General features: G+C 37.4%; 4 protein-coding genes across 9 annotated transcripts; 2 read left to right on the top strand and 2 right to left on the bottom strand.

Moving 5' to 3' along the window:
• Positions 1–270,650: 270,650 nt before the first annotated feature.
• On the bottom strand, positions 270,651–801,294 carry NALF1 (NALCN channel auxiliary factor 1). 3 transcript variants are annotated; one of them, XM_081130078.1, is made up of 4 exons: positions 799,821–801,294; positions 305,129–305,300; positions 274,794–274,839; positions 272,686–272,756 (listed from the first exon to the last, which is right to left on the bottom strand). In XM_081130078.1, the coding sequence occupies exons 1-3, from the start codon at positions 800,682–800,684 to the stop codon at positions 274,817–274,819; spliced, it is 1,059 nt and encodes a 352-aa protein (XP_080986204.1). In that variant the 5' UTR covers positions 800,685–801,294; the 3' UTR covers positions 272,686–272,756; positions 274,794–274,816. The 3 variants fall into 3 exon arrangements, with proteins under 3 accessions (XP_080986202.1, XP_080986204.1, XP_080986203.1); XM_081130076.1 differs by lacking the exon at positions 274,794–274,839 and having other exon boundaries at positions 270,651–272,756; XM_081130077.1 differs by lacking the exons at positions 272,686–272,756; positions 274,794–274,839 and adding an exon at positions 300,418–303,137.
• Positions 801,295–963,889: 162,595 nt separating this feature from the next.
• Positions 963,890–974,477, bottom strand: LIG4 (DNA ligase 4). Of its 4 annotated transcripts, XM_081127998.1 has the most exons (4): positions 974,378–974,477; positions 972,228–972,464; positions 971,321–971,422; positions 963,890–968,386 (listed from the first exon to the last, which is right to left on the bottom strand). In XM_081127998.1, exons 3-4 carry the CDS (start codon positions 971,343–971,345, stop codon positions 965,625–965,627), a joined length of 2,787 nt encoding a protein of 928 aa, XP_080984124.1. In that variant the 5' UTR covers positions 971,346–971,422; positions 972,228–972,464; positions 974,378–974,477; the 3' UTR covers positions 963,890–965,624. The 4 variants fall into 4 exon arrangements, with proteins under 4 accessions (XP_080984124.1, XP_080984123.1, XP_080984126.1 ...); XM_081127997.1 differs by lacking the exons at positions 972,228–972,464; positions 974,378–974,477 and adding an exon at positions 971,998–972,195; XM_081128000.1 differs by lacking the exons at positions 971,321–971,422; positions 972,228–972,464 and having other exon boundaries at positions 974,378–974,473.
• Positions 974,478–974,673: 196 nt separating this feature from the next.
• ABHD13 (abhydrolase domain containing 13) lies at positions 974,674–992,150 on the top strand. Its single transcript, XM_081128001.1, has 2 exons — positions 974,674–974,921; positions 987,074–992,150. The coding sequence occupies exons 1-2, from the start codon at positions 974,906–974,908 to the stop codon at positions 988,105–988,107; spliced, it is 1,050 nt and encodes a 349-aa protein (XP_080984127.1). The 5' UTR covers positions 974,674–974,905; the 3' UTR covers positions 988,108–992,150.
• Positions 974,837–1,042,842, top strand: TNFSF13B (TNF superfamily member 13b). The gene is made up of 8 exons (XM_081128002.1): positions 974,837–974,921; positions 1,009,846–1,009,999; positions 1,011,579–1,012,367; positions 1,012,470–1,012,557; positions 1,025,912–1,025,968; positions 1,037,520–1,037,632; positions 1,037,720–1,037,870; positions 1,041,008–1,042,842. Exons 3-8 carry the CDS (start codon positions 1,012,017–1,012,019, stop codon positions 1,041,118–1,041,120), a joined length of 873 nt encoding a protein of 290 aa, XP_080984128.1. The 5' UTR covers positions 974,837–974,921; positions 1,009,846–1,009,999; positions 1,011,579–1,012,016; the 3' UTR covers positions 1,041,121–1,042,842.
• Positions 1,042,843–1,143,321: the final 100,479 nt, after the last annotated feature.

The raw sequence follows: 1,143,321 nt of genomic DNA, 5'->3' as shown, positions 1-1,143,321 counted from the left end.
TACAGGACACCTACTACACAAAGCCACTCTACAAATTCCAGGAGACACAGCAGCTCTACCTAATACATAGAAACAAACACCAGGAAGCAGCCAAAATGCAGAGGCAAAGAAACATGTCATAAAGAAAAGAACAGAAGAAATCTCTAGAAAAAGAACTAAATGAAATAGATCCAAGCAAGCTAACAGATACAGAGCTCAGAATAATGGTTATAAGGATATTAGTAAGAGTATGATGAAAATAATTGAGAGAATCAGTGACATAATAAAGGAGCAATTTGAAATGAAGGCTACAGGAACTGAAATGAAGAGTAATTTACATGGAATCAACAGTAAAGTAGAGGATGCTGAGAATCAAATCAGCAATTTGGAACATGAAGAAACAAAAAACACCCAACCAAAAGAGCAAAAAGAAAAAAGAATCCAGAAATATGAAGATAACATAAGGAGCCTTTGGGACAACTTCAAGAGGCCCGACATTTGTACTATTGGGGTTCCAGAAAGAGAGGAAAGAGAGCAACAAATTGAAAACCTATTTGAAAAAATAATGACAGAAAACTTCCCCTACCTGGGGGAAAAAATAGACTTACAAATCCAGGAAGCACAGAGGGTCCCAAACAAGAGGAACCCAAAGAGGCCCACAGCAAGACACGTCATAATTAAAATGCCAAAGGTTAAAGACAAAGAGAGAACCTTAAAAGCAGCAAGAGAAAAGCAGTTAGTTACCTACAAGGGAGCACCCATACTACTGTCAGCTGATTTCTGAACAGAAACTTTGCAGGCCAGAAGGGAGTGGCAAGAAATATTCAAAGTGATGAAAAACATGGAACTACAACCAAGATTGCTCTACCCAGCAAAGCTATCATTTAGAATTGAAAGTCAGATAAAGAGCTTCTCAGACAAGGAAAAGCTAAAGGAGTTCATCACCACTAAACCAGCACTACAGGAAATGTTGAAGGGTCTTTTTTAAGAAGAAGCTAATGAACAAAAGAATCTGATGAACTAAATAGATCCAGAGACATTGACACGTGTAACAGATGATCATATTTCAGAAGGAAGAGGGAAGAGGGGTGGAGGGTGGGAAGAGATTAACCAAAGAAGTTATATGCATATATGCATAACCCATGAACACAGACAATGATGGGGTGAAGGCCTGGAGAGGGAGTGGGAGTGAGGTGGAGGGGGTCAATCAGGGGGGCAAAATGGGACACCTGTAATACTTTCAACAATAAAGATAAATTTAAAAAGGAAAAAAAAGAAAATCTCAGTTAATTTAATTCCCCTCCTTAAAAAATATCTCTGAAGTTAACCTGTTTTTATCCCTTCGTTGCAGACATGGACAGTCTTTAAGTAGAATAAATAACTCATCCAAAATTACACAACCAAGTTGCCCATGTTATAGTTATTAGCTTAAAATGAGGATATATTTGGGGAAAAACATCAAAACTTCAAGGGATCTTAAATGAGTTAAGGCTTAGACAAAATGGTTGGGAGAATGGTCAAGATAAAGAAGAAGGTAGCGCTCCCGTCTCTCCCTGTCCCCCTGAGCTGTGTAGAATGGCTGAGGAGAAGGGGATGAGGTGAGAGCCAGATGCTCTATAAGCTCCTTGCCCTGGAGCTCTAGGAGGTGGCAGAGCCCAAGACAGATGAGAACAAAGGAAAGGTCTCAGAGAGTCCAGTGTTCTCACATGAGCTGGAAGTTGCAGAAAGATTCCCAGGAACCCAAAGTACAGGAGTCAACTGCAAGAGCTGAGCTGTACCATAGCCAGAGGTGGATTAATAACCCACAATCAGACAGGCCCATGCACGTTTCAGCAGATACCTGTAGAGACAGATGACCTGAGAGATCCACTAACCCTTCCCTTGGTTTCCCACCACATAGCTCCCTAGAACTTAGACCCGACCCCTAAGAAACATAGATCTACTAAAGTTAAGATTTTATTGCCCTGATAGAGTACTGGCTCAAAATTAAAAATTAGGTGAGATGTTAAAACATAGAAACAGGTGTATTTCTTGCACACCTGATACTACAAATGTTGGGTTGCTCACCTGAATGTATCTGATGCATTCTTTTAAAACATTCCCACTGCTGTAGAATCATTGTTTATAATCAAACTTGCTTTACTTTCTTCTGAAGGGGAGAAAAAGAATATTCTAGGTCTCCTTAAGGTCCCTGGCTGGATCTAAAATTAGACTGACAAAGACAGATTAATAGGAGAAAAACACACAAGTTTATTTAATACACATTTTATGTGTCACAGGAGACTTCATAAGGAAATAAAAACCCAAAGAAATGGTCAAACAGGAGTGCTTTTATGCTAGGTTTTAGGAAAGTGGACAGCTGTGGAAAGTATAATAGGTTGAGGAGTATTAGGGAAGTGTGGTAGACTAGGGGAACCTTAACAAGTCCTGCTTGTTCAGATTCTTCTCAGCATCTCTACATCATGGAGAAAGGGTAACCCTTTTCTCCAGGTACCAGGAGGGCACCTCTCACCTGGGGGTCTTATGACCTGTTTCAGAGAAGGGTGGGGTAAAATTCAGTTTCTCAAAAGCCTTCAGCTTAAAATATTCGGTATGCCAAGGGGCTATATTTAGGGAGTAGCGTGTTCTGAACCCCCTCACTTCTCTTCCATATTAATTGCATAATAATTTTATGATCGGTTAACTGATTTCTAAAACTATATGCTGATTATGTAACTGATTGCTGGTCAGTAATGTTAATACTGGGACCAGTTCAGACAATCTGAGTGACTATTAACATTTGGAAGCCACTTTGAAAAATCATATCATAGCCCAAAGAGTTGATATGTATATTTTAAATAAAGCTCAAGAGACAAGTGTATGTTGTCAGAAGTTGGGATAGCAGTTGTCCTTGGGATGGGGGCATGTGACTGGAAGGGAAAACGAGAGGGTACTTGGAACACTGATTGTTATAGGTTGAACTGTGAACCCCCCAGGGATATGTTGAAATGCTAATTCCCAGTACTTGTGAATGTGACCTGTTTAAAAATAGGGTCTTAGGAGATGTCATCAGGTTAAGGTCTAACATTAGAATGGAGCCTTAATCCCACATAACTGGTATTTTTATAAGAATTAGGGAGAACACACAGGGGAGAAGGCCATGAGAAGGTGGAGGCAGAAACTGGAATGATACGTCTTCAAGCCAAGCAACACCAAGGATTGCTGGCTGTCACCAGAGTCTAGGAGAGAAGCATGGAAAAGGTTCTCCCTCAGAGTCTCTAGAAAGAGCCAGCCCACTGACACCTTGACTTCAGACTCCTGGCTTCCAGAATAAATTCCTGTTGTTTTGAGCCGCCCAGTCTGTGAGACTTTGTTTTGGCAGCCCTAGGAACTGATATGCTGGCCAAGTCCTGTTCTTAGACTGCGTGCTGGTTACATGGGAGGTTTCGGTCTGTGAACATTCTGAGAGCTGTGCATTTATGAGTTCGGCACTTTTCTCTTGTATACAATACTCCAACTGAAAGGTAAAAATCAATATCACAAAGCATATGCTTGGACAAAGTCAAGGAAAAGGCCTTTTTTTGTCCTCAGTTGACAGAAAGAATTTCATTTCTCTGTGACCACTTCCTTTATATGTTTTGGAGGAAAACATAAGGGAAAATTATATAAGAAAATGGTCAAAATACAAACGTGCAGAGAAAGTGAGTGTAACGGAGAAGGCTCACATTGCCACGGAGAAAACCCTCTTTTTAGAAGATAAATAAAACAATAGTTTGCAAATTTAAAGGAAATTTGATTTCTCTCTTCAAGAGCTTATCTGTTCACGTGACCATCACTTTAAAGTCTGTTGTAATTAGAGCTAGTTCTTTGTCGCATCCTTGGTTAATGAGGCTCTGGTTCTTCTATTAGCTGCTCGTTTTGTTTCCTAATAGATGTCCCTTGTTTGTCATGGAAGCTTCCACAGATAAGAGAAGAAGAGAGTGGAAGGAAAGCCGAAGTCAGAGCCACAGGGAGCCTCTCCAGGCACTGGAAACACTTGGTAACTTTTCTTAGAACTGTCACTGGTATTAACTTCTAACCCATTAAACTCCCTTACAGGATAGCTTTAGTCAATGAAGCAGGATATGGCCTTTTCTTGGCCTCTCCATTTCCAATTCCAGCAAAATGAATGAAACACAAAAAGTTCACAGGGGAAAGGGCTGGGGAGGCCCTGTTGGGAACTGGTGTTGGAAAGAGCTTTTAACTTGTCTTAACATTGCTGTCCTTTCCCATTTCAACTTTTATCTGCCCATTAACTCCCTAAAGTTTGTTCATCCACCCATCAAAAGGAAAAAACCAAATGATGTGTGAAAAGACCTTCTAGGTGTTGCTAGGTCTAGAATGTCATCTTCTAAATTTGTCTAAACATGATTGGCTTCTCATCAGGACATAGAGGCTCCTTTTTATGAACAGTTAATAGTCATTTGCAATTTTTCAAAGCACTTATCTTTGAAATTCCTTTAGAAGTGTTTCAAATAATTTCTGTTTCTGACCAAAGGAAGGGGTCACTATCCCAAAATGTTGCAGGATTAGGGTTTTACAAATGATGAAGCCTGTTTCAGATGAGTTTTCAGTGATTATACAGAATAAAGATGTTACAAATCATGAAATAATGCTCATCCAACCTCACATACCTTTTCTTTGGAATAAGTCATGTTAATTGTTCTGTTTATGACCTCAGAACAAAATATTTAATAAAGGATCTGGATCTTTGATTATAAAATGATACAAACCTATTGGTAATAGGAATATGTATCTGTTTCCTAAATTTATATGTTAGGCCCTTTCTCAGATCTTTGTGAACTCGATTCTGTTAATTTCTAAAATGAAACCTCATTCTTTAGAGGGAAATGGTTCATACTAATAAGGCAGATTTTCTTCAGTTTGACTAATGGGATCAAAGTTTAAAAAAAAAGTTAGTACTAAGGGATTCAAATAGAACTAGCACTCAGTCCAGATCAAAGATATTATTTATTCCACCATTCAGATAACAGTCAATGAGGATATTAACATGAGATGTAAAAGATTAAGTTCCCCCACCAAAATCTTCACAGTCTTAGAAGAGAGATGAACATAAGATTAAGGTGACTTAAATACACTTCAAGACAGAACAGAACTGTTGTAATCTGTAAATACTAATTGCTCAGATGGTGGGGATGCAAATAAAATCTCCAAAAAACAGAGACACATTAATTTATTTGCTCATTACACAGAGACTGTGACATCCTCCCTGTGACCATCATTAGCCCTTCTCATCACCTTTTTGAGCTCAGTGCTACCAGCCATAATCTAATAAAATAACTAATCTTTTTACATCTTTCACCTACTTTAATGACTACTATCGTGAGTATTTTTGGTTATTGAGAATGTATTCTGGTATTAAAATTGAAGAAGCACTGCTTGCTCACATATCTTTAGGGCAGCACTGTTTTTAGAACAATGCTCATATTTTTATATAGATCATTTATTTTCAATATTGGTTAACTGACAAGGCAGGGCAAGGCCACATATTATGTGATTAGCAGGAAGTGAACAAGAGTCCAAATCTAAATTCAACTTTAGACACAACCACTCTGTTTATTTAATTCTGCTCAGCAACCATAGTTCTTAATATGTGTCAAGTGCTGTGCTAAGTGTTGGGATTATAAGAACAAAGATCCCAGTTGCTTGACTTATTCATTAAATCTAGTATCTTCTACATGTGTTTCCACATCCCCATGTTGGCTTATAATGGCCACATATATCTGGCTAAGCTACTTAACTGTGTTCTCCCTTAAAGCAGAGAAAATGGCATTGCTTGAATGAACGAGTGAATGTAGGAATGAGGCCTGGCCCCTGCTTTGGGGCAGTTCATAGTCTAACAGAGGAGACAAGCATGTACACAACTATAAAAGAGCCAAACTAAGGTACAGTAATGAACATATAAATGTGTCACTTGGGTCCAGAAATGGATTAATTAATTCTGACTCCAGCAGCAGGAAGGAGGGGAAGGGAATTCAGTTTAAGTGGAAAAAAACAACCTTTTATGTAGAAAATTATGGTAAACAGATGCCCCCCTACCTAAATAATGACTTCAGAAATTCTTGAAAGTGTGTAGTACCCCCTCCTCCCCACTCTCCACACTTTCACAGCTGCCCTTTTAAGTAAACAAGGTCGCTTTTCGATCACCGTGAGGCAAAGGCCTTTTGAGCACTGTGTTCCTGAGTGTACAGCCACACAATTTGTTGGTTTGCTGTAACAGCATCCGTTCCTGGGAACAGGTGTCACATTCCCTCTATGAAAGTTACATCTCTGGTTGTGCACTTAGAGCTTGGAGTCCAAGGAGCTCCAGAAGGACTTTTCTTTCACTGCAAACCTGCACATGCTTGCCTGTTAAGCTCACTTTGAGCACCCAGAGAGCCTGGGATTGAGAGGAACAGTGGAGGCAGGTGTCAAGTAGAGGAATCTGAGGATGCTAAGACAGGAAGGTGGTCCACGTGGATAAGGACATTCCTGGAAGGTGCAAACACAGCAAACCTCCCATTTTAGAATGTTGTCTGCAGCAATCCTGAGCGCCTGAGCAATCCATATTGAAATTTGAAGATCCTGATCTAAAATCTTGTGAATTCTTTTTGATTCTGAGTACAGTATGTGGTGGGGTTTTTGGTGTGTTGTTTTTTTTTTTTTGTATTTAAAATGTTCTTAGACCCCCTTACCCCTAACCTGCTAATTCCTTGGAAATTGAGATTATTAGAGAAATCACCTCAGGAGAGCTGATAACACTGTCTACACTAGGCAAGAGTCCTTTTCTGGGGGGGAAAAAAAAGTAAAAGAAGAAGTGGTTGAAATATTATTTTGTGTCTTCTCTTTTGTCTGCATTTTTATTTATTTTTTATTTATTTTATTTATTTTATTTTTTTTCCTGCAGGATTCCAGCAGGTAGCTGTCACTTTGGAGATTTTTGCCTGAGAAATTTCTGCAGGAATGACTCCAAAGTAGAGGCTGCTGCCCTTTGAAGCTGGGTCTTTCTTTTGCAGTAGAGAAACTGCATGCAGGGATTGTATCTGATGGGCTCCCTGAGCCCAGTGCCCAGGTAGAAAAGAGTGGATTTCAGATTTGGAAGGAGAAAAAGGTCTTGGGTCCCTCCCACAAAAGGAACCTGAACCCTGAAGGAGGGTGGCTGTGACAAAGCAGAAGAACCTCTGAACCTGCAAGGACCATGTGGGAACCGGAATGGGTGCTTCTGGAAGGATCTCCACAGGCCCTGGGGACAAGGATGACACAATACTAGGTGAGATTGCATTTCCTGTAATGCTGGAACTATGGTGGTGGGGAAAGTCAGAGCAGTCAATTTACAGAAAACCAAGTAACACAGCCCAAATACTTTATTGTGTTGGCTAAAAGACATTTCTTCTACAATAATTATATTGTAATTACTATTTTATATAAAATACACAAAATTCAATGGGTCAATTTCAAATTTACCAGTTTAACAAAATAAACAGGCGTCCAAACTGATCTCACTTGAAGCCTTGTTATTATGGGAAGTGGAAAAAATATATAGGCACCAATAAATGTCTATTTCTCTCTTCATTATTTAATATATTTAACAATGTTAATTTATATTTCATAATAGAACAAGGGGAAAAAACAAAACAATTTTAGTGCAGAATGTTATAGTTTTAAAAATGCATGAATTTCATTCAAGAAAAATTTTAAAAAACGAAAAATGTAAGAATTTCTTTTTAAAATTCTCTTGCAATCTCTCTGTATTTCGATAATAGAAACTTTTATGGCAAGAACTGGGACATAGAAGGTTTTCTTTAAATATTTTTGTTGAATGTCTGATCTAATTAATGAAGGGAACTTCCATACACACTCACAGTTAGTTTATTGGAGTGTACAAACTTCAGAGGGTGATCTGGCAAAATTTATAAGCATCTTAAAATTATTCATAGCTTTTGACTCAGAAATCTGTTTCTAGATATTTCTGCTAAGGAAATAATTCCAGATCTATGAAACAATTAATAGAAAGAATGCCTGGCTAGTGGCATTGTGAAAAGCAACATTAAAAGATTGTAAAGAATGTGTCCCCAAATAACGCACTGGCCAAATGAAAATGGTCCATCATATAATGAAATGCTATGCAGCTGCTATGAGTTATGTGTGTATGAATTGTGTAATCTTTGTATATTTTCAAGATAAATTCAGGTGTTCAAACTTGTGAAATATCCTTTCGCTATTCGATCTATCTCACTTGCATGTGTTTATGTGATTTTAATGTTCTTTTTACCTGTATCTTCTTCATTCTTTACAATGAACAATCATTACTCTTTGATTAAGAAAAAACTCCATGAATTATTTAAGACCATTAATTTAAAAAGAAAAAGAATGTGAACATAGGTTGTTGCATGTTGAATAATGATTATCATGTATCAACCAAAGTTGTTTATCTTGCTTAAGATGTAGTAACAGACTTTAGTCTCAATTATATATGTATATGTATATCTATATGCATATATACATTTTTAAATAGCCTTTAGTTTTTAGAACTAAAACTTTAGTTTGCATGTACAGAGAAATTAAGAAGATAGTACAGAGAGTTCCCATACATCCTTTATCATTTCTCCTGTTACTAACATCTTGCACAGTGTGGTACCTTTTTTGCAGTTAATGAACCAATATCCTTAAGTCATTTTCATTGAAAGCCCATAGTGTATTTAGAGTTTCTTAGTTTTCACACAATGTCCCTTTTCTGTTCAAGCATCCCATACAGACACCTCATGACATCTCCCTAGACCCCTCCTGGCTGTGACAGTTTCTCTGACTCTCCTTGTTTTTATGTCCTCGGCAGTTTCGGGGAGGACTGGTCAGGCGTTTTGCAGGCTGCCCCTCTATTAAAATTTGTCTTATGCTTTTCTCATGATTAGACTGGGGTTTGAATAACACATTTTTTAAAGAGCTTTCCTCCAGCTTCCCCTTCAAACACAGAACTTACACCCTCAAAGAGCACAAAATTCCCAAGTCTGAACCTTCAATAATGTTTTGTTTCTTCTAATTCATTGACAAATATGCAAAATGACACTAAATACCAAGCTACAGGCCTCCCCATTAGTAACCTGACCCCTAGGCGCAAATAAACATCATTTAATGGAAATCACATCAAGGGAAGAGCCCAATCTCCAGCCATCTGGGTTGCAGGACACTTGTTAGCTCCCTTCACAGCTGCCCCCTTGTAAGTTTTAATGAGGCTGTGAAACTTGTGGGTTAGAAGTGTATTGTTGTTTCCTGTTTCCGTTTCAATTAGCCTCCAGCTCTCTGATTTGACAGGATTTTTGAGCCTGAATGTAATGTAAACAACTGGAGATAAACACCCAATTATTGTCTCCCTTAACATTGTAACTTGTAAAAGAAGGTACAGCTTTTAAAGTAGAAAAGATTATCACATTATGAGGAAGAAAACTTTTTATAAAACTTGTTAAAATGTGCTAAGAGGCTAAACACGTGATCTTGGTTTTTCCGTAAGCACGCGGTAGGCTCAGTTCAGGGATCTCTATGCTTACCCTTTATCAGATGAGAGCAAACTTCTTTTTCTGCTCCAACAGTTGTCTTATGTCCCTCGGAAAACTCCAGATCTCTTAATGGAGATCCAGGACAACAATTTGGGTTAGGAGAGAAAAAGTAATTAATGTGTGCCATTTAAAATAAACATGAATGTTTTCTCTCTAGCATCTTTGTCACTGTCCAGATAGACTAAGCAATGAGGCATGCTTGGATCTTAGCAGCAGACCAGTGGGGAGGAATCCTGCAAAGGGTAAAAACTTAACAGCGCTGACTCCTAAAGGGGTGTCAGTGATAGAATTTGTATTGTCAGAAGGGAAATGGGATGAGGCCAGCCCTAATTAAAAAGATGGTTTGTGCTGGACCTGCGCTGAGCCTGCTTTCTAGGGTATCTGAGAGGGTCGGGGCTGGAGAAAGGGAGTGGTAAGAATTCCACTGGGAATTAGGACCAAGGCAGGCAGTCACGTGTTTGGGGGAAAATTCTAAAATCAGTATAAGAACTGGGGAGCCCTTGAGAATACTGAAGCAATAATTCAGGCACTGTTATAAAGCAACCAGTGCAGGATTAGTTATAAATTGACAGAGTGGTAGGCTCAAAGGAGGGCTCAGGGCTCAGGGTCCTACAGAGCAGCAAGGTGAACTCCAGGTTGCTGACTTTGTGCATTTATTTCAAATATTTTTCCTGGTTTGTTAATTTCATATTTTGACTCACAGACACATTAATACTGAATTACTAGCTTACAATTTTCAAGTTTTTTCCTGATATTATGCATTTGGAAAGTTCTCTACCAATAAATCAGATAATTATTCACTTATAATTTATATAGCTTTTTACATTTAATTATTTAAGACATTAAGATTCAATTTTAATGTGTGGTACAAGGTAAGAATCTATATATATTTCCCATCTTTAAGTAGTTAACTAATTTCCCCAGCATCAACCACTGAAGAAAATCTTTAATTCTAGGAGGGAAAGTACCTGGCTTTACCTAATTTTGTATTGCAAATACCTACAGTTTGTGTAGTGTCTGGTCCATAGAAGTTGTTCAATTAAACATTTGTTGAGTAAACAAATGCTTCTTGAATCTGTCCCTTTCCCTGGCACCCAAAAATCCCCTTCCCAAGCTGCTTGGTCACATCTTACAGATAAACATGCTTGCTTTAATGAGGATTTCTTTTGGAGATGAACCTATAGGTCAACGGTATGTAATGATTTTAGTTAATTAAGAAAGAAAAGCTGATATTCTGAATAGCAGTCAGATGCTAGAAATGAATACCTCCCATCAAGGTCTCATCCAGAATGTCTCAGTGGGAACAGCTTCTCAGAGAGGTCTGAGTGCCAGTGGATCCTGTGTGTCTGCCCTCCCAAGATGCTCCGGCTTGTTCCAGCTTGCCTTGTGTGGCTGTGCTGAGGGTTGTGATATTTTTACCATTTATTCCCTCTAACAACACTTGTCTATCATCTATGGTTGTTTTCTATTCTGCAAATAAGTGCTTTTATATTTCAGATTTTAGGGCAGGTTTTCATAGTGCTTCAGAGTAAGATAACTTCCCTACTTACCACCTGTGGCATGGATCCTACAGCCTCAGTTTTGTCATCTTCAAAATGAGGGTAACACTAGATAACATTTGCTTACCATCTACCGTGTGCCTGCCACCACTCCAAGTGGCCCGCATAGTAAATTACTGAGTACTCACGACAGCTCTCGGAGGTGCGCACTATTTTTATCCCCACTCTGCAAGGAGGAAATGGAGACTCACAGGGGTCACTGAGTTGCCTGAGTCTAAACAGCTAATGTAATGGCAGAGTCAGGATTAAAAGCCTGGGTCCTCATGGCTTCAAAGTCCAAAATCTTAACCACAGTGCCGCTCTGTCTCTTAGGCATGACAAACAGTAGGCACCTTAGAGAACTGATGTGAAGATCAGGTGGGATACCACTTGCAAAATACACAGTGAGCAGCCACTGAGTGTTGGCTTTGTAACAGGAAAGCGCAGTCTCCTTGCTCATTGATCTTCCCCCACGGAGTTCAGATGCTCAAGGCGCTTCCTCCAGGGGGCCACCAGCCATGCAGGGGAGGGACAGGAGGCTGGGCCCATGTCACGGGCTCCCCAGTAGCATTCGGAGGGTTAGGAAAGACTTCCGGAGGCACAGGGGGGTCTTGATTTGTATCTGCTATTACTTGAGGAAAATAGAGCCAAAATTAAAATGCCAGCTGTTGAAGGGCTTATTTACATTCCAGTGAGCAAGCTATGCTAAGTATGATAACTAAGGATTCATTTTTATATTTTAATCTATTTTGTTTACTTTAACATTGCTGTTACCTAGAAACTTTTGAGTAATCTTGAGAAACTTGAGCATGTGACAGTACAAATTATTTTTTAGAAGGAGAGTTAAACAATAACAGCTCAGAATTAAACAAAATGTACACATAAGAAATGCATTTCTTTACTGTCACTTTATAAATTATGTTCATTTCAACATAATTAATGTAAAGATGATACCCTAGACAATGAAAATAGTTTAAATAAAATCAAATATGACCTCACTAATGGAATTTAAAGAAATCTCTTATACACATATTTACTTTTCTAATGCACTCATAAATATGTAAAAAATGATGCTCCTTTGAAGATAAAGATGTCTTATTTGCTTTCAAACTCATTTTATTAAGCAATAGAAATATCAATGGAAATACATTTTCAAATGGCATTTACACTTTATCATAATTTTTATATTACTTCTTTGGGTTAAGATATAATTTTTAAAATTGCATGTAAATTTAATACTGTTTTATAAGAAGATAGTTTTCATATTCCATAACATGTTTCCATATTAACATTTCAAATTTGGAAAAGGAAATGGAAATTGCCATGAAGATAAATCTTTCTCTTAGGAATAGGAGAGATAACATGAAAATACTTTGTTGGATTTAGGACAAGCCTGAGTGAACATTCTGGCAATAACATTCTCTTTCCCCACCTGCCCATTTTCTAAAAGGCTGTGATGTTACTTTTCTTGGGTCTTCCTTACTTTGTTTTCAAATTTTTCCATTCATTCAAATGTGAAGCATAGTATAATTGCTGACAATTTATGTAATGTAGTCTCAGATCTAATCTGTGGGGATTTACATATAAAGTTAATGATACATTTAAAAATATGCTATTGAATTCAAAGAATATGATTAGTCCTCAAAAATATTAATATGATTTTAATAATCCCCACCCGGGTTATGGTTGTTTTCTCACCTTGGGAACATCTTAACTAAATTGAATTCACTCACATTTTGAAAAGTTTTCACATTCAGCTTTGTGAGGCAAAATTTTTGCAAATATATGCAAAGCAAAACCATACTCTTAAATTTAATCCTTTTGGACACAACCTCATTTATCTGACTCTATATGTCAGATAAAATAATGCAGATTATGCAATTTTTAAATAAATGATTGTTTAAAAGCATTTTATTTAAGCAGTCATTAATCATATGTGTAAGTTTTATCTTTTATCCTTTGGAACATTAAAATAAAATGGCATTTCTTCTCTATTCTACAAAATAACATTGTAGCATCTGTTGAATATATGCTTTGGTTCTCAGAGACTTTTTGGTCTTGGGTCAAAATCTGTGTCTTCTTTAATAGGTGTATTGTTATACTTCTTTTGTTTTGTTGTTTGAGAAGAAAATGAAGATCTTGACATAATTTATTCTGGAAGCAAGTACCCAAGTGTGTTTAATAAGAAAAATCAGGGATGTAACTTCTGCCCCACTGGTTTGAAAAATCCAATAGCTTCTTTGCAAATAGAGTCATTCATTGGGTACAACTGGATAAAAAAGTAACAAGTTTTGTCTCAGTCTTTAGCCTAAAACCTCTCCTGAGCTCTTCCAGATTAACTCTGTTGTGCCTGGATTAACCTCTCAGAACCCTAGTATTGTTTCTCTTCATTACATTTATCCCCATGTCTCCAATTGTCTCTGCTTTACTTTAGGGGGAATAAATAGTACAGGGTTTAAACCATGACAAGCTTCTCCAGCTTGGAGTCTCTATTTGAGCTTCATATTTGACACTTGTTTCCCCTTTCAATGTAAACATTCATTTTGAATCCAATAACCTTGCAATAGAAATCGTTAACGTGAAGTGCTGAGCAGACTGTGTGAGCAAATACCAGTGAAGTCTCATTAGTTTTACAAAACCTGAAGCCAGAGATGACAGTTTTGCAACTGAATTAATGGTCCGTTGACCCATTTTGTTGTAAACAAATTGAAACGAGTATTAGCATATGAGAACCATATCCGTTTTAATATGATGAATTTAAAAGAAGTACAGTATGTCCCTGGAGCCTGTCAACAGACAGTTATTCATAATACACTCTATTCCTTTATTTTATACCAAATCTTTTAAACAGATTGGAATATTACATGCATTTAACATAAATTTGTTGGCAGGGCACTGGATTGAAAGAAACAAAGTAAGCATAACTCTTTGCTGGCTGTCGGTAGGAATAATTTTATTCTGATCTCCAGCTATTGTTTCAGTTAAGGCAGCTATTCCTGACCTTGCCCCAGAGGAAATTTGACATTGATTAGCAAGGCCATGAGTGTAAGCTTCTGAACTAAATCCCAGGGAAGGACGAGAGTGATGTTATTTTTCTTAGAAATGGCATTACAGAGAATTAATACTGGGACCATTCTATGATGTCATAATTTGATTTACTAGCTGATCTGCCCACCAATCAATGACTGGTTAAGATCCAAGAGAGCCTCACTGGGCTCATCATGTAAGCCTTGCTCTTACATAAGTTTAGAATCTCCTCCCCAAGATTAGTCACCCTGTCATGATTAAGTAAAAATATTTACAAAACTAGAATCTTGAGATCATGGATTATCTCTGGTTTGCCATTATTTAGTAAGTTTTCTGTTCCATTCTTCTGATAACAGTGCAGAGAACCCAGGGCTCTTACCTCATCTCTGAAAACGATTCACAAAGGCAAATCTGTAGTTCCATGCCAAGGCTAAGAACTCAGGCTTTCTGTGAAAGGAACGCTGTCCTTACTATTATTCACATGAACAGACAATCCAAAAGGAAAGAGGTATTCCTATGTTCTTTTCCCCAGTGTGCAAAATAAATTTATACGTATGTGAATTTTGACTTTGCCACTTTTTTTCCAGAAAGGACATTCAGTGTTTGGGGCTAGGGCTAGAACCAGCTACATAATTTGGGGGGGCACCGTGCCTTTGGTTCAAAAATTATTAAAGATTTCAGGATGACAACAGCAGAGCAGTAACTGAGCTCAGGGCCGTTCTAGGTGTGGGGCCTATGGCGCAACCCACATCAAGGGCTCGTGACGCCAGTCTGAGTTGGGGCAAAATCTTAAAGTTTTTCAATGGCATTTGCATTAGGGACTGAGGAATGCCTGATTCCTACCTCAAATCCCAGAGACCCCTACTTAGGAGGCTCCCGAGAGAGTTACAAGCAGAAGTGGCTATGAGAGAAAAGTAAAACCTGATATACCATCCGATTATTGGTTAGGCTTGTGCACAAAATCTGCAAAGCACTTTGGTAAACAGGACTAGAGAATGTTGCCTAATTCAAAGTCATAATCTCCTTTTGACTGCACTAAATAAATCCAAACCCGGTTTTGGAATCTCACCATTCTCCCCCCAGGCTAATTTATTCAGAGAGCAGAGGAGATGAAAGAATTCAATCACAAGCAACAGAACAGGAGGACAGACAAAGCAAGCTGGCTGTCAGCATGGGAAGGGGCCTTAGTTCAGTGAACCATTTTGGCCAAAAAAAAGTAGGAAAATTTTTTAAAAAGGCATCATATTTATAAGCACAATGTTTGGATGTATTGCAACCTCATGATGCAATTGGTGATGGAACATGGGCAAGTGGATTTGCTAATCTTTCTGTACAGGGCTGGGAGGGGGCAGATGGGGAAGGGAATAGAAAGGTACACCCCCCCCCCTTCAGTGTTGAATGCAGTAAGGAAAAAATGGAGAAAAAAATAATAATTTCTATTAAGTGTTTTTCCAATTAAAGGCTACTAACCTCAACTCTATGAAAAAGAGCAGATGTTCTCTGAAGAAAACATAAAAAATAAATAATTAAAAGCAAAAGACACTGATAATAAAAAAGAAAAACCAAATGAAATCTCCTGTTTCCTCATAAGTCAAATAAAAGTGGTGCTAACGTTTTGAGGTGTAACTATTCTTACCTTCCCATGCATTTCTGATAATACATGTAAGCTAATAAAAATTGGCATTATGGTATATGTAGCCTGCTCCTTTGCTTGGCAATTTATTGTGAACATCTTTCTATGCCAATAAGTGTTTCTCTACATTTGTGTTTAAAATGACTACCTACCTTTCTTTCATAGGTATTTCCTTATATTATTCCTTTCTTGAATATTTATGCTGTTTATCAATTTTAGCTGTTATAAAAGACTTGATATGAATATCTTTGTACAACTTTCTAACATATCTGGTTATTGGCATAGATTAGATTTCTAAAACTAAAATTACTGCATCAGAGAGTATGCATATTTTAAGGACTTTTCCTACATAGTGAATGGTGTGGTAATTTGTAGTTCTACCAGCAGGGTTAGCAAACTCAGCTCTGCCAAGTGCTGGATATGGTCACTTTTTCAATTTTTGCCAGTCTGTTTGTTGACAATGTTATCTTTTCATTGTAATTGTATTTTTAAAAAATTTTAGCATGATTGTTCCCCGTCCCAATCCTTAATTAGACAGTATGCACAAAATATAAATTACTTTTTCATTTTAAAAATTAACTTATCATGATGCCTACATTTCAAAGAAAAATTTAATTCACTGAGTTTCTGAAACAACTTAAAAATGTTTTTATTTCAAGAAGGTCAGTTTTGCATGTCAACATAATTTTTTAAAGACTACATTAGATCTTTGATTATAAAAACATATTTTTAAAACTATAAAAGATAAATAAAGGTATGGTAGTAGACTGAAATGAAATTGGTAGTTTACTTTGCATGAAAGTGTAGCATGAAAATCTGGAAATTAAACAAAGCTAGTCAATGTAAAAAATACACAGGGTGTCCCCCAAATATCTGTACACACTTTAACAGCTGATAGCTCAGTTTCAAAAATGAAATGCATTTTAATAAACACTGCCTTTGTAACTATTTGAAGTGTGTGCATACATTTTCTGTGGGACCCCCTATATATTGAGTACATATGCAAGTAAATAGGTTAGGCAATACACAAAAAGATAATCCAATTAGGAGCCCCTGAGTATCTACAAACATTCAATTAAATCAAAATTAAAGATAATAAATTAAAGTGAATCAATAGTCTACAAATAAATATACTTAGTAAGAATTTACCTATCACATTATTAAAGTTCAAGGAAAGAGAGATTCAATAGCCACGCAGCAAGAACTACCCCGTGGCTCATCTCATTGGTCTTATTCTATCATGACCTTGAAGAGGAATTCTTTCTTTCCTCTTGAAATAGTACTGCATGGCTCAGTATCATTTTTTTCAATTAGTCACTTAATTTTTAGAACTGGAGATTTATGCATGGAAAATATTGATGCATATTCAAATTAAGAACCTTCCTTTTTATTAAGTTAAATGCTGTGAGGAGGTGAAAGCAGATGGCAGAGGTGTTGATGGTTGTGTGTTTGCATCTCATGGAGCTTTGCTGAGATACCGCTTTCAGCACGCACAGCCTTTTAAACAAAATCTATTAATACTTTTTTTCCCCTCTGAGAATGAGCTTTTACAGTCTGGGAGATGTGAAGGGCTCATGATTTCCTGCTCTTATTGTTATGATCTGATGTTTACAAAGAACCTGACTAGTGAACCCAGAATCCAAAACAGAAGAAACAGAGTAAGGGAGGATGTCCTAGGTAAGGCATGCAGACAAATATTCCTGGAACATCAGGGTCCATCTCTGAAACAAAGTCGGTTGCCATCATTATTTATATTTACCACTGAACCTGGGCGCTTTTCAACGAATAGGTCTATGAAGGGAATTGGCTAACTAGGATCCAAACGGGAGGGGAATTATTTTTTGGTACTAAAATAGGATAAAAATATTTTAAACTGTGTGGACTAGAAATGCACTTTTTAACGGGCTCCTGTGTGTGTGTGTGTGTGTGTGTGTGTGTGTGTGCATGTGGCAGTAGGACTATTGTGTCTGTTGCACTGCACTGGTAGACATAGAATATGTCGAATGACTGGAATTAGGGGTGCCTGCTTTTCTCAGCGGGCACTTGGAGAAGCAGAAAGGATGCAGGCCCGAAGAGAAGAGTCTGAACAGTTTTGGTTTCCTTGCGATCCACAGAAAGATCTAAACTAAAACTGGATGGTTTGTGCATAGAACAAAAACTGAAGTCAAGTTGCGGAGAGTTTGGGATATGAAGAGAAAACACATTGAAACAGCATTCCTGAGAACTCATTGGCCATTGGTTAACCTGTCATTTCTCTCTTCAACATGACATTCAGACTAAATTTTTAAAAAATGTTTGTGATTATATATTGCTTTCCTTTTCTTCAGCTCACCATTGCTTCATAGAAAAAAACCTTAAAGGAATCAAGGGAAAAGAGACAACATAATCTATGTCTAATTTTAGGTTGATTACTCCTAGGCCTTCTGCAAACCCTGGAACGTTTTCCATTTCTCTTTGGAAATGTTAATATCTCTGCCTGGCCTGTCAAAAAGTGGCAGCAAGAACAGTTTGACCTAATCAGTCTCATTTTGCACAATAAAGAAATTTCAAAGGGGAATGTTTAATTTATTACCTTTGTGAAAAACAAAGTTCTGAATTATATATTTTTATGTGATTTCTTCCTGAAGGTTTTAAAGGTCAATTTGCTTTGTGCCCCTTTATCCAGAAAAAAATGTAAAGATGTAGAACTTTATAGCTTAGACAGTTATACAGAGAATGTTACAGTATAGAGTTACTCTATCTATAGAGTTTAATATATATATAATATTATTTTTGTATATAGATACATGCACATATGCTTCTGAGTTGGAATTATGAGGAACTTACAGCCCAGTTTTCATAATGCAAGGATGCTGCTCAGAAGGAGCCTTGAATGGTGGGTCTAAAGGTCATCAGGGGATGAAATTGGGCTTATGTCATTCAGGATGTGAGAAGTAGATCACACAGCTTGTGACCATCAAAGCTATATATCCAAGTTTGAAACTACCTAAGCTAAACAAGTAATAAACACATGTCTGCACTACCAATGACTAAGATAAACATCACTTAATCTGGAAGGAAAAATGGTTCATTATAGGAAGTGAGCATTAACTTTCCTTATCTGCCCTTAAAAATATACATACCTCTGTCATCGTATCATCTATCTATATCAATAATCTGTCACCTATGTATCTAACACATATATGTGTAGAGATAACATACATCTCTATCTATCATTTCTATATATGTGTACGTAATATGTCTACGTGCATAGGCATATATTTATATATTTTTGTATATCACTGTATAGAAAGAGATATTTAGGAGACAATGTTGTCCAGGATGACATGACCATTGTATATACTGTTCCAGCTCAAAAATCTGTTGCTTTTGAATATCTACAACTAAAGACAACCTCTCTACAACAACCCTCCATATAGAAAGAGAAAAACTGTGAATGTGAATATATAGATACAGATACTTCTTTCTCCCATTTCATCCTGAAACCTGAAGAAGGGAGGCAAAAAATTACATCAGAAACATAGATCTGGGAGTGGAACAGTCCCTCCTAAGAGATTTAAGAATAAAAAATGAAGTCAAGGCTGGTTAGTGAGTGTATCATGTACCATTTTTTAAAAAATTCTGTCCACACACAGAGGAATTGAAAAGGCCAGAAAGTACACACTGGGCATTTGGGGGATGAGGCAGTACATTTGAGTTGACGTAAGTGTAACCTCAGAAATAGATTATATCTGAATGTGAACCCAGCTCTACCAATTTACTGACCTTTGGCAATTCCCCTAATCTGTCTATGCCTCATCTATAAAATGTGGAGTATTAAGTGGTACATAGAATCAGCTAAAACAGTGTCTGGTACACACTAAACACTCAGTAAAAGTTAGCTGCTGTTTATGTGGAGAGGAGAGAACTGGGTGATGTTTGGTAATAACGTTGCTCCTTTCCTGAGTACTGTCTTGAATGGGGGAAAGTTTGCCTGAGAAAGTGTAGTTCATATTTTTAGGAATTCTCCAAATTACTTTTCTCCCAGTTTTTCTCATGACATCATGAGATCTAAAAATTCCCTGATTCCAGTCCAGATCACTTATTTTAGAAGGCATAAAAATACCTGGAAAAATATTACATAAATTCTTTATTTAACTCAATCCTGACCTTCAGTCTTGTTTCTGCGGCCAGTGCTCTATCTGCATAGTAAAAAGGCTGGCGATAGGAAGGGCTCACCTATGGACCACAACATCATCCAGTCACCAGTGCCAGTCTCTCTCTCTTACTAGTCATATAGATTCGGGCAAATAATCCCTACACCTCAATTTTATCAGTACAATAGGGGAAAATACTATCTACCTCATAAAGTTATTAGGAGAATTCTCCTATTAGTTGTAGGAAACTATTAACACATGCCTAAAAAAGTGTTCAATAAATGTTAATCATTATTGAGTATAAGATTAGAAAATATTTATTTTTATTTCTCTAAATTCAATATTAAACTATGACAGTGATATTATTGACCTATGGAGTATTCATTCACAGCCTGAAATTATATTTGTAACTTACACTTGGCATCCTAAAGCAGAGGAACTTTAGAATTCTTATCTTTAAATGTGTTGTATTTTCTTGTGACACCATGTTCGGCTTATTTTTTCATCATACCTTTGCACTGTCCTTCAGCAAGGCAGACCCCCCCCTATAGAGTGGGGCTTTCCTGTTAGTGTCACACTGTGGTGTTAACTGTCTTTATAGAAACACCCTCCAAGGTTAAGGGCTATGTCTGTATCTTCTGTAACTTCCCAGAGAGTCTATCTGTTGCCTTAGACTGCAGATGATCGCTTTATTTTATTTACTAAATGAATTAGATAATTAGGTTGTATATTTGAATGTACCACATCAAATGGTTTACTATCCCAGCTGTGAAGAGGTAATGTTAAATTCAAAAGAAACATATATTTTTAGTGTTTAGTTAACTGGAGTCACAACGAAGTATAATGACCTTCACCAGGAAGACTTTGATTACCTAGAGAACTCTTAGGAGATCTATAACATTTTATAGGTTGATTATTCCTTTCTTCTGTATTTCTGTTGCTTTTACATGCAGATCATTAAGCAGAAATAGCTCTTGTTTCGGACCTATGTAAATCTTTCAGTGGGAAGCTAAGGCAGCCTGGTATAAAATGTTATACTACTATATTTAATGCTATTACCTTCTAGGGTGTAAGTGAGAAATAAATTATTTGGGGAAATCTAATCAATGATTCCATAAAAATTAATTGCAAAAGACTGGGCTCATTTAACTTTTGTTCTATAAAAATGGTCAATGAAGAAAAATATAGTTAGTGCTAGTGCAGGATAAATCTGTCCGTAATTGCTAAGCAATATATAATACTGTTTCAAAGAACGAAAATAAACTTGTTTCAGTTTCCTGTTATGAAAAACATGCAAGTGTGAAATCATTTGGCATAATGATAACCTGAATTAATATTTTTGCTAGACATCTTTTGTATATTTCCCCCCAACACTTTATGATGAAAAGGTTCAGAGATACAGCAAAGTTGAAGGCATCTTTAGGTGAACATCCATATACTCACCACCTGGGTTCTAGCATTAACATGTAACTAAATTTTCTGTAGCACATGAAACTTTTTGCCATTGTCTATTCACCAATTAATCATCCCAGGTTTTTGATACATTTCAAGCAAATTGCAGATAGTAATTTATAATTCCTTTTAAACATTTAAGATGCATGTCATGAATTAACATTTAATATTTATTTATATTCTTTTGATGTGAAATTCACATAAAATGAAATGCACAAATTATGTACATTCTCTGAATCTTGGCAAATACATTACCTGTGTCACCCAAGGCCCTATCAAGGTACCGAACATCACCATCACCCCAAAACTTCCCTCATGCCTCTTCCTGGTCAGTCCCTACCCTACTTTCCCTGAGGCAAGCACTCTTCTTCTTGTCTTCCACCATTAGTTATATTTTCCCTCTTCTCGAATTTCATAGCAGTACAGTATGTTCTCTTTTGTAAGGTGCATAATGCCTTTGGAATCATGCAGGTTGTTGCTTATATCAGTAGTTCATTCCTTCTTATTGCTCAGTGGTGCTCCATTGTGTGGATACACCACAGGTGTTCATCTGCTCTCCTGCCCGTGGCTATCCGGGCTCTTTCCAGTTTGGGGTTATCATGAATAAAGCTGTTATAAGCGTTTGGTACCAGTCTTTTTGTGAACATATATTTTCATTTCTCTTTGATAGATCCCTAGGAATGAGCTTGCTGGATCACACTGTAGGTGAATATCTAGTTTTTTGGAGTTTTTTTTCCTTAAGCACTTTACACACTTATTTCTCAAAACACAATGTACAAGGTGGGTACTATTATCACCATTCTACATATTAGGAAACAATCACACTTATGTTATGGACACCCAGGTCATATTTGATAAAACCAAAGTTTGAACTCAGTAATTTAGTTCCAGAAATCATGCTTCCAGCGCATGACAGGTAAAGTAATGAGATATAAATCTAGAGGTACGTCTGGGGGGGCAGATCATTAAAAACCTCTTAGAAGAGGGGTTAGGGGGAAGGGTAAAAATGGGGAAGGGATTAAGGTGTGCAAATTACCACTTATAAAAACAGTCATGGGGATGTAAAGTACAGCATAAGCAGCATAGTCAATAATACTGTAATAACTATGTGTGGTATTAGGTGAGTATTAGACTTATTGGGATGGTAACTTCATAAGATATATAAATATCTAACCACTATGCTGTACACCTGAAACTAAAATAATATTCTATGTCAACTGTGATTGAAAAATAAAAAAATTATTTAATAAATAAATAAAAATAAATAAAAGCCTTGTAAACTGGTTCAAGGGATTTAGGTTTTATCTTATGTGGGAAACCTCCTAAGTTATTCATTTCTCTATTTGCAACAGAGTGATAGACTCATGTCTGTGCTCTAGAAAGATGACCATATTCCCAGCTGTGCAGGGAGGAGCAGAAAACAGGAAGCTTAGTAAAGCTTCAATTATCATATCTTCATTCAACTGTTCAGCAAATATCTATTGAGTTCCTACTATGTGCAAAAATGTACTTCAACAATTGGGAATCCAGCACTGAACAACAACAAAAACCCCTCATAGAGCTCACAATTCAGTGGGTAGAGAAAAACTGATAAACAAAAATACATTGTCTGCCGGGTGGTAACAAATACTTGAGGAAGTAAAGCAGGCTAAGAGAGAAAGGGGGCTTGCAAGGAGCAGGAGCAGTTATGATTTATTGAGTGACGCAGGAAAGCCTCTAAGCAGACAGGTGCTTGCGAGATCTAAGGTGTGTGGGAGTCATTTATGCAGGTGTCTGGAGAGAGCGTTTTACTCACAGGAAAGAGTCTGTGCAAAGGCCCTGAGCAGGAGACTGTGCTTGGGATGTTGAAGAAACAGACTGAGGAAGAGAGGGCCGGAGATGATGACCCTCTCAAGTGTGACCATCAAAACACAAATATATTCAGTCTAGAATAGTTGCTCCTCACATCAGTTTTGGTCTATCTTAGGCCTACAGTTTTAGTCTATCTTAGGCCTACTGAGGGGGAGATTAAGAAACGATACCTGGATATTCATATTTGCATGAACTTTTTTTCTCTCTCTCGGTGTTAAGATAAAATGATGAGTGGTAGGAGTGAGAGAGGGTTTATCATTCTTGTAAAATATTTATGTATTTATGACTTTCCTATCATTTAACATGTGTTATGTTCCAAATATATCCTCAGTTCTTTGCTCTTTTTGAGACCATCTCGCACGTCTAGAATGAATCTGCGGAAGTCAAGCCTCCTTATGTTCCCGCTCTGGTATTTTTCGGTGTTGAACTTGTCCTGGCAAACATGCATCTGTTGGCTCGTGGTTGCCTGAGTGCTCCACTGTCTTCAGTTCTGGTTAAGACAGAAGGAACTATAGGTGCTTCTCAAATACACAGAGAGATGATTCTCACCGGGAACCGGTCTTTTCAGGCACTCCGCTGCTATCTTTAGCAAGTAGCTCTTCAGGATTTGCACGGACTTTGCCTTGTGCAGATAACACTAGAAAGAACTTTCTGGGAGAAATCATTTGGATGGCATTTATGAAATTTGAATTTCTACAATTAACAACATAATTTACTTTAGGACCTTGCAGCTCATCCTGTAATCTACCTTCAGGAACACTTCTGAGGGGTGATATGGTACCGAATAGGACTGTCATGTCCAGTGAAGCACACCTGTGATGGTTCTGGAATGCACGGAGAGGAGTTTTTAGTCTTCCTTAGATATTCCCAAGCACCCAAATAGCATTAATCATGTTCTTATCTATTCCAAAGCTAATATTTGGTTATATCATGTGACATTGCCATTTTTGCAATGATATATTCAGTTTTGCAGTAATATGTTCAAATCACTTCATTCTCTCCCCCCCTTCTCTACAGACATTCTGCCTTTTCTATTGAAATAAACGAATATTAGGCACTATTTCTCTTTTCTAAGCTGCTTTTACAATCGAGTGAAAGGTAAAATGACTCTCTAGCCGGTCTCCATAGCACAGGAATGGAGGACACCTCCTAAGATTTGGTTTGCCAATGTAATTATCAAATATATTTGTAATAAGTCATGTATCTTGTACTGTTCTCCCTGGGAAGTAGAAAGAACTTTCTAGGACAAATTAAATAGTCCAGATTTGATAGGAGAATACCGCTTGTCTCTGGTTTGATGAAGATGACCCTGATATCTAGTGGCTTTAAAAGGGGACACACTTCAGAGAGCACATGGTGCTATTGTTCTCATTTTGGACTGAAAATATTTGTAACACATCTTCTATAATAACTGTTCTCTCCTATTAGCTGATCTACAGAACATTTCCAGCGTCAGCCTGTTTTCAGTCCTATTTTATTCTGGGCTCGAATGGCTCCTCTGCACCCTGCCGTTTTCCCCGGGCCTCTTCCTCACTTCTTTCACATCTACCCTCCCCTGGGAGCGATCGTCCGAAACACCGCCGTCTGATTTTGTCGGGGGGCAGCTCACAGGTTAGGTGGCCCAGAGGCAGACGCCCCAGGAGCTCAGGTGCTCGCCGGCTCCCGTGGCCCCGGAGCCTGAACCCCGTCCAGAAGGGACACTGGAGTGTGGGAGACTGAAGTGCCCCTCCAGTGACAGTTTACAGGTGAGGCCGAGACAGAGCCCAGTGGCTGTTAGATGTTTTCCTTCCACTCTCTTCTGGAAAGCTGTGGATTACCCCCAAAGAAATTAGCTGACTGCCTTGCAGAGGACTGTCTAAAGAGGTTGACATAATCCCCAGAGAGACGGCTCTGTCGAAGGTAAGGAGAGGCCCCAGGAGGTTGCGAGGGAGCAGCCACAGGCCCTGCAGCACGGGGGTGCCTCCCTGCTCTTGCATGAAATCCTCTGTAGGAGGAAAAAATATCCTATATTTTTAAAGGCCCCTTTTGTTCCTGTAATCTACACAGAGCAGAGACCAGAAACAAAGTGTGTGCGCAACAGTCCTTCATTCTCGTGGCCTGTTTTCTCCGTGTTTGTAGGCTCATTCTTCAGCAGACACCTCCCACCCAGCTCCCGGAGAAGCAAGGACTCTATCTGGTCTCCCAAACACTATTTTCCTTCTGCAGAACTCCTAACTCACATTTATGTGTCAGAGCACAAAAATGCAGTTTTATGAACTGGCAAAGGGGTTGATTAAAAATCTAAATTTTTCTCTTTCTAGAGATGCAATAGTTTAAATTTAACCCCCAGTAATATTTATTCTAAAAAAATATTACTTTTGATACCAACATAGTTGACTAGAACTTGATGAAGTGAATGCGGAGGATATTCTTTCCTTACATTTTAAATACTACATAAACAATCTGTATGTAAGTTCAATTAAAAAAAAAAAATGGTGATGTTTAAAAATAAGGATGATTTATTATTATGCTTTCCCTGTTTTATTTCTAGATTTTACATTTTATTTCCCAATCCACATTTTGACCCGAGCATATTAAAACAGGAATTAAAAAATAAAGGAGCAATGTTCCCATTTCACATCTTTTTAGTGATCAGCAGAGGCTACATGTCATATCCTGTGTTTGACTAGATAATTTAAACTGACATATTTTTTCCTGTATTTTTAATTTTTTTCTTTTTCTAAGGTGGTAGCCTGCTTGCCAGACTGATCTGCTTCTGTCCCCTTCATTCATCTGCTCATTTTAGCTGCATTGCCTGTCACCTCAGAGCCCTTCCGTATCTCCTCCCACATCCCAGCCATTAATCATCCAGCAACAAATACCTTGGGAGCACTGGTTGAAAAATGAGTTAGATTCTGGAGTTTCCTGCTGCATGTTTTAATTGAACTTCAGTTAAACTGCCTACAGATCCCTTTCTGATAATTTTGATTTGGGGGGGAAAAAATTAAAGTGTAAGTCCTATCATAAAAACAAATAAAAAAGTCAGCATTCAAATGAGGAGGTTATTTGCCTACGTTTTCTGAGCTCCTGAAGGTCAGAATCTGAGAAAGTGCTGCTGCAGTTAGGATGGTCCAAGTCTTCACTCCATCCACGTTGCTTGTGAGAGGGCTGGCCCTTTTGGAAAACTTGAAGAACCTTCTCTAGTGAGTCTTGATCCTGGAGAAAAGTGAAGATCAACGGAGAGAGTGAGGGACACTCTTTTTGGTTTTTCTGACATATTTTTGTTTAATAGGTGTATTAACACTTCTGTCGATCTCTAGGAAGGGCAATGACTCGAAAGAGAGAATTATCCTTCAAAAAATTCCACTCGGCTATTGTTTTGGAGCGTGAAGCCATGATTGCTTCCTTTTAGACTTTGTATGTGTGGATTTAAAGAATGAGCTTCAATTCTTTGGTGTTGTTGCTATCACTTAATGGGAGGATTTAAAGAGTTCTCATACTTGTAAGCATTTCCAAATACTTTTCTTCATTTTGTTTTAACCAGGTCTATTCTAGCACTCTGCTTAGATTTTATTCTCAGATATTAATATACCAGGTTCTCACAGCAAGTCTGGGAGATGTTAATTTGCTTCTAAGATCAATAAAGGTTCACATATAATATTTAAATGGAGGAGAAAAAACAATCAATAATGGTTCATGAAACATACACTTGATTGTGTTATTTCTACCCTCAAAAGTCTGCCACTGTTCCCCTTTGCCTTCAACAGAGCCTGGGTTGGTTAATCAAGGTTCAGAACTCCCCCTAAGACCCCTGCCCAAATCTAGTCTCAACCTAAGCCGGACCTCATCCCTCACCACTCTCTCTACCTGCTCACAGCCACGTCCAATCTTCTGCTCAGTCTGTTTCCTTCACTGAGACTGTCTTTCTTCTTTTGAAGGAAAGTTTTATTTATCATCCAAGATTGAGGTTTCTGAGAAGGATTCCAATCCTATTGGTCAAAATAAATATTTCTCTACTTTAGGCTTTTTCATAACACTTTATGAGTTTCTCCGTTTGGAATTTGATGATAATTAGCTTTGTATTACAGACAGCTGCACGTATTGCTGCTTTCTCTGTGGATTTTAAATTCCTTGAAGACCACACTCAATGTTTACAGAATTAAAATAGCTATTTATCAAATGTGTGTGCATATTGCCTTATTAGTAGATGTTTTCCAATATTCATATTTATTGTGAATATTATATAAAATATTTATTAGCTCCAAATTCTTTCTTTCTGATCCATACAAACCAGAACCTACCCAAATATCAAATTACCCAATAATCCACTGTATCAAAAAGAAATACTACACATTAACATAAGAATATGTATGAAAGCGCATTGGAAATTGTGAAGCACAATACCTAAATGAATTGGTATTACATAGAGAACTTAAGTATCAGTCTCAAAAAACCATATCTACATCTCCCCTCCCCCCTTCTCCAGCCACATTTTATGAGCTTTCACAAACCATTTACTTTCCTTTAGGGGTCAGAATCCTTTCTTTGTGTCTGTGAGGTCAGGTCACCCGACAGGTAAACAAGCACTCTTGACTCTTTCTGAACAAGACACCTGCTTCGATCAATCTGCTGCGAAGCTGAGGGGTAAAACCAGTTCCCATGTCCAAATTCGCAGGCTGATTTTATAAGCCCTGACTCTACTGACTTGTCCTTTAGATTAACTTGAACTGGAATATGTCTAATGCTTTTACCTAAGGATACTGGTCTTGTAGTGATTTGATTCTAACAAATGCAATGTATCCAGCAATAGATAACTAGTATACAAACAGCCCAAAGTGGAATATTTCAGTTATTTCTCATGATTAATGAAGGGTGTTAGTCCTGCCTGCCTCCCCAGTCCATGAAGCACCAGGAGCTGCCATGGCCCAGAAGGGCACACACTTGCTCCTGTTTAATAAAACTCTCTGGTTGGAGTTGTGTCCTAGCACCCCGAAATCTCTGGAATCAGCCTGACATCCTCACAGCTGGTGCCAGAGCATAAATCTTGGCAATTTATTAGCCAGTTTTATTTATCCATTTTCTAATTATTCAAGTCAGATTTTACAGTTTTACTTAAATTTCCATCTTGAGTTCTAAAACCTTTGCATTTCTTCTACATGTGCCTTTAGAACAAGCTTTTTACAGTATGCCTTTTCAAATATAGAGGATACTGAACTTGTTTCTCATCCAGGCTTTTTTTCAGAACAAAATAATGTAAATCAGTCTACCCAGACAGAAGCACAGAAATAGAGAAGATCAGGGAAGTGCAGCGTGCTGTTTCCAACAAGGTGGGAAATTCATCTCAAATGACAGGAATCCCAGGTAATGATGAATCTCTGAGGATCTGTGTGTCACTGCAAACTAGCTGATTGGTGTGTGCAATTGAGCTATAGCTTAATATCAATACTTACACTCCCCTTTGAATTGAAAATGAGGCAATTAAAAGTTACGAAATCCTTGTTTTGAATTGCTTCTTGTTCCTCTGGGTTTGCCGTAGCCCAGTTTTGTGGCTCTTATTTTGAGAAGCCCTGTCTTGCAAATTCGAAAGTTCATAAACTCTATTTTGAAATGGGCTTCATTCCACAAATAGGTTTTACTTTATTATTTTCCACTCCCCCTGGGGATGCCTTGACAAAAATAGCAAGACCCAAAGACTTCCTGAAGGCTAATCTTTTTTCTGGGTCATATGATTTTCAATTTTCATCTGGAGAGGGTTTTCTGATAACAACAGGTTTGGCTGGCAGTGAACTGGAGAAAATCCTGTTGCCTTAGCATTAACAATGAGTGGAATTTCAGTGCAGCATGGCTGTTTGCTTAACACAATAGAAGTTGGTACAGACTGGACTTGCAAGTGTCAAATAGACTGTGTGGGAAAATCTATATTGGTGCGACTGAATCAACAAACACTTCTGAATGCAGAAATGCTGACAAGACTGTTGCAAACAATTTGCCAACATCAATTCATATCCAAAGATTAAACTGGATTAAAAAGATACCTATGAAGAAATGGTTAAATATTGAAAACAGCAGGAATCTGCAAACTTGGGGGCGGGGGGTGGAGAAGAATCAGTGAAATGAAACATCAGAAACACAAAATACTATGCAAATAATACCTGTCTCAGAGGCAGGTTTGGTGTAGGTTGGAACCACAAAAGAACAAGTGATCAGAGAAGATGCTGAAGTCCTCAAGCTCATTACTCACCCGCATCATGAAGTGTAAAACAAACAGTGATTATATTACAGTGAGATGCTCTCGCTTCTGATATATTTTGGCTCTGTTCGGTAAACAGTTTCCAAGTGGATATGAATTCACTTGAACTTGGTGTGTCTGAGTTTATGGGCCAGACACAGCTTTTTAGATATGACTTCAATAAATCACTGCCTTTCATTATGCAGGTTTCCGGTCCAGGAAGGCTTACGAGGTTACCGGGTCAAGAGCAAGACCCGGACTAGGAGTCAGGAAGCAGAGGTTCTGGGCTGTCTGAACAATTTGAAAGAGGTCAACTTAATACTACAAGTCCCGATTTCCTTATTGATTAAACTCAAGTCTCAGTTCTTTACTTGACTGCTTCACAGCATTGTTGAGAAGGTATTGAATGTTAATATGAACACACACACACACACACACACACGTGCACACTCCCACTCCCACATACACTCACATGTGCACGTGCACACACTAAAGGACTTTGAAATCATTTTCTTTTTACTACTCCAATCAACAAAGGGAAACTTTACGGGGGCCCCAGGGCCATGGGGTTTGGGCAGGTGGCCACCCTGCAGAGGAAGGAGTTGGTGAGGTGACAGCGTACTGTAGTTGATCAAAATGAAAACAAACCTAATAAATTCTAATAACTAAATTTAATAGGTTAAGTACTATTATTGTCCTCATTATTCAAATGACCTCACTGATGCCATTGTGTTCAATGATGTAACTTGCCCTCAGGCAAGCAGAAAGAAAGGAGTAGATCCTAGGTTTTGGGGATTCCAGATCACAAGCTAAATTCTAAAACATGGGGAAAGGAGGAAGAGAGTGGAGGTGGACTCCCTGATGTGAGGGGTGATGATCTCTTTAGCTCCTGAGCATGTATGTAATATAATTTTTCTTAGGCTATGATTCCTGGGAGACACTTGGTAATGAGCAATGCAAAGACTGGTCTACTGCGCACACTAAATATTCTCATTATTTAAAATCATAATTCATATGCATTCTGTGTACTTGAGTTGTTGTCTTGAATAAAAACCAGTCATAGTGAAAATGAAGCTCAAGTTTTAGGTGCAGTAATTTGGGGGCAATCTATATTTTGTTTCATAGCCAGAGCTCTTAAAACCAGATATCACTGCTCATAAAAGGAATAAAAAGAAAGTTGGAACAGCACGAATTCTTTAGTACAGCTCTAAAAAAGGATTTCTTAAACTTGGAACTGTTGACATTTTGGGCAGGATGGTTCTTTGTAGTGGGCTATCCAGGCCATTGTAGGATGTTTAGAGCATCCCTGATCTCTACTCACTAGATGCCAGTAACAAACAGCTTTCTCCCAAGCTGTGACAGCCAAGAAATGTCTGCAGACATTGCTGCATGTCCCCTTGGGTACAAAATTGCTCCCATTTGAAAATCATTGTTCTAGAAGCTTCTCATAAAATTAACCATGGATTTCTAGTAACCTGTGATATATTTTGGCAAAGGCCATATTTTGTGTGCAGATTCTATATTAGTAGAAGGTCAATAGCGTATTAAACTATTTTTAAAGCAATTTTCAGATTTGTATATGCTTCAAATAGCAATGTGGTTTTGAAATTGATAAGAATATTGCTTTCTTATTAATATGAACTAAGCAGGGCCATTTACTGATTCTGTTACTCTTTTTAATTCTACCTGCTTTATTCCAAATAAGCTTCTGAAAATGGTATAATCAAGAAATAAAGGAATTCTATATAAAATCAAACACATTAAAATGTAATAGGTGAAGTTTCTTCTTCAAACTTCATGTATTTAAGATTGTTTTAATCACTGTGCTAGCAAGATATATATTAAAAAAAAGATTTGGAGTCTCCCCACACCTTCAACAACAAAAATATATCTAATACATGTATGTATGTGTAATGGTTATTTTACATGTCAACTTGACTAAGCCAAGAGAGGTCCAGAGAGCTGGTTAAACATTATTTCTGGATGCATCTGTGAGGGTGCTTCTAGAAAAAATTAGCATTTGGATAGGTGGACTGAGTCAAGCAGAATGCCCTCTCCAATGTGGGTGGGCACCATCCAATCCCCTGAAGGGCAGACTAGAACAAAAAGGTGGGGGAAGATTGGATTCAGTCTCTGCCTTACTGCTTAGCCTGGCAGCAATCTTCTACTCTCAGCATTCCTGGCTCTCAGACCTTCAGACCCAGACTGGAATCATATCATCTCAAGGCTCTCAGGTTGCAGATGTGGTAGGATTTCTCAGCATCCACAAATGCACAAGTCAATGCCATAAACAAAATTTCTTCATATATAAATTTTATGAGTACATATATATTTATGTAAAGGTCTATATGATATATCTGAATATATGTAATCTTTCTCTTTTTCTGTATCTATCTATATCTGTCTAGCTTATCAGTTCTGTTTCTGAGAGAATACAGTATGACTAATACAGTTGAATATTATCCCCTAAAAATATATGTCCACTTTGAACTTCAGAATGTGACCTTATTTGAAAAAAGGGTTTTGCAGATATACTTAAATTAAGAATCTGAAGATGAGATCATCCTGGATTAAGGCCGGATCCACTAACTGGTGTCCTTATAAGAAGAAGAGAAGACACAGACTTGGGGAGACAAAGATTGGAGTGATATATCTATGAGCAAGGATTGCCAGGAATTGCCAGCAACCACTAGAAGCTGAAGAGAGACAGGGGCTAAATTCTTATCAGAGCCTCCAGAAGGATCCATCCCTGTGGACACCCTGATTTTGGACTTCTGGCTTCCTGAACTGTGAAGGAATACATTTCTGTTCTTGTAAGTCACCTACTTTGTGGTAATTTGTTATAGCAGCTCTAGGAAACTAATACAGTATGTACATGTTTGTATGGGTCATTGTCTTAGGGCTGCTATGACAGAATACTATAGACCTGGTGGCTTATAAATGACACACATTTAATTCCCACAGTTCCAGAGGCTTGTGTACTTGAAGACATGCATTTGAAGCCCTATAATTGTGGGATAGATGGAAGCCCTGCCAAACAAAAGTAGCCAGTGTCTAATAAAGAAGACCTGAAGCCCTAGCCAGTTTTGTGCAATGGTTAGAGCTCCAGTTCACAGACTGAAGGGTCCTCAGTTGCAGGCTCTATCCCCGGCCCTGGTTGGGGTGTGTGAGGGAGGCAACCAATAGTCTAGCACAGAACTCAGAATCTTTGGGGTTCAGTAGAGCTGCATTCGGATCCTCTTTCTGCATCTTCTTTGCTCTGGGTAATGTGAAATCATTAAGCCTCGGGTTTTACATCTATTGATAAGCATACCCTATGGGTTTCTTGTTGGATGTGCAATATAATGGGCACTCACACTGGAAGGAGCAAGGATGTTTGGGATAGCTCCTGCTGGATTATTCCTCTATTTTTTAAGTGAGGAAAATAAATCAGGAAAAACAATTGTCATGAAATTTGGTGGCGATCTATTAAACCACCACCTTTAAATTGATTGTTTCAAAGGCCCAGATGTGCAAGGTGTGATAAGCTTATCTCTGATGCAAGCTGACTTTGCATCAGAAAGAACGTTCCTGAAAACCCCAGCTAGCTGCCTCACTTAAAAGGGAATCAATTTTGGTTAAGAAAACTGAGGGGAAAACATCACACAGTTTTAATTTATAAAGTATAGTTTCCCTTTTAAAGTATTTGTGATCTTTAGAAAACTTAATGTTTATGTCTTTGTTCTTTTGACAACTGGCAGTAAACACCAGTTAAAATAGTAAAATTTGAAATTATAATGTATGGCTGTATTCTGATGTCCAGAAATCAGAAGAAAATTCCCAAAGAATAACTAAAAAGTAAAAATAAAATTAAAAAATGGAAAAGTAAAATAAATAAAAGGTCTTTTATTGCCCTGTTCCCCATTGATATTGAAGAGAGCTCAGGCGCAAAGCAGAATCAACTGAGCTTTTAGGGGTATGCATGTATTTACTGTTAAAGCTCAGACTTCAATGGATCTACAGAAAGCCCAGCAACGTTTTAGAACATGACAACTATAGTGCAAGCATCAAAATAGTTTGGGTCAAATTAGATTAAATGGTATTGCCCAACTCCTTTGTCAATAAAAAATACATCCCAAAATTTGTGTTATCTAGTAAAAAATACGATCAAGCAATTTTAATGTTGTAGAGATGAAAATGTTTTCAAATAAGAGGCTCTGTGTATCCTTGAAAAGAAATTTTCAAAAACCCAAATTGCTTTTTTTCAGTACAAAGTTTATTTTTGATGCGCAGACTGGTCTTGAATACCGAAGGTAGGTCTGTCAGGGAAGCAGAAATGCTGCTGAACTTCACAAGGGGAAAATCTAAGCTCAGTCCTTCCTCTTTCTCCCTGTTGAAAAAAATAACATGCTCTTAATTAGCTTATTTTTGGCACACAAAGAACACTCTCAGTTTCTTTTCTTCTCATTCGGTTAGTTAGTTGACAGGACCTCCAGGTAAAAGAAATGATTTTAATAAAATATATTCCCTCACACGGTGTGGAGTGGAAGGTAGCTGAGCAGGAATAAAGATGTTAGTGCTGGCTCCTTGGAGACATATAAGATGTTCACGTTAATCTATTTGATCGTCCCTGAATTGCTGAATGCGGCTCTTTTCTCTCCAGGGCACAAAAGGGAAGTTTAATATATTTATATATCTACATACGCAGAATGTACGGCCTATATTTGCTTTCTTTTTTACCACTCTCTGTTTCTGCCTTCCTTCTCACTGTGAGCTGAAAAATGGAAACAATTTGCTGGAGCCATTCCAAAAGTTCTCCTAGCCGGCATCCCGAGTTTTATAATTGCTGTGATATTTCACCCGTGCCAGCTGAGATGACTGAAAACTGTTAGTGGGCTACAGTGGGGGTGCCGATATGCTGATATGTCATGGGCAGCAACCTATAAATCTCTGTGCCTCATTTCTCCTCTCACACAAAGGAGCTATTCCTGTGACCTGCAGGGGTTTGGTTCCATGATTCCCTGTTTCCTCTGAGACGTGAGACGTTTGTGGTCATTGTTGAAATGGCTCTTGAGACAAAGCGAACATCTTGGGTAATAACACTTTATCCCCTCTACTGCTCTGCACAGAAATCCACACTGTACCTAAAGATAACTGGCCCTTGTTATAGAAATTAAGTGTCCAAATAAGCCATCATTTTTAGGACAACAGGTTGATCTGTGGTTTTACAAAATGTTGTAGTTAAAGCCCCACCTTTGAGTCATATCTGAATTGGTGGTTAGATCTGAGTTTCTTAATCTTTCTCATGCATGCCTAGACCCATGGTCATTCAACAGACTCCCCCACATGCCTTTGCCCAAGATGGATTTATCTTCTAACTTTCAGATACATGATTCTCCTCACTGTTTAGTTAATACACTGACAACTTTCCCCAATCCCATTTTACTTTATAGATCATTCATTGTCTCATTGTTACACTTTTATATGTAAATATATTTAAGCAAAAAAGATTGAATTACCTCTCCATTATTTATAGTGTTGATCACATAAATGCTGGAGTCAAAGGCAACAGAGCAAGGTGATGTGCGTTTACCAGCCCCTCAACCTCAATATTCCTCAAAGCTCCTGACATTTTGTTATACCTTGTGTCTCTAGGACTCAAGAAAGTTCTGGATGTGTTCATCCACAATTGTGTGTTGCGTAGTCTTTGTTCAGATGAACTGACAGTAACTATAAAAACATGAAGCCCCAGCTTCACCTGTACCTTCAAGCCATTTGCACTAGTTCAATGTCAGGTAGTTTCATTCAGTCATCCTGTCCATGACAGGTGCCTTATTGGCACAAAAAAAGGTGAGACAGAGATAAATAAGATATGGCTCCTGCTTCGAGGAGTTCAGAATCTGTGCTGCGAGCTTGTTGGGTAGCAACTTCCTCCGTTCTGCTAGGAGCTCCTCAGGTGCCACTGGCTTAGGGGCGCACAGTGCTCCCGTCCTGCCTGTGTTCTCCCAGGATAGTCCCTTCCCGGTCTCTGATCTGCGGGCTGCATGCTCAGGGCTCAGGTGTTAGTGGAAGCCCTGACGGAACAGGCCTTAATGAAATGAGGACATTTCTTTCTGCTTCTAAAAGTGGTGGCCTCCATCTGGGGGAATGAGGTGTGGTCACCCATACAACCCAAAAAGCCAAGAGGACAGTTTACGCAGGTAAGTGTCCTGCAGGAAAAACCTGTGCTGTACTGCACTGTAAACTACGCTCAGAGGTGTAATAAATTTATAATAATACTAATAAGAGATTTAACAGACAAACCATTTATATATATATATATATATATATATATATATATATATATATATATATATATATATTTGATCTTTTTGACATTAAAATGTTAGTTCTTCGATATTTTGAAAATCTGATTAGGATTAAAAACATTATTTTTAAAGAACGTTTATGGCCTAGCCGGGCGTGGCTCAGCAGTCGAGCATTGACCTTGGATTCCAAGTCAGCCTACACGCCCGGGCATGCAGGAGGCAGCTGATCAATGATGACTCTCTCATCATTTATGTTTCTATCTCTCTCTCCCTCTCCCTTCCTCTCTCTGAAATTAATAAAAAGATATATATATGTATTTTTTTAAAGAATGTTTATGTTCTTTTATAATTTATGTAATATTATAGACAGTGTAAGCTTCATATGTAAATAAAGATATATAATGTATATCATATCATTTACTAATGTTTTCTCTTTAAATTGATTTAAACTAGGTTTTATTCACATTGGATTTTTATAATAATATTTTCTATGTATTTGTTTTAAATTTGATTTTACAGGTAAAGTTTAGTTTTAGGATGAACTTTCATGCCTACCCTTTTATTTCTGTTTCCACTTAATAAAGCAGAGAGTATTTCCAAAATGAAGCTCAATGACTCCATGACTTATGTAATAAAGTGAGACACATTTATGAATGTAGATCATATTGATAGATTTCAGTATATAATCAAGTGTGCCTGGGCCTTAAAGTAAAACAAACCTAATTCCAAGCTTGCTTTGTATATTTTCTGGCTGTGTGGCCTGAGGTTCTTCACCCACCCTCTGATTTTCAGGTTTGTTACTCCTACGGAAGTATGGCTACTTCATAGATTTATTGGGGGATTAAATTAGATACACACAAAACACATGCAGAAGGAACATAGTAAATGGCATATGTTCTTTGGAGACAGAAGACTCAAACAGCATATTAAAATCAGTAGAGAGACAGGGCAAACACCATTTTTAAAGCTCTTGTCAAGAACTGTCTGAGACATTAGGTCTTTCTAGGACTGCCTCCTGTCAGAGTAGTGAGAACACATTGACAGACAGCAGAATTTCTTCCAATCCAGCAATTTCCCAACTTGATTATTACAAATTTCTGTAATATTCCTTTACTTAGAAAAAAGGGCCTACTTAGGAAAGAAGGGAGAAGAAGAAAGAAACAAAGAAGGAACATGGGAAGATAAAGACAACGAATGATATCATAAATAACATAAAAATATGAAGGTAAAAATCAGAAGTTTAAAGAAGAGAAAGAAAATATGTTACTTCTGTGAATTGTCTGGGTGCAACTTTTGACCTGAGGCCTCCTATAGCCACAGGAACAAGAAAAACTGAATGTGTCACAACTTGCCATATCAGAAGAAAAGACCCATTATAGGATGAATTCCTATAAAACCAGGACTATCTACACACCACCCCAGGGATATCAGCCTCTGTGCTGGCTCACGCTGTCCTCCAGCGGGTATAAGCACTGGTCATTCTCAAGGCTCAGCTGAAACCCATATGAGGTCAGGTCTTGTGCTCACTAAATTTCTCCTCCCCGATGTCCTATAGTGTTCTTATAAACCATGTTTGCTTGCACTTAAATATATCCCGGCCTGGCTGCTATCACTTTATTTGTGGTAAGCTCTCTTTTCCTCACCTGCTTTCAACGAGGGGCTTCATGAGACTTTGATCATTCCAGATCATGAGTCTTTGAAACTAATAGATTTTTTATTGAATATTGGCTCTGCCAAAAAACTATCAGTGAGATTTGGGGACCTTTAATTAAGCTCTGGGAATTTTTATTTACTCATTTGTAAATTGGTACTTCGGATGCCTACACAGTAGGGCTACAGTGAGGTGTAGAGATGATACAGGTGGAGACTAATCCATCTGCCACATAGTAGGCAAAGTTACTTATGGAAAGATGGAATAAAGAAATGAATGCATGAATTAAGAAAAACACAGCAGCACATAAAAAGGACTTAATAAATGGTAGCTATTATTGTTGGTTGCCTTAGACTTTCTACTCTTTGGCCCAGGATGAAGAGCAGATGATATGGGAAGGAGCATCACTTCCAGAAAGTGGACCACACTTCTGGACTTTTCTTAGATCTAACTATCAAAAATGTTTGACCTGAACACACACACTTCTCTGATGAGTAATGTGTTCATTCATCGTAGGGCATTCTTTGCAAATCTACAACTAATTCTATACCACAACACATAGAATGAAATCGCTATGATAGCTAAACAGGATCAGGGGCAGCACAGAGGAGTGCTTTGAAAATAAGGAAGACAATGAAGAAGAGATTAATTTCATGCAAAATGGAATCTGTACTGGACGATGAACTAAAAGAGCCAGAAATTAGAAATGAGCAGCATTGTAATGGGGAGGTTCTTTGGCAAATACCACTCTATTGTAGTTTTAATTTTTATCTCAATGTTTTTCTTCTAGCAACATCTATATTAAGAGGAAATTACAACTGATTTCTTTGCTTTGACTGAAAGTTAGGATAAAAAACTCTATAAATAGAATATTCTGAGAGAGAATGGTGATTCATTCAGAGGAGAAACATATTCAATGGCACCACTTTGATATTGAACTACTACTGACTAATATTTCTTTAGATGGTGCTTTATTTTTCTTTAAAAAGATATATATTTTTTTCAAAATTGAAATACCTTAATTGTTCTTGTTGAATTTGTAAGTGATATATTCTCATAAAAAGCTATAGACAATGCAGAAGCCTATGTAATAGTAAGTGAAAGTATGATCTCCTAGTAATATACATTGCTAAAAATTTGAGTTATATATTTTTTCATACACATATTTATTCTTGGAATAAAATTTTATCCTGTATATTGCTACAGGTATGAACAGATAGTTCCACTTACTGTATTGCAGGCATCTTTCCATTTCCATTCACATAGGTATGCTTTATTCTTTCTACTGATTTTATAGTGTTTATAGACTTCTTTAATTATTTAACCAATGCTCATTGGTGGACATTTAGGTAGTTTCTTCATTTTAGTATTGTGATAGTTTCCTAGGGCTGCCATAACAAGGTACCCACACTGGAAGACTTAAAACAACAACAATTAATTTTATTAGGGTTCTGGAAGTCAGAAGTCCAAAATCAAGGTGTTGACAGGGTTTTGCTCTCCCTGAAGGCTCTAAAAGGATCTTTCCTTACCTTCTCCTGCCTTCTGCTGGTTGTTGCAATTCTTGGCGTTCCTTGGCTTATAGACATAAGCCTCCAATCTCTGCCTCCATCTTCCATGGCCTTCTCCTTGTGTGTCTTCTCTGTAAATCTTCTTTTCTTAGAAAGATCCCAATCTTACTGTATTAAGGCCCATTCTACTGTAGTATGACTTTATCTTAACTAAGTACAGTTTCAATCACCCTATTTCCAAGATCACATTCTGAGATTCTGGGAATGATATGAATTTTTTATGGGGGAGGGGCACTATTCAACTCAGTATAAATATTATAAATAAAGTTCCAAAAACTAGATAGTATACAAACTTACTTGATTTAATTAAAAAAATGGAATTGAAAACGTCAAGTTATAACATTTTCCAGGCTATAATGCTTATTTCCAGGTTTTTCTTCTGAAAGATTACATATCCACAGAGTAGTGTGCCTGTTTTTTTCATATGCCTGTCAGGACTGGATACTGTTATGTTTACTAAGCTCTTAGGTTAAAAACACACACCAAACTTTATTGTTTTATTTTGAATTCTCTTTATTATTAGTAGGTTGAGCATTAAAACAGAACAGATTTATGATCATTTGAATTTTTTTAATAATTTACCATTTTGGTTCTTCAACATTATTCAATTGTGGTAATTATTTGTTTCTTAATATTTTAAAAAACATCACTTTTTATATATTAAAAATATTAAGCCTTTATCTGTTTTCTATGTTGCAAAAACTTCCTGTTTGTTGTTATTTTTGTTGTTTGTATTGAAAGTTTTTAACAACTTTATTTTTGCCTCACCGAAGTTTTTTATTTTTATTTTTAAACCAAGCATGTTGGTCTTTTCTTCATGGTTCCCCTTCTTCAAAATTATAAAACCTCCCTCACCAAAATATTTTATAGGAGATTTTCTGGGCTTTGTTGGCAAAAACATCCAGCCTTTTGGGCCCTGCTTCCCCTGCCTTGTTTTAACTCCTGGGAAGTTCTATACTGATTCAGCCTCTTTCTTTCTAATCACAGATGCCCTACATCTCTCAGAAATTCTTCAAACTCTCTGGCCTGTTGATGGACCTATACTCTGCTTTCAGAGTGTTCCAGATTTTTCTTTCTTATTTTTCTGTGTCTTTGGTCATTGTCATGGGATATGGGGAAAGATTTGAACCTTACCATAGGCTCAATTTGCCATTTGTTAAACAAAGGCCAGTCCTCTTTAAATAATACATGTTAATATAATACTTGTTGACTAGAAAAATAGATACGTATAGGAGTAGTGAATTTTATGTGCTCCAAAAGAATTAAATAAATTCATTTCTTTCCATTTGTAGTTTCAGAATGGCTTAACGAGGTCTTACAAATCTGGACTCTTCCTTAAAAATAAAACTCAAACTTAATCAACAAACACTGAGAAGATGAGGGCAATATTACACATTTTCAGTTAGAAAACATCAGCTCTCATTTCGTACTTAAAATAATAGTTAGTTCCCTGTCCTATTCTAGCCCCTAATAAAAGCAGTTAACTGCCTACCAAAACGCTACTATCATGTGCTTTCAATATTAACAGGCTCAACCGCTCTGCAGCTCAGTCAGAGGGTTTATAGGCTAAGCTAAGCAATTTCTACTTTTACTTTCATTGCAAATATGATTATACCATAGCCTGCTTCACCCTTCAGTGGCCTCCTATGGCTCTCACACTGAAGTACAAATACTCAGACTTGGCCCCCGAGAGAGCCCTTATGAGGTGGTTCCAACCTACTTCTTCCAGGTTTCAAAGCTCCCAGCCCACTGTCCTTCTCTCAGTTCTCCTGACTGCTTCTGCCTCAGGATCTTTAAGCCTGCGGTTCCCTACTCTTGGGATGTTTTTCTCCTCAGTGCTGGACTTCGTCTAGACAACTCCTATGCATCCTTTACTTCTTAAGGATTTTTCTCTGGGAGCTCCCTTAGGGAAACCTTGCCCAGGGCTCCCAGGCTGTGTTAGGTAGTTCATTCCTCACCATCATTCACTTTCCTCTTTTCCTCCATAGCATTTGTGAAAGATATGAAGAAAGAATACCAGCATACGAGCTCCATGACAGCAGAGAACATTTCATACAGCAGTACCCCCCTTACCCGCAGTTTCACCTTCTGTGGCTTCAATGACCCAAATTAACCACAATCCAAAAATATTAAATGAAAAATTACAGAAAAAAATCACAATTCATAAGTTTTAAATCACATGCTCTTCTGAGTAACATGATAAAATCTAGCTCAGTCCTGCCCCATCCCGTCCAGGTCATGAATCATCTCTTTGTTCAGAGTATCTACCCCCATTAGCCACTTAGTAGCGATCTAGGTTATCAGATCTACTGTTGTTTTCAAATAGCCCTTATTTTACTTAGCAATGACCTCAAAGCTGGCAATTTAGATATGTCAAAGAGAGCCATGAAGTGTTTCCTCAAAATGAAAAGGGATGTATATATAGGAAAAACATCGCATGTATAGGTTTAGATACCATCCACAGTTTCAGACACTCACTAGGGGTCTTAGAATGTGTTTCCTACGAATAAGGAACTACTGCTGTACTGCACTTTCAGTCTCTTGATAAAATGCTTAGCAGCTCTTGGAAATTTATTAAATATTTTTGAATGAATGAGAGTAATCCGAGAGGGTATCTGTAAGTCCCTTGTGTGTGTATTGCATCTGAGAGTGAAGGAGGCGAGTATGGTGATAGTCAAATGTGTCTTTTGCTAACCAGGCCTCTGTCTGGTTCGGCAGTCACAGGAAGTCCTCTTTCCCCATACTCAAAGCCCTCTCTTTCTCCTGCAGGAAGACTTGCACTGGGATAGTCCATGTGTCTCAACACGGAATAACAAAAGTGAACAATGTGAAATTGGTATTTCCCCCCAACATCTATGCTGTTGTTTTCTCCATAGAGACACCTTTACTTCAATGTGATTGTCATATTTAAACATTTTTTTAAATTAAAAAAATTTTTTTAATATGTTTTTATTGGTTTCAGAGAGAGGAAGGGAGAGGAAGAGAGAGGTACTAACATCAATGATGAGAATCAATGATCAGTTGCCTCCTGCACGCCCCCTACTGGGAATCCAGCCCTCAACCCAGGCATGTGCCCTGACCGGGAATCAAACTGTGACCTCTTAGATCCCAGGTTGACGCTCAACCACTGAGCCACACTGGCTGGGTTTAATTTTTTTTTTTTTAAATTTATAACTTCTTTAGAAAACTTTCAAACCTGTAGATAACATGTCTGGGTCCTCCTGCTGGGATTCCTCCTATCTGAGTTCAATGATATTTCTTTCTGTGTAAATATGAACAGTTCATGAAGTCAGCAAGAAAAAAAAATCAAAATCATTATGAGTGACTTAGTCCTCTATTGAGACGCGAATGGTAATGTGGATCAACCCCACAAAAGTGAGCTCTCTTTATTCCTTGTCTTCTTTATGTTTACAAAAGTATTAAATGCATCAGTGTAAGGCATGTTAGGAACATTGCCCACCTAGCTTTCATTCTCTCCTTTTTTATTTTATATAGGATGCCATGGCTATTGTAATGATAATTCAGTGGTGTGCTAGAGTCTGCTCAGACCTGCTCAAGAGTTAATCATTAACTTTTTAGGAACTTTGAGAGCCTGCTGAAGTGATGTTGGTAACTCAACATCCACCATGGTGGGAACAGCTCACCATGACACTAAGCAAATGCTACAACTGAAGGCTCTGCTGAACTCCCTCTGGAGAGCCAGATATTAAGTTTTGCCAGACACCATTGAATGGCATACAAAAAATCTCCCCTCTTCAGAGGTTTATATGCTCTTCCATGCTATATTCCCAAAAAGCCACATCAGTACAGGCATAGTTTCTTTGCCCCAAATTATGCTATTCTAGGTAAGTTTGCATCTCAATTGTGTCTTTCAATTTCTGGTAACCTGGGAACCTAAATTATGTCTTGAATACCCCAAAGGATCATAATTAACCTGATTCTTATTAAAAGTGAGTAAAGAAATCTGGGGGAAGCTTCAGAAGATCCTTGGAGCTACAGGACCAGGGGTCTAATCCCGGTTCTGACATTTACCAAGTGTGTGGAGCAAGTTACCTAACCACTTTGTACCTCAGTTTCCCTTTCAGTAAAATGAAGATGACATTCTGTATCTTCTGAGACTTTGCAAGAATGAAATGCAATTAGAGGAGTCGACTAACTCATCAAGAGGGAACATAAGGTTAAATGCAAAGTGGAGGAGGGCAGAGGGCCTCTCCTGTGTGTGGAAAAGTGGCTTTTCTTTGGCTTGAGCACATACATTCATAAAGGTCTAGATATTAGTGTGTCAAGTGCTTGATCAGAGATGGGGTCAGAGGACGTCAGTGCCTGGAAGTCCTAGTTGAGATGCACTATACTTCAGAAATAGCCAAGGGAAGAGTGCTTTGCTGGTCACAATTGTCAGCAAGAGATGCTCCAGTTTAATCAGGTGTCAGCATCTAGGTTGGAAGGAGAGTGTGTATACGGTTTTTCCTTGGGGGGGGGGGGGGTTGGTATATTGCCTTCACATGAGTTGATGAGTTGTCTTTCCTTGGCTGTGCAAACCTGCTTGTTAAGTAAACCCTTTGATTCCTTGGCCACAAATAACAGAAATAAAATCACCATAAAATCTTTGGTGAACATTTCATAAAATCTATGTGTAATTATCTACTTAGGACATTGATGTAAGCATTTGAGGCAATTGAGTCTGTAACATTTTTGAGGAGAAAAAATATTATCTATGTATCTATTTTTGTTTATAATTTCTTTTCAACATAATCTAAATCCATCAGGCTCTACTTCAACTTTCTAGTTCACTTGAAAATAAACCAAGATGTCATCAACTCAGTTGGTGGCCCCAAAATTCCCTATTCCAATGGTTCAATGATTTCCATTCCCCTCCCCTTGCAATTAGATAAGTAAAATCCACTCTTATTTAAATGCTGGTGGGCAGGTTTATACATATTAGCTTCTGGACACCAGTTGTGTAGAGCATCATCCTCATGCTCCAACTTTCAGTCTGGTCACTTACAAGAATCAACCACTGAGTGCATGGCTAAGAGGAACAACAAATTGGATCTCTCCCTGTCTCTCCCTGGCTGGTGTGGCTCAGTGGTTAGACAGTCATCCCTGCACTGAAAGGTCATGGGTTCGATTCCCAGTCAGAGCACATATCCAGGTTGCAGGTTTGATTGGGGCGCATGCATGAGGCAACCAATCGATCTTTTCTCTCCCAAGGATGTTTCTGTCTCTCGCCCTCTCCCTTCCTCTTCTCTAGAATCAATGAAAAAACATATCTTGGGGTGAGGATTGAAAAACAAACACATCAATGGACAAAGCAAAATGTTTTGGTAAAGTATGAACCATCTTAGCTTCAGCTAAATTTGAGCTCATTACACTGTTTCAAGTGAGAGAAAAGGGTCTATTTAATGTAGGGATACTTTTAACTTCAAGGTTTGGAAGCAGTGTTTAGCAGAAACATAGAAATACCAGGAGAAAACCTTCCACATCTCATCAATCTTCTAGCCCCGGTTCTCAAGCCAGTATTGAAATGGAACGTTTGCTATATTTCACAGCAGCAAAGCTTTCAGTGCAGAAGGAACTTAAGAAATAATCTCCATTTTCTTTATTACAGATACACACAGACACTCATGCACACACATATATACATTACACATGAATTTTGGCACAGAGAACACCAGAGCAGGACTTGAACAGGTAAAACAAGAATTCCCTAGCTTCAGTACATTCTTATGTATGAGATTTCCTGCCAAATTCTGTAGCTCCGGAAGGGTTAGAATGTCTGGAGAAGATTCCAAGAAATGTGTAAACTTGACATCTTTTATTTGTTCCCTGCCTCCAAACTTCCCATCCCTTACGGGTCCCTTTCCATCACTAATCAGAACGAGGATTTCTTTTGGTCCTGCAGTCTTCCTATTACGAGCTCACCAATTAAAAGTGAAAAACTGTGCTTCAGCTGTGAAAAGGTTCCAGCTTCTAAAGAAGATAAACCGGAACGAAAGGCCTTCTTTGTTCATTTTTCTTTTTTTTCTGGAAAAGCTACCTTTAAGGGTCATAAGAATATAGCATGCAATTATTCTAAAAGAACATGCTTTCATATTTTTAATTCATTTTAATCTTACTTGTATTCTGAAAGCTATACTTCTTTTTAAGGCTTTCAGGCAACCAGCTTAATTTTTATATTGATTCATTCTGGGACAAAACAAAACTTTGTATAAACAGAATGGAAAATGACTCTTTTGTGATGAAGAATCTGTGCTTGCATTTAATTATAATGCATGGAAATGTTCCTTCCTAATTAAACATTTAAATGAGGAGGGAGTATAAATAGAAAATTTAAAAAGCAATTGAGCACGACATAGTTCATCCATCCCAAGATGAAGGTCCTCATCAGTTCTTATTTGTCACCATACCCAAAGTTGATGTGATTGTCCATGGTTTCCAAAATATGTGTGAACAGTTTATGGGAAAATTTTTCAGTGCACGTGATGATTACTAAATTAGTAATATTCTTCACTTACACAGACTTATCAAGAAGGCGCCTCAAAGTGCTTTATTATCTAATTAAACCTCACAACATGCTTCAGTTTTATTAATACATAAAGTGAGATACAGTACGGTTGAGTGCCTGATTTTATTGTATAAGGCAGAAAAAGCGATGAGGGTAGAAATCTGAGTTTGGAAACAGAACACACTTCAGCCCCTGGACCATCCAAACTGCCAAACCTCAGGGAGCACATATTTCTGTTTATCAGAAAATGTGGGCAAAACGTAGATGTCCATTTACATAGAGATGCTCAGTTGCCACATTTATAAAATAAAAAATCACTGCCTTAGCTAACAGAGTCAGTTTGTAGGTTATGTACTGTGAGACCTTACTTTTTCCTGTCTTTTTCTTTTCCCTTCACTTTGATTCCCAACCACACCTTTAGGAGCCAGAGAGAGTGCTGCTCTGCCTCTGGCTATCAGAGTGACTTTTGCTTTGCTCGAGGACAGGATGTAAAAGGCTAAAAACATTTTTTTGGACAAAGTTATTCAGCATGTGCAGCACTGTGAGAAGTTATGTGACGCCAGTATGCAATGTCATGCTCATCCTTTGATCTGCTATAGGACTTAATACGGAGCCATGCATGTAGTAAGTGCTGAATAGATATTTATGGAAAGAAACAGAAAACCTTCCCCCAAAGTACCTAGAGGATGTAGAAGAATAAGGGACCTACGAACAGGACTATTATCCACTACACCTCACACCGGACATGGCTAAGAATTTGGCAGAAAACCCCCAGTCAAATGGAAATACACGCCAAGAACCTATAGGACACAGAAAAGTCCAGAAAAACTGTATGTGTGTATGTATGTGAATTGAGCATATGTATCAGTTATCCACTGTTGTTTAATAAAATCTCAGTGGTTGAAAATAATAATCATTTGTAATTTTTCATGAATCTACAAGCCAGCTAAGCAGTTCCTTTAGGCTGATCTGGGCTCTCCTGCATTTCTGAGGGTGGCTGGCTGTAGACTGGTTCACAATGACCTAGGCTGGGGACTGTGGGCGCTTCTGTGCCTGGTCTCTCAGCCTCCAACAGGTCATCCAGGAGTGTGGAGAGAGCGAGGGCAGAGGCATGTGTGGCCTCTTGAAACTGGCACATCATTTTGCCAAAGCAACAAGGTGGACCCAGATCAGAGATGGAGAAGGAGTTCAGCTCTTGATGGGAGGTAAAGGACCTGGATGCAGAGGGACCATTAATTAATCAACGCAATCACTCTGCCACAGCAAATGACTGTCCAATTGGCATTCAACTTAGTGCAGCGAGGACTGTGTATCCAATGGGGAAAATGACTAAACATCTAGACCTAAATAAATAAAACCACAAGGCTAACAGAAAAAAGAGAATATTATCTTTATAAATTTGAGATGAAGAAGGCCTTAAGAAAGATACAAATCTTAGAATTTATACTGGAAGATAAATAGAGTTTATTTATATGGAAAGTTAGAGCTTCTATAAAAAATGTATGACCGCATAAAAAACGTTATATGATAAATTTCAAAAATGGTAAAAAATATGCAGATTTTATCCACAAATTAATGTCTTTTATATTTAAAGTATTCTTACAAATCAATTTCTTTGAAAGGCTACCAACACTATAGAAAAAATTTTAAGGGATATGCAGAAGCCAATATGTTGAAGAAGAAACAAGTTACCAATTAACACATGAAAGAGAAATGATAATTAAAACAATGAGATTCAAAATTGGTAACCATTACATTCTTAATATTTCAGTATTGCCAAAGGTTGCAGGATAAGGTGGTCACTCACGCACTATTGGTAGAGGTGTAAACTGAAACAGATTTTTCACCCATAAATTATATAGGCGTTGCAGAGAAATCAGTGGGCCCAATTTCCCCCACACTAGTGGGAATGGGGTAGCTCTTGCAGTATCTTTAGAAAATGAATTTTCTAAGACTTGCACAGAAGAGTGAATGGTTTTTATTGAATTGGAATTATATTTCTCAGGTTCCAAAGTCCCTTTATCTTTAAACCAGTCCTGGAAAAGATATAACTGGGGTTCCAGCAGAACCAAAAGTAGGGCCAGTGTCCAGAGCTTCCATTCCATGGTGGAATTGGGTCCAGAACAGCTAATTATAGTCCATCAGCCCATTGTGTGGGTCCCACAGAGCCATGTGGGTGCAGGAGAGTGTGCTCCCCTGCAACCGGAGTCCCAGGAACACAGGCAGGTAGGAGAAGCAAAAGAGAGAGCTGGGCCCCTTTGTTCAGGAGCTTAAACATCAAATCTTCCTGCGCTTACAGTGGCCACGCCTGTTCTGGCCTTTGACTTGTTCCCAGGTGTGACTGACCTTCCCAAGTCAGCCGGACCTTAGTGGGCATGCATCTATTGTCCAGACCCTTCCCTCAGCAATTTGCAGGGAACAGGTATAACAGGTACAAGGATATTACTTTATTAATAACTGAAATATTATAATTTATTAAATCTTATTCTTGCATTAGCCTTTTCTTTCTTTGCTTAACCATTGCATTATTTTTAAATGCTACTTTGCAGATAGTAAAGTAAAAGATTAAGCTTTTTCTAAAATGGTGATTGTAAGTTGGCCAATAAGTTATGTGCCTGCTCTTAGAGACTCTTACTGACTTGTAAAAGGGATTTAAACTTTTTAGCCTCACTATTTTCATCTGTAAAATTAAAAATCTTACCATCTTTCCCTTTTAAAAGCTGAAAGTGAGTTAATTTGCACAAATTAGTGAATTCTGATTATCTTCTGGGCCAGGTTGTTGTTTAATTGTGGATGGCCATGTAGTGATCCAAAAGTCGATGGAAAATAATTAATACATCCTTCTAATAATGGATGTTTTTTAGAAATATGTTTCAGACACAATATCTCATAATTAGCAAATACTCAATAACTTTTGATTGACTGATTGCTTTATTGATTGATTACCTCATTTAATTCTTACTAGGTTAGGTTTCATAAACCTAGCATTTTATAGGAGAGAACTGAAACTCAGAAGCTAAACACCTTGCCTGCAGTTACATACTTAGAAAATGGCAGGATTTGCACCAGGTTCCTCCTTCTCCATGGTTGGTGTTCGTAGCCGTGTTCAAACTGAATTCAAACACTGAGTTCTTGTCTTGCTTTTACCTGCACCTGGTGATATACACAAGAATGCAGAGCTATCTTTTCAAACAAAAACCAAATTTTTAATGAAATTAAGTGTCTATATTGGATGGTTCCATCATGGTCCCCACCAAACTGAGGTCAGACACCTTTAACAATAAGAGGAGCCTGGCCGGGAGTTGCTCAGTGGCTGAGCGTCGACCTGGGATCTACGTGATTGGGGTTCGATTCCCGGTCGGGGCGCATGCCCGGGCTGCGGGCTGCAGCCAATCAATGACTCTCTCATCATTGATGTTTCTATCTCTCTCTCTCCCTCTCCTTTCCTCTCTCTGAAATCAATAAAGATATATATATATATATATATAAAATTAACAATAAGAGGGCTCTCAAGTTGCTACAACCCTTTCTCTAGGCAGAAATTATTATAGGACTTTCTTCTGTTAATATTTCAAACAAATGAATGACAGAGAGAGTCAATGAATGAAACAGAGGACAGAAAGTTGCATGAACTTTTTTTTCTCCTTTGCTTTTGGGCTGTTCTTGCTTCCTTTACTTTGGAGCTACATTTGGAAGAAACACTGGGGACTTCTAAGTTTTAAATCCACTGAGTAGTATTAGGTTCACTTAATGATTTTTAAAATACCGGATTACACTTTGCTTCTTTGTTTAAGTGGAAATGTGATTACTCTGAAGGCTCAGTTCTGCTACAGTCACAAATAAGATATTTATTTATTTTCCAAAGCTCAGTGTAGTAGGATATCAAAGTCGTTTTATAATTATCCAAACAAATATCCTTGTGGAGACTTCCAGGCTAGGAGGACTGAAATGTTTTCATTAGGAGGAAGGGATTCATTCATCCCTAAATCTGTTCCTAGGTAGTAAAAAAAATCTGATCATTTGCATAAATAACTGCTAAAGAAATGTAAATGACAAAGGAGGATTTCATTATCATAAACCTCTCCAACTACCTGAAGGGGCTTGGCAAGCAGGCAGATCTGGTTTCAAGTATCTTCTTACCTCTACAAGACAATTATCTTAGGCATTTCTGGAGAGAGAAAGAATCCTACCTTGTTTCTTGGCAACAGTCCTCACATATTAACTACCTGGATCCTCAAAATAAAATGCAGTTGAAAGGCTCCTCTTGACTGTTTGTGTATTAAATCTCTATCTGCAAAATCCTCCTGTGTTTCATCGTGCGTGTGGGAATTAGGTTGCGCTGAGAACATTTCCTGAATTATTCCTGCACAACCGATGATTACAACAGGACCAGACTCATCAGAAAGCTCTCTCTGTAGCATAGTACATTCTGCAAATCACAAGCACACAGATTTTAATTTGCTCACATCATGAAAAAGAAAACTCGCATGTATTTAAAAGGGAGAATGTCGGATCCATGATGGCAGCACTGACTGACGCAGAACATCAGCCCCAGAAGATTGAAAACGAGAAGCCCTTCCCTTTCAGCCCCGTGTATACAGGCTCAAGGTGTTTAGCAAACACAGAATTTGCAAAGGGTAAGATTGTGCAGCTGATTAGCTTGCTAGGATTTCACCCTTGGGCTCTTCCAGAAGGCCTGCTCCGGTTTCAAGGGTTGGGGGCCTGGGCTTCAGCAGACCTGCTTCAGGAGATTAGTTCTTGTTAGTTCATTTTAGAAAGGACCCTGGAAATTCTCAACCCAATAGCATGTGTGGGTGTGACTGGGTGTGTGTGGGGGTGTGTGTACACGGGAGGATTTGAGGACTGTACATATGTTATTGTATTTACCTCCAGAATCAAGCTTCTCTCCCCTATAAATTTCCAAGAATCCCCCTTCCCCCATCACCAGGATCCTTCTCTCTCTTCATTGGTTTGCTCTCTTCCTACAATAGTTCCCCTAAAGCCAGGTGGCTGATTGGATTGCCTTCTCATTCCATCTACTTCCCTCTCTCTTCCTTTCACGTCAGTCTAAAAGACAGCACCCATAACATCTAGGAGAAAATAAAGAAATAAGGCATGTCCATTCTGGCAACAGCAGAGAGACTATATTGTCCTCCATGAGAAAAGAAGTTAAAAAATAAATCGAAGTGCTCCAAAGGCCAGGTGCTTTTAAACCAGTGTGGGAGAGGAAGAAACTTTCCTCTACCTTCTTCGGTTCTTTTGGCTGGTCTAATAATTAAATCAACATGAGGAAGATTGACAAGAGCAAATAAACAAATCTAACACCTACATATGCATGGAAATCCCATATACATGAGAGAGTGAGAGATCTCACACACATGAGAGGTTCAAAGACAGAAGGGGAAATGAAGTGTATGTGACATTCTTAACTAAGGAGGAGGTAAGGTGCCTTGGGGCTTCAGAGGGAACCAAGGTCATTGCAGGACTTTAAGAAGAGCAGATGTTCAGTAATTAGTAGTTTGCCCTGCTATATAGATAGGTTAAAAAGTTATATCTGGTGATAACTCTTATTACAGGCAAGACCCTTAATTTAAATTCTTTAAGGGAGAGGTAAAAATTTCTCCTGAGCTTGCAGGATCTTGATTGCCTTTAGCTCAAAATAATTCACATGCTAAAGTGGCACTTTGGGGGGGGGGGGGGAGAGGTGGTTTCTAAACTCCTCCACCAGAAAACGACTCAACTCTGTTTTTTGGCAAATTTCTCATTTAATCACATTGCTTCTGGTATTTCATAAGTGTTGGTCTTGTTTTTTCACTGTGTGAGGTGACTAATGTGGGACAGTTTTATAGTTTTAAATGGAACATTTGGTACATTTATATGAGAAAATATGTTAAGGTAGATGTTATTTAATTTTTTATTCCCTAAATCTCTCAAAAATAAGTTGTAATATTTAATACAATTATTGAGAATTATAAAATTCTAACAACATTTATTATCTATTTGACTCAGAATAATAACAAAATAATAGATCACACTTCTTGGGTCTAAACACATGACATTGTGCTAAGTTTTTAACATATATTATCTCATTAAGTTCTTCAATCAACTCTATGATGTAGATTTGGTTATTGTCCAAAATATTTTACCAACAAAAAAGGCCTAAAGAGTTTTAACAATTTTCTGCAAAGTCTCATAGCTAGTAAGTGGTGGAGCTGGTCTGGTCTACTTGAAGCTTATCCATCATTTGATGGTAACATGTTGCCTAATAGTTGTGTTACCAGGAAGACGGAGACAACGAGAACTCAGTTCTTGTCTTCTTGAGGGAAAGATTTTAATCAAGAGACAAAGAAGAATTTATTGGCCACAGCACAAATATACTTAGGACAGTGAAACAAAGAAGGTGCATGGAAAAAGTGACAGGAGAGCCTAAGGCTGGGCTGCGTTGGCTCACTGAGAAGTCGGAGAAAAGGGGGCCTTGGAGACAGGTTCAGGAGGTAAGCCTAGGACGAGCTGCTGCTGCCCATTGCTCCCCTGGTTGCAAGACCCATGGGGTCCTTTAGATGGAAGAAAGGGGAAGGAGATTGTGCTGGCAGCTCCCCTGGTGGGGAGCAGAGGCTGGGTCCTTTGTCCTGAGCCTATTTATCTCTTCCTTGCAGATGGAAATCTTAGGGGAGGTCTCAGGGGAATGTCTCAATAGAATAGTCATCAGCCTTCCAGCTGTGCTCTTTCAGGGTCGTGGTCTCCACTGATTGGTCAGTGCCAGGGCAGGGGGTCATTGGTCAATGTAGCTGGTCCTGAGACAGCAACTGTGTCACTTGTCTGGTTTTGCTGCTTTTTCTGGGCCTGGAGCTGAAATACAACCTAGGCCTAGATGTTATCTTTAGGGAGGAAAAGGTTGGGGAGAGGGGCTTCTAAACCACATGACTAATGACATGCTAGGGAAGAATAGGTTACCTAGGGGGTGAGGTTCTTGTTTTCCCAGTTTTGCCCCTTGTTAGGCATCCAGGGCTTTTTGCCCTGGTGAGTTTCTGTACCTGGCCCATTGTCCTTGCTCTCTCATGTCTGCCCTATGTAACAGTTGCAAAAGTAAAATAATAGTAAAAGCAAGGACTATGTACCTAGCAAGTTGTTCAGGTATCTGTAACTCTTTAAAATTGGTGTGGGGTAACTTGGGAGGAGGTGGTTTGATATTAAGCAGAGGTATAGAAATCATTAGAGGAGATTACATTATTAGCAAACATTCCTTAAAAGCTATGCACCAGGCAGAATGACGTAAGTCAGTGTGTTTCCTCTCTGATTCTCCCCTGTAGTAATCTAAGGTCTAATTGGGGAGAGAAACACTTAATGATGAACATACTGCTCTTGTTAGTGCTTTCACACAGTTGAAGATAATGTGCCTTGGCAGTGACTCAGCAACATCCTTGGACACAAAGAAGGCTGGAACAAGCACTTCTAATTTCTTCCTTTAGCAGCTGGACCACCATCTTTTACTCTATTGAGACAAAGTAGCCTAAGTCAAATTGGGCAGGGCAGGTTTCTTGGGTGTCTCTTTAATTAGTTATACTATTTATCTGCACCTTATGTTTACCTGCATCTACTGCCCTTACTTTTCTTTCAAGACACATGGACTGAGCAATTCAGTCTATTAAAACCAGCAAGACTAAGAGTTATACATATGTGAGATTGAACCCTAATTCAACCTCTTAATAGTTGTATGGTTGTGAACAAATTATTCTAATCTCTTTGAGGTATCGACTAGTAAGTGTGGCTAAATTATTAAGAGATCACATTAGATAATGTATGCAAATTATGAGAATTCAAATTATTTCATCCCTTTGAGCCTCAATTTCCTCAACTAATATGTGAGGTGAAGCTACTGTAGAGAAAACTCAATTAGATATGTAAATGGCCTTATTCATGCCAGGCATATAGCTGGTACTCAATAAATACTATCCATTACCCACCTCACATATCTGGCTCCGTATCATTATCGCTGTAGCTTATTTTGTTTTGTCGGGAAAAATTGTCAAAGACCTGGAAATGGGCAAAAGTGATGATTACTGGGTACCCTTTTTGTTGAGTGCTGGTCATTGTGCAGTGCATCTGAACTGTTCAGTAGAACTTTCTATGATCGTGGAAATATTTTGCGTCTTCCCTGTCCCATATGGTAGCCACATGTGGCTAGTGGCTATAGTATTGAACAGTGGAAGTTTAGCCAACTCTCTGAGAACAGATTTTATAAGAGTTTAAAACTTTTGTATAATTATTTAGGGGAGAGAGTTAAGTCGTAGAAAACTAATATTAAGCCAAATGATTCTTGTCTATAGCAAAGCAAATAAATTTTGTCCAGCACATATAATTGATTTCTACCTTACATTAAAGATAACCAGAAACACTGCATTTTATTTCCTTATTGAATATTAATCACTTTGGCATCAATTTGTAAATTTCCTTTAGAATTGCCTATATCTATGTCTAATCTTTAAATACTTTTTTGAACTGATATTAACAACTTACTGGTTCCCACTTTTATTATGAGTTAAATAAAATCTTTATATAAGTTCATTTTATTTTTACATGAAAGAGACCACTTTACCTTGAAAAATCAAGTATCCTCATTCATTTACTTCCTAATAATGTTTATACTTCAGAGCAGTTAAATGCAAAAATGGAAATTTTTTTCTAAGTAAGCTTGTGGTTGCTTATATTACTGTATTTTTTGATTTGGAGGTAGGAGTTGTAGGAAATTACTTAATGTGAATATGGGGTTGATGGATAGTATTGGGGGGGGAAACAAAAAAAAATAATAAATTCTGAGCTTGGTGTATGATTTAGCCATTTCTTCCCCCTTCTAGAAACCTGCCTTCATGGATTAGAGATTATAGGTCTTTAACTACAATGTCACTGCTCATTTTGTTGGTTTATATTTCATTGTCGTAAGAATGGAACAACTTGTGTCTTGAGTTTGCTCATGGTATCAGCAGAAACTTGAGAGCATTATTAGATAGCAAGGCATGGCACCTGGAAGCACAGGAAATATCGGTTCATGATGAGAGGAGGAGATAACATGCTTATCACAAGGCTCAGTTTATTCTTCTTTGGCCTTCTGTTTCTAGGCAAGTTGTACAAATAAATGTAAGTACAGTTGCACTTAACTAAAGGAAAAAATTCTTGAGAATTAGAAACAGAAACATTTCTGTAGATCAAGAGAAAACAAGAGTTGAATTATGCCAGGAGAGTTCTGAAAGCAAAGAGAAAGTTTGAGGAATGGTTAGGACTTTTAAAATAACTGACATAACACATACACTACCCGAGTTTCATATATCAGACAAGGTATAAGGAACTATAACCCTTATCAGCCTCTGCCTGAAATAGTTTTGTGGATGAAAAATAGTAACCCCTGGGCTCTCAAATAGTGATTAAGGTGGAGAAAGTACTGGCTTTATGTTTACCACATACCACTGATACTCCTTAAAATGTTACAAAAAGCTTGTGAAGAGAAATGGGTGAATTTCATTCAAAGTTAGTTAAAATCAGCTCTAACACACAGCTGCATGAAAGTTACTCTAGAATTTTCTACCACCTGTTATGATGACAAATGTAATGCTGGGCTGTAGCAGAGCTAATTAAAACAGAGATTCTTGAGTATGCAAAAAACAAAAGAGGTAAGAAAAAATAAGAGGCATACTAACCTAACAGAATGTCACCTAATTATTAAAACAATCGCTATAATAAAATGATGGGAAAGAGGAAAGTTTTCACAAAAGAATGAAGAGAAAAAGTGGAACACAGCTTTACTGATATTTTACAGATACTGGGTCCACTAAAGATGTAAAACTGATATATTTCTATGGGTTAAAAATCAGAAGGAAACATAAAAGGGCTATTTCTTTCAACTGACTTTTTTTTTTCTTTGATTACCCTTTAAACTTGATTGAACGATGCATTATTTATGTTCGAAAACAAAGTGAAAAATGTGAAAAAGGGAGGGGGGGAAAGATGAAAAGAAGATACTAAAAGAATAAGGGAGACAAAGTGAAAAGATGAAAGCTTAAATTAGAAACAAAAGTCAGAGAGTCAAGCAGAAAGGAGGCGCGGGCCAGAGGAGCTGCCGCTCCTTTGAAGGCTGAAGCACTAAGGCGCGCTGTGTGTGACCAGGGCGTGTCCCCTCCTATTTCCCTTCACCGCTTACTTAAAACGTGGGCTCGCCTGACCCGGATGAGACGCCTGTCCCTTAGACTTTCTGGGTTTTTTTTCGTTTATTTGTTTTCCTCCTCCCAGCAGCAGCAGCGACACAAAATGCTTTTGCTTCTTGCAGGGAAAGGGAGCTAGCGTTCCTTAGGTAACCTTTGTCTTAGTAAATTAAATTGTCCAAGTAGACACATGAAGCAGTGTTCCCTGCAGGCCTAGTCATCAAAGGCGCTGGAGAAAGGGGGAAGAGCTGCAAAGGCCAGGGCTTACATTCTTTTATAGTAAAAAGTTTCGGGAAAACTGTCACACACTCTGTCTGCAGTTGGATAGCAAAGATCTTCCTTATGAAATTCTCAAACACAATCAGAAAAAAAAAATGTGTTAGGCAAATTTAAGTCAAAAGGGGGATGTGTATTGCATTTTTACTTTAGGAGGCAGCAGCCAGAGATAAACACAGCCTGAAGATTATAGCTGACAGTAGAATGCTGGGGATCTACTCCAAGAGGACAGATTGATATATGTGGAGGCAAGAGTGTTTTAGCTCCTCCCAGAACACTTGGAAGGAGTGACAAATTACTTATACGACAGTTGATAATGTAGTATTTACAGTTCTTAAATACAACTCTTGTATTACCCATTCAGGATCATCTTGGCAGAGCTAATTCTTAATGTTTTTATGCTTCTTTAGGGCAGTAGTTAAAATTCTAAACTCCCTAACCTTTGCAGTTTGCACGAAAGTGTTTTGCAAGTTGTAGGTGCTCCACTGGGAAGCCATGTAATGGAAAGATGTCTTTGACGTCAGAAAAATTTTAGCTCCACGCTCAGCCTTGCACCAGCTCATGACCTGGAGTGATTTACCCTCTAACCCTCACTTTCTTCACCTGTAAACAGGACATTTAGTGAGGGTTCAATGAGACTAAGCACCAAGTGGGATGTCCAACCCATAGCAGATGTGTAATAGTTGGGAGTTATCTTGTGAGGGCATTTTAACAGTGGTGCATTCAAGTGAGATGCTTCCATAACATTTTTTAGACCAGATTTTAATTGTCATGTATCAGATACATGTATCTATACTCTGGTATCAATGAGTAAAAGAATGAAATAGAATAAGATTAAACTCTATTAGAAGAGATATATAATCTTCTTGAACCTATATAGAAAAAGGAAAATAATCTTTGACAAGGATATTGAGATCCCAAACTTAAAGAAGCTGGGGCTGAGAAATTCACATGAGTTATCTCATTTAATCCTCATATCAACTTTAGGAGGAAAAGTGCTACTATTTTCTCAGTTGGCCAACAAGGAAACTGAGTTAATGAGATAAATTTCCCAAAGTGACACACCACTGAGAAAGTGGAGAGATTCTGGAATTAAGACTTCAACTGAGTATAGATTCCAAGATTTCACAAATAACAGACTTTCTGGAATTGTGCAGGGAAGAGAGACCACATGTGTACATTAATCATGCACAGCTCAAAGCTCAGAAATGGAGAAGTAATGTTCTATGAGTATTCATTCATGCAGTATGCTGAGAGTGGATTAGAGCATGTAAAGATAGCACTCTTCAATGTGAAGAAAAGGGGTTGGCAAGGAGTGGGAAAGAGGATTAGTCAATCTTTGAAGTAGAAAGGGGAGTGACTAGGAGGCCAACTTTAGCAGTGAGTCTAGCAATGCACCAGGATGACAGGTTGGGCAGTTTAATGAAGGGGCTATGCGCAAAGTTGTGGGAAGAGTCCAGGAAAACCACGGAGGTAATACAGACCCCCAAGAAGGAGAGAAGTGCTACTTCCCCTAGGCTTGAAGGGCCACCAAATTGTGGAGACAGTGCTCTGTGGAGAGGGCACACTGACAAGAGCAGTGATCATCACTGAAGAAAGTGAGGTGAGAATGCAGGGAGGGAGCCAGGGCAGGAGGTGCTCTGACATCACTCTCTTCCCTTCCTTTAATCTGCCTCTATTCCATGTAGGCAGAACCCAACTAGAAACAAGGAGTCCGCTGAAATAATGCACACAGATCAGCCTCCAGATGGGACAAAGGGAAGATACCCAGGGACAGGTCATGGACGGTTCCATAAAGGACGTCAAGCAGTTGGGCTCCTATTCTATAAGTGATGGGATCATTCATCACCACTGTATCCCTACAGGCAAATCCAGCCAATATCCTCTGTGATCATCCAACTTGCTTCTCTTGCTCTGAATCAATAGACTATGATTTTCAAGAAGATGACATTAAGGAGGGCAAAGCTGGAGGTGGAGGGGCAGTGAGGATGCTTATGCAGCGTTTAGCAGGCCGAGAGCCTGACCTAGAGTAATGTTGATGGGGATATAGAGGAGACTCTGACAAATATTTTGGAGGTGAGATATGGAGATTGAAAGAGAGACGTCAAGGATGAATCTACATTTATTGCTTCAGATTGGGAGTGGTTGTACCACAGAATGAGAGAGAGATTACAGGCTTGCAAGGAAACTCAGTGATAAACATAATTAATATAATAAATTTAAATTTGTTAAATATGATTATGAGACTTATACAAATTTAAAGTCATCGTGATTTTAATGAACATCAAGACTCATACTTGCTAGTTTCCACTTCAAGATTATTCATGATCTGGTTTTCATTTTTCTCACTAGTACGGCATCTAAAAATACCGACTTTGAAGCATATTGAAAGTTTCAGAAGTATTTTTGGTCTCATGTTTTGTTTTGTTTTTTCTCTAATCAACCCACATTCCTTTTTTTTTTAATGATTGGAGAATAGCTAAAATTTAATTACAAAGGTTTAGCTACAGGTAATCTTAATTAAATCACAAAATAATACATATCTGAATCGATTATAAGTATTAGCCAAATAAATTTAAAAAATTAATAGTCTAGTACTCCTGGATTTTTCTTCTTTCTAGAACTGTTATTATGAGTGGCCTTAGGCAAGCTACTCCTTACTCAGTTTCAATAATACACAACCCCTTGCAGTGTTAGAAATGAGTTTTCACAAAACACTCCCTTCCTATAGGCAAAATAGAAATAATAATACTTTGCAAAATTGAGGTCATAGGTATTAATTATTTTATGCTCTAAGCAGGGATGCAGCAGACATTTTGTTTCTGGACAGGATGTTAGTTCGTTGTGAGGCTTTGTTCTCCTGTGTAATTATAGATCACTTAAAAAGTATATTTAAAATATGACTTTATGTTTAAATCTTCCAAATAACATGTTCAAAGGATAACAATTTAATTATGGAAGCATGATTTCCTTTATTATATTCTCTCGTATAAATCCTGATTGTAGGTGCCTTAAATTCGTGCATGAATGCAACTATTCACATTTATTTCTGCTTTGCTCTACTTGTTAGTTGTGACTTTGTCAGTTAATATAATAAGATTTTATTTGCAACGCATACCCTCTAGAAGGTGTTTGTTTCTTTTTTGGCACTACGTTGATAGTTGATAATTTCAGTAGCTGCCACATTAGTTGTATCTATTAAAATAACCCAGTGCTTTCATTTAACTTAACTTGCCAGTCATAAATAGTTTAAAACATTTATTAGTTGATTTATCTAATGTTATTTTAAAAAAATAATTAAAATCTTTACTAATTAATGACATTTGTGCACAATCAGTTTCTTAACACAGTAATGCTTTACTATGTAATGGTAAATGCTTAAAATAAAAAAATGCCTTGATAGATGTCAGGAGGAGCTTGCTCTAAACTCAGCCACTATTGTTCAGACTATTGTTGGGACCTGGTCTTTGTTTAGCCTTCGTAGGGGCACAGGCCACCTTCTCCTGGGATTGCCTTCTTGATACAGGTACTGCTTTGGGAGTGAGAAAAATGTTCTGAAATGTGTTGACTCCCTCATTTCTGGCAAGAAATCCTTTAATTGGACGTTTACCTCAATTACCCCACGTAGAACTTAACGTATTCTTGCTAGTTTTAGGGGCCTTAAGCCCTTCTTAGGGCCTGGCAAAATCCTTCTAAAAGCTCCTACTTCCTGTCCAGCCTTATCTTGTCAGTAACACAGCTGGGGGAGACAACATGGAATCCCAGCATACAGTGAACTTGCAAAACAGAATTTTCCCCTAATCGGCAGGATTTTACATAGTTACTCTGCTAATATTCCATCCTGTAATTTTTCTGCAGGTAATAGAAGAGTAAGACTTTTACCAACTTGTTTTTTAGTATGGCCAGCAGGAAGGGAAAGGCTATAACATCTTGAATAGTTCACATACTATCCAGATATTTTCTGGCAACCAGAGTTGTACATGAGAAAGTAAAGAAGATAATAATTTCCTTATCACCATGATTCAGAGGGTGCTGCCTAGTCATTGGAGGCATATTCCTGGCCAGTTTATTTGCCTGACAGTTTATAGCTATTTCCTCTGGCGAGGCTACAGTGTGTGATTACAAATGAGGTGGAACATAAGGAGTTCTAACTTCTAGACAATTCTATCTCTTGTGTGGGAGCATGATCTACAAAGATATAATTAAAACTACTTTTAAAGAACTATATTAAGGAAAGAAAAAAAAAAACCAAAACCCAAAAAACGATCGAAAGAGCCACAAGCTTTAAACACATTGTCTGCAGGGTTTAGCAGGAAACAGAGTGGGGAAGCTCATTTACTAAAATAGCCCTCACGCGTTCTTGCCTTCATGGAAATGAATTAGCTTTACCATGTTTTTTACTAATAGCTCATTTAAAAGGGATTTTGGCAAACTGACCATGATTTCAGTTATGAACTGAATGTTTGTGTCCCCCTTAAATTTATATGCTGAAGCCCTAACCCCAAATGGGATGGTATTTGTAGGTAAGAGCTTTGGGAAGTAATAAGGTTTAGATGAGGTCATGAGGGTGGAGCTTCCATAATGGGATTACTGCTCTTATAAAGTGGGGGAGACAGCTGAGCAAGCTCTCCCCCCCACCCCCAGGAGTGAGGGAATGCTCTCTCTACCATGTGAGCACACTGCATTTGCAATCCAAGAGGAGCATCCTCACCAAGAACCAAATTTGCCGGCACCTTCATCTTGGACTTCCCAGCCTCCGGAACTGTGAGAAATAATTGTCTGTTGTTTATGTCACCAGCCTATCATTTGTTACAGGAGCCTGAGCTGACAAAAACAAGTTCTTCTGTTTATTTACTTGAAAAGAGACTTAAGAATCCCAAATTCCCTGGTTATTAAGGTAGACCTGATGAATGAAGTTGTCCTCCATTTCCTTCTATTGTGATATAGTTCATTTCTATCCTGGATAAGCAGCAGGCGGCTACAATAACTGAAAATCAAGCATCCATCCTTTTATGAGAAATTCAGACAGTTTGAGCGGCAATGGGAAAATATTACTATGGGAGGTCAACTGATAGCCGTGACTTCACGGTCATTTTGGTTCAAAGGAAGTGAAAAAGTAGAGAAAAGGTGACGTTTGATATGTACAGCTTCCTAATTACTCAGGTCAATTGAGTCTCACAGAAATACTCTGTATTTCCTTGCATTTTGATTCTATTGTCAAATAATTAATCTAAGAAGAAAATGAAAGATCTAAAGCAGCAAAGACAAGAGGTTTTGAATTAAGGGAGCCATGATGAGCCATCCAGGCACTCCAGTAGCTCTCCTTGCCCAAAGGCCAGAAACCTTGAACTGCTCCTCTGGAATCCTTTCCTCCCAAGCCCAGAGAGACAGAGCTAATTGGCTGAACTTTCCACATCTGCTCCGGGGCTCGCCGCCTCCCTCTGGGCTCCCTCTCCTCACGCCACCAGCTCCAAATAAGAACAGGCCAGTCTGAAGTTCTTCCATTCAAGAGGTGCCAAAATTCCTTATCAAAGCTTAGTCTGCATTTTTTTTTGTCTTTAAAGTACTGAAATGTTAAGCCTGATTTTGTTGGTGACGCCCTTGAAAGGACCAGAGAACTGTGGAAGAACAGTCTGGACTTGGAAAAACAGCTCTTGAGCCTGCTGGCTTATGGCATTCTTGGGACAAAGAAGCTCCTCTTGGTGGAGAAATGGGGTGAGGAAGGATGTGCTTGGGTCTATTTACAGGATCATCTCTTTACTGTCTTTAAAAGTCAATTGAAAACATCCAGAGGAGGCTTCCAATCATGTTGCTTTAATTTCAGTCTGTTTTTAATTTTAGAAGAATAAAAATTCTTTATTTGGTAATTTCCTTTCTTGTTCAAGGTTTGTACTTTTACAAGGTTTTTCCCTCTTATCAGCTTGGCCACTGCTGCAGCTATTGTAGCTCAAATGTTGACAAAGGGTAAAAAAAAATAAAAAATCCCCAAACCCCTCCAAAACAAAACCACAAAAACAAATATAAAAAGATTTTTTTTGGCATGGTGCCTTCAAAGGGTGCAGTTCTGGTAACAAAGAGTGCAAGAAGTCTCAGGAGTATATATGGAGACCGAAATGGAAGGAGCCTACTTTAATCTTTTTGGAAAATAAATAATTTGAAGATAACCCAACATGTTTTCAAAGGAAGTACTATACCTTAAGGTCCTTATATCCTGAAGACTGAGTTATTTCCTCACAACTCTTTAAACCTTTCGCTTCAAATATTTTAATATGTATTTTTTAGCCATCTACCAAAATGTCACAAGGTGACATTAGCAAGTGTGGATGTGGACCTACATTACAGCTTATATCCAATATCTATGACTGTATCTTATCGTCTCTGTTACAGGTCAGGGTATATCATACAGAATCTGAAATAAGTCCAAGAAAAAGCTTAGTTGATATTCAGATTGCTTTTTCTATGAGACTCGTTACCTTTGCCTAAAGTTAATCTAGTATTTTACCATGGGTCAGAAACTACTCTGGGCTCTGACAACATAAAAACAAATAAGACAAAGCCTCTGCCTTTAGAACCTATAGAGGAAAGACAGGTCAACAGGATGTCTGGGTGCACCTAAGCTGAAAGATAGGGACCACAGCGTGATGGCTGTATCTGAACATGGAGGAACCACTCACTCGTCTGACACGTGGAGTAGCAGGCTTGGTCTTGTCTGTCAAGTTGATCAGATATAAAGCATGTGGAGGGAAAGGAGCAAATGAAAAATCCCACGGCTTTCCAATCTCTGCCCACAGCAACCCTTTGTAAGCTTTAAATAATATGTGAGTTCTGATACCTCAGCTTGCTAAATTAATGGGAGTTTAAGGAGGAGGGATATGTTAATAGTCATTGCTTACCTTTACTTAGTGCTTGCTGTATGCCAGGCCTTAACCTACACATTCTACTCGGGTTGTTTCACTAAATGCATATTAGAAACCTCTGTAATTTGGTTTGTAGTTTCTTTCACAATATTAGATTTGAACCTACAAATTGCTAGTTTTGTAGGTCAAACACATTTAAATAATGACAACTGTATGGAGTACAGACATCTGAAAAGAATGCTCTGTATGACTTGCCCCTCGGGCCTTGTCCTGCTGTTTCACACACTGTGGCCCTGCTGTCCTGAGGTTAGGGTGTGTGACAGCATGGAAGGGTCCACCAGGTAGTCGGAGCTGGAATTGTTTGGAATGGGTGAAGTGAGTTTCCAGGCTGGGGAACTGGGCCATCAGGGGGACAGTAAGCATAGGGTAGAACGCCAGGTGTGGCTCTCTCCTGAGTTGTTCTAACAGTGAGTGAGAGGAAACACCGGAGGACTGGGAGCAGCGAGAGGACCTAATTATGCCCCGTAAGCTCATTCTAGTGGACAGCTGAGGAGCAGTTGGGAAATGGAAGGTGATAAACGGTAAGAGACAGTGTAAAGAGGAGGGGAGACTTTTTGAGAGTTCTTTTAAGGGTTAAGAGAAACAAAACTTGGTAAATAATTAGTAATGGGAGTCAAAGGAGGAGGGATATGTTAATAGTCATTGCTTACCTTTACTTAGTGCTTGCTGTATGCCAGGCCCTAACCTACACATTCTACTCGGGTTGTTTCACTAAATGCATATTAGAAACCTCTGTAATGCTCATTTTCCAAATGAGGAAATTGAGGGTCTCAAAGAGATAATGTGACTTGTCCAAGGTCACTGAACTTGTAAGTGGTTGGTCCAAGAGTTAGATCCAGGTTTATGCTTAAATCATTGGGCAAATCCTGGTACCTTGGATTGAAACAGAGGACAGTAATAATCACAAGAGAATATGACATTTATTGACAGTTTGTTATGTGTCAGGGAGGATTCTAGGCAGGCCCTTTTCAGAAATTAACTGGCTTAATCCACAAATAACTCTCTGACAATGTGCTATTATTTCTCCCATTTTACACATGAAAAAACTAAGGCACAGAGGGACTAGGTAATTTGACCAAGGTCACACAGCTTGCAAAGTAGAAGAGTCAGAATTTGAACCAGGCAATCTGGCTCTAGAGCCCATGCTTTTAAACTTTTCATTAAGCTAGAATTTTGCAAATGTGGTCAAAGCAACTGCACATATCCAAAGGAAAATGTCCTCAAGAGACTTAGATTTATTGGTTGGAACTCAAAATAGTGATCTAGTCTAGTGATCTAGTCTAGGGATGTAGATACGGGAGTCACTGCCTTAGAGCTGAAATTTGAAATCTTGGAAGAATATGAGATCGCTTACAGACCACCATAAGCTGCACATATTATAGTGATGGAATGATCATAACCATGATTACAGGGCTCCTTAATCTCCTCCAGCTGGCAGAGCATTGTTTAAATACTTGTTCCACAGCATGAAGCCTGGCCAACCACTCCTTTCTCTCAGAGTTGTCACTGTCACTACTGAAAAATTAATCTTATACACATGAATATTTGTTTACATGTAAAGATGTATTACAATTGAGGACCTTGTCAGTGTTGGTTTTATTTATTTTTATTTTTTATTTTATTTTATTTTTTAGAGTGAGAGGAAGGGCGAGAGGGAGAGAGAGGAATATCAATGTGAGAGCGAACATCAATCGCCTGCCTCCTGCACACCCCATGGGGGATTGGTCCGGCAATCCCGGGCATGTGCCCTGATCTGGAATCAAACCAGCAACCTTTTGGTGCATGGGATTATGTCCAACCAACTGAGCCACACCAGCCGGGGCTCAGTGCATTTATTTTGTCACAGGTTTTCTGTTTTCTCTACCTCCCAGTTTTTTGGTGGATGGAAAAATAATATTTAGCACTCTGAATCTGTGATGTTTCTGTGTTTCAGTCAGAGTGCAATGAAAAACTGAGGCAATTACTTACATAATTAAGAAAAAAATATCATTTGTGATAGAGCAATAGTGGAGAAAAGAGTAATTATTTTTAATATTGAATTATCTCCCAGGTTGTCTCAATTCTCCAGGCTGTGTGACTATGTCTGTAGAAGCAATATAATTATCATGTACAAAATTTAACCACTTGCTGACATGGGCATGCTACAGTGGAAATGGAATCCATGTAAATTCTTTCCAAAAGTCAGGTTTATTTTCTCAGAAGGGGGAAATTCAAGAATATGTTGAAAATAACAAAAATTTTGTCAGGATGTTTCTGAAATTTAAAGGTAAACATTTGTTAGTCTTTGGATCCTCCAAGAGTGTGACTAAACAATGTCAAAATAATTAGTTAGGAAGTTATGCGCCCAGTGAAAAAGCTATGTAGTTTGTGGGAAATTGCATCTGGTAAATCAACTGAATCCCATTCTGTTTTCTTTCTTTTGAGGAATCATTTAAATTGTTTGTAGTGTGTAGAAACATGCTAAATAGAAGTGAGAATCTCAAAATGTGATGTAGGTTCCCATGATATACTAAAGTGGCCCCCATGGGCCTTTATTTTATTTGTTTTAGCTCATGTAATGTTTATAGCCACTGGTCGGGGTAGATTTCTTCTCATTATGAAGAAGATACACCAGGTTTCTGAATGGTGAGATGATTTTAAGGTCATGCCGCCCTCAGGAACTCAGACAAGTTTTTAAGCAGTCTCCCATGAGAAATTCAACTTTCTTTACTGTATTAGATACTTCTTGGTTTTGGGTCTTTGTTTACAAGTTTGATGATATTTCTGTGACCAGAAATACACCAAACTTAACTCTTGCTTGTATCAATTATCCTATGATAAAACTGGTTTCCATATGCATTGTTTTGCTTAAAATTGCAGTTTTCAAGAACCTATTGACAATGTTAAGTGAGGACTTACTATACTCAGGTCATGGTGGGAAATCTGTAATAGAAAAGGAAAGATCATTTCATTTTTTTGGTCTGTCATTTAGTCAGAAAAGTCAGCAACCCCCTTCTGAAGCAGGCTACTGATACTCAAAGAGAAAATGCAGATTCCTAGGATAGTAACACACCTCAAGAGACACACCACACCTGTGACCATGTAAGAACCAGTCTTCAGGATTTCTGAGGTCGTTGGTACCCTTGCATTCAGAGGACAGAGGACCTAGGGTTTTTTTGGTTACTGATTTTTAGAGAGAACAAGGGAAAGGGAGAGACATCAATCGGCTGCATCCTGCACCCTCCACCACACCTGGATCGATCCCGCAACAGGGACATTTGTTCCAACAGGGAATTGACACGGCCGCCTTTCTGTGCATGGGATGACACCCAACCAACTGAGCTACAGCAGCCAGAGCGAGGACCTAGTTCTTTTAAGTCTGTTTAACTATAGTCAGCAACAGGTGATACTTCCTCTTGAGTTTTTTCCTTCCATGCCCTGAAAGAGTATTAAAGACATCGAAGTTGTATCAAATTCAGCTGCTTTGGTTCCGCAGGCCACACAGTTAAAGACAAAGATATCAGAAAGCTGTTGGGTGGTATCTACGTTTCTGAAAAACGAACAGTCAGCAGGCTGATGAATAAGTTCTAAATTGTCCAGCTACAGAAACAGCAAGATGCCGGATGATTCCTCAGGCTTATTTGTGATGTTTTAAAAATGCAATAAAAACTGTGTATTGGAAAATGAAAAGAAGGACTATTAAAGAAACAAAAAAAGATGTGTCTCAACTGAGCAAACAGCCTTAAACCAAGCTCAGTTTAGGTCTAGGACTGGTATCATGAAATGGCACCACCGTGAGTAGCACAATGGGTAATGTACACAGAAGGCTTTCTATCAAAGAATTCATGCTGAAGTATGTAGAAGTCAACTTATGGCGTGCTCTCATGGTTACTGTTTACCGTTCTTCCGCACTCTGCCATGGGTTGAAAAATCATGGAAAGGAAACTGTAAACATCTCTGGCACTAACATCCATGTTATTATTGAAGACTTTGCTCCGATTGAAAGAAAAAGATTGTCTTCCAAGTTCAGTCACCTATGAACATTGTTATGTTTTCTGCTCGGTGCCCGAATTGTGGTCCCTTTTCATCCTGATTTTGGAGCCCTTTTCATCATGAGTTCTTGCCTCTGGGACAGTGTAGTTGGCTGTTCTCTCCCACACTTGTGCACATACAGTCACAGTTGTTCAGGGATAGACATTTGTTCATGTCTATCCTTTTGTGGGAAAATGTATAATAAATCAGCATTCAGGAAAAATTGTTTTAAAGCCTGATTTTCCTGATCTTGTGATAATGACTCTTAGACATAGCACATTTGGAACAGACAATGCAGACTTCACTGCAAACTGGGTCAGGGAACAACGAAGGCTAACAGAAGCCAAGTCTCCTCTAAGACTCTGTAGACCAAAATTAATTTAGACTGTAATAAAGAATGAAAAACATTTGAGCAAATGCAGTTGCAGCCGGGAGACAGAGATTTGGGTAGAACCTAAGCTGCGTTCCACTGAGACCAAGGGGAGGAGCCTTTATAGCGAAAGTTCGCAATTTTATGCAAATGAGGTTTCCAAATTGTGCAGTCTGATTGGTTGGTATAGATGTATGGGAGAGTACAATTTGTGCAGCTCTGATTGAATGGGGCAGGTCTCAGTCCTTGGTAGAAAAATGAAAGAGGTTTTTCCTGCAGTGGTTGATTCAGACAATGTGGGGCAAACAAGTACGTCAGTGAGAGAGGCCTAGAGCTCAGGCTGAGGTCCTTCTCGGCATACAGAATGCATGAGGAGCCCCTGTCAGCAAATGGCCACTGGACTCTTATTATTTGTAAAATTCAGGCCCTTGGCTAATCATGGGGAGTCCATCTCAGCAGATAAAGTCCTTCTCAGGTTCACATCAAGCAAATCTTCCTTCTTGGGATCCACAGCTCTCATACCCTAACTTATCTGAAGTGCCAGGAGCTCTAGGTTTTCATGCTATGAATAGAAATTTCATGCTATGAAATAAAACCAGAGTTTCACTAAACCTGGGCCGTGGCATCCGCATTGGATTGAATGTGTGCAGACAGATCATTTCACACATTCACTGTTGTTTTTCCTGCTTAAACTGTATTATAAGATATGCCATAAAAAAACCTCATTGTTATGTTGGTACTCAAATCAAAACTATTTAGACTTTCCCGTGTCTCAGGTCTGTTGAGAGTATTTTAAGATCATATAAATAATCCCAAGGTTTCCCGGAATAAATACTGGAAACTACTCAGCAACCCAGCTACTTTAGTTTTTGTCCATCTATACTTTTTCTATTTTTATTTCCAAAACCATTCTCTTCTTCCCCCTTTCTTATTAAAGATGGCTAGCACTACTCTTTAGTGGGTTCATGCGGATAAAACGCTATGCCTTTCATTTTAAAATGTTTATCACTTCGTAAATGAAGAAGTGTGATTGCTGCTAGCACATGCTGATTTCGGCTGTATTGAAGTTTAAGCTAAAACCTTGGCCCAGATTCTAAAGACCATTAACAAACACAAACAAGCGGTGGCTTATGTGTGTTTGTATTCAGTCCACTGCTAGTTGTCTGTTTACAAAATATACTTGGTTCCTTAAGACACTTCCTGGAGCCTTTGGTGTTGGGTTTCTTAGCCAGCACATTCAATGCCCTGGAATTTAAAAAGTCCTGGATAATCCAGTCAGCCGAGCAAAAGGGTAAAAGTTAAAACAAAGTAGAAAAAAAACGGTCCTTTTCAACAAGGGTCCATTGGTTGTCTGTGCCTAGAGCTGCCCTGAATGACTGTTAGATGCACCTCATTATTTGGAAAGGCCAAAGGTCACATTCTTAGTTTTTAAGGCAATACAAATAACAGTTGGTTATTGAAGACATATCCTTCCCTCTGGTTTCAAAACTAACTCTTTTTTTTTCTTTTTTCTGTCTGATGTGCAGTAAACTCTGGGACAGGGCTGAGCTAAGGTCTTACCTGAGGTCTTCAATGGCTTCTCTCAGACTTTCTTCACCAGCTGAAAATCAACTGATAAAGCCGAAATCTGATCATTCAAGGCAGCAGTAGTGTCATATTATTATTTAGTGATAGGAAGAGAACCACCAGAAAAATTAAGGACACAAAATGTGAAACAGTGATCGTCTCTGGGAAGCAGAACTGCTGGGGGGAGGGTAGATCAAAGAAATATATATATATATCTTTTAATAAGCCTTTAAGTACCTGCTTTTTGTTTGTTTTTATTATTAAAGACATTATATATGTTGTTTTAATTTAAAAATCATTTTAAGCTAAACAATTTGGTTTGGTTTCTAAAAATTTTTCCATATGACTCATTCCATTTTTAAATGTAATATAATTTTTAACCATAATTTAAATGTCCAGATCAAAGTATTTTCCCCATTAATAAACGTTTACTATCTGGGCCCCAGAGGGGGGAAGAAAAGGTCAAAAGTACATTGTTATAATAGCAAAACAATAGTTGAATGAAGGAGAAAAGGGAGTCTGTGATAAGAAACAAAGAAAATCGCTGAGATTTGCAAGTTTGATTTTTAAAAAATTTACTACTATAGAAAGAATTCAGTACACAGCTTAATAGAGTTATCAGAATATGTTTTTCCCCCCTGCTTTTATTGTCTTTTTTGAGCACTGCAGCATTCTTTGGCTGCATCTATGTTCTATCATAAACTTGATTAAGAGTATGCACTTGGGAAACAACAAATTTGGGTTTACACACTGACTCTTCCCACTTGACTATAAGCTCACTCCCCTGTTGCATACAGTGCCTCACACAACAGCACCTACCTTGCCGTGTTGTCCTAAGAATTAAATCGATGACCTATTTTAAGGGCTTAACACATAATCAGATGCAATGCATATTTTCTTATTGATAAAAAAGCAAATAATTCAATAATGATGTTGCACAGACATAGAACAAGTATAGAAAGTACACATGGCATTATTATCACGTGAGTCAGGTCCATTTTTATATATTGCTAGTGTCAAAAAGGATAGCATTTTATAACTGCTGAATGGACACAGTACTCACAAATTCCATGCCCATGTCAATAGTTGAAACCTTCTAAAGCCAAATGGCTTAGTGATGGATGCTAGTTTCTATCCAAGTAACATCATCAAAGAGTTTTCTCCTGCTTTCTAGTTTTACAGGGATGATTTTATTTTCTCACAAAATTGGGCATTCTTGGTCTCTGTCCAAATAAGTGCCTAGTAAATCATCTAGAAATTATGTCCCTAAGGACGAGAAATTCCAAAAATTAAGACTCAAGGGTAGATCATTTTCTCTCTGATATACTTTTTTTATTCCAGTTTCATAGGAAATAGCCCCATGTTCCCTGTGGCCAGAGAGAAAGCAGGGGAAGGAAAACCATTTCTCTTGGATCCTCTATTTGAACTGGTTCAAGACTAGGCTGTCTGTCGTCTTTTCCACCTCAGGCGAAGCCACATGCAATTTTAAATGTGTTCTCTAACAGGCTGCAGAGAACAAGGCTCAGGATTAGATAGGTTTGCAACTGCAGTGACTATCTCTATGTCATGGGCATTAGCACACACACACACACACACACACACACACACACAAGTACACATGCTTATAACAATAAAGTATACGCACATTGGTAGTGAGCATTGAAATGAAAAGTCTAATTCTGGTATTTTCTGACTTTGCCTTTAGGCTTTTACTTAATAGAAGTTTTATATATTTATTAGAAGAAAACAAAAGCAAATAGAAAAATCAGAGGAAAGAACAGTGGGTTATCGTTTGAGGAAATATAGATCATTCACACATTTCTTATGTCTTCTTTAACAATAATTGGGAAACATTTGTTCCCAATAAGCCTATGGTGAAAACTTGGTTGCATCTTTACCTGTTTACTTACTTATGGTGCTTTGAGAATCTGAGTACCAATAATATGGAAAATAACTCTCACATCTGCAAACAGAAAATATTACTATTATTTCCCCAAACTTGATTTTCTACCAGGATGCTTTCAAGTGCCTGCAGCACTTGTTTCTTAGGCCCTCTTTTTTCTGCATCTCCTGTCATCCCTCTTTGCATGGTTCCCACTCCCCCAGACTGTCAGGCTCTCTAGCTCCACCACACCAGTCTCATGCCTGGATCACCGTCACTATTCACACCCCATTTTGGGGGAGGGAAATGAACAGTAAATACAATAAGCTTCAATTTCAATCTTAACAGGCCAGCTACATCATTTGTGGGGGCCCAATGCATAATGAAAATTTAGGGTCCCAATGGGAGTGCAGAAGTCATCTCCTGACCCTCAGGACTTCTGAGGGTCCCAGAGAATGATTTAGTACTCCTCAGTTGTCTTTCCCCCAACTACTCTTCTAGGAGTCTCTGCAGTTTCCCTCTGCCATCCACAACTGCTTCTCCACATTTTTGTAAACCTCTCAAGACAGTTTGTCCCACTTAAGTGTGCAAAGAGTACAGACCCTGTTCTTTCCTCCAAGGCTAACGTAGGCAATCCTGTGTAACAGACTTAATTGAAAGTCTTGGGATAATAGCAAAGAATTAAAACATAAAACAGCTAACTTCTCCTTAGTCCAGTATCACTGTCCCTGACACATGTGTAGGTCATATACATGTGCAGGGACTCTCATATATTCCAACTGTTTTCCTGGTCATAGATTATTAATCTATTTCTGAGGATACATTTTATTCTGAGGGTAGTTTTTTTTATTTCTAAATCCCTTAAGATCCCATTTAACTTATCAAGTGTTAGACGTGAAAACTTGAATCACATGGTGCCCTGTTGAGTAACGAAGATTCCTCTCCAATCCAGGACAGATAAGCTTTGATGACATTAAGCTTTGCTGTAGGAGGGAAGTCACAGACAGAGGAAGGCAGGATGCCTGCCCCTTCTGGGACCAGGGATTTTTGGGGAAAAGAAGAATCAGAAAGGAGAGTGAAGCAATCACAATGGCCTGAAAGCTTTCCTCTTTCAAAATGTCAGCTCAGAGAGAGGGACATGGGTTAGCTGGGTAAGAAAGAGCTTTAAAAAAAGGGTGTTCTGCTCCTTCACTGTTTGGGACTCAGAAATCGCTTGTACATTTGTCTTCTTGGCACAAACTTGGAGGGCATCTACATCAACGTAAACTAACATTGCAGAAGGAAATTGCATTATATTCCTAGGGCTACGGTAACAAAGTACCACAAACTGGGTGGCTTTAAACAGTAGAAATTTATTGTCTCACAGTTCTGGAGTCTAGAAGTCTGAAATTAAGGTATTTGCGTGGCCATGTACTGTCTGAAATCTGTAACAATTCATCTTTTTGAGGGGGCGATACAGTTCAACTCATGGCAGAGGTCTTGAAGTTAAGGTTTGCTGTGTGGAGTAAAAGAAGTCCCAAATTCCCTCATGGGGGTCTTAGAAGATAGCTGAACTCTGCCAAGGGCCATCTATGTTAAACGACAAGGTCACCCTCCAGCAAAGACTGAATGAGGACTTCTTGACAAGACATGGTTGAGAAAAAGGCATCAGCGACACCAGTGCGAACCATGGTAAGATTCTGTGACTCAGGAAAGACATAGACTCTGGGGGTGAGAGAGACCAGGTCTCATGCTAAAGGCTAAAGGCAGCCTTTAATTCATGGACACCACTCTGGAGACCAGAGGAGGCCAATCCCAAGACCCTGACTCTCAATCCCTTGCCAAAAAGCCATAAATGCTCTAGCCTTCAATTTTCTATTTATCCAAATGCTACTAAGAAAATAAGAGGCTTTGAAGTTTGGAAGGGACTGTTTTATCATTGCTTGGCATTGAACTCAAGATCACCTCATATAGATGTTCAAGTTTTCCACTGCACAATGACACCACGTCAGCATAGGTACCAGTCACATGGTCACTTTTACTAACCTACGTGACAGTGTGCAGGACACTTGCAGTCTGGTTGGGGCATATTCCACCTCTCCTGAAAGTGTGTTCATGCTTCTTTTTCTTTACAAGTGCTTGAGTTGAAAGGCTGGGAGCAGTTATAGTCTCCTCAGTATCCTTACCTTAAAACCAAGACTGGGGAGAAAGGCATCTAGAGCCTTGGCACAATCAAGATTTACGTTATCACAAAAATTTCTTCTGAATATTCAGACTTAAGCGGGCAGAAGTAGAATTGAACCAAGAGGCAAAGAAAAGAATGAGGCCAGAGAAGACTGGTGTGTATGGAGCTAAGGGCAAGAGACTGGTGAAATGTTAACCAGGCAGCAGGCATGGTGCTCAGTGATGTTGAGAAAGGGGCCAGCAAACTTAGCCTTCGTGTATATTTATATGTGGTTAGACGCTCCTATTACATAGACCCTCTGCTTGGGGAGGGTTGATTCCTTACAGGAACTGGACTAGAGTACACTTCATAATAATATGAAGTGCACTGAGAACCAAGAAATTAAAGTGTCTTAAGGAAGTTACGATTTCAGAAGAGCTAATAACTGCTGTTCACTATCAATGGGAAAATTGAACCCAATTGTTTGAATCACAATTCATTATTGTTCTTTAAATTTCTTATGTTCATTTCATTAGAATTATTTTCAAATGTATCATAAATGTACTGAGATTTACTTACAGGCTGAATTTAAAAGTTTTAAATCTGACAGTTCAACTCCTTTTTCCTTTTAGTTTGTGAATACAAACGCTATACACATGACCTATTATCTGCTAAGAAATAGATAAGGAACCATTTCCTGGTGACATATCACTCCAGCATTCTTAGGCATAATCTCAGAAATTTTATCCTGGAAAAAAATTGTGAAAACCTACAAGAGTCTTTAAATTGGAAATTGAAACAGAAAGCATTTTGTATCTTTAAATAGAGCATTTTCTGCCTCCTGGGTAGGGTTAGTCTCTACACATATTGTTATGAAAATATTTCTCTTCTCTCACATCTTATTCTTCGTTATGTTCTTTTTGTTCAAACATTTAAATTTGAGCTAGATTGGGGAAGAAGAGAATTATTATTTCTGACAAACGTTATCTGGAAAGAATAATTTCTTTTCTCCCCAAGTGTATGTAGGAAGTAAATTTAATTTGTAAAAAGGGACAGAGGTACACCTAGGCTTAGTGATGAGAATATTTAAATATTTTTAACATCAATTTATAGTTTATTATTTAAATTTATTTATTCTTATTATTATCCTAGAGAGATTAGGAATATTTCTTTGCACAGGAGGAAATATCCACAGGATATATATATATTCATATCTGGATTTTAAAATGTTTCTCACAGTAATCCTTGGTCCTTTTTGTTACAGTATCACCCAGGATGCTTATTAAAAATTCAGATTCCTGGTCTTCTATGCAGATCTACACAACCAGAAACTCTGGAATAGAACCAGAGAACATGCATAAAAAGGGAAAAAAAAAAGAGAGAAAAAAACCTCCCCTTTCCCTGCTCCCATGCACAAACACATTCTAATGCTGTGGTTGGCAATTATTTTCTGAACAAGACTAAATAGTAATTATTTTAGGCTATGTGGACCACACTTTCTCTGTTGCAGCTACTCAGTCCTATCACCGTAGATCAAAAACAGTTTATAGACACCACATAAATCATTGTGCATGGCTGCAGTCCTATAAAACTTTATTCATATACATTGAAATTTGAATTCCATAAATACATCACATCACAAATTACTATTCCTTTTTTGCCTTTAAAAAACAGCTTTAAAATGTAAAACCATTCTTAACTCTGGTAGTGGTCCAGGTTTCTTGCCTATACTGCAATTTGCTGACCCTCAAAGTTTGAAGATGTAATAATGGAAAATGATATTATAATGATAGGCATTTATAAATATTTGTCCAGAGCACAAGATAGTGATGGTTTTTATTACTTCAAAGAGAAAAGTACACTGATTCTTTCTATTTAGTCATGCTACATTTTTACAAAAAGGCTAATAATTTCTACTAATAATCTTTACATGTTCAATTCTTGCAGCTATTATGAATGAATACCAATATTTCCTCAACCTCTTCATCAAGCAGATTAAAATAAGTGACTACATCTCACATCTTAAACCTTTTTAAAGCTAAGAATTTATAGAAAATGATGCACCATGTGATGATAAAATGATTTCTGGATTGATGATCTGGACCAATCCAGCCTTTCTGCTACTTCAACTTCAAAAGGCTACAGTAAACCATCCTTTTCTTATAGATTCATGTTTAACAGGATGACAATGAAATGTTAATTTGTACTGTTTCCCTGTGTTTTTCCCACCTCCAATGGAGAAATCTTCTTGTTTCTATTACAGAGACTTAAGTAGAAGTCATCTGTGTGCACCCCAATCCTGGTCTAATGTTCTAAAACCTCTGTGTTCTGAGAGGATGATGTTGGTCTGTTCCAGAATGGAGAGGAAAGGAAATCCTGCCATTGCACAGAGAAGAAACTAAAGCAAAGGAAGATGAAAGATTTACAGGACTGGAAGGGTGAGTTCACCTGGACCGTCATCTCTTCTCCCTTGTAGGATGCAGGGAAAGGGGAAGATCTGGAAGAGGACAGATATAGAGGGCATATGAAATGGATGAGTCTACCACCAAGCCTTGACCAAAATCCCAGAACCCAAGCTTGACTCCAAAACAACAGCCCAGGAATTCTGTTGCATTGGGCAATGCGCCCACCCATAGTGACCAGGTTGGACAGATGACCATAGGGCCCTCTTAGAATGTTTGAAGTCTACAAGGCCTTGTATCTTCACATGAATCTGGGAGCAGAGGAGTAATGATAGAGTACCACCACATTGGTGAATGGAATTAGGATTAGACTTAATAAGATTGAAATAAAATTGGTTTTTACTCAACAAGTATTTGTTTACCAGTTGAGTATAATTTAGATTTTGTTTACCTACTTTCTTGTAACAATCATTTTGACATAAGTTACATTGATATCATTAATTTCACATCAGCAATCACCAAAATTTAGCAATTAATACTCAATTGCAGTTAGGGTGAGCTACTTTAGTAATTGAAGAAAAATAGCATTTAGGCAACAAGGCTTAGTAATATGAAAGACTTAGAATAAGAAACAGATTCTTATCAGATTCTTATATTTCAGTGGCTCTGCATACTACTATGAGGCACAACTGATAAAAGAAGAAATAAGTAGTTGACAGTTTAGTAGGGATGACCATCTCTCTGCAATGAAGCTAATATATAAGATTTCTGTACAATTTAAGTACCAGTAAAGTTGAATGCATGGTAAATTATTTAAAAAGTAATTAGACCACAGGAATTTTCTTCCATTTTGTTTCATTAAATTGGCAATTGCCCTACCACATTGCTAATGTTTGACTTTGGGGAAATTAAACGTGACTCCTAAGGGTTGGTAAGGGCAGGGCTGAGTTTGTCGGTATAATAGATAATGGTGTAATTGTATTACTCCTGAGTCTTCTCTATAGTGCATACCTTGGAAATCATTACAACTTCTGAATTATAAGGCCATAAAGAATTCAGCAATGTTTTCACATGAATTTATATTTTCTTAGTTGTAACAACATGTGAATAGGTTTATGGATATATGGGCAAGACAGGCGATTGTTCAGTAAGTAAACAATGAATGAGAGATGTGGATGCAAGAGTTCCTTCAGTAATCCAGGCAAGCCCCCAAAATTCCAGACGTGGCTCCCCTCTTACTATCCATGTGATCATTACCACATAAACAAGTCCTTAAATTTCCTGTTTTTTCAAAATTTTCATCTGTAAATAAAGGCTAAAGGGTTTTTTGTGTGTGTGTTTTTTTTAATATATCTTTATTGATTTCAGAGAGAGGAAAGGAGAGGGAGAGAGAGAGATAGAAACATCAATGATGACAGAGTCATTGATCGAGCCCGCAACCTGGGCATGCGCCCTGACCAGGAATCGAACCCCGATCGCCTGGATTCCAGGTCGACGCTCAACCGCTGAGCCACTCCCGGCCCGGCAAGGCTAAAGGTTTTAACTGCATCAGTGGTTTCTTAACCTTGCTTATTAATGTCTTGCCTGATTGGAGCGTCTTATTTTCCTGGGACTTTGGCCACTGGACAGTCACACACTGTGACGTATGATGGGGGCTATGGTGGGTACACAGTATTAATTTCAACCTTTGTAGTAGCTGGAGACAAAACGTATTGACCCAAACCTCTAAGAGAGGCTGGAGAATAAAGGCCAGCCATGCAGGCAATATGCGACAGAGCCCTTGCAAAAACCTTGGACACCAAAGATCTGGGTGAGCTTCCCCGGTGGGCAATAATATTCTGTAGATCATCACCCATAGGTGCCAGCCAGTAAAGCACCCTGACTCCACCTTACCTGTCTCTTCCTCTGGCTGGTTCTAATATGTATCCTTTACCTGTAATAAAGGTGACCATGAGCATAAGACCCTTCTGTGAGTTCTGTGAGTCTCTCTAGTGAATTATTGAACCTGAGAGTGTATATGGACAATCTCAAATTTGTAGTCCCCTGGTCTGAAGTGAAGGTGGTCCCTGAACTTGTGACTGATGTCTGATATGAGGGCCATCTTGTGGGGACTGTTTTCTTCGGTTTTCTAGGTAGCCTGATTGATTGCATTCAGTATATTTGAAAGGAGCTAGGAACTGTTAAAAACAAAAATTTGATGGGTACTGCTGGGCTATATTATATTTAAGAGTCCTTTCCAGATCTAAACTTTATTGCTTTGTATATTTTGTGTATTTGGCTTATGCTTTTGTTTTTTATTTGGACCTCAAATGCAGACAGTTGCATGATTCATGTTCCTTAATTCATGGAACATTATCATTTTTGGTTTTGGTGAAATTCTCTATTTCATTGATTTATTCTATGTCTGTATTATTTCTTTCCTTCTTGCCCCTTTGAGTTTATTCTTTTGCTCTTTTTTTCAACGGCTTAAATGGAATGCTTAGCTCATTTATTTTCCAACTTTCTTGTTCACCAAATAATTCATCTTAAGCTACATGCTGTTTTAGCTGCACTGCACAGGTTTTGACATGTAGTATTTTATTGTTCAGTTTAAGTATTCCGTATTTTGCCATGTAATTTACTCTTTAACCCAAAAGTCATTTAGTATAATTTATTTAGTTTCCAGATATATAGAATTTTTTGTTCTTCTTTTATTATTAATTTCAAGTTTTACTAAACTTAAAGTTAGCGACCTTGGGTCATTGTTGCCTAAATTTATTATTTCATTAGAAATGGCAAAATGGTGATTTTATAATTTGGTCATTCCCTCTGCATTTAATAGCTGAAATTCTTCCATAAAGAAGAACTATCCCTCAGCAACCATTTTCTTACCCTGAAATAGAGTTGGTAAAAGAAATTCAGAGTGAATGTTTGATTTACTTGCTTTTATCAATTTTGAGACTCATGGGCCGGTGTCTTAGCAACCTCCAATAGTGACCAATGTGTGTATTTTAGTAACAACGACCAGTGAGCTCTTATATGCTTAAAGTGTTCCCATTTATTGTCATCATTTTTTTTTTTCATGCTTAAACTTCCCCTGCTAAAGCCAACAGAAGTACCTTTAGGTGATTTCCTGTGTCTTTTTAATAGGATTGTGTTAATCTTTGATAGCTTCCTTACTTTCTGGCATAACAGGAAGTTTATGCCAGAAAGATTTCATTTATAAACTTTCTACCCCAGACCTGGTATCAACTTTATTGCCATGTGTCCAGGTTCCTTTTTTCTCAGTATGTTTTTACTGATTTCAGAGAGAGGAACGGAGAAAGAGACAGAAACATCAATGATGAGAGAGAGTCATTGATCAGCTGCTTCCTGCACCTCTCCAACCCGGGCATATGCCCTGACCAGGAATCTAACCATGACCTTCTGGTTCATAGGTCGATGCACAACCACTGAGCCAAGCCGGCTGGGCAAGTTTCCTTTAATGGGAACTGTTTCAGAAGACCACAGGTTGGGTGCTAGCAGTGCTAATAAGTTCATTGATTCTAGTCTGCAAAATGTGTATAGCTTTTAAAGCAAAACACATCATTAAACTGTCCTGGTATTTCCAATTCAAATTTAATACTATAAAATTTTAACATCAATTTTATTTGCTCAAAAAATTTACTTCTCTCCTTCTCCCATAGGCAACTTTATTATTTATCCTTATAGTGTTTCTTTAAAAAAAATTATATTGCCCTCCCCTGTACTTACTCAAGAGTTTGAGTAAATAACCACTGTCTCCAGCTTGTGTCTTTCAGCAACGTAACCCAGAGATCCATATCATTATACAGAGTTTCTCTCTAGTGCTTTTTAATAGCTAACTGTATGTATTCCATCTTGTGTATGTATCAGAGTTTTTCAGCCAGTCTCTTGTTGATGGTCATTTGGTGTTTTGTTTTGTTTTGTTTTGTTTTTAAATGTATCTTTATTGATTTCAGACAGAGAAAGGGAGAGGGAGAGAGAGAGAAACATCAATGATGAGAGAGTCATGGATCGGCTGCCTCCTGCACGCCCCCGACTGGGGATCGAGTTGCAACCCGGGCATGTGCCCTGACGGGGAATCGAACCCCTGTTGCCTGGATCCTAGGTTGACGCTCAACTGCTGAGCCACGTCCGGCCTGGCTGGGTTGTTTCTAATCTTTTGTTATTAGATCAGTTGTTGTTTGTTTGTTTTTTAATAGAACGATATTTTCTTCTTTTGTTTTAAAAAGTACCCATTTTATTTGTATGCTTATGGTGAGTACCCTTAATTTTTAAAAGACCCATAATCATTTACATTTTCTTCATTGATTTTTAAGCTTATCAATATCTATATCTTCATCCTTAAATAAAACAAACCAGAATTAAACTCAACTAAAAAACAAACAAAAACCAAACCTTAACTTGTCTTTTCCTTCAACTTTATCCCCAAACTTTTGTTATTATAAATAAATGCTGAAAGAGTACCCTTTGCAAATTTCATTTTGTATTTTTGTCGGTGTATCTTTTGAGATAGATTTTAAGAAGTAAGACTGCTGGGTCAAAGAATTAATTCATGGGGAACTTTTCTCTATATAGCCGAATTCCTCTCCACAAGTGTTGAATGATTTTGTATTCCCACCAGCAATCTGTGAGCATACATATTTCCCCATGGTCTCACCAATAGAATATCTTGTCAAATAGTTGGATTTTTTACTGGGCTTATAAATGATGAACAGTATATCTGGGAAGTTTAATATACTTTCATTTCCCTATGAGCAAGACTAACTTTTTTGAATTATCTCTTTCTTTTTGTAATTTTGTTAGTTGTTTCCTTATGTATTGTGAGGCAATATTGTTGTCAATAAATGCTTATAATAATAACATCCTAAGATCTATTGTTATTTTATTATATAATGTTAGCTATGACATTTTTACCTTGCATTTTTAATTTGTGTGATCATAAAACCGCTATCTTGGCTTTCTTTTGGTTTTACATTTGTCTAGTATATCTTTCAATCCCTTGATTTACAAACTTCCTGGATCCCTTGGTTTTAACTGTCTCCTGTAGACAACATATTGCTCAGTCTGTTTCATTTGAAGATACAAGTCTGAGAATGTCGCCATCACTGAGTGTAAACCATTTACACATTTCCATGAGTCTTAGAGTTAGTTCTATTATGCCATTATTTTATGTGTTTTTAAACCACATTTTTAAATGTTTCCCTTTTTCTATTTCAAAAACAATAAATTAATATTTTCTTTTTGGTTTAAAAATTATGTTTTATTTTTATGCATGTGGTAAATACCCCTAATTTTTAAATTATTATTTACATTTTCTTCATTAATTTTTAAACATCAATATCTATGTTTCTTTTAAGAGAGTTTACCTAGTAAAACTTCTATGGATGTATATGAATGAGAATATAATTAAGTGAAAAAATTTTGGTGTCAATGTTATTATCAACACTGAAAATACTGACTCCACTGTCTTGTAGTGTCTTGCATTCCTGATGAGAAATCTGATGTCTACCAGATTCTTATTCCATGGGACATGATCTGTTTTTGTGTTTGTTTTCCTTCTGGAAGCTTTTAACTTGATGGGCAGCAATAATCTGCCCTGGGTTATGACTGAGAAAGAAAATAGCCCAAAGAAAATGTTCTCCCTCAACTTATCCCCATTCATACTCCTGGGCTCACTTTAGTCTTGCGCCACCAATTCTCCCACGTTCCTAAAGAAATAATCACCTTCTCTCCCAGGGCTGTCAAGTGGCTCTAATGTCAGTTTCTCATATCCATCAACTTATTCTCGCTTCTGTGGATCTCCAGAGTTGGGTACTGGGGAGAGAGCAGGCAGTCCGTTAGTCTGTCATTTTGACAGGAACTGGAACAGCTCCAATTTCATTCAGACCTGAAGCTAATAGTCCATTTTGTGTACATGGCTTTATATCACTTCCAAGTTATGTTTTGTTGTTTTTAATACTATTACTTGAATCTTTCAATAATCCAAAACCCTATATCTATTTCCTGGATACAGGATAATTATGAATTTATAACATAGATGATCAGCTCTTTGTTATTAATAAAAATATTTTTTATCAATTTGGCTGTTTTCTTCATCATTATGCTAGATACTGAGCTACATTCAGTATATTAAATCTGATTTTGAAAAAAATATACCTTTGGTCATTTGATCTAGATATGTATTTTTGATGTGTCATCAATAAGCAAGGGAAAACCTTTTAGTGGCTTTGGTGAAAGAAGAATTTATTTCCTCTTCATCCAGATCAGAATGATTCTCCATGGAGCTATGCATGTACTCCCAAATATTTCCTCCAGGCAAGCCGATGGCTGGAACATTATGCACCATAATTTTTTTAAGTGATGACAGAGCTCAATGTTTCATAAACTAAAGGCCTAAAGAGAGAATCTTCTCTGAAATCCAGCATGGAGTGGAAACTGTTTGAAGCCACTGACCTTCTACCCTCTCCTCCATATGTAGGGGCCATAGATGTGAGAGAAAAGCAGCAAGCCTATTCTTATACATAAATTATTGAGGGTAATTGCTAGTTTTTGAAATTTTGATTTAGATACTCCTTATTTTGAGCTCTCTTATACTTCCTATCCATCTGGTCAGCTCTAATTGGAAAGATAATTTTGACTAAAGAACCTCAGATGAGAGAGAGAAGGACTGTGACAGATGGAACCATGGTACCTGAGGGAGAAAAGTGGTAAATATCATGAGAATACTGAAATCAGAACATCAGTTTGAGAACATATGGATAATTCAATCATAAGAACAAAGGTGTATGTGAAGTGACCAGGCTGAAATGGTGAATTTAAACTTGGCTTCTACAAAAATAAGGCAAAAAATTTTGATCTATTAAATCTTCATACCTTTGTATTTATTTGTGTGTGTGTGTCTGTGTGTGTGCATGCGTTACCAAGACTAATATAATCTTGACTTTTCTTAATCAGGCTGAGCTGATAAACCTCATCATAGGAAGACCGAGGACCTAAGAAATCAATCCAGAAGCATCCTGCATGGTCAGCACACACAGTCTGGAATTAAACACCCGCCAGAACTAACCCATAACAGGAACAATTTGCATGTGGAACATAAGCGCTCATTACAGAATGTATGCAGTTCCCATCCTAAGTGTATGTCCCTAGAAGGAGTGTTTTACTACTTTAATATCAAAATATTACCAGTATTTAACAGACAATAGGTAATCAAAACAATTGATTTCATTTTTTTGTAAATAATTTTTTTAAATTTATCTTTAAGTAAATAATTTTAAGTGTACAAAACTTCAACAGCTGTAGAAATTTAGAAAAATAATTCCCTTCTACCCAGAGATAAATAATTTAGTATTTGTGGACATTTTCCCAATATTTTTTTCTCTATATTTTATAAATCAGATTATATATACATGGAATTCTGTACCCTGCTTTTATTGATTATATATAATTTTCCCCATTGCACTAATTGCTTTATAACATAATTTTCAAAGCTGTATAATATTTCATTTTAAGAATGTATTCTAATTTACTTTTCCTGATGCTTTTTAATTTTGAGACATTATTATTTGGGGGAGTTTCAGCTAGAAATGTAATTAGAAGGCATGGTTTATTTAACTGGTTTTTGATATATCATTTAAAATATTTTGTTTTTTCACTTTTTAAAGGGTGGTTAACGTATACATCTACCAAGATATCCAAAGCTGCTCAGAAGAAATGGGGAAGATAATTACTATAACCAGGTGAAATTACTTTAATTATTCTATTCAACTTTAAACTAAAGTATAGTTTCATTTATTTAAAAAATTTTCCATATTCTTAAGGTTTGTCAGGAGATAGTTCCAATCTTACATTTTGCTTTGCTCTGCTAGGGTGTGTGTTTATGTGTATGTATGTGTGTTAATGAGGGATTTTTATGCAATGGATGGAGGAAATAAGACCTTAAGAACAGAAAGTATTGGGAGCCCTCTTTTTATATACACCAATGCCCTAGGCTGTTTCCAAAACTTTGCTTTAAGCCAATATATTGAAGCCTTTATTTTTAGGATCCAATGATTTATTGTGTTTAGAATTTTATTTGAAATCCAATTAAAAAGCATTTGAAAACTCATCTGTCTTGAGTAGTGATATCTTTCAAAATCAATGACAGATTATGTTACTTACAATGGTAGCAAAATTAAACAATTGTTTTCCTTAATGTGTTATGGGTACAAAATAAATCTATATATTTTGGAATACCTTCTTCTACCCATGAAAGTCCAACAACCCACATATCTGTTTCCTGAAAAATACAACTTATCAGTCAAAGTACAACCAGAGAAGCAGAACCAATAGGAGGGAAAGAGGGAGACAGAGAGAGGGAGGGAAAGAGGAGAGGCAGGGAGAAATAGAGATAGAGAATAGATAGATATTTCCTTTTATTGCAAGAATTGGCTTACACCACTGTGGGAGCTAAGCAAGCCTGAATCCATAGGGTAGTCGTTAGGAGGGGAAGACGGTGAGCAGACTGTTACCACACAAGTCTAAACTAAATCATGGAGCGCTCAGGCTCAGTGAGGCCGTAAACCCTATTTACAGGGCTCACCTGGTAACGTGGGGCCCATCCAGGATAATCCCCCTTTTGATTAACTTAAAGCCAACTGATTAGGGATTCTAATCACATCCACAAAATCCCTAGATTTGTGTTTGATTGAATGACTGAGGACTATATTTTAGCTTAGCTAAGTAGCCACATCAAAAAGCCATCACATATGGAAATGAAGTAAATTGAGTTTAAAGTCCAATTTTCAATACTGATTGAAAAAAAGTTTAATAACTTCAGTTTAAAATTTTTGTAATATTACTTCTGCTGAAGGAGTTAATAAAGACGGGCAACATGACTACTATCAATTCATCATTAGTACAACATTTGTTTGTTTTTTGTGGTATGTATAGTTAGAAAACACTTATTTTGTATACTTTTGCTCTATTTGTTATTGACTTCTACAGTTCTTCTTTAAGCTCTTAGCCACCATTTGCATTAATATTAATATTTAATACAATTATGTCTAACATTATCCTCTGAATGCTTTTATGTAATAATAGCTTTGCATTTACACAATACCACTCTTCCAAAGAGCTGTGAGTGCTTTGTCGACAGTGAGCCAGATTCCTTCCCCTGCATAAGCTGTTCTCCACCTACCCCTAGAGAAATATTAACACTTTAGAACAGGACCTCGATTTGTGCTTGTAGAAGAAATAGAGTAATCGGTGTTCTTATAGCATAATATACTTCTCCAATAGGTCTTAGGAGGATTATTGTGTTCTAAGTACTTCACAAAAATCTCATATGGAATAAGTTATTTGTTACAGTTATGAAATTGAACATAGAACATTGGACATTGAGAAAGTATGAATGATGCATAAACTGTAGCTAGAACAATACACTTTCCAGCCAATGGGGTTTTCTGATGCTTTTAGGAAAGAATAGGTGGGGTTTGATTAGGGTAACAGTCTTATTATGTACACAGGAGAGAGCTTTCATAACCAGGAAGAGGAATATTCTCAGCTGTAAAGATTGGAATAACCTCAATGCTTTCTTTTTGGCTAGAAAAGTAAGAACTATCCATTGTGTTCATACTAAGACACTATCAGTGATACGTCCCAAAGAACAATATCTGATTAAGCAATAAGACAAGCTGGTGATACTGGAGACAAAACACTCAGCTGGGGGGTCATGAAATCTCTTGTTGATTTTGTTCCCAAATAGCTATGTAGTTTGAACAAATCCCTTAACTTCTCTGTTTGTTTCTTCATTTATATAGTTAGAGAATTGGTCTAATGAAATTTCTCAATTGTTTTGTGTCTAAAACTCTAGAAAAGAGCAAACCTGTTGACTCTAGCACAAATTACCTAGAGAAAGGGTATGAATATTCCCATTTGATACTAGAAATCCTCCCATTTTTTTAACCTTAATTGCCAAATATTTTCTATGCCTTATGGGGGCAAAGACATAGAGCATAAAACAATTCAAATGGACAAATTTATATTTATTCTAGAAACATGGTGACTTTAGCAAGCCTTACATATTTTAACATTGTTTTAAGACTTGGTAAAATTATTTTTTAATTTTCATCTTAAAATTCCAAGTCTAAATCAGTTACTCAATTACATTTTAAAAATTATAATATCAAGGTAATCTTTTGTATTCTCTAGGATGTTAAATTTTCTTAAACATCATCATAAGTACTTTAAAAATTGAATATACTGATTGTTATTCCCAAACTTAACACAAAAGTCTTCATACTATAAATCTGATTTATGTCATCAATAAACTTAATTCTAAACCTTTCTGGGTTATTTATAGCAGCCTATTCATTCTTTATGGAAACAATTTTCTATTCCAAGTAAGTTGGGTTACATCATTAAAAGGCTGAGTGTGTGTATCCAGAAATTTTGGCTGGAGTATGAGATCTGGAGTGGTAGGTATCCAGGCAATTTTTTTCTCAGAATTATGAGAGGCAGATTGAGCTTTCTTTTATAGCCTCTTGGTCAAACCGGGCTCCAAGTCCAAAGCCTACAAATGGGACAGATGTCACTTTGATTTGAATTTGCATCTTCCCTGGCTCCCAGCTCTGATTGAAGCCTGAAACCCCAGCCCATGGTATTTCACCCACAGTTTGGAATCTAGTAATGATTAATACTGAACAGCATTTACTATTTGATATTCTGAATTTTCCTCCAATTAATTTTACAGCTACTTAAAAGTTATTGAATTTGATTCTGCCCAACTCATGTGTATCTAGCCATGGCACAGCCACAGCCTCCTATTTCATTCTGATAACAGTAGATACTTTGACTTTCGAATATGTTATCTCATTTGAGCCTTACCCCTCCAGCTGGCGAGGACAAATGTTTTACTGTTATTACCAGTTTTATTATTATTATCTCTACCTATTTTGTTGAGTTTAAAGGCTATCCCTAGAAACTATGTACCTCATAGCGGGTCTTGTTAAACTTTCGTTAAATGGATAACTATTAGCTCTGAATTTTAATAAAATATCAGAGTTGCATGATAAATAAATTTCTTTGTTTCTATAACTCAAAAATGTCTGCTGCAGGATCCCTCCAAGCTGATAGAAATGTGAATTCTAATCATAGTGGAGTGAACGTGGACTTTGAAGTGGAGGGTTCTGTGGCTCCAGTGACCAGCTGGGAAAGCACTCAAGGCTATAACTGTCCAGGGACACATTTCTTGGCTTCTCTCTTACAGGTTGGGCCTCTACTTGGCAGTGCTAAGGTGTGGGGCTATGAACACTGCTCCAAGACAATCTTAGACAGGTTTGGGAGGTATTGCTTCACTATCTGGCCCTCACTCCAAACCTAAACCCATTCTTCTACATTCTGGGCTCATGGCTCCACAGCCTCCCTCCTCCCTCATTTGAGGAAGCTATATTTGAACATCCTAGCTCCCTGACCTCTAGCTTTCCCAGGAATCTAGGATCTTCCAAATAGTCTGAGTTGGAGAGGCATCTGAATTCCTTGAAATTCCTGTTTTGTCCCTAAAAAAAAAAAATTCACACACATGCACACGTACACATATACATAAAAGGCAGAGAGAGCCAAATTCCTTGCTAACTTGTTGGGATGGGAAGAAAAATAGCAATAAAATAAAGAATGAACAGGAGTTAATAAGTCAGCAAATTACTTGGAATTATTATTATAAAAATATTTTAAATTTAGTGATGTATATTTTACAAAATGCTTCCAAATAGTATATATCGTGTTTAATTTTCCCAATACTTTGCAAAGTTAAATAATAAGTTACAACCCCTATTTTGCAAATGAAAAACGTGAGACTCAAAGAGGTGCTTGTCTTCAAGTCTCACAGATACGTGTGCGTGTGTGTGTTCTCAATGGCGATACACATTAGAATAATAAGGGAAGCCATTCAATAACGCCCATGTTCAGGACTCTCCGTAGACCAATTAAATAAAAGTGTCTGGAGGTGGCCTACCATTGTTATTTCTTTTTAGAGTGCCCTAGATGATTCTAAAATGCAAACAGGGAAGAGCACCAGAACAGAACTTAAAATCTAGGTTTTCTGTTTCAAATGCCGTATTTTTAATGTTACATCACAGTAATCATTTGAATATGGCTATTGAGGATATTAATCCTTGCTTTCTCTGTAAGATGGAGAGGACATGGTTTCATCAGGCATTTCTCAGAACACCCAGCCATCATCTAAGGAGAGAAACTGTAAGAAATAGCTTGGAAGCTGAGGAGTAGACAGGGGACAGGGCAGAACTCCTGGTGGTCCTGGAAGTCCTGCAGATCTGTTTTCTATAGATTGGTTGCATAAAGTAAGTGTTCCTATAGTGAGATGTCATTAAATCTAGGGAATTTAGAGTTTCTAGGGCATAAACATTGCTCACTAAATTCCAGTGTTTGAATGGGTGTAGGGTGAGGGAGAGAAAATCTAAGAAGATGGCAATTAGAAGCAGTGGCGCTTTTGTGGACGGAATTGGTAAGAATGCCCTACAAGGGTGATGAATAATGTTCTGATGACAGTAGGATTTTGGGTCTCTCTCTGCTATGAGGCTTCTTTGTCATTATCAGATATTATTCCCATCCCTTTGTTCCATTACTAGCTATTTTGTGTACGGAGGTGGACAGGAAGAAAAAAAAGAAAAGCTATGATTTCCTCCTATGCTCTTGCTGCATTATTTATGATGCAAATTCTTAGGGAAGACTGAGGTCCATTTTCACATGATGAGCAAGCAGCATTAGTAAGGACAGCCTCCTATTTTAGGGCTCTCAGCTTTTCATTAGGGCAATACTGACTGCCCTCTATCAGTCAGTAGGGAGGATATATTTAGAAATGTAGTTGATGGGTGAACTGGGGTTTTTTTTATTGTTATTTTAGTTTAAATAAATTGAATTAAAAAATAAAAATGCAGTTGAATTCATTTGAAATGTATCTGCTTTATTGAGTGAAAGATGGGAATCTTATTTTATCCACGAGATAGGTCAGATGATTAGGGGGAAAATTCATGTAAAATATATGCTTTGAATTCTGTTTAGGTCTGGCTTTAAACACTTCTGTGTAATATGATATTCCTTTTCACCGAGTAGGTAAAAACTTACAGGTTATAAGGGAGTTAATAAGAAATGGCATTGATTGTAAAATAAAGATTTGATCAGGAAAAAGAGAAAAACATGGAGCGAGGTGTCCTAAAAAGAAAAACCAACAAGCAAAAAAGAGGCAGCAAGTACAGAAAATCCTCGAGGCAGTCAGGTGTGGAGGGGCTTCTAGACTGGAGATAAAAAACAGTGGTTTCTTGTTACCCTAATTGCTTCCTGCCTACTTGGGTCTCCAGTAGAGAGTGGAGCCAAGAGATCAGAGGAAAGAGAAAACACATTCTAGAAAGATAAGGACAAGTCCACTGAGAGACCTACCATTTAATTAGCACAGGTGGCCTCAATTGCTGAATGGATCTGGGGTGGGTGATGTGGAAACCTTGACAGATGTAAGGAGCTGCAGTGGCCTGAGATAACAAGTTTGTTTAATGTCCCATGGCTCTGGTTCCTAAAATGCATGTGAGTACTGGCAGGGATCTGACCCTAGAAACCAACCTCACACCTGGTTAGGAAAGATGCTTTCTAAGGAGGGATAGGAAAAATCACAATGATTACCTGAAGCTGTATGTTAGAACAAGCAAAGGATGAAAAAATCAAGTTTTACTTAAGCATTTAAAAACATCCTGGTCTTTAAATGCATTTTATGTACTGTTCTTTGATTTTGAGCCTATTTAATGATTATACTGGGTATAAAAGATTAATGAATAAAGATTTGTACTAGTTCATTTCTTTATCACTCACTAGTTAAAAGCTTGGTTGAAGGCAGCATCTACTATTATTCTCTAGAGAAAGCTTGTCCTTTGATGAGGGCACATTAAGTCTTGAGAGCTAAAACCACTACCTTAGCTATGAATGTGGCCATTACAAATGTCCTTTTACAGGGCTCAACAGTCATTTAGAGAAGATTCCTTTATTCATTCAACCAACAATTGAGTCTGCTGTGTGCCAGGCACTTGCTGAGAACTGATGATCATGAGATACAGGGCACTCTGCACTTTGGAACCCCAGTCTAGAGGCTCAGTAAGCTGTGACCATGTGCTGTGGAAACGGTCAAAAACTCAAGACACTATTTCAGGAAGAAATGATCTGTGGTCCAGCCTGAGACACACGATGGAAGTTATGGGAAGAGGCATGGGCTGCTTTCCTCACCAAAGTGAATTTATTTACAGACTTTTCAATTAATTTACAGTTTTACAGATTTTCAGGAAAAGCATTCTCTCAAGTTTTAAAAGAGGGTGGGTTTTGGAGCCACTCTGGGGCTGAGATTGACAGGGGTTTGGCAAGTTTAATTCCTCTGAACGTCAAGGAGAGTTCCAGGTCTGTAACACAGCGGCAGCTGAGTGTTATGAAGAGTGAATGAGACAGTGCAAGTAGAGCAGTCAGCGCACAGGAAGCAATTAATAGTTCGGAGCCCTTCTCATCAGAATGTCAGGATGTCAGAAGAGAAACGCAGAAGCACTCTTACTTCCAGCCTTTCCCATCCCCAGCTGGTGAGGTAGCTCGCTTTAGTCTTGCTTCTGTTTGGTCTGCCAGCTACACTGCCACCAGAATGATCCTTCAACACACAGAGCTCCCCATGGTGTGTCCCTTCACTGACTCCACCGCCTGAAGACAGAGCCCCTCTTCCCTGCCTGGCACACAAGGTTGCCCATGACGGCTGGAACCTGCTTTTCGAATCTTATCCCCTCCTTCACCCCTGCCTCTTTGGACTTTCTCCACCGAGACGCCAAGACAGGGCCCTGATCACAGTATGTCTGCCATTCCATGACCCTCTTCCTTGGCACTTGCCTTTTCTTCTGTTAAAATGCCTCATCTTTCTGTAAACTTTTCTAAAAATACCAAGCATTCATGGAAAAACTCCTTGGCCATAACCCTTACATCATGACGTGAATACTCTGCATGTAACACACACAATGCTTGTATATTATAAAATAACTAGAGGTTTTCATGGTCCCTCTCCCTGTCTACACTGCAGATGCTGTGTCTCATATCTGCCTTTGTATCCCCAATTCCCAGCCCAGTGCCTGGCAGGCAGTTGGCCTTCAGTAATGTCTACTGAAGGGAACTTAATGGTAGGCTAGTTCTCTCTCTCTCTCTCTCCCTGCCCCATATGTGCGTGTGTGTGTGTATATATATATATATATATATATAAATTTTTTTGATGATTTGGTTTAATGTATATTTACAAGTTCTCATTTCCCTCAAGATAAAAAGATAAAGTCCTAACAATGCTACAATCTGTTGTCAGCGTTGCTGATATTTATAGATCTTGTTTCAGGCAGTTCATCTCCATTATCGCCTAACTCAGAATTGACTTGCTGTGCATCATAATCTGAGTCTCGCTTTTCTCCGTGTCCTTGCATTGTCTGCAGTGACCTACGTGCATCTTGAAAGCGGAGTTGTCATCATTCTATTTCCCTCATCCTGTTGACCCCCTCTGTGCCCTTTGACACCTTTGACCATTAGTTTTAATTGCACTCCATCTTTCTTATGATTTGCTCTATATTGCTTTGAGTTCCCCTGTCCCCAGTGTCATCTGGTGTCCCTTGATGATATATTCTGGAACCAATTCAGCGTGTCTGGAATATGCATCTATTCGTCAGAATAACCTGCGCTCATCCTCTACACTGTCACACTAATGGCACTTGGGGATATTTATGGGTCTTTGCAAATACCACAATGGCTCCTGCTGCATCTTATGATTGTTTTTCTGGTACTAATGTTTGGATGTTTGCTAATTTTCTTAAGCATAATGCTGGTAAAATAGAGCTATTATAGAAAAGTCCTCTCCACATAAATACCTTTTAGCTCCTTCATCCTGCATGGTTTCTTGAGTCTTATTTTTTTCAGACTTTCTAATCTTTGCATCACCTTTGACTTTGAGTTTCCTTGTAAGATGTATTTGCAACAAATCATCATTTCTCTGATTATCTTTCCATTACTGTCTTAAATTTAAATCACTGCTATTATTTGATGAGATTTAAAATAAAACAAAACACCATGGGTATATGTTATTACCTCTCATATGCACAATAAAAGGCAGATTAATATACTAATCATTACCTTTGACTTTCCTATTAGTTTTTTGTTGTCATTAAAGTAATAATATACTTTTTGCTCTCAGTTTAATAGAAGGTTCCATATTTCTTTTAAATACTTGTATTTTGATGTCATCCCTTTCATTTTACTTGGATAATTTGAATCACTGATTTCTTCAATTGACTTTCTATTTTTCTAGCTGAGCCTTTTCTTATGTCCCTTTTCTCCATGATTATTGTACTTTATCTTGCATTATTACAAAATCTCATAAATTAACACTTCACAAATTTGGAAGTTGTGCCAATTCAGAGCACTGTAGGTGAAAGGATGTATTTTTTTTTTTTTCCTTTGACTTGACATACCAAGCCCAGAATCCACCCAAATCAGTCTGCTGCGACCAAAACCCACTGCACTTCTTTCCCTTGTCTTCCTTGGTCAGTGCCTTAGGTGAAGCCCTGGGCATCTTCTTCCCTTGGTCTCCACTTCCTTTGTGCCCAGCTTTCCAACTTCTGTCCACCTCCCAAAGTCTTCTTTAATGCAAATGCCTTGTGTCCTCTAAGTTCTTCTGTTCTCTCCAGCTTTTTGCAGTATTACCTGCTTCTCGCCTGGAACCATAATCTCCCCTGCAGTCCACAAATAGTCGCTGTGTATTTTCTCACGCTTCATGTACTTCAGATACAGAGCAAGGCACTGGCTTTCTCTTGGCTCCCCACTGCTGCCTTCGTATCACAAGTTCTTTACTTCTCCAACTGTAAAAACAAAGCAAGCCATGACAAAACTGTGCTTTTTTTAAAGCACAAAACCTTTCACCAAAATCACTCTCTCTTTCTCCCTATTGCTTTTATCTGTTTTCTAACCTTAAAAATATAGATTTTGCACATGACCTAGAGTCTTTTCTTTCCCCCAGGGCCTAATCAGTGTGGGTAACTTGTGTACCTGCGGGCACTTATCCATCTTTGACTTTCTCACCTCTGTCAACCTTCGCCCTGCTTGTCACTCCCAAGTCAGGCTGACAAGCTTGCTACGAAACATAACTGAAAACACCTCCAAAAATCTTCTTCTAACTTGTTAAACAGGTTCCACCACCATGTTTCTCGTATCTTGCTGAGACTTCTACCCACTGACCTATTTTTTTCTCCATCAGCCTTCTCTTTCCACTTCTCTGATCATTCAACTTACATTGAATGATACATCTTTTGAACAATCCTTGTCAACACCCAAAACCCTCTTGCCTTTTTCCCACCAACTGCTCTGACAAAAACCCCAGCTTAGAAAGACCCAAGTATCTCTTTCTTCTCCATTTGCACGTATGCTATTGAGTGCTTCTGGAGAAAGCCACATATTGGGGGAGAGCGGATCTACTTTAAATTCATAGCGGTAACCTGCAATGCTGCTTGGCAATCCTACCAGATTCCTTTAGTCAACCATTACTCTGCTCTGCACAAGAGAATGCTTTCAACGTCTTTCCAGTTTCCATAAATCTCTGAGCACATTTGGTCCTACACTCCTGGCCAATGACCTCATTTACTACTCACAAAGGAAAAACTAGCAATCAGATGGAGATGCTATCATCTTCTGGAAAACATGCAAACAAACCTACCTTCAATTCTGTTCCCTCCATCTTCCCTTCTTCCTGACACAGTAAGGCAACCTGCCCATTTATCCTCTGAACTCTACCCTCTGACATCTTACTCTTTTTCTCTAGGATCATTTTCACTGACTTTTAAATATATTCCCATTGTAGAGAAATGATCACTTAGTTAAAAATCAATATAGACATCATCCGCTTTAGATAGTCAATAGAACACAGGGGTGAAGGGCATATAATTTGGAGTTCCTATTGCCAGGGCTGGGGCCCAGCCTTGCCACACATTAGCTTTGGGACTTTGTCAAGTTACTTAAAGTGTTTATGCTTTAGTTCATCTCTAAAATATGGATGATGCTCATTTATTTGTACGGGATGATTAATTAATGTACACAAAATGATTTAAAAGTGTTTGGTACATAGTAAGCTTTATACACATATTTGCTGTTGTTGTAACTTTGTTTTCTAATTGGACCATTGTTCACTTACAGGGTTTTTTCCTTGCCCTGAAGTCTATAATTCACAGTCTTTCTCTTAATAGTTCAGTCTGGACCATTTGCTTTCTAGATCTGCTCCACACTTCCCTACTCTCATCCTAAGACTTCTTTACCTTCTCTTGGTTTGGATCCATTGTTTCCTGAATTGCACAATTTATCCTTTGGTGTTTCTTTTCCACATCGGCTTTTGCTGGTTTATATTTGCAAGAATTTTCAGAGAAGGGCCTAAGAGAGGTAAAATTTATGGGTCTCTGCCCTGCTGGCGTGGCTCAGCAGTTGAGCATCAAGCTATGATCCAGGAGATCACAGTTCGATTCCCAGTCAGGGCACATGCCCAGGTCGCGGGCTTGATCCCCAGTTGGGGGCAGCCCATCAATGCCTCTCTCATCACTGATATTTCTACCTCTCTCTCCCTCTCCCTTCCTCTCTTTGAAATCAATAAAGATATATTTGAAAAAAAAATTATGGGTCTCTGAACATTTGAAAAGGTATTTTCACATTTGGTTTGTAATTTGAGGCCCACATAATTTCCCATTAGGTTTTAAGAGCATTTCTCCACTGTCTCCTGTTTCACCAGTGTTGCTGATAAGGTATCTGACAGCAGTTTCATGCTTGATCTTGTGCTCCTTACAGACGCATTTAAGACTTTTAACTTTGTGGTTGTGAAAATGTATGAGACTATATACCTCAGTATACTTTTTTTTGCATCTATAGGGTGTCCCCAAAAAATGTATACATACTTTAACTGCTGATAACTCACTTAATTTTGAAAATGAATTGTATGTTAATAAACACTGACTTTGTAATCATTCAAAGTGTGTATACATTTTTTGGGACATCCTGTATTTTGTTTTATACTCATTGGATCCTTCTGATCTGAAGATGGGTGACTTTTTGAGAACTGGAGAATTCTTTTGCTATTATATCTTTATAATCCCATCTCCATTATTTTCTTTTCTCAGTTCATGAGATGAATTATTTTAACATTATAACACCTGAATTTGTCCTCTACGCTGCATAGGTTCTTTTATATTTTATATTCCTGTTATGTTGTCCCACATTCTGGAAGATTTCCTAGATTTTATTTTCTGTCTCTTTTATTGGTGTATTTTTATTTTTTTTCAGTTTCATCAATGATATAAAATTCCTCTCCTGTTCTCACTGTAATTTATTTCATAGAATTCTGTTTCTAGTTAAGAAACAGAATGCTTTCTCAGATCTCTCTGATTTTATCAATGGGAAGTTTTTTCTTTTTAAGGTGTCTTTATTCTCTGAATTGCGTCTTTCTTTCTGGGTTCAGTTTTTCTGTTTGTTTTTTCTCTGTCTTGTTTTGATGAGGCTCCTCCTTGGCAGTTGGCTCCTTGTTAAGGCTGAAAGGCTGGGGAGCAGGGTGGGATTTTCTCTGCTGCAGTACAAGAAAGCCCACCTCCACATACACACTCTCAGCCTTCTCCTTTTGCGAGGTGGCCTCACGGGGAACCCCTTAAACCTGCGAGCAGCCTGTTTCCTCTTTAGCCTAGGTGGGCAGAGAGCCTGCTGAAAGCTGCGAGTTTCTCCTGCCACCCCGAAGAAAACGTCAGCACCAGTCGAGCTTTGCTTTGCACAGCCAGTGCCCGCATTGTTTCTCCTCTTGCTTTACTGATAATAATTCCCTGGTGACCTAAGCATGGAAGAGCTTCAGTGAAAGAAGATGCCCACATGTTCCCCTGTTGTGAGCCATGCCGTTTTTGCTCATTCCTTTCTGTTCCTGCCAATTTTCTATTTTTTCACAGCCTCTGGGTGCAGATGCACAGAACTGCTCCCCCCTCCCCGGGGCCCCTTCACAGGGGAGTGTATTCTGGGCTGTGTTCCCTTATTTCTGTTTCATAGGCCCAGAGGCTTGGCTTTCTGTTTTCTAGTAACTCATCTCACGATGACTTCCTCTCTTTTTTTCTCTTCATTTCCCTAGTTTTTTTAAAGTGATAATTATATCTAATTTTTTTAAAATTTATTTTTCAATTACAGTTGACATACAATATTACATTAGTTTCAGGGCTACAACACAGTGATTAGGCATGTAAATACCTTATTAAGTGATCATCCTGGTAGGTCTAGTACCCATCTGATATGATATGTCTCTTTTTTTCTTCATAGTTATGGGTTTATTTCTGTTTATACTTCTGATGACTTCATGAGATATGGGAAGTGATTGATGAGCTTATTTCTGCCCATTTGAACTCGAAGCTCTCAAACTAGTTAAAAACTGATGAGTGAAAAGATTGATGAATGAAGAATTAATTTTTTGAGGAATTATTAAGTATATACCTGGAGACTTTTTCTGCATCATCTTATTAACTTATCATAAAGATACTAAGAATCTCCATTTTACAAATGAAGAAATTGAGATTCAGAGAAGTCTATTAATTGCCGGAGTTTACACAGCTCATAAAAGGAAGAGCCAGAATTTGAACTCAAGCCTTCTGATTTTAAACTCTGTGTGCTTTTATTTATGCTCTAGCTGAAAACAAACTAGCCATCACGGACTTTGGGGAAGGTTGGAGATAGTGAAGAAAGATGGAAACTTTGTACATAATCATTTGTGTGAGATACAGTGCCCAGATCTTTTTTTTTTTAATTGTTGACAGTATTACAAATGTCTCCCATTTTCTCCCTTTTTGCCCCCCTCTACGCAATCCCTCCCCACCCCAAGCCTTCCCCACACTATTGCCTGTGTTCTGGGTTATGCATATATGCATATATGTTCTTTGGTTAATCTCTTCCTCACCCCCACTCCTCGACACACACAGACTGAGATCTGTTATTCTGTTCCATGCATCCATATCTCTGGACCTATTTTATTTGTCAGTTTATTTAGATTCCACATGTATGTGAGATCATGTGATATCTTTCTCTCTCTAACTGGCTTATTTCGCTTAGCATAATAGTCTCCAGGCTCATCCATGCTGTCTCAGAGGGTAGAAGCTCCTTTTTTACAGCCTGGATCTTTGTTTTTTTTACAATGGGTGACCAAACATCAACTCTGAGCCTGTCCCTGGGAATCTACATAAACAGGGAGTATAACTTGACAGTCAGAAACAGGAACAGTATTTGTGAGGACCAAAAATATTTGAAGACAATTAGGATCCAAAATGGTTACAGCAGGCAAAACCAGAAAAATCAAATTTAACCACAGTAAAGTCTGATAAGATTAGGATTATCAGATTTAGTAAATAATAGTACAGGACACCAAGTTAAATCTGAATTTCAGATAGAAAATAATTATTAAGTATAAGAATATCCCTAAGAAATTATTTGTTGTTTATCTGAAATTAAAATTTAACTGGGCTTCCTGTGTTTCATTTGGCAACGCTACATAGGGATAAATGCATTTTCATGAATGTGGGCCTTAAAACTTAGTTATACAATAGCAGGATGGAGAACTCTGATAGGGGTTTGTGTGAGAAAACTTATTGTTTAGGCTCATTGTAATATTAATATGAGTCTATAGTGTAGTTAAAAAAAATAAGATCCGAGGCCAGATTAAAAAAGAAAATTGATCCCCTAAGGCAATGTTTCTCAATATATATAGGCTGAGAAATATCTCTTCATAAAACCTGGGCTGCTTTTTTTTTTTTTTTTTTAATGCAGCTTTCTGGGCCCCCAGAAACTTGAATGTCTCAGACGGGTTTAGAGGGTTTAGAGTGCCCATTTCCAATAAGTTCTCTAGATAATTCTTGTACACACAAAAGTTAAAGAATTGCTGATAAAGAAAAACAAGACATCCACCAAGTGCTGGTCAGGCCATCCAACAGACAGTGTTCATTTTCTAGTGCTACATTTTATGAACATACATCCTGAGAAATGAGACTGGGATGCTCATGAGGTATGCTGTGATGCTCTATGCATAATGGTAGAGGAGACAGCATTGTTTGGCCTAGAGAATTTTCAAGAAGACAAGAGAATTATATTCAAGTGCAATGCAGAGCAATGTTTCGATTTTTTCCACTGTGTGTGCTCAGAAGTTAGAATTAGGGTCAATGAATAGAAATTATGAGCAGAGAAAGTTGGATTTAATATAAGGATGAATTGTCTTACCATTCGACTCTCTAAAAATGGAATGAACCTCCCTCCCAGGTAGTGAGGTCTTCATCACTGGGGTGTTTTGAAATGAAGAATGAAGGCTTGCCAGGGATCCTGTTGATGGGATTTCTTTAGAGGCTGGCCTTAAGGTCAGTTCCCTGAGCTAGGGCCAGACACTTCCTAAGGTCTCCACCCATAAATCCCAGACTCAACATTGAGAAGCAGCATGTTTTCACTGAGATGGATGAAAATAAAGCAATAAAAATTTTAAAAATTAAAATAACCAGCCTCTGAACATTGATCAGAGTAGAAAATGTTGGTAGTGATATAATGATTTGCAATATCACATTGGATACGATTGAATGTAAATTTAAGCTCTTTGTTTTGGAGATAAACAGGGGAAATGCTATTCTCAACAGAGAATTCTTTTCCACCCTAAGGTAGCATCTGTTTATGGACTGTAGAATCTCCTTTTCCAAAGTCAAATGTTTCTGCTAAGACTGAGTCAAGTTCAACTGAGGTGTGACAGGGACAGTGGGATGCAGGAACAGTTAAGATTCTGTATTACCCTTGGAAATCATATGATCCTTAATTAGCTTTTTAAAATATTCTTTCCTTTATAATTCAACATGAATGACCCAGATGGCAACATGTATTTCTTTGAAAATATAAATTCTTACTTTTTTTAAAATAATTTGAAATATTTGAAAGTGCTGGGCATATTTCATCTCTTAGTACAAACCAATGTGCTATCTAGCAAATTCATGTTCTGTATGTAACGAGAAAAGTTCTAAAATCTCTTGAGAGAGGAAGGAAACACCTTTGAGTTAAGCACTAACAGTTCATGTTGAATTCAGTGGGAGATGCAGCTGCTTAGGAATTCAATTTTTTCTTTCTTTTCATAATACAATGAATTTTAAAAAGTGAGCCCACTCATTCCTCAAGTTACTGAGGTCTTACTCACCCAAGTGAGATTGATTGACTGGAGTTCTGGGAGTTACGTAAGGGCCGGGCCAACTTTTAGTTCAGACGCTGGTAGTGTATGCAGATTATTTTTAATAGTCTGCCTTTGCCTTTGTTCTTTGCTTTCCTAAGGAAAAAAACAAAAAATAAAAAAAAAAGTGAGCAATAAGAAATATGATATATGAATAGGAGAGTAAGCAGCTAGGCGAGTGCTGGGGATAGGTCACAGAGGAACCTATGAAAAGTCAGTGCCCAGTAGGCCACTATGATTATTACAGGGTCTAAGGATATGAAGGGGAAAAGGGAGTGGTGTTGGTGGTGGTGATTGTGTTGGGGGTGGAGAGAGGTTGAAGGAAGGGTGAGGCTGGTGTGGGAGGGGAACCCAGGAAAATGCAGCCTTGGACACATTGAAGGAGGAGAGACAGGAGGGCCAACGCCTGAGTTCCAAATGAAAGCATTCTATTTTTAATTTCAATGACTCTATTAAAAGATGCACGGGACCCAGAGGACCAACCTGGAGATACCCCTTGAGGATTGGGGTTTTCCTGTTAATCTTTTCCTACCACTCAGCAAATTCTAGTGATTTTGGATAGGCGAATGGAGATGTGAAACCCAAAGCATGGGGAAGGAAGAAAGGCGAAGAGAGATAAGAGGAAGAATGCACCCGGGGGTGGGGGGACAGACCAGGTTACAGGCTCCTGCAGGGACAAAGATGGAAAGTCAGGCCAGGAGCCTCTGTGGGGAGCAGAGCCGGCCCCTCTCCCTGGCCAGCGGGGCTCTGGCAGCAGGCCCCCCGCCAATGCTTGTGAACATTAATTGAACGCACTCTGGGTTCTCTGAAGAACATAATCGTGGACATTCTTGCTTCTCAGTGGGATCGAATCTAAATTAAACAAAAAGCTGAGATGAAGCAGTCAATGGCTATTTTTGGCCCGCTTAGAGGCAAAATGGAGTCAGGAGTGTGAGGTGGGGGCTTCTTGAGCAATCTCACCAACACCCAGCGGATTTTCCAGAAGGCCCTGAAGTCTTCCTACTGCATTTTAACAGATACTTCTATGCCAGAATTTTTTGGGTTGTTTTTTTTTTTTGGGGTTAGAAATTGCTTTATGTAAAACTATAATTTTTCTTCTTTCCTTTTGGTCTGGTAGAACTAATAGGATGTATCTTTCAAATAAACAGGCTATTTCTACTGTTATATACTGCCCTCTACTGGCCACTTCCATCGTGTTTTACCAGCCACTGAGCTGAATGTTTAAGAATGAGTTCAGATTAGTTTAAACAAATAAATAAATTTGACTTTATTTTTCCTCCTTCCGGGAAAAATTAAAACAAAACAAAAAAAACTAGGTTCTTACTACGTTTAAAAATAATAGACCAAAGAATGTTATTTCTTAACCTTCGCAGAGCATACTAAAAATACAGTGGACATTTTATCTTAAAGTAAAAACAGTTTGACTCTCAATATTATCTTTCTGCTGGAGTGTGCTTAAGACTGTTCTTAAGAGACTAGAAATTCTTTATTAATTTTGCTTATCAGAGACCAAATCATATAACTTTCCAAAAATATTAGACCCTCTCAGCAACCCTTGATGTTAAGAAAGCATCTAAGTCCAAAATCAAAGAGACGTATCTTTGAAGCCCAAACAAGATTTGCAAGGCACACGAGATATAGCTTCTAAATATTGGCTTCTGTGGAATTGCTAACTAACAACCTCACCAGAGCATTTCACGCTTTGTAACAACTTAAAACAAATGTTCATCAGCTGTGGAGTGGATTCACGCTTAATTGTCAAAGGAGCTCTGATGGAGTGAAAGTTAGCTGCAAAGCCTGGGTAAGAATTAATTATCTCAAAATCCTCAGCTATTGCTTTGTCTACTGAACAACACTCCAACTTTAATAATAATTAGGAGAAGGAATTTGGTGTGTCAGACACGTTATTGCAAAACCAAGTTTCAGTGGTGAATTCTAATTAAAGTCATTTTCTTATTTTAAAAAAACAAACTTCAAATTTTAAAACTTTAAAAAGGGAAGCTACTACGGCACAGAAATGGATGGATCATTGTTTATTTAACCGAAGTCTGTTTTAGAGTTAGTAATGTTCTGTTGTTTGTAATTATTTGGGGGTTTGGAGGAGTCTCACTTTTCCTCGAGTTCTTGAAATTAAATAGCTGAGCTGCACACATCCCCATTCGGTTCTGGTTGAGTAAACTTCTTCAGTGTATTGGGGTGTCACATCACTTCCTGGATGAACAGTTGGTTGCTGAGAGCAGGTTTATTTAAAGCAAGAAACTCGTTTAAATGAGTCTTTGGTCACGCTGTCGAGGAGGTTATTAATGCACCATGAGCAACGACTATACATGCATGGGGACCTTTATAAAAGAATCTCTGGTTTTCTGGCGATGTAGGTCTTAACGAAGCCCTTTTTGTACATCTAAGACTTTATGTTCATTTTATTATACACAGTCTTAATTTGAGTCTGAAAAAAGGAGCTCCGGGGCAGACATAAAATTAACTTCTCTTTCAGTGTCCTAACCTTTTGGTTTTAATTTATTCACTTGTCAATCTTATGAATGCCTCATGAACTCCAGCCATTGATTTCCGTGGCCAATGCTATTTTTCCTGTTTATTATAATATATTGTCCCATTGTTGCCTGCCGTTTGCACTCAGTTAAATTTCCCACACAGTGGACAGGAAACTGCTCCATGGCATCAGACTTCCTTGGATTGATTTTCACAGAGGCAGGGAGGGACCAACCTACTTCTGGGCTCTTTGTGCGGAGCCTGCCCCAGGCCCCAGTAAACCTCCCTTGTGGACACTTCCTTCCAGGCACCCAACTCAGACAGCAGCCAGGAGACCCTCCCACCACAGTCCCACGCAGCCCCTGGGAAAAGTTCCCCTTATCAGTGCTGAATCTGAATATTATGTCATTTCTTTTTACTTACCATGTTTATTGTCTTTCCAGCCAGCTCGGTGGGAATATTCTTTTCAAGGGCAACAATGGGGAACCACAGAACAAACCTGGTGAAATCACTCAGCCCTGGAGCAGCAGGCCTTCCAGTGGCTTCGTAATTAGAAAACAAAACACTCAGCTCCAATACAAATGATGTTTTTACACTCTCTGGCTACTGAATTATTTATTAATAAAAAGCTTTATCGCCAGTGCATCATCCACCACCCTAAATGTAGGTTATAAAAAATACCGAAAACTCATTTGGGATGAGTCACGAGACCTAAAAGTCTCTTAAAAAAAAAAAAAAGAGTCAACCTTTATGTTACTATTTTGAGTTTCACTAAACACCCTCTTAAGCTCTTCAGTGCAAACTTCAGCATATATCCCAGTGAGTTTAGGGTTTAAGAGACACCTGCCCTACATAAACTCAGTTCTCAGTTTGAAATACTTTAAACTCAACAAGTTGTCTTAGAAAACACAGATGCATGCTTGGTATTTTAGAAAAGCGGGGCACCAGAATTGTTGATTTGCTTTTTCCACGTGTACCATCAAACTCAAAGTTATTTTCTTTTTGTAAATTTGCCTTTTAAGGATTACCTTACTGCGAGATGTAACACGCAATGTAGTGGATACCTTATTAAAAATCAGGTGCTGTCTTCGGAAAATGATTATTAATTTATACTCTGAAATCATGTTCCCCCAAGGAGCTCATTATCAATTAGAAAACCTCCTGCAGTAAGTAGTTGACAGATGAAGCCAGTCCCACAACCACAGCTACAAGCCCACAGAGGCATTTATGTGTAAAAGACACTTTGGGTCCTTTGGTTCTTTTCTTTTTTCTTCGGCTTAGAAGATTTCAGAGGCCATAGAGAGAAAGATGTAAATTTATGGAGACTTTACCAAGGGAACTCAGTCAGAGTTGTCAAAAGAGATGAATCTATGGGGATGAAATTCAATTTCTGTTTCAGAATTATAACTGTACAGTGTGAGTCATTTCTCCCTGGGAAAATTGATGGCTGATTTATAGAACTAATGAGTGAATTAATGATTTTGGTCAGTCGAAAACTAAATTCTGTTCATTTGCATCAACAATGGGCAGTACGCGCAGTGTTTGGGTTTCATTAAATCATTTCAAATATTTACACTTCGTGGAATTAGCCAAATCGAAAATAGGTGCTCAGATCAGATAAGTTACAGACATACACATATCTATTTTACTGATTTGGAAACTGAAACTTGCAGATATCATGTATGCAATTAAACCCTATTTCTATCTCTGAAACAAGTCATCTGGATGTGAGGCAAACGCTTTTTCCTACTTTCCTAAATGTTTGTTCAATGATACTGTTCTCTTTTTTTCTGGCGGGGGTGGAGTGGGGGGAATTCTTTTATAGTGAATTTTAGGAATCAAAGACAAGATACCCTCAGGGAGGTGAGAGAAAGGAGACCATTGGGCCAAGGAAAATACCACAAGGAACACCAACTTTAAGGGTGTGGAGTGGAGCGATGGGGAAAACCGATGTAGAATCATAAGAGAATAGTGTAGTAGAAATTACTTCGGTGAATCCTTGTATAATCTTGACTCAGGAAGACACTTTTTATGGAACAGTGTGTCTTTAACCAGGAACTTCATTAGGAATTGATAAACTGGCTAGAAGAATATAGGGTCTGAGGCTTAATCCATTATCTTTTGCATAAACAATTCATATCAATTGTACATTAGGAAGGAGCTACACACTTAGGGATGTTCTTGCATCTATTGGTCTAGCCTTGAGAATTTTTTGCATGCTGTTTCTTTATACTATTTTGTTAAATTATACAGGAAACTCCCCTCTCAGGGCTCCAGAAAACACACAAAAGTGGTTGCAACACCATCACATCATTGTGAATAATCTAAAAAATGAAAGAGGGAGGCTGGTGGCCTCATGAGGAGAGATCATTTATTAGGCTGTGTTGTGGAGGCTGACTCAGGATGAATTTCTTTTCTCAGGTAGCTTTTTTTCCACCTAAATTATAAATTAGTTCAAGGACAGCTCCATCATCAGCAAAGGACAGAAAAAACTGTAAGCATGTAAGTATTTCCATGAAATATATGGAACTGGCTAAAAAACAAATGAACAAAACTTTTCTGTTTGAGATCTCTCTTTGCAGCTTTAGAATCCATCCATCACTGCCTTAATTAAAAATAAACAAACTAATACATGTGTACTTTGGAAGGAGAAGGGGCTCCCCCTTGATATTTGGCCAAGGAAACTTCTAAAATATTGAGTGATCAGAGAGATCCAGGAAGATAAAGATTGGAAAGTGTTTAGGAGCTCTGGCAATAAAGACATCTCTGCTACCCTTTGCCAGAGTCATTTCTGTGGAGTCCTGGAGGCAGAGAGCAGATGGTAGTTGGTAGAAAAATGCATGGGAGGTGAGGATGGGAAGGAAGGGAATGAATATGTCACTTTTATCATTTTCAAGCAACTTGGCTGAGAAGAGAAAGAAAGCTAAAAGGGTGGGAGCTAGAAAACGATATGGAGTCAAAGAGATTTTTGCTTTTTTATTTTGGGAAATAAATGGGGATGCATAGACATTGAGGGGGGAGAGAGAGAGGGAGGGAGAGAGAGAGGATATTTTTCTCTTCTCACTTCTTGGTTTTTAATCAACACAATCACCAACCCTCTGTGACAGTCTTATTTCCAGCCCAGATATCTCATCCGAGTTCTCAATGGCACAACCACAGGATATGCCCTCCTGAAGCTCTGGCTCCTTGGTCCCACTCACTGTACAAAGGAGATAATTGGGCTTGATGAATTTTAGGGGATTATTTTTAACACATGTCCTCTTGACTTCTCCATTGCAATTGCTCTCTAATTTCTCGCCCTCCTTTGATCCAATCTACATATGTCACCAGCACAATTTAAAAAAAACAAACAAACCACATTTAATTCTCTTGATTTAAAATTCTTTAATGGCTCTTCATCAACTACATTTGGATCAGCTCCAAAATCCTTAACTTGGAAGATGAGACAAGGCATATCATACAAGTCTCTTTATGAATCTGGTCATACCCTTTCTTTATATATATATCTAATTTCTGATCATGCCAACTTGTAGCTCATTAAACACATTGTATGGGCCCTGTAGAGTGTCAACATAGGTCAAATTTCCCATTCACTACTTAAAAGTTTTGTAAATTAGGACAAGTTACTTTACATTTCTCTAAGTTTTCTTGTCTTTAAAGTGGAGTAAATAGTACTTGCCTTGCTGTGTTGTTGGGAGTATTAAATAAGGAAATATTTAAAGTCCTTAGAAGAGGGTCTAGTTCAGAATAATTATAATTATATAAGGCTATAATTATTATTACTTATCTTCATTCCTGTGGGGGGGGGGGCTGTTTTCTCTTTTCCCACATTTCTTCCAGGGTAACATTCCTGTCTTTTCAAGATTCAGTATAAATGCTCACTCTTTTATCAAACTTTCCCAAATGTCCTCAAGCAGTCAGCATGGCCCACATTTGTTTTCTATGTTCTGCTTTTCTACCTTACTTTCTACTTGTTTCTCTATGAACATATACAGAACTCCACGACAGTCTTTTGCATCAAAAGAATTACCCATTTTCATGTGTCTTCTCCAGCATATTATAAAACCTTCACAGGAGCAAAGGTCAGGTCACACTCACCACCGTATTCTGTAAAAATGTTATCTCTTCATTAAACTTTAATGTAATACAAATAATCTCCTTCCACAGTGAATGTATCCTTGTTCTTGATGGTATTATATAGACAAATCAGATGTCAGACCAAACTGGGGAACCTTAATTTGGAGTGCCTAAAAATGCTGATAGCAGAATTTTTAGACCATTTGATGGAACCCAAGCAAAACTAAAAACATGGTGAATCCTAAAGAGCAATAGCTTAGCTGTGAAGAGAAAAATTAATTTGGAATCAGTGAGGTCCAAGTTTGAATCTTTATTTAACTTCTACAAAGCCAAAATTTCTCATCTGGAAAATGGCACTGTGTCTGGTATGTATCAAAAATTTTATAATTAAAGTTATAATAAGGAGTTTCTAACCCTAAATGTCTAACATAGAGAAGTTGAGGTAGTCAGCCCCTCAGACTAACTTACAATAACTTATACGACAGTGATTTTATATTTATCTTTATTGTTGAAAGTATTACAGATGTCCCTCTTTTCCCCCCATTGATCCTCTCCACTTCACATCTTTTTTTTAGAGAGAAAGGGAGAGACAGAGAGAAAGAAACATCTAGTGGTTGCCTCCCGTATGCACCCCTACCAGGGATTGAACCTGCAACCTAGGTATGTGCCTTGACCAGGAATTGAACCCATGGCCTTTTGGTGCATGGGATGACCCCCTAACCAAATGTGCCACCCAGCCAGGGCCTGTCACCTTTCTAATAAGCTGATCTGACTTTGTCATTTCTATCCAGATATTCAGATATTGCCACCCCATATCCTTCACCCAAAATATTAAGATCTCACAGTCACTATTTGGTGTTTAAGAGAGATATTTTTAAAATGGTTAATAATGCAAAGCCAGCAAAGTGAACCCCTGGGGGAGTGTGTTAGACATAATCAGGCTATTTGCACCTTAAGGGTGTTTTTCATACTAGCTGGACTTTGTGAGGTGACAAGTAATTAGCATTGTGCTTTAAACTAATAAATAGAAATCTGATTGCTCTTATTTAAGAATAATAAGATGCTAACAGTAGGCCAAATAAAAAATTCAAATAAATTAAAACTTTAAATAAATTTAACTAAAACTTTCAATATTTATAATTTTTTTGCTGTTGGGGGATGATGCCAAGGAGTTATTTTAGGCTGTGATAAGATCCCCTTGCAGGAGCAACGTGGACTTCTCCCATTCCTTGCTCAGTTTCCTTTAGTTTTATCAGGACCTGGAGCCTTTCTGTCTTTTTTTCCACCAGGAGACATGGCTAACCTCTTCTGTCGTCACCAGGGCACTACCATCATCCCTTGGCTAGACAGCTCACTGGGATTGCCCAAGTGGATTTGGAGACATCTTTCTTTCTGTGTCCAACTCTGGTCCCATGAAAATTATGCAACATCTTAAATCAATGGGTCCTGGTGGGTTTCCTTTGGTTCTTATCACTAGTGATGCTGTTAGTAATCAATCATCATCATTATTATTACTATTATTATTATTTTACCCAAGGAATGTGTTTTGAAAAAAGACAGATAGTCTTAATGGGAAACCTAAACCTTGAGCTTGCTAACCTAATTGTTTTTGTGGTTAACTAGTTTATTTGTCACAGTTATCAGCAATGTATTAATAATATTTTCTCTCTTAACTACAATATATTCTTTCTTAAATATAATCCTTTCAAGTATAAGTAGTAAGTAAAAACTTGGATTTTGTCACGAACAATACACTAACTTTAAAAATGTGTTGATAGTACATGAGGCTGGGACCCGGTTCTACCTTAGGGCCCAGGAGAATAGTCACAGTATCACAGAGAACTTACAGCATAAAAATGACAAAGAAAGCTGTCATTAGCAGTGAATTCCTCAGGTCACGGCTGCTCCACACTGGCTTTCACCTGACCTAAGAGATACATGTGGAAACCTCCACTCAGGAATGTTCTATGAGTGGGCAAATCTGGGGAGAAAAAACAAGCTTTATTTGCTTTCTCCCTTTCTCTTCCTTTTACCTTAGCTAAATCCAGTTTATCTCTGTTCAAATCCCTTCCTCTGAGGTGTATTCTGTTTGTTGTACATAAAGGCTGGACAAATTTCTTTTTTGAGAAACTATGAATATATATTTTTAGCTTCCAGTTACCATCAACTGGTTAATTCATTCACAGCATATGTTCTATAGATTTGAATTAGAAATTGGACTAGTCATAAATGTAATTGCTTATTCATTAGTGTTTATGTACATGTAAATATCTTAAAATATATGGGTTTCTATCAGTGCATATTTTGCCTAGTGAGATCATATATCCATCCATATTTCCCTCCCTCTCTTTGTAATCCTTGTCTGCCCACGCCATGGTCAGAGTAATAAGAAAGAATGTGAGGTTTACAGTGTCAGGCTCTGAAATCCCACCCAGAGAATATTTTGGCCCTTTTCCTTACTTAGGATTTTACTTTCTTATTTTTCTTACAAGCAATTTTACCGCAGAGATCATACTTTATTCTGCCACCTGGGGTCTCGATGTAACTCACACTGCTTTCGGATTTTTCAGACTCAGAAAGGAGTCTTGCCAATGCATTTTCCCCTTATAGTTTCTTCTCTTTCGCCTTCCTCCCCCTGTATCATTGACAAGAGGGGAAAGCTTTTCTCCAAACAATTTTTACATTAAAGTGTAGATTATCAAATCACTACATGGTTCACCTGGTCCTCCCCCTGTTTGTCGCAATCCCTTTTCTTGCAACCCACAAATTTCCTAAAGAATTTAGGAAAAGTTCTCATGGGATTGAATAGAAAGATTTAGAGCACAACCAACATGCGTTTTTAGAACACACAGAATCATATCCAAGGAGAAGGTCTAGCCATCCCAAATATCTTCTGGTTCATCGTCCATGTGGGGGCAGCCTGTATGTCCACGTGTCCGGCCTTCTCTTGCCTCCTGTAGAGTTTTATGACAGTGCTGTCCTACTCTTAGTTTATTAGAGTAGAGTTTTAAACTTCCATAGTTGTGGGATAGGTCACCCTCAAAGTGTCTTCTCTACTTCTCTCAGGAAGCCACACAAATAGGACTCTGGCAACTTTTTCATGGGTAATTCATACCAGGAGCCTTTGCCATCCCAACCCTTTTGCATGTAACTGACTGTATGTGTGTGTCATGGAGGGATGTAGGATATACTGGTATAATTATGTATTCCCAGATTCTCTTCAGGGTTAAATTGTAGTTCTTTAAAATAATAGATTGAATCAGTTTCCCCCTACAGTTACTTTTAATTTTTTCACATTATTTTAGAATCTGATGAAAGATTTTTGTAGCAAATGTATGTGAATAGTGGATTTTACCTTTCAATTTAGGGGCTTTAGAAATCCTAAAGTCATCCCTGGGTCCAAGTACCGTCTGCTTTAGAGATGCTATTTATGTAACTACTTTATCTCCTATTAATGGAAAATTGAAATTTTTTTCTTTTTTCTCTCTTCTGGATTTATTCAGAATCCTTCACAGTAAACTTTACCTTTGTGTCCAAGAAAATTAGTTACATCCTTATGCTCCATTCCATCTGTGATAAAGAGAGGAGTATTTATCTGAAATGAACAAATAATAAATAGTTTTTTTCTTTTTCTTTTATGGGAATATTGGTAGGGTGAAATAATTGAAATAAATCATTGTAATCAGAAAAAAGAACAAGAAAAATAGCGTTAGTATGACATAATCATACTGAGGCAGGTAGAAAATTCAAATCACCTTCAGTAAATACAATGCTGCATCTTATAAGGAAATAATTTAATAACATTATAAAAGAGTGAACAAATACCCTGGGAGGGGGTTAACAGGTTTGAGGAAATGAATGGTGTGAGGTAAAGTGTTTTTTCTTTAATGATCGTGGCTGTTCCAAATTCTTGACATAGAGTCATATAGGTGCCTCTTCAAAATGGGCCACTGTACTAGGAAAGGAATCACAGAGGGGCATCATGTGAGGAAACCGAAAGGAATAAAGTGTAAGATAGCATGCACTGCATGGCTACCACTATAATTACAACTGTGAAAACCTCGAGGAAGAAAAAGCGGAATAGAAAAGGTCAATGAGGTAGTAGGGACTCATTTCTAGCAAAATAAGGAAGATCAGTCAATTTTACATTTATGATGGAGCTAATTTGTCTCATGAGATGGTACTCTGTTCAGTTCTAATTCAAAAAATTGCTACCCAGCTTCAGTCTAGAAGCTTCATTTCCCCCCAGAAGGGTTAGTCTTCTCATTTAGAAAAATAAGTTTCTTCTTCACAGTTCATAAAAGCCTCTCCTGCTTGCTGTGAGGCAGAAGAGAGAAAAGGGGAATATCTTGTTGACCCTCTTTCAAGCTGCACAGCCAGGAAGGGCTGGAAAGGGAAGTCCTATGAAGATGCTATTCTTCAGTCTCATCACAAGATCGTTTATTTTCCATCACACACAGTAAGACACACAGCCCTGCACTTAACTATTTAACCAGCCAAGGCTAAAGCGATTAGGCTCATCTTTTTTTGATGTCCTAGAAGAGATGGTTGGATGAATGTCAGCTGCCCTGTGGTGATGGAAATGTAGTTCCAGCTGACTGCAGATGTTTTTACAGTTGTCCCTCCTTAGTTTGAAACTCTCCAAACAAATAAAGATTGGCCTTGCAGCTTTTATTTTTAATTTATCCTTAGACAAGAAAACATGTTAGTTGGTTCTGTTTAATGCACTCTACTGCTTAATCCACTTCTTTAATTCGATTTAGCACTTTAAAACATTACACTGCAATTATCTCTTTGTAAAGATTTCTTCTTTTCCCTTACTTTCTATGTCCTTAAGTTTGCTTTTAAATTTCTTCACTGTCTAACTGATTAGTTTCCTTAAAGAATACTCTCCTTTTTGCCATAATCTCCCCCACCGGAAATGACTGAGAGAGTGAAGAGTACTTGAGATAATGTGAAGATATTAGTTATATAAAATGAGAAAATGGGAGCTGAGCTATGAATTTAGAAAAGAATCTGTGATACGTGGATATATGCCAAAAAGAGAGCATCAGAGGAAGTCAGGTAATTAAAATGCTAAGTTATATTTTCCCCTTTGCTATTGGTTTAAGAGAACTTTCCCTCTCCTGAAGGGAAATTGCTGCCAATAGCTATTTATTAGCTGAGAAGTGATTTCTTTCCTGTGTAAGGCCAAAGACTGAGCCAACTATTTACTAAAAAACATGAGTAAGTGGTGGGGCAGGAAAAGGGACAGAGAAAGAGAGAGAGACAGAGGAAGAGAGAGAGAGGGAGGGAGAGACTATTGCATTGATAGTTTGCTTATTAGCAACAAAGATCTAGTGAAGTTTGCAAAAATTATTTCTACATCATTTTTATGTCACTTTTTACCAGTAGGACTGGGGGCTACTTTTGATGCAATGAAAAGAACTTCTTTTTTCTCCAGTTGAACAATTCGAAGATAAATGAAAATGCAGTTATTAATCCCAGTCCATCCATGAAAGAAGCCAGAGAATAAATGCAAAGGAAACTATGACTAACCTTGACTAGACAAATCAAACAAGAGGCAAAAACTCTGGGGTTCCTGCAAACATGGCTCTGGTACCTATATGCTGAGCTCCTTAGCAGTACTGGAGGCAAATCTATGAGAAGGTAAATTATCATTCATGATCATGCTTTCCTTTAATTTCTGTACCTGAGAATCATTTGATATTGTTTCCACAATTATCATGGGGCCAGATGTCATGAGTTTTGATGATTTATTAGATTTTTGTGAATTTAGAAAAAATATTCTGAATCTCAATAATGTACATATAATTCCACTTAAAGGAGGCACGTTGAAATAAAATACTTCAAGACAGTTAATTCTTTTTTTAATTAAAATTTTGGGATTTTGATAGCAATTTCTTGGCATTTCCCCCCCCCAATAGATAGATAGATTCATTCACATTCACATTTTTAGCACTGCTTTCCGGAACAATGAAGGTGGAAAGACTAAGAACAATTCAGCTATCAACTCATGTATTTTATATCTTTAAAAGGTCTCTATTTTTATTTTAATCTTTCAGAAACTTTTCTGCATCATCAAGAAATCTTGAAAATGATTACATTGAATAAGAAAGATCATTTCCCCCTAAAGTCTCAAGTAGAAATTGGCAGAATGCCCTTTCTCATCAGTTAGAAAAGATGTTATTTAAGTAATTGAGTCCGTCTCCTCCATCGGTCTAAGAGTTATCTATACTCACACAGGCTCTTTTTTCTTAGGCCTCTGTGAAAACCTCTTTATACAGTTTTAATTTCATTTTCATCTTTCCTTCTCATTGGCTATCCCAGAGTCTTGAATCAAAGAAAAGTGAAATATTCTCCTGAGTTTGAAAAAATAAAGCAAATTAAGAACACTGGACTGTTGATCTTTTCGGAGGTCATATATTGTCCTGATCACTTTGATAAGCACCTTATGACTGGGGCTACAGGAAGTGTGCTCATTTAACTTATCTTAAATAACTTCCTGTTTCCAAAACTATTTTACCTCCCACATATGCTACTTTAAGACATCCTTTCCTAAAAAAGTCTCAATCTGGGTATAGGAAACTTGCCCACATAAACGATTACTTTCCCAATTTTCTTTTGAAAAAATTCCAAGTGGTTCCCTTGGCTCTGTGGAAATGTAGACATTTAGTTCACCTTTCAATCATCTCCTCGATTCCAGGAAGTCCCTAGGGTGTAGAGATTACAAAACTAAGGCATTTTCCTCCTCTTTGTAACAACTTGAGTTCTTATGGATCAGTCAACGTGACGTGAAGAAAGGAGAATGGTTTAAGGTGAATTTTAATGGGGGATCCCTCACCACCTCCAAAGGAAAGGGAGGAAAGCTTTAGATACACAGACATCTGACAGGAGGTATTAGTTGAAGTGGGAAGTGAGAGGGGATTTAGTGGGAAATTAAGTGTAAAAATAAAGGAATGTATGATCAATTTTTTATATTCTGAGAAGCTCTAAATACAGCTTAAAGAGTATTTTAAAGCCACATGAGCCATGCCAGTATATGACCGGGTACTGGAGCAAGGCCTGGATGGTTATCATAGCTGAACCCTTCCCACAGAAATTTTCATGACCTGTTAAGATAACAAAAATATTTTTATTTTGCATAGACATAAGATAGAAAGTATGTGTGTTCTAAAAAACCTCAACAAAAGTATTTCTCTACATGCTGTGGAAAGTTAATCTAGCAATCGTACATTTCTATAGCATCTACAGAGATTCAGGTAGGGAGAAATTCTACTTTTATCTCAGTCTTCAAGCTAATTTAACACCTAAAATAATATTACGCTTTATTGATTTATTTTAGCATATTGATCATGCTTCATGTGTGTCCTTAGGACTCCCAGGCCTTGCCCACACTCCGCAACAGGACGCAACTTCTGCATACAGACATATTCCACCCTCTTCCATATCTCTCATTTTCATTTTTCTTTTTTATGATGGGTAATTTTATGTGTCAGCTTGGCTGGCCACTATGCCAGCTATATGGTCGAACATCATTCTGAATGTTTCTGTGAGGGTATTTTTGAATGAGATTAGCATTTAAACCCGTGGGGGTTACTTTCCATAATGTGGGAGGACCACATCTAATCAGTTGAAAGACTGAAAAGATTGACCACCCTCAAGCCAGAGGCAAATTATTCAGCCTGGTGGCCTTTGGACTTGGACTGTAACATAAGGTCTTCCTTAGGTCTCCAGCCTAGTAGCCCATTTTGCAGATTTTGAACATGCTAGCTTCCATAATCACATGAGCTAGTTCCTTAAAATAAGTCACTTTCTATGCTTTATACATAGCCTATTCTGTCTTTTTTTCTGGAGAAAGCTGACTAACACTCTCCTCTTTCTCCTTCCCTCTTTCTCCCAATTCATATGGCACCCATAAAATGCTTTAAGCTGACCACAAGTTATGATGAAATGAGAATCTGTCAGGTCAAACATCACCTAGCCCTACAAGGAAGAATGAAAACCTAGAACCAAACACAAAAATGAGAGATGTCCCTGCTTGACACTAAAATCAATTAAATCTTGTTGAGATAGTTATAGGACACTTATATGCCAATTGTTAACAATTAATTTCCAAAATATATTTAAATAGAATAGACTGTGTGCTCCATTTTGTTTTACCTTGTTTTAATAAAAGGTCATTCTCTGAAAAGTATGTCACCAAGGAGATAATAGAATATAAAAAAATCAAGGTCAACTTTCAGAGCTATATGACCTTGGGAAAGTATAGCAAAGCCTTATTGTGTAGAAAATGTAAAAGCCTTTATACTCATTACCTTTTTAGAAGAAATTAAAAGTAGCATTTGAAAAAAGATTAAGACATTAGAAGTATCACTAGGAATGGAGAGGCATGGAGCTCTGCTCTTATATTTTATCTCAAAAACAAGGAAAGCAGGAAGGAACCAGGGGCTGGGAGGCCCCAGAAGGTACCACTCCATCCCGACCAACAGCAAGAAGGTGAAGAGCATCTCAAGGAGGCAGAAAATCTTCAGTGAAACTCTTTTCAAATCCCTGTTACAGACAAGGTTTGAAATAATAAACTTCAAATTCACTTCAGTGTTTGAATTGCGGTTAGCTCTCTTTCAGTATCTAAATGCATCCTCAGCTTCCACCTATGTTGAGTCCCAACTAGTATTAGCGTTAAGTTATTATATTGAATAAAGTAATTTGGTTGTGCTTTGAAAAATATTTTTAGTCCGGTTGTTCACATAAAGAGTACTTGATGTAGAATAAAACTTAAAGTTGGTTAAGGTGGAAAACTGCCTTTTAAATTAGTATAACAGTAAACACTTCCTGCATTCAGAGGCCCGAGCAGGAACTTGTTTGGGGTGCTCACCCTTTATTCTGTGAGGAGGCTGTTAGTGAGCTTTGGAATCTAGCAGGAATGAAACATGGACCTACTGAGGAGTTCTGGGGGTAACTTGCTTTAGACCAATACTCTAAGTGTTATCTTTTTAAAAACATAAATTGTCTGCCCCAGCCAGGCATGGCTCAGCAGTTGAGCGTCAACCTAGGATCCAGGCGATCGGGGTTCGATTCCCGGTCAGGGCACATGCCCGGGCTGCGGGCTGCAGCCGATCAATGACTCTCATCATTGATGTTTCTGTCTCTCTCTCTCCCTCCCCTTTCCTCTCTCTGAAATCAATAAAGATATATTTAAAAATATATATATGCATATATATATATAAATTTTCATGCAGTTCTTACCTCCTGTATTTAGAGGAATGTTATTTTTCTTACAAATGGAGATGGAACTGTGTTTGAAAAATTGTTGTTTGTCCCAGGGATGTGTGTGTGTGTGTGTGTGTGTGTGTGTGTGTGTGTGTGTGTGTACTCACGCAGGTGTACATGTACTTCTGTCTAGGAGATAATTACAAGAGATGAGGAGAGTCACTGAACAACAGCAGGAAAGATTGCGGAGGCCAGTCTTTACCTCTGGTCACAAAGGAGACAAAATACTAAAGGATCTCTTGCCACCCTGCTGAAGACCTATATGGCCTCTCTGCTGTTCACCAACCCTCCAGGAATCCTTACCTCAGGGCCTTTGCATGTGCTGCACTTTCTTCATGAAACACTTATCTCCGAATTAGCTTTATGTAAACTTCCTTACATCCCAGAGGTCTTTGCCCGGTTATATGTTCTTATGTTCTAAGTGAGTCCTTCCCTGAAGAACTCCATTTAAAACTGTAAGTACTGCTGAATACCTACTATCTTTTCTTGCTTTATTTTAGTTATCTGCTCAACATTTTACTTATATATTGTTAATACTCTATGCTCCAAAAAAGTATAAATCCTATAAGGACACAAATTCTTAATCATTTAAAATTTATTACTATGTTTTAACATCTAGTTCTTGTAACATTACTACTTATTGTGTAAATAATTCTGGGCCAAAATAATGTTTCCACATTCCTGTTGTTAAGAGTTGAACATAGGTAGGAAAAACTTCAAGCTAGAATGCTAGGAGAAATAAAATTCCTCTCCATTACAGTGTGTGTGTTATAAAAGAGATTTATAGGGATGTTCTGTACATCCTTGACAAAGAACAGAATATCGTAAGGCAATTGAAATTCTGTAGATTGGAATGTTCTCTCCTAGATCGGGTCAGGAGAAATTCTCCTGGGGAATATGGATGTCTGGGGAGGCTAAAGCTGGCAGGTTAGATTCCCTGCATCCTGAGACTCAGGGGTGGGTGTACCTTGTTTTGGTGATGGTATAGAAACACTTAGGGAAGTGTGGGTTCATTCTTAAATGGCAATAAACCCCCAAAAAGCGATCAGCCAAGACTCCCAAGCCAACAAAACAAGCCACAGAAATGTCATTTCATACTGTGCATAGTGTATTTCAAAGTAAAAAATATAGTTTGCTTCACTTTTTATAAAAACATGAAAAGGACCCTTGTACTCTTATGCAATAGGCACTATTAGAAATATATTACATATTCAGTAATGTAGGGGAGGAAGGGACATGGGCAAAGAAGAAAATAAGTGGGGAGAAGGGATCATATCAAGCAGCAAAGCTTCTAGGGGAGCCCATCCCCCCCTTACTGCTGCTGGCCTCAGTGTCTCCTAACTGCCACCCCCATCTTCCTGTGGGAGATAGCGTATTTCTGACCCACTAGCAACCTAAATCCTAGGTGCTTATGGTGACATTTAATCACATTAGAAGACCATTTTGTGCTTTTAAATAAGTCACAAGAAATCCAGCAGGTCCAAAGCAGGACTCACCATCTTCTCCATTTAAAAGAGCTATGTTTCTCGTTTCTTAATGTCACTTCCACTGAGATATAAAATATCAGGGTGATGTTTTATACTTTCCTTTACATTAATTTAATTGTCAGATCATGTTGAATTTGTTATTAAGCTGTATTTTTTTAACCTTCAATTTTATACTCTCTCTGCTACTAGGACTTGATAATTTCATTAGGTCTGCTGCAACTAATCTCTTTGCTTCCAGTCTCTATTTCTTTCCATCCTGGGTTCTGCTCTGTTATTTTTTTCTGCCCAAGGTTCTCAATCTTTCACGTGCTGTGACTTTCACATACACAACACGCCCACATGGACATAGCCAGATATTCACCCTCTCTCCCCACGACTGTATGCAGAAACAAAGCAAATACATTACCGCTGCTTTTTGGGGTGTGATAGTCATTAAAATATTTTAAAACCATGAAAGTAATGAAACCAGCCATTTGAAGATTTAAAAAATATCATTTAACTGGAAAAATAAATAAATTAGCAATTTTGATTTTAAACACTTTTTATTTTTATATGAAATAATTCAAACATACCAAAAATCAATGAAAATAACATAACAGAAATCCATGTATGGACCACCCAGATTTAACAGCTGTTAACATTTTGCTACTCTGGCTTCAGAGTTCCCTTCTTTGTTTTTAAGGAGAAAAAGATACAACTAAAACTGGGCGTCCATCCATATCCCTTCTCTGCCTTTCTAGAGGCTGAAGCTTTGTGTATCATTGTGCATATGTTTGCATCCTATGTATGTTTATACTGATAAGCAATTTATTTCACTGTTGTTTAAATTGTTATTTAAATTGTATCACACAATATTTACCCATTTGCACCTGACTTTTTATTGTCAACATATGCGCTGATACATGTTGATATAGTTCATTTAATCAATCTTCTTATGGGATTCCAGTATCTGAATAAACTCATTTAGTTATATATTCCCCTATAGAAGGACAGTGATTTTGTCCTAGTTTGATCATTATTTCACTGTTATAAGGACTACTGTAATAAAAATCCTTGTGAATATCCTTATGCACACGTGGCAGACCTCATGGTCTCGAGCACAGAGACACTGCTACGTAGAACTGGAACCCCTACATTTTAGTAATTCACATCTTTAGCTTTACTAGGAACTAATAAGTTGCTCACCCAGAAGCATCTTATGCCAGTTCTCTCCCTCCTCATTGTCACTCACAGACCAAGTTTTTCCAATCTTTAAGTTGAAATGGAATTTCACCATTGGTTGAATTTGCAATTCCCTGATTCTTTTTTTTGGTTAATTCTCACTGGAGGATATTTTTTCATTGATTTTAGATAGAGGGGAAGGAGGGAGGGAGGGAGGGAGGGAGGGAGGGAGGGAGGGAGGGAGGGAGGGAGGGAGGGAGGGAAAGAAAGACATGGATATGAGAGAGGCACACGAATTGGTTGCCTCCAGCAAGAGCTCCACTGGGCATGGGTCAGACTGCAATGCAAGTACATGCCCTTGACTGGAAACCAAACCTTCGACCCTTCGGCGCTTGGACCGACACTCTAACCACTGGACCACACTGGCCAGGGCAGTTCCCTGATTCTTAATGATGTTCCAGGAATATATTTATGTTTATTGGCTATTCTTATTTTTTTTTCTATAAATAACAGAATATTCACAACTTTTCTTACTCTTTTATTGAATTGTTTGTGATTTTTTTTTTCATTAGCTCATAACACATTCTATATTCCAGTCTCTTATAGGTATATGGAATATATAGATTACAAATATTTTATTTCAGTTTATAGTTGTTTTCACTTTATGTTGTTTGTTGACAGTCATTTGTTTGAATTTTTAATTTTAATTATGCCAAATTTATCAGTCTTTAGTATTTCATTTTTTGTGTGTATAAGCTTTACTTAAGAAAAGCTGCTCAACAACAACATATAGTTTATATTTTCTTCTAAATTTTAAAGTTTATTTTGTATTAATAATCTTAATCCAAATGAGAGTGTGTGTGCATGTGTGGGTGCACATGTGGTTGAGATAGGATTTAATTTTGCCAATTAATGATTTATGATCTTCGTATATATTTTGAGTAGCCCATCATATTTCTACTGATTTGTCATGCCATAGCTGTCGTATATCACTCTTCCTTATATGTGTGGATCTGTCTGGTCAAATATATATTTTAACAAAATAATTTTATGTAAAAAGTAATTCTCAAATATGCAATTAAGTTTTATGTGCTTTTTTGTGTTTATATTTATATTTTATAATAAAAATATTTAAAACATAATCTTGAGCTTTTTTCAAATCTTATTAACATGTATTTATAAATTTTTTAAATGCAAGTATATACTGTTAAACAATGATAACACAAATCTTTATTTTAAAAAGATATATACTTGAATTTACATAAGTTTAGCATATTATTTGTAATATAGATACAATATTGCCGATTTCACATAAATGACTTTACCTTTGATTTTGTTAGCATGATAGATATAGTTATAGAATTAATCTAACCAGGTACAATGCAGAAGCAAATGCCCTTTAATGGACATTTTAAACCCCTATTTGTTCTCCGAAATTATCTATAGTTTAAAATTGGAAGATAATATTATACAAGGTAATAGTAACAGGTTCTGAAAAATAGGACATGGATATCCCTGAGGGAATGAAGTTTCTTTCCTTTTTTTTTTGGACTTCATATAAAGTTTGAGAAACTCTATTATTGTGGGAATAATATTGATTGCACTTTAATTTATATGGCAACTAAATCATTTACAAAATTTGGTACTGTGACATTCTGCCATAAAAATGGTGGCACACATCAGAGTGTTAGCAGTATCTTGGACATGAGCAATTGTTTTAAAAGAAAGAACTAATTACATCATTCTGCCTCAGTTGTCCCTTAATGCCTTTTACAACTTATCTCTTATCTACCTTTCTAGTTTCAATTTTTTACTGCACTTCTGTATTTTCTTTTCCTTCCTCTTTACCTCCCCACCCATACTGACTCTAGGGAGCAACATGCAGGTAAAAAGAGCAGGGAATAATTGTCTGAAATCTAGCTCACCAAAGCTCACAGAACCCATTCAGTCACCAGGGGAGGGGTGGGGAAGAGGTGACCAAAATAAGTGAAGGTTTTAAATGTGGGGATGGGGAGGTGGGTGATGCAGTTCATCTACATGGTGTGATTGGCATCTTTATTCATGTCAGGCAAGGTTGAAGCACACCATTTATTAAGTGTGAATGATGCACAACTGATAACTAACCAGTTAATGGTTTCAGAGTAAGAGTTGAATCCATGAATGAACAGATCATTGTAATCTCAAGGATGGGTCTATGGCTAGGACAGGAGCTGACATTTTTATTTTGGATTTATCTGTACAATTGGTAAACTTTGATAAAATAAAGGATTGTATTTATTTTTCTTTTGCATTTTAAATCATGAAGATAAAAATGTTTTGTATACAGTAGGAGCTCATTAAATGCATTAATTGTGAATACCTTTGTTTGGGTCAGAGGTCATTTCACACTTCACATGCTTTACACCAGAAGTTTAAAATATTTCTAGAGAGAGGAATTTCTAACACAAAGATTAAATCTATCTGAAAACTGACTAATTCTAGGATCCAGAGACCAAGCTGAGATTTTTTTTTTTTTTTTTGGAGAGGAAATTATGAGGGTTTTTTTGGCTAAGTTCAAAGACAGCTATTGTTAACAACATTAGAGATATTTCTAGGTCAGTTTTGTGGGTGTCTAACTGCACATGAAGCTATCCTTAAAATTCTCTCATTTGTAGTGTTATTTTTATTCCCAGTGATGAATTGGAATAGAATATAGTCTAATACTAGAAATATATTTTAGTGGGAAAATAATGTTGCCCAAGAATTATATGGACAAAAGTTTAAAATTAAAGTAAATCTTATGCACTTGTCTTAGAGGAATGACTCCAGAGTTTCGTTACATGTTTGGTTTTGGAAGCTCTTTCTGAAATGATGGTTTCTTGATGTAAAATATTCATGGTTTATTTCCATTCTTTACTGAGAGTTAAGGGGAAATCTAATCAATAACGCACTATGGATTCAGTTTGATCTTTAATAAAGCAATGTGATCAATATAATTCCATTTGTAATTGCTATATTATCATACATCACATGGCTCAATACCAGACTTAAAATTATTTGATTCTCTCCCTGGCCGATTTTGCTCAGTGGTCAAGTGCACCTGTCTCAGTTGCAGGCTTGATCCCTGGACAAGTGTGGAAGGCAACCAACGGATGTGTCTCTCTCACATAGATGTTTCCTCTCTCTCCCTTCCAATCTCTCTGAAAAGCAATGAAAAATAATCCTGGGGTGAGGATTTAAAAAATATATTATTTGATTCTTAAATTTAATTCTTCCTCTTGAATTTGAATCTAAGGGTCACTGAAAACAAAAGACCACTTACTATGTCTTCATTATAGGATTTATTATAACTGTTCAGCATGTGATTAGAGTAGTCAGCCAAGTGGGAAATAGTAAATATATGGAGCTATGCCATTAATTGAGTGGGCTTGTGTATTGGCTTCCTAGAGTTGCGGTAACAAAGTACCACACACTGGGTGAGTTAAAACAACAGAATTTCATTTTCTTAGTGTTCTGGACACTTTCTTAGTGTTCTTTCAAATCAAGATCTTGGCAGGGTTGGTTCCTTCTAAGGGTTCTGAATAGGATCCTTATTTGCCTCTTCTCAGCTTCTGTTGATGGCCATCAATCTTAGACATTCCTTGGCTGGTAACTGGGTCATCTGATCTCTGCTTCTGTACTCGCATGGTGTTCTCCCTGGATCTCTGTGTCCTGACATGGCCAGTTTTTCTGTGTGCCCCTCTCTTCTTCTTATAAGAACTCCAGTTATATTGGATTAGAGACCTACCCTACTGCAGTAGGACCTCATCTTAAGCTAACTATAACTGCAATGACATTAACTACAAATCAGGTCACTTTCTGAGGCACTGGGACATAAGACTTCCACACATCTTTTCAGGGGGACACAGTTCAATCCTAATAGGTTCTAATGGAGAATACCTTTCTAGAAACAACTCTGTTGATTTTTAGAGCAGCCCTTTTCACATGTAATTTTTGATGTGTGCAACTACTGGAAAAGAAGGGAGATTGATTCATGGGTTATAGGAAACAAAATCACAGAACCTTAGAGCTAAAAGGTACTTTAGAATACTTTAAGTCTCATAATTTCCTTTTCTTTTATTTAGAATGATGAAAATAACACATGTTTATGGTAAAAAGATAAATTTAATTGTATTGAAGAATAAAATTTCTTTCTCATACACTATTCTTGGTCTTTGGAGGAAATCACTGTTAAATTTTATATTTGTTCCTCCTGAAATATTCTATATATTTATCCAAGAATATATATGTGTATATATACATATATATGCATGCATACATATGTGTTCATATATACATATTTATATACATATATATGTATAAATGGAGCTATACTAAATATACTCCTATAAAATTTGCCTTTTTATTTTATAATAAAGCTGTAGCCCAAAGGTGTGGAGCACACCAGTTTTCAAAATGAGCTCTGTACAACACTGGGCTACACACAAGTGTTTCTGGGGCAATAAAAATTAAATAGTTATTTTTGCTAAACTATAAAATGTATACTACCTAAAGGTTCCATTTTATCACTTTCATCTATTTTTTTATATTTGAGGGTTACTTAATAAGATTTCATTTAAAAAAAGAGATTTTTTGGAAAAAGGGAATGTACAGAAAGATAGAAAGAATATGTTTAAAATACTCATGTATTTTAGTACCCATATAATCTTTCTGAAGAAATAAAGGCCCAAAAAAGAACATGACAGGGTTAATGAGATGCAGTGAGTGTGGCCTGCTTTCTACACACAGTAAATGGTTAGCACATCTTTGTTGGACATCTGATGCCATATTGATGGAACCTTCTTAAAATTCTTACTTTTGTTTCTCAACGCATGGGTCACTTGGCTCTAGGTGCTTTGCTTTAAGATCCTCTGTGAACTAGAATTGGGATTTTGTTAGAGGGGTGTGTGGATAGAAGAGGAGGTTCAAGAAAACTAAGGCTTCTGGTGAGAAGGTAGCTCAGGTGATCATGCAGAGACTAAACCAGGTGGAGGAGTAGGTGAAGGTGAGAGGATCCAATAAATGACCAAAAAAATGATGACTGCAGAGCGTGGAGGCTCAGGAGAAGGTAGAATAGGTACAAGGGAGTGAAAACTGATAGACCAGGAGACTGTTGGTCAGAGACTGAAACACCAGAGTTGATAATATGATGGGAAGGAGTTCTGGGTGATAAGATGCTGCAGACTCCAGTTGTCAGTGATGATAAATGAATCTGAAAGGAAGTGAAGGTGGTTGTAAGTGACCATGAACATGGAAACTCCATGTGGATATCAAAGAACTTCATGATGCTGGTGGAAGTTGGCATATAGAGTCCCCCTTATGACAAAACCTTCAATAACTGGATAGACAACCAAGAGCATTGGAGATGGCTCTAACACTCAGGACATTTGAGTGAACAGAAATTACATGAGAAGTGAAGGAACAAGATATGGAGGCAATATTAGGAAAAAATGTTTACCTCATTGCTTGATCCCTCGATGGGCTGTGAGGGATGTTGTTTCTGGATATGGCCAGGAAGAAGACAATGCAAGGAAATAAGCCTCCCAAAGGAGGCAACAAAAACTCTAGGAAGGGAGGACATCTTTGAGAGGACAGCAGCAAAGAGAAAGCACTAAAGCAAAGAGGAGTAGGTGAAGCAAAGAGAACTAAAGAGTGATAGTTTAAATGACTGTCCTCAGGAGAGAACTAATGAACAATGACAGTTACATTTTGGTAAGTAGGTAAGGATGATAAGCTCATGGGGCATGGGACAGTTAGTTGTCCCCCTGGTTCTGATGGAATTTCTTTATAGAAGTTGACCACTCACAGGCATCTTCATTTGATGTGTCCAGGCCAGAAACTAAGGAGGCTGTGCTCAACATCTGTGAGTGCCAGTCCCTGTGACGATGAAGACAAAGGACATTGCTCTAGCCCAGTGATTTTCAACCTTTTTAATGTCATGGCACACATAAACTAATTACTAAAATTCTGTGGCACAATAAAAAATATGCCTTATTTTTTGCTGACCTGACAAAAAAAGGTATAATTTTGACTTATTTACAAAAAAAATAATGATAATAATATTAATTACCTACACTTTTTGCTCCAAAGTGACTTTTAAAAAATTCAGGTGCCTATACTTGCATATAAGGATTTCTGTCTGGTACCAAGAATTAGCCAATCAGATGCAACCTTGGGACCAATAAGGCAACTCTACTATATGGCCTATATTTATGGTTCAAGACAGGGAATTCACACCAGACCATTATCATTGTGTTGGCTGTTGTCATTTTTCTATTTGATAATCTAAGGGAAAAGATGTTAGTGCCCCTGACTAAATAATCAGGTATTGCATGTTTTAAAATTTCTTCAGGCACATGGGTTGAAAATCACTGCTCTAGCCTGTGAAAGAGCTAAGTTTGTTGTGGGGTCATGGAGGTAAACAACACCACAGAGATACGTAAGTACAATATGATAGGAGTGTGTAGAAAGGACTTTGACTTGGCCTGGCCCTCACCAGGAACGTTTCATAGAAGACATGAAGCTGGTGGGCCTTGATGGATGGGTAGGATACTGTTAGTGAAGGCTGATACTGGTGTTAGAGCCAAAGGCATTCAATAAGATTGGACACAGCAGTTTTTAAGTATCTGGGTGGGCTGGATGCTATAGTTATACAATGGCAAGGTCCTTGAATACTGGGCTGCAGGTTTTGAGTAAGTCTTCTGGTCTGGAGCCTTTGAGAGGGAACCAAATGGTTTCCTCTGAAGTAGTCAGACAGGAGTCAGATATGAATGAGGTCTTGGCTCCTTGATTAAGAGAGTGTTCTGTTCTTCAGATAGTCAGACCTACATGATTGTTCTGTGGGCGGTCACTGAAAAACTCATCAAGCCTGTCCTAACAGAGGAGAAGAGACCCATCTCAACAGAGTCTATACAACAGTGTTATAAACGGGGTCTTACTGACAAATGCCTGGCCATCCACATGGCTCATTTAGGTTTGTGTGTACATTTCAATTAGCAACACCAGTGTAATTTTCATGTTAACTCACTATTGTTAATGCGTCCCCTTGTCATCCTCTGAGAAAGTCAAAGGACAGAGTGTTATGAAAATGGTAGAAGAAAAAGATGAGATGAACTTTTGTCCATCAGGCTATTAACCTTTTGGGTGTTTTTAAAATAGAGTTTTCATTATCTCTAGCATGTGGAAAACCTTTCATTATGTATTATTGTGAAGTGACATGTGGGAGATGTGGGTTTTGATGAAACGTGCCCCCTTGATAGATAAAAGAGGGTGTCAATCAGGCCTAAACCTAGAGAAATAAGGTGTGAGGGATCACTCCAGTTCCTCTGTCAGACCGTTTTAACTGTGTTCTGTGATGGAGTGATAGGGGTATAGATAAGGGGAAACAAATAGGCAATCTGTGTGGATTTAAGGCTTTTGATCACAGATAGCACCTAGCAACTGATTCCGCACTGACCTCAGAAGTAAACAATGCCAGCACCAAAATCGCCCAATAGTTTAATAAATAATCTATTAAAATGAGGACTTTGAAAAGCATTATTAGCATGACTATTAACACTAAAATAAACATGCTTGCTTTAAGTATTCTGGAAGAGAAGAGGGCATTTTAAAAAGGATCCTCAAGAATTAGAAAGGTTGTATCACAAAACAAAGATATTTATAGAGATTATTTTATGACCATAGATTTATTGGTCTTATATTTCTTACATTTAAATCATATTCACAACTTTGAATCTTCCTATGTGTCCTAGATCAAATTTTCTCAAACTATTTGTGGTGAGAAGCCAGGTACTTAAATTTCCAACTCGTGGCAAAACCATGTTTTTCACGAAAAATACAAAAGAAGTAAAGTAATAGAAACATAGCAAGAAAGAAAAAGGTATATAAAATACAAGCCTCGCTTTTTTATTGCTGATTCAAGGGCACAAAATCAGCCTGTCGAAGTGTTCTAAACATTTCTAAATGGTTACTCTCAATTTCAGCACCTGCCTAGTCAAAGACAGGTAGCAGTTTTGGACCTGCATCTTAGCACTGAAAAGCTGGCATATGTATAAACTCTCTGAGTGGGGAGGCCTTCGGTCCAACCCTGTCATGTTCAGTGAGAGTCTGCCAGGGAAAAGCAACACACTGTCCCTGGCGAGGCCATCACAATGAGGAAGACCCACTTCCCACCCATAGGGACTCACAGTCTATGCTGAAGATCTGCTGAATCAGGTGCTAGCTAATTTCAACCCTCTGTAATTTTGTTGGAAGCCTTTTTTGTTAAATAATTGTTTTTAAAGGTAAGTAACAAATCTAATCACTTAAAAATGCTTTTACACACCCCCCCAGTCTGTTTCTATGATTATTCTGTTAAATAATTATCCACATGTATTCCAGTTCAAATGTTAGATCTTTTAAAAATTTTTTTACTTATACTTGGAAATTCCACCATAGTCCTTTCTTTGTAAATTTCTCTTCTTGATATTCAACAATCAAAAAGTATTATTCTATCTTTTCCTCTGCTGCTATACTTTACTGTGTTTATTATTTCAGTGTTATTTTGAATTCTAATACTATTGCTAAGGGTGATAATTACATCTTAAATTATTGTTGGTTTATTTAATAGGTGTAGAGCCTATTATCTATGTGGTAAAGTTGAAAATATTCAGTCATACCAGATCCCAAGTGGACTGCTTACAAAATAACACTTTATTAAGTTATAAAATTGAAATGTAATTGTTCATTGATTAATACTTCATTGAAACACCACAATTATGTCTGTACCCATGTTCCTTTATTATGACCTCCAGTCCTAGTTCATATTAACTCAGATTATAGGGAAATGTTATAGCAAACAATAAACTTTATTAGTGAAGAAATATGATGCCATTTCTGCCCTCTAATTTACCAGGCCATCATCATAGGAAGAAATTATAAAACTTTGACAACATTTTGCTTCACGATGGTCTGTGAATTATTATCTAGCACTATGTGCTCTCCTCGGTGCTTGCAAATTGATTTTTGGATGATTTGTTCTGGTTTTTCCAGGTAAGAAAAATAAGCTGACGCCTGTAGTTCCAGGATCATTGTTCATCCCATTTTTAAATATAGACACTACGTTTGTCCTTTTTAAGTCCTCTAGCGCTTCACCAGTGTCCTCTATGAATTCTTAAAATAATAGCCGGTCATCTGATGAATATTTCAGTCTAGTTCCCTGACATACTAATCTACTAGTTTCATGCATTTCAACAAATCAATTCTTTTAAAATATTTTTAAGTGGAAGAAAGCAAGAAGGGAACATAACTAACAGGTAAAGGTAGAAAACCATTTCCTTACAGGGACCTATTTGGTTCTGATAAGAGAACACGAACCAAGTTTTGACAGGAAAGTTCCACTAAATGCAATTTCTATTTTTTTCTTATATAAACAGTACATTATATTAAAATAGTGGCATTCCAATTTTGTGCTCATTCCCACAATGAATGCAAAAAATGAACAGCACTTGTCACTTCTACCAAAATTTCAACCAGAATTGCGAATACATGGGACCCATAGGGAAGACCAGGCGCTTGGCAAGAATTGGCTCAGCACATCAGAACTAGAACTGACATCTAGGTGTTAGCAAAAGGGACTGTGAGCTCTCTGAGAGCAGAGACAATGTTTCTGCAAGAGCCCCGGGACATTTAATCAGTGCTGAATGAGCAACTGCACAGTGTTGGAGGACAGATCTGCTTGGGGTTGGCCCAGGTGACCCTGTGGCCTTATCGTGCCCTCTGGGAGATGTAGGTTCTTTCCAACTTTTATTAAGAGGCTCTCAGATGTTCCGCCTTGAAATCAACACTGTGTTCATACTCACAGTGGGGATGGAATTTAGTACAGAACTCTTTTTACATTTTCATGAACCTCTCTGGTTCAGCCTAATGAAGGGCTTGGACCTGCAGTGAGGTGTGTGTATTTCCGTGTAATTTCAAGGTGGTTTGCAACCACTGCATGGATAAAAATCAGAAGTACAGGGCCTTCAGATTCAGATTTATATATCTGTGTCTTCTGGCACTATTCCTGAAAAATAGATGCTGAACTAGTCATCTGGCAAGCTCAGTTTATAGGTTAATTTGCTTATAAAATATTTAAGAAAAGAATATCTGTTTCCTGAAGCATATAGACATTTACATACATAAATCTGGCTACTTGGAGCAGATTATGTTGCAAGATTCCTCCTAACTCTATATTTCTGGGAGAAATAGAATGCATGTTTTCTAGGCTTTCCAAACCATCTGGAGTTGAAGGGGTGAGAGACAACATACTGAATAAAGCTCCAAATCTTTCTGCTGAAGCCAAACTACCCCCTCTCCATTTTCATAGCAAAGGTGATAGGTAGAGGAGAGGTGTAATATATGTCTTAAAGTTTAAACACCAAATACCACTTCTATAATGCTTCTGCTGCCCAAGTGAGCACATTATTGATAATCTATTTATATTAAAATATCAGAGGGGGCATTTATCACATGGGGATGCATCAATTATACCCAAGTTCCTAATGATCAATGTTGAGACAGTCACTGTATATGTTTAGCATACTTAGAAAACAGTCCTGTATGTCTTAGTAGTTTGAGAGAGTTAAGGTAACTATGGTTAATATGCTTTTTTAAAAAATATGTTTTTGTTGATTTCAGAGAGAGGGAAGGAGAGGGAGAGAGAGATAGAACCATCAATGATGAATCATTGATCAGCTGCCTCCTGCCCACCCCCTGCTGGGGATCAAGCCCGAAACCCAGGGAATGTACCCTGACCAGGAATCAAACCTCGATCTCCTGGTGCCATGCGGGCCAGGCACAGTTAATATGCTTTTGTCTTCATGTGTTCACAGGCATAAAACTCCTATCAAAGGAAATGAGAAAGTACACTTGGTGACACCAAGTATTTTAAATTTCACTTGGCCCTACATGAAAAACAAATGTCTCTGTTTTGTCAGTATTAATGGCCATTCTGGGGTTTAATCTGGGGCAATACTGATTAAAATATTATATGTTCATTTTTGTTTAAAACAGTTATGTATGGAAAGCCTGCAATTACAACTCTGTAGCATTTTTATTAAGAGTTTAGTTGTAGGTTCTGGGGAATCTACAGACACTAGTTTTATGTCATCAAGGAAATTTAAATCTTCAACTAAAGAAAAAAGAAATGCAAGGGTAGAGATAAAAGTAGAAGCAGGGAGAAAGAGAAAGAGAGAGAGAGGGAGGCGGGAGAGACACACTTGTTTCATCTTTTACCTAATTGCATTGAAAAGAAATGGGCACTCGGCACCCCTTGAACTGAAGGTGACCTGGCAGAGCCAGTGGTAAGCAGCATTCTGTTACATAATTGAATGACCCTCACATACTTCTATCAAGGTGTCTGAGGCAGTTTTCCTCTTTCATACAAATTGCATGGTGACCTTTGCTCCCCGGTGGTTTAAATCACATTCTTAAGGGATTAAACTGTTATGACAAAAAAGGAATGTTTAGATACTATGCTTTGCTGCTCAAAATTTGTCAGATTAGAAACTGTGTATTTTATAATCTTCAGATCAAAGCAGTTCTCCATCAAAGCTTTATGTCTACTACAATATTTTCCCAACCTTTGTTGAACCTGAATTGTTTTGGATTATCTCACATCAGGTTCACTGAGTATGCCTAGACTAATGTGGAGGGAAAAGCTTTCTTCCAAATATTTTAAACATTTCACGTGTGCAGGGCTTGGGCACTAAGCACCAGGTTTTCGTTTACAGAGTGGTGCAGCCCGCCTTGACAGTCTTTTTAACTCCAGTTTTATATGAGATGCTTTTTGAGATTAGTGTGACAGATAAAACCCTATAGGGCAACCATTTATCTTCCATTAAGAACCCTGCTCACTTTCTTTAACCGGCTGACCAGAGTGCTCTGTAAAGAGGCCTTTTTATAGAGTTTTTACATCTCGATGGATTAGGTATCTTTACCCCGTTGGAAAAAGAGCAGTTCAATTTTCTCAGAAGAATGGTTTGTCAGAGCAAAGCAGTTTGTCTTTATCCATCTCTAAGCCCAGCAATCATGTTTCCCAAGCAGGCACAAAGCAATCAGCATTCAAAGTTCAAATTGCCAATTAATTTAGAATCTGTTCCCTGAATTCCTTTATTATTGTATTACCATGAATCCAGTATGACAAGCATTTGGTCAACATGATGGTATCTATTATAAATATTTTTGTATGTTAAAGGAGAAAAAACAATGCAATCTTTTCTTAATGGAAAGCATTTTTAAATTCATATCTATTGATGGATAAAATGTTTTTCAAAGAAAACCAAAATTAAGATTAAGTGCTTTAAAAATCACTTTTTTGATATAATGAGAAAGAGAATGCAAGGATGTAGCATGTGACAATATAATTCAATTGCATTTATTTCTGCACATAAAATGTCTCTCATTCATATACCATAAGTTGTCACGGACGCTGTCAAAGAGGTGAGTGACATATCATCATATACCAGAGAAGCAGAAAACTATATGGATACGTGAATGCTGTTGTTCCTTAGACTATCACCTTTATTGTAACATGCTGGTATATTTCTCAAATGAGTTAATGAGGAGCAGCTTTGAAATAATGTCATTCTTTAATTCATTTTGTTACTTAGAGAATTACCTTCATCACATGAAACCCACAGGAGAAATTTCTTTCTGTTTTTAGTCTTAGGAAGATACCTACTTGCTTTGCTTATAACTGAAGAACACTGTAGCTCCTACATCTGATCATTTCTTCCTATCTTTCTGACACTAAAACACTTTAATCTAGATTTGTGATCTAGCTCCAGAAAGGCGCAGAGGAACTTATGGCCTCATTTTGAAATCTAACTTCACTCCAGATTCTATTTTACTTTTCAACTTCTTATGTTACCTTTAGATTATTTTTATTACCTATCTTAACTTTATTTTGTCATATTGTGCGCATTAACCTGTTCTTGGGAACAAGAAAAGGGTAAGTAAAAAATAGGGCTTATTATTTGTGTGCGTGTGGATAATCATGTGAACAAAAAGGCAAATATTGAAATTGTCTAGACACATTGACATGAGTTGAGTGTGCAGTTGTATTGGTCTAGAGTGGAGTCCAAGAGTCTCTTATTTTAGTGGGAGCTTTACGGCAACGTTTGTCTGGTCAGACCCCTCCAACAGGTTTGGGGGCTTTGCCTTCGCTCCAAACCAGTCATTTGGGCCACAATAAATCTTCTCATACAAAAGTCTGTACTATGACTATAAGAAGTTTCATGGTGTTAGAAAATACACTCCCCGTCTTTGAGGATTCAGTGCTGTGGTGAGAGAGAGAGAGATTAAAATATACAAGAAAAAATTTCTATTGATAAAACTACCATTTATGTCAATATATACATAACTATTTGTAGTTTTACAAAGGTATCTTTATATCTACATTAAAATGAGCTACTGGGGAGGTGTGGGGAAAAGGAACTGGGGAATTCTAGATGAAATTCTTGGAATCTTAACTTAAGGGTCAAGGAGAACATGATACTAAATAGGAAACTTGTCGTGCTCGGATGACATAGCTAGATTTAGTACACATGGCTTTTCTCCAAGTTAGAATCATTACAAGGTTAAGCTGATTCAGTTTGGGAAATGCTTTTTTAAAATAAAAAATGAGAGAGATGTTTAAAATTATAGAAAGCAGGAAATAACCACTTGATAATTTGAAACTTAATGTCTATAATAACTACTATTTATTGAGTAGTATTTTGTCCTTGCTTTCCATTTTATAGTTGCTATTACATATAATCCTATGACTATCCCAAGATGTAGCCATCCATATTCCTAATGTACAGATGAAACATACACCCAGACACACTTATTTATGGTCACTTGGCAAATAATGACAAAACAAGACTTGAACCCAAGTCTACCTGATTACTAAGACTGTCTTCTTAACCACTCAGTGGTATATTCAAGGGCTGTTTTATGTTGACTCTTATAAGTAAACACCACTTTCATGCTTTTTTAAAGCTTCATTGAAATTTGCCTATGCCGGATATTTCACATAAATTAATCATGTAATATGTGGTCTTCTGTTACTGGCTTCTTTCATTTAGCATAAGGGTTATACTGTAACACAGGAAATAAATGTAAGACATTATTATTATCATTACTATTTTAATGCTACTTTCATGCATATTGCATTTATTTCCACCCCATTTCCAACCACTTCCCCTGTGATGCATAATGCAAAACGAAAGTATTTTAACATTTCAGTGCTCAAGGTGTGTTCTGTGAACCATCAGCATTGTCAGTATCTGCTGGGAACTTTAAAAATGCAGACTCTCAGTCCAGGCCCCAGGTTGAACACATTGTGACAGGATCTCCAGGGAATTCTTATACTTGAGAAGCAAGGGTTTGTCAGTACGGCTACTAATAATACCTAACATTCCTCTGAATGGCTTTTGTCATCATCCGCACTGAAACCCAAATGACTTCCTCTGGTTTATTTCTCCCCCTTTTCTACAGACATCCTATGAGAAAGGTCATTGCTTGAATTCTTCCTATCTTTGCTTTAATCTAAATTTTCATTCCCAAATTCTTACTGTAGGGCTCATCTTTCTTGCTACCTTTTATTCCACTGGACACTGTGTCCTTTCACTTGAATATCTTGGGCACCTGTGGCCTATATTCTAGGCATATGTTTATGATCCTTAGTAGGCTGCAAGATCTAAGAGCATTTTTGCTCTTCTTTGCAATTCTTGCCATACCTGGGACATTTGCTTGCCCAGAGTGGCAGCTTGAAAGCAGGTTTAGTGAACTGAAAGGAACCAGAGTTTTCAGGAATGTAAATTTGGTTCTAGGAAGGCTCAGGCCCACTGTCTTCTGGGCTCAGGTTTCCTCCTCATCTAAACATGGCTCTTCCTCTTGTACATACATCTCCTCCTTGATACACCAGCATATAAACTTTAAGAAAAAAGGAGCTCAGTCCAATTGAACATTTTTCCTTCCAATTTCTTAGAAAAGCTGTGATGAGTTGATTTTACATCTTAATTTCATAGCATTTCATGCTACATTTTACAACTTGAGATTCAATTTTCTGCTCAGTCTTCATATTCAAACTATTTTCTCTTGAACAAAAATGAAATGACACACCATCCAAAATGTACTTAGCCATGTAAAATAGACTTGAGTCATGTGAGCATTTTTAGTCAAACTATCACAGTATCACAGTAGCTGTGAACACTGGTTACGAAAACAGGGCTACAAGAAATTGTATAGAAACCCTATATCATCAAAGAAATGCATTGTGTGCTTTTCAATTCAATTTGGCAAGAAATAGCAATTTACACTATCTGAACATTTTCACTGAAGAACTTTTTAAACATGAATCAAACAGAATTAATATGGAATGATTTCATTTTTTATGATTCTCAGTTTTATTTGTTCAGGAGAAGCATTTTTAGGTCTAGCAACAATTGTTTTTGCAAATATGAAGCACATATTTAATAAAATAAATCAAGTTCTTTTGCTTTAATGTTATCTACAAAAGTGTGTCTTGACTTGTTGGGTCATAAAAAACACTAATGAATTGATTTGTCATATAGATGAAATCCTTTGGATACAAAGAAACTAGTTGTAAGAAGCAAATAGGACTTGAATCTTCTAGAATACTTTCTCTTCCTCTGCCTTAGAATAGAAGAGTAATGTATTCAGAATCAAGGGAATTTAGGGAACTCTCCTTGAGGTTAGCTGGAATAAGTTTTCAAAACAATGTCGGGCTCTTCATGCTTGACTAGCACAAAGATAATTATTTGTCACAGCTGTTTCTGCCTGGGGGGATGATAGAATTAGGAAATTGTATTTTTAAACAGATATAGTTTATTACTTTCCATGTTATTTTAAGCTAAAGTCAGTGTATAACTGAAGGGAAATATTTTCTTTTTTTCCTTCTGAGTGAAATTAACAGCTTTATGCATATTAGCCACCATTCTATGTTTTAAACTTTTCAAATTTTACAATAAGATTAACCCAAACTCCTCTTAATGCAAATGCCATCAGCACCTGATTAGCTTATTTGAGGCCTTGATTATTGACTGTCATCTTCTTAGTCAGTTGTCCTACCAACCAAGTTTCACTGTATATTCACATTCTTAAAGGCCAGATAAGATTTGCAAAGTTTTTATTAGAACTGGAGTTTTCCTGGAAGAATTGACAAATCTTGGGAGAACTGATCATCTTCTAATTCATGCACATACCCACTTGTCAAGGTTAGATACCATATTTGGTATTTCAGGTTTCAGTCCAAGAGTTTCTATTAGTTATTGAACCAAATTGTGATTGATAATGTTTGTCATATTATGTTTTAGGGAAATTTTTCATCATTTGTGAATTCGTCAGTGTATTTGTCATCAGGATCCCATGAGTAAGCTCCTCTGACATCATAGTACACATCAGCTTCCTTAAGGCTTCCTGTGGTAGCAACCAAAGTGTTTACTGAATAGTTCCAGGGTCACTGTGCATACTTGGGGTAGGGAACTACAACATCATCTAGATCATTACCATTATATTTAAATGTTGACAGATGTGGTATTTATGTAATGTATATGTTCATACATACATATTGTAAATATAGTTATACACATCTGTATTTGTATTTATATGTATTATGCCTCTTTAAAATAAAAAATATTTAATTAAGCATTTAATTAAATCTCTTTAAATAAGGATATGTTATATTGGAAAGGGTGACAATTACATCCTATCAACTCCTTAGTCATCCATTTAGAATCTAAGAGAAAAAACTCAAAAAGGAATAAATGACCAAGATTAATAGCATCAAAGCTAATTTATATTCATTGGTTTATTTATAAAAACAAACAAAACATGTGCTTATTTGACCAAAAGCCTTAGACCAAGACAAAAAAGGTATTTCAAAAAATCATTGATTTCAGTTAGATATCTTTTTGTAATCAGGTAATATAATTTTAATTTAATTTCATTAGAACACATGAAATATATATGTCAAGCCCGTGGATATTGATTCCCTGTTAATGTAATTGAAATGATATGGTATCCCACTAAACTCTCCCAAAGCATAAGACTGTAGTTTATAGATCATTAGACACTTAAGAAATACTTTGTTACAACATCTCTTGGTTTACATCTTAGATGCAGACTTTTTTGTGAAAAGCAAAAGGATTATATCCAGCATTTCAACAGCAGCTTCCAAATGTTCATTACCTGATATTACTTAGGAACCATTATCATGCATTGTTTAGATAAAGTAGCAGGCTCTGCTATCTGCAAAAGTGACCTTACAGTGGAACTGCTTTGATTAAATGGCTTTCGGTTGTAGTCAATAAATATCTTGGTGCTAAGGAAACTATCTTAGGCCAGCCCTTCAATGAAGGGCTATACAAAATAAGAGGAGAAATCCTTACTTTCTTTTTGCACCGCCTCCTTCCCCATATCCACATCCTCATTATTTAATTGAGGACTCAAGTTCTCTAAATCTATAATAAAAAACAAACAAACAAAACCCAAACCAACAGCAATCAAAACCCAGGTTCTTGAGTTTACAACTGTCCTCTGGTTGATTTTATTTATTTTATTCATTTATTTTTTAAAATTTATCTTTATTGTTGAAAGCATTACAGATGTCCCCTTTCTTTCCCCATGGACCCCTTCTACCCTGCACCCTCCCCCGACCCCAGGCCTCCACCACACTGTTGTCTGGTGGCTTATGCATATATGCATGTAAATTCTTTGGTTAATCTCTTCCCACCCACCAACCCACCCCCACCTTCCTTCTGAGATTCATCAGTCTGTTCCATGCTTCTATGTCTCTGGATCTATTTTGTTCATCAGTTTTTATGTTCTTTAGATTCCACATATGCATGAGATCATGTGATACTTGTATTTCTCTGCCTGGATTATTTTGCTTAGCATAATACTCTCTAGGTCCCTCCATGCTGTCTCAAAAGGTAAGAGATCCTTCTTTTTTACAGCTGCATAGTACTCCACGGTATGAATGTGCCACTATGGAAAACAGTGTGGAGTTTCCTAAAAAAATTAAATATGGAACTGCCATTTGACCCAGTGACCCCACTTCTAGTAATATATCCTAAGAAACCCAAAACACCAATCAGAAAGAATCTATGCACCCCTATGTTCAGGGCAGTGCAGTTTACAATAGCTAAGACCTGGAAACAGCCCAAGTGCCCATCAGTAGATGAGTGGATAGAAAAGCTGTGGTACATTTACACCATGGAATACTGTACAGCTCTCTGGTTAACTTTAGATGTTAATGCAAGCAAAAACAGCTCCCTGCACAGTGGATCTCAAACCTGCATCAGAGCTGGAGGGTGGGGTGAGCATTGCTGAAACACAGATTGCTGGCCCCACCACCAGGATTTTTGATTCTGTATCTGGAGGGACCTGAGAGCAGCATTTCTAACAATATGCCAGTAACACTAATGCTGCGGGTCCCAGACTCAGCTGAGAACCACTGCTCTACGTAACTGCTGCTTCTAAGTGCAGCTTGGAAACAGTTTTGTATCATGTTTTAAAACAGTAGTGCTGTCTAAAATAAAGACTTTTCCTTCTGCTATTCCAGAAACAAATCACATAAATGCTGTTCATGTATTTTGTTTGTTTTTGTGATGCTTCTTTGGGTTGCCAGATAAGTTACAGAACACCCAGTTAAATTTGACTTTAAGATAAACAGCAAAGAGCTTTTCAGTATAAGTATATCACATGAATAAGTTTGCTAACTTTGGAAACCCTACACTGAGTCATAAAAAGTTAGTTCATAAATTATTTGTTCTTCCCCAAAGTGTAATCTTTTCCATTAAGCAAATTACCCTTTTAATGGAAAAATATGTAGTGTCTATGACTATATTAAAGTTTCTAAGATTTCTGAAAATGTAAATAAAATTTGAGGTGATTTTGAATTTTAAATAATAATGCTGCAAATTTGGGATGATCACTTTTAGTTTATTATGAAGTCAATTGTTTTCATAAAACTCCTTTCAAAAATAGTTCCCCCCAAATTAAGGCCAGCGCTACAGTGTTAAACGAAGAAACTGATTTAGCTTTGCTTAAAGAGGGTTAGAACATGATGCAGTTTTGTAGAACAAGAAAAACAGTGGCAGCTGGGGGGACTCGGAGGTGTGTTCGGTTGTAATCTCTAGTCACTGCAAGACTTTGAGGAAGCCAATGGTCTCCATTTTCTAACTTGTAAAGAGGATTGCAAGGGATCAAGGCTGCACATTTGGTAAATATTAGACTTCAGAAACTCAACGTTGAATTGGGGCTCCTTGATCACAGTCGGGCTGATGGATGACAATCCAAGTTACAAAGGTGTTGCCCATGTGGATTTCAAATGATGATTGAATAGAGGACCCTGTTTCTTATATTGATGCCTAACTTCTAATAACATTGGTTGGCGTTTCAGGAGTTAACCAGTATCAGATCTATGCTTTCTTAAATGTATCAGAATTCTACTGCAAAGCTCATGTTTTCATCTTCCCTCCCACGCAAAAGAACCTTCCTAGCAGTCAGAAATTGATTGCAGTGCACTGTGGCATGCTCCCATGTGCTTCATATTCATTGAAAAGGGAACGAGTTATTATCAGAAACCCAGTCGTGGCAGTCACTAGTGAGATTTTATTAATATATTTAATGCAATATGATTCCTTTAATTGTATAACAGGGCAAAGATGAGAGTCCCCTGATATTTCTACCTTTCCAGGTATAGAGCCCAGAGTATGTTATGTTCCTTTTGGCCCAATGCTAATCATTGAGCCTAATATCTACTACTTTAAAAATATGTTTTCTAACTTTTCCCTCTATCGTGCTTAAGGATTAAGTAGCCTTTATTTTTCCAGAGTGCAAATCTGAGTTGCTCTTAGGTAAAGAAATATTTTCCATGAAAGGCTATGGCAACTAAAAAAAATAATAATTATAATGTCGACTTTGGTATTTGGTACTTATACACAAGAAAAAGCTTTTAGGAGATTATTCCTTTAAAAAAAAAAAAAGTAAAGAAAAAAAAAAATGCAGGCTTTCCAGTATTTCTTAGTAATCGTACTCTGACTACAGTTTTCAAGACAAAAAAACGTCTCAAGCTTTTTGGATTGAAAGCTAATGTGAGTGTTGTTTTGGAACATCCTGACTGAAGGAACTTTGCCACTAGTTTTGCTGTAAATGAGACAGCGTCTGCCAAGCTGCTCAAGTAACACCTCAGCTAAACAAGTGTCCCTGTGTCTTTCAAAAATTTTTGCAAGAAAACAACCCATTTTTTCCCTCTGGTAAAAATAAAGTTCTTATTGCCAACCCACTCAATAAAAAATGGTTTGGGGGAAAAAGCCTGGTACTTAAGAAGCCAATGTATTTCTTCCCTTTTACCCTGAGTTCACTGCAGTTTGGTTTCCTACCACCAACATCCACCTCAGAGGCAAATCCAGTGACCATTTCTGACTCCGTGTGTTATTTTCACATCAGTGGCTATTGATAGAGATGATACCCTGCCTCAAGACATTTTCTTTTCTTGATTTTCAGGGTGCCATATTGTCTGGGTTTCCTCCCAACTTCCCAGCTGTTCCTCCCTGGGCTCCTCTGCAGACTTCTCCATCTCTCTGACCACTGCAAGGCTCAGCCTCATACAGTTCTTCCTGTTCATGCCCCGGGTGACCTTATCCAGACTCAATACTTTAACTCTCACACAGAGGTTGCTTCCCAGACTTACATCTCTACTACAGGCTTCTCCCTCCAGACTCAAGTGTTCAACTAGCTTCTTGACATTCCTACTTGACTTTCATACTGAAAATCGGTAATAAGTCCAAAACCTCCTGATATATTTTGATAGTTGATTCTACTTCTTTTAGGCACTAAACTCTATTCATTCTGCTGCTCAGGCCAAATACCACAGTGTCATCCTTGACTACCCATGTTCCCTGTTCTTATTCCTCAGGCCATCTTATCTAAAATGTCACCTCAGTCCCCAGCGGGGTATTCCATATTCATTTTTACTCCTTAGCATTTAGGAATGTCTGAATAGCATTCAATTACTTTTCATCTTATTGCCTGTCTCTCTCCAGTCAAATAAAGTTCTATTGGAGCAGAGATTTTTGTCCGTTTTGTTCGCCGCTATCTTCCTAGACCAGGGACAGTGCCTGATACAGAGCGGTTGCCAAATAAATGTTTGTTGGGAGAAAAATGAATGAATGAACATAAATTATATTTAAGATAGACTTTACTAAATTTCGGTGAAATTCACATACTTAAATACACAGACAAATTCCAGTGAAGTCGCAAAATTCCCTCTTTTAACCGCAGATACTGCAGTGGGAGAAAGGAATTCTTAAAACTGGAAGGGGTACAGAAAACAATCATAGATGAAAGTCTTCAATTAGGGAACCTTTCCATTTAAGACTCTACCGAGGGATTATTCTGTCTTTACCCAAGCCAGATAATTCTATAAAATTTTCCATATATATATATGTGTGTGTGTGTGTGTGTTTGTGTATATATATATATATACACACATACATATATATATATATATATGCGTGTGTGTGTATATATATATATATATATAGTTTTTTTAACATATATCACCCAAGGATATACGTTCTATTGATTTTAGAGAGAGATGAATGGAGAGGGAGGGAGAGAGAGAAACATTGATGTGACAGAGAAATTTACACAGGCCGCCTCCTGTACGTGCCCCGACCGGGGATTGGACCCACAATCTGGATACGTGCCCCGATGGGGAATCATACTCAAGACACTTCAACCAGCTGAGCCACACTAGCCAGGACTCTCTCACACATTTTCACCATCTTTTTACAACAAATATTTTTTCAGAGGGCATTAATATTAGAGAAGACTTTTTTTTTTTTTTTTCTGGCATATAAAGAATAATGTGAAAAAGCAATTAGGAGGAGAAAGTGCTGAAATGACTAAAAATCAGTAGATGAAACCAATAATTTGAAGACAACTTTGAGATGGAAAACAGACTGAGTGCCATCTGCAATGAATACATCCACCCTTGCTAAAGAATCTGGCCAAGTCACAGGCTACTGAGAACTAATAGTGGAACCAAAACAATAGGAAAGATATTCTTAAAATTGAGGATTTCATTAGTGGCTGCTCATTTCTTATCGCTTGTTTCACATATATTTATTCTTTAGTAATACTGCTTGATATGCTTCATTATAGTGTTCCAGTAATCTCAACTTTCTTGTCATACATGATACTCAATTCAAAGAGCACTTAAGGTATTATTAAAGAGAGGCTCTTGGATTGAGAGATGTTTGCAATGATTTTGGTAAGTAGTGATTAATTTTAGTAAGCACTAAGAATTTGTTTTTCAAAGTAAGTAAAATTAAGTTAGAAAGAAGGCACATGTACCATGATAAAAGGCAAGGTTGGCAACTCCTATTTCCCTTCTGCCCTGGAGATTATTTGGGTGTGTCTTCTAATTATATTCCTAAGGTCTCCTACATTATAAAGTTTATTTCCATGACCACTATTCTCGAGTAAGAGCACAGCAAGTTGTTCCTGGGTTTGGGCAGATGAGAAAGAGAAGTTACCAAAACACATCTTAAGGGAAGGAGCATTGTGCCTGGAAGGCAGGAGATTAAATGATCATCTATGATAATCCCAAATCCTTCAACCTTACCAAAATAATACAGTCTGTCCAATGACCAGTATACATTTGACCACTGAATGAGAAATGATATCTTAAACCAAATAACTCAAATTTTGAAAATTTTCTTTTGGAATATCCATGACTTCTTATCATTAAAATAATAAGACGGGGCCTATTTCTTCCAATGTTTTCATAAATTTACTAGCCATGAGGCATAAAAACATAACTTACTTCTACCCATCTTTCTATCTTTATTCCTCTTCATCTAAGCCTGTCTAGTCTGAAAGACTTAGTGGAAGTTCCTCTCCTCTCCTCCCCACCCCCCAAAGCTTTACTTATATCAACAGGTTCTTTGAGCAATGAAAGCATTTTGCTCTCTGAAATGATCAGTAGTAGACTCTGCTCCTTAAAATAGATTTTCCTGTTCCTTCTCTGTCTTCTGCCTCCCACCACCATCCCTGCCCTGCCATATTGCCTTCTACAGTACTCTGAACACATATGTAGTTAACATATGTGCCTTGTTGAGTATTTGTGTGGTATGTTGTTGCTATTATTGCTGCCAATAGAGGGGAAAAAATGAAAGAGTGTTTTACAGCAATGTGGTGGCTTCACAAAGTTCATAGATAAATTTTCCTGTTGAAATAGTTTTAAATTAATGTGTGACACTTCACTGGGTATCATTCTGAACACAGCTATAACTTCTGAAGAAAATAAATCACTGAATCAGACAGTGTTTATTAGCCAATGTGCTGTTATTTCCTAAAGCACTGCTTTCACTTGTGATAAAGTTGGCAGCCAGGGGAGATAAAGAGAGTGTTTGAACATGTTTTATCCATGGGTCCTAGATGAATTGCAGAAATACAGTGTGTATTACATGAGAAATTCTGTTCCTTAATTTCAACTTGATGCCTTAGAAAAATACTCTTTAAAAATATTAATTACCTTTCCTCCAATTCTGTTTAATGAAAACATTTCTCAGTTATGATATTAAGAGGGAAATCAACATTCATTCATTTACTCTCCTCTTTCCTTTTAACAACTAGCTCCTGATGTTTACAAATTACCTATTTGTTTCTTACCTGTTTTTCAATTCAGGTTCTATAATGTAACACTGCATTCTCCCCCGTCATGGGCAGCATATCTAAGTTTTCTGATAGCTTCTTGTTGCACTTGGGGAAAGATAAAAGGGCCTGTCAAATCTCAAGAAATTAAGGGCTAACGAATCACAATATATTATTGGAATCCCATAGAGTTCTCTAGTAGTGCCTTCCGTTTTCTCAGGTGAACTTGCTCAAGACTTAATGATTCTTGGTTTTTGCCATGCATGCTGAATTTGGGAGCTTAAGTGGTGTATATCTCAGAAAGCAATTATAGGGAGCAAAAGAGAGGTTTTCTTGGTGGCCTGTGCCTTTCTGGCAAAGGCACTACATCCATATATGCCCTGTGTTTACTCCTTTACTGTTGCTCAGAAGCCAAGGAGTCAGTTCATCTACCAGCTTTGGCAGCACCTCAGACCTGTCCTTGAGAATCTTGCAAACATCTCATTTTCCAGTCAATGATTTTCCTCCCCACTTCACAGAACTGCCAGGATTGGCAAGGCAGAAGGACAAATGCCCCATGATGAATGATTTGGAACTGGAGTGGGCAAGGGTATCTGGTAAGTTTCTGGGTAGAGCAGGAGGGGTCCTACAGCAAACCATTCTCTTTTCTGGTGTACATTCAACAGTAGGTAACAAATCACCCTTAAAAAGAAAAACGTGAATTCAAAACATAAAAAAAATGAACAGACAAAATGCATTCATCTTCATTGAGAACATTTAAAACGTTATCTCACATTTCTACAAGGCTGTGTGACCTTTGCACTTGGTAAGAGGATGAGCTGAGGACTGCCCTGGAAGCCTTTGTCACATCACCTTTTCCCTGCATCACCAGCCTTCCAGATAGCCTTGCTCTCCTAACACCTTCAGTCTTTCCAAATGGGCAGATTATTTTCCGGATTTTTCTTTTTCTTTTAACTATTACTGTAAATATTATTTGGTGCCTTTTTTCCTGCCAGAAACAAGCTACTGAATAAAGTGACCTCCTCTGTTGGGTCTTCCGTGTGTCTCCAAATGAGATGAAGTTCCTGGCCGCCTCTCTAGGTGGGCTGAGTCGGGTGTTGGTGGTGCTCGGGCAGCCCTGCAAACGCCTCCCCCCCCCCCCCCCCCCACACACCCCTGCACCGGACTCGGATTTCTCCTTTCATGCACCATGCACGGTTGCTGTCACGAGTGCTTCTGCCATCTCTAACCTTAATGGAACCTCACGGTCACAATCACTTACGCGTAACCTGGATGAGGCCTGCTCCTTGTTGTTGTTTAGCTTAATCTAAACGGCTTAGAAAGGAAACTGGTGAGCAACAGCATTTCTCTACTTTCCCTTGCCTAACAGCTGGGAGGAATCAGCTCATTCCGCAAGCCCGGGCTGCTGCGGGCCAGCTGGCAGGGAGCGCAGCCGAGCTCCAGTGCCAGATACTTAGCAGCTGTATTGCTGCGCATCCATCTGTACCACACACCATATGCCAAACCCCGGCGTAGGTGGGGAGGGGATCCCTTTAAACAGAGACTTTCAAAGCCACGGAGAAAAAGCCGTTTCTCCTCTAGGGTACCTGCTTTGATCTCACACTCTCTGCTGCTTTTTCCCCTCCTCGCCCAATCTGGATGCCCCGCTTCCTTTAGAGTTGACACAAAATAGTAACGAGCCTCAGGAAGTCATTTTTCAGGTAACTTGTAAAGAAACCTAATACCTGGGTGCCTTTTTAAAAAAGAGTCTCGTAATCATGTAATTTGGAGAAATCTCTCATAGATGTTTAAAAATCATCACTTACGTCTTAACGTTTCATCGTAATGCCACATATTGAACTTACAAAAGGACTGAGTGGGGACCTTTAGAAAAGATGCTGATATTTTCTTTACCTTAGTAATTGTGGCAGTTCGTAATCGACAGTTAAGGAACACCATACCCCAGCAAGGCACTCTAATCCCGGGCTTTCCTTTCCAAGGTCATGGAAGATCATGAGAGCTGAACTCGTGGGACAGTCTAACCAGAGATTCCATGTTATTAGAGGAGATGCCCGTTTAAGTAAATGTGAATTCTAGAATGAGGACTGTTTAGAGTAGTCAGTCACTTGCAGGAATGATTTCCTGCTGTAGATGAGAAGAAAATATTTTCCCAGTCCTCTGTGAACATCTCCAAATGCAGATGGCAAGTGGCCAGTGGACACGAGATTGCGAAAGGACTCCCAGTGGTCACTCAGGGATGGCAGAGCCACCCTCTGTCTCATAACTCAGCTGCCTTTGGAGCTGCTGGTGAGTCTTTTATGAACACATTGGCCATCCTGTTCACTTTTTTTTAGTGCAGTTCTCATTGCAGCCTTGGTGGAGGCAATAGGAGGAGGGAAATCATAATTTTATTTCCCCTTTCATCCACTTTTGCCTTTGATTTCTGAGTTTTCCCCCATTACTTTTAAGAGCAACATTTCATATTTATGTACTGCTTTACTTTAAAATGGGCCTATTCATAAAATATTTTCTTTAAAGAGAAGCTCACTGAGGAAACTGTGACATCCTTTGGAAAATGACACAGGCTGGATGGAACTGACGAACCCAATTTGCTGACATTTTTATATTATCCTAAATAAAAGGCAGGAAGCCACAGGGCATAGTCTTTGCATGGAGTGGCATTCAAAAGAGGAGTTCAGCTGCCAAGCAGCAAATAAGAAGTTACTCTAATTTTTACCTTCATTTTTCAAATAACACTGAAGGAAATCCATTTTCTAATTTTCAGAAACACTTCTGAAGAACTCCCTTTCTCCACTTAACAATTGTTTACCCATTCTCCAGATTCTGAATCATATATATATATATGTATACATATATATATACACACACACACACATGCAGATATAAGATCACTCAGAGAGTACACATACATATACATACACATTCACTAAATATACTCATATAATACACATGAGTATAATGATGATACATGCATATACACACGCAAACAGAATATATGTACTTCAGTTTAAGCATAGATATGGATATAAAAAAGACTGGAAGTAATCTTAGCAACACATATTTGTTATTTATCACAGGGTGGTGGGCTTAAAGGTAATTTAGTTTCTATTTCCATTTATTCTCCCAAAAGTCTACAATGAAGATGCTAAAAACAAGCCCCAAATAACATTATTGCATATGAGAGTGACAGAGTTTTTGCCCTAATCATGAGTTGCCAGAGTTTAGGGAATTCATAGGATTCTATCAATATGGTCTCAGATGCAGGAGATATCCACAACTGCATCTCTACAAGAGGTTTATGGCACGTACACCGTGTGGCTTAAACAACCCAAACTGACTTTTTTCCTCACATTCCTGGAGACTGGAAGTAGGAAATCTGAGGTGCCAGCATAGTCACGTTCTGAAGTGAGCTCTCCTCCTGACTGACAGACAGCTGCCTTATTGCCGTGTCCTCACAATGGGGGAGACACAGAGAGAGCGAGAGGGGGAGAACGCTGGATCTGGTGTCTCTTCTTACAAAGTCACTAATCCCATCATGAGAACTCCACCCTTCGACCTTACCAAACCTTAATTGCCCCCCTAAGATCCCACCTCCAAATACTTTGGGGTTAGGGCTTCATTTTATGAATTTAGGGGGGGGACACAAAGGTTCAGTCCATAACAGAGGCTATCTATAGTTCAAGTTCTGTAAGTATTCCAGGTTTACAGAACAGCTTGGTGGGAGATTTTTAGAGACACGCATCTTTGTATCCGTCTGTCCTCTACACAGAAGTGGCTGCATTGAAAGGCTACATGACCCATGTGCAGGTAGCACAAATGCCCTTTAGGAGTTTCCTGAAGTGAAAGATAATATTATTCTAAAATGGCCAACTCCCCTTCAGCCCAACATGCTATTTTCAATTCAGTGCAGATGATAGGAAAAAGAGGCATACACAGAAATTAAAAGAAAAACAAATTCAAAACAGATGTCAGGAAATACTTTGCTCCCCAGAGGAGGAAAAAAATAGATGAGAGGAATATTTAAACAAGGCAGTTTACTGAGCTAAGAAACCGGGATCATCATTTAAAAATAGAGACTGGGTGCTGGGCTGGGAGTGAGGTAGGTAGATGCTAAATTTAGAGTGAGAAACGTGACCTTCCAGGGCTGAAAATGAGCTCAGTGTGAGTTAGTCCTGCCGGTTGCCACCCCGCCCGCCCTATGCCTTTGTCTCTCCTTGGGTGTTGGAAAAGGTGTACTCAAGTTGTGTTTATGAGACAGGAAATACATGTTTTAGCAGGAAATAAATCTGTCCCTACAGACATAGATGGCTGTGTATTTCATTAAGTTGGGAGCCAGTTGTGCCCCTTTGCACCTTTGTTCCCACTTTTGATTCCATCACAGTGACAGAGTTTTCCAGACGAAGGTCTCGTAGCTGGTTTTCTAAATGACTCCAAGTCAGGTTTACAGACCAAAATTTCCTGAGTGATTATCGGTGGGTAAAGTCGTCATTCAGCCTAGTGTTTAGCACACTCTCTCGTTTCAAGGCTGAGAGCAGTATGGGTTGAGAAACTGAGGGGAAGTTTTGGACCCCAACATTTTCAGTTTATTTTAGAAATGTGAGCCCAAGACGACCAAAGAATGGTAAGTTCCTCAGACACATCTTTGTGAATGCCTTCATCTTTGCATCAAGTCACTCCTCAAAATGGCTCAAGAAATTTGGCTGCTTAAAAATGATGTATAAATAGAGTGAAACTTTAGAAATGGAAGGTTTTCATAAATTCTGGGTGAAATTTTAAAAAGCAACATGTGCTGGCTGGCATGGCTCAGTGGTTAGAGGGTTGGCCCACTCGAGGGCCGTGCCTGGGTTCCAGATCCGATCCACACCCTTGGTTAGGGCCAGCGGGGGAGGCAACCAATCAATGTCTCTGTTACATCCATGTTTCTCTCTCTCTCTCTCTCTCTCCTCCTTCCCCCTCCCTTCCACTCTCTCTAAACGTCAATGGAAAACAATATCTTCACCCCTTCAGTGAGGATTAAAGGAAAGAAGAAGAAAAAACACAACCAAATGTAGTCCCTGTTGCCAGAATGTTCACACTATAGCGGAAAGTCAATGAAGTATTTGTCCTCCTGTGCAATGGTAAGTCCTGACAAAACTTCCTACAAAACGCTGCTGCCTTCAGTGACATGTTCCACTGCCCAGCAGGAGACATGGCATGTAGTGAGCACCCTGTGCCTCAGGCTGAAGGAATAAACATTTCACACTTTCATTTTATTTATTTGTTTGTTTGTTTGTTTATCTATTTTAATCCTTACCTGAGGATGTGTTGAGTTTAGAGAGAGGGGAAGGGTGAGAGAGAAACATCGATGTGAGAGAGAAACATTGATTGGCTGCCTACAGTAAGCTCCCTGACAAGGAATCGATCCTGCAAACTTTGGGTGTACTGGAAGATGCTCCAACCCACTGAGCCATACCGTCCCGGGTTATTTCATGCTTTTTGTCTTTGTTCAGATTCCTTCTGCTTTTCCTTTGGTTATCATGTAGCACACTATTGTTTGATGCATCTAACATTCAGTTTAAACACCTCTTCTGGAAGCTTTTCAGGACAGGCTCCCTTTCTACTTCTCCCACCCCACAAAGAATTTGTTGTTCCCTCCTCCGAGCTCCCATAAACCTTTGGGCGTGCTATTATTAAAGTAACTATAATATTCTATTGTGATGATGTGTCAAACATTTTTTTAAAAGGCTATAATTGAGAGCAGGATAATGTGTAGTTGCATTGCTTCTTTAAACCCTAGAGCATTTCTTATAAAAGAATTATTAGCCAATAAAAGTTTATTGAACTGAAGTGATCTACCCATCTCTCTACTGCCTGGTGATGGTTATCCTGGTAATGAGTACTCCACCACTTCTTGAATGCCCAGGCTGAGTGAGCTTCCAGGCTTTGGAGAAAGCCCAGAGACAAAAAAGCTGAGTTACATAGGGCTGGTTCAGGTGGGAAGCTGTCAGCAAGCAGTGATCTGTCCATCTAAATGCAGTTGAAGCCAGAGTTGAGCAGAGGTGGTGTGGTGTGGGGTAGGATGGTGTCTGATTAATCTTCAGTAAGTACTTGTTGAATGGATTGAAGACTGACTGAGGAATGAATGACAGCCTGGGAGAATGTCTTGAATGGATGGATGAATCAGGTTTAACTAACATCTTGTGATGAACCAAGAGGGATACATTTCCTGAATCTCTTCCTCCCACCCAGGCTGATAGTGACCTCTTCAGAGGGTCATAGCTTAAAGAAATGCAGATCTATAAGCAGATTTACAACTGCATATGTATGCATTCTAGAGAGAGGAGAAAACAATAAGACATCTTTCCCACTGCCTCAGAGAATTAAAAAGATCATGCTTACGTGTTTTTTACATTTTCACAGGCTTTTATTAGCTCCTGAATTCATAACCTTCAGATTTCTAGGGCTTTATGTTAAGTTATGAAAGCAAATATAATTGTGTCACTATTTGTCTAGTATCTTTGAAAACTCATAGATATGTACTTACTGATCCTAACCATGTCCTCTCTTGGACCAGAGAGTTCACTTTACAGGTAGGAAACATCTGAGACAGAAATAGAAGGATTCACAGTTTGTGATGATGACGAAAATAAATATCCTGATTTACAACTTCAACACTACTTAAAAAATTCAACAAAAGTACTGACTCAAACAAGGAAATCCTTTCATATAAGACAAAGTGAAGGAATTTCCTGAGAAGGATCAATGAAAATGATCACAATAATGGGTCCATCTAAAAAACTAATGGGACCCATTTGTAGCAGACTAATCTCAGATAATTTTATTTGAAGTATATTTTTGCCCTCAAATTGTGTTTGGCTTTGGAGTGAGAGGAAACTTGATATTTTATGTGGTAGAGAAATAACCTGTTTAAGAATGTAAAAGTTGGGCTTATGCAAAAGAACATGGGTGATATTTAAACAGAATGGAATTTCGAAGATTTAGAAAGTATTGTTTTCTGAGAGAAATATTGACCTGTGCATGTTAGCACAAACAAATAAAAAGTTATCAAAAACAAATAAAAGTTTACATTTTTAACATCATTTCCTGAAATTTTTTTCAGATTGAATCAGAAACAAATAAAAGGTTACATTTTTAAGATCATATCCTGAAATTATATCCTACAACAGGGACCCACTAACTCTACAGCATTGAGCCACTTGGAGATCACAAGTGAATTAAGCTTAATGCTTAAGATATAAATGAGTAAGAAGACTCTGTTTGTGCCTAAGTTGACTCTAAAAAAAGGGAATGCAAGTTAGGAGATAATTGTGAAATTACTCATTGAGAGTGTCTTCACAAGTCACCTGAATTAGAACAGCTTTATTGATAGAAACTTCAATTCTGTGCAATCACACACTCAGCGGTGACCTTCTCGTGGATAAACCCAAGCTATACAAATAATGATGTGCTAGTAACAAAGATTAAAGCTGTTTAGAAAGGATAAATTCTGTGGTATTAGAGCAGAATAGTTAATAATTTATTTGGTTAGGAAAACATTCTTCATATCTGCAGAAGCCAACTTTTATAAACCAAAGGGCTTGATATTCATCCTGTTTTTAGGAGTATAAACCATGACTAGAAGTTTGTAAAGGAATAGTGAGTTATTCATATGCATAAGAAACCTAAATACAAAGTGCAATTATGGTCCATTCTCCACTGGAGGCTAAGAAGGCCCATCTCCCTTACCTTTTATGTCCTGGTCTTAAATAGGTAAGAGAGAGAGAGAGAAAAGGAATTATTAGTTTAAGGAATCACAGGCCTCAGGATTAGAAGGAGAGTCAATATTCAAGTTTAATTGTTCATATGAAACTTAAGGTTTTCTATAATATCCTTATCAGTGGTTTTTAGGTATATGCTTGAGTTCCAGTATTATTGAGGCATCTCAAACCTCTATATTGAGATAACTAATTTCTCTGATAGTTTATAAGTCCTTGAGCATTCCCAGTACATACCTAGATATTCTTAAAATATATTCTCAAGATATTCCAAAAATCATCTTAAAGTACAGACAATTAAATCCATCATTTAATACATTACGCAACTCTTAGTGCAGATGAAGATCAATTGGCTTTGGTTTGGCCGTCAGTCCCATAACACTGTTGATTTATAAAAAGCTTAATATACCTATGACCTCACAAGGCTCTTTTATATCTAGTACCACTGGGACATGAATTCTCAATTGCCCTCTTGTAGAAGTTTTGAAAATAGAAGGCTGCTTAATAATTTTGAATCCGGTGAGTAATTTTTCAGATTCTAGGTAGAATCTATGGCTTGCGTATACCTCTTCCTGACCTCACAGTCCAGGCACACCAAGATTATATAAAATGTGATATGGGCCTGCATCCTTTCCTTGCTATGGTTTCCTTTATGTCAAGCTACTGTGCCTGTATTTATTTAAAGCAGTTGTTCTCAACTGGGGGTGATTTTGCCTCCCAGGAGACATTTGGCAATGTCAGAAGATATTTTTGGTTGCCAAAACTGGGAGACTTGTAACTGGCATACAGAGGATAGAGGTCAGGGATGCTATCAACATTCTACAATGCACAGGACAGCCCCCCACATCAAAGAATTATCCGGCCCAAAATGTCAATAGTGGGGAGTTGAAAACCCCTGATGTTAACCATTATTATCATCAATGATGGCAATTAAGTGCTCTCCTGTGTGCATTGCTGTACGTAACTGTTGGATTTAGTACCTGTCCTCAGGCATTTATGGTCTGAAACAACCTGTCCTAATCAGTGGAGTGTAGAATGTATTAAGAAAAAAACACAATGGTACGTACTAATATATTTATCTCTGTATTTCTCACTGACACACTTAAAAAGAAGAGCTGAGAAACTGTCAGAAGTTCTTTAAGTTAGGTTCTCAGTTAAACCCACACAAGTAAAACATATTAACCCAGATATGAATCTCGAGTGCTGGTTTCTACGATGCGGACTATAGGTATTACAACTGATATCATTCAAGGTTGATACAAACTGTAATCCTTTTAAGCAGCATTAATTGCAATTTCAGAGAGAGAAAGCTTTGTGTAAAGCTCTACTGCATCTTATTTTTTTAAATATAAATTTACCAACGCATTCTCAAATTTCAGACTGTATGGTTTTTCTATTGGTCTCAATGTGATTTACACCTTAGGTAGCCCCTACGGTAATGTATGCTTTCTATGGAAATGTTAATTTTTCAATACAGTAATCAATTATCCTGATGGATTTGTAAAGTAACTTGATGTGCTTTATCTTTTCTGGGTGAAGCCCATTTTGATTACAATGGTTTTCTCTTAAATTTAAACTTTTGATACATTCACCAATATCTGACCTGACCTTTGCTAAAAGCCTTTCTTCCCGAGGATTTCCATAGCAATCCATACAACTATTTTTATGCTTAGTGTTCCCTACATTATATTAGACTGAATGTGTGAAATGTGCTGAGGTCTTGGATATTGTGCTGTTCATCTTCCACCTCCAATTTGTCTAGTTTCCCACCTCTCATAGAACAGTCTATGCGACTCAATATTAGTTCAGTTAAAAACACTAATACTCGCCCGGCCAGGCATGGCTCAGTGGTTGAACCTCGACCTAGGATCCAGGAGATCGAGGTTGGATTCCCAGTCAGGGCACATGCCTGGGCTACGGGCTTGATCCCCAGTAGGCGGCCTGCAGGAGGCAGCAGATCAATGACTCTCCCTCATCATTGATGTTTCTATCCCTCTCTCTCCCTCTCCCTTCCTCTTTCTGAAATCAATAAAGAAATATTTTAAAAAACTCCACTAATACTCAATATTTATAGTTTTTGTCCATATGGGGAATATTGAGCAAAACTGAGTCCCAGAGCAAGAAGTTCCTTTAATCAGAGCAATTACTTGCTCATTCATTGAATCACAATCACTAACATTTATTGAGCATGTACTATGTGCTAGGTGTTATTCCAAGTGCTTTATAGGTAAGAGTTTACTCAATCCTCAAGGAGGTAGGTATCATCATTATCTCAATTTTAGAATTCAGGGGCATAACAAATAACTTGCCCATCTAATAGAGGATAGACACTGAACTCGGCACTAAGAATGCAAATTAAATAGTGAAATCTTTGGCCCTGTCCTTAAGGCATTTATAGCCTACAAATAAACAAATAGGGAATATAGCACACTATAGTAATAAGCATTGATAGAGGTTGTGAAAGATGCTATAAAGAGGCATAACTAACTTAGACTTCAGAGTTCATCACAATTTACTGCTAACCTGAGCCCTGAGGGTAAGGAAGAGCTTTTGAGGAGGGCTGTGCATGGGAGGGAGTGACCTGGAGTGTCTCAGGTGTGTAAAGGGGTCGGGGTGGCTGTAGCATTCAGTGTGAGGGGGAAATGATGCAGAATGAGGCTGGAGAGGTGGCAGGAGCCAGGCTTGACTGGCCTCACTAGATGCTTTAAGTAGTTTGCATTTTACTCTAAGAGCCACGGGGAGCCATTGTAAGGGTTTTGTTTGTTTATTTGTTTTTCCCATTGTAAGGTTTTAAGCAGAAGACTGGCAGGGTCAGATTTGCATTGAAAGGGGATCCCACTGCAATGTGGAGAATGCATGAGACAGAAGAAATGCTGGAGAGAGCAACTTGGAACACTTGCAGGAATACTGGTGGGAGGTAACAGTGAACAGTAGGGCTGTCGTGATGGACATGGTAAGAAAAGACAAGCTCAGAAAACATTTAGGTGGTATAATTGATAGGAATTTGATTAGAAAGGAATCTTGCTTGAGCATCTTGGTAGATGGTGGTGCCTGTCACCAAAATTTGGGATCAAGGGAAAGGAAAGGGGATGAGCTTATTTAGGAATATTGGAGTTAGACCTGGCAGATATTCAAGTGACAGGCTCTGCTAGTTAGAGGAAATTTAAAACTGAAGTCATAAGGAGATTCAGTGAGGGGGGAATGATTTTAATGGTGGAAAAGATAATTATGGTGAACCGTTATTGGATTGGTAGAGTTGGAGATGCTGACCAATCAGTAAAGGTGCCAGAAAAGGAAGGAAGGAAGGGATGGGATCCAGACCACTGGAGGAGTCCTGCTTCAGAGTGGGGCTTAACTGCTGATGCAACAAAGTGAAAAACTAAAAATGGGTTCAGAGGCGAGCAAGTTTACGGCTTTGTCCTTGGATGTCGAAAGTGTTCATCTCTTCCTTAATGGCATCATTTTCTGTCTGAAAGATTATAAAGTTATCTGTTGAGAACCCAAAACTAATTATAGTTGAATGCAAGAGACAGCATTCGGCCTTGAAAAGCCTTCCATTCCTGTTCAAATCTAAGAAAAAGCCAAAGGAGCACTGGGTAAAGCACAAAAAGACAGTGTTTTAAAGAATCAGTCAACATGAGAATCAAAACCTAGACTAGTGTGAGATCAGGAGGGTGCAGAGACATGAACAAATTCAGGAGAAGCCTCAGTATGCACTTGGTGACTGGAAAAGGGGGCAGTGGAGGCAGCGTTGCTGAATTGATTCCCCTGGGTCTGAGTTGAGCAAACGCATCAATGGAAGTGTCCTTCACTAGGTTTTGAGGAGGGGATTAGGAGTTCAGATTTGGGCACATCAAGCTTGAGGAACCTGTGTGACATGAGCAAAATGTTCCAATTATATAGCTGGGTCTAGAACTCAGGAGAGACGTCTGGGTGGAAAGTAGGTCAGGGAGTTTGTGTAAGTCATGGGATTAAACCAGAACATGCCTTTAAAATGCACAAATTAAGGAAATTACACTAGCAAAGGAGAAAGACAGTAACAGGTGGAAATCCAAGAGGGTAGGGAAACACAGAAATCAAGAGAACAGCCTGCCTCCAGGGCAAGTCATCGATCACGTTATATGTGATGGAGTGTTCAACAAGACTGTAACTGCCACTTGTCCATGGGACAGGCTTGCGTGGATATATGAAATCACAGTTAGGAACAGAAAAACAAATTCAACAGCAGTGACTGTGCTTGGAGCACTGCAAAGAGAGACTGAGGTATGTGCAGTGAGGATATAGCATCGGAGCCAGCAGTTAACCAGTCTCTCCACTGTTGCTGTGAGATGTGTGTGAACAATGGGATCAGGATGCTGACACTGAAGAAAAATAGATCCCAACCATGCCAGCTACATTTTCTTGACTATGACCTCTTTCAGGGGTGTGCAAATCACTGTGTAGCTAATGATCATGCCTCAGGTTGTATATCTTGCATGAGACCCCATTCAAGGCCCTGCAAGGGCCCTAGCAATGTGATATTTATCATTTTGTATTTTTTTCATTAAAGAAGGTATAAAAAATTGTTAAGCTTCAGGCTATACAAAACCTGATTCAGCCCCTGATTTTTACCATAACTTGTGTGAAAAGAAATTGACGGATATATTCGTTTACATTTATAGAAACTCTTAAGCATACCTTTTTATATATAATACAGTATAAGCTTAGTTCTATTCAACAGATTATTTTTAAGTATTTTTAAAATATCAAATTACAAAAGCAACATGTGTTTTCGATATCAAAAAACTACCAGATAAATACAACTGTCTTATAATGTCACTCTCATGGGATCAAGATTGTGTAAGTAAGGTCATAACAGCCATTCAATTTTTCATAAGAGGAATATGCCTATTTTCTGCAATTACTCTTATTTAGCCTAACACAAGCGATATGTCTGGATTGTGACTACTGTAGTTTAAAACACAGATATCCAAAACTAAAGCTGCCCAGGTTGACAGCAAAGCTTTGGAGGGTGAAATGCTTTATTTAAGAACATACTTGGGAATTAATGCTTGGAGTTACAAGCACAGAGCTTAGGATTCATGATGAAAATAAATACTTAATGTCAAGTTTTGTTTGGTAGAAACAATTAATACACAGTCCAAGCAGCAATGCAGAATGTGAAGAATGTTCATTTAATGGTTTATTTCAGGAGACCACTCTAAAGATTGGTAAACTAACCACCTACTGTTTGACCTTTGCAGGAAGGATGTTGGATAAAATAGCTTTCTTTGGCCTTCTTGTTTTCCTTATGAGGCTTTATTTTGGCATACTTTTCTGTGCTATATGAGCAGATACAATAAATAAAACAGCAAGAGTAAATAAAACACACTCCTCCCAGTGCCTGATCTGGATACTCTGATGTCAGAATGCAGCCCTTTTAAATTCCACACACAGCACAGCAACCGCTGGGCACAGTGGAGTAGGCCTTCAGATACGGTAATGTGTAGGTGTGGTCAAGGAAAATATCTTAGTTATTCAGGCTGTTATAACAAAATATCATAGACTGGGAGGGACATAAACAGCAAACAATTACTTCCCCTAGTCTGGAAGGCGGAAGTCTGAGATCATGGCACCAGCGTGGTTGGGTTCTGGTTAGTGTCCTCTCCCTAGCTTGTCGATAGCTACCTCCTCACTGTGTATTCACATGGTAAAGAGAAAGATCTGTGATCTCTCTTCCTCTTCTTATAAGGGCACTACCTCTATCACGGAGGCCCCATCCTCATGACCTTACCTAACCCTACCTGCCTCCTGATACCATCAGGAGGTTAGGGGGTTAGGTTGGGGGTTAGGTCTTCAGCATATGGATTGGGGTGGGGGAAACCAAAAGCAAAACCAAAAGCAAGAAAGAAAGTACTCCTGGACTTGGGACTCCGTTCACCCATGGCATCGCTCCATTTTGATTTAAAAACAATTATCTTGGTTTGATTTCCATTTTTTTCTTTGTAATTTTCTTTTTTCATTTTCTCCCCTTTCCTTCCCTCCCTACTTCCTTCCTTCTTCTTTTTTCCCCTCCCCTTTTCCCCTTTTCCCTTTCTTTCTTTCTTTCTTTCTTTCTTTCTTTCTTTCTTTCTTTCTTTCTTTCTTTCTTTCTTTCTTTCTTTCTTTCTTTCTTCCTTTCTCTTTCCTTCTTTCTCTTTCTGAAACCACTTTGTAACTTTAAGCTACTACTGGCATCAACAATTTGCAATGAATGGACTAAAATCTATTTTGTTTTCATTTTTCCTGATGGCAAACCCATTTAATGACAAATGGGCTTTAGACAGACCTTCGTCCAACTTTACCTGAATTTGTAATTTTCTATTTTTAATTTAGAAAAGCCCTATATGTAAGATGTTGAATATGAATTAAATAATTATTTCCTAATAAAAGATGGAAGTTTAAGGAATAAAAGAATTAAGCATGTTAAATTTAAAAAGAGGGCATATGATGTTTTAAATAAGCATTGTTTCAGATGTTTCATAGAACCAACCTGAGGGTACATGAGACATAGGTGATAATAGTTACTGTAACACTAGTAAATTCAACTCTCCAAAGTGAAGGTTTTAGTTGCATTCTTTAAAAAATTGACCATCAAATATTGTAAAGTTTTATTCTAGAAGCACACATGCACATTTGTTTATGTAAGTTCAACACTGGCTAAAAAGTAAGCCATTAATTAAACACTTGACCACTTATAAAACTGAAAACATAGGCATTTAAAACCATTTAGTGTAGATTAGCACAGAAAGTATGGTATGATGTCTCACCCTTTAGATTTCTGTGCTTGGCAGGTTTCTTCACTTATTCTCAGTTGTTGATATTAATGGGAGAGCTCTTTATTGTAATATGTAATGTTATGAAATTTCAGGGCCGTCCATCCTAACTTATGTTGCCATAGTTTGAAATATTGGAATCAGAATTGATACTTAAGGTACTCTTGGGTGTGGATGGAGAGGGGTGGATAGTTTCTTTTTCTCACTTGAAGGCCCTCTTTCTCCTCCAGGTTAGGGTAGCTTTGGACATGCAGGAGTTTGAAGGGGCATTTTGTCTATTCCGACATCTGACTACATCCTTTGGGAACTCCTCTTATTGAATTGGCATCATGGAGTTCCCTTAGACGGCTTTGCCCGAATAGCTTATCTTTATGTATATACCCATCTCTGTTGCCCAACTCTTTTAATCACTTCTATGCCATGCTAAAAAGAAAACAACCGGCGTGAAATACAGTCGTTAACACTGACAACATTGGGTTCTTTAAAGAAGTAAAGCTCCTAACTATCAGTTTATGGGGCAGTCTTATTTTGTAGGTGTGACTTTATCCCAGTATAAAAGCATAATTATTAAGCAGATTAATAAATAATTCTGAAATAATGAATGACTAAATCGAATCAACTAAGCAATAAAAACAGCTATATCTCTGACCACTCACCCACCCCTCTTAAGAACTGCTCCTTCCACAGTCCTCCCATTCCAATTAACGACAACTTCTTTTCAGGTACTTCAGTTGAACACCATGGAGTCATCTTTATGTCTCTGTTTGCCTCACACCTCATCAGCAGATCCTGTCAACTTGACCTTCACCATATCCAGGACCTGATCACTCATCACCTCATTCATACTACTGCGGTCCCAGCCACCATGATCACTAGCTAGACATTCTGATAGTCTCCTGGCTCTAGAATGCACACTCGATAGATGAGCCAGATGATGGTTATTACCTCCGTTACCCAGACAAAGTCGCCTCTGCTCAATCCTCGGGGACTTCCTGTACCAATTCAAGTTAAAGCCAGAGCCTCCAACGGTCGGCCTCTGCAGTCCTGCTTCCAGTGCCTCCACATTTCTGACCACATCCCCTTCTCCTCTGGCTCTTGCTCTCTTGTCTCCAGCTCTACAGGCCCCCTTGCTGTTCTTCCAACACTCCAGGCATGCTCCCAGCTCAAGGCCTTTGTACTTGTCACCTTTTCACCTAGAATGTTCTTTTCTCATCTGTCATTAGGGCTTGCTACCTCACTTCTTGCTGGTTGACTGTTATACAAATATCACTTTAGTGAGCCCATCCCTGACACCCTATTTAAAATATTCAACCCCCATATAGCATACTACATACATATAGAACAAATATTATGTATTTACTTTGTTGCCTCTCCTTCCACCACCACTGTAGCATGTAAATCCTATGAAGGCAAGGATTTTATGTAGGGTTGTACTGTCAGTGCAGAGAGCAATGCCTGGCACCCTCAAATATTGGCAGAATGAATGATTTATAGCAAATATATCTAAATTCTGTTCTCAAAAACCTTTGTAATCTTATTTTCTATTCCCCACAGTATGGCTCCCTTTAAAGGACTTCATCTCTCCTGCACCTGGAATGCTCTGCCACCCATCTTTGCCTGTCCCACTCAGTCCAGCTGCTCCTTCTCCATCAAGCTTCCTAGATGACACCTGCTGGAAGTTCTTTCCCTCTTCCCAAGACTTATTGATACCATGTTGTACCTTGTTTCTGGCTTATTTACGTGTCTTAACTTACACATATATTAAAATCCTCCAAAGCAAGGACATATCTTTCCCAGGCCCTGGTGCATATTGTTATTACTATTTGCTCAATAAATATTTTTTGACTGACTAAACAAATACATAAATAAAGGAAAAATAAAAGAATGAAAAAATGCTGTGCTCTTTAGCAAATAGGAAGAACGTAGAAAATCTGGAAAGGATTTACATATGGGTGTATTAGAAATATCCCGAATACACATTGATGGATTAGGCTGCTGATACTTTTTAATCATACACATCTTGGGTTCTTTTTCATCTGATTGAACTTCTTTTGGAAAAGATTATTTATTGAAAACTTATAATATCAAAGCTAAGAGTCACATCTTAAAGATGAAACTTCCTCTTTTCCCCCAGCCCTGACAATGATTATTTTTGCCTATTGGAAGTTAACATTTTTATTACTTTTTATTATCTTATTTAAGTAGATTAAACTTGAAGGAATTTTCTAAACAAAGCTAAAACCATTGTCACGTAGTTCTGGAAGAAAATACGTTTTTACATACTAATTCAGATGCTTGTTACACATTTTAGCTCTGACATACTTTGATAAAAGAAACTTAACTAACCCATAACCAGACTATTTCAAAAAATGGAATAATATCGAAGCTATTAGAACAGCAAAGTTTTTGTTATTAAGTAAATATTTCCATGCAAATTCCATCTGGGCAAACTCTCATATATTTTTTTTAAAGTTATGTATATTTGAGTTTGTGTAAATTTATTATGTGTTTATTATGTGTGTGTGCATCTGGGTGTGTTTACACATAAAATATTTGTTTAAATGATAGAGCAATATAGAATCAGTCCATGTCAGAAAAAAAGCAGCTTGATGTATTAGAATGAGTTCTCATCTAGAAATCAAGACATTAGTTCTTATATAATAACATTTATGTAACTGGAACTATTTATAGAATGTCTGTTTTGTACTAAGTGCTTTGTATATATACCTCATTAATCCTCCCAACACAGGTGTAAAACAAATACTACTATCCCATTTTTTGTTTGTTTGTTAATCTTCACCTGAGGATATTTTTTCCATTGATTTTTTTTTTTTTTTTAGAGAGTGAAAGGGAGGGAAGGAGGAGAGAGAGAGAGAGACAGAGACAGAGACAGAGAGACAGAGACAGAGAGAAACATAGATGTGAGAGAAACAACATCATTTGGTTACCTCTGCAAGAGCCCCCACCTGGGCCCAGGGATCGAACCTGCAACCCAGGTACAGGCCCTTGACCAGAAAAGGAATTCACCACCCTTTGGCGCATAGGCTGACACTTGAACCATTAAGCCACACCAGCCAGGCACTACTACCCCATTTCAAAGATTAGGAAACCGAAGCACGAAGAAAATAAATGTTGATAATAATAATAAACATCAACACCAAGGCCACTCAGCTGGGTAAAAATGCCCATGCTCTGAAACTTGACCAAAAAGACCTCGCTGTCATTCGCCATCTCTGGTGTCTGAAGAAAGCCTTGTGACAACTACACTAGGAACGGTGCCCTCTGGGGTTATGTAACACAGCTGCCGGGCTTCTGTGGTTCCTCAGCACCTTCACCTGAAAACTGGGGACGGCAATAATCATTCCGTTATCTCACAGTTGGTTTGTGGTAAAATTTTCACACAATTCAATAAATGAAACCAGTGCAAAAGGCAGCAATATGGTTCTATTTTAAAGGCATAAGTAGAGTATTAAAGACATATGCCAGTATTTCAATTTGAATTATTAACTGTTATTTAACATAATTATTCATTAGTGACACAGATACTATTATCCTCAGCTCAGACAACACTTTGATGAATACTAGTTCCTCTCTATTTGTTATATTACTTATGTACACTATTTTTTTTTTCCATCTTAGATTGTTTGCTTATTTGAGGGAAGGAACTGCCTATTTTTTGCCATTCCAAGTCTTCCTGGGATTCTCAGTTCTAACGTGCGTCTATGCCATTTATTTCCAGGCCTGGTATAGATTGATCTCAGACTTCTCCGTGATTTATCTTTTCAGAATTTACTTAATTCCTTTAATTTTCATGTTGACCAACAGTAAAGAAATGTCATCAGAAGGCCCAATTTCTGATCCATACTGTAGCCTTGGTACTTCAGATTCTTTCAAGTTTCTTGGCTAAGTGCATACAGGGTAATAAATAAATATTTAAGTCATATACTGTTACTGTTCCTGCTTTTACAAAACATTATTAAAAATTGTTATTTAAAATACAGGATTTAATCCTGCATTTCAACCGACAAAGGCAATGAGTAAGATTTCACTTTCATAAATCAGTAATTTTTAACTATTTTGAATGCATTCACAATATATGGAATTTTTTTTAACTTTTGGAAGCAGCATTACATACCACTGCTTTGAAGAATTCCTGTTGAAAAATGAATACTTTAGATCTACGTAGGATGGTATCTGTTATGTAGCCACCTGGTGTGGAGGGAAGGGTTCAACTTCTGAAATTTGTTTCCAGCTTTCCTCTCCGTCTCACCCGCCAGGAAGGGTAGGAGGCTCCGGAGTGCTGTGCGGGCTCAGCTCTCGATGGTGGGAAGCCAGGTGCTGTCCCAGCTGTGACACAGCTGCATGTGCTCTCAGCCTCCGCTAATGAAGGAGCTTAAGCCATCTTGAAGTAATCATAATTTTACCTTCTTGGAAGAACTTCTGCAGCTGAATTTACACTTGACCTTGGACCAAGTCCTTCTTAGAGGCTCTCATGCATGGACAGAGATGGGGTATGCAAAACACAATCGTGGTGGTGATGCTAATCCTCCTCTGATACACGCGATGTGAAAGGATGTGCCTTGTCAAGGTCTATAGAGAACCAAGACTGGAAAGCAGGAACCGGCCTGACATTTTATTCTCTATTTCTTCATAGTTAGTTTTGAATTGCCTATTGACCCTTAGATATTTCAATTCATGAATTGTATAGCCATTTACTGTTTTTTAAATTTTATTTGGAGAAACCATGACATCTTTGTTTTGGGTAGCATCCGCCCCAGAGTACCACTCAGCACCTTCCCATAGTGCATCTGACACTAGAGTGACAATTCTGGGTCTTGTGCAGGATAAAAGTGATCTGAGACCTGTTTCCTACTTCCCAGCCTCTTAGGTCTATGTTAGCTTAATTGGAGAGTAGTTAATAAGTTATGAGAAGGAATTTACCCATGTATAGTTTTAATGGCCTTTTTATCATATCCCCACAAACTATAAAGCAATAAAACATAATAATGTCATTCTACTCTTTAAAAATAATTTTAGAAATGATAGAATTCACTGGCCAACTATGTCTGAGAACTTTTGGTAAAGAACAAAATGTAATATCCTTATCTTGACTTTTCAACTCATTTTTTCAAAGCTTACCTCTTTCATGAAAGTATATTGAAATGTAACTTGCCTAAGGAATTCCATTGTCGTTAGAACACTGACTGCAGGGGATGTCCCTATAAATCACCTGCAGTGAAGATGGATTTTGCATTCTGAATCAAGGAATGCTATGTACAGAAGTAACTCTATTGGAACACTAATTCCTGTGGCCAATATAAATTTATGTCCTTTCTGGAAAGGACCAAAAAGTAGATATTAACAAGGCCAAACAAATATAGTCAACCTAGTTAGTTAGTTAAGGCCAGAATTTAAAATCTGTTTTATGTGCTTGATGCATGAACATTGGCAAAAATATGTACTGCATCATATAAAAAATCCAGGAAAATAGATTTCTCAATTCAGATGACAGTACCAAGTAGAATTCTATAATTAACAACACATGAAGTCAGATATAGAAAGGATCAAACCAGGCATAAGAATTCTAAAGAAGTATTTTAGCTTTAGTTTTGAAAAAAGACACCAAACTGAATTGTACGTATTTTAAAAAGTATATGCTTTCAGCAAACAAGGACACATATACATGTATATACATGTGCACATACACACAAATGTACACCCAACTGCACACATACACAAGTACACACACATAAACACACATATACACAAGGCATAGCTTTACATACCAACATAGGTTAGTCTTAAGTTAACTTTTGGTAAATAATAAATTGCAAATTATATTTTTTTCTCCTGAATTGCTGGTATTTTTTGTCTTGTAGGACCAAGCATATGCTCAACACATATTAAGGACTTTCAATCAATGTTTGTTAACTTGGATGATTTCAGGGCTAAGTACAAACTCCTTGATTTATGGAAAGCCATATAAACTGGCAGTAGTGGACTGGACTCAGTCAAAAATTTTCAGTGTCAAACATTTTTCCCTGTCTCCCATAGTATGTTTAACACTTACACAAGACACAGGTACAGTGCACAGAACGTCCTAAAGTTGTAAAAGTATGCCAACTGGTGGCTCCTAAAGTTACATCTTTAAAAAACAAAAGCAAATGACTATTTTTTAATTCCTTTGTATGTTCATATTTTCAGCTTTTCTGACACAGTATCAGCTTTTCTAATATGTTTCCAATTCACAAAACAAACAACGCTGAGCCTTCTGGAAGTGGGTAGAATTGTTAAGGTTCCTAACAACTAAAGGAGAGTGCATCGTTTTGCTGAACCTGGGGAAAAGTTGGGAAAAAAGGGCAAGCTAAAACAATTATTAGGGTTTTGTTGTGTGAATTTCCAAATTTGGTCTACATTTTCACATAAAGAGCTTTGTAGACCCTATATTTCCCTTTCCAAGCTTTCTTTTTATTTTTTCACATTGAGGAATAAACCAACCTTCAATAAGGCTTCTATTTTCGCTCTCTGGGTTAAAGTGGCAGAAACAAAGAGTCTCTATTTTCCTGAAGTGTAACAACATCCTCCTGGAAACAAGTGCTGTGCAACCTATGGCATCCAAAGTGATCTTTTCCAGTCAGGATGTGGAAGCATGATGTCCTCTTAAGCAAGGCCTTCCAAAAGTGCCTAATCTAAGGTAAATAATGTTTCAATATCTTCAGGTAGAAAACCCACATTCCTGAAAGCTTTCTTGGGCAAGGTAAAGGTCAGCAAAAATCACCAAAATAAAACAGCAAACCAGATAAGATTATCACATAACAGATATAAGAACTACTCGGTGGTGACAATCAATCTCTGTGAGAATGTTCGGTCAACAGTGAGCCATAAAAGGAATCAGGGGAGCACATAGTTTACTGGTATCATGGAAACAAAATATTGATCAGACAGGTAATTCCACTTGATAATCTTCAAACACTGGCCAAATAACTGCTGACTGATTTAAAGAATACAACAGGTAATTTTTTAATAATTGCTGTGGTGTGGGGGGGACTAAAGTCACAATTTAAGTACATAGTACCCTGAAGTATATGAAGAATGATGAATTGGTAACTCAAAATGATTTTATGGTAGATGGATAATTCTCTTTTAAGATAGAAATCTTTATCAAGGATATATTTAATGGTAGGTCTTTCTTTGCCTTATGAAACTAAAAAAACAGATGCATAAGAAGAGGAAAGTACAGCTAGTTACACACATACAAGTGCCCATATACAGATAGATTAAAGCAGATTCATAGGCTGTTTCCTCAATTTTGTATTTACCATAAAAGGGTAAGGAATCTTAAATTTTAACCAAAGAGTCAACTTGACTCTATATAGGTATTATGCTTTTTCTTGTAGATGGGACACTTTCTGAAAAGGGAGACTTTTGAAGTCTAGGGAAAAAGAAGAGACTAGGGTTAATGTTTTTTCTCTGGGGACTGACCTTAAAGTCTGGCTCACTGGATAATATGGACAAGGAAAAGCATTTTCATAAAACTAAAAGCATTATGATTTTCAGTTTGCTCTTTAGAATAAAGAAAATCAACAATGTTATTTTCTGTCAAAGGCTGTCACTTTTCCCACCATTATATGATTTGTCTGATTTTAGAACTGCTTCGGTATGTACCAGACACCAAAATACCTAAAGTCCCCTCTACTCTGTGCGTCTCTAACCCACTCGCAGTTTGTTTTACGTTCACAATTTCTGCAGAGCTGCCAATTCGATGATAAAAAAAGAAAAAGTGAAAAGAGTTTGTTTTGCTCCTTTGGTTTAAATTAACATCTGCCATCTTCCTGACCTGAATTCTGACAACACAATTGCTATGAAATATTGGTTTAAACTTAAAACCAGAAATCCTGAGTGTAGCTTTCTGCCAAATAGGTGCTAGTTAGAACCAGCTGCCCGAAGCGGAACTGCTGAATGCTTCAAGGTTGCCTATGATCTGAGCTGGTCTCAGGCAGAGCCTTTTCAAAGGGGAAACTGCCAGTTCAGATATTTCTCCAGGATGGATTAAGATTTATCTATAGTCCAATCAATGTGTTATTTCTCTTTTTGTTTAATTCATCACTGTGCAAATCCCCAACTTAAGCAGAAATAATAAATTATAACTATATTTAGTAACTTCAAGCAATTATCTTAGGATTTAGGTGGTGGTGGGAAGGTGTGTGTGTGTGAAGGGTGGGAAGGAGATGGAATATCAATAAATCTGCAAAGTATAGTCGTGGAACACATGTTTTGAAAAGAGGCCTTAATTGTGGGTGTATAATGGAAATTACAAGTAAAAACAGGCTCAGATCACACCTCTACAAATCTTTGTTTTGTGCAACAGGTGACCCTGGATTATCAAAAGCAATCAAAAGTTTAACTAATAGAAAAAATTTTCTGTGGGTAGTATTGGCCATGGTCATCTCATTAAGCACACAGTTCTGTTTTCAACATAATTAGTCATCTAATTACTCATCCAAAATTAGTTAGTGCATTCATATGCTTAGTTAATTATAATTTCATTCAAAGTACCCTGTCGGTAATGCTTTTGTTCTCTGTTCTGACAAATCAAATTACTGAGGGACAGATTTGATTTGGAAATTGGCTTAGGTTGAGTCTCATCATAAACATATTAAAATATTAATGAATAAAACAGTGAGAGTATTAATTTCCATAATAAAGGTAACCCCTGAAATGTTAAGTATTTCCAAGGAGCATTGGTTTTAAACATTAAAGCCACAAACCCCCTGGAGTTTCAGATTGAGTGCTGAGATTAAAAGGGAAAGATCTGAGTTCAAATACCTCCATTATTGGTGATGAAGTCCTGTGCACACAAGACTGAAAATTAGCATGTAACACACTGGGGGTGTGGAAGGCTGCCTGGTTTCTTATGATCAATTGTTTGCCCATTGTCCATGGCTAACCAAGAAAAATTATTCTAAAGACTATACTAAAGACTATTCTAAAGATGGTTAATATACAACTTTAATATTATTCCAGGAAAAAATAGCTAACAGCTGTTTTGGGGGGCTGATTGTGCACTAGTTACTACTCTAAGGGTTTTGGATTTTGACTCATTTAATCCTCACAACCAGCCTTTGGAGTAAGCACTATTGATAACCTCATTTAACAGAAGAAGAAACTGAGGCACAGAGAGGTAGATTCCTTGCCTGAAGCCACCAGAAGGAAGCAATAACACTTTTCTTAGAAAATCAACCTTAATGCAATGTATCATGAGTTTTGTCTTGGAAGCATCAGATAAATAAAAAACCTCTGAATATGAAGATTTATTATAATAAATATTAATAAAAACTTGCTCTTTTTTATTTTGGGGACCATATTTGTGACTTTCACTCACATTCAGGCATAAGCAATGAAAACAAGTTAGACGAATGTCCACTGCCTGCCTCACAGTCTAAATGGACTACTTGGACAAGATATGAGAATGTAATCTTATCTTTTTAAAAAATATAAAGGGTAATTCTTGAGGCCCCTTGCTTTGAAATAAATCTGATTCTAAAAGGGAATGAGAAGATTAAATGAAGAGTTCAGCAATTGCTCTAAGACAGGAGTGATGGAACCTACTTTGAGATTTCTTACCTAGTATCTGTTACTAATTGCTGTCCTGACAAATTTTCACAATTACTGAAATATTGGGAGTGTTTTGGTATGGCCTAAGGTTGGCCTTGAATTACCACCTCTACCTTACCTTTATAATCTTATGATGTCTCTGGTATTAGCCAAGGCCATCCAAGAGTTCTCTGCTTCCTAACCTAGTTGAAAAGAAGGCAAACATATAAAATAGTCCTATTTCCATGCTGATGGATCATTATGAGGTTAAAAAACGGTAGCCTGATCTAGCAGCCAGAGAACTCTAGCAGCCTGAGTTCTACTTTCAAGTTCACTCCTAATTAGTAATATAACTTAAGCGGGGTGCTTAATTTCTCTGCACCTCCACTTCTCTTTGGCAAGATGAAATAATTGATCTTTTCAGGTATAAATATAACATGAATGACCCAGCAAAAATGATTTAACTTGAATTGCTTTATACACTTAATAAAATAATAATAAATGCCATAACACTAATAACAAATAATAATAGCGAGTAACAGGAATTGCTGTAGGACAATAAGTGAAATGACTGCTCTGATGATATAAAACGACTTGATGAGTGCTGCTTTGATGTGTAATGTACTATTAGAGCATTACACGTAATGTAACATTAGTTAGCTTTTTCTCCCCTGTTAGTCAAAAGCAGCAGTTAAATGCATTCCCTGGATGCTTCATGCGCAAGAGAAGACCCTGGCACCAACGGGAGCCATTTCATTTCTAACTATACTGTAAACTGTGCTTTAAAAAAACCGACTTTTTCAAAAACTGGGCCACTGACTCATCTTTGCATTATAGTTATAAAAGGAAAAATTTAAACTCCTCAAGGGAGAGAGACAAAGCAAGGGAACCCAATTACCCAGCTGCGACTGTACAAATATCAGTTCGCACAGCCAGCCTCAGAACAATAGGTATTGTAATGAATTACCTCTTTTTCACGAAAGCCCTCTCTCTCTATCCCCCGGTTTGCTATTTTCTCCTAAGGTTGCCATCCCGTCTGAGCTATAAAGAAATGACGCATGGTTTCCTTTCCTCACTTCCACCTCTTGAATTCGGTACAAAAATTAAACCATTCATTTTCATTTTTCTCAAGAGTTTTCTTGCCTTAATGAATGTTTTTATGAGGAGAGAGGAAAGAAAAAGATGAAGATGAAATATACAGAGAGACTGGAGAAAACCTTATAAGGGGATGAAAAACCTGAAAGAATAAAGGTGAGGGGAGAGAGTCACAGCAAAGAGAGGGAGAAAATTCTAAGCGAGAGCGGCCAAGCCGGGCGCAGGACTGTGCCCAGCCTCCTTCGCTGGTCAGCTTCCATGTCCCTCCTTCCTGCCCCTCATCTTCGTTCCTCTGTTTCTGATTGTGCCCTTCAGAGCTCAACGGTACGAGAAAGGCTTGTCTTTCTTCCCAGACCCTCTCTGAATGGTGAACTAATACAAGGCTGATGCACAGTTTCTCTGTGCTGTTCAAAAAGCGTTCCCCTGAAGGGAGCTTTACGCTTCATTCGTTTGGCCTGTGAATGTGCGTATTAAATGCTCTCACTCCTAACTATTTTGTCACCATTTCGTTAGGTGTCCAGGATCTACATTTGAACTAAGACACTTTAATTATCAAATTAACACAGTTTCATGGTTGATATGTTCAATTTCTCACCACTGGACTTCTGATTTTTTTTCTTAACTGTCTCATTTCTGTTCCTTTTCCCTAATCATTCAAAGACGCGAGTGACGTCCCCGCTTCACACCCATGAATGCTTTCCGTAAACATCCAGAAATGAAGGGTCGCTGAAGAGCTCCTGTTCTCGCAACACAGCCTTTCCTTGTGGCTTTTCTTTATTGATTTCTGACCTATCCGTGGCATGTCTTTATTCACAGGTTAAGAGCTTCGGTTCAGTTGGAAATATAAAAATTTTCATAGCTTTTCCCACAACTAATTGCTTGAACTTGGTAGTTTCGTGTAGAAAAAGAAAGGAAGTCTGCGTTAATGAAAAGGGGCATCTACAATTCCAGCTGACACGAGACTATAAAAAGAAGAAAGATAAGGGGTTATTTTTTCAAAGTTGTCAAACAGGAATGATAGATGTGAAGGGGTAATGGCAGGAATAAAAGAAAGTAATTATAAGATCCAGAATAATCGACTTCTTCAATTCTCGGCTGAGCTTATTCATTGTAAAGCACTTTGCACAGTTTCCACCGGGTCTTAGGGGCCCGCACCCGTTTGTTCCTAGGCTGGGACTGCAGCTTGCCTCCTGCGAAATCCCGCACTGCCTCTGAGCAGATTCAGAAGCAAAGTGACTGTAATAAGCCCCAAGCTCAGAAACTCACCTCCGTCAGCCCCACTGGCTGAGCTGAGCTCCCTGCACAGCCTGCTGACAAGCATCATTTAGAAAACAGCTTTATTGAGGTACAGTTCACATACCATAAAATTCACCGTTTTAATTGTAGAACTCAATGAATTTCAGTAAATTTACAGAGTTAAGCAAACATTACCATAACCCAGGTTTAGAATATTTTTGTCATTCAAAAAGATTCTCTGCACTTATATACAGTCAAGCTCCCTTTTTACCCCCCTTTTTGAGAGGAGGGGTTCTTTTCTTTTCTTTTTTTACAACACCATTTATCCCCTCTATGCCCTCTTTCTTTGTACATATATCTGTACTTAGGGACATTCTATGTCAGTGGAATTATACAATATATGGTCTTTTGCATCTGACTTCCCTCAGTGAGCATAGTGTTTTTGAGGTTCCTCCACATTGTAGCAAGCCTCATTTTATTAACCCCAGTTTTATTATTGTAACTGTTCTTCTAACAGATTTTGGTCAAAATTTTGGTTCCTCCTATAATTACTTTTGCTGAAGTCTGTTATATTGTGAGGTACATTTCACTGGTTAGAAAGATGAACAAATTCCAAATTATGTTAAGGCAGGAAGACTATTTTCTAAATGATCAAAAGAATATTACCAAGAATGAGATGTGAGAACAAGTACAAGATCGGGTTGTATGTACATATAAAATATTTAGAAAGAAGGAACAACAAACAGCATTTAGTGACAAAATACTGGCTGAATAAAGCTAATCTGAATAGAGGCATAAAGGCAATGCCTGTGAAAAACACTGAGGCTGAAGTGCTTGTGTATTTCTACGTGAAAAAAATTAGAAATTGGAATATAGACTTTGGAGAGTGAAGAGGTAAGAGCCAGACAATATTAATTAATAGGCAACAAAGTGAATGCAAAGTATTTATTGAGCATCCATCCTATTAGATATTAGGAAAATGTACAAAGCTGTTTTTTTCCAGAAGTATTCACAAAATATACAAATTTCTATGTGAAGAAAATGTGGAAAGTAAGTGCCCTCTCAGTCAATATGGTTCTTTGGAATCATACTTGGAGTAAATTCTGTAGAAGTGATTTGCAGGAGAGATTTAAAAACCTACTAAGTTGTGTAACACTGTGTCATTGATATTTTTCTTATGGCATTTTTTCATTAGAGTATAATTATTTTTAATTTTTAAAATAAAATTCCCAACACTGTTTTTTTAAAGTATCATTTTATGGCTACTAAATTTGAAATTGTTTCTTCCTTGTAGATGACGATGACTGCTTTTTAAAATAAAATACCAATTTATTGAGAGATTTGGCCATTCAAAATCATAGAATGCTGTCATATTTTTACAGATTTAGGACTGTTTCTGGGGAGAAATCCTAACACAAATTTAGTGGGAAGACATCTACCGTCATGAAATGAGTATACAGAACATTCGGACCTTCCAGTTGAGTGAGCTGGGGATTAAGCCAATGACAGGGAAAATATGTGCTCTTGTATACAAGCTCTTACTTTTTAAAATCAACTTTACTTTTTAAAACAGTTTTAGGATAGCAGAAAAATGTAAAAGAAAGTTCCCATGTACCTCTCACCCAGTTTCCCCTGTTATAACTATATTCGTTAGTATGGTGTATTTGTTCCAATTAATGAACCAACATTCATATATTATTATTGACTGAAGCCCACAGCCTATTTAGAGTGCCTTAGTTTTGGCCTGATGTTCTTCTGTTCCAGGTTCCTTTCCAGGTGGCCACCTTGCACTAAACTGTCATGTGTCTTTAGGCTCCTCGTGGCTAGTTTCTTAGACACATTTTTGATGCCCTTGACAGTTTTGAGAAAGAAATATCAGCTATTTTGTAGGATGTCCTATAGGACATAAATCAGCTTTGTATTTAACTGACCCACATCTCATTCTAATATTCTGGTTTTTAAAATGAATTTCCTAAGGATATATCCAAACTTCTCTTCCTTCACTACTCTTGGATCCAGTTTTACCATCTTCCTGGCTTCCTCACTGATTAAAGAGTTCAATGAAATCCTTGAGCACGTTCCTTCTATCTAAGGACACAGATAGTATTCTTAACTTCTCGAAAGTGAGGCACTGACGCTCTGAAATATTAAGAGCCTCTGGCGCAGAGGGCCGTGTGGCAGCCATGGGACAGTTTTCCCCCCGCTCCTCGCTCTCACCCTGGAGACAAGCCAGCAAGGGCCAGGATGCACCCAAAGCTCGCTGCTGTTTAGGAAGGAAGCCGAGGAAACGGGCTTCTCAGAAACCAGGCGAGGACAAGGGCCGGCTCTGCAGAACCTGACTCCTGGCGTCGCCTGACATCTTAGTCTATGTGTCCCTCTGTGGTACCACGCTTACAGCTGCAAGACACACAAGAGGGACGTTCTTAAGAATGGAACTCAATATATAACCCTTCTTTCCATAGCCAAAGTACATGTAGTCAGAGGCTATGTGCTCCTGCGTGAAGAGGGAAGTGCAGTATAATCCACGTGGGCCCAGAGGGGCCTTCCTTTATAGCTCTAACCACTTACACATGCGATTAATTTATTATTTCATTCAAAAAGTGCTTGTGAGTACTTTTTCAATGTCAGGTGCCAGTCTAGGTTCTGGGGTTTCAAGGCAGATGTGGACAAAGGATTAAGCAATTAAATAGACAATTAAAATTCGTTAAAGCCCTGGCTGGATGGCTCAGTTGGTTAGAGCATCATCCTGTACACCAAAGTTTGCGGGTCAATTCCAGGTCAAGGAGCATGTTGGAGGCAACCCATAGGTGTTGCTCACATCAGTGTTTCTCTCTCTCCCTTCCTCTCTCCCTTTCTCTCCCTTCCTCTCTCTCTCAAGTCAATAAAAACATATCCTCAGGTGAAGATTAAAAAACATCTGTAGAGTCTCGAGGATATGGAGGGAGCTAGGGTGGGAGGGTCTTTACCCACATTCTGCAGGAGATGACAAACATGATGACCCCTCGGTATGAATAAAAAAGATGAAAAAATACTGAAGACAGCTTGAGACAGAATGAAAAGCAACTGCAAAGAGCACAAATGGAGAGAGGACATGACACCTTTACGGTGCTGGGGAAAGTCAGGTGTGCAAGACGCACATTTCAGAGAGATGCTGGTGAGAAAGGAACAGAGGCCAGGTCGTGAAGGGCCTTGCAAAACATATTTAAAAGCTTTGTTTTGATATTTTCAAAATACTACTTTTAACTAGACTTAGGCTAATGTATCAAGGCCAGGCAGCACTGTAAGGTAGTACTTCAGGGTGTTTGAATCTGAAAGAAAGAGAAACCTTCCTTCACCTTTCCCTTTCCCCGTTTTTCATGAGCTTCATTCAAACTTCAGTTGGAAACATAGACATGAACTTGACTATCAAGGTTGGGCAACATGATCCGCACACCAAAAACAAACTATGTGATGATAGAAACAGATATTAATCAAGTCATAAATTATTTTGCATGGGAAGTAAGCCAGCAATTGAGATCAAAACGCATTGAGTTCGGGAGAGAGACTTGAGATGGGCAGAAATGATGGTCAGCATATTTAATGGCTGAAAAGGAGAAGGTGCAATCCAGGAAGGAGTTTTAGAACTTGCATTTTAATGACCTTGAAAAAGCAATTTTAAACATTTTAATATTTTAAAAAGCAAACATTTTTTGTTTCAAAGAACAGTAACAAGTGACTATAAACTTATACACCACATACATTAAGGTGCACTATATGAATGTTTGAAAAAAAAGCTTTACTTAAAGATATGTCTACCCACCAAAACAGCCTTCTAGCAGTGCCTTAGGGCATTTAAAAACATATCTAAATTTACAAATATTTGCAATGCAGACTTTTTCAGAAACAGATCTACTTCAAAGAAATGCATGAAAGTATCAGAGGGTAACTTATCTCATGTAAAATTATAAATTTGTATCTCTAAATGTGTTAGTTTTATGACATCATTTTTTCAGACTACATTTGGTGTAGTTCTCTATTTTTTTTAATTTTAGGTTTTTAAAAAAAATTGAGGTATTTATTTTACCAGTTAGAAGGATTAACTGCTATTGATTTCTTCAAATACTCTTTAGTGGTTAGGTCATAATTGAGCCTTTTCTCAATATAAATCCCCTAGGCCTGTTAATTACAACATTTGTTCTATTCTACACACACTAAGAAGAAATAACCTCCTTACCAGTGCTGCCTCCACCTGCCCAACAGGCACTGTAAGTGAAGTGAAGTGAAGAAGACGTTTTAGGTTTCCCTTAATTAATTCCCTAATCTACTGCTGTTTGTGTTGAGAAAAATCACTCACAAAGTAGCTACAGAAAAGAAAAATCATTCAGTGTGAAATTTCAGTGAATTTAAGAACTGAGCTAACTACTGCAAGGACCAAAGACCATCTTCACTCAAGGATTATAGATTTCTTTGGAGTCCTATCTGTTATCTGCATATCTCAGCTGTCTTGGTGTATTGTTGAAGGTTATGGAGGCAAATCATTTTTACTTAGATTTTACAAGTCATTATTTACATGCAAACATAGTGCATGATATAAAACTTCTGAATTATATTGTGTTTTTTATATAAGCAGGATAATGCTCTGAATTCTATCTATTGATCAGTCGATACATATATAAAATATAGATATATATTTATATATAAATATATGTAAAATATACAAATATATATATATATATGGAGAGAGAGATGAACAGTAAGGAGCACTGTACAGTTTATTCAAAATTTTGCACTAAAGCTAAGAAAAAAAAGGAATGGACTTTGAACTTTGAAAAGTGCTAATTGATAAGGAAGAAAATCCCAAGGTGTTTTTTTTCTCATAAAATAAAGCATAGGTCAGAATGAGAGAACTAGGGGCCATGTTCTCCTTGGCTTTAGGGAAGAAACCATAACAGAGCTTGTCTTAAAGATGGGCTAAGTTTTCAAGAGTGGTGAAAAGAAAGTTCCTTTCTGTTTAGGGGTTGAGGGAAGAGATTTGAGTCAAAACAAATGAATAAAAAGCCCAGTAGAGAGGGTGAAGGAGTTCATGCTCACTGCTAGAGGCGAGAGGAAGCATTCAAAATTCCTGCATGAGGATGTGGCTTCAATGAAGCTGTCTGGCAGGACTGTGCAGATGCACTGAGGTAGGGAGTCTTACTTTAGCTCCTACTCCTCTTGAGGCTTGAACTATGTGATGGCCGTGGACGGTAAGGAGAAAGTTGAGTGATAGAAGCACAGTGGAGGGAAACAATCGGGAAGGTGTGGTTTTAATACCTTTGTAATTAACTGGTTATTAATAACAGCAAAGGAGCAAAGAGAACACCACATACTATAGACCTGTCATTTGGGCAGCTCCACCAGGAAGCTAAAGCTTTACCCTCCCCAGGGAACCACCCGTCTATTCCCTGCAGGTCACTGGAGGGAGGGACTGGCCAGGGAGGAGAATAGGCCTATGCCCAGCAAAGGTGGGGTGACATTGGGAAGGCACTTGCTTGTCAGTCACACCTGGGAACAAGCCATTGGCAACTGTATGAAATTTGGGATATTTAATACCCTAAACAAAGGAGTTACCTCTCGTGCGCTCTTGGCACGTTGCACTTGACTCCTGGCTTGTGGGGCTCTTCTCGCCCCTGCTTTCTGGCATTTGCCCACATGGCCCATGGCCTTGTGGACCCCCCCACATAATGAACTAATGGTCTGTAACTAGACTGATGCTGAACTGGACCCAGCTGCAACGTGGAATGGAAACTCTGGACACTGGCTTGCTTCCGGTTCTACTGAAACCCAGCTACACTTCTACGACTGGAATGGGGCTTTGGAAACCCAGGAATATAATTTCACACAAATAAAATTCACTCTTCCTCCTGTGCAAGTCTCAGAAAATTCTTTTTCTCGAGATATCCTAAGGACTCTGCCCTCGGCACCCAGTGGGGAAGAGGACACCCCAATTTCACCGATAGCAGTTTGAGGAGTCGAAAAGCCTGGATTATTGACCACCGTGTGTCTCAGCGCTAACACAGGGCCTGACATGGTGTAGAAAGTGAGGAGGTGTGGGATGAATGAATGAAAGGATGAAACTGAAGGTAACACCAGTGTTTTGACCTTAGGCAACTTAAGAGGATAATTCTATCATTTAGAGAAAAGAGACAATGGGACATAAAGCTGGTTTGGGGGCAATATAACAATTTAAACATGCTGAGTTAGAAGTGAGGGCATTCTATCCAAGAGAAAATACTCAGCAAACAATGCAAGTGAGAAGAGAATTTAGGGCTGTAGAGAAAGGGTTTGATAATATTTTGTATAAAGACAATAGGTAAAGTCTTGGGACTGGATAATATAGTCAATGAAGAGAGAATAGAAAGAACAGATTCAGATTTAAATTTAATGCAAATGCCATTTCAGTTCATACTGTACACCAGGATTTGTGTGATCTCCTGTAATCATTCGGATAATCTTGTAAGATAGGCTTTAAAACCTCACACCCAGTGCAGGAAGAACCTGAGGATGAGAAAGGTAGAGTGCCCTGTTGAGGATCACAGGGTTTAAAAACAATACAACCAAGTACAGCTTTCTGTCCCTCTGGGCACAGCAGTCTCAGAGCGGAGTCCCTAGGAGTAGATATCAGAAACTGAACACAAAGTGGACAATGGTCATTGAGAATCTCGATGCAGTTGGTTTGGCCAGTTTTAACTTGAAAAGCAAGTAAAAATCAAACCATGCTTTATATCTGTTCTTACTGCCTGTTATTTTCCCTGATAAATTTTCCTGTTCTGGTAGGAACTTCCTATGTATTTTTAGTCACTAGTTTAGATATCTCATATTTCAGTTCAAACATGAGTCATTAAAATGACTTATAAAGTAAAATGTAAATCTTTCCCCAGCAAGAGTTCTAGTTATATATTTTTGTGTGTGAAAATAATTAAGGGCTATTCATGCTTCTGGATTTCTCTCTACCAATGTGCATTTTTATATCACTATTAGCTATCCACAGGAGGGAAAAAAACATATATGCACTAAATTATACTTTAAGTTATCTACACATTGGCTTTCTTTCTTTCTTTCTTTCTTTCTTTCTTTCTTTCTTTCTTTCTTTCTTTCTTTCTTTCTTTCTTCCTTTCTTCCTTTCTTCCTTTCTTCCTTTCTTCCTTTCTTCCTTTCTTCCTTTCTTCCTTTCTTCCTTTCTCCCTTCCTTCCTTATCTACACATTGGCTTTCTTTCTTTCTTTCTTTCTTTCTTTCTTTCTTTCTTTCTTTCTTTCTTTCTTTCTTTCTTTCTTTCTTCCTTTCTTCCTTTCTTCCTTTCTTCCTTTCTTCCTTTCTTCCTTTCTTCCTTTCTTCCTTTCTTCCTTTCTCCCTTCCTTCCTTATCTACACATTGGCTTTCTTTCTTTCTTTCTTTCTTTCTTTCTTTCTTTCTTTCTTTCTTTCTTTCTTTCTTTCTTTCTTCCTTTCTTCCTTTCTTCCTTTCTTCCTTTCTTCCTTTCTTCCTTTCTTCCTTTCTTCCTTTCTTCCTTTCTTCCTTTCTCCCTTCCTTCCTTATCTACACATTGGCTTTCTTTCTTTCTTTCTTTCTTTCTTTCTTTCTTTCTTTCTTTCTTTCTTTCTTTCTTTCTTTCTTTCTTTCTTCCTTTCTTCCTTTCTTCCTTTCTTCCTTTCTTCCTTTCTTCCTTTCTTCCTTTCTTCCTTTCTTCCTTTCTTCCTTTCTCCCTTCCTTCCTTCCTTCCTTCCTTCCTTCCTTCCTTCCTTCCTTCCTTCCTTCCTTCCTTCCTTCCTTCCTTTCTTTCTCTCTCTCTCTCTCCCTCCCTCCCTCCCTCCCTCCCTCCCTCCCTCCCTTCCTTTTTTCTTTCCTTCCTTCCTTTATTTTTGAAACTGATCTTAGAGAGAAGAAGAGAGAGAGAGAGAGAAAGAAACATGGATCTGCTGCCTCCCTCATGCGCCCCAACTGGGGATTGAACCCACAACCTGTGTATGTGCCCTGATCAGTAATCGACCCCTCCACCTTTTAGTGTATGGGATGATGCTCCAACCAACTGAGCCACACCAACCTGGGCTACATATTTAACTTTCTTCAGTATTTTACTCATTATTATTATTTAACAATGTAGAAGTAAGTCCAAGACCAAGTATATAGCAGTATATGCACTAAGATTAGCAGAATGGATTTAATAAGGGATCACATTCTCACAGGCACAGAGCAAGAAGAATCTTTAATTGTTCTTCTAAAGAGGTGAGGGCTTAAAATTAAGATGGAGGGAATGGTTTGAAGGAAGCCTTGACTAGTTCAGGAAAGGGAATAATTTAAGTTCAAATCAACTTTATGCCCAAATAGTGCAACTACTTGGCCTAAAGATTTATTTTTCTATCAAAGAGAATTTAATTATCACTACAATATTTTTTATAATAGTTTATTGAACTGAGATGAGATATCAGTGTAACTCAGGGGAAACTGAGACCTAGAGAATAGATTGATTTTTCAAAATAATTACTTCATAATTTTCCCCACATCTCTCTCCTTCCTTGAGTATAAACATATTTTTGGCAGAAACCTGTATTTCATCTTTGAATCTCAGTTGCCTAGCATAGAACCTGACAGTGCTACAAAATATTTGTTGAATGGATGCATGAGTGAGTCAAAAATCATGGCAAAGTTTGAAGAATGTTAGGCTAGTTGACATTAAAGACTCATTTACCTTTTATACTTCCCCAAATTTACTTTTTATCCCAAGACAAAGCTCACAATGGTCTGGGCTCTTCCATTCTCTCCATCATCCTTCCCAACACACATACAAAGCAAACAAAGACCAAAAAAAGAAGTTGACAGATAAAACTTACTCCCAGATAAAACAGGTCTGAAATTTGACTGAATTGGGCAGCTAGGTTAAATAAATTAGGAAAAATAGTAAAAATGTATAATGCTGAAACAATCAAGTTTACTCTGCAGGCTCTAATTTTATGCCTTCTACCATGTTATAGCCATGGGTGATTATCAAAACAGTGTTTCTCAAACTCTGACTGAGGCGCATTAATATTTTTAAAAAATTTTATGAATTGGAGTGGGCTTTTAAAAAATTAATAGACTAGAAAGACACTTAAGTGACGAAGTGAGAGAGAAAATTCATAAAACTTTGGCTACACATATGTGTACAGTGACTGTCATCATCACATGGGTACTTGTTAAAAAGGTTTGAAAAACACTGATGTAGAAGAATAGTAAAATAAATTACGCTTTTAGAGTTAGGATATTTCATTTTTTTCCTAGGCTTAAAGAAAAGGCACAAGAGTTTCCTGCCTAATCATCTTTGGCAGACCGTATCTAAGCTCTGACAAGTTATTAGCAGACCAATTTCGTCAAACCATTGATGTGGTGTGACTACAGGCATAGCCCCACTATAGAAAAAGCACTGCTTTTTGTGTGGTGGTTATTTTTTTTAAATACTGTAAAACATCACTAGTTGCAGGGAAGGTCAGACTAATTCAGTTCTGTAACAGAAAAGCCTGTTCAAGAACACATTAAAAGCAAAGCGCTTTCATTACTTCCTCACCCCTTGGCTCTCAGCTGACAAGGAAAGGCTTAACGCATCTGTTAAGTGCTTCACAGAACAACTTGGAAGCAAGTGTGAGGAGCACACTTATTGTTTGAATGCAAATCATGGCTACAACGGCTTAACAAGAATTTATTGACCTTCACTGCAAAAAAATTACCCTTCATTTTCTTAGAAGGCCCATTTTCACATAGTTCGCTATTACATATACGATGTCCATGTTTCACTTATGATTTTGCTATTTATATTAATAATAGTTAGCTCCTGTATACATGTAAGCATTCTTTCATTCATTCACTCACTGTCATTGAATTTTGACAGTGTTTTCGGTTATGCCCTAAATGCCAGGGAATAAGAAGACATGGTTTCCATCTTTAGGGAGATTGCAGTTTGGGGATGAAAGGCAAGTAGATGAACCTGTGTGATAAGTTTCTTGACAGAATGCTCTGGAAATATTGAGGGGGAACATTAAGATCAGACCAGGTGTAAGGTGAGCATCCCTGAAAAGGTGAGCTTTCCTTGAAAATGGAAGGATAATGAGTCTCTAACCATGTGTGGAAGTGGATAACTGTTGGGGTCCAAGGCGGTGGAGTGGCTGAGGGATGACCAGAAGGGTCAGACCATTTAGAATATTCCACCCCCAGCAAGTAGCCCCATACCACACTATCGCGACAGCCTGCCAGCTGGTTTCCATGACTCTGGTTCTTCCCCTATGGTTGATCCTGCACTCTACAGTCAATTTAAGTTTCTGAAGCTTTTGTCCTAATCTTGTCATTTCCCTCAGTGAGGAAAGATGAATGTTCTTCTAACAGCTAAGATCCTTTCTGATTGGCCCCATGTCTAACCTTGTCTTCTATTTTCTTATGAATTATATTCAATTATAGTTATCACTGAAACTGGTTCATTGACTGCCCCTACTTCTATTCTTTCCTTATTTACAATTATTTACCTCAAAACCTGCCTCAGAGAAAGTAGAGATTATTAAACATGTATCTATACCCAGCGTTTCAGGGGAAAATATATTTTCTTTGTCTTCTTCCTGACCTTTACGTGTTCCCTGTGAATTTTTCCTCTTTTCTCTCTCTCCATCTCTCTCTGTATTCTACTAGGTGATTTCATCCATATGTGTAGCTTCAATTACTACACAATGACTGATGACTTTAAATGCAATGTCTAGCTAAGAATCATCACCAAAGATCCCAGGCTGTATTTCCAGCTGCCCACCAGATAAACCACCTAATTCTAAGAAACGTGAGTGAGACGAGAATCAGTCCCTCTTTTCAACTTAAAGAAAATAGATTTTAATTAATGAAAATAGACTCATCAACTTTGTTATTCATGCACTAATAAATGGCCGTCAATGTCAGTTGAGTCCTGAGATCCAGAATGTGTGTTGAGGACCCGTTCCTATTCATATTTCATATACTTCTTGTGACAACTCTATGTGGAGGTACGGTTGTTACCCTAATTTTATAGATAGGTAGTTAGTTTTGGAGAGGCTAAGTTACAATTTCCTCAAGGCCACAGTCTTTGCATTTAGCAGAATCCAGGCACAAACACAGTTCTATTTATCTTCCAAAATCCTTCCAAACACCTCACTATACTGTTCCCACATAGAAATAGCCTTTAAAAGCATTCTTGCAATGATCTGTGTTCATCTCATTAAAACTCCTACTGGTAAATATGTTGTCCATCTTCCTGCTTCACCAACTAGAACCTAGAACACAAGGAACATGAGGAGGAGCTTTCAAACCAAGTGTGTTCACAGAGGGAACAGCAGAGCTGGGAAGTAAATGTAGATTTAGAAATTCACCTTATAGAGCATAATGAAACAGAGAGCACAGGCTGCAAAAGTGAAAGTTTAAAAATTTGAATCTAACTTCTTATCTATTTTGAATTTTAATAAAATTGAAGACTGTCTAGAATATTGATAGAAAATATTTACTTGACAATATAATTTTTCTAAACTCATATAGAAGCAAGAGCTAGTCATTCTCAAAATCACTAATTAAGAGAGCTTGCTTTTCTCTTTTTAGCATTATTTTTAAATGAGCGTCTTTAAGAACTAGTCTCTTTTAGTACATTATGAAGCTATAATTGTTTCATTATCTATTATCTGTGATGACAAAATGAAATATTACTTCACAATTTCTTTCTTTTTCCCTAAAATGAGAGCTAACTGCTAAGACAGCTCCCACGAATAGGCAGATAACATGGGCTTCAAAGGACAGAGAGAGCAAAGTCAACACGTCAAATGCCTTACACATCTAAGCAATGAGAGATAATTTTGTTCCTGAATAATCAGAGGTCATAGAAAGAAATCATATTAAATTGGTTGCTTACGGTCAATCTAAAGAACAAGGTTTTTATTCTTGTGGCTACATATCTATATCCTGATCCTATGAACTTTCTCACAGGGTCACAGAGAAACAAAGAGTCTTATCCCATGTTGTTGACAAATCAAAAAGAAAAAAAGAAAGTCCCTAAATAAGTAATGCTAAATGACAAAATAAACAGGAAGGAGATAAAATGATAAATGCTAATGTTGAATAAACTCTTCCAGTGATGGATGTGAAAGTCATTTATGGAAAAGTTTCTAGTTATTTTTGAAGACCAAAGGAAAATGATGTAATTTCTCACAATTTCCCCCCAGAAGTGACAGACTTAAGAAATATATGTAGCCCGGCCGGGCGTGGCTCAGCGGTTGAGCCTCGACCTGGGATCCAGGGGATCCGGGTTCGATTCCCTGTCAGGGCACATGCGGGGATTGTGGGCTTGATCAATGACTCTCTCATCATTGATGTTTCTATCTCTCTCTCTCCCTCTCCTTTCCTCTCTCTGAAAGCAATAAAGATATATTTTTAAAAAAAGAAAAAGAAAAGAAATATATGTAGTAGCTAAATATAAGCTTTTATCATTATTTTATATTTGTTCCCCCCAAAAAATACTATTAAAATTCCCTAAATGATACCCTCATTCATGCATTGTTTCCAGAGCACTTCAGACAAGTTCTGGCTGATCCTCCTATGTTTGTTTTGGGGGTTTTCTTTTCTTAAGTCCTTACCTGAGCATACGTGTCTTTTTAAATTGATTTTAGAGAGAAAAGAAGGGGGAGGGGGGAGAAACATTGATTGGTTTTCTCCCATACACACCCTGATTTGGGAACTGAACCTGAAACTTTTTTGGTGCAGGGGACTGTACTTCAGCCAACTGGGCCATTCATCTGGGGCTCCCATGCTTGTTTCTTGATTTCAGCAAACATCTTGTCACTGGAGCTGCAGTCAACATTCTAGGTTTGGACTGAGAGTCTCTGGTGATTTCTGCTCTTGTTTGATTTAGACTGCCACAGGCTGTGGGCCAAGAGCTCCTGACAACCAGCTTCTGTTGCTTGAGGAATGACACCTGGCACAGAGCTGGACATCTACTAGGTTCTCACTAATAATTTCAATACTGCTTAGGAGGTAACTCTCTGGCTATGTCTACATTGTGTAACCAAATTATCCTTAGATAGGAGGTTTTGTGCTTTCCGACTCTCATTTTAAAGTCATGCCTGCTTATCTTGATTCTTTTTTATTTTTTGAACATTTTTAAAAAGTTTGCAATTACAGTTTACATTCAGTACTACTTTGTTCTACTTTCAGGTATGCAGCATAGTGGTTAGATGATCTAAAACACATTTCAAATTGATAACATGGTATTGCAAATAGCACAAATTGAAATGTGTTTTAAGAGGAGACAAATATTCCTTGAAAGCTGTTCTTGAGTCTATTCTTGAAAATAATGAATTTAGATACTGATTAATAAATGAAAAAGTCCAATTGTCCTGTTTGACACAGTTTGGGACCTAGAACTGAAAAACAGTTGTACAAGTTGTTACAGCATAAACTTAGTGAGGTTACACTGGATTTCTAAAACCATCAGAACATCAAATTAAATATAAAATGTAAGCATTCAAAGTCTTAACAAAAGTTTCTTTTTTTTTTTTTTTTTTAAATATCTTCAGCCCTGGCTGGGTGACTAGTTGGTTGAACCTTCGTCCTGTGCACTGTACACCAAAAGGGGGCAGGTTCAATTCCTGATCAGGGTACATCTCTAAGTTGTGGATTCGAGCCCCAGTCAAGGCAGCTGGTCAATGTTTCTCCCCTGCATTGATGTTTCTCTCTCTTTCTCCTCCCCTTCCTCTCCCTCTCTCACTAAAATCAATGGGAATGTCCTCAGGTGAGGATTTAAATAAATAAATAAATAAATAAATAAATAAATAAATAAATAAATAAAAATAAATACAAATATCTTCGATAATTTTGACTTCATATCCCAAATATCAGTTCTAATGCTAATATGCTTTTGAAACCCCTAATGTTTACACTTAGAAAACAATTACCTACTCAATAGTTATGATTGTTAGAAAAAAATATGAATCCTCACATATAAAAAATATTTTATACTATCAATACACATTAAAATTAGTGATTATTACTTTTAAAAAATCTGATTCATTTGGGAATCTAATTAATGGTCAGGAACTTATCCTTAGAAAGATTCTCTTTTGAATTCTTACACTGTTAGTTTTTAAGTCAAGTTCCATAGGCTCAAACCATTCTCTCTCAATTTCTTGGTCAAGCAGTTGTGGTTCTGCTAAGCAGCCATTGCTCTTACTAGCCATGGAGAGCTGTCCACTGAGCAGTCTTCCTTTACTGCCTCAGAGAAAACAAAACTCAATTCTAGAGGTATAGCTTTGAAACCTGCATGACAACATTGCAACAAAAGATAATCGTAAAATATGAAGTACATAGACAATTTCTAACCAAGAAAGATGAATTCATTTGAGATGTCCAAACTAGCTATGCCATTAGGTACCAGTATATGGATAGGTGGACTTACTCATATTTAGTTCATTTAAGAAAACTGGTGACTACCACTTACCAAGAACTAGCTATACTATATAGGTGCTTTATACATATCATCTAGAATTTCCAATATATTCTATATAAGTAGTTGTTACTATACCTATTTCACAGGTGAGGAGGTAGGCTCAGAAAGGTCTAGTAATTTGCTCAAAATGACAGTAACTTCTTGAGGTAGGACTCAATCCCAAAATTGTATTGTTATAGGGGCCAGTCTCAAAAACACTCCTGATCACTTGAAAATACTTGAGAAATGTCTAGATAGTTATATTAGGCAGAGTTTTCCAGAGAAACAGAGCCAATAGATAGATAGTACATACATACATGATAGATAGATACATGGGGAAGAGAGAGAGAGAAATTTTTTAGAATTGACTTATACGATTTTAAGGCATTGACTTATGCAATTATGGGGCCTGGCAAAACCAAAATCTATGGAGTAGGCAGGTAGGCTGGAGACCCAGAAAGAGTTGATGTTGCAGTTAGAGTCTGAAGACAATCTAGAGGTAAAATTTCCTCTTCCTCAGGGGATCTCAGTCTTTTCTCTTAAGATTTTCAACTGATTATATTATAGAGAGTAATCTGCCTTACTCAAAGCCCACTGATTTAAATGTTAATCTTATCTAAAAATACCTTCACAGCAGCACCCTCACTGTAACAGTAACACACTAGCGTTTGACTAAAAACTTGGTACCATAGCCTAGCCAAATTGACAGGTAAAATGAACCAGCACAATGATCATTAGACAAGAATGTAGTAAAATTTCAAGAATCTGATGGGTGATTGACAGTGTTGGGGTCTTCGTAAGGTTCTATGATTTTACTATTCTACACGTGAGGCAAAAACGACAGTTTTATGGATGATCACAACAGAGCCAGGTGATAACGTCCTCAAGGAGTTCACCATCAAATAAGAGAATCACCAAGAATACAAAGAAGTCTCATTACAGATGAAGCTCATGAAGTGGCTTTTTAAATTGCTTATAGATTATGAATACTTGCCAGTGATTTTTGGTCTTGACCTCTTCCCTGAACCACAGTGGCTGGCTGGTTTTCAGGGTAAGGAAGCAGAGATCAGAAAGGTCAACACTATAAGTCAACATGACTGAAGCTAAACTGAGATGTATTGTCTGACTCCCAGTTTCTTTCCTGCTGTCTTGGTTTCTGCCTCTGCTTTATCAGTCCAATGCAGTTGGGTTAACTGAGTGATTCTGGGCATGAAATCAAAATTTGTGCATAGCTCTGCCTTGGACTTAGTCTAGTGGAGTTGCAGAGCTATTTAAATATTCTTGACCAAATTGTTTTGGTTTGTGTGTGTTTATTGCATGTGTATTTTCAGGAGAGCACACGCAGTGGGTAGTGAGGAAGGAAGACCTTGCTTAACAGGAAGTTAAGTGCACTGCTTCTGGTGGGACGGATATTGCAGTCAGATAATCTCTATAAGTTCATGATCTAAACTTAACCTTTTTTGCTTGTTGTCTGGGACTCGTTGATGAAACCTAAATCTAAAGTTATACTGCACAGAGTTCAAGTGTAGAGTCAGTTTACAGCAAACTGTATCCCTGCCTGCTCCAAAATTGTCTTTCCCCAAACTCTCAGTAATGGCTAGAAAATAAATAATCTTCTTTTATTTCTAACCAAATTTATTGTGCCACCTGGTTTATAGTCTCTTCATCTTGCTAAAGGTCCCAAATTATGACCCGAAGAACAGCAACAAATTTTTATTAGCCCGGCTTTTTATAAACAATTTTAATTTACTTTTAAAATAAAAGACACATTAATAATTAAGCCTGTCTTCTGAATAATAAATCAGATCCCAGAACATGAGAGTTTCTAATGTAAAGACAAGATTTTAAAAACCAAGTTACTTAAAAATCTGAACAGAAACTTCACACCTGAAGATCATCTTAGAAATGTGCAAAATGCAGACACATTTTTAACAAATATAGAAATAACATCCACACGTTGGAAATAGAAACTGAGAAACATGAAATCCTACAAACTTGCAATAAACTTTTGAAATGAAAAAATTAAATGGCCCCCCAGAAAAACAGAACGGTGACTTTTAATCATTCTAATGCTAAGATGCCAAGACATTTACTATCTCTTCTAACACATTAATTTTTATATGAAGACATTTCAAAAATCACTTGACTGAAAATATTAAATTTAAAACATTAAACATTTTTCTTAGGAGGGAGGCTTTGCTTTGGCAAAACTTGAATGATGAGATTTAATTACATTAAATTCATTCCATTACTCTATCTTACATTTACCCACCTCCAACTATTGAATAGGAGTTTCCCCTCATGGCAATTGTAAGTATCAGATACTTTACAGTATCAAGAAAGAAATAATTAGAAAGCAATATATGGTCAAGTATTAAGTCTGTCAACATGTTAGTATGTTGAAGTGTTTGATAGGGCACGTGTCTAGGTGAAGAAAGGACAGTGCGAACTGCTGGGGGGATATCATGGTAGACTGAAAATTTTCCTGAAGGAAATGAAGTGTGCAATGGATTCAGCTGGTATATGGAGATAGAGCAATAAACTTCATGTTTATTAGACTTTTAGTAAATAACAAGTGAAAAAAATGTTGTTTCAATTTTTCAAAATAGTTATCTATATTCTACGTTTGTTAATGTTACCCTAAGAATGGATACTATAGTCACTCAAATAAAAGTTAAGAAAAAACTACAAGTTTCAGGACTTCTGTCATTTGCCATAAACTTAAAAAATCCAAGCAGTCAGCAAATCCAATTCTCTTTTATTACCTAAATATATTTTATCATGCTCCCACTTTTCATTCCCATTGTTTCTGCCATAGTTCATGCAAAGGCTGATTCACTGCACAACTCCAGGGGGCAGTGTTCGTATGTGCCCCAGTGAATGGTTGGTTCCCTTGGATTCGCTTGAGGGGAGCCCCAGGGGCAGCGTTGGAGCACAGATTCTCATCCTCATGATTCCTTCCTGGGGTTCTTGCTACTCTTTCATCTGGTCGCCTCCTTTCTGGCTTTTCCCATCTAAATCTACTTTCTAAACTGATACAGTAATTATCTTTCCAAAATGCAATTCTGACTCTGTTCTAAGTCCTTATGTTACTCATTCCTTCCTTCATTTATTTACTTATCAAAAATATACCAAATTCCTATATACTCACCATTTTAATAAAACAATCGTATTGCTCAAAATAAAACTGAAACTGCATGTCATAGCTTTTTTACTTCATTTCAACAATACTCGACCATTCTATGTAGGAACTTTGGCAGACTCAGGAATACCCTGAGCCTTCTTGGCAGGACCCGTCTCCATCTCTGCGGATCCCCAGCTGCTCTCCACTGTGCACATTACGTCCCAGCATTTTTGAAGAATGTGCAGTTATTTCCTGTAACCTTCGAGGCTATTCTCTGACTCAGCTTTAGCATGTACTATTGCTTCTGCCCGAGCTTTCTCTTCTCTGTCTGTTCATCCTTCAAGACTGAAGAGAATGTCTACAATGTCAAGCTGCAGGAGAGCAGGGTTATTGTTGTCTTTTCCCTGAGGTGGTTCAAGCACCTAGAACGATGCCCTGCCCATAGTAGGCACTCAATAAATATTTGTTGAATAAATGAATGAACAAATGAATGAAGGCCCAGTTCGTATCGCTTCCTCTGTGAAACACTGGACGTTTCTTAAACATTCCACCAGCTAAAAGGGGTGATGTTGGGAGGTGTTTCAGGGGACTCTAGGGCCTTCCCACACTGGAGTGAGCAGAGCCACTGCCGGGAACTTTCCCAGGAAGGCTTTCCTGAGGCCTGAATCCTGCAAGAAGAAAGAAGTGAAAAACATTAGGAAATGGGATGCTGGAAAATTGTGTGTGTTGGTCTTCAGACATGCCAGTCATGTAACAATTTCACTTCTGTTGTGCTCGCTTGATTTTACTCAACTATGACTAAACTCCTGATGAGTCACCCGAAACGCTTATCCTCTGCAAGTGGGGTGTATGCACGCACAATGAAATGGAAACAGGAGGAAGGCATGAAACAAGTCTGCAAGAACAATGTCAGGAAAGGTTTAAACCGATGACAAATGAAGTTCATGAAAAAAGCTAGACAAAAAATAGAGCTTTATTTGTTTGAAGCTACAAGAACAAAAAAGGCATAGGCCTTGGGAAATATGATGTAATGTTGGCCAAAGGCAAAACTGTGCAAATTTCATTTGACTTTAGTGCCTTCAACTGAGAACGGTCCTAAACTGTAAAGGGTAGGACTATTTAAAACAAAACCTACTGGTTTAAATAAATTTAGAGCTCTATATGTGTGAAAATTATGCCCAAATATGTTATATAAATTGTGTAATTTCAGAAAAACATTAAGGGATTTTTTGATTTGTTTGTTTGTTTGTTTGTTTTGACTGAAGACTGGCATACACTGCAAATCTTCAGAAACTATAGACTATTGGCCAAAATACGCAATTAACTTTTTTCAGTGGATTTAGAGTATTTAGAGTATTTCTATGAGTATTTATAAAAGACTCTGGTAATTCTTGGTTTGCAAAGAGCATGCCATCCCAGACCCGAGAAATTTAAAATTTTTCATTAGGATTACTAAGCACATGTTTCATACATGCCTGATGCCCTTGATGGTTACTCTTGCATCCGACGGGCTGTGATATTGAAATGTTGAAGGAACAGGAGATATAGGAACTATCAGAGTCAGTGTCAGGATTCCATCTGCTGATTAAATATCTGAGGCCACTACAGAGTTCCAGCGTTAACATTCTCCTGTCCTTAGATCTGTCTTTCTCACAATACTTATTAATAACTAAAATGAAGGCATAAAAGACAGGCAAATCTATTTTATGTTGACAAATATATTTGAGGAATATTTAATATACTGTATTGTACATACTGTGATGCTTATAACTTACTTATATTATCTGGGACACTGAATAAAGGCGAGTTTAGATTATATCCAATTAACCATGCTAGGTGACATGTAATATTTAAGATTGCTGAACATTTGAAGTTCTTCCATTATTATATAGTTGCTAGGTATTTATAATATTTTTTAATATATTATGACACTTCATGAACTACATTAATATCTGCAAAAGAGAGACAATCTTTATAGCCATTATAACCACAAATAGCATCACTAAACCTTTGAACACCCTTCTCTGTGGGTGAAGCTCTTCTAGATGCTGTGTAAATTAGTTTGCCTACTTCTGTTGTCTAAGTTTGTATCGGGAATATCATGGAGAAGAAGCTGACAACTACAGAAAAAATATTCAAATATAGGAATTAGCCATATATATATATATATATATATATATATATATATATATATATATATATATATAGTGTGTTTAGGGTTACTGTCTATTAGTGGAAGACATGCTGCAGGACTCAGAAAGGAGGCATGATAGGGGTTGTAGGCTTAGGAGAGATGAGCCTAGTAATAGTCATCAAAAATAACAAGAAAAATAATTGACTCTACTTCTCAGAAAGACAAAAATGTGATTTTGAAGTAAACCATCAGCAGAATGGAAAGCACATATCCTGGAATGAAGGCCCAATTCTTTAATCACCTCCCAAGTGATCGTTAATGGACAGCATTATGCAATATCATAATAAAAATAGTAACATAATTGGTAACGCATTTAGTGGTTTAGAAAGTGCCTCCACATACACTACTGATTTAATACAGAAACCATATGAGGGATTATTATAAATCCTTGTTTTACAGAAGAGGAAATGAATGCATGGGAGTTTGAAGGCTTGCGTGAACTATGACCCACGCCACTCCCATGTGGCGACATCAGGACCGAGGCCTACGAATTACAGGCAGATCCGCCCACACTTTCCAATCCCTGCTTGACCACCGGCACCCTGGGTTCTTGGCAAAGCACCTGACCTCTAAAAGCACCAAACTCCTTCTTTCTGAAAAGATGGGGTGGAGGAGTCAAACATCCCTACTGCCAAGTCATCTAATAATTTTGTATAAAAAATTATGTTTATTTATCAAATTAATCCTGTTTATTTCTTTATTCTTGTAAGTATTGAATCCAGACAAATAACGTACAGGCTAAAGCTGTTTCAAAAAATTATGTTTATTTAAAAGATTTAGTTTATACATCTAAACTAAATTGTTAGTAATTCTGAAATATCATAGTATCATAGAAGATATAAAATATCAGTATTGACTCACGTGTCTTCATTTTTCCTACCTGAACCCAATTTAAGGGCTATTTTCTGAGAAGGTTTTAAGAAGAATCTCTGGTAGCTGGTTGGCTTTCCTGCTCATTTCTACATGACCTTCCTTTATGAAGTTCTGACCCACATCTTAATTTCCAGCTCAGAACGATGGTTGCTTCAAAAGACTACGTTTCCCTCACATTTTTTTTTTCTCTTTAAAAATCGTCTAGTACAGTTCTGGAATAAAACAGTGCACTATTATTGACAGCGGCAAATCCATCCTTAGGAAGTTCAGATAGAGGCTAGCATCTCCAGATACAACTTTAAAATAAACTTAGAAACAAAATATATAATACTTTTATTTTAGCAAAGAGAAGGGCTATGAAAATTTTTGAAGGAGGTCAGAAGTTATGTTCTGTACTCTAGCTTGATTTGCGCCAACTGGAGGGCATTTTCAACACAATGCAAACAGTTTTCAGCAAACACATTCTTAAAATAGTAACTCTCTGGTTTCAATGTATGGTGAGTGGACACATATGTTAATGAAATATGTTTACTACCCAAGCTGATGCTGAAATGAAACTACTGGCTACCCTCCCATGTTCATTTTTACCTGTGCTGTTGGTATAGTCAAATTGATTTTCCTTTTTAGCTTTCATATATCTATTCTTTTTCTCTCACCCTCTCTTCTATGCTAAGGACACAATTCACCCTGACGTTGTAATCCAAGCTCAGCCCTACTCTACCATCTGGAACGCACCCCCACTTTCCCAATCGTGCCTAATGCCGTAGAAAATTTTCCTTCTTATGACCCTTCCCTCAGTTTCTAATTTCCAAATTTCACATTTTGTTAACTGATACTCTAAGAAAAAGTAATTTAAAATATGATTTTGCATATAATGGTTTAGCCAGGGCTCTGAAAGAGACAGTTGGTACACTCAAAGGGTTTCATTGAGGTGAGTTTTATAAAGGAACTCCGCAGAGGGAGAGGCAGGGTTAGGGGAACCAGTGAAGGGTGAAGGGACGAGGAGCTGACTCTCAGGGGAAGGTGTTGCCACTCTGGTAAAGGTATGGACCATATTTCTGGAGCCTCAATAGTAACGGGAACAAATAATTCAGCCACCATGAGAACTAAAACCATGGAGGAGGCTCCAATAGATCCAACCCACAAGAAGTCAGAGGACCGGTGAGCCCAGGGGGTTTAGAGGCCACTCTCCTGAGACACAGAGTAGGGCAAGAGGGAGCAAGGAATGATCTCGGGATAGTGGGACAATGCAGAACAGACAGCACCTACCCAAAAGAAGGAATACTGGAGACTGAATGCTCTGATCCAAAGAATTTTTTTCCCTCTGAAACTGGAGTTTCAGGCATGAAAAGAGCTCCTCGCTTTATGACAACACTCTTAGGAACAGGCTGAACTGATCCCAAAGTTTGCATAATGCCCTGTGGACATGCAGAAATGTAAATGTAGTAGCTTGTCTCTTAAATTGTTCAATTCATATAGTAACCTTAATTCCCACTGGGAATCCTAAAAGATAAAGTGATTCGAGCTAATACTGAGATGTGACCACCACGAATTTTAGGAAGCACCAACTTGTTCCTGACAATAGGTAAAGGAGATTACAAAACATACATTGTAAGAGCAATACAATCTTACTTTAAAAACCATGAAATTAGAAGCTGTGAAGTGTCTGGGTTTCCCCTCCCCTTCCCCAAATCAAATTCTCTGGATTGTCAGATTTTTGAGCTGAGCTGAAAGAGAAAACACCATACAATTGAGTTTCTCTTCTATGATTTTTCTTTAATTTTAATTTTTAAATTTTGAAACAATCTTTTCAAATACAGTGCATAGAAACATTTTCTCCCCTGAGCTGTTTGAGACTACGCTGCCAATAAGATGCCCCATTGCTCCCTAACACTGTAGCATGTATTTCCTATAAACAAAGACATCCCTATATAATCACAATGCAGGCATCAAAAAGGGGAAAGTACTGTTCATGCTGCACAACCATCCAGTCCTCAGACCCCGTTCAAGTTCTTTCCAGTTGTTCCAAAAATGTCCTAGTGGAGCAAAATATTTCATTTCAGAATCATCCACTCATTTCATTGTTATTGTCCTTCAGTTTATTGACTCTGGAAGGGTTCCCCAGTCCTTCTTTGACTTTCAAGATCGTGAAAGTTTTGAAGATTACAGATCATTGGTTTTGAAGAACATTCCTCAGTTTGGGTTTGTTGAGGTTTCCTCATGATTGAATTCAAGTTATATGAATTTGGCAAGAATAGGTCAGAGCATATTGTGTTCTATGAAACTTCTCTACTCTAAAAAGTCATTTCCCCTTGGTAATTGATAGTTATTGTGTGTGGGGGAGGGGCAAGATTATATGAAAATCTTATTTCTCATCAAACTGTCAATGTATTCATATATACATAATACAGTGTGAACACATAGATTCCTTTTACTCAATGGGCAAAAATGTTATTATCATTATTATTTTAATGCCCAATTTGTCCCAGATATGGCCAGTGGGAGCCTTGTTAAATGACTTCTGTGTCATTCTGACATGTTCCCACAATTTTTAAGGGCATTTCTTCACTTTCCAGCATAAGATGTCCGAGGCTCTCATTGTGTACTCTCCTTGCCCTGGTTTTGGAATCAACCATTTCTTCCAGAAACCTTGGCTCCTTGCACAGAAGAAAGAATAGATTTAGAAGCCAAGACCTGGGTACAAATTGTGCTGGTTGTTTCTGTGGCGTCACTAATCTTAGGCCTCTCTTGGTGGACAGAAGTAAGTAAATAAATTAAGGAAGATATGAGATAACATTCTCACTACTGGGAGAAGAGAAATATAAATGTATATGTACCTTTGCATCTGAATTATTTTATATTGTTTTCTTTATTTGAAAATGATGTTTTCACTCTGATATTCGTTCCTAATGCAACTGCACAGGATTCTTTCCAATTTTCCTTTTATTCATATTTTTAATCGTTTTCTTCCAACAGTGAGGAAACTACCTTAGGAAATCTTTACTTATTTACTTATATTATCAATTCCCTTTTTGTAGCCAATCTTTTATTGCAGTCACTGTCTCTTCCCCACATAGGCTGTGACACCCCCTGCTGGGCCAACAAACACAAGGAAGCCCTCTTCACCTTGCCCAACCTTCCACCCTCTCCCTGGACCTCATCGTTTCCTCAGGTGAATGCTGTCCTGCCTCCACATGGTCTCGGGCTCCCTGCCCTGGGCTGCTCTCCTACAAGGTCCCCTCCTTGCCTTGGTTCACTTCCAGCTTCCCGTGTGCGGCTGGCGTCTCCACCTTGTTATGCGGGTTCTCCTCACAATCAAACATCAGAGCAGGAAAGGGTTGATACTTTGGACCATTGCACGCAACTGTTCTAGAGTTTTGCTTTATCCCAGATGATAAGCATATTAAAAATAATTGCATATTACTTTGAACCCAAAAGATCCATCACAAAAATCTCCAGCTTAGTAATGGTGCTAGAAGCTGTTTTTTATATCTTGAAGAATTTCAGTGAAAAGTGAATTTTTATCTTTCAGTTTCTACATTTGCATGATAGGAACATTGTTGCTATATAGCAATGGTGCTATCACACAGTCCCAGGGCTATTCCTACCATCTTACACAATAAATGAGCCTTTGCAAAATGTAAATATTTTAAAGGCACCTTTACATTCAAAGAAGATCTTTAAGGTACAATTTTAATTTCAAATTGTTTTTCTCTTTTTAAATAATTTCCATCCAGAATCAAATTGCATGCATTTGCTTTCCATCCACTTTTGTAGCTTTGTGTTGAATGCTGCATCTAATAATTCATCCTCAAATCTCTGGATTTTGGAAATGCTTTCACCCAAAATTTCCACTTGCTGCCACAGTCTTCTTTGCCTCTGGTCTCAGTCAGATGCCACTTAAATAATAATGTCAGGAATTTTTAAAAGTAGTATTTTATTTTGCTTCTCTACTCATTATTCTAAAATTTCCTGTTTTTAAGAATAAAATTATAGGGAAAAATCCTTCAGTCTCAATCAGAGGACACATTTTTCAGTGTTACGTAGTTTGGAGGAAGAAGAGAACCTCCACCCCACCCAGCATTTTGATCTCCACCTGTACCCTTAAGGTCAGGTCAGTAGGAGAACTGAGTAGATCACATTCAGCAATGTTCCCATTGTGATCGTACCCTTTTGGGGATAATGGTCTTTTTTTTTAAAACAGAAAATTAAACTAGATTGGTGACAAGTATGGTTATTGTGTTCTTGAAATATGGAACAGATTTTATTGTCTTTTCTTATATTTTGTGGCCAATGTGTCTGTCTAAAACTCCATCTCCAGCTAGTATTTTCCATCAAATAAAATGGAGAAGAACCCATACCAGGCAGCTGGTGAGAGAACATTCTTCAGTATATTAGAATACACCTGAACTCTCAGCTTCATTGTTCAGGCAGGAAACCACCCAATTTCCCTGCATTTTATATTTTCTTTCCTTTAAACTGTATATTTTAAGTGCACTTTTATAAATGGGTATCACACAAACTGACAAAGGCCCTGGGGAAGTTAATGTTTTGCTGTTATTAACTTATCAAGCAACCACAATCCCAAGGCATTCTTGAGGCAATAAACCACATTCCTTTTGTTGTTGGCTCACCTTTATTTTTATGGCCCATTAACCAGTGCTGAATTAAAATCAAATTTGTATAAATGATATAACGCTCATATAAATAGTCTTGCAATCTAGCTAGTCATCTGAATATTCAGTACATTGCAATACTAAGATAGGTTTATGAATCAAACACAAGCATAGATTTTAAATAATTGATGGTAAAAAACATTCTTATTTTAAAACCGATAGACAAAAATGTTAGTAAAAAGATGTTAAGAAGTGCCAAAGAAGATAAATTTGGCACAAACTGTAAATAACATTTCATTAACACAGCAGAGCAAGAATTTGTGGCTGAATGAAACCCATGCTCTGTATTGGCAAAGGGACAGATGACAACCTTGTGCTTTGCTTATATAATCGTGTCACTTCACACTGACATTTGGAGGATTGAAGGTTTCTGGACTAATTTTTCTCAACACTAATACCATCAAAATATACTAAAGCTTTTCTGTGTGAATCTACTCACTATCCTCAAATTTTTTAAAAAAATGAACAAACAGAATTTTTAAATGGAAAAATGTCTGTGATTCTAATGAGATGTTTGGAGTTCTCTGAAGCACTAATTATAATAATCTGATTCTTTTCCTTAAATAATAAGCAGTTCTTATTTTTGAGAGAAGAATTTAACTCCTTTATTTCCTTCTTAGGCTCTTATGGGACTTTCCACAGAGATCCCCTTTAGCCTGGCCTAACTTCGGCCATGTGACTGAAGGGAGAGGGGGGAAAATGTCACTTGAGGTTCATGTAATCAGCAAAGTCATCACTAAGAGGAAGGTTTTGTGAGTTGATCGCTGCAGTGCTGTGAGGCAGTCTGCTCCCAAATATTTCTCTCACAGTGCAAAAAGAATGTCCTTTCACTGTGTGCTGCTGCAAGAAATTCTGCCAAGCAGACGTCTGTGTCTATTTGGATTGAGATACTTTGTCTTGAAAAGAGAGGAGGGAGGTTGTGTGATAGCAAGACAGGCGCTTTGAGTCAGATGAACTTGGCCCCAGTCCTGACTCCACCATATAATATACAGGCTCGCTGAACTCATCTGTAAAAGGGAGGTGGTGTTACCTACCATTGCGTTTATGGTAGGGATTATATGAGATGATACATGAAATGCAGTTTGATGCCTGGACAACACAAAAACTGAAGACTGAGATTACTATTAATAAAATAAAAACAAATATGAACAGCCTGAGGTGTTTGAATCTTCAGTTGGATTAATATAATTGTTTGCTCTTCTCTGGGCTTCTAGTGTAATTAATCCAGCTAGGGATATAGAAATGTGAGGAGCAGTGGCTCTCAGTGCTCTCAGATCCAATCGCCCCCCTTTTAAAACCATAAATAGTTTTGCAATGCTCCATTTGTTACCTTGAAATGAAATCATAGATCATGTAACCTAAAATATGATACTTAATTTTTAAATGTCCTTATTATAATATAAACAGAAACAAAAGCAAAGTGATTTAAAATAAAGTAATACACATTTCAGAGAGTAAAAGCTTTACTCTCTGAAGTAAAGGCTACTTTAAAAAATAAAATAGACCCTCCCCGTTTGTGTAGACTCTTCCTGAAAACAGTGGATACAAATGCAGACTGCCTGAGATGTTTCATGATGGTGATGTCAATACCATGGACAACATCAAGGGATTTTCTAAAATTGTGACTAATTTTTGGAAACTACAGGAAGAAAGTTAAGATCTTTCCTCAATTTATATGCAGTTGTACTGTTGGGAAATATTATTTATATTAAAATTGTACAAAAAAGTAATCTTCATTCACAATTAAACAAATTGTTTTTAGGAACAAATAATTATCAACAAGGTTTTCTTCTCCACATGAATGTCCTGTGGGACCTGGGAAGATGTGAGGGAGTTGGGACTATTCTTCATCATGCAGGGCCATCAGTGCTTTGCAAGAGGTAGCCTTCCAGGTTCCTATTTGCTAAATTCTAGCAGAGAAGTTAATCACTTGAGACCAAAATGTCAGGTACACTGATTTTGAAATCTCCCTGTAGGTTAGTTCTTAGAGGAAGACATTACTTTAGAACAGTGGGCGCTGTTGACAAGAGCAGGCTGGGTGAAACTATCAAGGAGAGGCCAGTAGGTAGTCCCCAGACACCTGTAGACAGGGAAAGGCACTGAGGAAATATTCTAAGAAGAAAGGCATTATAAAAGGAAGCTATCTGAGCTTGAAGAACTGGCCCAGGAGCAGAGGCTGTTCCAGAAGGAGGAGCTATAACTAAGAATAGATGACTAAACATGCATGGGCTGAAGAACACAGAGTTGCCTTAAATACTTAAGAGACTATTATTTTGTGGTGAAGTTATTGTTTCCATCTTGAGTAAAATTAGGACTAAGAGTAAACTTAATATAACTGAGAAGGAAATTATTTTATGGTTAAATATTGACAAAGATGGAAGAGATGTTGAGTTCCTTGTTCCTTACATGGTCAAAGGTGGCCTTGGTTTATATTTGGTGGAGATTTGTGGAGGGAGCTCATACATCATGGCAGGTTGTTATTTTAAATACTTGGTCTTCAGTATCCTTCCAAAACCTGGAAACTTCTGATTTTGTACGACAAAGTACCAAGAATTATTAAGCTATAAAAATAATTGTGGTACTGACTCTAAAAAGTAAATTTCAATAAAGGTGAGAGGGCTTAAGGTAGCTGGGCTGAATAAGGGAGGGAAATATTTGTGGAGGACTTGGGAAGATATTCAGGATTGGGAGAATGACCTGAGGAAATCTGCAGAAGAGGGGGAAAAATCATCAAACACTCAGAGATAAATTTGACTAAAGCTAAGCTTCATGTAGAATTGTAATAAAACTGGGCTCAGTGAGTTACAGTGTGATATAGCTGATGGGAAAAGAGATTTGGGGTCAACTAGGAAATACTCTACTAGTACCAAGTATTAATTTTATTTTCACCAGGAGACTTAAATCAGCAAGTGAAATGTCAGGAAGTCTTGCAGGAGATAATGCTCGAGTCCAAGGTCATCCAAGGGTGTCCCAGTAACAGCAGAGAGCTAGGAAAGCTATTTAAATTCCTGGTAAATAGGCAGTTATGCAAGTAGTTGGCATCCAGGGAAAGGAGTCTGGCCACACAGAGAGACTACTAAGAGCAAAGGAACACCTAAATCCCAAAGAAATGATATATCTTCAGCAGGTAACCGAGATATAAACTTAGCTGACACCACATACAAAGGATCCCAAGAAACAAGTCAAAAGCCCAGTGAACTGAACTAAAATATAAGGTCAGAGTGAAATCAGTAAAGAGGCACTCTTGTTTTTGAACCTCTAAAGTACTACCTGAGGTTTCTTAAACTTTGATCTTTCCTGGAAAGGGTTGCCTCAGCAGTAGGATTAGAGCTGAACTAGAGGTAGAAGTTAAGTAGTTCTAGCCACAAGGATTGGAAAATAAGGGGAAGACACCCAGAACAGCAGATACATTTAAACTTGTATGTCCACTCTGATCAATTGCTGGCTGCTGCCTGGAGCACGATACTAAGAAGATGTGTTACTACTCAGTGTGGGGAAAACGCCACAGTCAAGTGATGGTACCTTCCATGGTCATGGGACAGAGGTCAACACATGCATCACATGTTCACCATTCCTGCACAAGAACATTCCAAATTAGGGATAAGGTTATGGAATGAATCAGAGTCAGAGTGTGGCAGATCTTAATTATGGGATTGAAAGCTCACGATATTATGTGAGAGCTAAGGGATGTCACTGAAGGTCATGGCCAAGAGCGATGTGCACTCCTGGTGTTGATTTAGGTTAACTGATCAGGTTTGCAGAAAAGATAGGTTCATCAGGATAGCTACTATTGTTCAACATCTGTGTTTGTGGTTCTCAGTTTTCTCTCTAGTGTGAGAAATGGGATTCTGTGCCCTCGTGTTAAATTTTCTGTGCAGTGAATTGTAAAAGCAATTGCCAATAAGAATTATTTCATGTACACATAATCCCCTGTGCAGCATGCTGCAAATTTATTCATGATCTTCTCCAACTAATATGAGGAAACTCAGCTGCAGTGCTAAAAATGACAGGATGATTTATATATAAAACTGAAATCCACATTAAAATTCTTCTACTTGATCTCCTGCTCTGGCATTTGAAGGGATGTTTAAAAAATAACCCTTCCAAAGGTAAGATGTGCAGGTAGGAGATTAGCATCATTGCTCATATACAGTAGAGTTTGTGTGTTGCTTTATGAATATATGGGACAAAAATACTGAAGAAATGACACAAAAACTAATGTATAAACCAAAATTATATAGGTTTAATCTGAAATTTAAAAAATATATATCCTACCATAAACCCATTTTATAGATGAAGAAAATGAGACCTAGAGAACTGTAGGGACTCACCAAAGTTTCCATAAAAGTTAGAGGCAGGTCTGGCCAGTGTGGCTCAGCAGTTGAGCATTGACCTAGGATCCAGGAGATCAGGGTTCGATTCCCGGTCAGGGCACATGCCCTGGTTGTGGGCTCGATCCCCAGCAGGAGCTGTGCAGGAGGCAGCTGATCAATGACTCTCTCATCGTTGATGTTTCTCTCTCTCTCCCTCTCCCTTCCTCTCTCTGAAATCAATAAAGATATATTTTAAAAAAAACAAACAGTTAGAGACAGAAACATGTCTTAATTTAGACCAGTCATGTGCAAAGCCTTTGTGCTTCTCTCCCTATCATGATGTATTTTGAGTTTCTTTTTAAAGTGTCATCATTATCTCCCAGTTCCTAAGGTTAAAAGTCTGTATTTTTTTCAAACCATACTCACTCCCTGTGTTCTCCTCCCCGACTCCTTGGCAGCTTACCCTCAGGTGCCAATGTCTACCTGTCCTGCTAACCCAACTTTTGCATTTGCCCCTTCCTTTCTTTTTTATTTACTCTTGGATTTCTCAAATAGACCTCTGCAAGAGCATCTTCATTAGCTCACTGGTTTTTGTGTTTTTTCTTCTTTGTCACATCCCGTAAACTAGCATACGCTTTAGGTTTATACAAGGTGTTTTATATCACCTTTGCCAGGATCAAAGGCTTCAATGACATCCATTTCCTACCGAGTTAGGTCCAGCATCTTTATAGCTTTGCAGCGAAGGGTGAGATTCTACAACTTAGCCCCAACTCCTGACCCACTTCCAGAGAAAATAAACCCTTTTATGACCCATATCATATTCCATGTATAGATAGATATAAATAGATATATGCTTACCATGATATATTATATAAAGTTAATACATTTTGCATATGTTTACATACAAATGTGTGTCACCTTGTAAGCGTGTACATATATATTAAATTTCACTTCACTGAACTCCCCAGAGGCTTGGCTCTCAGAGGGCGCTTCTAACCCGCTTCCTCTGTGCTTGTTTGTTGACTGCCTTGTCATAGGGACTCAGGCTTTCAGTGAGTAACTGAAACTCCCCTCCCAATTTATATGTCCCACCGATTCCTCACACAAGCATTTCAATTCCACTGAATCAGTCTAGTCTCTGCCCCAAGAATATGTACTGTGGTGGCCCCATCTAGTCACTTCTCCCCACCAATCTCTCTTCCTTCCCTCACAGCCATCTAGGCTGGACCCTTTTCTACCACTTCAGTCCCTATGTGTTCTACTCAAACGCTATTTTTTCTTTACACAGCCTTTCTTCATTATGCAAGTGGAAGGGTTTATTTTCTCTTCAGACGTCCTATCACTTAAGAATTGAAATACAAGGCACTTAACAATAAGTGCCATGAATGCCTTGTATTGCATTTATTTGTTTGCATGTTTTATATCCTTGTGGATAACAAGGGTTGTCCTACCAATGAATGTTTGTGTTTCCTAGAATATTTAGTGCCAAAAGAGAGAGCAAGTATGAAATGCTAGTTCAAGATGGAGCGTGGACATATTCCTTAACATTAATAATTACAAAAATGGAACTGACTAGAAAAAAGGAAAGGGGTTGTTAGCAAAATGAAACCTTGAGGAATTTCTGAAAAGCGGAAGAACATCTCACATGTAGATATAGGCTGGTGCGCATTGCAGAACTCCTTAGAGAGAGAAAGAGTCTAAACTGTCTTTTTTTCAAAAGCAACGCATGTTAAACAAACACTAGACTTTGCATTAGCAAAATCTAATGTTTAACATCACTGGAGCAATAATGATATGAGAGAAATCATGTTAGCAGTAAAAAAAAAAAAAAATCCAATAAAAAAATTCAAAAGGAAACCTGAGGAGGAAGAGGAGATGAGTTTCAAGAAAGGCGAAACTAATGAATGACTGGGGAAAAAGATGAATCTCAGACAGACTCCTTTACTGCTGGCAAAGAAATAATCCTTCCAAATTAGAACATGAAGTCTGAGGGCTCCACAAAATGGGCTTCATGAGGAAAATAGACAGTGTCATGCAAAATGAGTGATCACCTTTTCTATCAAGAAACAAAAAGCAATTACAAAGCGAGGTTAAAAAAACAAGATGAAAATAAGCCATGATCCCTAAATGAAATACTGACATAGTTTTTTAGCAATTGATGAAGTTTAAAGAGCAGTGTCTTTTCAAATAACAAAGTCAAACAAACATCATTAAGGTAATTCATAGGAAAAGGGAGGGCTGACTGATATTCTCAATTCAGGTATAATCACCGTGGATTTATGATAGCCACAAGCTATAATTACTTTACCATGATTTTCTTTTCTACAGAGTGATTTATCACTTTTTATATAAAGACCAACTTTCTAAAGTTTTTGGAAAAATTTAAATTTAATAGCAATCTAAGAATTTGTACACCTCATTGTGAGAAAATTTTTAAGTTCAGCAAGTTCTACAGGTTTTTTTTCCCCCCAGTAAATTGAGTAAAACCAAATATAATACTTTTTAATGGATTATTTAAGTCCCTTTTTTATTATTTTATTATTTTTATTTTTATTTTTTTTTAAATTTTCAATTACAGTTGACATTCAATATTATTTTATATTAGTTTCAGGTGTACAGCATAGTAGTTAAATCTTTATATAATTTACGAAGTGATCCCCCTGATACATCTAGTACCCACCTGGCACCATATGTAGTTATTGCAATATTATTGATTATATTCCCTATGCTGTACTTCACATGCCCTTGATTATTTTGTGACTGCCAATTTGTACTGCTTAATTCTTTCACCTTTTTCACCTAGTTCCCCCAACTCCCTCCCATCTGGCAACCATCAGTTTGTTCTCTGCATCTATGAATCTGTTTCTGTTTTGTTTGTTCATTTATTTTGTCTTTTAGATTCCACATGTAAGTGAAGTCATATGGAATTTGCCTTTCTCTGTCTGACTTATTTCACTTAACATAATACTCTTTAGGTCTGTCCATGTTGTCACAAATGGTAAGACTTTGTTTTTTTTATGGCCAAGTAATATTCCATTGTATATATGTACCACATCTTCTTTACCCAATTGTCTGTGGATGGGCATTTAGTTTATTTCAATATCTTGGCTATTCTACTTAATGCTGCAATGAACATAGGGTGCATGTATCTTTTTGAATTAGTGTTTTGGATTTCTTCAGATAAATACCCAAAAATGGAATTGCTGAGTCATAAAGTACCAAATATAATACTTTAATTAAAATAGCAACAGTTTTTTCCTCATGATTATTCTCTTCTTTACTTTTCAAAATTTTATAGTATGAGCATCTACTATTTTTAAAACAAAAGTATAATGCATCACTTAAAGCAAATAAATTATTAAAATTACCAAATAAATATCTAGAATGCCTTCATTTAGAGTATTGTAACCCAACTCCAGAAAGTGCTCAAACTTAAAAAGAAATGAAGTGGTTTTTCAGTCTATTGTGTTTTCTATTCTTTTGCTTTTTAAATAAAAAATTCAAATACCCTATTTACTTTGAATTTAGAGTTTCATTACTTTTGAGTAAATTTAATTAATATTAATGTTTAATCCAAAATTATTTTTTTATTTGAAGAAAAATAAACATTTTTAATAAAATTTATCAAGATTCAATAAGAAAAAAATATCACACCAGGTAAGAGAGCAGGCAATGCATTTATTAGGCTATTTTATTGATCAAACATGAAGCACTTAACATAGTATCTACAGGGAGATATTCTGACAGTCATGAAAAGGAAAATCCAAAGTGTAGACAGGGCAAAGGAGCCTCGACTGGTCAGTGGTAAATGAGAAGATAAGATAGTGTGTGGATTTCAACCTTTTATAGCTCAGCTAGTGATTGGCTAGGATCCATAAATGTTGTTTAATGGGAAAGAGGGGGCCAATGAAACTGACTGGAGGTGGGTGGGGAGAGGGCTGCAGAACTGACCTCACGTTAGCAAAGATAGATCCAAATTTGAGGGAAGGGAGCTGTAGGTCTATGTTAGTGGTTAAACTGAACAGATGTAGGCTTTGGAGTCAAAGAGTCCTGGAATAAAATCTAGCACTGCAATTGCACAACCAAATTATTTGACCTCTTCAAGCTTTATTTGTCTTTTATCTTCAAACTGGTGATAATAATTCTTACCTTAATTCTTACCTCATATTTCCTATGAAGCTGGTCAGATCTGAACAGGTGACATTATTGTGATCCCAGAGCATTCATTTTGTACAGCAAAGGAATGTGAAGATAGGTGGGGAAGCAGAAAGGAGCTTTGGTCTTGGATAGAACTAGAGTGCTGACGGAATATTCATGTAGAAAACAATCTGTATTAAATGAGTGTGCACAGGAAGTGCTGGGAAAAGGCTGAACCTCACTGTGCACCAGGGTTCCTGGCTCACTCCAGGCACTCTGGCTACTAAACGCAAGGCAAAGCCAATTTGTTTCAACCTTCAGTTGGTTTGAGGTGGGTCTGGATCTCATAGTGTCCTCCAGGCTTCATTAGGTTACGCTCAAAATTCAGTTGAACTGAATTTATAAATAACTGCCCCTTCAACTTTACATTTAAATGATAGATAACATTTAAAATATATTTTTATATCAGAGTGCTACTCTCTATACTATTTGTTTAATTGGTCTAATGTGTAGCGAAGATTAAGAACCACTAATTGAAATTCACTATGTCCACAAATAAACGGGACTGAAAAATTGGGGATTGCAAGTTGACTCCTCAGATATAAAAAGGTGCTACCATCTATTTGCTCTGAATTCTGGTTCTAGAAACGATTACTGTCTTGGGTTCCATATCAACTTCTAATTTAATTTAGGTACTATGAATGCATTCCATAGTTTAAAGGCTATGAGATAGCTCTTTAGCTTAGGTAACTCACTGTGATAAGTCCTCTTGAATAAATCTTGAAGTAATACAGAACACCTTGTACAAGGCTGCTGGGAAAGTCTAATGGGTTATGATGATAAGATCACAGTCTTACCAAGTTTGAGTGTTCTATTATATAAGTATATATAATAAACCAAAATGTTCTCCCTCAATGATTGCTTGTCTACATGGGGCTCCACAAAACAGAGACAGTATTGAAGCCTCACGTACATAACTTTTTGCCTTAGTTTTCAAACTTACCAACAAAGACAGACTTTTCCTTACTGATGGTACTCCTGGGGCTAATATCTGTGATATTAGCAGATCTCTGTGTGTAGATTTACTATTGTTCTGCCTTCAAAAATACACATTGAATAATTATTGATTGACTTATTTATGAACTTATTTACTTATTTATTCCATTCAAGTTTTCAGTAAAGATTTAAGACAAAATGACTTCTAATGCATGCCTTCACCCCACTTCCCTCACCTTCCTTTGCAGAATGGAATCCAGGGCTGCAATCCAGGCTGAAGTGGCTAGTGAGTTGCATGCTGGGTTGTCTGTTTAAACACCCTGAATCTGTGATGTGGTTGCAGTCTGTTTGTTTACTCACCAGTCCATATGGCCCATTGACAGCAGATAGCAACTTCGCTCATCATTACAGTTGGGGGGATGACAGATGACAGATGTCAGTAAGAGATGGCTCTCTCACACATGGCCAACCAATCACCAGGCACTCCCCAAAGGTGGGGACAAGATTCCAGCCAACAGATGGCTTGGTCTGTCTTGATTAAGTGGTAATTAAGCATTTTGGCTAGAAACCTCCTTTTTTAGGTTTCCCTTAAGAGGCTGTCACTCAACTCCCATATGCCCTGATTTTCTCCATCTCCAAACATTCTTTCACACTGTCATTCAGGCACTTGACAGTTCCCACAAGTACATTTCTAGAGATTCTGGTCAAACAAAGTCCAGGAAAGTGAAAGATGAAACCAGAAATGCTTAATGCATCACAAAGAAACAAACTATGGGTAACTACTCTATGAATGTTTTAGTAAAAGGCTCATCGCTTCCTTTAAAATGAGAAATGTTCTGAAAAGCACATATGCTTTCTTACAACTTCTCCCTCTTCTTGCTACTGTGTATGTTTCAAGAAGATTTTTCCTTTCTCCACTGGGATTCTCCATCTGATTATTTGTGTAAAAAAGCACCACATACTTTGGCTACAGTCATGCTATTTCAGAGTGGGTTCTCCTCTCACTGCAGAAGGGTCCGTGATTGGCAAGAGCAACTCCATTCAATTGGAAAGGAAGCAGCTTTATCCAGAGAGGCGCTACTCACTGGATCGCTGCATCCACACTCTGGGTTCTCTGCTTTGTGGGGGTTTTATTCTGTTACACTGAATTCTTATTCTGAGAGATTCCTTTGTTTCACAAATATAAAAAGTATTTTAAAATCCAATATATGTACCTAAGGGAGAAATACAGTACATAATTTAAAAGACTATAAAATATTGTGACATAAAAATGTGAAAAGTACTACCAAAGGGTAGAGTCCTATTTATTTTGTTCTTGTCTACTACTAAGAAAATAACTTTCCCCAAGGTAAATGGTATTTTTTTAAAAATCATGTTGAACAGAGGTTTTCTGAAGGGAAAGGAAAATATCTCTTCAAAAATAGGAATATCTTTGTCTCAGTGAGTGATCTAGAGAAAAAATATTTAAAATAAACTCATATCCATGATTTATTGAAGGAAAAAACTGCCACATATTAAATTATGATGATCAACCTTGCTGCTTTCTTCAAACCCAGTGTTTTACAGGACTTTAATTCAATATAATTTAAGTACTTTTTTCTTTAAAAAAATTAAATGCACAAGACCATGGGTCATGAGAATACACCTCTGGACCTGTCCCATATACCTGCTGCCTCTTCACATTATATTATTACCACCAGTTGGCTACGCTCCTCACATCGGCAGTGACCCACAGTCCATTGATCACTGCCACCTTGCCACATCACAGCTTCCACAAGCCATTACCATAGGTGGCAAAGTTGGGGTGTATGGAGGTCTCCGTCCATGGATCAGGGACAGGATGAGGAGACATACACCTTCCAAAATCTACATCATATGAAACCAGCTAACAGGACCTGCTAATTGTGCATCATTGGTACAGTTGCCTATCACATTTGCTTCAGAGTTGCCCTCATTCATAATATTGAGGTTCACTCAAGAGTTCTCACCTTTAGGCTGGTGTTAAAAGCCTGTGGGAGCATATGCACCTTGCTTTAGTAATGATCTATGTAATCCACATATTTGTAATCCACACACATAAAAATCAAGTCATTAGGAATTATATTGAAAATAATGTGTAATAATTTGTGCTCTTAATTTTACCTTCACATGTTTTTAACAAAATTGCTGCTTATAACAGGCCATAGAATTAGTTTGTCAAAATAAAGCTACACATAAATAATTAGTTTCTAGAAGCTGGTTTTTTGTGAAAGCTATTATAACTCCAATCTGTATCGTGAAGTAATGAAGCCAGAAAAAGCAGATCCAGTCTAGGCTTGGTAATCTTTTAGTTTTGAAGTTTACTGAGGATATGACCTTCTAAGTTTGGGTTCTCTCAGGAGCAGTACCTGAGACAAGCATCTGAGTATAAGCAACTTATTAGAACATTCTCCAAGGAGCAGGTAAAACAGTGCAGAGATGGGGGTGAAGCCAGGCTAAGTCAAGACTTCAGGTGAAGACCCAGACTCCACAGGATTCTGCAGGGGCTCTGGAGAGCATGTCCATACTTGAGCCAAGTCCTGGGTGTTTCTATTTCCACTCTAGCCATTTGCCCTGAGCTGCTGCTGGTGGTGATTGAAGGGACTTCTGGCTCTCCTCACCCCCATCTCTGCACTGTTTTACCTGCTCCTTGGAGAATGTTCTAATAAGTTGCTTATACTCAGATGCTTGTCTCAGGTACTGCTCCTGAGAGAACCCAAACTTAGAAGGTCATATCCTCAGTAAACTTCAAAACTAAAAGATTACCAAGCCTAGACTGGATCTGCTTTTTCTGGCTTCATTACTTCACGATACAGATTGGAGTTATAATAGCTTTCACAAAAAACCAGCTTCTAGAAACTATTTATGTGTAGCTTTATTTTGACAAACTAATTCTATGGCCTGTTATAAGCAGCAATTTTGTTAAAAACATGTGAAGGGCAGTGAACCAGGTGCCAAACCAGTCTCTGAAGGGGGCTGATGTGAGCCATTAGTGGGCAGTTCACAGAAGCTGGGAGAATGATGCACGGAACTGGTGAAGGACAGACGCTATGTTACCTGCAGAGGGGTGGGGTGGGCACAAACTCTGCCTGCGGGGCTGATCTTGGCAAAATTACACTCTCAGAAGACTATACTCCCTACCTGTAAGGAAAAAAATGTGTATGTGTAGGTGGGTTACATAAAAATACAATGCTCTTGGGAGAATTACATGACATAATACTATGTGAAAGTGCCTGCCACAGTATCTCAAATACACTAACCAATGAAAAATCCTTACTTTCTCTTCATGCTTTTTAAACTGCTTTTCTATCTCATTCTCTCCTTAGAAATATTCAGGTTAATTGTTTCCCACAGAAAGCACCTTATTTTGGCACTTGAGGTTATATACCACAGTGAATCCAACACTTTTAGCAGCTACTCCATAGATAAAAACTGTTTAACCTAAAGTTGTGAGAACCCACAAAGTTCACAAACCTTCTTGGAATTGTATGGGAAATATAAAGTGCATCTTTTTCTAGAAAAAGGGGAGTGTCAGTTGGAGAGAGAGCGTGATGTTGAGCCCAAGTTCCAGCTCACCCATCTTACCTAGTGACCTTTAAATCATTTGCATATCAGTTTTGTCATCAGTAAAGGGAGAATTTGACCATGAAACCTCATGGGGTTGTGAGGATTAAACTAGTTAGTAAAAAGCACTTAAATGAAAAACAATGCAAGGCACATTGAAATTATATGTGATACTGTTTATATTACTACTGATATTGTTGTTAGGGTTATGATTGTCACCATCATATCATTATAGGCTTAAAGGCATCTGTGGTCAAAAAATGTTTGAGAACCATTGCTGCTGAGTAGCTGCAATGTTGGTTTTTTGTGCTGTTCTCTGAAAGTCCCTGTACAGATTCCTGCATCTGTGCCTTTGCTCCTGCGCTAACTTCCTCTGAAGTTTCCTCTCTTTCCTAACATACTTGCACTCATTCAAGAGCCAACTCCTCCACCAACCCACTCTGTCTTTGATCCCAGCAGTCTGGCTCTCCCTCCTCTGAATTCCCACCTCACTGACAGTTTACTTGGTCAACTGTAATCCAACACTTCTGAGGCTATCACCAGAGTTCCCAGTGGTATGTCTTGTCCCTTATAAATAATTTAAGCACCGTTGAAGGCCAGTCCTTGCTTATATGACCCGATGTTCTACTCATCAGCAGTTTCATAGAACCAGTAAATCCTAAGCATACAGAGAAGACATTCAAATAGTATGTGTTCAATGCATCATTTAAAAAAATAATTATCTTTATTGTTGAAAGTATTATAGATGTCCCTTTTTCTCCCCATTGACCCCCTCCTCCCACGTCCTACCCCACTAGGCCTTCATCGCACTGTGCCCATGGGTTATGCATATGTGCATATAAGTTCTTTGGTTAATCTTTTCCTACCTTCCCTCCCCCTTTCCCTCTGAAATTCATCAGTCTGTTCCATGCTGCTCTGTCTCTGGATCTATTTTGTTTATCAGTTTATTTTGTTCTTTAGATTCCACATATGAGATCATGTGATACTTGTCTTTCTCTGCCTGGCTTATTTTGCTTAGCATAATACTCTCCAGGTCCTTCCATGATGTCTCAAAGGGTAAGAAATCCTTCTTTTTTATAGCTTCATAGTACTCCATGGTGTAAATGTACCAGAGCTTTTTTATCCACTCATCTCCTTGATGGGCACTTTGCAAGGCATCATTTTAATGTAGCTCATTCCTGTAGCCAAAATAAATAATAATAATAATAATAATAATAATAATAATAATAATAAAAAGAGTGAATTAGTCCCTTAAGAAGGGACATGGATATTATGGGTGTCTCACAGAATGCTTGCCACATAGTAGGTGCTCAGTAATTACCGAGTAAATAAAATAACCAGTAGTAAGGTTTTACTTAAGTTACTGTGTTTGGAGTATCAACATTGATGAATTTTATGCATCTTTACTATTTAAAATTTATTATGTAAGGGAGGAAAAATACTATTTCCATCACAATCATAGAGAAGTTGAAGTGTTAAAACAGAACTGGAAGTAAGAGAGACTTTTCCACACACTGCTATTTTTGAAGTAGCAATGTGTCACTAACCATAGCAAGCTATTGTATGACAGACACTAAAATAACTGTTGCTGTGGGGCTGCTTAATGATACCTCGTTAGTGATAGAAGATAATGAGATGATAAGGGCAAGATTCATTGACCTTTCAAAGGCTTTTGATTTACTAAATGACACTGTTGGATAAGCTAATTAAATTTGGCTTTTCTCCTGCAGTGATAGCTAGGTTCTGATCTCATTTGATTAGTAAGAAAAATCAGGCACTGTTTTAAGGCTATCAGCCTGATTTATTACTATTCCTATCTGATGGTGCCTTAGGGCTCAATAACTAATTGACTTTATTTATTTTAAAATTATCTTTCTGATGCTAAAGATAAGCCAAGAATTCACTTATAGAGCAATGATAATACCACTTCAAATAATGTTTCCCTTAGTGTCCAAGAGCTTAATATGTTTTTTCCATCTGAGTCACTACATTTACCAAGAAGGAAGATTCTGAACAATAAACTTACTGATGGTGAAAACATCGCTTGGTGACAAAGTCCCCTGATATAGATCATAGCAAACAAATCTGAATCTAAGAAAAGCAGAAAGGCAAGTACTTTGGTATAATTAGTCAGTCAGCAAGTCTACCTAATTGTCAGTTTCCAGGTAATTTGGTACATGTCCATGCAACTCTTTTTCAATGATAAGAGCTTGGCATTTTTCTAAATAAATGCTGGTTTGGTCTGCTAAACCCAGTCCTACATTGAACTGCAAACTACTCTATAATGGGGAGAAAAAACTGCATTTATTTTTTAGACTGAGGCATAAAAAATTTAAGCTTTTTTAAAAAATATCTTCATTGATTTCAGAGAGACGAAGGGAGAGGGAGAGAGAGAGATAGAAATGTCAATGATGAGAAAGTCGTCATTGATCGGCTGCCTCCTGCACGCCCCTGACTGGGGATCGAGCCCGCAACCCGGGCATGTGCCCTGACCAGCTATCGAACAAGGTTCTATCTCCTGGATCCTAGGTCGATGCTCAACTGCTGAGCCACGCCCGGCTGGGCTAAACTTTTGGACACCTACAAAAAGCTTAGAACTCTCTTCTTCATTGATTATAGTTAAATGTAAAAAATGTAAAGCAATCCTGTTTTTAACTAAAATGAGTTTATTTTTTAGAACTTGAAAGGTCAGATTTATTTCCCTTGGACTTTCAAAGGCACACCTGTAAACAGTCATTCAAAAAGTTGAGCTGAACTCTAAGGATGAAATAAATCACATTTCATAGCTAGGATTTATAGGAGAATGATAAATTGGGCTTCTGACCTCTCTATTGTATAATAGAGAACAGCACAGAGTTACAAGCTTATTAACAACATATGACCCTACAGCCATTCTACTCTTAGGCATTTACCCAAGAGAAATGAAAACATATTTCCATATGTAAATATTGTTAGGATATTTATTTGGAATAGCCAAAAATTGGAAGCCACTCCAATGTCCATGAATGGATAAAAAAATTGTGACATATATACACACACACACACACACACACACACACACACACTATGCTACATGACTCAGCAATAAAAAGACCAATTATGGATACATATAATGATATTGATAAATCTCAAATGAATTACAATGAATGAAAGAAGTCAGACAATAAAAGAGCACATACAGTATTATATCATTTGCATGAAGTTCCAAAAAATCTGAACAATATATAGTTACAAAAAGCCAATTAGTGTTTACCTGGGGTGTGGGGTGGGACAGTGGGGATCGGGATGTATACTAGTCATGGTTCTCTAGAACAGTGATTTTCAACTGGTGTGTAAAAAATTTTAAAACATGCAATACCTTACCATTTAGTCAGGGGCAATGATCTCTTTTCTCATTTAATTTTAATATTGTCAAATTTAAAGAATGACAACAGCCAACACAATAGCTACCCAATGTGAATGAATCAAATTGTATCTATTTTTTTGCCAGATCAACAAAAAATTAATATATTTTTTGGTGTGCCGCAGAATTTTAGTAATTTGTTTATGAGATGAAAAAGGTTGAAAATCACTGCTTTAGAGAAATAGAACCAACATGGTGTGTCAATCTATTTTAAGGATTTATCTCACATGATTGTGGAGTATGAGTCTAAAATCTGGAGGGAAGAGCCATCTGCTGGCAGAATTCTTTCTCCCTTGGAGGGTCTTAGATTTTTCTCTTAAGGTCTTCAACTGACTAGATGAGGCCCACCCACATTATACTGGGCAATCTGCTTTACTCAATGTCTGCTGATTTAAATATTGCTCATCTGAAAAAAACGCCATCACAGAAATACCCAGAATAATGTTTGACCAAATATCTGGGCACCAGGGCCCAGACAAGTTGACACAATTAACCATCACAAGAAGTGACAGAAATGAGGGTTGCAAAAGGGCAAGAGAAAATTTGGAAGTTATGAATATGCTGGTTATCTTTCTTTTTATTTTTATTTTATCTTTATTGTTGAGAATATTACAGATGTCCCCCTTTTACCCCCTTGACCCCTTCCACTCGGCACCCACTCCTCATCCCAGGCCTTCACCACACTATTGTTTGTGTCCTTGGGTTATGTACATATGCATGTAAATTCTTTGGTTAATCTCTCCCCTCGCACCCACCCCTACCTTCCCTCTGAGATTTGTCAGCCTGTTCCATGCTTCTATGTCACTGAATTAGCCCGATTGTAGTGACAGTTTTATGACTATATACATAAGCTAAAGTTATCAGTATTTACACTTCACATATGCACAGTTGATAGTGTGTCAGTTATATATCAATAATTAAAAAAATAATAAAATAAAACAGACTCAATTTTAAAAGATAGCAGCTGAGGTGGCTGGTCAGAGCTGGGGAGGGAGAGACCTCCAAGGCCTCACCCATATGCCTTAAATTACTTCTTAAAAATGCCCATCAGTGGAGAAATAAAATTTTCCATATGAAAATAATCTATGCACAATAATAATTGTCTATAGGTTCTACTTTTAAAAATATTAGATACTGAGAAAAATGGGTATGAGATAAACAGTATTTTCGACACTCATTTGGGAAAACTGAAGACTTCAGATTCTAGTATAACTATTTTCTTTAGATAAAGTAGTTTTGAAAAAAAGCCCATTCTTTGGTATGTGGTTCTCTGGTGCTGTGAAATGGATGAGGGCATGTCATACTCTGGTATACAAATTCATGTTGACAGGGGCATTGCATGGCAACTTCTGGCAAGATAATTAACTCCTAAATGGAATGCATCATTTGTCTTTTCCTTTCTCCCCCAACCCGTTCCCACTCCCCACTGGTAATTGGTAGATAATTATTTTAGTAGCAAAACAAACCTTTAAATTATACACTCTTTCTTGTGGAACAAAATGAATTAAATGTATTTCATGGTTGTAAATGCTAATGAGAATCTGAGAGATGTGTTAAATGAAAGTCCAAATGGTCAGCTAATATTATTTAGGCCCAGTAGGCTCAAGGCCTTCAAAAGTAATGATGAGTCATTCTTGATAGTAAAGGGAAGCTTTAAAATAATAAGTGAGTTGAACTTTTAAAAAAACATTGTTTGTAAGAGTTTCCTAGTCTTATACTTCACATTTATTGATATGGCTCCCTATCGGTAGGGTTGGTGAAATGCTCTTCTTATGGTTGCTGCCTTCATTGATCTTCGCCTTTTCTAACTGATTCACTGAGTTTACTCAGGCGAAAGTGTCTCTCAGAATTTGCCTGGCTCAGCAGAATAAAATGGGGAGCCTTTGCAAAGTCGCACAGACTCAGAATTCTCCTCAACAGTGTCCCAGGAAGCACTGACAATTAATTGTATGGTTATAAGGGAATTGACACAAACTTACTATCATCAGTGCAAATGGCCACTACAAATGTAGAAAGGTCAACTCTGAAGGCATATACTATAATCTTAGGAATAAAATATAATCATACCCAAATGCTTCTTTATTATACATGTTCCAATCACACTGCTTTCTTAGCCTACATGTGTAGAAAGAATCTTCCCATATCTAGAAAGCTGACGTTGGAGGCGAGAAGACAGGTTATGGGAGAATATTCTCCTTTTCCTGAGTGGGAAACAAGTTTAATTAGCCTAAGCTTCCATTCAAGGTGTCCAGTTCCAGGAGGCACTGCACCAGGCTGTGATTCCTCATTAGTATTCACCCTGGGATGGAAGAGCCACTTTCATTAATAACCCAAAGGGGATAGTCACTTGTGAATCTTAAATACCTTTGTAGTTGTTGAATAATTTATATTTTTCATAACACTCCTGTAAAAGATTAAGGAGTGGTCAACATTATTACTCCCATTTTATGTGCAAGGGAGCAGAGCCAGAAGGAAGTTAAACGACTTGGTGAGGTTCAAACTAGTTTAGGCAGGAGAGCAATGCATTGCCTTTTATTGTTGCAAATTAGTTTCTTTCTCCTGGGAAGTCTAATTCCCTTATATTCTGCCATCCACCACTTTCTAGTTTCTTATTACATAAGAAAACCAGTGCTTTTCCTATAAATATTTGTCTTCCCTCCTATAACATTGTAACTAGGACTGAGAGAAATGGAATCCAGGCACTTTTTTTCTGGATGCAAACCATTTATCAACCACTATTTCCCCAGCAACACTAATAACCCCGGTAGGACTTGGACTATCTTTTAAAGGCAGGCATAAGTATTCTGTGAATTCCTAGGGAAGCTACAATAATTGGGGTGGGGGAGCATTTCCTTTATGTTCATTTATTTTTGCATCACTATAGGGCAAAGGGATACTTTCTAAATTGCTTGTCTGATTTCCCCAAATTAAAACCTATGTTTTTGAACAAGCTTTTCCACTTTCACCCTGTATGTGTCTCTTGTGATCACTTCATATCCAGACAGGAGAAAACAACTTCAGTAATTGCCGACTTAATTGGCAAGCATGGATCTCCAGGCTGCACTTACGTGTCTTGTCATGTCAGGTTGCTAGACAATTCTCGGCTGCTCCAGAATCACGTTATTCCCAAGACGGGCACTTGTGCATGCCTTTCATTTTCCAATCACTGTGCTAAACCCTGTACTCTACTCCTGCTGGTTTTAACCACCTAGATGGGAGGTGGGGGAGACACACACCTGCAGCCACTTAGCCATAGCACAGGGAGGCTTCTTCGGTGTGTGTGTGTTTGTTTGCAAACCCTACTCATGAAATGTATCCATTGGTGGGTCTGAGCTAGCAAAGGGGGAGGTGTCCCTCAGGGGTCTGTCTTCATAGTACACAGGCCCCATGGTGATATGGCAGGGGAATGCAGGCTTAGAATTTTTCAGCAGGCTGAGGGTGAAATTGCTTATTGAAACTGGAAATAAAAATAATGAAACCACAAGATCACAGAAATCCAAGGATTTTAGAGTTGAAAGGGACCGTAGAGAACATTTAACTTAATCCCCTCTTCTGGGATAAAATGTGGGTCTGAGTCCCAATGAGGTTAAAAGATTTTAAGGAGGATAATTTTGTGTTTCTCTTTGCTTTCTCCTCAAGGGCTTTCAATATTTTTTGTTTGTTTTTGTCTGTATGATGTCTTCTTTGAGAGTCAACTTTTAATTACACTTGATATTGGGGTGGGAAAGGCAGATAAAAGGAAGACTACATATTTTAAAAATTTTTTCATTTTACATGTGAATGCATGATGTCTGAGAAATTCACAGTGTTAAAGAATGAAGCTACAGCCCTAGGACCATCCTAATGTTAGAATGTAAACTTAATGGAAGTGGTTCAGATTTCTTATTTTGATCACTGTCTATACTTAACTCCAACCTTCTTTCTTTCTATTCCTCTGTTCCCCAATGTAACATGCACCATGAGGGATCAAAGTTGTCTCCCTAAACCCTCTGAAATAACCATATATGTTCTTACTTAAAAATTAGATAATTATATAGTATCACCTAATGCAGGCCCGATCTATCAACACACAAGGTGAAAATATCAATATAAATTTCAAAACTCTTGGAGCTTTCCCTGCTTCTGTTCTTGGTTCAGCATCTGTTTCTATAATACTCATCATACTTTGGAGTCATAAACCTTTCTGGGAATCTGATAAAACTATGATCCCTCAACCAGAAAAATAACATATCCACTTGTACAGAATTCTGTTTACAATTTCTAAGGAATATAAAGATCTTGGGTCAAGAACCACTATTAGAAATCTAGCCCATTGTTTAGAGTGAGTTAGTAGCTGAACTTGTGTTTAGAGTCAAACTGAACCAATGGTCAAGTCAACTGATGTTAAGAAGAAGCATAGCAGGATTTTTAGCTAGGACAGAGAACCGAACCCAGTGAAAAAATCATTAGCCAGACCACAGATATTTATAATAAACTGAGACTTCTTGCAAATGGGCATAGTGGAGACTCACCAATGAAGAATTCTGAGAAATTTAAGGATAATTACCTTAATGGTAAATACACATAAAAATACAAATAAGATGAAAATTTAATGAAAAGTTTAATAAATGTTATCATTTCCATAGAACCAAAAGTATGGGGTGCAGATGTGGTTAACATAAAAAGAGTTTTCTAAAACAACTTTTCATCAAAGGTGAGCCAAAGGTCAAAAGAATGTAATTCATGTAGAATGTATATATTTCAAGAAGATCAGAATTATGTGATGAAGTCGCAATGCACACAGAGTTAAGGAAAATAAACGTAGTGTGCTGGAGCTTGAAGATTCTTAAGTTTACTCTTTGTTGAAATTCCAGTAACAGTTTGGAAATAGGATCTTGAAGAGGAGAATCTATCAGGTGAATTTTAGGAATTGGAAAAATTCCATTTAGAAATTGTAGAAAGTGGAGAGAAATCACATTTTATTGAAAGACATACATCTTTTGGTAATTATACAACACAAGGACTAAGTGCAAACTATCAATATAAAGAGCCATAATTTAATCAATTATTTATTGAATATTTACTATTTTGTGGGGGTTGCATGGCATAAGACAAGACAGGCAGAGAGGATAGTAACCCCAGCTAAATCTAAATCATGATTTCTACAATCAAGATTACTGAGAAAAATAATATACATAAAACTGTTAACACAAGGCAGCATTTGAGTATTGGCACAAGAAGCGATTTTGAAAATAGAGCAAGAAATATGAAGGAAAAAAGAGATCAATGAAGACATATTTGGGGGGTTTGTTCTAGGAGGAGCTGGGAATTAAGTGGATATGGGGTTTGGCGAGAATTTGGAAAAGGTGGGAGAGTCGGGAAGAAGGGGCTGTTGTCTTTAGTTTTACCTCATGCTGCATGAAAATAATTTCCTGCACTTTAACTTGAAGGTGGAATAAAGTATTCTAATCAGCTATCAGTCATTGAGCAGCAACACTAAGGAACTTAGGGACATCACAGCCCTTCTGGGGTGATAACTTTAAACGGAGACCAGCCTGCCACCCCTGAGACCCTCTTCAAGGCTGCCTGGGATGGAGCATTGCAAAGCCAGGGCACGCCTGACATTTTGTAACAGGTGTGATCAATTAAGTCAGCGAAAATATTAGCCAACAGGGCTGTTGGGTGTCATGTAGACAAAACAACAGAATGAAGTGGCCAAATCTGTCATTTTTATCAAGCTATTATTTTGAAGACATGTAATTACAGATCTCACTTCTTATTGCAGGCTTTGAGGATATCTGTTTTAATGAGGGTAGGGAGTGAGGTGTTCTGGAGGCGGGAGGCAAAGATAATGTTTTCCTCAAGGGGAAAGGATTGCTTTTTCCAGTGGAAATTCTTACATGGTAATTTCCAAGGAAGGGGACTTGAAGGAAGGAAAGGTTTATTATTTATTTCTGGAAGGGGAGATTTATAAAGTGAGTGGTTTATAAGATGTATCCTAGAGTACACTCTGGATTTACCCAAGCAATGTCTAACAGATAAATGCCCTTGGTTAGTGAGATGCTTTGTCTCAATTCTTTCTTTCTTTTTTCTCTTTCTCTCTTTTTAAGTTTCTTTGATCTCTTCCACCCTGCATCTATCCCACCCCCAGGCCTTCCCCAGACCAGTGTCTGTTTCCATGAGTTATGCTTATAAACAAGTAAGTTCTTTGATTAATCTCTCCCCACCCACCTTACCCCCATCATCCCTCTGAGATCCCTCAGTCTGTTCCATGCTTCTGTGTCTCTGGATCCATTTTGTTCATCAGTTTATTTTGTTTATTATATTCCAGATATAAGTGCAATCATGTGGTACTTGTCTTTTTCTGACTGGCTTATTTCACTTAGCATAATACTTTCTAGTTCCCTCCATGCTGTCCCAGAGGATAAGAGATCCTTCCTCTTTACAGCTGCACAGTACTCCATGGTGTAAATGTGCCACAGATTTTTTATCCACTCACCTGATGGGCACTGGGCCGTTTCCAGATCTTAACTATTGTGAATTGTGCTGCTATGAACATAGGGGTGCATAAGTTCTTTGTGATCAGTGTTTCAGGTTCCTTAGGATATATTCTTAGAAGTGGGATCACTGGGCCAAATGGCAGGTGAATTTTTAATCTTTTAAGGAACCTCCATACTGCTTTCCATAGTGGCTGCCCCAGTCTGCATTCCCACGAGCAATGCACTAGGGTCCCCTTTTCTCCACACCCTCCCCAGCACTTTGAAATGACCCTCCATACCCCAATTCACCAGCCTCTGAAAAGCTGGAGAGATTTTAATGGCCCCAGCCTTGTGAATATATTTTATCCCTTATTTTTTGTACCCTTTCTTTTAGCAGCACACTTTCAGATATATCTTCTTAAGTTACCAATACTGCTTAGATATGGAGGAAGCAAATAAAAAGGAAGTAACATAAATAGGCACTTATATACTCAAAAAATAAATAGCTGACTGAAACCATATCTACCTTTGCTTTTTTATTCCCTCAAGAATTGGTTATAGTCCAGCCGGGCTTGGCTCAGCAGTTGAGCATCTACCTAGGACCCAGGCGATCGGGGTTCGATTCCCGGTCAGGGCACATGCCCGGGTTGCAGGCTCCATCCCCAGTCGGGGGCGTGCAGGAGGAAGCAGATCAATGACTCTCTCATCATTGATGTTTCTATCTCTCTCTTTCCCTTTCCTTTCCTCTCTCTGAAATCAACAAAGATATATTAAAGAAAAAAAGAATTGGTTATAGAGGTCTTTGCATGGGAGCCTAAACTCTGTTGATAATATGAACTCAGGCACATCCATGTAAGTATGAAGGGCCAGAATGCTTGGTCCAGAGTAAGTTAAGTAACCCTTCACTTAATGTCATTGATAGATATTGTGACTTTAAGTGAGAAGAGATGTAACGAGTCCAGTGTTACTTTAGGCTCATTGATATAAACAAGAGTTAAGTTCCTAAGGCATCTCATCTACGTTATAATGAAATGGCACTGAACAGAAAGATGTCATTCAAGGACCTGTTGTACTCGGTACCCTTCGGATTTTATTATCTCCATTGAGTTTCTAACAAGCATCTCATCTTTAAACATTGAAACAGAGCTCTGGAAATCCTGCCAGGTCCAACATCATCCATTAGGTCAGCCATTCAACGAATATGTAGAGAGCACTGCCCGATGCCAGACTGGGAGTATGGTTTTCTGTCCTCACAGGGCTGACATTCTAGAGCAGAGGCACACAGCAAACAAGTGACAGGTAATGAAGCCTCGGCCTCCTGTTTTCCTGCGTGGCCCTGGCAGCTAGGATCCGCCACGTGGCCGACCCTCCTTCCTCATCTCACAGCAGCCGCCTCCCCTCGGCCACAGCCACACTGTTCTCCCAAGAGCATGCAGAGAGGTGCAAAGTCATAGCCGTGGTGGAGACCTTGAATGAAAATCCAGGAACACGTACACACTTCCGATTCTAATTTTTAGGATCATTGAGAATGGTCTCTTTATGGCCCTCACCCTTTCTGTTATCTAATGATTGTGTTTTTTCTACGCTTCCTTTCCTGGGTATCTTTATAACACTCCCACCCCCTCCCTAGTACTTAATAAATTGAATATTTCCTTTCAACTAAACGAGAATAGTCTTTAAACTGCTTTTGAGAGAATAAATTGCTAAAAATTGTTTTGCATGAATATTTAGCCATATGAGTTATGATCATTAAAACTGCTTGTACATGTGAATCCAGAAATCCCCAAGGAAACAGTCAGAGATGTGAAGATTTGCAGACAGGGATAGGCTTTCATCAGTGTCGTTTTCATTAGCAAAAACCTGAAAAGCAACTAACTATATAACAATAAGATTAAATAATTTAGCACGCACGTACAATGTGTGAAGGAAGTTTATATAATGACATAAAAGATATGGTATTAGGCAAAAGAAAAAGGTTTTAAGACTGAGTGCTTTGTGTGATTCCATTAAAAATATTTATCTACCCCTAGAGGCAGGCTGGCAGGATACACACCAAATGTAAAACACATGGGTTAACCTCTGAAGTTGGGATATTTTTCTGATTTATATATTCTAAGATACTAAGTATGCATCAAGTTTTTAATGAGAGAATAATGAAATAAAATAAAATGAAATGAATAAAGGACAAAAAGGAGCTAATTGGTGGAGCAGCTTAGAGAAGAGGCTCTAGGTCACTTGATTAAAAATTATATTTTAGGTGTAGAGAAGAAATGCTTCCATTGTATTCTGCACTTACACCCATCACAGGACTTATGTCTCTGCATTGTATCTTTTTTTGCAGCTTCTCTTTTCCAAAGTTCTTGAAGTTCCCTCGGTGTAGAGGTATTTTGTATTTAAAGCACCTGGGACAGTGGAGGAAAATCAACAGATATTCGATGGAAAAAATGAAAAAAGGGCGTTACTCTAGGAGAAGACAAGTGGTGCTTTGTTTCCTGACCAGAGGGAAAGACATAAGGTTTCATTCTGAACAATGTTTTATTCTAGTAGAAGGAATGGAAACTGAGGACAGATTCCAGGTGGGGCTCTACACTCCTGTGAGTAGGAGGAAAAGTCACCAGCTGAGAATGAGGGGACTCTGTGGGTGGGAGAGGACACTGATGGTGATATACATGTAGGACAATCACTGTGGGCTGGGGTCTAGGATGCCAGTGATGAACATGTAGTAGACATCAAATATTTGCCGATTGGATTTAAGCCTGAGCTTCTGCTGATTAGCATTTAGGTTAAATGCTGGTATCCATTAGCCTATTAATTAACCAACACCTAGTATGTATTGAACATTGAGCTAATACAGGTTTTCTACCATTAGGCAGGTTCATGTATTTCCTATGAACTGCCTTTTAGTATTTATATATAATCTTCATATGGACAACTTTTGAGATGCCCAGAGGCCTAATTATCTACCTATTGCCACATAACAAATGACCACAAATTTAGCATTTAAAACAACACATTTATTTTCTCTGTAGTATGGAGAAGGTTACTTGGGTCCCCATCTCCAGTTCTCATCAGGGTGAGAATCATGAGACTGTGATCTCATCCAAGGTTCCAGGTCCTTGTCCAGGTTCACCAGTTGGCAAAATTTGGTTCTCAGCAGTTATAAGACTGTGTCCTCAGTTCCTAGAGGCCGTATATCATTCTCTACCACATGGCCCTCACCTCACTATGGCAGTTTCCTTCTTCAAGGCCAGTAGGAGACTGTTGGCTGCTGCTTTGAGTCTGACTCCTTCAGACTCTCACCTCTAGATTCTCTTTTGAAGTGTTTACCTGATTAGGTCAGACACATTCACAATAATCTCTCTTTTGATTAAAGTCAACACATTAGAGACCTTAATGACATCTGCAAATCTTTTTTATAATAAAATGTAATCTAATGACATTAGAGTGCTGTTTCAGTATATTCACATGTCTAGCCTATGCTCAAAGGAATCAGAATACATATGGTGTGTACATGACGTGGCAGCAATCTTGGAACCATCTTAGAAGAGAGATGACATCCTATGTTCCATTTAAGTGATAAAACTATTATATTCATCTGTGAAATGGATGTCATGATACCTTAACTCATGTGAGTATTTTTAGGATTAGGTGACATAAAGCAAACACTTATCCAAGCACTTAGAGACATGGTCACGCTCAGTGTAACCTATCAAAAAAACCAACACAATAAAAAACTGAACCTACTGAGGGACTTAGTATTGCTTCATATCCCTGCTGCACCCAAACTTAATATAGTTCAAGGCCACAGTGGTACCCTGCCTTCAGCTCTCCCTCTCAGGACTGCCCAGGTAGATGGATGCCTCTATGGGGATGAGAGGATATCACGGCATTTCTGCAGCCCACAAATAGCATTCTAGTCTGTATCATTGTGGGTAAAATTTAAGCATTTAAGTTCTGGGGTGGGAGTGGGGTACCCAGAAGTCACACATCAAATATTTAACAACCAGTAAGGCACAAGAAATTTCCAATAAAACACGGGCCAGTCTGATATCTGGAGCTGGACCTGAAAACTCTCTGTGGGGTCAGACATTAAGTCTTCAGTTACTGGATAGTGATGAGGTTCCATGACCTTTGGGTAAAGTGGAGGGCTTATGAGCAGTTGCTATTTACAAACAAGCATGGAGATGTTTGGGTATTTTTATCAATTGGTAATGCAACAATCGCATACTAGCTGTAGACTGATCCTGTTTGTAGTATAAGAATTTGTACCTCCCAAGAGAATTCCCAGGAGAGGTAATCTGTTAGGCCATTATCAGTGAATGCTAGAGATTAAACTATCAGACCTTGAGGGAAAGGAAAGGCTTTTTTGTACAAATAAATCGATACGGTCCAGGTCTTTATGGTGGGGAAGGGAGAAGGGACTTACAGAAAATAAAAGGGCTGTTCCGGAGTCCAGCCAGCTCTCCTCCCACGCCTTGTTCTTTTTCTAGGAATACCTCTAACATCTGTTCCGGGCCTCAGTTACATTGCTGCAGAGCACTGGCACTGCTCTTGCACACAAGAAACCATGGGAACCTAGCTTTATTAATTAGAGTGCTTGCCCAATGGAACTATTTGCTTCTATTCATAATTCATCGACACCCTTGCTAAATAAATATTGGGGTATTCACTCATTCCAAGCAATTATCTGAAAGAAGTTACATCCATCACAAGACTTCATAAACTGGGAGACTCGAGTATAAAAATTTCTAATTAAAGGAAGCCTACTTTTAATAGCATGTGCCCCCCATTCTCATTCGTACGCAATAAATACTTACCAGTCCTGGAAATGAGATGCCAGCTGAGATGATACATTAGAACACAGCCACGGGCCCCCACTCTTGGAGCGCGGATATTACAGTGGAACATTCACAAAGCTTTCTTCGCCCATTTGACAGCGAACAGTAGAAGTTCTGAGTGTCCACAATGAGGCGTCTGGATCCTCCCGTTTGCACCAGGATTCGGGTAGAACAAGCCGGGGGCCCTGGCAGAAGTCCCTGTGGGACTCAGCCTGTGGGACTCAGCCCTCATATATTACAAATGAATTCAAGGAGGCTGTGACCTGCTCACGCCACTTGGACACAACAGCAGCCACACTGGCCTGTGTTCAACATTTAGTGAAAGCCAGGCAAGGTTGAAAATCAGGACCCACACATGTTCCAGGATATCAGAGATCAGAGGGTCTCCACAGGAGATTGCCTCATTCCAGCTTTCAAAGCCTCGAAGGAAACCTTAGCACCAGCACGTCCCTCCTCCATCCCTCTGTTTTGAATGGCAAATCATTAGGGCTTCCTCAGGCCTGTGTCAGCCCAAGAGTTAAATACATTATGCATGGAAACAAGCAGTTCCTTGCTGCCCTTCCCCTCTCCGTGGTTCCAGCAGCCGGCTCATGCGAAGCTGGTGCCTCTTCCGGTGTTGTAACAAAATCCTCCTGTTGACTTTGATGTAGAGACTTGGGCAACTATTCAGATGAGTTCTTTCTTTGGCCCTATCTCTTTCCCAGCTTTTACCCCCATAAGAAATGGCCTTCTTATCCTCAAAATTAGTATTGATACTGGTCCTGAGTTATATATACATATTTATGCCAGTCGGTCCTGGAAACTATTTTAAAAAACTGAGCTTCTCACATAAATGGTGTCACCTGGCTCCACCATTAGTTTGTTGATTGATACAACACACGTAATTAAGCCCCAATATCCTAAAGGGCCCATGGTGACTAGCTGTTGCCTCACATTTTACCAAACATGAATAGAAATGGGGAAAATCATAAATTAAACATTCCATTTTCTTAAAAGTAGATTAAAAAATCAGTGTGGAATTTTATTTTTAAGATTTCACAGAATCATAAAACTAAAAGCAAGTTAGCTTCTGTTTCCTAGTCTGAGTTCAAAGTCTTTTGAGCATTTTGGGGCCAGATCTTTGAGGGGCATGGGATGATGACTCCTTTGGAAGTTTGTAAAAATAATTATCGGTTATAATGATTTGAAAAGTCAGAACCATTCCAACTAAATTGTGTAAAGGATTTTCAAAATAGAACTTTACATGTAAGCATCAGGTGACATCATTGCTGATCTATTATTGGCTCCATATTTGAACGTCTTTGGCTTTTTGTTTTCCCATCTTGAACAGTGAAATGAGATTATCTGCCTGCCACCTGGTTATAACGATTAATGAAAGAACATTTGCTTGGCATTTGGAATTTTTTTGCATAAGGTTCATTCTAACTATTGAGCAGTCTTATGTATTTTATTTATTTAAAAGAATGTAGAATTGAAACTATCACTTCCTGGAATTTTTTCAATAATCACACCCTACAGTCTATTGTCAGTCACAATGAATATTAAGAAATGATTAGTACATCTTTTCTGATGCATTGCACTGTGTAGAACAGTAGTGTTGCATGTCTAAATGACAAAACAGCAATTCTGTATTATAAACATGAAGTATTATATAATTACTCTTCATTCCGAAAGTAGCTATCATATCCTCAGAAGGTTTTTTTCTATAAAAAATAGCAAATTGAGCCTGTGTGAGGTCTCTGTCAGTTACCAAAATTTCAAAGGGCAAAATTCTTATGAAGTTTTTTTCCAGAAATGTATATTTTTGAGAAAACACATTGTTTAGATTTCAAAAAATGGCTTATTGCTTTGTGATGAGCCATTACAAAGTGTCAATTGCTTGCATAGCATGATTCAAAGTAATGTAAGCAAAATAAAATAATTATAATAACATCTTGAACTTATGTAATATTTATTCTAAAGAATACATATTGAGTCATATAACCTCATTTAGTTGTAAGCCTCTGAAAGTTAGTGGGATATTGTATTCAAAAGGCAGCAATACAAAGAAACACTATGTAATTCATTCACAAGTTGACAATAAGTTGAAGGCAGATTCACACTTCTGATCCTCTATACAATTATTTTCTGTCAATAATTGTTTAAAAAATATTGGGTTGGAGAAAAGTGATAGGTTTCTATGAAACTGCCTTCGTTCTCCTCTGTCTTCCCTTCATTTGCTTCTTGCCTTCCACAAACATTAAGAGCAGCCATTTATTCATTTATTTATGGAGCTCCTACTGCATGTTGTACGTTGTGCTAGATACTGAGGATACAGCAGTAAATCAAGGAGAAAAGATTTCTGCATTGAGCTGGTATTACAGTGGGTGTGGATAGGGAATGAACTCTCTCCTCTGTTTGTATTTGTATATGTATATTTAAAGTATGTTAGATGTTAACTATTGGAAAAATATTAAGGAAGGAAAAAGGTAGAGAGGGCCAAAGGTGGTAATAATAATGTTCTACTTTTTAAATAGAGAATGGACAGTAATACGAGTGGCCACTACTGGGCCATACAATATCCTGGCCAGGTTATATAGCAACAGGCAGATACTATCCTGAGAGGCAGCTTCCCAGCTGGGGACCATCCCAAGAGGCGGCCTGCAGGGCCTGACTATGTCGAGAGAGCAATCTACACGGCCATTTCCATGATAGGTAATAAGGGGAAAATACAATATGGTCTCAAATGGAAAGATAAAATAAAATAGGGTATTTGTGGAGAGACTCCCTAAGACAATGTAGCCAGGCACTGAACTAGGCTCAAGGATAAAGATGGGAAGTTACCCAGCTCTTTATTGCCGAGGGGGACATGGGGCAATGTGAAAGAAGTAGAAGAGGGAATGATAGGTGTGCTAAAAGATGCGTGTGTCAGACTATGAATTTGCTTTCTGAAAATGATTTAAAATCTTTCCCTTGTACTCTCCTCTCCTGAAATGCCTGGGAAGGTAACATCCTTAATAGTTGAGACTTCTTTGCAGCCTGGGATAGTCACATGGCCCAGTTCTGGCCAGCAAGGGACAAATAGAAGTCCATGGAGAAGGCATCCTGTTTCAAAGAAGAGGGAAAATCTTGCAGAACAAGGTCCATTACCATCTCCTTACTGCTTCCTGGGATATTTACGTGCTGCCTGAAAGTTCCAGAGGCCTCCTTGTGATCCTAAATATGAAAACTAAGGCTCTGGAAGAAGGAAGAGGAAAGATGCTGTGTCCCGATGACGCTGTGTGCACCTGCCCACTCTGGTCCACAGATTCTGTACCCCTTTTATGGAAGAAAAACAAATGCTTTGTTAATAAAGAAGGATTTTAATTTCAAGGCCAGCAAGTTTTACTAAGAATGGTCTAAAAAAAATAAGGGTTTGTTCTGTTGTAGCAGAAGCCTTAAGAAGAATCTGAACAGTTTTGGTAGGAGACAGGAGAAGGCAGTCTTTCCAAAGAGGATGACCTGGTGGCTGGGCCTTGAAAATTGAGAGAGGCTTTTCTACGTTGCAAACTAAGGAGTGTGATGTCAGCAATGGTATCGCCAGACAGGGGAGCACTTTTTGGAAGAAGGTGAAATTTACCGGGGTGCCCAAAGAACTTTTGTTTATGTGGGTTACAACTATGGATATTTATAAGGTTGGGCTTTAAAAGCTAAAAATTATTAATATATTCACTTATTAATTCTTTAAAGAGTAACAATAATGAAATCATTATATGTTAAGATAAACAAAGTATATGGATGAAAACAACCATATTTTCCAACACATAAAAATGTGAGAATCGTGACATTAAAGAGGTTTTGCAAATCTCTTTAATGTCTGGCTTAATGAAAGACAGCTGAGCTCTCATATCTGCTTTTGTATTCACGCTATTGTGATCTATTGTTTTGGCTTAAGTATGAGGGAAAATGTCTGGCCTCACACAGATATGAGTTTTAAGAAGAGAAGAGTACTATAACAGCCTTTTCAGATAATTCTCCACGTTCTTCTTCAGCTCTTCAGCAGGATTCAACAAAGCTTGTTTTGGAAAGGTCGGGTGAAACATGGAACCTGAAATCACCTCATTGCACTTTCCATGTGTTATTACTTTAAAAATCGTTGGTCTAGTTTGCACTTTGGTTGGATATTTTACTGGAGCATAATTTGAAAAATAATGTAGTTAACACATATTCATAGGTGATATTTTAAAAATTACATTTGTTGTTATCCACACTGATCTAATCAGAAAACTCTTTAATTATTGGAAAACTGTTAAGCTCATAATGGTAAATACCGATTGTCTAAAGTTTTAATTTTTGCTCTAAACTCAACATTTGGCAACAAATACTGTCAATTGTGTGTGCGTGCACATGTGTGTGTGTGTGTGTGTGTGTGTGTGTGTGTGTGTGTGTGTGAGATGATGATGAATTCACTTTATTCATTTTGGAGAAAATATCTGCCAGATACCCACACTAAATAGCCATAGATTGCCTGTCAGCTGCTCTTTCAAGTAAAAATACTGTTTCATGAAAAAAAAAAGCTATTAGTTCAGCTTGCAACTCAGTATCATTACTACTTTTCCTTCAGACAATCATCTTATTTTGATTTGCAACAGAAGTACTTCATGCATACTTCTCATTTCATCACCCAGAATAATAAGAAGTACCTACTTAAGGGTCAAGTCTTAATAAAAAGTTTTTAATGTGTAATCAAGAACATATTTAAGTAAAATTAGCATTTCAAAAAAACATTGCATGCCTGCTCTGGTAAAAAATGTATTTGTGGTAGGCAGTTAGACAGACATGAGCAGAGCAAGGACTATGGGCCAGGTATAGAAAGTCATCCGGGCAGAAAGCCCTGGGTGCCTAGCAAAGGACAATTATAGGGTGACCTTTCCTCCTCTAGTATGTTGCTGGTCATGTGGTTTGGACCCCCTGACTTTTCCTCCCTAGAGATACTATCTAGGCCCCAGTTGTATTTCAGTCCCAGGCTCAGAAAAGCAGCAAAACCAGATGAGCAACGCCATGGCTGACCTCAGGACCAGCTGCATTACATATGACCCCCTGCCCTGGTGCTGGCCAATCAATCAGTGGAGACCTAGATCCTGAAAGAACACACCTGGAAAGCTGCTGAATATTCTACTGAGATCTTCCCCAGGGACCTCCCCTAAAATCTCTACCTTTAAAATCCTTAGGATGTCACTGGATCTATTTTGTCCATCAGTTTATTTTGTTCTTTAGATTCCACATATAAGTGAGATCATGTGATGTTTGTCTTTCCCTGCCTGGCTTATTTCACTTAGCATAATATTCTCCAGGTCCATCCGTACTGTCCCAAAGGGTAAGAGAGCCTTCTTCTTTACAGCTGCATTGCATAATCTCAGGGAGAAGGTGAATGGGGTGGGGGGAGACTAACCAAAGAATTTATATACATAAATGCATAACCCATGGACACAGAAAATAGTGTGGTGAAGGCCTTGGGGTGGGGGTGGGTGCAGGGTAGAAGGGGTCAATGGGGGGGAAAAGGGGACATCTGTAATTCTTTCAACAATAAAGATAAATTAAAAACAAACCAGCCCGGCAGGGCGTGGCTCAGCGGTTGAGCGTCGACCTAGGATCCAGGCAATTGGGGTTCGATTCCCGGTCAGGGCACATGCCCGGGTGGCGGGCTAGCCGATCAATGACTCTCTCATCATTATCCTGATATTTCTCTCTCTCTCTCATTTCCTCTCTCTGAGGTCAATAAAGATATGTTTAAAAAAAACAACAACAAAAAACAAAAAAAAAAACAAAACAAACAAAAAACCCCTTAGGATCGAGGACCCAGCGAGGTTGTCTGTGAGTTTGCCTTTTCCCTCCTTCTTCCCCTCTCCCTCTCACAAGGCACTTCACCTTTATCTTCCTCACTTCTAAGCTCCAAGGGCCCTTCCTTTGATTCCATAACTTGTTTCCTAAGCCCATTTCTTCTATGAATTACTTCTTCCACATCTGTGATTTTATAAATAAATGTTCTCTTATAGTTTGAGTCTTGACTCTGAATTCTTTCCTAACCAGAACTCAAATACCGAGATTGCTGAGCCCAGGTCTGGCTTGACCCCACTGGTTTAGCTCTGGTGCTGTTCAGGGGGGCTGACTAATTGATCGGCCCCGTCATTCATCCTTGCTTTTCTATCAAGAGGGCAAAAGTTAATACAGCATAAAAGGCAAGTAGCACCTTGGTATTATTTTAAGATTAGTTGACCTTACAGCCTGAAAAAGTCTCAAGGATACCCAGGGCCCTGGAGCCATATTTTGAAAAAGGCTGTGGTAGAACTGTGGTTTTCAAACCTTAGTTTGCATCAAAATCACTGGCAGGGCTTATTAAAATGCAGATTGTTGGGCCCCACCAAAAGAGCTTCTAATAAGTTTCCAGGTGCTGCTGCTGCTGGTCTGGAGACCACAATTTGAGAACCACTGCTGTAGAAGAAAGTAAATTCAGTTCTTTAATATAGAAGCTATCTTTTATTTTTGAACTAAAGATTCATATATATGCAATTATAAGTATGTTTTACATACTTGTATGATCGATCCAGCATTGCATTTTGCTTAAAATTGATATGTCAATACTTTGGCAATCAAAATAATTTGAGTAGTGTTATTGTTATTGGAATAGCTTCAGACTAGCAACTTGGAAGAAGATAGGATATTATAAATATGCCATGGACATGTCACAAGAGTTCCTAGTGCACCACTTCTAAAGAAGGTTCTCATGAGGTAAGATCACATATATTATTTCAAGAACAATGTAGCTTTTGCAGCCTGTTTCTGGAACCAGCAGTTAGGCAACCACTTGGTTATATCTATATGACCCATGAAAGAACTGCCTTTGAGGACAAGCGGCTTTTGTGCAAAGCCCAGATCTCTCTCAATGTCCTTAGTTTCCAGTGAAAATGAATGAGCCTGAGATCTTATTTTACCTGTCAAGGAAATCTCACTGAAATAAAGAAGGGATGCTTATCAGAGTTTCAGAACTGGCCTTCAAGGTTACTATGTCTAAGTAACTTTAAGGTCACTTCAAGTTAAAAAAATAAGTTTGATCGATGAGGAATGGTACAGTAGACAAGCTCTCATTTCAAATATCAAAATAACTCAAAATGTCCACACTATAATTACTTTTGTCAAACTATATATTTTAGATTCATTGAGTTCAGGAAAGGATGGTTAAACGACATGAAAAATTGAACACGTATTTTTCTTTCTGCAATGATGAAGTAACATTGCATTTTTCAGTACTCTGCTGTTAGCTGGTTTTTAAAAATTTAATGGCATGATATTCCAGTCAGCCCCAACATTACTCAGATTTCTTAAATATTTATTTTCTGCTAAGGAAAAACAACAAGAATGTGAGATATAATAATAGTCAAGTTCATGAGTGAATATCAAAAGAAGCAATTTTTAAGTGTCTAGTATCAAATGTGTCACTTTTATTTCACTTATAAACAATATTTCTAGATATTTAACATATTTTCTTTCTCATAGATATAATTTATATAAGAATAGTACAAATGCATTTTTTACCCATTTTAGTTAGGTTTTAAGCCATTCATTACACACTTTAGAATTACAGAAAGATTTAAGTATAAAACTTCGTATGCCGTCAAGGAAGATGAAGTCCTGGTAACAGAAGATGCTAAATCACACACTTTGCTATAGTGGGTGAATAATTCTTAGGAAAGACTAATGTCCAAGTGCTTAGAATCAATGAAGGTTTTACTTATCTAAAATTATCACCACTAGCATTGACTTTCAGAAAGTCACAGAACTGGAATAGGTCATTGTAGCTATTCTTACCTATTTTCAAACCAAAGGACTATGACACTTTATTTATTTATCTATTTTTTAAATATATCTTTATTGATCTGAGAGAGAGGAAGGGAGAGGGAGAGAGAGAGAGAGAGAGAGGGAGAGAAACATCAATGATGAGAGAGTCATTGATCGGCTGCCTCCTGCACACCCCTCACTCGGGTCGAGCCCCTTAACCCGGGCATGTGCCCTGACCGGGAAGTGAACTGGGATCTCCTGGATCCTAGGTTGATGCTCAACCGCTGAGCCACACGGGCTGGGCTAAGACACTTTAAATATGTGTATTATTTATTCCACTGCCACATCCTGTGCAACACTCACTAGCTGATGATATTGATACAATTCATTCACCTTCAACAGATTTATGGTTGGTGTGTCTTTCAAATAAAGGTTTGTACTAAACCGTCAGCACTCCCTCAGATTTCCTCAACAGCATAACTGAGGTTTTGCAAGCAGGTAAAATTCTGGCCTTCCCCAGAATGGACCATTTATATGAAGAGAGGGTAATCAGAGTGTGTTGGACCTCTCAGCAGCACTGGGCTGTAGCTTCAACTTGCAGACCTGGCCTTCTGCATTTAGGATGCCTCCACGGTATTTGTTCACCTGAAAGGCAGCTCATTTAGGGACGCGTGGGAGATTTCTTATAAGGTTGAAAAAACATCGAAATAGCCTCAAATGCCTGCTTAATGACAGCAGATGTGAACCAGAAAGAATGGAACTAGGTGCACCTCGTTACCAATCCCCAAGCCTTTTTAAAGTGCTGTTTTCCTTTCTGAGACTTGACTTCTGGCAGGATGCTGAACACTGAAGGCACAGAATAATTGGTGGCGGTGATTCCTCTGGATAAGTCTTGTACTTTTCTACCTTTTAGAGCAATGATTTTTCAACCGGTGTGCTGTGGCAGGCACACTGGTGTGCTGCAAGATTGTTTAAAACATGTGGTACCTGACTACTTAGTCAGGGGCACTGACCTCTTTACCTGAGATTGTCAAATTACAAAATGACAACAGCTAACACTACAATAGCCATCTGGTGTGAATGAGTCGAAATTACACCTATTGTTTTGTCAGATTGGCAAAAAATATATTTTTTGGTGTGCCACAGATTTTAGTAATTACTTTATGTGTGTCGTAAGATGAAAAGGTTGAAAATCGCTGTTCTAGGGGATTGCTTTTAAAGCATGTGGTTGTGGGGAAGAAGGGAAAAGAATGTTTTCAAGGGGAATATGAGAACTCTTGGGCTCAGAGAGTGGTGAGGTGTGAAAGGAGGCTCTGCGACTGCCAATGGTTGATCCCGAACTTCTCAGAAAGGTACACTCCATGCCTATCGCTAAGTGTAAGGGGGGCAATGCTCAATAATTCAAATAGTCAATTTCATAAAGAAAATGTTAAAATAGTTATTTAACGTGTAAGCAACAGAAATTAATTTTTGAGTAATACTGTATGTCTTTTGGTTAGAAAGTTCAGTCAAGCTAGTTAATTCTATGAGAAAAATTTAGTATGACTTGACATTTAGCATTGGGTACACCAAAAATAGGTTATTGTCTTCAGTAGTCACTTCTTATTTGAATGTTGTCTATTAAGTTGTCTAAGGGTTAGTACTGAGCTAGATGTTATACAGAGCACAAATCAGCAGAAATAATGGTCTTATCCGATTTGAGTTCAGTGAACGTTGATTTATAGCAAAATGACCCTAGAAATTACAGATAAATTAAATCCTTATTAAATAATCTAGTGAAAGCTCACTTACATTGAGCGATAGCAGACGTCATGTTTCAGTGAAAATCAGAAAAGCAGATGAAAATTTAATGCTATAATGATTAACTGTAGGTTTTCTGTGATATAATTAGAGTATCGATCACATGAAAAAGGGTCAGTATCAACCAAAGAGGGTACATTTGCAGAGTTCAGAAAGAGCAGAAGTCAGAAAATACAAAATTATAGTATACATTAAAAGAGAGAAATCTTATCACCAGGGCAGTGTGCTCAATTTCAAAACCTAGAGAACTCACTGGGTTTTTATATTATCTGGGGAAATTATTTATTAACATTATTGAACTCTCACTCTGATTCCTACCTATCCTTGTGTTCCCTGAAAACTGCACAGTAAAACTGTAAATTCTGCATAGTACATTCAAGTGTTTTGATCTCTCTAAAACATGCTTCTCCCCTTTAATATTGTAACTGGAAATGCTGGCTTATACATTAATCTATTGTAAGTTGTCAGTGTAAGTTAATCCTCCAAACCTCTACACTTCTAAGTATATGACAAAAATCAACCTTCTGGACATGTAATCTTGAGAACCCAACCCTTTCACATGGCGATCCCACTAAATCCTTTACACCCTGTGAAGTTTTAACTTAATAGACAGCCAATAACTGTCCTCTTTGTCCTAACTACGTCAGCACTTACGTTTTTGCTCTGAAGCCATTATTACCAGCACCTAATTACATATTTGCACCATATAATTTCTAGAACCCAGGATTAACAATCAAGTTGAATGTGCATACCTACCTAGGATTTGAATGTCGTGTGTGCACCCATGCTTCTTGGAGTAGGACTTGTGGGTTTGCCACATTCTCCTGAAACGTACCTATGTCACTGCAAAGATAGGTAAGTTTTTTCTGTAGCCCCATTCCATGGAGAGCTAAGGAAATCGTGCACCTGGGAAGGTAATCCTAGAAAGTGTGAGACATGGCTGGGTCTCTAGTCATGCAGCCTTTAGACAAGTCTCCTGAAGTTGTCTTTGGTATCACAGTCACCATAAGGAACTCTGCTGTTACCTGTCTTGTGTAGGTCATGGTGAGAGGCAACCCTGAGTGGTTTGACCCCTACAGATCTACAGAATTAATGGCGGAATAGATTGCTGCCACTATAGTGGCAGGAATAGCTGGTTTGTTCCATTCAGGGAAGCCACTGCTTATAACCTACCAACTGGGTGCTCCTGATGCTTCTTTTGGAGTTAACACTCTGTGAGTTAGGTAGTTGGTCAGATTAATGTAAACACATTGCTCAGAGATCATTTAAGGACCCAGAGGCATTGAAGGACTAGTATGGATAGACCTTTGAGATTTTCTCAGGGAAGGAGAAACAAGCTTCAACTCCCAGGTCATCTTTAAATGTTTGATAGTAGCCACCCAATCGCTGACACTCTGTGTTGGGTTAAGGAAAGTCTGAAATTCTGTCTAGACTCAGTGGAAGAACGTGCCCTGTTAATTCATCATGTCAGCCATGTGTGTAAAAGGTACTTCTTGAAATATCTTCCAAATGTAAGCCGCTGCTAATCTTGTCCAAGCCTCTCACTTCACAGTTGGAGAAATTGAGATTTAAAGGGGAGAATTGCCTGTGTTCTCATTTACCTCTCCACAATGAATCATCCTAGGAAAGAAAAAGAATCATTGATGTCCTAACCTTGGGGACAGCTGAGCTAGCATTGTCCTCTTCACTATAAAGAATAAAAGCATCACTCCTTACAGGGAATTCTGCTGGATCTGGAAGTTCATCCTCTCTGTTTTAGACATTCTGTCATTATAAAGACCTTGAGCTATAGCCTGGACCTCAGTCTTAGGGAATATTTAGGAGAAGAAAGATTTTATGTCTAATAAATTGTTATAATGTTTGATTCAGGTCCTACAAACTGTTAAAATTACATTGGCAAGAGATAATGTATGATGAGGAAATTAGGGACAATTTTTGAAAGACTTTGGTGGTGTGTGGAAGTTAAGTACTTGATGAAGGGCTTTAAATATCAGAGGATTTCAGAATCACTTATATAGACCAGGATTTCTCGTCCTTGGCAATATTGACATTTTGGGCCAGATAATTCTTTATAGCAGGAAGCCACCCTGAAGGATGTGTAAGGTTAAGTTAGACAAATGGAGGTAGGAGGACCTTGAGGCCAAGGGAGGATTGTTCCAGACACAGGTCTAAAAGTGAGAGCCAATGAGGCACATAAAAAGTTAAGTTTTTGAACAGAAAGCTATTAAAGCTTGTGACATTGTGTCAGTGTTAGTCATAGTATGGACTATCAGCTCAGCAAATGTAGAACTGTGTTTTATGGCTATGAAAACAAATACAGAAATATTAAGAGGAAACCTTTGTCATAATATTGATCACACTGAATTTATTTGCACACCTTTCCAACTAGACTGAGCATGGAGGTTAAGTCAGGCTTCTTATTTTATGTCAGTCCCCAGGCCAATGCCTGGCACAATGTATCTATCCTCTTGCCTGGACATCACTAGAGACATATTGATCACATTTTTTTTTTAATTAAAATTTTTGTTTTCTTGTCTTTATAGCCAATGATTTTATTTTCATGTTGCAACTTTGAAAATGCTAACGAAGTTGTGATTTCCCCAGCATCTATTAATATCTATTTCCATTATTTCCACTTTTCCACTGTTGTGGGAATCTTGTCCACAGGGTTTTATAAACTGAAAAGGTTGTGAAAAGACAATAGATATATTGAGCTAAATCTTAGGTATATTTACTTTTAAACATGGAGTCTTCAGAATTTATTTCAATTGTCACCTTGTCCAATATTTTCCATATGACAGCTGACAAACACCCTAATAATGTTCAATAACTTAACTCAGAGCACACAACTAGATATGGGAAGACTTGGGATATGAATCCAGGTCCTTTTAACCCCAATAAAGTGTTATTATCTCTCTTTGTCAATTAGGTCATATTAAGCAATAAAATTGTGTGCTATTTGATAAGGTATATTAATTGCTACTGGCAACTAATTCTTAAAAAAAAGTCTGCAATTTCTAACAGGGTTGGATCTGTTCTAGAAGGAGTTATCCTCTCCCCACCTCTTTTAAGGCCCCTGGCATGTGCACTAAGACATGTACATATAGGTAAGAAAAGAAGTCCCATTGCCCCTGGAGAAGACAAATCACAGACTCTATTCTCTGAAATGCCTGCTTCTTGGGAAACAGAACGGATGCACTAAGGATGGTGGAATTTAGTATTCTGTTTCCACCTTAGACACACAATCTTCATCAACCTCATTCTGGTGAGAATGTAGAGCTTCTGAAAGCTCCCTTAAATTGTTCTTCTTTCCCAATAATGTATAACTGCCTTGCAACTCTCCAAAAGGTTAATTGTGTAATATTTTGGTTGTGAAAGTGTTTTTTTTTAATGATTGCTGTTAAGAGTATTTCATACTGTCAAGATGATAATAGCACTTTGTACTTATCAAGAGTCCTTCACTGGGGATCGTGGTGTTTTCCAATGCACCCTTCAGGACCCTCAGGACCACATAGCATAGCTAACCGAGAATTTCAGCTTATGTGCCTGGAAGGGGATCCTTTACCCATAATCGGACTACATTTTGCTTCTTTACCTTCTTAGTTTGCAAGTGAAGCACTTTTGTTAAATCAATCATGGCTTTATTCTTCACGTGAATATTGAAATCTGGTATTTTGGAAATTGGGCAGGTTGCTTTGTAACATCCAATCATATGATCTGCTTTTGAAATTCAATCATTGAAACGTTTCTCCTTGTATTTCTGACTCTCTTGTTCTCCCAAGCATTATGTGAATTTCTTAAAATGCACTTACTGTAGATGAATCTTACAAAAAATGTTCTATCAATGTGTTATAAAACAATGTGGTTTCAAACAGTGGAAAAGGCACTGAGAAAACAAAGTCCTTTTCCAGCTCTTCGCTTCATTACACAGTCTGAAGGGGCTACCTAAAGGGCAAAGCCTTGAATGGCTAGGTTATCACAACGAAAACCTCAGCCCGGAGGAACCTATTTCAGCAAAGAGACCCCTTGGTGCCTGTGTGTAGATGATAATTAAGAACAAAAGCTCCAGCCCATTAGTGAAAGCAGAATTCAGAATGTGCTTAAAGCACAATAGAATTGAGGATAAAGTTTACTCCAGTGTTATTGCAGACTTAGGGGAAAATATCACTTCCAATTGGGGGACACTGATTTTGAGAGTAGAGGCACCAAGGTAACTGATTAGTCAGTGCATATATATCACAATCATGAAGGAGGCCTTGATGATAGGTACAAATGCAGATATGATAAGGAATAATGGTGGGGTCTGTGGATAAGCAGCAAGGGCTTTATTCTTTATGTCTTTGTTATCAACAAAGTAAATTGTAAGGTGACCAAAGACAAAATAATATTCACTAATAATAAATCCTGCTCAGAAAATACATTGTGATTAGTGTTCCGAGCCTTTAGAATTCTACTGTTCCAAGCATGCAGTAAACAAGATAAGAAGAAATCTTTATTGCTCACCTTTGCAGGTAGACATTTGACTAGTTCTTTGCCAAGTTAACATAAATCATAAAACCTTTTGATCTTCTCTCAGTGAGATAGAAAGAAAATGAATTACAAATATTTATGTAGAGTCTAATGTCCCAGGCAGAATGGTTGTAAAATATGGAGACCCACATAATAAATAGCAAACTGCTGGGAATGTTTTGAATACAAAGGCTAGATACTCATCTCAGCATTGTCCAGTTTCTATAGCAAACAGAATTCATGCTGGAAAAGCGGTTTAAATTATATAAATAATGCTTTTGTTTTTTACTTGTGGGGAAGTTACCCTGTCCTTCCTATTTATTATCAATTTAATTAATAATTAAAAGTTTTCAAGAATTCTTTAGAACTTTTCTTTTTGTTTCTACAATGATCTGAGTTCCATTATTAACAGACCCTTCTAATTAATGTGTATTATGGGAGGGTGGGCAGGAGCCAGCCCACTGCTAGGCTCTAAGTCTTTTCTCAATAATGCTTGTTGTCTGGATACAGAATACTGCATTGGAGGAAAATTAAAGTTGTTTCAGAGTCTTGTTCCCACATATAAATAAATCTTAAAAGAAAAAAACTTATTTTACTTTTGTGGTGGGGAAAAATGTTGAGAAAACAGATGATACACAGATCAAAATGGAAGAAAATAAACAAGTGCTATTGGTTTGTTTGCTATTAAAAAACACACATTTACACAGCAAAAGCATTTTACTTAGTGCTAAACACTTCAGTGCACCCACCTGAGCACACCCAATTCTCCTCTTTCATTCTTGAAGTTCTCCTGATGCCTTTATATTGTTCCCACTTCTGATTCTCTATATAGCTGAGAGTAAATTGAACTGAAATGGAATTCTTAGTAGGCATAATTTTCTAAGCCAGAATCTGATGAACGGGTCTCATTGCTTCTGCTACAGTTAGATAAGCTGAGAACTGATTCACTCAATACTAGAATAAACTCAGGGCTAGAGAAAATCAAGCCTTAGCCTCTATCAAATGCATTTACCCTGTTTACATATATTTCTGTTTTCTTTAAGTCGAAATACAATTTATATTAACATTATTTTCAATCTCATATTGTACCAATCATTAGGAAGTTCTGGCTGGAATACTGGTTTAAAGTCCTATTATTGATCCAAATGTCTGTCATGGGGTTTTTTTCCTCACATCCCTGAAACTTTATCTGATCTTTATTGATAAGTTTAAAATACTTATTAGATAAAATACTTATCTAATCCCCTGTAAACTCAGAAATCTGGTTGGGTTGGGGCTTTTCCAGGTCATTTCTGTTCCTCCTAAGATCTACCATATTGGTCACCTTCCTAATATCAGTTATTCTGTAGAGAAGGGGTTGGGAATAAAGGTAGAAATTAATTTGAAAGCCTGAGAAAAAGTATAATGAGGCAATTTGTGATGAGGCAGTTTACCAGCACAATGCCTGGAACAGAGTTGGAGATAAATAAATGCTTGTGATTGAAACTGGCTGGGGGTGTTGCCATTCCTGAACATCACATAGCTTGCAGCGTCATCATCTCACAGGGCAGGGCTCTATTATTTGACTCTTTTACTTCTGTGTGTTGTCATGAAACCAATCAAAGTACTTGCTTTGGTTTGCCATATTCAATAACATTTTTAAAAAATCAAACAATCATTCTTGTCTCTAAGAAGTTCCCATAGACTTATCTCAATATAGATTCCCAGTAAATCTAAATTTGGACTGAAAAAAGGTAGAAAACATACAGTAGATTACTTTTATAGGCTTTTGCTCTTTTTTTTTTTTTTCTAATTGGGCTCAGCATCTGATTATTATTAATTCCACCCTGTTTTCTTTAAGGCCAGAGACGTGGAATACTATTTATTTCACAGCTTCATTGCAATACATTTAATTCATTAACAAAATGGCAGTAAAATTGACACCAGATTTATGTAGCCAGGCTGAGACTGTGAGATGTTTATAGTTTTGTGTCAGCCAAACGAAATATAATGTTTGACAAAATCCTCTTTGTGATGTATGACACTTAGATTTGCTACCGCACAGTTTGTCCTCACCAAAATAAGATTTATATTGTATTCTTCATCATTGAGATAAAACCCTGAAACAAATCCCTCACACTATAGATCTAGATCCTTCACCTTATTAATGATCTTTTATGGCTTAGAAGAGTGACTGCTAATAACCACTCGATGCAGATTATAATATAGTAATAAATAATTATCTCCTAAGGTTATGTACATGGTTATTTTCTGCACACTTGAAATTCTATGAGGATAAATATAGGAAAACACATAGGCAGGATTTCTAGTACTTGCATGTAGATAAATGGATGAGGATCCTATCAAATGAAATATGCTATTTAAATAACAAAATTTGCAGAGCCTTTCACTACCTACTTGACTATCTTGGAGTGTCATACAACCCATCTTTCTTCCCACCGCCATGAGGCCACATTCAGGCTGTGGCCAAAATTTCTTGGCTCAGCCACATTACTTGCGATTTCCAAAATATTTCTGCCTTCATCCTAGCTGTCCCTGTAACTGCGAGAGCTTCCTTAAGTTCTTCATTGCTGATGGAACTTCTGGTCAACTCCAATGAAACAGTTCTTCTTAGCAGCCTTTCTTACATCCTGCAAACAAAATTGAGCACTCTTTCTTGTGAACCCCTGTAGTGATATATGTATCTTAACACAGTCAGTAATGTTTGTTTACATGCTTCATTCCTCAAAGGCAGACATTTCTCAAGTTAATCTTTGTGATCATAGAACCTAGGAGAATGTATCACACTAGGCACTCAACAGGCAGTTTGATGAATGAATGAATGAATGAATGAATGAATGAATGAATGAATGAATGAATGAATGAATGAAGTGGGATGTAATGATTGCAAAAATATTTTAAAGGAAGGAGCTAATAATATTTGCATTAATTTCAAAGATTGTTGCTGGGTTTTAATTCCTTTAAATGTGCTAGCTATTTGATTGCTGCTCTCAATCAGGGAAAGTGCTCATTTATATTCCTTATTCATTTTCTCTCTTCCCCATTAAAGGGAGCTTAGAGCCTTTAGTTGGGCTTCTCTGTATTTCCAGCCTACACTGTACAGGGCAAGGAACAGGTGCTCAATAAATATTTGTTGAATGAACACTCAGTCCTGACTCACTGCTGATCAATGTGTACTTCAAAAACATGCTTTACCTATCTAAGTATTCCAAACATTTCAGTAATGATGCCAGAATAGATATTTTCATGACCATGGAGACCTTTCAGCTCAGTCTTTCAGGGTAGCCTATGGCCATCTTGGTGGTGTTTTTCTGGCAGGGCACTACACAAGGCACACTATATCCAATAGATAAAAATATCAGGTTAGCTCCTAGTTACATAAAATACAAATCAAATAATTTTTTGTTAGCAACTGCTAACATTTCCAGCAGAGTTTCAGGTACTTAGGGTACAAGAGAACTAAAACCATAATCTTCACCAGCAGTACCTGCAGGTAATGACCTTTATATAGTGTCTTTAAAATATGTATTGCTTTAGTAATTTATACTATAAAAATCATGAAAATTAGAAAAAACTTGGAATACTCAGAAAATGGTATTATTCTGATGCTCAATCTAAAAATTTCAATTTGTGAACTATTTTGCCACAAATCAACAAATAGTTTGAAAGATTTCACATTAAATCCAGGATATTTGATAGACTTGATTACATATTTGAGTATTATCTAGACATGGTCAAATTCTAACTTTAAGTTTACAAACTTCAGATAAAGTTTAATCCTTCTTTTACATCCAAGAGGATGATACTGAGGACGTTTATTCAGTGAAGTGAATATACTAAAAACAAAATCATTATTTTTATTTTGTTGGAAGACACAACCAACTTGGACTTCTTTTCTACCATTCATGGTAATTTAATTTTTGGACAGAGGAAATGTGAAAGTTTCAGAAATAAAGCTAATTTTCGAAAATACACACTAACATTTTGTCTGTTTCCGAGACACCATATGACGTTTGTCCTTTAAAAGGCTATTTGTCAGTTCATCTCCGCTAAGTCCCACCCTGCTACAGAGGCTCATCAGTCTGCAGGTCCATTTCCCAGTGGGTGGGGTCTAAAGCGAGTCTCTGCTCACGACTGCCCTCCCTGGAGCCTGTGTGGAGCCCCCGTGCAGAGTCCCCGCACACTCTCTGTTCATCAGGTTATAATCTCGCCCCTCTACTCCACTGTGTTTGTTTAGTCTGGGGCTGAATGTTTGTCTTGGTTTCCTGTCTTGTACCATTACTCCCTTCTGAGAATGAAATTCTGCCCTGGATTCCAGCTGGCTTAGGTTGAGCTGGCCAAGTCCTTCTCTTCAGCAACTGGATTGTTGCCCATCTCCCCAGCCACTCACTGCTTCAAACCACAACACTGTGTCTGGAGAAATGATCTTGGAGAAGGGTGATTGTGCCTTGTTCATTCTCTGCCCCATGCCTAGCATTTCATCTACTACAGAGCGTATGACAATTATCAGGTCAATGAGTGAGAGAATGCATTAAGTCTCTCCATCCCCCCAAACAAGGACCCTACTTCCAGTGTATGCTTCTCTTTACAGTCAACTTTCTCAGAGGAATCTTCCTCGCAAACTCTCTCTATTTCCCGTTGCAAAGGTACTAAGTCTCCTAGAAGCCTGATGGATAAGATTCCTCCTATCGTGCCCATCTGCCAGATCAGTCTTCTCATGTGTCGGAGGAAACACAGACTAAAATTTATTTTGTGCTATAACTTGGGAAATTGTAATTTGGACTGCTGGTCACCCACCTTGGGCCTCAGTTCTGTAGTTATTAACCCCTAACCCTGCCTGATTTATTCATATTTTCTAACCATCACAGCCTTTCACTCTAGAGAACATGGAGAATTATTCTTGGATCTGAATCTGCCTCCAGTGAGGCTGGGGATGTAAATCCAAGTTTCCACAGTAGTTTGCAAACTTTATAGGGCTTTCTGAAGAAGTGGATACTTCTCCGACACAAAGAGAAGCAGAGACGAGAGTGGGTAGAAAAAAGCTGAAAACTTTGTGTTAAACAATTAACCATTGTGAAATCAACCTCCTTATCTGAAATATAGATTTATAAAGTTTATCTTAAAAGTTGGGGGGGGTGATACTTAATAAAGTATGAATCAAAACTGCTGTGACATGTTATTCAGATTAGGCTAAGATATCAAAACTCTACCAAGGAGTCTAAAACATGCATTAATTTCATTACAAATTACATTAAATATGGGATCAAAAATATTTTTATAAAAAAGTCTTTAAAATTTTGTGTGTAGGGTGAAATGATGCTAGAGCAACTGGAATAATTTTTACCATTATTTTTTTAAAACTGAAGTTTTAATTTAAGTGCTACACAGTTAGGACAAAAAGTTCACGATTGCCTTTTATTCCTATTGATTTAATCATAGGGTAGAATTCTTTTTCTTTCCCTATTATTAATTTTGAAATAAAAGTACTTTGTCTTTATACAATAGTAATATAATTATTTAACATCAAAAAATTTTTCTGCTTTCTTCCTTTTTAGCATAAAAATACCTAGAGTGGGGAAAAAAAACCCCAAAAAACCAACATTGCATTGAGTCACAACTGGCCAAGCAGGCATATAAGTAAGCTTCTGTTCTTGCTGGTACAGTTCCTCCCACAAGGAAATGGACCATTTCATGCCTTCAACTTGACCCTTTAATTTGTCACGTGGACAAGAACTTGTGGTTGATTTAGACCAGGATATAACAAAGTGTTTACCACCGTACTTCATAAAACTGAAATCTGCATCCCGAGAGGTTTGGGAGGTGTGGGGAGAGGAAGACGAATGTTTGAGAGGCTAATACTTGCCAGGTACTGCACCACCATGTACATAAATCAGTCTCATTTCCATTTCTATCCCAATATTGAAGATGGATATTAATTTCCTCGTGTTACAAATGACAAAATTGAATCTCAAAGAGATTAAATAACTATAACAAGATTACCCAAGTAGCCAGAAAGTATCAGAGCAGAGAGTTGAACCCAGGCTTGTCCGTTGCTACATCCAACCTTCAGTCTACAGTATTGTGCTGTCCCGTTTCTTCCCCACCTACTCGCTTCTCAATCCCACAATATAATCCTAACATTTCTGCTCACATTTCTTCACTGAAACAGCCTCTCCAAGGATACCAATGCCCCTCAAATTCCAAACCAATTGGCCTCCTATCAGTTGTTGTTTCTGTGATGGCTGCGCAGCATGGCATCCTTAGACCTGGCTGTTCCTTCTCCCAACCCCTCTGTCTTTAGCAACTAAGAAAACATTTTTCTTCTTTATTATCTTCTTGTTTCTTGGTCACCCCTATTGTGACTTCCACATTCTTCTGTTTCTTAAAGTGGGCATGTTCCGGGACTTAACCCTGAAATTTGTTCTTCTTCCTTTGAGTTTCTCCCTTGACAACTCTGCCTCATAGAATGAGTCATCACGTTTGTATAGATAACTCTGTATCATTCGCTTGTAATATGTTCACTTCAGAATATCACCACCTGGATACACTCTTCTCATGCCTGCTGTTTCTTTTCATTAGCTGATTCAACTTTTTTTAATGTTTTGAATTTATCTCGTTGTGTATAATGTACACTCTTCATTTTGCTGCAGACTCTACCTCTCTATTGTTTATATTAAAATGTTCCACACACTTGTGTTAACTGGCAGACACTGCAGGCAGTTAAGCCTGTGATCTCTCAAAAATCAACTTTGCAAATATCAACTCATTTAGCTTAGGGGTCAGCATACTCCTGTTAAAAGGGGCTAAATCTGGCATGCTGCCTGCTTTTATAAATAAAGTTTTAATGAAACTCAGCCATGACTATTTGTTTCCATATTGTTTACGGCTACTTTTGTGCTATAACAGCAGAATTAAGAAGTCCCAACAGAGACAACATGGCCGTAAAAAATATTTATTATCTGGCCTTTTACAGAAAAAGTTTGCAAACCCAGATTTTACCCCTATTCCAGATTTCTTTATTTTGAGTGATGGCACTAATGTTCTTGCTGTAACTCAATTAAAAACTATTTGTCATCATGACTCTTTTTTTTAATTATATCTTTATTGATTTCAGAGAGAGGAAGGGAGAGGGAGAGAGAGAGAGAGAAACATCAATGATGAGAGAGTCATTGATCGGCTGCCTCCTGCACGCCCCAGACTGGGGATGGAGCCCGCAACCCGGGCATGTGCCCTGACCCAGAATCGAACCCCGATCGCCTGGGTCCTAGGTCGATGCTCAACCTCTAAGCCATGCCCGGGGGGCCGTCATCATGATTCTTTCACCTCTGCTATTTCTAATCACAAGAACATTCAGTAAATTCATTTCTTTTTAAAGTCTCTCATTTTCTGTTCTTTCTCATACCCCTTTCACTAGTCTGCATTGTAATTATAAACATCCTTCAATTAATTTTCCCATTTTTGCCCTCTTGCTCATGATATGGTGCACTTCTTAATCATTTTCCTAACTCCACAGTTCCTTCAGAACTTTTAAGGAGTCACTCATTAGAGTATGTCATCGATTCACCTTATTACATAATGTTTCATCACAAAAATCTTCACTGATCACCCGTCCACACATGGCTTAACAACTAACACATGGATTAAATAAGGTCATTAAAGGATAAATAACATGCCTAAAATTATATACCCTCCCCACAGCAGAGTTGGAATTATAATTATAATTGAAGTCTCTTGGCTGTTAATACAAACCTTTTTGGGTTTTTTTTTTTACTTTTTCGCCTCTCATACACAGCTGTCTGACCTCAGTGAAGTCTCTAAAGATCTCCTATTACCATCTTAAATGAACCTATAGTTCTGGAAAATGTTCTATTTCCCATCTTTGCATTTTAATTTTAGTCTGAGTTCCTGAATACTATCTCCTCTCCCTACTTTGTATTCTTTAATAGGCCACCTCAAAACCTTTTCCTCTATGAATCTTTTATGAGTTTTTGTACTTTCTCATGTTCTCTACTCCCTTCTTATGAGATTTATTGTTTGTAGCAATATTATAAACATAACCGACTCTTATTGTTATTTATATTTTGCCAAATATATGTCTTTATAACCGCATTATAGCCCCAACTTCTCTGGGTAAGAGCTCCATTGTTAGGATTGAGGTGGAAGGAGTTAAGGGACATCCAAATTTAGGAATACAAAGCACTAATGGGATAGGGAGAGAGCGGTCAGGCCTAAAGGGACAGAGGGTAGGGAAGAGCAAAGCTAGAGCATGCCCTTGGGGAGGGTGACCAGAAGTTCACTCCAGTTTCCTTCTGGCAAGTGCTTGTAAACACACACAGTTTCCATTTTGGTTGAGAGCACACCCACAGACAGTGCATGTGCAGAATATCCAGGGTCAGGTGGGACACGGGAGGGTGCTCAGCACCTTGCTTCAGGAGGCAGTTGAAGTTCAAGCATAGAAAGTGGAGCTGATGAGATGTAGGTGTGACGGCAGGTGTGATGGCTTGGGGTCATATAATACCTTAATCCCAGGAAGGAAAAAGAATATCAGACTGAAAACAGCCAGAAATCTATTTACATAGACTAGTCCAGTGCAGCAGGGCTGTGGGGAGTCCTGTGATTTTGTGAGCACATGGGTTTCTAATCCTCCTGGAACTGCAAGACCCATGGGTTAGTGTGTCTGCGAAGACTGACACACAAGCTGCCTTGGTCAATTTTGCCTGTGAATCAGTGGGGCTAAACCTATTTGTTGGAGCTGAAAATGCTCACTGATAAGAGGATCTGGGGAAGACAGGGACCAATGTCCTTCTATGATGCCTCTTTTGATCCCGAGCACTTATCACTGTTTTTTGACTTATATCAGCCTCTCAACACATTTGTTGCTGCTACTGAAGAGGATCACAAGTCATCTTGTGTTTACTTAACGCACTTAGAGAAGAGCAATGGCCTGGAGGGCAGGGAGGCAGAGGGGCAGGGGAGACGAAGCGACAGAAAAAGATGGACGTGAAATGTCAGTGCCTTAAAACTGCTTCCATTAGAGTGAGATGTGTATGGCAGAGACGTAGCTCTTCATTATTCTGGATTAAAAGGCAGATGATATTAACAGTGAAAATGAAAGAAAGAAAGAGAATATAGAGCATGGGAAGAAGACAGTAAAAGACCACCCAAGGTCGGGAACTATCTCCAGAACAGGCCAGGCCCATCGATGACGGATCCTGGGAATATGGTAATTGATTGATGGAAAGGGAAAACAGTTTGTTGTGGGTTTTCTTCCCTAAGGGGGAGAAGGTATATTCAGAAGGAAGTGGTGGGATGAAGGTTGATCACCATTTTAGGGAATATGCTGAAGAAATGTTTGCTCATTGTGAAGGAAAAGGCGCCCACATCCTCCAGCCGATGACATCTATTTGGATAGGCCAGTGGCATCCCTGGAAAAGGCTAGAAGCCCTGATTACGGCCACCCACCAAGTCTTAGGTGGGCCCAGGAACACGTTTCATCTTCCTTTGACTCCTGGTCGCCTGTTACTTCACAATCTTTCTTACGAGAGACGCAAACGAAACAAAGGATCAGACAAAAATGTAGTCTCTTTCAGTTAAAGAAATAGGCAGCTTTCATGGTGGCTTCTGCTTATCTAAGTAATAAATTAACATTTAAGGTGAGAAAGAAAAAGTCCTGCTTGGCTTAGCATCCTACTTTAAGGTAAGTTTAAGGCCTGTGAACATTGAAATTCCACCGGCAGGTTCTAGACAAAATGGAGCCTTTCTTCAGCCCCGTGGAATCTCCCGCTCGCCCGCTCACTCTGAAAGCCTGTACCAAATAAAACTCGCAAACAGTGTTTATTTAAACGATATTCTTTTATAACAAACTGGGATTTATTCTTAGAGCTGCTGATTGAACGCTTTAATTTACAAACGGGTTTCCCAAAGCTTCATAAAGCCACCAGATGCAAAGAAGAGTGGCCGCCTCCCCGCGCTCGGCCTGTTTAATGCCGGCAATATTGTAAACAGCACTCTGGGGGAAGGTTTCAGAAGGGCATTTAATTGCATTTTCCACTTCTGGTAACAGCAAGGGATTAAGTCGAGATGGAATGTAATGGAACCTGCTCCATCCTGTCACCTTAAAGGGGAGAGAGCAGAGGCAGGCGCAATGGTGAGCTTGCCAGGGAGAAAGGCCGTCATCTTTATTTAAATAAGTTCATCAAGGAGCAAGAACAGGGATGTAGATTTATATTTTAAGTTTTCTGGTGGTCAGTTTGCAGTGACAAACACCCAGAGGTAACTCACATTTATTAAAAATGGCTTTTGCCTCTCATAATGGAATCTTGATTTCAGAAATAAATTCTAGTACGTATTTCACATGCAGCACCATTTAAATGATTTATATCCTATTGGTCCATACAAGAGGTAATAAGAGCTGTATGGACTGGAGAAGCAGCTGAGGCCTATGCTCAACTTTCTGTTTATTTGGCAGCTGTAATGAAATGTCAGGAGGCATACGAAGGAATCTCTGCTGGGTAAACAAAGGTGAGTTAAGCATCAGTTTACAGCATTCCACTGAGGTCGAATCCTTAGCACTGTACTTATGTCATTTCCACAGGTCCTGCGTAGTCCTTTGAAGGGCAGGTTGAATGGAGTTACTTCATATTCTCATATTTAGTCTCATGAAGTCTGGGCTTCCTCAATAGTTTAGAGCTTAGGTAGCTTTTCTTAAAATAGGGTTTGCCCTCCACCATCTGTATCACAATCAATTGGATGATTGTTAGAAGGGGAAAATATTAATCTTCAAACCTTGTGAATTAAAATCTGAATTTTCCCCCAGGCGATTACTCTACAAGCTAAATTTGAGAGCTGGTGTTCTACAAGAATACTCAAGGTCCTTTCTGGTCTATTCATAGGGGTTTTTTTGAGCCAGTTAGAAATTGTTTCAACAAGAATTGGCAAGTAGTCCCAAAATGGCATAAACTAATATTTGCTACTTAAATTGGAAGAACCTCAGAACTTTCATGATTTCACCCCGTGATTTGTCACAAGTGTCAGTTCATGCCAAGCAGTGAACACCTCAGTCATGTTTGAAACACGTACTGCTTCCCTAACTAAAATTAAACCCACATTGTATGTACTTAGGATAAGTGGCAACAGTCTCCGCCCCTCAGTGGTTTAGCGCCATGCAGGATTATTTGTTCCTCCTGCCATTGATCAGAGACCAGGGGCTTCTTCCATGTGGTGGCTCCACTGGGCCCTGTGACTTAGAGTTCACCCTGAAGACGCTCTGCTTCCAACTGGCAGAGGAGGGAGGGGAGAAAGAGCAGACACAAGCTTGTAAGGGCCAGGCTCTGACGAGCTCAGTATCAGTTAAACTCGTATCTCACCAACCAGAAACCTGTTCTCTGGCCATCTACCCCCTGCCACTGCTCCTGAGGCTGATTATTTCCCTGTATTTCTAGATGGGATGATAATTGCTGCCTGAAAATTTTCATTTAATCACTAAATGAGATAATATATGCAAAGTGTCCAGAATGGTGGATGACATATAATAGGTACTTAATGTAAGTGACATCTTCCCTCCCTGCCTTAGTAAATACCAGTATTTTGAAACTAATTATATTATATATATGTTTTGGTTTATATGTAATCTTCTAACTTTTTCTATATAGCAGGAAATTAATTTTCACATAACTAGTATGCAAGCAAAACACTTAGTGAAACTTCAGAGGTGAAGGCTCTGGGCTGAAAATCTCACATCTGCCATTTACCAGCTGTTTCATATCTCTTTGTCTCAATCTTCAAATCTCTATACTGGAGATAATAGTAATCCTTACTTCACAGGGCTCTATGCGAATTAGCAAACACAAACGCTTAACAGAGTGTCTGCAAATAATAGACAATAAATGTTGGTTACCATAAATCTTAACTCTACTACACGGTGGGTGAAAGTTTGACAAAGAAATGTGTGAGACAGAAAAGGCTGGTAAAACCAAGCACAATTCAATGCAGCCATTCCGTTCAGAGCAAGCTTTTGTAAAGTAACTTTGTAGATTTTACTAGTGCATCAAACAATTAACTAGGAAATTTAGAAGTGTTCAGGGGATAAACAAAACGACATTCTAAATTTTATTGACAAGAATGTAAGTTCTTGTTCCCAGTAAGACCATATACACTCCAATTTAATTTTTTAAATGAAAAGATTTTACATTCATTTTTTTATATTGCAAAATTTAATTCTCATTTAGGAATTAACAAATCTGGAATTCTTATATGTTGAGGTGGAGATGGGAATGGTGGGGAAGTTTCCAAAATGTACATAATGAGTCAGTGGTAGACAAAAAACATCCAATATGCTTCCTCAGAAACTGTAGTTTTGATTCCTCAGCTGGAGCTAAAGTACAGATGCTGGTTAATATTGCATTTAAAAGATCAGAAAAGAATATATAGCATAGCTGTCAAAAATTAATACACTTTAATATCAGTAATTATTAATACTTCAAAGTACATATGAATTTGCTTAAGCCTAGTTAATAAGAAAACCTTCTTTCTTTTTGCTCTTTACAAAATTAAGCATTAACCAGGCAATTCTAGTGACAATATGTTGTTGTGACCACACTATGCACTTTCATTCCAACACAGACCACTCTTTTTTTTTTTTTAATATATCTTTATTGATTTCAGAGAGAGGAAAGGAGAAGGAGAGAGAGAGATAGAAACATCAATGATGAGAGAGTCATTGATCGAGCCCACAACCCGGGCATGTGCCCTGACCAGGAATCGAACCCCAATCACCTGGATCCTAGGTCAACGCTCAACCGCTGAGCCACGCCCGGCCGGGCCAGACCACTCTTTTATAGCTATACATGCGCAACCCCAGATACAAGAAAAATCAATTCACTATACGATATGGTGAAACAGTTTGGAGGTTGGGCTTAGGGAACAATTAGCTGCTTCCTTCGCCACAGTCAACGCTAACCTCTAATTTTCAAGGAGAAAAAAACCTCATGTTAATGGTTAAACAATTATTTTATTAATTGTAGATTTTAAAAAGATCTTAGATAGACAGTCTTTTAAAATGTCAGGTTGACCACCCTTCCCCTAAGAGAATCAACGTGCTTCTACGTCCTTGCCGTGAAAGAGACAGAGTCCCCAAAGATGCACAGTACAATGAAACGAAAAAAGGCATGCCAAGGACCTCTTTGTTATACCTCTTAAGAATATGAAAATTGCCCCGTGTGGATGGCTCAGTTGGTTGGAGTGTTGTCCCTTTCACCGAAATGTTGTGGGTTCAGTTTCCTGTCAGGGTACTTACCTAGGTTGCAGGTTTGATCCCCCAGGGGCATACGTAGGGAGGCAACAACCAATCAATGATTCTCCTTCTCTCTCTCCTCTCTCTCTCTTCTTTCCTTTCTAAAATCGGTAAGCATATCCCCAGTAACAGAAAAACATGTCTGCATTTTTAAACTAAATTGGGGGACTAGAATTGATTGCAATATTGGTTTGGATCAAGTCCAAACTAAAAGTTTGGACTTTTTCATTTTCCTTCACCAATTTTAGTAAATTAAGCAAATTGAGTCTAGGCTAATTTACCAGCTACTAAACATTTTGGCTGCTAAATACAATATTTGCTTTCCATTTGTAGTTGTCCAACCAAATTGGTGTGGGATGTGGCAGGCTTTGTTCCCAGGTCAGATTTGGTGGTTAGGCTTCCTCATATTTATCACTAATTAATTCTCATACTTAACTTCAGAGGGTTGTTGTGACTATTAAATGAAATAACTTATTTAAAGCTTTGTTTACCTGGAGACCAGGTACATATCAAGTGCTTAATGTAGTAGCTGCCAAATATCTACCAGGAGGATGTCTAAAAGGCCATTTGGCAAGCTCTTTAGGGGGTCTGGCCTGTACCCCAAAGTGATGGACATGGGGACTAAAATAAAACTGCTGAAGACCCTCAAAGACAGTGGGATCTCGAGATAGGAAACCCAATAGACACTGACAAACAATGAGAAGCAACTTTAGTAAAAAACCCCTGAATCGGGGAGCAGGTTGGGCAGAGAGGTGAGATGAAGTGAGGCTCCACTCCTGAGCCCCAAACAAGAGACAGTTGCAATAGTCACAGCCTGGCATTTCTTGCTCACAATGAGGAGCTTGTACATCATGAGAAAATAGATGTTTGCATTTTGGAGGAAAGAAAACTATACAGGAGAACTCCAGGATATTTGAAAATGGGTTGGGCATATAGCTGGGGTGCAATACGGGGAGACTGTTTAGCATCTTTAGTCAACTTCTGATGACACTGACTCACCTGAAGTCACCTGAGAAAATGAAACAAAGAGCAACTAGTCTACACTTTCCTTTTTTATAGCTTATACTTATTTATGAAATTCAGAAACCAGCAGTGTTCAGAACTACGGGCCAGTTAAAGTTTGAAAGGATAGGGGAAAGCCCTTTGATTATCTCTTCAAACATTGACTCTTGAATGGCACCAAAGTAGAATCTAGGACATGATGAAGGCACTAGGGGTCCACAGAGGCAGCAATGTGTACATAGTTTTGCTCGAAAGTGTCGACTTTATATCAGTCTGGATTTGCAAACTCATTTTGAAGACCACTTGATCAAACTTCATTACTACTTCAGCCTTTAATCACTAATTGTCTATGTTTGAAGTTCACTGGAATTTCATTTCTCATGTAAATTGTTATTCCATCCAGTGGTTCCAACCTATATCTGAGGTGACTTGAAATCTACTTGAATTTGACTTGAATTAAGGGGTGTTGGTGACCAAATGGATCAGAGTGCCCCAAGCTTACTGTCCACTTGAGAATTTTGCCCTGGGCTCTACTGCTGTCAGAGGTCAGTAAGAATGTTGTTCCTTCTACCTCGTGCATCTACATCTGATGTTGAAATCAACTGCACTCCATTTCCAACACTGAGAGGCATGTTTCAAATGCACATGTGATCACCTTCACCCACTCAGCTGGTAAAGACCTACACCAAATCCACTATTTTTGGTTTTCTTAGATACATAAAACAGTAAGAAAAATGTCTAGTTTACAAAAAATCCCCTAAATTTGTTCGTTTTGTTGATTTTTATTTCATTTAAGTCAATGTAAGTGTCTTTGGTGAGAGATTCAGAGGTACAAAAACACAGGAATTTAGATTGAAGTGATTTAAATTATGGGGATAATAAATCAGATATTTGAGTTAAACTACAATGCATAGAATTTAATCCATGAAGGATATCCGTAGCTACTCTTCGTCTCCCCTGTGGTATCTCATTAATTTAAAGATGAAGAATAAAACTAAGAAGAAACAAGCACTTTCAGAGCATACAATACTAATTTTACATGTAATTAGAACTAACAATTTCTTTTCATTTATAGAACATATTCCAATGACCTTTGAGGCTGGTGGCACGATAGGACATTAGCTTATAATTACGCTTTGATTTGCAGTGAAAAATTGAAATGACTATTTCTGTCAAATCTAACAGTAGAATGTTAAAATATGAAGCATTACTGCCCTCCTCTGGTCCATTTTGATATAACGTTTCTAGAAAGGATTTTAACAGGATACCAATTTAAAAAATAATTTTACGCAATGGAAATGAGCATTTGTCTTTGTGAATTTATACCTAATCTATTTTAAAATAATTATTTCATGTGATTTTTTAAAATTAAAAGTGGTGTAAAAATCTTTTGAAATCCAGATATAAATTAATGAGCCAGAAAATGTAGGAAAAATAACGATCGCTGTTAGTGTCATGCATTCACAAGACATTTTCAAAGAGCATTTAATATGTGTTTTCTCATTTAGTCTCACATTATCCCCAGGAGGAAGTAAATCATTATATTTTATTTGTTCAACTTCTTAGGTCTGTTGTTTCAGTTTATAATTGATTTTTCAAATGCAAGTGTAGACATCTAATTTGCATGCTTTTGTGATTCAGCTATGGGTTTTTTTTCACCATTTAGTACCAGCAAAAGACAGTGCCTAAGTATGTGTAAATAAATGATAAAGTCTCTAGGAATGATACTGATCCCCATCCACAATCAAAGGGTCAACTACGCCTTTTCCAATGAAACCTAATCTGGTGAGGGATTTCCACCATTTCATCTTATCTTTAAAATGAAAAACTTAGATCCAAAGGTGAGATAAGGCATCATTTATATTTAATTATAATTTATGATACACTTAAGCATTGACCCACTCCTGTTCAAAATCAGAGTTTACTTCTTATTTTTGTATCCAGATGAGAAAAATTCATTTCTCCTTTGCTTTAGGACTCCAGGCATTTCAGAATGATGGCTATACTCTGATTTCTCTCTGTGGCTTTATCAAAGAAAATACAGACCAGAACTATTTGCTTTGTATTTGTGCAAGAAATTTTCAGGTCTTGTTTATGTTTTTTATTTTTTGTCTTATGGAAACCTCACAACTTTAGGGTCTGCAACTAAACTTGCAGAAGGATATTCCTGCCTGTACCTTTGGGCCATTTCATTAATAGGATTCAGCTGGGTAGTGCAATGACCGAATCTTAAAGCCTTACCCTAATTGTACCGTTAAATAAAAACCTATTGCTTTTTATGTGTCTTAGTTTATAAAGCCCTAGAGTGTTCTCCTGTTAAAGTGTTTCATAGTAAGTTTGTTTTAGTACTTAATAACCAAAGTCTAGGGTGAAAATCAAAGAGGACTGTCTTTTACCTCATTGTAGCCCATAGCAACTAACATTCTGTTACTCACACACAGGGACTCCCAAGGGAAGTCTTCATCCACTGGTTCAGTAAACCCAGAAATATGTCCTGAAGTCCTATCGAGAACCCGTCTCTCTGTTGGCAGAGTATATACTGGAGTGAGCCCAATAGATGTGGCTTTACCTTCAAAGACCCCAGTCGTGGAAATAGTTATACATCAGATCAAGAGACAAATTTACAACTGGAGTAAGCACTGGAGGAAGAAAGAAGAGGGTTCCTGTTGAGAGAGAATAACAGGGAATTATGGAGAGATCAGTGGAGGCCGCTGTGAGTCGGTGGTGCCGGGTTTTATCTCATCTCAGATGTGCTGATTATAAGACACATTGATATTATATGTTCCACTAAAAAAAATGTGGTTAATTAAACTATAAACCAAAGCTCTCCTTTAATTAGAATCTCTGTTTATACTTATCAAAAGATGTTATTCTGGATACATTTAGACACAGGTTTTTAAAATCACATGTCACCTTTGGGTGAACATAAAAAAGGAAATATGAGCAAGATAAGTTGGTTAAGGCAGATCTAAAACTTTCACGTGCGCAGAGTTCAGTTGGGAGTGAGGAAAACAAGCAGCAGCAGAAAGACCTGGTATAGAAAATGGTGAGAGGCCTGGCTGTTAGGAGAGCAGAGAAATAGGGCCATAGTTGCAGAGATGTAGATAAGAGATGTGCTGGGAGGAATCTCAGGGATGTTGATGAGAATAATCCACGGGGTGCAAAGTAGAAAGAGGCAGGAGGGGCAGATCCCTAAGCAGGTACAAGGGGGTGTGACCCTGGACTGTTTGGTTCTCTGATAAGAGACGGGACGCTCCTTTCTTTGACAGGGCAGGAGGAAGAGGGAGCTGACTCAGGTAGGCTTTAGACTTGAGGTGAGAAGATCACAAGGTTTCAGGCTGAAGTTTCCTAGTCTCTCAATTGAACACGAGACAGAGGATTTGTGGGAAGGAGGTTACTAGAGATTTGAAAATTGAAAAGAGTTATCAAATAATTTTTGAAAAAGGGCAAAAATGTATCTGACTAGAAAACCTGTCATTTTGTTAGATAGCATCACAGGACCATTGGAAACTATTTGTGGGCTAAGGGATCAGCAACTATTTTTTAGATGCGACAGGCCAGAGATGTATATGCTTGAATTTTTTCCTGTGTTAGGGTTTGACCAGCAAAGGTCTTAGGAGAAATATTAAGGAAGTCAGATTAATTGCAAGGAAATAAAAGTATTGAGCACTTACTATGTGCTAAGCTTTGTTTTAAACACTTTGCATGCATTACCCATTCAGCACTTACAATGATACTGTGAGGTAGGAATTATTACTACTAGCATCCCCATTTTATAGGTGAGGAAACTAAGACACAAGGAGGTTAAATAACATGTCTAAGCCAGTAAGTGAGAGAGCCTGGGATCAAAACGTAGCAGTCAGAATCCAGAGGCTGTGTTAGAAACCCCTGTGTGACAGTTCTTCTAGATGCAATGCTTAATCCTGTGATTTCAATGAAACACAGTCATAAATAGAAAAAAGAGGAAACTGATGAATGGGGAAAAATTGTCTGGTCAGTGAATTAGAGGATTTGATAAGGCCCTTGGCAGGCATGTTGGGCTTAGATTTTCACCTATGTATGACCAAGAAATATAAAAATAACATTATACAAGGAGAAAAGATAATCGGATTTGTGTCTTTTCGAAAAGTCATGATGCCAGTGTGCGTAAGGGATTAAGGACAAACAAGACTGGAGCACAGAGATCCTTTAGAAAGCTCTTGTAACAATTTACTAGAAAAGTTAGTATCATACTAGGAAACTGTGGGAAGGAAAAACATTCAACACACAAGGCGACACCCAAGAGGTAGAATCAACAGGACTCTAGGTTTGATTGGAGAGAAGAAGGGGTTAGTGAAGAGTCTCATCTTTTGGAATAATTCAGCTGGAGGTTAGGACCATCTTGTAGGATAGAAACAGAAGTCTGAGGCCTATAAGTGAGACGATGTTTTCAATTTTGGACATTTTGAGTTCTAGAGGCCAAAAGCATATCTCAATGAAGAGCTTCAGTCGGGATGTTTGTTACAAGAATATGAAGCACAATGGGGACATTCAGGTTGGATTTAAATAAGACTAAAAGTTACCAGCTTGTTGCATGTCACTGAAGTCACCAGAGGATGTGCTCACCAAGGGGCACAGCGAACGAGGGGAGGAGTTAGTACAGGAATCTGAGATGGGCTGAGGAGATGGAGGGAGCAGGAAAGGAGGAGGGCTGGTTAAGGAAGGCAGGAGGGCAATCAGAAGGGTTCGAAGTCCTGGAAGCAGTGAGAGGAAACAGCTAGAGAAGCAGGGAGTGACCACAAGCTGCAGAAGGTCAGAAAAGATAAAGCTAAGTGTGTCCACTGGGTTTATTGACAAGGAAACCATTGGTGACCTCAGTGAGAGGCCTTACATTGAGGCAGAAGGGCAGGTGGTAGGTTTTAGAGGCTGAAAAAGGGCAGGAAGGTGAAGAGGCGGAGATAGCAAATATAAACAAGTCTTTGGCAAAGTTAGTTAAAGTGGAGGAAAGAGAGCTATAGCTAGTGGGGTCAAGTGTTTATTTTAAGATGAGGGATAGAGAACGTTTAAGCAGTGCTTAAAAGAAGCCAATAGAGAGAGAAAGGCTAAAGACACAAGGGAAAAATTATTAGGAGAGAAAAGGCCCTGAAGAAGTCAGCAGGAGGCAGTGGCCTGAGTGCTGGTAGAGGGATCGCTCTTGGCAGGGACAGATACAGCTTCCATGGCAAGCAGGGGAGGAGTCAGCGTGTATGGCATATGTGTTTGGGTACAAGTGGCCAAAACTGTGTTTAGAATATGAAATGGCTATAGAATTCTCTATTACCTACAAGTGAGCAAAAAACGCAGGGGGCATGCAAGAGTTTTCACTCAGGGGCAGGAAAATATTTACACCCTACTTTATAAAATTTACAGAGATGGGAAGCAGGAGTGAGGGAAAGTGAAATGGTCTTCTGTGACAGCTTGTCTTTTGTCTGAGAAGTGGAAGGTGAGGTCAGTGTGGGAATTCAGTGGGTAATAGGAAAGTCAGTGGTCTGAGAAGGGAAAAGACTATCTGAAATAATGACGGCAGAGAACAGGAGAGAGAAAGCATAGCTGGCACAGTAGTAGCGTTGTCGTCATGGTCAGTCATTCTGTATTTGTAATGGCATCGAACAGCTTTGCTGTATATTTTTTCTTCTGGCACTCTCAGTGTCCTGGGTAAAAATGTGGGGAAACATTCATCAAGAATGGGGTTTTCACTGGGAAGTGTAATGGAGAGAATCTGAGTTAACGGTGTAGACAACACATAGTCATAGAATTTAAACTGGGTGAGCAAAGAAATATGTTCAAGGTGGGCCTCACAGGGATGTGCCTGGAGTGGAAGCCCCTCCCTGATGGCAGGTCCCACTGAAGTAAAATAATATGTATGTAACTGGTATGTTAAAAAAAAAAAAAAAGTGCTTAACTTGAAAGTTTTGGTCACAAATTTAACTTTCTTTCTGCTTCTCATCTCTGTAAATTTTATAAAGTAGGGTGTAAATATTTTCCTGCCCCTGAGTGAAAACTCTTGCATGCCCCCTGCCTTTTTTGCTCACTTGTAGGTAATAGAGAATCCTAGAGCCATTTCATATTCTAAACACAGTTTTGAAGTGTTTAAAACACTCATTCTCAGTTGATAATCACAATTTTAAATTCAAAGGGTATTCTATATTTTTCCCTTCCCCGGCTCCAGCCTGCTTCAGGATGCAGTACTCCAGAGGACTGAAGGGTCTTCTCTCCTCTCTCCTCTCCTCCAGGTTATCTCCCCCCCACACCACAGAACTTCTCTTCATCACTCCATGAGTACCCATCGCTGGTACTTAATCCATTTATTTTATCTACTGAACTCAAATGTACACTATTTTGATATTTGTATACTTGCCCAAGTGTCTGCATTTTTTCTCTATTAATGTCTATGTAGATTTAGAATGTGTGGCAGGATGATTTATTTAAAAGTTAATTTCTTATACTCTCTCTATTTCTTTCATTTTAGGCTGATGGCCCAAGCTTTGCAATATACTTCCTAGAGAAAAACAAAAGTAACTTGAATTCAACACATTTTCTGTCTTCTGTAGGAAACCTTAGCCTTTGTAGGGATTAACTTAGTGTATCTGGAGGGGAAGGGCAGTGGAAGAAAGATTTTGAACATGAAGACAGAGTGAAGGAAGAAGCTAGGAGACTCGGCCTAGGCTCCCTGCCAGAGGCTCACAAGGCAATGGGGGATCCAGAATCCAGACTCTTGTGTTCCCAACCTGTATTAGTTTCCTGTGGCTGCTGTAAGAAAGAACTACAAATTGGGTGACTCAGAACCAGTGTCAAATATTATCCTTAAGTCTGCATATTTCCCCTTCTCCAGTGTACAGCCATTCTAACAACCACAAAAAGACCAAGGAGGAAGACTTATAACATATATTTATCATGTCTATGTTAAAGGAAACTTCCTCAAGGACATCTTACATTCATCCAAGAAGATCCGGGCCTGTGAGCAGAGTTAATTCTGTCAAGTCAGAGTGATGACATAAGTTCCCATTGCAGGGATTCATATCAGGTTTGAGAGATTTGGGAGTTAAAGAAATCAATTAATACTTTAGTACACTACCCATCAATTTAATTCCTAGGCCCAATATGACCCATTAACCACCTCCACCTATGGCTTTGGAGCAAAACACAGTGATCTACACTGTGCCTGCTTCCCATCTCCATAATTTACACCTTGTCTCTAGCATTTAAGCACTTCCATATGGCCTCTGTCTCTCAGAGCTCATTACTTCTACTGAAATTAAGATGCCCATTTCAAAGGATGCACCTCCTACTCTTCACCCAGCTATGAAACAGTGCACAATAGCTACCCAAGAGCTTTCCAAGGGTGCTAATATTTCTCTCACCTATGCAATTTCTAACAACTTAGCAAATGAGTGTTTTCTGACATAGTGAAGAAGTAGGTAAACTATTTGCATATAATAATCTATTCCAACATTGCCATTTCCCCAAGACTTTTGATTCCTTTCTTTATATTATGTCAGTTCTGGAAATTCAACCATAATAAATTAGTCCGTGGTTCAGTCACACCAGCAAACTGTTTCATCCACTTTCAGCTGCTTGAACTAACACATTAAATTTAGATTCTCAGGAAAGTGTACCCCAAACAATAAATTTGATCTGGTCCAACATTATATTGGTCTTGTTGGGCTAAAAATCTTAAATTTCATTCCCACACATATATGCTACTTTTCTGCCAATATAAATTGGCACGATCTAGCAATGATTTGTGTGTACAAGTTGTGCCTTCCAAAATAAAATTTTATAATACTCCCATTCAAAATCTGCTGGAAGATGATTGTATTTGAGTCTAGAGGAAGACGTATTGGTGGTCACCTCATGTAACAGAACTGTCTCAGGTGAAATTTCACATGGGCTTTACGAAAGGTGAGACTTCTCTCAGACAGGGAAGAGGGACGCATCTGCTGGCAAGAGGTGGCTCAACAGGATTTGGCATACAACATTTTCATTTTCATCTTAGTCCAAAATCCCTGGGTCCTATTCATTTCTAATCCTTTCCTTACCTCACTTAAGAAATTTGGCAATGGTGTGAATTCAACTTGCTTCATAAATATACAACCCGAATAATTTCATATTTGGTTGGAGTGTTTTGCTAAACTACATTGTGGCTACCAGAAATAAAACATTAAAAAATTTTTTAAAAAATTGATTTCAGAGAGGAATGGAGAAGGAGAGAGAGAGAAACATCAAGGATGAGAGTCTTTGATTGGCTGCCTCCTGCACGCCCCCTACTGGAGACTGAACCCCTAAACAGGACATGTGCCCAGACCACTGAGAATGGAACTGTGACCTCCTTGTTCATAGGTCAGTGCTCAACCACTGAGCCATGCTAGCTGGGCAGAAATAAGACATTTTTAAAGCCACTAGTTCTTTGACTATAAATTGAGGTGGGAGTTTAAAGCCCTGTCCTCTCCTTTTCTTTAACATTCTCTCCTAATTAGGAACAACAAGATGGCGGCGTAGGTCACAGCTGCACCCGCCTCCTCCCGCAACCACATCAAAATTACAACTAAATACAGAACCACCGTCACTCAGAGCCTCCTGAAATCTGGCTGCACAGAAGCCCGACAACCAGGGAACTGAAGGAGCATCGAGACCGGGAGGAGGGGCAGAGACGCGGGCGGATCGGGGCTGAATCACAAAGATGTGCCGCGGGCCCACACCCGGTGCCGCAGTTGAAACCCGGGAGGGAATCTCGGGGGTGTGGGTTTCCCAGAGGAGGGAGGGGTCCCAGCCCCACAGCAGGCCCCCAGCCCAGGGCTCCAGGGCCAGAAAGAGACGTCCCCACAACTCCAGGCTGTGAAACCAGCGGGGACTGTCCCTGAGGGTCGCGGAGGCTGCGGGAGCCCCAGCAGCTCCTCCTAAAGGGCCCGGCACGGACTCACTCGGACGCTCCCTCTGAGCCCAGCGCCGGGCAGCAGCCTGACAGGACCTGGGACACTCGGGGAGGAACTAACCTGGCTGAAGTCGGGGCGAGAGCTGGAGGGCGGCTTCCTCCCAGGCAGAAGAGCCAGCAGAGGCCATGGCTCCTTTGGCGAGTCCTCCCCACACACAGCCGGCAGGCAGGCGCCATGTTTGAATTGCCAGCACCTGACTCACCTTTGGCCCCGCCCCGTGATTCCCGGAGGCCCCGCCCCTCCCCACCTGCAGGCTCATCCAGGCCATTTCCAGGGGCTTTTCTATGCAAGTGGCCTCTCAAGCCTCATGCTTAGGACTTTCCTAACATCTCTCAAACAAGCAGCAGCGGCCCCATACGGCTTCATAAGTGGCCCCAGGCCTGGCACTAGCGGCAGCTGCATTGGCTCATAGCTTGGCCTCTTCTGGACACCTCCAAGCCCAGCACAAGTAGCAGCCAACTACGGTTTGCTGTGTAGCTCATGCTGGGTGGCCCTGGGCAAGACACTGGCAGAGGCTGACTTTGCACCTCCCAGGAGGCCCCAGAGACAGTGCACCTGGTAGTCTGACTCTACCACACTGGATTACAGCCCTACCACATCCACAAGTGACACTCAAGGGGCGCACTTGGTGAACACCAAAGCCCCACTGAAGTAAATCCTGCTCTATAGGGGTGTCTCCAGCACAGCAGCTCTTTGGCTATAGTTGCAGCTGGTCCTCACAGCTGATTGGCCTGGGGGTCAGTTCCTCCCAGTGATGCCAACAGCACCCAAGGCTCAATTACAACAGGACAGTGCACACAGCCCACACAGGGGAGCACCTAGAAGGCCCAGCTCAGGTGACTGGGGAGGCTGAGCCACTGGGCCCTACAGGACACCTGCTACACAAAGCCACTCTACAAATTCCAGGAGACATAGCAGCTCTACCTAATACATAGAAACAAACACCTGAAAGCAGCCAAAATGCGGAGGCAAAGAAAGATGTCACAAAGGAAAAAACAGAAGAAATCTCTAGAAGAGGAACTAAATGAAATAGATCCAAGCAAGCTAACAGATAGAGAGTTCAGAATTTTGGTTATAAGGATGTTTAAGCAGACTATTAGGGAAATAACTGAGAAAATTGATAATAAAGTACCAATTTGAAATGAAGGCTACAGGAACTGAAATGAAGAATAATTTACAGGGAATCAACAGCAGAGTAGAGGACGTTGAGAATCAAATCAGCAATTTGGAACATGAGGAAACAAAAAACACCCAACCAGAAGAGCAAAAAGAAAAAAGAATCCAGAAATATGAAAATAGTATGAGGAGCTTCTGGGACAACTTCAAGAGGCCCAACATTTGTATTATTGGGGTGCCAGAAGGGGAAGAAAGAGACCAAGAAATTGAAAACCTATTTGAAAAAATAATGACAGAAAACTTCCCCTACCTGGGGAAAAAAAATCAATTTACAAGTCCAGGAAGCACAGAGGGTCCCAAACAAGAGGAACCCAAAGAGGCCCACAGCAAGACACATCATAATTAAAATCCCAAAGGTTAAAGACAAAGAGAGAATCTTAAAAGCAGCAAGAGAAAAGCAGTTAGTTACCTACAAGGGAGCACCCATACAACTGTCAGCTGATTTCTCAAAAGAAACTTTGCAGAACAGAAGGGAGTGGCAAGAAATATTCAAAGTGATGAAAAACATGGAACTACAACCAAGATTGCTCTACCCAGCAAAGCTATCATTTAGAATTGAAGGTCAAATAAAGAGCTTCTCAGACAAGGAAAAGCTAAAGGAGTTCATCACCACCAGACCAGCACTACAGGAAATGTTGAAGGGTCTTCTTTAACAAGAAGCTAATGAACAAAAGAATCTGATGAACTAAATAGATCCAGAGACATTGACGCATGTAACAGACGATCATATTTCAGAGGAAAGAGGGAAGGGGGGTGGAGGGTGGGACGGGATTAACCAAAGAAGTTATATGTATAACCCATGGACACAGTTAATAATGGGGTGAAGGTCTGGGAAGGGGGTGAGAGGGAAGTGGAGGGGATCAATTGGGGGGGGGGGAATGGTATACCTGTAATACTCTCAACAATAAAGATAAATTTAAAAAGTAAAAAAAAAAAAAGATTCCCTCGTACTCAGAAATAGAAATTCCAGCCCACACTAGTTGTGCTCATCATAAATGCACACATACTGTGATATTCAGATGCAACACACACTTTATATACTAGTATCTCACCAATACGTCAACCATAGGTAAAAATCTCTCTTGGTATATTAATACATACAAAGCTACTTTTAATAAATACATTTGGGACCTTCTAACTTTAAATATTAAGCAGATTTCTCTACTGCAAATGTTCTCAAAACTTTTGTATATTAAATGTAATGTATATAAAGAATCTTTTCCCCCAGACAATCTCATTGAAGTAGTGTTCCTCAGGACATACTTTGAAAATGCTACTCTAAGTCCTAGTGTCTTGTCTAGCCCCCTTCAATGTACCTGGATTACCTGGATTAAATTCTTATGATTTCTTCCTGTATTATTTTTCTATTCTGTGTAACAACTTATCATAAACTTAGCTTCTTTAAAAAATCCACATAGATTTTTTTTACAGTTTCTGTGGGTCAGGAGTCCAGAAATGTCTTAGCTGGGTCTACTCTTAGGTTCTCACATGACCTCAGTTGGGTGTTTCTCAGGGCCACAGCACCATCTGTGGCTCAACTGGAGAAAGATGCAGAACTCAGGTCCTTGAGATTGTAAGACTAAGGGCTTTTTTTTTTTTTTTGCTTAACTGCTAGTCAAAAGCTACCCTCAGCTCCTAGAGACTGCCTTCAGTTCCTCACCATGTGGGCCCCCCAACATAAGGCAACCTCAACATGAAGCTTCTTCAAAGCCAGCATGGGAGGAACTCACAGGGTCACTGCCATCTAACATAACACAATTATGTAACTGCTTATGCATAAACACGCTTATCCATCACCTTTCCCTTTTCTATACTTAGGAGTCAGTTACAGAACCCCTCCCTGCCTCCACATACACTCAAGGGAGAAGATAACCCAGACAGTGAAACAAGGGACAGGGATCAGATGTGGCTACCTTAAGAGTATTTCCACTACACTTTCCCTTTTTGAACGGTCTTTTGTTTTCCACTTAGGGGGAAATGGTTAGGTTATACACACACACACACACACACACACACACACATTCCATAAGCCAGACTATCAAGGTTCCATTTTTTGTTACTTGGTCCCTTTAAAGAAAAATACAACTAAATGTTACCCCGTCATAGCTAATTGAACAGATTAGGTTTTTTTAGCTTTCTTTTTCCTACGCCCCATTATATACTTTCTACTGTCAAGAAAGTTCCTGCTTCAGCTTTAGATGCATGAAGACCCTAGGAAGGCAAGAAAATCAGGACATGAGTTCAGAATTGGCACATGGAGATGCCATGGGGAAATTTAGGACACATGAAATTTTGTAGTACTCAGCAAGAAAAACTCTCCGATGGAATTCAGAAGATTTTCCTTTGTGGCCAAGCTGGTGCCCTTTTCATGTGATAAATATTGGCGGCTATCAATATTTTACTTTTAAAAATTTTCCTGAGATTATCTGCTCTGATATAATATTACAGAACATTTTAAAAATTCAGGAACAACTTCTTTCAAGATATTTCTATGTGACTTCTCCCTGCCATCATTTATTAGTGCCCAGGAAATACAATTTTTAATATTAAACAGATGAAATTGTTAAGATGAATCAGATGCCAAAACCCCATGGAGTGCATATCAAAGCCAACCAAAACCACTTGGGGTTTTCCATGCTTTTGCAACATCTTTACTTCTTTTTTTCTCATTAGCATGGAAAATTAACTGTTGATTGTAATTTCAAAGCAGTATTGGTATAAAAAACATAATTGACCGACTCATCAGTGATTAAGGTGTTCCCTATTTTGAAAATATCCTCTTAACTAATTTGCTTTATTGTGTTTCCAAGATGTGTCCCTTCCAATTTGAGAAACCTGGAACAAAATGATCCATTTGGCTTAGTCTAGTATTTCTTTTGGCTCATAATCTCACAACATAGCAGTGCAATTGACTTTACATTTAGAGTAGGAAAATAACTGTTCCAACCTTTGCTAATAACATTATCTCTCTTCACCACTGGGCAGCTAATTATTCTCTAGGTAGAACAAGAAACATGAAGAGATGCTCATTATTTTTTGTAAATTTGTTTTTTAACTAGAATTATTTTTTAAATAAAGAAATTCTTAAATTTTTGGAAAGAGAATTGGTTATGACCCAAAAGTTGATATTAAAGTTGTTTAATATTTAATACATTTCCCCATAGATGAAATGATACAAGTTGTGGTTAAATTTCTAACATAATTATAATGAGCATTTATTGACAACCTACTGTTTGTTAACTACCTCCTGTAACTTATGTCCTGCCTACCTCATCCGTTTTTCCACTTTCCTCCTAAACTTCTGTGCTTTATCTGTTCTAGAGGTTCACAAACTTTATCCATAAAGGTGTAAATAGTACATACTTTAGGCTTTGCAGACCATCAATCTCTGTTGCAAACACTCAAAGATGCCATTATAATGTGGAAGCAGTCACAGAAATACATGAGTGTGGCTATGTTCAAAAAAACTTTATTTATGGAAACCAAAATTTGAATTTCACATAGAAAAATGTTAGTTTTTAAGAAGAACCAAAAATTTAGTTTGTAGCTATTGTCATCTTTTAGGTTAGGTGAAATTTTTTTCATATCACGGAAATAATTCACTTAATAGCTTGAATGGGTTGTTCACTTTTCAGCTCATAATTTGCTGATGTTTTGTCCTGGATTCAGACTCACAAATAAGTCTTTATGCTTTCATAATGTCCTTACAATTTTTAATATTTATTATATTTCCTGAAATTCATTAAGTTGTAAATTGCTCTGGTAATGCTTTGATTTCGGTATCACTTCCTGTTTGTTATTTGAGGCTACTAGTAGCAATGCCAAATTGTATTTACTAGAACTACAGCTTCATTTAAAAAAACGTAATGCTTCATTACCTAACTTAACTAGGTGTGTAACTCAGAAGACAGGAGCTTCAACTGTAGCCAATTATTTATGATACCAAATATTGATGGACGTAAGTATGAATTTCAGGATATAGTCTTTAAAAACGGACCATAATATTAGGTTAGCTTCTCTTAAGTTTTGGCTGATAAGATAATCATATTTATATATGAAGCAGTCACCTCATGACTCAAATGGTATTGACATTTTTTTAAAATAAAGATGGACACCCTTTCTATTACATGGCCTACGTATACTAAGTATTTGATAGTGAGCATTTGAATAAATAACTGATTGAGTCAGTACTAAATTACATTGCTAATGAGAGCTAGTGTGTAGATCTTGTTCCTATATATGAAAAAGTGCTCTTTAGATTAAGTCTCAGAGACCAATCAGACAATGCACAAATTTGCACAGGACAATGAGAGAGGAAATAGTACAAATCCAAATTCTTTTACTAGAAAATTGCACAAAGTGCTTGATCCACTTATTACTAGTAAACAGTATTGATCCTGCAGGCAATACTATCATTTGCTATGGGTTGAAACTGAGTCTTCCAAAAAGATATGTTGAAATTCTACCCCCAGAACCTACGAATATGACCTATTTGGCAATCGGTCTTTGCAGATATACTCAAGTTCAAAAGAGGTCATTAGGATAGTCCCTAATCCAAAATGACTGGTGCCCTTATAAGTAGAGGAGAGACACAGGGACAAGAGCACCATGTGCAGACACAAAGACACAAGGGAGGAAGATGACCATGTGACGACAGAGGCAGAGATTGGAGTTATGCTTCCACAGGCCAGGAACTCCTGGGGCTCCCAGAAGCTGGGAGAGGCGAGGAAGGATCCCCCCTTAGCAGTTTCAGAGGGAGCACGGCCCTGTCCACACCTTGATTTTGGACTTACAGCCTGAACAGTGAAAGAATGAATTTCAGTTCTTTTAAACCGTTTAGTTTGCTATACTTTGTTTCGGCAGCCCTAGGAAATTAATATAGATTTATTCGTGGGAGAAATTCTTTGTGTGAGGGTGGGAGTGTAGGGGATTTGCCCTCTTAAAAACCAATAATCAAAATTGTGGAATTAAATAGCTCAGTTATTTTCTCCTGTTTGAAGTTTGAGCTAAGCTCACTATTTGAGGCTCATACAGCACCATCTTCTGGGCGTCTGTCTTAATAGCTCAATTTACTAAAAAGATACTTTCTTTGCTTGTAAAAATAAAAATTAGGAAAAAAAAATCCCCACTTATTGAGCACTTATTATTATTGAAGTATTGTGTTAGCTTTCCTGAGAAGATGTCTATATTTCCAAATAACTACAATACAAAACAAAAAACTTACAAGCACCACTATCTAGGGTGAAAATGGGAGGAGCAATTAGAACTCTTATAAAAAAACAAATAATTAATTAAATGCATATTATTTCACTCTGAAAAGTGTTGAAATAAATTAAAATGTCAAGCTCCTTGTTCAAGTCAATAAGGTATTTAATTCAAGTAATTTCAGATTAATTTGCATTTCTAGGAAATTATGCTTTAGAAATTTATAAATAAATACATTTCTATATACATGTTCATGATATATATTACATATAATTATACTATATAGTGTCCATAATTAGTACCACTATTTGCCAAAGAAACAACATAAATCAGTGTTTATAGTTAGAAAGTCTATCTTGTGCCTTATGAAATTGTACAGGAAATAAAAGAGCGGTATACATACATATTTAAATGCTCTTTATACAGATTTAACTTAATCAGGCTACTTTAGTCATTCAACATAAATTATACAGGTATATCCACATTTGTATACACATAAGTTAATGATTATTCTTTTTGGTTTGTTTGGTCTTTTATTGAGAGGCTCATATACAGAAATATTAATCAATATTGACCTATCCAGCCATTATTTATTAGGTTGAAAAAAAGGAATTTTGGTATAATTGCCCTTTTATTTTTGATGTCTTTGGAGCTTTCTATTTGTTTGTTTTGTTTTAATTGTTGACTGTATTACAGATGTCCTCTAATCCCCCCCTCCTAAGCACTATGGTGGTGTATTTCTTTCTTTTTCAAAAATATATGTTTTTATTGATTTGAGAGAGAGAGAAAGGGAGAGGGAGACAGGGAAGCATTGATGAGAGAGTGAAACATTAATTGATTGCCTCCTGCAAGCCCCCTACCGGGGATGTAGTGGGCAACCTGGGCATGTGCCCTGATATGAATGGAGCCGGTGAAGGCTCGGTGCACGGGACGATGCTAAACCAACTGAGCCACACTGGCCGGGGCCATGGTGGTGTATTTCAATTCATGTCACCTGATTTTCTTAGGAATTCCACAGCCATGTGATATGATCATACTTACTCAGTATTGAACCCAAACTTTTATTCTAAGAGTTTGGTAACTATCAATCTGTGGATAGAACACTTTTTAAAACCACTAACTTTGAGGACCAAAAAACCAAGAATGGAAAAATGGAAACCCCAGGCAATTTTACTGCATTTCTCTTATATTTTCAACAAGTCACAATGCAATTTCTTTCTGTTATGTAAGGCTAACATTGAATTTTAAGAAATTGTATTTATTCTGGTCTCTACCCAGATTCAGGCAAGCAGGATTGTATTAAATTTCCTGTAAGGGGAATAAGAACAGTCCTGGCATTAGAAAAATCTCACTTGCATCCGAGCAAAGGTGTTTCCTGCTTGTGTGAAGTTGCCTCTCTCCAGCCACGAGGCTCTCTGCAGTTCTCCACGCACTGCAAGAAGATCCCTTTGGCTTCTGCGTCTTGGCACATGACGGCAATTTCTGTCTGTCCTTTGTTTGCTGAACTCTTATTTGATTATTAAGATGTCACTTTATCTGTAAAACTTGAACACCTGCCAATCAGAGTTGGTCACACTCTCTCTGAGACTTGCACTTCCTCCAAAAATTGAGGTTAAAAACGACTTTTAGGTTGCAGGCTCAATCCCTGGCCCATGGTCAGGTTGAGTGCGGGAGGCAACCAATCGATGTGTCTCTCTCTCATCGATCTCTCTCTCTCTCTCTCTCTCTCTCTCTCTCTCTCCCTTCCAATCTCTCTGAAAAAGCAATAGAAAAAATATCCTCCGGTGAGAATAAAAATACAAACAAACAAACAAAAAACACAGCTTTTATCCAGGTTTGTTGTAAGAACCAGAAATTAATTGTGAAAGCGTCTGACCCTGACAGATGCTTATAGAAAAGTGATGTCTCCCTTTAGCCTTCTTTGTTCTTCTAAGCAATACGGATCCCACATTACTCATCTTCCACCAGACAGCTTATTTTCCAAAGCTTTATTCATTGTCATATTTAGAAAGCTGATGTACCTTTCCCACACTCTCCCTTCATCTGCACTGATACAGACACAGACACGGCCCAGGGTGTTTGAATTAACTGCAGGAGAGGCACCCACAGGATGTTAGAGAGAGAAAAGTAAACATCCGTTGTGCTAAGCTGTTGACACTTTGTTGTCTATTTTTTAGAACAGCTAGTGTGATCCAAACTGAAAGAATATATCACACTGTCTTGAGGTAGTTCCCCAGGATGCCTGCTCGTATTTCTAAATGGCACAGGTTGTCCACGGTCCCAGCTCTGTTCTTCCTGGGTTCTTGGTTTGATGAATGGCCACGCTGGAAGACTGAAATTCCCTTTTATGTATCTTTGTTCTTTCCTTGTCTTTATCACTCATGTTCAGAAAAATTTCAAGCCCCATTAATTTTACATCATAACATTGCTCAAATTCACCCTTTTTCTCTGTGTCATTTGCTGCTGCATTTGTTCAGATTCTCATTATTTCTCACCAGTATTACAATCCTTTCGTGCCTTACTTCCTTCACCTGTGCTCTGTACTGCGGCCACGGGAAAAATTTTAAATGCATAAAATCCGTTATGCAGTATTATTTTTAAAAAAATTCCTCTAATGGCTTTCTCTTACTTTGAGGGTCAAATCCAAATTTCTAGCAGGGTTAGGGGACCAGCCTCTTCCCTCTCCAGCCATGAGGCTCTCTGCAATTCTCTGTGAACTGCACGAGGGTCCCTTTGACTTCTGTGTCTTTGCACATGGCCACGATTTCTGTCTGTCTTTTGCTTGCTGAACTCCTATGTGATTATTAAGATGTCACTTTATCTGTGAAACTTTAACTTCTGCCAATTAGAGTTAAATGCTTCAAGAGTACTCTAAATGTGCCATGCTCTTGACTTATCTCTCTGCATTATAATAGTATATCCCATAATGGTCTAAGGAACTCCTGAAAGACCAAAAACACTTCTTTTGTATGTTTCTCCAAAGCCTAGCTTAGTTCCAGTGACATGGAGGTTTCTCAGTAAATTTTTTTCCAATAAATGAAAGAAACTCACAAATGTAGGCAGTTTATATATCCGTTTTATATAAACTAATAATGGAATGTGAGATATACATAATCTCAAACGAAAAGCATTAGGTGTTGATTTTATTTATTTATTTACTTAAAAATATGTCTTTATTGATTTCAGAGAGAGGAAAAGAGAGGGAGAAAGAAAGAGAAACATCAATGGTGAAAGAGAAATATCGATCGGCTGCCTCCTGCAAGCTCCCCCTACTGGGGATCAAACCCATAACCCGGGCATGTGCCCTGAGCAGGAATCAAACCAAGACCTTCTGGTTCATAGGTCAACACTCAACCACTGAGCCACACCGGCCGGGCAGGTGTTGATTTTAATCTTCAGCTTTTCCCCCCCACTTTCTGAAAATGACAATAAATAAAAAAGAAATGTATATAATGATACCTTTGAATACCATAAAACACATTTTTATTACCCAGACATTTTATTGGTGTTCATCATGTGATTTAAAAGAGAAACGTCGTCCCGCTCCGCCACCTCTTGTGCTGAGTTGAGCTTGATTGCAGCTTCAGGATGATGCTGAACCCTCTCCAGGAGAAGAGCTTCAGTAATCAGGGTAAAGCCATCGAAGGGATGGAGTGTTGCAGATGGAGTGTTGCCTTCTCACATGACGCGCACTGAGAGTACCCGGGATGTTGTGACAGGGATACAAATAATATTGTACCCAAGCTTCATTATTTTTCCTCTAATGTCGCAGAAAAATAAATTTCACTTTATACTCACCTTTCAGAAAAGCCTAGGGATAAATAGAAGATAAATTGTTTGGCTATCTTCACAAGGAAAAGAAGGAAAAAAAAACTGATGTTTATCTGTTTCTATGAATGAAATCCCATGCTGATTTGACATGGTAAATATTTTGCTGGGTTTAGCTATTTGTAATTGCACTGGTATATAAAATTCAAGAAAAGGATGTATTTTCTTTAGCCTTAGATCTTTTAAGATATACCTGCCCATTTAAAGCAGTAGTGCTGCAATTGTATAGTTTTCAAAGTATTCAGATAAACACAAAATCAGTGGTGTTGTAGGGTGTTGTGAGTATTGATGAGGACAGCTAGAGCCTTAGTAAGATGGTATTTCTCCATAAAAATATAAAAATAAAAATGTCCCAAGAATTCTTTAAAGACACATGTGCAATAAAATTGGATTTCTGTGGTGGTTAAATTTTTATTTCAGTGGAAATGTATGACTTTTTAAAAAATAAAAATTTGAAAGTCAATTTTCTATATTTTATTACAATATGTGTAAATCCAAACTTCTAGTTCTAAAAAAAGCCGTCATAATTTGCATCTTTTTAAAAAAAGATGTTTTATTGATTTTTAGAGAGAGAAGAAGGGAGAGAGAGAGAGAAACATCAATGTGAGAAGGAAACATCAATCTGCGGCCTCCTGCACACACCTACCTGCGGCCGAGCCCAAGCCCCGGGCACGTGCCCTGGCCAGGCATTGAACTCACCACCTCCCAGTGCACAGGACAAAGTCCAACCAAGTGGTCACACCTGCCAGGGCTGCATCTTTAAATTTACTCTTATAAGAGTATTTATCCTAGTACTTATCTCCATTGGACAGTTTTCCTGTCATTTAGAAAAGAATATTTCTTTGTGAGTCACTGTAATAAATTAGTGGAACCAAGCAGCAGTGATCTGATTCCTGGTCAGGGCACATGCCTGGGTTTCCGGCTCGACCCCCAGTGGGGCGTGCAGGAGGCAGCCATTCAATGATGTTCGTCTCTCATCGATGTTTCTGTCTTTCTATCCCTCTCCCTTCCTCTATCTCTAAAAATATATTTAAAAAAATAATTGTTTTAATATCATAATTCATTATCCAGGATGCAATGACTATCCATCATGAGAAAAATGGAACAGGATGGTGTTTACAAAGATGCAGGGCCTAATTTTTTTTCGTGAGGATTAATATATGTACATCAAGCGTGTTATCAAGTAGGAAAACGGCTATAAAGATCAATGAGGGTGGTGAGATTTACATCTTCAGTGGCTGTTCCTTGACTTTGTAAAGGAGTCATTGCCTATTTGGATCCTTTAGCTGACCCCAGGAAAAGCTGCTTTAGCTCAGTGTGCCGGGGAAATACAGAGGCGTGCTTCCACACTTTTGACAATAAGTACTAGGCAGTGAGACCATCCTCACATTAGAAGAATACATGTGTATGATAGGAAAAAAATCCTGCCGGAGTTACAGACTGTTCCAACGCTGGCTGACTTGTTGGAGAGAAAGAACTCATTTCCCTTCTCTCTCGACGTCGGTTCCTCACTTATATTATAGTTTATTTATAATGAACACTATTTTTTCTCCCAGGTCTTGAAATGGTCTTTTGGAGAGCTTACTTCTCATGTAAAGCAGTGGTGGTTTTTGTTTTCCCTCTTTTGGTGGCCATCCTTCCCAAATTAAAGCTAAAACGTGCTAAGTGGAACCTCCCAGTCCTCTTATATTGGAAAAGAGCTTTAACCAGTTGTAAAAGATATTAAGAGAAAACGAAACCTTGTTTGTTAAGGAATGCGGGTTTTCATTGTTTTGCCCAATGTCTTATCATGAGTAGGTGGGACTTGTACACGTGTTGATGTGTCAGTTTTCTGAAAGAATGGAAATGCCTCGGCACAACAGAAGCATAAGGGACATTGAAAAATACACTTCAAAGTGGCGTTTGCACAGCAGAGGCAGATAAAGGTCATAACAAACTTTTTCTTGGCCATATGACTTAAAGTCCTTAAGAGGTCAGTTGAACAAGAGCTCACCTACTAAGATCTTCCTCATGAGTCACCTTGATACCATTGTAATAACCTGGTTATTAATTAACTTGAAAGGAGTAGAGGAAAGGCTGGACATCAGATGCTTACCTGTCCGTCATACCTGGGAACAAGTCATTGGCCAGAGTAGGTGTGGCCACTGCAAGCCTGGAAAGATCTGATACTGAAACTTCCAAACAAAAGAATTCCTCTCTCTTGCTCTCTTGGGACTCTCGTTTCTGGGGGGGTGCTCTCACGCTGTCCTCGCCACATGGCCCACATCCACGGGGACCCCACACGATGGACTAGTGGGCTACAACCAGCCTGATGCTCGGCTGGACTTAATTCCACCACGGAACGGGAACTCTGGGCACTAGCTTTGCTTCTAGCTCTGCTGAATCCACAGCTGCACATTTGTCAGGAACGGTCTGAGGGAAATGGGACTTTTCAAACCCAGGAATATAACTCTACACAAATAAATATCACTCATTCTCTCTTGTGAGTCTTAGAAAATTCTTTTTCTCAAGATATCGTAAGAACCCCACTCCCACTAGCAATGGAGAAATTCCACCATGCAATTCTCCAGTAACAATCACTCACGCCTTCGCCCTTCATTCCATTGCCCCCCTCACTTTCCTCCTCCCCGGACTCCACTGAAACCTATATTCCACCTCTAGTTAGGCTTTTAAAAATGCTCATTTCTACAAGTGTTTAAAATTTGCGAGAATTTAAAGCCCACTCCCAGCCACTTCCCACCCACTTGTGTCCCTAGAAATAACACCATATTTCTTAAATCAAAACTATCATGTTTTTGTATGTGTGTGCGCATCTGTGATGTGTGTGCACACGTGAATGTGTTTGCATTTGTATAAAAATAATTTTTAAAAAGGAACAAAAACTAGAAAATTTTGCATTTTTGGTGGTTTCTTTTTGTATTTGCGCAGACCATTTTAGGATTTTCAGTCTCAACAAAACACTATTAAAACAAAGATGCTAGTAAAATATTTGTGCATGTACTGCTAAACAATTCTAGCAATTTTATTAAGCAATACCTTTATTATTTTTGAATACTCTTAACAGACTGGAACAAAACATTTTTTTATTCAAAACAAAATATGCATACTGTACGCATGTCGCAGGGTTAAGTATGATGCAGAGATTAAAGTTTGTTTGAACGAAAACAAATGCCTGGGGGAATTTCATAGCTATAAAGTTAATAACTAAATTTTGTTCGCTAAGGGGACCTCTTCTATGGTTTTCCTTCATCTCCCAGCTACACAGCAAACATATCTGAAGTGCACTTCCCGAGTGTAGTTAGAGAACAGGAAGGAATGTAAAGTGTTTTTTTTTTAATTATTTGTTTTGTTTGTTTGTTTTTTTAAAAACAGCCCTTATTAACTCTTCCTTCCACTGATTCTACTGTAAACTCATAAAAGCCTTTTTTTTTTTTTTATAAAGCAAATTCATAGACACTCAGCGGGTGAAATGTTCCCACAAAAAAGAAAAAATACAAACAGAGCAATCAGATTTCCCCTCTTTCCGTCAACTACCTAGAGCATGTGAGAGTGACACAGTTTTTGCACTGGAATGGAAATGGCTAACCTATTTTCTCTTTAAAGGTTCCTTTTTTGGGTGAGAATGCAGAATTGCATATAGTTTATACCTGGGATAATTTAAAACCGCATGTTGGGGAGATACTGGAGTAAAACTGTGGCTGTTCGCCTGCTGCGGGAGCTGCAGCATCTCTGCTGTCCCCCCACAATGAAGGGGGCTTCCCCGGGAGCCCGGATCCCTGCTCTCCACCTGCCTGCTCCCGCTGCAAAGGCCAGGACGGAGGCGGGGGGAGGCCCGCCCTGCAGGGGGGCTCTCTGCCCCTTCTCTTTCTGGGTCCAGGCGGCCGCGGGAGCCCCCAGACCAGGGAGGGAGGGCTGGGGGGCCCTGGGGGATGGGAGCTGGAGCAACATAGTGCGTGGTGGTTTGCTTTGCTTTTATTTTGTTTTCAACATAAAAATGTGTTAAACGGTCTGATTCCGCCTGGCGTGGGGAGCCCGGTTTGTCCGCGGGGAAGGACCCCGGTCCGCTCCCCTGCGGGTCGGCGGCGGCTCCGGTGGCTGCGGGACAGAAGCGGGGACGCGGTGGGGTCGGGCGGGCGGGCGGGAGGGGCCGGAGGGCGCCGCTGCCCGAGGCTGCGAGGAAAGTCAGGGGATTTTTTTTTGGTAAATTTTTTGTTTCCTTTTTTTTCTTTTTTTTGTCTTTTTTATGTTTTTTTTGTTTGTTTTTTGCTACACCATGAGGTCATAGCAATCATTCCTCTAATAGAAACTGACAGGACATAGAGACAGAGCTATCTGATGAACACACACGATGACTAGAAATAGAGAGAGACAGGGAAAGACTCAGTTTACCTCTGAGAAAGCATCCCCCCAAACAAATCCTGTATTAACAAGTGCAAAAAAATAAAATAAAATAAAATAAACGAACATATCAACCCAAACCCAAACCAAAGCAAATGAAACCTCCAAACAGTAAAACACAGTGTATAAAATGGTGTGAGAAACCGATGTCCCTGGGCAGCCTTTCGGTCGGTAAAAAGCCGTGTGGGGGTCCTGGTGGGGGCTCGGGCCCGTCGTTTCCAGCGCCGCCCTGCAGGCCTTGCGAGGAGCGGTCCGAGGGTCAAGCACCCGGCCTGCGGCGCGGGGGCGCCCGGGGCGCGGGGGGCGCGCGGCCCGCGCCTCACTCCTCGCGGGGCGAGCCGTCCTCCAGCGCGCGCAGGCCGCCCAGGCCCAGCGCCGAGCTGTTCTGCGCCGCCGAGGCCGTGAGGACCGTGTGCAAGAGCATGAGAACCAGCACGCACAGCCTGAGTCTGCCGTGGCACAGTCTTGGGGCCGAGGAGACCGCGAGCGACGTCCTGTGGCAGGAGCCCCCGCCCCCCACCGTGCCTGGGGGTGGGCGGCGAGCCTGCGGTCCCCTCCTGACGTCACAGCATTCTGGCTCGTCTCTGTCACTGCGGAGGAAGGTCTCGTAGAGCCCTGCGGGACCAAGAGAGCGCAGGGTTAGCGGGGAAGGCGGCGCGGGACGGGCGCGTGGCAGAGGCTGTGTGTGCTCTAGCTGCTCTGATCCCCGCTGTGACCGAGCGAGCGGTTCCACAGTGGTAAAGGGAAGGAAAGTGCAGGCCGTCTGGGTAAGCAGCCAGCCATTCTCTCAAGCCGGGCCTTTAAAGCCCCCCTGCGTTCTTTTTATATCCCTGGGGGTCACACCACGAAAGCTCTGGGTGGTGAGCAATATAGAATAAAAGAGGTCATTTAGGTGAGAATCAGAACCGGAGGCTCTGCATCAACGTGGTGACCGGGGACATGCAACCAGCCTTTTTCTTTAACAGGAACATGATTACTTAATATAATTCATAAAGTAACATCAACTAGTTACGCTAAAGGAAATAACCAACCGCTCAAAATATCACAGCTCTAGGAACCATGTTTCCAAATCACTTCCTCTCCTGAGCCTCGCCATGCCTTCTGTCCCCCTGTTGGGGGGAGGGGGGGGGACGGACACGGGCATAACCATCTATACATCCAACGGGTGACCATTTCCTTTTATTTTCTAAATATTTCTTTTATTCTTCCACCTGCTATTCTGTGGATGGCTGCCTAATGGGACCATCTGAGGCTTAAATGAGATGAGTAATATAAATGCACTTAGTGTCTTTTGCCTGGACCACTACATGGGGAAGTCTCTCTGTTTCTGGTGGTGTCCCCTTCCAGCCTCTTCTCCCTCTGGCATCTCCTTTCAGCGAATACCTACCTCACACCCTCGCTCTGGCACAATCTCTCTTTTTTAGTCCCTCCAGGAGAGCATCTCTCTTTCTCCCTTCTCCTTCTCCTTCTTCCTCTAAAAGGACACACTGTTCTTATTTTAAAATTGATAGATGAATAGCTCTAAAACTTTCAAAGTGGTGAAAAGAATAGAACAGCTGGTGCGCTGCCAGGCGGCTCAGCCGGTTGGAGCGTTGTCTGGTGCACAGGAGAGGGTGAGGGCCCGGGTCCCAGCCAGGGCACACCTAGGGGCCTGGTTCCATCCCCAGACGGGGCACCTAAGGGAGGCAACCAACTGATGTTTCAGTCACATGAGTGTTTCTCTCTCTCCTTCTCTCTCTCAAATCAACAGAAACATATCCTTGGGTTAGGATTTAAAAAAAAGAATAAAACAACTGGTTACTGTCTTTCAACCCTGCTATGCTATACATATATACAATGTTTTTATGTTGTTGCATAAGCCATTTTGTATCTCATTTTTTTCCACTTGACAAACATTTTTTCAAAGTGTAAGAATGAAATTTCTACACAAATTTTATTATATTACACTCAAGCTTGAAAAAACTGAAAACAGGATGGAGTAATTAGAAGGGTTAAATAATATTTTTTATGTAAAGTGCTTGGCTCAGTGCCCTGCACAGAAATAGAACTTAAAAATTTGGCTACTGTTAATAATAATAGTTATTAATAGCGGCTCATGACTCCACATAAATAATAAAATCTAAAACATTCTTTCCTCTGTCTCTAGGCTCATTGCTCACCCATCCAGCTATCCTGAACTCCTGCCTCTTCTAGAACACGCGGTAGGTTCACCCACGTCTGTATCACCGTCCAAGCTGCTTTTCCTTCCTGGGACATTCTCCATCAACTCATACACCTACTCTCATTTATCCTTCAAGTTAAGCTCACAGGAAATTCCCAGTGTGGAGCCTGCCTGGGCTTCGAATGCATTTTCTGAGACTTCAATAGAGCAACTATTATTATTTCTTTTACTCGCAATTGCTCATTTTCATGTCAATTTCCTTACTCGTCTGTCAACCTAAAAGCAAGAACTATGTATTTTCAGCTTTGTGTTCTTTTCCCATGTGTTGCAGAATACCTGAACAAAACAGATACTTAACAAGCATTTATTACATGAATAAACTCAATATATATTTATTTGATAAAAAAGAATCTATTAAATGATATATTATACACTGCAATATTCAGTTTCTTTGAAAAAAATGACCAAGATATCCTTGTAATGATGCTTACAATATTCATTTCTTCTTAGGCATTCAAAGGTAAACTTCACCTTCGCCTAGATAGAATATGGAAAAAAAACTGAATTAATGAGGTCTGCAGCTGTGACATTTTTATTGTATGATATTTTCTTATATAAGATAATTCCCTGGTAGATTAATCATTTATTGAAGCATAAGCTTTCCAAAATTATATTCTATGAAAAAGAGAGTTTATAGTTAAGATTATAAGAATATAAATCTAAAGGTCAGTTAGATCAACATTTTAGAATGTCAACAGTCAGGAAATGTTTAACAATGTCACCCAAATAAGACCCTCTTCCAGGTTTGCTCAACAGCTACATTGCTGATTTATAACTAAAGTCATTTCAGAAAGGATAAGGCTGTTCCTTCAGGCCAATATATGTAGTCTTCTATTTGACTGACAGAATGAATAATCTATTTCTGCTGTACATCTTTTTAATAAGAGTTTTTATTCAGACTTACACATGCATGTATCTTCATAAGCAAATAATTCCACAAGACATTATACAAAAGAATAAAAATAAAATTCCTCCACCTCCCCCATCCTAAATTCCTTCTTCTCAGAGGCAATTATTTGCGACTCTTTTAGCTGTTTCTGTATTTAGCTCCACTTTTGTAACTAACCTGCTTTTTGCTTTTCTTTAGTTTTCATTTCGCAGGCGGGGATAAAACATTCATTCTCTCACCTCCTCCGGGCCCTACGATCCCCTTCATACCATCCTGCCCCCATTCCGTGCTGGTAGTGAGCTCCACAGTCATTGTTTGTTTTATTACGATGTTGTAAACACAATTCTTAACTCAGCCAAGTAGTAAACTTTAGTTTTCCATTCCTAAACTACTTTGTTTTTCCTAGAGCTAGTATCTTACAGTTTCCTATGTACTTACTAATTCAATCCCAAATACTTTACCATTGTTTCAGTGGAGTCAGGTGTTCTATCAGTTTTCTCTCCCTGAAGGAATATCTCCTGGAGCCTTTTACCATCCAGACCGGCTGATTTTATGCCCAGTGCATAGCTCCCGGCCTGAAAACCCTAAGCAGCCACCCTCTTGGGGGTGTCGCTGGCTCTCTCCTATGGCCTTCCCGTTTCCTGTATCCTATACAGGCCTCCTTTCTCGTTTTGGAGGACCACGGCATCTAGTGTCTTCATAAGGAAAAGCTCGTGGGAGTAAATTTCCAAGATGCTGGATGCCTAAACATGTGTTTAGTTTGCCTCATATTTAATTGATGGTTTGGCTGAGTATGGAATTCTGGTTTAGGAAATTGTATCCTTCAATGCATTCGAGCATCACTTCCATATTTAGTTTCTGGGTCCCTGGAATCTAATTTTCTTACCTCTCCTATTTTATATCACTTCATCCCTTGCTTTCCTTTCTAGAGGATTTGGTGAGCTTTATCGTGTAATAACTTTATGAGTTTTTCTCTTTTTACCCCTTACCACATTTTAATTTCCAAGAGCACTTTTACGTGCTCTCAATGTTAGGTTTTGAAGGTGTTTTTTTAAGTGTTCTCATTTCATAGTTGCAATATATTCTTTTATTGCTCTCAGATATTTGCAGCTCTTTTATTTGTCTGTGTTTTATTTCCTCTCTGCATGGGCTCTGTTTTTTCCAAATCACCTTTTTCTTCGCGTGTCTCTTATTTTTTTACGTGGGAAGTCTTCACATTCTCGAGTCTGCCTACATTAAAAAGTATTGAAATCTGGGCAGCTAAGGGGGATGGTGAGCTGTGAGCTACCCTGTAGGATGACCTGACTCAACTGTTTCGATGGAGAAATTTTTTAAATCCTTTCCTTAGGTTGTTTGGATTATAAATATCCAATATCTCTTTAGGAGTGCGAAAGCCAGGCAGCCAGTTTCCCGAGAGCTAGATGGGAGAAGCCCTGGGATGGGGGTGTATGCGGCATTCACTCAACCCCCACGTTGCTTCCCCTACCTTAGCTCCTTCCAGTGTCACCCAGCACAACCACCTTCTGCACGTGTCTCTAAAGTATAGCTCCCACGCCACAAACAAACAGTCCAAGTCTTTTCTCTAAGGTGAGGACAGGGAAATTGCTAGGTTGGGGAGGGGGGCACGGGCTGTGGAGATCTGACAGCTTCTTAAACAGATTCCCACCAAGGCTTTCTTACTCTGCGGCCGCCTCCAAACAGCTTATGCTTTCAGTTCCTGTGCCCGGAGAGTCTTGGAATTCGCGGATCTGCAGTTTGCAGGCCCGGCTGACTCCTGGCCTCCTCTCTGCTGCGTCTAGCCTTCCGCAAATCCTTGAGCACGCACCAACGTTTTTAAGAGGTGTTTGGTTACTCTCTCCTTCTCCCTCCTTTTATTTCTTTGGGTTTATGCCTCAAAACGCTTTCTTTTCTGTTGGGTCTGCCTAGAAAATGCTCCTGCTCTTTTCTCGACATCCTTCTGCTCCGCCTTGAACTCTGGCAGATGTCTGTTTCTCTGTTAGATTCGTTTCTGAATCAACAGGGACCTACAGCTTGCTAAGTGCAGTGTTGCTTTCTTTATGCGACAGAGGGTGGGGTGCATCACCCAGAGGTCCCCCTGGACACGGACGCTTGCCCTTCCCTTTGGGAATGCTGCCTCAGTGTCTCCGCAGGAGCCACTCTTGCAGGAGGAGAGCAGCCTTTCCTAAGTTTCTCGGCCCTGGGTTGCTGCCTCCGGGAATCAGGGCGCCTGGGAATGGCCATGCCGGCCTCAGGCCTCTGCCCTGTCCCGAAGGCACCCTCCCCGACGGCCCCCCAAGTAGAGTTCCCAGTGGCCTCCCCAGTAAGCCACCGGCACACAGACGTGCTGCCTGGGAAGCCTGCCGCTAGGGGCCAACTCTTCCTCATCGAACAAAAGAACTATAAGAGCATTTTTCCAAACGAAAAGAAATAATTTCTTAAACAATAATCTCATTGCACAAATATAGACGTGATTCAGGATTTTAAAAAAAGCACATTTTCAGTTAATGGAATGTTGTTCTGATGTATTTTGCTTACAAAATGTTCTGTTTGCAATATATAATGAATCATTACCTGCTATTTGACATTGAATAATAATAATTAGAGCAATTATGGCTCAATCTTATAATACCAACCTCATGGAGGTTTTTTTTTTGAGGATTAAATAATACACATAAACTATTTAGAACAGTGGCTGGCAGATAGTAAAATCTCGCATAATATTAGTTATTCCTATTATAAATTAGGAAGGGATTTGAAAAACATCTGATTAAAATTCTTTTACTGTTTTCAATTAGTCTAACTCACTCACAGAAACACCTTATTTTTCACTACTCCACACAATTATTCTATTCTAGTATGGTCATTGTAAATATTAGTTAAGTATAGGAAAGTCAAATAGTCTCAGGAAATCCTTAGAATAAACACATTATATTATTTAAATATAATCCTTCATTATCTCAGCAATTTACCTTTTACCATCTTTAAGTCCAAGGATATTTGAGACTAATTTTTCAAATATTTGAACTAATAATATAATGTAATATATTTTTTGGATGCAAAAGTTTAGAAAACCGTGAAGTGAAAAGGAGAAAAATCAGCCTAAATCTGAATTTGTTAGGATGAAAAAAAAAAGAATGGTTGGAATTTGTTTTTACCATTTGAGACTATACTTTACACTGTTCTTCTTTGTTTACACTTATTTTGTATTTTGCATGTATATCAAAGTTTTTTACATATATAAAGTGTATGTATGTGTATACATGCATATAGGATGTCCCCCAAAATATATGCACACTTTGAATGATTATAAAGTCAGTGTTTAAAAACATAGTTTATTTTCAAAATTTAAAAGAATCTACAGAAATGAATTTTTTTTTTTTTTGGCAATGCCTATTTTCAAATTGGTGACCATTCTGGCCCAGGCACTGCTGATAATGTGAAGCAGAGGAATCGCAAACACCAAGAATCATTTTATTTGGTATTTGTGTGCCCTCAATTCATTGTTGGCTTTTTACCATAAACTTTATCTTTTATGTATCCCCATAAAAGTCTAGTGGATAAATTTTCTTTGTTCAAAGCTTAGTCTGGCTTCACCCATTATTTCAAATCAGTTAAACCTGAAAAGGTGTGAATATTAAGTGAGTTATCAGCTGTTAAAGCGTGTATGCATTTTTGGGGGACACCCTATATATATAGTTACAGAAATTTGGAAATGCCAGAACAGTTCATATGGCTTGGAATTTATGAAACTTCCTAGACATAATTTCTTTAAAGTAATTTTTATAATTTTACAGTTTCTCTCAGGGCTATTACTCTGTCAAGGCTGTTTTGTGTCAACGTCAAGCATTCATATTTCTCTAAAAATAAATGGTTTTATTGAGAGTTTTACATTTATTAATGTAGAGTTATACATAATATTGTCTCATTTTACAACTTAAATTTTTTCTATTATCTTCCTCTTTGTTATTTTATTTTTTATTAATTTCATTGGGGTGACATTGGTTAATAGGATCATATAGGTTTCAAGTGCACATGTCTGACACATGATCTGTATACTGCACTGTGTGCCCATCTCCCAAAGACACATCATCTTCCATCACCATATATTTGGCCCCCTTTATCTCCCACCCCCTACCCCCGTGTCCCCCTGGTAACCACCCTACTGTTGTTTGTGTCTATGAGTTTCAGTTTTATATTCCACATATGAATGAAATCATATGGTTCTTAGCTTTTTCTGACTGACTTATTTGCTTAGCATAATATACTCAAGGTCCGTCCACGTCGCTGCAACGGCTGAGTCTCATCTTTTCTTGTGGCTGAGCAGTAAGTGTCCCACTGTATGTATGGGCTGCCCCTTCACCCAGTCATCTAGCAAAAGATGCTTCGGTTGTGTCCATGTCTTGGCCACTGTGAATAATGCTGCAATGAACACAGGGGTGCATATATCTTAGCGAATAAATGCTTTTGAGTTTTTCGGGTAGATACTTAGATGAGGGGTTGCTAGGTCATGTGGTAACTCGATTCTTAATTTTCGGAGGAACTGCCATGCTGTTTTCCGTGACGACCGTACGTACCAGTTTCCTACCAGCAGCGAGGGAGGGTTCTGTTTTCCCTGCAACCTCTCCTACACCTGTTATTACCTGTCTTATTGATCATGGCCATTCTAACAGGTGTGAGGTGGTATCAACTGGAGTTTTGATTTGCATTTCCCTGATAGCTACTGAAGTCGAGCATCTTTTCATCTATCTGTTGGTGGTTTGTATGTCTTCTTGGGAGAGGTGTCTGTTCAGGTCCTCTGCCCATTTTTTAATTGGGTTGTGTGTGTGTTTGGTGTTGAGTCGTTTGAGTTGTTTAAATAATTTGGATATTAACCCTTCGTTGGAGCTGTTGTTAGCAAATATCATCTCCCATTCAGTTGGTTGCCTTTTTGTTTTGTGCTGGTTTCCTCTGCTGTGCAGAAACATTTTGATATATTTCCATTTAATTTAGCCTTTATTTCTCTTGTTTTTGGGGTCAAATTCATAAAATCTTCTCCAAGATCAGGTCCATAAGTTTGGTACCTATGTTTTCTTTTATGTACTTTATTGTTTCAGATCTTATATGTAGGTCTTTGATCCATTTTGAATATTTTTTGTATTTGGGGACAAACTGCAATCCAGTTTCATTATTTTGCATGTGGCCTTCCAACTTTCCCAGTACCATTTATTGAAGAGGCTTTCTTTTTCCCCATTGTATGTTTTTGGGTCCTTTGTCAAAAATTATTTCTGCATATGCATTTGGTTTTATTACGGGGTTTTCAGTTCTGCTCCATTAATTTGTGTGTCTGTTTTATTGCCAATACCATGCTGTTTTGATTACCAGAGCTCTGTAATATGATTTGAAGTCAGGGAGTGACTTCAGATACCTTTGTCTTCTTTCTATTTCCTCAGGATTGCTTTCACTACTAGGGGTCTTTTGTGGTTCCACAAAAATCTGATGATTTTTTTTTGTTCTAGTTCTTTAAAAAATGACATTGGGGTTTTGATGGAGAGTGCATTAAATCTGTATATTACTTCAGATAATATGATAATTTTAACTATGTTGAATCTTCCAATCCATGAACATACGATGTCTTTCCATTTCATTGTGTCTTTTTCAATCTTTTAAAATAATGTTTTGTAGTTTCCAGTATATAGGTCCTTCTCCTCCTTCAAGTTTATTCCTAGGCATTTTATTATTTTGGTTACTATTGCAAAAGTAATTATTTTCATTTCTTTTTCTGAAGTTTCATTGTTAGCATACAGGAAAGCAGTGGATTTTTGTACATTGATTTTATATCCTGCAACTTTAAGGTATTTGTTTAGTGTTTCTGAGAGTTTTTTGGTGGAGTCTTTAGGATTTCCTATATACAGAATCATGCCATCTGCAAAGAGAGACACTTTTTCTTCTTCATTCCTAATTTGGATGCCTTTTATTTCTTTCATTTGCCTTATTACTCTGCCTAGGACTCGCAGAACTATGTTGAATTAGAGTGGTGAGAGTGGGCATCCTTGTCTTGTTCCTGATTTTAGAGGAAGAGCTTTCAGTTTTTCACCATTGAGTATGATACTGGCTGAGGACTTGTCATATATGGACTTTATCATGTTGGGATACTTTCCTCCTATACTCATTTTAATTAAGTGTTTTAATCATAAATGGATGTTGTATCTTATCAAATGCTTTTTCTGCATCTATTGATAAGATAATATGATTTTTATCCCTTGTTTTGTTAATGTGGTGTATTACATTGATTGATCTTCATATGTTGAACCATCCTTGTATCCCTGGAATAAACCCCAGTTGGTCATGATGTATTATTGACCTCTAATTTTATATTGTTTTACCAGCTCAGTTATAAAATAACCCTAGAAAATTAGCAGATTCTCTAGAGGTCACTCATTTTGTTTCTTTTACCTTTAAGGAAAAGTGGACACAATTTAGATAACAGTGCTAATTGTGTCCCTATAATTCACCCTTACCCTATAATTCACTCTTAATCCCTAAATTTGGCTAGTCATTGATTTTGTTCTAAAGCTACAGTTACATTTTCCTGTTTTTTGTTCTATATGTTAATTTTAAAAATTTAAAGTAAAAAAAAATTCCTTAGAGTTAATTTAATCCCATTTAATTACAATAATAATATTCAAGGTTTTAAAATATGTATTAAGCAAAGTAGATAATCACTTTTATATTTTATTAATTCATAAAATTTATGAAAATTTTAGATTTACATTTGAATCATGATTCTTTTGCACATTTTTTGGAGGTTCTAGTTGTCTTTTATTTTTCATGTAACCAGAAAAAATATAATCTTCATCCTTATATCACTAACTAATCCAGTTCCATAACTATACCAATTTCAATGTTGTAATATGAGCAGGTTACGTTTGTTGCACCGATATTATCTTATGTCTTATTATTACTGTATCGTCAACTTGAGATTCTATACTATCCTCTTTCTTTTATTACTTTTTTGTTCTACTACAGTAAAACTTTAATTTTTCAGGTGGGATATATAGAAGTAAACCTTCAAGAGTATATATATTTAATTTTAATAAACTTTATTCTGTTTCAAAGATATTTTGTCAGGGTATAGTATCCTACATTCGTAATCTTTTTCTTCTAATAACTTTGGCAACATTACTTCATTGTTACTTAGTGTCCAGTGTTGTGTGTGAAATTCTGACTGTATTTGTTTCCTATTGATGTTGTAACAAATTACCACAAATTAAGTAGCTTAAAAGAGCACTCAATTATTTACTCACAGTTCTGTAGGTCAGAAGTTAGATGGGTTGACTGGTTTCTCTACTCTGTATTCACAAATCCAAAATCAAGATGTTGGTAGGACTGAGTTCCTTTCTAGAACCTATAAGGAATGGTTCACTTCAAGGCTCATCCGGTTTGTTAGAATTCGGTTCCCTGTACATGCAGGACTCAGGTTCCAATTTCCTTGCATGATCTTGGCCGGGGTTGTTCTCAGCTTCTAGAGCTCCTGTGTCCCCACTCCTTGGATCATGGCCCCTTTCTCTATCTTCGAAGCCAGCAATGGCACGTGGGGTCTTTCTCATGCTTCCAGTCTCTCTGATCTCTCCTTATGCCATATCTTTCCCCTTATATGGTGTCTCTCTGGCTAACTTTTCTGTGTTCTGTGTTTTTCAGGGCCTGTGCATTTAGATTGGGCCAATCAGACAATCCAGGATGATCTCCCCATCTCAAGCTCTATAATCTTAATCATATCTACAAAGTCCTTTTTGCTATGTAATGCATTCACTGGTTCTGGGGATTAGCTCATGGCCATCTTTTGAAGGTGGCATTATTCAGCCTACCATGCTCCACCCTCTGGCCCTCAAAGATTCACATCCACGCTACATGCAAAACACATTCACCCAATCCAAGGTCCCCCAAGTCTCCGCCCAATACAGCATCAACTCAAAGTGTAGAAATCTCCTCTAAATCTCATCAATTTTAAATCCCCAAATCTCATTATCTAAATCATCTAAATTAGGCATGAATGTGACTCGGCATAATCCATCCAGGGATAAAATTTCTTTCCATCTGTGAAACCAGAAAGCAAGTTATCTGCTCCCAACATACAAATGGTGAGACAGGTGTAGGCTAATTGTTGCAGACATTCTGCTTCAAAACAGGAGAAAATGGAAGAAAAAAGGAGTCCAAATCAATTTTGAAATCCAGCTGCACAAACTCCATTAAGTTTCCAGGCCTGGGAAAGATCCTCTGTGGTTCTCAGCTCCACCCTCTGGCCTCCGAGCTTTCCTCCCCGATTCAGCCTTCCTTTTTTATGAAGGGTAGTATATACGTGCAGCTGAGTAGTTTCATTAGCATGTTTCTTGAGAACTTGAGACGTCCAACAGCCTTTCTTCATTTCATCCTGTCTCTGTTTCTTTTAGTCCAAGCTGGCAGTATTTTTGCTGGTATAAAATTCTCAATAACTTTGTGAGAATCTTGTCTATGTCACAGGGATTCACTCCATTAGATAAGAAGCTCCTCTAAAGATCTTTCCTAGATAATCATTTCTCTATTTTTGGCTACTGCTCAGATGGCTGAGGGGATCTTTAATCTCCTCAGAAGCTCTTTGTCTAAGTGAACACTCTGCCCTTTCAAACTTTCTGAGGTATCAGAATGGTTGTACAACCACACCCCCAGGTGTTTTGTTTTCTCTAGAACATGCTTTCCTGACAGCAATTTTTAAAATCTCTCACCATCTTGGTAGACTGTAATTTTCCCAAATCATCAAGTCATGAATTCTTATTGTTTCACAGTTCTCTCCATTTATCTTTCTCCTTCTGCGTTGTGCTATAAGGAGCAAGGTCACACTTTAAACACTGTGCTGGGAAATCTCAGTTTATAGAGCCAAATTCATCACTTACCAGCTCTGCTTTCCATATAACTGCAGGACACAATTCTACTAAGCTTTCTTACGCTATATATCATGTTTCCAATTTCCACGAACACATTTCTCATTTCTTCTTGAGCCTTCACCAGCAGCCTTTACTGTCCCTATTTCGACAAGCATCCTGTTCAAGGAAATCTGGGTTTTTTCTATCACACTTATCAAAATTCTTCCATCTTCCCCCACTGCCTAGTTCCACGGCACTTCCACATTTCTAGGCATTTGTTACAGCAGCACTCAACTTCTAGTACCAAAATCCGTATTCATTTTCCATAGCTGCTATAAAAAATGGTCACAGACACAGTGGCTTAAATTGGCATCCATTTATTATTTCATAGTTCTGTAGGTCAGAAGCCTGGGTTGGTTTGACTGGTTTCTCTACTCAGGGCTTCCTGAAGCTGAAATGAAGGTGTTGACCTTGATTATCAAGGCTGGTAATGAATAACAGAATTCAGTTTCATGTGGTGGTGGAAATGAGGTGCCTGTTTTCATGCTGGCTGTTGACTGGAGGTTCTCGGCTTCTGGAGGCTACCTGCATTCCCTGGCTCGTGGCCTTTTCTCCGCCTGAAAATCTAGCAACAGTGGGTTGAGTTCCTCCCATGCCTTCAATTCTCCGATCTCCTTTCTGCTTCATCTTTCTGGCCAACCCTTCTGTGTTCTCTGATTACATTGGGTTCACTTGGATAATCCAGGATCATCTCCCTACTTTAAGGCCAGCTGATTAGCAACCTTAATCCCATGTGCAAAGTCCCTTTTGCCATGTGATTAGCATGTTCGTAGGCATAATATCAAGGGAGAGCATGGGAGCCAAAATCCTGCCTACCACGCTGGTGTTCATGTGCGCATTTCATCAAGGGCTTATGTTTGTTATCCTCTGTGAAACCTCTTTGAATACTCTCTGTATACCTGTTGTACTCTAAAATTTCAAAAAGGCATGTCTACATATGGTTTCTTTATAGCTTCTTTTGCTGGACGCTTTTGATCTGAAACCATGGTTTCCTTCCTCACTGGAGAGATTCCTTCAAGCACTGCTTTCATAATTAACCATTTCCTCCACTTCCGCCTTGGTTTCTTTTTTTTGTCTTGTTTGTGTGTTTGTGTGTGTGTGTGTGTGTGTGTGTGTGTGTGTTTGTTTGTTTCCATAAGGTCTATATTCGGTAGATACCGGTCCTTCCACATAACATTTTAATCTCTCGTCACCTTCAATTTAAAGTTTTGTCCAAGAGGCAGAGTTCTCCTGAGGGCGAGTGAATGGAGATAAAGCAGACAGACTGCAGCTCCTTTCCTATGGCTTCCAAAAGTCATCCGTAAGAAGGCTTCCTGACACCCATCTCAGTAGCTCATTCCATGTCTTTAGAAAGCAGATTGTGGTATTTGTAGGAATGGGGATGACCAGTGGGCTCAGGTGTCTGCCAACAGCCTTTCATCCGTCAGGGAGTTGCTGGTGACTTTGTACTCCTGTCCACTGAACTTCCCCGTAAACAAATCGAGGCCATGAAAGGGTCCTGCTGGAAGAGCAGGTCCCGCCTCTGCTGTGGTCTTTCTTTAGAGCCTGCTCAGAAGGCTCTCCCAGTGCTGGCAGTGTTCTAAAGTGCTGCATCGGCCTTTTCTCGTCTACATATTTTTTTAACTCTCTGTTTTAAAAATGTCCTATTTTCTAGGATTTATCACTTCTATGAATGTATCTTATTTTGTAGCTTTTACTTCAATTTCAATAGGTTTAGAGACAGACAGGAAGTAAAAGTTTGGCTTCAGCTGGACAGTTTGAACCAGAAGCCCACTCACACTCACATGCAATGGTGCACTCATTACCAAGACAATATTTTTGCATCATGTAAATTATTAGTGTTGCAGAAAAGTTTTTAAATTAGTGTTCCAACTTTAATATCGCTTCATTTTATATTTGCTACAATAGTGATTTCACATACCTGTTACCTAGGATTTATTTAAAAATAACTTACAGAAATACAAAGTCAGCACTGGTATCAAAATTGTGTTCACTTTTTTTTAAAGGTAAAGATAACAAAATGAGTGATGTCTAGAGATTTGCTAATTTTCTAGGGTTATTTTATAATTGGGCCGGTAAAACAATACAGAGTTCAAGTAAAAAAAAATAGAAAAAAATTTCTAAATCATAGTGACCATCTGCAAAAAGAATTAGACTTATGAATGTCTACATATTTATAGAATATTATTTTTAAGCAAGGGCAGGTTTTAAGTAATTAAGGAATAGATTTTAAAAGGATTAGTTTTTAGGGGTTTAGGGGCAGGTATATCAGATATGTGTGATGAATAAAGTCTACCATCACCTTTATATCTAATATTAATAGCATTATGTTACCTTTCTTCTAGTTGACATTGTTGAGAGTGAGGATCACTCATTCACTCCACCCTGAAACTCTCAGCACCTAGCAGGCTGCTCATCTCCAAAAGAACATTAAATATTTGTATAATGAGGAGAGGAACCAAGGAATAATGCAGTCACTAATACCTCGAGTTATAAGAGAATGTTTCAACTGAATATATTAGATTACAAAGCAAACCAATGTAACCTACTAGTAAAATATAACTACACGTATCACAAAGAAAAGTGGCACCGACTCTCAATAACAGGCCATACAAATACCTGGCTGCATAATGGCCAATCAGAGCTGAAAGTTAACTAAAACTGAAAATTATACTAATTGGAATTAAAATCAAAGGTCCACATGAAAATGGCAGAGACATTCTATAGAGAATTCACTCATTCTTTAAAACCATAAGCTAAGTTGATTAACACATTAGACATTAGAAATACCCTAAAGCTAAGCAAAGAATTTCCTCAACAACACGTCTAAAATTTTTCCAGGATTTTACTAGAACAAAGACTGTTTGCAGCCAGAGAAAATACAGTTTAAACAAAAACCTAACAAATGCTGTTAAATATCATATTTCACGTTGTTATTCCCCAAAATGCTTACGGTGATTTTTTTTTTAATTATGAAAAATTTATTGTAAGAAACTAGAAAAGAAAAACAGTTAATGAACAAAGACAATACACATTGGCCAAACATATCATTTAATTTTCCACGCCATCCCTAATGAGTCCTGGGGGGCTGTCTTCATGAAGACCTTATAGGGTGGCGTGGAGGAAAGCCACAGGGATTGCTGGAGGAAGGGTTGGCCCGCTCGAGGGCCCCTGCCCGCATCTGCACCAGCATCAAAACGATGCACGGCTCAAGGCACTGGGGCCTGGTGGACAGAAAGACTCACCCTTCTTCTGTTCTGATCGGCTCCCAAGTACCGGGGACTCCAGGCGGGTCTGGTAAGGGACACGTGGGAAAGGAATACAAAATCTCAACTCCTCCTCTGTCACTGGGAACAAAGCACTGTTGCGAGATGCTTTCACTTTTCTGCTTGGGTTGCTCTCACAAAGAGAAAGCGTGTTTAAGTGAATTTCACAAAGTACGTTCAAGGGTTCACAGAAATTTGTTGAAGTGTGTCATATGAATCTACATGACAGGAGGAAGTGAAAAAATTGGATCTCTCTCCTGGGATGTTTCTGTGACTTCCTGTTGAGCCATGGCTAGTTCAGCATCGTTGCTCAAGAAGCCACATGAAGAAAACTGCATGTTCCTTGTTAAGAACAGTACCTATTACGTCCTATTTCTCTTTATTTTTGTTATTTTTTTTTTCTGGAAATGGCTCAGTGGGGCTCACATATTGTAAATCAGTGTCATTGCTTAGTATATCCCAGTTTTTTAAAAAATTTGGAAATCCTTGGTAACTGTGAGTCTGTAAAGGAAATATCCTTGAAAACAGGAAACTATGTAAATAATTCTGTGGCTGCAGTATCTCAAACCATGAGCTGTGATTGAAGAGACAGTTTTGCTAATGCTTTGATCCATCAATGTATTTAGGGTACGAACAACATTTCCTGCTTTTCTTTCTAAAGAGAAAACCAGACTTTCATTGTAATCACAGAATACATACAAAATTATCCCAACGTCTGTGTATACTCATGCATATGTAGACACAGGCTAATGGCTTCAAGGCATGTAAACACCTCATAAATAGGCCCTGACTTCAGAAATATGCTTTCTTTTCAATGAGTTAAGGGAAAATCATTTTCCTAATTTGATGCACCAGTTTTTGAAACATTAAATGGGAACAAAAACAGTTGTGATTTGAATCAAAATGTTTTTACTCAAAACAAATGCCAAAACTTAAGTTGGCAATACACTGACTCTAATGAAAAGCAAATATTCTAGAACATTTTGTGGAACAGATAAGAAAACCAGTCATAATATTTTAAAGTAGTATTAAATCTAACAAAGAGAATGCTAACTAGAATGACTAGCCACCTTTATTAGTTAGATTTGAATTGAATTGACTTCCAGTAGTTTCAACATTTGAAGTAGGACATTCAAATGAAAATAAAGTAATATAACAAAAAGAAATTAAATCATTGGAAGCAGTGACGTTAATGGCAAGTAGGTAGGGGTTTGTGGGGTAGAATGTAGGACCATTTGAAGAATATATCACTCATTAGAATGCATACTTCCATTAAAAATAAAGTTGTATCTTATAGTCACATAAATTTTCCACTGATTGAGAATCTGGCACCTCGGTTATCAAAGAATGTCTCAGGCAGCAACATATTAATTGTTTATTTCCCTAGTTACAAGGCCAGGTAGAGTGGCATAAAGATTATTCATTATATCTGGTGGAACCTTGAGCTATCTTTATGTTTTTCTTCCTGACTGTTGATCTCTGGTGTCATTGGTTTACATGTGCCATTGAACACATGACACTCAAGTTTTAACACAATGCAAAGGAATCTGACGATGGTCGCTAATTTGTCAAAGAATGAGTTTAAAGTGATAGAGATACAATACAAGGAAATTATTCTCTCTCTTTTTTGGGACAAATAACATAATTTAACACTCAGTTACAATTCTTATTTGAGATATCTAGAATATCTGTTCTTTATAATGACAAAAAGTCATTCCTTCAATTGTTTAGATATCTACCGTCTTCCCCTGATTACATTTGTGTGTGCGTGTGTGCTTGTGTGTGTGCAGGTGTGTGTTTAGCAAGACCTATTAAACTGAGAAAATATGTATGAAGAATAATTGATTCAAAACATGATTTTTGAAGTTTATGTCTCCCAGAGGCAATACAATTAATATAAAGCAATGTGTAGAGTGAACAGTTGGGCTCCTTGGGTCCCCTCCACTGGACATTGACAGTGTTTGATACGTGAACCATGGACTCCACGTGAATAAAACAGCCTTCTTTAAAATTCTATTTCCTACAGTAAACAAAGATGTTGGCAAAGGTAAACGTGCATGGGTGAACGTGAAGGAAGCAAAGATCATGTATTAAATTAAGAATTACACAATATGGGCCAGTATAAAGGAGAAATGAAAAGGACAGATGTACAAATGTTCTAATGCTAGTATTTAAAGGATTGAAAAAGTAATGATGTGTAATATTTTACTTATAACAGAGAAATACTCATTGGAGCTCTGACCGGGTGGCTCAGTTGGTTGGAGTGTTGTCCTGTACACGAAAAATCTGTGGATTCGATTCCTGGTCAGGGCACGTACCTGGCTTGCAGGTTCGAACCCTGGTCAGGGCGTGTACGGAAGGCAACCGATCCATGTTTCTCCCTCACATCGATGTTTCCCTCTCTCTCTTTCTCCTCCTTCCTCTCTCTAAAAATCAATAAACATATCCTCGAGTGAGGATTAAAAAAAGAGAAATACTCCTTATAATACCATGTCCACAAAGGAAAGGGGAATGAGTGGTGGGATACGCAGCTGGGGAGAAGCTACGTTGCTTTAAACGTTCTGAGTTGTGGGCAATAAATATCAAAAGCCTAAATGTTCTTTGTGCGCTTTTACCTTCCAAGTCCAATTCGACGAGTTTAAGGAAATAAATCAGAAGCAAATGGAAATAAGTATGCATGTATGATCATAGCAGCATTTTTATAGAGCAAAAATGTATAAATGAAAAAAATGTTCTACAGTTAGTAAGACAAGTAATTTACATTATACTCTTACACTATACTATTATAAAAATATCACATTGTGCTGTTTGAGTATATTTAATAATTTGAAACACTACTCATGGTATAAAATGATTTCCCCTTGGTAGTAGATTATGGTTTTTCTAATTATTTTCTTTTTGCTTATGTGCACATACAAAATGTTTAAAAATTATTAAGCATACATTTACTAATATAAATATAACAATAAATATTACTTTGCAGAAAGTATCTTATAGGTTTTTATTATATTTGACCAAAATGGTTAGGCCGTCAAGGAGGTCCACCTTTTCCTTAATATACTTGGTGGCCCAGGAACAGTAAGCCGTGTTTAAGATGAGGCTGCTTTGGGCTCTCATTGGGAAGTTACCACCAGAGCCCTGCCTGGAAATTCACTTGGGCTTCCTTGGTCTCTTTGGTGACATAGGCATGTAGTACAGTGGGCAACTGTTGTTTAGTTTAGGGAATATCTACTGTTTCTTCTGGGAGTAGCACCCAGATTTTATTTGGGGGAACAGTCCTCCCCCACTTGCTAGATGCAGTGCAGGTGGGCCTGCTCTAGCCCCTCCACATGCAGAAGGGCCCGTGACTAACCTGTCTGACCAGGGCATCCCATCCCCCTACTACAGGGATTGCTCTAGTGTGGGCATACCACTTAAGTCAAGACTGCACGGCTCCAAGGCAGGGCTTTCTCTAAAATTATTGGGAATGAGGTGGTCTCTTCTTGCTCCAATTTCTAAACTGAGAGGTTATAAATCATTAGCTGCTGGTGAAATCAACTAACAAAGAGAAAAGCAGAGCTTAGAAATGGGAGAAAAAGAGCTAAAGCCAGAGTTGGGGATAGAACTAGAGATATATTTTCATATCTATAGCTAATATCCCCGTGTATTTCTGTATAACTACATGTGTCAACACATTATCTATCTATTATCTGTCTATCATCTATCTATCTATCATCTATCTATCATCTATCTATCTATCATCTATCTATCTATCTATCTATCTATCTATCTATCTATCTATCTATCTATCTATCTATCTATCATCTATCTATCTATCATCTATCTATCTATCATCTATCTATCTATCTATCATCTATCTATCTATCATCTATCATCTATCTATCTATCATCTATCTATCTATCATCTATCTATCTATCTATCTATCTATCTATCTATCTATCTATCTATCTATCTATCTATCTATCTATCATCTATCATCTATCATCTATCATCTATCTATCTATATCTGAATAATATACCTTGAAAATTATCTCTGGACATTTCAATGATATGAATCAATGAATTCTCTTTTTGCTTAAGTAGGTTTTAGTTAGGTTTCTACCACTTGCAAGAGTCATCACCAGCACATATGCTCTCCTCACAGAGACATTGTGAAGATTTAATGAGACAGTATATCTTAAGTGCTTGGCTGAATGTCTTGTGCAAACTAAGCCCTCACAATTAGTAGCCAGTAATAACGCTGGAGTAGTTATAATAATAGTGGTCATGGTACATATACATAGTAAGGTAGTCTAGAGGCTATGAATTAAATCTTCATCATGGATTTTATCTTAGTTTGGGAATTAATCTGTTTAAACCTGGGAAAACATAGTTTCTCTATATTTCATTTTCACCTGTAGATTTGTGATAATAACACCACTCTCCATACTTACATCCCAGAAAAGTTATGAAGATATAGTGATGTGTTCCCCTCCTCCTCTATACTTGTTAACACTTGACATGTAATGCCTCCAGTCCAGCATTTATTTAGTTTGTTTATTTCTGCAGATGAACACATGTTTCTTAGGCTATGAACTATGTCTATTAATCCTGTGTCTACCACCATCATCTAGCACAGTGGTACATAATAGCTGTGGTAGGCAAAATGATAGCTCCCAAGATATCCCCAGCCTCATCCCCAGAAACTGTGAGTATCTTGTAACATGACAAGCAAGAATTAAGGATGCAGATGGATCCAAGATTTTGGAAATGAGACTAATCTAATCACATGAGTTCTTAAAAAGGGAAGAGGGAGGCCAAATCCTGGGTAAGAGCGATGTGATATGTGAGCATCTAGTTCCTCCGTTGCTGACTTTGAACGCGGGGAAAGAGAACCGCAAGCCAAGGAATGTGGGGACTTCCAGAAGCTGGGGATATCCTTGGTGGACAGCCAGCAAGGAAACATGGTCCTACAGAAAGGAACAACAGAAAGGAACTGAATTCTGCGGACAATCTGGATGATCAGGAACCAGATCTTCTCCTGGAGCCTCCAGAAGAAACACAGTCTGTGGGCGCCTTGATTTCAGCCTGGTGAGATCCATGCCCGACCTATGGCCTACCGAATTCGGAGATAATGCATTTGTGTTGTTTTAAGCCGCTAAGTGTGTGGCAGTTTATTCAGGCAGTGATAGAAAACAAATGCAGGGGGCCTTCAGCAAATTTTTGTTGAATGAATGAAAATGCAAGAGAAAATACTTAGGGGAAAGAACATAGAACACACAATTTTATATACATCCACCATCCTTATTCTTAGACATTTCTCCCTAGTATAGCAAACATTTTATAATAAGAGCAGGAGGAATTTATGACGCTCTGGATTCAAGCTTGAGAAATGAGAAAGTCACCATTAAGAGAAGGTAGGCTACTCCAGTTACATCAGGTTCTGGTGTAGAGTACAGAAGACCAATGACCCATGTTAGACAGGAAGTCAGATGTGTTGGCTTCTACTGCTGGCCTTCATGTGAACTTGGAGAAGCTACTTAACTTACCTATCTTTAGTTTTCTTATCTACTAAATGTATTATTGAGCAATCATGTTGGGCAGATATGAGTCAAGAAAGCCCTGCTTGCTTCTTTATTCCTGCAGACATTTTTAGGTGGCCACCATATCCATTCTCAAGGAACCGGTCCAAGACATCTCAATTCTTCATAGCGGTCCAGGCCCAGTAGTCCATGGAGCCAATGGGAAGCCCACCCAAGAGAGCTGGATAACAACTTGGGTCCTTTCCGATCTAAAGCTCCATGGCTTTACATATGGAATTTCCCCTCATTATATGTTCCCATTTGCTTCTTTCTGTGCTAATTGATGGAGATCATGACATTTAATAAATTTGATGTTTTTATCGATAAAAGTTTCTCCATGCTTTTAAAAGTTATCGCTTTGTGGAAAAAATAACAGAAACGAACAGAGAAACAAATCATTCTTTTTATAAGGATCAAAATTTGGAATTTGAAAGCTCTGCACAAATTTCATAAAACAGTTATACAAAACTATTAGGCTATATTTCCTTCTAATACTATAAGAGTAGGCTAGAAATGATTAGAAGAAAAACATTCTCAAATAAAACACAATTTATCTAGAGATAGACAGTTTATTTGGCTTGCTTTTTTGAAAACCTCCCCTCCACCCTCAATAGAATTGATTTCTTTAGAGAAGTTTTAAGTTCACAGCAATATTGAACAGAAAGTACAAAGAGTTGCTAGATTTTCCCAAATTAAAATTCAGTAACTGCAGTTTCTTGAGATGAAGGGTTTTCTGACTCAGGTTTAAAATCTTCTAATTACTGAAGCATGAAAACTTGGGCACAGCACACATGATAGCATTACAAATTGACTGTGGTTCTAAATGCCTTCAAAAGGAGAGTCATGAAATATACAAAAATAATTTTATTTTACAATTAAAAATGATCTGTATGGGTTAATACTCTTTCCTCCTCCTTATTACTCTCTCTACATAATTATTATCCTCTAAATCCTCTTGGCTGAGCTCTCTTGTTGCCCTTATAATTCCCTTTTATTGCTTCCTCTCCTCTAATCCTTTAAAACTTTTGAAGTATGGAAAACTTGTCTTCATATAAGAGCTGGACATTATTCTATTCTTAAACAAACAAATTGAATATATCTGTTTTATTCCAAATTAGCTAGGCGTTGCTCAGAGCTGCTGCAATAAAGCACAACAGACTGAGTGGCTTAAACAACAGGAATGTATGATCTCATGGCTCTGGAGCTGGAAGTCCAAGATCAGGATGTTGGTAAGGGTGGCTGATGGACAGGCATTTCCCCCCCAGTGTCTCTTCACGTTGTCTTCCCTCTGTGTGTCTGTGTGCCCAAATTTCTCCTTTTTATAGGTACACTGTTGTGGGATGAATTGTGTTCCCTAAAATAGATCTCTTGAAGCCCCAACTTCTTCAAAGTACCTCAAAATGTGACCATATTTGGAGATAAGGTCATTAAAGAAGTGACTGAGTTAAAATGAGGCCTTTGGGCGGACCCTACTCCAATCTGATTGGTGTCCTTATAGAAAGAGGAAATTTGAACAGACCTGTAGATACCAGTGGCACACACACAAAGGGGAGACCATGTGAGACACAGCAAGAAGGAGGCACAGGAGAGAAGCCTCCAGAGAAACAAACTGCCAACACTTCGATCTTGGCCTTCTGACCTCCAGAGCTGTAAAGCAATAATTTCTGTTGTTGAAACCACCCAACCTGGGGTGTTTTATTATGGCAGCCTTATACATTGATACACACATTAATTGGTACTAGATTAGAGTCCACCCTAATGACCTCCTTTTAACTTCATTGTCTCCATACAATCCCAATTTTCAGATAAGAACACAATCTGAGGCACTGGGGGGTTTGGACTTCAACATATGAACTGGGGGGGCAGGGGCCACAATTCTACCCATACCACTCAATTTGGGATGCCCATTTAAAATGGAAACTCCATAAGGTGAGATGCCACATTGTTTCTTAGTTTTTTTCGTAAGTCCCTATATTCCAGGTGAGTAAGCAAAGTGCAGAAGGATGGTCTGAACTCGATTTAACACAAGTAAGTATAATTCATGTGACAAGAGAATGGAATGTGAGGGACAAGACGGCTTTAAAATGAAATACTGATATTCTTGCCCACTCCAAAGGGGGAAAGCTTGTTACAGTGAGTCTAACCAACAGCCTCTTTTTGTGTGAATCTTTATAATATCTCTGGAAAATCGATATAGGCAGACAGCACCTGGAGGCCCTGCAGGGCATCACCGACACCCCCGGCCTTCCTGAGGCCTCTCCCCGGCCTTGGGGGGCCTCTTCTCACTTAAAACAAGGACCTCTGCGGATTCCTTCAGGTTGTCACCCACGAATCAATTCATTCCATACTTGTTTATTGAGCCCTAACTTTGTGTCAGACACTCTTGTGGGCGCTGGGGATACAGCCATAAGCAACCTGGGATCTCACCCTAACCCAGTTCACTGTAAAGAGGAGATGGGCCGGCTGCATTGGAAGCAAGTGCTGTGCAGCACAGTAAGTGCCGTGGGGCTGGAAGCACTGGATGTTGTGGGCACGTGCGCTCCCAACCCAGACCTGGGGTGTCCAGGAAGGCCTCCTAATGGGATGCCAGTTGCTGAAGGATTAGCCAGGTGAAGGCTTGAAGGAAGAGCATGCCAGGCAGAGGGAACTAACATATTGGGGGGCAACTGAAGTGCTGGGTTTCAAAAGGGAAATGGTGATGGCTGGCAGGGGATGGAGAAAATGGGGTCAGATCTAGCCCCATGAAGGAGCTTAGGGACCCTCCTAAGGACATTAGGACTCTGAGAAAGGGTCGTGATCCATGCCCAGAATGGGCTGCGTGGCAAATACCTCCCAAACCCTAAATGCACCAACTCTTTGATTCAGCTAGTCCGCTTCCACTTCTTGGTACCACATTTATCTTCCAGATGACATCATAAGTGTAGGAAATGATCCCTACTGAACTGGACTGAATACCTGAAGATTGGAAATCACTGAAATACTTACAGTTAGTAACTGATTAAACTGCCATAAATCTCCAACCAATAACTGCTCGATGGAGAGGGGAAAGAGCTGGCTTAACTTTCACGCTTTACTATCTTTCAAATTTTGTGCCATGTGTATGTATCACTAATTCAAAAATAAGTAAATCCAACTTATATATTTTTTATTTTTTAAATATATCTTTATTGATTTCAGAGAGAGGAAGGGAAAAAGAGAGAGAGAGAGATGGAAACATCAATGATGAGAGAGTCATTGATCGAGCCCACAACCCAGGCATGTGCCCTGACCGGGAATCGAACTTCAATCTCCTGGATCCGAGCTCAGTTGTCAACAGCTGAGCCAAGCCTGGCCGGGCAGTAAATCCAATTTATTTATTTCAAGTGTTTATACAGGGCAGGGCAAAAGTAGGTTTACAGTTGTTTGTATGGGAACTAATACAATAATTAATAAATGATAATACAAGAATAAACTATGTTTTGAGTACTCACAACTGTAAGCCTGTTTTTGCATCACCATGTAATATCAGTTGCTTTCGTCCCAGTGACATTAGTGTGTCATGTGATTTAGCTCTCTTCGTGTATGCTGATGATGAAAACTCTATTTTCAAACTAAGATAGAAAAGCAGTGAAGTTGGAAGGGAGTTTGGGGCACAGTTAAAACAAATGCTCAAGCAGTGACAAAAACCTATCAAACATATTGGAGACGTTACATTCAAGAGAAAAGATGGTTGTTGAGAACTATCTTGGCTTTGTACCCAGTTCCTAAAAACCGGCCTTTAAATGTGTTATTGTTGGTAGAAATGTTGATTTATTGACTTACATGCACGTATAACAGACTTTAGAAGAGATCAGAGATAACTGTCTTTGGCTCTTCACAGTTTACAAAGGGACTCTACATTTTTACTGGATCTCTGCAAGAAGAATTCATTGCGCAATAAGAAACAGATCCTACCTAGGAACAATTATGTCCCTTGGGGTTGGAGCTACTCTAATTTCCTTTGCAATGTTTGTTCCCAACGTTGGAAGGAAGAAGTTGGACATCCCGGGGCTTTCCAAGCCCACATACACATAGAAAGACTGACTCACGGCACATGCTCCAGTCATGCCCAGCAAAGCTTTCTTGGCCCTCTGATGGTGAAGCGCTTGGTAAAGGAGGGGATAGCCGTGAAGGCTACCGGGAACCTACACTGACTAGGAGAAGTCGGTGCCTGTGGTAAGGTCTGTTCTCAGGCTCTCTGGGCCTGCTTTGGTCATCCTGTGACAGACAAATGGTCACTAAAGGGATAATGTATCACACTGGAAAGGTGACACAGCCCATAAGGTAAAAAAGGCAATAAAACGGTTGTCTTAAAAATAGCATTCTAGAAATTTCATCTTCAGCAGGGCTTTGTGTTTTCAGGCTTTTATTGGGGGAGGTTACTAATTAATTTCCATCTATGCTGCTTTTCCTAAATTGGGTTTACTCCTTTTGTTGTTGCTCTTTTGAAACTGTCTTTAAAGTTAATTTTAAAGCCACACTTGAAAACTGATTTAAATTTTTTAACCTAAACTATTTCCTCTTAGAATTACCTACATTATTTGTGAAATTTAACTATATTAATTATATATAAGTAAACTATTATATGTGAGCTTATCTATAAGTTAACTCTATATAATAATATAATATAATATAATATAATACAATATAATATAATAATATAATATAAATGGCTGTATGTCTCTGTGTGTGTACACACACACACACACACACACTCACTCACTCAGATAAATCTCCCAAAGCACAAAGAAAACGCTGAAGAATAGAAAATGATTCCCAAAGAAACTTTCAAAACTTATTTTGAACAATGAGTGCATCATGGGTACAAAAACCGAGTTTCTAAATTTTACTGATTTGGAGAAAACTTCACACTAAAGAACATGTGCTCATATCCTTCTTGTAAAAAGTGGACATTATGATTATCTGATAAATTAGAAATAATGACGAACGATAACTATCTCATTGGGTAATTTCAAGCCAAACCATCAAAAAGACAAGATTTCAAAATTGAGAATAATTGGTTAATTTTCTATTTTAAAATTTATCAAATGTACTGTTTCCCCACAGGACACAAACATACATCTATGGCTGAACACAAATCAGAAGGTCATTAAAATTCACAATATTATTCACACAAACAGTTAAACACTGTGGTTCTTTGTCTTTACCCTTCACACTAGTATGTTTGTAAGGAATCTAAATGACTTCCTCACTAACTGATCTGAAAAAGTTACCCATCTAAGCACGTTTTCCAGACAATAACGAGCCAGACAGCTCTCCTTTCTTTAACCAGAAAAAGTGGTCTAGGTAGGAAACGCTTGTCACTTTCCTTTTTAATGTGACATCCTGACCCCAGGACACGGTGCTGAGCTGTCCAAGACAGCACCGCGCAGGCTGCAGGCTGTGGGTCACCTTCTCTCACCAACGGACGGCCTTGCTCCAGCTGTTCTGCAGCCTGGAAACATTTGCTTACTGGCTAATTTCAGGATGGACTGACTGGTCATTTCCTGTTCCACTGGTGATTCAAACGCTGGACTAATAGCCAGGAAATGGGAATCTATTCTTGTTTCTGCAATAACAGGTTGGGGGTGGGGAGGAGGCGCTGTTTAACCCTGTGATAAAGCAACATCACACTAGATGACTTGTGTACTTCTGAACCTATAACCATGCGAGGGATTCGCCGTGTCCAAAGCATTTCCAAACAGCTACAAGGTGGGAATAAAGGCTTCACTGAGGTGTGTAACTGTAGCAAAAGTAGGTAAATACTTTTATTGCGTAATATTTCACCTGTTCCGGGAAGTCCCTCTTTGCCTAGATTGTTCTCCTTAAATTGAAATTCCACAGTGAGAATTCTTCCTTTGGCTTATTATTTCACCTGCTGCCTTGTCACCTGTAAACACTTGAGTCTTATCAGTCAGACTGCGGGCTGGGGGACTTACGTGATGACATATGATGTGATGACACAAGGATGCGAATCTCATCCATTCCTCTGCTCAGAGGAGATCCCTAAATGTTTTGGTTCAATTTTCACCTGAGCATAGACTGACTAACTCGAGGCCCAGGGGGCCCTGCACCGCTCCTCTGCCAGGGTGGCGTCCGGTGGTTCTGGCTTGAGCAAAGGCTGGCTGTCCATCCTAGATAGTTCACTGGACGTGCGTCGCACAAAGTAAGTGTCGCTTCTGCTGCAGGTTAACAGGCAACTGTGAGCCCATGTTACTAGGATCCTTCCTCTGCAGTGCTCACTTACCTGGTGACAAGCCAGGAAATGGCCCCGGGCTCGGCCCATCACAGTCCCAAGGGAACAGCAAGCTCAGGGCTCTCTGTGATCAACACTGGACATTTTTTTGGAGCTGATTCCACTCTAGGCCATACAAGTGCCCCAGGCAGATTTTCTCAACTCTCTCTGTTCTAATCCCTTTCATGTCTCCTCTAGATTGAGTATAGAGAGGAAAGGAAGAAAGGCACCCTGGACTGTGTTAGGATTTCCCCAGTGTTTGTCTAGGGGTACAGGCCTGGAAGGGTATGGCCCACATTACCAAGCAGCCCTGGAGGCAGGTAAGTTTATACACAAACTCTTCTTGGCTCTGCAGCAAAGATCACTCAGGATGACTTAAAGCCAGACGGCTGCCACCAGAACCCAGGCAAGTTCGGCACCTGCATGCATCTGGAGCCCCCGCACTCTGTCCCTCCACAGGTACGGCATGCTGGGCCGAGAAGGTCCCGTTTCACCGAGGATTCTGCTCTCAACGACCTAGCGGACTGAGTATTCCAGAGGCTCAGTTAGCCACTTGTCGAGACAAGAGAATGAAAAGCTGCTACTTTTCATTTGGGTGTGACTTTTCCAAAAGTCATAGCTACTGGCAGAATCCAGACTATCTAATTTTTACCCCAGAGCTCTTTCCCTACATTATGGCCCCTTGCCCATGGCAGACTCGAGCTGTTATGAGTGCCTCTGGAGATGGAATCAGGGGAGACCATCCTGAGTATGAATGGGCTGAACTCAGGTCTAAATATGTGAACTTGAAAAAACCCCCAAAAGGGACGGTGTTTTCGTGGGTCAAAATGTCCCAAGCCCTTGAAGTTACTACATTCTACTTGTTTTTCCCCCCAATAACCTATTTTCATATTTCTTCATTTTATTCTTATCCTACCATCTCCCTTCGCAGTTGTCTTTTTGCCTAAAATTTTAATTTATTTATGAAAAGATTTTGTATGACACCCAATTGTGCTATAACGGCAGTATCATCTCATCTTTCCTTCAGAACCACCCTCATTTTAGAAAATAATAAGCATATTCACACACTGGGAAAAATACCTAAATTAAAAATAGCCTAGATGTACAAATTTAAATCTATGGGTAGTATTTTTTTTTCTCTTTCTACTAAAATACTCCTTTAATGAGAAAATCTTTTATGTTATCTTTTACAATTCTTGATCAACTGCGTAGTCATGTCAAAAGTGGATTCTGGAAATGACCTTTCATGGTTGCAAACTCTCTCATGTGAATTATGAGACAGCAAACATTAAACAAAAATTCCTTTCTAATTTGATCAACATGCATGTTAAAGTATTTTCTCCTTTCTTTTTCTCTCCGAGGATGCTTTCCCTTGCCTGTGGGCAATATCCCCTTAGGATCCTGTGCACGGCGCGCGCGGTGCCACGAGGGGGCGCGCGTCCTCCGTCGCAGCGGCAGGAGCTCCGCGGGGTACCCAGCCGCGGCCCCCGGTATTTTCCCAAGAGGCAGACGCTAACCTTCTTCTTGTCACAGCTTAAAAATGAAATGCAGAATTCACCTAGAATTATCAAAATATGTTTCATTGCCGTTGTCAGTAACCCCCCGCAGATCAGCTCTTACTCTCTTCCTCTCGATAATTTTCCTGTGAAAAATAAAGGGTGATTTTCATCACGTTTGCGGCCACAGCACCCGCAGCCGGCGACACTCCGCCGCTTCTGTCTTCCCAACGCTGCCGGCCTGCCGCAGGGAGCGGTGCGGGGCTTCTCCGGGGCCCCGGACGAGGGGAGGGGCCTGCAGGAGGGAGCCCCGCGTCAGCAGGGGGCGGGTGACGCCGGGTCCCCCGCCGCTCCGCCCCCGTCAGCCGCGGAAGCCAAGTCTCCGAGCCCGCGGCGCATTTCGAGCGCGGAGTTTGAGAGCACAGCCCGCCCTGAAAAGCTTCAGCTCAGTGACGGCTGACGCCGAGCGACCGGTTCCCCCGACGGGGCCTCAGGACTCCTCCCTGATGGATTCTTAAGACGCTCCTTCAGCAATGCGTCGGTTTTATTCTTTCACAGAAGAACTAAGAGATCTCGGGCAAAGTGTCTTTCGTTTTCTCCTCGAATGAGAGCAGAATGACACACACAGGGGCTCTTCCTGCCATCTAGGTTTGTGGTCAGGGCGGTCGGCCCTGACCCGCCGTCGCACCCTCAAAGCTACTGTAGAGCCAGGGGCGGGGGTCCCAGGTGCCTCAGGCTCCCCATTAGGAGGCGCTCACTGCAGACCGCGGGCAGCGAACCAGCAGACACCAAAACAGAAACATTCAGAACATTCAAATTGAGGGCGCGGGTGAGTAGTGTAAGCCTTATGAAGAAATGATTGACTAAATGCTGAATCCGATAACTGTTACCAAAATCATAAACAACTCTGGATTATTTAAAGAAGTTTTGTGTGTTCTGAATCTTCTAACGGGTTCGCTGATTCCAAGGGCAGAGATGCCCTTTCTTTTGTGGATGGTAAGATTCCTGAACATCAGTATGTATCTCGTAAAAGCCTCTAGGGGAGGAAGAACTGAATTCCACATCCCTAAAGGGCTCGAGGCTGAGCCTCTGAGGAAAAGGCATCACCAAGGCATCACCACGCCACTGGCTTGTTACCTTGGAGGAGCACCTTGAAGAAAACTGGCCTTCACTTGGACAACGTCTGGCAACCAGGCAGATGCAGTTATGTGCCTGCTGAAACAGCCTGTTGAGGCTGTTTCTTAGCGGGAATCTCCATCCTTCTGAAAGCTGTAAATTGGATGTATTTCCAAGTATTAAGGAAATCACTGTAATTAAATATATTGAATTTGAAGGAAACTCCATCTATTCTTTCAACTCTTGATGATCAATGATCATGTTTTTCAGCATATAGAATGGAAATAAATACATTTATTAATTTTTTACTGAGAGGAATTACTGGAGGCAAGATTAAGACCAGCGTACTTGGTGAATTCCTTTTAACAGGACTGTGGTTAGTGAGTGTCATTATACCTTTTTGCGATGAGAAAGAAGTCCGGCAGGTCTGCTATTGTACGTGAACATGACAAGTTGCCCTGAGTCTGCCATCCCAGGTGGTTTTAGGTTGTCTGGAACCAACTGGGACACTAGGAAAAATACTCCTATTTCTCTACTTTACTTATCTTATTGTTCCTGAGTACAGAAGATATTTCATTCAAAATGCATAAAGTCATCTGAAACGACTCACATTCACTCTAAACTTATCTAAAAGGCAAGTTATTTGGATATTCATGTCTATCTGTAAGGGATGAACCTCAAAAATTGTGGGATAATGTTTGGAAACAAACATAAAAGTCCTACTAGTTTCCCTAGAAACGTGACCAGTCACTTGGCTCCATAGATCTAACCAGTGGGCCCTGGGAACTGTTCTCCAGCAAACTTCTTCCCAGACGGAGACTATTCGGGGCCTCTTTGGGGGACCCTCATCAGTAGCAATAAGGCAGAAAATAATTAGCATCGGTAAAAATCTCTTCCTTGTTCAGGCACAGCAGCAACACTCAAGAGACATCTGAGACCTGAGTGCATAGTGCTGGCTGCTAGTTATCGAGCTAAATAACAATTCTTCAAGGAGGTCTCGGTCACACCTCAGAAAAGGGGATCAATCTGAAAATTTGTCCTTTTATTGCTGAAAAGTTTCTCAGAATGTCAGGAGGAAAATACCTTCAGAATTTTTTCTATACATTTTTGAGAAGTTTAGTTAAAGGCACATGAGTCCAACAGACTGTAGTGAAAGAAGACTGAGGTTCCCAAGAATTCAGCGACGAGATTCTTCCCCACAGCTTCTAATGGCAACAGCATTTTCCTCTGGACCCAGTGACAAATCTCTTCTCCTGTCTTTGAAAAAAGATGGGCTATAGCTATGGCTGGGAAAGCTGATTTTAACAAAATTCAAAGACAGTTGAAAATATACTGGGGCTTTCTGTTCCTGCTGTGCAGAAAGAGATTAAGCCTCGTCTTTAGCTTTCTGATGGCCTTGACAGCGTACAAGGAGAGGTGATGAACATTCAAACCTATATTCCAAATTCACACAGACAGACACAAGGTCGGGAAACAGGAGAAGATGGAGAAAGACAGCTACCTCAGCCTTCATTGGAGGCCATAGTCTCCTTGGAGAAGCTGGGAAAGCTGCTGACCTTCTCCGGGAAAACATCTATTTGCATGTGAACAAGCAAACATACAACCTTTACATAACATCCCATGAGTTTCCCCAACATCCTAAAATTATCATTGAGTTGAAGGCCTTAACTAGATGACCCTTTATTGAAAATTTCATGCGAACGTCAAATGAATTAATAGCCTGTGTCTGGTGAATCTTGGCTGAGATTCAAAGAAAGAAGATATTAATACCCTTCCTTCCTTCCTCCCTCCCTCCCTCCCTCCCTCCCTCCCTCCCTCCCTCCCTCCCTCCCTTCCTTCCTTCCTTCCTTCCTTCCTTCCCCCCTCCCTCCCCCTTTATTTCATTCTCTCTCCCCCCTTCTCTCCCTCTCCCTCTCTTGCTTTCCCTCTGTGCCCCAGCAGAGAGGAACTACATGAAGAATGATCTCAGCATCAAATCTATGGAACAACAAAAATTACTGGTAAATCATTTTACATTTCACAAATCACTTTCTCATGTACAATAGCTATGGCTATTGACGACATTCCTTGTGTTCCTCCCTTATCTGTAACCTTCATAGCAAACATGTATCAAGGGTGACTCAGAGAGTGCGTAGTAGAAACAGGACAAAAGTGCATGCTCCTAACCTCCAGCCACACGCTCTTCCCCCAACATTGGGCGGCGTAAGAAATATTCATCCAGCTTTTAGGCAGGTCCTTGCTGGAGAACTTTGGTGGACTATTTCTTGATAGCTCATCACTTAGAACTGTACGGTTAGTAGGCATGTAAATAGTGATCTAGAAATAATTTGTTAAGTTCTCATGTGGAGCATATCAATTTGTCACCCTGTCTTAGAGGGGTTATAGAAAGTCTGATGTAAGAAGAGGGGTTTCATGTTTTGTGATACTTTTAATGGAATGTTTTATTCCTGAAACTTGAAAACTAAACGAGGTCCGATGGAACCATCTAGCTACAAGGATATGCACAGCACTTTCTTACCAAGAGGACGCAGGGCAGCCGCTCTGCAGATCACACACCAGGCAGAGTGTCTTGTCCGCTCTTGTCCACTCACCACCGATCCCAAAAAGCAGCTACTACTCGTATCCCTGACATCTGATCCTGTGTCTAAGTCACGCAATGCTTATAAGGTATGCGGACACCGAATGCTGATATTTGCCCAGTCTGAATCACTTGCTGCAAGAAGTAAACACTGTTCATGGGGAATATAAGATAAAATTCAATCTGGCCTTTATTGTCTGGCTCTAATACACATGCACACACGCAGGGATAACAGGTGGACACGTGTTTATGCTCTTGATACTTATTTAAGGTAACACGTCTCAGAAAATAGCTGTGGCACATAAACTTGTTAGCAATTTGCAGGAACATGATTTGACTGACTGGCCCTATCACAACCTCTGTTCTTAGGTGACATAAAAGCAATGTAGGCAGAACCCAACCCATCCCAAGTCAAACGGGAGCGTATCTAATGACTGCTGACATTTTGCCCTCAGAATTGTCCTTTTACGAGATTAATGATTGTGGTCACAGGTAGACGGTAGACAGGGCAGCATCTCCAAATCGAGTCCCCTCAGGGCTTCTGTGAAGGAAAGCATGGAAAACTACCAGCCGCCTCTTCAAGGTTACACCAGTGGCGAGCAGACAAACATCCCCTAAGTAAGCAGAGCCACCCGAGAGGCTGGGTGACAGGACCAGCCGGGCACTGTACCTGTACAGATGAAACTGGAGAGTCCCCCGTAGATGACTTCATCGTTGTCGGGCAATATAAACGGACACCTCGTCTGAACCTCCAAACAGTATTGCTTGCAAGGAATTGTCTTTCTGCAGTTGAACTGTGCGACTTCAAAGTACTGGGAACACAGCCAGGCTTTGTAGACAATCTGGGAAAAAGAAAAAAAAAAGCAGAATCAAATATAGGGAGGGCTGAGCACAGTTCTGACTCCAATGAAGAACACGCTGTACTGGGAGACGCATCCTGTGGCTTCAAGTGGATCATAAGAAAACTCATCTCCAGCAAACCTATTTGCACAGTGTCAGCTGCGGGCGATAAAAACATAGCAACGCGTCCGCAGCGGAGCAAAACGTTGTTTACTTAACCCCCGAAGAGAACACAAAAGGTAATACGGCGTTTGATCTGAGGGAGCCCGTTTGAAAAACAGTGGACTTCAGCAGGACCTGGAGTTTTCGAAACCCAGTGATCCCGAAGGGAAAGGAGAACCCGGGCCGTGCGACACGTGGGTCTTGCCTGCAGCCTGGCGTCCAGGGGGCTCCGAGCGCGCGCTCCCTCCCGCTGTGCTCCCGGCCGCCGCTAGATGGCGCTGGGCCCCCGACAGCGCCGGCCGGCGGGTCCCGGGCGCAGGGCCGGCAGCTGGGTATTGACATTCAGGACGCGCAGCAAGTGCATTGAACAGCGGGCCCCCCGAGAGCCCGCGGGCACCCCCAGCTCAGCCACAGCGCCCGGGGCGTGGTGGGCGCTACGGGAAGGAAACCTCACCAGAACCCGAAGTCGGACTTCTGAGAGCCTGTGTGATCCACATGAATGTTTGTTACTTACTGAATTTAATAAAACGTGCAATTAGGACTTCACTTATCTCATAGGTAGTCAGGAAAAAATAGTGACAAAAATGCTTTTTTTTCTAATAGAAGAAATTAAGCGGAACGTAAACTCGAATAAAAAAAATGACAAAGTAACCCATCTACAGTGTAGATCACTGTGATTCAGGGATTTCCAGGATCCTTGGCACCGGTGGCTTCTGTTTAACTGTTCCTAGGGTTAATAGTATTCAGGTAAGATTTCTGTCAGTTATGTCCTACCAGCCAAGTGAATGGTTTACAGTTAAATGTACACTAAGAGATCATAGAGACTTGACAATAATAGCAAGAATAATAGCTAGCATTTATCAAGTTCATATTCTGCTCTAAGCAACTCAGAGACTTTTTCCCCCACATGTAATTCTCAGTGCACACACAGACGATAGCTATTAGTCACATTTTGCATACGAATGATAATTAGTCCTGGAAGTAAGTGGAAGATTCAGAATCCAAACCCACATTCTGTAGGATTCCAAATCCTGCACTCTTCATAATCATGTTATATTCAATTAGAAACAGGTTTTTTTTAGAAGAAATTAAGAAATTGCTAGGGAATTTTCAGTTTCCCTAGCAGCACCGAAAGCAGCACTGAATTGCATGTGCCCCGTCAATGTCCATTTGGCATACAAAAGATTGTACTGAATTTTTATTTATAAGTTTTTATTGATTTGATAAAAATGAAGCTTTCTTATTTTATCAAAGGAGCCTCAGTGGGGATAAAATGGGATGCATGTGAAATTCAGATATGATTTTAGATAACTAAATAATTTTATTTGCTGTCAGCAATGGTTCATAATCATCATATAACCTGATAGAAAAACATACGGATAGTTAGTATTCTTAGAGGTCTTTTGAACAGATCATAACATAAAAGTATGCATTGGAAACTGCACTAGAAATAATACTACAGTAGCTGAGGAAACCCCTCAGATTTCTTAAATTTCAGCCGGGAAGTGGCATGGAGTGTGGGTGAGGGACATGGAAAGGTGGCTATGCTGTCTCGCCATGCCCTCAGCAAGGGGCTAAAAGCACCAGTCTCAGAACAGAAGGAAAGAGAGATGCCATGGTTTCCTAACTGCACTCTGGGGAAGTTGAAGATACTTTTCAAAATACCATTGGTATTTGTGCAATGTGACATAATATGCAATATGATATACGACACCTATGGTACAAACTAAGCTATAATCTAAGAATGGTCAGTGTCTACTTTGTGATTCCTGGTTTAGGTTTTCTTTCTTAGGTACGAGAGGAAGTTGAGTATGTTTATGTATACAGTTCTAACAACAATATAACTCCATTACAAAGAAAGCTTACATTCTGTGCATTTATGGGATTCTAAAGATTACAGTCATCTCTTTTCTCTTGGAGAATAGCCCTGTGTAATTCCAGAAAATTGCGTGTATGTATTTTTTATGGGCCAGACTTCTCTCCTTTTCTCCTCCCAGTTCGATTTTGCACAATTGTTCTGATTAAAATGGTTTCTGGCTATGAAGTCACCCGTAAACTCTATCTTAAGAAACAATCTCTCCTCTCTCGCAGATGATGGGGGATCACATATTGAAGTCCCTTGGGATGTATAAGCATCTTCTTTTCAGTCAGTCTCCTTAGCATTGTCCAGTTGCAACAGATCCATTTTTATTCTGGGTCCTTAAATGCTATGTCAGCTCTATTTCCTTTGCAGATTTTTGACTTAAAGAAGCAAGTCAGCAAGGCAGTCTTTATAAACATCAGGTAGTAGTCATGAAGAAAGTGATTGTGATTTGCAGAGCCACCAGCAGAATTCTGGACCTTCCACGGGGCCGTAACAACCTCTCCGGCCAGGTTTCACTGCATCATCAGTTCTTTTCACCCAAGTCCTAGACTCCTGAAATGCAATAGAATGTTCCTCATTTGAGTCTGGAATATTTTCTAAAATTTTAATTCAAGGGATGCACTATATCTGAGAGCAATCAGGGGAAACTTCGTGGGCAGAAAAAGAAAAGCGGGCTGCTTATTGTTGCCTTTGGTATCTGAGGGACTTGTTGCTATGTGCACATGTTGAGAGCTTTTCAAATGTGAAATTAGAAGACAAAGACAAGAGACAAAATAGGTAAATATTGGTATGAAGAAGAGCTTTCTTGCCACAAGAGATGTACAGAAATGAAATGGGCTGCCTCGTGAGGTCCTGAGTTCTCTGTAACTGGAAAAATTCAAATAGAGTTTAGATAACTCTTGCCAATGTGCCGTGAGGAAGACTGTGAGGAGCGTGAGAGAACAAATGGTTCTGATATAATTTCCAGTGTCCTTTTGGAAGTTTTTGAGGGAGGGAGGTTGAGAAAGGTAGTTGTTTTGCATTGGCACAACACTAAAGAAACAAGATAATTAGTTTTTAAAAGTACTAAAGGATTTTCAAATTAAAAAAACACATGATGAGAAATGAATATACTAGTTTTCTTCTATAAGAACTTGGTAATAATAAAGAAGTGCAGAAATCTACTTTATAATGGCTTAGCCTTAACCTATAGAGAGAAATAGTAGGCACTTGCTTTTCTAGGTGTCACTGAATAGTGTAAATGATTATAAGACGTTAAACAATTATTTTGGGAAGGATCAAAAATGTGTGTAAGGAAATGGCTAACCTACATCTACTCACACTCTTCATTAAGGGCTTGTACCATTCTCTACCTGTAGAAGAGGTTGTGTTTGCCGGGTAATGATGCTCATGAAGGACACTTCAAATGTACCATCAACCCCCCACCTCTCGCCTCTGCACGGCGCCCCTTGGAAACGGCTACTGGCCACACGAAAACTTTGCTCGGGCAGCTGTTCATCTTACAGTATCAGAGGATATCCTCGCGTTACAGTCCAGGAAAGGAACAGACTAAATTACTAAGGTGGCCTAAATGAGAACATTATTTTTACGTAAGACTTGGGTAACATTTTCCCTTTTCTCTCAAAGCATTTTCTCATTGGTTATTCTTCCTCATGAAATCCTTGAGGCGGGCTTGGGAAATATTTTAGAAGTGAAAAATCAGTTGCAGAGAGATTACAGTAGCAAACAAGTGAAGTCTGACAGCTGATGAACGCCGTGCGTTGGGAACTCTGGTAGCTGACCCCGGAGCAGGGTGTAGAAAGGGATGACTGCACGGCCCTGGCCTGCATGCCTCAGGCGGCTGCGGTGTTGCTTATACACCAGAAGGTGGTGGGTTCGATTCCCGGTCAGGGCATATGCCAAGGTTGCATTTTGATGCCCAGTCTGGGTGCCTGAGGCAGGCAACCAACATATATTTCTCTCTCCATATACCCCTTCCCCTCTCTAAAATCAATTGTAAAAAATAGTTTAGAAAGAAAGAGAGAAAGTGAGGACTGTACAAAAGAGTCTGGATCTCTGGAGTCTCCGAGGCGTGATGCTCGGAGTGGGAAGATCCTAGAGGCTGTCAAGCCGAGCCTCTCATGTTCAGTGGGAACTGGGAGCTTGGAAGACTACACTTGATGGCAATCCCAAACCTGGTGCCCAGGCCATTGTTTTAATAGTGCACCCCATTATTTGGAAGGCATCATCTGAGTATCAGGCTTCCTAACCTATACTTTTGTTGTCATTGAAAGTCACTTCGTTTCAGGGTGCCCTTTATAACCCCCCCCCCCCCCCGTGATCCTGCGCCGTGGGCTGTAAGGCGCCACCACCCCCGCTCGGCCCTCGGGCTGACCTCTGGGTCCTCTCTGCGCGCACATTCCCTTGGTGACAGCGACACAGGCTTACAGGAAAATGTGGGCGAGGACAGCAGAGGGCGAGGGGAGGAGGGGTAATCCCAGGGACCTGTGGTCTACTGACCTCCTTTCCAGACTCTCGATGAAGACTGTGTTTTGTTTTGTTTTTATTATGACTTTCAGTGTTCAGCAAAGCTTTGGTTGTAATGGCACAAGCATGGCTTCATATGGCTGTAGGACCAACCTGAAATACCATTTTGTTCATTAGAAGTTACCCCGGTGCCCTGAATAATCATGGTTATCAGAATTACCATTATAAGTGACCTTCTGTATGTCCTGTGTCAGGCTCTCGTTACCTCTCTTGGTTCTGGACATTCCACATGACTGCGGTTAATCTTGTGGATGGCCTTTCAAAAAAACGCCTAAGGTTGACATTTTTCCAATAGAGGCTTAGATTCTCATTTATTTTAGATATATTTGCCTCCCTCCTCAGAATCTATATCTATGTTTTAGAGCTAGGAAGCAGATTTATGTTACAAATGGACATTAGCCTGCTGAAAAAGATCATGTCGGTTACAATTTTTTATTATTAAGAGAAATGTCAGTTATGGAAAATGGCTGTCATTGCCATTGTTGACTTCCCTTCCCTCCCCGCCCAAGTACTGGCAAAGGCTGACTCTTTTTACATTTATAGTGTGTGTTGATACAATTCATGAGAGCCTTTTCTGTCAGCTTTCATGTGTTAGTGGCCTGAGTTTTGAGTGCGTGGGGTGAAATAATTGGTTATGTAGGCAATAGTCTGCTAGAGCAACTGCCTCAGGCTAAGGCTTTTTGATGCATAACACATGTTACAATTATAAGTGGAGGTGAAAGTCAAAATAAATTTTCACATTCAATTTCTGAATGTCTTCTTTCTTCTATATGTGCCAGTGTCTGGTTAAGGCACACTGCACCCAGAAATTGAAAATACTGATGCATTATAAGACAAAAACAAGAAAATAAAATCCCTGCCTCAGGAAGGGCCAAGTCATCTGTGGAAGGATATTAAGAGATGAACAGTATACTGAGAACCAGGCTCCTCGATCCATCAAAGACTTACAAAGCCAGCAGACCATGTCCTCCAGGGCTGTGTCTTGGCTCCATTTCTTAAATAAAATGCCAATGTCTTTTCTGTTGATGACCCACTTCTGGGGTCCTGTTATAACACTTGGTCCCCTGAACTTCAGAACTCCCCTGGCTTCTTGGAACTGCCCTATATTTTCAAGTCCACCCAAACCATTCTCAATATCATGGTATAACCCCAGGCTCAATCCATATAGGAGAGGGGATTCGTCTGTAAATAGTCAAGGCCAGTCCGGGTCCACCTGCTAGTCAGATGTGGTATCTTGGCGGTCCACAGATCAATGATAGCAAATAGGACAAAAATAAATCAACTCTCCTGAGCGCTCTTGAATAGAGAATGTTCCCATTCACAGATGATCTGAGTAAGGCTTAGTAAAAAGGGAAACTAGAGAAATTTTTCAGTGTGTCTCTATCCAAGTAATACAAAGCCAGATTAGTTTCTTCTTTTCCTCTTTTCATGATTAATGTATATCTTGTACTGTATATGCTCAATGCCTTCCTTCTTTCATCTCCCTGTCCAACCCCATCTCACTCTGAATTGGAGTCAGCCTGAACTGAACTGTTTGTTCCACAGAAACTGTTCTTTCTAAGCCACTTGGCCTCTCTAATGATAAATCCAGCTGCTACAATTAGTTATTTTCCCATTTGACCTCTTGGGAGCATTGAACACTGTTGATGAAACTCCTTCTTGAAATGCCAGCCCCTCTGATTACGGGATGCCATTTATCCTGGTTTTCCTCTTACTTTTCGGCCACTCATCTCTGTCTTCATGTGTTGTTATTGTCGTTTGTTTGTTTCCTCTGCTATTATCCAACATGTTGATACTCCTTAGGCTTCTGTTTTAAACTTCTTCTGCACATTCTTTCAGGGCAATGTCTACTCTCATGATTCAATTGTCACCTTTGATAGTGTGAAGCCTAAACCTCTATTTCAATGCATATCTCCTCTCTCTCTTTCTCTTTCACACACACATCTGACCCACCTGTAAACTATCTCCCATATGTCTCTCTTTAACATCTCAATCTGTACACGTCCAGAGTGGAATTCAGCATCTTCTCTTCAGAAAGAAGCAAGATGTGAGAAAGCTGGCAGCCATCCTTGACACCTCCTTGTGGTCCCTCCCACAACTGTTTAATCACCAAGTCTTATGAGCCTACCTCCGCAGTGTCTCTAATACCTGTTCAAATCTCTTGATTTCTATTGACACTATCATCATTCCAGCCATTACTGTCACTCATCTGGATAACTGCACTTGTTCATGACTGAAGGCACTTGTTATTTAAAATGGGCAAACTTCTTGGGCCGAGATTATGGCAAAAGGTGTCGGGCAGACAGATTATGCTAACTCATACCTTTCCAGAAGAGTTCTATAGTACGTCCAGAAATGAATATTAAAAATAATAGTAACAGGTGAACTAAGCTCACAGTTAGTAAATAACCATTTCTTTTGATGTCAAGAAAGATGTCTTTGAATGAGCTACCTTCGCTGGGTTATCATTTTAAGGACAAAGATGGCCGGGACTCTGCTAGTAAGCACAGGAAGGGAGGGGAGATCTTCCATGGAGGCCGCTTCTGAGTATTGGCCATGGATGGACATAACTGCTGTCCTCAATAGCTTTTTCCAAAGTAGGGAAAGAACAAGAATAAATGAAAGTTTCTTTTGTGGACTATCAGTCAATCAATACTTTTAAGTGCAGAAATATTACATGTCACATGGTCCTCTAAACATACTAGGTATTTACCTGGTCTGTGCCAATAATCATAAAAGTGCCAGTGGTCCTATTAGAATTTATATCTTTTAAAAAGGCAGCATGTGAACAGTTCAATATAAATTTAGTTTTGAGCTCCATGTCTTAAGCAAGTTGAGAATGCTGAAAAGGACTTAAGAAGAGGAAAATTAGTAAAGAAAGAGAAGTGAGAGTCTGTAGATAAGAAATCTGAAATTAGTATTAAGCATATAAAGGGATAGTATATTCACCAAGGAAAGGAGAAGTGTAACCATGAGAGACTGCCCCTATTTTGTAGCACTCACGCAGGAATCCAAGGAGCACTTGATAATTAACAAATGAATGAGTGTTATAATCCAGATTCTAGAATATATTTAGAAAATGCCAATGCAGAACTATAATAAGTAATAAGTAAATTCACTAAAAACTGGAGGTGTATTCATTTTTATCATAAAACTAAATAGAATGGGACTTACTATAACTGCCTCACTTCATAAACACACAAAAAAGGTCTAAAGAAAGTTCATTCATAGCTTTGTCATAGAATCCAATGTAAAATATGGAAAATTTGAAATAATAAAGTAAAATTAGTCACCTAACACTATGATACTTTTACATAGCAGCAGACCTTATAGAACTAGAATATAAAATGCTTTGGGTATATATCTAAATTTTCTACTTCTTTACAATATTGTCAGGACATTTTTATACTAATAATGCATGACCGCAATCCTCCTTTACCAATATCAGATTCATGAGGGTTTCCAATTAAAGCAATAATCTATCTTCGTTCAAGGAAGGAGCTGCTGCCCCTTGGTTGAGTAGGCTCTGCGTTCTTCGTTTTCCCCATGGAGGTGAGCGTTTCTGGTTTTATCATCACAGAATCACTGCTCAACAACTAGTGGCTGACCCCATGCGATCGCTACAGTTTTCTACTTTATCCTCGTGTGTCCTGCTTGCAAGGAGCAGGGACAGGATGAGGTGATGGTTCCTTTTGTAGGCGATGAGCAGACCAGCGCCCGGGGAAGGCAGCAAGCAGTGTTACATGCCACACGGCTCCAGAAACATGCTCTTTATTTAAAAGTGGTCTGTGTGGACTCTCAGGAAAGTGCCACTGGTCCTATTAGAATTTATAGCTTTAAAAAAATCACAGAGTGAACATGCCAAAGTTCTAATTAGAATATAGAGCTGTAGCCTGCTATCATTAAACAGAAGAAACGAATTGATTTCTGTGAACATTGGCTTCATAGGTATCATTCAATCTATCTGTTAATCCAAAATGATTTATTAAGAGCCAGCTCTGGGCCTGACAGCAGATATGTATTCTTGGGAGCAGGAATGGAGGGCAGGTTAAAAATGTCATTATAAGGTATTTTCCCTGGCATCAGAAATCATATCTTCAAATTAAAGGAGGCAAGGCGAGATGTGCTTGGAGGTGTGTTACTATCAGGGCGCTATAGTTTGGAGAAAGCAGAAATCAGTGATGACTGAGGGTGGAGGGGGTTTCTGGAGAAGAGAAGGGGATAGGCCATGAAAAAGAGTGACATGGCGGGTCAAAGAGAGGAAAGAGTGGAGGTTAACGCACCTGTGATACAGGAAAGAAAAGAGGGAGGGGCGAAGGGTGGGAGAAAGATAGGAAAGAAGGAAGCCGATAATTCGATATCTAGGATACTTAGTAATTCCGTTAGGTATTTTCAATGCATTACCTATGTGAGGCAACTGCAGTTATTCCAGTTTCACAAAGGTGAAAGCTAAGAGAATTTCAGCAGAACACAGCAGAGCCGGGCTAATTCAGGTCATTTTACCCTGCAACTGCACCCCACATCAAAACGTGTTTCACTGTACACCAGAGACAGTCTAGTGTAAAGAAATACTAAGTTCTGGTATTTTACATAAAGTTGCTCCTGGGTATGAGAAACATTTCTTTTAGGGGTAAGCTTCAGAGAGTCAAACATTTTCAACACTTCATAGTTTGTTTCATATCTCAGTAAGATATTTAAGCAACTGCTATGCATTTTACTCTACAGTGAAAGATTTTAAATTCAGCAAAGGATCACAGTGTTTGTATCCTATTAACACATACTTGAAACTCCACGCATTGGTGACACAAGTAATACTATTGTTAATGAGGAAAGAGCCAGAATAATGTCTGAAAATAATTGCCTAATACTAGAACTAATAGCCACCACCAATAAGAAAGCTCTGCTCTAGTCTGGGTCTTAAACTCTCTCTCTCTCTCTCTCTGTCTCCCCTTCCCTCCCCTCCTTTCCCCCTCTCATGCTCTCTTCTCCACTCCTCGTCTCTTTCTTTCTCCCTCAGTCTGCCTGGTTATTTCTCACATAAACACTTATTCAACTATTAAATTATACAGAACTAATACTCAATTGTATATCTTGTAAGCAATACTTCTAAATAATTTTTACTCCATCCATTTAAAATTTTAGCATATTTCCCTTACAGAAATACTTATTTTTAAAGCATGCACATGAATTATTATATCACGTGCACATATAAAACATACACAAAACATAAGTAACTGCAAAGTATAGAATAAATTATAACTATAGAGAGAATTTAAATATTTTCTTTTCACACTGCAATGGATCATCTTGCATATGCCCTGGGTGTGCAAACCCCACTTATGAGAAGCCTGGAAAGTTAAAAAGAAATTGTAAACTTTTTAACTACTGAAAAAAAATCAGGTAAGTTGTGAATTTGTGTTGCAGACATTGAAAATTGAGCACTTGCTTGAATTATGCAAGCGAGTTAAATAACTATTATCGAACCAACCAGACAAAAAACAAAAATCATGAAGACAAAAACCTGGTATGTCTTTACTCATCAGCCAATACTTCACCAGTGGGAGGACCTGACCTCTGAAGGACTGTTATTATTTCTTGCATAGAATGAGTGGGTGTAACACAAGCTGAAGGTGAATCTAAATGGCCAGGGCCAGTGAAGCAGATCGATGCAGATCTCTCCTGTTCTACTTAGTTGGATTAATTTCTTGACCAACTTATTATTATTATTTTATTTTTTAAAAACTAGAAATGAAGGGCATCCATATCTTCTGAGGAACCTTTTTTAAAAGGCAAGCAATAGAAGTTGGGCTAATAAGTACAATTTGGATAAGCAATAATGGTGCTGACTTTTACTAGCAATGTCAGTATTAAAGCTACTATTCCTTTATTCTGGGTGGTGTGGCTTTAGCAGACTTAGCTTAAATATGTAACTACTAATACTAAATTTATTGGCATCTTGTGAAACTAAAGAAAATGAAATCATTTGTTGAATTCAGTCAAGATACTTAGTTGAACTTTCGGGTCAAGATGGTGGCATAGATAAACACGCTACTCGACTCCTGCCACAGCCACATCGAAAATACAACCAAACTACAGAACCACCGTCATTCACAACCACCTGAAATCTAGCTGCATGAAATGAAATGAGACCGGCAGGAAGGGCAGGGACGGGGGACGGGCTGGTCCCACACCCACGCGTGGCAGATAAAAATTGGGAGGGATATGTTGGCTGCAGAGGTTCGCCCTGAGAAGTGAGGGGTCTCAGCCCCATACCAGACACCCCCCAGCCCAGGGTTCCTGTGCTAGGAAGACAAGTCCCCACAACTTCTGGTTGTAAAAACCAGCAGGGAAAAACCTACAGGGACTGTGGCTGAGTGAGGCCGAGGCTGCTGGAGTCTCGGGCAGCTCCTGTTAAAGGGCCTGTGCACAGACTTACTCAGATGGATCCCCTCGGAGCTCCAGCGCTGGGCCAGCAGGGCGAAAGGCACCAGGGACATAGGAAGAGGAACCGAAGCGCCTGGCATCAGGGTGAGAGCCGGCGGGGCAGCTTTCTACCAGACAAAAGTGCTGGCAGAGGCCATTGTTCCTTTTCTGAGACCTCCCCGCACTGAGCCGACAGACAGGCACCACGTCTGAGTCTCTATCAGCCTGGCTCCCCCTGTCCGCCTAGCATGCCGACTCCCTGAGACCCTGCCTCACCCAACTTTCGGGCCCATCCAGGCCATTTCCAGTGACTTGTCCATAGAACCGGCCTCTCTTGCCTCATGCTTTGGACTTTCCTAAAATCTCTCAAACAAGCAGCATCTGGCCTCTGCATACCCCCTACCTCTTGTTAAGTGGCTCCAGGCAGTTTAAATGTTACTTAAATCTTCCCACTTTGATATAAAATTGCTGTTTGTTTTGTTTTATTTCCATTTATTCTTTACGTTGTTGCAGTTTTCCACTGAGAAATCATATAGAATAACAATTATTAGTTATGAATTCTCTCCTATTGACATAGTGATAAACTTGCAATAACTCATGTCTTGTTTGGTTTTTTTAACCAAAACTTAATTTGGAGTTTGTGTATTAAAAAAACCATTTCTTTTTTCACTGCCAGCACTAAGCCATGGAACTTTCTCATTTCTGTTGATTAAAAGAATCTTTAAACCATATTATTTGAAATTGAGTAAAAATAATTTATTAAGGTGCTTAGAAGTACCTATTCTGAAACCCAAATAACAAAGTGAAGTTATCATAGAGAGACTGCAGACACAAATCGAGTAACAATCATTTTCTCCATACTCTCACTACACACACACACACACACACACACACACACACACACACACGCTTTTCTTTATTGTTGGTCAGATTCCATTATCACGTCAAGGAAAAAATACCTTCTGCCTGTTCGGCTTACTCTGGAACTGGAACTGAGCTATGCCAAACGAGTTAAAAATAAAAACACCATACTACTTTCCACATTTATGAACGTTCTTACAGCTTTTTTTTTTTTTATGGGTAGAACTGTGCTTCCAATAGTCTTTACAGAATGTAGTCCATCTCACAAAGGTGGTTTCCTTGAAGGTCAGCGAGCTGAAAGGAGAAAGACTGGCCATAGCGAGTGCTTGAGTTTAAACACACACCACTGCAGGAGTAACAGAGCATCCAGACTGGAGAAATCAGAAACTCTGGGAATTCAAAAGTACAGTTTGAATTTATTCCTTAGAATTTAAGATGCTCTCTATTATTTAAAATCAGTTCAGTCACAAAATGTCTTTTACATTTCTGTTACAAGGGTAAAATAATTTTAGTTGCATGTCATTGGAATGTGTAATCATTTACATGGAAATTGTTCCTTTTACAATGAAAAAATTACTCAATAACCTATTTTTTGTACGTAGTACACATGTAAGTGGTTATTCAAAATGGTAAATAGCAAAAGATACTGGGGCTTAAATTTCATAAACCTACAGTCTAAGAGATTTTAACATCACTTTCCTGACTGTTCTTAATCACTATCAGTCTGGAGCAATATAATGATGATTACAGCAAATGGGTGATGTTGAGTGAAAGCAAGGATGGTAACCGCTAAGACTTACCTAGCACTTGCTATGTGCCAGATAGTGTGGACAAAAGCATTACATGTAGTAGCTCATTTGGTTCTCACAGCAAACCTCTAAAGTAGAGAGTAGCATTGCTTCTTTTTTGTGCATGTGAAAAATGAGGTCCAGAAAGTTTAAATCCCTAACTGAGGTGACCGAGCTAAGCTGAGGAGCCAGAATTTAGAACCCAGGCTGTCTGTTCCCAGATCCCATGCACTCAGCCACGGCTTACATGGCACCCATGATGACTGCTAGATATTTTACATTCACGAAAGTATGTGGTCCATTTTTCACTATATATGTTGTATGTAGACATTCTTGAGTTACATCATTTCAGATTTCATTTTGGCCAAGTCGATTAAAAGTGTTGCCTGGCTGGATGTGACCCAATGGTTGAGCATTGATCTAGGATCCAGGAGATCATGGTTCAGTTCCCAGTCAGGGCACATGCCTGGGTTGTGGGCTTGATCCCCAGTGGGGGGCGTGCAGGAGGCAGCCAATCAATGACTCTCTCATCATTGATGTTTCTATCTCTCCCTCCCTCTCCCTTCCTCTCTCTGAAATCAATAAAGACATATTTTTTAAAAAAGTGTTGGGCAACTCAACACACCATCAGAGCAGCATAGAATATTCTTTGAGGCCGTGCACAACTCATCTCCTACAGCTCTCTTCTTATTTAACTCCAAGCTCCAATCCCTCTCTACACACCTTCCATTTTATAAAACATAGGTACTGTGTATAAAATGTTTCCCAATATTTTTTGTAGAAAAAGAGTATGACCATCTTCAGTTATTCTCAGGCAAGCAATTTACATGCCTCTAAATCCTGCAGTTCAGAGTGTGTGTGAATTATGTGATATCTGCTTTTCGGTTGCCTTAATTTCTCCTTTGAAAATGGGAGTGTTAAGGCAGATCATCACCCACTCTTCCCGTCATTAAGACAACACTTTGATAATTCTAGAGAACCTCCATGTCTAGCACTGTGCCTTGATCTACGAAGAGCTATTGAATGGGTTTGATTTTTGCAAGCTACTAAGGATGTTCAAAACACAAAGTGTGTAAAACTCCTTCTAAGGGAAATGTTGGATAAACACCATGTGTGTAGAGGGCTTTTAAACATCAAAACGATGAATTCAAACCTTCTGATAAAATATTCTTGGTAATTACTTTAAGTTTAAATTCTAGCAAACTGATTTTCTGAAACATCTTCTCCATTAAGTAATTCAAGATTTCATCATACTGGTGATTTTCATGCCTTGATAGACAAGAAAGCAAGCAGGGCTAAACCAATTAAACCCCCCTGATATATGCCAGTTTTACAGGAAGAAACTGACAATAAATGGAAAAGAGTACGTAATGGTGAGATAAGAGGCCTTCAAGTGAGAAAGATCCCTAGGAAGCCATTTATTACTGGTAATGTGTTAAAGAAGTGCATTTATTTGCACTTAGCTTATTTATTTGCCTTTTAGTTCAAAAAACTGGAAGATAAAATGACCATATATATGTGAGGAAAAATAAAATATAATTAAGTCTAATAAGTCTATGCTAATGATTTGTGTTGGCAAAGACCCATATTTCAAAATGTGAGCTCCTTATGTACAACACATATGGGTAGAAATAATAAATTGCCTTTTATTAACTTACTCATTCCACCAACATTTACTAAGTATCTGAAGAGAACCTGACAGATACATAGGCAAAAGAAGTGGTACCGTTGTGGATCTACATGTATTTTTTTATTAATTTACATAAACAGTGATATCAATGAAGGTTAATCTATCTCAAAGAAGATTAATAGCATCTACAATCCATGGTAGTAGTCACCCTTATCTGGAGTTCTACTTCCCACCGTTTCAGTTACCCATCATCAACCAAGGCCCAAAAATATTAAATGGGAAATTTAAGAAATAAACAATTCATAAGTTTTATATCTCATGCCTTCCTGCTCCATCCTGCCCCAGATGTGAATTGTTCCTTTGTCCCTTCATCCACGCTGTATACACCCCCCGTCCGTTAGTCACTCAGTGGCCGTCTCAGTTATCGGACAGACTGTCAGGGCATTGTAGTGCTTGCGTTCAAGTAACCCTTATTTTATTTACTTAATGATGCCACATCCACACAACTTTTATTACAATATATTGTTATAATTGTTCTATTTTATTATTAGTTGTTGTTGATCTCTTACTGTGCCTAGTTTATAGATTAAACTTTCTCATACATATAAATGTATCAAAAAAATCATAATATATGTAGGGTTTGTTATTATCTGTGGTTTCAGGCATTCACTGGGCATCTTGGAACATATCCCTCACAGATAAGGGGGGACTACTACCTCGTCTGTTTGAGAAATATATAATCAAAGGTAATGTGGTAGTATGGAATTATAGACATGCCTCCTATCATTTTACTGAAAAGGTCTCCTTATTACCAAGATGACAATTTAATTCAGTGAAATCACACCATCAAACACGTCTTTTATGATAGGAGTTCCTACAGCTCAAAGAGATGGATGGGTGAAAATAATTCAGTGTTAGGAAAGAAGGGAAATAAGAGAAAGCAGGAAAGAAAATGCAATCCCATCATCACAGGGAAAAGAGGCCCAGAAGTTAAATGGATACCTCTTTTGGGGGAGTCAGAGGATGGGGGAGAGGGCAAAGCTATGACATAAATCATATGCTATGTTGTCACATTTATATATGCCAAAAAGAGTTCAGTCCTTTTGAGATGTTTATATTGTTCTTTGGCACAACGTCAAACACAGATGTTAATATACAGTTTGAAGGGTTTTAGAGATTCTTGGTTGATGATGCTTCTACTTGCCTGCATGAAAAACCCTCCATTTCAGTTATTAAGGTTCTCTTCAGAAAATTATCTCCCAGCTTCGTAGACGCTATGTAATGTGAATGTTTTATGGTATTTTCTAATATTGTTTTGACTTTAGCTCCCAGCATAATACTATTTGGACAAGAGATCGCTCAGATAAAATATGAACCGTATTTTAGACACAACTACTCAGCTATTTTGAAGTAGTCGTAAACTTAGGTGAGCATATTCATTTTGGATTTCATTTAAAATTTTTAATAAGAAAATATATCATGGGAAATACATGCTAATCTAAAATCAATAGCAATCATGATGCTGGGGACCGAGGGCTGCAGGAGACGGGCATTCTCTCCGAGGACAGGGTATTCTCAATATGTCAGCCCTGTGATAATAAAGAGAGTGTCAGGATCATTTCTCATGCAGGGGACTCTCAACACCTGCAGCATAATTAGGCACTCAGAGTCTGTTTGTATTTCAAAAGTGCTTTATATAACTGTTATTATGCATCAAGGGATGCCTCTGGCTCAGCCACTAACCTTTTCCACAGCATAGTTCAAGAGAGCAGGGCAAGGAGTCCACGGGAGATTCAGAGCACGTGAGGAATCTGGAGGAAAGCTTGTTTACCGAGAAAGCAAAGCTTCCCCCAAAAAAGCATCGGGCCCAGGAACATTTATAGTTTCATTCTTGGTGTTAAATCAATTCCCCTCTCTCCACCCTGACTCTGGGAGCAGAGATCATTAAGAACACATTTAAGTGCTTAATTGGGTTTTGAAGGAGGTTTCTCCATTAACATTAATTAAAGTCTCCCTGGGCTCAGGAAAGCTCATTTGCCAGGTAGGGGTTTTCCAGGTTCTCTTATCTTCCCATTGCTGCCTCAGCAAAACTATTTTTCTTTTCTTGCCTCGGATTTCAGTCTAGGCATCAAGTGTAGGCAAGCAAAAGAGAAAAAGGAAAAACAAAACAAAACTGTTTCATTCTGTGACGGAAGATTTGCACATTGTAGAGAAGTCCTTCCTCACAGAATTTTGCCCTTGAGAAGGAAGATAATTAGAATTATGGTGAAATAATGTGTTAGTCGCTTCTAACTGCCTGCAGTTAACTTGTCGCGGAGACACAGACTTTATGGATAGAAGCATTTCTGAACTAAAATGGTTATTTCATGAGTACATTAATTTTATTAAGTTGAGCCATAAGAAATTCCTGATTGTCCACCATTTTGATCTAAAAAAAATTGCAGCCTCTTATGGTCCAATCTAATAAACCAGAAACTCTAGATTTTACACAAGAAGAAAAAATATACTCACAAAATTTAGGGAGACTTTATTTTTTCCTCCAACTCTACATGCCCTTGAATTTCCAAAGCATGCCTATATCTACGTGTCGGGATTAGAGGCCCAGAATGTCAGCTGCTTTATCTTTGGTTGCCTTTGGGGTGAAAATGCCTTTGTGTGAATGCCTTTCATTGTGTGAATATACTGTCATTATTGCATTTACTTCCATATGCTCCTGCATCCAGTCTTTGGTATTTTTTTCCTTTGCCCTTCCATCTGTAAGGAACAGTGGCATCAAGTAGGAAAATTACAAACTTCAAGATAATACATATTTCTTGCTTGCCTAACAGGTATTGTGAGAAGCACAAAGATGACATGATGGGGAAAAATGGAAGGGAGCTGCAGGAAGAGCTGGATGAGAGGAAATAAGAGAGAAAAGCAGTCAGAGGGGCTGTGCAGTAGAGAGAACGAACCACTGTGGGTACGTCAGATATTGAAAACCCAGCGACAGCAGTGGGTTGTTCTAGATTCAAGGGCTTGCAATTTATCAAAGGAAAGCTAAGTAGCATTCCATAATGAAATGGAAAATTAGCCAATATAGGTTTTATAAAAATATTTGTCTAGGGCAAGGTAAAGAAGAATGAATGAGATCTAAGACTGTCCACACGACACAAAAATCTTTATGTAAAAACCTTCACAGTTCCTCAGTTCTGGGCATATTGTTGTGTCAAATGTCTTCTATAATATTAATGATTTCAAACATTACAAACATATAATTTATTGGAGAGTAAAGTCTCCCAGATTGTGACTCTCCTCGTGGTTCGCACGATCAGTGTTTTCTTTCTTTTTCCCTGTGCTCTGAATAACTGTGCATATTTGAAGTTACATTAATTTTAGACTAGAAAAACGGCCTTTACATGGAGAGGTTCCACATAAGAAATCAGTGCCCCGTATTTTTTACCTCTTTGCATCTCAGCATTGCTACCAAACAGCTCCATTTTGGTCTTACAGGGAGCTCTTTTTTATGGTCTTCTGGCTATAAAATACAAAAAACCAGTCTTTGAGCTGTGCAGAAAGTTATTTTCCCTTAAGAAAGAGCTGTTAATTTTTTTGTGATTTTGAGAACCAATCCTGACTTGTGCATTTAAAAGCATAACCCAGAGACATATGAGATGGCATCAAGGTTAAGGGGAGAGAGGTCTAAAAATATTAGATGCCTTTCAAAAGTCTTCTCAGTTGTCTTCTTAACTGATGACTGCCGACAGGATCCCTGGCAGCAGAAAAGTTTTGATGTCTCATCTTATGGGAAAGTAGTCTAACAGTTTAAAGCAATTTTAATCTATCTCTTTTTATTTCCTAATAACAGAGTTCAAAACGGGTGGGTGTCGAGAAGCGTGTCGAGACAGTGACGGCAGTTAAGGAACTTATATTAAGCAAGCTCCATGGAGCACTCCGATCTAAATTTAAGCATTTGCAAATTACGTCTGGGAAGGGTGGAGAGATAAGTAAGTCAATCTTACAAATCATGGCCATTTCCTCCTTTGCAGTCACCATTTACGTAAGCGCTGGGAAATAAAGCCAAGGTCATTAGGTGGGTAAGGGCATGCCCTGTTACTCCTGCTGTGGTGCCTGTCACTGAGTTCAGAGAATGAACAAATGGAGAGTTCACAATAAGGGAAACAATGGAGCTAATCAGTCAGGCTATCCGGTAATGGAAAGACTGTCTCCGATCGTAATCATCTTGGTAGCGAGATATCATCTTCAATGTTTCAGAGTACTAGAGATCTCAAATAGGGGAGAACAGGGAAATGACGATGGAATCTTACAAACTCCTTTTATTTCTCAGATTCTACGCTGTTTCACCGAACACAAGCGACAGACCTAGAAATCAACGGGGTGCATCATTCCATTCACAGAGGGCCTTACCCAGTGCTTGGAAGAGCCACAAAGGGACTCTCCTTCACGGCACCGACCGATCTGATAGGCTCATGATGCTTAGATGTGTACTTAAAATTTAGGAAATTGCATTATTTTAATAATGTTTCTCACTTCATCAGAGATCTAGGCTGAGATGATAAAGGCACTGGCTTGGGCTGGATGTGGAGTACTTAGAGACAGAGAGCTAAAGCCCCAAGAAGAAGATTGTGTGCATAGCTCCTGGAAAACTAGTAATACGGGCAATAAAAAGAGCCTACATTTTTTGAGCACTTACTTTTTTCTAGTTATTGTTCTACATTATATGCTGTGGCTCATGTGATCCTCCAAATAATTCCATGTAGTAGGGTGCTGTTGCATCGCCATCTTTGCAGAGAAAAGAACTGAGGCTCAGAGAAGTTCAGTAACTTGCCGAAGATCACACAGGAATCTGGCGGCGGAGCAAGACTTTGAACGGAAACAGGCTGGCTTCAGAACCCATGTTCTTCTCTGCTCTGATCTACTGCTTCTATTTTAGAGAGCGTTTTAAGTTAAAAGGGAAGCTTTTTGGTTCTGTGCCATTAAGAATTGACAGTAAATAACTAAAATAGTTAAGTGGAAAAGCGATCTGCTTTAATTCTGAATTTTAAACATGAATAAATGTAAAGACAGATTCTTCTCCTCGTTCTATTTGTAACCTCACATCAGGAAGATGAGCACAGACCAGGACGAAACCTGGAAACCCAGGGGGAGGTGAGAAACAATGACAAAGGTGGGACACAGCTAGAAGACCACACAAGAGGGTTTCATAGTCACCTGCAGGTATGGTAACATCTTTTTCTAGTGAGAAAAATGACAAATTAAAAGAGAAGCGTTTGTAGTTTCTATATCTAAAAACAATTAACCATCTTTTTTTTTTTTTAAATCCTCACCAGAGGATATTTTTTCCATTGCTTGTCAGAGAGAGTGGAAGGAAGAGAGAGAGGGAGATAGAAACACCGAAAGAGAAACATCCATTGGCTGTCTCCCCGCTCGAGCCCCAGCCAGGGCTGGGACAGAGACTGCAACCGAGGTCCCTGCAAGCCCTTGACTGGAATCAAACCCGAGACCCTCCAGTCCAAGGGCCGGCACTCTAACCACTGGGCCACACCGGCCAGGGAAACAACTAACCATCTAGAAGAAGGTATAAAGGCACAGCAGTCACACTCCACAGGGTGAGTCCACTAATCCTCAACCCATTTAGCCCTCATAAAATCTTGAATTAAAGGACCTTTGTGGGCATCGAAATAGATATCTGAGTGGAAAACATCCCCAACAGACAACTGCAGCCAAAATTTGGGGGCATAAAAAAGGACAACAATGGCCGTGAGCGGTTTGCTTCCAGAGTTACAAAGGCATGTTTCTGTCTGGCTCTGCTGAGTGTTACATAAGCAGATCTTAGGCAGGAAGAGCTGAGCAACAATCAATACCAGCTAAATTGAATTTAGTGCCTGAACAACTACATTTACCACACAAGGCCACATGAAAAGAAAGAGAGAAGGGGGGAGGGGGGCTGGGAGCAACAGCTTAAAATAACACACAGACAAAGTGCTGTTTTATTCCTGATATAAATTGTCAAATAATGAAGAGAACCATAATTTTACCCCCTTACATTTAAAAATTATTTTATTATTCAAATGCAATTATAGAATCATAGTTTTCATTTGAGAATCTACTTTGCATCCAACCATCGGCCAGATGAAAAAATAACTTCTCCTGCATCTTTTTTCTTGAAAGTCTTCATCTAAAAATTATTTGTCATTTAAAAATGCATACTTTTCCGATGCCAAGGGAAAAATGACTGCATAGGTATTTCAAAATGCAACAATGAGTAAAATAATCATAATTAGGAAGAGTATAACTCATAAAATATGCATAAGGCAACTAACAAATTACTCTGAAAAGTTCTTGTTCATTCTCAAATTAAGTGAAAAAAGATACCGTGATTAAGAATCTACAGTCTATTTGTAAAATGACAAAGAATGCAAGTTCTAGATGACGTGATACTATTATCTTGTACCACATGAGCTTATTCTATTACTGCATTCCTTTTATTACATTATTTGAATTATTACATTACTATACAAATTACATGACAAATAGAACAGCAATAGAAATAAATAAGTACATTGCTGGAAAAATTAATTTTCCAGTGGTATGGACAGAGCATGAATTCCAGTAGTCAGAGACGCCAATGAAAAATTAGACACTAGGGCCAATGTTATATTTTAAATAGATCCAGCACAATTAAGTGGGGATTTTTGTATGCTCCATTTTTTACAGGCAGATAAATTGACATGCTCTTCCAAATGCTCTGTATCTTTCCTCTTCGTATTTTTAAATTAAGCAGATTTGCATCTGGTTGAAATCAAAGGAAAAAGGAAACTTTCCCTGGAGCCCCCCTCACTAAGGAAACCTGGAGACTTTGCCTTATCTTCAGGTACAAGTCAGCACCACCTGTCAAGTCTGTGCCAAGGGTGACCTGATTACCCTTTCACACGGGGTGACATCCTCGAGGCGGGAGTCTTTTGTGTTCTCTGCTTTAATGAGGATGCCAGTTTTATCAACATCAAAGACAGGTTGGACAGCCAGCCTGGCAAGGCAGAGAGTTTCCGCCAGCCGGCCAGCCAGCCCTGTGCCGGGCAGGGTATTGGGTCATGTGGAAAAGCAGCAGAGCAGACTCCTCCAACATCATCTGTTCTCCTTCATCGAGGGCTATTTGGCCTTGCTAAGAGCCACTGCCAGTGACTTCCCCCGAGTCCTTACTACTGTATCTAGGCAGAAACTCAGCAAAAAAATCAGACGACATTAAGTTTTACTCCTTTGCTTTAAAATTTAAAATGCCTTCCAGCATGGTTATTCCTAAGAAATGGTCTATGACATCTCTATTTTGGGTAATTACAGTTTGACTGATTGACACCCAGAATCCCTTCCTCAGACTTCAGACAGACTTGACATGATAATCCTAATGCTCTGCTTTCTTGAATGCTAATGAGCCGCAGTGCAGCTCCCAGGCCCCCCTTCCTCTACACTTCCTTCATCCTAATGATTTTCATATCAGATGAATCCCCACTTATCCTTCCTCTGAATGTGGAAACCTAGAAATCTCCCCCTAACATCTGTGTTTTATTTTCTACATTCTTTGTATCCTTCGTCTTCAATAACTTTGACTAATACACCGTGATATCATTAATCATTTTACAATCTACTATGTATCTTATTAGAAATCAATAAAACAAGTGATATTATCAAACTGCAATGTCTTCCTATTTTTCAAATAATTCCTGAAAGTAGTTAATTATTATATATTTATGACTAATCCCACCCTATGAACATTTTCTACTACCTAAACAGTAACATAAAAATAACTCGGTTTGTGAACACAGATTTTGAAAAAAGGCATTGCATCCAATGCAGAGTAATTTGTTTTTATGATTGAAAGAAATACCATTTTTAAGAACATGTGAAATCAAATGTTTTTCAACGAATTGTGACAGAATTATACAAAGTGAATGGTAGAGATTAATATTATTCTATTCAGTTCACTTAATACTTAGTGTGGGTTTACTACATGAAAGGCTTCTGTTAATATTATCTTCCAAATTTTCTTCCCTTGTAAATAATATCATGACTACTGATGCCATTTGACGGAGAAAACGCTCCAAAAGAAAAGAACATGTCTCACAAATAAATTCAACTGCTTGCTGCCTCCTAATAGTGCCTGAGAGCGGTTTGCAGCAGGTGCCCAGGCCTGCTGCCTCTTTCTGCCCCTCTGCCCTCTGCCCAGTGCCATCTGCTCAAGGGGGCGGGAAAGGTGGCAAAGGCTGACATCTCCACGGCCTGCTGCTGGTGGGTGCTCTCTGCTTTGCGCTGGAGTTTGTGCCAGGTCACAGCATTCTGGCCGGTCTCGGACATGCTGTCTGCAAACAGACACAGAGAAAGGGCATGGCATGGAAATAAAGGTCCAGAGAACTATCAGAATGTCTCAGGCTTATAAAGCAGGCGGCCTCCATAGAACTATGATGTTCTAGGGTAGATGTATTTAGCCAGAGGTCAATCTCTTCTGGTAATGTGCAAGGCTCTTGTCAAGATAAAGGAGAAGAAAAGCATGGCTGTTTTCCCTGGGACAGAGAGGGGATAGCAGAGCTGTGAATTCCCGGGTGAGGAGAGCTCCCAGAACTCATCTCTTCATTTTAAAAAATGGGACACAGATATCAAGTGGTGTGTTCTCAATGCCACACATCAAATTAGTGCAACATCAACTGTAAGTCTTATCTCTCCATTTAGTAGTTAAATTATATTTGACCAATATAAGTATATTCCCGGCACATAGTATACATTACACATAAAAATTTAGTTCCCCCTCTTTCATTTTTCTGTCCTCGATTATTTTATGAGATATTATGATAAACACGCACATTTATCCATTACCAATAATTTAGATTACCTACTTAATTAATTTAAAATTACAAAAATCAGAATATTTATTTAATAAGAAAGGTTGAAGATAGGTATGAAGAAAGTTAAACTCTGTGAATAGTGAGTTCTAAAGCACACATTTAGAATATAAGTATGTAGGACATTAAGGCTTAATGTGAAGAAAAATATAAAAATATTTATAAATACTATATCTTAACTTTGTTGTAATAATCTCAATTATATCCTTTAAATCACACACACACACACACACACACACACACACATATGCATATATATACATATATATATATATGAATGATTCTAGCGTCCTTGGCAGCACATCACTCTTGGCCTTCCTGTGTCTCTCAGTCCTTCTCATGTGGTACTTGCTTGTTTCTGTAAGGATTCTGGTCATACTGGATTAGGGCCCACCCTAATGATTTCATCTTAACTTGATTTTATCTATAAAGACCCTATTTCCAAATAAAATCACATTCACAAGTACTTAGGACATATACAGGGTGGGGCAAAAATAGGTTTATGGTTGTGAGTTTGCTGAACACAGAATTTATTCTTGTATTTATCAATTATTAAATTATTTTCCATATGAACAACTGTAAACCTACTTTTTCTCACCCCTGTACATCCTAATTTTCAAGAAAGGAAATGCCAGGGAGTACAGTAACTATAAGAACATTGCTTCAGTTTCCCACTCGAGTAAAGTGATGCTCAAGGTGATACAACAAAGGCTTTGACCTTATATGGAGCAAGAAATGCCAGATGTTCAAGCTGGATTCAGAGAAGGAAGAGGCACTGTGAAGTCTGAATGAAGTGCCCAGATATTTCTATACCTCCTTCCTCCTTTGTAATCCAGAAGACAATAGATAGGCATTTAATAAATACATCCTCTGAAGGTATGAACTCCTATAAATATAACCATCCCACAATTATTATTATCTCTATTTTATAGTTTAGGAAACTGAGATTGAGATAAAGAAAGTAACCTGTCCGAGGTCATATACACAGTGAGTGGCACAGCTGGCCTAAAACTCAGGGGGCCAGGCCCTCTTCAGCATGATAGACCGCACAGCCTCTTTGTATGGGGAGAATGAAATAAAACAATGCATGAAAAACACCCAGAATTGTGCCTGGACACATTAGCAGGGTTCTGTAATCGTTTATCCCAGTATTTCAAACAATTATGACACTTGTTTAATGGCTATTTTTCTATTATCCTATTAACTTTATGAAGTTATATCCCCCTTCTATGTAGCACATAGTAGGAATTCAAAAAGTAATTATTCCATGAATGAATGAAAGTTTCATTATCTTGAAATTGTTCTTTTAATTTATCGTTTAATTTCCATCAACCATGGGCATTGTTTTTATTTTTATTTTTTGTAGAAACCATATTTATTGGTTCAATAAGGCTGCTATAACAAAGGACCACAGGCTGGCTAGTTTATACAGCAGAAACTTATTTTCTCACAATTCTAGAGACTAGAAGTCCAAAGTTAAGGTGTCAGGAGGCTTAGTTTCTTTTTGGTTTACAGTTGGCCATCTTTAGCTTGTGTCCTTACATGGTCTTCCCTCTGTCCCTATCTGTGCTCTAATTTTCTAGTCTTATAAGGACACAAGTCATAATGGATTAGACCCTACCCTATTGACCTCCTTTTAACTGAATCACATTAAAGGCCCTATTTCCAAATACAGTCACATTTGGAAGTACTAAGTGTTAGGGTTTTAACCCAAATATAAATTTGGGGGAGATACAATTCAACCCCTTACTTCATTGTTACATTAACCCTTCATTCTGACCTGGAGCAACTTCTAAGTTATATTTTCTAGAAACAAATTAACTTTCTTACCGGATTTGCCTTAACAGAGCTCTCAAGTTCAGAAACTTAGAAATCAACCGCAGTGCCTTCCTATGGCTGTCATCTCATGACCACTCTCCATCAGCTCTTTTTCTTTCTGCTTCATACGCACTTGTTTCCCAAAGGCCTATGCTACTGTTCTCTCCCTTCCTGGCTACTGGGGAAATGCACATATTTGTGTGTGTTAATGGCCCTGGGATTTATATTTTAAACCCTAGTCTCTCTCCTGAGCTCTAAACCAGTGTGTCCAACTACCTATTAACTTTTTTCACCCAATATGACCTAATAAACTCATTTGCTTCCTTCCAAAACTATGCTTTAATACTGTTTTAGAATAAATGGCACTAACTTATCTAAGCTAGAAGGCTGATACTTGCTATGGGTTGACTTGCGTTTCCTAAAAACCTAGGTTGAAGTTCTAAGTACTTGCGAATGTGACCTTATTTGGAAACAAGGTCTTTGAGATAAAATCAGGTTAAGGTGAAGTCATTAGAGTGTACCCTAATTTAATACGACTGGTTTTTATGAAAACAGCAAGTGTCACTTAAGGACACAGAGATACAGGGAGAAGGCCATGAGTGATGTGCTGCCAGCGACACTAGGAGCCAAGAGAAAAGCCTGGGACAGTTTCCCCTAGAGCCTTGAAGACTGCATGACTCTGCCAGTACCTTGATTCTGGACTTCAGTCTCCAGAGGTGTGAAAGAATAAATTCCTGTTGTTTTTAAGCCGCCCAGTTGTGGACCTTTGTTACAACAGGCCTAGGAAACTGATACAAAACTCAATCTAAAAATCCTTTTCTTTTTCTTTTCTTTTTCACGTTCAATCAATCACTTTTGTCCCATGCTTGTCCTATGTTTTGTTCTGCAAATTCCCCAAACCATCTCCTTCTTTCCATTCTTATGCCATTCCCCTGGTTCAGGCCTTCATTATTTCTCTTTCTGAATATTACAGGTTATATTCTCTTTCTATGCTCTTGCTCCATTCTGATCCATCCTTCACACAACTGTTAAAACTAACTAAAACAATTCTGCCTAAGGCTCCACCTTTCTTACAATCCCGTGTTATTCTGTAGGTTATCTTCAAATACAGGATGAAGTCTAAGTTTTTTGGAATGACTTATAAGGCCTGTTTCCATGACTGCTGGTTTTCATGGCACCCGCTGCCTGCCCTGCAATTTACAAGAACAGCAAATTGCTTGATGTTCTGCCTACACAAAAACACATTGTTCCATGGCTCTTAGTGTTGCTGTTGTGCCATCTGTCTGGAAGTCCCTTTTCTTCTTGATTCCCTGGACTAATACATACTCATCACCCCAGATTTAGCTCAGAAGCCGTCATCTCCACAGAGAGACCTTGAATTTGCACACACCTAGACACATGTGCTCCCACAGCTCCTTATATCGAAATCGCTGTTGTTCCGGTTGTACGCCCGGTGGCCTGGGCACGCTTTCTTGGCAGGAGCCATCGCCGAGCAGCACAGTGCCTTCCGAGCTGGCGGTGCCCAATGAAACTGTGCTTACCTGAATGGCTGCCATACTTGCAAACATGCCAGCCATCCATCTGAGGAAAAAGCCACCACACCCATGTCCTTCTCATCTTTCAAACAGAATTTACTGAGTGGATAGTATTCGGAGGGCTCCTCATCTAATTCTGAAAGGAAGATGTGGTTTTAAGACTTAAACGACTTTTTTAAGGCCATATGGTTGATGAGCCGTGATTTCAGATTCTAGATGTGTTACACTGCACCTACGTGATAGGCCTTGAAAGACTGCGTTCAGGATTCTAAACCTACTTTTGTCACCTTTCACTTTTGCCTCTCACCTGTCTTTAACAATTTTTAATGTTTCTTCTGTCATTCATCTGATTTTTCTTTCCTTTTTTACTTCTGGCATTGTCTTTTCCCTTTCTTCCCTAATAATATTGCTGGTTTTAACCCACAGTTCTTTTGGTTCCTGGTAATTAAGTTTAAGGATGCAAATCTGTTTCTTATGTGGACCTTACATTCATCAGGAATGTTATTTACGTTATATATTTGGCTCTTTCGGCGGTGTTCTTCTTCAGCTTTACTCTCATGTTTGATGTTAACAGTTCACAGTCAGTACCACAGTCTGCTCCTGGTCTGGTTTTGCAGAGAGAATACAACTTCTCTACGTCCTGTTTCCAATTACATAGTCTATTTGATTTCTGTATTGGCTATCTGGTGATGCCCATGTATACAGTCATCTGGTTGTTTGAAGCATGTGTTTATGATGGACAAGTTGTTGGCTTCATAGAAATGCATGAGCCAATCTCCCGCTTCATTCCTGATCCTTAGTCCAAATTTTCCAAGGACATTTGACTCTGCTTTATTTCCTTCTTTTGCATTCCGATCACCTGTAATTATCAGCATGTCTTGTTTTGGTGTATGACCAACTTCTTCTTGGATGCTTATGTAAAAGCTTTCAGCTTCATCTTTTTCAGCCTCTGTAGCCTAGACTTGAATGATGGTTATGTTAATAGGGTTTCCTAGAAGTCAGACCTAGCATGATACCACCTAACTGCCTGTGCTACATCTTGCCTCAGTATTAAAGCCATTCTGTTTCTTCTGTGTTTGTCATTTCCAGAGTAGAGCACCCTGTAGTTGCCTGACTGGAAATGTCCCGCTTCAATCCATCTTAGTTCACTAACAGCAGGCACTGCAACTGTTAGATGTTCCATTTCTTGCTTTACAGTTTCCAGTTTACCTTGGTTCATGCCTCATGCAATTGTCCGTGTGGTGGAGCATCGTCCTTTCCTTTCACCTGTGTGCACATCCAGCACTAAGCGTCTTTCCAGTTTGGGTCTAGTTGTGTCATTAACAACCATGCTCTTCATACTTGTTCTCTGTTCTTCCCCAGTAACAGTTTGAATGTTGTCTGACCTGGGAGTCTCATCTTTCAGCACAATTTCATATTTCATTTTGGACTATTTCATCATAGGGTTTTCAAGGTAAAATGAAAAGAAAAAAAAGACTAAGAGAAGAAAATGCAGCAGTGGCCACAATTGCTTTTTGCTGCAGTGTGTGGATCCAAACCACATGTTCTTGAGTCTGTGGTATCAAAAACACCAAAAGCTTACAAAATGGAGGAGTCCCTGTGGGAGATATTCTCCAGTTGATCGAAATGTGCCATCAGTAGAGCTAAAAGCATCGTTGTCATAAACCATGCTAATTCCCAATGTTTTTGATATCAATGTTTTTAAGACCAGCGGAACTGAAAAGTGCCATTGATGTCCTGGCTGATCTCTATCCAGTTATAGCATCTCCAACATCTTGAGATAAAATAATAAAGGGAGCTAAAATACTTGATATTGGTTCAAAATTATTGCCTGAAGTTTTAATAAATGTAGTGAAGCCTACTTGATAAGCACATGAATTCTTTTGAGCCACTCATTAACTTTGTAATCATGAGCATATAACTAAGACCCTCTGCACCTCAGTTTCTTCCTATGTGTAAAAATTGGATATTAATAATATTCGGCTCATTGATTGTTGTGAGGATTTAATGATTAATAGAAGAAAAGTCCTTAAAAGTGTCTGGCATACAATAGGCATGTATTTTGATGTTGTTTGCAAAGCTTTCACAAATCCATGGTCTGTTACTGTGTGTATAATCCTATAAGTCATTTAATTATTCTAACACTCAGTTTGTCTGCAGAATGGGAATATATTTCACAGGTTTTACTGAAATTGGTAATATGAAAATCATAAATGTGAAGTGTAATCAAGCAGTGATTAGGAGAGTTGGCAAAAAGCAGTTCCCTTCTTTTTCTCAGAAGACTCATCACATATAACTTTTCCCAAGGAAGCAGTAAAGCATATCAAGAAAGTACCTTGGCTAGTACATGTGGAAGGGCCTGCTGACTCTGCAAGATCTTGGAAAATCTTATTTTCCAATTAGCACTGCTCTAGCTGTTGAAAAACCTCCAACTTCTTAAACCCTTGGATGAACAGACACTTAGTCACTCACCCCTACTTTTTAAGTTGGCTTAAAAAAAATATCACATGATCTCGCTTATACGTGGAATCTAAAGAACTTAATAAACTGATGAGCAGAATAGATTCAATGACATGGAAGCATAGATGAGACTGACGAAATGTCAGAGGGATGGAGGGGGGCAGGGGGGTGGAGGGGGAGAGAGTAACCAAAGAATTTATATGCATATATGCACAACCCAAGGACATGGACAATGGTGGGGAGAGTGACTGGGGAGGGGGAAGGAACGGGGGGGAACGGGTCATTGGGGAGAAAAAGGGACATCTGTAATACTTTAAAAACTAAAATTTTTTAAAAATATTGTCATTTAGAGGCCACTTCTTAACTTATAGTCTCAGCTCAGAAAAGTATGTAAACACATCTTCAAAGAGGGTCTTATATGACTAGGAAATGATCCTTGATCAAAGACTTTCTGGCTCTAAGCATGGAATTGGCCTTTCTGCCTCTCCCTTCTCCACACATTCTTGCAAGCAGCCTGGTGTCCTCACTGCCTTGGTGATGGAAACTGTATAGGGCAAGGAGGACTCCTGCTGGGAAGGTCCTTCAGTCTTTCTCTTCCATGCCCTGCTCCAGGTGAGCACCCAGCAGGAGCTGTCAGGCTCAGACAGCAAGAAGGAATGAAAGAGAAATATGGAAGAACAGCTAGACACATTTGGTACAAAGAGTTATCTTTTAGTTATTTTACAGAATAAAGTAACATGTTGTTTTTTGCCAATGGTAAATTATATTTCTTTCATAATATTTGACCAAGTTGTGGATAATGTGCTTGGAATTAATTAACATTTATTTTAATTAATTGATCAACATTAATTAACACAGAATTCATAAATAATTTAAAGTTATAGCCATGTACACATTATTTACATTTCTGTTTATGTAAAGATTTCTTTTGCAGTGTGGCATTATGGAAACAGTACTGCAGTAAGAAGACACGGCTTATAAAAATCTGTGAAATTTAAGTAGGTTATATAAACTCCCTGGATCTTCTTCTAAATAAGTTGAATTTGGCCTTGGCCCGTGTGGCTCAGTTGATTGTCATCCTGTGCACCAAAATGTCGCCGGTTTGATTCCCAGTTAGGGCACATACCCAGGTTGCAGGTTCAATCCCTAGTTGGGATGTATACAAGAGGCAACCAATTGATATTTCTCTCTCACATCGATGTTTCTCTCTTTCCCTCTCCCTTCTTCTCTCTCTAAAATCAATAAAAAAATATTAAAAAATAAAATAAATTGCATTTTTTGGGCAGATGATCTCTCAACTGTCTTTCATTTTCTGCTCTATTAGCAAAAAGACTAATATTCTTACCTGTCATCATTCATAACTCCAAAGAATCTCTAGAATACCTCTAAGTTGTCCCTTTCCTCCCTAGGCCAAGCCACCCTCCATTTTAGCCACCCAATTACATTCTGGCTCCAACACAACGCATCTTCACACAGTGGGCAGGGAGTATGACCCAAATTTCATCACTCCCTGATTCCGATCCTTTGCTGCCCTCTCACTGCACTGGGAATTAAGTACACCCTATGTCTCATGTCTAAGACCTTGCATGATCTGACCACTGCCTAGCTCTCTGCCATTTTCTTGGGTCTCTCTCCCTTAAGTCCACCACTTTGTGGTTATTTGATATCTTTAAACAGATTAAGCTCTTTCTGTACCTTTCTGCTGGAACGCCACCTGCCCTGTCCCCCACCTATTCCTTCTTTTCCTTTTTTTTTCTGATTTCAGTAAATGACATCTCCTTAGAGAGAACTCCCACTCAAATGATTTCAACTTGGCCCCAATTCTCACTCCCATTGTTTCCTGTCCCTGTGGTTTCCTCTATGGGACTTATCACAATGTGTGCAGGTTATGTCTTCATATACTTGATTACCACGTGTCCCCATCAAAATCCTGAGCCTTCTAGGGCCATATCAGTCTTCATTTGTTGCCCAGCATTGAACAGAATGCTTGGAATGTGGTAGAAACTCACTAAGTATTTTTAAAGTAATGAACAGACAAATAAATGAGCTGTGCATCTATGCGTAGGAAGATCTAGAGAAGGGCCTTCAGGTATTTAATGCTACCTCCCCTTCCACTCTACTTATTTGTTTTAAAGCTTTATTTTTATTGCTTTCACCTATAGGATTGGATGAACAGTGCTGTACATGTAAGCAGGGCTGACAGTCAAGCATCAGTAAACTGAAAGATACTCTGTTGTGGCTCCGGGAGGCAGCTGGAAATGAGAGAAAGACGTGATATCCCCATTTGGCTCCCATGCTTTGAGTTCTGTGAGGCATTCAGCTTAGCCCAAGAAATGCTGTGCGGTTGAAGGGTATTTCCCATTTGCCTCCTTTCCTCCCTCCCTAATCCAATCACTGAGGAAAAATACAGGATAAAGCGGTGCCAAAGCCTCTGAAGTCACAAATATCAGGTTAGCCTTGTGGACTATAAGAAAGTTGACTTTTGTATTGAACCTATCAATTAAAAGGCATAGCAAGGACTTTGAAGCAATCTGTGCCATCATTTTGTGTCAAAATTTGCTATAATTTTTCCTTAACAGGAGTCATTTCAAATCCTGCAATAAATTATTCCACTGTTCATATTGACTCTGTGCAATGACACTGCAAAAAACCTGAGCCAGAATAATGTTAGGATGTGAGTAAAATAAATATTAACTGCTATGGTGATTTTGCTTGGGAAAAGATGTTTCTTGTAATTTCTGATCATCAAATGAGTACACAATCAATTTAGTATGTACTGTCACTATAGATGTGTATTCATGCCACTATTTATTATTTAAATACTATCTGAGCTTTAGCGTCGTGACCCAGCATCTTTCAAGATTAGATTTCTTGTCTCCCTGAAAGAAAAGGAAAGCAAATATGAATTTTAGTCCTAAGAAGACTGATTTGTTTTCCTTTATTGGTAGGTGTGTTTATCCCTCTGATACGCATTCTTCAGATCAATGGTCAAATTATTCCAGTGTTTGGGGAACTTCCATGATCTGGTACTTACACATTTTTTTTTTAGCCTAATCTCTCATTTATCCCTTCCTTTAGTCCGAGCAGTCCTTTTTCCATAGTTGACCCAAACAAAGTCCTCATGGAGTAAAATAATATCTCTCTTCCTACCTCATAGTGCTATGATTGAAAATACTGAACATGTGTGGGTAATGTATGAGAAACCAATTAATAAAATATAAAACTATTTCCAAATATAAGCTGTTGTTAAAAAGTCAGAGGAAAAGACATGGTCAATCTTTGCTTACCTATTGTGTTTAGTTTCAGTAGTGGCTTAGCGTTATCATCTGATCTAACTGATAATCAGCAGGTGGCAAATAGATAAGTATTCCTTTCCTATTATTTATTTAACTAAGAGCCAATGGCATCACCAAGGGCAATTTATAGTGTGTTAGCTGAACAAAAATATGATTATTTCACAACCTAACACTAATTTATAAAGCAGGTAGTATAATAGCTATAGTTAGCTCTTTAATTTTGAGATACAATACTAAAATCAAAGAGATACATTGAAGTTGACAGCATGGGATAATACTGCTGTTCACTGTGGCTTTGTGACATTAAAAGTCTGTTTCTAAAATTATAAAGGTATTCCATTTAAGCATCTGTTAAAGGAAAAATAGCTGTTTTTTTCCACCCGAGTTTCTTATATAAATAAAACCATTCATCATCATGAATTTGTTGAAATTTTAAAATTTTCTCTTCATTATATTTGTAGTACATAGTGAAATGAGACTACAGTTTTATTTCATTAAGTTTTTTAAAAGTTAAACACAAGAGATTCTTGTGCACTGGATCATAACTGTCATCTGCATTTACACCTTCTGTAACTAATATAACTTGTTCAGAGCCACATCTCACCGAGAAATAGCTCTGATTTCTAAGTCAATACATTTAATAATAGTTTGCCTTATCTTTCCTGTGAAATAAATCCTAAGAAAATCATTTTAACCATTTTATGTATTGATTACTTGTATATTCTTTGTCCTGATTTTCTCCTCTGTATTTTTTTACCTAGAAATGTTTGCCACAAGAAAGAGGCTGAAATCACATCAACTGAAAAAAATAATGTTTTCAATACTCTTTCCAAAAGAATTTTCTCTCAAATCATTTAAAATAAGGGAATTCTTTCTGGGACATTCAGCCCAAAGTAAGTTTTAGAGATGTGTTGTCACTTCAATGAGGATGATTCCCAAATCCATACCTCTATGCCTAACACTACCTTTCTTGTGAGATCTGGCCCACATGTGAATGGAGCATAGGCATTTCGTCTGGGAGGAGCAAGTGTCACCCCAAACTTGAACTCAGCACAGAGAAAACAGAATTCACCCCCTTCCTCCTCAAACCAGCATTTCCTTCCCTCTGCCTCTGCTAATTTTGCGGGTACCTGGCCTGTCTCCTCACTCCAGCCACGTGCCTTTGTCTCATTCTGCACAAACAGCAATATTTCTACTTCTCTGTAAATAGAGCTTATGTACACTCTTCATCGGTGCATTTTAAAAAATTCATTTGAATACATGTTTCAAGCAGTCTGAAATATTTTACTTGCAGGTCTGAGAATTCCTTACAACAAACACAAAAATCATTTTCTTTACCTTCCAAGGCCAGCTCTCTCCCAGATTACCTCCAGTCCATAGCTTAGAACTATTTGTTTTACATTCTACATTAAGTTGGGATTTTGTTATATTTAACAATCTTTTTTTTTTTTTTAAGTGAACAAAGCAGGCAGTTAGAATCCTACTGGTATAACAAATACTAAAAGCTTGCAATCTGGTTAGAGAATGTAGGATATTTTTTATCTTTTCATCTCCTTTGCTTTCTCTTTCAAAGATCAAATTGTTATTGTTGTTGTTTACAAATACTTGTTTGTTTTTCAGAGCATGGTGAGAAGTTACATAGAATTCTCATGGGGTAAAATGTATGACTTTCACAAAGACTTTTCAACTGTATTTACATATTTTGATCCCTCGTGAATATCTGCTGAAGATGATAATTTCTGACCAAAAACTATTTTTCCATTCAGGATTATTTTGCCAGAGTCTTTTGCCTCAGAAAATCTGAAGACCAAACAAGACTATATTTAAAAAATAAGAAAACGATGGTTTATGTTTGCTCTGGAAGAAAATGCTACCTTGGAGATTAGTCTTAATGATAAGTTACCAAACATCCAAACATCATGCTTATGCTTGGATGTAGGTAAGAAGAAGGGAGAGTTTCACCTTCCAGTGGTAGTTCCCAAAATTATAAACAATGAATTACATGATAACTTTCTGGATTAAAAGAACATTTCTATGTCAGTTCTTGTACACATTTATGAGAGTTTCTACTGGCCTACTTTCATTTAAGAATTTTAGTGTTTCCATCACAAAACTTATTTGCAAGGATTTATTTTTCATCTGTAAAAATTTACTCAGAGCTGCAAATGAACATTTCGTAGACAGGGAATAAGTTCTTCTTACCCAATTTAATTTTTAATTAGTTTGGCCTTTTTATCTCCTTGAATTAACATGAAGGAGGAAAAGGAAACAGTCGGAAATGTTACAGGGGATCTAGATTAATGCTACCAATAATCTACTGGTTAAAACAAATAATAACAAAATGTTATATGGCACTGCTGAACATGTGATTTTTTCTTCTTTGATATTGACAGGAGTAAATTTTAAGTATCCAGAATGATTATTTTATGTATTTTCAAGTTTTATCTAGTGTCATCCATTGAAATAAAATTCCTGGCAAGATAGTGATAAACAAAAATCTGTTTACTTGCATTATCTTGACAGACAAGGATAATCAATAATCTCCATGATAGACCCCAAAATTAATTTGATTTACATAAACAATCAAAGCAAATGAGAAACAGAGAATATGATTTGCTTATTTTTAAATAAAATTCTGATATAAAAGCAACTTTTAAGAGTCTTTTGTGTAAAGAAGTCTAATGGGAAATAAATGAAAGAAATGCCTCAGATTTTAGGAACAAAAATAATATTATACACTAAGATTGCAAGTTAAATGTATGGTAGAATCCCATATACTTATAAGAGCTGTGTACTGCCCAAGGGAGACCTGGGAATATATGTTATTTTGATTGAAATGGAATTTAATAAATTTGATGTAGAAAACAAAAAGTAACAGTGGTGGAATCAGATTAGAATCGAAGATGGGAAGGCATGAATCTTAAGAAATGACTGTGGGATTTTTGAATTCATAGAGGCAGAAACAAATAACAGCAACAAAATCCCTCCAGTGGCTGAATCTGCCTGACTTCTGTAATAGAAATGTGTCGAATATGAATCTGTGTGCCCTTATACAAAGGCTGAACAGGTCACACCTGGGCATTTTGTTTCTGTCTAGCCCATCACAATAGCCTAGTGATGAGATTTAAAGGCATAGAAAAGATCACTGACAATTATCAAGCCTCTTGGGGATAATTCACATTGACAGGAGAGCTTTAATCGCCTCAGATGAAAAGGTACCCTACCAAGTATATTAACATTATTAACATTACCACCACTTTGCTGTAGCAACAATGAATGGGTGAGGAAAATTATTTAGAGAGGGAAAGATAAAAGGAGGGCATGAAGACAGAAAAATATAGGCTCTTCACTAGGGCATGGGATAGGGGACTGTCACAAAACAAAAGAACATGGAGTGAAGGGAAAAAAGACTCAAGTATCCAGTGAAACCTGGAGTGAAATTTTATGCAGAAGTTTCTACGGTACAATAAATACCCAGGTGCTTTCTGTAGCAAGAATACCACACTTAGCATTCAGGCTACAACCTATCATTTCCTGCTGAGGTCTTGCTAGTTTAGTTATCTGACTGATTATGGCTTACTCTTAGGTACTGTAGACAACCATTGAAAGTAATCTATTCACGAACCTAAATTCTTGCAAAATGTGGCAAGTCAAGACTTTCAAAATTCCCTGTAGCCAAAGGAAAATCTAACAGTAAAGCTAAAGTTAAATAAAATCTGTCTAACTTTTCTAATTTTTTTTCTGGAGCACTTTCCAATATGGCAGCCAGTGGCGATGTGTGGCTTTTTAAATTTAAATTAATTAAAATTAAATCAAATGTAAAATGTAGTTTTCCAGTGGCGCTAGCCACATTTCAAGTTCTTTATAGCCACATGTGTACATATGGGACAGCACAGATACAGAACATTTCCATCCTTGAAAGAAGTTTTAATGGACAAGTATTGTTGTAGAGCTCACTATAACACTTTTATAATATGGGTACTTGGAATGTACAGAGCAATGTACAGTCTTTTATCCTCACAATGTGGAGTGCAGAAATAGGCAATTTCTAAGTGAATAATGTTTACATTGATGCATATGGATAAAGACATCCTAATAAACACAAAAACTTTTAAAACTCTTTCTGGAAGGTTGATTTAAGAAGACAAATATATAACACAGAAATGTGATTTGCTTACATGAACATATAAGCATATATTTTCAAAGCAAAATATGTATTTTTAAAACAACAATGACAGGTTTCAAGTTGATTGAAACATGTTAAAAAAAAAAATCTCAGAAAATTTCCTGATTCCAGAATTTGCATCCTTCCACTTAGTCTTCAATCTATTCAGAGTATGATTCCTACTATATTTAATACAAAAATACTTAATATTTGTACAAAATGCCAGAAAACTACTCAGATACTACCAAAACAAATTTATCTTTTGAGATTTTAATGACAAAGATATGATAGGAAGATAATTATATATTCAGTCACAGATTTACAGCAAGATTTTGTAATGATTTAGGGCAAGGAAACCTAGATTAAATGGAGATAATTGAGAATTTTGTTTCCTTGTTGAGGAATGGATCTAGAGGAACGCACACACATAAAGATTACTTTTAAAAACATCACATCCCAATTGGATTGTAAAATTCAGACAAATGAAACTGCACAAGAAGAATGCTAGGGAACTGAACCAATTCCAATTAAAGCTCTTATTCTAATGAAAATACCAACTTTGGGGAGCCGAAATATATTTAGCAAGTAACTGTAGGTTGGGTAGTTTTTGTATAAAATGTGGTCAGATACTTAAGACACAACCTGAAGGGTAGTCAAACTCCTTCTTAAATGGTTATTCATGTATAAATGCTTTGTTTTTACTTTTAGAGTCAAAAGAGGCAAACTATATCAATTTTGAATATAGATGTAGGGACATGGTCAAAATTATAATTTTAATATGCCACAGCTAAGTGAGATTTTTATTTTGTGTTGTAATCATTTCCTTCTCTCTCTTTCTTTTCTTATTTTCCGCTTTCTCTCCCTCCCTCCCTCCCTCCCTCCCTCCCTCCCTCCCTCCCTTCCTCCCTCCCTCCCTCCCTCCCTCCCTCCCTCCCTCCCTCCTTCACCCTCCCTCCTTCCTCCTCCCTCCCTCCCTTTTTAGCAAACACCTCTTAAAAGATATATGAACAAATCACGTTATCCTTTAGTTTTTGTCTAAAAGTTTTGTTTTATAGAAGTTTTGCTTTTGGAATTACATTTGTTCACTTAATCATAATGTTGGATTTTCATATGGATGAAGTAAATGCAAACCAATTACTCACTTTATAAACACACACCTGCTTTTCAGGGACATTCTTTCTGTTATAAATCACTGCTTCTCAACCCTGGATGCTCATTAGCATCCTTTGGGGGAGTCTGAATGTAGAATATGCTTTGCCTCCTAATCAGAACAATTATAACAGATTCTATAGGGATTATCTAGGGCACTTTTCTTTTTTTTTGGTTTCCCCCCGCCCAAGCTCCCTAGTTAACATTACTGTACAGCCAGGGTTGAGGAGTATGGATGAGATAAATTCTTCACTAATGCTGGTTACCCTAAATTAGAATTAGATGTAATTCTGGTTATACATCAGAAAATATAACCAATGTATTTAAGAGATATAACATAGAGAAGTATACTGACATAATTGAAATTAGCTAAATTCTATTATCTAATAGAAAGGTATTCAGCATATTCATATGAGAAGAAAAGAATTTAAAATATGAGCCTCAAAAATAGTAACAAGAATTTTAATATACTTTTTAAAAAACACACAAAAAACTATGAAGTTAAACAAGAGAATGACAAAAGAACAAGGATGACTGTATCTTATCTCACATGTTATTTTAGCAGCATTTTGGACAGTAGTAATATTAGACTTGGTTGGCATGATAGAAATATCACCCATTTTTCTTTTCACTAACATCTTGTGCTATAACTTTCAGAGAGGATAGGAAAATGTAAAATATCATTTTTCATTAGTTGGGGTCCATTGTGCAGCTGAATTTGTTCTCCAACGAAAGCCTGTATTTCAACCTTGTAATGTTACCATCATAACTAGCTAGTTAATATTAATAATAAGAAGAGAGCCAAGGGGATGCCAGACATTATAAGCATGGTCAATCTGGGTAGCTTCACCAGGAAGCTGCAACTTTACACTCCCCAGGGAATCACCAGTCCATTCTCTGCAAATCACTGGGGGAAGGGATCCAACAAAGGGGGAAATGGGCACATGCGCAGTGAAGTGGGGATAATGTAGGGAAGGTGCTTTCCTGTCAGTCTAGCCTAGGAAACAAAGATAATTGGCTAGGGGAGTGGAACCACTGCAAGCACGTGAAATCCTGAAGGATTAATTAATTAAGCTTCTAGTTATAACCCCAAGACAAAGGAGTTCTTGCTCTTTCATTCCCCTTGCATGCTTGCTCTTGCACTCCGGTTTCTCACTTGCCTCATGACCTGCACTCACCCATCCTCCCTCCATAGCCATGTGGCCTTAAGCAGCCACATGGCCCAGAGCCATGTGGACCCCACATGCAATGGACTGCAGCTCAGAACACAAGCTAAGCCAGCCTGATGCTGGACTGGACTGTGCTTTAATATGAAGCGGAAACTCTGGGCAGTGGCTTTAATCCTACACCTACTGAAGACACAACTGGACTTTTTTCAAGGTGAAACAAAGGAAAATGGGACGTTGGAGGGGAACTCCCTTAATGTTACATTATCAATAAGCTTTCCACATTACTGCACCCTCCCGTGGGAGCCTCAGGAAATTCTTGTTCCCTGACACCCCAAGAGCTCCACTTCCACAAGTAACAAGTGGGGATGCAGAGGACACCCCATTGATAACAATTAGAGTAAATTCAGAAAGCAGCAAATCCAGAAAGTCCAAGAAAGTTATATCTCTGGGCAATCAGAAGAAAGTCATAGAATTAGAAGAATAAAACAAGACATTGTTCTCCATGTTGTCTCAGTTTAAAAAGACACAAATTTTGTAAAAGGGAAACAGCAAATTTGCTTATGCAGACTTGCAGCCTTCCCCAAATATGCTAAATGCTCTAAGCACTCTCCTTAGAGATAAGCACAGCCAATGGGCAGTGGCCTCAGGACCCACTCTGGAATAAGAGATTACAGACTTTGATGTGGCTTAAAAAAAACACGGGGAAAAAAAAAACTGGATGCAATGTAAGATAAAGTGTGTTGGAAGGATATATCGCTTTATTTGTATCCTGCTACTAAGAGGGACTTTTTCTACTCACATATGTTTGGGAGTTACATAGTCGGATTTTGAGAGAACAAAGATTGTGTATTCTATTAAACAATGATGTTTAGAATGGTTTCCTCTAAATATCTTAACTGTATTATTGTATGATTTTTCAACCCAGTACATGTAATTTTTAAAGGCAGGTTTGAACTAATTCATATTTGCTAAGACCTTTGAAATAATGAGTCTTTCATTCTCTTTTTTGTATCGATCCCTTTTCCCCTTGTTTGATATTTTTCTTATCTCCTTTCAGAATTCTTTATTTCCATTTATCAAGTGATAACTTTGTTTTGGGAACAGACCCTGGAGCATGTCTTGTTAGCAACAAGTTAGACGCTCAGCAGGCTGTTTCTAGATCCATTCGCTTATAAATCAAAATAGACACTAAGTGACTGATGGCTGGTGCTCCTTAGACGGCAGGCAAAATTGGGACTGTTTTCAGATGCTCACATCTCCTCAAGATACCATGACACCAGCAGAGAGCCACCTTCCTCCCTTCAGTAAGTCCTGAGTCGCACACTAAACTGGCAGGAAGCAGCTTCTCCTCCCCCTTTTCAACCAAGTTTGTGTTCTCGGCAACTCTAATGCTTGTTTACATGATGTAATCAGATCATATTCTAAAATACTAATTCTATAGCGTGGCGTATAAACTGACTTATGAAACACTAATTCCTCAGCACTCCCATCTATTCCTATAACCTAATCTCCTGTCACTGTCTTGGTTATTTCTCTCCAGTCACACAGGACCTTCAGCATCTCTCTGAACACAGCAAGCGCATTCCTGACTCAACACCTTTGCGCGTCAGCTCCCTTCCCCTCATCATTCCCTCTCCAAGATCTTCATATGTCATTTAATTTTCTGCTTCAGTGATACGTCCTCAGAGCAGCTTCCCCTCTAAATTGCCCACGCTGTCTCTAGATCCTTCAGAGCCTGTACACCTGCCATCGTATAATATAATCTTGCGTTTACTTGTTTATTGTGTGTCTCTTCCACTATAACATAGACCTTGTGATGGCAAGGATTTTGTTCTGTTCATCACCACCGTATCCCCAGTGCCCCAAATAGTATTCGCAAATCACAGATGCTTAATCGGTAAGTATTAAATGTGTTGACTGAAACCGTAAGCGCAAAAGAACTTGGTAAGAATAAGATAACAGTCGCTGAATGCCAAGTGTACGCAGGCAAAGTTTGGGACACTATCTGTGCCAGCTATTTAACCCCCACGGTAGGTTTGTGAGGGAGAGGTGGCTCTTCTCCTCATTTTACAGAACAGAGATGGGACGCGTGAGCCTGTCAAGGGAACACAGCTAGAGATGAACAGAGCCAGGATTTGAACTCAGGGGGTTCCACTGACAGCTCACACTATTAGCCTTACACTAGACTGAAAAGCAGCACATGGGAAATAAGACCTAGGCTGAGTGTTGAGTATTAAGTAGAAATTAGACAGATCAGGGAGCTGGAGGAGAGTGTGCATATTGCAAGACAGAGCTGGGGATAAATGTAGGACAGAAAAGTAGTGGAAAAAGCTGAGCAAAAGTTTCTAACAGCATAGTCTAAAAATTATGATCAGAGTGGGGAACCGTTTTATCTGTAGGCCCGACTACCACCCCTGCCAGACTAGTCCGAAAGTAAATACGTCGCCTAAGGGGCTATGATGTAACCTGCGCAATGAGGCTTTTTTTTTAGATTATAATCATCACTAGAACTTTTTTATCACTATTGATTTCAACCTCCCCAATGTATCCAGAATTTTGAGAAAAGTATATTTGTCTTGTATAATTTAATCAAGCAAATACCATAATTCTAGTTACTGTTTTTAGCATATTGGCTTATAACCTTCAAATATCTGGTTTAATTATATTAACTCAAGGAAAACACACACAGTAGTAGTAAATAGATGTAATTGGACCTATGGAAGCCATGTATGCTTAATCGTTTCCTTTTAAAATTAGTTTGTTTCTTAAAAAAGATAAGATTGCTAAACCGAGGACAGAGTCAGTTTACTTCAATTTCCTCCTCACAGATGTTTCCCAAACACCCTTCACCGGCTCTGCTCCGCAGGGAAGAGAAGTAGCTCTTTGGAAATATCTATTTCATTCAGGGACCTGCAATTCCCTTTTCAAGGCAGGAAAAACAGACAAATCTTTCCAAGGCTGCATATTCCCTCTGACTGATGGAGTGCTGGCAAGACAGTGAACTTCACCGTAGTTTTCTACGTCTCTGCTGTTTTATCGATAAAATGTTTATGTTGTTCTTCATTCTCACCCCCAAAACCTTTCTTTTCTGTTCATCCCTCGATGTTTTTCTATTTCTAACTTTTTGGGTAGAGTGTGGGTTAATATTCAACTTCTCCGCAGCCTCAATATGTGCTACACAAAGTAAGAGGCAAACCCATGATGGGCTCCTGGCTCTCTGAGTAACAGTGACAGTCACAGCCTTACTGAGTCATTGGCTGACAGCCTGGGGAAGGCGGGAGTAATTAGCTCTGTTTTATAGATGCACAAATTCAACTGGTACTTAAAGATACTGGGAGGACTAATCTGAGACTGACAATAAGCAACATTTTTCAACTTCTTAATATATGCAAAGCACCTATGTTATATGCAGTGTCTAATGCTCATTACAACATCCTGTGATATTGTTATTGCTGTCATCACCATTTTATAACCTGAAGCAGCATGGAGCCTTCCTTTCTTTCTGCACTCCTAGTGAGCGACAGACCCAAGGGTTAAACATAGTTTGTCTAAAGCCATCTCTTTAATCACTTTACTTTACTGTTCAAATAAAGAAGCAGGATCTTATCAATTGATCAATACATTTACTGGCCACCTAATAGAGGGAGGTATTATCAATATCTTCAGGAATTTGAGAAATCAGATATTGGCACAGGCAGTAATGACCAACATTATTTGACAGTGCATGCTTAGTGCCAAAACATGCTCATTGGACAATAGGTATAGTCAGTGGTCCGTGGAACCAGTTTGTGCCCAATGTTAAATTTTTAGGAATTTTTCAAACTAGTTGTCAAAACAGATATTATTAAAAGTTAAATTATGTAAATTTACAATTAAATAAGCTTTATTTATAACAGAGGGAATAAATACTCAAAATGCATCACTTCTTAAGTATTTTACTATTATCTGTGTTCTTGACATTATTTACATTGGATGGTGAAAATGCTAATGGGGTGCTACTGTGTATCTCTTCTCAACTCCATGTTCAGTGATGTCATATTGGCATCTTAAGATAGGCCATGATATGAGTGTTTACACCACAGAAATAGGTAAACAATATAAATTACAGCTAGCTTGATTTATTGTTTTGTTGATTGCCTAGTCTTAAGAAAGTGATGGAGAAAATTAATAAATCAAATAGAACTTAAAAGTGCTTCATGCATAATTGTCACGTTGTGAACAGCACAAAATTAAGAAATATTCTTCCAGGGTTCAAAAGCTACCATCCAATCCAGAAAAGAAGTTGCTCTCATATCACTGCATTGACAAAATGACTGAAGGTTTAATTTATGTCATCACTGTATCACTGTCTTCTTACTAGTTAATGTAACTGAAAATATCAACCAACATTCATGTTGGGATTATAATCGTTTGTCAGTTGCAACCATAGTTTGTCTGCATACACAAGAGTGCAAAAATCAGCAAAAGTATTCTGTAAGCAGCAATTGGCTAAAAAGAATTGATAACAAAGAGTAGTATATATTTTTATTTTTGTAAATTATGTGCTACACATCCACTATATCAGTAAAATGTATTATAAACCTAGGTACATATACCTGTCATGCGCCTCTGAATCTGCTGTTGACCATTTACCAGTATGGCAGTAAATAAAACACTTGTGATCTCCTTTCCCATGGAGCATAGAACTGTTCAACTTATGATAGGAAATTTAAAATACTTGATCTACCAGACATATACTTATAATACCAGTGTGTAAAAGAGCTCTCATGAGTACTCATGAGACTTGAAAATCATTCTTTCCACATTTTTTTCTTGATTTAGATTTAATCTCATACAGGCTCTAGCAGAAATCACTGGGATAGTTATAAAAAGCCCAGAGCGTCACTGAAATGCGTTTTTCTCTTTGATCTTGAGAAGCTGCAGCAGGGAGCTCTCCATCTGTGAAGAGGCCTGTGACCTATTTCCCAGCACTTAATGCCCTGAGGTGGCCAGAAGTTTGGGCAGCCAGCTCTACAGAGGCAACCTTTGCAGCTGAGTCACGTGACTTGCAGAAAGCCTGGCTCTGGGAGGCTGCAGGGCTGCTGAGGGTTGGTGAGGGGTAATGCAACGTTGTGAAGAGCCGCTGAGCCCTCCCTGGGGCCTCTGCAAGCCTGTCTCCTACCAGGACTGAAACAGAAGGGAGAGCTCGGCTTTAAATAACCCACACTTTGCAGGAAGCATTTAGCAAGTTACAGAGCTCCTTTTCAAAAGGAAATATACTTCTGTAGCAATCAATAAATAGTGAATATATATTAAATATGTAAATGAGTCTGGTGTAGTTCAAACTGAGCTGGAGTCGTTTTTTGAGTAAGATGATCTGTTTCCCATGAGAATATACTTTTGGGAAACAACCTGGCATATCATTTAGTGATAGCACAAGAATGCTAAGAAAGTTTGGTTCTTATCTTAGGTAAAATTTATAGGAATTAAATGATAACTTAATAACTTCTGATAAATTATATGTCAGCATTATTTTTCATTTTAGGCTTTTATTTTTTAATTTTTTTAATTTTAGGTTGCTTAATCAGTACTAGGCATGATGAACATTGCTCCTGTTTGTTTGCTTCAGTTTGAATAGTACAGACCTCCCACTCCCATTGCCTCCCCAAACATTTAAAATCCAAGTAAATCAAAATGTTTTATGTTGCTATGTTTCATTCCTCTAGCAACAGAGAGAGCCAATATATAGCCTAGAGTCAAAATATCATAATTAGCTTGATAGATTGGTCAAACCTACGATGGTGAAATTTAATTAGGATAAATACAAAGTCCTTACCAGTCTGAAACCTAACTGTATAAGTACGGAGGTGTGATTTATCCACAGCTAATTGCATCAGCTTGATATGATCCATCAAGATGACATGGACAACAATATGCCAGTTTGATCTTGCAGTTCTTGGGAAGGGCACATTACCAGGGTAAGATAACAGCATAGATTTATTTTGCACTAGTGATACCACACAAAGAATGTTATGTTCAGTTTTCATCCTATATTGACCAAGTGAAAAGCTTCCAAAAACAAGAGGACTAGAATGAAAAATGGTCTATAAAAAGAAATGCATATGTTTCTGAATAGGTTAGAGAATGAAGAATGTTTGGATGGCACAGACACAGAAAGAAGTCTAAGCTGCTTTTCAATATTTGAAGGATATCAATGGTGAATCAGGATGTGTGGCTCCATAATACAAAATTAAAATACCAGATGCTACTTTCATGGAGTTAACTTTTAGCTTAAAGGTGAAAAGAGAACTCACGGGAAAGCTCTCTGAAGTAGAAAGTGTTGCTACACTTGGCTCTGAGCTCTCCACCTCTAAAAGGATTTAGGCAGAAACTAGATGATCATTTTGCTGAGGAATTTAGAGCCTCAAGACGTGGAATAGAAAGGATTCTGTCCCTTTCCAATTATCAAGTCTGGAATTTTATAAAATCCTACTCACATGTCAAGATCCAGAGATCATCATAGCAAGGAAATTGGATTCTATCCCAGGTTGTGCAAAAGTTGAGGTCAGGAAGCCACACAAAGAAATTTGCAAAACAAACAACAACAAAAACAAAAAGTGGGAGAACAGGGCAAAAGCAATGAAACATACGTGGTCATATACTGTAAGCCACTGTTGGGAACCAGAGCTAGAAGGTCCAAGGGAATACAAAGAGGAAATCTAGAATTAAGGGAAAGGAACAAGATGCCCCTGAGCCAACACATAGGGAGGTAACACCCGAGGAAATGATGGGGAATCCAGAGAATACGGCATGAGCCACTGGATTAAGTTGACCTCAGAGACTGAACAGCCTCCAGAATTCCAGTCCCTTGACCAACTAAAACCCTTCTTATTTAACAAAAAGGTAGTAAATACATCGGAGGAAAAATATCTTAACCATTGCAATTTTAAATTGGAACTTTTAAGGCACAGTTTTATAGGCATAAGGGCTTTCCTTTTTAAAAAATGTCTTCATTTCAACAAAATATCATGGCATAGAAATCTGTCTAGCCACGTGTATCTTTCCAAAGCAGTTCTGGGATCATTTGTCTACAGCTAGATCATTAACCTCTGAAACCTGGATTAATGCTCCCGAGAGTTCAACTATATCTTAATTCATTTTATATTCACTGTGTCAGATCTGACTTTGCATTTTATAAATGAATTTTCAAGTAAAACAAAAAGCAATATTTGTTTATTTCAATGCACTAACAATGCGACTTAACAAATCACACTTATGAATTTATTCGTTATTTCCTTATGTGCCCACACATTAGGACTCACATTAAGGAATAAATAAATAAAAGTGAGTAAGCTTTGCCCTAGCCGGTTTGCTCAATGGTTAGAGCGTAAGCCTGTGGACTGAAGGGTCCCAGATTCAGTTCCGGCCAAGAGCACGTACCTTGGTTGCAGGCTTGATCCCCTGGCCCAGGTCAGGGAGGGTGCGGCAGGCTACCAATTGGTGTGTCTCTCTCACATCGATGTTTCTCCCTCCCTCCCTCCCTCCTTCCCTCTCTCTCTCCCTTCCACTCCCTCTGAAAAGAAATGGAAAAATATCCTTGGGTGAAGATTAAAAAAAAAAAAAAGTAAGCAACCTTCTACCTATTATTATAACAAATAAAGCTACTATGAGGAGCATATGAAAGATAAAGTATTTCCTTTAGATAACACTTATACTGTACATAAAACCAAAACAGCAGTCCCTTCCATACGATCTTTCCCCCCTAAAGAATGCAAACCAGATTTTTTCACATGGTGAAATTCTACATTATGATACGAATAACTATTGTTTATAAAACTACATCACTTAGGCAATCTGACTGGGTGGATGCCCCTGACTCTTAAATATTTCCAATATTATCAGGGGAAAAACATACCAAAAGACTCTACTAATTTGCATAGCCTTGGAGACTCTCACTCTTGGGCAAGATAATTTCATTATACATGGATGGCCTCAATACATCATGAAAATGAAAATGGCAAGCTGCGGGACAATAGCAGCCATAATCGTGCTGTCTGCATGTGGTGCCCAACGTGTGAGTATTTGGACAAAATAAACAGAATTACAGATTTGATGCTCATATGGGGGAGATGCAGACTCTTCCATCAAATGTTTTGTTTAATAGCAGGAGCAATGACCCTACACAACGACAATAACACCATATACACACATATACATATATGTCCATAAGCACAAGTATGTGTGTATGTGTGTGTGTGTGTGTGTGGTGGGTGTGTGTATACATATACAGTTGACACTTGAACAATGGAAGATTTAGGGGCACTAACCTCTGTGTGGTCAAAAATCCATGTATAATTTTTGACTCCCCCAAAACTTAACTTCTCATGGGAGATTGGTTCCAGAACCCCTCACAGAAACCAAAGTCCATGGTTACTCAAGCCCCTTATATAAAATGGCACAGAACAATGCAAAAGGTCAGCCCTCGGATTCCCATCACATATCAAAACTACAGTTTTTTGATCTGTGGTCTGTTGAATCTGCAAGACTGGAAACACTTGGATATAGAGGGTCCACTGTATTTATTGAACAAAATCTTGGAACAAGTGAACCTGAGCAGTTCAAACCTGTGTTATCCAAGGATTGACCGTATACTTGTATATACATACACATGCATCTGTATCAATGGGCTCACAGCAAATGCGTCTGTGGCTCTGTGCTTTATTATTATAGATCCATCTTGATTTCATTATAGTCCCTGAGCATGCAGACTACCAAACCTTTTTATGGCTACTATACTCCATTTATTTGTTAATGGTCCATAGAATCCACCTTATTATATCTCGCTATTGTAAAAATTATTCTAGGCCTTTCTTTCGATGGGAACAAGTGATCAGGGCTTAGAACTTCATTTTATACTTAACTGGTACTCCCGGCCACCTCATGGCAATAGCTGATGCAAATCCTTTGGTTGAGTTAGCGATGTGGTTGACCATTCCTTAGACAGTGATGTCCAGATTTTAATTTGATGAAAGTAGAGAGTACTTTTGGCAGATTCAGATACAAAATCAATTTAAGGGAAAATGTGCATTTATTTTTTTCTCCACTCATGATACTCAAATCCCAAAATGTGAGAACATGCTGTTGTTTTTATAATTATTTTCTCTAATGCCTAATAAACATTTTTTCAGTTGTGGTAAATTAATATACATTTTTTCATCAACTGCTGCCAAAAATTGGTTTATAATCATTAGTTTATATACACAAATGATTTGTTTCTCATCTCATTTTAAAGATTGAATTCATTTAACAGGTTTCTATTAGAAACCCATTGGGAAAAGCATATGGTTCTTTGACTAAATTGAAATAATTATCAAATTTTGTTTATAAATGAGTTAGCCAATTGAGATAAACCTAAGGGCCTATCTTGCACAAGGGATGTACTTTATTAGGGAGAGATGGGGAAATACTTGGATGTTTTGCTCCTGATCATCACTACTATTGGAAACTTTATCCACTCCATCACCCAATGGGCCAATGTAGCTTTATTTGTTAATTATAAAAAATAGCACATGATGTCACCTTCCTTTTAAAATATTTTTATAAATATGGAAGTATATATGATTTTTTAAAAAGAACGAAAGTGTCCTTTGCAGCAACCTCTACCCCAACCCAGCATCAATCCCCATAACCCTACTGCAAAAGAAACAACTGTGACTAATTTGATGCGTATTTTTCCCATTGTTTTTCTATGCACTTATATTTGTATGCATCTGTGTGGCTACTGAAATATTTTGCAATTATCATTTTAAATATATAAATAGAATAACATTGTATGTTACTATTCTATTGTTCAATTTGATTTTTTGATTAATGCTGTCTTAGATGTTAAGTCATTTTAATGGCTGTATGTATGCTTTGTAATTTAATTAACCACATCCGGGCATTTGGGTACTTTCTAATCTTACACCCTTTCAAACACCATTGCACTAAATAAACTTGCACATAAATTTTTATGCAATTCAAGAAGTATTTCTATAGGAATGATTTCTTAAAGATTACATAGCAGGTGAGAAGGCATTTTACCTTTTGAGAAATGCTGTCCAACACACCTTGTAGGAAGAGGTAGATACCATCCACTTTTTTATTTTACCAGTTGCTTGATTTTAAGAAGTATTCAATCCTGGCCATAATATATTTTTCTGATTATAATAAGATTAAATTTTAAAAACTATATCTTTATTGATTTCAGAGAGAGGAAGGGAGATGGAGAGAGAGACAGAAACATCAATGATGAGAGAGTCATCACTGATCGACTGCCTCTTGCTCCCCTCAATGGGGGATCGAGCCCACAACCCTGGCATGTGCTCTGCCCAGGAATCGAACCACGATCTCCTGGATTCTAGGTTGATGCTCAACTGCTGAGCCATGCCCAGCCGGGCATAAATATTTTATATTTTTGACCAATTATTTTTTTTCCATGAACGGCCTATACCTTTCCCAACTTTCTACTGAGTTGCTGGTTTTTTCCTCATTGATTTATTGAACTTTTTTCTGTATTGTTCTCCATCTAGCCACAATACTAAATTTGGTTATTATTAATATTAACATATGACTTTAGTTCATTGTGTTTTTTAGAACATTAATTCAACTGCTAAATGTCAAAACTTTTTTAAACATTAATTTTAAGGAATGCCGTAGAAGTTACATTTTTTTAAAATGAAACTTTCATTGAAATTATCACAATGACTCTGGTTTATGAATATGTGATTATTTTTTCCATGCGATTAATATCTTGGAAATCTGGTCATTTTTTCACAAGGAAGTAATATCAGTGTAGACTAAATACGCAACTATTTCTGAAGTATATCTTAATAAAGAAATCAGCAGTGTAGTTTCAGTGTCGGAATTATAAAAATATAGAATGAATAATATTTGGGTTTTCTCTAAGGTGCTGAGAGATCATTATTTCAGGTTCTCTCTCATTTATCTTCTTCCTGGAAGTGGTGTCAAGAGTTATGATCTATTTCTTAAAACTAGCAAGTGAGACAAAGAAAGGTTAAATGGTGCTGCAAAACAATCCAGCAAAAATAAAGTTCCAGTGACCTATACAAGGTAACCTACAAATTCTATTAGCAAGTTGAATTGCTGTATGAATTTTCCTTTTTCCATTCAAAGTACCCTTTCCTATCACACTGACAGGTTTTTAGCCACCTGGTTAGTCCCAGGGTGACTTTCGCATGGGTAATAAATACTCAGACATGTTTTGTGGTTTTTTAAATTTAAGTGAAAAACTGCCCTTATTATTTTCTTCTCCTAAAATTAAATAAATTACCCTTTTTATTGCACAAAAGGACACAAGGTTGTTCATTGCAAGATTGCAAGTTAACATAGTGCTTTGCGTACACGATTCTGGCAAATAGATGGCTACCTCTATTGCTGATTAGCAAGATTTCACACTGTGACACAAACATCTGTTTTCTTTGTTGGCATTGATTTCTTCTTACTCAGCTTATTACTCCCATTGCTCTAAGTTTCCCACCCTCTTATGTTTGGCCTTCATCTGTAGGAATATCCAATACCTGTGACTTTATATATCTATTTTTAAACTATGAACACAGAAGTACAGTGTCATGGGAAAAACACATCACAGAAGTTGGCCAAAGTCACAGCACATCAGGATGCAATTTCTAACTGTTCTTTAAAAAAACACACAAAAAACACCATGAAACATGATTATGCTCCAAATCAGCTATGTGAGTTATTAACAAAATTCCCTTCTATTGCTCAATGATAGCATTTTGTTTTTCTCCATCGGGTTAGATTCTAGCACCACAGGTAAACTGAACATCATTGACCTGAGAGATGCATGACTGAAGCATTGGCTCCTTCGTTTCTGACATGGTGTGTGCAGCACAACCCAGCAGGTAGTGACCCAGAGCCCAGCCAATTCAACTTCCTGCACCACAGTGGTTACAGAACAAGTGCTCTTCAAGCCCTCTCCTGCCTCATTTTACACAAGGCTTAACTGAGGTCCCTGAGTCAAGTGTTTCACTGTGGGGCCCGTCCTAGAATCAAGTTTTCCCCCAAATCACTTGTTTCCTAGCCAGCCTCCCTCCACCATGTTTTATATTGTTTTCCCTTAGAATACATCAGTCAGTCAACAAATACTTGTTGGTTACTCATTTTGTGCCAAGCAACATGATAGAAGCTGAAAATAAAAAGGTTACAGTCTAGCTGGGGATGTAGATTTGATACCAAATAAAAATTAACAGTTAAGATACAACCATGCAAAGTGATGCCAGAAGCACAACTTGATAAGGGAGGGAAGAAAAAGGAAAACTGCAGAACAGAAAGGTGGTTGCCAGGATTAAAGAGGGAATAGAGGGAGGTGGGAATGGCTATAAAAAGGTCCTATGAAGGATTCTTGTAGTGATCAAATTGTATTTTGTCTGTGGTTGTGTATACACAAACTCACAAATAATCAAATTATATACAAATAAAAACACACATGCTCACACAAATAAGCACAAGTAAACATGGAGAAACATGACTAGGATTGATGGATTGATTGTGTCATCATTAGTATCCTGGTTGTGATACTGGACTAGTGTTGCAAGATAATACCATTATGGGAAACTGGGTAAAAGGTACATGGGATCTCTCTGCATTACTTTTACAACTGCATGTGAATCTCAATAAAAAGTTCGATAAAAATGGGAGGGAGGGGTTTACTAATATAGACTGGTGAATCAGGCAACCTTCTTAAAGAAATCATTTTAAACTAAGACCCAGAAGACGAGTTAGGTGAATGAGAAGTGTGGGTCAAAGGGACGGTATTTCAGAAAAAAGTACAGTGGTCCCTCGGTTTTCGAACATCTCCATTGACGAACATTACTATTTACAAACACCGTAAATGCTTTGGTTTTTGATCATGCCTTGGAAGTTGAACATGCCACATGGCTTCCACTGAGGGCAAGGTCCTGAGGCCTAGCTGTCAGCTGTTGATCCCTCGGTTTTCCAAGGTTTCGGAACTTGAAAGGTCTTCTGGAACCAATTACATTCGAAAACCGAGGTACCACTGTAGTATATTCAAAGGCCCTGAGGCAGGAAAGCTTAACTGGCTGAAGACACTAAGAAAAGGCCAGTCTGGCTAAAGCAGAGAGCAAGAAGGGGTGACTCAATGTGAGTCTCAAGAGCAAGCAAGAAGCCAGATTTTTGGCGACACTGAAGTCATAATAAGTATTCTTTTTGCTTTGTTTTTTACTTTTTACCAAGGGTAATCTGTTTTAAGGAGAAGAGTGATAGGATTAGATGAGTGTTTTTCCATTATCACTCTGGTTGTAAGTGTAGATTGGATTAGAAATTGGGGAAATGGTGAGTGGGAAGAGAGTACTTGAAAAGCTATAGCAATAATGAAAGGCTACAAGTACCCAACAAATTGATGGCAATATGGATGGAGAAAATAGATGGACTCAGGATATATTTAGGCAGTAAAGAAATGGACTTGGTAATTGACTGGATAAATTTATGTCTTGCTGAGTTGATAGTAATGTTATTTACTAAAGCCAGAAACACCTCACAAAAGGCCTGGGTCAAAGGGTTAGATAGTAAGATCAATTTTTGGAAAGGCTTTGGAGGTGAGCATTCCTATAGTATTTTTAATAGGTCTGTGTGTAAAAGTTTGAATTTAGTTTTATTTCTGTAAGTTGATTGCTGTGTAGCAAATCATTCCATAGTTCTCAGAGTCATGTTCTGAAACATAATAATTGAGTGTCCTTTTTCCTTTTTTATATGTAGTGCCCTAAGGAGGTAATAGCACATTACTCAAAGATGCAACGCAACTATGCCAACATAATATAATATTTATACACACACGTATATATAACAGATATGTACCCAAATGAACACACATAAAATTAACATGTTTGCTGACCAATAAGCAGACCCCAGAAATTCCCAAGAAAATGAAATTCATTGCCAGTATTTTGGGGGGATATCTGTTCAGTCACATTTGAAGATTCCCTACACAATTTTGTACACATTTTTACAACTGTAAGTAAGTTAGTCTATTTAATAATTCTTGTCTTGTATAACTTAGCTCATGCAATGATGTTGAAGGTTCATCAGGAAGCTATAAATCAGTATAAAAGTAAATTTTTAGTCCTTCAAGCGTTTTATCCATTTAATAGACTATCAAAACCATTAAAAGCCTTTGAGAAAACTTTCAAGCAAGGGAAAAAATGCTATAAATCACAGGTTGCTTTGAAATCTCAACATATTTGTAGTACTGTTAAAATTAAGAGAAGCTAAAGTTGTGGCTTCCTAAACTAAGCAAATCCTGATAGAGACAATAAAGAAAGATGACTATCATTTCAGAGGTGAAAATTAACACTGACATAAAATAGCTAAGTAATACACACTGACCATATATTAGCTACCATATAGAAGTAAGAACAAGGGGGCATATATATGTATGCGTATGTATACGTGTACTTTTATCAGTGAGAAAGTATATGGCATGAGCACGTTTTCACACTGCATGCGAAGTTCATGACATCATTTAATGTTTTCTCAAAAAGCTTTGGATTGTTTTTATGTACCACTGTCTATGTTAAAGTCATTTTATTAACATTATTCTCAAAATTAGCTTCCTTTAAATGATGGCCAAAGATGATCAGAAACCATGCCAAGAATCCGACCATCACCAGAGCCTACCCCAGAAGAGGTTCTTAGGAGGCGTTTTTCTTATTGTTGTTCTTGATGATTGAATGGCCATTTTAAATAAAATCACCTATAATATATATAACATACATAAGAGAGGTAGATGGATGAGAGAAACAGTATGTATTTAGACACTAAACAGAACATAGAAGGAGCTGACTTTACATTGTGAGAAGAAATATTGTTTCTTCAGAAAAAGTGTTGAAAACATATAAGTACAATGAGAGACAGAGAAATACTGCATTTTAAAGAACAAATTGGCATGCAGTCATCAGAAATGGAATACTGTATTGAGAAGGACATGCAGTATCCCATGAGACAAATGTGGCAAAATGCAAGCAGCAAACATCTCTGCCAACAGCACTTATATCTATAGCCAGAAAATAGTAATAAGCTTTTACGACACAACATAGAACAGAGTTATTCCAAGCTATTACAGTTCCTTCAGATAGATGGCAGTGTCTTCAGAGAGCTAACTTTGCAAACACACAACAGTGACACTAAAAACAACTACTCATATATTCTGAACTATCTAAAAATAATTGAGCCACAAAGACAGTCTGGATTTAGTAAAGTTATGACTTTTTAGAGGCTTTTTATTCATTTCTTCTTTTCAGTAATTGATTTGGTAAATAACAAAATGGAAATTTTAAAATTATAGTCATCTCTTAATTCTTCTAAACAAATTATATCCAAAGTTTTGACCAATTTTCAACATATTGTATACCATGGAACAGAAGGTGCTTACTTATTTGGCTGGTGTTAACTTTGTGATATATTAGGCACCAGGATGTTTTCTTAGCTGAGTGAAGTGTCCATAAACTGTACTTCAGTATTATGAACAAAAGCTTCACTTTAGGATTTTGTAGTATCAGTATATAAAACAGGTGCCTTTTCTAAAAGCTTGTTTTTCTTTTAAATGAAAAATATACTTATTTTACATTAATTTACAATTAAAGTTAATTATGATGAAGTCAGTATTGAGTTCAAATATTGTTTGCTTGGTCACTTGCAGGCAGAGCTATTTTATTCTTTGGTAAGCTTCTGGCTGTATTGCATCCCTTTGATTTCAAGAAACCATTTATTGCCCAAGTTGTGCTTCTCTCTTTTTTCTTTTGAAAAGTATTTATGAATTTGTCAAATGCACACACATACAGACACACACACATATCAGGAATATCTCAGTACTGCATGGCTTCAGCTGCATTTCTTTTCCTCAGTCATAAAATATTTTTAAAATATCTATAATGAGATTGACCTTGAGATAGACATTAAGTAAATAATCACTACAGTCATATACATAAGGTGTATATGATATAATCAGTTTTAACTGGGTACATTTCTTGCAGCTCACAGATCACATTCTCTGTCATTTCTTGCAGCTTGATATACAATGGTTTTAAGGTATTCCCAATGAGAGACAGGCAAGAAAACTGAAATGTCCCCATAGGAATAGGGTGTGCCTTCTTTGCCTTTACTTTCTTTTAGCTGCTTTGCAAGTGGATATAACAGCTGGACATACTAGAGCCATCTTGGAACATGCACGTGGTGGAAAGTACACGAGGGGCCCCCGTTCTGTAGGGGGAGCTGCAGTCTCTGATACCATAAAGTCCCAATTGCTATGCCCACTATATTTAACTGAGAGAGTAATAAATTCCTGTTTTGATCAATGCACTATGGTATAGGTCTTTGTAACTTGCAGCCAAACAAAATTCTCATTAGTAGAACATCAGGACCTGCTAACACTGATGTGCTGAAAACATTAATTGAGTGGAAATAGCTTTGTAAATAAATGTCATATTCTTATTTTCAATAGATTTAAAATGTCCTTTTATTTATGCAGCTCCAGTTATTAGATTTACTGTGAAATTTCCACCATTGGATCAATAAATCATTCTTACAGCACCACACAAAGTCAAAATTACATTGAACACTGTTCTTTGTCTCCATATTTTTACTCACTAGACAGGACAAAAGAAACCACTGACACATTTATCTGCCCATCTAGAGCAGATAAATCTAGGCAAATAAATCTAGGAAAGATTTATTTCCACATTATACAAAGATGAAGTTTTGAAAACTTAGCATATAATGAAAAAGTATATAAAAATTTAACTGAGAATTAGCATGTGATATCATTAGGATAGACATTTAATTTCATTACATCTGCAAATATTGAGTTGGGACACCATATTTTCTGTCTTTTGGGGTGCAGATTGACAGAAGAAAATTTTTATGAAGAACCAAGAATTATGAAAAAGAATGGCAAACAGATTTCCTGGGGAAATAACCTCGTTTTAGCTGGGATACATCGTATAGTACAGGGTTAGTTTCTCTGGGAGAAAACAGGGCATTTCTCAAAGCGGAGATGCTGAGGTATCTTGAAACCTCCCAGGGTCAGAGAGGTGGAGTGGAGTTTTAAGAATACCCTCAACTGCAAATTTGCATGGGTGTGGACCCCTGTATTTTGCTGGGGGGAGGAATTATCATGCTAATAGTTTCTCAAGAAGTCAATGATATAAAAAAATTTCAAAAGGACCTGATTCTTCAGAGATCCAGTGACCTGTTTTAATTTTTTTCTACTTTCATACAAAATTTTGTACTGGTGATTTTGATTTTCAAATAGATGCCCACAAAACCTGTGTCTGCCCTTGTTTCTGCACATGGTGATTATCCAAATTAGTGAAGATATGTTACATTTCACACACTTTGGTAACAACAGAGCCATTTTCTTCTGTGAAACACCTAGCAACCAGTATATTGCAAATAATTTGGTAATATCCATACAATGGAAGAATACAGTGTGGTAAAACAGCACAAACAAACAAGAGACTTAGAGTGACACTTTCAGAAGGCATTACTTCTAGTTCAACATGTGTTCTACCCATTCTCTTGGTATGGGAAGCAAGCAAAACTTTGAGACTATGGAAGTAGCATGATGATTGTAATATTTGAGAAGGATGGATGGGTACTGGCATATGGAGTTGTCTGAGTATGTAAGAGAACATTGGCAGAGAGGACAGTCAGAAGTTTATGGTAGTGGAACAGATAGAACTGATAAAGGCTTTATCTGGTGGGCAGAAAAAATGAGAAGAGCAAAGGGAAGGATTATGCCACAAAGAATGGCATAATAGCACCTAGTGATAGATAGAAAGGGAGGGAAGGGAGACAACTCAAAAATGTCGCTTTCCTGATGAAGTTGTGTTTTTGATGGATCGGTGTGAAGTGTCTCACTTACAGTATGAAATCTTTGACTTCAGCAAGGGGACCATAGGTATAAACTATGCACAGTTTCAAAAGTTGTATAAAACCTTTTATTTGCTTTGAAATGGCGAGTGCCAGAAAACACTCTTTAGGCATCATTCTACTAATGTCTGACTGTCACAGTTTTTTAAAGAGGTGTATTATTTTAAAAACTCATATTTCAAAAGTATTTATATATTTTTTCCAAACATTTCTCTAATGGGTTTATGAAAGTTGTATCTCAGACGTTGTGTTTCGGTCAAATGTTTAAGTGTAAATTATATATCTCTCCCATCTCCAAAGTAATAGGCCATGTTCTACCCTAAAGAGACAGGCACATAAAAAGCTAGATGCTGTCTTGCTGCACAACAAATTACCCTGTTGGGGGTCCAGTTAGCAAACACCATACAACTTTCAGAGATAGATAATATGTATTATTCTTAACTTTGCCTCATTTTTTTTCCCTCTCAGGAAAGGAATAATGACATATTCATTTCTACTTTAGGCAATTTCCTCTAAAAACTCACCTACCCAGAAAGAAAGCTGTCTATTCCTCCTCTAGGCCAAAATTTAGCTGTTTTATCTACAGGCCAAGAAGAGCCATTATCAGTATCTAAATTTGGGTTGTGGCTGTCAGGTTCTCATTAGCATTGCACTGGGAAAAAAGGCTACTTGAAGTCACTCACCCTGCTAATAAAATTGGCTTTTCAAGCCAGTCACTAAAAGATGTAATTGTTTCCTATGTCCCCAGCTCCTACTCCCCACCCCCTCGCCCCCCATTAACCAATTCCTAGCATTCCTTCCACTCACCTGTTATTTCACAAAGTGTCAGTGAGAAAGCTTATGGAATTGATTCTTAACTGTAACATCAATCCAAAATGAGTTTAAAACAGGATAGTGAGAGTTTAACAAATGAAACTGATGTGATGGGCACTGTAAGTGTTTTACATATTCTGCCCCACACCATTGTCAGGGAACATTCCCATGAATCCTTTTTATTAGATGTTGTTTGTTCCACTTAGAGTGTGTAAAACTTTTACTATATATTATTATTCTCTCTATGCCTTTGACATTGCTGATTTAATAACTGAGGGGGAAAAGTGGCCCCAAACAGCTGATGTGTTTCTATTTTACACCATCACTTACGGCTAAGAACATAGTTTTTGCAAGATGTTTAAAAATGTGTCATGAAATATGGGTTACTGAGTTAATCATAGGTCACGTTAGTGATCAACTCACTATTTGGGCATATGTGTTGTTCTGAGGGTATTTAGTAGAGGGAAGAGTTGGTTACTAGCTAGATTGTTTCATGTATTTTGATACCAATCATTCTCAAAATGACTATGGACTCATTTTTTACCTTTGTCTGCCAAAGCAGATTTTTCAAACATTTAAGAATCACTGCTGAGAAGTCCATGTTATTTGATACTTGTTCATGCAGAATGAATGGATGGATAGATTGATAGACTGATCGATAGAATAAGACATTAGACGATAAACTTCCTGGAATTAGGAATTGTGAGTCTTTTCCTCCTCTTTCTTTCCCATACTTCTACAATATTTAACATTCAGTAGTACCAGAAATGTGAATAAGTGAATGAATGAAAAGTGAGTGAGTGGATGAGCCTACAATGTTTCTCATAATCTAGATCATAGAGTAAAAAAAGAATGCCATAAATTCTGAACACATTAGCTAAATTTGTATGCTGATCCTTGTTTATGTAAAACGAAACCACTTACCAACTAATTACAAGACTTGAGTTGCTGGGTGGTTGTTTTTTTGAATCTTGGTAATAACAGTATTTTTACCTAATCCTATTTAGCTACAAATGACTGGCTATGAAGCAGAATTACTAAAAAAAGACCATTAGTCTTCGAACATTTTGAATAATGTTTTATAGAGTACATTGAAATGTGCCATATGCTTTAAATATTCTGCTAAACTTTCCATGTTACACAAAGTTTCCCTTTCCACACTGCAGCAAGGTTACTAGAGAAAGGCAGGTAATAACACTGATCAAATCCAAGGTAAATGAATGCCATTTGTTTTTAACTGTCCATCTGCCTATTGTGTGTTTTTTTCAGGACTTTTTTTTTTTTTTTTACAAATCATTTGTCCTCTCTCAACCCCCACAATTTCTACATTGGCGCTAACTGGACTGAGATAAAGGTCGTCATAAATTGAACTCTCTCAATTTTCCTTCTCTTTTTCCTCAAAACACTCACCTACTCTTTATTGCACCCAGACACAGAGGAAGAAATAGCTGCCCCATTCTTTAATCTTTTCTAATGTAAAATCACCCAGAGAGGCTCTTGAAATCTCCTCTTCCCAGACCTTGCACCATCAATTATCTCATCAGCTTTGTCTTTAATCTCTCCATCTCTACCCACTCAACTCTGCTTACAAAATGCTTCCTTGTTCTAAAAATTCTACCTTCAATCTTGCATCTTCGAAACATGCAGTCTTATCTCTTCCCCCTTTTATATCATCACTCCCCACAGTCTCCACTTGCTACCTTAATTTCCTCTCCACTTGCTCAGTAATGACTTGCAATATACTCCCATAATTTAACAGAAATTGCTGCTTCCCAAGGCCAGCAGTTACTTTCCAAATGCCCATTAAGATGGCCTTTTCTCAATTCTTACTCTTCTGTCTTCTACAGTAACTAAACTAGTGTATCCACCTATAAACTTTGCATTCTCCAGACAGACTGCACTGTTACATGACCAATACTGTACTTTGTGCCTCTGAATCTTGGGATTCTCCCACTGACAATCTTCAACTGTTCAATTTCCCTCTTTACCATGTAAAACTCAAATGCTTTTATTGGATGAAAATGATCCTTCACTACTCTGAAATTTCAAGTCTCTCAGTTATACTCTCTTAAAAAACTTCAATTATGTTATTAGTTACTGGTATAGATGCTACATCTCACTTGCTGACATAGTGAACTGCAGGAGGGATAGCAAGCTTTATATATCTTTTTTATCAATGCACCAACAATGTATAATTAAGGTCCCATTAAGCACCCAGGAGTGTCCCATGTTTAACCACAAAGAAGGTGCCGACTGACTGAATAATAAATGTGAACATTTGTTAATTGATTAACTTCCAAAATATAATCACAGGATGTACAACCAGAAGGTAACTTATAGTGTAAATGCCTTTATCGCTTGATAGCAAATTATTCTTAAGATAAAATTTGTTCAAACAAATTTGTATGTCTTTATTTTGATGCAAACTGAAGAATCGTAAGAAACTTTATTCCCTAAATTGTCAAGGACAAAAAAAAAAAAAAAAAAGAATAGTTTGTAGTCTGTCTTTTGTACTACTTGTCTATGGAAATTGTGAGAATATGAATTTGTATGCCAGACTGGAATGTCTCACAATGGGAAACTATGTCTCTAGTTTCTCTAAACAGCTAAGAGAAAGCATATGATCAAAATGGATCATTATAGCCCTTTGCATTAATAGTTGGCTAGAAGAGAGCTTTATATTTGCTTAGTTAATTTAATATTTTCTATGAAATATTCTATGATGCATGTCCATCTTTTTATAATCCTATACAATGTAAATATAAAGATCTATGTTAGGGGCTGTACCCTTACAAATATTCATTGGTTAATATTTTAATTCATTCCAAAAATATCTATTGAGTAATTGCTGCATGCAAAATACTGCAGGTGCTTTGAAAATATAAAGATAAATTAGACTAAAATTCTGCTCTTAAGGGACTCCTAATATAACAGAGAACATAGGAAATATACACAAATAGCTGCGATAAAAGGTTGAGCGTGATATGTCCCGTAAGAACATTACAGATGAAATGCCATGGGAGTTCTTGAAATAATGAGGGTCTTTTCACAGCAGGAAGGAACAAGAAAGGCATCACAGAAATGTGGAACTTGAGCCAATCAATTGGTATAATGTGGTATAACAATTGGTATAATGTGGACATGAGGGGAAATATTTCAATTAAAGGAAACAAAATGAGAAGAGGCAAAGAGGACATTTCAGAGTGTCTGTTACTGCTTATGATAGAAAGAAAGAACATAGAGACAGAGAAACGGCTGCTAAAAGTGACAGCAATTAAACACTTGAGTGGTGATGAGGAATCTCTCCTTGCCTATGAAGGCAGTGGGTCCACAGTCTTGACTTCCTTTCACCTGACTGACCCAGGAGCCTCTCACTCTGCACTGACTGAGGTCCACTGAGCTGGTGCATCTCAGTGAAAGAAGAGGGAAGAATCGGGAAGTGCAGGCTCTCTCTCGGCTGTAACTTTACCTGGTGTAACATAAACCTGACACTGCTGATTTGAGCAAACTCTCTCAACTCCAATTTGTCATCATTAACACCAATATTCCATTCCAGACAAGCCTTTTGAGGTCAGACTTAAGTCATATGGCAAACAATGGAGTGAGTAATCACCAGTGCCACCAGCTTCTGTGCTAGGTGCTTTAAGTAAAATCTATAATGCTTTCACTGTAGTAAGGCCTGGATTAGGGTTATAATAGAGAGAATGGACAGAAAGGATAAGTAAAATACATAATGCTTTCACTAAAGTAAAGCCTGGGAGTCTCAGGAGAGAAGAGAGGGGGGAAAAAAACCAGAAGAAAAAATAAAAACTTCTTAAATTTGTTGACATTAATCAATATATGCATCCCAGAAGCTCTAAGAATTCCAAGTAGGATAAATGCAAAGAGACCCACATTGAGACCCTTCATAATCAAAGTGCTGAAAGCGAAAGAAAAATAGAGAATCTTATATGTTACTGACAGGAATATAAAGTGGTTCAGTTGCTATGAAAAACAGTTTGGCCATTCCTCTAAAAATTAAACATAGAATTACCATGTGACCACACAATAAAAGAATGGAAAACAGGTACTCAAACACATGCATGTACTCATACATTCATAGCAGTACTATTGACAATAGCCAAAAGGTGAAAGAGCCCAAATGCCCATGAATTGATGAATGCATAAATGAATTGTGAGAATATATATATATATATATATATACACACACATATATATCACAACTTATTTATTTAAATATGTATATAATGGAATGTTACTCAGTCAGAAAAAGAATGAAGTACTATTACATGTTATAACACGAATGAACTTTGAAAACGTTATGCTAAGGGAAAGAAATCAGACACAGAAGATCGCATATTGTATGATTCCATTTATACAAAATATCCACAATAGATAAATCCAGAGACAGAACTTAGATTGGTGGTTGCCAGGGGCTAGGGGGAGAGGGAATAGCGAAAGTTTGATTAATGTGAGGGGTGTTACTTCGGAGTGATGAAAATATTTTAGAACTACATCGAGGTGGTGGTTGTGCAACATTGTGAATATACTAAATGCCAATGAAGGAATTGTTCGCTTTAAATTGGTTAATTTTATGTTATGTAAATTTCACTTCAATGAATTAATTTAAAAATAGACTCATGATCCATATTCCTAGAAGGAGTGCAAAGATGACCTTGCTGCAGAACTGATAAGAGCTTCTAGTGACTGAAAATACATGATAACTATAGTCTTCACTCCATCTCTACTGTCGTCCTTCAACATACACTGTTTGGAAAACTGTTCTGGTACAAATAGATTCAGTCTTTGTCACTGACACATTACAGCAAACACAACACCATGGCCCCCTCTGTTTATGAGTGTGTTATAGAAAGTTCAGATTTTTCCCATTCTGCAGTAATGTACACAAATCATACATAATATAAGCTAGTGTGTTGCTACATACACCTCTTGAGTGCTGTCTTAGAAGTTTGGGTTGTTTTTATTATTTTGTTTGATACTCTTATACTCTAAACAGGTCAAACAGTAAGCAATTCAGATTTCTTCCAGAACTCACAGAGCTTTTTCTGAAGATAGGTTTATTACATTATATGGAATCCTGATAATCAAATATGAGATTTGTATCCTAGCCTAAATGATCTGAAATTTGCTCAAATTGTACAAGGCCATTATTTATAAATTTAAGATCTTGTGTGTTTCTGGTTTTGTATTTTCACTGTGATATATAGATACTTTAGAAGACTTGATCCTTGCCTTCTAAGTCTTTCTCTATCAATAAAGGATAACAAAATACCAACTATAAAATTTTAATAACTGACTCTATGTTTTTATCATAAAACCCTGTCTTATCAAAATTCACAGCTGTTATTTAAAAGATTTGAAACCATATTTAATAGCAGACCAGTCTTATGTCTTAGTAGAAAATACAGAAAGTATTTTTTATGTGTAGATTAAAAAAAAGAAGAAGAACAGTTGCATAGCTTATACTTTCTTATTCCTGGTACAAGTTCTCTGTTAGCTGCATTTTAGAATTAAAATAACAACAAACCCATCAGATAAGACAAACAGCTCAAAAAAATCAAAAATATTAAAAAGACCATGTGAAAGGAAGCAATGTCCTCATTCTCTATAGCAGTGTCTCATTAACTGCTAATAAAAAAGTTCTGTTTCTCTTTATCCAACTGCCATGGTCTCCAGGCACTTTGCACGTTTTATTCCCTCTACTTTAAATATTTTCTTCATTCTCTCTCTTTATTGAGGTTTTTGAGCAAGTGTTGCTGACAGCCCTAGATAAAATAATACCCCCTTGCCCTGGCCGGTTTGGCTCAGTGGTTAGAGTGTCAGCCCGAGGACTAAAGGGTCCCAGGTTCCATTTTGGCCAAGGGCACGTACCTCGGTCGTAGGCTCAGCCCTGGTTGGGGTGAGTGTGGGAGGCAACCAACCGATGTGTCTCTCTCACATCAATGTCTCTCTCTCTCTCTGCCTTTCGCTCTTTCTGAAAAGCAATGGAAAAAATATCCCCAGGTGAGGATTACAAATAAATAAATAAATAAATAAAATAATACCCCCTCAGTTCCCATCACTTTCTGAACAACAAGCCATGCCTTTTCCTCAAAATACTTACCACCAACACTGAATTATATATTAAGTTTTTATTATTTATCTACCCACTAAAATACATGCTCCATGCCACATCAAAGTTCATCCTGTTCACTGGTGAATCCTCATCACTTAGAATAGTGCCTGGCACAAAATAAATGCTCAATAAATGCTCACGGAAAGAACTGATAAATGACATCTTTTAAATATTCTATTTTTTGTTTTATAATGTAAATAATACATTATAGAGGTATACCATGGTCTGCTTTTATAATATACATATATATATGTTATGATATGACATACTACATATTTGTAGGCACACACAAACACACAGACACATACACACCTATTGGAGAGACGTCTTCAACCTGTTTACTGATGGTTTAGACACCAATGAACTAGAAGATAATCAGATTCAAATTTGCTGACCCTTTCAGGGAGTGTAAACATCTGAGTGTACACATGCAAATCCATCAGTCTCCATCTGCAGTCATCCAACTGAGAGCCATTTGTGGCTAAAACAAGCTATTTCCTGGATGAATTCATCACCAGCACTCTACCAGAATAGCTTGGAATATAGATGCTTCAATGACTAAAAGAACATTAAAAAGTATGGTCATTCCTATGAGTCAAAAAGTGCAAATGAATAGGTATTGAAGAATAAGTGAATTGAAAAGACAAGTCATTTCTTAGGGCCAGCAGCCACAGTAATGAGCTTGTTCAAATGTGGCCAAGTGTTGGCTATGAGCTTGGCCGGAGACGTTCAGGAGAATGAGGGTGGCAGGTAACAGGATGTTGACATTTCCATCTTCTAATAGGATAAGGGCACAATTCAGAGGACACTTGGACTTCAGTAGTCTTCATTGGTAGAATTCCTTTGTCAAGCTTTGGAAATTCTAAGTATCCCCTATCTCAGAAACCCCTGCACCACCCCTAGCAAGAGAAAGCTAAAATACTTTTTGCTACAAATTATGGTGGATGAGTTTATACCAGGAAACTTTTTTTAGTGATGTAAGTAACCAGTGTAATTCCCTCTTCCCTTAAAAAATAGGAATAAGAGAAAAAATGTATTTCTTGTATCAGTATTTTATAGTAAAATAAAATTAATTTAAGTGAATTAATTGATATTGAGAAATGCCTTTATGTCCCACATATATGCATGTATACATATATATCTTTATGTACATATCATTTATAGTTTTTTATAGGCTGACATAAATTTTTGAGTTTATCTTCAAAGTTGGAACTTATTGAATAAAAGGAAATATAGTGGAAAGAAGGTGTAGCAAGTTCTATAGTACTCACTTGAAATTGTGAGGAAAATTCCAGGAAAACAAAGGCTTTTGCTTGCCTCTGGTTGGCTAAAGCTTACCCTTCATTAACCACACTGTACTTTTATCATTGTCTTTCCTTAGGCACTCTATCTAATGTGACATGTTTTGTATTTTGATTATCCTTAATAACTAGTTCAAATATACAATCAAGCCCAGCCGGTGTGGCTCAGAAGTTGAGCATCGACCTATGATCCAGATCCCAGTTGGATTCCCGGCCGGGGCACATGCCTGGGTTGCGGGCTCAATCCCCAGTAGGGAGCGTGCAGGAGGCAGCCGATCAATGACTCTCTGATCACTGATGTTTCTATCTCTCCTTCCCTCTCCCTTCCTTTCTCTGAAATCAATAAAGATATATTAAAAATATAAATATATACTATATATATATACTATATATATATGTATAATAAAATATATATATATATATATATATATATATATATATATATATATATATATACACAATCGAATGTGTAAAACCTCTTCTCTAATGTCCATCTTTATTCTGGAAGCCATTTCACTACCATTAACTATGTTGATGTGAACAACAATGATTTAGTGTGTTCTAGTTCATGATCTTAATCACTAAGTGATAATAAGAAATAAAACTTCTCCCTTATTTGGTTTATATTAATAAAGGATAACCTGAAATTATCTCCAAAACCAAAGATTTAAAATTACTCATTTCTGGATGAGTACCCAGAAATTATTTTAAAGAAAAGTAATGAAAACATTTTTCAAATAAATGTTTTACCTGAAGATATTTTATATATTTTATGTGAATAATTAGTACATATTCTAAACTGATTTAATTTCCAAATAGAACACAGTCATGGAACATTTTAACTTCTTACATAATTCAACAAGTAAGAACACAGAAATATATAAATGAAACCTAACATCTCACCATAGCTATTCTGTACCTATTAGAGTATGATTCTTTGAAAAGTATGCATTGGTTTTATTATTTTCTTAGAATTTGCCCTGAAAATAGAAAATGCTATATATAGTTTATTTCACCATAAAGCAAAGGCCATGGGAAACTTTCCTGGGTATTACAGCTCTCATTTCCCTGCTTCTCCTTCAATGAAATTTGATCTCCCTCCTAGCAGCCAGCAAAAGGCCTCTGGGAGAGAAAGAATTCAACTTTATGCATAGAGTGGTAATTAATACGGAGGTATTCTCATATAGGGCCCACTTGGTCAAATTCCTCGGCGTGGCCCTCAGAGTTGCTGGAGGGGAACCCAAGGTTATTTAGAAAAACAGAATTCAGGGGAAACAAACCCAAACAAACCCAGAGAACAGAAAGCATCTGGTTGGAAAGGCAATTTTATTTAAAGACTTGGACGATGAAGCTTAATTATTTTTTATTAAAATAAACACAGATATTTTATGCATAGGAAGCACGTTTAGCATACATTTAAAACAGAAAATAAGAGGGTTTAAGCTCCTCTGCTATCACTATGGTTACATCCCTAGATGCTGCAAAGACTTGCTTAACTTTCTTTCACTCTGAGATGAACTTTGCAGGTATGTTTGAAAAGCACTCTAGCAGTGTCTGCGGATGGTTGCTCAGCTGTGTGGCTGTCTAGCTGACCCGAGAAATTGCCACTGCCAGTTTCACCCTGTTTGCGACCGTCCAGTCACAGAACATAGGGAAGAAATCGGCAAAGGAGAAAAGTCATTCAACTAGGAAAAGTATTTCAATCTCAGACAGTTTCTTCCTGTTGACATTCATTATTTTATTTAATTCTTATAACCTTTGAGGGGTAGTGTTGTTTTTCCATTCAGTATAGTGAAACTGAACCTTACTCTACATAACTTGTTCATGGTCAGATAATTATAAAATATCAAGTCCCACATTCAAACTCAGATCTCTACCACATGCTAGCTATGGAACTTTGGAGAACTACTTAATAATAGCAGTAACAACAAGAAAAATAATAGCTAGCATTTATTGAAAAATGCATTCATTTCACAAATATTTATTTAGTGCCTAACAGGTGCTGAGTACTCTTCTGAGAACTTCCCACGTCCTGACTCCTATAATCCACAACAAAGCCATCAAGGTTGTACTACTATTCATGCCCATCTTAAAGATGTGGAAACTGAGGCAACAAGAGTTCAAGAAGTCTGGCTAAGGTCAGAAAGCTGAGAAGTGACAGAGCTGAGAATTCCATCGGCCATGCCCACGCTCCTAAGTGCTTCTTTATTCTGCTTCTCAGTGTCCCTAACTTCTTTTAAGTTAAGGGTGTGAGAATGACACCTAACTCACACTAACCGTAAGGATTAAAATGAGACAATGTACCATTTCCTAAGAGTACTCAGAGCAGGCCTTGCCCTTAGCTTCTGGTGTGTGAGAACCTTGGTTGCCGCCATCCCCTGCACTGCGCTTCCTCAGCGACATCTCTTCAGGCCCCCTCCCCGCCCTTGGAGGTCAGTGGCTCAGGTACCATCCTGCTCAGTGTCCTTCCTCAAAACACAACCCACCGCCTTTTTCACCCTTAGAAAGAGACAGCTGGAGTTCCTTCTCAATGCTTCCGAGGCTCTCGGGCTCTCTATTCTTTAAAGCCTCTCCCAAATTATGAAAACAGGAGGGAGAGTGGGGAGGGGGAGAGGGGAGGGGAGAGGGAGGGGGGAAGAGAAGACAACAGGGCAGAAGGAGGCTCTTGCTTGGTTTCAAAATAGAAGTACTGAATTACTGTGATTTTAAACTAAACTATTAATTTTTTAAAATCAAATTTTATTATTTTATTTTAGAACTAAACTCTATGGGCACGAAATTCACCCTCATCTGTCAAAATCTAATTAAGAAACACTGTTTTAAAAGTTTCTCAGAAGTACTCACAGAAACTACTTGTTATCTCAGGGTTGGCATTTTGAACTGTCCATGTAAATTCTGAAACAAATTCTGACTGAATTCCTTTGACATCTAAGAGTTTAAAGAACTAAAAAAAAAAAAAAAAAAAAAAGGCTTTGCAAAATATATTCTGGAAATTGTTACATGGAACATTCAAAACGTTTAAAAAAAAACCATTGCCAATTTGGCTCTATTTCAATTTTATGTACATTTCCTTATCTAATTTAATAAGACAAATTAATGAAAAACGAGAATTTGCACAGTATCGTCAAATTAATAGCACTGCCCCAAACTGTATTTCCTCTGCCAAAAATAAACACTGCCAAGCGAGCAGTTGTATTGCATCCAAATGCATAGTCAGTTGTAATCCATTATAGGGTCTATTTTTTAATTTACTTTAAATGTATCAGAAGAATAACTAGAAGACACACTAAGCTAGCACTAGTAAACACCAGTTAAATTTGTTCGTAGCTTATTTTTGTGAGACTGGCTACCTTTTAAAAGAAGACCTAGTGAATTTTCATCAGCGAAACCCAGAAGCTATGCAAGTATACACTGCCTGCAGGGTGACTCGGAGGGAGCCAGAGCAAAGGCGGGCAGGCTTTAGTTGCTAACTTGGGAGCCAGCATTGCCTTAGGAAAAAACAATTGCATTGAAGGACTTCACATTGTTAGTTTCAGCGACGCTGAGGAACTTTTTAAATTTCAGTTAATTATTATTATTATTTTTATTGAATTTATTAGGTTGACATTGGTTAATAGAATTATACAGGTTCAGTGTACAATTCTATAATACGTCATCTCTATATTGTGTTGTGTGTTCCCCATCCCAAGTCAAGTCATCTTCCATCACCATTTATCTCCCTGTACCCCCTTCTGCCACCCCGCAGCCCCCCTTCCCTCTAGCAATCACCAGACTGTTGTCTGTGTCTATAAATTTGTGGGGTTTTTTTTTGCTTAATCCCTTCACCTTTTTCACCCAGCCCCCCAACCCCCCTCCCCTCTAACAGCTGTCAGTCTGTTCTACACTGAGGAACTCTTTAAGAGAAAGCATTTCACTTTAAACTGACAAGTAATGGTATCAGCTGATCCCTAGATTTCATTCTTTTAACAAATCTTTTTTAAGGAGTGACTCATCAGGAAGTCTTCTAGGTTACAGCAGGGTACCAATGTCAAAATCCTTATGGGGGAGATAGAAAACTACCAGGTAACAAGTGAAAAAAAATATACTCTGGGAGAGTGGAAAGAGGTGATCAAAACAAAGTCATGTGACTGAAAGTGTTTGCAGATTAGGTTCCAAGGGAGAATGAAGCCCTGAGGGTCACAGCTCTGCCCCATCCAGTGTCAAGGTGGACGCACCCACACCAGTGACTGGGGATTAAGTTAACCCTCAGGCAAAGATGCATGGAAAAGTTGGAAAATTTATGCCACATTATTAGTCACCACTCAGACCCACATAGACCACAGTTTTGTTTTGTTTTTTCATTGATTAATAGCGCTATAATAGAAAATACAAATGAAATTCCTGTTGAGTATCTCTAACCCTCTCTGTCTGCACGCTGGGCCTCTCCCCCGGGATTTTATTGTGAATCTCTTTTTGGGTTCTTTTTTAGCTGTTGACTTTCCTCCCTTTCTCACTAAATGGAAAGCTCGTGTCTTTTCACTGTTTTTACCTGCAGAAGACGTAGTAACACAAAATGAATGTTTGCCGAATGTTTTAATGACTGCTTTGATAATGAAAAAATAATTTTTTTCCAAATTACCAGTAAAATCATTGAGATCTTGTGCAGTTCATTCTGAGTCTCACTGAGTCATCTACTGTCTCTAAAATCAGGTATCCATGAAATAACTTCTATGTCTGAAACTTATAGAGCAGGGTAGGATATCTGACCTCCATATATTAAAGTGAAGGGGCAACTTTACCTTTGCATTTTACTCTAGAGGGCAGTCAGTTATTTCCAAAAGGCTAGCTTTCAGAAAATGTAACTCACAACGAGAAAGGAAGAAAAGTCAAAGGATCTCAGAACTTCTGGAGAAAGGTAAGGACTATCAGAGTAACTGATGAAAAACTTGAGAGCAGGTCTAACCTGGCAGATAGAATTCACACTTGGGTTAAACCCATTTACTGCATAATTGCATACTTTAATAACCCGGCTTATTTTTATATTTTAACTACTTTGGAAGTTATTTAACAGATGGCAACATGGAGCAAACTTAATGAATTACTGCTGAATGGATTACAGCCACATGGATGTGAACTGTGCATACATTAGGAGCAAAATAAGAAACAGGCACATTTCTAAATATCCCCATGAATTAACACAGGTCAAATAACGTTACCCAGTTCTCTGAGGAACTCTTGAACAATTAAAGGAAGCACTTATTACTGTAAAAACCTCTAGTCATCCATTCAAAATACGTCTCAAACTGTAGCCATAATCTTTTCTATGTTATGCACTGAACACTGGGCAAATTTAATAGATTAGGTTTGGGTTATAATGAGTTAATGAACACACACACACACACACACACACACACACACACACGTAGACATTTATTTATTTTCCTTTCAACAAACTTTAGGCTTGTAGAAAAGTTACAAAAATAGTACAGAGATTTCCCATATACTGTCCATTCAGCTTTTCCTAATGATGACAACTAACACAACTATAGTACAATTCTCAAAACCAGGAAATTAATTAACTTTGATATAGTACACTTAAATAAATATTAGAGTTTATTAAAATTTTGCCAGGTTTTTTTCCCCATTGCCCTTTTTCTCTGCTCTAGTATCCAACCCAGGATCCAACAATGCATTTAATTATTGTCTCTTCTTATTGTCCTTTAATCTGTGGAAGTTCTCACTCTTTCCTATCTTCCACGATCTTTACACTGTTTAGGAGTATTGGTCAATTATTTTGTAGAATGGGTTTGGGTTTGCCTGATATTTTCTTGTACTTAGATTCAGGTTTGGAATACTACCACAGAAGAGAGAATATGCCCAAAGTTTCAGGCTTGCCTGATAGTTTGCCTGTTCTAACCTTAAAATCAACCATTTTGCTGATAAAAAAAAATTTGAAAAATATTATATCTTCATCTTAAATTTCAACTATGAGCAAAAATTTCATGCTATGTATTTTAACAGTTGCCATGGCCTTTACTGATGGATCCTGTAATAAAATTTGAAAGTATTATTTCTAAATCACAAGGAAAAACAATTCAGTTGACTTAATAGCTTGTTAAAATGCCTAATATTCAGAGTGGTTTACCTCCCACTGACAGTTTCAAAAGTTTTAGCTAAAATATGGTCTTACCAAGAGGAGCAGATGAACTGTTTGGGTCTTCATTTATTTCAATAAATCCCCAAAAGCTAGAAGAAGGCGTATCTAGAGCAGTCAAAATTCCGATGCATGTTAAATATCTTAAGTTCATATTATGTAACAAATCTTTCTTACATATTCTTAAATCTATCAGGTAAACTATTATAAAATGGGATGCCAGCATTCAGTTTGGGACTTCCCTGTGTTATTCTACTTTTCCATACATGTTGTTGCATGTTATTTTTATGCATGTGTTGTAAATTATTTTTTCCTTATATAATACAGACTATCTATAAAATTTAACCAAGGCTGCTAGGTTTAGTTCCCCATCTTCATAATGAAACTGAATTTGTGGAGACTTTGCTGCTCCATTGCAGTTCTAGCCTGTTCAACATCCATCCATGCATTTGGTCATCTGTTCACTAATTCCTTGAGAAGACCACTGTGATGTGAAGAATTAAAAAGTGAAAAATTAAAACACACATAAAGCAATGCTTCCAATCCACTAGGATATATAAAACAAATGTAAAAATTACTGAAATATGACATAATCGGTAGCATCAATAGCATCCTCCAAACACAGACCCAAATAAGCACTGTAAAACATTCTGCCGTGGATTTACCTTTGATATTACTTATTATGTGAATTTGAAAGGGTCACTTATTTTCTCATCTGAAAATGAGAATACTATTAGACTCTATGAAATTATCACTTAAGTTATATTAAGTTATATACTTATCTTATATAACTACTTCTTAGAATGAAGTTATTTCCTACAAGTTATTTTATAGCACTTTTGTTCTCTAGCTCATTCTTTTTTTTTTTTAAATATATCTTTATTGATTTCAGAGAGAGGAAAGGAGAGGGAGAGAGAGGGATAGAAACATCAATGATGAGAGAGTCATTGATCGGCTGCAGCCCACAACCTGGGCATGTGCCCTGACCGGGAATCGAACCCTGATCACCTGGATCCTAGGTTGACGCTCAACTGCTGAGCCACGCCTGGCCCGGCTCTAGCTCATTCTTACAGTACATTTTTGGTGACTATTATTATAGTCTCTATTTAACATTAGTTATTCTAACATATTTTGCATGGTAAAAAACACACACAAATATAACAACAAAAGGGAAACAAAGGATTTCACATCCTACCAGCCATGGACTAGCTTGTAAGAGATCAACCCTATAAGCAAGAACAACTGAAAAGGCTAAGAGGAAAGTCTGTTTGCATTTTTAGGGAGTTACCATGGATGTGAGAAGTTGAGAGCCCACCATCTTAGAAAGATGGTTGACACAGAAGCGGACCCTTTATTTAAAAGTTTCTTTCTTGTCCATTTTCGCTTTGAAGCATTTGATGACTTACAAACTGTGGTGTATTATGGGTAAATAATGGACAAAAGTGTGCTTTGGACAGATTTGGGCCACAGGCTCTTCTGATCTAGAGCCTCAAATCATCTTCTTTTTCTTTCTTCATGAATTAAACATACATAACATTCCCCACATCCTTGACAAACATTTTTTGGTAGCTGCTATTCATTTTAGTATAGCCATCAAGTGGGTATGAAGTGAGACTTCATTGTGGTTTTGATGCTCGCATTTCCCTAATGACTGATGATGCTGAGTGTTGTTTCATTGGCCACTATTTTCTTTAGGGAAATGTCTAATAAAGTCCTTCACCCATTTTTGTTTGTCTTTTTGTTGTTGCATTGTGGAAATTCCTAATATAGTGTGGATATTAAATTCTTATAATAAAATTCAGACATAAATAGTGTGACAAGGTCAAAAACCAAAAATCAAGAGAGAAAACTCATGAAACTACACAACAAGGTTTTATGCCTTTTTCTGCAGGTATATTATAATTGAACTAAAAATAAATAGGTTAATAAATAAAAACATTCACATATCTGTGCCATAGTGTGGAATTATCTTCATTTTCCACTTTCTTTATATTTGAGACACTTGTTATTATAGATATAGAATCAAAAATGTCTGAATTGTTTAACTCAAATTTCTCAAGATCCTAAAAGCCACAATTCTCCTGGACTCAGAAGCATTCTTTCTCTTAGCTGTTACAAACCTGAATTAATGTAGTTTCTTTTTCCAAAATTTCCATTTCTGCTACACAATTACATAACCCATTACTACACTAAGCATTTCTTAATGTTCCAAATTCATGAAAGATTAGCTGTTCTCTTCAATAATTATTTTTCATCCCAAACAAAAGAACTTGGAAAAAGGCAACTCAAAAACAGAGCAGATACCATCATTTAGCAGACTGAGATTTTTTTCCAGGAGATATTTGGATAGTTAGTCTAAATATTATTATATTTTAAGTAATTACATGTTAACGTATTTCTTTATTTTACTTTCATTGTCAGAATCCTTTTGAAAATAAATCTAAACACAACCTCTTCCTCTGGGTTTAGTTTCATTCAAGATTACCAATAATTAGAGCTATATTCATAGCTTCTTATGATGACATCATTTTTTGACCATATAATTTTATTCCACATGATTCAGGAGAGATAGAAATGAGTAATTATAAATTTAAAAATCATGTTTAACATTGCATATACGCATCCTTCTAAAGTTAGACATGTTATGTTCATATTTGACCACATTCATTCTTACTAGTACAACTGATGCCTCAACACTGAATTTGAGGTACTAATGAACATTAAAATATGAGTTTTAGACATAAAGAATTAAAATTTAGGCCCAAAATAGAAAATACAGTTTTGAATTTGGGAATCATCAATAAATAGATGAGAAATGGAATTGTGGAAAGAGATGAATTTACTGAGACTATACAGAGAGCAGAGTAATGTCAGTGCCTTAAACTTGCAAGGTACTTGAAAGAACTTTAAGTATTCAGAGGGTTGAACCCATTACCTCTATTGATGGTGACAACAGTCCTCAGAATTAACAAAGAAAATATAAAAATGCCCATTGTACAGCTGAAGGAAATGCATCTTTAGAGATTTAATGACATCCACTGTAAATGTTTAAAATGTGGGTTCAAGGTTAGAATTCTTAATTTCTCATTCTTAGTCTATTGCTCCTTAAGAACCTTGAATAATTACACTTCAGAAAATCCAATTAAAGAAGACAGAGTAGAGTGAGGCAGGAGATCCACACCATGCTGGTGAGCCAAGGGAACCCAGTGCCAACGAGATGGTGGTGATAAGAATATCAATTGCTGTAGAGAGGTCGAGTCTTGGTCAACTTGTAACCCTATGCAAATGTTTTCTCATATTTATCACTGTTGTTATGATTCCATGAGTGTACTAAAGACCATTAGGTAATTATGAGCACAGGCTAGCTCCTGGAAAATAAATGCAGGAGTCTTCCAAGGTCTTACTGGAGCCCTTTTCTGAATACAAAATAATAAGAACTCAGATGTGGTCCTTCATGCACAGTGATGATAGGCTATTTAAAGATATGCAGCCAGTAGTTTTCAAACTAACAGTGTACTGAACAAAAGTAACACTCCCATTCAACTCTATGACCACTATTCCAAGTCACAGCCCTGTGCTCATCAATTAGTTGGTCATAAGTCAGCAAATCATATTATCTCTCATTGCCAAGTTAAAAACACTTAAGTGTCTCTACAGTGTGTCCAGAACTTTGCTTTAGAGGCCAAAAAGAAGCATAAGAATTCTTTTTCTTTACTGTCTTTAGGTTATTTGTATTAAAAACAACAGCATAATCATAAAATCTCATATTTATCTAGAAAGTACTTCAGAGTATCAATTGTTTTGGTGTAAAAATAAAATTTAATAGCTAGTTGCTTACAGGTAAATGGGGTTTCTAAAGCAAATGACATACTTATACCCACATCCTTCATTTATTTTCCAGGTGCTAACTTTATTTATTTGGGTTAAGTTTAAAAACTTCAGCCTTTTAAACTTATTCCCTTCACATGCTTTAGATGTTGTCATGAGAGGACAAGTTTGTGTCCATGAAAAATTACAACTCTGATATAGTGAGGTTGGCGGAAAGGAGGCTAGATCCATAATGATATCACTGAGTTGCCAAATCAACCATATGCCCCATTGAATAGCACACAGCCATGAAAAAAAATAGAAAGCTGATACTTGGAGAAACACTGAAGAATCTTACAGATTTTACGTTGAGCAAAAGAAGCCAGACACATATTTTTTATAACTGAAATTCTAGTAAAAGGCAATATAATCAAATAAACAGAGCAGTGGTTGCCTCTGGAGGTTGGGGACTGACTGGGAAGTAAGAAGGGGAAAATATTTTGGAAGATAAAATGGTCTGTGCTGTGAAAAGGTATAGATTACACAGGTATATCCATTTGTCAAAACTGTACTGCTAAGATGTATGCATTTTGGTGTCTGTAATTTTTACCTTAAAAACTGTAAAAACAGTACCAAATCAAGTTTGGGGGTTAGAGAGTGGGTGGAGGTATTGATGAAATTAGAATGGCAGAACTGTTGAAGTTGGATGACATGTGTGTGGGGATTCATTACTGCCTTTTCTTTGACCACTTGAATTATGCCCAGAAATATTCCTGCTTCTAAATGCCAAAGAGCGTGATAGCTACCATTTTATGTTTCTTAAAATTCTAAGAGAAATCTCAAGTCAAATAAGACTCAGACATTGACAAGAGAAGGCAGAGTTTATCTGAGTCAGGAAAGCATGAGCTGACATTTAATAAACTGGCATAGCCCTGATAAGAGGTCAACACACAAGTCCCCAGTAAGGTGCAGAAAAGGGAAATCATATTTAATTATGAGCCAATGTCACTTAAACATAATGTGGAGGTTGGTCCTTGTAGAAAGAATCAGCCCATTTTTGTGTGATCATTCCCAATTCTGTGATTTCTACTAAAATATTGGAAAAGGAAATACATTTTCTTTGCTTCTCACCAGTGATGTGTCTTTATATGAAAATATCACCATAAATTTCATTTCATCAAATATAAAGGAGAAAGGTAGCTCTCCTGACATGAAAAGAAAGCTGAAATAAGGACAAAACAAACCCTGATTTTCTTTTTATACTGGTTTGTAAACCACCTTATCATAAAACACAATAAAATTATCTGTGATTATTAAAGACCATATATGAGTGAAAAGACTAGTGTGAAATTAGAAAATGTGGCCCAAGAAAATAAAAAAATAAGGTATGAATCAGATAAGAAAACCATTCAGAACCAGCTAAATATCCTGAATGACGTTATAACACATTTTTTTCTCCCTAAGAAATAAGATAGTGCTCTAATCGCCACTATCAGTACTGTATATATAATTTTTGCTTGAAGGTACTTCATCTACAGTCTCAGTGAAAAAGGAGCGGGAGAAGAGGTCTAGTTCAGAAAGATAGCTCCTGTTACCTCCCAGCATGCTTCTTTTAAAGATAAGCATGTTTATCATCCAACTTTAAACTATAATAGAAAGTATGCCAATTTCAAAAGAATCATCAGAAGAGTAAAACGGTTGATGTTACTGCTTTAATCTGAAAATCATCAGATCTTAAAACATATATCTTATAATCTACAAACTTTCTAATTAATAAAACATCTACTTATTTGGTATTCATTAGTTTTACTGGCTTAAAAGTGAACATTGTAGCACATTAGTCAAAAAAGAGTTTTCTTAAGAATGCACTACATTTAATTGTTCATTAAATTATAATAATCTCAAAGTAAATTCACCCTGATTCAGTTTCCCAATAAGAGCTCAATAAAAACTGAAACAATTAAATGGCAGACTTCTGGTTTTAAGACGACAAAATTCAGATATTTCTAAACCTGCTTTCTGCACTTAGAAGTCATAAAAATAAAATTAAGGAGAGTCAGAGCAGAAATAATCTTTTACAAAACTCAGGAACATCTAAAACCCAGAATTGCAATCTATTCAATAAAAAATGAAAGCAAACAGAGAAGTGGTTAGCACAGAGAACTCTGCAATAATTCCAAAATTCTTAGCACCAAGAAGAGGTTATCCACTCAGCCTTTTAAGTGTCTCGCTTCTAATCTACACACACACACCAAAATTAAATTTCACAAAATATTTGAGAAAGTTCCTTACTTAAGAAAATTAAAACCAAAACAAGCCAAAAGGGAAAACTTGGAAAAACTGTCATAATACACAGAGCAGAAGAAAATGCTAGTATTATAAGAATTGTTATTTTCACAGAAACAAAAGAAGAAAGGCTGCATTCATGACATACGAACTAAGTATGAAGAAAAAAGACGTCTTGGAAAATTAAAATATTATAGCTGGAATTAAATTAATATGAAGTTTGAAAGATAAAATGAGGAAATCTCTAGGAAGTAACAAAGAAACCACAAAAGAAGGGAGCAGAAATATGGCCAAGTGTAGGATCGAGAACAGGCATAAGTAAGTAACTAATGAAAGTTCCCTGAAATATAGAACATAGATAATAAAAGACAGGAATGTTTTTAAAACAATATAAATGTATTTTCCAGGACTTAAGACATGTGTTTCCAGGTTGAAAAAGCTAATCATGCCCGGCTGGGCATGGCTCAGCGGTTGAGCATCCACCTAGGATCCAGGCGATCAGGGTTCGATTCCCGGTCAGGGCACATGCCCGGGTTGTAGGCTGTAGCCGATCAATGACTCTCTCATCATTGATGTTTCTATCTCCCTCTCTCCCTCTCCTTTCCTCTCTCTGAAATCAATAAAGATATATATATTTTTTAAAAATTTAAAAAAAGAAGAAAAAAAAAAAGAAAAAGCTAATCATGCCCTGGCTGGTAGCTCTGTTGGATAGAGCATTGTTCCAATGCACCAAGGTTTCGGGTTTGATTCCCAGTCTGGTACATAGAAGAATCAACCAATGAATGCTTAAGTAAGTGAACAACAAATTGATATCTCTCTCTCTCCCTCTGTCTCTCTAAAGTCAATAAAATAAAATTAAAATTAAAATAGTTTAAAAATAAAGAAAGACTAATCATAACCACAACCTCAATAAGCTTAAATAAAACTTAGACTATGAAAAAAAAGTACAACTGGAAATCACTGTTTCATAATTTTCTAAGTTTGACCATCTTCTAAATAACTCATAAGTCTATTCACTTTCTCTTGAGCCCCACTTCCATAACCCAATAAGGGCGATCATCCTTCCTGTTCTAGAATACTTTGTCTTCTAATTAGGCCTTTGTCCTCCAGCTGGCCTCCTAGAATCCACTTTCCACCAGATAGTCTGAATAATCCTCTACAAATGCAAAACGTTTCATCTACTCATTGCCTCAGGATAGTGTACTAATTTCTTTAATGAGACTCGGCATGATGTGTCCCGATTTAGGCCTTTTTTGCTTTATTTTGCACCACTCTCTAAACTCCATTTCTCTCCTCCTAGTTGCAGTAGCCAGTTAGACAGGCATGAGCAGAGTAGGGACACTAGGCCAGATATGGAATGTCACCAGAACAGAAAGCCCAAGGTGCCTAGCAAAAGATAGTTGTAAGATGGGATGTCATCCCCAGGGTGACCTTTCCTCCCTTAGCAAGTGCTGGTCATGTGGTTCAGACCCTTCCCTGATATTTCCTTCCCTGGCATGTCTCTAGTCATGTGGTAGGCCCCCTTAGAGGAGGAACAAGGTGGCCAGAGAATAGCCTCATCTGACTCCCATACAAGCCCTTGCACTACCACTCTCTTAAGCATTAAGCCCTCAAGAGAATGAGGTTCTGACCCACATCAAATAATCTTAGGAACAAAGCCTTGGGTCTGTTGACCACAGAGACAGAGTTTTGGTCAAACTAGAAATAACATCTAGACCTCAGTTGTGTTTCAGCTCCAGGCCCAGAAAAGCTTCTGGCCCAGCAAGGCTGGGGGAGAGGGGGTGACACCACCGTTGACATCAGGACCAGCTTTAATGACTAATAACCCCCTGTCCAGGCGCCAATCAATCAGTGGAGACCAGGACCGTGAAAGGACACACCTAGAAAGCTGATGAATACTCTATTGAGATCCTTGCCTGGGACCTTCCCTAAAATTCCCACTCTTAAAAGCCCTTAGGATAGAGGACTCAGGGAACTCTTTCTCTGAGCACACCCATTCCTTTTCTCCTCTCATTCTCCCAGGAACATTTTCGTTGCATTTCTTTCTCCTAAGCTCCAAAGGCTATGCTTTTGCCTCGGTAATTTGTTTCCTGAGCCTATGCAGCCCAGCTGTCTCACTTCTTCCTCTGCTCACTTCTATCTATGTGACTTTCTAAATAAACCTTTGCTTGTATTTGAGTCTTGAATCTGAATTCTTTCTTAGCCAGAACTCAAGTACTGAGGTTGTTGAACTGAGTCCAATCACTGCTAACATTCTGGTGCCATTTCACCGCCAACACTAATTACATCTTCATTTTAATTCTCCAGAAAGACTGAATTTTCATTAGGTCTTACATTGAGTAAATTTCTAGTTTTCCATTCCCATCCTTTCACACATGATCTTCCCTTGACTAGAAAATACTTTCATTCTTCCTCTGTACCTGGTCTTGTCCCAAATATCTCAGCTTTAATACCACTGTCTCTCGAAAACCTCCTATCTGCCTAGTCTTGGTTAGGGAAACACTGTGTTTGACATTGAACTTATCCCTTGGGTTTTTATTGTCTTTTACTTGTTTATAATTCCCAATAGACTATCCACCCAGAAGGAACCTTGTTTATATTTCTGTTAACATCTCCAGTGCATAGAACAATGCAAAACACTTAGTAAACACTTAAAAATATTAGCTAAATTAAGAAACAAAAGTGAAAAACACTGATGAAATTCAAATAACGGAATCAAAGCAAAATAATTGCCAAATGGTAGAGAAAGATAACTAGTCTGAAAATACTTTCACTGTGCTCCTTCATTTTTCCATAATAATGTCAATTCAGATGCTCTTGATGTGGTTATCCTGTGAATTGCCACACATTCTTCAAGTAATTGGACTCTTCCATAAGAATTCCTTGCCCTCATCTTACTGCCAACTTGAATAAAGCTAAAAATGTCATCTTTTCTTTCAAGTTGGCTCTTTTCTCAATACCCTTTCTGTGTATCAAAATAGAAAATGTGAAAGAGTTCAATAATTCTTTTTTGTTTGTTTGTACAGACACTCAGTAATAAGTTCTTCATGTTTTCTTAAAAATATCTCAGATTCTCCCAACTTCATGAACATCCCTCCAAGCCAGACCCTGCAGTGTTCGTTAGCTTCGTGACTCCTTCACGTACCCATAGTGAATGATGTTGACAAATTCACACTGCTTCTCACTGAGAATTTTTTGTACTTATGAATTAATGTATTCCTGTTGCATGGAAGTTTCCTGTCTGACTTGAAAAGCCTTCCATAATCTTACCCTGACTGCCGTCTCTTGGTTACTTACTTTGTCACATAATATAAAATAAAACATTACAGGCAATTTCCTACTGGCACTGAGCAAATGCAATTTTCAGTGTACTTTGTTACTTTTTTTTTCTTTTCAGATTTACTTTTGAATAAGTGTTTTCTATCTTTGAAATTCAAGTTTAGCAGGTCTTCCAAACTTATCAAAAGTTAACTATGAAAACTTTGGAGATCTTTTCCATATATATACAACTTGAGCCTCTATTTTTGTTTAGTGGTGTTTAAAAAAGTCTACAGCATATTTATTTGCTTGAAATTTTTGCTTTTGGCTTATTCTTCCTAAAGTAGTAAAAATGAGCATCTTCTTTTCCCAATAAAAATGACAAATCAAATTGAAGTTTAAAAAGTTTTAAAGTAACACTTAAATCTTTCATTAAGTCATCGCTGTAACTATCACAATACAGGATAAGTGGAAAGTACCGAAACAATTATAAAAATAAACATCTTAGTTTTTATTTTATCTTTTGTAATGTAATAGAGAGATATTTTCTAGAAAGAGAAAAGCAGGTTGCTCCTTTATAGATATGAAACTTCTCTAACATTATAATAGAAAAATTATCAATGAAGATTGTAACTGATTTTACAATTAAAATAATACATGGTTTTATATTCAATTTTTTAAATCAACTTTGACAACTTATTTAGCAAAATAAAAGATTATTTGGAAGTACAGTGTGATTATTTGCAGATAAGCTAATAGGATAATGACCATTTTCTTGATTTTGTCAGCCCATGCATAATATCCTTCATCGAGACAGGAACACTTGCCTATTTAAACATTGCAAGTCCTCAAATAGCAGCATTGCATTCACCATCATTTGTTATCAGGGGGCCACTGCTTGTGTGGAGTTCGCACATTCTCTCCAGTCTGCATGGCTATCCTCTACATGCTCCAGTTTCCTCCCACATCCCAAAGATGTGCATATTAGGTGAATCGATGCGTCTAAATTGTCCCAGTGTCTGGATCAGTGTGGGGATGGGTGTGAGGGTGCCTGGAATGGAAGGGAGTCCTGCCAGGGATGGGTTCCTGCCTTACGTCCTAAGCTGCCTGGCTAGGCTCTGGCCACCCTCCACCCTGAACTGGGATAAGCAGTTGGGAAAATAGTCCTCTCACTCATTTTTATTAATCTTTCTAAATTTATTTCAATGTTTGCCATTCTAAATGCTTTAGGTCTTTATTTATAAGTTTGGTGATGTTTTGTCACCAGAAATATGTTGTAGTAATGTAATTCTTGTTTATATCAATTAGCCTATGGTAAGATGTGTGTGTGTGTGTGTGTGTGTGTGTGTGTGTATCTTTCTACATAGGCTTATATATATTACTACATAGATTTATATATATTTCCACATAGATTTACATTTGTCTAGAAGACAGAGGTTAAGCAGCGCAGTAAAGGAAACTCAGCTTGCTAAACCATCCCAGTCCTAAGAGCTTAACAAGATGCCAGAGGACAGAGGCAAGGCATTGATCAGTATTGACAGAAAGATGTGAGGAAGAAAGTGCCACAAGATAAGGCCGGACAAACTGGCAGATGGGCTATTCATGAATGGACTCATAAAAAAGTGGGGTTTAGGTGTTAAAACGATGAGTAACAGAAGAATAGCGAAGTGACAGATATTGAACAGAATGCTCTGACGATTAGATTCCCATATTGGACACTCACGGCCAGAAACATAAAGAATGGTTTCAAGTTAGGAACAAAGGTGGGAAGATTAATATAATGACAATTGCAGTATTTTAGGGAGAGATGCCGAGGGCCCAGCTGTAAGCATTGGCAGCCAGATAGACAAGATGGAATGGGCGAAGAGGAATTTTCAGGAGCATACTTGCTAACAGTTGGTGATTAGGTAGATGTGAAAAAAAAAAAAGTGCTTATGATATGTCATGCATTGTTCTTAGAGATGTATAATATAAAATACAAATATAAAATAATAAATATTAACTCATTAAACACTCATAACAGCTATATAAGGTAGCTTCTAACAATACTCTTTATTATATAGATGATAAACGGCGGCAGTGTTAGACTTAAGTAACTATTCCAATGTCATGTTATGCAGTCAGTAAATGACGGGCCCAGAATTACTAACCAAAGCAGTTGAACACCACTGTGTATAAATTTTTACGACCACCCTCTTCCCCTCATGCTACTCGGATGACTCTGAACTGCTAAGATGATGCCAAGAGTACAACATGGGTAAATGCGTGAAAAGAGCCACCACTAATCTGACATTGGGAGTGTAGGAGAAGCCGGATTGAAAGGTGAGATCCGGGCACCAACTTAGAGTTTAAATTTGAAATGTATGTGATACATCCAAGTTGAGACCTTTAGCAGGAGCTTAGAGAAGAGAAAAGGACTCTGGATACAAATCTCAAGCCTTGTTGGCAAGTCTACAGTCCATGAGCATACAGGCACTGAAGTGTTTCCTAAAAGAGGAAAGCAGTGAGTTTGGGTCTGTCTTGTGTAACGTTATGCATAGATTTCTCCAGGATGAGTCTTTCAAATATGTGTATTTAAAACAAACAGATGTTGACTGGCAGTAGGAAAACATGGCCATTTTAGTCCTTTAAGATGAACCTGAAAACTGTATGATGGGGAAGAAAAACATCTTTCTGTAGCATTTCCTTTGGTATTTTTTTCCTCAGGTCTCCTCACCGCACAGAGACAAAACCGCAAAGAAAACCAACCAACCAAAGAAAATCACCTTCTCCTGACCCACCCTGATGCTACTTAGTAAAACCCATCTTCCAGACCTTTACAGCACTTCCCTACTTCCCCAAATCGACTCCTTAGTTGCACAGAATGAAGTCAAGGGACTGAAAAGCAGGTAAATTGAGAGCCATTCAGGGTCTGGGAAGGATACTAAAATATCAGTACTGGGGAACAAATCTTGAGACAATCAGGAATTATTTCTACAAGCCTTCCATTATTAATAAATAATTGTTTAATATTGCAAGAATTAAAGTTTCTTTGAGTAAGGAGCTGAGGCTTAATGAACATTTACTGCGCTATTTATCCTGGGCAAATGATCAGTGACAGGACAAGCCTATTCATGTCTCCTCTGTTGATTGCAAGTCTTCATCTTATACTGAAAGGATAGTTGTAAGATCTTTGATGTTCTTCCTGGCTGTGAATCTCTATGAATAATTAATGATGACATTGTCTCAACAGGAGCTATTGTACTTTTAAGAATCTTATATCCTATCAATATTCATAAAAATATTTTATGTGACTTTGTAGGTCAAGGGTGTTCAAAACTTGGAGACATTTACAATATTATTGCACACTGTACTTTAAGATAAATAGCAATATTACAATGGATGAAGCAAATCTAGAAGACATTTAAATGGATGACAAGCATTTTTTTTGTTGTTGGTAATATATTCATTTTACTTTTTCCATCAATATTAAACATTCTAATTATGGGCCTTTAAATTTGAAAAGTGCAGTTTCCGAGATAAATTAATGAGTGGAAGGGAACAGGCTGGCTAAAAGAACAGAACACGCAATTTTATTTTTTTGAATATTGAGACTAAAATATGAGAACACTGCCAGTGATTGATAATGAGTATTAATCATTTTCCCTGCAGTTTGTGCAATTTTCACTTGTACAAGAACATCTCGAACTCCACTGGAAATATTAAATTTGTTTTGTGAACTGAAGAAAAAGCTACACTTAGCAAGTTTGTTCCAAGCGTTTAAATCCTGACTTCCAGAATAATTAGTGAGATGACTTTCTGAGGATCAGGACCTTCACCAACTTTTTCTCTCTGGAAAAACAGCCAATTTCATTTTTAGGCAACTCCAAGGGCTAAACAGGTTGTGCTCATCTGGAACTGAACTCGGGTTTTCATTAATTTTTGTGGGTTGTTCCCAGAGCTGCATCTAGAAGTACATGGACTTTGCCTGTGATTTTTTAAAAACACACCCTTTCAGGTGCTTCTACAGACTTTCTACCTGTTAACACTTTTCTAATTATACTTTTGTCAATATCCCTGTTTGAAATATGACTTCTAAAGTCATATATTTCTGACATAGTCAATTCTGGTGAAGTGAGATTTTTTTTTTCTCCTTTTCTGTATTAATGGAGCTTGATGCCTTATTATTATTATTTTTTAGGAGCCACACCACCCACCCTATTGGCTTATACTGAATACAGACTTTTTGTTAAACCGCGCATCCTCGTATTGCATTGGTGAAGATTTTATTTGAACCCAATCATAAGCTCCATATTTACCCTTAAGATGATCATTATTTTCAATCAGTTGGTCATGCCAATCCAACCTTCCTTTATTTAAGCCACATAGTACCTTGCTCCTTTCAGATTGGCCTTTTACTCCTAACAGTCTCCAGAAGCAATTTCAAATAGTTATCATCTCACCTACCCACACAATAGGTAAACCTATTTATCTATATCTTATCTAAAAGGCTGTCATAAAACATTTAGTTAAATCCCTCCTTGAAAACAATAAAGAATCCCTAAAAAATAATCACTGGCATCAGATTAGCTTTAACTGATTTTGCATTCTTATAATGACTTCTTGTTTTTCAAGCAAACGCAAACCAATCACTGAATCTGAGGAAGCAACTATGGATCTGTTATGCTATCTGTTACCTAATTCCTTTGAAGTTTAGAAATAATATTCTATCTGTAATTTTCTGGTGCCTCCAGTCTAGTCCCTGGTTTCTGCATGAATGCTAAGATTTATTTTACCACCACTGATTTCACTTGCTTTTTCCACATAAAATTAAAAAGAGCTGTTTCTCCGCTTTTCAGGGTGCTCATATTTTCATGAAGAAAATTCTGTCAATGCCCCAAACAAGCAAAGACAGGATGTTGCTGTCCTGTGATCCCTCCCCTTTCCAAACTTCCAGCCACAGGATTCAGACCTATCTCCCAACAAAATCGCAAATGTCTTCATGCTACACAATTGCGATTAGCTTTAAAATAGTTCAATTAAAGAATATTATACCTGTAAATTCCCTGGATCTATTGAGCAGCTTTAAAAGTTCCACTCTGATTTTGGGACACGTAACAATCTTGCTTCACTTGAGGTTTTAATCTTCAGATCACCACTTTCAAATTTTCAGAAAAATCCATCCTCATTGTTCCAAATTTCCGGCATTATACCCTATTGCTCTTTTGGGTTGGGGAAGAGCAGGGAAGGGTTGTCTTATTAACCTCTGCATTAGCTCCCGAGTTTGCCCAGCCAGGGCCTTAGAGAGGAGCTGTTTGTAATTCCGTCACAAGGGCACCTTATGGGGTCCGAGCAAGAAAAGGACCAGTCACAACTGGGGATACACCGCAGTGGTTTTCTCACATTTTGGTCTCAAGACCAAAGAAAAAAATAAGGCCCCGAAGAGTTTTTTGTTTATGTGGGTTACAACAGATTGATATTGACTTTATTAGCAATAAAAATCTGTACAATGCCAACAATAACAACAACAATAATGATTATAAAAGAAAAGGCAGGAAGAAAAAGTCTGACTTGTCCTCATGCTTCAGGTCTCAGCTGAAACGCCGTCTGCTTAGAGGGGCCTCCCCGGCCCAGCCATTGCCTTTGTCACCGTCACAGTGCTCACCGCGTGTCTGGTTCTTGTTTACTGTCTGTCTTTCCCATCAAGGAAGGAGCACGTGACTGCAGCCTTCCCCACGTCTAACAAAATAAGCATTTAGGAAATATTTGTTGACCAAATGAAAAAAAGAGTTTTGAGCCCTGGCTGGTGTTGCCTGTTGGTTAGAGCACCGGCCTGCACCCCGAAGGGTCTCTCCACATTGATGTTTCTCCTCTCTCTCCCCCCTCTCTTTCTCACACTCGCTCTAAAAGTCAATGGAAAAATATCTTCGAGGGAGTATATACCATAAAAAAAAAAGGAGTTTTGAGAACAAAAAAAGATATGGCCAACTACTTATTTAATCAAAATGATTCATAAAAACATCTTAAAAAAAGGTCATCTTCTTACAGGGATAGACCTTGAGAATATCATGCTCAGAAAAAGCTAAGAACCATATGATTTCACTCACATGTGGAAGGTAAAACTGAAACTCATAGACACAGACAGCAAGCACTATGGTGATTACCAGAGGGAAGGGGTGGGGGTAGTCAAGGGTAAAGGGGGCGAATATATGGTGATGAAAGATGATTTGACTTTGGGTGGTGGGCACACAATGCACTATACAGATCATGTATCATAGAAATGCGCACTTGAAACCTATATGATCCTATTAACCAATGTCACCCCAATAAATTTAATTTTAAAAAAATTTTAAAAAACCAACACAGCCATGTTCTGTCCTCAGTCAGCTTTTGGACAGATAAGATAGGAAAGAGGAGGGCTGATGTCTGGGTTTCCAGGTATGCGGGTGTTTGATGAAGCTGATGAAAGGCCAACTGGTAGGAGCCTTGCTTTAAAGATTAAAGATTATAGCCCGGCCGGGCGTGGCTCAGTGGTTGAGCGTCGACCTGGGATCCAGGAGATCGGGGTTCGATTCCCGGTCAGGGCACATGCCCTGGTTGCGGGCTCGATCAGTGACTCTCTCATCATTGATGTTTCTCTCTCTCCCTCTCCTTTCCTCTCTCTGAAATCAATAAAGATATATTAAAAAAAAAAAAAAAGATTAAAGATTAAAGATTCATTCCTCCAGTGGTATTTGCCAAAGGATGCAATGAATTGGGACTTGCAATGAGGCTGCAAGGTATTTGTACACTTTAAGTATCCATTCCCAGATTTTCTCTCTCTCTCTCTCCTTTCCTCTCTCTGAAATCAATAAAGATATATTAAAAAAAAAAAAAGATTAAAGATTAAAGATTAAAGATTCATTCCTCCAGTCGTATTTGCTAAAGGATGCAATGAATTTGGACTTGCAATGAGGCTGCAAGGTATTTGTACACTTTAAGTATCCATTTCCAGATTATAAAAAGGACTTCTCAGGTGAGCGTGAATAGGCCATTTAAGTAGATTTCTGTGTTACTTAGATGGACCATCTCTATGGTGAGAAGTAATGATGAGGGTTGTTAATTTACATTTGTAAAAACATTTTGAAATCTCTGGATGAAAGGATTTCTGCAGAGGTACAAAGGGTGAGGTAATATGTTGGGTCAAATTCTACTCTTTTATGGAGGCAGAGAGGGAGTAGGCTGACTGAGGACACTTACTGGGAGCCTCTGGCACATTATATCTAATTTTTTGTTTTAAATGTGAACTTACACAGAAAGATGATTAGGATGTGTATGTCCTTCCTAGGCAATCTAGATGTTTTCATCCCCAGGAGAGACAAAACTGGCTTTAAAGAAGGTTCATTTTTATTATTGTCCCAACATTTTGACAAATATTTTCCAGGACTGCCTATTATTTTTCTAATTCATAGTATCTTATATTTTAAATAAAAGGTTTATCTCAAAATGACTACATTTTAAAACATTTTGCTTTTTATCTATGAAAAGCCTTTTAAAACTCATTTTAACCTTTTTTCCCCTTAGACTTAATATATTTACTTAAACCCACTGGAGACAGTTTCAAATTTGCATTTCTGGGTCAATTTCAAAGTGACTGACCTTGTAGTGAACTTGCTGGTAACAAATTAAAGTATAACATTTTTAAAATACAAAGAAGCCAACAAAAAAAAGTTTTAAACAGTATTCAGGACATCTGTGCATATTTTGAGGCAAATTTCTATAAGAAGATTCCTAAATTCCAAGAAAGTACCTTATGCTAGATGATAGCATTGCATAAAGGTGTTTCAGTTAATCAAAGCATCCCACTTCTTCACCCACTTATACATTAACTCATGGTACATTGCAGATGAGTTTGGGGTACACTGTATATCTGTGTGTGTGTGTGTGTGTGTGTGTGTGTGTGTGTGTGTGTGAAAGAGAGAGAGAGAGAAAGAGCAATAGATGTATGTGTAACCTCATGAAACAGGGCCAAATTTTCCTGAAATATTTTCCATTTTTCAATAGTTCACATTATTTCTAAAGAAATTGTTATTCACTGGAGAAGAGGTAATGCTAAATGCATTGATATTGGACAGCTATGCAAAAATATCTACTGTCAAAGAACTCAACATATATTATTAAATGCCATCTAGGCCGTTCTTGAACTACGATACTAACAAAACCTGGAAGAGCCAATCTGCCCACTCTAACGATTTTAAATGATTTATGTTTATTGCCACAAAATGGATTTGCTAAAGCAACTGAATTAGTTCTAAAGATGACTACTGCAATCATTCCATCCTGCCAAAGTTAGTCCCTTTAATCAAAGACTATCTTGAACTCATCAGTGGCTTCTTTACAGATATAGAAATACTCTGTTGACAATATGATTTATTTTCCATGTCCTAACAGTTTTCATGGTACTTAATGAGCACTATATAATTTGAAAAGCCCATGTGCATATTATTATTCAAAGCGGCATAATGTAGTACAGTAGAAATAAAAATAAAATAAGTCAAATGACGTAATATTATGGCCTGAAAGTAGAATGCATAGTAATGAGATGCCTTTTCACGTGTTTATGTTTTTAATAAGTACCTTCACTATTATTTCTTAATTAATCTTCTGGACAATCCTGTGAGACATATTTTATAGTCTTGATTTGACCAATGAAAAGAAATTCATGGAAAAGAATAACTTGTTTAAAATCCGTCGGTTTCAGAGCGAAGAGCAGAAGGCACTTTTGAAGTAAATTTTTCCCCTTTGACTTCTAACATTTTATCCTATAGTAACTGCTAGTTTTTAAGAAAATAATCCTATTTGTCATCAAATCATTTCCTTTAGCATAAAGTCATCAGAAAAAAATATGCACATTTCAAACAATATTTTTAAATTTGTGGCAGTAGAAATGATTTTGACGGCTGAAAGGCCGTGTCTGCTGATCTGTAAGAGGGAAGGTGTTGGATCCTGCCTTCTGTCCAACTCAAAGCTCTGTTGAACTGTACTCATTTCAAGAGAACTCATTTTATGAAACAAATGCAATATGAATGAAGTCGCCATGTCCGAACTATTCTATAACGGGTAATAGTCTAATAGGTTGTCATTCATATACTTTAATACATTCTTTCCTATTATCAGGCTTTGGTATAATTACCACTTAATCAAATGTCCCTGAGTGTCCTAGATATGGTAATATATCAAACTTGAGAATAATTTCAGGTTGATGAAACATGATGATAGCAGTACTTTTCAGAAGTTTCACATCTCACTGAGGATGACCATTTCTCTTTCTCTAATCTGATAGTTCCTTCTTGGTAATTAGCTTCAACCACCATCAGATATTAAGGGTGTGATGGTTACTTTTATGTGACTGGTGATGGTACAGGTTACTAGGTACATGCCTCTGCCCCTGTCATTCTGTCTTGACAGTGTGGCATCCCTCCACCCAGTTCCAGGCTATCTTTCTGTAACTTTCTCTTTCCTAATAACCCTTCTCCTTCTTTCAACTCCCCATCCCCCTACTCCAGCCCCTGCTCCCCAACACACTCTCTGGTTCAGCTCAAACAGTTACAGTCTCTCACAGCAACTTGTAATTTCCTCCCTAGACTTGTACTCCCAGTGCCTGGCATGCTTTAAGAGTTTAAAACAAACTTTTCTTAAAGTTTGTACAAACTTTTTTATAATTATCTAATTTATCTCATCTTAAACTCAAGAATCCAACCTGATATCAGAAGCCATCACATAGAGCATTTTCCTTCTGTCAATCAGTTATACAGGGCACTTGAAAGGAATGGCTTTTACATAACCTTTAGTTTCTCTGCTCTCCTCTTTTACTTCCAAGAATACACAAGTGTTTGGAGGAATAAAATGTCTTTCTAAATGAACAGCATAATGCCTCCTAAATAATTTTATACACATTCTGGGAAAACAATTTTCTCATTTCATTGTTTTAAAGGAAGAAATAGAGGGATAAGCTTGCAACCCACAGCCTAAGCCTCTAATTCACAGTAAGAAATAAATGAGAAACCCTCATGCTCACTGGACTCATCCACACTGTGCTTGTCTTAACCAGAAATTTACCTCTTTTGCAGAATCTCAAGCAAGTGCAATTCCAGTGCAAGTCAAAAGGAGTTTCAGGGGCAAGCAGATTAAGCCAATTTATCTACAAAAAAATATTAACTCGGTTTTAAATCAGAGATGCAAAATTAGAGATTTTTCACTAGTATGACATTTAAAATATTCATATTTTTAAATGAGGTACAGTTTCTCGATAAGGTTAGATTATCAAGATCATGAGATATGTAATATTCAAGACCAAAAGTGTACCATAAATGCTAAGTATCCTTAAAATACTGTTTTAAACAGCAAGTGTTCTTAGGAACTGAAAATGTGCCTTGTGGAATTTAGAAAAGCACAATCTAAGAATAAAATCTTAGTAGACATTAAATTTGGGTTTGATAAAAGAGAGAGAATTTTCAATGCAAGGAAGTATGGAACATTTTTCTGGAAATCCATTTAGCAATTTAATAACCAAATGATGTGGAAAAGGGCATTTCACCTTAGTAAATGCAATCTGTTGTCAAGAATCCAGGAAACATCATGTCCTGACCTAGGTAAGTGTTTTCCAACAAATATAATTTTCAAGTATCTAATAACTACTTTCCTGAGAAATTTTAGCTTGACTCTTTACTTTTTGAGAAAAAGAAATGGTCCCCAGAGGCCTTATTGCCTAACTTCACCTTTTAAAATTTTAGATGATTTCTTTCCTCCCGACTTTTACTTAGGGTGTATTATAGACTAAATGTTTGCTTCCCTCCTTCCCCGTTCATATGTTGAAGCCCTAATCTCCAAAGTGATAGTATTAGGAGGTGGGGCCCTTGGGAAGTCACTAGATGAGGTCATGAGGAGTGGGGTCCTCATGGTAGGATCAGTGCCCTTAGAACAAGAGACATCAGAGAGCTTGCGCACCCCCTCCCCCTGCCATGTGAGAATAAAGCAAGAAGGCAGTTGTCTGCAACCTGGAAGAGAGCCCTCACCAGAAATTACCCACATAGGCACCCTGATCTCAGACTTCCAGCCTTCGGAACGGTAAGAAATAAATGCCTGTTGTGTAAGCTCCCCAGTCTGTGGCATTTTGTTACAGCAGCCTGAACTGATTAAGACAAGGCCCTATGACTTGGAGAAGTGAAGTCTGAAAATAAGACATTTGCTTTTTGCTTGAGAGGTGCCTTTGGTTCTGAGGAACTCAAGGACAGGAAGCTCAGAGGGAAGCGTCCAGGTACTTTTGACCAGCGTGGGCTGTAGCCTCAGGCTTCCTGAGGGAGGGTGAGGGGAGCTGGAGGTCGGCTGCATTGATTAGCTACATTGACCAAAATCCTAGGCACGCATTTCAAGACAGTAGCCCTTGTCAAAACTACAGTATATGTGACTGAAATATGCATCACGGTACAAACGCAGGAGACTTTAGGCCTCAGAAGTAAGAGGAGGTGATCTAGTTATACTGACTCTGAAGATGAAGGATGTGAAGCTTGGTCTACTTGGTCACAGAAGGAAAAAAATGTTGACAAATACATAAGACACAATTTCTCCATGATGCCTGATATTCAGTATCTATTAACACTGACAGCGTATTTCATTTTTTATCTATATCTTTGTTATTATGATGAAATTTAAGGGAATAACACCCTGAATCAAACTAATTCTCCTTTGATTTACATTGGGGTTAAAAATACATGAAAGTTACTATAATAAGAGTAGTTTATATTTATAACCCTAAATGAGAAAGCATTAAAAAAAAAGTGCTATATATTCTGGGGTTTAAGGATATCCTGCCTTCACCCTCTTCTCTCAACTGATCTCTCAAATCCAGAATTACAGCATGAAGCTTTTTCATAAATGCAGGTTCTGTGCAATTTTTCAAGCCATGGGGCTGTGTCACCATGGTTACCCAGGGATACTGGATAAATGTGCTTCCAGCAATAATTGTTTCATATTTGTGTACAAACAGCTGAACTGCATCTTTCAATTTCGAATGCGATCAGTCTAAATTCAAATCTGTCATGAAGAACACCATAGGATGCTTCAAAGAAGGGTAAAAATGAAGACTCATGCTAACAAAATTCTTTCAAATACAGGAAAATGATTCTATCAACTTATTCCTTGAGCTATAGCCTTTTCTACATCTACATCTGTCCATTCTCTACTTATATAATGAATCACTTTAATGCCTGACTGTCAACTGTATCATGAAATAGAAAAATGTAAGATAGCCCAGAACTCACATAAAACATGTAATAATTACGATGATATAGAACAGGGTGGAAAGAGAGCTATAGAAGAAAAGAAGGCACTATTGGTTTTAAATGTTCACTTTTTCTAAAGTGTTTCAAGTCAACTTTAGTTTTATACTATTGAACAAAAATGTCTGTATATTATTTTTATTTTTCTTAACATTTAAAGGAATTTCAAGCCTAACTTCTTTCCTGATACCTTTCTCAGTAAAGTAATATTTTGAAGATATAGGACAGTTGTTCAATCTTTTGTGAAGATTGAAAAACAATTGGTTCATAACTAATAAAAGTGGCCTAAGATATCAAGACAAAGTTCTGTGGCATTATGAATGTTTACCGTGTGCATATGCTCACATTTTCCCCCAGATGACATGAACCAGAGAGGAAGCCCAGTCTCAATACCTCATTTCACAACTGGGAAAACTGAGGCCCAGAAAAGTCAAGTAACTTAAAGAAGTTTGAATAGTGAATTATTAACAGGGTTAGTACTAAAACCTTGTTCTCCTGATGGATATTCTAGGCTTTTCCTCTACTTTATCATAATATTACAATAACTTTTTGATAACTGTTCATTAGAACATGATGCAATTTTTACATAATAGACACAATTTTTCTTTCAACTAGTAGAGAAAATTATTGTGACTATTTTAAATACTCAGAAAGGGTCAGGCACTTAGAAAAGAAAATCAAAATGTGTATAAATTTTTTCATAAGACATTCAATTTCATATATCCTTGAATGCTGACTCTCAGGGTTAAAGAACAGAATGTTTCAAAGGATATCAACATAGCCAGTGAGAAAACAAGGGCAAACTCATTAAGCATTCTATTTCTATTCTTTATTTTAAAAAATTATTTGTAAAATATTTCCTTTCCAAAGAAAATTGCCAGTATTTAAATTAAATTGCAATGAAAGAGTAATTCCTTGATAAGGATATTAATCCTTACTTCCTGGAATTGGCCCTGTGCAAATAACCACGTTCTGTATATAAAACAATCTGCCTTTGAATACACAGATTTTGTTAAAGTAACAATAAACAGCCTAGTTTGAAAAAATATTCATTTATTAGTTCCATAACAACTGTGGAATGACCCTTCCTGCCCTGTACAAATTACGCACTTTGCAGAAGGAACAAAACCACATTTAGCCATAGTGCCACCTGGCATACAGATAGAGAATTTAAACATGGGAGGGAATTAAATCAAAACTGTTTAAACAGTGGGGAAAAAAATTTGCAGAGGAGCAGCAGGAGTAGAAAAACACAACCAGAGGGCATCCTTTCCACCTACCATGACAGATGGCCTTTCTCAGAGCTACACAGAGAAGCAAAGCAAGCCCCTTTCATCACCAAAGGTGTGGGGCCAGATGACCAGAATACAAATACTGGTTTTTCCACTCATGGTCAAACTGAAGAACCACTAAGTTAGTCTATTTCTATGAGAACCCATGGCTGAAACTGAATTCCTATCGGTATTAAAAAATGATTTAAAAACAATAAAAGATTAATGCAATTCTATACCTGATGAAATTTTAAAATAAACTGTAAAGTAATTTACAGTAGATTTGTCCTATTAAGATGCGACAAACTGAATTAGAGAAGACTGAACCATTGCTCCTAGGGGGAACACAGAGTTGGGTTCCTGCAAGCTTCTGGGCAGAACATTTTCATCAACCAATCAATACATCAATTTGTTTTATGTATGTTTCTGTTTAAAGACAGTTTATTTAATGTATATTGTTGATTCAATAACATTGACCTCAGGGCCAACAACACTATAACTTGTGGCTGAATGGAAGCTTCTCTAACAGGTGTATTTTTCCTGTAAGGCACGTCACAGCCTTCTAATGCACTGAGCAACACTAGCAGCATCTTAGCACTATGCTCTCAAGCCACTGTAGATAGCAAAATCACCACCAAAAAGCATTAGAAATGTAAAAAACATAGTACTAAATACACCACAAAAAGAGATGAAACAAGAAGGTGGAGCATTGTCTGTGTGACCTCTGCTGGGAATGAGCTCCTTGGGCAACTCAAATGTTTCACTGCTTTGAGCATGTCCCTGAATGACCATGAAAGTACCCCAAATATCGAGGAGGGGGGTTACAAATAAATGTTAAAAAATAGGTTAGTTTGCAAATAGGGTACCAATGAAGAATTAAAATTGGCAGAACTAAAAGAGGGACACCAAATACTCAAATACTTGAGATCTTCTAAATGGGTTGCTTCATAAAATGCTTACTAATACACAGTGTGATAAAAGGCAGAGCAAGTGAACATCAACACGGGAGCAATTAGCTGCCCCTCCCTTCTTTTCCTACCAGGACAATGGATGCTTCCAATCTATAGAAGGGATTGCTTTTGCTTCTGTTGGTTGATTTGGGTTGTATTTTCCTTGCTATTCAAAAACTTCTTGTGATTTGCAAGTTTCGGAATTCCTCACTGATGAATAATTGAGAAAAAAGGGTGTATTTTTATTTTTGTATATTTCTTTTCTTCTGAGTTTTCCTTAAACAAAAGGAATGGATTCTGTTCACTCACGTCAGTGTTTCATTCATGAAGTTATGTTTAGAAGTTAAGAAGCCTCAGCAAATTTAAAAACCCACATTGTAAAGGAAACTGAGCATTTGTTCAATATTCTTGGTATGTTTTAATTCATGTGATGGCAGATCAAATTCAAGGAAATCAATATCCAACAAATTTTAATTTAATATAGTGCTGATGTTTTAAGATTGGCATAGAGTGCTATCATTATTACGTGGGGAGATTTTCCCCAAATAGAAACCCCAGACTATGTGTATTTTGAAAAATGCTTCATTGATTAATCTGGTCATGTGACTTGATCTTTCAGTTGAGAACATGTGGTCTATTGGACCCACAACCAAGCTTCAACTCCCCAGCTCGACCCTCACTTTTGTATTTGGAGACTTTTCCAATGTCTCCCTCATAGGCACCCTGTCAGATGAGCTCTGGTTCTGTAGAAAGTTTCTTTACATCGCCCTTGGTTTACACACTCTTCCAGAAGGCTCTGTCACCTCCTTAGAAAAAGACTTCAGGATGTTTTTTAACCATGAACAATGAAAGCTGGGGGAAAATTGTATTTAAATTTTGCAATTCATACAAGAAATGGAGCTTTTCTTTACATTTAGGGCTCTGAGTGTTGCTGAACTTCTTAAATGGTTCTTTACACATATGGAAAGCAATTACCTTCCTACTGGAGAAAATAATGAAGTATCTAAATACAGGAATGGGGAACAAAATGCTGGGTTTGTTTATTAAGCTGTTGAGCCTATCAGCTTTGCGATGTTTTGTTTTGCTGGGTGAAACAAAAGCAACATTTCTAGGCTTGGGCAGTATTTGGGATGGAGACATATTGCTGCTTATTATTGGTGGTGGTGTTTTTGTTGTTTTGGTTTCAAGATTTTGAGAGTTGCAGTCAAGGAAACGGAAAAAATGAGGAAATCTCCAGGGCTCACTTCCCGGAGCCTCTGCAAATCTCAGTGGCAGTCAGGCTGAGGCTTAGAGGCAGGGATCTGGAGAGGACACTGTGCCCACCTGGCTGCCTCAAAGCCAGCATGAATGTGATAAAAAAAAAAAAAAAAAAAAAGCAGACCAACAACCACAAAAATGCTAGAAAGACTATCTTCGGCTAAAGAGAGAAAAAGAGAAAAACAGATGGAACTGAGTAATTTCCATCTTAAATCTCCTGGAAATTAAAATTAGTGGCTGTGGCTATAAGAGAACATTAAATACCTGAGGACTTTGTATTAAATGATAGCTGACAAGTTTTGTTGGGCACTGTTACTATAACAACAGCTCCTGAATGTCCCGTATTACATGTACTACAAATAAAACAGATCGAGTGTTTGAAGCTATAAGCAGTCTCCACCAGTCTTCAGAAAGTGCCAGAGGAAGCACATTTAAAGCCTCCTATTAAATCTCACAGAGCAATGACCTTTTTCCTTCTTTCATCTGCAAGTAAACATTTCCTTTTAATTTTCTTCCACTTTAAAAGTAATTTTAAAATCCCAACCATGAGGCATGTTTATGACTTCTTTGTGGCTATCTCAAAATCTTAGCTATTGAGAAATAGAATTGATTGTTTCTTTAAACCTCAAGCAAGTCACACTTATTTTTTATCTCTCCAACCATCACACAATCGTCTTTTCTTAATGAATAAAGATATAAATTCCAAATTTTAACTAGCTCTTGTTTTCGTTTTATTAATTGCATCTTTCAGTTTTAAGAAATGCACTTTTAATTAAACCAGTAAGTTAGTGTGGCAGAGAACTGCAGAATAGATGGAAGTTTGGGGAGTGGTGATGGATTTTTTTTTTATAGTCTTCCTCTTTCTTGGAAAATTAGTATCTTATTAGCATTTAAAATCTACTCATAAGCTAATGAGTGGGAAAGTGATATTCTAGAATCTCCACAGTACAAATATTAAAATAATTGAATTATTATATATTTAATTTGTGGGTTGCTGCCAATGCAACAGGCACTGAGGTTGTAAAGTCATTTGCTGGCATTGTATAGAGGACGCAACCTCTGTTTTCTAACTTATTGTCAGGACGACAAGTTGCAACAATTCATCACACACTATCCACCTACAAGGCCACATTTTTTCTTCTGCATTAATGTACATGAACAGTAATTCCATGGAGCCTGAAACTGTGAGTGAAGCCCATTATCTGTAACAGTAGTAGTTTTTTCTTTTCCTATTATGAAACAACCCTGAAAATAATTTATTGCTGAACAGGTTTATGTTTTTCCCCCAGCAGCCTAATTCAAGCAAGACTCTTCTGAATGGAAAACAATAAATTTAGGTTTATAGTTGAGCTTGATTTGAAGTGTCTGCGAGTCCTTTTGTTTGCACTTACTCTATTTTTCGAGACAACAGGACCCAGACAGAAAATTAAGAACACCTTTGGAGCGGCTGTTTCTCATCAATATTAATGAATTCATGCATAATGACCAATTAAAGGAAAAGAGACCAGTGTTATTCCTCTTTTATCCTAGACCGAAGGTTGTCCTAAGAAGAAAATATTTCCTTTTGTTAGCTACAAAAACTATGTTGAAAGAAAAGGGCCTATTCTGGGCATGACACCTATCATGGTGTGGGCGATAACTTGGAAAATGCAAGTGTCTGGGTGGTCAGACAGAAGGCCTGATCCGTTAAAATGCCAGGTTTTGATGCACCTATCTTGAACACTAGTGAAATACAGAAATCATAATTCTACTATTTCTTTAAATTTAATGATAGAGTGATTACTTTGCAGCAGAGCAAAACTTACTGGGTAAATATTTACGGACTAAAACCTAGGGTTATATCTGTATGACTTTCAAATGTACCCTCATTTATTTTAATTTATTGTGTATCCTTGAATTCTCAAGAGTTGAGATGTATATTGAGACACCTCACTTAAATGCTAAAGTTTGTTGATGTGTAATGTATTTCCTGAGTGAAATTAATACTGAGAAAGAAGAGGCGAGAAAAGCTTTGTCTTTGTATCATGCCTGTCATGATGTCCTTTCTCTCCTTCGGTCCTGGGAAAGCTCTTTGAGGCCTTTGCTACTGCAATTTCCTCTGGGAAAAAGTCACAATCTAAGAGCAGAAATACTTGCACAGAGCAAAAAGTTAAAGAAAGTATCCAGGGATTTGGGATTGTGGATGCACCATATTGTGGTAGAGTTAACAACTAGAGTCAGAGGAACTGAATAGCCCTCTGGACTCTCCCACTTAATGGTCTGATTTTGAATGAGTTGTTTAATATCTCTAAGGCTCAACTGTCTTATGTGCACAATGAAATAATAGTGCTATAGCAGATTGTTGAGAAAATTAAAATAAATATACATACCAACCACCCCATCACACACATAATAACAATGTAAAATTTTGTAGCAGCTATATTATTCTGGAAGAATCCGACTTTCAGCACTGATAGATAACCTAATATGTATAGAGTGTCATATTTTCTCCATTAAGAGATGCATGTTTTTTCACATCTCTGATACGAGGATGTTTCTTAGCTATAAAAACTTCTTAAATTCTATGAAATACAGTATTTTATCTGCTTAATATAATAATGAAAAATCTTTGCTAAATTTGAGCTCTTACTATGTGTTGAATACTAAGCTCTTTGCATTGATTATTTGGCCTACTTCTTCTAACAACCCCGTGGGGTAGAGTCCCTTTCTATAAGAGGTTAAGTCCATTTAAAAAAATTGATTTGTGTGTGTTTGTGTGTGTGTGTGTGAGAGAGATCTATGTGAGAGGGAAACATCCATAGGTTGTCTGCCTCCCGCCCACACCCCGACCAAGGATCAAACCAGCAACCTGGGTATGTGCCCTGGCTAGGAATCAAACCTGCCATCTCTTGGTGCAAATATATATATGGCACAGAAACAAAAACACAGAAGGAAGACACCCATATGACAATGGAAGAAGAGACTGGAGTGATGCAACTAACTGCAAACCAGTAAGTGGCAATGGTTACAAGCAACCACCACAATCTAGGGCAGATTCTTCCTCTGAAACCCCAAGAAGGGACCAACCCTTATTTCAGACTTTTGGCTCTTGCACTGTTGAAAAGATACATTTCTGTTGTTTTTAGCCCCCCGTTGGGATATATTGTTGTGGCAGCCCAAGGAAACTAATATACCACTTGGGAGGCAGATATTGTTATTATCTCCCTTCTGCAGAGGAAATTGAGGCACTGAGAGTAGATGACCTTCCCAAGGTCCCACAAGTGAGAGGAGCAGAGCTGGAATTCAAATGCTTCTGAGTCTATACTTTTCACAACTTAAGACTGGGAATTTAGTCATTTATCCAGTAAGGTTTTGTTCTCTTGGTAAGATCTGGCTGAAGGCCATCTTCCAACATCGCTACAGAAAAATACTTGTAAGTCCCTATCTTCACAGTTCAAAATTTTTGCTGAGAATGCACCATCCAGAAAAATAGTCCCCCTTGGAGAAGGCTGGGTTGACAAGACATGATTTTACACAAGAAGAGTATGTTCACAGCAGCTAATTGCTCACTTTGAAAGATGGCCTTCCCCCAGCCACTACCCTTGATGTCTCAATTTTATGGAAGATATTATAGCCCAATTTCTATGAAGCCTTTCCGTGGGATGTGCCATTCTATACTTTTAAAATTCTTGTTTGTCGTTAACTATAAAGTATTAACTTCGATTTTTCTCATGTACTGTAGGTAGTAGATCTATCCCTTTAACTGTTAGTTACCACATATTTGAGGCTGGTATTTTATTGTGGTTAAAAAACACATAATGTGACTTCTTTTTATAAGAACACCAGCCATATTGAACTTAGGACCCACACTCCTCCTGTATGAGTTCATTTTAACTTGATTAAATCTGCAAAGACCTTATTTCCAAATAAGGTCACATTCACAGGCTCTGGGGCTTAGGACTTCAAAATATCTTTTTGGGGGGATATGCAATTCAACCCACAATGAATGGTTGTAAAGATTAAATGGGTATTGACATTTGTAAAAAGTTTAGGCAAAGATGTTACCATATAAGCATACTATGTGTTTGCTAAATAAAATAAAGTATAAATGGTATGCAGTAAAATTACTTAGGCTTTACAACTGAAATGGAAAGTGCTATTTTTATTTTTGCAATAATTTTTAAATGCTTGTGAATAAACAAACCATACTGAAAGGCAGTTGTAAAAAATTTGGTAGATTAGGGCATAAGTTACATGTCTAATGTTGATGGTTTTCCTCTGAAATTGTTAATTTTGAGAAACATTTTCTGAGATTTTAATGGTCACAGATTTAAGACTGTGATAAAATTTGAGATACATCCAACTCCATTTCCAGGATTATGTACTTTGGGAGAACTGCTTATTTTTCTTCCTTCTAAGAATTTAGGGAGGGAAAAATCACAATTTTACCAGTGGGGTCTTCCAAACTGTCCTTATGTTCAGGAGTTCAGGATTAGGTTAATTGTGTTAAATCTGTTTCCATTAGGGGCACAAGTTTAAAAAACACATACAAAAAAAAAAGCCAATGGGAAAAAAGGTGAATTTAATCCAGCCTGGATTGCATTCATCTTTCTACTGATGCAGTAATAACATATAATTTTTCATATTTGTTTATGAGGGGAGGAGCCCACAAAGGCCATAGTGTGGACCTGGGAGTGAACACCTCTCTTTAGTGTTACCAGACTTGTCTCCAGGGAGCCTCTACTGACGGCTGGGCTGTGGCCCTGCTCTCAGATTTCAGGGCTGCTAACTGCCTTGACCTCCGGGGACAGCCTGCTCTACCTGCCTGTGGAGTCACCCTCATCACTTTAACCTGGACATCTGGGGCTTCCTGCTTGTCTAGGGGACCGCCAACCATCTGATGCCCTTTCGTTTCTATACCTCATACCACCTGATAAATCAAGCATCCTTTGGCACCTGAAATTTCAAGTGTATACAAAATTTAAACTCTGGCTCCCAGAAGAACAAACACAGGTTTTGAGTTATGGAATAGGGCACACAAAACAGTCTATGTAATTACCAGCCCATGACAAGCTCTACTTACGCAGAACAACTTAATCTACTTTAAAATTCCATCATCTCTTTCGCGGGCAGACTATCGAGCCAGGTCAAATGATGAGCATAGAATGTCTGACCCTGAATCGAGGGGTCTGTCCTTACTTCTGGGCTGTTGGTTAATAATAGAGTGCAGATAGAAAAGTCTGCGTTTGAGTCAAATGAAAAGAAAATGACTTTGTAATTATCAACCATATCTCAGTAAGTGGCTGCTAATAACAATGTATAAAACTTAAACTTCGATGTCTGCTTAAACATCATATGTTACAATGATGGGAGTGAATTGTTGGTTGTCCATGAAGTGTTCCACGCTTTTAAGATGCATGGTTGTTATGACGCAAATGCAGCAGAGAGTGCACTCCCCAAACCAGCAGTTACTCTACATGGGGCCCGAACTGGCCTTGCTGGTTTATACCTCACAGCTTAAGGAGGAGGTACAGCACCCCCCTTCTGATTCTAAAAGGTGTCGGCACCACTGACCTTCTTCCTGAGACACCCATTTCAGAATATTACAGTTATTCTATCGGTTAACCCTAATTATCTAGAAATATTTCTCAACTGTTTTTACATGGCCTGGAACTAGTTTTGAAGGTTGCTTATTTTGTTTCACTTCTGTAGAAAACATAAAAGAGCTTCTCGATATTTGATTGGATGATTGATTTGTCAGGGGCATTTTCAGAAGAAAATTATACTTGTGCAGTTTATGGATCAAATAAGTTCATTTAATGCATATCAATTATGAATTATCAGACTTTTTAAAGAAGCATTTCATTGACATTGAAAGGGTAAGTCTAATCAGGAGCAATTTTAACCCTTCAACAGATAAGAAATGTGTCAAGTCTACTGGGGAAATTTTAAATGCATATAATAAACATCCCTTTCTTAGTCATTAATGGGGAGTGTTCACTTATTTCATATGGTGACTAGTCATATATAATTTAAAGGGAGCAGACATTTATTATTTTAATGGTGGCTTTTTAAGAAATACACGTGGAATGCTGTTTTTAGATCACTGGACTGTCCCTGGGTGAAAGCCGACGGAGTCTGCTGCGCACCCTTCGTGTCCTGCTCGTTCCCATTTGCTCTCGCGAATTCAGGCGGCGGCTCTCCCTTCGCGAGCGGTCAAGGGCAAAGGCGCCGGCCCTGCTTCCAGAGTGCTTTGGCGGCTCCTTGTTAAATGAGGTAACAAAACACTAGACCCCGCGTAACTAGATTTGTCACCTCGAGCTTATCAGTACGTCATCTTAAGGGAAGGAGTAGTTGAGCACAAGGAGTTTCTGAGGCAGAGAAAAGCAGAACAGGAAAGGGGGGTCAATCAGGTTACGAGGTGCTCCAGGCGGGGCCATGGATGGCAATCGGTGTCTAACTTCAGGGTGAGAAACATTGGTCTTGGCGATCATTAATTTTGGCAAGATGATGAAAGGTTCTAGAATATATTGATTCCAGATTTTTCTGAAGAAGATGTACAAAAAAAAAAAACGCTCATTAGAAATGGAAAAAAATTAAAAATGAAAGATTTTAATATTGTAGGACATCTGTTTCTTGAGCAAGGTATGTGAGTGCATTTAATCATTCAGATTTCTGGCACCTAAAAAAATCCAATGAAAATCTAGGATTGGTGGCTAAACACCCTCTATCTAACAAAAGGCCCTTTTACTGTGACAAATTATTGTCTTTCTGAAAACCTGTAATATGGGGCCCTGGGTACCCACTCCTTTAACAAACACACAAGCAGATGCAGTGCTCCTAACACAGGTGGAGTTAGCACCGTTTAAAGCCTCAGTAACTTCACAAATTTTCTGTGAAGCTCTATATATGTACCTATATTTTAGTACTGGCTCATGTTTGCAATTTAATAAAGATAATCTACATTAGATATTTTAGGCAGGGGGATATTTAATGAAAATGCAGTCCACTACAGCACGGGGATGCTCAGTTAATTAAGTTTCAAAATGTCAAGGGTCCACAACAGAACAGGAGTTGAGGTCTCCAGTGAGCTCAGTGCTGCAGTGGTTTCCTAACTTAGGTTCTCGTAAATTATTATTTATCTACCAAGGAACCTTAATTTGCTTGGAAAGCAAAATTACAATTTGGGTTGTCTTTACTGTTTCCAAGTTAACACCATTTATCCTATTTTTCTAGCGTGCATTTGCTCTGTAGCCTGCTGACACCTCTACTCATTCCCTGTCCTCCTAAGTGCTTAGAGCTCAGGATCAGGAAGGATGACATAAATAATGAGATTGTGCAATTCATTCTGTGGGGCAAAGCTTTAGAAATGAAATGACTTCCAATAATAACTGGCAGCTGTGTGGGTTTTGTTTTTTTTTTTAAAGTTCATGATCAAACAAACAAAGGTAAATAAAAAACTCTGGTTAAAATAAAATTCTCTTGTTAGCAATGCTGGATAGGGACATATTCTGTGGTCAGATCAATAAAGGCCAACAAATTTCACTGTCAAGCTCACCGCAAGAAATTTCAGTTTACCTTTAAACAACAGTTTGAAAAACAAACGCCAGCCTTAGCTGGGTAGCTCAGTTGGTTAGAGCATCGACCTGATACGCCAAGGTTGTGGGTTCCATCTCTGGTCAGGGCACATACAAGAAGCAACGAATGAATGAATAAATGAGTGGAACAACAAATCGATGTCCCTCTCTCTCTCCTTTCCTCTCTCTCTCAAATCAATATATAAAAACATTTAAAAAAAAGAAAAAAATGCTAACCAAGCAAAATTCACTGATTCTGCTTTACTTGAGGCTTTTCTATGTTACAATCGCACTGTCTAAACAAATATTTGGTGAATCATAGTGCCCTACTCATAAATGCACAGCGAGAGACAGGAAGCTGAATCTAACATAAAGTGGCATGAAATCTAATAGGGAAAATAAGAGATGTACAAGAATAACTATAATACAATGTAGAAAGTAGAGAGAGATTATTTTTTTAAATGTTGTGGCATGCCTTTGGAGAGGGAGAGACGATTTCTGGTTGAAAGACCAAGGAAAACGTCACAAAAGAAGTAGCTGTAAAGAATATGCACAGATGAATGAAGAAGCATTTCAAGGGGCGGATCCATATTCGTTTCCCTAGAGTACTTCATTCACTCTGACAAAAAAATAAATGTTACCACCAGAGTCCTGAGACATAATCTGAAAATAATAATGACAAATAATTCCACATTTCTCTTGCAGAGCAATTCAGTAACATATGGGCATAAATTAGAGAACTTAGTTTAATGGATTATTTCTTAAGGAGATTTCAAATAAACAACACAGCACAGATCACTGATATATTAGGGGTCACTGTGAGGATCTCCATTGGCTCTTATTTGCATGGACAATATAATTTAGTTTAATTATAGTTTTCAGCAGGTCATTTGGGCTGTACACAAAAACATGCATTTGTAATAAGAAAGAAAAATGAATTTAACTTTAAATAAAATAAAACCCACAGTGAACAAAAACAGATAGATGAATTATATGTAATGTATGCGTATACATATGTATATATAAATATGTTTCTGTATATCTATACATATACACATGTGTGTTTATCTACTTACCTATTTTATATACTATTATCAAATTTATTAAGAATTCAATAGAATGATTACTTATATATACATACATATATGCTATAGTTATATTATTATGATTATAGATTATATATAAAATAGAATGTTGTAGTTATATAATATATATAAAAGAAAATACTATATTATATGATAATATATGCATATATTACATACACACACACATATATATATATATATACACGAACACACAATAGTTGTCATGAATGCAGGCTCTGGAGTATAGACAACGAGAATTTGATTCCTGGCTTCATCGTTTGCTTGCTTTGTTACCTTTAGAAAATTACCTAACTTTTGTGAGTTTTAGTGTCTCCAACTGCCAAAAGAAGAGAACAATGATAACTGTCACACAAATTATTTGAGCTTCAGTGAGATAAAGATGAGAAGCACACTGCAGTGCATGGCATTTAGTAAATGCTAGAAAACAGGATCCCCCCAAAATATTAACTCCAGTGACTGCGTATGTAGTCAACTCAACCACACTCTAAGAGATATAGAAAGCTAATTAAACTTGAACACTAGGCCTCCTTGATTAAGGAGTCCTGAAGAAGAAACTCCCAGAGTATGTCTTTTTAAAATATCCAAAGAAACACCTAGTCAGAAATTAAGAATACAATGTCTTCTGCCATCACCAGGAGATTAAACCATATGTGTGGCCCCTGCATCACTGAACACAATATATTATGCAAGGGAATTAAGTCAACATCCCCAAAGTGGGATTTATGCTCCTGTACAAGCTTGAAAACCACGACAACATGCATAATTGAAATGTTGATTTTGGGGAGTAACATGTAGTTTTTTCTATTTACACACAGGGTTTTTTTGGAACCAGGTGCAACGACAGAGTAGCAGGGAAAGAATATTCACATTGCAGCTACTTTTTATCAGCATTTCAACCACAAGAACACACAGTTTGAAAAGTTCTTAAAATTAACTTTGTGTTAATTACTGGTTTTAAAAGCTGCTTAAAGTCCTGTTGGAGATCCTGAACAATTTTGCCAAATCTCACTTTAATTTTACGCTCTCTGTTCTAGCCAGGCTAATAATCCCTCAAAATGTGCTCTGAACATTCCCTTCCCTGAAATTGTGCTCACTGTTCTCTCATTGTTAAAATTCATTCTCTCTTCTCACAGATCAGATGATTCCCCTTTTTCTTTCTCAGCCGCCTCTCATTTGCAGAGATTTCACCCACGATTCTCTAACCCACAGTGAACATCCTCATCTTAACATAATTAAACTATCTCATTGATTTGCAACATAATTATAGTGTTCCATTGATTTGCTGTGTGTTGCTAATTGATGTATTTTGTGATTGTCCTGTCTCTTTTACTTAATTCCAAAGATCTGAATTAGTGTAGACTCTGCCTTCCTATACTTCAGTGTTTCAAATGGAAGCATGTGTGATATCGTTAGATCTATAACTAACTAGGCTTGTTATAACAACAACAACAAAAGAGTTGTTGAATAACTTGTGCTGTCGCTTTATAAAACCCACAAACAGAATATCCCTTTACAAGTGGCCAATTTAATTAATATTAAAGAAGTATTGAATGCCATTTTGATAAAAATTATGAAGTTCTACTTCCTAAAATGCCCTTCCTTCCTTCCTTCCTTCCTTCCTTCCTTCCTTCCTTCCTTCCTTCCTTCCTTCCTCCCTCCCTCCCTCCCTCCCTCCCTCCCTCCCTCCCTCCCTTCCTTCCGTCCTTTATGACAATATCCCTCCACTTTAGGAACCAAATAAAAAATCTTGCTGCCTCTACAATGTGGCACTTTAAACACTTTTTAGTGGGGTCGAAATCAAAGTGCTCTTAAGGGCTCCAATTGTTAGTCTACCATCTGAATGGAGCATGTGTTCGCAGACAACAGTGGCAGAAGGAAACTATGCAACCACCTTTGATTATAATTTGTTTATTTGCACTTTAATGAATAAATTAGTATGCCACATCAGTTCTGCTCCACTGTCATGATAAAACTTGCATTTGTATAACCTGTAATCATTTTCACTATGGGCACAAGGGAGAAATTGATTTTTAAAGTTGACAGTCACACATGTGGTTATGCTATTGCATAGATGTGAGATTTTGCAAATGACTTGTAGCAACATGCAAGAGACAAGTTAAAATTAAATGCATGGCAATGAAAATAATTACTCTGATGATGGCTGGCTGCTATGCCACTAATAGACAATAAAAGTAGGCACTTGTATGCATTCACAAGTCAACAAATTGCATTGGAAGTAAAATTAATCAGAGCCAAAAAAGTTATGTAAAATTGCTAGTTATTTTTTTACTCTATAGTGTATTAGAACCCAAAGTTGATTTGAATTGCAACACAATTTCCACTAAACTATGGGTCTCAGATTCCAAAAGATTTAGGGCCCAAAAGAATTCAGGCCCCAAACTGGCTTTCCTCTTCACTTCCACATCAAAACCCCATTGGAATCATCAAATCCATTTGGAGCTAAACTGCTAATGAGATATCTCACCCTTTTTACAACATGAAAATTGTTGGAGGCTTAATTATTTTTTCCCAGCTTCAGCCAATCTTTTTTATTATGAAATTTTTAAACATATAGAAAAATAATAATAAATGAATTCCCATATACCGTCACTCAGCTTCAACTCATGCCAAACTATAATCGATCTATATCCCCATCATTTGAATACCAATATTATAGTAATATATTTTATTTTTTAAAATGTATTTAAAACATGCTTTTAAAACTTAACTTCAGCACCATTATCACACCAAAAATTAACCTTAATGTAATTAAAATGTTCTTATTATTCCCTAATTTGTAATAGTGTGTTCAAATCAGAATGCAACTATTCTAACAGGTTGATTTTTGAAAGTTGTTCTAATCTATAGTTATCTTTCACTGTCTTTCTTCATCTCTCCCTCTTTGTCTCTTTTCTTACAATATTTTTGGTTAATAAGCTCTCATTTTTTTCCTGTAGCATTTCCTATAGTCTCAATTCACTGATTGTATACCAGTGGGATTATTTAATATGTTCTTTCTTCCACACTTTCTGTAAGTTGGTAGTTAAAACTACAGGCTTGATCAGTTTCTGTTTTCATTTTTGGGCCAAGTATTACGTATTTACATGTTAACAATTTTATTTTGTCAACCAAAAACTTGCTTTCCTTACTTTCCAATTTAACCCTAGCCTTCCATTATCATGAGTATCTGCTAAGATAAGTAAACAAAAAGTACTTATTACTTAACTATCGTATATGCATAGGCTGGAGAAATTAAGGCAATGCCTATGGAAGGAAGTGACTTTTGATGTGAGTTTTGAAGCCTTCTAGTGGCGGCTGCTGCAAAAAGCCCAATGGAAGAACCAAGTAATGTGGCTGGCTCAGGGAACTGTAAAGAGTAGGCGGTAGGAAATCTGGTTCTGCTGTTCAGGGAGAGTTAAAGACCAGAGATATCCGCATGAAGACAATAGATACAGTAGCCCATGTGGAGATCAGTCAAGGAGAAAGTACACTGGAAAAAAGAAGGCATTGGAAAGAGCCTGGGTTTGAGAGTTTGGAAGGGGACCATGAGTCAAGAGAAAAGGTAAGAGCTTGAGGATGGAGCCGAGGGAGCCGAAGAGCTAGGGAAGGAAAAGAACAGGAGAAAAGTGCTCAGGTTAGGGGACGAGACAGCAGAGGGCGAGGCTGATAAAGAGGTAGGCGTAGGGGGAACCAGGAAGGAATTAATATTTACTGTGAGTCTACAAGCTTTCATTTAAACCTCACAACAACAAAATAAGGTATTAAGCCCCCCATCTGTAAGTAAGAAAATGAGGCTAAGCAATTAGCAAGTGTGGGAGACGCGGCCGGTGGCCACCACTGGGCTCTGCTGCCTCCGCTTCTGGGCCGCGTCCTCGTTGCCTGGGGATTAGACGGGCCAAATGACTTGCTTTGGGGCAATAGGATGTGAGTGAATTCTGATGTCACTCTGGCTTGAAGCATTTAAAAACCGGTGAATGATTTTTTCAGGCCCTCTTCTATTATCTAAAATCCTAAATCCTTGTTTTGAGATGGCACAGTCGTAAACTGGGTTCCTGAGAAACAGTGACACACAGGAGTCCCACTGCTGACTTGCATTCCACATGCAGGCAAGAGAGAATTAAACCTGTATTTTCTTAAGGCACGGAAAATTGGAAGTCGCTTGTTACTAGTGATAAAACCAATGACGAGGCTGCCTGATGGCGGGGGAAAACCCGGTCAGGTGATGACTTTGATTATGACATTCAGTTGCATGACGTTTCTAACCTTGTCTTAAGAAAGTACCACCAACTGGGTGGCTTTAAACAACAGAAATGTATTGTCTTACAGTTCTGGAGACTAAAAGTCTGAAATCAGATGTTGTCAGGGCTGTGCTCCCTCTGAAACCTGCAGGGGAGAATCCGTCCTAGCTTATGGTCTTGGCCAGCAATCCTTCATGTCCTCTGGTTTGCAGCTGTATCAGTGCAATCCCTCTCTCTGCCATCACATAGTGTTATCCCGGTGTGTGCCTGACTTCACATGGTGTTTTCTTCTTCTAAGGACATTAGCTACATTGGATTAGGATCCATTCTAATGACTTCATCTTAATTTGATTACACATGCAAAGACCTTATTTCCAAAGAAGGTCATTTTCACACATTCTGGGGATCAGGACTTCAAAATACCTTGTTTGGGGGATGTAGTCAACCCAAAACAACAGTTTTTGGAGAATGTGGAGCTCCTATGCCCCTGCAAAGCACCAAGTGATCTGGTAGGAATTCCCCATGAGTGTCCAAATGTGTGTCCACATGGACATATACACAGACTAGCCACGCTGAATGTGAGTCTTTGGCATATCCGCAGTAGGTGAAATGTTTTTGTTATCTATACATATTCTTATGTTCATGATACAGGTAGAAACTTTACCTTACACTGTCTTTCATATAATCATGATATTCCAAAACTTCAGAGGCTTATTGTATATCAATTGATATCATAAAGTGATAATATAAATCTTATCCAGAAAACAATAAAACACATGTACAACACCTGAACTTCTACTAGAACAGTCAAATCTTTTAATACTGTGTATGTTCCAAAATCCGTAAGTCAAGCATTTGTATTTAGTTTGTCCATTCCTATGGAAACCAGCAGATAGTCAGCTAGTCCTCTAAAAATCTTAGTATTCCCACCAAGTGCTAATCTCAGCAATTTACGAATCATGAAAAAGGATTGCCTACAGTCTTATTCAGTACAGTGTTTATCCTGGATGAAGTTGATAAGTATGGTTTATAAAATTTGTTCACAATAATGTATAATTTTATATTTGGCTTGCTTGTGTTTAAGATCCATAATAAATGAGGGAAGTTTTGGTTTGTTCTAAAATGGCTTCTGTTGCAGGCTCTGGCCCCCAGGTTGAGTGCAGGAGGCAACCAATCCATGGGTCTCTCCCATCGATGTTTCTCTCTTTTTTTTTCTCTCTCTCTCTCCCCCTTCCACTCTCTCTCTGAAAATCAGTGGAAAAAATATCCTCAGATAAAGATTTAAAAAAAATTATAAAATTGGCTTCAGCATTATAAATAAATTGGGACTAAATATTTCTTGGATTATAAATTTCTCAATGGTGTTATAAATAAAGTTGTAAAAAAAAATTATTTTATTTCAAAGAGAGGATTCAGTGACACCTAATTCAGGTTGTTTCTTAGCCTCCTTGAGGCATGACAGTAGGTAACCTGGGAATCCCACTGACAGGAGGCTTTTCTCTGACAATATATACTTGAGTAAGAGTAGAAACAGGCACAAGTGAAAACTAGATAGGCCAGTTTTCATAATTGTACTCTCTGAACAATCTAATGAGTCTCTAAATAATAACAGTTTTTTGAGTATCACTTGTAACATCATAGTTGAAATATTTCTCTTTTCACTGAGAAACAAGAGCTACGTGGTACTATTTTAACGTATCTTGGTTTATTAAACAATTTAAATAGCTTACAGTGCTTAAAAATTGTATGATGTGTTTCTTTGGGCATTCAAATTAATTTTGACATAGAGAGGTCAAGAGCTTCCATACAAGCTTTTGTTACGAATCTGGGTGGGAAATGCCAACCGCTTTACCTTTCAGAATCTTCAAAAAGCACAGGAGATGGAGAGCCATCATTTTGTGGATGTGAAATGTAAGTTGCGGTGTCATACATCGAATATAAACGTCTCTACGTGCTTAACGTGCTCACGTAAAAAACTGTGAGAACAGTAATGATGTAACTAACATTTGCTAAAACACCCAGTGGCAAACACGTGGGTTGGCATCTGCCCATCCTCACACTGGAGCCCACACCGTCCAGACCAGAGGATCAGGTCCTGCTCTCACTTTCCTTGAGGAGGGAAAGGCCAGGCTGCTCTGCTCTCGGTACCCAGGACCAGCTCTGTTATGCCACATATTGTTGAACAGAAGAACAAGTGATCAGACAGTAAAATGAGGTTTACCAAAAAAAGTCAACAGTTTCTTTCTATTTCATCTTAAAGGCAGTCAGGATCTTAACGCAAATGTGGAAACATGGCAGGACACACGCGGCGGTCACAAGTCCATCGACCCTTGTCCCCGACAGCCTGGCAGCCAGGTCCAGGGCGAAGTGGTGTTGACCCTGAGACAGACCGATGCTCCTTTTCATCATTCAAGTTTTTTTCTTTTCTCCCTAACTTTGCCTCAAAAAGAGACTAGTAGCATGTTTATTTGAAAACACCATGTGCTATCATGGACATGCTTTTATCGTGAAAGTAGACAGACCAAATTTGAAGAGGCACAGAAAAATCGTAGCTGCAAAAAATACTTCTCTGCCAGCGATGAGTGCTTTACCAGGTGTCGGGGTGAATGTGAGCTGACCTTTTGCTACTCTCCTCTTACCAAAGGACCTTTATTATTTTCCACGGTTCAAAATTATTCTCTCAAAGTTCTCGTTGCTCTAACGTTTTCCTCTGGCACATGTACAAAGGAACTTCAGACCGCAGATATACAGCTCTCACTTCAATCTTCTTCCTCTACTTCACAGCTTTCTCTCTAGACGTTTTGACCTGGGGAAATGTGGCAAAAAGTAGAGAAGCAGAAAAGAGCAATAGATGCGTGGATGCCATACTTATGGTCCTTTCTCGTTCTGACGGTGCTTATTGACGCCCAGGCTGCAGTCCAGTTGCTGGAAAGGTTGCCTTCCCCTTGCAGAGGCATTCTGGTGAACAAAGAGAAGGAAATCTCCGAGCCTCATTTGTGGCCTGAGTCAGACAGTAAACAGGCTGTTTAAATCCAACCAGCAGGATCCTCCTCTGCAAACATCACTAATTTAATAGCTCCCCTGAGCTACAGCCTCTTTGGAGCACCAAATTACCCCTCAAACTATGCACTTATATATTTTTCTCTACTTTTGTTCATTATTCAGCATGACCAGTCCCCGCTAGACTATGTCCGAGCTCCCTACATATCAAGCACCTTGCTATTTGGCTACAATATGATAAAATTGGACATTCAATTAGCAAGCAACAATGGGATTATAAAGCTACTGTGGTTCTGCTCTACATTTCTCTGTGAGCTGAATGCAATAAAATATTACACAACAAATATAGATAGCATCCAAATGCACACAGATACACGTAGAGTGATAATCTTTCACAATTTATTTTGATGGAATCAACAAGGTGATTCTTAGCATGTTCAGAGGCTCAATCCAGAAAGAGCTGGTGTGACAGCTTCATTCAGGAAGGACTTCTCTAAGTCTAATGGTTTCTATAAAATCTAGACTCACATATACAGAAGTGTGAAGCAGAAAGTGTGCTATGATCTTAATACACACAAAAAAGCTAGTTACACACAGAGACTGATCTCTCCTTAAGTTGAAAAATGACTTCAAATATATGAATTTGAAGGGGAAATTATAATTATTGGACTTTCTGTCCTATTTCCCTTGTTTTCACTTTTGGTCTCTGCCCCCTACTAGGTTTCCTAATGCAAAGCCTGCTCTGAACCTGCAATCCAAATGAGGTCTGCACGTGTGGAATGAGTAAGTTCCTATGAATATACAAAGGTCCTGGGCCAACTTATTCTTCATGCAACAGATCCTTAGGGTAGCCATTATTTCCTCTTTATTTCTCCAGTGACACACTGTCAGTACAGATCACGTGGACCACACCTTTAACTCTGTCAAATGAATTCTGCTTTGGAAGAGAGATTAAGCTGTGGTATAAAAAGTCAAAAGTAACAGTGGCTTAAGCAATGCAGAAGCTTCTCTCTCTGTCAATGAATCACAGCTCTCTCTCTCTCTCCTGTTGCTCTGTTGTCCTCAATATACAGTTTCCACATCAAGGCATCACATCCATATTGGAGCTTCCAAAAAGGAAGAAATGGCAGAAACGTGAACCTCCCTTTAAGATACTTCTTGGATATTCTATAAATCTCTTATATTTATAACTCACTATCCAGAACTTTGTTACATGGGAAATGAGGCCTTTATTCTGAGTGTCTCAGGGGCATGGCAAACCTCTGGGGGAAAAGAGGAATGAATGTTGGAGACAACTAGTCTCATATTCAGGAAAAAAAGTGAGCCCTAGCCTGTGTGGCTCAGTTGGTTGAGTGTAGTCCCATGCCCTAACAGGTCACCATTTCCATTTTGATTCCCGGTCAGGGCATATACCCAGGTTGTGGGTTCAATCCCCGGTTGGGATGTGTACAAGAGGCAACCAGTTGATGTCCCCCTCTCTCTCTCTCTCCCTCTTTCTCTCTCTCTCTTTCTCCTCCCTTCTCCCTTCCTCTCTCTCTAAAAACAATCAATAAAAACATATTTAACTAAAGGATTAAAAGTGAAAAGGCAAGAGAGAGAAACTGAATGTTAAGAGGAGCAAGGTAAAGGGGACCAAATATATGGTGATGAAAGGAGATTAGACTTTGGGTGGTGAGCACACCATGCACTATAGAATTTTGAAATTTATTGAAATTTATATAATGTATTAACCAATGTCATCCCAATAACTTTAATTTAATAAAAAAAAGAAAGTTTAGGCAAGAAACGAAACACTACAACTAAGGTGTATATTTTTAAATTTAGAAATTAATTAGAAAACACTGTAAGGATAATCCTTCTTACCACACACGCCATCTTCATCATAAATATGCAATTCAGGAGTGAATATGATAATAAAAGACTGAGCTGTAAAGCCAGTATTTTAGAGAGAGCCATAGATCACTCTCTGCCTTATCCTAGGCCTGCGCCCCATCCGTTGATGCTTATTAAGGGTACACAGGTTGCTCAGTCCTGAATTAGGCTGACCTGGGTGTTGTTCCAGAATTCGCACCGTCCTGCAGTCTTACTGCAGATAGGGAAGCTGAAGGACAGAGTCTTGTCCGCATTTCCTGTTTGTATGTATTGATCGTGAGTTTCCTACTCGATTGGCATCTCTCCTGGCTGGCAGAAGAAAACCAAACTTGGAGAGGAATTAACTACAATGGTGGTCTGAATTTTGCTCCACCTGGAGGGGGGACACACATGAAGTCTGTGGCTTCATTAGGAGCTTCATCCGCCCGTGGGACAAGCCATCTAGCACATTTCCCTAGCACCACATCATTATTATGGTTAGGAGTGTACCCTCAGGGGCACACGTTCTCACATCCAGATTCACATCTCCTTGTGCAAAACAGTGAAATACTCTAGTATTTCATTTTCATATTCAATACTACCATGAAAGGCAACGAGGGAAAACATCATTATCCACTGATAAACTACTAGGCAAACATTAGTAGGCTCAGAAAATTACTCAAATCTGCATGGGGCTTAAGGAACTCAAGTAGACTACTTCACTGTTCAAAACGTATGCATTTATATACATAATCTTTGTTTTAAAAGGGATATCTTTCTAAAGGTGCTATATTTGGTTTCAGTGCAACCATTATACTGAGGACTGTGGTCCCTATGAAAAGTGCTAAATTATTGAGCATTTAATCCTATGTATATAAAATATGTGGTTCTGTGTACTTGAGGTACGTTCAGAAACAAACAAATTGGCTTTTTATGCTTAATTGTAATGCTTAGAAAAACTCATGAGTCCTTGGGTGTAGGTCACTAAGGAGCATTTTCCTATACTCAGAGTTATGACACAAATATAGTGGCTTCCCTCCCAAAGTCCATATAAAGCTCTTCATTATATGACAACATAATGACCTTTATTAGTCTCCTGTGGCTGCTGGAACAAATGACCACAAACTTGGTGGCTTAAAAACAACAGAATTGTATACTCTCACAGTTCTGGAGGTAAGAAGTCTAAAACTGAGGTACTGGTAGAGCCATCCTCCCTCCAGACGTTCTAGGAGAGATTATTTGTCTCTTCTAATTTTTAGCCGTTGAAGGCAATCCTTGGAGTTCTTTGCTTGTACCCACTTTACCCTGTTTTCACATGGCCTTCTACTGTGTCTTCTCTTCTGTTTACGTCTCCTATAAAGACACTTGAGGTTGGCATATAGGGCTCATCTAGAATGATTTCTTTATTTCAAATTCCTTGGTTATATTTACAAAGTTCCTTTTAACAAATAAGGCAACATTAACGGGTTCCGGGGACTAGGGCGTGGATATACATTTGAGAGGGGGCACTGTTCATCCCACTACACTCTATGGCGTTTCTCCCTGGGTACAATTTAACTTCATTTCCTGCAATGTCCCCCTATCGGCTCACCCTTATCCAATAGTGTCAGTTATTCCCACAGCTTGGTGCATTTGCGCATTCTGTTCCCTCTGCATGAAATGCAGTTCTCTTTCTTGTCCAGCTTGTGACCTCCGACGCATTATCTGCCCCACATTCCCAATCACTGCCTCCATGTGCTCTTCCTCTGAACTTCTCTAGCACCTAAGGCACAACTATATTAGACTGATTATCATGATGCATTTTAATATTTATTAACAAATTCCCTCATCTGATTGGTTCCTCCACCACAGAATGACAAGATTCATCTTTGTATTTATGTTTCAATATCTGGAATATGATAGTTTTTCTTAGGTGCTCCATCAAATTTTTCAATAACTTTTTCTTATTTTATAAGGGCATTTAGATTATCTAAATAAACAAGAAATAGAAAAATTAGAATTGTGTGTAACTCTACCATTTTAGATAAAACTAAGAAACATTTAATTGATGTATATCTTTCTAATATACATTTTTCAGTGTGTGAAGCCATTAAAATCAAATCATTCTGTACAAGTTTCATCTTGCTAAAACATAGTATATACTTGATAAGTATCTGTTGAATGAATTAATGAACTGATGAATTAAAAAATTAAAAACTACCACCTAAAGAGAGCTGAAACAGTCACAGAATAAAAGGTTTGGAGAAGTCATTAATATGGCCTAAACATGGGCCTCCGCTTGGGTTCCTCAAGAGTTATTTAAAAAACTTTATTAAAAGGAGTTTAATTACTATCCAAGTTGTATACAATTTTTAAGAATAGAAGTAGAAGAAATTCTTCTGGATAGTGGATTATGAAACTAGTTTATTCTTGAATGTATCTCTTCTTTATGATGCTCTAAAATATAGTAAGAGACAGTATGTTTTCTCCACACTCTTAAGTGTGGTGCCTTTCTAAAGATGGTCTTGGGATAAATGTGAGAAGACAATTCAGGTCTCACTAAAAACGTCTCTTTCATTCATATACTAAACCAAAGGAAGAGAGAAAACAAACAAGCTATCATGAATTTTTATTTTTTAAGGGAATTCAAATTAACATGAATAGTCCTGCAGGAGAAAGAGCGATCATGGAAAGCCTGTAGATAGAATGCCATTCTTCTGAAACATACACATTTTATTTTCGAAAGTGAAATGTCTATTAACTGGAGGCACAGAATGTGCAAGTCTGTGAACGTGCAAGTCAAAGAATAAAAATGAAATCCAGTTTCATGTTCCGCCTTGCAAATGTTAGTTTGGGGGAAGGTTATGTTTGCTGCAAATACCTGTCTGGAAGGGATCACTGGGGAACCCCACCCGGGTTTACCGCACCCTGGGAGATGTCAGCCCTGGCGGAGGCAAGCACCCTCTTTCCACCACCACCCGCTTCTCGCCTCACTCTGGGAGAAACTCAGGTTCCTGAGTTCCTAAGGAGAATCCTAACACAATCTTGCAAAGGCCTGTCTATCACCTTGGGGTCTCAAAATGAGCAATCTCAAAACACTCACAATGGCCAAATCAGCAGCTGGTGGCAACATTGGCGAGCCAAAGTCTATCCTTGGTGGCCATAATGCACTCAGATCAACACAGATTTCAATCAATCAGACTGAAGTAGATCTAAAAGGGATTTCATGTAAAGAAAAAAAAATGAAAGCTTCACAATTTTTAATTTTTCGGCTATTAAACAACTTCCTCCTCAGCCACCACGACATGCAGAGTTTATTATTAGAAAACAAAGCAACAAACTCGGAGTTGAGAGATCCTGATTTTAGTTAATTCCTATTATCTGGACATGAGTTTCCTCCAGGCAAACCTAGGGGAAAGTTCTGAAACAAGAGCTTTGAGACACCACCACAGGAAAAACTCAACATGTAAACCAGCAAAGGCGATTCCTTATTAGAACAAACAGGTGTCATGAGATTGATTGTCCCTAAACCTTTAATCATGAGAAAGTCAATTCAGCCAGAGCAAAGATGTCTTTTTGAAATTAGTAGTTATGGTTGAGGGTTGCGGTTTTACGTGGGTCTTACTATCCAACTTATGTTCTTGTGATTGTATTGAACCTGTGAAATCGTGATTAAAAAAATTAGTAATTAACCTCCCAATCCAGGATATTTTTAATCAGGTAGAAAGAGCAGAAGTTAAAAACTTGCAGCACTTGTCAAAGGATAAGAGGCATTTGGTATGTTAAAATATTTAAACATACCTTGTGCGATAGAAACATAATCAAACTTTCCCTGACTCCCTGTCAGGTAACTCTGTTTCCTACAGAGTTGGAAAATAACCTGTCAAGATGACCTCTAAAAGCTCTTCCAGCCCCAAAATTCTGTGACTGTGTATGTGTTCTCTGAGCTCCAAAGGGGACGGCTGAGTGAACTGCTTCGATTCCCCAAAGCTCAGGGAAGTCTCAGCAGCAAATGCACCCAGAGTAGGAGAGATGTTGGAAAAATAAATTATTACAGATGAACTCAAGTCTCTCTTTCTTTCATCTTTCAGACTCATATAACCCCTTCTAATGCTAAGGTTTTAACAATGTGCATGTGATTTAAAGAACTGGAAATCTCCTTTTGCTCAAATCCTTCCCTGACAGTGCCACGATGCCTGAGATTTCTATTTTTGACACCTTCTGGGTGGCGCCTCTGTTGAAACAATAATAACTTGACAGGGACACATGACATGCCAGCCATGAACACCTCAGGCAAACTTAAACATACCTTGTAATTTGCATAACCAGGGCACTTTATTCTCCTGTGCCACAACTATTTACTGAGCGCCTATTCATTAAAAGGCATATTCCTTATCTCCAAGCTAATTTCTGCCATCTAGGAATTTGAAATTTAGCAGAGAAGAAATATTTAATGAAATTACAACACTCAAATAAGTCATACGATATGTATCATGAAAGGAAACCATAGAAAGAAACATGAATTAAAACGTAAGTTCTGACAGATGTAGTAATTAATCAGGGAAGATGTCTGATAAGACAAGATGCTGGAAAACAACCTGTGGGCGTCCATCAGGGCTTCAGTGTGCCCTTCAGAGCACTAAGCTGCGACCAAGTATGTTTGGGAAGGTTGGACAGCGCGTCACTGTGGGCATTTAGATATCCAAGGCCAGAAGGAACTCTGAAGAAAATCTGCTTAACTTTGTTCCCCTCAGCATTTGCCGAACAGAAACAACCGCTAATATAACTTGTTTACGCTCTATAATAACTACTACCTAAGGATCAGATACATTGGGATTGGATCCCAATTCCTCCACTGCTAGCCTCTCCTAACTCAATGAGGTCATGTCATTTCTCTGAGCCTCAATTTCTTCATCTGTAGCCTGGGGATACTAATGGATACTTTGGTTTCTTAGGGATTAGCTCCTATAATTTCTGAGTTACACAATCATCACATGAGTAATAATGATGCATCCACATCAGGCACACGGGGCACCTAGTGGAGGGCACGGTTCTTGCTAGGGGCTCAACACGCTGGTTCCCCTTTTATTCTTTAGTGAAGAGGAATAAGACCCACCAGGAAAGTAACTTTTTAAGGATCGCACGTGAAAAGCAGGCCTGAGACTAGCACCTGGCATTCTCGCCAGCTGGCTCGGGGTTCACAGTCGACTTCACTTTGAGTAACAGATGATGGGGACGTTGGGGCGGGAAGCAGACCGCAGGACAGGCTGAAGTCCCAAAATGGAATAGAGCTCTACGTCAATGAGTTGAAATCCCAGTTTTTAAGGGACTAGACAGTTGACTCAATCAAGATGCCTGTGGGAGCTGGGATCCTAATCCCAACCCCCCTGCTCACTTTGGGTTACCCTGCAGCCCCTACAGCTACGGGAACAGGGGTCCGCAACCGGGTCATGCTCCAGTCATTTTCCTAAGCCAGACCAAAGGAAAAAGGCTGTCCAAATTCCCAGAGATAACTCTTCTGACTGTAAAAGATACTCCTCATATCGGGCCTTTTAAAGCATCAGGCCTTTTAAACCTGGTCTTTGAAGCAGCCACCAGAGGGCAACACTACCACCTTCTTAAAATTTTTATAAACACGAGATTTAGTCTGATTCCCCATACGAAACTCATACATTCAACTTGTTATCTATCAGTCAAAACAACTTATTTTATATATATGTTTTCATTCATTTAAAAATATTTATGAAAATAGATTGTAGATGCTGATCAATAGTTTTAACAACATACTTACTTAATATTCCTTAAAATGAAACATGGTTCTTCCTCTCAGCACTTAAAAAATGACATTTAGGATGTTTCCTTCTCAGTGAAAATTATCAAGTAATATTAGTAATATGAAAATATTGACCTTTCCTATGTTTCTTTGATTAGCATGTTTTCCATGTTAGTTTATAATAATAAAGAATGCATATTACAAAATCCATCAGGGTCCCCTTATCTCCCGCTTTCCTATGCAGATCCTTCTGCTTCAGTCAAACTGAAACTTATCTTCCCATGATCGCATCATGCTTTCCCAACATACCTCTGCTCGGATTGTCCTCCCCGTGGCAATACGCACTCTGTGCGGAACAATTCTCTGTCAAGAACATGGGGCTATCTCAGAGAAGAATTCGTCTACTCTGATTCAGCCCATGACGACACTGACCATCTTCATTGGGCTAGTTTTCAATACAACAGGTCAAAAGTAGATTGCCTATCAAATTTTGGAATATAATTTATTTCTTAATGTTTCAGGTTTTATATTACAGGCTAAGCAGTATTTAAAAATGACAACTTAAATATCATTAAGCAGCTTTCACTTGAGAAAAGCATTTTCTAATCATCACAGAACTGCCTGAGGAAATCCTGTGTGAGACACTAACACTTACCCGATCGTTTGGACAGAGAAGCTGGGGCTCTGACCTAATCTCAGAAGGTCAACAGCAAACAGAGAAAGAGAATTCATTGTCTCAAGTTTTTGGTCATTTTTTCTCTGTGGTCATTTGACTGACAACTCATGTTGATGAGACGAGAAATGTCATCTGATTGTTTTTAGGTAGGCTTGGCAAAGACGTACACTTTTGTGAGATAAAATGATATGCTCCACCGAAAGCTGGAATTTAAAAAATTCTCCTTGTATAGCTTCTAATTACATAAATGACTTAGTTATGTTTTCTTTGGCTCTACAGGGGGGAAAAAAAGTACATGTATAAATCCAATTGCATGATTTTTGATAGAATAAATGTAGCACATTTTGAATTTTAGCAATTACGATTCAAGGAATAAAAATGAGTAAACTATACAAATGGGGTGAGTTGTGATATCACGTGTGTATGTGCTTGTATGTGTGTTAAGCTTTCAAATATGTGGTTTCGAAAATACATTCTTCTTATCTAATCATATCGATGAAACATGTGGAAGTGACACCATTTTCTGTTTGATCCAGCCAATGAAGACAAATTGGAAATTCTTTTAGTATTTCCTATGTTCTCATAGACTAACTCTAGGAAATGCTTGGTCACATTCCACAAAAATATCATTACTTACGAAAATGTATATCAAAGAAGAAAACTCATTCCAGAAAATGTCTATCATGTAGATAATTAGAAAATAACTCATCTTTGCATTTTGTCCAACTACAGTGATTAACAGCTTCATGCTGCAAATTTTCTATCATCAATTAAGAAAAAATTACAGAATCCTAATGTGCAAATTAATTTAAGCTTCAATTTAGAATTTTTAATGGTTTAATATCTTCTATAAAGAAAAGAAGGACTAGAACAAAGAAGTAGCTCCGAGATTTAGAAAAAGGTCCACACAAATCATTACTCTCTTCTCCTGATGGACATTTGCAATGAAAAAGAATATTCTAGAGAACATTTAGAAACATTATACCAACCACACCAGGTGCGGGAGTGGAATTGGGAAACTGGGAAACGGGTGTGATAGCTGCGCTCCAACATGACCCAGTGATATTCACCCCCTCATGGGCATGCCCCTCCCCAAATAAACCAAACACAGAGAGTAACTTTTATTTTATTTTCTGTATATTTTCTTTCCTGACTTTAGACAATTAGCATGTATTCACGTAAGCATCACAAAAGCAGCTACTTTGCCTATCTTGTCTAACTCCGCACCCCCATGCCTGGAAAAGTACCTGGCACATAATAGGCTTTTAATAAATGTCTGTTAAATAAACTCGGGGAGTAATCGTTTTCAATTAAAAGTATGCAGCCGGTCCTACATGGAAATGACTGGAAGGCCCTGCAAATGAAATCGACTATGCTTGCTCTTCATGGAGCTCCTGGACACTGTGATGGAACAGTCTGCAAATTATATCCACTATTTCAAAAATACCTTGGCTCTGATCTGTATAACAAGGCGCGCTACATAAATACATCAAATGTTTCAAAATCCTGAAAAAGGCAGTTCACTGATCAGTGATAAAGCTGTAAAGCACACCTGCCTCAAAGAAAGCAGGGTGCAAATTTACCCACTTTATCCCATATGGTCTAGGCGACAGTGAAGAGAAGTGCAGAACCAGGAGTATTGATTGCGCTGTGCACTCAGGCTCACTGAGCTCAGCCAGGCCCTCCAAACGCCCAGCGATTGTTGTGTCCCTCTTGTCAGCTCCCTCCTGTCCAGCTCGGCGAGGGCCCGAAAGCCTCCTTTACTCTCCCAGCTGACCTCTCTGTCGTCCCTCCCAGTCTATTAGGTCACTTTACCTCCTGTCCAGCAAAGAAGACAAAAACCATGGAAGGCAACTCACTCGCCCTGTAGCAAGCCCACTTGTCCTGTCCTGTTCTGATCAGAAAGCAGCCCCGCCTGGCACCGTTACCCACCCTCTTCCCACCTCCTCAGGGCCTGGGCTGGACCTGTCACCTGTCCTCAGGGCTGTCCTTCCTCCTAACGGAGGGCTTGGATGAGCCCTGGAGCCAGGGCTGGGTGGCGACTTCATGGATTCTAGCATGACAAGGAACCAGCTCTGTGCCTGGCACTTGGGAGAGGCTCAGTCACCAACTTTTTTCCTGAGTCACAAGGTCACTCAGCCCTGTGCCTGCACCTCCCGAAGTGGTGGAGAAACTGGAGGATCGCATTTCACTTCTTTCACTTTACAGGGGCGTCATCAGTGGGTCACAGAAAGGAAAGGACTTTCAGAGGTTCACAAAGAAGAGAAAGGAGGCAGAAAGCGACCGGGAGAAAGCCAAGGTCCTTTCCCCGGCTCAAGGCCCTGGGTCCCTGCCCATATTCTGTTGTTTGTCGAATTTGCATGACAAAGCATAAGATGACCTGAGAGATAGGCATCGATTTGTTTTGAAAATAATCTAATAATAAATCACTTCTGACTCTAAATTTAAGTGAGAACTGAATGTAACTGCTGGACACACTTTATTTGTGTCAATAACTCTTTCCCAAAACAGCCTTTTCTTCTTTCTCGTCTCTGGTTGCATTTCTTATGTAGCTTTAATCAGACACCGATTTCCCTGCACAATAGCCATCTCCTCCCTCTTCCTGCTTCTGTTTTGTGGCCACCTCAGAGTTGAAAGAGTAGCAATTTAAAATGTAAGACGATAAACTCTGGGTGCCCCGGAGTTGTCTGAAAGTTCTATTTCGCATTCTCTACAATGCTAGAAAAAGTCTGTTACAAAGGCATTTCTCCCAAGAGTAGACAAGAGGTGCTTACGAATTTGAATACTGTGAAGAAATACTGGATTTGTATGCCTGAGATATATGTGAGCACTGAATGGTACCTGCAACACCTCCTTCCCAGGTTAATAATTTGGAAATCTATAAATATATGTGGATATATTTTTAATATGGCCAATTCTGATTGGTAACTACATGGTCAGATTAAACACACAAAGACATACCTCACCAAGTACTTTTGAACATTGTGAAATAAAAATCCATTTCTAAACTTATTCTGAGAATAAACTTTCTCTGAAGAGTGTTCACTTTTTTTTTTTTTCTAGGCATAAACACTGAGAAATTAGCACAAATTCTGGTTCCATGTGATAAAAATATTTAGCTGAGTATTTAAAAACCTGGCATTTCATTTGACTTATTGACAGTGCTCACATTGAAAAATATAGGTAAGAAAATAAACAATTAACCCTGCAAGAAACCTTAGGTAATACAACAGGGTTTTTGTTGTTGTTGTTTGTTTGTTTTCAAAATTTTTAATATTATTGTTGTAAAATAAGCTATACATGCATTTACTCTTTTTTTTTTTTTAAATGCAGGTTGTTTGACAGAAAAACAGATGGTATATTGATTACCTTAAAACACAGGAAAATCAGGGCTTGATATTGTAAATGCAAAATAAATTTAAGATCACATCAATTTAGGATGCTTTTATCCTTTGTAGCATTTTGACCAGAGTAATGATCGCCATGTGGGTTGATAAGTCACTGCTAACACAACTCCTCATTGTATCATGAAAGAATAATTATTGTGCAAGGTAATTTATAGGGCCTCTTCCAGAAAATGTTTTATCTTTATAGACCACCTTGCATGTTACTAATTCTTTTAAATAGGGTTGGAAGGTTGCATTTCTTATGTAGCTCAAAAAATCACTTTATGTTCTGTTTAGTGATAACCCAGAAATAACCATAGTAGTAGGCTGTTAATTAATTATAGCTTCTCTTATTACAAGGAACAGGGCCAAAAACAAATCACCACGGGGACTCTAAATGTGCCAGTCCCAACCCGGGCCCGATTTGGTTATTGCTATAGTAACTCTGTTAGTTTCTCAAAACGGTCTAAAATTTCTGTGTTCCCATAAAGCCCAAATGATAATTTACAAATATGATGTTGCCCACTCTGAACGTCTTTCAGAGTCCATGGGAGAAGCTCAAGTCTGAGAAGCACTTTGGGGAAAAGCAACGGGATATGCAACAGAGGGAGTGGAGCTTCAGACCCACACTGGGATCTTCAGGAACTTCTGCCCCTTTTAGGGAGCGTTCCTGCCACCAGCGCAGCCTTGCCATCTGTTCGTCATTTTCACTCCGACCCCCTGTAACCTCACCTAAGAATTCTCTCTTTCCTCTCCACCGCCCCTCATCCGGGAAACCTTGTCTGATTAACTGCACCTCGGCCCCAGTCCTTTATTCAACTAATTAAGCTCCGACAAATGACACGCCTTCAGACAACCTGTCAGAGAATACACTTCTATTTAGAGAGAAATGATCAACTGAAAAGATCATATGAGGCTGATACTCAAGGCTGAGACGAAACGTCTCTAAGCTCAAAAGATCGTGGAGATGCCCAAATTCCAAGGCAGAGGTGAATAAATGCTCTCTTCTAAAGACTCACACTCACCTGTAAATTCATTATGAACTCATTTTAAGTTTCAAGAAAACAAAGTGATACATGTACCAAGATTTTTTTAAGTGGCAGATAGGCCTTTTTTTTTTTCCTCTATGACACTGAAAAAGTAATAGAATCCTTTATAGTTATAATATTGGTACATTCAGTACTCATTTGTCATCATTTGCAGTATTTATGAGTCATTAATTGAATAGACCTACTAAAATAAGAATTTTTAAAAGCATTAGTATTTTTAATGTTTCCAGTTTTGCAATTTAAATCATCATAGCCTAGAAAATTCCAAATTTCCCAGCCTTTGCCAGATTGTTGCATGCTCGAAAACTATGTCTTATTTAGGGTTGTATTTTTCTTTAAAACAAACAAAGAACAACCCTCTGGTTATTTATTTCTGTGACAATGATTACAAAATAAAATATAAAGCTAAATAAACAAGGAAAAAAATCTTATATGAGGATGGAGTACTTTATGGCCTTAACCAAAGAAATGCAAAACTTGGGTGCATATTTGTGGGGCAAGGAGACACACAAGTATTAATTTAAGGCCGTTCTGAGACTTTAAATAGGATGTGCCATTCTGAGCTCTTCCCCTGAGATTTTCCACATGCCTCTTTCAGTACAATAGACATAGGTTGTAATTTTTTTGAGGGAATATTTACCAAACACACACACACACACACACACACACACACACTATTCCATTTCTGCGTAAAAAAGATTTTGTCAAAAGACAGAGACTAAAAAGTGGACATGTTTTATTAGTACTGATTTGCCTTCATTTCCTATATATTATTTTTTTAAAACAGGTTTTATTATAGAGAAGAATGAAACCTGAAAAAGAAAAAAAGATGAAGAAAGAAAAAAGGGAATTTTAGCTCTTTCTACCTCTCCAAGAGTAAGTTCTAAATGGAAGGGCTGGTGTGACGGACAGCGGGACCCCTGACTAGCTTGTGGGGTATCTAAAAGCAAGGGGCCTTCGCAGGCTGTTTCCCAGGCAGGTTCCGGCCGCCGAAACCTGATGGAGCAGGCACAGGGGAAAGGCCACTATCCCGGCCCTAAGTCTTCGCCCTTTCTGGTGTGTATACTCCGCACTGCGTCAAGGCCCGTTAGCCAGCCCTGGTGCACGAGTGCCCCTGAGGTCCCCACCCTCGAACCCTTCCCCAACCTCCGTGGCTCCTTACCGTTGGAATTGCACTCCCCACCGCTGGCTGTTGTTTCTCCCCTAATATTTTTCCTCTCAGAAGATAGCAACCACCATTCACCCTGCTGCACAGGGTGCCTGTGCCGGAGTCACCTGTGCCTTCTCTCTTTTCTCCTCCCTCTCACCCAACCTGGTAGATTATTTTGGTGTCTCACGATGGCCCTCCTACCGACCTAGCTCTAGCCATTACAATCTCTCACTGAGCTTCTGTGACAGTCTCCTCACCAAATTCCCTGTGTCCGCTCTATCCTATCAAGAGTATTTTCTTCTCAAAGCAGCTTAAGGTACCTACCCCAAACCTACACTAATCAGATCAATACCCTCCAGTGGCTTCCGCTGCATTCACAATTCAATGCAACCTTTTCACAGTGGTTACGAGACCCTAATACTCTAGACCCTTCCTGATTCTTCAAGGTCATCTCCAATTTATCTCAGCCATGTTCAATCCCCTGTAGCCACACTGGTCTTCCTGCTGATTCTCAAATACATCAACTCATTTCTTCCTTCCTCAAGACCATTGCACTTGCCATTCTCACCACCTAAAATTATTTTTACATTTTGATTTCTTAGGCAAAGGTCATTTCTTTAAACTGGCCTTCTTGGACCACTGTACTTAAAATGGCCTGCCCCTATTTACAATTAACTTCTCGCCCTACTTTATTTATTTCATAGTTCTTAGTGCTTCTTGAAATTACATTGGATATTTATTTACTTATTAATTTCTAGCTCTCCTATTGGAATATGACATCTATAAGGGCAGGAACCTCATCTGTTTGCCAAGGGTATTCTCAGAGTCTAGAACAGTGCCTGGGACAAAGTAGGAGTGCCACAAATAGTTGTTGGGAAAGTGAATAAAAATAAAGTAATGGTACGGTGCCTAGATGCACGTGTGGGAGCCTCTGATTCTCCTCCCTCCAACCCCATGAGAAATATTTTCTATTTGGCCAATTTGAAAAATAAATTGAATGACCACACAAATAGCTAATCTTAAATCAGAGTCCTTCCGAATCATGAGAGGTTAAAAAAAAATGGAGTTCTGTCAAATGAATTATGCAACTGGAATTTTCCAATAATTTGAAAAAAATAATTTAATGAATAAAACTGTAACTTAACAACTATATTCATGATAGTATTTTCTTGGCTAAAAGAGGAGTGAATTCATGAAAGTTACAAAATAATAATACCCGATACTACTTTATGCTACTAAAAAATTTACTTAACAATATTAATATCCTCACTCCCTATGATTTGTAATTAATGACTTATAATCTTGGGTTCTTAAAATCATCAGCTAGTGATGTAAATATGAGGCATTCATTAGGTACGCTAGGTAAACTCAGAATTATTTTTTTACTTGGTTGGCTTCATAAATTCTGTAGGCTACATGTTCCCAGGCAAAGGAAGTGGGTTAGGACTTGAAACGTGATATTTACTGAACATGATTTTCAAATTTATAACATTTAATGTGCACAAGTGTGAAGCCATCTGTGAAACGATGACCTTGCTGGTGTATACAGGGTGGCATATATGTAATATGTACATAGTACATGCATGATATTTATACAGGGTCATAATGTATGGTGGCATATAAATGATGGCTTCAAGGTAAACATTGTGTTTGAATAGTTGTATTAACAACCCAGTACTAAAAGGGATTTGGCCAAATATTTGTTTTGTCCCTGCCTGTTTGGGTTGCTTTAACGGAATACCATAGACCAGGTGACTTATAAACAGAAATTTATTTCTCAAAGTTCTGGAGGCTGGGAAGCCCAAGATCAAGACATAGGCAGAGTAGATGTCCACCCCCCTTTCTGGTTGATGGTCTTTCCTTGTGTCCTCATAGGGCAGAAGGGATGAAAAAGCCTGCTGGGGTCTCTTTTATATAAGTATGAATCCCATTCATGAGGGCTCCACCCTCATAGCCTACGCACCTCCCAAAGGGTTCACTTCCTAAAACCATCACCTTCGGGGTTAATTTCAACTTATGAATTTCCAGGAGACGCACTAAATCTACAGCACTTATTAATATTCTGGAGTCATACAAGCCTTATCCTTTTTAATGTGTTTTACTTCTTAATTTTTATACTTGTTATTTTGAAATAATTTTAGACTTGTGGAAGCGTTGCAAATAAATAGTACAAAGAATTCCTGTATTTCCTTCACCTCGCCTCTCTTAATGTTAAAGTCTTATGTAATCATGGTATAATTATCAGAACTAAGAAATTAACATCAATACAATGCTATTAACTAAACAACCACCCTCAGTTTTCCCTCAAATGTCTCTGTTATGTCAGGAATGCATTCAAGATTCCACATTGCTCTAGCTGTCCTGACTCTTAAGAGTTCTCCAAACGGTGACTATTCCACTGTCTTCCTTTGTCTTCATGACATTGATGCTTTTGGAGAGTAATGGCCAGTTGTTTTGCAGAATGTCCCTGTTTGACAGTGGGCACTAAGAAGAGTGTCATCTGATGTTGAGTTCAACTTTTTCCCCCGTCTGAACTCTTTTGCTCTAACATGATTCATCATCTTTTGGCTAAGTGGCTACTGTTGGCTCTGCTTTAGAGAACAAACACGAGTGTGAAACAGACAGCTGAGAGCTGGGACAGTGTGAAGTGATTACAAGATACCCAGAGATCACGGCCCCAAAGCTCAGAGCTGCAGCCACCAGGGAGAGGCGAAGTGCAACACTAGGATTGATAGATAGAAATCTAAGTTCTTCACAGGTTTCCTAAACGTTTAAATACTACAGCTTATTATTGGGGTATATTTTGAAAATTTCATGAACTCATTACACTGTAAGAGGTTGTTGTTTTTTTTAGCACATGTCTGTAAGATGTCTGCAGTTTTAAAAATCAATCTACCTCAGAAATAAGCAACTCTTGCTGGGGATATTATATGATTCCTGCTATTTAACACATGACTTCAGTATTAAAATAGCAAAACAATTTTGTGACCCCTTTCTTCTAAAAATAGTTGTTGCTTATATTAACCTGCAATTGAGCTAGTCAAATTTAACCTATTAATAGTAACTGTTATATGATTTCACCTCATTTGCAAACAAAAACTCCATGTGGTGGTGTTCTGCTAACCTGGTTAGAATTTGACATGCTAATTTGGTTTACATAAACCAGTCTCTGTGTACATATTCACTCTGTGTATTTAACACGTAAAAGTAGTTGACTTTTGACCTTTAAAAAAAAATTCTCCTAAAACAATCAAACTTTGAAGATCAACACTCCAAAGTTCTACATGTTAAAAAAAAATTCTCTTTGTAGGTAATAGTCTATGTTTATCCCCTTGTTGTGCTTAAAAACATTCGAGGGGGATAACAATCAGAATGTGGGATAAAATTTCCATTCTCTTGCACTAAAGGAACAATTCACCTAACAAAATTTGTTGTTTTTTTCCTGAGACAGCAAGTCCATGGTATTTAAATGGAGTCAAGTTTAAGAAATGGGGGAAAAAGGCCTTTGAAAAATGAGTAACTTGGAAAATTAAAAACCAATTTAAAAAACTGCAAATAGATTATTTAATTATCTGAAAAATAAATTGCTGGTTCATTTTGAATACACTCTCTTACTATAATTAGGTATTATTTGCCTTAGAAATTCAAGTTAAATGAAACTTAAAAATTAAAAACACTTTATTAAACCAGCACATTTACACCTCAAATGTCCATGTGCCTCTGCAGAAGACAAGATCTGGCTTCTCACTCTACTTTTTAGAAAGCCTGGGAATTTAGTACCAGAGCTATTAATAATTATTACATTTTTGAGAAAGCAAGTTATTCTCGTGGATTTTTATTTGAAGTGGGAGCAATTTGTTATTTATTTTTCCTATAACTTATATATTTATAGTGACTAAAATGAAATAATATTTTGCTCAAATTTTAAGTGAATCAATTATAATTTAAATAAGTGAAACTAAGCAAGGCATATATTAGTGAAACTAATCAGGCACAGGTAAAATATGAATCTTTGTCAGTATCCTATATTGATTTTTTTCAATTAACTTCCCTCTCTCTGAAGGTAATTATATTAAAAACAAAACAAGCTGAATCACGGTGGTGAAAGAAAAGTTATGTAAGACCTGACTTCATTTATATGATTAAAAAATAAGAATAAACAAAATAAATGGATAAAAATTCCATATGGAAAATATGTTGATTTTGATTACTAAGGCCTCATGTAACAAGTAGTTTACTCCCCCAGTGATTATGCCTTTCGAATCGGAGTCAGACTGCCTGGGTTTGAATCTCAGCTCTACATTCTGCGGTGGGACTTTAAGCAAGCAAATTACTCCCTGTAAATCTGTTTCTCCATCTGTAGAAAGCAGATGATAATATCTGTACCTACTTTATATAGTTATAAATATTAATTTACCTAATTGAAGCAAAGTGGTTTGCATAGTTCTAGCATATATTAGAAATTAATTAAATGTTACCAATTATTCTCATTTTTATTATTTCAAAAATCTCCAAAGTTAAAAAAAGTCTCATCTTTTCAAGTTCAGTTGAAATACTCTCCCCCTTCTTTGTTTTATTTTTCTTTGCTAAATAAGAAATTCCTTTATTTAGCTCAAAAGCATGTCTATGAGGAGGAGAGGTAAAGCCAATGTTCTCAAGCTCTTGGAAATGAACTGCACTGACAGGATCTTAAAATAACTGGTTTACATGCTACTTGGAGGACAAGCTTTTGGTTTTTAATAGTTTGCAATCCGTATATGCCAATTCTTAGAAAATAGTGTTAAATGAGAAAATTCCTTATTTCCACATTCTAGCTCCATTTATAGAAAGTGCTATTTCATAGTGTATTTTAAAATTCTGTTCTCACTAATTAATGATACTTAAGATGAACAGAAAGGACCTTTTTTAGTTCAATCCAGATAGAGAATTAGAAAGAAATAATAACTTTTAGAATACAAACAGTACATTAGCTCACAATTGCAAAATTAAAACAGTATGTTCCAACATGGAGCCCTGAGATGGGTAAGGATGCCTTAAATTCTAAAACCAGACACTTATCAATTTTTAGGATTGAAATAGAGAACAACTTTCACCTTTAAATGACAGAAAAATAACACTTTTTATAGATGCTAATGAACAGAAGGTTATTATTTCTTTATATGTTCAGTCTTCTCCGTGAGAACAGATTATTAAGCTTGGCATTGAGGCCAGTGGATACATTATAATTCAAAGATAGATATCTTCATTCAAAATACCTTTCCAAAATTATGTTGAAGTAATTTCTAGATTACTTACAAAGTAAAGTGTCAAAAGGCAACGCTTATAGACAAAAACCTCTTGGGTTGGTGCTCTCTAAATCAAACTGATATATCTTGATTAATGTTCAGCCACTTCTGTTGTAAGAGTGAAAAAATTGTGTGGATATTTCTTCTGAAATTTGTGAGCAATCTGCTCTTTCTCTCCTAACTAGGCTTTTATACAACCATGTCTACTACTTGGAAAACCTCTCCATATTTCCTCTTTGCCATAGTCCACTTGGGTCTCTATAACAATGTGCCACAGACTGGGTGGCTCACAGACAACAGGACTGACTTCTCACAGTTCTGGAGAATGCCAGTTCAAGATCAGGGTGCCAGCATCGTCTGACTCTGGTGAGGGCAGTGTCCTCTACCTGTCTGCGGGCTGCTGACTTCTCAGTGTAACCTCACAAGGCAGAAGGGGACCAGAGAGCTCTCTGAGGTCCCTGATCCCATTATGAGGGCTCCACTCTCCTAATACCCTCATATGAGCAGTTAGGATTTCAACATACAAATTTCGAGGGAGACACACACTTTTAATTCCTAACACTCTTCTAACTATTCATTCTCTATAATGCCACTGAACTGTCACCTTGCTTCAGAAGATTTTCCTGCATCCCTAAGTCTAAATAGCTCTTGATTTTGGGATAAGAGCTCCGGCCCTTATTTCATAGAATTTAACTATGTGATCCTTTACAATCACCTGAATTCTGTGAAATGAGAAAAATGGCTTGATGGCCTCAACATTTTAATATTCTAATGAAGTTCTGATGACTCTATTGTAAATATGACCACACATTTTTCATTGGCCACTCCCTAAAGTTATCCGAGAAGTTGAAGTTATCTCTTCAGCTGTTCTCACCTGTATCTCAGAAATCACTTAGGTTTTAATGCAGGGAACTTAGAGGTCAAAAGGAAATAATATAAGATGATGGGTATTCCAGGGAAGGGATAAAGACAAAGTTATCCTTTAAGTGAAAGTGGCATGTTAAAAAGAGAGCTGCAGACAGGTTTCTCGAGTGGTAGCTGGCATCACAGATTAAAGACTGGCTCCTTTCCTCAGTCTAAAAAGACTTCACTTTATGTATTAGATTCTATCCCACCCAAAAAAACACCTTTAGACAGTGTCGGTAGCTGCTTCGAATAAGTAAGACAATGATAGATGGATACATCCCTGGGAGAGAGGAGAAAAACAGTTGATAAAGGGCATTTCAGGCATTTAAAATGTCTTAGAGATTTGGACAAATCTGACAGAAATTAAGTTATTCTCTGGAAGTGATCCAAATGTGAACTTTGGAAACTCAGAGGCATTTTGGAAATGTGTATTACTCCTTGTCTGAATGGATTTGTCTAGTTTTGTGACCACAGGTGGGGGGATGTTTGACAGAGAGTTTCTGTCCCAGGTTCCACCCACATAGGGCAGCAGGTCCCTTCATTACCTCACAAAGCTGAAGTCTCCAGAACAAGATGTGACTTATCTTCACACCTTTAATGGGTTGGTGTCAGCTGACTGATTGGGACTCGCTGCTTGCCTGTCTACTGCTGTCTTGTTCAATTGAAAGCACACTGCTAGATTAAAAGGAAGATTTCTGGGATCGAGCACAGGAACTGCTCAACGTCAGGAAAACTGAACCTCCTGAATGTGATATGATTTCAGAGATAAGTTTTGATTTGAGATGAGATTTATATAACTCCTGTCATGAGAGGTTAAGCTTTCCCCCAAACAGTCAGCTGAAGTGTGGACTGAGAATGTGTACAGGGCAAAAGGTGCCAAATTCACAAGTCTGGGAAGTTGACAATCGGTAGAGCAGCAGCCCATATTTTGCATAAAATTGGCTGAAGTTCATAGGTACTTGCACTTTTTGAAAAAGCTAAGTCATCCTTCAGCATGATTAAAACAGAAGTCTTGGTGCCCTTACCTCATCGTAGAGGTGTTGTCATGGATCTTCTCAACAATGTTTGTCTCTCTTTTGTCTTTTTCTCTTGCTCTTTGCATTGGCGCTCATTTGGAAAGCATGTGTTACACCTCTACTGTGCGCCTCTCACTGTGGACTTTCTCTCACTGTCTCCTCCCTTCTGCTAATGCCTACAGCATGTCAGCAACACCAGCCTCTGTCTTCACTCCCCCATCCCCTCTACCCACTGACTCTTAGAAATAAACAGGTGCTGATCTTTGGTCTAGTAAAGAATCAGAGGTATAATATAATGCTCTCAAATTTCTCTTATAGTGCTTAATCATTCGTAATATTCATCATTTTAAATCTACAGAAATCGGTTTTTTTTCAACTCTGATCTCATGCAACAGAAAATAAAGTCACATGTATTTTATTACCCAGAATACTTAATGTCTATTGACCAGGCTATTGTATCAAGATACAAAAGCCTATAAGATCTCCATTTTTCAAAATTTCCTGTGCTAACGTCTCTATTCTCAAATATTTGGAAATCCGTAAAACTACAGGGGGCTAAGCTGCTATGCTCACGCTTAAATCTGTGTGATATTCTTATACAGATGTTTGTCCTAACACTACCTTTGTTGAAATAATTCAGAAATTGGAAAGAATAAGAAAGATACCCTGGTGCCATGCGAACAAATCAGATGCAGTTTGCAACCTTAGGGAGAAACTCTTGCCCTGGGTAGAGAAAGTGCAGGTTCTACAATGAAGTCCTTTTAAATACAGTGCTCTTCATCAAGTGAAACAGATGAAAGGGAATGGGCCTGCTTCTCTATACCTTCATCATAGTGCACATAGCATGTTGTGGAGGAAAGAAAGAGGCCGAACATCAGAGCCTATAAATGGCTAGACTCAGGGAAACCATGGTGTAAGGGTAGCAAGATCATTCCAATCTACAAGAGAAAACATTTTGAGAACTGAACAGCAAGAAATGCAGGTTCCCCTCATCCACCCACCCTGGCTGGGCTTCTGACAGCACCTCCAGCTTCTTTTCATTACACATTTGATAGGATTGAAAGCAATTCTTTGCTTGCTGTCTCCGGCACAAGCCATGCTAAACATTCATGCACCCTTTTTCCTGTCCAATTCTGATAGTTGACAGGATGGATGTCAGATAGAGACAGTCCCACCATGCAGCAATTTTTCTTCACCGTTTCCAGAAGAGGCTGGACAGGCTCTCGCTGGTCAGATTTTCCAGGGGTAAAGGGGACATGCGTTTCTGTCTGTCTGTGTGCATGGCCTACAGTCTCAATTTAGAAGATGGCATCTACCATCTTGGGCCTTGGAAGAATCCAGAGTGAAACAGTTCCATTTTAACATCCTGTTATACCAAGATTGCAAGAAGGATCTAGCCAGAGAGGACAAACAATCCATGGAGGAGTCATGGTCATGGCAGGGTGGTGGCGTGGAGGGCAATCCTGAGGGGACAAATAATGGCTCATTTTAGGAACAGAAAGAATATCAGTGTGTGGCTGAGTATAGCAAAGTCCAGAGGAAGAAATAAAGGAAGAAATGACCAGAGGGAGGGAAGGAAAGCACATTGTAAAATTATGTTATTCATGTTAACTTAATAATTCATTGAAGAGATTTAAAGTTACTCTGATATTTTATTACCATAATGAGTTACATGGGGATGAAGAAGACCCATTAACTTTGACTTATATCGTAGCCAGCTTTCAAAAGTTCTAGAATGATTTTTCAATGTGAGTCATTTTGTTAAGAAGAGGAGGGAGGAGGCGGAAGAGGAGATGAAGGAGGTTACCTTCCCACTATCTTAAGTCACTGATTTAGCCATTTGGCTTCATGGCAATTTGCCCAGGTGTTATAAACTTTTTCAAACTTATCAATACTTGATGGAAGCAGTGGGACTGTAAAGGTCTTTGTCATGAGGTGGGAACAGTTAATTGCTAGGTGACCTGAAGCAAATGTCTACCTTCTATAGGAGACCCTTTCATTCCGGGGAAGGAGATGCTATTTAATTTTCAATAACTTTCCAGCTTAATGGGCCCATGGCTTCCTCTGCCAATGGGAGAGAAAGAACAGAGACAATTAAATAAAATAGCTAAAAAATGGGGATTATGTTTATATCAGCCGGCAAATGTAAGTGATGATTAAATTAAAGAATATAATCCTTTGACAGGGCATTTCAAAAAATTCAACAATGGAATTCAGTCCAAATGACTTGGGGTTTTTTTTCCCTGTGTTTTTTTCCCCTAGTATAAAACCATATCTGTACATAAGTATGTGAATTTTAAATCAAAATTGATAGAAATGGAAAAAAACTTACAAAATATAACTCCATTAGAATTTTGCATATCACAGATGACAAAGCAATTAAGAAGAGGCACTTTCCAAGATATTGAACTAAAATAAAAAGTAAAATGTTACATAATAAATGTAGAGGTTGATAGGTGAGAAATAGCATTAAAATGTCTAGGAAGTGAGTAATTGTAGCCAGGACTAGAGAAAACCTGGTAAGAATATAACATACAAATAACTTCACGCGTTTTGGAATTGTACTAAGGCCTTTAGTAAATTGTATCACCCTGTTCCTTATTAGCAGTCAATTTAATAAGTTACTATTTTAGTGAATGCTCACATGAGGCTATTAATTAAAACTAGTAAATTCCATTTTACTAGAAGTCACTTGTTCAATAACTTATTAAGATTATATTGGGAAATATTTCCACAGCTTTCAGACCAACTCTGTCAATGAGCAACTAATGTACTTGAGAAAACCTCAACAACTTAAAATAAACAAGAACTTAAAATAATGTGTTTTTTTTGTGTGTCAAAACTGCCCTTATAAATGTATAAACTCCATGTGAAGAGACCACATGCTACACCATTCAAAATGAGACACTTTTGAGAATGAAAGAGAAGATATTAACAGTTCAGCTGAGACAAAGGTGTAAACTGGGTCCATCAAAGATCAATGTATACACAACCTATCTGATTACCAGGGAGTACGGTTGGTAATAGGGCAGAGACTAACTTCAGTATGGAAGTGTTTTTTTAAGCATCTGTTTTTGAACTAAAAATGTACCTGAAGAGAGAGATAATAAATTGTTAAAATCACTGAAACTTCAGGGCAAGTGCCATTATTAGAGACTTTTTGCTATGAAAAAACCTAAGTTAACCTGAGATTTTCATAATGGAGTAAAACACTGCATTAATTGTGGACCAGAAGACATCACCCAGAAATGTATGGGCCATGCTGAATGGACATCAGCCACCAAACACAGGCCTGAAAGGGAATATGGGAGCAAGCAGCAGAAAGAAAAGCAAGAAAAAGGGAAAGAGGGAGGAAAGCAAAGCGAACTAGCAATATTTCCAACATTTTACTGGGACTGGCAAAGTGGCAGGGATGGGATAAATGGGGCATTCCAATGGGGACATCCAGGTATGTTCTGCTTCATTAAATTAACATATTTTTGAGTTTATGTGCTAGTTGCTAGAAGTGATACAAAAATATAAGGCATAGATCCCTCCCCCCACTAAAGAAATTAATAGTCTGTTGAGGAGCTACATGAGAAATGAGAATGTTAATGTTTTCCAAGAAGACCAGCTTTTACGTGACAAGAAAAACTAATCTAATTAGTCAAGTTGATTGCCTTTGTGTTCATGGCAGCAGTCAGTTGAAAAGACATTTTTAAAAATTGAGATAATCTTATCGAGCACACTAAAGGAGTTGATTCCACTGCTCTTTTACCTTCTGTAGTGGCTGTTGAGCTGACTGATGGCCATGCTCACTTGGTCAGCCCTGGGGTGACACTAAGAAGTCAACGCCTGTGCAACACCAAAGTCAATAATAGCCTCACTGAAGGTCATAGACTGAAGGCCACAGGAAACCTCCCAGTAACTACTTAGTTTTCTAGGGAGGTGCAAGCAAATCAGCACCTCCCCCTACTTCCTTTTGAGGTCCAAGGACTATAGGTCTCTGAGATTAGTCACCATGAACTCACAGACATGTCTTTCTGAGGTTTACCTCTTTATGTTATGATTCTTCCGTTGGTCAGCAAGTTTGTAATTTTCTCTGAAACATTAGTTTGCTAGGGCTGTCATAAGAAAGTACTATCGTGGGTGGCTTAAATTACAGACATTCAGTGTCTCACAGTTCTGGAGCCTAGAAATCAGAAATCAAAGTGTTGGCAAGGTTGGTTTCTTCTGTAGCCTCTCTCCAAAGCTTGTGAATGGTCACCCTCTCCTTGTGTCTTCACATGGTTTTTCCTCTGTGACTGTTCCCAGATTTCCTCTTATGAGAACAGGAAGGACATTGGAATAAGGCCCCCTCTAACGACCTCATTTTAACTTAATTAGCTCTTTAAAGATCCTATTTCCAAAACCAGTCATATTCTGAGGTATGGCGGGAGGTGGGGGTGGGGTTAAGACTGTCTTAATGAGCTCAGATGCCATAAAAATACTTTAGACTGGGTGGCTTAAACAACTGAAATTTATTTTTTCATAGTACTGGAGTCTAGAAGTCCAAGATCAAGGTGCCAGCCTGTTTGGTGTCTGGTAAGAACTCTCTCAGGTTGTAAACACTGTCTCCCTGTGTCCTCACATGGCATATATAAAGAGTATCTCTTCCTTTTCTTATAAGTTCACCAGACCCATCAGATTAGGGCTCCATTCTTCTGACCTTGCATAGCCTTTGTCACCTCCTCAGAGGTGGTATCTCCAAATATAGTCATATTGGGAGCGTTAGGGCTTCAATACATGAACTTTGGGGTACAAAATTCAGTCCACAGCAGACTTCAACATACAAATTTTGGGGGCACAGGTCAACCCATAATGGCAATATTCTGTTATCAAAAGAACTCTCCTATGGCCACTTCCACCTTCAGTTTTGGAGGAGTGCAAAAGGAAACACTCAGGGAAGCTCCCCAATATTGGTGCTCCAGCTGTGCTACCAAGAAGAACATGTACAGGCTTTATTTATTTATTTTTTTCAATCAGGAGACATCTCAATATCCCATTCCAGTGCTTAAAGCATTTAAGGACACCAAGCTGCTATGGCTGACTATTAGAAAAAAATGACAGAAAATGACTATTATGGCAATAAATAGACTGCAAGATGTCATGGAGACAAGCATCACAGGTAAGGCTAGATAAAACAACATAGTGCAAAATAAAACACTCAGGGAAGCTCCCCAATATTGGTGCTCCAGCTGTGCTACCAAGAAGAACATGTACAGGCTTTATTTATTTATTTCTAAAATATTCTAAAAAATCCCATCATTGGCACTTAATGAGAGAATTGGAATAACATGCTCTAGTACCATCCTTGTTTTAAGTTACATAATAACAGAAGACTTAGTACAGGTCGCTTATACTGTAGTGGAGTTGGGTTTCTCAGCAGAGTGTATCCTGCTCACACCCTCACTTCTAAAGTTCTGTGAAATGTGTATGTGTATGTATGTGTGTGTATGTGAAAAATGACTTTTGGGTGAAGGTTATAAAGTAGGAAATTATAAATACTAGTTTATTGATATTAAGCAGACTGTGTGTGAGTTTGAGTGTGTTCACATAAACATATATAAAATCACTGAAGGTAATGGCAAAGACTAAAGGAAGCAAGGTGACCCCAGGGACATATTTGAAGGATAGACCACTACCCTTTATGGAAGTTCTGACACCTGGGACTGCAGGTCAAGGTTCTGGTTTGCATTCCCCCTATACCACACACATCTGTTGGCTGGCTCTAAACACTGGGCCAGCCACCCGAGTAGAAAACCTACTTTAGGACTGCATGAGGGCCATTCCTGAAGTCCACTGTTTGAATCTGTCCACAGTTGTCTACTTGTACTGCTAACTCCATGCCGTGCCCATAGCTGATTGCCTTCTCCCTGACCCTTATTTTTGCTTCTCTATTCTGAGAGATGGCGAGAGGAGGAAAAATGAATGAGAGATAATCCAAGACTTTTCCTTTGTTCTGTGTGTTCCTGATATTAAGGTATGAGGAATGACAAGAAACCCTGATGAGGATTTTGAAATGCTTTGCAAACTCATTGTACCGAACCTGAATGTCTAACTTGGACTGGTATACCCGTTAGTTGCATGCACATATCAATGAACAAAAATAATTCCCAGGCGCTCCTATGTCACTGGAGTCGGTCACCCAGGATTCTACTCTCATTGTGCATAAGCTATCCCCCAGTCTGCCAGAGTTTCAGTCTGTATTTAAACAATACTTGGTATTAACAATTGGCTTCCTACACTTTGATTTTTAGCGCTCCCCAGAAATATAGCCTTAGATTCATCACTTTGCTCCATATTTGTCAAGTAGAATAACCTATTACAGTCTCCAACTTTAAGCCCTTGGAACCTAATCCCTGGCTGGAGTACATTTAATTGGTGGTCATGGAAAGGAGGGGAATCAAAAAGTTACTTTGGTGTTTAATATTAATATATCTTCCTATATATAGAAAATTCCAACATCCTAAAAGTAACCCAGGGATTGGCACACATGGCTTATGATATAAATGATGGCCATCATGAAAAGTGGTTAAAATTGGAGTGGCTAATATACTGCTACATAATTGATGCTGTTATAGATGAATTTGCCTGATAGTTATTCATTCCCCTCCACCAGCCTGACAAGGTTCTGGAAGTAGAGAAATAATGGGCAATTCATATTTCACCTTGCTTGTCCTCCTCACAATAAGAATTTGGTATTTTTTCTCTAAACTCCATGATAACGGTTACAAGTCCCACCGTTAAAATCCATTTTGAAGGAACAAGTATGGAGTGCATCTCTTTGCAAAATGATTCTTTTTACATATTTTCTTATTATTTCAGCTCTCCAAAACAATGACCACAAAAGGTTAAAATTGGCAAGATTCACATTTCTTCTGGTTATCCAATGGATTCAGAGAGGGGAGATTTCATCCTCAACTCAGAATAAAAACCATGGAATTTTAAATGTTGGCAGTTGTGACCAATTCATTCATTAAAAAAAATGCCCCCAAAATCCCAAATAATACAGAATAAATGAACTTTGTGGACAGTAATGTTTAAGAACATGCATGTCATCTCACGGATACTTCTTGAAACTAAGTGGAAGCATTTAAAAATGGTGGTTCTTACCGTACTGTTCTTGTGTGCAATAAATACAGATTATTGCTGGTTTTGCTTCATTGGACATTTATTTACTTTTCTCTATTTATTACTTTCTATGGTACAAATTATGTCCATATGTTATTGATGACATGCAAATTTGACATGTTAATACAGATTAAATTATTTGATACCTACAAGTGTCTCGATCACTAATACATTCCTCAGCATATAGTTGAGAACTTATAACTGTGTGTGTGCATGCATGGGTGTGTGTTTGCTCACATCTGTGTGTGTGCATGGGTATGTGTATTCAAATAAATGAACACTTACTTTGGCTTACACAACAGAACACCCACGATATAGTGAAATGTTCAACATTCATAATTATCTAACCTGCACTGTACTTCCCTAAAATAAATAACTGAAAATCAAAGCAAAACAAAACACGCATACACATACAAAACACTTAAGAGAAAAGAAATTCATCCAGCTGGTGAAAGAGAAAGGTTCCCCTCACCTGTCTGCTCAGCCTCAGTGCTCCTCTAAATTCCATGGCTCTGGCCATGTCACCATCATAACATATCCTCACTGCATATTTTACCTGCAGAACCCTGGTTAATTCAAAGTCCCTGGCTTCTCACTTCATGGAAGAACTCAGATCTTCACACCCCACCAATACCCTCAGAGTTTCAAGTAATGGGGAAATCTTGGGATGTATTACCAAGAGAAAAAAAACAGGACAATGCCCTAAATCCCAGCTTGAGTTTTTATTAGACTGTTTATATAACTGATTCTTTCTTCATGAACATACAAAAATGGCCAAACAAAAACAAAATTGAAAGCAGAAAAGAACAATAAGTTATGCAATAATTATATCATTTTGTGTAACTATTGCTGCAGAGGTGAATTATTTATATAAAATGATGTCAACTAAAGTCATTGCATAATGATTCTTTTTTCAATTATAATAATTCATTTTAAACAATTTTACAAGACCATAATGTATAATAAAAATGACAGAATTAAAATTTTGCTAATTGTGTATGGTGACATTCACTTAATACTACATTTATTTTATATCTCTACCTCAGGATTGCATACTGTGTCTCATGCATGTTAATCATTTAATAACTGATTCACAAATCAACTAATTTTCTAGCTTTTCAAACATAATTAGGCATATTAACATATATGAGTTTAGCCTATTATCAATTAGTTATGCAAATTGAGGTATAGATTATTCAACAGAGTAACTAAGTTTTTTTAATAGTAAACAATTTACTCAGAGGCTATTTTTTCTGTATAATTATGTAAACTTTAAGAAAAATTTGCATCCACAGCATAAATATCAACAGGAAGAAGATGACCTTCAACTATGCTTTTTGGCAGAGGTTTTCAAAATTCATCACGCATCGAAAACATCTGGAAGACTTGTAATAACACTGATTGGTAGACTCCTGACTTAGGAGGTATGGGTTGGGGCCTGAGAAACTGTTTTTCTAAGTTTCTGGTTGGTACTAATGTTGCTGGTCTGAGTTCCTCACTCTGAGTACTTCCTTAGGACAAGGTTAGGCTCAGGGTAATTGATAATGCTGAAGTTCCAAAGTATAGATCACTAGCAGTTACAGACAACTCCAGTATCATCAGATATCTCAAATTAAAAATCAGCAGTTAGTGGTTAGAGCGTCGGCCTCAGACTGAAGGGTCCAGGCTTTGGTTCCGGCCAAGGGCAAGGACCTCGGTTGCAGGCTCTGCCAGTCCAGGCGTGAGCAGAAGGCAACCAATTGATGTGTCTCTCTCATGTCAATGTTTCTCTCTCTCTCTCTCTCCCCCCTTCTACTCTCTCTGAAAAAGCAATGGAAAAAGTATCCTTCGGTGAGGGTTAAAAAAATAATAATAAAATAAAAATCAGTTAAATTCCAATAATATGTTAATTTTTTTTCAACAAATTCATGAAATCAAAGTAAGTCTTTGGAAATTAATTCTGTAAATAGTGAAATGTCTCTTATTCTTATTCTTTTAAATGAAGTTCATCTGTTTTCAATTCTAATATTAAGGTACCTTTTGGGAAGTTACCTATAGATCAAATTTTCAACTTTTGAAGAACTACTTTATAAATTATTCCAAGTATAGTAATGCTATTGAACTGTTTTAAAAATAAAGCCTATACGCTGTATTTGTTTAAAATAAAATGGGAAATTTAAAGCAACATAGTCAATAAATAAAGTACTGAAAATACTTCAGCTTTTCATTTTTGGGGGTAATTTTTAGTATTTTTAGCATTTGAAAGCACAGTGTGTAAAAAAAAAAAAAAAAAAAAAAAAGAACTACATCTTTATAAAAGCAAGGGAGGTACCGAACAAATTAAGCCTGAACAAAATAATGTGATAAGAGTTCAGTGTTCAAGAGTTAATTTTGATATTCTAGTATAGAGCCTTGGGATATCCCTACTCATTGGATTACAGTTCTGAGGAACTCCTATTTTTAACTGGATGAATTTACACTTTATATCAGAATTGCATGGAATTTGGAAAGCTTACAGTTTTGAAGCAACTAAAATTGTGAAAATATATAAAATAATAATAATAAATAGCAACAAATTGTTAGGTTCTGTCACACACAAAAAAAATTTTTCAAAGATAGTATGGCTTAAACCTAAAAAAGAGATAGTGTTTACACTCAAATATTTATTCATTTACAAAGTTATATTGAGCATAAACTTCAATGAACCAAATTTGCTTTGAATTTTCCAGAGAACTCAGCACCTGTAAGCAATTTTTCCCTCAATTAAAAATAGTATAGCATGGTCAGAGTTCATTTAAAATGTTGATATTTTCAAATTTTGTGAACATAAAGCAAGAAAAATATAAAATGCATCTCTGATGAAGATCACAGCCAATTATATATATTTTTTAAATTAAGACTATATTTTAAAAAGCAGTCTTCTGGAAAATACCAGGGGCATAGTATTTGGGAGAAATGTTCTCAATATGGTAATTTAAAATATATGCAAATGTATCACTAATTATAATTTTTTGTTTGTGTTACTGCTTAATATTCATATAATTAACGTAAGTTTTTTTTGAGGAGTTGTTTTGTTTTAATACGTGTGGATTTTGTTATATTTATTTTTTGAAAGAAATTTCATTAAGAATGCTTTTTGTATCTAACTCTTTTACAAGCCACCAAAATAAAAAAACAATATGCATACATATTGGTCTGTGCATACATTTTTTAAATTACAAGTATCTAACATCCTCTTTTTAAAAATATGTTCGTATTGATTTTTAGAGAGAGAAAGGGAGAGGGATAGAGAGAGAGCAGCACTGAAGACAGAGAAACATCATTGAGTGGCTGCCTCCTACATGCCACCTACTGACTACTGAGCCTGTAACCCGGGCATGTGCCCTGACTGGGAATCGAACCCTGACCTCTTGGTTCCTGGGTTGATGCTTAACCACTGAGCCACACTGGCCGGACCAACATCCTCTTTTATGTTCAAAATTATTGCAGTTGGGCAACAAATTATATGGGTGATCAAATTTCACTATATCTCTCTATAATTTTTCTAAAATGTGTTTTATCTTTTTTCTGAATTGTCCTTAGCACTCTAGTAAAAAAAATAATATAAATTTAAACTTGCTTTCATTAACTGATGTTAATAATCAATTTTACTTTTAATCCTTAGAAATCTCTTAGTCTTTTGTAGTGGCATAGTTTATAAAATAAACCTTGATATGTCACTGGGCTCAAAAGTAAATGACTGGGCCAATTTAGATAAGAGCCCACATAGCCACTCCTTCCCAATAAAATTATTTAGATATCTGATTAACTCAATCCCATTGAGATGGGCTACAAGAACTCTGCAGAGTAAATAAAGTTTTAATTATATGTATATTCTGATTTGGCCAACATGTAAATCCTGGTTGAACACAGATCACCTAAGGTCAAACCTGGGATGATAAAAGAATTTCATTTTCTTGTCTACTAGCTCTCTAATAACTATGCAGTCTCTTTTAAAATAATATCTGAAACATCTCTATCACAACAAATACTGCAGATAAATTAAACCAAATTATTATTTTGTCAACTGCTTTTTGTATGACAAGCTTTTCTCTAGAGTTGCTCATTTCCATGTCAAAGGGAAAAAATATTTGTGCCTCACTAAAATAAACAGAGTATTTTTAAATTATCATCACCCAACTGAAAGAAATGTCACTTTGAAAAACAATGTGGAGCTTCTTTTCCTGTTATAATAATTGCCAAACAGTTCTACTGGTATTTGACTGGAGTTAAATGATTGCACAATACATTTAAAGTAGGGTAAAGTCATAATCAAACCCACATTGAACAGCTTGGAGTGAACAGGGACTTTTTACAAACAATTTGACTTTTTAATTATTTTTGAATTAATTTAATTTTTTGTTTATTTATTTTAGCATTTCTTATAAAAAGGCATTTTAATCTCTGTACCTGTTGAAGGCAGACTCTCAGATGGCCCACAGTGACCCCCACTGTCCTGGTATTCATGTCCATGTGTAATCCTCTCCCTCTGAATGTGGGCTGGCCTACCAAAGCTGATGCGATGTCCCTTCCATGCCAAAGTTTCATCAGGCAGTGATTTCACCCTTATTAACGCACTCTTCTCCTTTGCTGGCTCTACTGAAGCAAGCAGCCCAGCTGGAGAGGTCCCTGCAGTCAGGAACTGAGCAGGGCCTGCAGCCAGTAAGGAACTAAAGTGCTTAGTTCAACAATGCTTAGAACTTGAATGGAGCCAACAACCACATGAGCGTGGAAACAGATCATTCTACAGTCAAGCTTCAGATGAGGCCTCAGCCCTGTCCATGACTTTGAATGCAGTCCTGGAGGTACCCAGAACACAGAAGCCAGCTAAGCTGCTCCTGGGCATCTGATCATTAATAACGTGAGAAAATAGATGAGTGTTGTTTTAAGGCGCTTAATTATCGTAATTTGTTGTACAGCAACAGATAACTAATACAATACTTGACAATATACCCTGGTTGTATATGGGTTTTATAAGTCATTAATGGCTTGCTCATAAATATTTCAAATAGATGTATGTTTCAACCACATTTTCCTTGAGAGACACAGAAGAGTACAGACTTTGAAGTCAAACAGAGCTGAATGTGAAATCTGAGTGTTTATGCAAAGAATTTAAATTCCTGTGGCCTCAGTTTTCTCACCTCTAAAAGAGATATTATTTTTACTTCAGAGGGTTATAGGAAGTATATGAAGTGATTGTGTATTCACTTAACAGGTTATCTGAAATCATCACTATTAAAATTCTAAAAAAATATAATCCATAAATTTAAGATATTTTCCTTATTTCTGGCCACTCTGCCATCCTGCCATACTACTGATTCATCATTTTCAGCACAATTTATTGCCCCAAGTGTTAAGCCTTAGCAGCTTCTGTTTATTTGGTCTTTGAAATGCATAATGCAACATTTTAAGCATGCTCTGAAGATGAGAAAGAATGCCTTTTTCATAATGTATATGGAACACCCAGTGCAATACTTAAGCAAGTCACTAAATCAATCCTGCAAAACAGTAAAAAGAGTGCTCCATAGTTTTAATAAATGCTAAGCACTGAAGGTGAATTCTTCCATAAGGAAATCCAATATCTTTTCCCCACCAAAGATCAAAGAAAAGTAATGACTTGGCTCATTGAGAATATTATACAGAGTAGGGTAAAAGTAGGTTTACAATTGTGAGTATGCAGAGCACAGAGTTTATTCTTGTATTATTATTTATTAATTATTCTATTATTTTCCATAATAACAATTGTAAACCTACTTTTGCCACACCCTGTATTTACGATTGAAATTATACGACTTTTAAGTTACTTTTTACTTTTTTTTGGAACTAACAGAATCTTATATTTACTTTATGTTACATAAAGCACATAATATAACCACATGTTATTTTATTATAAAATGGTCATAAGATGTTTTTGGTCTGTAAAAAAGGAATAAAAGGGAAGAATTACTAGTACACCCTAATCTCTTGAATTGGATAACATAAAAGGCTACAGATTCGTCAGTATGAACAGTTGTTTTTATTTGGGTTTTATCAGGGTGTAGTAAATAAAAATTTAAAACTATAAAAGTTTATTTACAGATATTTCTACAAGACACAGACATGAAAATATATCATTGTCATAATAAAAGTAACCTTAAATCCCACCCAACAGAAATGCTTGGAACTGAGCATCCAATTAGTTTTGGCTGCGTTTTTAGAATGTGCAAGAAATACATTTCCTTTAATAACGAAGTTACATTTAAACTATTACAATCCTAGGGATGATTTGAGCTAAGTCTCATGCACAAGGAACTGTTGAAAGGGATGCGAAACTCAGAGAAATGTAAAGGCACTTAAAGAAGGTTGTGGATTTTCCTTTGGTGCAGGGTCATGACACATTTCTTCTGGGAATGCTTTGTTGCAAACCTCCCCACAGGCTGAAGGTAAAATATAAAATCTGAAGTTGACTTGAAATCACAAATTTATTCCCCATTTAGACACTCAGGTGTTCAGCTCTTACTGCAGGCCAAGCGCTGTGCCTGCAGATGGAGCAATGGAAAGCAGCACTCGCCCACCCTTCATGGTGCTTCTCTGTGGCAAGGAAGCCACATGACAACAAGGATGAGGCGCATCACCGAGAAGAGCAGGAAATATTAGGGAATCAAGAGAAAGAAAGAACAGTGACAAATTTGTAGACTTACTGCATTTCCTGAGCACTTACAATAAGCTACGAGGACACACCCTCACTTGCCCCCACACATGAGACTGCCTTAAACGCCACACTGCTGCACTGACATAGGAAGGCATCAGGGGGACTTCCCAGAAGAAGTCACTTTTAAAGGATGGGGACAGCTAGGCAGTTAACAGGATGGGAATAGAGGGGCCATTCTAGGAAGAGAAGACAGCCTGAGAGAAGGTCCAGGCAAAATACAACAGAGTGCCAGCAAGAAGATCATCTGGAACACCTCTGCAGGTTCAGAGAAAGAAGGGTGTGGGGAGGGAGGTGTGGGGATGGGGGGAGGGGAGTGGGGGGAGGGGAGTGGTGTGGAAAAGGGAGTAGCTGGAGTTGAGGCCAGGGAGGTCGCCAAAGGTCTACGTCTCTTTTCTGTTTTGTCCTAAGAACAATGAGAAGCCACTGACATGATCTGATGTGCACTTTTAAAAACCCGACAAGCCACAGATTATTAGGATCTGTTCAACCCACAATTTCCCAGCTAAATGAGCTGTGACTCCAAGTGACAGGGACAGAAACACCATAAGGTCCAGATTTCCACACAATTAAATGACATTTGCCCAGGTGAAACTCAGTTTTCTCTGAAATAACAGCAACAGTGGCCAACACTTATTAAATATTTGTTTATATCAAGCACCTTGCTAAACATAGCTCAGAAATCATCCATTTAATCTTCAGCATAATGCTATGGAACAGGGACGATTACTATTTTCAGTTAATCGATAAAAACTTGAATATTTCTGGGCAAGAAAAAAGTTTGCCCAGATTGCAAAAAATTAGTAAATGATCATCCTGTTTTGGTATGCATTGCATCTGCTGCCTCCAGGACAGCCATTACTTTGATCATTCCATATTATAATGTTGACTTGTTGCTGCCATTGCAGTATTATCATTAAACTCATAGACTGGCAGATATACTATCTTCACCAGCGCCATGTATTTTCATAAAGGAGACTAGCAGCATATTGCTTGCTGTGTCTGTGTCCCCTGCAGCAAGTTACAATTTCACAATTGCTGAATTCATATTGCATTTAATGTGTTTTGCATATCACTGTCACATAATGTTATGCCTGCATCATAGCATAAGACAATTATTCAGTCAGATGATGTTCTGAGAATATTTGCAAAACTATACTATCAAGAGAATGCATTCACCCATTAACACATTAACCAATGCAGCACAATGTTATGACTCTAGTTATAGCTTTACCACAAGAGAGCATCTGGCATAATGAAGTCATCTTAAAAATGAAAAAATGGATTTTATACTATATGAACTAGCAGACTCTTCATTTTTAACAGTAAAAGAAATATGTTTGTATAAAGGTATTTTCTAGCAAAAACATCCATTTTTACTCTGGCCGGGTGGTGCAGTTGGTTGGAGTATAGTGCCATACACCAAAAACGGTGCAGGCTCGATTCCTGGTGGGGCACCTGCCTAGGTTGCAGGTTCCATCCCTGTTGGGGCGAGTAAGGGAGGGAACCGATGGGTAGTTTTCTCACATCCAACTCTCTCTCCCTTCCCCTCTCTCTCTCATAATCAATAAACACTATCCTCAAAGTGAACTGATTTTACTACATATTTGGATATAGGAAGTGTAGTTATGAAATTCTCTCTGCTTAGTACATATCCTTTCTTCATAAACAAGTGTCTTAATTTTTTAATTATGAGGATGAAGGACCATTGAATTAAAAGAGTAAAAAGATTAATCAAAGGACATATTGACTCTGAGGGAGTAAAACTTTATTGGATTTTACGTCCACTTTCAAATGCCCAACATCCTAAGGAAAGAAACAAGGACCAAAATGATTTTTTTTCTGTGCAAAACAAAGTGCCCTCTGCTTGGATACAGCAGTACATGCTGTACTACCTAGATTGAAACAGATTTAGGATGAGTGGTGGGCGAAAACTGGCAAGTTTTCCTTCATATGAATCTTGCTGACAACATAGCAGATTTCATTATCCTGAAGGAAAAAAAAAAAGCCTTGAAACTTTCTAAAGCAGTAGAAAAATATTTATGACATTTCACCCAAATTAATTATTGTTGCTGTAACAGGCAGTTTACTCTGAATATGTGGAAAATTAAATTGCATGATCACATCATGTGGTATCTGTTAATGTAGAATGGCATCCAATTTTGCATTTTACTTTTCATTTAAAATCATTTGTAAGATTTTTTTTGATAGACATATCCAAGTTGTGTATTCCAATGTGAACTGGCACCTTAGTGGTTTTCCAGGTCCTAACTACAACATCAAGAAATTCTACTTGGGAACATAAACTTTAGATTGTAGATGAGATTTATTATCTGACATCTAAGACCTACTTGGAATGAAAGCTGGACCCCCCCAGTGTTTTCTGCAGCTACTTTGTACTTGGTCTCCTATTTACCTTCCCAAATATATGTTCCTTGCACCAGTATTTGCATATTTATTTATACTATTTCTATGCTTGCATTGTCTTTTCTCAACTTGACTTTATTCAAAACATGCTTCAAGGAAGAAATCATTCCTTTCTGCCTCTGAGGACCTGCTGTTGAACTGACTCCACCTCTCCAGGACTCTTGGGTTCCGGTCACACTGGTGCTCATGGACACAGCTTGCTATGGAGTGTTGGAATAGCACTTTATTTATGTGTTGCATGTCTGGTACTGATAGAATCAGTCTCAATATATTTGCAAAACCGCAAAACTGAAAAAGAGTTAAAAAAAATGGAAGTGAGTTTGAGTTTGCACTCTAGAAAGGCACAAGGCCTCTTACTAATGATAGGACGCTATAGGTATAGATTTCGACTTCTTTGTTAACCAAAGAAAATTAAAAGGCAAACACTGCTTCAAATTGATAGTTTTGAGCTGCGATTTAGAAAAAACAAACAAACAAAAATACCCTAGAAAAACAAGTGAATGCAATCATTCAACTGTTTTTAAGCCATACTTATTTTATTTAAATGGTTTCTCTAAGATAAATTTTTCATACATTGATAACTTGACATCATAAAAATGTATTCCTTCTTTTCTTGAAGGGAATTAATAAAATAATTATATATAAGGGGAAACAAGAAATTACGTTTTATTTTTTTATTAAGTCAGGTATCTATTTCTAGCTGAGAATAATTTTTGTTGGCGCTCATGTGTCTTTGATGAGATTCTTAGAGAAGTTACAGCTGACAAATGAGAACATAGTGGCAATCGTTTAAAAGTGATGATAGCTACATATATGGCTTTCATTTCAGAAATGATATTGTCTCCTTAGGGTTTCTAATGGAATCCATTCAATAGATTAATCTAGGAAAAGTCAGCCACACATACAGGTGTACATGGACGTATTTGCATTTTTTATGTGCCTTATTTTCATTAGCTAGGAAACATTTTATAACTTCCTACCTTGTGTTTGTGTGTGTGTGCGTGTGCATTTCTGCATTTCTCTAGGCATTTTATCCAGTAGTCCCCTGTTGTTGTTTCCTTACTATTTTTATTTTAGGGGTTTCCTTAACTATTTTCTAAACACCACAAATAAAAGGTCATAAAGAGAAGTTGTAATTGGTTTCTATTCCATCAGCATACAAAACTAAAGAGGCTTTAAACATGGAAGGAGCCCTGGCTGGGTAGCTCAGTTGGTTGGAACATTGTCCTGATACACCAAAGTTGTGCGTTTGATCCTGGGTCAAGGCACATACAAGAGGCAACCAATGAGTGCATGGATTAGTGGAATAACAAATAGATGTTTCTCTCTCCCTCCCTTCCTCTCTCTCTTTCTCTAAAGTCAATGAATAAAAATTAAAATTAAAAAAATGGAAGGAAATATCACTCTTATCTTGAAATACCCACTTTTCAGCAATGCATACTTAATTCAAACAGAGAAAATGGAAGTTTAACAATTTCACCAAACCCCACGACTGGTGTAATCTTACACAGTCCTCTTGGATCTCCGATGATCTTTAATCTTCTTAATTACAGATTTGTACTGCATTTTCTCTGATGCTTCCTTTACATTTACATCCCAAAAATAATTGAAAAGGAGAATTTTAACTGCCAGTATGTGTTACTTTCCAGACAGTCATAGTATTATATTTGTTTACTGGGAATATGCTGTGCTATTTAGGGATATAAAATAGCTACTTAGTAAAGGAGGGCATTGTAATTGTGATTCAGAAAACAGTAAATTATAAATGAGAGAGAAAACAAAGTATGCCAAGTACATCTTCTTTCTATAAAGAGCCAGAAATATGGACATGAAGATAGTTATACCCGTGTTTATATCTATGTTCCTTTGAGCCCTTTTACCCTGAGAGACGTCACAAGTGCAGCAGGGTGGGCTCCATGATGCCACCTCAGCAGTCGTGGAGGGAGAGCTGAGGAGCCACTTCAGTGAGCATCACCACCAGCTTGCCCTGTTCATTCAGTGGCCCTCTCCCTTTTCTGTAAACATTGAAAGAACGGTGCTGGGTGGTATAAAAGGTCACTGTGTTGCTGGTTTTCAGCCCCATCTTCACCAAAGCCCTGACTAAGGCACAACTTTGGAAAAGGCAAGCTGACAACATTGAGGATTTAGAAGCAGAACAACATGAATTGTGTTTTCTGAAGGCAATAGTCAATAAGGCATGAGATTCTCCTTAGGCATTCTGTTCCTTGGGAGGTAACGGTTCCTTCCATGTCACTTTTAGAATTTTGTCCCTGTAATGTATTCCATGTCATTTATAGGTCACTTCTTAGAGGAAGTACTACTGTTCCCATTGGTCATCAAGGTTACAGTCAGTCTTATGAAAACATCAATTCCTCTCTATACATGACTATGCTAGGCATCATACTAAAATATTAAACTGATTCTCCTCCCCAATAGGAGTTTAGCATTCAATACTGATAAGGTTGATGTTAAAATATATTCTGTATTGTTTCTAAGCCTTAGGACCTCAACTGTGGTCATGCATTTTACCTTAGTGCATGAATATGATGAAGAAGGGTTTAAATGAGCAAACCATCCACTGACCATGAGCATTCTTTATTTTAAACTAGCTGGAGAGCTATTTCATGACACCTTAGTGTCCCATGGAACAAAGCTTAAAAATTACCGCATAAATAGTAATAATCGCATTCAGCACATCAATGGGCCTTATTAGGGTAAATTGTTCCCATCTTCAAATTCCTGCTTTATATTGTCCTTCCTGCATAATGGTGGCAAGTTGAGTATAATAGACAGAGAAGCCTTCTTTCTCAAATGCCTTTTTCCTAATCTCTAGAACATGGGGATGGATATACGCAGATAATAATAAGTTAGGGATCTTGAGGTGGAGAAGTTATTATGGACTATTTGGTGGACCCAATGTAATCACAAGAGTCCTTATAAGGCAAAGAGAGAGGCAGGGGTGTTAGAGGAAGGTGTGGCAGTAGAAGCTGAGGTCGGAGTGATGTGATTTCTGCCTGGGGACCAGGAGCCAAGGAATGTGGGCAGCCTGTAGAAGCTGGAGAGGGAAGGAAATGAATACTTCCCCCGAAGAAATGCAATCCTGTGGACATCTTGACGTTAGCCTAGTGGAGGCAATTTTGGTCTTTTGACCTCCAGAACTGTAAGATGATTGAGTTGTGTTGTTTTAAGTCACTAAATTAGTGACGATTTGTTACGGCAGTGATAGGAAACTAATACAGTGATAATGTACTGACTCTGAAATACATCAGTTGTGTTCATACCTGGATATGAATATGTCCACTCCTACCTTAGGAGACAGCAACATACTGATGCATTTCTTTTCACTACTGACTTGAAATGGAAACCCAATTTGGAAACAGTAATGTAGTTATTTGAGAGTAGATTCAGAATAGCAGGGTTTAGGTAAATTAGGACAGATAAAAAGGGACAGATAATTTGGAGCAAAAGTTCCTAGGTCTAGGAAGTCTGAGATGTAGTTAGTGGAACAAGGAGCCAGAAGCAGGAAAGGGAGCTCTGTATAGAGGTGCTTGTCGGCTCATGTTCTGTAATCTGGGTTATTGCACTGGTCATTCTTTCTAGAATGTTCCATGGTTACTAGTGGGAAAACCAGTGCTCTGAAAGAGAAGCTCTTTTCACAAACAGCAAATATCTCAAAAAGAGGAACAACTTGAAGAAAATACATTTTTCCTTATTTCCTTCTGAAATGACAGAAAGAAAAAACACACAAGAGAGAGAAAATATGCAAATAAACCCTGCATTAAGCTTCCCTAGTATATCTCACTACTGTTTCTTTTGACTAAAAATTTCTGTAATATTCTCATGTTGAATATTTTCAGCTCACGTGAAAAACAAAATAAATCTTGGAGACCTAATAACATATCTAGGTTTGAAATTGCTCTGGGAAGGCAAGAAGTTATTATTATGAATTTAGTTAAGACATATGAACAATCCTGTATATCTGCCAAAAGCTTTAGAAAAATTTCATATGCTGAACATAAATCTTCAAATTAAGATGTTTTTACCACAGAGCAAGATTGTATTATATGCTTTGGACAAAATGTTTAAGTAGTCCCCAGAACAATTATTTTTACTTTTCGAATGAGTCCCAATTGCATTTGTCTAATGTTTCATCGTGATTAAATTCAGAGTATGCCTTATTTGGGCAACAATATCACAGAAATGGTGCTGTGCCCTGCTCTTCGCATCATACCAGGAGACACAGGATGTTGACATGTCTCATTACTGGTGATATTCACTTTGATTACTTGGTTAATGTGATGTCTGTCAGATTTCTCCACTGTACAGTTATGATTTTCTCTTTTGCAATTAATAAATATCTTATGAAACTATGCAAAAATCTGTTTTCTCATTATACTGAAAGCTATTTAATTTAGTATCCATTGATGCTAATTGTCTGAAATAATTATTACTGAGAATTTTGTGAAATGGTGATTTTTCTATTTCAATCATCCCTTCTGTATATATTAACAGTAATTTTACTGAAATGAAGAAGACACAGCTATTAATCCCCCTTAAAATCCCTGTACTATGTCATGGGGGAGGGCTAAGATACCGGCATTTCTACTTCCAAACATAGTAGCTGGATATATACCTCCTTCTGCTGTTACGAATCATGATAACAGTGCACATAAGAACAGATGATAGAAGATGATACAGGTGGAGGACAAGAAAGGGAAAGAGAAGGGGAAGCGGGGTAAGAAGGAGAGCAGTAGCAATGCTTAGAAAATGAACACATTCCAACTTTCTAGTTGAAAATCCTGGCTAACTTCTAACAAGCACTGGAGAGATATTTGGGATTTACCTTCTGGTACGCAGATACACGCAACATCATTGGTCCTATTTATCTGCCTTCTCCCAATCTATCCATTTCCTTTCTTTCAACCACCTATGAACCTTTCCTAATACTTCAGAGACAAAAATATTAGCAGAGATTAAATTCTTTGTCTTTCACTACAGATAATCAAAAGAAAACTTCTCCCTTAAAAGGAAAAACAAATTTGAAATCACTGGATTGAGACCCCTCCCCCCAGCTTATATTGTGGGGTTAATAGTATTTACCCATCTCCACCAACACTCAATAAGCAGTAGGCTGGTGGCCTTTTCTCGTTTGTCTAACAGGTGCTTTTCTTTGTAGATAATCACAGCTAACATGTACCTGGTGCTCACTGTATACCATGGATACTCTCATGGCTATATGCACAGTACTTCATTTAAATCTCCCAACCACAGTATGAGATATGCACTTATCGTTCCTACTACAAAGACAAGATGGCAAGGCAAAAATGGTTTCAGAAACCCATGTAAATGTCTCACTAGTCATGAGAGTCAAAGCAACCTGACTCCATAAAACTCACCTCCATACACTGTCCAAACCACATCCCTGAAGAGAATGCCAACTGGGCAGAGAGAATGCCATCCCTGTAGGTTTCAAGTATTGTCATCCATTATTTAAGAATTGTTTTTTCAACTTATACAGAATGTTAAAAATATCATAAAAGGGCTAAAAAGAGCTGTCTCATATCTTTTTTTTCTGCTGATTAAAACGGTGCCTGTTTATTGAGCAGTATTCAATAACAGACTCTGCGAGCATTGAATACTCACATCCAGCCATTGAAGAGTTACTAAGACTATCTCCACTTTGCAGATAGGCTGTGGCGTAAAGCTCTAAGATAGGTTTCCCTAAGTCACAGATATATTTAAGTCGTCAAGCCAGGACTTGATCCCAGACTTACTTATTTTAAAATCTGTTTATAATCATTTTGCTATACTGAGTAACAAGCATTTTCTTTAAAGGTTTGTCAGGATTAATAAAAATGAAGGATTAATAAGTTAGAGAGAGAAACACTTGACCTTCACTGATTTCAGAACCAGAACTGGACTACCTCAGTAACCACAAAGCAAGCACGAATACACCAATGCCTCCAGAAGCTCAGGGCCAATATCTTTTGTTTGAAAATTTCCTGAGACTACCAATCTTAGATGAATGAATAGGTCATGTAATTTAGCAAGTTACTTTTAAAGAATATCAAATTATTAACCAAACAGTCATTTATATCTGTCAGCATTCATCTAGATCTTGAGAAATAGTCTTTCTAATTCTAATAGAATTCTTTAACTGTTTCACATTTCAATTTTTTTGAATGCATGCTTTTATTGTCAGACCTTATCCAGTACTAGCTACACATCACGTGAACTGGTATAGCTGACTCTTGGAGAGCTCTCCAAAGTGATCTGAGATTCTTTCCTCCATCTGGAAATAAGCTGTCTTCTCACGTGCATATAGGCAGTTCTGACATACCATGTGTTAGCAGGCTGCTTTTGCATATTGTTAACAGAATAATAGTTTAATTTAAATGATTGTTGATGACCCTATAAAAGCCAATTTATGTACCTCATCCCTCTTGAACAAAATAATTCGTTTTGGTAAAGTCATTAATGTCATTGTTGGGGAGAAACTAAAACATTTCAAATTTTACTTAGAAGTGTACCACTGATAATATAAAATCTTTCTGTTCAGTTTCCTATTGATTTCAACTTTAGTGACTTTTGTTAAAGGTCACTTGATTTGCAGAGCTTCTCCAAGGAATTTTAAGATTTCCCAAGCAATGAGTTATTAACAGGTCACTAAAATGTTCATTTACAAGTGCTTTGGTATTTTACATGACAAAATAAGACTGCTAGGCATACACCTCTCTAGTCTTAGTATTCCCTATAAATGGGAAGCAAAATACACATCTTTTCACTTGTTGGTTACAAAGGTCCTCATTCTTCCTGTTCAATGAGAAAGGAGTGCCTGCTCTCAGAAGCTTGCCCTGTTAGACAAACCAACTCTTCTCTAGAAAATCAAAGTTGCATTTTGCTCCTAATTCCCCCTACTGGCAACAGTAAGAAAGTGGATTGGAACAAGCTCCAAATTGCCAGCCAAGAGTAAATTTAGAGACAAGAATGCTTTTTACCAAAGACAGAGAAATTTGAAGCATTACTGGTTGAAGCAGTGTGCCTAACTGCAAATAAAATGTGGGTGACAATTTAGATATATTCTTCCTATTGGTCAGTAATTTGCCACACACAACATGCATTTCAAAAGAGAAAAACCTCATCAGTGAATCAAGCTCACATTGTAAAAGCATTTGCAAAATATCATAGAGAGTACATATAGTATTTTATACTACTTATACTTAATATAAGTAGTATAAAATGAGAAGAAAAGGGGATGGCCAAATTAAGAATACTTTATCAGAAAAAGTTTGACTTCCTTCTAACACAGATTTTTATTTATTTATTATTTGTGGAAAGAACATATTGAATAGTTCTGTACCAGAAAATGTTAGGCACTTTCCCACTCAATCACTTACTCAATCCTGTCAACCACTCAGCCTACTCTTCTCCTTGGAAGAGGAATGCTCTAGGTTAAGCTCCAAGAGAACAGGAATTGTTGAATAAATGAGTAAATGTGGTGCAATGTTTTAGAAACCTACAGACAGAACAGATGCCTCAACCTTTTCCTGACCACCATTAGGGTCTATGGGATTTTCAGCATTTAGGAATGCTCAAGTTCCCCCACCATCTTGGAAATGCCTAAGTGTATTTGGGATGATTTTTTTTCTCATATTTTCACAATGAATCATTGAATATACAGAAATTTGAAAAACACATGAGCAACTTGTAAAAGGTCTAATCACGTGGTCTTGAGAGAAATTAGAGTTTGTCCATCATAGCTGCCTTTGTATAACCCAGTTCTGTCCTTGAAGTGGTAACACAGCTTCAGAATTTCCAGATTTTTCCAACCAACTAAGCACTATCTTCAAACACACAGATCAATGGTTTTCATCAGACTGCTTCTGGAGACATAGTTTCTCTTTCTTTACCCCACAGCAGCTTACTTCTTGGAAAAGCTTGCACAATATTAAGCTACTTTGACTCATAAAATAATTCAGATTTTAGACTCTTGATATAATGGAATGAAATAAAATACAGTTATTAAAACTAATTATAAGGATTATAAAATTAAGATATCTCTCATGTTATGTGAAATAATCACCTAGCATATTATATGACCTAAATAATGTTAGCCAATATCTTTAATTATTATTATAAATTCTAAATTTACATGTAGAGGAAATTAGTAAGCAAAACTAAAATTTTTCAGTGATATCAGGATGGTGTGTTAATAGGTAATTTTTTATAATGTAAAAAATAAAGATGTTGACATTTAAAATAGAAACATACTCACAAATGATAGTTGAAATTTTTCATTAATTATTTTATTCCATTTCATATACATAATTACACTATATTCCATTGTTTTTTAGAATAACCTGATATCTTAAAATACTTGTGGTTTTTGTTCACTTTTTTTATACTCAGTGCATTTCTTCCAAAATATTTTTAGCTTCAGAATATAACAAGGAGAACATTTTATCTTAAATTTTAAAAAGCAGTCTAATATAATTTTTTAAGGGATTATCATAGTTCTTTTTGACCGTTTGGGGAATTTGATTTAGCCAAGAGACATACTACCTGAAGTATAAAAACACATATTTCTTTGAATTTCACTTATTAAAAGATAAACTTCTTAAAGAACAGGATGAATATTCAGGGAACTAGATCTGAGCTGTCTAGTGATTGCTTTAGATTTTAAGTTCTTAAATAATATTTCAAATGAGTCAACTTTGGACAGAAGGAAAGAAAAAAGATGACAGTGGCAAAAAAGAGAGAGAAAAAAGGAGATTTGAAGGAAGTTTTGTGACATCCTTCCTCTCTTAAGTAAAAATAAATAATAAATAAATAAATAATAAAGCAAGCAAAATGCCTGCCTTGCGCTTTCTCTTGGGTATGCTCAGAGCTGGAGCAATTAGACAGGGAACAGAGTTTCTTTCTCAGATCCAATTATGAGCTTCCTCTTTGGAGTGGCCTCAAAAGAGTTGCTCATAACCTGACTGAGAGCTCTGTTCCAGGAATACCAATTCTCCATCTAAATACTATTAAAGATGGGAAAGAAGATAAAGCTATCTCTAAAATTCAGTATCTGGAAGGAAAATGTACTTTAAGTCAACAAGCATGTGGTTAATTGGAAATATTTGAAGCATTCTATTAGTCTTATAGGTCAAAGAACCTTGCCTAGGGAGAAAGACACCCAGAATAAAATAATTGACAAACAGAATTACTGGAGAAGAAACAGGTGAAATTGGTTAGAAATGTTTCTTAGAAGAGGGGTGCATGAGCTGACCTCTGGAGTATGGTAGAGTGATATTAATCAGCAAAGCTGACTAGATCTAGCTAATATATAGCACTCCCCATGAGCTGGGCCCTCTACTAGCCTTTCATATCTATTAGCTCAGACTAATCCTTGTAACAGCCCAATGAGGTCAGTAATAGTATTATCTCGTTTTAGAGATGAGGAAACTGAGGTTAAGAAGTTACAAGTAATTTGGCAGAGATCACACACCTTCTATAAACGACCTAACCATAATCAGGACTCTGGCAATATGGACCCAGAATCTGGGATCTTTACCACTATCTAGACTGCCCACTGTCGTGGAAATTGGGAAATGTGGGTTACTGACAGCTTGGTGTCCAAAGTCATTTTCAAGATCTCATTTTTATCACCTAAAACTTGAGAGGTATTTGAGACTGGATTATTTTTATGCTCTTTTCAGCTCTAAAAATCTGAGAACAGAGAATACCAGAATCAGCAAACAGCCCAAGAAAAGGTGCTGAGCAGCAAAATAATGGGAAATGTGAGAACAGAGTGACATAGTGGTATGTTGTAAAATTCTGGATTCTCAAAGTTCTAAGCAAATATATTTTAAAAACATCTTTACTTTTATCTGTTCAAACTTTAATGCCTTTGAGGGAGTTTTAAGCTATATATTTTATTAATTAATTTTTCATGGTGTTTGCTTGGTCTCTTACTTTAACAAACTATGTACATTTTGTAGCAACTTAACATCAATTCTGCTAATAAAAATCCTAGTGTTTTCACTATTTAAAGAATCCTCTTTACAAGGGTGTAAGGAAATCATTACACATTTAAAGATAAATTCTTCAGCATGGTTATTGAGTGCTTAATATGGACCAGGTGTTATATAGGGTTTTAATTGTATAATTGTGTCTCTGAAATGCTTGCAGTCGGGACCGTTCAGATCTTTAAAACAAAAGGATTATAAAGTAGTTAACATGTTTTCCATGTGTGTATTATGCTTACCTGCTAAATATAAATTAATATCATTTCTAGGTAGAACACCAATTGCTAAAATAATTGAAGGAGAATGTAGAAGCCATCTAATGCTACCCTACCATTCTGTTTAGATAATGTGGTGAAATCAGTGTGGGGTGATGGCACTGTTGGGTTGTTGACAACTGGAGAACCACACTCATTAGTGTTCCTAAATGAACTAATGTCAAAAAAAAAAAAAAAAAAAAGAGTCCACAGTGAAGGGCATTATGTTCTTCCCTTCTCTTCTTCTTATGCAATATTGTTATCAATGACTTAAGACTCCTTACTAATTTGCAGTGCTTCCAAGCTGATGGGAACAATAGATAATAAAAATGGAATAACATTTTAAAGCAATCAAATGTTGGGGAAACATAGAACTAAAATACCTGAGTTAAATTTAACAGGGATAAATGTAAAAATCCTAAATTCAATCTAACAAATACACATGGACAGTTTTAAAGGCATTATTAAAGCAACTTCATGTACAAAAGACCTGGGGGGATTTTATACATCTCAGCTTAATAAGAACAACACTTGATAAAATTGTTAAACACATAAAGTATTAGACTGCTTAACTTTCCTATATGAGAGCTGAGTGATCACATTTGGACTTAGGTGTTCAGTTCTGAGCCCTAATATTGAGACATCAGTTTCTACAGAATACATTCATAGCAGGGCAAATCAAATGAAGAGAGATTTTGAAATATATTTATTCATTCAATTGTTCACACATTCAAATATACTTATTGAAAAGCTATAATCATATGACCCAGCAACCCTTCTTTGGGTATCTACCACCCAAAATTGAAAATACTTATTCATAAAGATATATGCACCCCCTTATGTTTATTATAGCATTATTCACAATGGCCAGGACATGGAGACAACTGAAGTGTCATCCATAGGTGATTGGATAAATATATACAATGGAATACTGCTCAACCATAAGAAAAGTTGAAATACTGCCTTTTGTGACAACATGGATAGATCTTCAGAATACCATGCTAAGTGAAATCAGTCAGACAGAAAAAGTCAAGAACCATATGATTTCACTCATATTGTAAGAGATAAAACTAAAAGCAACAAATGACAAAACAAGGAAAACACACAAAAACACACAAAAACTCACAGACAACAGTATGGTGCTTACCAGAGGGAAGGGGCTGGCGGGTACTAAAGGGGGTCAAATGTATGGTGATGGAAGATTTGACTGTGGATAGCAGGCACACGATGCATATACAGATGATGCATCATAGAATCAGATACTGGAAACATATAATTTTATTAGCCAATGTCTCCTCAATAAATTTAATTTTAAAAAGTTGATTATGTAACAACAACAAAAAAGGAAAAAATAAAAAGTTATTAAATAATGTGATAATGGAATATGATATTGATCAAGACAGATTATTCAAATAACCAGAATTGGACATAAAAAAGCCAAGGAGCTAATAGATGCTGAAGTTCCTAATCAAACACAGTTCTGTCTGACTCCAAAGCACATCCTTTAGTCACTCTGCTACTCTCCTCCTCATAATGTGATCCTCTTCTTGTTGGCCAAGTGAATCTCCCTCCCAATAACACTCCTTATTGTCCAACACTAGGATCAGTTGGCCTCCTGGTGTGCTGGAGGAGGTCCCAGTTGATGCCTAATGGGTCAGTTTAACCATTAATGGTGTCTCCCAAAACACATACATGCCCACACTGTCCCAGGTTGGAAAATAAGAAATTTGGTCACTTTGACTAGCACCATGATGCCATTAGGTTTATATGCATAACATAACTTAAATTGACAGGATATTCGCTGCTAATAGGAGAAAATGTTAAGTAGGCTTGTGTGGTAGAGCCTTGGCTCAACTTGTAAGAGTGCCACAAATACATAGCCATGTCCTTAATGGGCACAGGAGTGTCCATCTCAAAACCATGCAATATATTCCCAAATATTTACACCTCTGTACATGCAGTTTTCACTCCCCGTAATGTCCCCACTGCCTATTCTCTCTACCAGATTTCCTTAGCTGAGGTTCAGTGAGAGAACTGAGCCCTAAGGCCCTAAGGCAGCCATATGCATTGAGGATAGCAAGAGTTAAATGAATCCTGAAGGAAATAAAAAAAAGCAGTTACTAAAAGAATTTTGGATGTTCTATAGTTCAAATGAGGAACCTCATTCCGAATTCCTTGGTTGCATGACATTTTCAGCATTGTATTCTCAGTTTTCACAAAATTCAGTGCTTTTCCATCTTGGCTGTATGCTAGAAGTATCTGGAGGAGCTTGAAAATAATAGTGATTTTCAAGTTACACACTAAAAATCAGGCTTTCTGGAGTGGGGGCTGACATTAGCAGGTGTTAAAAGTTGTCCAAGGATATTTCAATATGCAATCAAGGTTGAGAACTACTTCTGTGAATAAAAAAATGTGTGAGAAAGGCAGTTGTCAAAGGCACTCCAACCTTATACCACTAGATAGATGGGCAGGAATCCAAAATTCCTTGCCTATGCATATTGAAACCCTCAAAATTCTTCAACTCCCTTTGGGTCTTATGGTCACCTCTGCATTCAAGTTCTGCCAACTACATGTTCTGTTTTCAGTTTTTCTTTGATATTTCAATAATTTGCCCATTCAAATGAGTTCAGATTATGAATGATTTAATTATTGTTTTGGACAATGGGGGAGAAATTTATATTTATGGAAGCAAATACCAAATAATCACAAATTAGACATTCATCTCCTAAAATTTTCTTAAGTCACCTCATCACAAAGATGCTGCACCTCGTCCCATGGAGTCCTCAAGTTTAAACCTTCTTACACTCCTCCCACCCCCTCACTCACCTCTTGATCTTTTCTTTCATTTCTATGTCAAGATAAATTCATGTCTGATCTTACAGAGAAATCTCTTATCTTACTGTTTTGTCACAAGTAGACAACTACTTCCTAATGCTTACCTTCACTTTTAAGCAAATCAGGGAGGTATTTTCTCAAAAACAGCCTGACCCTATGAAGAATTCTGGTATTGCACAGCTGACATGGCTCAGTGGTTGAGCATTGACCTATGATCCAGGAGATTGCAGTTCGATTCCCCATCAGGGCACATGCCTGGGTTGCAGGCTCAATCCCCAGTTGGGGAGATGCAGGAGGCAGCTGGTCAATGACTTAATGTTTATAACTCTCCTTTCCTCTCTCTGAACTCACTAAAGACATGCTTTAAAAAAAAAAAAAAGAATTCTGGTACCAGTTGCTAATATGATAAAATGCTCACTTTATACTTAATAAATAAATTAAAAATAAATAAATTTATTTTATCATACAACATAACAAATTGATGCTGAAAAAAACACCCCAGTTGCTACATAATACAGGGTGTCCCAAAAATGCATACACATTTTGAACAATTATTAATTCCAATGTGAATTGGGTTAAATGTGAAAAGAAAGATCAACTGAGCTATCAAAACTATAATAAAAAATATTATATTAAAAAAATGGTTGCTAATAGTATTCTAAGGTTAGATTAACTATTTCTTCTAGAATACAATTATCTTAAATTGTCTGATCCACATCTTCTTAACTGGTCACAGACTTGGTTTCAAGGGTAATTTGCCCATTCTATCCTAAATTAGTCTGCTGCTTGTGTTACAGATTATGGAAAGGAGATTTAAAGAGATAATTAGTTCTTTTTCCTGGAAGAACACTTCCCATTTCTTCAGTTAAAAATGGTTCATTTTGTGTCACGATGGAAACACTATGATCACTGATTATATACTATCAAAAATTCTCAGAGAAGGGAAAGGAAAAGATTTCCCTAGAGATCATATTCCATTTACTGTATAAGGTTAAATAGAGTCCCAGATGCTCTGCTGAAATAGAGAGACACATCTCAAGAAACACACAAGAAGCCTATTTGCCAGCTGATGTGAGATAAACACTTGGGAGCTGGCAGATCTCTATGCGTGGGAGGAGGGCATGTGATCACATGGCCAACAAGCCTTGTCCACTTAAGACTAGAAAATGGGAGCCAATTACTCGTCCATTGAATGAGGAGGGTGTGCTGGAGCATCAAGAAAATGTCGTGAGAGCCAGGAGCCTGATATCCCTGCCTTACTAAAATACTGAAAACAAAGGAAACTGACCAACTGCATATCCAATTTTAGAATTCCAGAACTATGTATGTCATTTTCTGAATAAGATGTATGGTTTTAATGTCAGATTATCCCATTCTATATTGAATTTGAAGATTACTTTGTTAACATGCAAAGATATCTTAGAGTAGTCAATGAATGCCATGGTTTCGATTTGTATATGAAATTAGGAGCTTTATACCAATTTACTATTGGCCAATTTTCATTACCTTCCTTGTTTCCTATGCAAATTGCTTAACACAAACAATGTCATACAAGAATGAGAAAAGCACATCTTGCTTGACTCAGCAAATAGGGGAACCAGTGTAGGGTTGGGGCTCAATCCTTAGGAAAGATACAAACATCCCTCTGAGTCAGTTTCTGCCACTCTAAGAGCCCCAGTTGCAGCCTTGTACAAGAGCCACAAGTCAGCTACTATAGCGCATGGTTCATTTAACATGAAGCGCAGGATGCAGCCTGGCCGGTGTGGCTCAGTGGTTGAGCATCAAACCAGGAACCAGGAGGTCATGGTTTGATTCCTGGTCAGGTTTTGGGCTCCATCCCCAGTAGGGGGTGTCCCATCGATGATTCTCTCTCATCATTGATGTTTCCATCTTTCTCTCCCCCTCTCCCTTCCTCTCTCTGAAATCAATAAAAAGAAAAGCAGGAAACAGAGATGAAGAGAGCAGAAACATAGATATTAAGTAATTTTTCCATTTCTCTCAGCAGTAAAGAGTCCTCATCCATGATATCCATTCTATCTCCTATTTTTTTGGAGAACTTAAAGAAATCAATTGTCAAATTCTGTCGATATTGCCACCATAGAAATCTTCGCATCCACCCCTCATCTCCTTTCCTCCTCCTACTGCCCCAACCATTTCTTAACTGAGCCTTAACATCTCTTAAGCAAAAGATCCCTGAGGACACCTAATAAGTTTCACTCCAATTATTTATTTTGAAATTAAGGCATCAAGACTTGCTCACCTAGGCAGTAATCTTTTCCAAATCTACCTTAGTTCATGATACTGAACTGTGGATCAATGTGGAGTAATGTTAAACCCACTCGGGCATTGGTTCTTATCAATGCAGCTTACTAGTGTGTGGCAACTCTAAAACTCAGTTTTCTCATCTGTAAAGGAGGGATCATACCCAATTCTCAGTTGGCTATGAGGACTAGATAATATAATAAATACGTTTACCATGCAGATATTTTACTAAATACCCAATAAACTCCATTTATTATTGTTATCTACATTCTAGGAAAATAGCAAGCAAAAACAAACCATTTGGGAAATAGGATGCTAAACAACATATTTTATTTCACATTGTATGAAATGTTTTAATGGCTGTCAATTGAGAGGTTATATTATAAAAAAGGCAATTTCATATCCTGTCATTCTTCTGACTAGAGAATAAATGGAGTCTAAAGAACATCATCCATCCAGTGTCAGAGCCCACAGCTACTAAGTTCTTCTAGCCACAGAGCCTGCAGCATCAGGACCTAGCAAGTGCAGCCATTGTTAAAGTGCAGTGGGCTCCCTGCACTTGACCTTGCCTGGGCTGCACTTAGGAGACCTTTCTATGCTCCTGTTGCAGCCAGGAGCATTTAAAAGACTTCTTATCTATCTTTTGGTTCTGGGGACCTGCTCTCTTTCAAGCACAGGGAGATTTTCACCCTCTACCTTCTGCTTACCTCCTGCCACTTCTCCTGGGCTTGAATCTGCTCCCTTCCTTTCTCAAACAGTTTTCATTAGCCCAGCTCCTGACCCCCAGTCAGCCTTCCTGCTCTTCCCTGAGTCACTATATGTCTTGGCCCCACCTTATACATAGCCAGCTCCACCTTGTCACAGGGCCAAGTCTCTGTCAACTAATGTCCATTCACTGTGTGACAATGATTGGAACTAAGGTGATTTTAAAAAGCAAAAAATCATGCAGATATGTTAAAGGGGAAATGTGAATTTTTAACAGTGTTCTTCTCTTTCCTGTACTTTAGCCCAAGGAGAAATCCCAGTATCAGGAATTTTAGTCACATGATATAGAAGTAGAGGAGATAATTTCTGACAGTTAGCACCATGGATCAATTTACTCTACCTCAGCGTAGATTTGGTATTGCCCATGGAAGTGAGAAATAGAATATCAATATTTACATGGAAGAATGGGAGGGGTAGTGTCCAAGATGGGTCATGTAGACTGGTGGTCACATGCATGTGTACATATTTGCATTTTCTTTATGTACTTTTGTATGCATTGCAGATTCATTCAATCATTGGAGAAACATACAATGAGCTGTTTTAGGTGACAAGGCATTTAAGACTCTATAATGGGCCCATACTTGTGTATATAAGCAGCCCTGGGATTATTTTTGAAAATTAAATGTCTGAAAGTGACACAGCAGACTTCCATGTTAGAGTCCCAAGGAAATGGTACAATCATGTCCTACTTGGGGTTCACATAGGCATTGTGATAGGAGCTGCAGGGCTCTTCCTGGCTGTCCTCTGAATTTCGCCTGAACATCCGCAGAGCAGAACTGCCCTGTTAGAACATCACAGGGACAGTGGGCAGGACCGGAGGTTGGGTTGGGCAGCAAGGGAAAGTGGAACAAGAACTGGTTGGGAGATTTCCTTATTGTCCAAATTAAGGACGAAAGCCTGGCCTAGATTATTGACAATGAAGTATAAAGAATAAAATGGATAAGAAAGGAAGAGGTAGCATTGCCAAGGGTGTATTAGAGGGCGAAAGAGATAAAGGAATTAAAGGTGGCCGAGGAGTTTCAAGCAAGAAGGCTGGTAACATGGAACAATGATTTTTTTTAAAAAAGTCTAGGCAGGTAATGCTCAAGCAGGTTTGCAGAAGTAGAAAAAGAGAAAATTGATTTTCAACCTGTGGTCAAGTGCTTGGGGAACATGAGGTCATGACATCAATCTGGTCCTGCAGCTTAGAAGAGAGATGAGTGCTAGAAATGTAAGTTAACTAGCAAAGCTGTGTTTAATACTAATAGCCAAAATCCACACAGTTCTTACTATGTGTCAGACGCTATTCTTAGTCCTTTAAATATCGTAACTAATTTTATCATCACAACAACCTATACGGCAGATCTCATTATATTTCAAATTTTGCACGCACATAAACAGAGGCACATGGAGGTGCCTTGCCTAGAATTCCACAACCAGTAAGTAGGCAGAGCACACGCTGCCTCCCCTGGCCACTCTCTCTATTCACTGTGGTATCTTGGCCACTTGGCACCAACAGTTTCCTTTAAAGTGTTCGTCCAGGAGGAGGTAGGGGCTGAGAGAGACTGATGGCTGGTGGGGTGACATAAATAAGGTAAAAGAGCTTAAAAGATGACATAAAAATGACATGCTTTCTCCCATTTGTCCCCCTGGATTCCAAGCCCAGTTACTATATTCTAGTTAGCAACATTCTAACAGGACCTACCCCTAAGAGTTCATTCTCAGATGTAGGGTGAGAGGTGGCATCATGAAGAAGGTGTAGCCAGAAGATAAATCTTAAAGAGCACCTACATTTGAAGGACTGCTGAGAGCAAAACGATGGAGGACAGGGGAGGACTAATCAGAAAGGATGTGGAGAAGTAAGACAGGCCACTCACAGCACCCAGGGACCGAGAGTGCCCAGGGGGAAGAGGTGACTATGGCCAATGTCTGAGAGGGAAGAAAGGGGGTGAGGGTTGGGGGTGATGGGGAACATGAGGTCATGACATCAATCTGGTCCTGCAGCTTAGAAGAGAGATAAGTGCTAGAAATGTAAGTTAACTAGCAAAGCTGTGTTTAATACTAATAGCCTCCTGCACTCCCCCTACTGGGGATCAAGCCCGCAACCCCGGCATGTGCTCTGACAGGGTATCGAACCAAGATTTCTTGGTTCCTGAGCTGACTCTCAACCTCTGAGCCACAAGGGCCGGGTGACACAGTATTTTTAATGCAGAGAGAGGGTTATAGAAGTCAAAATACAGGCATTTGAAATAGGCATTTGAAAGATTTGATTTGTAGACAGATTTTAATAAAGCCCTTTCTGCAGTGTGACTCAGGAAACCCAACTGCAAGGGGATGAAGAACAGGAGTAAGATTAGATGAAGGAAGCATTAAGTTTAGACTGCTTCCCAAGGTAATCTGGGTGCGGGAATGATCAGTATTATTTTTACATATTTTTAAAATATGTATTTATTGATTTTTAGAGAGAGAGGAAGGGAGAGCGATAAAGAGATAGAAACATCGATGAGAGAAAAACATCATCGATCGGCTGCCTCCTGCACACCCCCTACTGGGGATCAAGCCCGCAACCCAGGCATGTGCCCTGACTGGGAATTGAACCAAAATTTCTTGGTTCCTGAGTTGACTCTCAACCTCTGAGCCACAAGGGCCGGGTGACACGGTATTTTTAATGCAAAGAGAGGGCTATAGAAGTCAAAAAGGCCACCACGTGTAAGGCATCTTCGAGATGCCACTGGTAAATTCCTCAGGCTCTGTGGCCTGAACTGGTTTGAAATTGAGAAATGAAGTGGGGCCAGGCACTGCAGAGGAACCCCATTTGTTGCCAATCTCATTAGGCAGCACTAATAGTTATAAACAGATAATTTGCAAGAAGATGAAAGAATCCAAATTCATGTTGCCAATACTAAATATTTAACTAACGAAAAATATAGGCTTTGAATTGGCTGTAAAAATCTCAAGCGACGAGCTAAATTTTAAGTACTTTGTGCCCTAGAGACGATGTTTCAGTTCCTGGCCGTACCAGATGGGGTGTGAGTCACAGCACAGGAAATAACACTGGATTTCACATTATTTTGCTTACACAAAGGATGTGAACCTTCTGAAACCAGTTGCCCTGTAGATGAAATGAAAACCCAAAGGGAGGCAATTAGGACAACTGCTCCACTGAGCAGGCTGTGAGCAAGGGACACAGGCTGGGTCAGAGCTCTGTGGCAGGACACCAGGGATGACAGCATCCTGCCAGCGCCGACAGGTGGAAATGCCTGTCTTCTCCTTATGCCAGAATGCAGAAGCCAGTTATAAAGACCCCTGCATGAGATTTATATAACCCTGCAGACTCATCAGTCTCGGGAGCAGGTCTGGTATGGCTGTGAGTTAATTAGGCTCTCCTGATCTCCCCTCCTATTGATTATATTGTGGTGTCTAAAGATATCTTCTTTTGAAGCACATATACTAGATTAGATGAATTGAAAGGTTTATAATAATATATTGTGTCCTGATCGCTTAGGGGTTATAATCCTCAGAACTGACAGCACTTATTAAGCCCTGAGTGTGTGAAATAGAGAGCGAGCTATGTGGGCTTTACAGGATGACAGGGCATGGTGTCATTTTAAAAATAGGTATAACGGAGCATATGTGAATAAATACTCAAGGTATTTTAGCCCATTTTCTCTTTTCCTCCAGCATTTTTATTCACTGTCCTCCTCGCTGGTTTTCTCACTTCTGCTTTACACTTGAACAGATCTTCCTTACCCAGAAAAATTATTTCTCTATATTGACTTGACTTTATCTCCCTGGTTTCTGATCAATTTCTTTCTTGAATAAGTTGTGCGCTCCTGCCAGTTTCCCTCCATCTTTATATTCCCCCTCCTTAAGTGATATTCTAATGCTCAACTAATATCAAAGTGTCAAAAGTCAAAAAAGTAAACTTACTGGTCCAACAAAGTAGATTGTTTTCAGCTTTCCTTTGGTGAGCTAACTGCAGAAGCAGGATATGAATTTCACTCTCCTGCTTGCTTGCTTGTTTCCACTTTATTGGTTTCCCTGATCTCTCTCTGTCTCTGTCTGTCTTCCTGTCTCTCTCTCTCTCTCTTTCTCTCCCCCCACCCCCCCTTTCTCCTACCTGCTTAATATAGGAGAGGGGCATGAAAACTATGCAAATCAACTCAAGTCAAACAAAGTTAAGTCCAGCCGCTACCTGCTGCCTGACATGCAACTCAGCTGACCTGTGGAAATGCAGCAGACCACAAGGAGCCTCTGGACCAAGAAAATTCCTGCCAAGATCAATTAATGGCTACTCAACCCTGCCTTACTGTTTACCCTTGCCATAAAGGAAACCACAAGGCCACAAAATATACCTTGTAAAGGTCAAAGTTAAACATTTTTCTGCTCTCTATTTCCCAATACCAACAATTTTCCACAGAAACTACAAACAGATATTAGCTCAACCTCTAGAGATGGAGTCTCCCTTCCTTCTTTCATGAGGAGAGTCCACCACTGTCTATGGAGTGGCTTTTCCTGCTTGTCCTCTCAGTTTAGTAAAATCTGTCTCTCCACTTTAGCCTCTTGTCTGGCTCCAGTCTTGAATTCTTTCCTGAGTGAAGCCAAGAACCCTCTTGGCTCAGGGCTGGAGTCTCCAGTAAGGGCTCGCCCCTCCTGCATCATGCCCATACCTTTCTGTCTATCATGCATAAATGTATTTCATTTTGTTGACTTCCTTGCTGCCTTTCTTCTACTATCTCCTCCTATGTTTCCTCACTCAGCTATTTGCTCCTAGCCCAGGACTCCTCCATAGCCTCTTTTTTACACCCATTTCTCTTGCTCTAGAAGGTAACACTAGTGACCCACAGGCCACATTGGTCTTGCAGATGTGCTTGTTTGGGCCTGACAAGTTGCTCTTCACACTGGGGCACGATTTTTGAATTGGGAGGTTTTCCATTGAAAATGTGGAAAGTCCAGACTACCAGCTGCACAGCATCCTTCTGGATGGGACCTGATCTCTACAGCTCACCCTTGAGCTCCCTCCTGGAGGCAGTCTACCATCAGACCATTCCCTGGGCCCCACAGGCCCTTTCTCTTCGTGACCACTATTGTTTTTGTTATTGTTGTTTTCCAGGAGTTAAATCTTTTTGTCAGTATACAAATGAAAAATACTTATGTATTATTAGTAATATATTGGGTCTGGATAGTGAAAAATTTTATTAAATCAAATTAAAGTGAAATGGGAGTGTTTTTAATAATCCATTTTTTGTTTACTCAGCAATATAACATATTGTCTCCTAGTTATATTAAGTATTTAAATGTTAGTGTTTATTAAGAATCATAAATGAGACACCTCAAGAAATCTATAATTGAACGTAACTATTGCTTTATTTTCAAAAAAGACTTATTTTTATAAGAGTTTTAGGTTCACAACAATATCAAGTGGGAAGTACAGACATTTCCCATATACCATGTGCACCCACATATGCATAGCCTCCACCATTCTCAATATTCCCCCCAGAGTGATACATTTGCCACAACTGATGAGCCTCCACTGATACATCATCATCATCCAAAACCCAGACTTTACATGAGGGTTCACTCTTGGTGTTTATTTTCTTTGGGTTTCTATAGATGTATAACGGCATCTATCCACCATTATAGTATCACACAGCATAGTTTAAGTACCCTAAAAGCCTCTGCACTCCACCTATTCATATCTCCTTCTTAACCCCTGGCAACCACTGATCCTTTTACTGTCACCATAGTTTTGCCTTTTTCAAATGTTACAAAGTTGGAATCACACAGTCTTTTCAGACTGACTTCTTTCATCTATGTATTTTAGATTTTTCCATATCTTTTCATAGTTTCATAACTAATTTCTTTTTAGCTCTGAATAATATTCAGATATCTGGATGTTTATTTACCCATTCACCTACTAAAGGGCATCTTGGTTGCTATCTACTTAAATAAAAGCAGTAAGAAAATTGAGACAACAGAAGGAGATCAAATCTCACAAGACATTATATATAATCATTGAAAAAAGGACAACTCCTACTGTGAAATCACAAATGGTAGAAAGAATTTCCCTATTTGTACACTAAGGAAAGCCTGATGGAGAGCTAGGAAATATGGTTTAAAAGCCCTAAACATTTTATTAAATTGACCGGGCCAGGGAGAGTTTCATGTAGATGTGGTATGATTTATTTAGGTGATTCCCACTGATCCCAAGCAATGACTTCTTAAGTTGTTAGACAGAAGACTATTCAAATAAGAAATAAATTCTGAAAAAGTAATGATAAGTGTCATAGTGACATAAATCTGGGTAACTATGTGTTCTAACTGTTCACCCTTGCTTTCCCTTTTATGTGTTGCACTTTAGAGGGAAAATAACGTTTTTGTTTTTACAATAAACAGGGACTGTGTGTTAGGTGAGAGAAACTCCTACCCCTGTACAAATTCCAACTCTAGGCTGCCCTTCCACCCTGGAATGGATTTTTTTACTGTCTGTGGCAATGAAGAAGGTCCCCACAGGTTCCCTAAACCATTATCTTGCCTTTTGACAATGCTTCAGTCCAAAAGAGAGTATTAAAGAAACAAGGTGAGCCAATCCAGCATGCATGCTTTTAGGTATTTACCCAAATGAGTTGAAAACGTATGTCTACTCAAAAAGCTACCCAAGAAAGGTTTATAGAAACTTTATTCATTATTGCCAAAACTTGGAAGCAAAACTTCTCCGTGCTCAGGAGTTGTTATCTCTAGGCAACTCTACATGGATAGCATGTGAGAAGTCTCCTCTCGTGTGGGGTTTTTTTTTTAAAATGATATTTAAAATCATGATAAGTTCTAGGAAAGAGTATCATTGCATTTAAAAGATGAGATGTGATAGATGTGAATCTTCTTCCAAAAATGTCATAAAAATGAGATTAGATATATCCCCTGCCCCACTAAGAAGCTGTAAGAATTACTGTCTTTATTTGGTCTAGGAGCCTTGTTGTTTTTTTTAAAGCTTTCTGTTCTTTTTGTTCTTTTTTTTTTTTAATATGTGTTTATTGATTTCAAAGAGCTGAAGGGAGAAGGAGAGTGAGAGATTGAAACATCAATGATGAGAGAGTCATTGATCGGCCGCCTCCTGCATGCCCCCTACTGGGGATCAACCCCACAACCCGGGCATGTGCCCTGACCGGGAATCGAACCTCAGTCTCAGAGATCATGCTCAACGGCTGAGCCATGCCGGCTGGGCGGTCCAAGAGTTTAAATTAGCATTTACATGGCATCATGTGAGAACATAAGACCACCATAAAAAGGAAGGAGATTTGTAGAAAAATCAATGATCATATCACTAGAATGAATGTTTTCATACTTAATTTTCCCATTAAAGTTGAATAAATCCTGCTTTAATGCTAAAGAAGTTTACATTCCAACAGTCTGATGTTATGATTTAAAGTAAACACCCCCCCATGAGGCAATGACACATTTAAGATATCCAAAGAGTAGTATTGGGAGGGACATTCAATACATTTGATCTAAATGCTTCATTTTACTGGTAAAAAGCTAAAACTTACAATGGTTTAGCCATGATCACCCCATTAACCAGTGATGGCCCCCACCAAAACTAGTATCCTTACTGGACCTTTGAGAAACACCACATGCAAAATCAGGAAACCGTGGAAGAACATGGAGACTTTCAGACGTTTGGAACTAATATGTCATTGATCTAAGTCATGAGATAATGTGTTGTTCATTTGCAAACACTGCGCTGAGGCCCAGCAATGTGAGGCAGGCAGGAGAGAAGCAGGAATGGATCCTGTTCTTTAACTTGAACAATTACTAAAATAAAATTTTATGGTTTAGACTTAGAGAATGCTTAATATTTCACTTGCTATCCTGGTAACTACATCTTTATAGGCTAAGATAACATAAAAGCATATAGGTGGTTTTGAACATTCTGCAATTTATTTATTGTTCAAAGCTAAATGGCCAATTGAAGACAGTAAGAGAGGCAAACAGAAATCTAAGATAATCTTTTAAAACAAATACTCTAGCATTTGCTTGGATTAAGAAAGTCCAACAAATAAACACTTTCAAAGCATGTTTCTATGGCTTTATTTTTTAATTTATCTTTAGCAACTTTGTTCACATTTATTTTTCCACTCATGCAACTGCAAACTGTGGTACTCTTAAGAGACATTCCCAAATGCAAACACAGAAAGGTTGGCACCTTTTCTATTTTTGTTGTTGTTGTTGTTGTTAATTCTTTTTTATTATTTTTAATTTTTAAAATTTTTTTTAATCCCCACAGGAGGATATTTTTTCCCACTGCTTTTCGGGGGGGTGGGGGGAGTGCCCTTCGGTACACAGGCCAGCGCTCTAAACACAGTGTCACACCAGACAGGGCTTGTTAATTCTTTTCTATGTTGTTCAGGCCACACTGTTTAACTGAAAAATACTCTGAAGCACTACTCTAATCTCCCATGCCCTATACCCTTATCTTTTTACAGCTCTCAAAAACCAAAGTAGCAGGAAGAAAATAATACAGGGGAAAACCTTCTTCATTTATGCATTTGTTCATTTGTTTTTTTGTTCAAAACACATCTAGTTAATTCTTATTTCATGCTAGACATATTATCAGGAAAACAAAAAGAAAGCATATCCATGTCAGAGGATAAATAAATGACTAGTCCTCACACGTGGCATAATGAACATTATAGAGTCACCATAGCAGGAGAGATAAAGAACACTATTGGGTAAAGAGGAACAGAGAAAACTTCTGGCAGAAATAATACTTGACCTGGGCAAGAGTGAACAGAAAGAAGCAATATCTTGTGGTTTTGATTTGCATTTTCCTCATGATTAGTGATGTTGAGCACATTTTCACATATTTGTTACCATTTGCATCTGTTAAGATGGCTTTTATTATAAAAATTAAAAAAAAGATAACAAACGTTGGTGTGGATGTAAAGGGAACCCTTGTGCATTGTTGCTGGGAATATAAAATGGAGCAACCTTTATGGAAAATGGTATCGTGGCTCCTAAAAAAACAAAAACAAAACACACACACACACACATGCAAAAACAAACCCCAAAATAGAACTATCATATGACCCAGCAATCCCACTTCTGGGTATTTATCCAAAGGGATTGATATCAGGAACTCAAAGAGATATCTGCACTCCCATGTTCACTGTAGCTTTATTCACAGTATCCAAGACATAAAAGTCACCTAAATGTCCACTGACACCAGTACATATATACAATGGAATACTATTCAGATTTGAAAAAGAAATAATTTTTGTATTGTTGACAGTATTACAGATGTCCCCTATCCCCTCCCTTGCCCACTTCCACTCAGCGCCCCCCCTCCCCCGGCCTTCACTACACTATTGTCTGTGTTGTCAATTATACCTCAATAAAGCTGAAAAAACTTCCAAAAGAAAAAGAAAAAAAGAGGGAGGGAGGGAGGGAGGGAGGGAGGGAGGGAGGGAGGGAGGGAGGGAGGGAGGGAGGGAGGGAGGGAGGGAGGGAGGGAGGGAAGGGATCTCCACTTGTGACAACATGGATGAATCTTCAGGTCATTTATGCTAAGTAAAATAAGCCACTCATAGAAGGATAATACTTTAAGATTCCACTTACATGATGAATCTAAAGCAGCCAAACTCATAGAGTAACTAGTGGAATGGTGGCTGCCAGGGGTGGAGAGAAAAGGAAAATGGGGCAGTATTAGTCAAAGGGTCCAGAGGGTCAGTTCTATAAGATGAGTAAGTCCGAGAGAGCTACTATACAGCGTAATGCCTATAATGAAGAAAACCGTATTGTAATCTTAAAATTTGCTAAGAGGGTAGGTGTATGTTAAGTGTTCTTATCCAAAGCATAATAAGTAAATGAGAGTAGGAGAAAACTTTTGGAGGTGGTGGATAAGCTTGTGATAGATTATGGTAATGGTTTCACAGGTGTACCAATGGGGCAAAACAATCATATGGAGATAAATAATAGAAAGCCCTGGGCTAAGTTTTCGTTCTGGTCTATGACAAAATGTAAAGAGAGGGATTGTTTAATATGTGTTGCTAGCCCATTTTTTAAAAATTAATAAACCATTTTAAAAAACAATTTAGATAAAACAACAGAGGCATGGGCCAGGAAGGGAAAAATTGATAAGTTGGATTTTATTAACATTAAAAACTTCTGTGCAGAAACTATTACGAGAATGAACAGACAAGCCACAGACTAGGAGGAAATGTTTCCAAAACACGTATCAGAAAAAGGTATCCAAGATATACAAAGAACTTATAAAACTCAACAAAGGAAACAAGGAACCCAATTAAAAAATGGGCAAAGTTCTGAACAGACATTTCACCAAAGATATGCAGATGAAAAATAAGTGTAAATTATTTTTAAAAGAAATATTTTCACGTCACACCACAGAGCTAATAACTGTAAATTGATAAAAAGCTTTTAAAGTAAAACATTGAAGTAAATATATAGAGATTATTTTGTTAACACACAATGAGAAAAGGTGTCCTCAACCTAAAGAAGACACAGTAAAGCAACAGATTGATAAATTGTGCTGCACACATGTAAAAACAAGAACCATTTTTCATCAGAGACCATATGATGTACATTTTTATGGTACATTGCACTTATTTTCACTTACAGAGTTCAAGGAATAGGCTCACTCCAAGACTGCGTATATGGAAGCCTTCCTAGCCCTGCAAGCAGAGTTTTGCTGCTGAAGCGAAAGCAAAAGTCCCCTGTGTGTAAGAATATCCTTTCAAGGCTTCATTTTTTTTACCATTTTTTTTATGACATCTTTTCTGTGCCTGTGAGCTGAAGTCTTGTATTTTGGAACCAAACCAAATGTTTAATTAAAAAGTGAAATGAATATTCCTTTATATCTCACTTCTTTCATCTCAACCCCAAAGAGGCAAGAGTAGGAGGTGACAAGATGATAAATTAAAAAGCCCGGACATCTCCAGGGATTCACAACCTCCACATTTATCCCCAAGAAGCACAGCTATGCGTCCCCCCAGCCAGACTCTGCACCCAGAGGGACCATAGATGGGAGTGCAGCAACCAGGGTTATTGACGCTTTACATACATCCAATTATTTTTCTAATTTAAACACATCTCAAAATTCAGAGACTTGGCACCTACCTCTAATATTAGGAACTAACAACTGACATTCAGAGTATTATTCTGTGTGAGGAGTAGGTGGGCTCTGTTCCAATATGCTTACTTTTTTCTAGGCTGGGCGTCAAATTCAATTTCTGCAAAAGGTACACAGAATTCTGTGATGAAGCAAAGCATTGATCTGTTTTGTACCTGGCCAATCTCACAATAGATTTTTATACGATGCTATGTTTTGCAAGGTGGCACATTTACAGGTCTGAAACTTTACAGATATTACAGTTGTATTTGGTATTCTATATAGCAGACTGTATAAAATGATAATAAAAAATTACCATAGGCCTTCTGAATGTGATTTGCTTTTGTCCAAACTCATATTTCTCTAGGCAAAATTATTTTACAAATTATTTTTCTTTCTTCCTAAAATTCTTTACAGACTATATATCAAATTTAGCCCTTAAATGCAAGAACAACTTTGACCAATGGCAGTAAAATCTAATCATGGGTTTTAGAAGGTTGTCTTCAACATAATCCTATTTTTTCAAAAGGAATCAGTTGGTACATGAGGACACATCTTTTAATATTTAATGTGAGACTTAAAGCCACCTAATAAAATATAGAGTATAAAATCAGAGCATACGGCCTTGATTTTAACTGACCACTTAAAATACCAAAATTTAGAGGATCGTTTTGTTAAACAGGCCCATGCTGCAAAAACTTGAAGGTTATATAAAGACCAAAGCTATGGATTAGGCCCCAAAGTCTAAGATTTATCAACTTTTTAAAAAGTAGCAATAATTTATATTGTGTGTTTTTGTTAAAAAATAGATCTAATAAAACTTGGGTTTTTTTGAGAAATTTATAGTCTTATTGAATAGAAAAAATAAACATTAATTGTAAATACCCTTGTATTAATGAAAATTATTAATAGGAAGTAATTAAAATTGGGTGAAATCATGCTGTGATTTGTTTAAAGATTCGCATTGTAATGTCATTTATGAACTAGTAGGTGTAAGGAATATTGGATTCATTGTCCAGTTGAAGAAAATAAGATCTACAAAAATGTTTTTAGAAACATTTCTTTATCTTTGTATTGAATTTCCAAAACCCTGTGTTCTATATAAAAACTCTAGACATTCCCATCCTACCATGAAGGAGAAAGAATAAAAAATGTATCATTTTCTTGCATGCATATTTTGTCTGTAGCTAAGTCAGAAACATTTTTTAAAAAATTAATACCTGCTTTTTTTTCTTTTTCTTTACCCATTTCAGCATTCACTAAGTATACCCTAGATGTTTTTAAAACATGGTTTTTGAATGATGCTCTTAAGATCCAATGAAATACTAAATTGAACTGAGTGAAGTAGCCTGGACTTTTCCTCTCCCTCCTTTAGCCTTGGTCTCAGATGCCAGTCCTTTCCAATCATCTCAAAGACTGAGTTAAAAATGCAAAAGGTTAGCCCTGGCCAGTGTGGCTAAATTGGTTGTGGCATCAACCTGTACAATGAAAGGTGGCAGGTTCAATCCCCAGACTGGCCGTTGACTGGCTCCTGGGGAATAACTTCTCAGCCCTTAGAAGATCCTGCCTGATAACAGTGTTTGGGCATCTCTGAGGCTCTGTCTCACGAATAGCAGTGATGTGACCAGATAGTTCATGTTTACAATGTAACTTAGAGTAAGTGCCCTTTTTTTGTATGCGTGAGGTCCTGGGCCACTAAGTGGTTTGACCTCTCGAGGGCTGGGGATTGAGTAGCTAAGGTCAGTTACTTCAGCGCTACATGCCTTTAACTAGGCCCCAATAAAACTCTGAATCCCAAGCCTGGGTGAGTTTCCGGGACTTCACAGGTGCTGGTCCATCCTTGCTGTGAGAAGGAAAGTTTCTGTAGGACTTCACTGGCTGAGGACACCTAGAAGCTGGAACCTGGTTTCTTCAGGACCGCACCCAATGTACCTTGTCTGTTCGTTCATTTTAATCTTAGCCTTTCACTGTAAGAAACCATGACTATGAGCATAATAGCTTTTCTGAGTCCTGTGAGTCCTGCTAGTGAATCATCAAACAGGGTAGTCTGGGGACCCCTGGTCAGGATATGCATACGGGTGGATGGAAGCACAAAAGGAGACACAGTTCTCCATAGAGACTCAGGGATGACTTCAAACAGAAAGAGATGCATGATTAGAATCTTGAAAAAGAATGGAAGGGGACTCATTTCTGACTATCTACTCATACCAGAAAAGATGCTTCATGATTTTACATCAATAATTTCATTCAATCTTCACAGTGTCCTGGTATGTAGGAATTGTCATCTTCATTTCACTAATGAGGAAAACATAGAGAGAGGAAATGGGTGTGAGATTTCAAGATAGGTCTGCTAGACTACAAAGTCCATGTGTTTTTACTATCCTTGGGGCATGGAGGCTTCATCCCACACGATCTGCTGAGGGAACTGTAACTACTGGGAAAGGGTATGGAAGAGAGTGAGAGGACAGGGTGATGCTGGACAAAAAAGCATGTATGTCAAATTTTGAACTTTACTCTGTAGATGATATGGAGATATTAAATAATGTGAAAGAATGATTTTTTTGGTTTACCTTCAAAAATTTATAAACTGAGAAGCAGAAATTACAAGTGTAAGATAAAACAGATGTACAGTATCCTAAGATCATGTGATTAAAAATAAGGTACTTATCTCACATGACAAAACAGTGTTCCAGAGGCTCCAAAAGGAGGCAGGGTGGTAGAGAGCAGAAAACCATCATGGGTTAAACAACATTCAGTAGAGAAGGAAAGAGTCAAAGAATTGTATTGTCACAGGCAAGGGGAGAGGGGAAGAAATGGAAAAGGAATTTAAAAAAAATCAAAACAGGAAAAATAGTTAATGAGTTCTTCCCTCAAACCAGAAACTGTGCTTGCTGCTGGCGTAATAATAAGTGAGGCTCAGTTTCTTGCCTTTGGGGAGCTCATAATCTAGTTGTAGAAAATGACTCTGTAAACAAATCATTTCAATCATTGGTCATTATAAGAAAAGAGCTATGAACAATGTGCTATCAACTTTGGGAAAAGGATCTACTAATTAAGCTCAGAATAGTAAGGCAGACTTTCTATGTTTCAACCCACCTGTCTGACCTCAAAACCCAGGTTCACACTCAGAAGGGTGTGGCTTAGATTCCAACTCTGCAATTCACTGAGCTATGTTATCTCAGACATGTTACTAAAGTCCTTCCTATAAGTATCTATTACCAATAAAATATAGATACCTTTATTTACCAATTTACATAAAAACTGAGATATTAAAGTAACTGAGACACAACCATAAGTAAGTGACATTTGGCTATTACTAATATTCCAGGAGAACAAGTAAAATTTAAATGAAAATTTTGACAATGGCATGCATTGTTAGACAAAAGAAGAGTCAAAGTGACCTTGAAGTGACAAAACTAAGTCACTAAAAGAATGTAACATGCTGTGAGTTCTGAATTCTTATGAGACTTACTTTGAATTTTTATGTTTTGAGAAATCAGGACATGGTTTATTTAAATAAATGCAATGTGAAATTTTGAATGAGTAAAATAATCCAAGAATTATCTGATCTTCTCTCTTATGCAGTCATTATAAGGTGGTTTTTAATTTTGTTTTTCACAAAAGTATTACCCTATAGGTCTCACTTTGACTTTTTAAAATTAAATTTACATATTAGTATACTAACTTTACTTTGAACTTTTACATTTTTATTTATAGCAAAAAGTCACAAGTCAGATTTATGATTTTTAAAAAAATGTATAGCTTCTATCATTAAAAGCATTTGGAACTTTGGGTAAGATCACAGAAGTCTTCAATTTAGATATTTTTTTAAAATAAAAAATAAAATGACATGTGGCATCTTGGTTTCCTTGCTTTATTAAATATTTCCATGTTAATATATATCATTAATCAAGTGGTATAGTTATTTAAATGTCTTTCCATTTACTATTTTTTAGCATGCTTTTTAAACTTTAAGGTTTTCCAAATTTTCCTTTATTTTTATTTTTATTATTATTTCTTAATTCTCACCCAAGGATATTTTTTTCATTGCTTTTCATGGGGGGAGGAGGAGGATGGAGAGAGAGAGAGAGAGAGAGAGAGAGAGAGAGAGACACAAACGTGAAAGAGACACATCATCGACTGTTTGCCTCTCGGCCGTGCCCAGACTGGGGCTGGGGACAAGCCTTCAACCGAGGTACCTGCCCTTGGCCAGAATTGAGCCCAAACCCTTCAGTCCATAGGACAATGCTCTAAACACTGAGTCCGACAGGCCAGGGCTCCAATTTTTCCTTTGAATCTTCCTGTACACCTCCAGTTCAAGTCCTTGTCACACATATCTGCCGCATGCCTGGTGCTCTGTGGCCTGTGGGGAGCTTTCTCGCAGAAGATTGTGATGAAGGAAGTGATGCGGGAAGAGCTGTCAGTCCATTGCCTGCCCTGCTTGTCTGCCCTGTTGATGCCTTCCCCATGCCACCAGCTTCAGCTAACGAGCCTCTGGCTTCACCAACCAAAATGGGAAGCGGGATCTTATCCCTCCCCTCGAGCAGTGCCCAGGCTGGTGATCAGATGGAGCACTGGGAGTGAGGTCAGGAGTGTAATGGGCAGGAAAACAAGGACAGGAGTGGCCGGGGAGGAGAGCAGGGCAGGAGATGGAGGGCTCTGGGGGGATGGTCGCCAAGCATCTCAGAATCGGGGTCTAGAGTGAATGGGGCAGAAACTTCTTGCTAACAGGTAGCCCGATGACTGCCTCTGCCTCGGGGGCTAGAGCACTTGAATAGCTTTTAAAGTTTTCAGATTTTGAGTTGTCTAGTCCTTTAAACTTCAGGTTATTTAATGGTTCAAAAGCACATTCTTTGAGATGCGATAGTAAACACCATTGGGTTAAGCTAGAAAGGCTTAGAATTGGGGAAAATCTCTTTATATCTTCAGGTTTTAGGGAACTTCTTGTAAAGCATTTTTTTTCCTTTTCAGGGTGTTTTCTCACTTTCCCCTCTGTTTGGGGGCTATTGGGGCAATGTGCAGATGGGGGAGGATACAGAAATATGCTTGTTGTTTCTTTCAAATGACTATCGACTTTATGCTGAGTTTCATCTTGTATTGCATTTAACTGATGATCCTGCATAGTAATTACTTACATATATGACTCCCTCTCTTACTTCACATAAAATTTTTGACCACTTTGTCTTTCTCAGGAATATTTTTTAGGTATTATTTTACCATGTTCTTCAAACACGTGTGCAACTCTTTTATATACAGTATATGTTCTTGGCTAATTGAATTTACAGAGCAGGCCACATCTTTCCATACTGATATAGAAGTAAGTGAATCCTGGTGACATTTTTATTACAAATGAAAATAGTAAGTATTGCTAAAATCTATAATTTTAGTACCTGCCATAGATATATAGTTTCATTACTGAAAAACTAAGGTAAAACTGTCCTCAGTGCTCTAAACAAACTATTACTACTCCATGTCCTCCCATTTCTATATAAGACACATTACATTTTCACTAACTACAAAAGGATAGCAGCACATTCAATCCTATTTGCTGTTCTTGAGTGTTGCTGTGAGATCAAGATACTGAAATCCACAATAAAAATCCCATTACCTTCTCTAATTCTTATGGCATATTTTTTATGATTGATGTACATAAAGTACTAATTAAGATTTTTATGTTATCAATATTGCATACAGCAGGGGAAATAGCTATAGGAGGAGAAATAAGATCATTGAAATACTTTAAACCATTAGTAAAATCTTCATGTGATTTAGAAATCAATATTCAGGAACTGTTGAAGTCAATAACTGTCAGGTAAGAAAAGTCATAGGACTATTTTTCACCTCTGTCTTGTAGAATGGAAATGCACCTGATTAATGCAAACAAGAAACAAATTGTTGATGTGTTTTACAATTCAAAGAAAAAATGTGCTCAACACTCTGGTGAGCTGCAGAAATTTTTGTTTCAATTTAATCCGACCCTAACTTATTAAAATTTACTTGCAATTACCTGAGGGAAATAGAGGCCACTATGCCAAAAAGTTTGATTCCATTCAACAAATATTTACAGGTACCAAAAAAAGAAAGAGTCAGTAACACAGCCCTAGTATATGGCAGAATGAAATAAATGCTGAGACTGTTCTCCTATAAATATTTACAGCCTCAACTCACTATCTGTGAAACTGGTTAAGTGTGGTGAAGCCACTTAAAAGTTTGTGCCTAAGTTTCCTCATATTAGCACTAGTCATTATCAGAAAAATATAAGAAAAAATGAAAATAGATGTCTATTTTTAGCAACAGGTTTGAATAGGTATGGTTCTATAACGTCAAATACAGAACACCTAGAACTGAACAAAATAAACATATAACAGACACATTTTATTAAATAACTTATGAAATAGTAGGGGAGGAATCAAATGTGTAAACACAATTATAATAATGGATAAGTTGGAGAATGGGAACATGAGCAAAGCAGTTTAGAAACAAAGAAGGGAGGAAATACTAATAGTGAAAGCAAATAATTACTTTCTAATTATATTTGTATAATGTTGAATTAAAATACACATACTAACATGCACAATTAGCTATTGAAAATGAATCCATTTGATGAGTCTTCAATAAATACACAAAAGTGTGATTATAGTTAAAAGTATATAAAAGATGACATCTTTTGTTGAATTTTGAGCTCAGTTCCTCAATAAAATTTTTACCAGAAGATATGTATTTTGATTTCTCCCAAACTCACTGAGGTCTTACTTTCAAAGATATACCCAATTTGTTTTTTTAATGTGATTTAAAATAATCTATCCTACTTTTAAAAATCACAGTGATGAAAAATGTATTCTAAGTTCTTCCTCTTCCATGAGATATTCTACTTTATAGTCCATTTATTATTTTCCAATGTGAGCTAAACATAAAGTCTTTGAATATATCATTCAAGTTAAGCAGTTTTATCTAAACCTTGCTGATAAAACTAGCCATCCTACTTGGAGATGTTGAAAGACAAACCCATGGGTCTCAGCACAAATTTGAAATTGGGACCATCCAGAAAAATGGAACAAAAGATTCTCATTAGAGAACTAGGTAGGGTACTAGATTTTGAGAGACTAGAAGAGCTGAAACTGAGAGGCAAACAAGGTCTAATAGGCCACAACTCGTTGAAATTTACATGCAAATTCAGCTATCACTCATTGAATACATGGGGAAGCTACTCCTCTGTAGGGTTCCTCATATAGCATTTTGTTTTCACACAGGTCTTAATTACCATAAAATGATCAAATGCCTAATGCTCTTGACAATGGGTTTATTGGAGATTCTGAGGATAATAAGAATTTACTCTTCAATATTTTAAAGATGCCCTGAAGAGACAAGTAATAGACTAATGAAAATAAGTATAATTATAACCTAATTTTATTTTAGAAACTGCTAAAGAAATTCTCAGAGAAATTACTGTCTCAGCTCAATGAAATGGACACAATTAAATCAGAAAGTAATGGAACTTGAGGGGAAAATTATTTCCTCACAGAGCTCTTTATTGAGAGTTGTTCAATCAATACTGTGTAGGAACTCACATACAGACAGACACATACCCACGGTCTTCACCCAGAACAAAAATACAGTATTTCCTATAAATCCCTGGCCCAGGATGCCTCTGGAGACACACTTATTGATAAGAGAAGCTTCTAGGTCTGCAGACAACCACATTCTTTTCGTAAATGATTCAGTACTCAGACTACATATTAAGTTTGTACAAGAAATAGATATTTCAAAAGGAAATTATAGGATTAATATAATTTCTTTTGGGAGTGACATTGAGTTATAAAGAAAGTTTTGTCCTTACAGGCCACTTTATGTCTGATTTGACATTTTATGGACACAAATTACCTGTCCTGAGCTCTGAACTTTGAAATATAAACCACTTATCAAAAAGAGTGACTATAAAATGAGATATTCTGAGTTTGCAAGCTATATGGTATAAAGAGCTATGATACACAGGTTCAGAATTTCTTATTTCTCATCAACTATCTGACCATTTCAGCATTTTTTTTTCTCATGCATAACATACAGGAGGAAATTAAGTTCAATTAAATTTTGGTTGCAAAAGTATATAATCCTGCCTTTGAAATACAGTGATAATATTAAATTAATCTAATTTTAATATATTAGATTAATATATTAAGCAAAGTGATGATCATTCTCAGAGTTAGAACTCTAAAGTATTCCTTTGATATTTAGAGAGTATCACGCCATCCAAAACATTTAATCTTTCATATAGCAATGAATAAAGTATGGCTAACTTTTGGTCATTTTATTAATCCTGTTTATAAGAACACCTCTATTTAGGCATCTGGAGTTGGGAGTTTTGCATTTAATCTCATCAGGCTATGATAGATTTATGTTGGGATCCCTAAATGAATTCACCTGGTAGAAATTCTCTGGCAGCAGAAACAACCACAGAGACCCTCTGCTGGGTCAATTAATACAAGTGTTCCTATAATGAGCCAAGAGGTATTTAGAAACTCAGGTATAAATTAATTTGTAAGTCAACAAACAATTTAGGAGAGTAACTAGACCTTTTAAATGGACAGTAATTTTTTAAAAAATACAATCATGTTAATAGGACTTTAAATAGTATTTTCATGTGGAGCTTAAAGATTCACTCATGACATGTAGAGTCAAGGAAACTGAGTCAAGAAACAAATCCAAGTGGCATGAAAGTCGTCTTTGTCTTCTACTTCAATTTCTAAAAAATATGTATATACACTTGTACAGTTGAATGTTCAGTTAACTGCTGAGAACTGACCTCAAGGCATCCAATAATTTAATTACCAGGACTAAGATTAAGGGCTTCTATATCAACATGACTTTATTATTTGCTCCAGGAAATTCTTGTTCAAGAAAGGCCAAAAACCAGTAAATGACTTAATTGTTTGTTTCAGGAACTTTTCCCCAACCAATAGACTGATGAAACACAGTCTAATCAAACAACTGTTCTGGGTCCCCCAATCCTAACCACAGTATCATGAATTTGGCCCAGTTCCAATCAGATCCCAGCAACTCACTTAAGACCTCAAAAGTCCATAAACATAATTCATGTGTCCCCCTTTTGAAAGACTTTGTCAAGTGCTCTTCTTTAGTGGAGGTTATGAGCTGAACTTTGGTCGGCCGGGAGTTTCTTGGGTGCTGGGCCAAGACAGCTTTAATGTTTCCTCGTTGGGACAAAACTTCAGATAGGCTTCTTCCTGATTCTAGACCCCTAGAGCCTTCCTTGCCTTATGTCATTCACTTTATTTATTTTTTAAAAATATGTTTTTATTGACTTCAGAGAGAGAAAGGGAGAGGGAGAGAGAGAGAGAAACATCAATGATGAGAGAGAATTATTGATCAGCTGCCTCCTGTACAGCCCCTACTGGGGATCGAGCCCACAACCCCACGCATGGGCCTTGACCTGGAATCGAACCCTGACCTCCTGATTCACAGGTCAAAATTCAACTGCTGAGCTATGCCCACCACCTGCCAGGCGTCATTCACTTTAGAAAACTTACAATTTTAAGTACTTTCTCTGCCCCTTTGAAATGTAATCTTTGTAAATGTCTCTTGCCACTTTTAAATCCAGGAATATCTTCCTCAAGGATCTGGGACCTGTCCCTTTGAAATTAATAAGCAAAGGGGATAGCATCATCTCCCTGTCTCTGTGGGAGGGGAGGGGCCTAACTGTGGCACGAGTAGCTACAGGTTTTAACAGTATCTCCTCTTATGGAAAGTTTACTTTTCCTCTGAGCAAGGACAGTCAGCAAACCCAGATAGCGTATGATCCCAGCGCTCTAGCTCATAAAACATTTCAGTCCTTTATTTCAGCAGAGTTGAGTTCAGATTGGGGCCCAGCCTCTCTCCCCTATTCAGTAGCCTAGAAATAAGTCATACTGGCCTGTTTAATTTTGACAGGCTCAGGGTTTGTTTTGCATGGTCTTTTATTCATTTTCTCACTCCCAAAATACACATTTTTCAAAACGCACAATTCAAACATTCTTGAGTTTAATGCAAAACTCAAACATGCTTGCTGAAAGGAAGGTTAAGATTCCTAAATATAATTTTTATTTTTAGTTGGACATTATTCTTTTCCTCAGGGAACTCATCAAAATCTAATTCATTATCAACTCAATAAATAAATATTTGGAAATGATTCACAACTTATACTTCAAATTAAATTATTTAAAAATATAATGTATCAAGCAAAGTAAAGCAGAACTGTCTGAGTTTATAAGTAACAGTATTTGCCATTATTTATTAAATAAGTGACAGGCATCACAAAAAAAACTCAGTTATATAAGTATCTTATGCAGTTATATTAAGTATTAAAAATATGTATTTGATTAATATACAGGATCTTTAGAAACAAATTTCGTGTTCCAGATCCTAAAATGAAATAATTTATGACTTTTCATTAAAGTTACAGTTCAAAGGTTTTTCTAGAGTTTCATCATGTAGAGCATCTGGCAAAACAAGTGAATTAAAAATTCTTCATATCAAAGCCACTTTTTTATTCAAAAGAGTTCTGAGTGCCAAAAAAGTCACTTACACCGTCAGTTCTAGGGTTCTGTAAAAGATGCCATTCAAGTCAGTATTCAGATGAGGACCAGCCACCCCACTTCCTGGTCTGTTTCCTCCCTCCCTGCCCTGGCCCTCTAGTGTTTCAAAGTATCCTAGATATTTGGCTACCTAAACTGGCAATGCAAAATCCTCAAGATGCCTGTTATATAATCAATATCTGCTTTCGGGGAATTTCAGAATTCCTGATACCATAAATATTAGTATGTTAGGAAAATATTAGCTTCATAATATCTCTGTCTTCTTTTAGTTTTATAGTCATATTAAAGTAATATCAATTTTATATCAATTTCTTATACTTCGAAATATTTTTATTACTTTTACCTATGTGTCAAAGGAGACGCATTCTAATTCTGCTCTCCTCCATACTAGCTATTTTTATAGATACATTTGTCACTGGCATATATTCTATATGTATCCACTTTCATAATTGTGACTTTGGTGATTAAAATTGCTAAATAGTTAATTTCTAAACTGAATTAAAGTGTTAAGTGAGGTTTTAAGTGAGATATGCTCCAAAAAATGGAAATGAAGTAACTAATGCTTCCTTTCTAATTATACTCATCTTTCATTAATATCCTGGCTCTCAAGGAGAATCTTATGCTGCTACAGTTTTAGCCTATTGAAAAATATTTAGACACATGAAATGTGGCAGTCATGTATTTGAAACCTGCTGGCAACTTTTTAAAAGTCAAAGTGGATTATTTTTCAAGAGCTCTAGGGGTGATTAACATTGTGGAAAGAATAAATCATTTCTTTATAGTCATACACAATTATTTCCATTCAACTTCTTTCTCTCTTCCCCTTTCTCCCCCCCCCCCCCTTCTCTCTCTCTAAATTTCACCTTCATGAAAAGTGTTGCAACACTAAGTATGAGATTGAACCTCAGGAACATGAGCAATTTAAATAATTTCTGGCTTAATGTAGGGCAGGGGAAAAACTGTTTCAAAGGGTTTGGTTTTCATAAAGAACCCAATATACTAATTAGTGGAGGGGAATTATTTTACTCATAACATGGAGACAGAACTTCAAAACTGAATGAATTACTGAAAGCTAACTTCTTTTAGGAGTACTTCTGCTGGCATTTTCCCACTTTACTGTGGAGGCCAGCGAGGCTCAGTGAGGTTAAACAGATGGGCCAAGAACATATCACTGGTGAGTGGAGGAACTGAACTTGAAACCAGGCATGCTGACTTCACAGACTCTCTTTTAATAACACTAATTTTGCCTCTGTGGAGTTTAAGCTTACTCATTAGCTAAATCATTCATTGGCTAGGTCGTTCATTTGATAAGCCATCTATTAGCTAAATCATTCTAGCATATCTGCCTTGCAGTATTTTGACTCAAATTTATTCTTCAGTAAAATTCCAAATTGCTATATCATGTATCTTTGGGGTCTTTATAGAATAGTTAAGTCTCTTTATACTAAAAGTCTACTGTGCTTCTTACTCTGATCCAAAGTGAAGTATTTTAGAACTTGAAGGGAGATTATATGAGATAAGCTAAACTTTTTGGCTCTAAGTATTCATAAAAATGAGATTGCTATTAAATCTCTAATTTTAAACATAATATACTGATGAAGGCATTCTCATGGCCTTTGATTAATATCTATTAATTCTAGTACATTCTTTAAAAGCATTCCAAAGTGAAACAAACAAGGGGGAAAATGTTTTGATCATTTGCTACTGAAGAACCCCTTGATATTACTGAAGATCACTATCTGAATATGTAAGTTCTTTTAACCAGAGGAAGAAATTCTGAGGCAGCATCTGGTTCTTTGAGGCTGAAGATTTTCTCTTTTACTAATTACATTTAAACTGATGTGACAAACATACAACCACTGGATTGATTGCTAAGAGTTTGATTAATGTATTAGAGAGTAATTGCATTATTATGTCATTGAGACCAAGAGAAAGCTACTGAATGAAAGTGTTCATTCCACACAGAGCTGAATGGGCTTCATATCATGAAACTTCTCAAGAGTGGAAATTGGCCATATATAAAATTTCTAGTAAATGAAAGGCTATCTTGAAATGGATTGCTGCAAGTAAATCTTTGTCACAGTGGTATGTGACAATCTCCAAAATGATTTAATACTCTAAGAGCTTTTCCTATTGTCCTTCCAAACTCTAACAGAATAATAAAAAATAAAGCCTAGTGATATTTTCTTTTCTGTTAAAAACAGGGTATTGTCATGCAAAAGCAATCATACTGAACTAACCATTGTTTGTTATTTCTCTCTAAAGCATGTAAATCTATATTTTAAAGTTGACCTTTTAGCTGATCTTGTAATTTAATTAAGATTATCTATTAAGCATCTACTAGGTGGGAGGCAGAGGATCAGAAGACAGCCTGCCTTCAGCTTAGGAGTTTCAGGTGAAGCAGCAGAGTGAAAATCCAAGGGCGAGAATGTGTGAAGTGCTGTGGGGGTTAAAGAAAGGACTGGATGGGCCTAATTAACAGCATAAGCAACACTTCTTGGAAAAGGTGATATCTGAGAGGGGCCTTGGAGGACCAAGGGATTGAAAGGAGCCCCGGGCTCCATGGCATTGTGATTTTAAGTGGTCCTGCGTGGCCAAGTCATTGAAGTACCTTGAGCTTTAGTGGAAGTAGAGGATGTTGACTTAGGCCACACAGAAAGTGTTTAATTGTCTTTATTTCTGCCATCTGCATAAAATTGATGGTCTTAGTGTGGTGAATTTTATGTGTCAGCTTGGGCAAGCTATGGTACCCAGATATTTGGTCAAACACCATTCTAGATATTGCTATGAAGGCATTTGATACATGACATTAATCTTCGAATCAGTAGTCTTTGGGCAAAGGAGATGATGCTGGCTCCATAATGTGGACGGGCTTTATCACATCAGTTGACTGTCTTAAGACAAAAAGGCTGAGGTACCCCAAGGAAGAGGGAATTCTGCTGGCAGACTATCTTTGGACTCAAGGTTGCAATATCAACATTTCCATGGTCTCCAGCCTACCAGGACGTACAGCAGATTTTGGACTTGCCAATCCCTACAATTGCATGAGCCAATTTCTTAAAATAAATCTCTTCCCCTCTGTCCATTTGTCTGTCTATCTATCTATCATCTATCTATCTATCTATCTATCTATCTATCTATCTATCTATCTATCTATCTATCTATCATCTATCTATCATCATCATCTATCTATCTATCTATACACACACACACACCATATTAACTGTCTCTTTCTCTAGAGAACCATGACTACTACATTCAAGGACCCTAATAAAGAAGTGATTTTTCAACAAAAGAAGTTTTATGATATCCTCTATCATTGTAGCAGAACACTTAAATATAGGACAGAGAGCAATGGAACAAGAAAAAGGGAATGGGTAAAGAATGAAAAACTGCATCGAGTTTTTTAAGTAAAGTGGGCACCCACATTTTGCAGAACGTATGAGAAATAAACAAGTCTTTTAAGCAGAATAGTTAATAAAAATATTTGTTATGTGAAGATTCAGCAAGAGCTTAGAAAGTGATCTAGAATAATTATCCTGGGAAAACAGAGATGTATTTTGGGCAAGATCAACATGGGGAATGGACAGTGGTCCTACGTGGACGATAAGCTCTGGGACTTCCACAAACAAGAAGCAGAATATGAGCAAAACCAGTCCCAAAGCACTTCCCTAGCCACAGTGTCAAAGTTCATTATAAATAGTAATTTGAAAACATAAATCATGATCTCCTTCTTCCCGTTCCCAATTAATATTTTGTCAACCTCCTGGCCTCAGCACCACACAAGTCTCCCAGAGAGGCCTTCCCCAATTCATGCAGGGTATAATCCCTATTCAACACCCTCCCCTTCTAAATAGGTCTGGAGTATCAGGGATTCACATTTATTGGTGAAATTATTGAGTAGTGTCTATCTCCCAAGGAGCTCATGGGCTCCCCTGTACAACACAGCACACTCACTGTGTCTATTTTTATTCACTGACCCTCATGACTGTGCATAGCATGCATGGCCAATATCCATCAAATAATGAATAAATGGTGAATATCCTATAACAGACATAATGAATGCTTTAGCTAACTTAGGTAAAATGCATATAAATCCCACTCCATGTCCCACATTTCTTTGATTCTACGACAACTTTACCCATTGTGTCATAACATTTCTGAAATCTAGTCATGTAGTAAAATTTGTGACTTATTGTATTTTAATTATCTTGGTTTCTTTTCTTACTCTTATAATTAATGATATATTGGATTTGAAGAAATGCAAAGTATGTTTGGTCTTTATTTAATCAGATTTTCACTTGTAACATAGACATCTGATTCATTAAAGCAACTAAAGCAGAAATTGTTCAAAGTATTTCTTACCTTTTTTATCTACAGACACAAATATAGGACTTCAAAGGAACCACTAGACAAAATAGATCAGATTATTTGAGAACTGTGACAATTTTTTAAACCATGCCATTTTGGTTGAAAGAACTTGGAACAGATTATTATATTAGATCAGGATGAGATTATACAGAGAATTGAAGCTTCAACATGGAACCTAATTTTTAAACTCACACTTGTTACATTACAACACTATAAGCATTTATTAAAAAACAGCAATTTTATAAATATTTTACATAAATATTATATATATACATATATATATATATATATATACATTTATAATCCTCACCTGAGGATATTTTATCCATTGCTCTTCAGAGAGAGTGGGGGGGGGGGAGAGAGAGAGAAAGAGAGAGGGGGGAAGAGAGAGAGAAACATCGATGTGAGAGAAACACATCAACTGGCTGCCTCCTGCACATGCCCAACAGGATTGAGCCTGCAATGGAAGTATGTGCCCCTGGCAGGAATTGAACCTGAGACCCTTCAGTCCATGGGCCGATGGTCTAACCACTGAGCAATACCAGCTAGGGCTACATAAATATAATAGATAACCTTTAGAGTTAAAGAAGGTTTTTTAAAAGAACACATATATATACATATTCACACACATGTATATATAAACATTCTAACAAACATTCTAAGGAATAGGTACTACTGCTATCATCATTATTATTATTAATAGTCCATCTTTTCTCAAATTTGGAGGTTAAATGTTTTATCCAGTCTCACAGCAAATAAATGGAAAAGTCAACATTAAATGCAAATTTCCAAACTCTAAAATCTCACTCCTCTCCCCAAAACCACTACAGCATAGTCTAGAAGGCCAGAAACAAAATGAGAAATCCATCATTCATTATAGCTCACAGACAGTAGACAAATAATTGAAACAAATATGTGTACGATATGCCTATATATTACAGCACTTCTAGAAAAAATGAATTATCTACTTTTTCCTATGTATTCTATATTCGGTGTCGACTTGAACTCATTTTGTGTCCATTTGTGACTCTCTTGCTTTATAAACACTTTCTGGAAAATTACTTTAGGGAATGGTCATATTTTCAATCACAGGAACACATTAGATGTCTGAAACTTAAATTACTCTTTGGTATTTTGAAATCCCCCTAAGACCTTGGCAAGGAGAACCGGGGTTTTGGCAGGAGGGGGTGTGCACGATGGACTGAGAAGGACTTTCTTCTTTCTCTGTTTTTCTTTTCCCTCATCAAGGTTAAATGGAGAACAAGGAGAGCTCTGAGGGCTCCTTACTACCACTTAAAAACTTCCCATGCCAGGTAATAAATATTTGTTGAACGAACGCCCCTTCGAGTAGACGTTTCTAACCCACTCGCAGCTCTCATTACCGTCCTGCATGCCATGCAGCGCGCTTTGGTAGCTGGCAGGAAAAGATGCGGAGAGCAATAAACAAGACTGTCTGCTGACATTCACCAGGAGGTGTTTGGACAGAGTCCTCAACGGTAGAAGAAGGGTGCAATGAAGTCCTAAGACCAGCTTTCTTAAGAGCAGCAGAAGGCAATCATTATACTTTGAATCAGAACTCCATGGACATTTAAGCAGAGAAAGTCTTTAGAGAAACTAGAGTTCACAACCATAATAATTCATCTTTAGTTTGAAAGCATCTCAGAGGGATAGCCTTGTAGAGTATTTGTCTTTAGGGTGTTTCCAAAGATCAAAGCACTTGACTAGTGGGACATGATGGAATCTAAAATTCTGTTTCTGTTTATACCTCACAGGACTTGCTAGCTTCATAAACACTCCTGCAGGCCTTAAAAATATCTTTATTTTTCAGCAAATCTCCTAAATGTGCAGCTCTGGTATAAGTGTTATCAAGTAGGGTTTCATGGGTAATTGCCACCCTCCCAGTAATGAAAGCTTTGACAGTTGTACTGTGTCTGTGTTCCTTTTGGAGATGAAGGCAGTGCATTTCACTGCTGCCTCTCTCAGTGATTGCCAATTAGTAACAATTAATTAGACACTTTACTGGCCCTTCTGCTGGAGCTTCAGCAAGCTCAGTACTTGGATCCCAATAGTTCTTTTTGCATTTCCCAGCGTTCTAAAGCTTCAGACATCTGCAATAACATCAGTCCTCTTGTTTTGTAAAGGCTGACCCACAAGTACAAAGCAGTTTATTGCGAGGCAAACATCTAAATAGATATTATGGCCTTTTAAACAAGGAGTCCACTTTCCTTCATCTTACCTGCATATATTTCCCGTATTTATAGTCAGATATTCAAAGACAAAATTGGTGAAAAAGGTGACAGAATTGAGAAGTACAGATTGGTAGTTACAAAATAGTCATGGGAATGTAAAGTACAGCAAAGGAAATATAGTCAATAATATTGTATGGTACTAGGTGGGTACTGGAAACATCAGGGAGAACACTTGGTAAAGTATATGATTGCTTAATCACTATGCTGTACACCTGAAACTAATTCAAAATACTATTAAATGTAAACTATAACTTTAAAAATTTGAAAAATTTTTAAAAAGACAAAAATCATAAATACTTTAGAGACTGAACTGCCTGAGATCAACAAGAGGTTCAGTCTCAGACACATCTGTATTCCTAGCATCCAGTAGACAAACAAGTTTGCAGAGGACTTTCAATAACTATTCACTGAATGCACAAATGAACGATTGCTCTAATAGAAATATGGATGCATCTGTACATGGCTGCTGTAAACCACTTTCTATGATGTTCACCTAAAATTTAACTGAAGTCCAAAACCCTTAACATACATTCAGGGTTTTGGGATATGGGGCCTTTTCTCGGTTCGTAGAACACTATGCTGTTTTGCAAAGTATGGAGGAAGCTCTGCAATAGCAAACGATCTCATCCTGCCTCCCCATCACCTCTTATAGTTAACTGCCAAGATAAATTACAGCCTTAAAGGAACATTACCAAATCCCTAGATTATAAAAGGATTTCCTGTTATATGCTCTCAGAGCACTTAAATCAGTTATAATGTCCCATAAATTTGTGAAATCATTGCCTGTTCTGTGTATATCTCTTCCTCTACACCCACCCAGCCAAATCATGCAGCTCCCATGTTTTTAATCCTAGTTTATCTCAGAATCTAGGTCCATGTCAAGCATAAAGTTGAATGCACAATATATCATTGTGAGAAGGCTCAGTTCCCTCTTCTCCAAAACACATATGCAAGATGACCCTCTGCCCCCATGGATTGGAAAGGAGCTAAACTCACTGGACAAATAAGCCTTTTCTTTAGGCTTTGATCTGATGTATTAGTTAGCTAGACTTATCTAATAATTAGAAACTGATATGAGGAAAGAATGTTTAGTTTTCAGTTGTTAAAACACAGACTAAAGGTAATAGGAGAAGAGAGTAATTACTGGGGGAAAGATTACAGGAAGAGCCCTCCGTAAGAGAATGGGGACACAGCAATCTAGATGGAAGCTGCATGTTTATTAAGCAATGATCAAAATTTACCCATTCTGTCGATCCCCATATCTCTAGACTAGAGAGCAGGCTGGACTCGTGGGAGAGTGGGAAAGAGAAGTCAGCTCCTTTCTGTGTTTTGAGATGTTTCCTGGCCTGGTGTTAGTAAATCTAGCTGCTTGCAATTGACCGGGGAAGAGCTACCCGAGGTCCATAGGGGAAGCCCAGGCACAGAAGGTAAACCCAAGAGTTTATTTTTGACTATTTCATGTCCTCTGTCCAATCTGAATTTTCTTAAAGGGGGAAAAAAGTGGATGAATGCAGCATTTTCTCTACCTCTCCCATTCCTTCCTTATCATATTATATTATAACTCAGTGTCTTTGGATACCTAAGGGGGGGGCTGAAACTTTTTTTATTATGTTTTCCTAGTAGTTAAACTTTTTGAGAAATATTATAACTATTTTAATATGTCCCATGTGAAGAGTAAACTTGCCATAAGGACCTAAAATACATCTATGCATAAACATTCTAAATCCTAATTTTAGCAAGACCTGTACCAACTTATAAGGAGAACTTATCATATATAAAGTAGAAAATAATGTAAAGACAGAAGATAAATTCCTCAAGTGCAATAACCCTGTCTATGTGCTTCCTGCTGTGCTCCCAAGGCCAACCATGAAGACTATTCTCATCAGCATTTGATTAGCCTGAAATCACCTGTGGATGAAGAAGTATCATCTGCTACCTACCCTTACACCCCCCCAACATGTTGTGGCAGCTCAAAAAAAGGGCTTAGCCCGGCCAGGCGTGGCTCAGCGGTTGAGCATCAACCTAGGATCCAGGAGATCGAGGTTTGATTCCTGGTCAGGGCACATGCCAGGGTTGCAAGCTCGATCCCCAGTTGGGGGTGTGCAGGAGGCAGCTGATCAATGACTCTCTCTCATCATTGATGTTTCCCTCTCCCTCTCCCTTCCTCTTTCTGAAATCAATTAAGGTACATTTTTTTAAAAAAAGCTTAATTTTAAATGCATAGACTTTCAATTCTGAACAAAAAATATTGATAATGGAAAATTATCTAGGGATAACCAAGACAACAAATCACTGGTAATTTTCACAGGCAATTTTCCATAGACTTGGGAAGTAAGTTTCCAGGTATCTGGCTATGTCTGGACAGTTTATATATTGTGGATAAGGTACTTACAAATAAATAGTCGCCTCTGTGAAAAAATAGGGGATTTATGACCAATGGTATGAAAACTTTGCATACTTAAAGAACAATTTTATTTGTTCAGCACGCAGTTATGTCATGTGGAGAAACTTTGGTGTTAAAAATCTATATCTACTTGGTGATAAATCTGCATAACATTTTATTATTGCCCCACAAGATGTTTCATTTAAAAAAAGGGTACTATTATCTATATAAGCCTCACCCACATGGGGTTTTCTCTTCAAATTTATTACGTAGAAACACATTGTAGCATAACAAAATGATAAATGATAATATAACGTACTTGAGAGACTAATAAAATGTTCAATCAATTCAACTAAACTCTTAGTTATTCTGCAAAGAAACCCTGAAGTGTTGAGAAGACACTGATGTTTCCAGAAACAAGGACACCCACATCCCTTCCCCAACTTAATGTTTTATCTCAGCAAAATTAAGCCAAGTGTCTTACATACTCAACTTAAAGAGGCAACACAACTCTCTACCTTAAAGTCATATATAACAAATGCCTAATATCTAAAAAGTCAGTGGGTTACAGCTGATGATATTTGTTTTAAGAAGAAAGAAAAAACAAATCTGAGGCAGAGAAAATGTCCTGAGTCAATTCATAGCACAGTGGAGCACCCATCTGAGAGGGAACTAACCCTCTCAAGGACGTTGTGTAGAGTGGAGGTGGCAAATGGGGAATAACGATTCAGAACATTTATACAGGCTTGAAGGATTGCTGTCTCCCCCTGGAGGGTCACATACAAATGACTTTGTCAGTTGTAAGTGACAGACATTGCAAGAAACCCCTCTAGGTGATTGACTTGAGATCTGAGAAAGAAAAGGGAAAAAGTGAATGATATCTGCAGAGAAGGCACAGATTCCAGAGGAGTATAGAGTGCTGCATTTATAGTTAATTTTACAGTTTTAGAGGGTCCAGGTTGCCCTGCCAAGCCAGCAGGAGGGAGATGAGGGCCAGCCACCTGGGGCTCAGTCCAGTAAAAGGGGGTCCTTGATCCAGGTACCAAAAGGTTCCACGTGAGTTAAGTTGGCCCTATCCTCTACTCCTGCAAAGATTAAGGATGCAACTGTAGAAGACAGAAATAATAACTGTAATTTAAAAATCATCAAAATAACCCCATAAAAAACCATTGCTAATACCTCTCATTTATTTCTAGTTTACCCCACATTTAACATTCTCACTTACTCCCATCCCCTAGACACACAATACTCTCTTTTAGAATACTCAATAAATTTTTAGTAAACATGAAACAGACATAGTGCACATTTAATTCATTCTTATAAAAATTATTGTAGAAAGGATAAAAGAGGAAAACACTGAAGACAAAGATAATGGGCTAAACAAATGATAGAATCAATTATTTTAAATGATAATAATTATTATTATTGCTGTTATTTTTATACTGATAAGTGATGTCTGAGAACATACATCCTCTGAGGCAGTCTGCTAGGCTGCAAATATGTTTTGGCCTTATTTTCACAGGCCTGTCTTAAACTTACGCTGTCTCGGAGGACTGATGGCACCAGAAACAGTACCAGATTGATGGTTTAAAAAGTCAATGACATGGAAGCATAGATGAGACTGACGAATGTTAGAGGGATGGAGGAGGGTGGGTGGGTGGAGGGGGAGAGAGTAACCAAAGAATTTATATGCATATATGCACAACCCAAGGACATGGACAATGGTGGGGGGAGGGCCTGGGGAGAGGGATAGGACAGGGTGGGAAGGGTCACTGGGGAGAAAAAGGGACATCTGTAATATTTTAAACAAAAATAAAATTTAAAAAACAAAAAACACAATTACAGGTTTTCTTGTGCCTTCTCTCTCACTACTGCCTCCTTAAATTTCTCCTTCTATAAAACCTCACTTCATGGGTCACCTTCTCAAAGATGCCTTCACTAGCTTCCCCAATGCCTTGTTATATCTTACCTATAGCTCTAGAACAGCAATTCCACAGTATTTTTATAATTGGCTATTTATTTGTCTCTCTCCTACTTGTCTATCAGTTCCTGGCTATCTACAAATAGGGCGTTTTCTTAGATAACAAAGGACGAAAGTATGTTGAAAAATATTTTGTAAGATTTGGCTAATGGGTGTACTTCACAAATAAGCAACAATAGCTATTTCTGCAGTTATTTAGATTCAAAACTGGCTCAATCAAAATTACGGGGGGGAAAGTACACAATATTATTTTCTTTGAGGGTAACACATCTATAACCAAAAAGATACAGCTATTGAAATGACTTCACAATGATATTAATATGTGGAATAACTATGAAAAAAAATGGGGCAATCTGTTATTAAAAACAAATGAATTAGAATTTATCACTGAAAATTTATGTACTAGAGGATCATCCACCATTTTATAATCTTTAAAATTGTTTGACATGTTTTCATAACCAGCATTCTACCTTCATGGTTTATCTTCTCATGATATGCAGGAAAAATACTATCATTTCTATTTTCTATATGAGGAAAATTAAAATATTGATAAAGAAGTATTCCTGCGCTGAGGCTCAGTGCTGTAGAACAAACAAAAATGGCAATGAATGGCCAGAAAAGGCATTCCTGGAAAGAAATGATGAAAAGTAAAATTTATTTGGAGTCTTTTACTCTCATCGTTTAGATTCTTAGACATCGGTAAGTCAGGCTCTCTTTCGTTTGCTGCTGTGTTAGAGTAATTGGTTTGGATGGAGTCCGAATGGGTGAAAGCGCATCACCTTGTTTTTACAGAAGGAACTGGTACTTTTATTCCACCTGCACCAATATTGACTGCAGCAAAATGCACAGGAAGGAACATTTGGAAATATAAGTGTTTTGGGGGTTGGGGGAAAAGAACACATAAGAATAAAACAAAAATATTAGCGGACACTATGGACTAGGCCGCAGACTAATTGCTCGGTTCCATTGGTATTTAACTATTTTGCTTGTCTACAAATAGGTCTAATGACTACAGTTATGAAAATTGATATGATTCTAGATTTACTTTTTAAAAGAGGTGAATAGGATGCACAGAACCAGCATTTACCCCTTGCCATGGTGAAGCCAATGGGAGAAAGTGACCCCAAGAATCTGGATAGACAAAATAATCTGTTTTTGACAGTAGATTCCATGACTAGGGTAGCTAGCAGCAACAGTAGGTAGATAGCAGGTCAGTGGTGTTATGACTCTCTCCATGTAAAGAGAAACCTGTTGACTTTCTTTACAAAGGGGGAAAAACAGAATAAAAGAACACACCCCAAGTTTCAACTAAGCACAGAGACCTAACCTCCGTGTAGCCACCAGCCTCTTTTTGCACCATGCCCACTTTTTCTCTATTACAACACTAGTCTTTTTTCAATTCCTCTAAAACAGTATACTGCTTCTCACCTCAGAGCCTTTGCACATGTGGTTCCTGTTGCCTAAATAGCATTCTCTAGTCTAAATAGCTCCTTTCTTCATGTATAAGCTCAGTGGTCTTCTACCCAGATAAGCCTCCCTTGATCTCTCTGACCAGATCAATTGCCTTTTACTCACAAAACTATGCACTTCTCCCCTGCAACAGTTATTTCATCTGGAATGTCCAATGCTCTGGGTGTTGTTCTTTGAATAATAGTTGCCTCCCTGTAATGGACTATAAGCTTCATGAGGAGAAGAACCAAATCTTAACTGTGGACTTTATCTTCACTAGTCATTCCTGACTAGGACAGAAGCTGAAATTTGTTCTAACCTCCTAGTTAACACTTGACTTTAAAAAACAGCATCCCTATTCCTAAAGCCAGCTTCTCTTTGCTAGAGAGTCAGCCTTCCTTTCTTTATGCTAACATTTCCTTCTAAAGAAAAATAAACAAAGCCAGAAAACATTAAGGGCCCTTAGAAGGAAAAGAACCATGGGCAACAGTTTGAGGTTGGGATATTTGTCTGTCATACTCCCAGATCCCCTTTCTAGAGGTACGGCTGATGTGCTCAATCCATCCCATAAACCAGGCCATCAAAGAGCTCCTGCAATCTCATGCTTTATTCTCTGGCCAACTCATTCATAATGAGGGTGAACATCCAGTAGTCCTCATATTTTTATCTTTTTGTAACATTTGCACTTTAGCAGAGACTTAAGCTAAAAGGACAAATATTTATTTGTGGGACTTCAAACTGTTGGTGTACTTTTCCACTCGCAAATAATCAAAATGTACAAATTGTTAGGTTGACCAAGCCAAGCATCCTGTTCTACCTGGGGAGTCCTATATCCCAGTCAATACCTCCAGTATGCAAAGCTCAAAAAGCTAATCTTTGGCAATGAGTACTGATGGCTGAGGGAAAGTACAGAACCCCAATGTCCGTCCAAAAAATTGAGGTTGAAAGCAACACTGATTTTAGTTTCAAATGGGTATGATGTCGATGATTCACCTTCCATGGTGTCTGTTGCTCCCCCCACCCCTAACAGCTGATGTTGGCAACCATAATTGTGGTTCACAGTGTTGGATCACCCCTAGCTGCACTCTCAGTGATACAGCTTAAGTGTATGGTAATCATCAGTCTTAACAGTTTGTCTGCTTTGCCGATGGCTTAGAGTGCTAGTTTACCTATAACATGATTAATATTGTGACCATATTTCCTAACAGTTCACATGGTGAAAGTAAAAATGATTACTCCCAAAGCAACATGAGCCAGACATTACTGAAAAGAAAACTAAATGACAGTGTTATTTTAATGACAGATGGAAGAACACATAAAACTGGATTATGGAGGTAAATAACCCAAAGAGAGCATATTTCACAATAGAATTTGCTTTGGGCATGAGGAGAAGGGGATGTACAAGCACATAGGAAGACTGCATCTCCCAAGTCAGAGTAAGACAGACATGTTTTTTTAAGTCAATCAAATGATTTTGTCTCCTCAAAAGACACAACTGCTCAGTGAAACATAGCAGCTACTGAATTGGTTTGTGTGTACTGCACAAATGAAAATACATTATCACAGAGCAAAAACAAACATTATCCCATCATTCAAATGCATGCTATCATACCATTCATTCTCTTGATGGCTCAGTGAAACCAAGTAGACAAGTAACATTTCCTGAATCAGAGGTTGCAACTGAAATGTTCCATTAGTGAGCAAAGCGAGAATTTTAACAACAGACGTGTTGACCCTTACAGCATAAAACTGATTTTGTCAGATGTTACTAACAATCATGCTTTCTGGAATATATCAGATGATGTGTCCAATCACAGCAACAATAAAGTCAAAAATGGTCTTCATGGCTCTTAAATATTTTGCTCTATAAAACTGAGTTTTGAATTGTCATCTTGATTTCTATAAAAATTTTAATGAAAGCACAGAAAACACAAACAAAAATTGTTGGTTGTTGATACCTTGTCTAAAGGCAAACTAGACTTTGTTCATCTATCTGCATATGTGGCAGAAAGCACAAATACAAATTTTTGGAAATTCCATTCAGACTATAAACTCAAAACTCTTACCCCTCTTCTACCCCAAAAAATTACCTTCCAAATGAATGCCCTGTATGGCTTGTATACAACACTGCTAAATGGGGTGTGATTTGCATCCCTGTGACACTAAGGCTTTCATCATAAAAGTTTTGGTTAGTCTTCAGTTGCCTCAAAAAATACAAAAGCACTTAAGATTTTTTAACATTCAGAGCTACGGAAGGAGATAGAGCTCACAGACAAGGTGGTGTATTGTTGCGAGCCATAGAAAAGGTGTTGAAATGCTCACCTGCTGTAAGATTATACTTTCAAAGTGTGGGGGAAAAAGAATGTCCTTTACTAATTTGGAAGTTCACTGAGAATGAGAATGGAGAGATTACAATAAAACAGAAATATATATTCTGCTTCTCCAAAACTAATGACTTTGAAGAGGCCAGAAGGCACCTAGAAAGGGGTGAACTGACTATGCCCGGGTTGTTCAACACTATGAGTAAGCTACGACAAAACCTCAAAAGCAAATAACAAACAACAGCAAAAATCAAACAAACTAAAAAACACCTTATGTTTTTGAAACAGGACTGCTTAAAAATTAAAAATATATATGTTACCAGAAAAGGGCTAAAAAATTTAACAGTTATTTCTCAATTTATTTACTAAAATTGTAACTTATTTGGAAACCAACTTTGATTTCACAAATTTAAAATATCTTCTGCTTTTGCAGGGGGGAGTAGTGGGGGGAGGGGAGTGGGAGAGGGCAGAGAGGTGATAAATGGTGATGGAAAAAAATAAGTTAAAAAATAAAAAATAAAAACACATTACGAGAAAGAGTTGTTTTACTTATGATAACATCCAATGTGCTTTAGAGTATTTTTAAGTGTCTAATATTTTAGGTTCAGATAGCTGGTATGATGAACTTATAGACACAAAGGACCTAATAAAAAAATAGCTGGACCACCAACACAAGCCTGTGGGTCCAAATTGGATGTGCATTTTTAGAAAGCTGGAAATTGATCCTACAAGTCTAAAACCTGCTGTTACTCTAAGTAAAATGCTAAGTATCCCTTGCTCCAATGCCTTTGTAGAGGGGATATTTAGCTTGATGTCATCACATAAGACTGACATGAGGAATCAGTGTCATACAAGTCTGATAAGAGCAGAATTGCAAGTCCAAACAAAATTTATGTTTGACTGTATTCAATTTTACCATCACACAAAAGAAAAGAAAGGCGTCCTTAAGGCTGCAGGAAGTCCAGAAAAGTATTGGAGAAGAAAACAAAGAATAAAAATACCCTACTGTACTATGGAACAGAAAGCAACAAGTTAGTATTATTTTGATTAAATATAAACAACATCTAATTAATTAGTCTTATTTTTACATATTTTCCTTTCTAGAATTCTCACACTTATGAATGTTAAGAATGCATAATAATATAACCTACAAATTTTAAACATCTACTAGTTTAACAAAAAGTTAAAATAAATTACTGTATGTGTAAGAACAGAAAGAAATGTCACACAAATATTGTTATATTTTTATCATATATATTTGATTGATTAGCCCTACCATTTAAATACTATTAATTGACACTGTTAAGTACTCCTATTGTTTTATTTAAATAACAGCATTTATATAACAGAAAAATAAATACAAAATAATATATCACTTCAATGTTTTGTAATTCTGTTAAAGCAACAATATCTGTGTAGAATCCCTGATGATACAGAATGCTGTCTTGTTTCTGTCTTAGTGGTATAGCTGCATCCTAGGTGGTCTCCCTACACAAGTGGTCACTCTGATCACCAAGGTCGTCTGTGGGTCTTAAAACAGGTCACTCCCTCAACATGATGTATACCTTATTTCTAGATGATGTAAGATCCATATTCAATAGTAGTCTATCAATAAAGACTTTTGGAATCAGAGCAATGAAAATGAATAACTGTTTCCCCACAGCACTTTGCATATAGCTTACTATGATGGACTGGTATTATAGACATTTGTGTGCATGCAAATCTTCCCCATCAAGTATAGATAGTCCAGGGTCAGATGCTTGGCCTAAGGTATCTTCACATTCTTACAGCATTTCTCCTAGGTCTAGTCCTTTAATTAATGACGATTAAATGTGTCTTTGTTGCATCTGATAATTAATGGGAAGAAACAACTAAATCACAAAACAACAGATCAAGGACATGCATACAGATACATTCAATAATTGTAAACTTTGTTTCCTGATCACCAGCGCCTTGCCTTTATAAGACTAGCATACTGTTTTATTCTACTGTTTTATTTATAACCATCTTGCTTGATTGCCTCCCAAGGTCTGACTGTTGTCCCCCAAAATTAAGATAAAGCCAATTAGATTTGATATTTTATTTATTAGTTTGATGTTAGATAGATGGGATATTGATTCCCTAATTAAAGAGATATCACATAAAATAATCCTGGACACAGAATCTATGTTTAAAAAACAAAAAAGAATTAAGAAAGCTATCTCTGATTATGGATTTATTCCTACATCAAAAGAGAGGCTGAGAAAGTATTAATGACATGGCAAAGGAGTCAAGAGGATAAATGTGTCAGACTGTCGAAAGCTCAAAGGAAAATCCCTATTGTTGGGTGCACAGCAGGATGCTACAGAAGAATTTGATGGTCTTGGGAGAGAACCGTGGGACAATAGAAACAATTTATGTCGGAGAAAACAAGAAAGCCCTAGAGATGTCTGCTTCCTGATCATTGTTAAAAATGGCTTCGGGTTTCTAAAAGTCAATTGAATTTGGGCAGTGATTTCAGAGAGTAAGCAAGTTTTGTGCAGAAAGAGATAAGGGAAGATGATGACTAATGATCAAAGGGTAAGATTTACTGCTGCAATTTTAAAAGAAAATGGTGGGAAGAAGACATTAGGAGAACAAAGTGGAATTAAGAAATGATTTCAAACCTGGGAGATGCCTTGAGAATGAGACTATCTCAATTATAAAGGGAAAGAAAATGAACGGGTACACACAGATCATGAAAAAATTAAACATTAGTTTGTTACTTGTTCTTGTTACTTTTGTCATTTTAACAATGAGTTCAAGTTTCTTCAACCAGAGAAATAAAAAGAGCAGACCTGACAATTGTCACACAGTAAGGGACTAGAAGAGATGCTTTCAGGTTAATCGCCCCCAAAAAATCTTTGGGAGGGCAGTTAGAAGCAGTTTTCATTCAGAAAGTGGAAGGAGAATAAATAAATGTAGGAAGAATAATGGTAATGAATTTTAAAAGTGTTATTAGGGGTTCATCATACAAGTGTATATATGTGTATATATCTATCATATGTGAATATACACCCGCTTACCCACATACACCTGTGATGCAGCCCTAATGACTACTATACTTCAGCAAGCAAAAAGAAACACACTCGAACATAAAACTGAGATTATGCCTGATTTTTAATTATCTTAATTATTTTAGCCAGTAAATTAATGCCGGAAGGAAAAAAAACCACCTCATATATGGTCACTTAATAAAACTTATTAATAGACCACTTGAAGGGCAATTCTTCAAACACTGAAAGTATTTTTCCAAACATTTTGAGAATTACAGATCTGCAGAGTTCACAAACTATTACAATTTAATCACTGTTTCTTAAATCCAAAGGTTATACACAGTAGTGTTTTTGAGTCATTTTGTCTCAGAAGCAATGAAAATTCTACTTTTCAGTTGGAAATTCTAGGTTTCCTACCACGTGCGTGATCTTGATTCAGTCACTATTTCACACTATTTTAATAATGTGTGTTTCTTATAGTACAGTTCTGAAAACTGAGGACACTGCATAGAAGACTGAGATTTAGAGGACAAAAAAAATTGATCAAACAATGATTTCCTTATGCCCTTGGCTTGTCTTTCCTGCTATTCTTAGTTTGTCATATAATTCTCTAATTATTCTACATTTCTTTTATATGGGATATTTTCTCTTTTCCTTGAGCTATAAACCACTGAGACTTTTATTTACTTTTTTTCTACATTATCTAGTGTAATTTTTATTTGTGATTTAAATAATATGATGATAGACAACTCTTTTGTTTCTGAGACAACTCATTATCTTTAAAATTCATCCTAAGATTCCATTTTAAAGGTCAGATATAAAATTAGAATCAAAATTATGTATACCATCAAAACAGATCACACACAGTTTATAGGTCACCTCACCTGTATCAATTATTATGTACGAAATTAGAAGTTTCAATTGAGCTTGTCAGCAAGAGTATGGGAAGGCTTGACAGTCTAACATATATTAATTAGGGATACAAAAAATGCCCCACCATTTTGTTTTTGTGGTTGTAAAAATTATGTCTTAAAATGTCATTTTATGCTTAACATCATTTTGCTGAAACTCTTATATCTTCCATTGTATTAAACATTTTTTGTCATTTCCATCATGTCATCTCCTATCTCAGTATGCTAAGAACAAGCTGGTGAAACAGCACATATTTTCTATAGTGACTCAATAAATCTAAGTATTTAAAGAGAAACTCCATTTTCAGAGTGTCCAACATATCAGGTAGATGTGACTTCATGCATTTACCAAGTTGATTTCCTCACGCAATTTTTTTTTAATTCTCACCTGAGGATACGTTTATTGATTTGAGAGAGAGAGGGAGAAACATCTATGTGAGAGAGAAACAGCTCAGTTGCTTCCCAGGAATTGAACATACAACCTAGGTATGTGCCCTGACTGGGAATTGAACCCAAAACTTTTTGGTGTACGGGATGACACTCCAACTAACTGAACCACCCAGCTAGAGCAGATTTTCTCATACAAATTTAAGCATAGTTGTGCAAATTGCTTAAGCTGGCCACTGACGGGAACAGAATTCTACTTTCTGTTCAATGTGGTAGTTTAAAGAAAATAAATGAAATAGTGATTTACTAAAAAATAAAAGAGAAGCACATTATTTTTGCATCCTTTCATCTTATGAAATATATGACTTCATGCATTCCTTTTAATGTGAATAAGAGTTTTTGATGTACAATAGGAACTAACCATTTATCCAACTGAAAAGATGGAACTTCAGAAGGCCATTTCATTGCTTTTCATATGAACAAATGCAAAAAAAGTTATAGTTCAGAGCTTTCTTTTGGAGGAGGCAGTAAGAATCCCCTCAAATTAAAAATGACTGAATAAATATCTCCTCATTTGCAGACTATATTTGACCTAGAGCAAGACAGATTATTTCTGTTAGCAGAGCAATCTGTTTCTACTACTGAGTACCTACTTCATAAGGTCAAGTATGCAAAGAATGCATAATCTTGAATAATAAATAAGGCTTCCCTCATTTTTAATATTTTGGCGATTCTTGTGAAAATATAAATATGAGAAAAACCTTTTGAGAATGCTTCATACAGTGTGAAAATTAGAAAAATATAGTTAATATCAATTTTTGTTTTTCAGAAAAGACCTTTAAGAGATGTTTGAGCTTTCCAGCCTCCATTCATCCCTCTAGCACTCTATTCTTCAGTAAACAGCCTAAATCCCCCGTATATTTTTCTGAGTTAAATCCCTTGGAAGATTTTTATTTAAAGACATACATATTGTACAGCTCAGTTGTTATTTAGAACAGCAAGCTGCATAAAAGGTATTCATCTAAGATCATAAAACAAATGAGAAATTCAATGACCTTGATGAGAAGCCATCTTAATGGGAACCCACCTGATTCCATCACTGCCTGTCACTTCCCATGGGCCCAGAGCTTGTTATCCCATGGCACCTTGGGACTCTGGATGTGCCCCTCTTTTTTAAAATCTATCTGTTGGGTATTATGCTTCTTATGACCATTTAAACAATACATTCTAGAATGTCAGAAATATTTTCTCACAATGAGATAAAAGTGAAAGCAGACACTTGGTTAAGTGTAGCCCTCCTCCTTTATATTTGTGCTTTATGATATTTGACTTCCTAAAAGCTTTCAGAAAATGTAGCTAAAAATTAATATTGGTATTGTTATTTAATGAGTATTTTTTATTTAAAAAAAAAGATTCATAAAAATGAAGATACAGCTTGCTCATTTCTTATTTGTGAAAATAAGCATTTAAGGGTCGACTGAACACAGTCTCATGCTCTGAAGGTGCATCCAGCCCCAGGGGTGGCCCAGGGGTTAGTTGATTTCAGTGTGGAGAATATGTTGCAGGCTCAGAGCCCTCAGGCTGAATCCTACCAGCACACTGGTACAGTTTGACTTCAAGTTCAACAATATAAAACTGAATATGTCTTTAGCTGAGGCAAAGCCTCTCTCAGCCTCTTCCACAGGGAGCCCTCCAGCCAGGCCAGCTCATTCATTTAGCTTTCCTGAATAGTCCATTCTTACAGGTATTAAATTGTGGACTTCAACAGAAGGCAGATGTGATAAGAAAGAATAGACCAACTTTTTAATAGACCCTCCAGTGGCTATTATTGCTTATTGTAATTGTTTAAAAATATATCTTTATTGATTTCAGAGAGAGAGAGAGAGAGAAACATCAATGATGAGAGAGTCATTGGCCAGGTGCCTCCTGCACACCCCTGACTAGAGATCTAGCCCTCAGCCTGGGCATGTGCCCTGACTGGGACTTGAACCGGGATCTCCTGGATCATAGGTGGATGCTCAACTGTTCAGCCACGCCCAGCTGGGCTCATAAATTTTTAAAAAGGTAACATTTTATTATCAAAATATGCCCCAATTATATCACTAATTGAGTTGCACATGGCTTAATGGGTTTACATTATTTATAACCTAAAGTCCAAAGCTCTTGATACTGATATTGACCACCTCTCCAAAATATGACCTTAGCAGAGTTGTTTTTTATTTTATACTATGCACTAACCTTATCCCAAATCTCGTATTTTTCTTAAGTAGTACATATCTTTTCACTCTGGGCTTTCTATTTTGCCTTCAGTTACTATCACTACATCTAACCCATTCTAACTGTCCCTCTACTGCCATCCTTCATGTCTAGGAAAATAAGTGATCCTGGGTAAAGTTACTTTGAGCCCCCAGGTCTAGTTACTCCCTCCCTATACATGTGTTTATTCAACAAATACTTAGTGGATGATACATAGGCCAGGACCCTGCTTTTGGATCCGGAAACACTGTGTTCAACAAAGCAAAGGTCTCTGCTGCAGAGTTTATGCTTTAGGCAGGGGAAACAGATAATACATAGATAAATCTACATAGTCCTGCAGGAAGCTCTGAGGACTATGGAGAATTATATGGGCAAAGGCATGGAGAGTGTAAGAACTCAGAAAGAGTTCTGCACAAGTGACAGTGGGGAGCAGAGGAAAGCCTGGGGTGAGGGCAGTGCCCCTTGACTATGTAGAAGAATGTCCCAAGCAGACAGTACAGCAAAATCAAAAGTAGGGCAGAGAAAATAAAGCATTTGTGAGAAATGATGAGGGCCTTGGGGAGGCACAAGTGCAATGAGTGAGGGGAGGCAGTCTTCAGGGCCCACGGTAAAGAGTGGACTTTATTCCAAGTGTAGAGGAAAGCTGAGGAGGGCTGAACAAGGAATGGCATGATAGGATCCATTGTTAAAAAAGATGCCTCCAGGTGCTGGGCAGGAGGCTCTCAAAAGGATCAGGGTGCTCCATGATGACTTCTGGCCGCGGTCCAGGTAAGAGATGAGGGCAGCTGGGAGGAGCTGGTCAGAATCTGGTCTATGTGGAAGACAGGATGCCAGATTGGCTAACGGACTGGACTGGATGTGAGGAGAAAGAAAGACTAAGTCACACATGACTTTCATGTGTGAGACATGACAGCTAGGAATGGAGAAGAGCTGGAGAACACTGAGGGAGAGTGAGTTTGGTGGGGAGCAGAGAGTTAGACTACCTTTGGGTTCGTATGATGCATCCAAATGGCGAATGCCAGTGGAAATTTTTAGTACATCATTAAATGTGTAAATCTTGAATTCCCAGAGCTGGATATATAAATTTGGGACTAATTAGCTTTGATACATCCGTACTATTGTGAGAATTTTTTAGTCTTAGTATCTTGATTACATATAAAAGTTTGTTTTCTCACCATAACAAAAACTCATTGGAGAGAGGGCATTATCTTCTGAGTGGTTTGCATAGTGACATATAAATGCAATTGGATATATAGCGAAGGTTCAATAGATATTGGCTAACCCAATGAAAATAACATTTAAAATGTAGGTGGTTGATACATAATAAATTTTGTTCAAAAGACCAATTCTGAAGTCTTTCAAGAAGACGTGTTAAATGTTGTCCCATTGACATTATTTATTAATAATTATGATGTAAAACAGCTTATGATGCCAATTTTCAAATATAGACATGCTTTTGGTTATTATTGTTAATTTATGACATCACAATAGGTGAAAAATTAAAGATTCCATTTAGGCCAGAAAGACCTTCAAGAAACATTGATTTAAGTAAATGAAGTCAAATTTAATTATTTTTTCCTTAAGTCAAACCATTCCATATCTACTCCTACTCTTTTACTGCAATAACATTCTTTTTAAATACACTAGATTTTATCTCAATATAAAAAAGGCCACGGCAAGCCCACAGTTAACATCATACTCCTCAGTAAAAAACTGAAAGCTTTTCCTCTAAGACCATGAGCAATATAAAGATACCCACATAAGATGTGGAGAACTGCTATAAAGCATAGCGCCTGTAGCTAACTGTACTATACTGTATATTTAAAATTTGCTAAGAGGGTAGATCTTATGTTAAGTGTTCTTAACACTCACATGTACTAAACAATAATAATAATGATAGTAATAATAATAGGTTGAGAGGGAAGTTTGGGAGATGATGGATATGTCTATGGCCTTCGTGGTCCTGTAAGCTGTATCTATTAAATATGTACAACTTTCTACATAACAATCATACCTCAATTAAATTGATTTAAAAATATACTAGATTTAAAAATAAAATAGCATATATTTTAATTAAACGGCTTCATTGAGACATAATTCACAAAGTATACAGTTCACCTATTTGTTCACCATTTTAATGATTTTGTACAGTCACAGAGCTGTGTAACTTTACCACCACAATCTAATTTTAGAACATCCTTATTACCCCCAAAGAAAACCTGCAGCTGTGAGCAGTCATCCATGCCAATTCAAGGTAACCACTGTTCTACTTTTGTCTATTTGTATTTTTTATTTTGGAAATCTCATATAAATGGAAGAAGAATACTATGTAATCTCATCTGGGAACTTCATTTCTACTGAATAAAATTTCATTTTATGTATAACCACCTTTTATTTATCCATTCATCATTTGATGAAATGATGAGTTGTTTTCTCATTTTGGTTATTGAGAATAAAACTGGTATGAGCATTCATGCACAACTGAGTGGACATATATTTTTATTTTTCTTGAGTATATAATCAGGAGTATACTTGTGGGTAATAACATCTTTCTAAAAATCTATTTTAAACTCTTACACAATTCAGAAACTAACTTGAAATTATCAGAAAAAAATTTATTAGTAAACTATGAAAGAGAATACTGACTTTCTGAGATATTGTTAATTTCTAATTAAATTGGAAGTTCTTTCATGGAGCACATACAAAATACGTGTATTCCTCAATCAGCATTGAATGGATGCCCATGAAAATACTAAGCTATTTCCCAGGGAGGAAACCATTATTCAGATTGTAACAGAGCTTCATAAATAGAATTTTATGTTAAGCTGGCCTAGTTTAAGCATTATATTAGGGATTTCCTAGTCAGCGGGTTCTGAGGTAATTGCAGATTTTTAACTATGAAAATGGCAGCAAAATGTAAGAGGAAGATAGGTTTTCTTCAAATTTACTTGCTTTCATTAACTTCATTAACTTAGAATGTAGGACATTTGTTTTTAAGTGGCTCCAAAGGATATACATGTATTTTATGTGCGAGTATTTCTAAATGGCTGAAGAAAAAAAGTTACATGAGACAAAAAGCAACTGAGGCAACCAAGGGTTAACAAACCTGCTTTTATGTATGTTTAAAAGTCCAAGTCACCTCCTTTTTTTTTTAATTTTAAAGTTGTCTCAATATGTACTAGTTTCCCACCCCCCATAAAAAAAGCAAGAGCAGAAACACTCAAGACAGTTCAGTTCACGTAGCTCTCAAGCAGCCACTTTTTCTAGTGTGGTGAAGTTGCTTTGAAATCAGGAGTTTTGGTTCTAGGTATCTGAAATGGTCTTGCCCTCCTGATATTGGGGTTCCTTTAAACCATATATGCTATATTTTCAAAATAGTAGGGAATCACTAGCACTCACCGTTAAACAGATATTTGAAGAGACAAATAAAAAGTCTAAGTTAAAAGAAAAAAAATGGATAGCTCTGCTTATCAGTAGACCAAAAATTGCTCAATTAACTGGGTGCTCCCAGAATGAGATGGCTGGACGGCCAAGTCTGAGCCTTCGCTCACCCACGTGTTCTTGCTGGACCATTCTTCTCTGAAATTCAACCGTCTTCATAAAAATGGGTTAGACTCATTAATTAGAAAAAAAAATAGTAATAAATTGTACTGGACCATCTCTTTAAAAAATGTATCTATTGCCCGGCCAGGCGTGGCTCAGCGGTTGAGCATCGACCTGGGATCCAGGCGATCGGGGTTCGATTCCCTGTCAGGTTACATGCCCGGGTTGCGGGCTCGAGCAATGAATCTCTCATCATTGATGTTTCTCTCTCTCTCCCTCTCCTTTCCTCTCTCTGAAATCAATAAAGATATATTTTAAAAAATAAAAAAAATAAAAAATAAAAAATGTATCTATCATGACCTCTGACAATTAGAAACATTCATAGGAAACCATTATTCATTATTCGCTCTTAATATAGGGGTGAAAAGAAGTATTCATTATTGTTGCTTTATAATGTTCAAGGTGGTAAGCATTTGTGGGAATTCTGCTTGATTCAGAAAATCTTAAAAACATTGATTCAGCTCTTTATCTTACCTTCTATAGTACAAATATTTGTATTTCTGAGGTTAGTCTTAAGTGCTTTAATCAAATAAGTAACATAAGGAGCTTACTAACATATATTATGCTAATATATTCATATTCAGGTATATTAATTATAGTACTATAATATGGTACTATATTATATAATTAATAATATTAACTACATATTATATATATTGGGTTAATATATGGTGACTGTAATCACTGATGAGTAGTACTAGTGAAAATAAGGAAATCTGAAAGCAAAATGAGAACTGAGCTGCTTGCCTGGTAGATGCTGTATGACTAAACAGGTGTGACTCTTGAGCAAGTTACTTAATCTCTCCTAAACTTTGCATTTTCATCTGTAATACAAAGAGGGATACATTAACTTTCAAACGTTGACAATGAAATACAGTTCTAGGTCATCTGACTCTGCCATCATCTTTCAAACCCATTATGATTTTTCCTTGAGCAGGTTGCTGAAAAGCAACACCAAAAATAAACATCTGAAGGAAAAGTCCAGCTGTGTATTATCACAGGGTTGAACTACACATAGACAACCCCCATATCATAACTGATGCAAAATCACAAAGAAATAGCCAATCAAATAAATCTCATAAATGGAGAGCAGAGCTAAACAATTTTTTTACTTGTTAAAAGCAAACAAACAAGCAAGCAAGAAAATAAGACATTTTTCATGCTTACAATTTAAAATTCAGATTTGAGAATTTTTTTCTTTTGTTAGAGTATGCAAACATGAAAATGGGTATAACACCAAATAAATTATTATTTGCAAATTATATGTTAACAAAGCTCCATTAGTTAATAAATGCAATTAATATTTTGAGATACATAAATACATTTATATTAATAATAAAATTTTTGCATATATAATTTTTATTTTTTATCAGATTCTGTTTCAAACAGAAATTGGTTGAAAATATACAAAATATACAAATATAGCGTACTGTTGCAGAACTGATTTATTAGATTATAACATTGGTGTATATATTTATATTTAGTAATTTTATATGTACAATTTACATAGTGTCTTACAGTGTTGTACACATACACACATAGTCATACACCAACATACCAGGCACTTTAGGGGATCTTATTCCACATTTATCAGATTGAATTGCTTGCCCTCCTTTTTCCCTTTTTAGTGCTTTAACTCCAGGAAATCTAAATAATAATTAAGAAGCAAATTAATAACTAGGGAACTGTTGACTAGGTTTACTGTAACCCGACCCTCACAACAAAGATTCCAGTAGGAAAGAATTTTTGAGAAACAAATTTAATATTGATATTGGGGATTAGAACAGTGGGGTATTGCAATTGTGGAATATTCATGCTTCTAAAACAGGTGCTTGTTGGATCGTCCTTGAACCCTATGAACTTTGCACAATGTCATTTTCACATTGTTACTTCCAATTTTTTTTCAAAATTTCAACATTTCTTGTTAGATGCACATTAATTTCATCATTGCAAATTGGCAACAATAACCATTAGCGACTTCAAAAGTTTTCCTTATAACCATTAAGCAAAAATGATTTTAAGTGGACTCTTCTTCGAAATTCTTTTTAAAAACTGTTTAACTAAACTTTGAGCTTGCTATTGTTTCCCCTCAATAAAATTTACATTCTTTATGACACCTAATCAAAGCTCAACTATGTTTGTGATTATGATGGTGTTATTTAAGTGACAACATTCAGTTTCACTGATGTTTTCTCACCTAATTCCCATGTCCTCCTCTTATTAATTCGGGGAGAATCAGCAATTAAACCTGGTTGGCAGCATGATTCTCAAGGGCAACCGCCCAATAAAGGTTGTGAGCAGAATAGAAGAGAAATGTTCCCCCATGTGAGCCTACATCAGAGGGTTTTTATTTCATTGCTTTTCAATGAAAAATCAAGGAAAATCAAAGACAGAATCACAGCAGAGGTCGATCATGCCCTGTGTCCTGGCGATTTCCAAAATAACACCAAAATAAAACTAAACTTTCTCAAGTACTTAATATTTTTCAGACATTATGTTAACTACTTTAAAATCTATTTATTTTAATCCCTACTATAATCCTGCAGCCTCAATATTATCATGCCCAATTTATAAATGACAAAATAGTTGAGAAAGACATAAGTCACCTCTGGCATCCTGGAGTTTGGCATCAATCACGGCCAGGCCTTGGCATTCTGCTAGCGAACACAAAATAATCTGACAGAACATCGACACCAGACAAGGCCACTGTGTGACCATGACAGACCAAGAGCACTCTGCAATCACGTCTGAACTCAAACAAAATATGAACACTGTGCAAAACACAGATGGTCAAACACCCCTCTATCCTAATAGGAGTGACTGCTACATTCTTACAGGTTGCAGTCTCACTCTGGTTTTCCCTCCTCCTAGATAAGATTTATTAAGCTCTCCAAAACAAAACAGAAACAGACTCAAAGATTCAGAGAACAGACTGATGGTTACCAGAAGGGAGGGAGCTTGGGGGCCAGGGTGAAAAAGGTGAAGGGATTAAGAGGCACTAATTGGTAGTTACAAAACAGTCATGGGGACATAAGGTACAGCACAGGGAATATAGTCAATAATTTTGTAATAACTATGTATGGTGCCAGGTGAGTACTTGGAATATTGGTGTAGCACTGTGCAAAGTATATGATTGTCTAACCACTCTGTTGTACACCTGAAACTAATGCAAAATAATATTGAATGTAAACTGTAATTGAAAAATAAAATTAAAAAAAATCTCCTGTCATAGAATCCCCCATCCCTGTCCTGCATCCTGCTTCTTGACAGTATCCAGAGCAAAGCACCACTTCTTAAGCCTTCCCTGAGTCACCTAACACAGGCCCGAACACCCTCCTGCTGAGATGTCCACGAGTCCCCAGGGCATGTTCTCCCTCACTGCAGCGAGGTATATTCCAACTGGTTTCACTACTGGTGTGTGCTGGTGGTAGTCAATGCCTCCAGTACTGGTGGGCAATGACACAGTAAAACTCAGGAAGTTTGTTGTTTTATTTTCTAAATGTATTAAGGTAATATTGGTTAATAACATTATATGAATTTCAGGCGTATAACATTATATTTTGATATCTGTATACCCTCTTGTGTGCTTACCACCAAAAGTTTAGTTTCCTTCCCTTACCAGATTTACCCAACTTGCCCTCCCTCTACTCCGTTCCCCTCTGGTAACCACCATTCTGCTGTATTTATCTATGAATTTGTTTTGGTTTTGCCTTTTTGGTTTATTTGATAGATACTTTTTTGTTTTATATTCCAGATACAAGTGAAATAATTTTAAATGACTTTATCAAAGGATAGATATTTTAATCAACAGAAGCAGGTCTTAAACTCTTGTCTTCTATTACCTGCACTTTGTTGTGACTACATCACTGTGGCCCCAGATTTATTCTGTATAACTTTAGAACATATGGCATGTTATTGGAATCATGAGAATCTCAAATACAGATTTATAGACAATTGGAGGGCACACAAAACATCACACAGAGTGGGTGGGAGGAGTCGGCAAACAAAATTCATCCAACAATGTGCAGAGGTGGAAATGAGTAAGAAATGTTATGATAATGCCCCAAATGCCCAAATTCTGACCAACTCCGACGAAGCGATGAGTTAATAAGCCTGATAGTGAGCAGTCTTAAGTGCCTTACAGGGATTAACATGTTTCTCACGACACCACCATGAGTCAGATAATTATTTTATTAGATTTTACGAATGGAGGAATTAAGGCACCAAGAAGTTAAACATCTTGGCACTGGTAAATGCACCATGACAGGATGCAAACTTTAGAACAAGAGACAAAATAATTGCACATCTACCTGTAAGATTTAATTTATTTATTTTTCCATAAATTGGAAACTGGATAAAATAATATAGTCATTTTAAAAGTATTTCAGGAAACAGTGATTCATGTCTTTACCTGCATCTAGTGCCTGCATGTTGGATAGTTTTCTATCTAAAGTGATTACCCAAAGTACATCACTGTCACATTCCAAATATCTAAAAGGCAGTGGTCTCCTTGATGACTTTCTTGAAAGTAAAATGCCAAACCACAGAAACATTCTTACAATGCTACTTGTTCTCATATCCCTCTGGAGTTATATATCTGACCCACATACTGCATTAACTTTCCAAAATACTCTTTAGACAAAGCTTGTTTACTTCAGTATCTAAAGCTTACCACTGTGGAAACATACCCCCAAGGAGTAAATATTAGACCTGCATTAAATTTTTTTGATTTATAAACATCATTTGGTGACCTATTATAATAGGCGTCGAAACAGTAGTGCTTGAGTTTATTTCACACCAATACATCTTCCCATAACAGTAATTTCAAAATAAGTATTTAAAATAATACATCATAGTATAAAGGACTTCATAAGGACTCAAATATAAGACAACACCAACTATTTTGAGGAATAATTTTTAGGAGAAATAAAGCTTTCCTTGATGTTTGAGCATACAAGGTAGCTGCTGATTACTACATGCTTACCATAAATCACTTTCCTAGGTGCTTTGTGGTAAACTAATTTATTAAACTATTAATTTGGTTAAGACAAAAACTAAGTCATTTTTTTCTATTTTGAAAAAAATTTAAAACTATAAGAAAGTTGCCTAAACGATATTTTGTGTGTTGATCTTAGGCTATGAATATGAATCTTTCTCATTTTCCAATTCCGAAGCCTTTGTGAAATTTATGTATTTCCCTGCCTTAGAGGAGGTTTGTATTGTGGGGAAAGAAGAGTTGCAGTTGTTGGAGACTAGAGCATCCTGGATTTTCCCCTCTGATATCTGAACTAATTAAAAGATTATTGCTACTGTAATAGATGGGAGAAGAGCCTTTGAAGGATGATGGTAGAATTATAGAAAACAGAAGTACTGCCTCAAGCCTAGGTAAATGGTGGAGATGCATGCGTATGGAAGATTCCAGGTTCTCTTCCTCACATTGCCCCGGTGTCCTCCTGGAAGTGGTGGATCATCTGGGGAATGGCTGAAGGTCCATCAAGAGATGCTACCAGATAGAGAATTGGACCCAAGGCAGTTGGAAGACCCAGAACATCAGATTTTATGGAATACACTTCAGCAGACAATGGTGGTTTTAGTGACTATTTGACCTATGGTTTGAGGAGCTGCTTCTATTTTTTTGTTCAGCATAACAACCTTGAGTTCTTTGAATGATCTCAGGGTTGGGGAGCCTCTAGGCCAGCTACAAAGTTGAAGACCAAACTTACGGGTCAGATTTGTTTTAAATAAATGTAAGCTAACTTTTCTTGCACACATGAATTGTTTGAGAATGATTTGCACCTTCCATGTGGCAGTGTGGGATAAAGTAGTACACATTATTTTTATTTACTAAATCCTGCCTTTGTTTGCTCAGAGAGCTTTAAGGGATTTGCTCAAGCTCACAGAGCAAGTGAATGGTTAAACCTGTACTGAAACACTGGGTCTGTCTGATCTAAAGCCCCAAATCTCCCCACTGTGCTGTTCACTCCAGTTTGGCAGAATCACTGGTAGACAACAAGATATAAAAGTAGAGTAGTCAGGCTAAGGAATTGTAGTTCATTGGTAGGCAATGGACAATGTGGTGAGATTTGACCTTTGTTTATGTAACAGCTATTAATCATATAATCCCTATGATAAATAGAAATAGAGCCTGTTCTCAAAGAGCTCCAGGGAGATTATGCTGGTTATGTGAGCTGCCAGCTCTGTGGCCATAGCAGGTTATTTCATTCATCTGAGCAACAGTTTGTTCACTTACAGAATATGAGAAATAAGTATACCCTCTGAATAAAAGTTTTGAGGATAAAAGGCACTGCTTTTGTAAAAATGCACTATGATTATTATAGGAACTACTCCAAATGAGATAGTATGATCTTACAAACAATCGGATGGTACCTGGTACCTGAACTGTTGTGTTGACATTAAGAATGAAAAGGTTAGGGTGAGAGATGGTTTGGTAGAAAGAGAGAAAGATAAGGATCATATTTTTTCTTAAAATTTCAGGCTTATAGTATATTGAGTATTAAATATCAGTATACAGATGGTTAACCATGTGTCAAACATCATGCAAAGCCCTTCACATCACTTAAACCATTGCATCCTTATGACAACTTTCCACGGTAGGTATTGCCATCATTTCCATGAAACAGGAAAGGAAACATTCTTCCTAAACCAGAGAGAACTGCCTCAAGTCAGACCATTTCATAATAAATTCTAGGTTTGAAACCAGTTGTGTTTGGCCCAGGAATAAAGCCCATATTCGTATCCATTACTATTACTAACAATAATCAGGTCCTGAACACAGACATGTTTACTGCAACACAAGCCTTCAAACTGTGAGTCTGAGATATTTATTCCACAGCCTCCTCCTCACCATCCTCCCAGTCTGTGGACTGCATGCTGACCTTCCAGGCCCTGGGATAGCTCCTCTGTCACACACTTCTGGAGTTGAATGGTAATGGAAGTGACCCTATTTTACCAACTGCATTAAGACAGATTTAAGGAAGGATGAATGATTTCCAGTCTCAGCAGATGGGAGAACAGGCAGCTCCATTGATTTAGAAGGAAACTGTATCTCAGGCATTGACTGGGGCATAAAAGGAACCGAGAAGCCCTCAGAAAGAGGAGACTGAATTGACTATTTCGGGCTAAGTGAACATGGGAAGAGAGTGACACATTTCCAGGCTGGCCCCACTCAGTGCTTCTGAGAGCATTCATTCTGTGAGTTGAAGCAACTGGGCATGACCTTCACAGTTTTAAGGAGAAAAAGGCTGACAATTGACCCACAAGCAATAAAAAGTCCCCATCCAGCTTTTTAAAATGACAGAAGACAAAGATGACAGCGAGCAGAGTCTGTGTTTGAGGACTCCTAAGTGGAGAGAAAAAAAAACACCCTGCAGATTCCAGAGCAGAGACAATATGAGCTAACCCATTAATGTGGCAGAAGACAGTGTGTGAAAGAAAAGAAGAGTATGTTATCTTCTTACTGTTCCATCCCCATTAAACACACCATTAAAAAAAGTAACGAACATTATGGTAAGTGTAGAGAAACTATCTTTTAACACAAACACATGCCATGATATAAACAAAGGAATTTAATTTGATAACTAAATTTAGTTTTTCTCAGTTTTATTGGTATATACTTCTTTCTCAACTTATTGTGAGTCTTCAGATTGTGTGTAAAGTAATAAACAAAATCATTTAAGCAGTCTTGCAGTGGTTAGCATTCTCATTTAGAAAAAAAAAAAAGACTTTTCCATGGTAGTGGCTACTCTTTTATGGTGTCTATTATTTCTAAAAAATTAGTGAATTTAGCATGTAGGAATGATCGGCACAGTCCCATTCCCACTTTGAATTGCATACCACACAGAATTTTTCTGAAGCACCGTCTGCTATGATTTCAGATCAGCTAATGAGAGTTTGACTAAATATTAGGACATTTACTGATGTATTCCAAAATAAACATTAAAATTTGTGTTTTGTCAATTTACAAAATGAGCATGGGTCTCTAGTAAACATATTTCAAAGCTGCTACATTTCAATATTTTGAATAATCTTAGATTGGATTAATAAAGGGATTATCACACTGACATTAATGGGTGAAGATGAAGGATGGTGACTAGCTACAATGTGAAAACACTTCATCCTTTAGTATGACATAGAAAGATATTCCTCACAATGTCTCTGTTCCTTCTTTACTCGTTATGTCAATTTTAAGTAAAATCTTTTTGCATGTATTTGTATGTGTCTGTGTATATATGCCTGAATATGTGTGTATGTATATGTGTTTGTGTATATGTATAGTGTGTATATCAGTATGTGCATGTATGTGTGTGTGTTTGAGTGTGTACATATGCATGTGTCTTGGATTCTACTCCCACTGCTCTTTGTAATGTTCAGAAAAATACTCTGCCCTGTTTAGCACAAATTATAAACATGTTGAAAGCAGAACTGAAAAGATCAGAAACTTTATAAAATAAAAAATACATATTTGAAACTAAAGGAAAAAAATAGAAAGTAATATATTGGTGATATTGGCCAATGCTACCCAGAGTTAACTTATTCCTAAATTAGTGAAAAAAATTTTTTAAAGTAACAAAAAAAAAAATTTTTTTTAAATTAAAACTTAATGTAAGCTCAAAAGAGTAGTTTAGAGTAAGGTAGGACATAATACAGACAGAAGTAACCCAGGAACCCTGCATACACGTAGAATGAGACAGATAAAAGCTGAGAAGACGTGATGCATTGGAATTAAAGAGTCTTAATGTTAGGAAGAATTGTGAAATAAAATGATTTTATCAAATGTGAGAAAAATAGTTTTTAAATTTTCTCTCTCCTGTATGTTATTATTTTTATTCTTTATTATCAAGTCAAAGAATTAAATGTTCGCATAGAAGGAAGTAGAGTAGATAAGATCAAAATTGTCCCCAAATGATTAAATGTAAACTAGATAAATTTTATGGGGGCTATACCTATACATGGCTTCCATTTAATTGTTTACACATTTTCTATAAAGCAAACTCAAATGTTAGAAATTTGGGAGTATCTAGGAGTTGGCACAGTGAGAACAGTTTTGTGAAATTTGAGGTTCTCATATATGTACTTGGGAAGACAGGAGCTCTCTAAATTACCGAGAAATGGCCTAAGGCTGGTGGTTCTACAGAAGGTATGATGGTAACAGAAGGGCAATGAAGGCCTAAGCAGAGTGAACGGGGAATTAAAAATATACATCATACAGTTCAGCAATTCATAAATGTAACTTTGGTGGGATGCTACTCTAAAAACTGAATAGTAATTTTGTTTCCTAATTAGATAAAATATTAGATTATGCATGTAATTTTCTTAATTTTCTCCATATATACAAATATGTTTTTCACTGATGCATTCATTCATTCATTCATTCATTCCACAAATATTTACTGGTTGCTTTGTGTGCCTGTCAGTTTTCCAGGCACTTGGGATATTTCAAGTTACAAAGCAAGTTACCTGTCCTCTTGGAGCATACACCTTTGTGGAGAAAGACAAAAGATTAATATAAACATGGAAGTGAGTAATGTATGGTATATTGGAAAGTTATAACTACTTTAGAAGAAAAATTAAAAGTAGAGCCAGGTGAGAAGCTCATGAGTACTGGGGCAAGTTGGCTGAGTACAGGTTTCAACAAGCAGATCATAGACAAGATTGGCTCCTGCTATCACTTTATGCTAAAGGAGAATAAAATAGGATATCTGAGTTAGCCTGAAATTCTACATTTCCTTCTTTTGGTGTTCTTAAACAGGCATGATGATTTTCAGAAGGAATATTTTTTTAAAAACTTGAGAACGTTTCAGCACTATGATGATTTACTGAGAAAGTAAATTTGAAATGGAACCATACAAGATAAGGCCAGAGTGATTCATGGGAGAAATGAAAATAGAATTGAAACACCAAGGGAAAGCAAATTGGAATGAGGTTGAAAGAAAAACGATAAAGCAAACATATACCTAGATCAGCACCCAAATGCACTGCAGTATTATTTACAATAGCCAAGATTTGGAAGCAGTCCAAGTGGCCATTGGTAGACGAGTATAAAAAAGCTGTGGTATATTTATACTTGGCCATAAAAAAAGAAGGAAATCTTACCTTTTGCAACAGCATGGATGGACCTGGAGAGCATTATGCTGAGTGAAATAAGCCAGTCAGAGAGAGGCATGGACCATATGATTTCACTCACATGTGGAATCTAATGAACAAAATGAACTAACAAGCAAAATAGAGACAGACTCATAGAGAGCAGGCTGAGAGCTGTCGGGGTTGGTTTAGGCGGTTGGGTAGAGAGGTTGAGCAAAAAAGAAAATAAAAAAGGAAGAAAAACTCATGGACACAGATAACAGTGTGGTGATTTGCCAGGGGGAGGAGTGTGGGAGGAGGTGGAGGAGGGTATGGTGGGATATATGGTGATGGAAGGAGACTTGATTTGGGGTGGTGAACAGACAATACAGTGTACAGATGATGTGCTGTGGAATTGTGCACCTGAAACTTGTATAATTTTGATAACCAGTGTCACCTCAATAAATTCAATAAAAAGGGGAAAAATAACTGAAAATATTAAGAAAATGAACAATCCACTGTGCTTTGAAATTTTTTTCCCATCCTTAAACAAATATCCAGACAGATAAAAACCAAAAGCTGTCCTGAAGGAAAAAAAAAAGCACAGCTTCTGGTAGAAACTTTAATTTGCATAATTTACAATGTGGCTTTGGAGAGCTTTGGCTAATACCTGACAAAACTCATTAGGTAATGGCTTGTAATGTTTGTTTATAAGCAATCACCAATTACAGATAAAGTATAATTATTATTCATACTGGTCTCCAAAAAGAATTTTTGTATTTGAAATTCTCAAAAAGAGATGAAAACTTCTTAGGGCACTTAATTCCAATTTCTTGTGGTTTACAAAGGACGTAGATCACTTCTAAATCTGCACCTTCCTAAAACTGATCTGTTCAAGAACGTGGACAGAGACAGAGAGACTGATTCTCCTTTCCATCTTTCTTTTCACAATCAGTGGTCTTCCACTTCATACATACAGAAAAAGGGCATATCTCTCAAATACCCTGAATCTTATTATGTTTCTTTCTCCAAACCTTCCAGGGAACAAAAGAAAAAGACAATTAGAAATACTGGTGCAGGTGAGAATGCAAATCTTCCTCTGAATGTATCACAAGAACATTTTGAATTCAAGGAGAAGGAAATAGATTTATCAGCTGACAAAGTATCATTCTCATCTTAGACCACCACTTAATGTCAGTTTCTCTTCTTTCAAGCCTACTTCTCTTATCTTCTCTCTCTACTTCTACCCTTTAAAGGATTTGCCCATTCTTAAGGCTTCAGTGACATCTGTTCATCTTTTTCTTAATATTTTACAGTATTTATTTATTTATGGCATTTTATTTGAGGTTCTTTATAGAGCACCAACTAGGTTCAGTTTTTGATAAACTTTCACTTTCAGTTCACATCTTCCTGTTGAGAGAACATTAAAGGATGTTCATTTCACTAGGAGATTTTCAAAATCCAAATTCTTTCAAAAGAAGTTCTGGAAAGTTGACAAGTTGGAGAAATCTGGAAATATGGAGTCATAAGCTTAGCATGTCAAAAACTGAATGCATCAGGTGTTTCGTCATCTCAACCTGTACTTTGGTAACATTGATCACAGAAAGTGCCTAAGTTGGTTGAAGGTTGGAAAAACAAAGTGGATGTCAGAAAGAAAGAAACAAAGGAGAAAAAACAATGACATTATTCTTAAAATTATCCAGAGAAAGGAACTGAATAGGAATGGTGAAGAAGGGAGGGAATACAGAGCTGAGTTTCTCAACATCTGTTATTGTTGCAGATCATTCACAGGTGGCAAAACACCGCTGTCAGTTACAGCCTGCGATGTACAGAATGGTTCCCAAGAGGCACAGGTGAGCAGTTCACAGGTATTTCTGAATCTGAGTTGCAAAAGTGCCCCTGTCCACCACTCCACAAAGGAAATTTTTCTATACAGACCCTTCCCCAATTTCTCTTGATAATCACTGTTGCAGAGTCAGTCCCTGGTGTCAAGACTTGTCAACGGTGTGAAAGAGCAGAAGAGATTGCATTCTCAGAGTCACTGCCTTTAGCTTTCAAGCCTGAGTGTCAGGAGGATTGGTGGTTCCTCTCAATGGAAATAAGGTCAATCAGAATAATCATTACAGTTAAGATAAAAGTTAATTTTTAAAAAATTTATCCTTAAAATGAGAAGATATTTTTTCTAATTATAAAAACATATAATTAATCCAAGAAAAATCAATATTAAAAAGAAGCAATTATGTTATGTTATAACCTCATAGCTTCATTTATTAATATAATGTGAGTATATTTTATATCAATAAATGTAACCTGCAATGGCTATACAGAAGTGCATTACATGAAATTACCTTAAGTTATTTAGACAATTCCCAACTGATGCATACTGAAATTTTTTCAGTGTCTTTGCTTTAAGCGATGATGAGCCTTGATTATACATATCTGCACACGTTTTTTATTCCAACAGTGGGACTACCGGGTGAAAGGGCATGCGGTGGAAATGTTGGATACCTATTCACAATTTGCATTACAAAATTTCCTCCAGTTTTAATTTTCATCTATAACATGAGAATTTCTATTCCAACCCTCAGCAATAATAGGATTTTTTAAATAAAGAAAGTTTAAGATGTTGTTGGAAAGCTAAGCAGAGACTATGCAATGGATGTCTGGAGTTCAGTAAGGAGATCAGAGAAGGAAATACAAGTTTGGAAGCTACTTCCATGGTTAGAAGAAGCAAAGAAAATTAATGTAACTTTTCAAAGAAAAAAGTGTGTGGGGAGAAAAGAACTGATAAATCCAAATTTCTTTATTAACAAAATGTCAACATTTGAAGGGTAAGAAAAAGGAGATCTATATATAAAAAAAGTTAGAATGGAATGGTCAGCAAAGTAGCTGGAAAATAAGAGAGCAGTATAACAGGAGGCAAGTTAGCAAGGTTTTGTTTCGTTTTGTTTTAAGAATACAACCTAATAATCACTAGCACACAAATCATTCTGTATCCCAAGCCTCAAAGCACTTTGCAGTCTCATCATTTGAAGTTTAGAATGTCCTTGGTATGGAGAGAGTCATTCAATAGGAGGACTTGGATAAAACAAAATAAGATGAATGGCTTAAGAGTTTGCTCCACCTTGGCAATTTCAGGAACTCAAAACCTTGGGTTAAGGAAGGAAATGTTGACTCTCTTCTGAATTACTGTATGTATATTTACACATTCTCAGTTTCAGATGATTTGCAGAGCCATAGTTCAGCAGCTGCAGTGTAAAAGCTGTGAATTTAAACATTTCAGTATAACAGCTGAGGAAGTTCTCAGAAAACAAAAACCCCAGGAGACACAGAGAGCTGCCAAGCATTGAAAGTTCAACCCACCATTTCTGACTTTGTTTTCTACCACGTGGGGCTTTGGAGAGCTTAATCTACAGATGAGTCAGCGAATCTTGAACATGTCAAGAGGCTTTGCGAACCTCCTTTGAAAAGAGTTTTACAGTTTAAATTAATATACAGTCAAATAGATTTTTTTTTGCGTACAATCCTATACTTTTTAACACATGTGCAGATTCCTGTAACAACCACCATAATCAGATTACAGATTAGTCCCATCACCCCTAAAACTTCCCTTGTACTAGTCCTTTAAAGTCACACAACCCTCTCACTCCTAGCCTCCAGCCAGCACTAATCTGCTTTTATCTCTACAGAGCTTTCTCTTTTCCAGAATGTAGTATCAATGAAATCATATAGTATGTAACCTTTTGAGACCATTATGAATAGAGTCTCAATAAACATTTATGTATAAACTTGTTTGAATATACGTTTATATTTTTACCTGCATAAATACCCAAGATTATTTCAAAAGATAGAATGGAATTTGGGGGTCATATAGTAAGTATATATTTAATTTTATAAAAAATTGAAAAGTGTTTTCCAGAGCTCCAGATGCTCTGCACCCTCACTGGCACATCTTGATATTGTGTGTGTATACGTATATGTGTGTATATATATACACACACACACACACACACACACATATATGTGTGTGTATATCTTTAATGTTAGTCATTATAATAGGTTATGGTATCTTATAGTGGTTTTAGTTTGCATTTCTGTAATGCCTAAAGATGTTTAACATCTTGTAAAGTGTTTCATTACTGTCCATATATCCTCTTTGACAATGTGTCTAGACATTTTTTCTTCCCATTTTTTAATTGAGTCATTTGCTTTTTATATTATCGGTTTTAAGTGTCCTTTGTATACTCTCTATACAAGTTCTGCTTTGCAAATATTACCCCTCCATGCAGTTTGTATTTTCTTTTCACTCTTCAACTTTCATTCACAAAGGAAAAGCTTTGCATTTCTTTTCTTTTTTTATCATGTCATTTTTCATTTAAGTTTCCATCTAATGGTACTGATTCTCTGTCTCCATGTTTTCTCTAGAGCACCTGTGTTTAGCTAAACTGAAGTACGTTTTTAAGATAATTTGACCTTTTAGCTATGCCTACAAGCATTACTCTGAGCTCATCCTTCTGTGAGTGTTCATCTACTAAAAGCTTTTCCTGGCAGCAACTAACATTTCATTTACTGATGTCTTTATCTCTTAACTCTGTTTCAATTGATTGTTTTATGTTATCTGCTTATCCCCTAGCAGAGAAAATGAGGAGTCCTTTGTACAGGGTGGTTATTTGTGTGAACAATTTAATATTCATTATTCACTTCATGCATTATTTTCCAAGCAATATGGTAAACCTGACAATTTTTGAACATTGAGTTGCATTCCAACTACAAATAAGTTTATTGTAGTAAGATAAACAGTAAAAAATTATGTTTAGCAAGGGAAGTCGAAAGGAGTGATAGGAACTGCTATGTTATCAATATAATTGATATGATTTAAAGGTCAAAACAAAAGATAATCTGAAATTACAGGCCTGGGATTAACCCTATGAAGAAATGAAGCTTATGCTGCTGTGTTTAGAGAGCAGTGAACTCAAGACATTCAAAGCCAATAGATATCTATCAGTCTCTAAGAAACAGCATCTGCTGCTCAGAAAAAAAGTGAACCAAGAAAACACTTTCAAACATAAGACAGCTTGGGAAGTGTTTGTCTATTAAGTGACAAGATGAAATTAAATTGACAACAAGTTTAGTCTAACCTAGTTATGACCCAATTGATCTGCAGGAGATCCACGGAGACTCTTGAATAACAGCACTGAAAAATTAGGCCAGGCAGGATGTGTCTAAGCCACAACACTTGCAATGTGTCTTCCTTCTGGAGTTTTCTAATTAACCCCAGTGAAATCTCAAACATGATTTTTCTATTGCCTTAAGTGGTGAGAATAAAAAGCAGTGTCAGGTGGGACTATGATGTGCTGATCTTTACTTGGGGAATTGCAGCTGCTGACCCGCTGTCATGGGGAATCGCTTTGAAGTGCAGAAGGATGAAGGGATTTGTGCTTATACACCTCCATGCTTAACTTGGCTCCTTTGTGATATAATGTTAACATTTGCAAAAAGTTCAGGGGGTATCTGTGGGAACAGGAACAGAGAAACTTTGATAAGTCAAAAAAAAAAAAATAATGTTCTAAGAGCTCACATAGACATGTTTCATTTTGGAAGTAGAAATCTTTAACTTTCAGTTACTTGAAATACTGTTACTTTTTTTTCCTCGTTTTATTATATTTTATTTTTTAAATTTATTTTTATTGTTGAGAGTATTACAGGTGTCCTCCATTCTCCCCCTCTGCCCTCCTCCACCCTGCTCCTGCCCCACTCCAGGCCTTTACCTCGCTATTGTCTGTGTCGACCGGCTATGTGGGCTATGCATATATGCACATAAGTTCTTTGGTTAATCTTCTCCCACCCCCCACCCCCCAATAATTGTTACTTTGAATCACACACACGCATAGGCATGTGTGTGCATGTACACGCACATACTTTTTTTTTACAACTTAAAATTAAATACAGAATTTATTTTGCCACAATTTGAAAACCTCTGGGCAGTTAGATCTTGTCTTCATTTTTCTCCTTTAAAAAATAAGATTTACTGTATTTAAAAAGTATTTAGTTTGCTACAGATGAATACAAACATAATTGATCCTTTAAAATGAATGTGGTGACTACTAATAAAATTGAAAGAACATCTACTAATTAAAAAATGCAAGTGTATATAAATATAAATATTCTTAAACAGCAAATTATGTGAGAAAGCTTAAAAATATTCTTTGTAATTAAACTAGACAATAATACATAATTTGCATGTTTGTAATAGCAATGAAAAAACATGAACATGTTTTTACTGATTAGTTTTCACAGTGGGGCCAATTTGCTCATCTACATAATAAAGTAAATAGAAATTCTACATTTATGTCATATTAAAAATAAGTAAAACCATACACTCCAAGTATATATATATATACATATACATATACATATAGTCTAAAATGTGACATATTAGTTACTTATAACCTTTAGTGGAATCATATGCTTTTATAATTTAAAAATGTCCAATTAAACAGGAATTCACTATCTGAGTCCCTGGAACCTTTGTTTCCTTTTTATCCTATGAAATTATTGGGCTCAGATGAGCATCTGGCCCTATGCAAAAAAATACTCCCAATTTTTATTGCAATTTTTAGTGAAGACATTTTAGTTGTGTGAAATCTCCTAAAAAGATAGAACTCTGGTCCTGGTCAGGTAGCTCAGTTGGTTAGAGCATCATCACAATACACTAAGGATGCAGATTTGATCTCTGGTCAGGGCACTTATAAGAATCAGCCAATGAATGCATAAATAAGTGGAGCAACAAATGTTTGTTTCTCTCAAATAATTTTAAAAAAAGATTGAACTCTGTCCTCTGCACTCATATAAGTAAACCTCCGCTGAACATTCTCATTAACAAATATTTGTGTTGTACCTGAAATATATTAAGGTACATTTCTGTAAGAGGAATTACTGAATCAAAAAATGTATGTGTATATATATAATTTTTTAAATATAGCCCTCTAGGAAGATTTTTTGGTTAAATTTACATTGAAGATTTCTATTTTCTTCTTTTATGACTTGTCTGTTCATATGTACCTTTTTCCATTCTTCTATTGGCATGCTCATCTTGTTCTGAATTTGACAGACATTTATGTTCTCATTTACAGTGTAATTTTATGGTGCTTCTGGACATGCCAAAGTTTTGTGTTTTATAAAGATTTGATATTCTCCTTTGATTTTCTTCATTACATTTATGCTTACAAAGTTCTCTGTCATTTTGCAATTTGATATTCATGCATTTGTTTTCTAGGGGAGTAAGACATATTTTTTCATAATTAAGTCTTTAATACAACAGATTTAGTATACTGATCTAATTTAATTTTTCCTCTCTCTCAAATAGTTAGCTAGTTACCGAGAAGCATTTGTTGAAAAATGCTTTATTTCCTAACTAATTTACAAGCCATTTTATTATATACTAAATCCTTTTAAGTGCTTAAGTCTGAATAAAATGTCTTGTAGTCAACGAAGAACAAAATGAAAGCAAAACAGAAGAAATTAAAAAGAAGTAGAATCTGAAAAACTACATTTTAAATTAAAAATGTTTGCTGGAATACATTTTTAATTTAAAATTGCATCAGGTCTTTTGAAATATTATGAATTCCTCCAATGTGAGATATGTCTTGAAGAATCCATTAAGAATTCTCAATGATTTTTATTTTCTATGGAAATACTATCATTATGAACTATTTTGTTATTTACTTTCTTGATGAATAAATACCACTGTTTCAAGATCACCCCAATAAATTCAATAATAAATAAATAAATACAACAATAACAAAAAAAATTAATATTTTCTCTTTACTACCATGTTTCTCTAAACAAGTGTTTATTCTAGTGATGTGCATTCTCAGCAATAAACATAAATTTTATTTTATTAAATATTAATAAAATATAAGAGTTTATTAAATATTATATAAGAGTTTATTAAATATTAATAAAATATAAGAGTTTAGGTTATGTATCAGATTTTTGGTATGATATAGTTAAAACTCACACTTCATAGACTATTGAAAGATCAGTCAAAATGCATTACATAAAGTTTTTATATACCCATATCTTTTGATGAGTTATCAAAAACGTTTGATTATTTATCATATTCCAACATGAATTTTTCTGTCTCATAAGCCTAGTCCATTTATATGACTAGCCTTGGATATTAATAACATTCTCAAGGACTTAAATTTAGAAAAAATATAAACCTCTAAAAAGATAGAAATTTAGAAATATAATTGTATTTTTTTTGTGTGGGTTGCTAAAAAAAATTGCGATTATATTGACCAAAGACAAAATGTTGGCCCCTAGATAGGCATCAAAAATTACGTTAGCTTCAGTGGCAGAACTACTAGAGAAGCTACATTAAAATAATAGCTACAAAATATTAAAAATTACATGAAAACAAAGTATAAATACAATGCTGAAACTTAACATTTTAGAAACTGGGTTGTTTTGACGAAATCCAATTGTTGCCTATCCTTTGAATTAAAACTTTTAATCATTTTACCCAAACATATATATATATTCTCACTAAAATATAAGGTTGTAACCATAACTTTTAAAGAGGCTCAGCTTTGCCAATCTCTTTTTTTCTCTTTCTATATTTCGACTGTTTGTAAAGTGACAGAAATCTTTAGAGACATTTAAGCATTTGAAATGCACAATGGTACATTTGTGATTATAGCATTGTTTCTCTAATATGTGCTCACATATCTTCTGAATTAGAATTTGAGGGAGTATTAGAAAGGTCTTCCTTTGAAAAAGAAAACAAAACAAGCTCCCCAAATAAAACAAACACCCCAAATCCCTCCCGTATTTCATACAGCTCTATGGTACCTGGAAGGGCACAATCGGAGATCATGACTTCAGTTAAGGACTTAATAAATGCTTAATATCTCGAAGGAAGTGTCTTCATATGTCATTGGATAGCAAGATGTAAAATCGGGTCTACAAACTGTCTGATGACCTAATGAGTTGATTTTATTGGACAATGGGGAGGAGAAAGGAATAAAGAAAGAGGTCTATTGTTGACTGGGGAGAACCAAGGAACTAAATACCCTACTAGACAAAGGGCTACAAGAAGGAGTCCTTTGCACAGTGGAGAGAGAATGAAAGGGGGGAATAGAATGTGAGAGGGAAATCTCAAGTGTGATCCAGCATCATCTGCAAGCTTGAAAACTTGTGAGAAATACGTGTTATGGGGCCCTGCCCAGGCCTATTAAATCTGAAGCTCTGTGTGTGGGGTCCAGGAGATTGTTTTTACAAGCCCTCTGGATGGTTCTGATATACACTCAAGTTTGAGAACCACAAATGTGTTTACTTCAGAATTTCTGCCTCATCTTCTAATTCTTTACTTCAGGGCCTTTAGCCATCCAGATGAGCTTTTTATACAAGTGTTTTGCATGTAATTAGTTAACCCAATTTGGAAACTAACCTGAACATGTATTCCCCTTGCACATGTGATCTGTGTCATAACTGAATCGTGACATTTGATTAAGCTCTGGATTTATTATTCTAACTTGTTTACTTAGTGACTGGAACACATTTTTCATCATTCCACTTGAGCATTTTAATGGAACCAGCATTCACTTAACATCTGATTTCTACAATACCAGGGGATTATTTTCCACTCTGCCTTCTCAACAGTATTTTATAGACTCATGTTTAAGATGGTGTTATTGGTATCCTACATCAGAATGGCTAGATGGAAAGCCCCCCAGGGACCAACCAGCCAATGTGAATGAGTGAGAGGGTTACAAATATGTCTCAGGACCACAGCTGACTCACAATCTATTGGTTTTCTACATCTGACTGACTTATCTTCCAATTAAGCCATTTAATAAATGCCTCCCTATGTGCTCTTTGTAGTCTATTTCTTCCATTTGGCTCTTTGAAGTGTTTTAAATCACATGACATATATGTTCCTAAGTGTAGCTGCTATGATTTTGTGTCTGCATCATAAATGGTAAAGCTGAGACTCAAACCCAGTTCTTTCTGATTCCAAAGAAGATATTCTTAACTACCATGATACATTAGCCTTGCTTTATATTACTGAGACGTGTAAACTTACAAAGTATGGGGGTTTTTAAGTTTCTAATGATAGCATAATTTTAAAGAGTTCTAGTTAATAAATAGTTTCTTAAAATACCTTTAAAAATAACAACAAAAAAAGAGACAAAAACAGATAGCCACCAGTTTTTGTTAGCCCAATGAGAATTAAAGTGTTCTTAAGTTATGCAACAACTTCAGCATCTGCTAAAGCTGGAGAAACCTAACATATAAAAAGTATTGTTAAATTTGATAAACCTAAAAAGATTGCCTCTGAGTTTTGATTTAACTGCTTTTCAGTATACTACATAAATAACATCTATCGTGATCAAAAAAACAGTATCATGTGTCCTAAAGTTACAGTCTTAATTTCCTAAAATGGATATTTTATATTTGTGTATATATGTTGACTGAGAGGTAAAAAATGTATTTTAGAGAAGTGAACAATTTGCTTTTGTAAAGCAGGATTGATTGAAAGCTTGGGTGTCAATTTCCAAAGTAACTGCTGATCACTGAATTTTCAGATTCTGAATTCATTAGGGGTAAAAATCAATTAATCTTCCTTATAGTCACAACAGTTTATATAAACTAAAGTCATCCTATTTCCAAACTTCAGACAACATAGCAACCACTAACGTCAGGAAATGTAACTACTCGGGGACATATACAACATATACCAAAAATATTTTGAGATATACTCAAACAATAAAAGTCTTAAAATATGCCAGCTTAACAACATGAACTAATTTAGATAATAATAAATATTTATTATCTTAATAAATAATAAAATAATAGATTCTGATTAAGAATCCATGAAAGCCTGTGGCATTCTTTTTATACCCCACATCAAATTATACTACAGCGCTACAATAATCAAAACAGCATGGTAGTAGCAGAAAAACAAACACAGAGGTCAGTGAAAGAGAACTGTGAGTCCAGAAATAAAACCACATGTATATGCACAAATAATTTTTGACAAAGGAGCTAAAAACACACAATGGAAAAAAAAAGAAGGCCTCTTCAATAAATGATGCTGGGAAATTTGGAAAGCCACATGCAAAAGAATGCAACTAAATTACAGTTTTCCCTCATGTACACAAATTAATTCAAAGTGGACCAGACATATAAGATCTGAAACAATAAACTACATAGAATAAAACATAAGTACTAAACTTATGGACTTTGGTCATAGAAAGCATTTTATGAATTTGACCCCAAAGGCAAGGGAAGTAAAGGCAAAAATGGATGCACGGGACTATATCAAACTAAAAAGCTTCTGCACAGCAAAAGAAAATGACAACAAAACAAACAGGCAACCAACCGAATGAGAGATGATATTTGCAAATGACAGCTCCCACAAGGGGTTAATATCCAAAATATATAAAGAACTCGTACAACTAACACCAGATAATCAAACAATCCAAATAAAAAATAGAGGTCACGAACAGACACTTCTCCCAAGAAGACATACAAATGGCCAACAGATAGAAGAAAAGATGCTCAGCTCCACTAGCTGTTAGGGAAATGCAAATCAATACTACAATGAGACCCCACCTCACACCTGTTAGAATGGGTATTATCCACAAGAAAGTAATGACAAGTGTTGGAGAGGTTGTGGAGAAAAAGGAACCCTTATTCACTGCTGGTGGGATTGTAAACTGGCACAGTCACTGTGGAAAAATGTATGGAGGTTCCTCAAAATATTAAGATTAGAGTTACCATATGATCCAGTAATCCCTCTTCTAAGTATGTGCCAGAAAAACTCGAAAATATTTATTTGCAAAGGTATATGCGCCTCTGTGTTCACTGCAGCATTATTCATGGTGGCCATTTGGGACAGCATGAATGGACCTTGAGAATATTATGCTAAACAAAGTAAGTCAGGCAGAAAAAGCTAAGAACCATATGACTTCACTCATATGTGGGATATAAAACTGAAACTCATAGACACAGGCAATAATATGCTGTTTACCAGAGGGAAGTAGGTGGGGGGTAGTAAAGGATAGGAGGGCTAAATAAATGAAGGAAGATGATTTGAGGTTGGGTAGTGGGCACACAATGCAATATATATGATCATGTATCATAGAAATGTACACTTGACACCTATATGATCTTATTAATCAATGTCACTCCAATGAAGTTAATTTAAAAAAGAACAATTTCAATAACACTCCATTAGGATTTCCTTGTTACATTAACTTTACAGACTTCTAATGGATTTCTTAATTAGACTTGTTATTAAGAATATTAAATGAATTAAAAACAACCATGACAACCACTTATAATAAACAAAAAATGAAAAGAAAATTAGGCTTCTTACTTTTCTCCACCCAATCCAAAGCTTTTAATAATCTTACAAATATATTGCAATTAATTATACAACTGTCATAGAATGAAAAGCCAGGATCATTATATGCATGTTTGAAGGAGGCATTCTTGGCATTTCAAACATGAGGCTGGTTACTGGAGTGCTGTTCTAACCTTGCTCTTGAAGAGGCTGCTACAGCTCAGATGGTATTTGTGATATAACTCTCTTATGGCTTCAGGATATTAATTTAGAATGTGTGCATCTGCAGAAGTACCCTTTCTGCTCCTTCATTATCTAGATCAAAAGGAACATTTAAGCAGAAGAAAGGAATAGCTTTAATTCTAAACTCAAGACCTCTAAATGACTAACCTCTTGACATTTAGAGAGAGAGAAAAAGATTTATGTTCCCTTTGGACCACACTAAATCCCTGCACTTAAATTATACATAGCTTAAACCTCCACTATGCACTTCATTTTTTATTTCAGAGGTGCGTATATATAATTTGAAGCAATAGATGTGAATGTTACAGATAAAAGGCTAGGTAGAACAAAGGTGATCTTATTAAATGAATGGCTTGACAGTAAAGAGTTCTTCAGGTGGGTTTATCTTCAAATTTCAGCCACAGCCTTTAATAGTAGTAACATGACAGCCTTGAAATATAAACAAGGAACAAAAGATATATAAAGGGAAAATGTTAAATGTTTTCACAGGATGAGGAAAAGCAGTGGACTCTACTGTACTCATTCACCAAACCTCTATCCCTGGATGACTGCTTTGCCTCAATGACATTTGAAGGCAGTGTAGCTCAAAGAACTAACTTAAGTGTGTCACCACCCTGCAGTGCTGCTTATATTTTAGCAAGAAATCAGAAGGATCCCCTGATAAATAAGAATAGAGACACTCAAGAAAAGTGACTATAAAATAATTACTATATACCAAGTGCTTTTTATACTTATTATATATATTTTTGAATGAAAAAGCAGGAAAAAAATTTTGAATGAATGTGAAGCCAGAGTTCAGAGATGGCCTTATGTCACCAAGCCTGTCAGTCATCAGACTTCTGGGCCGAAGCATCATAAACCATCATGAACTCAGTTTCTCTACCCATGAGAACAAGAAGGATGTCTACCTATCACCTTTATGGCAACAATGAATGGAATTTTTCCAAACTGGTGATGAATTAGAAATCCTACTGCATTAGTAGCTGGCATATTATTCAAAAGCCAAGGAGCCTGACTTTATAGGTAATACTTCATATTGGTTTATTAATTCTATGTAGCTATAATGCAAATATTTACTTGAGTGCAATTACGGATATTAGTGGATACACAGCTAGGCCATGACTGAGATATATAGAGTTCAGACAAATCCATTCATTCAACAAACATGCACTGTGGGATGTACTACAGGCACAAAGAGTTTATTCCTCTCTGTACTATCTGCTCCCCCAAAACTCAGTTTATTACGAGAGTCAGTCAAAACAAGAGTTAAATTATAGTGAAATAAATACTATGGTTTTAGGGGAACATATGTACTTTCCTCCACACTCACATGGGCACATGATCTGCTTTCAGTGGGTCAACCTCCAGAGGAGATTGTGTCTGATCTGTGTTTTGAAAGTTAAGCAAAGGGAGTGAGGGGTGCAGGGCTTTCTCCAATCTTGGGGAGAAGACATAACCAGCACCTACTCTGTAACAAGGGTTAAGGATACTGTGGGGAACAGAGACTTGGTGTCTACCTTTGTGTGTCTTCAGGGTCAGTGCTACATTTAAGCTGAAAACATAATAATTAAATATAGTAACAATAAGTAAAATGAACCTGTAGATATTAAGAACTTGAGCTCTGGTTTCTGATATCAGGGCTTGAATCCTGGATCATTCACTTGATAGATGTGAGTTCTTGGGCAAGTTACTTAGCCTCACAGTCATATAAGGGTTGAATAAGAAAGTGCATACAGGATAGTTGGAGATATATATATCTGACATATAGTGCTGAATAAATGTCCTACAAAGACAAGCACACCCTCCCTTGGGAGTACATGATAGGGTTGCCTGCCCCAGTTTGGAAGAATCAGAGGAAGTGACATTCAACTGAGACCTGAGACATGCGAACAGAGGTATATATGTGGAGGCTCTGAAAGAAAGGAGAGAGCAAGAAGGGGGTGAGATGAAGGAGAGTTTTTCTTGCTTTCTTTGATAGAAAAATCTTGCTATTGAGATTTGAAGTTATGAGCAGGAGTTAAAATCACCAAAGTTAAAAATAAGATGAATAAACCCAATTAATAAATATGCAAAGGCTTTGAACAGATATTTCTCCAATGAATATATACAAATGGCAATAAATACAGAAAAAGATGGTCAGCGTTATTAGTCATGAGGGAAATGTAAATCAAACCCATAATGAGACACCGCCTTACATGCTCTAGTAATGACTAGAATTAAAAGTCAGATAGTAACAAAGGTGAGGATGTGGAGAAATCAGAGCGCACACAGTTGGTTGGGAATGTAAAATGTCACAGCTACTTTGGAAAATAGCTCGGCAGTTTCTCAATAGTTTAAACACAGTTACCATATGAGCCAGCAATTCTTCTTCTGGGTATATATGCCAAAGAATTTAAAACGTGTACAAACAAAAATTTGTATACAAACATTCATAGCAACACTATGGAAAATACCTGAAAGATGAAAATAACCCCAAAGCCCATCAAAAGGTGAAGGAAAAAACAAATTGACCTTTATCTATATTATGAAATATTATTCAACACTGAAAAGGAAATAAAGTACTGACACATACAATAATATGGGTGAACCTTGAAGACATTATGCTAAGTAAAAGAAGCTAGTCACAAAAGATCCTGTCCTTTAAGATTCAGTTTTCATAAAATGTCTAGAATAGACAAATCTATAGACATAGAAATAACTTAGTGATTACTCAGGGCTAGTGGGGGCTGGTTTGAAATGGTGGCAAAAAGGGGTAATAGCTAAAGGGTACAAGTTTCTCTTCGTGTTGATGAAAATGTTCTAAAATTAACTGTGGTGATGACTGCACATATCTATGAATACCCTAAATAGCACTGAATGCTATACTTTAAATAGGTGAATTGTATAGTATGTGAATCCTATCTCTATAAATCTGGTTTCTTTAATAAGTAGTTGAATTAGATTTGGCCCAATGGTGTTCACTTTAGAAAAGAAAAAAAACACCTTTAATATCAATATTTCAAATCTATTTATTTTATATGTCATTTAGTATGAAGTCCAAGGCCAGAGATTTTAAATATACCATATATGAAAATAAAAACAAAGCAAAATATAAGTTATTCTATACATTCTGTTGCTAGAGTACACACTGATAATTCTACAGGGCTTTTCAAAAAATAAAAAATCGAGATCAAATTATTAAACAAATATTTCTTAGAAATTATGCTAAATTATTATAGATTTGGACCATTAAATGATGCTATCACTTATCATCTTAATTCATGTTTTGAAAACATTAGAAGTCATGGCATTCAAGTAGTTTATATTCCTTGATAATTTATGTAAACTTTCTTAATCCCACCATCTATTTAACCACCTTACTCCTCACAATTTGTAGTAATCACTGGTCTATCCATCACTTTAGTAAATATTAAGTTTCTCATCTCCATTTTCCAAAAAAAATAACTCATCCAGTTACAGATATCAGTTGAAATCACCCCACATGTACTCTGAGAAAAAATATTTAACAGACTTGCTGAATATTAATATAAAAGTGAAATTATTGTCTTTTGAAAAAGTGAACTGCACACTAGAAATATATTTAATTATTGTATAGCTACAGTATTCATATTTAACAGGGCTATTACTAAGCTTATATACTTTGAAACACAGAACAAGCATTGTTATTTCTCAGGACAAATTCTGTTCTTAACTTAAAAATGAATAGTTCCTATATCAGATACCAAATTGAATAAATATAACTTAAGGTTTGTTTAGCATTAAAACCTGAAACTAATGCTTCATGATCATGATATGTTATGATTCGATTTCAGCTCACTTAATTTAAAATAACAACAAACTCAAAACAAAAACTACGTATCATGAATTCAAGTCTCAGAACTAAGATACTATGCAGACCTATTCTGGGGGAAATGGCCCAAATATGCTTAAAACCTTTCATATGAAAAGGCAGGTATAATCCATTCAGTCATCAGAGATCTTTATTTACAAGGTATCTTCCTAAAGAAAGATTATTATGGCACATTTTAGAGTTCTCAACCTGAATAGCACTTCAGAGTTGCAAAGAAAGCTAGAAGTGAAATAATAGAACCATAGTGGAAATTTAAAATGGTAAACTACCTATGAATGATAAAACATATGTATTGTCAATATATATGGCCAAGTATGCTTTTTAAAAATCTAACAGTGGGTGGTATTTCCAGTCAGGGAAAAAAAAAAAACTGAAGTCAAAATACAACCAAAGTATCTTGAAACCCAAATACAGCAGAATGCACCCTTCTGCTAGAATTAGTCAGATAATCGAAGTATGCAAACATGATAATAGCGAGCTAACGCAGAGCAAGCTAAATTATGAAAAGCCATTCCAAGCAAACTAATAGCAACTTGCTAACTTAAAGGAGGTGGGCTGACATGTGCTTTTAGCTAAGTGACCTCTGAGGCATCCACAGAGAATAACATTTTTACTTCACCAAATCCTTAGTTAGAAAGTCTTGTCATTCGTGATGTTATTTTAACACGCTCCAGATTTCCAGCTTGGAGACTTCCTTACTTCAAATGAGTGTAGCTATAAATGAAGAAAAACAGCAGTTTTCCTCAATTTCCCCCCACTACAATAAACAAAGTGTCTCCAAGGCAAAATAGAAGCAGAAGCAATTTCCAAAGTCAGAATTCCAGTTTCTTCTAATCCATTTTGGGGCTAAACTTCAGACAATTGAGAGTCTGACAATATGTATTTTGGTCAAACAGGCCACAATGCCAACATGTGCGCTCACCAGCAATGGCCACTACAGAACCTCTGCCTCTATAATCACCTCTATGTAGAGCTTTTTCTCCCCTCAGTTTGCCTCTAATAGTATGGCTTCTTCCCAATAGCAAATATCTTTCTGGAAAAAAAATAATGTTGCATTTTTGCAGGCAAATAAAAACGGGAGCTTCCTTGACATTGAGGTAGGTGTTCATGTCTCCAGGTCAAGCACCTGAGAATATCTTTTTGCTTTCCCCAGAGTCCCCACAGGAAGTCAGAAGCTGCTGGACCTGCCTTCTTCCTGAAGAGTTACAGCCAACAACCCAGTAACACTTGTAATCTCCCACTTGGCCTCCTGGGTGGTCCGGGGGGCCACAGTGCCTGTGAAGGCCGTTGTGATTTATCCACTCTGCTGCTCTGCAGGCCGGCCTATGTAGAGAGGGAAAGTGCCACTTGAATTTAGTGCTCTTAACAGATACCTACTGTGTTTGTCCACAAGGCAGAAGGAATTAAGTAGAAAACACAAACATACTGCGCTATGGTTTTTCAGTCTTTCCTATCACAGGTTTCCTCAGAAAATCTCTTACGTGTTTCTTCTTCATTTGCCTCACCGGTGAGAAGTGGCCTGAATTATTTCATTTTAAACTAGGATCAGCTCTCCTAAATACTGTATTCATTTGTAAATTCCTGTTCTGTATTGACCTTTTTATTTGCACTTCCAGGGGGCAAAAGTGCTCTAGCTGCAACCTCAAGGACTGCAAATACAAATTGGTAATGCTTCACTGTGAGGCAAGTTTAATCACGTAGTTGTTGTTTCTCTCTTTCTCCTTCTGTTGGCTAGCTTTCTACAAGCTAGCCATCTAGCCTCACTATGCCTAAGTAAAACTCTTAAGACCAATATTAAATTAAAAAGATAAAATCCCCCTGATATAGCATGTAAGTAAAAACCTCTTTTAGTAAAGAGTAAAAATGTTATCAAATATACTAATACTACTATAAGAAAAAATAGAAATGTGATAGATGATATCCAAGATAAATATAAAATATATGTAATATTTACATATATAAAAATAGCATATAGAGCTATAGCTATACCCATTCTATATTGCTTTATGTATCCAAGTTGCACTTTCTGCAAGCACTCAGTGTAATTGGGTACCTAATATAATATTTGTTATGTTATTGTATAGGGAGGAAATATGGTTAGAATAACTTATTGTATAGGAAGGAAACATGGTAAAAGGATTTGCATAAAAACCCTGGCAGGGGTTTTTCTAATTCTAACTCCAAAATTAGCTGTGTGACAGTTACTAAATCACTTAATCTTTCTTATCATCTCAGGCTTCTTCTTGGCAGGTGGGCATAATAATACCTGCCTCATAGTTTTGTTATGAAAATTAAATGATAAAGTATTTATAGAGCTCCTTGCTCAGTGCCTGACACTTGGAGACTCTTCAATAAATGGTAGTTATTAATAATAATCATGATTTATAAACAGAATTGCATTGTAAATTATATTTTGATGGCATCAGGAAAGTAACTCAGGTGTATAATAATATGGTTTTTAATACTTATGTGACTTGAAGGGGAAAGGTGGTGAAGGGATTGTGTATTCCCTAAAGAGAAATGCTCACTGAAACTGAAATCCAGAAAAGCTGACTTCTGATATGGAATCCTAGATACTTCCATTTTACAGTACTTACTAGAATAACATCAGTTTCAATTATTTTGGAATTTAAGACAGTCTGTAGTAAATGCCATGCATAAGTTACCAAGTTAGTTTGTTAACAGTTGTTGAATAACAACATAGTTAACGATTATTGTGTATTTACCACTGGCCAGGTACTATGCAAAGTATGTTACATAGATTCTCTTAATTAAGCCTTACTATAGCTCTCTAAGATGGAAGCTATCATTATCCCCAATTTACAGATGAGATCACTGAGGTATGACTTGCCAGTGTGACACAGGTTGCTAATGGCAGAGCCAGGTTTAAAGTGAGACCTGTGGCTCCAGAGCTTATGTTTCTCACCTACACACACTGTCCCCTCTATTGATTATCCTGAGTGTTCAACACTGGGGCCCACATTAGAGCAATTTCATCTAGGACTACTAACACAGATTTTAACAGAGTGGTAAATACACACTTGTCTTAAATTGAAATGTATTGATCTAGCTTAAAATCCGTAAGACCATTAGTAAAACAAAACAATATTTAAAAAATCTAGATAGAAGAGCTGTGTCTGTAAGACCACCTGCAGGGAGACGGTAGGACAAGTAATTATAGAACAGAAAAGGTTCTACTGGGAAAAACTAAATAGTAGGTGGCCCATCCTGACCATTGTTAGCACTGTCTAGAAATCCCTTCCCCATCTCTGGGTGACATAATGCTTCCTCTTCCTTCACCATCCAGACTCCCTTACAGGTGTCTAACAGCCCTCCTGACTCCTCTGGGCCCAGTTCCCATTCCTCTTTTAGTTCCATAACACACCAGCAGTGCCACTAAGTGTTCTGTGAGACTATCAACACTTGTGAGACTCAAAAAAACACCTAGGTATTTAATTAAATTAATGCACTGGGAAAATTATATGTTAACAAGTTAATTTATATCAGGAAAACATACAGATGATTTGATAGAATCTCTTCCTTTGCAGGAAGAATTTAGTGATTTTAAAGCCTTTTCTGAGAATCATGACGCTACAGACATAAACGGGCTTATTATTGTATATTGCTTTCTCATAAACAGAGGATGTGGAGAACATCTCTTACAGGGACCACAAGAATACTCCCAACTTCAGTCTTTCTAAATTTCAGTTCTTCCCTGCTGTAGAACATTCAAGGAACTATGTGTATCTGTACTGATCCTGGTTGTACTACAAAAGGAAAGAACATGTGAAAAAGATGGATAATTATGTTATAGTTTTGCATTAAGCAGTTCAAGTTTTCAGATTGCATTTTAATCTTAGGGTGTTCAGAATATTTATAGAGTTTATCATGTTTTTAGGAGTTTAAAGTTACATGCTTTGCCAGTGACATACTTCCATTATATAATATCAAAATATAGTACACACTAATATTAAATAGAGTTTAAAGGATATGACCCATTGAATCAAAAACTCTGAATTGTTCTCTAGTAAATCAATGAATTAAAACGAAATATTCAGTGACCCTCATTTAATTGTAAAATGTTGAGAGTCTCAGTTCTCATTAATACAAACAGATGGATCTTCAACAGCATCAATATTTAGTTAAACAGGGAGCAACACAGACCAAGAAAAAGACAGAAATGGCTCTGAGAGAAAACTCTACCTTATGTTTAAAGATAAGATGTGTTTCCTGGCCTATAAAAGCTAGGAACTCATTACCAAATCTTTGCATAAAACTGTTTTATAACATGTAAGAAAACCCATTTAATTAATGTACTTCACTTTTCCAAAAAAACCTAACATTTTAGTTAGGGTGCTTTGGACAATTATCAATAATTATATCTCATGACATGACCACAGCACCCTAACCCTAACCCTAACCCTAGCCATAACCCACTATTCTTGATGGTAGACCTGTTAAGAGTTGCACTGCTCTTAGAATATAAATACATTTTTAAGCTAATTTTACACAGTATTTATTATGTTACAGGAATTATAAGAGACCCTTTATGTGCATAATCTAATCTTTGTAAAAAACATGCAATTGCTCCTGGAGTTAAGCTTATGGTTTACTACAGATTACTCTTATTTGAAATTTATCTACAAATTTTGATAATTTTCTATTCTTCAGGTCCAAGCTGAATTGTCCTATCAATAAAACCTCAGTGATCACAATGTTCACTGATTTGCCATTTAATTAATATGAATAAGTTATTTAAGTTTCATTAATTAATACATATCTTATTGATATAATTAGAGCAAATAATGAGTAACTCACCAAAATTATACCAAATAGAGGTGCTTTCAACTCTGCTTTAAGTATAAGAAAGCATGACTGAGGATGTTACAACCTTGAAGAGTCAACATGCTTTCTGCATCCCTGCTCTGTTTTAAAAGCTCACACAGTTGTGCCGATGGCTGGGTGACTTGGAAAGCACCCACCACCAGGTAGGGTCTCCTGATGTATGGCAGATCTGAGCCAAATTCAGAGCCTGAGCCAGGCGGGCTGTGTCAGAGGGGGCAGCTAGCGGAGCCTAAGCTTCTCTTTGCAGGAAGCTTTGTTTTCAGCTTTCTGTCGATTGAGAGGATAGAACAGTGTCTGTTCTTCTGTCCAGTTCCATGGTCTTGGTGAGAGGTCCAGGCGAAAAGGTTACAAAGAAAAGCTAAAAATACCCTTTTGGGGATAGATTTTGTGAGTCCTGAGTCAGAGGGTTTGTTGCTTCAAAGAGGTGGTGAAGAAATCCACTGCACAGCTGAGCATTCATGCACTGAACACAGAGTGCCTCCAGCCAAGGGAGGGCTGAGGGAAGGTAGTGCAATTAGTTACTAAGAGCCTTTGTAGGAGGCCTGCCCCTTGGCAGAGATGACGCTTCCTCAGACAGTACCCGGGTGGCAGTGGCAGTAGGGCCCATGGACACTCCAAGGGAGCAGAAGGTGAGATGTGAAAGCCAGTGGGGAGTTGTCAAAATAGGCTGTGGCCCCGTCAAATTGGACATATATTTACACACGTTTTGACTTCAGAGTTTGAAATGCACTCTTCATTTCTAATAGCCTCTGGTAGTGGCTCACCACTCACATCTGCTGCCCTGTTTTGTATTGTGTCTGTAATTCTCCTCCAGCGGCCACTGAGCCATGATGACAAATATCTCCTTCAGTGGAGGGAAGGCCTTCCCCTCTGTGAGATGCGCAGTCAGGCTGGCTCGCAGGGATGGGACACCAGCGTGCCATGCCCAGGGAGGACTGTGGGGAATGCCTGAGTAGGGAGGAACTGGCATGCAGGTGGGAGAAATGCCAAGGAGCTCTCTGGCTATGCAGTGAGCCCTGCAAGGATGGGACCCACCAACGGCCCAGAAAAGGCTGTGAGCCCAAATTACCCAGGGAGGCTGCCACTGAAAGATGTCTACTCTCTCCTAAATGTTTCAGGTAAAAAAACAAACAAAAAAAAACAGGTTGCGCTGTAAAACAATCACTCTCATTTGAGCAATTATTGCAGCTCTCTAATTATTCCAGTTGGCAGCAACCAAAATAATACAATCGATCATTTAGCAGGCTGTTTAATTATATTGTGATTCACAACCCCTCTGGAACAGGATAATACAAATTTCTTCATGCAAATTATCACTCCAAGTTTTTTATGTGAGAGGAAAAAATGTTTGATTGTAGTAAAACAAATTTAGGAAGCTCTCTAGAAACCCAATTTCACTTTGGATAACAATCATTAACTTTTCTCTGTTTATACAAATTGCCTTATTGTTTCTTAACGTATCATTCATCAGGTATTCTCCGTAACAATAAAAAAAAACTGTAAATAATTGGGGGAAGCTTGTTTAAATTAGAAAAAAGTAGGCTTTATAGAATAATTCTAGAAGAAATTCAGTTTTCCTACCCACAGCTTATAAGGTTATATAAAAATTAGTAGTTAGCAAAATATATTATCAGATACAATTGATATAGATCTCTTTCTTTTTGTTTGCTTTATTGTGCAAAAACCACATAATATGAGATCTACCTTCCCCAAAAATTCTTAAGCATACACAACGGTATTGCTAACTATGGGCACAGTGTTGTGCAGCAGATCTCTAGAACTTAAGCATCCTGCATAACAGAAACTTTTTGCCCACTAAATAGCAACCACCATATCCCTCTCCCCCCAAACCCTGGCAACCACCAGTCTACTTTCTGCATCAGAGAGTTTGACCAGTTTAAATACCTCATATAAGTGGTGAAATCATGCAGTATTTGTCCTCTTGTGACTGGCTTATTTCCCTTCAGATAATGTCTTTAAAGTTCATCCACATTGTAGCATTTGGCAGGATTTCCTTCTTTTGTAAGGGTGAATGATATTCCATTGTATGTATATATCAGTTTTCTTTATCCATTCATCTGTCAATGGACACTAAGTTTGTTTATATATTTTGGATATTTTGAATAATGCTGCAGTGAACAATATCTGCAGTGGAGTGCAGATATCTCTGAGATCTTGATTTCATCTCCTATGAATACATACCGAGAAGTGTAATTGCTGGATCATGGTAGTTCTAGTTTTAATTTCTTGAGTTTTTATATTGTTTTCCATAGTGGCTGTACTGCTTTATGTTTCCACCAATAGTTATTCAGGTCTCTTTTAACGACTGAGTAAAAATTATATATGTTGAGAATATTGTTGAAATCAAAACAAATATTTCAATGTTACTTACAATAATTTAGTTTGGGAATATTTAAAAATAACTTTTTTTTACACAAACTATTAATGAATATTCTCAAACTCTAAATCAATGAACTTATTTTAAAGATTAGTCTAAGAGTATATTATATCTTCAAAAAAAGTAGGAAACATTCTTCTCTTAAAGGTTATTCTGGTTTTATATTTAAGCAAAACTTGTTTTAGCTGAAGAGAATTCACCCAAATTCTTATACATACAAGGTCTATGGGATACATACCAATTTATTAATAAAAGAGAGGAGCAGGGGAAACGAGGAGAGAGAAGGAAAGGAAAAGATTATATTGGCCACAGATGTAGACTGACAATAGTAATGTTTGCTTATCTTCAAAATGCACCAAGCGATGTTTTTGCATGTATATGGAGAAGCCTTAGAAGTATCTGGATTAAAACTTGTTCTCATTTTTTATTTTCACATTGAAACTCAAGGGGCCATGGATGATGCCCTTCCCTCTAGTGGGTAAAGCCACAAAGATCATGCTGGTGTGCTGGGACTGAGCTACTGCTGTCCTTGTTCAAATGATCCCTTTGATGTAAACATTAACCATTGGTAGAGATTAACCACTCTACAAATAAATTCAATGGAAATGGAAATTTTAAAGGATTTGTCAAGGGGTATGCTTATCACTAAATTGAGGCTAATTCCAGGAGACAAAGAGGCTATTCCTGCAATCAACATTATATAAATCTCTTACCTTTTGAACATGAAGGAAATTACTTGGAATTGGGGTTATTGCCAAGAGAGTTAGTAGGACTCAGGGCACTTCAAACAAACTCAGTAATATACGGCTTTGAGACCAACTGTGATTCTCTTCACTCATCATCATCATCATCATCATCACGCACTAAATTGCAGGCATGTCTTTCTATCTGGCTCATTTTTCCCAGATTTGAATTTCTATATCTTCTATGACTTATAGAAAATAATGCATGGAAAGGCCTAATACAGCTCCTAACATATAGTGAATTCCTAAGGTTACTTTTTATTAGCAATAGTAATATTAGTATTATTAACTATAGACCATGAGATTTTCTGCAGCTTTAAACATTAAAGGTTCAATCATTCTTGGTCTAATTTTATTACAAATCTTTTCTGTAGATTGTGGATCATATAAGTTGTCTGCATTAGGCAGAGCTCCAACTTTTAAAGCAACAGAAATGGGTTTTGGCTGATTACAGAAGAAAATAAATGTTCTGAAATTGCCTAAAAATCTTGAGAAACAGAATTGAGAAGTGGTAATGTAATATGGCCCAAATAATTTCTAAACAGTGCCCTAACACATAGCTGAACTAACAGGACACCTCTGCCACAATAAGAGACACTAGACACTTTATTTGTGCTGCCTACCCCAAACAATGGGGCCCTTCCTGGCTCTAATGTCACAGCAACCCTGGAAAATAAATGATAGTAATTCTTCCTTTAATTATTTTGATTTCTCAGAAACATGGCCTTTTTTGAGATGGAAGAAAACACATTTTGTAGAACAGAACACTTGGGCACAGAAAATTTAGGCATTTTTCATAAGACACAAAATTTTGGGTTCCCAAATTACATTTCAATATACTTTCTACCAAACCACACCTTGCAAGAAAATGAAAATAAAAAACAAACAACGGAAACACCTGCATTTGATGAATAGAAAAGAGGTGCCACAATGACTCTAATTTTCTTTATTGAAAAAAATTAATTTTATCAAAAGTGCCTGCTGTCAATACTGTATCTGTGGGTTCATGTTTTTGTGGGATGTGTCTTTGTCACAGTGGTCATTCATATTGGAAAGGTGCCGGCATTCAGAAGGACTATATAGATAAGAGACAACCCAAATTGCAGAAGCAAATGCAGAAAAGCAGAGAGGATATGTTGCATTCAAGAATAGCCTGCGTTGTTTAAGAAAGTGTGGTACAAAAGGCTTTGGTGAGTGACCCCGAAACTTGCATAGTGTGAATGGGGACTGGACAGAGAGAACAGTGTAGGTAAGGAATAATTCTTTCAGGCTGATAACAGTGTCAGACTTGGAAATCATAGTGTCTGAGAGGTGATACACACTAACTGTGTGCAGTGTTAAGTTGTCCAGAGGAGGAAGAGCTACTCATGAAAATCAAGACTCTTCATGGGGGACAGAAAGATCATGTAAAGAACCATGTTCAGCATTATATCTGTGCAGAAAAGAACAGAATCTACAGGCCTGCTAGTTGTATCACTGGTCAATGTTCACTAATGGTAAATTTTAAATTAAAAGCTAAAATTAAGATAAATGTTTTTGTACAAGGGGAAGTGATAAAAATAATGTGAAATAAATCAATATTGGTGAGAGAGAAAAAAAGGAAAAGGAGAGACACTGCAGACATGGGATCAGTAGTGATGGACATGCAATTAGCTGAGGAAGGTCTGACATCAGATCATTGCAAGGTTTCCCTCTGTAACAATGAACAATGAGATCCCACGAAGCAACACCAGGGAAATGAGCACATTACTTAGGATTGTGGCAAGGAGAGAATGGAGAAAATGAATTGGTTGGGACATGTTGAGTTTGAAAAGCCAATAGAATTTTGAAGCAGACTTAATCAAATCTGCAGGCTTCTGGAACATGCTTTTGAAATTGGTAAAGGGATGTGCTGTAAAAGATAGTAAAAAAACAAACAAAACAAAACTTCAGACAGAAAGGACAAGGGGTCTGTTGCAGGGTAGAAAGGATGGGGCTGGAGGGGTATTAGGGGGAGGTTTGGAGATCTCGAAAAAGGAAAGAGAAACCTCTGAAGAGAACTAATACTCAAGGATTTGTCTGATGATTTTCTTTCAAGGACACTGCAAATAAAAAAGCAAAATAGATACTGACATGACATTCTGTACTACTTGGAAAGGCCTTCACTACCAGATTAATTACATTTTATATTTTCTTTCAGTACTTTTACTGTTTAATTTAGTCTTTAAATGTATTTTTAATATGGTATAAAGTAGGCTTACAATTTATGTTATTTTAAATGAAGAGGAATTTCCCCAAACTGCGTGATTATTAGTGCATTCTTTCCACTCATGTCTTCATAATATAGTAAATTCACACACACACACACACACACACACACACACACACACACACACGCTCCTGCACTCGGTGCTCTCCATACCTATTGTTGCTCAGACAACACCAGTCATTTTTAAATGTTCATGTCTTTATATTTGCTAAGGCACAAAAACAACTTTTGTAAAAATATAGTTTGAAAGTCTTCACTGCAAACATTATGGACACAGGATAAACTCCCCATTACGGTTGAAAGAAAGTAGTTAATTACTTGTTCTCAACATACCTTTTTTGAGGCTTATTTCCTAACACCACCCACCACTAAACCTTCGTTTTGAGAACAGCATTTTATTTTTTTAAAGGCCTTTATGTAAGTTCATTATTTTGTGTCATTACATGTGTTCTAAGTGTTGAATGACTTGCTAGATTTTTTCCTGAACTATTTGAGAGAAATATATATATATAATGCCCCTTTTACCCTTTATACGCATTTATGGTTTTTTCCTAAGAACAAAGATCTTCTCTTATATATTAACAACAGAGCTATTGAAGTTACTTAATATAATACTGATACCATAGTTTCTTCTAATACACATTCCATATTGCAACTTTGACAAACCCAATGATGTCCTTTATAACATGTGCCGGTTCTGATACAGAATTCAGTCTAGGATTACATACTATATTTAGTTTCCATGTTTCTGAGTCTCCTTTTAATATTAACAGCTATTTAACTTTACCTAGTTTTTCATAACATTGACGTTTTAAGACCAAAGGCAAGTTATTTTATAGAATGTTTTTTTGTCTGATGTATCACCACCAGAATAATATATACCTGTGATTCTTGGGCTATCAAATTTGAAGGCACTCAGTGTCCGTCTACTGCCCCTGGTCATGTTCATCTTAAATTCTCAGTCAAGGTTTTCTAATATTTTCACTGCAATTAGCACTTCTCCCTTTAACTAATAAGTAATTTGTAGGGAGAAACTTGGAGGACATATAAATACTTTGCTCGTTGTCAGATTTTTAGTTTGTGAATCCCTCCTTATTATTTTTTGAGATTAGCATCTTTTCTGTGTAAAATTTTCACCAGCCCCAGACGCAGCTAACTACTTTTTCTTCTGTGCAGAGACTGTGCTGGTCCCAGCTGCAGTGCCCATTGCAAGTATGTGCTTTGGGAATTGTCTCTCCTCCCTCTATCTACTTTTCAAAGGCAGGGACAGCATATTACCAGCACTTATTTCTCATCTTGTGAATTAGTTACACTATTATTAAGACACTTATAGTTTGCTGAAAGAAATACTCCAAGGTTTGCCATTTTACATTAACAAGACAAGATGCAAAATGGAGCCCATTTTGCAATTCCTTGAATTTAAGGATATTTAACAAAGTCTAAGAACAACTGCCTAATTGACTATCAGATAATAAAAAAGAGATTTTGCTATTTTGGCTTTGCCTTGAAATCTGGGAAATAAGAAATGTCATCTACTTCAGGGCCCATTGCACTATATGGCTTGAAGACATGGATACACTTTCTCAGAATGGTATAAAACCTCTGAAACTAGTATATCTTGGCATACATTTAACTTTCATTGTCATTCTGCAACACATGCTATTTTGAATGAGTCTTATGCTAGCATCTGTGCCGTTTTATTTCTCAGAGAAATGACAGTCAGAGGCGTATGTGTAATTTGTGTATTCCAGCCCTATCTGCCACTCAGCTTCTGGCTGCATGAAGGTTCTGGAAGCTGGGAGACTGTAAACTTTGAGTTGTTGTATTGCACAGATTCTACCCCCGCTGTGCCTCTTCCGCTTTGTATGCGACCCACAGCAGCTGCAGCATGGGCTTTGTGAAGATATCTGAGATAAACACAAAAGTTTCCATTTTATTTTGCTCTGAAAAAAATTAGTTAAGTGCTAGGCATCTAGTGGATCTTTAAAATCATATCTCCTGTGTACGGTCTCCGGGTATCAGCCAACAAATGTGAAGCACAGAATCTGAATGACATTTGTTTCCAAGATATGAATTCACAAAGACATTTATGGCCATCCAGGGTGCTCTAGGCTGAAGGAGGCTACAAGGACAAGCTAAGTTGGTCCCTGCCCAGAAGGACAAATGTGCAATAACCTGATGGAACAAAAGTGGGTGCTGAGAAAGTTTTAATTCCTGGCCAACTAGAGCCCACCCAGTTCCCACGTCTAGTTTCCTTTCTGCTCCACTTCAAAACTGTCAATGCCCACTTATGAAATTTTGGAGCTGGCTCTATGGAGAACTCAGATGGGCCGGCATTCTCAACTCAGAGTTCAGAAGTCTTCTTCAAACAAATAGGTTAATGTAAGTGAAAATGTGTTTAATGAGTTTTTACCAGTGTTTATTGAAATCTGATTTTTTAAAAACATTAACTGAGCAAGAGGTTAATTTAAGGCACATTACTTGAGATTTGAAAAGTAAAAACACTGAACGCAACACAGTCCTTGCCTGGAGGAGACCAGTGAACTGAGGAAGATGACAACTATATGTGAACCTCAGCTGCTGATTAAAATCACAAGCCCCTACCTCAAAAATCACCCCTCCCAGATCTGTAGACTTACAGGCCAGACAGCTCCAATGACTTTTGACAAAGACAATCAGTGGTGTGGGCTCCTGCTCCTGAAAGAGCAGGTCAAGGGCCATTAAAATCATTCAAGAGCTGGTTAGAAAAGCAGCATCTCAGGACCAGCCCAGGACTAGGAATGAGAACCTGCATTTTAACATGTCTCTTAGGTGACTTGGATACACATTAATGCTGGGGAAGCACATTTAAGCAATGCCATTCTTTTATTTACATTTAAAATGGTGACATTCATTTGCAAAGTTGATTTCGAAGGAGGAGAAGGCACTGTATACTACAACATATTATTTATTTTTTCCTATAAAGCTCTCGTATCCCTTAGCTCTGCCCCTTTGTCAAAAGTCTTTGAAGACAGTTTAGCTGAATAACCCTGTGCAGTTGCAAGGGAATCAAAAGAAAACATTACCATTCTGGTCACCGGCAGCAGCACCAGCTGTTATGTAATTTTGTTATAAAGCTATTTCCTGCTACTGGAGGGTTTGAAATAACATTTACTTGTATAATTTTAATTCTATTTAGTTTATCCATCCGGGGCCAAATAAAAAGCATAAATTAATCCACTATGAATATGTCAGGCACATAACCATTTTAAAATACGAGAGAATTAAATGTTATTTACCAATTCTTGATAACCTTATCAAAATACCTTCTCAAAGATCTCTAAACATTTATAGTATATCTCATATTTGACCCATTATTGTTCATCAGAACAGTATATTCCAAACTTTCCCAGTGCTTAGCATACTGTGGGATATATGGGATACACTGGGAAAGAAGGCCAGGAAAGAAGGAGCTATTGAAAGAATGGAGATAATGCTCCACCCTAAAGAAGGCTGGGTAATGAGACCTCTATTTCTGCACCTCAAAGGCTCATCTCTCAAATTTAATTATGGAATTAATCAATTATAAGGCCTTATTAGTTCTAATGCCCAGTGATTCTAAATTTATTTTTTGTTGGATTTCAAAGGTTTTAAAAATACATATTATAACATAAAGCACTGGTGAAAGCATGAATGTGTGTGGGAGAGACAGAGATAGAGATAGATGATAGGTAGGTAGATAGATAGATGATAGATAGATAGATAGATAGATAGATAGATAGATAGATAGATAGATGATAGATGATAGATATAGATGATAGATAGACGATGATGATTGATAGATGATAGATAGATGATAGATGATAGATAGATGATAGATAGATGATAGATAGATAGATAGATAGATAGATGATAGATAGATAGATAGATAGATAGATAGATAGATGATAGATAGATGATAGATAGATAGATGATAGATAGATAGATGATAGATGATTGATAGATAGATAGATAGATAGATAGATAGATAGATAGATAGATGATAGATAGATGATAGATAGATAGATAGATAGATAGATGATAGATGATAGATATAGATGCTAGATAGACGATGATGATTGATAGATGATAGATAGATGATAGATGATAGATAGATATAGATAGATGATAGATAGATGATAGATAGATGATAGATAGATAGATAGATAGATAGATAGATAGATAGATGATAGATAGATGATAGATAGAAGATAGATGATAGATAGATAGATAGATAGATAGATAGATAGATAGATGATAGATAGATGATAGATAGATGATAGATAGATGATAGATGATAGATAGATAGATAGATAGATAGATAGATGATAGATAGATAGATAGATGATAGATAGATAGATAGATAGATAGATAGATAGATAGATAGATAGATAGATAGATGATAGATAGATGATAGATAGATGATAGATAGATGATAGATAGATGATAGATAGATGATAGATAGATGATAGATGATAGATAGATAGATAGATGATAGATAGATAGATGATAGATAGATAGATAGATAGATAGATAGATAGATAGATAGATAGATAGATAGATGATAGATAGATGATAGATGATAGATAGATGATAGATAGATGATAGATGATAGATAGATAGATGATAGATAGATAGATGATAGATAGATAGATAGATAGATAGATAGATAGATAGATAGATGATAGATGATAGATAGATAGATGATAGATAGATAGATGATAGATAGATAGATAGATAGATAGATAGATAGATAGATAGATAGATAGATAGATAGATAGATAGATGATAGATAGATGATAGATGATAGATAGATAGATGATAGATAGATAGATGATAGATAGATAGATAGATGATAGATAGATGATAGATGATAGATAGATGATAGATAGATAGATGATAGATAGATAGATAGATAGATAGATAGATAGATGATAGATAGATGATAGATAGATAGATAGATAGATAGATAGATAGATAGATAGATAGATGATAGATAGATAGATAGATGATAGATAGATAGATAGATAGATAGATAGATAGATAGATAGATAGATAGATAGATAGATAGATAGATAGATGATAGACTGGTTCATCAAAACATCTGACTTCCTCGAACTGTGAATCTTCATGCAAGAGGAGCAGCTGCCAGTCACACTTCAAGGTCCCTCCCTGCCTTCTGACCAATGTGTTCTGGAGTAACCATTAAACCATGCCCTTTCAACAGTGAGGATGATCTATGTGACCCAACCTTTCTGAGTTCATCCTGGTTGCTCCTTCACACCCCCAGTAGAGCACAAACTAACCCTAGGGTCCCAGGAACCTTGTTCCTACAACTTCATTCTTGGAGGCTGGACCTTGCTTCTGTTCAGAGCAGTTCAGATAATCACCCCACATCTGAAGCCACATGAACACTGCACACTGACACTGCCGGAGCCTCTACACATCTCTCATGAGAGAGGATGTCCTAGAAGGGACCACTGGCTCTGAATCAGCCTAAAGCATGTTCTGCTCTAGGACTGGAGGGATGTTGGGGGCAAGGGGACAAGACTTCCTTTGGTCAGTTTTCTTAAACTACAGTCCAGCTAGGGGCAGCAGGGTCTCTTTATTCTTTGCACCTAAATCAGTCATTAGTATTCTGAGCCCCAAACCTCCATATAGATAAGGCTGTGACAAGACTTACAAGGTGTACAAGGCAGAGTTGACTTTGCTTCTAAGGAGATAATGCATAACAAACCACTACAAGAATTCCCACCTGTTCCAAAATCCCAAGGAGAATTACAGATGTATTTTGGGAGCAGAGTTATATATATAAAAGCATAAATGTGATTTTAACTTTTACATTGGCCAGTGCAATTATAGATGAATGCAAATGCCTACAAAAAAAGACATTTTCCTTGGTTTTCATTTTACATGGAGTCATGTCTAAATGAGGGAAGAACTGGCAGGTGAAACTGGTTATATTGAGAGGAAAACATGTTATAAGGAAGTGTGTCATTCATGAAGTAGGAGAACCAGTGGAAGAGGAAGAGGCAGAAAAAGAATAAATGCCATAGACTCAAGAAAAAGATACAGGTGAATCACAGTAACTGGAAATACAGGTAGGGGAGAGGTGAAGGCAGGAACAAAGGATGGTGAACAAATGCAGAAACATAGGGAAATGCGGAGTAATAGCTGAGGAAAAGCTAACACAGCTCAGAGGGAGATAAAAATGAGCAAAATCAAACACAAGAACCCAACACAGAGTTAAAACGCGTAGTGTCTTACAAGAAGAAGAAACAGAAACAGAATAATGGTCAAGTTAAAGAAATTGTTGAAACAAAGGGGTGTAATACAATAGGAACTCTAGGAATGTGATAAAATACGCCAAGAAGGAAGTAATGTTAAAATAAAAACAAAACAAAATAAAACAGAATCCCCAGTTAAATGGACTAGAGAAGAGGCGCAGGATATTTAGAAAAGAAAGCATTCCTGGAAGCTGGAAAATCTTTCTGGGCCTAAATTTGCCACAGATTCATTCTGTGACCCAAGCAAGTAATGACTTGCCATAGGCTTTTATTTCCTCATCTGTCAAACAAAATAGTTATCATGATGCTAAATAATGTGCATGTGTGTGCAGGCATTTGTGTGAATATTTATGCATGTATGTATGCACTGTGTGCATGAGTGTGGATGCATGTGTATCAGGATGGGGACACAGCCTGTTCTCTTTTTTGAGCTGTGAAATACATTCATTTATGATTTTAAAATTTTAAAAAATTCAATTACAGTTGACATACAATATTATATTAGTTTCAGGTGTACAATATAGTGATTAGACATTTATATAACTTAGGAAGTGATCACCCTGATAAATGTAGTACCCATTCTTTTATCTCTTTCTTTCTTTTTTGTAATTTATAACCTCTTGAGGCTTCTATGTCTTCCAATATAAGAATAGTTGGACTTCTCTCCTTAATCTGATTGTTCTTGAAATGGATGGGTTTATAATACTTTGCCCAGGCAAAATTTTGAATTTTTCTACACTACTTTGCAATTGATTTCACTAGCTACCTCTAGTTGTAACTTTACAGGAAAATTTTTCAAACACTTAAATTTCTTTCCAAGGCAGAAACAACTTTTCTCAGTCTCAAAAGTAACCTAACATATGACTAAGGCCTAACTTTCCAAGAAAAGGCAATTCTATTTTTCTAGATAGAGGAAAATAATATTTTAAATTACTGTATACATGAATTGTAATTTATTTTTATGTAGGCTTCCTTATTGAGAGGAAATTGTTATATGGAGAACTTCTAAGTGAAAGGAAATTTTTTCTCAGCAGCATTAAGCTGAGAAGATATTCTTTTCTCACCCAAAGTCAAGAATTGCCATAAAAACACCCATCTTATTCAGGGCAATAGTAAGGATTTTATGAGAGGCATTTAATAAAAGATAGTCACAAGTTTACAGGCAAGGAAGGATTTTGCAGAAGGCTTGGGCAGAGGATGTTCTATTGGAAATGAGGTGCACTCACAGCATTTCACACACTGCAGATTTGTGCAATAACACATGTGAACATAAATACAGTCCATCCCAGAAACAGAGGTGTGGAAGTCGCTGTAGCCACAGCCAAATCTTTCTGAACTTTAATGACCACACTGAGAGCAATGGCTCAGGTGCAAGGTCTCGAGTTTGGCCTGAGACAGCCGAAGGCCCCCAGTGCTGCTGGGGTCTGTTCTTACCTGGCTAAGGTACAGGGTAGGAGAAATAACTGATCTGGGTAATCAGAACATGTACAGTACTCAGCACATAGTTGATGTCTGAGGCAGGAATTTTCTGTCCCAAATATACCCCTCCTCATTTTGTCAATGTCCTCCGCTAAGAGATTGCTATTCCCAGTCACTCTGGCATCCAGGTATGGAAATGTGACTAAGTTCTGGTTCACAAGGTGTAAACAGAACTTGTAGGTAAAGTTTAGGAAGGCTACGCAGTGAGCATTTAGCCAGTCTTGCATGCTTTCTGTTGCCTGATATGTGGACATGAGGGCTTGAGCTTCTGCATCCATTAGATGATGTTGAGGACAGAAGTTACTTGTTAGGATGGTAGACCACAAAGATAGTCACTTAGGTTCCTGATATAACAGCTCTGAACTGTCTGCCTCTGTACTCCTACTGTTATCGAAGAAAAGTGTGCATGGTCTTTTTCTGTTGCTAGTGGGAATGGGGTTCTTCAGGTACCGCTGGAACAAGCATTTTCAGAGGCCCCCATGGGTGCGTGGATGAGATGTGGTAAGAAGCTTTATTTCCATAGAATTACATCCCTTCAGTAAAGCTAGAAGCAGAAGCAGAGTCCAAAGTTTTCTTTCCATGGTGGAGCTGGGTCTGATACAGTATTAGACTAGTTGCAGGCCATTAGTCCATCATGTGGGGTCCACATGGCCATGAGCTATGTGGGTGAATGCAGGGGAGCCAAGAGAATACACCCCTTGCAACCAGAGTCCCAAGAGTCCTGAAAACACAAGAGAGCAAGAGCTCGAACTCCTTCCTTTAGAGGATTAAGTATCTCGAATCTTCCTGCCCTTGCAGCGGCTTTGCCTACTCTGGCCAACGACCTGTTCCCAGGGTGTGACTGATAAGCAAGTACCCTCCTAATGTCACCTGTACTTTCTGGGGCATGCATCCATTCTCCCTCTGCCCAGTCCACTCCCGAGATCAGTGCGGCTTCCTGGAGAGCATTAAACTGCGGCTTCCTGGCAAAGCTGCACAAATGAATGCATTATAGTAGTTGGCCTTCTCTTTGCTTCTTTCCAATGATTAATAACTGTGCTAAATTACAGCACCATCACTACTGCATTAGAGAGAAACAAATTTTGGTCCTGTTCAAGCAGTGTTATTTTGGAGTTTCCATTGTATGCATCAATACCTGATCCTAAATGAGCAGTGCTCAGAGATTTGATCAAATAGACCTATATAATTGGCAAACCAATTCCCTTCCACAGCCCATCATTCCCTGTTCTCTCATCCTACAACATTTTTCTTCTATCACTTGTCCCCTGATGTGATGTCTTTATCACTTATTGTTTGTTTTTGCCTCTTTCTTCCCCCCCTCGCCACAACCAGAATACAAAGTCCATGAGAACAGATGGTCTTACTTGGGAATTGGTCTATTCCTAGCACCTACAAAAACAAGCACTCAATAAATATTTGTTAAATATATGAGTGAATTTAAAAATTCAATGAATCATTCTTTTTTTTTTTTTTTTTACAATAGATCACGTGCTATAAAGATATAAAGAAAAGACTTTTTATTTGACACCAAGACCAAACTTCTGCATTAGAATCACTTACTAGAGATCAAACTTTGCTGTTTCATGAGAAGTGAGACTCATAGATAAAAGTTAGTGACTTGTTGGTAGGAGATCAAAGTCTCATAATGTAAAAGGCTCCATGGCCCTATTATTCAGCAGGCCTGTACTTGATTCCACAGCTTGAAACTCCTATAGGGCACACTGATTCTTCAGTCTGCATATCAATGAATAGCCCTTCTTTAGCAAAGATGTTACTTTGAATTACAAATTGAAACTGGCACTCTAAGTAGAAGAAAAGGCTGGGAAAAAAGCCAGTATGATCTAGGGTAAGTACAGGAGAAGTTCTTGACAACTCAGGGAGTAGAGTGACCAAAAGTTATTCTTACATGAAGTAATTTGCACATATACTTTATGAATACTGTTCTTGGGACTGAGAAAGGGGATCTAACCCTTTTTGCTATATTAGGAGTAAGGGAAAACTTGAGGCCTAAGTGGATAAGGCCCACTGTGAAATTCTATTTTCCACTAGCCATAGAAAATTACTTGAAAATAGAAAATGATTTGTCATAGAATGGAACCTTAGGACTTCACTGATTTTTTTCAGATTAACAAAACTTACTAGAGTCTAGGGAACAAATGAACAAAATATTAGATTCAAATGAACTTCAAGGTCATCTGGTGGAATCCATGAATTCATTTTGCTTTGAGAAGACTGAGGAGCAAAGAGATGGAGAGAGGAGTCCAAGGCCAATCAGGCCAGTTAAGAACCAGGACCAGTACTCAGTCTAAGATGATCTGCCTTTTCCTGGCACCAACTCAGGAACTCCATTCTACTATGTAACTTCAGCACGGACTTCCTGAGGCTCTACCTGATTCCTTCAAACATCCCAGAGAACAAAATCACCTCAAAATACAGTACTAAGGCCAGCAGCACAGCAAGAGTCCACGGACATGGCTGATATGCTTGGAAATGACAAGAAGTGGCTTATATTTCTTGATATAAAGAATTTGCTGTTGTCATCTGCCTTATGCCATTTCCCCTTGTGGATATGGACTGTTTCGTCCACCCCCTTTGAGTGCCTCAGGATCTCTTTTCTCTCTTGTTTTCCTTTGATTAAAGATGGACACTTGACTATCACTTTCAGCCATCTGCCTGTGGTGAGGCAATATTTGTGAAAATAACAGATTTTTCAGTGTTACCAAAATCATAGCATTTAAGGTGCTTTTGCTTTCCTTCTGTAACATAAGCTTTGGACTCTGAACTCCAGTTGATATTGACATGAAAAATAGTTTATGTATAAAACAAAGTACATGAATGTATATTTGGAAAGGTCTGTGTGTGTGCGTGTGTGTGTGTGTGTTCACATTTAACACATTTAGTGCCTGACCCCTAATCAAGAGCAAGGACATAAATAAAACAGTGACAGGATCAGACCTGATTCATTTCTCTGTCCTACTCGAATCAGGAAATGAGAGTGCAATCTGCTGTCCAACTTTTAATTTAATGATGAAAGGGAATCTTTCTGACAGGCCTTATTGCAGATAAAAAAATTCAGCTCTTTTTAGACCAGATTTAAATGCATTAAAAAGTTCATTTCAGAGAATAACTGTAGAATTAGTAATTTATACATATTCATTAACATCCTTCCTTTCCAGCTCTAAAATTCCCAAGAGTGAAACAATTATCACCCCTAAGGGGAGAAAATTTTTCTTTCTCTATTGTCTTGAGAATTATTTGCTTGAACTAAGTGAAGCCTTCTATGTGTTAGAAACTCTAATGGGTGACAATGAAAAAATAAAGACAAATAAATCATGCTACTTACTCAACAAGGACTTCATAATCTAGTGAAGGAGGCTAATGTAAAAATAAAATTAAAACACAATGTGATATGCTATAGTAAGACTATGTACAAATTCCTACATATAGGTCACCTATATATAGGCCAAAGAAGATAATAATTAATTTTCTGATTAATTCAGGGAAGGTTTCATGTTCTGGATCTTATAGAATTGGGTGAAACAGTCAGGCAAAGAATGGGTAGGACCATTCTAGGAAGAGAATGTAATCTATACAGTGGGAGGGGGGTGTGGGATGGTATGCTATGTATTAAAAATGACAAATAACAAGAAATTTAGGACAGAAATAAAAAATATATATATATTTCCTACTCTCAATTTTAGATAGACCTAGCAATTGTTCATACTCTGTTGAAATCTTCTGTGGATGTGTGTTCTCATGAGAGTGGGTATGTAGCAGCCAGCCCTACATGGACAGGGGTTACATGAACTCTGAGCTATATCCCTAATATAAGTTAGAGGGCAGGCAAAACTTTCATAACAAAAATGTGCCTACTCTTCTATGGCCTAAATAATATAAAAGTTTGTTTCTCTTTCATGCAAGAGGCTGGGAGTGGGCAAACCAGACCAGCAAACCACAAGGGCGCACCTAGCTGCAAGGAGAGTGTGATGCATGTTTTGGCTGGTCAGCTGCAGACCCAGGAAGAAAGGGGAAATGAATTGGGAGGAGAAGATTAGCCATGTGTAATACTAAAAACTATTAAAGTCACAACACTTCCAAATGAAACAATCTGTGATCTGGGAAACATATATTCATAATTCTTTTACCAAGTTAAGGGATACACCATGTTGCTCCTCTCTCAATTTATTACCTTTTTGATTTAAAAAATTTACTTAAATCTTCTTGTGTCTATTGTGAAAATCTTGTTGGATGTTTGTATAGATTTTCTTTCTCATTTTCTCTCCCTCAAACACTTTATAGTGTCTGATGCTGTAAAAAACCACCGTGTTCTTGAAACTCTCCCACCCCAACCCCATTAGCTTCTGGAATGTTGTATTAGCCCCAATCTCTTCAAGTTCAACCCCCATCTCTTTATGTCCTTTTTGGTTTTCCTCTTCCTTCAAGCCTTGAGTTCCCGCTTTTGTCCTTGCCTATCTTGTTAGAAGACATTTGTCTTTCATTAGTATCATCCCTCTATTCATCATTAAGTATCACTTCTAATACTTTGTCTTTAGATGTATAAACCCAGCCTAAAACTCTTTGAATCTCCATTCATTTAAAAATATCTCTTGCAGATTTCACCAAGACCTAAAATTCCATGAGTGTGACACTGGGTTGATGCTACCCCTCTTCCAATTCTTGCCTCCACCTTTTACTCATCGGGTGTCCATTCTTCAGTCAATGAAACTTCAAATCTGAGTTTCTGACTCCTTCCATTTATTTGCTTTTATTATCCAAGTTGTTGACAAGCCACATCATCTTTTCCTTTCAAATTACTCCCAAGTCAGTCAACTTGTATCTCTTCTGACTGCTTCTACCCTTACATAGTACCTAATACCCCCTCATGTACAAGTGTCCTAAGTGGTTTCTTTGATATCAGTCACGCCTTGTTTAGTTAAACTTACTAATTTTGAACTAGCCTCTTTGATTCCTAACACTCTTCATTTCATTCCATTCCATTTAGCACTGAATAGTTTTTTATCCTTTCTTGTGATCCTTTTGTCTACCGGGTCTGCTTTCCTCTCTTAAGCTTATTTGAATGGAACACATTTTATTTATTTATTTTAGCTTTGAAGTCTATCTCAAAGCTTTTTTCTATGGCCTCTTCCACAACAATTTCAGGGCAGGTAAACATTTTGGCATTTAATTCACACAAATCATATATTTCCTTGTTACTTTTAATAAATGAAAATCATATATATTAGCTTATGGACTAAATTGTTATCTCATTATGAAATGAATCATATTTATTTTATTGTTCTGTGTTCCAAAACATGTAATAAAATGAGTTATCCCTAGTATACACATAATAAATACTTGCTAATTGTGTAAGTAGTACCTAAATTCTGAGGGATGAAACTGTATGTGTAGATGTTCAGATATATACTGTTAATAATCTTATTATTGCCTTAGCTGATTTACATTTTATTTCTTAAATAGATTGCTATGTTTGTACATGTTAGAGCCTCAAGCCAAAAACTGGCCTAATGTTAGATTTTTCCTTTCCCCCTATCTTCCACATCTAATCCATTAGCAAGTCCTGTTACTTCTACTGCACACCTTCTCAACTACTATTAATGTGACCAAAGTCATTCGTATATCTTGTCTGAATGACTACCATAACTTACTAAATGGTCATTAAGCTTCCATGCTGAGACCCCATAATCCATATCCTGTCACATTTCTATTTGAATATCCATTCAGTATTTACCTTTCTTTTAGAATACCATGTGCCAAGATGTCCTCTCTTTGCTCCCTAACACTTCTGCTTGGTTCCTACCCAGAGATTTTTCATCTGTTTCATTCATTTTTTGGAATGCTCTGCCTCTATTCTGTGTATAGTTGGGTCCTTTCTATCACTCATGTCTCAGCTCCGATGACACCTCTCTGAGAGGTCTGCCGTGGCTGGTTGTTCCAATATAACACTGCCCTAGATGCTCTTCATTACATGACCTTCTTTCATTTCCTTCATATCCTGTTCATTCTCTCAAATCATATCATTGTTTATCTGTTCAATTTCTATGTGTTTCCCTTTAAGAATATGTTTTATGACAGAAGGAAATTTTCCTTGAGGGTTGTTCAATAGGTTGTCCCCAAAAATATATACACGCTTTAACAGTTGATAACTACTTAATTTTCACTCCTTTTCAGGTTTAACTGATTTGAAATAATGGGTGAAGCCAGACTAAGCTTTGAACAAAGAAAATTTATCCTAAAGTGACACTAGACTTTTTAATGGGGATGCATAAAAGACAAATTTAATGACACAAAATAGGCAATAGTAGACAAACTAAGGGAACACAAATACCAAACAAAATAATTTTTGATGTTTGTGATTCTATTGCTTCGCATTATCAACAGTGTCTTAACCAGAATGGTAATCAGTTTGAAAACAGGCATTGGAAAACAAATTATTCATTTCTGGAGATTCTTTTTAATTTTGAAAATGAACTGTATGTTAGTAAACATTGGCTTTATAATCATTCAAAGCATATATATATATTTGGGACACCCTGTATTTCTTCAGTTTGTAACTGTGCCTAGCACACAGAAGGCAATCAATCAATGTTTCCCAAATACATAAAACTATAAGTATATATTCTTTCTGAGTTTGGAAGAAGAAGCTGAAAACCCTGGGGAATCATGTCTAATGCACAGATTTTCACCTTTTTCTGAATTACAACTAAATATTTTAACAGCAGAGGGAAAGGGTGCCAACTTTTGACCAGTGAGGACAGAGGCTTGGTGGAGTTCAGAAGTCAAAGAAAAACCAGCTGAAGAACAAAAGGAAAGAGAAAGTCATTATAACAGTAGCAGAAAAACTGTTCCTCACTGTGTCCACCTGAACAGGAGTCGAGAGGCATTAAATGAGACATAGACCAGAGGAAAATGGTCAAAACATGGTAAACCCAGATAAGAGCTAAGTAAAAGGCTCTGGCAGTGAAAACCAAGACTTGGAAATGATTTTTTTTTTTTCAAGAAAAATAGAGTTCCTTCTGTTTTGTTTGCATTGTTTATTCCCTAGAGGCATTTCAATTAGCCTATGGCAAGCTAACCACTGATTCAGGACAGCATTTGTCAAAGGCTGGGTAATTGCTGTGTTATTATTTCTTCTTGGTATTACTTGAATTGGAACATGTGCTATTTTTTTCATGTATGAAAATATACTTTGAGCTGAAAAAAGGGGAGCAGAATCAACAGAGCAAAGCTCTGTAACTTGGTGTACAGAGCTGTTTCTGATTTAAACCTTTTGGGTTTCCCACTTTACATCTATCTTAATTATTATGTATGTTTTAAGGTTTAAGATAATGTCTACTTATTCCATCTAGAGTGAAGCAACCAGAAGAGAGCAATGTGCTTTAAAAATCAATGGTCTTACTAATTTAATAAAATCTTACACCTGAGCCCAGCTGGTGTAGCTCAGTGGTTGAGCGACAACCCATGCACCATGAGGTCACTGGTTCCATTCTTGGTCAGGGCACATGCCTGGGTTGTGGGCTTGACCCCCAGCAGGGAGTGTGCAGGAGGCAACCAATCGATGTTGATATTTCTCTCTCATTGATGTTTCTCTCTCTTTCTCTCTCTTCCTTCCTCTCTCTCTAATATCAATAAAACCATGTTTAAACAGCAACAACAAAAAACTAACCCAGAAAACCTTGCGTAGTACAAGAAAATTGCATAATGAAAGAGGTAACTGAATTATGAACAAAAGTAAACAGATAGTTCTAGTTCGAATTGGAGCAAAGTTTTAATGAGACAAAATGAACGTATACTCCAACAAATGTCTAGAAAATAGATGTAACCTTACAAGTATGTGCTTGAGTCCTACTGAGTCATCCTTCATTAGCAAGTTGCATTTTTCTACACCCACACCAATTCAGACGCACAACAATTCACCTTAAATAGTCTCCAACCTTCTGTGACGATCCCCATCATCTTATATGAATCCACAATAATGACAACTGTTCTCACTCCTAACAATTCCATGCCATGGTGATTATTCCCTCGTCAGATACCACTGGGAACCACATCAAAATTACAACTAAATACAGAACCACCATCACTCAGAGCCTCCTGAAATCTGGCTGCACAGAAGCCCCACAACCAGGGAGCTGAAGGAGCACCGAGACCGGTAGGAGGGGCGAAGATGCGGGTGGATCGGGGCTGAATTGTAGAGACGCGGCCGCAGGCCCACACCCAGTGCCGCGGTTGAAACCCGGGAGGGAATCTCGGCGGCGGTTTCCCGAAGGAGTGAGGGGTCCCAGCCTCACAGCAGGTCCCCAGCCCAGGGCTCCAGGGCCGGGAAGAGACATCCCCACAACTCTGGGCTGTGAAACCAGCGGGGACTGTCACTGAGGGTCGCGGAGGGTGAGGGAGCCCCAGCAGCTCCTCTAAAGGGCCCGGCACGGACTCACTCGGACGCTCCCTCTGAGCCCAGCGCCGGGCAGCAGCCTGAAAGGACCCGGGACACTCGGGGAGGAACTAACCTGCCTGAGATCCGGGCGAGAGGCGGAGGGCGGCTTCCTCCCAGGCAGAAGGGCTGGCAGAGGCCATTGCTCCTTGGCGAGTCCTCCACACACACAGCCGGCAGGCAGGCGCCATATTTGAATCTCCAGCACCTGGCTCACACCTTTGGCCCCGCCCCGTGATTCCTGGCGGCCCCGCCCCCCCCACCTGCAGCTCATCCAGGCCATTTCCAGGGGCTTTTCTGTGCAAGTGGCCTCTCCATCCTCATGCTTAGGACTTTCCTAAAATCTCTCAAACAAGCAGCAGCGGGCCCCATACAGCTTGATAAGTGGCCCCAGACCTGGCACTAGCGGCAGCCTGCATTGGCTCATAGCTTGGCCTCTCCTGGGCACCTCCAAGCCCAGCACAAGTAGCAGCCAACTACGGTTTGCTGTGCAGCTCATGCTGGGTGGCCCTGGGCAAGCACCGGCAGAGGATTACTTTGCACCTCCAAGGAGGCCCAAGAGACAGTGCACCTGGTGGTCATACTCGACCACGCTGGATTACAACCCTACCACATCCATGAGTGACACACTCAAGGGGCGCACTTGGTGAACACCAAAGCTCCACTGAAGTAAATCCTGCTCCATAGGGGTGTCTCCAGCACAGCAGCTCTCTGGCTGTAGTTGCAGCTGGTCCTCACAGCTGATTGGTCTGGGGGTCAGATCCTCCCAGGGATGCCAACAGCAACCAAGGTTCAACTACAACAGGACAGTGCACACAGCCCACACAGGGGAGCACCTAGAAGGCCCAGCTCAGATGACTGGGAGGCTGAGCCACTGCGCCCTACAGGACACCTACTACACAAAGCCACTCTACCAATTCCAGGAGACACAGCAGCTCTACCTAATACACAGAAATAAACACCTGGAAGCAGCCAAAATGTGGAGGCAAAGAAACATGTCACAAAGGAAAGAACAGAAGAAATCTCTAGAAGAGGAACTAAATGAAATAGATCCAAGCAAGCTAACAGATGCAGAGCTCAGAATTTTGTTTATAGGGATGCTCAACCATATTAGTAAGAGTTATATGAAAATAACTCAGAAAATCGATGACACGATAAAGGACCAATTTGAAATGAAGGCTACACGAACTGAAATGAAGAATAATTTACAGGGAATCAACAGTAAAGTAGAGGAAGCTGAGAATCAAATCAGCAATTTGGAACATGAAGAAACAAAAAACACCCAACCGGAAGAGCAAAAAGAAAAAAGAATCCAGAAATATGAAAATAGTATAAGGAGCCTCTGGGACAACTTCGAGAGCCCAACATTCGTATTATTGGGGTGCCAGGAGGAGAGGAAAGAGAACAAGAAATTGAAAACCTATTTGAAAAAATAATTACAGAAAACTTCCCCTACCTGAGGAAAGAAATAGACTTACAAGTCCAGGAAGCACAGAGGATCCCAAACAAGAGGAACCCAAAGAGGCCCACAGCAAGACACATCATAATTAAAATGCCAAAGGTTAAAGACAAAGAGAGAATCTTAACAGCAGCAGGAGAAAAGCAGTTAATTACCTACAAGGGAGCCCCCATACGACTGTCAGCTGATTTCTCAACAGAAACCTTGCAGGCCAGAAGGGAGTGGCAAGAAATATTCAAAGTGATGAAAAACATGGAACTACAACCAAGATTACTCTACCCAGCAAAGCTATCATTTAGATCTGAAGGTCAGATAAAGAGTTTCTCAGACAAGGAAAAGCTAAAGGAGTTCATCACCACCAGACCAGCACTACAGGAAATGTTGAAGGGTCTTCTTTAACAAGAAGCTAATGAACAAAATAATCTGATGAACTAAATAGATCCAGAGACATTGATGCATGTAACAGACAATCATATTTCAGAGGGAAGAGGGAAGGGGGGTGGAGGGTGGGAAGAGATTAACCAAAGAAGTTATATGCATATATGCATAACCCATGGACACAGACAATGATGGGGTGAAGGCCTGGGGAGGGGGGCAAGCAAGGTGAAGGGGGTCAACTGGGGGGAAAAATGGGACACTTGTAATACTTTCAACAATAAAGATAAATTTTTAAAAAACACACAAAAAACCCCCAATAGTTCAGAAAGCTTTTTAAAACTGTTATTACAGGCTGCTCGTACTGCAGGCTAGAGGTGATGTTTTAAATTTCTTCAAAAATTTTGAAATGTCAAAAGTTAAGACACAAAAACTATGCTTTTTAGAATAGTCATTTAATTAGAATATTATATCTTTTCAATGTAGAAAATGATAGTTCTCATTAAAATTGAAAAAAATCAAAGGTACCTTTCAAAAGCATATTTTATCTTTACTATACTTTCAATATTTTGAAAATGAGTGCCTGTATTTAATTTTCATACAGAGCAGTAATTTAAAATGTACTGATTTTCAAATAAAAATTTTAATGATAGAAATAAATAAATAAATAAATAAATGTACCTGGTAACTGAACATATAGAACCTACAGTTTTAATTTACAGAAAATTATTGAAAGGCGTGCAATGGCCTATGGGCTCTGCCATAAACAACTCTCCCTTTCCTATTTCTAAAAGGAATACATGCATTTTCTTGAATGAATAGCTCATAAGCACAAGGGAGTCAGTCAAATGAACACAAGATTAATATGCATCACATACAGAAAAGAACTAGATACATACCAGAGTTATTTAAGAGTTTTAATAGGAACTATGATTTGGAATGTCAGATAGTCTAAAGCTACCACTTATGAGCAAGACACTTTTGAAGCAGGACCATTGAAAATATTTTAATGCATGGCTCTTTAAGGAAATGAGCTATTTTCTTCTAAATCTTGGATGCGAAGAACTCACTGTTTTCTGCATTCATTTATCAGTTCATACCTGCGGTTTAACACAATAAATTCAACCTCGAAGAAGCAGTGATCGATATGTCAGGAACAACAGTTAGAAGAGGCTTTTAAATTATTGCTTCTTGAGCGAATGTCAAGTATCAAAATGGTTCTCATTTTTTATCACTGAAGTAAATAATATTAAACAAAACAGAAATATGAACTGAAATGCCACATGCTTTTAGTTGGTTTGGACCTTTCATTTGTGATAAATGGAGAGGTTCATTTCTGATAGCAGGTAGGTCTCACTCTCATTTTCGTAGCTGCTCAGATGGAAAGTCTCTGTGTCAGGCATCGCTCCATTTGAAGCCTGCAGGCTGGTGCTTCTCACATTCCTCCTGCTTTGATGCTTCTTTCTTCCAGTACATTGTGTTTTCAATATTATTAGTAGTAGTAGTACAGCTATTACTAATGTGTAATATCAGGCTACCATTTCTTAAGTGCCCATTAGCTACTATAATTTATCCTTGCAGTAGCTTTGGGCGAGATTTTTTTCATTTTGCAGATGATTAATAGAAGTCCCGAAAGATAAAGTTACTGACTATAGACACAAAGGTAGAATGCTATATAATTGCAATTCAGACTTACTCTGATTTTGGAGACCTAACTGTTTTATTACATTAGGCACTGATTTCCCTTCAAAATAAATTGTTAATAGTCAATTATTTAAACATATCAAATAAAGAATCTCTTCTGTCCCTTCCCCTGAAAAGTCAATATATATAAATTTGGGAAATTACTAGACCCACTTTTTAACCAGTGGGATAAACCAATCGTGGCTAGCCTGGCACAGGTGAGCAAACAAGAAGTATTTGGCAAACCCAACTGCTTACAGAGGGAAAGCAAAACCCAACTAATCTTGCAAGAAACATGAAGTTTCTCACCTCTTAGATGAGGCTGATAATTTTATTTCAGGAGCAAACAATTACTGTCAGTTTTCTGAAAAAGATTACAGAAGGCAAAGACAAGACTTCTGAATTTTCTTTTCTTACAGAAAAAAAAAAAAAAGATAAAGTATTGGACAAGATTCCATAGATGATGTTTTAGCACAGCATCTATTCGTTTTGGCCGAGCCTTCTGTATAGTTGCTCCACTGTAGGAAATTACCAATCATTTATCATCACCTACTTCCTGCAGGCTGGGGCCTCACAACGCAGCTGACAGACTGCCATCTGTCCTTGGATCTTACTCAGGAACAATAAGTGCCTCAGAACAACAAAGCAATGCTCTTTGTGTTCATCCCCCCTCCCCATTACCACATACCAGCCTCATAAACACGCTGTATGGTATCTCATTAATTTAATCACTTGTTTCACAAAATTCTTTCTTTTGGGGGAAAATATCAATTCTCTGAAATTTCACACAAAGTCTGTATTTAATTACTTTTGACCATATGTTTAGCACTGGACTATTTGCATATGAGAGAGATAGGATTCAAAGCTAGTACTCTCAGACAGAGGTTTTCAACCTTTCTCATCCATGGTACGCATAAACTAATTACTAAAATTCTGAGGCACAGCAAAAAATATATTTTTTGCCAATTTGACAAAAAAAAATAGGTATAATTTTGATTCACTCACATGAGACAGCTATTGTTGTGTTGGCTATTGTCATTTTTTTATTTGACAGTCTAAGGGAAAAGAGGTCAGTGCTCCTGACTAAACAGTCAGGTATCGCGTGTTTTAAAAATTCTTGCTGCATACCTGTTAAAAAATTGCTGCTCTAAGACATCTACTGTGAAAACTTAAGCTCTGGAAGAATGCTTGTCACCTCAGCAGGTGACAAAATGTAGTCAAGCAATAAAATTTATTTTACACTTACTGAGTATTGAAGGCTGTATGTGAAGGAAACAAAGAAAGGACAAGAAAGGAACAGTCATGGAGACGTAAAGCACGGCATAGGGAATATAGTCGATAATAGTCTAATAACTATGTATGGTGTCAGATGGGTGCGAGATTTATCAGGACGATCATTTATTAAGTTATGTAACGTCTAATCACTGGGGTGTACCCTTGAAACTAATATAATAATGTATGTCAACTGTAACTGAAAATAAAAATTATAAAGGAAAGGAAATTCAAGGCACCTGGTGACATTGTGGTGCTCTGAAAAAAGCACTGTAGGGAAGAAAGAGCCAGTTCTAATTTGCAGCTCCAAGGAGTCTTAATCTCAGTTTCCAAATTTATAAAGTGAGGTCCATAGCCATCCTACCTGCTATGCAGAGTGTTTATGGAGAGAGTACAGCCCTAAAAGATGCAGTCTTACCATCCTTTACTAATGAGAATCCCAGTGGTCCATGTGGCTTAAAGATGTTTGCATCTACAGTTCCAATGTCATAGGGACCTGCAATTGCCTGTGGTTTCAAACAATGAAAGCAATCGCTCCAACATAGTCCTAGAATACCAGTGTGTTATGGGCCCATTTACAATTATTTTGTTGGTTATTAAAATAAAAAGATGAATTTATCCATGTGAAGTAAATTATTTAACTTGTATTTTAGAAATATATTTTCAGAAAGCAATCCCTCAGAGATTGCGACTTTATTTAAAGTTCTTCTAAGCTGATTTTTGCTAGGAATAAGTTTACAACATGCTTTAGAACAAACAGCATTTCCAAAGTAAGGAACATCACCAAAAGTCTGCCACTCTTACATTCTATTATTCTCAACGGTCTGCCTTGGTTACCTTTGGGTTTTAAGATTTATGTACAGAGAAAAGACATGCATAATAATCAAAGAGAAAGAACTAAGGTGTTGTGGGCAAAAGAGAAACATTAAGCTTGTTACATTTGCCATGAATCATCTATTATCCTAAGATACTTCTATAAAGCCGTGAATTAGCTGCAGAATGGATACATCTCATGAAACTTTTCCCTTGAGATAGAAGTCTTAAACATGTCATTCGTTTTGGGACCAGTACTCATGAGTATCTGCTTCTTGCTCCAGGGTTAGAAAAAGAGACCTACCTGTAACTATACCCAGAGTGTTATCTAGTGTCTGGATAATTGAAGCTACTGAAAGTTAATAGGCTTCCCCCATGGTTTTGAGACTCAGGAGAGCAGGAGTGTGATGGAGACAGACATGCAGCAAGACTGATAATCGTTTCTACCTATGATTGCAGGGATTGAGGTCTTTTCTCAGCCAACTGTGGATGCTTTAGAAGCGAATGTCTCAAACACTGCATTTCAAAAGTCAGGAATCACTCTCTTAGGAAGATAAGTTTACTAACTTACAAAATATACATACTTCTGACCTATATCTTTCAGGGTAATCATTCCCTATTTCAATTATGCTTTGTTTTTTAATCTCTATTTCTCTGTAGAGAAAATACAATTTCAATATCACTGTCACTTTTGAGATGGTAATTGCTGCGAAAAGCTCAATTCAGTTGTTGCATCTGAGCAGCAGAGGAGGTAAGAAAAACGAGAGAGTAAGAATGGATAAAAACAGGCCATTTTATAAGTGGCTTTGAAAAAGTGATACATTTCCATCTGATATGGGGGGAAAGGACTGCCAAAGTAATAAAAAGTGAAGAAAATGTCTGAGATTCCGATTTCGTCACAGCTTTGTCTGGGCATGAACGGGAAGTACGGGTAGAGCTCCCAGTCAACACCTAAGTGGTAACTTTTATCATTACTGCCATTAGCACTACTGTGTCTATTTTTTACTTTCACCTGGGCTCAGGGGTGTTGAATACACACCGTGCATTGATTTCTGTCATCTGAGTGCACCCTGCTGGAATGTAAACCACGGGAGGATACAAGGTCTATATTCCTCTCTTCTGTATTTTCTGCACAATAAGATGTGAGGAATAAATGAATACATAGGTGAATGCATGATTGAATGGCTTGTAAAGGTTTCCATGCTTTAACATGAGTTTTATTCCCAGAGACTTATTTAATTAAGCTATCGTAGTCCACCCACCCTGCCCAACAGAATGTGTGGAATAAATGAATGAATGGGTGAATGCCTGATTGAATGGCTTGTAAAGGTTTTCTTGCTTTAACAAGAGCCTTTATTCCCAGAGGCTTATTTAATTAAGCTATCATGGTCTGCCCATCAAGGGCTATTTCCACAATACCCACCTAAAGTGAGCACTTCATAAATATCTTCCTTTATTTTCATGGTGGTATTACCCAAGAGCTTCTAAAAGTGGAGTGTCAGAGGTAGGCCACTATTGACATACACACACTTTGGCTGAGAATTAAGGTCCAAAGAGCCTCAACAGAAATTAGTTTGTCAAATAAGTTAATGGCCCATATCACTTTAGGCAATTCTGAATCTCTGACTAGATGTAATTTGACACAGGATAGTACCAGGATCTGGAAAGAGTGATTTGAGAAGCATGGCCATGACAGCCTTCGATGTCTGGAGGCCATAAGGAAAGCCCTAGATAACTGAACCAATTAAGCACATCTGAAAAAACAAGACAGCCCCTAATTGGGCATGAAAAGGGGGCCCAATATATGATGGTTTGGGCACAACTGGAAAAGAGAGTGGAGTCATTAAAGGACCACTTTGCTCATTACATTGTTTTAATGAAGTCTACTTTGGTATTTATAAATCTGCTGTTTGTAAATTGAAACAAGAAAACAACATAAGTAAATTTCCCTTGAACAATTTCTGGCATGTAGTCTTAGGATTTTTAATTTCTACATCTGCATAATTTTGGCTACTGCAGAAAAAGAAATGTTTTATTTTTTTTTCTGAATAGGGTATACTTGGCACCATGTTGATGGCATTCTGCATGTGTATAAAACTGAATCAATCACATTTTCCAAGAGTAATGAAAAAAAGAGAAAGAGCCAAATCTTTAAATGCATCCAGAGCATGTGAACCTCCATAAATGGCAATATCGTAAGTTGATGTCATTTTAAGAAATTGATTAAGCATTTAAAATGCTGAAATTATCCACTTAATCAAAGGCCAAGGTGCATTTCTGCCCAAAATAATTTAATTACAATCCATTTTAATTGAAAATTTGTCTAAAATATTCAGGACAGAAAATAGCAAACAGGTTACTGCCAAGATATTTTGGACCATTGTTTTTGTTCATGGTTTTTCTAATATTTTTATGGTAGTGTACAATGTGGTAGCATATAATGAATTCTCAAGAACTCAAGAGTCCAATAAATGTTAATTTGTGGATTATCCAAGTTGTTGTTTATCTTGTATGTTTCCCTTTTCCTACATTTAAACATTTTTATAAATACTGGCTCACTAGCAGTGGCTAGAAAAATCAAGATGAAGACAAATTTACATGTACTATTTTCAATAGCATTAAACTTTTGGTGACTTTACCAGGTTACAGGAGAAGCCGAAAGCAAATTCCAGCTGTCTGAATTTGGGTTGTTTTTTTTACTAAATATCAATTAAAATACTTTCTATTATAACAAATTCATTTAGGGAAATAATTCCTGAAACAGCATGTAATTTTACAAGTACATTAAATGAATGGCATATTTAGTTAGGTTTGTGGAAGTTTAAAAATTTTGTTTTATGAGTTTGCTTCAATAGTCAAACAATTATCAATGGTTTTAGGGTAAATGACCTCTTCAAGATTTTCTTTTTCCTGTGAGGTAGAGAATAACTTGTATTTACCTCTAAACATTACATTGATGTTATTAGAATACATCTGCTATCGCTTAGCTTTATAACATTTAATATAACTTTCTCTAAATTCTGTGTAATTAGGCTACAATTGTGAAATGAAACATTAAAGCACAATATTTCCACAACAACAATTCATGTGTAATTAGATACTGATTAAGGAAGTAGATTATCTAGTAAACTACTTTCTTCTTTGATTGCCTGATTTTTGAAAATTCCCCTGAGGCAGTGATTATATGCTGTGATTGGGCTTGCAATATTTGCTAAAACTTGTAACATCAGTCAGGATGGCCAAACAGATTACATATCTAGACTAGCTGGATCAGTGACATCTCAGCTGAAAGCAAGGAGTGGGAGGCAATTAGTCACTTCTACTTATACAGTTAACAGGCTAATCTTTAGTTTTTACTTGAATGGAATTAAATGAATTTTCTATTTCTGTTCCTTGTTGGCATAAAAGACACTAGAGATGCATCAAGACTGTAATTATAATAGCTGTTAAGCACTGTTTTGACAAATATTCTTATCATAAAAAATACTAACCATTATACAGATAGAAAATGTCTGATACTTATTTGTCATGTAAAGATAAATGAAAATATTCAAAAATTTTAAATGGTAACAATTCTACAAAAATTAAAACAGTCAACATCTGGCTTTTAAGGTGAGAAGTATATTTGTAAGATTTCTTCTTTTAAGGGACAGAAATGAGTTCATTAACCTCAAGATTTCTAAAATATCTTAACGCTGTTTAGGAAAAACAGTGTTGTGTATGACATTCAGGATAAATATTGTACTGTGTGGCCTTTTATTGCCTTAAATATCATGTACTAAATAAATAGTCTGTTCATTGGTTGAAAGAAAATAAAGTTGCCTGCGAGGTAAAAGGGCTCAATGGGGGAAAAAGGGGACATTTGTCATGAATAAACCTTCCTTACTAATCGTAATAACAAAAAGTGCTTTTCTGGTTTAAAACAGCACACAACACAACTAAATATTTTGTATATTTGGTGACATCAAAGAAATATTTTGAACAAAGAAAATATTGTTGTTTGTTGTTTAAAATAGGTGGAGTCTTTCTCAGAGATTAGGAACAGCCTCAACCATCCCTAACACTTTTCTTTGACCATTTATACATCTATTGGTTGTGAATTTCTCTGTCTTTTGGTAGATAAATTACATGGGTAACACTTTAAATTGGTATATGAGTACCAATTTAGGCCATTTTTGTCTTGTCACATTGAGAATGCAAATGAACCCAGTGCATTCTTCATGTGCAGTGTTGTAGCCCCCCTGCTCCATCACAGTCCCCAAACTTTCACTGCCACCTTCTGTAATATGCTTTTACCTTACAGACACTTGGAAATCCCTGTATATTACCTAGAATTGACTGAAAAACTATGACATCATAGGGTTCGTTGACTATTTTTTAACCACACAATTATCAAACTATTATAAACTGTATTGCAGAGTTTATAAAGACTATGACAAAACTTATTGACAGAAAGAATATGTAAGTGTGAAACTGAGAGGCAGCTGAGGGAACAGACCAACCTGTGGGCCAAATGCCTAATGGAACTAATAAGAATGAAAACAACAGATCCCATACGGGTAATTCAATATTTCAATGGTTCCCAATTATTTTTTATATAACCAGAATATATTTACATAGACAACCTAATAAAATTATACTTCATACTGAATATATAAAGGAACTGGATAAGATGGAACTGAGAATGAGATGAGGAATGGATGGAAATATTCCAGAGACCTCTTCCCTCCCACAGCTTGAGTAAATGACACATGAGTAACAATTTTCATTTGAGTGAACAAGTCAATCATTCTGTGGCTTTAATACAACCAATCTCTCACCTTCTTCTTCCTCTGCTTCCAGTCTCTTTTTAATTCCTGTGTGTTTTCCTGTGTTTTCTTCTAAATTAACCAGTTTGGCATATTATCAAAGAATCTTACTTTTACTGCCATGAAAGTAATCCTAAAAAGTTCTACCCATTAAAGTCTAACTTATGAGAGCAGAGATGAAAATCATAACCAAAATAATTGCTTATATTCATGTTTGTATTTAAAGCACAAAAACACAATAATATTTGAGTGACTCAAAACAACTATGACATTATCTCTGTAACTTGAAAAATAAAAGTAAAATTAATATTGCTGTTTTTCCCCTTTAAAGAACATGTTGAACTGGTGCTTTCTCAATAACAACTCTGTTAAAAGTTAGAAAATCTTGGCAAAAATTAAAAGTAGGCATTGAACTTTTTTTACGCTTTCAGGGCATTAGCTTATCATGTTTTACAATGATATAATTTCAAACATTAGATGTTCCATAAGCTAATTAACCTGTTATTATTATTTTAAAACTTACACACGCACACACACAGAGTTAGAAAACATTCCAGGAACATGAGCAACCAAGGCCACCATTCCTGACTCTAAGGTATTTTAGTGTCACAGTAAAAGGAACAGAAATCCTTCAGCCTTTTTAAATCAAACTGTAACCTAGTCATTTAAAAATCATCACACTGCTAATATCCAGGGCAAAATGTTTCCTTGTAATTGGAGTACATTGAATCTAGGACATAATGAGAACATAATGTGGTCTTAAGAAAAATGATTCTTGCACAAAACACTCTAAACTACAAGAACAAATTCAGGGCATTTCTCCTTCTTGTTCACAAACTTCAGTATATTAAAAATTTTAGAAGGAGGTGTCTCATACTTTTATTGACTGCATTGGAAACAGCCACGGGAGAGAGTGCTGAGGAAAGCTTTTCTATTATCGCCGGGATATGCTTGCTTTCCGTAGCCCACCATCTTCACTAACTCTATTTCATGACGCCCAAAATAGTTGGCAGTAAATAAGTGCAGTCCCATGGATTATTTTATTTTAGATAAGAAAAAATAGACATTTCTTTTTTACATATATCTTTATTGATTTCAGAGAGAGGGAGAGAGAGAGACAGAAACATCAATGAGGAAAGTCATGATCAGCTGCCTCGTGCACGCCCCGACGGGGGATTGAGCCCACAACCCGGGCATGTACCCTGACTGGGAATCGAACCCTGATCACCTGGATCCTAGGTCGACACTCAACCGCTAGGCCACGCCCGGCCGGGCTAGGCTTATTTCTAATGCATGCCCTCTAACTGCCATATGTCCCAGGTGATACTTCTTAAGAAGGTGAATGCAAACCTCTGATGAACATGTCCAGCCTGAGAGAGCTATCATAGGCATCATCTCTGACATGAGCGATGTGTGAGAGAAAATGCAGAACAATTCCAGAAAGTTGAGAAATCAATCTTTAAAGAGTCTGACATACTTTAACACAAAGAGTAGGAAAGCTCTACTCTACAGATGGTCAGATGACCTGCCTGCCATCATTTTCTGAAATTCTTCCCTTATTATTAGTATAGTGCACCATCTGGCTTTTGTGCTCATTTTTTGGATATTTCTGTGACTCCAGTTTAGATATTTGGCCATTAGCCACTGAGATGATAGGTAAAAAGAATAATGTGGAAGACTGTAGGGTGGAAACTGCTAAAATGCAGCCTCTGTGCATGTGTATGTGGGGTGCATGTGTGTGGGGGGGGGGCATCAGACTGTGAAGGCGATAAGAGAAGACATCTTCATGGAGGAGAAGTCATTTAAGAGAAAGCATCTAGACAAATATAAGGTCACAGATGTCCTGCAATATTAAGGTCTCTGTCAACCTCGCGTCTGGAGAATAACCATGCTATGCCAAATCCTCTAAAGAACTTTAAGTGTCTCCTCATAGGAAAAGGCAATTTTCTTTATGCTCAATGTAATACTTATCTTAGGGAAAGACATTGTGCCTGTCCCTTTAAGAAGCTGAATTTTTTGAAGTTATCTCCCTTCACTTAAAGTAACAGAGATGATTTGTTCTATTAGGTATGTGACTCTATTGCTCTGTTTAAATCTGGCATTTGCTTGAGATATTTTGATCTATATTTAAATTGAGACGAACCTTAAATGATATTTTGCATATATTGAGGGGGCTACTTTTCATATTTGTTCTCTGAGACTGTCAGATTCTTGAAGACAATCTTTGAAAAATTCTACCTATTATGGAAGATACTAACACAAAGCAGCACATAATTGCCTTAAAGCCTTGTGACTTATATAACTAATGCACACACACACACACACACACATTCACAAATATACATGGCACTCCTGCACATGTAGACAAGGTGAATTAAGGCAAAGATGGTTTAAATTATGCTTTTGGTATAAGATTTAGGAAACTTCTACAGTAAGTTCTCCTAGCTAGCATCCCATCTTCCACACCATTCATTCCCAGACTTTCTTTCATATAATAAAGAGAGTGAAAATACTTGAATTTTAGTTTGTACATTTTAGGTCCAGCTGAGACTATCAATCTCATACCCATGAAAATGCTTTCTTTCCAGGGCTTTTGTTCTTATAAATAATAGAGGTAAAACATAAAGGGTATTGAATTGTGCCAATGGCTTGCTTCTAGGGAAAAAAATCACAAAAGCTTACAAAAGAAAAATAGTCAATGTCAGGTAGTTCAATAGAATGGTAAACAAGAGTGGAAATTTATCCTGAGACTGAAAAACCTGCCTGATTTTTTAAATAAAAAGAGCTTTTGTTTCTCATTGTAAAAATTATACATAGTTATTTTTAAAAAATCAACCAATAGAGTAAAAATTTTAAAAATTAAGTAAAAAATATCCAAAACCCAAAGTCCTATCACCTAGATGATGATAACTAATGTTTCTATTTTGCTATCTGTTCAGATAGTGTTTTATGGACACACACACACACACACACACACACAAATACATACACAAAAATACACACACACAATTTTTCATTGATGTGCAAATTCTTTTTTACTTATTTTTATAGTACGTGCACCACTAATTCTTGGATCTCTGCCTTCATCTTTATAACCATTTTCTATTATCTTTTCAGCTTAATCTTCTTATCTTCCAATCAGGAAATAGTTAAGTAACCCAAGGCCCAATCCTTAAATGTGGATGCTCCTGTTTCAGGTAATCACAGCCAGTTCCACAGTTTCAAATCAACTTATAGACGAAAGTTTCACACCTATAGACCTCTAGTGCTGAACGTTCCCCATGAGCACAGCTTCATACACACAATTGCCCAGACAATATCATTTCCTGGATGCCAATGTGCATATCATATTTAATATGCCAAATCCCAAATATTGATTCTTCTTAATCTCCAGAACGCTCTTTCCTCAATCTTGTCCATATCATATAAGCAAAACAAAAATTCTATTATTCCACTTTCTCTGGTCAGGAATTGCAAACAATGGCTCCTCTGATATACATGCTTTGAAATTTATTTGCTGGATGTTCTGCATGGGACCTTCTTCCTCTACCCTACTTCAGGTCTTTGATCAAATATCAGTTTATAGAAAGGCCTTACTTGATCATCCTGAGATAACAGTCTTCTTGTCCACTATCATTACTTTCTTACTGGAGCTTATTTTTCCTCTCACTTTTGATCTGACATAATTTGTCTTCCCTGATTGCAAAGCCAAATGATATTTAGGACTTCTGTGGTTTGTTTGGTTGTTTTTTGCTGTTCTTTTATCAGAGACTAAAGGAGTACATAGTGCAAAAGAATTAATTTTCAAATTAATCAAATCATTTTATTTGATTTATGATATCCTATAGTATGAGTTTGTCACAACTTATTTTCCTGATGAACATCTGTGTTGTTTATACATTTTCACAACAAAAAATGCTTCAAAGAACATTGTTAGGCATGATTCTGAGAATGTGTGAGACAGCATCTCTAGATTATACCTAAACATAACAGTATTAGATTGTAGTGTATCTGGTGTCATTTTTTAGACTATTGTCAAATTGCCCCCCCAAAGTACAAAATTTTTCACCCCCTCCGGAAGCCTGATTTCTTTTTTTTAAAAGTATATCTTTATTAATTTCAGAGAGAGGAAAGGAGAGGGAGAGAGAAAGAGAAACATCAATGATGAGAGAGTCATTGATCAGCTGCAAGCCCGCAACCTGGGCATGTGCCCTGACTAGGAATCGAACCCTCATCTCCTGGATCCTAGGCTGATGCTCAACTGCTGAGCCACGCCCGGCCAGGCCAGGAGTCTGATTTCCCATTTTTCCACATCCCAGCCAATGTTTGTCACTGCCAGATATTTAAATTTCTGTAAATCTGATGGATATATAAAGCCATTTTATTCTATTTTTTACTTTAATTTCCAAATTATTAATAAGGTTGAACATGATTTTAAGTGTTCTTGTGGGTGTTTTTTTCCTAGCCGTCTTTACGTGTCAGTTTTATCTGGCATAATGAGATAAGAAGCTAACAAATGCTAATTTTTAAACAGAAATCGAATAAAGAAATATGACTTGGTTTCTTTATTTAAATAACTTGTATAATGCAGGTTAGGGTAATTATATCTATATACCTTCAGGCAATTGTTAAGCCCTTGGATAATTAAGTAGATTATAAAAATATCTGTGTGCAAATAAGAAAATTTAAATAATTAAAGATTTTCCCATTATACAGCTTAACTCCAATATAATACAGTATTACTCAAATGAGACCATCATATCTTATGAAATATAATCACAAAAATTGTAGACCAGTGTCTCAGTTCCTTATCACCTGATGGTTAATTATGACAAATCACATTCTTATCTCTGGTTAAGAAACTGTAGGAAATTCATCTCTCTAGGAAATATTATAGATAAGAAAATCACTGTGACATCAAGGTTGAAGATTATATGTTACAATGACATTTGGAAGAAAGGCTTGCAGCAATCAAATTTAAGCTTTTTTAGATAATACGAGAGTCTCCTATACAATACCCATGGGTATGCAACAGGTAACAAGCAAGGACAGACAATGTTGACTTTTCATTACCTGTCAGGTTATTGATATTTTACAGACAGAATGACTTTCCCTTTCTATGTGCCAGACCCTATGCTGAGCACTTTACACGCAGTCTCTCCCTTTTAAAAAGTGTACTCTAAAGTACCTACAGTATTGTTCCTGTTTACAGATGAAAAAACTGAGAAGTTTCATCATTCGCAGAAGGTTGCAGGATGACTGCATTCCGGAGTTTAACGCAGTTGTCTCTAGAGATGGGTTCTGGGCTGCTCTGCCCTGCTACCCTCAAAGGGACAATTTAAAGAAAGTGTTAGTCAAAGCATAGCTTTCTTTGGTGAAAAGTTTATAATTTCATATAATCACATCTAATAGCATTCTGTGTTTTCCTTAAATTAAAATTCTAAGAATTTGATGTGCTTCTCTTCTAGCAAAATATTTTAAACTACGTTCATGGCATTAAATATGTAACAATAACACATCTTCCTGCTCCCTTTCCCACTTAACTAGGCAACATAGCCAACTGTTCCCAAAAGAAGTAAAGACATTCTTCAACTTCCCTGTTAACTGATTTAGGTCTCGGCTGTGCAGATTTATAACAGATTCAACAATAACCTCATTATTAGGCCCATTACTTAATTGTATATGATCATGCTTTTGCTTTTAATATTTTCATCTTTTAGCTTTTGCAATGGGTACTTTTGTTACAGGTTTCATAAAAAATATGTTTTTTTAAGAAAATGAGACTCTTTTACTAGGAACAGAAGAACACTAACTTGGTTTTTCTTGAAAATTTCCACCCATGTGCATATGACCCTGCAATGTTCCACAGGCTAAAAATATGTCTTATGTTCCCATATAGTGTGTTTCTAGAGAGCTAGTCAAGGGTGTTTCTGATTAAGCAGAGTGGATGGAGTCACTGCTGCTGGGAAATATCCCCTCCATACAGTGAAACACATTAGTTGAAGAAAATACTGCAATATTTTTTAGTAGACAACTTGTTCCCATGCTGAGAAGCTAATGTCTCACCTCTTAGGCACCAGCTAATTCCTTCCAAAAACACATGTAGACCCAGCCAGGCTGTATCATTCAAATCATAACCCATCACGGGAGACAACCTGGGGATGTTTGAATTTACTACTCAATAGTCGAATCTCCAATAGATTTCCTGACATACCCTAAAGAATATAATTCTTCATTCATATCTACCCTGCAGATAAAAATGCACAATTTGAGAAAAACGTGTTTCCTACTTTTTAAATTCACATGTGCATTAAAAAGCCCCCAAACGAGCATTTTGTAATCCTTGCTATACTTACGACAATGGCCTAGTAGTCATAATCACCAAATTAATCAGTACTATACTCCCCAAGGTAACAGTCTCTATCTTCCTGTCAATTTTGTATTTCTTAACATCTTTTGAGAAGAAACATTTAAAATATAGTGATAAATAAAAACAAAATACAAGATGAAACTATTAATTTAGTAACACAAATCTTGTTTCCAAGTTGAATGGTTGGTTGGTTCCATATTTTCTTAGTTAAGATCTTTCTCTGGGGCACTAATGATTTAGGTGCCTTTAAAATAAATTTTACCTGTCCTGCAAAGTGAACAAATTTATTAGGCTTAATTTGTTTTTTATTTCATAGCAATGTAACTTGGCTCAGTTAACAAGGGCACTATTTGAACTTCGCTCTGCCTCAGTCCATTTGTAACTGGAAGTAATTCCCTCTGTGTTGCTCTGAAGGCTAAGTCTTCTTATATTCTGTCTACAGCTACTGGGGAGTTTCTACAAAATACTTGCAGTCTCAGTTTATAATGCCATCGTTGCCATTTTAAAGCTCCATGATCCCTTGTAATTTTATAATGCCCAGTGTGTAAAGACCTAACCTGTAAAGTGGATACAACCAATACAGTCTGCAAAGGACTGTTGAGTTTGAAGTAAATGAGTCTAAAGTGCCTGTCACATGGTAGATGCTCAGTAAATGAAGCTGCTCACTCATGTAATTTCTCTACTGATGGTGAAGATAAAAGGGTGATGTGAAAGTTAATTCCTGCATCAAAAAATACAAACTTTTGGGGAAATAAATATCTATTTTAAAAATAAAAGCTCTAAAATTCTAAAATACACACAACATGCTTAGGTTTAAAGTGGACACCTGATGTTTAGGAACTGATTTCTTTAAATGAACCTGACAGTTGGCCTGTTCTTTGGGAGCAACCTCCCAGTCACACCGACGTCACCCCACTTAGTAATAATCCAAGAGCAATTTGCCAGTTTTGGCTTAACACGTGTTAAGCCTTTTGATGTCATATATGTTATAATCAGATCTTTTTAAAATCATTCTTCCAAAGCCATCGATCTCCTTCTCTTTTTGATGAAAAATGGGAGAACTAAAAGGGAAATATAAATTTGGTTTTGAAACAATTCAGGGGAGCCTTCTAAAAACCTGTTACAAGACTGAGCTCAGATAACCAGATGCTTACTCTCTCTCCTTTTGTCCAAAGCAAATGTCAGTGCCTGCTGTTTCATCCCTCCTCTGTAGAACAAATACCAGGCGAGCTGACCTATGAGAAGATATGCAGTGCTCTGGGTCATCAGGAATAGTGAGAGGAGCAAAAGGACAAGCCAGGGCCCTGCTGCCAGAAACTTCCCACTACAGCGGATTTGCTGTGTTCACCTCTTCCTGGACTGCAACAAAGCTGGATTTGCAATCAAATGCCATCCACAGATAGAAACAGAATTAAAACATCAAGGTACGGAAAAGTGAAGAACTCTTCATTATTGTTTTTATATGTATAGCATCCAACTTAATCATTCCTAAGAATTATTTTAACATAGAAATGCCACCCCATAAAACAAAATAGGATTTCTCCAGTACGTATAAGCAAGTGCACTTGCAGCAAGGTAAATTCTTGACAAATACATTCAATTTGTCATGAGATTTAATAGTCCAAATAAAAATATAAGGTATTTTATATTTTAAATCTTGTTTCTTTAAATTTGAACCTATTTGTGTCCTTCTAAATTTAATCATGAAAATTTGACAAGACCTGGCTTCCATTTGAGGTATACCCTGAGACATGGAGCTTTTTTGAAATGCCTGGTGAAAGGAATCACTTAATTTACAATCCCCTGATTGCATTGACCTGTCTTACCAGAGCACCATTAGTTACAATCATTCTGTGAAAGGACTCAATAGTTTTCCTGTTTGCATCAATAAGGAAGAACACAATGCTTCCTACAACGAGTTGTTTGAATAGCAGCTTATCAGAAGCTGAATGAATATTTTGGTTTTATTTACCTGTATGAGAGAGAAGAAAAGAAAAATTCTCAAGAATTAACAATAGTCTGACCATCACCACAGTGGGTGGTAAATGGCCTGTCAAAAAGAACTCCGAAAAAGAGGAACCACAAAGAAAGAACCTGGGGACCTCCCTGGGTTAGAGAAGGCAAAAAATAAGGAAATTGCCACCAATTGATTAAAAAAATAAGGCAAGGAAGGAAAACCTGGGGTAGGTAAAGCAGCAGAAGAATGACAAATGGAAAGAAGTCCACTGAAAAGGCAAAACTAGCCCAGCTGGATGTGGCTCAGCGGCTGAACATGGACCTATGATACAGGAGGTCACGGTTTGAATCCCGGTCAGGACACAGGGCTCCATCCCCAGTAGGAGGTATGCAGGAGGCAGCCCATCAATGACTCTCTCTCATCATTGATGTTTCTATCTCTCTTCCTATCCTTTCCTCTCTCTGAAATCAATAAAGACATATTTTTTTAAAAAAAGGAAATGCAAAACTATGTGGGTGTGGGTAGGTACTTGTTTTAGGTGTCCTGATATTGTTTTCATTTCTCCCTTTCGATTTGCTTTTTAGCATTCCCATAGTACTCTGGCCCCTGGTGTTTTCATGCTTCCCCCATCGCCTGTAATTTGCCCCTGTGAACAACTTGCATGGCCCAGGACTTTTGTGATCACTTTCCCTTGTCAAAATTTTGCTGTATCTCATTCTTAGAAGTGCTTGGTGAAGGTAACTAAAATAAACTGATAAATGGGTTTTGTTCATTCATTCATTCATTCGACACATATTTGTTAGAATATTCCACACTGAATAGGTCAAGCATGATCCTTGCTCTCATCAAGCAAATCATAAAAAAACAAACAAACAAACAAAAAACACCACACAGATATATTAAAAGCAACTTGTAGTTGGTGAAAAGTGCTACAGAGCTTATAGGCAGGGTGCTGAGATAGTAAATACAGGAGGTTCTAAAGTAAAACAATCAAGAAAAGCCTCTTTGAAGAAAGATTTCATCTGAGATTGGATGAAGCCAGAAGAAACCAGACATTCAGAGTGTGGGCCAAACATCATCAGAGAAGCCAAAGGAAGATAGGGGCTGGAGTACTGTGGACCATTGGGTCATAGGGCCAGTGGGTCATGTTTTGTCATAAGTTTTTTTGTCATAACAGTCTTTCCTTTGAAAGACTTTTGAGTTTCAAATGGAAGTGTGTATTTTAACTTATACATTAAAATGATAATTTGGCCAATATGTGGAAAATGAATTAGAGTCCAGACAAGAGTGGAAGACAAGAGCCCACTTTGAGTGCTTTTGCAGATATCCAGGTGAGAGAGATGATGGCAGAAGGTGCAGGATGTTGGCAGTAGAGAGAGAGGAGTGGCTGGATTTGAGATTCATTTTGTAGGACTGGCTGGTGGACTTCTCATGTGTTGGGGACGAAGTTTGAAGATTAGAGTGTATGGGGCGCGAAGGAAACAACATTTACAGTTTGGACATGGGCTAAGATGTGGCAACAATGGCAAAGGCTTGCTGATTTATTTCTAAATACTTCTTACATCCGTCCCTTCCTCTTTATCTCCAGTATTGCTGCTCTAGGAGATCCTCCTCATATGGTTTCTGGAAGGACACCAGGAGTGATCCCCCATCATCAAATATCTTATTACCTCACAGCAAAACAATGTCCCTAATTAAGCCTGGAAATCAATGGGGGTTTGGAAGGAATGTCACTTTATGACAGGAAATTCAGACTGGGTTACCTCAGAATATAAAATCTTTTGCACACTGCACTTTTCTTCATTAGAACATGGCCAAATATACAACATTTTACTAAAGTCAAATTTGTAACAGTAAGAAAATATTCAGCATCTGATGAATCCCAGTTTTATAGAAAATCACACACTGTTTGACCTAGAAGTCACTCAGGGATCACTGAGTCCTGCCATCTGACTTAAGCGAGTGAATGACTTGATGTGTCTCAAGGTAAACAACTCGCTAAAGGCAGAACTGGGACAGGAGCAGCTCTCATTCTTAGCACCATCATTAAGACTTCCAATGTGACCATGATAAGGTTTAACCAAAACAACAGTCGCCAAAGCTATTTTTGGCGGGGAGGAGGCCAATACCAAAATTTCAGAGTCTCTCATGCCCGGGCATTCTGTTTTCCTACTAATTTCCCATATCATAGATAATTAGAGGGTTGGAAAGAAACAGGTATCCTTCTTTCTGTGGGTTCATTATTAAGTAATCTGGCACACAGCAGCTGAACATTTTTTTCCTGGCATTTTCCAGTTGGCTTTTCAGGGCCTTTAAAAGTGAATAATCCCTAATTGTGATATTTGAAATCTGTTTAAAAAAAAAAAAAAAAAACTCTCTAGAAGAGAAAAAAGAAAGCCACGAATCCTTAGCCAAGAATCTTATCATCAAAGTCCAAAGTACACATTAGAACCACAATTGGATGATGGGCCAGAAAAGGGATTTTAAAGCATGGTGCTGATTTGATCAACTGAGAAATACCCTTGTATTCAAAGTTATCAATACCTGAGCCACAAAGAGCCATCAGACACTAATACAGGTCATCTATGTGTGGAATAATGTGCTATTGTTTGAATAGATAGGCTAAGCTCTAATTTTGTGTGTCCTCTGGAAATTCTAAGAGGAACAGAAAAGGCTCCAGCCTTGCAATTCTATAACTGAATATTCACAGATCTTTAGCAGGATTCTTTTCCAGCTAGACCCTTTATCTGCCATATTTCTCACCTTCATCAACCACAGGATGTCTTCCCCACCCATGGATTCCCTGGTAGATGGGCAGAGGTTTTTGATACTATTGCATAAAATGACTTGGTCACAGCAGTAAGAACCTGGTAGACATGATTTCTTTTCCACTCTTAGGCAAGTTAAGGGAATAAAATGGCAATTGATATATATATATATATATATATATATATATATATATATATATATATATATATAGTACATGATAACACTCAACCAACAAATCTTACCAAATATGTAGGCTTCTAAATTTAAGTGAATTTCCAACTCAACCATATTTTTCCTTTGATTTTACATTCCTATAGGACTACGTGGTAGAGAAATATGGAAATTTCTGTGCAGAGAAGGCATGATGGATACTTGCCTATCCTAACTCAAAGCTTCCCCTCAACCAATTAGTTACCATTTCTGTGTTTCAAAGTTTTCCTAAGTGTCTTTGGTTTATTTGAAGAGAAAATTTAGTCCCCGGTACTGGAAGTAATCCTTTTTTTTCAAGCTCATTCTCTCTCTCCTATCATCTATCTATCTGTCTATCTATCTATATCTATCTATCTATCTATCTATCTATCTATCTATCTATCTATGTATCTATCTATGTATCTATCATCTATCTATCTATCTATCATCTATCTATCTATCTATCTATCTACCATCTATCTATCATCTAATTATCTCTCTATCTACATATATATCTTATCTATCTCCAACTTCAGTAGAGATATGAATGGCTCATGCCATTCACCCTTTCATAGCTTTCATGGTATCTAGCTTGCTGAGAGCTTACAAATACAATGTATACCTCACTCACTGAAAGTCCCAGGGGGCACCATTCTGCCAAGTAGAACATGGGATTAAGATCAGACCAACTCATGATCTTGAAGGTTCTGCTGCAGACCCACCCCATCATGGAAGTTATGTAGTGTTCTGGTTGATCTTTAAGTTAGCAATTACATCTGTATTAACTGTCCTTGAAATTTCATCAAATTCTTCCTGTCCTAAATTACAATGTTAATACAGCAGTCCACTGTTTGTATATTTGCATATTTTAAGGTCAGTAAGAGTATTTTCTTATTATATTTCTTAATTTGATAAATATTTTCTAGTATTATTACGATTCCTAAGGCTAAAAAATTGTACAAACATAAGGGTATATATCTTTTATTACTGACAATGCTGAACTTTCTAATCTCTATCAAGAAGTTGTGAACCATGAGAAACAAGAAAGTAAAAGAATCCTGTTTAGTGAACTTTTAAACTAAATTAGACACACATAAAATTACAGAGGGAGGATTGCCAAGTCATCAGAAGTATAGTCCTAGCAAAGATAATCGTGTTTGCAATGCCTGTTGTCCCCATTATGTGCTACTGCTAGCAGGCTCTCACTTTCAAATGGTTGAATTGTTTTTTCCTTTCTTATACTTGTTAGGACATTGCTTTCTGCTTCTAGGTATTCTTGCTACACAGGGACGATATACATTTAAAACCCAGACATGCCTAAATGTAATGCATGACAATCTGACTTAACACCTCCATTCACATACTGAACACTCAAAATTCAGGGGAAAAACTGAGGCACATTACCTAACTGAGGCTATCTATAATAAAGGCCTAGACCAGGCTCTGATCTCTTAAACAAAAATCACCCTGAGTCCAATCCCTGGGGTTCTGATCCAAGTGTTATCCTGAAGAACCGAGTCACCTAAGCCTCTGTCTCCCTCTTTCCTACAAGAGTCAGTTCTACCATGTGTAACTGGGAATAAAATTGCCCTCTACATAGGAGGTGATGCTGTGATTCATGGAATGATATCTGAAATATGCCCATCAGAGAATTTTTCCAAGAATGATTACTCTATTTCACTGATCCTCTGTCTCAGATGAATTCCACCTGCTTATCTCAAAGGTAAGCTTCAGAAAAAAGAAAAATATACTATTTAAAACCCTGGGGATGCTTTCACCACAGGGATTCAAAAATCAATCTGACTGGGTGGAATATCAATGATTAGTCAATGAACACATCACTATTCACCAGCAAAAATCATTCCATTTCTGATCCAACTCAGGTTAAGTCATTACTTTTTTCCTTTAGACAGTGCACCCTGTAGGGCATGGTTTTCAGAAACTATTACTAAAGCTAGTAATAGCAGTGAAATTGAGAGTGACTGATACCATCTCTGGTGGTTTTCTATCAAAATGAGAAAACCACATTGATATGAGACCACGAACATCTGAAAAAGAGACTCAGTGCATCATGCAAAACTGTAGAGATCATCAAATAAACCTCATTTGACCAGCAAAATGTACAGTATGCCAGCATATCAAAGACAAACACTGTGTGATATCACTTATATGTGGAAGCAGAAAAGCAAACTCATAGAAACAGAAAGCAGAATGATGGTTGCCAGGGTGGGAGAAATGGAGGGATGTTGGTCAAAGGGTCCAAACTCCCAATTATAAGAGGAACAAGTTCTGAGGATCTAATGCACAGCATGGTGATTATAGTTATTAATATTGTATTATATACTTGAAAGTTGTTAGGACAGTAGATCTTAAATTTTTTTTCCTCAAAAAAGAAATGGTAATTATGATGGAGATGTTAGCTAACACTATGGTGGTAATTATTTTGCAATAGTTAAGTGTATCGTATCAACATATTATATACCATAAATTTACATAATTTTATGTAATGATAGCTCAATAGAGATGGAAAATATCTTAATAAATTATTTTTAAATGGAAAAAAAAGAACTTCTATAATAGGTTGCCGCTGTTGCCAAGGACAGGCTCTTAAGGTTATGCAATAAGCTCTATTCCAAGCTTGATCAGGCACCTTGAGTCACCAGGGCCTATTATTTCCTCATGAGAATTCACAGATAGCATAAATTATAAAACACACACACATAGTCAACTCTGTATTATCTAGGATTAGTCTTTTTTCAAGTTCTTATTAATATAATTGAGACAGTTTATAAATATTGTTCTGTTTTAACATCTCTTATCGTGACTTCTTTTTTAGCCTGCATTCAAAGAAATACATATATAGCATTTTTATTTTATATGCATTTTTTCAGGAAAATATTGTTTTTCATGCATGATCAGGTGTTTAGGTTACAAGTCTATATTCATCATAAAGAAACCATTTCCAAGCTTTGAAATAAGGTAAAGGAATTAGAAAATAATTTAATTCCCCTGGAGCCATACCATTACAGTTATTCTTGGAAATGTTTTGAATGTTTTAGAATTTTAAATGCTAAAATATTCTAGTCTTAAATTAAATATAAGTAAATGTAGTATCTGCACCACTGTTTCTTTCTGTTTGACTCAACAGGAAGTTTGACTCAACTGCACAAAACCTCTATAAAATAAACTGACGAACAAAATAGAACCAGAAGCATGGAAACATAGAACAGACTGATGAATCTCAGATGGAAGAAGGAGGGAAAGGTGGGAAGAGATTAACCAAAGAACTTATATGCATAAATGCATTGCCCATAGACACACAGACAACAGGGTGGTGAAGGTCTGGGGTGGGGTGGGAACCGGGGGCAATGGGAGAAAAAAAGGGAGCACAACTATAATACCCTCAACTATAAATGTTAAAATATAATTTTTTAAAAATGCAGAGCTAGGGCAAGCTTGCTGTGGAGTAAAAAGAATGAGATGAGGTTGTTCTCTGGGTTCCCCAATGTCTCTTGAGAATTCTAAAACATAGTAAATGCTCATAAATATCCATTAATTAAGCAAATGAAATGGTTACATATAGAAGACAATATTAATTAGGAAAGACTTTTTGGACCAGATAATATTTAATTAGAGAATAGAAGGAAAAAATTGGTTTGAGGCAAATAATGAGCAAGTAATTTCTAGATAGAGAGAAAATGACATACAGAAGCATTTTAAATCAAGACACTTAATGAAAACATATATAAGGATGTGACTACAATGTCAACAGATAGATGTGGTTGATTGAGGCATAACAAAATAACCAAATATCATCAATTTCCACTTGCATAGTACTTTAACATTTGTAAAAGGTTTTTGAATATTATAGGATTAACTCCTTGATGAAAAGTAACTCAATAATAGAGGAATAATCATCTTCATTTCACAAACAAAGAAATAAAGGTTCAGAAATGTTAGTTAATTACTGAAAGGTACTTATAAGAAAGTGGTACATATAGTATGCAAATTTTGTCTTATTTACTGTCTAATGCTCTTCTACTAAGCCCTTGTGTGGTTTATAAAATATAAGTACATATTATACATGGCTATTGGAAAACAAAGATTCAGAAAAAATACAGGAGACAATTATTAAAGTTCTGATATCTTGAGAATTTTTGCTAAGAAACTCCAGGACACTACAGAAGGCAAGAGTTTCTTAGCAAAAATTCTTGAGAAATCAGACTTCCCTCAATATGTAGTTCTGGGGAAGGAATATAGGAAGTCATCTATGTAATACTTTCTACAAGAAAGTTATAATTTGTTTTAATATAATTTTTAAAGATGGCATAAACATTCTCTTTTTAAAAGTGAATTTATTATTTTGAATAGTAATTCATCCACAATCATTTATAGAAAGCGAAATGATTCAATAATTATAAAATAAAAATTATTACTCTTATTCTGATGTCTGTTGTCTCCAACCTTCACACCAACCACTTTTCACCTCATGGTGTGTATCCCTCCAGACTGTTTCGTACACACAAACACACACACACATACACACACATGCCCCCCCTACACACATACACAAATATGCGCACACACCTTCACTTCCCTCTTTACTACATAAAAGGTAGCACGCTAGACACATTATTTCGCACTGTTTTAAAATGTCAACTATCCTGAGACACTTTATAATCAATACAGTCAATGTCCTTTTTTTCAATAGCTGCAGAGTATGTCGGTGTGTGGGTGTTTATGGATGGGTGCTTAGGTTCTTTCTTATCTCTGTTGTGAAAATTCCAATAGTGAACTGCAGAACAGACACAGTTAACTGTAAAGCTGAAGTTACCTGTATCTGTGGCCTTTGAGGGTTAGCTCCCAACCCTGCCTCAGTTTCTCTTTTCATCATCCTGCTCTTTGCTGGCTCACCATCACCACTGTCCTCCTTGACTTCTCAGTAAAGGAGGCGAGAGGGAGGCAGGATGACCAAACGCTAAAGTTCCACATTTTCACGGTAAATGTTAGGCTGTCTTTTCAGGCCACAGTTAAAATAACACATTCAAATGCGCTAAACCACAGACCTTCACAAATCTCTACTTTTAACATGTAAATTCTTCTGCATAACCCCGGCTTCCCCAGCATGCATTAACCACTTAGGCATATGATTTCACTTGCCCGTTAGGATCCAGAGTCATTTGTGCTGAAGAATTACCAACAACATGATGTAGGCACAGAACTCCCACACAGAGTATCACTTTTTCTTGCCTTTTAAAGATAAATTTCCACTGCCGTCTGATAACTTGTTCCTAAACTATCTCTACCTGCAGCTTTATGTAGATACAGAATTAGATTCATCTTCACTCAAAGGCAACATGACTGGAAAAAAACCCACATGGATGAATGGTTTTGATAAAAAGGGCCAAAAGGAGAGCATCCTAATGATTCAGAAAACATGTCGACTTTTTTGCATTTAGCAGAAAACAGCACACAGATATGAATCACCCACTCCAAATAATTAGCTACATCTTAAGTGATTCAACTATTTAATGTAAAAGCTATTATTTAAGGTACTGTATAGCAGAGCATGCTAAAGAGTATCTTAGAGATATTGCAAAAAAAACATAATTTCCCATCCTTCCTTTCTACACGTTAGTGCTGGACTGAATGTGAGGCACTGGTTGTCTATACACAGTGTTTCTAATAAGTAAAGTTTAAAAATGACACACTGGAAAAAAAAAAAAAGACTGGGTCTCTTTTGCTCCATTTAGTCCCGATGTTCATTTCCTCTTCATTTTTCCCCTAATGCACAGCCTTTCATCTGTTGTCCAGGCCAGGAAAACGTTACAGTTTCCCAGAAAGGATGATATTTCTGGAACAAATGTGCTTTCTAGTCTGAGCTACGACACCAACAAAACCTGTTGAAAAGAGAAAATTCATTCCTACCTGACACCAAATAACTGTTTTGACTGATTATTTTCTCTGAACTGACAGGTTGTTTTGGCAATGTAGACACCAGCTTAGTCAATTTAGTGTATGAATGATACATGAGAGGTTCCGTATTCAAGGCAGAAAAATTGTACAGTGATTCACTCAACACCTAGACTATTTATTTGGTTCAATAACAACTATTTTAGAAGTATTCACTATGTAGATTGTAAAAAGATTTTTTAAAACTTGTTAATCTTGTGCACTACATGAAACTGGAAAAAAATGGTAATGGAAGTTGAGAGCAGATATCATTAATAACTGATGAGATAAAAGAAATCAAAATCTTCAAAAATATACTGAGCTCCCACTTCTATAAATCTATCAAAATTACAGACACTGTAAAGGAGTTATATGCAACGGTGCTCCCTGTATTATTATTTATAACTCAAAAGTGGAAACTTTATTCCACTTAAAAAATCTCTAAAATAAGAGAGTGGTCAACTGAGCGAAGGCACATTCTGCTTCTCATTTTCTTCTTCCACATAGGGCAAGGATGAATTCCAAATGCTGAGTCAGTTTCTCAGTGACAACAGTTTCTCGTGTTTCCCCACAAGATCACAAGGAGCAATTCTGAAAGTTGAGTCAATTTCAACAGGGTGTGACACCAAAGAAATGGAATCAAAACCTAAAGAAGGTGATTTTTGTCCCATGTTGAAAAATATTTTTAATCAAACTAATTTAATTGTTGCTCTCTGTACCAGTGAACTTGAGAAAGTTTTAATTACCTAGAAAATATGTTATTATTTGCCCTGGGATATGGAAATTAGAGAGTGGCTTTCACAAACTTATGAAAGAAAATGAGTACCTTGTGAACTTCAGCACTGCAGCAGCTTGAAACCATCGTCCTAATTTATCAGGCCCTGTATTATGAAAATGAACAGATTTCTTTTCCTTATGATTATTATGAGAACAGCCTATAATGGAGTCCATGATACAACAGAAAATTGTATTCCTTTCAGTGTGATTTACCACGGATGAGGGGGAAGTTGTCTTTCAATAGGTGGCAATGAAACATTAATGAAGTTGTCTCTTTTGTATTTACATTTTCTCTCATGAAAGCTACCTGAATGTCAGCAACCAGGACACTCCTATCAGCCTAGGAACGCAATTGCCTAACTTATATTTTAAAGCCTACAAATAAGGGTTAAAGAAAAATGTCACTTAGAAATCAACTTGGAAAATAGAATCAAGTAAAAAATCGCTATCGAGGAAGAACTGTAACTATGGATTTGTAGGAGTTCCGAACAAGTCTCCCCAGAAGGTGCCCCTTTGGCACATAGATTATCTGAGCTGAAGACAACTGAGGCCCAAAAGATTTGAGAAGGGCTTTTTTTATCTCACCCTAAATTGCTTTAAAACAATTAGATAGGGAGCCTGGCCCAGGAGAGAACTCTCACCAGAGAAAACTATAAAGAATAAGAGCTGGGTTAGTAGACTGGGAGAAATTTAGCAAAGTTTTTTTTGTTGTTTAAAGTCCTTTCTGTATCTCATTGGCTCTGCCTAGCACCACACACATTTGTTTTTCCACCTTCCTATAAATGGTTTTCTTCCCCTTTGATGCCCCAGACCCTTAGGCCCTTCTTCTTGGCTCAGAAGACCATATAAGCCTTGATCACCTGATTGCCTCTGGGCTTTAGATTCTTATGGAGCCCATATATGTACGAAATTAAATTTTATCTTCTCCTGTGAATCTGTCTCACATCAATTTAATTCTTAGAAGAACCTAGGAGGGTAGAAGAGAAAAATTTCCCCCTCAACAGGCTCTATGTTCTCTTCCCATCTTTTATTATGACTGATTTTCAGCTTAATTCTAACAATGCCCTGCTTTCCAGAGGAAAAGTACAAATTGCATGCATTCTATATTAATGAGTACTTTCCACAGGCTGTCTTAATTTCCCTTAAACTCAAGAGTAGTGGTCATCTTGGATTAGTTCTGAAGCCCAGCTCATTTAGACAAAGGAATGCAACTGTAAAGGTTTTTATCTGCATTGAAAGTAGAAAACTAAAAACATGTATATATATGAGCAATGAATGTAATTCTACTTTCATTTCTTGGAAATGTCTATATAGAAAGTAAAAATGTTAGGAGGGTAAAATCATTCACTCATCTTTCTCAAAGTGTACAAGCTATCACACAAATCAGATTTATACTGCTTCAGTGGCATGGACACCCCCCTCACCCATATGATTGATCCTTTATGCTTGTTTGTGTGTTTTTAATAAACCATCCTGAAGGCCTACTACCCATGTAACAGACACTTGACATCTTCCCAAAGCAAGGCATTTCATTTAAAAAGACAGCCAAGATTCATGCTCTGATCATTTGGTGTTATAAATCATCAGACAGTCTGACTGCTTCACTTTGCATTTTTGCAGTGCATTGCAGCTGATTTAAGGCAAACCCTAAGCCCTTTCTGTGTAATGGACATTATACATCCCCAAGTCCCACTTTCCTTTCACTAGGCTACCCCCTGTATCATTTTTTTTTTCAAGCAGAATGTCAAGTGAGTATATTAATTGATCTCTTGCTGTTTTGTGGCCCACAGTTAAAAACAGAGGCCACTGGCAAAATTGTTAGAGGCACACGTTTCATTCAAAGCAGGCTACCCTTTAATTCATCTCCTTTTGTGTCGCACAAATGTCTGAGAAGTGCTTTAGCATTTTAACATTTCATAAAATATGTTTCACATTATCAAAAGGTGTATTGATTCAATGTGCTCACAATTATATAGCAAACGGAATAGGTAATTAGCTAAAATAAGTTTGCTCAAGTGGTTTGCATATCAAAAGGTAACTCGGGTTTTCAGTTGCTTGAAGTAATTCTCAATACTCTTTTAGAATAAGAGACTATCAGAGTTTTAAGTAATATCTTGTAATTTTTCAGATTCAATTTTTTCCTTATTTAGGAAAGGAGCCATTGTCTAAAGTGATAGTGCCTACTGGCAAAAATGTTACTTAAGAAAAACTAAACAAACAAACCCTGATTATTTTTTATATGGAATGCCAAATGGCATATACATTTTAAAATTATTATTGATATTTTTACTATAAAACAGTTAACACTTGGGCAATTTTTAATAATCAGGACACTGAGACATCAAAGTGCTACTATGACAGATATATTTAACCTTGGGCTAAGAAGTGAGGTTACTGTGCTCTTTCTCTGTGAAGTTTTTCCAATTAAATTTCATATGTTTCAGGACATTCCTTTTACTTGTACTGTTGTTACAAGTAACAGTTACTTGGGAGAAGTTGTATTTCCTACTTTCTTTTCTATCTCTCATGAACCCCACCCAGAACTGAATTTAATTCCTTAAGACTAATGGGCACTAAAGAAAGATTCTGGACATATAATTAAAGGCCAATTCTCATGTTTTCATCGATAATCATAATTGGTTTATCTACTTGACCACTGACTCTAGGATGCTATTTTTGAAAACAATAATAACATTATTGCAATCATTAATATATCATTCTACTCTTATCCATTATACATATGTTTATTCAGAAAAATATTTAAAATATTCTTTTACAATTATCTGTAAGGGATTTACAATATTGTGCTCTAAGGCATGAAATAATATCACTGAAAACTGTGCTTGAGGTTTTTGGCAATTACATAATTCAATTAAAGTACTCTTTTTGATTTACATAATCTTATCAGGCTTCAACTCTGATTTTTCTCTGGAGTTTCAGATCCATATTTTTTTATTGTCTACTGGATATCATCTCTTGATTAATGGACATGTTTTGTCAAAATCAGTCCAAAACACAGTATTTCCCCTCATTCTCCCAGTTGCTCTGTCTCTCCATCTTGATTGACAATGGCCTCATTCATCAAGTTACTAAGCTACAAACATTGAGGTCATTCTCAACAACTCTTCTTACTGCAATCATTTTCAACTGATCCCCAACTCCTGTAACTTCTACTTCAGAAATAATGATAGATTGATATATTCATTACAGACCTATGATAGATGATAGATATAGATGATGATTGATAGAGATATAGATATTTTAGAAAAGGTATCTTGACTGGCAGGAGTAAGAAGATCTGGGAAACAAAGATACTAGTTAGGAAGCTGTTAAACTAATCCAGAGAGTAATGAAGTGATTTTCATTGAAAAATATACGAGAATACACACACAGCCATCCACTGAAGTAGATTATCTATGTACATATTTATCTTCCTATCTATCATCTATCTATCATCATCTATCTATCTATCTATCTATCTATCTATCTATCTATCTATCTATCTATCTATCTATCTATCTACATATTTATCTATTTATCTGTGGCTTTGATAAGTTCCCTTTCCTAACTGGGTTAAGTCCATTCTCTTACACAGAGGTACTCTAAATTTTGCTGGGTTGTCTGTCCACTCCCACCTCTTTCCACCCCCATACCTTTGAGTTTATCGCACAACCCCAGGGAGTCATCCTGGGTCATTCATCACCCCTCTATAGATCATGAATTCTCTGACTTTAGGGCCTTTTCTTTAGTTCATTTTTCTTCCTAAATTCCTTCAACATCCAGATATGAATGGAAAAAACCCTCAAATATCACCTTCTGTCCCAAAAATAGCATTAAAATACAGGCTTCTCTCAGAGTACTAGAAAGTCATTGCTGTACAAAAAAATAATGTATCATTCTCACCCATTAGAGGCCCTAAAAGCAGGGATACTGTTTTTATCATCTTTCCACCTGCTGTCCCTGCCATAGCGTAAGCTCTCAAAATATATCTGTTGAATGAATGATTGGGACAAAATTTATTTTTTGTTCTTCTTCTTAATAGCTGGTTTAGATGTTATTTTGCATATACAAGTATTACCTAAGTTTGGCATAAAAAGGCAAATTTTTGAGACAAAAAGGAATTCTGACATATGATTTATAAAACATGTATGGTTAGTTATGTTATAACATATTTTTAAAATTCTCATCTATGAGGTGATTGACAGATCAATTATTAAACAGAAAAGATGAAGATTCATGTTCATCCAGCAGGAAGCTGAGGCAATTACCTCGGTAATTCAACTCAAAACCCTCAGCTTTTGAAGCTAGAGACCTGAATGTTTAAATATAACGCTATTCTGGGAATATTCCTTATGTTGGCAAAACGGCTTATTTTGTATGCTGTGCCTTCGAATAGTCTGTCATGAGCATGTCATCACAGACCCTGCCGCGTGTGCCGCCTGCTCTGTGCCCCACTGTGTTGGGGGCTTACACGTGCCCCCTCCCCACTCCTTCCATGTAGGTACTGCTTCATTATTTTACAAATGTGGACCAGAATCTGAACGTATTATATTTTCCTAATGAGAAAAACATTGCTAAGAGGGGAAAAAATACTATCTTTTAAGGCAGCAGTTGAATAATCATCTTAATGTTGATTTTTTAGTTAAAATAAGAGAAAATTCCTTTTGAAATTTAACAAACCTAACAGAAGCAATGCCACTGAGATAACTGAACACCTAGAATTTAGGCTGCGGGCCACCTTCAGAGTCCTCTATTCCACAAAGCTGGCTCTGAGCAAGTAGAATGCACAGCAGGACTCGTGCCTGAGAGTCACCAGGCTGGAGGATCGCACTGACTTCACTCATGCACAGACTTGCCAGGATCTTAAGTAGCAAATGATTTGTTTTCTTTGTCATAAGCCCCCACATATTTTTGCTGACATGAAATTAAGGGACATTTTATCTGATGCAGATTATATAGAGACAGAAATATTAAAAATATTTCACGAGTTTCCTTTTATTTTTCAAAGGCAACCCAAGAAAACAATGGTTCAGCTACATACATCCTCACCTCTCTCTCTCCTTTTTCTGTCTTTGTCCCCTTTGGTTTTCCCTTTAAAGGTTTAGAAAAGATGATACTCCTACATCAGAAGTGAGAATAACCCAGGTCAGTTCTCCACATTTCATATTATGGGTATAAAATTTATATATTAATAGCAGTATAAGATAGCTATTATTTGCATTGCATGTGTGACTGTCAAGACATATTTGCATATGCTATTTAATTAAAACTAGGTCTAATGCACCACACTGGGGTATTATAAGAGTCTGTAATAGGATGTACATATTTTCAATGTTCTGCCAATTAATACTACTGTATATCTATCTTTGTATCTATCTTGTGTCTATGCATCTTTCTCCATGTATCAATGTATTTATCTATCTCCATCTATCCTTTCACCTGCGTGAACACGTACACACACACACACACACACACATACACCTGATTGGTTTATCTCCTTGGGTTATTCACACCTTGGTATGGCCCTTCTAACTCTGGTTCCTGGAGGAAGTATAAATGAGGGGGGGCTGGAAAGGCCTGGCCTTGGCTGACATCTTCAGAAGATCCTTTTCTGTGACTTCACTGCCCTCTGCTCTCTTCCTTTCCCTCGGAGCCCACCTTCCTAGCAACACAAACTTCTGTGGTTTTCCACACATGGGTGCACTCCAAGATCATTGACCCTCTCTTACTTTTTCTTTGTCTTCCATCTTTTCTTCTTCTTAATCCTCACCTGAGAGCATGTTTTTCATCAACTTTTAGAGAGAGAGGGAGGGAGAGAGAGAAATATAGATCAGCTGTCTCCCGTATGCGCCCCGATCAGGGATCAAATCCACAACCTGATTATGTATCTAGACTTGAAATTGAACCTGAGACCCTTCAGTACACAGAATGATGCTCCAACCAGCTGACCCACACCAGCCAGGGCTTTGTCTTCCGTCTTTTAATGACGTCTTTTTCACCATATCTTCAGCTGTCTCTCCAGGCTTATGTCACTTGCCCCAAACTCTCTCACCAAACCCAATAAAAGAGGGTGAGAAAGTTTTCATTCTTAGCTGTTTCCATCCAGAAGTCTTAAAGGCTAAATTTCATAGTAGTTTATATATACTTTAAGACAAATTGAGCACTAACATTATATTCAAAATAAATAAGGAAATAAATGGAATAGGAGTATTATATCATGTGCTCTTTAGAGAGGAAAAAAAAAGGCCAGAAAAGTGAAAATAAAAGCAGAAACTTTTATAACAAGCTTCATGAAGAAAACATGAAAATGCAGGTGTGTAGACACCACTGACAGATTTCGATTAGTGCAACTCTTTTTAAAATTAGCACCTGTGTTTAGTGAGAATTGCCATGCATAATAAGGCATGCGTGTATATTTAGACAGGGATATCTGGTGACTCTAAAACCATGTCTTAGTTTAAAAAATTAGGGGAAGAGTGAATAGGCTTTACTTTTAAGCCAAGAATGTTTGAATAGCATATTCAGATGCACAGATATGTATAGTTTGCCATAAAGGCAGACAATTTCCAAAGTTAGTGAAATTTCAAAAAATAAATGTTTAAAGCCTCCCATGTATATAAAACACACACAAATAAAATATAGATATTAGAAATTATGAAAAAAATGTCAAATGTAAAGAAAATTAGATCAGGACACAAGAACTCATAAGATCTATGCTGACACTCAGCAAATCATACAACCCTTTTCTTTTCAGTCATCATATCTAGAATATGGTGAAAATAGGTAATTTCTGAGGTCATTTCAAGTTCCTTCATTCTATCATAATGCATCATTTTATAATTCAATCCTTGTGAAATGATCATTCTATATTGTTAATGCTGAAATATTGGCCTGTCACTATCATTACTTTCACCCAATCCATTCATCCCCCTCCTGTGGAAATAAATACAAGAAATCTCATTTAAAATGGGGTCAGGAAGCCCTGGAAGGAGGAGCTCTCACACACTTCTCCAATCCTACAAAACCAACAGGAAGAAGCAAGATAAGAATTCTTTTCACAAGGAAAGACATTTCCCCCCTCACAGGAATTTTATCTCCTGTTTTGAATAAAAAGAAGGAAAATGTCTCTGTGTCCCAGCAACAATGCACTGACCACCAATTACAGACAAGGAGAAAGTGCCACAACCTGAAACTTCTCCAATAAACTTTTGTTTAAAACAGCCCTCCCCAATCTCCTCCTAAAACCTCCTGAAAGCTAACCTTCTCTTTGTCTCTTAGGACTTGCCTATGTCTCACCATAGCTTGCATGTCCCAGATTGCAATTCTCTGCTATTCACAAATCAATTCATTTTGCTAGTAAAGTAATGGCTTTTGTTTTTGAGACTGACACTCCCCTGATCTTTGTGATACTTGATGACCTGACCTCATAAATATCCATTTCCACCTTGTTAAACCTCTTTTCTTATTTCTTCCGTATTAATACACTGAATAATAGTATAAAAACAAACCCAGAAAATTTTCTTGTAAGTCTACCATACAAACATTTGCCCTGTTTTAATATATATTTTAAATTTAATATATATATTTGTGAGATATATATATATCACAAGATGAGTCCATTGGTTTCTCATTGTTTGTCTATGCTCAGATAATTACATGGGTTTTAACAATATTTTTTTTCAAATCAAGATGTACTAGCTCTGTTCCTTCATGACACTGTTTAGAATTATAGGGCTGACTCCAAGTAGGGGACTATAACTGGTTAATTAACAAACATTTACTATGTACACAAGTTATTTTTAGTAAATAACCTCTGGGAAGATAGGTATGGATTGTGGGGAGACAATGAGTAACTAAAATGCTGATTTACTTCCCCTTCTCTTATACATATCATATCTCACCTGGAAAAATGTCATTAATATATGTGAACGAATCAGAGAACAAATTTATCTCTAAAATATGTGATGCTGCATCAGAAGTTTAGAGAAAGAAGAAAACTGTAGAGCTTGGAGTGAGGTAAAGGACTTATTTTTCAGAGGTGGGACTTCAACTAAATTGTGAAAGAGTTAGATAAGCAAAGAGGAGGAAAACACACAGAGGTGAGAAAACGATATGAAAAGAGACCCAGAGGCAGTCTTTTCTTTTCTTTTCTCTTTTCTTTTCTTTTCTTTTCTTTTCTTTTCTTTTCTTTTCTTTTCTTTTCTTTTCTTTTCTTTTCTTTTCTTTTCTCTTTTCTTTTCTTTTCTTTTCTCTTTTCTTTTCTTTTTTCTTTCTTTTCTTTTCTTTTCTTTTCTTTCTTTTCTCTTTTCTTTTCTTTTTTCTCTTTTCTTCTTTCTTTCCTCTTCTTTCTTTTTTCTCTTCTCTTCTCATCTTTTATTTTCTTTTTTCCTCCCCCCTCTCCTCCCTCCCTCCCCCTCTCCCTCTCCCCCTCCTTCCCCCTCTTCCCCCTCCCTCCCCCTCTCCTTCTCCCTCTCCTCCTTTCTAGGGAGAGAAGGATGGTAAAGATCACGAGAAAAATCAAAGTGAAAAATGTTGAGAGAATGAAAAAAGTCAATGACTCTCATCAAAGCAGGAGAGAGGCAGACCAAAGGGATGATATTCAGTGTGTTACAGTGTCTATCAAAGGCTACTGCAGCATTAAAGAGAAAAATGTTAGCAATGGACGTGAGATAGAACAAGAGAGCTGTAATTAACTATAAAGAGCACTGTTTCAGGAACGTGCGAGGAACAAACCCTAGAAGCAGTGTAAGAGTATGGTTATCTAAACAAAGAAAAGAGTATTATATTTGTAAATTAACTTTTACTTCCTAGTTCATATTATCCAAATTACAATTATTAACACATACAAGCAATCATTAAAATGTTTTGGCCAAATATGAATATATGAATGTCTTAACAATTAGAGTCCCTTCTACAGACTGTGGGCTGTTGACTTGCACACACCTGCAGACTCAAATTCTTTCATGTCTGGATGATTACCACTTGAGGCTAATGCGAGTTTTTTAAAGTGTCCTCTGCCTTCAGTCCACTACTTACTGGCTGCTTATCCTTGGGCAATTCAATTAGCCATTCTAAATTTTAATTCTCCCATTCATAAAATAGGAATGGTAATAACTTTAATAAACTGGTACATTTCTTTGAAGAACTGAATGTAACCATGCTCAGAGAACACGTAACTCTGTGAATGCCACATGCCTACTATCTAATATTAATTGTAATTATTAGAAGCAGCCCAAATCAAAGCAAAACTTATTAATTACACAGTTACATGATTGGCTTGAATAGGAGACAAAAGCTTATTCTCAAATTTACAAATATGATTTGTTTTCCCCCTCTCACTCACTCAGTTATTAAACCTGCGACCCTCAATCTGATTGAGAGATGTCCAGGAAGAAAAATCACACAAATGAGATGTAAATGAAGACTTTTTTTTTGAAGGTATGAAAGGCAAAATAAGTGGGAGACTCTACCAATTCAAAGAACGAGTGCCCTAATTAGTGCAGTTTGAACCTGCACCAAAGGAAGCATAGGGCAGAAGGTTAGTCCAGTTCCTCCTGCATGGCTGAGAAGCACAAACGCTCACTAGATCAAACAGCTGAATTATTTGATCCATTAACCAGCATACATTGATTAAAAATCAAAGATGGCAAATAAGAAATAAACCAAAATAAAATATGGATGAATTTGCTCACACACCCATCTATTAAAAGCTTTAAAACAAACATAATTGTTTGAAATTGCCTGGTGCCAATTCTATAGAACTTGCAAGCTGAACCAAAGCACTGCTTCCTTGCATGTTACTTAAAAGATTGAATTGTGCCTTGTGCCTGCTCAATATAGAGGTTTATTAAAAAGGCTACCATACATTTAACTATTGATTTTCAGAGAAAATAGTAAAGGATGAACCCTTTTCTATACTTCTAACTCCCATAGAATGAAATGCCTTCATAACTCAGCGATAATTTAGAATGTATTTTTTTTATCATGCATCATTTTGTTTTGCTTCTTGAATAGTGGCGGCTTCTCTTTTATTAATTTAAATAATTCTGTATGGTAAGGGGAAATATGTTTTAAAATACAAAATTATAGTAATCTTTAAGTTAGTCTTAACTTCAAATTTACTTAATTAGTAGTCTGGGTATCTTTTGTTCAATATTCCAGTTATTTTCTTTTTTTTAAAAACCTCCTGGTATTCATAAATCTTACTTTTCTCACAGATACATAATATATGAGGCAAAGTTGACTCATTAACTTTGTTGTATTCTCATGAGAATTCATTCAACACGTTTATTGAATGCTTACTATGTGCAAGACTTTAAACTATGTGTTTAAAGTGCTGGAGATACAGCAGTGAGTGAGTCAGAAGTGGTCCCTGCTTTAATGAGGCTACAAACTGGGATGGGCAGAGGAAGATGAGGGTGCCAGGTAACAACAAATGAAATAACCACTGAATAAGATCATTTCAGAGAATTACATAAAATTCAAAGGAGAGAAAATGGGGCAATAGAATAAGGGGGTAGCTGATGGAGTTTTTATGCCACAGTCAGGAAACAGATCTGAAGAGCTAGAATCTAAATGAGCCAGAAGACAGCCATTTGAAGGTTTTGGAGAAAAGCCCTCCAGGCAGAAGGAATGGGCAAGGACCCTGGGACGTGATTTGATAGAACTGCAGAAGGCTGGTGAGACTGCAGAAGCATGAGCTACGGGAAAAGACATCGGTGATGAAATCACAAATTTAAGAGAGGTCAGGCCCTATAGCGATTAGGGACACCCACGTGGCTAACATCTGGCTTCTATATACACATATGACATGTGAAATGCTTTTCATTACCAGGAGACCAGTGAAGAGTTGCTGATAGATTATTGTTAGAATAGCTGATGGATCACAGTGCATACCCAGTAAAAGCAAATTGTTCTCCTGAGAGAAATAATGAAAAAGATAGCTGTCCGGGGGAAGAGATAATTTACCTAATATAAGCTATTTATTTTGCTGGAGGCCAAGTGGATTACTTCTAATCCATCCTCTATGGCAGCCAGACTGACTAACAAGGCAAAGTCTAATGTCATGACTCCCTCTGCTCTTCCATAGAATGCAGCCCAACTGCCCTGACCTGGAACACGAGACCCTGCATGATCTGACCCTTGTCTACTTCTTCAAATATATTCATCAACAAAGTCACCTTCCTTTCTCTTCCAGTGGTGCAGACAAATAAATTTATAGTTCCGCAGACACTACATGTCATCTTTGCATTTGCTCATAGTATTTCCTCTACCTGTAGTGTCCTTTCTCTATGCCTGCAACTCTTGCTTTAAAAAATCAGCTTAGGTGACAATTCACCTAAGAAACTGCACTAACTGCCCAGCCTGTACTAATTGTCTCCCTCCCCTCCCCTCCCCCTCCTCACCATATCCTCACTGTAGCGTATGCATATTTTTTAGCACTGTTGTTTATTTAGGAATGTAGATTCCCCTCACCAGATCACAGGCTTCCTCCAGACACAGGTTTTGAGTATATACATCTTTATATCCCTAGCACCTAGGAACAAATTCTGCCATACAGTATTCATTAAATAGTTAAAAGTAAATAAGCTTTCTTTAGCCAATCAAAAGTTATCTACTCTTTGACATCATGTCTCATCCCCCAAGTGGAAATAACATGCTCAGCTTCACATCCTCATTTTCATGCACGTAGCAACCTACAAAGATAAGTGGGACTATGTCCTGCTTATGTTCATACTCCCAACACCTGAAAAAGGTAGTTGGCACTTACTAAATGTTTGTTGACTACATAAATATTTGAGAAGTACCGATCAATTTATTTTATGCGTGTTTTGAGCCAATCTTTACAACCAACACCATCTAAGCAAATACATGATAAATCATGGAAAAATCTTCTATTCAAATGGACTAGAAGTATATAATACTTTAAATATTAATTGTTTACCTTGCATTCTTATTATTATGATATTGCTTTGGTGAGTGCAAAGGAAATCATTTAAAATTATAATCAGAAGATTCTTCTGCCAAAGAAGAAAAAAGCAAGTTTACACAATGTTGAAGGCTATAAAAAAATTCTATGCCTTAACCACAGCATTAGAAAGAGGAACACAATAAAAATTATAACCTGCCCTTGATGACATAGCTTACAGCTAAACTGATGAGAACATGGCTTGTTTATGCAGTAGTGCAATTAAACTTTGGATTTAAAAAGGCATGGAATTTTAGAATATAATTTAAAATGAAATATTTCTGGGTAGACCAGCTTATTTGGTTTTATTCATTTTAATATAATACTTTTATGATAAAGTAGGAATGCATTCAAGCTATTTTAGGCAAATTTCCTGGCAGCATTCTCATTATCTTTAATCTCACGTCAGTTTTCTTCATAAGATTTGGGATTTATAAATATGAAACTGAAACAATAATCTTTAGAATAGGTATTGTTCAGAGTTCACTTTGATCCATCACTTCAAGAGACTATTTATCAGCAAGCAGAGTATTTGTGAAAATATTTCTACAAGGTATTTTTCCCCCTGAAGCCTTCATTTGCATAAATATTCTTCTAAAAATAATGCTTTAGAGAAATAAATACATTAGACACATGTGTTATACCATTCTGGGTGAGACCTAATAACAATAATAATGAAAGATCCCCCAAATGCTACTAGTTAACAACAGTATTATGCCGCCCTGGACCTTGAGATCAGTATGAAGCCCTGTGATAAGATGTGAAAGATTAAAAGGCATTAAAGCCTATCTTTAAAGAGTCAGCACTGCAGTAGGGGAAAAGGAATATAGGTTAGGGGATAAGATAGCAGGGAGAGCAATGTTAGCAATAGTGGCTAAAAGGGACTGATTATGTACCACTATAGCTAAGGTGCTATTCTAAGCTCTTGATTTAAAATCATTTAATCATTTAATCCTGTCAACATCCACCAGTGAACACCTTTATTATCCCTGCTTTGTACATACAGAAATGGATGCCCAGGGTTACACAACAAAAAAGTGGCAGAGCTATAATTAATTACTGTCCATTACGTCAGTACCTGTAAAATGGTGCATGAAAGAAACCGGAAGCTCCTCAAAGGTAGGGACCATGGGTATATAGTATTTTTGCCTCTGCAAATTATATACCATAGTGCTAAGAATATAATCAATGCCTAATTATTTAAAAATTAGTTCACAGTAACAACTCTCATGCATAAGCTTTAATTTTCCAGGTATCCTCAGCTACTTTGGCATGAACATGCTTCTTTAGGGAAATCTGGCCATGCAATGTCCCTTTCTAGCACGAGAATGAAGAGAGCCAAATGAAGTAGAACTGTGGGCTTTATAAACGTATCCTTTGTTTTTCATTTAACTTTTATCTGCACTTGCAGTCTCTTTGGTGAGGCTTCAACAAAAGCTGAGAATCCACTAAAGCGATAAGACAAAAATGGTCAGGGGGCATTAGGAAAGATGTGGCTGCCCCTTCTCTTAGCATCTTTCCTCCTACATATATTCACTCTCCTATTATTTTTTTCAGCAAAGATGCTATTTTGGCAGTATGCGTCTATGAAAATTATGTAAGCATATGTACTCATTTGTAATGTACTAATCAGTGGGATTTTCAAAATCTGTTGCTTAAATTCATCAGTTATTGTCTTAGTCAATAATCATTTGATAGCAGCAAGCTAACCTCCAAAAGGGAGTTCTGTCAAAGATGCAGAAATAGTTCATGGAGGCTAAAGACAGTAAGTGTAGCTGAATCTCAAAAGACAGGAAGCAAAATCCAGGGCCCCAAGATCTCCTCAATTCTTATTGAGTATGACTTCATTTTTCAGTCTCTGTGCAGACTGATACTTCTATTTCTCAAATGTCAGAAAATAGCCACTGCCCAGATTGACTTTGCTCTGCATTCTGTGTTAGGCAATAACCAGAGTCACACAGTCTCAATTTTACAAGTTCATGGATGAGAGTACTTCATCAGACATCACATCCTGGACTGAGCTGAGGGGAATAAATAATCTAGGACAGGTTTATGACTGGTTCTGCCCACACAGTGCTCCACACACAATCCATATGCTATAGGCACCTGGGGGACACTAGAAACCTCGATACCCAGTTCTCCTGGCACACTAGTGGAATCCAGATACCTCAGGAGTGGGATTCAGCATCAGTAGCTGTTCTAGCTTCCCAGGCAATGCCAATGTGCAGCCAAGTATGACAAACAGAGTGCTGAGAACAAGTGGGGTCCTGGGACCAGCGGCACCAACATTGCCTGGCAGCTTGTTAGAAATGCAAACATCCCCCAGAACTACTGGATCAGAATCTTCAGAATCCCCAGGTGATGCTTATGCACAGTGAAAGGGGAGAAGCACTGTTTTACACACATACCAGGGCTAGTAAGAATTGAATGCCGTAACTCATGGGGTTATATTTTCACTGAAAGTAAATATTTCACTTGTTTTATTTCTCTGTGATTCAGTTAACCAAATTTAAACAGTAACTTTTTCTGCACAATAAAAAAATATCTGCTTTGAAGTCAGCGTTTTGCATTTATCAACACATATTTATCAGGTCAATACCATGTGTCCAGCACTGTGAGACATGGTAGATTTTCAGTTTCCCAATAAATGAAATAGGGAATTTACATGCCCAAGATATAAGATAGTGATCATGATGCACATTGCATGCTGTTGAGCTGAAATTCACCTGTTCTGATCTTTCACAACATAATATTTATCCACGAATATCAGCATACATCTCCTGAAAATATGAATGAAATTTGTCCTAGATAAACCCGTATTTATTTATATCTGAAATGTGAACACTTTCTGTGGAAAGACATACCAGCACATTAAGGAGGGATCTGTGGGGAAACAGATGACAAAGACCAAATTAGAAGATGCTGCTGCAAAGGCGATATGAGAGTTGAAGATATGAGCCAATGCCTAACATGCAAGACAGCCATAGCATGACATTTATCATTAATCGATGCCCTAGTTCCTTATTCCCATTATATTTTACTTATTTCACTCAGGAGCCCTTTTAACTGACTTGAATATAGCTATGTGTTCTGCTCTTGAATTACGTGCCTTTCAAGAAAAGGAGCTTATGTGGAGACCTGTTGGAGTTTCTGTCTTGTTACAGTGTCACATGTATGAGAGTCATAGCATGTAGAAGCAGATAGTGTATCTCAAAGCATAAGGCAGAAGATGGCATATAGCACAGCAGACTGTTGGATCAAGAGTACTACTATGTCACAAAATATTGAAGTTTATGCTCTGTTCAGTGCACCCAGCCAAAGGGATAGGAGGGGCTGCATTCACCTATCTAACTTTGAGCCATGGGTGTGGTCTGCCATAAAGATGGGGTTACTTGTTTCAATTCCCATGATGATATTTTATGGGCTGGTGATAACCTTCCTCAAAAAAAAAGAAAGAAAGAAAATAGTCCCATTAAATGTAATATACAAAACATGAATAATGAATGTTCCTATTCAGATGTCATTTCCAGGGGTGGGGCAGCCAACTGAATGGTAACAGAGATGAAAGTTTTATTTAGTTTTAGTTGTTTTAATTAATGAATTGGCATAACCAAGAAAGAAAATTAGTATTAGCATAACTATAAAAAGTCAGAAATGAGGGTTAACAAACCAACAGGTTCTGGTTTAATAAACTATTTCCATTCAAAAATGAAGATGATACAGTTATTCATAGTTATGTTTTCAAAGAATATGTAAATTATAAGAAAGGTTTCCAATAGAATAAGATAAGAAAAACTTGGGATATAGAAATCTCCATATATAGTGTGTGTGGGGGGGGAAGAATGGAAGGAAGGGAATAGAATTTAAAATACAGTGACTATAGTTAGTAATGATGTATTGTATATTGAAATCTGCTAAGAGAGTAGATCTTAAGTGTTCTCACCACAGAGACAAAAGATAATTGTGTGAGGTAATAGATAGGTTAATTAGCTTGATTGTGGGAATCATTTCACAGTGTATATTTATATCAAACCACCAGGTTGTACACCTTAAATATACACAATCTGTATGTGTCAATTATGCCTCAATAAATCTGAGAAAAATAGGAAGAGGTTATTTGTAGAAATAACCAATCAATAAAAGGGGACAGAAAAGTGAGTAATTTTATGTTCTTCTCTATGATTTTCTTTATTTCCAAATCTCAAATTTTAATATACTATCTTTCATAATGAGAAAAATACATTTTCAATTCTAAAAGGAAAGAGGGTTTTTTGAACCACAGAGAAAGTAGCATTGTGCCTGATGCCACAAAACCTTTGACTTATAACTAAATCCCATTGCTGCCTTTCCTGCTCACTCAACAACTTCTGATAATTCACTTCCTGTGTAGCCTGGGGGTGTGGGATCCCAGGCTTAAGAGGCAGGGACCCCTGGCCTGCCTGAAAGCTGGATTTTGCATTGAGAAATAGAGAGAATTCATAGTCAGGAGATGGAAACTCCTCCTGCCACTGAATTTCAGATGAATTTTTAATGACAGGTTTCCACAACTGTGTAATAGCTTCCGCTAATCCATAGAGTGCTGATACATACTCAGAACTGTGCTTCTATTATTTCCAATTTTCCTAATAGGCCATCAGGTTTGATATTATTTCCCTCTGTTTATATACATAGAAACTGAAGTAAAATTTTTTGCCAAATGCTAAATGCCAGACACTGGACTTGAAACCATGTCTAATTAACTTTAAAGCATGTGCTTATTCAACCACCCCGCACTGAGCCTACTGAAGGAATTCTTCTAGTTTACTTCAGCACCGTAGACCAAGGGGGAAAAAGTCTATGAAAAGGTATTTAGAGCAACTATACGCTTCTACTTAAGTTGCCCTGAGGAGCTTAATTAGCAAATAATTCAAAACACAATTGTGTGCCTCTCTTCCTGTTGGGCTCCTCATTCCTGGGCCTCATGGCAAAATTCAATGCCAACTTTTGTCTCCCAGATTCCAAGAGGCTGCAGGAAACTCTAGTACTTCCTCTGGCCCTCAGCAGCTGCTCTCAACATGAGTTCTTGGTCACTTGGCCCGCATCAGCAATCAGCAGATAACCCTACCAGGAACCTGACTGCACTGGCCCTTCTAGTTGTGACGGCTCCGGCAGCTGTCTGGTGCTCTCAAACCTTTTTACAAACACGACCTGACTTTTCTACTTGTTCTCAGTAGCATCGGTCACCTACAACCCAGTGCATCACAACTGGGAGAGCATTTTATTTTATCAAGGGAAAATATTAGCATCCCCTCCCCTGTTTCACACATACTCCCTGGAAAACTGCCAGGTACTTCGGATAAAACAAAGTAACAGAAAAGATGTAGATGGGTAAGAACCTTTCAACAGTCTCAGGTAATAGCAGGAGTATTTTCATAATGAGGTAGTAAAATAATGCCACAAAATGGCATTGTGATCTTTCCCACCATAGAGAAGCTGCTCCCCTAAAATAAATTCTTTGAAGGCAATCTTTATCTGTCTGTCCGACTGCTTTTCCTCTTGAACTGTATTCTCCTCAGTTAAAATGCCCGATGATTTGTTGATCAGATGACCTAGATTATTTCTTTATACTTAATTACTGAGTAATTTTTGACTTTTATGTGAATTATTTCTCTATTAATATATGTTTGATTTCCAATAAAAATTAAGTAATGCTACATATAAATCAATTTGATGAGATTCCTACACTTAGTTTTATTTAACAATGACATTAGTATAATATAAATCTTTTTATATTGGCAGCTATATATAAGCCCTTGTCAGAATTCATGACGTTCATTCATTAATTCATTAGCTTGCATTTGAATGACCTCAGTGGCTTTAAAAAATGTGTAGTAACTTTTTTATTCTTCTAAAACCAATGATGGGCATTTACATAATCTCTTTCAAGATTTGGCAACATTACTAATAAAAATGTAAATGGACTCAAATGCTGGTCAAGCAATTCCATTTATAGGAATTTACTCTGCAGATATATTGGTTCATATGGACAGACATATATACTAGAATGATTACTGTAACTTTATTAATAAGTCAAAAGTTTGGAAATATCCTAAAGACACATTAATAAGGACTGGTTAAATTTTGTTAAATGTGTTCAGTGATTCATGTAAGGATTGAGATAATTTTATATGTGATAATATGAACAATCATTAAAATATATTGGTAAATGAAAAAAAAAATAAAATTAAAAGGAAAGGAATGAGAGAATTGGGACGCTCCCCAGAAAAATATATGAAGCTGAACAAATCTCCACCACCCATCTCCCAAATTGAGAGTCTAACTTTTTTATTATGTGCTCTTCAATACTATTTTTTTAGCATGCTACATTTTCAATAAAAACATTCTATTTAATTAAAATAGAATACATGCAACTCTAGTTTATTCCTTTTAAATCGTTGCATAGTGTTCTATGACATCTTTTTAAAAAGCTTATTAAATATCTCCCTACTAATAAACATATAGATTGCTTCTATAAAAGCAGAATTGCAATCTTAACACATCCCTCATAAAAGCTTTAATAACTTAATAACATAAGTAAGATACTATTTTAAACAAACTACCTTTTATTATAGCAGAAACATGGGCTTCAGGGTCAGAAGGCTCTATCAGTGATAAAGGAATCTGTCCTGAGCAACTCGCTGCTGACTCTGAATTAAATTTGTCAGAAATAAGTTAGAGAAAAACATATAAAAATCAGATTACTTTAAATATAACCTAGGAATATTTATGTTATGGGTAGGTAGTGTTATATAATGCAATGGTATTAAATATGACATTCTTCAAAGTTTAAGTCACTGAGCTTCATCACATGTTAAAATGGAAAAATGTTATTTTAAAACTTATTTACCTAGAAATTAATTGTAGAAAGCTTAGCAACCTAAAAAGGCCTACTGTAAAATGTACTTGATGGTTAGAAAATATAATAATTTGTTTTCTAAATTATGTATATTATACCAAGCTATCAATGATAAAAATAATTAGCATTGTTTTTAAAAAAATAATAGACTACTGTATAGAGCAATTTTAGGTTTACTGAAAAATTGAGCAGAATGCACAGAGTCCCATATGACTCTCCCTCCAAAGTGTCCCTTATTATTAACATATTGCATTGGTATATTCGTTGCAATTGATAAGTAAACATGTTACACTATGATTAAAGTATGAGGTTTACATTAACTTTCACTTTCTGTTCATTCTCTTGGTTTTCATACATGTTTAATGTCATGTATCCACCTTTACAGTATTATACAGAATAATTTCACTTCCCTAAGCATCCCCTGTGCTCCACCTACTCTGCACCATCCACCAAAAACAAAAGAAACAAAAAAATAAAAAAATAATTTTGGCAACCACTGCCCTTTTTACTGTCTCCATGGTATTGCCTTTTCCAGAATGTCATATGGTTGGAATCATACAGTACGTAGCCTTTTTAGCCTGTATTTAATGCTATTCCATGTCTTTTTGTGGTTTGATAGCTCTTTCTTTTCAGTACTAAATAATATCGCACTGTATAGATGAACCAAAGTTTGTTTATCCACTGCCCTATTGTAGGATATTTAGGTTGCTGCCAAGTTTAGGCAATTATGAATAAGCTTGCTATAAACATTCCGGTGCTGATTTTTGTGTGGATATGTTTTCAGTTCTTTTAGGTAAATATCAAGGAGAGTGATAGCTGGATCATATGGTAGATGCATGCTTAGTTTTGTAAAACTGCCAAATTATCTTCCAAAGTAGCTGGGCCAGTTTGCATTCCCACCAGTAATGAATGAGAGTTCCTGTTTTTCACATCCTTGCCAGCATTTGGTGTTGTCAGTGTTTGGAATTTTAGCCATTCTAAGAGGTATGTAGTGGTATCTTATGTTAATTTATAGTTCCCTAAGGACATATGATGAGCATCTTTACACATACCTATTTGCCCTCTGAATATCTTTGCTGAGGAGCCTGTTCCCATCTTTTGTCCATTCTTTGATTAGGCTATTTGTTTTCTTAGAATTCTTTGTATGTTTTGGATTCAAGTCTTTGAGAGTTAGGTGTTTTGTAAATATTTCTCCCAGTCTATGCCTTGTTTTCTCTTTCTCTAAATAGCACTATTTTAAAATATTTTTTAAAATTATATTATCAGTTATACTATGAATGAACTTTGTTAATTTACTTTCCATTGCACTACATGGGAACTTTTCTTTGCGTGTCTGTTTGTTTGTTTACATAGGCATTCAGATTCTCACATAAAAATTTTGATTTCTTGAATCTGGAAGTTAAATCATCAAGAAACATGAATATATAGTGCTGTGCTCTGTTTACACCAAAAACATTCTTAAAGATTATTCTCTGGTGTTATACGCTATAAAATAAAATTTACATAAATAATTTTTTATAATGTACTGACAGTGCAGTAATGCGTTTTCCCCACAAGTTATGTTTTTGTTCAAAATGATTAAATCAGATGTTTGCTTTGCGGAGTATTTATATTTGAGTCCCGGGTTATAGTGTTATTTCATATACATTACTTTGCATATGAAGCATATTTACTAAACAATGCTTATCCAATTCTCTTTAAGTGCAAATAAAACTTTTCACATAAGAAGTTGATCATTCACAGGGAAAAAGTATCCTGGAGAATTATTGGAAAAAAAAAAAAAGTCATGCTGCGTTCGATAGTAGTTAAAAGGAAAGCTATAATATAACTGAGAGAGCACAGAAGATTCAACTTTTATAAAACAGATTTTTTTTAAGGAAACTTTGTCTTTTGTGATGTGCTGTGTCCTGGAGTCAGTACTAAAAAGATGATCCTCATCACAATCATATAGGCACAGGTCAGGCCCTGGCTCCTGGAAGTCATCTTGCCATTTAAAAACATCATTCTATGTTGTAAGTTACTTTGGCCATTAAATTACAGAATTTAAAAGAAGAATCACAGATTTAAAAGCTTACTTCATAATGTATTCTAAATTTTAAAGAGATTACGTTTGCTCTGCTGATCCCTCCATTTTTAAAATGAGTACTGTAAAAGTTGGTCATTGAGTCTAGATTGGAGGAGTTTGTGCCACTTGGAGCACATCCTGCACGATTATTAATAGTACACTCTTTATCTGGTAAGATGAAGCAGACACAGATGCCTCCCGTTAATAATAACATATATAGGTAAAGGAAGGTCACTTTAGCTTCAATGAAGTCAGCAAATCTGTCTGGCAGTCTAGAACTGGCCCAGGGGGAGAGTGCAATGAGGTTATGCCACCTAGTGGTAGTAGTTTAGAGTCTCTAACAAAATCAAATGCTTCTTGGCAAATACTGCATTTGAGTAGTAATACCTGCTTATGGAAATAATTTAAATCCATTACCTTATTTGATCCTAAACACTTGGGAGAGAGGGGGAAAATGAGTGGTCGTCCCTACCTTGCATGTGGTGAGAGAGAGTAAGGGACTTGCCCCGGGTCACACAATACACTACCTATGGCTTCAGACTTTTGGTCCAGGGCTCCTCTCATTCTCACTCTTTATTTGTGAGAGGCAATAACTAGAAAGCAATGGCGACAGATCATATCAGGGATACTTTAAAACATTTCACTGTAGTAACTCTTCAATGCCAAAGTGATGAGTCATCCATTTCAATTCTTGTATCATCTCATTTGAACGAATATCTCAGATTTTCATAAGTATTTTGATATCTCAGAGCAGCGATTTTCAACCAGTGTGCTGTGGCAGGCACACTGGTGTGCTGCAAGAATTTTTGAAACATGTGATACCTGACTATTTAGTCAGGGGCACTGACCTCTTTTCCCTTAGACTGTCAAATTAAAAAATGACAACAGCCAATACAATAGCCATCCAGTGTAAACGAATCAGAATTATACCTATTTTTTGTCAGATCGGAAAAAATATATTTTTGGGTGTGCCACAGAAATTTAGTAATTAGTTTGTATGGGCCAAGAGACGAAAAAAGTTGAAAATCACTGTGTTAGAGACTTGATTTGCTTCTGTGTGGGGGGGTGTATCGGCAGAGGGGAGGGATATCCCTAAACCAAATGAAACCTGCATCTTAAAATATTGAAACTGTACCTGGAATAACAATAATGAAAACTTTGATGGACACAGTATTAAACAAAACTGTTAAAACTAGCCTGCTAATTCGAGCCGCATATTAACTACTTTTGAAATGGAGAAGACATTGGGCCTGCTCGGGGAGGAAACACAAGTCCTAGCCACACAGTCACCTTCCAGCACTTTAGCTGCCTGGATGAACACAGCTGGAAGCTCCGCTTACTGCACGAGTTCCTAAGGAACTCTTTCACAATGCTGTGTTTTAAATACTATGCAGTTGGAGATTACTAAATCTCCAGAACTACTATCTAGTGTTATTGAAATTAGATTCAGGGTACAATGAAAGACAGAAAAGGAAGAAAGATGCATCTTTCCAGCCTGATGTTCAGATGTCCAAACAAGACTGTGGGGATTGCCCTCTGTGCACACAGCAAATCTAATCTTAAACATGGAAGTTTTCCATTTTAATGAATGTGAGATTATAAAAAAGAAAAAGACATAATGTGATTTATATATATATATATATATATATGTATGTATATATATATATACACACACACACATATATATATATATGTATTGATACAGGTATGAGCACCTCTATAAATAGCTTTATTATGCTTTCCTGAAAAAAATTTGAGTTATATTGCAGAATACTAGAATACTGTATTTTTTTTTTATTACTTACTTTACCTGAAGTCTGGGGAATCTACCAGTCAAATCAAACTCTTACTTGACTTTAAAGCATTTTTCAACCTAATGCTATTGAACAGGTAAGAACGAAAAATATAAAAAATTTAATAAGAAACAATGTATCAAATAGAAACAGAATGGTTATGTTTTTTCATATAATTAAATTGATAAATGAATTTGGGATTTTTAAACTCTCCTCAGGAAGCATATGTGTGTGCAGAGAACATAATGCTCACAAAGGCATTTTTTGCTTTTTATTGGTTTTTAAAGTGTTGAAACTTTCAGGTCATGTCCCTTGGAACATTCCAGGAGTATATTCTGCTGCCATTTTTTCTGCCTGTTCCTGTCTTGATAAATTTATCATCCTCCCATTGTCAATAAAGGACCTTAACCCTGGAATCACTTACTGACTGTCCCCTTTTCACAATATGGAAAACACCAATAGTTAGAAGCTCTGTACCGTTCAGTGCCTCCGATCATCACCCACAGCTTGTACTGTGTCCACTGGGTTCACATTTTTTTTTCATGACTTCTGCCAACTATGTTTTAACAGAGATAAATGCAGGTTAAAGGAAACTTTATTCTCTAAAGATTCCATATTGGTAAATAACTATGACATTCCCTTGCCCCTTACTTGTCAGGAAATAAAACTCCAATACAATAGCATTTGGGGAGGGGAGTAGGGAGGATGCAAACCTTGCTGCTAGTAGCATTTTTAGCTGAAAATTAAGGTCACCTCTACGGTGGACCCCCCAAGAGATTATTCAACAGAATCACTGTATTGCATCTCTGTGTTGTTGTAGAAGCTCAAAAATAAATAATTAGAATGTGTAAAGAATGCTTCAGCCATCTGACTCAGATATAATTGCTATTATGGAAAATTTAAGTATAAAGGAAGAAAAAAATTTTCAACTAAGACTATCTCATAGTGGGAAAAGGAGCATTACAATGTAACAGTCAAGATTGGTAACCCTCTACTTGATTCTAGAAAACCTAATAAAAATTAGACATAGAGTGCCAAACACCTTGTCAAGAAATCCAGAAAACTCAGTTTCTTAGGCTGGTGGAAACTCCTCCATAACATTTTTCTTCACACTTAGATTCTTGTACTGTGATTTTTCTATGTTGTTAATGATTATTTTGTAGAATTTCTAGAAGCAAATATGCTGGATGAAATTCAATCTCTTTAAAACAAAGATCTTTCCTTTTAAAAAATGGCATCAGAAAATTTCATTTATCTTTAGCCCGGCCAGGCGTGGCTCAGCGGTTGAGCGTCGACCTAGGATCCAGGCGATCGGGGTTCGGTTCCCGGTCAGGGCACATGCCCGGGTTGCGGGCTGCAGCCGATCAATGACTCTCTCATCATTGTTGTTTCTCTCTCTCTCTCTCTCCCCCTCTCCCTTCCTCTCTCTGAAATCAATAAAGATATATTTTTTTAAAAAAAATATCATTTATCTTTAATGAAAATAAAGGGTTCTCTATTATTTGGGAGAGAATAGATTAATATTCAACACTCTGGAGCTACTTGAGTGGTAAGTGTAGCCTTCACCAGCCTCGATCTCGATCTCACCATCACAAATCTAATCATCTAATACTCTCAGCCGTTATGATAACTTTCATCAGCCAACCAATCACATGAATTATAAGTTAGAAGAAATTAGAATAATTTACTTTTTAAGTTTTATCAGCTTCGTTTCATAATTTTTTTCCCTGAAACTAATGTAAGACATAATAAAATGTGTATATGCTTCTGATTTTGCTTGATAAGAAAAATAAAGAAAAATGCAGCACTTCTTTGGGCTTAATACTAGCACCATATAATTTTCGTAACCTTTGTCTCCCTAATTTTCAGTTGCTGTCTCTCTGAAAATCAGACTGCTGGGTGAAATAAGTACCTTTTTAATGTATGGAAAACTTCACATATATTTCAAAGCACTCTTGGTACAGGCCTGCTATTCATTTATTCTGTTACTTGTGTAAATGTGTGTGGGAGTGATGTGTGGTAGGGATCGAAGAAGCAAGAGAATGGTACAGGTTATGAAAAATAAATGCAATATTCATATGACCCTGTAAATACTTCAACAAAGATTCAGTAGTCAGATTACTGAAAAGCAATCTCTAACTTCAAATGCTATAAATAGAAAGATGTGGTACCAATGGGAATAAGATAGATGTAATAAAATGGAAATAAGAACAAAAAAGATGGGTGAAAATCAAATAACTTTTAGTCTGAGTAAAATGTCATTGTTTGGTCAAGGCTAAGTTCGTTAATGTTCTAAATGAAAAATCAGGTGTTTACTATGATTCAAACATAATTTGCAGAAATTATAGCACTAAATTAAATATAGAAGCATATTTAGTAATGTAAAAAAGAAAAAGCCCTAAAAAATTAGGTGCAATATGCTCTTATTGTGCCTACTACATTCCTCCATCAGAATGTATTAATGTCAACTGTTAGTATTTTGAAACATAATAATTTGAAAAATCCAGGGAACTTTGCATGAGCCTTTTAAATAAATGAAGCTTACTTAGATATACTGTGCAATTTGAGTATCTACTCGGAGTGCTGATGTTGTTACAAAATAGCATTTCATTTGCATGGTATCTTAGACTACGCCAGTTAAATTTATTTAAATTGCAAAATTATTGCATATATATAGCAACCCTATAGCTTTCTAATTTCATTTCCACTTTTATCACAAACATGAGAAGGATGCTAGTGGCAATGTAATATTTGGATACACATAGATGTTGGAGTTAGTAAATACATTTTAAAAGAAATAAGTATTGCTATACATAAACAATAATATTCATGATTATTTTACGATGACAGTTTATATAATATGTATGTATTCTGTTACAAAGAAAATATTAAAATTTAAATAGCTATCAGTAAATATACTTTAGCTAACAGAAATTAAGCACCCAAATCTCTTCCTTTTTGGATTTTATAATATACCTATTGCTTGCATTATGCAACTTGAATCTTTTCCATATGCTCTGAAATTAAGGACAGGGATGCATACACATATTCCCTCAGCATGGAGCAAAAGAAGACACTCTACATTGCCAGGGTTTCCTCTACTTTAGCACAAACTGTTCTTTATGTTATTGCTTATTTACTGATTTATTTTGCCTGTAGGCTAACCATTGGTGAAGGGAAGACTATATCCACTTACTGTTGTATCCCCAACTCCTAGAACATCAATTGTACACAGTCAAGCCTCAATCCGTATTTGTTGAAAGGGTACATGTGTAGATCAAATAAATCACATATAGGGGGGCAAGGATAAATTAGGGATTTTGCATTACAGATAATGAGTTTTTGATCTGCATTAAAAAAAAATCATCATGTATTTAAGTAGTAAATGTCCTCTGAATGTAGTAATTCAAATAATTAAATGTATAAATTTTGTTTATTGAGTTGTTAGCCTATTAGCTAACACATATACCATCTTTTTCCATATATATTTTTTGTAGGGGGAAAAGCTAACTAGGAATTATCCAATTGGGAAGCCAATTCACTAAAAGTTTCCTGTCTGTTGAGAGAGAAAATTAAATGAATTAGGTGATGGGAGAAATTATCTATAATTATCTACTTATTTTTGTATTGAGGTATCATTTATTTTAGTCCCTAGTCATCTAACACTGATAAATATGATCAAGCCATTGTTGTTCTTAGCATAAAATAATTTTCTTTTTTTTTTTTTTAATTAGGAATTAAGGTATAGAAGTGTTGGAATCTGTCAACTAAGTCATTAGCTCCATTTATTACTTCCAGGGCATTCAGAGCTTTTCATATAGCTTGACCATTCCCAAGTAAAATATGTTCTCTCTACTTTACCCACAGTATACATAGAAACAGGAATTCATTAAAAATAAGCACCAACACCTAGATTCCTAGCAACCACCACAACTGCTCAACTGGAAACAATCATGGAGGGATTTTCGAGGTCAAACTTACTTGCCTCTTATTACCCACCGCTCACACACATGCACATACACATTGAGGAGGGAAATTGTAAATAAAAATAAAAAATTCAAGCAAGTGAAAAATATGAGTGCCCATTTTCATGTCAGCCCAACTTCTCCCTGACATTGCATATGAAAGTGAGAAAGATCTGAAAGTGAAAGTCTCTTTCCCCCTCTGGGTGCTGATACTGTGACTGGCCTGCAGACAGCAGCTGACTAGTTTCGTCACCTGTCTGTGGGAGGCAGGAAGGGCAGTCTCAGGACAAGACAGCAGGGAAAATAAGGTAATTCCACCTTCCTGAAGTTCTGTAGGTCACATCTGATGGGTATCCTGTGCCTTGACCTATACTCTATGCATATGTATTTCAAAATGTGAAAAGAAATTGAAGATCATGGGCTGACAACTACCAGGGGCTACACAGTCACCAATAAGTAGGTCCTTCGGTCCAAGAGGAGATATTTTGGGATCCCAAGTGAACGAGAAAAATTCCTATGTGACAAAGGTAATAAAGGTAGAATATATCAATAAGGTCCTCAAAAATTTCTTATTTCATTCATAATTCAGAAAGCAGCATTGTCATCCCTCCTCAACTCAAAGTAAAAAATGAATATACAACATTAGTCTGAAAAATAGCATCTCTCTCCTTCCCGCTCCTCTTTTCTTCCCTCCCTTCCTCCCTCCATCCCTCCTTCCCTCTCCCCTGCCCCTCCTTTGTTTAGTAGTTTTATTATGATGTATCTAGGTGTGAATATCTTTTCACTTATCACTGTTGGGATTTGGAGAGCCCACGGAATATGAGGATTGCTGGGTTTTATTGATTCTGCAAAGTTCTCATCTACCTTTGAATTTTGTCTCCTGCCAATTCTCTCTCCTCTCTGGAATAACTTCCACTATCTCATGCAAGGGCCTATCTGCCCACCACCCATGCCTCTTGATCTCTATTTCACATTCTTGACCTCTTCGTCTGCTTTTCCATTTTCATGGCCCCCATCACCTTCCTTAATAGTATCTACTGTTTAAAACTGGAAGACAGCTCCGGCTCTTCTTGTCCATGTGCTCCTTCATGCTCCATGTGTGCAAACTGAACTTTGTAAGTTCCCAGTGTACACCAGTATTTTCCCATTTCTCTATATCCTTTCTTGTTAAGTATTCTATTTGGAATGCCCTCCTCAACTAGCCACAACTCACCATGCACGTGCATGTGTGCACGTGCACTCACATGCATATGCACATGCATGCTTGCGCGCACGTGCGCGCGCACACACACACACACACACACACACACTCTTTTCCTCTTAATTAACTCCTACTCCTCATATAAGAATCCCCCGAAGTGTTACTTCCCCTGGAAAGCCAACCCCACCTCCCAGGGTGAACCGAGAGTCAATCCTTTGTGCTGCATACCATTCCATTGGTACTGCTAGCCTATCATTTCCGTGTAATCCATTGTATTTATTTTCCCCCCACTAGACTGCTGGTGCCTTATCAGTAGAGATTTATATTTTCCTAGACTCAGATTTCTTTACTCCAACTATACCATCCTTCGACCTCATGGAAGCTTCCTCACACTTCTGCACATTTTATCTTCCTTTCTTTGGTACCCTGTGGAGTGTCTCTTGGCATTAAAAAAAAAGTCATGTGGATGAAAACCTTAAAAGACCCTCCTTACCCCTCAAACTATCAACATTTAATTTATTCCTAGAAACCTTCTCTACCTCCTCTCTCCTATAGCATTTACTCTTCAATTTACTCTGTAAAGTAGAAACGTTTGTTAGCTTGGGGAAAACAGTTTTTTTAAATTTGTTTTTACTTTTGCATCTGCTATTCATGACTTATTTGAGGAACGACGCCCACAGGGTGCCCAACAACCAAATCGCAGTTATCTTTTGCAAGAGACCCGTTGAACTAGGACTACAGAACTAAAGATGAAATGCATGATGGAGAAGTTTTCTAACAAATAAAAGCACTAAGCATATAATACCTTAAATAAGACATGCCACATAACTCAAGGGTTAATTCAATTAGCATTACATAAATGTTCTGTGAAAACTGAATTACCTCCCATCTCACAGTTTGAGATAACATCCTGTCATCCATCATCGCTGGGAAAATCATGGGTTCCCCAGCCCAATTCACATTGAGGCAATTATGCCTAGCTAATAAGAAATGTCAAGGAGTAAATATATCCTACAATACTAATTTTATACATATTTTAAGCCTGATACTTAACCTTGTTAAAGCCTTATCCAGAAGGGGGGAAAAAGGAATTTTCTCAATTCTTCAACCTAAGTATAATTTTATGATTTTGGATATTTCTATGGACATAACATTTTGAAAAATTGTACGAAGAAATTATTAGCTTTTTGTTGTTGTTGTTCCAGGAAGGGCTAAATTAGAGAATTACCATTAGGTTGAAAAGGGATGGTGGTGGGGGTATAGAACAAATCTTCTATCATTCCACTAAAATCTAATCCTTTCTCCTGATATTTTGGGGCATGGAAGTCTTCTGACTCATGTTTTCTCTCCTCTCCCACACTGGCAACCACTCGTTTCATTCGCTCTATGTCCCACGGTCTGGTCATGATAGCCTGGCCAGGGCTGGTGATGAACGTGCTGAAGGTAACCATGGTTGCAAGTTATACCAGAAAACATACATATGGTATCCTGGGCACTAAACTTGACCAGTTGCCAGTGAAAATACTTCCAGGATATGTCTCTGTGACAGGCTAAAACAGCAAATAAAGTATATCATTTACTAAACCTCCCTTTTTTAAAAAAATTTATTTCCACTATTACAGATGTCCACATGTTCCCCTCCTTTGCCCACCTCCACTCAGCCCCGCCCCCTCTTCTCTTTGACCATCGCTGCACTATTGTCTGTGTCTATGGGTTACCCACATATGTTCTTAGACTAATCTCTTCACTTTCTTCATTCAGTTCCCCTCAGCCCCTCCCTTGTGACAGCTGTCAGTCTGTCCCATGTATCCATGGCTCTGTTTCTGTTTTGTCAGTTTATTTTGTTCGTTAGATTCCACAGATAAGTGAGATCATATGGTGCTTGTCTTTCTCTGACTGGCTTATTTCACTTAGCATAATAACTTCCACGTCCATCCATGCTGTCGCAAAAGGTAAGAGTTCCTTCTTCTTTACTACGTCCCCATAGTATTCCACTGAGTGAATGTAACACAGCTTTTTTATCCACTCATCTGCTCATTGATGGGCACTTGGGCTGTTTCCAGATCTTGGCTATTGTAAAGAACACTGCTATGAACATAGGGGTGCATATATTCTGTTGAACTGGTGTTTCAGGATTCTTAGGACATATTCCCAGAAGTGGGATTGCTGGGTTAAAAGGCAGCTGTGTTTTTAATTTTTTGAGGAAACTCCACACTGTTTTCCACAGTGGTTTCACCAGTCTGCACTCCCACCAACAGTGCCTTCGGGTCTCCTTTTCTCCATATCCATGCTAGCACTTGCCGTTTGTTGATTTATTGTTGGTAGCCATTCTGGCAGATACGAGGTGCTATTTCATTGTTGTTTTAATTTGCATCTCTCTGATGATTAGTGACATCGAACATTTTTTCATATGTCTATTGGCCATCTGTATGTCCCCTTTGCAGAAGTCTCTATTCAGGTCCTTTCAAATTGGATTGTTTGTCTTCCTGGTGTTGAGTTGTATATGTCCTTTATATATTTCGGAAATTATCCCCTTATCAGACGACTCATTGGCAAATATGTTCTTCCATACAGTGGGTGGCCTTTTCATTCTGTTGATGGTTTCATTTGTTGTGCAGAAGATTTGTAGTTTGATGTAGCCCCATTTGTTTTGTTTTTTTTCTTTTGTTTCCCTTGCCCTAGGAGATGTATCGGCAACCTCTATATTCTGCTTAGCAGACTTTTAAAATTACTGAGAGCACTAATAGCATTTTAATATGAAAAATTAACTCAACAATCACTTTTTAAACACCATAGGAAACATATGAGACTAATCTTTTTTGAAAAGCAGGTTTGTTTTTGGTCATCATAATATGATTTCCTACAGATGTGTCTCATGCAGTTCTCAAGCATCATGCCCATAAAAATAATTTGAAAATAGAATTAATGTCACAATTATCTTTCATTAAATTCTGTGATTTTAAAGATTCTAAAAGTTTAAATTAGTAAAATAACAAGAAATTGTTATGTAAGATGTTATTACCCAAAATTTTGTTTTTAAGAAATAAAAGAAAAAGGGACCTGCACTTATGAATGTATTCTAATTAAATGATAATGAATACTATTATTAGTTGTAAAATGATAATCTCATTTTTTAGGGGCTCAATGATCACGTATAAAATTAAAAGCAGGTTTAGCTCAACTAAACTATGGCTGAATTTTCAGGGTAAGTATATTTTAAAGATTTCAGAAATTAAACATAAGTTATTAATGTACAATTAATTCAGAATTCAATTTCATTTTTAAATTTTTGGATATGTGTATATTTATTCACTTTAATGTCTAAATATGGAAGCTTAAATAATTAATTCATCTAAATTAATAAAATATACATTCTTCTCCCACTTACTGTGACACTCACTATTCAGTTTGAATGAATCCCTGTCACTGGAAAACAAATTATGCTGGTGTTATACAGGTATCATCTCAGTCTCAGAGTAATAAGCCCTTAGACTAATGTTGTGGTATTTCATACTTGAACAAGAGTGTCAAACTGTGTTTGGAGGTGATAAATTTAGTGATTCTTTTCATACCTTAGCACATAAAATTCATTCATCAGTTCCTTAAGAAACACATTTTCCTTTCTCTGTACAAAAATAAGAGCCCAGAATGGAAAACTGATGAAGTGACATTGTTTTATCGGAAAGCCAAAAATGATATTCAAAAGGTGTGTAGTGGATACCACTACCACAGTAAAACACACAATTAACCTATCTTCAGCAAATGAGAACCTAGTCAATTTTTAATGATCTTCAGAGCAGAAAACTAAAAAAAACTGTTAAGATATTAGCCCCCTTTTTAAATGTAGAACTTGATACCTTATACCACAGTTTAACTATAGTCACACGTTAAATTTTCAGTATCATTAGCTTAGGAAACACATTAAAGTTTGTTTCAAATATTTAGAAAGAATTGCAATATTTTATTATAGAAAATCTAAAAGATTTTAAAAATATAACATTCTGCAAGACATTTCAGTCAAGCTTTTGTCTTCGTCTTTTTATAAAAACTAGTCTTGACAATGGCATCAGTAACCTCCTCATTATCAAATGTAACAGTAAATTCTCAATTTTCTTACTAGGAGCTCTCCGCATTTGCACAGTGTTCCTTAAATACTTTCTTCATTTGGCCTCTTGGACACCACACTGTCCAGCATTCCTACTCTTCTCCATTTCTGGCTTCTCCTCAACTCCCAGTCTTCTTTGTGTTGTAGTGGCCCAGGCTCCATCCTTGGACCTCTTCTTTCTCTATATACTCATTCTTTTTTGACCCCACCCAACACCATCGCTTTAAATGTCCTCCGTAGGCTGATGATTCCCAATTCATATCTATAGTTCAGAAATCCCCGCTGAAGACCAAATCCATACATTAAGGGCCTACTTCATGTCTCATATACATCTCAGAAAGGCACATCCATGACTGGGTCCTGACGGGCAGAGTCTTCTTCACTGGAGTTAGAAGGGATTCCCTTCTTCCAGTTTTCAGACTCCCATTCTCCTTTCTCTCACACATATCTCATCTGTCCCTATATCCACTCTGTTGGTTCTACATTCCAATTATACTCACAACCCACCCACTCTTCATCCCCTTTGCCATCTTGTCCTAGCCCCTCTCAGGTCTCACTTGGGTCATCACATTAGCCTTCTAACTAATCTTCACTTGCACACCTGCCAACCTCCCAAAGTCTACTGTCGTCATAGTAGCCAATATAGTCAGATCATGGCCCCTGGTGAACAAAACCCTCAGTTATTTCTCACCACATTCAGAGGAAAAGCCAGCATCACAATGACCACCTGCAAGGCCTTATTTGATGTGCTTTCCCCACGACTCTTCAACCCAAAATCTTTCCTATTACTTCTTTCCTATTACTCTTCTTCCCCAAACCAACTTCTCTTCTACTCCACTCATCTCTAATTCATGGATGATTTTATATACTTTACTACAAATAGAAACACAAGAAAATAGTTCCTCTGGATATATTAGACGGAGTTGTGGCACCCACAGCTCTGATTTTCTTCACTGTATTCTTTCTTTTTCCCTTTTCTGATTTTTCTATTATAGTTGCTATTCAATATTCTTTTATATTAGTTTCAGGTATACCACATAGTGGTTACACAATTATGTAATTTCCAAAGTGATCCCCCCAATCATTCAAGTACCTACCTGGCACCATACATAAAGGATCGACATTGTATTCTTTTAATCCAGTGTGACAGTCTGTATTCATTCTTATTTTAACTTGACCCAGCATTTTTTCTGTAAGCGCTGTTGCAGTTTCCCAAGGGCACCTTCAATCTGAAGTCTATCTGCCCAGGTGATTCTACCTCCTTCTACACATTGGCACATTGGTTTTACCATGTGACCACATAGACAACTCAGGCAAAGTGGAATAACAGTGGACAAGTGAAACAGAAAGTGAAAAGAGACATCTGTACTCCAAGTTATCTCCCTCATACTTAACGCTAATTTTCTTCACTTATAAAAACAACGATCATAACAAGCAAATGGTGAGATTTATCATTGCATTTACTCCAAGACTCTGGAGGTTATTTCTAAAGACAGATAACTGAAGAAATATGCTATTACTATAATTACAGTTCTTTTTCTTGAGCAAAAGTTTTGTTTTTCACTATTTGTGTACAACTAATATTGTAATGGACATGTTTCTGTATCAGCTTTGGCTACAATGAAACTTAAAAACTTTCTGGACCACTTCTAGCAAGCATAAAGTAATTCATGGCTTCTAATTCTTCAGAAAATATATTTCCCTCTCCCTGCCCCAACTCTAAGAACTAAGTATAACCTGCAATGCAATACCTTACTGTATTCTGCTCTCCTACATTATTTTTATACTTATTTGTGTTTTATCTCATCTTGTCATGTTGTTTGTGTTTTTTAAATTGCCCTAAATGTTTTTATCAATATGATCAATAAATAAATAAAAATATGGGGTGGGGGTGCAGGGGAGCTTGTGCTGTTGTGAGGTTGGGCCCCAACTTCCTTAGGAAACTCTCCTACCCCCCAAAGTTATTTAGTTCTGAGTATCTGATACCTAGATTACCTAACTAAATGGAGCTTTGTTGGTTTGTTTCCATGGTTGCAACATTCAGGAGGAGTGATTACACTTGGTGGGGGTTCCTGAGTTAATGACAGCAATTATTCATTCCTCTCTTCCCCACCCTAGGACTAACATGACTGAGGACACTGGAATCAGGAACAGCTCTGTCTGTGACATCTGAGTTGTGCTCATGGAGAGTCTAGGCCTCTCTGCCCTTTGAGACTCCACGCATGAAATACTTTATTATAAATCTAACTGCTTTTCATTTATAATTTAGCCATGGCTCATCACCTACCTCAGAGGAATAGCATGAAATTTAATGAGATTGAGTCTAGAGGATACTATGAGCTTCTTAGAAGACAGACAGTCCATAAATAGTGTGCTAAATATTAGAATGATCTCCTGAGTTTTCACTTTCAGATAACAAACTTTTTAAAAAGTTCTAATAGCTTCAAAATCAGAAATACTTTTACACTTTCCTTTTCACATTTATAAACGAAAATACTTCTTTGGAAAACTTAATTATGTGGTGTTGATGTTAAGTTTGAATTTTTCTTATGCTTGTAATTGCAAATTCACTTACACAATCAGTAAACACTTTGTGAGACCCTGTCATATATTGTCACTGTCCTACGCCCAAGATCCACAAGAAAGAAAGGAGAAAGACCTGACTCTAGCTTTCAGGAGATGCTCAGTATAATGGGAAATGTTAGTGATGCCTCTGCTTATGCATGGTTTTTCCATTTTAATTTGCATTTACTTGCTAATTTTTTTGAGTACTAGCCCGTAATATTAGTCACTGTTGAAAAGATTGTGCAGAAAAGGTTATAATGCAGAAAATACTTAAAAATTACTAAATGTCCGATTTTGAATGCTACTTTAAAACTGCTTTATATATATTTACTTGAGTCCAGCCTTTCATCCAAATAAATACAAACAGGGCCACGTGATGGGAGCACAGGGCCTTAATGGAGCAAACAAATTCAATACCAGGTGAATGACTCGCAGGGGCTGCTGAAGTATCAGATTCCCTGAAAGAGCACAGAGCTGCCGCATGAACAATGGAACATCTGTTATTTACAACAGGTTTACAAGCAGAGCTTGTGTGAGCTCATCACAAAGGTTTACCAACACAGCCACGTTTTTTTAGAGATGAACTGCACAGCAGCATATTTGTCTCTGTCATTTCAACAGTGTTTTCTGCTAATGTTCGTGCACTCGGTGTAGGCTCCAGTAGCTAAAACAGCAATTATTGGTTCTTTTTTGGAGAAAAGCTGGTGAGGAAAAGCAAAAGTGCTTTGGGATATAATGCAAGCGAGAGCAAATACAAGGATTATCCAGGAGTCTCATTGCAGCATCCAGCCTCCCACTCGCTGGCACTGCACAGTTTAGTATTCTCTCAAGGTCGTGAAACCGTACTGATAATGGGGCTGCAAATTCTCAGAGATGAAAGCTTGGCTCAACTTAAATGATGTTTGGAATTATTTGGTCTCATTCTATGATTTTTAATGATTAGGAGAAAATAGTTGCTTTAGCAAATGAATCCTTTGTACTTCACCAGATGCCGGTGCACAGCAATAGGTTTATGCTGCCAGTGTAGAGTCACTTATTAAAACTGCCCCGAAAGTTTAGCAAATCTAAGACTATCTGAAGACTATTGGCTTGTTTGCATAAAGGAAAATGCATTTTATAGAAGGATGGACTGAGACAAACAGAAACAATATGAATTTAAATAAAATTTTGAACTGTACCTAAAGAGGACATGGTCTTAGTACTCATACTCCTAAAGATTCTCTCTCTCTCTCTCTCTCTCTCTCTCTCACACACACACATACACACTCACTCACACACACACACACTTACAAGAGCCTAGGAAGGGTCATTCTCTCATTTATCCTGTCATTTTCAAGATACTATAAGTGAACATGAGGTAAGGGACTTTAGTAAGGTCTCTAAGAAGGATGGAGCTACAACTCAACCTGTTTTTCTCATGTAAAATAGGGTAATGATTTCCTTCTTGTGGGGCTATTTCTATATTAAATGAACTGATGTACATAAAATGCCCAACATTGCTTTTGCTACAAAGTAGGAGCTTCTAACGGTGACTAGTTACATAACCTTGCTGCTTTGCTGTTGTTTGAGGGATATGACTATTTTGCTAGTCACTAAACCATGCTCTCTTTAGGTGTGTTTCAGAATTTTATTTAAATTAACCTTGTTGATGCCTGTCTCATTCCATCCTTTTATATAATAGATTCACCTTTGTACAAATCAGATAATCATCTTTAAATGGTCTTAGATTTATTAAGAAAAACTCACAAAAATTAAACAACCAATGACCAATAAATACTTGAAAAGTATGCCCAAACTCTTTAATAATCAAAGAATAGAAGTTAATATGGTACAATATTTCCTGTCCAGGAGATAGTCACATGTCTGGAAGAATGTGCACCGAAATATTAATAGTGTTTCTTACTGTGTGATGGGAAATGTTTTGTGTGTTTTCTTATAATTTTCTAAGCTTCTTTTTTTTTTTTTTAAATAGGTAAAACTGTATTGAAGATACAGACCTTGTAGGTTTATAAAAATTCAAATCAAATCAAGCCTGTGAAACCCAAACATGGTGCCTGGCAGGGTAGACATTCAGACAGTGTGAGACACTCTCCCTCTCCTTAGGGCTCCAGTCTCCACCGGCCATGCATTCACCAATGAACACTCTTGAGTCTGCTAACCAGCTGTGAAACATCATTAAATATATCATCTAGTCCTTTCTCTGATATGTCCATAAGGGGGTCATGAGACTTTCGCAAGTGGTTTGCTAAAATTGAGAAAGATTTGTTAATATAGTTATTATACTATCAGTCTAAGGTATCTTTTACATATGTGTCCAGCCCTTTACCTCTTAGAAAATAACATGGCATGCCTTATCCTGAAAGGTAGGGCTCTGGTTTAGGGCTTACACTAAGCATCCAGCATAGGGAATGGTGTGGAATAGATGCTTAGGATAGGACAGGATTATTCTTAATAACATTTTGTAGAAAACAGATAACCAGAGAGAGGATACAGGTCAAGAACAGAGCCAAGGTCACCCTGCTGGGGCAATTGCTTATATGTGATATAATATCTAAGTGAATTGGAATTGGAAATTATTGCCTTTTTTAAATCTACGGTTCTTTTATATTATTCTCTGTCTCATTACTTCAAATATCTCTACTTTTTTTCTTACATCCATTGTCACTGATATCAGAACAGTATTTCCGTCAATACTTTCATTCCTTCACAAACTCACTAACTAAAGTCTGGCATGCTAAGGCTGATTTAAAATTCTCCACAGAACACTTTCTCCAAGGTCTTCATTGACCTGCTAGTGGTAGACTGTTACCCTCCCAATGCCCTCTCACCAATATCTGACATATCTCAGCACCTCATCACCCCCTTTCCTCTCCCTGCCCTTCATCCCCACTCTTCCTTCACTGGGTCTTCTTGTGAACCTTCATGTGGTGATATATCTATTTCACAAACTCTAGACTGTCACTTCTAACCCAATCGTGCTAACAGCAACTACACATCCATACCTGGTCTCAAAGATGACTAGGGCATCAACCCCAAAATGTCACTATGCTTCCTCTCCTTTTGCCATCAGTGCTGCCACCTGTGTGGGCTTTTCTCGAATCTGCTGGAGACTTCGGCGGCCTCATTTTCAGACTTCCTTCTCCCCCTTCTCCTGCCCTTTCTTCCCCTCCTGCTCTATTGTTAGTTTAAAGTATTTTAGTTCTCGGAAAATCTATAACAAAATTAGTAGGAAAAAATGTAAAACTAGCCCATCTCTCTTGGCCCCTCTTATAGCCAGAGGTGGGGCTTGTCCGGTGGAATCAATCCTATTCTATTCCTAGAAGGTGGAGGGAGGTGGGTAAACCACAGGAGTGTGGCGATCCTGCTGATCCTGTCCTCTCAGGATCGACAATCCTTTTGCCACGTTGGGGAAAGGGATTTGTGAGCACAAGATCCCAGAGTTTATCAATTAGAATAAACAAACATGCCGACGGAGAAAATGAGTCGGCGGCCACAGCAGAAGTCACTCAGGTGTACCTGCTGGCGCCGATCCACGTGGGGAGGTAGGAAGCATGAGGACATGTGTTCTCCCACAGAGGGGGCCAGTGCTATCAAATGGGCAGCAGCTAGTAAATGTCATCCAAAGCGTTTCTACAGGGACAAGAGGCAACACCAATCCATCACTTAATTTTCACCTTTAGTTTCAGCATGGAACTCAGTGTCTAATCTGGTTTCCTGGCATTGCATGCTCCTTAGTCCTGGTGTGACCCGTGGCAAGATTCAAAAACAAAGGACAAGTGCCAAAAACCTGCACAGAGTCACTGCCTCTATTCCCTGCTATCTCACTACCCTGCACTGCAATCTGAACATGACCTACCATCGGAAGACAGCATGTTACTTTCCTTTTCCAAAACGTGCATTATGGCAAATTCTCTTTTCAGAAGCACAAGCCTGCTATCCACCATCTTCATTGATGCAAACATCGCAGCCCCGTTTTCCATCTCACCCTAGAGCACATACTATTATTTATAATGTCCTTTCACCAGCAGAAGCTTCTGTTCACACTGTTCCCTCTGAATTCTATCCTTTGTTCAACTTATTTCTATTGGAATAGTCAGCACTTATTCATGCATTCTTAATTTTTCCCCAAACGGTATTTATTTGGTCCATACACATTATGCAGTGTGGTGGGCCTTGTGCTTATGTCCTCAAGGGGCTTAAACTGGAGACTGGAGAAAGACTGATAAAGAAAGCAATTACAATTCTACCATATGTCTTATAACGCATGTATATACAAATAAGGCAGAAGCCTGGAGGGACAATGAAAAATGTTGCTTTAAATATAATAAGCCCATAAAACAAGATGCTCAAAAGCATAGAAGACTGAAGGGATTTCCTGATTTAGGGACCAGGGAAAAGTTCCTGATTTAGGGACCAGAGGAATAGAGACTGAGCAGGATCCAGTGTCTGTGGATGGAGATGGGCAGTCAGCTTTCTGGGAATTCTTGCTTGAAGAGCCAATCTTTCAACAGTCTTAGATTTAACTGCAGAAGAGTGAAAAGAAAAAATCCAGGGTGTGCTTAATTTGGGCATAGTAGACAAGGTAAAAATATGTGGGGTATTTGAAAACTGTAAAACGATCCGTCAGGGCTGACCAGGTGCACTGGGCTTTCTTGGAAGGGCTGTGATGCTATGTTGAAGACCCTGCCCTCTGTTGTGTCCTCAAGATGTAGTTACCACAGCATTTTCAAATGAGGGGAGTTACATCAGTATCTCTTAGAAATATCATTTTAGCTACCGTTTAGAGGAACTTAAAGGGAAAATATTTATATTTGGAATATATATGAAAATATATGTAAATAAGTATATATATGTATATACTTAATATCTTAATATAGGTGACAAATGTATATGCATAATTGTATATATATCTCACATTGAAATATACACATATATGCATATGTGTATACATATGTACACATTTTTAAAAATGTATAAACAGTGCTTATGTTTATTTTGTTATAAGACTAAAATTATTAGACTTTTAAAATCATGAAAATTACTTTAATAAAGCAAAGAAAGGGGGGAGGAATAAAAATACCAAAATGATTTAAAAATTCCTATAAATATCTAGTTATTAAAACACCCTACAGATGATATAAGATGTTGCCTGAATTTGGGGGACAGAATCACATATGACTAGATAGAGTAAATTGAATACAGGAGTCCAGGAATATGTAAATTGGTATAAGCAGAGGAAAATACAACAATTTTTACCAAGATCCTTTAAAGAGTTAAACATTGCTTTAGTAACTCTTCTAAAACTGTGACAATGGAAATAATCAAAGGTGGGTACAAAGATGCATAATCAATCATGTTAACAACAGTATTATTTATAGTATTTACAAATCAAAAGCAAATTCCATGTTTGACAACAGGAGAACAGTGAAATATTTCTTCATGGCAAATTCATATAAGGGAATATTATGTAGACAAAACTATTTCTTAAAGAATATGTAAAGATATAACAAATTGTTCAGTGAAAAATGCAAGTCACCAAACAACATAAAGTACGATCAAAATATTGCTTAAAAGGCTTTCTAATCATGTTATTCACTTACTGATTTTAATCACATTTTTCAGTCCACACATCCAACTCTGTGATTATAAAGAATTAAAATGTGAAATGTGAGATAATGGAGGCAGAAACGACCAAGCAAACAAAACCAAACAGTAGCAACCTTTGATTCAGATGCTTGGAAGAGGTCTGAACTGAATTTTCTAGGACATTTTCCATACGTGTGTTTAGAGAGACATTTCTCATTTTTTAAACTTTTCAGGTGTGTTTCCACCACAGGAAACTGGAAAATGTCTATATACAGCAACAGCTTGACTATATTTTCAGTGGAATCATGAATTTTTTGATTTCTTAATAACCAGGGAATAAACAATTACAGAAATCATAGTCCGTTGTGTGTGTGTATGTGTATGTGTGTGTGTGTCAAAATGAAAAATATTCCTGGCTAGACTGTTTTTGAAGCCGGTGACCTTCTTTGAAGCACTTACAGAGCCACAGGGTTTACACATTCAGTTTACACTTTAAACAGATTTCTCCTTCCTACCAAGGAACTTGATGCACTAGAGGACATTCCAAATGCCATGAATTAATTGTGCACCTAGTGTTCAGCTGCTGGGAAGGTGGGAAGGTGTGGTGAGTACATGGAAGAGGAGGGGGTGTGGGGAGAAAATCTCTGGATTTCCACTTCAAAAATATTCTAGAATGATCCATTCACTTTAGATAAATGTTTCCACAGTGCCTGAGAAGTGGCCAGGGAGGTTTCCTAAAATAGCGCCCTGTCCTAGGCTGTCCTCCACAAAGCCAAATCTCTGTGACTTCAAGCAAGTCACTAACCTCTTTGTAATTGGCATCACCTCTTGTACCTCATGAGGCACAAGATTTGGCAAATAATTGGTGTTTGATACACGATTGTTCCCTTTTCTGGGAATATCTTTAAGACAACATACATGATGATTGTGAGCTGTGATTTTCACTCACACACCATTTATCTGACTTTTATCTCTGGGCCTATAGATTTTATATATTCTATGATAGTCTCAACTTCCTATAGTTTTAAAACATGTTCAAAAATGTTAATTTATTAGATCAAGAATTGAATATTTGATTTTTTATAAGCTAGTCAGTTTTTTCACATAAATTTATAGTAGAAAAATAAGCCTTTTCAGACTTTCTTAAGTTTATTGGAAACTATAGTCATTAACTACAAATGATCCTAGGATAGAAGCCTAGCATTTTTTATTTTTCTTTATTAATTCCCCCTTTGGTATACTTAATGCTTAGCATATAATAACTGCTCGGTAAATAGTTGTTGCCGGAATAAGTCTCTGTGCCCTGCTGAGGGATAGAACCTGGGGCTGGGTAGAAAGACAGGTGGTTACAGTGTCAGAACTCACTGTGCAGATGACTTTCACTCTCAATGTGTTATAAAGGTAAAAGCTGTTTAGAATTATGATAAAGATTATGAAATGCAACTTTTGTGAGTCAACTCATTGGGTGGAGGGGAGCAGAAGGCCACGGAGAGGGGTCTGTGCCCTGACAGAATGCATGCCCCCACTTCAGAGACTCTCACAGGTCCTTCCTTACTCATGTCAGAGCTCTGTCACCATGGCACTCCACGCCCTTGGGAGCCACATGGTTCTATACCCTCAAATGCCCTGGTTTCACCTGGCTTCTGTGAGTTGTCATAGTACTAAAGAACCTCTAAGGGGAGAAAATTAGCCTTCACATTGAAGCTACACCCAGATAACTATTAGTGGAATTCGCAGGCATCTCAGTTTAAGAATCAGACTTCTTAAGCAAAGCCTGAATACTCTGCACTGGGGTGTATTTGAAGCTACTAACTATGTTCAGTTCCATTTCTGAGAAGCAAGAACACATTTTTGCTACTCTGCTTTTGCTCCCTTACCGTGAGGAGGAAGCATAATTCCCTACTTAGGGGGACAGTGTACATCTGAATGTGTTTGCCTAGCAGACATTGGGATGTATGTATGTATGTATGTATGTATGTATGTATGATAAGATTGACCATACCGACTTCAAATGAAATATGTCATAAAGTCTAATATATGACTTTAGAGTTGGGGACAGGCCACCGTATCTAATCCCTCACTCTCTAAAAAGCCCATGTTACATTAAGGAACACTGCTTCCAGGGAGAAAAGTTGGGAAAACGAATCACTATTTTACACAATCTCCATGCCCAGTTATTCTCTAAAATCGATCATTAGATACCATCCTGAAGACAGGAAGGAGAGCCAGGATGGCCCCTGGGGTGAGCAGGATTGGCTGAGCCAGAGGAAATGCAGGAACAAATTGCCCATAACCCCACAGGCTGGTGCAATCTTGTGACACTTAATGTTGCCATCTGGATCCTGCACTACCCTGTGGTGTCTATGGGAGGCCATCCCTTCTAAGGATCCCAAAGTGCCGCAAATTCCCTGCTGCTTCTCCTGTTCTCAGCCCTGAACCTGCTTGTCCCAGACGCCTTGACTATTTATAGATACTGGAATCTGGGAAGCAGCAAGAGAGGAGCAGAAATGATACAGTGGCCTGATTCACTGCTCCTCTCCAGGACCATTGAGAGAGGTCCCAAGTCCCCCTCCATCATCGCCCATCTTAGAGTATGTGCATCCTGGACTATTGCTAAAACCCTCCAATCATGGGGTACCCCAAAGACCACCTGGGCATTTCACTCACAGGCATGGCTAAACAATGCATCTGAAACCAATGGAAAAAAGACAATTTGAGAATATGTTATAGGGTTTGTCAATGTTCACCTCAAACTTTCAAAAACTCGATATAAGCTCAGATTCAACTACCGTCTCTAGCCTCTGTCATGTCCTCGCCCTGCACAGACTGTTCTACGTGTGTGCATTTATCCCTTAACCCCCTAACAGTTCTGGGATGGAGATCGCATGTTATTGTCTCCATTCTGAAGATAAAAGGAAAGACAGGTAGTAAAATGTGTTTTCAGAAGTGAAAGAACAGCTAGTAAGAACGATGTCGTCTACGGTGGGGGGGGGGGGGGAGACCTCCCACGTGCGTACCTGGCCCATGCGGGGACCCTGGGCCTGCCCTCCCTGCCCTCATCCTTCCGCCCTTCTTCCAGTTCTCAGACAGGCCATGCTCGCCCCCTCCTGCGTCAGCGCCTCTGCATCCTGTTCCTTCTGTGGGGACTGAGCTTCCCCAAGTGCGACACCCATCAGTGCTCCGCCCAAATGCTTCAGCCCGGGGAGGCCCCGAGCCTCCAGCCAGCGCCAGGCGTCCTTCTGCGCTCTATCAGCTCCAGGTTATTCCCTCTCACAACAGGCTAAGAGACATGTAGTCATCTGCATAAAGAAGAGATAACTTATGTAACGTCTGCTACTCACACTGGACCATGAGGTCTGTGAGGGCCACACCATTTGCCGTGTCCCTCGGTGCATCTACTTAGCAGAGTCCCCACGAGTCCCTGCTGCATCCCGCACAGGTAAGAAAGGCTGGGCCGCACATGGCAGGTGCTCTTCATCCAAGTCCAGAGTGCTTTCCAGTTCACCACCGCTGCGGGGATGGCCCGAACTCTTTCCAAAGTATGTTTTCCCCCAAAATTATATGTTTTGAATTAAATTATATATTTAGGGTTAATTTTAGTAACTATTCACTTTTTTTATTTAACTTTTTGAAATTGATACCATATGTAAACTGTAAATTGAATAAACATAATCAGTGATGTAAGAAAGCTCAATTTTATTTTGACTTTCTGCCATCCCTTTAAACTGTCCATGGTAAAGTAACCTTCCCTTGCCACTGGTATGGCCTCTAGAAGAGTCTCTGTGTCATTTCTGCTCATGGACATTCAGGAGGCAGGCTTAGGGTCATTTTAACTAATTTTTTATTCTCGGAACATAAAATGTACTAGACTTCAAGTAATTATGTATTTGATAATGGTAATTATGAATGTCAATGACTTTTTCTAAAGATTGAGAAATTACAGAAGATATTCTACAGAGGAGAGTGATCAGAAACACACAACTCTTCCTCCCTTCAGTTTTATTTCAAATCACTACTGCCGTCTGTATTGAGAGCAAATGTTTGTTTGTATCTCAAATTCCTCATGCTTGGGACTTATATATGGGTACAAATAAGAAACTAATATTACATTATGTAAAGGTGTAATCCTTGCTTGCTCAGTCTCTACCTATGGCCCAGGTCTTCCTATCCCTCCTGTGCTCCAGGTTACCCTATACGCTATTTAAGCCCCATATTCATTCTACTTGACTCAAAGAAAGCAACTGATTTCTTAAAGTTACCTGCTATTTCACTTATTTGGCTTATCTTTTGTAATAAATTATAAAGAGCTAAGGTTCAACTTAACATTATTGAAAGTCCCTGAATCTTTCCATAATGTCATCAAGAAACTATGTATTTTGATTGTAGATGATGGGTCACAAAATGCAGTGGGGGATTGATTAATGAATGATACATCTTATGGGTTTCTGTTAGATGAGTATGGTAATTGTATCTACTTAAAAAAACACGTTTTCCTAGAGCCAACTGTCCAATACTGTAGGCACTAGTGGCATGTAGCTATTTTATATTCGCAGATAGAATACTTAGTATAAATATGCCACATGAAATATTTGAGAAATAGTTATATGGAAATGTATTTGTTATTTCTCTGAAGTTAAAATTGAACTGGATGCCCTGTGTTTTCTTTTGCTAAAGCTGGCCATCCTAGGCTATTAAAATTAAAACTATTTAAAATTAAATATAATTAGAAATTCCAATTGTCAACTGCACTAGCCATACGTCAATCGCTCAATAATCACACGTAGCACGTGATTCTGTAGCCCTCAGACTGTTCCAAGATTGCGGAGAGGTCTGTTGAACAGCACTGGGAAGAAGAGCTGCAATCCCCAAACCAATGATCAAGCAGGAAAGAAATATAACTTTAAAAATAGCAACCTCCTTCGAAGACCCCTGCTATACCATTTTAACTTTTTTGAAGTAAAGTATACTAATATGACAATTCCAGACACTGCTACTAACAAAAAACAACAACAGTAAGAACAGCTGACGACTTTTAATTGCTTTCTATGTGGCAGATGCTCTGCTAAACGTCTTAACCACATTCTCATATCGTTTTGATTAAAATCTAAGGATATAGGCACCGCTACAGTAACAGTGCACCTCAGGGCTGCGAGCCTGGCTTGCAGCCCTTCGTTCCCTTCCCCAAGGCTACTGGATACGAAGCAGCAGAGCAGCGGCACCCGGCACCACGCACCGCAGCCCAGGCTCCTAACGCCAGGCTCCTGTTCCGCAACCCATCCTCCCACCCGCATTGCCGAGAGTTTCTCTTTCACACAGACATAAGGTAAGATCTCGCCCCAAGGACAACAAGCTTCATGTTAGTAAATTTAAATTATATGCTATTTCTGTTAACTAAGATGAGTGGTAAATAATCCCAGACTTACCAGCTATAGGAAAATATATAACTATGTTTTGAATAGTACAAAATACCTTAGGTATCCATAGCAAAGCTCCAGTCAATTGTTTTTAAAGAACAAAAATAATGAAGATAACAATCTAAGGGGTTATTCAAATAAAATAAAATCAGACCTTTTTTTTTTTTCTGCCTAAGGTTTTACAGGAAAAAACCCAGCGTCAGAGTCAGAGGCGGCATTTCTCTGCGTCACTCACTGTACAGATCCTGCCCAGGCAACCCCAGCGGCAAAGGCCGGGGTCCTGCTCCCTGAGCCCCGGGAGGAATCTGCTCAGAGAATTCAGAGGTCAGAGGCCGAGGCTGGCAGAATGTGGCTCTTGGGTCTGGTGACATAACTACATTACCTAATGAAAATGTCACCAAAGTGAGGCAGACAAGAATCTCTCGATTGAGGTCATAGGTGAGGATGATGGTAATGAGGAGAAGCAGGAGGCATATTTTAAATGAAGTAGAAGGACAAATGACACAGAACAAAGACACAGCCGGAAAAGCCTAGAATCTTCTGTCATTGGATTGGGCAGGAAGGTTGATCAGACAGCTTGCTTCCCTGGGGATAGTTTCTCTGTAGTTCCCTTGAAAACATCCAGAGAGAAGTCACCCTGCCAAGAATCACAGTGATGCAGGACATCTTCCTGTGCTCTCCAGGAGTCGGGTTTTCAATTCACAACTCCCCCCAACCCAGCTATGCTGTCTCACCTCTTCCATCTTATCTCTTATCTCCTATCCTTGGTCTGCCCTCCCTCCTCCAGCTATCTTGCCTTCTCTTTCTCCTTTCTCTCCCCTCCTCTGTCTTACTCAGTCCTACTACTTTTTCAGGAAGACTTTTTTTTTTTTTTATAACTGATATAAAACAATTCACATTCCTTGACTATTCTTTGTTTTAGGGTCACAGTAAATAAAGAATCACGCTGGAGTTGAATTTTGCAGCAATTTCTTAATAAGTGAAATTGAAACTAGTTGGTTGCTAGGTTGATAACTAAAAAGAATGTAACTTGGTTTTACAGACCTCTGCCAAAACAGAATGTTAAGAGATGGCCACTTGAGCCTAAACTGGAACTCTGAAATTAATGTTGAAAGATTTAGTTTAATTAAAAAACCAGACATCAGAGAGGCATGTCAGATATTTTTAAAAATTTAGTTGGGTGGAGGTGGATTTAGAATTATCCTTGCAAATCCAAGAATGCAAGAGTAGTGGAAAGAAAAATATATTTTTTCTAGAAAGAGTCTTCAAATTTTTATATGTGTAAATGAATAAGTTATGGCAACTCTGAAATCATTCTAGGTCTGCCTTTCAACTTAATATTACTTATTTAGCTCTGCATCAAAGGTCACATCTAGAACAATCTATATTTTATTTCATTTATTTATTTATTTTTAATACTCACCTGTGGATATTTTTTCTGCTTTTCAGAGAGTGGAGGGGGGGGGGAGAGAGCAAAACATCGATGTGAGAGAGACACACTGATTGGTTGCCTCCAGCCTTTGCCCTGACCAGGGCAGGGATAGAGCCCATGTGCCCTTGTCTGGAATCAAACTCAAGGCCCTTCAGTTGCCAGGCCAAACTGGCTAGGGCTAGAATGGTATATATTTTATCATTTAAGTAATTAAACACGATAGCTTCCTGTAGATATGACTACGTCTTAACCTATATCCTTTTAAAAGCATCTATTAGTTAAATTTAGCATTTGAATAGATAAAAGTGAAAAAATATGCCAAGGAAAGCTTAAAAAAGGAACTAACCCTATCCAATGCCTGTTGCTGTTGTGTTAGCCGATTTAGCACCCATTACCATCCCCAGATTACAGATGAAGAATGTGAGCAAAGGGGAGTTTAAGACACAGGTAAAAACAAAGTAAAATCTGAACAGAGATTCAAATTCAGTTTTGCTGTGGTCCCAGATCCAGGCTTGGCGCACTCTATGCTTTAAGGGTTAAAGCAATCAAAGCTTCCAAGGAGAATCCTCGCAGGGCAAGAAAAGATACACAGTGCTCCCCCAAGAGGGACAGGATATAAGTCAGGGGATGCCATATTCTTAAGATGCAGTTCCCAGGTTCAACAGCATTTAAAAGTTTCCAGGATTTGATTTCCCTGGGGAGAATTCAATGTAGGACGTTTGTTAACGACAGCTTTTAAGTGTGTTTTTCTGAGAAGCTAAAGTGATTTTTGCATTGTCTCCTGGGAAATTAGTGAGTGATTTAATCTAAAGAAAACATTCAAAATTAAAGATGTTTTGATTAAGTGGAACACATAAACTGTTTACCCTGAGAGCGCTCATCTTACAACCTCAGAGCGGGGTAGAGTAGTAGTGGGGGGAAACTGTTCTGCACCGGGCCACCACGTATGTCGGAACAAACACTTTGAGGGAGGGTGGCTGATTGATGCCACTTACAATAGCCTCTTAACAAGGAATCAAATGCTGCAGTTGAAAGGGTGAAGAAACAAGGAGAGGTAGACATTTAATCATTCATGCTGTAAAAACTGTGACGTTTCCACCAGTCATGAAGGAGGCACATGAACAGGGTGATGGTAAGAACACGAATTCTTGTGGAGATTTGGAAAATCCGTTCGGTTTTATGGAAATCTCAGCCAAGAATTCATTATCTGTTAGGAGTTGAACTGCGTTCCCTCAAAATTCATGTGTTGCAGTCCTAACCTCGAGTACCCTTTTGTGAAAACAGGGTAATTGCAAATGCAGTTAGTCAAGTTAAGATGAGATCATGAGGGTGGGCCCTTAATCTAATATGACTGATGTCCTTATAGAAAGGGGAACTTTGGACACAGATGCACATGCAGGGAGAACGTCATGGAAAGATGAAGGCAGAGATTGGGGTGATGCAGCAGAAGCCAGAAAACGCCAAAGACTGTCAGCAGCCACCGGGAGCCGGTTCTCCCTCATGCCTTCAGAAGGAACAAACCTGCCCACACCTGGAAGGACTTCCAGGCTCCCAAATGATGAGACAGCTTCTGTCATCAGGCTTCCCAGATTGTGGTACTTGGTTTGTGGCTGCCCGAGCAGACTAATAAAGCATCCCCAGAATCCTTCCTCGTCCTGCTTCTGTAGAAAGCTCATCAGATCCTAAAGGCGTGACCCGCACACACTTTGCTTTTGAGGTCAGAATCAAAGTAACCCGAAGAGCTCATCTTCTGTCTCTCATGAATAAAACCCCCGTTTTTCTGAAAAGCATGCTTTTTCAGAGGCAAGCAATGCAGCAACAAGTTAACCATGGAATACTGAAAGATGCAAGTGTCTGAAACCCATTTATACTGTACAATATATTCTCAAATAGTGCACATGAGTGTTATGCTTCGTTGGGCAGTTTGTGATATATTCCACAAATGTAAAAATAACAAAAATGGTACAGGTATGAAACGAACATAGCTAAAGAGAGTCTGAACAAGATTTGGTAAAAATCTATTTCTCTTTAAAAAATGTAAATCACAATATCCTATCGCATTATTTTGTGGATAAACTGAGAACAGAACAATGGCATATCTACTTCTTTTATCTTCACCTACAAGCAGTTTTTAGCACATTGTGCATAGACAGTAAATGTTTCTCAAGCAAGTCTGTAAAGTAGAAACATGAAACAGGATAAAATCTTAGGAACAACTGAGCACTACGACACGAGCCATAGTTGTTTACACGAAAAGAGACAAGTAGAAATGTTGAGGTTTATAGGTAATTCATATTATTTTAAATCATTCAACTGGTGGTTTTGACTTATAGAAAGTTCAAAAATAGATAAATGTGATGATAATATTTCCAAATACATATTGGTATGGTGCAAAGCGTGAATTTGGTAAGGTGATGTATTGGGTATTATGTATTTTGATAAAATATCCAATGTAAACAAACACAAACACTGTTTTCATTTAAACTCTCAATTTTCTTGAGAACTCAAATCTGAATTGATCTTGTGTTATGCAAATCCAACCCCGTTTGAAGTAATACAGAGATTACTTTAATTCTGGCTATTCATTAAAGTGTTATGCTTGCTATGGAAACCCAGACTATGAGATTCTTAACAGTCTCCTCTGGGGTCTCGATTAAAACCAAATAACACTGTGGTAAGACTAAAGCCAAACTATCCAATAGAAGTAAAAATTTTCTCACAAGCCTGACAAAATACTGTGTAGCTAACATAATTGGAAATAATCTTCTTAATTTGACTTATATTTTTGGCTATGCCAAACGAATGATATCTGCTTACCATAGAAGTATGGCTTGGCATCTACCCATTCACTATGTGCTAAAATTGAAAAATAGCAGTTCTTAGATGAGCTTTAATACAATTTCTGAGTTGATATGGGAAAGAACAGTACACTTCTGGAATAAACACAGCAGGAAACACATCTTTCAATGAAGAGTTGCAAGGAAATCACCATTATTTTAAATACGAGGCAACGTTCTTTTAGAAAGTCATTTTTCTTTTCTTTTTTCCTTATAATAGGGGTAAAGGGATAATTAATTGCACCTAGTACATCAGTTGAATAATTGTTTACTGAGTACTTTCTGCCATAGTGCCATTCTAATTGTCACTGACTTTTACCATATGAAGGTAATATAAGCCCCCCCCCCAAAAGATGTTATAAATGTATATATAGAATATAATCAAATGTGACTCTTAGACTGAAGAGCCACAGCCTTTTCTGAGTACTGGGCTAGTGTCATACACTTACCACTTGTATCCATGCAAAAAGCTCACTGGGTAGAAATTACCACCTTCATATACAGACGAGGAAACTGAAGAGGAAAAAGACCGAATCCCACGCAAGGTCACAGAAGTGGCGGTGATGCTGTAAAGCCCACTTTATCTCAGCGCCCGGCAGCTCTGTGCCTCACCACTGAAAGGCAGGACTAGGTGGAGAAAGGCTTTGCGCTGTGGGTAGAACCCGTCACTAACCTGCACTGGAGCAGCACTTGTTAATGACACCGACAGGGGGTTTTTCAAGCAGATGTTGAAGCTGGAAAGGATTAGGAGATGCTGGAGATACTGTCTCAAATCCTATGAGCTCAGGAAATGAACTTCTCAGCCTCAATTCTCCCTTTAAAATCAGTTTTCATGTTGCCTTTCTGCCTCCTGCACATGCAGAGAGGGGTTGGGGGGATGAGAACATCTGCATGTAGCAGAGACTGAGATGCCCCCCGACAAACTTCTTAGGTAGCACCAAATTTCTAACAATTTATTCATGTTTGTGAAAGTCATTTTGCTAATTTTTGCAATTTTCTTGCTCAGTGTCAGACTCTGTTTAAATTACATCAAAGTATTCTTAATTTCTTCAACAACAAAAACATATCTGTGTAATCAAAACTTATTTAGAAAATAGTTATTTTCCCCCCTCTGCAAATTCTCTGCTTTTATGACATTAATTTGGAGTTGGATATAGTTCCCAGCTCCCTATCTTACTTGAATTTAAGGAAGCTCCTTACTCTCCAAACCTGTTTTCTCACATGTGATACAGGACCAGTAATTACCACCTTTAAGATAAAAGGAAATGAAAATACAAAGGTACCTACCACATGTCTTAAACTCGGAGAGAAATTAGTATATCTTGATAGTTGGCATGAGAAAGCAATCATGAATTTGGATATCTAAGTAAGGTTAGGATACTTTTTATACCATATTTCAGCTTTGTAGAAGACACAGGCATTAAAACGAATCTATCAGGTGGGGGTCATCCTGGCACAAGAGAACTCTCAGAATTCTCTTCTTACGTATTTTCTCAACAAGTTAAAATAGCACTTAAGTGACAGATGCATGGTTCTGTATCCAACTAATTTTGCTTATTCCTTCAACTAACACTCCTATCTAATCTGTGCTTACTCAAAGCCCAGAATAAGTTCTTATTTTAAATAGAGATTTTTTAATGAAAGAATTAAGATTATTGGATACTAAAAATTATACAGACAGAAAGTAATGAGCACAGCATATAGTTCTCTTAGTTTCTAGTTGAGTATTCTTTCTATTACCCTGTGCATCCTTGGTTTGTAATTCCAGTGCCCTCCTGATATATTGTTTTATTTAGGAAACCTATACAATTAAGCCCTCTTTCATTAAAAACAAAAATAAGATGCAATTTTCAACACACTTCCTGGTTCAATAACTTTTTGTTGAATAAATTAGTGTCATCTTATGATAGAAAATATGATGTACGTTTGCTCATCTATAAATTGCTCTTAGTACAAGTCTTTATTAGTCATATTTGAGTCTCTGAGACAACACAGTAGGAAGTACAAGAGTGGCGCTGGTAACAGTTATGCTGTGCATAACTTACATTTCAAAACTTCCCACCCCTTGCAAATGTTAATCATGGTGGACACCCATTTGATAATGTGTGATTCAAAATCTGATTTCCATTTCACAACAGAGAACTTCACGCAAATGGAAACAGAATGAACAGACAAAAGGGGGTAGTATAATGGACTTGGGAGTCAGACACACTCAATTTAAATGCCAGCTCTACTTCCTACTCAGTGTGTGGGCAAAATACTTCACATCTCCAGGACTTCAGGCACACGTGTGTGTGTACGTGTGCATGTGTGTGTGAACTTTTGTATGTGTGTGATTATATGTGTGTGTGTGTACATAAAATTTGTGGGTGTGTATATGCATACATATATAGTGTTATTTCTGTTAGATATACCTATGTGTATATATATATATTTGTGTGTGTGTATATATGTCTGTATATATATATATATATGTCAAATGCAACCAAGAAACCAGAATTAATGATATCTCATAGAAATGCTTGGGAATTTAAATTAGATGATTACATAAAATACCCATAGTGTTTGTTATACAAAATGTTCAATAAATAACAGCTATTATTTAATTTTTCTAATTTACATGGTATTTATGTTGAGAATTATTTCCATATTTTGCATGGTTTTATTTTTCTAATTGGCCTGGTTTTATATTTTATATATTGTGTCCCTGCCTGCATCCTACCTCTACTTGCTTTCTATATATTATGTACATTCTTTCTCTATCTTATATTTCCATTCCACGTTAGCTTTTTTATTTTCTTTCCTTGTATGAGCATGAAGTTAATATGTACAATGATCAATAATAAGGGATAAAGTAAGGATAAATAATTTGGTCTACTGAGGCAATTTTCATGAGTTTTAGAGAATGATTAATAATGATTACCTAGAAGGTAAGTTACCAGACTAAAGCTACATATTAAGGCTATGGAAACTAAAATTGGAAATGTAAACTAATTTATCCAGTACCTAACACTTCAGTAGAATTAGGACAAATACAGGGTGTCCCAAACAAAGGTACACACTTTAAAAGCTGATAGCTCAATTTTGAAAATGAAACGTATTTTAATCAACACTGCCTTTATAATTATTCAAAGTGTGTGTATACATTTTTTAGGACACCCTAGATTTATAAAAAGCCTTCTGGTATGTTTTATCTTGGACTACTGAATAATTCTTAATAGCACTGGATTTGTTAAGGATACCTTATGTGAAGACACTGACTTACCAAGGATCTCATTCTACCCAGCAAAGCTATCATTTAGAATTGAAGGTCAGATAAAGAGCTTCTCAGACAAGGAAAAGCTACAGGGGTTCATCACCACCAGACCAGCACAGGAAAAGTGGAAGGGTCTTCTTTAAGAAGAAGCTAATGAACAAAAGAATCTGATGAACTAAATAGATCCAGAGACATTAACGCATGCAACAGATAACCAAAGAAGCTATATGCATATATGCATAACCCATGGGCACAGACAATGATGGGGTGAAGGCCTGGGGAGGGAGTGGGAGCGAGGTGGAGGGGGTCAATTGGGGGGGGGGGGGAATGGGACACCTGTAATACTTTCAACAATAAAGATAAATTAAAAAAAAAAAAAGTTGAATGCAAGATACAAAATAAAGAAATCAGTGAAACAGCTAAAAAAAGAAAAACAAAACAGTTCTAAGACTCATAATGAACTTTAACTGGAAATGTTAATTTTCAATCTTGCATTCATAGATTAAGTCAGAAAATGTCATTTTGAACTTTGTACCTTAGTGTAGTGACAGTTTATTTGTATTGCTGAGTTGGGCCATGTTTTTCACCTATTATTATTTTCCTATCTTGAGCATATTTATTTTTCAGGCATTAGATAAATATTCTTAATTAAAAATCAGTTGCTACTGCCCTATTCTGAACATTTTATTGGTTTTAAATGCCTTTTATTTATCAAGTAAGCACTCACCATATTTCTATTGAGGAGGAAGGAGTGTTTAGACACAGATGTAAAAATAAAATCATTAGCTACAAATTATTACAAACTGAACTAGCATTTGAATTGAAAACCTGTTTTCCTTGCATTTTATTTCTTACTACTTTGTGACCTACACTATTTGAACCTCTTAGCAAACAAATCCACTCTTCTCTAAACTGTCTTTCACATAAAAGCAGATTTGAAATCTCAAAATATAAATGTGAGAAGAAGTTCTCTCCATTCTGATCTCATCCTGCCATTTTCCTACTTTCCTGTGTATAATTCGGATGCAAATCAGCTGTATATAGAAAATCTTCATCCTTTTGATACAAATATTATCAACAGCATACAGACTGTTCTGCATTTTATTTTTTTGGTTTTCTCTCTCTTTTTTTGTGGTTTGGTTTTCTTTTATGCTGTGACTGTATTCATATTTTCATTACCTATTGCTGTTAGTATGGGCTATGAACTGTGCAGAGAGGGAATTTTTTAACTTTGTTTTTATTGTTGACATTATTACAAATGTTCCTATTTTCCTCGCTTTTGCTCACCTCCACCCAGCCCCCTCTCCCCCTTCCCTCTAGCCATCCCAACACTGTTCTCTGTATCTATGTGTCATGCACATAGTTCTTTGGCTAATCCCTTCACCTACTCTCATCCAGTCCCCCTTCTCCCTCCCCTCTGACAGCTGTCAGTCTGTTCCATGTCTCCATGCCTCTGTTTCTATTTTGTTTGTCTTTCTTAATGATTTCATTTGGAAATCTCTACAAATCAATTCATAACGACCATCTTCATTCCTTTTTAAAATAGCAATTACTTGCTATTCCATTATATAAATGCATCCATGATTTATTTAACCAGTCTCCTGATGATAGGAATTTAGGTTGTTTCCTATTTTTAACTTACTACAAAAAAAAGGTGATGTAATAAATATCCTTGGATATATTTAATTTCTCAAATGTGTAGTATGTCCATACTATATAAATTCAGAAGATGGTGCCAAATTAACCTCCAAAGGAGTTGTGCCAGTTTAAACATCCAACAGCAATTACAACCACTCTTCATTCCTCTACTTCCTATCTTGTCCACCCTGGTTGTCAGGAAAAATTCTCTAACTGCCCACCACAGTAGGCAGTGACTAGGGTCACTTTTCTGTTCGTCAGAAGCTGTTTCCTCTGCCCACAGCTGTCTCCTACCTACTCCCATATAAACCATTAAATACCCCAAATATATATTTAAGCCAGGATATATTTTCTACTAAATGTTTACTTATTTGCTTTATGATTAAAATCTTTCCAAAAACATTAAAAATTATAAAACATCATTCTCTGAGCTCAAGTCCACAAGTTGTATGCCCCCATCCATAGTAATTAGGATTTTTAGTTAGACAAAGGAGTTTGCAGAAAAGGACTACATTTCCCAACCCTCTTTATAGCTTTGGTGTGGCGCTGAGTCTAATGAAATATGAGCCAACAGCAGCCACCTTCTGGGTCTTGGCTACAAAGGGAGGGTGTGCGTGTACTTTTCCTTCCTGCTAACTGCAATGTTAGGACAGTGGTGGTGAACATCTGGAACCATGAGGATTTAGGATGGCAGAGCAACAAGAGAGAACGAGCCCAGGATCCTCATGACCTCATGGGGCAGTGCTGCTTTAAGAGTTTGAAATTTGACAACAGAGATAAAAAATAATTCAGTCTTGTTTGAGGTGTCTGTCATTTCAAGTCTCTGCAATTCATAACTGAACATATATTACAGTGAATATCTCTTCCTAAGCATATGCAGAGACAAGCAATTTTTCATTCAATTAGGAAGTCAAGAATTATGATAAATATTTTATGGAAGTAATGTTAATGTGACCTTTCTGGCTTGGGGTATTACTGGTGTTTGTCTTATTGAGCCAGTAGTAATTGAAAACCCCCTTGAATGAATCTGTCACTGCACTCAAGGCCAAAAAAAGAAGTTACGTGGAGCAAGTGCATTACTGAAAATTGGACTGTTTCGGTGGAGGGGACAAAACCCATACAGAGCCCTGAATCTTGATTAGGAGATGGGTGCTCCACAGTATAAAACTCAATTATTCTGAATTACCTTGGATAATTTCTGTCTAAACACTTTTTAAATAGGCAAAAGAAAGGTCATGGTCCCCTCCAGCCACATTCATGCTAAGCAAGAACTATCATGAACCATGTAAGTACCTCGTCCTGGTGTGAGGGGAGGAAGAACAGGATGAGAGCACATTAGGAAAAATCATTGTTTTCTTATGCCCAATTAAAATGGGTGTTAAAGCATGCTCAATTCAATGGGCTCCCTTTGGCTGGGCAGGGGAGGGTTCCTAAAACTATGCAGCCACCTGGAGCAAATAGGTAAGGAAATCACAACTGGCTAGGAACTATAATTAAAGGCACACACTGACCAACTCAACTAGTCAAGTGTTTGTCTGAAAGCAAAGCGCACTGCATTATTTATTAAAGCAGGAAAAGAGTTAAGGGGATCCATACAGTACGGAATTGTCAATGACACTACGTTAATGTCGAGAATAAGGAGTTTTGAAGTCAGGCAGATTTGATTTAAATTATGGCATTTTCACTTACTGTCTGAATGACATTAGCAAGCTTACTCAATTTTCTTGACTTTTAGTTTCATTCTGTAAAAGTAATGATGTGAGCAGCAGCTACTATAATTAATACAGGCAACAGAAAGTTTAAAACATCAATTTCTATTACAAAGCTTGTTATAAGGGTGCCTTATCCATCCCTTCTGACTCACTAAGTTTGCTTCTCAGAAGCAGCCACCATTACCTACTTAAGTTGTTTCTTTTAGTATTTAAAGTTATATTTCTTGAAAAATAGCCATTAAATATTAATTCTTGAGTTATACATTTTAGAAATTTCTTATTCATTTTCCATTACAGTGGATGGATATTCTGCAGTCTCGAGCAATATCTTAGTTAAATTATTAATTAGCTTATACATTAATGACTATTTAAACATTGTTCCCTGCTGGCCCCAAACATTATAATATGTATGTGTTCTTTGTACAAATTTTGCTTTTCTTAGAGTTAAAAAATGGTTTGTATCTCACTTGCTTTTTTTTTTTTACATATCCATTGTGAAAATATCCCATGCACCTATAAAAGCCCTATCAATCTAATCCACTTATTTTCAAATGCACCAGATAACCTATCAATTCTTTTTTTTTTCTTCCTTCCTTCCTTTCTTTTTTTCTTTCTGGAGTCCCTCACCCTGGAGCTTTTCTAGTCCTGACCCATAGAGAACATCTTTTTCCTCTCTTTTCTATTAAATCTCCTATGTCCTAGATCTTGTCCCTTTTCTTTCATAGGCTCTCTAGCTTCGTGATCAATATTAGAAAGAAGGAAAAAAAATTGAGAATTTTACGTCCAAAAATGTCTTTATTTGTCTCTCTTATTGACAATTTGGCTGGCTATATAACTCCAGTAAAATAATATTTTTCCTTCAGAAATTGAAAGGCATTGATTATTCTGTCTTCTAGCTTCTAGTGTGGCTCTTAAGATATTTAATTAAACTTGATGCATTTGCATTAGACTTTCTTCTTTAAACATTGTTGGTTCTTTATATTATGTTTGGCAGCCTGAAATTGTATGATGGTGTACCTTAGCTAGAGTTTTCCTCCATCCATTATTCTGCTTGCATGGTGATCTTTTAAATCTGAAGATCCGTGTTCTCTAATTCTGGAATATATTAAAAAAATACTTCTTTCTGTGATAATATTCCATTTATTTTCCTTTGTTGTCCCTTTCCGAGATTCAAAATAGTTAGATATAAAAGTTCCTGAATTATTTTATCTCATTTACTAATCTTTTCTATACCATTATCTATCCCTTTCCTTTCCATTGCACTTTTGGGGAAAATACCCTCAACTTTAGTCTACAATTCTGTTAATTATCTTCAGAGCTTATATTTCTAATTTCCAAGAGCTCTGTTTCAGTTTTCTGACAATTTATTTTGACATACTATCCTATTTTATCTCAGAATGCAGACATTAATCCTGAGCCAGTTGTATTTGTTGTGGGCTCCTAGATCCTAGTGTCACTGTCTTTTGTTTGGGACTATTGGGTTTATCCAAAGGCAGATTTTATTATCTCCAGCCTCGGGAAATAACCACATGGCTACAGGAATTCTCAGGTAAAATGCTAAGAAGACAGGAACCACACCATTCAGTGTAGAATGTGATATACTCCTTGTGCTGTGTTTTGTGTGTACGTGTGTCTTTTCAAAAAAATAGGTTTAATCTTTATTGTTAAAAGTATTACAGATGTGCCCTTCCCCACCCCATTGACTTTTTCCACCCAGCTCCCCCCCTCCCCACTCACTGTGTTTTTATTTCTAAACTTTACTCTAGAATGGAGATGCCCTGACCCTTAGCTTCTCTGGCTGGCTTACAGCAGAGAATCCATGGAGAGGGGAGGGAAGAAGAGAAGACTGCTCCTTGGCTGTTTAGTTTCCTACCCGCGGGCCTAATTAATGCACAAACAGACTTGCAATCGGCCTTCCTATTACCAGCCTCAGCCTGGTCTGCAGAGCTCAGGGAAACTGGCTCCTCCGCGTTCCGACCTCCTTGCCTGTGCTATGTGCCCAGCTTTAAAAGGCATTCTCTCATTTAAAGTTCATATGGAAGAGGTGCACACATTACTGCCTTTTCTAGGCAAGGAAAAAGAGGTGTATTCCCCAGGGCAGGACACTATAAACTGGTGATGGCGAGACCCAAACCCAGCTTGTCCAACTAGGAAGCTGATGCCGTCAACCGTTACGCTGCACTGCTTCCCGCACAGAGAGGTGGAACACGCACGCCTTGCCTTGGCGGCTCCCTGTGTATGTTGTGGGCATTGGTGCTGGTTGGTTTGTTTTTTTTAAGAAACTTGACTTTAAATAAATTCAAACCCAGTACATTAAGCTCAGGAAAGTGCCTGTGAGATGGGTATGCAACACAGGAGAATGTACTCCCTTTTGCAACACTGGCAGGTTAGGAAGCCTAAGGGAGTGAGCTGCAGAAAGTTGATGTGCCAAGTCCACAAGATGATAGCAGTGTGTGTGCACATACACATATATACATATATACATATGTGTGTATGCATACATATCTATTTACATTTGTAATCTGAATTGGATCGTGTTGCATAAGTATAAACAACACAGAATTTGGCATTGATCACTACAGAAGCGGTATCAAACAGAAGTAAAACACTGAGAAAAAAAAAGTGTGAAAGTAATGTAATTGCCTTTACAATTTATTCCAAAGCCAAGGCTCTACTATTAAAAAAAAAAATGGTTGAATTAGCTACCAACCTCTGCTGAGGACAGATGGAAACTACAATGCCTTTCAGCAGAAGAAAACAAATATGTGCTTTAGTGAAAATTTTTGTACGAAATTACGAGGCATTTTTCATTATTATTATTTCCATTGAGAGCTTTTATTTGGTCATAGATTTGCAGTAGCGAGACAGGAGGTGGCCAGTTATGGTTCCAGCTGATACACACTGCGGATGTGTAAGGGGGGAGGGAGGAGGGAGGGAAGAGGCGGGAGGCTGCTTAGTGCTGCAATGGCTGAAACACTGAAGGAGCTGTCAAAAGCTTAACTCAACAGGGAGTCTGAGTTTTAACTCCAGCAACACCAATGACTGTAACATAGACATCTGGATAAATGACAAGTTATTCAGTTTAAGGACACATTCTTAACATCCTGCTAAACTGCAGAGAAAGAGAAAGCTGGATGTCTGCAGTATTCTGAGACAATAAGATTCAATCTTTAGTGGCAATTAAATGCCTTCAAAAAAATGCTTTCTCCTTACTCTCTACGCAGGAGGAAAAGTCAAATTATTAGCCAGCAAGGTGGTCAGAACTCTGCTCCCTTCTAGACTTATAAATTTCTTCTTTCATCCTGTATGTCTTTTTCAAGAAATACATGATGTGCAGAGTGCAAGGACAAGCAGCTCTTCGAGACAGATTGCATCGGCAGTTACTTCATTAAGCCTAATAAGGGTTCCTATTACACTTAGATTTCTCACATGTATTCTTTGAAGAAGATGAGTTTTATCTTGACAAGATTCTGTTGTCATATTATTTCTTTATGCTACTGCTCCTGCAAGAGCTTTTCTTAATGCAAATTTATATTTAATATTTAATGCAGTCTATTTTATTTGTTAACTTGAAAGCAGGATTAGTCCTGAGCAAAAGTGTCATCCAGAAGAGCAAAAGAATGGATTTTGTAAATGGAGAGAATATAACCCCAGCCCGCCCTCACAGGGAGCAGGCTGTCCTAGTATGTGTGCCTGTCCTCAGGCAGGTAAGATGGATATACTGATGGTCTTCAATTCTTTGACCTTAAACTTCCTATCTTCTAATCTAAAACATTAACAAGAATATGTTTCTCTCTTGATAGCTTTAATTTCATTAGTAGTTTAAAGCAATTGCTTACTTGTTTAAAGTACCTGAGGAGAGAATTTTGTCCAGCAGTTTTTAAATTAAGTGCAGTGGTATGAATACTCTGTCACTTGGCCATTCAGGTAGGCTGAAGTAAGTCTAATAATCTGGCAAAATTTAATTTCCTTGCTTTCTTGAATCATAAAAATGATGCATCTGATGTCAGTGATAAGAGCTGTAACTAGATTTTATGACTAATAGGGGTTTTTCACCATGCGTGGTTCCTTCATTTCAAAATCCCCTTTCACCATTTGACACACACGATGCCTCTTCAGCCAGAGCTCACCCTCACCATCAAGTTGAAAATTCCAGATACTCACTTTCTCTTCTGCTCCACAGCTAGGACGCAGGCACAGGACTTCGGCTCTGCCAAGCCCAAGCACTCACTCCCTACTCTGAACAGGAAACTAATGATGCAAGGCAAGAAGAAAGGCACAAAGCTGGTCCTGGGGAGGGTTTGCAACAGCCGCAGAGCTCACTGTCCCGCAGATGGTTATGGTGGCATCTTTCTCTGGATAGATATTTGGGGGATGGGTTGCGTTGTCCATAGCTATATAGCCTTCCAGCTGGGTTAGCAGGCTTTCTTAGAGTTTTCCTTAGCTCCCCAATAGCCTTAAATGCAATTTACTTTTATATTTAAATTAGGCACATAATTGGCTAATGTCTGTTGCTTGCAAATAAGAATTCTGATACTCTATGTTTTCTGTTTGCTCTAATTTTTCAGCTTGGGAAGTTTTAGATCAAGAAGTTACAATGATCCTTCATTTGGGAAATGCATGTTATTCTAATACAGTTAATTTTAACCTTCCCCAAATTATTGCATGGATAGGTGCGTCTTTTGGGTGGCAGCAAATATGAATAGAGACCATTTGCTGCCACCTAGAAAATGCTCATATAAGTTTTTATATCAAGATAATGATGGAAACCTTTAAAAGTCATAATAAAATTTGCTTCTAGGGAATGGTCTTCCCTTAGGTAAAAAGATATTGCTTTCACTTTTCTTCATTACACCCGGAAGAAGGGTACTCTTGCTAGTGGAAAACCACACTTCTTATTTGAGACTACAACTACCCTTAAGTCACTTTCTTTCTTTTGGCTAAAAGTGTATTTTACAGGTACTCCCTCAGTTACTTCAACTTGATCTCCTGAAAGAGTCTCTATCCCTAACATATGCACAATCAAGAGCACTGCTATCGTGGACATCACATAAAATGTTGAAAGGAAGGAAAAACAACTAAGTCACAGTCTTTGTCTTCAAGAAACCTATAGTATACTCTTGAGGGTAGGCTTAGTATTAAATAACATTAATAAAAGACATACTTTAATTATCTCAAAAGAGATAAATGCCCAGTGTCTTTCTGGTTACCAGGCGAGGTGTGCTCTGCAGTAATAGGGGTGACTTATGACATTTTCTGTCAGGTCTCTAGATCAAGTGAGTCTGAAAGCCTTCAACCCTGAATACATGCTAACCAAGCACCTAGCTGACCAAAGATGTGCTTCTTGTGTGCAACTTGTACTGGAAAAGAGACAATCTAGATTGCCAATGTATCACCATAGTCTCCGAGAAAATGTCTTCCTTAGGGTAAAATCCTTTTGAAAATTCTGGTCTATTCATCAGTCTCCTGTGAAATTGGTTTCCAATAGTCAGCAGCTAGAAATGGATCAGTACCTTTAACATGCATATGGAGTTTAGAAGCTCTTCTGAGCCATTCTACCCTTTAAGCAGCTCAGAATAAACGTTCAAGAACCCTTTCCCTACACCATCTAAAATAGGTACAACATATGCCAATCCCAGTCAGGTACTGCTGTTCCACAGTGGCACATTTCAACACATTCCAGGTCCATTCCATAACGCTCAGTCCCAAATACAGAACAGCTCTAATAGGAGCTCTGACAAGACATCAAATAGGATTGAAAAGGCCTCAATGTAAGTAATAGCACCTGCATCTCATCACAGACATACCAAACCTCTAGATATCCATTCCCTGTTTGAACAGTTGGCAACAATGGCTCATTATAGTTTAACGTTTACCTTTAACCAAAGACAGGGACTTTCAAAGCCCAAAAGGAATCCTCAGGAGACCAAAAGTTCTAGATTAGAGCTCTTTCAATTAGTTATTCAAAAATATTTGTTTAAACCCCTAAGCAATGAAAAAGTACGGCTCTGCCCCCAAAAGAACTTAAGCATAATGCTATCTAATAAAATTTTGTGCAATGATGGAAATGTATATCTGAACTGTCCAATACAGAAGTCACTACCCACATATAGCTTTTGAGCGTTGAAATGTGGCCAGCAGAACTGAGAAAATAATTTCTATTTTCTTTAATTAATTAACTTGAATTTAATTTTAAATAGCAAAACATGGATACTGGCTTTTATATTGGACAATGAAAGTTTAGTGGACTATTGCTGAGAATGTAATTTTAGAGAGGGCTACAAAATATTTTTCATGATGTCACTTTCCACTCTTTCAACATTTGCTGTTTAGAATAAAAACAATATGGCTATTTTATAAATTTTCTTTTCATGATGAAACATTTATAATGTTACCATAAGAAATGAAGAGAAAGTTTTTTCTCACTAATTCTCTTTGGTTTCATATATAAAATTATAGAAGGGACATTTATAAATGTATATAAAGTCTTGGTTATTCATTTGGACACCTTAGGCATCCAAAGGCGAGATGGGTAGAATATCAGTTAACCCAAGATGCTTTGCAGACAACCCACATCTGATTCTTTGGATATGAATTTAAGCTTTATGGCATCAATGTGTTTCTATGAAAATCAGCATGGATAATTCCCTCTGGTATCTATCTTATGTGGAAGAGTACTATATATAATAACTTATATTAGATACTATATTTCTGTGGGTCTTATTTGCTTGGGAATAATTAAATCTACGTTAGTAATTACTTTATAAAGGACCACCTCAAATAACACTTACTTATTCTATACTCTTTTGTTGTCCCTCCAAATAACGTGATTTCTTCTTCTGAAATGCCCAGTACCTTACCACTCATAGACATAGCTGTTATATATTTACCTCATTTCCAGACTACATTAAAAGCAACTTGAGAGAAGAGGCTGTGTCTTGCACAGCATGGTGTTACCTGCAGGAACTAAAAGAATGCCCTTCTCTCAATATATACTCCAGAAGTGTTTATGGAACTGAATTATGTATTATATTGTCACACTACACCAAACTTGCAATTCTTCTTTTATAGTGTTCCCTTTAACCTAGCATGATGTATATGTATTCATGAAGGAAAAAGCAGTTGGTTGTATAAGTACCCAGGAAAAAGTCCATGAATATGTTATCAAAGCTATTCTTTTCATCTTGGGGATATCTGTGTTCCATGAGGGTTTGTATGGTGGCTTTTGTAAAAAGAAGAAATATCTTATTAATCTACACCAAACCTCAGGATGTTCAGCAAGAATTTCAAACAGCATTCTCAAGAGTACTTCTAAATACCACTTCCTATAGAAACAAACAGACAAGCTAGAAGAGCATATTTCTGCTATAACTATTGATCTTTTACTTCCAGTTAACAGAAAATGTGCTTGGCGAATATTTCTAATAAAGCAATACTTTGAGTCTGCTGCTTGAAACAAAAAAAATTTTTTTGGCAGCTTTTAAAATTTAATTTTAATTATAGCTAACATAAAATATTAGTTTCAGAGGTGCAACATAGTTATTCAACATTTATATACCTTACGAAGTGATCACACAGTAAGTCTAGTAACAATCGGTCACTATACCTAGTTAATACAATACAGGGGTGGGCAAAAGTAGGAATACAGTTGAAATACAAATAAATATAAAAATTAAAAATAATACAAGAATAAACTGTGTTTCACACACTCACAACTGTAAACCTACTTTTGTCAACCCCAGTATAATTCTCCATACAGTATGTTACATCTCCGTGACTTATTTTATAACTGGAAGTTTGTACTGTTTTTCTTTATTGTTGAAAGTATTACAGATGTCCCCCCTTTCCTCTCCCAACTGAACCCCTCCACCAGGCATCCACCCCTGCCCCTCCCCTCAGGCCTTCTCCACACTATAGTCTGTGCCCATAGGTCATGTATATATGCATCTAAGTCCTTGGATTAATCTCCCCCCCACTCCGCATCCCCACCTTCCTCTGCAATTTGTCCAACTGTGCCATGGTTCTCTATCTCTGTATCTATCTTGTTCATCAGTTTATTTTGTTGCACTTCTTAATCTCCTTCCCCTTTTAACCCACCTCCCCACCTGCTCCCCTCTATACTTCATTAGATTCAGATCAGTTTTGGGGAAGCCCCCTTCAGAGTCCCTCCATCAGGGAGCATGCAGAGTCTGGTTGTCTTTCTTTCTGAAATATCTGCAACCACTGATCATCATTGCCTAAATCCATTAATTCATTAAAAGTTCTAAAATGATTATATTCTAATTTTACCATTTCTTCTTCTAATAGTTGAAATACTATAAAAAGAAAAGTGCCCTCATCAATTATTTGTTTATCCTGAAGCACAGTTTGTATAGAAAGGGCAGGATCAATGCTTACTTCCTTTCATTTACTAGTTTTCAAAATGAGTAAATTCTCTAACATCCTCCAAAGGTGCCCAAAGAATCCTGTTATTTTGGGCTTAGTTCTTCACAATGTGATTATGCTAACAATTGTATGCACAGTTAACTTCTTTATCTTTTTTTAAATTTTGCTTTCAGTATTACATATTGCGTTTTTGTCTTTTAATTTTATTTTTATAATTATATAAAATAATCGATGGTTCCTTCAATCTACAAAACAAGGTAAATGCAAAGAAGTCCAGCTTTTATTTCTGTTCTTTCCAATCAGTTTCTTCCTCTTGATAGAACATAAGACTCTTAATAAAAATTAATCGACGTGAGACAATTTTAGATTATCTTTACAGCAAGAGAAATAGATTTTTAAATGGACTACCTAAAGTCACACAAAAGACCCCAACCAGAATACACAAATAAGACCCTAGTTATATCAATCCCTTCCATGTCAAAAAATAAAAAAGTCCTTTGAACTTTTACCTTAATTAAATTATCTAAATCCATATATACTTTATCTTTTAATCCTACAATACACACATGCTACAAATTATGCCTAGATTTGATAATAAGGATCTAAAAAATATGTCCAAATTGGTGACTCCATTAAACTCAGATGTTACATTTGCATTTGGAGAATTCTTTCTTTTATTGCTCTCCCTTGGAAGAGATATTAAGCAGTGACATTCCCAAAAAAGATTTTTTAAAAAAACAGAAGAAATGAACCCTAAACAAACAGATGGAAATAACAGCAATAAAACGGAGGCCAGGGCAATACAGAGACTAAAAAATGTGTTAGATGTGAACCATAAACACAAAGTAAGTTCAGAGGTTCTGGATTAAGCTGAGATCCAGGATGATGCACTGAGGCTTTGAGAGCCATAGAAATTAATTTAGAAGGTTCTTTTTCAAGATTTGATTAACAATTAGAACAGATAACACAGAGTGATACAGATGTAGAAAAGCAGAAATGTGGAATACAAAGCATCTTTCACAGCCCCAGCTTTGTTTCAGGGAGAATGAATCCTGCCAGATGGAGGACTTGTAATTTTACTGTGGCATGTCCTAAAAGGATAAAAAAAAAAAAAAAATGAAAGCACTGAAAATGTCACGCAGTGTGAAAGGCTTGTATGAAAAGGTACAGAGCTGTCTTTCAGCACACAGACTACAAAAGCTTTTCAAATTGTTGCCTCATAACAGCTGCAGTGGTTTGATTCCTTAAACTCAAAAGACTTTATCTTGTATGCTATCAAAGACAGAACTGACTTGCTAACCCACTAACCAAACAGACACTGAGTCCTGAGGTCCAACCAGGCTTCGCTTCCATCTGGAGATGGACCCGTCTGGTATGTTATCCTGCGCTGTGATGCGAGACCTTGTTTTCTGCTCCTGAGCAGGTTATTAAGAGCTACAGTCTCCCTGCAGGTACAGTACGGCCTTCCTGACCCAAATCTGCTGGTCAGACTGTGGCCACACATGGGACAGCCACTGCAGGGCAGCATCTAATGTTCCCAAGAACGGCACTCCTAAATGTATTGCTTAATTTCATTATGTTCTTCTAATTTATCTGTTTCTTCAGAAAACAGAAAATTTCAAATATTGATTGTCCTTTGAGGGAAATGAATGCAACTAAATGGGTTTTACTCTCTCAGAGCACAACAATAAAACTGGTCATTGTTCCTTTCTTAATTCATCATATGCTTTCCCTCTCTACTCTTTCTAAGTACTCTGATATTTTTCTACTGAATATAAAAATATAAACTTATAATGACAAGGGTGATATTTATAGCTTGTCTACTGCATGCTAGGGATGTGCCAAGTGCATTAATAGATGTGCACATATCACGCTCACAATGGGACTGTATGGTAGAAACTGTTATGATGTACATCCTATAAACAAGGCACAGTAGGCTAAAGAGATTAAATACATCATCTGAAATCACACCACTAGACTATGTGCTATATCACACCCCAGTTTGTCAGCCTATCCCCTTATTACTTAGTAAACAACAAAGTAAGGAAGCAATAGCATGATAAAATGGAGAGTTTAAGTTGACCAGCATATACAGTCTGTGGATTCTCTACCAGTGATTTTTCTGCATCAACATTTTTAAAGAAAGGGTCAAATGACAGCATGGCCCAACACCTTAACCCTTCCTATGTTCAAGTTTGGTCCTGCATGGTAAGAAACAGGGTCACTGAATTTAAAGAAAACAATAATTGCAAAATGGACAACATGTTGTATAGGTGAAAGGAGAGAAGTGTTTTTAAATAATTAAGTGAAGAGAATGAAAATTAAGATGGAAAGAGATAGAACAGGATATAGGAAAAGATCTCATAGTTGAAGTCAGAAGCCCTAGACAAGGGCCCTACTTAAGTGTTTACTACCACTGGGGCCTGGCACAACTTACTTCAACTCTATAGATTTAAGTCGACTTTATGTAAGGAACAGATTATCACTAAAGCCTCTTGCAGCTTTTAATTTAGTGATTACAAATGTTAATATGAAGAATCCATTTCATGGCTAACATTGTGTTAATCATTGATCATGAGATGTGATGATGAGAACATACATGAAAAGCTTGTAATCAGCAAGTTCCAAAGCTTCTTTTAGAAACTTCTCCAAGCTCCTTCCCATGACGGCAGCAGTCACCCTGAAACTGCCCTCGATTGTTTTTTCCTCACTATTTGGGCAGTTTCTTAATCTGAACAGAACATCTATCTCATTTGCTGTTTTGAAATTCTGATCTTACCTCCTATGAATTTGATATAGATATATCTGTGTCAATATTTCTTACTTTAAATTCTAAGAATCTAGGGATGGTGTCCATGGCAACACTCTATGCCTATGGTTTTTGTGCCTGAAGGGTTTCATATCATGAAATGTCTCAAAAATTAACCAGGTTTGTTCATCCAGCATGGCTCAGCAGTTGAGCACTGACCTATGATCCAGGAGATCCTGGTTCAATTCCAGGTCAGGGCACATGCCCGGGTTGCCAGCTCAATCCCCAGCAGGGAGAGTGCAGGAGTCAGCCAATCAATTACTCTCTCTCATCACTGATATTTCTCTCTCTCTCCCCCTCTCTCTTCCTCTCTCTGAAATCAATAAAGATATATTTTTTAAAAATTAACCAGGTTCTTCTATAAAAAGCAGTGCTGCTCCAAGCAAGGTCATAGACAATTAGTTGTAGTCCATAGCAAGGTAAGCATAGAAATTGAGAGGGTTCTGAAACTTTTATAACAAGGATTAGGGGAGTCACATTGTTGAATAGGGTACCACCTATCTGGAGTGTTTGTTTTGAGACTTACAGATGGGATGGGCTGTGTGGCATGACCTTTGACAGTCATGTACAGGAAACTCCCACGCATTATGATGCAAGAGGATTGAGTGCTCCAGCAGACACAGTTTGCAAAGCACTGCTCTACGGCATGCACTTTGCCATGGAGGCCTCTAGCGTCTGCTCACCACTGCGCTTGGTCAGTTTGCTGAATTAGCAGTGAGTGACTTTGACATTTTTAAATGAAAACAAAAGCTCAAAAGATTGACATGCAGGGCTTACTGAAAGGGAACTGAATTTTTTTCCTGCAATTGTAAGAATCACTCCAAAGAAAAGTAACCGGATGTGTAAAGAATATGGCATCCTGAATTTTTTTTCTGACCTTGCTTTATCAAAGTTTGCCAAGTTCAATGCATGGAACATAGTTAACTTTGGGAAGCTACAAGACTGATGATACCTGTAAAAATTAGGGTGCCCATCTCTCAGGCAGTAATTCAAATCCATTTATGTCAAACCCATCAAGGCAACATTAATACCCCAGTTCGCCCTATCAATGCTTCCATCAAGACCATTGAGATGTTCTCAAAGGCGTCAGACACATTTACACTTCTTAGCCGGAGTTATTACCAAGGATAAGAAAGTGCTGAAAGGTTCAAAATTCATCCATCGGAGTCCTTGCATTTGGAAAAGAAAACTTTCAATCACTCCAGAATAGTGCTCCCTGATTTCAGCCAGGTGTAAAATCCACCCAGGGGGAAAGAGTCACAGTGTATTATGTTTCACTGCACCGTGTTTTCCTCCATCCTCAGGGCAAAGGCTTTATCAGCGCTCGATGCTGGGTACAGGAGAGAGAACAGCTTGAGTACTTTTTCCTCCCAGTCTCAGTCTCAGTGCATCCAGGTCACAGCTTGAACCGGGAGAGAAACTCTGCACTTAAGGTATAAATTATTTGGAAAATCTGATTTCTCTTCGGTTGCTATATAGTCAGTCAGAGGACATATTTTGAAATCTTTACAGGACATGACACTGGAAATGCCTCCTTCCCCGAAGTGGATATGCAGTGGTCAGCTTAGCTGGACATAAGAGAGGTGACTGTATTTGAACACGGATTTGTTTTCAGATGACATTTCTTGAATGGCTAATAAGACCTTACACGGGTCACATGCCTCATCAGAAAGTACAGTGAATGTTAAGTCTGGTAGGAGGAGAGCTCAGATATCAACTCTCTTAGTAAGCAGTGGTGGGTTGAAGAGTGGAGCTGTGAGGAGAAACTCATTTTTACATAAATTTTGACTGTTTATTTTAATGGGAAGGTGAGTTTTGGAAGGGAAAAAGGGTCCAGGCTTACTCCAAATAAAAATGTTGAACTTAGGAGAATCAAAATCACTGAATCTCAGTGTCAAAGGGAAGCTTAAAGATCATCTGTTCCAGTTGCTTATCTTTGCTGGAAACTGCTACAGTGTCCTCAGCAGTTGTCCTCGAAGCTCACTCACATTGCCCACATATACCACATCAGCGCACCCTTTCAGCTGAGCTCAGTTCTTCCTACGTGTGCCTGCAAGATTTTCCAGTATCCTCTGCTCATTAATCCTAGTTGTCTCCACTGGGATTAAACATGAACAGAATCCCTCTTCTAACTGACAACTATATAGATATTTGAATCAGTCAGTCACGCTCTCCAGAGTCAGCCCAATATATACTTAATCTACAAAATCCCCCAGTACAGTGCATTCACCAGTAATATAAGCATCACCTTGGAACTTACTAGAAACGAAAATCTCAGGTCTCACCATAAACCTACTGAGTCAGAAACTCAGAGCTGGAACCAGCAAGCACTTGTTTAACAAACTGTAAGTGATTACGATGCACACTGAGATTTGAGAACTGAGCTAGAAAACCCTTAAAAGGAAGGAGAAGAGAAGCTAAGAAACCTGTGAGGTGTGAAATCAGGAGGGAACAGACTATACTCATCAAAGTAGCCGGGGGATGCTGTCCAGTGCCCAAAGCACTGCAGTTATAACCAAGAAGTGACAAGGATGGCTGAGGCTGAACGGGACAGACGAGGAGGACTGGTTCTCAGAAAGAAAATAGCATTTTATATTTTGCCTTAACCCTTTTTCAAACTGCGGAAACAAGGGGAGGGTGAAGTTGTACCCGTCCTGCCTTCATATCCCTCTTTTACTCCAAGTCTGCAATGATGCTTGTCTGTGTTGGAATTAAACAGACAAATTACATATGCTGCCAACCCCTAGTAGGTACTCAGTGAATGGTATTATCATGACCACATTTCGCATGACCAATTTTTTTCTTCTGTTCTCCATCAAAAACATTTTGAGAGAGCTATTGTTCCTATTTTCTCATACCGACTCTCTGTAACTACTTGAAATCTGCTGTCTACAGATGTTAGCAGTATCCTCTTAGTTTCCAAATTATCAGAGTTCCTTGAATTTTCTAATATTTAACCCTGCTGAGCCCTTCAATCTCTGTGAAATATTATTATCTTAGCTGTTTCAACACAGCTTTGTCCTGTTTGCCCACTGCTTCCATAATTGCCCTTGGAATTATGTCTAAAGTCTCTTTTATTTCATCTCCCATAAATTTAAATATCCATTCCTCTTTGATTTTCTCTTTTTCTATGATATACTCATGCTTAGCACTTGGATCATTTGTTGCTTTTAAAACATGTTGCCAAAATATATCCTATCCTGATCATTTTCTTTGCTCCAAATCCACACTTGTACCTGCCTACTGGACATCTGTACTAGGTGTTTGAACAAATAAACTCACATTAACATAATTAACATCTAGCTGCTCATCTTCTCTCACCTCCAACTAAATCCACCCCCTCCCATCCAAATGAATGTTTCATTGCTGGTAATAGAATGTTTTTGGGGGGATTCAGGCTTGAAAGGCCATAGTCATATTTTACTCTTTTTTTCCTTTTTCCCAACATTTATTCATTCGCTTCTGCCCCACTCAATCCTTTATCGCCTCCAACCCAGACTAATAAAATGGCTCACTTTGGGGATGTTCTGGGGCCCCCTCATCCAAATTTACTGCATATATGGCTTCATAACTGATTTCTCTGAGTACAGAGGGGTAATGTTGCTCTGTGGCTCCCCAGTGATGTACCCACTCCCTTTGTTCATGTCTCTTTGTTTGGAATGCCCTCCCCATCCCCGCTCCAAACTCATCCCACCTTTGTAGTTTCTCTCATTTGTCACCAATGGCATGGAGCCCCCCTGCTCACTTCCAGCTAGATATAATTTTAATCCCAGAGCACTCTGGTGCCCTCCTCGCTATGAACTTGTCACCCTTTAGGCCTGCACAGGGTTTATCTGCATTATGCAATCTCCTTGAAGACAATCATGTGCTCTAATCAATTTTGTAGCAGCCACAACTCCAAGCATCATCCTTGAGTATTAAGAGCCCAGTAATGCCTGTTGAATTGAATTTTTAAGTTCTGCATTTGACCACCTTAAAGATTGCAAGCAGCAAATTAGCCAAATCGAATGATGGAAGATATTTGGCTGGGGAACCAGAGAGTTTGTTATTTTCCCAAGCATTACCCATCTGCCTGCACTGCTGTTCTAATCTGTGTCCTTTTAATGACTGATCACTTTGGAGCAAAATCATGCTGGGCCGAGAGTAGTGATTCCCTCCATCTTCTGGGTAAACACAGGTTGAAACACATCTGTTTACACCAAAGGTTACATATATGTTTGTTTGTTTTTTCCATGCAAGGAGACTACTGCAGCTCTATTTGTGTACAAGCAAATCTGAACTGAACTCTGATATAACAGGAGACATTATTTTCTCAATCGTTTTATATCTATATAATGATAGTGCTCCTCGTGGGCATTTCATCATGTGTGTAATGTGAATGTTAACCTTGAGTTAGTTTAAAGCTGGTTTTTCACTGAATTTCAACATACGTAAAAGAATATACAACGCAATCATCTTAACTTTCATTTCTGGAATAGGATTCAAGGACAGGATGGTAAATGCTCTGGATATTGCACACCAAATTGCATGACATTAACACGTGAAAATCATGCAGCTTCTTAGGGGATACAGTAAACAGCGAAGGTGTCTGTGCTGAGGCTTCTATTTCTGCCAGTGAGCTGGTGCCTCATCGTCTACCACGAGCACCCACAACGAAAGGAAAATACAGTCCTCCACGGTCCAGCCCAGAGGCCCTGGCAGGCCTTCAGCAGTGCAGTGAAAACAAACTGTTGCGCATTTAGAGAAGTAAGCAGCGCAGGCAGGCCAAGTCCATACCTACAAACTTGGTCATTTTCAATGCTAAATGGTATTTCGAATAGAGCAGGTTTAATATTTCAAGCTCTAAAAGTTCCTGAAAAAATATGCAAAATACAGCTCTTTACAGTGAGGTGCAAATTCATCTTTCTCTCTCTACCTAAATATGTGAGAAACCATGGCCTGGCCCCTCCCTGCATGGCCCTGTGCTGCAGGAAATTGCAGTAGGCTCTCCCATCCATCCACTTCTGAGCTCTGCCCACAATGTTCAATGACTGCTCCTCTGGCAGAATCCAAACATCTAACTCCGGGGAGTGATGGACTCCAGAGATTACCTCAATCTGCATTTTCACTTCTCATTATACTAATCTTACTGCCTAGTGCAGTGCAAACAGAATATATAATATCCTCCCTGGTCTCCCCTGCTAGAGAGAACCTCTTCAGGAGGGGCATTCTGGAGACTGTGGCTCTCTCATATACATCCTATCATCATTTCATGAACATTTTTAAACTTTCTCTAACTACATATGCATTCATTAGGCTTCTGCTATGCTCTGCTTATCCACACACTGTGGCTAATGATAAATTACAGAAGTCATCAGTGAGTGCTTTTTATTTCAGCCTTTGAGTTTAAGGTCATTAAAGTCAAAATGAACATTCAGCAGGTTAAGAAGCAAAGGCATTATGGTGAAATTATATGTACATCATGGCCTACACAGAGATAGAGACAGACAGACAGACAAAGGAAAAAAGGAAGGGAGGAAGAGGAGGGAGGGAGGAAGAAAAGGAGGAAGAAAGAGAACATTAAATAATTCACTATATGGTCTTATTATAAAATGAAGTATGGTACCCATATCCTTTCTGTATTCAGAGAGCCCAGATTGATGGAAACAAAGCAAGAGGCTCTGAAACGGGATGATTGGTGGTTCATGTAACAGGAATTTAGGAGTAAGCTCAGCCGCATCCTTTCTTGCCTGGCTGCCTGACGAGAATTCCAGAACTAAAGGTTCAAAAGTAGCGCCTTTTGACTCAGGAGTGATTTCCTGTGGAGGCTTCCCGCAGTTCCCCTTCGGACACTGCTATTTCCCTGCTTCAAATGTCTGCCTCTAGCTCCAGCAGCAGAGTGTGGGAAGAAGGCTTTGCATCCAGACAGACCTGAGAGCAAACCCAGGTATAGCTAACAATATCCACTGAGCAGGTCACTAAACCTCCCTAACCCTTATTTTCTTCTGTGAAATGGAAGTAATAAAATACCATTTTCAGGGTTGCTGTGACAATCTCAGATAATGCATTTAAGCCTTCAGCCCAGTCAGGTCAGATTGTTATAGTCTGGGATGGATTTCAGGCTGTATTTTCACTCTTGGAAAAACAACATGGTTGCTCTGATCCCACGTCTGGGGCAAACCCTAAAGGGTGGCTATTATAATAATCAAACAAGTTAGGATTTTCTATGCATTTATTTGTCACGGATTTTCAAAGTTTTAAAAAGCCTTACAAGCCATCTAGTTAGAAGTCACACCCATAGCTGGAATTCCTTGTGCAATGATCCTGATTAATTATTGCATTCATTCACAAAATTGAGGCAATTTGTTGTGTACCCAAGAAGATAATAAATCTGAAGTGAGGCATGTGACTCCTGAGTTACTCCTTTATGAATTTCCCAGTCCAGAAGGACTGGTTGCTTTTGTGGTCTCTGATTTTTCTACGCATCTTTTGTCCTGAAATTCCCATTGTTAGATATTTAGGTATCTTCCCGGCCCTGAAAACTCACAGTCTAGTGTACTAGTTCAAAAAATTCATTTCTCATAATATATAAAATAAATATTAAATTTCTTAGACCTGCCCTCAAAGCTGGAGCAAATACAGCTGAGAAATTCTAAAAGATGGAAACAGGAAACTGAACAGACCCTCCGTATCGCCTATGCGCAAGGCGTTTTACTGGCAACAGTGAGGGAGCATAGGCACAAGAGCATCCTCCCTGCTCTTTGAAGGTAATGTCCAATGACCTGCTATGAAACCTTTCTACGTGTGGATCACCACGTACAATTCAAAACAAATGATATCTTGGTGGCAGGGTAAACGATACGATCCACTTAAACCTCAAAAAAAAACAACATCCCACATTTTTGAATTGTGACAAGTGCTGTTTCTTCTCGGTCTTTTTATATGATAGCAAGAGAACTTAAACACGTTCAAAGCACCTCAAATGACATTGTTAAAAATAAAACTCCTGCACTGGCCAGCGTGGCTCAGCGGTTGAGCATCGACCTAGGATCCAGGAGATTGGGGTTTGATTCCAGGTCAGGGCACATGCCCAGGTTGCGGGCTCGATCCCCAGCAGGGGGCGTGCAGGAGGCAGCCCATCAGCGACCCTCTCTCATCATTGGTGTTTCTATCTCTTTCTCTCCCTTCCTCTCTCTAAAATCAATTAAAAATTTTTTTTAATAAATAATAAATATATGAATGAATGAATGAATGAATGAATGAATGAATGAATGAATGAATGAAACTGCTCCCAGCTGTTCCGGTACCATGCACCTTATTTCCTGCGGCTGCATTTGACTACTTGGTGGTTACTCCATATTGTACCTTTGCCACCGCTGTTACCTCTTAATGAGCTTCTGTTCTTTTCCCTCCTCTTTGCGCCCAAAGTTCAGTCTCGTAAGCGCTTACACTTGGTGTGAAACACTCAACACCATGTGCTCTCATTCACTCAACAAGCAGCTACTGAACGCCTGTTACAGAACAGGTACAAGACCCAGTCCCTGTCCTCATTGAACTGTGTGTGTGTGCGTGTGCACATACACACATTAACACACATATAAATTTAATGATAAGAATAAAGGGTTCCAGGAGAATGTTATAATAAGATAGGTTAGACTGGGTTGGTCAACTTTTGCGCATGCTAGGTCTTAACTGCACAGTAAAAGGCGGACCAAACACATAAACAAACACGAGACGGGAAATGCATTTCCTTGAGTTACTGAATGAACAACAGACACAAAAAGCACAATGTTGATGTGGAAAATGGAAAACTCTAGAATTTTCTCTAGGGATTATATATGTCAGTCAGTATTATAGGTTGGATGTAAATTGAAAGTGAAATATCCCTAATGAAAGCATAGAAGAAAATCACATCCAAAAGCTAAGCATTCATATTGCTATTTATTCAGTATGGTGCCTGCTGCATTTTGAATCCTGCAAAATATTTCAACTCCCTTACTTCCAAAACAAGAAAGAGACTTTTAGCTATTAAGCCTGAGATCTCACCTGTGAAGAGCATTTCTAAATTCAAGTATCCAACTTTAATCATTTTGTTGGGTCCTGTCATGAAAAGCTTCTCCAACTGTCTCTTCCCTACAGCTTTTGCACATATCAGAAATAGCTAATTAACTGATCAATTAATCAAAAGGTAATAAATATCACCTGTTTTGGAATTAAAATTTTGCCATCCAAGGCAATCTTTCTTACTCCAGTTGTCTTTACCAAAGTGCTCTCTCCCCAAATTTTTGGAGCAGATATTTCTACTTTGTAAAGAATTGGGTAAATCCTAGCTACCCTAACCACTGGAAAATTACAGAATTGCTTCCTATATTGAGGTTAGAGCTAGGGCTAGTCAGGTTCAGAAGCCACAGGCTTACAAAATATGATTTCAAAGACAGAGTGAAATTTCTAGTGGTATAGATTATTGGGCCTGCATTATTCTTCTGATATCTAATCCTGGGGCTCTAAAATGAAGATTTATAATTCTTAGCTCCACATTGCTGACTCATTAAATACAAAACCAAGAAACCTCTCAATTAATCAGTGTTCCAATTGAATAATATTGTCCATTAAACATAAAAGATATATGCAATGATGCTAAAGTTACATTGTATCTCTCTTCCCACCATATTTGCGCCCACCTCCCCCAAACTCATTTTAGATTGTGTAATGTCAATATATTTCTGATATAATGCATGTCTTGGTCATTAGCGAAAGAAGCAATTAATTAAAGATTTTATCCATATATTAAAATTTGATGTTACACATTCAAAACAGAGCTAAATCTCTCTTATAATGCAGGTTAGGCCATTACGCACATAATCAAGTTGCAGGTAATACACGCTTAATATGCTGATTCAATTCGCAGAGTTATATACTACAAGCATCCTGTGGAAATTTGGGGGGTGGGTGAGGGGCTTGTTCTTATTTTACTTTTATTAAAGAAGACCTGGTTTGGTGTGGTTGAATTATAGAAAACAGAATGGCACATACAAGGTTTTATATTTTTTTAAGCTAAACCACAGACAAAAATTAACTTGCATTTGTATCAAATTAAATTGTCTTTCATAAAATCAACTCATTTTAAAAAGTTCCTTTGTGCTTGGGAATTATTAAATTATCAATTCATTGAAGTCTTACTTTTTCATATAGGAAAGGCTGAAATACACTGCCTTTGATACCCTTTATCTCTGACTGTAAGGACATGACTATGAGATGGAGTCCATAGCCACACCTAACACTGCCCTGTTAGAGAATGGGGCAGATCTCTCTGTCCAGAAATTACACAGTCTTGCTACTATCTCTTTCATTTCTATAGAGTTCTCGATTGGAATAGAAATACTCTAGTGTTAACCCTTTTCAGCCAACACTTGGAAAATAACACCCAATTAATGGTCACAAAAGATGTGGCCCTGGCCAGCCAGTGTTGCTCAGTAGTTAGAGCACCGGTCCATGCACCAAAGGGTCATGGGTTTGATTCCCAGTCAAGGGCATGTACCTGGGTTGCAGGTTAGATCCCGGCCCCAGTCAGGCGGAGGGCAGGAGGTAACCAGTGGGTGTGTCTCCTCACATTGATGTTTTTCTCTCCTCCTCCATCCTTCCCCTCCACTCTCTCTAAAAGAATCAATGGAAAAAGTATCCTTGGGGGAGGATTAAAAAAAAACAAACCAAAAAAAAAGGGCCTGGATGAGACAGTGGGCACGCAAGAATAGAATGGTACCAAAGATATATAATGTCTACTTAATAGGATCTTCTTCAGCAAATCTTGGAAGCTTACAAATCTAATGATAATTTGCAAATTAAGTTTTGAATTTATCAACTCAAGTCTGCAGAGATACACCAGACCACTGGAATTGGGTATATAACTTCTTAAAATTTAAATTAACTAATTAGTGCTTATTTAAATAATTATATAAGTTATGACCACTTGAAACTGCTATAGTTAAATACATATTACATATGATATATGCTAAAATAATTTGTATGCTATGTACTATATATAATGTATGGCTGTAGTTTATATACATTAAAAATATACTTTACAAATACATTATATTATATTGTATTATATTATATTATATGTAAACATATACTATGTAATATACCACATTGATAGCTATTACATAAAATACATGTAATATAATAATGTCCCTTGATAATTTCTTATGGACTGTCCAAAAGTTAAGATTTTTACTATCTTCCATAAATTCATCTTTTAATTATACAGTACCCACAAATGAAGGGAAGGCAAGTGCATTCAAATTTCAAAATCAATAGGGCCCAGTGAAAAATGTTTTAAATGGTCCCTTGAGGCTCCTGTACAGAGTAGACCTGTGGGGAAGGAAGACAAAACTTGGTCCAACATAGCTAAGAAGGTTGTTAAGTGAGCACGGTGAAACCGAAAAGAATATCAATTGCATAATTTCAGGAGAGAAATTCCACCTGAAGCAATTAAGCATTAAGTGGGATTAGTTTAGTGGCTGATTTATTGAATTATTTATACAACAACTCCAACTATCCAACTGGGCTTCACAAAAGATTCTTTAAAGTGTATTTACATCTGGTTTGTGATTTTCCTTTGGTTTCCCTCAGCAAACTCTCATTTTTATTGTGCTTCAGAAAGGCATACGTATCTGTCATCTGGATCAGAAATTTATGTGTCCTTTTTAATATTTTACCTTTGATACATGTTTTCTAGTAGTAACTTTTACTGTTTTATCTAACTTTAATAAGAAAATCTGTATGAAGACTCAACATGCTCTTATGTATTATTGTATTTATCAATATTCCTTATTTGTCCATTAGAATTTTATATTGATATGGATGTATTCAAAGCTAAATGTTAAACTGCATAATTGAAGTTGAAAAATAAGAGATTTCTTTTTCATAGGAAAATAGGTGGTTTCAAATTAATTTGCAAAGATATACTATTGCTTATAAAGAAAACACAGAAAACTAAAGAGGAAAAAGTGAGGTTTATTTTTTTTAGGAGAAACCCAAGACTATTTCGGACTCCCAATTTCCAAAGAGTTCTGCCTTGATGTTCTTTTCTAAGAGATGTTATTATCTTAGCTGTTATTATCTTCTTGGCATTTTATGCTTTTATCAATCCATCATTTTTATTTTTCTTAATTTGGGATTCATGCCTGCCTCATGGTGTAAACTATACATTCCTAAAATATCAGCATGGCAGAGCAGAAAATTCACACAAAGAAAAACACACACACACAAACAAGACTGCTCATAACAGCAAAGGAAAGGAGATGTTTTGAGGCACAGACTTGAGACCAGTGTGTTTTTTGCTAAAAGGAAGTACAGAGGCACAGCTTGCCATGAAAAAAAAAAGTGATAATATGCATAAAGAAAAAAACTAAAATGATTTTGTAAAACTTCCATCTAAGAGGTTAAAATGGTTAGACTCATTATTTCTCTATCTATTTGACTTTGTATGAGTTGTTACAAAAGTTTGCCATGAAAAATATTCTGGGTCTTGTGGCACTTCTCATGAGAGTTACACAGGCTGAGGGTTTTCAGAACTTTGAGAAAAAGGCATTTACTCTCTGGGCCACCAACTACACACTGAATTTGACTGAGTTGACAAACTACAGTCCAGTATACAAATGCATCTGTTTTGTATTGCAATTATCTAAGAAAATTTTTACATTTTTAAATAGTTGCTAAAAAAAAAATAACACAAAGAAGAATACATGATAGAAACTGTATATTGACTGCAAAGCCTAAAGCCTAAAACATTTACTACCCTGCCCTTCACAGAAAAGTCCATCAATCCTCGACCTAAGCCATTATTTGACCTATCTTAAATCTTCTTTTGTGCCTCATCAATGCTATTTGTGATACATTACATTGCTACGAAGAAAAAATAAATGAGGAAAGGTAATATATAATGATGCTCTTAAAATGTTAGGTATTAATGTATTTTTAATTTTGCAAATGAGTTTAAAATAAATCAAACTGCTGGAACTGTGCAACTCCCTTTGGCCATGTTAGTAGATGGACATAGGTATACGCCTAGAAGAACTGACTCAATCTAGCAAAAGTATTCATTGATTTCCTACTCCGTGCAATGTACTCAAAATATATCAAATTTCCTAGATCCATAAAACTCTTGATCAATATAACAAAAGCCATTCCTATTGATTATCAATAATGTAATCTCTACAGCACCTATTTTCTAAGTCTGCTACTAAAATTGCTACAGGAAAAATCAAACACCTGTCTATTCCAGGAAAAATTAAGAGAGCACATTCATGAAGTAGGCTTCTACATACAGACCTACAGTCAAGAATCTTCTTTTTATTATTATTTTTCTTTGAGTAAAGTGATTTCTCTTCACAAAAGTCAGCACAAATGAGTTACTGAAAATGTTGCTGATACATAAATGTTTTTCACACATTTTGCATATTATAGGGGATTCAGGTTCAACCAATACTCTCCTCTATAATAACTGAGCCATATCCTCCATAATATAAAAATTAAACAGGAGTCTGTTTCCTGAATTGGTTTTCATTTTTGCTGTGATTGACATTAGCTGCTGAGTTGTGTGGTTTTTTTGTTTTGTTTTGTTTTGTTTTGTAAACTTTAGCCATGACATAAATTCAACTTGGGACTTTAATTTGATTTAGTGTTTTCCCAGTATTTCTGTACTAGTTGAATTAATTCATTGGCTGGAGTTGAAAATGAGTCTAGTAATTCCTAGTATTCCGATCTAATACTTACCTTCCTTAAGAAGCACACAGTATTACCTTGAATTAATCTCTGATATTATAGAAACAATTTTTAAGATGTCCTATGGAAATCATTTTCAATGTGTTTTTCAATAAAAATGCCATATTTCTTTAATGATTTTGGGTACCAGGTAATGTTGCATAAAATCAGGTAACTATCTCAGAATGACTTGCCACCATTTATTTACCTTTTACTGCAAGTCAGCAATTGAGTAATATAGTCTAAAGTAGGTGCTAGTGACACAGTAATAACCAAGGAACATTCTTCTCTGTAGGCTGACATGAACTGAAATGCTTGGTTTCAGAGTCTGTGAACAATTAGAGACACCATAGCATAAAAACACTGTGAATTAATTACCTGTGGGTTTTCAGCTTCAGGCCAGTGATGAAGTGCTTAGCACCACACACCACCTGTATGCTGATGGATACCCATCCGAGAGCAGGACCCGCATGCCAAAAATGCTAGGAGAGCATGAGAACTGTTCCTCCAGCATAAATTACAGAAATGGGTATTACTAGAGAATTACGTGATTATTTTTGCTGAGGTCTTTCTTAGGAAGTTAGTATGCTGACTAGCTTTCCAGAAAACAAATTGTGGAAGGAATATTTGCACAGAAGTGCAGGTAGCAGCCTGTATCTTCGCAGGAGATGATTTGAATTATATCCCTGTGTACTGTAAGAAAATTTTATCCCTAAATTACTACAACAAGAATAGCATGATTCACTCTCAACAGTAGCCTTTAAAGCATATGTGAAATCTCAATAAAAACATTATCCCTTTGGGGTAATAGTTGAGAAAGTGTACTTGAGGATCCACATATTAATTTATGCTATAGTAAATTTTAAAAGTCCTTAAAACCTTTGGCTCTTGCTTCCTTTGTCCTATAATTTTCCTTGGGGCTATTTGGTACTGTAGAAATCTTTATGATACAGAAAAACAAGCAAAGGAACATAGGAATTAGAAATTTACTGCTGTCTAAACTGACATACTCCTCACAGGTTAACTTCTCACATATTTCCTTATTCCTAGTGACTCTTGACTCTTCCTTAGCCACCTGGGGAGCAGTTTCATTTATCTTTCTTCGTGAATCTTTTCTGAATTGTTTTAACTTGATTTTGCACACTGCACTATATATACTATAAATGTGAATACATAGAAGCCTGGGGCAAAGTAGGTTTACAGCTGTGAGCATTCAAAACCGTATTTATTCTTGTATTATGATTAATCAATGATTGTATCATTTTCCATAGGGACACCTATAAAGCTGCGTGGGCCCCCCCCTTGTGCTGGCCCGCACATGGCGCTGTGTGGGAGGGGCTCGGCCAGCCTCGGGAAGGGGGTGCACTGGGTCTAGAGCGGCCTCCCCGCCTCCTTCCACCGCCCTGAAGAGGCTACCGTCCCCTCCTGGCCTCGGCACCCTGCCAGGCGACATGTCCTTATTTCTAGTGTCTAGGGCGTGTGTCCATGAAAGTGCAGGCATGGGACGAGAGAAGGAGGGGAACCTGGGCCCCGGGGATTCATTCATTCCAACCTGCTCTTCTCAACGGTGAGTCATGGCTTCTCCTCATCTGTCGCCAACTTTTGCTGTCCTGATAGACAGATATGCACAGTATATAAATCTATTACAGAAAACATGGAAACACATGGGAGAGCACACGCACCAGGCCCTAAGCAGCGCCTCTTCCCTCCGTCTTTCTCCTTCCTCCATAAAGCTCTATGCAGGCAAGTGTGTATGTAGCTCACCCACGCTCAGTAGAAACTTGGTTTTCTGCGCGTTATTTTTAGAGTTCAGATAAAGGCAAGGAGTGAGGACACCACGGCTTGAAAATACATTATGTTAATTTAATGGAATTATATGGAAATTCATGAAGTAAGGCAGCACCCTGGAGAATAGGAGTAATTCCTGACCAATAGCACCTTCACTCAAGTCCTCTAGAAATATTGGGCATTTCTGTGGGTTAATAAATTATTCTTTTAGGATAAAAGAATGCCTGGAATGTTCAGCCATTAGTCATTCATGCCTTATGACACTTTGTAAAAATTAAACCGATATCTAGTCCCTATCAGCCTAAGTGACCCGGGGTGTGCTACAGACTTTGCAGAAGCAGGTTGCAAGTCACTTTGCCATCAGGAACTTCCCGGGATAGACCTGTGTTTTACTGCAGATGTTCCCACATCACCACGATAAGGAGAGTAAATTTATACTATAACAACTTTGAAGGCTTCTGTTTATTCAGAATGGCTTAAATCTTATTTCGTTTTCTTGTTGAATTTTCCCAGGCACGGACAGAATTTTGGTCACACAGAAGATTTCAAAAACTTACACTGTACATTTTACTATATCTAGATGTGTCTTTAAAAAGAAAAATTACAAAAATAGACACCCTATCTTAGATCTACTAGTATTTTTTAAAAAGCAAAGGCATATGATAGTATCAACCTAAAACAAGGATATATTTGTATTCACTTCAAACCAAGAAAAGCAGTTTTACTAATTCCTAAATCCATAATGAAAATAGATCAATGACAAAAAAAATAGAAATAACATGAGATTAAAAGCCACCAGGGTGATTAGTAAAGCTTAATTTACATACATAATTAACTTCAGATATCATGTGACATCAAAAGTTGTTCCTAGTATATTTTGTATATTAACCCTTTATCAGATGTCATATAAGTTAACAAAAGGAAGACAAACAACCCAATTAAAAAATGGGAAAAGGACCTAAATAAACACTTCTCCAAAGAGGACATGTAGATGGCCGAGAGACATATGAAAAAATGCTCAGTCACTAATTATCAGAGAAATGAAAATTAAAACCACAATGAGGTATTACTCCACACCTGTCAGAATGGCTCCATCAACAAATCCACAAACAAGTGCTGGCGAGGGTGTGGAGAAAAGGGCACCCTAGTACACTGCTGGTGGGAATGCAGACTGGTGCAGCCACCATGGAAAACAGTATGGAGGTTCCTCAAAAAATAAAAATGGAACTGCCATTTGACCCAGTGATCTCACTTCTAGGAATATACCCTAAGAAACCTGAAACACTAATTAGAAGGAACTTATGCACCCCTATGTTCATAGCAGCACAATTTACAATAGCTGAGATCTGGAAACAGCCCAAGTGCCCATCAGGAGATGAGTGGATAGAAAAGCTGTGGCACATTTACACCATGGAATACTATCAACCTGTTAAATGAAGGATCTCCTGCCCTTTGAGACAGCATGGATGGACCTGGAGAGTATTATGCTAAGTGAAACAAGCCAGTCAGAGAAAGACAAATATCACGTGATCGCACTCATATGCGGAATATAATAAACAAAATAAACTGATGAACAAAATAGATCCAGACACAGAAGCATGGAACAGACTGAGGGATCTCAGAGTGAAGGAGGGAATGGGGGAATGAGTGGGGAGAGAGTAATCAAAGAACTTATATGCTTATATGCATAAACTATGGACACAGACATTGGTATGGGGAAGGCCTAGGGGTGGGGTAGATGTGGGGTGGAGGGGATCAATGGGGGAAAAGGGGGACATCTGTAATATTTCAACAATAAAGATGAATTTTTTTAAAAAGTTGTTCCTAGGATACAGTTCATATCTACCTCCGAGAAGAGGAAGGCAAAAGAATAGAAGATATACAAAGAGGAGTTTGGTCTTGACTCTCATCACTTAATTATATTAGTACATATAGTAGTAGTACCAGCCACTGGTGACTCCTACAATATAATTTTGGAAAAGGTCATAGCTAAAGAACATCTATGATTTTTGAACTGTGAGGCAAGAGAAAACCCATGGATCTTTTCTGTGCTTTAAAAAACATCACAGTGGAATTAAGGAAGGAGCCAATAGCTAGATACAGGACAGTAAAAAATATATTTACTGTTCTGCTGTAAAACCAGTGCTCTTATAAAGTCATTATTTTTTTAAGCTGCGTTACATAGTAAAATCTGTGGCCTAATGGAACCAGAAAGATGCAATTTTAGCTCTTCTTTCCAAAAGATTGGTGACTTGGATAAGATGCTAGCCTCGGTTTTCTCAGACTTATAATATGGATGACAATGCTAATCTCATAAGAATATTAATAGGATGAAATAGAGTAAGATATGCAATGGGTTCACATTACTAATAATGATGGTGAGAACGACAATTCACAGTACTCTCGCTGTATGCTAGTGGCTTGTATAAATTATATTACCTTAGATCCTCCAAAATGAGTTTCCTTCTGCTTCCCCTCCCCCACTACACTCCAGGAACCATTAGAGGCCAAAGTTTAGACGTTGCTCCAAATTCCCCTCTGTAGGGGAAGTGAAAGAATAGCTGACTGGTGAACTAAACCCTACCTGGGTATCCATGGGATCAAAAGCTATCAGTCTTGGGAGCAAAAACTACAGATACACATGGGAGAGCCTGCCCGCCCATCATGAAACCAATTTTTCACCAGGAAACCTGGAGGGCTGACAGCTCAGAAAACTGGTAAAGACGATCCAGATGCATGAACCCCTGGTGAAAAATAGTAACCAAGGCCACATATTCTCATCAGACTCCCCAAGAAAGGATTATAATAATATATTTTGGTTTTATTAAATTTTAGCTCCACATACAACTAAACCTAAGCAATAAAGGCATACCAAAGACAATAAGCCTTTGTGGCAGACTAAGTAATGGGCATTTCTAGATAACAAGTGATCAGGAATATGACATGCTTGGATGAATAAAATAATTTGCAGAGAATGGCCAAATGTTTTCAGCCAATATGAGTGTTGGCAGCTTGCCGCTTCTCCTGACTTTGAAATACTCACTAGCCCACTTTAGTCAGGAAGATACTATGAAGTCAGAAAGCTCACCTCTCCAAATTCCCCATCTGAAGACACATATGTTTAATTTTTCTTTACTCTTAGATTAAGTTGGGAAAGAAGTAAGTGGCAAAAGAGGAAAGAAAAAATGGCTTACCTTCACTCCCTCAGATCCCTTTAGAAGTCCTGATCATGAAACCATTTTTTAACTAAAATATTTAATCATTAGTAAAAATATTAGATATTGTACAAAGAGCTATAGCCTTCTAGATTTGAATTCACACAATTAAAAGGTTATTGTCAAAAGAAGACAGGATTCTCTTCCAGCATCCCCTTAACCACAAACTGTTCATGGTATGAGGATAACATAGAAACATAACAAGCCCTGGAACTTGAAAACTGCATTATCACAGCAAATAGATAAGGCATTAACATAGTCTTGCCTCAGAATGACTACTGTGTGTGCTTGAACTCCTGGCCCTTTTTAATAATTTTTCTCTACCTTAACTTATCTCATTTTATCTTGTATCAAAGTTATTTTTATGTTAATCTTATTTCCCTACTAGACTATAAAGGCCCTGAGGGCAGGGACAATCCCTGCATATTGACAATAACCCTGTGCTGTCTGGTTATATGATGTGACTTACAGCCCAATGGGATGTAAAAGAACAAACATGATATTTGATGGCTTCTCCGACAATCACACCAAGACACACACACACACACACACACACACACACACACACACACACACACACGCGCGCGCGTCTAATAAGCTCTATCTAACCAGTTGCACTCTGTGAGGAATTTGGACACCTTCATTAGAGGGTGGTGGCAGCTGTGGCAGCGGTAAATATTAGGTTATGTAATGCTTCCTTGTTGAAGTTCTCTTGTGGATTGTTCACGCAGGTTGATTACACCCCTGCTACTGCTGCTGTCAGTAGGCTTCCCTGAAAATAAGATGCTGCAATTCACAGTCGGGAATAAATCTGCACAAACAAACAGCAAACCTACTCACTCCTTTGTGCTGAGCTATGAATCCCTGTAAAATGCACCTACTGTTAGCTCTCTAAAGAACTCCCAAATATAGAGCAGGGCCCCACGTTCAGCTCAGATGTTAGATCACCATTCAAATGTTAGGGGTTTTAAATGGCCTCTCTTTTTTTTTTTTTCCAGCTCAATCCTGCTACTATAAATCCTAGCCATTTAATTTACTGCTTTTAGTTAAAAAGTTATGAAATAAACCAGAGCGAATTAAAGACTGGTAGCTAATTTCAACTGTGAAGAGGCAATGAGAAATGAGAAAAATAAAGGCTCAGAAAGAAGTGCCAGAGGGAAGGCCAGCAACACTCTTCTCTACAATGTAAAACAAAACAAAAGCCACTCCTCTATATTAATATATTCCCACACTAACTTGGCAGGGGATTCCCAGGCAGTGAAGAAATACTAATGGCCTGCCAACCGCTGGAGTAGCTCTGCGTTTCTAATTACACATATTTCCATAAATTAAAACATGTTTCATCTATTCAACCAGTTTGGAAGCCAGCTGAGAATCACATCAACTTTTCCACCATCTTCCTTTATTCTAAATATTAAAACACTATTATTAAATCTTTATAAAAAACATTGTTAAAAGCTGCATAAGAGTATATCATACAGAAGCACAAGTAACCTCTTCGTTAGCCATAATGCAATTTCCAGATTTCATGATTATTACAGTATTAATGGTTTCGTGAAACCGTTTCTTGGCAGTTTGTTGTTGCTGCTTCTATTGTAAAATTAACAATATATGAAATCCTTAGGTCAAAAGTGATGAATATTTATAAATATAGGTTTATATTTATAAACCTATTTCAAATTATTTTTGAAATAGGTTTTACCAACATCCTAGCGCAATGCAGAATTCCCATTCACTGAATCTTAAATAGCATCAGATATTTTAACTTTAAAATTATTTTATTTTTTAAACTATTGATGGGGAAAATTGGAAGATCACTATTTTCAAAATCTATACAACTTTGATAATGATAGGTAACCCTTTTCCATGTTTACTGCCACTTATATTTTCTATATGGTAATCATTATTTTTCCTTAATCCTAAAAATATTTGCTGGTTTCTGGGACAAGGAATCAAAATAGAACACTAAATGTTATTTGGTTTCACTGTATACTCCTGCATAAATGACTTCCAGCAGAGCCGAAGGAACTACTGTAGAAACAAATTTCCTAATTATTTGTAGGCTTCTTTTCTCATTCTCTATGAGGGTACCAGTTATCTAGGAAAGTCCTGCAAATGGTCCATTGTACTGGACCACACACTGCTGTCTGGGAGTCTGTATGCCTAACGGAAACAACTTTCTTCCTTTAACGTAGAGATCAGAATGCCCCTTCTGAAGAATACAAAATGCATCCATGTATGATTTGGGTGGAGGAAAACAAAAACATGTGAAGTCATTTGGAAATATAAAACGTCTGCACAGTCATAAATACCAGCATACAAGAAGTGGTAAACATGGTTCCAGTTCAGTCAGTTTGATACTAAGGCACAACATTAAAACATTTAAAAATCCTGTTCTCTGCACTTAGCACTGTTTTACTATGGAAAGGCAATTAAGTGAAAATAGAAGGCGTCATCAACTGTACATTCTTCATAGTGCCCATAATTCTTAGCATGATGTCATTCATTCATTTGCTCATACATCTAAAACCGTCTATCTAGTATCCGTTAGATGCCAGCCTCTATGCTAGGGATTGTGGATATATCCACTAACAAGATAGATGTCAGTGCTGCTCATACAGAGTTTACACATAGAGTCAGTAAACAAGGAAAGAAAGAAACAGTGAGATAGCATCTGTGCACATTGCTTAAGGGACACCTGCAGGCAAAATTTGTTTGCCGCCAGCTAAGTTAAAGAAGCAAAAACTACACCAAGAGCATATTTTTAAAATCCAGGTAGTACTGCTTTAGGATTGAGAAATGTGCTGGTGAACATGATTTAATATGGCTGTCTTATATTTAATATGAGTTATTTATCTAAAGCACTTTTCCAATTATATAATATTTTAGGTATATGAATTCAATAAAATTGTCTCTCAAAATGACTTTATAAAAGCATTTAAGGTAGGTGCTCAATAATTGTTTCTTATTAATAATGAAAAAGCATTTATCTTTTTGCCTTTATTAACAAAACAATATGTAAATTAATAATAAACTGATCATTTCCTTGATCAATTTATGCTTTTGGAAATATTTCTCCTAGAAGAGGTTAAATTATTTTTCATTGTATAATTACTATTTATTAAGGTTTTCCTGTGAAACAGATAGGAAATCTTCTTTGCCATATTTGTTATTTGGGAAACCAACACTCAGATAAAGTCACAATAGTTTATGGAAATCCAGAATCCAATGAGCACCAGAACCTAATGTAAATAATAGATCTTGGAATTGCATATCAACTACACCATTGGTAAGTCCATATATATTGCCACAAATGAATTATCTTAATATCAGTTTGATTTTGTTGTATTACAACTAACAAAACACCACTCATCAGACAGAAGATTCAGGGCTATTCTTGACATATAGTAGAAACATATTAAATGTGTATATAATGAATGAATGAACATCATGGTCACTGCCACTCTAGCTCTTGAACTTAATGATAATTGAAGATGGTCTCTATTACCTTCATCTCCAATCATACACCCTCACCTTTAAGCCACAGAAAAAATTTACTTTCTCTTGTCTCTATTCTGAAGCATATGCTTTACCCCTCACTCTGAAGAGTCCAGTGTAATTCTGCTTTTCTTATCCCCAAGAAAATTGGCAGAAATTAATTGGTAGAATATTCTACCCATGTGACAAACTGTTCTTGGACCAGTGATGCATACAAATATTGGCTATTTAGAAACGTTAATGTAGATAAAGTGAGCACGTTCACTAATATCTGGGAATTTGCCAGGTTACTAACAATTCGATTTATGGAAAAATAGATGAAACTGATATGCAAACAATTTTTGCTTTATAATTACATGTATTGATTGTATTATACTTTGCCCATGAATATGAAAGATTAATACTGAATAATAACCCAATGATAGATGCTATGTAAGTTCAAAAACTCATTATAAATTACATATAATTGATTTTTAAGTGCAGTCGAGCATTGAACAACACAGGGGCTAAGGGCACCAACCCCTCACAGTCAAAAAACATGTATAACTTTTGACTCACCCAAAACTTAAGTTGTCCTTGAGTGTCTGCAGGGGACTGGTTCCAGGGCCTCCCTGGAATAGCAAAATCTGTGGATATTCAAATTCTGTACACTATAAAAATGTCACAGATCAACGCATACAGTTGGCCCTCTGTATCCACAGACTCCCAACTTCAGATCTAAACAGAATAGGTATTTGTTGAAAAGAAAAAAAAAGCATATAAGTAGACCTATGCTGTTCAAACCCGTTATTCAAGGGTCACTGTACTGATAAATCCACAAGGTTTTGCCCTGAAAGCATAGGGCAGACACAGTCAGTCTTACCCATACCTGTTTCTCTATACACACACATTTCCCAGGCACACCAGGCTTGCTTCCTCTGGCTGCTTGACTGGCTCACTCTGAGATGGCCAGGTTGGGAGAGCTGGAAAATTAACTTTATCTGAGTATAATCCTCAGCCAGTACCAAAGAGAATTTAAGAAATAAATACCCCAGCTTCTTTCCCTCTAGCAGACACACACAACAAGGTCTTACAGATTCCCAGAAAACTGAATCTCAGTATCTCTCTGAGCATTAACCCAACTTTAAGGGTATGAACATATGCATCGTGGGGGTGCCAGAAGGAGAAAAGAGAGAGCAAAAAAATTGAAAAACCTATGTGAAAAAATAATCATGGAACACTTCCCTTACCTGGTGAAGGAAATAGACCTACCAGTTCAGGAAGCACAGAGAGTCCCAGACAAGTTGAACCCAAAGAGGTCCACAACAACACACATCATAATTAAAATGCAAAAGTTAAAACCAAAGAGAGAATCTTAAAAGCAACAAGAGAAAAGCAGTTAGCTATCTACAAGGCAGCTCCCAAAAGACTGTCAGCTAATTTCTCAACAGAAACTTTTGAGGCCAAAGGGATTGGCAAGAAATATTCAAAGTGATGAAAAGCAAGGACCTGCAATCAAGGTTACTCTACCCAGCAATGCTGCCATTTAGAATAAAAGGACAGAAAAAGAGCTCCCCAGACAAGAAAAAGCTGAAAGAGTTCATCACCACAAAACCAGTATTACAAGAAATGTTAAAGGGTTTTCTTTAAGAAGAAAAGAAGAAAAAACTAAAAAATGAATATGAATAATAAAATGGCAATAAACACATATCTATCAACAGTTCCTTTAAATGACAAAATCTTGCCATCTGAAACAACATGAATGGACCTAGAGGGTAATGTCCTGAGTGAAATAAGTCAGACAGAGAAGGACAAATGCCATATAATTTCACTTATATGTGGAACCTAAAAAACAAAGTAAACAAAGGAGCAGGACAGAAGCAGACTCATCGATACAGAGAACAATCCGATGAAAAGGGGGTTTGGGAGATGGGTGAAAGGGGTGAAGGGATTAAGAAGCACAAATTGGTAGTTACAGAACAGTCACAGGATGTAAAGTGCTGCAAGGGAATATAGTCAATAATATTGTAATAACTATGTATGATGTTAGATGGTACTAGATTTATCAGGATGATCACTCAGTAAGTTATATAATGCCTAATCACTGGGTTGTATTGTATGTCAACTGTAATTGAAAAAAATAATTTTTAAAAAATAAATATAAACTAACACACCCACCAAGACAAATACAAGTTTCTAAGAATACAAATCCTAAGATTAAATTCTACGCTGAGAAGAATTTATCAAGAAATATCTGTTTATTTACATATCTCTTTCCTCTCACAGTGCCTGGCACATGGTAGCCCTCTACACTCCTGAATAAATGATTCAACTATACAGCTTTTTTTATTCTATTTCATTTATATTAATAATCAGCTGCAACAAGTAAGTTGGATCCATTATCAACTTCAATAAAAGTCTTAACAAACACAACAACAATCAATCCATGATGGAAAAGGCCTTTAGCATGAAGTACCTAGAGTCAAAGGAATACCAACACTTCCTTTTCATTGCAACCAAAACTCAAATAAAATATGAACAAGATAACCAATGATTTTATTATTTCTAAAAATAACTTCTGAAGCAAAGTTTTCTTCCCACCTATAGAATGTTATACAGAACAAGACTGAAGGTAAGTTTTTTTCCTGATACAGTGAGAAGAGCACTAGTTGAGAGGGAAGAAACCAGGAGCAAAATCTGCTCTCACTTCTGTTATATGTTAGTTGTGTGGTATTAGTCAAACTGCTGACACTCACGATCACTCAGTTTCAATAAATGTTCATGAGAATGTTGAATTAGATGATTATGAAAGTCTCTTAAAATTCTACAACCCTCCTCAAACTGCTATTGCTCCTTAGGCAACATGGGTCCAATCTTATTTCTTACTTTCTTTTTATTTCATAATGGATTTCACATAGGTAACTAATAAAAAAATAATAAAATATTTATTGTAACCTATGTCTATTTTTCTAATTAAAAACACCCTCAAATCAGGGAATTCCTGTTCTCAAACACAGCACCGATATTTATTATTTATTTTAGCCAGCAAGGCAGAACAATAACTCGGATCCTGAGCTCACCTTAGGGTGCCTAAATATTGATGCCTCTATGTGTATCTAAAGGAAATAGATAATCTGTTGTGGGGAAAAAATCAAGTTTCCTTTCAAGACATTACGGGTAGCATTTTGTTATAGACCTTGACCTTTCACTGTTTAGCACTTTGTTTTAGCATAGACATTTTGAGGTCGCTTGTCCTTTAATTCATCCACGACTGAAAATTAGCAGTTATTTTCTACTTACCTAGAAATTTTACTATAAAAAAAAAAAAATCTGTATTTTTAGTTATTGTCTACATCTTTGCTGCATAAAATTTTTAAGTTTCTTCTCAGTGTTAATTGGAAAGGAAACTTGGTGTAATAACTCTTTAAATAGGGCCTTTCAAGCAAGCACTCATATATATTCTACTAATCAGATTGAAGATTAAATGTTCCTTCTTCAGGCAGGCCTTTGCTATCATTCTGAGGCAAAACAAGTTTCTATCATAATAAACACAGATAAAGGAAGACCATGGCTTTTACTTTCCATCAAAAGGTTTATGAACATATTCATATTCCAAGATCCAAACCCAAAGGCACAATTTTTGGTCCTCACCAGAAATCAGCAGTGAAATTGAAATTACCCAAGAATATACAGTACCAGGTTGTGTTTAATAATGTACAAGGTACATAAGCTCCATTGCTCGGTAACCACAGAGTAAAGTTTGGGCTCGCAACCTGTGATGTGACAAAAATGGTAAGAAGGGGGTCTACTGAGATGCCCATGCCAGTACCCCCCAAAGCACCAACACCTAGCACTTGTAAAGATATTTCTGGAGCTGCCAGGGACAAAACCAGGGCCAACAACGTGCCCTAGCCAGTGTCTGATATTCATTGCTGTTACCCAATACACTCAACACAAAACGGAGGAGATTTTTCTTTTTTTCCATCTTCACTTTCCCATCCCCTCTCTCCTCCCAGTTACCGGGCTCCCTTTTGCTCTTTACCTTTCACATTCTCTTGTGTCCCCTACTCCCATTCTGGATCTCTAGCCCGACAGCTGGAGAAGTCTCGCCTTGCTCTGAAACACTATTTCCTTCCTCACTGCTCCTGGACTATCCAGAACTACTATTTATTTCCAAAATTAGCAAATTCTTAGATCATCTGACTATGTTCCAAATACTTTGCCAAGTACTTTTCACATATCGATTTATTGAATATTCACAATAACTCTAAAAAAATCAGTACTATTATTATCTCTATTTATAGTTGAGGAAACCGAGGTATAAAAATATATATACATGTTCCCAAACTCTTTCGCAGATGAAGAACCCAAGATTTGAGATCAGGCAGTGAGGCTCAAGAGCCCATACTCTCAATCACTAGACTCTACTGCCTCACTGTGTTATTCTATGACATGTAGTCTTGAAAATTAAAAATTGTTGAGACTTGCTTTATGTATGGCTTTGTAGATGATTTTTAAAAATTAATGAACAACATATAACTTTTTAAAGTATATGTATGTTTCCTTTGGTTTTCTCAAGTTTCAATAAGTCAGACTTTTTTATTAGGTTGGTCGAATCTTCTTCTTTGCTTATTTTTCACTTGTTCAACTTAATTCAAAAAGGTATGTTGCAATCTCTCATTATGTTAGGACATTTCTGTAGTATTTTGCATTGTTACCATGTTAGTCTTTTTGTTCATTGCATACAATGCTAAAATTATTAAATCTTTCTGGTGAATTGCAGTGAATTCGGATGGGAAGAAGAAAATTGGTTGAACATACACTCTTACTGACGTGTAAAGCAATCCCCACTTAAACTTGCCAAGGCCATTTACATTTTGAATCAAATGATTCAATAAACAAGTAAACTTTTCTATTTAATAATCTAAATAAACTTCATACTTGAGAATGGTTTTAAAAATTGAAGAGTTTTGTGCGAAGTAGTTTCATGAACTACCTGAATCTCATCAGGACTTTGATCTCAGAGAAAGCTGGCTTCAGGGTCACACAACTTGCCTCCATCTCAGCTAACACAGCTCCAAATTCTATCCACTCTATCTCTCTATTGCCTCAAATGCCTCGCTCAATGAATTTCTTTTCCAATAAGATCACACTTCTGCAAAATGGCCAAACTCTGGTACAAATCTAAGATTTGAAAGGTAGTCTTGGAAACTAGTGGAGAGTCTTATATGCCCAAATTCTATAATCCACAGTTATTATGTCATTCGCTTTTGTCAGACACAGATAACGAAAATTCTGCCATGTAAAAATCTCCTCATCTGGATAATAACTCTTCTGGATACAGTTGTGTTGTTCAGGAAAATTTGGGACTTCATTTTTTAATCTAAAAAAATCACTGTTAAGATGTATATGTGACTTTGTACTGAGAGTATAAAAAATGTTTAAAGCCTTAAGGTAAAATATTTAATTATAAATTTAATTATTATTGATTTATTTCCTGCATACAATCAGTGGTAGATTTCATAAAATTATGTTATGTCTAACCAAATACTTTCCCTGTACTGATTACTAATGAGGAACATCTAAAGCGAACCGGTTATCAATTGAAAGAAGCCATGCATTTCTGTAAGCAATGGTTTCAATTTTAACAAAATGATAAAGTTGAATCTCAACTACAGTGATTTAACTGCTCTTCTTCAGCATGATGAAAACATTACCAGTTTTCCTCTCCTGTTCAGGGATCAAATGCAATGTGAAATGTTAAATCACACTGTAAAGAGGGAAAGACATGAGAAAATGAAAAGCAAGATTCTATCATGTAATGTTCCATCTGCTTTTTCAGTAGATAATTTTATATTTATTAACATAAAGCATAAAAAAATATTTTGACATAAGGCATCTTGTTTATATAAAGCATATAAAATATTCCACATAAGATATCTTGTTTAACATAAAAAGAAAATTTCATATAATAATAAATGACTAAGTCTTTATACTATGCCATCATTCACTATTTTTGCTAAATATATGGCATTTATTTACTGATACAATTATTCTCTGTGAGGTCAGATTATTAAATATCACGCATGTGTATTATTGCTGAATCTCCAGTGCTGACAGCACAGTTCCTTGCACAATGGAATCCCTCAATAAATATTTATGAACTGACCTAAAAATTCTCATTAAACATGAATAATTTTGTATCAATAGCATTGAATGCCTTGTGATATTTAACTTAATGTCTTAAATATTTAATTGAAGCTAGTGATAAAAATTAGAAATATTTAGCATGTGAAAATATATGTGCTAAACACTGGGGTAGGGATTTCACACACACAGTTTGATTAACATAGTTATTTGTTCTTTTACCCAAAAAGAATGAGTCTGAAGATGAGGGAAAGAATGGAGCTATGTAAGGAATCTAAAGTTATACAGCTGGAAAAGGTCATTTATCCATAGGGGAAAGTGTACAATAACACTAAATGGATGTGTAATATGCTACAGGGGCACGGGGGTTGGTGACATTAGAATAAAAAATGAGCAAAATGTTGGCCTGCATAACCGTTACTATACTTCCCAACATATGATCATCTGGCCCATAGCATGCTGTTCTTGAGAGATGCTCATTAGAAGTCAATTTGGTAAATGCTTTAAGGTATAATGGTCATTGTATTTGGCACATGGCATGTTAAACCCTAAGAAATCTTTAACATTTGTCAACATATTTTTGGAAATCTCTTTTATGATAATTTTCTCTTAATAAATTTAAGATGAAAGAATCTGTAATGAAGTAGAAATGTTAAATTTTGTGGGAACTTATTGCCAAGTTCACCTCTATGTAGAGAACTACCACTCCCTCCGCCTGAACTGCCAGAGCTGCACTGTATAATAGAAATATCATGTAAACCACACAAGTAATTTTAACCATTCTGGTGGCCACATTAAAAAACATAAAAGAAGCATGTAAAAGTAATTTTAAAGTACATTTTATTTCACACATTTATTTAGATATATCTAAAATCTCATCATTTCAGCATGTAATCAAAATAAAAATTATTCCTGAAATATTCTATTTCCTTTTTTCCATTTGATATCTTTGAAATCTTGTATTTTATATTTGCAACATATCTTGGATGCTAAAATTTCAAAGGTTAAATGCAGTTCTAGCAAAACAAAGATAAGCTTAATATAAATTTATTTTATGCTCCATCAGTTTTTAAAGTTAAATTGATTAAAATTAAGTAAACTGGTAAAAAGCATTCCTTCAATCTCACTGACCCCATTTTATGTGCTCGATATCAATATGTGGCCAATGGCTGCCACATCAGAGAGCATAGGCCTAAAGGTTCAGCACATCGTCTGCCCAAAAATAGAGCCAACTCATGACAATGACATCATCCATCAAGACTAGAAAATGCAATAAGACCTTCAAGCTTTCCAACAGGTCTTTCATAAAGTAACCACGAGAATCTAATTTCTCAAAGAAGAGAAAATTATTTGGCCAATATTTAACTCATACTAAATTGAGCCATATCACATTTTTAGAAGTCTCATCATAAATTTAATCTATTTGAAATTTTATATCTGGTTGTGTTTTAGAATGAAGCTAGATAACATGAATCCTTACCTTTATAGAAAGAAAAATAAAAGAATAAAAATTATTCTTTGGGGTAAATGCCTAGCCACTGCAATATTATTTTGAATTTCTTTAACATGAAAAAGAAAAGAAAACAAAAATAAGCAATAGACAAAACAAACCCACAAGTAGTGATGTTATAGTAACAGGTAAAAATACTTTTTACTAGATATTAGCTTTCTGCTAAAATACTACTTATATTGTACTCACTTATTTGACAATTCCAATAAACAATCAATATCTTAAATGATATTTTCTCAAATGTTACCATGAAAGTCAACTATACTAAAATATCATAAAATATTAAAAATTTGGAAATAAACTTCCTTAAGTAACTTTTTTTAATTTAGTAAACTAAATGGTGTTAAATTTTAAATGGATTAATTTTATATCTTTCCATAATACAGGACAACCAAAAAAAAACAACATAGAAAACCTCCTTTAAAGACTACATCCTAGAGTGCATAGGTGAAAGTCTACCAGGTGGCAACCTTAATCTGGTAGCCTCTTGAGTGAGTGATAAAACAGAGCAGAAATTGATTTATCTCTGTGAGCTATAACGCTGAGTGGAATGTGCTATTAAGCATTCTAAAGCAGCAACTTCATTTCCTCCAGGGCAAAGCATACTTAGAAAGGAAAGCTGCTTTACCATAAATTAATCTATTTTGTAGACTTAGGAGGTTTCAGCTGGATGACATGTCTTAACCTTTCTGGAGTGTGTAAATTATTGTAAGGCTCATAGCAAAATAGCAGACTATGTTCCAATAATACTTCACATTGCTTTGCCCAACACAGAGGGAACAGAAGTTCATCTGTATGTTTATGGAGGCCTTCTTTCAGTTTAAATATAATGGGAAACAGACCTTGAAGAATATCTGTTTTGTAAAATGTTGGAGAAAATTACTGAGATTAAAAAATAGTAATAATAGTAGATATATGATGCCCAACAACTTGTCTTTGGATTAAACACAAAATGTTAACTGGATTGACTATTTTTCTTTAAAAGAATATATTTAGATTTATCAGTTACAAAGTAAGATCAACTCATATGTGCAGTTTACTGAAACAAAATAAATAAAGCTGACCTTTGAACAATGCTGGAGTTAGGGGTGTCAACTCCCCACTCTGTCAAAAAACTGTTCATAACTTTTGACTCCTCCAAAACGTAACTTCAGCCCCTCGGTATCCTCAGAGGATTGGTTCCAGGACCCCCATGGATACTAAATCCAAGGGTGCACAAGTCCTTTATATAAAATGGGGTACAGTGATGCGTACAGTCGTCCCTCCTCATTCCCAGATTTCTAAGCATGGATGAAAAATACAGTTGGTTGATTCCTCAGGAGTGGAACCTGGGCATATGGAAGTCCAACTGTATATCTATTGAGAAAAATCCACATATAAGTGGGCCCACACAGTTCAAACGGGATCAATAGTAATTATTATTTAAAACAGACCTAATTAAATTGTACTGACTTTTCTACTGTGTATATCACCTGGTGAATGGTATTGAATGTGTACAAATTCAAATCCTATTAAGAAACTGCCCTGTAAAATAGTTGTGTCTCCAATGGTAAATTATGAGGAGAAATATAGTGCAGAAATTCAGACATTGCACTCTATAAGTGGCTGGCTGCCCCAAAACAGACTTAAAAGAAACCCAAACTTAATCAACGCTTTATTATCTACTATAAGCACATTATACATATATAACACATATTTATATACTATATATTTCCATTTATAATTTAAATTGATATAAAACAAAATTCATGTAATCAAGGCACTTTGAAATTTTGCATAGGATAATAAAAATATTAATTTAAAATTTTGCAAAGTATATTCACTTTTACTCTTTTATCAATGTCAACTTTTAAAAAAACACCAGTATATATAGGAAAGACTCAATCACTGTTATCTGATACACAATGAGACAAAAATTTTAAATGATCTAAATTTAGTAATTAAAGGTATGCCAGACATTTTTACTACCTGTCCAATGTTATATTCTATTCATTACACAAATTACACAACACTATATATTTTTTTTCTTCTACAATAGATTGACAATGTATTAATTTTCTAATTATTTTTCACCAACACATTAGCCACTATTTAGACTTTGGCCATAACATAAATATCATGGTTTAATAAGATAAAAGCAGATTTTTATGAGATTCATATTTGCTTTTTGAAGTCAATCAGTTTATGTTCTAAATCCTTCCAAATCAGACTTCAGAATCTTAACAATTTGTTCATAGTAAACTCATCATTTTTTAAATTAACAGTCAATACAAGAAGAAAACTGCTTTCTTCTGTAATGCTCCTTTTAGCCCTAGGTCTCTCTTTGGCAATCTGCCTTTGCTTTGGATATTTGTCCTTTTATCCAAGGCCTTTGCCAGTATCTTGACACATTTCTAACTTCAAGTCATTATTTTTCTAAGTACGTATAGCCATTTCTTTTCTTTTTAACTGGCTTATGCTTATATGTACTTTCATTTATCTTGTAAAAGAGCCCAGATCCATTCATATTTTCTGACATTGTCAATGAACTTTAGCCCCTGGCTAAATTCCTGACCCCAAATTAGTTGTTAAAGTTCTTAGCAACAAAACAATAAATCTTTTTTGTTGATGTTTTAATTTGAACATGACAAAAACAATGTAGCCATTTCTCGAAAATGTTGAACAGATGATGAAGAAATACAAAGTTGCGTTTGCCAAAACTTCAAAAATTCATACTTTTATGGTCAATTGATCTTCAACAAAGGTGCCAAGAACATACGATGGGGAAAGGACAGTCTCTTTAATAAGTGCTTTTCCACAGACAGAAGAATTAAATTGGACTCATCTCACTCCATATTCGAAAATCAACTCAAAATGGATTAAAGATTGAAATGTAAAACCTGACACAATAAAACAATTAGAAAAAGAAAATAGAAATTTTTCTTTTTTTTAACCTCCGTCTGGGCAATGACTTTTTTGACGTGATTCCAAAGCATAAGCAACAGAACAAAAACAGACAAATGCTATTGCATCAAACTTAATATCTATATATCTATATATATATAGATATATAGATATATTAATCAGAGTGATGAGATAACATTTGCAAACCATACACCTAGTAAGGGGTTAATATCCAAAATTTATAAGGAACTCAAACAACTCAATAGCAAGAAAACAAATAACCCAATTAAGTGGGCTAAGGACCTTAAAAGATATTTCTCAAAAGACATTCAAATGGACATATGAAAAGACTCTCAACATTAATAATTATCAGGCAAATGTAAATCAAAGCCACAATGAGATATCATCTCTATCTGTTAGGATGGCTATTATGAAAAAGACAAAAGATAACAAATGTTGGAGAAGATATAAACAAAAGGAAACCTTCGTGAACTATTGGTGAGAATGTAACTACATCCATTATGGAAAACAGTATGGAGATTCCTTGAAAAATTAAAAATAGAACTACCATATGATCCAGTGATCCCGCTTCTGCATATTTACCCAGAGGATACAAAATCAATATCTCAAAGAAATATCTATATACCCATTTTCATCTCAGTACTATTCATAATGGCCAAGATATGAAAACAACCTAACAATAGGTCCACTAACGATGAATGGATAAAGAAGATATACACCCACAATGGAATATCATTCATCCATAAGAAAGAAGGAAATCCTGCTATTTGAGACAACCTGGATGCTTGCTAAGTTAAAAAAGTCAGACAGAGAAAGACAAGTACTATACGATCTCATTTATATGTAATTTTTTTTAAATGTCAAACTCATAGAAGCAGAGAGTAAAACAGTAGTTGTGAGGGGTTAGGGTGGCTGCCGGGGGAATGGGGAGATGTTGGTCAAAGGGTAGGGTGCACTTATGCAGGATGAATGTCTAGGTATCTAAAGTATAGGCATGATAACTATAATTAATATCTAAGAGAACAGATTTCAGATACACTTATCACACACCAAAAAATGGTTACTGTGAGGTATGTTAATTAGTTTGACTGTAGTAATCATTTCACTATAAATATATAAAATCAACATGTTATATACCTTAAATATATACAGTTTCTATTTGAAAAACTCATTATAAAGAATGTTAAACAGGTGATGAAATACAAAGCTATGTTTTACAAAACTTCAACCTGGCAGAATATTTTTAAAGCACATTTCAATGTTTACTTATGTCAAGGCAAAAGAAATATGACATACTACTGATACACAGAATGCATTCTGTGAGAAGTTTTATATAATTTTCCTGCTCAATTTTTTTGACAGCCTGAAGACAGTGAAAATAAACTTTCTAGAGATACATCACCATTTTTAAAGTTCTGAACAGAATGTAATACTGAGCCTAAACTGACAAGGTATATAGTTGAACAACGGTGAATACAAAGTGTTGCCTTTAGGTTCAAAAGCTAATTGCACAAATAAAGATGTGGAGTGACGGGTCTGAGACAATACTTAGAGTCCAAGATGAGCAAACAGAATGTTAACACTGACAAAAATATCAACTGCATTTACACCTAGGACATGCCCAAATTCCTTCTTCAAAGGAGACGACTACATTTGAGAGTACTGTGTTCAATTCTGATATGACATTTTAAAAACATATATGGAAAAAAAAGATATCACATAGAAGAATGCTTTCAAAATGTTTGTCTGCAGACCATAAATTTTCTCTAATCCTTGTTAAAAAAAAGTGAGAAAAATAGAGACTATATTGTACATAATATTGCTATGTATGATTAAATTTAGTTGTCAGATAGGGGTTGTTTTAATCTGTGATTATTTTTCTTCTTACATTTTAAGTAAAATTTATATTTTTATTTATGCAATAGAGGTAAAATTAAATACATGACAGTGATATTTTTTAATGTAATTATTTGACAACCTTTGATCTGATTTAAAATTACTAGTCCATTAGATTCAAAAGCCTTGGAACTAGTCTAAAAGAGGGATACGAAGTACTTTAGAAATTTTACACACACACACACACACAGATACACACAGACATAGTGTGTGTGTGTATTTATAATATATATATACACACACATATATATATACACACACACATATATATACAAACACATATATACATATATACTTATATATATAATATTACATATGGAACATCTGAAGAATCTAAGTGTTTAACTTAGAAAAATACCAAATGTCTAAACAGAAGGAAAGAATGTGTTCCCAATTTCTTAATTTGGGATCAAGGATGGGCAAACAAGTAAAACAGTGAATAGTTTTCTTCTGATTTACAATCAACTGAAGAAAAAAAAAAGCTCAACAAAAGCTGCTTTGAAAATTTCAATGAAGAAGTCTGTAAATAAGTGAATTTAATCAAAACCTTAATGGAAACCAGAAATGAGATCAAAAGGATTTCTGTCCTTTATACGAAAGTTGGAGAAGATGGTGCTCAATGTTTTCATTCTCACACCACATGATTTTTAGTTAACTATTTTAAGAAGTGTCTTTTCACATTTGTCTTCTAAATTCACTTGAGTATTTTCATCTACCAATATTAACAAGAATAATGCATTTATATACCTCAGCTGTTAGAAAGGTGAGAAGATATAGGTATTGTAGAGTAGTGGCAAACAGAGTTTTCTTTCTTCCATTTTTGGTAGTCCTTTCCAAGCTTTTCATTTTTTTCTGGGATTTTTGCAGTTTCTCTCCATGCTTTATCATATTTGATTTTCTTAGTTTTGTTTGCACTGTTGCTTCCATTTAAAATGCTCTTGCCTTCTTCTACATGTTGAAGTGCCACATATCTTTCAAGATTCAATTAAATATCAGTTCAGTTCATCAAAAATGTCTTTTTGACTACCCCATCCAAAAGTAATCAGGAGCTCTTTTGTGGCATTTCATATTGAAGTGATTTCTGTTCGATTTATTTTGTATACTAGATTATAAATGCCCAGATGCAAAATTATTCTCTACTCATCTCTGTAACTGCTACAACTCCAATAATGACCTTAGGTTCATAGACAAAACTACTGGAGCTTCAGAAAATTAATTCTAAATATGCTTGAGTGCATGTGTGTGCACAAATATGTATGTACATGTAAGGGAAAGTCACAGTCTGCTGAAGACTTAGAATGGGCCCAAAGTTTTAGCTGATGGTATTTGTTTCACAACATAAAATCTTGAGCAGTACAACCAGGAGCGGTTGCTTAAGGAACAGAGGAAATCAGATGCAGCAAATTCACCTGGCCAAAATTTTAATTTCTATACAATTCTATGGCAATCCTATAGATTTCTACTTGCAATATAGATGTCCCAAGTAAGGACAAATAGCTCAATAATGAAAAAAATTACTTTCAGCGATATTTAGGCCCATTATACACAGAATGTCTAATGAAATCTTTTTTCAGTTACTAACAACACTGTGTTAATGTTTCCTTGTAATGTTTCCTTGCATTTGTGTGGCATCCCAAATAAAATCTCCACCTTCCAGGTAGGAGCTGGAAGAGAACACTTTTTTATGAAAAATAGTATTTTTTTCTAGGGTCTTTAACTTTTCAAAAATAATGGCAATCTTTCAAAACAAAATGCTAATTCAAGTCTACAAAGAGTGGACATGTTATAGAGATGAAAGACAGCACTCAAACTTCAATGTGCATAGAAAACATCTGGATGAAGTTTCTTGTTAAAATACAAGTTTGACTTAGTAGTTTAGGGTGGCACCTGACCTCTGCATTTTTAGCAAGCTCCCCTAGGTGATGACAATGCTGCTGGTCAATGAGCTACACTTTAAGAAGCAAAGATGTATAGACTAGTATCTGAATCAATCATAACTAAATATTACACTGGTTTAATATCAATGAATATAAAACATACATACAAAATCATGATGGAGGCTCCACATTGTAACATAAAATAAAATAAATTTTAGCCTAAGTATTTGTATCCTCAAACTATTATAAAAGTTTTATCCTTTATTCAACATGCATGCTTAACTATATTTAACACCTCCAGGGATTTGTCACCAGTTAAATTATTCCTTGTGGCTCATAAACCATGAATATCAATTTTCACAAGTACGTCATGGGTCAGAGGCAATCCTAAAGGAGTGCAAGGAAAGAGGGTGTGTGAGCTGCGAGAGCAACAATTATCCTCGGACAGAAGATCCACAGTTCCCCTTTCACATGATAAACAAGGACAGAAGACTCCCTGCATCGTGAACTTAATTGTTTCTTCCCATACAAAGGTTTAAGGATCTGATTCTGTTGTAATGACATTAGATATACTTGTCACACAAATCTTCACAATTAGGCTCATAAATTCTTTGATGCATTATTGCCATGAGTTTTAGTTAATAAGTTCATATTTAAGGCTACAAACTGGCATGTACATCTTAACTTCCAGTTGTCCCTCATCAGAGATAATTTGTAAAGAAACAAAAATGTGTGAGATGTGACTGTGGACTGAAGAAACGTTAACACAAATGCCTTGCCCTACATAAGCTTTGTGGCGATTCGAGGCATGTCCGTGACTTGAAACAGGGAGCAAGGCCGTGCTGAGGCAGCATGTGCTGGTGTGGAAGAAAGAGAGATAAACACAGGATGTCGTGTTTATCCTGCGACATCCAGCTGATGAGGCGAGCTCCTCTGTACCAGCGGTAGGGAAGACGCTGCCTGCTGGGAAGAAGGGTGGATACTTAGGGGAGGCTGGGCATCCCCAACCGAAGCTTCACTGGGGAGAAACAGCAGTGTGGTGGAAATGAAGGGGGATATTAGGACAGTTTCATTTCCAGTTAACATTAGCCTCGGTTATCATTCACTAAGCCAATACTACTGAAAGTCTATCTGAACAATAGGGAGCTAGAGATCTGCAAAAATGTTGGCCTGACCACTGAAAAACTTTGACTTTTGTCAATGCAGATAAAAGCAGTTGTTCATATCAACTCCCAAAGTATCTCAATGTTTTGAAAAAGTGAGGTGAATATATATTTGTGTGTACACACACACACACACACACACACACACACACACACACACGCATACACATTTCCCTTATGAAATTGATTAAATCTTGGTGTTCTCAATGAAGGAGAGCCAGGTTCTAAGACCTAACGATAAATTTTTAGGAGTGTTATTTATTGATCAGTAAAATCAAGCATCTGTCAAATGAATCACTTGACTATTTTGAAGTTTTTTCAAACCTGATGCTTAAAATGATTTAAACAATTTGAAAAATTCTGTAAAATCATCTTAAGTTTTGGATGTCATTTTAATGATAATATCTCATGAATAGCCTCTTACCTTGAACATTATGAATAGCATTATTTTCCACTATCACTTGTTTGGAGACTGATAAGGCAGATATATTATTTATCTCTTTATTTGGCCATTCTATTTATATGTCCAATTGATAGTGACATTTCCCCATCATCACTCTAAAAAAATGACAAGAGGAAGTAAGATCAAAATGTAGCCCCTCTTTTGTGTTATTTAGGCAATGCAAGCAAAACATCTGACCGAGAAATGGGTTAAAGATCAACAGAATTCCAATAGGATTTTCAGTTCGAGTGTACCTTCTTATTTATGCCATTCCTTCCTACACTGCTATTAATAAATCAGTGTGGGTTTTCTACTGACAAAACTATAAATTTCCAGAATAAATAATTTTCCACTGATGTATGGACATCATCCTATTCTTAAATCTCAAACAATCAAAGCTATCAAACAATTCAGTTATTTTAAGTTTTATACAAAAGCACATTCATTTCTATTGCAACTTATTTGCTGAGTCAATACAAAGCAGGTGATCCTTGCCATACTTTTGGCTTTCTCCAAAATGCATGCTTAAAATAATTTCTTATGCATAATGAAAAAAGTGTTTAAGTAGAGATTGTTTTATTCAGGATCTCAATACAGACTTCAAAAGAACCACAAAACCCCAAGCTCGACATTCAAATTGCAAGACTCTATGAAGTAACAGTACATTATACAGTCTGAGAAAAGATGAGGCTGACCTATACAAATGATAGGTTCCCCATCAGCTCCCTGGTGGGGAACCTATAGATCATCTTTTGTGGAGGAGTCAATAGCTTAAGAAAAAACTGCAAAGTGCAAGGTCACGAAAACTACCTGCAACAGTCTTTGAAGAATACCCCTTTATCTTGGTAGAATGTATAGAGGAAATGGGTTTACATGTGCCTCTGATTTCTTGCACATGAATCTGGTTCTCATGAGTCCAACTAGTCCAAGTCACTGGTTTAACTGCTGCCTGTCAGAGTAGGTACCAATCGCACCCTTCAACTTTCACAGACTCCATTAGCCTGCATTCTACCTGTGTTTTTTCTGCCCTGCCTGCTCACATCTCTACTTATCCTGTTTGGAAGCTCAATTAGCTACCTTCAAATGGCATTTTTTTGTTGTTGTTTTTTGCCCCTCATTTTGGGACTTAGTTGCTTGGAACTGCTAACCTCCTTCCAGAGAACCTGTTATTCTTACCAGAATATTTTTCCTCAATCCTATTGGCCCTTTCCTCCAGCTGTGTTCTGCTGGGAATGAGAAGTCTACCCAGATACCACTATGCTATTTATTTTATGTAAAACCAGAGCAGGTTACAATAAAAACTTCATCTTGTTCAACATAAGAAGTTCTTTCAACTGGAGTTGGAAGTATCTGTTTCATAATAATCTATAATTCTACTAAAATGCCAAATTATTTCCCATTCATGACTAAAATAGAAATATAATATGAATACAATCAACATAAAATTATCTGTAAAACATTAATATAATTTTTGTAAACTTGGGAAGTAATTTTCATATATTTTAAACATGACAAGTGGAGAAAATAATTTAAGCAAAATGTTCATTTTTGTACTAATTCTGTTTATAACTCCTATCTATAAAATTAAACCTCTGGAAGATGATTTGACTTTGGGTGGTGGGCACACAATGCAATATACAGATTATGTATCATAGAAATGTATACTTGAAACCTATATGATCTTATTAACCAATGTCACCCCAATAAATTTAATATTTTTTTTTAAATTAAATCCCATCACCATCTTCCATTCAATGAAAAAGCAGGGTCACTATGAGGTTGTATCTTCAGCAGACACAATTAATTCTATATTTTCTTGCTTTACTAAAACAAAGTAACACAACAGAACAACACAAATTGTGCAATATTGGCAAATCCTTCTATAATCTGATTGGGTTTGACTCTTGGTACTATTTGTTATAGGTTAAACTGTCACCCTCTACTCCCAAACATATGTTTAACTTCTAATTCCAAGTACCTCAAAATGTGAACTTATTTGGAAATAGGGTTGCTGCAAATGTAATGTCAAGATGAGCTCATACTGGAGCAGGGTGAGAATCTAATCCAGTATGACCATCAAAGATGGCCAGGTAAAGAAACAGACCCACAGGGAGAATGCCATGTGAAGGCAGAGGGTCAGAGTGATGTATTTATCTGCAAGGCAGGGACACGTGGCACTGCCAGAAGCTGGGAGAGGGACCGAACATGTTATCCCTCAGGGCCCTCAGAAAGAATCAACTCTGCCTACAACTTGATTTTAGATTTCTAGCCTTCAGAGCTGTGAAACAATGCATTTCTGTTGTTTGAAGCTACCCACGTTGCGACCCTTTGTCACAGCAGTTTTAGGAGACTAATATATGATGCAATACAGTTAATAAAAGGAGGTTCAACAGAGCAAAGGATAGTTAGGTCACAGAAGCAAGCCATATCAAGTATGCCAGGCTTTCAGCCATTGTCCCAAATACACATCTAAAGGTATATACATACATGTGCATATAGTCATTACCTAAAGGTACATTTATCACTTTTCAATTACATACCTTTGATTTTCACACATATATGTGTGCATAGCAAATTGGACTGTGGAAGCCCTGAGGAGGAAACACTCACCCTCTGGAGATCAGGAAGGGGGAATATCTTAAGTCAGCATGATGCTTGTTGGGCAAGAGAACAGAAAAGGTGAACAAATGAAGGAAGCATGTGAGCAGAAGGAAGGGGACCGTACCTCTTGGTTGGCCCTGGAAAAGTCCCTGCTTATGTCTGTGGTACAGACTTGTTAAATTTCCCCTTCCACTCTCAAAATGTTCTGGTTTGATAATAAATTATATTTTTTACAAAACAAACAATCTAAAAATACAATTTCTAGTAATTCTTTGTACCCTAACTATTCTTATCTTCAGCAGTGACTTTGTAAAATGTGAAAGGTGATGTTCTATCCTTTCTATCAAGGTCAGCTATGAAATAAAAATAACAGGAGAAATGTGAACATGCTTTCAAAGTTATAAGTACCACCCAAACGCCAGACATTTTTATCACAATTGCAGCAAAGTATTAGCACTCCAGTGACAGGATACTGTTTTCTTCTTAAGTCTGTGCAATTCTTCTACAGCTTATACCAACTGCAACTCGTATTTTTAGTGGCCACTGAAATATGCTCCTGACCTAATTCTTTTGCACTAGTAGTTGCCTCTGACTTGTTCTAATTAAGAAAGAAGAGAGAGAAGGGGCTAATGTTTATTGAAAGTCTACATGATTAGAATCGCTAAGCAAGGTACCTGACACATATTATAGTAAAGGTTGTCAATTATTGGATTTTCACTATATACCAGGCACTGTGCTAAGAAGTCTGCATAGATTAGAACATTTAACACTCACCATCCATATTTGAGGTGGTTATAATAACCCTTATTATAAATAAGGAAATAGGACCCCAACACATCAAGCAATATATTTCTCTACATGACTTTGGTTTCAAAATGCCTGATTCCAGGGACAGTTTTGTTCTTTTGAGCTGTGTGACCTTGGATAAATCACTTGACATCTCTGTCCTATTTACTCATCAGCACAATAGGCATAATCATAAACCTACTGCATAGAATTATAATGACAATTAAGTGAATTCATATAAGTAAGGGCTGAAAAATCCCTAGTATATAATAAGTGCTCTGTAAATGTCAGTGATGGAAAGTAATACAATAATTAAAAATTAATAATACAAGAATAAACTTGCTACAACTGTCATTACTGTTGTAATTATTATTACTGCCAACACAATTATGATTATGTACCCCAGGGCACACAACCAATAGGTGAAAAAATAAGATTCAAATTTAGGTATTTTGAGCACTGACCCATTTCTTCAGTCAACATATTTTTATTTAGTGTGTGCTATGGTGCCAGTAATACAATGAGATCAAGCTTTACTATACATAATTCTATAAATGTCTATATCTATATATCTATATATCTGTATCCATATTTATCTATCATCTATCTATCTATCATCTATCTATCATCTATCTATCATCTATCTGTCTATCATCTATCATAGAGACAAAGAAAGAGACAGAAAGACCTAGAGACCTTAACATCAATGTCTGGCACAGCATTCTAGTGAAGGGGCTTTGTCTTACCTAGGCAACAATAATATAAGAAAAATAAAGAGAAAATCAAATACATTTGATTTCTTAAAATCAGTACCTAAAATTACTATGATTATGCCAAAATGGCAGTTCTGTGTTGTCAAGCCCTTTGGAAAGCAATGTTTGATTAGTAATTTTCCAGCCATTGGACTGAAAAAACTAATACAGGTTATAAAGTGATTTATCTTACAACATGAAAGCAGTTTATGCATGGAGAACATCTAGTCCCTGCTTTTCAAGACTGGATGTTCTTATTTATGTAGTTAGTGACTTAGTTTCAAAGGGCTCACATTCCATCAGGAAAAAAAAAATTTAAGCTAATTATTGTGATAGCTGGAAATACAGGACAGGGCAAAAGTAGGTTTACAGCTGTGAGTACACAAAAGTTTATTCTTGTATTATTAATGATTAATAATTGTATCATTTTCCATATGAACAACTGTAAATCCACTTTCCCCCACCCTTTATAAGGTGCATGCAAGAGCATATAGTAGGTGTACATCTCCCACTCTGGGAACTTTGTAAGTCTATATCTAACAGTCGAGTTGGCAATTAATCATATAATGGGAAGGGGGACAAGTGTCTCAACCAGTGTATATAGAAAGAACATAGAAGGAAGTCCTGAAATTAGAATGTGAATGGGGAATGGAGAGGCTCTGTGTGTCTCTGTGGAACAGGTTTTGAGATGGGTTAGAGAAAAATGAAACAGCACAGGCAGGAGCCAATCAAGAAAGTCTCACAGAATGGTGGTTGAAACCAGGAGTTGGCTAATGGGTACAGTGTCAATTTGCAATGAATTTTTGAAAAAGTTCTGTAGATCTGTTGTACAACAATGTGAGTATACTTGAAACTACTGAACTGCATACTTGAAAATGGCTAAGCAGGTAAATTTTACCACAATTAAAAATAAAATAATTATTTCTAAAATGTCTTATAAATTTTCTTAAAGATTCATTCTTATCTGAGGGTCAATAAGAAACTACTGCAAGGCGTTTTTTCTTAAATTCACTGGCGTGACAGTGGTTAATAAAATTATATAGGTTTCAGGTGTAGAACCCTATACTACATCATCCGTATATTGTATTGTGTGTTCACCAACCCAAGTCAAGTCTCGTTCAATCACAAAGTTTTCAGAAAGGAAACTGAGGCAGGAAAAATAATTTCAGATGTCCCAACCTCTGGGTATCTGCCTTTGCAGACACTGCAAAGAGTAACAATGAGCAAAGGTTTTGATACTTTTTTTCTGGCATCCAATAAATCATTCGAAAACATTTTCAGATATTTTGTAAAATCTTCTGAACATAACACAACAGAAATGAAGGACTGAAAATTAATATCTACACAAATAAGAAATATCCAGTTAAATTTCTCTTAAACTTTCTCCTCCCCTCCAAGAATCAGTCATCGATCAGACCTCAACGGATAAAAATAGCAACTCCAGTAAATAAGTATCACTAGAGTCCATCTTCCATATAATGTCCACTTATAGCCTTAAATAGTTATTTAATTGTCCTATTATTACTTTCTCCACACTAACTCCCTGGTGCTCACATAATGTACTTTCAGAAGATCTGGGATCTATGTTGAAATTTTCCATAGTGAAATTTCAAAAAAAAAAAAAAAAAAGCAGGCCTTCCCAGTTCACTAAAGAGAAAAATAGTAGATAAGATTGCTTCCATTTTGTTTCCTTCAAAAATATTTCTAAAAGCTCTGAGGCCTGTTTCTAATCGTCTAAAACAAGCAACATTTATAAAAGAATATCAAGTAGATATTACTAGAAAATAAAGTGTTTAAAAACTTAGAAACTGATTTTTGTCATTGACGTGTGTACTTGTGGTTATGGTGATATTACCAGGAATAAAATACACACATTCTACTAGTACGATATTTACTATTTTGTATCACCGAATTAATATATCAATATTATACACACTCACATAAAGACAGGACTGCGAGGCATCCAGCCATCTGAATGAGTTTTCGCAGCACAGGCCAAGAGGTTCACCTCACTTGATTATTGGCTGCCCCACCCCCTGGCACCCTATCCTAAGTGTGTTGTCTACCATCTTCTTCTCCTGTTTGGCACTGTATATTTAAATGGATATAATAATCTCAGCAATTTCATCTTCTCAATGTGGTCTTCAAACCTTTCTGTTCCATGAACTCTGGGAAAGCCTGTCAGGAAGCTTAATGTTGAGGTACCATAACATGAACCAAACTTCCCCACTGTGGTGACACTTCTGTTTTATTTCCCATTTCTTTCAGTTGAGGTGGAAATATTACAGAACTTGGGCATGTTAGGAGAGAAAATAGATGGCAAAATACTGCAACACCATGAGGCCAAGCATTATTATATATATTATTGTATGTGTACATATACATTCTATAAATATGTCTATATCTATTATCTATATATCTATATCCATACATATACCTACCTGTCTATCTATCTATGTCTCTATGAGAGAGAGAGAGAAACAGAAAGGCCTAGAGACCTTGACATCAATGTCTGGTACAGCTTTCTAATGAAGGGACTTTGTTTCATCTAGGTGACAGTTATGTAAGAAAAATAAAGGAAAATTAAGTACATTTGACTTCTTAGAACCATCACCTAAAAATTACTGTGATTATGTCAAATGGCCATCCTGTGTTGTCGAACATAAAACACAATAGCTGATACTGACAAATGTCTTCCACCATAAAAATATTCATCAGATGACCTAGATCAGTAAAATCAATGGACACAGTGCAAAATACTCAGTGATGGAATAGGACATACTTTAGCCAAGTTTATAATTTCTCCAGCAAAATATTCTCTTTGTTGAGATCAACTATATGTTCTCAAGTCAAGTCTTTTGGAGAAGTTTAATTAGTAATTTTCCAGCTGTTGTACTGAAAGAACTAATACAGATTATAAAGTGATTTATCCTACCACTTGGGAGTAGTTTATGCAGGGAGGACACCTAGTCTCTGCTTTAAGTCAGTAAAAATTACTGCATCCTTAATAAGCACTCTCTAAAACAAGAGCTGTTCTTCACCCACTGAAAGAGATATCTAGTAGATATATGTGCCGCTTCTCTGAATGAGTTATGACTGAATGGAAAGAAAATATGTTGCTAGGATTAGAATACCAGAGAAATCCCCACCGCCACATGCACTGAAATCTCACAACTTCATTTTTCAGCTTTGTTGTGTTAATTGCAATTTACAGATTTTCTTGCTCCACAAATGTTCAACAAGCCATAAATACCCATTTCCAAAGAGCTGGATATCACCAGAATCTGTTCTAAATGAATCCAGTCCAATGGGATTTCTAAATTTCTCCTTAAAATATTTACCTAACAACAAAATTCCAAGGCTCGGTGTCAGGTTAATGTGGATGGGACAGTATAGTTTTGTTATATAACTAATAGCATACTAAAGTGACATCTTATCTTGATTAGTTATTAGAGCTCAGCACAGAAACTTGCAAACCCATTTACATAATATTTAGTTGCAATTATGTGTATATATATATAAATGTACAGGCCTGTGTGTGTATATATATACATACATGGCTACACTAAGAATAGATTTTTTAAAATAAAAATAGGTTTAAAATATGAGGACAGATTTAAAACTTAAGTTGAATGGTCTCTCATGAGACCATTTAGTAAACAGAATTCCTGCCCACTCCCTCTTTATAGTCATGATAAATTAAAATAGATGTCTTCATTGTATCATTTATATAACCTGGTCTCAGTGAACAGTCCTAAAATACCATCTTGGTTTACTTAAGCCTACTAAATTAATAAATATTTGAACTAATAAATATTATCTAGATTTGGGGGGTTTTCAAAAGAATGAAATATTTAGAGAATACCTATTATTAAACCTTTATAAATATTTGAGAAACATGTCTATGACAACACATCTTTTAGGCATCTAATCAACTAGCTGCTTTAAATTCCTCTTTATGTAGGTCACATTACTGTCCTTTTAGAATAAACAGCTATATTTCAGCCCTGGCCAGATAGCTCAGTTGGTCAGAGTGTAGTCCCCATACACCAAGGTTGAGTTCAATCTCCTGGCAGGGCACATACAAGAAGCAACCAAAGAATGCATAAATAAGTGGAACAACAAATCAATGCTTCTCTGTCTCTGGTTTTTTTTCTCTTTCTCTCTTCCTCCCTCCCTTGCCCTCTCTCTATCTAAAACTAATAAATAAAAATTGTAAAAAGCTATATTTTAGCTGTTTTTTCTTTGTTCATTGTAAAAAGAAAAAAAGAAAAAGAAGACAACAATCATACATAATAGTTCCATCAGAGGCTACCACCCTTTACATTTGATGATAATCCTTCATGTTGAGTTAGGAGGTGGGTGTAATTGGATCTTAGGGGTGGGTGTAATTGGATCTTAGGGGGTGGGTGTAATTGGAGATCTGATATAGGTGCAGCTGTAACGAGCCTTTCTGCAGTCCCATTCTCTTTCTACTATGAGAGGACCGTGGCTAATGGCCACCCTAGAACTTTTGTAAATCTCACTGAGAGCAGTATTAGGAAGATGAATCTGTATCATCCCTAGTGATCAAGTCAATAAAAGAGACATCTTTCACACTAAAGCAAACAATGACTTAACAGATGTGTTAGAAAAGCTGCTTTGCAAATGAGTAAGTCTCAGGTAACAATGTGCTCACCAAACATTTCCTTTTGAAATCAAGTGAAAATCAGACCAAGAAAATGCATGCTTAAGTCACTAAAAATTAATTTTCTTTCAAGTGAAATTTTAATGCAAAACGAATAGAAATGCAGACCTATTAGCATTAATAATAGAAAAAATATGTATTGAAATCTGCAGTTAATTTGTTGTCTCAGATATTATCTGGGAAAATATGTCTAATAATACGTATTTAAGCAGATGGGTTGAGCGTCAGTGTATTTTATAATTGTTGTCAACCTATGAAAAGATATGTATCTGTATATGTAAAACAAAAGAAAAACTGCCTCTCATATTAGGAAAATATTGATACCTTTGTTTTTTTAATTTTTTATTATTATTATGTTTTGATCCTTACCCAAGGACATGTTTATTGATTTTTAGAGAGAGGAAGGGAGAGAAAGGGATGTGGGGGGGACATGGATGTGAGAGAGAAACACTGATCAGGTGCCTCCAGAATGTGCCCCAACTGGGTATCAAACCCACAGCCCAGGTATGTGCCCTGGCTGGGAATCAAACCTGCAAGCTTTTGATGTACAGATGACACCCTAACCAACAGAGCCACCTGGCCAGGGTGAGACCTTTGTGCTAAAGCAACGTTCAAACAGTGCTGATTCAATTTAAAGTATAAGACCAATTTTACTAAATAAATTGAATGAAACAGATTATATTTCAAATTATCATGTTTATTTCATGTAATGACTTGGAAACAGTTCATTTAAAGGCAGAGAAAGTGGACTTATGCCCCATTCTTTGTTTTAATAGCATCTGGTCTATAAAAATAATCAACTAGCCCGGCAGGGCGTGGCTCAGCGGTTGAGAGTCGACCTAGGGTCCAGGCGGTCAGGGTTCGATTCCCGGTCAGGGCACATGCCCGGGGTTGCGGGCTCAATCAATGACTCTCATCATTGATGTTTCTCTCTCTCTCTCTCCTTCTCTTTTCCTCTCCCTGCAATCAATAAAGATATATTTTTAAAAATATAATAAAAAAATAATAATCAACTAAAAGCATCAGAAGCATATGCAAATTAACTTTTATTTTCATAGAACAGAAAAGGTCAAAAGTGACTCAGTGTTATTTGTTTTATTTTGATGTATGGCTATAAAGGAAGCAGGCAACTGACAACAGAAAGAATTAGAAATGTGGGGGGAAGGGAACAAAAGAGTAAGAGAGGCAGAAGGAAAATGCAACAGAAAGGGAGAAAAATCTAGACAGAGATTCCTGTGGGGAAAATGATGCAGAAATACCCCCTGCTGTGTTTCTCTCTGAAACAAAATGAATACCATAGGAGCAGAAACAGATACAGAAAGTAACAAGATAGAAATCCACGCCACTGTGACCACCTATGGTAGTTTTCCTCAGGTTAAAATCACACGGCGACTGGCTGATAAACATGGCTTGTCCTTCCTGTTATCAGCCTCCACGGCCAGAGGAAATGAGGCCAGGGCCCAGGATTCCCTCCCCATGCCTCGCTACACATCCAAGTGCAATTGGGCAGCAGAGGCCGAGTCTAGCCCTGCACTGGTGTTTTGTAGCAGTAACTGATTATTAAGTGCTATTCCGGTGTCTAAAATGCTCCATAATGCCTTACAAGATTTAGTTTCATGGTCCACATCAGAATATGCCAGAAGGTCACATATCTATATATACATTAAGGGACAAGTGCATTCCTTCTGAGAACTATCCTAGAACTGCATTAGTACCTTCCAGTGAGGGAGAATATCAACTGTATTATGAGCATTCATGTAACAGTGTAAGTCATATGGGTGCTGCTAAAAGTCATTTTATATAAATCATGTAAATATATACATACACATATATGTGTGTATGTATGTATTTGTGTATGTATCTATAACCCCATAATGCCATTTATAATAGAATTTTTCTGTTTACATATGATAGCCTACCCTGCTCTAGTATATACTTTAAGGCATTGCTAAATCTTTACAGAGTGCTTTTCTCCTTTTCATGCTTCTATATAAGGAGATACATTTAAAGAGTGGGGAGACATGCATAAGAAGAGAGACACTGAGAAAGCAAGGAGCCTTAGGAATCATCACTGGGCAGTCATTCAGGCAAATCTTCCCAGGGACTTAATCCACAGAAAAAGCAACAACAGGCAGGGAGAGAGGCAGACTGATCAGAATGCCAATCTCATCTGTCATTTAGGAGGCCCATGTCTCTGAACAAATTACTTGAACCTTTCACTTATTTGAACCTTATTTTCCATAACTGAAAGTGGGGTCAATGAAACATACTTCATAGGATTCATTCATTAGATACACAAATACAATTCTTTCAACAGTATCTATCTAGCCTACACTCATACATAGTAAGCACTCAATAATGGATAATAGTCTATGTATAAAATTATGTCTCTTGGGCTAAATACCGCATAATTGTAGAAAGTTATTTTATTACTCTGATTCTTCACTTTTCTTCTACAAAATAAGAATAAACATACCTACCTATAACTGGGACTGCTTTTCAGAATTAGAGCTAACTTATGGAAGTATCCTAACATGAAGAGAAACAATAAATTAATATTACACAGTAGTTTCAAAAGCATTTAGGATGTAAGCAAAATTATTGACACATTTTTTCCTACTAATTGAGAGTTCCAAAAGCATTTATTAAGAACAGGGATGGACAATTGGAATCATTTTCTAAATAATATTTCCCTCCATCTCTAACACCTAATTTTAAAAGTAGAAGAAAATAAAATCTTTATTGGAAGAGCAGAAATTCTTAAAATCCATACTACCAATAAAATTAATTTAAAAAACTAACAGATTGGCAAATAGAGCAAATTTTTCTGAGTTTAGAAATAAATATCATGCTTAACCTTAAGAACTGCTCCATTACCTTAATTAAACCAGCGAGTCCCCCATTAGGTCAATGATTTCTTCAGTTGGACACAGCTCCTATTCCTGAGCCTAAACCATAGTGGACTATGGTCACTACTTGGAAAATTTCATCAATGTAGACCCTCTAAATAGTTCAAATTTCAATATCTACTTTAGTTTATATGTATGTGTGTATGTGTGTATAATTACATATAATATACATACATACATATATATGTATAATTATATATAATCTCCAGCAATAGCCAGAGTTACCTAAGACGCTCTTTGGATTATTTCTATTGTTTGGAGCTCCTAAAAGTAGGGGAAGTTACTTTGTTCTTAAGTCATTTAGTTATGCATGACAAGTGTTGATGAAGTATAGAGGTCAGCTTTATTTATGAGATAGCTTTTGTGTGTCTTAGGGTTTAAATATGAAAGAGTTATTTAATATTTATGCAAAGTAAATTGTCTATATATACATAGAATACTAATTCTAGTTCTTTATTCAAGAAGAGCTCTGTATCTTAAGTAAATATATTTTTCATAAGTATCTATAAAGGGGCTTTAACTTCTGATATAAGCTTCAAAGCACCCTGGTTTCAGAAGGAAATAATACAGACTCTCTCACCCAATGATCCTTCTATCTGTTCCAAGGCATTATCCAATTATGCTTCTTAAAAGTGCAAGGTTTACCAACAGCCTGCCTGAAAGCTGCCTTGTGTAATTAAGAAGGTATGTTAATGGCCTGGGTGAAATCTCAATGGGAACATTGTGAAACTTCTTTTGATGGCTTTGTTCTCTTAGACTTTGACTAGTCAATTAAATCTTTAATGACCTAAACTTTCATTTTTCTCTTCCCTTTTTAGAGAACTTGCTGATTTCCTTTTTCACTGTATCTTCACTGCCTCTGGCAATTCTTTGGCTGCATTCTTGGTTTTGGCCTAACTTTTATTTGACTTCTAGCAGTCCTTGTAGTTGCTTGTCCCTCTGAGGACTAAGGGACTTTGGGTTAACGCCTTAATAAAATCACCTGATGTGTATGCTTTCGTTTCAAAGGGACATGAAACAATTTCATTTGACGATGTACTTATAATACACGCAATAATGTATGTTGCAGTTTAGATTTCCATTACGTTAGTGATTAAAGTTCAAAAAAATCTAACTAAAATATAAAATTAACATTTAATTTCACTTTCTATGTTTCCAAATCCCAAATTTCTAGATTGGTTTGAGATGATATTTCTATATGAAGTTTTTTTAGTATATGATAAGTACTTGGATTGTGGTTGAATATACAAATAGATTTTAGAAGGTCTATAATTATGGTTGTAATTAATATATATCATATATAATGGCTATCAAGTAGATTGGAGGCCATTACACACACACACACACACACACACACACACACACAGAAATGGCAGACGCGAACTGGAATCTTGTGATAAGCCCACCAAGACTTAACATATAACCTAACTGCGGTTACAGCCACCCCCAGGAAAGCAGTCTTAACTGGTCAGTCTGGTTTTCTGGTCAGCAGCAATGAGGTAATCTACCATATAGGCCTTGCCATCTGCCAAAGGAAAATGAGGGAACCCTCCTAAATGGCCCTTTTCTTTCCCAAAAGGAGGTGACCTTGACTGAAATACTCCTTTTTTGTTTTTTTATGATTTCCTTATTCTACTTTTAAAATCCTTTCCCTTTCTGTAGCCTTTTGGAACCCCTTTCTACTTGCTAGATGGGATGCTGCCCAATTCATGAACTGTTCAATAAAGTTAATCAGGTCTTTAAAATATACTTGGTTGAATTTTTATTATTTAACAATATATATAACATATTCCTATATATTAGTAATGGCTGTGAATGAATATTGTGGTAGGTGGACCAACTGGCAGGTCGAATTATGCATTCTGGAGAGTTTCCATACTTGGTGGGAAAAAATCTGTCCTAGCACAAATAATACAGTCAGTATGTCCCCACTTTTTTAGGCAAATTCAACCTGAAACATGAGTTCAGTGAGGCCTTGGAGGTGTTACATGAAATGTTATGTGAAAAAAAATTCCTTATTAACAACGTAGGAAATATAACAGCAAAGGACATAGTAATCTGAAATTTGAAGTATCATTTACAACAGCTTTTCTCAAAATATAATCAATGACAAAAGAAATTCTGTGGTGGAATAATCATGGGAAACACAGTAATTATATCTATTCTTGCTCCATGGCCTTGGATATTGGCTTATTATAATAAAATCTCTGAGAGTTTGGCCCCTGTATAAGAGAAACACCTGATAACAACCTCTGAAGGCAGTATTCTATGACACCCTCCTTTAAAAATGTGATATTTAAAATTTACATACAAAATCTCTACCATTTGTGCTTGTTTCCAGTTAAAAATTAATGTTTAAATTTTATAGAATGGAAAATTTCAGGATAGATCTTTATTACCTGTTTCATTTAAAAAAAGGTTTATTACATCTTATAGTTCCTTTATTTAATGAACAATAAATGGCTATCTAGAATGTACTTTGCAAATAGGCCCAAGAAATTCAGAATGAATAATTCACAGTTCCTACTTTCAAAGACCGCAATTTCATCCAAGAATAAAAGAAAAGTACTAGTTCTTAATTAAGGTTAACAGTATACTGGCCATGTGTCTGCAAAAGCTATTTGACTTGAGATACATATTTTATTCGCGTCTTTGACATACTCCAGCTTGTTCATATTTCTGATGGATTATTTTCATTTCTCTCATCAGAAACATGAGCTGGAACAAAGATAGCACTAGAAAATGTGAAACTCTCTTGATATATACCATAAATCATAGTTCAGCATTATAAATCAATAAACTAGCTTAAAAATAATGCTTAATATAGACTAGTATCTTTGTTTAAAGCTACTATATGGCTATATCTTGAAGTTATTAATAAAATAATCATGTTATTACTTTGCCATGGGGGTGAACAAACTAAGAATTTTATTTTAAAATCTCAGGGCCTTGATTTTTCTTTTACAGATATTTTTCCTTGATTTTTTTGTTTTTGTCCTAACTATACTCCTCCATTTCTCAATAAATTTTCTGAAACTAAACAAAAATTAACCTACAAGAAATTTCTCTTGTATTGAATAAAAATATGTTTGTGTTTTAAGCTCTGATTTTCTTTTCCATAGTTAAAGATAATAAGTGTCACTATTTTGTACTAGTTTAAAATCAACTAGGTTCTAAAGATAATTTTATATTTTCAGTCCAGCTAAAAACATTTTTCCCCTTAAGTGACCAATTTCAAGCACTTTAAACAGTTCATTATTAAATTACTTAATGAAGTCATCCGGTTATGCTTGTATTCATCAACCATTAATTGAATGTCTACTATGCTACACATAGTGAGCTAGAATATTTTCCCCTTAACGAATGCAAAATGAGCAGTCACTTCAATCATTTATTTCTCTTGACATTTTCAATGTATTTAAGAAGGCTCAAACTTATAGCAGTAATTATGACTCAATTTAAATGTGCGTATTTATGTTTATGTGCATACATGTGTTACAAAGCTCCAATTTTGCATGTCATTCCATTAATTTTGCTGAATGGTTTGCAAATATTAGTGGAAGCTCTTGTCCTCAAATATTGGGGACTCTCAACAGATTCAATATACTTTTAAATCAGTTAGGAAAATAAAGTCCACATGTAGTCACCACTGGATTCCAAATGAAACTTGAACACTTGATTTTATTCCCCTAAGAAACTACATATGCCAATTTTATAGTCAGAAATTCTATGTTCCTCTTTTTTTTATCCTGATTAAATGAACTATTTTGACCAGATTACAACCTTTCTAAGCCTAAATTTTTCATCAGTGAAATGAAGTTCAAAATACTTCTGACATAACACACAGTATATCACTTTGGTTTTTATATTCTCTATTGTTTACTAATTCATCCAACAAATGTTTGTTGAGCTCTTCTTATATGTAAGCTTTTCCTATTGGGCAGTTAGACTGGAGTTTTAGAAAAACAGTTCTTGGCTTTGCCTGCAGGGCATTTATAGGAATGGATCACTATAAAAATAGCCATGCTCTGATGGAGCTGAAAATTTTCTTCAAGGACCAGCCAGAAATCCCAATTTTTATAGTCCTTTCTTCCTCTTTTCAGAGTCAAGAGGAATATTTGTTATAAAATCTCTCTATATATATAATGTACATCTAGTACAATATATCCCAGAGATTGTGTCATACTACAATTATTGATGTAAACTTCTGAGTCTCCCATTGGCTTGCCAATTTCATTTGGGTAAGAAACACAAAGCTCTACTCTAAGATAGGCAATATTTTCAGTTCTCTCACATGTTATTTCATTTATTCTTCACAACAGTATTGAAAAGAATCATATCTACCATTTCAAAGTTAAACTGAAGTGTGGAGAGGCTGAATAATACCTCTGAGGTTAGCTAGGAAATGCCTGAGCGAGGCTGTAACAAGTTGGCTCTTATGAACCTGGCCTATAACAGCTCAATAGTGATATCTTATTAACAATGACATAGTAGATTATTCTAAAGTGACAGTTGCCCTTGTTTTTCTTACATGTCAACTATACAACTTCCTGGCCTTGGCAGCCAGGGGGAAGAAAGAAAGAAGTGCTGTGGTTCCTCAGCTGTAGTTTCTGAAAGCAGTCAGGGCGGAACAAACATGCAAATTGACTTAAATTTGAGGCAAAGTCCTTTTTTTTTGTTTCATAATCATTATTATCATTAGAAATATTGAACTTGAGAAACACAGCAGGGTGGGAGGCAATATAGGGAAATGATGACTTGTCTCAGTTCTGAAGTCACACAGCCTGGGTTCTAATCCCATCTCCATCACTCACAAGCTGGGTGACCTTGGGTAAGAGCCTTAACCCCTCTATTCCTCAGTTTCCTCATCTGTAAAAAGAGGTTAGTGACTGAACCTGTATGACAGGGTTGCAGTGAGGATTAAATGAGAAAGTGTACATAAATAGTTCTGACATATGGTAAGCTTTCAGTAGTAATAGTAATATAGTCATTAACACGTGAGTAACTAGTATTATGTCATAATGAGCACTATCACTAAAAAATAGTCAAGTTTGACTCATGAGCTCTTAGACAGCATTATACCTTAATTTATTAATCTATTTATTACATTATATATTTTCATAAGCATTTATTGAGTACCTACTGTGTGCCAGAAGCTGTGATTGAGCTTATGAATACAAAATTGAATTAGAAACAGTTCCCTTAAGGGAATGACAGATTTTAGAACAAACAAAAATGTAAACACATACACTTGAAATATGCTTGAAATGTACTTTGATGTTAGTACTAAAATATAGAAAATTTCCCAATTCAGTGATGACCTAATGAAAATAGCTACTATTTACTAATGGCTTTCTATGTCTGACAATTTGTCCAAAATTTCACATATGGTATATTATATGATTGTCACAGCATCTGTATGAGGAAGATATTACTAGTGTTCCCATTTTAAATGTAAGGAAACTAAGGTTAAGAGAAAATTTAATATTTATCTAAGACATGTAACCAGTAATTGAAGCAGCCACAAGTCTGGTTCTTGAGCTCTGTCATTCTCTGGGGAAGAGCTGCACTGAAAGAAAGATGTACCCACCAATGCCTTTCTAGAACAGAAATCTAATTTTATGCAAGTTATAGGAAAGGAAGCACAGAGAGGGATTTTAAACTGTGGAGAAAATAAACTTTAAAAGGCTCCTAACATATTACATGGACTTACGTAATGCATATGTTTATTAAATTTGGTAAACATTTTTACAAAATATTCCCAGAAATGTTCTTCCTATGACTCTGTGACATGACATTGTGTTCATTTTTGTCTTGTTCAAATTCTCTGCTGATTTATTTGCTGATGAATTATAATACAATTTAATAGGATAGATTTAAATGGCACATTTTAAGTCTTAAAGAATTGATTCCACATTCCAAGAAGGAGACCTGAACAAATGAAAGAACTTGTTAAAAACACTCCGGGCTTTTTTAGGGTGATTGCATATTTAACAGGAGTGAACAGAGAGACTTGGCTGCAAAAATGCCCCTGCAAACTTGGGCTGCATGAACAGAAACACAGGACTCAGAACAAAGGAAACAGCTGTCTCCTTTATTTCCTCGGTGTGTGGAATGTATTTGGAACATCATGTTTAAATCTGGGCACCACATTTTAAGAAGGAAATTAATTAGAGTGTGCCCAGAGGAGGGAAATCAGGAGAGTGGAAAGTTAAAGTGATACCATGTGAGGAGTGATTAAAGGAAGTGGGAATATTGGACCTGTTGCACTGAATACCTCAAGAGGGAGGGGTGCCACTGCTAAATTCACATGCTCAAGGTATGAATGTCAAGGAGGAATTGAAACTGACTTTTGATGGCTGGCCAGAATCAATGATTAGATGTTTGGTGAAGGCAGATTTCAGGCCAGGGTTAAGACAGGAATGTGATATTTAGTGGAAGAGTAAATTACCTATTTCTACAAGGGTCTAAGCATAAATTTTCTGTACAAACAGGAGATGGAGGCCACAAACCCTAAAATCCCCCCCAATCTGCTGAACCCTCTCCCTTCTCTAGGGCTCTGGTCAGCATCCTGTTTCTCAGAACTTTTATCTATCTATCTATCATCTATCTATCATCTTCTTATTGAGTTTATTGGGGTGACATTGGTTAATAACATTATATAGGTTTCTGGTGTACAATATTCATCTGTACATCGTATTGTGTGTCTAGTCTCCTCCCATGACCTTTTTACCCCCCTTACCTCTCCCATCCCCCCTTCCCTGTTAATCACCATACTGATGTCTGTGTCTAAGAAGCTTTTTTTTTTTTTGCTTAATCCCTTCACCTATTTCACCCAGCCCCCCAACTCCCCTCCCCTCTAGCAGCTGTCAGTCTATTCTCTGAATCTATGAGTCTGTTTCTATTGCATTCATTAGTTTATTTTGTTAAACAACTAATGGCTCTCAACAGCTTCAGTTCTCATTATCCAAATATCACCCCCTAAATCTACATAGTTTAGCCACAAGCTCTTACATTTTTTCCAGTAGCAAGTATTTTTTTACTTAAAAAAGTATTACTATTTAACTGTTCCTGATCTTAATTCTCTACAGCCAATATGTCAAGTTCTGCTTCTTTCTTTTACTTAGGTCAGTAGGAATTTTAAGAACCTCATTATTTCATATTTTAAATATTTTGGCTGAATTATTGTAGAAAGGTGCAATATTTTCACAGCTTCATGCTTCTTTATACATAAAAAGACTCACTGGCCTTCTTTCATTTTTCTGCTGTATATTCCATCATCTTATCATATTGATTTAAGAATGAAAACACCTTCACACATGCATTGTTATAAAATTCACTCAAATATCTGAGTTCATGTTTCCTCTTAGGCTATTTCAACCTTGCCAATGTTTGCTCAGAAACAGAAAAGTCCATCTCTAATACCACCTTCATTACTACATTTATCATATTTTAAGTAATTTTTCTTTCCGTATTTCACTGACTATTATAAAAAAGACAAGAGATAACGAATGCTGGTGAAAATGTAGAGTAAAGGGAAACTTTGGGTACTGTTGCTGAGTATGTAAATTGGTATAGCCATTATGGAAAACAGTATCCTGCAATCCCATTTCTGTGTACTTAACCAAAAGAAATTAAATCACTATCTCATAAAAATATATACGCCCCATGTTCATTGCAGTATTATTCATAATAGTTCAGACATAGAAACAACCCATATCTGTTTACAGATAAACGGGTAAAGAAAATGTGGTATATATGCACAATGGAATATTTTTCATCCATACGAAAAGAGAAAATCCTGCCATTTGTGTTATTAATGAAACTTGAGGACATTGTGCTATGTGAAATGTGTCAGACAAAAAGGGCAAATATTGTATGTGGAATTTAAAAAGCCAAACTCATAGAAACAGAAATTAGATCAGTGATTTCCAGAGGCTAGGGTGTAGGAGAAAAAAGATGTTCGTCAAAGAATACAAATATCCAATTATGAAATGAATAAGTTCTGGAGATCTAATGTACAGCATGGTGACTATCATTAATACTTTATTATATACTTGAAAATTGCTAAGAGAGTAAATCTTAAATTTTCTCACCATAACAACAACAAAAATGGCAATTATATGAAGTTAAGGATGCTAACTAGCCTTATTGTGGTAATCACTTTGCAATATATACCTGAATGAAATCATTATATTGTACACCTTAAACTCACACAATATTATATGTCAATTATATCCCAACAAAGAAAAAAACCTTTTGCAATGCCTTCAATAATAGGAACTTAGCTCTTGGAGAATGAAGACCAAGGTTTTAGTCATTTTTATATTTTTAACATTTAGTATACTGCCCCTCACAATTTAGATGCTTATTTATTGAATTAGTCAATAAATACCTACTAAATATTTTATCAGTTACATAAACTAGAACATAGCAGAAATATCAAATATTTATCCAATTTTTGATGGATTTGCAGTTCACTTTTTACTTGTAATAATACTACAAATCTCATGCAAGGGAAAAAATAACTAATATTGTCTATACTAATGGTATTAAGCAAAAGATCTAATTTTATCTGTATATCTTTGGAACCAGTCATGTCTCTACCAAAAAAAGAAAGTTGAATATTTTATTTCATGAATTTTCCCACATTAATCATTGTAAGGCAAAACAAAGTGCTATGTGAAAGTACTATACATCTACTTGAGAAGAGGCTATATTACACAAGCCTTAAGAGATTTAAAAATCAACATCCAAGTGAAGAAACAGCCTGGGTAATTTGTTGATTTTTTAAAATCTGATCTACACTTTGGATCTGTACAAAACTTTAATCCAGCTCACTCCCAACCCCTCACATAGAAACTCTGTTCTTTTTCTAACTCCAGGTGCTACTTGAGTCTATCCATATCTGTTCCGCCCTCACTAATAATATTACATGTTTGAATTGTTTTTTAAGAGTGTAATGTTTTTGGTCTAATCACTTAAAATGTATCAGCAACTCCTGTTAATTGATAGAAACACAAATTTTCCAGATGACCAGATCATGTCAGAAGCAAAATCCATCCTTCAGCTCTCCTTTACAGCACTTCATCTGGGAATCTAATTTTGAGTTAGATGCCTCTCTTTTATGTCTCTAAATGCTCTATTATTTTATTTTAATTATTTATGTAATTGAATGTTGCCTGCATTTGCTGTAATCATTATATATATATATATATATATATATATATATATATATATATACACACACACAAAACATATATATATGCATATATGTTTTAATCATTATAATATCCTCACTGCCTACCCTCAGTAACATTTGTTTAATTAATAAATGGACCAAACAACTGATGATTCTATAGTCACATTTCTGATTATTTTTTTGCACAAAACTGACTTCTTATGAGCTAAACATGCTTTTTTTATTTGACTTTTTACTCCTTAGTAGATGATAAAAATAGTAAAGAAGGCCAAGTTACATTTCTGTGGACCAATTTTATAAGAAAATGATGATTTTCTAACCCTTGCACTGTTAGAGGTGAACTCACTCCCTCTCCTATGCAGCACACCAACAGAGCTGAGATTCTAGGAGGCCAGCAGGCCCTGTCTGGGTTACAGAAAACCAATTCCATGCTACTGCTCCCTTCAATCAGGGTGAACAACTGAGAGAACTTTCTTCCCATGAGTTATAAACAGGTGACAGCAGCTGCAGATGGTATATGAGATGACAAGCTACATGAGATATCAGGAAAACTTACATACATTAGGGTCTACATATATTTGTTTTAGAAAAATAGATCACCATGAAGATGTGACCTAAATAACAATTGCCCTGAATGATGAATCTTAAATAGAAATTGGGGTCTTGAGCAATCAAAACAGAAGGAGGAGATATGGAAATTGCATGCTGCTAGGAACCATCGAAACAGCAACTGTCCTGTGCTGTTATTCAAAAGCATGCACAATACCAGAATAGCTGTTCCTATGTGTCAGGTCAGGGAGAGTTTTCCTAGTTGTCATTGACTCTTTTCCTTCCTTTATATAAAATAGAAAACTTCTCAGATTGTCTAAAAGTGTCACAGATGAAGCAGGTTAAAGCCTGCTTTGATCAATATGGAAGATGAAATTAACAAGAGGTGCTGCACGCATCGAGATAGGGAGAAGCGACTACAATCCTGGACAGACTTGCGAATGGTTTTACTCTGACGACAGTAGTTTTCAAAACATATAGTAACAAAGAATACTTTTCCTGGATGTAATTCTAGAGGCCACTGTATCTCAGGATCTGACAGAATATAGATGGAATTCAAATTGGAATAATGTAAGGAAGCTTTATTTACAAAAGGACAATTGTGGGAAAGATGTAAAAATACCATAACGGGTAGTGTGAAAGCCAGGGGCTAGCTAGCTTTTTCTACAACCAACGCCCAAAAAGACAAGGGGAGAGGAGGAAAAGAAGAGAAAGTTCCAGAAAGGACTCCTTTGGAAGATCAAGGCCTCTTGAAGACCCAGCCAGGACAATGAACATCATAGGAAGGGAGCTAAGGAATAAATACCCAGTCACAAGCTCCTCCCTCCCTCTCATCTTTTCCTGAGGGAACCACTTACCTTACCCAAATGGTCAAGGGCATCACTGACATAAAGCTTAAAGTAGATATCATGGGTGCACCTCCCACAGCAGAGTGAACAGTGGTAGACGGTGGATCTGGTATGACAAACAGATGTGTGGTATATCTGCCATATTTATTTTAGAGAGAACACAGGACTCCAGAGAGGTTAACAAGCCAACTCAGTATAGAGATATCCTGGAAACTTAATATAATAATATCACACAACTATTCTGTCTCCCATTCTATGCTTACTACTGGTCTACACTTAAACCTACTGGGTATTAAACTATTAGGTACATCTAATATTATTTCTTTATTAGTGTATTAAATTGTTGTCACTATTTATTACTGAGGATTTTAAAAATTCTTTTAAGCAATTCTGTTGTCTAGCCATAACAGAAAATATTTTTATGCTGATGAGAAATCCATACATATGCATGCAAACAATTATTTTGACCATTCTAAAATTCCAGCCTTAAATTTTTCCAATAGCTGCATATGGCAGAAAGCATTATCATCACAATTTTATGAATGGGAATGTCTATGTATGTGGGCTTATTCACAAACTTCATTAAAGGCTCAAAGGCATTGCAAACTCACATGAGTTGAGTCCCTATTATGCCTTTGGTTCTTTATGATTCATTAATTAAAAAAAAAAAAAATGATACCAGACATATGTTATATGGCTCATGTTAAAAGAATAAAAAGCTACTGCCAATGTTTGTATGTCTTCTTATGAGTTTTAGGGAACGGGATTCAGAGCTACCTGACTCTGGCTATAGTACTATAACTAGTGTATCATTCATTCTAGTAAGTTAGTAAGTAAAGTATTTCCAAAGTTGCTTCTTTAGAAATAAATTACTGCCAAACTGAACCCTCTTGCAAGCTAATATAGTTAATAAAACCACTCTTTTCTGAACACTCTATTGTTTTTGCTTAACTTATTAATGTGTACCTGTTAATTAAATCTTCCTATGTGATCTAATTCGTTATTTTAGACCCTGGTGGTTTCATCCATTACTGTGACTCGTGGAACTTTAACCCATACTCATGTCCTCTCCAGCTTAGATATGCATCTACCAACCCGCTGTGCTCTCCCATTATCAGACGGACATCTCAAAGCCAGTATGTCCATGAGTCTACTTCTCTACTTATTTAGTTTGCCCAGTGCAACCACTATTTAAACAGTTGGGTAAATCTGAACTTCGAGTACCATTCTTAGCATCTAAACCTTCTCCACCCTCCACATTTGAATGCTCTCAATCCTACCTCTTTACTTTTCTGTTTTCCTCCCTCCCATCATCACTGTCTCAGCAAACCTCCCTTGTTTCTCAGCTGGATCACTGCGATAGTCTCCTAATTATGATCTCAGCTCATTTTGGCCTTATCAATCAATTGTCCCTATTTGGTCCTGAAGGCTAGTGCTTCACTGCTAACTTAATCATGCTGTTTTCCATTTTTAATCCTTGGATTTGGGCAATTCATGGCCACATCTCTCAGTTTTTCCTGCACTGGTGACTATGGGTGAGTCTTGTAGAAAGAATGCACGTCTCTGAATGCTATTACCTCTCTTCTTGAAGTCTCCTCCTCCGCTTTCTACACATGGCCATCCCTTCCACACTCACTCTAGTCCTGTCCTATTCCAGCGAGCCTCCTGTACCTGCCCAGGCTCTATCTACTGCTCCTTCCACGAGACTCCGCAGTACCTGGAATACAGCTCCACATGCTAACAGTTATTACTGAGCTCTGGTCGACTTGTAGGTATCACCCACTCACCACAAGGTGAGCTCGAGAGAGCAGGGGCTGACCTGTTTATCTTGGTGGTCACAGCTCCTAATTTAGTGACTGGAATTTTTTGTAAATAAAAATGCAGAAATGTCTAATTAATTATTGAAAATGTTGGCCTAGATGTTGAGTATAACAAAAAGCAAGCATGTGTAGCCTAGTTAGGTTAATGGGACCTCATTAGATTAGAGAAACTTGAGCGTCTGCCTCTAATGGTATTCTGACTGGAGAGAGGAAACTGCCAGGGGTGACAGAGGGACCTCATGGTCCAACTTAACTGTTACCTTGGGTTGTCAGTCAAGTAGATCAAAGTGTCATCTGAACTGAAACCAATGTAGAAATAAGGGTTAGGAAACAGTGAAATAAAAGAAATTGTGTGTGTCTGTGTGTATTTGTGCGTACATTGCACAATGTCAGTGGAAATTTGTACTGTAAACACTAGAGCTATGGTGAAAGAATTGTTCTAATATATGAGTTAGAGTGTGAATTTAAGGTTAGTTAATGCCATCTCAATGTATCTACCAAAATAACTCTACCTAATATCATGCCATATGCTATCCTGAATGTTTTAATTAACCTATTTCTATAATTTTCCCACACTACATTAATTGACACAGAGCAAGTAATACCCGATTCTGCTTTTATTACAAAGTGGGTTTATGTCAAAATTTTAGTATTAGTATTTCTAAATCTCACCTTCAAAGTTTCTACCACTAATGAGTCATACGTTTGAGTCAGGCTTAGTTATTCTGAATCAATTTCTACTGTAATTTTAGGTTATAAAGTCTCTCCCACCTACATAGCTTATAATGAATTCTGGTATCCAGACACAAATAAACCCACTTCAGCTTACTTTCTTTAGTCTTTAAATTGACAATGAATCATTACAGGTTTTTTTCTTAATTTAAGTCTTTAAAAGTTGCTGGAAATCATCTGGAAAAAAGATGAGCCTGAATATGAAATTCATTAATTCACCTATTCACTCTTCATTTTAAGCATGGTAACTAACTTAAATCATTCAAAACAGATGAAAGAATCTTCACTGTTTTTAAATATATCCAGGAAAAAGAATTAAATATCTTCTTTAAGTAAGTTATTCCATAGTCATTTTATATTTAACTATCAGCCAATCTATCTTCAACCTAAATTCACCATACTGCAGCTCTTGGAAATGAAGACCAAGCCTGCTACCCTCTCATTCAGCCTGAAAGCCTTTGGTTATGTCACTCCTTTGGTTATTTTTCTCCCCAATCTAAGCCACGGTCGTTTTCCTGTAGGCTTGTGACTGCTACCTTATTGAATAATTTCTGTATCCATATTTTCCCAGTTCTATTTTAACTGTTAGACTCCTGAACTGGATAGAGATGCACAGTGTAGGGAAAGTGAAAACACTTAGGCTTCCTCGCCGCCTTCTCACAGCAGAAGGTCATGTAAACATGATATAGCATAGTCATGACAGATGCCCTGTTAGCTGACTAATGTCTGACTCATGTTGACTGAGAGCCACCATTGTCCTGGTACCTATAAGACTGGCCCAGGACTTTCAGAGGTGTGGGCTGTTGTCCCGGGGTGCGGGTTTGTCCCAAGTATGCCAGGCTGGGAGCCACTGGGAGAGAGTGTGAGTTTGTCTACCTTGTACATTTGGCCTGCACAGCCAAATAATAAAGGAAATGTCTCACCCTCCTTCAGCTCCAGTGTCCCTTCAGATTGTCCGGATCTAGGGTGAACTTCCCTGGCCCTGGGCAACCACTACACTTGGCGTGGACCTCGGCATTACACAGAGCACCTGATAATACTGATTATAATGGGAAAAGTCTTTGCTCTCTATTCAGAGTAGCATGTAGGTTTTTTTTATTGCTAAATGTTAAATGCTTAAGACAAAATATGTCAATAATTATAAAAACATTTTTCACAACTTCCTTCGTCCAACAACAATAAAACTCCTACTAAAATCTGACATGTGTTGTCAGTTTCCAAGTATTCTTTCGATCTACACAATTGGGGGAAAAATAAATCTCACTATCCCTATTTTCTACCTGTGGGACATTAGGAATAATGGGGAGTCCATTACAGAATAATTGTAAGAGTTTAAAGTGCCGTAAGGCAAACTTCTGTCACAAAGAAAGCGCTGAATAATTATTTTACTTGTGCCCTTTGAGTTATATTTTGAATGTTTGTACAATATATTCATGCCTAAAGCTACATTGAAACAGAACCCAATAATTGGTTTTAGTCCTTAAACAATAGGGAAAAAAATCTGTCCGAACAAGTTCTTTTAGCATTGAAGAGGCAAAAAAAGATCTTTGGATTAATGTATTCCCAGTAGCCTTATGGACTGAGAGTGTAACAATGAGAACAAAAAGAAAAACAAAAATAAAGTAAAAGAGGCAAAGTGAACAGGCACATTAATTTCACAATGTGTTTATTTGCATATACAAATAATTGTGGAAAAAAAGAACATACATCAGGCAAAAATTCGCTAAGGTGATGTTAGAGTTCTCCATTTGAAATTTTTGTTCAGAGCTCAGGGGTAATTACAAACCATGTCTGTGTTTTTGGATAAAATAAACTACAGTCAAGTAATATTTAGGTCAATCTAATTCGCTCATTCTCAGGTAAAAAAAAAATAAAAATCAGTGCACATTTTGTGAAAGAAGGAAAAATCCCATTGATCCCCAATGATCTAGAGAAAAGAAAAGCTTTAACAAGGCTTATCATTCATATGCGAGTTATCTATTTAGACATCCTTTTGTAGAAGCCATGGATCAACAAATTAAGTCTCACTGAAAGGACTAGTCCATCTCTCTCTAGTCTAAGGTTTTCCTCTGTTCTCACATATCTCTCTACCTTTCAACAATCTGAAGTTTAAAATGCTGGAAGAAAGGGCCTTTATGTTTTTCTGTATGAAGCCATTGTCCTCAGACACATTCCATGCTCATAAGGTGGAAGGTTCTGTTATTTTATGATTTCAATATATCACTTTATCTTAGCATAATACTGTACACACGATAATTACCACGGTTCTTATTCATAATACTATGCTTCATATAGCACTTGCAATTAGTAAACCCAAATAATCATAAGGTAACAATGAGCGAGAGTTTAGCATGCATTTTCAATATTCCATTGACTATAGCATCCGTGAATAAAAGACATTATTCTTGTCTTTCATCTCAGTACTCTTGTGCTGTGTTCGTACAAGTGAGAAAAAATTCTCCAGAAACAACTGCCACCCACTGCAGATTTGTTTTTCTTCCTTTCCTCCCCCCCTCCTCCTTCTGCAGCCTTAAAAAGCATCTTGTTTCTTACCTGCTAGTCCATACCAGACTGGGGACTGCTAGACTTAAAAATATATCAATGCCAGTATTGGTGAGTGTCTTATTACATTCCTATGCCACCATTTTTAAAAACATCAAATACTGATAGTTAAATTATTTTTAATTTTTACATCAAAACTTGTTTTAATGCTATGTAAGGTATTTTTGTGTGTAGTAATTACATTGACTGATAATTCTCACTAAATATATTTCCTTCTTAAAATTTAAAGTCATGATGCTGGATTTCCTTTTAATTATCTTATGTGCTTCGTTTCTTTTAATTTTGGGGGTGCTACAATAAATTCAGTGTAGTTTTTAGTTACACCAAATGCCACCCGATTTGTCAACATTCATCCTTCCCTGTTCTGGGATTACACAGTTATATTTCTTAAATTGAATTTTTTTCCAAGCCTAATAAAACTGTTTAGTGGTTTGCTTGTATTTAATTTAAAGGATTCTCTTTGACATTACTATTTTACAAATATTCTCTTTTTATTTTATATAAACAAGTCCCTGAGATGTGTTTAATCTCAATTTTCACTGGCCAAGATATGTTGCTATTCCAACTCCATCTAAATTTTCTATGAAACCTATATTTCTTCTAATAATTACTTATAATCTCTGAATGTATTGATCTCAGTATTTTTTACTGATGTTTGTTGTTCTTTGACCTCTCTAAGGACTGGTGTTACTTTTCTATGCATTTAGTGCAGTCCCCACCCCGCCGACAATTATAAAATACCCTTCCTATGTCTGTTTGATGTCCCAATCCCAACTTATTCTCCAAGATGCTATCAAAGTTATTGTTCTAAAGTACGATTTTGACTTACCATTTAGACTTACTTGAATATAACTTGTCAATGACACCTCTCTAATTATAGAAGAGTAATTCCTTGGCAGGAAATATAAACCTCTGACACACATATTCTTTTCCATCATGATGGTTCACCTTACTTTCTATGTTCTTTTTCTATTGAGCACATGAAAAGTATTTCAACAGACCAAATGAAATGCATTTTAATAGAAATCGCCCAGGATGGCTATTTTTTTCTATATTTAACAAGTTTGAAAGCAACTTGCAGCATTTTAAATAGCATACCCATTTTCCTCAGCTTGGATCACAGCAGATTCTATAGAAGTCCTTCAAAAACAAGGCATATTACACCACTTTGGAAAACAATATTCTTAACCACAGAGACATGTGGGTGTCTAAGAAAGGATATTCAGTTTTCCCCACGATTCATGCTTTCTGCTTTTATCATTATGAATACGGAATGCAATGGCATCTGTCCATTTGCTAACAATTAGTGAAGATCATCAATTGTGGATGGCCATCAATTTTAGCTTTGTGTGTTTTCTTGTCCTTTGGATGCAAAATTGTATTTCAGAGGGCACAATTAATAAAATAAAACCAACATTAAATATATGTTGCAAGTTAAATATGCTAAGTTCTTGCCTCTGGAGATTAAGATATTTTCATTCAGAAATGAGACACTATTATTATTTAAATTGACAGCACAAGTTCCCTAATAAATAAACAGAAATTTCTGAAACTATAGTTGCAAAATTCTATAATAGTCTTTGAGAGAACACCATTGTGATCAAGCTTCTTCCTTCCATCTCTTATCATATTTTTCCTTCTTTCCTTCATTTCTTTCATTTGTGTACTTCTTATCTTTTCTTTTGAATTTTGAAATACACTCAAGAAGCAGATGAGCCAAGTGATAGCGCAGTTTAAATTATTAGAAACAGTATATCCAGAGTAGGGATTCTTTTACTTTGGAATGATTTTATGGTTCCTTTTTAGGCATTTCTAAAAAGTTTGCCAGTGTGAGATAAAACGATATCTCTTTTCCAAGCTAAGTCTTTCTGGCTAGTCTGACTTTGAATGCAGCCCATAGTCTATAAAGTCCTGGCAATAAAGACAAAAACAATCTGCCCAAAAATATTGTGGAACTAAATACAACATTTTCCAAATTAGTAGTAATTTGGAAAAATATAAATTATGGTCTTTTGAGCGTTATCTATGCCGAGAACTTTATGTTTCCTCTTTTAAGCTCACAATGACTCTCCCATAACTGGCCTCATTTTACAGAAAAGGCCAGCCTCAGAAAGCCATATGTATTCCAAGTCCCACAACCAGAAAACAGCAAACTTTAATACCACTGTTCTTCTTTATCTCTAACGTCTGTGTATCCACACTTTCTACTCCATGCATAATCTTCTCGCACCACATCAGGGAAACCTTGTACACGTGGTTGTGGCCTTAGACATTTACTGCAATTATGAAAACATGTTGTGTACCATGAGCTGCAAAATCTTTAGCGAATTAGAGTAAGCTGCCACCAGTCTCCTCTCATCATGCCCCGTTTACAGCCACTTTCCTGGGTTGGCTCTGCAGAGAGGATCCTGCTCAGTGCTGACATGAATGGGACATGCTTCTAAATGAGGCAACATATGTCCAATGCTCAACACAGGGCAGGGCCACATTATACACAGTAAATACTAGTTTTCTGTAACCCCACTGTCAGCTCCCTGTCCCTGGCATGTGCAAACATGGGGATGATGAAAACAATGTAAAGAGTTTTATGTTTAGCAGCTTTTCTACAACCCAACCACTATCAATGTTAAAAGCTAGAAGTTTGGACTCATTATTTACTCTGATAATGGACAGGGCTTGTTTTGCTTATAGTAATAAATCTTAGGTTAGGAGGATCTATAGATTGATTTTTGGGTGCTTTTAAAATAAGAACATACATTAACATGTTTTATGCAAAAGAGCATCAAAAGAATGCTGAAAATCTGAAAACTGTGTTTTGATTAGGTCAGTAGATAAAAGCAAAAGAGCAAGGCTAAAGGTCCAAATGTTGCTCAGATTCCCTTTACTTTATAGAGCAAGGAGTACAACAGGTAACTAACTCCTGGGATATAACATCTTTTTTGACTAATTGTTAGAGATAAGAGAGAGCAAGGTAAATTGAAAAAAGTCAGAGAAATAAAAATGTAAGGAGAGAGGAAATGAAAGGGAGAAAGGAATAAAGGAAAGAAAGGGGGAAATACAGGAAAGAAAAAAAGGAATACTTAACAATTGTTTTGAAGACCAACCTACGCCTAATATCTCTTTTGAAATCCCCACACTTAAAGAGCATACTATTTCCTGGCTGACTGAAGTATAGGGGGAAAAAAAAAATCTTTTTAAAGGTAATAATGTACAGTCTAAGGTTTTTTCTTTGGTGTCACTCAAAGTTATACATTGCCTAAATTTTGTGGGCAAGAAAATTAATGCTCAAGTGAAGTAGAAAGTTCCAGATATTGGGCTTTCAAATTTGATAATCTGTAAAAAATCCTTTTGAATTACTTTATTCTGTTATTATTATTTTTTTCAGAAGCTCTCCCATGGCTTGTATTTATGCAATTAAAAAAGTAGTCAAAGTAATTTCTAAATTACAAATGAAATAACATTCAACTCTTCCTCTCAGCATCACTTGGATTGAGATAGAATATTATGTTTATTTTCTAGAACAATAAACTGTAGATATTTGAAGCAAAACCTTGATGGTTGCTCTAGAATTATCATTCATTCAACAGAACATCAGTGATATCAACAAACTATCTTATACTAACTCCAGTTCCTCAATCACATTTCAAGGAAATTGCTTTCCATAATTTATCTTGTTACAGGTTCTATAAATTTATCAGTTAAACTATTTAAATGTCCTTCAATAATGTATGCTCTCACATACTTTGATAGTCCTCCAGTCCTTTCTACACATTAATACAAAAATTAAAGGCACATTATACGACATAATATTAAGGTATTTGTTTAAAAAGCACTTAGAACTATAACAGTGTCATTTGCTGTCACAAAAATCTAGTGATTCTAGATGACTAAATGTAATTATTTCATTAAACTATTCCCCACTGCCATTATAGCTAATTTTCTTTCCTAGGTACCCATGCATATAAAACATAGCAATAAGACACCTCCCAGATATTTCAGAAGAGTAAATTAACAGATACAAGGATATGTCAATTTGTTTTAAAATATCTGCAAGAAAGGTTTTGAACAGATGAGCAGTTACTAAGGGGGAGTGAGTGCAATTAAAATGTAGTCATAGGTGATACTCTGGTGCTATCCTTCTCTTACATATAAAGAATTCCAAGGAAATCCAGTAAAAAGTAGTAATAATAAGACAGATGGTTTGGGCAGGTCCTTGGCAGCTGTCAATAGAAAATATAGATCAGTACATTCCATTCTTTGCAAGGTTTTCTAGAAACTGCCTGCAGAAAATTAAAATCCTATCAGGGGCCAATAACTATGTGTCTTATATCGCTGACATAATATTCAGTGAATGTGAACAGATTTTAATTTCACATCCTAATTAACACTGATAGGGAGCAACTTCCAAAATGTTTTACAAGAATGAACCAAGTGGACTCAGTCGGCTCTCTAAAATTAGCTATGACTGTATGCATCAGCTTAGGCCTCCAACTTGCCCCCTTTTTTCTCTTCCTTCCTGCCACCCCCTTCACTGTCTGGCTGAATGAAATGGTTGTGAATTACTCTCTGCCTGTTGCACATTTCGCTGGTTGACGTCTGTATCAGTGGTTTGAGGCACCATCTTGTTTGCCATGTTTTTAGTTGGGTATATGATTTTAAAATTCTTTTAAATGGAAAAGTGCATGAAGTCTGTTTTATCAAACACCTCAATAGGGAAAGCCCTTTACTAGAAATATCTCTATTACCAAGAAATTAGTTGCTGGATGTCTCCTCTCACAGATAGAGAAAAGATTTGTATAAAAGATTGATTATTTGCCTCATAGAGCAAAAGTAAAATATCTTAGTGGAAAGTTGGGTTCAAGTGAACAGTTATTCAATGGCCAATAAACTCAATTGCACTAGATATTCAAGCCTCCATCAACACCCTCCATGTAGACAAGGAAAGATGTCTTACATGGACTAAGAGAAAAAACTGACTGGAAAATAACCAATTTGGTGTCATTCTATCATGCATATAGTTCTTCATAAATATTTACTAAGCCCTTGGTAAGTGACAGCATTGTGCTGTAGGATGGGATAACCCTTGCAGACACGAAAGAAACAGGCCTTGTCCTCTCAAATTAGAAGAAGGTACAAGGACTGTCCCTATTATTCAAAATAAACAAATGAACAGCCCAGAAAACCAGAGGAGACTGGATTTTATATGCAAATTATGTTGATATGAATTCAAGGGAAAATGACAATAACTTCGTGACATCAAATATCTAAATTTAACAGTTTTTAAATTGACATGATTCGGTCAATATTTCTCTCAGGATTCTAGTTGTTTCCAGGAAACAATAATGAGAATTTGTTCAAAAGTAAGCAACAACTTTATGAAGTCAAATTATTACTTTATGGCCTAATCTGGTTTTAGACCTTTAATAGCTTTGTACTATTCAGGATAAAATCCATTAAGCAATAATTGATGCAAACTTTGCATTACCTCAAAATTTATTTTCAAAATACTACATTTGAACTACATATTTTAATAATGACTACAAGCACAGAGAAATACATTTTCTAGACAAGTAGGGAAATCTTTATGCTAAAAGTTCCCTTAGAAAAGTTATATCAGAAATTTGGGAGTTTTATTTGTGTTTATGGTTTTGCTTTGTTAAACTAACTATAAATAAAATTACCTCAAAACAAATTGAGCAAATCTTTAATGAGCACCATTATATACCCGGCACTTTCATCTACATTAATTAATTTAACCTTCAGAATAACATATGATGGATGTAAGAGGGCAGCACCTTGTCCAAGAAACTGCAGGTGAAAATGGCAGAGCTAGATCCAAATAGTTGCCCTGTTGTCAGACAGGGCTCTTTCCATGCACCATGGTCTGATTATATAATTCAGGTCAACTAATGATCCCTTGGATATACACAAACTTTCCAAATGTGAAGCACAAAGTGGTCACCCCTAAATCAGTGTGCTCTGACTACTCCTTTATGATCTTTGTCATCACAGAGGTCTTTCTGAAAGTTTATGAGTTGGGTACTAATAGCTGAGGTTTTCTAATGACTGAGTGAGGGGTATCAGTATTTCTTGTATATTCTCTACTGTAACAAATAGTATTGGGACTAATTTAGGCATGAATTGATCATTTTAGACTTTTGGTACAAAGAGGATTTGAACTAAAGTGAGGCAATTTGAAAAACAGAGGAAGACGATTTGACTGACTAGCCAGGGAAAAAGAGAAGAGGCACTTGAAGTTTCAAGCTAAAAGTACTTTATTTCTTAACAGTCTCTTTTATAATGGCTTTGGCCTAAAAATATATTAAAAATAGACAGATTTTGTTAGATTGGGGAAGAAACCTAGATTTTTCGTGAGATTTTTTTTATGCTAGCAGATAAGGAGAGATCCAGGGAGACTAAACAGAGGTACCTGGAATATGATGGTCTGTGCAAATAATGTACACTAAGGAGGAGTTTTTCTGAGTATGGCTAATGTTAGCTTAGATGTTCCTCACCCACCCTAAATGTTTCATTACCTCTGTCATTCATTCCATGAGTCCTGCAAGAGGACATCTTCTCTTTGCTCCTCCTCAATGCATGCCTCGCTACATATCTCATGAATGCATTGCTAAAAAGATCAGCAAGACAGGTCCTGTATCTGTGTTCCTGTTTTCTGAATGAGAATGGGGACACGTGGACGATGTGTAGGTGGAAGCATTTGGGCAGGAAATGCATTGCTTTCCTTTAAGGAGGGGTTTACCTACCCATTTATTTCCCTCTGTTGGACACTACGTCCCAGAGCTTACAAATAACAAATAACCATCTTCCTTGGCTCTGGTAGCTCTTTACAGGTGGGTTAGCTTTTCTAGCCCATGAACAGCACCAAGGTCTCCTAAATTGATTGTGTTTTGTTACCCAGGCCATAGCTTTTTGACCCTTAGAGAAGTTAATTTAAGTACACGGCTAGGACTACAGACACCAATGAAAACTTCAAAGTAAAAGTTCAGGAATCACTCGTCTGAGCAAAGACAGATGGACAAGTTGCCTATAGCAACTAAAGGAATCTGTTTTCGTTTTTCCACACTTGTTTTTCTGCAAAATATACTTTGTACACACCCCCCCATGGAGAACATTCTGCTCCTGATGTCACTGATTCAGATATAGTGTAAAATCCAATATTTTCCTTCTTCCATTATTTTCAAAGTGATTGTTTTCCCTGGCTCCCATCTCAGTGAATTGCCTAAGTCAGAAACCTGGTATTTCCATTGACTTTTTCCTCATCACAGCAGAAGCATCACAAAGAAGCCCCTCCCCAGTATGTCACACCCCAATATGTCACAGTTGTGTCCTCTCCTCTACTTTCCCAGGATTGCCTTTCCTAAACAGAAACACAATCACGCAAATCCTCTTCTATATGCCTGTTCCAATGCTAAACAGAGCACGGACTGAAATACAGGCCCTGCATCCCTGTCGCCCAACTCATGGCTCTTCTCCAGCTTCCCCAGCGTGGCCATAGCGCCTTTCAGGACATGCTCAGGGCGCCTCTTTAGCTTCAAGACGCTGCGCATGCCCATCTCCAGCCTGGCACATCCTTGATTGCTCATTTAAAAAGAAAAAAGAATAAATTTTAAAAAAGAAAGGAAAAAATCAAAAACAAAAAAAATACCAAACCCCCCCCCCCAAAATGTCCTCAGCATCATTTAAGCCCAACACACTGCTCTGGTTCTGGGAGGCCAGCATAAAAGGATCAACAGGTTCTACTCTCACTTCTTTCCATTTCCCAGTCCTCCAGGTAGAGCTTAAAGGCCATTTCCTTTCTGAGTCCCAGTATAAAGCCATGTCATATTCTCCAGGTATACAGTCTTCAGCATCATCTGCAGAATATCCCTGCTAGCAAGTGAGCTCTCCAAAGAAAGGGAGTATCCATCTCAGCCCCTCACAAAGCCCACCAGTCTGGGGGTCCTCAGTACATAGGTGTTGAAATTAATAGATTCTTTTCTCACCACAGGAGAAAATCGCTACACATGTGTTCAGTTAGTTGAATAAAAAAACTATGTGCCCGCAGGATTTACTATCTTGAATAAAAAATAAAAAGAAATTATATCTACTTGTCAGTATAAACAAATTAATATGATTGTGTGCCTTATATATTCAATCATAATTCTTTTGCTTCACATTAAATTTTAAGGACTTAAGGAATTAAGTACAATAACATGCGAGAGCAAATGTTGCATCATAATTTATGTTCCATGAACATAGCATAATTTAAATCACTGAATATGTCATTGACTTGGTGGGTGACCCTAGACAACTGACATCAAATTACCCTTGAGTCACACAACTAAAAACAGTAATTGAAATATGTTTAGAGAAGTGTAATTATTCTTGGTTTATCTTTTCATGTGTTCAATTGTCTAACATTTGAGATAGCATTAACTACATCAGACTGTGAGTAAATTCTATAGGTCACTGAGACATTTTTAAAGATTTTTAAGAGCGTACTCATATATTATAAGCAGTTCTTTTACCTGTGCATATATCACCATCAATTTCCCCCTCAAGTGAGTCAAACCTATCAGTGCCATCAGCACTAGCATTTTCAACATGCTTCTCTTTGCAGTGTTCCAGTTGTACGCTCTTGGCCATAGGTATAGATAATATTTTAGGATGTGCAACATGCTTCTACTCTTTGATGATTATAAAATAAACTCATTTATTCTCCACCTTCATAGGGGGCTTTTTTATTCTTACACATGGAAGGGAGATGGGAGAAGCTCTAATAGACTGCGCAATCTATCCACCTCTGACCCTTTCTTTATTTCCATGCAGGGGAAGACATTTCACGAGTGCAAAATTTCTAAATTATTCTCCACGAGTAAATACACATTTAGTGGAGAAATGGTATGCTTTATTTAATCCTATGTTCCATTAATCCTTAAGATTAGTGATCTCAAGAGTAAATTTATATACAAATAAAGCATTTTTTATCGTCTTGGATAAGCATTTTGCAAGTATATTCTTAATGAATTGGTAACAATTCTAACTCCTGTCAGTGATGGACTTTCAGTGTAACTAATGACTGTGGCTTCTTCTGGCCCAGATCCCTGAAGTGTATAGGGCTGCTGATCATAAAACCATAGGAAAACTTTCATGCACTAAATTAAAGGACCAGTCCAAACACCTACAGGTTTTAAGAAATAAAGTGAAAACATGTTGATTGCTTTTATACTGATATTCAATATTGTAAATAGATTTTGTAGAATTATATAGAAAAAAAATGGACAAATATTTATAAACCTCTCCCATTTTGTAACAGTTTCAGACTGCAAGTATTTTGAACTAAGCATATAAACCTCAAAGTGACCTAGAGAGAAAAGGAAAGTGCATGCATTTGTACAGGGCTGACCTAGTTTCTAATACTAAATATTCCACTGTGCTCCAGGTTCTGTTACTAAGAGCTTTAAAGTTCCCTGTGCCTTTAGGTGTTTCCTTAATGCAGTCACTGATGATGTGGCTTCATACTGACCTTTTCATTTGAGGGAAGATGAAATAGAATATATTGTGTTTTATCACCTGTAAAAATGTTAAAACACTGAAACATTAAAACATTCTAGATCAAATTAAAGAAATTATCTCAGAAAAGAACTATAAAAAGAAATAAACCTTGAGGCAAGCAAATAACTTTTCAAATCAGTTATATATTGTGTCCCTTTATCATTTCATAAAATTTAAAATGGTAACAATATATAATTTTATGAGTTTTATAAAGCAATGGATTGCCCATTTACCATTAAATGTGGTGTTAAAAATGTGACATCTTGTCAGAAAAGCAAAAATGTCAGTACACCAAGTAGGTGAGAAAATCTGAAATTAACTGAGAATATTTCTTATAGAAGTCACTTTTTAATCTTTGACCTACCATTATGATAGCTTCCAATAAATCTAAAATATCTGCATTTTATCTTGGTTATGTCTCCAAAGAACAAGTAATAAAAAAAAAGACTTTTTAAATAGTACCTTCTTTTCCAACCCCAAGAGTATAAATGTAAGAAATCAGTAACACATACTTAAAAACTCCTGACTCATAGGTATGATGTTTTATTTCTTTTCTACCACAATCATTCTTATAAATTATTACTTTGCTAGTAGACACTCTATAATTCCTTTTTGAAGTTAAAACAATTTTTGGTAGGTTACTCTTATTTCTTATTCTAGTGAATCCAAATATGTGTTTAAAACTCTAATTATCAAGCCAGTAGAATATGTAATACTGACATGTACTTGCAAAAGAACATAGCAGTGTACTTTTTAAATTATGAATCCCCTCATGACTTCTTCTTTGTAAACCGAGTGATAAACTATTCAGCATGTAAGTGTGGTATCATTGATAGGAGGGTCTGCTTATTCAGCTTCATGAAACACTTTATATCATGGCAAAATATTATCCTCAACATATAATGTATACTATATGCAGCCAGAATACAAACTATCACAATGCAATACATTATGATAAAATATTGAATACTATTGTACCTGGCTAATTCTGCAAAGGCTGATAAAATCAAATAAATAAAAACAAAGAGTTTAACACTTCATATAAATGGTCTACGAACATCTAAAATGCCACATAAAGAAATGAAAATTTTCAAAATTGATAAGCACTGATTTTGTCCAAAACAAAAAATCATTCAGAGCCAGCACACTATTCCCACCAAAGCAGCACTTGTGGATTTTATATTATTCTTTCCATACTGTGTTACCTACATGTTTCGATAAAACAGTAAATGTCTCAATGATAACTGAACTCACAAGATTTCAACGTGGTTCCTTCTACAAACTATAATTTATGCAGAAAGCAAATTTTTTTTAGTAAGTTCTAGGCCTCCCTCATTAACAGTCTGTCTGATTTAGGAAAGTTACTTTTTTCCTCGTTAGGCCTCATTTAGTTTATTTATCAAAGGGGACCATAGCGATCACCTAATTTGCAAGGGTATTATGGGACCCAAGTGCTTTTGCAGCCTAGATATATAACCCATAGGAAATACCTTATAAGGACTACCATATAAATCATTGTATCAAACAATATTTACAATGAAATGTTTATGATACTTATTTAGATGTTTTCATATTAAAGGAACCTCTCCCCATTGATTTTTTTTTCTGGAAAATATAAACTTCACTTAGTTTTTGGAAGTTTCTTCCAAGATTGTTCCTTCTTTTGGCTTGTTTAAGTCCGTCTTTCTCTTTCTCCTGACTTCCTGTACAGCAGCATTGTTTTTAGCTTCAATGGATTTCCTTGCTATTAACATCAGCCATGAACAAAGACTCAGAGAAATACAGAGGAAAACAAAACTTAGCTGATAGAGGGAGTGGTCTTTCCTATTTCCATTTTCCCTTCTAGTTGTGACAGAATTCCCATTATAGAGATAAAAAATACTCCTTGGGTAGATTAGTGAGAACACTGTAGAAAACTAGGTAGTAAAAGAAAAGGCATTTGGAATGCAATTTCCTGAAATCCTTCAAAATTTATTTCCTAGATTGTTCACAATATAAAACATAACTGGGAGTAAGGTCAAGAAATCTCCTAAGGCAAGTCCAAATCAAAATGCTTTGTGACCAGGTTGCCCAATTCAGGACTGACTCCCACAGCTGGAAATAGGTGACTAATAGGTCTGTGAACTTGTCTTTCATTGATTAACATCAAGAACAGAGCTAGGAAATCTTTTCCAAAATCATAGATCAGGCAAAATTTGCTGTAAAAATCAGACCAGTGAGAATCAATCTACTGGGGGAATCTCCTCCCGGAAAACAAAGCAGCTTGATGTCAAAATAAGATACAGAGCCTCAAATTGGGAGCTTTTGGAGTCAACATACCACAATTCTTTTAATCACATAGTCTGCAATGAAACAGAACTCCAATCCCAAATCCACTTCTCAATACTGCTGTTAATTAGACCATGATTTTCCTAACAGAACATAAAATGATGTTTTTATCTAGACATGGACAAGGCCATGTAAATATTTTTTCTTCTGAAGCCACACATGTCCCTTTTTTGTGCATTCACTGCTCTCTTTCCAAAGTTATCTCTACCCCACTCAGCTCCCCCACCTCCTGCACAATTACTGAGATCAACAATTGACTCTGCCTCATGACAACATGCCATTTGAAGTCATTCCCTGCTTTACTGACAACATTCTTACAGTTATTCAGGAAATTTTCAGACCTTAAAAAAGCCCTTCTCCTCTGCGTCTGAGTCACCCAAGTTCATAAGGGTGTACTACCTTTCTACAGCAAATGAAAAGAGCTAACTCTGTCCTTGGTGGGCTTTAGCTGGTGGGCTTTACCATCTTAGAGAAAAACAAGATATGCCCTCAATTTTTTGAAAGACTTGCTTTTGCTGTAGTCACCTCTCTCATACGGGATCTGAATACCACCCCTACTGATACCCTCCCACTGAATATACCAAGCAGGACTTTCACTCCCCAAATGTGGAAAGTCCACATTCGTACACTTGGCTCTCAGCCTCTGTCCACCTGTACAATTCTCTAGGAAACAGAATTCATATTAATGTAAATGTCCTCCACGTTTCTCAGTTGCACCTTAATTTTTCCTTTTATCCTCATATATCATCTTCATTCTGTCTAAAGGGAGATATCCTTCATTGTACTTTTGATCTTTTCCTGTCCATCATTTTCTCATATCTTTTACTGCTCCCTCCTCTTGTTAAACATGTTCATGTTTCCTCTACCTACGAGGTCCACAACATATTATTATTACTCCATCTAACTCTCTTCCCTGACAAGGTTTCCTAGAAATTAATTTACATTTACTACCTCCACTTTACTATATTCTCTGCCCTAAATATGCTCAAACTGGTTACTTTCTTTTTAAAAAAACACTATGTCTTTATTGATTTCAGAGAGAGGAAGGGAGAGGGAGGAGAGAGAGAAACATCAATGATGAGAGAGAGGCATTGATCAGCTGCCTCCTGCACGCCCCCCGCTGGGGATCGAGCCCGAAACAGGGGCATGTTCCTGACAGGAAATCAAACCTTGATCTGGATCATAGGCTGATGCTCAACTGCTGAGCCACGTTGGCCAGGCAAACTGGTTTCTTTTCCACTTCTCCATTTCTGCAGAAATTGCTTCTCCAAGGTCAACAACCACTTCCCAACGGCAAAACCATAGTCTGCACTCTATTCAATATGTCCACAGCATTTGACACTTTTGATCAATCATGGAATCATGTCTTCCCTTGCCCTTTTATGATGATTCAGTACTGCTGTTCCTTCTATGTCACTGATAATTCATCTCAGAGTGTCATTATTTCTCTATGCTAAACTATCCTAAAAATAATCTCTCCTAGATTACTGACATCATTTCCATTCTCTTCATGCTTTATATATTCACTTCCATAACTTAATTTAATCCTTCTGTGCAGATAATCCCCAATCTATATCTTGGCCCTGATCTCTACTGAATTGCATATTCATTTTTCAGTAGCTTCTTGTACATTTATGCATGATGTCCTGATAATATCTCAAGCTGCAGGGAGATTAAACAAATTTATAATTTTTCGAAAACAACTTCTCCCATCATCATCCAGCTCATTGCTATGAACATTCTTTTCATAATTTGAGTCGAGCCCTTATGATTGTCTTAGACTCCTTTCTCTCCTACATTCACTGCATTCATTCAGTCACCAATTCCTATCAATTCTTAGTTTAAAATCTCTTCCATTCTCTTTTTTTTCTTTTGCATCTGAATGTCATTCTTTGATCTATCTGTATCTTCAGTGTCTCTCCATAGTTTGTCACATTAGCATATTAACTAATCTTCCGTCAATCGCGTGCCTCTCCATTCTATCTACTCTGCAACCAGATAAACTTCTGTACAGTTGTCCATATATATTATTTATATGTAATCATATATTGTCCATATATAATGTACATGTAATATAACATATAAATCAATGAGCAAATATATCCTGTGATGTATGGTGACAAATTGCACCTTTACTTAGAAATATTTACCTATAAAGTAGAACTCCAAATCCTCCTTATGAAATGCAGGCCTTCTGTTAGTTGAGCTTTTCCAACTGTTCATTTTCTTAAACCAACACCCATTGCCTTAGTGAACATGATCTAAGCTCCAGGCCTACTAGAAAATTAATTGCCACTGAAACATGGTGTGCGATTTTATACTAGGTTTTATTCATTGTTTCCTTAGGAGAAATGTTATCTCCCTTTTGTTCACTTAAAAAATTCTAAATAACACATCTGGCCCCAATATAGATGCCACAGTCTGTAAGTGTTCCTGATTCCTGTACCAATAATACTTGTTCCTTTCACTTTGATTATATACCTTTAATTCTCTGTAACATTTTTTTATATTTTATGTTGATTGACATCTATACATAGGGTATATATATTCCCTCTCTTCAATTACTTCACAGAGAACACGAAATGCACCTTATTAAACTTTTAAAGCATCCTAAGGTCTAAAACATGCTTTTTCCTTAAGCAAAACTTAAATTCCTTTACAATGTTGCATATCTGCACCTTACACTGTTTGCACTGACATCTAAAAAAATCATAAAAGTTGAAGATTGTTTCTATTCAACATTTTCATAAGGCATAAGGAATTGGTTTTAAGAAAGGGAAAATATTTTTATTTTGAATACTATAGTGTTTCATATGTAAACATAATTATTAATAGTCGGATTTTAAAACTGATGAAAACTTAAATCCAAGGAAAGAATAAAATTTCACTCATTTCAGCTAGCTATATTTTAATAAAAAGCCTGCATGTAGAATAGATACTATAATAGCCAGCATAAATGCAGTTTTATTCTCATTAAATAAATATAACTACAGACTGAATTTTGCCAGCATAAACACTGGTGACCTGCTTTAATGAATTAAATGTTTCATTATAACAGTGTTTGTTGATTTCCAGTGAGCATCACTCATATTCTGGAAATGGTGTGTTCACTTAGGTTAGTGAAGAAGACCAGCAGAGATGGGCTCATTTGATTAAGGTACAGTGATTACGCAACACTGGAGTATCTCATACTAGGTGTGATAAACAATGGGATTTTTTAATCACATCCATGAAAAAGCATTTCTGATTAATGGCTACAAAGTTTGTGTTATAATATTAATATTCAAACATCTACTTATTGATGTTTATTTATCACACATGGATCCACCTAGAGCTGTATACAACATTTAATATTTGACATGTAAACTTTCTCATGATTTTATTGTTAGTATGAAATATTTTTTTTCCAAGCCAAAGTTTCTGTTTTGAAGAAGTATAATATTATGTAAATTTCTAAATAATGCTACATTATTTCTACCCACAGTATTATGAGATTTTAGAAAGCTTGGCCTTATTGGGATAAGATTAGCAAGATTCTTAATAAATAATCATTATGGAACAAGCATGGTCAAATTTTCATAAACTGTGAATTATGAGCTTTGAATAAATATGTTTATTTGTATGTGTCATTTGCCCACAGAAAATTAGCATTATGAACAAAGAAACCAAAGCCATAATTAAGTTGACAAAAATGATTATTATATTTTGAAATAGCACTATAGATCTTAAAGGTGGCTGGTTTAGAAACAAGCTTACTACCTAAGTAAACAACCCATGAAACATATGAACCTACCTGGAGAAAACTAAATTATTTAACTACTTCTAATTCCATTTTGAAAAGCTCATAATATATATTTTAGGAAACTCAAATTTGTTTTAATGTTTGTTTATTTGTGGGACTTTATAGATTCTCACAAAGTTGGCTATATATTAGGTGCTTTTATTATATATTATTACCTCTTATAATACATATATTTTATTTATTTGTTTATGTCTTCATTTGTTGTTGTGTAAACAACTCAAATGCCCATCAGTGGGTGGATGGATAAGAAATATGTGGCATATCTATACCATGGAGTATTACTGGGCAATAAAAATGAATGTAGTACTGATACAAACTACAACATGATGGACCATGCAAACATACACTAAGTGAAGCACTCCATTCACAAAAGACCACATATTGCATGACTTCATTTATGCAAAGATTTCAAAATAAGCAAGTCTATAGAGGCAGTGCAGATTTGCCTAGGGTTGGAAGTATTAAGGAGAAATAGGGAGTACCTGCTAACAGACACAGCATTTCTTTTGGGAGTGGAGGTCATGTTCTAAAATTGACCGTAGTGATGGTTACACAACTTTATAAATATAGTATTCACCACTGGAATGTACACTTTAAAAGGGTAAACTGGATGACATGTGAAATTTTAACTGACAACAAAGCATATGTGATTGTCTATATGACAAGGCTTGTTGACCTATTCAGAGTTAAATAAAAAGTTTAAATTCAATGAACAGAATTATGTTGAATTACGTTTTTATGCAGGACGTATCCACCTAATTCATAGAATTAATTTTCTATCTATCCAGTACAGAAGTAGCCAGTACCATTTAAAAGCAAAAAGTATTGGTCAGCAAATACAATAATGAAGGGGCATTTCCAATCTCATTTTATTATATCACCTTTTCTTCCTTCTGTTATACATATGAAATTCTCTTTGGGGAACATAATACCAGTGTTTTTGTAATGTTGTTATTTCTTCAAGACTTAACTATTTTGGGGGTTGGAAGGAGAAAGAGAGAGAAAAAGATAGCTGTATCTGAATACCAGTATCAATAAATGAAAAGGTAAACATATGCATAAAAGCTATGTAAATAGGTACATTAAATATTAAAGTGTTTGTACAAGATAATTTTAAATACATCTTAGAACTAAAAATAAAAGATCTTATAATTTAATGTATTATTGTGGAATGTATTCTGATTTGTGCTAAATGACACATTAGAGATATGGAAACAACAATGTATAACATCTGTGGAGTCTTTGTAAATGTTATTTAGAATGATGTTTCTAAAACTATTTGTAGAGTTAAACAAAAATCTGTGATATTAGAACTACAAACAGGTTAATGACACCCAACCATAGTTATGTTAAAAAAACATGCTGTCTTCAGAAATGTTCTTATCTTCAAAACATTTACCATGTGGGATTACAGAAATTTTTATCCCTATAAATCTCTTCTATCTACTCTCCCAATTCTTTCCTATTAAAAAATTTCTCCTCATTTTTAAATTTGTTTTCAATTTCTCACCAATCATAGAACATCCCATCAGTCTACACTCATTCCCAAGTCTCCAAATTCTAAAGGGCTTCTCTCAGTCCTTTAACACCACTGTGCCACCCTTGCACACTGTCCCTCTCCATGACAATGACAAGCTTCTTGGAAGGGCACAATTTTTGTGAGTGCTACACTTCCTCATACAGAACCCCTTATAACTGAGTTTTCATCGGCTTTGTTTGTACTATAGCAGCACACCCAAACACTTCAAGATTTCTAAATCTGCCCATTCATGCATCCATTATCCATCCACCCATCTGACAAATATTTGTTGATTGTCAGATGCTCTGTTCAATGATATGAAAATAAAGATGTATAGATCCAACACTTTGCTCTCAAGGAGCTGTTTGGTGGTAGAGAAAGACAAACAATAAAAGTTCAATTCCTATGCTCCTTGAATTCTCTGAGAGTCCTATGGTGATCGACACTGCCCTTTTATAAAGCTATCTTCTCTGGCATGTGATGGTCTCTGAGAAACATCAATAAGCATTCCCTGGCCAAGTCAGGGGGCATTAACTTCCTGGTGGAATCCTGGGAAGAAATAAGCTTGCTTTTTGTTCAAATGGACACACTGAGGAGTAATGATCCAGAAGGACTCAGGCCACATGTTGCTCTCTCTTTTTAAGGGGTGGGGGACATGAAAGTGGAGAGAGAAAGAAAACAATTTGAGCTTGCATGTCAAGTGACCTTGGCCTGTAGTTGCTTGTTCACTGGGGTTGCTCAGAGCAAGGGCTCAGTACATTTTGGCTGTGTGACAGAGGGCCCTGGCCACACTGGAGTAAGTAGGGTGCAGGCCTGCTCTTCCCACTGGATATATCTCAGCCCCAGGAAGCCCCTCACAGGCAGCATAGATTACTTAGTGTTAGGTTGGAGACTGTAGAGTTAGAGTTGCCATGTGTTCCTCTTGAGATCAGGACTGGTCCTAGAAATTCAACCGAGCAAGTCTGAGACTTCTAGGGTAAGGGTAAACACATCCAGCAATGTTCTTGCAGGAGGAGAAGGCTGAGGAATTATACAGAATAATAGCTTGGCCCCTGAAAGTCACAATCAGTTATTTTCCTTCTGTTTCCTTTGGACTGGGTACGCTCTCATTGATGCATACTCCCTCTTTACCCTGTTACTTTTGTAACACTAATCTTAATTTCATGGTTTATTGCTCTGTCTCCTGAGCATAGACAGTAGGTCCTCAATAAATATTGGATAAACTATATTTATCCATTGAATAAATGGATAAATGATTTCCAATCAATTAACTAAGTCTCTTTTCCCACTAGAAGAGTATAAGTATATGAGGAAAGAGACCATATTTACTTTGTTCACTCCGAATTTCCAATGTTGACCCAGTGACTGGCACAAATAGAATAGGTAGTCAATAAATACCTTTAAACATGAATGATTCTATAAATAGTTATCATCTCTCAGTTCTACCTCAATTGTGTTTCATGCATTTGTGTGTCTTTTTTCTCGAGCTTAGGACATCATCATCTTTTGCACATACTACTCAGATACTACACCCAGTGTTCTACATGCCTCAAATCTATTTCATAAACAGTAGCCAAATCAACCTTTCTAAAGTATAAGTCTGTTTATGTTCCTTTACCACTTACAAATATTAATCATTTCCCACTGGCGACTAAATAAGCTTTAGAATTAAATTATTTTAGGGGAATATTACTTGTTCTATGACATTACATCCCCATGAAATGAATCCACAATCTCCATCTGAAATCAACCAACCTCTCTCTCTCTCCTCTCTCTCTCTTTCATCCCTCTTTCTTCCTCCCTTCTTCACCCTACTTCTCTCAAACATATTCCATAAACTATATCTTCTTGTGGCTCTTACCACTTTCTATTTTGTAGGATTTTTTATTTGCAATATTTGTTTATATAGTTGTCTAAACTGATTCTAGCTTATTTTCAGTTCCTTTAGCAACAGTAGCTTCATTCACAGGAAATCTAGAACTCCTAAATCCTTGAAATGCAGATTACAGAACTCCTGCTCAGATCTGAAAGTCAATGCTTCCTATTTCATCACCTAGCCCTGTTTCATGGAACCCAGCTTGGTAGAACCCTACACCTTCTTTTTGGTCTGAAAAGACATTCAGACATCTATGCTCTTACTCATACACTTCTTGGGAGTAGATTCTTTATCTCACATATCATTCGCATCATCTATGGTGGCACACAGTGTTTTGCACAGGATAAGAGATAAATAAATGCATGAATGATGGATTGAGTAATGTTTCGTGAATGCAAGAATTTCCTATTCTACCAAAGAAATTTTACAGAAACTGTACTCATTGCTAACCATATATTTTCATGAGTATGACTGACTCTAATGGCCTGAATCACACTCACGTTTTTAAAATTGAATGCACATACTGATCTGACATTTCTTTGAATGGATTATTCCAGACTCTTTATAGTGTATCACAGAAGCGGGCTGAAATTGCCCTCGGCCTTTTTACCTGCAGCTCCCTATCTACCTTGTCAAGGTACTGACACACAAACATATTTTTCAAAACCTGCCTGGCAGAAGCTTATGGTATTTAGGGAATCCAAAAGCCTAAATGAAAATTTCCAAATGAATATTGGGAGAGTTAATCCATTTCTCTTTATCTACTATATAAATCTTTATCTTTGTGCTGAAGGACTTCACATTTTAATAGAAAATACATGTTTCCCAGTACTAACTACATTGATATTTCTGTCACAGTGCTTGCTGCTTACAGAGATTTTCCAGTTCTAGTCTGTAGCTTAATAACCACAGAAGACACTGATTTGGCAAAATATGACATTATGTCATGATGTAGTTCATAATCAATGTTAGAAGCCTGGCAGCAAAACACCCCTGCCATATTTACTCCAGGTATTATAGATAAAAATTATCCTGTGTTACTTGCACTTTCATGTATTTGGGTAAGGTGCATACCATTTATTTTGTATACTCCTTCCCCTTAGCATTTCATAAAAAAATGGGAATATAAAGCACAAACTACAATCATTATATGTAGGTATGCATCACTGCCTATGTTCTTTAATGTAAAATATGTCTCTAGAACTGAAAACAAATGTTTAATGACTAAAAATATTTCTGTGCCTAAGTATGATTTTAATTATTTGTTAACATAATTTATAAGATTTTAGTTTATCACCACAATATTTATAAGAAAGAGAATTTTCTTCCTTATTTATTGATGAATTACATGCTGCTATTCAACTACTGGTTGGTTTAAACACTTCTTTACTTTACTTTTTTATTAGCATTGGTTAATGATGTGACTTTATTTGGATCTCACCAGTTACCCAATTAGTACCCATTTTCTGTTCCAAGATTAAATCTAACCTAACCTACCCCATTGCAATTAGTTCTCATGTTTCCACAGCCTCCTCTGGTCTGTGACAGTTTCTCAATATTTCTTTATTTTTATGACCTTGACAGTCTGAAGAGTATTGGCCAGGTATCCTGTAGAATGTCCCCAAGACAGATTTGTCTATATTTTTCTGAAGACTAGGCTGGGGTTGTGAGCTTTTGGAAAGAATACCACAGAGAATAAATGCCCTCATCACATCATATCAAAGAACACATGAGATCAACACGACATCACAGCATCATCTACGTTTAGATTTATGCCTGTGTTATATCACTACAGGGGTCATTACTGATGCTCGGTGGTAATAAACACATAATGGCAAATAATTGAGCAAAGGTTAAATCTTCAGAGAAGCCTTTCATGACCTTCCAGAGACCTTCTGTGCTATTTCTCCTATGCCACTTTACATATGTTTGTATAATAAGTATACATATGTTTGTATACATATGTTTGTATAATAAGTATACATATGTTTGTATAATAAGTATATAAATTTTGGAGTGATAAAGCCTGAATTTAAATGCTGGTTATGTTCCTTACTAGCTGTGTGATACTGGACAACTTATTTAACCTCTCTGTTCTCAGTTCTCTCTTCTATAAACTAGGAATAAAAGTAATGCTTATTCAGTAAGGCTATTGTGAGGAATTGGTGAGTTAATACACGCAAAGTGTCTTGTACTGCTGGCATCTAGAAAATGCTCACTATTACCAATGTGATTATTGCCCTTATTGTTACCTCCCATCAGACTATACACTCCTCTAAGCAAGAAAGATTTCTGTTTTCTCACCTTGAGTAACACGGTACATAGCCGGCTTTCAATAAATGTTTGTTAAATAAACAAATGGCTATTTCTATTATTATATTTAGTTCATATTAAAATAAACATAATTCTGTTTTTCCATTAGATTGTCTGGCTGATACTAGTAGGAACCGCAGAAAGTCATCTTTCACTCCAGTACCTAACAATGGCAGGCATATAGTAAATATTTATTGAATGAGTGGCCAAATTAGGAAATAAATGAAAATAAAGTGTGAATAGATTAACTGCTTTACAGCTATTTCTCCCCCAGAATTTCCTTAACTATTTGCAGTTGGGTGACTCCATGGGATTGAAAAGGCTGTACTGGAATTCACCCTCCATTAATACAAAGCCTGGGAAACATTCCTCAGATTTGAGAACACAAGTACAATAAAAAGAAGACTAGAAACCCATGGGTCTGCTATTCTACACAGGAAATTCTAACCTAAACTAATCCAGAGTAAAGGATTAAAGTAACTGATTCAAATAGAAAGTTGCTTGTCTCCCAACTCCATTCTTCGTGTTGGTTCTTCCATTCTGCATACATAAATATAGGGAAATCACAGAGTTCAAGGAAAGGAAGTCATGACCATAACTGCAGTTCATTTCTGATGAGGATCCTGTTCAGTGTGTGAGTGCACATGCTTTCCAGGGTGTGTGTATCGGGCCTTTCCATCACTATGTAGTCATGAATCATGCTTGCTTTGCACCACTGCCCTTATGAATTTCTGTTTGCCACTACAATGACTAGTATCAGAAATGTGAAAGTAGAAGATAAAGTAATAAATTGCTTCCTCCCTCTCCCGAATACTAGGACATAATCCCAAACAACAAATCGAGCAGTTACGTTACTGTCATTATTTATTTTTCTTGTCTGTTTAGATTCCAATAGTATTTTGGATGTTTACAAAGGAAAGGCAATATTGAAAATAATAAACTCATCATTCTCATAAGTAAAATGTAATTGTCAGTTCCTAGGGTATAATGGATATATTCCTGGGAAGGGGAGAGTTAGGATTTCTGGCCTATGTTACTAACTAGCTTTGTTGTTTCATGATAAGTAGCCTAAAATCTACCTTCTCAAAATTCCCTCAGCTGTAACATGATGATATTGGTTTATGTTGGATGATCTTCAATAATTAAAAGGCTTTATAACTATAATTTCTTATCTCTCTATATATAATTTCTTGTCTCTAACCTAACCTAAAAGAAGCATGCTATTTAGCCCTTGAAATGCAATTTTTCAATATCAAATGCCATATGACATTTAAAAAGCTGTTGATGCTCTTTAATTTTAAAAAAAATTGAGATATATGATCTTTCATCAGAATCCTCTTTCCTTCATCTGAACTCTTACCTCAACCCATAATTAGACCTTAATCCTTATGTACCTTGTTAAAAATACAACTCAAAGAGAGCATTAATTGAGTAACTCTTGGAAATATTTAATAATCAAAGCCAAAAGGACAATTAAAAGTAAGCAAATTTACATACTTCCAGAAAATATTGACTTCACATTCTCCTCATGTAAGCAGCTCTTCACCCCTGAAAAACTATGAGAAGAGAAACCATAACCTTTTTAAATGAGCAGTTACCATTCCATCAAAGTCCAATAATGTATCTGTATTTTGATTACACGTAGAAAACCTATTAAAGAGTAAAAGGATCCAGCTAATAGTCTGTTAAATACAGCTACCTTTCTGAAGCCTGTAGTAGAAAATTTTAGATTGAGAAAATGAAAGAGAGAAGAGTGAGCAAGTGAGCTGAGGTTCATCTGAAGTCCTTGAAAAGGGGCCTTTCTGCACTAGTCCATTCCTATGTAGGTGCCAGATTTCTCCTGTGTGCGTGTGTTTATGTGTTCATGTGTGCGTGTGTGCATATGTAGCCCTTACCATAGTTCAAAGTCACTCGTCCAACAACACAACCTGAAAGGGTGTGCCTTTGGGAATGCCAGCAGAGGAAAAGCTGTCAAACACAGCATGAGGACCATGCATAAGAGAGAAAGCAGGAATAATATTTGCATGCTTAAAACAGAAGAGCATGCCCTAGAAAGAGCACAAAAAAAGCATCACCTATAACAAAAAGATGCCAAGGGGACTCCGGGCTGAAAGTGTAAAGCACAAAAAAATATCTTTTATAAAAAGAGAAGACAGCTTATAAACAAGTTTCAGCAAGAGTAGGAAAGTCCTTTTAGCATTACAGCTGGTAAAGAGACTAGGGGAAAGAACCACAGTCAGCTCACAAAGAAGAGAACCTTTTCCTCTAGACAGGAAATAGCCTTTGAATTCAGAAACATTTCAATTAAAATTCTGCTCCATCTTATTATTTACGTGACCTTGGAAAAACACTTTACTCTCCCAGCCTCAGTTGCAGGCAGAGTCAGAGAGTTTGCTGCAGAATCTCTGAGAACACACCTATTCCTAGGAAATAAACTCACTGTCTTCCTACAAGGATCCGTGATCATAAGGAAGCATTAGAATGCAACCGCCAAAACCCACTTTCACAGGCCAGCAAACATTACGCTATAATCTTTGCCTGTGTTGTAGTTCATTCAGGCTGCTATAACAAACTAGCATAGACTGAGTGTCTTATAAAATAACAGAAATTTATTTCTCACAGTTCTGGAGGCCGGTTTGTCAAAGATCAAGGTGCCCTCAGATCTGGTGTCTGGTGAGAGCCTGTTTCCTGGTTCACATGGCAGAAGGATCAAGAGAGCTTTCTGGGGTCTCTTTTATAAGGACATTAATACCATTCATGAGGGAGCTGCCCTCCTGACCTAATAACCTCTCAAAACTCCAATTTCCACCTTTAGGGGTTGGGTTTCAAAATATGAATATTGGAGAAACACAAACATTCTGTCTATGACACCCTGTAAAGCAATAGTCTGATTTTATTCAACACAAAAACATTCTATTTATAAACAGTCTCTTTTATTTTCCACAGATACACAGAAAAAGAAATAAATCAAATGTTTCTTTGTATAGTAATTTAAAAATACTGTAATTAATTATTACAGTTTTAAAAAAATTAAACTTGAGAAAGAAGTACATGCTTCCTGATTTCAAATTATACTCCAAAGCTATAAAATCAAAACAGGTTGGTACTGGCACAAAAACAGACACATAGATCAATAGAACAGAATAGAGAGCCCAGGAATAAACCCATGATTATTGATAAATCAATCTATGACAAAGGAAGCAAGAATATAGAATCGGTTAAAGACAAAATTTTCAAGAAATGGCACTGGGAAAACTGGGCAGATATATGTTAAGGAAAAAAAATGAAGCTAGCCAACTTTCTTAAGCCATGTACAAAAATATATTCAAAATGGACTAAAGACTTAAATATAAGACCTAAAACCATAAAACTCCCAGGAGAAAACAGATACAATAAACTCTTTAACATCAGTCTTAGCATTATTTTTTGGATGTGACTCCTAGGGCAAAGAAACAAAAGAAAAGAAAATGGGACTACATTAAACTAAAAAGCACAATGAAGGAAACCATCAACAAAAGAAAACGGCAGCCCACAACCTACTGACTGGGAGAAAATATTTTGAAGTGATATATTTCATAAGGGGTAAATAACCAAAATATATAAAGAACTCATACAACTCAACATCAAAAAATAAACAGTCAGACATTTCTCCAAAGAGGACATAGAGAAGGCAAACAGACACATAAAAAGATAGATGATCAATCCCAGTACTCATCAGGGAAATGCAGATCAAAACCACATGAGATAACACCTCACGCCTGTCAGAATGGCCATTATCAAAAAAGACAACAAAGAATAAGTGTTGATGAGTATGTGAGGAAATAGGGCCCCTCGTGGACTTTGGAGGAATTTAAACCGGTGCAGCCACTATGGTAAACAGTATGGAGATTTCTCAAAAAGTTAAAAATAGAATTGCCATATTACTCAGCAATCCACTTCTGGGTATTTGAAAAAATCAAAAACACCAATTCGAAAAGATACACATACTGCTATGTTCATTGTAACATTACTTACAGTAGCCAAGATATGGAAACAACCTAAGTGTCCATCAATATGTGGATAAAGAGGATGTGGTACATACATACAATGGAATACTACTCAGCCATAAAAATAATGAAATCTTACCATTTGCAACAACATGGATAGACCTAGAGGGTATTATACTATGTGAAATAAGTCAGGCGTGGAAAGAGAAATAACAAATGATTTCACTTATATGTGGATTCTAAAATACAAAATAAGGAACAAAACAGAAACAAACTTGTACACACAGAGAACAAACTGATGGTTGCCCGATGAGAGGAGGTGAGGGGATGGGTGAAAGAGGTTAAGGGGACTAAAAAGTACAAGCTTCCAGTTATAAAGTTAGTCAAGGGAATGTAAAGTACAGCATAGAAAATATAGTCAATAATATGTAATAACTATGTATGTCGCCAGATGGGTACTAGACATTGTGGTAATCACTCCGTAAGGCACATAAATGTCTAATCACTATGTTGTACACCTGGAACTAATATAATATTGTATGTCAACTACAATTAAAAAATAAATTTAAAAAAATGTAACTTGGCTAACTTTTTAAAGGGCTATTAAAAATATGTCTTTCAACACAGAAAAAAATAAATAATTCTAAGAATATCCATGTAGATATCTTTATTGGAACAAAACTGCAGCAGAGGATGAGAGGAAATGTTTTGTCCCTCAGTGAGCAGCTCCTTACTGCCATTTAGCTTGCCACGCCAATGTGTATTCAGAGTGCTAGGCACTAAGCAGGTGAGAGAGATTTTACAGCGTCCAAGGAAACCGAAGGCATCTGTGAATTAGATTTCAAATGATTTCTCATTTGGGTAATTTTCAGCTTAGTTTTAAAATGCTGATAGCAGTTTTATTAAAATATGCAATCTTATCTTCCTTTTTAAAAATGTTTTTATGATTAATTAGATTTAAGTTTCCCCTTAAGTACGGTTTGCTTTCCAAATTTTGTTATTACTATATGGCCCATATTCATGTCATTGTGTGTGATTCTAACCTTCCGTCACTGCAGTGAGCTCAGGAAGTGAAAAGCCCTCAGGGTCCGGCCAGGTGTGGCTCAGCCACTGAGCTTGGACATAGGATCCAGGAGATAGCAGTTCGATTCCCTGGCAACTGCACCCACACACCTCAGTGTGGCCCAAACATTTTTCTATAACCCACTGCATTTAATTTGATGGAATCAAATCACTCAGAAAGTAAGTTGTTTTTTGAGAGCTGAATCACAGATATTTTTTCCCCAAAGATAAGAATACTATGAGGAAATTCAGAATACATAGTGATTCACATTAAATTCCATCAGAACACACATGTACGCACGCATGAGCATACAAAATCTCCCCTAACGACAAACATGATTTCCATTTCTGGTGCATTCCCATCCAATTTCTCTTTTCAGAGAAGATTTCTTTCTGCTTAGAGAAGCAGATAAATAAATAATGGCTTGCCCAGCCGGGCGTGGCTCAGTGGTTGAGCGTCCGCCTAGGATCCAGGAGATTTCGGTTGGATTCCGGGACAGGGCACATGCCCAGGTTGCAGGTTCGACTCCCAGTCGGGGGCCTGCAGAAGGCAGTCGATCAATGACTCTCTCATCAATGATGTTTCTACTCTCTCTCTCCCTCTCCCTTCCTCTCCCTGAAATCAATAAAGATATGTCTTAAAAAAATAAATAATGGCTTAACAACTGGTCACCCATTCAAAACCTAAGACAGATGTATATTCATATTTCACTTCTTAACTAGCAACTCAATCTATATGACCAGGAACATGGTTTCACATCAACTTGGAGGGACAGTACCAATTTCACCATTTTAGTTACGTGTGTATCATTACCTGGTCAAAGACATTTCTCTAAGCAGTTAGATTATGTGAAGAATTTTTTTTGGCCCAAAGTTCAGTACAATCTATACCCATTGTCTCAACTTAGAAGAGTTTTCAAAGGCAACTGAAGTATGAAGATGCCCACTCTTTTTCTGCAGGTAAGACTAGCTGACCAAATAAAAGTATAGTGGCAAATCTGAGAATGTAAGGCACAAAAATATGACAGAGATTTTCTGTTTTTATTTATGTCATTATTTATTCAAAGCAAAGAGAAGATTTTGGGGGGATCTCAGGAGGTGAAATAAAAATACCTACCCCTACATCCTAGCTTCCACATTTGCTCCACACTCTAGCTAGGAAACAACCTGTTTCTAATAGCATTGGTTAGTCAAAGCCTATGGCTCTGATAAAGTATACCATATTTACCTCAAAAATTACATGCATATTTCAGAAATCTGCTACACCAAAAACACAGTGTTGAGCCTGACATTTTCATGTTGATGTAATATGTGCCCACAATAGAAAGGAAATAACTTTTGGAATTCAAGTCATTTGTTTCCTTGCAGCTGTTGCATAAAACCAGGTCTCCAGACACTTTCAGACAAAGGCATTGACATTTAGGGGGTCATGTTATCAACAGAACCTCCTTTTTGCATTTTGGCATTATAATAATTATAATACAATTGAAGATAACAACTGTATTTTTAGTGTCACTGTGTTGAGAAGGACATGAGTCACAGTAAGGCTTAGCAAGGCGTAACATGATAGTCTGACTACCTATGCCACCCCTAACGCACAGAAGACTCCGTTTATATGATCGCAGGAACGCCATCACTACCCTTGGGAACCCTCATCTAATAAGTAAGAAAATTACATTGACAACGCTTTGATCCACCGCTCCATGGCCCATGTCTCTTTCTACTTTGTCTTGTATGTTCAAATCAGTCGGATTCAGTGTGTGGTATAAAAACGGATAAGATGAATAGCTTAGATTGTGCAAACCGAACTATCTGTCTTCCCAAACTAAAACTCTGTACCTATTAAATGAAAAGCTCCCATTCCACCATCCCTCTAGCTGCCAGTAACCACCATTCTTCCCGTCTCTATGAATTTGACACATTTGGCCTTAGGACGACAGATATGTTTTTAATACAAATATGAATATTATATATATATGTTTAATTTTATATCAGGGTCAAAATAAGCTCTCTGCTGTACACTGCAATAGTCGAATGAAGACTTACCTCCTCTCCCATTATTTCTCCTATAGAATTTTTTCGGTAAAATTATTCTTGCTCATTCTATTATACTAGTTAATTCTATATGTTAAAACAAATCGTCTACATTCCAATTTCCCAATCATGATGAGCTTTCAAATCTATTTAGTTTTTTGTGCCATATTTAACTTTATTTCTTCCTCATATTCGATAGTCAAACATGTTTTTCCTCATGTTTGATTGCAATTGTGACTCATGCAATTGTTTGCAATTGTCTCACGTAGAAAAGATGCTAAAAATAAGATACTCTATGTAGCAAGCAATGAAGGATGGAAAGATTAAAAAATGAGTCAAAAATTTCTCAATTAGTAAGTGTCAAAATGAAAGCCAAGATTTCTGTAACCTGGATGTCCACTGAAAGATGAATGGATAAAGGAAACTGTGATATACTCGTCATAAGAATGTGAGGAATATCAGTCAGCCTTTTCAAAGAAGGAAACCCTGCCACGTGCATCAGTATGGGTGAGCCTGGAGAACACTATGCTGAGGGAAAGAAGCCACTCACACAAGGACAAATCCTGCCAGACTGCACGTAATAAAGCACCTGAAAGAGTCAAACTCATACAAACAGAGTAACGTGGTAGTGACCAGGGGTTGGGGGAGAGGAGAAAATGGATAATTGCTATTTAACAGATATAAAGTTTCAGCTCTCCAAGATAAATTCTAGAGACATGCTCTACAACACAGTGCTGTAGTTAACCACGCTGTATTGTGCACTTAAAATTTTAAAAGGGTAGATATCATGTTCTGCTTGTACCACAATAAAATAAAAAAAGATTCTGACCCCCTTGTTATGTAATGCCATCATTATGCTTCCCATGAAAAGATACTGTTTCATGATACCATTTTACTTTCTTCTCATAATATTTAAATTTCAGTACTTTGCACAGTTAAGATAATCTTTTATTTTTAATAATGCCATTCATTAACACATGTATTAACTCTGGCAACTTTGAGGAAAAAATTTTTAAAATAATATTAAATTAGACCTTTTTTTTAAATATATATGAGTCAGAGAACATGAGACTGATTTTTTTTACATTTTTTTAATAGCAGTAAAGCACTGATGTCAAGAGAGTGGGGGGATGCAATGAATCATTCCCTACTTATCAGCCAAGCTGTGAGATGGTAGTCATCAGGGTACTGGCCCAACAAGGGTGGCAATTAATGATGCACTAACTGGGTAAACAATTATCGGGTATAATTAAAGAGATTCTGAATCTTATGTCTAAATGGTACCCCAGACAGCTGGATCATTTGCCTGGAGAAAGGCTTACTCTCCAATTTTTGTTAAGAAAAATGGAATCATTTCTCATCCTCGTATCCCCCTACTTGGAGGAAAAGGTAACTCTCTCAGAAACATATACATTATGATATTTTAGCTCTGCTAAGGTATGGTATGCAATTTAATTTTGAAATTCTGTCAAAACATTATTCATCTGTAATGTTACTTCCCTTATTGTGGGATGATAATTTCCTGTATAACAAATCACTCAGAAAGGTTTCTAAAAAAGAGAGATAAGAGCACCAAACTAATTCCAGGTTTAATATGACAGCAAATGGCTCCCCGGCAGAAAGGGAAGAGAATTTCTGGGAGACATGCTATAAATGACAGCCTTTAAGGATTTGATACACAAGTTAGCACTTTTTTCTGCTATTTCTTTCTTTCATGAAAACATATAATAACATATCATCTATAATGTTCGATATTGGGTCAATTACTAGTCAAGTACTTATTTTGTCCTTTGATGTAACATAGAATTACAAGGTGGTTGTCCAGATATAATGTCAAGTCATAAGTGAAGGTCATGGAAACACATAGGAGTATAAGTTCACCTATAAAATGGCACAGAGAAATATGTTTCTATTCTTAGATGCACAAAAAATTAAAAGCCTTAAAATTTCTATACACATGTCATCGGTATCTTTCCCCCTCAACAGTGGAAAGACAGATTGACCTCACCTTTCTTCTCCTAACTTCCTACACTGTGGAAGCTGATACAAATGAGCATATTTTACTTTAAAGAAAAGGGCCACTTTAGCCACCCATTCACTCCCCTGAAAACAAGAGGGATAAACTCTGACTTTGGGACTGTCCCTTCCATCAGCAGAATCTGCCCTGAGAATGAAAGAATAGGGGACTTTTGCCCCTGAGTCTTTTGTGACACTGATTTTGAAGCAATGGAAAGCACAAAACTACATAGTTAGCCCATTCAAGCAATTTTTAAAGGAGGAATGAGTTCAATAGGCCAACCAGTGACTGAGGACTTAGACTGTATTGCCATACACTTCTGAAGTATGTAAATAATGTGGTGTAAAATATGTGAAATGACAATACTGATTAAAAGAGCTAGCATTCACCCATGCTTACTCTCTACCAGGCTATGTGCTTCACACTCTTATTTTAATCATCACAACGAAAATTCAAACACAGGCAGTGACACTGAGAACCAGCCTAACTTTAAGCACAATACAGAAGCAAAATGCATACTTTAGAAAACATTTTGCATGCAACACTGTCTTGAATTATTTGTGTTTGGTACAAGAAGCACTTAGAAGAGTATAATATACCTCAAAATAAAGGTAGTTGAACATTTACATAGTGTTATTTTTTTTGTTAAATATACCAATAAAGACACCATCAAGAATGAGAAATTTCTGAGAAACATGTTAGCCCACTGGCTCATGAGATGGAATATTTTTAAATTTCAAAATACAATGGTTTTATTTAGAAAAATACCAGCAACGTATCATAACAAAAAAATAAGAAAATCAGGATTCTGTATTATTGTGTTAAATATTACTCTATATTTGAAGGCTATTTAACTGCTCTTTTCTAGCAATGGAAGTCCTGACTTGGCTTCAGAATTCCTTTAAATCCCCACTAGTAAAGTGACCTCAGGTGAGTCGCCCTACTTTTGTTAAGACAATTTATGTGAAAAGCTTTGTAAATGGTAAGCCCCCTAGGAATGTTACTAACATTGGGAGATGTCATTCACAACCCTTTTTATAAACTCCTCAAACTCAAAGAGCATCTATCTACCAGGGGAAATATAGCTTCCTTTCTGAAGGAAGCTGGCACCAAGAGAAGGTAAGAGGAAGAGCAGCGGACACACTCTCAAAGTTGCCAGTTCCAATTTACTGAATGAAGTAAGTTGGTGCAATGATAATTGTTTGTAGCAATAAAGGGCCTTTTCCTCCCACTGTGAAATGCACCTCCGCAAGTTTCTCCAGGCATCTACCTTTCTGAAGGGTTTGGGGTGAGTTCTGTAAGCACAGGAGGTGTTGCACAGAATGGGTCCTGAAATTAATGGGAAGATGCTGAGAAAGCAGAGAGATACCAAAGCTTGAGTGAGACAGATGACCTCAAAGAGGCTGGGGAGAATTCCAGGCCCTGAATGCCAACCAGCTGCACAGACTCACCCATGCTATACAGCATGCTATACATTTTCACTTACTAGATATAGTTCCACCCTGGTTTCAGAAGAGACATCTGATGCAAATGATAAATTTACCAGTTCTTTCTGCAAAGAAAGATAACCTGAAAACCTCAAAGATCATTTCACTGAGTTTCCTCTGTGCAAAACCAGCCATAAGTAACTTACAAGAGAGCCTCCAGCATTAGCTTAACCAGATATTTTACAAACATAGGTCCAAAAACTCATGCTAGACACTTGATCCTTCAGAAATGTGCTGTGGTTAGGTATTCAGATTAGGAGCTCAGAATGTGCGCGGGAGTCGCTGCAACTTGTGCTTAGATTGAACTTCCAAATGATGGAAGCTGAGCACCAGAACCACTCATGAAAGAGTGGGGTTCTCAAGAGCTTGTATTTGACTGTTTCTCACAGTCGTGTCATCAAGCCAGAGATCCCTGCTACTCTGAGCTCATCCAAAAAACCAGCACCATCAGCATGATCTGGGACCTTGATAGAAATGTACTCTCAGACCCTACCCCATAAACAAATCAAAATCTGCATTTTAACAGGGTCCCCAGGAGATCCCTATATACTTTTTCCTAGAACAATAAAGTAAAATGTCAATGAATGTTTTCATTTTTATTTTTCAGTTCCAGTATTTTTTGGTGTGTAATTGCTTACACCTCACATAGCATCCTACATTTAGAAGTCATTTTGTTTTTCCTGTTCAAAAGGGACTTGGGGACACATTTCTTAAAGACATTTCAAATTGTGTCACATATAAAAGCTAATTGATGGGAAGCATGCTTGCATGAATATGCATCTAGGCTATATCATGGATTAAAGAGATCTTAGCAGAAACAATGAAGACAACGGAGTGTAAAAAGTGCTTTAGAGCTCTTTTTTATTCAGGCTATGATTTAAATTCTTGCCAAATACACCTCCACTCCAGTCTCTCCCCCATCCTTGTGATCTCACTTGGCTTAAAAAACAAACAAACATGCTGTTAGAGGTTCCAGATATTCCTGAGCAGGTGAGAGGGTAACACGGAGCTTTACAATCACTCATCTGCAAGGAGTTTGGGGATGTTTTGTTACATATGAAAGCTGTAATATGGAAGTCATAATATGAAAACAAATTCTATCTCATTTTATTAGTGGAAAATTATTATGGTCTAGCCAGTGGAGAATTCCTTACAGAAAGAGAGCACAGCAGATTCTTCCCACATACAAATCTGCAGGTACCTTATCTTTGGCTGTAAAATTCAGATTCCAGCTCTGTGTTTGATTCTGGATCCTGCCCTGCCAAAGAATGAGGATTCATAATTACCTCCTCCACCACCTCGAAATTAGTTAATTATTGCCATCCTCATGGGAGAAAAATACCTGATTTGTAATAAGGCTGTGAGTATAATGTTGATATTTGTTGGCCTAACTAATTTAGTGCTTTGAACAATCCTTATGCCCTGGAGATGAAAACAATTTTACTGTCCCTATTCTAGTCACCCTGTGTAAGAGCTTAGCTGTTATTTAAGTGGTGATCTAACATATCTACTTTATCTTTGTTTCAGTCCATCTTCCTGGCTCAATCTCTTTAACCTACTTAAAATCCCAGTTTTCTTATCTAATACACTTCCACTTCCAAATTAAAATATTTGCTATTTTATAAATGTATAATGCTATACCTTATCATGAAAGGATCACCACTACAAATTTTGTTGATCATTTGGTGATGTTTATTGGTGCCAAGTACCATACAAGCACCTTCCAAATATTAACTCAATTTAACCTTTAAGGTAAGTTCTACTATTCCCCATTTTACCCATGAGAAAACGAAAAGAAAGTTTAAGAAATTCTCCTTAGGTCACTCATATAGAAAGCAGAGTTGAAAATTGGGAATCCATCTCTGGGTCCACAGTGTAAAAATATGTGAATGTTAAAGACAAAAATATCTCTTAAGTATTACTTACATTTTAGATGAAGAATCTTCATCACCCATAAAAAATTTGGAAGACAAGGAACAAGTGCAGAAAATAAAAATGAAAAGCCATTATTTTTAATGTCTTATGTGTAACTTTAAGATGATTCTGTGCATAATTTAAAGTGTTGAAATGGTATAGTATATAGCATTCAATTTGCATTAAATGTGCATTCCCCTCCCTTTACAAAGACAAAGACACAAACACAAATACTCTACAAATGACACATACTATGAATGTCCTATGTTCTTGCATAAATAAAAGAGATCTACAAAATGATTCTATAAATATCCTAAGATCTAAATATAAAGAAACTAAAAGAAATGAGCGCAGATTATAAAGCGCTTTAGCAATATCACTATTTCTTCAATCACTTATTCACACATGCTACATGTAACAGTAAAATCCCAAATAATAATGGCTTCAAGCTAGTAGTTTATTTCTCACTTTGAAAAGGAGAAAGTTTGGCACTGGTTGGTCCACATTGGTTGAGTGGTTCCAAATATTCATCAGGTCCCCTGGCTAAACTGCACTATCCTTAGGATACCAGACTTTCCTCATCAAGGTTCAAAATGCCTGCTGGAGCTGGAGAACATCACACATCACACTTGCATTCCAGGTAGCAAAGTGGAGAGGTAGAAGGTGAAGGTCTGCTTTTTCCCTTTAACATGACCACATTGAAGGACAGCACTGAAATCCTGCATACATTTTATTGGCTAGTATTTGGTCACGTGGCCCATGTAACTGCAACTAAGTTCAGGATACTAGGTTTCTATTAGAAAACAGTAAAGAGAGAATTACTATTCTGTGTAACTCAAGATCCTACTCAACCTTTATAGTTCAATTTAAAAAACACTTCCTAAGCAAAATCTTTCCTAATTCTTCCTTATTGAACTTCACCTTTTCCTAGTGATTCACAGTATACTGGCTTGGAATATAGTTTTAAACAATTATGTTTCTTCCATTAAATTATATGCTACTTGGGGGCAGAGGTCATCAGTGAATTTATTCAATCATGGACTCAACAAACATGAATGGAGTGACTTCCCTCCCTATTTTCTATATAGAAAATGCTCAATAAATATTTTTTAAATTATGCAGCTACACTTAGGCAGGTTTCAAATAATAAAAGTTTAACAGCACTTAAGGCTTTATAATCCAATGATGGATTGAAACAATCTGGGCATGTCTGTACCTCCATCTGTTCCTGCCAAAACTGCTGTCCAAGGAGCTTGTCATGGAGCAAAGGCCCTCACTCCGTCAACCTTCAGGTACCATTTCAAAGAGGAGAGAGCTGGTCAAAGACCACCATTTAGCAGAGTAGATGCCATTAGGATGCACTGTTCAGGAATGTTTTCATTTAAATAGAAAAAATAAATAAAATGCTTTAAGGAATAACAAGAAAAAATCCTCAGCATTCAAATGATCTATAAAATTTTACAGGTCACAGATGTTCTCTCTTGTACTAGTTCTTGGTCTTTCTCTATGAGAATGGCTTGGGGCTTTTATTGACCATACAAAACAGAAATGCAGCAGACAAGATGTAATCTCTGCGAAAATTTATTTTGAAAAGCTCAAACTAGAAAAAATACAAATGATTTTATTTTTTGTTGCACTAACTTTGCTTTGTTTTGTTTTGGTTTTGACACCACATTTCACAAAAACTGCTTTTACACTGCCATGGGGAAAGCATTATTGTTTTAATAAGTTCTGGGGGAAAAGTCAACTGCATGCTTGTTTCACCTTTTTGTAATATTTCCTGGATGCTGAAATCTCAAATATTCTTGCAAAAGAATGCTTTTCATAAATCATGTAAAAACATGCATCTATACTTAAATTTCTATAATTTTAAAACACGGATAGATAAAACACTAATGAATAGTTTTATATTAAGAATGCATTTCTTTCTACTTATATTTATATAATCTTTCTTATCTATAACTTGGTGAAATATATTCATTTCATATACATATAATAATTTGGAAAAATTTTATCTCATTTTGAAACATTGTAGCCAATGTGACTATATATAGTAAGACAAACAATAAATAATTGTCTTTATTTAAAATACCCAATATATCATTAAAGTAAACATGATCCAATATTCATATACTCATAGATATCATAATTGGGGGAAAAATAAAAAGTTACATAGTTTATTATTTACTTGTGTGCAAATGAGGTAAGCCTAGTTTAAGATAAGAAAATCAAAACTAAGAAAGATCAAATTACTTGTGCAGGGTCACAAACAATAGTATGTCTACTATAGATATCTGGCATATTGCCTTTTTAAAATCACTAAGTGGTGACAATTATTATGAATAATTGCAAAAATTATAATTTATTTCAAAATCAAATATGTAGATAAAAAGTATATTACATATAAAGATTAAAGGTAGATATTTGTACATTTACCAACAAATAATAGTATTTATTTAAATTCTCTTTAGTGTTGCTTAATTTATTTTACAGTGTCTCAAATGTTCCTAGACACAAGTCTCTCACAATGTCTCTTTAAAAAGAGCTTCATGATTAAACGAGTTCGGAGATTCACAAAGCAAAGTAATATACAAAAACTCTGAGTATGCCTGCCATAAAAAATATAATTAACAATTTTTTAAAGCTAGCAATTCTCAGATATACTTGAGTACAAAATCCTTTATCTTTCAATATCTCTTAACCTCCTAAGCAATTAGTCATTCCCCAGAACATTCTTTGGAAACTTGACAGTGATTTAATATAATCTTGGCAAGTCTCTGGGAAAAGGACATCTGCCAGTGTGATATTTATTCCCAGCTTTTAATTTAGGTATCGCTAGGACACTCCCCCCACCCCCCAATGAGCTTTTGTGTGTTCTCTTCAATAAAAGCATCATTCAGATATTCTTGGACAAGCTAAGGAAGTGCCATGTGCATTTTACCCAAGCCACTGATACTTACCTAGTTAGTAGAAATACATTTAACATCTAATTAATGATGTTTAGCACACCATCAATGGTAACTGATGTCTGGCTACTTTGTTTTACATGCCAAGTATAGTTTATCTGTCTAACAAATACTTCTATAGCACTATCAATGTGTAATGTGCCTGACACTATTCTAAGTGCTTTACTAAATCTAGATTTATTTAGTCTCTATAACAACCTCAAAAGTTAGGTGCAATTATTACCCCTATTACAGCTAAAAAAACTGAGTCAGAGAAGTTGAGCAAATGGCCAAAGGTTACAGCATTTCAAAATTGCAGAGCCATGATATCGAACTATATTATCAGGCCATAGTAATCAGAACAGTATGGTACTGGCATAAAAATAGAAATGTAAATCAATAGAACGGAGTGGAAAGCCCAGAGGTAAGTCTACCTCTATATAGTCAATTAGTATTTGACAGGAGAGGCAAAAACATACAGTGGGCTAAAGACAGTTATTCAATGAATGTTGAGAAAACTGGATGGACACATACAAAGAAGTTAGGCTATATAGCATATACAAGAATAAACTCAAAGCAGCTTAAAGGTTTAAATATAAGACCCGAAACTACAGAACTCTTAGAAGAAAACAATGGCAGTAAAAACTGCATTTTGACCCAGCAATTCTATTTCTGAGTATATATCTGAGGAAAACTAAAACACTATTTTGAAAGGATTTATGCACCTCTATGTTCAATGAAGCATTATTTACAATAGCCAAGATATGGAAGCAACCCAAGTCCCCATCAGTAGACGAGTAGGTAAAAAAGTGGTGGTACATATATGCAATGGAGTATTATTCAGCCATAAAAAATAATGAAATCTCACCATTTGTGACAGCATGGATGGACCTGGAGGGTATTATGCCAAGTAAAATAAGCCAATCAGAGAAAGACAAATACCATGATTTCACTTATATGTGGAATCTAAAGAATATAATAAACAAACTAAATTGAAACACACTCATAGACACAGAGAATAAGCTGATGGTTGTTGCCAGAGGAGCAGGAGGTTGGGGAATTGGGTAAAAAAGGTAAAGGGATTAAGAAGTACAAATTGATAGCTTCAAAATGGTCACAGGGATGTAGGTACAGCATAGGGAATATAGTTAATAATATTGTAATAACTAGATGTGGTGCCAGGTGGGTACTGGAAATATCGGGGGGAACACTTTGTAAGGTATATGACTGTCTAACCACTATGCTATACACCTGAAACTAGCACAAAATAATACTGAATGCTAACTGTAAAAATAAAATTTAAAGACAAAATTGCTGAGACAAAATTTGAATGTAGATAATCTGACCATAAAACTCAAGTGTCACTTAGAGAATTATCCCTAGGACCTGTTGCTCAACCGAAGGAGATATTGTTAAATGACAAGAGCTCCTCAAAGCTTACCTTACTGATGACCAAGTCTTCCTATTCATGGTGTGTAGCACTATCACATAATTGTGGATCATATAATATTGATCTTAAAGTATTGGCGCAAACTTACTCAACTTTATCAAAAAACTGACAATGTCCTGAGTTTTTCTTATTGAAGGTTATATATTCTGACTTTCAAGTGAAAAAAAAATGATTAGTAAGGGTTGGTACACAAGTGAACTTTACTCCTCACTTTATTAGTAATTAACTGAGTACAGGGTATACGCAAGTTACCCCAGTACTTCCATGGAAAAATAAAAAGCCATTCAGTAAACAGATATTTATAAAATTACTACTATTCTCTAGAATTGTGCTGTTCAATATGTTAGCTACTAGTCACATGTGGATACTTAAATTAAACTATAAACTAATTAAATTTAGATAAATCTAAAAATTCAGTTTCTCAGTTTCTCTAGTCATATTTCAAGTGCTCAATAGAGACATGTGGCTAATGGCTACTGTATTGGACAGCAAAGATATCGAACATTTCTATGATTATTGAAGATTCTATTGAGCAGAATTGCTCTTGAATAACCTCAGGTAAAATATGGTTAAGCACCTGTAACTTACTCTGCAAAATAAACAACAGGGTAACCTCGGGTATCTAAAGAAATCTTGGTCTCTTTCATATAGCTTTTGAAAGACTATTTTACATTTAAGATAATAATAAAATAATACTTTAAGATTATAAAAGTGGCAATTTTGTAAAATCATTTAAATTCTGAAACTTGGTCGAAAATCAAAGCTTTGATATTTTTTTCAACTTCTACTTGATTTTTTTTTTTTAAGTGCCTGGATAATTGCCCAAATGCATGTAATTTTCTAATTTTGTAATTGTTATTCTGAGCCTCATTTGATGAATTTCACTCTCCTTTTCTCCCATTATAGCTCTAAACTGTATTAGAAATCTCCTCAGTACATAAAGTTAAAACTATACTAGCAGTAAGCTGTGGCCAAGCCTGCTCATGAAAAGTTTGTGTGGATGGAAATAGAAATATCCTAGGCCAAAACCCAGGGTAGGTAAGATAGGAGGCTATATCTCTTGTACAAGTGGCCTTTACATCCCATATTAACCTACTTATATATTAGTAAAAAGTGTAAATTATTTCAGTGCAGGTGTGCCTAAAGATAGAAAAGGTAGCAAGCCCACAGGTGAGTGGATGTGTCCCCATATACCTTGTTTGTATCTCCAGAAGGCATAAAAGAAATCAACTGTCTTGACAACCTATTGATATGTTCACAGTGCTTGTCTTCTACTACTAGGAGTGAAAGCTACCTTGATCCAAATACAACTCGAAAGGTCTCATCATGGTCTGGCCCAATAATTTATCAGACCCATGATTCATTATCTGTCAGATTTCTACATTGAAAATTAAGCACATTATTTTCAATGAGCTTAAAATACTCCAAACCATTGTAGGAAGCCCTAAGCTAAAAATGGCAATATACCAGGTACTAAGCTAAAAATGGAAATGTACCAGGTACATTATGGTCTTCTAAATTATTTTCATGACACATGAACAATCTCTCAGTCTAAATCTGACTACTGAGGAGATTCCTCATCTAAAATGTGGACTTCTATCTAAACAACTCAATAGAGCCTGGCAAATTTTATAAATGGTTAACAATTATTTAACCAAATGAGGCTTCTGACATTAAGATATCCCAAACTTATGATAATAATTAACATTTCAAATAATGAAGAGAAAAAGGCATACATCTAAGTCAGGTAAAATATATTTTTTAAATAACATGATACAAAAAAAATGGTTTATTTACTGTCCCAATGGCTAAATGTGTAGAATATATTTTAAACGAATTATCTGAAAACAAAATGCCCAGGAGGCTAAAGTTGAGAAGTAAAGCTCAGTAACTTTTATTTTTTTTTTAATTTATTTTTATTTTTTAATATATCTTTATTGATTTTAGAGAGAGGAAGAGAGAGGGAGAGAGAGAGATAGAAACATCAATGATGAGGGAGCCATTGATCGAGCCCATAACCCGGGCATGTGCGCTGACCGGGAATCGAACCCCTATCGCCTGGATCCTAAGTCGATGCTCAACCGCTGAGCCAAGCCCGGCCGGGCAAGCTCAGTAACTTTTAAAATAGATTTTGAACTATGGATCTCACAGTATATTAAATTTACTCTCTTCATTACTACGTGTGTGTTTCTCTCTGTTCATTTTATTTGCTTTTGATAGATCACACATTAAATAAAAACTGTAAAATTAGTCTGATAAAAAATAGTATACTTGAATATATGACTTAAAATTCAAAGGTACTAGATGAATTTATGACATGTAAACTGGTTTTATGAAAGGTAACTTTTCACCAAAAGTAAACTGGATAGATTTATGAAAGATATAGTAGATGTAACTTCAAACAAGTAAGTAAATTTGCAGTAGACAACCAATAAGCATGACCAAATTTAAGAAAACAGTAAATATGGCCCAATTTAGGAAGACTATGTCTTTTTCGTGCTTTTACATGCTCCTTTTTTTAAAAACTTTATTTTTATTATCCTGATATCCCGTCTCTTTTGTTTGACAGCAAAAGTTAAATAGGAAGCATCTGTTAGATGCTAATATTTATGACTGGAAATAAGCACAAGGTGTTGAGTAGCAAGTTGTAACTTGCCACAAATAAAATATAGATTAAAGAAAGTCTAGAAAATCAATAACTATACAAGAGAAACTTATGAAATGACCAGAAGAAAACTAGTAATAAGCATGAATTTAAACTGAAAGCCAAGTCATTATGCCAGGTTTGTTTTTTTCAGATTGTTAGTAAGAATTTGAAAATTCATTATTATGTAGGTCATTCTTAAAGTATACTTTAGTGGGGTTTTAAGGGAAACAATGTTTTGCCTCTGGATTCTATCTTATTAAAAGAAAATTCAACAATAACTATAACTGAATTCAATATTCTGCAGTTCTCACTGAAGACTAGTTCTTCAGACTTCTTTTCATTCATCACAAACCATTAAAATATCTTCAGACCTTTAATAAAGCTAATCATAATACAGTAATTATATGAATCATGCTTTGATTTGAAAAACTCCAATAACTACTGATAGTTTGACAATGGAATGAATATAGTTTGAAACGAAGAGATGGGTTTGTTTAACTTCTTTTTCCCTAACTCAAATAAGATTTTCACATTATTATCCAGCATGACTTCACCTAAAAACCACACAGAAAAAGGCCATCACTGAATTGTGCCTGATTTCCTCAAAGGTACAGGGTAAAGTTCAGTGTTTCTGGGAGTTACAGCAGATTTGGCTACTCAACAAAATAAAACTTTTTGTTTATGGAATTAAAACTAGATTTTCTCCAAATGAATTCTGTCTATTCAACAAATATTTAGTGAACAATTATGTTCTAAGTGTAGGGCAAGGATAAATAATGAGTCTTGGAGTTAATTTTACATAGCACATTAATTCTAAGCCACTAATTATGCATAGGAAAAAATAAAAACACACACACAGCTTAATATTTGGTTCAGAATGTCCAGGAAGATGATTCTATTTATAGCAAAAGGAAAAAAATCTAAAAACTTTTTTTTCATTTTAAATTTTGCACTAGTTTTTTTATTATTATAATTATCACTTTGGCATGACCCAACTCCAAATGAAGGATTGCTAACGCCATTTTCTCCTTCAACTACCAAGAGGATGCTATTGAGTAGAATATGCATGGAATCACTTTTCAAATAGCATTGATGTATTCATAGTGATCCATTTCTACTTCTTTTTAAAAACAATAAACGGATTTTTAAAAAATCTATCTTTATTGTTGAAAGTACTACAGATGTCCCCCTTTCCCCCCTTTGATCCCCCCCCAACCCCTCCCCCCAGGCCTTCACCACACTATTGTCTGTGTCCCTGAGTTATGCATATATGTATAGAAATTCTTAGGTTAGTCCCTCCCCACCCACTCACCTACCCCCACCTTCCCCCTGAGATTTGCCAGTTTGTCCTATGCTCATTTCTACTTCTTTAAGCAACTGGAAGGCTCAGTCTGTGCTGTGGAATAAAACTACCTGATGACAAAGAACAGGTAGAAGTTGAGGTGGGTAGATTTTAGTCTCACCTTGTTTGCCCAACACACCAATATAATTTACCACTTCTCCATATAAACAACGCCAGTTCCTTGACAATTATAAATCCATAAATTAGAACATTGTCTCCAAACTGGGTTTTCCATTTTCAATACTAAGCAATTACTTTAATAAAGATCAAGGACTAGAGACAAAAGATGCAGCTCCTAGAGAATATCTGGCTTTCTGGAATTGGTGGGGGGGGGGGGGGAATTCTTCTAATAGGGTCAAAATAGTTGAAGAGAGAGTTTCCAGATCTCTGTTTATAAAGGCAGTTGCCCTAAAGTGCCTTCATGTTTATTTCAAATCCCATTGCTGAAACCTTTAATCTGAATTTAGCATTATGGGCAGCATTCCAGACAAATGAGATTATATATGGATGACTAAATAGGCATATGAGATTACTGCATTGGTCTGAATAAGTCAATCTCATTATAAGAATTATAAGTCACCACTTAGAAACTACAGGTTCTAAAGATTCAATAATTTACTCTAAAATACATTTTAGAAAGCAGACTGTATTTGTCTAAAGCCATTATGTGATATTTATCATTCCATAATTAGAGTAAATTTTTAAATTTTTAAAAATATTTCAAGATAAACTCTAGAATTTAATTTCATACAGAAACAATTTTGGAATAAATAAGAAGGGTGGAAAAATGACCTTTTTCTATTTCTTTAATTAAAATTCTATTTTCCCCATGCAGAATCATGTCTAATGATTTTTTTTTACTTACCTATGTTCCTACAGTAAAACACATTTGCATTTAATAATTCTGATGTTATTCTACATTTATAGTTAAATATGTATCAAATATTTCTTGATTTAGTAACAAGATGAAGCAAAAATAAACATGATTCTTTTCAGAAAAAATTAAAAATATGTGAAATTGTCTCTGATTATCTAGAGAATAATAACTTTGAGGGACATTTTAAAGTAATGGGTGTGTAAATCATCTCTAGGGTGTCCCCATGATTCCCTTTCCTGGTCTTTATGTCCTTGTATAGCCTCCTCCCTTGAGGGTGGTCAGGACTTGCTCCCAAAGGAGAACAGAGCAAAGGCGAGGGGTGTCATTTTCACGATATCCAAACATAAGATTGTAACATCTTTCTTGCTGATAAACCTTCCCCTTAGCTGGCTTTTAAAAAGCAAGCTGCCAGGTGTAAGCTACTCCAGAGAGGGCCACATGGCAAAGAAACAAGGACATTATCCAGCCAATGGACAACAAGTATATGTGGTCCTGGGTTCCACAGTCTGCAAAGCAGGAATTCCACCAACAACCATGTGAGCTTGGAATCTGATCTTTCCCTAGTAGAGTCTCAGATGAGACCCTAGCCTGGCCCACATATAGACTATAACCTTGCTGAAGACATTTCAAAGTCACAACCAGACTTCTGACCCACAGATATTGTGAGATAATAAACCTGCATTGTTTTAAAATCTACGTCTGTGATAATTTGTTACTAAGCAATAGATAACTAATACAATGGGATTTCTACATGATCTTTGCAAAGGAAGAAAGATAAACTCAAGCTGCTTCACTTAGATCTAAACTTCAAAAACAAGTCAAATATAATATTATCCCACTTTTGAAATTACCTGTGAAAAATAGTGACTACTCTGTTGAATAAAAAGTCTAGAAAATCACTCAGAGAATTGGTTGGCACTTTCCTTCATGATGATTGTTCACTTCTTTGTATTCTACCCAGTGTTTAGATAATGCTGCTTGCTTCTGACCATACCATAACCATTTTCTCTTGTGACTTCTATAAATATTTGCTTTTAATTCTTCTCAAAATATTTCAGGTAAATTGAGGTGTGAATCTGTGCAAATGCTGTTTAGAACATTCCAAAGATATGGCTAGTAAGTACATTACCAAAGAACTGATGATTTTAATGTGTGTGTGAAAATGTAACTAATTTCTCCTAAACAATAGTAGAACTGGGTAGCTAAGAGAGAATAGCATGGTAACTGCCCACTTGAAAATGCTAGTTATAACTGCAAAATAAAGCATTCAATTTCAAGAGGACTAGTTCACTATGGTTTCTTAATTTAAAACAAAATTCAAAATATGAGGATTTTAACTGAATATCCCAGCTAATGCAGCCTTAAAATTACTTTCCCTTAAAATTTTCAGCAGAAATATATTGATGCTTCAATTGTTTGAACAGTTATATTCATTTCCATCTTATTTGCCACAAATGGGCACATAGTATAACATATTAGTATAATCCAATGAAAGAAGTAAGAAACTTGTCTCTCCTAAATTCCCAGAGCAGTATGCTATCTCTCTCCATGGCAGTGTTTATATGCAACTTCAAACTGTGCCTTTTCAGTTATATTGTATGCAACCTGTTCATAGGCATCATATCTGAACATCATATATTTCATAATTCCTCAGATGATGAATTATGCACAAGAGTCAATACATGAATATTTGCTGCTAAATGAATTAAATGAACTGGCAGTGGGTAATGTGATAATAACAGCTTCAAGAAACTACTTACCAACATTACTAACCATAGAGGGAAAGAATTCAATAAAGCATATGAGGCCACATAGGTTTCCTGTATTTTAATTTTTCTGTATTTTCATTTTATTCAGTGGAACCTCTCACATAAAAAAGAATCATTCTACAAATTATTACTGAACACTCTCCTAGTTAGTTTTTGCTACATAATAAATCACCCCAAAATAGTTTAAAACAACCATTTTATTACAGTCTAGAATTCGGTGGATTTGGTTAAGTCAGACATTACATAATGGGGGTAGTTTTTCTTTCCCCTAAAGTATCTATTGCCTTGAGAAGATCTGAAGACTTAAATGGGTAGGTGTTGGACTCACCTGGAGGCTTCAATCACATGTCTGGCATCTGTCCCGGGTCAGATGCCTGAGACTGTTTACAAGAAAGCCTGTCCATGGCCTCTTTATGTGGCTTGGACTCTCTTACAGTATGGTGGTCGAGGGTTAACTGAGCATTTTATATGACAGCTCAAGGTTCAAGAATACATATTCCAGCAAACTTCATGGCTTTTTATCACTTGACTTAGAAACCACAGGGCATTACATACACCCTAATCTTTTGAATGAAGCAGTCACAAGCATGCCCCGATTCAAAGGGAAGGTATGTTTGCACCTCTCAGTAGGAGTGCCAAAGAATCTGCTTCCATGTTTTATAATCATGACAAGCTCATTTTCCTAATTTCTTTCTTTTCTTCTTTACAAATATTAGACAAAAACAAATAAGACATATCTCCCAGTTTTAAAAGTATTATCAAAATCCAATAGAAGAAACAGATGGACTAGTATATATATAAGGGCAAAGTAGGTTTATACTGGTTCATATGGAAAATAATATAATAATTAGTACAAGAGGAGATCCAAGATGATTAGGACTGAGTGGAAGCTACACTGACACTCTCCCGGGACCAATCTGGATTTACAACTAAAACATAGAAAAGCCATCCTGAAAACCAACTGAAGACTAGCTGGAGAGTATTCTCATAACCAAGAAAGAAAGGTGGAGATGGCAAAGAGACTGATAGGAAGTGTGGATGCAAGAGGGCTGGCTGGGCTCCCATAGGCAGCAGCTGAAGGTCCGGGGGAGATCTCAGCTGTGGGGAGTTCCCACTGAGGACTCTGGGGCCTAAACCCCACACTGGGCTTCCCAGAACTGAGAAAGGTGCCCACATAACATCTAGCTGTGAAAAGCGGCAGGGTTTCTGTCTGCCAAAGAGAGGCAGCTGGAACTGCAGGAACCCTCTTACCGTTTCGTGTGCAGCCTTGGTCTCCAGTGGAGGGGGAGTGGAGCAGACTGGAGCTATGTGGGAGACTCTGGGGTTGTGGGCTCTGGCGAGTGAGATCAGGGGGCGCCCATCTGGATTCCAGTGCCAAGTCATTCCACTGGACTGTGGAGGACATCTTTCTCAGGCAGCAAATTTTTGACTTTTGCCTGAGGAGGGAAGCAGTTGCCCCACCCTGCTGGAAAGCCTCTCACCTTGCCCAGAGGAGTTTCTTCAACCTGAAGCTTCTAAAGAGACTGATAACAACCAGTGGCCCCACCCTATGGAGCTTCTAAAGCCTGAGGCTCATTAAGAGAATCAGATTAATCAGTCTGCAGGCAGAGGCAGGCCTCAGGATGCTTTGAGTCTTTGTCTGATCTGATTTGGGACCCAGGCCGTAAAAGAGCAGACTTTGATGTGCATTTTGGTCCTGTCCAAAAGCACCCAGGGCCATCAGTGGAGAGCCTCAAGCCTAGGGTTGCTGATAGCTCCAAACAAGGTACTCAGAGCCAGGCACAAACTGTGTCTGACATTGGCCTGTACTAGAGACCCTCCAAGAAGACTGAGAGTCCTAGCAGATCTACCTAACACTTAAAAACAAACCCAAAAAAGTAACCAAAATGGGGAGACAAAAAAACAAGCCCCAAATGAAAGAACAAGAGAAGTCTCCAGAAAAAGAGCTAAATGAAATGGAGATAAGCAATCTCTCAGATATAGAGTTCAGAATACTGATTGTAAGGATGCTCAGCAGCATGAAAAAAAATATGTTAACTATGAAAAATGACCAGTCAGAAATGAAGTATGAGATAGCAGAAATAAAGAATACAGTGGAAGAAATAAACAGCAGATTAGAGGAAGCTGAGGATCTGATCAGTGAATTAGAAGACAGGGTAGAAAAAAATCACTCAATCAGAGAACCAAAAACAAAAAGCAATTAAAAAACAGGACAGTCTAAGGGAGCTGTGGGACAGCATGAAATGTAACAATATTCATATTGTAGGAGTGCCAGAGGAGGTTGAAAGTAAGCTGGGGTTAGAGAACCTGTGTGATGAAATAATGACAAAAGTTCCATAACCTGGTCAAGGAAAAAGTCATACAAGTTCAGGAGGCACAGAGAGTCCCAAGCAAAAACAATCCAAAGAGGCCTATGCCAAGACCCATCATAATTAAAATGCCAAGAATTCAAGACAAAGGGAGAATCTTAAAGGAAGCTAGAGAAAAGCAATCTGTTACCTACAAAGGAGCCGCCATAAGGCTGTAGTATGACTTCTCATCAGAAACTCTACAGGCCAGAAAGGAATGGCATGAAGTATTCAAGGTAATGCAAAACAAGAATCTGAAATCCAAGACTACTCTATCCAACAAGATTATCAATCAAGCTGGGTGGTGAAATAAAGAGCTTCCAAGAGAAGGGAAAAAAAAGGGTAAAAGACTTTATCACTACAAAACCAGCATTACAGGAAATGTGAAAGTAGAAATAAAGTATAATTAAAAGTAGAAATAAAGAGAATAAGAAACAGGCATAAAAAAAACAAAATGGCAGTAGATAAGTATCTTTCAATAACAACCTCAAATGTAAATAGATTAAATGCCCCAACAAAAGAATACAGAGTGGCTGAATGGATAAGAAAACATGACCCAGATATATGGTGTCTACAAGAGACCCACCTCAGAACAAAAGACTCACACAGGATGAGAGTGAAGGGATAGAAAACGATTTTCCATGCAAATGAAAATGAAAAAAAAAGCTGGGGTAGCAATACTCATATCAGACAAAATAGACTTCAAAATGAAGACCATAACAAGAGACAAGAAAGGTCATTCCATAATACTAAAGGGGTCAATCCAGCAAGAGGATATAACCCTGATAAACATATATGTACCCAATATAGAAGTGCCTAAATTTATAAAAAAAACTTCTAGAGGACTTTAAGGGAGAGATGGACAGCAATACAGTCATACTCGGGACTTGAACACCCCACTGACTTTACTGGATAGGCCTTCCAGACAAAAAATCAACAAGGAAACAGCGACCCTAAATGACACACTAGATCAGATGGATTTAATCAATATTTACAGAACATTCTACCCCAAAGCTGCAGAATATACATTCTTCTCAACTGCACATGGGACGTTCTCAATGAGAGACCACATGTTAGGACACAAAACAAGCCTCTAAAACTTCAAGAAGACTGAAATCATATCAAGCATCTTCTCCGATCACAATGGCATGAAACTAGAAATCAACTACAATAAAAACACTAAAAGACATTTAAACACATGGAGACTGAAAAGCATGTTTTTATACAATGAATGGGTTACCAAAGAGATCAAGAAAGAAATCAAAAACTTCCTGGAAACAAATGAAAATGAATACACAACTCCAAATCTATGGGACACAATGAAAGCAGTCCTGAGAGGGAAGTTTATACCTACCTACAAACCTACCTCAAAAATCAAGAAAACTTCTAATAGGCTCTTTAACCCTACAACTCAAAAACTTAGAAAGGGAACAACAAGAAAAGCCTAGAGTAAGTAGAAGGAAAGAAATAATAAAGATTAGAGCAGAAATAAATGATATAGAGACTAAAAAAAACAATACAAAAGATAAATGAAACCACGAGCTGGTTCTTTGAAAAGATAAACAAGATTAATGAACCTTTAGCCAGACTCATCAAGAAACAGAGAGACAGGACCCAAATGAACAAAATCAGAGACAAAAAGAGGTGAAATAACAACTGACCCAATAGAAATGCAAAGGATTGTAAGAAAATACTATGAACAACTATATGCCACCAAGCTGGACAACCTGGATGAAATGGATGAATTCCTAGAAAAATACAACCTTTCAAAACTCAATCAGGAAGAGTCAGAAAGTTTAAATAGGCTGATAACTGCTGATGAAGTTGAAGCAGTAATCCAAGGGCTCCCAGCACACAAAAGCCCTGGCCTGGATGGCTTCACAGGGGAGTTTTACCAGACATCCAAAGAATTAGCACCTATCCTAGTCAAACTATTTCAAAAAATCCAAGAGGAAGGAACACTTCCAAACTCTTTTTACGAGTCCAGCATTAGCCAAATTCAAAAGCAGATAAAGATACTACAAAGAAAGAGAATTACAGGCCAATATCCCTGATGAACATAGATGTTAAAATCCTCAACAAAATATTAGCGAATCGGATCCAGCAATATATTAAAAAGATCATACACCATGACCAAGTGGGATTCATTCCAGGGGTGCAAGACTGGTATAATATCCGCAAATCAATAAACGTGATACATCACATAAACAAATTGAAAGATAAAAATCACATGATCTTATCAATAGATGTAGAAAAAGTATTTGATAAAATCCAACACCCATTTTTGATAAAAACTCTCAGCAAAGTGGGAATAGAGGGATCATATCTCAACATAATAAAGGCCATCTATGACAAACCTACAGCCAACATCATACTCAATGGGGAAAAACTAAAACCATTTCCCCTAAGAACAGGAACAAGGCAGGGGTGCCCACTTTCACCACTCCTATTCAACATAGTGCTGGAAGTCCTAGTCACAGCAATCAGACAAGAAGAAAACATAAAAGGCATCCAAATTGGAAAGGAGAAAACAAAACTGTCATTATTTGCAGATGACATGATATTGTACATAGACCCCTAAAGACTCCACCAAAAAACTACTAGATTTAATAAATGAATTCAGCAAGTTAGCAGGATACAAAATTAACACTCAGAAATCGATGGCATTTTTATACACCAATAATGAACTTTCAGAAAGAGAAACTAAAAAAAATCCCATTAGCCATGCAAATAAAAAAATAAGATACCCAAGAATAAACCGAAGATGTAAAAGAACTTTACTTGGAAAACTACAGGACACTGAAAAAAGAAATAGAGGAAGATATCAAGAAATGGAAAAATATACCATGTTCATGGATTGGAAGAATTAACATCATTAAAATGTCCATACTACCCAAAGCAATCTATCAATTCAATGTAATCCCTATTAAAACAGCATATTTCACAGATCTAGAAAAAACACTTCAAAAATTTATATGGAACAAAAAAAGACACCAAATAGCCACTGCAATCTTGGGAAAGAACAAAGTAGGAGGGATCACAATATCAGATATCAAGTTATACTACAAAGCCACTGTAATCAAAACAGCCTGGTACTGGCACAAGAACAGACATATAGATCAGTGGAACAGAACAGAGAACGCAGAAATTGACTCATGCCATTATGGTCAATTACTCTTTGACAAAGGAGGCAAGAACATACCATGGAGTAAAGACAGTCTCTTCAATAAATGGTGCTGGGAAAACTGGACGGGTACATGCAAAAAAATGAAACTAGACCACCAACTTACACCATACACAAAAATAAACTCAAAATGGATAAAAGACTGAAATGTAAGACATGAAACCATAAAAATCCTAAAGGAAAACATAGGCAGCAAAATCTCAGACATCTCTCGTAGCAATATGTTTGCTGATACATCTCCTAGGGCAAGAGGAACCAAGGAGAAAATAAATGGGATTGCATCAAAATAAAAAGCTTCTGCACAGCAAAGAAAACCATCAGCAAAACGAAAAGGGAGCCCACTGTATGGGAGAACATATTAGCCAAGGACATGTCTGATAAAGGGTTAATATCCAAAATATATAAGGAACTCATACAACTTAACAAAAGGAAGACAAACAATCCAATTAAAAAATGGGCAAAGGACCTAAATAAACACTTCTCCAAAGAGGACATACAAATGGTTAAGAGACATATGAAAAAATCCTCAACATACCTAATCATCAGAAAGATGAAAATTAAAACCACAATGAGGTATCACTTCACACCTGTCAGAATGGCTGCCATCAACAAGTCAACAAACTACAAGTGCTGACGAGGGTGTGGAGAAAAGGGGACCCTAGTACACTGCTGGTGGGAATGCAGACTGGTGCAGCCACTATGGAAAGCAGTATGCAGTTACCTCAAAAGATTAAAAACTGACCTGCCATTTGACCCAGTGATCCCACTTCTAGGAATATATCCTAAGAAACCCGAAACACCAATCAGAAAGAACTTATGCACCCCTATGTTCACAGCAGCACAATTTACAATAGCCAATATCTGGAAACAGCCCAAGTGCCCATCAGTAGATGAGTGGATAAAAAAGCTGTGGCACATTTATACCACAGAATACTATGTAGCTGTCAAAAAGAAGGATCGTTTATCCTTTGGCACAGCATGGAGGGAACTAGAAAGTATTATGCTAAGTGAAATAAGCCAGTCAGAAAAAGATAAATACCACATGATCTCACTTATATGTGGAATATAATAAACAAAATAAATTGATGAACAAAATGGATCCAGAGACACAGAAGCATGGAACAGACTGAGGGATCTCAGAGGGAAGGTGGGGGTGGGAAGTGGGTGGGGTTTAATCGAAGAACTTATATGTTTATAAGCATAACCCATGGACACAGACATTGGTATAGGGAAAGCCTGGGGGTGGAATGGATGCGGGGTGGAGGGGATCAATGGGAATAAAATGGGTACATCTGTAATATTTTCAACAATAACGATAAATAAACTTAAAAAAAAATACAAGAATAAACTATGTTTTGTGTACTCACAACTGTATATACAAATTTCATTTTATAGATTCATCATGTAAACTGGCCACATGTACTTAGACAATGTCTTCAAGCCAATATTTTCAATGATTTCTTATTTTCTTTCTTTTTAATAATCTAATCTCTAACAATCAGGACTGCTTTTATAGCATAGCAGTGTGAAAGAAGACAAATATAAAATAGCTGTTAAAAGCTTTAGTTAAAGGGTCTGTGTCCTAGGCCTTTGTTCACTTATCTACAAAATGGGGATAATTATCAGACCTACTCATAGGATTAAATAAATGATCTGGTACCAACACTAGGTTCTAATTGTTAACTATCATTTTCTTAATAAAGAAGGCAACTGCCCTCTAGCTTTGGGCATAACTTTTCTAGATGTCCATGAATCAAATTAAAGTTCATAAGCAAAATTTATTTAAACCACTTAAATTTATTTAAACCACTTAAATTTATAAAGACAGAGATATAGATTTATATCAATTATTTTTTTCTATACTTGGATTGTTGACTGAGGTCAAACTTTCTTCAAACGACCAAAGAGTCACAGTACTGATTTATTTAGTTTCTGTAACACATTTTCCACAAAAGGAATTCACTATCACTCTAGTTCATTCCACAATGTGATATAACACAGGACAATGTTTAAAAAGTGGTATTTTAAAACATTTGTCTGTGAGTTATTTGAATTTTAGAAACTACTTGACCTCTCCAGGTTAATTTCTCAGATGATATAATTTGTTGCTCTGGATATCCTAGCTAGTTATTGGCATAGGATCTTGTAGTAAAGAAAAATATATATACTTTTTATTCCAATGGCTGAATTAATGGAAAAGTTTCTACTATGCTGTCAAATAGTTTCTCTTGCTTTTTTCTGTTAAGTGAAAACTTGTCTCAAACTTTTCTAGATGTTAGTCCACTACATAGTAAAGTTATGGTCGCTTTCCAGTTTTTTACCATTCATAAATTAATCAGAAAAACCAAGCAGTGATATATTTTTCTAAAGACTTCTCATTTTGGGAAATGACATTAGCTTAAAGAAACGCTTATCTTGAAAGGTTCAATGATGAACAGTTATTTCTTCCTTTAAGTGGCCAGATTAAGAAAACACACATCCCCGCCGCAAGCTATGGCATAATTACCCTGCTGTTTATTACTTTTCATACCCATAATTACCCATAAAGAAGCATGTATGGGTAAAATACTGTGTTTATGTTTCCATATAAAAAGCTCTGATGTTCAGCAACAAAGATATCAAACACCATGTTTCATAAAATGGGTATTTTGCAATTATTTTATTCAGAGCCTACTGTATTTTAGGAGGGAAAAGACGAACTTTTCATAAACAGGTTAGAGGGAACGACTTCAGGTTGAAACTGCAGCACTGTCCTGATTCTAAGGCTCTGAGTAAAATCAAATTTTTACTTACAGGTTGAAAGCAGGACCATTTGGGGGGGAAAATCTGTTATGGAGTTTTTTTCCAATAACAGATTATGAGCACAACATCTTTTTGATTAAGAGATTCACATGTCTTTTAATCTTATTCTCATTAAAAAGGTTATCTGGAAAAAAAAGAGTAAATATTCTCCTGGTCTTTCCCTCATATCCCTTCCTTCCTCTTGCTTTAATAATCATTCTGTTTACACATAAATTTTTTACAGATTTTTCATGTCCATACATGAGTCACACATGATGAGATGTCTAATTATTTATTCTTTTTTAACTAGTAGCACTGTGGGATGATACCTTATACCTCAGTGACTAAATCACTATTGTCATATAATAATAGTGCTCAAATTATCCAAGAACAGTTTCCATTGACGATCTTTTAAAAGTAATATTCATTTGTCCCTATAGTATGTTTTTATCCTATATACTACACAAAAAAAGTATGAAAAAATGCATACCCAGAGGAACTTATTACAAATTAAATTGTTCAAATATTCTTTATGCAGCATCCTTTAACGCATCTGGACTACAATTATCATATCTTTTGGAAATAATCACTGTGACCATTCTGAGAAAACGCAGGGATTCTCTTCAGTGCTAATACTTCTTTGATCCCTCTGGTTCAAGGCTCATTCCACAACAAACAGTGGCAGCCCTGGAGGATGGCCCTTCATCGTTGCTCAGAGAAGTCAGAAGAACTTGGTTGAATAGCCCCATAGGAAATTCTCTTTAATAACCACATATATTTCCATGGTATAAAAAAAACATAGTAAAATAATAATAGGCTCAGGGTCATACAAAATAGCCCAGGATGGACACAGCGTTACGTGGACAAGAGTAAATTGTTATAATCCATCAAAGGTAGAAAATGGGAACCCTCAAATATCATTATGTGTTTTTCATGGTCTATCTGCTACATCAATTCAGCTATTTCATCTTTCTCCATGTATTTCAACTATCAGGCTATTAAAACAAATTAATACATTTGGATGAAAATATTATTTTTCCCCAAACCATATCTATCATGAGTTAATTTTTCTACAATTCATCAATTCTAGCCTTGACATGGAAAAAAAAGGAAATTGTTGAGTGTGCATAGTGCCTTTCACTACATTATTTTAGTATTTTATATAATCGAGTTGTTAAAGAAATGCAAATTTGCACTGCTTAGCTTTTGCATTTATCTTTTTATAGTGAATAATGTGATTGTATTAATTCATCCAATTAAAGTGATATTGGACTTCGTAGTATTCCACTGTGTAAATGTCCCACAGCTCTTTTATCCACTCATCTATTGATGGGCACTTGGGCTGTTTCCAGATCTTGGCTATTGTAAGTAACACTGCTATGAACATAGGGGTGCATATATTCTTTCAAATTGGTGTTTCAGGATATATTACCAGAAGTGGGATAACTGGGTCAAAAGGAAGCTCCTTTTTTAATTTTTGAGGAAATTCTGTACTGTTTTCCATAGTGGCTTCACCTGTCTGCATTCCCACCAACAGTGCACTAAGGTTCCTTTTTCTCTACATTCTCGCCAACACTCATTGTTTGTGGGTTTATTGATGGTAGCCATTCTGGCAGGTGTGAGATGATATTGCATTATGGTTTAAATTTGCATATCTCTAATGATTAGTGACACTGAGTATTTTTTCATATGTCTACTGGCCATCTGTGTGTCCACTTTGGAGAAAGTCTATTCATGTCCTTTGCCCGTTTTTAATTGGATTATTTGTCTTCCTGGTGTTGAGTTGTATAAGTTCTTTATATATTTTAAAAATTAAACCCATTATCAGATGTATCATTCTCAAATATGTTCTCTCATGCAGTGGGTTCCCTTTTCATTTTGTTGATGGTTTCCTTTGCTGAGCAGAAGCTTTTCATTTTGATGTAGTCCAATTTGTGTTTTGTTTTTTTTCTTTGTTTCCCTTGCCCTAAGAGATATATCAGCAAAAATATTATTATGAGAGTTGTCTGAGGTGGGCAAGGGGAAGAGGGGACATCTGTAGTAGTGTCAACAATAAAAATAAAGTTTAAAAAAATATGATATTGGAGAAATGAACATCATTTCCTTAACAGTGATGCGCCATATTTCAGACAAAGACTATTAGCCAAAAAAGTTAATTAACAAAAAGTGTTTCAATTCTCCACAAATTTATATTTGTCTCAATTATAGTTATTTATTGGTCTTACTTTTCTGTTCCTGTGTGGACACAGTCAAATGTGACTTAGGAAAAGCTGATGGACACTACTAATATTCAAGAGCAGTGGAACCTAATGACACTAAACTCTTTGGCCAACACATTGTGGTACTGCCCATCTGGACAGTGTGACTAGGGCAAAGCCTGACCCCTCTTTGTAGATGTAAAGAATTACTCCTGCATTAGGGCCTTTTTAAATGTCTCTACCTTTATGAAATAGTTGAGGGATATCAAAAATTAATCCCCATAGCCTTAAGGAAATTTTCAGATGTTTATTAGGAAAAAGTTAAATTTCTTAATATCACATATAAAATGTAAAATTAAAAATTTGAGACTTATAAATGTCAATGGATTTTATTAGCTTTTCCCAGATTGTGAAGTCATTTGGAAAGGAGAAATTTACTTGTCAAAGACTAAATGTACAAATTTAAAAAAGAGTTTAGGTATTGTTTTAGGATGTTTACTTTTACCAAAAATAAATAAATAAATAGTTTCTTTGACTCCTTGTAGGTAAAATGCATATGCTGGGTGGACGAAAGTAGGTTTAGAGTTGTTTGTATGAAAAATAATACAATAATTAATAAGTAATAATACAAGAATAAATTCTGTGTTTTTCATACTAACAACTGTAAACCTACTTTTGCCACACACTGTACATGTTTGGCCTGTTCCTAAGACTAAAAAATACCAAAATACCTAAAGATTGAATCAATTATTTTAATAATCTTAAAAGGCCAATTAGTTGAATGGAGAAATCAACTCCATGGCTAAGCAGCTGACAATCGTAACAGTTGAAAACCCAAAATAATCTATATTCATCAATGCAGCCAAACAATGCTGGCAAAAACTCTTTTCATTCAGATTTAAATCCCCTCCTCTTTACTTGAATTGTCACTTAAATTGAATAAAAATGAAGTTTGAACAGTCTAAACTGAAATAATATGAAAGGGTTTATTTTTCATAAATGATTTCTACAATTTCAATATATATATTTAGAAATTTCATGGGGCAAATAGAATATGTAGGAAACTTGTCAGATTTGCCAACCTTCCACAAAGCAGATCAGATGTAGACTCCATTGGCAGCAAGATCATTTGAATGTCCATGTGGTCTCCACCCCCCCACTATTTCAGCTGGACTTGTCATGAAGCCATTGCCTTAGAAAGCACAGGTGCCCCATAGCTTCTTGGCTCATGTCCCATAACGACAAGTCCAGCTTTCACTATGGGAAAAGAGAAATCCTGTTTTTAAGTAGTTTAAGATTCAGACTGATCTTCTTAATACATTTGTTTCTCTCTACACAGTTTTTATCTAAGATCATTGTGATTTTTTGAGGGCAAATACATCTGCGTGCGATGCCTTTTTGAAATGCCTCCATGGAAGCTAAGTGGAAAATCTCTGTCAGGTAGTTGATCTAGACTAGGACTGGTTTGATTAGAAACCAATTATTGGATCAGGAGGACAAACTTGTCAATGTTTTCTATCAGCTCAGTTTCTAAAGAGTAGAGAGAGTACAGTGTGCTGCAGTGCACTGGGAAGTGACTATCTCTTCTAAGAATAGTTCGAACTGAGAGGACCACTACTTGCCAGCTACATTTGATTACACACTGTTCTGTTCCTTCTCTCAGGGACTCCTTAAGCTGGATATAAGTATTGTCATTTTACAGGAATTGGTGGAAAAACTATTTGAAACTAGGCCTTTCTAACTTTCAGGCCAAGGCTCATCCCCTACACCAAGAAGTTACAACAATAAAAGCATTTGAATGAAGTTATATTTTATGTGCCAAAGAACTTTATATTCTATTCACTCCTGCTGTCATCCACCCACATTCTCTCCCCTAAAAAAAACAAAACAAAACAAAAACACTAGACATGGGAAATGATTTGTGATAGAATGGACAGTATATTGTAGTAGTTAAGTCAAGCCCATGAAATTAAGAGCTAGATATTACTAGGTTTGAATTCTGGTTATGCCAGTTACCTGTGTGAACTTCGGCACATTTCTTAACTTTTCTAAGCCTTAGTCACCTCATTTGTTGAAGACAGCTAATTTTGACCATAATATTGAGTTGTTACTGGGAATAAATAAGAGAAGGATGCTAAAGTTATCAGTATAGGGCTTGTTTATTGTAAAAATTTAATAGATGAATACAATTTCACGAGAGTGGGGGATTTTATCCAGTGATAATATCCCCGAAGAACTGGATGTGGGGATGACATGTGTGAAAAGAAGTGCTGCGAAACCAATGGAGAAAGGTCATATGTATCTTTTCTTTCCCAGTCTGACCATATTGTTGAGTCGTGCTTTGCTCAAAAGAATTACTTGAGATTTTATAATAGTGATTGATGTGTTTATGATTGAAGAATATTTATTTTTTTAATGGTAGCAATAACAAAAAAGTATTTATAAATTAGTCTAACTCGGTTCCTATCTATCTTCAGGGTAAACACAAGTAGTTGATTCATTTTTTTTCAGAATTATTCAAACTGATAACAAATCAGAGAAGTAATTTAAAGTTAAAGTGGTCAAGATTTTCCTTTTTAAAAACAAAGTACAATTACTAAGAGCAAGGTGTTTGGCTAAGAAAACACTTATATTTTCTGCGTAATAGAATTTTTCCTTTGATGGTACTGGCAATAAGTACCATTTCACAATGCAAAGTTTTCATTTCTGGGTGCCTCACTTTATACCAAAGGACACTGGATGGAATATTTAAAATCATCTGCTCAACTTGTAACACATAGGCAAGAAGCCTCTAGGGTCATGGCAGATTGCTCCCAACCTATTTGTACATCTCTGTAGCAATGGACTCCGATTTTCTCAGGCAGCCTCTCCATTATAGCTTTTAACAGAACACTCGCCCTGTACAGAGTACAGATATTCTTAAAACACTTCTAGGCCCATTCTCACCCCTAGAGCCAAAGGAAGTACTGAGTAATAAGACTTCACTTACACATACGATTTATATCAAGTTAAAGAACCTTACTATGACTCCCCGTGTCTTCTCTTTCTCAGGAAAATCATATTCCCATGCATGGAATACAGCTTAGAGTCTTTTATTCTACCCCGCTCGGACTTCTGTATCTTGGAACTTGCCCTGTTCGCTTTGTCCGCCAGCTCTACTTGACCCTACTTCCTCTCTCGCCCCAATCAATAAAAATACTAAGTATAGCAGAGTAGGTAAATGCAGGGCAGAGCAGAAAATAACAGGCAACAGAACAAAATACAAAGCCAAGTAGCTAGAAATCAAGGGAAAGGGCTCCACGTTTTAATATGGAACTGGGGACACCTGACTTTGCAATGCCTAACAAACTGTATAACATACAACTTTCCCCAAGATTATTTTTACCCATCATTCTCCAGGATATGGGAGATCATCAAATGATTTTTCCACTTTACCTCCCAGAGAGGTTTGTGAACAAAAGTGCTCAAGCCAGTTTAGAATAATCTAAGAGTATTTACTTGTTTTAAAGCCAAGCACATGTTCATTTGAGTCTGAAATAACACAGAAAAAATTCAAGCTTTAGGAACAAAACATTTTCACTCGAGTTGAACTATTGTCTTCCATTCTATTCCAGTGTTGTTCATTAATTTAGAGAACTAGATGAATGTAGATGTAATAAAGCAGAGAATTTTACCATGCAAAATGCGAAGTCTGCTTATAACCTTCTTGTAAATAAGTGTTGTTTACCAGAAAATTTATGAGGTCTCAAGTGAAGACTATATCAGTTTTACTGATGTTTCCCATGGCTTTTCTCCCATGGGCTTTAATGAATTGCTACAATTTATTGGGCATAAAAAGCTATAGCTTAGGTACTTTCATATGCACGGGAGTCTCAATTTCTCCCCCGTAACCATCCTGTGAAAGAAACACTAGAATCACTATATTAAGTAACTTGGACAATGTCATATAACTAATAAATGGTGAGTGATGCTGGGCGTTAAACCCAATCTATCTTTAACTGATCTTTATTAGGGTTAAAATTAATTTCGACTTTTAAAATTTTCTATCAAACATATAAACTTTTTTAAGATACCCTATAAAGAAATAGCCATATTTAACTCAGTGGGTTCTCCAAATATGCCACTGAATCCCAGAGCAACACAGCCCTAAAGAAAATATAGTAACAAGTACTATGTAATTGTTGATAATTTCATATTTGCAACCAGTAATTATTTATATTATTTGAAAATGAGCTTTTACTTTATTTGAACATATTCAAGTTGGTAATTGCATTTATTTTCTGAAATAAAAGCATTGTTCCTATTTAATATAAACATTGAAACAAAGGCATTGAGATCTCCAGCAGAATGTACAGATACAACCTCTCCTCCCCACGGGCAGTAATAGATGGGAGCTCATCACCTCTTCCTTGGGATGTGAAGCCATTATTAATTTTTTCTGAGTCTGGAACTTTCAATTTCCTATTCTCATCTGGGCATTATATCAAAAGCTACAAATATTCTAAAATTTATTTCATCATAAAATATTTATTGCTTAAACTCACATCTTCCCACCTATTCCATTTTCTTTACACTGCCTAACTTAATGAAGAGTAGTTTGGACTAGTCGTTATTTCCTCAACTCCAACTCATTCCTTATTCATCACAATTTGACATTTCTTCCTACCATTCTATTGAAACTACTCTTGTAAGGTCAACAAATGTAACTGCCAAATTCAGTGGCCTATTTCTAGGCTTCATCCTACATGTTCTTCCTACAAGATCAGACACCCCTGAGTGATTCTGGATCTTTTTTAAAATCCTCCTGTACGCCTTTCAAGTCATCACAGTCTCATGATTCCTTTGCCTTTGCCTCTGTCTCTGCCTCTCCCTCTCCCTCTCCCTCCTCTCTCTCTTGTTCTCTCTTTCTACCTCTCTCTCCCTTATTCTCATTCTCACTCTCATTCCTTGTTTCTTTGCAATATCTTTCCTTGGTACCTTTTCTGCCCAAACCCTTAAGTGCTGTTCTCTCTTAGGATTCACCTTTGGTATTCTTTACTTACCATCTGTTTGTGTGAGGTCATCTAATCTCTCCCCTAACCTTCCCAAATAAAACCAACATGTAGAGAGGGAACTTCACATCCAAACTCCCTTCTCACCTGGCATCTCCTACTATCGACTAGACATCTCCTGATATCATTATCTCCAAAAATGAACTCCGTGTTTCCTTCACCAATCTCAATCCCAAACTGCTATTCCCCCTACACTGCCTATCTCATTAGACGGTGTCAACATTCACACTGCCTATCTCATTAGACGGTGTCAACATTCACAGTCTCACCTTTTATAAAGCTTGAATCATATCCCTCTTCTATAAAGCAATTTGTACATCTGAACTCAGAAAACTCTACTGAATCTTCTTGTCTTTCTTCTCCAATTTCATAGGCCCTACAGTTAGAGTTTCCTGACCAATGTGGTAGCCACTAGCCACTAGGGCTATTTAAACATAAACTAAAATTAACTATAATTTTAAATTCAGTTCCTAACTCACCCTAACCACATTTTAAGTGCTCGATTGCCACACATTGCTAGTGGCTTCTACATTGGAAAGGGTAAAATACAAAACATTTCCGTCACTATAGAAAGTTCTGTTGGAGAGGTTGGTTTAGAGTCATCCTATTACTCCAAAGGAAGGCAGCTGATTCTGAATTGGTTTCCCTGTTCCTATTACCACATTGCTGCCAGAGCTAATTTTTGGGGAAAAAACAAATCATCCAGGGTGATTCCTTAATTAAAATCCCTCTCTGATATTTCATCATACAGGGAATGAAATTCAAAGGCCTTGGAATGGGATACACGATCCTTCACAATTGAGCACTAACATCTTCCCAGTGGTACTTCCTGCAGCTCTTGACACATACCTTACTCAGTGTTATGGATGGAATTGTATTCCCCCCCAAATTCATATGTTGAAGCCTTGACCCACAGTGTGACTGTATTTAGAGACATAGCCTATAGGGAGCTAATAAAAATTAGATAAAAATTAAGATTTCTAACTGTTACAGATATAAGGCAATACAGAGATAACTCTCAACTAATAAATTCAAACATCTTTTAATACAAGGTAAAAATGGGACATTGATTTAAAATCATAAAAAGTGAATGTATCTTATTTAACTTATAAATTCAGCATAAGAAATATCACAGATATCCTGAGTTTATTTCCTGCCCACTAAAATTTTACACACATCATTTAATCTGTTAAACTCTAAATCTAAGTGTTCTGCTGATTTATTCATTTTCAAATCTGCTCCCTAAGCCTTTGAAATGATGAGCCTGGAATTTCTGGCAATCCATCCCAGCTGTCCAGGACTCCTAAATTTCTGTAATCTTAGCTTGTTTTATCACCTGTAAAATGTTTTTAATGATAAATTTAAAATAAAAAGTAAATATGTGACAGGTAAATGTAGGCTTATTATATTAATCTCTTCATTCAAATGATAAAGTGTACTTTATCTTTAACACTAACCAGCAGTTTGACCTTGGAATAGTTAACTTTATATCCTCACTGTACTCATCTGTAAAATCTGTGATAATACCTCACAGAGATGACAAGAAGAAAAAATGAAGTAGACTAGTTTCTGACTTCTAATAAGCTCCAAAGCTTGTTAGCTTACTAGTGAAGCTTGTTCTAATATTTAAATTTCTGAGTGATTCAAATCATTTTCTGCAACAGGTAATACATTGTCATGATCACCCATTTACATCTTGGTTGGATTTTTTTTCAAGTAAACTAAGTTGGTAATAGTTCAGTAAAAAGAGACTGATCATTTTTTATGGGAGTGGAGATACAGAGAAAAGACTTCTGAACTTTGGATTTCTCATGGGATACAACCCCTGAAAATGCAGGTTCCACATGACAGGAGAGGACACAGCCAGATAATAGCAAGAAAGCACACAAAGGAAGAACGGTGAAGAGTCACAGTTTTAACTAGAGCCCATTTTCCTTCTTGTACAAGGTGGAGAAGCTGACAAATCTCCATGCATTTCCATAGACATTGCATTCACCTATCACACATGTGTGGTTATCCTACTGCTACTGCTAAGATGAACAACAGTATTTAAACAGATAATAATCTATTTTTTGCAGGATTTTTCCCACCATCTGTGGTAGCTTCTACAACATTTTGTTTATAAATGACTGAATGAAGAAACAGACTATAGGGGTGGGGGGGTGGTAAGCAACTATTACTTTTTAACACTTTACACACCCAAGAATTAAATATTTTCATGCATTCCATTACAATGCATAGTGTAAATCATTATTTATTAGCAAAGAAAGACAAATGTAACCATCTCTTATTTCCAATTTTATAGAATCAGAGTAAAATAAAACATTTCATGAGGAAATTTTATTATTTGGATTGTAATAATACTGTATTTAATTTATTATTAGATAAAACTTAGATTTGGTGTTTCACAGCATCTTGTAATCTAAAATGTTAAAAAATAAAATATGATTGATATTACAAGCACTTAAAAACAGAGCAATAAGATAATTTTAAAACTAATTCCAAAATTAAGTTTAGTATTATCTGTGATTACTTAGCAGTTTACATCTTCAAAAAACTACATATTATACTAGTTATAAGTAAAAACAAAACAAAACAAAACATGGCTTATCATCACCATAAAAAAAAAGTGAAAAAGAATTAGTAATTTCCTAGGTCTACTAAAGTGATTAGATGAAAAAAGAATAGACTTGATTCACACAAAATACTATGAAAAAGCAACAGAGTTTTTTTGTTTATTTGTTTTTTCCAAAAATCAGTCATACACTTTTGAAAAAGTTTCAGACACTTATATAGGCTAAAATTTGAGACAGAAATAATAAGGCTGGGGCCCTCTAATCAAATAGTTGATCAGTCTCAGACAATCATTCAATTTCTTCATTCCCGAGCTAGGCCCATTATTGAATACCAGTGTAATGGCTCAGTTTTGGCTAAAAGGCAGTATATTGATAGCCACTAGGCCCATCCTTACACATTTCAAACGCTGGTCCTTTGGGCATCCACCTCCTTCTCTCCACGTTCTCTTCTGGAACATCCTTTAACCCTTTCACTCAGTTGATTCACTTCTCATCTATTTCCTCCGTCCAGTCACAACATATTTGCTTCCCTGACCTCTAGCTATGTCCTATTGCCTTTACCACTTTAAAAATATTTGTCTGAGTTCCATTCTCATTGGTTGAACAAAAGAAACGACTATGTATTACTTAGGCATAGGAGCTAAAAGTTCTTACCACATTAGTTGTCAGTGTCAACTAAAAGAGTGGTTCTCAACCTTGGCCATATATCATCAGGGAAAGTGGAAGATCTCAAGATCATGGCATAAGCCAGATGAATGAAATCAGAATCTCTTGGGGCTAAGGGCTTTTTCAAAGATCCTCAGGATATTCCCATGGGACCCCAAGGATCATGATCTAGAGTAAAAATTTACTGATAATGAAGAAACATCTTTGAAGTGTAAATCAATATAAAGTAAACAACAAAATGTTTGTGCCTAGTCAATCTGAGGTTAAACACAGAAGATAAAGATTAAAAAGAAAATTGAAGATTGAAATTAAAGCAATAGGCCAAATAATTCAAATTAAAATATTATTTTATTTGAAATAGTTATCTCTATACTGATTCTAATATACTCAATCTAGCATGAAAAAATATCTTAATGGATTATAATTTATATGTGGGAGAGTATGAGAATGAGAGCATTATTGATTTCCTTTCCTTTATATTTTAATTCACCTTGCACAGACACTGGTCTCATGAAATTAAAGTGATTAAAACCAATATATAATAGCAATTTTTCAAATTTTCTGGCTATGCCCTATTTAGCTACTAATTTGACCCAGATATAAGTCCAAAGTAAAAATAATCATTCTTTAGTCTATAAAACAATAAGCATCTAATATTAAGACAAAATTTGGGGTATTTTCATATAAAAATAAAATACAGATCATAAAATTAGTCGTTGTATATAAAACAAAAATATAACAAACAAAAATATGGGTCATAAAAATGGTTATGATAGTGGTTTTGACCTTATAAATGGCCTTAATAATGGTAAAATGATTATCTGCACAGTTAGACTATTTGACTTTGAAGAGAAGCAATTCAACTATAAAGATATGATTTAAAAATAATAAAGTGGTAAGATACAAAAAAGATCTATTTGCATATGTATTCCACACTCCTAGATGGTGTCACATTAAATACAAATCAACAGCAAAATAATATTTTATATTCAATGTTTAAGTGGAAATAATTGTTAGATATTTGATTTTATTTTAAATAAGTATGTATTTTCAAGAATCTAGAGTTCATGACACCAAAATAAATTAAGAACTTAAGAAAGGCTCAAATTGTACATTATGTAACCCAAATTCTATGTTCTCAAACTGGTTAATGTTTGTGAGTGATTTCTTCAGACAATACAGAAAGCCTCAGATATCAAGATTATTATATACGCCTAACATTGGCAGAGCATCTTTGGCCAGTATCTGTTCAATATGAATAAGCAATAAAATCTGCTTTAACATTAGGTTATAAAAATAAAAATATGGAAATGTATACATTCTTGAGAGTATGAAAATTAGTATTTATTGTGGGAGAACTAAAATACAGATGATGCAATATTTTTGTTAGAATCTAATCTCAAATCTCTTTTCACTGATCGCCTGACTTAAGGTATAGCAAGTACATAAAGCTATCAATATCAAAAGTTTACCAGTAACAAAGAAATTTATATTCCTTAAATATCTTAATTTTATAATATGTATCTTCAAGTATGTTTCAGAGCTAAAGAAGGACAAGAGAAAAATCGTTAAGTAAAAAAAACAAACAAGCAGGTTAGCAATATACATATGTAATTTTGTATCTTAAAATACTGCATATTTAAATATTACCAACCAACTGGAAGATTATTACAGATGTGTCACTCTTATTATATGTAAAAATGATAATTTTGAAAAACACTGCAACCTACAGAAAAGAATTCTTGTCATCATTTTTGCTACTTGATTTATGTAATATAGCAGCTCGAGTGCTCTTTATTTTTCCATAAATTACTTACGAGATAAATGTGCATGCCTACTTTTGAAAAATTAAGTCAGCTATTTCTCAGAATATTAAAAAATATTCTTGGGTGCAAATGATTTCTACTGTGTGTTGCAACACAAATGTTCGCTAAAGTAAAGTCAAGCTGTATTTGATCTCTAATTACTATGGACTCAAGGCACTATGACTGTATTAGATCAATATCACAGTTTTGTGGTGTGTGTGTGTGTGTGTGTGTGTTTTCAGCACAAGAGGTCCAAAAGCTCTTCAACAGAAGTTGAATAAAAATTAAATGTAATCAATTTTATTTTTATTCATATATGGGATGTGGCTTTTCGTAAATGAGGGAAAATATAAAACTAGAAGGTAATAATATGTCCTAACTTTTCATAATTAGAAATTACTGCATTAATCATTTAATATATATGGGCATGATAAAGTTAATATGTTTCTCCTAAAATATAAATTTTAATAATTTGTATAACTAATATGACTAAATATATTATATCTATATTTTTACAAATATATTTACAAACTCTTAAATTAGATTTTTTCATGAATATATTACCAATTCCAGAAATATAGCGCATTTGCTTTTAACATAGCCTAGCACTTTGTGGCTATCTTAAAATATGGAATTTTGCATAGAATGTATATCTTGAACAACATCCCTGATGACAGTCACAATTTCATAATTATAGGTATGTTTGAAATAAGTAAATGTGTTTAGGAAGAAATTCAGACACATTTGTCAAAGACTACAAGTAGCATTTTAAGCCATGTGATATAATTTGTATGTGGATGTGTTTGTGGCTTTTGCAGAATCATAAAGAAATCATATATTTAATTAAGGAACTAACCAATTGATTTGTAAGTTATCAACCAGGAACACTTGCGCCTTAAATTTGAAACTCTAATTATTGAAAACTGTTATTATGGAAAAAAAATTTCAAATTGACAAACAAACAAAAGTCACATAACCAAGAAAATAGCTACAAGACATCACAGGCAATAAATTATGTGTTGTGGTGTTGAGGAACTCAAATGGCTGTCCTTACTTTTCAGTGTGAAGAAGAAATGTTCCTAAGAAGTTAAATTTTTATAATGTGCTTTTGTGTACACAGTTAACAACTACCACTTTATATAAAAACACAATCCAGACATAGTTCATAAAGTTGCAAATTAATTTCACCTACATTATACCTTACAGCTATAATTACAACTATAGAGTTGAGAATTATTTCAGGTCAAGAGGAAAATAAACATACTTCTATTTAAAATTTGGATATTTGAACAAAGGTATATTTGACAGGCTTATATGAAAATATACTGCAGTCTATTGATAATGCAGACTATCTTTTACATACTAAACCTATGTGAGTTGGAATTAATAGAAATTTCTATGAGAATTACATTCAGAAAAGCAGGCAAATTCATATTATCACAAGGTACCACTTTTAAACATAAATAATATACTGAAATGCTTGTAACCTTTTTATGAGTAGCAAAATTAGCAGACACACCACTTTCCTTATTTTTAGTTCTGATGCAATATATCTGGTCACAATAAATAATGATGCAATAAATTATTAAATCCTGCCATTAAGAATAAGTTCAATCCCCAGGCATTAGTTATAGTGGTATGGTTAAGAAAAGTATGTAGGAAAGTTTAAAATCCACTTATCTTATGAAAAAGCATTCTAAATTAATGTTGTAAACTCAATATTAGTCTTTTCAAAGAAGATCTGTTTCTGCTCTTAAAGAATATTGAAAGACGAGATTAGTTTGAGTTTAGCTTAATTGTCAAAAGCACAACTAATCAATCCAAAGCAAAATACAGCCCTTGAACTATGTTCTTTTAAAATAGGTATCCCTTAGACCATTCTCTTGTCAAAGCATCACGTGTCCTTTTTATCCATACTGCCCTTGATTGCACTTCCCCAGTACAAAGCAAGTAAAGCAAAAGGACAGTTTTTCGGTTCCTGTGTGGTGTTGAGAGAGTAGCGAAGAGAAAGGAAAGGAGAGAATATTATTCCTTTTTAAAAGCAATACCATTTCATTGTGTTGTTTAAGAAATTACCCTTGGAACAAAACATTAAGGCTTACTGAGGTTCTGTCATCATTTCTTCCCTACTAAATTGTCACTCACTGCAGTATCTTCAAGAGAGCTCTTGGGCAGTATCATTTCAGCACCACGGACAGTGACACTTCTACTAGTACATGCGCCCAAGGTTGCATTGTCCATTTCTTAAGAAACTTGCATACACTTTCTTTTTGTCAGTCAGCAAGGACTATGTTCACTATTATATTAAACAGAAAGAGCCTGAATATGGCGCACATTATTAAGGAGTTTAGTATTTTTCATCCACAGCGTCATGCATTTGCCATTTAGTACTTCTGGAAAACATGCTGAAAACTCAAGCTAATTATGTAAGATGTCTGATAAAACCTAACAGTGATCATTGATCACCAGATACTTAATTAAAACTTTCCACTCATACTGAGTCTGAGATAAATAATTATTCAAATGTCTACGAGAAGACAGAAAACTTATTGTGGGTAACTATGCTTAGGTAGGCCTCCAGACTTCCCAAACAACCAGAACTATACCTGTAAAACAGGTAAAATGTGTTTTTGCTCTTCCTACATAAATAGTTACAAACACTTGCTCTTTCCCCCCTGGTCAACCAACTTAATGATGTCACTATCTGAAAATTCATGTGTGCAGGTCCATAAGCCAAACCACACATGCCTGTCTCTGACTCTTCTGATTTTAGCTAGGGTCATCAGTATGCAGTCCCACCATTGTCTTCCTAACAAGTCACATTCAAATTCCATTTTTCTAAAAAGGTAAGAGAGTTTGAAACAATTACATATCCGTAAGCGATCATTTAAGCGTCGGCTTTATTATCTCAGTAGACCAGAGTGTTCCCTGATCTTCCAAGGATTCCCAGAAGAAGGCACCAGTCCACCAGTAATCCACCAGCTTTCCCAACTCGAGCACCAAGTCAAGCTCTTATCACCACAACGACGACGACTGAAGTAACAAAACCGGAGCCAAAAACTATTTCAAAACCCTAGAAAACACCCCAACCAAGCACAACAGATGATAGAGCTCAAGAAGGGCAGAAGGAAAAGGAAGTCCACTGTTCCTACCTTACAGTCCTCCGGACAGGACTTCACCGAGTACTCCTGCGATTGTAAATACTTATGGAGCACACTTTCGAACTCTTCGTATTTCTCCTGAGCGTGGTGGTCGTAGTCTTGGTAAGCCTCGACGCACTGCCGGCAGGTGGTCATCTCGCCGCCCTCCTTGAGCACCACATCCAGACTACAGTTCAAAGTGTTGGGACTTGACAACCCCGAGAACAACTCCCAAAGTGTGTAGGAATTACAAAACGAAAGGTAAAAATCCGACAAGTTCCAGAGCGGAGTGGGCGGCGCGCCCCTCGCCCGCCGCTGCTCGCCCGCGGCCGCCCCCCGACTCCAGTTCCTGGCGCACACCGCGTCCGCGCTCTCCACCGTGAAGCACTGGCCCGAGGAGGCGCCCTGGGGGTAACACGTCTCCAGGCGCCACAAGGGCTTGGCAGAGTTTCCTAGAAAAAGAGCCTTGCTCTGGTTGCTTCTGCCTCTGCTGCCCGTGCCGCCGCCGTCCCCCGGGGAGGGGGGCAGCGTGGGGGACGGGGAGGCGGAGAGGAGTCTGTGTGCCGGGGCGCCGGGCGGGGACTCCCCCATGCTCGCCAGGAGCGCGGGCCAGGAGGGCTCCTGCTGCCGCTGCCGCTGCTGCCGCTGCCGCTGCCGCTGCTGCTCCTTGTCCCGGGTCCGGGTCAGCTTGGCCTCGGCGCAGAACCACAAGTGATCAGAGAGCAGGACTGTGAAAAACAAGAGAGATGCCAGAGACAGTCGCCATTTCTGAGCCCTCTCTGAATCGATGAACGGTTTCTCGTTCTCCCGGGGTGCTGCCAACCAGATTTTTAAGCCGTCGTCATACTGCCGACACATCCAAGCACCCCTGGTCATATTTTGGGAACGCACAGCCCGGGCCGACTCCACCGTGAGGGCTCCTGTGCCGGTGTCTCCACAATATGCATTGACTTAAAGGTTTAATTTCCTTATGCCCTCCTCCCGCGTCTTCTCTCTCTCTCTCCCTGCGCCCCTCTCCCCCCTCTCTCTTCTCTCTCTCTTTTTGCCTACATAAATATTACCAGGCTTTGCAGGAAGATCTGACTTGCTTCCGACCTAATCGTCAGCCGACCCCATCCTCGGTAGAGTAGGAAACAATAGTGGGGGGAGAGAGAGAGGGCGGGAGGGAGAGGCGGTCGGGGGTGGCTGGGTCTGGTGGCCGGCGGCGCGCTGAGCGCAGGAGGTGATGGAGGTGGCGGGTGGCTGGCGCCGCTCGTTCACCCAGGCATTGTCAGCGCGCGGGTCCCCATGGCCCCGCCGAGGGCCGCCCGCTCTTCCCGGCCGGGGGCATGCCGCGCCTCCGTCTCCGCCGCCCGCTGGCGGCGACCAGTGCGCCCCGGGTCCTCTCCTCCGCCTTCGCCGCTTCTCCGCTTCTCCTCCTCTTCCTCCTCCGGCCTCCCCTTCTCCTGTCTCTCCTCCTCCTCCGGCTGCTACTTCTCGCTGTCTCTCCCGGAGTCCGGAGCCTGGGCGGCCGCCGGCAGGGCTGTCCCTCCCCCCCACCCCCCACCCCGCGCTCCCACTGCCGCCGCCGCTGCTGTCGCAGGTCTGCCCGAGGGCGCCTCCGCCGCCGGGCTCCGGCTGCTGACACCGCCTCCCCGGGACCTCGGGGCCGAATTGCCTGGGCTGGGCCTCCCGAGAGCCACAGTCATCTTCAGTCCCCAGCTAAGTTGCCGCCATCTTCGTCCTGGAGAAACACTTTTTTGGGGGGAGCGCTGGCTTTTGCGTCATCTCCTCGGGCGCGGAGCTCTATCCTGGCGCATTGGCACCGGCTGGGCCGGCGGAGGAGGAGGGAGAGGACGCGCGGGCCGGAGGGGGTGGGGCGGCGGCCCGCGGCCCCACTGGGCGCCTGGACTGCCCAGCGCTCGCGCCTTCCTTTGCGTCCCCCGTCCTCGCCTATTGGCTTTTTCTTTCCGTTGGCACGGACAAAAGTCAGAATGCGGATGCACGACCGAGGACTAGCTAATTTCTTCACCTCCCACTCCCTCTCTACCTCTGGAAAAAGTCCGAGTTGCAAGCGGTCGGTTCCAGGTTTCTAATGGGGAGAGGGTCCGGGTAGCGCCTTCTTAACTAAGTCATGATCGGCTTCAAATGAAAGGTTGGGGGCTGGGAGGTAGGGAAGTAAAGGTGAATTGTCTAGAGGAGAGAGGAGGTGGCATCTGGTCTCTCTGCACGGACCTCAGGATCCCTTAAAACTAGAGATCGACAACTACCAGTGCTTTCCATTATTTTGTCAAGCGAGTTTCGTGCTGTGTGTGGAAAGGATGCTGTGTCTACAACTGCACGCGCCGCTGTATAGATCACAGCGACGTGCTTCCTATTCGAAAGTACGAGGTAAGAAAGGGCCTCATACAGTCAGGAAAACAGTGACACCGCGGATACCAGGGGGTCACCCCCCGCCTGGAGTTCAACGCGGTGGCCTCAGAGGGTTCCTCCTCGAACCCGGAGCGCCGCAGGCTCCCTTGACCGCAGCCCCCAGCGAGTTAGGCTTTGCTGTCCCCGGTACTTCCGCAGCGGCGGGCGGCGCGCTGCCGGGTGGCGGCCGCTGCAGTCCAAGCCTCTAGTGCCCCTTAGCGTTGGTTCTCGGAGTTCCGAGAAAGCGACAGCCGCTCCGGGGAACGGGTCCCCGCGCTCCCGGCTCGCGCGCGTGGACGCTGTGAGCGAACATAAGTCCGGCTTTACCCGAGAACCCTGCCCACTCTATCCCTCCCTCCCGTCCTCCCACCCGAGCTGCGCGGGCAGGACGCGGCACTGGCGCCAGGCGCCTCCTGTGACCCCGCGGCGCAGCCTGGTCCCGAGCTCTGCTGGCGGGGGTCGAGGAGGCGGTTTGCTCCACCGGGCAGTCACTGTGTCCCTTCGCTGCTGGCTAATGACCCCAATACCCTGCCGGGTGCACAGTCACATAGGCGGTATCAGGGCGCCAACGTTCTAAGTAAGTATCTTGAGAAACCAAAGGGATGGATCGTGGTACTCATTTTCGAGAGACGCAGTGGGTGTTGGGATGCAGAAGTGGGAATTTAAAATGTCAAGTTGCAAAACATAATGGGCAGGATTCAACCAACTAGTTCTGTCCGCAGCATAATAAGGTGTATAATAAATTTTATTCATGCAAAATCCAAGTTCCAGAAACTATATGCAGTGACCATCAAAGCTTGGTGCCCTGGACGGAGGGTTGATCTGTAAGTGTCTCTTAATGTCGTAAAAGACTGTGTGTGTGAGTATATCATTCTGGCTCTTTGGGTTTCAATGTGCTGAATTTTTTAAGTACATAAAAGATCTAGAAATTTAAAGATATGCTTTCTATGGCAGGTTCATCCTTACCTTAAAGCATCTTTAAATAAGCAAAAATTGAGATTTTGAGGAAAAATTTTTAAAATGTTTTCTGAGCTTTGTATCTGAACCCAGCCTAAGCTGAAGAGATAGTCCTTCAATTCTTCTCTTTTGGCAGTTTAAACTATTTTGACATTGAATAAAATACTCTTTTCTCAACCAGGAATGTGGATAAAGAAAATCTGTTAAAATTTTAGAAAGCATTGTTTTTCCTTCTACCCACTTCTTGTGATTACTCTCTTCTTAAATTTAAAACTTCAACTTCTTAAACCAAATCAGATTTTTGACATTCATCTTTATTGTTGGAAGTATTGCAGATGTCCCCTTTTCTCCCCCATTGATCCCCTCCACCCGTGTCCCCCCCACCCTCAGGCCTTCCTCATACCAATGTCTGTGTCCATGGGTTACACTTATCAACATGTAAGTTCTTTGATTCTCTCCCCACCCACTCCCCCCACCCCCACCTTCCCTCTGAGATTCCTGTCTGTTCCATGCTTCTGTGTCTCTGGATTTATTTTGTTCATCAGTTTATTTTGTTTATTAAATTCCACATATGAGTGAGATCATGTGGTATGTGTCTTTCTCTGACTGGCTTGTTTCACTTAGCATAATACTCTCCAGTTCCCTCCATGCTGTGCCAAAGGGTAAGAGATCCTTCATCTTTATAGCTGCATAGTATTTCATGTGTGTAAATGTCCCACAGATTTTTTTATTCACTCATCTACTGATAGGCACTTGGGCTGTTTCCAGATCTTAGCTATTGTGAATTGTGCTGCTATGAACATAGGTGATTGGTGTTTCGGGTTTCTTAGGATATGTTCCTAGAAATGGGATCATTGGGTCAAATGGCAGGTCAATTTTTAAATTTTTGAGGAACCTCCATACTGTTTTCCATGGTGGCTGCACCAGTCTGCATTCCCACCAGCAGTGTACTAGGGTGCCCTTTCCTCCACACCCTCGCCAGCACTTGTAGTTTGTTGACTTGTTGATGGAGCCATTCTGACAGGTGTGAAGTGATACCTCATTGTGGTTTTAATTTGCATCTCTCTGATGATTAGTGACTGAGCATTTTTTCATGTCTCTTGGCCATCTATATGTCCTCTTTGGAAAAGTGTCTATTTAGGTCCTTTGCCCATTTTTTAATTGGATTGTTTGTCTTCCTTTTGTTAAGTTGTATGAGTTCCTTATATATTTTGGACATTAACCCTTTATCAAATGTGTCAAAACAGCCTTGTACTGGCACAAGAAAAGAAATATAGATCAGTGGAACAGAACAGAAAACCCAGGAATTGACTCAAGCCCTAACACTCAATTAATATTTGACAAAGGAGGCAAGAACATACCATGGAGTAAATACAGTCTCTTCAATAAATGGTGCTGGGAAAACTGGACAGGTACATGCAAAAGAATGAAACTAGACCACCCACTTACACAAAAATAAACTCAAAATGGATAAAAGACTTAAATGTAACACATGAAAGCATAAAAATCCTAGAAGAAAACGTAGGCAGCAAAATCTCAGACATCTCTCATAGCAATATGTTTGCTGATACATCTCTTAGGGCAAGAGAAACAAAGAAAATAAACAAATGGGACTGCATCAAAATAAAAAGCTGCTGCACAGCACAGGAAACCATCAACAAAACAAAAAGGGAGCCTACTGTATGGGAGAACGTATTTGCCAACAACACATCGGATAAAGGGTTAATATCCAAATCAGATTTAAATACAATATAAAGTCTGCTTATAGACATAAGTGAACATAAAGTCTGGCATTTTTTATTGTATAAATAATGTGGAATATCAGAAATCTGCATTCCTATTTCTTAATAGTTTTTGCAGTACATGAAAATGAGCATGTCATATTCTAAATCCTGAAGTTATTCCCTCTCCCTTTTGTTTTGAACCTGTTGAACCATTGTTATAAAGTATAGGTGAAATGTAATAATCCAAAGCCTTTTTTTAAATAAACTCAGGATGGGATTTTTTTTAATCTTAAAAAATATTTCAAAGGAATTTTTCTTTCTGTTATCTATCTCTATCTCTACTTAGACTTAGTTATTAATACCTAGGTTATAGGATTTCATTTCATACTTGTTTCTCTCCTCTGCCCCTTTATTTTCCTTCACCCTATTTCTTCCTTATTTGAAGATGCTGCCTAGATAGGTTTATATTTATCTTTATCTCTCCTGTGTAAGACAGAAAGCTCAGAAAATCCTTGGCGAGAGAAGTCCACAGGGTGCCCCTGAGCAGGGACACTCACACAGAAAGCTCACAGGCAGACTAGAGCAAGCTTCAGAACACAAAGATGATCTTAAGATATGAAGAATTTTAATATGAAAAGGAAAAATTCACCAGAACCCTTCTGCTAGCCCAAAGGGAGAAAGGTGAGCAAAGTGACTGAATACCTAGATAAGTGACCACTTCCCAAGTGTCTACAAACCTCCCCACCCAGCCTGGCTTCCTTTGCACCTCCTGTGTCTCCAACCTAGGTGATACGGACTTTCAGCTCAAGTCAAACCTGTTCCTATTCACAATGATTAATAAGTTCCTCCTCTAAGAAAGAATGTGGCAGAAGTTCTGCTGAAATGCACTATCACATTTGTTCTTAAAATATATATTCTTTCTTCTCCCAAGTCCAATTTTTTACTAACACCCTTCCCCACTCCCATCACTCCATGTTTATACTCTTCACATCCCGTGTCCACTAGTCTAGAGTTGTGCTCTCTGTTGAGTACTCTTGCCATTGACAGATAGACTCATTAAACCAGGGGATGGTTTAAAGCTAAAAACCAGCAGAGCTACTGATATCAAGCTATTTACAATTTCTCTAGACAGTGTTTCACAGCACTGCCTTATTGACATTTGGGGTCAGATAATTCTTTGTTGTGAGTGGTTGTTCTTTACCTTGTATGAGTTTCAGCAGCCTCCCTAGCCTCTACTCACAAGACACCAGTAACACAATGCCCTCTCCCCAGTTTTGACAACTAAAAATGTCACTGAGCATTTCCAAATGTCCCCTGGAAGCAAACTTGCTCCCAGGTAAGAACCACTGTTCTGTTCAAATCTGCATGGGAGTTCTGGCATCAGAAATAAAGCTATAACTTTTTCTCAAATCCAGGGAATTTATAATCTAAGAAATCTTCACCTAGAATCACCACCTCATCATATGATCTCATTATAGAATATTTTTAAAAGACTACAAAATTTTAAAACTCCCTTAACCTCTCTGGCGAATACAAAGTTAGGGGGATACTGACAATTATCATTTAAGTCTGATTAATGTCAAAATTTTTCTCCATAATTCATACTAAAATATTATTTATTAACCATATTGCTTTTTTCAAAAAAGATTTTTTTATTGATTTTAGAGAGAGAGGAAGAGAAAAGGAGAGAATGAGAGAGAAACATTGATGTGAGTGAAACATTGATCAGCTGCCTCCTGCATGCCCCCTACCAGGGGAGGAAATCAAGCACAACCCAGGCATGTGCCCTAACCAGGATTCCAACTGGCAACCTTTTGGTGCATGGGACTATGCCCAACCAACTGAGCCCCATCAGCCAGGGCTACCTGTACTTCTTATGTGGACCCTCAAATACAATATATCATAAACTAAACTAAATATATGTGTGCATTCATATATATGTAAAACTATGGCTATTATACAAGTATGTATGACATTGGAGAAAATTACAAAAACAAATAAGCAATTTAAAAAGTCATAAATAATCTCAACATTCAGATACAGTCACTATTTCCCTTTTGTAGTATCTCTCCAACATTTCCTTTATATTATAAATCCCCGATTGAGATTGACGTAGCAAGTATGACAGCGTATATATCCACATTTATTAGATAACAATGCAAGTTTCCCTTAGCTATTGCATTATTAATTTTAATCAGGGACACACAAATTCTAATGGTGTCTCAGAACATTAGCATCTCTCTCTTTCTTCAAGCATGTGATTAAATCAGAAAGAGGACTGGGAATAGGGAAAATAAAAGAAACGACCAAAAATTAAAGGTCCATTCCTCTCAAATAAGGTGAAGAAGCAAAACTGAGCTCTACTGTTTTTATCTAATTATTATTCATATCTAGTCAAATTATGTCTCACAAAATATTTCAATGATTTTAGCAAAACTCTGATATACTGCATTAAAATAATAGTGTTTTATGTTTTTTAATAATTAGGACAATACTCTCTACAATAGACTATAGTTAATTATTTATTTTAAAGTAATCTGGACCTTGCCTTCCTCTAACAGTTCCTATGAATCAGAATTTTTAAAATGAGACAGCTTTAAGGGCACAGGCCCTCTGAAAGTAAATTGTCAACAACAACCAATCCCAAGTCGGTTTGCTCTACATTGATTCTAGAGTGAACATGGGAAGACTAAGATGAAAGACCATATCTGGGCTCTTGAAGCTTAGTTAAGGGGAAGAGATAACTAGGCCAGCAACCACAATACAATGGAAAATGCTCAAGAATTAGTAATTTGGGAAACTTCAGCTGAGGAAGGGGTGAACTCCAATCCAAGTTTGAGAGGGGCCACATAGCAAGGTATTAAGCATTAAGAGTTGAGCAACATTAGAGAGAATTCTTGAAGAAGACCCCCAATTTTCAAGGACTGTGGTGCCTGCAGGAGGGGCCCAAGGCACTGGAGGACCTATGGGTGAGTGGGCTGTACTAGAGTGTGTGTGTGCAGGGGTGTTCAGGGGGGTGCAGGGGGTACATGAGGAATCTGCAAAAAGAAAATAGAGAGAAAGGCTGGGGTTCCATGTAAACGATAATACATAGTAAGTGAAGGAAATCAGCTCTGCTGAAGGTGGTTGGGATTCATTGAGGAAATTTAGATATTGGTTAAAAGTTCATTTTCATTTAGTGAACCTCACTGTTCACTAAAATCAAAATGAGAAATACATTCAAAGAAGGTGTTAACCAGGTTAGTAAATGTTGATTCTTGTTAGCTTCTCCATTCAAATGCAGCACAGTGGAAATAAAGAACAAATAGTTTGGCTGGAATGTAGGTTTCATTTATCAGCAAAAGCAGGTTGTGGAGTCTAGAAACTCCTGAGTAGGTTTTACCTAAGAGTGTGACTAATGGCATAGAGAAGTTTAATAGCACAGGCACATTTCAGAAGGCTGATGAATTGTACAGTTGCAAATACATTATATTGAGGAATATAGCAAAGGATATGCTTTTTATAAGAGAACATTGCAGAAATGATATACATATTTATCATAGTCAGTGTTTACTGTTGAGGGTGTCATTTATGTTTATGTACTTCCAAAAATTCAAAGTTCTTAAGTTATTTCATTATACTTATTTTAATGGGAATCTGTACTTTTAATCCTATTTAAATTGCTAAATTTTTTATGCATTAGAAGGTACAGTAGTTTTTTTACTCAGCTTTTATATTATATAAACAATGAAATATACAGATGATGTGTTGTAGAATTGTGCACCTAAAACCTGTGTAGATTTGTTAATCAGTGTTACCCCAATAAAAAATAAAAATAAATAAAAGAGATGATCTTAAAACATGTTATATTTGAGTTTGCTTTATATTTGGACACAAATATGATTTGTTTAAAACAATTTCAAAAAAAACAGGAATTTTTTTGTAGAACCTGAAAAGTTATAAAGACTGTCTGGAACCATGCATGGATATTAGAATGAAGCCTTCCTGAATGTGTTCCTGCAACACTTTGCAGCTGTCATAGGAACATCTGTCTCACTTTCAACTGACCTTCCTGGTGCTCAACATCACTGGACTCAACAGGAAAGCATACCAGGCAGGGGGTATAAATGAACATTTGGTTCAGCCTTTGCCCTTCCATTTCTCTACAGCATTCAGTAAATCTCCAGCCAGAATATGGGTGAAGCCAGAGGGACAGATCTCGGAGTGCCACACCTGGGCAGCTACTCCCAGATATTATAATGCTAGTGCTGTTCCCACAATACTATCCAAAGAATAGATCTGTAACACTAGCTACAGATTTAATGATACATTATTATCATATATATCCACAGAAGAGAAGGCTGTGATATATTTCTATCACTAGTTCTCAGACTTTAAATAATCAGCAGGGATGGTAGTGGCAAAGATCAGGTTCTCCAGTGAGGACACTCTTCTTGGCTTGCAGATGGTAACTTTTTCACTCTGTACTCACATGATCAATAAAGAAAGGAAAGGAAGCAAACTCTCTTGTGTCTCTTGATACAAGGGCATTAATCTCATCATGAGGACCCTACCTTCATGAACTCAAACCACCTCAATTACTTCCCAAAGGCCCCATCTCCTACCACCACCACATTGGTGGCTAAGGTATCAAAATATAAATTTGGAGGTGACACAATTCAGTCCATAGAAACTAGTATATATCTGTTTAGGTTTATAAAAAATATTTTAAAATCTAATAAAAGCTAAATAGTGGTTATCTCTGAGGGGTAGGATTAAAAGGCATAATGAGAACTACTTTGAATTATTTAATTAGAATTCACAGGTAACTCAAGTAATGTGATCATTTTGGCAGCACATTTTTTGAATATCCAAAATATTCTTTCTGGAAAAACAAAAAAATCAATTAGGATAGTGAAAGGAAAAACAATGATGGCATATTCCACAAAACTAGATGACAAAGAGTGTCAAATGTCTGGGTTAGGCCAAACCAGTACAAATCAGTTTCTGTGAGGTGGGAATGACAGGATGTGTTGGAATGCACAACCTATAAATCTTGCAGAAACCAATGTATTTCCAACCTCTATTCACCCCCAAAGAGGGAATGGAACTTTTAGTTTGAAAGCCTGAGAGGGCAAATAGCCACAGGCACACCAGAAGCCCTCAAAGCCTTCAAGTTGCTGGCAAGCTCAAAAATTCAGAAGGTAGGGTTTCAAACACTGCCATGGCAGAGCCAGTCTTTGTGAGCCTCAGAAATACCTCAAATACTCTCTCCTCCAGAGGAGGTTTGTTCTAAGGAACAGCTGGAGAGACAAGATCCAAATTGAGGAACACTGGGAGTGAGACTGAGAGAAGATTCAAATGACCCAAAGGAGAGATGCCCCAGAGAAGCTGGTCCAAGAAGTAGTGGGAAGCAAAAGAATGCCTACAGCTGAGATCCTGGACCTGAGCAGCAAGGCCCCTGAGCCCTGGGGCTGGGGCTTCAAGCAAAAGGGAAAAAAAAATCATCCTGAAAGAGACCCCATTTAGATAGACCAAGAAAGGGCTACCTGAAAGAGGTGAGGCCATATTCTGAATCCTTCAGGGAAACAACAGAGGAGAAGCCCACAAACCAGCAGGGAAATGGAGAAAATCTCCCTAGCGCATCCTTATCTCATCAGCTCATGCAATGGAAGGACCAAAGGGAATACAGTCCAATCCATAAGAGTCACAAGGAGAATTACAAGGAGAAAGATAAAAAAATAGCCCATTAACATTTCGACAGATTGTGAAAACACACCAGAAACATGTAGGCACAAAGTGGATGGAACTGTGATCTAACATTTTATATTTATCTGGAAGATCAAAACTCTCAAAGTTCAGAAATGGTATGGCTCAACCAAACACATAATGCATTATTGAATTATTTTATAAACAGGTTTTCAAAAAATCAGCCCCCTTTTGTTCAAAAGTGACTGAAAATCTTTTAATCCAAGTAGTCAGTGAATATAGTGCTAAGAAACTTCAGCGTTTGAATAACTGGGTGGAAAGCAATTATTGAAAATAGATCTTGCGACCAAAAAGACACTGAAAATTATCCCGACAAAAGCAAGGGAGGAAGTGAGCAAATCAAACAGTGAGAGCTCAGATGGTATATAGAATTTAATTCTGAATTTAAGTGTGATTTGGAATATCTTGGATTGTGAGAAGAATTTTTGATGAAGTTCCTATTTTAATTGGATACATTTATGTTCTGACTGGTACAAAATGAAACAGAGAAGGCCTATGATTTTTCCAGCATATAAATTTGGTGAAACATTCAAAAGAACCATAAATAGAATTGACTGGGTTAAAGTAATTTTTTCTTGCAAATTTTTTTCAAACAAAGATGATTTGAATACAGACTAAAAGATAGTACCTGAAAAACATTTTGGTAAAATAATTACACATTTAATACTTTTTAAAGCGATGAGAAAATCCTCCATTAAGCAGAATTTTCTCTGCACTTACTAGGTAACTAAAAACCTAAAAGGAGTATTTTCTCAAAAATATCTGGGTTCCCAAAGAAAAGTCAATCAAAGACCTCAGCAAGCATAAAATTATTAACCACAAATTAAATTTTTGAGATTTCAGTAAATTTATAGCAAATTATATATAAGATTATATTGAAAAAAATAACTTTACTTCTGAAAAATACCAGTGACAGAATAAAACAAACAAATGTAGGTAAGAAATTATTTTGTTAATATTACCAAGATTAATTATACTGCTTTTATTATCTTTTAATGCTAAAAGATTTTAAAGATTTGCTTTTATATATATAATGTTGCTATAGACTGAAGGTCTGTGTCTCCCTAACATTCATATGTTGAAACCTAAACCCCAAGATAATGATATTTGGAGGTCAAGTCTTTGAGGAGTTATTAGATCATGAGTGTGGACTTCACATGAGACGACTAATGTGCTTATAAAAATGACCCAGAGAGCTCCCTCACCCTTTCTGGACACAGAAAACAGTGATGGATGGAACAAGGAGCTGGCTCTAACCAGACTAAATCTGCTGGTGCCCTGATTTTGAACTTCCCAGATTTGAGAACTATGAGAAATAAATGTCTGTAGTTTATAAGCCAGCCAGTCTATGGTATTTTGTTATAGCAGCTAGAACAGACTAAGACAATGTAGATATTGTATAAATGTTATTTTATTTTTCAGAAGTACTTTTATTTTTAAAAATCACATTGAATAGGCCTTTGCTGGGTGGCTCAGTTGGTTGGAGCATCATCTGGTGCACCAAAAGGTTTTGGGTTGTATTTCCAGTTAGGGCACATACCTAGGTTGTGGGTTCGATCCCCAGTCCAACCTATTGAGTTGCATGGGAGGCAACCGATTGATGTTTCTTTCTCTCTTCCTCTCTCTCTAAAATCAATAAAACATATACTTGGGTGAGGATAAAATAAATTATATTGAACAGGACTTTCTATAGATTCACCAATATAACAGAATTGAATTACACATGAATAAATATTTCTGAAATTCACATAATTTTATTTTTTCTGCCTTCTTTCACTCTCATAGCTTTCCCAGTTTGGAAAATAAATTATATGGTCACTTTAATTATTAAGCTATAATAAGAAATACAGTGTAGTATTGGGTGACAGATATCCATAAAGCCCAATGGACAGAATGGAAGGTGCAAAAGCAGAAACAGATCCTTCTAATATGGGTGCTTTGTTTATGAGAGACATAGCTATGCAAATCAGTTGAAAATTTTTCAACAAAGATTTTATAATTGATATCAAATAGATGGTTATTGGATAATTGTATTAGCATGTGGTAAAAGTGAAAGTTGACTCTAACCTTACAAAACTCAACAGCAAGTTAATTAAAATAAGCTATAAAAGGTAAAAATTATAAAACAAAGAACATAGGGAACTAACTTCTTTACTTAAAGACAGGAAGTAATTGCTTAAGTAAGACACAAGAAACACTACCCATAATTTATGTAATTTAGGCATCTATGAATTAGTATCATAATTTATAAAAACTACTTAAATCTGGAGAGAAAGAGAGCAAGAGAGAGAGAATATAGATGAGAAGGACATAAAACCCAACACGAATGTGCAAAAAAATAAAAAAGTACTTCAGAGAAAAAAAATTCACATGGTTAATAAACATGTGATAAGGTACTTCACTTATCAGAGATATACTAACGACAGTGACAATTTGAAATAATTATATGTCAACAAATGGACATTCTTTTAAATGTGACCATATCAAGTAAAGTGAAGATGTAAAGCAACAGGAATTCTCATATACTTTCAGTAGGAATGTACACTGATAGAAATACTTTGGATAACAGTTGGGCCTTATCTTCTAAATGGAAAAGCATGCATATCCTGTGACTCAGAAACTCAGTTATAGGTATATCTTCTAGAGAAATGTGTGCTTTTCCCATGGATATATTTATGAATCAATCAAGTTCAATCGTAGATTTTTTAGAACTCTAGGAAGAGAGAACAGTAGTTAAGCACAGATCTGCTGGTGGCCATATTGCCATAGCAAGAGAAATGACTGACAGGAGATGCAAGGAGAGGAGAGTGAGGCTAACAGTGAAAAATGTAGGACTGTGTGTTCATGAGGTCATCACAATTTTTGAATCTCAACTGGACAAAATAAAACTTATATCTGGAACTGACTATTATTTGAGCCAGTAAGTAGACTCTTTACTTAGAAGAGTTTGAATAGATTTCTCTGTCCCTTACATCTAAAAGATCTGACATTCCATAGGTAATCAGAACATGATACCCCACAATTTTCCAGTATACACACCTGACCACCTCTCACACTTGTCTGGGGTACACAATTTAAAAAATACAAATAGTTTATATTTGAAATGCAGAATGCAAAGTGGGCCTTGGCCCCAACTGTTTTCCCTTAAGCATCATCTACCCCTTTAACAACGGTTTCAAGTTACTGTTATCACCCCTGCTAGTAAGCCTCATTGTACACTACCATTATCTCCCTTTCCTTTACTACCTTGAAACATAACACACACAAGCCTCATATACTTAATAAAGTTTTTGATGTTACACTTAAGTTTAAATCTATCTTCACAGGTCACCATGTTTGTGACTGCAAGTTAATTAACTCAAGTTCATTGAAACACAATGTCTTCATCTATAAAACTGGTGTCAATAATAGTATTTGCTCATAAAGTTGTTGTGCAGACTAAGTGAAATATATACAGAAGCTTGTAGTGAAGTGCTTAAAAGTGCCTACTCTGGGCCAGCGTGTGCTCAGACACTGGCTATGTCTCTACCAGACATGAGACATTGAGCAGATTGGTGCTTCAGTGTTTTCATCTGTAAAATTTGTATAAAAGCAACATTTTCACAGTATTTTTGAAAGATTTAGATAAAAAAGAGTGCTTAGAGCAGTGCTTACTACTTAATAATTGCCTAATAATTATTTTTATTATTAGAGAGTAATACTTTGAAAGTGCCTGGCACATAACAAATGTTAGCTATTAATTAAACAACATTACTAACATCAAGAATGAAAGACTGGTACCACTACCAATTCTACAGTCATTAGAGAATACATAAAATATTATGAATAATGTTATGACAATAAATCTGACAACTTTGATAACATTAACAAATTCCTTGGAACCCAAAACTTACCCAAACTAACACAATAAAGAAATAGAAAGTCTGAATAGTCTCTTATCTGTTAAAGACATTTAATTCAAAATCAGACAATATTCTACAAAGGAAATTCTGATTCCAGATGGTTTCACTGTTGAATTCTACCAAACATTTAAGAAAAGAATAATACCAGTGTTTCAAAAAAAAATTTTCAGAATATAGGGGAGAAACTCAATTCCCTCATTTTATAAAGATAACATAATTGTTACCAAAGCCTGACAATAATAGTACAAGTAAAACAAAACAGAGCTGCAGACAAATACCCCTCATAAACAACAAAGTATTAGAAAATCAAATCAAACAGTATATCCCAAGTATAATCTAGGATGACCAAGTAGGTTTATCCATGAAATATAAGGTTTAACAACTGAGAATCAATAAATGTAATTCAATATATTAACAGAATGAAGGATAAAAAGCATAGAAATATTTCAGTAAGTCCAGAAAAAGCATTTGACAAAATTCAACACCCATTTGTGGTAAAGATTCTCAGCAAATTATTACGTAAGGGAATCTCTTCAACCTGATTCAGGGTATGTAGTAGATCGAAAGGTGTCCCTCACCAAAATATTTGCATTTTTTATCCCTATAAACCATAAATGTTACCATCTTTTGCACAACTGAAAGTATATGCTGAGATTTTTATCTTCTCTACACGTTCAATAACTGATTAAGACACAGGTGTGTCCTGACTGCTAAGAAAATCTGTTCTAGTAGAAAATGACAGAAGTCAACACCTGATGCTCTTTTAGCAAAACATCTGCTTCAATTGCTATGCTCTGCCATTCTTAGTGGAATTTTCCAATCAAAATGTCTCATGATTAGCTTTTAATGACAAAAATATAAATAAATTAGGGTCATATATTCACACATACATACTGGTTTAAGGGAGTTTTTCTTTTTAATTCAGTTCAATAAACTGAAATTTTATTGTCAGAACTCTAAAGAAAAAGGTCTTGATCAAACTCAGTTTTGAAGTGCTCTTATATCATGTCTGTATTATGAGTAAGATCAATTACTGAGTCAGAAAAAACAAATGATGCACTAGAAAATGGTGAAGCATTACATTAGTAAATGATAGGCAAATCTTTTATACCCATTTTAGTAATCCAGATGACTAAGTGGAACTCAAAGCAAAGTTATAATGATGGGGCTAATTAAAAAGCATGTTGATGACCACAACTACTGAAATAGAAGGAAGATTAGATGGGAACCTATTTTAATTAGTTGATTATTTATATAACAGGACATGGGAGAATTAATTAATTAGCACTCTGTGTCAATTTTATTCAGTTAGTCAATATTTGAATGTCTACTTTAGGCAAGGAACTGTAATTTTCCTGGATAAAAAAAGGTTAATATGGTTTTGTACCTAATGTCAAGAAGCTCCCTCCCTAATAATTAATAACTAACAATAAGTATGTTTACATATTGACAATATCTAAAGAGTTCTTCAAAATCAATAGGGAACAGAAAAGGGAAGCAATGGCAAAGTAAATGTAAATGGGCAAATGTAAATGGCCTTGAAGGATTATGTTTAACTATTAGTTACAAGTAAAGATGAAATTTATTAGTAAGCAATAAAATAAAATATTAAAAGATCGGAGTACAAAAGAAATTTGCCCTTATTAATTTGGCAGAATTTTAAAAGAATGAAATATACAGTGGTGATCAGGGTAGGGTTTGAGCAAGTGTCATTACCAAATTTTGAAGCATTTATTGATAACACTTATTTGTAAATATAATCTGGCAATATTTGTGGCCAATAAAATTAGTGTTCCTTTTGAGTCAACAATTTCAATCCTAGGAATTTATCAAAGTAAAACAATCACACAAAGGTCTGAGATAAATACATATTTTATATGTGCAAGCTTGTTCATTTTATGATTATTTGAAATATAATGGCCATCAATAGAGATTTGGATACATTTTGATAAAGTTATAATATGATATTCCATTCAGCCACTGGAAATAATGAAGCAGTTACATGAACTAACCTAGAAAGCTATCCACTTCAAGAAGATAAGGGGGAAGATAGCAGCGGGCTGAGTGGAAGCTACACTGACACTCTAGCGGGACTAATCTGGATTTACAACTAAAATATACAAAAAACATCCTGAACACCATCCTGAAACACTGAAAATGAGCTGGAGAGCACCCTCATAACCAAAGAGGAAAAGTGGAGACTACAAGGAGACTGGTAGGAAGTGCAGACTCGAGAGGGCTGGCTGGGCTCCCACAGGCAGCAGCTGAGGATCCAGAGGGATATCTCAGCTGTGGGGGGTTCCCACTGAGGATGCTGGGGCATAAACCCCAAGTTGGGCATCCCAGCCAAGAGCACCAGAACTGAGAAGGGTGCCCACATAACATCTGGCTGTGAAAAGCAGTGGGGTTTCTGTCTGCCAGGGAGAGGCAACTGGAACTGCAGGCACCCTCTTACACAGTCATTTCACAACATTTCATGTGCAGTCACTCACCTTGGGCTCTGGAGGAGGGAGAGTAGAGTGGACTAGAGCTATGTGGGGAGAGTTTGGGGAGAGTCATTCCCCCAGACTGTGGGGGACATCTTTCTTGTGAGGCGAACTTCCGGCTTTTGCCTGAGGGGGGAAGCAACTGCCCCACCCTGCTGGAGAGCCTCTGGCCCTGCCCAGAAGAGTTTCTAAAGCCTTAGGCTTGTTAAGAGGATCAGATTAACAAGTCTGTACATTGAGGCAGACCTCAGGGTGCTTTCAGTTTTTGGCCCATCTGTTTTGGGACCTGGGCCTTAGAAAAGCAGACTTTAGTGTGCATCTCAGACCTGTCCAAATGCATCCAGCCCTAACAGTGGAGACTTCAAGCCTGGGGGTTGTTGACAGCCCCAAACAGGGTACTCAGGGGCAGTCACAAACTGCATCTGACATTGGCCTGTACCAGATACCCACCAAAAAGACTGAGAATCCTAGCAGATCTACCTAACATTTAGCCCAAAATGGGGAGACCAAAAAAACAAGCCCCAAATGAAAGAACAAGAGAAGTCTCCAGAAAAAGAGCTAAATGAAACAGATAAGCAACCTCTCAGATATAGAGTTTAGAATACTGACTGTAAGGAAGCTCAATAGCATAAAAAAAGATTTGGAAACTATGAAAAATGACCAGTGAGAAATGAAGAATGACATAGCAGAAATAAAGACTACATTAGAAGGAATAAACAGCAGATTAGAAGAAGCTGAGGATCGGATCAGTGAATTAGAAGACAGGGTAGAAAAAATCACTCAATCAGAGACCCAAAAACAAAAAGCAATTAAAAAACGAGAGGGCAGCCTAAGGGAGCTGTGGTACGGCATAAAACCTAACAATATTTGTATTATAGGAGTGCCAGAGGAGGTTGAAAGTAAGCAGGGGTTAGAGAACCTATTTGATGAAATAATGACAGAAAACTTCCATAATCTGATCAAGGAAAAAGGCACAAAGGTTCTGGAAGCACAGAGAGTCCCAAGAAAGAAGAATCCAAAGAGACCCAGACCCAGACACATCATAATTAAAATGTCAAAAATCCAAGACAAAGAGAAAATCTTAAAGGAAGCTAGAGAAAAGCAAACTGTTACCTACAAAGGATCTCCCATAAGGCTGTCATCTGACTTCTCATTGGAAACTCTACAGGCCAGAAGGGAATGGCATGAAGTATTCAAGGTAATACAAAAGAAGGATCTGAAACCAAGACTACTCTATCCAGCAAGATTATTAATCAAGCTGGGTGGTGAAATAAAGGGCTTCCAAGAAAAAAAAGTTTAAAAGACTTTATCACTACAAAACCAGCATTACAGGAAATGTTAAAGGGACTACTATAATTAGAAGTAGAAATAAAGAGAATGAGAAACAGCTATAAAGAAACAAAATGTCAGTAGAAAAGTGTCTTTCAATAATAACCTTAAATGTAAATGGATTAAATGTCCCAATAAAGAAATATAGGGTGGCTGAATAGATAAGAAAACATGAACCAGATATACAGGGTCTACAAGAGACCCACCTCAGAACAAAATACTCACACGGATGAGAGTGAAGGGATGGAAAACAATTTTCCATGCACATGAAAATGAAAAAAAAGCTGGGGTAGAAATACTCATCTCAGACAAAATAGACTTCAAAATGAAGACCATAACAAGAGACAAGAAAGGTCATTACATAATACTAAAGGGATCAATCCAGCAAGAGGATATAACTCTGATAAACAATATAGAAGTGCCTAAATTTATAAAAAAAACTTCTAGAGGACTTTAAGGGAGAGATGGACAGCAATACAGTGATACTCGGGGACTTTAACACCCCACTGACTTTACTGGATAGGTCTTCCAGACAAAAAATCAACAAGGAAACAGCGACCCTAAATGACACACTAGATCAGATGGATTTAATCGACATTTACAGAATATTCTACCCCAAAGCTGCAGAATATACATTCTCCTCAACTGCACATGGGACATTCTCAATGAGAGACCACATGTTAGGACACAAAACAAGCCTCTAAAAGTTCAAGAAGATTGAAATCATATCAAGCATCTTCTCCGATCACAATGGCATGAAACTAGAAATCAACTACAATAAAAACACTAAAAGACATTTAAACACATGGAGACTGAAAAGCATGTTTTTATACAATGAATGGGTTACCAAAGAGATCAAGAAAGAAATCAAAAACTTCCTGGAAACAAATGAAAATGAATACACAACAACTCCAAATCTATGGGACACAATGAAAGCAGTCCTGAGAGGGAAGTTTATACCTACCTACAAACCTACCTCAAAAATCAAGAAAACTTCTAATAGGCACTTTAACCCTACAACTCAAAAACTTAGAAAGGGAACAACAAGAAAAGCCTAGAGTAAGTAGAAGGAAAGAAATAATAAAGATTAGAGCAGAAATAAATGATACAGAGACTAAAAAAACAATACAAAAGATAAATGAAACCAAGAGCTGGTTCTTTGAAAAGATAAACAAGATTAATAAACCTTTAGCCAGACTCATCAAGAAACAGAGAGACAGGACCCAAATAAACAAAATCAGAGACAAAAAGAGGTGAAATAACAACTGACCCAATAGAAATGCAAAGGATTGTAAGAAAATACTATGAACAACTATATGCCACCAAGCTGGACAACCTGGATGAAATGGATGAATTCCTAGAAAAATACAACCTTTCAAAACTCAATCAGGAAGAGTCAGAAAGTTTAAATAGGCTGATAACTGCTGATGAAGTTGAAGCAGTAATCCAAGGGCTCCCAGCACACAAAAGCCCTGGCCTGGATGGCTTCACAGGAGAGTTTTACCAAACATTCAAAGAAGAATTAACACCTAGCCTCAAACTGTTTCAAAAAATCCAAGAGGAAGGAACCCTTCCAAACTCTCTTTATGAGGCCAGCATTAGCCTAATTCCAATACCAGATAAAGAGACTACAAAGAAAGAGAATTACAGGCCAATATCCCTGATGAACATAGACGCTAAAATCCTCAACAGAATATTAGCAAATCAGATCCAGCAATATATTAAAAAGATCATACACCATGACCAAGTGGGATTTATTCCAGGGATGCAAGGCAGGTACAATAGTCACAAATCAATAAACGTGATACATCACATAAACAAACTGAAATATAAAAATCACATGATCTTATCATTAGATGCAGAAAAAGCATTCAATAAAATCCAACACCCATTTTTGATAAAAACTCTCAGCAAAGTGGGAATAGAGGGATCATACCTCAACATAATAAAGGCCATATATGACAAACCTACAGCCAACATCATACTCAATGGGCAAAAACTAAAACCATTTCTCCTAAGAACAGGAATAAGACAGGGGTGTCCACTTTCACCACTCTTACTCAACATAGTACTGGAAGTCCCAGCCACAGCGATCAGACAAGAAGAAAACATAAATGGCATCCAAATTGGAAAGGAGGAAACAAAACTGTCATTATTTGCAGATGACATGATCTTGGACATAGAAAATCCTAAAGACTCAGCAAAAAACTACTAGATTTAATAAATGAATTCAGCAAGGTAGCAGGATATAAAATTAACACCCAGAAATCGATGGCATTTTTATACACCAATAATGAACTCTCAGAGACAGAAACTAAAAAAAATCCCATTTTCCATTGCAACTAAAAAAATAAGATACCTAGGAATAATCTTAACCAAAGATGTAAAAGACCTTTACTCAGAAAACTATAGGACACTGAAAAAAAGAAATAGAGGAAGATATAAACAAATGGAAAATATACCATGTTATGGATTGGAAGAATTAACATCATTAAAATGTCCATACTACCCAAAGCAATCTATCAATTCAATGCAATCCCTATTAAAATACCAATAGCATATTTCACAGATCTAGAAAAACACTTCGAAAATTTATCTGGAATCAAAAAACACCCCAAATAGCCACGGAAATCTTGAGAAAGAAGAACAAAGTTGGAGGGATCACAATACCAGTTATCAAGTTATGCTACAAAGCCACTGTAATCAAAACAGCCTGGTACTGGCATAAGAACAGACATGTCGATCAGTGGAACAGAACAGAGAACCCAGAAATTGACCCATGCCATTATGGTCAATTAATATTTGACAAAGGAGGCAACAACATACAATGGAGTAAAGATAGTCTTTTCAATAAAAGGTGTTGGAAAAATTGGACAGATACATGCAAAAAAATGAAACTGGACCACCAACTTACACTATACACAAAAGTAAATTCAAAATGGATAAAAGATTTAAATGTAAGGCATGAAACCATAAAAATCTTAGAGGAAAACAGGCAGTAAAATCTCAGACATCTCTCATAGCAATATGTTTGCTGATACATCTCCTAGGGCAAGAGAAACTAAGGAGAAAATAAACAAATGGAACTACATCAAAATAAAAAGCTTCTGCACAGCAAAGGAAACCATCAACAAAACGAAAAGGGATCCCACTGTATGGGAGAATATATTTGCCAAGGACACATCAGATAAAGGGTTAATATCCAAAATATATAAGGAACTTATACAACTTAACAAAAGGAAGACAAACAGTCCAATTAAAAAATGGGCAATGGACCTAAATAGACACTTCTCCAAAGAGGACATACAAATGGTTAAGAGACATATGAAAAAATGCTCAGTCACTAATCATCAGAGAGATGAAAATTAAAAGCACATTGAGGTATCACTTCACACCTGTCAGAATGGCTACCATCAACAAGTCAACGAACTACAAGTGCTGACGAGGGTGTGGAGAAAAGGGCACCCTAGTACACTGCTGGTGGGAATGCAGAATGGTGCAGCCACTATGGAAAACAGAATGGAGTTTCCTCAAAAGATTAAAAATTGACTTGCCATTTGACTCAGTGATCCCACTTCTAGGAATATATCCTAAGGAACCCCAAACACCAGTAGCAAAGAACTTATGCACCCCTGTGTTCATAGCAGTGCAATTCACTATAGCTAAGATTTGGAAACAGCCCAAGTGCCCATCAGAAGATGAGTGGATAAAAAAGCTGTGTCACATTTACACCATGGAGTACTATGCAGCTGTGAAGAGGAAGGACCTTTTGGCCTTTGGCACAGCGTGGAGGGAACTAGAAAGTATTATGCTAAGTGAAATGAGCCAGTTCGAGGACAAGTACCAAATGATCTCACTTATATGTGGAATATAACAAACAAAATAAACTGATGAACAATGTGGATCCAGTAACATAGAAGCCTGGAACAAACTGAGGGATCTCAGAGGGAAGGCAAGAGGGGGGGTGTGGGTGGAGAGAGATTGATCAGGGAACTTGTGTGTTTATGGGCTTATCCCATGGACGTGGACATTGGTGTGGGGAGGCCCTGGGGGTGGGATAGATGTGGGGTGGAGGTGATCAGTAGGGGCTAAAAGGGTGACATCTGTAATTGTCTCAACAGTAAATACAAAGAAAAAAAGAAGAAGATAAGGGGGAGATGTATCCTGTTAAAGATAAGGAAAAGCAAACTGCAAAATAAAAATAGTAACTGTACTCATGTGAAAGGTCCTTGCTCCCACTGAAACAAGAAAACACTAGATAAAATAAAAGCATGCGTCTTTTTAATACTACCAAAGAGTAATGAATGTGAACAAATCTAAATTAAATTCTGGAGAGGAGAAGTGCTTCAGTCGGCAAAGAAAGACAGCTGCTGGTAGACATGGGCCAGCTGCCCAAAGCAAGCATGGGTAAGTAGAAGGACACTACAGCTGAAACTGGAGAGACCTTTCTAGAAAAGGAAACAAGCCACACTTTTATTAATGTTGTTTGGAAAATTTGGTTGGTAACTGAAAGAGTTTCAAACACACAAAAAATGAGTATCTTAACTTGGCAGTTATCTCCACAGGAATTTTGCTAACTTAACTGAGGGAGAGGAGAGCAGGAAAATAGCACCGCTGGAGTTAAATTTAGAGCTAAGCGTAACATAACTAAAGCTACTAATAAACACTCAGTCCCAGGTAATATATGAAAGATCAAAGAGAACAGTCCCTCTGTCAGTGTAAGAAGTTGAGGGTTGGGGGAAAAGGCAATAATGATTCCTGTTAGCTCATTTGAAACCAGAGGTAAAGTAAAATTATTTAAATTTGCAGTTGTCCAACCCCAGTTCAGTTTCACTCATAGTATTAGCCATTTCACTTAGGCTCCTATGTTTCCAGGGGAGAAAATCAAAACAAAACAAAATGATCTATTAGTCTCTGCTGAACCTTTATACAAAATGGATAGCTTACTATAATGAAACTATGGGCATGGACCATGGACATGGACATTGGTGTGGGGAGGCCCTGGGGGTGGGATAGATGTGGGATGGAGGTGATCAGTATGGAAATATCAAGAAAAAAAAAGTCAACCGGGTCAGAACAAAGATAGTCCTAGATGTTGGAATTAGGAAGTGAGAATTAAAGAATAAGATAAAATCATTAATGATTAAATAACTAAACGAAAGGACTAATGGAGACAAGGATTATTTATTTATAAGACAAGATGGTTAGAATGTATGAATAAATGGGGATTTCAGCAGAGAAACAAAGGCTCTAAACTAAAACTACACAGACACTTGAGACTAAAAAATAAAAAATATGAAATGAAATATTTATTGCATAACATTAGCAACACACTTGACATAGCATAAGAAATGATTGGTGAACATAAATAAAGGCAAATAAGAAATATTTAAATAAAAAATTTTTAAATGAAGAAAAAGATAAGAACATAAACACAATATTAGACCTGTAAGAAGCCAAATAAAGTTAAGATTTATAAAATTGGATTTCCAGGAGTGGAAAGAATAAAGTAGAAAAAGATCAGAAAAGATAATGGGCAAAGTTTATCAAATTGATAAAAGATATCAACCCACAAACTTAAGAAATTCTGTAAACCTTAAGAAAGATAAACACATTGAAAATCACATCTCTGTATATCCTAGTCGAATGCTAAATTCTAAAAACAAAGAAGACAACCTTAAAAGCAACAGATGAAAATGACTTTTCACATGCAGGAAAGTGCAGTAAGAATGATAGCTGCCATCTCATCAGAAACGATGGAGGAGGAGAAACAAGATGGGGGCTTAGGTAACAGCTGCACCCGCTGCCTCCCACAACCACATCAAAATTACAACTAAATACAGAACCACCTGAAATCTGGCTGAACAGAAGCTCTAAACCAGGGAACTGAAGAAGCACCAAGAGAGCGGTAGGATGGGCAGAGATGGGGCGAATCGGAGCTGAATCAGACACATGCCACGGCCCACACCAGGTGCCCTGGTTGAAACCCAGGAGGGAATCTCTGCAGCGGGGGTTTCCTGGAGGAGTGAGGGGTGCCAGCCCCACAGCAGGGCCCCAGCCCAGGGCTCCAGGGCCCAGAAGAGATGTCCCCACAACTCCGGGCTGTGAAACCAGCGGGGACTGTCTCTGAGGGTCGCGGAGGCTGCGGGAGCCCCCAGCAGCTCCTCCTAAAGGGCCCGCACATGACTCACTCGGGCGCGCCCCCTCTGAGCCCAGCACCAGGCAGCAGCCTGAAAGGAATCTGGGATACTCGGAGAGGAACTAACCTGGCTGAAATCGGGCGAGAGCTGGAGGGGCGGCTTCCTCCCAGGCAGAAGGGCTGGCAGAGGCCATAGCTCCTTTGGCGAGTCCTCCCCACACACAGCTGGCAGGCAAGCGCCATATTTGAATCGCCAGCACCTGACTCACACCTTTGACCCCGCCCCGTGATTCCTGGAGGCCCCGCCCCTCCCCACCTGCAGGCTCATCCAGGCCATTTCCAGGGGCTTTTCTGTGCAAGTGGCCTCTCCATCCTCATGCTTAGGACTTTCCTAAAATCTCTCAAACAAGCAGCAGCGGGCCCCATACAGCTCAGTAAATGGCCCCAGGCCTGGCACTAGTGGCAGCCTGCATTGGCTCATAGCTTGGCCTCTCCTGGACAACGCCAAGCCCAGCACAAGTAGCAGCCAACTACGGTTTGCTGTGTAGCTCATGCTGGGTGGCCCGGGCCAAGGCACTGGCACAGGCCGACTTTGCACCTTCCTGGAGGCCCCAGAGACAGTGCACCTGGTGGTCATACTCGACCAACCTGGATTACAACCCTACCACATCCACAAGTGACACACTCAAGGGGTGCACTTGATGAACACCAAAGCTCCACTGAAGTAAATCCTGCTCCATAGGGGTGTCTCCAGCACAGCAGCTCTTTGGCTGTAGTTGCAGCTGGTCCTCACAGCTGATTGGCCTGGGGGTCAGTTCCTCCCAGGGATGCCAACAGCAACCAAGGCTCAACTACAACAGGACAGTGCACACAGCCCACCCAAGGGAGCACCTAGAAGGCCCAGCTCAGGTGACTGGGGAGTCTGAGCCACTGGACCCTACAGGACACCTACTACACAAAGCCACTCTACAAATTCCAGGAGATATAGCAGCTCTACCTAATACAGAGAAACACACATCTGGAAGCAGCCAAAATGTGGAGGCAAAGAAACATGTCACAAAAGAAAGAACAGAAGAAATCTCTAGAAGAGGAACTTGAAATAGATCCAAGCAAGTTAACAGATACAGAGTTCAGAATTTTGTTTATAAGGATGTTTAAGCAGACTACTAGGCAAATAACTGAGAAAATCGATAACATAATAAACTACCAATTTGAAATGAAGGCTACAGGAATTGAAATGAAGAATAATTTACATGGAATCAACAGTAGAGTAGAGGATGCTGAGAATCAAATCAGCAATTTGGAACATGAGGAAACAAAAAACACCCAACCAAAAGAGCAAAAAGAAAAAAGAATCCAGAAATATGAAAATAGTATAAGGAGCCTCTGGGACAACTTCAAGAGGCCCAACATTCATATTATTGGTGTAACAGAAAGGGAAGAAAGAGACCAAGGAATTGAAAACCTATTTGAAAAAATAATTACAGAAAACTTCCCCTACCTGGGAAAAGAAATCGACTTACAAGTCCAGGAAGCACAGAGGGTCCCAAACAAGAGGAACCCAAAGAGGCCCACAGCAAGACACATCATAATTAAAATGCCAAAGGTTAAAGACAAAGAGAGAATCTTGAAAGCAGCAAGAGAAAAGCAATTAGTTACCTACAAGGGAGCACCCATATGACTGTCAGCTGATTTCTCAAAAGAAATTTTGCAGGCCAGAAGGGAGTGCAAGATATATTCAAAGTGATGAAAAACATGGAACTACAACCAAGATTGCTCTACCCAGCAAAGCTATCATTTAAAATTGAAGGTCAAATAAAGAGCTTCACAGATAAGAAAAAGCTAAAGGAGTTCATCACCACCAGACCAGCACTAAAGGAAAAGTTGAAGAGTCTTCTTTAAGAAGAAGCTAATGAACAAAAGAATCTGACGAACTAAATAGACCCAGAGACATTGACGCATGCAACAGACGATCATATTTCACAGGAAAGAGGGAAGGGGGGGATGGAGGGTGGGAAGAGATTAATCAAAGAAGTTATATGCATAACCCATGGACACACTAATAATGGGGTGAAGGCCTAGGAAGGGGGTGGGAATGAAGTGGAGGGGATCAACTGGGGGGAAAAATGGGATACCTGTAATACTCTCAACAATAAAGATAAATTTAAAAAAAAAAACACACAAAAAACAATGGAAACACAAGTTAATGAATGACATCGTTAAAGTCATAAAACTAAAAATTACACAAACTTCTATTCTGAGAAAAACAGCTTTAAAAGATGAATACTAAATATAAAAGTTTTCAGGGAGATCTGAATTTTTGTCTGGTAATACTTCCTTTCAGCCTGATGAACTTTCTTTTGCATTTCTTATGGTAGGGTCAGGTGTCAACAAATTTTCTCTATATTCATTTATTTGAAAAACTATTTTACCTCTATTATTTAAAGTTAAGTTTATAAATTATACTTTATAGAATATGGACATATTTTATGTATATAATCAGATGAATATTGACAAATGTATACGTCCATATTATTCAAGGTGTAGAATATTTGTCATTCCGTAAAGTTCTTTGCATCTCTTTGAGTTCAATCTTAGTCTAATTCTTACCCAAACGATTTATCTGATCTATATCACTATATATTAATTTCACTGTTCTGGAACTTCATATAAGCAAATCATAAAGTATATACTCTTCTATTTCTAGCTTCTTTCATGCTGCATGACATTTTTGAGCTTCATCAATATTTTGGAAATCAGCATTTTATTACTTTTCATTGATAAGTAGTATTTCATTTTATAAATATACCATAAATTATGTATTCATTCACTTGTGGAAGGATTGCTGGATTATTTCCATTTGGAGTTATAGTTAATAAAATGCCATATGTGTATAACTTTTTGGACATAAATTTTTATTTCCTCTAGAAAAATACCTAGGAATGGAATTTTTGGGTACTATGATAAGTGTACATTTAACTTTAAAGAAAATGCAATAAAATTTACCATTGTACCATTTCACTCTACTGTTATGAAACAGTATGTCATTATGGCCTGACTGGCCATGGCTCAGTGATTGAGCATCGACCTATGATCCAGCAGATCGCAGTTCAATTCCCGGTCAGGGCATATGCTTGCCTGGGTTGTGGGCTCAATTCCCAGTGGGGTGGGGGGTGGGGGGGGCGGTGCAGGAGGCAGCCAGTCAATGACTCTCATCAGTGATATTTCTATCTCTTTCTCTCCCTCTCTTTTCCTCTCTCTGAAATCAATACATATTTTTTAAAAAATAGTATGTCATTATGGTTTTAATTTGCATTTCCCTAATGACTAATGCAGTTGAACTCCTGTTCTAGTGCTTACCAGCCAATTCTATATCTTTTGTATAGTGTCCAAACAACACAGGACTTACAACCTGAATACATAACCAGTTCTTAAAACTTAATTATAAGAAGAAGAAACCTCTACAAAAATAATGGGCAAAAGACCTGTTTGGTCTTCTGAATATAGTTATAGCTACAGGAGTCTAAAAAAAACCATGCTATCTCACAAATTATGTTGTTTTAAAAAGGCATCAAATGGGTTATCTGAAATGGTGAGGGAATCTCACTGACCAGCTATAACTCTATAATTATATCAGATGTTGTGATCAATAATACACCTTTGTGTGTGTGTGTATTGTACTGCCACATGACAAAATTAAAATTAAATGTTTGTTTAGTGTCTAACAGTTTTAAAAAGCATTATATTACTTACTACTAAAATATTTCTATAAGAACAAAGATTATTAGTTTTCCTCTTTTTTTATTTTCTTTTTTCCTATTTGTAGGTGAAGAAACTGAGCTCCTGCAAATTTATGAATTTATCTGGGTCAAATAGGAGGTAATAAGTTCTTACTAAAACCTACCTAGTTCCTCTGTCCCCATAAAAATTTATCTTCTCACTATAATCAAATTTTAAGCCCATTCTCGAAATAAAGTACAATATTTACCTTAAGATGTGTTCAAAACTGAATCTGCAAAGAGGAGCAAATGGGCAACCCTTCCCACCAGTCTTCATGCACCATTACATGGTTCTCTTCCTGTCTGAGAGGAGGCAATAACTCTCACTTTTAAACTTCACTGCAGTAAAGGGTGATGACTGTTAGTTTATTTCATATTAGCGTTCGTTTTTTAGATTGTCCTCCCTGACTAGAAATATTGCTTCAGCTCCACTCACCATGGCAACAAGACAGCTGAAGGTTTTTACAGCTTGCCTAGTAAAGAAAAATGCTTGAAAATATCCTTTGATGCTAAAATTGGTTTTGTTTTTACAGTACCACATGAAGCAATGAAGGATGAGGGATATCACCATACATTTCAGATGGATTCACCCAGCAAGAGCACTGAGGCGTCTACAAGGAAAGGAAGGAAGGGCTATCCCATGTTTATATATTTAAACACATTTGTACGCACACGTGCTCCCACAAACCATCCTTCATTTATACCATTACACTCACTTTGCTGTAGGATACTTCCTGTTTATTTGTCTCCTCCAATTAAACTACAATCTCCTTGAGGGCAGAGGGCAGAAACCACTCCTTATTTGTCCTTGAACCCTCATCATTGTTTTAAAGTAAGTGTTGGATAAAAGAATTAAGACTTTTATAAAAGAATCAAAAAACATAGAAAATAAAGAATGGTTAACTTCAAACAACTTCAGAAATCTTGGCATGAAAGGAATTACAAGAATACTTTTTCTTGAATGTATTATTTGTGGAAAATCATGTTAATCAGACTATTTTCCTTTCTCTCAAGATAGGTGGCAAAGCCCTCTGTCAAAGGGTATTTGCTCTGGCGGTTAATGCCTGATTGAGTTAAACTAAATATATTTGGAAAGGTAAATGCCTTGACAAATAAGTTAGGTAATGGCTTACAAAGCCACATTGATATGATTATATTTATTTATTTTTCTAATGCTTAGTTCTTGTTTATGTATATAACTGAGGTTTGATTACATATAATGAAAAATGGCTAAGTTGCAGTTCTGTATTAAAACAGTTTGCTTTGTTTTCTGTGCAAAAGAAAGTTTCCTAAAAGCTTAGTTTTTAGAATCTGGTGGCCATGTGGGTAGTTCTCTGTTCTTGCCTCCTAGTCATCAACAAACAATGGAGGTGGTACGAATTTTTGTCTACCTACTTTGGTGCACAAGATATTAAATTTTCTCTATTCTTTTAACAGTGCAACTTATTACTACTTAAGCATCCTTCAAACACTGGTGGGAAACCACTTACTATATCAAAGATCTCCCTTAAAAAAAATTCTTCCATTTGTACAAAAGAAGAAAATGAAATTCACAGAAAGTTGCATGACTTACTCAAGGTCAAATGGTCATTGGATATTGGAACTAGTATATACCCCAAGTCTCCTCATGCCTACTGTGATGCTATTTCCATGTGTCACCTTCTTTTATTAAAAATACTTAATGGGCTGCGATTCATTTGTTTTAAGCCCAGAAATCCTGTTATTTTAGAGAATTCACAGATTTTCTGCCTCTCATTAGCAACTCTTTTATTTAATTGGTACTTTTTACAAGGTTTTGAGAGCAAGATTTAGAATGACCAGAGTCAGATGTCGGGGAGGAGAAAAGTTTTTACATCAAAATTTCTTTCATTTCTACACAAGAAAATATTAATAATAGAGATAATTTAACTGCACTGATTTCACAGCTCTCTGCTGGTGAAAATATCTAAGATGAAAACATCTTAACCAAATGTCTTTAAAGAGAGTATTCACATTCTGGATAGTAGGACATTTCATTTTCTTATATGTCATCATTCATTCTTACATTTTGATAAAATAATGGTATCTTTTATTTCTTCTTTTTGGAATTGCTCAACGTTTTCTTTGTCGATTATTTGTGACTATTTAAGGGTGAGTGGTCACTTTGTTGACAAGAATCAATAGTAGATAAGGTACAAGTAAATCAATCAGTGTTTAACTAAAATGTACAGATCCATAAGCACTCATTTTTGCAGATAAGGTAAATATTTGGTCTGAAAATTCCTCACTGGAGAAAACAAAGCTGCAAGGTGACTGATGACATGATAATGAATAAAAGTCACTCTAGAACTTCTTGAAGTTTAAGAATTTCTGGTATGTTCAACTTAGTATATCAGGTGTTAGAAATCCTACTAGTAGTCAAATCTGAATCCATGCCAGAGGGCATCTTACCTGGGCCAGGTGTGCTTCATCAATCACCAAGATATCCTGTGCAATTCATTACTTTGGGGCAATAGTGCCCTCAGACCTAAAGAAGTCCTCATCCATCACTTACAGACTCAGGCTGTACAATCTGGTCTGCAGCAATTTATAAATTTTAGTGTCTAAGAACCAAGACAAGTGACAATTTTCCACACAGCTACAAGAGTCATATTTAAAATGCCTTCAACAATCCGTAGTTTCCTTGAGCTTGTGGATGGACATATAGTCACTTAATAAAAAAGCATATTGTTTTCAAGATGTAGAATTTATTATATCAAGTAGATCTTTTTTTGTTTTTTAAATATATCTTTATTGATTTCAGAGAGAGGAAGGCAGAGGGAGAGATAGAAACATCAATGATGAGAGAGCCATTGATCGGCTTCCTCCTTCATGCCCTCTCACTGGGGATTGAGCCCGCAACCAGGGCATGTGCCCTGACTGGGAATCAAACCTTGATCTCCTGGATCAACCGCTGAGCCACGCCCGGCCAGGCTCAAGTAGATCTTTTAATTCATCAAATTATCTAGGTCCACATACTGTGTCATGCTTTGTTTTTTCCACTTGCTATAAAATACAATTTTTATTCCATGTAATTAAATAATTAATTTAATGATTTTATAGTAATCTAATAAATAGACCTAATTTATTTAAGTGGATGACTACTGTTGGACCTTTAGACTGAGTCCTACTCTTCTACATTATGAACAACTGGTCTACAACTTTTCAGATTGCAGTTTTTCTAGTAAATTTTGAGCATAAACCCAGTATGTAAGTATATATTTATAAATTATATATACTTTCAGATATTTATTTTTAATTTATGAAGGTAATTTCAATTATTTTTTCCAAAATTGTGTAAAGAAGGAAATGGAAAATTGTTTAAAGATCACTATGAAAAATATTTGTGAAAATAACTGTGTTTCCTTAGCAGTCTACTTCGATGCTTTGCTAGTATGATTATGAAGTAGCCTGCACTCCAGAGAAAGTTCTGCTCTTCTATAAGGCATGACTCTTCTGGGGTTTCTGTCTAATGCCTCAATGAACTGGAGAATTCTCTAATTGGTCTGGCCATAATTTGAACGTGTTTTTACCTTGTATGAGCTTGGGAAGTGTTCAGCTTAACATCCGTTGGTCATTTTTTACCTAGTCTTTTTAATGTCCACCCTTTAAATGCATGGTCTAGTACTTAACAACGCCCCCAGGATATTCCTGTACCAATCTCTAGCACTCTTTCACCTTGAAACTCTCCTTAGGAGATTGGTCCCACAACTACCAGCCCCCTCAGGCTCTCTAACTTCCTATCTCTTTCTCCTCAATCCAGTGAGAATGCTGGGCTCTGTCTCCATGCCCCCACCTACGCTTTTGGTCCAAAAACTGCCTCCAGGCAAAAATCTGGATGATAATCATAGAACTCGCCTCATTTGTTTGCTTTCTCTCAAAGATCAGTTAGAAGCTTCTTGCTACCCAGTATCTGAAAACAGCGGTTTAATATATTTTACCCATTTTAGTTATGACAGTAGGTTATGTCCAGTCCTTGTTACTCCAACATGGGTACGAGCAAATTTCTATCCATTTAAATTTAGGTAAGAACATAAAGTTCATTGGACACACTTTTTGCTTGCACATGTTATCTGTGATTATCTCTTGATCTTGATTTGACACCATTTCCTTTTAGTTAGTGAACTTACTTGGCCAATTCCTTCAGAATGATACCCTGGATTTGATGGTAGACTTGCACATCTGAGTATATCATTCTTTTGCTCTCACATAGGATTGCTCCTCGGGTGTGTAAATAATCTTGGATGGCAGTTCTATAACTGAAAAAATCTATAAATATTGTTCCACTGAGATTCGTATAAATATTATTTCACTGCCTTCCAGCTTCCAATACTGCAAATAAAATTCTGAGGATATAATTCATGATCAATTTGTTGAAATGCAGTCAATATTAAATAGCTTGGCACCACTGCAGGATAGGTGCTTGGCATAGATAGAGCTTTCAGGCAAACTGGTCTAGATCCTGACTCTTCCACTTAGTAGAGGAGTGACTGTGGGTAAGTTACATAATATTTTTGTACCTCATTTTCCTCATCTATAAAATGAGAATACATGGTAGTATCTACCAGAGGGCTTATGTGAAATTAAATATGTTTTTACACATAAAGAGCTTAGAATATTGCCGGGCACATATTAGCTACTCAATTAATGTTAAGTAATAGCATTATGTGAAACATCACTGTAAAGTTTCTTCCCAATAACCCAGATAATTCATTCTTCTTTATTATTAGATTTTCTTTATCCACTAACCACTCTGAGGATATGCAGCAACCACATACTCTGCTTCCCTTTGCAAACTGAGGGAAGCATAAGGAAGCTGGATCTTTCCTGTTTCCTATTATTTAAAAAATAGCCACTTTTGGTAGCTTAGCACATCCATTTAAATGTTTGTTTTGGGAACAAACATGATTATATGAAGTATTGCTTATAATAGTTAAATTCTGGGAACAATTATAATGTCTAAGTACTGAGAAATAGTTGATATAGTCTCTCAACAAAATATCATGAAGCAACTGTAAAACACTTCTTTCTAAAACAGATACTAATATGATTTTGCTATTGTTATAATGTTAAATCAAGGTAGAATTTTATATATAATGTATATGCTATTATGTTATGAATCTATATATGTATTCAAAGAAAACAGACATATCACAATATTGTACAGTTGCTATCTTTGAGTAACAGTTGTATTTGTATAGTTCATTTCTTATTGTTGACACTATTATAGATGTCCCCCATTTTACCACTTTGCCCACCTCCACACTGCCCCCACCCCTCTCTCCCCTGGTCTTCACCACACTGTTGTCTGTGTCCATGGGCTATGCATATATGTTCTTTGGCTAATCTCTTCATCTTTTTTTTTTTAATAAACTTATATTTCTTTGAAATTCTGAAAAGTTTTATGGGCCAAGTAATTCTAAAGTTATTTATTATCCTCCTACGCCTTGGCACTACTAGTCCTGTTGATCCTCTGCTTAGGTATGAACTCAAACAACATTTTTGTAAAATTCTTGCATAACTATATACAAACCATGCACACACATATGTATCTGTATACATATGTATATGTGTGGTTGTGTAAAAATATTGCAAAAATATTGTTGGATATATATATACATATATTGTTGTTATATAGTACATATAAAATAATATGCCATTATCTTATGAATTTCTATATAAGTATATATATCATATATATATGTACACACACACATAACAGAGGTACCTCGGTTTTCGAATGTAATCGGTTCCGGAATACCGTTCGAGTTCTGAAACCTTGGAAAACTGAGGGATCAACAGCCAATAGCTGGGCCTCAGGATCCTGTCCTCAGCGGAAGCTGGGTGTCGAGTTCAACTTCCGAGTTGTGTTCGAAAAGCGAAACATTTCCTTCCGGGTTTACAGCGTTCCTAAACTAAAATGTTCATCAATGGAGACGTTCAAAAACCAAGGTACCACCATATTTTTCATTCTCTTATATAATTCTACCATGTGGTTTTGAAGTTACTTTGCTCTATTGACTACTTTCTCCTCTCTCCTTTTGTAAGCTTTTGGAAACATCTCAAGGAAGAGGTTTAGAAGATAATTTGTTTTTTATTGTGTGAAAATGGTGACAAACCAGACAGCTTCAAAACAATCTCTCTCCTGCAATAGTTTAAACTTGGTATATTTCATAACCAAAGACCAATTTTCTTTGCAAAGGAAGGACAGAATTCTCCTGGTAATGACTCCTTGAATTCTGATTAACCACTTGATGCATGGCCAAAATACTATCAGAATGTTTCTTGTTGTCAGAATCATCAAATTTCCCCCATTATCTTCAAAATTCATTTTGAGCCCTAAGTTTGGCATCAATTCAGTCCATCAAACTACATATACAGAATTATTTTGGTCATAAATTTTCCATGAAAAAGAAATAACAAGGTTAAACGCATGGAATATTAAAGGTTATTAATTGGTCTTTTATGAAATTATCATAGTTTCTCTGTTCTAATACTTTTCGGTGAAAAAGGATGATTCGCTACAATTTGACAGCTGCCATTTATTTTAATGAATCATTTCCTGTTGGGAGTACAATTGTGGAGGCAGGATACTTACGTGTTCTTTTTCCCCGTTTATCCTCACCACTAACACTCTATGGCACATATTTTTACTTTCAGAATACTGTAAGAGACAGAACCCTAGACAGTTGATTGATAGAACAGGTAGAACTACTCATTATAGAAAATAATTTTACAGATATTTTACAAACCTTATTGTTGACTTAGATGAACTGTGAAAAAGATATTCGGCTTCCCTTTATTTTTATTATTTTTTATTTTTTATAAAATAACATTTATTTGGTAAATCATAGAGGTAGAAGAAGTAATTTGTTAGAAGAAATGGGCTGAGAAAACAAGTTATAGAAGGAAGGGCCCTTGGAGCTTGGGAGTGAGGAAACTAATAGTAATGGGCCTGGTGGAGGGGGTAAGGGGGAGAAGGGAAAGGAAAAGGCGCTGCCTTGCTTGTTGGCGTGATCTCGGAGGAAGAGAGAATGAGGCCCTCCATCCTAAGGTCTTAAGGATGGAGACTTCAGCTTCCCTTTATAGACACTGAAAATTAAGAATGAGTCTAGGTAAGAAACACGGCTGGAGTCACATATTTACAAATCAGGGAGCCACCTTGTAGCTCCACGCTCATTCTAATGCTAATTCTACTTTTCCTCACAGTTCAGTCAACCTTTTATCTCTAATTCACCCCAAATTTTGATCCTAGATAATGCTTCTAAAGCATAGTTCTAAGGATAGGAGTCCCTGGCTCAAATTCATCATACATCCCATACTGTCTTCAAAGCTTTCTAAAACATGGTCCCCAAACCAGCCTTGCAGACATACCTTCCATTCGCTTAAAACATATCAAATCAAACTATTATCCATAGACATGTCCTGCTCTTTCTTGCCTTCATATTTTTCTAACACATTGTGGAGAGCTCTCCTACTCTCCACAGCTCTCAAAATTCATCTCATTTATTTTACTCCTTAAAATTCATCACAAATATATCAGTGTAGCTTATCTGATCACCTCTCATGATGCACTGAACTCTTATGACACTTTCCAAATTATATTATGAATATTTGCTCACTCATTGTGTTTTTAAATTTATTCCTCACCTTGTATCAAAAAAAAGTTAAAGTTTCCTTCACAGATGCCCATAGTAACAAAATTAAAAAATAAAATAATTAAGAGTGGACTTATCTATTGACTCATCTACATCTGAATTCATAAAGTTAGCTATTATCTCTCCGTCTTATCTTCATGTCCTCATATTCTTAAACAGTATCTTATTAGAAGTATGGATTCAGAAAATGCCTGTTAACTTCATTTTGTTTTTTTAAAGCATTCCTTAAAAATAAAGATAGCTAAAAACACGTTTAACTGTGTTTTTACTATTTCATGTTTCTCTCTTTCACTCCATTTTATTCTTTTTGTTAGTGATCAGTGTCATCTACAGAAGTCCTGCCTATTTTCAAGAGGGAAGAATTAGATACTTAAGTTGTTTACTTAACTCATTTTTACTTGCATGTGAAATGTCCACTTTAATGCTTTTACCTAATTTTCAATGGTACAATGAAAGAAAACAAATGTCACTACATGAAGATGATGAAGATGGATCACTTTGGGAGGAATAAGTTCCTTTATCTCTGAGGTGATACTAGTAAACAGGTCTGTAAATCACTTTGTGATGGGGTCAGGATGGGCATTATGAAGCTTGGTTGCATGTTTCCTTTACTTCCTTCTTTTCCTCCATGTACATAACCAAGGGTTTCAGTTTCACACATATTAATGGGGTGTTCTCTCAAAACCTTTGAAACCATCTTGCTGAGGCTCCTCCCTCCCCCCTTTCTCTCCTGCAGCTATCTCACAGACCACAGTTTCAATCCTATGCCCACTATCTTCCAGGAAAGAGGAAAAGAAAAAGAGATGTTAACTCACTGATCAAAGATGCCTGAGTTAGTGGGCTGCATCCAGGAGATAGCAGCCCATTGGCTACAGTTGCCATGCATTATGCCTGAGGTCATGCCCATTCCTCAGAGGCTGGTATCCTAAAGCAGGTTGACAGGAGATTACAAAGGCCTGTCCATTTGGTCAAACTCAAGACAATTATGAAGAAACATTCTGTTTCCAGAGCTTAATTTCCTATGTATTGCAGTTTGGGTTTCCTGAGAAGCATAATCTGTGAGAGAGTTTAGCATGAAGGATGTTTATTAACACATGCCCTTAGGACCAAAGCCTGTGGAAGGGAAAGGACAGAATAAAAAGAAGCTAAACACTTTGAGCATTTGTCCCTGGATGTGTATGTCTGGTGATGAAATAGTTTCTGCTCAAAGTTTTAACAGAAAAAAAAAAAGATTTAAAACAAAACGAGACTTGTTATGCTAAAGTGATAATATTTCCACGTCTACATGATATTCTGAGATTGCTGAATGTTAGGTTTATCTTGTAATCTTCATAATGTGTTTAGGGGATAGAGGTCATATCCTAAGGCATCATTAGTAAAATTATGATTGAGGATGCCTATTGCACACCTGTCTGTTGTCTGCCTTTGCCCTCAGGGTGTTAGCTGTGTGAGGTCAGGGACATTTTCTGATGGTCCAGCATCTAAAAGAGTTTGTGTCACAAAATTATTAACAAAACAATTGTTGAATGAATGACCAGATTGGTTTTTATATGACAGTGTGAATAAGAGCTATGTGTGTATATGTAATCTTTATTGTTTGGTGTTCATTTTTCATGGCTGTCTGCTCACAGTTTAGACAAATTAGGCAGCACATTGCCCTGAGACATTTTTGTTGCATAATTATTGGCAGAATGGTGAAATTTAGGGTCATGTCTGCAGGAGAAGCTGTTAAACTGAATGCCAAAAATATAAGAATCCAGTCTCTTGATACTGGAGCACTGGCAAAAAAATAGATCAAAGATTGGGCAATGCTTACTATATATAGTAGTCCCCCCCTTATCCATGGGGATATATTCCAAGACTCCCAGTGGATGCCTGAAACTGTGGATAGTACTGAGCCCTATATATGCTATGTTTTTCCTATACATGCATAGCTATGGTAAAGTTTAATTTATAAATTAGGCACAGTAAGAAATTATCAACAATAACTAATAATATAATAGAACAAATAATAATATACTGTAAAAAAGTTATGTGAATGTGACATTATTAAGTAAAATAAGGGTTACTTGCACATAAGACAGTCGAGCCGATAACCTGCACAGCTAAGTGACTAACAGGAGGGTAGCATATACTGTGTGGATACCCTGGACAACAGGATGATTCACGTGATCAAACCAACTGTGCCTTCAGAGCTCTCTCTTCAATGCTGAAGAGAAGTGTAGCTTTCAGGGTTTTGTATCAAGTCCTGTATCAGCAGTACCTCAGTCCAAAAAGCCTGGAAGATTGCTCGCCTCAGGTCATTGTAATTGTCTCCATATCACTAGGAACCTGACCTAAGGGTGTGAAATCTGTTTGAGGGTGGACATCTTCTCTAGAAATGCAACATCCTTTGAGCCAACTTTGCTCACCTGAGAACTTCATCTCAGTTCTAGGATCCTTCAATTTGTTCCCATACTCATTCTTAATTACATTTTATATCTGTACCTAGTTTTCAAGCAAATTCACAATTCCTAAAAGAAAAAATCTTGAATTATTTATCTGAGGTTTCAGAACAATGTTATCTTTCTCTTCTACAAAAACAGACATTTACAAATCTCGTATTGAAGTTATCTAATTGGTTACTCTTAGAAATAAAAGATTTCCTTTACGAAATGCAAGCCTGTGGCTGCCTATTGACCTCTAGCCAAATCCTCTTAGGTCTTTCAATGGATGGCACAAAGCTGTGCAGAGTTCCTAAATGATTTCCCTACTTCTGGAGGATTTTATCTAGTGCCACTTTGCTACTGCAGATGGGGTCATCTCCTGCCTCAATTGTCTGAGTGTCTAACATGCTCAATAAATGGCATACATACGTTTTATTACTACTGTTCTAAGATAAAAATATAGGGCATCCCAAAATATGTATATACACTTTAATAGCTGATAACTCAATTTTCAATCCTTTTCAGATTTAACTGATTTGAAATAATGGGTGAAACCAGACTAAGCTTTGAACAAAGAAAATTTATCCTAAAGTGCCACTAGACTTTTTTTTTATGAGGCTATATAAAGTTTATGGTCCAAAACTGGCAACAGTCAACAAATTGAGGGCACACAAATACCTAATGAAATGATTCTTGATGCTTGTGATTCCACTGCTTTGTGTTATTAGCAGCGCCTGGGACAGAACAATCATCAGTTTGAAAACAGGCATTGACCAAAAAAAAAAATTATTCCTTTCTGTAGATTCTTTTAAATTTTGAAAATGAACTGTATGTTAATAAACACTGACTTTATAATCATTTAAAGAGGCTATACATTTTGGGGGGACTCCCTGTAGTTACTGGAGAAGAGAGCATCTGACCATTACCAACCTAACTGTCTGAGTGTCTAACAGGCTGAGTGAATGGCATACAGACATCGTATTACTACTGTCCTTGGATAAAAATAGTTACTGGAGAAGACAGCACCTGAGCGTCACTAGCCTAACTTCCCCTTTTCATCCATCAGTCGCGGACAAGGGAATGTCAAAGACACAAAGCCAGTGGGCTGGATGTTCCCGAGAATGACGAAGCAGCAGGACTCTCACACCCATGCCAAGAGCCGGAGGGCGACCGGTGGGTCCGCATCTAACCAAAGCCCTGTGAGACGGGTCTGAGGCCACAGAAACCGCTGGCTTGATAGTCTGCGGAGGACAGCGCAGAGCAGAAGGAAGGCTAGGACCCGGGAGGGCGCACAGAGTGAAGGAGGGAGGTTTCGCTGTGCTTTCATCTCAGCAGCGCTGCTGTCTGGAGGCCACCGGCTGCATCGCCTCAGCGTGGCGCGCAGAGGGCGGGAAGCCGTCAATCGGTACAAATTAACTGGCGGCCGCTTCAGCGTTAACTCCAACCTAAATCTCACCCCACACCTCAAAGGCAAGATCATTACAACTGAGGACGATCGCCTTTGAAAAATCACAGTGCAAGGACAGAGGTGCAGTATTATAAGGCCAAAGAATGGCTGCCCTGAGACGGGCGCCCAACCCCCTAAATTCATCACAAGGAGCGCAAGGGTCAAAGCTCGGCGCAAAACCCTCCGCCGCACGCACCGCCAGCACGCTCCCGGGGGACACTGAGCGGCATGCGAGGGGCACCGCTATACACCGCGAGGCCAACACGGGTCCGAGCGCCCCCACTCGACACCCCGCCTCCTTCCCTGTGGTCTCCACCCCCCCTCCTCCTCTCCCCCAAGTTCTCACCTGGGCGCTGACCTCAACCCCGTCACCTGTGGGAGGCTGTCTTCACCGAGGCCTTTATCGCTGCTCCTCTGAACGTCCACTGCCGGGTTGGATGGAGGCCGAGGGACCTCAGACCCCAGGCCTCCAGCCACAGAGAGATCCCCTGTGGACCCGGGAAAGCGCTGGACGCTACTGCAGGTCCAGGGGTGGCTCGGTTCCTTCCTGCCTCTTTCCCTTCCGACGGCAGTGGGCGTGGCCTTGGGCGGAGTGGGCGGGCACCACCGCCTGCGCATGCCCACTCCTGGAAGAACTGTCTCCTCAGGTTTCCCGCCGCTTCCTGGGGAGACAGTGCCGTGTTGCATTGTGGGAGCCATGTGGCCCAGGAGGCCGAGAAATGGGCAGGGTCGGGCTGAAGTCACGGTTTCTCACAGAAACGCCGTTCTCACGGAGGGTTGGACTCTGCAGGGTGGGTCGTGTTCCAGGTAAGAGTAGACTGGCCTCGAAGGGCCGGCCCCGAACCAGCCTGGAGGCCTGCCCTGCCCAGGGAGGAAGGCGCGGTGGCGGTCGGCGCATGCGCCGCAGAAACCTCTGCGCGTGCCGGGAGACTCGGGGTGGGGCGATGCGGACGCTGGGGGCCTGAGGGGTGCCAAGGCTAGGACGTGGCAGGGCGTCTCTTTTTGACGTTATTGGGGTTTTGAACGGATTGTGAAAAACTGTGTTTGTTGACGTAGTGCTGATGTTTATATGACTATGGGGATTGTTGTGTCTCGGGCCTGTGACTCAAGACGTGGGCTCTGGGCCTGTCACTGCTTCACCTCAGTCACTTGGGGGGAAATTCGCAGAGTGGAACAGATGTTGGGTTTCATACCTGTTTCCCCAGAAGCCGGCCCAGAGTAGGCTTGAGGTGGGAAACCGAAGTGCTGGAAATGGCCTCCAGGCCTGCCCTGGGAAGACATGATGCTGATGCCCTAGGATTAGGATCAACCCAGGCGGATCCCGCTTGGGGAGATCTTTTGGATGCACCTTTGTGTTTCAGACCACAGCATTCCCAGGAGCTGCCCGCCCCCCCGAAACCCGGTGTAAACTGGAGAGGGTCAGGGAGCCCTGTCACTTTTTCACCAGTTACGGGAACGCCCTGAGGTCACCGTAGCCCTGCAGGGTGCTTTCTGACTTCAGACTGGGTTCCAGGGAGCGCCTGGCCCGTCCTCCGGGCCCTGCGCAGTCTTCACGGCCCCTCCTCAGAAGGCTCGGGCGGTGGAACGGAGCCTTGCCTGCGTAAAAATCAACGGTCAGGAGAGTTTCAGTTTCTCCTAGCTTGTGAAAGCACTTTTGTTGTTTCTGTTATTTGTTTTTAGTGTACAGTATACATGCTATTTTAGGTGTTGTGAGTTTTTCCACATGTGTGTAGTTACACCAGCGTCACCCTGAAAAGCACACTTGTGCCAATTTGTACTGAACCTCTACACCTTCAACCACTGATTTGTTTTACATCCTTTATTTTACATACTTGCCACATATATGTTTTAATACACAATATATTTCCCAACCTATTTTTGAAACCAAATATTTATTATAATTGCTGAATTTTCTCTGCTTAATGGGCATCAGCATACAAATTTTTATAAGTAATGAATTACATGCTAGAGGAAATTTTTCATCATTGCTAATAACCAAAAAGTTACATCAGTGAAGGTGTGTTGTTTTTTTATTCTGAGACATCTTGTAATTCTTTAGTCTATGATGGGTTTACCATGTTTACACCATGCTTTTTGGTGTTTCAAAAACACTAACAAAAAAATTATATAAAGTTGTCCAGGGGGTGATAATGCGATAGTGCTTGTAAGCTGAGGCACACAATTATTTTGGAAACCAAAGTGTATACAATAAAAGATTGTGAGTAGTGGAAAATAACAACCTTTTTTTTTATTTGGTTTGTCTTTAAACTTTTCAACAGCCTGTGAAATCTAATGTGTTCTTAGCTAAAAAGATTTTTTGATATGTTCTAAAGTTCTTTTATTTTAGAATGACTTTTGTTTTTAGTTAATGCTGTTGTCATTCATTTATTCAAAAATATATATCAAATCCCCACAATATCCCATGCATTGTGCTAAGTACTTCACATATGTCACGTTGAATACAATTGTAAAAACAAAGATATGGGATCAGTGTGGTAACATGAAACTCAGATTAAATTCATGGTTCACTATAGGCTGTTTTAAATACTTATTGACTAAATGATTTGTGGTTTAAAATGAATGAATAAATTAGACATTCACCAAAATTAATCCAATCAATAAACATCAAAACTGGAATTTCAGCCCACTGTTCTGTATCTGAAGACTTTATACCTATGCTATTTTCATTTAGCACGTCTATGAATTGTACCGTAATCTCCAGTTTGGGCTTTGATTTTTAGAACATACTACTATATTTGTTTGTTTCTCCTGTTTGCATTCAGACTGCTGTATGCCTTAGAAGATTAGTTTAAATGAATCAAGGTATTATAAACCTGCTTTAAGATTCCAAGTGATGTCATTCTTTGTGGTTAGAGACAGATAATTGAGTGAGGGAAAAGTTTGTATCAACAAACATGGAATGTTTGGGTGTGGTAGATGGATGTCTGAGGAAGAAATGCATGATAGTTTCATAACAGCATTTTTAAAATTACATTTGAGATGTAGATTTAACTAACAGCCTAGATTTTTAGCCTCTGCATGAAAATAGTTTAAATCATATCCTGGCTATTTCTACACACCCAACAGGTATTGAGGGAATGCCAAAGATACTGAATGTTAAAAATGCAAATAGTCATACTCCTTTCTCTGCATGCTTAACACTATGCAAATACAAACTTAGGAAAGGCACAATGTAATATGCAACATAAAAGTAAATAAGCAAGCACTCTCTCTTGACATATTTTGTGAATCTGTTATACGACTTTCTGTTTACAAAGGAATTTCAAAGTGCTGGTCTTCATGCTTATACTCTGCTACAAGATATCTGTGTTGGAAGCTTTTTTTTCCCTTGTGTGTTTTATGCAAAACTTACATAAGATGAGTGCTCTAAAATAAATATAAATATTGGTGAGAGCCTGCATGAATATGGGTGATCTTTCATTATGGAAAGAGCAGCAGCCAGCAGTGCAGGCTAATGTTTAATATATACTAAAGGAAGAAAAAATAATCAAGAAATTAAATTTAGTAAGTGATATATTATATTAGTATATGTTTAGTATAATAAATATTCACTGTTATTCTGGTTGGTTTTACTCTTTTCTAAACTATATTATTTCAGAAAGATGTTACTTTGGCTGTCAAAAATATCTTCTTTAGAATATATAATGCTTACATTAAAAGTGTGTATAACAAAATAGTACGGTTTTCATTATGTATGCATAAACACATGGGTATATACAGAAAATAATGTTCTAAAGACAGACATATTCATATCAGAAGCAAGGCATTAGCATTTTTCTAAAATGCAGTATCTCAAAAATATATAATATTATACATAATATGTATTTTATATATCATTTGTATTTCACAATTGAATCATATTTGAATAGTATGGACCCGTATTTTTCTGGTGTGTACCAAGGCCTCTGAAAAATATTGAAAGTATTAGAAAAATGCTTGCAGAGAGGAACAAAACTGTATTTGAGGCACATTATTTGGCAGGGTCCAGAGTTCCTCATTCTCACCCCTCTAATGTGTCTTCCAGATAGTTCTCAGTTTTTTTTCTAACATAAAAATGCAGTTGTGTTGCTGTCCTTTACATTTTTTCAATGCCTCTTTATTTTCTAGAGGATAAAACAAAGTTTCCTTTTTATAATATATCATGGTCTAGTTATGCTCATGCATCACACTTATTTTCTACTCCCTCAGCAGTTGGTATTTGTTTGTTTGGTTTTTGGTTTTCTCTTATTATGTTATCATTTTGTTTTCTACTCATAATCTGTTTTGGAGGTTATCCCTTCTATATGATTTTGCAATAATTGTGTTCATTTAATGTGCTAGAAGGATGTTGGCACTACCCTCTGCCCTTCCCCAGAGGTGGGAATGTGAGATCAAACACAGTAAGTCAGAGTACACCATACATTTGGAATATGTAATTGGTTGAGAAAAGAGATAATGATCCCAAATGAGCCAATTTACCTCCTACCCAGAACTTGTACTATAACATTAGGAAAACAGAAATGACAACAACAATAAAAATTCTCATCCTCTAGGTTAGCTAAAATGATAGATTAAATTGTCAGCGTTGGCTACAATCTTTGTCAGCTCACTGAGAATGAAGCCAACACAGAGAAAAAAATGAGAGACAAGGGATAGAAACAAAAGAAGAGTCCAGATAATGTGATTTGAATCCCTGGATATTGCTGTTCCAGAAAGCACACTCCTTTTAGTTATGAGTACAAATAATCCTTTATTTCCCCCTAAATTCAGCTGAGGCAAGTTTCCATCTTTGTATCTGATGGCCATTACTAACACACCCTCCCATATGCAACTCAAACTATATCCTGCAATATTGGACTCATACTTTCCAAAACAGTTCATGTCATTTTTATCTTTCCATGGCTTGGCACAAGTGCCATCATCTAAAACTCTTTCCCATTTGCTTAGTTAACCATTTCTCACCATTTCACTCCTAAATGAAATGTTTTCTCTGCTGTCAATATTTCTCTGATGCCATCAAGAATTTAGTTCATTCTTTTCCATTTTCCTGCATATATGACATAATTTGTGTCCAATAAAAACATCTTTTTTCTTGAATGTTTTCATAGTAATTCCTACAGAAGTTGATGACAAAAATTGTGAATGTTAAAGCAAACCATAACAGTGTCTGGTACTTTGTAGGTTATATATACATATTGGATAAATAAAGAAATTTATTGTCAGTTTGGAGGCCAGAAATCTGAAATCAAGTTGTCATCAGGGTTATGCTTCTTCTAAAACCTTAGGGGAGAATCCTTTCTTGACTCTTTCTGATATCTGGTGGTTTTCTAGCAATCTAGGTAGCTATAGCACTTCAGTCTCTGCCTTGGTTGTCACATAGCATTTTCTCTATATGCCTGTGTCTTCATATTGCCATCTTCCTCTCTTATAAGGACACCGGTCATATTTGATAAGGGTCTACCCCAAGGAACTCATCTTAACTTGATTACATCTGTAAAAACTCCATTTACAAATAAAGCCATATTAGAGGTATCTTCAGGAGGAAACAATTCATTCAATAACAATGATCTGATTAGATGCTTACAATAATTATAAATTTGTTTTAATAGGAATATAATGTTTGAAGATGTAATATGGGACAAATACAGCATAAAGGGGAGGGATGGATCTGCATAGGGGCAGAAATTTTATATATCATCAAAGCTAAGTTGGTTTCAAACTAGTTTGACATGTAAATTTAAGATTTTAATTGTAATCATTGGGTAATCACTCAGAAGATAGCTAAAAACAAAATAAAACAGGAAAAGAAATGAAAAGGGAATCAAAACGGTACACTAACAGAAATTAATTAAATTATCAGAAGTTACATTAAATGTAAGTGGGTTAAACTCTCTAATTAAAGGGCAAGGATTGGCAGAACAGATGAAAAAAATTATCCAAAAAAAATGCTCTCTACAAGAGACTCACTTTACACTTAGAAATACAAATCAATTAAAATGACATAAAAATATATTTCATGCAAATAGTACCCAATAGGGAGCTGAAGTGGCTACATTAATATCATATAAAAAGACTTCAAGTGAAAAATTGTTCAAAGAGTCAAAGAAGGACATTATACATTGATAAAAGTGTCAATTTATCAAGAATAGATAACAGTTATAAACACATGCACCAAACAAAAGAGACCCAAAATACATGAAGCAAACATTAACAGAATTGAAGGGACAAATATTTCAACAATAATAATTGTATATTTTAGTACCTCTTTTTCAATAATAGATAGAAAAAACTAGACAAAATTAACAAGGAACTAGAGGAAATGACCACACTATGAATCAACTATAAAACCCTCTATGTAACACAGAAAGATACACATTTACAAGTGTTCATGGGACATTCTCCCAAATTGCTCATATTTTAGCCCAAAAAGCAAGCCTCAATAAAAGTAAAAATATTAAAATCACACTAAGTATCTCCATGCACAATGAAATGAAATTAGAAACCAATAACATAAGGAAATCTGTAAATTTAACATATATATATGTGGATATATATTTGTGATTTTTAAAAAGTAATCACAAGAGAAACTAGAAAATACTGTGAGATTACTGAAAATGAAAATATAACAACAAAACTTATGAACTACAGCAAAATCAGTGCTCAGAGAGAAATTTAGAACTATAAATAGCTACATTAAAAAGGAGAAAGATCGCATATCAGTTTTTTAACCTTCCCACCTAAGGAACAAGGAAAGGAAAAGCAAACTAAATCCAAAGTCAGTAGTAGGAAATAAAGTTTAGAGTGAAAATAAACAAAATAGAGAAAAAAAGAATCAATATTGCTAAAAGTTTCTTCTTTGAAAAGTCTTTAAGTAGACTGACCCAAAAAAGGAAAGATTACTAAGATTGGAACTGAAAGTGGACATTACTACTGACTATACAGAAATAACAAAGAATTAAAAACAATTAAAATGCCAAGACCATTCAATGGGGAAAGAATAGTCCTATCAACAAATAATGCTAGGAAAGCTTGATAGCCAAATGGAAAATAAGATATTTGGACCCCTAATTCACATTATATTAAAAAATTAACTTAAAATGGATCAAAGGTATAAATGTAAGAGCTAAAATTACCAAAATTTTAGAAGAAAATCTAGGTGTAAATTTTTGAGAACTTTCAGTAAGCAAAATCTCTTAAGCTCTTAAAATCTCTTTAAAAGTTTCATATTTTCTCAAAGAATACATATGTGGCAAGAAATATACACCCTAAAAATGTATTTTTTTTTTCCTTTGCTGTTGACAAGGGCAAAATACTTAGACAAATGGATAAATCTTAAATATTTCAATCACACTGAAGAGAGACACTGGAAAATTACTACAGGTCTTTGAAATGTGTGGAAGGAACAGAACCTGAGAAGATTCATTGATTTTTCCAAGATTACCAATAATGTAACCAGGATGTGGCAGGACAAGCAAAACAAGAATTGCAGACAGCCTAGGTTCTGGATTCTGGAAGGATGTAAAGGTAAAAGGGTCCCAGTCACCCAAGAGTTCTTCTGTTTGTTTCTTTGTTTGATTTTTAATCATATCTAGAAACAAATGTTTGATTTTGTAACAGAAAAGTGTCCTGATGGAGATTTTTAGGGTGAAGGGTATTCTAGAAAAATTTTCTGATTAGTTGAGTTGATTCCTCATTTCCCATCCAACCCTCACATCTGGTAGCATTTGCCATGGAAAAAAGAGAATAGAATAAAACCCAAAACATGAATGATTTTGACATTCTGTTCCTCATATAAAGTTTCTTTGTAAAACCTTCAAAAGAATTTGTTTTTACTTTTTATTTTTCAGAATCAAGGCACCATAACTAAAAAGCAACATGGTGGTTTTTAGAGCTGACTGTCACAGGCTGGCTGTATTTCACCATTCATGCTACTTCACTGATCAGTCATATGCCAACATGAACAATACCATGTATATTGTTCTGTCTGTACTTCCTTTCCTTAAAATAATACTCACCAATTAATCAACACCCTAAGTGAAAAATATGTTATCTGGGGAAAAGAGTAGTTTGGAAATTTAGAAAGAAAAGGATTTATTTTATATAAGGCAAGATAATAAAATAATACAGATAAAAATATTACCCTACTAAGTTCCATTAAATTGCTTAGGTAAATTTAAAGTGCTGTTAGATCTCATTTCATAGTGTATTAGCAGATTAAACATAGGAAAGTAAATGCAGCCAGTTATAGTCTTCTCTTCGACACATGATTATCTATGAAAAATATGTACATATGCACCTTGACATGAAAGATCTCTTCCCCTATATCCAGATTTTCATCTGTTTTAAAATGAGACAAATAAAACAGATTTTCTAAAATAATGTCTTATTATGAATGAACACTTCTTTATTTAGTACCTTTAAATCTGTTATTTCTAGTATGTAACATTCAGCTAAAAATGGGAGGGATAATGTGAAAAAATAGCTAATTGTGCAGCTTTGTTATGTTGAGAGGACTAATACCAACCCTGATCCTGAAACTATTTTAGAATATAATCCAGGTTTTACACTTGGTCATCAGTTCCACAGTATCTGACTGGAAGAAAAACATGTATCACTACTTAACATTGTCAGATATGATTCAGAAATATTAATTGCATTCTTTATTGTTTATGACCACAAATATTATATGCATTACTACTAAGTCCTGATTACATCTAATGCTGCTTGTGTAAAAAGCAAAACACCCATTTTGTACTAATATTAAAGCATCAGAATAAATCTAAAGGGTAATTTAGATGAAATATATAGGGTCTGATTAGTGAATTAAAGTAAATCAATTCTTATGCGCATGTGGATGTCTAGGTTATATCCTATAAGATATTCCTCTTACAGGAGATACTTCTCCCTTTCTCTAAAGGTTGGCTATTTACTGGCAAGTGAACTCAGAGACTCAGAGGACCAGATGGCCAAAGCCATACGAGATCATCAGATAGTTCCTGTTAAGATTTTTGGACAACAATTAACAGAAGCCTAGCAGGAGTTTCCCACTGGTGACCCCTAAAGGGTGGCTAATCAGCAGCATATGTGTTTATTTATACCAGCGGGCCCTTTTAATTAACAGCTCTGAGGTGTGTACTTTTTGGAAGTTAGTACAGTATATTAGGAAACAGTTCTGATAAGACCCAGTTATAAAGCATAATTCATATTAAAATTGAAGGCAGAAGACAACAAAATGTCAAGAGGCCTAGTCATGGTACAGATGGACCAAATATGTATATATTTGGTTCCCTCCAGAAAATGTCCTTTAGCTAATGCCAAGGATTGCCAAGGGTTGGTCCTCTTTTAACTCTCCCACCTGGACAAGTTTACATCATCTATGATCATAGTGCTGCCCTAATACTTGGAATGTTTCTGCAGATACTAAAACCATAATATTCTCCCTGCATCATGCAAGTAGACCCTTTATCAACAATGATGCAGGTATCACTGTTTGTATACAGTGGGTCTCATGATATATGCACAACATACTATAGGCAGTGGAACATTGAAGATATGACAGCTATATTACTGCTTTTTATTTTATTTATTTTTATTAAATTTATTGGGGTGACATTGGTTAATAAGATCATGTGGGTTTCAAGTGTACATTTCTATGATATATAATCTATATGTTACATTTTGCCCACCACCCAAAGTCAAATCATTTTCCATCCAAAAGATGGACTTGGTGTAATTAATGTGCTTTACATGCATGGGGAAATTATGCATACAGGCATACATCAGAGATATTCCAGGTCCCAGATCACCTCAATAAAGCAAGTATTGCAATAAAGTAATATAACTCAGCTCCTCTCTGGCTCTGGGAGTGCACTTTCCCTTTCCACCCAAGACTGCCGACTGTGTTTCACTGGCTGAGCTGAAACATTGAAGATGTCTCAGCAGAGCAGAGCCAACCAGTGCAGGCCAGAGAAGTCTGGCACAGAATGGAGCAGACCAGTGCAGTGGAAAACAGACTGGCAAGAAGCAGAGCAAAGCAGACCATGAAGGAGAACAGAGCTGTCTAACCCAGAGGCCTGGCCTCAGAGCTGCCTCACAGCCTCTCTGTATCACAGTTGAGCTGTTTTACACTGAGTAAAGTTTTCTTTTTCACTGCATCCTAAACTGGGGATTCTTTTTGTTTAATTGGGGCCAACAACCATCTGTTGACAAAGACAATGTATATTTTTGAAAAACAAATATTTTGATGAAGTATAATTTTAAGTGGAAGGAAAACTTCACCAAATTTAGCCTGAACTTATTTTCCTTACAATTAACCTTGTATTCATAGTTAAATATATTTATTTATAAATGGACATGTTCTTTGTAGAATGTAACTTTTTTTTTACTAATTTTTATTTCTTATTACCATGTGTGTTAGAACTTTTAGAGACAGACATGAAAATTAGAAAAATATTTTCAGGTAGGCTTCTTGGAATTCACTTCCTCCATATTCAAAAAGAATGTGCTGTACCAATGTTTGCTGTACCCACATGGGTAGAAAACCTCACTATAGTGATATAGACAGTCCTCAAACAGAATTACTCTAGATGCAGTGCATGTATGGCCATAATGGGAGAAAGATGTCTTTCACCTCAGCAAAAGTTGCCTCCTTCTTCCAACACAGGTGTCCTGCCATAATGCTGAGCCTATTATAATCTACATGTATTTGTTTTCATTAACTCTAGTCTTCTGGCAACTACCAAGTGTTTCTATTTCTCCAAATTGAAAATGTCTTTTTGGGATGAGCCTTTGATTGGATCCACCAGCCTTCATCAAGTTTTAAGTACCTTATGGGGCACACATTTCCTGGGGTAGCTTGTAGAACAATGATTAGCTTGGAGCTGTTGTGTTTGGGTAGATGGTTATCTTTCATACAGCCATCTGTGACCATGTTCATATGAAACATATGTAACATAGTAAAATTTAGGAGAGGGTTTTATTGCAGAGTGTAGCATTTGAAAGGGAAGTAATGAAACCTTTAGGTACTAGTCTTAAATTGCTAACACTGAAACCCACCAACTGTTATCTATCATCATCATCATTATCATTAAAATTTGATGAAGATGATTACTAAAGGCCTTTTCAATTCAAATCCTGAAGAACTTTAAGGCATAATAACATACTACTAATAAATAAAAACACCTTTAGGAAAACTTTATCTACTGAATTGAAGTACTGTTTTGGAAATTGATGGTCATTCCTCCTGATTCATGCTTAACTTTGGGGCTGGATTATACTTTCCATTTGGTTTCCTTACTAATGAATGTGCTAGCACAAAGGGTGTACCCAGGTCTAAGAATGAAGTTAGGGGTCAGACCCTCTTCCATTGTACGAGTCAGTTCCATAGTCTTAAATTACAACTTACTTATTTTTCCTACTGAAACTAGCAGAATTGCATAAGTATTATACCATATAGGACAGTTTGACTCATTTTTTTATTTTTGTCTTAGTCACAGAATGAGTGGCATTATCAACAGCCTTTTTGTTGATTTTTGCATATCTAGACTTCAGCGATTGCTAACATGGCTATTAATCACAGAATCATTCAAGCTAATATGACACAGCTATTTTGCTGATAACCATTCGTTTTTAGCATATTATGCTTAAAATTATTACCAAAATGAAGAAAGTACTGCTGAATCATACCGTTTTCTAATAGAATTTGGTTGGACAAAAATGTGCTATAACTCTATGCAAAATATAAAGTAGAAAACTGAAATAATTATTGGGATAATAAAGACAAAGCAATGCAATGATATATCCAAGCGATTGAAATACCACTGGAGTAGATTTAAAACTGTGCAAAAGACCCATTTTTATTTGTTTAACATCTTACAAAATACTTTATGGTTTTCTTCATTACATGATGCCTGAATGATGCCCAAACTAAATCTGCTATTGACACCAGCAATAATCTTAGCATCGCTTCCGCAATGTTAAGAATCCATCACAACTCATTTTCTTGCTGACAAGGCCATAGCTATGAGTCCGCATCTCAGCACTGGGGCTTCTTCTACAAGTCAATCGGGTGGTGTGTGTGTGTGTGTGTGTGTGTGTGTGTGTCCATGTGTTAATAAAAGGGAATGTGGAAGTCTACCACTAGACTCCTTCAGAAGGGCTGAAAGAGATGGAGTGGGTAAGCATTTCATGGTTGAGGAAAAGAAAAAGAGCATTGTTTCGCATGAAACTCAGAGAAAATAAATTTTTGCTTCCTAGAAAATATAAACTCTTCAGAATATGTTTTATTCATCTAAAAAAAACTATTGATAGCCTTTATGTAATTCAACAGCAGCTAAATCATCATTAGCAGATGACACCAGCTTGCTTTCACAAGTACATTTAATATAGCATAATTTATGGATTTTTGTTTCAAAATAAGTACCATTCATCCTGTCTGGCACCTCTACTTCCTCTTCTCTGTCACAAAGTGTCAACTGTGAGTGGAGCAGCCTCCAGCAATGAAACCTCTGGACAGCTGTTCTCTTCCCACTCAGGAAAGTCATTGGCAGTGTGTCGCTCCCGTGAGCTCGCTGACAGAACAGATATAGTACTGAGTGGATCCCACAGTATGAACTTTTCTGTCTTTTAATAAAAAACGGGTTACTATATTGTAATTTCCGCAAAGAATTAAGTAAATCGAACAAAACAATGATTCTGAGTTAGAAAGTTGCATGAATTCTTTCTTTTATTTTAATACAACCACAGAAAGGCACACATTTTTATCTCTAACTCTAAGCATATAGAGAGGAAACATTAAATTATAAACACAATTAAAGTGGACTAATATGGTAAAATGACATCTTTCTTTAGATACTGTTTTCTTCTTGCCATATCAGCTACCTAATTTGCTGGGACCATTGTAAAATAAAAAGGTGAAGTCCCTTACTAAAAAAGTATTAAGAATATCAAGATGGCAACAACAGAGCATTAAACCAAGTGTGGGCCCTTTTGAACATGGGCCTGTGTAACTGATAGGTCCTGTAACCAAGAAGCCTGCCCCATCCTCATAGTTTGATTTGCCATGTTCTGTGAGTATTTCATCACTATCAAACCCAGTTTTCATTTACCATTGATCTTTTCAATGGGTGAGTGGCTAAATAACCACTTTACCTTAGGATGGATGAACTCTTTTCCCTTTATTCATAGTTTTACTTGAAAGTGAGAATAATAAATGTTAAATACAGTTTTTAATTTATTTACTATTGGCAAATCATCAGTTCTTCCTAGGAAGATGTTGCTTGAACTTGAGGTAATGTCACCAAGAAGTGTATGAATAGTACCTGTCCATTTTTTGGTTACTTTGTCTTCTCTTTACGTTGTAAATGTTCTTTGTAAAGACATAAATGACTTGAAAATGAATTATCATCATTTTAGGTATATTTCATATATAGTAATATATTAAATAGTTCAAAAATGACCTTAAATGACAATTTTTCATGTTATTTTTTCATTGATTTACTATTCTGATATCAGCATTGCTGAATAGAGAAACAATCTCCCCAGTTATTAAAAATACTACAAACAAAAAATATGAAATTTTACAAATGCAGTGTGTTTTAATGTATCAGCTTTGTGCTGATTGATATGCAAATACTACCTCCTCTATTTGATGCTAAAAATCCAATCACCTCAATAATTTGTTGCATGAACAACCTATTCACTTTGGTTTCTTTATTGAGAGACGGAATGATTACAGACATGCATCACATAAAGATGTTTTAGTCAATGACAGACTGCATATACAACCCTTGTCCCATAAGATTATAATGGAGCTGGAAAATTCCTGTTGATTAATGAGGTCTAGCAGTAGGTTGCAATATCATAGCATAAGATGCTACTCATATGTTTGTGGTGATACTGGTGTAAACAAACCTACTGTACTACCAATTGTATAAAAGTATAGGGCACACAGTTATATATAATACTTGATAATGATAATAAATGACTACATTACTCTTTTATTTACTACACTATACTTTTTATTTTATTTTTTATTTTATTTATCTTTATTGTTGAAAGTATTACAGATGTAATGCTTATTTGTGTCTTTTTTTGTACCCAGGTCTAAGAACAAAGTTATCAGAGTATACTCTTTCAACTTACAAAAAAAGTTTGCTGTAAGACACTATGCTCTGTCCTGCCGGCAGCAGCCTCATACATCTTGTGTTTACCACTTCTTGATTGCATCATTTTCTGTTGTGCTTGATTTAATCTCGTGTGGTTTTGTTCATCATGGCCCCTAAGTGTACACAATCTACTGCTAATGTTGCCAATAAGAGGCTGCATCAAGTGACTGACCTGGAAATGAAAGTGAAAAGTGATTAAGAACTAGGAAGGTAGAAAATCAGTGATGGTTATTGCTCTCCAGTCAGCCATGTCCCATTCTGGCATAGCTACAATCTCGAAAAATGAGAACAAAGTGATGTTGAAGGCAATGAGAGTAACAATTCAAGATGGGCCTCTATCACATATGAAGAAAGTTCTAATGACTTCGATTAGAGACCAGGCACAGAAGTGTATCCCTCTCAGCACCATGACTTGGTACTTCATTTCTTTTTAGTGCTGAATATTTCATTGTCTGGTTATATCTCAGGTTATCTAGCCACTCACCCATTGAAGGACATCTTGGTTGCTTCCAAATTTTGACAACTATGAATAAAGTTGTCCTAAGTATCTGTGTGCAGGCTTTTGTGTGCACATAAATTTTCAAATACTTTGGATAAATACCAAAGAGTGTAATTGCTGGATCATATGGTAAGGATTGTATGGTAAGGATCATAAGGATTGTATGGTAAGAATATGCTTAGTTTTGTAAGAAACCACCAAGCAGTCTCTGAAAGTAGCTGTACTGTTTTGCATTCCCACAAGCAATGAAGGAGAATTTCTGTTGCTCCACATCTTTTACAGCATTTGGTGGTGTCAGTGTTCCAGATTTTGGCCATTCAAATAGGTATATTAATGGTGATTTTTGAAATGAAAATTCTGAATTTTGAATTTTGGTGAGGTCCAAGTGATCATTTTTTATTTTATTTTATGGACTGTGGTTTTAGTGTCATAACTAAGAAATATTTGCCTAACCCAAGGTCTCAACAATTTTCTCCTATTTTTTTCAGCATGTTTCATTGTTTTAGGTATATCATTTAGGTCTATGATCCATTTTGAGTTAATTTTGTGGCTGGTATGTAGTATAAGTCTAAGTTCATCTTTTTGCATATATATTGATATTCAATTGTTCTAGCACCATTTGTTGAACAGGCTGTCTTCTCCCCCAGTGAATATTCTTGGCACCCTTTTCAAAAAATAGACTGATTATAAATGTAATTATTTCTTTCTGGATTCTCAATTCTGTTTCATTGGGCCATATGTCTATCTTTACTATCTTGGTAACTGGAGCTTTATATTAAATTCTGAAATCACTTAGTGAAAGTACTCCAACTTTTTCAAATTGTTTTGGCTATTCTATGTGTTTTGAAAATTTATGTAAATATTTTAATTAGTCTGCTAATTTCTGCAACAAAAAAAAGTACTGTAATTTTGATAGTGATTAAATTGAAACTACAGAACATTTTGGTGAATATTGCCCTCTTAACATCATTGACTCAATCCATGAACATGGAATGTATCTCCATTTGTTTATATTTTCTTTAATTTCTCTCAACAAAGTTTTATTTTTCATTTATAACTCTTCACTTCTGTTTATTAAATTCACTCATATGTATTATTTTTAATGCTATTGTGAATGGAACTTTATTCTTAATTTCATTTTTGGATTTCTCATCGCTTATAAACACATATTACTTTTGTATTAAGACAGAGACAGGGGGAACTAAAGATGCTGGCTACATATATGGAGAAGAGAAGGAAACACTCAGAGCAAAGAAAATCACATTTTAATATCCAAATGAATTCATGTGACATACAAATATGGTTTAAAAATAAAAACCCTGCATTTCTCTCTTTTTGGCAGCAGTGAATACTCATTGTAGAAAATATGGTTATAATACAAGCATCACCGGAAGTTGCAGTATCAAGGAGTTGAATCACACCTGTGTCAACCTCAGTTTTCTGGTCCTATCTTTTTCTATACCTATACAGCCAAGATGGTGGCATTCACTGGTTTCCAGATTCCTTTTTTGCCACCCTTTCTACAAAGTATTTTTTTAACAAGCTGAAAAGTTTAGTGGTGAAGCACAAGGGTTCTGGATTCAATCCTAGTTCAACACACAGCAGTAACGAGACCTTGAGGGGGGCTACAGTTCCCTAACTGTTAAAAGAGAAGGTTGTTTTAGTCTCTAAGCCTCCATCAGTCAAATAATGTACAGATACATGAAATGTGTGTGCTTGTACTAATTTCATACAAACCTAAGCTGAAAATGTTGTCTCTATTTTGAAAAAATATATGTATATTCATTTCTGTTATTTTGTCCAAGTTGAATTCTGTAACCATGGATAAAGATAATTTTATCACAGTAGTTTGTGATCCTTATATAGTCAAAAAAAGAACACAAAAACTAAATTGATGTGAAAAATTTAAATATCATAGATAATTTCTATTGGAGAATAAAAGAAGACCTATGTAATACTTTAGAACATTGGTCCTTGATTTTAAATTTGGAGAGAGGATTTAGAGCATTTATACCAAAATTTCTCTGTCTTGGGGGTGGGGATGGGGTGGGGGGAGATGGGAAGAGATTAACCAAACATATATACGTAACCCATGCACAATAGTGTGGTGAAGGCCTGGGGTGAGGTGGGGGCTGCGAAGAAGGGGGTAAAGGGGAGGGGAAATTGGGGGACATCTGTAATACCATCAACAATAAAATAAGATAAAAATGAAAACAGTAATTGCTCATTATTTCTTATAGGCAGTTTCATATGCTTAGTGACTTAAAATTATTTTAGAACCCATATGACAGTAACTCATCAAAGACAAAATGTCCTCACACCATTTAAAGTAAAAATGAGGGCTTAGTTTATTCAGAGGGCATAAAATTGTTAAATGAGGGGGTTAAAGTAAATGTTATTTAGTGACATAAATCTTGACTTTCAGTCCTCAGAGGCTGAACAGTGGGCATTTATGTCATGGTTCTGCATAATAAACAGGAAGAAAATCTTAGTTAATAAAATAAAATAAAAACTTGCTTACTGGTAGTAAACCACCATATTCCTTGTAAAATGCCTATTGGGACCAGCCATTTTTGCTGAAACAATCTAATTTTGCCATTTTTGAAGTGACTTTTATTCCGTAGCTCACGTGTTAAGAGCTGTTATGAAGCTTGCCCTTAAAACCCTCACACCTGCCTTTTTAGATTTACTGGCTTTAACTGTTGATATGTGTAGCAATAATTCAAAGAGGCCAGAATTGGTGGTGTTACACTACTTAGTTCTTAGGAATAGCTATGTGGTCATTTTTAAAGAAATCTCTTGTTGAGAAACCAAGGTCCATATGGTTTGAAAATATCTTAGAGATCAATAGCATACACAACACAAGTGGAGAAGACAATATAAATATCTTCTAAGTTGATGCAACATCAATAACAGAGTAGCTATTGAACAATCTTCCCCATGTTCAAAAGGTTCAGTCAGCAACCTGTTGCAAACTGAGAATGAGGATCTACCTGGCAACTAAAATTAGATGTTTTAGGGGTAGAAGGAAGGGAAAAACTATAGTAAATTTACTTCTCATAACTTTATAAAAATAGTCATGGGGATGTAAAGTACAGCATAGGGAATGTAGTCAATACTATTGTAATAATTATACAGGGTGTCCCAAAATCATGTTATGCACTGTAACAACTGATAGCTCAATTGATGTTTTCCTTTTTAGCCAGACTAAGCTTTGAACAAAGGAAATTCATCCTAAAATGCTACTGGAAGCTTGAAAATGCAGTTGAAGTACAAACACTGCCTTTATAATTATTCAAAGTGGGACACCCTCTGTCCTCCCAAAAATGTATACACAGGTTAAGAACTGATAACTCACTTAATTTTCACTCTTTTTCAAAGATTTAACTGATTTTAAATAATAGGTGAGGCCCAGACTAAGCTTTGAACAAAGAACATTTATCCACTGGACTTTTTTTATGGGGATATATAAAATACAAAGTTTACTGTACAAAACTGGCAACAGTTATTCAATTGAGAGTGCACAAATACTGAACGAAATGATTCTGGATGTTCGTGATTCCACTGCTTCTCATTAACAGCAGTGCCTGGGCCAGAATGGTCATCAGTTTGAAAACAAAACAGGTATTGACAAAAAAAAGTATTTATTTCTGTAGATTCTTTTAAATTTTGAAAATGAACTTGACTTTATAATCATTCAAAGTATGTATACATTTTTGAGACATCCTATATATGGTGTCAGATGGAATACTATGCAGTTGTAAAAGAGAATTTCTCATCCTTTGTGACAGCATGGATGAGCCTGGAGAGCATTATGCTGAGTGAAATAAGCCAGTCAGAAAAAGACAAATAAATATCCCATATTCTCACTTATAAGTGGAATCTAATGAACATTAATAAATGTTCCAGGAGCTCCTCTGTGGCTGCTGCACCTCACATAGGTGCTCTGCCTTTTCTCTAAGATCTGGCTGTAATTTCTCCTCTCTCACTGCCCAAGCAGCACAGGCCCCATCCCTCCCTATGGTCGCCTTTCTCTGTGGCAAGCATCCGCTCAGCTCCCGAGGCCTGACCCCAAGACATACCACATGGAACCAGGACAGTGTGGAAAGATATACCCCAAATCTCCTGCTGCTTGCCCATGTTGCAGGGCCTCATGTTCCTTGGAGACATTGTTCCCCAGGTTGGTATGCTGTGTGGCCTTGGAGGAAGCCGCTATACAGAATCCCAAAAGAGGCATCTCAATGTTGCCAGCAATTGTTGAGCATATCCTACCCTTCTCTGGGCATCAGGATGTTAGGCTATCTCCATCTCCTCCCTCTCTGATTCCTTTCCAAGTCTCTCAGCTTTTCTTTTATTCCATCCTTGTCATACCGCCTACTTCTGAACTGTCATAGGCAGAAGAATGTATCCTTTCTGCACTGTGGGAGAATTCTAAGAGCATGTAGCACTAGGCTTAGTTGTTGATAAATAAAGCTTATAAAAAGGGAAAGAAAAAAGAGTCTTTAGCCACACAACAAATGGGTTTGCACAGTGAGTTGTTTTGTTGCAAAATTCTGTTTTTCACAGCAGAAACTTTTTTTTGTATTTCCTCAATAACATTACTAATTTTTTCTGAAGACAAATGAACTGCCTGGGGCAACTAGACTTCAAGTCATGTATTAGTAAAGACATTCCACAGATACATTAATACTTCTCAATTTTTTGTCTATGTTGAATAACTTGTATTGAAAATTTGCTGTTGGTTAGTATTAGGTTAGGAAAGTTCATATTCAAAGTGAAGAGAAAATGACAGTGGGATAAAAACAATAAACCCAGAATGGCATAAATATTAAAACCCTGGAGAAGAATCTTATACAATTTGGACACAGATGCTTACAGGCCAAAAGTGGAAGCAGGACCTCAGGGTTTACCAAAACCAGTCTTCATTACCTCAGAATCATGAAGTGAGCATTTTTTAAAAATCAGAACATGGGTATTTATTTTCCAATTGGGAATTCTAAATCCATGAGTTTGGATTGGTGCAAGATTCTGCATTTTAAGAAAGGAAAGTTCTTCAGATGATCGTAATGAATTGGGATGAATATTAAAAACATTTATTGCAAATATTAAAAATTTTGATACATGAAAATTCTTTTCACAGTATCTAGTACATACTAAGTCCTCAGTGATTTTTAGCTATGACTGTAATCTGCTTCTTTTTAGCTCCTATGAGTTTAAAGCAATCTTTTAGGTGCTACTTCATGGGATTGCCTATAGGAAATAGAGAAAATGGCAGGGTTATTAAGAGTTGGCCGCATGCATTACATAACTCCAGAACAAAACGTATATGAGGAATTATAGTCAAAAAAATAAAAAGTTTGTATTTCCTTGATCTAGAGACTTGTCTCTGTACACTTATTTACACTAGTTGAGGCTGTAGCATGGGGACTAATTTAATTGCTAATTTTAATATTTATGCATCTGGAAACCTTGATTCCAAATTAACAATTTCAAATCTTCATGTTACAAGTGTTCCTATCAGTAACCGAATCCAGCAATAATAGTACTGCCATTTTCTTTGGATGTAGCCAAGCCATTAAAATACAAAAGGAATATATGGTACACCAGTGCACAGCTGTTGTTTAAACAGACCAAGAAATCACATTAGCAATCAGGCCATTGTAAGATCTAAAAATGGTTCCAAGATAGATTTAAACACTTCTTTAAATATTCCATGCTCTTGAAAGTGATAAACGATAATAAACAAGTGAAGAAGTAAAAGAACATGGGGCCTGAATATAGACAGTCAAAGGGACACACACAGAAAAATATCCTGAATTTTCACTTGTAAACAAAATATTCAATACAGTTATAACTTAAGCATATGACGTGAAATAAAACTTGGTCCATAGTTCTACAAATAAAGTTCTAAACGTAATCTCCATCGTTGGGATTTACATGTTTTACCCCAAAAGGTTGAATCTAAATTGATGGTAGAGTGGTACCCTATTCAAGCACAAAACGTATTGATGTCATACGGCCAGTTTGCATCTGCTGAGCCTCTTTTAGTCTTTGGTCATTTATCATTAAGGTTTGTCTGTAGGATCTTAGAGGACCTGTGACCTTTTCTGAGTCACAGAGGAGACTCAGAGTAGAGGGGAATTATTTAATATTTCCATGCCACACTGCAACCCAGGAATTCTATCAACCTCCCTATGATTAACTTACTCAGTTCTATTTTAGAACCATGAAAATGATTGTTTCTCTTGTGCCCCTGGGGTGGGGGGCAGTGTTGTAGGATTGCTTTGGGTTCATCTTTCTCCTAGTTTCTGCATGGCTGATCTCTCATCACTCTTTTCCGTTCAAGTCACTTCTTGGAGAGGTTAGATAAGCATTGTTCAATAGAAATTTCTGCGATGATGGGATGTGTTGTATTTGCATTGTCCAAAGCAATAGCCCTACATTCATGTGGCTACTGAGCACTTGAAACGTGGCTAGTACAACAGAGAAATGGATTTTAAACTTTTTATGTTATTTTAGATGTTGTAAATTAAATAGCTGCATGCAGTTAGTGGATAACATGTTGTAGTGTGTGGGTGGATAACAAAAACAACTTCGAGCAAGAGGCTGTAATGGCTTAGATGTTAAACTATAAAGTGAATAGTTAATTCATAAAGGTCAGAGTAGAAGAATAGAGATAAAAATTAAAAACAGGGACTAGGTCACCTGAAATATATAGTTTCCTATATATAAAATATAAGATCAGTAAGATTTACTTTCACTATTGAATAAAATAAAAAAACAAACCTAAGCCAAGCTCTAGAGTTGGAGAAGAGGTCCTCCTTGTTCCTGGGAATTTAATGAATTCAAGACTCAATTTCACAAAAACATGTTCATATATATACATATATAAATAAAATCTGAGGTAGTTTTTTTTGTTTTGTTTTTTTTTAGCTCCTTTGGTTGATTGCCTTTAAAAAATGTTTAGTCCCAAAATAACTTAAATAAATTCTTTGGACTTTTTTTGTTTGTTTTGGCATTCTCATTTTGCAGCTGCCGAGTGTTGAATTGTCTCAGCCAGCTGAGGGTGTCTCAACCGCATGTCATACACGGCATTACTTAACTAGACTTTGTTAACTGTTCTGCTAACACATTAAATTTACATGAGGTAGTAATTAATGCAAATGCAAAAGAGAAACACTTAAGTATGACAGAAAAAATCCTGATTTTCAAAAGTAGGCTTTATTCTAAATACTTTATTTTCCCACAAAGAACATACAAATGTCAGATCAGATATTTATTTAGTTAGTTTTACTGCTGAAAGTATTACAGATGTCCCTTTTTTTCCCCCCCAGTGGCCCCCTTCCACCCCTCACCCCCACCCCAGGTCAGGTATTTTAAATCTTGATTCTTGGTTTTTAAAATATAGACCATTTATCCATTGGTGTTGTATGTTTTTATATTAATTTAACCTATTAGAAAGGTATATGATTTTAAATTTATATTATTCCAGTCATTTGCATATAAAAATTGAATATGAAAGCTCAAGTACCAAAATCCAGAAATATCATGGAAAAATATTTTAGGCAGGCTCTTCATAAATATAAAAGCCTTGATAAAAACAGAAAAATTCCGCTTTCTGTTCATTTGAGAAATTGTGACATTAAGTACATGTAGCCTAAACTGTATTTCTTTAAAGTGGTCCCACAGTCATTTTTTTTATTCCCAGTCTACCAACTGGCAGCCTGCCAGGCATCAGAGACCCTATTAGGTATTGGAGATACTGCAAATGAGACAACAGTGTTGATTACTCCCAAAGAAATCACTTTTGTATAAAAACAAAACTGGAATTAAGTAGATGATTTGTGTTACTTACAAGCTATACCTATAAAGCCTATTTAAAACTTTAGCTGGTGAAACATTTGCTAGTTTGCATTAATATGACAGCAATCTAGAGAATGTTACATCACTATATACCGTAGCTAACAGTGCAGACAAGAACTCAATCACAAATATTTATTAAAATGTTCCCCGAAGTTATCTTTGAAACTTCGGATAGTCCACCAAAATCACAAAAGTCTTGTTTCATTTTCTCAGATAATTCAAACACAAAACATTTTCAGACTTTCAAAATTTCAGTTTCTACCATCCGAAATAAAACTTGCTTTTACCTCCCAAGAATTTTACTCTTATCTTTGTTCAAGTAATAGGCATGTCTGCTAACCAAGTTTCTGCCTTTGGAGGGAGCAATCAGTGACCAGTTTGTCTTAAATAAAATGAGGAAAGAGAAAAAGAGAAATAATATAGCTGGAACATAAGGTTCAAAAAATAGCAATCAAATATGACCTTTCTGAAGACTAATGCTATAAACAATTTTGAAAATGTACTATGTAGAAGAAAAATAACCAAATACTGATAAAAATGCCAGCTGGCCTTTTATTTACATACATCACCATATGAACGATGCATATTCATTATGCTGGTTGAATGCCAGGTAACATTAGTAATGTATTTTTCTTAGAGGATTAAAAATTATTACCTAAAACTTTATGCTGAGTAACTAAAATGTACACATCTTTTATTTTTTAGCTAGTTCTATTATGAACCAGAAATCTTTATATTCTCCCCAATATTGAGAGAGTCATAGCAAAATCAAACCTATGAAATTGTTGGCAAAAAAAGAAAGCTGGAATTTTTGTTGTTACATAAGGGAGCTGACATTCTTAAGTCACTGGTAAGCACCAAGGAAGCAGAAAAATGTATCTGCATGCATTCTAAATTCCTGATAGCTACATCAAAATAGAGTTAACTGTTTTGCCTCGGCCTTAGGAATATATACCAATTGTCAATGGAAGAAAAAAAAATCTTTCTTGTGGTAAATTTGGAAAAATAAAAAAAAGAACAAAGAAATTAACATCACCCCAGTTTCACTATCCAGGTAGAAATACTTTTTAACATTCTTGGTGTCTCCCTATGTTATGTGTGAGGGGTGTGGGTGGAAGGATATGCATTTATCTTTGTAATTTATTTTTACAAAACTGGAAACAAAGTATGTATACAGTCAAATATATTCATTTTTAGTAACATTCTGAACTTTTAAGTCCTTAAATATCTTTCAAAAATATGACTAATGTCTGCATAATATTCTAGAGCATAACTTTTTATTGCTTAATTGTGATTTTTGGCATATAGGTTACACATGAAGTTTTATTATTATAAATAATACTGTCCTAAATATCCATTATTAAAATTTTCTATAAATGAGCTTGCTAGCTAAATAATGTGACCTTAAAAACAACAATTTTCTTGGTTAAATTAATATTATTATATTACTTTGTACAATTCATGTTAAATGCACAGGAAGCAAAATTTAAATATTCAAAATCATTTATAATCCTACCTTTTTCTTAGTTTTTAAATTTATATAGAGTACATATTTTTTAAAACTGTGATCCAACTTTACCTAAGATAGGAAGTCTTATTTTTGTTCTAGATTCTTAGTCCAAATTGCTTTCTAAAAAGATTGCACCTATATACATTCTTCATAACTGTTATATTTTGAGCTAAAAATAAATCTGTTTTATTAAAAAATTAGAATATATTCACTTTAGAAACATTAAAAAATGCATATAAGGAAAATACAGAAAAAAATTTAAAAACATTATTCCATTGCAATGAAATGGTCATTGTTAATATCCCAGTATATCTACTTCCAGGCAGGGGAGAAGTATTTGCTAAGAGGAAGGATTTTGGAGTCAGCCTATTGGGGTGCAAATTCTCGCTTCATTTGTGACAACCATAGTACTTACTTATTTGTGCCTTTGTTTCCTTACTGATGAAACGGGGATAATTGTTTCTAACTCTGAGCTGTTCTAAAGAAAGAGTGGTTAATATATGTGACATGTTTAAAACACTTCAAGGCCAGAATAAGTGCCAAGCAATGTGTTCAGAGAAAGAAGAGGAGCCTTTGTTGTGAGTTTGCTAGCCTGGATCAAGAGCAGCCCTTACTTAGGAGTGCTGAATTCCCTGGTGGTCAGCGAAGTTTCTTTGCTGTGGCTCTTCAGGGCTCTGGGAATTGTCCAGCTACAGCAGAATGATAGTAATTGTTCCTCTCCCAACCTCATGAAGTTTCTTTCTTTTTTTTTAAAAAAAAATAAATGGTAGTGGTGATGATAGTAATTGTAAGGGCAGAGCCATAACAACCTTTCTTATTTTATTTTATTATTTTTTTATTCCCACCTCTGCACCCCTTCCACGTTGGCATCCATCAGCTTGTTCTCTATATCTGTGGGTCTATTTCTATTGTTTTGTTTACTCACTTATTTTGCTTTTAAATTCTACATATAAGAGATTATACGGCACTTGTCTTTCTTTGTCTGACTTACTTCACTTAGAGTAATACCCTCTAGGTTTATCCATGTTGTCACAAAAAGCAAAATTTTATTATTTTTATTGCTGCATATCATTCCATTCTATATATGCCACATCTTATTTATTCATTCATTTATCGATGCACATCTAGGTTGCTTCTATATTTTGGCTAATACTAGAAATGCTGCAATAAACATAGGGGTATACATATCTTTTTAAATGTGTTTTTGTTTTCTTATGATAAATACCTAGAAGTAAAATTGCTAGATCATATGGCAACTCTCTTTAATTTTTGAGGAAACTCCATATTTTTTGTGATGCTGGCTTCACTAACTTATAGTCCTACCAACAGTGTATGAGGACTCCCTTTTCTCCACATCCTTGCCAGCAATTGCTATTTTGATTTATTGATGACAGTGATTCTGACAGGTGTGAGGTGATATTTCATTGTGATTTTAATTCCCATTCCCCTGGTGAATAGTAATGTTGAGCGTTTTTTCATATGTCTCTGTGTACTTTTGGTCCATTGTCTTTTTTTCCCCCCATTTCATTATTACTAATGAATTTGAGCATCGCTTATTATTTTTTAAAATTTATCTTTATTGTTGAAAGTATTACAGGTGTTCCATTTTTCCCCCCACTTGAACTCCTCTACCTTGCTCCCACCCCCTCCCCAGGCCTTCACCCCGTTATTGACTGTGTCCATGCATTATGCTTATATGCATATAACTTCTTTGGTTAATCTCTTCCCACCCTCCACCCCCTTCCCTCTTTCCTGTGAAATATGATCGTCTGTTACATGTGTCAATGTCTCTGGGTCTGTTTAGTTCATCAGATTCTTTTATTCATTAGCTTCTTAAAGAAGACCCTTCAACTTTTCCTGTAGTGCTGGTCTGGTGGTGATGAACTCCTTTAGCTTTTCCTTGTCTGAGAAGCTCTTTATCTGACCTTCACTTCTAAATGATAGCTTTGCTGGGTAGAGCAATCTTGGTTGTAGTTCCATGTTTTTCATCACTTTGAATATTTCTTGCCACTCCCTTCTGGCCTGCAAAGTTTCTGTTGAGAAATCAGCTGACAGCCGTATGGGTGCTCCCTTGTAGGTAACTAACTGCTTTTCTCTTCCTGCTTTTAAGATTCTCTCATTGTCTTTAACCTTTGGCATTTTAATGATGATGTGTCTTGCTGTGGGCCTCTTTGGGTTCCTCTTGTTTGGGACCCTCTGTGCTTCCTGGACTTGTAAGTCGATTTCTTTTCCCAGGTAGGGGAAGTTTTCTGTAATTATTTTTTCAAATAGGTTTTCAATTTCTTGCTCTCTTTCTTCTTCTGGCACCCCAATAATACAAATGTTGGGCCTTTTGAAATTGTCCCAGAGGCTCCTTATACTATTTTCATATTTCTGGATTCTTTTTTCTTTTTGCTCCTCTGATTGGGTGTTTTTTGTTCCAAATTGCTGATTTGATTCTCAGCGTCCTCTACTGTTCATTCCCTGTAAATTATTCTTCATTTCAGTTCCTGTAGCCTTCATTTCAAATTGGTACTTTATTATGTTATCGATTTTCTCAGTTATTTTCATATAACTCTTACTAATATGGTTGAGCATTCTTATAAACAAAATTCTGAACTCTGTATCTGTTAGCTTGCTTGGATCTATTTCATTTAGTTCCTCTTCTAGAGATTTCTTCTGTTCTTTCCTTTGTGACATGTTCTTTCCCTCCACATTTTGGCTGCTTCCTGGTGTTTGTTTCTATGTATTAGGTAGAGCTGCTATGTCTCCTGGAATTTGTAGAGTGGCTTTGTGTGGTAGGTGTCCTGTAGGGTCCAGTGGCTCAGCCTCCCCAGTCACCTGAGCTGGGCCTTCTAGGTGCTCCCCTGTGAGGGCTGTGTGCACTGTCCTGTTGTAGTTGAGCCTTGGTTGCTGTTGGCGTCACTGGGAGGAACTGACCCCCAGGCCTATCAACTGTGAGGACCAGCTGCAACTACAGCCAAAGAGCTGCTGTGCTGGAGACACCCTTATGGATCAGGATTTACTTCAGTGGAGCTTTGGTGTTCACCAAGTGCGCCCCTTGAGTGTCACTCATGGGTGTGGTAGGGTTGTAATCCAGGTTGGTCGAGTATGACCACCAGGTGCACTGTCTCTGGGGCCTCTGGGGAGGTGCAAAGTCAGCCTGTGCCAGTGTCTTGCCCAGGGCCACCCAGCATGAGCTATACAGCAAACTGTAGTTGGCTGCTACTTGTGCTGGGGTTGGGGTTGTCCAGGAGAGGCCAAGCTATGAGCCAATGCAGGCTGCTGCTAGTGCCAGGCCTGGGGCAGTTTATCAAGCCGTATGGGGCCCACGCTGCTTATTTGAGAGATTTTAGGAAAGTCCTAAGCATGAGGATGGAGAGGCCACTTGCACAGAAAAGCCCCTGGAAATGGCCCGGATGAGCTGCAGGTGGGGAGGGCGGGGCCTCCGGGAATCACGGGGCGGGGCCAAAGGTTCAAGTCAGGTGCTGGCGATTCAAATATGGCGCCTGCCTGCCAGCTGTGTGCAGGGAGGACTCACCCAAGGAGCAATGGCCTCTGCCAGCCCTTCTGCCTGGGAGGAAGCCGCCCCTCCAGCTCTCACCCCAACTTCAGGCAGGTTAGTTCCTCCCCGAGTGTCCCGGGTCCTTTCAGGCTGCTGCCCGGCGCTGGGCTCAGAGGGAGCGTCCGAGTGAGTCCGTGCGCGGGCCCTTTAAGAGGAGCTGCTGGGGCCCCCGCAGCCTCCGTGACCCTCAGTGACAGTCCCCGCTGGTTTCACAGCCCGGAGTCGTGGGGACGTCTCTTCCCATCCCTGGAGCCCTGGGCTGGGGGCCTGCTGTGGGGCTGGGACCCCTCCCTCCTCCAGGAAACCCACACCCCCGAGATTCCCTCCCAGGTGTAAACCGTGGCACCGGGTGTGGGCCCAGGGCCACGTCTCCGATTCAGCCCCGATCCGCCCGCATCTGCGCCCCTCCTCCCGGTCTCGGTGCTTCTTCAGCTCCCTGGTTGTAGGGCTTCTGTTCAGCGAGATTTCAGGAGGTTCTGAGTGATGGTGGTTCTGTGTTTTAGTTATAATTTTGATGTGGTTGCGGGAGGCGGCGGATGCAGCTGTTACCTACGCGCCATCTTGTTTCCTCCCAGCCCTTTGCCTGTTTTTTAATTCTGTTGTTTGGATTTTTTGGTGTTATACCCTTTATCAGACGTATCATTTGTGAGTATCTTCTCCCATTCAGTCCGTAGTCTTTTCATTTTGTTGATAATTTATTTCACTCTACAAAGGCATTTTAGTTTGATGTAGTCCCATTTGTTTATTTTCTCTTTTGTTTCTCTTGCTCAAGGAGGTATATCTAAAAAAATACTGCTAAGAGCAATATAAAAGAGTTTACTGCCTATCTTTTCTTCTAGGAGTTTTATAGTTTTAGGTCTAACATTTAAGCCTTTAACCCATTTTGAGTTTCATCAACACAGGCACAGTTGAATATTCAAAGCCTGAAGTCGTTTCTATTTCCAAATGTTTTCTTCACTGTCAGAACGAGCATCATCATGACTTTCAGAAACAGTAGCCCCTGCCTAGAGGCACCTTCTTCTCGGATGTCTGGGTATGTTTCTGTGAGCAGGCCACCAGCACCCTTTCCTTAGAGGTCTGGGTCCCAGCTTACAGAAGCTTTCCCCAAGCTCATGAAGTGCCAACACCAGTCAAGCAGCCTCCCTGCTCACATGTCTAGGTCTCAGTTCACAGGGCTCCTTAAGGTTCTGATAACTCCCAGCCTCTACCATTTTATCATCAGCTCTTAGAATATACCTCACTGTGGCATCTCACAGGTTCGTTTTTGTATTCCAGTTCTCCAATACCTATTTAACCAATATGCTGTATTAAATTCCTTCTGGTAAAAAAAATATATATATTGCGATTTCTCTTCTCTTGACTTGATCCTGTCTGATACAGATGACAAGCCCCCTAATTTGGAAGTCTATTATTTAAAGCCATCTTTAAGCATAAACATGTCACAGTTAAACTAAAATTTCCTTATTGACACTAAAAAGGCATTTTAATTTTTTTCCAGTAATCTCTTTGGAAACAAAATTGGGTCCTATTACACTCCCTATTCCTTGGGCAATTATGTTAGTAGATATTATAAGGATCAGCTTGTGGACAGCAGATGAGTAATTAAGTTTTTTCTTACACCCCCTCCCCCAAATTTTCTCACAATAATATAATCCTAATATCATCTGGTTGGTTTTCAAAAAGAAAAATGCAGTGAGATGTTACCTAAAGTCAATACCTCCTGGACTCTACCTTTACTTTAAGGAACAGTGAAAACTAGGACTCTGAACCTAGGGTTGTAGAGGAACAGGATCAAAGGATAATGCACATTTATTTTACTAGAAGTAAATTAGTATACTCTAAGTTACTAACTCATGGAAATGGCTCTATGTTACCCCAGTGGCAACCCATGCATCCAAATATCTTGCTATTCTAAACAGGATATTTGATAGCGTTATGTTGATAAGTATCATGTCTATAGCATACATTACTTTCAACAGTTTAAGCTAATTTCCTACTCTAGTTTCAGTTGTTCCTGGACCCTCCCCCATAGGATTGGGGTACAGTCCAAAGTCTCATGTCATGCCAAGATAGGACAATCAGACCATGTGATCTTCAATCAGTGATCTACAGATGAGCAAAAAGCTATGCATAGTGTCTGGTGGTACAGCCAGTCAAGCTCTCTCTGGTGTTCTTAGGCCACAGAAACCTTTGGTGAGGCAACATGGGAGGGTCCATGGACATACCACCACATGGGCATTTCTTCCTGGTGTCCTGTTTCATTTCCTTGGCTCTGTGGAGATCAGGAAACAGGTTCCCTCTGCTCTCAGGGCATGCAGAGATGCCTCTCCTGTCTCCTCCCTAGCCTGGGAGAATGCCTTTATTTTTCATGTGGACAGTCCTCAAAATTTTATTTTTTTAATGAATGTTCCCAAAAGTTCATCCATTCTCTGTATCCCAGATTATCAATTATAAGAACCAGTAAAATTATGTAACTCCATCATCCACTGTGATCTTCAGTTGTGTATAATACACTGATATGAACATTGAAAAAAGAAATCTCTGATGTGAGAACACTGTGACACCTTTTAGGTGAATGTTTCTGTAACTAGCTGGATCCCTTTAACAACATCAGTCATTTATGAAAATTTATTTAGTTTTATTATCATTTGAATGATCATTTTAAAAGGTTCATCTGGATTTCTAATGTGTTTCTGAGAACCACATGAGATTTTGAAGCCTGAACTTGTACTTGTTTTTATCATAGTACTTGTCACCATTTCCATCACACATCTTCAGAGGCTTGGTTTTTAAATCATGACTCGTGTAACAGTTTATGATTATAAAAACAATGACTGAGAAATCCACAAGGGATTCACAGGATTCTAAAAACTCCACGGTCAACAACAGCATTAAGGAAAGACCATCTCTAATACATCTGGGACTTATGTCTACAGGGCTATGAGTGAGTAGAAGTAAAACCAACAATTCAATGAATCCATTCTCTACATTTGGAACATTTTCTGCCTCAGATTTTGTTAGTTGTCTAAAGCAAAACCGTATCTCCTGAATGAATACAGAGATTCTAAGCACATAGAGTGTCAGGTCACAGCCAACCCGCATAGTTTATCTTGGCAGCGGTCAGTGCCATACCAGACAGCCCAGTGAGGAGGGAATATCAATCAGACCCACCTCAAGTGGTGCAGTTTGGTACTAAAGGTGGCCCCTGGACAAAAACTGGCTCATGGCAACTGGGATGATCGGTAAAAACATTCTTTTGGCAAAAAATTATGTTACTTAATGGAATCGATTACCTATCTTTTCACACTGGATTAAGTTATTTTTCTTCCATGTTCATCTCTAATTCCTCTTCCAGACTCTGGCAATCTAATTTTTTTCAGCATAACTTGAGTTTGTTAGTTCCAAGAGCTGGTTTTGTGGCATTTTATTTCTAATTCTTGTACCAGAGGGCTTCTTAGATCATCTGTTCCAATATGATCAATTGCTCAATTTTCTCTCTTACCTTTTAATTATTTTATTTTCTCCCAGAAATGTACTTAAACTTTCTTCTCTACTCTCTTTTTATACTCTGTACCAATAAATTGCTATTTTCTCATCTGGAAAATAGAAGTAGTTGGATTAAATATTATGAATTTTATGCCTTTGTCAATAACAGAAAATATTCTATAAGAACTTGTTTTATAATTACCTTTAAGATATCAGACTTAAACTTTACAGAAATAAACCTTAGGAAAATATTTTTATATTTCCCTACACAAAAAATTCGGAGCTTAAGAGTCTCCATGGTCATGTCAATTACCCTGCGAATTCAATATGCAATTTTGGCCTTAGAAACATAGCATTGATTTACTTCTCAAAATTACAGCTATGGATAGTTTTAATTACTGTCTCGGTATATGACATGTACCTTTTGGGATGGGTTACTTCAAAAAGGTGGAAAATTAGGAGTCATTTAATTAGGTTATGTGAAAAAGTAAGCTGAAGAAAAATTTATTTACTAAATTTGAAAGTGCTTTCAGATTTCCATATTATCCAGTTCATTCTCTTTCTTCCAGAGGCAATCTTTTAGGATTCTACCTTTACCATGACAATAAGTGTATCCTTGTAAAAGCACAAGTTTATCTTAAGTTATTTTATTGCTTAAATAGGTGGTTAGACATGGTGCTGTGGGCAGCTTGTTTTATTTGGTATGTTTCTTGCACTCTCCATAGGTCCCGGCTGCCACTGTCTGTTGCCTGACATGTGTCTCCCTTTGCAAGCAGGTGGTCCCTGATTGCCCATGTATGAGCAGATGGTGGGCAGTTGGACAGCCCCAATGTCCTCTGTCTGTTTTCTGGAAATGATACTGCTTGAAGTTGTTTGCTTTTTTTCTCTTAAGCTCTTTTCACAGCTGTAGGCAAACACTTTGCTTCATTCCACATCACCCCTGCTAGAATCTGTCATGAAAATTTGGAGAACAGCTAGAATTTCAATGTTGTGAATCCACACTACACAGCTGTCACTTCCTCCTGCAGAGTGCTCCTGCCCAGTGATTTAACAGACCTGTCTGACATGGTGTGAACCTAGCAAGGAAAGGCTATTGCTCTCTGCAAAGCTGTTGATTTTCTCCTAACAGAGCTCCAAAGTGTTATAAAAAATTCAAAGACAAACACCTTCTTCCTTATAAGCCAGTATATTTATTACTATGCTATGCATTTATATACAAACATAAAAGTCACTGTACCCTCCCAAAATATGAAAACCGGTACAAGTGTTGCTAATAGGCACCTGTCGATGTATTTCGGTAAAGGATACTGAAGCTCAGTCTTATAGTGTATACATACATTTTGAACTAAATTTCAAAAATATAACCAAAATACAGATGGAGCTTCTTAATATCAACCAGTTTGTAAACTAATAGCTTAATTTCCTATATAATCTGAGCCAAAACATTCCCATTCTAAAGCCTACGAAATACAACATATTCTAGCCTTCATTCTCCAGCTACCTTGTGTTATGCAAAGGGAATTATTAGTGCTATTTCTATGCATATTACTAAATCAATCACAACAGTACATAGAGTGAGACACAAAATCAGAACCTTATTATGCAAAATAAAATGACCATTTTAATATTCATAAAATACCAGGGCATGCCACAAGCAATATTTCTGAATATTTTATGTTAATACAATGCCTGCTTGTATCTTACTAAAAAACCAGAACATAATTTTAAATATTTAATTTTATATCAAAGAAGTGAAATAATTCTTCATGGCATATTATATAGAAATATAGTATACAATAAAAGTGCTAACATCTCCTTTGACTTTAAGAAATCTAAAATAATTATTTTTCTGAAATGGTCAAACTAACTTCAAAGTTATTTTCATAGCAATTATCCTGCCTAACGCAGACATTATATTGTCTGTATAGAAAATGCTGAAATGGAATGTGTTCCCAATATGTTTTTACTTGAGTGGACATCCAATTAAAAGAAAAAAGTCATGGCTATGATATGAGATTTTCTGAATTTCAAAGACATTTCTTCAAAAATATCAAAAATGGTGATGAAAATAGCATTAGTGTTCTTAATAACAATAGATTGTTTAACAGATATCCTTGCAGCTGAGTCCTGGTACAGTTTGTCCCCCACCTCTTTCAAATACCTACATCAAATTGCATATATCAATCAAAAGGAAATAAAAGCATTTCAATCTTTTAATCAATTTCAAAGGCTACCAAGGAAAGAGGAGTATGGTATGTGCTTACTGCTGGGAAATATTTAAATCTCCTCTTATTGCAGCCCAGCTCACCATCTCCCCAGGGACGGCAGCTGTTCCTGACACTCGGACATCCACATTCATCTCTCAAACCTCAAAAACTCTTCTACTTTCTGAAACCACTATCTAAACCTCAGGTTAGCCATTTTACGTTCTGTTGTATTTTCTGTCTCTGAACTCCTGCCTTGTTCCTCCACTTCTACCTAGAGCTCTTACCCCTGATAAGTTTGTGATGAGGGAGGGATATGAGAATTTTTAAATCTCCTGTGTATGTTTTCTATAATATGAATATATTTGTAATTTTGACCACATGCCGTGCAAACATATATTGCATCTTCATAGTACTTCCTTTTCCCCCAAATAACTCACCCACTCCTCAGACAGCCAGGTGTACCCGGACACATGACAGCCCCTCTGTGAATTAGGAAACAACACTTCCAAAGTAAATTGATTGATACTTTACCACAGTAATTTCAGCTGGAGGTGGTATTGACCCCAAAGAGCATTTGGAAATCTTTGTGTCTGTTTTGCTCTATTGTTTGTTTGTTTGTTTTGTTTTGTTTTACTGGTAATAATGGCTCAGGAACAAAATTTGCATAGAAACATTGCACCAAAACACCAGCCACACCCCTTTAAGAAACAGTGAGTTGGAACACCAAACGTTTCATCGTTTGGAACCTTCTGCCTCAGGACTGGAAAGGGTTGGAGAAGGCATTTGGTTCTTTACTTTGCATCTGATAAGAATAAACATGACCGTATCAAATCAGAAGGCCCAGAAGAGCAAACACTAAGAGGACTGGAATTTCAGAAATCCCTTTAAGAGTGGAGAGCAGAGTACCTGAGAGGACAGAGAAAAAGATACCAACTGGCTGCCACCGGGGCAGGGGGCATTTTAGAGGATAAGTAAAAAGATTTATACCTCATCTCAAACCTGGTCCACTACTATTGCTCATCCTGGATGAGGCCTTCCCCGAAGCTACAGCTTAGCTCATTCAAGTTTCTAAAAAAGTCTAAAAATACTCACTGAGAGATATATTCACTCCTATGTTCATTGCGACATTACGCACAATGCCCAAGACAAAGGATCTCCTCAAGGATCTGTGAACAGACAGGTGGCTAGAGAAGATGTGGCATGTAGGTGCGTGATGGAATGTCGCTCAGGCAGGACAGAAGGAAATCTTGCCGTTAGCGACAACATGAATAGCTCTGGAGGACATCATGCTAGGAGAAAGACCAATATTGAATGATCTCACTTATTTGTGGAATCCAAAAATATATATATTGAATTCTTAGCAACAGAGAGTAGAATGGTAGTTACCAGGGCCTGAAGGTGGCACAGATGGGGAAATGCTGGTCAAAGTGTATAAATAAGCCGTCAGTTATCAGATGAAGAAGCTCTGGGCATCTAATGGGAGGCCTGGTGACTATAGTAGTTACTAATAGTAGTTGAACCAGAAATGTGCTGGGAGTGGATCTTAAGCATTCTCGCTATAAGAAATAAAAAGGTAATTATGTGAGGTGAATTATCCCAATTAACATGATTGTGGTAATCATTTCACAAAGTATGCATATATCAATTTATCACATTATACACTTTAAATAAATATATACAATTTTATTTGTCAATTATAATTCAGTAAAGCATGAAAAAAAAGAATAAAAATAAATCTGAAGTCTGTTCTGATCCTCTGATGTGATGACATGTGTTTATCTAATACCACTGAACAACTCTACTTCCCTTTTCCTAGAGGAAAAGACAAAGAAAATATTGTGCCTATGAAACTACTCAGCTGCCCAGTAGAAACTTGTTTCTGATACAAACAACATGGCAGGCTGTGTTCTTGAATCACCCCTCATCCTAAAGGGAAAGTAGAACTTTCCAGTTCAAAAAACTAGGTGAGCATGGAAAAAACTTGGTGAACCAGAGAGGTAAATTGAGCACAGAAACTGAATTTGCCCTGAAAGCATTTGCCAAATTGGGGTGGGGGGTGGGTGGGAATTCACAGTCTGCTAGAGTCAGATTAACCCCAGGACAAATTAAGTGAGGCATATAACAGAAGATTCTTCTTCCATAAATTGGGACCCTCCCCCCCGCCAAAAGAGCTACTTCCTCAGAGGAAACATAAACATGGGAAATCACCCGTCTGAAACTGTGCAGAAGTGAAAAATTGCCTCTCCAAATACAGAAAGACAAGGTGTTTTCCTGTGAATTGGCATTTAGAGCCATACTAAGTAAAGCCTAGAATGCTGTTTGGAGTGATCTTGGCCTGCCACATCCCTCAGCCGTCTGGCAGATACAAATGAAAGCCCTCCCTGGGAAATGCATCCTCATTCCTGCCACCCCAATAGTCCCACAAACAAATGTCAAGAAAAGTATGCAACCCAGACACAAAAATAACTAAATGCAAGGCGAAAAGACTCCATCCATAAGCAAAGCCCTGTGATTTAATAGAAAGGAAATTAAATAAACAAGATGTTTGTTTGTCAAAGATAGACTATAAAATAGCTATGCTGTATATGCTTAATGAACTGAAAAAGAAGCTTGAAAATATATGGACAAAGAAACTATAAAGAATTAACAAGCAGATTTAAAAAATATTCACAGAACTTCCTGTTGAAATAAAAAATACAGTAACTAAAATTTAAAATGCAATGGGTGGATTTAGTGACAGGTTGGATACACTAAAGAATCAGGCTCTACACCTGCTCCTTGCTCTCTGTCTATGTCTCAGTCACCCCACGGACCCTTCCTCTACCACACAGGCTGACAGAAGCTCCCGTGAAGAAGGGAGAAGCCAGGAAGCTGGCTGTGAAGATGACCAGGAGCAGGAAATGGGTGGGTAAGAAGAGAAGGAAGGCAGTGAGAAAGGGACACGAACACAGGGAGATGACATGGAGAATGACCGAAAAAAGAAAACCTGTGAAGATGAACAGGCCACCAGAAGGAAAACTGAATTACAGAAAAAAGTGCAAGAAAATACTACCACTCGTGTTCCTTTCTGATATTCTAAACATGGTCATCTTTGAACAGAAAATGCTGCCCATCAAGGAAACACCACCCCTGAAGATGATATAACACACAAAACCAACCACAGTTAAAACACCATGCAGAGAATCTTCAGTGGGAGAGAGAAAGAATCTAAATTTCCAAATGTATTCGTACTCTAGGGATCCCATCGCTAAGTGCCAACTGGGTGGCTCAAAACAACAGGAGTTTATAGTCTTCACATTCTGCAGAATGAAAAATATAGAAGTAACCGCGTTGCATGGCAAAGAAATACGGTGCCTTGATTTGGCTTGACCTAGGCTCATCTTGATGTATTTGAAATTAAAATATTATACAGAAATTGTACAGTAATTTTTAAGTTAGCATACTCAAGCTCTGACAATCGGTAGGTATGGAGGCACAGACAGATATTTCACAGATTCCTAAAGAATTCTCTTTCTGCATGACTTTTACTAGCATTTGTAGTTACTGGTAAATTACAAAAAATATATACATAAGAAATTAAACCTTCCCAGGATGCAAGCCACCTGTTTTAACATTGCATCCATATGTATTCTTTCCTGTTTATCTGTCGTACAAACCACTTCCCATTATTTCAGGGATTTTCCTCTGTATGAATCCTTCCAAACTCACCTCAATCCTATCCTGCTTTGGTTTCAAAAACATAAAAATTGTACAATTCTTTCTTCTCTAACATCACTGTATCATTCTTATGTCTAAAAGTATCTAGCAGAATTAGTATTTTCATACACCTCTAATGTCATAGTGTGTTTTATTTTTACAAAGAATACTATGTATTTGTATATCCAAACATGCAAGTGCATAATTGAAATAGGGAGGGGACAAGAAAATAAGAGGCTGGGATGTCATGGGGGTAATCTATGTGGATATTGAAAATACCCAAATTAATGCAGGAGAAAATAACAATGAGTGAAGTGAGATGTAAATCCGAAGTCTGTAAGCAACTATTAGGAACCACACTTTCCACAAGAAGGAATTAAAGCACAGAGATATTAGTAGCTTGCCCTAGAAAAAGCAGAGTGGACCGGATCCCAGTAGTCGAGCTCCAGAGCCCACACTCAACCCTCGTCTCTCCATGTATGAGACGACAAAGTCTGATGCAGCCCCAGCCATCACCTTCTTCCAAGGGCAGCTTTGATCAAACCTAGAAAAGCCTCATCATCACCAATAACTCTTCAAGATGGCTTTTACACCTGACTCCATGCAGAGTGAATTTCTTTCAATCCATTTTTTTTCTTGATGCTTGGCACTATCTTTATATTCTAAAATATTAAATGGCATGCAGACCTTGTTAGGTAACAGACTGTCCTACCAGCCATATAATTTGTATCATAGCGGGTGCAGTATAAATAATTGGTCACCCATTATACATAAATGGCTATGTTTACATTTGTGTGTTTATATACACAAAAAACCTTAGGTATACATACATACTCAGTGAAAAAATTTGGGTTTGACTATGTTACCTCTAGCAGGGCCAACAAAAGGGCAGACGTCCCTAGCTGGGGACTGAACATATATCTGATGTCTTAGAGCATAGACAATAAGTCCCAGATTATTTTCCATTCATTATGTGATTCTTTTTCTTTTTTTTTAAATCTCAAGTCTGACTCTTCTTACATTTGCTTCATAGTGCCATGTAGACACACAAACATAAAAATATAAAGATGGTAAAGTAAAGCATGACTGCATGTTTTACTACATGCATACATTATTTTATGTATCTTTATATAAAGTTCTATGTGTATTTATAGTTAGGTCTAATACAAATAAACAAGAAACCCTCCCTTATAATAAACTTTTGAAAGTACTATACTAACATATCTTTAACACATTTTTCTGAGAATAAAAAGTGTGTGTTTGTGAATAACATAAGAAGTAGGTCAAAGATAGACTGAATCACGGAAACTAGCTTCTCTGACAGAGTATTGTGTTTTTCCCCAGAAAACCTGAATGAAAATACCAAGTCTTTTTGCATGTTTTCAATGTTGAGACCAAAAATTTTAAGACTTTATATATGCGCCCAGTTTTAGAGCATGTCTGGACTTTACATGAAACTCCCAAAACTTAGGCTGGTTTTTTATATTTACCTTCCTTTCTCCTAAAGTGAACACACAATACAATCAATATACAGATGATGTATTCTAGAATTGTTTACCTGAAATCTATATAATTTTATTAACCAGTGTCACCCCAGTAAATTCAATACACAAATAAACAAACAACAAAAAGAGCCTCTTGCTTTCTTCGCAGTAATCAGAACATGAAATATTACCTGGTGTTCCACCTGTTACCTGTGAGTTCTTAACATACCTCTACAAGGCTCTTAGGAATTCTACACAAATGTTGGAAAAGATACTTGCTTGCAAAGTCATTACAGGGAAGAAAACAGATGTTTCTTTGGCTTGAATTTGCGCAGGCAATTTTATGTTTTTAGGACAAGTTCAATTAAATAAAAATTCCAATAGGATTTTAACTAAGACCTAACTGTCCAGACATTTTCTATTTTAGAAAAAGTAATTCTGCCTTTTATTTCATTCCCCCTAGTCCCTCCCCTTGGGGAGAATATTTGGCATTTTCCGTCTTAAGATACCAAAGCTTGAAAAGAGTTTATTTTCTTGTGTCATGATGTTTAAACTCTTATCGTCTTTAATGTGAGGATGCAGCATAACATGGTGGTTAGGAATTCGTGTACTGGGATAGACAGGTTGTTTTCAAGTCCTTGAACAATTAACCATTTTGTGCCTCAGTTTTCTTATTGTTCTGCATAGGGGAGAGTAAGACCATTTACTTCATAAACCCTTTGTGAAAAGATGATAGTATTTGGAAAATAGTGACTGGAACCTAGAAAGCACTCAAGCAGATGTCCATGTCTTTATGAGTTGCTGTGCGTTTGGACATACAAGCAAAGAGCTATGCCATACCTGCCCTGGGTTTATTCCTCCTTAATAACGTGGTTTAGAACAAATAGAAGGCTAGTTTAACCCCATCTATCTATGAATGTTCTTCACTCCGAGACCCAGCGTCTTGTCTGCAAATGTGTCCAGGGAGAAAAGTGGGGTCAAGATGAGTTCAGCGTTTTAGAAATGAGCTACTTAAGATTTCTGCATACTTTCCAGATACAGTGGGGCTTGGATACATCTTTTGCCTCCCACAGTGTCATTATTTGGAGAGAGAAAAATAATAGTTAATGACTCATTAATTGTGAATAGGGTGATGTTTCTGTGCAATTATGTGTTCTGTCCTATGTTCATACACTATTATCAGTGATAAGCTTTGTGAATATATGTTACAATTTAAAGTTGCAATGACTTGCTATATCAAAAAGTGACTATAAAATCAAAATTACAATAGGAAAGAGCTACTTTTCCCTATTTTTCATAGACTAAATATGACAGAGAAGCATCCTGAAAAACTGGATCCCATAGACCAGGAGCCTGAAACTGCCAAGTCCGTAAGTGGTTAATTAGGAGGGTAAAGGATACTATCCGTGTTGCATTCAAGGGAAGCTCTTTGTAGGTCTTTTCCCGAATTGATTTTAGAGACAAGCTTTTTTTAGCAGCACACACACATACACACACAAAACAGGTGAGAAAAGCCTTTTCAATTATCTGTAGTAATTACCGTGGGAGTTTTGTACTTCATGTTTCCATTTTCCAAAGAACGGAGGATTTGGAGCAGCTGATAAGTGAAAAAAAGCACATTAATTTTATATAGTACCTGAAGACTGCTAAACATGATGCCTGTTTCCAGAGATTGATTTAATCTTTTGTACTTACTTTTTTGAAATGGAAACATACAATCGTGAATTCTAGCTTCAGTATATCAAAATAAGAGTTACATTGGAAGAGTTTGCTGAAATGGTTAAACCACAAATACCATTTTTTAAAAAAATGTTTTATGAAAGAATAGTTGACATACAATATTATATTAGTTTCAGGTTTACAACATATTTATTCGACGTTTATATACCTTATGATGTGATTACCCCAATAAGTCTAGGAACCATCTGTCACCACGCAAAGTTATTACAGGATTGTTGACTGTGTCCCCTGTGCTGTACACCACATTCCATGTCTTATTGATTTTAGAACTGGAAGTTGTACTTCTTATTCCCCTCAACTTTTCTCCTACCCCCCATCCCCTGCAACCATCAATTTCTTTTCTGTACCTATAATTCTGTTTCAGTTTTGTTTTGTTTGTTCCTTTGTTTTTTGGTGCTGTTTTTTTTTAGATTTCACATATAAATAAACTCATACAGTATTTGTCTTTCTCTCTCTGACTTATTTTGCTTAGCATAATAAATACCCTCTAGGTCCATCCATGTTGTCACAAGTCAGTATTTTTTTATTGCTGAGAAATATATATATATATATATATCACATTTTATTTATCCATTCATCTATCGATGGACACATAGGTTGCTCCCAAATACCTTTTAAGCATTATCATGGCTACCAGAATTCTAGGTAGAATTGCCAAAAATTATTTAATAGGCACCTGACTCCATACAGACTGAATTTCTTTCAATCCATTTTTTTTCTTGATGCTTGGCACTATCTTTATATTCTAAAATATTAAATGGCATACAGACTGTGTTAGGTAACAGGCTGTCCTACCAGCCATATAATTTGTATTGTAGTAGGTGCAGTATAAATAATTGGTCACCCATTATACATAAATGGCTATGTTTACATTTGTGTGTTTATACAAACAAAAAACCTTATGTATACATACTCAGTGAAAAAATTTCGGTTTGACTATGTAACCTCTAGCAGGGCCAACAAAAGGGCAGACGTCCCTAGCTGGGGACTGAACATATATCTGATGGCTTAGAGCATAGGCAGTAAGTCCTAGATTGTTTTCCATTCATTATGTGAGTCTCTTTTGTTTTCACACTGTTCCCTGTACACAAGGAGCAGAATAATACAAGAATTTATGTTGCACAGAAACAGGAGGGGTGGCGGAGGAGTATGTATTTTCCTTATGCAGTAGTCCATAATTGAACTCTATACATTTCTAGCAATGCTTCTAAAACTCAAAGCTGCATCAGTTTTAAACTTCTGACAATAAAATAAGCCATAATAACCAATTTACACTTGTGTGCAAAATATCTTGGAATGCAAATAATAATAATTACATCATATATCTCTCCATATTTGCAGTGTTTCCCAGTTTTCAAATGCTCTCAATTATAATGTGACAGAAAAGGACATTTCTTGGAATAGGTTATATCTGAGCCAATAAATTAAATTATGTTATTAAAAATTATGTAGAACTGACGTCTCCAGAGACATAGCTAGAAATATAGTAATAAAAACCAATGTAATAGTGCAATTATAAAAGCCAGTGCTTGAATTTAAGTGTAATTTTAAAGTCCAGGTTGATTAATCATTTCTTTTCTTTTGAGCCATTAAAATGCATCCTTTGAAGCAGTTGAAGTGTAGATCCCATCTCAGCTGGCTTATCCTGTGCCCCATCAAATAAATTGAGACATACCTACAGCATGGGCCTTCCAAAAAGTTACCATTTTTAAGACTTACTTTCTAAAGTTATGCTGAAAATGATCTTTAAGGAATTTTCAAAAACATCTTAATTGGATTATTTTCTAGTTTAAAATGTTCTTTTTTGTTATTTGAAAACATTTGGGTGATTTTTCCTTTAAAAGCTTACATACTTTGCAGTAGCTTACAAAAGCAAACTTTGCTTGGGTTTTTTGCCACAAGAGAAAAATGATGCTAAGGCACATTTACATTTTCATGAAAATAAAATAGACATTTCTTACACTGACTGTTATTGTTTACTCCAAGGTTTTCTGGCAGATTGTAGTTTTTAGAAGGTCCCTCAATTGAAACAAAAGCTTCGATGGCATCAGATTACAAACTTCCCTTGGTGTCTTACATATTTGCAATGATTATAATCTTATATTGTGAATTTCTTGTTTTCTATTACTAATGTATGTTCTTTCTATTTTGTAATGTTTCTTTATCTTTACTGTTAAGACCATTACAGATATCCCCCTTTTAACCCACTGATCCCCTCCACCCCTCATCCATCCCACCCCCAGGCCCTCTCCACACCAATGTCCACGTCCATGGACCATGCCCATAAACATACATGTTCCCTGATTAATCTCTCCCCACCTACACCACTTCCCCACCTTCCTTCTGAGATCCTTCAATTTGTTCCAAGCTTCTATGTCTCTGGATCCACTTTGTTCATTAGTTTATTTTGTTTATTATGTTCCAGATATAAGTGAGGTCACTTGTTACTTGTTTTTCTCTGGCTTATTTCACTTAGCATGCTTTCTAGTTCCCTCCATGCTGTGCCAAAGGCTAAAAGGTCCTTCCTCTTTACAGCTGCATAGTATTCCACAGTGTAAATGTGCCACAGCTTTTTTATCCACTCATCTACTGATGGGCACTTGGGCTGTTTCCAAATCTTAGCTATTGTAAATTGCACTGCTATGAACACAGGGGTGCATAAGTTCTTTGTGATTGGTGTTTGGGTTCCTTAGGATATATTTCTAGGTGTGGGATCACTGGGTCAAATGGCAGGTCAATTTTTAATCTTTTGAGGTAACTACATACTGCTTTCGACAGTGGCTGCACCAGTCTGCATTCCCACCAGCAGTGTACTAGGGTTCCCTTTTCTCCACACCCTCGCCAGCACTTTTAGTTCGTTGACTTGTTGATGGTAGCCGTTCTGACAGGTGTGAAGTGATACCTCATAGTGGTTTTAATTTGCATCTCTCTGATGATTAGCAACGTTGAGCATTTTTTCATATATGTCTCTTAGGTATTTGTATGTCCTCTTTGGAGAAGTGTCTATTTAGGTCCTTTGCCCATTTTTTAATTGGATTGTTTGTCTTCCTTTTGTTAAATTGTATAAGTTCCTTATATATTTTGAATATTAACCCTTTATCTGATGTGTCATTGACAAATATGTTCTCCTATACAGTGGGCTCCCTTTTCGTTTTGTTGATGGTTTCTTTCGCTGTGCAGAAGCTTTTTATTTTGATGCAGTTGCATTTGTTTATTTTCTCCTTAGTTTCTCTTGCCCTAGGAGATGTATCAGCAAACATTGCTATGAGAGATGTCTGAGATTTTACTGCCTCTGTTTTCCTCTAGGATTTTTATGGTTTCATAACCTTACATTTAAGTCTTTTCTCCATTTTGAATTTACTTTTGTGTATGGTGTAAGTTGGTGGTCTAGTTTCATTTTTTTGCATGTATCTGTCCAATTTTTCCAACACCATTTGTTGAAAAAACTGTCTTTACTGTCTTTACTCCATGGTATGTTCTTGACTCCTTTATCAAATATTAATTGACCATAATGGCAATGGTCAATTTCTAGGCTCTCTGTTCCGTTCCACTGATCTATATGTCTGTTCTTGTGCCAATACCAGGCTGTTTTGATCACAGTGGCTTTGTAATATAACTTGATATCTGGTATTGTGACCCCTCCAACTTTGTTCTTCTTTCTCAGGATTGCTGTGGCTATTTGAGGTGTTTTTTGGTTCCAGATAAATTTTTGAAGTGTTTTTTCTAGATCTGTGAAATATGTTGTTGGTATTTTAAAAGGGATTGCATTGAATTTATAGATTGCCTTGGGTAATATGGACATTTTAATTATGTTAATTCTTCCATTCCATGAACATGGTATATTTTTCCATTTGTTGATATCTTCCTCTATTTCTTTTTTCAGTGTCCTGTAGCTTTCTGAGTAAAAGTCTTTTACATCTTTGGTTAAGTTTATTCCTAGGTATTTCATTTTTTATTTGCAATGGTAAATGGGATTGGGTTTTTTTAGTTTCTGATTCTGAGAGTTCATTATTGGTGTATAAAAATGCCATCGATTTCAGAGTTTAATTTTATATCCTGCTACCTTGCTGAATTCATTTATTAAATCTAGTAGCTTTTTGGTGGAATCTTTAGGATTCTGTACATACAATATCATGTGATCTGCAAATAATGACTGTTTTTTTTCCTCTTTTCCAATTTGGATGCCTTTTATGTTTTCTTCTTGTCTGATCGCTGTGGCTAGGACTTCCAGTACTATGTTGAATAAGAGTGGTGAAAGTGGACACCCCTGCCTTGTTCCTGTTCTTAGGGGAAATGGTTTTAGTTTTTGCCCATTGAGTATGATGTTGGCTGTAGGTTTGTCATAGATGGCCTTTATTATGTTGAGATATGATCCCTGTACTCCCACTTTGCTGAGAGTTTTTATCAAAAATGGATGTTGGATTTTATCGAATGATTTTTCTGCATCTATCAATTAGATCATGTGATTTTTATCTTTCAGTTTGTTTATGTGATGTATCACGCTTATTGATTTGCGAATATTGTACAGCCTTGCATTCCTGGAATAAATCCCACTTCGTCATGGTGTATGATCTTTTTAATATATTGCTGGATCTGATTTGCTAATATTTTGTTGAGGATTTTAGCGTCTATTTTCATCAGGGATATTGGCCTGTAATTTTCTTTCTTTGTAGTGTCTTTATCTGGTTTTGGAATTAAGCTAATGCTGGCCTCGTAAAAAGAATTTGAAAGTGTTCCTTCCTCTTGGATTTTTTAAAATAGTTTGAGGAGGATAGGTGTTAATTCTTCTTTGAATGTTTGGTAAAACTCCCCTGTGAAGCCATCCGGGCCAGGGCTTTTGTTGTGCTTGGAGCCCTTTGATTACTGCTTCAACTTCATCGGCAGTTATTGGCCAATTTAGACTTTCTGATTCTTCCTGGTTGAGTTTTGAAGGGTTGTATTTTTCTAGGAACTTACCCATTTCATTCAGGTTGTCCAGCTTGGTGACTAATATATATTCTTAATTAAAATATAATTTAAAGTTATTACATTTCAGAGGTTAAAGTAAAAATATCTCTAAAATTACATTCACCTTTAAAAGTAAAGCCCAATAATTTTTTGTCATTGTTGTCCATTGAAGTACTCATGTTGAGCTGATTTGTGGAAAACAGAATTAAGAAATCGAAAGTATAAGGAAAAGTTGTCTCATGAGATGATCACATTTTAAAAAAATAACATGTGGTGGCCCCGGCTGGGTAAGTCAGTTGGTTAGAGTAGTCATCCCCAATACTCCAAGATTACCGGTTCGGTCCCAGTCAGAGCAACCAATGAATGCATAAATAGGTGGAACAATAAATGGATGCTTATCTATCTATCTACCTATCTATCTATCTATCTATCTATCATCTATCATCTATCTATCTATCATCTATCTATCTATCATCTATCTATCATATATCTACCTATCTATCATCTATCATCTATCTATGTCTCTCAAATCAATAGATTAGAAAAATAAATATGGATAAACTATATTTTTAGGTCCCACAGTATTTGCTGCAATAGCGAAAGTTTCATGTGTTCTGACATTCTTTTATTAGGCACATACACATCAAGCATTGTTGTCTTCTTAGAGAGTAGACTCTTCTGTCATTATGTAATTCCCCTGTCTTATTCCTGACAATTTAATTTGTTCAAAAGTATGTTTGTCTGCAATTAATATAGCATCTCTAGGCTTCTTTTGATTACTGTTTGGTGTCTGTTTTCATCCCTTATAACTGATGTGTGTCACTAAATTTTACGTATGTTTTGCCCTAGCCAGTTTGGCTCAGTGGTTAGAGAGTTGGCCCCTGGACTGAAGGGTTCCAGGTTTGATTCCGAGCAAGGGCACATACCTCGGTGGCAGGCTTGATAGGGGTGCATGCTGGAGGCAAGCAAATCCACATCGATGTTTCGCTCTCTCCCGTCCACTCTCTCTCTGAAAAGCAGTGGAAAAAACATCCATGCGTGAGCATTAAAAAAAAAAAAAAAAATTTAAGTAGATTTCTTGTAAACACAACAAACATATTTTTGGTCATTTTTTTATCCCACTCTCACAATCTCTGCCTTTAATTGGTGTATTTAGACTGTTCATATTTAAAGTGAATATTGATATATTGATATCTACCCTGTATGATATATTACATCATCTGGTGGGATTTCTGGATAAGACCCTTGCAATTGTGGGGGAGCCCCAAGATTATAGCTCCCAGATGTCTCTGGCATTCATGCTAGCCCACTCTTTACCTCTAGCATTTGCTCAGTTACCATTTAACTGTTCTTACCAGTTTATGGCTCCAATCGGCTCTGCTCCAGCTAAGCTGATCTCAGCCCTGATTCCCTGTATTTGCCTATTTGTCTAGATTTTGAGGTGGCCATTCTCACCATGACCTCAGTTCTCTAATGGGCCCAAGAAAAGTCAGTTTTCTTTTTTTAACTTTTTTTATCGAAGGAACAGGACTTCCAAGATCTTTACATGAAGAGCGGAAACAAGAAATCCTGCAACTTTGCTTTAATATTAAAATATTCATGTAACTCACCACATTAAAAAAACAATAAATATGGTTACCTAAAGATGCAGAAAAAGTATTGGATAAAAGTAAACAACCTTTCCTAATAAAGTACTCTAAAATATACCCTCAGCAAACTAAAAATTAAATGGAATTCCTGAATCTGATAAAAGGTATTTATGGAAAACTACAACTAAAGTGGAACATGCAATATTAAACGCACTTTCCATAAGGTCAAGAATAAGGCAAGAATGTCCACCTTAAGTACTTCCATTCAACGTGCTATTCTGGGTTAAATATTTTTAAAAAGAATTATTCTGAAGTGAATTTTCTGTGTTTTTTAATATTTAAATATCAACTATACTTTAATAGAGATTCTACTGCTTTTAGGTTTTTTTCCATGCTTAATTCTTCTCAAGTGAAAATATATTTAATAATGTTCACTATATCTCCTAGGAGAGATCTCCTATCACTAGGATATATCTTTATATTTCCTCTTTTTTCCATCATATAAATTGACATTTGACCAACTGATCTCTCCATATAGAATTTTTCTAAGCTTCTTTCTCTCTCTTTTTTTTCCTTTCACTTTAATATTCCATGATTGACAAGAAAAAAATCTGAATAAAAGGAAATAACCTTAAAATAAACTATCTAGTTGGGGAAACCTGTGCTTCATAAAATCTGTATTGCAATGACAAAGACTGAACAAATCATATGAACCATAGACTTACGTTGAAGACTATGTAATTTTTAATTAAATAGTCCACATATTTTTAGAACATTTTGTCTTTCTTGAGAAACTTTTGTTTCAGTTTACTCTTATCAAGGATTGAAAATATTCGCTAACAAAATCCTTCACTGATTAAAGACTACTGATGCTCCTTTAGATAAAGCTAACATAATGATGAAATTATTAAACATTCTTAAATTAATTTAAATTATTTCTGTTTTTCTACATTCAAAATAAAAACTTACTGTTTTATTAGTCAATAAGAAAATCTCACCACTTAAAATTAAAATTAGAAAAAATAAAACTAAGAACTTATTAAATAGGGAGTTGACAAAAGGAATGTATATTATATTCATACTAAGACCATAAAATTTAGATGCTGTAGAAAAGACCACAATGGGAGAAAAAAGATTAATTCAATACATAGAGTTTTTTAAATGATTACACATGAAACAGTTATATATAACCCTAGTAAAAAGGAAAAAACTATGAAGAAAACTAAAAGTTTAAATTATAGAAAGATTATCTAAATTGATAAGAAGTGCTAATATAATTTCAGAAGATTAATTTGCAAAATTTATGAGGATATGACTTACATAAATAGAAAAGAAATAAACATATATATGGGAAAACACTCAAAAAAATTTAAATGCCTAATGTCTACAGAGTAGTAGTGACCCTGGTTGTCTCAAACTTTGTTAAAAAATGGATAAAGTCATATGATAATTTAAAATGCTAGGATTGTACTCATTAAGAGACATAATTTTCATGCTCTTTAGTAACCCCATATCCTGTAATCAATTCAAAAGAAGCACTATTAAATATGAAAAATGCATAAAAGCAGAAATATTTTATAGCATTTTTAACATAAAAATCAGGAACAAAATGATTGTTTAATAATATAGAAATAATTTCTATTCAGTAAGATGTGATTTAAAATGATTTAAAATGATAATTGAGAAGTTAAGATGGTTAAGAAAATATGATCATGATATAACAATAAGCAAAATGTTTACATAAGGCCAAGGCAATAAAAAGAGCCTATTTGGCCCTATAGTTAAAAACTGTCAGCAATATTTGTATAAGAATGATCCAATTATAACTATCTTTTTCCCCAATTTTCTCTCATATCAAAATTATAATAAAATTATGCTAAAAATTATATATAAAACCAAAACAAAATTAGCTATTATTAATACATGTATAAGTCAAAATAGAGATAATATATGCAAGAATCATATTTAAGTTGGCACAAATCATCACTATTTAATAATGCTTTAAATGAAATTGTTCAGCAATAGAACTAAGTAAAATGAGAACCACAATTTAATTACCAAGACCTTTAGAGAGAGAGGGAAAAAAAGAATCTTCCTTCTCTTCCTGTAAACTTGTGAATTTTATTCCTAATGTTTCCATGTGAACTTATTTTTGTAAATGTGCTAAATAAATGCAGAGTTAAAGTAAACCATCTAAGTCTTGGCTTTAAAGAAAAATAGAATTTCACATCACTGATCTCTCTAGTAGTACATACATTCTACTAATGCCTACTCAATGAACCCAATACAGCAAGAGAGAGAAAAAGGAAGGAAAAAACAGAAGGAAAGAATATTTATTTGTTAGTTTATTACACTTTAAAATATCTTTAGTGGACTGTCTCCATAGTGTGTGTGTGTGTGTGTGTGTGTGTGTGTGTGTGTGTGTGTGTGTCAGTTTGGATGTATTCTATATTTATGCCATTCAAGACTAGTAAATGTTTCACTATTTCCAAGCTACTTTAAAAGGCTTTATTATTTAAATAATTTCTGGAATTTTATGATACTTGTATTTTATGGTGTGTGTTTCTTTAGAATATAAACTCTTAAAGAATAGGTATTTTGCTTTCCTTTTGCAAACTTTTTATAGTGACTTCTTAAAATAGTTCTTTATGTAAAATTTGGATGCAGAACAGTACATGAATTAAAAAAATACACAGCAATTCCAGTTGTACTCAGGATTATATAAAAGAGCCAGAAAAAACTCACTTCCTTTGTTAAAAGAGCTAAGCAAGAATACATTCTTACCTGCAAGCTGGCTTCCGTTTGATCCCAGGGCAACTCTGCAGCATGACTTGCTCCTCAGTGTTATCCTACCAGCTGTCTAGCCTTCAGAACCCCTCCCTCTGTCTTTCACCTAGTTGCCAGAGAAAGGGCTTGAGGGCATAACCCTTTGGGCAAGACGACTCCCCTTATAACGAATGGTGTTGTACGGGGAAATTTGTAGGCTCTGAACAAAGATTTTTTAAATGTTATAAACTATCTGCTTAAGTGTTCCACAGTTTTACTCATGTTCAACATAGCCTGAATTCATTTTTCTTCTCCAAGCTTGTTTCTACACCCACTTATCCTATCTTAATCTTATTATTATCTTCTCAGACACTGGAGCAAGAGATTTCTAAGTCAAATGTCTTCCTTTCTTGCCTTTATTCACTCATAAATAATTCATTAATTCTACAAATATTGCTGCTAGGAACTAAAATAAGTGCTGGTGACACAGAGTCAAATAAAACACGGCCTCTGCTTTCAAAGATAATTGTATCTAGTGGGAAAGAGAGACAAGTAAATCACGATTTTAAGAACAGTGTGCAAAGGGCAATGGCAGGACAAAGAAGGCGCATTAGGCGGGAGGCCAAGGGAGGTAGGGAAGCACTCATGGAGAAGGGATCCTTAATCAGAATTTGGAAGAATGAATGGGAGGGGGCTATGGGGAATGGGGTGAAGGGCAGAGGAAATGGTGTATACAAATGCAGGGAGAGTTCATTGGTGACAGCAAGCAGCACAGAATGGCCAGAGCGGAAACCAAAGGTCAGGGGGTGGAATGCAAGCGAGAGAGTCAGAGAAGGCCAGCCCTGTCTTCAAAATGCCAGACACCCCATGGGGCCCAAGGAAGATGAACCGAACAGACAGTTTTGCTTCAGAAAGGGTATTTTGTCTTAATCCTTGAAAGCTCTAAAGAGTGGTTGGGGGATTTCATGCAAAGTTTAACATTCTGTGTGTGTGTGCATGTGTACTTTTATATCAAATTTTTATATGGTTTACATATATTATGTTTAAGCAGTTATCTTCTATCTGAACTACTTCCAAATGGAAACACAGTATTACCTGATTTGTTCTAGGCACTGAGGACCCAAAAGCAAACAGGAACTAGTCCCTCCTCAGGCGGACTCACAATCCACAAGTAACAAAAACATGTTCAATATAATGTGGTAAATATTAACATAAAGATGTGAGCCAGCTGCTATAAGAGTGCAGAAAATGGCTAACTGCTTAAAACTTAACTCTCCACTGGCCCATGTTGGCTCCTGGTGACCAGGCTTCTTTATCTAAGTACCCACAGCCTTTTGATAACTTACTGAAGAAGCTTCTGCAGATGTGAGGACATGTTCATTTGTCCATGAACAGTGAATTCTCTTCTGATTTCTCCATTCATATTAAAACTCCTTCTTATTAAAACCTTCTAAACTTAACAAAATGTTTGCAGATGTCAGTGATGCAAGCTGTACTTTAGTGCTTATTAGTTGAAAAGGCATATAATGATAAAACTGTGATATTAAATATTTTAAATATGTGTGTACGTATTACTATAGTTACAGTAAGTAGCACCTATACCTATTAGAAAAATATGGGGGGTACCTGGGGGTTTGTGTTTGTATGCATTAAGGGTATGTAGAAAGAGATATTTGCAAGAATTATTTAAAACCAATGCTAATGAGGCAGTCTCTGTGATTAAGGGAAAGAAAAAGTTGACACTAACTTCTAAACATAAATGAGTAATGCAATTCAATGAGGGATAAAAAAGCAGTAAAATGGATATGCACATTTAAATTTCCCCCAATAATTTTGGATGATACATGCTCTTATAAATACTGCTGAGTAAATGCAAGGCACTAGGCAGAGAGGTTTTCATTCATTATCGCATTTTATTAATAGGGCAAAAAGGCAGAAAAAATAATACAAGAGAAACAAGCACTGCTTCCAAATATGTAAAAGATCTATCACATAGAAGAATGAATGAACTAGTAGTAGGGATTACAGGGAGTTAGATTTTGGTTTCAAAACGGTTATTGAACAATGTGACAGACAAAATAATAAAGCCTTACCAAAACAATTGACAAAATATCTACAAGCATAATTATTACAACTGTTTTCACACAAAAAGTTGTAAGTCTTACATCTGATTTTAAAAATATATAAACATATACTTTATTGAGAAAATATCTTGATATATAAAATATAACTTGAGACACATAAATATACAAATTGTATTATGTATATTTTATGTTATACATATATAATATAACAATATTATACATAATAGGAAAATATAACAAGAATATCATATGAAAAGATTAAGTAGGTCTGGAGCAGGACCCACCATTGGTATTTTTATAAAATCCATGGTAAGTCTAATGTGCATCAGTAATTGAGACTGTCTGGCCTGAAAGATGCTAGATTCAAATTAAATAAGTAAGGTTATGGCCAAGTAAGAATTATAAATAATAACTAATCATATGGCTGATAACATGCGAGGATGTCACCTAATATCATCAGGCAAAGCACCAACAAAACTCAAATAAGTAGAAACCTATTTGGAACAGTGAGAGGATTGATAAATATTTAGAAAATTCCTATAAAATGTATATAATTTCTGAAATATTTATAGTAATAACACTTTTTCTCAACAGGGCTCAAATCTGACAAGTCTGCCCATGCAATTATAATAATAACCTACTAAATAAACCTAATTATTTCCAGAACCTCTCTTTTTATAGGATGAAAGAATAAATCTTTGCAATTATCCAGGGCCCCTCTAAGAAACCTCAAGCTTCTTTTAGGTGTAAAAGATATCCTGAAAATTATATTATAATTGTTCTATATTTAAGATTCAATTTGAGGGTGAAAAAATCAAAATGGATGTTATAGGAAATTGGGACATTTGATTAAGCAGGACCATGGGTGCCTATGAGGCAACACCCAGTCAGCTATTTAATCAACGTGAAAATTAAACATTTTAAAATATACTCAGTCATTTCATCAATAACAAGAAGATACCTCAGAGGTGTACAGGATAGACAAAGTATACTATTCACATTCTACAGTGAAAGAAAAGCAGGACAAACTGAAAATGAAGAACTTTTTGTGAGCCCATCAGAGAAAAAAGAAGCAGAACCTAAACATTTGCTTAGGAGCAGACACATCTGGATGTAGCATAACCTGGTAGGAAGTTTAACTAGAAAATTAAAAGCTGAATGTGGGCTAGTGTGAGGGTGTAAAGCTCCTGGGGGGAAGGGTGGGGGGAGCACTGACCTAGAGAGGTTCTCACACTCCTATGGGCCTTTGCTCGAGGATACCCACCAGGCTCACTCTAGGAAAATCAGAAAGAATCCTCTCTTCCCTTCCTACTCCACTGAGAAAAATCTACCCAGACCCTTCCCATCTTTCTCCACTAGAGAAAAAAAGCAGACTGAATCTGCAGGGGAAGGCGCTGGTGACATCCACTGTGATGGAGGAGGGAACAGAAGCCCGCACTGAGACTCAGCACAGACTTATTCTTCTTATCTCCCTCAAATAGCAAAAAGCTAATCTGCAGAAGATGGGCCAAAACCATAGCCTGAGGACACTGCAGCTGGTGGAGGAGAAAGGGTGGGGGAAGAAGTGCTATCCCTGTAGGAGGGACAGGGAATCTCATGAGCGACACACCCAAGATTCAGGTTCCCAGGGCTTCTCCAAGTCTGCAGTTCTAATCACGATACATTAATGAAGCCACCCCCTCCCCCAACATGCCTCCTGTTGAAAATTAGGGGAAACAGCTGGAGAGCTGCAAAAGGAAAACTCTCTCCAGGGAGAAACACAAACTAAACACATGAGGCCAACAGGGGAGATAAGAGCAAGATATCACTAGAGGAATGAAAAGTCAGTGGTGCCCATAACAACAAATTTCAACTCTAGTAACTAGAGGGACAACAAATTTTACATCCTGCCCAAATCCTGACTAGGTGAAAACAAACCCCATACTGAAGGCATGGCAGAGGGACCATAATAAATACTTGCCTCAGTGTCTACTGTCATATGCAATATGTGCAGCTTTTTAAAAATATACATATGTGTGTGTGTGTGTGTGTGTGTGTGTGTGTGTATTTCAGGGAGAGGGAGAGAGACAGGAACATCAATGATTAGAGTCATTGATTGGCTCCCTCCTGCACGCCCCCTGCTGGGGATCAAGCCCAAAACCTAGGCATTTGCCCTACCCTAGAATTAAACAGCAATCTCCTGGATCATAGGTCGATATCCCACCATTGAGCCACTCTGGCCTGGCAGTATGTCCAGCTTTTAACACCAAATTATGAGGCATACCAAAGGGCAAGAAAAATACAGTCCAAAGATTTAAAGTAGTCATTATAACCAAAAAAGATATGAAATAGTTGTTGAAGATATCAGATGGGGAATATAAAAATAATTCTGGTTAACATGTTAAAGGCTATTAAGTAAGGAAAGTAGATAACATGCAAGATCAGAAGGTAATTTCAGCAGAGAGAGATACAATCTCTAACAGTCAAATGAAAATAATAGAAATAAAAAGGTAATAGTTAAATGAAAATATTAGAAATAAGAAACATAATCACAGAAACTGTACAGTTTTCATCAATAGACCTGACACAAAAAGAGTGTGATAAAAGGTCAGAAGTTGGCTCTAAACAAAGAAATAGTCTTGGAAATGAAACAAATGAAGGAAAAAATGTTTTATCATATTTTAATAGCTTTAAAAGATAAATTATTGTTAAGGGACTAGTATTAACAATGTATAGTGTGATTGTAGCATACATAAAAGTACAATGAATGACAAAATTGGCACAGGGACTGGGAGGGAGATTAGGAATATACTGCTGTGAATTTCTCACACTACACCTGATGTAGTATAATATTTATAGGTGGCCTTAAATTATTTAAAATTGCATTTTGTAAACTCTAGGGCACAATGTTCTCCTTAGTTAGAGTGATATAGCGCACATGATTTTCTCTATCCTATTTACTACTATTTTATTTGCATATTATTTTTCTCACAATAAAATTATTATCACAAACGGTTATAGCCCAAGCTCCATCTAACTGAACTATATTTTTGCTCCATCAGATTAACCAATGTTCATGGTTCATTTCACTCTGTCCTAGTCTGGATTGCTGTAACAAAAATACCATAGACTGAGTGGCTTATAAACAACATAAATTTGTTTCTTACTGTTCTGGAAGTTGGAAGTGCAAGATCAAGGTGTCAGCAGGTTCAGTGTCTGGTGGGAGCCACTTCTTGCTGTATTTTCATGTGGTAGAAGGAGTGAGGGACTCTCTGGAGTTTCATTTATAAAGGCACTAATTCCATTCATTAAGGCTTCACTCTAATGATCTGATCACCTCCCAAAGGTCCCACTTCTAAATACCATCACATTAGGGGTTAGGGCTCAATATCTGAATTTTGGGGGGACACAGACATTCATTCTACAGCACATACTTATGCAAAATGTAAACAATCTACAATTTCTTCCTCCTAATCTGTTTCTCTATATTGCTTTATTCGCCAGTATACCTTTCCTTAAATACACTGACTTAATAGATTCTGAAATTACTAATTAATGCTAATTACTTTTTTCCTGAAAATCCAACACTTTTTCTCCTAATCAATTCTACTTTACAATATTAGCTATCCTTTACTGAGTCTCCTTACCAGAGGTGGTCAGAGATGCTTGCCTTCAGAGCTTCCAGGAGAGAGGCTGCTGTGCGAAGTATCACTGACTTTCAGCTCCAGCCATTGACCCTTTGAATTTGGACCAGGTTTGTGCTGAGGCCATACTTTCTCTGGGTTGCTACCGGTTACTCAATGAACATGGCTGAGGTAATAGAACCAGTCCATTCCTAACTGATATCAGACCCCTTCAATGGGTAATCTTTGCTTAAAGCTTCTCCACTGACCTTCGAAGCTGTGATCTATCTCCCTACACAACCCATCTCCCTCTCTTTTCATGGTGGTCTGACATGACTCATAATCTGAAGACTTCCCTGCTGTTTGCCTGTTTCTGACCCCTCCTCCTTTATTTGTCCTAACATTTCCCTTAATAAATTCTTTGCACATCTAGTCCCATCATGGCATCTGCTCCTTAGAGAACCCAAATGACAAACCATCTATGTGTTAGGCATTCAGCATTTCTTAAGTCTAATCTTTACACGTAAATATTACTATCACCATTTTACAGTGATAACATTACTTCTAGGTAATTCAAATTTGTTTCTTTTTGGCTCCAAATTTCAGATTCTTCCTACTATACCACACAATCTCTCTTGATAAGCAAAGTCCCTTGCAAATGGCTCAAGTGGTCCTTGGAGACTTAATCATATTTTTAGGCAAACAGTTGTCATATATATTTGTGAATCTTTCAAATGAAGTTCTATGCCAAATCTAATTTGTTTGATTATGTATGTATGATCTGTTTCAAGTTTGATTAATTGTATCATCACTTTGATGAAAGTTTTAGAAGCACAAAAAGATGAACAATTTCATAAAGTACAAGTATAATCTATACACACTTATAAAGTACATTTAAATTCCTGTTCTACCACTTCTTATAGGTTTTCAATTTTATCTAATAGGTCATACATCAAAAAGACTAAGACATTTTGGTACCTAAGCAAAATGGAAATACCTATAATAATAACTTAAAAGCCTGAATTACATCCTGAATCAAAAGGCCTTTGTAATCCAAAAACATGAGATTTCAGAGTTAGGGAGCAAAATAAATCTATAAATGTAAGTTATGATTTAGAAGTGACATTTTTATACCTGGATTCACTGTGCAAGAACAGAGCAGACTCTTCCAGCCTATAAAATCTGTCAAATTTTTTATAAGATGAACAACAGCACCCTTTCCTCCAAATATAACTGAGGGTGGAAGTGAAAAGTGCCAATCCCTCCACCACTAATTACTTAACAAATTAGCAGACCAAGCTTTCTCAAGTGTCAGGCATAAAATGTGCATTTAACTGGTTCTTTTATAAATGACAGACTGCTCTCTATTTGAAATAAAACTATTTGAAAGCCATGATGAATATGAAATCTGTTTAAGAATACTAATGACTTCTAGAAAAAAGTCTTGAGCTTCTGTCCAAAGACCAGAACAATAAAAGTTCATATTTACCCCACCAGATGGCTCAGTTGGTTGGAGTGTCATCCAGTAGACCCAAAAGGTTGCAGGTTCAATTCCTGGTCAGGGCTCATACAGTAGAAAATTGATCAGTGTTTCTCTCACATCATGTCTCTCTCTCTGTGTCTCTCAACTCTCTCAAATCAATAAAAATATCTTTGAGGGAAGGACTTTTTTTAATTCATATTTTAGCATCATACTCATGAAAAGAAAATGTACCACTGTATTAGTAATAGTTACATAAGATTTGTGTTAAGCCAAAATTTTAAAACTCTGACTAAATGTAAGACCCTATGAGTGAGGAGCTATGCACCCTTAATACTGAGCATCCCTTACAATGGGAGTTAAGAGAAACTGCAAGCCCAGATTTATGTGGAAATTCACAATGTTGAAATGTTGTCCAGGGTTTTCTTTAAACAATGGATGGAATATATGTGCAATACATGATGATGGTCTGTCTTAGAGTGCATGTCTTAAAGCACAGACTTCTTGTGAACAGAGGTGATCGATTGCTTCTGTTTGTATGATGCAGTAAATGCAATGCCTTATGCAGAGTGACCATTTGTGTTTGTAGACTTGAGTTTGACAAAGACAAAAAGAAACATCCAATAAATATAACATTATGCAACTTTTTCCTTGTTTTAAAATCTCTAATCATAATAGCATCTTAAGAAATGAAGCCCCAAGGATTCACAGATTCACCATAAATATAATTCAAAGTTAATGAGCTATAAATTCTGCCCAATAATGGTCCCCGATAGAAGGAACAAGGGATAGTGACCAGGGATAATTATGGCAAAGGGCGTCATGATTGACAAACTTTTTGCTGCAAACCTATGTTGGAATAAGCCAGAGGAAATTGCTGCCATGTAGCTCATCTGCCATGGTCCATCAATTGGCTTGGGTTAATTCAGTCTCCTGACATCTAGTTCTTTCAAGAGGTTGTTTTTGACATCAGATGGCTTTGTCTACACTTTATCAGATCTCTAACAAGGCTGTGTCATCATCTATTATTTAATGTTTCTAAAATGAGAAAATACTTAACGACTCTTCAAGTGTTCTCATTGTCATATTTTTATTATTAGAGTCACCTCTTTGAAGATATTTTTGCCTTCTTCCTTACTTTTAAGTGTTTGAAAATAAAAAATTCTGACTTTGTGCCCTTATATTTGTTTTATCCTTTTATTTTAAAACATATTTCCATTGGTTTGAAACTGAGGAAAGTTTTTATTTGCTGCTTACATAACATTCCTGCAATTCAGTGTGCTTTTATAAAATGATTTTTCTTCTTGTTAATGTCATTAACTATATACCTTTATACTTTCTTGCATAAAGAGAGCTAACAAGTTTCAATGCCATGCGCATGCTGTGTAATGATGGAAGGTATAGATGGCCACTTCTAAGTGGGATGGATCATGTAGATTTCTCTATTTATATATTTATTAATGAGGATCCTAAAATATTAGTCCATTTTCTTTAATGACCTAGTGATTTCATTTCTGGGAATATATCTGAAGAAACAAAAAACACTAATTTGAAAGATTATATGCACCCCTACATTCATTGCAGCATTATTTACAATAGCGAAGATATGGAAGCAGCCCAAGTGCCCATAAATAGACAAATAGATTAAAAAAATTGTAGTGCATATATGCAATGGAATATTACTCAGCCATAAAAAAGAATGAAACCTAAAGAACAAAATAAACACACAAACAAACAGAATAAAAACAGACTCACAGATACAAAGAACAGACTGATGGTTGCCAAAAAGGGGGTGGTGGTGGAAGACTACATAAAAATGATGAAGAGATTAAGAAGTACAAACTGGTAGTTAAAAAATGTCATGGGGATGTAAAGTACAGCATAAGGAATATAGTCAATAATATTGTAATAACTATGTATGGTGCCAGATGGGTACTGGAAATATTGTGGGGATCACTTTGTAAAACATAGGATTATCTACCCACTGCGCTGTACACCTGAAACTAACGTAAAATAATATTGAATGTCAATTGTAATTGAAAAATAAATTTTTTTAAAAAACCAAAGAAAAAAGAAAACTCAAGACACTCGATATACAAGATTAGATATAAAATATAGGATGGGATTGATGTTCACATCATAACCACACAACAGGGGTTAGTGGAAATCTATCATCTAAACCTATAACAAACTAGTTTAAGAAGAGAACAGTGCACAAAGCTGAAGAGATAAAAGTGAGTATCAAGGTTATGGAGTTACTGTGGTTAGCAGATCTTATTTTCTATGTGAGACTTCCTTAGTTTCAGGTGACATAAACCCAAGACAGATTAGCTTACACAAAGTAAAAGAAATGTGTTGGTTGGATGCGGCTGGGCAGTCCTAGAGCTCTGTGGTCCCCGGAGGTTAGAATAATCTCTTTCTCCGGCCGGCTGCCTTTGTGAGGTGGCCAAGATGAGGACAGGAAATTCCTGCTTATATCATCCTCCCGGCGAACAGGCCTGGGGAAATCAAAATCACTTCACCCCCGATTGTCCCAGCAGATGACTTTGGGGAATTCTGATCAGTCCTTCTTGGGTCAAATGCTAATCTGTTTGATAATTACTATACACCAGGTGGATGCAGGACTTTTGTAAACAGCTCCCACGTGTGCCCCACTTTGGCACAAGACAGGGAGAGGAGTCAGAGCTGTTTAATCCACATAAAGTGAGTCCTACACAAGAAGGCTTAGTTTGTAACCTGAAAGGGTGTGGTGTTGGCTGAAGATAGAACCTATGATCTCCCTGACCCGTAGCCACTACCGTTCAGGCCACTACAGCCTCAGCTCTGAGGGGCCTGCTGGAGCACACAGCCTTTACCATAGGCCCTGGAAGGAGAATGGTGACCATCAAGAGTAGGCAAATATGTTGAATGCTCAAGCGTTTTATTTTAGCTTCTTGGTCCTAATCTCCTTTGCTCCTGTTTTCAATTTATATGGACTCTGTTTCTTTTTATCAACCTCTGTCATTCTGATGCCAGATCAGACTTACAATCTGATCTTAATTATGCCTGTTCCAGGGCTTCAGCAAGAAGTGGTCAGAGATTCTTGCATGCACATGTTTTGACAACTTACTCCATTGTTTATTGTTTTTAATGTTTTCATCTGTTAATATTGCCATAGGAGACAAGTGCACTATCTTACGTTAGCTTTAATCCCAGGAGCGTACTGAACCACTGCATGGTTGTGTGTTCTTGTCTGTAAAACAGGGGCGACAGCTTTTAACTAAAGTAGTTGGCGCTTTCCAGTTAGTCCCCCTTACAGAAAAAGTTTACTCTATTCAAAGGTCCAGATTTCTCTTCCGATTTTCAACTGCTTGGTGTTTGCATACAAAAGCCTTCCTGCTAAATCATTTGAATCTGCCTTACAGTATTTAATATCCCCCTTGGTTTGGAGAGAGCAATAGCCTCTGAGTTTTATCTTCCTGGATACAAGCTCTGGGCCTGGGCTGGCAGTCTGGAGGAAGAGTTTCAGGCATGAGCTTCCACAGGCTGGCGACAGAACACTCAAGAATCCTCTCAATGGTGTTTCTGCTTCCCTTGGAAGAAGGTAACCAGCAGTGGCAGGCTGTTTAGTTTTGCTGACTCCTAATGGTATCCTGAAGCACTGTGAATGTTTTCCAGAGTAACAGTCCGATGAAATCTCGGTGAGATGGCATCTTGGAAATTTTTCTCCACTACTGGGTGTAGTCCAGTTCAGAGACAGTGTAGTACAGTGAGCAGTAAACCCAGCAGAATGTCTGGGAGATCACTCAGGGTGTTGTGCTAGAGGTAGATCATCTTTAGGATACTCTCTAGAAATAAAATTCTATAAGAATAGGATTTTATAGTGAAATATAGTGAACCCAAATATATTTTTTCCAAATTAGCAGTAAACTGTTAAATTCAGTAATTTTTATGTGATAGCATGACAGTAGAAAGGCCTCAATCATTTTTATAAACAGGCATATACATTTTTTTCAGACACCTAAAGCCTTTAAAGCCTCTTAAAGGGTTACCAAAATAGAGGGAACATGTACCAGAATGTCTTGAGAAGACAATGCTCTCTAGAAGCAACATCCACTCAGTTACTACCTTAAAATATAGCCATACTGCCCTTGAATCAACTCTCAGAACTGAAGTGCTGTCCATAAGTCCTCATTTCCTATGGATATGTCACATGGTAAATTAATTAAGAGCATTTTGAGTTCTGTATAAACATTATATAAATTATTTTGTTGGCACAAACAAGGAATAATTTTCTTGGAGCTAAAGGAGTTAGCTCCTTATGGGGGAAGTTCATTGTCAGAAGAGAGATCTGATGCTTTCTACACTGACCTGCAAATAAAGAAAAACAGAGTCTTCACTACATCAGCAACTTTTACAAACATTAAATTTACTTAAACTGATTTTAAATTGGAAATGTATAATGTCATGCCAACTATGAAAATACCTTATGACTTTATATATCCTTCCATAGTTGTTTCAACTCTAGAAAATATTAATTATACTTAAGGTTGGCTTCATTCTTCTGAGAAATGATGGGAGGGAGAAGGTGTTATTATGATGACCCACTCAAACCTCCAGACTGCATTCACGAAATTTCTTATACTAGGAGGAAATCACATGAGGTAAAAAGAACTTGACTTCAGCTTCTTCCTAAGCCCCCATTTCTTACTCTCTCATAGTGCTCTCTGCAGGAAACTGAATCTTGGAAGTTGTATTTAACACACCATCTCCTGCAAACACAACAGTCTTAACCTTTTTAAGAAAACCATGTGAAATTAATTTAGTCAACAGGAACTTAAAAGTGGTTGATTAAGTCAAGAGTTAAAATTACAAATTTTCAAAATATGTTGATTGAAATTAAGGATTTGGCAACAAGAACCATTTTATACCTAGGAGTATGCAGTTGATAGGAGAGGATGTTATTTATGCATGTAACTTTTGTTTTATTCTTATTATAAACAAAATAACTATTTTTCAGTACTAACTGAATCACACTGTGTATTAGCAATCAGCAATCAGCTATTATTTGAGTAACTATTATCAAAAGGTTAAACTAATTCACAGTATTTTTACCAATCAAATTTAATTCAAGTCCAATCATTTCTTTCACATATAAAATTGGGGGATTTGTTTTTCTAGTTTCAATTTTCTCTTAGCTTACATATATTAAATTTTAATCAACTCTAATATTTTTTTTCATATTTTAACATCTCAATAATCAAATGCATCTTATGATTAATGCATATCAGAGTTTAGTTGGCAGTGTATTTTCTTTCTTAGTGGTATATAACTTAATGGTGTCCTTTTAAATTGATAGCAGCTTAGTTTCCTTGAAACCATAAAAGTACTCCATTAATTCACACAGTTAAGAAGGAATCAGAAAAACATGGGTAATAGAATAGTATAGGAGTATATGTGATAATCAAATTCTTGTCATTATCACTTGATTTCTCTATAATTTTTGTAGATGAAACTGTCTAAAGCTTAGTTTATCCTAATATAGATGGATTAAGATAAAAATTAAATGAGACAAAAGTATTTTGACTTTAGCAGGTATTCAAAACATAGTAGTTCCCTTTTTTCATGATTTCAGGAAAAATAAACTTCTTAGAAGAGCCGTTTTAATGCCAATTCAACAGTATAGTAAAATAAGAATAATGATAATTACTGTAATAAGAGTTGATAATTCCCCTCTGTCTTGTTTTCCAAGTGGAATTATTTCCCCTAAGCCTTCCAAGTCTCTTGTCCCACTGCCTCTCCTTCTCCAAGGAGGTTGAGTGTGTTATTTGATTGGTAGGGACAGTCATTGTTCTTTGTTTAAGTGGCAATGACTCCCTAAAAGACAACCATGGCCTTACATTACCTTTGGACCCTCCCATAGATCATTGGGAAAGGGATATCAATGGCACAGTAGCGGTCATGGCACTGCACTAGTTGCTTCCAGAAACTACGGTTTATCTGTGTGAGTCAGCATAGTCCATCTCCTCAGCATCTTGAACTAAATTCAGTTTAGAAGAACCTTTTTCATAGTTCTACTCATTTCAGGTTTGATTCTCAGTATTATAAAGAAGAAAGGGTATTTCAACTTCAGGTGAGTCCATTTTCAGGAAATGTGCAAGCTTTCTGAGGTCAGATAGTAAATATCACTGTACTATTTCTCTCTGTGCTCTTCTAATCCCCTTCCACGTAGCCTCTACCCAATCTTAGCTGCTTTTAGCAGCTTTTCAGCATATTTTGGAATCTGTGGTCTTGACAGAAATGGAAGTTCATGTTGTTGTTTTGCTTTTTGTATTATTCTCATAAGAAAGGGAAAAATCTAATCTATGTTCAAATGTTTAAAGAAACCATGACTTCATAGAAATTCTAGCCTAGAAACTCTATTACTTGTTTTGAGAAACAAGTGGGGAAAAACCTCTAAGGCAAAAACTTGGTAATAAAAATTATGAGGGAAATGATGAAAAAGACTTGGAAGAAAGATACTGGAGAGATAACTCATGAGTCATGACAAATTAGTAAGGAGAAAAAAGGCCAAATAATATTGAAAATTAGCCAGAGGTGAAAAAACACCTTGGATCTGTCATTTGGAAGGCATCCCCAAATCCCAGGATAATTTGGAGACCTTTCTTGGTGTTATTCCCGAATTCCAAGAATAAAGAAAATACAGTGCAACTTTGTGGAGAAAATAAAATGAGAAGATACAAATGAAATCCAGTTCTTTATGAAAAAGCCTGGCAGATAGATTGCAGAGGAACAATATTATAAACTTTGGAGAGACCAGGACTGGAACCAAGAACACTGTGGCAAGACAAGATAGCATCCATCTGCTAGGAAAAATAAAGATAGTCTTGGAATTTCTAAGATCAGGAGGCATTCCGCCTGAGCTGGTCTTGGCTTGTTGGCTCTGAGCTCACTCTCTTTCCTCCCCCAGGGTCTGTGTCCTCAAATCAAGTTTTCCAGGCCCCCTCGCCAGCTGGCTTTTCAATAGCTTCTAATAATAGGAGACCCTGACAGGAGGTTGGCAAGTAAGAGAAAAGAGATAATTCTCCTTCCTTCTCTCTGCTTCAGGTTGCATCCTTGGCTGGCACTGACTATCTATCTCTTCTATGGTTCCAGCTCCCACCACAATTCTGGCAATACTACCTCATCCCCTTATCTCTCAGCCCTAATTGAAATAGCTGCTTCCTGCTATTGCTAATCAATGGGCTGCCTCACCTCTTTCCACACTTTTGTCACTAGTTTCCTGTGATTGGACTTTCAACTAGGAACTGCCTCGCATGGACTCTATTTCATTGACAAGACCCTCATGCATTGTCTATATATGCCATCTATCAATATCCTAAGTATTCTGAGAACTAACCGTTGAAACAGAACAGATATCTCAGGGAACAATAAGAGGAAGAAAGAGTGGGAGAATCCATTTAAACCCATTTAACAATGGATTTTGCAATGCATTGTTGAACACTAATGGGTGATGATAATGAAAATGAGAATTTGAAAATTTTAAGCTTCTTAAAATACAGGAGATGTATAATAAGGGTAGTTTGGAAATATATAATTTTAGACTCTCTTGGAGAAAGGAGGAGATGGGAAAACTCAAAGTATTCTTAAGATTTCATCTTAGAACTGGGAGATGATGGTGAGTAAATGTGGGGGGGGCATGCAAAAATTATTTAACATTGATATGTTCCTATAAAATAGGAAGAAGGTTTAGAAAGCATACTGGAACTTCCAACTTCAGGGGGGGGGGGGGAGGAAAAGAAATTATCCAAGTCATGAAAATAAAGCACAAAAGAAGAGAAAATAACACCATAAAATAATTATTAAGTATAAGAGCAACTTAAAGATTTAGAGTAACTTTAGCACTTAGGATATAAAATGTCAATGGGTTAAAATGTCATCTCACATACAATAAATGTCAGACTCTGTATAAACAAAAATAGCTCTCTGTTATTTACAAAACACCACAGAGCAAGGTGACAGGAAAAGGTTTAAAGTTAAGTGGGTGTCAAGGGCATACAGAGAAAATGAAAAGGAAGCCCGGATAGAAGGTTCACATCAAATCACACAGAGCTCGGGCTGAAAGAATTAAATAGGACATAAAGAGCTAGTATATGTGATTTTAAAATGCGTAGTCTTCAAAAAATAAATCTTTATGCCTCAACCACCATAGCATGAGCACACACACACACACACACACACACACACACACACGGAGAGGAGGCAGTAAAACAGAGATTTTATAACGTTGTTGCAGGCCCAGCTCTTTGCCAAAACTCCTGACAGAGGAAACAGAATAGCATCCAACAGCATCATTAGGCTGGGGAATCAGGCAGCAGCTGTACTAATAAAGGATATGGCTTTCTGAGCTGAGGGATGAGAGTAATAAAGGAGATTTCTCTTCGTCTCTTGTCTCTGCAAACTTATTAAGTGAACATCAAATTTGCATCAATGTTACAAGGCCCCCGAGAGTCGCTGCCTGGACTCGGGCACCCAGCAGCTCTCTAAGCTCATATCTGGGAGCAGATCTCTAAGGAGTTGCCTTTGCCCACAGTAGTGGTCTTAGATTAGGGTAGATGGTGGGTACTTAAGGTCTCTTTCAGTTCTGTGATTCCAAGAAATTGAAAAACTTCTACCAGGTGGTTACTATTGATAAAACATATGACAGTATATTCTCAGACTTTTACAATGTATAGTCTCCTTTTATAGAGAATACAAATTTCCTGGTAGTTTGATTATGTAGTCACTTAAATCTGTACAACCTGATATAAATTTCTTACTCTTAATAATCCTACCCACCTATAAAATCAAAAGAAGGTATAAAATAAATGAAAACAGAACTAGAAAAGTAAATTTATTTCAAATCAATAATATTTATTCAACTAGATTATTTTGTTGAAATTAAATTTCAAATGACTTTAATAATAAAGAATATTTATTTAATAATAAGGGAGATTTCTCCCTCAGTCTAATTCTATTTTAATATTTATTCCCATGTTGACGTAGATATACTAATATAGTAAATGCCTGTTTGATATGTTTTATAAAATATAAATAAATTTAAGATGACAACTTGAGCTAATCAGTCTTTTCACTTTAATGAAGCAGCCTTAAGACATTCTCTTACGCTGATTTTAATTAGAATTCACCAGTGAATTCTGTACTATTGTCTACATGAATGTCAAGTTTGCATGGCTGCATTACTAAGTTCTGCACTTCATGGGTATGCACTGTAATCACCACCACTATCAGGTGCATAAAAAGTCTTCATTGACAATGAACTGTTGACAAATATATCTGCTCACAATATGAAGGTGGCAATGTGTGATGGCAAAGGTGGTTTTCAGCTTACCTAGCCTCTGCCTGTGAGAGATGTGTTATGGTCCAATTTCTGCCCTACTTTTTTCAAAGTATCACAAACCCCTCATTCCTACAATTGGTGTACCACAAATGTTTACATATGGTCTTTATCTGCAGTAAAGTTAAACACAAATGTAATTATTATAGCAGAAATAAAGAGCTAGGAATCTGTTACAAGCTGCAATGCATGATCCAGAAGATGTTTATATTAAATGTGCAATTAAAGCTAAAGTCAAAACACAATGTGAAAACATGGAAAACCTGAAGGCCTCTAAGAATGTTTCCTGGGCTAGTAGGAAATTTTGGATCACCTTTTAAGAAATATGGATTTTTCTCTCTTGGCCCGAGTGGCTCAGCTGGTTGCCCATGCACTGAAAAGTGGCTACTTCAGTTCCTAGTCAGGGCACATACCTGGGCTGCAGGTTTGATCCCAGGTTGGGACATGTATGGAAGGCAATTGATCAATGTTTATCTCTCACATCAATGTTTCTCTCTCCTCTCTCTCTCTCTCCCCCCTCCCCACCCTATTCCTCTCTTTAAGTAAGTCCTCGGGTAAGGATTAATATATATATATATACACACACACATATGGATTTTGAGCATAATAGCTAATAAAAATATCAAAATCCTTTTAATTGAATACTCAGAAATCATTTTTAACTGAGAAATTTAAAGCTAGGAAACAAGGGTAAGAAGCTACTTTATCAAGGCTTAAAATAATTTTATTATCTGCTGCTACACTCTGATTTTCTTACACAAAATATAACCTGTAGAAGATAAAATTAAATTTTCAACTAGTGGTTTCTAAAATTGATCTAGATGAGAAATAGTGTAAATATATAGAAGCAACAAATATTCTCTTAGGTCCTTGTTTTACTTGGCTTATTTATCTACTGCGCTGCTTTGAAGCAGGCTGGAGAAAACCTCTTTCATCTCCGCCTTTCCTCAGTGTGCAATGGTGATGTTAATGAGCACAACATTTTCCACAAGGAAAGAACAACGGCACAGAGGAACACCGGGGCATGGAAAGCAAGCTAACTCGGTAACCTGCTCCCTGCAAAGAGATCTGGCTATCCCTCTAAAATAATAAGAAGGTAGAGTATTTTTTAAAAAGCTATACATGTCTGGTATTTTGGAAAAGATCAGTGTTTGTCAGCATGGTACTTGTACAATTAGAAGGGAAAAATTTAGGTGTACCATCCTTTCAATTAAAAATAGTTAAAAATGTTAATGGACAAATGATCGGAGTTTGACTTGAGGGCTTTCCTGTTAGAACAGTTACTGCTCTCCATATGGCAACTAAAAAGATTTCTTTCATACCTAAGAGTTTTGAGATCAGTTTACTCTACTTTATTGGGGGGGGGGGGGAGAGTAAGTAAACCTTTTAATTCAGAGTATTTTTAGTTGAATTTGTTGGAGTGGCTTTGGTTAACAAGATTATATAGGTTTCAACTGTACATTTCTATGAATCATGATCTGTATGTTGCCTTGTGTGCCCACCACCCAAAGTCAGATCATCTTTCCTCACCATAGATTATATCCCCCTCGCAGTATTTTTAATTTAAAGTTACTTAATGTTTGTTTTTTAAGAGGAAGGTCTGTAATTGTACCTGGAATCAAATGGCTGATTATTGAAGCAGGAAAGTACATTAGACATGGCTAATTTTATCTCTTTATATCAGAACTAAGCCTGACTCAGGGAGTATAGCTGACTTGTGAGGGGATGGGAATTTTCATTAGATGAAATTTGGGTTAGGGTGTTAGTGCCATGATTAATTGCAGCATGGCCAGAATTAAAGGCATTCACCTTCCTAAACCTCATTATCTTTATCCATAAAATATGAATGATAATATCTATCATATGAGGTTGCCAGGAAGATCGGGCCAGATATGTACATAAAGCACACTGCATATGAAAAGTGCCTAATAAATGGCACCTATAATTATTAATGCTTGAAGTCACATGATTAATTACTACTCTATGATGGCATATGCCACAGAACACATATGTTCTTTAGGTTCTATCCCCTATCTAACGCAAACCAGCACACACTATTGCAGAAAGAACACTGAATTAACAAGATGCCTGTGTTCTTGACTTTGATATGAATTCTACACATGATTTGGGGCACATCACTATAACTTCTCTGAACCTTGTTTCTCATAATTAAAACATAAGGCAAGCCTTCCTACCCTTTAAGTGTCTTTCTAGAGATAAAGTTGTCATTACCCACTTCTGTCTGAGTTCCTAGTCTGTGAATGATATGTTGACTGCTCGCAGCTTTTACATAAGGTAGGTGAAGAGATTGCTCTTGAGTTGACACAGTGTTTTATCCACTAATGGAAAAATGACTGAATCTCGCCTTCGCCATTCTCTACACATTTTCTGTTTCCCTGTAGCAAAACCAATCAATAAGAAAAATTACTATGTGACATTTATGATGATGTAAATTTGAAAAGGTAAACATACACTTAAGAAGAAAAGTAACTTCACTCAACCCTAAGCATAGTTTATGACAAATATTCGGTGCTAAATTCATGCTGAATATATGAATAAAAGAAAAAAGATTGAGCATTAGCTGTTTTTGAGATGGGTAAGACTCAGATTATAAGGAGGCCTCTGATGACAAGGATTTCTGGTCTTTCTGTCCTGTACTCTATTCATTTACAGACAGGTTACTCTTTCATTTTATAGTCTTAGTCGTTAAATATTCACACGGTCCATTACTCAGGCAGATACAGAAGGTATATGGATATATACAAAGTCAATATACCCAAGAAGAAGACAATGAAAAACACAAGTGGTAGAAAATCATGTTTTCCTAAAACCTTTTGGAATCTTTAAACTTGTGTTTGAACTTTAAGTTAGTTCATGAGTTTAGCCAGTTTCTCCACCTGAAATGCTAGTCCCCCTCATCTCCGATCATACATGCAAGAAGGAAAAACTGAATATATCACAGTCAGGTTTGGGGGAAGATTCAGGGCTCTACAACATACCAACCTGACGCAAATCTGTTAGAATATTACATCAATTTTACAATTTCATATTTGACTTCTCACCAACGACCTGTGGTTCAATGAGACTGTCCTTCCTAATCACTCCCCTATCATACACCATCTTTTGGTCATAAGAAAATGCCTTCCCGTATCTCTGCATACATATGCTCTTTCAAGCAACAGCGCTTTTGTCTATGCTGCCCCATTTGTTGGAAGTGCTCCATCACGATTCTGATTGAAAAATGTCTACCTACTTTCAAAAAACTATGCAGATTGTCTTGATCTTTCTTCTGCTCCCTCACGCATTTGCTGAGACCATCCGGTAGAGCCCTTACAAATTTATAGTGTAAGGCATCGTCTTACATTGCCTTTCTAACCTAAATGAGCATGAGTCTTCAAAGGCTCAATGTGTTATTTATTTATGTATCAATGGTAATTTTGGCTGAATCAAATGGGTTGAAAGGTTCAGAGTTTCTTTAAATTTCCAAGAGCAGGAATAGGTGTGTTCCAACAGCAAGGGACTTTAAAGGGGGAAATGACTCAAGAATGATGACAGGCTCTCATAATGAAATTGTGAAGCTATATTGACATATGACCTTACTAAGAGAAAAATCATTACCTATCCAAAGAAGCTTATATAGTTGTACAGGCGATTCTCTAATGAATTAAGGTATCAATGGGTGTGTATACAAAATGGAAAATAGGGGCAGAGAAAAGATGGGAACTCAGAGGTAAGTGATTCACTCTGGGGCACTGAACTATCCATGGAGCTTTATTCCTCCCTGGGGACACAAGATGGGAAGAAAAGTTGCCATGTACACCAGACCACAGAAAATGTTGCCCTGAGACAGTGATTGAAGTGATGAGGTATATCAGTCAGACAGGGAAAAATTTCCTAGCTTCATGTACTCCCAGGGGTATTAATTAGGTCCTAGTCGGGGTCTGAAGTACAGATCACATGGAGAGAGAGATTAGCAGAGGACAGGCAGGTTATTAGAGCTACAACCAAAGTAGTTAGTGGAAGTCTCATCCCCAGCAAGGTGCAAGAATGAAAATCAGGGTCTGGGGAGGTCAGTTTTTGGACTGAGAAATTGTAGTGTGGGACACTGAAGCTATTGGGTGTTTACAGATATGGGGGAGTAGAAAACAGACAACTGAGAACAAAAGATATCAGCTTTAAGCATGGAGATGAAGTCTCCTCTCACAGATGGAAGTGGTGATTCTAATGTACTATTGGTCCTCTAGCAGAGTGAGGTCAGGGAAGATAAAACCAGAATACACGGTCAACAAGGCAACTTGGCTACGGTAGGCTGTTTAATTCCAATCTTTATTAATAAGAGTAAATTGATAGAAATGTGTTATCTAGAGTAAAATATGTGATTAATACTCTACATTTGCAGCCAGTTGCACACCAAGAATGTCATGTCATGTTCTCAGCATGCATGTTAAGATAGAAAAAGACACATGAACATGATGGATTAATAGCCAGAATTCAAGATAATCTCAAATTATGTTATATAAATGAAGGTTATTTTTAGCCAGAAAGGAGAAAAATATGAATCATGATAGCACTACTTAAATGTAGAAGCAGACTAAATCTAGAATTTGTGAAGTTGTAACTAGTACCAATAATTTGAATTGAAGAGAATTTATAGTCTGTCTAAATACAAAGATGTTTTCCCTTCTCTTCAATAGTAGAGCTGCCCAAACAAAAATAAAATGATCTGCAAAATGTATACTTTATGAAGCATGCTCATTGATGAAATATTTTGTTCAATATAGGTAAGCAAGAAAACTCAGTGATGTCTTTCAAAATCAATTTTTTTATTGAAAACACAATTTAAAAATTGTTTTTCCTAGTTGTCCTCCTAGATCTTAGGATCTCTTACCTTTTTTGTCTTTTTTATTACTCTTTTAAACTTATATATTCAAAGGGTTGTTACTGGCGAGTGGAAACAAAACTGTTTTTCACACATTGATGTAATACCCAGCCACACTGAAAAAAAAAAAAAAAAAAAAAATATATATATATATATATATATATATATATATATATATTCAAACCACGTAAGATATGTATGCTAATTTTAACTTTTTAAAAAATAAATACATTATGAATATTATCTTATAAAACTCTAAGATGTTACTAAGAATAAACCTTATACACTTTAACATAGAACTTGTCCACAAAGTTTTCTTAAGTCCTAGAATATTCTTTAAGACATGCTGCTTAGGGACTCAGGCATATCAGACACTGAAAGGACTCTGTCTGTCAACTTACGAATGTGTAAAATTTAGAAGCCTTTATAACTGTGCTGTTATATTTGTTTGGTTTCTTTGCTTCTTTCTCCACTGAGGTTGGCAGTAAAATATTTACAAATAAAGAGCACCCTGCACTTTTCTTCTTGGGCATCAATAAGAATTGGAAGGATAGGGATCCATTCTACACCAGGCATGGAGAAGATTCAACAACAGCAAAGAAGAGAGAAACGGTGCTGACTTTTGAAGGGGGCAAAGTGGCTGAGTTTCCCTGAGTTGGCTGGGAGGAAGAAGGGAAGAACATGGGGAACCAGTTGCAGAATTCTTGTCAGGCTCTACCTTCTCTGCTTGGAGTCTAGGAGAGGGAGAAATACATTCCAGCACAGCCCTACACAACTTAACAACTTGATTAACACCCTTGCTGGGAACCGAGTCACTGAATCCTGCAACACTTCACCCAGATTGCATAAAAAGCAAGCCTGTGGGCTTCTGCTGGATGCCTGAAGGACAATGCCCTCAAATTGCCTTGAAGTCCCATTTCTGATTTGGAGGACTGTGAAATGCACTCCTGGTTGTCTTACCGGGCCCTTCCTTTGAGGGGAGGTTGATCTTTCCAAGGTTTAATTAAGTATTTCACAATGACATTCTCATTTTCATCTTTGCACCAGGCTTTCCTGACAGTGCTCTGGATTAGATATTTGCTCAGAAACCTTTTTTTAATTTTGGTGTTGTTTGGCATCTGGAGAGCTGGGAGCCTTCCAAACTAGCAAGTCATGATTTATTTTTGTTGAAAGTCCTTCCTTTCCGTATTCCTGTCCTCTCACATTTTATAATCGTCAGCTGGAGCAACCAGGTAACACTTGTAACACCCTGGCCGGAAATCTCTTCAACTAAATCACCCAGTAAATTAGGTACATTTTCTACCTTCCACATCCCCGCAGGTAACAGTGTTGCCCCTTGTAGCTCTAAAATAGCAAGCCCACACACTGTCATTTCAAATCATAGCTCCATTCATTGCATACAGGAGAGTTTTTTGTCTCCAAAACACCACATTACATTTTCAGTATTATCTCATCTGCCGGTATCTCAATTCTCAATACTGCGATTCCAGCCAATGGCACCACAGGAAGAGGAAACGGGGACAGGGAAGGGGGGAGACGGTGGCAAGGAGGAGGCTGGGGAGCAGCAGGCCAGGTAGATGCACAACAAATGGAGAGAAAAGATCATTTAAGAAAAAAAACACACACAAAAAAACACCCTATGCTTAGCATAATGTTTATTAGGGCCAGTACAGAATCTAGAATAAATACACGATTTTAATCCTTAAGATCCTGTTTTATGTCTCAGCTCCAGACCTGGCATTATAACTGTATGACTTAAGAACATCAGTTTACCTCTCTGGGTCCCCAGTTTCTCTTCTGAGGAATGAGGATCTATAATGTCCCTTTGGTTCTAAAATCCTGAGCTTGTGCTGCCTTTGAAATACTTGTGCAAAGAAAAAATATGCATTCCTCCTTCCCCTGAATGTCTGAGGATGATTGCCTGACAGAGAACTGCTGCACGATTCTTGGGTCCCCTCCCAGCCCGAACATAGAAATCGCAAATGTGTCTTCTATGTTCATATTCGGGGAGACACGACGTACTGGTGCTGTCACTGTGTTTTCCCCGTTTGTTCAGCTTTTCCATCACTGCAGTTGTTCAAATTGAGCTGTATCAACTTTGACTGTTCACTGTCACCTGTTACCAAGTAAATCTAGAGATCTAATTGGCTTTATCCATCTAGTGACTAGAAGGGGCACTCCAACGGGCTGTACAAAATATAGAAGGGGTTTATAGGAAGAAGGTGGGGCAAGGGAGCTATTAGCAAAAGAAAAGAAAGGATTATATTTAGAGGAGGACATGTTCTTTTGTGGGGAAGGGAACAGCAGGAAGAGCAGAGGTTTTCATTATGTTGATTGCCTCTTCTTTTTATGGGGGCAATGGAAGGGGCCCTCCTGACAGATAATCTCATTGGTGTTAACCAGAAAATTCCAGACTGGATGATTAAAATTCTATTTCTGGGAGAGGTTGAAAAGTCATTAGGTCAGCTATTAAATCTAGGTTTGGTATCGCGGACTTTAGTGCCGTGTTGCCATTTGGGGCCTATAGTTTCCTCTTTAACACACCAGAATCTCACCTGCTTCCTTATTGTTCCCCTGCTAGTTGACAACAGATTGCTTAGTATGGAACATGTCTTCTAACACTTAGAAGACAAAAAGGAGTTCTGTCTCACACCATGTGACACATAGCCTGCTGGAGTCTAATATCATTGAATATATTTGAAGAAGTGAAAGAAAAAAATTGGTGAATGAAAGGCCATATTATCAATCCTGTTTTTATCTATGCAGAGATAGAAACATTGAAAATGTTGTAAATCCTTGAAAACCATCCTGGGAAACCATAACAAAGGGAAGTCCATACAGCAAATTATGGTATTCCAGAGACAGAAAGAAGATAGTTACTGACCTAAGTTGCCTTTATAGAAACCTATTAAGTATTAAATAAGCATGCAAGGGATTGTCTCTGAACTCCTTAAAGTACTTCTCATTCAATTGGCATTTATGCCAGATTTAGTTATATCATCAGCATTATCCTAAATTATATTTATCGAAGTACATTTTAAGTTTCTTAAGGAAGTTTATTTTGTGTACTGTATCCATATGTGTTCCTTCAATGACTTTTAATAATTATAGTTCATGAATTACTACTATCTGATGTTTAGTGTGAAAATCAAAAATACATTTCTAGGTTTCTAATTTCAAGAAGCTTACAGCCCATTGAAAGAGAGTGTCATGTTAGTGTATGAAGTTCTGAGTCACATTAGTTCCTCCATTGAACATGGGCCCTGAGTGATTATTGGCTTTCCGCTCAGTGGTTTCATCATCTATAAAAAGGGCCTTATAATACACACCTCAAAGCTATGAAGATGACATAAAGTAAATGTAACCGAAAATCCTAATTCTACTGCGTGCTGAAACAAAAACCAAACTCATGAGACAGGAAATGGTTAAAGGAAAGAAGTTTATTCGAGTGCCAGCACCTCGAGAAGATGGGGGACTTTTCCCATTCCTCAAAAACCCATCTTAAGATCTCAGTGCAGGCAGAAGTTTTTATAAGGAGGGAGAGGGAAAGTAGAACAAAGAGACCAGGGGAGGGGTGTGGGCAATCCATCTTTCCCTGGAGTAAAGAGAAGAGATAGGGGTGCTGAGGGAGTGTCGCTTCCCAAGGTTTTCTCTACTCATTTTCAGCATTATTGCTCTCTTCAAACAGGAATTTGTAGTTTTACTGTGGATAACTGTGGATATTTGGTGGCTGGCTCCAGGCCAGCATTCCCTTCTCTCTAGAAACAGCCTTCTTTTAAAATGTAAAAAAAAAGCTAGATAAGAAAGAATAACACAGGGTTTTATTTATAGCAGAAGGTAGGCTGCAGTCTTAAAACAGACAGAATGCATAGCTTTTTTATCTCTTAATTGGATTGTTAATTTGTGCTTACATAAAAACATATGATGTATCTAAAACATGCTTGGCAGTCAACAATCATGGGATTCCAGCTTGTCTTCCCTAAAAACATGAGAATTGCTTGTTTAACAAGCATTTATATAACATACTCAGTGCCAGTCGATGTTATGAAAGCTTCATAAGCATCAGCTCACTTAATTCTCAGAACTACCCTCTGAAGAAAGCACTATCTCTACACCATTTTCCAGAAGAGGACAATAAGGCCTAGTGACATTAACAAGTCACAGAGCTGGGAATTAACACCAGCAAACCTGAGTTAAGAATTTGTGTTCTTTTTCTTATTATTTATTTAATATATCTTTATTGATTTCAGAGAGAGGAAAGGAGGAGAGAGAGAGAAATATCAATGATGAGAGAGTCATTGATCCGCTGCCTCCTGCATGCCCTCTGCTGAGGATCGAGCCCCAATCCCAGGCCTGTGCCTTGACCGGGAATCGAACTGAGATCTCCTGGATCATAGGTCAATGGTCAACTGCTGAGCCTCGCCAGCCAGGCTAGATTCTGTGTTCTTAACCACGTAGGTGTGCTACCTCCGTTTACAAAGCCAGGCGCTTGTGAGAGGATAGTCGTCTAGCATAGTCTGACTTCTGATTTTAAGTACACACCGAAAATTGATAATTTTTCACTTTTTATTGCACTTCTTTTGAAAACCTCTAATTTTTTTTCCTATTAATTTAATAATCTATTGTTAATTTGCTCTAAATATTCTCCACTTATTAAAACTAATATGTTTTGGCTGTCAGAACTTGCAGGTATATATTTTCCTTTAGTCATTCAACAAATACTTATCAAAAGTTTAGTGAAGTCTTATGCTCAGCACTTGGGAGACAAAGAAGAAGCATGTTTTGCCCTTTGAGGGATTAAAGTCGACCTAAAGTCACCCCAGCCTGGTGGTTCAGTTGGTTGGAGTGTCATCTGTACACCAAAAGGTTGCAGGTTCGATTCCTGGTCAGGGCATATACCTAGGTTGTGGGTTTCGATCCCCGATCGATCAATGTTTCTCTTTCTCTCTCCTCTCTCTCTCTTTAAAAATCAATAAAAAACATCCTCAAGGGACAAGTTTTAAAAAAAGTTTACCTAAAGGCACAGATATTTAAACAAATTCACTTGTTAAAGGGACTATCAGTTTGATCCTTCCAATCTTCTTTTCTCCATTTAGTAGCTGTGAGATTTTGACAAAATACTTAACATCTATTTCCTTCAATTTCCTTATTTTTAAAATTAAGGTAACATTACTATCTACCACATAGGGTCATATGGAGAACTCACAGAGTAATCCACATAAAGTGCTTAGCAAAAAGTAGGTTGTAATAAATTTTACCTGCAATTAGGAGGCAATGTTTAGAAATAAGTGTAAGATACAAGTAAACAATAAAAGGGCTATACCTAGAGGTATCAATAAGGATACAAGATTAAACAGTCAAATGGATTTATTAGGATTACTCACACCACAGAAAGTTTAATGAAAGATGTTCCATGAATGTTGGGCTTGTAGGTTGAATAAGTTTTTATCTACCAGAAACTGATATGAGGAAGGAAATTCTAGGTTGAAGAAGGGAATGGCTGAGAAACAGTAATTTCAGTATCTCAAACATGGGCCACTTAAAACGGAAGGACGTCAGGCCAAAAATATCAAAATGTATTGAGATATTAGGTTAAGGAATAAGAAGTATGTACATTTTATATTTTTACCTTTCTTATAACTGTATTCTGCAAATCGAAGTATTAACCTCTGAGAAGTTAAGATTTTTCTCTTGGTGACTCTGTTCATGGGAGTTCAAAACTGGCACAGTCCTTAATGATCCTCTATAATGATAATTGTTTATTTGAAGAGAACTAGTGTGATAAAGGTATAACTTCATGGAGATCAACACCTGAAGTCATTAAACAGGTTATTAAAACATAGCTGTGAGAACAAGAAGGCAGACAATGTCAGTGTCACCACCTGGGTGCACCTCCCACCTGTTCTAATGAGCACTGGAAAAGAATGAACTTCAGCAGCTACCTCTATGTCAAGGCCATACACTCTTACAGGATTTGGTTCATTTCATTACCACTTATGATAGTAAAAGTAACAATATCATTTGAATCTCTTACAAGGTTAGGGTGTTAGGATTTTGTTATTAATTCCATTATGACCATTATCAGTAGAGGCTCAGTGATTTGCCCAAAGTCACACAGCTAAAGTGATCAAACACAGACTCTGGTTTTAATTTTTTTCCACTACATCAGAATGATTGAGTGTGTGCACACATATATCCAGGCACACACAGGCACCATGTGTTAATAAGAATGAAGTAATTAATACAATAAGCAAAGCTTTGGAATTCAATAACCCCAGAGGGTAATGCACTAACAATACCATCAACTCATCCCAGATAATAAGGAAGGGACTCCCACTCCCTTCATTCCTTCTATACTCTCCCATCTTCAATGACCTAATCTAGAATCGATTTCTTTTAGCCCAATTATAGCCCATAAAATTGTCTATAATAGAGTGAGAAACACTTGAATTTCTAAATTTCTGCAGAACATTACTCTGAAATAGAAGAAAACTCCAATGATGACTTAGAAGAACCATAGGTTATAATGCATACAACATTTGGTAGGCAAATTTTATCAACTTTATTGAAATAAAATTGACCTACAATGAAAATGACCAACTTTTTAAAAATTAAATGTATTGGTGTGACATAGGTTTATAAGGTTCTATGATACATGATCTGTATATTGCATTGTGTACCATCCACCCAAAATCATATCTTCCATCACCATATATTTGACCCCTCCGCCCTTTACTATTCCCCAAACCCCCTTCCTTCTGATAAACACCATATGTTGTCTGTGCCTGTGAGTTGTGTTTGTTTTTCTTGTTTGTTCATTTGTTGCTTTCAGTTTTATTTCCCACATATGAGTGAAATCATGTTTTTTTCTTTTGGTCTGATTCATTTCATTTAGCATGATATTCTCAAGGTCCATCCATATCATCACAAATGGCAGTATTTCATATTTTCTTATGGCTGAGTAATATTCCACTGTATATATGTACCACATCTTTATCCAATCATCTATCAACAACTTTGGTTGTTTCCATGTCATGGTCACCATGAATAATGCTGCAGTGAACATAGGGGTGCATATGTCTTTGTGAATAAGTGTTTTCAAATTTTGGGGTAGATACCCAGAAGATGGGTTGCTGGGTCATATGATATCTCTATTCTTAATTTTTGAGGAACCTCCATACTGTTTTCCATAGTGGTTGTACCAGTTTACATTCCCACTAGCAGTGAATGAGGGTTCCTTTTCCTCCACAACCTCTCCAACACTTGTTATTACCTGTCTTGTTAATAGCCATTCTAACAGGTGTGAGGTGGCATCTCACTGTGGTTTTGATTTGCATTTACCCAATAGCTAGAGAAGTTGAACATCTTTTCATATATCTTTTGACCAAAAATAACCATTAAATGCACAATCTGGTGAATTTTCCAAATGCCTATAGTCATTTAACTTCCACCATAATCATGATATTGAACTTTCCCATCTCGCCCTCAGGTTCCTTCAGGCCATTTGGAAGCCAATCCCAGCCACTCTTCTGCTTTCTGGCACTAGAGTTTTGCCTTTTCTAGAATGGCATATAAATGGAATCTTAGAGTGGGTAGTCTTTTGTGTCTGATAAATCAATGACATTTGAATGTTTCTTAAATTTAGAACCCACATAAGTACAAATTCCTGGGGGTTATTTAACAGAACGGATAACCTTACTGCACCAAGAAGCAGTTTACCCAGCAATTATATCTTCTTTGTGAATATTTTCAATGTGCTATAAGAAATACAACCTGGCTTTAAGTAGTAATTTTCCCGCATCTCTGGAAATTCATGAGATGAAGGCACTCTGTGACTAGAGCACATTGTTGGTTTTAACAAAATCTCATTTAAGCTTTTAAAGGTCATACAAATATTCATTATACATGTTAATGCCAAGGAAATCAAGGGTGTTTACTTGGACAATTATAAAAGTGTTTTGCTCTTGTTTGACAAATCATAGGGAAAGTATATTATGTAAACACCTAGAAGGCTGTTCCAATTCTCTTACATACTGAAATCAATGACTGTTTAAATATTTTTCCACCCATGCCTCAAAAATCGTGGTTTTACCAAGCTTGTGGTTTTATTTGCTGTCCTCTCTTTTATTTGTGTTCCATACTCTTTATTCATAATGGACCTAACATCTATTTTATGGCATGCTGTACTGCCTTGGGCTGTGATCACAATCATTAAGACAGTCTTCTATCAGAGGCCAGCAAAACCAGGGGTCATCTGAGAAAAGATACTAGGAGGGAACAGATTCAAGAAAAGGCTGGGTTTTCTCTGTGTCTGAACCCCTTCCCCTCCACAACTAAGGACAACCCAAAATCTCTCTGTTCACTGCCCTCCCATAAGACCTGAATTTCTGAGCCCAAACCTAGGTTACCCTCCTCTCAGACAAGGGAAAAGGAGACTGACAGGGTTAAATCAAAACCGCAGGATTTGTCAGTCTAAGCAGACAACCCAGAGTTACCGAAATAAAACCGTTTCACTGTGGCTCTGAGTTTAAGGCCCCTTTCCAGTTTAAAACCTTGACTTTCTCACCTTTATGATTATCAAATATTTCTTAAGCTTTTAATTTATATATGCACCATACTAACCACTGGGAAGTCAAAATAACTACAAGACAGTATTCCCACCGCAATGGGCCTCACAGGAAGAAAAAACATATTGCTAACTAATGTTCCATAGTAAGAACTATAATAGAGGCATGTATACACCTGTGAGTAAGAAGAGCGAGCTACTCATGTTCTCTGGGTGGATCAAAGAATGCTCCAGATTAGATGTGACATTTGAACTGAAACTTAGAGGACAGGCATGTGGCAGGCAGGAGGCACAACCTGCATAAGAACAGAAATATGAAAGTTTACCACGTGTTTAGGGAAAATAATGAGTAATTCACTTCACCATTATGATATATTCCCAAAATATTAAGACGTTAAATGTTTGTTATCTTTCTAAACTAAAAGATAAGGGATGGTTGAAAATGTTCAGCTCATGCATCTGGAAATATAAACAGATTCTTAAATTAATATTATTACTAATCCCTGAATTATCCCCGGTTAAAGGCTCTTTAATTAACACTGACTTCCTTTTTATGAGACCGGAACATACCCAATTCATCATCACATGTGGGGAAGCAGCTGAAATAAAGGCATTTGCTTTATCTGTTAGCTCTGGTTTTGCTGTGGAGACTCGCTTGTCTGCCCCTTTCCCGATATTCCCTCCAGCTTCATTTTCATGAGCCTTTCATCCTGCATCCCACGGCTTGTGACTGACATCACTTCCCCTTGCTTTGATTCACTAACGAGGTCGAGGCCCGCATTTGCATTGTCTATGCCACCTACCTAATGTTAACGTCCTGCAGAGGCAGAGTTCTCATTAAGGGCCATTCGGGATTTGGCTAAAATTTTCTTTTTGTGTTTCTTTTTCTTAGCTGTCTTTTTAACACACCGTGTCATTAAAATACAGCTGAACGGCATCCCACTCTCTTTTACAGCAGAGCTGAAGCTAAGCTCACATGTGTCGCCAGATATTCTTAATTTCAAAGACGAGTTCTTAAAATAATCCGAAACTGGGCGTAAAATGAACAGGAAGACAATGATAGCACCTAAAATGATAAAGAAGGCAAAACAAGATTCTTGCTGATGTATCATCCTCACCGTGCCCAAAGATTTCGGGGATATTGTTAGCGTCTTTACTTTATTAGTGTCTTTACATATGGATATAAAGCAAGACTCTTAGATTTGAGAAAGTTACAGACAAGGTTAGTAACTATGTTAGTAAAATATGAGCCCTAATCATGGAATATGTAAACAGTTGATATTAATATATTAATAGGTGCTTAATGCATTTTAAGAATAAAAATTGTTGCAGTCCTCTACAAAAAGAAAAAAATCACTTTAGTCTGATAAGCAATGCACTAAATTGCTGCACCCCTCCCTAAAACCTAGACTATCAGACGCACAGCTTGCTTGTGCCGCAAGGTCACTCACTGTCATTTTAGTTCACCAGCTAATTACTGTTCTCTTCTCCAACCATGTATTTAGGGGTAAGAGAAAACTAGCATTGACTGAGATGATCCTTCAAGTCTAGCATTGTCTTAATAGTAACAAGATATCTAAGTTTGAAATTCAAGTTAAATTGACTTAAAACCCATCTCAAGTCCTTAAGGAATTCTACCTTTCCTCCTACTGGGAAATAGGTTGTGCTGGGTTAAGAGGAGTGATTAGTGTTTATAAGCCTCCTCACTGCCATCCTTGCAATAGACTTGGGAACTGGACTCTCTTTTGGCCCTTGTGGGGTTCTAATCTCTGTGTCCTGGACAGGTCTCTCCCACAAGATGGGTCTCATGTAGAAAATCTTTTTTTGTTGTTTTTTTTAAGGTCCTGTAGTCTGGTGTCTATTCTTTGTGTTATAAACCTGGAATAGCAGTGTGATGTTTTGCACTCTATAACAATGCTGGTGAGTGGCTTCAATACCTAGCAGACTTTTCCTGATCAAGAAATCAGCTTCTTGTAGGTTAGGTAATCAGTATTTAGAAGTCATTACCAAAACAAAGCCTAGTTAAAGTCAATGAATACACTTAAGATAATCCTCAACTTTCTAGCATCATTTACAACCATTTTACCCTTCATCTATATCCAACAATTACGGGTTTGCATCCATACACGTGCTATATCCATCTTGCTCATGTGGCATTGCTCCAGGAAAGTCTTTCAAACTTTAATTGCTTATGCAAACTCTGTTAAGATGCAGCTAAGGTGTGGCTTGGCCAGTGATATTTTCCTGAACTCTAGAATGGACTGAGTGCCATTGCCTATCATCTGAGCAGGTAATCAACTGAGAAAAAACTATAGAGTATTAGAATTATCTGTTTATCTGTCTCCTGCAGTTATAAACTCTCCATATTATTTCAGAAATTTACATTATGTGATTATATGTTTCAAGGGGAAGTCTTTGTAGTATCATGTTCCTTGATATGTTAAAATAAATACAAAGAATGTAACATTTTGTCTTTAGCTTTTAATTTGTGTCCCCAAAGCTTCTTGTATAGTTCCAATGGAAAATGGGTGCTTAATGTATATTAGTAGACCTGACTTGAATAATGAGCTATGTTATAATAGGGTTGTATTATATCAATAATTAAAGTTTTAGTCAAATCCTGTGACAAAGAACAAGGCTTAATTCACCCTAGAAAGGGCACAAAGCCCTTGATAATGACAAGATTAAAGGCCTATTAATATTTCAGGAAAAGCATGATCATTAACATTTATCTATTATGCCTACTATTTTTAATGCTATGTCACTTTAGGAGTTAGTATGTTAGCTATATGGGATTCAGTTTTCTGCTTATTTGATGTTTATTCGTTGGATGCCTATTGGATATAATTAACAGCAAATTTGGAGCTTTGGAAACACATGAGTCCTTCTCTGAAATAGTGTAACCCTGTGGAGAAGTTAACAAGATTAAACTACAAGCACCTATACATTAAATAAAATGTGTATGTACTTGAAGGGAATAAACCTGAGTTAAGGAATGAGACTTAAAGTACATCTGGCAAAAATAGTCAAATAGGTAATCAAGGTCTCTTAAAAAGAAATATCTAAAGTAATGATAATCATCATGAAATTATAAGTGAGATCATAAAAATAACAGATGTTAGAAATATGTTTTAACCAAGCCATTAAAGCAGATGACCTATATGACAAAACATGTTTTCTTGTGTTTGTTATTTCACACAACAGGATACTATCTACATTCTTGTAAGTGAATAAAATGTAATTTATAGAACTGAAAATTTACTTGCAGAGACTCTGCTATTTTGAGAATATACTTTTATCATGAGTAGAGTGATGATTATATCATTAACCTGGCACAGGATTGTTTTCACTATTGGTGTCTCTCACTCTATAATTTCTACTCACTTTGCTCTTCAAGGGCACATATTTCCTCAAAGCTGCCAACTGGCAGACCCCACACTCAAAAGAACACTTCAGATTAGATCTCACATAAGCTAGTTGAGGAAAATACTTACTTTCCAAAAGAAAAATACATTATTGAACATTTAAGTGTATTAAAAATCCCTCATCTGCTTGATTTCCCTTCTACAAATGCATTTATTAAATTGCAAGGCCAAAAATATGTGGCATTTAGGTAATATTTATTCATATGTTGGACCTCAGAACTAATTTTACCTTTTATTTTATGCTTTCAGTATAATCTTGATATAATGCAGAGCATTCTTGGACAGTAGCATGTATATGTTCATTATACAATTAGCATTTGTATTTTCTAGCTCAAGAAAGCACTCATTCTCAGATATCTACAATATTTCAAGGTGGGTCAAGTTTTTGACACTTGCATATATTACAGTAGTTGGTTTGAAATATCACCACAAGAGCAAGGAGTAGTGCCCAGCATGCTGGCTATAAATTGCTAACTTAGCAAAAGCTGTTATTATTTTCTCTCAAAGACTTCTCTGTGTGTGGCTAGGTGTTCTATTTCTGTCTTCCCAAACAAATTCCTTTATATAACTTCAGTAATAGCCCCACAGTTAGGTCCCCATAATGTTAAAGAGAAGCAGCATAAGATAGCCAAGTTAGCCAGGTCAGGAAAGAATACATTATAGAAGATATATGAAATAAGTATATAAGGGGTGGGAAAAAGTAGGTTTACAGTTATGGGTACATGAAACACAGAGTTTATTCTTGTATATTATTTATTAATTGTTGCATTATTTTCCATATGAACAAACAACTGTAAATCTACTTTTGTCCACCTCTGTATATGTGGATAAACATTAAAGAAATTGAACATTAATATATACGTAAACATTTCATATATGTCCAGTTTGATAAGTAGTAAAACTAAAATATGAAAGTAGTATTTAAACTATTTAAATCTTTTATGTGCATTCATGATAATTTAATCTAACATTTCAATAAAGCAAATACCCTATATATAACTACCCAATGATGCTTTGTTGACTAGTTTTCTCCATTATTTTTTTTTTAGTTGTCTATTATTGAAGTATCATGCTAATTCAAATGGAATGTCCCTTGGTTTCCTAGAGTTTATAAAATTTTACTACTCAAATAAAATGGTTGCTATAGAGTGGAGCTTTTAAGAGAACATGACTTGGAATCAGATGACCTGGATGAGAATACAGCATCTGTCACTGTGTGAATCCTGGAAATGTATTCACATTCTCTGAGCCTCTCTTCCTTCATCTGTTAAATTGACCTGATAATAATATTTATAATTTTGTTGAAAAGATTCTATGAAATTATACACATAGGACTTCTCAGGACAGAAAGGGCTATTGTTACTACAGACCATTTTTTAAATCCAACTGTTAAAACAAAAAGCCATCTATTGCTACTTTTATATTCTGATGAAGCTTTGAGTGCCTTAGTCTAATTCCTGGGGGGAAAAGAAAGAAAAGAAAAGAATGATTGCATTACTCACGATCAAACAAAGTGTAAGGGCAGTGACTCTTCTGCTCCCACCATGGTGCCCCAGCTCTTCCTTCCAGGAGGTGGCCTCTCTGCCCACTCACCTCCATGACTCAGTTGTGTCCAGCTACATTACATTCCTTTTCCTCACCCACTCAGCTAGAGCTTTCTCTTTTACTGTACTTATAATGAACTTACTGACCCTATTGACTTACTTCCAGATATGATCTTGAAACAGGCAAAAGTGGATAAGTAGAGAGAAAGAGTAAAAGTGAATATTCAACAAAAAGGAAGTAATAAGACAAATTTAAGTATTGTAAAGAAATCAAGAATTGCTTGGTGAGAAGAAAATCATTGTGGGTTTTATACATACTTATTATAGGATGATAGGTGTATATTCATACCAAGAATATACATAAAATACATATACACCATATGGATACATGGTAGTTTCTGCTAAATCAATTTCCCATTAAAATGAGAAATATATGAATTTTTGAATAAGTGAATGATTTATAAATTCCCCTTTACCTCGGAAATTTGTTAATCTACCCAAAGATATCAATAGGTAATTAATTTAGAGGTTTTCAAGTTTAAGATATAGTCAGAAAGAACTAAAAAGTACAAGCAGAACAAAGCATATTATGGGAAAAGTATACTAATTATTAAAATGCAATTCGGAGCTGATAACATTTTTCTTAAGAACTGATTACTCCTTAAGAAAGGATTACAGTTCTTTTGTTTTGTTTAGAATAATCTCACCTTACATATATTTTCCTAAATATATATTTCTTCTGAAGACAATATAATTTTATCTGATGAAGTTTCCTTTAATGCCTAGAGTTAGTAAAAAAAATAAAAATAGCTATCACAGATTCTATCTTGACTAGTATAGAGAAGTGGCTGGTCACAATTGTATTTGACTTTTTCCAATGGTATGGAAAGAAGAGTGAAAAAAACAAAATTCAGTTAGGAACATAAAGCCTGGCTTATTTAGCCAAAACCTACAATAAATTCAATAGGGCATAAATTAGTGATCACAGTGAAAATCATTTAGTAGACCTAAAAATATGTATTGTGAAGAGGAGGAGAGATATAGGAATGAACAGCCTCAGTAGGATTTGGTTCACAGAGGACTGATGTGACCCTAATGAAGCTCAAGTCTCCTTTTGCGTATGGCCCTGTCCAAGCCTCAGGAGAGGTCCTAAGCAGTGCATTCAGAAAGGGAAAAGCTGTTCAATAATGAGTGTAAGAACTTAGAACAATTTGCCCCAACCCCTATAAAAAAGCCTTCTTGAATCCCCATTGCACATTACACCAAATCAGATTCCAGACAAGTTCCAAACTCAGTTAAACAAAACACTAAGCTATTGTTTAAACCATAGAATAATTTTGAAAAAATTATGAGTCTTCAATAAACCAGTTGGGGAGGATCCAATGAACTTGAAAGTAATTCAAAAAGGAATCCCAAAGGAAAAGGATCTATTTGGTGAAACTGGCTGAATTTACATTTGGATGTTTCCGAAAGAGCACACCAAGCCAACCACAAAGGTAGTTTACAAGGAGATTTGCAGGGAATAGTCATCGTTAGCTTCCTAGCACAGTTACCCATCCATGCGCTTGGGGCGGCACTAAGCCAACCTCAGCTGTAGGAGTAAGGGAAAGAAAGGCCGATTGCCTTAAACCAGTCAATGAAGCCCACTCCCTGGTCACGGCAGTTGGTTCAAGGAAAATCCGGTAGCCAAAGGAAAACAGTTAAGATGTGAGGAAGATATTTGCTAAGGTCTTCCAGGAAAGAGAAGTTTCCTCTTCTTTCCACAGAAGATATTTCGAGAGATGCTGTCTCCTCTTCTGAACTATATGATGTGAGAAATGAGGTCTGGAATCTTAAAGCCATTTTGCTGCATCATGAAGAGTGTGACCAGAAGGGAGCCTGGTGGATGGTTGGGCAATCCCTGTAGAGAGAGAATGAAATTAACATTAAATGAAGCAGAGGGAAGGGTTTTGATGAATCATGGTCCTGGGTGCATTGTTTAAGTTATTACATAAATGCTCTCTTCATGCCAGATTTTTAGTTTCAAACTCAGTAAATTAATTTTGTTGTTTAAAACAGTTCAAGTTGGGTCTTTCATACTTGCAACACAAAACATTCCAGCTGATGCATTTTTAAATTGATATTTTCCCAAGGCAAATTTTTGGATTTCAAGGAGGGTTTTCAAGTCATCCACAGACAGCCCCCAAAATATAAAAAAATTCTCAGTAACACATCCGGAATTAATTTCTCACTTTATAAATAATTCATGATGGGACTCCACTGAACATATCCACCCTAGTGCACTTAAGACGGAAACTGACTTATAAACAATTTATGTTCTTCTAACGTGAAAGGAATAGCCTTCATCTTTTAGGATTTCACAGTTTGTAAAGCTGTTTTATATGTATTATCTCATTCAGTCTAGGAAACCAAAAGAAGCTTCAGTTGGCCAAGATCCCAGGAATATGCTTTTAGAAAGATTTGATGTCTATCTCAATCCATCTGACGTTGATATTGTTTCATTTTTTAGTTCTTCATAATTGTACAAGTGCCATAAATCCAAAAATTACTATAACACACCATTCACATATCACCCCATATTCCACAAAGCAAACCCACAACATTTTCTGGTTGATGGTCACTGGTTCAGTAACCGTACTGCTGAGTGGGAAGCTCGTGGGCTTGTTGAGAGACAGACTGGGTTTGAAACTGCCCACATTTGTGAAGTATAGAACATTTGGAAAAGTTACTTAAACATTTTGGGCCTCCAGTTTTTCATGTGAAGGTGGGAATTATAAACAACCACATCACAGAGCTTTGAGCACTAAGCAAGATAATTCCTTTTATGTCTTTTTTTTCTTCCTGTGACTTGTCTTACCCTTTTCAATTCTTTTATAAAAATATACAAATTTTCATACTTTTTAAACTAATAAGTTTGATCATTTCATTGCTAGGCTTTAGCTCTTTCAGTGATTACAGAATGAAGCCTGAACTTCATATCGGGACTTCCAAGGTTACCCATGACCTGGCTCTGCAACACCTTCTTACTTGCTGTCACCTAGCTATGGCTTTTCAGTCCTGTGCTCCCAGTGTAGATCTTGCCCTAAAGGTCCTGACTGTTCCCCTCAGCATGACTAAACTATAGCTTGTCCGTACTCTAGGCCCTGACCTCTCTTTCCTTAGAGCATTTACTTTAGAAAACTTGGAAATTCTTACTAGGCCTTTGTGATGTATGCAAATCTTTTTTTAAAAAAAACCTTTTGCAAATTTTGCAACCCAACCCTCTTTCTTAAGGACCTGCGATGTGTAAACATCCAGGGAGATAGAGTCCCCATCTCCCAGTTTCTGTTGAAGGGTAGGAGCCTGACTGGTGGGTAATTGTTCCAAGTTGTAAAACTTCCTCCTGTCATAAAGCTACAAGAAAGCTTACTTTTCCTTTGGGTGAAGCCAATTGGCAACATAGATGGCCCCTGTTCTTCCTCTCATATGGTGCTTAAAAACCCTCCCACCCTGTGTTTCAACAGTTAAGTGCAGACCAAGACCTGGCCTCTCTCCCCTATTGTGATACATTAAATAAAGTCTTTCTTGCCTGTCTACCTTTATCTGATGCAATTTTTGCTTTGACATCTTCAAATGCAGCATGTGGTTATGCTCATGCCTATCTTAGCCCACCTTCTCTTTAACATGGAACGATGATCTCTCTCTTACCCACAGCTCTTTATGCATTCTTGTGTCTAAGGATTTACCATGTGGTTACTTGTGCTTGTTTCAACCTTCTACCCGCTAGGACTAGGAGCCTCTTGAAGACAGAAACTGTTTCATTCACATTTTTATTCTTACAGGTTATCTCAGTATTAGGTCCTCAGTATACCCTCAACAAATGCTTGGTATCTTTCCAGCAGAAAAAATAACCTCCCATTGCACCAAACAGATTTTTGGTCTCTAATTGAATTAGCCTAAAGAAGTAAATTAGAGCCCAAATAGAAGTTAGAGATCAGAAGGACAATCTCATAAATAAACTTGGGACACAATACTAGGGTCTCTGCTCAGCGAATATGATAAGAAAACTAAAACTATATGATCTTTTCTTCCATAAAATAAACTACACTGTGCAAGGGCAGTAGTGGCAAAAACAAAGGTGGTTACTTCTAAACCTTCAGAAATGCAGTTCCTTTCCAATAAAATGGAAATATCTCTTTGATATTTCCAGATAGGTTAAGACTGCTACAGTTTTTCTTAGTATTTTTAAACATTAATAAAGCAGATGTTGAAACATAATAATTATAAAAACTATAAAGAAAAAAAAGAAGAGAGAATAAAGAATCCTAAACATATTGGGCATTTATAAATTTCCTAGGAACCGCTTAGCAATCACAATATGATCATGACACTAAGGAAATAAGCACAGAGAGGCTTGGAAACCTGTCCAGATTCACTCAGCCCGTGAGCAGTGCAGCCTGGATTCAAACCTAGGCACTCTGACGCCTGAGTCTGTGGCTATGCCTGCTGCATTACTTTAAAATAACATGTTCACTTCTGGACAAATTTAGAAATTGTAATTCAAATGATAGTGTTAGTGTTAAACACTTCTTGGATATGCTCTTACAAATTGTCATGAGCTTTAGAGAAAATAATCACTGTTTTTGCCCACACACAACCCAAGATTTTGGGAAGAGAATTGTGTAAAAATCCTCCCCATCTTTCCCATCTTAGATTGCCCACCACACCTAGCCTGGAGAACATAGATTCTCAAAGAAAAACAAACACAAAGTATATATGAATTAAGCCAAAGTTACCACACTTCACTTTCATGTGCCCTAAAATATCTCAAAACTGAGTAAATACGGATGAACTGTATGTTTCTATACAAACCACCTGTAATTTTTAGCAAATGCATTTTCAGATTAGCCAAAACAATATTTTTGCTCCAATTGAATATAAGTACATAGAATATTAACAGCAAAGAAAGTCTCATTTTTCTAAGAAAAGGGCAACTATTCTTGTACAGACTCCGTTCCAGTTTGAGAATGATGAAATCCTCAGAGGAAATCATTTCTGTAGGGTGCTCTACCATCTCAAACTACTTGGCACCTTGATGTAAAATTACTCAGAGGTTCCACTGATCACTGTTTGTTAATGCACATTGGGCGGGCGAGGGAAATTGGCAATTGAAAAGTAGTTTCCGAGAAAAAAAGTCAAAGATATTTATTTGGCGTTTTAATAAGAAATCCCAGAAAGGACCAACAAGAAAATAGTTAAATTAACTTCAATTTTACTATTTTTATTTTTTCAAAGGTAGGAAAGCAGCTTAGATGGAAAATAAATTAATTTTATACTACTTTAGAGACTTCACATGGATATTAGCCATGACCTTTTAGAAGGAACATTGCTTTTATCTATTTTAGAATGAGAGTAGCTAAAAAGTTAAAAGCTAAAAGTGATTATGGGAAAGATAAGATGAACTAATCCAAACACTTAAAAATTTTGACTGGAAGCATATACTAGTGAGTTTAAGATCATATAACTAGATTCTTTTGTATTATCTGAATAATTCATATTTCTAAGTAGAGAGAAGTCAGTTTAATTTTCAGTAAATTATCCCCTAGATAATAGACTTCTGGGTAAATATATAGAACTTTTACCATGGCTATATGTTAGAGTGTTTTAAAATAACGTTAACTTTTGCAAGGACCTTATGTATCCCAATTTATTATACTATGCATTTGCTAAATTGAATAATGTTTTGTCCTATATTTTCTGAATTTTCTCTGGAATTGAACACAATCTAATGTTCTCCTTAAACATGCTATCTTCCATATATATATTGAAATGCCTGCTCAACAAATCTAAATGTCTGTTCCCCAATCAGCTCAACCTTCTGTGTGACTGAATTTTCTTCTCTCGCTCTTATTTCTCTTTCTGGGGTGAGTGTGCAGTACCGCTGTCCAAGACTGGAGTAACTGTCCACCCTCCATCTCTTTTTTGTCCTTTACTTATGTTTTCTCCAAGTCCTGCAGATTTTGCTTTGTGCCTCTAACAACTGTTCTCTCTTTTCCATCCCTATTGCCAAAAGCTGCTTTGGTTCAGGGTCTCATAATATGTTTTCCAAATGTCTCCCTGACACTATCATCATCTACCCGTCAACAATACTATTACCTGAATTAAACCTGAAACGTTTTTCCAATAGTCATTCCACACAGAAGTCTTCTGTAGCTTTCCGTAACTTTGTTCATAAAATCTGAGTTCTATAGTAAGGCCTGCGAAGATAGTTTTTCGTTTACTTTCTCTCTTCTTCATCTGCAATTTATTCAAGAGGAACGATGAACTACTTATCATTTTGAAAATACACAGTTGTGGACAGGACATTTGTGTACACTTAAAATCCACATGTTGAAGCCCTTGTTTTCAATATGATGATATTTGGAGGTGGGGTCTTGGAAGATAATTAGGTTTGGATAATGCCAGGAGGGTGGGGTCCCCTTGATGGGATTAGTGACCTATAAGAAGAGGAAGAGTTTCCAGAGCTTTCTCCCTCTCCAGGTGTGTGCACTAAGGAAAGGCAGGCAGAGTACATGGAGGGAAGGCCGCTGCCTCCGCCAGGAAGAGGGTCCTCACCTCTGGTGTCAGTTGTTTTAGATATTAACTATTCTAATAATGAGATCTCATTGCTTTTCATCAAGTGTGATTTTAGCTGTGGATTTTTTTGTATGCGTTCTTTATCAAGTTGAGGAAGTTCCTATCCTTAATTTTCTGAGAGCTTTTTGAAAATGAATTAGTTTGGGAATTTTTCAAATGTTTTCTTCTGCCTCAATTGATAAGATCAGAGGATTTTTCTTCCTAATCCTGTTGATGTGGTGGATTATATTAATTGATTAAACTATATCTTTTCACTAATAACATTAATGCATATCTAAAGATCCAATACTCTTGTATGAAATAACTAGAATTAATAAGGACTTGAAAAGGTGGATATATACAAAATAACAAGGAAAATCTATCACTTTTGTGTATTTCATTAATAAACACCTAAAAATGGACACAACAGGAAAAATGTCATTGATAATACTGGCAAAATTATAAAAAGTCTTAGGAAAAAATTTAACAACAAAGGGATAAGATCTATATAATAGATATATTAAACTATTTTTGAAAAACAGAATATTTGTTTTAGCTCTTTTGGTATCTTGCTTTTACATAAGAATTTTAGGATCAGCTTGTCAATTTCTGCAAAAAGGCAGGTGGGATTTTATAAGGATTAGATAAAATCTGTATGTCAATTTAGGACATATTAGCATTTTAACAATATTAAGTCTTCAATTCATTATTTGTATGGGTTTAAATATACTGTACCACTGTTTTTGTGTTTTATAAATTTTATCCTGCCTGTCCTATGTTTCTTTGCCTTTTGCCTTTTTTTAGGGTTGGGGGATTAATTAAACATTTCTAGCATTTCATATTTCTCTTCCTTTATTTTATCAGTTATACCTTCTATTGACCTTTCTTAGTTTTAGAAATTACAGCATACACCCTTGAGTTAGTAAATCTAGTAAAACTGAGTACTTTTACTAGTTCCCGGACCTTAGCACACTTTCACTCCATGTATGCCCTCTTCTTCCCATTTGTGTAATCATTGTCTGCATTTTAATTTTACATATATTTTAAATTTCATGGATGTTACTACTATCATTTTGTACAATCAATATTCATTTAGATTTACTCGTATATGTGCTGAATTCATTGTTCTTTATTTTTTCCTTAACATATTTTTCTGTGCGGGATAATTTTCTTATATATGCAATCATTGTCCTTGCACCTGATGAACTCATCTTAGCATTTCTTCTAATAAAGTTTTCAGGCAACAAATGATCACAATATTAGCTCTTCTGGAAATGTATTTATTTTACCTCCATTTTTGAAAGATAATTTCACTCAGTATAGAATTCTTAATGGCAATTATTTGTCTTTCTGCCCTTCAAATACATTATCCAGTTACCTTTTAAATTCCATTATTTCTTTTGAGAGATCAACTGACAGTTTTACCGTCTATATGAAGGGAACGTGTCTTTTCCCTCTGCAATCTTTAAGATTTTTCTCTTTGAAGTTTTATTTTTCTTTAACACTTTTACTATGATGAACTTAGGTGTGTGACTCTCTGTATTTATCCTGCTCACATTTGTGGTATACTTTAATCTGTGCTATATTGTTTTCATTAGTTTTTAAAGTTTATCTTACATTATCTCTTCAGATATTATTTTTACTTTATCTATTCAAATACTCTTTCTGCCCTATTCTATCTCCTCCCCTTTCTAACTTCAATTACATATGAGACATTTTCATCGTGTCTTATGTATCTTATGTACTTTTCTGTATTTTATAACATTTTTATCTGGATATTTCTGACAGATCTTCCCTGCAGCTGAATATAATCTGCAATGAAAGCCATTTATTTCAGTTACTGTATTTTTCAACTGAAGATTTTATTTGAATTCTTTTTTTAAATTAAATTTATTGGGGTGACATTGGTTAATAAAATTATATAGGCTTCAAGTGTACAATTCTATGGTGCATCATCTATATATGGATTCTTTTTAATGCACTTAAATTCTCTGATGAAATTCTCCATGATGTCATCTATTTTCTGGGATCTAACAGTTAGAGTTATTGTAAAGACTGTATCTAATAAGTCCATTATCTGAGTCACCTATAGTTCAGCTTCTATTGTTTTTTGTTTTTTTTTCTTTGCTTCTTAACATACCTGGTAATCGTTGATTAAATGGTGGAAATTTAGCATATAATAATTGAGTATTTGTGTGAACACATAGCTTTTGACAAGCATTTGGAATAGAGAAAGATCCTTCTAATCCAATCTGAAATCAAGTTTTGCAATATATGTATATAAGTATGTCTTCCACGTGGATATGATTCTGTTTTCTGTCCAGTCTACACCTGCAAGAGTATACCTCCTGGTTTTGAGGTGGATTTTCAGACTTTAAAATTCATGGTTCTTTTCTGGTTTACACTTTTTTTTAGGATGTAGTCTTTCAGGCATTCTGGCATCACAGCTGAGTGTGGCATGTCTTATAGGACACCTCTTCCTTGGCAACCCCAAAACTCAAAGTCATTTGTCTGGTCTAATGAAACTTACAAAAGCCCTGCTTACTCCTCAGTGTCTGAGGAATTGGCCTGCCAAATCCTCACTGGTCTGGTAGCCTGAATTTCAGTTTTACTCTCCTGGTGCTATGAGCAGACCATAAACTCTGCACAGATACTGTTCTCTCCTCAGATTTCTCTTTGGTTTCTCAGCTTCCAGTTCAGATTATTTTAAATATCAGCAAATGACTCAGGAAGTACATCATGGAATGTCAGCTCAACTCAGTAATATTCTCTTCTCTCAGTGATCTTGAATCCTAAAATTGTGGCTGCCCTGGTGCTTTCTGATTTCTCTGAACAGCTTTTGGAGGTAGGGTGGCAGATGAGAAGCTTTACATGTTGCTTTTATAATTTTGGAAGATACAGGTTTTCGTTGCTGGAATCTAGTCCATCAAAGCTGGAAACGCAAGTATTTGCTGGAATACTTTAAAGCAAGATACCATATTAGTTTGTCTATAAATACTGCAATATGTCTTACTAGCAAATATGACATGTTCCCTTAAATGTAACATGTCTGTTATAAGAATAAAAATAATTATTTAATGTAATCTAATATCAAGTCTATATTCAAAACTTCTCAAATGTGTAAAAAAATTTTTTTTCTTGAATTTGGATGCAAATGAGATCCAAACATTGCATTTTGCTGATGTCTCATCTAATCTATAACAATGTCCCATCTATTTTATGTCATTTTCACTTATAATAAAAAAGTAGTTCTAGATTCAAAGACAGCGTCAGAATAAGTGGAAGCCACACTGCCACTCTCCCAGGACCAAACTGGAATTGCAACTAAAGTGTAGAAAAACCATCCTGAATAATCAATTGAAGGCTAGCTGGAGAGCACCTTGATAACCAAAGACGTAAAGCGGAGACGGCAAAGAGACTGGAGGAAGTGCTGAGGCACCAGACAGCTGGCTGGGCTCCCACAGGCAGCAGCTGAAGGTCTGGGGGGAGATCTCAGCTGGGGGGTTCCCACTGAGAACTCTGGGGCTTAAACCCCAAGCTGGGCTCCCCAGCCCACAGCACCAGAACTGGGGAAGGCACCCATATAACATCTGGCTGTGAAAAGCAGCGGGGTTTCTGTCGGCCAGGGAGAGATGGCTGGAACTGCAGGCACCCTCTTAAAGGCCAAAACACAAAATTTTCATGTGCAGCCAGTAACCTTGTGCTCCAACAGAGGGAGGGAAGAGTGGACTAGAGTTGTGTGAGGAGAATCCAGGGCTGGGGTCTGTGGGGCTGGATCTCGGTTCCTGTGCTGAGTCATTCCCCCAGACTACAGTGGACCTCCTTCTCAGGCAGACCTTTACCGTCCGGGCAGCTTTTGCCTGGGGGAGAGGGGAAAAGCAATTGCCCCACCCTGTTGGTAAACCTCTTGCCCCACCCTGTGGAGTTTATGCCTTTCTGTGGTCTACAGCTTGAGGCTTACTAAAAGATTGAGAATAAGAATCTGCCTGCAGGCAAAGGCTAAATGACCCACTAGATCAGATGGATTTATGGAACTGCCATTTGACCCAGTGATCCCACTTCTAGGAATGTATCCTAAGAAACCTGAAACACCAGTCAGAAAGAACATACACACCCCTATGTTCATAGCAGCTCAATTCACAATAGCTAAGATCTGGAAACAGCCCAGGTGCCCATCTGTAGGTGAGTGGATAAAAAAGCTGTGACACATTTACACCGTGGAGTACAATGCGGCTGTAAAAAAGAAGGACGGCATGGAGGGACCTGGAGAGTATTAGGCTAAGGGAAATAAGCCAGGCAGAGAAAGACAAACATCATATGAGGAATCACTCATATGTGGAATCTAAAGAACAAAACAAACTGATGAACAAAATAGATCCAGAGACATAAAAGCATGGAAAAGACTGATGAATCTCAGAGGGAAAGCGGGGATGGGTGGGAAGGGATTAACCAAAGAACTTTATATGCATGTATTCATGACCCATGGACACAGACAATGGTGTGGTGAAGGTCTGAGTGGGGGGGGGGGGGGACGGGGAGGGGGGTAGAAGGGGTTAATGAGGACTTCTGTAATACTTTCAACAATAAAGGTAAATTTTTTAAAAATCACAAAAAATAATACAGGAATTTGTTGGGGAAAAAATGTAAGTGAACCCACACAGTTCAAACTCATGTTGCTCAAGAGTCACCTGTGTATATACATGTATGTATATAGTGGAATATTATTCAGCCTTAAAAAAGAAGGAAATCCTGTCATTTGCAGCAATATGGATGAACCTGGAGGACATTGTGTTGTTAAGTAAAATAAGCCAAACACAGAAAGACAAATACTGCATGACTGCACGTACATGTAGAATCTAAAAACGGAAGTGGAAGTCACTGTAACGGAGTAGAATATTGGTTACCGGAGGCTGAGGGCTTGGGGACTGATCAAAAGGCACAAACTTTCAATTATAAGATAAATAAGTTACGAAGACTTAATGTACAAAATGATAACTTTGGGTGATGATAACATATCCTATACTTGAAATTTGCCGAGTACATCTCATCTCACAAAATATGGTAACTCAGCTGCTAGATGTGTAAATTAGTTCGATCTTGGCCATCATTTCACATAGTATACATTGTTGGAAAGATAAATCTAGACAGGGACACTGGAGGTGCTGGAAATGGCTGGGCACTGTAGTGGGTGGCAGCTGCTGTCTCCAGGGGCAGCTACTATCCAGCAGGCACCCCCTCCCGCGACAGGCACCACACTATCGTGACTGGCACCCCACTATTATGGCAGCCACCCCACTAATGCTACAAGCATCCCATATTGTGACATGCCAACCATTATCATGAAAAAAAGAAAAAACAGGAGTTGTTTTTTATATGAAATTTCCTATAGTCTCAATTTTGCTGAATGCATTCTTATCATTTTACTTGTCCCTCTCCTCCTTGTATATTCTGTAAATTGAAAGTTAGATATAGAGGTTTGATTATATTTAAATTTTTGACAAAAATAGTTGAGTATTAAGATAATTTTTATTATTCTGCTCTTTAAAAAAAAAAAAGAATAGCTTGTTGATTTTTAGAGGGAGAGGAGAGGAGGGGGAGAGAGAGAAAAAAAACATTGATGCGAGAGCACAGTATTGATTGGCTGCCTCCTGCATGCCCCCCCCGCCCCCCCAGGCATGTGCCCTGACCGGGAACCAAATGGCAATGCTTTGGTACACAGATCACACCCATGCAAATGAGTCACACCAACCAGGGCTATTATCCTCCTCTTAGTGATGTTTTATATATATTAATAGGCCCAGGTATTGTCAGCACAAATTTTTTTTAATGAAAAATGTCTTTGTCATAGACATACACTATATGGTCAATTTTGTAACTCACATATAATCACCGTGGCCCTCTTTAGGTGATATTGTTGGCTTCTATGTTCTTCATTTTGCTTAGTGTTTTTACCTTCAGTCATAATTGCATTTTTCTTTAGTTTTAAGAGACATATAAATCCATCTCAGGACATTCGAGTGCTGTTAGAGAAACTGCACCTGTCCTGGAAGAACTCTCATGAGTAAAAAGAAAAAATAAGACACCATTTAACAGGGCAGAGTAAAGGAAATATCCACAAGTCTGACCCTGACATATAAAGGAATTTAAAGCAGTGCTTTTCCAATGGCGAGTGTCTCGGGCTGGACGTTCGTGCCCCGCAAGCGTCTGTGTCGAGGCCCTAGTCCCCACTGTGATGCCCTTAGGAGGTGGGTGGGGAGCAGCTGCCCACCCCGCCTCCTGCACCAGCCCGGGGTCACAGGCTGTGCCCCTAGGGACAGGCCTCCCATGCTTGAGGAGCTTCAGTTTTTCTTCCGGCCTGTGAAGGGCAGGGAAGGGTGGGCCTCCTGGCTTTGACAGGAGCCCGCAGAGTATTCCTGAGCACATTTGTTTTGTAAACTGACTCCTACCACTGGCCATTGTCCTCCGGGCCGTACTCTGCAGCTGTTCCTCCTGCCCCTCAAACCAGAAAGGCTCCCTGTCCGCTTGGCCGGCCTCTGCGCTGGCCGCTGCTGAGAAACCCGGGCAGGCGCTGGGGGCCAGCCAGAAACCAGGTGCGGTGGGAGCCGGACTTTGCGCCCTCCACAATGGGTCCCTGAGTTCCTACTGGGTGCAAAGTACTGGGTGAGGCATTAATAGATAAGGTTGGGAGGGACTCGAAGTTAAATAAAACGGGCCTCACCTCCCAGAGGGATTTACAGTCTCGTTGGAGAAAGAATTGTTACAGAAAGGCCAGGAGAAGGCTTTGTGTCACAGTGCTTTTGAATGCAGGCTGCTATTTATCCCAGCCCCTGACACTCCCCCGCCACTCCTCGTTTCTCTTAGTTATACAGTCTGCCTCCACTTCGGTCAATATTAACATTAGTCCAGTAGTCGCTATTGAAAGGGGCTTGGGAAGGAGGGGCTCTCTCCAGGTTTTAGAGAACAAGGCGATCAAATGGACAGAAGGACAAAAGTGAGGGATGTATTCAGAGGAGAGCCCAAGGTGAGAGCGAGGTTTCAGGGAGAGGGGATGTTAGAAGATATGTGAGTAGATAATTAAGTAAAATCAGTAAACAAAAGGCTGCCTGTAAATCTGCTTTTTCTTCCTGATGTTCACACCAAGAAAAAAGTGTGAGTGCAAAGCAAATATTCTGTAAGCCCTATTCTATTCCCTGAGTGTGGGGCTTACGTAATCTAGTTACAGCACAGATCCAACTAGGCTGAAAAAATCATCTTGGAATTGGCTGGAGCTGGGGAAGCACAGAGACACAATAAAGATTGATGCCCTCAATAATGCTCCCGATCCAGCGCCTTCTCCACAGCCCGGTGTTCTCCTTTGAGATTTTGTGTGCCCACGCAAATTTCCCTTCTCCTGCCCTTACATGCCATCTTTCTTTGCCTTGCATTAAGCTGCTCTTCTTTGCACCATTTAACTCTGGGACTCCTTGAAATCCCAATTTCTCTCCTACTTGAATGACTTCTAGTTTTATTCATTAATTTCTTTGTTTCTTACTAGATAAATCTTTAATAACCTAGTAATTTCTCCATTGCTTGACAATTATCTTTAACTTTCAGGTCTCTCTTCTGAAAACTCATCATATATTTCCTAATACTTGCAACTGTATTCAGTTATTGCATTTACAGCAGTTAAGCAACATGATATTGTATTTGAAACACTGGGCATTGCAGCCAGACTACCTGGTTTAAAATCCCACCTCCTCCACTTAGTAGTTGTGAAAATTTAGTCTCTGCTTCAGTTTTGTTGTTGGTAAAATGGGCACAATAATACCAACAGAAAGAATTGTATTATTATTTTTTAAAAAATATATCTTTATTGATTTCAGAGAAAGGAAAGGAGAGGGAAAGAGAGAGATAGAAACATCAATGATGAGAGAGTCATTGATCGAGCCCGCAACCCGGGCATGTGCCCTGACCGGGAATCGAACCCTGATCGCCTGGATCCCAGGTCGACGTTCAACCGCTGAGCCACACCCGGCCAGGCAAGACTTGTATTAAATAAATGATACATATTGACTGCTTATGAGAGTGAAAAGCAGAGATTTAGCCTTCAATAAATTTTAGTTGTTATTATTATTGACCTTAGTATGATACTTTATCTCCATACTGAAAAGTTATTTTCATTGTTAGCATATACAGATATGTTACTTTTAAATTAAAGAGAGGGGAGGGAACCCAGCCACATTTCCCCCTTTTTATTGAATTTATTGGGGTGACACTGTTTAAAAAATTATGCAAGTTTCAGGTGCACAATTCCACAGCACATCACCTGTATACTGCACCCCAAGTCAAGCCTCTTTCCATCATCATTTATTCCCCTATACCCTCCTTCACCCCTAGTAATCACCACACTGTTTTCTGTATCTGTGAATTTTTCTCTTTTTTTCCTTTTTTGCTCAATCCCTCCACAAACCAGATAAATACACTACAAAGAAAGAAAATTATAGGCCAGTCGCATTAAATAGAGAACCTGCGTTTTGGTGCTCAGATTTTTTTTGAGACTCTTCTGAGCTTTTGAGGTATTATATGCTGCCACCTTCTGGACTTCTCAGGAATTGTCCCCGTTTGCTTGAGGTTGTGATGAACCTTGCCATGTTTGATATAATTTCACATTTACACAAAATAAAGAAAGTAAACTATATTACTCAAAGCATGCATTCAACTAATATTTATCTGAGCAATTGCTCTCACTAGGTGGCTCTATGAATAACTAAAATGCTCTGAAAGACTGTGTGGTCTGCCAAAAACTGTCAATGTAATTATGAGCATCCTCATATTTATGACAATGACTATAAAGGCTCTCAGTTATGAAATGCACACTTCAGAGAATATTGTAATGAAAAGTAGAATGTGAGATGTGACATTTAAAAGATTGTATGTATTTTAAATTAAAAGGAATTTAAATTATTGATATCATAAAACAATTTCCCTCTTGTTATTTAGAAATACTCCATATAAAATGAAGAAGAATGATTAAATAAACAGGAGACACTGAGATAAAAATCAATAATTTGTATTCAGAATGTTAAGTAAAAGATAAAATATATTTTTAAAATTCTTCTATTAGTTTCCACTAGTTGGCAGATTTTTGTTCCACAGAGTCTAGGGTTCTGTAATGGGGGCCGTCTCTTTGTTATATGCTATGGCTAAGCTTTGAACCAAAGTGAAAGATAAATCCATATGGAAGCCCAGAAAATTATATGGGAGAATTTCATAAATAAAGCTTAGAAAATATAACTGCTCATGACTTAAAACTTCTTAACCCCAAAGAGAATCCTAGAATATGTGAGATCTCTCATATTATGAGTGAAGATAATAAAGTACTTGTCCCTCAAAGGTAAAAAATCCCAAGTAGTGGAATGTTGGGACACATTTCTAAATGTTAGTTATATTGGTGAATTAACACATGTCCTTTAAACTAGTAAATCATTAAATACTGGTTCTTTGTCTAGAAGGAGCACATGCTAGGGCTAAGGAAACCAGGTAAGGAAATGTGACAGCTTGCTTCCTAGCTTTCCTGCTGAAGAGGCCTGCGTATCTGAGTACAACTCTGCCCCACTCAGGACCCTATATCCTGTGGGTATTGTACCTCATTGTGGTTAATATGTTGAGTGTCAAGAGCATGGGTGAAAGTCATGTGAAAGCTATAAAGCTCTCCTTAGAAAAATTCTCATATCCATCACACACACACACACACACACACACACACACACACACCAGGTTTGGCATCATCCTGCGCACCAGAGGGTTGTGAGTTTGATTCCCAACCAGGGCACATGCCCAGCTTTTGGACTCAGTCCCCAGTAGAGGGTGTGCAAGAGACAGTCAATCCATGTTTCACTCTCATCAATGTTCTCACTCTCAAATCAATTAAAAAAATCTATCTTTAAAAAAAAATCGTCAGAACTAAAATGGGACCTAACCATATGACATTTTCACTCCAGACATTCTGTGAGAAAGGCAATTTTATTGGTACATAATTAATAAAGTAGAAACTAAAGCAGACATTGGAGTTTTCCCTTTCTCTATATCAAGGGTTGAAATGTGGCTGAGCATCGGAATTATTTGGTGAACTTCTAGAACTATAGAGTCTAGGTCCTATGTCCAGGGTTTCTCATTCTGTATGTATTCTTTGGAGCTTGAGAATTTGCATTTTATTTAACTAGCACCTCAGGCGATTGTGATGTAGTTGGGTCACAGGTTTTGGGATCACTGATAGGATTTTGAAAGATTTAGAACAGTGTTTTTCAAACTTTATTCATGCAAATCACCTGCTTCAAAGGATCGTTGTGCATATCAAGTAAGAACACAGAACTTTGCACACTGTGAGGCTTAAACGATATTAGATATGATCGTTTCATTAAACATGTGCGAAGAGTTAGAAAAAAAGGAAAAATGTTCAACTACTGGAACAAAATTGAAAGAAAACTGAGTGTTACTGTATAGGGAGAATATATACTAATTGAAAAACAGGCAATGCCATGCAGCACGGCTTCCAGCTCCTGGGGTGTTTCCATTTTACTTCCTAAAAGAGAAACAACAAGCAGCCTTCAAACATGTAACCCTGTCTTCATTCTTACTCCTTTTCAGTGTATTGTCACAATAGAGACAGAATTTTCTAGTAAGCCAGACTGACTGTATCACTCCCTTTATAAAATCCCTCATTGACTTGCCATTGCCCTTAGGGTAAAAGTAAAATTCTCAACAGTATTTCTCCACCCCCAAGTCCCATCCCCATTAATCACCATTTCCTAGACACCGCACCCTCTAGGAACCCTTCTCCAAACCTGTTTCCCAATCCAAACACTTTCCTACTTTATTACCATTTCTTGTTTATTTTTCTGTGTTTTCCTAAGTCAGTAAGAATAATAAAGGCAGGCATTCTCACTGTCTTCATCACTGTGTAATCCCTGGTGGCCACACCATGCCTTGTACAAAGTTATTGCTTAACAAGAAGATATGGTTCACACACACACACAGGAATATTATGGAGCCATAAAACAGAGTAAAATATTGCCATTTGTGCCAAAATGGATGAACCTTGAGGGCATTATGCTGAATGAAGTGTCTGACAGAGAAAGACAAATACCATATGATCTCACTTATATGTGGAATCTAAAAAAACACACAAAACACAATCAAACAAAGTCCGGACTCTAAGATACAGAGAACAGAATGGTGGTTTCCAGAGGTGGAATGGGGAGGGGTGGGAAGGGCAGAATGGATGAAAGGGGTCAAAAAGTACAAGCTTCCAGTTATAAAATAAATAAGTCATGGGGACGTAATGTGTAGCGTGGTGACTATAGTTAATAATATCTATTTCGCATTGTATATTTGAAAGTTGTTACTGGTGCAGTTGCTGTCCTACCTTTTAGCTTGAGTCTACTATTAGTCTGTGATCTTGCTCCAGGTTTCAAGGTCCTTATTATTTGGTGAGGCCATGCCTCTTGTCAGTCAGACAGTCTCCAAATATTTATTGATCTCTGCGCTCAGGCTGGCTGCTGGGAAAGTAGTACAAAGAGAGTAAGCCTGCTCCCTGTTCCCACAGAGCAGCACATGCTTTTTCTCATGGGGTATGGAGAGCTTTGAAGGTCTACTATTGGCACCACTCAATGTGGCCTTAATTATTTTTTTCTGTATAGTCCCTTCTCATAAAGAGTTTTGAGTGGCCTAGGACTGGGCGACCTCCCAGTGGGCCTACAGCTTCAGCATCTCCCCATAGCTGAAAAACAACCTATATCCCAGGGTCCAGCCAACTCCCTGCACCCTCCCTCGGGGTGAGTTTACTGCCTCCCAGCACACTGTGTGGGGCTCTGGGCTTTTAGCTTCTAGTCTGTTCAAAAGATTTAACTTCGGGATGCAGCTGTCATTTCTTCTTGGTGTCATCCTTCCTCATTGAGTACATCAAATACACGAAAGAAGGGGCAGACGCTCTCTGCTAAAATACATGTTGGTGCCTAGATGCGAAAACGAAGCAATTATTCTAGTACCTTTGTGACTAGGACTTCAGACTCCATGTCAGTATCAAAAGAGGGACACGGGACCACCACAGAGAAAACTAACCTAAGGCAAGGCTTCTGATAATCGTCCACCTATCACTTCTTTTTTTCTTTTAAATATATCTTTATTGATTTCAGAGAGAGGAAAGGAGAGGCAAAGAGAGAGACAGAAACATCAATGATGAGAGAGTCATTGATCGAGCCCGCAACCCGGGCCTGTGCCCTGACCGGGAATCGAACCCCGATCGCCTGGATCCCAGGTCGACGCTCAACCGCTGAGCCACGCCCGGCCGGGCCACCTATCACTTCTGACCTCGCCCCCAAGTCTGAAGTTGAATAAGCAGAAACTCTCAAAGTTGCAATAAACTTGTTTCCAAAGGAAAGAAACTACATTTGGCAAACAGTAATATTTATTCATACTCTAGCTACCTTCTGGTATTTGGGGGGGAAATCAAGGAAAAAACCCCCAAACATTTGCTCCTTACAACTAGTAGTTCACCCAGTAATGTACAATAACCCAATAAAATACAAGGTGGGGTCTAAGTAACACAGATGAATGAGTGTTTTAAATAAGCTAACAAGCACTAGCTAAATTGTAGTCTGCACTACACAGTGAGTTGGTGAACTGCGGCGTGATAAGAGAAGATAAAACACTAAAGAGACAGGAAGCCATGTAGAGAATGCAGGAGTTAGGAGGTTAGAAGAGGGAGCGATGAAGCTGTTTCTGAACCAGAAGGTGCGTAGCAGGCAGTGTGCAGATAAAACCCGATCCTCTGTGGTGTGGAACAACTACAAAACTAGCGGGGAGACTTTTAAACTGCTGACATCTTCTGCCCTGAGCCCAGGAAGAATACTATTGAACAAGGCTAACGGGTAACAGTTTCTGGTTTCCTGACCAGGCACATTGCTAAGCCCTTTACTTGTATTTCTTCTTCTTTCTCCCAAAAGCCCTTTAAGATGAGCATTCCCAATACTCCCATTCTATGGGTGAGGAAGCTGAGTCAGAAAGAGGCTAAGAATTTCCCCCAAAGTAACAAGTAGGACTTCCATCCCAGGTGTGATCCCAGGACCCTAAATTTAAACCATTTCTTTTTACTTCTTTTTTAAAAATTCTTCCCTGGTCTCCAAGACTGGGTTAGGTGTCCCTCCCATGCACTGTTTCATCCTATTTCTCCGTACCCTTTGTTGGCATGGCCTAGTTTTGTCTTTCTACTCAACAAATCTATGAACTCTTTGAGGCACGCACAATGACTCTTGCTGTATCACTAGGGCCTATCACATAGCAGGCCCATAATTTATATTTGCAGAATTACTGAAAGATGAAAATACAAATCAGTGAGTATTAAAACATCAAGACCAAGAGAAGAAAATGCATGCTTGACCAGTAGGTGGCAACAGTGAAAAGCTGGCAAAAGAATGACTCCTGGGACCTGACCAGGAAGACTTTGGTCAGGATCATATAGTTGGGCTACCTGTTTTTCCAGTGGAAGTCACTTTATTATATTAATAAGTTTAGTCATTCTTCTCTAGATGCCTTTAAAATTTGCTGCACTTTTTTTCAGCACCAGAAACTAGAACTGGTTTAATTATTCCACTTGCAATATTTCTGTTGAATCTATTTTCCCAATAGCCTAACTTGTAAAATAGTTATTTTCAAGGAACTGATAAAAGGGTTTATATATTTTACTTATATAATTAAGCTATAATTTAAATATTTTTTAAATATATCTTTATTGATTTCAGAGAGAGGAAGGGAGAGGGAGAGAGATAGAAACATCAGTGATGAGAGAGTCATTGATCGGCTGCAGCCCGCAACCCGGGCATGTGCCCTGACCGGGAATCGAACGCTGATCGCCTGGATCCTAGGTCGATGCTCAGCCGCTGAGCCAAGCCCAGCCGGGCAAGCTATAATTTAAATACATACATGATACACACTCCAATTTGAAAGTATACTTTCCTATTCTTGAATATTTGTGGTATGAAGAAATTCTGCCTATAACCACAACTGGATATTGGAAGAAAATAAAGTTATCCAAAACTAGAAACCATTATTATTAAACAACAAAAAGGAAAATGAATGCAAACAATTTTCCCTTTAGATTTAACCACAGCCCAAACATTCTAGAAGCAGGCACGCTCTGCAATAAAATTAAGAAAGAATATTCCTCCCACACTTACTTATATAAACTCCCATCCCTTCCAATAAAACTATTTGGACCAGCGCTTCTTAATGTTTACAGTGCATATGAAACACCCAGGGATCTTATTAAAATGCAGCTTCTGATGCAGGAGATCTGAGGTGTGGCCAGAGATCCTGTATTTCTAACAAGCTCCCGGGTGAGGCTCATGGTGCTGGACCACGGTGGACTACAATTTCACCTAGAGTGCAATTATATCCAGCACTTTGAGGACAAGAATAACCTGTACCTGTGTGTGTTAATAGGTATTTGATGGCCACCGGTTGAATCTTAAGGGTATGGGTATTTCTTAATTATATTTTGATTTATCTTAATACACTTAGCTGAGTTACTATGTTAAGTTTTGTAAAAACAGTCATTTCCTGAAGTTAATGTTATATCTTTTCCTAGATTAATCCAAAATGTAATATTCTTGTTATCCATTGTTGCATAACAAACTATCTCAAAACTTCAGTGGCTTCAAACAACAGTAATTTCATTCTGTCTCACAATTTTGTAGGCCAGAAATGGAGGCAGGCATTGCCTGAGGTCACCAGTGGTTTTCAGCCGGCAGGTAGTCTGATCTCAAGGGTCCCGGGTGTCTTCACTCATCTGTCTGGTGCCTCAAGAGAGATGGTTGGAAAGCTGAGCTTATCTGGACTCCTCTCCCATTGCATGGTTTCTGATCCTCTCTAGATGGCAACTGGACATCTTACCTGATGGTTCCGGCTTCAACATCAGGTGGAAGCTGCCACCCTCTTAAAAGAGAGGCATGGCACTGTCATGGCATCACTGTCACCATACTCTGTTAGTCAAAGTTTTATAGGCCAGCTAAGGTTCCAGGGAAGGAGAAACAGACCCTTCCTCTGGACAGGACTGTCAGTGTCACCATCTTGAATCTCCCACAGTTAGCTAATATCAGAACAAATCAATGTTATGGAATCAGTGCATGTCTGTGTATTTGTTTGGAGGAATAGAAAGAACTGGAATATTTATAATGATTTTTTTTCTCAATAAAATTAGTCAGCTATTCAAATTGAATTTATTTTCATCTTTTAGCTTCACTTGACTATTGTACTTATAAGATGGAATGCATTTAGATTTGCTAACATTATTTGTTGGTATTGAGAAATATATACATTCTCTTTAAGTCTCAGTTTTCTTATTATTACATTGAGAGTAAGAACTTACCTGATTGCTAAGCCTCCTTAGAACTCCATGATTCTAAGATATTCAATGTCATCTCATGGGTAATGTACTTGTAGTTGTTTTGTTTGATATTTAATGTCTCAAAAGTATATCAATCTAAACAAAAAACCATATATGTGTACATACATATAATTACCTACTTATACCTTCTCTGCCTCATCTTTATTTCCAGCAAGTTCTTCAAGAGCTTCTGCATAATTTAAGTACCGCTTCTTTAAAGACCACTTTAGTTATAGACATCCTCCTTCTTCCCTCTTTGAAAATCCTTTAGATGTTTAGGGAAATCTTACAGCTCATTCAAGCTCATATAATTTGTTTATATGACATAATTTTAAAGCTTAACTAAAACATTTCTCAGTTCAAATTACTACTATTTTAAATAGTTTGACCTTTTCATATTTCCTATAAAGCATCCTCTGGTAGCTATAATTTCCATAAAGTTAGAGCATAAAAAATCCACCCATATACTACTTGGAGCCCACTCGAACAATAGGTGATAGTGAATATTTGAGTTGGCATTTAGACCTAGAATAGAAAGGAAAAGGTTTTCATCATCATAAAAATGTTATAAAATTTTTAGCCATTTCTTTAAGTACATATTGACTTTTCAAGGGAGTAGAAAAAAATATTTGCAACTCAGGAGTCAAAAAGAAGAGGGCTGGGATGAGGAGAAATGAACATCTTCAGATGCATCAGATGCAGGCAAGGAGCGAGGTGTCAGATGAGAATAAAACATATAATGAAAGAGGAAAGGGAGGGAAAGAGAAAAGCTCCCGCACAGAAGGAAAGAAGAAAATACTGAGTATGAAGATTTGGAGCTGAGCAGCCAAAGCCAAACGGAGACCTCAGGCACCCTCCAGGAAATGCAAGTGCTCATGAAAAGTGGGGACTGAATGCTCCAACCAAGATTTCCACACAGTACAACTGCAGAAAGCACCATGCATTCCGTTTTAGCTGTAGAACTGACACAATACTTAAGCTAATTCTTAAATATATATGGTTTAATCCTCAAATTTAGAAAGTACCTGTATGGGCTAAATTATGCCCCCCCCCTCCCAAAATGCATATTTTGAATCCCTAACCCTTTGTATCTTAGAATGTGACTGTATTTGAGACAGGGCTAAAGAAAACCTTGGTTTTGAGAAATTGAAGCATAATTTGAGTGTTGAAGAGGAGGTGATGGTGAATGGGTGCTGGGATTATTGATAAATATAGGTCTGTTTTTCACAACCTGGAAATGACATTCTGTAGTTTATCAGTCCCGAGCCATTACTTTTTCTAATGCTCTCTCTTCTGACTTTTATTTGTTGTCCTTAATAGGTGCAGTCTGTGAGCTAGATTTTTTTATTTACACAGGAATGCTAAACTGGGCCTAGTCATTCAGCTCATCCCAAAGGCTCCTGAAGGAGGACTGAAGAAACCAGGGATCATGTGCAAGTTACAATGCATCTGATATATGTTGCTACCATCATAATTTATAATTCCTGTCACTTACACAGAGGACACCCAGGGAATTTTTACTTCTTATCTTACTTGATTCTGATATATTGTACTACAAAATCGCTTCTTTGTTTAAAGCAGGTAGGTAAAAATGTGTATGTAAAGCTCATTCTCATAGTTTTATATTCAGTATTCTGGGCTTGGCCATCATTTTCACATTAGACTTCGCCGCAGGAAGGACCAGAGTTCAGGTCTATGATGCTGCTCCAGCCTCTGTGTAGTGTTGGCAAGACCATCAGCGAATTCAAACCACATTACACCTAACAATTTAAGATTAGAATAAAACATAACTCCTGTTTTCCCATTAGTAAAAATTTGCGAAATAAATGAAGAAATCATTAGAAAGGAATAGACACCTAAAAATTAAATTAGGCAAGGGGGAAAATGCACAGATCTTTTGAATTCCACAAGGAGAAGAAGATAAGATTTCAGTGGTCAGTGTCTCATTTTTAAGTTCATACTGACTACATTTTACTGGAACTTTTCCCTCACTACAAAAGGACTGAAAAACTCAGAAAAACATAAAAGAAGGCACTCATAATTACTGCACTTACATGTAAGTGATGTTCATATTTTGATATATGATTTATAGGTCATATTTTTTCTTTGCATTTAAAATATGCTTTTCAAAGATTGCATAACGTATATATCATTTTGCCTACATTGCATGTCATTAAATCTTCTCCCTCAATAATTTGGTGACTCTCTATCCACCATTATATGAAGTACTCTCTTGTACTTAACCATTTAGGTTTTTCCCATTTTACTTTCTATTGTGAACAATATTGTGATGAGCATCTTTGCACATATGTCATCCATCAACATGGAGTGCCATTTTAATGAGTGATGCTAGCCAAAAACTGAATCATGAAAAATGTAACTTCTCACTATGTTCAAATAAATAAATATGACTAAAATTATGCATAACATCTCCACCTCTCCCATCAGGTATTTGATGGTAACTGATAATTAGCAACTGCTCCTACAGTGATCTCACTTACACTAATTAAAAAAATCAAATAAGGTTGAAATTTATTGTCCTGTTCAGTGAATCATGAGTCTCCCAGCTGCTACTACCAAGGCCGGCATTTGTGCCTGGTTGTTAACAGATTGTCTGAAAAAGTACTTTGTTGATTATGTTCTAATGAACTTATTCTAAGGGAGAGTATTATTAAAAATACGACACCAAATTTCTCTACTGAAAAAAGTATAAATCGCTTTTTATTTACTTTGGGATTTCCTATACAAAAAAGGAAACTCCTTCAATTAAACTTACATTAAAGGAAACCTGGAGACTCTGGAGAACAGCCATTTGGGTGTATATTTTTGAGGAGGAAACTCTATCTTCTCCAGGTTATTCCACTGCTGATTTTGGTCAGAGAAAAATAACACTGCTGAGTGGAAACTAAATCCACTTGGCAATTACTGTGCTCTTTCATTTTCCATCTTATCATGAGTCTAGAGTATCCATTTTGGACAAGCCAGGTCTTATTTTTTATCCATGTTTACCATTACAGAACCACTGTCCACATATGTTCATTGTCAATGCAATAATAACAAGGAAAGAAAGCTGTGTGTGTCTGTTGCGATTAGACAAGATTCTTAGAATTAGCGCTTATTCTTGAAAAACAAACACAAAACATAGTTTGAATTTAGCTTGTCCCTCATGCCTAACATGGATGTCAGGTAAGTTTTAATCATTACAAAAATGTGTCAAGAAAACGGTGAAGGCTTCTTAATCTAGGTTGTTTGTAGTCAATGGCATCCTTAACTCCAACAAATGTGTTTAAAGTGGCATTGCTCATTAGAATTTTTTTTCACTAAGCAAAAACATTTTCATTTAAAAATATTTTATTACTATGTACTGAATAACTAAATATGTCATTTTTCAACACCAAAATCAATACAAAATGATACATATTTGTTTCTACCAGAAAGATGGTCACTGCACAGTCCCTACGCAAGGCAATGATATTTCCTACATCTCTGAGTGGTGTCATGGCATTTATATTGGAAAATGCTAAGGCCTATGGTGATTATAGTTATTAGTGTGAACAGATGTTTTATGTCTTAGTTCTTCCTTGTTTTCAATAGGTAATACATAAGCATAGTATAAAATCTAGACGGTACAAATGAGTGTAAAGAAAAGAGAAAATCTCTTTCTTGCCTCTGTTTACTTAGACCCTAACTTGTCTTTGCCAGAAGATACCCTTTGACAGTTCCTGTGCAGTGTTGGAGAGATGTGATAGCGTGTGTAAGCATTTCAGCACATATCTCCTTTTAAAAAAATACTAATGGTTAGAAACTCTACACAGTGTCCTGCAGCTTCCATTTTAAAAAAAACAACAGCCAGGCTGGCATGGCTCAGAGGTTGAGCATCGATCTATATCCAGGAGATCGCAGTTCGATTCCCGGTCAGGGCACATGCCTGGGTTTCGGGCTCGATCCCCAGTAGGGGGCGTACAGGAGGCAGCTGATCAATGACTCTCACATCATTGATGTTCCTATCTCTCTCTCTCTCCCTCCTTCTCTGAAATCAATAAAATATATGTATTTAAAAAATTAAAATAAAAAAATAACAACAACAACATGGAAATGCTTTGTTTTTCCCTAATAATTTCATATTGTCATGGGCTGATATACTGTCATTTATTTAATCAAACTTTTGTTAACATTTAAGTTATTTATTCTCATTCACCATAGCATAATTTTATACTATCTTTGGAATTATATCTTTTTTTATATGTGTAACAGCATCTGTGTGATAATTTCCTGGAAATTAAATAACTTGGCCAGAGTACAAATAAATTTAAAATTCGAATAGGTATTGCCATTTGCCCCCATACAGAATCAATATATACATGATATAAATATAAATATTTGCATCAAGAAAGCCTGACAGTATACCTATTTTCCCTAACTCATATTAACACATATATCATCAAAGTTTTGGTTTGCAAATTTGATCGCAAAAAGAAAAATGCAACTTCAGTTTGTCTTTGTCATGGATGAGAATATATTTTTATAAATTTAATAGCCATTTGTTCTTTTTGACAGATCTTTTTATGTTTTTAAACATTTCTATATACAGTTGTATTTGTTATTTATTATCTAGTGGATAGCCTTTCTTACAAGAGCTCTTGATATAATAAAGAAAATATCATTTTTCTCTATTTCATTAAAAATGTTTTTCCTACTGTGTCACTTCCTTTGACTTATTTATGGTGTTTACTGCAGAGTATTTTTATAAATTTTATAAATTAAATTTAGCAATATTTTCTCTTGTTTCTATTTTTGTTTTCATATTTAAAACACCATTTTCTAAATTTGCATTATGTGTATGGCTTTCTTTTCCTACTTCTCATTACCTGGTTTATATGAAATATATTTGGTTTAAGCAATGAAACAGGGCTTCAAAATGACTGTTTTCTAGATGACTACACAGTTGCCTCCAAATTATTTATTAAATGATCCATGTTTCCCCCATTGACGTGAAACACCACCTTTATTAAACACTGAAGTTCACATATGTGTCCCAACAGAATTAGACAAGCCAAGTCCCACAGCTAGAACTTAGGCCTCAACAAGGATAGCCCACCCATATTCATTCCAGTGTGTCACCAACAAATACTTTTTCCAGATTGTTGATGAGTTGAAGATAACACTGTCATATAAATCTAAAGGTTAGACTCTATGCCCTAAGAGGAAAACGTTACATTATGTAAGATCAAGAGCTATATTGAAATTTAAAGACATTTATACTGTCAAAGAATAAATTATAATTATGGGACATGATGTACACTTCATGCCTAGAGAAAAAAATATATTGTACTCTACCCAGTTTCTTGGTTTCTTTAGGTTTTTGCAAATCATTTTAGTGTCTTTATTTTTTTCAGACATAGTTCAAATTACACAGGGACTCATGGGCCAGAGAAAAACAGTTTATAAATATAAATAATAGAATTTTTTGCCTATGAGTTATTTTTGTTTCTTCATAACAATTAAAGTTGTATTATGAATTCTACCACCTTCCCTTGCTATATACAGGGTACTATTACAGTTTTTGAGTATGCTAAACACTTTATTCTTATATTATTATTTATTAATCATTGTATTATTTTCCATATGAACAACTGTAAACCTGCTTTTGCCACACCCTGGATAGTGTTGCAAAATTGGAAGAAATTTACTCCAACTTAGCAAACTCATCCCAAAGCAAAACTCAATTTTCTTGATCTTAATGAGCCAATTTATATACAGTCATATCCCTGCTATCTAAAATTGGCTTAGATCCCTGATGCCTACCTTTTCCATTATAAAGTTGCAACTTTTCAAAAATAATTCAGTATTGCTTAGGCCTTTGAGGCTTGACTGTGCTAGTGAGCAAGTGTGATCACAGCACAGGCCTTCCAGAGGTAATTAATAATAAATAGCATTTACATAGGACTTTGCATCTTCAAAGGACTTCAGAAACACTAATTAACCCACATACTAACCCTTTTAAAGGAAGTAAGCAGGAATTAGCATTCGTTTTATGAAAGAAAAACTGACTTGTAATAAAGCTATGATTATGCATGGTCTGAACAAGTTACTCACTAGTAATATAACAACTTGTCCCATTACATTTCAGATGATTCTAAAATAAGTTTTCCCAACCTCAGCACTATTGACATTTTGGTTTGAATAATTATTTGTGGAGGTCTTTTCTGTTCAATGTAGGATATTTAACAGCATATGAGGTGGTGTGACGCATTTAGTGGGTAGGTGATGCCACCTCGACAATCAGAAAGTTTCCAGATGTTGCCAAATTCCTGGGAGGCAAAAATCATCCCCAGTTGCGAACCACTGTCTAGAAGGAAGGGCAGACAAAGATTGATAACTGTTACAAGGTTTTCCCTGACAGATGCAGTTCTATTCTCCAGTTCACTTTCTACCCTTATTATGTATCCCAGAACCTTGGCAGCTATTATTTTTCCTTCTCATATTATGTATAAAAATAATAACTGATACGATGCAGTGCTCTAAGCATTGTTCTAATTATACCCACACACACATTTAGTACTCAAAACAACCCTATAAAATAGGTACCATTTTATCCCATTTTATACAAGAGGAAACAAAGGCAAAGGCACAGAAAAGTTGTATAACTCCTCCAACTGGAGAAGTCTGGATTCAAACTCAGGGACTTTTGTTTCCCAGTGCATACTCTTCCCCTCCCCTTTTTATTGAATATATTAGAGTGACATTGGTTAATAAAATTATATAGGTTTCGGGTGTACAATTCTATAACACATCATCTGTATATTTTACTGTATGTTTACCACCCAAAAATAGGTCTCCTTTCATCACCATTTTCCCACCCCATACCTTCTACCTCTCCTGACTCCCTTTCCCTCTGGGAATCACCACACTGATGTCTCTGTCCACGAGGTTCTTTTTTCTTAATCCCGTCACCGTTCTCACTCAGCCCCACAAACCCACCCCCATCTGACAGCTGTCAGTCTGTTCTCTACCGATGAGTCTGTTTCTATTTTGATTAATTTTGTTCATTGCATTCCAGATATGAGTGAAATCGTACAGCACTTATGTTTCTCTGACTGGCTTATTTCACCTAGCACAGTGTTTCCCAGGTCCATCCATACTGCCACAAAGGGTAAGATTCCATTCTTTTTTACGGCTGAGTAATATTTCACGGTGTAAATGTACCACAGTTTTTTCACCCACTCATCTACCGATGGACGCTTGGGCTGCTTCCAAACCTTTGTCATTGTAAACAACCTTGACATGAACTTAGGAGTGCATGTATTCTTTTGAATTAGTGTTTTGTACTCTTAACCACTGAGCTATACATGTAAGTACATATATTTTTTCCAAAAGAAGGCTTTTTAGTAGTGGACACTGTTAATTTCATATGTGCCAATACAAAATCTCTAAAAATATAGCCGTGATACTCTGGGTGAGGAAAGAATAAAGTTTCAAAAACGAAAGGAGCGAGGCCACTCTGTGCAGTTGCACACCAAATGTATTTATGCACCACTCAACAAAGTAAGACAGTCTGAAGCATCAAAGATTCACGTAGCACTGTTCATGTCCTCAAATAATGAACCCAAAAGATAATATCAGATAAATAGATTATGAGGCAAAAAATTACAAGAAACACAGAGTTTCTGAATTCCTGGGTGGTAGGGAGAAGGAGATTCATCATGACCAAGAAACTGGGGCAGACTGTATAATAAAAATGACATATGAACTGTGACTTTAAAGATGAGTAGGATTTCAAATTTGAAGATTGTCATAGAAAGTGCTCAGAGAGGGCATTTCAGATAGATGAAACAGGATATTCTTGGAAATAGAAAGGATGGAGTCAGTTTGGCTGGAACTAACTAAGAAGAGAGATAAGATGAAAAATTAGCTTGAGGTCAGGTTATAAATGTATTAAATTATTAAAAATCAATTTGTTTTTTTTCCAGTAGGCCTTCAGAGCACAAGAAGAAGTATTTTTTTGTGTGTGTGCCTTGTATGCACTAAACACTGCTGCCCACTTTGAGATACATTACCTTATTTAATCATTGAAAGGTTTCGGAAAGAAGAGAGCATGATGAGATGTGTTTTAGTTATCAATTGCTACGTTTTCACCTGTAGGCTCAACTGGGAAAGCGTCTGCTTTCCTGCTCTTGTGGTTGTTGGCAGGATTCATTTTCTCGCAGTTATAGGGTCCATGACAGCTTATTTGCATGAAAGTTAGCAAGGAAGGTTGCCGGGCAGAGGGAGGAAAGAGTAGAAGGGAGAAGGGGAGAAGGAGAGAAAGGGAGATAGGGGGAGAAGACACATTGGGGCAAGTCAGCTAATAAGATGGAGACTTATACAATGTAATGTAATCAGGGGAGCACCATCTATCACCACTGTCTTATTCTATTAATAAGCAAATCACAGCTCCTGCCCAGGTTGAAATGGAGGGGATTCTACAAGGGCATGAACACCAGGAGGCAGAGATCTTGGGGACTACTTTACAATCTGTCCACCACAGTTCATCTTCCAGTCCTCAATGATACCCCTCCCTCCTATGTGCAAAATACATTTGCCCCCTCTCAAGGTTCCCAAGAGTCTCATCCCATTATATCAGCAAAGTACAAAACTCATCATCTAAATCAGGTTCCAGTGTAGATGAGGTTCCTGGTATAAACTGTTAAGTCCAGCTCTCCATCTATGGACCTGCAAAACTGAAAACACAAATCTACACCCAACATGCAATAGTAGAAGAGATATGAAATAAGAGCCATAGACTTTCCCCTTCAAAAGGGAGGAAAGATGAAAGGTAGAAAGGGGTTTTGGTCCATAGCAGTTCTGAAATCCAGCCAAGCACATGTTGAGAGTTCCTGGATTAGTTTTTAGCTTGGAAATAATTTTCTGTGGCTCTTGGCTCCAGTCTCTGAACTAATGGTTCTGCCCTCTGAGTCATCCTTTTTTCATAAAAGAAGGCATATGTTTGCAGCTCAGTAGTCTTCTGAGACTGCTTCCTGCCAATAGAATTTTGGTGGTTTTCCCTTAGTCTCTTTTCATTGTATACTCTCAGCCCAAGCTGGCAGTGTTTCTGCTGAAATAATTTTCTCAAGAATTTTATGGGTCTCCTGAGGATTTACTAGTGTTCTTTCCACTAGACAAAAATCACACAACAGATCTGTGCAAGATAAGACCTTCTCTACTTTGGACTCCTGCTGAGATGGCACAGAGACAAACAACATACCTAACCTTTCTACAGGCCCTATAGATTGATTGAGAGGATCTCTTGAAAAAACCCTTTGTGAAGTTCAGTAATCTGGTGTATATGTATTTCTGAGCTTAGAGCAAAAGTTTGCACAATCACATCTTCAGCTATTTCTACACGCCACATTTTTTAAGCAATTTCTTAATTTCAGCAGCTTTACTATCTGGAGAGGCTGAGAATTTTCAAAATCATCAAGTTGTGGTTTCTTTTTAACAGGCAAAAACAGATTTTGTTTAAATCCTTTTGCATTTTACTACAAGCAACAAGAAACCAGGTGGCATCATTAATAGTTTGCTTAGAGGTATCCTTAGCTATACAACCAAGTTCATCACTTACAAAGTCGTCTTTTTACATAATTGCAAGAGACAATTTCATTAAGTTTCTGCTGTTACATAACAAAGATACCCCTTCCTTCAATTTCCAATAATATGCTCCTCACTTCCTTTTGAGTTCTCATTGACAGCATCCTTGAAATCAGATTTCTACTAACAGTCTGCTTGGTGATTTCAGCTTTCTCTATTGTGCTCTTCAAATTTCTCCCAGACTCTGCACACTACCCATCCCAAAGCTGCTTTTTAGGTATTTGTTTAACAGCACTCCACTTGCGGAACCAAAAATCTGTATTAGTTTTCTATTGATACTTTCTCATTGGAAGGATAAAATGGGGAACCACCACTTCCCCAATCTCAAGTTGTTGCAGGTATTCAGTTCCTTCAGGCTGTGGATTTATGGCCTCTTCCTTCTTCAAAGCCATCAAGGGGAGAGAGAGAGACTTTTGGCTGAGTCTCCAGACACAGGGGAATCAACACAAGATGCTCTTGCCCCAGCAGGTGTTTCTCAGTGGTTAGAGCATCAGCCAATGCACTGAAGGGTCTCGGGTTCAATTCCTGGCACCTGGGTTGCAGCAGGAGGCAACCGATCAATGTGTGTCTCTCTCATATCAGTGTTTTCCTCCCTCCCTCCCTCCCTTCCTCCCTCCTAATCTCTCTTAAAAAAAAGACAAGACACCCTTGTTGTGTTCAGTCTGAACACCTGAGCAGAATTAAAATGGTTATTTTATACCACTAAGGTTTAGATTGATTTGCTATGCAGCAATAGTAAGTGGAACAATATTCCTAAGTTCAATATTTTTTTAATAAGTAAACTCATTTTAATTTTCTCTAAATAAATTATGACAGTAAACCATGATTTGTTGGCAGAAATTAAAAAATAGCATACCATATCCCATTTGGGAACTTCTTGTATATTAATATACATACTAAAAAATAACTATTTCAGCATCAGGAATATACAAAAATACTTCCATTTCATGACTCTTAAGTTTTGAAAATTATACTTCAAAAAAAAATCATGTGTATTTTTTTTTGGTTGAGCTTTTTTCTAAGTGGTTAGCAAAAAAAAAACATCTGAAGTTATTATTTATAAGCACTACTTTACAAATAAACACATTGTGGTTATGAATAGTGCTATATTACCAATAAATAAAGGAATATTGGATATAATTGTCAGTATAGTTTATCTTTTGTTCAACATTGTTTGGGAATGGCTAGAACTTTGGAACTCAAAATGATATACAGGAATTTTGATCAGATGAATACAACTTATTTATCTCGTGATAATCATATTGATATGTATGTGTAATGTTACTTATATCCTCTACATTAATTTATTTTCTTTTCCTTAATGTACCTGATTTTTTCTCTCTTAACTAAAGATATACTATGAGTAAAACAAAATTATATATGACTGAGAATAAAAAGAATTTAAAACTGAATGTAGGCCCTAACCTCCTCATCAGCAAGGGGTCTTCAGCTCAAGTGCTTGCTTAATTTTCACTTTACTTCTTTTAAAAGGCTTTCAGATGCCTTTATTGTATTTTATTTTATTTATTTATTTTTAATGTTTCTTTATCTTTATTGTTGAGGCCATTACAGATGTCCCCCTTTTAACCCCACTGATACCCTCCACCCCACATCCATCCCACCCCCAGGCCCTCCCCACACCAATGTCCACGTCCATGGGCCATGCCCATAAACATACAAGTTCCCTGATTAATCTCTCCCCACCTACATGCCCCCCCCCCCCGCCTTCCTTCTGAGATCCCTGTTTGTTCCAAGCTTCTATGTTACTGGATCCACTTTGTTCATTAGTTTATTTTGTTTATTATAACATTAATTACCTTAGTAATTTATCTGAAAAGCCAAAGATAGCAAAATAGTTACTAACTTAAATATCTTTGTAAACCCTTGATGTCCCTAAACTATCAGTTGAAAATGATGATCTACCCTAAATCCAAACACACTACAGATTTCCAGTTGTCACTTAAGACTAAATGACATGACTCAGGGCACCCTCTTCTAGCTATGAACAATACCTAATTTTTGGCAGGAAGGAAGTAGTTTAGAGAATGAAGTGAAGGGGAAAATTAGCACAATTACTCATACTTTTGGGATGATAATCCATCCCCTCACACCCTTCCCCCCCCATATAAAACCTCTTGCTCCAATAATTGTAAAAACCATTATTATCATCATAAGGGATGTACTTTACTTAAATTATATAAAGCGTGAAATTTAGGGAATGTGTAGTGCTGAATGGTATTTTTACTCTTAAATGTTATGACACATATTTTGTAAGAATTTGAAGGCCTATATTACTTACTGAATTCAATTTACTTTTTTGTTTGTTTCCTGAAAGTACACCTAAAATCCAGCCAGCAGTAGCTGCTAGATTCCTTCAGCGTGTAGAAAATTCTAACAAACAGTAGTGCTATTCATTATGACTATCGGGAGCTTTGACAATATTACAATCATTAAACTGAATAACAAAATTTCAACTGACTGAGATTCTCAATAATTCATAAGTTTTGATTCATTTATTTGTCTTATCTCATAACAAAAAGTACTAACACTTATAAAAACAACACCACTATTATTTGAGCAACAATCTTGTGTCAGGATTATGTTAAGTTTGGCTTTTAATCACTATGCTGTGCTGACTTTGACAGAAGTTAGAATTGCAGTGGCTGCTTCTGAATTTCTATACAGAAATTTCTCTGTAAGAGGGGCTTAGAAAAGGTAATCTGATAGGAAAGAAATATGCATGTATTGTTGGAAGAATGGCAAGATGACTTCTCTTGAAGTGCATTTGTTTAGCAGATAGTTTGTTCATACTTATACTGATGTTGGAGATAAATAAAAAGGTCAAGTCTTGCCCTAACAGGTTTGGCTTAGTAGTTAGAGTGTCGGCTTTTGGGCTGAAGGGTCCAGGTTTCGATTCCAGCCAAGGGCACGTACCTCAGTTGCCAGCTTGATCCCTGACCCTGGTTGGGGCGAGTGTGGGAAGCAACCAATCAATGTCTTTCTCACGTTGATGTTTCTCTCTCCCTTCCACTCTCTCTGAAAAGCAGTGGAAAAAATATCCTCTGGCTAGGATTTAAAAAAAAAAAGGTGAAATCTATGAAAGATAATTTTATTTACACAAGATGGAGAAATCTCATGTCCAAATCAAAAGATTGATGGAGATGGGAAGTCATTCCTTGGAAAAGCCACTGCTAGATCAAATGTCATGTTTCTCCTCTGGATCTTCCCAGCAGCTGCCCACCAAGTCCATCTGCCAAACAAGTCCTCCTACTAGCTCAGCTTCTCATCATAACAATAAAGGCGCACTAACAGATGAGCTCTAGGCTCTCGGAGGCATCAGAGGTTATGCTCTCTTGAGTAACCAGTGTGCAGGAGGTTAAAGGGTCAGATCTGGGGTTAGAATGCAGGTTTTATTGCCAAAATCAACACAATCTCTACTCTACCATGCCGCTTCCTTTTCTGTTCTCTTCAATCTTTCAATTTCTATTGTTTTTCTTCTCTTTGTTTCTCTTATTTTCTCAACCAATCACCTCTTGCATGCATTCTTTCTCTTTTCAGCCCTTCATCTCCTCTCTCCCTGTTACACTCATTGGATACGGAGGGATTTAATTGGTTCTTCACAGCTTTCTTGAACCTCATTAACATTACCAGTGTGGGAGGTTAGACTCAGGAATAGGTAGAAAGCTACAGTAGTATTCCAGGTAATTATCTGAATTAGGGTAGTGGCAACGAGAGTCATAATGGTGGAGATAAAAGTAAAGATACATTCCTCATTAAACAAAAACAGCTAACATTTTTATAGGGCCTAACGTGTGCCAGGCTTTATTCTAAATGTTTAATGTATTTTAACTCATCCAGTCCTCCTAACAACCATCTGGGGAAAGTACCTCCATTTTCAAATGAAAGAATGGGAGGCCTTGCCCACCTAAAGCTCCGCTCCAGAGATCTTGCTCTCAAACAACATGCTATAAGCAAGTAGAATCTTCAGGGCAGGGTGGCCCTGGATCTCCAGAGTCTATGGGGTTCATATTAAGAATCTGTGATATTTCTGTACATGAGGCTGTAAGAGCAGGTGAGTCAGTCAGGATGGAGAGGATAGCATGAAAAAGCACACAGGCTGAGAACAGAAGCCAGAAGGATCTTCAAAAAAATTTAAAAGGAACAAGGGTAAAAGAAGAAAAACCCAAGACAAAGATATAAAGGAAGTGAGGGTGGCAACATCCCTTTCCAGTGATTATGGTGCCTTTTGCTGAGAAAAGTTTCATCTTTTATGTAGTTAAATAGATCAATGGCTTCTGTGAGTTGAGGTTTACAGTCACAAAGGGGTTTGTTTTTTTCTTTCATACCTAATTCCTGAGTCCTGTCACCTTATTTCTGAATTTTTCTCATTCTGATATATGTTGTTCTCTCTTATCTTGTATCATTTTTCTTAATGTATTCTGGACGTTTTGAAATAGGTTACAGTTTTTATCTGTTTTATGACCATTTCTTTCCTGCCTGCTTTTACTCTCTGTGAAAACGTTTTTCTTCCAGTTACTCTCTTTTATTTACATCACGTCTTTGTACATTGAGCCTCAGCACTTTCTGGTTGCTTGTTTTTAAGGTGAGATTAACTTTCCTGAACATTTAGGGGGTGTGTGTGGTTAATAGTAACTTTTCTAATCTCACAGAACTCTCTCTTATTGGTTACTTTTCCAAAATATGGTGGTTTGCTTTCCTAAAATTTTGACCATTGCCCTCCTCATCTTTATCTGGACCTTCTGTTTTTCTCTCTCTCTGTCCTGTGTTGCTCTCTTTTTATTTCACACCCAGTAGTTTATCTTCAGGCCTGGAAAGGACCTATGGTGGCTCAGTTTTGTGAATTGAGAATTCATAGGGTCTAGACTACGCCAGACCCTTCAGATTTAGCTACGGCTCCTTTCCTCCACCTGTTACTGGATTGGACAAAATCCCTCCCAGTTCCAGGGGCTGTTTTCTCTGACCAACTGTGTTTTCCACTAAGTACCTGCTGACTATTTATGTAGTTTCTGGTTTTCTCGGGTCCCTCAGAGGCCCATACAATCCCTTTGCTTAAATGTGAAAAAAAATTAACAAGGAAACATAGGTTTGTTTAAATGTCGAGGGAGATAGCATCTAAGAGGAAACCAGAGAGAGAAGGAATTATTAAGTATTCTCCTTTCCCTCCTTCCCACTAAAGTGTAAACTGAATGAAGGCAGGAATTTTTGCAAGTTTTTTTTATTGCTGTTTGCCCAAGTACTGGAATAGTGCCTACAGTTTCCAAGACACTCATATTTGTGAACCATTAAATTTTTAAAAGGCAAGAGGGTGCTATGGACTGAGTGCATCCCCCTGGAACCCATATGTTGAAGTCCTAATCCTCACTGCGATGATAGAGGTGAGGTCTTTGGGAGGTAATTACGTCCAGATGAGGTAATGAGGTCATGGAGCCCCTGTGATAGGAGTAGTGCCCTTATAATATGAAGAGACAAGAGCTCTCTCTACACCATATGAAGATACAGCAAGGTGGCCACCTGTAAACCAGGAACACACACCAGAAACCTACCTTACTGGTTCTCTGATCTTGGACCTCTAGCTTCTAGAACTATGAGAAATGAATTTTTATTGTTTAAGCCAGCCAGTCAGTGGTATTTTTGTTACATCAGTTTGAACAAAAGACAGGGGGAATCAGGAAATTATCCTTAAGAGAGGAGCATAAAATCTCTTGCTTAAAATTCTTCAGTGCACTTTTCTTGAGCTCCAGATATATACGACTCATAGTTTGCAATGTGGCACTTAAGATCTTTTAAAATCTACCCTACTCTATTTACCTATATCTCTCCCTCATACCTAAATCTGAGTATTTTACAAGTATCCTCCCACACTTTTGTACTCATGTCTTTACTTAACATCTATCTTCCCTCTGCCAGGAAAAGCCCTCCATACCACTATGACTAATGAAATTTCACTTATCTTTCCAGAATCCACTCACTTATTAACCCTACGGGAGGGGCCTAGGTAAGAACAGCAGATAAAAGCTGGAGACCCCTTTCTATATGCTGGGTACTTTCTGTTCTTAAACATTCTCGGTGACATAGTTATTGTTTCCATTTGAAAGTTTAGAAACTAAAGTTCAGAGGTTGGGATTTGCTTGAAAAAATACTGATTCTTGGTTAGCACTGGGAGTGAGGCCCAGAATGCCTTTATTCTAAAGCTCATACTTTTTTCTATACCACATGGGTTTGGGGCCAATCCATTATTCCTCTAGCTAGGACAGCACCTGACATTTGTACTCCAGGTATCTTTATCTTTCAGTACACTGTGAGTTCGAGGCCAGAGCCTGCCTTATTCATCTTTTTACCCAAACAATTATCAAAGAACGTAGGAACTTATGCTCTTTGATAATATACATTGGTTGAAAACAAATGGTGGCAGTTGTTTATAGAATAGCTCTAGTACTGAAAGAATTCCATATTAGGTGTTTTCAAGCTAAACTCAACCTATTTCCCCAAAAGTGAGGATTTCAAGGGTCCAAGCAGCCTCACTAACTACTATCCCAGGCAAGCCCATGAGTATGATGCACCTAGTTTAGCCACCGCACTTTCCAAGAAGGTTCCATGAGTCAGATGACATGAATGAACTCTTTCAGGACAGTTCTAAGTGATCAGGGGTGCAGAACAGGGTGGAGGAGTTCTTGAACAGTAGATAGTTCATCTTGCTTTGTGGCAAGAAACCACGGCCTTGGAGAATAAGAACAAAGTAGGTTTTCTAGTCTGCTCCAAAGGATTTCTTCCAAAAATAGTACAACAGCCAGTAACACAAACCAAATGTCTTCATTTACAGAATTCATACTCTAGTGGTAGGAAATAATTTTATAATAAAGTGGGGATGTGGGTGAAGGAAAATACGAGAGATCTGAACAATGTTCAAAGGAAAAGCAATGAAACCAGTGTGACCAGTGTGGCGAGCAAGGGGTGGGGGGTAAAGGTAGGAAAGGAAGTCAGAAAGGCAACACATGATGTGGGCCGTGTCTAACAGATCACGTCAAAGGCTTTGGGGTTACAAACGATGAGGATTCAGTGGCTTTACCAGGGGATTAACATGATCTGATTTGCATCTTTAATTTTTTTTTTCCAGAGAACAGACAGCAATGGAGTCAGAGCACAAGGAGGAAGGCCCACTATGAGGGTGTGAGAATAGCCCAGTGAGTAATAAGGGGGGGAACTATGGTTATCGGGAAGAGTGGTGAGAGGTTACATCCTAAATGTATTTGGGAGCTCTATCCAAGATTTGCTAAGTGCTAGAGGTATGAGAACAGATGGAGCCATGGACCCTGGTTTTTGGCTTGAGCAGGAGGGTGAATAGAATACAGTTTAGTGAGTAAAGGAACACTGGAAAAGATCCAAAGTTTGTTTGAGAAATCAAGAGGTCTATAGGGAATATTTGTAGATGAAATTATGTGACTATGATTATTTCAAAATAATCCAGAGGTCTGTAAATATTAAAAAAGGTTGAACACTGCTAATTGTTGAGACGGGGTGATGTGCACATGCAGGTTTATTATACTATTCTCCTTCTGCATTTAAAGCTGTTCTATAATAATATTAATATTTTAATAAACTTTTTAAAGAATACATATGGTTAGACACATTACATTTGAGAGGCCCACCAGACTTCATGTGGAGCTGTTAGTTAGATATATATGAACTGGAGTTCAGCAAAGAAATCAAGACTAAAAATTGTGGGCACTATCGGCATATTTAAAACCATGGGACAGGATGAGAATACCTATGGAGTGAATAAAAATAAATAGGCCCAGCACTAAGAAACTGAACTTGCCAACCTTTAGAGATGAGAAAAATCTTGAAAGGCATTTATGCCAGGATTTCCAATGCATAGGAAGTCACTAAAAAATACATAACTTTGAATCAGTAATTCCATCTCTAGGAATGCGTAAGAAATGAACAGGACTAGTGTATACAGACTATGGAAAATATTTATTATAAATGCTCAGTAGGAAAGAGGAAGGGGGTGGCATGGCGAAATAACCTGAAAGTCAAACAGTGGGCTAGCTTGATACATTATAGTACATTCAATGGAATATTGTGCTGCAATTAAGAATGGTGTAGGTATATTCTCAAAATTTATTGAGAAAAGCAGATCAAATAGAGCTTTCTAGTTTGTTTTATACTTATTTGTTACATTATAATGTAAATGTTTTGCACTAATCATTCCATCAATAACCTAAAATAGTAAATGTTATTATATTTGGTGGTAAAATTATGTAATTTTTCCCCACTTCATTTATCTGTTTTTGTAATTTTTCTCTACAAAAATATACAAGGTTAATTTTTAAATAAGGCTCATTAAGGAATATAAAGTACAAACGACCTTAAATAGGAACCTGATTTGAATTAATCAAAAATTATATTGATACCATAACATCTGACTAAAATAACTATTATTTTAAAATAAATATACCATAAGAAATAATTTCAATACTATATAGTTTATTTAAATTAAGATACATAACAATATTACACTGTTAGATATATATGAACTGGAGTTCAGCAAAGAAATCAAGGCTAAAAATTGTGGGCATTATCGGCATATTTAAAGCCGTGGGACAGGATGAGAATACCTATGGAGTGAATAAAAATAAATATGCCCAGCACTAAGAAACTGAACTCGCCAGCCTTTAGAGATGAGAAAAATCTTGAAAGGCATTTGTTGCACTGTTTAGGTAACATTTCTAATTACTTGCAAATGACCTACACACAGTTTCTCAGCTACCAAATTCCAAGTATTTCAATGGTGTCATATTTTTCAAAACGCATAAGCTATATCCTACAATTTGGCATATAAATTCAAACACAATATATACTCTACACACTGACTTTAAATAACCTAAGGATAAGTGACTTTATTAAAAGTCAAAGCAATATATTTCTCTGTAATAAAAGTTACAATACACATGCCATTTTGAGATTAACTGTATCTAGGAAAATTACTCTATGAATATCATTTATACTGGAGTACAAATTCACATAAAATACTTTCTTTAAAACATGCTCTATTTTAGAAAAAAAGTTAAATGTGGGCCAAGGACTTTTAAAATCTCAAGAGATTTGTTTTAATCAAACTGATCTAATTCTAAGTTTTTAGACTATTAAGTGTCATTCCACTTCCTCTTATTTAGCTAATGACATCACTGACAAGGTCTTATTCATGAGCTTTACCTTAAAATTTAAATTTAAATTTGTTTGCAACATTTCACATTTAAAAGAATTCAGCCTTCAGTTTAAAACTGTAACAATTCTGCTTTTTTCTTACAATGTTTTTATTAGATAGAAACTGTTATGGCTTCAGAAAATCCTGTTTAGGTCAATACTCTGACTCTAAAAGCTTCTACATGTATTTCATTAATATCTGAGTCAAACTTCTAGATTTCATTAGGGATATTAAATAAATACCTTTAAACTGCTTATTTCATCTTGGTTATAAAAATCATCAAATACTACATTGCTAAAAGAACTTTTTCTTTCTTGGCTTTGGGCCATTCAGTGTCTTTTCTCTCTCAAAAGTGAAAATTATTGCTTTCTTATATCTAATATTGTTCAAGCATAGATTTTAATAGATTAAAATTGTTTTAATACTTTATCATTACCACCTATTAGAAGTCAGCCAAAATAGATGCTTTCCTCACTAGAAAAACAAGCTTTAAACCAAATATTGATTTTCCTCCTGTAACTCACATTTGTCTATTGAATCAGTTACCCAACCTTCTTGAAGAATTTTAAACTTTCTCTTAAGAGTTCTTCGAAAAGCTTTAAAATCTGCAACACGACTATGATCCTCCCCAATGATTACATGAGACACTCCCTCAGCTAAACAAGAAACTACTTTTGCTCCATGAAATCGAAGCTCTAAGGCTGTAATAGCTAATCTTGTGCCCTCGATTTTAGTATTCAAGTTATTAATAACAGTATACAAGTCCAAGTAAATGGTGTGGCGTCGAAACATACTGATGGGAAAGCAGTCCCAGGAATATCGATATTCTAAATCAGCAATCACAGAAGCCATTTCTTTAGGAGTCTGTTCACTAGAATTTTTAATTCCCGAGAACACCTCCTTCAGTTGATTCAAATCTGTATCAACAAAATAACTATCACCATAACGATCATATTCACGAGCAAAATGTTGTTTTGTTGATGGGCACATATGAATCATAAAGCGAGGCTGCCATGGCACACAGCTTTTGGTCTTAAAACATTCTAATAGCCACTCAGGTTTGACAACATCATGTTTATTTGAAGATATTATGTTCTTCACTCGTATGTTCTCAGACCCTGCAATAACACAGTATGTGTCTGGGCCTGGATTTTGTACTATATAACCACCAAATTCTGCAATTCTATTCTCCAGATCATGCTTTGGATGGCTGTTTAGTCCACTCATAACACAAAACTCCACATCTTCAAATATATTGGAAACTTTGTTTACTTTAGAAAGGTTAGGTGCTTTTAAGTGCTCGATAATTCCAATAACTTTCTTACTCTTTGGGGCAGCTTTCCGCTTTTTTACTTGTGGTTCATCATCACCAACACAAAGGTGTTTAGATGCAAGCTTTCCAGACGCTTTCCCTCGAAGTTGTTCTAAGTCATCCAGAGTCATGCATTCATGCCACTCTTTGTCTTCTCTTATCTTTTCAATTCGTGGAAAACGCAAAGTGCAGCCAGTTTTATACATGTCACTGGGAACAATCTCCGTTGCTTTAATCTGAACAATGACAGAATTACAAGGCTCAATGTACACTTCTGGCTTCTCTGTTCCACATAAAATGCTACTTGGTGGAGCTTTTTTATGAAAAGGCTTCCAATGTTTAGCCAGTTTCAAACCCAGATCATACAGTTCTTTCATGGTGTAACCTGAGCCAACACGAGAGAGAGTATGAAATATGGATGGTTTTTCACCAGAAGGGGGCTTCTCTGCAACAGCACACAAAAAATGAGACATCATTCCACCCCGTGAACCTTTACCCCAATAGCCCCCGACAATTATGATGTCCAGTTCATCCATCAGTCCATTTACATACTCTGGTTTAATTTTAAACCATCCTTCACCTCTTTTGTCTGGCTTATAAATGGATAGCGGTTGTTTTATCATGATTCCCTCTTCTCTTTTATCTATTGCTTCATTCAGAGCATCAATTACTTCTTTATTAGTATGAGCTTGTGTTTTTTGCACTATTTCTATTCTACCTGGTATTGGTGTAAAAATACTAGTAAGAATTTCATGCCTCTTTCTCAGGGTTTCATGTCCTAGCTTTTTATTATTGACCATCAATACATCAAAAACACAGTAACAAGTTTGCAGATCAGAATCTTCTACCATTCTTTTAATATCAAATTTATTCCCCTTCTGCATAAAAGTTTGTGTACTAGGATTGTAGGCCATCATCTCACCATCAAGGATACAAATTTGTATATCTGTTTTGAATGCATTATGAATGAATGGTGTAAGAGAACCTTCCTGTGGAGAAGCACCAAACTGTTCTGTATATTTAAATCCATTTCGGGAGAAGTATGCATATACATCCCCATCTTTGTGCATTTGCATACGCTCACCGTCTAGCTTGGTTTCAATGTAGAAACTATGGTTTTTCATGTCCTTCTCAATTCGCTCAATATCTGCTATTGCAGCTAGCATTGGTTTAAAGGGAGAGAATAAAGTGATAGAAATATCACTGAGTCCTACTGAAGGATCATGTAGTTGCCTACAGACTTTTTCCAGATCTGTGGTGACATTATGCAACTCAGCAGCATCATCATGAAAAACAGAAAATATAGTTTGCTGACTAATACCTAGCTTTAAATCCTTCACAATCATCCGTATAAGCCACTTTTGTTCAAGTGCTGAACTCTGACTTATAAGCTGAAGAAGATTCTTCTTTATTAGGTCCTTTCTTTTAGCAGAATTATTGCTGGCAATTGAATCTAAAATGTCATTTACTTGCTGTATGGTTAAACGTCCTTTCTGTAAACATCTTGGTTTCAAAACAAAGTATGCAATCATTGCAAAGTCTCCAGCATCTCCACGAGTTCCAGTAGGTGTTCTGTAATTTAAAAGTTTAAGAGCATCTTTTCCTTCTCTAGGTAAACTGAGCAATTCAATATAAAGCTTAGCAAGCATAGTTTCTTTGATGCCATAGGCCATTCTCTCTCTTTCTAGCTGAGGAAGAATAAGTCTCATTGCTGGATAAAAAGAGTCTGTGACATCTTTCTGGTTCTTATGAAGGGCATCATGGAATTTTCTCCAAGAATCTAAGAATTCCCTGAAGTGTCTTGTTTTATCTGCACGTCCTTTACTCATCTGTATTCGTTCTAAAGTTGAACATAGATCTGCAAAAGGAACGTGAGATGCAACAGTTTCTGAAGTTTGTGAGGTAGCCATAGAAGCAATGGGTGAATCCTCTGGTTCAGCTAATAAAACAGAAAGAGAATAACTTTGAGTAAAAGATAAAATTCAACTAAATATTTAATATAAAGATCTTACATAGAATACCTGGTTCATAATGCTTGCTAACTGAAAACAGATCAGCACCATAAATGCTACAAATAATGTCTCTTTTCAATCTCTACATTTAATAATAATCAACAATTTTATCATAATTATATTTAGTATTTATTATCCAAAGTATCAATACTCCCATTCCCTGTATTTATAATACTAAAATCAATCATTTTAATTTTCTCCCTAAATTGCAGCTTCTATTGAAATGAACTATTTCATTCCTTATTTAGCACATAATGCAAAAGATGATTGCTAATAATAACAAATAAGGCTCAATTCAGTGTATTTCTGAAGTTCTTATATTTCTCCTCTCTTTCTGTCACCATACTAGAAACAAAATTCTTAAAACAGATGTTTTCAACAAATCATTAGCTCACTGAATTGAAATTTAGCTTTGTAGGAAGTTTGAACTCCTACATAGATAGGACCCTTCAACATAAATACATAAATAAATTAAATAAATAAAAATAGGTATCTCCTTCTTTCAGATAAACAAAGCCTACATCTATGTTTGCATCCACATCTTCACTGCTAGCTATGCCAATCACTCCAGAATTCAAAACTCACCTCAAAATACCCTCCCCATGGAATCCTCACTTGACCAGTCTCTTTTAACTCTGTATTTTAACATAGTTACTTACAGTTTTAAAAATTTAAATTCATTAGCACACTTTTTTGTTTATATTCCCTGCCAGTTATCCATCTACCTCCCCAATTCACCCAACCATTCACTGACTGAACATGAACCAGGCACTGTGGTGTGGGCAAATACAGTATAGAATTGCCTTAAGAGAGCATGCACCCCATAAAGAAAAAGGGACATAATGGGAACTAATTATAAAATGCTAAGTGCTTTAACAAAAATAAAAACAGCAAAGTGTCACGACACAGAGCTTTTCACTGAAGTATCTTCTAAAGTCAGAGAGGAAATAACAGGTACCTTGCTGTGCTAAGGTCTAGAATATTTCTTAAAGCAGTCATCCCAAGTGTGATTTTTTTTTTGACATTTTAAATACACATGTAAGTTCTAACAGAATCTATAAGGTATCAGGGCTATTTTAATACAGTTTAATCTATATAACACTCATTTTTCAAAGAGACTTCAAGTAAAAATGTGTGCTCCAGGAATACAGACTCTTGTTTTTATCTAGTGGTTTCAGACACCTCCTGGCACATTCCATGTAGCCCAGAGAGCCCAGAGCAGGGTCACAGGGAATGGGGTGAACTGCTATAGTGCAGAGACCACAAAATTCCACACTCCTGCAAACAAAAACCACCATATACATTATCAGTACAAGGCTACATTATCTAGCTCAAGATAACTACTGTACCACATTAACTAAACTGTCAGTCTCTAGAAGTCAGAAATCATGTTGCAATTTGTGCCACTAATGATTGGCAAGACACAGGTTTGTTTGTTGGATGAATTACTCAATAACTAGAGTTACGTTCCTGGGAAACCACACTAGGGAATGCCAGGAGACAGACAGACAGACAGACAGACACACACACACACACACACACACACACACACAGGGCTGTGGTACTCAGGTTAAAAACATTCAACAGCTATTATTGCACTGGGAAAGGTTCAAAATAGCCATTTATTGGCCTATAGGGAAAAAAAGCTACGTTTTGTAGTCTAATTCCTGACAAAGAAAATCCCACTTTTACTGAGGTAGTTAGATCAAGAAATAAACTCATGAGACTACAGTCTTAAGACTTTTATCTTTGAATATAGTAACTGCTTCCTCTCACTGTGTCTCATTTGCATAACTGAATGCACCACCTGGTTATGTATGTTAACTGTCCTACTCTGAAAACATGCTCCCTCAAGGCAGTATATTTTGGTATATGATGTTATTTTTATAATTTATATAATGTATGTTAACATTAAGTATGTAAAGAAATACTTCTTTAAGTGTTCAAGTATATATATACAGTTTCCAATCTATCTGTAGATTTTATATGGTCTCAAAGTCATTTTCCCTCAACAAGTTTCAGCCAAAGACTCAAATTATTTTATACTAATGTTGAAATCTAGTTATGAGTATAGATACACATGCATGTAAGACTGCTATGTAGATGACAAGGTTTCAAACATTAGTATAAAATGAATAGACAAATATTTTTACTTATTTAAATTGTATTTTGATACAATATTAGGATTTCCACTGCTTTTTACATGCTCTCTAATTTTATTTTCTGGATTCTGGGGTTACTTTAGCTTAAGTTTTCAATTGGTGAAAAAATAAAACAAGATATGTGGTTGGGGCTCAGGCTCTGGAGTCCAATAAATCTGAATTCAACTGTGGACTCTAACACTTAGTGGCTGTGTGATACGGCCAACTACTTAATTTCTCTAGGATTCAGTTTCATGAAGTGTAAAATGGGGTTAATAACTGCAGAAATCAGGATGACAATGACATCAGATAATTTACTTAAGGTGCTTAACACAGTATCTACCATTTAGTAAGTCCCTGGTCAATTTCAGTACTATGATGTTTGCTGATCCAAGCAACACTTAAAATAAAAGTATTATAAGTATTACAAAATACTAAGCAGGTAAGAAGTGGGGCACTTCACTTTTTGATAACAATAAGCAAAGATTTCAAGAGAATGAATATATAGCAATTAGTATAACGACTTATCATCCATTCAGCTGCTGCCTCTATGGTCCAGAAGTGACACAACAGAACACACCAGCAAAGCTTGTGAATATGGAAGATGATTCCATGCTATTTTACTGGAGAGAAAGTGACTCGCACAATTCAAGTTACTTCGTGCAGCCCTGGACAAGACGACGTGTTTCCCAACGAGACAAAGGGTTTAAAGGAACCTACCTCCCGCAGCACTGTGTGATGACATGGGGAGAATCTCAGCAGAAAGAAATCAGCGGTAAGAAAAAGCCAGAAGCCCGTGGGAGCCAGTAAGCTCATGAAAGACTAAGTGTAAGAAGAGAAACAAGGTCATTCCCTCCAAGCCGACAGCCTCTCCCTCCAACTCCGCCGACACACGGCCGCCCCGCTCCTCCGCCCCCAACGAAACCTCCGGCGGACCGCGGACCGCGGGGAATCCCCGGCCCTGGACACATCCGTGGCTCTCTGAGCGCGAGGGTCCCCACTTGGGGGCGGGGTGGCCTCGGAGTCCGAGTGTACGCGGTTAAAGCCACCGGCAGGGTTCCGGGGAGACGAGCGCGGGGGAAGCCCGAGCCCTCCCGCCCCGCGCCCGGGGCGGGGCCAGTCCAGGCGCCGGGCCGCCGAGCCGGCGTCCAGGGGGCGCGGTCCCCAAAGCGGCCGTGCCTCCCACCTGCGGGTCCAGGCGGCGGTTGAACGGAAAAGCTTTGGTCCAGATAGAAGAAAAACGAGCGTTCAAGCCTGTGCCGGACCGAGGGGACGCGAGACGGCCCCCTCCTGCTCTGGTCACCGCTGCCCAGCCTCCGCCTGACCGGACTTCACCTCTGGTTCGCTCCGTGGACTCCGAGGCCCCTCCCTGACCCGCCGGCCCACGAAACTCCTACCTGACGCGAAGCCTCAGGCGCCGCCACCAAACCTGAAGCAGGAACCCCCAAAGCCAGTCCTGCCAGCCGCTCCCCGCGCGGGCCCCGTCACCTCCAGCTGAGGAGGCCGGCGCGGCGGGGGAATGGTGTGCGCAGGCGCAGTGGCTCCCGCAGGCTGCGCGAGCCATGACGTCACAGGACTGCTGGTGGCAGGCTGGAGACTGGGGAAGGGTAGTGGGACCACCACCTACCACCTTGCAGGGCTGCGGGGGACCTGGAATCCGCGGTAGCAGTGTGACCACAAACACAGCTCCCAACAGCCTCCCAAAGCAGCAGGTGCTTTTTGCAAGAGGTTGACCCATGAGAGTTGATTTCGTAGCTGAGCAAGACCCAAGAACATTTCGTGCACTGGCTCCTGTCTTAGACAATGAAGCCCTCTCTCCGCTTGGCCTGCTGGGTAGTGACAGCCTCTCGGTTCTGTTACCTGTCTGTAAACAGGGGTACCAGTTCTCATCTCACTGGTTGGTTATGAACGAGTGGGTTGAAGAGGGCATCTTCCCTCCCAAAATGTCTGTTGTTATTAAAGTAGAAAAATGGGCTTTTGCAATATTGTCTAAGGCTGTCCGTTCCTATTTGTTTTTCATCATGGCACAACTTTGATGTGAGTTCTTGAGACGGGCTAGCAAGCCAGGACAATCAGAACAGAAAACCTGAGACAGACAGCTTAAAAAGCAGTATGCAGACATATAGTAAATCCTATCTTCCCCAAACCAAGGGCACTAAAGAGTTAATGGTTTGCCAAGGACATGGATAATGGTGGGGAGAGGGACTGGGGAGGGGGAAGGAATGGGGTGGAACGGGTCATTGGGGAGAAAAAGGGACATCTGTATTATTTTAAACAATAATAAAATTTAAAAATAAAAAAATAAAAAATAAATTAATTAATTAAAAAAAAAAAGAGTTAATGGTTTGCACTTCTCTCCAACCAGAGGGTAAATAGCTTAAGTCACTCTACTCCCCTAGACAGCAGAAATCCAATTACTGCCATTTGCCAACCACACTCAAGGACAGATGAAATTAAGGAAATAAATCTCATTTTGGCATATCAGCATAAAACTAATGAATATTCTGTTGAGATCCTTCCCTAAACTCCCAGCCTTTAAGTCAAAGGTCCCAGCTAGCACTCTCCCTCCCAGTAGTACATTGCCTTTCACCTCTCTCTCCCTCTTTTCTCCCACAAGGAAGCATCTCCTAAACTCTAAGAGACCCCACCAGGCTTGCAACCAGGGCAGCAATGGACAGCTGCAGTTCATTCTGGGCAAAACCCATGAACCTGCCCCCAGAGCCCCTTTCTCTGACTTCTTAGCGAACCGAAACAGCTCAGCACAGGCTCATTTCTCCACCCAGACCTAGGCCTTTCCTTATATCAAGTCCCCAGCTTTAATAAACGTCCTCTAAAATCCACCTGGACTCCTGAAATGTTTCCTGCATGAAGTCAAGAACCCACACATTACTGGCCAGCCCTAGGGAGACCTGCTAAGGACGAGGTCTCCTTTCTGGTAACATTCTTGTCTCTCAATACAGAAATACTACATAACTCATAATAATACATAATATATAATTCATAATACAGACATAAACAGCTGCATACCCAGAAACCAACTATGGACTATTCTAGTATCCGTTCAAGGATTCAAAATAAAGCTATTAGCAAACTTTTATTGAACACCTACTATGACACAGTAAGTGCCCTAGGTATGAAGGATTGAAAGATGAAAACAAACCCAATCCTTATGTTTCAGCAGCTGTTGATTTCTACTGACATTTTATTATTTTAGCCTTTCCCATGCTTGGTTCAAAGAGAATCAAGGGTTTTTCATTAAGCAGCTTATAGCATTGCTGTGGTTATTAGTTTATTTATGTAAGCAGTCTACCTCAGTGTCTGGCACTTATTAGGTGCTCAACAACAGGGGGTGTTTATCAAGAGCCTGGCTTTCACTTGCAGCTCTTGATCTGGTAGCAGAACTCAACAAATTCTGTATATATAAAACAGTGTACCCAGAATAGGGAATGGCCAAATGACAGGGGACAGGCATCTGTAAATAAACAATCCAGTGCAATTAAGTGCCCAGGGAGGTGGACGGTGGAGCTAATAAAGCTCCACCTTCAGGGGGACAACTGCATGGCCACTTCCAAGGAGATGAGAGTGGCCCCAGCAATGTTCTCTTGGTCTTGTACTTTAGTAATTTGCAAATGTAAGTCTGCATTCTTTTTCTTTAAAAGGGCCCCCTAATTCTTGCAAGGTTCAGGCTTCAAAAATCTGAATCTGACCCTGATGGTCCACTCTGACAGAGGTAGGAGAGGGCTGGGTTGAGAGAAAACAAAAAGAGAAAAAACTCACTTCTACACTCCAAACAACCCTATAAGGCAGGCACTTTCTTCTGTAAAAACTGAGTCCAGCAGAGAGATCTGGTGGGCTTCGAGCTCTCACCCCACAGGGAAGCCGAGCGGAGGGCTCCTAGTGCCCCGGGGCGGGGAGGCGGCGAGCCCACCGCTATGCCGACGGGCCCCTCGGAATCACCCGAATGCCTGCAGCCAGGCGTCGACCTATCTTGTCCGTCCGGGCCACCGTCTCCCGGACTCCCCCGGCCTCGATTTCTGCGCATGCCCAGGAGGGGGAACCGGGTTCCCACTCCTAGGAGAGAGGTGGAGAGCAGGTGATGTGGCAGCCGCCGGGGATATTTGTGGGCGACACCGAGTGTGGGCCGGAAGTGGAGGAGTCGAGAACGGCGCCGCAGCACCTCCGGGCTAGATTGAGGCCACGGCCGCGGCCTCTCAGCTGGCGGAGGACGATGAGGAGCGACGGAAGCGGCGCGCGGGGACGCTGCTACGCGGCGCCGGGTTGCGTGTCCGTGGCCGACTGCGCAGCATGCGAGCAGGTCTAAGTAAGTGCGGGGCGGGCTCGCCGAGCCGCCGGGTCCGCGCCTTCCGTGGGGGTCGCAGGGGGGTGGCCGGCGGGGGCCTCGGCGGGGCGGGGCTGCGATCCCCGCCGCGCTCGCCCCGGAAGGAGCCTAGTCCGCAGCCTAGTCGGCGAGCGGCGGGTAGAAACCCAGAGGAACGAGCTGGGGAAACTGAGGCGCGCGGGTTCCCGAAGGCCCTCGGGTGCCCCGCTGGGACTGGTGCCGAGGACGTACCTTAGAATCCTGTGTCAAAGGCATTCCTAGTAACGTGTACAAACCGACACACAGAACTCGCCCCCTCACCCCCGCGCTCCCACACAGACGAAGCGTGAAACGAAAATTTTCGCGGCCAGGTCTGAGGCTTGGAGTAGCCCTGATCCGTGCACGTCACCTTCGAATTTCAGGGCCGGAAGTTTTGGGTGTTTTAGAAACAGCACGAAGCCACCCCCATACACTTGAAGTCAGTTTTGCTGTAGATTTTTGTGAACATTTTATTTTCTGCGAATTGCGTTACTAGTGTCATTACCCAAGGCCTCGTAACCAAGAATAAGGCTTTTGTTCCACAGCTTTTGCTTGTGTTTACCTTGTGATAGTAACTAAATAGAAATACACAAGAGGACGTGGGCCTTAAGTTTTCGATGTTTGGTTTTCATTGATCCTCCTCTGGTTTCCTTTGGCATGGATTAATACTTATTTGTGTGCATGCTTAATCACCTATCGTTTACTAAAAGGTTAAATTTTATTCCACTAAATTAGAATTCATGGTTGTCCAAGTGTTTTATGTCATAATTACCCTACTTAAGACAGAGACTGCACAATTCAGTAATTGTTATACAGACTTAGTGTGTGCCAGACACTGCTACCTACTGAAAATACAGAGTTGAGTAGGATGAAGTTACTCTCATCAAGGAACTCAGAGTCTATGGAAAGCAAAGGAGTTACACTATAATAGTAAGTGCCACCAATTAATTTGTGAAAACTGCAGAATGTGGAATGATCGGCAGTAGGGAGCAGAGGTGCAGGGAAGGCTTTCTGAAGTAGCTGCTACCTTAGCTGGGTTTTGACAGAAAAATAAGGCATTGCCCTAATTTTTTCCTGTGTGCAAATACTCAGGTATTCTCCTGTGAGTTTTATCCATTAGTTAATCCAAGTCTGAAAGAACTTCTGGTTGTATTTACTTTCACTTACTCTGCACTGACAGTACCCTGAATTTTGCCTCATAGAAGTAGCTGCATTTATTACTACTATGTATTACATTTGGTCTCAGCAGTTTTGCAGATACCTGTTTCACCCCCTTTTACATGAGGAAACATACCTAGAGAGGCTGAGTTGGCAAAAGCCATCTAGCTATTAACAGACCAAGGTGAAAGCACCCTCCACTGCACCACACTACCTCCCATTGATAGTTAATTTGAAATGATGAAAGCAAGCCAGCCTATGAGTATCTGTACCTATGGATCTTGGCACATCACCTGCCTTCCCAGTCATACTTCAGGCCCCTTGCCTTCTAAGGATTTACTAACCAAATTGTCCTGGGTTAACAATATGACTTAGTGGCAGGTACAGGAAACTGTTTAACCTAACATTTTCCTATGTTGTCCCCTCTCTTGTCACTTACCTCAGGGGACTCTATTTCTCTTTCTCTGTTTTTCATTAATTTATAACTCAATTATTACAGATGTAAAATTTTTTCTAATTCTTATTTATTCACCTCAAAAATGCCTGAGGCCATTATATACCCATTTTAGAATACACCTAAAGAAAGTTCTAGCTCTTCTAATTATTCTAATTCAGATCCCCCCCCCCCCAAGCCTGGCTGGTGTGACTCAGTTGGTTGAGCATTGTCCCGGCACCAGGAGGTCCGTCTATTAGATTCCTGGTCTGGGCACATGCCAGGGTTGTAGACTTGATCCCTAGTAGGGGGCATGCAGGAGGCAGTGGATGGATATTTCTCCCTCATTAATGTTGATGTTTCTCTCTCTCTCTCTCCCTCTCCCTTCCTTTCTCTGAAATCAATAAAAACATTAAAAAAAAAAATTTCCCTGAAATGATAGACTTCTAATAAATTATTACATTTTATGTTACTGCTTCATATAGGTGTTAACTCCTTTAGCAGAACATTCTACTGGAATTGTAAAGGTGTAGTATCTCCAGGACATGAACTGGTATTTCATGCATTTATGAGCTGGCCTGAGAGTCTTACTTCTTCTGTAACATTGATTTCATAAGAAAATAAATTCTAAGTTTCATCTATGCAGTTTATAGTAAAGTATTTAGAACATTACCCTTTCGTAAGTTGAAAACTTCCTGAATTTCATTCAGTCTTAATTCAAAGCATTTTTAGCCTTGTAGATTTTTTTTTTACGATTTTCTTTCTTGTAGACATTTATAATCTTTGAATAAATTGTGATTGGCTTCCTAAGTGACAAGATTCTGTCATGTTTTTTCTGTCAGAGTTGACTATATTTACTAAGTCTTCCACGCGTCAAGTGAAGGGGAAAGCACAAAAATGCTACTGTGTTGCTGCCTAGTATAACGTTTGACATGTCTGCTCAAGCAGATTTAAATCCCAGTTTAAAGTGCTCTCTAAACTATTCAATTACTATCCAACATTTCCATAAGCAGTTATTGTTCATTTGTCCCACAGGACTATTAATAACACACATTTTCATTATTGATGACATGTGGGTAACCATTAGGGAAATAGATAATTTATTCTGTGGTATCTCCAACACACTGACTGAGAGCAGCTATTTGTGTTTCCATTTCAGCTGTGCAGCTGGCATGGTTTCTTAATTTTCCAGTGCTCAGCAGCAGAAGAGATGTATTCAGTCAGGAAGGATGAATCTGAGTTCTGATTACTTGAAATGTGATGGGGAGGTGTGAATTCTCCCAGAGTACTTAAGGAGCGCCATGGGATACTCAGTTCTTTCCCTGTGATGTAGAAGTTAGCAATCACATGTGAATTTACTTAACCACTTTTTACAGTTTTCACTTGAACCTACACTTTGTTCTGTCACTTGTAGGTATGTTTTTTAATGTATGAGCAGTTTTTATTTTTTAAAAAGCTGTTCCTAAAATTATCAATTTGAGATGGACTCTAAGGGCCTTTAAAAGTAATAGTTCACTTATGACTTAGGACATTTTGTTTTATATATAACTAGTTAACCTTTAGTCAGATTGTTTTTGGAGAATTCATATTCACATATAAGAAAAATATTTTGTAGTTTTCAGAGACCTTTTACTATTGGCAGAATCAGTAAATCAATATACACTGTGCAATATAATGCCTTTTCAGATAATTGTGGGTACTCTCAGATACTACAGTATTTAACAGGTGATAGTTTCTTAAAGGTCAGTTACCTTGTGGAATCTGAAACCCCTATTAAAGAACTTTTTGTCTCTGTTACATTAAAATCCATTGTTTTTGTTGTTTGTTTATTTGTTTTTTTAACCCATGCTTGATTTTGACACCATTCATTGGTCATTTGGAAAATACTGTTTGCCATGTTGAACAGATTCTTGGGAAATGTTGACACATTTAATAGGTTTTCAGAATCTCGTTTGTTAATATCATCATGATGATTTAATCAGAAAAGTCTCTAAGTCATGGGCAGCTTCATTCATTTTCCAGAAAATACCTGCCAGACACCTAAGCTTGAGTAACCACTTGTTAATTGTCTTTTTAAGTCAAAAGGTTGCCACCTACAAAAAGCAGCTTGCTCAGTTCAAAACTCATATTTCATTACACAGCACCTGGTGCTTTATGTGTCCTCCCCATTTTGTCACACAAAATGTTTAAAAAGTGTGTACTCATTGGTTGAAATATAATTAAATTAATAATTTTAACTGCTTCTTCAATGACATTCTTAAGTAAAACTGGTTTTCACCACCCCTTTCCTGGAGTTCATTGTGATAAAGAATGGCTTTTACCACTCTTGCTAAGGCACCAGCAGTTTTACCCCTCACTGGTTTCCCACCATTAATGCAAATGTCAAACAGTGAAAAGGCAAATAGTGTCTTAGTGTAATTATAATTTTGATTTTTAAGACCCCTTGAAAGGATCTTGGGGACCTGCAGGAGTCTGCAACCACCTTTTGAGAACCACTGGCATAGAAAGATCTCAGGTTTATAAAGTTCATTTAGTTCAACTGCTCTGATTTTCTCTATACTGTCCTTGCCAAGTTTTTATTTAGATTGTGCTTGAATACTTCCAGTGCCTGTGAGTAATTATGCTAAATGAATAAAAATGAGTGCCATAGACAGCTGTTTGATGGAACGTGAAAGAAATTCTTAACCCTGGCATTGTATTTTGTCCTGTTTTTAAAAGTTTACTTAAATTTCCACTTGGTTTCTATAAGTAATCAAGCATGATGAAATTTAGCTTTACTAAACTTATGTTGTAAAGGATACATAGTTAAGGTTTTATTTTTTTTATTTTTATTTTTTTAAATATATCTTTATTGATTTCAGAGAGAGGGAAGGAGAGGGAGAGAGAGAGATAGAAACATCAATGATGAGAGAGTCATTGATCGGCTGCCTCCTGCATGCCCCCACTGGGGATCGAGCCCACAACCCAGGCATGTGCCCTGACCAGGAATCAAACCCTGATCGTCTGGATTCTAGGTTGACGCTTAACTGCTGAGCCATGCCTGGCTGGGCAAGGTTTTATTTTCCTATATTTAAGGACAATTGTGACCCTATCTTTGATATTCTTTGTGTCATCTATAATTAAATAAGCTTATGCTAGACGTGTACAGTTATATATGTCTCCATGTCTGGTTTCCTGAGTAGATCATGAGTTACTCGAGATTTACTGAGTAGATCATGAGATACTTAAGAGCAAGGACTGTACATTTATAATTTTGAAATAGTTTATAGTACCTAGGCGTGATTCACATAACAGGTATCCACACATATTTGTAGCATTGCCTTTAGTCTTTAAATAGTATGGTAGAATGAATTGGAATCTGATGAAGCTTGGAAGCCAACCTTGGGACCACTTCAGTGATCCAGACTGGGTTTGAGAACTCCCTGGGGACTTGCTGTTGCATTCTGGGAACTCATACCATTGTAGTTGGGCATAATTTTGGTATTGATCTCTTTTATTTTTAAATATCAGCTTATAGAATAGTTATTGAAATATTTTTCCTTAGAAATGAAACCATTTGTGATCCTCCAAGTACATATATATGAGGTAATTAAGATGAATGTGCCTATCACTCAGTTGACTTACCACTCAGCTAACACTAGTCAACATGCTGGTTCTGAGAGCTTCACAGCTTTAAATTATATTTTTATTCTTAAATTGGCTATTATATAGTCATAATGGGCTAATATTTAAAGACAGGAAGCATATGGAGCACTAAACATAAAATAAGTTAATGATGATAAAATTCTCAAGATGGTCATCACTAGATCTGTAAGCTGTGTTTATATGATCAAAGTGCTTATGTACTACGTCAATATGTTGCGTGTACTTCAAAACCATTCTTTTAAAAGGAAAACAGTTACAATTATATCTACTTGTCTTTACATTATAATAAAAATTATTCATGCTTTTAATATATTATTTCTTGAGAATTGCTTACTAATATCAATATGACACCTCTAACTACTTCATCTAAATAAATAAAAAGCACAAAAATTATTTTTAAGGTTGACTTAAAAATTCAAATACAGGACCTGTGCATGTTACAATAATGTGCCTATTTTTGATATTGTAACATAATTTTAGTTTATGTTATTGTATATTGAGACTCAGAATCAAACCTATTTTTAAAAAAATATATTTGTTTACATGTGTTTTTTTCCCTAATTAACGTAAAGCATACAAACTGTTAGATGAGGAAGAGTTTAGCTTTGGATAATTTAAGATGTTGATGAAGCATCAGGTACTCAGGGAACAGATAAATTGAAGTTGTGGAGGGAGTAGACATAGAGAATGGAAATAATTCATACACAAGTATGATAGTTGGAGCCATGAGAAAGAATGAATTCACTTTCTCATGGACCTTGGAAGATGCCTAAATTGGAGTGGGTCAGAGGGGAAAACACAGGAATTTGAGTATCTTGGAAGCTGAGGAAGAATTAATGTCTGGTGCCACTTAGGGGTATGGTGTTGCAGTGTGGATTGAGAAAAATCCATTAGATTTATTAGCAAGTGAGGTTTCCTTTTTTTGATGATCAGTATAAGAGCTGATGCATCAGATTCTCAAGATAAAAGTAAAGAAGTTACTGGAGGTAGGTAAAGTCAAAGATAGGTTTTAGAGACATTTGACCTGTGAGAGCCGGTGTGGTAACATGGCAAAGGCAGAAGTGAGAAATGGTAATAAGGTATTTATTTGAGATGTGGGCATAAGGTTAAACACATAATAATAATGCAGAAGAAGCATGGGAGATGAGAGTTTGTTGGTTGACTGAGATTCTATGCTCCACAGGTCTAATGTTCTTTCCTTGTAAGTTACCCTTCTGAGTAGTATTAAACTTCGATTCAGCTTTGAGTATGTGAAATTCACCATTCCTCTTGATTGTTTTATGATGCTAAGATGTTATCAGCAAATGCATTTCAGGATAAAAAAGAACCTGGCAAATAACCCATCTCTCTTGGCAACACATTTTATAAATATTTTGCCCCATAAGATGGACTTTAAGGGGTAACTCATCACCTTGCTTATTTTGCATGACCAGCTGCAGTGGTCTTGTGTTCAATTGGATATTCACACTCACAAGACCCAATAGGCCATATCTGACATTAGCCTTTCTCTGCTTTGTTGAAAGAAATGAGATAGAAAACCCCAGGAAATCAGCATCAGGCGTATTGTTCCCAATGATAGGTCAGGCTAGTGGAAAGATAACACATGGGTGGGCACATTCTGATTTAACTGTTTGTGTTCCACAAGAAAAAAATATCTTTTGTAATAGCACATGGGTATAGTATCCAGGATTCAGCAGAAGGGACAGGCCAGTTACAAATTATGTACCACTCTGCAAAGCCACTCTTTATACTTCTCACTTAGCATGTGTAGCCCTGCTCAGTGTCTGCTCAATCCAGATTTAGCTCACCAATAGTGGTCAAGTTTACCACACAAAATGTTGCTTAGAAACATAGCTGATATCCTACCTTTATGAGGTTTCCAGGGAAACCATGCTGGAAGGTTAGCCAGAGGTAATTTTTTTCATGGAGAGAAAAGGTTTTTGTTAACCCTTTACTCAAGTTAATTTATTGACAAAATAAATGGAAAACTTGCATACTGCTAGCTGTAGGTTCTACAGTGGACTGTATCAGACACTATACATTTACATTAATTATCGTAACATCTGTCTATGTGAACTTGTTTTTAAATCTCAGCAGATAGGTCCAGTAATTATACTTTGCTGATAGTTTCAGCAAATTTAGTAAATTAAAAATTCTTTGCTTGTTCCAGTTTCCTATGATAAAGACTAGGGAACAGAAATTATTGGCAAAATGGGTTATGTAAAAATAAGGCAGTCCTTGAGTAGAGGTCTCTTTCTAGATCACCATTGTGCCATAAACATATTAGAGAAGACACAGACACTCCAGAGCAGTTTTTACTAACCTGTCCTTAAAATGCACTTCCATTTGATGTTCCTCAAAATGAATTGGCTTTTATTCTGACTTTCACAGTTTAACAGTCCATTGTAAGATTACTTTTGTTTATCACAAAGTCATTTAGTTAAGGTGACTTTTCAGGAATGCTTTGTGGAAAACTTCAAGTTGAGTAACTATTTTCCCTAACCAATAATGGACTCAAATATGCAATTTTTCTGATGTCCACTCTTGTTTTTTCTTTTTTTTAATATGTTTTTATTGATTTCAGAGGGAGGAAGGGAAGGGGATAGAGAGATAGAAACATCAGTGATGAGAAAGAGTCATTGTTCGGCTCATTGTTCCTGCACACCCCCTACAGGGGATCAAGCCCACAACCCGGGCATGTGCCGTGACCAAGAATCAAATTGCGATCTCCTGGATCATAGGTTGATACTCAACCACTGAGCCATGCCGGCCGGGCCTGATGTCCACTTTTAAACACATATGTCCAATGCTTAGAATACAGTTATGTTTTCTTAGAAGTCTAATAGTTCAGATGTATTACTGGGTTGTTTATTTTTAAAACAATTTAGTCATGAGTATGTGTATAGTGTTATGCTGCCCAGCAGGGAATACAGTAGTGAAAAAGAGAAACATAGTTCCTAGTCTAATAGGTTTAAATTCAGTATTGTATGTTGAAATTAAAGAGGCTACTTAAAACAATTACTTTTCTATTTGAATAATTGAAAATTTTAACTATATAGATTTAGAGTGTGTGTGTGTGTGTGTGTGGTTTGAATTTCAAAATATGCCTTGTCTAGGTGTTAGGAGCTTTATATTTTATCTAGTGTTGCAATAGTTTTTTGTTTGTTGTTGTTTTCTATATATACATAATAACTTTGATTTGACAACTGAGTCAATTAACTTCTGATTAATAGAAGTACTTTACCATGTCCTTATCAAATTTTTAGATTTTTTCTTTTCTTATAGTTGTGTGGTAAATTCTGATTTGATGTTAATTTGAGCAGAACATGGTGAAAATACTTAGTCTCAAAAACAATTAAAGTTGTATCTATAGCATTTATAAATGCTTTTAACATTTTCATTTGATAATGCTGACCAGCCTTACATGTAGGCATTTTTAAGTTCACATTCTACTGAAAAAAGAATTCAGACTGGAAATAAGTGATAAACACAAGATTATTCTGCAAATAGTATATGATAACACAGACTTTTAAGACTGATGGGATTTTAGTGGCTGTTTTTCCTATTATGTTGCCAAATGTGTGATGTTTGAGTTGACTGTCTCTCTGATACCCCTCACAACGGATTGGCCTGTGAAAAAAACAATAAAAGTTTTCACTAAAGAAATATATTAACTAACTTATTTTGAAATAGTATAGTGTTCAAGTATATTTGTATCTTATATCCCAAACCTCGTTTATCCTAATCATTACACAAAATTATTTTCCTTTGATGAATAAAGTTAATGCCATTGTGTTTTCATATTTGCCCAATACAACTTCTGTGTACATATGAAAATCACTCAGATATTGCTTATACTTTAAAAAATAAAATTAAACTAAGTAAACATTAAATGAAAAATTTAAGTGACCAGATATGTTGTTGAGAATTATCCACAAGAACAAAGGAATATAGAGTAGCCTTGTCTAATTAATTTAAACTACAGATAAATAGCAGTCATAGATAGTGAAGGGCCTTTATTTTTGACCTGGAACAGTTATTTAGTGTATACTGTAATTGGTTTACTTGGCTGCTGTAGCACAGCCTCTTTCAATCTGATTTTTAGCCAGGTCTGACACCTAGTGCTCAGGTATTGCTTCTATAGTTTTTAGGCTTGGATTTTTGTTTGCCTGACATACAATACCTACTTTCCTCTAGCTTATTATAGTACTCATTGTAATAAAACTTGCTACAACTGGGTGGCAGTGTTGATTTCAGAGAAACTTCAGAAAAATGCTATGCTGTTTGTTTATGTGCAGAGTCATTTGAACAATACAGATTTGTAAATCTATGTATAACGAAATGATAAATATGTTTGGTGAAATAATAGTGAAAGATTGAATCTTTAAATCATCTAACTCATCTTTATAGCCAATCTAATTTAACTTTATTTTATGGTTTTTCAGCATTTAAACCTAACATGAACTAAAATGCCACATTTATTAGCTTATGGCATACAGTACAATTTTAAAAATTAGTCATTAACAGTTATGTATCAAATGTAATAGAGACTTCTTTATGGTAGTTTTGTTAGTAAAAGATAATGTCTTTTAAAACTTGGTAAATATATAAGTAGATGACTGCTGTATATGAAAAATTGTAACATATCTTACCTCTTCCCATTTTAAGACAATATGCATCAATTTTTTTAATTTGATTTAAAAAGTTGACACTTGATAGCTTTTTCTGTATTTTATTTTTATCAGTTATATTTTTCAGCAGTATTTAAAAAAATGTCTCTCTAATAAGTCACCTTTTTTCATTTTTCTCTGGTTCTCAAATAGAATTTCTGTTTCTTTTACACTTATCCCCCAAGTGTTTATGGTCTTATCAATACATGATAGCAATCAGTGTTGACTCACTGGTATGAAATTGCAATAAGGACCGTATAAAAGGTTTTACATATTTTGTTATATTAGCAATCTGAATTTCTTTTTAATCATATGCGAAAGACAAAGTATTAAACTTTTTCTTAAAACTAATACAATATTAGAAACTAGTGGTTAATTTAAATAAATTATTTTTTAAGTTTAGCTGTAAAAACCTCCAGGTAGAGAGAAAAATATTTTATTCTTTCTTGTCCTAATTTGTTTAATTATAATTTTTTATACAATGTAAAAAAGAATGTTGACAATATTATGTAAGATTGGTTTTTATAGATTAGAATCTGTTAACTACCTCTTTAATCAAATTTGCCCTCAACCTACCTATCTCAGTAAAGCTGTAGAGTTCAAAAGTCTGTTGTGTTTCTATGCACTAATAACAAACTATCAGAAAGAGAAATTAAGAAAACAATCCCATTTACACTTCCATCAAAAAGAATAATATACCTAAGAATAAATTTAACCAAGGAGGTGAAAGACCAGTACACTGAAAACTGTAAGACATTAATGAAAGAAATTGAAGAAGACACAAATAAATGGAAAGCTATTTCATTTTTATGGATTGGAAGAATTAATATTCCAAAGCAATCTACAGATTCAGTGCAATCTGTACCAAAATTCCAATGGCATTTTTCACAGAGATAGAACAAATAATCCTAAAATTTCTATGGAACCACAAAAGACCCCAAATAGCCAAAGCAGTCTTGAGAAAGGAAAACAAAGTGGGAAGCATCAAGCTCCCTGACTTCAAACTATTACAAAACTGTAGTAATCAAAACAGTATTTCATGGGCACATAAATCAGTGGAGCAGAATTGGAGCCCAGAAATAAACCTACACATATATGGTCAATTAATTTACAACAAAGGAGCCAAGTATATAATGGGAAAGGACAATCTCCTCAATAAATGGTGTTGGGAAAACTGGATCACAGTCTTACCATGCACAAAAATTAACTCAAAATGGATTAAAGACTTTAATGTAAGACCTGAAGCCACCAAACTCCTAGAAAGAAAACAGCAGTAAGCTCCTTAATGTAAGTCTTGGCGATGATTTTTTGAATCTGACTCTAAAAGCAAAGGCAACAAAAACAAAAATAAACAAGTGGGACTACATCAAATTAAAATGCTTCTGAACAGCAAAGGAAACCATCAACAAAATGAAAAGACAACCTTTAAATGGGAGAAAATATTTGCAAATCATATCTGGTAAGGGTTTAATATCCAAAATATATAAAGAACTCATACAACTCAATAGCTTAAATAAAATGCAATTAAAAAGGGCAGAAGGTCTGAATAGACATTTTTCCAGAGAAGACTTATGGATGGCCAATAGGTACATAACACTAATCATCAGGAAAATGCAAATCAAAACAGATATCACCCCACACCTGTTAAAAAGGCTAATATCAGAAAGACAAGAAATAACAAGTGTTGGTAAGGATGTGGAGAAAGGGAACCATTGTTCACTGTTGGTGGGAATGTAAATTGGTATAGCCACCAAGAAAAACAGTATGAAGGTTCCTCAGAAAATTAAAAATAGAACTGCAGTGTGATCCAGCAGTTCCACTTCTGACTATCTGAAGAAAACGAAAACACAGCCAATCCAGTTATATGTATCCCTGAGCCTCCCTGTTCCTTCATATAAAAAATTGGGAACATGGCATCAACTTATTTTTCTATCAAATCAAAGAGAATATATGAATGAAAGTACCTGGCGGTAAATAAGCATATTTTAAAAAATGAATATAATTATGATGACTATTATAGCACTGGAGGGAGAAAGGAGACTGTTAACAACAGAAGGGACAAGGGAAATCAGAGTAACCAGTTTTGTGGATGGATTGATGTAGGCTTCCAAGGATTCATCTAGAACCATGATTTATATATCATCGATCTAACTTTAAAATAAGAGATATATGCTGGATTACTGATAATGTCTTTCTCTCTTTCTCTTTAGGACACTTAAAGAGAGCTACAATGGAAAAGTCCTGGATGCTGTGGAACTTTGTTGAAAGATGGCTAATAGCCTTGGCCTCGTGGTCTTGGGCTGTCTGCCGTATTTCTCTTTTACCTTTAATAGTGACTTTTCATCTGTATGGAGGCATTATCTTACTTTTGTTAATATTCATATCGGTAGCGGGTATTCTGTATAAATTCCAGGATGTATTGCTCTATTTTCCAGAACAACCATCTTCCTCACGCCTTTATGTTCCCATGCCCACTGGTATTCCGCATGAAAACATTTTCATCAGAACCAAAGATGGAGTGCGTCTAAATCTTATTTTGATAAGATATACTGGAGACAGTTCACCCTATTCTCCAACCATAATTTACTTTCATGGGAATGCAGGCAACATAGGTCACAGGTTACCAAATGCATTGCTTATGTTGGTTAACCTCAAAGTTAATCTTTTGCTTGTTGATTATCGAGGATATGGAAAAAGTGAAGGAGAAGCAAGCGAAGAAGGACTCTACTTAGATTCTGAAGCTGTGCTAGACTATGTGATGACTAGACCTGACCTTGACAAAACAAAAATTTTTCTTTTTGGTCGTTCTTTGGGAGGAGCAGTGGCTATTCATTTGGCTTCTGAAAATTCACATAGGATTTCAGCCATTATGGTGGAGAACACATTTTTAAGCATACCGCATATGGCCAGCACTTTATTTTCATTCTTTCCGATGCGTTACCTTCCTTTATGGTGCTACAAAAACAAATTTTTGTCCTACAGAAAAATCTCTCAGTGCAGAATGCCTTCTCTTTTCATCTCTGGACTCTCTGACCAATTAATTCCACCAGTAATGATGAAGCAACTTTATGAACTCTCCCCATCTCGGACTAAGAGATTAGCCATTTTTCCTGATGGAACTCATAATGATACATGGCAGTGCCAGGGCTACTTCACTAGCCTTGAACAGTTCATCAAAGAAGTAATAAAGAGTCATTCTCCTGAAGAAATGGCAAAAACTTCATCTAATGTGACAATTATATAATGTTTTTCTTTTTGATTAATGCACTGTACTTTAATTTGTACAGAATGATAAAGAATGTTCCTTTCTAGAAGTGTGTTATATCTGTATTTGTCTGAAGAGTGACATTAAACTTTGAAAGGACTTCAGTGCTCCTTTAAGATGATCCAAATAGTTTTTTACATTTGAAAAACTATAATTGTTGGGATTATTTCATACATTTTCATCAAACCTTTCAATGTGGTTATGTGTCCATATCTTTAGTTTAATATGCCAGTAGAATATATTCAAAAGTTTCTTGTTGCTAAAGTGGTATATTCTACATGATACTTAAGATTAATGGCTGGGTGTGTGTGGAAGCGAGATGTAAATGAGAAACCTTTGGATATTATTCCCTTAGTAACTATTGGGACAATCATGGTACACAAAGTTAGTTCTGTAACTGCATTTTTCACCTTAAAATAAAGTGCATGATGATATTTTATTTCTTGAATTATGCAATGCAGTGTTTTTAATGTAAATAGCATTGGTCATATACTGATGTATATTGTAACCTGGGTTATATCTATTTTTATGTAAACTATTTTGGTTTTGGCAAGAAGTGAAATTGAGGCCTGTGTGCAGGTTGCTATTGAATTTTCTTCTGGCGAATGCTGGGATTCAGCTTTTTCTTACAAATAAATGGGACCCCACTTTCCAATATAAATGTACTGTGTTTTGTTAGGTACAGTCTGGATCATGGCATGTAAAAAATAGAAATTTAGAGTTTTATTGCAGCTTAGATGTGCATATTTGAACATTTTAACATTTGTAATTTTGGTGGCAAAAGAGAATTTTAGCTTTTATCTATTTCATAAGTCTACAGGTAAATCACTAATGGCAGTCAAAATGATTATAACTTGTTTAAGAATTAAAAGTAGGAAGCCTTATTACATAAATTGTACGTACGGCTTTACAGAAATTCCCACATTTGATTTTTAAGTCCCAGTATCTAGGTATATCTAACCCATTAAAACCAAGATATCATTTATTGGACTTTCTGAAAATAAAAGTTACAAAAACAAAAGCAGAAAAACCATGCTTTTTGGTTTAATGTTTTAGTTACAAAATACAGTTGCAACAAAAGACAATTTTAGGAAATCTTATTTATTTTCCACATGTAGTAATGTGGGGATGAAGGAACTCTAAAGCTTAGAACCTATTACCACATTTAACTATTAAATGGCTATCAGTGGGAGGTATTATTTAGACATATAGAAAAGTAAGAAAAATCTTACTTTAAAAAAGCTCCTTAAAATTGCAGGATATACCTTAAAATTTATATGTAAGCTATGAGGCATAAATGTGCTAAGATGTGTCAAGCAGTACTCAAAAATTAGATGTAATCGAGCTCTGTATATTGTTATGTCAGCTTTGAAATATAATATTTTGAATATTTTGGCTATATTTATTGGCTTTGTGCAAGCAGCTAGAACAGAGAAATAATGGGTCAGTAATTCTGACCTTAATTTAAAATTCTTTCCATGGAGATAGGGCTAGAAATACATTTGCCACATAACATTCTTCTCATTCAATTTGTGTCAGTATTTAGAAAACAGTAAATTATAGCGAATATGATTAATGTTTTTCTATAAATTATTGTAAAAAAAGTCATGCTTTTAAAAACAAATTTGGTAATGCATATCATGGAAGGTGTATTTTCTATGTATAATTTCACTACAATTAAAGGCTACTTTTCATCTTGTCAATAATGGCTATATAGAATGACTGTATTATATAGTAATGTATTAAAAGGAAAAAAGTTACTACAACAAAATGTAGTATATTTAGACATGAGCTTACATGGCATACTTTAGGCTCATATCATTCTTTAAAGTTTATAAAGTACCTTCTTATGTTTTCATGTAATCATTTAGTCTACAACACTGTGGAGGAATTTGTTAAATTTAGTTGTAAATATGCTGATGAAGTATAAAACCTTTTTCTTCATCAGTGTTTTGTTTTATGTTGCTTTTTTTTTAATACTTCAGGTTTATAAACAATCTTTTTTTTTCTTTTTAGGGCAGGACTTCAAAAGTTGTAAAGTACTTGTGTCCCATCTCTACCTTCATTCTCTTGTTTGGGTTAAGGGGCCTTTTTTCTGGCAGCAAAGGGAGGAGGCTGTTTCTAGGGTTGTAGTACTTAATTTCTGTATTTGAGAATAGTTCCTTAGATAGGAAGGATAAGAAAACAAAATCTTAGCATCAGGGGTCTCTGAAGCCCATGGCATCAGTTTTTCAAAACATGTCTAATTTTTCGCCAGAGCATTTGGTGTTAATAAAATGTGAATTCTGAATGAGTCACTTCATTTTGGACTCATAGGTTTAATGGGAATAGAAGTGTGTCTGTCTTATGTATTAATTTCTGGCTCACTTATGCAAGGGCAGCTACAGGAGTTTCTGAATTAATTTTAAACTATTAAGCTACTGTAAATTTGGAAATACTAGAATTTTTTTAAATATGGCAAGATACAATTTATTTAGATAAAAATCCATTATTTTAAAAGGGACTATTGGGAGGAAATGGCAAAAGGGACCCTAAAAAGGATATTGCAAAATATGGGGAAAATAATTTGTAGCAGATAAAATATGCTAATAGAATAGAAAGCTAGAAAGGGAAAGGTGATGTATTAAATGTAGATCTAGGAAATAAGTAACTGATAAGATTGGTGAGAAGGAAACAACAGTCGGTGCAAAACAACAGTTAAACACAAGACATTTCTAACAAAGTGACTTGAGCACCTGATATTGCAGCTACACTATATTTTTGCAAGTACTTTGTAAGATATTTTCATTAAAATTCTAGATTTTGTTACAGGGCAGCTTAAATTTATTTTTTTATGATGAGCTCTGGACACATGATAATTGCCAAAGTTCCAGCTTTGGTAATGTGTCACTGGATTAATTATGTTGTAATATTTCTTACTGAGAATTCATACTACCTGATGCTTTCATATTCATTTCTTAAGTATGAAACATTTGGTTTGAGGTGGGAATAAATTTGGTGGAATAAAATAACATTCAATTTTATATGTTATTTTGCAAGCTGAGTTTAAGTGTAGAAGTGTAGTTTTTATTGACTCCCTTGTTTTCTTGACGTTAAGAGTAAATAGACAAATTTTTAAAAGGATGTCACAGAAGTCACTTTTTAAAATTAAGTCACAATTAAGTTATACTGAAATCCTTCACTGACCTCTCCCCTCTGTTTTTCCTATTATGTTTGACAACAATTATGGAGAACAACAACAACAAAAAACTGAAAAAAATTAGTCATATGCTTTTGGATTATCCACTTAAATTTATGTATTTTCATATCACTCAGGTAAAGTAGGAAATGACAAAGCACAGACATCTATTTTTTTAAATAAAAGGTCAGAAAAAGCACTCCTATTTATTTATATTACCATATAGGCACATCATCTTAGCTAATCAGAAATAGTATTTTTATTTGTGTGATGAAATAAATGCACTCATCCTTATAGTAGTCAACACGTTTTTGCCAAATAGTACAAATGTACCTCCATTTATATTTTGTATCTTAAAAATGTAGTTTAAAAGTAAGATGATAAGAGACACTTTTTTACAAAAAGTGCCATATGTATATATATATGAAACAGGGATGAGTGTGTGTTGTTGAACTTAATTTATAACAATTTCTGTCAGTACAGCATATACTTAAAAATTCAAGTTGCTTTCAACCTGTTCAAGTATGTTCAGGATAAAATAAGTTAATCCAGTTTCTTAATGTAAATCATATTTTTGCCATATTTTATTTGAAGCAGTAATAAAATTTTATAGCTCAAATTTGAATGTTACGGTACATTATACGCTAACCATGGCAAGCCAACATTTACATTTGTTTTTTACAATAAATTTCTTTTAAGATATACTTTCTATTTTTCTGTACTGACATGCAATAAATTGATACATCAAAAGTTTGATTAATGTCTTCAGATAGTTTGTATTTAATTTTTAAAAGTATATTTTCTATTAACCTAAATTATATGGTAGGACATTAAAGTTTCCTTAATGGTTAAATAAAATTCCTGAATTTGTACTGAAATTAATGAAATTTTTATTGTAGTGATGGTGTGGATAAAAAATAGACATTTATGTTCCCTTTTTCATATTTTCCTCTCACATTTAGTCCAATATTAAATATTTTCTGCATATGAATCGCTGGTGAATGAATAGGTCCCAAAGCATTTGCTCAATTAAATTAATCAAGGAATAAATAAATGTTCATAGTTCAGATTTTATAAAGTGCCTTCTTAGATGTCCCCCCCCCACACACACACACACATTAGTATTGAGTTAAAGGCTTGGGAAGATTTTCAGAAGGCCTGATATTCAATCTTTAGGGGTTTGTACCTTGCTTTCCTGTGTGTGTGTGTGTGTGTGTGTGTGTGTGTGTATTTTTTGCTTAATCCCTTCACGTGTGTGTGTGTGTGTGTGTGTGTGGTGTGTGTGTGTGTATTTTTTGCTTAATCCCTTCACGTGTGTGTGTGTGTGTGTGTTGTGTGTGTGTGTGTGTGGTGTGTGTGTGTGTGTATTTTTTGCTTAATCCCTTCACGTGTGTGTGTGTGTGTGTGGTGTGTGTGTGTGTATTTTTTGCTTAATCCCTTCACGTGTGTGTGTGTGTGTGTGTTGTGTGTGTGTGTGTATTTTTTGCTTAATCCCTTCACGTGTGTGTGTGTGTGTGTGTGTGTGTGTGTGTATTTTTTGCTTAATCCCTTCACGTTTTTCACCCAGCCCCACAACCACCCTCCCCTCTGACAGCTGTCAGTCTATTCTCTATAGAGTCTGTAGCTTGCTTTCTTAACAAGAAACTGGTATGTTTGAATAGTGTCAGATCCAGTGGGATAATAGGAACTGTATGACAAACCTTAAATAGCCCCCTGCAAGTAGAGATGAAGAATTCACATACCGGACACCATCTTTCCATGAGTAGATCTGGTGGGAAGTAGGATCTCTCATGTACTTCCCTGAAAGATCGCCAACCTAAAACCCAAGATGAAGCAGTTTCTAGAACTATTTCTTATTTTCAAAAGATAAGTTCACATTCCTATTTCACTCCAGCCATTGCTTTACAATCTGTTACATCCTAAAGTTCACAGACAGTTGGATCTGGTTAGAGATGTAACTCCTATCTTATTAAGGTGAAGGGGAGAATTTTTGAATTTTTTGAGTGCCTACAAGTGTAAGGTCCAAGTGTAGAATATGTTAATGTCATTGAACCCCCACAACAAACCTTTGAGTAATTTGCAGTCCCATTTTATAATAAAAAGGCTCAGAGTGGTTCAGTAACATGCTCAAGATTACCCAAAATGGAGCCATGATTTGAATCTGTCTCCAGTTCTAAATGTAGAACTAGACATTGCCTCATTTTCTCAAAAAATTGGACAATTTTTATTCATATGGTAATAGATTTAAAATGTTGAAATGGAATTAAAAGTAGACCTGTCTGTTCCCAAAGAACAGACTATCAATTAAAAAATTAGGAATATTATACAATCAACAACTACTTTTCAGAGTAGTTAAATACGTGTTCCTATAGGAAAATCTGTAAGTTAAGAGGACTTCTCATCCTCTTAGCCTTTTGTAGATAACCAAGGCTCAAAAAATCTGGGAGTGATCCTCATAAAATGAAACCAATACTTTTGAAACTGATCTTGCTGTTTCTTTTTCCAATAAGATTTATTTCCCCAACCTTTCTACTACTACCATGCCAGTCCCTGAAGTTATTTTATACTAGCTGACATTTTTTTATTGAATGCTGATAACGTGCTGGGTATTGTTCTGACTTCTTTTTTGTCATCTATTCTTGATAACTGAATAGTCTGACCTGGATTCTAACTTCACTGATCCCACTCCTTGATCTTTACTTGCCAGAAAAACTTCATGCCTTTTCCTACTGAAGGGCATGTAGTAACTGCATTGCTCACTAGATCAAAGTCAGACTTGTTGGTCCATAGGGTCCTTCACAAATTAACCTTGTTGTAAAAGGTATCTATTCTTTCTCTTTCGTGAGTGACACTCATTCCTCTTCCATGTGTTTACTCATGCCCAGTGCTTTAACTCCTACATTGCATGTCCTCTCACCTCACTAGGCTCCTGAGCCATTACCCAAATTCAAAGTAGCTCCAGCAAGCTTCTCCCCTTTTTCAACACCTGTTATCCTCACTGCATTTTGTATTTTGATCTTTGACAACATTCTATTCAGTTCTTTATTACACACTGTCTTATTTCCCTTTTCTGTGTCTTGCTACTGCAGTAAACCAAATCTGGCAGACTGTCATACGGTTCTTTTCTTCCACAGCGCCTGGCATGGTGCTAAGCACCTCATAGTGCTAAATACATTTTCTGTGTAGAATGTGCTCACCGACTATAAAGTTCAAACTTTTCCTTCTTTAAGAAGGAAAAAGATGCACAAAGGCAATTACTGTAATATTTTGTATTTCTTAAAGTTTGAGACCTAGAATAGCAACAAACTTGGAAAGGAAATTAAACACACAAAAAACCAATGATTAGAGTAGAAAGATCAGAAGGTACCCAAGTGATTAAATTACTGTTCAGTATAAAGGGGGGACAATCTCCCACTTGAGGGGTCTAAAGGTTAGCACATCTCTATAGAGGAACCTTGAACTCATACCTCAAAGTATATGTCCTGGGAATAAAGGTCATGAAAATGCCAGTAAGTCACATTAAGTGCCTATGACATCTCATTGGTTTAAAAATAACAAGGATAATGATAACTTTTTAAAAAGGGGACCCACAGGTATCCAGGGAAAAATATAATGAAATAAAAGTTGGGACATAATCACTGTTGTCCACAGTATATGTCCCATGGCAAGGGGTTCTTTGTTTTCCATCAATGTGCCCTCCTGACATTCAGGTTCTTCTTGTCTTATCCTACACCAGTTCAACTAATTGCTGCTAAGCTTATTGAGCTCATCTGATCTCTGTTCCATATCCACCCTCTGTGCTCTTGACTCTTAAGAGCATTTTCACTTTTGTCTCTTTGCTCAGCTTAAGCTTACTTTATATGTTACATATATTACCTATGTATTTACAGTTAGTTGATTGTTGACAAGAGTACCAAGACAATTCATTATTGAAAGGACAGTCTTTTCAACAAATGGTCATGTGTCAACTGGATATCCACATGCAAATTAATGGATTTGGACTCCTATATATCACACCATATAAAATATTAGCACAAAATGGAGCAAAGACCTAGGAGAAAACATAATTTCAATCTTTATGACCTTGGAATAGGCAATGATTTCTTAGGTGTAACACCAAAAGCAAAAGCAACCAAAGTGAAACTAAATTGTGCTTGTAAAAAAATTTTTTTTAATTGTGCCTCATAGAACATTATCAAGAAAATAAAAAATCTACAATACAGTAGAAAATACTTTCAAATCACATCTGATAAGGGACTTGTTTCTAGAATATAAAAAGAACACATAACAATATATAGATGGGCAAAGGATTTGAATAGACATTCTTCAGAGAAGATATACAGATGGCCAATATGCACAAAAAGATGCTCAGTGTCATTAGTAGTAAGAGAAATGCAAATCAAAACTACAATGAGATATTCACTCCACTAGGATGCATATAATAAAAACTATGGACAAGCATCAGTGAGGGTGTGGAGAAATGTTGAACATGTTGCTGGTGGGAATGTGAAGTTGAGTAGTTTGGAAAAACAGTCTAGCAGTTCTTAAAATGATAAAAATGGAGATAGCATATGACCCAGGATTTCCACTCCTAGGTATATATCCAAAAGTATTGAGAATATATGTTCATACAAAACTTGTGCATGATTGTTCATAGCAGCGTTATTCAGAATAGCAAAAAAGTAGAAATAATCCAAATGTCTATTGAATGATGGTTGAATGCATGAAGTGTGATGCATCCACATTTTGTGGGTAATGTTACTCAGAAAAGAAATGAAATGCTGATAGATGCTACAACACGGATAAACCTTGAAAACATACTACAAGTACAAGAAGCCAGTCACAAAAGACTATGTACAATGTGATTCCATTCATTTGCAATGTCCAAAATTGGCATCTCTATTTAGGCAGAAAGTAGATTCATGGTTACCTAAGTTTAGGAGCATTGGGAGGAAATGGAGAGTGACTGCTAATATATGGGGTTTCTTTTGGGGGTGATGAAAATGTTTTAAAATAGATTGTTGTGATCAGTGTGTATCATAACTGTGTGAAAATACTGAAAAATCATTGAATTGTACCTTTAATTGGATGAACAGTGTTGCATGTAAATTATATCTCAATAAAGCTGTTAAAATAGGCGAGAGCATTTAGGAATATTCTATGTAAAACAAATATTGGATTTAAATGATAGTAGTGGATCTGGAGAGAAGTGAATGGATTCAAGAGATATTTGTGATGTAACTCCTGGGGAGGGGTACAAGAGGATATAGCATGAAAACGTATATATCTCTGCCTTTAATGCCTGGATCATTAGGAGAATACAAGAAGTTTTTGAGAGTTTGAACCAGGAGTTCAAATTAAGTTCATAAAGAGTTTAACATGTCTATAAAACAATGTAATGAACATTTTTCTGCTCCCTGGCACTTGCTCTTTGCTTTGACAAATCTTCCATCTGATGAGTTGGAGCCTATTTCCCTGTATTGGGATATTCCTCTTACAGCTAAGATACAGGTTCTGTACATGACACAGATTTTGTCAACCAGACTTCAAGGCGGAGGCTACTAATGGGAAAAAGAAGGCCATATAAAGTCCGTGCTAATGTGGGCAGTAGCAGTGAGCAGTAGCAGTAGCAGCCAGGTGCAAAGTTCAGAGCCACAGCACCTGTGGTTCTAGCAGTAGGTTCCCAAATGTATGAATGCAAATTGTGGTACAGTGTCAAGGATCTGTTCTGGGTAGAAACAGCAGTGGCATTTTTATGGGTCCAATTCTGCACTGTAGAACCTAGGACCTAACCTGAGGGATCTGGACGTTTAAAGTATTAGAGAATGGGAGATGTTCCTAGATAAGAAAGGGAATGAGATGTTTTATTCAACTCTTTGCAGAGTAGTTGGCACCTGATAGTTTGGGACAAGGTTTGTAGCCTTTTTCAGAATTTGGATGATTGAATTAACTTAATCTTCAACTAGAGGGCTCCTGAGGTTGTTGAGTGTTAATTGCTTATGTAAATACACATGGGTTATAACATTTGGTATATAGTATGGTGAAAAAGATTAGCAAATTGGTGTCATAACAACTAACAGCTCTTTTTATTACAGTGCAGAGTCCACGGGAATTAAAGGGGGAAGAGGAGACGCAGTCCAGTACTGTTTACTCTGCGTGTAAAAAGAAGTGAGACACCATTTTATGAAACACTTTTAACAGCAATCTTAACCTGTAATCCTGTTCTCAACATACACTTTAATTTAATTTATTGCTTCTCTGTTACGTGTGATTTCTTCACGAATTTGGGTCATCATCAACAACCTTCATAAGTATTGGGTTACCACTTATATTTACTTAATGTGAACTCCTCTAGGTTGACAAAAAGGGTGACAAAGTTATTCCTATATTTTCTTTTTCCTTCACTGGAGATTTAGAGGTGGCAGAAATAAACACATTTATGATAAAGATAAAAGAGTAAGAAAAAGAGATGATAGCTTTCACATTGAGAATTTGTGTTACTTTAAAATTTATAGATTTGGAACTATTACCACTCATTGGCCAAGAGCAGACCAAGACAGTTTATTATAGTATTGACTCCGCTGTTACTGTGGCAGGAGAGAGGGAGAGACTATTTATGACCTTTTTATTCTATTTCATTTACTATTTTTATTTCTGAACCACTCTCTTACTTATTGAAGCTTTATAGAAAGTTTTGAAATCATTTAATGCATATCTACAGTATTATTTTTTCCAAGATTTTTTTTGACTATCCTAATCATTTGGATTTTCATGCAAATATTGAGACAAAAATGTTACTTTCTTTAAAAAGCCTACAAGTTGATGGACTTTTGGGTCAAATTAATATTTTAAAAATATTCATCTTGAGGCTGTCTTTAAGTTCTCTCAGCATTCTTTTAAAATTTCAGTTTATTTTCAAATATAACTCTTTAAATAAAACTTAAGAACCTTTATATGGTATATTTATGTTTTCCCACTTTTTGCCTGTGTGCTATTTTTGTTATTTATTTTGCTTCTATATATTATATTATTCTCACACCAAAAACTCAATCACAAATGCAGTGATATAACAAGAAGTAATGGCCAAATCAGAGAGTTGCTTTTTACACCAACTTTATGTCATCATTTAACTTTTTAGAAAAAGGATTGTTGTGCACATAGATAAAAGAATGAGGTACCACCTCTGACAGGTACTTTCTACAGAACTTATTCCATTTTGGGGTAGTTACAAAAGTTTTATGCATACACAGATGTTGAAATAATAATATAATTGATAACCATTCACTTGTCACTTAGATTCAGAATTTGCTTCTAATTTTTGCCGTATTTGCTTCACTTCTCGTCAGTCTGTTACATCTATCATGTATCTATTTTATATTGAACTGTTTCAAAATAACTTGCAGGTATAACAACACTTTACCCACAGATACTACAATATGCATTACCTAAGAATAAGGGATTTCTACATAAGCACAATATCAGTGTTATACCTAAGATAATTAAGAAAACCATCCCATCTGTTATTACATTAAAAAGAGTAAAATAATTAGGAATAAACTTAGCCAAGTAGGCAAAATACTTGTATACAGAAAACTGTAAGACATTGCTGAAAGAAATTTTTAAAAAGACAAGTAAATAGGCATTCCATGTTCATGGATTGGAAGACTTAATACTGTTAAACTCCTTTCAATTTCTCCCAAATGTCATTGAAGCTGCTTTTTTTTTTTTTAACCAGGATCTTCATCTGGTTGTACACTGCACTTGAGTTTTATGTTTTATATTATAGGAAAGACTATAGTAGATTGAACGTATGCAAAATCACCTTTTAAAGTAGAACGATTCATTGGAGAAGACTAAAAAGTTCAAGAAAAAACAATGTCTCAGTTAGAAAAAAGAGTGGGCTGGAATGGAGGTTTAGAAAATGGAAGCTAGTTTGGCAGTTAGTCTCCTGCATGATCAAGGAGACGGAGACCTAGAGAGTATGGGTGTTAGAGCAGGTGTGTTCTTGTAGAGGATGTAGTTTATTTTGCTAACATGGATTGATAACAGTAACTATGAAATAAATCCAACTAAGTCTCCTAGTCAACTCAGCAACCTTGTGCTTCTAATTTTGCTTCACTAGTGTATTTGCATGTGAATCAGCATATTTGAGAAAATTTGCTGATCAGTAAATAAAAACTAGTTTTATTTCATGTTGTTAATGTTAGCATGTATATTAATTTGGAAAAAATGAGGAAAAACATACGTGTGTGTGTGTATATATATGTGTGTGTGTGTGTGTGTGTATATATATATATATATATATCTTTGACTCTGGTTCCTGATACAGAGTTTGTAAATTCCTTGGAATATCCTAGGTGGTAGCAGTGTCTTTTGTTCTAATGAGGTAATGGTCACCAAAAAGATAAAACCATGATTAGGGGTTTGGATTTTTATGTTTCACCTTCAATTCTCTAGAGAGGGGTGAGGGGCTGGAAATGGAGTTAATGATCGATCATGCCTAATGAACCCTTATAAAATCCCAAAAGCATGGGGTTTGGAGAGCTTCTAAGTTGGTGAATGCACGTAGGTGCTGGGAAAGTGGTTCCTGAAGAGGGCATGGAAGCTCCTCACACTTTCCCATATACTTTGCCCTATCCATCTCTTCCATCTGAATATTTATGTGTATTCTTTGTTATATTCTTCTATAACAAACTGGTAAACAGTAAGTAAACTGTTTTCCTGAGTTCTGTGAGCTGCTCTATCAAATTAAACCCAAAAAGGGGGGTCATGGTGACCTTTGATTTATAGCCAATCCATCAGAAGCACAGGTGACAACCTTTACTTGTGATTAGTATCTGCAGTGGTGTGGAGTTGAGGCAGCCTTGTAGGACTGAGTCCTTAATGGGAGCCTGACACTAGCTCCATGTAGATAATGGCAGAATTGAGTTCATTACAGGATGTCTAGCTGATTTTGCATAGAATCGCTGATGGGGGAAAACCCCCACAAACCTGGTGTCAGAAGTGTTGTGAGTATGGTTGTAGTGTGAGAGTAAAAGAGATATATGGGAAAAAAACTGAAGTTTCTTTAAAAGCATATTTGAGAAAATTTGCTGAATAATGAATAAGAACTGTATATCTATAGCTTTATTTCACATTGTAAATAAGTTAGCATTTGTGTTATTTTTAAGTGATATTTTAAAAAGCTTTTAAAAATGTTCATGGTTCATCACTAATCAGGGAAATGGAAATCAAAATTACAATTGCATATTACTCAATATCCTTTAGGATGGCTCCTTTGAAAAACACACCCAGAAAACAAGTGTTGGCAGGGATGTGCAGAAGTTGGTACCCTTGAATGCTGTTGGTGGGAATGTAAAATGGTGCAGCCACTATGACAGTATGGATGTTCCTCAAAAAATGTAAAATAAAATTACCATATGATTCAGCAATTCCATTTCTGTGTATATATCTGAAAGAATTGAAAGCCAGGGCCTCAATAGCTAAAATGTGGAAGCAACCCAGGTTGATAACTGAGCAACCCAAGTTCATCATCCAACACCGATGGATGAATGGATATACAAAACGTGGTATTTTATTAGTCAGGCTTCTCCAGAGAAACAGAACTAGTAGAATGTACACATACATATATCCTGAAGGCAGGAAAAGACCTAAGTCAGACTCAACAATCAAGCAGGAGGACTTCCTTCCTACTTGAGGGAAGGTCAGCCCCTTTGTTTTATTCAGACCCTCAATGGATTAGACATTAATCATACACATGTATTCATGCATAAAGTAGAATATCATTTGGCCTTGAAAAGGAAGGAAATTCTGACACATGCCACACATAGATAAATCTTGAGGACATCATGCTAAACAGAATAAGCCAGTCACAAAATGACAAGTACTACATGATTACACTTGTATGTATGAGTAAGTAGTATAGTCAGAATCACAGAGACAGTGTCGAATGGTGGCTACCAGACGCTGGTGGAGAGGGGCGAAGTCATTAGTTCAATGGGCGTTGAGCTTAAGTTTTGCAAGATGAAAGCGTTCTGGAGATGGGTGGTGGTGAGATTTGCAGAACAGTGTGAATGTACTTAACACTACTGAATTGTACACTTAGAAGTCATTAAGATAGTAAGTTTTACACTATGTGTTTTTTTACCACAATTTTTAAAATCCAGGGCCAGGAGACATTGCAGGCCTAGGGTGGTCCTGGGAATCACTGCCTTTCTCTGCACTGATTAGAGTGGAAGAGACCTTAAACAAGAGTTAATATCTTCTACAGATGGATTAGATGAAACCTGAGGGTGAAGCAACCAATGTTAGTCACAAAACTGTAGTTAGAACCCATGTTTTCTGAGTGCTAGCTGGGCTTTGTTCCATAGCCTCTGCTGCCTTCTGAAGCCTGAGATGACGTGCACGTCCTCTTTGTGCTGCAAAGTCCACGACATGCAGAGGTTTCCTAAAATGAAATAGGTTTCCTTGCCTAAGACCGGGTGAGAAGTATAAATGCAAAAGTCAGCTATATTAAAGAGAAATTGAAGAGTGACCAAAAAATAGGTAAGGCAGGAAATTTTATGTGATGTGTATTTTAACCCAATTTTTTTAAACTAAAAAAATATGTACAGTTAATGATTTCAGACTAGTGTATTGAAGTGGTATGGATTTTAATAATCTCTAGCAGAGTGTGGGTTATACTTTATTTGATTTGACTTGTTTTTTTAATTGTTGACATTATTGCAGATGTTCCCCATTTCCCCCCCTTTCCCCCCCTTCATCCAGCCCATCCCCCTGGGCTTTTAGTTTTTGCCCACTGAGTATGATGTTAGTATTGGCTTGTCATATATGGCCTTTTCTGAGTTGAGGTATGATCCCTATACTACCACTTTGCTGAGAAATTTTATCATAAATGGGTGCTGGATTTTATGCAATGTTTTTCCTGCATTTTGATATAATTATGTTATTTTTATCTCTCATTTTGTTTATGTGATATATCACATTTATTGATTTGTGAATATTGTACCAACCTGCATCCCTGGAATAAATCCCACTTGATCATGATGTATGATATTTTAATGTATTGCTGGATTTGGTTTGCTAATATTTTAATGAAGATTTTAGCATCTATGTTCATTAGGGATATTGGCCTATAATTTTCTTTCTTTGTCTGGTTTTGGAATTAGGATAATGGCTGGCTGGCCTTGTAAAAAGTGCTTGAAAGTCTTCCCTCTTCTTGAATTTTTTTGGAATAGTTTGAGGAGGATAGGGGTTAGCTCTTTGAATGTTTGGTAAAATTCACCTGTGAAGCCATCCAGTCCAGGGCTTATGTTTGCTGGGAGTTTTTTTGTTTTTTGTTTCGATTTCATTGGTGGTTATAGATCTGTTCAGGTTTTCCTGGTTGAGTTTTGGAAGATTGTATGTTTAGGAATTTGTCCATTTTGCCCAGGTTGTCCAATTTGTTGGCATATAGTTGCTCATAGTATTTTCTTATAATTTTTTGTATTTCTACTATGTCAGTTGTTACTTCTCTTTCATTTCTTATTTTGTTTATTCAGGTCCTCTCTCTATGTTTTAATGAGTCTGGCTAAAGGCCCATCAATCTTGTTTATCTTTTCAAAGAATCAGCTCTTGGTTTCATTGATCTTTTGTATTGTTTTTTCAGTCTCTGTGTCATTTGCCTCTGCTCTGATCTTTATTATTTCCTTCCTTCTGCTTACTCTGGGCTTTCCTTGTTGTTCTTTTCCTCCTTCTTTTAGGTGTAAGGTGAGATTGTTTATTTGAGATTTTTCTTGCTTCTTGAGGTAGGCCTGTAATACTATAAACTTCCCTCTTGGGACTGTTTTCTTCATGTCTCCTATCTTTCGGGTTGTTGTGTTTCATTTTCATTTCTTTCCAGGAAATTTTTTATTTTGTCCTTGATCTTATTGGTAATCTATTCATTTTCAAATAACATGCTATTTAGTCTCCATGTGTTTGAATGTATTTGAGTGTTTTTATTGTAGTTGATTTCTAGTTTCATGTCATGATGATCTGAGAAGATGCTTGAAATGATTTCAATCTCCTTGAATTTGTTAAGACTTCAGTTGTGTCCTAAAATGTGGTCTTTCTTTGAGAATGTTGCATGTGCACTTGAGAAGAATGTATATTCTGCTGCTTTGAGATGAAATGTCTTGTAAATATCAATTAAATATATCAGGTTCAATGTGTTGTTTCAGGTCACTGTTTCCTTGTTGAATTTTTGTCTGCAAGATCTATCCAGTGATGTCAGTGGGGTGTTAAAACCCCCTACTATGACTGTATTGCTGTTGATCTCTCCCTTAAAGTCCACCAAGAGGTTTTTTTTATATATTTATGTGCTCCTATATTGGGTGCATATATGTTTACCAGGGCTATATCCTCTTACTGGATTGATCCCTTTAGCATTATGTAGTGTCCTTCTTTGTCTCTTGTTAAGGCCTTTGTTTTTAAGTCTATTTTGTTAGATATAACTTTGCTACCCTACCTTTTTTTTTTTTTTTTAATTTCCATTTGCATGGAGTGTTTTTTCCATCCCTTTACTTTCAGCCTGTTTGAATCTTTTATTCTGAGGTGGATCTTGTAGACAGCATACATGTGGGTCATATTTTCTTATCCATTCAGCTATCATACATCTTCTTATTGTATCTTTTAATCCATTTACATTTAAAGTTATTATTGATAGGTACTTATCTATTGCCATTTTATTTCTTTATGCCTATGTTTGTCATTCTCTCTATTTCAACTTTTTTTTTAAAAAAATATCTTTATTGATTTCAGAGAGAGAGAGATAGAAACATCAATGATGAGAGAGTCATTGATCAAGCCCGCAGCCTGGGCATGTGCCCTGACCAGGAATCGAACCCCGATCGCCCGTATCCTAGGTCGATGCTCAACCGCTGAGCTACGCCGCCCCAGGCATCTGTTTCAACTTCTTATTACAGCAGTCCCTTTACATTTCCTGCAATGCTGGTTTAGTGGTAGTGAACTCCTTTAGCCTTTTTTTGTCTGGGAAGCTCTTTATTTCACCTTCAATTTTAAATTATGGCCTTTCTGGATAGAGTAGTGTTGGTTTCAGGTCCTTCCTTTTCATTACTTTTAATACTTCATGCTAATGCCAATCCCTTCTGGCCTGAAGTGTTTCTGTTGAGAAATCAGTTGACAGCCTTATGGGAACTCCCTTCTTGGTAACTGTATCTCTCTTGCTGCCGTTAAGATTCTCTCTTTGTCTTTAACCTTTGTAATTTTACCTCAATAGAAATAGTAAGAGAAAATAATACTGCAATACAATAAACTAGAAATTTGTAAGAAAATTGGGGGAAAATACCTGGAAATTAAAGCAAATTAACAGACAGCTCTTAAAGTGACTTTTGAGTCAAAGTAGATATCCAAACCTAATTATCAGATTTTCTTGAAAATATTAATAATGAAAACATTACATGTCAAATATGATTGAATTTCACTAAGCAATGCTCAAAGAAAATTTAATAACCTATATTTATATCAAATAAGAAATGAATGTTTAAACATTCTATAGAATAATTTAAAGAACACAGAAAAGAAAAATACAGTCACTTAAATCATAAAGATAAGTAAAACCATCTGCTGATAATTTAGACAATAAAACAAAAACAAAGTGAGAACTCACAAGTACACAATTAAAAGAAAAAGCCACAGATGCAGAAAAAAATTGAAAATATGATAAACTATTTTGCATAAATCTATAAAATAAGATTTGAAATTATTTGAAATGAATGATCTTACACAATAGAATTTAAGCTCCATTAGCAGGAGTTTTCAACCTTTCTCTCTCTTTTTTTTTGTATCCCTACCACCTAGAACATTATTGAAGGAGTGAATGGCGAATGTCCTTCATCTAGCAGTTGCTTTCCCTGCTTTATTATTTCATTTTTTGTTGTATACACAAAAATATTTATGTAAACTCCCACTTGCCCTATTGTTACTGCAAAAATTTGTTCATAATACCCTTACTATCTTTTTAACATCTGTAAATAGCTCCATTTTTTATTTGTTAGTGCACATTTGTACTTTATTTTTTCTTTGTCTTCCCCCAAATTACTAATTTTACTAATTATTTCAAATAGCCAACTTTCTTCATCCTCTCTATTGTATGTTTGCTTGCTACCTATTTTATTAATGTCTTCTTTTATATTTCTTTTATCTTTAAGCTTAATTTGCTTTTACTTCTTTAATTTTGTAGGACTATATGCTTAACTCCTTATTATCCATTCTTCTTTTCTAAGATACGGAAGTTGAAGCTGTCATATTCCTCACTAAAACAGCTTTAAATGCATTTCACAAGTTTTGATGTTTTTCACATATCCCACAAATTTTGCTCTGATCAAGAATTTCATCAGAACTTTCTTAGGTCTCTTTTTCTGAATTCCCAATTGGTGAAGCACTTAGTGCAGTTTCACGTCTTTCATGAATTAAAAAAGTTTGTTATTTTTTTCCCTAGAAGTTTTTAAATCATTGCCTCTTTAATCTATCCCTCCCCTCTTCTTACATCTCCTGCTTTTTGCATGTTAGGTCTATACTCTGTGTTTTGAGATTTTACTTTCACTTGAGCCTGCAGGCCAGTAATTCAGAGCTCAAAAATGACCATCCTTTCTTCCAATTCATCTGTTAAACTATTTAATTGGAAAATTATAGATTCTTTTTTAGTTCCCCCCAAATTTCCTGTAATTGAATCTTCTAATGTTGTCTCTGAAACCTCTGTTTTGTGTTTGTGTATGGGGATTTCTGCTTTCTCTTTCTTGACTACTTACCTCTCCAAAATATCTCATTAGTTTTCTTTATTCACTGAGCTGGTACATTTTTTGTCCAACTTGTGGGAAATCAAGTTGACTCTAACCCAATAAACTGACTTGTACCTGCAAGGAAACTTGCAGTCTACTGATGAGGCATTCAGGGAGACTTTTGTCCCTATATATTCTCCTAGTCTAAAGGACAGAAGGAGGAACTCTACCCATCTAGTTCCTTTGTGTGCTCTCAGAGGTCAAGGAAACTTGGCAAATTCATATGGGCTCCTGGTAACTACCCCTGGAGCCCACAGATTTCTGCTTACCCATTCATTCCAAGATCCACTGATACTCCAGTCTCATATACAATACTGTAAATTCTTACTTTGGGGGAAAAAGGCTCATATCATTTTTCTCTGTCTAGGGCCAATTAGAACCCAAGGTCTCACTAACATTTGGCTAGCCTAGGTGCTCAGATCCCTGCAGTTTAGCTCAGGAAAGATAGATACCTTAAAAAGTTGGTAGGAAGAAGAAGAAAGGTGCATTTATGTTGCATTTTCTCAGAGTAGCCTGGACTTCTCTTGGTTTTTCTTTTATTTGAGGTGATTCCCTCCTTACAAGGAGACACACAATTCTGATTTTATATTTTCCTTTTTGAAAGGGGACTGATTTTATCTGGATCCCCATAGAAAATGCAGATCCATTAAATACAGCTCTACATAATAGCAGTTTTAAAGATGTTTTCTTAAGTTTCCTAACACGACTAAATAACTGAAGTTATCAAAAAGTTATAGAACCGAAAATAAGACTTTTCTAATGAATGAGTTTGTTTTTCTAGCAATGGATGCTGACCTTTTCTTTTTACATTGTAGTTTTTAAAATGTGGACATTTGGAAAAATTCTGAAAGAACATTAAAAACTGTTGTGTACAAAGTTCTTTAGTTGTAGAAATATAAATATTCTCAAGTTAGCAGAATTGGAATGTCTTTGGGTACATTAACATCTAATCTTGTGTCAATTTGGCTTAAAGAATAAGGGAAAAGTATTATTCAGTATAAAGTCCCAGCCCTAACCAGGCGGCGTGGTTGGTTGGAGCATCATCCCATACACTAAAAGGTTGCAGGTTTGATTCCTGGTCAGGGCACATACCTAGGCTGTGGGTTCAATCTCCAGTCGTGATGCATATGGGAGGCAACCGATTGATGTTTCTCTCTCACATCAGTGTTTGTCTCTCTCTTTCCCTTCTTCTTTCTCTAAAATCAATAAAGGCATATCCTCAGGTGAGGATTAAAAAAAAGAAGTTGTTCCCATGTAGGGGAACAAGAAGAGTTAAGTCAGCAGCACAATAGTGGCATTAAAGACCCAGATTTCTTCTATGATCCTGCTCTTACCCTCAGACTGGCAGCCTGGGCTTCACAGCAGTTGGTGGGCAGCCAGCACAGTTCTAAGTTATATGTAGGTATGTGACAGAACAAGACGAATGTTTTTCTTGTGTTTCTCTTTAAAGATATGAACTCTTTTTCATGAGCTCCCTTTTTACATTGATGTATTTAATGGGTCTGTCTTTTCTTTGTGGACTCAAAATCAGTCACCTCTTTCGAAAAGGCACAATAACAATATCTGATTGTTAAAAACCTCTCATTTGTTTACTCTTAGCTATGAGTAGCCATGTGGGTGGAGTCACCAGGACAGCATTGCAATGAATGGGGCTGAAGCATACAGTTGGTCAGCATCACACAAAGATGGATATTGAAACAAAATCAGTTTCTAGATTTTGAGCAGGAAATAATGGTAAGATGGTGGCACAAAATTGGATGTACAGACATGTCTTATGTCAGAGTCTGCACTCCTAATCCCCATCATTTTACTATTCACATTCAATAAATGAAATTTCAAATAAATCATTAAAAACACATGATACAATATACAGATGATGTGTTGTAGAATTGTATACTTGAAACTTGTATAATTTTATTAACCAGTCTTACCCCAGTAAATTCAATTTAAAAAAAGAAACACTAAAAAATGTTTCAAAACTCTGCTTTATTAATTTTTAAAGGTCGCATGAATTTCAGTAATATTTCCTGCATGGGCAGGATTACTTTATCATTTCTCCCAACATCTTTGAGGTGGTCAGATCTGACCAGGTATTATTTGAGTGTCCTTGTGTGTCAGTGTGTATTCTGTATATCTGTTTATGTAAATTAGAAAAATTCATGTGTATGAAATAGGTAGCTGATCGTACTCACTGGCACATATCCATCTTAATACTAATAAAATATTCCTATATAATCGTTATAAAGGTAAGGAAAGACACAACTAAATTGCACTCTAATTGAAAATAGTATTGAATACACAGAAATTTCTTTAAAATACACTTAAACCCTAATATTAAAGAGCATTCCATTTGAAAGCAGTTACACAACAAATTGAGGACGTATTCACAAATGAAAGTGAAGTTCTTACCAAAGTGCATTTTTTTTCTAACAGTGACAAAAATTAAGCTCCAGTAAATGCATGCGCACTTCTCTTTTTAATGTAATATTAAGAAAGAAATCAGCCTTGTCAGACACTAACATTATTTTTCGTATAAGAAATTACCAGAGTTGTACAATTTTTAAAGCATATGATTATTTTGCAGTTAAGTTGTACAGGTGGTTAGCACTTAGCCTTCCAAATCAATTTTCACTATAACTATAAAAACCAAAGGCTTGTATATCTACTTCTACCAGACAATGGCTCTTTTTTTTCTGAAATGTAATAATTATTTGTATGAAACTATTTTCCATATTCTGAGGACGTTAGAAGCCATTTTTACCCAAATCTGTTTTTAGGTACATCTGCATATCTAGAAAAACTTTGTCTCCATGCTTGAGTGCTCCAAATCCTTATGAAAGACACTTTTTCCTCAAAGAGAGGAGTATAGGAGAGATTTCCTAAAACCTCTAATTTTTCATAGTACTATTAAGCCAGAAGTTTATTTTTAAATTTCTTGAATATTGGTGAGGTTGTCAATATAAGAAGCAAGCATTCAAAGAGTGGGTGTGTGTTTTATGCTGTGGGTTAGTCCCTTGGATAACTTAAATTCTTTTCAAATGCACCCTCACATGTTCCTAAGTGCCCACTCCTGAGTGGATGGGACAAGGAATTTGGTGTCTCAATTTGTTTATTAAATTTGGTATAGGTATGTCACAGGAAAATGCTTTACATTCCAGTTGAGAAAAAGAAGTGAGTAAAAAGTAGCAAAATACTGACAGGGAACTCTGGGGCTCAGGTACGGTAGCTTTTCCTCCCTGAATAAACTTGTGGTTTGGTGTATTACTCAGTGAATATAAACATGCTGTTTGTTGAACAGAATTTCAGTTGTATTACTGTCAAACCATTTCCTCTACAGGAAACATTCTTAATTTATGGAATAATAACTTCCTTTTGTTCCTCTAATAAGATGCAAAGGCAGATGAATGCCACTTAGTTTTCTACCTGTCTTCAGAGAAATTTAATTGTGTGATCGTTATGGTGAACATGCAAAGGGCAATGACTGCTTGCACCATGTCTGGGTCAGGGGGAGGCCTTCCTGCTGCCTTTTTTGGAGGAAGCACTAGCTCTCTCTTTGTTCAGGGTTGCCCACTGCTTGATCCAGGATGGGCTACATGTTTTAAAATGGCCTGCATATAGGCTGGTCAGTGGCTCTCTCATGAGATGGTCGTCAGTGAAGTTCTCTGCCCAACAGAGGCAGAGGAATTCTCTAAAGCAGTTAATTTTTTCCTTTCTCTTCAGAACTTTCACAACAGAATATGGAGACGAGTGGCCAGTCATAAATGGAAGGAGGTTGACTCCTAGAAAGAAGCAGTGGCTATGGGTGTCCTGAGTGAAAGAAGAGAGTAACTGATTTCTAGCACTGCCTTGAATTCTTTTGTTTCTACGTTTTCAGGTAATATTAATATACACACATATAACCTGAGTGAGGTTCAATTACTTTGTTTAATATAATTCCCAAACTAATGCTTTTATTAAGTTGTCACCGTGATTGACATGGAAACCAGGACCGTGACAGAAGGTTTGTATTATGTGATGTCTGATGCAAAAGAATTTGCATACTCAGAAGACTTCCATTTGGGAGACTAGAGAACAGCTAATTTGGAAGACCACGTAATGATTAAAATAATTTTTTAAGTTTTTTATTAAAGAAGTCTTGGAACTCCTGGACACGAAGGAAAAAATAACAGTCCCAGTAGGTAAAAATGAGTAAGTCTGATGAAATCACACTTGGTGGGACAATGAGGAAACGGGAACTCATGGGAGGGTAACTCAGTGCCATCTGGTAAAGGTGAAGATGTGCCTATTCTTCAGCAGGTGTTTGCTTGGGAAACTCTTTCAGATGTTACAAGAAGACATGCCCCAAGATGTCTGTTGTGGGACTTTGTAATGAAAAATATTTCATGTAATGAATGATTGCAATGAATAAAAATGAATGAAAAATGGGAGTATCTTAAAATGTAGTTTGTTCTACATTTCTGTAAGCCTCACTACAAATCTCAGGGACAGTTATCATCCCATTTAACAGATGAGGAAAATGAATCACAGAGAGATTACACATTTTGCCTAAGGAGAGTAAGGGGTGGAGCCCTTACTCACCTTTACTTACGTTATTTTTTGTAACTGTCTTTTTGAAGATGACATAGAAATGTGCAGTGAGATAGAGCTGATGCTTCACAATCTTAGCACCCAGGGACTTATTCCTCACCAGGCCTTTGCAAGTGCTTGGTAACTCAGTTGTTGAAGTGGGAGCTCCTTACAGGATATGCAGGTGCTGGGGGCAAGGCAACCAGAAACCACAGAATGTCCAGGAGCTGGCTATCAAGACAATTCAAGATTGGTGTCCTTGTAACAACACCAAGTCCAACACTAGACACATGAAGCTGAAGTGACCCCAGTTTGAATCAGGTTATTTTCTATACATGTTAGATTGGGGCCAAGTCAACATAACATGGACTAGTATATAAGGTTTTAAGGAAAGAGCAATTAATGGTGGGACTGGGGCATTTGGAGCTGGAAGTAAGGCTGATTCTCCTCAGAACAGTGTCAGACTGAGGGGTACTTGCGGCTCCAGAAGTGGGAACGGCAGAGTGGGACCCCTCCTCAGGACGAGTTGTCTAGTATCTGACTCCCTAGCAGTGAGTCCCGCGTGGAAAAAGATGATGCACGTTTCCCTTTAAAAGTGTATCCCCTTCCCGTGAAAAGAACCCTCATCATATCTAATCTAAACAGGTTTGCAAATTTTAGTCACATTCTTTTTATTACGTTGCTAAGAGAATAATAGGCTCCTTACTCCCGAGTGGACTTCCATGCCTCCTTTGAGGATACTGCCTTTCCTGCTTGAGGGCTGTTAATAAATCACTCTCCAGCTGAGTAGGGTTCAGTGCTAGGGCACTTAGCTTATCTGACCTTCACATTAATTATTTTTATTACACGAGCAGGAACTTCATTGTTCGTTTTCCCCTTCCCTGCAGAGCCACATGGCCCCCAGCAGACCCAGATCTCTCACAATGCCAACGGGGGAGCCCCTTAAACACCTGCGTCGCTTAGAGGCTCCCTCAAGTGTGCTGATCCAGACCCAAAGCTCCGTCAGATCAATAGATTTAAGGGACTCGTTTGTGTACGAATGTTTTGAGATGCCATTAAAATTCTTACAAAAACTGAAAGTGAAATGAGGAAGACCGATTGAGCAATCGGCTGGAAGTGCAAGTGCCAGGAAGACCTATTGTACGTAGGGGCAGAGATGCAGCAGTGCAGGGAGAAGAAAATTCAGGAGAATTCTCCTGAGGGCAAGAGCCAAGCTGGCTGCAGTAGTCAATGTAGGACATCAACAAACACAGATAACAGGAAATGATCTGTTCCCTGTGGTCACTTATTCTAAAGACCCAAACCTTCAAAGTGTAAGGAGTGAAATGAATGACTTCGCAGAAGGGAAGCAGTCACTCCTTTCTTCTTGTCCTAAGCGAAGAGAAGAAATGAAACTGAAGGAGCCTGTCTCCATCCTTCCCCAGAAGGAAAGCCCCTCTGTCCGATCCTCCAGAGGTGGGATTCTGTTGGCCCTGACCTTGCTGCTGGCCTTGGTGTCCTGCTGCCTCACGGTGGTGTCCTTCTGCAGAGTGGCTGCCCTGCAAGCGGAGCTGAGGAGCCTCCGGGTGGAACTGCAGGAGCACCAAGCCGAGCAGCTGGCAGGCTCTCCCCGGGCCGGAGCAGCAGCCCCCAGGGCAGCTGTGCGTGAGGCTGCAGCAGCCACCTCTGCACTGAAAGTAAGTCTGTAGCAGCTGAAGCCCTAGGCACAGTTCTCCCCACAGTGCTGCCTCTCCTACCTCGGATGTCTTTGCCATAACTTGGGGTTTTTCTCCTCTTAGGGGATCTTTGCACCACCAGCTTCAGGAAAAAGCAACTTCAGTCAAAGCATCAGGAATAAGCGTGCCATTCAGGGTCCAGAAGAAACAGGTACGTTTGGGGCACAGAAAGAAGCCTTTAGGAATCAGAGATCCCAGCCTTCACAGGTTTGGGGAGTGAGAGGTGAACATAATCTAGAAACTGCAGAATTTACCGTCTAGCCAGATGGGGCTTTACAGCAAGCCTGAGCACTGGCAGGTTTAATGGGCTGCACAGCACGTTGTCCTCCAATGAGCAGACTTTGTGCATGGAAGTGTTGAGGAGGAAAAGGGGGCACATGTTTCTCGTCACACAGATCATTCACTCCTATATTAGAGGCATTGTCCACCGCTCCAGAGAAAAGCACTACATGTTAGTATAGAATTGGATTTTTTCAACCTGGGTCATGGACGTTCAGCTCAAGACGAACATTTCCTGAGGGTGAAATCAAATGAAGCAGGTGTGTGTTTGTGCTTTGTTTTGTTTCTTGCTTTAAACAAAGTTTATTTTGTACACACATCCTGATTTTAAAGCTTTTCTTTAATGTATACTTTTCCAGGAGATCCACATATTCTTGGTTTCTGCCTTTCTTCATGTTCCACTTGTTCCACAGAATTTTAAAGACTCCTGAAGCCTCAGATTTGGTGGGGCCTCCTAAAATGCTCAACCTTAGTTCCTTCATTTTAAAGATAAAGAAGAACCTTTGCATTGCATTTACTAATATCACAATCTAATAAATCCTTGGCATTACTCTCCTTTATATGGAAGGACATTTTTTGAGCACCTAGAGTGTGCCAGGTAGGAATGTACTAGGATAAGTATTGTCACACCTACTGTTTCCTTTAATCTTCACAGTGACTGTGAGGTAAACAGAACTTGTGTAATTATTTATATATCTTTGTACTTCTGAAGAGAAATGTTTGAGAGACATAGAGACTAGGTGTTCTTCTGTCACACACACATACAAACATTAGGTGCTCTGACTGTAAACTTGTTTTTCTCTAAAGGTAGTCATAAATTTTTTTTTATTTTGTAAAACCATATTTTTATCTGGTTATCATAGCTTTGAAACAATTGGGTTTAAATATTTTTAAACTAGGAAACACTCATACTAAACTTTAACATATCAATTATTTTCACATTTTGCATTTTATCATTTATATTTTCTATGTAATTGAAAAAATATAGCATTTATATTATGGCATATTTTTGTGTTCACTTATTATATATTAAGCATTTTCCTTATTGCTGAGTAATCTCACACATCTATGTTAGCTTCTTCATTATAGTTATTTAACATAATTATTTCCTTTTTTTTTTTTCTGTGATGGTATATGCCAAAATTTTTGTGCAGGTCTCTTTGTTTATGAGGAATTATATGCTCAATATAAATTCTGTAGATGAAATGTCTGAGCTAGAGAGGATCAACATCTTTATCACCCTTGCTACCTTTTGCTGTATTGCTTTCAAAATGAGTTATAAGTGCAATTAAAATGTAGTGTACAAGTTCTCCATAGTTTTACAGCATTTTGTTTTAAAATTTATTTTGGCTAGTTTAGTATCTGTAAGACGGTATCTCAAATTTAATGTGTTGCTTGCTTACAAATAAGAATTCTTTCCCCATATTTTGATAACTTCTGATTTTATGAATTCTGCTAATTATTCTTTATAACTTCTCTCATTTGTCTCTCCTATTTTTTTATAATTTGAATAAACTCTATGTTAGACATATTGTGTATCAAAATTTTGATATTAATATTTTCACAATATTTTGCTGCTTTTTAAAGCTTGTACAGAGATTTAACATCTATTTTAATGTGATAAACTTTTCCTTTTGATTATCTCTCATACATCAAAGCTAAAAATGTATTTGTTCACAGCCTCTTAAATAGTATAGTCTGTTCTCTGCTGTTTTGACCTTTTTATAATTTAGTGTTTTAGTTTGTTATTTAACTCATTAATCCTTCTGTCGTTTACTCTGATAACTATGTCATACTACCTTTACCTTCCCCTTCTATTTTTTCCTTCCAAACTGCTGCTAAATATCTCAACCACATTTATTAGGGGTTACTTTTTAACTTGTTTGCAATAGAAAGCTTAGTGTATTATACTAAGTTCCTTATGTGTAGTTGAATGTATTTGGAGACTTTTTTATTGTTTTATTAATCTGTTTATCTGTAGTAAATAAAATATTTTAATTAATTTTGTAATGTAATGAGCTTCAGTATTGATCAGGGATGCTTCAGTCATCTTCAACCTTCTGTGCTAGTATCTCCCTGCCTCTACATATTAGTTTTAAAAATAAACCTTTACCATTGTAAAGAGGATATAGGCTCAGCAGATTTAAGAAGAGAAAAGAGTGTAGTAATAAATTAATAACTCCTTGAGTTTTACTTTCCCAAAGTGGCCTCTATTAATATTTTAAAACTCCTCCTATGTGCATGTTTTTTCATATTTGTGTTTTTATGGCACCAAAAATTGTATACTGATGAAGAAAATTCCCCAAATAATTTGCAATTTTTACAAAGCTTAGAGAATAACAGAAAATTCTAAGTGAATCAAAATTATCCAGTTTTCACAGACCAGATATAATCACTCTTGTCATCATGTTTTACCTCCAGTTTTTATAGACCTTTAATATAGTATACAGAGTTGGGCAAAAGTAGTTTAGAGTTGTTTGTTTGGAAAATAATACAGTAAATAATAATACAAGAATAAACTCTGTTTTGTGTACTGACAACTGTAAACCTACTTTCACTCATCCCTGTATATAGAATATATGTATAGTACATATGCATATAGATATATAGTATATATCATGTATATATATTGTACATAGTACATATCTCTATATCTCTCTCTGTATACTCATAACATTCATAGATCCGAGATGGAAGGTTTGGAGATGAGAGTTTAGTGACAGGTAATATATGCTGTTCATTATCAATGAAATCACCTGGACTGTTGTTATTGTCACTATCCTTTTGTGCAGGGAAAATTTATTTTGTTTAGTACTACTATAAAATTAATGTATACACCCAAGAATGTTGTCTGAACCTTTATGATTTTGTTATTTGGTAGGGTCTTTTTTCTGGAACTCAGAAAATTCTATGTAGATTGAATCTATGCAGCTTTCTTTGTTTTTTGTTTCCATTCTAGTTGTTCTGATTTGTTTTCAGGAAGACTCAAAAACCTTTGGTTGTCCCTTTTACTTTCAAAGCATTCACTTATGTTCTTATTTATTAATTTTCTGTACACATTTTGGGGCCATTAATATTTTTGTTGGAATTTAAAACTGAGGAAGAAACTGAATTTTTACAGTTTGATTTATATATTCAAGAATGTTTAATATCTCAATTAAATATTGAATTTAATTGCCCAGTAAGACATGGTTTTTCTTATATAGGTTTCACTGTTTTTTCAAAGTTAATTTTAAAAGGTTTTGTTGCTATTTTGGAGTCTTAGCAATTTCAAAGAACTTGTTAAATTGTTTAAAAAATATACAGAAATATTTACTAAATGATATAGCATTTGATTTCATACTTATGTTTAAGCCATAGCAACATACTTATGGATTTATACTTAACAGAATTATATTATTATTCTCAATTTTTATCTAGAACTCTGCTTTCTACATACACTCCTCAATGACAGTGTGCCATTATTTTATAACTGTGTCAAAAAGGTTCATAGCTAAATATTGCCAAATAACACACCAGAATGTTACCTATTCTTATTTTTTTTTTTTTTTTTGTAAATCCAACACAAATCTCACCAACCACTTCAATTTTATTGTATACAATATACAATAAAAATATACAATTTGTAAGTAAATTTTAGTGTGTTGGTCTAGAAAACCTGACCTCCCAGCACACAGCAAGCCTAGCACTGCATCAGTATTTGGTACTTATTGACATATCATCTAGGAACACTGTCGTCTGTTCATTTGTATTTTGTCCTGTCTGTACAACTAAAGAGTAGACACTTATGTGGTCTGGCTCCTTTTTCTTTTTCTGTATATTTATCATGACACATGCACACAGTAGGTATTCTGTTAATGTTTGTTGATGGATTTTGGGCCCAATTTGAAGCAAGATAGAATGATTTGAGAATGGCATTATTTTGTTGGGGGTATTTTCCCATGTTTTACTTAGATTTATAAATTTTAAACTTGACATTTAAAGATTTATAAATTTATACATTTTTAAACTTGACATTTAAAGCAGCTAGTTAAACAAAGAATGAGCCTGACATTTAAAGCAGCTAGTTAACCAAAGAATGAGGCGAGAGCCATGGGAGAGTTTGGGAACCCCTTGCCTCAGATCTTCTTGGTGCACCAGGTAGACACAATTTGAACTGAAAAGTCATAGAGTAGCTCCCATATTCAGCAACCTCTTTAACTAAAATTTCATGGATTTCTGATTTTATTTAACGTTTTTTATTTTAATTAAAGTATTACTTACATATAGTAGAGGGTACATATCTTAAGGATGCAGTTGGTGAATATTCATAAACTGACAACAGTAGATGAAGGGGCCACCATCAGCCCAGCCCACACACCCTCTTGCTACCTCTTTCAGTCCTCCCAGGGGTAAATGCTGCTTTTACTTAATTTTAAAACTTGCTACTTTAACTCCAGTTTTGTTTTTCTTAATTAATTATATTTCAAATGAAAGTCTTATTAAGTGTGTTTCATGTGTTTCATAAGATAACTTCTGATGATAGTATAACAAACAGAAATGTGGGGAAATCCAGGATCAAAGAATTGCCAAATGGCTCATATTAACCAAAAATTCACTTTTAAGTCCATAAGTGTATTTGGAGATATTCCTGATTTAAAAAAAAATAACTAAAGTGATATGACTTTGAAACTATTACCCATTAAAATTTCTTCACAAATGGAATCGTGATGACCCATGTTTTGAACCCTGACCTAACTTTATCATTAATTATATTTATTGATTATAAAATTAGATTTATAAAAATCCATTAATTTTTAAAAACTTAAAGATGAGCATCTTTAGAGTCAGCAAGAAAATGAATTCTTTTAAATGGGCTCCTACCGAGCCATTATTTTATTACTTTATAAATAAAATCAGGTGGCCTTTGTATTTTCTCCCTTGTTGTTCAAAAGGGTATTCAAAGTTTTAAGTTATAGAAATACAAAAATTATTTTTATAATGTTTGTTATACTTGTCTTAACTATAATAATAAAGTAGTGGTGAAAACATGAACAATTCAAAGAAATATAAAAACGAAAATGCCTACATTTCATCTTCTAAATAAGATTTTGACCACACTGCTTTGTTCTTTTTCTTCATTATTATTATTATTTTTTAAATCCTCAACCAAGGATATGCTCATTAACTTTTAGTCAGAGATATGCTTATTGACTTTTAGAGAGAGAGAGGGAGGAGAGAGAGAGAAACATCAATGTGAGAGAGAGCATCAGTTGGTTGCCTTCTGTAACTGCCCTGACTGGGGATTAAACCTGCAACCTAGCAACGCTCCAACCAACTGAACCACACCAGCCAGGGTTTCTTCATTTTTAAATAAACATTTTTGTTTGGACGACTTACAGAATTATAGAAAAGTTGCAAAGATAGTTCAGGAAATTGCCATATATCCCTCTTCCAGTTTCCTCTAATGTTAACATCTTACATTACCATGCTACCTTTGTCACAGCTAAGAAACCAATATTGGGACCTAACTAATAATGAACTCCAGACTTTGAATTTCACCACTTTTTTCAACTAATGTCCTTTTTATGTCCCAGGAACCATCCAGGATGCAGCATTGTATTTAACATTTTAAAATGAGAATTTTGAATATAGTGCACATAAATTAACACCTAATATTGTAGCTTAACTATTTCTCTGGGGTAAACATTTTTAATTGTTAAGAGAAAAAATATCAACACTACTTTTGAGTCTTCTTTCTTGAAATTCATAGTCCATCTCCTTTGCCAGGAAAAGATGGGATGTTTGAAAGGTCTATAAATACACTCTTTGTTTCATTGACATTTCTGGCTCATCTGTAACTTACAGGGTATAAAATGCATAAAATGCATGTTGAAAGTATAAAATTTAGAACTCAACCATCCAGTTTGTATCAAAATTAGGCTAACAGGAATCTCTTACCCAGTAAGGGTGTTTTCTTTCCTAGAACAGAAACAGCTGGCCGCAGTCATGGTGATCTTTGACCAGATTCTTCCATGACTGTTATTTTTTACCCTTGCTTCAATAATCAGAGACTCTTTTTTCAGTGTTGCAAGAGCAGGCTGCTGTTCAATTTCCAAAAAAGTATTTAAAATGAAAATAGCGACCTGACAACCAAATCTTTGAACCCTGGCCTTGTCAAGTTTAAAGTTTTGGGAAACAGAAGAGCCAGGAAACAAGTCAATCAATGCAGCCAAGAGTGATATTGTATCTCTTCCACATATTCTGCAAGCCTGCTAGTTCCAAGAATTATTCTGGTTGTTGAATGTTGATTGGAAAACAAACAGATAAAAGTTTTCTGCCTATCAGAGATTACATTACAGTGAAGTGGAAAGACACAGAAAATAATCAATAAACACAATGAGTAAATTCAAATACTAGAAAATGGCAAATATATTGAATAAGTGAAAATTGTAGGGCAGGGTTAAGGGCAGGGAAAAAGAAAGAGTATATGTATCTATTTCAAATAGGGAGGCCAGGGTAAGTCTATCTTCTCTTGAAAGCTCAATAATTCTTTATACTTCCAGTTAAAAAAAACACATTTCTGACATGGGTAGGTATTTTACACATAAATTCCCTAATATTGAGGGATGTGTATTCATGATTAATTATGTAGGAATGGATAATAGTAGTTTTAATGTTTAAGTATGCTTTTTATAGGTCAAGTCCTACTTAAAAGACCTACATTGGGCAGCTGCCCCTTTGTTGTGGGATTTTCTTTTAAAGAATATATGCATTTCTGAAGAGTTAGAGAAGAAACTTATTTTCCTCAAAATACAGTTAACAGCCACTATGCAAAGCTTTGAGATAGGCACTCTGGAATATACAGAAAAGAGAGAAACTAAGTTATTGGGTGTGTTCCATATGTAAGCTCTGGGTTACACCCTGTTGATCTATGGTGTCTTTTACCCTCTCAATTAGGTTGCCATTATTGTCTTTATTTTAGATGGTAGAATTGAGGCCCAGGCAGAATAATTTCCTCCTCTCAACAAGCTGAATATTTAGTTAGAGAAATTAAACAAAATTAATGTAAGTTTTAAGATAATAAAATCAACAAGCTCTTTAGCTTTTATAAAGTACATGTAAATTATGACTGCAATTGATTCTTACACTGTGAAATAGATATTATTTTCATTATATAGAAAAGAAAACATGCCAAATTATGTCAGTCTCATGATTAAACAACTAATTGGTTTGAAAAGTGAATTAATTATCGATTGACTATAAATTCTGAGTTATACAATTAATACAACCATGGGCCCATAGATTTATTGTCAGAGGGTCCAGATATTATGGATATCATTTTTAAAAAATATATGGACCCTATTTTCCCTAAAGTATTAATTTAAATTTATTTAATGTATTATGAATTTGGACATAAGGATGGTTTTTTAAAGAATTATTTGGAAAGGTTGGACGTTAGGATGTCTCTTTTATCCTATAAATTGTTCCATAGATTTTTATTTTAGTCTGCTCTAAACCAGACACTACAAATTTGTAAATGATGATCCTTAATATCAAGTGACTCAAGGTCTATGGAGAGAGACAGTTAAAGAAACCATTAGTATGTAGAGTGAAATGTATGTCAATAGGTATATGTATAAAGTGTAGTGGGAACAAATATTTAGCTAGAAGAATCAGGAAAGAGTTGATATTTGACCTGAGTCCTGAAAGATGAATGGGCTTTCACCAGATGAAAAGGTGAGAAATACTTATGCAGAGGGAATGGCAAATACAGTCCTGGATGCATGAAGATCACCTCCTTTTCTGAAAATGTGTGTTTAAGTACAACTAGGTGGGTGTGTATAGTTCATGAGGCTGTGAAAGTGGACTTTGTTTTTATGTTCAAGAGTGGCCACTGAAGAAATTATAAACATTAGAAGGACAAGATAAGATTTAGGTTTAGAAAGATAATTTTAGAGGCAATGCAAATGATGAACTAGGATTTGTGGAAAAGAGAAGAGGCGTAACTTGGTAGGTTAATGTAATTGTCAAAAACAATAAGAGTAAAAATCTGAACATAGGGTAACCTGCTCTCTGTCTTTCCATTTTTATCATTCTCTCTCTCTCACTCTCTTTCTCTTCCCTTCACACATAATAGCTGTGTCCCTCCAACATCAATGAACCTTTCTATATACCCATAACTATTAATTTTGTCTGGAATGCTCCTATCCCCTCCTTCCTTCTGATTTTAGTTCAAGTGTCACCATTCTGAGAAGCTTTCCTGATTGGGTTAAACATCTGGGTACCCTCTCTTTCTCATAGAGCTGCAACTTTAATTCTGTTTTTATCATATTAATTCATGCCTGTTCTTTCAACTAGATTGTAAGCTTTATGAGGGTAGGAACTGAGTCTCCATTTTTGCTATCCCTAGCACAACACATGACATAAATGTAGCGCTCAGTAAAATTGTTGAATGAGATGAATGAGAAATATAATGTAAACTGAAGAAAAGTTAAAAATTTAAGCCATTAGAATTTGCTTGCCTGGCCAGGCGTGGCTCAGTGGTTGAGCGTTGGCCTAGGATCCAGGCGATCGGGGTTCAATTCCTGGCCAGGGCACATGCCCGGGTTGCGGGCTCGATCAATGACTCTCTCATCATTGATGTTTCTGTCTCTCTCTCTCCCCTTCTCCTTTCCTCTCTCTGAAATCAATAAAGATATATTTAAATTAAAAAAAAAAAAGAATTTGCTTATTAGTTGAATTTCAAGATTGAGGAGGAAGGAACAAGGCATGTGTATGAAGTTTCTAGCTTGGCGACTCAGAGGGCAGTTATATATCCATTAAGATAGAGGAAAGAGAAGGAATAAGAGGTGTGTGAAGAAGAAAAGGAAATAGATTCGGGGCATGTTGAACTTGAGTAATCACTGGCATCCAGATAGAAATGTCCAGGGAGAAGTTGAAGATGTAACAGTCGCTTGTGCAATTTATTATTACTTTCTAGGGACATTCAGGTGTATTTCTATTTTTGGTTTTAATTTCCTTGATTTTCAGACATGTTTACATATTGTTTTTCATTGGTAAGTTACTGATACCCAGTGACTTCTGAGTATATATACATCACTAATCAAGAAATATTCTAAAATAATGCAAAGAAGTCATGGCAAAAGAAAAAAACATATCCTGTAGAGATGATGACTCAACTATAAAATTAGTAATTTTAAATTAAAATATTTGATCAATTGTAAAACAAAACAACATTAGATGAAGATGGTGGTTTTTCGTTCTGGGTTTTTTTTTTACTCTTAATGCTTATGAGGCTATGTAAAGGGCTACCATTTTACATATCCTACATTGCTTTAGGCATAGAACATAATTATATTATGAGTGGTACATGACAAGGCCTAATTAATGCTTAAAACTCTCTACACATACACACACAGAGAAAAATCATTAATTCAAATATTTTTCTTTACTCCTATCAGCTGTAGTTATTTCGGTTTTATTTTACCACCTTTCCAGCCTTCAGAAAAACAGCTCCTCTTTCTCACTTTCCCAGGGCCATTATAGTACTATATTAGTTTTTAATTCTCTCTCAAACACATATAGTCATTAGTCACAAACTTTTAATTTTTTTCACAATTTATCTTGGATGCTTCATTTGTATAATTTCATTTTAGACCAAATTATCCTCATATTATATTTATTACCAATCAACAGCTGAAACATGGCTACCTTTGTCTGCCTTTATGGCAACTCATTCTATGCATAGACACATAGATGATCAGCATGTATCAGGCTGGCTTCTCTCAAGATTAAGAATTCCTTATTTTTTGTTTTGTTTTATAGGTCAAGTACATACTTCTTAATCTAGCTCTCTAGAAATTCTTTTAAAACTCTCTCAACTCCTACTGGTTTCATAAGTAGCCACCCAAGCAAATTGTTTATCATTGATCAAATAAAACTTAATAATCCAGTTTTCCACACCTAAATTCTTGTATTTCCATTCCAGTAGAAATGTTTATCCCAAAGCAATACTTTTTAAAATTTCTTCATAAATCTATGTCTAGCATTAGGTCAATATTTAGATCTTTAAGGGATTTCTTCTGATTAAACTTTCCCAGCCAAATGAGTGAGAAGAACTATGAAGAATTAATAGGTGTAGAACATATAGATTGGGCAAATGTGTGATGTTTTTCATGGGGTCCACACATAACCTTCAATAGTTGCATTGTTATAGTGGTTTTATATTAGAATTAGCTTGTTGAAATAATGTATAATAAACAAGGCCCCACTTTTAAAGCATTTAGTTCCAATACAGAAAGCAATACAGCAAATATTAGCAATCCCATAAACTTTCAAATCCTTTTTCCTGATTAAATGGTATTTGAATATTGCACTTAAGAAGGCAGCTTTCAAACTCCAAATGTTTTTTGTATAGAAAATATTTAAATGCTATTTTAATTATGAAGTTGGTTAGATTCTACCTTCTCAAATGTTGACAACAAATTATTTTGTTGCGAAAGTTCTTGTTTTAGGGGTTCTCTTTTGTAATCTATTTTTGTCATCAATATATTTTATTTTTAGAAATATTTTACACAAAGTTTAATATGAGTAAATTTTCTTGTGCTGTCAAAATGTACTTAACAATAATAATTAACCATGTTTCACACATTATTGTATGTATATAATAAATATATATATTTAGAAATATGTCTCCCCATCAGATATAAAGGTTTTAATGTTTGCTGTTGCCTTGCTTAGTAAAAAAGATAAACTATTCCCAAACTCTTGTATAATTCCCTTCAATTGTAGTAGAGGGAATGATGTATGAAAGACTTATGAAAACCAAGCACAATCAATTAAATATTACAATTGTTATCAATATCGTGTTTTACATTCAGAACTTTTGTGGTTGGATATCTAGGCTATTGGGAGATATCAGAAAATACTATGCTCTTTTTTTACCCACTTTTTGTGAACAATAAACTGTAGTTAAGATCAGATCTATGTTGAATTGGAGAGAGTCCTAAAAGGCTGAACTGGAGATAAGTTTATAGTAGATATCAAATAACTTAAGAAGGAAGAGTTGAAATGTGAAGAGATAAGTAACACTGATGGGGTTGATGGGACCTGAGCAGCATCTAATGAAGAAAGTCCTGTTCTTATTTTTCAACAATTCTCCTTGAAAAGCCCAGTGACTTTCTCTGGAATAAAAAAAAAATTAGTGAAGAGCACTCGCTTCAGTAAGTATGGCTCAGACACTACTATTGAACTGCCATTTTGATACCCCATTTTCTTTTCTGAGGAGTATTTCTATGAAGAGTATTTTCTCTCCATAGCATGTTTCCTTCTAAAAGGCAGATTTCTGCTACTACATGACAGAATAGATCATTGTATTTCAGCGTGTGGGTTGTAGCCAAGTTTTAGTTAGGCTGTGGAGATTAAAATTCAGATGTTTTCATATCAGTTTGGTAGTGTCAAGGTAAAATTCATTGGGTAGAACTCTTTCCCTTGCAGGAGTTTTGGGGAAACAGGGAAAGGGTTACTTGAAATAGGAATTAGTGCACTGTAGCATTTCTTTGCTCTTTTCTATCAGCCTCACTTGGTCTTCATGCTCTCGGTGTCCTTCATTCCGTTCCCAGTTTATTTGGTGCAGTGCTGCTCTAGGAACAATAATGCTAGCACTACTACGAATACAGTACTAAAGGTTTCATGTGCATTATCTCTTTTAATCTTTTTAATATACAGGTACACATAATGACAAAAGAAAGATGGAAATTTGACTTTGACTTTTGTCAACACCCTCTTCTTTCCTCTCTGTGGAGGAAAGATTAGAGCTTTAGGTGCTCTGATTGCCCCTTGCCTCTCTCACAAAGGAATTATGGTGCCTTACGAGTAATAATTTCTTAAGAAGTATTTGTTAGAAAAATAGAAACACACTTAAAATAGATTTAATGTGGCTGCTCTATATATTGTGCCCTTCAGACTTTAGTTGCATTGGATGTTTTGTTACTTCTTTCTTCAAAGCCGCCTTAATTCACAGCTGTTCTGCTTGTTAGGATGCTTTTCATATTGTCCTGGCAGAGGGCCTGCCATAGTATAGTTACTGTACTAATGAGTCTTCTTTTCCCTATGGCACAGACATGGCTACCCGTGTTTTACCCCTGTTTTAAAAGAATCACAAAGTAGACCAAACAGTGCTGCTCCTATCAAATGTGTTAGAAAAGTTTCATGGTTTTAAAGGAATTGCAGTTTTTAACATTATATTCTGCCTTTAAATGCCAAGGGAAATTTCTTAACAGATTTTTTTATGCAATAACTCCTTTTAACAGAATTATTTTAGGCCAATGCATTTGCACAGTCTCAGAATATCATGTAATTATTACATCTGTTATCCCATGTTTTAAATATTAGAAAATTTTCAATTAATCAACTGAAGCAGAAATTCGCAACTGTGCCAAGCTCTTAAAATTTATACATTGAGAAGCATGTTTTATATTACTTCAATTCTGAATAAAACACTTGCTAAATAATAACAAATCTAAACTAATAGTTTCTTAATTTAAAATAGGCACACTTAGGTTTATGTTTTATATTTTTCAAAGATACTGTTTTGATTTCTTTTCCTACTGTCTACTTATTTTGCTTTTACCCAATGGCATTTGTCTTTAACAGAATAGTTATTTATTCCCTTGAATATTCTCTGTAATATTTTACTGTACATCTAATATGTGATATGAAATGATGCTTCCCAGAAACCTTACTGATTAGGCAGTCTCAGGGAAAATCTTCCATTTTATTTTTAGAAGATGTTCTCTCTTCTCTTTTTGGTTCAGATATTTTGACGAAAGCCTGACTTTGGCTCCAGAGTGAAACATGTGGTTTCCACCTCAGGTCCTGAGCAAGTTGTTTACACTTTCCAAGACTTAGTTCTCAGCACACAGTTTTCAGAATTTTTGTGAGGTTGGATCTGTATCTGCTCAATAAATGTTAACAAAGATGACATACTTACTGTATTTCAGCAGCATATAGAGTTTTTCTAAAACATGAATTTCAATAACAAATTATATTTCAAGGACAAGTTGTAGTAAAAACCTGTGGACAGATTTTATAAAGTAATTTTAAGAACAATATACAAGCTATGTAGAAAGTATAATAGATTCCGTGATACTAGAGGATGAGTTTGTAGCTTTGTGTTCTAAGTCATCTTAGTTCCCTTACTATTTCTATTCAAGTAACTAAAATGATACATTTTTGCTTTTCAGTCATTCAAGACTGCTTGCAACTGATTGCAGACAGTGACATGCCTACTACACGAAAAGGTAATAAAATAGTCCCAGTAGTTTTCTCTACTTAGAATTCAGTATAGTCCAAACACTTGTAAGTTTCAAGTCCAAAGACTATATTCAAACTTCAGCTCAAATCAACTCCCTACCTCAAAACTTCTTATAGTCAGATGTAAAATAATAAATTTATTCAAAATAATTAGGGAATAAATATATAAACTAATATTTAAAAACAGAATCATCTTAGAGAGACTGATACTTAGAAATTTTAAATAATTAGCATATGATAAAACAAATCAATACTAAAGCAAATTCAGTTTTTTATTATTTAGAAATCATTTTGGCTTCTAAAATGCCCCAAGGTCATCTTCACAAAGATTAATTATCCTATTATATTAGGTTGTAGAAATCATAGGATGAAGATAAAACCAAACATCTAAACATCTTATACTAATTAGTTTATTAATAAATGTATAATATTTACAAAAAAGTAAATATAATATTTTTATGATAAATCTTCTATGTGAAGTTATTGCTTTATATTTTATACATAATGGTTTATATTGATCCAGTGTTACAGTTACTGTGTGGGCACTGGGACTTATAGCGACTAAAATACATATGGTTCCTTACTTTCATGGAATTTACCTTCTGATGAGGAAGAAACAGAAAACGAAATGAATAAGTAAAATGTAAATGCTATTCATAAAATTAAATACTGTTGAGAAAAATAAAGCAGGCAAGGAGCAAGGGAATGTTTGGGTTGTGAGCCATAAAAGGGAGTTCAGAAGTGTCAGGAGGTTAAGCTGGAGCAAGGAATGGAGAAACAAGAGCAAGTCCAGATAACAAGTTTGGATTGGCCTTTGTAATGATTCCCGGGAGTGCTATCTTGCATCTGTATTTTTCTATGTGACTTTAATTATTTTAAACGTAACACAAATATTAAACTATTTGAAATTCTATTATTATTTATTGCTCTACATTTTCCAAAGTCATTGTTTGCAACTTTTAATAGGCAGCAAACTGTGTTCCTAAGAATTAAAATCAAGCCAGAAAAAGACCCTAATTTTTAAAAATATAACTTGGAAAAGATCTGTTTCTCACATCTGGCTGAAAACAAAAATCCTGTAAACTACACACAAAAATACAGCTGCCACTTCATTGTGAGTGTGAATTGCAGTGTTATGATCTTGGTGTGGTGGCTGCTCTCCACCGATCCAGGGTGCTCCTCTGGGTGCTTTGCCCTTTGGGCCCGTGGGTTGGCCTTATGATGCCAGCAAGCCTTGGACAGTAAATGTAAGTGTGCATATGAATTTCAGCAGCACTGCTTTATGTTTCGATATGCTATGTTTCCATTTTTATTCGTCACAAGATATTTCTTCATTTACCTTTTTGTTTTTGGACCCACTGGTTGTTAGGAGTGTGTTGTTTAACATCCATGCATTTGTGAATTTTCCAGTTTTCCTCCTGTTATTGCTTCTAGTTTCATGCTGTTGTGGTTGGAAAAGATACTTGATATGATTTCAGTCTTTTTAAATTTGTTGAGATTTAGTTTGTATCCTAACATATTATCTGTCCTGGAGAATTTTCCTTGTGTACTTAAGAAGACTATAATTTACTGCTATAGAAAGGAATATTCTGTATATCTGTTAAGTTCACTTAGCCTGTGGTGTTAAGTGTTCTATTTCCATATTAATTTTCTTTTGGATAATCTATCCATTTTTGAAATGGGGTATTGAATTCTACTGTTACTGTATTGTTGTCTACTTCTTTAAGAGCTCTTAATATTTTCTTTACATATTTAGAGTCTCCAGTGTTGAGTGCATATATTTGTTATAGCCTCCTGATGATCATCATATAATGACTTACTTTGTTTCTTGTGACAGTTTTTGACTACTATCCTATTTGTCTGATGTAAGAACAGCCACTTCTCTCTTTCGTTTACTGTTTGCCTAGAATATTGTTCTCTAACTGTTCAGTTTAAGTCCCTCTGTGTCCTCAAACTTAAAGTGAGTCTCTTGTAGGCAGCACATGGTTGGATTTTTTTAACCCATTCAGCCACTCTATACTTTTATTTCTCCCTCCCCCATACTTTATGTTATTGATGTGACAGTTTATATCTTTTTTTATTGTATAACTATTCAATTACTGTAGTTACAGTTCTTTTTAATACTTTTGTCTTTTAACTTTTACACTGGAGTGAAAGTGATTTACAACTCATTTCAGCCATTTATTTCAGGTTGTTTACTAGAGATTTGTTTCTTCAGTTATGTTGCGCTTTCTCGATTCTTCATATTCCTTGTAGATTTGCTTTGTTATCTGTGCACTTGAAGAAGCAGCTATCTCCTCCAGTCTTCCTGGACTAATTTTGACTGGGAGCCATGTTTGTTGGTCAGCAGTGCTTGGTATTAGCCGCTCTAAGGCTGGGGACAAGACCCCTTCGCTTCCTTTCTGCCCTACTGGAAGAAAAGCATCAGTTCTCTGCTTTTCCTGAATCATGCAAAAAAAAAAAAATGTTGGCTGTCCCCTTTTCGTTATTTCTAACTGTATCAGGGACCAAGTTCATTTGGTTGTTCAGTGCTCGGTATAAGGCTAGATAGAAACCAACTCCATGGAAGGCACTCTCACCACCCTCCATGGGAGAATCATGGGCTGAGGCAGTCTTCTGGGTGTGGGCTAAACTTGTGTAGGGGAGGGACTGATGTGGGTACACTGAAATTGCTCTTCTTACCCATATAAAATGCCTGCTTCTCTCTTTGTGTTCCTTTAGGATGCTTCTACTTCTTAGCTGGAATCTGAATTCCTCTTCAAGGTATTTTGGTACCAATATTATTGTTAAATCAATGTTTCTGTGGAGGGGTAATGTATAAGGCTTTCTACTTTGCCATCTTGCTGACATAATCCCTCATTCAGAACTTTAAATATATAATCTACTGCCTTTGGCCACATGGCTTCAAGTGAGAAATCAGCTGTAAATATTACTGCACATCCCTTGTACCTGAGGAGTTGCTTGTCTCTTGCTACTTTCAAGATTCTATCCTGTCTTTGTCTTTCAACTGATTAATTTTAATGTGTCTTGGTATGGATCTTTTTGCATTTATCCTTCTTGGAAGTTACTTAGTTTCTTGGATGTATAGATTTATTTTTCTTCAGAGTTGGGAAGAGTTCAACAATTATTTCTTTAAATATTCTTTGTGTCCCTTTCTCTTCTCCTTCGAGAACTCTCAAAATTCATGTATTAGTGTGACTAATGTGCTACTGGTTTCTAATGCTCTCTTCCTTTCATTCCTTTCTCTTTCTGCCCTTCAGACTGGATAATTTCAATTGTTCTATCTTTAGTTTTGCTGATCCTGTCTTCTGTGTGTTGAGTCTGCTATGTAACCTCTCCAGTGATTTTTATTTTTATTTTATTTCAGCTATGTTACATTGCAGTTCCACAAGTTCTGTTTGGCCCCCTTTTAAAAAATAATTTTTATCTCTTTATGGGTAGTGTCTGTGTATTCAAACAAAAGTCTCCTGGTTTTCTTAAGTTCCTTTTCCATGGTTTCCTTTAGTTCTTTAAGCATATTTAAAAGATGAAAAGTCTTTGTCTATTAAGGACAAGGTCTGGGCTTCCTCTGAAACGATTTCTGCCAATTTCTTTTTTTGTTTGGTTTTTCCTGTGAATGATCTATAATTTTCTGTTTGTTTATATGCTTTGTATTTTTCTTTGAAAATTGGACAATTTAAATATTACAATGTGGTAAGTCTGGAAATTAAATTTTTTCTCATCCCATGGGTTTGCTGTTGATTGTTGTGGGCTTCAGTTGTTCATTTGTTCATTGATTTTTCCAAAAATATTTTTTGCAAAGACTATTTCTTGTTCTATGTGGTCACTGAAGTCTGATTTTTTTTTTAATCTTTGCAGTCAACCTGATTTTTTTTTTTATAATTATTTATTAGTGAAGACTAATTAGGGCATATATTAACATATAGTTTGATAGTTTAATGTTGATTGAAAAGCACATTATAAAATGATAGGTATATGTACATTTAAAAAAACGAAACAATGTATTTATTTTAGATATTTATATAGAAGTATCTAAATTTAAAAGCATAATTTGATTTTTTTTTATTTAAATTCATAATTTTTAATTTTTTTTGGTATTTCAATTACAGTTTACATTCAATATTATTCTATATTAGTTTCATATGTACAGTATAGTGGTTAGACAATCATGTACTTTATAGAGTGGTCCCCTAATATTTCAAGTACCCACCTAGTACCATGCAAAGTTAGCACAATATTATTGACTATATTCCCTATGCTGTAATTTGTATCTCTGTGACTACTCTGTAACTACTAATTTCTACCTCTTAATCCCTTTACCCTTTTAACCCAACCCCTCAACCACCCTCCCCTCTTTCAGTCTATTCCCTATGAATCTGTTTATATTTTGCTTATTTATTTTGTTCTTTAGATTTCACATGTAAGTGAAATTATTTGTTATTTTTCTTTCTTTGTCTGGCCTATTTCACTTAGCATAATACCTTCTAGGTCCATCCAATGCTGTCGCAAAAGGTAAAATTTTATTATTTTTTACAGCCAAGTAGTATTCCATTGTTTAAATGTACCACAGCGTTTTTATACACTCATCTATTGATGGGCATTTGGGTTACTTCTGTGTCTTGGCTATTGTAAATAATGCTGCAGTGTACATGGGAATGCATACATTCATTCAAATTAGTGTTTTGTGTTTCTTCGGATATATTCCCAGAAGTGGAATCGCTAGATCAAAAGGCCGTTTCATTTTTAATTTTTTGAGGAACCTCCACACTGTTTTCCATAGTAGTTGCACCAATCTGCATTCCTACCAACAGTGCACTAGTGTTCTCTTTTCTTCACATTGTCACAAACACTTGTTTGTTGATTTATTGATGGTATCCATTCTGACAGGTGTGAGGTGATATCTCAGTGTGGTTTTGATTTGCATCTCTCTGATGATTAGTGATGTTGAGCAACTTTTCTTCCATCTATTGGCCGTCTGTATGTGTTCTTTGGAAAAGTATCTATTCATGTCTTCTGCCCAGTTTTTAATTGGGTTGTTTGTATTTCTGGTGTTGAGTTGTCTGAGTTCTTTATAAATTTGGATATTAACCCCTTATCTTATGTATCATTAGCAAATATCTTCTCCCAAAGTGACTTTTCACTTTGTTGATGGTTTTTCTTGTTGTGCAAAAGCTTTTTAGTTTGATATAGTCCCGTTTATTTTTTTCTTTTGTTTTCCTTACCCAAGGAGATATATCAGAGTTTTGTTTTGTTTTTTAATCTCTAATCCTAATCCTGACAGAGATTCACTAAAATACCTAGAACAACAGCAACAATTATACTCCTTTTCTTAGCAGATTGGCTCTGAGCTGGGACACTCCAACATTTAGCCCAGCTGCCAGCAACTCTACCTTAGACTTCCCCTTCCACTAGTGTAGAGATTGAAGATATCAACTAAAGGTGGTTTAGCATTTTTTTCAGGTCTTTTCTGAGCATGCTTCTGGCTCTGGACATGCACGTTGCATCACAGATTCTTTGGTGTACGTGGTAGTGCGTGAAAGCCCTTACTCCATTAAGTATCTTCCTCCTTCTCAGGCTTTTCATCAGTCTGCTCCTGCCTGATCTGCTGCTCCTTGTTCCAAGTGGCTACAGGTAGTATACGTCTTCAGAGCTTTTCATTGACAGCAGCCTGGGTAGCTGCATCTATCTGAAGGGAGCCTCTAGGCAGGTCAAAATGCATAGCCTCGATGTTTTGAGAATAAAGTATTTCACTCCCTGGCACCAGCAAGGTGCCACCTGGGACTTAGGCCACTATTTCCACATCTGCTGCCAAGCTGCAAAATGGAAGATGGTAAATGAATAAGCAAAAAATACTATAATACTCTAAGTTTTTGCCAGCCGAATTGCTGCTTCAGTGAAGGAAGGGCCTTATTTTTTGAGCTTTCTTCTCTGCCATTTTCCATATCATCATTCTGACATCTATAATTATATCTTTAGACAATATCTATTGATTGTCTACTCTGGTCTGTGATAAAATTAATATGATTTCTGTTTATTCTCTCTATCCTGTTCACCATAGTTTTTCTTTGAACAGCAATATTATATTTCTTAATTTTTATCTATTTACTATTAAAATGTTCATATTTTTACTACTTGGTCCGTCAATTTTAATTTATATTCTTTGAACCCCAGCTTTTACAAATGAGACAATTGGTAATTTTTCTACTAATATTTTTCCTCTTCTACTTCTCTATATTTGTTAATTATGTAATTTCTACATTGTCATGACATAAAACTATTTTATTCTTTTCTGTCAAGCAGTTCTCTTTATGTGTTTTTGTCTTGGTTTTACAGATTAATATATTCAATACTTGTTGCAAGTCCTTTTGCTGTGGTTTTCCTCATTCATGTCTTAGTTTGCTGGATTTAATTCTCTGCTAGTTTCCTCAAAATGAGCTTATGAGGACAATGGTCACTACATATTTGCATTGATAAAGCTGTTTCTTTTTAGTTTTTATACTTTAAGGACAGATGGCTAGATATAAAATTCTCAGTTTACCCTTTCTTGAGTGTCTTGTAGAAATTTATGCAATCTTTTGACACATGCATTTTGAAGAAAACTAAAGAGAAATTTTTCTTCTCATAAGTGGCTTGACTTTCTTGTCTAGTTACACAAAGAATAATTTTCTTACCTTAAAAATGTATTACTTATTTTAATATATATTTCAGAATTGCATATTGCGGTAGGTAGAATAAATGTCCACACCCTGATCCCCCAAACTTGTGAGTATATTACCTTACAGGTCAAAAAGGACTTTGCAAGTGTGATTAAGATCAGGAATTTGGAGAGATTACTCTGGCTTATTTGAGTGGGCCCAATGTAATCACAAGGTCCTTATAGAGGGAGTTAGCAGGATCAGAGTCAGAGAAGGCAATATAGTAATGAAAGCCAATTTCAGAATGATGTGCTTGCTGCCTGGGAAGAGGCCATGAGCCAAGGAATGCAGGCAGACTGCAGAGCTGGAAAACGCAAGGGATGCATTTTCCAGATTCCAGGAAAAAACAGCCTTACCAACACCTTGATTTTTGCCCAGTGATACTTCCGATGTTTAGAATTGTGAGATAATATGTGTGTGTGTTGTTGTAAGCCAGTACTTTTGTGATAATTTGTTTCAGCAGCAATAAGAAACTAATAGAACTATTCTGAACCACCTTTTCCTGACACATGAAGTTCCTTTTCAGTCTGTCTTGACCTTTTGTTATTTGTTTTGCCTTCCAGGGTTTCAATTATGTATATGCTGGTAATTCTTTACCTGTCTTCTATATTCTATTGTTCTCCATTTTACCCCCAAATTCTTAATTTTTTCTTTATTTCCATCCTACTTTGTTTCGTGCAAAACCATTTTTCCCTTCAGAAACTTTTATTTTCACTTAAATGAGTTTTCCCCAGCTCCTTATTTCCCAAGTATTTTAGCTGACATTGAAATTTCCTGGGTTATCTGTTTGTAAGAGATTTCTGTATGTACATTAGGGGTTGCTCATCTTTAGGGAGTTGATTTTTATTGATTCTTTGTGAGGTTTGCCACTGCCAGGCCCTTTCACCATTTTTTTTTTCCCTTCTCTCTGCTTCTACACTCAGCCTCAGTGTGATGTGTGATGTCATTTGCTTTTGGCATCCCTTGCAGTTATTTTGGAAAAAATAAATCTGTCTGTTTCTTTCATATGACTTACAGGAGGTAAAGAAGGAGAGACGTATTTCCATAATCATGTTGGTAGTGGAAGTTTCATGTTTATTTCATTGCAACATAATTATTTTGCATAAAGGCGGTGATGAAATTTACTTTCAATACAATTTGGTACTCGATGACGTCTTTTTCCTTGAAACACATGCTTTTCTTGGTTTGTTTGTCTAACCATGTTCTGACCTTTGTGGGCACACCTTTTTAAACACTTCTGCAAATTACTCTTAAATGTATCTCTTCAATATTGATGTTCTTTAGACCTCTGGCATAGTTCCATTCTCTTTTCATTCTTCTTATTTCTTTGGCATTAAACGCTCCTATGTTGTCATTTAACGTATGTGTGCTGTTGGCTTAAATGTAGATCTGTAGCCCAAATCACTTTCAGAAGTTCCAAGTCTATATATTCCTCTATCTATTTAATATCTCTTCCAGAATATCTTGGTGGCATCCTAGAACTTTTCTCCAAGTTTACTCCTCCAGTGTTCCCTGTTTCAGTAAGTGTGATGACTACATCTTCAGTTTTTTAATCCAGAATTATGGGTGTCATTCTTGACTGTTCCCTTTAACTCTATACATTAATCTCAAAAACCCTGTCATTTACTTCTCATAAATAGAATTAATCTATTTCTCTTCATTCCCATCTCACCATCCTAGCACAAATCACTACTAGCATCTCTTTCCTGGCTGGTTTTCTTACCTCTAGTTTGGCACCTTTTTTTTCTTTTTTCTTTTTTTAATATATCTTTATTGATTTCAAAGAGAGGAAGGGAGAGGGAGAGAGAGAGAGAGAGAGAAACATCAGTGATGAGAGAGTCATTGATCGGCTGTTTCCTGCAGGCCCCCGACTGGGGATCAAGCCTGCAACCCGGGCATGTGCCCTGACCGGGAATTGAACTGCGATCTCCTGGATCCTAGGTCAGTGCTCAACCACTGAGCAATACTGGCTGGGCTTTCTCTCTTTTTTTTTTTTTTTTGCACTTTTTCTTAACCTGGTAGCCACTGAGTGATATTTCTACGGACAAATTATCGTTTTCTCCACTAACAGCCTTCCAGGGACCTCCCATTGCCATTCAAATAGCTCAGCCTACATGGCCTTGCCTCCCTAGCTTTTGCTTTCTGTTGACTTTTCTTGCCCTACCTCATCTGCAGAATAAAACATATATAACTGTGGATTTTAATGCCAAACTATATTTGTTTTATAACAAAAAAAAAATCACTATTTCTTGAATTGGTTTACTTAACCTACCTTTTTAAAAGTATTTTCAATGGCCCTGGCTGGTGTGGCTCAGTTGGTTGAGCATCACCCCAGGCACCGGGAGGTCACTGGTTAGGTTCCCCACTGGGGCTCAAGTGCCTGGACTGTGGGGTCAATTCCCTGTGGAGAGGGTGTGCAGGAGACAGCCAATTGATTCCTCATCAATGTTTCTTTCTCCCTCTCCCTTCCTCTCTCTCTCTCTCAAATCAATAAAAATATATTTTTTTAAAAAAAGGATTATCAATATATTCTCTCTTAAAACTATTTTCAGCATCTTAAAAATAATAAACTAGAAAATCAAGAGAAGTAACCAACTGTGATAGCTATGACATGTGATATGTGTAATACCTGCTCTCTGTAGCACTTATTTTCAGTCATTGAGGGAGGTAACACTGAAGTATTAATATTTGGGAGGAAATTTCCTATTCACAAAATAAAATAAAAACAAATATTAATACAAAAATAAGCATTAATACTCTCGAAATTTACTTCCAAATTCTTAAATATGTACTATGAGTAATGATGTGTACTATCTTAGAAAAGCATTCTACAGAAAAGGCATTTAATGCATATATTCTTATTGGCATCTATCAGTAGTCCAATTAGCATGCTAAAAAATCTAAGTAAGTTTTAAGATGTAGAAACATGCTGTAATATTTATGCTTAAGTTTATATTTATTCTAGCTTTTAATTTACTGTTTAGCTTGTTTTCTTTAAGGATTTAACATTTACTCAACAGCACATATTTATTGAGTGCATAACATGTACTAGGCTTTATTCTTAGCATTTGGGTTTGCAACTATGACTGTAGCAGAGCCATATACTTGGCCTTATGGAGCAGAATCCATGTCTGTATGTGAGCATGAATGTGAGTGTATGTGCATGTGTGTGCATGGGGGAAAATACAGCCAGCATATAAAAACAAGTAAAGATGTACTCACTTTAATATTTCCAACAAGTGATAATGGAAAAAATAAAATGCAATAAGCATTGCTAAGGAGTCATTTAAAGTGGAGTAGGGAGGCCACTGAGGAGGTGAGGCCTGTGCACATCTGGTGTCTCAGTTCTTAGAACTGTTGTTAAATCACTGACCTGTTGCTAAATTCAACTCAAGACCCAACAGCAAACATCCTGGTTCCATGATTGCTACATGGACATATATGGACTTCACTTCCTCCTCAGCACGGCGACCAGACCATCTGCATTTGTCACCTTGAAAGGAGCCAGTCCATTTCAGCAGCCCCCATCAATTAGATCTGTAATTGGTCTAACTGAGGCCACCTGACCTGGTATAAATGTACCACCCCTTTTTTATCCACTGGTCTACCAGTAGGCCCATGGGCTGCTTCCATATCTTGACTCTTGTAAACAACACTGCTGTGAACATAGGGATATTGCCATTTCTTTAATCTCTATTTATTTTATACCATTTTATTTATGCCCCCCCCCAAAAGGATTCCCAGTCTAGCTTTGTGGTTCATTGTTTGCTCCAATATATACATAATGCTGAGAATTTGCACTGGTGAACTTAACACTGAATTCACAGGAAAGGGGTGTTTATAATTTCCTCATGGGTGTTGATGTCCCAAAGCACCATGTCTTGCTCAGTGATTTAGTGCCTCCTGCCCACTCATTTCTGGAGCTGCTGTCTTCTCTCTGCTCCTTTATCCAGCTCGTGAGCACAGCGCCTTCCCTGTCACTCCCCAAGTAAACTTGAGGAACATGGAGGAGAATTATGGTACTGAACAGGAGCCACTTCAGCTTGAATATTACAGACCATTATCACAAAGTTTCTTGACCATTTCCCAGTAGAGATTACGTGTTAGCAATTTTCCTGACTCTCCTTAAACTGATCTTCAAAGGTGTTCTTGTTGGCCCAGTAAGCACTCCCAGGAACCTCCTCTGCCACGTGTCACAGAGTGAATGCCCCCCAATGGGGGCCAGGCCTGATCACCCCAATTTGCTGTTCCCAAAGAAGGTCTCTGAGAAATACTTTCCTTAAGTGAAAACCCCCCAGTGGCACACTAGATAATGACAGATAGCCCAGGAATCAAAGACCTCAGGAATAAGGGCCAAACTCTTTATCGCCAGTTTTTACACATGACTTCAGTGGAAAGAGGGGCTTGCTTCCTCCTGATAACCTTTGCTAAACTCTCCACAAACAACCGTGCCCTCTCTGGGAACCAAAGAAAAACTGAAAAATCTCTGTTAGTGTGCTACTCAATTCAGATACATTTTGCACATCCTTTGCCTCAAACTCTCCCATCCAGACCATCCTTTATTAGGAAAATTGCCGAAATACAGAAGAAGAATGAAAGAAAACCCAGACATTTCAATATGTGGAGTGTGTGCTCTCAAGTTCCTGTGTCTGATAGTTGCCTGGATGAATATGTAGATGACGGTGGAGAAACCAGTGGAGTACTCTGACTTGTCTGTCCTCTGTCCCTCTTTTTTTTAAAGGTAAAATTCTCCTCTGTGTCTCAGGCTTAGTTTAGCAATTAAGTAGAAGTGGAAACTGCTTTTCTCAGTTTCCTGTCTTATAAATTGTTCCCTTCGTTGTAGGAGATTACACGTACGTTCCTTGGCTTCTCAGCTTTAAAAGAGGAAGAGCCCTAGAAGAAAGAGAAAATAAAATCTTGGTCAAGGAAACCGGTTACTTTTTTATATATGGTCAGGTGGGTCTCACCCTCATCCTCCTGTCACTGTGCGATGCCTCCCATCTCGTGCTCACTTCTGACAAAGTTCTTTGGTTTGTTTCTCAGGTTTTATACACCGATAGCACCTTTGCCATGGGACACCTAATACAGAGGAAAAAAGTCCATGTCTTTGGGGACGAGATGAGTCTGGTGACTTTGTTCCGATGTATTCAGAATATGCCTGAAACACTACCGAATAATTCCTGTTATTCAGCTGGTAAGTAATAGTCCTCTGTAAATAGAAAGACATTCCTCAGTGTACTGTTGTGGTTTTTATTATTCTCTTGAATGATACACTAGTCTGTTTTCATTGAGGTGGATAAAATCATTACTATTAGTTTTATCATTTTTATATGCATTTAGAAAGGGCAGTAACTTCATAGTAATCGTCATTGAGATCAGTTCCAAGCTGTGTTTTCTTCAACCTGTAAGCACAACAGTGACAATACTAGAAGAGTAAGAGGATGGTGACCCTGTGCCAGGCGCCCTTGTCTGCACTTCACGCCTGTTCGCCTCACCCGCCCATTTCAGGGAGGTGGAATCCAAGGCACAGAACTGCCGCAGCACCGTGCTCTCAGGTTGCAGCTACTAAGTTCCAGAACGTGGTGTAAACCAGCCAGCTTGATTCCAGAGTGTGAGCTACCAGAAACTCCTCTTAACAAACTGTGGAAGACCCTCCCTTGGCTGATGTGAGGGGTCAGGTCAAGTTGCCCAGTGGCTTCTCTCATTTTCATACAGATGACATCTGGTGTAATGGATACCAGACAGGTGACTTGGGATGTGAAAGTGTGGCAGTAAGTCTGCATTTCAAGTCAGGGGCAGTAAAGACATGGAGAGGAAAGAGAAAGGGCAGGCTTTGTTCATTTCAGGCCTGTTTTGGCTATATTGCCAACAAAGCCTTTATTTTGTTTGGGGGGGGGTTAATTCCAAATTAATCAAGGCTGTTATTAGAAAAAAAGAGTATTTGCCTTAACACATTTATTCCTTTCTGGTGATTTTGGCAAATCCATTTAGAGCTCTGAGGAATGTCTTCAGTGTCAGTTACCATGAATGGCAGTATGAAACACAGGATTGGAGATTGGCTGCCCAACCTGAGGTACCATATTTCAAAGGCCTTTACTGATGAATGCACAATAAATCAGTTAGAAAGAAAGGGAAATAGCACTAAGTAATAGGGATTATGGTCATTCTGGATCTGCAGTCATAACAGCTTGAACAGGGCAATGAGGAAGTTAGTTACATTGGAATCCCCTAATTTTCATAAAAAAAGGCTTCCCTATACCCAGTGGTGACAAGTATCTTGGTGTTGCAAAATTTTATAAACAGTGAGGCTATGCCAATCTGCTATTTATTTATATTCATTAGTACTTACAGCTCAACAGCAAACTTTCAGATTCTCTAATAGCCTGTTCCTCTCACATTTACTTTCTCCACCAGATTTCGTAGGTGCCCTATTTTTTAAGAATAAATAATTTGACCTTAAAGATATTTCTCAGTACTAATAGCTTAGTATTAAATATGAGAACCATTCTGTAGGAAAATTCAGGTTTGCAATATTTATCTGTTCTAGGACAAATTTGTTTAAAACCATTAAAAACTATACATAACTGTGTAAGTGTCTGAAGTGCTTCCATAGTAACCTGAAAAAAAATTATACTGGTGTTTTGGAAGAACCCAACATAATACCAAAGAATCTCTTTTGTACACAAAGCAGAATCTTAATCATTATTTCATTTACAATTTAAAGGCGATTATTGTAGAAAAGGTTAGATTGCTATAAGCTCAAAGAATTGAAGCAGTCAATAACTCAGGGTCGGAATTTTAAATAGAATGTACCTTAAAAAGTAGTTGGTTCTTGTGGTTAAATTGTGTAGATACCTGTAGAAACACTCAAATGATATGATGTCTAGAATTTGCTTCAAATTATAGATGAAACAAGATTGACAATGGGTTAACAATCACGGAAACTGAGTAATGAGTCTGTGGACTTTATATTATTCTGGCTCCTTGAGAAAACTCCTGACAATTTCCTAAAGAAAAATAAAAAATAAAACATGTTTTGGTGTGGGGGTCACTCCTACTTTATTTTGAGAATTAATATTACTTAATGCTCTGTGATCTGTAGCCTTTATAAAAATTAGATTATCGTTAATCTCTATGATAATAACTATTCAACAAAAAATTCCAGTATATTTTTTGAAATTTTATAGTCATTAAATGCTTTGCCAATCTTAGAAAAATGTACACATTACCCTTAAGAATACCTAAAACTATTTTTTGTTGTCTGTCTTAGTCCATTACAAAAAAACAAGATCCTTGGAGGAAAAAAAACCTGTGTTATGCACACTGTTCTGTGTGTCTAGAAGGGTGTCTGGTGCAGCATAAGTGCTTAGCACAGAAACACTGATTAACTGTTGCCCAAGAAAATTGGGTGCTTTGGGTTCCCTGATAGAATAGATGTTAACACAGATGTGCTCACGTGAGTACATTTTCACTGTTAATGAAGCAGTGCAACTACTTTTTAAAATGTTAGTTGGAGGTGTCGACAATTCAGAGACTATTTCGTTTGTTAGGGTTTTTTTTCTCCTTCCCTTCTCCTCTTTCTTTCCTTTCACGTAGATATTTTTTTAATGGGGTCAGAAATTACCTGATGTACTGAGTGTAGTTCTTGAATTGTTTTGTGTTTCTGAATCACAAAATATGTCATTGTAATTAGGCACATACAGATTTATTGGTTAGTTTCAAGAAGCTAATTATTTTGTCGCTTTTGGTTATAAAAACAGATATGATCATTAAAGGAAACAAACTATAGAAGGCTATAAAAGTAATCCAAATGACTTCTAACTCCATATTGGTGCCTCTAGAGAAAACTATGTAATAGATGTGCTTAGTTAATAAATTTCCTGTTTTTTACTTTTAATGATCTACACATTTAAAAGTATATATATGTGTGTGTGTGTGTATTTTTATTTAACATTAGTATGAAAAGTTTCTCTTGTCAATAAAATGAAACAAAACCATTTTTAACTATATAATATTCCATCAAGGGATGTGCTAGATTTACTTAACGTTTTTTTCTTAAAGTTAAACATTTGGCTCCTGTTTAGAGTCTCCATTTTATAAGCAATAGGTGGCAAATACATTTACATCTGCTGGAACTCCTGTTCATTTCTTTTAACTTTTTTTATTTAGGCTAATAGAATAGCAACTGGTTTAGAAGTCCACTGGTGTAGTTTGAAGTGTGAATGCCTATGTTAACATTTTTTCCAAAACAAAATTGTTTTATCTGATATTCCTATATTTTCTTTCCCATTTTACAACCACTTAAAGTTCTTGTAAACCATTCTTTTCCAGGCATTGCAAAGCTGGAAGAAGGAGATGAACTCCACCTTGCTATCCCCCGCGGAGATGCTAAAATATCACAGGACGGAGATGCTACTTTTTTTGGTGCATTGAAACTTCTGTGACCTACTTACACCTTGTTTGTGGCTAATTTTCTCCCTTTCTATGTACCGCTAGGGAGAAAACATTTCATTGGAAATACCAAAAGGAAAAAAGCAGTTACCATAGCCTTTTCTGTGAGCTTTTTGTTTTGGTTTGCCTAAACTAGACCAAACAGGAAATTTAACAGACAACCACAGCCAAAGGGTGTCATGTGAATTACAAGAAATAGAGCTTATTTAAGGAAAAATAGAATTAGAAAGACTTTTTTCACTATAATGCCATGTTGAACAATTTAGTCATAGCTTCTTGTCTTTAAGGAAGCTCAGGACTCAAAGGGGCCATCATGATTTGTGAAAAAACGGTATTCCATTACTTACTAGGAAACAAGCCCATATCTATAGGGCAGTAAGACATTTAGGGGAAATCTCAGGATTCATCTTTTATTTTTATGTGAAATACACCCCTCTCCTTTTTCACTTAACATTGTAGGAAAGTAAAAGAAAAAGAAATCTTGTATTTCCTACATGAAAAAATAATTAAAAGCCTAAATTTAAACATCATATTAAACAATTGGACTCAAGATACAGTACTATTTAAGTCTTTTTTGGTTTATTTCAAGTTTGTAATTTTTATTTCTAATGTATATTTCCCAATGGAACACTCCCACTTTTCACAGAACGAAAATAATTCTCTCATGTGTCTGCACTTATGTGCATTGTTTGTAGCTAACTGCAGTTACTTCAGAAACTTAATGTAGGGTAATTTCAATTGATGCATATAAGCATTGATTGAAAAAATAACTATAACTCTTACATAAAAATAAGATCTTCACCAGAAGTTAATGGATACGTTTGTAAGAATGTGATAAAATTTCCCTTTATTTCCTATTCTGTTTTAAACTGCTGCTATTGTAGTTCAAATATCTCAGCCTTTGAAAAACCGTCCTGTTATTAGCTTTACTGAAGGTGAGGTTTAATGAAACTTCTTGGCATCCTGAAGTATGCTGCATGCCATGTGCTGTTTATAAAGATTACCATATGCCAGAAGACATCATCCTAATTTTCATTTCATAAAGAATCATATTCGAAAATGCTACAATACTTACTTTTCTTACACCAATTTCCCTTTTGTTTTGCTTGCCTTTTTAAAAAAGAGTTTTAACTTCATTAAACAAACAGTAGCTGGACCCTGGTCAACATTAATTTTCTCCAGTCTGTATTGAAGTATTTTTAAAGATATACTTTTCAAAACAAAAGGAATTACTTGTATTTTTGTGTGTAAACTTAAACTTTGTCTAAATTTCTATAATTTTGGCTTTTTGGTTACAATAAATTTTATTTTGAAGTTACTTTGTTTTACAGTATTATAATTAAAAAGAAGTGAGCCCTGGCCGGTGTTGCTCACTGGTTAGAGCGTGGTGGGTCCAATTCCCAGTCAAGGGCACTTACCTGGGTTGTAGGTTTGATCCCTGGCCTTGGTGCGGGAGGCAGCCAATCCATGTGTCTCACATCGACGTTTCTCTCTCTCTCCCTCTCTCTCCCCCCGCACCTTGGTCCTCTCGCTCTCTCTAAAAATCCACGGGGAAAAAAAATCCTTGGGTGAGGGCTAACAACAACAACAAAACAAACAAGAAAAAGAAGTGATAGGTAGCATAGGAGTTTCAGTACCAGAGGGAGGTTAGGTAATTTTTTTAGTGTTGTTGCTAACTTGGATTGCCAAATAAAAAAGGTAATTTTTTTGCCTCATTTTATGATTGAGTTTGTCTAATGCCACTCGTCTTTTGGTTTCTTTCCATATAACTACTGTCATTTTTAAAATTAGGTGCATAATTGTAAAACATTATAAAGTAATATGTTAGGGTATGACAGTAAAGTATATGAAATCATGAATATTTTACATATTTCAAAAAGGATTTGTACACATCAGTACTACATAAAGGATATAAATTAAATATTTCTTAGAGAATAAGGTTAAAAAGATAATACTGCATTATCACAAGCTTGCACACTAAGGTATTAAAATCTTCAGATTGCAACATTATTCTTTATAAATGACCTAGCATATTTTTTCAGCAGATGTAGAATTCAACCACATAAAATATTCTTAAATCTTATTTTACTTTCGGTTTAAATCAGTGTTAAAATGTGAACCCTGTCTTCCTCGTAAGTGAAATTGTGAGGAGTATTAGACTTTCGTTGAGTCAAAATTTATTTATTTATTCACTTATTTAGTATCTTTATTGTTGAAAGTATTACAGATGTCCCCTTTTTCCCCCATTGATCCCCTCCATCCCGCATTCACCCCACCCCTAGGCCTTCCCCATATCAATGTGTGTCCATGGGTTATGCTTATAAACATGTAAGTTCTTTGATTAATCTCTCCCCACCCACTCTCCCCACCCCCACCTTCCCTCTGAGATCCCTCAGTCTGTTCCATGCTTCTGTGTCTCTGGATCTATTTTGTTCATCCGTTTATTTTGTTTATTACATTCCACATATGAGTGAGATCATGTGGTACTTATCTTTCTCTGCCTGGCTTATTTCACTTAGCATAATACTCTCCAGGTCCCTCCATGCTGTCCCAAAGGGTACGAGCTTCTTCTTCTTTACAGCTGCGTAGTACTCCATGGTGTAAATGTCCCACAGCTTTTTCATCCACTCATCTACTGATGGGCACTTGGGCTGTTTCCAGATCTTAGCTATTGTAAACTGTGCTGCTATGAACATAAAGGTGCATAACTTCTTTCTGATTGGTGTTTCGGGTTTCTTAGGATATATTACTAAAAGTGGGATCACTGGGTCAAATGGCAGTTCAATTTTTAATTTTTTGAGGAACCTCCTTACTGCTTTCCACAGTGGCTGCACCAGTCTGCATTCCCAACTGTAGGGATGCAGCAATGGTTAAAGGACTTGTAGAGCTGACTCTGAAGGACAGAGGAGGCCTAGAAGAAGGGCTGAAGGCGGCCCAAACTTGTAAGTCCATTCACGTTTGACTGCAAATGAATAATTGCCTGTTATGAAACAGGTAGTACGGGTGGGTCAGCTAGTCATGGGAGGAAGAATGTCTGTTGTCCCCGAGGTTGGTTACTGTTCCAGCCGCCATAAAGCACTGACTCAGAAGGAACAAAGAACTGCTGATGTTATCTTATGTATTCTGGAAAATGTTTTGTGGTGGAGAGTGGTGTAACTTTGGTGAATAAATGCCAAGTGTGCTGCTTGCTTGGGGCTGGAAGATCTCTAACTCCTTCAGTCCCTCAGCCTCTCATTCTCTAAGAATTCTGTGTATGAGTAATTCATAGTCACTCAGGGTCTGCTGGTCAGCTCCGGCACCCACCAGCAGTGTCCTAAGGTTCCCTTTTTTCCACACCCTTGCCAGCACTTGTGGTTCGTTGATTTGTTGATGGTAGCCATTCTGACAGATGTGAAGTGGTGCCTCATTGTGGTTTTAATTTCATTGATTTTTCGTGTTGCTTTTTAGCCTCTATGTCATTTATTTCTGCTCTGATCTTTTTTATTTCCTTCCTTCTACTTACTCTGGAATTTTCTTGTTCTCTTTCTAAGTTTTTAAGTTGTAGGGTTAGAGAGTTTATTAGAAGTTTTTCTTGTATTGTGAGGTACGCTTGTAGTGCTATGAACTTCCCTCTCAGGACTTCTTTCACTGTGTCCTATAGATTTGGAGTTTTTGTGGAGTCAGGGTTTATTTAGATACCAGGAAATAGAATTAAGATTAGGTGCATGTGGGGACCTTCACTGCAGCACCTGCCCTACTTCCCCCAACTTATTTTAGGAAAAAAAAGATGTTATACTGGGGTTTCCTATAACAGAACATTCCTAAGGTTTAAGTGTATGGATCCAGTCCAGACACTTATGTCTTAAATCTGACATCAGGAGTTGTGATGACTAACTTACTACTTGAGGGTATTTAATTGTTCCCTTGGGTGGGAAATAAACCAGTTTGCGCAACACCCAGAGTGGAATAATGTGTTGTCCTCAATGGCACCTGGAGAAATCAGCTCTACTTCCTAAGTCATTGTGCAAGAGAAGGTCCTCCCAATGTGGTCTGTTATAGATGCAGCAATTTATTTATTGAATTTAATAAATCCTTTTGTAATTTGAATTACAAATTAGGAAATATCACCTGTTATCTGACTGGCCCTGTGCTAGGGATCCTGGGAATTATAAAATACTGCTTACTCCAGATTACCTGTGGACACATTCACTTTTAAATTAATCTTGTAAATTTGTATAAATTTGGTTAACTTTTACAAATTAATAATGATTTAGATATCTCTAGCCCTGCTTATGACAGAGCAGCTTCTCTGGGCTCCTCTTCTCCCGTGGGCCAGGCCTGGGAGTGAAGGGCTGGCCCGGGGCAGTCGGCAACTCCAAACGTGGGACGCCCTGCGAAGCCACATCCAGACCGTCAAAAGGGAGTGCAGTCTTCTTCTAAGCTCGGTTTGAGGTCTTTGATCGCCTCATCTTCACCAGCGGCATTATCCAAGTTGACTACACCTTCTGTTATTTAAAAAAATAATGAAATGACATTGTGTTTAAGATCACTTTGAAAATAAATAATAAAATAAAAGTACAGAAGTGTATTAACAATGAGTAGAAGTATAGATTTGTTGGTTATTTGGACTTATTTTATAATCTTATATGGTCCTTACCAACACTTATAATGATATATTTAGAATTACAATACTTTTTCTACACAATTTTGTGCACATAAAAAGATTTTAGGCATTTGTTTTGTTTCTGTTTTATCTTGTTTTCTTAAGTCCTGCTGCAGTCACGCACTGTATTTAAAACTCATCACAAAGATCAGCATGAGTGCTGAGGTTGAGTGAGTAGCTCTATGTGATGAAGAAATGTTTGAGATCATGTCATGACACTGAACGGTCAATTTGGGTCACCCAGTGGCTGATTAATTTGCCATTTTCGAGGGCTAAACAAATGAGATCAAAGCAATGATATACCTGGTGCGCAGCAGTGCAAGTTGATTAATTTCCGTGTCTCACATTTCTGATCTACATAAAAGTTTTTTCTTTCCACAGATAAATGGATAAAATCACAAAACCCATTTTAGACCATTTAGAGGAAGACACTGGTTGTATCATTGTTTTTTGTAGGGTGCTCTGCGTGGCCCCACCTGTTGCCGGTGGAAGTGGGTTTCTTGGGATGCCACAGGAATAATAATTCCCAGAGTTCCCAGGAGACAGTGAGGTCTAGTGGAAAACTTTATTTCTGTGGAATTAAATCCCTGCGTTTCCAAGGCCCCTGGCCAGAGCTTCTACTCCCTATTTGCACAGTCCGGTCCAGCGTCTGGCAGCCTCAGCTTGTGCACAGCCCATTGCATGTGGGTCGGCGTGGCCGTGGCCGTGGGGCTCTAGAACCGCATGGCCATGGAGGTGCATGGTGAGGGCGGGTCATGGAGCAAGCAAGAAACAGGAGCGCACGCAGCAAGGAGAGAGAATTCTTTGGCGAATTTTAACTGGGAGCTTATGCAATGAATCCTTCAGGATGTCGTGCACTTGCAGTGGCTCTACCCCCTCTAGCCAGTTACCTTTTTCCCAGGCTGGACTGACAGACAAGCACCTTCCCTACATCACCGTGACTCCGTCGCACATACGCCCATCTTCCCCTTTGTTGGACCCCCTTTGGTTCCCCCTGTGATCTGCAGGGAATGGACTGATGGTTCCCTGTGGGGTGTGAAGTTTCAGCTGCTTGGCAAAGCTGCCCATATGACCATGCTTAGTATGCCTGGCCTCCCCTTTGCTCCTTTCCCATGATTATCAGCTAGCTAGTTATGACAGTAATATCATTACCTTTAGGCTTGTCTTTATAGTGGTACATATATTTTATAAGAGTTTTTTTTATAAAACGAATTCTGTTGTGTGTTTTTTAAAACGTTGGTACAAACTAATAGCAGGTCAAACATTCTCCTTGGGGGCTAATTATGAGGTGATAAAATTCCATGAGGACAAGGTTCTGTAAAGACCATGAATATGGCCTCTGAGTGCAAGCTCATCCTCAGCGATCTCCTATCACAACGAGGCCCTGACCCCACTCTCCGGTTATCAGAGGCCAAAAAGGAGGATTCTGCTTGTTAACTGTCATCATCCAGGATTAGATGATTGTGATAAATGGACAAATAACAGGGAGAAGTGGGTACAGGTACGAGAAAAGGGAGGGAATTCTGCACCATCGAGGTCACATACTCACCCTGCTTTAAATGTTTTAGAACTTCTGACTTTTCATTTTGAAATAACTTCAGGCTTATAAAAATATAGGGAAAAAAGAGTACAAGGACATCTTTTATACCCTTCCCTTTTATTCCCCAAATGTTAATATCTTACAGAACTAGAATCCAAATCAGGATAGTACCTTTGATACAACATGGTCTTAAATGTGAAGAATACCCCATCTCCTTGATATCTGCTATGGACAGAAACCCCCCCACTCACATTGCAATTAGGAGCATTCGAAGACAAACCCGTCTCTCGGATGTGCCACCTATGGAGTAGCACGGGGCCCCGCCCTCTGGAAGGCCCTGTTTTTAGTTTAACCCCCTGCTGTTGCCATCTTGAAATTCATAGTAGTTTTTCAACAGGGACCCTGCATTTTTATTTTGCACTGGGCCCCACACATTATGAAGTGGTCTTGCTTGAAGATACTAGAGAGAAGGCATCGAGGATGGCAGCTAGAAGCCCATCTCTAAGGCCACACCCTTGGAATTCAAATCCCAGTTCAGTTGTTGACTAGTTTTATAATTTGGGGTATGGAGGTAACAGTACTGTACTGATAAACTCATGGAGTTGCTGTGAGAAATAAATGAACCAATATAGTGTCTGGCACATTCTAACGGCTAAATGTTTTTGCTTAAAAGACACGCATACCCATATCCTCAGACACACACATAAGAAGAGGGATTTGAATTGGAATTCAAAAAAGGGAACAGACATGCACTGTTTGGTTTTATTTTTGCAAAAAGCTTTGAAAGCTAAATTTGCAGGAAATTGAGGAATACCTGATGTGGTTGTTTAGTTTTACAATATATTGAACAGACCACAACAAAGAAAGGGAGAGGAAGCAGCCCCTTAGGTTTAGGAACACCATTCTGGCCCTTCCTTCTTCAGGTGCTTCCCTCTACCAAGCAATCCAAATGAAAGAGAAAACCATCAGCCCTTCCTGCACCCTGCCCAGGAAGCTAGGTATTTCCAAGACTTCGGAGGAAGGTGGGGCAAGAACTTCAGTATGGGAGCAGGTCATCCTAAATTTAACCTGATAGGGAACCAGGTTCAGGAGATCAGATGGCAGTGGTAAGAAAACAGAATAAGAGGGAATTTGATGATAAAGAAAATGTCCAGAGGGAAGACTTTCCTGGGCCAAGGACTCTCCATATGAGACCAGCCTGCATGCATAAGCTGGGGACTGCCAAGGAGGGTAGAAGGAGAGGGGGTAGGCAGGGGGAGCTCTGCCCAGCCTCCCTCTAGTGCTGGGAAACAACTGATCCACCTATGCGGTCTCGACAGGGAGGGAGCATTCAGTTAGGGCCCCTGGTCACCCACTAGAATCGGATCCACACTCAGTATGAACAGGACTGTGTGGGTAGAGAGTCACGTGGGAACGAAAATACAGCCACATTTTAATTTGCATTTCAGATAAGTCTATTGCATAATACATGGCAGTTTTGGCTCCCTTGGATGTTAAGATAAATTGGTTAATTTTTTTTCTTAAGTGTAAACCTCAGAGTTGACAGGGCTGCCAGATTAGAGTCCAAAAACCACAGTTTAAATGAACTAGACATTTCTAAACAGCATCCTGCCTGCTGAGAAATCCCCTCTACCACCTTGAAAGGCTGTCCTCCAGCCTGGGAGTAAACCTCTCCAGAGAAGGTAGCCTGCCATCTACTCGAGGGAGTGAAGATGCGGTCTGTGCATCGAGGGACCTGTCTTCGCACATGCCACCAGAGGAAATTTAGCACTTAGCATTAAGTTCCTTTTAACCCACATTATCTGAGTGGGTACATCACCAGGGGGTTATGTCCAGCCACTTGAATGTGTTGGGGAAGCTCATATTCATGTATGAAACTCATAAGTAATTGGAGCTCTAGCTGTTGCCTGAGTGTCACCTTGGGGAATGAGGAGCCCACATCTGTCTCAAGAAAGGTTGATCGCACTGGGATCTCCCTCTTGGGAGCACTGGCCCCCCCGCCCCCCCCAACCCCTGCTTAGTACCTTTGCCTTTCTCTCTCCTAAGCTCCAAGGGCCCTTCTTTTCCTCTGTAACTTGTTTCCTGAGCCCATACAGCCCAGCTGGCTCACTTCTACTACCTCTGTGACTTTCTCAATAAACGTCTTCTTATAGTTTGGGGGGAAAAAGAAATGAAAGTTTGTTCGCCCACCTTTACATATGCAGTGAAAGAGACTCTGAGTTTCCCAATACATTACCTGAAAGCAAAACATATGGAAACTGTCAAGTAATGAAATGGAAACTAGAAGTTTCTATACAAGAGGAATAAATTTTAAAAGAACCCTCTCCCCCCTCCAAAGACATTTTAAAAATAGAGAGGAAGAGGAAGACCAGAAGGGAGCGAGGGAAGAAACATTTTCAATTTTAAACAGCAATACGCTGGAGGACAAGATTAGAATCAATGGAAAGAGCCTACAGAGTTTGTTCTTTGTTCTTTTAAAAATAACATTATTAAGGTACACAGTTTTTACATCTGATAAAGTTTACCCATTTAAAGTGCAAAACTGAGTGGGTTTTTTAAATAAATTTGAAGAGTTGTGCATAAAGTTACAGAATTTAACTTAAAACATTAGAAACTTGAAATTATAGTCCCAGGAAGGAAGGGGAGAGACTTAGACGAAGATTAAAATGATGAAAAAAAAACCCCCAATGTTTTTGAGAAAATATTTCAAGGGCCCTTTTTATTTTAGAATAGACTTAGATTTACAACAGGTACAAAGATTGTACACAGAGTTCTGTGTACCCCTCGCCCGCTCCCCCTATTGTTAACACCCTACATTACTTACATTACATTGTCACAACCTCAAGAAGAAAACTGGAACATCACTACTAACTGAACTCTGCACTTCATTAGGATTTTGTAGGTTTTTCCGCTATTCTCCTTTTTCTTTCCAGGATCCAATTCAGGCTGTCACGTGGCATTTAGTATCACCCCCTCCCTCCCAGCAGGTTCTCGGGCTTTTCTTGTTTTCCTGGCCCTGGCAGTTCTGAGGAGTATCGAGCAGGTGTTTTGTGGGATGCCCCTCATTTGGGGTTTGCCTGATCTTTTTCTCATGGTTAGAATGGAGTTATTAGACCTGTGGGGAAGAACACCGAAGAGATGGAGTGCCCTCATCTCATCAAATCAGAGATCATCTGAACTGGTAGTGTTTCCCAAGTTCCCAATAAGTCACTTGTAAACTCACAAGTTTTTCTAGTAGCTATATTATTTAACTGCACACGCTACATTAATTTGGAAGCAAACCCCCCAAATGGTCAGCTTGGGAGGCGTAGCGATGTCCTGCCTCTGCCTTGTTGAGATGTTGTGCATGTATATCACCGCTAGAGGGAAGCACACGCACAACTAAAACGAGCCTTCTCCATCATTCTTAAATACAATTAAATGGGTAAAAATGACAAAACCAGATACCAGAAGAATGTTAAAAGACCAACCAGGCCCTTTTAGTGTTCCCTCACAGCATGCAATAAAACTTCTAATAAAAGTTTTCAATATCACAATTCTTCTGTGTTCCAATGTGATGGAAGTTGATTCCTGTTGAGTTGTACTAAATAGTTTACAAACCTGGAAACTTTGGCAAGTTTATATTCCCCAAAAGTTAGGGGCAAAGGGAATAAATGATGGCAGAGAGAGACTGGAGGAGGGGAGGTTGGAGGACAGGCTACATCTTAATTTGGTCCAGGCTTTGTAGAAATCTCTTCCCATCTCTGGCTTTTCACCAGCAAATGATTAAGTGGTATGTTCTGATACCTACACATAGAGCATGTTGTCTAATTCTGTTTAATTTTTTAATTTACATATCACTGTACTGAACTGATTTTGTATGCATTATCTAACTTTTAATTTAAAAAATTAATATATTATTTTTAGAGCAAAAAAATTGAACAGAAAGTGTGGAGTTCCCATGTACTCAATCATCACAACCCCAGTTCCCCTATTATTAGCATATTGTATTAGTGTGGTAAATTTGCTGTAATTAATAAGTTGATCTTAAAACATGATTATTAACTAAAGTCCAGAGTTTTCATTAGGTTTCATTCTTGGTGTTGCATATTCTATGGGTTTTCATAAATGCAGAATGTCATGCAGTCTCATACAGAATATTTTTACTACTCTAAAAATCCTCTGTGCTTCACTTATTCATCCCTCCCCACCCCAAACCCGTGACAGCCACTGATCTTATTATTATCTGCATAGTTTTGCCTTTTCCAGAATGTCATATAGTTGGAATCATACAGTGCGTAGACTGGATTCTTTCACTTTCAACATGATTTAAGGTCCCTCTGTGTCTTTTTGTAGTTTGAGGGCTTGTGTTTTTTTACTGCTGGATAATATTCCATTGTATAAGTGATTCATTCTTTATCTGTTTACCTTTGGAAGGACAGCTGAGTTGCTTCCAAATTTTAGCAACTATGAATAAAGCTGTCGTAAACATCTATGTGCAGATTTTTGAGTGGACATACATTTTCAGTTCATTTGGATAAATACCAAGGAGCACATTGCTAGGTTATAGGGTGAGACTTTGCTTAGCTTTGTAAGAAACTGCCAAACTGTCTTCCAAAGTGGCTGCACCATTTGCATTCCCATGAGCAATGAATGAGAGTGCCTGTTACTTCACGCCCTTGTCAGCACTAGGTGTTGTCAGTGTTTCATATTTTAGCCATTTAATGGGTGAGTAGGGTTATTACATTGTTCTTTTAATTTGCATTTCCCTCAAAACTTATGATGCTGAGCATCTTTTACATGCTTCTTTGCCACCTGTATATCTTCTTTGGTGAGGTGTTCATTCACATCTTTTACCCACTTTGTAATGGGTGTTTTTCTTTTCTTACTGTTGAGTTTTAAGAGGTCTTTGTATATGTTTGACATGTCTTTATGAGATATATATGTTTTACAAAGATTTTTTCCTACTCTGTAATTTCTTTTTATTCTCTTAAATCTAAATTAATCTTTGCAGCAACTCTCTGATGCAGGTCTATGATTAATTCTATTTTAAGATGAGGAAATGGGGTCATGGAGATGTTACATATCCCATCTGAGGTCTCATGCCATCTGCTGAGGTCACTGCTTCTTCACCCTTGTGTTCAGTGCTCCTGAGCTTCGCACCATGGGCTGTTTCAGCTCAATTGAGGTCAATGAGGATACAGAGACCATTTACATTAGAAATGCAGTGATCTAGCAATATTGTTCAAAAATAGACTTTTAAATACTATAAAATAAAATCCAGCCTCAAAAAAGTTACATTCAGACCAAAAGGAGATTTTTCAGTGTCAGAGTCTAATGGAATGGTTTCTTGAAAGATTGCATAGAAATCCACTATAACGTACACAAGGGGATGTTTGTCTTTTCCTTGGTGGAAATAAAAGTGAGACTGCAAGAGTCAGAACATGGAGTCAACTACCCTTATTTTTAATCACTTTGGCCTGGGAATTGTCTAGGTACAGAGCTACAAAACCCATTTAATCCAAAAAAACTGGAGAGTATTATGCTAAGTGAGGTAAGCCAGACAGAGGAAGACAAGTGTCACATGATCTTACTCATATGTGGAATCTAATGAACAAAATAAACTGATGAACAAAATAGATCCAGAGACATAGAAGCATAGAACAGACTGAGGGATCTCAGAGGGAAGGAGGGGGTGGGGGAGTGGGTGGAGAGAGATTAATCAAAGCACTTATATGCATAAATGCATAACCCATGGGCACAGACAATATGGGGAGGGCATCAAACCAACATAAAAATTTCGAATCCCAGTGGCCCTCTTTTTTAAAGAACTTAGTGGTTCTATTTTCAAACAGTTTAATAAAGGCAACAATAAGATCAGTTATATTAAAAAGTGATTGAAGGAACTGGTTTCAGCACTATCCACAATGATGTGTAGAAATTGTGGGAGGGCAGGTTGGTCCTACCTCCCCCAGCCCTGACACCCCCACCCCACAACCAAACACCCTCACTCTCCTATCTGTGAGCCACACAGGAGTCTGGGAGACACTCAACTGCTCACAGCCTCATTGTCTTCCCTTTGACAAACATTTTCTTTAAATTGAATACTTGCAAGTCCTATTGAAGTTCTTGATATGAAGCTCCATTCAGGCTTAAATGATCATAACCTTCACATTTTTTTCCTGAACCAACCGAATTCAATTCATGGTGGAGAATGCATCTACGTCCCCCTTTCTTTTTATTTCTAATTAGCTTTTGAGTTTAATAATGAATTAAGTTTAATAGACCCTGAACTAGAGGCAGCCTCATTGAATTTCACTTACTTTTGTTTAAACTGGACTAGCCATGCATCACTAGAAATAAATGAATTTATCTGTACTGTGAATTGCATTAATAATATACTGTAAAATACTAGACTTTTAATAACTGTGTTACTAATATCTAGATATATCATAATTTTAATGATTGTGTTAATTCATTTTTATCTTGGAGTTCCAAATCATCACTTTTCTTTTAAATTAATGCACCAGACCAAAACAATGGGACAACCCAGGGCCTCTTTGGTATTTCCAGGACTATACACATTTTACTCTAACCAAGTAAAACCATCCGTAAACCTTCACCCACACTTTTCTTTGAACTTGTGAGCTATGAATGAATAATTGTGGAGCAGTGTGTATATGTACTAAAATGGCAGTCAGGATGGAATTGTTGCTCTTTTGCTCTACTTGATTAGAAATTGAATATAAGTATGCCAGTTTTGCTAGAAATTCACTTTTTTTGCTATAAACTTTTGTATCTCTCTCTCTATTTGGAATTGCTTAAACCTTCTGAACTGACTCAGAACTTTATTTTTACATATTTTATGTGTCTTATCATACTACGCTGGAAAGCAGGCTGGTATTGTGACAGGGACATGAGACCTGGAGTCCAGTGGAACTGGTTGGAATCCCAATTGTGTTCATTCTAGATATGTATTCTTAACATATCTAAATAGACTCCTGTGGGGCTGTCTCTTGATCTGTAAAACAAGGGGTAGTAATCTGTACAGAGTTGATGTGAGAATAAGAAATGAGTTTATAAAACACATAGCTCAAGTCCTGCCCATGGTGGGTGTGGTAATTGTCTTATGTCTGTCTCTGTCAGTGGGTTGATGCTGATCAGGGTAAAGCCTGTCTCTGTCTTACTTTTCTGTCTCCATTGCTTAGCACAGTGTTTTGCTCAAAAAAGGTATCAGTTTGTGTTTCTTGATTGAAGAAATGAATTATTAAAGGAATGAAGCTGTCATAAACTCTAACTTAAGAAAACCTGGGAAGCTGTGCAATTTTCACTCTCTTGACCTATATCAACTTCATTCTATATCTTATGCCAGTTTGTAAAGAGATGGAGTCGCTTTTATTATGCATTATGTAAGAACTTATTGAGAGAAGTAAAATACTTTTTTACATCTCAAGTAAATAGAATTGAAATGCCCACAAAGAACTGAAGTGTTCCCTGTTGTTTCCTGTAGACACAATGCCCACAATATTCCCTGTTGTTTCCTGTAGACACAATGCCCACAATATTCCCTGTTGTTTCCTGTAGACACAATGCCCACAACATTCCCTGTTGTTTCTTTTTTTTTTTTTAACTTATCTTTATTGTTGAAAGTATTACAGGTGTCCCATTTTTCCCCCCCGATTGACCCCCTCTACCTTGCTCCCACCTCCTCCCCCGGCCTTCACCCCGTCATTGTCTGTGTTCATGGGTTATGCATATATGCATATAACTTCTTTGGTTAATCTCTTCCTACCCTCCACCTCCCCTTCCCTCTTCCCTCTGAAATATGATCTTCGGTTACATGCGTCAATGTCTCTGGATCTATTTAGTTCATCAGATTCTTTTGTTCATTAGCTTCTTCTTAAAGAAGACCCTTCAACATTTCCTGTAGTGCTGGTTTGAAGGTGATGAACTCCTTTAGCTTTTCCTTGTCTGAGAAGCTCTTTATCTGACCTTCAATTCTAAATGATAGCTTTGCTGGGTAGAGTAATCTTGGTTGTAGTTCCATGTTTTCTATCACTTTGAATATTTCTTGCCACTCCCTTCTGGCCTGCAAAGTTTCTGTTGAGAAATCAGCTGACAGTCATATGGGTGCTCCCTTGTAGGCAACTAACTGCTTTTCTCTTGCTGCTTTTAAGATTCTCTCTTTGTCTTTAACCTTTGGCATTTTAATGATGATGTATCTTGCTGTGGGCCTCTTTGGGTTCCTCTTGTTTGGGACCCTCTGTGCTTCCTGGACTTATAAGTCTATTTCTTTCCCCAAGTAGGGGAAGTTTTCTGTAATTATTTTTTCAAATAGGTTTTCAATTTCTTGTTCTCTTTCCTCTCCTCCTGGCACCCCAATAATACAAATGTTGGGCCTTTTGAAGTTGTCCCAGAGGCTCCTTATACTATTTTCATATTTCTGGATTCTTTTTTCTTTTTGCTCTTCCGGTTGGGTGTTTTTTGTTTCTTCATGTTCCAAATTGCTGATTTGATTCTCAGCGTCCTCTACTGTTGATTCCATGTAAATTATTCTTCATTTCAGTACCTGTAGCCTTCATTTCAAATTGGTACTTTATTATGTCATCGATTTTCTCAGTTATTTTCATATAACTCTTACTAATATGGTTGAGCATCCTTATAAACAAAACTCTGAACTCTATATCTGTTAGCTTGCTTGGATCTATTTAATTTAGTTCCTCTTCTAGAGATTTCTTCTGTTCTTTCCTTTGTGACATGTTTCTTTGCCTCCACATTTTGGCTGCTTCCAGGTGTTTGTTTCTATGTATTAGGTAGAGCTGCTATGTCTCCTGGAATTTGTAGAGTGGCTTTGTGTAGTAGGTGTCCTGTAGGGTCCAGTGGCTCAGCCTCCCCAGTCACCTGAGCTGGGCCTTCTAGGTGCTCCCCTGTGTGGGCCGTGTGCACTGTCCTGTTGTAGTTGAGCCTTGGTTCCTGTTGGTGTCACTGGGAGGATCTGACCCCCAGACCAATCAGCTGTGAGGACCAGCTGCAACTACAGCCAAAGAGCTGCTGTGCTGGAGACACCCCTATGGATCAGGATTTACTTCAGTGGAGCTTTGGTGTTCACCAAGTGCGCCCTTTGAGTGTCACTCATGGGTGTGGTAGGGTTGTAATCCAGCGTGGTCGAGTCTGCCCACCAGGTGCACTGTCTCTGGGGCCTCCCTGGAGGTGCACAGTCAGCCTCTGCCAGTGCCTTGCCCAGGGCCACCCAGCATGAGCTACTCAGCAAACCGTAGTTGGCTGCTACTTGTGCTGTGCTTGGCGTTGTCCAGGAGAGGCCAAGCTATGAGCCAATGCAGGCTGCCGCTAGTGCCAGGCCTGGGGCCATTTATCAAGCTGTATGGGGCCCGTGCTGCTTGTTTGAGAGATTTTAGGAAAGTCCTAAGCATGAGGCTCGAGAGGCCACTTCACAGAAAAGCCCCTGGAAATGGCCTGGATGAGCCGCAGGTGGGGAGGGGCGGGGCCTCCGGGAATCACGGGGCGGGGCCAAAGGCGTGAGTCAGGTGCTGGCGATTCAAACATGGCGCCTGCCTGCCGGCTCTGTGGAGGACTTGCTGAAGGATCAAAGGCCTCTGCCAGCCCTTCTGCCTGGGAGGAAGCCGCCCCTCCGCCTCTCGCCCGGATCTCAGGCAGGTTAGTTCCTCCCCGAGTGTCCCAGGTCCTTTCCGGCCGCTGCCCGGTGCTGGACTCAGAGGGAGCGTCCGAGTGAGTCTGTGCCGGGCCCTTTAGAGGAGCTGCTGGGGCTCCCGCAGCCTCCGCGACCCTCAGGGACAGTCCCCGCTGGTTTCACACCCCTGAGTTGTGGGGACGTCTCTTCCCGGCCCCGGAGCCCTGGGCTGGGGGCCTGCTGTGGGGCTGGGACCCCTCACTCCTTCGGGAAACCCCGCCGCCGAGATTCCCCCCCAGGTTTGAACCGCGGCACCAGGTGTGGGCCCGCGGCCGTGTCTCTGGGATTGAGCCCCGATCCACCCATGTCTGAGCCTTTCCTCCCGGTCTCGATGCTCCTTCAGCTCCCTGGTTGTGGGGCTTCTGTGCAGCCAGATCTCAGGAGGCTCTGAGTGATGGTGGTTCTGTGTTTTAGTTGTGATTCTGATGTGGTTGCGGGAGGCGGCGGGTACAGCTGTGACCTTCGCCGCCATCCTGCTTCTCCCCATCCTGTGTTGTTTCTCGCAGACACAATCCCCACAGCAGTTCAGTAGCACTTCTTGTCAATAAGCTAACAATCAAATCACTCCGGATAAGTCACATTTCAGATTACAAAGATTTGATGTAAAGGTGGTATTGTTTTCATTAGGGATAAATAATCTTTGTGAGAGATTGTGACTTCCATTTTTAAATGCGTTATTTTCTAATATGCTCGTGTAAATTTAATAATTGACAGTTGTTTCTTCCATCTCTGATCTTGGATTCAGACATCATAGAAAAAAGCTATCAGGTTATGAACTGTAACTGTTTACTTGTTTGAATTAAGAAGCTTGGGATATAAGCACTTGGCTTATTTTTCCCTCTTCCATGGGTGTATCATCTCCTTTGGAGATTTTGGATGATGATGGAGTTGACTGTTAGAGTGAAAGTGGGAGAACTTAGCTTGCAGAAGTCTCTATTTTGTCTCTACTAAGATAGACTAAGTCTTTACCACACAAAGTCCCAGAACAACAACAAAAAAACCCCACACAGAACTATAAAACTGGGACATGTACAGAAGCTACCTGAAGGTTGTGCAGGGTGACCATAAGCAGACAGACCCTGAGGGGAGTGGGAGCCTTGTGGAGAAGGGGAGACAGAACTAGGTAAGGAGCTTTCTCTGGGGATGGTGGGCACATGTAGAAAAATCCAGTCTTTCTGCTCTAGGAAATCAGAAAAGAGAGAGTAAAACATGGCTGTTGAGGAGAATGGGGAACATGCAAGGAAAGGGTCTAAGGATGGACGTCCAAAATCAACCTTCCCACATCTCTGATGGACCCTCGTGCAAAGAACAGATTCAAGCATATAAGTGAAGAGCAAAATATCTGAACTGAGACCTGAACCTCTGCCCAAGAAATTAAATTTGCCGTTTAAATTCAGATAACATGATTTTGCACAATTACTGGAATACGTGAGTCTATATACCTGAACTTATAAATGCTGTTGTATGTCAGTTTTCTCTTAATAAGAAAAATGGGGGTAAATGATCAGAAAAGCTCATTTAACTATAATTAAGAATTTTATATATTTTATAGACTCAGGTATTTTCAATTCATTTAATATTTCTTTAAAAAACAAGTGCCGCCCTGTCAGGCATGGCTCAGAAGCCAGTGAAGACTCTCTCATCATTGATGTTTCTCTCTCTCTCTCCCTTCCTCTATCTGAAATCAATAAAGATATATTTAAAAAACAAAACAAAAAAAACCCCAAGTGTCTTATTTAAAAAGTAACCTACCAATTTATATTTATATTTTCAATGCAGATTGCTAATAGATTCAAAATTTGTGAAATCGTTTTTATTTCTCTCTGTATATTTGCTTTTTCATTCATTTGTTATTAGCATAATTATACTGGAAACAATTAAACTTTACTAGTCCTCTTAGGTTTTGGTTTTATTACCTTCAGTGTCTTGTATTGGTATATCCAATCATTTGTCTTATTATTTAATGAATGAAAATTCTTCTGAGACAGATATGCATCTGTTGGAAACTGAAATAAGTCAATTTGGTGATTGACAATTGTCATAGTCTTTGTGGTGGGCATCGGGAGTTTCTAACAATTGGAGGTATGCACTCCGCACCCCAGCTAATTGTCCGCCAAGAGGTTTGCTGCAGAGAGAGAGAGTGCATTGTATTCTGCCATACAGTGATACAGTCAGTTCTCTGTCATTTTAGGTGCTTCAATAAATAGTTTGCATGAAAAGTTTACTCAGATCCCAACTTAACAATGTTCTGAAGGGAAGATATGCCACATTTTTAAGCTGTTGGTCACAGAATCAACCAGAGGTGTAGACCTTTGGCACAGTTTTGGGAGATTAAACTACTCTCTCCTGGATTTTGTTCATGATCATGTAAGAGTTGAGATGCCTAACACTAGACTAAGACTATTTTAGCAACTATAGTGTGTAAACATCACTCATTTCCGCAGTGAAATGTTATCTGTAACATCACTTATGCTAATGAACAGTGCTCCAGTGCAGGTACAGACGGCCTTCCCGGAAGGACATGCCTCCTGAAGACGGGGCTCCTGAGCAGGGCCTTTCAGTTGCCCGCGGTGGACGTTGCTTCACGATTTTCCCATTGTTCACTCACATCCCTCCCTCTGCTGTGAATTAAAGGCAGCTTGCGACGTGTCCACCCTCTGTCTACACTGAAGTATATCAAGTATATAAAGGAAATGACAGAGTGCATGGGAGCATTATCAAGTGAAATTATGTGAGAGCAGCGATTTTAAAGGACTTCACAGTTTGCAGAGTGCTGGCAGCTCGGTGCCAGAACAACTGAGGAGGAGGAGCGCGGCTGCAGGAATCTCAGGCGGAAGGGGGACCATGAAAGCCAGCTCCCCCGGGAGGGGACGGCCTCCAGAGCTGCCCAGCTGCGGGGCCCAGGGCCCCAGGCCGTGGTGGTGACAGCAAGCACCAGCAGAAGGCGGGAGGGCAAGTGAAGGAAACCCGGGGGCCTAACTCTGCTTTTCAAAACAAGGGACCAGGCAGCTCCCCTTCCTTCTCAGAGCATTTTCTTTAGAAAACTTCTAAGTTATTTCCCTTTCTCTTAAAATGTATGTAAGTCCTTTTAAAAGCTAAGCTTGCCGGTTTCGAAACCCTGGAAAGTCTTCCTCCGGGACCTGGGAGCCATGTCTATGAGATGTGACATCAGGGAACAGAGCGACACCATTGCCCGCCATAGAGATTGGAGTTTTCTTTTCCTTCGTGTGAAGCCAGTTGGCTGACGGGGGGGTCGAGCCCATTCCCCGAGGGATTTGGGGTGGACTCTGGGACAGATGGCACCATCCAGCCCGTTACTCAAGGATCAGTTAGCACTGATCCCGAGAAGTGAGCGACAGACTGTTCCATGAGAGGTGATGGGCGTTCCATGCAGTGTTATGCTTAATAATACAACTTTTTTTTTTTTTTTTTTACTGACTGTGGAGAGAATTTCTGGGTTGGAAGAAGGTTTTGGTTTAAATTATATTTCCTTAGCCCTGGCTGGGTACCTCAGTTGGTTAGAGCATCATCCAGATACATCAAGGTTGCAGGTTTGATCCCCGGGCAGGGCAACCGATGATGCATAAGTAAGTGGAACGACAAACTGATAACAAATCAATGTCCCTCTCTCTCCCCCTCTCTCTCAAATCAATACAAATAAAATAAAATTAAAATAAAATAAAATAATTTCCTCAAAGGCTATAGCTTAGAAGAATTCTTCATGATTTCTTTGTTATTTTTACTGCAGCGTGATGCTGAGAGATGCGCTCTTCACGCCTCTTCTCTTTGTTTATAGAAATATGATTTGTTTTCTAGGGGGTAAGCATATTGACCCTCTCACCTCTGGCCTAATAGTTTAACTTAGTTGCCTCTTCCAGTACAAGTTGACATCCTTGATCAATTTAATTGTTCTTCCAAGCTGAGCCCCAAACCCTGAGTCTAGCCCAAGGCATCCATAGGTGATTTGATCAATAGTGTTTAGCCAAGTATAACCTGGGCCTCAGGGCAATTTAGTCAAAATAATAATGTTACAGATAATTAACACACACATATCTTTGATTAGCAATATGTTTGGTACATCATACTTCTTCAACTCTTTCTATCTTTGAATGTTTTCCTCAAATTTTCAGATTTTTATCAATACCCTCAATTTATTTTTCATCATTTTTATATTTATCTCTTTTTAATAGATTAAAGGAAAAAAATAAAATAATTCCCATCTAAAGAATACATCATAATATTAACTACCCAGAGATAATTACTATAAAGACTTCACAATTCTCAGTGTGCGGGCATCTGGGGTTTTCTACATTTTTGTTATTGTAAAGAGACCAAAGCAGGAATAAAGGAATATACATTTTAAAAAGGTAAATTAGGAAGGAGTAAAGAAGAAATTTTCCCCCACCCCCAGCAAGTTCTTAAAAGCTCTTAGATATTTTAAGAAATCATTTTAAGAAGCACTATACTTGAAAGACAAACATCCTTGGGAAAATATTTTCAACAAGGCTTTTCTGTTGCTCATCTTACTTTCAATTCCATCACACACTAAGCCGAATTACTTTGGCTAAATTGCTTTTGGGCTAATCATAATCTAGTTTTTAACACAGTGCTTTGTGTAGCTCCTACCAATTAATTGGAGTGATCTTCAAGAGTTCTTTTTCATCAGAGAGATTGTTTTTAGGAATAAATCAATCAGTTGCTTGAGTAATTTTGTTAGAAAAAATCAGTATTAAGGAAGAGTTTCCAAATTACAGGACATTCCCAATATTCTGCTGCTTGTTTAAAAAGTGTAAGCCTTTATCAGCACCTAGACCAACAATAAGTCACTTAATACAGGCACTAGTAATAGTAAAATGTTACTGACGTAAAATCTAACTTCCAGCTTTAGAAATTTATATTACAGACACCTTCTACTGAAATGAGGGAAGGGGCTCAATAAAAGGAGAGTGATGATTTACTTAAGCTAATTATGAGCTATAATGACTGAAAATTATTTCTCCTTGAATTGAAATATTTGAAGAACTACTTTTCTTCATTAAGCATCAGTCTTAACTTTCACTGGCTAATACTCTCATGGCTTAAAAAAGTGAATGTAAGTTTCCAGGTGGCTTAATTTATAACAGTTGAAGGCATGAGAAAATGTGGCTTCAATCCCATCCTGTTCCTTAATTTTGAACACAAAAGGCTGCTTCATTTCCTGTAGTGACTACCGCTAGAGGGGGTGCAATGACAATGCCTGCTTCTCCAGTTCTTCAGGGGCTAATAATAGAAAGCTTTTCTTCTCAGGAACTGCATAATGCTCATGTAATTTATAAGTTATATTTTTAAAATAAGAAATCAATCATTTAATTTCCATTGAGTCTGACCTCGTGGTTTTTTTATTAATTTTATTTTAATTTTATTGATTTTAGAGAGAGAGGAAGAGGGAGAGAGGGAGGAAAGAGGGAGAGAGAGAGAAACATCTATTCATTGTTCCACTTATTTATGCATTCATTGATTGATTCTTGTATGTGCCCTGACCAGGGCTAGAACCCACAACCTTGGCATATTGGGATGACACTGGAACCAACTCAGCTACCCGGCCAGAGCTGGACCTCAGGTTTGACCAGTTCTCTGTTTTTCTTGGCCCTTTGCCCTGTCCATGCTCCTCCCTGTCCTTCTGCATTTGCCTCTTCTGGTCCTTCTGGGAAACATCAGGAAATGACTACAATATACAGTAGCCAGTGGTGGCAGCACAGTGGTTGACATGTGAGTCAGGCAATTCTGGAACTCAAGAATAGGAGGGCATATAATATTAATATCCTAATAATTTATGTAAAGGCTAGAGAAGGGAGACTCGAGCTTCAAACTCTCTAAAGAGAAGATCTATTCTGCTATCTTGGCGATGCTGCCAAGGAGAGAAAAGGAAAAATGGAAACAGAAGCACACAGGAAGGAACTTTCATTTTTGGTTGATATTCTGCAAGCAGAAATGTCACTTTGCTTTGCTTCTGAGATGTCTAAGAACTTCAAGTGCCACAACTGTCAGACAAAAATACTGTGTACCTTGGGATAAACCAAAAATAGCATGTTACCCTATGGGTTCCGGTGCCCTAAGAAATATTTTATCCCTGATTCTTAATATGTTGGTGTTTGAAGATACAGCATACACTTTTTAAATATGATAACTGCTTGAGAATTGCTGTTTTTCCCCCATGAGCAGACTAATATAAACTTACTAAGCTTGGTAATTTGCAATTGTTAAAAATATTTGTTGCATTTCTTGCTTGGTGAGCCAGCCCTTCTGAAGCCTGGCTCTCCTAAACTCTTTGTGAAAAAAACATCATTTTCTAAGTGATTCTGCTTCTGAATCTTCCTTTGGCCACATTTTCAACACATATACTGCTTCCAAAGATATTTGATAAAGAAGAAATTTTGCTTTAAGAAATAACAATGAGGGCTCGATGTAATACACAGGTGACAGTTTTTCCATTGACCTATTTAAGCAACATCTCTGTCTTTTCACTGTTTCATCCAATCAAAAAATAGGAACCACAGCCTATAATTCTGTAATATTTTCATTATGGAACCTTTTGCCAGTAGACCTCCAATATCCATTCTCCCTTTCTTTCTTAGTTATAGAAGTGTTCACTTGGGCCAATTGCTTCTCAGAATAAGCATTACATAGCATCTCACTGAAGAGATGGGTGTGGCCATTTGACTTAGTTCTGGGCAAAAGATTGTAATAAAAAATAATGTGGGCAGCTTTAGGGAAACTTCTCTGGCTTGCCTGGGCTCTTTGCCACTTTCTTCTTTGTCCATTACCGCTTCCCGCCAGCTGGAATACGGTCATTATGGCTGGTCCTGGAGCAATAGTTTTAGTCCATGAGGTGAATTTAGAAAAGACGACCATGCCCACCTGAGAAATTAGAGCTGCCAACCTGAGGAGGATTTTTGAGTATTTTTGTTATGTGGACATAACATCCCTGGGTTATACGAGGAATAATCAGTTTCTATCTTGTATAAGTCACCGTTATTTTGGATTTTTCTGGGTTTAGTTGTGTTTTCTTCCCAAATTCATATGTTGAATTCTAATCCCCTAGGACCTCAGAATGGGACCTTATTTTGAGACAGCCTTTACTGAGGTAACCAAGTTAAAATGAGGTTGTTAAGGTAGGCCCTAATCCAGCCGGGTTGGCGTCCTTACAGAAAGGGGGAATTTGGAGACAGATACACAAACACGCAGAGAATGCCACATGAAGGCACATACGAGGAAAACGATAAACATCTTACAAACCCAGGTGAGAGCAATGGAATGGATTCTCCCTCACAGACCTCAAAAGGAACCCATACTGTCAACAGACACCTCAATCTCTGACTTCCAGCCTCCTGGACTTTGAGACAATAAATGCCTGCTCTTCAAGTCACCCAATCTGTGGTCCTTTGTTACAACAGCCCTAGAAAACTACTACAGGTCTGAGGATCAAGGAGGATTTTGTCAGGAAAACAGAAATCATACTAAGTGTTCCAAGTTGAAAAGACTTAATACATGGAATTGGGGTTATGGAAATATTAGAAAGCCTGGCAGAGAAAAATAGAAAGGCAAGTGGCTAGCAGCTTCAGGAAGTCGAGAAAGGCAGGGATTGAAAAAACATAGGACTGATGACCTCAGCTACCTGCAGGACCAGCTCTGGAATTTGCAGGGATGTCCTTGGAAGCAGCAGTTTCCATTGGCTGTTGAAGCTCATACATCTGCCTGCTACTAATGGAACCGTAAGGACTCTGCAAGGCCTGATTCCAGTTCTCCAGTGAGTGTCCCTCAGTGACAGAATCTAATGTCCAGCTGGCAAGTCAGAAAATGTAGTTTTTAGACGTTCAGCCCTATAATACAAGGGAGAACATGGACATGGGCAGGAATATCCCTGTGATGGGAACAGAAAAGCTAGCATAGTGTTACTACTTACAACAGAAATAATCAAACTTAGTACACATATCCACTAAAAAATTGGGTGTTCCTTCCTTGCCATGTGTCCCTTAGAAGTATGTACAAGGTATAACTATAGAGTCAATTTCAAAAGTATGCTGCGAATTCTTCTATTGAAAGGGCAGGCTTTGTAATCAACTAGATTTGGGACTGAATCCCAGATCCTCCATTTCCTAGCTATATAACTTGGGAAATTTACTTAGGATCCCTAAGCCTGCTACCACATCTGTAAAATATCTGATCACATATATACCTCAAGTAATTGTGAGGATTAAGTGAAATAAAATATGTAAAATGCCTTTCAGCATGGCCGATCATAAATATTAGATATTTTTATTATTATACTTACTGAAATCATTCCTTTGATTTGAAATTTGTTATTTATATGTGGATGAGATTGTTGCCATCTCCTGATGGCCGCAGGTCTCATGTTTTCTATCTTATTCTAGCAAGCAGCACAGCATCTCACAATTGGTACTTGATAACTATTACTGTTGAGGTTATTCTTATTAATACAGCTATAATTACAATGGTTTTCAAGAGGCCTCAGATTAATTTGACCAACAATTCATTGAATAATGTTAAGATTAAATTTACAGACCTTTTAACATTCACTCGAACACCTAAATATTGGTTATTTTTATATTCCTGTATGCAGAGATTTCCAGTACAAAGTGGTGAAACTTTCTAAAATGGATTAAGTGTTGGGGTGAACAAAGGGGAGGCATCCAATAACAGGGGTGTTTAAATCTTCCCAGAAAAAAATAGAGATCTTTGTATAGATTATGTCCTCATATGGTAAGTTAAAAAGTTTAACATTTATCTTGGAGGCAATGGGGATTTAATAAATTAGTTTATTTTTGAACAGGTAATGATACTGTTAGCTTTACTTGTAAGATTACATTGGCAACACTGCAGACCTTGGTTTATCAGGGTGAGAGAAGAAACAGAAAATTGGTTAAGGGCAGGGAACTTGGGCAGGCGTGGAGGGGAAGGGAGAGAATGGACAGGCAGAGAGGACACTTAGGAGACAGAGCGCATGCAAATGGTGGGGCTTGGTCAGGTGAGGCAGGCCCACCGGCTCCAAAGAAATAACTAAGAGAGGCATGTCACCTGCACAATGGGAATAGCCTCCGGGTGCAGTCGTGGTGTTCCTTCCTCCAGCCTACGATGGAAAAAGTCTTAGGTCTGCAGTTCTGTGCTTCCCTGGTCCTTGCAGGCTGCACTGACCCTGGAACTCCCTGAAGGCTTCTGAGAGGCCCTGAGGAGGCGAGAGGGCACCATGTCCACCCAGCCCCTTGGTGGTGTTTTATATCCCCTGCATGGCTTTTTAACTAGTTTTGCAGTAAGCTCAGTACCCTTTCGTTCCAGTCGTCATGTCCACCTGCTTTGAGTCCTGACTGGCTCTTGTGTTTTGGACGCGAGTGCTACCCTGTTGTAACAAGATCGACTAAGTTGAGAACAAACACTTTTCAGCGAGTTTCAGCAAGTAGGTCCCTGTTGCCTGTGCTGAGAGCAGTATCAGTCCTGTAAGAGCATGAGGCTGATTGCAGTGGATGAAGACATGCAGGGAAGACAAGGACACTGGGGACACAGTGCATTTTACTTCATTCGGTAAGCTTGTCTGAGGAAGGAAGTAGAGCGACGAGGCTGAAGCAGCATGAAATTCTGTCTCTCCGTTTTGCCAATCCAAGTGTTCTTTATAGTCAGTCAGATGGATGGCATTTTAATGTTTTGCTATAAAATAAGCCACTGATTACATGATTAAGTATGAAATTCCAGTAAAAATGGCCTTCCCTCCCATTATTCATTAAATTGCTAAATTATTCCTTAGCCATCAATATTCATAAATCTGTACACACCAACAATAATAGAACATTTTTTAGGACATGACCTCACATAAAGTCAGCCTTTTAAAATAAGCGAGCAGTTACATGCTTTGCTCTGGAGGAGTTCTTTCAAAATATACCTCCTACCTCATCTATTATGGACCTAGAAAATCCCCCCAAACCAAAAAAACCTAGGCATATCAGGCAACAAATCCTGAAAAATACCTTAGTGGAAACTTAGAAGCCTCTCTACTGGGATTTGTCAGACATATTTTTCACGATAAGACTGGGGTTATGAGTTACTGGGAGGAAGATTATGCATAAAGTGCCATTTTACCACATTATATTGAGTGTCCATATTATGGACATGATTTATAGTTGTTGATACTGACCTTGATCACCTGCCAAGGTGGAGTTTGTCACATTTCTCCACTTTAAAATTCATGGAAGGAGAGCACTATGTTCACTCCACATCCAAGGGCTAGAAAGTTATGCTTTGCCCTTTGAGGGTAAAGTATGTAGATTACATGAAATTATTTGCAAATTACTTTAAATTCTTCATCATGGGAGATTTGTTTCTCCCATATTTATTTATTTATTCACTTATTTACTTATACCATATGGACTAATGGATGTTTATACTTTGGGTATAATCCACAACTTCTTTATTTTGTCACTTAAATTGTTCCAGCTTTGACTGCCTGTGCCTCAGTTCCCCAGAGGTTCCCCACAAATATTTCCCTTTAACCTTTGTCTTTCTTTCTTGCTTTCAAAAAGAGCTATAAAAAGGCAAAATAGCTTTGGGAGGTCCAAAATGGCTACTTTGATTTGTTATGTGATTTTTGTAAAATAATTAATAGGGTTTTAATAAAGAAATTAAAATACATCTGACATTTTTAAAAAGCCAATCATAATAAAGAGCATTATTTATACCACAAGTGAATTCTCTAAATATTAATATGTAAATTTAATGAAATTTACAACTAAAAGTCAAATAGAATTTATCCAATTTGGAATTGGATAAAATTAACTTAAAATTCATGTAAAAATGCAAATCTCTGGGAATAGCCAAGAAAACTCATTTTAAAACCTACTTAGCAGATGTCAGCAAATACTATAAAGCCAGTGGAATCAACTCAGTATGGTATTGGCTTAGGGATAGTTAAGTAGATTAGTTTAAACAAATAGTAAACCAAATAATTTTAACCTGAGAGAATCCAGCAATACAGCCCAGCTTACATGTGATAAAATATTAGTGATATGTTAGCTCAGTGAGAAAAGGTCAGCTTATTTAACAAATGGTGCTGGAACAACTGCTCAGCCATATGAAAGAATATTTAAGACCACGGGAGCTGAGAGTCCCATCAGTATCCCGCGTGTCTGTGTGTATGTGGCCAAAGGGAATGACAAGGGGTTAAGGCTGGCAAGTGAGGTGTGAAATTCAGCCTGGCAGGAAAAATAGGGAACCCTTTTTTTCTATCAAGCAGAAGAAAGATAATCATATAGATGTTTTAGGGAAAAGTTGGCAGAATGTGAAGGATTTGTTGGAGGGGAGAAAATTAAACCGTGAGGGAGGTCTAAGACAAGAGGCTGTGGGAAGGGAAGAAGTGCAAAGCTGAAGGGTTTGTGAATCAGGTGAGGAGCTCTCACCAATGGGGAGGCTCACCCCTGAGTCAAACGTGGCCCCTGTTACCATTTCACCCTGTGTCGTCGTCTCCAGTGCCATATCCATTTCAAATACACATATTCCTGGTTTCAAGATTGTTTTCTCCTGTTCTACACTTATAGTAATCCAAAGAGTACAGAATTTATGTTTAGCCACCGGCAGTTTCTCTAACACCAAAGTGAGGCTCTTTTTCATTTTCTGGAACCAGCTTTCATCACACTGACCTCTCTTCCTCATCATTGTAGCCAGTTTGTAGCCTTCGGGAGTGCGGGAAAGTGCTCACTTAAGGGAAACTGAAGATCTTGTGGTTCCAAACCCAAGCCGGAGTGTTCCCAAGCCTAAGAGAGCACATGTGATCAAAGTACTGCGTTAGGTCAACAGGCCTTGGCGCCAGCTGCGGGCTGTGTTCTGTGTGCAGCTTGTGCTCAGCTGCTGGTTGTGATGCAGCAGGTGAAGCCCAGCTGGGACGTGCAGACCTACAGCTGTTGGGTGAGGGTGGCTGAGGTGGAAATCCTTTGCAAAACAAGGGCTAGATTCAATTTAAAGTTCAAGTTTGTCCAAGCTTCATAATGCAAAAGGTCTTTGTGAAAACACGGAGCATAAACTAAGATGAAAGCAATAGGGAAAATAAAGGTCTTCATGTTATACGAGGATTTCTGCCTTATGGTATTCAAACCATACCATGACTATAAGCTTGGAAGGTCTAGGAGGCAGTGCTGTTTTTCTCTTCTTAAATTTTCTATCACTGCTTTTTCTATTATTATTATTATTATTATTATTATTATTATTATTACGTTCAGTAAATACTTTGTGCCAGTTATTCTAATAAGAGCATTTATTCTCATTTTATTCTTTATTCTCAAGTCATTTTGTTAAACCGTATTTTATCAGCAAGATTAAATAACTTTTCTGTAGACACAGAGCTAGGAAGTGAAAAATTCATAAATATCTAATAGTGGACTTTTAGAACTATGGTAAACAGAAAAGAAAATGGTAGTAAGTTGTAAGATCTTCCAACATTCTCAGATCTCATCAAATTGGCATCTGTTTCTTTAAAAAGAGCTGTGGAAAGGTAAGTGCTGGCTAGTATTCATTTAAAAAGTTAGGCATTGTAAGGAAGAGAAGAAGCATTTGACAGGGCAAGCACAGGACAAGTACACAGAGAGATGATGACAGAAATTTTTCAAATAAAAGCATACAAAAACTGGTAATAAAATGAAGAAGAAATAATGAGAAATAAACCATTAAACAAACCACACTTTTGGTGGAAAGCTTTGAATATTGCTGGTGTTTAATATTGACATTTTAGTCTCTTGAGGTCATAATGTTAATAATAATTTTTAATCCATTTGGTTTGATATAGACCCAGCAGTCACTATGGATTATCTCAGTCAGAGAAGGGAAAGCTAGAGTGAAAATAAAGGATGACCTTTAACACTCAGGAGCAAAAGCTGGGTGCTTTCACTGCCACAAGACAGTAGAACAAGCAGAGATGCAGAGAATGCAGCATTCAGGTTCCATTTTTCCTTGAAAGCGAGCAATGTACTTTGCAATTGTCTGCTGAGTGAGATTGTGTAATTCTTTCTCCAGAGGCACTGGTGTGGTTCCATCAAAAAACAATGCAGTACCCTACTACCCTACCATCTATCACAGGTCTTCCTCTTGTCCTTTGGGGTTAGAATCCTTTTTTTAAGGAGCCCAAGTTTTATTCTGCTGTGTTTCAAAGAATCTGAAATTCTATGACTACCATAGGAGAAAAGATGTCATTGTGGCTCCGCAATTTGTTAGATAGCAAATAGAACTCAAAATCTTTGTTAAGTGCACCTCTTTCTCAGAAAATCCTCTGAAAGCCATTATATTTAAAGTCTAAACAGAGCCACAGATTCGTTTGACCTTCTGCTGGTGATTCTAACAGTTCTCACAGCTGAGTGAGGAAGGCACTTATGTCCAAAGTGATGTACATAAATGTTCAAAACTACCTAATGTCAAAGAAGACAGATCATTGGAAAGAACTGACATATTTTGAACTTTGATGTACAGGAAATAAGGTAGTAAAAAATGTCCTGTCACTGGGTTTAGGTAATTGAAGAATCACCGAGTTGAAGCCTGAACAGAAAGAGACAGGAAGACGAATTCAGGGTCCTCTTCGTCAATATAATATTGACAGGGTACCTAACAATATAGCTCTTGGATGAAAAATTGTAAGTAAGGCTGACAGATACACTGGTGACGTCTGCTTACTTGCTTTGTTCCAGTGGGTTTACCTTGAAGGCACATCAGCTCTTATTTAAAATATTAAATAGAAATTTAGGATGCAATAGTTTTTTCTAAAAGCTTCACATCTCATTCCATCAACAATTATTGTTGAGTGCATGAAAGATATATGTTTCACTCATGTATTCAAAATGAAAAAGACATAGACCCTCTTTTCAAATAATAGTTAGTCACTCTTTGCGGAGGGGGTGGGGGGCTAGATTCCATCTCCACAGAAGGAACTTGGTAGGAATTCATTAAATTTTAATCTAGCTCCTCAATTAGGATTGATTAACAACTAGGTAGCGATTCCTATGGTACTATTTGACTTCCCCACATGTTTATATTAGATTTTGTTTTGACCTGACCTGTGTGGCTTGCTTGACTGAGCAATGAAAGGTGGCAGGTTTGATGCCCAGTCAGTGCACATACCCAGGTTGTGGGTTCAATCCCCGGTTGGAGCACATACGAGAGACAACCGATCAATGTTTCTCTCTCACATCAATGTTTCTCTCTCTCTCTCCCTCTCCCTTACCCACTCTCTGAAAAATCAATTTTAAAAAAGATTTTGTTCTGCTACAGGTGAAACCAGAGGAGGGGTCATGTAGAAGGGAATATTTATCTAAGGAGGGCATGATGACATCCAGTGCCAGCAATCAACTGCTCATTGTTAGTATTTCACACGTTTACTGAGCAACAGTCAGTAAGACGCTCATAGGAAAGTCACCAAACACTTTCTTCAAACATTTGAGAAATGGTTACATCTTAGGGCTTTTGGCAGTGAGCAACTCCATTGTGCCTTTTTATTTTATAGGGATGCTTTGTTAGTCCTAAGAACTGACACTGGATATTCATATGTCCAGTCTCCATCTGAGGGAAGGCAGTGTTTTTGCTTCTCTGACCAACCAAATAATTTTTTGGAACTTTCATTGATAAGAAGGTGATTCTAAAGTCACAGGAGGCAAACCCATGTAATTCTTTGGTCCAGATACATTTTTGTTTTTATTGTGTTAAGAAGAAATAACCTGAGTTCTACTACCAACAACATTTTAAGTGTATAATACAGTATTAACTATAAGCCTAATGTATATAGAAGAGAAGTTAACTCATCTAGCATAACTGAAACTTTATGTTCATTAACAACTCCTCATTTCCCCCCTTTGCATGTCTTAGGAACCACCATTCTACTTTCCACTTGTAAGAGATATCTAAAATAGTCAAACTCATAGAAGTTCCAGGTATTTTTGAAACATAGCAGACTGTTGGTTGCCAGAGGGGAGGGGGTGAGGGACTGGGTGAAAAAGGTAAAGGGACTGAGGAGTGCAGATTGGTAGTTACAAAATAGTCATAGGGAATAGAGTCAACAATGTAATAACTATGTATGCTGCCAGGTGGGTACTGAAAATATTGGGGGGAACACTTTGTAAAGTATACAGGGTAGGGCAAAAGGAGGTTTACAGTTGTTCATATGGAAAATAATATAATTATTAATAAATAATAATACAAGAATAAACTGTTGCCATCTCACAACTGTAAACCTGCTTTTGGCCCACCCCTGTATGATTGTTTAACCACTATGCTATACACCTGCAACTAATATGAAATAATATTGAATGTCAACTGTAATTGAAAAAAATATATTTTTAATTTTTAAGAAACTAAATGAAGTGAGGAAGCTGGTCCTGTGGCCCACAGGAGGGAGAGAAGGGAGGGAGCAGTAAGTGGAAAGGGGCTGTGGGAGGGTGCCGGAGTGTTTGGGGAACTGGGCACCTGGAGTGAAGGGAATGAGAAGGGGGGTGCCAGGAGGCGAGGGCACACGGGCATTGAATGGGGCGTCCACTACTGCAGGACGATGTAGAGCATGGAAAGGATTGTAGTTTGTATTGAGATGAGAATCCCTTGTAGAGTTGAGCATAGAAGAGTGACAAGATATGATTTATATTTTAAATAGGTTTATACTGATGGTTGTGTTGAGAATATACTATAGAGAAACTGTGGCAGAAGCCGGGAGGAAGTCAGAAAGTTAGAGCAATAATTAAACCCAGGTTAATGGTGACCTTGGCCAGGAGTTGGCCATGAGGTAAGGAAAAAAAAAAGACAACATGATATACTGTTAGAAGGAATGTAGGGTGTGAGAGGAGGAGACGGCCCAAGAAAGAAGGCTTGCAGGACGTAGTGGCCATTGTATGAGATTGGGAAGGCGTATGGGATGAGATCAGATTGTTGGGAATAGAGAAATTTGCTTTTGGGCATAAGATTTTAATGTTAGTATGGTTCCAAATAGAGGGACCAGTAGATGGGTTAACATATGGTTTCTGGAGTTCACGGAAGTCCAAGCTATAGATATAAATTTGAGACTTATCAACAAACAGGTAGTATTTAAGGCTATGAAACTGAATGATATCAAGTAGAGAATTAGTAAGATTTTAAAAAATAGTTTATTGATTTTTAGAGAGAGAGGAGGGGAGAAGGGGAGAGAGAGAAACATGGATGTGAGAGGGTAACATCAATCAGCTGCCTCCTGCACACCCCCTACTTTGGATCAGGGATCAAGCCCACAAGAACCGGCAACTTTTTGGTACACAAGACAACACCAACCAGCTGAGCAGAGGTGTGGCCAACCTGTAATGTTCAGAGAAGCATTTCAGATTTTTCACTGATAAATCCATGCCTCACTTGCCCTTTCCCCCTCTAGAGCTCCTATTTTCTTTGTTTACCCCACAATTGAGCATTTTCTTTTTCTCTTAATTGCTTTATTCATTACTACTAGATTACCAACTAGATAGTAAAGGCTTTTTGTGTTTCTTTAGAGAACTGATCTTTTTTGCACAATTTATAAGATTGTTAATTTGATAAATACTTCCCTTTAAGAGATAGAAATTATAATCATGATCTTTTCCTTTATTAGAAGTAATCACAGTCCTAATTTTAGACTATTGTTGTAGAATTCCAGTAGAGATGAGACTCCTGAGAGCATTCATGATTTCATTATTTCAATTCTCAAAAGTGTATCTTGGTAGTTATTTAATGACCCTTCCATAAAAGTACACTTGTCAGTTTTATTAGGGTTTACTTAGTTACAGAAAACAATAATTTCAAACAAAGAAAAGAAAGAGAAGACACCGAATTCCCTTGCTAGAATTTCCATAATAATATTATCTTTAACTATATTTTGACTCCAGCCTGTGTATTTAGAGAGTGTAATGCTAAAAATACCATCTGAGACAGCTGGGTCATAGATTACAGAAACTACAGCTGTTCCGGGTAAACTTTTCAACAGTGCCATCCTACTGTCAGTTGTTAATTACCACCACCGCAAAGGTTTTCTTTTTCTTTTAAGAAACTGAAATGAAAGCCACAGATTTAGGCCTTTCATGCAGCCTGGGCTATTTTCAAAAATGCTCATGGAGCGATACTATAATATAATGAAGTATATGAGTAATGTGTCTGAACTGAGTGCCACTAGAAGAATTGACAGTGGAAAACCAAATATATGTAGCATAATTGCATAAATTAGTAGAGATAGATATGAAGTCAGTAAGATAGGACAAATATATTAAGTAGATTTATAAATTACATCTATAAGAGTGTGAAATACATAACGGCACACACAGGTGCTGATGATCCTAATTCAGCCTTACTGAGATGAACTGGGCCCTGATTGAGGGGTTTCAAATATTTATTGAGCACCTATTGCAGGGTATGTTCACACCCATGATCTCATTTAATCCTCGCCACACTCTCTGGAGTGTATATTATTTTCCACATTTTATAGGTCAGGTGACCTATGCTCACACAGGGCAAAGTACTTGCCCCAAATCAGCCATTCATTCTTGTAGATTCAAAATGTAAACCTAAGAGATACAATTTAAAAATCGAATTAGAAGGAGTAGAAACTAAGGACAACAGAAGCAAAGGAAACTTATATGCCGTGATCTGCAGATCTACCCACCCTATGGGGTAGCCTCTCAGTACAAACCCTACCAATCGCAGGTCAGAAACGTCATCGACATTCTGAGGGTCAGCACCTTTAAATGAAAACACTGTGATTTTAAAATCACAAATAGACTGACACTGTTATTTTTTTCCTCTAAATGGAGGTGACAGTGACATCCTATGTAGCACATTATTAGGCAACTGGAAAAGTGTATGCTTAGAAGGCATTTCAACAACAAAAAAGTTAAGAATAATAACACTCACCCTGGCTGGTTTGGCTCAGTGGTTAGAGCGTCGGCCCACGGACTGAAGGGTCCTGGGTTCGAATCCGACCAAGGGCACATACCTCGGTTGCAGGCTCCATCCCCAGCTCTGGTCCGGGCTCATGTGGGAGGCAACCAATCAATGTGTCTCTCTCGCATCAATGTTCCTCTCCCTCTCTCCCTCCCCCTTCCACTCTTTCTGAAAAGCAATGGAAAAAAATATCCTCAGGTGAGGATTTAAAAAAAAAGAACAGCACTCTTTGCAGAGCGCCCCTATATTTGTACTGAACTAATTCCTGCTAATGTTATTTTGCTGGAATGGTGATGTATTTAGTTGAGGCAAAGGTGTGATGCAGAATAACACAATGACAAGGACTTTCACTAAGAGCTCCTTCACGTTTGCATTGTCCCTGACTTTAATGGATTTGGTGTTAATGACGACACACAAGAAGAAAAATTAAAAAACCAACCAGGAAGAACATATGCACCCCGACACTCATAGCAGCACAATTTACAGTAGCTGAGATCTGGACACAGCCCAAGTGCCCCTCAGTAGATGAGCGGATAAAAAAGCTGTGGGACATTTACACCATGGATACTATGCAGCTGTTACCCTTTGCAACAGCATGGAGGGACCTGGACAGTATTATGCTAAACAAAATAATCCAGTCAGAGAAAGACAGATATCATGGGATCTCACTCATATGTGGGATCTAAAGAACAAAATAAGCTGAAGAACAAAATAGGTCCAGAGGCATAGGTGCATGGAATGGACTGAGGGACCTCAGAGGGGAGGGGGTGGTGGGGAACGAGAGGAGATTAACGGAAGAATTTATATGCATATATGCATAGCCCATTGACACCCACAGTAGTGTGGTGAAGGCCTGGGGTGGGGGGGCCGGACAGAGAGGGGGAAAGTGGGGAAAAATGGGGGACATCTGTATACTGTCAACAATAAAAAATAAATTTAAAAAAATAAAGAAGTACATCTAAAAAATTGCTCTTAAAGTGAAAAGTAAAGCTCATCTCTCATCCATAATAGATGGTTGACCTATAGCTAAGGCTGGGCACACCACACCTCCCTCACTGTCACCCCTCTCATACTGGGACAAGTGTGGCAGGGTGGCAGAGGGTCACCTTGAGTCCTAACATTTGGCTCCCAGCACCTACCCTGTGCTATCAGCTCCATAACCCAAAGTCTCTATGGCCAAGTTTCTCACTAGGTTAGAAAGTAGATAACGTCACGGGTCCTGAAAACAGTAGTCTCCCCTCATCGGCAGTTTCTCTTTCCACAGTTCCATTTACCTGTGGTCTAAAATATTAATGGAAAAATCCAGAATTAAACAATTCGTATGTTTTAAAGCCCCCACCTTCTGAGTAGCATAATGAAACCTCTCACTGTCCTGCTCCCTCCCGGCAGGGACATGGATCACCCCTTTGTCCAGTGTAAGCACACTGTGTACACTACCTGCCCATTGGTCACTTAGTAGCCATCTCAGTTACCAGACTGACTGTCCTACTGTATCACAGTGCTTGTGTTCAAGTAACCTTTAATTTAATGTTATATTGTTCTATTTTATAATTAATTATTGTTGTTAATTTCTTATTGTGCCTAATTTATAAATTAACCTTTATCATAGGTATGCACGTATGGGGGAAAAAACATAGCATATAGGGTTTGGGACTATCTCCTCTTTCAGGCATCCACTTGGGGGTCTAGAAAGTACTTCTGTGAAAGTCAAGTGAGGGAGTACCAGCATGGGTGGGACTCAGGTCTCTGAGGGGTGGTGTGATAAGCAGGGGTTCTCTCCGTTGGCTGCACATTTGTGTCACCTGTAGGGATTTTAACATTCCTGAAGCTCAGGCCACACTGCAGACCAATTCAATTGGAAACTTTGGGAGTGGAATCCAGGCATTAACACTTTTCAAAAGCAGCCTAGGAGATTCTCCTGTGTAGCCAAGGTTGAGACCAACAGCATCGAGGGATGTTCAGTGTACCCCTAATGCCCAGTGTGCTGTCCTCCTCACGGATGGTGGACTATGAGGCAGTTTAGATGTATCACTACTCATACCCAATGCTGTAGCCCTCTCTCTAATTAAGGGATCAGCACAGATCAAAAAATAATTGACAACTTGAGACCTAAAGAAATGAGATACAAAGGAGGTAGAACATAATGTTTTGGAGACCAACACATATTGCACAATTTTCCCCCCAAAAGCCAGTTCAGAACACAAATTATATAAATAATGAAATGTTTCTCACCCACAGTAGAAATAGCTATTTATTCAATTATATGCCCATCTCAAGTTTCAGTTTTACTTTTTTAATATGGAGGATGCTCTAAAAAGAGAATCCCAAATTTAGGACGTAGAGATAATTATGCTACAAATGTAGAATTTAGATTAAGATATGAATTTACTGATTATAATTGTGCTCTTACTAAGGTAAGTAAATTATTCTTTGGATGGCTATAGCATGCTGTCTTTATGGCATTAGAAGTTTTAAAATTTTATTTCTTGGGGGAAAAAAGTGTTTATTCACTCAATTGTTGAGGGTCCATGTAATCCAAGAAGAGTTTTTAAAGGTACTTGAAAGATTTAAAGAGACCAATTTATTTTTGTGGAGTCAGCCAGCAGCTACAGATTCATCAATGGAGCAATTAACAGTTAGCAGCCCCATCTTACAAGACAGGAGTTGAACAATGCTATTTCACAGTCCATCTGAATCACCGGAAAGTGACTTTCATGCAGGCTTTGCTTTCCGCCTGTCATGGTTCATCAACTACAGCAACAATATTCATAGAAAGGGTGGATACTGCATAAATGTGACCAAAGAGGTTTGTCAATTTTAGGATGTAAATCTGGAGGAAGTCTGTTGTTAATCTTTGAGTTTTATGTTGAGGAAGAGTAAACAACACAGTAATGATAGTAGTAAATGCTGAGTGCCTAAGACTTACTGTTTACATATGTCCCATAAGAAAGGCAATGTAGGCTTTTGGGCTATAATTAATCCATCTTATATCCTCTGTTTACTTGTCATTCACAAACCTGAAAATCCCCCTTTGCCCTAAACTAATAAAACAAGCATATAGTTAAAACTTATTTAAACAATCCGTATCCCATAATTGAGGAAGACTCTCTGATTGCCAAGTTTTATCACTTGTCATCGTCACTTTGAGTAATTAGGTCCTATCTTTCATAGCATCGATTGGGTAACCCTTGGGGAAGCACGGAAATATTAAAAAGAAAAAAAAAGGGGAAGGGAAGGGAAGGGAAGGGAAGGGAAGGGAAGGGAAGGGAAGGGAAGGGAAGGGAAGGGAAGGGAAGGGAAGGGAAGGGAAGGGAAGGGAAGGGAAGGGAAGGGAAGGGAAGGGAAGGGAAGGGAAGGGAAGGGAAGGGAAGGGAAGGGAAGGGAAGGGAAGGAAATGGCTGTATTTGAAATCCTAGCTTTGATGCATCCTATGAGAGCACGTGGGCGGAGGGCAATGGAGGGAACTAGGGTTCTTTACTGGGAGGAAAGGTACGGAGTAGTCTGTATTTCTTTTCTGAAAACGTACACAGAGTTAATGCAAATTGTGTTCAATAACAAAATAATCAGCTGCTTTCTCGGACAGAACACAAGGCTGAGAAAATCTGAAATAGAATGATGGGGCTTCTAAGCAGGAGCAAAGCCAGCAATGGTGTGAAGTAGGCAGGTGGGAGGACCAGCTGAGGATACTCGCAGGAGGCTGTTAGGGAGGAAAAGGCCTCTTTTCTTTCTAGGTTCTTTGACTGGCCTAATAATTATATTAGCATAAAACAGATAAACAGGGGAAAAAAAGCAAATTTAATTTTGTATGTCCGGGAGCCTCTCAAAACATGAGACGCTCCCCCGGCAGTCATGTAATTGAGGCTTGTTGGGGGAAAGCCCCAAAAGTCTAAATTTAGGATCAATTCCAAAGAACTGACACGTAGCCTTATTTAAATTCATAAGGGCTTTAATGGGAAAAATTTACATACAGAGGCAAAGCAACCGCTTGCTACCAGCGGTGGCCGGCCTGGAAGAAATCCACATCCCTTCCAAGACAGGGCCTCTTTCTTATAGGGGGTTAACAGTACAACGGTAAGGTGGGTAGTCATGTAGACCACCAGAAAGAACGATGGATTTCTAAGTTAACAGATAAAATCAGGCAGTTATCCACACTCTATATTCATTAACCTCCTTCCTGGGGGCCTGACGTAAACCTGAGGCTACAGAGAGTTAAACAGTCACAGAAGGTTAAACAGATTCCAATATTCCCCAGACACCTTTACTGCTGGTCCATATTAAATCTCTAAAGTGGGTTCCCCTTCAAGGCTTATATGCCATCCTGAGCTAAAGGTATGGGATCTCAAAGGCAAGAAAGACAATCATAGGAAGACAAGGAGATCAGATGTTTGGTAAACAAACTCTTGCCACCTCATGCAGGTAAGTCTTTCGGATATAAAAAGTTAGCTTTGGTAAAAGCTCTCTTCCTGGTACAGGCCTCCTACCTATATTCTTTTAGGCAGTTAAGGGGAGGTAAAATGCTCTTCCTGAATCTGCTGAGCTTTCATTGTTTTTAAATCAAAATAATCCACTGGAGTGGCCTGCTCTGAACCCCAAGAAAAGTGTTGGGAGTCACGGCTCAGGGTGTTGACCTGGTGAAAGAAACAGGCTTAATGTCCCACACCCTTTGCTTCCTTTCCCTCATTAATATTTAGCTAACTACCATAACAACAGGAGCCAGAAAACTGGATGTAAAACACGTGCAATTTGATTGCCCCAGCTTTCACATCCTCTCCTAGAATTTTCTCTCTTGAAATCTTTATTGTCTGGTTTGCTAAGTGTATTTAGAGTATTTAGAGAGTATGTTAAGTAAGCTGTAGCCTATTAACTAACTAGAGGACTAGTTTATATTTTAAGAAATTGAAAGATCTTACATATTTCCATTTAGATTTGTAAGGCATATCAAGTTTTCTCCACTGTGGCAGTATTTACATTTTGGATCTAATAATTCTTTGTCATGCGGATGTCCTTTGCATTGTAGGATGTTTAGCAGCATCCCTGGTCTCTCTACCTATTAGGTGCCAGTAGCACCCTCCCTCCTTCTCTAGTCATGACCATCAGAAATATCCCCAGACATTGCTAGTTGCCCTTGAGGGGTGAGGAGCACTATACTCCCAGGCTGAGACTGAGTTAGATAATGGTAGCACTGAGTTGAAACCTACCTTTGCACAGAGTTTGTGACTTCAAATTGGAAGCAAAGTTTGTTAAACTAAAGATAAAAAACCATGTCTCAAAAAATTTTTGTTAAAATCAGCTTAATGAAGGTGAGCTACAAAATGCATTGACAATTATATTAAATGATGTATTGAAATATCTCAATGCCATTTAATTTTCTGAACCTTCTAATATCTTCTTAGAAGTATGGACTACATGAAAATCATCTGTTGCCCATTAGTGTCAAATTTAGTTCTGTGATTTATTTTTGCTGTAAAATATTTACTTTTCTGCACAGACAAGTTTATTTTTCTGGTTGCTGGATATTTTTATTTTATGCTGAACTCAATGGACAATTATAGAGCAGCTATCTGTGGAATTGTATGGAAATATTTGAATCATTTTATTTTAGAATCACACATCTTCATATTCAGTGCTGCAATTTCATGCAATTCAGTTATGAAATGAATCTATTCTTCCCATTGTTTTGAACTTCCATCCTTCAAAGATTCCTCAGCAGGAAGTCTTTAATAATTGTGGCACACTACTTCCCCTGTTTTACTTTGTTCATCTTCCTGAAAGAGACTAGTGACTACTAATCTATCTCCTTTCTTTTCTATTGTGTGTTAGGTAAACTCAGACTTATTTTTGTTAGATTTGAAGTGGAGAATAGAATTATTCAATTGAGATAGTAACAAAATCTTTCATTCATACTAGAGCTATTTAACATTCAAGGTATGATTGAAATGCAATAGCATGATTTGTTTCATGATAATTTTTTATTAGCAAGTAAAATATTTTAAACAATGCCATGTAAATTATATTTTAACATTTTCATTCCCACGTAAACCTTACCTAATTCATTAGTAGTGAGAAATGTTTTCATAATTTCAAAAAGCATTCCCCATTACAATATAATTTAAATATATTTAAAAATACAAAATTCTAATCAGTTCTTTTTTAACAGTTGTTTATTAAATGGTATGGGGGAAATGGCATTAATATAAAACCTTTATTATACTGAAACTCCAGCTAAAATGGTCACTTCTTTTTTGGAAATCATCCTTAACAGAATTGTAAATAGTATGTTGACAGTTTGCCTAGGTTTTGTCACTATTAGCATAATTCATCTTTCTCCTACCTTGGTGAAGGTGACATTCACACTGTAATAGATACACTGACTTGCCAGTAACAGCAAGCAATTGTACTTAATAGCTCCAGATTACTGAAACAGAAACAAAGCGCACAGCCCCAAGTGCTGTTGGTGGGCAGAGGTCCTTGTCTCCACCGGTTGCTAGTGGGAGTGGGCTTCTACTAACCTCTTAATTAGTTTCCTTCAGTTAGGAATGTAGGCAATAATCAGAGCAGTATTAGCAGTACTGTTTGTTCCTCTGTCACCAATAAAAATCCACTTTTTATAGCACAGTTGTTACAGGTGTCTCAAAAGATAATTTATGCTCATCACTATTTTGAAGTTGTGGGAATTTATTAGATTTGGCTCCTGTTATTTGAAGCACACATATAACTATATACATACATAAAAAATACTGCTCTTTAACAAAGTTGGTTTTTAATATTTTTGATAACTATATTTTAACATAACTTCCTCTGTAATATTTCATTTTATATGTTTATAAATATTGCTCTACGAAGGGGTCCATAAGCCTGACGGGGTTGCCAAAAAAGTCTTTGGTGCACACACACACACACACACACACACACACACACAAAGATCATCCTGGCATAAATACAGACATAAAGATCACTAAAGGGCCCAGCCTGGCGTGGCCCAGAGGTTGAGCATAGACCTAGGATCCAGGAGATCGGGGCTGAACTCTGGTCAGGGCACATGCCCGGATTGCAGGCTGCAGCCCGTCAATGACCCTCATCACTGATGCTTCTGCCTCTCTCGAAACCAATGAAGACACACTTTTCCTAAAAAAAAAGATCATTAAAGGGCAACTAGTGCATCACGGAGCAATTGACAGCTGCCACCGTAAACCTGAAAAACTGCAAAGTATGGCTCAATAATAAGTGGAGAACCTTAAGGAGCAACCAAGAGCTGCAATTTCAAGAGGGAAAAAAAAGTCCTTCAGAAACCCCTGGCGCCAAGGGTGAGCAATGAGGACCGGAGGAGCCACCAGTTTCCTATTTTGCTACCGGCTGCAAGGAACGAGGGGCCAGCGATCACTTCTGCTGCCTGCAGCCCAGACCGTCCCGTTCCCCCCCCCCCCCCCCCCCCCCCCCCCCCCGGCCCAGAGGGGCTCCCTGGGGCTCCCAGGGGTAAGGGGCGCCGGCGGGCTCCCGTCCTCGGCTCGCGCTTCTGCAGCAGGGGGCCCAAGAGTCTCGGCAACACCCTCAAGGTCGGAAACCCTTGCTCTCCACCGGGCACGGTGTCCACTGCTCAGGAGACCTGCTTCGTGCCCGCACGTTGTTCTCTTGCAAGGCCCACGGCCCGATTCAGAAATGTCCGTGGAAAGGGGCGATCCTTCTGCGCACTCTGCGCCACAGTGCTTCTGCCCCCCGAGCTCTCAGCCGGTGACGGCCCTGCTGCCTCACAGGACGGCTCAGGGAACTCGGCCAGCCTATCATCAGCGTAAGCAAGCGGAATTTACATTTGATTATGTTTGGCAGCATACCTGTGATGGAGGTGTGAAATATCCTTGGGCCCTGTTAAAAAGCCACCAGCCCCTCACATTGTAGGGTTGTGCACATGGTCAGTCATCCCTCCTCCACCCCCAGCACATGCAGACATTACCCCCAGCACATACAGACATTACCCCAGCACATGCAGACATTACCCCCAGCACATGCACACATTACCCCCAGCACATGCACACATTACCCCTAGCACATGCAGACATTACCCCTAGCACATGCACACATTACCCCTAGCACATGCACACATTATCCCTAGCACATGCACACATTACCCCTAGCACATGCAGACATTACCCCAGCACATGCAGACATTACCCCCAGCACATGCACACATTACCCCAGCACATGCAGACATTACCCCCAGCACATGCACACATTACCCCAGCACATGCAGACATTACCCCCAGCACATGCACACATTACCCCAGCACATGCAGACATTACCCCCAGCACATGCACACATTACCCCCAGCACATGCACACATTACCCCCAGCACATGCACACATTACCCCTAGCACATGCACACATTACCCCTAGCACATGCACACATTACCCCTAGCACATGCACACATTACCCCAGCACATGCAGACATTACCCCCAGCACATGCACACATTACCCCAGCACATGCAGACATTACCCCCAGCACATGCAGACATTACCCCAGCACATGCAGACAGCACCCATCAATCACTGCCCCAGCCTCAGCGAGGGATGCCATCAGAGACCTTCATCAAGCAGCCCCCAGGGCCGCCAATTCATTGCTGATTTATCAAGTTGGGGCTAGTGTTGAAGCCTCTGCATCACCCTTATTCTAATTCTCTGTCACTGACAAGTGGTGTGACCTTGGGCCAACCTGCCTCTTGGTCTTGACTTCTTCATTCATAAAACAAATGGGGCTTATTCTTCAATTCTCCCATCATTAGCCCGGCTGGAAGCAAGAAGGTAGAATACATAAAGCTAAGTACAATGTACAATTTTATCATGATAAACATATAATGTTAGATGGCCTGTGAGAATTTGAATATTATACTATCTTACTATGACTTATCTGTGAGATTATATTAATCCAGATTATTATAGCTCTTGAAAAACATTTATAATAATTCTATTTATAAAGCACAGCTAGATTATTACCCAGAAATTATGTCTTGGTGCTGATCAGGAATTCTGTAAATTAAGGCCAACTAACAATAAAACAATGCTCTTTTTTTAAAAAAAAACAAACATTTTTTTCCAGCATTCCTTTCAAAAAATTTTCAAGTCTTAGTAATTAACTCTAGCTTCCAATTACACTGTTTTTAGCACTCAGTGTTCACATGAGAGCAATCCGACCAAATTTCACTTAACATATGGAGCTGCAGCTGTTAGAGAAAAACAGGCCCAAGAAAGCTCTGCTGCTTGCCTCCTAAGTCCCAGGTATAGTGACTAAAACGTGAAATTAAGGGGTGCAATCAGTTTCCAGTTATGCAGTATTGGAAAAAACTACTATGAACAACAATTTGGTTATGTAATAAGCATTCTTTCTAGAGATGGGTTAGACTTTTGCAGGGAGAGGCAGAACTATACTTATGAGGCATGAGGTCCTGGTGCTCAAAAACTACAGCCTCTGGAGACACTGTCTTGGTGCAGGCACTTGTGTGACCTTGGGAAGCTATGAAACATCTTTGTGCCTTGTTTTCACACATACAAAAAGGAGATAGCACCTGTCACATAGTGTACTTGTGTGGCTGACTTGGATAACATATGCACAAGTCTTAGAACACTGTCAACCAGTAATGGTCCACCAAGTGTTAATTATTATTATTAACAAAGTAAAATGTTTTAAGTTTTAGGTGTCCCCTGCTGTGGACTGAGGCTTCCTGGCCCACAGCACCATAGAAACTACTGCTATGAGTTCATGTTTCTCCAAGGACACCTGTTAAATTTTGGCACCTGCATCAGTGCTGTCGAGGCCATGTACACATGAGGATTCATTTTTGTGGCTCATGAAGCAACTTCAGGGTTCAGTTTATGTGTGTAGGGTATTATGATGTTACAAGCAGGTCAATGGCTGCCTCTGGATCAGTCTGGAAGGCTGTGCCATCACAGACTCAAACACACTGAGGCAGGTCAAGGGTTAGAAAGCCCATTGCTCTTCTATTCCCCGGTGGATTGGAAGCTCCCAGCCCCAGCAGATAGCACAGTGCTGATGATTAGGAAGCAAAGGGGTTCTCTCTTCTAGAGACCTGATCCTGCTGTTTGCTTGGCTCTCTCAGGTGAGACCTCCCTCCCTCACCCGCCAATCAGAAGCTTTCCGGAAGAACCACTGTGTTTTGATTTTCTATCACTAGGCACAATTCAGGAAGGGTCCAATAATGTCTGGTCTCTGGGACAAGTCCTTAACTGGCACATTTGTCTTCAGGCCCCCAGGGCCTGCCCTTGGTTCAGTATCATCATGAAAAGGACAGAGGTCCTGGTTTACAAGCAGGGAACCAAAGCTTGGCTGCCCCAGTGCAAAGGTTGCACACCCTGATTTCCTTGTCTGAAAAATCAATCGCATCAAATCGGTCTAAGGTTGCACCCAGATTGTCAATGACAGGAATTTTATATCTTGTCTAATATTGTTACCGGAGAAGTTGGACCTTGGTTCTTGAGTTCTGGCTGAGAAAGAATTCAGAGCCAGATTCAAATTATAAGAGGAAATGTATCGAGAAAGTTACAGAGGTAGTAGAAGTGAGCCAGCTGGGCGGTATAGCCTCAGGAAACAAGTTACAGAAGCAAAAGAAGGGCCTTTGGAGCTTAGGAGAAAGAAATGTAAGAAAGAAATGTAAAGGTATTGCACCTGGGGGGAAGAAAGGGTGGAAAAGGAAGAGGTTTGGGCCTACTCCCAGGAAGAAGAGCACCTTGATTTTACCATTTTTAATGTATATTTTTATTTTTTATTTTTATTTATTTATTAAACTATGTCTTTATTGATTTCAGAGAGAGAAAGAGAGAAAGAGAGAGAGAGAGAGAGAGAGAGAGAGAGAGAGAGAGAGGGAGAGGAGCCCACAACCCGGGCATGTGCCCTGATAGAGAATTGAACCTCGATTTCCTGGATCACAGGTCCATGCTCAACTGCTGAGTCTGGTCAGTTGGGCTTTAATGTCTATTTTATATGAAAACTGTATCCTTCTTAGAGTTTCTATTTTTTATTTAACTTAAAGATTTCATACAGAACAATGAGGTATAAACCAACATATTTGTAAGCTGTGCAAGGATTGGTGGTAAGAATATTGAGAATTAAATAAAAAAATAAATACTAACTCAAGAATGCCTATGCAAATTACCTTAAAAAGTATTTGAGGTGCCCGGCCAGGCGTGGCTCAGTGGTTAAAGCATCGACCTAGGATCCAGGCAATCGGGGTTCAATTCCCGGTCAGGGCACATGCCCGGGTTGCGGGCTGCAGCCGATCAATGACTCTCTCATCATTGATGTTTCTGTCTCTCTCTCTCCCTCTCCCTTCCTGTCTCTGAAATCAATAAAGATATATAAAAAAAACACACACACAAAAAAACTATTTGAGGTATTTAAAAGTATTAAGGTATTTAAGTATTTAAGCCTTTCACTGTGTATAAAAAAGGATGTGGCGCATGAATGTAAGTATCTGGTTTGTGACCTGGTTGTAATGGAAGTGTAGATGACTCAGTTCATTATCGCCACATGATGACCAAGGCCATTGGTCTTAAACTAACCACTCTCATTGCAATTTGACTTCCATGATGTTCCATGTGTGGGGCAAAACTAATATTTGGGGAACCCACGTATCCCATCCACTTGGTAAATATATTTTTTATGTAAGATTGAGTTTCAATGATGTCTTTCTGTCAGAATGTGATAACCTCTGAGTGCACTAACAATCAAATTTCTTTTTTTTTCTTTTTTTTTAATATCCTTTTATTGATTTCAGAGAGAGGAAAGGAGGGGGAGAGAGAGAAAGAAACATCAATGATGAGAGAGTCATTCATCAAGCCCACAACCCGGGCATGTGCCCTGACCGGGAGTCGAACCCCGATCGCCTGGATCCTAGGTTGACGCTCAACCGCTGAGCCACGCTCGGCCGGGCAACAATCAAATTTCTAAGCTTGCAAAAGTGAGCACCAGAACTGAAAATGGGTGATCATAGCAGGTTAGCACTTCCTTAAGGATGCTCCCTGTCTGAGTGACCAAAAAAATCCAATCAATCACTAGTGAAGCTCGATTTCTCCTCATAAAAAAAATTTTTTTTTTTTTTAAGCAGAAACAACTATGATGAGCAGATAGCTATGGTGAAGCTTTTATTGGGTAATCAGAACAATGAAAGTGAAATTGAGCTACACAAATTAAGTCAACATTTTCCTATTACATTAATTCATTACCATACTATCCACATTTAAGGATAAGATGTGAGATCACAGTTGTTTTTTCTTCTTTTTCTAACTTGGATATTAGGAATGAATTATATCATGCATTAAATAGGCATTTTACAATTGAATACTTTGGCTTTTAGAAAGGCAATTCAATTCAAATTAGTTTATATAGAATAATGGCTTCATTTAAATTAATGAAATTCCTTATATGTGTTTTTAATATAATTTAAAGCTAATCGATCATCAAAAATGAATATAAATAACATATTTTATAAAAACATAATAAATAATTCTTTACAGGGTTTATCTTAGTGCCAAACAATTTACTGTATTTCATATTTATGTAAAAGTAATTTCAAATAGGCAAAATTAATAGTGAGTGTTATTTGCAAACGTGAATCAACTTTTTGAGAAGAATGGCATACATATCTTATTAAAATATGCCTGGTTGACAAGACACCATAGTGTCCTATGTAGTATAAGAACTTACATATTAAATGTACACACTATATATAACACACACACATATCCCTTGTTACATCCAACTCAATGAAGGGTATTAAATCGATGGTGCTAAGTTTGGGATAATTAGAATAATTCATGAACTGAAGACATGGATTATTGTTAGCAGAGCTACAGGTTTTCACTTGCATGAGAGTGAAAAGAAAAAGTAGTCAAAATGACTCAAAATATCCTGGGAGTGGTTTGAGAGGCTTGGTTTTCTAAAAGTGATGAGAGACATTAAAATAGTGAAAAGTGTTAAAATTGCTATCCAAATTGCAAAAGTAAGAAGTGACTCCTGAATAAATGTAAAAGAAGCATAAGATCATCCCTTCGTATCTCCATGGCTTTTACCAAGTTCTTTATCTCCTCTGAATCAGTTTTTTTTTATCTTTGAAGTGGGATAACCAAACTTCAGCACCTGAGACAGATGTGCCTCTTAGGGAGCCCCTTGGCCACCAAAGATAGAGACAAACCTTCATCCTTTGCTCTGTGTCTCGCAGAGTTCTCTTACTGCACTTAAAATGGTTAAAGGATCTGTTAGCTCATCTAGCTCCCACTCAGAACACGCACGCGCGCACACACACACACACACACACACACACACGGACTTTAATGTTTTGAAGGAAATTTCTTATGTGTTTCCTGCATTAAGCGAGGCAGCTTCATATGTGTTTGGTATTATTTGGATTAAATGAAAATATGGGTTCCTCAGAAAAGTTATATGAATTAAATGAAATCTTTAATATGAATATAGTGAATGATGCTTGACACATTTAGTGCTCAGCATAGTGTCACATTTCTATTTTAGTTTCCAAGTGGCACAAAATAACCAGATTCCAATTCGGCAATGTTTCAGGGTAAGCAAAGTTCTATAACCCAAATAGAATCAAAGCACCATGGTCATAAAAAAGTGAAATGCATGAATGTGCGAGGGAATTGAAACAGAGCCTGAGTTCCACGGGGGATTCTAGGTGTGTTCACATTCAGGACAGCGCTTGGTGCAGAGCAAGTGTTAATTCATACTATGAACATCACTGCCACCCTCACAGCTACCTCATCACCTCCACCCTTGTTTGGTCTGTAACCACTATCAACTTACCAATAAATATCCATAAAAAAGTAAAAATCTTTTATCACCATTGGGAATTGAGACAGACTATCCACTCAATGCTAGAATATGGGTGGAACTAATTCTAAAGATAAGGTAGGTGATGGAGGGTTGGGAAAATCCTATTCAATCATGTGAGATTTTGACTTCTCTTCAGGAAGCAGGTAACACCTGAGAAAAGGTAGGATGATAATTTCTATTATTTGCAACATCTTAACTGTGATTCAGAGACATGAGGAGAAAATAACAAAGTTCTTCTCAGAACCAGCAATGAAGTTAGAAACACTGTAAACACTTAACAAATCTACAGAAAATGATGCCAAGTGGAACATCCTACCGGGTGTAGGACCCCAAAGTGAAAAATACCCACAAGAGGCAGACAGGCAGAAGCCTAGCAGCAAGAGCAGCTGTAAATCTTTGTTTCCATGTGCTCCAATCTGTTTCCTGTCCTAGTGGTGGGGAGGAGTTTGGGGGATGCCGGAGCCCGCTGGCAAAGTCGAATGGTCCTGAGGAAGGGGTGAGGATTGAGAAAAGACAGACACAAAAAAGATGGGATGGGGAGGACTGCAGCTCGTGATTGCAGCCCCGAGTTTATTTTCCTAGCTCAATTTATACAGACACTGTTGATTTTGCTGAATAGCACCCCGCCCCGCATTCCTTCAAGGCCGCATGAATGCTCTTTCAGAGTAAACACCCTGCCACCTGCATGAGCTCAGACTTTGGTAACTATCTTTATCTCAGCTTCTAATGGGAACTTTTGGGGAGGATTGAGTCCTTGGCTTGGTATGTGGCTTGACTGTCCCTTGACCCTTCAGGCCGGGGCCAACTTCATGATAAGCCTTTCTGGAATTTCTGGCTGCAAGCTAAGTTAGTACTGCCTTGGTGCCTCAAGGTCTGGGTCACGGAGCAGGAGAGCAGATCTGCAGCTCACCCAGGCAGCTCCTCTGTGCCTGGGGCCACAGCAGCTCCCCACAGGGGGACTAGGAGGGTTGTGTATGGGTGGTAAAGAAAGAAGACCCTGATATAGAAAATCAAAACCTATTGCATGTTGATTCTGCAAATTAAACCCATCTGCTTTCCACAGTACATTTGAAAAGATTCAACTCAGATTGGATAGAAAATCAGGGCCAAAAGCTCACTTTTCAATGTGTATCAAATATTTCTTGTTGAAAGTTTAGTATAGAAATCAACACACACACACACAGCAAATAGGATCTATAAAGAAGTTCTACAAAATATACAAGAGCAGGTAAAATGGAAGAGTAAATTTATAATGAAGATTTAAGTGATTAACCTTTACTCCAGAGAGTATAAACTCAGAATTATACAGGTAATATTAGGGAGGTAATGTGAATGGCTGAATGACAATCAGCAGTGCAGATGATAGTAACAATCTGAAGCCCACATACCCTGTCCCAAAGGGAAACTGGAAATCGGCCCTCGCTGATGGGGCTGGACGGGATATGAGCTCAGGGGTACCCAGTGAGGGTTTTCATACTGAATCTCCAAATAGTTATTGGAGCTGTTACACAAAACATTTGTAGTATTGTGTGTGCCAAACAAAATATGTCTGTGGATCACACGTAACCCAGGAGAGCCAATATATAACCTTATTGTTGCACCAAATAAGTGCATTAAATATTTATATCTGAAAATATTAGAAACACAAAGCCTTAACTAATATTTTATCTGGACTTTGACAGAACAAGGAGGCAAAATACAAACAAGCAAACAGACATATGTGAATAATAAATAAGTGGAACAACACATCAATGCTTCTCTCTCCCTGGCTCTCTCTCTCTTGCTCTCAAATCAATAATTTTTTTTAAAAAAAGAAAAAAACTGATGAGTCAGAAAATGGGCAAGATTCCTCGTTACCTGACTTCTTAACTGATGAAGTCAGCTTTTACAGGCCACAGATGATTCTGAAATGAGAGCTGTTCATAGGAGGTCTTTGTGAAGTCTGCTGATGAGCAATCAGTTCGAAATGCGCCATAAGACTCGCAGTCACGTCAACATTGTCTCACAGGAAACAAAATGGAAAATCTGCTGATGATTCCTGAGGAAGACGAAACCTGTGTGGAGGACAGTTTTGGAGCTGACGAAGAGGGGTCTTACACAAAAGAAGTGTGTGTCAAAGCTTACTTAATAAGAAAATTGCTTTGCAAATAGGAGTAAAAGAGATAAAACAGTGTGCAGAATGCTAAAACCGTGAAGATGAGACAAAATTATCCACGTTCAAAAAAGGAAATATCTAGAATTATTTTACCAGATGATTCAAGTGAGGAGGGAAGCACTGTACATGATCAAGGGAAATCTAATATTGAGGTGAACCCAAGTGCTGCCAGCAAGAAGGAACAACAGGGCCATTACTGAATTTACTTTCTCTGGATGTTCGCCGCAGTCTAAGGTTCACTCTAATCCAACTGTTAATCCCCAAAGCAGAGACAACAGGCACCACTTGATTTAAAGGACACAATTTCTGAAGTCTCTGACTTCAGATTTCAGTCCTGTAATAAAATTGAATCTTCCCCACTGTAATTCACTACTGTTGATTCACAGAAAGACTGTAGAAGATTACCAATTCAGCTGAAGGTATGGATTAGGTTAAAGAAAAAAGAAGCCTTCAAATGTTTACCAAAAAATAAAATAGGGAAAGAAAAATGTTTCCCAAACGAGGCAGACTCACAACAGGTGGTCATCTCCTTTTCTGGCCAAGCTTTCACTAAAATGATCTCAAAGAATGAATATGATACAAATAAAGTGGTGCAGGTGTGGCCCACGAACTGTGCTGACTGTATGCACAATGTTTCAGATTCAGAAATCACTTCTTGCTTTCAACCCTACCCCTCTGCTGGAAAAACCTGAGGCTCTCTCATTGAGAACAGTATGTTTAAAGGGAGATTTCTAAAATTTCCAGAATAAAAATCAGAAAACCCCCAATTTTCTCATTAGCAACAACACAAACTTCAAGTCAGAGAATTAGGGCCTTCAGAATTGTACATAGTAATAACTTTTAACTTAGAATTTTGTTACAGCAAGACTCTCAGTGAAATAAAATTACAGAATAAAAAATTTTGATATGACAAGGACTCAGAAAGTTCATTTCTACTCATCTTTACTTTAGAACGTACTATTTGAAAATCAGTGGTAATCACTCAAAATGTAATCAATAATTTGATACATGCAATAGTAATTCATCTTGGAGTAATAATAAAGAAACATAAACAATAACAAATAGGTAGTGGACATAAAGGACTTAGAAAGCAATGGGAGAACAGAGGTCTCCGAGAAAGTTATACTGAAAAGAGAATATGTGAGATATTTGACACTCTATTTTAGAATTTGTAACATTTAATAAAATAATAAAGGCACATGATTCTAGAAAGAAAAAATAACCAAGCATTAAAAAGGTAGTATTTAATAATAATTAGAAGCAGTTCTGGAGAAACAAGCAAATGCATATATACCAATTGTACATGAAAACTACTTCTCTAGATAATAGATTGGTGATGATAGATAGATTAGATAGATAGATAGATAGATAGATAGATAGATAGATAGATAGATAGATAGATGATAGATAGACAAGTAATAATAGATATAACAGATGGATCAATGGATGGAGAGATAAAGATAGATATTGTGATATAAATCAGAATAAGAGAAACTAAGGATAAAGAATGCTGGTGACCATAACAATTGTTTAAATATAGAACTAAAATTGAATACCTATAAGAACCATGGTTTTTGAATTAGAAAAAAACAACTTTTATAAGCCTTAATAGAACAATAAAATTAAGTATAGCTTCACAGAGGGGCATAGAAAGAAATAGAAGAATGGTAATCATTATAAGAAATATAAGTATGTTAATTTCTACCAAGAAATCAATCAATAGTGTCTGATATTGAAACTTAGTTTTAAAAAGCCAAGAGAAGGCCTCCAAATTCTTAAATATTTTTGTAACACTTTTTTGCTTATCTTAATATAAAATACATTATAAATCCATACCTCTTCTTACAAAGCAACATTTATCTTAAGACCAAAGTCCCAATGACAAAGAACATGAAAATCATAAGAACAGGGTCCCATAATTTCTAATTCTAGTCTTATAAAATATCACACTGGCCAAACCAATTGTAACCGGATGAAATATTGACAAATTTGATTGCATAAAAATTTAAATTTTTTAAATAGAAAGTGACATTAGAAACAAAGTAAAAGACATGGCTTCCAGATATGACAATCTGGTCAATCCGAAAAGCTAGACAATATTCCCACTATAAAATACTGGGGGGGAAAAGCTGCATAATACTTTCAGACATTATTTTTAAATGCATGATTAAGCACTGAGCAAATATAAAAATTTCTCAATTTTCAAATTTTTCAAGACCATGTACCCAGAAAGGTGAGCAAACACCTTGCCTTGGGAAGAGCACACATCAAATATCTCTGCCAAAATGCATCTTCAACCACAGGTTGTCCCTCTCATGTCTGTTGGGACTGAATGCACACCACCTGGTGCTTTTAATTCTGTATATATATCAATTGAGTTAATTTTATGGAGATTGAGTTATTATTTTACACAATAATAAATAATCGGCAGCTAATAAAGAATCGAGTCTGGTGTGCTATCATGACATATGGCCAATGAGCATTAAGTAAATATAGGGTAAGCTGCTAAATAAGTGTATATGTGCTCCCATGCAAATAAATAAACTTTAAAATACACCCCATTGTAAAGTGTGGTTACCTCTTAGAAAGAGTAGATGCCATTTTATAATATGATTGCAATGATCACTTTAATAGTTTAAAATAAATTAATTTCTTCTGTTTGATATTTTGGTGAATTCAAATTAATCAAGATCAATGATGAAAATCACTGGTGGTCCTTGTTCCTTTTCCTGTTTTCAGTGACAGAAGCACTGAATATTAAACTCTATTCAAGAAAATAATTCTGGGAGAAAAGATGTCTGTCACTGAAAAAAGTGGAAGAAGCTATGAGTAAAATAGTGTGTATAAATAGAATATTGAAATCAACAAAATTTAAACTTTTTATGGCATGAATCTCAATCTACCAAATCAGGTAAGCAAGGTAAAATATATAGGAAAAAAATTTGACTCCCAGCAGAAAATAGAAAATTCACCCTTATTTATTTTCCAGCCCTGAAGGGGTGTGTATTTCGTGTCTTACTGAGCATCAAGGCAACGGGGAAGGCTTTCTACTCATTGCCTGCCTGAATCATGCCAACCCACACATTTTCCTGGCCCTTAGGAGCCCAGTGGGCATGCTAGGGGATGCTGAGGACCTACACTGCCACCTTCCTAGGTACACAGATGCGATTCCACGTGAGTCTTGCCACCTGCAAGGGTCCCATATGCCAAGCAAGGAGGGAAGGTGGCAGCAGGCCCCTGGCTAGGAGGCCTGCTCAGGACACATAGATCCCCCTTCCCTTCCAGGTGTTCCCGGACTCCCTCCACTCTATTTCCTGTCTCTCAAGGCTTTCCTCCTACCCAGGACCCTCCAGAAGTCAAGGTCATCTCTCCAGTGGGTTTAGGCTTTTACAACTGATGGGGAGAGACAGACCGCCTTCACTTTCATCCCAGCCAAAACCCCGGGAGGAGGGATTTATAAAAAATTACAAGTCCTGGCTGCTTGCTCCAAATGAGGAGAAAGTGAAAATCACAGGAAGTACCGAAACAATGCACTATTTTAATAACTTATCTTGGCCACGTAAAGAAAGCAGATTTAAGCAAGTCAAATTTGAACCACAGTGAATATGCTGTTAACCTAAAAGTAAAAGGCCAAAGTGAGAGGCAACAAGCGTTTGAGATCCAAAAGCAGAGCTATGCAGGAAACACAGATTCAGGCAGAAACCCAAAGAGTGTTTGATCAGGAGGTGAAGGCAAGGGGCTTTGGTGAGAAAGGAGAGGGGAATGATTACATGAAAAGAAGAAAGGAATTTCTATAGGAGCAAATAAGCTGAATTATTCTCTAGCTATACATGGTGGTGCTAATTCTAAAGAATGTCTTTAATTCTCAGCCTTGTCGCAAGGTCTGCTTTCCTGTTAGCTTTGCAGACACTTTGGAATACAATGCCGGTCTGCCAAGGCCCAAGGCTATTTCGTCCAGATCAAACGTTCCAAAGATTGAGGAGTAAGACATATAAGTCAATTCCTCTGAAAGGGAAGCTCTGACTTCCTTTTGAAGTGACTCCATTTATATTATTTTTCACAGTGCTAATGGCAAGAGAGCATCAGAGAAAACAGAACCTTGTTATCAAATTTTAAATAAAGTCATGACATCAAGTTAAAAGAGAAAAGTATGTTCTGTCTGCCGCTGCACCGTCAGGCCTGGCTGGGCCTGGAGCAGAGGTGGGGGGAGGGGAACCTGCATGTGACCCCCTCCCTCTGCTACACTATCTCACTATCTCACTATCTCTCCCTCTCAAATCTTTGGCAAAGTGCTGTCTTATTTGCTTTTCGACTCCAGATTCCCCAGCAGACTTTATCTCTGGATCTTTTCCTCCCAAGGACCTTCACACACCTGAAGAAAACACCACTGGCTTCCCTGCTAGCTCTGTCTTTTTGAGAATAAATGCCTCTCCCCTACTATGAGAAAGTGATCATGCTCAGCCTTAATAAATAATATAGCGGGAAATGACCACTGTGTCAGTAAAGAATATTTTTTTCTTTTAATTCAGAGGAAATTATGAGCAAAACAAGAGTAAAACCATATAAAAAAGTAAAGTATTCAAATATTGACAAAGAAGATCATTTGGTATTATCACATAGATAAGCCCAATCAATTCTTGATTAAAGAGGGAAGTTGGATATTGCAGGATTTTTACTAATTTAAAAAGCCTTTTCTTTAAGAATTTAGCTAAAATTAGTTTCCTCTCCATGTGGAATTTGAATACATTATAAAAATAAAAGAATCATTGTCTTTTGTACAATAAATCAAATTTACATTTCTTTTTACTTCTTATCATTTCTTTTTTTATTTTAAGGCGACAGAATAGATGCTAAATTCTGGATCCAAGGTTACAAAAACTAATAGCTATAGACAGACAGATTATGATAAAATCCCCATTTTGTCTGCAGCTTATACAAAGTGTTAAACTAAAATGTATTTCACGTAAGACAGCAAGTAGAGCCAATATAGCAAAAGCCTTATCTGTCCCTGTGTAAAAGGGGCTGATTATATTGCAGTAGCTAGGCTTTGATGTGTGAATGTTTTATATACACTTTAAAATCCTTGTTTAAATTCCAGTGAACAGAAAGCCAGAAATATCTTATCTAGTAGTAGGAACATGCTAATGTTTAAAGTGTTCTTTTTTATGGTTTTATTGTTATTTTTCTATATTATTTTGTAATTAATATTTCAAATGCCTGGCTAGTTAAAGTCCTTAAATATGGGAATGTAACAGTGTTAGTACAATGTTTTCTAAATGATTTACAATCAAGCAATTTATTGATAATGGTAACAACAGGCTATTGAATTTTCTATCTCGCCTTCTTGGTCTCTCAGGGGAGCCAAGGTGAGTATGTTGTTCCTGGTCTTGTCCACCTGTGTCGACCAATACAAACCTGCTGAGCTTTAAAGTCGAAAATCAGGTGTTACCTGGTATTAACCACCCCTTTTAATAAATTGACTCAAAAAATTGTTTATAGCCCAGCCCTCATGGCTCAGCGGTTGAGCGTTGACCTATGAACCGGGAGGTCACGGTTTGATCCCATGGTCAGGGCACATGCCTGGGTTGGGGGCTCGATCCCCAGTAGAGGACATGCAAGAGGCAGCTGATTAATGACTCTCATTATTGATGTTTCTATCTCTCTCTCCCTCTCCCTTCCTCTCTCTGAAATCAATAAAAACATATTTTTAAAAAATTGTTTATAGGTATAGATAAATCCCTGCTACAGAATACTTTAAAGAAATGCTTAAGTAATAATTCAACAAAAGGTTATCGATTTAAGAAATGCTAAAAATAAGTGAGTGGTGCAGTTCATTTGAGCTTGAGAGTCTTTTCACCACATAAAAATAATCATTGTTGCCAGTATATATGCACAATAAGAAGGCTTGACTTATATCGGAATTGTCTGCTCACATAATTATCCTGGTGGTAAATAATGTGAAAACAGCATATTTTTTAAAAGGTGGGTCCAGGAGAGATTTGTTATTTGTTTGGTTTATTAAAGTTAAGATGAGGAAAGTCATTCGAGAGCTGGGCTGGAGCCTCTGAATGGATCTCCTTCTCTGGTAACAGGCACTGTGTCAGCAGTAAGAGAAGCATCGGGGATGTCCCAGCACCTTGGGTCAGCACACACAGGCTCAGGCCCTCTCACAGGACAGTGTAAGATTTTTAAGGAAATATTTTGTCTGTTTCATTCACCCCTGTGTCCTCAGTGCCTAGAAAAGTGTTTTTGGAACGTATTAGAACCTCAGCAAATGTCTGTGAAATTAATAATATCTATTTGGGGCAAGGCAATTTTTTTAAAGATAACTACTCCAAAACTCTTCTCTGTGAGCTCTGTTCTCTTGCTTATCTAATAGTGCTTTGATTATCTAGGAAAAATGAAATGTCTAGTGTTGACCTCAGAAAATACATAAAATCTAAAAAAGAAAGTACCAAAGAAATATTTTAAGAAAATAGGCAAATAGCTTCCTCTTAGAAATAAATTAACACATTATATTAAAACAAGGTGGGGCAAAACTAGGTTTACAATTGTTCATATGGAAAATAATACAATAATTAACAAATAATAATACAAGAATAAACTCTGTGTTTTGCATACTCACAACTGTAAACCTACTTTTGCCCCACCATGTATATCAGAGGGAAAAAAATGCAGCATCCTGATTGAGACTGAGAACCAAATTGATAAAATTCTACATCATTCCTGACACAAATTATTAATAAATCAGGAGTTTACAAATGTATATCTTAAATCAAATCCATCATAATGATTACTAGTAAAATATAAGCAACATTTTATTAAAGTCAGAAAGACAAATCAAGGATACTCAATACCACTATTGCTCTTAATTGTTTAGGGGCAAGTAGCTAAAGTAATTTATTTAAGAAAATGAAAAGAAATGCAATAAAATTTTAAAGCAGGAGCACACAATATTATTTGCTAAAAGTAAGGGGAATCCAAAAGAATAAACTGAATGTATTAGGTGAAATATTAAGATTTAGTAAGATGCCTGGCTGAAAAATTAATATATAAAACCATATAAAAGTGAGTATTCAAATATTGACAAAGAGGATCATTGGGTATCAACACAAAAAAAGCCTATCGAATCTTTATTAAAAACTAGGCATAAAAGATAATATACTAAGCAATTCTATTTTGTAGGATGGATTAAGATCAGGCAAAATTAATATATATTGATAGAAATTAAAACCCTGCTTGCCTTCAGGGTCCAGATATTAACTAAGAAGAAGCACAAAGGAGTCTTCTGGGTTGTGAAAATGATCTATGTCTTGATCTGGGTGGTAGCTATATAAATATATATACACATACACACACATATACTTATAGAGAGAGAGAGAAAGAGAGAGGGAGGGAGGGAAATGGAGAGAGGGAAGGAAAGAAGGAAGGAAGGAAGGAAGGAAGGAAGGAAGGAAGGAAGGAAGGAAGGAAGGAAGGAAGGAAGGAAGATTTAAAAAATTAAATTAAGGACCAAGGACCTTAAAACCCAATTAAAAAACGAGCCAAAAACCTTAGCAAACATTTCACCAAAGGTATACAGATGGCAAATAAGCCTATGAAATGATGCTCCAGATCATATGTCATCAGGGAAATACAAGTTAAAGCAATAATGAGACACCACTAAATACCTGCTGGAATGGCTGAAATCCAGGACACTGCCACCACCAAATGCCAATGGAGATGTGGAGAAGCAGGCACTCTCCTTCACTGCTGGCAGGAATGCCAAATGACACAGCTATGTCAGAACATACAGTTTGACTGTTTCTTACAAAACTAATCATACTCTTAATATATGATCCAGCAATTGTGTCCCTTGGTATTTACTTAAATACTTATGTCCATACACACACAAAACCCTGCACACAGAGGTTTATGGCAGCTTTATTCATAATTACCAAAACTTGGAAGCAAGTGATGTGTCCTTCAGCAGGTGAATGAATAAACTGTGGTATATCCGGACAATGGAAAAGTCTTCACCTCTAAACAGAAATGAGCTATCAAGCCATGAAAGGTACGGGAAAACCTTGAGTGTGTATTACTAAGTACAAGAAGCCAAGATGAAAAGGCTACATACTGTGTGATGACATTCTAGAAAAGGCAAAACCATGGAGACAGTAAAAAGATCAGTGGTTGCCAGAGGTAAGCCAGATGGAGAGATTAATAGGAGGAGCACAGAGGATTTTTAAGGCAGTGAAATTATCTCTATGGCACTATAATGGTGGACGCATGTCATTAAATGGAGGAGGTTATTTATATCTGGGGGCAGGGGTTATGTAGAAAATCTCTGTACCTTCCACTCAGTTTTGCTCTACATCTAATAGTTAACTAAAACAAGTAAAGTCTATTAAAAAAAATTATATGACCACAAAGGAAGAAAATGCTCAAAACAAACACACACACACCATGGAGACATGTTAATAATGCCTGATGGGATTTCTACTGGCCAAGTCTAGGACTGGGCTCTACAGAAGGACAAACAAAACCAAACAAAAAGCTTCTATAAAGAACATTATTAAAAACCAAGCAAACAAGCAAAAGAACATTATTGAGACATCGGACAAATCTGGAATGTATTTGGTTGATTAGATTAAAGTATTGTATCAGGATTAAATCTTCTGAATTTGTCCTGTGATTATACAGGAGGATGTCATATTCTTAGGAAATATACATTGAAATATTAAACAATGAAGGAGCGTCATGTATTTGTCTAACCCTCAAGGAACTCTGAAAAAAAAAAAAAAAGACAAATGTAATTTGTGGTAGTTGTTAAAAAATTGGTGGATCTGGCTAAAGATTATTTGGGAGTTCTTTGTATTGTTCTCCAATTTTTCTAAAAGTATAAACCTATTTCAAAATAAAACCGAAATAAAATTCAGGGGGGAAAAATCTCCTTGTCTTCATTTCCCATGTTACGGAAAAGCAAACTAGAATCCTTGATGGAGCTGAGCTCACAGTTTGTTGTGTCAACGTGTGAGTTTCACCAACATAACTCATCAGCTCCTGTGCAGGAGGGAGGCGCTGGGAAGCTGGTGCCAGCGGCAGGCGTGGGCCCGGGCTTTTTATGCCTCATGTGTCAGCAGTGATGTTGTTCTGCTGACAAACACAGCCTTTCTTTAGTTTTTGCTTGTCAAGTGAAATGAATCAGAAATCCTTTAGTTTTTAGGCGAAGCAAAGCAAATAAGGGTATAGAGCCTACACTCACATGTGGAATCTAATGAACAAAATAAACTGAGGAATAAAGTAGATCCAGAGACATAGAAGCACGGACCAGACTGAGTGATCTCAGAGGGAAGGTGGGGGTGGGGGTGGGAAGAGATTAACCAAAGAACTTATGTGCTTATATGCATAACCCATGGACACAGACAAAAGTGTGGTGAAGGCCTAGGGTGGGGTTGGGTTCCAGGCAGAAAGGGTCAATGGGGAAAAAAAGGGGACATCCATAATACTGTCAACAGTAAAGATAAAGTTTTAAAAAATAGCATAGAGCCTAGTGTGCAAAGTGTGCGTGAGTGTGTGCAGGGCTATTTCTATACCTTTCTTGGCTTACCTATACTATATGGGTACCTAACCTGATTAGATTTTGCCTTAAGCTCATTGATAGCCGGTGATTACCTGATGGCAGCTAACCAGAGGTGAAGGCAGAATAAGAGAAAGAACTTACAGAATCTTTCTAGGACTCGTGGATAAATGCCAACTGTTCAGCTGTCACAACTATGTCACAATGATTTTTCAGAATCAAGCATTTTCTTTGGAATCACTAGCCCCCAAGCTGACATTTCTTGCCTAGGTCAGTGTGCTTGTAACAGGATGTTGCTGGGTTTTGGCAGAGGCCCTAAACTCCAAGCATAATACAGGAATAACAGTTGCCAAGAACATGCATATGCTAGCAGGAATGCTTAGAGACTGTCGGTTTTTCTGCCAGCCCATCATGCACCTTGCTGAGATGAAATGGAAGATACTAGAAAGTGAGAAAATCATTGGAGCCCCTACATGTGTGAGGGGGTAGGGGGGCTTCTCTCCCTTAACATCAGGCTAGAAGACAAGGGGCTCTAAGAGCATCATTTGGGGACTTGGCACATGCCCCTGGAGTGTGAGTCAGAGCAACTGATATTTGGCTCACATCCAGAGTCTAAAGACAAGAGGCTGGGAGAGGAGCTGCCAACTGAATGCTTGAAAAGCAAAGCGAAGTGGCTGTGTGGGGACCAGCTCATACTCACAGTGAGAGGAAATGTTTGAGTTTCCGGCTGGGGTCAAATATGGACACTGCAGAGGGGGCTGGCTTAGAGTTAGCTAAAAAGGGATCCCACTCAAGAGAGGGTGCCTGGAGGAAGAAAGCGACCCCACCAGAAGGATAGGCCTCTGGAAAGCCAGACTTTAAAGGCAAGTTTTAAGTAATCAGTAAAAGAGGCTTGTGCCAAAGAAATTGCAACCGGAGGACCCCAGCTGGGGATTTTTGCAAAATCTAGGAAATTAGGCAACTTAAAAAAAAAGACAGAGTGCTCTTCATGCAAGACCTTTATTCTCCTAAAAAAGATCAGTTCATACCATTTCTTTTTATCCAGTCACCTAAATTTTGGTTTAGAACCTGGTGCCCTTCATGCCGAGTTCCTACACCGCATCCCCTGGGAGGCTTCCTCCTTCCCTGCCACAGGCACCGTTCACCCCATGCCCACTGTACTTCCGGCTGACCCCCGATACATTGTTTCCCCTCTGAGGAATCAAACGTTCCCAGGGTGGTCTCCTTCCCTTTCTTCAATTATATCTCATCCTTCAAAACTCCATCTAAGCATTATGATTTTATGAGCCTTTTCTTGACACGACAGTCTGATTCATGTGCTCCCCCGGCCTTCCCCCATCATCTTGTTTACTTGGTTCTGGCCCTGCTCATACACTGCTGGAGAAACGCCCTGCATTTCCTCTCTCCCTCCCTGTGCTTCAGGCTCCGGTGTGTCTTTTTTTGTCATTTCCACACTCGGCACAGTGCTTGACTCGGATTATGTGTTTGCTGATTGTTTGTTGAACGGGTGGAAGGAGGACTAGTGGGTGAATGGTTTTGTTAATGCAGTAAATTATTGTTGTCATGATGATGGTGATGATGGTGATGGTGATGGTGATGATGGTGATAGTGATGGTGTGTAGCAATAACTTGTGTTCGGTAATGCTTTGTGGTTTGCAAAGAGTTTTCATAAGAATTATCCTATTTTTTTCTTCAGCCTGTACAAAAGGAAGCAAAGTTCAGAAAAATGAAAAACTTACACAAAATATAAAGAAGGGTTTCTTTTTTGCTTTGAAACAAGCACAATTGTTAATGCAGTAAGTTGTTGTTGTTGTCATGATGATGATGATGGTGATGGTGATGGTGATGGTGATGGTGATGGTGTGTAGCAATAACTTGTGTTCAATAATGCTTTGTGGTTTGCAAAGAGTTTTCATATGCATTATCTTATTTTTTTCTGTACAAAAGGAAGCAAAGTTTAGAAAGATGAAAAGCTTACACAAAATATAAAGAAGGGTTTCTTTTTCTTTTGAAACAAGCACAACCCTTTTTCTTCTTTTCCTTCTGTCAAAACAAAAATTTTGCACATTGATCATGTAAGTTTTTGGTTCCAGCCCTGAAGCTAACCAATTCTCCAAAGAGCCTTCGTTCTTTATAGCAGAAAATGGGTGCTAGGTCTGCTCATTTTACTGGGTTGTCACTACTCTCAATATGCCTCAGTAGACAGAGCTAGGACAACATACACATGCACATGCATTTGCATTTGTATCTGTTTCTGTATCTAGCTACGTAGATTGAAAACCATGAGTTGACACCAATACATCCAACTCCAACCCATCATTACAAGAGCTTTATCCTAGTCTTCTTATTTTCCCTTCTCTGACAATAAAAAAATTTTAAATCACCAGTTCTAATCATTCTTAAAATATTTATTTTTTGATCACTCTCCTAGAGATGGTACTGCCAATTTCCCCTCTCTCCGGCTACCTTCTACCCTGCAGGAAAGCCCTCCTCAGCCTGCCTGGGCTTCAGCCTCCAGGCCAGGCCACCACTCAGGGGAGATCATTTCTTTCCACTGCTGGAGCTCTGACACTCAGGGACAAACAGCTCCCTCCCATTTGAGCCCCACCGTCACACTCCAGCTCTGAGCGCCCTCTCTGGGCCACCGCGGCCCCCCATTCTAGGCTTTCGTTCACATGATGACATTAGGCTTAAGTTGTTCAGCACAAGGGTGGGAAGGAGGAAGAGGGAGACCTGGTAAGCAGTTTTAAGCAGCAGAAATAAGAGACACAGGGATTTCATTTCTAATTTGCTTGCCCTTCAAAAAACTCCCTAGTATTTCTACACTTGTAGAAGCTAAAGGGCCTCAGTTGGCTTAATCTAGTGAAGCATGAAATAGCCATATGCCTTCGTGGGTTTAACGGCTAATTTCAGGAACAGCAAAGTACTCTTTAGGTTTTTCTTAAGGGGGTGTTCACATTGAAGAGGCTCACTCAAAGCATTAGTTACTTAAGTTAGTTCCAATTTTTTTCTTGACGAGCAATGCTTCAATGAATATTCTTGTAAGAAAAATCTGATAATTCCCCTAAAGTCCTAGAAATGAAATAAATCACTGGTTCTAACAGTGAATGTTTTTTTAAAAAAAATCTCTGTATTTATATATGTCTATATCTATATATGAACATATATCTATATATGTAGCCCTAAAATATACCAGTTTTACTATAAAATATATTAAAAAGCAAAGCAAATAAAGAACCATATTGTGAGAGAAGAGTTATATACTTATATATATATCTATATATCACACTTAAATATATTTATTCAGAACACATACAACTGTGCCTCACAGGGACTAGACACCCAATAAATTTATGTATGTATATATACAGAGTGTCCCCAAAAATGAATACACACACTTTGAATAATTACAAAGGCAGTTTTTATTAAAATACATTTCACTTTCAAAATTGAGCTATCAGCTGTTAAAGCGTGTAACCATTTCTTGGGACACTGTGTATACACACATATAACATTTCATGTATATTGCGTAGGATGGTATACATGCTTTGCCGTCTCTGTCAATGTGTGGTCCATGTACCCTCTTGTCCCTTTGCCAGTGTTTGCTCACTGGCTCCCAATCAGCCTTCCCTTCTCTCTGGAGTAGGACTGCCCTCAGCTGACTGGACGCTGCTTTGCCTGTGTGTTGGGTGACTATGGATGCCTGGGGTTACAAGTTCCCTGAGAGCAAGCCTGTAACTAACGACTGAAGGGGCGGGAAGCAGAGCCATTGCAGTCCCCTTGTATCTGAAAGGGATGACGCAGTGCCTTGTCACGGTGCTAGAGCTCCCTACAGGGCGGCCCTGCAGGGACCCTCAGTGACTGCCCAATACTGCACCCTTGGTTGGCCTCTTTCCCTTCCAGACCCAATTCCCTATTCCACCACCAGTTTTTTCCTGAAAACATTTTCACAGGAATCTTTATCTCTGTGTCTGCTTGTGGGAGATCCCATTTATACTGCTTTTGAACCTAGTTTTTCCATATAAAATATTCCCTTGGAAATATGTTACCATATTATTTGGTGCTGCAAACTAGTCTGTCTTACAAATGTAACACATTTGAAAATTGGAAACAATTGGATGGATATTAAATTTAGTTCCAAATTTTCAGTGAACATCCTTATATCTAGAAATTTGTGTTTTTATCATTTGATTAGCATTAGGTTCTAGATATAAAATGTTGAAGCAAAAGGATTATACTAATCAGTTGTCTTTGATGTATATTCTACTCCACTAATATAATACTAATTGTTCAGTTGTGTATAAAAATTCCAGTGTGTTCAAGCTGTCCTCACAATTAGGTGTTCTCATATTAAAAATATTCACACTTTTTAAGTATGACATAGTATCTCATTATTGGACTTCTTTTATTATTTTTTGTATATTTTTGGCTATTTTTATATTTTCTTCAGATACTTTTCTTTAGATAATTGTTGCTTATTTTCTATCTTTTCATTGATTTGAAGGAGCTTTAAATTTATTAAAAGAATTCATTCATTGTTCCTTGTATATGATGTAAATATTTTTATTTGCTTCTTAATGGTTTTCTCTGCAATAAGAGATAGATAAAGGATTTAAAATTTTTAAATATTGAAGTCTATCAGGCTTGAGTGGTGCTCAAATAATCTCTTCCCAATGAAAATGGTATATAAATACTAACTTATATATTTTTCAGATAGTTTTATAATTATTTTGGTATAAAGATGATATTAGTATCTAATTGTTGCCCCAAATGGCCTAGTTTTTATAACTCTGTTTATAACCTATCCTTTTCTTATTAATTTGAAATGACATTTTTATCATATACTAAATCGTAAACATGCTCAAAGCTATTCCTGAATATTTCCTCTGTTCCAGTAATCCAGGATCTGATCTAGTCCAGGTTTTAATTATTGCATATTTATAATATCTTTTGACATCTTATAGGGCATGTGTCTCATTAATATGTTTTCCTCTTCTTTCATGTGAATTATTTCAGAACTTTAGAATCATAGAATATACTTTAGAAAAAAATAACACTGGTATTTTTTATTGGCATTGTTGGAAATGTATAGGTTTCAGTAGGGAATAAAATGATATTTTTATTTTTAATATTCTTTTATACATCTAATAAATTCTCATTCTAAGAAAATGTATCATGTCACACAATATTAGTCAAACATTTTAATGTTAATATTGTTTCTATTTTATTTTTATTCTACTTTAACTTAGCCTTTTTTGCTAAATACTTTTTTACTTATTGTTGGTATATAGAAAACTACTGATTATATGCATATAAAATTTTAGCAGGTATCCTTATTGAGCTCATGCATTATTTTAATCTTGTTTCTCCAACCATCATTGAAACACAAGATGGGAAATTCAATCCAGATGTAGACTGATCACAACACTTGATGCTCAGACAAACCAAGTAAATGGCCTAGTACTGAAATTTATGTTTACATTTTTACCATTAATCAAACTGAAAACTGAACTCAAAGGTAAACAGTTTGATATTTCTCTTACAAAAATAAGAACCGGGTTTTTTATTTCAATATTATATACTCTGACTAGCTGCATAAGCAGCTCTCAATACCTCTTTTGGAAGACAGAGCCCACTCCTCGAATCATACTCCTGTGCTTGCCTTATTCACCCATCCTCTCCTTGATCACTGCATTGAATAGCTTGGGGGGGGGGCGGCCCACATTTGATTTAGCAGTACAACTTTTATGTTTCCATTTTTGCTTTAATTTAAAGTAGACAGATGAACAAAATTTAGGAGTATAAGAGGAAGAGAGTTAGTAAATAACAGTGACAACAGATTCTGGTAAGAATTTCGAAAAGCAAAAAGAAATGTAAGCATTCTGGAAAAAAACTAATAAGCATTTATCTGAAGCAGGCTGTTTTGCGATTGGAAATGGGATGTTCTTCAACTTGAACTTCTGCTGTTGGTAAGGAAGACTGAAATCTTTTGAGAGAGAATTACTGACTTGGGTCTAAATCGTCACTGAATAAATTGCCTGTGAATGAGTTCAGTTTTCATCTATATCCTGAAACTTCGATGGACCACATTGATTTGTCAGCAGGTGAATTACGGGCCCTATCTGACTTGGAAGCATATCACAACTTTTTCTATATTGCTTGGAAATGTTAGCTGTTCTATATTTTCAACAATGTTCTGCCATTTTTTTTATGTAGGGCATTTTATTTTGTAAACAAAGTGTTATTGTAGATGTAGTTATTTATTCATTTCTGTCTCTTTGCTATTTGAATCGTAGATGGGAGTAGAAGCCACAGCCCTAGGAGGAGGTGTCTTTCCGAGTAAACCAGCCCCTGGCAGAAATTTCTATTACTATCCCCGAATGAGATTAAGCGCCCCGTTGAATTTGTATTTAGATAACCTTGTCACTTTCCATTACCTAATTCTAAACAGTTATGAGTAAGTGAAAGCCCCCATTGTCCTTCCTGGATTATACCAATGTCAGGAAAATAAACGCTGAATTGTGCCATTTCACATTGCCTTCGGTTGTTCACCGATTCTGTTTAAAGAAGATTGATAAGCTAGTCTCAGATTTTTTTGTGTGAAATTGAAAATGATCACCAAAGCTTTTTTATTGTCATATAGCTTAGAGTCCATTCCTCTAATTAATTTGGACTTTGCAAGTTTGAAATGTCCCTTCTCCCAAATGGAACTGGCCTTCTCTGCACTGCGTGGCGCAGGTGCTTGAGCTCAGCACTGTGGTCTTCAGGGGGCAGGGCGTCTGTGCGACAGGCCTGGGGCTGTGGGGGAGACGCTGAAGCTCAGGTTATAGTCCTGGGCCTGACTGTTGAACAGCAATTACAATGACCAGTCCTGGCACTCCTCTAATAAGCTCTATGCTTATGCTTTGAAAAATCACCCTCTAACAGCATACATAATAGATATAATAATCACTACAGTTCTCTCTGAATATGGAGAATGACCATGTTGTGTCCAAAAATAATTTTAAAATAAGGCAATAATTTTTTTTGTTTTTGTTGTTGTTGTTTTTTAACATGCTAGATAAGAGGTTGTCAAACTATAGCCTATGTAGGTCAAATCCCAATGTTTTTTTTATGGCCCATAGGTGCAAGTGGTTTGTACATTTTTAAATGGTTGGGAATATCAAAAGAGGAGGAATATTTCAATGTTCGTGAAATTGCTGTGAAATTCAAATTCCACTGTCCACAACTACAGTGCTGTGGGCACTCAGCCATGCTCATTTGCCTGGGTATTGTCTGCGGCTGCCTTCAGACTGCAAATGCAGAGGACTCTGAGCTGCAACTGAGTCAGTCTAGATACAGAACAAACCCTCTGCAATTGTCCCCATCAAAGCTTTGCCAAAAGGCACCTCGGATCTCCACTGTCTGTGTCTTCATGACGAGTTGAACTACAGGCTATGCCAGCTGGGTGGCTAATAAATGACAAGGGTCCCTTTGTGTTCTGACAACTCAGAAAATGTCACCAGGTGCTGCTACCTTGTGACCCACGCTCCTCAGAGGGAACTATATCTGCTGAGGGGGAGGGGTTAATAGTGGCTGTTATCATCAGAAACTATCTGTAGGCCCCTTTTCTTAAAACCAAACCATTTGTTATCACCAATGAATAGTATATAAGGTCATGATCCAGGGGTCCCTGCCCCCTTATCTGTGGGGACTACATTCCAAGACCCCCGCTGGATGCCTGAAATGGCAAAGGGTAGTAAACCTTACATAAAGTTTAATTCATAAATGAGACACAGTAAGACATTAACAATAGTAACAATAAAATAGAATAATTATAATAATATACTGTAATAAAAGTTATGTAAATGTGGTTTCTCTCTCTCATTGCATTGTACCCACCCTTCATCTTGTGATGATGTGGGATGATAAAACGACTTTAAGTTGAGAACTTCCACCTTTTCAATTAAAAGAAGCACTTTATGGCTTCTCTTTGACATATAAGAATTGCCCGATCACTACTCTACAACTTTGGGGCCATTATTAAGTAAAATAAGGGTGACTTGCACACAAGCACTGTACCATCAGGACAATGTATCTGCTAATAGATGGTTACTAAGTGACTGAAGGATAGAAGCACCTACAGTGTAGATGTGCTGGACAAAGGGATGACTTGTGTCCCAGGTGGGATGGTGCAGAACAGTGCAAGACTTCATCATGCTACTCAGAATAGCACACAATTTAAAACTTAGGAATTGTGTATTTCTGGAAATTTCCATTTAATCTTTGCAAACCACGGCTGAATGTGGGTAATTGAAACCTCACAAAGTAAAACCATGGAAAGAGAAACCACAGATAAAGGTTTGTTACTGTATTTGCATCTGCTTTAGAAAGTAGATGCAGTCACTAATATTTTCTCAGATTTGCAGATACATAGTAAGTATACTCATTGCACAGGTGCCATGAATCTTGGTCCAGTGCTCACCCTATTGATGTGTTCAGCCAGTCTTGGGTTCATTCCCCAACTCACCTAAAACCACGGGCTGGTTTAAGGGGAATAAATTTGGGCAGGGATAAACATATGCCTGGGCTGCGACACACTGTGATATTGTGATTTATAATAAGAAATGCGTATTTGGTCTTTATCCCTGTTTCTGGAACAAAGCTCCTAAGCCATGGAAAAGATAAAGGGTTTTTTGGTTATGTTAATGAGGTAAATATTGGAAAGCACCTAAGGATGGGGGCTGGTTGCCAGGGAATCAACCAGGAATGGAGGGTTGGAATTTTCAATCCCAAGCCCTGATTTCCTTGGAGAGGAGAGGGAATGGAGGTTGAATTAATCTTCAATGGCCATTGAGTTTATCATACCTATGAATGAAGCCTCCATAAGTATCCAAAGGACTGGATTAGTGGAGCTTCCTGGTTGATAAACACCTGCAGATTTGGGGAGAGTGGTGAGCTGCTCCATGCCTTTCTCCATACCTTACCCTAAGCATCTCTTTTTTCTGGCTGTTCCTGAGTTGTAGCCTTTCATGATAAAACATTGACCTAGTAAGTAAAATGTTTCTCTGAGTTGTGTGTCGCTATAGCAAATTAATTGAAGCCAAGGAGAGGGTTGTTGGAACCTCCAATCAAGAGCCAGTTGGTCAGAAGCACAGGTGATGACTATAAGAGCTTGCTACCTGAAGTGGAGGGTGGTTTTGTGGAACTGAGCCCTTAACCCGTGGAATCTGATGCTATCTCCAGATAGTGTCAGAATAGAGTTGAACTGTAGGACACCCAGGTGGTATCTCCAAGAATTGCTTGGTAGTTTAGGGGAAACACCCCCCTCCACACATTGGAATTAGGTGATCAGAACCACCTTCAATACACAGTAATCCCTGAGAAACAATTTCTGGAGTCTCCACACTTGAAGTGCAGATGACAAGAACACAACATGCAACAATTCATGGGGAAAATTCAGAAGAGGGCATTCCGTTCCTTTTCCTCCGTTAATTATCTATTTCTTGTCGTTGTCGGTGTTCCTACTCTGATGGATTCCATGTCTATTTAAAATTTTCTAAACTTCAGTTGAGAAAAAACAATAAAGAATCATCCCAGAAGTAACAGCCCCCCCCCCCCCCCACACACACACAGACATACATTTTAGCAACACAGTACAAAAAGGAGCTCTGTGACATCCACACAGTCTCTGCTCGATTTTTCACGGTATTAGCTCTAGACCTGCCAAGGGAGTCCCTTCCAGTTTCACTATCTTTAGTTACTACAGCTCCTCACCACTTTTCTATAGTATGACAGGTTAACATATAAAAGGCAATTATTACGGTTCTCTCAGATTCCACTTCCACGTTAAGCACCCCCCTTTCCTTCAGCTCTTCCCAGCAAAACCCCCTTTCAGATACTTCTGCAGCTGGACCCCCTCCTTTAGACACATTGCCCTCTGTCAAATTCAGTATGAAGTGGCCCAGAACAGAAGCCCCGCGTACACTAATTAGGCCAGGGTTCTTTAGGGAGACCACTGAATATTTTGCTTAATTACACACCTTCCCAGCACCTGTTTTTTTGGCAAAACATTAAAAATGAACACAGAAGTCAGTCAAGCTGGTACCTTTTTGGTGCAGAACTTTTCTCGTAAGCTCTTTGTTAATTTTTAAAGGAATCTGTCAGGACTCTGAATTCACTCTTTTTCACAAAAATATGATACAAAGTACCCTTCCAGGTGAAAACAAAATTCTTCTTTTCAAGCTGCCTTATCCTGTGTGGGTTAAAGAACTGAACTTAGTTTATAATTACTTAGCATGGAAGAACCAAACACTGGCAGATGCAACCAGATTATGATGTACTGATTTCAAGACAAGTTACTATGGAAAGCCTACAGGGATTGATACCACACTCAGTTTGTTATGCATCTTTATTTTGGGTTTGGAAATGAAGAAAAACAGCAACCGCTTTGCTATTTATGAACTGATCCCGATTTGGAAAGCGTTGTAAACACCACCAAGGAAAAGAACCTAGTTTTTAAAACAGAACTAGAGAAGTTAAAAATGTACATGGGAAAAATAAGGTAAAGTTGAGCCTGGATAATATGAGTCAAGAGCTCTAGGGACCAGCAATCCAGATCACAGTCAGTCAGCAGGGGAAATGCTTAGAAAGCCTTGAGCAACAGTGTTGGAAAAGACCTGTTAGACTGCAAAATAGATAGGCGTTTGCAATTGGAGAGCAGACAAATCCAGTGTGACTCCAGCTATAACCAAGGAATCATTATGCTTGCCGTATATATAATCCTTTCGTCTGTCATACCAATGAAGCTGGAGAATTCTAAGTAGACAGAAATAAGCTCTACAACATTCGGTGTACCCAGTGTCATAAAGATGTGATAAAATTTGAGGGAGTTGAGAAGTTGAATATCAGAGGAAGGAAAGAATTCACTTAGAAAATATGTTCAAGGAATGGAGTCTACATGAATATTCTAGCCTCATACTTTATGTGTGATGAAAAAAATAGTGAAGATATTTTTTCAGAGGATGTTTTCCAAGAGCACAATATTATGTGAATCGTTTAATTGCATGCAAATGATAGATTCAGACTCAGAGCATAAGTGATTTACATTCCTATCTCTGGATATGAGACTACCACTTGAAAATATTGGGAGAATGTAAACAGGAAGGAGGAAAGTGGGTTGAATCTGTGTAAAGGCAGAATGAGAGTCTGAAATTCAAAAATGGCATCATATTGAGAGTGCGTGTGTTTCAAGATAAGTGGTTTAAGTATTCTGCCTTATTTCAGATATATAGCGGCTCATTCCTGTTTTCTTTAATATCACTAGGCGCATGGTGCAAGACAGATGGCCTTAATGGCCCACAACACCAATATCTGAAATTCCCTGACCAACTGTAACAATAATGGCCTTTCAAATTTTAATAACACCTGTCACCCAGGGGACTCATGACCCTCCTTGAGTTTCATTACATGCAACATTTCATTAGGTTGGTTGTCTGTTTTGTTACTCTCTGCAAGGAAAGAATCATATTAGGGGTGTGTAAATTGGCTGATATTATGATTCAAATTAGTTAATTTTTTAAAAATCTTGTATAATAATTGGGTTCACAATTCCCTACACATTGATTCATGGTGTATCTAATTATTATATTTTAATTTTTTACTAAACTGCACCTTGACAATGAATGGATTTAAAGAAGGTGAACTCTAAATGTGCTTTACCCTTTACACAGAAGCAAAAAAAAAATGCCTTATTATATATTCACAATGGATATGGAATTTTTCTCATAAACTCTTTGTTAATTTACATAGGTATCTAAGAGGACTTTAAACTTACTGTTTTATTATTTCATAAAAACATGGTTATCTCCATAAAATGTTATCTTGAAATTGAGAGCCAAAGAGGGCTACCTAGATTACTCACCTGGGGATATTTGCTGGGATAGTAGGTTTAAGACTTTACTGAATAAAAATATTACTACTGAAGGGTAGAGAGGACAATTTCATCTTCACACCACCACATGCCTTTTATCAACTGTCCTTTTCCTGGCCCCTGTCACCTCCTACAGCCTACCTCCCCCTTCCTCCAAACACTCCAAGGCTTATTCCTTCTTATCTTCAGGATAGCCCATAATTGGATAATGAATATAGTATCACTGGTTAGTATTTGTTTTGAACAGAGCAAACACCTATCATCCACTGATATGACTAATATTAAGTTTGCTGAGCCTTAAATATTCCTCTGTGTGTGTTTGATTTATCTTAGGTATTTAACCAACTGGTTGAATCAGTCATTTCATTAAAAGTGTAAAAAGTGACCTTGAGTCTTTGATTGATTGCTTTTGTCACTTTACACAGGCAACTTGGTGAATTGAGTGTTGATTGGACAGTGTTTTTGGCGGCCTGGGTTAGATTTTTTTTTCTTAACAGTTCCACAATAATAGCAACCAAACAATATAAAAACAACAACAACAGAAAGAGCAGCTATCATGTGCATGTTGTTTCCATGCCAGGAATAGTGAATGAGCACTGCCCATATTAGTTTAGGGGAATCCTATGAAGTGGCCTGTTACCATCCCCATTTTACAGGTAAGTAGACAGAGGCACAGAGAGCTTCAGAAACACACCCAAGGCATGTAGACACCAGATGGAACTAGAGGTGCTCTTAGTGCCTTGTTATGTCAGCCACAGGAAGAACGTTAACCCAGGCACCCCAAATGGCTGCGTAGTTTTCAGGCCCCAGTGCAAAATGAAATGAGTGGTCCCTTGCTTAAAACTGATTACAAATTTCATAGCAGTAACCGCAGCATTGAACCAAGTGCCTGGTCCTTCTAACTCCGTGGCCCTGTGCAGCGGCTTACGTCTCGCCCACACAGGCCTCAGCCTCCTCGCCAGTGCAGCAAGGCACCCTTGCTTTCGATGGTTCTGTGATGCTGAGCACTCCTCCCCGGGTCCCCACGCCTGTCACCAACAGAGGAGAAAGGCATCTGTGTTTCCTGAATGGCCTGTACAACCAGGGGTCGGTTGTGTCAAGGACAACATGGAGATGGCCAATGCTGGCACACAAAAGACACTTCGCCTAACCTTACAGGAATGTACAGCTGTTCCCAGAAATCAGCAGAGGACACCAGCCGATTCCCAAACGCCAATTCTGTTCACACTGTTTCTCTTCTTCCTTTTCCCCCGACTCAGCTTCCCTCATCCACATAAGAGGGAAGACCACTCAGCAATCAATCAGCCGAAAAAGCCAAATAAGTTCTGTGTTTATCCCATAAAAATCCCTCATTCTGTGAGCAACTTGAAACTCCTTGCTCCTGTGGCCTTAACTTCCTGGCTTGCAGGTTGAAAGCCTTGTAATAAATGCGTCTTTCTGCTTTGTTTATTTAGCTGCAGAGTTTGGGTTTTAACACAGCAAATACTTAACTTGTTTTATTCATTTAGATAAAATTTGGCTACGTGGTTATATTATATCCTGTATCCATATGGGACTCCCAAAATTGTCGTGGCTGATCCTTTATTGTGTGTACCTGCACACACACACACCCAACCATTTTTCGTAATGTATATTGCCACTGTCACAATGAGTCTGATGCTTTTCTCCCTAAGTATGAAGACCTGCACCTTTCTAAGGAAGATGAGACTCATGAATTATCTATGCTGGCAGATCGTTTACAGGAGCTGGCAAATCATTTGTTCCAGAGCTTCCAATGGTTTATCTTTTTCTGGGACACCAGTGACAGAGAACTGATGGTTTTGTATTCATATTTATTTATTAATTTTTACAAATCAAAAACTTTGAATTTATTCTTTCCTTATTTGTATATTTTGAGAAATTTTTCTCATGAAAAATATTTAGTTTATTTCTATTGGATAGCTGTGTTTCTGCCTGACATCCAATTCAGATCTCATATCCAAAATGTTAAAAGTGATAATTGCTCCAGATTCTTTATTTTTTATTCCTTTTCACAGCATCATGAATTCTCCATCTGTCCCCTTAAACTAACATTTCGGGATACCTCCTACCAGTGTAACCAAAACACTTACTACACAGCTTAATTGCTCCTGCCATCAGTGCGAGAAATAAACATCACTTGCATTACAAGGACTGTTATTTTACGCTAAAATTTCCTTGGATATCTTAATTTGTGTGCTAAGTGGTGTTTAAATAATTATTTATATCTTGTTCTGTTAAAGTAAAAAATTAATGAGTATTTTACCAGTCTTTTCTTCATCTGCTTTTAATGTAATGGACTGCTAAAAGTGTGTTCCTCCCCATGTATACTTTTAATCCCTACACCTATGTAAATCTACTCATATTCATTCTATACCTGAAATTTTACTTACAGAATTACAGAAGTAGTTAATTTTAGCTAACAAACTTCAAGATAATGCAAATACTCAACTTCAAATTAATTCCACAAAAGAATGTATTTGAGCCCTGGATGAGTAGCTCAGTTGGTTAGGATGTTGTTCTGATAGGTTGGGAGTTCGATCCCAGGTCAGGGCACATACAAGAATCAACCAATGAATGCATAAATAAGTGGAACAACAAATCAGTGTTTCTCTCTCTCATCCTCTCTCTCAAGTCAATAGATAAAAATTTTAAAAATAATGTATTTGAATAATAAACAAAACTCCTAAATAATTTACCCATGAGTTATTATTTTTTATATATATATATATATATATATATATATATATATATATATATATAATTTCAGAGAGAGGAAGGGAGAGAAAGAGAAACACCAATGATGAAAGAGAGTCATTGATTGGCTGCCTCCTGCACACCAACTACTGGGGATCAAGCCAGCAACACGGGCATGTGCCCTGACCAGGAATCAAACCTCAGTCTACTGGTTTATGGGTGGACCCTCAACCACTGAGCCATGTCGTCCAGGTCCCTGGCCTGGTCAGTGGTCCCTGGCCAAAGCTAGTGAGGAGCCAAGGCCTCTTCACAACCATGTGAGTGAGTTTAGAAGCACATTCTCCAGCCTAGTAGAGACTTTAGATGATTGCTGTCTCAGCTGACAGTTCGACTGTGACCTCATGAGAGGGCCTGAGCCAGACCGTGTGGTCAAACTGCTGCTGGGTACATGACCCTCAGAAACTGTGTGAGAAAATAAATGTTGTTTTAAGATGCTAAGATTTCAGGGTAATTTGTTACACAGCAGTATATAATTACAATGACCCACTATTACTGTGAACAGAAAATATAGAGAATAAAATCATATCCAGAGATAACTGTTTTTTTGTGTTCTTTATTTAGAGTTGTCTGTTTTTACTACTAGGAAATGGTGAAATCAAAATGAACAATTTCACATGGAAATAACTATATCAAAGGCTTAGACATAATTTTCTTCACTACACCAAAGTGCTCACCTGCCAGATTTTTAAAGCCACCTTTAATCTGGCCCTGTCTTACCTGTTTAACTATTTTCTGCTACTTCTTAGCAGAGTCTAGGGTCTAGCCAGACATCATTCTATATCAGGAGGACAATACGTCTTCAGTGATATGTTCTCACTTCTTCATCCCACAATATAAAATCCGAGTATCCTTCAAAACACTGTTCCTGTGTCATCCTGTTCCCTTATGGAGAGCTCCCTTCTTTGGACTTGGTTACTCAATATCGAACCTATTGCAAATCTGGCCAGTGTATATGCCTTTCATTTAATATGTGTTAGTTTTGATTTCTTTTTAAGAGAATGGATTCTTAAAATGCAAGGATTCCAAAAGCAGCTAGTTCAGTACAAAATATATTTGATTTATAAAATTAAATTCTGGTGGGTTAAAATATGCATTATGGCCAAACAATAAACACATAATGAGTAATGCTTTATGATTTACCCATAACTTTTGTAAACATTATCTCATTTAACCCTCACAACAACTCATTCAGATAGACAGTGTTATGGGCTGAATTGTGTACCCCTTTCCATTTATATGTTGAAACTTAACTCTCACTACCTTGGATCGTGACTGAATTTGGAGATAAGCTCTTTAAAAAGGTAAAATGAGGTCATATCAGTGGGCCTTAATCCAACATAATTGGTGTCCTTGTAAGAGGGGGAGATCAGGACACAGACACGCACAGAGGGAAGACCATGTGAGGACAGGGGAGAAAACCACCACCCATAAGGCAAGGAAAGAGCTTTCCAAGGATCACTCTGATCTCTGACTTCTCTCTTCCAGAACTGTGAGAAAATAAATTTCATCGTTTAAGCAGTCGCAGCCCTGGCAAATTAACACAGGCATTTCCACGGATGTGAGTCGTGAGGCTGCTACCTCCGTACTGAAGAGTAAGTACACCTGGGACCTGAGCCCAGAACTCTGACTCTGCACGAGCCTCAGGTACTTACCCACTTTAGTCTTTATTAACAGAAGTTTATTGAGTGTGTTTCTTCTTTATTTTATGGTTTTGACTTTAGGTGAACAGGTTCAGCTTACAAGTGTTCTAAAATAAAGTTGATCAAGTTAGTGAGGTCCAAACATAAAACTTGACTGATCGCTTTGTTCATGGTGAAATGAACTAAGATTTAAAATAAGCAGATTCTGTAGTGCTTCAGTTACCTTTGAGGGCAGCATGGGTGAAAAAAAATCACTGTATGCATGTTCTTTATATTAAAAAAGTACATGTAACATTTTAAACATCCTGCACTCTGCTCCTTAATTCTAACCACTGTTCCAGTACAGGCACATAAGAGGCAATCTACTTGGAAGTTAGGAAGGTGACAAAGTTATCAGAGATTAAGTGGCATGATGTCTGGTATTTGCTTTCAGTGTGGGGAGGCAGATGAAATAAGACTGGAAAATGTAAATAATAGTTCACAGTGGATGATGAATACATGGAATTCATCTGTGTTAAAAGGCCATAAAAGGGGCCGGCAACTCTGTTCTACTTGACCTACAACTGAAGGAGAGTGTTATTTTTCAGCTTGAGAGCAGATAATTCTCTTCCTATTGTCAGCTTGCAAAGAATATCTTCTCTCTCATTCATTCATGAATTCATTTATTTTCCAAAAATATATTAAACAGCTAGTACGTGCTAGGCACTGAGGCTACAAAGTGAACTGGATAGTAGGAATTTTTTAAGGATTTTCCCATCTAGTGAGATGCACAAGGAAATATACAACTTCTATGCAAAATAATTTCTAGAGAATTATTCTTTGCTGAGTTAAATGACTCTGAAATATAATGACTTAAAATAATTACCATGCATTTAGCTCCTGAGTTGGCAGGTTGGTGAATTAGGCTGATCTCAACTGGGTGTTTCTTCTGGTCTCAGCTTGCCTTGCTCATGTGTGAAGTCAAATGCCTGTGGCCGATCCAGGATGGCCTCAGCAGGATCGACTCCATTCCATTTCATATGTCTCCTGTCCCCTAGAAGGCTAGCCTGGGCACAGGCTCACGGTGGTGGCAGAAGAAGTGAGCAAGACTCAACACACTGAGCTTTTCAAACCCCTGCTTGCGTCGCTTTGCTAAACATCATCAGCCAAAGCAAGTCGGGTGGACAAACCAAGAGTGAGAATGGGAGGACACTGCAGAGGGCTGGAGAATGGGGCCATTGAAGGGACACATCTCCCGCACCACTCTGGGGTGCAGCAGACTGGCCACCGTCTTGGTTCTCTCATCTGCTCCCAGAGTAGAGAAAGGTATTCAATCAAGGCATTCATTCAATGAATGGGCATTTTTTAATATGCCAATGAAACAGCTACAGAGCTAAGGAGCTGGGTGTTATTACTTTATTCAGGGCAACCTAGGATAATGTATCATGTAAGCTGATTTTTAGAGAGAGAGGAAAGGGGAGAGAGAGGAATATCAGTGTGAAGAAACATTGATCAGTTGCCTCCAGTAAGCACTCTGACTGGGGATCAAATCTGCAACCGAGGTGTGCGCCCTGACCAGGAACCAAACCCGCATCCTTTTGGGGGTACACGACACACTTCAACTGACTGAGCCAGCTGCCCAGGGCTGTCTACACTGTACACATATATATGCACCTAGACATGGTTAATTCACTCAAATGAACCATGATTCTTAAAAAGATCTTTTCATATTTGGGTAAAATAAACTGAATAGAAATTAATAGAAATTAAATTAATAGAAATTAAAATAATAGAAATTACCTAAAAGAAACAGTTCATTCTTTCTCTCTCTCTCTCAACATGTCAGTGCATCAGGGGAAATGCATTCTCAATATATATAACCACCAAAAGTATATAGCACAGTGGTTAACACCACAATGTTTTTCAATTTTGCAATTTACTTTATCTCCATGTGAGGGTCTACAAAATGATGATATTAATTATACTTAAACAAAAGATCATTGTGAAGATTAAAAGAGTTAACATATGAAAAGCTTAGCACAGTTCCTGAAACATTGCCCTGGAAAGCATTGTTGTAATCAAGAATCTTCTACTAACTTGGTGATTCTGAGGTTGAAATCCCCATCATTTAATTTAAATAGCATTCATTAAGTGCCTACTTTGTGCAAAGAATTCTGTCAGACTCTGGAGGATTATAAAAAGCAAAGCAATATTCACCCTGCTCTTAAGGAACTTACAAGCCAGTGGAGACCGCAGTTACATGTGAAAATAATAGAATGTGATGAAATTATGTTAAAAAACAAAAGCCTGTGGAATCAGAAAGAACTGTGATCACTGATGGTTAGAGAAATGAGCTTGAGCTTCTAAGAGGAGGTGTAAATTCTGGGGTTCCTTGCAGGGAAAAGGGATTTTGAATAGTGACAAGCGAGAGAAAATTCCAAGGCAGAGGAATAACTTGAGGAAATTTAGGGAATTTGGAAAAATCAAGATGCATTTATATCAATAGACTCACTAAAAAGTCAGAGAAACGAGCTCTACGACATTACTATAGTTTGTATCATGTAATTCAGATTTGCTGTTCACCACACACACTGCATGTCCTTCCAATGCCGGCAAAGGAAAACAGGACCCTGGAAATAATGAGGGTGACCCTCCCCAGCCTGGGCCAGTGGGGATGAGTTGGGACAACCTGTTTTTGGTTTCGTTTTTAATTTGGTTGTACATCTAAAATGCATGATAACGTTTATGGCTTTTAATTCAGCAATTGCACTTGCAAATTCATTCTGAGATGATTAGAGCTGCACAAAGAACTTTATATAACGAGGATGACAATTCCTGTTCTACTTGCAAAATTTGGAAATAGCAAGAATGTCCAACAATGGCACAGCGGTTATATATAAGTTTTGGTACCATTCATACAACAGAATATTCTGCAGCCAGGGTTTTTATTCTAAAAATATTTACCAAGCCATTAAAACTTACCTTCTTGGGGAATATTTAGATATATAGGAAAATTCTTATGACATATTTGAAGGTGAAAAGAAGAAATTAGATTTAGATCAATTGTATTTTATTTTTTTCTCAAATGCTTTATTAATTCATTATTTATCTTTATATTATTTACATTATTTATATAATTTATAATAATAGAGAGGGAAATAAACATTTTCAGAATATGTGGGAATAAATAAGCCCAGTTGAAGAAGCAGCCTGAATAAACTCGCTGTATACAAATGTCTGGAAAGCAGCCTGAAGCTGCTTTTTTCCCAGAGCATACATTGTCTAAATCTTCTAAGTGTCCCACAGTGATTAAATATTTAACTTTCCGTTATCTCTCAGCACACATGTGTCATTGTCAACCGGAATGATGCACCAAGTCAACAGATGATAACTGAACTACACCCAGGAAACAGAAGATACCTTCTTTCTTTCTCTTTCTTTCTTTCTTTCTTTCTTTCTTTCTTTCTTTCTTTCTTTCTTTCTTTCTTTCTTTCTTTCTTTCTTTCTTTCTTCCTTTCTTCCTTTCTTCCTTTCTTCCTTTCTTCCTTTCTTCCTTTCTTCCTTTCTTCCTTTCTTCCTTTCTTCCTTTCTTTCCTTTCTTTCCTTTCTTTCCTTTCTCTCTTTCCTTTCTCTCTTTCTTTCCTTTCTCTCTTTCTTATTTCTCTCCCCACTAAGATGTTTAATCCATGAAGACAGCTCGTCTATCTCTTATGAGTCCTAAGGTACTCAGCACATACCTGTTTATGAAAGAAGAAATTCACGATCATGTTTGCAGTCTGTGATATTAAAATCTGTTCAGATAATCACATGTATAACTGGATTATTTTAATCCTTTCAATGGAGAAGTAATTTCAGTAACAAGAAAAAGAAAACTGATTTTGAAGTATATGATTTCGACAACATAATCTTTGTTCCACTTTTTGTTCTAACAAAAATAGTAATCTAAGGCAAAGACCTCATATTTATCTGTGAGTGAAATTATAAATTAAATCCCAGGGGAGAATTGTTTATGATCCAGAAACTGACAGCTCCTCTTAGTCTACTGAGGTAATAATAGTACTTATATTTTAAGAGTAATAATGATAGAGAAAGCAGAAGTGTGTAATTGTATTATTCTGACTTTGAAATACAGAGTCTATTCTAAACTTCTCAAATAGTTATTTTTATTTCTTTTCATGAAACAAATACTAAACATTGAAATTGTTGGCAGGGAAATTGTTGCACTTTCAAATTATTTCCTCTTTAAAAGGCTAAGTAATGTGTCTACAGAATCTCCACATCTTGGGATTCTTTTCATCAGTGGTTCTAGGATTTCTAACAAAATTCCTGCTGTGTCTCTCGATTTCAAGTAATTACTGAGCGTCTGTTTGGGGTATTATTTAAAAACATGGACTTGGTATTTGACCACCCCAGGCTGGAGCTGTGTGACCTTGGGCAGTTTTCGTCTTCCTGTTATAAATGGGGATTAGCAATAACGGCTGCTAGTGTGAGGGTTAAGTGCAGACCTTTGTTGGTACAATTCACCAGAACCAGTATGTGTTAATGTCGCAGCTTCTGCACTTGCTGCAATGACTATTATTAATTATTATTATTTTATTCTTTAGGAAGTTGCCATTGACCTGGGGAGCTGACTAGATGATCAAGGAGCACATGAGGTGAGCTGCATTTATGGCCTTGTCTCAGCATTCACTTCCAGGATTTCCTGTCTCATTTCTGGTTGACATTCTCTCGCCTCATGGTTCCCAAAGCCGAGCCTGCTCACTAATGTTACCTCACGTACCAGTAGAGGCTGTGGTGGCCAATACTCATAGTGAGGGGGAAAGTGGTCATTTCCTCCCTATATGTATTTTAAAAAGGAAGAGCTAAGGAAAGTGAGACTATTCCAGTGAAAATGAAAACATTTTCTGTAATGCATAATTAGATAGCAGTGGACTTCAAGCTGACCTTATAGAGCTTAAAGGCCATTTTGTAGAGGCCAGGACTCTTGCAGTAATGATGATACTAGTTTATGTACTTAACTTGCACCAGGCATGTTCTGAGGACGTTATAAGTATTAATTCATTTGCTCTCTTAACAAATTTGCAAGGCAGTTGCTATTATTATACCCATTTTACAGATGAGCAAACTGAGGCACAGCGTGTTCAAACTACTTTCACAAGGACACTGACTTTAAGTAGCAGGACTGTGCAACAATAGAGCATACCCATGACCAGCACACTGCAGCTAAAGACATGCATTTACAAACATGGGTTTTATACAGGTTAACCCAGAATATTTCTCTGTTCAAAGTATTTCAAGGACATCATGACATTTATGGGACTCTTGTGATATCTTATTTTTCTTCTGAGAATTGAAAATTTCATGTAGTGCTTTTCCTCCACTCCATAATTTAGTCTATTCTGTGTCTGCCCCATTACTATATCCTGACAGCTTTATGATTGGTAGTTTAACTAACTCCCTAATTTTTAAATTAATAGTTGTTTGAAGTATTTCTCAAAATGTTATGCCTATAAAAGGCTCTAGCCAGACCTTTTTCTTTAACAAGGAGAATAGGCCTAAAGGCACAGTAAGAAGTGAACTACAGAAGTTACCAGGTTGTGCAAATGTGGTAAGCAGGGAGCCACCTGAGCGCTGCTTGGCACCTGCCATGTCTCCCCATAACTTCACCTAAAGCACTGAAAGGGCATTGGATTGGGGGGGCTAACTACTCCCTGTGGACTCCGGGTGCTACCTTGTATCAGGTAATGTTACTGAGTCCAAGCTCATACCACTAGCCGTAGGACAGCTAATAAGTCGAGCGACAAGGTGTTGGGGCAAGGAAAGGAAGTTTATTCAGAAAGCCAACAATCTGAGAAGATGGAGGACCAGCATCCTAAAGAAGTATCTTTTAAAAGTACAGAATTCAGGCTTGTGTTACATCAAAGGAAGAGAAAAATGGGAGGCGTTTGAGGTTTATTGAAGACAGCAGACATTGGGCACCAATCCGAGGAAGATGGTGAAACATCTTTGTTATTAGTCTGTTAATTCTAGTTGATGTGAGTCCAGTCCTGCAAATCTTCAATAATCAATCATTATTTTTTACATACTTCCCTTATCTCCTCAAGAGAGAGGCACTTTCTTGTAAGGGGCTGTTTTTGTAAAACTCAAGCTGCAAGCAGAAGACCTTTAATGATTACTTAGCATTTCTATATGCAAGACTAAGCAGAAGCTGTTGACCTGAAGGCCATGTAACAAAGCAGGCTTGGCCAACATGGACTCAGAGAGGCTGAGCACTTTACTCTGCATATTAAGAATCTGTGAAAAGGTGAGTGCCATAGAGAGCTCACATCCAGTGCCATGTATCCTTTTGGGCGGGGGGGGGGGGGTCCTTTGCACTATATTTTCACTAGTTTGATTATAGCATGAAGCAACCATGGCTAAGTTTGAGTTTATGTTGTTGCCGGTCCTTGAAGTGAAACCAGACATTGTGGTTTGGCCTCAATAATAGGCCATTTCTACTTATTTTCACTCTGAGTTGAATATAGTTAAGTGTTTTGATACCACAAAGATCAGGCAGGTCTTTAGCAGACATCATTGATGATATCTTTAAAATATTACTCTACTACATTTGTTTCCATCTTTAAGTACAACAAATTGCAAATTCTAAAACGCATTTTTGTATATAAATACAGAATAATGGGCTCTATCATTGTGAAATTAAAATCAGAGTAATTGCCTCACCAAATCTCCTTTAAATTGCTCTATTTTAAATATTAAATGATCAATAAAAGCAAAACTGACTTCACTATGGGTGCTTCAACCAGAGACAAGAAAGAGCCTGACTACTACAGGAAGTTGGTCATGTCTTTAGAAGAGTTGTTACATTTTGATTTTTAAAAATTAGGAAGTCCAAACATGTAATTGTATGAATTCTTTCATTACACTTAACTGAGTGTGTGTGTGTGTGTGTGTGTGTGTGTGTGTGTGTGTGTGTGACTGCAGGCTAAAGGCTGTGCTCCTTTCTCATTCCTGACAAAATGTTTAAATTGGTGAATTGCAAACTGAATAAATTTCTGGGGGGGGAAAATTTACTGTGTGGTTCCCTCTCATCCAGCAATATCCATCTCAATGGAAATGCTTTTAAGACTTTCTAGAAACATTTGTTTTTGGTTCATTTCCATCAGTAAACCATTAGCGAGAGTGTGGTGGGGAAAGAGATGTCTCTGCATTCCCTCAAATTTTGAACAATCACAAAGTCCAAAGCAGAGAGATGGACTTTCAATAAAGCGACTTGGGCAGATCCAGCTTTGCTCTGCCAACCTGCCCATCTCCTGCCACTGTCAGGTGTGACCAGGTTTTACTGTCAGGATTGCTGGCATTATTAACTTTCTGTTCTTCTGAAGACTCAGTATATGGCCTGGACCCTGTGAAACTTGGCATCAACTTGCTTGGGATGTCCCAGAGCAAGGAATTCCTACTGAAACTAGGATTGGGGAATTATATGCACAAAAATCATATGAGAGACTGCCGAATGCCTTGCTAAAATAGAGAACACTGTATGGTTTTTGTCCTGAACTCTCAGTATAATAACATTATTAAGAAAGGAAGTATTGTCAGTGTGGCATGCCTCAGTCTTAGAGAATCTGTTGGTTCTGGTTTCTAAGGATTACCCTTTTTACAAGTAATCTTCTCACAGGGAAGAAGTTGATAATTTTCTACATATTGAAATAAAACCTTCATCTGGCCTTATGACATCAGGTTGGTTATTGTATTTTTAAAAGTTTTTCATTCTTTTGTTTTACAGCCTTTTTTGAAAAGAGCAATTAAGAGGAATTTAAAAATTAATAAAATCAGACAATTTGATTTGTGTGGACTTAAAATCTTAAGGAAATATGTAGAAATAGTGGCCATGTAACAAAACATTGTACTATAAAATGCCAAGTGTAATTAACAACAAAACAGTAATTTAAAAATGACTATAAGAGGGGAGAATGGCTGATTTTATAGTGAACAGTGGAGCTGGGCCCGCGTGGAGAACTTTCACTTTGGTGTTCGGATTGGAAATCCTGTGAATCTGTTGAAAATATGGGTTCCAAGAAATAAAGAATGAAAAAAAAAAAAAAAAACACACAGAAAGAAAAAACGAGGCTCTGAAAATGAGTGCTAACACTTTTGTAAATCTGCCAAGATTCTCAATACGACTGACACAGTTTTGATGTTCAGAAAAACGCAGCGGAATTGCTAACATGCATGGGGCATAAATGACTATTCAGTGAGTGAATGCTGCAGCTTATATGTGCCTGCTTTCCCTGGCTGACTAATATATCAAGCCTGGTACTTGTTTTGTGCTCTGAAAAACTTTCTCCATTACCATAGTAACCTCTGCGTGTTGGCGGAAGCTGATGTCATTCAAGGTATTATTCATTCCCAGTGAATTGATACTTAGAGTGCTAATAAGTCTCAGGGTGATAAAAAACCTAAGTATACATAGTGGTTAAACATTACTTAACCCTTTCACCCCACACAGTCCTCCAAAGCCTGCCGAGGGGATTGCTGAAGAAGGCTGAAAATGCCACGTGTACTCAGGAAGATTATATAGCAAGGGTCACCATTCAATGATAGCTTACTTTGCCCAGTAGTTTTATAGTGTTGCATTAATCTGCTCAGGCTGCCGTCACAAAATAACACACACTGGATGGCTTAAGAAGCAAATTATTTTTGCACAGACCTGGAAGCTAGAAGTCCAAGATCAAGGTGCTGGAAATTTTGGTTTCTGGTAAGGATGCCCTTCTTGTCTTGCAAACAGCTGCCTTCTGGCTGGTCCTTGAATGGTGGAGAGAGTGAGTTCTGGTGTCTCTTTCTATTCTTATAAGGACACCAGTCCTGTCTGATTAGATTTCCACCCTTATGACCTCATTTATCCTTAATTACCTCCCTGAAAGCCCTATCTTTAAATACAATCACACTGGGGGCTTAGGGCTTCAACAGATGAATTTGGTTAGGGAGTGGGGAGGGGGCACAATTCATCCATAACAGTCATCCTACCTCTTGTATATTTAAGGACAAAAACTTAAATAGTACATTTCTAGTGGATACATGGTTTTTATTTTATTTCAACCAGAAGATAAAACAAAGTTTAAGTATAATAAAGACAAGATAATCCAGTATGTGAACCTGAACAGATTAATATCCTTGTAAATATAGCTCTCCATCTATATGTTGTAGTTGTGTGTAGACACAAGTTCGTGTTAGAAATATTAAACCTTCACTGGAATTTAAGTATAAGAGCAAAAGAAAGGACAAGCTTACATTCTGTTTTGTTTCGTCCATTAATATAAATTTAAACATTCTCCTGCATGAGTTTCAACTTTAACTTAGTTTTGCACTTGGATTTGTCTTCATGTGAGACATACTTATTAGAGTATTCACAGGAACTATAGGAGTCAGAAGCTGGATTGACTCTCCACTAAGAAGGCACAGGCCCTATCACCACTACATTTCAGGTAATGAAAGACTTGACTTAAAGTAGGCTCTGGGCAGAGTATGGAACAATTAGTAATATACAACTGTAGTGGTTCCCAGCTTCACTGAGTCATTCAGTAAATGTTTACACATTTGGGAAATGGGCAATGACTTTCAAGGAAGGGAGAGAGAATACATGAGAAATGGAAAAAATAATTAAAGATGAATTTCAGGAATAGCAAGCAGTTGCCTATTCTGAAATAAAGAACAGTCATTAGAGACTGCTCAGGTTAGAATGTTTATGTCCCCTTATAATTCATGTGTTAAGAAACCTAATGACCAATGTGATGGTGTCAGGAGGTAGGGCCTTTAAGAGATAATTATGTCTTAAGGGCAAAGACCCTATAAATGAGATTAATGCCCTTATAAAAGAGAGCCCACAGAGCCATGTGAGGACACAGAGGGAAGTCTAACCTGGAAGAGGGCCCTCACCCGACCATGCAGCCATCCTTATCTCAGACTTCCAGCCTCCAGAACTGTGAAAAATAAATTTCTATTGCTTATAAGCCACCCAGTCTGTGGCATTTTGTTCTAGGAGCCCAAACAGACTAAGACAGAGACTAATGAGGCCAAAGGAGCCTACAAGAGCCATGTCTATAGGACTTCATATACTAAGATGAGAAGCTTGACCTGAACTCTACCAGAAGCCAAGCAATGAAGAGTTTCATGTTAAGGGATATGGCACAAAAATTTATTTTAGAAAAATAACTGATAGAATGTTAAAGGGCCTTGGCCCTACCTTCACCACTTTTCTTCACAGTGGATTCCTTCAGGCTACTTAGATATTATCTCAAGTATCATCTCTTTAGAGAAGCTTTCCCTCTCCATACAACCTAAAATTCTTTGAATAGAACTTACCAGAAACTCACCTTAACTTGTTGTTTGTTTATTTTGTTTGTTTGTTTGTGCTGTGACCACCTGCACCCACTAAAATGAAACCTCCATGAGAGAAGGGTCCATGTCTGTTTGACCGTCACTGAGACTGAAATTTGGTACATACTGGGCAGTTAATAAATATCTTTCGAATGAAGAAATGAATGACCATGGGCAAGACTGGTAACAGAAAGGCTAATGAGGAACTATGGCAGTAATCTAAATACATAGAAAAAAAACCTGAATTAAGTCAGTAGGAAGGGATGAATCAGAATATAAAGATTTGAGAAATATTTAAGATGCAGAATCAACTGGATTTGTTGACTAATTGAATATGGACAAGAGCTGTGAATTTTGGCGTGGTAATGGTGCCTTCATGGGCATAGGGGACCACTCAGGGGTGGGTGTGAGAGGAAGCGACGAGGCTAATGATTTCTGTTTGGGTCAATTCCCTTTTTTAGAGGGACAGTATCGAACCAAAAACGACTATCTGTAGTTGAATATAGTGATCTGACTTTAGAAAAAGTGAGATAACACAAGGAATAAATTTAATAGGAGACTAAGAATAGATCCTGCAAACATAAGTACTAAAGAATGAACAGAGAGAAAGAAGTCCATTAATATGATGAGCAGGTAGAGAGGTAAGAGGGAAATAATGACAGGGGACTGTTACTAAGGGGGGGAAGGACTTTCAGGAAGGAGGAAGGGGTTGCTGGTCATAAGGGCAACAGAGGATCACATAAAATGAGCAAAAATAGCTATCCCTTGGATTTAACAGCATAGAGACTATTGGTAACCTTGGAAACTGTGTTTTCTTAAATGGATTTATTAACATATAATTTTTTTCCAGTTTACATTCAATATTATTTTATACTAGTTTCAGGCGTACAGCAGAGTGCTTAGCCAGTCATTCACTTTACAGTATTCCCCTTGATATTTTCAGTTCCCATCTGGCACCATACATAGATATTACAATGTTATTGACTATATTTCCTATAGATACAGAGAACAGACTGATGGTTGGGAGACGTGAGGGAGGCGTTGGGGGACTGAGTGAAAAAGGTGAAAGGCTTGAGAAATATAGGTTGGTAGTTACAAAATAGTCCTGGGGAAAGTGTGTTTTTAATGAAGTTGTGGAGACAGGCACAGTAGTTCAATGTCTTTAGGAGTGAACAGAAAACAAAGTAGGAGATATACAGAGTTAAATTATAAAGAGTTAAAATGACAGAAAGAGAAAACCCAATAGTGTTGCGTTTTCCTGGGACATATTTGAGTGTATTTATAGGTAGACAGAAAATAGCCAGTGGAGGAAAAGAGGCAGAAGATCGAGGAAACTGAGACTTTCAGGGAGTTAGGTCACAGGGAAGGCAGGGAGGCTTAGTGAAGAAACAGGCATTAGCCCTGGGAGGACACAGCACAGGCGGATGCGAGCGCCCTCAAGAGGCATCTTCCGCACCCGGCCGCCTGCACGCCCGTTAAGTTGCAGCCCCTGTGCCCTGTACAAGGGCGCTCAGCAGGTAGGGAAGATGGGTTGGTAAGATCTGTGCTTTGTGCTTTGGAGTTATGGCACCTCCCAAAAGCAGATCTTTTAGTATTTTGGACGCAATTTTCTGATTCTTCTCTAGAGAGGGCACATTTTATATTCTCTCAGTGTAAAAGCATATGAGTGGTCCTACATATGATAACACTTTACTTTTAAAGGACTTTCATTTGTTCTTCATAACATCCCTAGAATTCTGCAAATTCACAAATGAGAACTGGAGGTTTAATAATCTGATTAAGGCAACATGATTAAAAGGTGACAAGCCGGATTAAATCCACGATCAATTAAATCTTACTCAAGAGAGGATGTATTATATCATAGGTCTGCGATTTTCAACTGGTGTGCCACAATAATTTTTAAAACATGTGATACCTGACTACTTAGTCAGGGGCACTGACCTCTTTTCCCTTAGATTGTAAAATTTAAAAAATGAAAACAGCCAACACAACAGTAGCTGCCCGGTGTGAATGAATCAAAATTATACCTATTTTTTTGTCAGATCGGCAAAAAACCATATTTTTGGGTGTGCCACAAAATTGTAGTAATTAGTTTATGTGTGCCATGAGATGAGAAAGGTTGAAAATCACTGCCATGATAAATATTATTTAAAAACAATGTTTGTTGAAAAATTATAGATTTCTGTGACTATCTTTCATTCTCTTTTTCATTTCTATCAGAAGAAGAGAAGAATGCCAGGCATGAGGAAAAAAGAATTTTGAAACTGAGCTATGCTGCCTTATAAGGGGTGACATTCAGCATGTCGTTTGGGGCCACAGAGTTTTCATCCCAGCACCATGGCCCAGCTGGTCCATAACCTCGCAGAGAAGGCCCTGGTGCTGGTGAATGTTCTGTGACTTATTCAAAGCCTCGATTGGCCACATTTTGGCTCTATGTTAAGGTTTAGCCAATTCCTCTAACCCCTGCTGAGATCCCCACAGCTATTCAGAGCTGAAAAAAATAGTCCCTAGTGCTCAAACTGGTAGCTTCTAACAGCTCACAGTTAAGGAAGCGCTGCTGCGTGGTCCAGTGGTCACTGAGGTGCAGATGTGATTTTATGTCGGCGAGATCATAGGCAAGCGTGGTGGCATCATTGGCTATGAGGTTTGAGGCCAATCCTTAACATCTGTTTCTTTTTGGTTTATTATTTGAATGTTCTTGCACCATGAGTGATCAGAATGGTATTGAATACAAAAAGATATGTCAAAATCACTGTTTTCTATACCAAATACTGCATGGAAAGGTCATAATTTCTCTTGATATTTGGTCGGAATGTCTTTTCCTTTAATAATGCTAATCAGCTCTAAATGTATGTCTTTGCTAAGCCTGAAAATAGAAAGCATGTATGTGAATATACCAACCTGGTACATATATTTATGAAGATAGCATTTTAATTTGAAGGTTGGAAATACAATATTTTTTTTTCCAGAAACATTGGGGGAAAGGCCTCGAGAAAACTGGAACTTGCTGCAGTAAGAGAAATAGTATTACCATGTACTAGAGTTAAAGCATATCAGTAGCTACAGAATAAAATTCTGATGGTTTCTCTTTGCTAAAATCAGAGAAAGACCTTTTTGACAACACCTATGTCTGTAAAGACTGGGATATTTGGTGTTTTTTTTCTTTTTCTTTATAACATCTTTAATGTCAAGACAGTGAATGAGAACCATGGCCTCCATTGTCAATCTAATTTTGATATGTGTATCATTATTAATCTATCTTTATGATTGTTTTAATCTATCTTTATCATTATTTTTATGGTTTTATGATTTTTAGAACCTATTTTGCTAAAATAAGATACCTTATGGATATTTAAACAAGGTTATAATTTAGTATCATCCATGGATCTAAAGAATATATTATATCTTAAAATAAATAGAAGTGATAGCTTAAAAAACACACAAAGAAATTGAGGTTGGCTAATCAAGGAATTTCTCATATCCTAAAGACAAATTATATATATATATGGCTAAGATATTATTTAACTTACAAAGTCCTACAATGAAAAAACTTGTATTAATGTAGAAGTTAATAGAGCTTTTGGAAAATATAGTGAAAGTTCACATGGGCTGAGAATTGGCCAATATTAAAAATTACAGGGGGTCAAATTCTGGTTACAATTAAGAAATTTTAACAGGGACTGGATATATTCTCTCACATAAAACAACTAAAAAAACTGGACAAAACATGTGAAAGAATGGTTTTCCAGAAACTGAGCATCAGACAATGAAGGAGAGCGATCCCTGAGAGATGGGAATAAGGCGAGCCTGCTCCCTGCTGCAGTGCGGGGTGCTCTAGGCAGAGCCTGCGGGCTCCTGCGCCCGAGGGGACCCAGGACACCCGGCTGAGAGTCAGGTCCAACAGGGGCTGGAGTTCACGGGGGTGGGCCCTAGAGAAGAAGAGTTCAGGAGACGCCCAGAGGGTCCCCACTGAATGTCCTGAAGTGTACTGACCGTCACATGGGTGTGAGGGGGGGAAGAACTGATGGAAGCACCAGAGGGAACAGCGCTTACAGCTCACCGAGGGCCGGGAATAGGGCCTGTTTTTACAGCCAGACCCCAAGTGGATGAAAGGCTTGAAGGGGTTTGAGCAAAGGAGACGTAAAACCCAGCTTGGATTTTAAAAGGATTGTTCCAGCTACTGTGTGAAAATGGACTGTAATGAGGGTAAAAGAGGCAGAGATTCCATTTTGGAGGCTAAAGCACAACCCAGGGCAGAGATGACAATGGCCTGGGCTAGGGGACAGCCATCATCTTCGTTACTGAAAGTAACAGAAAGCGAGTGGCTCCTGTCTGTGATTTAAAGGAAAAGCCGGCAGCGCTTGTCCACGGGTTACATGTGCTGAAAGCAGGCTCCAGGTTGACTCGCAGGCGTGCGCCCCAAGCAAGTGGGAAAAGCAGGTTGCCCTGCACTGGAGGGTGATGCACAACAGCCTTGAGCAAATGCGAATGGGAAGCAGGTGTGAGACGCCTTGTGTCCTGGTATTTCACTTCTTATGGGGAAAATGTTCGTCTGCTTTATTAAACCTAATCTCAAGCCAGCGACTTCCTTTGCAGCGCAGGAAAACAGACATCACCAAGCAGCGCAAAGTGTTGAAGGGGTCCCACCCTAGAATCTGAAGGGGTCCCACCCTAGAAATAATGCAGTGGGTTTTTATATGACTGTTCACAGAAAAAGATATTCCAAGAGTTTAAACCAAATATGAGTGTGCATTCATTTTGTAAATAAACTCCTCTAACTTTGGAATTTAACAGCCATGTAAGAATTAATTTTAAAGGGAAAATGGGAATATGGCTGCATGCCTGGGACACCTAAACCCTCTTGCTTAGATTTTCCACCTGCCCTAGAGAGCTTTTTTCCCTCCCCCTCGGTTAAGGGCCGCAAATCACTTAAACAAGGACCTCTGTTTCAGGCTCTGCTTCTTGGGAGCCTGACCTAAGACGTGTAAACAGACGGACAGCCTTACTAAGGGTTTAGACATCTGATTGCCTCAGAAAAAAAGCACTGCTTTTTATTGTTTTTTGAACAAAGAAGATAAAAATCACTTTCACCCTGCCACCCACTTACAGCCACTATTAACATTTCTATATATTTTATGTCTTTTTTCCCCCCATGTATAAAAAAGTGTGTGTGATTAAATCCCAACACTAGCTATCCTATAGTCCCTAAACAATAGAGCTTAGACACCCTTCCCTGCCATTACACTTTCTTCTAAAGCTTCATTTATAGAGGCTGAATGGAATTCTACGATTTGGACAATCAAAGTAGCAATTGGGGTCACACTACTTTCTAAGCCGAAGATAAGATTGGCTCAAAATCCCCATATAATAGATAGTAGAAAGTTCAATGCCCTTACCAGGATTTCTGTAAATTACTAAGGGTGTTATTTTCTCACCATCAATCCTGACTCTATGCTCAGGCTTCCATTAAATTAGTTCTCACTTAGAATCTTCTCACTGTCTCACAGAAGATCTCCTGGTCTGTACACTGACCCAGATATGAATTTCAGGTATTTTCCTTAATAAAAATATCACAGAAAGCAAATGCATGGATGACTCACTGAGGATCTGGGGAGATGGAGGGGTCCACCTTGCTGCTATGGAAACAACCCAAGTATTAACATCAGACATCACTGTTCTGCGTATATTTCTTGGTTGAGGAATTTTTTTAAAGGCCCCAGTTTTATATTTTATTTCTCAGCCCTTGTCTGGTTCCTTCCTCCTTTCCCTCCACTTCTGAATGCTTGTCCACTTTTCTGACCCTTTCTCTCCAGAGCAAAACTGAGCTTCTCTGTTTTACTTTCAGAAAACAGCTCCACTTTCAGCAATGTCTGTCCCTGAGCTGAGCTGCGGCACTTTCTTTAAACTTTCTCTCACTTCTTCCATTTTCACTTCTCATTTAGGGGAAGGAGTCATTTTTCCATTTGCATAATTCCTCTAATGTCAAATATTTAAAATGGTTCCATGTTCTTGCCAATACAAGTATGATAAATACCTTAATGGATAAATCTGCATCGACATTTTATATGTTCTTGTTCCAGATGCCTAGAATGAGGATTTCAATATAAAGTGTGTGAACATTTTTTAAAGCTTGTCTTGCATATCGGCAAGTTGCTTTCTTGAAAAGCTGTACCAAGCTATACTGACATTAGTGGTATATGTAAAGACCTTCGTGTTCTCTAGGTGCTTTAATTCTGTTTTAATTTTTACCTGTTTGATATTTGAAAGTATACTCTCACTTTTTAATTGGAATTTCTTTAATTGTGACTATGATTGAATATTTTTTCTCATATGTTTGGTGGAAATATGAATTCCTATTTTCCTGAACAGCTCTTTAGTCTCCTGGGAGCTCTTCTTTTGAATTTAATGATTTTCTTATTAATTTTTAAGAGCTGTTTGCATAGTTAGGCCACTAACATGTTCTTTGTCAATTGTTCTATTTTTTCAGTCTGTGTCCTACAGTTAACCTGCAGATGTATAACATTTTAAGTGGTAATGTAAAGATTCATCCTTTCCTGTATGCTTCCTGACTTTGCGGCGTGATCTGTGTCCTCTAAGGTGACTCACTGTTCCTGGCCCCTGTTGATTGTAGACTGAACTACTGGCTCCCTTCTGCTGAACAGGACATGGCAAAGATTATGGATTGTCACTTCCAAGATCATGTGACAAAATGACTGTGGCTTCTGTCCTGGACCCGTTCTCTCTCTCTTTCTCTCTCTCTCTGTGTCTCTCTCTCAAACCAGGAGGAAGCTCTGTGGAGAGGTCCCCAAATTGAGCCTGGTTGATGCCTTGATTGCAGCCTCCTGAGAGAAGATGAGTGAGTCCTACCAGGCTAAGCCATTCCCAGTTCCTGACCCACAGAAACAGACACAATACCTGTTTGTTTTATAAGCTACTAAGTTTTGGAGCAATTTGTTACATATCAATAAACAACTAAAACAATGGCTATCTTAAGAAATCCTTAAACTCAACATTATGAAACCTCCACCTATAATTTATCCTAGTTCTGTTATGATTTCATCTTATGCTTAATCTGTTTGGAATGCATTTTTGCACTACATAGATGACTTCTAAAGATATTTTTCCCCCTGTAAAATTAGGATAACACTTCTCTATCTTCATTGCAGGCTTTTGCATCAATTAAGTGAGAAACTATTTGTGAAAAAGCTTTATGTCATAAGTTTTAGCACCTTTTATTGTGGCTACATACAATGAAAGATAGAACCTTTTGCATAAATGTTTTAATTTATCATATATTGTATTGATTATGTCTTTTTATTTTCTGTATTTTTGCGGCTTTGGAATTTTGGGAACTGCCCCTCCCACAGGTTAGCCAATTTCTAGAACTAGTAAAGGACTCACTTTCTGTCTATAAGTGTGCTTTCATATGCAAATCAACCAATCCAACCCCATAACCCAACCATCTCTTCTATGGGGCTCTCATACTCCCGTTTTATTCCCCTGCCCTAATCACTCTGGGGCCAGGTACCAGACAATTAAGAACATCCCTACACCCCAGAGCACATTGAAATTATTCAGACTCACCAACCCTAAATCTGCTTACGCTGCCTAGTCCCTTCCTTCCTGCAGAAACCACGGGAAAGGCTCTTGCCCATGTTTTTCCCTCCTTCCTTCTGCCTCCTGAAGGACCCTGGTGCTCCCCATGAGGCCATGCAAGGCATGGCGTGCCCCCTCCTCTCAGAACCTATGAGTGTAGCAACTCTTTTTTTCCATGAGTCATCTCCTGAATAGTGGTCTTACCATACCTGAATAATACCATCCATATTTTAAAACACATATGTGTGTAACTATCTATATAGTTGCTCTGTTACATCTTAAGTGCATATACATACATATGTGTATACATGCAGTTACATATATACACATATAAAATGTATATAGTTTCTCTTACTTTTATTATTATTTTTAATCCTCTCTTGAGGATATGTTTATTGAGTTTAGTGAGAAAAGAAGGCGGGGGAGAGAGAGAGACAGAGACAGAGACATCGATGTGAGAGAGAAACATCGATCTGTTGTCTCCTGCAGGCAACCCAACTGTGGGATCAAACCTGAAACCTAGGTATGTGCCCTCGACCAGGAATCGAACCTGAGAACTTTTGGTGTGTGGGATGACACTCCAACCCACTGAGCAACACCAGCCAGAGCAGTTGCTCTTGCTTTTAATAAAATTACTCTGGGTAAGGTTATTTTAGACAGGGAATTGTGCTATTCTTTTTTGTATCCTCAATGCTTGTTGTGCTAACTGGTTGCATAATCTGAGAAGAGAAAGACAGTTTTGCAGCATCTAGTGTCCCTTCTAAGTCTTTGGTGGCGACAGCCCTCATTCGTGAGCCCCATTTCATTCATGACATTAGTTATGAACATGGCGAGATTCTCAGCAGATTCACAGTGGAGGCTTCTGCGAGCCTTCCTGCCCTGGATTGGGACACCATTTTGCTATCGTTGTGTGTAATTGCAGCTTTCTCCCTGAAATCTATAGAGTTTCTCTTGCAGGCAGTTGCCAGTCGCCCCCTGAGCTCGCCACGAAATGACTCTGTAAGCACCATTACCATCATTCAACGTTTATGGGTCGCGCAGTGTGGAGATGGGACCCCGAGGTACAGCGCTTGGCTGCGAGTTAGTCAGCCAAATGTCATACATTCTTCCGACCGTGATGAAGGCAATCTTCTAAGAAAATCGCATGGGTGGTAAAACCTAAAACAGGAGATTAAAGAACAAAACATTAAAAAACTTGCCATATTGCTTTTTTCCCCCCCACAAGAAAAAAATAAGCACCTAAGAATGGATTTTCAGCCACTTTGCTCAGATGCAGTACATTTTCCTCTGATACAGCTTGAACAGAGGGGAGAGGAAGCGAAGGCAAGAGATGAGGAAGGACTGAGGGTGTCATTAAGTGGCAGGGAGGGATGAGATGAAGCTGAATAAAGGCGAAATGAAGAGTGACAGGAGAGAGACACGTGGGCAGTGAAGTGAGAGCGGCTGCTGGGGCCATGCACTGGAAGTGGGCTCAGGACAATGACTCTGGTGGATTTAGCACAATTCTAACCGCTCTCGGGGGCCAGGGGACAGCACAGTGCAGAAAGCAGCGCAGAGGGCGAGCCCGAGTTCCTGCAGCTGGGGCTCCGAGAGGCTCCGGCCCATTGGGGCAGGGCCCGCACCAGGCTGCCCGCTCCTGCCCGCGCCCGCGCCCGGCCTCCCCGGGGAGATGCGCCAGGCCCTGTCTGCAGCAGCCCTTCCTCTGGAGTGGTGGTGACGCGGTGGAAGCAGCTTTGGGATCAGAAAACAGACCCTGATGTGACTTGTAATTGTCACTCTAGCCAGCTGAATGGTTTTGAGCACCCATTGACCTTCTTGGAAGATTCCGTTTCATTGGTAAAATAAGATCAATAATAGCAATCTAAAGCTTACACATTACATGAGGTTGCTGGGCAATTCTCAAAGGAGATACTTTATATTAAAATCTGTAAATGGGAAGGAACTACACAAGCCCAGAGTGGGGGAACCCCAAAGATCGACACAGCATGATGAAAAAAAGTGCTGATGTTAGAGTCGGGCCCTGCTCCACGTCTACTGAGGCAGAGTGCGTTTTCACAGGATTCCCAGGCAATTAAAGACTCAGAAACAGTCTTTAAATCACCTAGGTAGATAGGAGATAGTCAATTTACTTTTCATACTCAAGAGAATTTCTTGGATAAGCTTCTATGCTAATGAATTCTTTCCAATACATTGAGATATACATACCTCTGATCAAAATTCAGGAAAAACCTTTTCAATGTAAACTAAAAATATAAATGGTAAGTTTAGAATAAAAGTATAACTTTATGCCTCAAGTTCAGGAGAGGTAAATAAAAAGATTATAAACTTTGGAGTCATGGGATCTGGGTTTGAGCCCTAAATCTCCCCCTCCCTTAACTAGGTCAATTGCTCAAAATCTTGAAACTCAATGGCCTCATACGTAAAATGGGAGTGATGATAATAATTGTTTTTATAGAAGGGTAAGATTATAAGGCCTATTGAATATAAAAGTGATTTGTAAGCTGTCTAGTAATATACAAATGTTAATTGTTATTTTTGTTGCTTCTATTTTGAAATGCTTGCCATTTTCTAATCCTGTGTATCCTAAAAGGTAAAATTAGCTGCAGTTGTTCTTGAAACACTGCCTTTTAGACAACCTGGTTATAGGTATCTCTGAATGAATTGCCCCGTGGAAGGCATTTTTCCCAGACCAAAATAAGAAAGGAAGGTGTGGCTTCTCCATAGCAAGTGATGCACAAGTATCTTGTGAAAAATGCCAATGTTGAAAAAATTATATTTACATTCACATTTACTGTTTAGACTGAAACAACTATGAGGTCCAATTTTAGTGGCCACTCATGCTCACTATATTATTAATCAATTATTATGGATGCCATCCCATAAGATTTTACAATATTCAGTGTTGTGCACCATTTGTTTCTCTTCTCTCATCTTAAAGATTTTCTTCTATTTGGCTTTTGCCTCTATTTTAAACTCATTCATCTGTTTTTACTTTATAATATTTTTTCTTGTAAGCTATCTTATATCCTTTTGGAAAGATGAGAAGACTAAATATAAATAAATAAATTGGTATCTCAGAGTACTGTTCATAAGCAAGTTATGTTTGAAATAAATATACATTATCTATATGTACATTATACATGCACATTATGTAGATTTTAAAATGCCTTTTATGATGGAACCAAATTGAGGATGTTGAATTAGATATTAATCAAACATCAATTGTACTTGGTATTGTTAAAGAGATAAGATGTAATTGTTAACAATTCAAGTTTTGAACATTGCATTTTCAGAAGCCAATGATATTTTTGCTTTTATTCTTAGTGATTTTCTAATATAACAGAAATTTATAACAACTCCATGAAAATCTAATGGTTAAAACAAACCACTTTGGTCTCTAGAGAGATATTTGAAATGATGCCTCATTTTCTCTGGCAAATGTATTCTAGTACAAAGAAATATCTAAAATGCCCAGAGGTGATGGCATTTACACAATTGATTTGAAACAAAGCAAAATGATTGATTACAAAAGTATCAAACAATGAAACAAATGGAGTCTCGGTTGCAAACTGGCATTCACATTTCAGATGTAAGCACAGTTCAGAGAGGCGTGACCTTGTGAGAATCAAGCTGGCCTGGGGTGCTTCAGCCCTCAGGCAGGGGCTGGTTTTCCAAGAGTCCTGAAGATGTGAAACGCTTTCAAGGGGAACTTCTGTGTTCCCTCATCTCTTGACTAAGCAGAAACAAGTAAATTATAGAATCAGAAAAACTGGCTTTGGGAACCTCTAGCCTTTGTTCAGCTCCCTTCCATCCTTCAGTGGTATCTTTTCTTTTCCACATTCTTTAAGAGTATCTCGTGACCTTCAACAAATGGAAAAGAAATTGTACCATTGTTTACACTGATTGTAAACTCCCTGCTGTATGTCAGCGCCAATGCTCTCAAACATTTTTGTTTCTAAATATTTTCTTTTTACTTTTGGAAGAAAATAATTTGTTTTAAGAAATTTTAGCTAATATAAAAATGCAAGAATTTTTTTAATAGGAGGTGGATGATATTCTTACTTAAGTAGTGTACTTAGGACCGGCCTGACACTGAACATGCTTCTTGTTTCATGGCTCCATAGAAAGGAGGAGGCAAAGTCCAGACTGTGAGCAGACAGCTGAGACCGTCCTGTTGCTTCCTCTTACTTTTCATTCTTCTGCTGCTTTCCTAAAATGACCCTCTGACGCCACTCTCCAAGCCCCCTGAGATGTTTAACTACAGAAACCTCTCCTCTGCCTGGAGCCTTTGCTTCCCACTGGTGGAACGCAGCAAAGGTGCTGTCTCTTCCTGGCATGCTGCTCTCAGGACCTCAGCTTTGCCAGCTTCTAGGATACCCGACAGGACCAGAGGGCACAGCAACAGTAGCTTACGTGTCTGTCTGTTATGTATTTGGGGAGCCTGGGAGGAGATTGGATGGACTATCATGGATGAGCTTCTAAGATCATCTAAGACTCTACGATCATGAAAGAGGCATGTAGATATTGAAGAATAAAAATCTAAAACATTTACCTGTAAAACTCCAGAAGACAAAATTTTAATTATAAAATTGTATCTATTATAGCAATATGTCCTATTGAACTCAGTTATAAATGTAAGATTTAAACAAACCTATAAACGAAACTGAAGCTGTTTTGGCCACTAGACTATCTTACCTTTCTTTTCTAATTAGCATAAAGTATAGTAATAATTACATAAATCACTAGCTCTGTCGGATTCAGCTAGTTGAAAGTGTTTATTGCAATAAGAAAGCCAATATACCTATGTCAATCATCAAGAATCGTTGGAATTATAATAAGGCTATTTGCTCACTTATCCTAGCATTTAATCACATCTTTAAAAATATGTAGATAGCACTAATGAGGGATGCAGAAGAGCCATGCTGCCTGGTGTTGGTAGGTAATATAATAAGTAAAATACCAGTGTAAGGACAGAAATGCACCAAGGGTTACAGTTTAAGCAGAATTCGTAAAGTTGGAAACAGAATCACTTTCAACATGATGGCATTGATCTGGGAAGGACGTTTTACTACAAATAAAGACAGGACTCAGAGTCTTGGTTAGAAAGTGCATTTTATTTTAGGTCAGCATGTAAAAAAGTCTATTTATATAAAAAAGTAGTGGTAGCTGAGGGAGTAATTAAACTGGAATCAGAGTCTATGTGGCCATAAAGCCTGGATGGGACTAAGTCTAAGATAACAAGACCCAGGAGATGAGTGTGTAGGACAGAGCAAGGGCCCTGCGAAGACAAGGAGCTGGTGGGGCTTCGTGAGACATCTCCGGGCTGCGGAGCTCGGGTGACAGACACACCAGTGGAGTCCCAGCTCTGACAGCGTGATACTCACACTAGGAAAGCAGTTTGCCATTTGTTTAATAAAGTAGAAGGGTCTCAGTCTTCGACACTTTGATGGAACTGAAACAGTTTTCATGTAAACTGTACCCTATTCTTTGTAGCTGTGCTGAACATTCTTCTAATAAGGGAATTTAGCAGAAGCCTGTGTTCTCTTCTTTGCCTCAGGAGTTGTCAGGGCCACTACTATTACTCCACCCTGACTGTTCGAAATAAAAGGAGTGAGGGGTGAGAAGAATGGGCAGTTATAAATGAACAAGTGTATTTAAATCACAAGAAAAACAATTATCCTCTAGAAAGAATATTTTAAAATGTAAAATGTTTCCAGATCACTTTTATATTTATAAAATTGTAAACGTTTCGTGAACAACTCATAGATTTATAAATAGATTTTACACCACAAATGCGATCTTGATAATGACTATAAATGTCTAAAGTTTTCTAAACCTCATCTTTTTGTCAATAAGCTTTTGCATACAAATGACATTAGTGTCTCCATGGTAACTAATGCATGCTAATGTTGGTCCAGGACCTCAGGAGTTTGAGGGTGAAATTAGAAACTGACTCCAGGACATGGAGGGCAAGGAGAGGGGCTAGCAATGGGCAGGCCACCCCGACGGGTAGGTGGCAGATCTAGAGAGCAAGGAAACTTAAATACGAGGCTTGTCCTGGGTGCTGCAAGATGAGTGCCTCTCCATACTCGCCTGCCAGAATCTTAAGTTTTAGAGACGACTGAACGGAGGTGCAGTCATTTCTCCAGTCCAGATGGTCTAAAAAACCCATTGCTCCCTCAAGGCTGTGTCCTTGAAAATGGCTCTTCGTGTGGGAATGCTGGGCTGAACATATATCCTAAAGACAGGGGAAGGGGAGGAGCCTGGTGTTTCCAGGGAATTGCAGCTGGAGGGTCCACTGACAATCACACCCTCTCAATGACCTCCTCCAGCATAATCACACTTTAAATATAAAGACACGAATATTTTATTTTAAAAAAATATATCTTTATTGATTTCACAGAGAGGAAGGGAGAGGGAGACAGATAGAAACATCAATGATGAGTCACTGATCGGCTGCTTCCTGCGCACCCCCCACTGGGGATGGAGTCCCAAACCCGGGCATGTGCCCAGACTGGGAATCAAACTGTGATCTCCTGGATCATAGGTCGATGGTGAACTGCTGAGCCATGCCAGCTGAGCAAGGCACAAATATTTTAAAAGTGAAAAGAAAGAATGAGATACCATGCTAACACTAAACAAAAACAAAACAAAACAAAACAGGAGTGGGCAGGCACACCAGTGTTAGAAAAAGCAGATTTGATCTCAAGGAATATTATTAGGAATAAAGAAGATCATTTCAAAATGAGAAAGGGGTTAATTAATCAGGAGTACATAATTCTGAACATTATGCAACCAAAACAGAAATTCTAAACACATGAAGTAGAAACTGACAGACTCCTACAGAGAAATGTAAACATTCACAATTTTAGTTGGAGATTTCAACACTCCCTCCCCCCTCAGTAATTGATGGGATAGCCTGTTAGTCAGTTGGGGTTGCTATGGCAAATTAACACAGGCTGGGGGGCTTTTTAAAACACAGGCTTATTTCTCACAGTTCTGGAACCTGGAAGTCTGAGATCAGGGTACTGGCACAGTCCTGCTGAGAAAGGCCTTCTTCTGGATTCTGGAAGACTGTTTTCTTGTATCTTCACATGGCAGCTATATTCTTCTAAAGGCACTAATCCCATTCATGAGGGTTCCACCCTCGTGACCTAATCACCCATCAAAGGCACCTCCTCCTAATAACATCACATTGGGGGTTGGAAATTTCAACATAGAGTTTTGGGGGTATACAAACATTCAGCCCATAGCAAATAGAGAAACCAGACGTTTAAAACAGTTGTGAAGCGGGAGTTATAACTGTGCATCAATTTTAAGAAATGATGCTGTGTTTCCCAATAATACACATGGAATTCTCTGTTTTCTGGCACAAACCAATCCTTTTAGGTACATGACTTTAACCAAGAAGTATTGTTTTATGAGGAATGAGTGTTCCTGTTTCCCAAATAACTGTTAAGAACTGGCACATTACTTTATTTCCGTGTTTAAATTTCCTGTTTATTTGAGAAAGGTATATAAGTGGTACCCTAGATTATGAGTGAAATAAAATAGAAAGCATTTATTTCACACACCTTTCCAGAAGATGAAGCTAATCATGTATGTTCTGAAAAGTGACCTAAACTTTAATTCAGGATGTAAAAGTAGCTGCATTCTTTGGGGTTTCTATTAAGGCCGTCTTCTTTAACTACGATGTATGTTACGGGGCTGGGGGATCTGGAAAATGCATGCTCTGTCACAGCAAAAGAATTACTATTTCAGAATCGGCTGCCTCCATGTAAACAGAGTGCTCAGCGACGGCAAGCCAGCATTTATATCTCACTTTAAAGAGAAAATTACCTTTGGGAACTGAACCAATATTGACATTCTTAATAATATATTGCCTATATGCTTGAATAGCATAATCATTTTTTAAAACCTTATCAGGATCTCTTGTGTATTTGGAGCCACCGTGATGACTACATGAGCAGAATGTGATGGGAATGGCTAGAATACATACCTGAGGTGGTTTGTGATTTATGGGCTTTTTCTTTGTGTGGGTTTTTTTTTTCTTTTAATGTTTTCTAATAACTTTAAGCTGATAATGTAGAAACTTAGATATACGATAGAAATAAAAAATATATCAAATATATAACCTATAACTGAGAAATATAAGCAAGTTAGTGATATAAAGCCTGAACTCTCCTGCTGAAAAACCCATGTTAGTATTTTAATAGACACCTTCTGTTTGATGTCTGCAGAGTTGAAGTGCTGGTTACCAGAGCTGACTTTTGGTAAAGTAAATCTGTGCGAGGTTCTTCTTCCGTACAAATCTTACAATATAGAGAGAAATGAAATAGTTTCACATATTGTGCAATACAATAAACGTAGAAATATGTACTATTCCTCACAGGCCATTTCTGTTTGTTGGTGCCAATGTATAAAACAAGAAAACAATGAGGTGTCCAAATATTATTTTACTTTTAATTCTTCATATTCTTACTAGTCTATTTTTAGTATCATGGTTGAATTGCTTTGATAAATTCAATAATCTTGTAAAT

This window comes from Miniopterus schreibersii (genome assembly GCF_964146895.1).
Source record: "Miniopterus schreibersii genome assembly, chromosome: 2".
Lineage (NCBI taxonomy): Eukaryota > Metazoa > Chordata > Mammalia > Chiroptera > Miniopteridae > Miniopterus > Miniopterus schreibersii.
This window is presented reverse-complemented; position numbering and strand designations above follow the sequence as displayed.

What these genes read in the sequence shown, in the direction of transcription:
- NALF1 (XM_081130076.1), bottom strand. Translation starts at nt 800,684, where the DNA reads ATGACCAGGGGTGCTTGGATGTGTCGGCAGTATGACGACGGCTTAAAA. An exon ending in CCTGTCCGGAGGACTGTAAG is followed by an intron (nt 305,301 to 799,820) that starts GTAGGAACAGTG and finishes TCTTTTTCCCAG; the next exon opens with ATTGTCTACAAAGCCTGGCT. An exon ending in CTCCAGTTTCATCTGTACAG is followed by an intron (nt 272,757 to 305,128) that starts GTACAGTGCCCG and finishes TTGGTCCCGCAG; the next exon opens with GGCTCTACGAGACCTTCCTC.
- TNFSF13B (XM_081128002.1), top strand. Translation starts at nt 1,012,017, where the DNA reads ATGAATGACTTCGCAGAAGGGAAGCAGTCACTCCTTTCTTCTTGTCCT. An exon ending in TCAGGGTCCAGAAGAAACAG is followed by an intron (nt 1,012,558 to 1,025,911) that starts GTACGTTTGGGG and finishes TTTGCTTTTCAG; the next exon opens with TCATTCAAGACTGCTTGCAA. An exon ending in CATGCCTACTACACGAAAAG is followed by an intron (nt 1,025,969 to 1,037,519) that starts GTAATAAAATAG and finishes CCTTCGTTGTAG; the next exon opens with GAGATTACACGTACGTTCCT.
- LIG4 (XM_081127998.1), bottom strand. Translation starts at nt 971,345, where the DNA reads ATGTCATCACACAGTGCTGCGGGAG. An exon ending in ATCACACAGTGCTGCGGGAG is followed by an intron (nt 968,387 to 971,320) that starts GTAGGTTCCTTT and finishes CTGTTTTATTAG; the next exon opens with CTGAACCAGAGGATTCACCC.